This window comes from Schistocerca piceifrons, chromosome 2, assembly GCF_021461385.2.
Source record: "Schistocerca piceifrons isolate TAMUIC-IGC-003096 chromosome 2, iqSchPice1.1, whole genome shotgun sequence".
Classification (NCBI taxonomy): Eukaryota; Metazoa; Arthropoda; class Insecta; order Orthoptera; family Acrididae; genus Schistocerca; species Schistocerca piceifrons.
This window is the reverse complement of record NC_060139.1, coordinates 714,050,663-715,204,095: the sequence shown is the minus strand read 5'-3', so window position 1 is coordinate 715,204,095 and position 1,153,433 is coordinate 714,050,663. Positions and strand designations below refer to the sequence as shown.

At 43.2% G+C, this 1,153,433-nt stretch overlaps 1 protein-coding gene, 2 non-coding genes and 3 pseudogenes across 4 annotated transcripts; 3 read left to right on the top strand and 3 right to left on the bottom strand.

Moving 5' to 3' along the window:
• Window positions 1–272,930: 272,930 nt before the first annotated feature.
• Window positions 272,931–273,036, top strand: LOC124778178. Its single transcript, XR_007015882.1, has one exon. It is a non-coding gene; the product is annotated as a U6 spliceosomal RNA (small nuclear RNA).
• A 256,731-nt stretch (window positions 273,037–529,767) lies between these two features.
• On the bottom strand, window positions 529,768–1,083,457 carry LOC124777868 (cGMP-dependent protein kinase, isozyme 2 forms cD4/T1/T3A/T3B). Of its 2 annotated transcripts, XM_047253403.1 has the most exons (15): window positions 1,083,217–1,083,457; window positions 873,631–873,797; window positions 559,388–559,501; window positions 553,396–553,501; window positions 553,133–553,196; window positions 550,377–550,454; window positions 548,703–548,797; window positions 544,789–544,935; window positions 541,910–542,057; window positions 538,086–538,249; window positions 535,868–536,045; window positions 535,626–535,755; window positions 534,639–534,765; window positions 534,214–534,276; window positions 529,768–530,770 (listed from the first exon to the last, which is right to left on the bottom strand). In XM_047253403.1, the coding sequence occupies exons 1-15, from the start codon at window positions 1,083,252–1,083,254 to the stop codon at window positions 530,605–530,607; spliced, it is 1,785 nt and encodes a 594-aa protein (XP_047109359.1). In that variant the 5' UTR covers window positions 1,083,255–1,083,457; the 3' UTR covers window positions 529,768–530,604. The 2 variants fall into 2 exon arrangements, with proteins under 2 accessions (XP_047109359.1, XP_047109358.1); XM_047253402.1 differs by lacking the exons at window positions 873,631–873,797; window positions 1,083,217–1,083,457 and adding an exon at window positions 760,588–762,137.
• Window positions 964,271–964,389, bottom strand: LOC124778043 (annotated as a pseudogene).
• LOC124778308 lies at window positions 1,004,178–1,004,295 on the top strand (annotated as a pseudogene).
• Window positions 1,074,362–1,074,479, bottom strand: LOC124778623 (annotated as a pseudogene).
• Window positions 1,083,458–1,105,905: 22,448 nt separating the features above from the next.
• On the top strand, window positions 1,105,906–1,106,028 carry LOC124778180. The gene has a single exon (XR_007015884.1). It is a non-coding gene; the product is annotated as a U4atac minor spliceosomal RNA (small nuclear RNA).
• Window positions 1,106,029–1,153,433: the final 47,405 nt, after the last annotated feature.

The window sequence follows — 1,153,433 nt, the reverse complement described above, 5'->3', positions numbered from 1 at the left end:
CATAGTTGTAGTTTTCTTACGCCCACTTTCCCACTCGCGCTTGCTGTGAAGGAAATATATATTCCCCAGCGCCCTTGCAAGATCATGCACACAAGAGAAAATCGTAGGGTGCAGACACCTCTAACTTCTACCAGCGAAATAAATGTCTTTCCAGCCAATTTACCATCCAGATTAAAAGTCGGCATTGATTGAAGTTGATCTTGATGTAACTCTCTTGGTACCTCTAATTTCCAGGGTTCCTTTCATATACATCGCCTCTTCAAATCCCAATTGGTCGGTGTTGAAAACAAAGTCCTTACCGCAGGATAAAATAAGCTTTTTTACCTCATCTACAAATTTCTGGACTGATACCGCTGTTTGCTGTGCATTGTCAGGTTGACCCATTGTTTCAAATTTCGTTATCTTACATCTTTCAATTCTGTAGCACTGTTTGAAGTTATTCAGCCATCTTCTGCTTTCCTTGAAATCACTGTAATCTATGTCACGCGCAATTTGATGTCCATAACGTAGTACGTCACTTTCATCCACTTTGTGTAAATTGTATCGAGCATCCTCGAAAAGCGCAGACACTGGTTTTTGTACCAAATGTGCGTTGTCTGAATAGGCGTAGTTTTTCTTATGCACTACTCGCTCATGCTGCTGCGCATTTATTCAAACTGTGCTCATAATTTTTTTTTTTTTTTATTATGCTGCGGATGGTCTTCCATGTACGTAACCACCGCGCGGGGTAGCCACGCAGTCTCCGGCGCCTTGACACGGTTCGCGCGGCTCTCCCGTCGGTGGCTCGAGTCCTCCCTCGGGCATGGGGGTGTGTGTGTGTGTTGTCCGTAGCGTAAGTTAGTTTCAGTTAGATTAAGTAGTGTGTAAGCCTATGGACCGATGACCTCAGTAGTTCGGTGCCATACGAACTTTTTCCAAATTTCCAATGTACGTAACCATTTCTAGTACCTGCTTCTTGGACAACGCTTATCCTTTACTACGTTCCATTGGAGATGGGATTTGTGGATTCTCGTCAGACTACATAGCTCGACACCTGTTTCAATATCACTTTCACTTGTTAAGCACGTGTCGTCATCAGTGTACTCCTCACGTACACTGCCTGCGCAGTCGAGCGTTAACACCGCACATTCCACTGATTCATCGCGCAGAAGCTCTAATATTTCATCTGTCTCACTGTAAAATTCCTTGGGTTCCTTTGTGACGAAAGGTCAACCTCGGAAACCGCTGTTTCAGATATAATGCTATGTTCGTTTTGTTTATCATTGCCAGTGCTCTACTTTGTATCAACAGTTGTAGCACTGTTGCGCAGTCGTGAGTTATTCGTCGATTAAGCAGTTCAACTACGCTCCGTAGCCTCATGTTGTGCTCACCATATTTCTCCAGTCCCGCCCCCTGTTACCATTAGCAGCCAATATTGGGGTTGTCCGGTAGACAATATGTGGGCGTCGAATTCCGCAGACATCATTGGCCGTTAGTGACCTCGCAGTCGAAGGATTCCTTATCAGATGCAAACTGAGGAACAGCTATGTGGCGCGCATCTTTTATTTTACATATTCTGCCGCTTAAAACATCATTTTTTCCTTAATGTTTCCATCTTCTTCGACAGTATTCCATTTAGGTTTTACGTCATGGTGAGCATTATTCCTTTTTTACAGCGTTTTAAGTATGGAACTATAATTACAATCACCCTGTACACTGCTGGCCATTAAAATAGCAACACTATGAAGGCCGCATGCAACAAAGCTGAAAATGGTGGGAAGGATTCCACATTTCTAGATTTTGCAAAAGCGTGTGACACGGTACCCCACTGCAGACTTTTAACGAAGGTACGGGCGTTCGGAATAGGTTCTCAGGTATATGAGTAGCTTTGATAACTTCTTAAGCAATAGAACCCAGTTTGTTGTCCTCGACGGCGACTGTTCATCAGAGACAAGGATGTCGTCAGGAGTGCCCCAGGCAAGTGTGATAAGTCCGCTATAATTTTCTACATACATAAATGATCTGGTGGACAGGGTGACCAGCAATCCGTGGTTGGTTGCTGCTGATGTTGTGGTCATACAGGAAGGACTCGAAGAATAGTAACTGCAGGATAACACATGATGACAGACAAAATTTCTAGTTGATGTGATGAACAGCAGCTGGCTCTAAATTTAGAAAAATGTAAAAGCGGATGAGTAGGAAACAAATCCTTAGTGTTCGGATACAGCATTAGTACTGTCCTGCTTGACACAGTCACGTCGTTTAAACATCTGGGCTTTGCAGAGCGATATGAAATGGAACGATCATGTGAGGATTGTGATAGGGAAAACGAATAGTTGATTTCGATTTATTGAGAGAATTCCAGGAAATTGTGTTTCATCTGTAAAGAAGATCGCTTATAGGACACTAGTGCGATTTATTCTTGAGTACTGCTCGAGTGGTTGCGGTCTGCACCAGATCGGATTAAAGCCAGACAACGAAGCAATTCAGAGGTGGGCTGGCAGATTTGTTACTGGTAGGTTCGAACAACAGGCATGTGTTACGGAGGTGCTTCGGGAACTCAAATAGGAATATAGATAGTCGTTTTTTCTTCGCTCTATCTGCGAAAGGAACAGGAGAGGTAACATCTAGTAGTGGTACAGGGTACACTTCGACACGCACGGTGCCAGCTTGCGGACTGAGTACGTAGATGTTGATGGTACTACTACATGCTTTATTATGCAAATAAGTAGCATTTCAGCGCACTTGCACAAAATGGTAGGAGTAGCGCAATCTGTTCTGTATGTAAGGAAAATTTACATAGTGGGTTTGCAGGTCTGAAATGAATTCTGAATGTTATCGGTTTGTGGGAAGGCTGTGTTATGCCTCTTGTAAGAAGATGAAATGTCTACCAGCTTGCGTGGGGACTGGACAGCAGCAGGGCCGTGTTGTCGTTCCATGCGTCTGTCGGGATCCCACGGCTGTCAAGCGAAATGGAACCAATGGAACAGGAACGCTGTACTCAGCGATCTGCGGATCTATTCGTCCCCACGCGACTAGCGTCCAAGAAGACACACATTTTGTTAACTTGGTCGTGCAGCTTCGTACAGGCAGCACACATATCTTGAGGAAATGAGAATACAGCGTAAGTATGCGCGCATACTGAGCGCAACACCACGGTCTGTCAGCTCGTCGACTATTTCCTGTTGCGGCTTCCCTCGACACAAAGTGAGGCCAAATGGACTCACGAGTGTCACTATGTTGTATTCTCAGACAAATCTCGGTTCTGCGTACGGTATCAGGACTGATCTATCCGTGTATGGAGGCTGCGAAAGAACGAACGTTTCGAGATTGCATCCTTCGTCGTCATACGGGCCCAGTACATGGCGTAATAGTAGTGGATGCCATTGACTGGACATCACGATCACCGCTGATTCGCATAGCAGGAAATCTGGAAAACAGGCTTTACATTTGTGTCTTATAGTGTCCTATCTCGAAAGTCTCTGTCACATTATCTTTCAACAAGATAACGGAAGACCGCACATCACCAGTGCTGTCCTTACCACCCTCGATACATGGGTTGTATGTAATTATTACATTACAGCCTATTAACTACAGTTTAAACATAGGCTGCTTTTATTCTTCTTATTACTATCAACAGTAATTTTTTTATATGTACAACGGCACAAAGTGAGTTAGATTGTTACCCTGGCCAACAGGTTCTCTAGATCTCTCACCCGCTGGAAACATTTGATCATGTGCTGCTGAGAGACTTGCACGCCAGCCACTGCCATTGATGAACTCTGGCATAGAGATGAAGCAGCGTTAAATGAAATAACCGTATCCGTCAACCGTAAGTTCTACACAGTGTCGTTGTAAACTTGCAAATCTTATAAAAATCTGAAAATATATTCTTCCTCCTGTACTACATATTCCCAAAAAGTAAAATGTCAGTATTTACCATCCTTCTGTAAGTAGGCTGTTTATGTTTTCTCTATGTAAGTAGGCTGTTTAGGTTTTTTATTGGTAACGCCACCTCTGTATGACAATCACTGGCTGTGCTGTGTGCAGTCTGTGTCTGCTTTGCATTGTTGTAATACTCGCCATTGTAGTGTTAGGCAGCTGGCTGTGAACAGCGCGTAGCGTTGCGCAGTTGGAGGTGAGCCGCCAGCAGTGGTGGATGTGGGGAGAGAGATGGCGGAGGTTTGCAATTTGTCATGAACTGATATATATATTATGACTTGTGATGATATTAAGGTAAATACATTGTTTGTTCTCTATTAATATCTTTCATTTGCTAACTATCCCTATCAGTAGTTAGTGCCTTTAGTAGTTTGAATCTTTTATTTAGCTGGCAGTAGTGGCGCTTGCTGTATTGCAGTAGCTTGAGCAGCGAAGATTTTTGTGAGGTAAGTGATTTGTGAAAGGTATAGTTTAATGTTAGTCAGGGCCATTCTTTTGTAGGGAATTTTGAAAGTCAAAACCATCTACTGTCTCACATCGTGCTCCGTTGTTTCCTATTATTCCTTCTAAATTAAAAGAATTTGCGGCTGTTGATCTCTTGGGACCGCTTGTCAGAACATCTAATGGATTTTCGTACGTTCTAGTCGCTGTTGAACTTACTTCAAAATTTGTTTCTTTCACACCGTTACGTAAAGCCACTGGACGGTCTGTATCCAACGCCTTTGTTAAAAATTTCTTACGTGAAGTTGGACACGTTAGCAAAGTCATTTCAGATAACGGACCGCAATTCAGATCTGCTGTTTGGTCACGTATGCTTCGCAACCATAAAATCAAACCTGTTTTTATTTCATTGTACTCACCACATTGTAACCCCTCCGAACGGATTATGAAAGAAATCAATAAGCTTTGTAGACTTTATTGTCACAGAAAGCATCAGCATTGGGACAGATATTTACACTTATTTCAAAACGTGCTGAATGAAATGCCTCACGACTCCACTGCTTTACCACCTACTCTTGTGCTGAAGAATGAAGAACCACCGAACAGAATCAGAGAGCTTGTACCTTTCCCGAATACACGTAAACTTCGACACAAAGACATAATTGATTTGGCTCTTAAAAATATAAAATCTGCAGCAGACAAAAGGAGAAAACTACACGGTAAAGCAAATGCAAAGAAGTTGTATATTGGTCAGAAAGTTCTCATTAAAGCTCATTCATTGTCACATAAGAAGAAACACTTGAGTCACAAATTCTTTCTAGTTTACAATGGACCTTACAGAATCCGACGTATACCACATGATAATTGCGTTGAAGTTGAAACTCTGCGTACTAGGAAGAGTAAAGGTTTACACCACATTTCTCATGTAAAACCGTTTATTGACAGATAATCTGCCTTTTAACTTTGTCTTTGCCATAAAACGTTTCACTTCACGTTACTAGTATGCTTTAGAAACTGTTACCATGCAACAATGTTTGAAGTTCAATATCCAGCCAAGAACCAAGAGAAATTATTTAAACAGAAATTACGAATGCATTGTTATTGCGAACAGACGACACAGTGTAATTGTGTGTGTACATTCTTGCTTGTTAGTTGTACGATTAGAACATTTACCAGTACTGCTAATGAGATTTTAATGCAACATTTTGGTTTACTTGAAAATACATTCCGGATTTAAAGTACTTTCTGAGAGATACCAGATGACACAGAGGTTAGTTTATGTGACAGCTACACGATTTTTATCACGACGCTACTAATGAGTGACAATTTACAATGTTGCTTTTGCAGTGTATCTGTTTTATATCTGCACAGTTTTCTGAATTCTTCTAGGAAGAAAAACATGTTTTAGTAGTAACTTTTGTGGTATAGCAACAATGAGACAGCCTTTTTCGTGGCATAACAATACGTTACTGTACAGTACTTTCCTCATCACGGCAATAAGCGTAATAACTAAGATATCTATATGTAAAGCATTTCACTTTTGTGTATCATGAGGTAAGTACATTGACTTTAGCAGAACTTTGCTTACAGAGGACGATAACTACGACAGTTCCAAAGAATTATCTTACAGCAAGACGCGCATTTAGCGCTACAGGACACGCATTTGAGTGATTAATCTTATACTTAAAACACTTATTTTCAAAGATTTTTTAATTACAAAGAAAGTTTTCCGTGATACATTTCATTCCATTGCTGTAATTTGTAACACCTGAGGGTATAATTACATTAATCCTCAGGGGGGTACACGTCTACTTTGTGTACCATGTGTGTGGCAACCACAAGGAACCCTAGCTAATATGGTATTTGCTTATACAACTTTACACATCGGTACCATATTTCTCTAACACAGAATTACACAGCTATCTGATTATTTGACAGAGAAACAAACATTCTTTTTACTATGTCAGTGACACATGTTTACGCAATTACACAGTTGGATAACTTCACACTTATGAAATTGTATTTTGTCTGTACTTTGTGAAATGCTCATATTTTTTCGGAACCATTGTGATACTATGAGAGCTTTGAATGATGTATTTGGTATGGATTCATGATTTTTAAAGTACGTTTGAGGCAGCTGACACTTTTGACATGAGCAGAGAATTATTTTAGGCTTAGAAATTATTGGAGGAAGTTACAACGATTTTGAGATTTGACTGAAGTGTTATGATGTTATTATTACGACGACGATGTGTACTATGCTGTTGAGGTATGTTTATGATAAATAAGCTGATGCTATATGAGGAATCTGATTATGCTATGTAGCTATTATGATGAAATATTGAAGACGTGTTGATGAATATGAATATGTATATGTGTAATAAGGTAAGGAATAAGGAGTAGGGGTTAGGGACTCTGATTTATGAAAAGGTTGTTGGAAACCAAGAATCGTACTTTAAGAGTTATGAAATGTGTGTGTATATGCATGAATGTATCACAATGCCACTGAAAATTTTTTTGGACACTGTTATATTTATAGGGTTTTGTTTCTACAGATTTGCAACGCTAATTCTTGACCTGTGATATATTTTTATATGAGACTACCACGGTAGCAGAATCTTCTGTCGTAAATATTTCCGTACGAAAGTTAAGTGACCACCTGCACGTAATGCGTCGCGGGCACCCAGCTGTGTCAGACGCCTGGAGAAAAAGCCATTATTGCGAGCCCTTTTCAGCGGCACAGGTAGCACAAAAAAAAAGGGGAGGCCATTATCCTTGGAAATATTCTTACATCTGCAAACCTGATAATGACAAGTGTCTTTCTACGAGAATTGAGAGCTACTGACTTACGAAATGCCACATAGCTATTGAATGATGTTTTTATGCTTTGGTTTGCGTAATTGCTTATTTCATTTGACATCTGTTTTCCAGCTGTGTTGCAGCATTGGTTTCATAAAATAAAATTAAATGCATTTGCTAATGTGAACACTTTCTGTCAACAGATCTATTAAATAATTATTTTATGATCCACATTCTTTAAAAAAGGAGCACTTGGAAAGGAAAGAACAATAAGAAGGAACTAGTAACTGCATTCATAATTTTCTTTTCAAGTAATTGGTAACTTTTTGGTAGAATAACTTCTTGTGGTGCACCACTTTAATTACATAGACATTAAGATGTGATTATACATTTCCCTTATCTGCATTGTTATCTTTAGTGTACTATTTTTTCTGCTTGAGCTATGTCATGTTTAGGTATAAGTTGCTGCTGTTTGCCAGGTATAGTGTTATTGAATTTGACTTTTGCTCATTTATGCTGCTAGCTTCGCCAATTTGCATTTTTTGCATTGCTGTTTATATTAATTGTTATGTGATGCTGCATTGCCTCGTCCCTTAGTTTAGCATCTGAGCTCAGTAGATTTAAGTTAGCTTAAGAGGGGGTAGCCTCTAAGAGAATGAGTTGCGATGAATTGGAAGAAATGCATTGAGAAAACAGGTTTAGGTAGGATTTTCTTGGAAATAAATGTTGAGGTAAGAAATGTGTGAACATATAAATACAGAAAGCATGCTTAGATAGAATTTTTTTTGGTGGAAACAAAGGATGAAATAAGAGGAAAGATATATGAAGTTTTGGGTTGGACTGCAGTACCAAATGTTACACTGAAAACGAACCCTGTCCTTTCCTATTGGTGTTATCCCACTATGTGTTTGTGTACCCTTGAGTATTTGTTTTCATCCTGTCTCTGTGTACTGTTTCATAGAATTTTTTTCTCTTCTAATACTAAGCTATATTCACTATGAGGAGGAATACTGTTGTCCTCAAATATAAGTTGCATTAATAATATGTTATTTTCTTTGTAAAGTTGTTTACAATTCTGTTCTGTTTCAATGTTCATGTGTGAAATTAATGTTTAGAAAACTATTCTCATTATTTTATGTATGTACTTATGTCACTATTTTTGTAACACTGATGTATATGTTTATTTCTATTCTTTTGTAACGCTTGTTTTACTACAAATGTTATCTGTATTGTTATGTTCTTTAATGATGTATTTTGTACCTTTGTTATTGTATTCTTCTGTTATAAAATTGTAATTGACACCAGTTCTTCAAATTAAGTTACATTTCACTGCACACGTTTCTGTTGGTCATAGTATATGGACAATATGTGAGAAGTAGGGACTGATAGTGTTTGCACGTGTGTTAATGATTCAGCAAGGGACTGGATAACAGCATTGCTGGTTCTAAGGACAATTCCAAAAACTTTGTGAGCGCACAAGTGGTGGTTATGGACTTGCTATATTGTCTGCAAGACTCTTTGATGGTGATTGTGCACCTGCACAATCGCAACAGATGGCTGCTGGCCATCTCTACAAGGACTACAGTGGGTCTACATCTTTGGTGGCCCACCAACGCCATTATTTCTACAAGGTCTGCAGTGGGTCTGCACCTCTGGTGGCCCACCAATACCATACTCTCTACCAGGACTCCAGTGGGTCTGCTCTGTGATGACCTACCTACCAATATTCGTCAGAACTTCGAATGACTCTGCTGTGGGTTTGCTCTGTTGTGGCCCATTACCTGTATGCATATCAAGAGTCAGCACTGTCTTTCCATTGGAAGGACAACACTACTTCTTCAAGACTGCATGGAAATCCACTACTTCCGTGTGCATTTTCTTTTACTGCTCAGACTTTGAGAAAAAACACTGCTATTCTAATGTGATGAACAATGTGGACTGTCTTTATGGACTGTGAGAAATTTTGATCTTTTGACCAACATAATATTAATAAGTGTGTGCATTTTATATCTTTGTTACTGTAATTGTGAAAAATTTTTGTCAAATCTGTATTGGCCAGTGCCCAACACCATTTGTAAAAATTTTTGTGGGGAGCATGGGGGCTATGTAAGTAGGCTGTTTATGTTTTCTCTATGTAAGTAGGCTGTTTAGGTTTTTTATTGGTAACGCCACCTCTGTATGACAATCACTGGCTGTGCTGTGTGCAGTCTGTGTCTGCTTTGCATTGTTGTAATACTCGCCATTGTAGTGTTAGGCAGCTGGCTGTGAACAGCGCGTAGCGTTGCGCAGTTGGAGGTGAGCCGCCAGCAGTGGTGGGTGTGGGGAGAGAGATGGCGGAGGTTTGCAATTTGTCATGAACTGATATATATATTATGACTTGTGATGATATTAAGGTAAATACATTGTTTGTTCTCTATTAATATCTTTCATTTGCTAACTATCCCTATCAGTAGTTAGTGCCTTTAGTAGTTTGAATCTTTTATTTAGCTGGCAGTAGTGGCGCTTGCTGTATTGCAGTAGCTTGAGCAGCGAAGATTTTTGTGAGGTAAGTGATTTGTGAAAGGTATAGTTTAATGTTAGTCAGGGCCATTCTTTTGTAGGGAATTTTGAAAGTCAGATTGCGTTGCGCTAACAAAGTATTGTGTGTCAGGTTAAGCACAGTCCAGTATAAATTGTTCAAAGGGGACGTTTCACTTCCTGCTGTTACAGTTTTAATAACCAACAGGGTAGTACACTGAGGTGCCTAAGGTCATTGGATAGCGATATGCGTACATACAATGATGGTAGTATCCGCGTACACAAATTACAAAAAGGCAGTGCATTAGCGGAGCTGTCGTTTGTACTTGGGTGATTCACGTGTAAAGGTTTCCGACGTGTCTATGGCCGCACGACAGAAAGTGATAGACTACGAAAGAGAAATGGTAGTTGGAGGCAACATTACATTTCAGAAATCGTTAGGGAATTCACTATTCTGAGACCCACAGTGTGCAAGAATATCAAATTTCAGGCGTCACCTCTCACCAAGGACAACACAGTGGCCGACGGTCTACACTTATCGGCTGAGAGCAGCTGCGTTTGCACAGTGTTGTCAGTGCTAACAAACAAGCAAGACTGCGTGAAATAACCGCAGAAATTAATCTGGGACGCACGGCGAACGTATCCGTTTGGACAGTGTGTCGAAATTTGGCGTTAATGGGGTATGGCAGCAGACGACGATGCGCGTGCCTTTGCTAACAGCACGACATCGCCTGGAGCGCCTCTCCGGGATTCCTGACTATATTGGTTGGGCCCTAGACGACTGGAAAACCGCAGCTTGGTCAGATTACTACGATTTCACTCGGTATGAGCTGATGGTACGGCTGGAACAACCCCACATTGTGCTTCCTGAGTGGATTAATGCAATGCCAGTAGCTGCCTTATGTAGACATGGTTACAAAGAAGTTTCTCAATCTCTGTATATCAAGAAATGTCTATCTCCATACATATAAGTCCTATACAATTATGCAGGATTATATCAAGTGGAATCGATTGAATAAAAAGGAAAGGAAGAAAAAGAGAAATATAGGAGGCCGCCTATATGTACGAAGATAAATCTCAAAATGAAATGTATACAATCCCTAAGACTAAAGGTATGATGTATAACCATGTCAAATCATTCTGGGGTTCCATTAAGGGCAGGTGTAGTAGCGTATGAGATGACTATCTGGATCTTAAGTACATCATCCAGTGTCATCATATTCTGTCTAATGACCGTAATGAGTCAGAAACTATCTGCATGGGTCGAAATGTCACGGTACCTAAAAACTGGTCAAAGTATTTGACTAGTTAAAGTCACACAATAACGGACTTATGGACTTATACCGATTAGCTGAGTGTCAGGAAATGCAATGTAGCATCAAGTATAAAATTGGTTAAGTGGCAACTCAAGAGTGCAGTACAGTAATCCAAATGGGTTAGAAAATGATGTTGGACACATTTGTAAGTGATGGCAGTGGACAACTTCCATGGGAGGGGAAAAATGTAGTATTGACCATAAGTTCCTTATCTTGGCTAATATCAAAATAGCATCTAAGTACAGTACACAAAATTCCAAAGTATTATACTACAATTCCCACGATCATCAGTACTCAAGAATTATAAGTATCTCATTTGAAGATGTATGGCAACATTGACCTAACACTATCTATGAGAATATAAGTAATTTTGCTGGTACATCACTGATGATCTGAACCAAAAATGAAATATAAGTCACTGCCTATTTATGCATACCGATATCATTAAATCTAGGGGGGTAACACCTACAACGCTGTGTCTGTAAAACTGTTCATCCATCCTAGGTAGCAGCTAACCACAACTCACTGTGGTAAACACCCCCTTATAACTAAATTGTAGTAAGGTTATACGAATACCTAACTGGGGAATGTTATTAGAAGTAAGATTTGAGCAAAACAGGGAAAACTATTAACAACAGCATGACATAGGCAGAAGCATTATGTGCCCTAATGTTATATATAGTTTTAATGATATACAATATATCTCTTTGAGCCACTTACATAGTTAACATGATACCTGTAAATTGTTAACGTATGTTCTATATTTTTTATAATTTTTATATTAGTACATTTCTTCTACTCATTGAACAGGGGCCTGAAGATGGCATCAGTGTAATGGCGAAACTGGTAGCACATAGAAGTTAATAAAACAAAATAAATTTCTACAATACACACGGCTGTTGGTAAATTATTGCATCAAGAAAATCATTGTATAGTAGTGGACGCTTTGCAATTTATAATTGTTGGGCAAGTCTCAGTCATTTCAGAGGCAGGCAGTCAACGTTTATGTATTAGAAATTTAGCCACTAATTAAGATCAAGGTTTCGTAATTAGAGGTTTTTCTTTGTCCATTATTTTGTTTTGTTTCTTAGTTACACATTTATAATCTACGTCATCAACTTGAGTTCTTAACTGGTATAAGCAGTGTGTAGTGCTACATCAAATGAGAACTGTAAAATATACTACCGTGTTATCTTCCGGCAAACAGATCTAGAATGAATTCCAAAAACTTGAAATTGAAATAAGACAGTACATAAAATGAACACTAAGAATAAGCAGTAGAACTAAGAGACATTAACATTTTATTCAACTTTCCAGCCGCTGGTAGTCATAGTATTTGAAAATAGTCTTAGGATATGCGGACTCTTATTTTCCAGTAACTGCTTATAGATCATTATATTCCAATCATATGATGTCCATACTTAACGGAAACCTATGACTTTAATTGTACTTGCACGTTACACATCCACTAGGATCTTTCTCGCTTGGTGACTACGACAATATATAATCCAATTAAAAAAATAGATAAATAAATAAATAAAAAGGAAAAATATTGCTTACCAGAATTTTTGTTGTTTGACAGTTTTGAAGATTTAAGTCATACAGAGACTAATGTGAAGCATTTCTTGTACATACTGTGTCGACTATCTGAGAAACAAATGGCTGTGGTGAGCTTTGAGCAGCATTCTTCTGTGGGTCAATAACGAACTTATCGCGCTTGTTGTAGTCTGAAGGTCTCTGCCTGCCAAGTTAACGACGCCATGATGAAGCACGGTCGTCTAACAAGAGAGTGATGGAGGAAACAACGCAGACATGCGGTGCTAAGAATAATGTCCATGAAATAAGGCTATAAATTAAGAACACTACATGAAACTTACTCTTAATAAAGAGTCACTCCACTCAAAAAACAATTCATTATCAAGTTGCTTACTTGAGCTGCTACCGGAACCTGTAAGCAAAGAGGAGAGGCTACAGCCTACTGTCTCGTCGATATCGAAGTAATTGGAGTCGGAACAAGGGCCGAACACAGGAAGGAAGATGTCCGTCGTAGCCTGTAGTGTGGTAACACACCGGCATACACCTGAAGCAAATACGAAAACTCGAAATGAGGCTGTCCATGTGAGAATTTAATACTCTTCGTTTTAAATACTATTCCAGCACCTTAACCGCTAACAACTACTGAATCATTGTCTGCAGTGTGCCTTTAGTGCGCGGACAACATTGACATGAAAGACGAAATGTCAGACGTCTTTTGTATAACAAACCATTCGTTCATCTCACAGTCACCACGCACAGTGTTCACACAAAATAAACGTGTGCATGTATTCGAAGTAAGGTGGAACACAGATTCGCCACCACCACCACCACCACCCATCTAATCTTCGCCTACGCTAAAAGTAAAACAAAGTAAGTGGCATAGCTGGTTGTGAACAGGTGAAGTTTACTCTGCACTTTTAAGTAATTTGGCAATGAAAATAAATTACCTATAATTGAGGTTATCAGTTAGATGACTGGCTATGGGTGGATGCGATGTCGATAGTCAAAATTACGAGAAGCGAAAATTCGGTTAATGAATCATGAAATAATTTATTGTAGAGGATAAGATTAATTAATAATAAGATGTTGCTTCTGCCAAGCTTCTCTATTCCGATCATCCTGCTTGCGTATTCTATGACACTACAGTGTTCCATGATTTCGTTGATACGGTCTTTTGAAGAACGTCGTGATCAGCCGCTTTCCCATGTGCCAGATGGTCTCTGATAAAACATTTTCTTTAGCGACTGCCAATGTGGTGTTCTCAACAAATGTCCATACTGTGGAAACTTACAAACTAATATAATGTCCTCATGAAAGTTCAATTGGTTTCTTTCAGTAATATCGCTGCTTTCATTTCTCCTCATTCTAGATTTTATTTCATAATTGTCTTTTATCCCGATTCATAATAATCCGGCGCTATTGCGTAAATAATCATTTCCACAGTCTAGTTTTGAGATCAGCAATTAAAATACGTAGTTCTGATCCGTGGCATAGCATAGATTCTGCCGTTTAGCTTCTGTTGTTAGAAACGTTTTGTCCCAGCAAAAAGAATTCGTACACGCTATTATTTTTCTGCTTCGTTGTACTCTTCTTTATTACCTAATCCCCTTTTGTCAATAAATGCCCCTAAATATTTAATTTTTTCTACCTGTCTCATAAGCGCTCCGTCATTGAAGTTTCCGTCAGTAAACACACCTCGGTAAGAGAGCAGTGTAGTCGAGGACGCTGATGCAACAACTATATCATGGGACGCGGGTTCTGACAAACGAAAATTTCCTTGTACTGTAATGTCAGGGAGGTTTCCCTTCAGGAAAATACACACACGCAATTGAGGAGAAAAGCTGTGGAGTCGAACGCCAGAAGACGAATACCGACGCCCACTGAGTTCCTGGAAGACGAGGCCCTGATGCAGTGCATGAACTAGCTGCCGTCAGCATGGTCATTTCCGTGGTGTCCAAAGACTATACGTTCTGAGGTATCTTACGTCACAACTACTTTTAAATTTAACACTTTTAAATGAGTAACATTTCAATGTGATATTGTGCTTGTTTTCTATAAAATAATGTCTGTATAGGACAATACTGAATATAGTGATTTCAAAAAACTTTTAACTCCTGAAACGTGTATTAATTTATCGTATTCTATTGCTGAACACAAGTAATCGTTCCTTGGCCTGTGTTATGCTTATGAACAGTGTCGTGAAACAAAACTTTAAACTTCATGAGATACAAAATCTGAAATAAAGAAAATGAATCTAATTAAATTCCAAAGAAGATACTTGTATGATCAGTAAAGATTATATAACTAAAACTCAGTACCGAAGCACATTATGAACGATGTGTGACATGTGTTACAATATTAGACTACAAATTTGAAACTACCAACATCGTTCGCGTCTGACATTCGTGACTACACAATGTTTGCACAAGAATGAAATGTGAGATCTGCCCTGAAATAAAAGTGATTTCCCTCATGGTCAGCGTGCTGTTTTTGTGTCTGGAGTACAGACGTTCTCGAAAGCAAATGCAAATCAGCGGACGCAGCAGCAGAAGATAAATAATGTACTCTCAATTTGTTTGTCAGAAACAATCTGTGACTTCGAGGAGCGTATGGTGCAGTGCACATACGACAAAAATTTAAAACTTTTCTATGAATCACGGAGGTGGATTTCACTTTAAAGAAAATAGTTTTTGAGAAACCAAACTCCGATTATTGAGAAAAATGCAGCACAACATATAAGGACTCAACAATTACAAAATTCTCTCATACCTTTAAAATTGCTCCAGAATCTTCTACAGTAATATAAAGAACAAGAAAGTGTTATATATATTAGTTTCCATCTCCATAAAAAAGTATTCTAGATAGCTTCTTCCGGATTCACAGAAAACAGATCTCATTCTTTGAAAAACTCAACTACACGCTATAGGTAGGTAGGTAGTTAGTGTTTAACGTCCCGTCGACAACGAGGTCATTAGAGACGGAGCGCAAGCTCGGGTTAGGGAAGGATTGGGAAGGAAATCGGCCGTGCCCTTTCAAAGGAACCATCCCGGCATTTGCCTGAAACGATTTAGGGAAATCACTGAAAACCTAAATCAGGATGGTTGGAGACGGGATTGATCCGTCGTCCTCCCGAATGCGAGTCCAGTGTGCTAACCACTGCGCCACCTCGCTCGGTTACACTCTATATGCCTGAAATGAAAATGCAGCAACACAGACTGATTATCAAGTCAACCACAGATAAAACTAAACAAAGAATCAGGGATCTTATTCACTACTGCTGCTGTTCGCTCATTATCTTTGTCCCAGTACAGCAAAGGTGAATTCTTTCCAATAGCAGAAAACACATGAGAACCTTACAACACTGATATTGTAATGTTTCCGCGGAATATTCCTAATGTATAATCGGAGTTTTCAATTGTGATTCTTGTGTAACCTTTAAACTGTATAGCTTCTAGACTGTACTGTGGATATAATTTGACTGTGAAACTTTTGAATATGATATGTGCATATACAACAGTGTGAATGTAGAATGATATAGAATTTTTCGAAAGCAATAATCCGAGCTAGGCAGTATAGGGCGATAACCCATGAATCTGAAACCAGCAGATCACAGAAACTGCAACAGAGAATACCAACGATCTGGCGGATTTAAAGATGATAACCTTCGCAATGAAAAAGGTGACACGAATAGGGTTATGGAACATCAGAAGAATCTAGCAAACAGGTAAACAAACGGAAGTGGGACAAGAAATGGAACGATACAGATTAGAAATTTTAGGATTGAGTGAAACAGGAATAACTGGATTTGTAGAAGAAGAATAAAGGAATGACATATCCTCCTCCACTCTGGAAGAAAGGATGAAACCCATAGTGAAGGAGTGGCATTAATACTAGACCCGAGAGCAAAGGGGTATTTAATAGAGTGGTAAACAATTGCGGAGAGAATCATAGTCGCTCGCATTGCGATGAGGGTAAGACCAGCGACCATTGTACCATGTTACCCACGAACGGAAGTGTCTGAAGATGATGAGAATGAAAAGTTTTATAGCAAACTCCAAGAAACACTGCAAAAGTATCGAAAAAGAGTTATCCTCCTGCTGATGGGTGACTTTAATGCAAAAATTGGGAGTGACAACCATGAGATAGAGCAGATTATCGGGCAACATGGATTGGGCACCCGAAATGACAATGAAGAAAATCTCACAGACCTGTGCGGCATGTTTAACCTGATCATTGGAGGTTCCATTTACCCCAATAAACGGTGTCTCAAAGTGTTGTGGGTTTCACCAGACGGCAGAACAGAGAACCAGATAGACCACTTCGCAATTAGCATTACCTGGCGAAAATCACTTCTAGTTGTGAGGAATAAAAGAGGTGCAGAGGTCGGTAGCGACCACTACCTTATGCTAGCAACAGTCCGTCTAAAAATAGCTGCACACAAGAGACATTGTGGGCAGAAGAGGATTAAGTATAATTTGGAAAGTTGGACAAAACAAATGTCCGAGAAGAGTTCTCGATACAACTGAGAAATCACAGACAAAGGAAGTAAAAGAAGAAATCCAACAGGAACTCTGCATATTAAATTGGGTGGTGAAGAGGAGTTTCAGAAAGATAAGAGAACATTAGTCAATAATCTCGCATCCTCCCTCTTTCATGGGTGTGTGTTGTTCTTAGCATAAGTTTAACTTAGTTTAAGTAGTGAGTAAGTCTAGAGACCGATGACCTATGCAGTATGGTCCCTTAGGAACTCACACACATTTGATTTTAATAATCTCGCAGCTAACAGAGGTGATACCAAGACCCTATATAACATCACAAGGAAACTGTGAAATAACAGATTTGGGGCTGATGTGACAATCAAAGAAAAGCAAGGAAAACTAGTCACAAATCGAGAAGACCAAATGCAGAGCAGTGGCGGATACATATGGAGGACGCGGGGCGCCCCCCTCCCACCTTGCGGGGCGACCGAATTTCCACCCGCGCCGCCCCCGCCAGTCAGCCCGCACGCTATTCGTTCGTTTCTTTCGTCAGTCGACTCGACTGAATCAAGTTATCGAGCAGTTGTACGTTCCGTAGCGTTCCCGTCATCGTATTTTATACGTTTCTGTCTGGCACATAGATACCTAACACATACCGACGAGAAAAGTCGCGGCCATTCTAGTGATCTCGATAAGCTATTGTGTCTGGCATTTGTTCGAGAAAAGTCGCGAATATTCTACTGTTTTCTTGTACAGAGAACTATCGATATGTAGCGTTGTAAGTACGGATTATGAGCCGAATAGGAAGCTAGTTTAGATTCAGAATCAGAAGCATTATGACTGAACAATGAATAAGTAAAACGTCCTAGTTGTAGCAAGTACAAGTGTGAAGATTAGTCAAGAGTGAGCGTGATCAGTTAATTGTGAAGAATTAATAATAGTAATTCATAGTAATTTCTCAGTAAAAATAACGTAACAATAGTTTCGCATACCTAACTCGTAATACGATAATGCGTATATCTCCGGTAAAGGTGACATCGAGAAGATTTCTATAAACGCATTGTTACTATATAGACCCTCATCGAATGCACTAGAAAGGAACGGAATAGACAATAAAAGTTCCACACACATAAATTTCCGAATGACGTCATCGTTGGAAAGGCCCTGATCTTTAGAGCCCCCTCCTTGAGGTATTTCTGCATCCGCCACCAACGCAGAGGTGGATACAACATTCTGAGAACGTTCTGAACCGCGAAACTACAGATGACAGTGTAACTCGACTAAATGTGGGTGGGGAAGGGGTTCCACAAGATATGTCAACTTAGAACCGAAATCCAAGAACAAATCGCTAAAGCAGACCAATAAATAAAGAATGGAAAAGCTTCGGGCCTGAACAACATCAGTTCAGAGTTACTTAAAGTAGATGCCTTTATAACAGCAAAAATTTTACTTCTTCTCCTGACAGCCATATGGATGAATAAAAAAGTACCAACTGACTGGAACAGATTCTTGCTCATCAAGCTCCCCAAGAAAGGAGAAATATCGGTTTGTGATAATTGGAGAGGCATCATCCTGCTGTTAATCCCAAGCAAGATCCTCTCGCTAATAATCCTAAGTAGGATAAAAGTACGTGCAGACAAGAAAAAGGAAGAGAACAAGCAGGATTCATGAATGGTCGCTCTTGCATTGACCAGGTAAACACCTTGAGAATAATAGCTGAACATTCATATGAATACCAGTCATCGGTTTACATGCTAGTTGTAGAGTTTGTAAAGGCCTTCGACAGTATAATCAGCACTAAGATATGGAGCTCACTGCAAACTTTTGGAATTCCCAAAAAATAATCGCTCTTGTCAAGTGCTTGTATGAAAACCACACGTGCCAAGTTCAATACAAAGTCTGCTTTCAGGAAACAGGAGTTAAGCAAGGCTGAATGCTCTCATCGATACTATTTAACATAGCACTGAATCTTGTAATAGCGCAAGCAATTAATACAGTGAGAGGAATGAAATGGAGCAATACCTAGATTTTGCAAATGACCTTTGCCTTCTGCGGCACAGTCTCAACGATATGAAAGGGAAAATAGGTCTCAAATCTGCGACGAAGAAAATCGGTTTGAAAATTAAAACCCAAAAAACAAAAGACATGCCGACAAATGATAACAACACCGCAGAGCTTAAGCTTGGGAGCCAGATAATCGAAAGTGTGGATAAGTTTTACTACCTTGGGAGCATGATCACACCATATGATGGTGCAACAGAGGACATTAACAGCCGCATCAACAAATCTAAGGGCGCTTTTACAACTCTCCGCTCCATCTAGGGATCAATGGAAATAATATTGAGGACCAAATTGCTGATATTTGAATGTAATGTAAAATCACTGTTTCTATCTGGTGTGAAACATGGAAGTGACAAAGCAGCTAATCCATAAGCTGCAGACATCCAACAATAGATGTCTGAGGAACATCCTGGGAATAACGTGGCCAAACGTCGCCTCTAACTAAACACTCTGAGAAATAACCAGCCAGAAGCCAGTTAAGCTGCAAATAAAAAGCAGGAGGTGGAGAGGGTTAGGACATGCACTTCAGAAGAACATATTGCGAAGGAAGCACCTTATTAGATCCCACCAGGGACGACGGAGACGAGGTACGCCCAAAATGACGTGGAGACCATCAGCTGATGCAGAAGGAATAGTATGGGAAGAAGTGAAAATACTAAGAGAAGACGTATCAGGATGGCCATCTCTTGTTGCAACCCTACGCTCCACGTAAGGAGTTAAATGAACTTATAAATAATAAATAAATAACCAGAATATCATAGGGAGTTTGACCTAGCGTCTGTGACAGATAACCTTTCAGCAATCAAGACGTTGATACTGACTGACGTGTAGGACAACCATTTTCAGTTACTGATACTACTGTAAGTCTATATAGAAGTGTGTAACTATTCACTGTTCCCTGAAGACGCGGTACAAAGCTGTTCATGGCAATGATGTTAATTCCTACTTACACAACAAAGGTAACAACGGTGAACTCTGATCTGCCGTCCTACCTGTGATGTAACACTTCGCTGCACGTTCAACTGAAATAAATCACGCTACTTCTCCAAAAAGCACTGTTCGAATAACCTCTGTTAAAAAAATCACGCAATGTGCAATGCATGTTAGCATAGTTGTACTCAAGGCAATTTTAACACAAAGACAATCAAATTCGTTTCAGTGTATATACTGAAGATTACGTGAATATGAAACAGAAAATAATTTCTCAAGAAGAGAAATTTGGAACACTGAATATAGATTTAAGTGTTAGGAAGTCTTTTTCTGAAGAAATTTGTCTGGAGTGTAGCCATGTATGGGAGTGAAACATGACCGATAAACAGTTTAGATAAAAAGAGAATAGAAGTTTTCGCAGTGTGGTGCTACAGAAGAATGTTGAAGATTAGAATGGTAGATCACGTAACTAAGAAGGAGGTACTGAATAGCACTGGGGAGACAAGAAATCTGTGACACAACTTGACCAAAAGAAGGGATCGGTTGACAGGACACATTCTGAGACATCAAAGAATCACCAGTTTCATACTGGATGGAAGTGGAGGGAAAAACGTAGAGAGCGTAGAGAGGGACCAAGAGATGAATATAATGAGCAGATTCAGACGGACGTAGGTGGCAGTAATTATTTTGAGATGAAGAGGCTCACAGAGGATGGTATAGCATGGAGAACTGCATCAAACCATTGTTTGTACTAAAGACCACAAGAACAACATACTCAAATAAACATTCTGGAAAAATTAGCAAACAGAACTGGTCTGAAAATTTGAGCTGAAAAAACAAAATTCATGACGAATATAAAAAATGCACCAAAATCCGTAGAAACACAAATAGGTAAAATAGAGCGAGTAAATAAATTTAAATATCTTGGAGAAATTATATAACAGAATGGACTAGAAAAATCTGTAGTAGATGTAAGAATTAACAAAACGGAAAGAGCATATGGTTTGACCAAAAATACACTCCTGGAAATTGAAATAAGAACACCGTGAATTCATTGTCCCAGGAAGGGGAAACTTTATTGACACATTCCTGGGGTCAGATACATCACATGATCACACTGACAGAACCACAGGCACCTAGACACAGGCAACAGAGCATGCACAATGTCGGCACTAGTACAGTGTATATCCACCTTTCGCAGCAATGCAGGCTGCTATTCTCCCATGGAGACGATCGTAGAGATGCTGGATGTAGTCCTGTGCAACGGCTTGCCATGCCATTTCCACCTGGCGCCTCAGTTGGACCAGCGTTCGTGCTGGACGTGCAGGCCGCGTGGGACGACGCTTCATCTAGTCCCAAACATGCTCAATGGGGGACAGATCCGGAGATCTTGCTGGCGAGGGTAGTTGACTTACACCTTCTAGAGCACGTTGGGTGGCACGGGATACATGCGGACGTGCATTGTCCTGTTGGAACAGCAAGTTCCCTTGCCGGTCTAGGAATGGTAGAAAGATGGGCTCGATGACGGTTTGGATGTACCGTGCACTATTCAGTGTCCCCTCGACGATCACCAGTAGTGTACGGCCAGTGTAGGAGATCGCTCCCCACACCATGATGCCGGGTGTTGGCCCTGTGTGCCTCGGTCGTATGCAGTCCTGATTGTGGCGCTCACCTGCACGGCGCCAAACGCGCATACGACCATCATTGGCACCAAGGCAGAAGCGACTCTCGTCGCTGAAGACGACACGTCTCCATTCGTCCCTCCATTCACGCCTATCGCGACACCACTGGAGGCGGGCTGCACGATGTTGGAGTGTGAGCGGAAGACGGCCTAATGGTGTGCGGGACCGTAGCCCAGCTTCATGGAGACGGTTGCTAATGGTCCTCGCCGATACCCCAGGAGCAACAGTGTCGCTAATTTGCTGGGAAGTGGCGGTGCGGTCCCCTACGGCACTGCGTAGGATCCTACGGTCTTGGCGTGTATCCGTGCGTCGCTGCGGTCCGGTCCCAGGTCGACGGGCACGTGCACCTTCCGCCGACCACTGGCGACAACATCGATGTACTGTGGAGACCTCACGCCCCACGTGTTGAGCAATTCGGCGGTACGTCCACCCGGCCTCCCGCATGCCCACTGTACGCCCTCGCTCAAAGTCCGTCAACTGCACATACGGTTCACGTCCACGCTGTCGCGGCATGCTACCAGTGTTAAAGACTGCGATGGAGCTCCGTATGCCACGGCAAACTGGCTGACACTGACGGCGGCGGTGCACAAGTGCTGCGCAGCTAGCGCCATTCGACGGCCAACACCGCGGTTCCTGGTGTGTCCGCTGTGCCGTGCGTGTGATCATTGCTTCTACAGCCCTCTCGCAGTGTCCGGAGCAAGTATGGTGGGTCTGACACACCGGTGTCAATGTGTTCTTTTTTCCATTTCCAGGAGTGTATTTACAACAAGAAATGTATATCTAGAAAAACAAAACTAAAACACTACACCACAGTGGAATGACCAGAATGTTTATATGGATCTGAATGCCTAACGATGAACTATAAGATGGACAAACTAGAGGTAAGGATTATTAGAAAAATAATGGGTGCAATGAAAACTGCAGATGGTTGGAAAATAAGAAGTAATGAGGAGATCTACAAAAATATAGAGAAATATCTGAAGTAATTGCCAAACGAAAATTAACATTTTTGGGACATCTCTACCGAATGGATGGAAATAGACTAACAAAACAAATACACCTATATTTCTGGAAGAAGAAATCGACAATAGCATGGATTCCAGAAGTGAGAAAAGATCTTTAAAGAAACAACATCAAAGAATCAGAAATAGCAGAAAGAAACCGTTTTAAAAACAAAATACTAAATTTGGAAGGCTTTCAAAGAAGAAGAAATAAAAAATCGGGAACAACATGGACAGATGAAAGGAAGAGACTTCATGGGGAGAAAATGAGGGAATGCTGGAAAAATAGGAAACAACAACAAAGGAAGAAGAGGAACTGAAGTTCTTAACGTGATCCTAGTTGGCCAATACGACTGTAGAAAAAATAAAGAAAGGTTATTTTATATAACATATTTCTGCAAATATTTGAAAATAATGTCTGATGCTGGGTAATATACAACAGATCACTTCCCTACGACAGCATGCTTGGATCCTCCTTGGTATGCTATCCACAAGGAAGTCGAACACTGCTGCTCAAGCCTGTGCCATTCTACAACAACTGCTCTTATAATGTCAAGCAGTGTGTGAGGACAATGCAGTTCAAGTGTCAACTGATCTCAGGTATGTTCAGTCGCGTTCGTGTCGACAGATACCGTAAGGCGTTACATTTCGTTGACTCGTGCTTCATAGAGAAAGATGTTCTCGAGATAAAACTGGAGATACTCGTGTTTTATCATCTTGAAAGAAGAGTCTGTTGCTGAACTATGACTTTAAGGGGCGGGGGGAATAGATTGGCGGGTTTCGTTTCAAAACTCCACAGTCGATAATGTATCCTTTTGGAGATGTCCGACATCTGTATCCTGATACTGGCCCACAGCATGACTGAACCATCCCCCTGCTCAACCTGTGAGACAACACGCCCTTCAGTGCGTGGTCGGTTACACGGTCTTCACGATCATAAGGCAGCAGACAAATCCTGCACTCGTCGGTAAAGAGAATCCCATGACACCATGACATTAATCCAGATCCCATCCCACGTTTCTGTTGCCCAACGTCTTCATGGACCGCGAGACCAGGGGAGGGGGCGTAGATTAATTTTGTCCCTAATGGATAACTAGTGTCCTTAATGCATATCTAGTGGTCAAATTTGATCGTCTGGAGACGGCTATGTACCATGTGTCTCGACATAGCCTCCAGTTGACACCAAAATGCAGATAGCAGCGCTTTTGAATTATCTTCAGCGCTGGAATTTGTAGTTAATGGTTATCAGCTGATGTCGGTGACTATGGTCAATTACTAAGAGGTACAGTTTCAGTATTTTGTGTCTGACGATAGCGCTGAATGTCGATGTGTTGTGCGCAGATTCGGCTGAAAACTTCCTGTGCTTACAGTCTTTCTTGCTGTAAAATGATGATCTGTTTAACATCTAAGCTATGACACGTACTGACAGACTGAACAGTGCACAAAATCCACATCGTCCCATTCGAGAACAGAAGTACAGAGGGCTCTGCTGAACTGTACTGAGAGTACAGTGTTCGTCCGCAGAGTCATGTAATTGGCATGGATGGGAAAACTGAGACATCTCCCTTGGCTGATGCAACAGGAGACGTAAGCGTTCAGCCAAGAAAGTTACTGCATCGTGGGATACTTGCTGATACAACAGAAGTGTTTTACAACGCCAAGGTGGTTACTTCAGCTGTCGCCAATCGAAGCCGGGCCTGCTGCACGGTAGGGAAGCTAAGCAGGCGGACGATATAGCAGAAAGACGGAGCGACCACAGCGCTGGTGGCCCGCTTATCTCATGCCCACGCCGAGTTTTTGTTATGAGTTGAGTGGAAGAAAATAGTTTTGATATAAAGCAACCAGAGACCAGGATTGTAAAAATACCTCTCAATTTCAGTTAGAGGTACCTCTGTCTGGTGGCATGCAGCAACGAGGAGGGACCTTTGACATGGATACTCTGCAAATCATATTTAAGTGCCCGGCAGAGGGTTCATCGAACCACCTTCACAGTTCTCTGTTATTCCAACCTCGTATAGCCCGCGAAAAGAACGAACACATGTATCTTTCCGCACGAGCACTGATTTCCCACATTTTATCTTGGTGATCGTTTCTCCCAACGTTGGTCGGTGTCAACAAAATATTTTCGCACTCGGAGGTGAAAGATGGTGATTGCAATTTCGTGAGAAGATTCTGTTGCAACGAAAAAGGCTTTTCTTTTAATGATGCCCAGCCCAAATCCTGTATCATTTCTGTGACACACTTCCCATATTTCGCGATAATACAAAACGTGCTGCCCTTCTTTGAATTTTTTCGATGTACTCCGTCAGTCCTACCTGGTAAGGATCCTACACCGCTCAGCAGCATTCTAAAAGAGGTCGGACAAGTAGGCAGTCTCCTTAGTAGATCTGCCAATAAAACGCAGTCTTTGGTTAGACTTCCCCACAACATTTTCTATGTTTTCGTTCCAATAAATGCAGTGGTTTCGGCGCTCTGTAACCGGGGGCCCTCTTAGTGGTCTCCAGTTCGAAGTTGAAGCCGATGGAACTACACTTGTCCACTCCCAGTTGTGCAGGACGACTTTCTGCTGCCTGCGCTTTTCTGGTAGGCAGACACCGTTGCTGGCGGCTGTCCCACCTGTACTCAGTTGACATGGGGCTCACGCTCGCCCTGGCCTCCTACTCCCGATGCTGCCAGCGGCAGCTGGGTAGCGTGACTGATGCAGGGGGCCAGCCAGCTCTCCGAGGTCAGCGGCCTTGCAGTGCTGCTGGAGCAGAGTCACTGCTTCCTTCGCTGCCGCCGGCCTGCGGCTATGAGCCACATGCCGGTCAGTGCCTACCTCAGCGTGCGTGTACTACCGACGCCCTGCGGGCAATGGCCGTCTGTAGCAACATCGCAACTACTGACGCATACTGAATAACAAATATATGGTTTGTCAGGTAACTATCATCAACCACTCACCATACCATTGGGTCAACTGGCTCTAAGGACTATGGGACTTAACATCTGAGGTCATCAGTCCCCTAGAATTTAGAACTACTTAAACCTAACTAACCTAAGGACATCACACACATCCAAGCCCGAGGCAGGATTCGAACCTGCGTCCGTAGCAGCAGCGCGGTTCCGGACTGAAGTGCCTAGAACCACTCGGCCACCGCGGCCGGCTCACCACACCATTGCTTATCCACGCCCTGAGTTGGCAATTCGTCGACATCCTCATCTTGACGTGCCCATTACCAACACCCACCACAACGGCCGGCTAACCCAGTCGTTAAAGGAAATTAACTTTTGTCTCCGTCACGAAAGTACTGATTAACTTGATCTTTCCTCTGGTGCTTGTACAACACGCGTACGCTGTAGAACATTTTCTGTCTGTGGAGTGAAATACTGTGAAATCTCACGTTTTCTCCAGCTGGTTGATCAATGGTTTGCTTTCACTTGTTCAGCCTGTAACACCCCTAGAATTGCAAGGTAGACGATGTTAATCTTTCACCGGATTTATGACCGTCATCATGTAACGATTGCGTTGGAACCAGGCGGACTACTATCTTTCGCCTTCAAAATAACATTATATTGTGCAGGAAGAATATTGAAAATAGCACAGCAAGAGGAGTACATCAGATCGAAATAATTTGTCAGATCTAATTATACTAATGAAAGATCCACTTCATCCATAAATCAAGACATACAATGAGTAGTAGCAGAGAAATACATTGCAAGATCGACAACGTGTTGGGCCACATTTTCCTGCAGTACATGCTGCAACACGGTCCGGTATCGACTTGATTAGACCTCTGATGTTTCCCTGAGGCAGATTGGCCCTCAGATCCTGAACAGCCTCCTGAAAATCAACTATAGTGACACGGCGATGTCGTTTCAGCTCGTCCCACACGTGCTCTGTAGTAGACAAGTCTGGGGAGCAGGCCGGCCACGTAAGAGTCGGAACATGACGTGGGAAGTCTTCGGTACCAGAGCTGTATGCGGACGAGCGTTAACTTGCTGGAAATACGCTCCTGGTGGACCACGTAGCAAAGGTCCCACATGGGATTGAAGAATGCCATCAACATAGCGCTGGTCCATTAAGGTTCCACGTACCGCAATTCTAGCGGACCGTCTACCGTAGACTATGGCCCCCCAGACTGTGAGGACGGTGTGGCTCGCGACAGAGTGATTGGAACTGTACCGTTCACAAGATTGCCTCCACACTCGTAAGCGGTTATCATCCGTCCCCAACACGAATAGGTACTCTTCACTATGCACCACATTTTGCCAACCTGCGGCAGTCCACGTCGTTCTGGCTTGACGCCACTGTAGTTGGAACCGCCAATGTCCCGGTGTTGCCATGGCAGTGCCACGGCGACGGCTCCTGGATTGCTAATTCGCATCCGCAAGGCGGATGGAAATTGTCTCAGGAACAAGTGGCACCTGTACATCTGCTTCTATTGTGGAGCGAGTCACTGTAGAATCCCTGATCGCTTGCCATACTTTCCTTCGATCCTCTCGCCAAGTGGTCTTCCTGGTCGCTGTAGACCCGGTACGTCGTCTCTGGGTGACGTGTCTGCCACCTCGTGTCCACTTCTCCCGACAACGTCTCACGGAGCGCTCCGAACGATCGATCTGGCGAACCACAGGGCGTGTCAAGCAGCCTGTGGTTTTCGTGCCGATGATTAGGTCCCTCTCAAATGGCTTGATTGTGACAGATGTGGTCTAATATATCTACATGGCAATGTACCACTACTAACGCATTCCTTGAGTCGGGATGTGATGGTCACGTGTATGACACATCTAGTATGCGACGTTTAAATAATGCCCCCTGCCCGGTTGCAGCGCCACTGCCTGGTATGTGGGCAAGCGCATTGGCACCAAACTTGGATCAATTGCATGTCGTATCTCGTGTCCGCAACTGATGGTCTAGTGGCTAGCATTGCTGCCTCTGGATCACGAGGTCCCAGGTTAGATTCCCGACCTGGTTGGTGATTTTCTCTGGCCAGGGACTGGGTGTTTGTGTGGTCATAATCATTCGTGAGAGTGGCTAGATTGGACTGTGAAAAAAAACTGTACTCTGCAAAAATTTGAACTTGGTATGGGTGCTGATGACCGTGCAGTTGAGCGCCCCACAAACCAAATATCATCGTCGTATCTTCCTGAACTTGATTGTATAGTATCGCGTTTGTACCTTTCTTTCTCCTGGGTGCGCTATCTTCAATGTTCCTGAGTATATTAGAAAGCAGTATTAAAAACGGATTCATTTGGTACTTGCAATTATTTGTAGCCAGTAAAAATGCTGTCGCCAATCCAAATCGCACATACGATTTCGAAATAAGTGTTACTTTAGGTTTTAAATATTTTTTAACATAAACGAACTTTTCAGCATTTATCCCAGGTGAGGGCAGTTTCGTAAAATCACTCACTAACAACAATTTTTATATAGCTCACTACCATGAGCTGTTAACAAACTAGAACATCTCGCCCTCACAGTAATGTCTGGTAATTGTTCTGTATACCTTTGAAGAATGTCTGTCTTACAATATCTAGCCAAGCAATGAACAAATGTAGTGCTGGAACATTCGTGTCCTCTTGTTACAATAACAAGTGGCAACACTTATTTGGAACACTGCTAAGGCGGAAATGTATTGAACAAAATTAAACCTTTCCACGAATTACATATTTAAAATCGTCTTGAAACAACATGGTACAATATGTTAGTTACTTTTTGCAACATGTAAATTTTCAGTTCATGCTAGGCAATGTAAGAAACGTGCTTTAAACTGACTAATGATTTTATTCATATTCTGAGCACTTCTGTTACTACTATCAGTCAAATCAAACAGTCCTTTTAAAATTAGATTGAACATTGTCCGACAGTCAAATAATTATAGGGGATAGAACAGAATTCCGGCACAGGTTACGTGACTAAGGTCAATAACGGTATTGTAGCACATGAATATTGAATTCCGTTAGTTGGATGGCAGTAAGAGGAACAATGTCTCAGAAACGGTACATGGCTTGCACGCAAAGATGCTTTGATGTAGCGGTGATTGATTAACACTGCGCAAACGTGGTTCATCACGTGAACTGATCTACTGTAATTCTTATTTCTACATCCAAATCTCATAGAGCGTTCCGCAAATATTCCACGCTCCTGTAAGCTGGTAATGCGTCCGCCCGAGTTACTTTTCCACAAAATTCGCAGGTAATTTAGCCTCACTTCCCTATAAAGTGTTGAGACTCTAGTGGTTAGCGATAGACTGGTAGCTCTTTCCGTCTTGGTGCGGTCACGTCGCGTCCTTACGCCTTTCACTATGGCGCGCTAACCACCCCACATCCACAGAGGGGCTTCTCGACAGGTTTTCCTTCCATAACAACACATTTTACTTATCGAGCCCTATGTACTAATCAGTAATAAAACGTACAATTTTCCACGCATAAACCACAGACAAAAATTATTCATCGTCGGTGTAAATAGTAAAAACGTATGTACATGCATGACAACACTATAATAAAACAACAATAGTAAGGCTAAGGGCGTAAAGTTTTGACATTACAAGTCTTGATATTGATTCTAGTTTTACACAAAATATTTCGACGACGTAACCAGTCGTCTTCTTGTGAGCTGTGTTACTATTCGCACTCTTGCCTGGGCTCCGACCAGCCAGTGGAGCATTATTCACGTTGCATTGTTATCTACAGGATGATTCTTATTAACATTTAAAGACGCCCGAAGCGACGTACACAACACTGCGACAAGTAATTTATTATAAGATACATGGGACCGCAAATGTCGGAAAATACCCCAAAAGTGGATGACAAATGATGAGCATGTGACACCAACACATGACGTACCTAGACGCACGTGCAGCGGTTGGATCTGTCGATCCTACCCTCGCCGGCAGTTCGCAGTACTACACATTGCTGGACAACTGTGAAAATTTCAAACACATTTTGTAAATGTGGTCTGTTATAAACGCAAAAGTTGCAGAATTACTATCCTCGCTGTAACCAAGCAAAATGCGTTCTTATTTTATGTTTCTTTCCTTTTCTCCCTTCTTTTTGTTTACAGACGTTATTTAGTGAAGAAACGTAGATCATTTACTGTTAACGATGAAATTCAGAAGCTTATACGCATGTACTTGTGGCGCAATACGGTAGGTTTTTGTTGTACTGTACTTTGCAGTAAGTCAGCGGAGACTGCGAAACCCGCAAATAAAATAATAAACCTCTCCTCGATGCAAACACACAACTGTCTAACGCAATGAAAAAGATAGTGCTTGCCAGACGAAAGACCCCAATCCTGAGCTCCACGCGCTAAAGTCGCGCACGTAGGCCCGGAACCACACCAACTTGGGTGGGATAATCAGGTTCCACAGAAAGACATGCTCCACCGCTGTATGTGCGGCGGCGTACGTCGTCTGGCGACGTCACCTGCTCAACATTTGTCATTCACTTTTGGGGTATTTCCCGCCATTTGCGACCCCATGTGTCTTATAATAAACTACTTTCTCATCGCTACTTTCTCCGCGTCACCTACGTCGCTTCGGAGGTTTCTAATGGTTACTAAGAATTGCCTCGTACGTCACTAAGTGGCTAACCAGGGGCACGGGAACCAAGTTCCAGTTGCAGATTGCCTCTCTCACCGCTACCACGGGAACAGAAATCTGACTGTCAATACTTCACATACACTCCTGGAAATTGAAATAAGAACACCGTGAATTCATTGTCCCAGGAAGGGGAAACTTTATTGACACATTCCTGGGGTCAGATACATCACATGATCACACTGACAGAACCACAGGCACATAGACACAGGCAACAGAGCATGCACAATGTCGGCACTGGTACAGTGTATATCCACCTTTCGCAGCAATGCAGGCTGCTATTCTCCCATGGAGACGATCGTATAGATGCTGGATGTAGTCCTGTGGAACGGCTTGCCATGCCATTTCCACCTGGCGCCTCAGTTGGACCAGCGTTCGTGCTGGACGTGCAGACCGCGTGAGACGACGCTTCATCCAGTCCCAAACATGCTCAATGGGGGACAGATCCGGAGATCTTGCTGGCCAGGGTAGTTGACTTACACCTTCTAGAGCACGTTGGGTGGCACGGGATACATGCGGACGTGCATTGTCCTGTTGGAACAGCAAGTTCCCTTGCCGATCTAGGAATGGTAGAACGATGGGTTCGATGACGGTTTGGATGTACCGTGCACTATTCAGTGTCCCCTCGACGATCACCAGTGGTGTACGGCCAGTGTAGGAGATCGCTCCCCACACCATGATGCCGGGTGTTGGCCCTGTGTGCCTCGGTCGTATGCAGTCCTGATTGTGGCGCTCACCTGCACGGCGCCAAACACGCATACGACCATCATTGGCACCAAGGCAGAAGCGACTCTCATCGCTGAAGGACGACACGTCTCCATTCGTCCCTCCATTCACGCCTGTCGCGACACCACTGGAGGCGGGCTGCACGATGTTGGGGCGTGAGCGGAAGACGGCCTAACGGTGTGCGGGACCGTAGCCCAGCTTCATGGAGACGGTTGCGAATGGTCCTCGCCGATACCCCAGGAGCAACAGTGTCGCTAATTTGCTGGGAAGTGGCGGTGCGGTCCCCTACGGCACTGCGTAGGATCCTACGGTCTTGGCGTGCATCCGTGCGTCGCTGCGGTCCGGTCCCAGGTCGAAGGGCACGTGCACCTTCCGCCGACCACTGGCGACAACATCGATGTACTGTGGAGACCTCACGCCCCACGTGTTGAGCAATTCGGCGGTACGTCCACCCGGCCTCCCGCATGCCCACTATACGCCCTCGCTCAAAGTCCGTCAACTGCACATACGGTTCACGTCCACGCTGTCGCGGCATGCTACCAGTGTTAAAGACTGCGATGGAGCTCCGTATGCCACGGCAAACTGGCTGACACTGACGGCGGCGGTGCACAAATGCTGCGCAGCTAGCGCCATTCGACGGCCAACACCGCGGTGCCTGGTGTGTCCGCTGTGCCGTACGTGTGATCATTGCTTGTACAGCCCTCTCGCAGTGTCCGGAGCAAGTATGGTGGGTCTGACATACCGGTGTCAATGTGTTCTTTTTTCCATTTCCAGGAGTGTGTTTACTGACCGAATCTAAAAATTTAAAGCTCTGTCATGATCTACATATTTTGGGGTATAATCTTCAATTAGAGGTTTAACAAAGTAAGACAAGTGTTACATTGAGAAACTGTGCATATGTCTTCAGGCAGCGTAACTCTGTTACTTGAGAATGCGAGCACTTAGAAACTTCCAACAAAACTTTACACATAATTTCAAAACATTCTTCATTTTCGCTCTTCATGCAGTAAAACTTCAGCTTCACGCGTGACGTTGTAATTCATTACTTCTTTACTACTAATTCTATTCGTAACACATTTTGTAGACACTATCTACGTGAACCAGTGACTGCGCCTGCAAAATTATATCACTGTACGACCTATATTTCAGGGAATATGACTTCATAAACATAAAGATGCGCGAAAGACGAACTTTTATTTAAAACTAGATTAAACTTCCCAGTCTATACCCACTCATTGTTTGATAATGATGGCACTTAGCGACTACCAACAAACTCTAAACATGATTTCAAAACTTTTTTAAACTTTTCGTCGCTTACTTTCTTAACGTCGAATATTTAACACGTTAACTCATTTTTAAAGTATACGTGAGACCTCGATTCTTTGAAGAACCGGGGGTTTTTCTGGTATAAGGCGTAGCTTGGCTCCTGGCGCCCGTTGCGGTGTTCGATGCTCATTGTCTTTCAGATCATTCATCAAAAGGTAGAACTCACTCATATCTACACCTCGTTAGGGCGCGGAGAGCACTAGCTGCGCGGGTAGCCATTATTTACCGGGAAAAAGCTCCAATTCCGACAAAGGGGCTGAGAAACTTTATATTAAAATTAGAGGCTTTGTGGCAACAACGGAGAGTACTACAAAAATATGCTGTACCACTCTCAGAGTTTCATAAAAAAGAGAGAGGCCTTTTCCCAATATCTTCAGGAAACAAAACATACTAATACTTTCAGTGTTGCTTTCTTTCAATGTTAGTATCGTTGAAACAGGTAGTTTTTAAACAATAAACGGTTGAAAAGACAGCCAATATTTAAGCATGGAATCAGTGGCCATTTATCCGAGGAACAGAGCTTTTGAGGTAACTGTGAAGAGGCGAGAAAAAAGTAAATTTGACAGTCGATCAATCAGCAAATTCTGCGTTTGTGTACTAATACGTTTTATACATAAATGACTATGGAAATAAAAGAAAATTCAGTTACTCAATTAATGTCGATAATTTCACACATAATTCGGTCATATAATTTTCTATTGAAAAGAACAGGGAAACTTTGTCTACAAATTCTGCGTTTGTGTACTAATACGTTTTATACATAAATGACTATGGAAATAAAAGAAAATTCAGTTACTCAATTAATGTCGATAATTTCACACATAATTCGGTCATATAATTTTCTATTGAAAAGAACAGGGAAAATTTGTCTACAAAATTCTCACTGGATACGATTTTTTTCCTATTTCAGAGCAATAGTTTTTGACACTACATCAAATAGAGTACTTTTAGAAGTGCATGTGTTTCGTTTGAAAACTTTTCGTAATTACCTTGCACGATTAAAAAATGTAAAATAATTCTGTGAACTGAAATTGAGAAATATATGAACTGTGGAAACACTTTTGCCTCTACCAGTCGTGGAAATAAATTAAAACGCTTGGTCTGTAATTGACGATAATTCATTCAAAATTGAGATTCAGCAGTGGTGGCTTAAAAAACACTTGGATCAAGTAAATATTGTAGGTAGACTGTTTAGGTTTTTATGTTGGTAACGCCATGTAGCGCTCTATATGAAAATCACTGACTATGCTGTGTGAAGTCTGTGGCTGGTTTGCATTGTTGGAATATTTGCTATTGTAGTGTTGGGCAGTTGGATGTGAACAGATCGTAGCGTTGCACAGTTCGAGGTGAGCCGCCAGCAGTGGTGGATGTGGGGAGAGAGATGGCAGAATTTTGAGAGCGAACGATCTGGACGCGTGTCCATCAGAAAGAGTAAATTTGTAATACTGGACATCATGAACTGATATATACATATGATGACTTTTGAATATTATTAAGGTAAATACATTGTTTGTTCTCTATCAAAATCTTTCATTTGTTAACTATTCCTATCAGTAGTTAGTGCCTTCAGTAGTTAGAATCTTTTATTTATCTCGCAGTTTTGGCGCTCGCTGTCTTGCAGTAGTTCGAGTAACGAAGATTTTTGTGAGGTAAGTGATTCATGAAAGGTATAGGTTGTTGTTAGTCAGGGCCATTCTTAGGGATTATTGAAAGTCAGATTGCGTTGCGCTAAAAATATTGTGTGTCAGTTTAGTGTTGATCAGAATAAGCAAAGAGAGAAATGTCTGAGTACGTTGAATTCTGCTCAGCTGTTTGAAAATTAAATAACGTAAGAGGTTTATCAGTACAGTCATTCATAAATTTTTCTAAGGGGAGGTTACATATGTCGACCCTTAGCCGAGGATAACTCACTGGAATCTACCGATTTTTTCTTGTAGTTTGTGTAATTAGTGTAGCTATTGTTTATTGCTAGAGCGTAATTGTAGAGAGAATTTCCTTTGTAGTTGTAGTCTTTCATTGTTGTAGTGTAAAACAGTTGTGGCATGCATGTAGATTTGCACCAAGTATTTCGCAGCCGCGCTTCCAATTAATTGGATATTATTTTTAGTGCTATGTTAATGTGTTTTCTTATATTTGCTCTTCAAATTGTGCTTTTTTTGTTATCGTGTGAAATACGTGATAATTATGGCGTGTGAAAAACATAACACTAGGCTCCAAAGTAAATTGAGAAATGATAGTGACGACAAGCGTAGCTTATCAGCACCACCATGTAATGAATTAACAGACATGGAAAGTAGTAATTTGGTAATTGTGCACAAGGATTGGAGCGGGCGGCAAATAATGATGTAGACAGTGAAACAATTAGTGAATAGGGAAGCACTATCGATCGATCGGTCGGCAACAGCTCGCCTCAGGAATCCGAAATGACAGGACACAATCTTGCAAATACTGTAGATTCAGGTTTTGCGTCCTCACCATTTTCTCAAATGCGAATATTGCCGGTTAAAATGCACAGCCGAATAGCACTGAGGAATATGTTTCAGACACCATTGCATTGTTATTACAGTTAATGCAACAAATGGGACAAAGCCTACAAAAGTTAGACACAATGGAACAACACCAGAGAGAACCACAGCAACAGTTATACGCAATGGAACAAAATCAAAAACAATCACAGCAACAAATGGAACAAAATCAGAAACAAATTAAAGAAACACTTCAACAAACACGTGAAGATTTAACTACTGAGTTACGAGTCACATAACATCGAATCGAAACGTCAGAAAGTCTGTGATGACACAAAAACACAAATTTGTGAGCATTTTCAACGTATCTCTCGCAGCATGAAAATGCGTTACAGAATCACGAAGCAGCCATAAAAGAACTGCAAACTATTGTTCATGAAAATCACGAGACCTTGCGTGCTAAAATTGACTCAGTTGCATTTACCGATTCGGCTACACAACTTGCAAAAAATTAGGAAAACGTAAAGGACACAGTAGATACTCTGAGAATTGGCTCAGAAAGACACATGGAGGAAATTAGTTCATTATCAGAGAAAGTAGTCGAACTTTCGGATCAGCTAAATAATGTATCTTCGAAGGTAGATGATAATCTGAATGACACAAGACCGGTAGTCTTTAATGACACGGAAGAGTACGAACAAATTAGGAAATTCAAACAAAATCAGAATCAAATTAATACGCAACACAAAAGAGAAATCCGGTAAGTACAAGAACAGTTGGCACAAGTAATACATGAATTACATATTTCAGAGAAGACTCGCGCTCCAACACGAGAAGAGGGACTTAGAAATACGAAAAAGCCACAAAATAGTAACACAGGGCATTTCGGAAATTATGAAAGAAATTGGCAAGGTGCACCGAATTTTGAGATGGAACGGCCGACACGACGTAACAATGATCGATATGCGACTCGCCAACACGATGACTTTGGCTATAAGCTGTTCATTACTATACGTAAATTCAAAACATTTAAGAATTCTGGCAAAGACATTCATTCACAAGCGTGGCTTCATCAATTCTCTCATTGTTTTCCTCCCAATTGGTTATTAGAGCACAGATTAGAATTTATGTGTGGCTACTTAGAGAAAGAAGCAGCTGTAAGAATGTGATCGGTCATTCACGATTGTCACAGTGAAGGAGAATTTTATCATGCGTTCCTCTCAGCATATTGGTCTCAAGCTACTCAAGACCATGTAAAACATAGCATCATAACGATGAAACATTTCGAACAATCTGAATTTTCCAGTCTCGTCAACTATTTTGAAGACATGTTGCCCAAGAATCAGTATCTGTCAAATTCATACAGCCCCTCAAAACTTATTCGAATTTGCTTAATCAAACTGCCTGAACATTTACGACATATTATTTTGGCAGGACGTTGCAAAGACGACATCGAAGCTTTTCAGGGACTGTTACAAGAATTGGAAAATGACACTGACAATCGCGGGACGCGAAAACAGGAACACAACCATTACAGATCACATCCGTCACAATTCCGCGATGAAAGAAGTAATAACTGGACACATCAAGGCTATTCTTACAACGCAAATCGTGACCAAAACAGACACCACCCGTTTGACAACCGTTGGCAGAGTAGTAATAATTACAGGGAAAGATCACCTCTTCGCAGTAAAGACTATCACAGAGACAATCAGAGAAACAGATCATATAGGAACCAAAATAATTATTATCAAGGCAGACAGAACAAGTTCAGACGCAACGGTCACCGCGCAGTTACGATTCCGGGAGAAATTCTCCACCACATGACCGACAAAAAAGAAACTATGGAAACCGACATAACAACAGACCTGAATTTCATCAGAACTGGTGGGATTCAAACAGGGCAGGGCACTCTCAGCAAGGTAAATTTATAGAAGTTAGGTCTCCTAATCGCAATAACGACGCGCGTTAACAAAGAGACAGTAGGCAATGACTCACACCACTGGCAGCCACAAAATGTACTTATGAAGCTGACGACGTAGCTTCCGTGGCCAGTAATTACGTAAAAATGCAAGACATTAAGGGACATCTTACTCCAGGAACACGACGTAAAACATAATAACATTGCATATCCTGTAATTCACATAACAGTAAATGACGTAAAATTTACGTCAGGACTTGACCCTGGCAGTCCCATTTCAGTACTTAGTGAAACAGCCTTTAGCAAATGCAACAAATGGAACGATTGCCCCACACTTCAGTTACGTAAGATTAAATTACAAGGTGCAATCGTTGGAAAAAGTGTAGATGTACGCCAAGAAACCAATTTAGAATTCTTTTGCCAAAGCCACAGCTTCTCTATGAACTTTCTTATTGTTCCATTATTGTCGACGGAAATTATATTGGGAGTAGACTTTTTGAATGAATACAAAGCAATCTTAAACTTTCACGATGCTGAAATAAGTTTAGAGAAGGAAGGTAAGTCAATAGCTTTGAAATTTGAAGATTGGCTCTCAAACCATGACGAGAAAATTAGTCGGCTTTACCTTCTGTTAGACAGCAGTTCTTAATATTCGATGGAACTAGACACTAACAATCACTCTGCAAGTACTGACAGGGATGATGTCGACGGCGTATTTGATACTAAGTTAATTCATAATAAAATTCAAACAATTGAAAATTGTAATGACACTGACAGGTAGGACCTTATTGAGATTTTACAAGCACATTCCACAGTTTTTACTCACAAAACAGGACCAATCAAGGGATTTCAATACCAATTTCGTGTTTGTGAGCATACTAAATTTTGTGTTAAACCATACGTAATTCTGGCACATAATAGGGACCTTGTTAGAACAGAAATACAATCTATGCTTGACGAGGGCATTATTGAGCTTTCAGTAAGCTCATACAACAATCCATTACATATTGCTGAGAAGAAAAATAGGTCGATCAGGCTTGTCTTAGATTCGAGACAAATCAATACTCATCATTCCTGAAACAGACAGGCCTCAAACGTTGGAAGAACTTCTTCAAAATTTTAATGGTGTAAAAGTGTTGCCTCCCAGTGATCTCATATCCAGCTTTTATCAGATCGAACTTCATCCAGAATGTAGAAAATACACAGCTTTTATTTGTTTCGGCGTTTGTTATCAATTTCGGAAACTTCCTTTTGGTCTGAACATTTCTTCGGCAGCATTCATTCGCGGGCTAAATTCCATATTACCTGAGTTGTAAAAACGTCAAATCACCTTATATGTGGACGATATTCTGATAGCAGAAGCCTCATGGGAACAACATAATCGCAGCGTCATCAGTTTGTTACGTATTTTTGCAGAATCTGGAATTACAGGTAACTTGGAAAAGTCTGAATTCGGTAGGTCACAGGTGAAGTTTTTGGGACATATTATTTCTTCTGAAGGCATTTAACCGGATCCTGAAAAGTTAGAAGCAATCTAGAGCCATTCCAATTCCATCTACAAAAAAACAAGTCCGCAGTTTTCTAGGTCTCGTAAATTTTTACCGTCATTTTCTGAATATGCTAATTCTACTTACACCAAAACTTTGTTCTCTCACTGTAAAAAAGACTATTTGGAACTCGGACGAACAAGCACAGTTGGAATTCAATTCTTTGAAAGAAGCGCTACTTAACGCGCCAACATTAGCTCATCCAGAGCTGTCACAAGATTTCTGCCTTAGCACGGATTCTTCTAAAGTCGGTCTTGGTGCCCATTTATTTCAAGAAGCCATAGAAAATAATGACACTACTGTTCAGAAAACCATTGCTTTTGCTAGTCGAGTGCTAATAAATTTTGAAAAAAATTATTCCGTTACTGAACTAGAAGCTTTAGCTATCGTTTGGGCACCAAACAAATTCCATCTCTTTGTTTCTGGTAAGCACGTAAAAGTATACAGTGATCATCGTGTATTACAGTTTCTTATGACATCAAAATTAAATCATGACAGGTTAAAAGGTTGGGCATTGTTTCTGCAAGAATTCCACTTCACAATAGTCTACATTCCCGGCAAGGAGAACATTGTTGCGGACGCACTGGCACAAGCACCGGCTGGGCTTGAGAAAAGTAACACAGAAGGCGGCAACCTCGAAAAAAATTCAGTATTCTTTACATTCAGAAAGTCGCCTTTGAAAACTTCATCACCACATCTTTAAAGGACATTGCTCATCAACAAGATAAATATCCGATTTGGAAAGACATCAAAAGTAAATGGCATGAAAAGACTCACACACAAATTTGGCATTATTATCTGGTTAGAAACAACATACTCTTCAAACGCTGGACTGTTGATGAGAAGCTATGGGTACTTTGCATTCCTGACGATTTTGTTAATAAGCTCATTTGGTACATTCATTTCAGCTTCCCACATTTTGGTCCACGAAAATGTTATCATATTCTTCGGACGACTTGTTATTTTAACAATATGGAAAAGAGAATTCGAAGAGCCTTGTCTATTTGTAAACTTTGTCAGAAAGCTAAACCATCTACCATCTCACATCGTGCTCCATTGTTTCCTAACATTCCTTATAAATTAAAAGAATTTGCTGCTGTTGATCTCTTGGGATCCCTTGTCAGAACATCGAATGGATTTTCGTATGTTCTAGTCGCTGTTGAACTTACTTCAAAATTTGTTTCTTTCACACCGTTACGTAAAGCCACTGGACGGTCTGTATCCAACGCCTTTGTTAAAAATTTCTTACGTGAAATTGGACACGTTAGTAAAGTCATTTCAGATAACGGACCGCAATTCAGGTCTGCTGTTTGGTCACGCATGCTTCGGAATCATAAAATCAAACCTGTTTTTATTTCATTGTACTCACCACATTGTAACCCATCTGAATGAATTATGAAAGAAATCAATAAGCTGTGCAGACTTTATTGTCACAGAAAGCATTGGGACAGATATTTACACTTATTTCAAAACGTGCTGAATGAAATGCCTCATGACTCCACTGCTTTATCACCTATTCTTGTACTGAAGAATGAAGAACCACCGAACCGAATCAGAGAGCGTGTACCTTTTCCGAATACACGTAAACTTCGACAGAAAGACATAATTGATTTGGCTATTAAAAATACAAATTCTGCATAGACAAAAGGAGGAAACTACATGGTAAGGCAAATGCAAAGAAATTATATATTGGTCAGAAAGTTCTCATTAAAGCTCATTCATTGTCACATAAGAAGAAACACTTGAGTCACAAATTCTTTCTGATTTACAATGGACCTTACTGAATCCGACGTATACCACATGATAATTGCATTGAAGTTGAAACTCTGCGTACTAGGAAAACCGTTTATTGAGAGATAATCTGCTTTTTAACTTAGTCTTTGCTACAAACTTTTTAACTTCGCGTTAGTAGTACGCTTTGTCACACTTAGAAACTGTTAACGTGCAACAATGTTTTAAAGTTAACTATCCAGTCTAGAACCTAGGGAACTTATTTAGACTGTAATTACGAGTGCATTGTTATAGTGAACAGATGACAGTTATTGTGTGTGTAAATTCTTGCTTGTTAGTTGCACGATTACGTAACGACTATAAGGCTCACATACTTAGAGCATTTACCGTTACTGCTAATGAGATTTTAATGCAACATTTTGGTTTACTAGAAAATACATTCTAGATTTAAAGTACTTTCTGAGAGATACCAGATGACACAGTGGTTAGTTTATTTGACAGCTACACGATTATATCACGACACTACTAATGTGTGACACAATTTACATTGTTGCTTTTGCGGTGTATCTGTTTTATATCTGCACAGTTTTTCTGAATTCTTCTGGAAAGGAAAACATGTTTTAGTAGCAACTTTTGTGGTATAGTTACAATGAGACAGCCTTTTTCGTAGCACAACAATACATTACAGTATAGTACTTTCTTGATCACGGTACTGTACGTAATAACTATGATATCTATACGCATTGCATTTTGCTTTTGTTTATTACGAGGTTAGTACATTGACTTCTACAGAACTTTGCGTATGGACGACGATAATTACGACACTTGGCACATTTTTTACCCTTAAGTAATGACAGAGATTATCTTACAAGATGCACAGTTTAGCACTGCAGTACACGTATTTGAGTGATTAATTTTGTACTGAAAACAATTATTTGTAAAGATTTTTGAATTACAAAGATACAAAGTTTTTCCGTGATACATTTCATTCCATTGCTGTAATCTGTAACACCTGAGGGTATAATTACATTAATCTTCAGGGGGGTACACGCTTACTTTGGGTACCATGTGTGTGGCAAGTACAAGGAGCCCTAGCTAACATGGTATTTGCTTATACAACTTTACACATCAGTACCATATTTCTCTTACACAGAATTACACAGTTATCTGAATATTTAACAGAGAAACAAACATTTTTATACTACATCAGAGACAGATGTTTATGTAATTACACAGCTGGATAACTTCACACTTATGAAATTGTACTTTGTACTTTGTAAACTCTTCATATTTTTTCAGAACCATTGTGATACTATGAGAGCTTCAAATGATGTATTTGGTATGGGGTCATAATCTTTAAAGTACGTTTGAGGTAGATGACACTATTGAAACGTGCAGAGAATTTTTTTTAGGTTTTGAAATTATTGCAGAAAGCTACGACGTTTTTGAGATTTGGCGGAGGTTTAATGATGTTATTATTATGACGACAATGTTATTATGCTGTTGAGGTATGTTTATGACCAATAAGCTGATGCTGTATGAGGAATTTGATTATGCTACATATTTATTATGATGAGCTATTGAAGAAGTGTCGACAAATATATATATATATATATATATATATATATATATATATATGTGTGTGTGTGTGTGTGTGTGTAATAAAGTAAGGAATAATGAGTAGTGGTTAGGAACTCTGATTTGTGAAAAAGGATGTTGGAAACCAAGAATCGTATTTTAAGAGCTATGAAATGTGTGTACAAGCGTGAATGTATCACAATGCCGGCGAAAATTTTTTGGACACTGTTCTATATATAGGATTTAGTTTCTACAAATTTGTAACGCAAATTTTCAATCTGTGAAATTTTTTTATATGAGACTGTCACTGTAGCAGAAACTGCTGTCATAAATTTTTGGGTAAGAAAGCTAAGTGACCTTGACATAATGCATTGTGGGCGCCCAGCTGCGCCATTCGCCTGGAGAAAAAGCCATTAGGTGGAGAAAAAAAGAGGCCATTAACCTCACTGTTGACATTCCTTTGTAGAAAGCATCGCTAACACGACACGCTCATTACTTGGAAACGTATCATTATACTGTGGAGCTCGTACTTCATACTACTTACCGAAATGCTTATGAATTGATGGGAAATATTCTTACATCTGCACACTTGATTTACGAGAGTTGAGAGAATTTCTACTGACTTATGAAATGCCACATGGCTATTGAATGATGTTTTTATGCTTTGCTTTGTACATAGTTGCTTATTTCATTTGATATATAGTTTCCAGCTGTGTTGCAGGATTGGTTTTATAAAATAAAATTAAATGCATTTGCTAATGTGAACACTTTCTGTCAACAGATCTGTTAAATAATAATTTTATGATCCACATTCTTCAAAAAAGGAGCACTTGGAAAGGAAAGAACAATAAGAAGGGACTAATAACAGTAACTGCATACATAATTTTCTTTTCAAGTGCTTGGTAATTTTTGTTGTACAGTAAGTTGTTGTGGTGCACCACTTTAATGACATAGACAATAAGATGTGTATAGACATTTACCTTATCTGCATTGTTGTCTTTAGTGTACTTTTTTTCTGCTTGTGGGTTTGTCATGTTTAGATATAAGTTATTGCATTTGCTGCTGCTGTTTTCCAGGAATAGTGCTACTGAATTTCACTTTGTATTACTCTGTTAAGCCAGTTTCACTACTGATTTATTTTTCTTGTTACTGCACATTGGCTCATAATAGTTGTAATGTTCCATGTCCTTTGCTAATTTAGATATACTGCTGCTTGCTTTGCAAATTTGCGTTTTTTGTCATTGCTTTTTGTGTTAATTGATTTGTGCTGCTGCATTACTTCATCCCTTAGTTTATGCATCTGAACTCAGTAGATTTAAGTTAGCTTAAGAGGGGGTAGGCTATATAAGCGAATGAGTTGCGATGAATTGGAAAAAATGCATTGAGAAGTTATACGATAAAAGTTTTTTTTTAAAAAAAAGGTTACTGTACAATGAAGAATAATTATTTTGAAAAAGGATATGAATATAATACAGAAAGCAGGTATAGATAGGACTTTTTGGGAATAATGATGAACGAAGGGAGATATCCAAGAAGTAACGAAAGTTTTGTTTGCAAAATACTGCAGTAAAACAAACCCTGTCCTTTCCTTTTGTCGTTATCCCGCTATGTGTTTATGTACCTTTGTGTATTTGTGTTCTTCCTGTCTTCTATGCATTTATCTGATAAGAGTCATGTTGTAGAATGTTTCTAATAATATGTTATTTTCTTTGTAAAGATATTTAGACATTATTAATTCTGTTCTGTTTCAATACTCATATGTGAAATTAATGTTTCAAAAACTATTCTCATTATTTTATTTATTTACTTATGTCATAATTCCTGTAACAATGATGTATATGTTTATTTCTATTCTTTTGTAAAGCCTTAAAATTGTAATTGACACCAGTTCATCAAATTAAGTAACTTGTAAGCATTCATTTCAGTGTACACATTTCTGTTGGTCATAGTATATGCACAATATGTGAGAAGTTGGGACTGTTGGTGCTCACACGTGTGTTGATAATTCAGCAAGGGACTCGTTAACAGCATTGCTGGTTCTAAGGACAATTAGAAAAACTTTGTGAGTGCAGAAGTGGTGGTTTATGGACTTGCTTTATTGTCCGCAAGACTCTTCAATGGTGATTGTGCACCTGCACAGTCGCAACAGATGGCTGCTGGCTGTCTCTCCAAGAACTGCAGTGGGTCTGCACCTTTGATGGCCTACCAGTACCGTACTCTCTACCAGGACTACAGTGGGTCTGCTCTGTGATGACCTACCTACCAATATTCTTCAAGCCTTCGACTGACTCTGCTGTGGGTTTGTTCTGTTGTGGCTCATTACCTGTCTGCAAGTCAAGAGTTAGCACTGTCTTTCTGTTGGAAGGACAACACTACTTCTTCAAGACTGCATGGAAATCCACTACTTCCATGTGTAATTTCCTTTACTGATCAAACTTTGTGCAATGTAATGACTACTGTGATGAATAACCAGGACTGCCTTTATGAACTGTGAGAAAAGTTTTGCTTTTGACCAACATTGCATCAGTAAGTGTGTGCATTTGATATCTTTGTTATTCTAATTATGAAAAATTTTATCAAATCATTATTGGCCACAGCCCAAAACAATTTTTTAAAATTTTTTGTGGGGAGCATGGGGGCTATGAAAGTTAGGTTTTTTTAGGTTTTTATGTTGGTAACGCCACATAGCGCTCTATGTGAAAATCACTGACTGTGCTGTGTGAAGTCTGTGGCTGCAAAGAATCTATATGACATGGCGCCGAATACATAACCCACAGCAATATCTTGATGTTTATGGGTGACAAAAAAAATTGATTGTTGTCCAATATATTTTGTGAAACATAAGAAAAACGGGGCGGTTGTAATGTGAACATTTTTTTTTAGGAATATGAAACTGATCGAAGTAATTCAGCAAGACTGACTAATGTTGGCGATGCATAATTATTCCAGCTGATTAAGTGTGTGCCTCTTTTATAAAACTTTTAGACAGTTGCTCCAAGTTGCATCGTGAAAGTATAGACGACTGCTCAGTGAGCATTTAGAGATAGCGCTAACAATGTAACACTATCGAGAATAAGAAGAATACGTAAGAACTTCACAACAAGGGCGTGATACGTGGTACATGTTACGAAACAAGCAATTACGATTTTATTAAGACATACGTTATATAAGGAAATTGGCAGTATCTTGCAGTGTACGAAGGATAAATTATGACGAGGGGTAAATAAATCAAGACCGTATATTTTATAGACTAGGTACGAAATATTTTATAGACTAGGTACGAGAGTGAACAATTACAGTGATCAAGGTAGACGGTAGAAACAAACAGGCGGAAGGTGATAAACATCAGGGAACTAGGTTTAGTAAGACATGTACATTGTGGTTCGAGCGGGCAGATCATCGCATGTGTCAATACTAGCTGCGAGTCGATTAACTATCCTTCATTATGTAATTAAGACATTATATAGTACAAGTACCTATTTTCAGCAACCTGTGACAGCCGTCATCAGTGGATTGTGAGGTAACTATTTGCGTGCCACATTCTTCATTTTGACACATTTTTGGTAAAATCATGCAGTTACTGTGCTTCCAACTGTACGTGTCTTCTGCACAGGCTCTGAACCGTAGATGCGTTTGTGAGGTCTGTGTGGGCACAGGTTGTATCGAGCGAGGTGTCAGCAGTAGTCACACTGCTGGGCGCATCTTGGGAAAAACCACCAGTTTTCCCCACACTCTTTGTCTCTTGATAGTTATCAAGGCCGGTTTTCTTCCCTTCTCGTCCATTAACCGAATCAGCGTTCCTCACTCCTGACCTCGATGACGACGACACATTAAGCTATAACAATTTGTTTTTCGTCCATAACATCTCGAGGCGATAAAGAATAAAGAAAAGAAATGTATATGAATATATTGAACTTGTTATTAGGAGTTATCGAGCAAAATCTAAAATTTAAAAGGCTGAAAAAGACAAGCATCTGTATACAGGATTAAGGAACACAAAGACATGTTGCCTCCCCATGAACCATGGACCTTGCCGTTGGTGGGGAGGCTTGCGTGCCTCAGCGATACAGATAGCCGTACCGTAGGTACAACCACAACGGAGGGGTATCTGTTGAGAGGCCAGACAAACGTGTGGTTCCTGAAGAGGGGCAGCAGCCTTTTCAGTAGTTGCAAGGGCAACAGTCTGGATGATTGACTGATCTGGCCTTGTAACAATAACCAAAACGGCCTTGCTGTGCTGGTACTACGAAGGGCTGAAAGCAAGGGGAAACTACGGCCTTAATTTTTCCCGAGGGCATGCAGCTTTACTGTATGATTAAATAATGATGGCGTCCTCTTGGGTAAAATATTCCGGAAGTAAAATAGTCCCCCATTCGGATCTCCGGGCGGGGACTACTCAAGAGGATGTCGTTATCAGGAGAAAGAAAACTGGCGTTCTACGGATCGGAGAGTGGAACGTCAGGTCCCTTAATCGGGCAGGTAGGTTAGAAAATTTGAAAAGGGAAATGGATAGGTTAAAGTTAGATATAGTGGGAATTAGTGAAGTTCGGTGGCAGGAGGAACAAGACTTCTGGTCAGGTGACTACAGGGTTATAAACACAAAGTCAAATAGGGGTAATGCAGGAGTAGGTTTAATAATGAATAGGAAAATAGGAACGCGGGTAAGCTACTACAAACAGCTTAGTGAACGCATTATTGTGGCCAAGATAGATACGAAGCCCACACCTACTACAGTAGTACAAGTTTATATGCCAACTAGCTCTGCAGATGACGAAGAAATTGAAGAAATGTATGATGAAATAAAAGAAATTATTCAGATAGTGAAGGGAGATGAAAATTTAATAGTCATGGGTGACTGGAATTCGAGTGTAGGAAAAGGGAGAGAAGGAAATGTAGTAGGTGAATATGGATTGGGGCTAAGAAATGAAAGAGGAAGCCGCCTGGTAGAATTTTGCACAGAGCATAACTTAATCATAGCTAACACTTGGTTTAAGAATCATGATAGAAGGTTGTATACATGGAAGAACCCTGGAGATACTAAAAGGTATCAGATAGATTATATAATGATAAGACAGAGATTTAGGAACCAGGTTTTAAATTGTAAGACATTTCCAGGGGCAGATGCGGACTCTGACCACAATGTATTGGTTATGACCTGTAGATTAAAACTGAAGAAACTGCAAAAAGGTGGGAATTTAAGGAGATGGGACCTGGATAAACTGAAAGAACCAGAGATTGTACAGAGTTTCAGGGAGAGCATAAGGGAACAATTGACAGGAATGGGGGAAAGAAATACAGTAGAAGAAGAATGGGTAGCTTTGAGGGATGAAGTAGTGAAGGCAGCAGAGGATCAAGTAGGTAAAAAGACGAGGGCTAGTAGAAATTCTTGGGTAACAGAAGAAATATTGAATTTAATTGATGAAAGGAGAAAATATAAGAATGCAGTAAATGAAGCAGGCAAAAAGGAATACAAACGTCTCAAAAATGAGATCGACAGGAAGTGCAAAATGGCTAAGCAGGGATGGCTAGAGGACAAATGTAAGGATGTAGAGGCTTATCTCACTAGGGGTAAGATAGATACTGCCTACAGGAAAATTAAAGAGACCTTTGGAGATAAGAGAACCACTTGTATGAACATCAAGAGCTCTGATGGAAACCCAGTTCTAAGCAAAGAAGGGAAAGCAGAAAGGTGGAAGGAGTATATAGAGGGTCTATACAAGGGCGATGTACTTGAGGACAATATTATGGAAACGGAAGAGGATGTAGATGAAGATGAAATGGGAGATACAATATTGCGTGAAGAGTTTGACAGAGCACTGAAAGACCTGAGTCGAAACAAGGCCCCCGGAGTAGACAACATTCCATTGGAACTACTGACGGCCTTGGGAGAGCCAGTCCTGACAAAACTCTACCATCTGGTGAGCAAGATGTATGAAACAGGCGAAATACCCACAGACTTCAAGAAGAATATAATAATTCCAGTCCCAAAGAAAGCAAGTGTTGACAGATGTGAGAATTACCGAACAATCAGTTTAATAAGCCACAGCTGCAAAATACTAACACGAATTCTTTACAGACGAATGAAAAAACTAGTAGAAGCCGACCTCGGGGAAGATCAGTTTGAATTCCGTAGAAATACTGGAACACGTGAGGCAATACTGACCTTACGACTTATCTTAGAAGAAAGATTAAGGAAAGGCAAACCTACGTTTCTAGCATTTGTAGACTTAGAGAAAGCTTTTGACAATGTTGACTGGAATACTCTCTTTCAAATTCTAAAGGTGGCAGGGGTAAAATACAGGGAGCGAAAGGCTATTTACAATTTGTACAGAAACCAGTTGGCAGTTATAAGAGTCGAGGGGCATGAAAGGGCAGCAGTGGTTGGGAAGGGAGTAAGACAGGGTTGTAGCCTCTCCCCGATGTTATTGAATCTGTATATTGAGCAAGCAGTAAAGGAAACAAAAGAAAAATTCGGAGTAGGTATTAAAATCCATGGAGAAGAAATAAAAACTTTGAGGTTCGCCGATGACATTGTAATTCCGTCAGAGACAGCAAAGGACTTGGAAGAGCAGTTGAACGGAATGGATGGCGTCTTGAAGGGAGGATATAAGATGAACATCAACAAAGGCAAAACGAGGATAATGGAATGTAGTCGAATTAAGTCGGGTGATGTTGAGGGTATTAGATTAGGAAATGAGACACTTAAAGTAGTAAAGGAGTTTTGCTATTTGGGGAGCAAAATAACTGATGATGGTCGAAGTAGAGAGGATATAAAATGTAGACTGGCAATGGCAAGGAAAGCGTTTCTGAAGAAGAGAAATTTGTTAACATCGAGTATAGATTTAAGTGTCAGGAAGTCATTTCTGAAAGTATTTGTATGGAGTGTAGCCATGTATGGAAGTGAAACATGGACGATAAATAGTTTAGACAAGAAGAGAATAGAAGCTTTCGAAATGTGGTGCTACAGAAGAATGCTGAAGATTAGATGGGTAGATCACGTAACTAATGAGGAGGTACTGAATAGGATTGTGGAGAAGAGGAGTTTGTGGCACAACTTGACCAGAAGAAGGGATCGGTTGGTAGGACATGTTCTGAGGCATCAAGGGATCACCAATTTAGTATTGGAGGGCAGCGTGGAGGGTAAAAATCGTAGGGAGAGACCAAGAGATGAATACACTAAGCAGATTCAGAAGGATGTAGGTTGCAGTAGGTACTGGGAGATGAAGAAGCTTGCACAGGATAGAATAGCATGGAGAGCTGCATCAAACCAGTCTCAGGACTGAAGACCACAACAACAACAACAAGACATGTTGACTGAAGGAAAGGTGCAACTAGTTTTGTTAAACACCAGCGTAAGATACTAGACAGATTACAAGGTAAATTGTCGCAAACATGGCAACAAATCGACCATTATAACGGACTGCAAGGGATTACGGCGGACAAAAACTGAAGAAAGCATTCCAAAGAGGAAATAAGAACTATTATTGCAGTATTCTCACACAAGGAGGATATCTGAACAACGCGACATTGAACAGCAGATAAGAAGAAATTGGCAACACAGGAAAGCTTTGTGAATAAGATGCAACAGACACACACACACACACAAACACACACACACACACACACACACACAGGCCGGACGGGGTGACCGAGCGGTTCTAGGCGCTGTAGTCTGAAACCGCGCGACCGCTGCGGTCGCAGGTTCGAATCCTGCCTCGTTCATGGATGTGTGTGATGTCCTTGGGTTAGTTAGGTTTAAGTAGTTCTAAGTTCTAGGCGACTGATGACCTCAGATGTTAAGTCCGATAGTGCTCAGAGCCATTTGAACCATTTTTGAACACACACACACACACACACACACACACACACGTCCTGAGTAGAAAAAAACCGACCTGACCGGGAAGCCAACACGGGTCTCCATTATCGAAGCTCGGTAGTGCTAACCACAAGAACAAGGGCTGTTGATGCGTATGGGAAGGTATGTTATGTATGATGACGGTGGCAGTACTAAAATAAAATGTGGACTTCCTAAAATTACTGAAGAGCTTTAAGCGACGAAGAAACAAAATAAATAATTTGTGGTTTGGTGCAGCGCAAATTTTATAATATTTGTATGTGCAATAACGTCAGCTGTCCTCTCATTGCTCTCCCATTTCATAAGCAAATGCAGCCCCACTGAAAGCCTCCCACGTTCAACATGCAAAGACACGACGTCTCTCTGCGGTACAGCATTTATGAGTCTTCAAGCATCTCAGAAGCTATGAAGGGACATGTGGCTCTCAGCTGCTAAAATGCAACGGGCATGTAACTAACGTAAGTGACGATGGATTAAACACAATGAATATTGTATACGCATTATATACATTCCGCTGAACTGTATTATGTAGAACATACAAAAAAAGTATTTTGACAAACGATGAAGTTAAAAAGTTAAAAAGTAAATAGTTTTCTCTAAGAGTAATTATTACTTCATATTTCGTGTTGTATTCTTCGAAACAATAAATATCATATACTACATACTTCCTGAAGTAGCCTATGTTCTTCCACAACGTTCAAGCTATCCCTAGACCACACAGAGTTACTTTGCCTGTTGTAGTCAACTCAAAGGAATAAAAAAGAAGCAGCACGACATAAATACTGCGAGAGCCGCGACAATATGCAGGGGCTTAAATCTGTGTATGTTTTCGTAGCGTTATCGGTACTTCGATCTAGTTTCCACATCTGTACAAGAGGAACTGGTACAGACAAATCAATCAACGTATATGAAAGGTTCAATAATGGTATTAACAGGGGAATGCAAAACGTAACACCACTGGTAAAGGAAACGAGTGGTAGTTCGTAATCACCATTAATAGGTTTAGATACACAGCGGCTGCTTACGGGAAGATCATAATATACCTCGCGTCACTCCTGCAGAGCACACCGATTGTGGGGAGATTCAGGACGTCTACTGGACGCACTCTGGCTACTCAAGATACAGAAATGAAATGTACAGACCTGGATGAAATTAAACAGGAGCTTCCGTGTAGCTCGTTCACACTATTTTTTTTTTATTTTTTATTTCAAACTTCTAGTTCCGTAGAACCAGATTGAAGAGCAAATCTCCAAGGGCATGGAACGTGTCAGTACATGAAATTACAACATAAAAATAGTACATAAAATGTACTGTTTATTAACTCAAAAGAAACGACAAGCCATAAGTCTAAGCAAACGCAATCAACAATATAACATAGGAATCAGCTTAATTTTCCAAGGAACTCTTTGGCAGAATAGAAGGAGTGACCCATGAGGAAACTCTTCAATTTATATTTGAAATTTTTTGAATTCTTATGATAGCCTATTGAAAATGTATGCAGAAGTATACTGTACGGCATTTTGCACAAGAGTCCAGGAAGTGCGATTCAAATGACGCGTGGCTTTCTGCCTAGTATTAACTGAGAGAAAGCTGCTAACTCTTGGGAATAAGCTCATACTGCTAACAAGAAACGACGGTAAAGAATATATGTATGTCAAATACCCAGAGTAATGAACAAGGGTCGACAAGAGGTTCGCGAAGTTACACCCTTTATTGCCTGAACCGCCCATTTCTGAACCAAAAATATTCGTTGAGAATGGGAAGAGTTACCCCAAAACATAATACTAAACGTCACAAGCGAATGGGAATACGCAAAGTATACTACTTTTGGTGTCGAACTACCACTTACTTCAGATACCGTTTGAACAGTAGAAATCGCAGCATTAAGTCTTTAAACAAAGTCTCGAACGTGGGCTTTCCACGACAGTTTACTATCTATCTGAACGCCGAGAAATTTGAACTGTTTCGTTTCACCAATCATAAGCCCATTCTGTGAAACTGAAACGTCGGGTTTTGTTGAACTGTGTGTTGGAAACTATAAAAACTGTGTCTTACTATGATTTAGCTCCGAAAGCCCATACCGATGATTTTTCGTTTAATGGTTCGCACGCTGACACTTGTTGATGGCCCAGCACTGAAATTTGCAGCAATATGCGGAAATGTTGCAGTTCTGTCACGTTGGACGAATCTCTTCTGTCGTAATTGGTCCCGTTCTCGCAGCATCTTTTTCCGGCCGCAGCGATGTGTTTTACTGGATTCCTGATATTCACGCTACACTCGTGAAATGATCGCACGGGAAAATCCCCACTTCATCGATACTTCGGATATGCTGTGTCCCGCTCGCTCGTGCGCCGAGTCCAAACTCTCTTAAATCTTGATAACCTGCCATTGTAGCAGCAGTAATTGATCTAATAATTCCGCCAGGCACTTGTTGTCTTATATAGGCGATGCCGACCACAGCGCCGTATTCTGCCTGTTTACATATGTCTGTATTTGAATACGCATACCTATACCATTTGCTTTGGCGCTTCAATGTAGATCATAGTTGTACGTCTAGATTTAGGTTTATGAATGTAGTTCTTTCTTGCTATGCTGTCGCTAGTATCAGAAGCTAATTTCTTGTTTCTAATTTATTTTATTTTATTTATTTATTTATTTTTTACCCAGAGGTCTGATATCCGTTGGTAAACGGAGTTTCTTTCAGAAAACTAATTTCTTTATTAATTTCGTTTTGGTGTAAACGCAAACTTGATATCCGAATAATCATTCAGCAAAACAACGCTTTCCTTCTCACACTTACCGCTTATGTACCAAACCGCCAACTATCGGAAAAAAATGTTCAAATGTGTGTGGATTCCTATGGGACCGAACTGCTGAGGTCATCGGTCCCTAGACTTACACAATACTTAAATTAACTGAAACTAACTTACGCTAAGAACAACACATACACGCCCATGCCCTAGCTGGGACTCGAACCTCTAGTGGGAGGGGCCACGCAATCCGCGTCATGGCGCCTCAAACCGCGCCGCCACCCCGCGAGCCCAACTACCAGCACTTTCTGTAACTGTTAACTTTCCACACGCATATGAACACAATGCTGAGTATTGCTGTAACTATGAATTCGTAGGGGCCAAGCATCACCCAGTATACCCATTTTTAATGTTTGGAGAAGTTACCCAGTTCCAGGATAATGTATATATATTTTATGTTTTGCTACTGACTCGAAATTCACTACAAATATTTTACTATTTTCAATAATCATAGTAATATTACGCCCTATTAACTAAAAGCCAATATTTCTCATTTCCTTCGTATTTTTCATAGTAAATCTCTGCCTGTGGTTACTGACTGCAACGGGAGTAACTACATGGACACTTCAGTGTCAAAGAAAGATTTCTTTACGACGGTATACAGACTTTTTTGTCACTTACCATCATAAATAACGTGGTTCGTTCAACGAATGAGTCCCTCTCTAGATAGTTGTTTCTTATTCTCATACGTCTGCAGTACATATTACACTGAAACACCAAAGGTTAAAAAGCTCTAAGCACTATGGGACTTAATATCTGAGGCCACCAGTCCCCTAGAACTTAGAACTACTTGAACCTAACTAACCTAAGGACGTCACACACATCCATGCCCGAGGCAGGATTCGAACCTGCGACCGTAGTGGTCGCGCGGTTCCGGACTGAAGCGCCTAGAACCGCTCGGCCACAGCGGCCGGCGAAAAACCAAAGTAACAAGAATAGGCATGCGTATTCAAGTACAGAGATATGTAAACAGTCGGAATACGGTGCTGAAGACAGCAAGTGTCTGGCGCAGTTATCAGATCGGTTACTCCTGCTACAATGGCAGGTTATCAAGATTTAAGTGAGTCTGATTTTCCCGTACGACTACTTCACGAGTCTACGATGAATATCAGGACTCTGGGAAAACATCAAATCTCCGACATCATCGCGACTGGAAAAAGATCCTGCAAGAACAGGACCGCCGAGGACTAAATAGAATCATTAACCGTTCAACGTGACAGAAGTGCAACTCTTGCACATATTGCTGCAGATTTTAATGCTGTGCAATCAACAAGTGTCAGGGAGCAAACCATTCAACGATACATCGTTGATATGGGCTTTCCGAGCCGAAGGTCCATTCGTGTACCTTGATGCTTTAGCTTTACGCCTTGCCTGGACCAGTAAAGGACTGTTGATGACTGGAAACATGCTGTCTGGATGGACGAGTATCGTTTCAAATTATATCGAGCGGATGGACGTGTATGGGTATGGAGACAACCTCATGAATCCATGGAGCCTGACAGCTGACTCATATATAAACATCCTGTCTGGTCACCTGCATCACTTGTGCATTCCGACGGACTTGGGCAATTCAAGTGGCACAATGCGACACCCTACACGTCGAGAATCGCTGCAGAGTGCCTACAGGAAAGCTCTTCTGAGTTTAAACACTTCCTATGCCCACCAAACGCCCCAACATGGACGTTATTGAGCGTATCTGGGATGCCATGCGAAGTGCTGATCAGAAGAGATCTCCACCCCCTCATAATCTTAAGGATTTATGGACAGCCCTGCAGGATTCATGGTGTCAGCTCCGTGCAGCACTACTTCAAACATCAGTCGAGGCCATGCCACGTCGTGTTGCGGCACTTCTGTGTGCTCACGGAGGCCCTACATGATATTAGGCAGGTGTACCAGTTTCTTTGGTTCTTCAGTGTATACTCCCTTACGTTTGTTTTAGACTTACATAATACATTTTACATAGAGTTTTAAAATAAAAATGTTATGAATGATGCTACGGTCTTGTACACTGCGAGTGCATTAGTAATACTACATGTGGTATGTTAATTCCCTGTAAAAAATTTTTAAAAGTAGGGCAACAGCGATTTTTACGTAAGTCTGTTACTTAACGCCATGTTTCTTTTGGTTTGTTCGTTCTCAGATCTGAAGATCTAAGAAACAGGTCATCACTTTATAAATAATTTTTTAATGTTAAGTGTGATTGAGATAATATAACGGATATAAAAAGTTCATAAGTTATACAGAATATTTTTAAAATTTTTGTAATTTTTATATTGAATATCTGCTTACGATCGCTTTCTCTTATTCTGACAATGTCAGATGGTGTTGTTGTTGGTGTGGTCTTCAGTACAGAGTCTGGTTAGATGCAGCAGCGCTCCATGCTACTCTATCCTGTGCAAGCTTCTTCATCTCCCAGTACCTACTGCAACCTACATCCTTCAGAATCTGCGTAGTGTATTCGTCTCTACGTCTCCCTCTACGATCCCTTGATGCCTCAGAACATGTCCTACCAACCGATCCCTTCTTCTAGTCAAGTTGTGCCACAAATTGCTTTTCTCCCCAATTCTATTCAATACCTCCTCATTAGTCATGTGATCTACCCATCTAATCTTCAGCATTCCTCTGTAGCATCATATTTCGAAAGCTTCTATTCTCTTCTTGTCTAAACTATTTATCGTCCATGTTACACTCCCATACATGGCTACACTCCATACAAATACTTTCAGAAACGACTTCCTCACACTTAAATCTATACTCGGTGTTAACAAATTTCTCTTCTTCAGAAACGCTTTCCTTACCATTGCTAATCTACCATCAACAGTTATTTTGTTCCGCAAATAGTGAAACTCATGTACTACTTTAAGTGTGTCACCCAACTTAATTCGACTACATCCCGTTATCCTCGTTTTGCTTTTGTTGATGTTCATCGTATATCCTCCTTTCAAGACACTATCCATTCCGTTCACCTACTCTTCCAGGTCCTTTGTGTCTTTGACAGAATTACAATGTCATCGGCGAACCTCAAAGTTTTTATTCCTTCTGCATGGATTTTAATTTCTACTCCGAGTTTTTTCTTTTATTTCCTTTACTGCTTGTTCAATACACAGATTGAATAACATCGGGGAAAGGCTACAACCGTGTCTCACTCCCTCCCCGACCACTGCTTCCTTTCATGCCCCTAGACTCTTATAACTGCCATCTGGTCTCTGTACAAATTTTAAATAGCCTTTCGGCTCCCTGTATTTTACCCCTGCCACCTTCAGAATTTGAAAGAGAGTATTCCAGTCAACATTGTCAAAAGATTTCTCTATGTCTACAAATGCTGGAAACGTAGGTTTGCCTTTCTTAACCAAATGTATTCAATAGTAAAATAAGAGAAGTCAGAGCTCGCACGGAAGGATTTAAGCGTTCGTTTTTCCAGCGCGCTGTTCGAAAGTGGAACGGTGGAAAAGTAGCTTAAAAGTAGTTCGACGATTCCATTGCCAGTCACTTAATTGTGAATTGCAGAGTGCCCATGTAGATGCAGATGTTCTACAACAAATTCTGCTTTTTTTCAACCTAAATTGGTGAGATAAACAGTGTGTTGTATTAGCCCCTCTAAATGTCACGGTTTCAGGTGATAATTGATGCGTCTGCGAGAGCGCACGGCTGCTGGACAGCAGGAGCCAGGGCAGCGTGCGAGCAGGTGCTACACGTACCCGCTACTCACCCATCGTGCGCTCGTAACAGCGGTTGCCCGTGCATCTGCAGCAACACCAGTTTGTCCACTTCTTGGAATAAAACACTCGAGGTATTTGCGTCTATAAAGACGTGATCAGCGGATGACGCATAGGAACCGGAGTCTCACAACGGAGTGAAAACTAACCGCGCAGGCAATCCTCTTGTCACATCTGTCAGCACTCGCCACGCCTGTAATACCCAGATATAACAACAAACTCACACTGAAAATTCACGCCGATAACAGCCTGCATTGATACAAATCATTCTTTCCTCCTCATTCCCGAATAAATCAGTGCTCCATCGTACCATAGTCGCCAACTGCATTCGTCGTCAACCAACTGTTCGCAATTTATTACCACTTCGGCTCCCACGCCTTTTTTTACAATCTTCAGTATTTCCGCACCATCAGAGATTTTATTGTGCCGCACTGTCGTCTCGATTATCTCTGTTTAATTTTACCTACTTAGCTTATAGCTTCACCGACAGGTGATTCACATAAGCCGAAATACGGATGTCACACCACTAGGAGCAGCAAAGGACTGGCATCATCACCAATATCAATAAGATCTACATCTACGCCTACAACAATACCTGACGGAGTGTGAGGGAGAGTACTTCTGGTACCACTAGCTGCTCCTCCTTCCTCGCTCCACTTGCGAATGGCCCGTGGGAAGAATGATTCTCGGTAAGAGTCTGTATTACCTCTAACCACTAGAATTATCTCGTATTAGTCATTTCGCGAGGTGTATGAGGGAGGAAGTAATATGTTGTTCGACTCTTCCCGGAAAGTGCTCTCTCGAAGTTTCAATAGTCAGTCTCTCCGTGATGCACAACGCCTCTCTTGTAACATCTGCCCCAAGAGTTTGTTGAGCATCCCTGTAACGCTTTCGCGCGACTGAACGATCCCGGGACGAAACGAGCCGTTCTTCGTTCGATCTTCGGTCTCTGTTTCTCTCTCTCTCTCTTTCTTTTTCTAACAGTCCTACCTGGTATGAGTCCTGGATTGATGAATAGTATGCAATAGTCGAAGAACAAACCCCCTCTAAACCACTTCTTTCGCGGATAAGTTACATTTCCTTAAGATTCTTTCTGGCATTTGTTTTTGCTGCTATTTGTTTAATGCGGACATGCAACTTCAGGTCGTTTTGAGTAGTACAAAAAATGGTTCAAATGGCTCTGAGCACTATGGGACTTAACTGCTGTGGTCAGCAGTCCCCTAGAACTTAGAACTACTTAAACCTAACTAACCTAAGGACATCACACACACCCATGCCCGAGGCAGGATTCGAACCTGCGACCGTAGCGGTCGCGCGGTTCCAGACTGTAGCGCTTAGAACCGCTCGGCCACTTCGGCCGGCCTTTGGGTAATTGCTCCTAGATATTTTGCAGTAGATACAGTTTCCAGCAACTTCTCTTCAATACTATAGCTGTGCAGTATATAGTATTTGCGTTGAGGGTCAGCTGCCAGAGAATGCGTAATTCATCTATCCTCTTTAGATCATTCTTCAAATCGATACTGGTGTTCCTAATCGACAACCGCATCATCCACAAACAGTCTTAAAGAACTTCTGACGCTTTGTACTGGATCATATACATGCATTATAAACAGTGACGGTATTAATACGCTTCCTTCGAGTACACAGGAAACTACATTTACATCAGACTACTTCGGTGCGTCAAAAGTGGCGTGTTGAGTTCTATCTGCAAGGATGTCATGAGTCCAGTCGCAAATCTGGTCAGATAAGCTCGTCTTGATCTTTTTCCGCTAAAAGACAGTTCGGGACCATATCAAGTGCCTTCCTGAAGTCAATGAGCACGGCACGAATATCAGAGCGGTTGTTTGCAGCGCTGGGGATCTCGTAAAAGAAACAGTGAATTTCGCAAGATCTCTGTTTAAAGAATCCGTGTTAATTTTTGTAGAGGAGATTTTCGTTCCCCAAGAGTTTCATGATTTTTGAGCATGAAACATGTTCCAAATTCTACAGCACATAGACGTCAACGATACAGCCCTATAACTACCTGCACCTGTCCTACGAGCCTCTATGAAAACGGGAATGACCTGCGCCTTTATCGAGTCCCTAGGTACCTTTCTTTGCTACAGCAAATTATCATGTAGTCCTGCTAAAATCTCACTAATACCATCAACGCCCTCTCATCCTCATATTGGTAACGCCACGTAGTGCTCGGTATGAAAATCACTGGCTGTGCTGTGTGCAGCATGTGGCTGGTTTGCATTGTTGTTTGCTATTGTAGTGTCGGGCAGCTAGATGTTAACAGCGCGTAGCGTTGCGCAGTTGGAGCTGAGCCACCACAGCAGTGGATGTGGGGAGAGAGATGGCAGAATTTTAAGAGCGGACGATCTGGACGTGTGTCCATCAGGAAGAGTGAATTAGTAAGACTGGATGTCATGAACTGATATATATATTATGACTTTTGAACACTGTTAAGGTAAATACATTGTTTGTTCTCTATCAAAATCTTTATTTGCTAACTATGCCTATCAGTAGTTAGTACCTTCAGTAGTATGAATCTTTTATTTAGCTGGCAGTAGTGGCGCTCGCTGTACTGCGTTAGTTCGAGTAAAAATGGCTCTGAGCACTATGGGACTCAACTACTGAGGTCATTAGTCCCCTAGAACTTAGAACTAGTTAAACCTAACCAACCTAAGCACATCACAAACATCCATGCCCGAGGCAGGATTCGAACCTGCGGCCGTAGCGGTCTTGCGGTTCCAGACTGCAGCGCCTTTAACCGCACGGCCACTTCGGCCGGCAGTTCGAGTAACGAAGATTTTTGTGAGGTAAGTGATTTGCGAAAGGTATAGGTTAATGTTAGTCAGGGCCATTCTTTCGTAGGGATTTTGAAAGTCAGATTGCGTTGCGCTAAAAATATTGTCTGTCAGTTTAGTGATGATCAGAATAAGTAAAGAGAGAAATGTCTGAGTACGTTCAGTTTTGCTCCGCTGTTTGAAAACCAAATAACGTAAGAGGTTTATCAGCACAGTCATTCATCAATTTTTCTAAATCGAAATCATTAAATTGAATCTTCTTAGAGTTTTGAGCAGTTTGCCGGCCGCGGTGCCCAAGCGGTTCTAGGTGCTGCAGTCCGGAACGGCGTGACTGCTACGGTCGCAGGTTCGAATCCTGCCTCGGGCATGGATGTGTGTGATGTCCTTAGGTTAGTTAGGTTTAGGTAGTTCTAAGTTCTAGGTAACTGATGACCTCAGATGTTATGTCCCATAGTACTCAGAGCCATTTGAACCATTTTGAGCAGTTTCACTTGTAGAAAGAGAGGGTTCAGTTTCGGTGGGGTGGATATAGAATTTAAAAAGTAATGGTAACTGCTTTGGAAAGATGCCGTGGCAGGGCGATCAGAATCCAAAATTTGCTACAGATAGTGAAAAAGGAGGACTTGACCTCGTTTTGATGCGTATTAGATAGCGGCTACGTTGTCACTTCCAGGCAGGCTTTTCTCATCCCTGGGAGACAAGACTTGACAGCGACATGATTCACAACTGCCGATCTGAGAATTCTAAAGTTAGTATAATCATTGTATTGTAATATTTTATCTATTTAAATTGACATTTCACAAACTACTTACCCAGTTGTCGTATTTCTACGAAACATATATGATACCATCCACTTAAGACACGAGCTGCTGCTACTAAAAGTTTGTCTGTTGCATGTTCTTGGAAGTTGAACAAAACTGTTAAAATATTTTTACATGTTCATCTCATTACGTAGAAACTAACTAGACTTACCGGCCAGTCCCTGAATCTTTTTATTACTTCTTTTGATTACCTTCATTATCGTTGACTGTAAAAAAGGTGTCGAGAACCAAAATGCAGTGAGTGCATCGGAACACATTTTTCAGAAAATGCAAAAAAAAAAAAGTTCTTACTTCATTCGTATGGCAGATAGTCGAAATTCCTTTTCATGATAGATTTATATTTAGCTAAGGAGTATATTTCTGACAATCCCTGAAATATTCGGCTTTTCTTTTACTATTTATAACCGAAGATAATTTGGATTCACAGGGTTTTGCGTCTGTTTCTACGGATCTGCTGAGTTTTGGTTCTGTAGGGATGCACGTGCATATATTATCACAACAGTAAAAAGACAGCTTAACATTGGTACAAAGGAGAAAATGAAATCTGTTAAAGATTACAGAGGACTCTGATTCTAAAGTCTGTGACATTAAACAAATCTTTAAAGTAGTTAAAACGTCATAAGCTTACAAATCCTGACCTGTCTCGTCTAAATTGCACCGGAAATTCATTATCCTCTGGATGTATTTCAAAGTCTGAGTGCCCCTCTAAATCGTTCACAGCACAAATTATATTCTTCTAGAAATCAAAATTTTCTTTTTTTCAAAGTCTGATCGAAATGATTTTTAATCAACACATCAGTGTCCCTCACTTTTTCTTCCTTTAAGGCTCTCCCAATTGGGATAACATTTGGTTCCGTGGACGAGTAGGCTTTGTCTCATCTGCATTTCCCGCTTCCTTTGTCAGCAGCATGCCTATTACTAGTATGTTTCCATTTTTACTTCTGGCCCTCACAATCCGTTTGGCGGAGGCCAATCTGAAGCGTCACTGACTAGGTGGCTTAATGCCATCACTACCTGCATCCTTTCAACACCAATTGTCGACATCTATTCCTAATTGGAAAATTATTCCATGTTCCTTGAGCACGTAACTGAACTCACGCGGTGTGAAAATTGTGACTTAGGCCTCAGAATCTTTTCTGTTCGACCAAACATTCTGGCCCTAGTCGCCATCCGGTATCAGCCACTTGCGGCGGAGCAGAGGGAGGCCGTGTAAACGACCGAAAACCAATCCACAGAAGACGTCGTCAGCCCCCTTCTGGCACTCTCTGCGGTGCGGCCGGAGCATCGGCTTCCACCCATCATCATGGAGATTAAGAAGGACTACAAAGGATTCTTGAAGCGTCTCAAACAGTGTATGACAGCCATCTTCACTGTGAGGGCTGCATGAGACAGTCTGTGTCCAACTCTCAAACGTCGAAGACTTCGTGGAGATCACAAGTGAGGCAGCATAGCTCCCGTTTCCTTCCAGCACATTTCTTATGCTGTTGTCGCAGAGTCCCATCATGGCGGTCTTTAAGGGTATCCCAATGTGCGCAGACCCTGACAACCTAAAACAAGCCCCGGAGGACATCGGTTTTGGTGTGCGCACAGTGACGTGTACCAAATTCGTCCAGACGCAGAGAGAGAGAGAGACATCTTCACTCCGGATGATCGCTAACAGCAACAAGGAGAGGAAGAAGCTCTTTTCGGTGATGAGGGTGACCGACACAGGTCGCCATAGAACGTCTACGGAACAAGACAGGCTCGCCCAGTGCCTTCGCTTCCAAGCGGTGGGACATGTGACACGCCACTGTACATTACACGAGGCACGCATGAAGTGCGCGGGCGAACACAAGATGCCCGCTGCCCAACACGTACCCCCCCAAATGCAAGAACTGTGGCGGCCCGCACGTCGCGAGCTACCGTGGCTGTGAAGTGTTTAACGCCGTGGTACAGCTCCAAGGCTAAGTCCTACTCAAGAAGAAGGCCCACCTTCCCGTTCGACGCCTGCGCCCAGGGCACAGATATCGTCCAGGCCGACCAACTCCTGAGGAACCTAACATATCAAAGCTTAAATTACTCTTTACAAAAGTTCTTATTATTTTCATACAGAGAAGTAGTACAAAATACGAGCGTTGACGATTGAATCTTACCTCATGCGCTTTTGGTTTGTTCCTCTTCCAGTCAGAAGGACTTGCTGATCTTTTACAGTCTTATCCTTTTGAAATTGACTGTAAACGTACATCAATATCCATGATTGTGAAGCAAATGATAAAGTAATCTTGATATTTTATCCAACAAAAACACCATAAACATTCTCCACGCACTCCCAAACAAGCCAAGCCATGAAAACGCGTCGATTTGGATAGGTAACAGCTGGCGTGCTACGGTTTTTTGTTTCCCGGTAGCGTGAAGTTGGGAAAACTTGACAAAACTGCCACAAATAGGCTCAACGCTAACATTCAAGAATAGTTTGCTGTGAAAGTAACATTATTCAGGAAAAATACATAGCGTGTACAAAGTGATTTTTGCCCCTTCAAATCTTCTTAATTAACGGTGCTTGCTAAGGATACGCCAAGTTCTGCTACTTTACCGTGAAATGGATTTACTCAGTGTGCTTTGCAACCGGAAGTGGATACGCCAAGTTTTTACAACTGTGTGCTGTTCTAATGTATGTTTTAGGACAGACACAAGCTGTTTTGCTCGTGTTTCAAGTGTGTAATCGGTAGATGGCAACATGGAGAACAAAATGATGGCAACAATTCATTTTCCAGAAAAACTAGGTTTACTGCAATTTGCTTCTGCATGCCTCGCATAATTTATGCTGTTAAAATGTTGCTCTTGTAACCCACTACAGATCTTTTTTAGAAGGACTGCCTGAATCACAGATAGTTCTAAACGTCTGGGGCCGAAGACTCCTGGTATAAGAAGCCACCCTCGTTCTGCCAACGGCCTTGTGAAAGAGGAGGCAGGAGCGGACAGAGTTTCAGAGTAACATCTTGCGATTGATGTGGGAAACTACACTTAAAAGGGGGAATAATCAGCAAAGATCAACAGCACGAGGATGCAGACCGCAATTGAAATCACTACATTAAAACTACACAATCTGTATCGAAAGAAAAACTCAACTGTAATTACAAAAGTGTCTTTATGATCTCTCCATTGGCGATAGACTGTGGAATGGTCCCCCGTTGGGACCTCCGGGAGGGGGCTGCCAAGGAAAAATGGCTCTGAGCACTATGGGACTCAACATCTGTGGTCATCAGTCCCCTAGAATTTAGAACTACTTAAACCTAACTGACCTAAGGACATCAAACACATCCATTCCCGAGGCAGGATTCGAACCTGCGACCGCAGCGGTCACGCGGTTCCAGACTGAAGCGCCTAGAACCGCCAAGGAAAGGGCAACCGTAAGAAAAAGACTGAATAATCAACGACAGTGTAACAAATACAAGTAGACACGTGGAATGTCAGGAGTTTGAACGTGGTAGGGAAGCTAGAAAATCTCAAAATGGAAATGCAAAGGCGTAATCTAGATAAAGTAGATCGTGAAATGAAATGGAAAGAAGGTAAGGATTTCTGCTTACATGAATACAGAGAAATATCAACAGCAACAGAAATTGATATGAAGGGAGTAGGATTCGTTATGATCAGGAAAGTTGGCTACGTAGTGGATGGCTGCGAACAGTTCAGAGACAGAATTGTTCACATCTAAACTAGCGCCAACAATAATAGTTCAGGAATACATACCACCGTCACAAGCTGAATCTAAAGAGGTAGAGAAAGTACATGGAGTTACTGAACTGGTAATTCATTTAGTAAAAGGAGACAATGGTCTAATAACCATGGTTAATTGGGATGCGGTAGTAGTGTAAGGGATGTAAGAAAGATTTACGGAAGAACTGGTAGCAATAAATTTTGGCTACGTTGTTCAAAAATCACAAGAGGAGAAGCTATACAGGGAAATATTCCATCGGGATCACATCACAATTAGCATAGAACCCCAAATCGGATAATAGATTATTAGGCGTACATGGGATCATAATTTAGTAATGGTCAACAATAAGCTGAGACCGCTACGGTGTAATCAATGCGCAAAGGAGTTATGAGGAATTATGAGATGTGGCTGAAGTTCTCTGTAGCTATAGATACTGCGATAATGGATATCACAATCGGCAGTTCAGTTGAAGGAAAACTGACATCACTAAAAAGGGCAATTAGAGAGTCTGAACGGGCAAGCGTAGCTACAAGGAAGGTCAACTGCGCAGAAACCTTGAGTAACAGAACAAATACCTCAACTGATAGACGACAAAAGGAAGTACAAAAAGAAAACTTTCCTACAAGGAAGGTAACTGTGAAAAAACCTAGAGTAACAGAAGAAATACCTACGTGAACTGATGGTCGAAAGAAGGACGTACAAAAGAGTTCTGGGGAAGTCAGGAATACAGAAATACTTGTCACTTCAGAACGAAAGTGCAGGGAAGCCAATGCGAAATGGCTCCAGGAACAATGTGAAGAAACAGAAAAATAAATGGTCGTCGCAAGGACGGATCCAGCACAAAGAAAAGTGAAAATAGTCTTCGTTGAAACTAAAAGTAAGGAAGTCATCATTAAAAATGCAAAGGGGATTCCATTGTCATGCGCAGAGAGAACAGGAAGAGGATAGGTAGGAAGGGAACACTGAAGGCCTCTACGAGGGAAGACCTATCTGACGACGTGATTGAGAAAGAAATGAAAGGCGGATGGAGGACAAAGAGTATCCAGTAACTGCAGGTTTGAAAGGATGTCAATGATAAGACTAGCCGATCACAATTCTGTCCTCAGTGTAAGTGAAAAATAATTACAAGACCTGCTAAATGGAATGGACTGTTTAACGAGTAAGGAATATGGATTGAAACTAAATGGAAGAAAAACTAAGGAGTAGGGCAAATGAGAATAGCGAGAAACTTAATATCAAAATGTGGGGACCACAAACTAGACGAAGTTAGTACTGATACCTTTGGAAGCAAAATGACAAATTGCGCGTGAAGGAAAGAGAACGTAAAAAGTAGATTAGTACCAACAAAGAGTGCATTACTAGACAACAGTAGTCTGTTAATATAAAACATCAGTCTTAATCTAAGGAAGAAACTGAACACAGAGCTGAATGGTAAGTGCGTATGGACTGGGGGAAAACTGGAAAAGAAGAAAACCTATGTGTTTGGTATTTGACGGTATAGAAAAAAAGATTGAATAACCAACAAAAGAATGACATTCTACGAGTCGGGGCATGGAATGTCAGAAGATTGAAAGTGGTAGGGAAACTAGAAAATCTGAAAAGGTAAATGCGAAGGATCAGTCTAGATAGTAGGGGTCAGTGAAGTGAAATGGAAAGACGAGAAGGATTTCTGGTCAGATGAGTATAGGGTAATATTAACAGCAGCAGAAAATGGTATAATGGAAGTAGGATTCGTTACGAATAGGAAGGTAAGGCGCAGAGAGTGTTACCGTCAACAGTTCAGTGATGGGGTTGTTCTTATCACAATCAACAGCAAACCAACAACGACGACGATAGTCCAGGTATAACTGCAGACGTAGTGAGGCGTAGCGCCGTGTAACGATCCTGCCTTGGAGGCGGTTAAGTGGGAGATGTGTCTCAGACTCTCAGAGCTGGATAGTGACAGATGGTGAAGTGAGCCTGGACGCGCAAGTAGCTTATGTATCAGCCGATAGAGGACAATATTGGATAGGGGGACTGTGAATTTATTTTTGATTGTGCCCACTAGAGTGCACTAAAGTAATAAAATGTTTTTCATAAACTGTTCTAGTATTTTCATAAAGTTTTGTTATGTCTTTTGTGTAGACAAAATGTTATAAACGTGTTTTAGCAGTATGAATGATGCGTGAATGTTGTTTAACGAGTTATGTAGTGGGACTTAGTGTGGGAACATTTCGAAGAAGTATGGATGTGGACAAAGGGGATTTTTGTAGAATAGATTTGTAAAGTAAGTTAATATGAAGATAATTGTTTAACGAGTTATGTAGTGGGATTTAGTGTGGGAACATTTCGAAGAAGTATGGATGTGGACAAAGGGGATTTTTGTAGAATAGATTTGTAAAGTAAGTTTATGGTAAAGGGAAAGTTAATTCAGGTATAAATAACAATAGTAAATAACTTTATGTATAAGCAGAACTTCAGCATATTAGATAATTACGTCGGTAAAAAGTGCAGTCGTTAGGTTTATTATTAATGAAAAGCGCGGATTGACGCGGGAGAGTGTTGTTTTGTTATTGGCTGTTGAGTAAACTGACCAATGGTAACGCAATATTCTTCGCACGCCTTTCTCTACTGGTAGAGAAGACTAAGAGTATTCTAAAGAAGATTGGAAGCCTAGTCATGAAACAGTTCGGACGTGTGTAGTAGTAGTTCCGATGGAAACGTTAAGTTGCCGGATCTAGCAGTGTTTCATACATCAAAAGTGTGGTAAAGTGACGGCATAATTATTCCGATGGGCGTGTAGAAATTTCGGAATTTTTAAGTGAATTTTGTGACGAGCGTGGCGTATTGAGCAGGTTGGTGGCTAAAAACTGTGACTGCATTTGGTACCGACAGACTTAATATTTAGCGAGCATTCTCAATCAAAAACAATCAGTATTTTTGTAGCTATTACGTTTTCGCGAAATGCAACACCATAAACTTGCTAACGTGAGTGAAAGGGATTGTGAGTGACTGTGTTAAGACTAGTACGGGCTTGGCAGTGATACTTGTTCACCTAAGTTTCAGAATATATTAATTGAGGACAAAATTTGCAACCTTTCACTTCGTGTGAAAACTTTCTCCCGAAACGTAGATAAGTGACTTAAATTGCAGCCTGGTTCACGTCGAAGTACAGTAGGTTTCGCTCGGCTTCCCTACTGATGATATGCTGAGACAATGTTCACAGGTAGTTGCAGGTTCGTCGTAAAGGGACGGAAAGAACCGCGCCGCCGCAGTAGCAAGCTGAAGATGGAGAGACAAGGATATTGAAAGGGTTATACAGTATGTAAAGGGAGATGAAAACCTAATAGACATGGGGGACTGGAATGCAGTTGTAGGGGAAGAAGTAGAAGAAAAGGTTACAGGAGAATATACGCTTGAGACAAGAAATAAGAGAGGAGAAAGACTAATTGATTTCTGTAATAAATTTCAGTTAGTAACAGCTAATACTCTGTTCAAGAATCACGAAAGGAGGAGGCACAGATTCCTGACTGGAAGGAGAGGAAAGGAGGTCCTATGAACGTGTGTCCGGAAATGCATCGTTTCCATGGTGGATGGCGCTGACGAATGACAGTTCCCCTGACCATATGTCATGTGTTCTTTGGCTGTTGCAGGCTGTATGATTGATGCAGTGTACTGTATGCAGAAGAAAGGTCCTTTATTCTGTCGGCAACAAGCCGAGATGGTAATTGTGTACCGCCAAGTAGATGGACGTGGTCGAAAGGCAGCACGGATTTACCAAAACAAGTACCCTTACAAACCCTAAACACGTCACATAACATTTCAAGACGTCTTTCGGCGTTTGTGTGATCATTGGTCCTTTCACACACACGAACGTGCAGGGAGGCGGCCGACTGGGTGTATGCCAGATTCGTAGCGTGCATTAGGGTTCGTCTCAGTATCCGTAGAACCCGCTCCTCCCCTGAAGAAATATTGAGTCATGCTGCCTCTACAGACGTCCATAATTGTGAACGTGTTGCCGGTGCAGGATTTTGTGCACGAACTGACCTCTCGACTATGTCCCATAAATGTTATATGGGATTCGCTCAAGGATCTAGGTGGCCAAACGATTTGCTCGTATCAGTCGCGCAGAGCTGTGACCCAGTGATATGGCCCATTGTCGTCCATAAAAACTCCATCGTTGTTTCGGAACAGAAAGTCCATGAATGGCGGCAGGTGGTCTCCAAGTAACCGAACATAAGCATTTCCATTCAGTGATAGGTTCAGTAGGACCAGACGACAAAACCATTCCATATAAACACAGCCCACTCCATTACGGCGCCACCACCAGCATTCACCGCGCCTTGTCAATATGGATCTATAGCCTCGTGGGGTCTGTGCCACACTCGAAGCCTACCATAAGCCCTTACCAACTGAAATCGCGACTCATCTGATCAGGCCACGGTTTTCCAGTCGTCTAGGTTCCAACCGATATGGTCACGAGCCCAGGAGAGGCGCTGCAGGCGATGTCGTGCTGTTAGCAAAGGCACATGCGTCAGTCAAAAATCCGCCTCAATTGCGAAATGTTATTGGTCTTTACCCAGATTTCAGCTAGAGTAATCTAACCTTCTTCAGAAGCATAAAATAAACTAATACATGCCAGAACAAGCCACGGTCAAACATAAATAGCTAAAGTACCGTGGTACCATGTCAAACTACGTTACTTATCTGAGGAACAGTCCCGGCCCCACTTGGTGGAAAGCGGTCGGTTAGCCACGGACGCTCCGTTGGAACTGACTGTGGCACGCGGATATGTAGCGAGGAAGACGGCGGATCAAGTGCATGCACGCACGGAAAATCAAAGGTGCCTGCCATTGGCTCTCTTTATGTTATGTACTGGGAAATTCCCTATAATGTTAAACCGTAATTTGTGAGACAACAAGGCACTAAGTAGATAGAATCCCGATTAACATTCACTGTAAAACGAGATCTTATTAACTGATAAGAAATTTACTTAGACGTTAAGTTCAGCTTGTTATATTCCTCAGCTAAGTAACGTAGTTTGACATTGTACCACGGTACTTTAGCTATTTATGTTTGACCGTGCCTTATTCTGGCATGTATTTGTTTATTTTATGCTTCTGAAGAAGGCTAGATTACTCTAGCTGAAACCTGGGTAAAGATCAGCAACATTTCGCAAGTGAGGCGGATATTTGACATATTAATTTACCAAAGTTGGTGGTGACAGGGCTGCAACATGTTAAAAATTTTTACATGTGTCAGTCGTCTGCTGCCATAGCCCATCAACACCAGATTTTGCTGCACTGCCCTGTCGGATACGTACACCCCACATTGATTTTGCGGTTATCTCAAGCAGTGTTGCTTGTCTGTTAACACTGACACTCTACACAAACGCCGCTGCTCTCGGTCATGAAGTGTAGGTGAGAGGTAATACATGAAAAATGGTATTCTTCGCATAACGTTGACACTGTGTATCTCGGAATACTGAATTCCCTAACTATCTCCGAAATAGAATGCCTCATGTGTCTGACGCCAGCTACTATTGCGCGTTCAAAGTCTGTTAAATCACGTTGTGTGGCCATAATCAACCACGGACCTTGCCGTTGGTGGGGAGGCTTGCGTGCCTCAGCGATACAGATAGCCGTACCGTAGGTGCAAGCACAACGGACGGGTATCTGTTGAGAGGCCAGACAAACGTGTGGTTCCTGAAGAGGGGCAGCAGCCTTTTCAGTAATGCAGGGGCAACAGTCTGGATGATTGACTGATCTGGCCTTGTAACAATAACCAAAACGGCCTGGCTGTGCTGGTACTGCGAACGGCTGAAAGCAAGGGGAAACTACGGCCGTAATTTTTCCTGAGGGCATGCAGCTTTACTGAGAGCTGCATCAAACCAGTCTCAGGACTGAAGACCACAACAACAAACAATCAAGTTGTAAATCTGTTCATAGAATTACCTGCGTTCAAATGACAGCTGGGGCAATGCGCTACCCTTTTATACCTTGTGAACGCGATACTACCGTCATCTGTATATGTACAAGTCTCTTTTCAATGAGTTTTGTCACCTTAATGTATAAAGAAGGGTGTAAAAACGGAACCGACAATTGCAGACCAATATCCTTAATATCGGTTTGCGGCAAAATTCTTGGACAGCTTCTGAGTTCGAATATAGTGAGGTTCCTTGAGACAGAAAAGTGTCTGTCCACATATTAACACGTATTTAGAAAGCATCGGTCGTGTTAAACACAGCTTGACCTTATCCCGCACGATATACTACGAACCGTATGTGAAGGGAAATATGCAGACACTATATTCCTATATTTTCGAAAATTGTTGACGTACTACCATAATGAAGAGTGTTAACGAAGGTCCAATTCAGTGGTATAGTTTCTCTGATATGTGGATGACTCGAAGATTTTTTAAGTTATAGAATCCACTAGTTGTCCTAGACGTCGAGTGTCCGTCGGAGACACAGATATCGTCAGGAGCGCCCAGGGAAGAATGATAGAACTGCTCTTGTTCTCTATGCGTAGTGTCCTAGGAGGAAGAGACAGTGTTCACGGATATCACATGATCGCTCATTTGAAGCTGTGATATAATGTCGTACACAGTTTAACTCGCAGTTGGGAATTCACATTTCGACTCATTGTTAAAACATTTCTCAAGGGTTCTACGCTATATTCAAATGACTGGAGTTGTTAGGCAATACCACGCGGTGACTATCGCATCTCAGTAGAAAAATGAACTGAAAACATTATGGTTAAAACCAAACGCAAGACATCTTCATAAAACCAGACGTCGTATAGAATATTTACCCGAAAGATCATATTCTCTTTCGAATTATCGCAGTGTAATATTCACTCTCTTTCAAATTCGGAGTCCCGCGGTCCCGGGTTCAATTCCCGATCGGGTTGGGGATTTTCTCTGCCCAGGGACTGGGTGTTTGTGTTGTCCTCATGATTTCATCATAATTCGTGACAGTGGCTCGATTGGATTGTGTAAAAAATTGGACGATGTAAAAATTGGGACTTTGTACGGGCACTGATAACCGCGAACTTGAGCGTCGCACAAACCAAACTTCATCATCATCATCTTTCAAATTCTGAAGGTGGCAAGGGTAAAATACAGAGAGCGAAAGGCTATTTACAATTTTTACAAAAACCAGATGGCAGTTATAAGAGTCGACGGGCACAAAATGGAAGCAGTGATTGAAAAGGGAGTGAAATAGGGTTGGGACCTATCCCCGATGTTATTCAATCTATATATTGAGCAAGCAGTACAGAAACAAAAATTTTGAGGTTTGCCGATGACATAGTAATTCTGTCAGAGACAGCAAAGGACTCGGAAGAGCAGGTGAATGGAATGGAGAGCGTCTTGAAAATAGACTAAGATGATCAGCAACAAAAGCAAAACGTGGATAATGGAATGTATTCGAATTGAATCAGGTAATGCTGAGGGAATTAGTTTAGGAAATGAGACTCTTAAAGTAGTAGATGAGTTTTGCTATTTGGGGAGCAAAATAACAGATGATGGTCGAAGCAGAGAGTATATAATTTGTAGACTGGCTATGCCAAGGAAAGCGTCATGAAGAAGAGAAATTTGTTAACATCGAATGTAGATTTAAGTTCAAAATGGTTCAAATGGCTCTGAACACTATGGGACTTAACTTCTGAGGTCATCAGTCCCCTAGAACTTAGAATTACTTAAACCTTACTAACCTAAGGACATCACAAACATCCATGCCCGAGGCAGGATTCGAACCTGCGACCGTAGCAGTCGCGCAGTTCCAGACTGTAGCGCTTAGAACCGCTCGGCCACTCTGGCCGGCTAGATTTAAGTGTCCAGAAGGTATTTGTGTGGAGTGTAGCCTTGTATGGAAGTGAAACATGGACGATAAATAGTTTGGACAAGAAGAGAATAGAAGCTTTCGAAACATGGTGCTACAGAAGAATGCTGTAGATTAGATGGGTGATGACATAACTAATGAGGAGGTAATGAATAGAATTGGGGAGAGGAGGAATTTGTGGCACAACTTGACTAGAAGAAGGATAGGTTGGTAGGACACGTTCTGAGGCATCAAGGGATCAACAGCTTAGTACTGGAGAGAAGAGTGGAGGATAAAAATCGTGGAGGCAGACAAAGAGATAAATACGATAAGCAGATTCGGAAGGATGTAGTTATTCTGAGATGAAGAGGCTTGAACAGGATAGAGTAGCATGGAGAGCTGCTTCAAGCCAGTCTCTGGACTGAAGACCACCACATGGACTGAAGACCACCACACATAATGTTCACTGATAATTCATCGATCCAAAGTTTCTGATACGTGTAGTGTTGGCAGAAGAGCCAACACTGTTTTTCTAGAGGAGGCCGAAATACACGCGTTTAATTACACGCTGACTGTCGTGAGCTCTGGAACAGGACAATATCTTGACAATTGCAAATAAAGTAAGTAGTTGATATAATACTTAACTTTAATCCACAATTGTAGAACATCTCTCTGGACGGTACATGTTATAACCACAATATATATAGCAAAGGATTATGGCGCCTTGCTAGGTCGTAGCAATTGACGTAGCTGAAGGCTATGCTAACTATCGTCTCGGCAAATGAGAGCGTATTTGTCAGTGAACCATTGCTATGAACGTCGGCTGTACAACTGGGACCAGTGCCAGTACGTCTCTCTAGACCTGCCGTGTGGTGGCGCTCGGTCTGCAATTACTGACAGTGGCGACACGCGGGTCCGGCGTATACTAATGGACCGCGGCCGATTTAAAGGCTACCACCTAGCAAGTGTGGTGTCTGGCGGTGACACCACATTCCTCCCCCGCAAATCGGCGAACGGTTGTGTTAGAAGGCTTCCGCCCGCCGTGGGGAGGACCCCATGTTGACGTATGCGACGAGGTGGGGAGCCTAACAACAGGCGAGGCTGTGCCACCCGCACCCGGCCATTCGTTCCGAGGGGAGCTAGGAAACGCCTGAAAACCTAGTCCAGGGTGCAAGCCAACATGCGGTGTATGCGCCCGTAAAGAGACAGGAGGGGCCGAAGGGTCGACCTCCATCGGGGCGGGGCAGCCGACGGGCGAAGACGACATCTGGTCCGGAGCCGGCAAGAGTTCCATGTCGGAGGACAGCTGGTCACGGGAAGCGAGCGGCGGCGCGTGACCCAGGGAGGCGCCTGGTGGCTGCAGCGAAGCGTCCACTGCGGGCGGCGCCGGCGGGAGAACAGGCGGCGGCGGCGGCGCGTCGCCATGGGGCAAAATGGAAGGCAGCGTCGGTAACACCTGGGGATGAGGCGAGCCAGTAGAGGGGTCCCCAGGGCGCTGACATGACGGCACCGTCGCTGAAAGCAGACTGGGAGCGGCAGAACCCGTGCGACGACAGAGGCGCAGCTGATTGAGATGCCGACGCACCTCACCAGAGGCCCCCAAAACCAGATACATAGCGCGGCCGAGGCAGCGAAGAATGCGCCCTGCGAGCCAACGCTGTGAACCTCGATAGTTGCGATAGTATACAACGTCGCCTGGAGCAAAAGCAGGTGGCTGCCTCTGCACAGGAACCTGATGCGGCGGATGTAACAAAGACATCAAGGTTCGATGAGGACGACCGTGGAGCAACTCAGCCGGCGAGCGACCATCTCGGGGCTGAGAGCGATACGAAGACAAAAAGAGCAATAACGCGTCCTCCCGAGAATACGACTCTTTCAACTTCAACATCTGTGACTTGAAAGTCCGGACCAATCGTTCAGCGGCACCGTTTGACTGAGGCGAAAACGGCGCGGATGTCAGATGTTGAATACCATTGGCCTTGCAGAATGACTGAAATTCTGCGGACATGAATTGTGGGCCATTGTCGGAAACAATAGTCTGTGGAAGCCCTTCAATGCAAAAGATAGCGGATAACGCTTCGATGGTGGCAGATGACGTCGTGGCAGACATCTGGACAACAAAAGGAAAATTACCGAAAGAATCGACCACAACCAACCATCGAGCGTTCCAAAATGGACCAGCAAAATCTATGTGCAAGCGTTGCCAAGGGGAAGTGGCTTTCGGCCATGCAAAGAATTCCCGCTGTGGTGCGGATTGTTGTTCGGCACACGCCATGCAAGAAGAGCACATTTTCGTAATCGCAGCATCGATTCCGAACCAAGTACAGTGCTGACGAGCAAGTTGTTTCGTTCGCACTATACCCCAATGTCCTTGGTGGAGAAGCCGTAAGACAGAGGACTGTAACGAACGTGGGACCACGACCCTGGACTGATCATTATCAGAACGCAACAGCAAAACACCACGACGAACAAAAAGTCTCTCCTTGTGAGCAAAAAATCGGCGAACCAACGGATCCTCGATCCGTGATTTCGACAAGGGCCATTGCGTAGCAACAAAACGCAAAACGGTAGCAAGGACTGGGTCAGCAGCTGTGGCTGTAGCTACACGACGAAAATCAATCGGAAACGATTCGACCACGTCATCGGTTTCCGCATCAATGAACATGCAAGCAAGTTCGGAAGAATCGAATGCTCTATCCTGAGCAACAGGCAAACGGGACAACGCATCGGCGATTCCGTGCTTAGCAGTGGACCGATACAAGATATCGTAGCGGTACTGCGAGAGGAAAATTGACCAGCGAATGAATTTCTGCGCTGTACGTGGAGGTACAGGCTTGTTCGGATGAAAAGGCGATTTCAAAGGTTTGTGGTCTGTGATGATGGTAAAGTGACGACCATACAAGAAATCATGAAACTTAGTAACACCAAATACGAGAGCCAAAGCTTCTTTCTCGATCTGTGAATAATTTCTTTGCGCAGACGAGAGCAATTTGGACGCAAAGGCAATAGGGCGATCGTGCGAACCATCTTTGTGCGCAAGCACAGCACCGATGCCGAAATCCGATGCATCTACCATCAACAAAAGGGGTTTCTGGGAATCGAATGGCGTAAGGCAAGTATTTGAAAGCAACGCCGATTTCAACTGGCGAAAGGCGCGTTCGCATTCCGTCGTCCAGATGAACGGAACACCTTTACGGCGTAAGCGATGAAGCGGAGCTGAAATGGAAGAGGCATGGGGAATATATTTGTTGTACTAATTAATTTTTCCCAGCACACTCTGTAGCTGCTTCAATTTCTGCGGCGAAGTCAAGTCTTGTATGGCACGGACGTGCTCTGGACTCGGATGTGTGCCTTGTGCATTGATTACATGTCCCAAATATGGTAAGTCACGAGCAAAAAACACACATTTGTCCTTCCGCAAGCGAAGACCATTTTGTCGCAAGACCTGAAATAATGTTCGGAGATTGGCTAAATGTTCTTCTTCCGTCTTTCCGGAGATCACAATATCGTCCAGATAGTTTGCTGCAGTAGGGACCGAGGCACAAACAGTTTTCAGATATTGTTGAAACAATGCAGGGGCGGATGCACACCCGAATGGCAGTCTTTTGAATCGGTACAAACCAAGATGCGTGCTAACCACCAAGACGCGCTGGGATTCGTCGTCCACTGGTATTTGCAAGTACGCATCTGCTAGGTCCAACTTCGAAAAATATTTACCCGGGCACAGTTTGTCAAAAAGATCTTCCGGGCGGGGTAAAGGAAAAGTTGCAATCACTAGTTGTGGATTCACTGTAGCTTTGAAGTCCACATAAAGTCTCTGTTTTCCGGAAGGTTTCGGCAAAATTACTAAGGGTGATGCCCAGAGAGAAGCCTGCACACGTTCAATCACACCTTGTGATTCCAATTCGTGTAATGTTCTTGCGACCTCATCACGCAATGCGTGGGGAACATTGCGCGCTCTGAAAAATTTCGGTTGCGCGTTTACTTTCAGTTCCAAATGTGCTTTATAGTTCTTAGCGCAACCAAGGCCCAGTGCAAAAATGTCTGCAAACTCTTCACATGGACGAGAAACACTGGCTGAAGGCACAGTCTGGTTCACTGATAGGACCTGATTGACTATAGACAAGTTAAATAACTGAAATAAATCCAAACCAAACAAGTTCACTGCAGAAGAAGAACGAATAACGTAAAATGACACAAGTTTTGTATGTCCCTTGTATGTTGCAAGAAGGCTGCACTGTCCTAACACAGGGATATTCTGACCGGAATAACTATTTAACTTAACATTTGCGGCACGCAACGGAGGTGTGCCCAGTTGTTTGTACGTGTCTTTATTGACTAGCGAAACTGCAGCACCGGTATCGAGCTGGAATGGGATCACGTTGCCATTAATGTCCAAGTCTACAAACAGTTTATTGTCCTGCTGACGACAAGAACGACTGTCTCGTGCAACGTGAACAGACACTGGTACAGAAGCACTTGCTACTTGACGTGATTTCCTGCGACGTCGACGCACACTATTTGTGGGACGAACACAGTCACTGATAGAGAAAGTGGCACTGGGCGGAGTGGAATTAACTACATTAATGTCCATGGGCGAAGGTTGACGAGCTTGAACATTCGTGGTTCGATTCCGATTCCGGCGTGAAGCAAAGGGCCTGGAATGGTTGTGAGTGTCCGATCTGAGCTTTTTCTGGCAAACACTCTGAACATGTCGTTTTTTATTACAGAAGAAGCAAATAGCTTGGCTTGACAGGCAATTGTCACGCGAATGTCTAGTAGCACACCGCGGGCATGATTTTACTGCATTTGCGTGCTTGCGCGGCACACGTGGCTGCGCGGACGGGTGCGAGGGCTGTTTACTGTTCCATGCAGCTCGCCCGGCGGGCCGGTTAATGTGACACACGGCTGGTGAAGGTTCAAACGATTCCTGAGCAAAGTCAAGTGTCTCTTGCCTATCCAATATGTCTATCACTTGTTGAAGGGAGGGATTGACTAGTTTCAAAATTTGCTCCCGTATACGAACATCAGAAACGTTCTGTGCAATTGCATCACGCACCATAGTATCTGAATAAGGGAGTCCACAGTCACACTCAAAAGCACAATCCCTAGTAAGGCCTTGCAAAGTTGCAACCCACTCCCGATTAGTTTGACCAGCCGTACGTTTTGTACGAAAGAAAGTATACCTCCTTGCAACGACATTGACTGATTCTTTGAAATATGCATCTAAAGCAGACAAAATTTCTTCGTAGGACAGAGTTGCTACGTCGCGTCGGGGGAAATAATTTCACTACCACTCGGTACGTCTGGACGCCTACGCACGCCAATAAGTGAGGCTGCCGCTCGTTACCTTGAATTCTGTAGGCGGCGAGATGGAATCCAAATTGGCGTGACCACTCCGTCCAGCTTTCCAGTGCCGCATCAAACGGACGAAAAGGTGGTGCAACTGCATGTTGTGGCTGCGGTAGCGGTGGAGCGGCGGCGGCCGCATCGTTTTGCATCGCACATTGACCCTGGACGAGCTGTCCAAGGGCATCCAATAACGCCTGCGTCTGCTGATTTTGCAAGCGATAAAATTCGGACAGTACATCTGGAGATTGTGGCGAAGCCATGACACAAGTAAATTAGAGCAATACGACCGTTAAATCTTCGTCGCCAATTTGTAGTGTTGGCAGAAGAGCCAACACTGTTTTTCTAGAGGAGGCCGAAATACACGCGTTTAATTACACGCTGACTGGCGTGAGGTCTGTAACAGGACAATATCTTGACAATTGCAAATAAAGTAAGTAGTTGATATAATACTTAACTTTAATCCACAATTGTAGAACATCTCTCTTGACGGTACATGTTATAACCACAATATATATAGCAAAGGATTATGGCGCCTTGCTAGGTCGTAGCAATTGACGTAGCTGAAGGCTATGCTAACAATCGTCTCGGCAAATGAGAGCGTATTTGTCAGTGAACCATTGCTATGAACGTCGGCTGTACAACTGGGACCAGTGCCAGTACGTCTCTCTAGACCTGCCGTGTGGTGGCGCTCGGTCTGCAATTACTGACAATGGCGACACGCGGGTCCGGCGTATACTAATGGAGCGCGGCCGATTTAAAGGCTACCACCTAGCAAGTGTGGTGTCTGGCGGTGACACCACAATACGTATAAGGATTTAAATTTTCTAAACATCTTAGTAGCAGGTACAGATAATGCCAGTACAGAAAGATTTCGTGTTAGAGGATATCTTGCGAGATCTTTAACATCTGAGGTTAGAGTTACATACAGTTCCATTGTTTATGCGCTCACCGGGTTTCTTATTCAGTGTTCAAAGGAGTGGTGCTGCAATGACACGCCGCACTCTCGACTTTGAAGAGGACGTCTTCCCACCCAATCTCTTTAGCGTTGTATTTTAGCCCAACCGATCTCGTTGCTTTCAACCTCTTCGCTGTCCGCCTCGATAGCTGAGTGGTCATCGCGATGGAATGCCATGGAAAGGGGCCCCGGATTCAATTCCAGGCTGGGTCGGAGATTTTTCTCCTCTCAGGGACTGGGTGTTGTGTTCTCTTCATCATTTTCTCATCCCCATCGATACGCAAGTGGCCGAAGTGGCGTCAGCTAGAAAGACTTGCACCAGGCGATCGGTCTGCCCGACGAGAGGTTCCAGCCACACGATATTTCATTTCATTTACCTCCTTTCTCACGATGTCTTTCTGCCATTAAAGTAGGCCGTTCAACGCGTGGTTGTCAGTGGTGTGTTTTGAGTGAAGTAGTGCGAGGGATTGATCGTGTATTGGAGACAAAGCATCCGTTAAATGTGTTTGCGCACGTGCTGGCTAAAATGACACACATCTACACTAATCATAAATACGCAGATATGGTGTTCTATTACGGCTTCTGCGATGGAAGTACTCTCGCTTTTGTCGCAGAATACCGTCGTTGCTATCCGATGCATCGAATTCCTAACCGTAGAGCGTTTTCCAGAGATTTCAGCACATTTCGTTAGGCAGGATTTCTCCAAATTCCCATTTTTCGTCTGAACGTGCAGTTCAACAACCTGTGCATCAACAGAAACGCATTGCTGAAATGGTGCAGCTTAGTCCTGTTACCAGCATACGGCGACTTCCTGCACGTGTCGGTGTTCCGTCACGTGTACGACGAATATTACATAACGAAACCCTGTAACCATTTCACATTGGTGAAAATGGCGCCCGGCTATGGTTGATGATTGGAGAAAGAACATCACAGTCACAAGTAGTCTGCGTAAACCAATTATGTTGACCCCTGATGCATCGTATATACGGATGGTGTTAACCCTCTCGGCGTCGGCTAAGGCCTAAAGATGGTGCACTGAAGCACCAAAACTGGTAGCCATACAATAAACGACATCATAAGGATGCCTGTAGGTGTTTCATTTTGTTATATTAGTGAACGGCCAAAGTCCCCCCAGACCTACAATCACAAGGATGGACATACATAAACAGGTTGGTGCCTGACAGATTAAATAAAACTTAGCATTAATGGTCATTGACGTCTGATTAGCTATACTCAGTACTAAGTTAAGAACTACCTAACGCGCAATAAAGTACATGCACTAGATGCGTCATAACACAGCAGATCGTTGTAGCGGTGGAACTATGTTATCAGTAACTATCATAAATGGGGAAAAGGTAGAATTGTTGTGTGTGGGCTAACGAACCTTGTTATTGACGGTTCTGACCAGCAGCTACTTGTGTTGATTATCCGTCCGTTTGTGATGCCGCGCGCGCGTGTGTGTGTGTGGCGATCAGCATTTTTTTTTTCGTTATTAGAGCTTTAAGGACGCCTTCTACCAGTGACTGAATTAAGTTATTGAAGGCAGTCGGATTTGGTATTTTAGGAAAATGTTTGTTTCAAAGGATATGGAAACAATTTTAATTGTTACAATGGGGTTGCAATTCATGGACGCTTTCTTGTTTTGTGGTGGCATTGGATTTTTAAAATAATGCCAGCTGCCAAATCTTCAGTGTTGCCGTAAGGAAAGTGTCAGTTATAAAAGGCCATTTTATTAATCCATATATTCGTTTCGAAGTACACCGTTTATAGTGTCAGGTCGCAATCCACACGCAGCCATTCTGCAGTTGCACCCTCGCTGTTCTCAACGACCAAGAAGAAGAGTCCCAAAGTCACAGGCGGACTTATCTTTTTATTAAAGAGTTAAATAAAATAAACATTCAGCTCAACCGACTGTCAGTCAATTAAACCCAAGCCGTCCATTCCCAATCTCGTTAGCGTTACGTTTCGGAAAGAAAATACTTACGGTGAGTTTGTACTGGCTCCTGGCCCATTTGTAGATGCTGGAACTGCCTTTTAGTGGGAAATTCTGAATTGTCAATACAGTAACTACGGTAGGAGTGGAGTGGAGCGAAGCGAAGTGATGTATTGTTACGAACGAGGATGACACCCCTAAAATTTCAATAAATGCTCCGGAATAATCGTGATTGCCTTAAAAGTAGACTGGTTGACACGCCTTTCACTTTTACTGAAAAGTTCAGTTTATGTAAATACGGCCCTAAAAGAGTTAACTTTATTAAGTTTTGTGAGTGCGTAGTTATACGATGACAGCCACCCAAGACTGCAGTAATGTCTCACAGTTTAGCAGGTGCGAGCAATCACTCGTAAAATAGACTGCATAAGTTCACGATATTTAGAGAAAGTAGAGCGAAAGGTCGTTGAAACTTGTTCTGAACTGAACCGGTTCTAGTTTAGCAGTACCGTATATTCTTTTTCATAGGGAAATTAGATCGCTGGAAGCATTCTACTTTGCTCGTTGAATAATTAGGGCGCTGTCGCTTTCTTTCAGGTACAAAAGCATTTATCTCTCACGCAACGTTAATTTCGTAAATCAGTTCTATTGTTTCCTCCTGAAGAGGTAAAAGAATTAGAAAGCAATGAAGCCGATCTTTATCTAAAGGTGATCCTCTAGATACAAGGTGCGTAAAAGACACAAAGAGATAGTTTTATACATTATTGCAAGAAGTGAAAAGAACGCTGAGGCACGACGCGGCCAGGGAATTGGCGTTAAACAAATTAACTAATGTTGTACTGGAGCATTTCTAAACAATAATAGACGGAGATACTGCGAGGAACGGAAGAAATATTTTAGGAGAGTTCAAGTGAAACTGGGTGAAATGGATAATTATGGATGCGGCCGTTCTCATACTGAATTATATCTGCATTAGTCAAAAATAACTACTAGATTGTGAGGTCGTATGGATCCTCCAGAATGCCGTCCCATTGTTTAAACCACAGCATAAATAGCACATATACACAGTGTAGCATCTCTTTATCTCGTATCTAAGATCTGTACCAAAATAACGCAGTGGTAATCAAACGTGGAAGTGCCTGTTTAGTACTCTGTTGATACGGCTCACGTCAAACAATGCACTGAAACTATTTAAATAAAATACTGCCTATTCTGAGTGTATACTCCAAGTTCACCAAGAAAGATACAGCTTAGAGTCCATTGTTATTCGCAGGGCGTTGTGACGATACAGACTCTAGTACTCATTTTCACTGCAATAATTATTATTTCGTTCGCCTCTAGGATTCCATATCTACATCGGTAAAAACGGAACCCTTATAGAACCACTTTGTTGTCTGTCGGCCTGTCTAATTGTTAAGAACCGTTTTTCTCAGGTACGTGTATAACGGTGAAATATATGTCACATTCTAAAGTCTGTGGTCCTTTGGCGAGTTTAAAAAATTAAGTTTCTGCGTGAATGCAGTCAAAAGATACGGCACTTTATGTCACATATTTTAATATCTTGCCAGTATCGATATCGACAACAGGCAAAAATCGTTGAAGTTCTCGAGTTCCGGGATGGATTACCCGTCTCTATACATAAGTAATTAAGTTTTTACGGAAGCCTCCTGAGTACACATCGCATATTACGGAATTAACCGACGGTTTTAGCAAATATTTGTAAGTTTTATTATCTACAATTATTATTTTCATGTCATGCATGCAGAATGTGCCTAAATACGGTAAAAGTTAAAATTTGTTAATCTGTCTATTTAAAAAGAGAATGTCGCATGGCTAACAGGGTGATTTTTTCCACCGTGTACAAGCCCTAAGAACTGATCGATGAGAGGACACGGAACAAAAAAGGTCTAATGAACTTACGTCCGGAAATGCATGGTTTCCATGCTAAAGGCCGTTTATTCAATCATACATTGTTACGGAAAATGCGGTCTAATACACGATGCACCATACAGCCACAGTTGCGGTATGTGCTGAAAATGGTTTCCACGTGCCTCAACGCATGCGTCTACGTGCCGTAGCATGTTCATCCTCACACGTTCAGGCCAGGCTGCATCAGAACAGTGTCAAAGGCAGCATGAATACGCTGGTCCAGTGTCTCCACATCTGGAATGGGCTCTCCATACACAATACTTTTGAGATTGCCCCATAACCAGAAATCACACGGTTTGAGATCCGATGAACGAGCAGGCCATGCAACTGGACCAGACTGAAATGCGTGCGGCCATTTACGGCGAATTGAGCTGGAACACCACCATGTATCAGCCACATAATCCTTCGAATCATCAATGGCACTCCTTCCGGTAGGGGAAGCAAAGTTATCCGCAAGAAACACCAGTAATTCCGGCCGGTTAGGCGACACGGGAGGAAGACTGGTCCCAAAATACGGTCGCCAATTATCCTGGACCACATATTCCGGCTGGACCGATGCTAATGATTCGCTGTCACCATACTATTGGGTTTCTGCATACTGTCCCACGGATGATTGTTATGAAAGCTGAAGATACCACTCCGCGTAAAGACGGCCTCATCTGTGAATAGGATGTATGACACTAATCCCGGAATCGTGGTTGCCTAGTGAAGAAACAAGTAAGAAAACTGCACCCGATGTGGAAAGTCTGTCGCTAGTAAGCCCTTCACAGTCTATATGTGATAAGGGTAATAACAATTGTCGTGGAGAATTTTCCACACAGTCATCTGGCTTACCCTGTACTGGGGGGCCAACTGCCTGGTACTGACACGGTGATCGCCTTCCACAGTTTTAACCAAATTTTCCACCAAGTCTGCCGTCCAAACATATTGAGTATATACCTCATGATTTCCTGCTTCCTGAAACAACCCTGTCTCAAACGCCGAAACACTGTTGCAAACACTGAGTGTTGTAGTTGTTGTCGACGTGGATAGGTCTCCTGATTTAACCTTGCTGCCCGCAGCCCGTTACTATTTACCTTGCCACAATTAAACACCATGTCTGCAAGCTCTCGATTCGAATATGGAACCATCGTGTACAACGTTGTATCACATCCACTATAAGCAAGATAAGTGAATCGAACACAACATTATCAATTACTATTGGAGGAGAGGCCGCAAGGGCATGACATATGAGGAGCAATATCCCCCTCTAGGAGGAAACCGTGCATACTGTAACTGTGCCTGCATGGCACAGTGCGTAAGAGACCTCAGTCTCTAAAAAAAGTATGTTTGAATAAATGGTATCCAGCACGGAAACAATGCATTTCCGGACAGAAGTTCATTAGACCTTTTTTGTTCCGTATCCTCTCATTGATCGATCCCTACAGTTTGTACACGGTGGAAAAAAATCACCCTGTATGTCTGTGCAGTTGCAGGACATTCGCGGTTGAACGGCTTGGGAGTGGGCTTGCTAGAGGCGCACCTCCATAGCCAGTGCAGCACTGCAACAGGAGGGGGCGGACTGGCAGTTTTCCTTCAGAAGTGCGTGGCTTCTGTGGGAAGAGTTAAATAACATAGTCTGTCGAGCTTTGGCTGAATGTCTCAACATAAGGCAGCTCTTATCACGCCAAATTTGACTTAATGAGTGTAACAACATTTATGCTTTCTCGCCGACAACGTGAACAGAATACTTCTTATGTTACTGATTGATAAATTTGATAGTTTATGTGATGTTCTCTTATTCGATTAACCATATAAGTGTGGAGCTTAATTTGTCATTTATGTGTTCACTGATTTCACCTGAACCAATATTTCCACTAAGAACTGCAACTGCTAACTACAGTTTGATGGCCAGTAGCAGTTGGAAGTCTATTATTTCAACATACGATTGATTACGTTTCTCTATTCTGAAGGAAATTTCTCATTTTAAAATGAACCGCTTCTGACCTATCTTAATGTCAAACTGAGTCCAGTCTAATACTGAGCAAACCGGGTAATTTTTTATTGTTCCTGCAATTGTGATAAGTGTGATCTTCAGGCTACATGCTCAGATTAATAATGAATGACCCTCTGTGCTGCGCAAAAGAGATTGCTAAAGTTGTAAACTGTAATGTTTTCGAGCTGATAAAGTATTTTTATAACTTCTCGTAGAAATAGCGAGTAATCGTCCCTAATGTAAGATTAATGAACGCTAACCTCACAGTCATTATTTGTTCTAATGCACTATACATTTGAGGTACATCTAACAATGAAACAAAATGACCATAAATCAATAATGTTAAATAAAACGCTAAAATCATTACAGTGAAGTATAGATAATCAATTAAGTTAGACAATATATAAATACAGCTGCACGTCCCTCAAAACCACCGGGAATGATGCAAAGGCTTGTGACACGACATCTTTAAAATGCAACTGTGTGTGATTTCTGTTAAGTTGAAGGCCCAGCTGTAGGAGGCGAGGTTTTGGGAGGACCGTCATGCGATAGATTTTTGGTGAGCTGTATATGTAGGTGATGAGGGCATAATTATTCGGAAGCAGTTCGAGTGTGGAAAAGATTAAAGTAGCCCATCCTGGCTGAAGATAAAATGTATATCTCTCTGGGTATGTTTTGTTTTAAATACACTGAGATGAAGGATGAAGAGAGGCGTGGGGGATAAGCTTCTTTGGAGTCGAATGAGGGGACCTTGAAAAATCATTAGGGCCTGAGGCACAATTGTAATGAAATGGCGAATGTCACGAACCGTGGGTGGAGGACGAAATGTCTTTTTTGTTTTTTTAATTTATTTAATGGACGGGTGTATCAAGTGGAAGGAGGTTACTGTGAACTCTGCTGTGGTTTGGCATTCACAGTTTTGGCAAAAAGTGAGATGACGTTTTTGTGGGTAAGGTTTCGGAATTGATTAAGGAAATGAGATTCTTTCCTGTGGCGACTAGTGGAAGTAATTCAGCATTCGACTGGTGTCTGGTCGTTCCATAACAAGCGTTATTGGTAACAATATGTTAGGGACACTGCTTCAGGCTGTCCCACACTGTGCCTACTATAACGACAATGTTTTGAATGATATAGTCGGTTATTCATGATTAAAACGTTGATAAATACGCTGACCAAAAATATAAACAGAATTAGAGTTGAAGGTAGTGGTTTTATGATTTCATAGATACACTAGTTTCTAGCCTCATTTCGGGACAGTACATGTTTTACACTTACTTGCAGCGAGCACCTACGTGGTAATCCTCTGCCTCATTCGATGAGAGCAAAAGGGCGTGTGGGCCCCCACAGGCTGGCCTTGGCGCAGAGCAGTCCCAGCAGGTGCGAGTATATCTTTTTCCCAGCGCCACGAGTCGCGAAACGGCTAAGCCGACACGAGCGACAGGTGTCACGTGTTTCGTAGCAGACAGCATGCAAAATCAAACCCTGGCGCCTGCGACAGGGTTTCTGCATCTTCGACTACTCTGCACTTTACACTTAAGTACTTGACAGGGGCCTCGTAGAACCAGTTTTTGATTATTTCTGTACCACTCCACTCCCGAATGGCACGTGCGAAAAATGAACGCATAACTCTTTTTACGTCCAAGCTCTCTTCTCTCTTATTTTATCACGATGGTCGTTTCTCGTCATGCAGGTGGGAGTCCAGAAAATATTTTTGCATTCTGAAGAAGAAGTATGTGTATTTTTTATTTGTAATTTCGTGAAAAGCTCTCACCGCAACGAAATGGGCTTTTGCTTTTATTATTGCCACCGTAACTTGCTTATAATATCAGTTATCCTCACTCCCGGTTTTGCGATAAGTTGTTCAAAACGAGCTACCGTTCTTTGGACTCTGTCAGTGCCTTAAGTCCGCAGCTCGTGGTCTAGGAGCTAGCGTTGCTGCCTCTGGGTCACGCGGTCCCGGGTTCGATTCCCGGCTGGGTTGGGGATTTTCTATGTCCGGAGACTGGGTGTTTGTGTTGTCCTCATCATTTCATCATCTTCATTTGTGAGAGTGACTAAATTGGATTGTGAAAAGAAAATGGACTGTGTAGAAACTGGGACTTTGTACGGGCGCTGATGACCGCGCAGTTGAGCGCCCCACAAATCATACATCATCATCATCAGTGCCTTAACTAGTAAGGATGCCACACCGCGCTGCGATACTCCGCAAGAGGACGGATGAACGTAGCGTAGGCACTCTCCTTAGCAGATCTATTTGTCTGTTCTGCCAGGTAAGTGCAGCCTATAATTAGCCTTCGCCACAACTTGTGACGGCTCCAACTTAAGTTCGTCGTAATTGTCAAGTCTACGTATTAGTCGAACAGACAGTACTGAAAGTTACGTGATTTACCATTTAACCGAAATTTAACATAATTTTTTTAGTAGGCATGTGGAGGACCTCACTTTTTTATTGTTTTTGATCAATTGGTATTTTTCGCGCCCTACTGATATCTTGTCAAAACCATTTAGTAATCCGTTTTGATCTTCTAATAGCTTTACAAGACGTAAACGACAGCGCCATCTGTAAATAATCAATGAGGGCTGTTCAGATTTTCTCCTAAATCGTTTATAAAGCTTAAGAACAGCAGATGGTCTTCCCGTCAATTACAGGCAAGTATACCTTGCTGACGGGACATAACGAATCCAGTCGCATAGATACTTCACAGGAACACAAACTGACCGGAAGCCGCTTCTGAAGAACGGTGCCAAAAGCCTGCTGGGAATCTATACTGATAATAGATGTGTAGCCCATTGTGTCTATCTTTGAACACGTTTGTCTCCAAAATGACTGGACGGATTGCTAAGAGGTTTTCACCTGTAACTTCTGCTTAGCCTGGGGCAACGTTTAGGCTTTATTTCATAACATCGAATCACGAAAAGAAAAAGTACTTGCATACATATTACAAAAAATGTATGTATATATGTATGTATGTTCCTAATCTCCTCTGAAAGCACTGGACCGATTTCAACTAAATTTGATGCACTTATCACTAACTGCCTGGAAAGAATCACTGTGTAGGTAAGAACCATCTATTATCAAAAATGTAGGTGAGAGGGTGAAAAAGAAGTGTAGGCAACGACGCGCGAGTACCCAAATTTGATTCATACTCTGCAGTAAAACTGCAGCATCAGGCATGACATCACGATGTTTACATTTATTGCTTCACTGGTACTAACCCTATTCGCAACATATTTGGCAGATAGTGTCCACATATGGAGCTGAATGCACAGACAAAATCATATCATTGTACGACACAGAGGGAGGGGCGGGAGGAGATGAACAGAGTATGGGGGGTGAGGGTGGACAGATGGACGAAGAGGGCGACAGCAGGAATGAACGCCTAGAAATAAAATAAACACATATCGGTGCTAGGGCGTGTATTTAGCTAGTCTAGTGCTGTGAAACCAACTTGAGATCCTTTGTCGATGGCACTCATTGTAAGAGGCAGTTGTGTTACACGAACTTCAAATTTTCTGAATCCGTGCTGGTTATGTGTCAATATGTCAATTTCTTTCAAGTATTTCGTTACCATGGGACGCAGTATACAATCCAAAACCTTAAAATACATCGATGTCAATGATATGCGATTGAGCATGCATAGAAGTACAGCACTGCTCTGTTCTTGACAGTAAAACGTAGAATGTTTATCCAGAGCAACATTTCAGTATATAAATTTGTTAAAAGTTATCATAAGCTCTATAATCCTCAAGGCGTCAATTAACACCCTGGCTGTATGTCACCGTGATATGAAGTGGGCCACTGCGTATAGAGGTAACAACATTTCTGTTGGGTAAGTTCCTCACGTGGTCCAACGAAACTCTATTTAGTTCCAAATCCTGTTTGAGACTGAATTGTCAAACTCACTCTATAATACTGCTACACTGTTTGCCAAAGGTGGCCAGACTTCGGAGTCGACAACGTCATTGTTCTTCTATCTGGTTCAAAGTCTAAATGATCACGTCAGCTGAAGCAAAGTTGTCATGTCCACTTCGGATTCAATAACAGAAAGCGCCGCTACAATTTCATGGCTTATTCGCCATGCAGTCTAAACTGTTTCAGATTGCAGCCATTGTTTTCTGTTGGGTGGCTATCTTTGTTTCCTTACAATTTCTTTTTCATATTGTTTACGTACCACACAAAGTCTTCACTTTTTCACACTGCACGTACAAGGTTATCATCAACAACCGGAGAACTCTAGACATTTAACTGGAACTGTCACAATATCAAAACAACACACGATCTTCCTTCGTTCGTTTCATTGCGGCTATGCGTAGTTGTAATAGATGTCTGTCGCCTGTAACAAGACGAGTAGTTCAGCATCTGTTTAATGGACGCCAATCCTAAAATGATCACCTTGGTTAAGAACAGGACTTCTTGCCGGTGAGTCAATTTCATTCGCTCTACTTTTGTCTCATCACCTCATTGCGCACGTTTCTTTATGATGCCATAACAGAAAAAAAGATCCACATTCATGGACAGAATGGTCCTAAGTCTTCCGAAAAGCTTAAAAATTCGCTGAATGTGTAAAGTCAGTCGAAAGAAAGAAGCCAATGATAACAGAACCAATACGGCGTGCCGGCCGGTGTGGCCGAGCGGTTCTAGGCGCTAAAGTCTGGAACCGCGTGACCGCTACGGTCGCAGGTTCGAATCCTGCCTCGGGCATGGATGTGTGTGATGTCATTAGGTTAGTTAGGTTTAAGTAGTTCTAAGTTCTAGGGGACTGATGACCTTAGAAGTTGAGTCCCATAGTGCTCAGAGCTATTTTGAACCAATACGGCGTGTCGTTCACAATTTTACACACTCGGAGCAATCAGTCGAATGTAAATATCGCTCAAACTGAGTTAACCAGGTTCATATAAGTAACTCACAATATACCGTGAATCTGTTCATAATTTAGAGCTCGTTTCAGAACACTCTCAGGAAACCGTTATCTCCGTCGGTAGAATGAAAGGTGAACACCGTCTGGATCATTATTTTTCTAATTAACGATGACCGGTTTTGATCCGACCAGCAAATCATTTGCAGATCTGGTGCTGCAAGGTCAGCTTTGATAATCTGTCACGTCGAAACTGGTTTTCATTACTGAAAAAAGATATCGAGACGATGTTTTCCCATCATTATTAACACATACCCTTATTATTGATGCAACGAAGTGTTTTCCAACAAAGTAGTCTACACTAATTTGTCAGTTACAGAGTCTTCATGTTGTGCTATTGCTCGTCTTTCGAATCAAAGAGAAAATAGTCACAACAAAGAGAAAATACTTTCACGAGTAACTGAGCTAGAAACATCTACTTAGTCACAATGATGACAGCGAAAGCGTGACATGGAATAGACTCCTCCAAACAACGGAAGCGTTGATGAGCCGTCCTGATCCATGGTCAGCATATTCTCTATAGCATTGTCAGTTTAACAGCATCAGTTTAACAGCGTCAGTTTAACAAACTCCAATGGAATCCGCTTCATAACTGGTATTCACCTAAGTTCAAGCAGGATTATTACCGTTAGTGATCGGTATAGAGACGATTCTCGGTTTATTGCCATTGGAGTTTTATGTTTGAGGTCCGCCTGGGGCGTCGTACGGCGTCGAAAGACACCCTTTTGACGAGTTTTAGTCCTGGCAAGTAATCGCTCAGAGACTGCATCGCCGTGCGCCGCGCCACGGAGCTCCATAGTTTTTATCAACACAGATCTAAAAAAGTAGAACGAAGAAAAGAGAGAAGTCTGACGACCGAAATTTGTCGGACGAGGTGTTCTTATGAAACGACCAAGCTGTTACATGAGTTGTAAATTAAGTCTGAGTTGTAGTTCGGCCAATAAACCAGATTGTGTCCAGAGTACACAGCCGGTTATTCTTGATAGTAAAAATAACTATACGGGAATAATAGTTGAAAGAAGTGGAGGTTTCGTCTAATATAAGGTAAAAGCAATCTTCAAAACGGCAGAGGCACTCAGAATTTCTGAAAAACATTGGATATACTTTCATACTATTGTTTAGTGAATAAAATACGAGCTTATCGATTACCAGAACAGATTTGAAACTCTATTCGAGGCTTTCTAAAAGAGAGAAGCAATACGTTGCCTTTAACTGGATGAGATCGAAAGATTTTATTTCTGAAGTTCCACAAGGGAGTGTTACAGGGCCATTATTGTTCACAATGTACAGGGTGCTAGAGCTACTAGTGCAGATATCTCTAGTGATGGGTGAAGATAGTGTATTCAACAACATTACATGAGTATTTACTTTATTTTCAGATTACTAATTATAGCTGTTACGAGTAGTATGGTTTTAGACTGGTTAGTGACTTCAAGTACACGTGGCATAGACAAGCCATTAAAGCTATTTTCCCCCTACCAGGGAGTGAAGTGCGGATGCGCGGAGGCAGAATGATAATCTATAGTCAGACTAGTCTACTTCGCGGTTCCGTTACGACAGTGCAGAAAACATCAGGTACTAAAGTAAGTGATGTGTTGTTGGAAAGACAGACGCACAGAAACAGCTTACATACCGAATTTGGCACACATCAAGGTAACAATGATCACAATAGCTGCACCTATACCCGTAACACGCTGTACATAAATGAGATCGCGGATAACATTGGAAGTTCTATGAGGATTTTAGCAGTCGATGCTTTTATCCACATTGTCTGCAACGCCAGAAGACTGTATCGAAATACAGGAAGACCTGCAGAGAATAGATGACTGGTACAGAAACTGACAGCTGACTCTAAACTTAAACCTGATCTATTACGCGTAAATAGGCGCACGGGAAAGCGGTCTGCGTGGCGCCACCCGGGAGAGGTGTGTTGCCTTCTGTAACTGGGTTAAAACCGCCAGGAGACCCTCTGATTCCTGGGAATCTTCAGATTGTTCTGAAGTGCCCCTGAGGCTCAGAGGAACCTGAGTGGGGCGGGGACCGTAATGTCCTATCCCGTGGCCTTGACGTGGCCCCGGCGCTCAGTAACCCCCTTAGATGGGGTGAAGCTAACACGGGAAGGGCCGCCCACGCATGACGTTAAAAGGCTAGCCCTTAACTGGGTGCAATCCTCACTGAACCGCACTGGCCCACCGTGAATTATCAAAAGCGGTGGGTGAGACATGGTCGGCCATGATCCCCCAGTACATGTGGAGGCCCTCCAGGGAACGTAGCTCGGGTTTGAGTGTCGCACCGTCTCGATGATGTCAAACTCCACAACATAAGACCCGGGTCATAACATCACAATCATCACAATTTGACAACATCTCCGGGCTGTGGAACCGTGAGGGTTGTCGTGTGTCAAGGAAGGACGTTAAACTCCCGTTAAGGTAGGACGTTAAATGCCCCCAAACCAAGGCGAAAGCGGAGGGTGCGTGACACAGGGGGAGCTGTGTCTGAAGGACTGGCCATCTGTCCCTCTCTCAATTCGCAGGGCACAGACCAGTAGGTGCTCTGCATGCCGGCGACCTTGTTTGTCGGCGTGGGACCTCGGCGCGAGTCGGTAAGTGTGCTTCGCCGCGCCCGTGGGTAACCGGGGCGTGTTCTGCCGAACCCAGGGGGTGGTGACATCGCCTGGGCCAGGTTAGCTCGGTTCAGACCGTCGAACGACTGGGTGACCGACCCGCCACCTGAGTAGGAGCGAGTCCTAGGCCTTTAGGTGGAAGCTCGGGCAAGTAGGCGGCGAAGGACGAAGAGTGCATCCACTTCTCCAGAGTGCGGGGTGCGCTTGCCGGTGGAAACTGGGAGAAATCGTCGTTGACGAGGCCACTGAGGGGGACCAGTATACTGGCAACGGTGTGCTGAACCCGGTAGCTCAAGGGTGCCCTTGACCTACGGGCGAGGTTGGTGGGTGAGCTGCATCTTAGTGACCCCCCCCCCCCCCATGCCAGAGGAACCGGTCCGGGGCTAGAGACGGGCTCCCAACCCTCTTTTTATCGCTTGTCAATCATGGCCGAACGAGAGACAAGTGATTCGTGTGCGTCCGCGAGAGCTTCAATGCCTTCTGGTCTCGACCCATCGGGGGACATGGAGGAGATCGAAGAAAGCGTAAGCGAGAGACACAACAGAATTACACAACAGTTGGAGTCCAACTTAAAAAATGGGAAGATCAGTCAGACAGCGATATTAGCTCTAAAAAATGAGCTCGCCTCTTGCGCGATTGCTCACGCGAGGCTTGAGGGGCGAGTTGTGGAATTACAACGAGAAAATTTCCAGTTGCGAAGACAACCAGCTAAGACATGAGCAGGTATAGTAGCTCAGGCTGCCCCAAAGACACAAACAACAAAAGAAACCATTGCGAAGGTGTCACAGAAACCGGACACGGCGGTCTTTTTAAGACCCCTGCCCGGCCAAGACACAAAAAAAGTGCAGTAAATCTTCACTACTATGGTTAACCCAGTCAAGGAGAAAATCAAAGTTAATAAGGTAAAAGCAACCAAAAACGTAGTCATTGTAGACGTAGCTACTGAAGAGGACAGAAATAAAATCTTGAATAATCAAAACCTGTGTAAGGCAGTCAGATGCGAACCTCTCAAAAAGAGGAACCCACTTGTAATCATGTACGATGTACCAGTTACAATGGACAATGAACTGTGCGAAACGATTAAGAACCAAAATTTTGACGACATGACAGATGAACAATTCAAAAACGATTTCAACCTCAGATTCAGAACAGATCCAATAGATAGAAACGTAGTACACCATGTAGTAGAAGTATCAGGATCCATGTGGAAGAAACTTACATCTATGGGTAGGATATATGTAGGATTCCATGCTATCAACGTGCGGGACTACTTGGTGGTACCTCGCTGCCACAGTTATGGAGACCTTGATCATATCCACAAATACTGTGACCGGAAGCCGGCTTGCTCCAGATGTGGAGCAAAAGACCATATAAAAAAGAACTGCACAAGATCTGGAATTTGTATTCCATGTGTCAAAAGAGGGAAAAAGACATATAACGCCTCAGGAAGGAATTGCCCAACCTATAGGATGTTGAAGCAGAGACTGATTTCGAGAACCGATTATGGCTGAAGCCACAGTAGTGCGCAGGATGCCAAAAAGGAAGTCCCCAGGGAAGAGGCGCAGGGATGCGGCTAGGGCCGTCAAATTTAAGCAATTCCTGACCTTTGTTGCAGAAAGTAAAACAGGAAGAGAATGAATGGTGGACGTGTGCGTCCAGACGGATCCATGTGAACAGATGGCCGCCGCTTCCCCCTCTCCCCGGAACTTGAGATTGCCAGAAGATCGGGCACTAAAAGCTAGGTGTCCTGCCATAAAGGGCCAACTAACATCTGCAAAAACTAGCTCCACATCTGAAGAACCACTGCAGGTAAACGCAGTAAGCAGCACGAATGCCACAGCTACCTCTGATCAACCCTTAGTCATATGACTAGATGTAGATCCTGTTAGGATCTATCCAAACTTAGAACATGCTCTGCAATTATCCCATCTGGAGGAGCCGGCTGTCCTGACCACAGCATTAAGGCAGATAGTGCGGGTAGGACATGTAAAGTCATCTTCTCGGCCACGGAGGCTGTCGATAGAATACAGTTAAGGACCATGAATCTCCCCACTGACTTTCGCGCCCTGCGTGACCTTGTTAAAAAGGTATTTCAAAGAAGGAATGAGAAATTTGACCTCGATGAGATCTATAATTAGGCTGTCTTAGCTGACGTTAGGATAGCTTATGACCGGAGAAAGACCTTTCCAGACTCATACGTTCACAACAGCAGACTAGTCTTGCAGGAGCTCCGAAGGGTGGTGGAGGAGATGAGTCTAGATGTACTCTGTCTACAGGAGCCATACTCTCATGTGGGAAACATAGCTTTTGCTGCCACGAACTGGCATACAGTATGCTTCGGAAATGACCTTAAAGCCACCATCATAGTAATAAATAAAGCTCTAAGAGTCACAGTGCTTGCACACCTCTCAGACGAACACTGCATTGTTGTCGAACTCCAGACGCCTGTTGGAGATCTACATGTAGTAAATATGTACTTCCAATATGGTGATAAAATTGAAATGAACCTAGACCAACTAGTACAGATAACCACGGCACTGAGAGGTCGAAGGATAGTGGTGGTGGCAGATGTCAGCATGAAGTCCCCCCTGTGGCACAGTGGCAATCAGGATGGAAGAGGGGGGAAGATGGAGGAAACAATAATGTCCTTGCAGTACTTGGTTGCCAACAGAGCAGGAAATCCCCCCACCTACATGGGTGGAGGAGGAGAAGGAACAAATATTGACTTAACATTGGTCTTGCCAAATATTGCTGGTCACATACAAAACTGGACAGAAAGATTGGGAGCGCCTCGCAAGAGAGTTTGTCACCCTGACATAGCCAGATGGTGATGAAGACGTCGACAAGCACGCTGAATACCTAGTTAGTGCCATCACTAAAGCGGTGAAGGCTGCAGTGCCAAACAGGAGGAGGGCCGTAGCGGCCTCCCCGTCACCATGGTCCGCCGAAGTAGGGCAGATGAGTCAGTCGGTGAGGAGAGCGAGGGGATACTACCAGCGAAGTGTCGTCTGGGAAGAGAAACAGAGATGGCTACGAATTTACAGGAATGCCAAGGAAGAGTTCCAAAGGGAACTCAAAAGGGTTAGACTCCAAATCTGGGAAAAATATGTTCAGAGACAATTGGCAATAGATCCCTGGGGCATATCATATAAAATAGTTAGAGAAAAGATTAGGTCACCCATGGTACTGTCAACTGTCCAGCATGGGAATCGGATGACAGGATCATGGCAGGAAACTGCGGAGGTCCTTCTCCGGTCCCTGCTTCCGGATGACAAGGAAGAGGAGGACACTGAAGAACAAGGCTTAATTAGGCAGGCTCTGCAAGAAGAGTAGCAAAATAATATTGTGGTGTGTCCATTCTCGGAGAATGAGGTGGCGATGCACATCAAGTCACTTAAAAGAGGTAAAGCCCCAGGACCAAATGGCATCATAGTGGAGGTGGTGCAATACCTTGCTCCTCAACTAGTAACATCTCTAGCAAGAATCTACAACGAGTCCCTGAGCCTCAGGACGTTTCCCACGGTCTGGAAACAGGCTAATATAGTAATCATTAAAAAAAAGGCCAGGATAAAGATCCAAAAGAGGTTGAGTCCTACAGACCGATATGTCTGTTGGACCTGCTGGGAAAATCGCTGGAGAGGTTGCTGGCTGACAGGCTGATGGCACACTGGGTACTCTGTGGGATGAGCAGCAGTCAATTCGTCTTAGGGCCTGGGCGTTCTGCATCTGACGCAATCGCCAAGGTGGCCGAGGTCTGCGGGTCGTCCACACATAAGTACGTAGTTGGCATCATGGTAGACATCAGTGGCATCTTTGACAACCTGTGGTGGCCTTCGCTCTTCTCCCGCTTGCGAGAGAAGGAGTGTCCAGAGCCGCTATATGGATGTCTCAGGAGCTATTGTATGGATAGGGAGGTCTGACTATCATCCCCTAGCGGGAGAGTGGGGAAAAAGATAGCGAAGGGGTGCCCACAGGGCTCTGTCCTGGGGCCACTCTTTTGGGATGTCAATATGGAGCCTCTCCTTGACACCCTGGAGAACAGTGCAGATGTGCTAGAGGTTATAGCCTACGCTGATGACCTCCTCCTGTTGGTTGGCAGGCTACGGGTCCAGAGTCTGGGCTCACAGGCTCACAATGGTTGTTCCTGCTATGGCCGTGAGGAGAGTGCAGCGGAACATGTTATTGCGCTCAGTCGGGGCCTACCGTACATCTCCCGGGGGAGCATTGTTGATTCTCATGGGGTTGTGCCCCCTAGATGTAAAAATCAGGGAGCAGGCCGCATGGTAATGGGTAAAAAAGGGGAAGATTGAAAAAACCAGGGACATTACGGGGGTCCGAGTGGGGGATAAATCATCAATCAAAAGAAGGGGAATGGAACTTTGGCAAGAGATCTGGGATGGGGATGAGACAGGGAGAAGAACTCACCAACTATTACCAAACATCAAAGAACGATTAAGAATGAAGCATTTTCAGCCTAGTAAGGGACTGCTGCACTTCCTCACGGGGCATGGTCCGTACCCGGCATATCTCTGCCATTTCAGAAAAAGAGCGACACCCTCGTGTGACTGTGGTGCCGGGATAGGTACACCGGACCACGTGATCTACGAGTGTCCCATTTTCGATGACGTTGCCGCAGAGTTAAGGAATTCACTGCCAAATACAGATACCTTCCATCTAATCAGGAACCCAGTTTCCTTCACTATCATCGATACATTAGCCAGCAAGGTATCCGCCAAAATCCTGACAGAATATCGTAGGGAGATATAGTGACGAAAGTGCCAAAACGTGACATTACGCACCATCCCATTCCGCCAGGATGCGTACAGGCCAACCGCCGTGACGATCGAGATCCGTTGCGTCCAGGACTAGGGGGAGGGTGCGAACTTACCGACTATAAGCACAGCACACCGATTATTACTTAGTAGATAAAATTACTAGTAGGAAATAGATTGTAGGACATTTAAAAAAGAAAAAGGCCCTGCAGCGATTTTCATTAAGGTCAGACCAGTGCCAAGGGCACGCCCACTGGAACTAGCTCGGTGAGTACGGCCAAGAGATAGTAAGTTTATATTTCTACTGGCACACATGTAATGCTGCAGGATGTCGTTTTTAGCGGAGTAGGGTAGAGTAGATAGCATGGTAGGTTGACAGTAGGTCAAATAGTAGGAATACCCATAGAGTAAGTAACCTTCCATCCTGTAGTTAATACCTACAATAAGTAGATAAAGTTTTGGTAAATGCTGCTGAAAATTATTAATTTTGTATGTTACTTCGACCCACTAACGTCTTAGGTGGAGGGTTACTTTGTATGATATTGGTTTTGATGAATAAATATTTTAAAAAAAATAGGCGAAGTGGTCCACTACTGTTCGACTACGCAGTTGTTAAAGTATCACAAGAAACAATAACAGACGTAAAGTGCTTAGGAGTAGCCATATGGAGCAACGGAGAGTGGAAAGTTCACATGAAACAAAAAAAAAAAAAAAAGGTTCAAATGGCTCTGAGCACTACGGGACTTAACATCTGAGGTCATCAGTCCCCTAGAACTTAGAACTACTTAAACCTAACTAACCTAAGGACATCACACACATCCATGCCCGAGGCAGGATTCGAACCTGCGACCGTAGCAGCAGCGCGGTTCCGGACTGAAGCGCCTAGAACCGCTCGGCCACTGCTGCCGGCTATCAAAAACGATAGCACAAACTTACACGTCTGAAAGAACACGATAACAGAAGCACAAATGTCAAGTGAACGTGGTCTCTAAAACACATACATTAAGAGCTATGAGATATTCTTGATTTTCAATATTGTGAAACAAATCTCTACCACTGCAAGCTCTTTGCTTTCCACATTTTGGGAAGTGGTAGTATGGATCAAAGCAAGAAAAAATGCCCAGTAAATGCCCAGGATTCGAACCTGCGACCGTAACGGTCGCGCGGTTCCGGACTGAAGCGCCTAGAACCGCACGGCCACCGCGGCCGGCCACATGAAACAAAACTGTAGTAAAAGCAGATGGCGAGTTGGTATTCATTATATGAATCTTAAGGAAATGGAAATCATTCAAGAAAGTATTGTCTTGCAAAACACTCATTCGACTGATTTTTGAGTAACACTGCTCATCAGCTTGGATTCTAAACCAAGTAAAATTAACAAAAGATAGAGATGATCCAAAGAAGGACGGCACGTTCGTCACGGGATCGTTTAGAAGCGTCAGAGCGTGACAGAGATGCTCAACAAACTCCAATGGAAACCGCTGTAATCGAAGCGTTGTGTATGATGGTGAACGCTACCGCTCCAAGAGCGTAAATTCGAAAAAATCTTAAGAAACATATTACTTTCTGCTACATATATCTTGTGAAATGATCTCGTCGAAGAAGTCAAGGAAATTAGAGCTCATACAGAGTTTTGCCGACTGTAGCTCTTTCCGTACACCATCCGCAACTGGAACAGTGAAGGGTTGAAGATGATGATGATGTTTGGTTTGTGGGGCGCTCAACTGCGCGGTCATCAGCACCCGTACAAAGTCCCAATTTGTACACAGTCCAATCTAGCCACTGTCACGAATAATGATGATGAGGATGAAATGATGAGAACAGCTCAAACACCCAGTCCCTGGGCAGAGTAAATCCCCAACCCTGCCAGGAACCGAAGCCGGGACCCCGTGGTCCAGAGGCAGCAACGCTAGCCACTAGACCACAAGCTGCGAACAACAGAGAAGGGAGAAAACTGATGGTGGTACCAGAGGTATCCGTCACATACCGTAAGGTGGCTTGCAAAGTGTAGATGTGTTCCTGAAAATACGAATCACTTGGGATGGGGGCACTGAAGGCAGAAAAACGGATTTATATACTGGGACAGCAGATTCCTGAATGTTTGTCTAGGCAGAATAAGGCAAGACATATCAGGCGTTCCATTTCATCCCATTTAAACATCCCGCAAACGAGAATATTTCGACTTGCTCGAAAGCTGTCCTGTTGGCAACCTGTATGCATCGCCTGTGTCTTCAACGTATTCGTACCCTATAATCGTAGAGTAACAACACTGGCTTATCAGTACAAGTGACCTTTTCCTTCGCACAAAGAGTAGCAATATCGACGCTAACGAGCAAAAACATAATCATCATCGTCCACCGCGAGACTGAATAGCACCTGATGGTACACAGGGCACAACGCGGCAAGGAAAGTATACGAGGAGCCCAGACGAATAGGGTATCATTCTAGTGACGATACGAACCAGGTAATCCACTGCCATGAGCTGCTTCCACAAGGCCAGATTGTTATGGTCAGGCACTTGGGAATGAGCATCTCGGAAACGGCTGTTCGTGTACTGCTGTTGTGAGCAACTACGGAAAGTGGTTCAAAGAATGTGAAACTGCAAATAGGCGACGAGATGCTGGACGTCCAGACTTCATCACAGGACATGGAAGTCGGAGACTTGCCGCTCTGTAAAGCGGGACAGCCAGCAAATTGTGGCAGATCTGACGACTGACTACACTGTTGGAGCAGTCGCAAGTGTTCCGGAGCACATTGTTCACCCCACGTTGTCGAGCATGGGGATCCGCAGCCGACGACCGCCACGTTTTCCCAAGTACAACCAAAGACATCGTCATTTACGACGTGCCTGTCGAAAGAACACACAAAAGACATATACATCCTGTATACAGCCAGACGGTGTTACGATATTTCGGTGCGGATGCACGACAGTATCAGAACCCGTGAGGTAATAGATTTAGGTTCCGAGCAAGTGTATTAATGGACAGGGCGCAGTACTCTTTACCCTGCGGCATATTATGGAGATTTGAGTCTGACGAGGCACATACACGAATAGCTGAGACGGTTAAGGTGACCGCTCGCGTAAAACGGGAAATCAAGCGTTCGACTCCAGGTCTGGCAAAAATTTTCATGTGTCACCGTTGGATTCGCTCAGTGCCCCACAGCAGCTGATTGTCGGACATTTCTTTCGTCAAGTGACTTTTCGTGTGGGCATGGGTGTGTGTGTGTTTGTCCTTAGGATAATTTAGGTTAAGTAGTGTGTAAGCTTAGGGACTGATGACCTTAGCAGTTAAGTCCCATAAGATTTCACACACATTTGAACATTTGAACAAGATTATTAGTACAGTGCATAGCTTATAATGTTTTTTTCCTTGGTTTGTTGAACACAACAGATAAACAAAAAAGAGAAATTAATCATCAGAAATATAATCTCCCGCACTACCTAAATCAGTCTGACAGTGCTCGGATATTTCTTTTTTACCTCAGTCCTGTGGAATCCTATTAATTTCGAGTTGTAGATATCGTCAAGCCTTGTTTGATACCAATTTTCTTCATTTTTTCCGTTAGGAATGTAATAGGTGAACATTTAAGTGTGCAAGGTCAGGAGGATAGCATATTCGTGGCGGGTGTCATCGTGCGGTAGCAACAGCTGATGCAGTCCTCCTCGTCGTCTTTTCTTACAGTGCGACCGCAAGGCGTCTCGCTCGCTCACTACAAATGTCGGTGCCCCACAGCTCTGGAAGGAGTTCGTAGTACCAAAACTTCTTTTGCGGCAGACGATGCGTAACATTGTAATAGAACGTACATGAATAACTGAAAAGTAGTCAAACATCGAGTACTGTGCGTGCCAGCGATTGAACTATGCTGTGAACTGCTAAGTCAAGGAAGTTGTATTGAGCAAATGTGTAATATTCCGTGCCAATACCTCTGCCCACTCGCAGATTGCACGAAATATTGAAAAGAAGTAAGTTATGTTGTCTTCTCCTCTTTTCGGCATTTCGACATCCTGTAATCTACTCTGATGTCTAATGTAAGTTTACGATTTGTGGCTGAAAGTATGTTGTGGTGTTTCCATGAAATAAATGTGTTTTCTGTACACCTCTAGTACATCATTTATAAAGAAATCAAATTTAATTTAATGCCATTGCAAGTGTCAATAATTTATCGTAAATAGAGTGCCTTCAGGATTGAATAATCGGTAATTTCCAAGAATGATTACCTATCGAAGTTGGAGGGTCCAAACGATACATATCGAACGTGCGATCGTAAATCGATCATGCGACAATGGTGGCGGGCGTTATGAGTAAGTTTACGGTGGTCGCTACAGCAACGACAAATAAAGACCGTTACAAAAATACTTGTAATTGCAAGGGAGACGACTTACCTTACTCGTCGTCGATCTTGTCATCATGTGAAAGCCCATTACGGTGGTCTGGATGGACAATTTGGAAGAGTCGAACCATTTTCCGCACTGTTCGCAATGAAATTGTAAGCGGTATTTCAGCATCGAAACTGTTCTTACGAAGTTTTACACACTTCGCACCACCACAGTGCACACAGTTCCTTCTTTCCTCGTCCGGTGGTATTCCATATTTGCAACAAAAAGTCGAACAATTTTCTACACTGGATAAACATGGAATTACATTTTTCCATGTGAGAGAATCCGCCCAAGAAACGTCAAGAACACCAGACATCCCACTCACTAACGACATAAATCGTCTGAGATTGCCTAGCAACTCTCAAATAATTCGCAGGGGTATGTAATTTAGAGCAACTAAAGGAATGACGCAAAACAGATAAAAATGACGATCACAAATAATTGATCACAACGCCCGCCACCAGAATCGCATGATCGATTTACGATCGCACGTTCGATATGTATTGTTTGGACCCCGCGACTCCGATAGACAATCATTCTTGGAAATTACCGAATCTTTCAGACTAAAAGGGTGAAGTAAATTACACTAAATTTTTGCGCTGAAGTCTTAACTGGTGCGCTTTTTTGTATTTTCAGTAAATCTTCTGTTTTAGAATTTTTGACACAAGTTAATATAGAGCGTGCAAGCTTCAGTAATGAGTCTGATGCCTTGTTTATTTGGTCATTTTTTGTAAATCCAAACATATCAGTTACTAACTATACCAGATAGAGAACATCAATTTAGCCATTACACTTTGTTAGTTCGGAAAAACAAAGAAAATTAACGAAGGCCTTCTATAATCTGATGATTGTGCCAGGACTTTTAAAACTAGCATTGTCAATTTCCTGTAGTTAACGATATCTTTCTTTGTTTTTCATGCAGCTGAACAGAAAATGAATCCCAACGAAAAGCAAATAAACAGAAAAGAATTCGAGATTCACACGAGCATGGAGGAACAGCGACATCGGAGCAGAATCATCACGCAAGTACAATTTACAATTTTTCAGAATAGCTTGCATATATCAAGTAACGAGAATTTCCTCACAGTTTTGCAGTGCAGTTTGTGGTAATTTCTAATAGTATTGGTGGTGTTTGTGTTGTTAACGCAAGGTAACGCCACTAGAAAATCTTGCTTGTTACCATCATTTGCATTTGTGGCATGTTTATTAAGTGTTTATTATAAGTGTGACAGAGATGATATTCACTTATTTGGATACTTTTTAAAATTTTGTCGAATGGTGTGAACGGAAGCTCAATTGGCGAAGGTGGAGGCAAGAGCAAATGATAGGGAAGAATCAGATACTGTGTAGGAAAGTCCCGAACAACGAAAAGTAACGTCTATGAATCCATTAGAAATGATATTTAGAAAACTATATGCCGTTTTAGATAGGATAAATGACTTTAATACTGATCAGTTTGCTGTGTCTGCTAAACAAGAGACTATGGCTGCTACTACACAGGATACTGTGGCAACTGAATTCTCTGATTTATCGAAAGATAATGATGTGACGGACATTGCATTTTCTGAATCGTGTGTTAAGCAGGATGCTATCGCAGTTGCTTGTAAGGACTGTCCCATAAGCTGGATGCTACAACAACTGCATTTACTGAATTATCTAATAAGCACGAAGTTATAGCAATTAAACAAGAGGAGATTCAGTCCGTAGTTTCGGCATTGTCTGTGAAGCAGGATGCATTATCACATGAACTATCTGGAGGTTATGCCTAAGCAGCTACAGGACCTGTCTGAAAATATATGTCCGTTAACTCAGACTCAAACAGAATTGTCAGAAACCGTTTGGAAGCAATCATTGGATGACAGCTGCTGAACAGGATAAAGTTTGAAATGACCCAGTGAAGTTCAGTAAGCAGTTACTTAACAAGGAATTTATCTCGAGCACTGCTAGGAAAGAACAATCTTTCTAACAAGCCAGCATAGGGAAGTAGCGCACCTGACTCACTTTGGACAAGTAATGAAGGGAAACTACCGAGAAATTAATACATAATGTATGTCTGCGGTGTACGACCGTGGCCGATCAACTCAAAGAACTGCGAAAAAAACTAGCTGAGACTAAGGAATTAAGAAAAGATAATAAATTTATGACACAAGTGTAGGGGAAGTCTTTATGCTGGATATAATGTCAAACCAGAGCCTTCGTGTTAACCAGAAGCGACAGTTTTTGTGCCACACAGGATGATGCGTGATACCTACCCAATTACTTTGCAATTCACAATAAAGTGACTAACGGAGGGTTTATCGACCCGCCTTTAACTATTTCCCTACCGTTCCACTCTCGAACAGAGTGTGGGAAAAACGAGCTCTGACGTCTCTGATTTTATTATGATGATCGTTTCACCCTATGTAGGTGGGCGCAAAAAAATAAAATAAATAAATAAATAAATCTCAAACTCTGAGGAGAAAGTTGGTGATTGAAATTTCATGAGAAGGTTCTGCTACAGCGAAAAACGCCTTTGTTTTAATGACTGCCATCCCGATTCGTGTATCATATTCGTGGCACTCTCTCCACTATTTCGCGAGAAACCGAGCTTCCCTCCTTTTAACTTTTCCGAGATTCGCTGTCAGTCCTATCTGATACCGATCCCACACCACACAGTAATAGTCCAGAAAAGGGTTGACAAGTCTTTGATTTAATTTTACCACAACATTATCTATATAGACGTTCCAATTTAAGTTATTCGTAAGTGTAATCCTCAAGTACAGCCTTTATGTTTGTGTGATTTGTCGTGTAACTGGAATTTAGCGGATTCTTTTAGTCCTCATATGTGTACTTCACACTTTTGATAATTTAGATTCAGTTGACACTTTTTCCACGGTACAGATATCGTGTCTAAGGCATTTTGAAATTTATTTTAATATTATGATGACAGGCTATAGCTTACCCAACGAATATAATGACGGAAAAGAATCTTATTTGACATCGGCAATTTCAGGTTTTCACATCTCACAAAATATGTATGCACGACATTGTCTTTATAAAAGCTTTACATGGAGCCATACAGAAATTATGATCTGAGACACAACAGATCTCTTTCATGATAGCTTATATACAGGGGGACTCGTCGCTGTGGGTAACAGAAACAGCTGAGAACTGTCAAACGTATAGTTATTTGAGATACATTTTTTTGCGAAGTGTTGGTTCTCAGGCATACAAGAGAGACTGTAGAGGAAAGTATTTAATACCGAAACTTTCCGCTTACAACAAGGAAATTTAAGAAAATATTTCGAAAAATATTTGGATAAGACCAGGTAGTGGGGCAATCCAGTATCTCATATGTCATTCGGACATTAAAAGCTAAATTAGCTATTCCAATAAGAGAGAAACTAACCCATGTGTCCAAGACTAATATTTAAGAATTTCTTTCGGTTTTAGAATCCATAGACTTGATAAATGAAGATGACAAGATATTTTCACAAAACGGAAAGCTACATAAGATCAATAAAACCAATGTCAATGGAGACTGAAAAAAAAACAGCCAACTAGATGCAACTGATTTGCAACTGGTTGGCTGCTTTTTCAACCTCTTCAAATTTAAACAGTTGCTGAATCGCATTAAGGTTTAATATTTTGCAGTGGCAGTGGATAATTGGGTCATGCAAAAGTGAATTCTTGACCGAATGGATTGGTAGTTGAATGTTTCAACAATACTGTAAATATGGATAGGTATGTCAATAACAGTAGTAATAATAGTAATAATAATAATAATAATCAGTTATTTAACAGAAAACAAAAACAGCACAACAAAAGGTTTCATCCTGGATAGTCTACTTTTAAAAATAACAATAGACTGTTTCAAAAACCAACCAAGGAATCGGAATAGGCTACGAAACTGGGAGAGATCTGGTGTCAGGATGGGGTCAGCTGAAATAACGCAATTGTACACCCATCTATCAGAAAACTGAATCTGATCATGTTAAGTCCTGGCAGAGCGTTCATAGAATGACGTAGGAGCAGAACAGAAGGTCTACAACTTATCCGGTACAACAAGGGCATGGACATAAAGGAAGAGCTGTACTCTAACAGGTGACTGTGTAAAGGCACACAGAATATTGTGCACTAAGTGGCATTTAAGTCCTATGTAGAGAATATCCCTATGAGGGTTATTTTAGATACAGAGGCTGCTGCGAGCGTGATTTCCATGCAAATGTATCGAAGATTACGAGAGAAAGTTGATATTCCCATCTAGCATATTACTACCTGCCGCATACTGGGAACTTCTGGCACCATACCACAGAATATTTGATGGCAGGTTCCCCTGTTAGTAAAGCTAGGAAATTGAGCAACAATTGGCAAATTCCTAGTAGTAGTTCATTAATGGTGAACTATCTTACTGGGAATTCGTTCTAGACAGGCAGGCTAAAATTGGCCTCTCTGGAATTTGCATATTTATACTGACTGCTAGGAAGTGGTGGTCATAGAGGAACCCTTTCAGGCCTAACCCGATTTATTGGTTGCTTGTATTGTGAAGATATGAGAGGCTATATCTGAAGAGATGTAAGTAGGAACTTACCGCCTTTGCTGTTTATCAGTGTCTAAGCACTGTTACATAACGTAAAAAGTTTTAGGTAAGGGCACAAATCTAGACATAAGAAAGGAGCACCAGTGATACACGGAGGAGAAAATTGCCCTTTTATTAGTTTGAAATTAATACTTTTCCTCGATTTAATTATTTGATTGTTTTAAAATAGGTTAAGCTGTAATAGCTGATGAATTAGACTGGTAGACTAAACAAACATTTGTAGTGAAAAGGAAATATGAATCAGCAGGACTGCTATATGCTTCACGATTATATGGACGAAACAATGCGTCAAATATAAGAAACTACGCATATTAATTGACAAATTGCTAGAAAAACTTTACTTGAGCAGACGGCGCACAGAACGTAGTGTAATAGACAGACCGTACACTGCGATATAGAACTGTAATGCACAAATACTACAAAAATAGGGTTGTGTGTGTGAGGGAAGCCCATTTAAAAGAATAACTGTCGACCTCGCTCGGAACTCATTATTTCATTCGTTCGCGTGCAATTGTTGCAGATCTGCTTCACAAATTGAGTGAGAATGACCAATTAAGTTTTTCTCAGACTGCATTGTTGGCAACAGGCAGCGAATAAGTTGATCGTGGGATCCGACGCGAAGCAGCGAAGATAACAACACACTTCATACTGATGCTCTTTAAGTGTCGTAACGATGCAGTGCTAAACACTCTAAAGCAAAGTGCATGCATATGATCCTTTGAATCAAGGAATGTGGTAGGAAGAATGTAATTAAAAATTCTAAGGGCCTACTAGTCCTAAAACATCTGATCGCAGACTCAAATTTGATTATTCTAGTTAGTCTATAGGAATACCTCTGCAGCCTTTCGTGAATGAACTGATTTTTTGCCTTCAGCTTCAACGCAGCCCTCTCTTCACAACTGTTGCCCTTAGCCGACACTGCATGCTCCATCTGACGCCCCTGTCATTCGTTACAAAAGAAAGATAGAAAAACATACTGTACTGTCAATCAACCAAGAAGAATGTGTAATAGCATACTCTATTTGTAATCTACGTATGCTATTCGTAACACTACTGTGAAGGTGAAAGAGAGAATGCAAACATTTTGTATATACAGCACACTTAAGAAAAAATTGTACACGATGAATTTAATAATTATTTACGCTGAATCAAGCAATTTGTTTAATCGAAACTCAAAATTTATTGATAGTACTAAACGAACAAAATATTTTTCATGTATACTACATCAATGTATGTTAACCGCTAGTGGAATTCGTTTCCATGATATAAAGTCAATTGATTTCGTACACATTTAAATGAAATTTAAACTTTTTCGGAACTGTGCAGTCGAAACCACAGTTGTTCAAAACTGTTGATCAAATGCGAACATTTTATATCTTAATGGTACGAAATATTTCATAGAATTGTAACCCTATCCTGCGGTTTTCAGCCCAGTTTCCCAAGGCATCACAGTGGAATAGGTAGGTCACTAAAGAAAGTTATCCTGGGACAAGCAAGAGACATCCAAATCTGTGAACAGTAAAAGGGCCAAATGGTCGGAGCACCAAGCCATATGAACAAAGAATACTGTCACTATCTGGAACGCTGAAAAATAAGTTAACACAAGTGATGTAATGACAAAACTAAATTAACTTTGTTGCTACCAAAACCTCGGTGTAAAGGGGATATTTAAAAAAAAACTTTTATGTTAAAAGCAAATGAAAGCTGTAACTATTCGACGTAATCTATAGGAAAAAAAACATTTGTAACGAGAACGTTCGTATCAAAATCAAGTGAAGACCGTTAAACTCCTAATGTCATCGATGCAAAGACCATTTTCAAAGCAAATTTTGCATTTCAGTTGAATGAAGACTGTCACGTTTATGAGGAAATCCCAAATATTATACGACGTTAAAGAACATTATTACTAAAAACACGCAAAACAATCATTGTATCCAAATAAAACATTTCTATCGAATGATGCAAAAGCATAAAAATATATCAAGTCATATTGAAAATAATTAATAACTGAAAGCACAGATGGCTCATGGCCCGGTACCTGAAGATAGGCTGTTACATACCTCACCGATGGTAGAATATGTAATAGAACGAATATGAGGAAATGAAATGTAATTAACTACGGAGTACTGTGTAAGCGAGCGACTGTATTATGCTGAAAGCTGCTAACAAGGAAAACTCTCATCTCACACCCCTCACATTTAGTGGTATAAAGGCTCAGTCGATAGCGCGTCAAAAATTAAACACAGATCAAGCATGAAAACAGGAAGAAGGTGTACTGAACTGTGAAAAATGAAGCAAAATGGAAACAGTGAACGGGCCAAGATGTGCGGCGCCGTGGTTATGTGATCACGGTGTTGGACTACAAATAGGCAGATTCGTGTTCAAATCTCCCTCGAGCTCGTCCTACATTCTTTTTTTTCACAAAATTATGAGCTGTCGGTCCGGACATTGATGTGCCTGTTCTCTTTATGTCGTCTTGGCAAATGTCAAACCATAAATTGATAACGAAATATGAGCCATATATTACCGTTGCAAGTAAATGTGATGAATAGTGAGAGCAGGCGAGATGCCGCACAGATCTTTCATAGGAATGAAAACAACTAATAGAAAGATGTGAATTATAGTACAACAAAAGAATTCAAGAGCCAGACTACCAGAACGGAACGCAAGAGCCATAACACGTGGTACTTATGTAGAACAAATAGGAGGTACGTACGTGTGGAGCCTCTTCGTCTTGTAATCGAGGGATTCCAGTGTCGAGTACCAGCGAAAACACACAAGATCTCGGAATCAACTTTCATTACAGGTCCGTTCCTTACACCTCGTTCTTGCAAACAGACGTTACACATAACATAGACCTAATTTGAACACAGCAAACAGTCATATCTATGACCGGGCAGGCAGTTCATAATTTTGTGAAAAAAATTGGGACACCATGGAGGTTAGAACATGGATCTCCCGCTTTACAGTCTTTCTGCGTGACCACATAACCAAAACGCGGTCATTTCTCCAGTTCGCTCGATGTTGCACATCATCAGATTGGGTCGTTTATAGTTTCTATTTTGCTCCTTTTTTCGTAGTTCAGTACACCTTATTACCGTTTTCATGCTTGATCTGTGTTCAGATTTTGACAGGCTATCCACTGGCCCATCTTATCAGTCAATCTGAGGGGGTGCGAGGGGAGTTTCCCTTGTAAGTCAAGGAACCCATACTGTGCCAATATGCAATATCCCAGTGCGACCACTTCTGCCCACCCGCTGGTTACACGAAATATTAAAACGAAGTAACTTACATTTTCTTCTCGTTTCGACATTTCGCCACCGTAAAGGCTATTCTAATGTATTTCACGATCTGTGTCTGAAGGTGTAAGTAGCCTGTTTGTGCTTTGGCATCGCTATAGATTGTGTTTATATCGCTGACAGCGCCCTCGGCAAGAGATTCTGTGGTTGAACGGACTAGTATTTAGGGACTGTATAGGGAAGTGTATGGACATGATTTTCTTAGTGGAACCTTTGTGTTGGTAGAACACAAAAAGTAAATTGAGATGAAAGATGTGTTTATAAAAAAATATGCAAGGAAATGTATGATGATAAATGTTTTTGGTAATGTTTGGGTAGTGGAATTAACGACAACTATATAATTTTTGTAACTGGGTGTCACATGAATAAGGTAAAATTTTTTAAGTACTTTGTTTCCTCTTCAACAAAATCTTTCTTTTTGCTAACCACATGCCTTCTAGTAGTTAAAAATGTATAGTAGTTGGAATCTTTTCATTTAGCTAGTCGTTGTTGCTACTTGCTCTAATTGCTGTAGTTCGTGTTATGAAGACTTTCTGTGAGGTAAGCGACTTATGAAAAGGAATGGGGATTCCACGATCGGTATTCGTTATTAAAATGAGTTTAGGCAATTAAGAGAGTTGGAAGTAGTTTCACATTTCTTAAGTTTCAAATTTTTTTGACTTGTATTATTGTTAGGATTTCTTGAAATTCAGGGCCATTCTTTTATTTTGATTATTGGAAGTCATTTGGTCAACGAGTAGCAGTCAGAATGCATTGGGCTTGTATATTGTGGATAATAAATTAATAGGTTAAGAGCGAGTTGTCTTTGTCAGGGAAAATGCTGTAGGTCAGTATTTAATAAAAAAAATAATAATTAAAGAGGCAGTTTCAAAGGTATGATACGGAGCTTCCATGAAGTAAATGTGTTGTCTTTACATCTCCAGTAAAAGATTTATAAAGAACCCTGTATAACCTAAGATCCTAGGAGGTATCGGTTATTTATCGTAAATAGTATGCCTTCAACACTGAGTAGTCTTTCAGAATAAAAGAAAGAAGTAAATTATAGTAGGCTTTTGCAATGAAGTTTTATTTGTTGCGCTTTTTTATGATGTCTGCTTAGATGGTGGTGGTGGTTTTTGGAATGTTTAAGGGGGACTTGTCTGCTTAGATTTTCGATACGAGAAAAGATAGAGCCTGCAACCTTTAGTAATGAGTTCTATGCCTTGTTTATTTGGTCATTATTCATAAATTCATATATATCAGTTACTAACTGTACCAGATAGAAAGCACCAATTTAAACATCACACTTCCTTGGTTCAGTAAATACAAAGAAAAATAACAAAGGCTTACTACAACTTGATCGTTGTGGACTCACGTTGGTTGCCAAAATGTTTTTGTTAGGGCTTGTCCAGTGATGTCTTTTAATGCAGCGGACATATGGGCACCATGCCTTCTCACCAGGAAAGATTAATAGATATTCTCGATTTGGCAGCGTATAAACTTAAAGGGCAAATGTATAGATGGCTACCTACAACCTACACCCCTACACCCTCCGTCTTACTAATATCCAAAGCTAATAAAATGTCAGAAAAGGTAAGACTTTTTTCATTCGGAGCACATTTTCTGCCGTTTAAACAACTCTTGACAACCTTCAGACGTGCAGCGTTCAATATATCATCACATGAAAAATACCAGAACCTCAAATAAAAAATTACAGTTGAATAATACATTTACAGCAACCTGCATTGCAGCAGGCTGCAGATAATCGACAGAATGCATGCACCAACCTATTTTTCAAGTAATGTTTATCGGCAGTGATAGATTAAACAGTTCAATATTCTCTACGTCATATAAATTAGCAACGAAACGGTCACACAGCTGTTGTTACTCGGTTTTTAGAAGATATTTAGCGCTGAAAATCAAATCAGAAAAATAAATAATATGCCTGCCAATGCGAATGCTCCAACGTACGCTGTAATCATTACGCGCAAGGCGCGCAGCTTTGCGGTCTCCTGGACGGATGCTGTCTGGAGTCACGTGGTTGATGGCCGCCGCCTGCTATATCGACGGCCGGTAGGCACTTGGTGCAGGGAGTGGCAACTGACCCTTAACATAGACAAATGTAATGTATTGCGAATACATAGAAAGAAGGATCCTTTATTGTATGATTATATGATAGCGGAACAAATACTGGTAGCAGTTACTTCTGTAAAATATCTGGGAGTATGCGTACGGAACGATTTGAAGTGGAATGATCATATAATATGAATCGTTGGTAAGGTGCATGCCAGGTTGAGATTCATTGGGAGAGTCCTTAGAAAATGTAGTCCATCAACAAAGGAGGTGTCTTACAAAACGCTCGTTCGGCCTATACTTGAGTATTGCTCATCAGTGTGGGATCCGTACCAGGTCGGGTTGACCGAGGAGATAGATAACATCCAAAGAAGAGCGGCGCGTTTCGCCACAGGGTTATTTGGTAAGCATGATAGCGTTACGGAGATGTTTAGCAAACTCAAGTGGCAGACTCTTCAAGAGAGGCGCTCTGCATCGGGGTGTAGCTTGCTGTCCAGGTTTCGAGAGGGTGTGTTTCTGGATGAGGTATCGAATATATTGCTTCCCCCTACTTATACCTCCCGAGGAGATCACGAATGTAAAATTAGAGAGATTCCAGCGCGCACGGAGTCGTTCTTCCCGCGAACTATACACGAGTGGAACAGGAAAGGGAGGTAATGACAGTGGCACGTAAAGTGCCCTCCGCCACACAGCGTTTGGTGGCTTGCGGAGTATAAATGTAGATGTAGATGTAGACAGGAAACTCTTGACTAGCAATGGTTCTGATCAGGACAGGTGGAAGGTTGTGCTATTAATGGCTGTTTAGAAGTGGAAGTATATTATCTTTGTATTTGCATCAGACTGATACTTTCAGCAGCCGTAATGTGATATGAAAAATTGAAGAAGCTAATTTCAATATAAGTAAGTTGTCGACAAGTCTATGTATCTCTGATGATTTGACGCACTGACTGTTGCACGTTATCTGAAGATATCGAGATCGATTTTCACATGAGCAACTAATTTTAATATGCACTAGAAGACGTCCTGTACCTATAGCAAAGCAAAGTGAAGAAGGATGTGCTCGACCGTTTTCCGAAATTCCATTTAAATGTTATGTTACCCGCTGCAAATTGGGGTGAAGTGAGTTTAATAACACCGTGACAGAGGCGGATGTCGCAGCAAAGGAAAACTCCTATACACGTAATTTAGTTTTTGTGACATTATCGAAAAATAAATTTAAAAGAAAAATCATTATCAGTTTGAGCACCATGGCCTCGCGAAATTCATTTTGTGCCCCGCCGTTTTTTGTTTTTTCGTGTCCAGATTCTAACAAGGTTACAGAATAAGATCATAACTGACCACAATAACTTCACTGAAGAGTTTGTGAGCCTTCAGTATTATTAAAGTTACAGCTGCATTTTTCTGGTTATGGCAAAATCACAGTGAACAGTATATAGAAATACAGCAAAAATGTGATAAAGGTAGGACACGAAGCATCGAAGTTTGTTTACCAATGTTATGTCAACTGGTCAGAGTTAATAAATAAGCTTATCTTTCCAGCAACAATCAGTGCTTTGAATTGTATTTCAAATAATTGTATGAGTTAGTATTAGTTCCCAATGTGCTATCGCATCATTATCATTGTTTCAATAAAATGCAGAGTTTGGATCAGTTAGGTGCTCCTGTAAAAGTTCATAATCGAGTGTCAACTTTGTATGTGTGGGAATTATAAATAGGTATCGGACTGTAGTTGGCCACTCTCATTTAAGAAATTAGAAAATTCGATTTTGTATTACCTGTGCTCTCTAGACATGCTATTAATAAATCTAATAACCACGGTAATTTGCGGCTCAAAGGTTTATTAGAGTGTGTTAAAAAGTAATGCTTCGGAAATTTTATGTGGAAACTCTTAAAGCTTTGTAAATAAAACAATCGTTATTAACATTCTACATCTTTAGTCTTCACGTCTACATATTCGCAGCCTTCTATCACTAGAGGGCTCCGAATTGTAGCGTGTAATATAGCGGTGTCTGACGTAACTATGTCGGTGGATGAGGGACAGCGTGTTGTAATAGACTTTCGAATTCAGAGTGTTCATCCACACACGGAGCATTCTCTTCTTCAGCATGACAATACCAGACCACTCACGAACGGTGCGACATCTGCGACATTCCTATGCCTTGTGTTTATTGTCATCGATCATCGCCATGCAGTCCCGACTTAACACTATCTGATTTTCATCTGTTCCCAAACCTTAAAGAACACTTTCGATGACTTCAGTTTGATAATGATGAAGCGGTGCAAGCAGAGGTGAGGTCATGGTTCCGTCAACAAAGTCAAACATTCTCGCTGGGAGAAATCTTGGTCCCCACGGTGGCTCCCTTAAGAAATAATTATGTAGACAAGAGAAATAAAGGCGTATAATATTAATAATATTTGTTTTATTCAAAAAGCTGTAATAGTAATTCGGAGGTATTACTTTCCAGCACGTTATAGAATTTTTCTTTGGGTTTCGTTAGAACTATCGTTTGCACATCGATCCACGACGACCAGTATCTTATTGTGTTAACAATGTAACTAGAAAAGAAATTCTCATCAATCACATCTCAGCTAGCTTATATTTCTCTTGTATTTAAATTTACATTTTGGTTACCACGTCCACCGTAAGTGTTAAAGACCATTAGAGATGAAAATCAGAATAGAACAGTCCTAGAGCTTGAAAGAGCCTGTGGACGGGCTGTCTCGCACTCGGTCCGAAAATAATTGTGGCGTGTGTCCTGTAATGATTTGTAATAACGGGTGTAAAGCAGGATCCCCCTTGTTTGTCCCGCCAACGAATAAGGACTGATTATCGCTTTAATTTCTCCTACACAATTGACAATCAGAAGAAACGGAAAAAATTTATCTCTATCTTAGTGCAACAACGAGGACTACCTTTAGACTTAATGTGGTTAGCATACAAACATAAAATCATGTTAATGTCGGTAAAGAAATATGCTTAAGGATTTTTCTACTCCTTTTCTGAAGTTTTCATTATAGGCACCTTAGTGATGTACCGAACGTCCATCTCATCATTTTGGTGTGATCATTGTGGCAGAAACTTGTTGTACGTCGTCTAATTCACGGAGTTCCCAGTGGTGTATACTCCGTCTTACTCCAATGCGTGAGAAAAACCAAATAGTGTGACTGAATTGCAAAATCTGAAGTCGAATTGCTGTTTCTGTCCACAGACACTACGATGGCAGTAATGTAGAAAACGACGTGTTAGTCGTGAAGAGCATAGAACATTGTGAAAAAAATAAAGTCGTGGGTCAGTTAGTAAATTCGTTCATGAGCTCGATATTATGTGATACAAAATAGCACTAATCACGCGGAAAATGGATATTATTAGGTGCGATCTTTGAAGATAATTGTTCTCCCTCCAAGTTTTGTGGGCGAGGAACATGAACCTGTGAAACCAGTGTTGATCACAATTCTTTCTTATTAACTCCTAACTCCGGTTCAGGTGGTATCTTATTTTTGTTTCCTGTACCGTACACTACAGATACACTTGAGTTGGTATGTTGGTAGCACTGCATCTTTTGTAAACTTGGCAGTTCAGCGTAACGAAAGGGAGAGTGCTCTCGGTAATTGTCATCGATTCTACGTCGAGCAAAGTAAAGGCTTTCAGAATCGCGTCAGCTGTAGAACTGCTATGGTATCTATTTTAAATCGACCCTGTTAGTATTGTATCAGGAGTTGCCTCCACTCTCTGCCAACAGCCGAGGACAATTTTCTACTCTAACGATCCAGAAAAATTATGGGTGGTTATGGCGAAGTTAATTTCGTTCTAAACTCGATTAAAGACTGTTAGCAGTTCCGCCCTGGAGCGAAAATCTCACTCCCACGTAACAAACTAAGATGTTTGACGACGGCAGTGGTCCTTACTTAGCAGTCTAATTACCTGTATTATAGGTGCCGCTTACTGAACGCTGATAAAAAGTCTGCTTTCTCGAACGAACATCCGCTGTTTGCTATTTCCGTTGCAGCATTTTAAGCAAATGTCCAAGGAGCTAGCTCACTCAGCATCAACCTGAGGAAACGTTTATGAAGTATCACGAATGAGCTTGCAGTACAATTCTGCTTCGTTGGTAGCTCATCATATTGTTGTGAAATATAACTTTGCTCTAAACTTATGAAGCAGACAACTACAATTGAAATAATTTTACTGCGTAATGAACGAAATCTTTGACTTTCGTGACATTCATTGCTGATTAAGCTCAAAGTATCCGTTACAAAAGGTACAGTACTCACTAGTTACTCAATTTGCTTGGACAACCGTCGGAAAGAAATCTGCAGTAGTCGTGTTTAATGGATCATCTTTGCATTCGGCTGAAACAAAGTAGATTCTTAACCCAGTATGTCCGGCGGATTTTTAAATCCCGCACATCCCAAATACGACGCAAGCCTTATGAACATTGCGCTACCTCATTCGGTCCCTCCTGTTGTGTCAGCAGCTTTCCTAGTTCTCTGCTGTGCTCCCGAGTTGTAGGTGACTTTTCGAAAATCCAGTCTCAGTGGTTAGCAGGCAGCGTTGGTAACTCGTGAAAAGAAAATCGCGACCTCGAATCCTGTCTAGGCGAAGAGAAAGGACTATTAAAGTGTTGATACTATGTTTGTTCTATAAATAGGGGAGATCGGGGTGGAGTGGACTACCGTGGAAGAAAGGTCTCGGTCGTATAAATTGTTATTTAGGTGCCAGGGTGCGCTTAGACTGTCAAGTGTTTAACAAAACAACGTCTTTTATGGTTTAGTGAGGTTGCAACTGCTGTAGCGCGAGTTGCAACGTCTGCCTATAAAAGTGTGCAGATTCGCTTTTCTATTACAGCTTTCTGGATCATTTCCAACTATGGTGCGTCTTTTATTATTATTATTATTATTATTCACAGTCAACGTTTATCCATCTAAATGGGCATGTTCTTAGCCATCTTTGTATACAATACTGCTGAAAAAAAAATTGTTTACGGTGTTTATTGAAATACCGTGGTTTGGGGGCGGAACGGTCTACTGGTATAGTCCGTTCCTCCTCGCTAGTATTTTATTCTTTATCTGACGAACTCTACCGCATGGTTGGTTGATTTGTGGGAGGGGATCAGACAGCGAGGTCATCAGTCCCATCGGATTAAGGAAGGATGGGGAAAGAAGATGCCGTGCTCTTTCCAGGGAACCATCCCGGAATTTGCTCGAAGAGATTTAGGGGAATCACGGCAACCCTAAATCAGGATGGCAGGAAGCTGGTTTGAACCGTGTCCTCCCGAATGCGAGTCCCATGTGCTAACCACAGCACTACCTCGGTCGATATACTGCATGGTCTGCTTTGTCGTTTGCAGATGGTACGTCGTCATGTACGGAAAAAAATTGGTTCAAATGGCTCTGAGCACTATGGGACTTAACTTCTGAGGTCATCAGTCCCCTAGAACTTAGAACTAATTAAACCTAACTAACCTAAGGACATCACACACATCCATGCCCGAGGCAGGATTCGAACCTGCGACCGTAGCGGTCGCTCGGTTCCAGACTGTAGCGCCTAGAACTGTACGGAAAACGGAGAGACAAAACTAGTCCATGAAAAACATGGAACAAGCTGTTGAATCGGCAATAAATAAGAGAATGACCCACGAAAAAGCATCGAAACAGTTTGTCGTGCCTTTGACTGCCTTAAAGCTATACATAAAAATGAAAAAGTACAATCCCCTTTCAGCAACTGACAAAACCTGCGGAAAATATCAGTGTGTTTTCAATAAGGAGCAACAGATAGATCTTGTAAACATCTCAAGGCTTTGCAAAAGCGACGTTTTGGTATGACTGTGAAAGTACTGCGCAGATTAGCGTATCAACTCGCAGAACGAAATGGACGCCCGCACCCATTCCACAGCGAAACAAAAATGGCTGGACCGCCGCTGTGCATTTTAGCGTAATAGATGTCTATGGGCCGGTCGGAGTGGCCGAGCGGTTCTAGGCGCTTCAGTCCGGAACCGCGTGACTGCCACGGTCGCTGGTTCGAATCCTGCCTCGGGCATGGATGTGTGTGATGTCCTTAGGTTAGATAGGTTTAAGTAGTTCTAAGTCTAGGGGACTGATGACAGACGTTAGAGTCCCATAGTGCTTAGAGCCATTTGAACCATTTGAAAAATGGCTGTAGACATAGAGTCCTTGGATTCCTGGCTCGGCATCCCTACTTAATTTTCAGAAAATAATCAAGGCATTGGGCTCATAACTCGTGGGCTGACGTAGATATTGAGGACGATGATGCCCATCTTACTTCTAAACGGAATCCATTACTGCCCGTGCATCGGGTGGAACGGACTTAAATACACATATTTACTTGGTTAATACAACAAACGAATTATATTATTTTATACCTTCATGTACAAATTTTATTGCAAAAATGTTTGAATAAATTTCCTAATTTTTCTAAAAACTTTTTTCTTCTCTGAGACCTCCAGAATTTGCTCCAAACGTTAGGCAGGACGTTCCGCCCCAGTCTCCCCTACTATTGAAATCCTTTTATTTGAACATTTCTGCTTCAACACTGCTTATCAGTATATAAGAATAATTATTATCTTGTCTTGCAGACTGTTTCTAGCACTGTTATAACTAAATATATCTCACTAAACTTTTCAGGCACCTTCGGTGACGGTAATGCCTCGTCTGTTTTGTATATTTTCTATATACTCAGTTGCTTCTCTATAAGCAATTCTGGATTCAAACTTCTTTGATGATAGTTTTCGCTTAACTTCGTATCATAACTGTATTTCATCACTTAAATTCAAATGAGTCGAGCATTTGTTATTGAAAGCTGCCTGAATGAACCATGTCCGGAAGAAAAGTTTAAATAAAAAAGGGTAACTGAACAATTCGAAAATTTCCACTGACAGAAATGGCAAGTATTTCACTATGAAGCATCAGTTCTATGTTTATGAAACATTGCGAAGATTTTCATCACATAACGAGTATTAAATTGTTAAGCTATCACTGCTTCACAGTGGACTTCCATTATCAACACCATTATTGTGAGTGATCCCCACGGCAGCGAACACACTCCTGTGTCCGTTGCAAACAGCCTCCGAATGTTGTCATGAAGAATTTCTCGCCATCCCTGTAACGCATGTCGTGTCAGTCACGACGGCTGCTTGCTAGAGGTTTGTTAGGAACCGAAAGGTTCACGGCGTGCAGTCCACTCGAAACTGATGGGTTCGCAATAGGATTGAAAGTTTACCATTTTTATCGTATATAAGGTATCTGCAAAAGTATAATTTCAGAGAAATCGAGAAAGGCAACTCTTACGACCGCCATTTGTATACCCATATGGTTAGCCAAGCTATGGAGACACCTGCTGGGGAGTGGAGGACCTGCGTGCCATTCCTACATGCACTCCACACTTTTTTTCTTCACACTTCATTTCTTAAAACTTATTTAGTTCTGTAGATATACGATAAAAATTGATGAACTCAAGAGACCCGGCTAGCATGAGCCGAACTGGTTGGTCATGTCTAAGGCTTTTACGTTGTAAGCTTTGGACACATGCATGACTTGGGCACCGTCAGTGATTAGCTTAACGAAATACTTTACTGCACTTAGGCGCTGCTCTCGGCTTACTGTTCTGGACTTACCAGTCATCGACGATAGATAGTAGCGGTAGTCAAGTATGAAAATACTTAAAACTAGCCAATGGAGACAGAAAAATGGGTGGAGACATGTTGTAACAATCCGTCTGCTACATGAGGATTTATTTACTCAGTATCCCTAAACAGATTCTCCATAAAGTTAATTTATTTCAAAAACATCAACAATACAGGAACTTGTGTTTTGAGAAATGTGACTTAGTAAGTCCCGCATGTCTTAATATATTTTGTTTCAAGTAAATATCTAACTTTTTGACAAATTATTCATCAAATATACTCATATGAATCTGCTGCTCATAATTGTCTGTTTAAGCTATTGCTATTTCACTGGGTTGTGTGTAACTATGTTGCAAGTTAATTAATCTAAAGACTGCAGGTGCGGAAATGCAGAGTTATACAGATAAATAACTTGTATGGGTAGAAGAATACACACATTTCCGTGTTTCAAAATTATTTTTATTCAGTTTAAGTCGTTAGAGATGAGGTATTTCCCTTGTTAAGAGCAAAACCCGTTAATCATGATGTGATATGTGAATATATTTTCGTTTTTGTCGAATGCTGAAACCCTGCCCAAAACAAGCTTTTAACAAGATGATATTGGCTGTGGAACCAAAAGAAAAAAAAGTCTATTTCATGTAAGTAGATGCTAAATACTGAAACATTTGGTGTATACACTCCTGGAAATTGAAATAAGAACACCGTGAATTCATTGTCCCAGGAAGGGGAAACTTTATTGACACATTCCTGGGGTCAGATACATCACATGATCACACTGACAGAACCACAGGCACATAGACACAGGCAACAGAGCATGCACAATGTCGGCACTAGTACAGTGTATATCCACCTTTCGCAGCAATGCAGGCTGCTATTCTCCCATGGAGACGATCGTAGAGATGCTGGATGTAGTCCTGTGGAACGGCTTGCCATGCCATTTCCACCTGGCGCCTCAGTTGGACCAGCGTTCGTGCTGGACGTGCAGACCGCGTGAGACGACGCTTCATCCAGTCCCAAACATGCTCAATGGGGGACAGATCCGGAGATCTTGCTGGCCAGGGTAGTTGACTTACACCTTCTAGAGCACGTTGGGTGGCACGGGATACATGCGGACGTGCATTGTCCTGTTGGAACAGCAAGTTCCCTTGCCGGTCTAGGAATGGTAGAACGATGGGTTCGATGACGGTTTGGATGTACCGTGCACTATTCAGTGTCCCCTCGACGATCACCAGTGGTGTACGGCCAGTGTAGGAGATCGCTCCCCACACCATGATGCCGGGTGTTGGCCCTGTGTGCCTCGGTCGTATGCAGTCCTGATTGTGGTGCTCACCTGCACGGCGCCAAACACGCATACGACCATCATTGGCACCAAGGCAGAAGCGACTCTCACCGCTGAAGACGACACGTCTCCATTCGTCCCTCCATTCACGCCTGTCGCGACACCACTGGAGGCGGGCTGCACGATGTTGGGGCGTGAGCGGAAGACGGCCTAACGGTGTGCGGGACCGTAGCCCAGCTTCATGGAGACGGTTGCGAATGGTCCTCGCCGATACCCCAGGAGCAACAGTGTCCCTAATTTGCTGGGAAGTGGCGGTGCGGTCCCCTACGGCACTGCGTAGGATCCTACGGTCTTGGCGTGCATCCGTGCGTCGCTGCGGTCCGGTCCCAGGTCGACGGGCACGTGCACCTTCCGCCGACCACTGGCGACAACATCGATGTACTGTGGAGACCTCACGCCCCACGTGTTGAGCAATTCGGCGGTACGTCCACCCGGCCTCCCGCATGCCCACTATACGCCCTCGCTCAAAGTCCGTCAACTGCACATACGGTTCACGTCCACGCTGTCGCGGCATGCTACCAGTGTTAAAGACTGCGATGGAGCTCCGGATGCCACGGCAAACTGGCTGACACTGACGGCGGCGGTGCACAAATGCTGCGCAGCTAGCGCCATTCGACGGCCAACACCGCGGTTCCTGGTGTGTCCGCTGTGCCGTGCGTGTGATCATTGCTTGTACAGCCCTCTCGCAGTGTCCGGAGCAAGTATGGTGGGTCTGACACACCGGTGTCAATGTGTTCTTTTTTCCATTTCCAGGAGTGTATTTCTGAAATCTTATTTTCTCGAGATGCATTGATATTAGGGAGCGCAAGTTAAAAAGCCATTGCGTACGCTACATTCATATTAGATGCCTCTATTTCCCTTGATAAGCTTATATTGACATACAAGAACGCGGCTCCAGACTTCTCATTCTCATACCATTGCTGCAGAAAGATTATATCAGCGCTGACATAATTTCATTATGGACAGAGATTACCATCAAAGGTATCAGATATCTAATCCATGGACAACACAGGCATCACTCGGACCACACGATAGAAGTATACGCTGAGACACGAAATTAACTGCGCGAAAATATTTCCTGAATCTACAGTGACTGCCAACAGTAAGTATTTTGTTTGTTATACTACTGCCTTACGCCATAATGGTAGGTATAATTTCAAAGTGCCGGCATTCAGTAACTATGTTTAATAAGACACAGATGCGCTCTGATAATGTATATTTATTCTTATTCTGATGAAACACTTTTTCTTCAATGTGAAGATTGTGAAATAGAGCTTTGCCAAAGAACAAATGATTCACTACTTTTTTTTCTTCATAAATAGACTGCTACAGCAATTCCACGCCATTACACACTCCTAGTATGCCCACTTCTAGCATGTGTTTTCGCTGTCAATTGATTAAGGCAACTCCTTCTGCATGAGCAAAAGAACAGCATCAGCTTCTAGACTATGAGTTTCAACGTAGCCCTTTGTATCTCACGTGTTGCGCCCCGAACAAATGTTCTCGTATAATTTTTTGAGAGTAAAAATAAGAAAATAATCATACGGTAAAACAAACATTGGCAGTCCTGGATGTTATGAACTAAGCACGCAACTGTTGCTACTAGTTACCTGTCTTCTGCTGCGCGTCCTGACTTAACATCTTGACGTCTTGCAAAGGTGGTAATTTAGTCACTGCAGCAATGTGCTGCTGCAGTATTCAGTTTCTCTGTAACCTCAGCTGATAGATTCGGAGACCGTAAAAAGAGCAAACATTCTGACTGTATAGCTTTATATGTGTGTGGCGCAGAGTCGTCGTCATACCTGAAGAACAGACGAGGAAAAAACATAGGATGTTCTCACAGTTAGCATCAGCCTGTAAGCGATGCCTGTCTGCTAAACTTGTCTCTAGTCTTCTCGAGTAAGTTTCAAGCAGTTATCGTCGTGCAGCCTGCAACTGCATGGAGATGTGCCTACAGCGCCAGCACATTTGATATGGACGGAACCCGTATCTGCAATCGGCACACAACACTTCTTGACCTGTTCGAAGCCACGAGGAATCTGTTTCTAGCAGGACGACAACAACCAAGGTAACATAAGAATTGCCGAGGTGAGCATGCTGCCTTTCTCTATATATAGTAAATATATAGTAAAATGGAAATGCCGTGTGGGTAGTGCATCCGGCGGGTAGACCATTCGCCTGGTGCAAGTCTTTCGAGTTGACGCCACGTCGGTGGCTTTCATGTCGATGAGAATGAAATGATGATGATAAGGACAACACAACACCCAGTCCCTGAGTGGAGAAAATCTCCGACCCAGCCTGGAATCGAACCCGGACAGTTAGGCATGACATTCCGTCACGCTGACCACTCATCTAACAGAGGCGGACTCTGTGTATAGAACAAAAGCAGCTTCCTCACACTGGGTACCCTACAAGGGCTAGCAAACAACAACTTCAAGTGAGAACTTTAGCAAGTAGACTAATAAAACAGTGTCTCTTCGGTCTAATTTGTTTCTCTTCACAAACATCAGAGGCATTGAAACGTCCCCTTAGAAAAATTTGTGAATTACTGTGTTGATAAACCTCTTACATTATTTGATTTTCAAACAGCTGAGCAGAACTGAACGTACTCAGACATTCACTAAAGTGACACACAATATTTTTAGCGCAACGCAATCTGACTTTCAATAATCCCTACAAAAGAATGGCCCTGACTAACATTAACCTATACCTTTCACAAATCACTTACCTCACAAAAATCTTCGTTACTCGAACTACTGCAATACAGCAAGCGCCACTACTGCCAGCTAAATAAAAGATTCAAACTACTAAAGGCACTAACTACTGATAGGCATAGTTAGCAAATGAAAGATTTCGATAGAGAACAAACAATGTATTTACCTTAATAGTGTTCAAAAGTCATAATACATAATATATAGCAGTTAATGACATCCATACTTACAAATGTACTGTTTCTGATGGACACACGTCCAGATCATCCGCTCTCAAAAATCCACCATCTCACTTCCCCACATCCACCACTGATGGCGGCTCACCTCCAACTGCGCAACGCTACACGCTGTTAACATCGAACTGCCCAACACTACAATGGCGAACAACAATGCAACGAACCACAGACCGCACACAGCACAGCCAGTGATTTTCATACAGAGCGCTAGGTGACATTACTAACATAAAAACCTAAACATCCTACTTACAGCATTCGCATTTTTTGTATCGTTATTATTGTGAACAAGTTTTAATAATAGTTCATTCTGTTATTTGTAGGTTAGTCTTCGAAACGATTTTCACTTGATACCGATTCTTCTTTCGATCTTTGAACGTATGCCATATTCCATGTTTTTGGCGCATTACCAAGCCTGCCCAGACGTCTGGAATTAACTTTAACACTGTTACCGTGGCACTGCTTCTGTGTGATTGGTATAAACGACTTTGGTCAACACCCAAACATATCACTTCTTATCAGTCAAGAAAATCAATTTCAACATTTTGTTTCACCCTTTCTACCCCGCGTCACACTTGCGCTATTGAAGTTTGAGATAGTGATAATGAGAACACAACGACATCATGCGTACCTAATATGTTCCAAAACTCCGAGGATCGAAACTGTATTCTCCGGTGCTCAGACCTCGGGTTCTATTGGTGATAAAAGGGTAGCGTCAGGGGTTCTGGTTAGCTCTTGGGTCGGAATCATTTGTATACCAAACAGAATGGTCATCTTAGTGTCACTATCCTACAGTACAGGGTCAAAGTAAGAATATTACACAGGCATCATTAGATGATGGTCAGCTCCTCGGAAAACCCCACAAAATTCGTTTTTTACTATATTTTTTCCGTCACCAGCGAACCGAAAGCCAGCCGAGATTCCAAGAATGCTATGCATAACAAATGGCTGAATTTTTTGCAACATTTTTCTAAGATCTCAATCTCCAACAACCATGTAAATTTTCTTGATATCTTTATTCGTTTCAGGATATGGAGGTTCAAAGTTACTCTAATAGTGCACGTGAAATAGTCGCGTAAAATCCGGTGTGAGGTGAAAACGTACTCTGTTAAGTGACGTAGCACTGAGAAGTATGGTGTAAAGTGTCTCCGTTATCATCTGGGAACACCATGATGCAGCAGTGAAGCACATACAAAATATTTTACACATAAAATCCTGTCTTAAGTGTAAATCTAGTTTTGCGTTATTTCAGTTTCACTGACCAATACATATCTTTTGAAATGAATTACATGCCCTCCTGTAGCAGGGAAAAGCAGGGACGCAGCGGAAGATGCTCCTATCGGAGTGAAAAAACTGCGAATATGTTCCTGTTTATTTAAGAGACTGACTGAAACTTCGAGTTAAAACTGCCTCATTGAATCTTCCTTAGCACCTTTAAAAATTTTCGCAAAAATTTTGGTATGCAAACATACTCGTGCTTTTCTATGCTGAGAGAGAAGGCAGTGTCAGTTCCAAAGAAACAGAAAAGTAATGACTACTTGAAGACAGTACATAGTGATTGTGTTATAGAAAGATGATGACTGATGTTTAGTTTGTGGGGCTCTCAACTGCGCGGTCATCAGTGCCCGTATGAAGTCCCAATTTTTACACAATCCAATCTAACCACTGTTACGAATGATGGTGATAATGATGATGATGAAATGATGACAACACAAACACCCAGCCCCCAGGCAGAGAAAATCCCCTTTCTGGCCGGGAATCGAACCCGGGACCCCGTGATCCAGAGGCAGCAACACTAGCTACTAGACCATGAGCTGCGGACATTTTATAGAAAGAGCTAGGCAGACAATGGCAGTGCGAGAAAGAAAGAAAAAGGACACAGAGGCAATGGAACGTAGTTGATAGTGACAGAACATTGCTAGAAAAAGAATGAAGGAGGTAGTGCCAGAGGAGGGGGAGAAATAAAGCGAAAGAGAAATTGGAAGTGGGTGAGGGCCAGTGATAATGACAGGCAGTCTATGACAACGACAATGAGGGAGAGGGAGAAATAGTGACAGTGAGAAGAGACAGCAGCAGTAGGAAGGAAGGAATGAGATAGTTGCTGTAAGAGAGAGCAAGAGCAAGGCAGTGAGAGTGAGAGGAGACTGTAGTAGCAGGACAGAACGAAGGGAACGGTGTGGCTGTGACACGGGAGACAATTACAGAGAGACACAAAGAGATAATGACAGTGCGTTGGGCTGAATGAGTTTGTGAGAAAGGACTAAGAGTGAATGGATATGAAAGACTTCAGCGATGGACTACGAGGTGTAAGTAAGTTACAATTAAGGAATCTTGTGGGAGTTTGAGAATAGTTGTATGTTAAAAAAAGCGCGAATATGTTCGCATGCTAAAATTTTTAAAGGTACTGAGGCAGCTCGTACTCCACTTTCTATCCTGGCCTTTTAAATAAGCAGGAATATATTCATATTTTTTGTGCAACGATAGGAGCGTTTTTCCGTTGGCAAAATTATGATTAAAACGAAATATTACAGGAGCTGACACAAGGCCACTTAAATCCTTCTCAAGTTGATCATGCGTTGTTCCTAATTTAAAAGTTTTCGTCTGTTTTGTCGTATTCATCTAATTCATATTGCACAATTCTTTATTGTGTCATGTGCACCCAAATATTTCCTCGTCTTTTTGATGATATAGGATATTTCACAGTTCTTTGTGAATTATAATATCTTTTGATTCATTCTTTGCAAACTATTGTACAACTTCATTTATTTTTCATGTATCTTAACTCGTATTTACTGCAGGGCGTATTCGGTTTCTTTGCGTCCTTTTGTAACTTTTACATTCTGTGTAGTATTTCTATGTGCTACATGTATATTAACTCTTTGTCTTTACTTATACAGCACATCTGCGTATGGCAGATCATCTTCGTAAGTATAACAGATCTAAAGCACTTTCGTTTCTTCCGTTAGCGAATTTCTTTTAACAAGAGTTATTTAGCTGTTAGCTTTCTTCATTATATTATCATGTCACATACAGAAGTTACGGGAAGCCGACTTCAGTCTCATAGCTAGAAAAACAAAATCTTTAACTACTACAAATTTTAAGCATTATCAAAAATTCGATAACTTATGGTATCTCAACAGTTAGTTTCATACAAAACTAGTTTCGTTTCCCCTCAGATTTAAGTATTAGGTGTCTATTGACTATTTCAAATAAGGTAGCAAATAAAACAACTGAATTTGTGCCAATTTTCACAATTATATTACTCCTCAAATGGAAAGTAATTAAGAAGATATTGCGATATGTGTGTTTCTATGTGCGAAGTCTGCGTTTAGCAAGGAAGCCATAAATGCCACCTCGTAAATATTTTCGTATGAAAACAAATACGACACATGTGAGTTAATAAAAACTGGCTATGGCGATTCGTTTCATTACTTTTTTTTATGTTCTTTCAACACCAAGGTGCAATGTAACGAACAACAGAGTCAGAGGCCAAAATTATAGTTTTGAATTTATAAACCATAATTTTATACTTTAAATAGTATGCGTAAGTTTTAGAGTGTTTTATTTAAGGTAGTTTCGTGACTGCTGCTAAGCAAATGTTTACTAAAAGTTTGTGTTCCAGGAGCAAAGTGCGAGGAATTAAAGTCGTCTCCGCACTAACATGAACAGATACTCAGCATTTGTTACGTAGCACAACGATGGGTTGCGATCAGGCTTCACCTCTTCAAGAAACGATCGCTGCTCTCGCCTAAAGTAATTCAGGGAAACCCCAGCATGTTCGATCTAGGATTTGAACCCTTGTGCTTCAGAATGCGTAACACCGGACATTAAGACTTTTTTCCTCGGAGGTGAGAACAGCGGGCGAGTCCAGTCGGCTGGCGCTGAGCTTCCGTCTCCCTTACGTATAAGCCTTGTTCAAATAACTGCACGAGTGCTCTGCGTCTGTGAAGCAACTTGCAGCTAATGTGATCCCAGTATATTTTTTACTCGATCTGGGCCCCCTAAGGACCACATAGTTTAACTTACGGTCTTACTAACAATTTTTCAATCGATTAGAATGTTGTTGTCTCCTATACTTCTGACTACATGGCTCCAGTTTTCTTCTTTACTTTCCTCTGAAGATGGAATCTAAAACCTTCTCTTGAAATTTTTCTCTGTTCATAGTTTCCTGTTCATTAATCTTCTTCTACATCTACATCCATACTCCGCAAGCCAACTAACGGTGTGTGGCGGACGTTCTTTCAGGTTTATTGCACTCACATACACCACGGACATTTTAGTCGGTTGACATGGACAAAAATTATGTTGCATAACAAACGTGTGGTTCCTGAATAGGGGCAGCAGCCTTTTCAGTAGTTGCAGGGGCAACAGTCTGGTTCAAATGGCTCTGAGCACTATGGGACTCAACTTCTGAGGTCATTAGTCCCATAGAACTTAGAACTAGTTAAACCTAACTAACCTAAGGACATCACACACATCCATGCCCGAGGCAGGATTCGAACCTGCGACCGTAGCGGTCTCGCGGTTCCAGACTGCAGCGCCTAGAACCGCACGGCCACTTCGGCCGGCGCAACAGTCTGGATGATTGACTGATCTGGCCTTGTAACACTAACCAAAACGGCCTTGCTGTGCTGGTACTGCGAACGGCTGAAAGCAAGGAGAAACTACAGCCGTAATTTTTCCCGAGGGCATGCAGCTTTACTGTATGGTTAAATGATGATGCCGTCCTCTTGGGTAAAATATTCCGGAGGTAAAATAGTACCCCATTCGGATCTCCTGTCGGGGACTACTCAGGAGGACGTCGTTATCAGGAGAAAGAAACTGGCGTTCTACAGATCGGAGCGTATAATGTTAGATCCCTTAATCGAGCAGGTAGGTTAGAAAACTTAAAAAGGGAAATGGATAGGTTAAAGTTAGATATAGTGGGAATTAGTGAAGTTTGGTGGCAGGAGGAACAAGACTTTTGGTCAGCGAATACAGGGCTATAAATACAAAATCAAATTGGGGGTAATGCAGGAGTAGGTTTAATAATGAATAAAAAAAATTGGAGTGCGGGTAAGCTACTAAAAAGAGCATAGTGAACGCATTATTGTGGCCAAGATAGACCCGAAGCCCATGCCTAATACAGTAGTACAAGTTTATATGTCAACTAGCTCTGCAGATGACGAAGAAATTCATGAAATGTATGATAAAATAAAAGAAATTATTCAGATAGTGAAGGGAGACGAAAATTTAATAGTCATGGGTAACTGGAATTCGGTACTAGGAAAAGGGAGAGAAGGAAACGTAGTAGGTGAATATGGATTGGGGCTAAGAAATGATAGAGGAAGCCGCTTGGTAGAATTTTGCACAGAGCACAACTTAATCATAGCTAACACTTGGTTCAAGAATCATAAAAGAAGGTTGTATACATAGAAGAACCCTGGAGATACTGAAAGGTATCAGATAGATTATATAATGGTAAGACAGAGATTTAGGAACCAGGTTTTAAATTGTAAGACATTTCCAGGGGCAGATGTGGACTCTGACCACAATCTATTGGTTTTGAACTGTAGATTAAAACTGAAGAAACAGCAAAAAGGTGGGAATTTAAGGAGATGGTACCCGCATAAACCGACTAAACCAGAGGTTGAACAGAGTTTCAGGGAGAGCATAAGGGAAGAATTGACAGGAATGGGGGAAAGAAATACAGTAGAAGAAGAACGAGTAGCTCTGAGGGGTGAAGTAGTGAAAGCAGCAGAGGATCAAGTAGGCAAAAAGACGAGGGCTAATAGAAATCCTTGGGTAACAGAAGAGATATTGAATTTAATTGATGAAAGTAGATAATATAAAAATGCAATAAATGAAGCAGGCAAAAAGGAATACAAACGTCTCAAAAAGGAGATCGACAGGGAGTGCAAAATGGCTAAACGGGGATGGCTAGAGGACAAATGTAAGGATGTAGAGGCTTATCTCAGTAGGGGCAAGATAGATACTGCCTACAGGAAAATTAAAGAGACCTTTCGAGAAAAGAGAGCCACTTGTATGAATATCAAGAGCTCAGGTGGAAACCCAGTTCTAAGCAAAGAAGGGAAAGCAGAACGGTGAAAGGAGTATATAGAGGGTCTATACAAGGGCGATAAACTTGAGGACAATATTATGGAAATGGAAGAGGATGAAGATGAAGATGAAATGGGAAATACGATACTGCGTGAAGAGTTTGACATAGCACTGAAAGACCTGAGTCAAAACAAGTCCCCGGGAGCAGACAACATTCCATTAGAACCACTGACGGCCTTGGGAGGGCCAGTCCTGACAAAACTCTACCAACTGGTGAGAAAGATGTATGAGACAGGCGAAATACACTCAGACTTCAAGAAGAATATAATAATTCCAATCCCAAAGAAGCAGATGTTGACAGATGTGAAAATTACCGAGCTATCAGTTTAATAAGTCACAGCTGCCAAATACTAACGCGAATTCTTTACAGACGAATGGAAAAACTGGTAGAAGCCGACCTCGGGGAAGATCAGTTTGGATTCCGTAGAAATGTTGGAACACGTGAGGCAATACTAACCTTACGACTTATGTTATAAGAATGATTAAGGAAAGGCAAACCTACGTTTCTAGCATTTGTAGACTTAGAGAAAGCTTTTGACAATGTCTACTGAAATACTCTCTTTCAAATTCTAAATGTGGCAGGGGTAAAATACAGGGAGCGAAAGGCTATTTACAATTTGTACAACAACCAGATGACAGTTATTAGAGTCGAGGGGCACGAAAGGGAAGCAGTGGTTGGGAAGGGAGTGAGACAGCGTTGTAGCCTCTCCCCGATGTTATTCAATCTGTATATTAAGCAAGCAGTAAAGGAAACAAAAGAAAAATTCTGAGTAGGTATTAAAATCCATGGAGAAGAAATAAAAACTTTGAGGTTCGCCGATGACATTGTAATTCTGTCAGAGACAGCAAAGGACTTGGAAGAGCAGTTGAACGGAATGGACAGTGTCTGGAAAGGAGGATATAAGATGAACATCAACAAAAGCAAAACGAGGATAATGGAATGTAGTCGAATTAAGTCGGGTGATGCTGAGGGAATTAGATTAGGAAATGAGGCACTTAAAGTAGTAAAGGAGTTTTGCTATTTGGGAACAAAATAACTGATCATGGTCGAACTAGAGAGGGTATAAAATGTAGATTGACAATATCAAGGAAAGCGTTTCTGAAGAAGAGAAATTTGTTAGCATCGAGTATAGATTTAAGTGTCAGGATAGTTGTTTCTGAAAGTATTTGTATGGAGTGTAGACATGTATGGAAGTGAAACATGGACGATAAATAGTTTGGACAAGAAGAGAATAGAAGCTTTCGGAATGTGGTGCTACAGAAGAATGCTGAAGATTAGATGGGTAGATCACACAACTAATGAAGAGGTATTGAATAGAACTGGGGAGAAGAGGAGTTTGTGGCACAACTTGACAAGAAGAAGGGACCGGTTGGTAGGACATGTTCTGAGGCACCAAGGGATCACAAATTTAGCATTGGAGGGCAGCGTGGAGGGTAAATATCGTAGAGGGAGACCAAGAGATGAATACTCTATGCAGATTCAGAAGGATGTAGGCTGCAGTAAGTGCTGTGAGATGAAGAAGCTTGCACAGGATAGAGTAGCATGGACAGCTGCATCAAACCAGTCTCAGTACTGAAGACCACAACAACAAAAACAACATCAACAACAACCTGTTTTCATTCATCCGAAGTAGACGGCTGTAAAACAGCATTCTACGTTTTCTCATCGCTACTTTGGGTGTTCGAATTTTCTTGTGTAAATCTTCATTACTCCTAGTCCTGGATTAACAGCTGTTATACTGGATGACGTATTTTTCTTAGCATTTTCCCCTCCTTTTTCCATATTTCCTATTTCTCTTGACTCAGTTAAGCCCAGACACTCGATTTGTTTTATCATTGGAAGACAGTGCTGTAACTTTACTTGTGAGAAGGTGTATCTCTTATTCTAGACATCTTTAATCAACTGAAAGACGATCTTCCTTTCCCTAGATTTAATAGCCTTGCTGTTACGGCTGTTCTTCTGTAAAACCTCATCTTTAATATTCGCATGTCTTCTGTTTTTGCACAAGATATTTGAAGACCTGTTTTTTCTGTTATTCTTTTCAAAATATTGATTTCTCTTGTAGCCAGTGCTACGTTTCCCGACAGTATTGCACGGTCGTCGGCAAAATCTTAACGTTGAATTGTTAGATTCCTATTTTTATAGCATAGTTGCACCTTGTCATTTAATGAACACTGTCAGAGTTGTTGTTCCCATTATCACGTCGCCTTTACAGTAACACAACTGAACGAAGTACGGGCTGGACTGTCTCCTTGTCTAACACTGTTCGCGCGTCTAAAACTTCAGATTTCACTCCTTAAAATTTCGCTTTAGATTTTGTGTTTGTTAGTGTTTGCCAATTTTTTTTATTTTATCGTCCACACAAGTCTTTTCCAATATTCGAAGCAGAGATGTTCCGGCAAGTGTCATAAGATTTTCTGAAACTCAGACACAGTGTCATAGGCCATGCACACTACTATTTTGTCTTGGGTTGTGCGAGTAACACTTAGAATCTGATTCATGCATGAGCTTCCATTCCGAAATCCACCTTCATACTTCTTGGTCTTGTCTACCTGCTTCTTTGCCCTATAAAGTAGCGCTTTGGAAGGGATCTTACGTGCAATAGGCAGCAGTGGTATTTCTGTGTAGCTGCTGGCATCAGTCTCATCTCCTTTATTATGAAAAGGGTGAATTAACATGCACATCTAATCCACTGGAATTTATTCTGCTAGTCATATATTCTGAACTATTTGAATGCCTGCAATAGATTTCCATCAGCGAGTTACGACGATTCTGTGACAATTCCATCCTCACCTGCTGCTTACTTGATTTTCGTGTCTTGAGTTATCGCTACCGTATTTCTAATCTGATGACTTAGATTCGGAATCTTCGTCAGGAAGCGACTGGTGAGTCTCACTTTTGGTTCATTCAGTTTAAAAGTTTTTCATCGTATTTGGCAAATAATTCAGTTTTCTTTGTTGACTTCTTTAATATTATACACTCCTGGAAATGGAAAAAAGAACACATTGACACCGGTGTGTCAGACCCACCATACTTGCTCCGGACACTGCGAGAGGGCTGTACAAGCAATGATCACACGCACGGCACAGCGGACACACCAGGAACCGCGGTGTTGGCCGTCGAATGGCGCTAGCTGCGCAGCATTTGTGCACCGCCGCCGTCAGTGTCAGCCAGTTTGCCGTGGCATACGGAGCTCCATCGCAGTCTTTAACACTGGTAGCATGCCGCGACAGCGTGGACGTGAACCGTATGTGCAGTTGACGGACTTTGAGCGAGGGCGTATAGTGGGCATGCGGGAGGCCGGGTGGACGTACCGCCGAATTGCTCAACACGTGAGGCGTGAGGTCTCCACAGTACATCGATGTTGTCGCCAGTGGTCGGCGGAAGGTGCACGTGCCCGTCGACCTGGGACCGGACCGCAGCGACGCACGGATGCACGCCAAGACCGTAGGATCCTACGCAGTGCCGTAGGGGACCGCACCGCCACTTCCCAGCAAATTAGGGACACTGTTGCTCCTGGGGTATCGGCGAGGACCATTCGCAACCGTCTCCATGAAGCTGGGCTACGGTCCCGCACACCGTTAGGCCGTCTTCCGCTCACGCCCCAACATCGTGCAGCCCGCCTCCAGTGGTGTCGCGACAGGCGTGAATGGAGGGACGAATGGAGACGTGTCGTCTTCAGCGATGAGAGTCGCTTCTGCCTTGGTGCCAATGATGGTCGTATGCGTGTTTGGCGCCGTGCAGGTGAGCGCCACAATCAGGACTGCATACGACCGAGGCACACAGGGCCAACACCCGGCATCATGGTGTGGGGAGCGATCTCCTACACTGGCAGTACACCGCTGGTGATCGTCGAGGGGACACTGAATAGTGCACGGTACATCCAAACCGTCATCGAACCCATCGTTCTACCATTCCTAGACCGGCAAGGGAACTTGCTGTTCCAACAGGACAATGCACGTCCGCATGTATCCCGTGCCACCCAACGTGCTCTAGAAGGTGTAAGTCAACTACCCTGGCCAACAAGATCTCCGGATCTGTCCCCCATTGAGCATGTTTGGGACTGGATGAAGCGTCGTCTCACGCGGTCTGCACGTCCAGCACGAACGCTGGTCCAACTGAGGCGCCAGGTGGAAATGGCATGGCAAGCCGTTCCACAGGACTACATCCAGCATCTCTACGATCGTCTCCATGGGAGAATAGCAGCCTGCATTGCTGCGAAATGTGGATATACACTGTACTAGTGCCGACATTGTGCATGCTCTGTTGCCTGTGTCTATGTGCCTGTGGTTCTGTCAGTGTGATCATGTGATGTATCTGACCCCAGGAATGTGTCAATAAAGTTTCCCCTTCCTGAGACAATGAATTCACGGTGTTCTTATTTCAATTTCCAGGAGTGTATATTGCAATCAGTACCAATGGATAAAAATAAGGGTCCTGCATGTCTTGACCACTAGTAATTATTAAGCCACAGTCTTTTCTTTAAATAAATGTAAGGAATAACTAGGTGTTGGAGCAGTAACCATTGATTAGTCAATTTAAAGCCTCTTTCTGTGGTCCAAAGGGAAAGACTACCGGCGTTGCGGCTCTAAGAGTTGGTACGCAGTCTAAAAGCAGGAATACAATGGTTTGGTAGCGTGGACACGGTGAGAATTTTAACAGGAATGCTTTGCTTTGCATAGAAAACACATAATTTAATGAAGAATTTTGTGTCCCTGCTGTCAGTGTTACGATTTTATGTGGTTTTGCTAAAGAAAGATAAATTTGGTGTCATTTTTTAAACAGTTCCGATTTCTATGGCACTACATACACTCTCTACAGTAAAAACCATGTTACAAATTAGAATAAAAGATACTCTTTGCACTCATCCGTTGTCGTATTCAGAAGTGCAGCTCACTGTCCTCTTGGAGCGCTGCCGTTGCAGTGCATAAGAAAAGTGAGTGGGAGTGTCGTGGTTGGGTGTGTCAGACTGTCTATGTGGTCTCAGTTATGACTTTTGTATTGTTAAAACAATTTTCTCAGGGAATTTTTATTTACAAAGAACTCCTTGAGTGTGTGGTTGCAAGTTCAGTCTTTAGCGAACCTCATTTGAAGCTGTTTTCTTACAAATTATCACAGAAAAAATATCAGCTCCTAATGAGTCACCATCTGAAACAGGAAGACGGCAGAAAATGAGTGTTCGGAAGATGCAAAGATAAACCTTCTGTGAGATGCATGTACAGGGTGTATCAAAAAGGATCGCCGATTTAAAAAATCATAACTATTATGTTACTTGAGATATGTTCGTGAACAACGTACTGTTGGAAAGAGCAAACTGTCGGTTCTCGCTACGTAGCAGCAGGGTGCGCCCAATTCAGTGCTAGTAAAAATGGTGTCCGGACAACAGAAAGCGTTTTTTGTTCTAGGTTTTGCGCAGTTTGGGTCAGTAATAACTGTTCATTGTGACTTTCGTACTAGGTGTGGTGTAGAACCTCCTACAGCACAGAGCTTTAGACGATGGCATGAACAATTCCGAGAAACAGGTTATTTGTGTAAAGGCAAATCGCCGGGCCGTCCTCAATTACCTGTCAGACGTCGAACGCATCCGCCATAGTTTCACAAGGAGTCTGCAGAAATCCGTTCGCCGTGCAGCTAGACAGCTCAACATGTCTCCGATGTCCGTCTGCTGTGTTGCGTCAACGTTTACACATGAGACCATACAAAATTCAGCTACTGCAGGTTCTTCGTGAAGTTACAAACAACAACGAATGGAGTTCTGTAATTTCGTTCTTGGCAAGTTTTCTTCCACGCTTAGTGTTCTGTGACGAGGTAACATTCCATTGAAATGGGAAGGTGAACCGCCGTAATGTGAGAATATGGGGTACGGAACAACCACATGAAGTTGCACAACATGAGAGGGACTCTTCAAAATCTAATGTGTTTTGTGCAGTTTCACGGGAAAAGGTGTACGGTCCATTTTTCTTTGGTGAGAACACTGTTACAGGAAGCACATATTCGATATGCTTGAGAACTTTCTTTTCCTACAGCTGGAGACTGATTCGAACGACTTCATTTACCAGCAAGATGGAGCACTGCCACACTGGCATCTGGAAGTGCCGGAATTTTGAAATCACAGGATTACTGAACGATGAATCGGTCGCTCTGGACCAGATGATTCAGGCTTACATTACTGACCTCCAAGGTCAGTAATTTATGTGATTTTCTTTTTTTGGAGGGGGGGGGGGCTATAAAAAACTATCCTTATGTGCCACCGTTACGGACAACAATGAATGAACTGAGACATTGCATGATAGCAGCTGTGGAAGCTTTAACTCAAGACATGCTCGCTGCAGTGTGCGAACAATTTGAATACCGGATTGATCCATACCGCTCATCTCAAGGGGGCATATTGAATACTTATGAAAAGGTATAAAAAACGTTTTGGGTTTCCAATTCATCAGAAAACAAAATTCGTTGTATTTGTTTATTAGTGTCAGAAATGTATATGTGCCAAATCGGATGGTTCTTTTTGATACATCCTGTATTACACTCCACATAATGGACGTCGTCGGCATTCAACAAGTATTCAAAACAAGCCATTAAATTGCACCATGATCGCCGAATGAGAAACGGCGAGCCACAGTGATCACAAAGATTCGCACAATCACGAACGAAGGCGAATTCCTTGGGAACTGCAAACCGTGCAGAACTTTCAGCTAAGTATCCGATCCTAAAGAATGGATATAACATCATATTTGCGTAATGTGAAGATGAGAATTGATGGAATGTGAATGCATGTAACCGAATGCGGAACAGTCTGTCGTGGATCTTATCGTGAAACTGACTGGCCTGTAAGGTGCAACTGCAAATTGTTCGATGACGTTTTTTAGGCACGGAATAAACAAACATGCGTAGACTGAATTTGTCCAGTTGTTTCAGTTGGTACAAACTACAGTGTCACACACTTTTCAGGAGGGATATTTTGCTCTAAAGGAGTATAATTTTTATATGCAGCCCAGGAGTCTAGCACATGCAAGTCATTTTGACAAGCTGCTGGCCAAAAGCAATGCACATACCGTAGTTGTAGACTGCGCTTGTGAAATCACGCACATTAGGATGAATCGCAGGAGCAGAGCACCTTCAGCTTCTCGCAGCACAATAAATAACTTTCCAGCCAATTTACCATCTAGATTAACAGTCGGCATATTGTATACTAACACGTTAAGGCATGTATCTTAGTTGATCTTGGTACAACCCTACTGGTCCTCTAATTTCCAGGATCCCTTTCGTATGGATTTCCTCTTCTAAGCCCGATTGATCAGAGATGGAAACAAATTCTTTACTGAACGACAGGTTAAAATTGTTTCTCATCTACAAATTTTCGAGCCGATTCCGCAGTTTTCTGTACAATGTCAAGTTCACACTTTGTTTGAAATTTCATTATCTTACGTCTTCCAATTCTGTAGTTCCGTTTGAATTATACAACCATTCACTGCTTCCCTTGAAATCAATGTTATCTAGCCTATGTTGCGAACAGTTTGATGTGTATAATATAGGTCACTATCATGCACATCCTGTAAATTATATCAAGTATCCTTGAAACGCGCGAACAACAGTTCTTGTAACAAATTTGCCTCGTCTTCCGCCGGCCGCGGTGGTCTCGCGGTTCTAGGCGTTCAGTCCGGAACCGCGAGACTGCTACAGTCGCAGGTTCGAATCCTGCCTCGGGCATAGATGTGTGTGATGTCCTTAGGTTAGTTAGGTTTAAGTAGTTCTAAGTTCTAGGGGACTGATGACCACAGATATTAAGTCCCATAGTGCTCAGAGCCATTTGAAGCCATTTGAATCTCGTCCTCCCTTGAATATCCGTAGTTTTTCTTATGCACTACTCGGTCATATTGCTACGGACTTTCTGGAAATTCGTTCATAACTGTTTTTTACTGTGCTGCGGACGATCTCCCTCGTATGTAATTATGTTTAGCACCCGCTCCTTTGACAATGATTTTCCTTTACAACGTTTCATTGGAGGAGGGATTGGCCGGCCGCGGTGGTCTATCGGTTCTAGGCGCTCAGTCCGGAACCGCGCGACCGCTACGTTCGCAGGTTCGAATCCTGCCTCGGGCATGGATGTGTGTGATGTCCTTAGGTTAGTTAGGTTTAAGTAGTTATAAGTTCTAGGGGACTTATGACCACAGATGTTGAGTCCCATAGTGCTCAGAGCCATTTTTGGAGGAGGGATTTGTGGTTTTCAGTCCGATAAGGATGATTAACTTCATAGCTCGACACTAGTTTCAGTATCACTTTCACTTATGAAGAACATATTGTCATTATTGTACTCCTCACGTACATTGTCCGCACAGTCGAGCGTATACGTCGTCACACATTCCACTGACTCATACTGCAGAAACGCTAATATTTCATCTGCCACTTTTTTCTCACCCTGCGAAATTCCTTCAGTTCGTTTCTAACGAAATGTCAACTACAGCAACTGTTATTGTAGATACAGTGCAATGTTTGCTTTGTTCATCGGTGCCATTGCTCTACTTTGTATCAAGACCATCAGCACTGTAGCACTGCTGAGAGTTACTAGTCGACTAAGCTGTTAAACTGCGCTCCGCAGACTCTTTCTTTATTCGCCATTGGGTACCTCTAGTCCCTCACTCTGTTGCCATTACGTGCCAATATTGTGGTTGCATGATAGACAATATGTGATACGTTGAAAGCCGTAAACATGATTGGCCTTTCGCGGCCTCGCATGCTAGGAAGTCTTTTCTAAAAGTATTTGTCTGTTGTGTAGCCACGTACGGTAGTGAAACGGGAACCATAATCAGAGAGGATAATGGAAGCTTTTGGAAAGTTGTTCCATAGAAAAACATTGAAACTGGCATGAGTAGATTGTATACTGAATGATGTGTTACTGAAATGAATTAGAGAAAAAAGAAATTTCTGGCACAATTTGATTAACAGAAGCAATCGGTTGATAGGGCCGGTCCTGAGTTGACAGGCTGGGACTGTATGGAGGTGTGGAGCGTGAAATTTGTAGAGAGATACCGGGGTCTGACTACATAATGAGGTTCAATTGGATGTAGGGCAGTTACTCAGAGAGGAAGGGGCTTGGGCAGGAAAGACTGGCATGGGGAATTGTATCAACCAGTCTTTGGACTGAAAGCTGTAATATCCACAACATTCACTTTAAAAAGTAATATTGATCCCCTTCAGTGTGGTAGGCCTTAACAACAACACTCGCAGTGACTAACAGACAAAGCATTGCTCGTGGTATCTCAGACGCTGCATCATTTCATTCGAGCGTTACAGCAACACAACAGGCCTGTCAGCTGTAGAGACGGAACAAAAATTCACTATCATACGACTGTTACCTTTGTTCCATGCCAAAAAGAGAACTTTTTTCAATGTCGATTGTATACTGCGGTGCCAATTGTGGTTACCTGCAATACGAGTTCCTCTATCGGGGAAAAAACATCATTACTCCCATTTATGAAACACACACTATCGAGTCGCAGTGAAATGAAGTGCAGATGCCATGCAAATTTTCAGGAACGACAATGCAGCTCGTGGTCATTCTCTCTGGTATAAAAAATGTTGCAGAACAATCCCAGGCGGGGGCTCCCGTCCAGTAATGCCATACAGTCACTTCAGTTCACTGTGAGATGTAGATTAAACGACATAATTCAAAATTAGAAAGCTGTTACCTCTCTCTGGGCGTGGACTACCATGCCGATGGGTGGATCGGGTCGTGCTTGATTCAGTTATCGATATTTCATCCAGTTCTGACTGACCTTTCCAGTTTTTTGACCGACTGCACTGTTGGCTTCGAAGGCACGCATACGGTATAACACAGAAACAGAAATATTTGCATACGGAAAATCTCTTGAAGTTTCCCCTTTCATGCTCGCTTGGCGATCCTGCAGTCGCCGTTGTAACTGAACTTTAAGAAGCTACTGATTGCAATCGCCGCTCACTTCTAACGTTCGTCCAGCGTAGGCGTACTACAGCATATAAATGTCTTCATTGTTTACATTAGTATAAATGAATATTGCAGCAGTTCTCTCCACAGCTGCCATTACAACATAGTTATGGCACTTGGTAATACTCAAACATAACAAAATCTTACGACGTATCTACTCTTTCTCCTAAGGTATATCGTACATGAGCTACACATTAATCTCACGCTGGAATAAATCGTTGCGGCACGTATTTGCTTTCATCTTCCGCGGGAGCTTCCTTCTTGATCTCTCGGCTGTGTTAACTAATTTCTTTTGAGTATCTCATCAGGTTTCCTGATCTGTTAACTGCTTTCAGCGGACTACTTCTCATAATGTATTCCGCAATTTACTTTACCTTTACTTATTGCCCTTTCACTTAATTACTTCTTCTTACTTGTGGTACACTATCATTTAACAGTTATCAGCCTACGTTCTCCGTGCTATTTTTCTGTCAGAACCTAATGTAATGACTTCTTCTAGTTGCCGCTTTACTCGCTGGCAACAGCATAAATATAAAAAGTTATTCCGCATATGCTAAAAATTTATGAAAATTGTAATTAAAAAATTGAAATAAATACCAATAACTATTATTTGTTGAAGCGTTCTTGATATCGTTTGTAGCACTAGTTCAGTGGTTTTATTTGTTACGCATTATGTTCGGCAATCAACCACAACTCAGTAACTTATTTAAATGACATCATTTTGTATGTTACCAGTGACTCTTTTTAATATGCTGTCGCAATCTGTCAGACACGATATATGTCATATTACAGCTCAGAAATTGGTTAAAATACAATCCTCGTAGGGTTGTGTCTCTACATGTTGACTGACGCAACCTGCACGTAAATAACAATGTGAACGTTAATGAACCGACGAACCGCAGGGAAGGGTTCCTGACGGGAAATAGAGGAAAGGAGGTCCTATGAACATGTGTCCGGAAATGCATCGTTGCCACAATAGATGGCGCTGACGAATGAAAGTTCCTCTCACCACTTGCCGTATCTGTAGCCTCCCAGATGACGATTATGCAGACTAATGATGACAGTTGTGATAACGATTGTTTCGTCCGTAAAGACGACAGATGACAGGAATCCTATAATTGTAATGGTCTGGTGCAAAAATCATCGAGAAAATCCTTGCCGTACGGGCAGGGCCGGCCGCGGTGGTCTAGCGGTTCTAGGCGCTCAGTCCGGAACCGCGCGACTGCTACGGTCGCAGGTTCGAATCCTGCCTCGGGCATGGATGTGTGTGATGTCCTTAGGTTAGTTAGGTTTAAGTAGTTCTAAGTTCTAGGGGACTGATGACCACAGATGTGAAGTCCCATAGTGCTCAGAGCCATTTGAACGGGGAGATCCGCTGCCGATAATCCTTGTAATCTTTGCAGGTGATAGATATAGTAGCGGTTGTCATGCAGAATACACATAATCGTACTTTGGCTTGAGCCATATTGGTGGGCCACTTGCCTGGAACTTTTACTATGGTTTGTCTTAGTATCCTGTAGACACTTGTCCTCCAAATCTGGTGTACACAGTCCGCTACCTTCCTGCATGTTCGTCTGTTCGAAAGAAACCTTGATTACAGAAACGCCAAAAAAAAAAGGCTTGAAATGTTGGGTGATGCGGTTGATGTCTGTGACGGTACTTGTGCTGTCTCTCGACCGTTTCCATCTACTTGGCCGTACACAAACACCATCTCGGCTTCTTTCCGACATGAATACTGGACCATTCTGCTGCTAACAGTACGCTGCGTCAATTACACAGCCTGCAACACAAAAGGGACAAAGGGAACGAGTTCAGAGTAACTGTCGTTCACCAGCGCCTTCTATTGCGGCAACGATGCTTTTCCCGACCGATCTTTTTTTTTCCTCCGCTTTCACAGTCAGGAATCCGTCCCTACAGTTTGTCGGTTTAATTAATGTTCACCCTGTATACTCACTGACTCTATCATCAAGTATGATACAGCCGTATAAGACATTTTTAATTTGCTTATAGGCCGCAACTTGAGATCAAACCTAGTGACTGACAATGGCACAAAAACCCAAACTGCAACAACACAATGAATACAGTTGCAGGTAAAAGGGAGAATGAAGTATTTTAAGGGATTTAGAGACGCTGTGGACACGTGGTACAAGACGTTAATCGTCAGTAGCTTTTGGTTACATGAGGCGTATACGTGACGTAGCCGGAACACACCGAGCGAGGTGGCGCAGTGGTTAGCACACTGGACTCGCATTCGGGAGGACGACGGTTCAATCCCGTCTCCGGCCATCCTGATTTAGGTTTTCCGTGATTTCCCTAAATCGCTTCAGGCAAATGCCGGGATGGTTCCTTTAAGGGCACGGCCGATTTCCTTCCCCATCCTTCCCTCACCCGAGCTTGCGCTCCGTCTCTAATGACCTCGTTGTCGACGGGACGTTAAACACTAATCTCCTCCTCCCTCCTCCCGGAACACATCTGAGGCATGTACGTGACGTAGCCGGAAGATATCTGAAGTGGCCTCCAGGTCTCAGCCAGCTCGTTGACATTTACACGGACGGGGAAAAAAAATCTGTAAATCTGTTGCCTACTACCAATTTACAACTCCACATATCACTGTGACTTTTATTTCATCTAACCTGCTAGCAACATCACGTCATTGACTCGCATTTCAGAGGTCATTTCACCAGCTGGATATCTGACCACGTCACCTACAGAAGGCTGCTAAGTACCTTCATTCTTTTTAGGTCTGTCCGGCAATAAGGCTCCGAGGAAAGAGTGGCGACTTTCCTCCCCTCCCCCTCCATGAATTCCAGTTTCTCTTTCTCGCTGCAGCGACTTCTCACATTAAGCGTGTAACACTGGAGAATGGTACGGCATTTGGATTAATTCTCTACTTCAGTGCAACCGTACTTATCACATACCCTTGACTCCACAGCTGATCGAGCGAAACAGTTGTTCAATTGTACATATAAGTCTCTTTCCATCAAAATAAATAGTGTACTACATGTTCAATGTTCATTTGTGTTGAACACAGAGGCAACATAGCGTGAAATATGCGCAGAAATCAATGTGGGATGTATGAAGAACGTATCCTTAGGACAGCGCGGCGAGATTTGTCGTTAGTAGCTTATGTCGACATGCGACCAACTAGAGTGTCTTTGCTAACGGCATGACATTGTCTGCAGCGCCATTCCTGGGCTCGTAGCCATATCGGTTGAACCCTAGGTAACTTAAAAAGTGTGCTCTGGTCAGATGAGTCCCGATTTCTGGTGGTGAGAACTGGTGGTAGCGTTCGAGTCTGGCACAGACTTCACAAAACCATGGACCCTAGTCATCAAGGTACTGTGCAATATGGTAGTGTCTCGATAATAGTGTGGGCTGTGTTTACATGGAATGGAATGGGTCCTCTGGACCGGCTGATACGACCGTAGAGTGGAAATGGTTATGTTCGGCTACTTGGAGGCCATTTGTTGCCATTCATGGAGTTAATGTTCCCAAACAACGGCGGATTTCTTATAGGATTGAAGAACATTCTTGACAATTGGAGCTAATGATTTGGTCACCAAACTCGCCCGACGTACGTAGATGCCACTGAACATTTATGTGACATAATCGAGAGATCAGTTCGTGCACAAAATTCTGCCACGAAAACAGCTTCACGATTATGGAAGGCTATGAGGCAATACGGCTCAATATTTCTGCAGGGGACTTTCAACGAGTTGTCGAGTCCATGCCACATCGAGTTGGTGCACTACTCTGGGCAAAAGAACTTCCAACAAGATATTAAGAGGTATCCTATAACTTTTGTTATTTGTTCATACTATTCTGTATTCTAACCAATAACTCGTGTAGATCACTCCTATTTTGCTCGGTCGTAATACACAGCATGGTGATTCCAAATTTATAGTGGGTAGCGTACATAGAAACAAGTACCGCCGTCCTGTACTTGTCCTCTAATGTCAATAAGATGTATTGTTGTGAGAGCCGTCACGAAGTATCATTTTATTTTACTGTAGGGCAGAATATGGGAATGTACGAGCGATGCCTCCTACACGTCTCTTATTTTTATTCGGGTATCTGAGTGAGTATCATCGGGACGAGTCAAAAGCAGAGCGCTTGTCTCTGATATGAGAAGTAGAGTTCAGGAACTGACAGTTAGATGAAGTATCGAATATATTGCTTCCCCCCTACTTATACCTCCCGAGGAGATCACGAATGTCGCGCACGGAGGCATTCCGACAGTCGTTCTTCCCGCGAACCATACGCGACTGGAACAGGAAATGGAGGTAATGACAGTGGCACGCAAAGTGCCCTCCGCCACACACTGTTGGGTGGCTTGCGGAGTATAAATGTAGATGTAGACTACATTGTCTACCTCCACACGATTACGCTGCGATCCACAATTAACTGTCTGACAGAGTGTTCGTCGAACCACCTTTCTGTACCTTTCCACTCGCGAAAGGCGCGCGGGAAAAATGAGCACTTGCATCTTCCCGTGCGAGCTCCGATTTCTCTTATCATAATGATAATTTCTTGCCATGTAGGTGAGAGACAACAGAATATTTTCGCAATCGTAGGAGAAAGCTGCTGATTGAAATTTCGCGAGACGATCATGCCGCTACAGTAAACGCCTTTGTGTTAATGATTACCACCCTCATTCACGTATCATGTTCGTAGCACTCTCTCCCCAATTTCACAGTAATACAAAACGAGCTGCCCTTTTCTGAACTTTTACGACCAGCCTTCCATTAGCCCCATAGGATGCAGGTTCCACACAACACAACCATACTCAGAAGAGGGCGGAGAATAGTGGTGTAAGCAGTGTCTTCAGTAGACCTGTTGCACTTCCTACGTGATCTGAAAATAAATAGTCATCTTTGGTTTGGTTTCGCCACAATATTATCTATATTATCGTTCCAATTTAAGTTATCTGTAGTAATAATCCCTAAGTATTTAGTTGAATTTACAGCCTTTAGATTTGGTTGAGTTATCGTGTAACCGAGATTAGCAGATTTCTTTTAATACTCATTTGTTTTACTCGATCTGTGGCCTTTCTGACAGGAATTCACGAATCCAGCAGCACAGCTGAGAACTGAGATTGAACTACATAGGTATACAATATGATTAGAGGTCGTTTTTGAGGAACAGTGTCAAAAGCCTTCTTGGAATCCGAAAATTTGTAATAAATTTGACGTCCCCTGTCGATAGAACTCATTGCTTCGTGAGAATAAAGAGCTAGCTGTGTTCGACAAGAACGATGTTTTTTGAATCCGTATTGGGTATTTGTAAACAAATTGATTTCTTCGAGGTAACACAGTATATGTTCCAAAATCGTATTGTAAGTCTAAATTAGTGATATGCATCTGTAATTCAGCGGATTACACCTATTTCCTTTCTTGGATACAGGCGTGACTTGAGCAATATGGATATTTCGACAAGCGAGCGATTGTGTACGATTGCTAAGTATGGAGCTATTGTGTTATCAAACTCTGAAAGGAACCTGGGTCGTAAAGGATATGGAGTGGAGGACTTTCCTTTATTAAATGGTTTAAGGTGCTTCGCTACAACGAGAATACCGAAGTTACTCATGGTGGAAGTAGTTTTAGATTTTAATTTTTGACTATTTAAATAGTTTACTTTGGTGAAGGAGTTTCGGAGAACCCTCTTTAGTAGCTCAGCTTTAGTGGCACTGTCATCAGCTACATGACGATTGCTGTCGCTCAGTGAAGTTACTGATTGCGTCTTGTCACTGGTGTACCTTACATATGACCAGAATCTCTTAGGATTTTCTGCCACATTTCGAAACAGAGCTACGCTGTAGAAACTATTAAAAGCATCTCGCACTGAAGCTCGCGCTAAATTTCTAGCTTCTGTAAAGTAGCGCCAATCTTGGGGATTTTGCGTTCTTTCAAATTTGACAAGTTTTTTTTTCTTTGCTTCTACAGCAATTATCTGGCCCTTTTTGTATTCGAAGGGGAATCCGTAACATCTCCTATTAATTTATTTGATAAATATCTCTCAATTTCCGTTAGTACCATTTCGTTGAATTCAAACCGTATCTGGTCTAAGCTTGTATAGTCAGACCGTAAAAAGTGGAACTTGTCTCTTAGAAAAGCGCCAAGCGAATCTTTATGTGCTTTTTTTTATAATTGACGTACTTAGCATTTCTTTTTGGTGGGTTTGGATTTTACTTGCATTATTGAGAAATAAGGTATGTGTGAATATAGGCTCTCTTGGCGCATACTGCTGGTGAAAAGCTCCCAGGTTTGTAGAGGGGGTGGCAGTGTTCAAATACCGCAACGTTTCGACGATTACTACGGTGCTGTGATATTTATACCAGTGGGGTGCCCCTCTGCACCTGGCTAAGGGCGGCAAGGACGTGAGGCTGCCGTGATGGTGATTGATTGCGGGGGCGGGGGAAATGGGTGCGCTGTTCGCATCATTGCGTGGGCATTAGTGGGTCCTTCGCAGAGCTAAGCCACTCTTTCGTGGTCGTCGATGATCGAGAAACTTCTTTATGTTCAGTTTTCTCGAGTATCCTCGCAATTTTGGCTGAGAGCGGTCCCAGGTACCGAAGGAAGGCGAGTCTCTTGTCTTCTTCGTCTTCCAGGTTTCCAGTCTTCCGTCCCAGAAGAGACCTCTGGTACGACGCGAGAGACCAGTCCACGATCGAAGTCACTGAACTCTCCTGACCGGCATATCCTGCTCTCACACTGACAACACTCTTCCTCGTATTCTAGCGCACCTACCCCTCCTGACATACAATGGTCAATTCTGCATTGCGAAGAAGTATCTGAATAGCTTTAATCAGACAGCGTACGTCGCACATACGTTGAATGTGCCCTGTCTCAAAGTTACGACGTACGTTTTCAACGTGGCTCACCAGTTTGTGGAAATACAGTTATTGCACTGTGGTTATTAGATTAGATTAGATTCTGTTTTCGATCCACAGATCCAAAAATTAGATGATTCTTGTGGGTGTGGAACAAGTCAGAAAATCTAAAATAAACAACACAAAACATCTGAATATGGGAGTTTGATGGCCATCGGAAGCGTTTAGAATCAGAACAGTGCGCCTGGAGCCACTCTGTAACAATTCTGGACTTGTGGGCTGTCGCACTGTCCTGCTGAAATTGGCCAAGTCCACCGAAATGCACAATGGACACGAATGGCTGCAGGTGGTCAGACAGGATGCTTACTTACATGTCCCCTGTCAGAGTCGTATGTAGACGTATCAGGGGTCCCACATCACTCCAACTGCACATGCCCCATACCTTTATAGAGCATCACCAGCTTGAACAGTCCCCTCTGATGACATGCAGTGTCCTTGGATCTGCAGACGTCTATCCACTCGATACAGTTTGAAACGAGACCCGTACGGCCAGGCAACATGTTTCCAGTCATCAAGAGTTCAACGTCGGTGTTGACGGCCCCAGGCAAGACGTAAAGCTTTGTGTCGTGCAGTCATCAAGGGTACATGAGTGGGCCTTCGGATCCGAAAGCCCATATCGATTATGTTTCGTTGACTGGTTCGCACGCTGACACTTGGTGATGGCTCAGCATTGAAAAATGCAGCAATTTGCGAAAGGGTTGCACTTCTGTCACTATGAACGATTCTCTTCATTCATGGTTGGTCCCGTTCTTGCACGATCTTTTTTCTGGCCGCGGCGATGTCGGAGATTTGATGTTTTACCGGACTCCTGATATTCACGGTGCACTCGTGAAATGGTCGTACGGGTAAATCCCCACTTCATCGTTACCTCGGAAATGCTGCGTCCCATCGCTCGTGCGCCGACTATAACACGAAGTTCATACTCACTTAAAACTTGATAACCTGCCATTGTAGCCGCAGTAATCGATCTAACAATTGCCCAAACACTTGTTGTCCTGTATAAGCGTTGCCGACGGCAGCGCGTTATTCTGCCTGTTTGCATATCTCTGTATTTGAATACGCATATCTATACCAGTTTCTTTGGCGCTTCCGAGTAACACTCACTACCCTGATCATCCGTCAGGAGTATCAAAACATGTGAATACATTACAGTGAAACGGAACTGCTAATATGAAATATAGTTATGCACTTTTAATAAATTTATAATATGCAAAAAACTTAATCTTGACCGTTGTGACCAAGTGCTGTCAAAGCTGAAATCTAACAGACATTTTATTTATGGTGGTCTAACAGTCCCTGTTAAGAAATTCTTCTATAGAGTAGATGGAATTGTCCATCAAATAGTCTTTCAAACACTCTTTAAACAGTGCATTATCTGAAACCAAGTTTTTAATGGTTGCTGGCAATTTATTGAAAATTATTGATCCTGAATAATGGGCCTCTTTTTGGACCAAGGTAAGTAATTTTAATTCTTTATGTAGATTGTTCTTACTCCTAGTATTGATACTATGTATTGAGCTGTTAGTCGGAAACACAAACATATTACTTGCAACAAGTTTCGTTAATGATTATTATATATACTGAGAAGCAGTGGTTAGAATACAAAGTTCCTTGAACAGGCTTATACACGATGTTCTTGAAATTATACCACAGATGAGTCTTATTACATGCTTTTGCACGCTAAAAGATTTTGCTTAGTTTGACGAGTTACCCCATAATATGATCCCATATGACATAACAGAATGAAAGTAAGCAAAGTATGCAAGGTTTGTTTTTTTTTTTTTTTAAAATCTCTTCTACATCTGACATCATTCTCACTGCAAATACAGACTTGCTTAGGCGCTTCAGCAATTCTGTGGTATGTCCTTCCCAACTGAATTTACTATCGATTTGTAATCAAATGGCTCTGAGCACTATCGGACTTAACATCTCAGGGCATCAGTCCCCTAGAACTTAGAACTACTTAAACCTAACTAACCTAAGGACATCACACACATCCATGCCCGAGGCAGGATTCGAACCTGCGACCGTAGCGGTCGCGCGGTTCCAGACTGAAGCGCCTAGAACCGCTCGGCCACCAACGGTCGGCGATTTGTAATCCCAGAAGCTTAACAGTGTTAATCTCTTCATGTGTTCATATGTTATATACATGCTGAAAGGAAATCTCTTGCAGGTTCTGAAGCGCATATAGTGGGTCTTTTCAAAGTTTAATGACAGCAAATGAGCTTTAAACCATTTATTAATGTCAGTGAAAATTTGATTAGCAGTTATTTCTAAATCTTTTCTTGACTTCCTACTTATTGCAGTGTTTGTACCATCTGCAAACAAAACAAACGTTGCATCTGGCAATGTACCAGGCGAGAGGTCATTAATGTACGCAATAAAAAGCAACGGATCCAAGATGGAACCTTTAGGAACACCACATGAAATAAATTCCCAACACGCAAAGACTGACTACTTACTACACAGGTATTTCGAAACGAGACTCTTTGTTTCCTGTTGGCTAGGTAAGACTTGAACCATTTCGCATCACTGCAGGTGGCATTATAATATCCTAATTTCGTTAAGAGAATGCTATGATTCACACAGTCAGAGGCTTTTGACAAGTCACAGAAGATACCAGTAGCCCCTGTCTGGAAAGGTTCCACTGATAAGAGATTGAGTACACAAATAACTTACGACAGAATTCAACTCGCACGAGCACTCTTTGATTAACTTCAATTATATGTTATCACAGCCACTACAACACCTTGATTTTAAGGATTTTATGATGGATGCTACATCTTTGGGAAACGTGAGGATCATTTCCGTTTTACTGAAGTTATTTGTAAAGACTGGTCTCAGATACTCCATTGCACTGTTTACTGAACCTGATACCACAAGTTGTCAGTAACAGAAACAAAGTACTTCTTTAAGCAGTTCATTTTATCCCATACAGATTTTATTTTGTTGCCAGATGTAATTATCTTTTTCTCATAATAAAGCTCCTCAGTTTCCCGGATTGCTTGCTAACTTGAATCCTGTAACATTCAACATAGATATACTAGTGGTCACATGAGGTTCAGAGACGCTGTTTATACAAACTGGTTTGCTCAACTCTAATTCTTCAACTCAAATAAGCAACTCATTACAATTACCCCTTAGTCATCGAATATTCTGATGCAATAGGGATACCTGATTTTTGTGCACTGGCTGAATTACAACTGTATTAACGCAATTTTTCTGTCAGTTTTTGAATAGCTCCAGTTTCAATCAGGGGCTGTTGCCATGAATTGTGCACATGAAAATTTGCTTTCTGGCTGCCAGTTTTATGAGTGTGAATGTCATTTTCAACCTGTCTCTGAACATTTTTTGTTTCTGCCCTCCATTCCCTAAAAATTACTTTCTGTCCCTTGTAACCACTGTTACTTTTTCACTTGTGACGGTGCTCCCCTTACGATATTTGCTATTAGCCTCGACAGTTTTCCCTTCAATTTCATGTTGAGGTTATGCTAGTGATCCAACTTACTGATAGAGTCGACAGGAACCACAGCGGTATGAGACACCACACCTGATCCAAGCAGCCGTTCCACCTCTAAATTAACTCTCCTAACAGCAGATTTTAAATGACGCTGGTCAGGGCGCCTCAGAACAGATACCACCCAAACACCAGTATGTCACTGCCGATCGAATATTTGGGATCCCTGTCTACGCTTATGCGTCATCAGTTGTAACAAAAATTTTCTGTGAGTGAAAGATCTGCAGTAATGCACACAATAAATTATTCCTCTTTACAGGAACAAATAAGGAGGTACATAAGTCGCATACAAGTTATTAAATTTGGCTAGTTCTATCTAGAACAAGAATATATTATTTGATCAAATGTATTCGGATACCTGGCTGAAAATGACGTACAAGTTTGTGGCGCTCTGCATCGGTAATGCTGGAATTCAATATGATGTTGGCCCACCCTTAGTCTTGATGAGAGCTTCCACTCTCGCAGCCAAATGTTCAGTCAGGTGCTGGACGGTTGGGGAATGACAGCCCAATCTTCACGGAGTGCTGCACTGAGGAGAGGTATCAATGTCGGTAGGTGAGGCCTGGCACGAAGCCGGAGTTCCAAAACATCCCAAAGGTGTTCTATAGGATTCAGGTCAAGACTCTGTGAAGGCCAGTCCCTTACACGGATTTATTGTCGTGTAACCACTCCGCGACGGGCCGTGCATTATGAACAGGCGCTCGATGGTGTTGAAAGATGCAATCACCATCCCCGAATTTCTCTTCAACAGTGGGAAGCAAGAAGGTGCTTCAAACATCAATGTAGACCTGTACTGTGATAATGTCACGCAAAGCAACAAAGGGTGCATGCCCCCTCCATGAAAAACACGACCACACCATAACACCAACGTCTACGAATTTTACTGTTGGCACTACACACGCTAGCAGATGACGTTCACCGGGCATTCGTCATACCCAAAACCTGCTATCGGATCACCACATTGTGTAACGTGATTCGTCACCCTAGACAACGTTTCTCCACTGTTCAATCGTCCAATGTTTACGCTCCTTGCACGAAGCGATGCGTCGTTTGCCATTTACCGGCGTCATGTGTGGCTTATGAGCAGCCGCTCGACCATGAAATCCAAGCTTTCTCATCTCCTGCATAACTGTCATAATACTTGCAGTGGCTTTTGATGCAGTTTGGAATTCCTGTTTGATTATCTGGATGTATGTATGCGTATCACACATTACGACCCTCTTCAGCTTTTTTTTTTTTTTTATCGCACGATTTTGCGGTGCGGTCGCAAAACACCGACACTAAACTTATTACAGTGAACAGAGACGTCAATGAACGAATGGACAGATCATAATTTTGCGAAAATAAAGAAATTAAAATTTTCACACGAGGTAGGACTTGAACCAAGGACCTCTCGCTCCGCAGCTGCTCACGCTAACCATTTTTTTTCCGACCCTGTCGGGAATCGAACCCGGGTCCTTAGGTATAACCTTCCGTCGCGCTGACCACTTTTTTCTTTTTTTTGCAAGTGCTCTACCAACTTTTTTTTATTTTTTTATTTTTTTCTATTATATATATATAAGGGAGAGGCAACAGGAAGGAAACATTGTACATTGTAATTTTTTTGTTAGTAACAATAATATTTTATTGATTCATTTAATTTTAATGTCCCAAAAAAAACATATATAAAAAAGAAGGGAAAGAAATATAGGGCTGAAGTGACTTCCTCGTCACTTCACTGGGAGTACATCCTATCCCTCGAAACAACGTAAACCTGGGACTCCCCACCGCTTCGGGGGGTTATGAAACATGCTGCCTAGAAAGTTCGCAAAATGCGTTTTATATTTAGAGTGGCGTCGGATGAGTTCGTGTTGTTCTAGCAGATAATGTCAATAGTCCATGCCCGATATCAAGGTCCGCGAGAGCACGTAGTGCGATGCGTGTCCTCCAATCCATCGGATTGCCGAAGTTTTCTGTGAGGGGAAAAATACAGCGTCAGGAAAAAATAAAGCGTCCGTCGTGATCGTTGATTCGTCGGTGCGTCGGAGGAGGGCCATGATGCGTTGCGTCAGCCGCCAGACATCCTTTGCCTCATCGCACTGCAGGGAATGTTCGTCGGTGTCGTACATGCCACATATAAGGCAGAGCGGGGAATCTACCATGCGAATGTCGTACAATCGTTGGCGGTTGACTGTCTTGCGGTTGATGAGTGTATACCATGACCATCGCGCTGCTGTGGTGAGGAGAGGTGTATGGACAGCTCTCCAAATCTGTCGCCAGTTTCGTGTTGGGTATTTAAGTTCGACAACATTGCTGCAATGATGACGACGCAAGTATCGATATATCTCACGCGTAGTGGGGATTCTTGTAGAAGGTATCTGTAACTGAACATAACTAAAATCAACAAAAAATCGCGCGACGTGAGAAAAAGAGGGCGAGATTGTGCCTACCGCCACCGGTGGTTCAAAGGACGTGGGAAGAAGCACATCCAGGATGGCCGACGTGATGGCGTGTTGCCGTTGGTTCCAAGTGCGTAGCGTCGCTCGCAGGTATAGAGCTAGAGCCTTGTTCCGCACATCTGTGAGGTTAACTCCTCCAGAATGGTGTGGGAGAGTTAAAGTCTTGTATTTGACCTTAAACAGCATTCCTTGCCTGACATAGTATCCAAAGGCCGCCAGTAATCTGTCAGCAATACCATGTGGCATTGGCAGTACCTGTGCCAGGTGCGGCAGTCGCGAGGCCAGATGAACATTAGTGTAGTCCACCCTTTGGAGCAGGTTGTGCGTTCGGAGTGAATTGTTGCGTACGTGCAGTCGGACGTTCTGGAGGAGACGTCGATAGCTCGCCGCCGCTGATTGCCGTAGCGATCGGGTGAACAATACACCTAAGCATCGCAAGATTTCCACCGTCGTAAACGGACTGTGCAGAGCGTCCAGCCCTCGACCGATGTGCATGATCTTGGTTTTATTCATGTTGACCCTGCTTCCCGCAGCTACTCCGTACGTAGTAAGAAGGGTAACCACCTGACTTACTTCGTTCTCCGACCGGACGAGTATCATCAAGTCGTCGGCATATGCACGACACTTGAAGGAGCTCGCACGGAGTCGGACGCCTGTTAGAGTCCGTCTAAGAGTCTGCATCAATGGTTCGAGCGCTATTGTAAACAGTATCATCGACAAGGGACATCCTTGCCTAACTGAGCTGCCAACAGGAATCGTTCCTACCTCCCTGCCATTGACTCTCACCGTCGAAGAAGCGCCGCGAAGGAGGCGCATGAGGACGGTAATAAAATCCTGTGGTATCGCCATGCGTCGCATGGTCGAGTCAAGGAAATCATGGTTGATCCTGTCAAAGGCACGATCAAAATCCACCGATACGAACGCCGCTCGCATGCGACAAGCTTCCGTCAGGGAAATTACGTCACGGTATTCGCCGAGGATAGAATGTATGTTGCTCCGAACCCCTAGACAAGCCTGGTCTGGTGGTATTGTCTGGGATATTACAGTCTTGAGCCTTGCCGCCAACATTCGCGCAATGATCTTATAATCAGTATTGAGCATCGTGAGCGGTCTAAATTGATGGGCGCTGACACTCGCTGTCGATTTCGGTGTTGGTATAAGTATTCCCGCCATGAACTGCGACGGAACGTCCGTGGCAGGGCTCAATAACTCATTATACATCAATACCAACTGGGACATCATTAAATCCGCAAATGCGCGGTAAAATTCGAGTTTCAACCCATCCGGCCCAGGGGATTTATGCACCGCACCCTTCGCGAGTGCGCCCCGGATGTCATCTTCCGTTAGGGGTTCCAATAGCGCCTCTGCATCCGGACCATCACCTCCGTTTGCATCTGTCGCAAAATTTCTTCTCCTGTCCGATTGTCCGTCGGCGTCCCAGTGAAAAGGAGGCGGTAATGCTCCAGAAACTCAGCAGCAATGTCCTGTTGTGACGTCAAGGGCCGACCATCGTCATCATGGAGGACTGTGATTAGGGATCGGCGATTACGCGCATGTCCCTTGGACACATGATGCATGCCAATACGTTCTCCATCGACGTTGTCCAAGCACCGAGCAAAGATCGAAAGTCCCTCCAGTCGACGTCTCGTGATCGATAAAATGCAGGCCTGAATGCGATGGACTTCCGCTTGACGCTCGGGCGATGGGGCCCTGGAGGACAGGTCGCGGAGCACCATGTAGTAATAATCAAGTGTATCTCGGAGCCATTTCGCTTTTTCCTTGCCATACGTGATGAGAGCTCTTCGTATCGCCGGTTTTGCACACTGCAGCCACCACGAAAGAACCGTACGGTGCAGCGGCAGACGGCGAGTGCAAGTCTGCCATGTTTCTTCGATCCGTTGGCGACATTCGAGATCCACCAATAAGGATGAATTAAGTTTCCAGGAACTACGACTCTGCCAGACCCTCTGCCTTGGGAGGGTTAACGTGCATAAATATGCAAGGTGATCCGTAAAAGCCGTGGGCCAACGTTCAACAGCCAACACGTGATCTCTTAATCCGTCAGAAACATAAATCCGATCCAGCCTGCTCGCCGAGTGGCTAGTAAAATACGTGTAGCCCTCTCGCTGCCCATGGATCTTTTCCCACGTGTCCATAAGGGCCATGTCCCGGCAGATCGTGTTCAATGCGTGGCAGGAGCTGAAATTAGGAGTTTGATCCTTCGGTGTGAGTACACAGTTAAAATCCCCCCCTACCAAGATGTGGTCATACCTCCCATGGAAGAGGGGGCCAATCTCCTCCGAGTAGAATCGTGCACGCTCCTGTCGATTGTCAGATCCGGAGGGTGCATAGATGTTGACGATACGAATGCCGTTCACGGTCATAGCCAAACCCCGAGCCGAAGAAAGGTAATCGAGGTCACACATCGGAATTCCTTCCCGGACTAGTATCGCTGTGCCACGTCCTCCATCGGGAGTCGGCGCTAGGTAAGTGTTGTATCCATGCACGTCGGGAAAAGCAGAATTGCAGGTTTTCTGCATCAGCAGAATATCAACGTCAGTGGCGTAAATCATGTCCCGGAGAAGTTGCATCTTTGCAAGCAAACGTGCGGTGTTAATGTTCACTGTGCCCACCTTATATGCTTCGTCCGTTGTCGTTGTCATGCTCATGTCATGTCATTGAGAACTCCAAGGGCTTTAGTCCACTATTCGTGCTCAGAGGGGTGCCCGCCAACGGGCTGCCCTCCTTTATTTTCGTTCCGTGGTGTGCATCCTGTAGGTGAGTGGTCATCATCAGGGGGTGGCAATTCCTGTATGTCTTCGACTGGTTCCGCCCAGTCGCAGTGGTCATCCATCCGAGAAACGTCCTCTAATGTATTTCGACGTGGCTGCTGGGACATTGGTATCCCTGACTCCTTCGTCGGCAGCGCTGGGTCAGTCGGTGTCAATGAAGAGGGACCATCTGAAAGGCAGGACATCCGGTCACCATCTGACGGAATCCAGTCAGCGTCCTCTAAAGGCGCATGTTCTGTGTCAGACAGGTCGTCGGTTAGGATACCTTCCGTGTAACCTAGGCTAGGGGGCGACGCGTCACCCGAACTATGGCGATGCTTTTTGCGACGCTTCGGCGATCGCTGTTTGCGTGCCCTACCCTCTGCTGCCTCACTGTGTTCATCGATCGTTCGTTGGGCCGTTGCCGGCGCCACTGTCTCAACCTCTACTTCCACGTGCTTCATGTGAGTTTTCGGAAGGTTCCTCCCTCAACTGACGTGATGTGGGTGTAGGGACATTCTCCGAGTCACCTCCGTGCTCCCGTAACTCAGTCTGCTCTTGCATAAACACGTCCTTGTCACGCTCCGAACTGGGCAACACCTCCCGGCGAGCCACCGACACGTACGTCATCGGCAGTTGCGTGGGAACTTCTCGCTGTGACGCTTCCCCATGTGGCAGTTGCACGACGCGGCGTTGTATGCACTCCGAGCGGATATGTCCTTCTCCACCACAGCCAGAACAAGTGCGTGGCTGGCCATCGTAGATCACAATAGCTCGACATCCGCCAATGTATAAATAAGACGGGATATGTTTAGTAAGGACGATCCGCACCTGTCGCACGCCGTTTAGCACAGGATATGTACTAAAACTTGCCCAGCGTTCAGGCGTATGACTAAGTACCGTTCCATATGGTCGCAGCGATTCAGTAACCATCGATTCTGGCACCTCAAACGGCAATTCAAAGATCCGAATGACCCTCACACCCAATCCGGAAGGAGCTACTGTTACATCGCTGATATGGCCATCAGAGTGTCGAAATTTAAATCCTCTTTGAGCAGCGGAGAGAGTTCTTTCACGCGCAGCGTCATCGGTCATCTTTACGTACATTGTACTGCTTACAATGGACAGGTGTATTCCAATTATGTCTGCAGCAGGTAAACGAACTTCTTCCCTCAAAAAACGCTCTATTTCGAAAGCTTTGGGTCTGGCAAATTCGTTGTCGAACGTAAATTGGAGCGTAGTCTTTCGAAAATTGTGTGCCATGGCGATCGAGTAAGACAACAACACGCGCGAGTACCGGCGGTGTAAACACTTCCTCGTCCACGCGCGCCCGCGGCCGGGACAGCAGGTCCGTGCCGCGCCACCGCCTAAAGCAGACTGCTGTCGGCAGTCTCTGTCACTCAGTAGACGAGGCAGGCCTATACGCTTTTATGCTGTACATGCCCCTCCACGTTTCCACTTCACTATCACATTGGAAACAGTGGATCTAGGGATGTTTAGAAGAGTGGAAATCTCGCGCACAGACGTATGACACAAGTGATACACAATCACCTGACCACGTTGGAAGTCCGTGAGTTCCGCGGAGCGCCCCATTCTGCTCTCTCATTATGTCTATTGACAATTGAGGTCGCTGATACGGAGTATCTGGCAGTAGGTGGCAGCACAGTGCACTTAATATGAAAAAGTTTGTTTTTGGGGGTGTCCGGATACTTTTGATCACATAGTGTAATCTAATTAACAATTGTCTAAGTCTACAGCCCTCTTAAAATACACTTGCCTCACTGTTAAAGGTCCGCACGGAGTAGTCGCGCTTAGGCGTCTTGCCACGGTCCGCGCGGTTTCCCCGTCGGAGGCTCGAGTCCTCCCTTGGGCATGGGTGTGTGTGTCGTCTTTAGCGAATGTTAGTTTACGTTAGGTTAAGCTTAGGGACCGATGACCTCAGCAGCTTGGTCCCATAAGACCTTATCACAGATTTCCAATTTCCTTTGATAAAGGCACGTTTATATTTCTGTGTAGTATTTTTTGAAAGAATAAATTTGTGGTACTGCGTACTTCAGGCACGAGACGCGTAGAACAAGTGTGGCTCTGGCAGACAGCTGATGAAATTCTACAATGGTAGCTACCCAGTGTAAAAGCTCGAGATGGCAAGGGTCTCTCGTGACAGGCAAACAATGTCAGGAAACTTTTTAAGATACAACGCTTGTCGTATAGGAAGTACAAAGTAAACAACAGAACGGCGAAGAGATGTTAATCGAGGCACTACTGTTGCCGAAAGCTCAACTTTTGAAGCCTCTTCTTTTTACCCCATTACAATTTCATCATAAAACCTCTGCCAAATATATGAGATACGTTGGCCATATGTCAGTGATAACGAACATGATGTTAGGACAAGGACTGAGGTACAGGATGCACAAACGAAATAACAAAAGTTGAGTTCTGTTCTCATACGTTCCTTTACAAAGGCACAACTAGAAGCGCTGCCACTGTTAACTTAACATCTAACAGTCAATGCCATCAGTGCTATTAATGTTGAAAATCATCTTTAATCGCTAAAACGCGTCAAGGTGACAGAGTCTGCTACTATTGTCAGATTCTGTGCAGATACTGTAAGTAGATTAGTTCACATCTAAACTACAAACTAGCGCTTTTCGGTTAAGTAGAGGAATGGCACCAGCTGTTAGGGCAGAAGGAGAAAGGAAGGAAGATTAGACTATGGCGTCCCGTCTACGACAAGTCATTAGAGCCGGAACATAAGATCATGTGGGGGAAAGTATGGAAACAAATTGGGTTGTGACTTTTCAAGGAAACAATCCCGGATTTTGCCAGGAGCGATTTAGGTAAACCACGAAAAACCTAAACCTGGATTTGAAACCGCCGACCTCCCGAATACGATTCCGGAAATATAGGTTCATTGTCGTCTCAAGAGATCTGTTGTACTTTATGGAAGAGAGGAATCTGTAGTCATCGGCAGATCACTGGGAAATTATAATTGGTCTGCGTAGGAGATAACAAAACTATTTTATGGTATACTATTGAAAGCTTTTACAAAACGTGGAATGCAAACAAATTTAGACTTACAGAAAACATCTAGGGTATTGGGAATGACGACGGGGTTATTTGATTTATGAAGGTACATAACAGAGATATTGTCAGCTGCAGATACGTCTCGAACTTCACAAAATTTCTTGGAACCAGGTTTCAGGTCGGAATACTGGAACATCGTTAATCCTCCAAAATAAATTTTCACTCCACAGCGGGGTGTGCGCTGCTTCTAAACTTCTTGATTTGCTCGCTAAAGGAAAATGTTCGGGGTTCGTGTTCGCGTCGGCGCACAGTTTTAATCTGTCACGAAGAACTGTTCTCAAGTCTACTGCATACTGATCCTATAGCGACCGTTAAGATAAATCTAGTTTAATGACAGCTAACAGAGTCCATAAGAAGTCATTCTTCGCATATTCCAAGTTACATTTGACACGAAGATGCCATAACATTCAATACAGTAGAACAACTTCTTTCCCGCACTGTATACATAGACTATAGATGTACATTAAAATGGTTCAAATGGCTCTGAGCACTATGGGACTTAACATCTGAGGTCAACAGTCTCCTAGATCTTAGAACCACTTAAACCTAACTAACCTAAGGACATCACACACATCCATGCCTGAGGCAGGATTCGAACTTGGGACCGTACCGGTCGCGTGGTTCCAGACTGAAGCGCCTAGAACCGCTCGGCCACTCCGGCCGGCTGTAAATTAAGATGTACAACTTTATGTGTAATAACAGGATACTCTCACAAGATATTTATACGATGCTTGAGAGGTTTGCAGACTTCTGTTTCATCATAGGTAAAACGGTCCTCTTCCCCAGCGTACGTCTGAACATAAATTTTGCCATTTCCACGTCAGAACGATACTCTAACATTATCTCTGTCTCTGAAACACTTCACCATAACTTTTAAATCTTTGAACCTGTTCTAATCACTAATGCTTTTCCTCCAAAAGTAGTTTCCAGTACTCCTGATTGCACCTCTCTCAGTTTTAGTGGTGAGATGGTCTATTAGACAGCCCGTCAGAGACTGAACACAGGTCAAGCATGGAAGCAGAAAGAAGGTGTATTGAACTGTGAAAAAAGAAGCAAAATGGATAAAAGTGAACGGTCCAAACATAAGACATTGAATCTACAACATGTATCAGCTGGAAACGGGAATGACTCGGTGCGGCAGATCCATATTTATTTTGGTATATTTAGCTGTTTTGAATAAAACTTTCAGTAAACTGAAGGTAACGATACGTCGAAAATTTATCATAACCAGGCCATCCTTATCATTTAATATCAGTTAATGTCGTGTAACGACATGAGCCTTCTAGTGACACTGTGATACCAAAGACAAAAGACTAAAACCATCTGACTACGGCTTACCGTAATTGATAATGTCATAAATTACATAAGAAAGTAGATACGTAGATTCGCGTCCTCCAACATGTTCATAGAATTTTCTATCTTAGCATTTTCTGTCTTAGCATTCTGGAACTTTCTTATGAATACAATAGAAGTATGTTCTGCAATATTTGAGATAATTTAATATTTCCGTCTATTTAAAACGAAAAATTAAATAAATATTTGGCTGTCTATTTCCACATATGCGGCGATTTCCGAATGTGAGGTTAAGCAGCAACCTAAGAATACAGCTTAAATTGCTGCGAATGAATCGAACAAGCAATGACATGTGTATTGTTCGTTATCACAAATAATTACCTGTGTGAGAAGAGGGTGCGGGCGGAGGGGGGGGGGAGGAGATAAGTGGCTTTGCGCATGCGCAAGGTGAGGTGCTTCTTATGCCATATCCGTTTGCGGCAGATGCGTGTTATACTTGTACCGTCTTGTAGGACTGACGTCACGGAGCAGGTCAGGAGCCGTGTGCGGTGCGGCTGCGGTTGGCCGGGCAGTGCAACCGGTCTGTCTACTACTCACAAGCCACTCGCTAGCGTCAGCGTCAGCGGCAAAACGATATCGCAGCCCTGTCTACTGTTTCTCTGCGATTTAAACTCGCGGGACGCACGTGCTCAGCTCTCAGCGTCTGTGCCAGCCTGATGAGTCACTGCCCAAGCGTTCACATCGCTTTGAAACCAAAAATATATATATATCATGCGTGATGACGTAAAAGATAACTGAAGTATAATTTCACCAAAAGAATCGTTTTTGAGCATCAGTCAGTTAGCCTCATGTTGGCAGAATAATTAATTGGTGATTGGTAATTTGATACAATCCAGATGGGAGGGTGCGTGAGGCGCTGAAATTTTTAATTTGCTATGGTTAATTCCACAAACCAAAAACAAATTTGTAAAGGCACTTAGGCTTCATGGACAAGATACAAAAATTTTGCTGTTTGCCAGTGTCATTGTAATTCTATATGAGACGGAAAAGAATTTGCAATAATTGTAGAACGAAGTGAATGGTATCTTGAAAACAGGTTGTAATATGAATAACAACAAGGGTAATGGAATAGAGTCTAATTACATCAGGTTATGCTGGTAAAATTAGATTACGGACTGAGACACTAAATGTGGTAGATTAGTTTTGTTAATTCAGCAGCAAAATAAATGACGATGGTTGAAGTAGAGGAGACGTAAAAAAAACTGGTTATACCACGGGAATCATTTATTAAAAACACAAATTTCTCAACATCGACAATCATCTTAAGTTATGGATTCTTTACTGAAGGTATTTGTCAGGAATGTCGCCTCGAACAGACGTGAATTGTGGACAATAAGCGGTTCACACAAGAAGAGAGCATAAGTTATCGAAATATGATGCTAAGTAAGAATATTGAAGATTAGTTGGATACATCGCATAACTATTGGGTAGATACTGACTCGAAACTGGGAAGAAGAGAAATGTATAGAAGAATTTCAGTAAAAGATGACATCAGTCAACAACACACAGTGAGGCATCAAGGAATCATCAATTTGGCAACGGAAGGAACTGTCGGAGCTAAAATTGTTAAGAGAGACAAAGGCTTGAATACCGTAAACAGGTTCCATTAAATACAGGTTGCAGTAGCTATGCAGATAAGGACAGGCTTGCACTGCATATGCTAGTGTGGAGAACTGTATCAGACCAGTTTCCCGGATGAAGACCACAACAACAAAAATTACAGATAACGAACCTTAATGTTGCAAATTGCTGTCAAATAGTGTGATTAAAGTAAACAACACATCAGAGGTATTTGCACACAATAAAAGAAAAGGATTACTTATTCCAGCTATAAGAATGTAACAAAGCATAATGATTCTGCTACCACATATTTTATAATTTTGTAACAAAGCTAACTTTATGGTAATTACTTTTTAAAAAGTAGTCGCTAATTTATTCTGAAGTTTTTAAATGTCAACAACCAACATCTACGCATCGACTAGATGCAATCTATCATTTACCTAGGCGTTAATTATTAATTCGAGACAAACAGAACATTCACAGCTGGTCTTCTAGTGGGGTGCCTCGGTGCATTTCACTAGCAAACAGCAGTATGTCTGTTGGCAATGGTCCTGCTCTGCATCGTGGAAAAGCCAGCTTCTGCGAGTGGTGGCGGTATGTGGCTGCAACTTAGCTAGCTTCAATCAGGAGCCTATCTACAGTTATTGTGGCATGCAGTGCTTACGGTCACAGTCTTGAGTGACACGACATAAGTCAAAATGTCTCATACCAGATGTTGGAGCCAAGTAACCCACAGTAAGAGTACATCCAGTGTGCTCCCCAACGCTCTGCAAGATCCGCTCCCAATGTATCCTTTCTTGTTTGTCTAACATTGGTTCTTTGCACCACCAATTACCTTGTTTGTGATTCTTATTGCTCTCGAGTAACGCCTTTTTCCAACCACTGAAAAAAAATCCATTTATATTCCTTGTAAAAACATTCCAGTGTAATTCATACTTGCCAGTACCTCTGCCAGAATCTGCGACTTCGATGTTCTGCTGAGGCGTAATATTTACTGACTTTCGGGCAGACATGAGGCTCATCCATTGTACATTTTCGTCCTGATCTTCAGACCTAAACAAACTAAAGTGATGCTAGGACAGGCCCAACTGAGGATTCATTGCCTTACGAGAAGCTCTCTTTCCTGTGCCCTTGTAAAGAAACAAAAACTTGCGAAAAAATTTACATTTGCCCTGAAATTACTTTTATTGTAGAAGGAGTGTCCAAAATTAAGTAAGAAAATTCTCAAGCTGACATAATTCATAAAATTACAGTTATTAATAGATAGTAGCAATATTTACCAGACAATTAAAGATACAATTCTGAGATGAACAGGAATTACAATCTTCTTTCAAAACCTAAGTTCTAGCCAACACCCCTCCCAATGTGAATTCAAAACGGCTATGTTGATTACAAGTCCCATCAATTAATAAATACGTACAGCGATGAAAGAGAAAGACGATTTTCTGAAGAGCATTTCCAGTGGCTACGAAACCTTGCTAGTTGAAAATTGAAAGGTCAGATTACGAAACACTCATGAATGTACTCATAGAACTCCGTTCATAGCCTCCCTACTACTCTTTTACACAGCTGTTCTTTTGCAGTAAAAAGTTGCGAAGGACATGCTTATTACGACCTATCCAGTAGAAAACAATAAATCATATAGGAAAATTGAAGAGACCGAAGCATTAGTCTTCTTAAATAAATTTTAACTGCAAGTGCCCGGGTTTTCTAGGTGATGTACGATCATGCCTTTCGGGTATGTCGCAGAGGCTTTGTGTTAGTTCGGCTCAATGTTTCGACGACTTGTCTCAGCGTTGTCATCAATGCTCGGATACAATACCGAAAAGACGTCAAGCATATGGCGGATTGTTTAAAATGGCTCTGAGCACTATGCGACTTAACTGCTGAGGTCATCAGTCGCCTAGAACTTACAACTACTTAAACCTAACTAACCTAAGGACATCACACACATCCATGCCCGAGACAGGATTCGAACCTGCGACCGTAGCGGTCCCTCGGCTCCAGGCTGCAGCGCCTAGAACAGCACGGCCACTCTGGCCGGCTGGCGGATTGTGGCTAGTGTTCCTGTCGCTATGATCGCAACGTACCTCACCGCATTAACTCATATTTTATACATTTAAACCAAGCAGCCATTCATCACGCCAACTAGAAATTCTGCCTAATTCGTCTTGTATCCTTTTATGGTTACTCAACGACGACACCTTCCCACACACCACAGCGTCATCAGCAAAAAGCCGTAAACTGCTGTTGACCCTGTCCGTTAGATCATTATGTATATAGAGAATAAGAGTGGTCCTAGCACACTTCCCTGTGGCACTGTTGACGATACTCTTGTCTCTGATGAGCACCCGCCTTCGACGACAACATAGTGGGTTTTCCTACTTAAGAAGTTCCAGAAACCCTCAGATATCTAGGAACCTAACCGATATGCTCGGACCTTCTTCAACAGTCTTCAGTGAGACACCTTTTCTAACGCTTTCCGGGCATCTAGGAATATGGAAGCTGCCCGTTGCCCTCCATCCATGGTTTCTAGGATATCATGTGAGAAAAGGGCAAGCTGAGTTTGGCACGGGCGATGCTTTCTAATACTGTGCTTTCTTGGGGACACAAGCTTTTCTGCCTCAAAGAAATTTATTACGATCGAACTCAAAATGCATTCAAGAATTATGCAGCTAACTGGTGTTAAGGATAATGGTCTGTAATTATGTGGGTCCATTCTTTTACCTTTCATATATACATGAGTCCCCAGCGCATTTTAACAGTCGCTTGAGACTTTGCGCAAGGCGAGAGATTCACGATAAATACACGCTAAATAAGAGGCCAGTGCATCTGTAAAAGCTAATTTGGGTTCCTTCTGGTTCTGGCGGCTTCCTACACCCGTGATAATAAATTAAGAATAATGCTGATACATGGTGAAATAACGCTCTGGTGGGCGGTTTGCGGGTTTAAATCACCTCGGGGTATGACCATGCGGTGCATTTGACCTTCGGTCGTCGCACGGTGGCGCTGGCAGCAGTCCACATACGCAGTAGTGTGTTGGTGCATTTCAGAGTACGGTGCAGCGAGTAAGTGTGCAGACGTTTTCAGACGTGCTAATGGTTACTGTGTGTTGGAAATGGCTCAAACAACATATATTGATAACGTTATGAGGGACAGAACACTAGGGCGACTGGAGGCTGGTCAAACAGAGCAGGTCGTAGTCGGGCCCTCCGTGTGCCACAAAGTATGGTCTCAAGATTATGGCAACGATTCCAGCAGACAGGAAACGTCTCCAGGCGCTACCGTACGGGACCTCTGCAGTGTACAACACCACAAGAAGACCGATATCTCACCATCAGTGCCCGCAGACTGCCACGGAGTACGGCAGGTAGCCTTGCTCGGGACCTTACCGCAGCCACTGGAACAGTTGTCTCCAGACACACAGTCTACAGACGACTGAACAGACACAGTTTATTTTCCCGGAGACCTGCAAGGTGCATTCCACTGACCTCTGGTCACACGATAGCCCGTAAAGCCTGGTGTCAAGAACACAGTACATGATCATTGGAACAGATGTCCCAGGTTATGTTCACGGACGAGTCCAGGTACAGTCTGAACAATGATTCTTGCCGAATTTTCATCTGGCGTGAACCACGAACCTGATACCAACCCCTTAATGTCCTTGAAAGGCACCTGTATGGAGGTCGTGGTGTGATGGTGTGGGGTGGTGAATGGAGTGGCCTGCCTGTTCTCCAGACCTAAACCCCATCGAGCACGTCTGGAATGCTCTCGGTCGTCGTATCGCTGCACGTCTTCAAACCCCTCGGACACTTCAGGAGCTCCGACAGGCGCTGGCGCAAGAATGGGTGGCTACACCCCAGCAGCTGCTCGACCACCTGATCCAGAGTATGCCGACCCGTTGTGCGGCTTGTGTATGTGTGCGTGGTGATCATATCCCATACTGATGTCGGGGTACATGCGCAGGAAACAGTGGCGTTTTGTAGCACATGTGTTTCGGGACGGTTTTCTCCACTTATCACCAATACTATGGACTTACAGATCCGTGCCGTGTGTGTTCGCTATGTGACTATGCTATTAGCGCCAGTTTTGTGTAGTGCCACGTTGTGTGGCACCACATCCTGCAGTTATCCTTAATTTATGAGCATGAGTGTAGTTTTCAATTCTTTCAGTTGCTTCTCTCCGCCAGGGATGCTTATCTCTACGTCCTCCATGCAAGAGTCTGTGCGACAGTCAACCGGCGGTATGTTCGTAGGATCCTTCTGCGTGAATGATTTCTTAAATGCGAAATTTAAAATTTCAGCTTTCCTTTTGTGTCTTCCATTGCCACCCCAGTCTAGTCGAGTGGCCGGATAGAAGCCTTCAGCCCGCTTAGTTGTTTTACGAATGACCAGAATTTTCTCGGGTTCTCGGCAAGATCTTTTGTTAAGGTATGACAGTGGAAGTTGGCTTCTTCGCGTATTGATCTTCTTACGGACGCAATAATTACTACAAACTTCGGCCTGTCGATATTTGCACGTTCTCCTTTGAACGAAGAGTGTAACTAGCTGTTTCCTCAACATTTTCCGAATTCTAGCATTAAACCACGAAGGGTCTTTTCCAGTCTAACATGAGTTCACCTAGGCTTGCTATTCGTCTCCAGATAACTTCAGTTAGATTCAATTTCGATCTCATTGGACAAAATATTTTTGTAGACTGTAATGAATACTCCCCCTCCTATGACGCCTAATCTGTCCTTTCTATATACGTTCCATTCTTCGCTAAATAATTCGGAGCTTTCTGCTTCAGGTTGCTGTTAGCTCTCGGTTTTGAGGATAATTTGAGCGCAAGAACTTTCCTGTAGGGCAGTAAGTTCAAGAACTTTGTTACGAATATCTAGACAGTTTACCGTTCAGATTTTGACAGTCTAAATGTCTGTACTTCATATGCGACTGATTTCGCTCTTTGCGTTTCAATTGGCGAGCGCTCATCACAGGACCTGCCAACGTCTAGCCTGAAAAAAAAAACGCACTCTGTAAGTACTCTGCTCCGCGAGTAACTGCTTCCTTTGTACAGTGCACCCTGACCTATCAAGCGGAGTCCTAAAGTCTCCACGGCAATAACACATATTCAGAAATCTGCAGCCATAACCATTACAGAATCGACGGAGCCTCTGGTTGAGATCCTCCACTCGGCTGCAAGCCAAGAGCCTCAATTGACTCAGGGCATGACGCTGCAAATTGTGAGCGTTACTTGCAATCACGAGCGAGAGCAGCAGTCTTCACCCCTTCCAACAGCCACCCATGGAAACTGAGCATAGCCTCAGAACCCAACCGACAGGTGTCATTAGTGTCGATATGAGCAACAACTTTGATGACTACTGGAACCTGCACCATCGATAGCCACAGGTAGAGCCCCCTCCACCTCCCGGAGAGGCCCCCTGGGAGGCACACTGAGTGCGCGTTGGAATTCTTTCCAGCTCTGGACGCAATTTCCCTAAGTGACTTCATACGGCATCTAACAGTGGAGCACCCGATAACTAGTGAACCCCTCTCCCGAGTGCTACTCTAAGAAATCGAAGAAACGACTTCATCGTGCTCGTCGCCACAGAAATGCAAACGAACTTCTCCTCCATGACAACGTAAGGCCTCCCATAAGCCTGCGCACCCAAGAGGAGGCCACAAAACTTCACTGAACTGTTCTTCCTCGCCCACCTCACAGCCCAGTTCCATCTGTTTGGCCCAATAAAGCATTGTCTCCGCGGGAAGCAGTGCGTGAATGATTGGGGAGGGGGGAAGTGGGAGGGGGGGGAGGAGGATACAGATGTAGAACACGTTGGCTCCGACGTTGACCACCAGTAGAGTGCTACCATGCGGGCGTACAAGCTTTCCCAGTATGACGGAGTAAGGCAGTCGCATTGAATGAAGATTATGTAGCTATAAGAGTGGGAAATATAGTATATTGGAATCCTGAATAAAAGCAACCTACTTTCAGGAAAAAATGTGATGCATTACTTATTCAACGTCCTTCGCAGAACGGCTCTATTCTGGTTATCACTGTTAGCGTTCAACCGCGATTCTTATACACATATTTTAACAACGCGTTTCAAGAGACAATGCTCTCATCATCAGGTTGTAAAGTCTATGTCATGAAATTAAACGGACTAAAAAGACAAAATACCATCACAACAGTTGGGAAGTCCATATAGTAAAACAGAATTAAAAGTATATTGGACTGGGGTCCTCGTCTTACATTGAAGTTGTTGACTCAAATCGATGGCCGTCCCATAGCTACCAAGTATGCTGTCGCACTGTGCCGGCTCGGGAGCTGTTGTGGACTGATGTGCCTAGGTGTTGTGGCGTGGTTACAGCCGTGTGCTTGACAGTAACGCTATGCTATTGGGCGCCTTATTTCCTATGAGATTTTTAGCGGGTTTTTAGAATTATTTTATGGTAGGTATGCGACTTTAAGTTGGTAGCATGTCACTGACGGAGTTGCTAGAGGCTAACGATGGCAGACCAATGCAATAAGGATATAAGGCGCCCAATAGCATAGATCATACAAAGCAAACATCATTAAGAGAAACAACAATTAGCATACGGATACTATTTTTACGCACTTAAAATTATTGCCTTGAATGATATTTTAAATTTTAGGCATAAGAGAAAACCCGAAATTTATCGGACCATAAAATTTGATTCTTATCTCTTCACTTCACCATACCGCTCATATTTCTACAGAATAGAGCAGCATTCGGATGGCGATGAATACAGCCATAGGGTGTCATATGACATCAATTGAAACCAATGATATAAGTAAAACTTTTTTCCTTATTGTGGTTGATAGATAGGTTTTCAAATATTACTCATTTTCCTCTCAAACTGTACGCACAGAGCAATTCTAGTTCAGTGCTTTAGGGAGCTAAATTGCGAGATACAGAATGTAACTCGTGAAATGAACCATATTGACTTGAAGTGTACCCTTGGAAATCCAATCTCAGAAATTTAGATTCAGTCTTCTGTTTTAATTAGGCAGTTTCAAAGTTGAGGATCTTAAACTTGTGAATCATGATCTTATTTTCTCTATTCGATTTATTTCCTTCGGATTGAATGTTAACGCTAATCTTCCTCAGAAATTATGCGGAGTGTCAGTTAACGGGGAAGAGAATGGAAGGTTAGAAACCAGTTTGCGTTGTCAGGCACAATATGACAGCCACTGCTGCTCTAGGCGGGGCGAAAGTCCTTGACTTTCAGAGTGATGGACGCCAGGCGATTACCTAGGACCGGATCCTCAAGGGGCCCGCCCACTATCGTGGACAGTGACCTCTCGCCGTGTTGCAGTTTTCCATTGGAATCGTACACACGCAAAGGACGTGTTTTGTGAAGCACACAGTATTTAGCAGAATAAAGGTGTGTGTACTTTTGCTGTTCGCTTCTGCGATGCAGGACGTAGCTAAAGATATCAACCTATAAAAGTAATATCCACGAAATTGGGAAGAGGTTTCTGAACGCGTTGTCTGGAGTGAGCATAGTCTGGCTGTAGGGCTTAAAATATTGTAACGGATCTTTCGATTGAACTTTCAAAGGCTACTGTTAACAGAGCACTGTGGAAAGAAAATAGTGGAACTGTGGTGGCAAATATTTATTTATTTACAGCTCGTACGAAACAGATACGTGTTTCAAAGTTTTACTGACCTTCAAAGTAGTCACCAGCATTGTGTATAGCCCGTTGCCAGCGATGGGGAAGTCGTAGCAAACTCTTAGCAATGCCAGTTGTGTCAGCAGTTCGAGCGGTGCGGTCTATTGCCCGACGAATTTGTAGCAGTTCTGAAGCGAATGCCGTGAAGTGTTTCCTTCAGTTTAGAAATCGAGTTGAACTCATGAGGGCTTAATTCAGGGGAGTGCAGTAGGTGGCATAGCACTTAGCAGCCCCATCAGTCACACAAATCAGTAACAGCTTGCACTGTACGTTCTTGAGCATTGTCCTGTAAAATGATGGTCAGGTCCTGCAGAAAGTGTCATCACTTCTGTCTCTATGCTGTTCAGTTTTGGAACACAACCTACGACCAGCTTAGAGACAGAAATGTTGAAACTTTCTGCAGGACCTGGCCATCATTTTGCAGGTCAATGCTCAAGCACGTACAGTGCAAGCTGTTACTGATTTGTTTGACGATGGGGCTACTAAGTGCTATACCACCTACTACACTCTCCTGACATAAGCCCTCGTGAGTTAAACTCGATTTCTAAACTGAAGGAAACACTTCACGGCATTCGCTTCAGAACTGCTACAAATTCGTCGGGCAATAGACAACGCGGCTCGAACTGTCAACACAACTGGCACTGCTAAGAGTATCCTACGACTTTCCCATCGCTGGCAACGGGCTATACACAATGCTGGTGACTACTTTGAAGGTCAGTAAAACTTTGAAACACGTATCTATTTCGTACGAGCTGTAAATAAGTGGTTGCCACTATTAAAGTTCAAACCCTCGTAGTATGCAGAAAGAAAAATGCATTTGTATGTCTTCTTGCACTTCTGTCGTTGTATCCTTCCTAAAGACAACAGCTTGGTCCACGGATAGCTTCACGGAGCCTCCAGCGTTATCCATTGTATGATTAACACAAGTCATAAATAGTGATTTCTGTTCGGGCATAACAGGTTTACGTCAATTCGTAGACTAGGGTTCAAAGTATGAAATATGTCGGATTTAAGATCGAGGCAGAAATATAGAGGAAGGCAAAAGGACGTGAAGAATGTATCCCTGCTGCCAACAGCGCCTTCACTGGTCAAGAAACTCGATACTGCACTCAGTGACGAATGACACAGATTTTCCACGAACAATTCACTATTGGTGGTTATCCCATACTGGAAGGAACACATGTTTATCTTAGGCTAACTGCTTTTCACTTATGTAATATTCGTCACTATTCAGGTGTTTTAATGATTCTGGTGGTAAAGTTAGAGGTAAGTCATGCAAATCCTTTGTCTCGATTCACATTCTGTGAAGTCTTGTGAAACAATTTTCTTGTTGCGCGCACAGTCTGTTTATTATTCTGAATTTATCATCATTTTATTTTTGTGGTTGGATAATAATGTTATGGACAGAAAATTGTGTGTGTTGTCCGTCTCAGAAATCTGTAAATTTGGATGTGTGAGATCTCTTTTTTTTAACTGTTTCAGATTTTTGTTGCCGCTCTGTACGTTCATGAAATGTAGAACACCATAGACAATGGCCCCAAGCTGATACCGTGTTCCTTGACTTCCAGACGGCCGATCCAGTTCCCCACTGACGTTTAGCGAACAAAATACGAGCCTAGAGAGAATCGGGGCTGATTTATGAGTGGACATAGAGCTTCCTTGCAGACAGAACTTTTAACACCTCGCCCTGAAAGCAACAAAATCGACGAAGGTAAATTTCGGGAGTTCTCCAAGGAAGAGCTATAGGGTCGTCACTATTTATGACGACAGCACCTAGAGGTCTCGCGGTCGCATCCTCGCCTCCCGAACACGGGGTCCCGGTTCGGTTCCCGGCGTGTCAGGGATTTTCACCTGCCTCGAGATGACAGGGTGTTTGTATTGTCCTCATCAATAAATCATCATTCATGTAAGTGGCGAGATTGGACTGAGCAAAAGTTGGGAATTTGTACGGGCGCTGATAACCGGGCATTTGAGCGCCCCACAAACCAAACATCATCACTATTTTGTATTAATGATACAATGGATAACATTGGAGGCTCCGTCAAGCTATCCGTGGACCAGGCTGTTGTCTATAGGAAAGATACGACGACAGAAGACTAGCGAAGTGCAAGAAGACCTACGAATTGTCGACGATTGGGGCAGGGGCTGCCAGTTGTTCCTGAACGTAAACAAATGCGACATACTGTTGATGACCAGGCGAAGAGATCCGCTGTTGTTCGATTACACTAATAACGACAAATCAATGGAAACAGGAGCTGTAGCAAAATATCTACGAGCGACTACCTGGAACGGCCTAATGTGGAATGACCACATAAAACGAATAGTAGGAAAGGCAGATGATGGACTGAGATTCATTGGGAGAATGTTCAGTAAATGCAATTCATCCAGGAATGAAGTGGTTTACAAAGCACACGTTTGTCCGAAGTTAACAGGTCTGGGACCCTTACCAAGTAGGATTAATAGAAGAGATAGAGGGGCACAACGAAGAGCGTCACGTTTCGTCACGGGACGCTGCAAGAGAGGAGTTGCTCATCACGGAGAGGTTTACCATTGAGAAAGTCAAGAACTAATTACTGCCTCGCACAAAGGTCTTGCGAAATGATCAAAACTCGAAACACGGAGGAAATATACTCCAGAGCTTTACCAGTTATTCTTCCCACGCACCATTCGCGAATGGAGCAGGAAACGAAAGGGGGGGGGGGGGGGAGAGGGAGAGATATGGTACTAGAAGTTCCCTCGGCCACACACCGCAAGGTGGTTTTTCGAGCATAGACGTAGATGGATATGGAGATGAGCAGAAACCCGACTAACAATCGCATTCGATATGGCCGCTAAAACAGATTAACTGTCGCTAATCCCAAGAGCACAATCGATCCGGGGGTGACACCTCCTCTTCAGCCACAACTGAGAGGCCTGCACCATTGCAAGATAACAAACGTTTCATAAATAACGAGATATGGACTGATGAATCTAGCTTCACTCGTGACGTTATTCTCAACCTCCAGAAAGTGGCTTTCAGACACACTTTGGCATAAACATCTAGGCTGAGTTGTGGAAGGAGGGTTTTTGGGCCCTTGCCTATTACTGAACAAGCTGAATGCGTCCCCTGTATCATACATTTATTTTCAATACTTTGCTTGTTGCATTAGCAAACGTTGCTCTTAGTATTCGGCGACGGCTATGGTTTCGGCTTGATCGTGCAACGCCACACCGGAACGAATGTGTGTAATAATTTAAATAGATTGGTCGTGGCTGTTCAAAGTTCTGGCCTCCACATTCCACATTCCTCATACCTTAATCCTTTCATTTTTATTTGAGGAGGGGGCACTTTCATGAAAAATTTCATAATACTCCACCTGTGGATGTACACGACCTAATAGCTCGCAGTGGTGGATGGATCCTGGTGTGTTGCATGGATTCAAGCAAAGTATGATCCAGCGAGAGGCGAAGCGTTACCATATGCGAGGTGGTCGCTTTGAATATCTTCTCTAAAGTGAAATTTGCTCAGACTTATACGTACTCCAGTTATGGCGGAGCGGTTCTAGGCGCTTCAGTCCGGAACCGCGCTGCTGCTACGGTCGCAGGTTCGAATCCTGCCTCGGGCATGGATGTGTGTAATGTCCTTAGGTTAGTTAAGTTTAAGTAGTTCTAGGTCTAGGGGACTGATGACCTCAGATGTTAAGTCCCATAGTGCTCAGAGCCATTTGAACCATTTGTACGTACTAGCTCTGTGAAGATAAGCCTGGGCGACAAATGTGCAGAAGAGAATTATTATGTGTAACATAATAAGCAGTCTGGTGTTCCCTGCCTATTGTTTTTTGTAGTTTAATTGGATACAGACGATGTTTCCTCTATCCACTAGTGTGTTCTAATTCCTTTATGTCACGGACGAAACAGAGTGGGCGTTTACGTCTTGTAAAACAATAGGTGGGTCGTCATTTTAATGTATCGCGATCTGACAGGCCTTGCTATGGTTGACCGTCCTCAGACTTTAGACAAACATTGTGGTGGGCATTTCTATCGTGCGGTTGTTCAGCGGCGCATAGTTTCGGTCAACATGCAGTGACTGGAACTCTTGCACTGACTGGCCAGACCGCATGTTATGTTTTACCAAATACTACAATGTCATACACCTGAAGATAAGATTTTAAAATCGCGAAACCGGTCGTGGCTTAGATAAATATTAATACAACTGATGTAGACCTCTCTAAATTAAATATAATTACCTCTTCCAGGAGCTAGCACCCTACGTCCTATGCCATAAGAGCAGCACAGAAATCTGTATTATGACCTGTGTTGCATGCAGAATCATTGAGTAGCACCCTCTGAAGGCGTCAGGAGAACGTAGCAGACGCAGATACAAGGTCGAGGGAAATTGCCGTCAGCACAGCTGCCGGTCACATAACGTTGGCTACCTTGACGTCAGCCGGCTACAGACGATGGCCGGTAACTAAGTGCGTCTGTAAACTGAGCTACTATTCGATATGCGGCAGACCTGTAACTCGCGCACGGATCAATTACTAACCTATTATTCTTATTTGAGACAACGTAACATTTAAAAAGATTCTTTAGCACTCCAGTTGAGTTATCTGTACGTCAGACGAGTGTATTTTTGGTCCTTGTGGTTCAAGACGAATCAGCTCAAATTAATCAAAGAGCAGAATATGTGAGACGACAGAAATAAAACATTGAAAGACAGTGTAAGACAAATGACAACTTCTTTCGCTTTAGCGAAATGGACTGTCCGTTTACTATAGCGGTAGGAACTTTTTTTTTTTTGAGTGCGATTACCGTCAGTAAAAATAATGCATTTACCACGATGTATATCACTCTGAATCCAGAATGAGATTTTCACTCTGCAGCGGAGTGTGCGCTGATATGAAACTTCCTGGCAGATTAAAACTGTGTTCCGGACCGAGACTCGAACTCGAGACCTCTGCTTTTCGCGGGCAAGTGCTCTACTAACTGAGCTACCCAAGCACGACTCACGCCCCGTCCTCACAGCTTCACTTATGCCAGTACCTCGTCTCCTACCTTCCAAACTTTACAGAAGCTCTCCTGCGAACCTCGCAGAACTAGCACTCCTGAAAGAAAGGATATTGCGGAGACATGGCTTGGCCACAGCCACAGCCGGTCCCGAGTTCGAGTCTCGGTCCGGCACACAGTTTTAATCTGCCAGGAAGTTTCGTAACAGTGCACACTCCGCTGCAGAGTTAAAATCTCATTGTGGAAACATCCCCCAGGTTACTTGCAACTTTCATAGCGGAGGCCGCTACCCCGCTGTCAGGTACCCAAACTATATTGCAGTAAGAAGAGATGTGGAACACTGTTGAGGCTCTCGTGACCACTTATTAACACGCTGCCTGTTAGCTTTGTCTCTGTATCTTTAGCCGACTTTCTTTAGCGCCTTTACTGACGTGTCGCTAGCGAGCGGACTGTCCGCCACCAGCAATGTAGGGCGAATCTTTAAAACTGTCAGCCGCTCATGCAGTAGAAACGTCAGAAAAATCGTTAAACAAACGCTGGCCAAACAACTCGAGGGCAAAGCTAACAGGTATCACGTCAGATGTAGAGAAAATTGCAAATACAACTACTGAATAGAGAAAGAACAAGATCCCGTAGTGGTGAAGGCACTGGACTCGCAACAGGCAAAGATTCAGTTCAGATTCTCGACCGGCCATCCAGTATTACTGATGTTTCTCTAAATTGCTTCAGGTATAACTCTAATAAATTTGGAGCTAATAAATTTGAGAGAAAGATAGCCGAGAAAGGCTTCGTGGTGAGCGAAAGATTTTAAAAATAAAAGCCGAATTCTGATATAGTTTCTTCCAATAAAGAATGGTAGATTTCCTGTTCATTGCTATCCGGTGTGAGTTTGCACAGTTATCATAATGATCACGTCATCGGATGTATGTTGAACCCTAATCTTCAATTCTCTTTACGACTGTGATTAAATCAATAACTTTACTATGACCAAAAAATTTGCACACTTGCATACAGTCTACAAAACCGACATAATTTAAATGTCCCACGTCCGTACTATAAACATCGTATATATGGCCTGTGGAACGCACAAAAAACAAAACAAAAACTTGTTGGTTGGTTGTTTTTGGGGGAGGAGACCAGACAGCGAGGTCATCGGTCTCATCGGATTAGGGAAGGAAGGGGAAGGAAGTCGGGCGTGCCCTTTCGAAGGATCCATCCCGGCATTTGCTTGGAGCGATTTAGGGAAAACACGGAAAACCTAAATCAGGATGGCCGGACGCGGGATTGAACCGTCGTCCTCCAGAATGCTAGTCCAGTGTGCTAGCCACTGCGCAAAACAAAAACATTAAAAATTAAGATATTGTGTCACGTATTCCTGCGCCGTGATTCAGGGAGACGTTCGAGAAGATATTACGTCAATGCTGCAACTAATTATAGTGACCTCAAGCGAACAGCCAACGTCGGGTGGTACACACTGCTCAAAAGAATATGATTTTCGGCATCTGCCATACTTCATCGAGTAATAATTGAGGGCTGGATATGTTATCAAACTATACCTTTCTCTTTCGCATATTAGGTACACAACAAAACACGATTACATCCTCGTTCATTTACATAAAAAGAATTGGAACGTCCGGAATGTGTCGAAAACTAAGAGAAAACATTCATCCAGGCATTCAGGTGCTTCTCATTGGACAGTATCATGTACGTCCTCCGTGAGCCTTTGTTACCGCCTGACACCTCCATATAAGTCTACAGTGGTCACCCTGTGATAGCCCTAGTCTTCAACGAGAGCCTTTCAGAGTTCCTGGAGAGTTTGTGCTGGAACACGACGACCACGAACACATCTGTCGAGCATGTTCCACACATGTTCGATGGGTTTAGGTCGGGACTCACCGCTGGCTATTCCATTACTTTAATGTCTACGCTGCGCAAGATACCCTTGCTGACGCCTTCCATGTGGGCATTTAGGGAGACGAGGTTTTAATGCGTCGGTGACATTGTCCAGCTCTCCTTGTGTCTCCATGTAGCGTGTCCAGAACCTATGGATGACAGATGGTGAGATGTTGGCTTCTGCAGCAACACGACGGAACATTAATACCTCTTGGATCAAACAGACTGCCTTTACAACTTTCAGTGCATTATGATATCGCATTGCCTGTGCTTGGATGGGCGTTTCGTCCGCTAACGACAACTGTCGTCTGTCTACCTGACTAGAGAACACTGGGACACTGGTACTCACTTCCTTCTGCGTGTTCAACTGATACTATAAAACATAACAAAGCCGATAGGTAACGAATGATTTTAGTTGCTGCATACTTTGAAAGTGAAGTTCTGAGACTATGCAGTGAGAGTACGGTTATCGCCTGTATCAAAACAGATTTAACGTACCGGACGCTGACACATGAGCAGGGTATATCACAAGACTTGATTTTAGAACAGTCAGTTCAGAATCTCACCATAGTGCACAGATGTATATCTACAAGTGGACACAAAGTAACAATAACAATAATTTGTGTACGCAGGGTACTTTTTAATTTTCTTCTTCATCTTCTTCTCCTACTACTCCTCTTCCTCCCTTTGTGGATTAAGTGATTTCACCTTTTCCGCTTAACAAGGTCTAGCCACCTCTTCCGTGGTCTTCCCGGCTTATCTCTCTCGGATTGAAGCCAAGAATACGTTTCTGGGAGTCTATTTTTACGCACTGTATCTACATATTCCCACCATCTGTTTCTGTTTAGATCTATATTGTTGTGCATTTAATCAACTTGTAATTCGTTCCCAGTGTCTTCATTCCTAAAAAAATCTCTAGCACACTCTTTAACACTACACAGATTGCGCAAAATTTTAGGATATTGAGCCATCCCTCACTTGCTTTAATCATAAATATTTGTTTGAGTAATTCTAAATGTCACTTTTACATAAAGAAAAGTGTTATCCTCTCAGTAACCTTCAAATCGTGAGCTACAGTCTCTCTCTCTCTCTCTCTCTCTCTCTCTCTCTCTCTGTGTGTGTGTGTGTGTGTGTGTGTGTGTGTGTGTGTGTGTGTGTGTGTGTATTAGTGAATTTACTCATGGCACTCAAGGTACTTTCGTTGTCTATGCCTATGGTCAGTTTCAGAGCTGAAATTAATAATCGAATTAATTAATTTAATTAGCTTGAACCTCATATTTCTGCTGTACTCATATACCACAACAATAAAATAAAAGCAGTGACTAATTCAGGGAGTATGATTGAAACAGTGGAAAATTTAAAATTATAAAATAATAGCAAGTTTTATTAATCCGTTTATAACTACAACTGGCTCATACATCTTATGCAAAAATGACAAACGGAAAGCAGAAAAGGAATGGTATTTGATTGGAAAAGCATACATATGGGTGGAACTATATAAATTTTCCCTTGAAACCAAGGATGCCACGAACTAAGGTTCGCGTGAGAACAGACAGCTGTGAGTATCATTTAACAACTCTACGCCGGTGCACCAATACTGTACCCTTTCACCTCGATTCAGGCGGCAGCAGAAAACGGCGCGCTGCGGGCGAGGAGTGCCGCACTGCTGCAGCAGTAATGTTCTGAAGTGCCCACGGAAATTTGCAAACTAAGGCCGGCCGGTGTGGCCAAGCGGTTCTAGGCGCTGCAGCTTGGAACCGCGCGACCACTACGGTCGCAGGTTCGAATCCTGCCTCGGGCATGGATGTGTGTGATGTTCTTAGGTTAGTTAGGTTTAAGTAGTTCTAAGTTATAGGGGACGCATGACCACAGATGTTAAGTCCCATAGTGCTCAGAACCATTTGAACCATTTTTTTTGCAAACTAAATGGTTTGGCTTATGATTATCAGAATGCGGGGAGACTTGTCTATCAGAGCAGTGAAATGCCGGCAGATTTCAGTGTGAGGTGCATCCATTCTTATCTGGCCAAACCAATTTGACTCATAGGTACGACGCTGCGTTCCGGAATTGTCAAACGTCAGATGGCCGACTCAGGATATATCGTAACACACTACATGTCCGAGATGATTTGGAGTTCCACTGTTAGTACAGCTGGAAACTACCACTAGCTCTTAGTCCACCACAAGATACAGACCACAGGTCTTACCCATCAGGAAAAGACCTGAAAGTTCTCCATCAGGAAAAGACCTCAAAGTTCTCCACCAGGGGAGGACCAGAGGACGAAGAATCCAAAATTACAACCACTTTCCACGAAGCCTCGATACAGGAGCCTAATTAGCAAAATCAAAACCGCCCCCACATTGTACAAACCAATCGAACTATCCCTTACTCATTGTGTTGTGGGTTGGCAGGAGAGCCAACACCGGGTTACTAGAGGAAGCCGAAAGGCACGCATTTTAGCTCACGCAGGCTGGCGTGAGGTCTGGAACAGGACAAGGAAATTAGACTTTAGAAAAAACGGACGTAGCTGGTGGAATACTTAACTTTAATCCATAAATGGTGAACGTCGCTCTTGACTGTACGTTATTCACAATATCAATAGTAATTGAACATGGCGCCTTGCTGGTCGTAGCAAATGACGTAGCTGAAGGCTATGCTAACTATCGTCTCGGCAAATGAGAGCGTATTTTGTCATTGAACCATCGCTAGCAAAGTCAGTTGTACAACTGGGGCGAGTGCTAGGAAGTCTCTCTAGACCTGCCGTGTGGCGGCGCTCGGTCTGCAATCACTGATAGTGGCGACACGCGGGTCCGACGTATACTAACGGACCGCGGCCGATTTAAAGGCTACCACCTAGCAAGTGTGGTGTCTGGCGGTGACACCACACATTGAGTCTCCCCTCTTGAATTTTCTGTTGGCCTGATAGCCAGTCCAGACACAGCAAGGAAGTTCCCACACTGGAGGAGCAAGTCTCCACTTCGCATATCCTGAGAGGAACAAACCAGCAACTCCAAATCTTTCTTGTCTGAAAAAAGAAGATTTTGGACTAGTGACGCGTCGTTATTACCGTAAGCGTGTCCATGTTTGGGCAAAAAAAAAAGCCCGTGAAATATAATATTTTCTGCCGCTCGCTAAAAGAACCTGGCGACTTCCTGGCGTCAGAGGAGTTACAGTCTTGCCTCCATTAAACACGTGTACCAGCCGCTCTGTTCGGATCATCTCGGCTTCTAACATGAGAAGGCACAGAGTTTCATGACCTCCCCACGGTATCCACAAACACTCAATTTACAGCAGTCTCTCCTGAATGGCTTCCTCCACCCACTTTCTGCCAACTGGCCACCTTCGTGATAGACTGCCGCCTGGTCCAGGTAAAATGTTTGTGAACTGATACCCTCCCGTTCGGCCCTAAGCAGAAGGTTCAAAATGGTTCAAATGGCTCTGAGCACTATGGGACGTAACTTCTGAGGTCATCATTCCCCTAGAACTTAGAACTACTTAAACCTAACTAACCTCAGGACAGTACACACATCCATGCCCGAGGCAGGATTCGAACCTGCAATAAGCAGAAGGAGAAGAGTGCTATGGCCAGAAGGCTCCCTGCATGTATGATCCACTGAGTGCTGCTTTCCAGAATCACTTACACAGCCTGATCGCTGCACTAAGAAATTATAGCCCCCAATCCATCTCTCCGCCTGTTCTCCATCGCCTCCACTACGACCCCGCGGGTACAGGTTCTTTACAAGCTACACATGCAGTTATAAGAACATTCTGCCCACAATTTCCTCATGTAACAAAATCATAAACCACATATACTAAACGTAGTACTGGGGAACGCCATGATCATGACCTAAAATATGAATATAAATGTCACTGACCATGTTGTGAAAGTGAGAGAGTGGTGTGCCACCCCTCAATTGTTACCAATTCACTGTCGAAATTTCGTTCTATGTCACAGCTGAGATACTGACAGTGGGTTACCTGTTCCAGCACCACATTATTTGTTATGCTTTAAGATCCTTAGGCGATTTACCCTTAAATTCCGTAATCGTTGTTCTGTTGGTGGAGATGTTGATAGTATATTTAGTAGCCAATGAACTAAGATGATAAACGGCTCTTTGAAAATGATCTTCATTTTCGTGGATTATTTTTTGATAATCTGAGTGCAGTAGAGTATTAATACATTCCTCCCTCATCCCTGTGTTGCCTCGTGTGTTACTGTGACCGCTTCTTGGATGGGAAGACATGCTGGCCCCGGACAGAATCGGTGTGCCAGCCCGCCTTGACGTGTTTTTAGGCAGTTTCCCACCTCCCAGTAGATGAATACCAGGCTGGTTCCCATGCTCCGCCTCAGATACACCCACGTAAACATTTAGAACACTATCTCAAAATTGCACACGGAATTTACTCTGTACGCAGACAGATTGGGTACACTGCTTCTGTCCTCAGGGGTGAATAGCAGAATGATGATCTCAGTTGCTTGGTCTCCTTAAATACTTAGTCAGCATCAGCATTATTCTCCATTCATCTTTAGGCCGTAGATGATATTTTGATTCCATGTCGTATATCATTAGTGTAGATGTGGAAAAGACTTGGAGACACGCCACGTCCTTGTCTAACTCCCTGAGATGTTGTTAATTATTTAGACAAGTTACATCCATCTTCGATTACATTTTTTGTCTCTTTGTAAGAGCTTTTCGAGAGTTAATTAGATGCGTTGAAAATCCTCTTGTTTCCGTAATCTCCCACAGTAGGTGTCTACTGACTTTATCAAAAGCTTTTTCATAACCTACAGAGGCTATGTGTGTCTCTAAGTCAATTTTTATCTCTTTTCTCTACCAGTTGTATTTTATTAAAATATCATCAGTGCAAGATCGTCCATATCAAAAACCTGTTTGTTCTTCTAAGAAAATTATATTAGAGATAGAGTACAATCTATTTTTTAAGATAGTGCTACAGATTTTATAGCCCTTGTAGCCTGTGTTAACTAGGCTAATTGCTCTATAGTTATTAGAGTTGATTCTGATGCCTTTCTTGAACATAGAGAAAATTTTAGCCTGTTTCTCCTCAGTTGCTTCTCTCCATTTTCTGTCTCGTTTTTTCTCCTAATGACCTAAATATGAATTTTAGAGCAGACCATAAAGTAATCTGTCCAAGATCAAATCCTCCAAAAACATGTGTGTCAGTCAGTTGTGGTGCTATTCTGTGGTTAGCAGTTACATAATCAATAGGAGATCTATTTCCTGATGAGCTCCCAGTACATTTATTAATTTCCTTGTTTCGAAAGAACGTGTTGGTTATATTCGAGAAGTTTAAATTTTGCCCATTTTTGTTAACCCGTGGTTCTCTGTATGTCCCCAGTACGTGTTGGATTGGTGTTTTGCGTGGCCTAACATTCAAGTCTGACTATTAAGAGATGGTCTGATTCGCTGTGCTGTTTGACAAGTTGTTGTAATTGTTCACAGAAGATACCCGTTTCTTCATCTGTACCTTCTTCCGTAGCATAAACACCTATCACACACAGATTTCCTCTATCAATCTTAAAACAAGATAGTATAATCCTCTCATTAATATTCGTGTAATAGTATATTTTATTCTTCTGTGTCTAATAAATTATTAAAGCTACCCTTGCAGTTGCTCGTATTTCTTCGTGAACTCCGCTATCTATCACAGGGAAGGGATCTAGTGCCTCTCAATTTCTTTTTGATTTCTGATATGACACTGGTGTTGGCCTATTTCTTTGAGAGTATTTGGATGAGTTCCGTCCCTTAAAACCTAGTCCAACTCTTACGTTCCCTGTTGTTATCTGAAGTATGTCCCTTATTCCATTTTGACGTCGTTTTCCAATTGTCTTCGTCGGAGTTTTGATTTATTCGTTTTTTGCTTGACTGACTTGTCAGTAATTTCGGTGTGGCCTGCTCACAGTATGAGCTCTGCGCAGGTAAGGGTGGTGACGGGACTGCCATCTGAAGGCTTTCTCTCCAACTTCCCTGTTAATTGTCTCCATAGAGAAGATTGATCCTTCTGCTCGTTAAGCCATGTAAAAAGCTCCGTGGTCTCACTTTGCCTGGGTGACCATTGCAGTCTTCAGCGTAAGCCTCGCAAGGGGCCGTCATATCTCAGCAAAAAAAAAGGTCGAGATCCCGAGAAAATACTGGTTCTATGTAAAACCGCTAAGGGGGTCTAAGTCTTCCAGCCAGTCTGGTGTGGCAGTTCAAGGTAGGAAAACGAAAACCGAAGTTTTAAATTCCGCGTTTTAGAAATCATCCACGGAGGACAATCGTACAAACATATAGCCATTTGACCATCGTACAGACTGCCGTATAGACGACATAATGTAAGGTGGACATGTCATTTTGATTTTTGTAAGTTCTCGATGTGCAGGTCCTGGGGAGAGGGAAGTTCTGTTACTGTTAAACAATATTTGGTCCTGTGGCTCAGGCTTCGTCTCTGCACAGTCTGATACATTTTTAGTCGAAGTGTGATAATCGATGGACCTATTCAGTAGTGTTATGTCAACTTGTGATTGTATTTCTTAGATGAAGAAAGATTGATTGTAGAGGACAGAAGGAGTGAGTATGATACATATATCGACAGGTGAAAAGACTATAGATTTTGAATATATATACATATAATTTTTTATGAGAAAAAGTTTCAAGTAAGGCACCAGCAATGCGCAGCTGGTTTGTCTGAAAAATTGTCAACTAGCTAGGTTCACTTGCTCAGAGCTGAGAGAAAGACCACCCAACTTCTCTGGGTCGTACATTATCATATCAACTGAATAAGTTATTTGGTTTTTATAGAAATTCTCAGTTAACATTGTACCCTTCTTAAATCATTGTTCATTTTTGTTAAACATAGTATTGTTCAGACCAATATTATGTGAGATGATGATGAGAATTTTTGCTCTGTATTTTTGAATACGTACTTCGCTCCAGAATCGTTGTCTTGGAATATCATTTCATAGTAACAGTCACGTTCCCCATCCCACTGTTTAAAGAAGGTTTATCATTACCCATTAGCACTTTGCACCATGTGATATGCAATAGTTTGTATAGAGTTTGCAAATTTTATTTACAAAAAGAAATCCAGCTTATCAGCTGCCTGTTGCCTGCTTGCTGTTTGCTGTTCTGGTTTCGAGAAATCTGCAGCAATTTTGTCAAGACGCGAGATACGAGGAAATTTTGATTACGTTCAGATAATTGTTTTGCTAGAGTTGCGCATTTAATATAGATACAAGCTTTATTCAGACCAATTCAAATTAGGTTCTCTTTAGTCGAAGGTTAGCATACGAGTTTAAGTTGAATAACATTTTTTGGGTACATAGTTTTGATAATAAGTAGACTTGTATAGAGTGGCAGGTAAACTTGGAGCGAATTTCGTAGTGAAACACATACTAAGGAACTTACATACGTCGACCTTCTCTGCCAAGATAGTTCACTGATTCTTTTGGTAATACGTGATCAGATAGTGTTGGATATCTCGAAAGCAAAACATAACGCTGGGCTATTTTTACTGACGTTTTACTTCTTTTTCAGGCAACTCATTTCAAATTTTGTGTTTAATTTGTGAAATTTTGCGTGCTGTCATGATATAGCCTATCTGCCGTCATGTTTGGGTGCGTCTTAACGGAGCTGTGAGACAGAGAAATGTGCGATTGGAAATAGCATTGATGACAGCTGACTCTGCCCATGTTCCTCTGGTACCAGATGGGACCATTGATAGAAAGGGTCTCTCTAGGCATGACCTACACTTAAACAGGTCTGGAAAAGGAAGATTGGTACAGTTGATTCATGAAAGTACAGCAGTTATAGGATGGTCAAATGCATGTTGTATTGTGTAGGAGAAATAGAGCACTCTTAGGATAAATGTACACAACAGGTCTGCTGCCTAAAGAGAATCTGCTTCAGCATCAAAAACACTCAACACAGCAAAAGGCACACTTACAATAAATAAATTGGGCATTTGACAGGTTCTTACAATCCTTCACCAAAACATGCACTCAATAAATTACTACTACTTGACGTTAATCTCCAGTCTTTGATCTACGTTGTAGCTGTGTCAACGACCACGGGCACACATAAACTGAACATGCACTGTTATCTTTGTATGAAAGGGTAGACCCTCACTGTAGGATTTCTTCAAATGTGGATGATCATGCATTTATCTCAGAAACAGAACACAGTTCAAATCCAGAGATGATCTTAGTGTAATTAGGAACTATAAAAACAACTGACAGGGCTTGACATCAACAATATATTAAACATTTTGTATGTGTATCCATTATCTACTGATAGTGTAGATACTTTTTCACTAGAAATGCTCCAGTAAAACAAATGTATAGCAAAAGCTACCATCAAGTCTCTCCTGACCCTTATGTACGTCACCTCCATAAAAAAAGAATCGTAATGAATCAGAGTTCGTAAATTCCTGCCATAGGTACAAACAGTTTATAGCACAGTGCTGATTGCTACAAAAATTCATTTAATGACAAAATAATACATAATACAGAGCATAAAATTAAAGTAACGGAATTTAAAATGGCACTAAACAGGAAAGGGAGGGTGAGAGAGAGAAGTGTAATAACACGCAGATAATGGTGGGGATAAAATAATGAATGATCAACACTAGCTAGCAAAGTTTGCGAATGAAAATGTTCAAGGGCTGCAGAGAAATCGTAACTAAAATTTCCAAAACTAGAAATAACACATAGAAATAATCATGCACTAAGCGAAATGACGTTATTACTAACCACAAGCCAAGTGGCCAGTAAAAACGCATGTTAGCAGACGTAGATGACATACAAACTGTGTCCAGAATCAGTGTGTATGGACTATATAGGTTCTCTTAACAAATATAATAAATGAGTCATTCACATCGGTCACATCACTTGAAAGCTGCAACGAAGTAAGAATTGGTAAGTATGTAGTTAAGTTACACTTGGCATAAAGAAAACCATCGTTATGAATTTCGGTTTGATGAGAAAAATGAAAGTTAAATTTGATGTCGATGGTACCTCTGTAGAATATGTAACAGACACAAAATTTCTAGGAAAGTTTAATGATTCTCAATTCAGGTGGTGTGAATACACAAATATACTAGCTAACAGCATGTTGTGTCCTTACACCCCTGTTATCAGTGTGAATAGGTAGTCTCCTTTGTTTGCATACTGTTCATATTACACTCAGTTCTTATATACGAAGTTCCTTTCTGGGAGTCTAATCTATAAGATATGAACACTGTAATCAGGCTGCAGAGAAAGGCTACAAGAATAGCAATCAAAAATAGTGATCAGACTCACTGACAAAATCTGTTCAAAATATTGGGCATTTTAACATCATCATGTGAGCACATTTAACAATCGGTTATGCAGATCAGATGTAACCTTGCTAATTTCTGCACAGGTCTCTGTCATGGTCTCAACGACCATGGAGAAAGATTTAGACTGAATTTAAAACTAACTAAGAGAAAACAAACAGGAAATTTAAAACTGCCATTTGTACTAAGGGAAGGAACTGTACAATAAATTTGTCAATGAAATTAAAGAGATTAATAAAATAAGCTGATTTTAAAAAGCAATTAAAAGTTATGTCACGTAACAGATTCTGTAAAATGAATGATTACATAGATCAGATATGGCTAAGACTTCAACAAATTTTCATGTAATGCACTACTTTCGCACATGTGGAGAGGTCTCTCGCCTACCTGCACACTACCCCCGCACCACGTCATGCTGTCTGAGCGCTTGGACGGGGAAGAGAGGGAAACTGCCAAACTGTTGCATTTAGATGGCAATGTAATCGTGTTGCATGTAACTATGTCTTATTTCTCACATTTCTCAAGAACATGGACCACAAACAAGACAAACTATCAATACTGCTTAATTATTTTTGTGGCACTGAACACACAATAAAATTTTTATCTGGTACAAACCGTCGGAATTCGGACAGATGTAGACAGTTTCACAGATTATCGCTTTCAGGTTGCCGCATAATGGTGACTCATTTTCATAATCGAAAAGAGACTTTCGCACACATATGTCGACCGAAATTTTGTATCACGTTTTCAACCTCTTTAGGGAGACACGGAAACTCCTTTCGAGGAAAGCAGCAGAGAACTCCAGGCTAGTTCTAACGTTAAAAAAATAAAAATATAATCATATTTTAAACAAGAATCTTAGGGAAGCGGTTGGTATTTTTTGTCAGACGTGTCCCTACTACAATACTATTTTCTTTTTAAATTTATCCCAATCATAACAAAAAAATAATGGTTTCTAACCTTGCAGTATCTTTCGTTGGGCAGTGTGCAGTCAAGTCCATTTAAAATGCGAGGTCTGCAACCCATTTTGGATGTTCTAATTTTCGTTGCTGCCTAAGTTTTTCCTTCACAAGTTGAACAGCAGTGGGTTTTAAATCGAAAAATCGTTCCAGGCATGCCCTTGACTTAACCATTGTACTTTGAAGATTATAGATAATTTTCCATACTCTTCGTTCAGTTACATTGAAAACTGATGCAACTGACAATGTAGTAATGTGTGAGACTTCAGAAAATTTACTACTCGCAACGCCCGTAATTTTAACACAAATTAGTTCTTGATGTACAGTATAATAAATCCAAACAATAAGTTTACCGATCGCTGTGATTTTTTGCTGTTTAACTGTCAACTAAATCTTCAAATTATTTGTGAATATTGTAATATCTTTCCGTAGAAAATCTGCCATCCCTGTCGATTATGTGACTGTATAATAGATACTCACAATTCTCAGCCCTCGCTTCTGTCATCCCTGTCCCTCTTTAAAGACTTGTGACGACACATCACTAACCTGCCTCTTTTTGTGCAAACACCCACTGGACACGTGAACTTCCTTCATGCCACAAACAAACAGCGAGGGATAAACAGCGGTAACACTACAGTTCTGCCGACAAATCCTGCACCTCACTACTAAATAAAATGTCAAGCTGTAACGAGTACCTTCGAGAAGCATCGAGCAAAACCGAGGCAGGCCGAGCCTCAAAACCACACACATGCAACACATCGTGCACGGGTACTGTTTTGCACACCGCGACGGACCCTGAGTTTGATAACACAAAATAGAGGCTTCGTTAAAAAAAAGTAAATGAGACTATTAAATCACAGTAACATAACATCAGTCATTTCATAAAATTCAGACACTATAATACTTTTCCTTTTTCTGGGAAACCATACACTTAAGCTACAACGGATAAAATTGAAACCTTATACTTTCAAAAAAATGGCTCTGAGCGCTATGGGACTTAACTTCTGAGGTCATCATTCCCCTAGAACTTAGAACTACTTAAACCTAACTAACCTAAGGACATTACACACATCCTGCCCGAGGCAGGATTCGAACCTGCGACCGTAGAAGTCGCGCAGTTCCAGACTGTAGCGCCTAGAACCGCTCGGCCACCCCGGCCGGCCCTTATACTTTCCTTATCAAAGCATCTCACTCATTACAGAGGAGCTGACTCAATTTGTCGGCAACCAAATGATAATTCATGGTGCCCAGAAACAGAAACCAAACATCGTCATTGGCTTGATTTCAGCTGACAGTGCATGTCCAGATACTAGTACTGGTACTGAGAAACGAGTGAGTGGTGCAGTACTAGCTTCTTTCGTTAATTAACTTCTTTGCAAGAATGTAAAAGCATAATGGTGTAGTAGACTAGAGATAAATCGCATGAGGTTGCATTGTTTTAAACAGGCTGACCTTGTATTCGAGAATATGGAGGCTCCACTCTACATGTTTTCATCCTGGTTGGGGTTTCCGCACTTTCCAAAAATTACTTCAGAAAATGCTGGGCTGGCTCCTATTATAAAGCGATAGCCGGCTATCTCTCTCATCCTTGTCAAACTAGGCCTAAAAGCTCGTTAATGCCGTATATTTTAACTATGTTTTGTTTTTTGTTCTTAACCGTAAACTCGGTCCCTCATGCTTGTTGCAGTCTTGTTATCTACACTCCTAATTTTTATTCGAAATTGGATGTTACTCTCTGGAACACCACTTTTGCCGTAAGTCATGGATTTTTAAGGGCTTTGCGACTCTTAGAATTTGGAGGGAAACATTTTATTCTCAATCCCACTCACTGCATGTGCAATATCACGAGAAGTTCCACTGCAAATTTATCTATATGGTCCTGTAGATTAATCAAATGTGCACCGAAATTAATGTGAAGGATTTGACACGAAGAAACAGGGACGATAATACGTTACACGTCTGCCAGACGTTTCCGGAACACAGTACTCTACCCACTTGTGATTTCACGGGGAACTTAAGATCACAGTGGACAGTGAGTGAGACTGGGAGAAAAGTGACTCATATTGTACGAAAAGTATGTTTATTACTAGTGAAACTCTCCAGCCTCACAGCACACATCGCACATCAAGAACAATTAATCAACATGGTTCCCTAAGACACATGGGAGATTATTACTAACAATTTTTTGTTGAACACCAAAACGTGAACATCCTAGGAATAACACAGAGTGTGGAGACATTAAGAAGCGAAATAACTCTGAGTCTCGCATACTCGATCATGCACGCGACAGGAAACTTACGCAGTGTATTGATTCCAGTACGACTACGTTCACAGACGAGGGTTACAAAGGAGACACATCCAAATTCACTACACTGGATAAAAATGAGTAATGTTGGTAAATCCCAATCTATCGCAACATTCCCAGCCACAGGGGTATTGCTTCTACACAGGAAGTTGGGAATGATACAAATAGGAATGCCTATCGTGTGTGGACAATAGATTCAGTCCCAAGCCATGAAAATGTAATAAAATCAGTGAAGTCTGATACATATTAGGGATCTATCTTACGCAGTGACTTGAGACTTATTTGATTAACCAACCTACCAGTGGGAGAAACTCTACTCAAAACACATGAATTGCCTGGTACTGTGCAAATGTACAAGTTCAGTTTCAATAGTCACACACAAAACAGAATCACAATTAGCATAATCAAAAATAAAACGGAAGTTGTAGATAAAACGCTGAAGGTGACCAATAGACTGAATGACTTGAGAAATTCCAGATTAAACTGAGAAACTTTTCAGAACAAAAAAGTTGTCTAACTGGAAAAAATCTTTTGACTGTCAATTCCAATAAACGTGGTAATTACATGCAAAACTAACAATTAACTATTTCCGACCGTACTGAAAACTTACGGTAATCGTACTCGGAGGAACATGAGATACTTGCAGCTGCGTTACCATGCCAGAAAAATAATTTACTACCGCTGAGAGAGTGCTGGACCTGTCAAAAAAGGCCGGATGACCGTTGCTGTACACCACGTCACGTTACAGGACATGTGTGAAGCAACAGTCAAATGAAAATTTCCACAACTGCACGGTGTGTGCTTCACCAATTGGAAGATGCTAGAAAAGGTGGGATGAGCGTTGAACTATATTCTGCTAAGTTAGAGAACATGTCTGAACCAGACACACGCAAAAAAGAAGGAAGGTACTCTGATTTCTACAGGTAAACATGCATACTAAATTACCCACATATCCACACACTACAGTGCTTAATTACGACATCGATTAAGAAAAGGAAAGAGGTAGTTGATGTGAGACACTAACAAAATAAACTGATCTATAGAGATTGTTCTTCCAAGCACAGGATAGAAGTATGATGAAAGACAGCAAAAAACTAAGCTGCTACGCCTATTCCAAAATGGCTCTAAGCACTATGGGACTAAACAGATGAGGTCATCAGTACCTGAGACTTAGAACTGCTTAAACCTAACAAACCTAAGTACATCACACACATCCATGCCTGAGGCCGGATTCGTACCTGCGACCGTAGCGGCAGCGTGGTTCCAGACTGAAGCGCCTAGAACCGCTAGGCCACAGCGGCCGGCTAGGCTTATTCCAAAGTAAATAAAATGCAATAAATGATATTTATATCAAAGGGGGCAGAAACAGTTCCTTTCAACTGTAATACTAATACCACCACCACCATACTTGTGGGATACAGCCAATCCTGATGAACTTTGTTTGTGCAGGTTGCACACATTCAGGTGCAAGTGTACTTTCAGGGCAAATTATCCACCTCCCCTTAACCTGTTGTTATGCTAATTGATTTATGACCCCCTATGGCTGATTTACGATTCCCTGAGGATAATCCACCTTTGAGAGGAACTCCCCACACCTACCCTTCCCTTCCTCCCCCCTACTACTCTGGGAAGAAAAGGGACACTTTTCTGTCAGCCCTCCCCAGTTCAATTCTGAGTCTCCTTTACCCTTCTTAGGAAATCCTCCAGATAATCCTTCTCTACTTCCTCCCTCCCCTCCCTCACGTGGAAACTGACCAGAAAAAGACACAGTTTCTGTTGGTGTGCAAGGATCTCTTGACATGAAATTCAAATCAGTGTGAATAATATATTGTTGAATTAAATTTGCATATTCTTTATTTAATGAGTTTCCAGCAGACAGGGCTCCTCCTCTCCCTTGCCCATTTCAACCCCTCCCTCATGACATGGAAATTGAGGGGAAAAATACTGAACCTTTGCTGAGCTGCTAGACTCAGAAGATCTCACGACACAAAATGGGTGGTAAAATCGAGCAATATATCGTTTATTTATTTAAACATTAATTAAAGAAATTGGTGCAAAATTCTGGGCTGTGGTGCTCTTTATTTGGCCAAGAACAATAGCCCACTCTTGTGACATCACAATTGTTGTTGTTGTTGTTGTGGTCTTCAGTCCTGAGACTGGTTTGATGCAGCTCTCCATGCTACTCTATCCTGTGCAAGCTTCTTCATCTCCCAGTACTTACTGCAACCTACATCCTTCTGAATCTGCTTAGTTTATTCATCTCTTGGTCTCCCTCTACGATTTTTACCCTCCACGCTGCCCTCCAATGCTAAATTTGTGATCCCTTGATGCCTCAAAACATGTCCTACCAACCGATCCCTTCTTCTAGTCAAGTTGTGCCACAAACGTCTCTTCTCCCCAATCCTATTCAATACCTCCTCATTAGTTACGTGATCTACCCACCTTATCTTCAGCATTCTTCTGTAGCACCACATTTCGAAAGCTTCTATTCTCTTCTTGTCCAAACTAGTTATCGTCCATGTTTCACTTCCATACATGGCTACACTCCATACAAATACTTTCAGAATCGACTTCCTGACATTTAAATCTATACTCGATGTTAACAAATTTCTCTTCTTCAAAAACGATTTCCTTGCCATTGCCAGTCTACATTTTATATCCTCTCTACTTCGACCATCATCAGTTATTTTACTCCCTAAATAGCAAAACTCCTTTACTACTTTAAGTGTCTCATTTCCTAATCTAATTCTCTCAGGATCACCCGATTTAATTTGACTACATTCCATTATCCTCGTTTTGCTTTTGTTGATGTTCATCTTATATCCGCCTTTCAAGACACTGTCCATTCCGTTCAACTGCTCTTCCAAGTCCTTTGCTGTCTCTGACAGAATTACAATGTCATCGGCGAACCTCAAAGTTTTTACTTCTTCTCCATGAATTCTAATACCTACTCCGAATTTTTCTTTTGTTTCCCTTACTGCTTGCTCAATATACAGATTGAATAACATCGGGGAGAGGCTACAACCCTGTCTCACTCCTTTCCCAACAACTGCTTCCCTTTCATGCCCCTCGACTCTTATAACTGCCACTGGTTTCTGTACAAATTGTAAATAGCCTTTCGCTCCCTGTATTTTACCCCTGCCACCTTCAGGATTTGAAAGAGAGTATTCCAGTTAACATTGTCAAAAGCCTTCTCCAAGTCTACAAATGCCAGAAACTTAGGTTTGCCTTTTCTTAATCTTTCTTCCAAGATAAGTCGCAAGGTTAGTATTGCCTCACGTGTTCCAACATTTCTACAGAATCCAAATTGATCTTCCCCGAGGTCCGCTTCTACCAGTTTTTCCATTCGTCTGTAAAGAATTCGCGTTAGTATTTTGCAGCTGTGACTTATTAAACTGATAGTTCGGTAATTTTCACATCTGTCAACACCTGATTTCTTTGGGATTGGTATTATTATATTCTTCTTGAAGTCTGAGGGTATTTCGCCTGTCTCATACATCTTACACACCAGATGGTAGAGTTTTGTCATGACTGGCTCTCCCAAGGCCATCAGTAGTTCTAATGGAATGTTGTCTACTCCCGGGGCCTTGTTTCGACTCAGGTCTTTCAGTGCTCTGTCAAACTCTTCACGCAGTATCTTATCTCCCATTTCGTCTTCATCTACATCCTCTTCCATTTCCATAATATTATCCTCAAGTACATCGACTTGTATAAACCCTCTACATACTCCTTCCACCTTTCTGCCTTCCCTTCTTTGCTTAGAACTGGGTTGCCATCTGAGCTCTTGATATTCATACAAGTGGTTCTCTTCTCTCCAAAGGTCTCTTTAATTTTCCTGTAGGCAGTATCTATCTTACCCCTAGTGAGACAAGCCTCTACATCCTTACATTTGTCCTCTAGCCATCCCTGCTTAGCCATTTTGCACTTCCTGTCGATCTCATTTTTGAGACGTTTGTATTCCTTTTTGCCTGCTTCATTTACTGCATTTTTATATTTTCTACTTTCATCAATTAAATTCAATATTTCTTCTGTTACCCAAGGATTTCTATTAGCCCTCGTCTTTTTACCCACTTGATCCTCTGCTGCCTTCACTACTTCATCCCTCAGAGCTACCCATTCTTCTTCTACTGTATTTCTTTCCCCCATTCCTGTCAATTGTTCCCTTATGCTCTCCCTCAAACTCTCTACAACCTCTGGTTCTTTCAGTTTATCCAGGTCCCATCTCCTTAAATTCCCACCTTTTTGCAATTTCTTCAGTTTCAATCTGCAGTTCATAACCAATAGATTGTGGTCAGAATCCACATCTGCCCCTGGAAATGTCTTACAATTTAAAACCTGGTTCCTAAATCTCTGTCTTACCATTATATAATCTATATGATACCTTTTAGTATCTCCAGGACTCTTCCAGGTATACAACCTTCTTTTATGATTCTAGAACCAAGTGTTAGCTATGATTAAGTTATGCTCTGTGCAAAATTCTACAAGGCGGCTTCCTCTTTCATTTCTTCCCCCCAAACCATATTCACCTACTATGTTTCCTTCTCTCACTTTTCCTACTGACGAATTCCAGTCACCCATGACTATTAAATTTTCGTCTCCCTTCACTACCTGAATAATTTCTTTTATCTCGTCATACATTTCATCTATTTCTTCATCATCTGCAGAGCTAGTTGGCATATAAACTTGTACTACTGTAGTAGGCATGGGCTTTGTGTCTATCTTGGCCACAATATTGCGTTCACTATGCTGTTTGTAGTAGCTAACCCGCACTCCAATTTTTTTTATTCATTATTAAACCTACACCTGCATTAGCCATATTTGATTTTGTATTTATAACCCTGTAATCACCTGACCAAAAGTCTTGTTCCTCCTGCCACCGAACTTCACTGATTCCCACTATATCTAACTTTAACCTATCCATTTCCCTTTTTAAATTTTCTAACCTACCTGCCCGATTAAGGGATCTGACATTCCACGCTCCGATCCGTAGAACGCCAGTTTTCTTTCTCCTGATAACGACGTCCTCCTGAGTAGTCCCCGCCCGGAGATCCGAATGGGGGACTATTTTACCTCCGGAATATTTTACCCAAGAGGACGCCATCATCATTTAATCATACAGTAAAGCTGCACACAATTACAGTATCAAAAATGATGGGAAATAGTCCATTTTCAATACCCTATCAAATTAACAGGAGACAAGGTTGGGCAAAAAAACCTCTAGAAGGGGTAAGTCAGATAGATAACTTAAAAAATTCACCACCACCTTACGATGATTTTCTTCATAATAAAACATATTTTCAAGGCTTGCAAATCACACTATACGTTTTACAAATCAAGTAATTAAATTTCCATAACAAAAAATATCATAGCACTAAATATATCCGAGGTCTTACATCGCTGACGTTTGAGAACACAAACACCCTCCTCCACCACCAAGGTTTTCATTAAACATGTCTAGCGAAAGAAAAAACCACCCTCGCAATAGCGAAACGCATGCTGCAGAGTGCTGAGAGCGACAGCGGCAGCAGACGGGTGAGGACTAGAGACGTGAATCCGCGTCGGGCATGCCGGCAGTTCCGCGCACATCTCCCGGTATCCACACGCCAGCCTTACCAGACGTACAGAGGCTAGAGGGACTGTCACCGTGACCACCCAGCCGTCAACTGATCAATGGGTGTGCGGAGGGGGGATAACTATCCAGCACAAACACTCGTCATACTGAATCTCCTCAAATTTCCACGTAAACTCGGAAATATACGAAATACACACATCCTCTTCTGTCGCCACTCAGCCAGCATACTGTTACTTCGCTATTCAGCCACCCAGAAGGCGTCGCCACCAGGACCAGTTGCGGGTAAGAACCGAGTAGCCGCAACCTTTCTTTGTAACTAACGGGTCATCACAGGATAAGCAGCACCTGTCGGTCGGCCAAGTCCCCGTGATCACCCCTCCCGCTGGCTGCAGCACACTGCGAAACAAGCAGGTGCAGTTTGGACGTGTAGTACTAACTGCAGTCACACACACACACACACACACACACACACACACACACACACACACACACACACACACACCAGAACCGTAGACTCCCCCAGTTTAAAAAAATCCACTTTACCCATTACGAGAAAGCGATGTTGTCCATACATCTCGAATTTCTCACGCAAAATGTAGATTCCTCCCTTGAATACGAGTTATTTTCCAAGACCGAAGATATTGGAACATACACGCGTTTCCACATCGCTGAAATATCGTCGGTTATTGTGAAAAACCTGTACAACAGTATGGCAAAGGCTATATTTCCACTAAATATTCTCTCATCAGGGTAAAATATCTGTTCTTATCAGCTTAATATCTGCATCACAGAATTAGAATATTGACTCATTTTTGGCTAAAAAAAAAAAACAAATGTGTGTGAAATCTTACGGAACTTAACTGCTAAGGTCATCAGTCCCTAAGCTTACACACTACTTTACCTAAATTATCCTAAGGACAAACACACACACCCATGCCCAAGGGAGGACTCGAACCTCCGCCGGTACCAGCCGCACAGTCCATGACTGCAGCGCCTAAGACCGCTCGGCTAATCCCGCACGGTATTTTTGGCTCATGACAGTGTGCTATGAACATGCTCTACTTTTGTCACAGGATGCCTCCTCTCTTCGAAACTCTCTTAAAGTAGCCAAATGCCTCATCACCAATGAAGTCTCTTAAGGTAGCACCACAGAGGAGTTGTAAATATGAAGTTGATATTACATATCATTTTCTAAATTCAGTAATATAGCTGATTTTATTACGATGGTCATCTTTCCCAGTGTAGGTGGGAGACTGAAATTTTCTCTATTCGCATAGCATTTCGCCGACAGTAGTCGCATATGCAGCTGAATATACCTACACAAATACACTGGAGTCTAAAATTACAGCAACAAACGGAAATTTTGTAAGGTTGTGTTTATTTTGACACAAAACATAATCAAACAGGTGACACAAAGAAGAAACAATGTTAAGAATGCAGACTGTAAAGAACTGCAACACGCATAACAGTAGACGAGAATGTTCTTCGTTTATTTCAACTTAACAGATTTGCATACACATTCCGACAACGGGATAATGTGCTCAGTAGGGGGCGTGGCCACCTCTGGTAACAATACAGACCTGACAACGATGGCGCGTGCTTTGAATAACATCTTCAATGTCATGTTGAGGCAATAACGCCCATTCCTCCTGTGGAGCAGCTCGTGAATCTTGGAAAGCTGTTCGTGGATGTTCACGTGATGCAACCCATGCTCTATGGGGTTCAAATCCGGAGATGGAGCAGGCCACGCCATTCGTGCAGTATCTTCCGTTTCCAAGAAAACGTCAACCACTCGTGCTCTGAGGTAGAGCATTATCGTTGAGCACTACGAAGTCTGGGCGCACAGCACCTCGTAACAACTGTACATGAGGTCCCAAGATCTCGTCGCGGTACCTGACAGCAATTAAACCTTTCCTATTCACCCGTCCAATTTCATGAAGAGTCGTTCGAGTGGTCAACATAATACCTGTCCACACTATTAACAGTCCTCCTCAGTATCTATGTCCTTCCACTCGTTCGGGTCTCGAAATCGTGTTCCACATTCCGTTCAGATGCGAATCCGTCGAGAATCACTCTCCAGACCAAATCGGGACTCATCTGTGAAAAGAACATTGGCCCACTGTTCGAGTGTCCAGACAGCATGTTGACGACTCCACTCTAGGAGTTGCCTTCTGTGAAGACGTGTCAGAGGCACATATAAAGCAGGTCTCCGACAATAAAGGACAATCTGTCGAAGCCTTGTCTACGCCGTTTGCCTCGATACAAAACGTCCAGTGAATACTGCGAGGTCAGATGCCAGTATAATGGTCCTCTCTTCCTGATGTCTCACGTGGTCGTCCCTGTCCTGGACTTGAGATAGAGTTTCGGTCTCTCTAAACTGTTGCCATATTTGAGGAACAACAGAACAATTGACATTAAGCAATCAGGCCACATGAGTTTGCGACTGTCCTGCTTTCATTCTTCCTATGACCCTCCACCGCAGAAGGTCTGGTAGGCATCTTCTCCGTGCCATACTGCACCGTCTATGACTGTGCACACAGCGATTGTGGCAAACACTACTCCGTTTGATAGGTGCCCTGGCGTCATCGTTGAGCGGTTTTCCGTCAACCGAAATGCCATCTTCCGGCAGAACACGATCGTACGGACATCTCTTGACAGTTTTTATGACTGTATCATGTATTAGACATAGGTCGGTGAAACTGAGATTTGTTGCTTACTTTTGGACACTAGACAGAGACTTGTCATCATAAATACTAAGATACGTGAAAAAATGCCTTACCATGAATCAAGTTTTAATCCATTTATTCTTCACTACTAAGGTACTCCTACAGTTGAGTCAGCTTAAGGAAATCCCTGACATCTGGCAGCGCTTTTTACAACTTTCACCTGCGAAGCGCAAGCAGCTGTAGGCAAAAACGATAGCCGTCTGTAGAGCTATGTAGAGCCGTTGCCACAGAGGCGTTTACAACATCGCGTAGTGAAGACGCGAAGCAGCTGCGCCCAGCGTACAGACATTGGATACTGTGCTCATACATTTCTACATTAAGCACACTTCTTTGCAAGACTGTGTCATAATTTCAATGGTGTATTCACGAATACATGAAAATGAAATTTTTTTTTCGGTGTTTCACTACAAAGACAGTTCATTTTTTGTTTCCGCTTCTGATAGAAAATTGTCAAAATGAATACCTTGGCAATTCTGCCTTTGTTAGCTAGTAATGTTATGAAAAGACGTTCTGCGTCACTGTCGTCGGAGTTAAAATGTATTTTTTCAGTTGAGTAATTGTATTACTGTGACCATTCCTGTATTCATTGCTGTTATGCGAACTGCATGATCAGTTCAACAGTGATCTGAAGATTGCACACTTAAGCTGTATGCTGCAAATTCGTTTTTTGGGGGTATGTTTTTATGTTTAAGTTGCCTGTTTTGCTGAGATTCCTGTAGACATACGCTATTGGATGTGATCAGTAGCTCTTTAGCAAGTCTGGCAGCTTCAACTCTGTGATACAAGCTCCTCTGAATGCGTGCGATACCACAGATGTACAACCGTTATCATGGTGGCTGAGGAACATTTCTGGAATAGTTTTTGTATATGAAACTTTGGAAATTTGTGGTAAGGCCTTCTTGGACCAAACTGCTGAGGTCATCGGTCCCTAAGCTTACGCACTACTTAATCTAACTTAAACTAACTTACGCTAAGGACAACATACACATACCCATGACCGAGAGAGGACTCGAACCTCCGACGGGGGGAGCCGCGCGGACCGTGACAAAACGCCCTAGACCACGCGGCTCTATATTATGAAAGATCCTTTTTCCAGTCATTTTTCCTGTTTGTAATTCTTATTGTTCAGGAAGAAATAATTTTAGCTGCGATACAGGTCCAGAAGACCAATCCGTTCTGTGATTTCAGCAGTTGAAAACTTTTTGTATTTTATGACTTTCTGTTTTTAGCAGCCATGCGCTCTTCACTTAGGGTCTTATAAATGTTTGTTGCATGTGATGGTACTGTTCGACGTTCGCCATCAGGTTTTTTTCTGTGGATGTCATTTGCTGCACTATATATGTTGATTATGGAATGGCACTATAGCTGCTAATTACAAATTATCATTCTTCATAAGAATAAAAGTTTTAGAGCATTCAATTTGTCGTTGGTCAAGGCCAGTACTATTTCTTGAATTGACTATAGACTTCGTGTTGTTGACTTTATTGTTAATTTTTCTGAACTCACTAGGCGCGGAGAATGATTTTTTCATGTACAATCAGCTATATTCTCTTTTTTAGTTTGTAGGTGGTGTCGTCTGTTAAGGAAAACATTTCCTTTTGCTTCAGATTTGTGAATTATAAATAATTTTACTATGTTATTGTAAAAATATGCCCCCGTCTTGTTGATCTACATCTACATCTACATGGATACTCTGCAAATCACATGTAAGTGCCTGGCAGAGGGTTCATCGAACCACCTTCACAATTCTCTATTATTCCAATCTCGTATAGCGCGCTGAAAGAATGAACACCTATATGTTTCCGTACGAGCTCTGATTTCCCTTACTTTATCGTCGTGATCGTTCCGTCCTATGTAGGTCGGTGTCTACAACATATTTTCGCATTCGGAGGAGAAAGTCGGTGATTGGAATTTCGTGAGAAGATTCCGTCGCAACGAAAAACGCCTTTCTTTTAATGATTTCCAGCCCAAGTCCTGTATCATTTCTGTGACACACTCTCCCATATTTCGCGATAATACAAAACGTGCTGCCTTTCTTTGAACTTTTTCGGTGTACTCCGTCAGTCTTACCTGGTAAGGATCCAACACGGCGCAGCAGTATTCCAAAAGAGGACGGACAAGCGTAGTGTAACCAGTCTCCTTAGTCATTTTCTAAGTGTCCTGCCAATGAAATGTAGCCTTTGGTTAGCCTTCCCCGCAACACTTTCTATGTGTTGCTTCCAATTTAAGTTGTTCGCAATTGTAATACCTAGGTATTTAGTTTAATTTACGGCTTTTAGATTAGACTGATTTATCGTGTAACCGAAGTTTAACGAGTTCCTTTTAGCACTCATGTGGATGACCTCACACTTTTCGTTATTTAGGGTCAACTGCCACTTTTCGCACCATTCAGATATTTTTTCTAAATCGTTTTGTAGTTTGTTTTGATCTTCTGATGACTTTATTAGTCGATAACGACAGCGTCGCCGGCCGGAGTGGCCGAGCGTTTCTAGGCGCTACAGTCTGGAACCGCGCGACCGCTACAGTCGCAGGTTCGAATCCTGCCTTGGGCATGGATGTGTGTGATGTCCTTAGGTTAGTTAGGTTTAAGTAGTTCTAAGTTCTAGGGGACTGATGACCTCAGCAGTTAAGTCCCATAGTGCTCAGCGCCATTTGAACGACAGCGTCATCTGCAAACAAGCGAATACGGCTGCTCAGATTGTCTCCCAAATCGTTTATATAGATAGGGAACAGCAAAGGGCCTATAACACTACCTTGGGGAACGCCTGAAATCACTTCTGTTTTACTCGATGACTTTCCGTCTGTTACTACGAACTGTGACCTCTCTGACAGGAAAACGCAAATCCAGTCACATAACTGAGACAATACCCCCTAACTACGCAATTTTACTACGAGCCGCTTATGGGGTACAGTGTCAAAAGCCTTCCGTAAATCCAGGAATACGGAATCGATCTGAAATCCCTTGTCAATAGCACTCAGCCCTTCATGTGAATAAAGAGCTAGTTGTGTTTCACAGCAACGATGTTTTCTAAACCCATGTTGACTATGTGTCAATAGACCACTTCCTTCGAGGTAACTCATAACAATTCATAATTCATAAATGTTTCCCTTAAGAATTACAACAGTGTTAATAATGTCTCCTTTTGATATTACTGCAGTACATTCTATCATCTTATTGTTTATTCTTCGTAGTGTTTTATTGTCAATCAATGTGGGAGATCGCGAAGAATTTTTTTTTTAATTTTCTCCAGCATGTTCCTTACTTTTTTTCAATAAACATTATTAATTATCAGGTTTTGCAGCGTCTATTGTCTCTTTTCTTTTTGCAATTACATGTGTTATGTGATTTGTACTTACATTTTGATCGATGTTGTATATGAAATCTTTATTTACCAATCTTTTCACTGTTTGTTGAATGAAACGCCCGTGGTGTTGGCGGCCGGCCGGTGTGGCCGTGTGGTTCTAGGCGCTTCAGTCTGGAACCACGTGACCGCTACGGTCGCAGGTTCGAATCCTGCCTCGGGCATGGATGTGTGTGATGTCCTTAGGTTAGTTAGGTTTAAGTAGTTCTAAGTTCTACGGGACTGACGACCTCAGATGTTAAGTCCCATAGTGCTCAGAGCCATTTGAACCATTTTTTTCAAACGCCCGTGGTGTTCGCTACCGAATTAATAAATCGGCGTGTCCGCTTATTCCCTGTGTTGAGTGGCAGTTGAATACCCCTCAGGCAATTAAACTTTCTCTCTCGTCTCTCTATAATCTCGAGGTACTCCTTGCTAATTGTATTACATGCTTGGTTGCATTTGAAATGAGGCACACTGCTTGTTATGTTCTTAATTTATTACAGAAAACTACTTGCTTATTAGAACTTCACTTCAATGAATTAGTTTTCCTTCAGTATTTAACCGAAATTTCGCAACTTTTTCACGCGCTAGGCCGCTGGATCTAAGGTCGTCCTCAAAACTTTTTTTTTTTTTTTAGTACAAATCACATTCAGTCAAATTGCGTCAGACGGAAACTGGTATAGAAGTGACACGCGGCAATGAACATGAGTTTTTGTTATTGCTTTGTGAAAAAGGCCGACCCAATGTTAGAGTTTGCAAGGAAAAGCACTAAAGCGGGTACGTCAACTGGAAGTCGCAATTGAGAAAGAATGTCGTTTAGCTGACGTGCAAACAAAAGGGAGGAGAGGGGAGCGTGCGCCACAGACCTGAAGCCTGCCGGCCGAGTGAACGCGTGTCGCTTCCGCGGCCTCGACACGTGGGTTGTCGGCCCGTGTTACAGGCGGCACCAGGAAGCGGCGCCTGGCGGGACCAGCCGCTGCCACCGGCCAATCCTGCTCACACGGCTGCCCTGTTATTTTATATTTGCACTTGTTATTTACGTGCTCGCTGAGGTATGAGTATGTTGGCAACAGTGAGCGGGTGACACATGCTCACCTGTTTACGTACAGAGGAAGGAACACTAGGATATCACGTCCCGTCAGCGACGAGGTCATCAGAGGCGGATTTACTTGCAGTCTGTTGAGAGTACTTGGGATGTTGCTACTGCAGTTTACGCTCTGCTGGTTAAGAATGCGACTGATTGTATAGTTACAGAACGAAGGTGGCATTTAAATCAGATTTATGGCATCCTATTAAACGACCACTGGTGATCATCTTGAGCCTGTCGGAGTGGCCGAGCGGTTCTAGGGGCTTCAGTTAGGAACCGCGCAACCGCTACGGTCGCAAGTTCGAATCCCGCCTCGAGCATGGATGTGTGTGATGTTCTTAGGTTAGTTGGATTTAACTAGTTCTAAGTTCTAGGGGACCGATGACCAGTCCCATAGTGCTCAGAGCCATTTGAACCATTTTGATCATCTTGAGCATTACACATCGTAGAAGTCATTACGTGTAATAAATAGTACACTCACAGATTAAATTAGCTTAATACTATCGTTTCAGGTGAACATTCGAATCTGGGCTGCTTTTAATTACTGTCATGGCTGGTTACACTGGATGCGAAATTTTTATTATTTTACTGGAAAAAACTTTACTATTAAATCCGCTACTCGAAAAATACCGAGACTGCAATTATTCGTTAATATAATAAACTGTTTTGCACAAACAGTAATCCAGTAAGATATTCTACATGTGTTGATATTATGTGCATTGTTCTGAATTATGTAGACAGTTTATTCAAATGGTTCAAATGGCTCTGAGCACTATGGAACTTAACTGCTAAGGTCATCAGTCACCTAGAACTTAGAACTACTTGAACCTAACTAACCTAAGGACATCACACACATCCATGCCCGAGGCAGGATTCGAACCTGCGACCGTAGCGGTCGCGCGGTTCCAGTCTCTAGCGCATAGAACCGCTCGACCAACAGTTTATTCTAATGACCACAGGAGATAAGTAAGTGTGGACTACAACAACGGGAAAAACTAAATTTTAAACACTTTCTTCTCTAATCGTATTGATTACACCAAATTTTCAAAACGCATGTCTCCGACATTTCTATAAAAGTTGATACCGTCGAAGAAATGATTGGCGCACTGCCTCGAAAATTGCTGCTACGTTGCGAATGATTCTCGCGGCCTCACAAATATCTAAGGCCCGCTCTTCACGGGCGTTGGATTCCGCGCTCTCGGCGCCGATTGACTGTCGTTTTTTGGCCGTAGGGCCACAGCGATTCATCTCCGAACTACCGTTATCTGGAAAATTTCGCTCGATTTGGCGTTCTCTAGCCTACTTTGACCTCGTTATCAGGTGGTTATTCGCCACCCTTCGTTGTAGCTAACAGTGCAGTTGTGGGCAGCACATTGAGCCAGCAAACTGAGGAATATTAAACAAAGAAGAATCAAACGGGAAGCTGCGGCCAGGCTGTACTCGGCCAAACGACGGCTCTGACACGAACGCTGTTTCCTACACTTGTAACTGGAAATAACTTCTGTTAAATATCTAACGTTGATAAGTACTGTCAGAAGAGCCACGGTCACACAGTTGATACTACTTTGAACGCCCAACAAAAGCATTTGGATCATTCTAGTATTTTTTAAAGATTCATTTCCTGTGAAGAGACGCCAGTTTCCGTTTTTAGTTTTGCTTCAAGGGATTTGTTTACGACCATTGAGAATGTTATACTGATCATGGTCTCATACACAATTCGAAAATAAACAGCATTCAATGAATATTATCAAAAACTTTCTAGGCCCTACTACCAAGGGCATCAGAAAATTTAGGAAATTGGTGTAGTGTCATTGCTCTCTCGTCAAGAACTAAGAGCGTACAGGGGATAGGCAAAGTAATGTGAACACCTGTACTTACTTGGGAATGATTTATTAATAAGGGGTTGGACCTCATTTGCCCGTAATACAGCTGTAATTTTTCTTAGAATACTGGCATATAATGATTGTATAGTCTCCAGTGGAATGTTACGCCACACTTGAACCTGAACTTCTAACTCCTGTAGCGACGAGGGAGGCGGAAATTTGCTCCGGAGTCTGTGTTCCAATACCGCCATAAGGGTTCTATAGTGTTCAAATCCGGGGACTGGTTGTCCACGGAAGACGCTGCATGTAGAATGAAGCATAAGACGACAGTTTTGATTAGGTGTTTAGCACGCATCTAATGGTGCATTCACGTTGTCAGTTGCATTTATATATAACGGGAAAACAAAAAGTTTCTTTTCGACGGCCACAGTAACCGTTACATTCACGAATCAGAGTCGCCATGGGTTCCATTTACGCTGCAGCAACGTCCTAAAACGGAAAATTCTAGATCGCCCGTCACATAAAAAGATGTAAGAGCGTTTGGTGATACCATGAAGTCATTAATTGACGAAGAGGGTCGGATTTTCCAGGGAGCGGTGGGTCGAGGGCTTAAAAAGGCGGTGGCGATCTTACTCCTTCACATTTTTTGGGACAGATTGGTAGAGGCAAGACATATGCTAGTCTGAGTGGTGAGCAGGCTGCTTTTCAGTGGCAGAAATTTTCGCATCGTCGGTTGCGACACTTTGTAATCATTTAGATCAGTTGAGTGGGGACTTTTCTCCAGTGGTCAATGTTTGTCAGCCGCTATATTGGGTTCTCGAGCTTAACTTCAGTTCACCTAATTGCGTACAGTTTATCGCCAGACTACGAAATTTTTTGTGATATTAAGAACAATAATCATTATTTGTCAAACTTAACGTCCTGCAGTTGGGATATACTATTTAGATGTTCTGCATCTACGACATTACCTTAAATCTGACTGATACGTCAGATGCAATTCTATTATCTTTTTATTTAAAGCGATAATAACTAGAGTGAAGTAATAATCACTAAGATGAACTAATTACGAGCTACCACTACCATTCTCGCAGTGTTTGCAGATGACCGTCATCCATCCTACTTCTAGTATACGTCTAGTTCATCTGGACCAGTATATAAGTTATTTTATACTGGTTTTCAGTTTTAGAAGCCTTTCTCTCACAGTCAGTTTTATATTGTGAACATTCTTAATTGTATATAAATAGTAATCTGTGTCCTTCCAATTCTAACGATCAGAGTGCAGATATGTTTGCATTGCGACTATTTTAGTGGGAGTGCACCGCAGAAGAGTTTACGTAATTTGCTGTTGTTGTGTATGGACAGTATTTTGATTTCGTAACTCAGTGTCCAAAATTTTTCTACTATTTTTGCAGATCATTTGACGATGACTTGATAACTAGTTAAACCTGGTAATGACAGCAGTTACGTGACCTGACGCTGAAAAGATATTGTAAAAATTGGGAATATACACTTTAATTGCTATTGGCAAAAGGTTTCTGCTTGTAATAATAATCGAAACATCCGAAGAAAGGATACAACACCCTATCAAGAATTAGGTCATTACACAGGCTCGGGTTTTACAAGTATTGGGAAGGAAATCGACAGTTTCCTGTAGAGAGAAATCATCTCACTATTGCCGTAAGTGATTTAGGACACCTATGGAAAACTTAAATTTCGTTCGTTGCAACGGCCATACTCTCGTATGCAAACTCGGTGTCTTTAACACCTACGCTCCACTGCTCGATTATTGCTGCACTCCCGCTGGATACTGTGGTTTCCAAAAGGTATTAATTAATTTATTTATACTGACTTCTACCTTTACTGCTGTATTCATCAATGCCAGATCACGTCAAGTTCGAATCGTACTACACGACATTGACACTTCGTCGAGAAAATGTACGGAGACCCTGACGTATCCAGTTTCCAACTTCAAATCCTCTCGAGATTGGAGCAAACTGTTATGTTGTAATAACTGAACAGCTGAGCAACGCTTCTCGAATACGTAAGCTTTCCAATCGCTGCTGGTTTGAGCAGGAGCGCGCAAGTGCTAACAGGCCGCACGCGGACCGCGATCCCACAGGTGTCTGCTTCTCGCTGTAACTTTGGCCTGGGGCCAAGCAATGTCCCACACCTCTTACGAGGTTCATTCAAAGTTGTATTAACTGAATTTCAGAGTGTGTTGTTTCTAGAAGAAAATTTTGAGTACCTGTACTCTATTTGAAACTTAAACAAAGCGAAACAAGTTACGTGCAGTGTCTTTGGAAGGTAGTGAGAGTATTTGGGATGCGGTGAAATGCATGATGTTTGGTTTGCGGGGCGCTCAACTGCGCAGTCATCAGCGCCTGTTCAAAGTCGCAATCTTTACACAGTTCAATGTAGCCACTGTCAAGAATAATGAAGATGACGATGATGATCATGATGATGATGATGAAGAAATGGTGAGGACAACACAAACACCCAGTCGTGGTGAAATGTGTACATTCATCCCTTTCACACGAAACTTTACTTACTTTTATATGTTACACAAATACATTGCTTAACAATCTGTCTGAAAAGCAGATACGTGATGGCTGGGTGTTGTGTGATGTCCTTAGGTTAGTTAGGTTTAAGTAGTTCTAAGTTCTAGGGGACTGATGACCATAGATGTTAAGTCCCATAGTGCTCAGAGCCATTTGAACCATTTTGAAAAACAGATATTAACTAATGGTTTTTCAATACGTTTTAACTTCCACTTACATTTTACTCTGTGTCAAGTTCTACGGCCAGACAAATGGGTTATCATGTGGAGCTTTTTGTCAACTATTGTGCTAATCTTCTGTTGGAACATTTCGAGGCATGTGCTCTGGAGACAGTGGCACTGAAAGCTACATGCTTTGTTAGATATGTATGCGACACTTTTGGTGTTTGAGCCAATGTTAGTGAGTACTGGCGGACAGCTTTAGAACATCTCAGTTCAGTACAGCCGAATGTTCCCATCAGTATGTAGGAGGTAAAGTATGCCGTCCTTCCATTCCTTGATGTATAGGCCAGTAGGAAGGTTGTTGGTTGTGACATACCGTTTATCAAAAGTCAGTTGCCACTGGTTTGTATCTTCAGAGTGATAGTTGTCACCGTCTAGCTCAGAGCGAAGGTGTACTTTGTTCCTTGGTCCGTTTTTCAGTTGAGTTTGCCTACCATGAGGTTAATTTTCACCACAAAATATATAGTGAGAGCCAGAGCAGATGTGCGTTGTGCTACATTCCAACTACGAATCGGTTTAATAATGAGAATAATGTCTTACGCAGGTATCATTTCCAATAGGATTGGTAGTATCCTGAGGAAACACAGTGTGAAGCGTGTTTTTTTTACCATCATCTAAAATTAGGAGCTTTCTATGGTCTTAATGGATGATCAAAGCTTGGATAACTATCAAATCACTTGCATTTGTGGCACGTCATACATCGGTCAAACGATTAGGATCGTGGAGGACCAGTGTATAGATCATAAGCGTTGCCTTGGTACCAGTCATCCGTTGGAACATAACAACTCATAGATTCTGGCGTGCACTTCCAGATACTGAGATAGCGTTATTAAGAAAACTACTGGGATGAAGCTAGCGAGTGACATTATAAACAGAGATGAACGTTTTGTTTGAATTTTGCTAGTATCTTGCTATCTTCCTGATCAAACAACAGAGTCAAGGAGTTGCTATTGCCTGCTCACCCATTGTTCATTAATATATCACTGCTGGTAACGTCTGATGGCGCTGATCTGTGATTACGTGGTGGAGCTAGTTGTTTACGGCGTTCGCTGTCTTTTTGTGTATGCCGTCTTTTGCTTTTTGTGGTTGATGTAGTTCCGCCCATGGAAGGTTTCCATCGCCATGCACAGCGATATTTCATGACATTTCTACACAGAAAATGACGGTGTGTCTGCTTGTAGAAGTATCGTCTGTGGTCGGGGACGTTGCTCAGCACACTCCAGGAAGTTATCTAAACGTTCAGTGCTGTTCCTTCAGTGTCCGTCGGCGTGACTTTCGAGTGCAGAACGCGCAAGATGCTGTACACAAAACTACGATGGGACTTCAGATAATAAGTTAAACATTATTTGTGCTGGCGTAAGCTGTCGCCAGCCCACCAGGCGGCAAAGAGGTTGTGGCAAGATCGATAGTAGGCCCTGGAGCAAGCGCACTTATCAGGAGAGAGGCCAAAGACAAACTTGCATGAAACGCGCCGCCAACGCCCTCTCGACCGCCAGTATTTAAATCGCCACCACGGACTGGAGGGCCCAGTCAGTCATCCAGTAAGTCATCCAGTAAGTCACAGAGTCGAGTCATCAGTTGCAGCCCGGTCACTTTGAGGCTCAGACAGAATCTCAGCACACAGCGACCAGTATAGGGTGCATAGCAGGAAGTGTACTTCACCAGCAACGAGGTTAACGTGGACTATTACAGAAAAGCTTGTATCACAACACCTGGACTATCTTAAGTAGCTTCCTGTTTAAGTTAATAAAGAACCCTTTTAATGCATGCATGCAATTGTGTTATAGAAAGAGGATACAAGCCACCAAAGAACGCCCTCTCCTTGCTTCCCATGGTACAAGTCTATAGCGACAACAAGACGACACAAAATTATTGTTGTAAGCCAAGTAGTTTTTCTTGAATGCTGTGCTATTACTTCAAATGGAAACATATGTATGAATGTATTTTTCAACAACCGTTCAATACCTCGATGACAGAAAACCGATCCTTGGTCATGGAGCCATTCGAGAACAGTTATGTGAAAGTCCTTATAGTTAGGAAACCTATGATTGCTGCTAATCAGTTTCTCGATCGCCTTGACGCTGTGCTCATTGGTTGATGTCAACGACCTTCCTTTCCGATCAGCATCACACAATCTGCATTGCCTTTGTCAAATACTTCGCACCGTTTCACTAAGGCTAGACGTGATCATACATTTGGTCCACACACCGCCAGGATTTCACTGTGAATCTACGTCCAGTTTAGACGTTTTGTCCACTTCAGCTTCCGAGTACGTTTCCAACTGCCACGTCATTTCATTCTCACTCCCTGATGCACGTCTTAACCGTACCATTGCAGAACTGGCTACACAGGGAACGCAGGATATGTACTGTCCTCCGACAAAGAGCCACTCTGGCTGCATAATTGTCCTTGCTTAGAATGGCATGCGTAGCTTACTTTCTGAATTACCTCCCGTTTGATAGCGTCGAGATCGTCTGTACGCATGCACGGGACACTCCAGCTCAGAATCCGTACAGCCACCCATCTTTTCGCGGGTCATTGTTTAGAGGTTTGTACCGCGAGTGCCTCTAAGGGAGTCAGCGCTGAGTGAATTGCCAGATCAGCAACAGTATACTTATTAAAGGTGTCACAGAAGCGGTTTGATGTGCTACAGTGCAGAAAATTACTCTTTTATTGAGTGCTGAACTACAGCAACTTGAGCAGCCATGTCATACGGGACAGGGCGTGGAAATGGGAGCCACCGCTGCACAGGCGTGCCTCTAAAAGAAAATGTGTCTAGGCTCTGACATTAGCGTGAGCGTAGCAACACATTCATTAGACCCTCGAAGATGGATGAAGATCGTCTCGACTGACGATACTTGTTGCGTGATGCCAAGGTACAATGAAATGAGAATCCGTAACCGAGGCATTTTCGGGTAAGTGTGTTGGAGGTATTCTCGTGAGTGAGATGTAATTGTGGGATAAAACGATACGACTGACATCGTGTCCCATTGGCGAACGACACACCAACCTACGTGTATTTGTTTGTTTGCTTTTAGCCCTGCGTAGCTAATCTGTAACAAGACAACATACCACGCTACAAATCTACATCTACAGGTTGGTTAGAAGCAGTCTGCAAAACTTGCAATGTCGTTGCAGGGTAGATGGTAGATTGTGCTGAGAAATATTTGTTAAGAAAAAAATTCATTGCGTCGTGGCGTCTCCGAGTTAATTAGCATTGAGGTTAGCCAATCAGGCCTTTGGGTACACATATTTAAGCGGCCAATCAGATACAATTAGTGTCTGTTGGTCTCATAGCGTAGATGGTGGCGCATGAGAGTGCTCAGCCGTTGACTTGGGTTTGACCCTTACTATCATCCCATGTTCTATTTTTGTGTCGCTGTTTTTTTTCGGTTTTGGGAATCCAAACGAAGCACACATCTGGCAGCATCGTCTGTGGCAGGCTACTTTGCGCGCGCAGCGGCCCAAAGACTAGCTACAGTGCTAATTAATTCTGAAACGGCGCAACGTATCTGATTTTTTCCTTAACAATTATTTCTCAGTACAACCTATCCTGCAACAACCTTACAAGCTTTCCTTACTCTTTCTGTACTCCGTAAGCCACGTTACGGCGCCTGTTGCAGGGCACTTTATGTTCTATTATCAATTTCGTACTTTCCCTTGATGCTTGGGGAAAACCTGCAGTCAATAAACCTACGTGCGACCATTCCCATTTTCTCGTCGTGTTCATTTTGCAAGACGTATGTGCAAGAAAGATATATCTTGCCAACTCTTCTTAGAACGTACACTTTTGGAACTTCTACAGTAGACCTCACCGTGATGCGCTGAGTCTGTCTTGTAACGTTCGACACTAGAGTTTGTAGAGCATAGCCACAATCCTCTCGCGCTTACTAATCAATCCGTGTTGGATATTCTCCTTATTTTCTACTAACCCAGCTGCTAAGGGCCCCAGACTGATGAGAAATACTGAACTAATGGCTCGTACAATTGTTTTGTTAGCCTCACCCTTCATGGATGAATTACATTTCCTTATGATTCTTCCAATGAATTTCAGCCTTTCGCCTGTTTCTCTTATTATACGTTTTACGTGGTCCTTCCACAAAAAGGTCGCTCTGGGTACTTACTCCCAAGTATCTTACAGTTGTTACAGTTTCAGTACTTTATCACCAATACGTACCCTAACTTTAGTTGATCTCTTCCCATATTTGTGCGCAATGTTTTCCATTTCCTTACAGCCTGGATCATCTGCCAATATTTGCACTAATTATCTAATTCTGCAGGTCTTCCTTCATCTATGTACAATTATGTTGTTGTTATTGTTGTTGTTGTGGTCTTCAGTCCAGAGACTGGTTTGATACAGTTCTCCATGTTACTCTATGCTGTGCAAACTTCTTCATCTCCAAGTTCCTATTGCAACCTACATCCTTCTGAATCTGCTTAGCGTATTCTTCTCTTGGTCTCCTTCTACGATTTTTACCCTCCGATCCCTTCCCCGAGATAAGTTGTGCCACAAATTCCTCTTCTCCCCAATTCCATTCAGTATCTTCTCATTAATTACGTGATCTACCCACCTAATCTTCAACATTCTTCTGTAGCACCACATTTCGAAAGCTTCTGTTCTCTTCTTTTCTAAACTATTTATCGCCATGTTTCACTTCCATACATAGCTACACTCCATACGAAAACTTCCAGAAAGGACTTCCTGACTTTTAAATCCATACTCAATGTAAACAAACTTCGCTTCTTCAGAAACGTTTTCCTTGCCACTGCCAGTCCACATTTTATATCCTCTCTACTTCGACCATCATCAGTTATTTTGCTCCCCAAATAGAAAAACTCATCTACTACTTTAAGTGTGTCACTTCCCAATCCACTTTCCTCAGCATCACTTGATTTAATTTTACCACATTCCATTATCCTCGTTTTGCTCTTGTTGACGTTCTTCTTTTATCCTCCTTTCAAGACATTATCCATTCCGTTCAGCTGCTCTTCCAGGTCCTTTGCCGTCTGTGAGAGAATTACAATGTCACTGGCAAACTTCAAAGTTTTTGTTTCGGCTCCATGGATTTTAATTCCTACTCCAAATTTTTCTTTTGTTTCCTTTACTACTTGCTCAGTATACAGGTTGAATAATATCAGAAATAGGCTACAACCCTGTCCCACTCCCTTCTCGACCACTGCTTTCCTTTCATGCCCCTCGACTCTTATAACAGCCATCTGGTTAATACACAAATTGTAAATAGCCTTTCACTCCTTGTATTTGACCCCTGCCACCTTCAGAACCTGAAAGAGAGCATTCCAGTCAACATTGTCAAAACCTTCCTCTACATCTACAAATGCTAGAAACGTAGGCTCAGTATTGCCTCGCGTGTTCCAACATTTCTACGGAATCAAAACTGATCTTCCCCGAGGTAGGCTTTTATCAGTTTTTCCATTCGTCTGTAAAGAATTGGTGTTAGTATTTTGTAGCCGTGACTTATTAAACTGATAGTTCGGTAATTTTCACATCTGTCTACATCTGCTTTCTTTGTGATTGGAATAATTATATTCTTCTTGAAGTCTGAGTGTATTTCACCTGTCTCAGACATCTTGCTCAGCAGGTGGTAGAGTTTTGCCAGGACTGGCTCCCCCAAGGATATCAGTAGTTCTAATGGAATGTTGTCTACTCCCGTGGCCCTTTTTTCAACTTAGGTCTTTCAGTGCTCTGTCAAACTTTTCACACAGTATCATATCTCCCATTTCATCTTCATCTACGTCCTCTTCCATCTCCATAATATTGCACTCATTACATCGCCCTTGTATAGACCGTCTATATACTCCTTCCACCTTTCTGCTTTCCCTTCTTTGCTTAGAACTGGGTTTCCATCTGAGCTTTTGATATTCATATAAGCGGTTCTCTTTTCTCCAAAGCTCTCTATTTTTCCTGTAGGCTGTATCTATTTTACCCCTAGCGATGTATGCCTCTACATCCTTACATTTGTCCTCTAGCCATCCCCGCTTAGCCATTCTGCACTTCCTCTCGATTTCATTTTTGAGACGTGTATTCCTTTATGCCTGCTTCATTCGCTGCATTTTTACATTTTCTACTTTCCTGAATTACAGTCAATATCTCTTCTGTTACCCAAGGATTTCTACTAGCCTTCGTCTTTTTACCTACTTGATCCTCTGCTACCTTCACTATTTCATCTCTCAAAGCTACCCATTCTTCTTCTACTGTATTTCTTCCCCCCATTGTTGTCAATCGTTCCCTAATGCTCTCTCTGATACTCTATACAACCTCTGATTCTTTCAGTTTCTCCAGCTCCGATCTCCTTAAGTTCCGGCCTTTTTGGAGTTTCGTCAGTTTTAATCAACATTTCATAACCAACATATTGTCGCCAGAGTCCACATCTGCCCCTGGAAACATCTTACAATTTAAAACCCGGTTCTTAAACCTCTCTTACCATTATACAATTAATCTGAAACCTTCCATTGTCTCCAGGCCTCTTCACGTATAAAACTTTCTTTCATGATTCTTAAACCAAGTGTTAGCTATGATTAAGTTATGTTCTATGCAAAATTCTACAAGGCGGCTTCCTGTTTCATTCCTGACCCCCAGTTACGTAGCGTTACAAAATTCCTATTGATAACAGCGTCGCCCGCAAACTGTCTCTTGAAGCTTCCGGCAATATTCAGTAGACATTTATGAATGTTACGAAGAGTAACGGACCTATAACATCCCTTTTGGGTACTTCCGATATTACCTTGACATTCCTCAGTTTTATTCCGTTACTAACAACGTATTAAGTGCTACCTACTCAGATATCCTATGGCTTTTGACAATGTGTTTCAATAATTCATGGGCGCTCCACAGACATGACGGTGCTTTCGTCCTCTCCCCACCCTCTGCCAACCTAGTAACCCTGACCTCAATCCTAGTGTGTACATTCGGGACACCATTGGCACAGGCGTTTGTTCCTTGAACGCAGATCCGGCAGATTTTCCTGATTTGTGAGGTGCGATAATATAATAGTACTGCTCCCCAATGTTTTCGATGTGTCTTTGAGTCCATGTCACGAAATATCGCCGCGCTCATCCGGGCGAAATGTATGATACACGGTGCTGAGTTACCTTTCTCTATTCAGTTTCTCATTAGCACACGTACTCCTTGATGTCAATAAGAGATGTTGATACAGTTACACACTATACTTGAAGAAATATTCTACGTACCGGTAAGTGTTGTATTGCTTATATTGTTGAAAGCTGTGTTATATTTGACAACTTCCATGTAATCGCTTTATTACATGTCGACTAGTGACAAGCAACTTTTGCTGCTATCTCTGGTACCCTCTGGTCGATTTCCACATGTCAGCTGCGTCTGGTTTTTCCCTGTCAAAGATCTTTGAGGCGAGTGCTACCTCAGCCAATGAAAAACGAGGGCGATCAGACGCTAGGCTAGGTTTGCAAGTTTTTAAGTAGGACAAGGAGTTCTTGTTCGTTCTGTTCTGTTCGAGGCTGTGCTAGGTTGAAGTCCTATTTTTTCTTATGGTGCGATATAGTGTGCTACTGAAAGTGCCTGCATCTCAGTATACTGAGAAGAAGACAGAGAGAGAGCTATGTATAAAAGCAGCGAAGGATTTGCGTTAGTGAAGTACCGCAAAAAAAATCATAAAGCTCCTCTCATACAACAATTCTGGGACAGAAGACAACATTTTTCTAGGCATCGACATTGAATGCATAGCAGAGTGGTACTCGCAGTTACGATTATGTTCTGTTTATGAGCTGTATCTCATTCGCGATCTGGTTCAGCGAGACGTTATTTCGTTCGCCAGATAGGTTTTGTATCTTGCAAGCTTTTTCGAGTGTGCATCATAGAACATGCCTCTGTGTGACTGTGCTGGAGGCATAACGTGTCTAACGCGACTTTAACCACTTTGCCTTTGTAAAATGTTTGTATTTTTGAGATCAAGTAATAGTAAGGTAAAATGCAATCTCATATCTTTATTTCAGAATTCATTCCTCTCACCAGTGTAATTAAATGAAATAAAAGTTTGCAACATGGTAGTAGTGACGGGTCATGAGGCCTTGCACCAATGTTCGTGCTGAAGTAACTAAATAAATATTCTCTTGGCTTTCATTAGATTGAGAAATCAAGCATTCTTTGAGATTGGTAAATTATTTTCAGATCACAGAAGGTAAGTTTGCCACAAGAGCTTCAGGAGAGCAACAAATTCATCATTCTGATACTGTATTTTGTGACAGCGTCGTATCACCAGGTCGCAACAAGGAAGTACGATAAATTTGTGAATGAATGAATGTACAATCTTGGATTCATACAATATTAGACAGGTAAAGATAAAACGTCGCTTCTGGAATTCAAACCTGAGTTCAATAAAGCGGAACTTAATCAATGACGTACAGTAAAACAGTTCGAATTTTAGTTTAATTATGTGTATCTGTCACGAACCATGCGTGAGAATAGTCAGACTGCGTAATATTATTTTCTTTAGAGCTTATTCACTCTGGAAAAGGGGCAACTTTTATTTAGAATTTAGCGGACATATAAATTAACGGCGTGAATATAAATACAAGTAATTTTAAAATACCATACACTGTTAACATTTTTTGTTATAGTTCATTCTTTGGTATTGGTATAGCCAGGGCGGTACATACAGTCAAAGGGCTCCTCACATCGCAGTATGTGGATGCTCTCTGTCATTAATGCATCCTAAAGTTTAGTTAAATACGTAAGAAAATACTGGACAGCGAAGTAAATAGTGTCGAGTTTTCACCTCGGCCGGCAATCTCAAGGAGAGTGGTCTGCTCTCCGATAAAGAATTAATGTATTCTTGGTCGCCTAAAATTCTGGTACTGTAGCTCCGATGAGGAACTATCGTATCACCATTTCTGGTATTGTGCTGTCAGTTCTAAATACTAAAGTCTGTTAACGTGATGGACACAGCCCTCCTGGAGTTATTTATAGTATTGTACTCCTGAGTGATGGTATTTCATGCCGGTAGACTGTCATAATTGCTCGGCAGCAGATTGATTTCCGGCCCACTGTGGAGGTCGATATATTAAGATGCTAAATTTCTGAAAAATTTCATTTCCTGTTCGACAGTTACAGAATTCGACATTTTTTCCTTCATTCACTCAGGGATGGGCAACGGGTGATTCTCTACCGAAGCGCGTAGACAAAAAACAAAATCCACACAGTAAGTAAGACTTCAGCAAAGAGAACTTGTCTTCACCCGTGTCTATTGATCTGCGCTTTAAGACTGGTATGCACGTGGGAAACTAACTGTGTGTCTATTCTCATGGTGTCGATTAAAACGAGAGCCAATGAATAGATGAATAGCTCTGTTGCAACAGCAAGAGCCCACGAGTCACAAGAAGAGCTACAGACGTACATCCCCTCTCGCCGAGTGCTTAGCTGCATTCACCCATCCCTCATTCGCTTCCCACGCAATTTTCTGGTCTTTGGACACAGCAGCAAATGGTATGGTCGTGCATCTTTGTGCTGAAAAAAAAATCGAGGAACGGCGCGATACTGAAATTGTGAGATCACGTCGTGTTTATCGTGATGTATGAAAGTCTGTTCATTTGTGAGAAACTCACTGTCAGGAATAATAACTGAATTTCTGAGACGAGAACTTATGATATGTAAAACAGCTCAATAAATGCTAGGTCCTAAGGCTCTTGATCGTCTTCCATGCCTCTTATGCAGCTACCTATTCGGAGAGTAATCAGTTTGTATTTGGGACGTTATTTTTGGGGAGGCACGTTCTGTCGTTGCACACCTAGTAAGACAGAAAATCGTGAGGAAAAAGGTCCTATTTTTTCTTAGCCTTCCGAATTTCTTCTGTGGTCAACAAAGAATTGGAGAAAGTTAAATGCGTCTTGATTCCTTTTTTAGAACTCGATGGATGAATTCCTTCCATATATCAATCCAATCCCACCTTGTGCTCCACCTTCAGTGTCCTCATCGTCGAAAGAACTACAGTTTCTCATAAGCTGAGGATAAATCTGCCATAGGACAACCGAAGAAACCATCTCAAGCTTCGGCCGACCTAATTAAAAGTACTCACCGAAAGCGCAGGTGACTACGGCAAGGCTACACCTATCATTTGATGTTGCGGTAAGATTGCGGGGAAGAAGTGAGCGGATGGTGGTATTTGCGGCGGAGGGGTGTGAGGTAAAGCCTTCTGTGAGATGTTTACGTGAAATTTCAGACGCAACGCAACGAAATTGATTACACAATGTATCACATGCACAAGCAATGCGGACTTCTAAACCTACTTGCAGAGGTACTAGCGTTCTGTTATTTTGATAATAATGATTTTCATTTTTATCGTGACTTGCGTGATAGGCATCTCCTTCGTGCCGCCTTCTCAACATAACAAAGTTTTTATTGATGCGGTTAGTAATATATATATATATATATATATATATATATATATATATATATATATATATATATATCATGGGGGCTTAATTAAAAATATAATGAATGCAAATACTTTTTAATTTTTAGTAGCTGACTGTCCGGTTACGCAGTCTCGTAACCGGTTGGCCCTGCCTGGTATAGTACGCAATCTGACTGCATAGAATAACAACAACGAACGAAAGAAAACTTCCGTTAACACAATTAATTAAGTCCCCAGCAACTATAAAACCTACGAAACAACAAAACACAAATGTAACTGTTCTGTGTGTGGAAGTGTGATTCAACGTACACATCTGGCACGGTTCTTCCTCGATACGACCAGATATTTTAAACACCATTTATACTGAAGTAATTTAAAAAAAAAACAGAAATACTATAATTGCTCATAGAAACCAGAAATACAGTCTAATACAAGAACACGAGCCAGAACCTGTGACCAAGAGGCATTATTGTTTAAGACATTGAAATAATAAAAAAAGGAATTTTTTACCTTTATATATATTGACGAAAAGCACACTCTGATCATTACAGCATCCCCAATCCAACAATATCTGGTGTCTAGACCATCAAAACAATATGACAACATCTGAACAAGCACTCTCCATGGGAACTTCTCAACAACGACTCACCACTGCTACATCTCAACAAGCACTGCCTACTGCTACTTCTCAATAAGCACTCTCCACCACGACTTCTCGACAAGAACTCTCCACTACCACATCTCAACAAGCACAGTCCACTACGACTTCTCAGCAAGCACTCTCCACCATGACTTCTCGATAAGAACTCCTACTACCACATCTCAACAAGCACTGCCAGTGGCCAGTGGAGGCGGCGGAATAAAACTCTTTGGCGCAATCTCTGGCGCTGTGGCAGTGTAGCCACCTTTCAATATATATATATATATATATATATATATATATATATATATATATATATATATATACATACAGGGTGTTTCAAAAATGAGCGGTATATTTGAAACGGCAATAAAAACTAAACGAGCAGCGATAGAAATACACCGTTTGTTGCAATATGCTTGGGACAACAGTACATTTTCAGGCGGACAAACTTTCGAAATTACAGTAGTTACAATTTTCAACAACAGATGGCGCTGCAAGTGATGTGAAAGATATAGAAGACAACGCAGTCTGTGGGTGCGCCATTCTGTACGTCGTCTTTCTGCTGTAAGCGTGTGCTGTTCACAACGTGCAAGTGTGCTGTAGACAACATGGTTTATTCCTTAGAATAGAGGATTTTTCTGGTGTTGGAATTCCACTGCCTAGAACACAGTGTTGTTGCAACAAGATGAAGTTTTCAACGGAGGTTTGATGTAACCAAAGGACCGAAAAGCGATACAATAAAGGATCTGTTTGAAAAATTTCAACGGACTGGGAACGTGACGGATGAACGTGCTGGAAAGGTAGGGCGACCGCGTATGGCAACCACAGAGGGCAACGCGCAGCTAGTGCAGCAGGTGATCCAACAGCGGCCTCGGGTTTCCGTTCGCCATGTTCCAGCTGCGGTCCAAATGACGCCAACATCCACGTATCGTCTCATGCACCAGAGTTTACACCTCTATCCATACAAAATTCAAACGCGGCAACCCTTCAGCGTCGCTACCATTGCTGCATGAGAGACATTCGCTAACGATATAGTGCACAGGATTGATGACGGCGATATGCATGTGGGCAGCATTTGGTTTACTGACGAAGCTTATTTTTACCTGGACGGCTTCGTCAATAAACAGAACTGGCGCATATGGGGAACCGAAAAGCCCCATGTTGCAGTCCCATCGTCCCTGCATCCTCAAAAAGTACTGGTCTGGGCCGCCATTTCTTCCAAAGGAATCATTGGCCCATTTTTCAGATCCGAAACGATTACTGCATCACGCTATCTGGACATTCTTCGTGAATTTGTGGCGGTACAAACTGCCTTAGACGACACTGCGAACACCTCGTGGTTTATGCAAGATGGTGCCCGGCCACATCGCACGGCCGACGTCTTTAATTTCCTGAATGAATATTTCGATGATCGTGTGATTGCTTTGGGCTATCCGAAACATACAGGAGGCGGCGTGGATTGGCCTCCCTATTCGCCAGACATGAACCCCTGTGACTTCTTTCTGTGGAGACACTTGAAAGACCAGGTGTACCGCCAGAATCCAGAAACAATTGAACAGCTGAAGCAGTACATCTCATCTGCATGTGAAGCCATTCCGCCAGGCACGTTGTCAAAGGTTTCGGGTAATTTCATTCAGAGACTACGCCATATTATTGCTACGCATGGTGGATATGTGGAACATATCGTACTATAGAGTTTCCCAGACCGCGGCGCCATCTGTTGTTGAAAATTGTAATTACTGTAATTTCGAAAGTTTGTCTGCCTGAAAATGTACTGTTGTCCCAAGCATATTGCAACAAACGGTGTATTTCTATCGCTGCTCGTTTAGTTTTTATTGCCGTTTCAAATATACCGGTCATTTTTGAAACACCCTGTATATATATATAAACTATATATATATATATATATATATATATATATATATATATATATATAACTGAATATTTTGTAGTGTTGCTACCCAGTCTATTAGCAAAAGTAATAAGTAGTAAGAGAGCCCATGCGAAGTACTGCATGAATAGCCACAGCCTGGTAGCTGTATTGTCAGAATACAGTGCATGTAAAGTGGATTGCGAGATGAGTTTAGTCACGCTCATTGGAAAACTGCACAACGCAGTGGTAGTAACTGCAGCAGGCAGGTCAATGTTACCACACCAGGCCAAATATCTTGCTGCGAGTGACGTGACTAGCTGCCAGGTTTTAGTGAAGTGACTGCACCTCGGAGCGATAAAATTATATTTGAATGTTGAAGCAGAGAAACTTTCTTTCGCCAGAGTCCAGCAGCATCACCATGACGCCAGAGCCACGCTCGACTGCAAGACAACCGGGTATTGCCAGCAGCAGCCATTGGTTCGAGACCAGGCTAGGCTGCACCTGTCGCCACCAACACTGAGCTCCTCACAGGCCTTAATGCCACAGAACCATCAACCTGCTGTCTGGGCCTGCTGCTGCCAGCGCAGAGCTCCCCACGGGACTTACTGCCTCAGTGCCAGCCGCAGTCTAACTCCTGCCAGAGGGCAGCTGGTCCAGTCCCGCCCACAGCAGTCCCTACGCACCGCCGCAGTGAAAACATGAGGGAGCTAGGGGGCGCTCCAGGCGCCATCGCCAACGGAGAGGTAGCGCGCCACTAATGTCACGGCTGTGGCTTATATAGGCCGCCAGCCATCAATGGCCCTGCGTCAGCAATGGAACATCATCTCACCAGGGCGGACGCCATTGCCCATACGTGAGCGCCGGTTGGGCTCAAAGGAGTGAGACGTCTTTTACCTCGGTGAGCCACGACAGAAAAGCATGTTCCAAAGCCTTTTCTATCAGCAGCGTTTCCACGGAGCCCTTCATTGCCCTCTTCAATATTGTGTTTTTCAAAACATAGAGAGTCCAGTTTCTATGAAACAACTCCATAAGTCTTTAGAAAATATCATTTACCATCTCTTCTGATGCTTTCTCTCTAATGGGATTTATAGTAATACTACTGTCATCTGTGGATAGTGCTAATTCTGCTTCATGACTGCTAAGTGGAAGTTCATTCACATACATAAGGAATAGGAGCGCACCCAAAACTGAACCCTGTGGGTCATACTTTCTAATTTCTTCCCAATCACTAAGTTTTCTATCCTTTAAACATTGCTCGAATTATTCAGCACAGCTTTTTTCATTCCGTTTATGATTCCAACCAGCTGTGCATAAAACCATCAATTCCAAGAAAACTTCAGCATCTCTAGGGGAGTAACATGATCTATACAGCCACACGCCTTGGAAAGATCACAAAAAAGTACCCACTGGTGATACTGTATTATTTAAGACTTGTACTATTTAATGAATTACTGTATGAATGTATAAACAGCATTCTCAGTAGAGCAACCTTTGTGGAATCCAAACTGTGATATGCTACCACTTAAATTTGAGGCTACTCTTGAGTATATTACTTGTACGAATATTTTAGAATACTGATGCGCTTTGAGAGATCCTTACCAGATAGGATTGACGGAGTACATCGAGAAAGTTCAAAGAAGGGCAGCACGTTTTGTGTTATAGCGAAATAGGGAGGAGAGTGTCACTGAAATGATACATGATTTGGGATGGACATCATTAAAACAAGGACGTTTTTCGCTGCGGCGTTATCTTCTCACGATACTTTGATCACCAACTTTCTCCTCCGAATGTGAAAATATTTTGTTCGCGCCGACCTGCATAAGGAGAAAAGATCACAATGGTAAAATAAGGGAAATCAGAGCTCACACCGAAATATATAGGTGTTACTTTTTCCGCGCGCTGTAGGAGATTGGAATACCAGTGAATTATTGTGAAGGCGGTTCTATGAACCCTTTGCCAGCACTTAAATGTAATTTGCAGAGTATCCATGTAGATGTAGATATCAGTAAGGAAACAGGACTATAATTGTTTAAGTCTTTCTGGTCACCTTTCTTATGAGCACATTTAACAATTTAGTATTTCAACCTGGCTGGAAAAAGTCCCTGAGCCAGTGATGCATTACATAAATCACTAAGAACATTTGTTATTATAGGTTATCTGTCTTGAGCTGACTGCAATGTAATCAAAAAGAATTACACCAGACGTGTTTCGCTTTTATTTACAAAGCATCTTCTGCGGCATTCTGTAAATTTTATACATACGTTTGTACATTTATTTTTTGATTCTTTTAGGTTAAAAACATAAAGAAAATGTATGTATCCAAGTTACAGAATGCCACAGAAGATGCTTTGTAAATAAAAGCGAAACGTGTCAGGGGTAATTCTTTTTAATTACATTGCAGTCAGCTCAAGACAGATAACCTATAATAACAGATGTTAAAAGTTGCTGCGGAAGATGGCCACACAAACAAACGCACTAAGAACATTATTTATTAAGTTGAAATTATTTTTCAGAATTCTGTCTGAAATTCCATCAACACCACAAAAGCTTTTATTTTTAAAATTTTTATAATTCTGTTAATTTCAGTGAAGGATGTTGGTGCTACTGCTAGCTGCTTAAAGTTTTCTAGAATGACATCTCTTGCTTCTTCGACTGAACCATTTAATCATATTTTTTCTGCTGCCTTCAGAAGGTGATAGTTAAAAGTACTCGTGACTTGTAAACTATCAGTCATAATATCGCCATTTAGTTTAATTTGGTATCTTGTACACCGACTGTCCTGTCCCCTATTTCACAGTATCCCATACAGTGTTAATCTTATTATTTGCATTATTTATTTCTGTTACTATCTGTACTACTCGACATTTTAATGGCTTTCGTTAAAATACTACAGTATTTCTTGTAAGATGCAAGTAATGTCGTCTCTTGACTTACTCTGGTCTTTCTATAAATTTCCCTCTTCCTCTTGCATGAGACTGTAAGTCCCTTAGTTATCCACGGTTTACTTGCTTTATAATTGGCGTTCTGCATCACTTTTTAGAAAAGAAGCTCTAAAATATTGACGCGGATTTGCTATGGAATAAACTGAATTTGACATCAGCATCTCTTTCTGTATATACCTGATCCCATACCAGCTTTTTCAACTTACTCTTAAACCATTGTCTCCTATTCTCATAAACAAGACTACTTTGTATAAACCTGCTCCAGGGCTGTAAGGTGTCACATTGTTACTTTGCATTAATTGTGCATCAGTCTCAGATAATCCATTAACAGTTAGGTATACATTAATTGTTTCAACCTCAGCACTGCACATATGTTAGCACTCATTGCCCTACTGTCTTGCTGCGCACGAGTTGAAAATCTGAATACTGATATTAAATCGAAGCAACAAAATAATGATTCCAGTTCATGTTTCCTATCCGCATCTTTTAAGAAATCTACAATGAAATCTCCACAAACTGCTAACTTCCTTCTTGTCTGACAGATAACTCAATAATGCATCTATATTTCCCATAAATTTCTAGAGGAAATCTGTAGACTGTTACAATTATTGGAGAACTATTCTACAGTAACAATTTACAAGCACATGCCTCTATGTACTGACCAACACAAAAACTATTTGTTTTACTATTTTTTACTTTGTGTCCAACTTTCACATATGCTACAAATCTTCTTTTTTCCATGACAGCTCTTCACGGAAATGATGCTAGTCTATAATTCCTGATATTTAACTTCTCCACCCCTGTGATTATGCAGTGTCAACAGGGGGACAGAACATCTATCGCGTGACAATGTTCCACATACTCTAGGTAAACAAGAAGCTCATTTATCTTTTTTTTTTTCAACACTCTAATGTTCTGATTGGAACTGTTACATATATTAAGATCCTGTTATGCTCTAAATTCTTTCTCTAACCTAAGTCATTCTTTGACTACTGTAATCTCAGGGATTTTGTCTTGTGTACCTGCGCCCGTCTTGCACTTTCTGCAAGATGCTCAGCTAATCTTTCTTTCCTCTCCCATTCACGTACAGACCATCTCCCAAATGCAGCAACAGGCATGGCACTGGTATGAGACTTAGTTCCAGTCAAAAGCATTTCGCTCAGCTAACAGCCCTGTGTTAACCGCGTTAACCCAGGCTGGTCATGTCGTTGAAAAACCTCCACAAATCCCACAAGTGAGTGCGCTGTTGCTGCTCCTATTTCCTTCAAGTCACCTTCAATGCTGTATTCTAAATTTCTAGATAGGCTGTTTCCTGCTCCTCCTACTATGAGTACCTGATGCACTCCATCAAAATCTTTGCACAGGGCCTCTATATTCTCTGTCACTTGGCCAATCTCGGAATTACGTTTCACGATGCTTGTGACCTGGTATTCTACATGACTTTTCTACCGACCTAGCGTTGAAGTCATTCCTGCGAGTCTGCTGCACTCTACTTTGTTGAAAAACTAGTTGAGGCTCCTCTCCTAATTTAAGTAAAAAGTCGGGGTTGTTGCTAACTGGAATTTGATATGCGGTGAATTTTTCTCCCTTTGCCTATTACCTGTCACCTTCTCGCAGTTTCCAGTGTCTCTTCCTCCCTATCACCCTATCTAACTGAAAATATGTCATTTCTGATTCTGTCTGAAGTGCACAAATCTTTCTTCCCTATTCCACGACGTTCTTGTCTCCACTACGTAATCTACAGCTCCATGGAGAGCCTCATCCAACACTTTTTTGGCTTCTCCGCTGCGTTATCCCCAGTGAAACCAGCACATAATCCTAGATTGTTTCTGCCATACCAATTAACTTACATCATCTATACTTTCAACATACGACACTACTCTTACAGTAAACTAAAAAGAACCACAATACAATTCAGTTGTAATAAAGTAATAATAAATACTTATCTTTCTGTAATATGTGATGCAAACTTCCCGGTGACAGGCAGACGTAGAATAACACGACAGGTGTTCGCTGGACGCACGTTTTAGGTAGAAGATCTGAATGGAATAAAAACTAAAAAACACGACATGTTCTAACAACAGTTACAGTTTTTTTGCGACACTATCAGGAATGTGTGTAAAGCACTGTAATGAATAAAAAAACCATAACGATTAGACGGGGCGCACACGTTAACAATAGCATGTAAACACACCACTGATATTCCCTGAACTTACATCTTAAATCGCGGAAGACACGAAACAAAAGAAAACTAGAAAAAGAACGACATTTATGTCCCACATATCCCACAGTTGCCAAGAAGTAACACACATAGTGCCGCGGCTTATGTTCTGTGCCCTGTGCCAGGCTGTCGAGAAATCTGGTGTCCCTAAGCCTAACAACCAAAGTTGACGCACTTTTTACTGGACCAAAACATTCAAAGCAGCTTACCTGCACATTTTTGCAGTACAACTGTAGAGTTAAATAAATGTGCCATCGATGTCGCACTTAATGGGGCTAACTTATGAGGCAGTTTAGTGAGGTGAATAGCTGTTGCGGCAATTTACAATTGTTGTGTTTAATTGGCCGATTTACATTTGATACTCCAAGGGTAATTCATTATATGGAATTATTTCACACTAACCGATGTGTTATTCGCCATCCAGCTGTCAATATCGTATTAATTTCTTTGTCTGTGTTACGCGGAGTGTTACTACAGTCTCTGGCACTTCTTTTGAAAAACAAAGTGTTTAGTGTCCGGGAAGGTAACGATATTCGTCTGACACTCTCCCCAGTAAGTCTTCCGACACTGTATCCCTTTGGCTAACTACTTATTCAAATAGCTTATGAGTGGGCATAGCAAGGTTGAATGGACTCTTTGACGTATTATTTCACCTCAGGCAAAGCATAGACTGTCTCTAGTAGTCGATGCTGAGCTCAGAAAATCATTAACCAGTGATGATAACGCCCATACCACGGAGGCCGTGTATTGTTGTACATAACGCACGTTGTTTCGCAACCAGGACTGGGCTGCACCTGACGGGTTGGCGAACTGTGTTGGGCGAGACCGTAAACCGGGACAAGGTCGCCTCCGCGTACGGCCATGCTGCCGACATTGCGTAATACGCGGCAAGGCGGGCTCGCAACGCTACTCACAACAAGTCAACGACCACCACAGGGATATCCAACCTTACGCACACGTTGGACCTACGTTAGCTTCAAACTCTCATAAACGCAATATATCAAATCTCCGTCACTCCTACCCCAAATTACGCAGTAATCCACTGTAGGTCGACCGCTGTGCGGTTCTAGGCACTTCAGTCTGGAACCGCGTGCCCGCTAAGGTCGTAGGTTCGAATCCTGCCTCGGGCATGGATGTGTGTGATGTCCTTAGGTTAGTTAGGTTTAAGTGGTTCTAAGTTCTAGGGGATTGATGACCACAGATGTTAAGTCTCATGGTGCTCAGTGCCATTTGAACCATTTTTGAATCCACTATACAGAAAGTCTTGCAGGACATGATCGCCATTACTTGGATTTCTGTATCAGATTGTGTTTATGTACATTATCTAATCAAACGATCAGGACACCCGTATGTAATGCGGAAATGGCCACAGATGCCACGAGACTCGGATCTGCTGTCGGGGAGTGTTATGTTGCTGTAGAGAAGCAGCAACAGCAGCATGGATCCGTCAGCAGTACTCAGTCAGTGACTTTGAACGTCAACTAGGTATTCGGTGTCATCTGATTTACAAATGCATCGTGGACATCCTAAGTGGAAACGCGAAGAAACAACCAAAGCTAAACCTAAACGAGATAGGCTTTGTGTACTGATGGACGGGGATCCTGGAGCATTGCGGAGAATAATTGTAAATAATCGCATGAAATCAGCGGAAGAAATCACTCGAAGTTCCCAAGTGCTACCAGCAGTCCATTTAGCACAATTATTCGTGTTTAACTCGTCTTTACCTGTAGTGTTCTCCACTGCCTTCACGTGGATTGATCGACATGCATCTACTTGACGACTCGTGGACTTTGTTTTCCCTCGCCATTTCCCACATCATCGTCTACTCAGTCACCGTTTGCCACGTCTACCATTGGTCATCCCCATCGTCTGGACCATCCCCTGTGTGTCTGTTGTTACTTCATCTCCTCCTTTTGCTAAGATAGACAGTGACGGACCTCTCCACAAACAAAACGTTCCCAGCTGTATACAACCAGGTCCATTCAGTTCCTACCACCACTTATACCTTTACCTTAAACTTTATTCTCAGCTGTTCCTTTCATCGCTCACATTTACACTGGACTGATAGTGGTTTCTGTATAGGAAGCGCATACAGTACTCATGACCACAAACCTCTCACTGTGACTAAGTAAGGACCTCAAGTTCAAAAACAACCTCTCCCAATTCCAGCTAGATGGAACTCAAAATAACTATTACAAGGAGAGTTCTCTCCTGTGGAGGCAATGAAAGATTCTAACATGTGTGAGACTGGTTCTAATCAATCTTCCTACCATAGTTGTACAAGGATGCTCTGTGAGGGTGTTAGGAATTTGGTGTTGAACCTATGGCCTGCAAGGTAGGAAGATACTATCTCACTCATCCAGAGTTCTGAATAGTGCAACAGCATGGACAGTGATGTAATCAGACAATGATCTCAACGTCGGTTCCACTACACTCCCTGTAAAGGAAACATTATCGCTAACAGAAATTAGTGTACGGGTTCAGGTGTAACTAAATCTTAGCAAAATTTAAAATCTTGGATTATCTTCATTAAGGTTTATTTTTACTCTGAGTATGACTTCATGACATAGCAATGTTAGCAGAATTACGTACAGGATGGTAAACTATTTATACTGGGAGTTCACAACTGTGGAGGGAATTCCTGACTATTCTAAGGTTCTTTAATGGTAAGATGGTTGATGACCATGTCTGGGGGTCGATAAAAATATAAACAAATTAAATAAAATGGGGCCAGAGACATCAAAATTGGCTCAAATGGCTCTGAGCACTATGGGACTCAACTTCTGAGGTCATCAGTCCCCTAGAACTTAGAACTACTTAAACCTAACTAACTTAAGGACATCAGACACATCCATGCCCGAGACAGGATTCGAACCTGCTACCGTAGCGGTCGCGCAGTTCCAGACTGTAGCGCCTAGAACCACTCGGCCACTCCGATCGGCCCATAGACATCAATTACGCTAAAATGCACAATGAATATACCCTAAATTGAATGGGGGTCGGTAAAGAACAATCAAAAATAAGTTCACAATTAAAACAGTTCAACAAATTCACAGTATAAAGCACTCTACAGTGGCTGATCAATTCTTTTTGTTAGATCAGATACCTCGTGTTTCTGCTTCAATTGAGCCTGACAATTGTGAATATGTCTAACCACAGGCCATAGTTGAAGCTACAAAAAATTAGGAGAGACGGAGAGGACCCCATTTCTGAGTTCAACTGAATACCACTTGCCAGCGTAGTGCGAGCGCGTGTGTTTACCTTCTTTGGTCGGTGGTGGCAGTGGCTGCTGTCAGCATTATCTGTGAACCTGAGAATCTATTCTAAATCTCTCTCGACTGTTAAGCACCAATTGGATACATTTCCTACGTCTTCAGTGAAGCCGAGACTCCTAGTTATTCCCTAGCTAAGTTAATTGGCATGGTAGCCGCTACTTGACTGGAAAAGCGCGTACGTCATTGCCCTCAAATCGCTCGCATGCTTTAACTGTCAGTACTCGGTGCGATTCTCCATACTAAGAGACTTTGCAGCTTAACCCCTTAAGAGTTAAGACGAGGCTGCGAACACGTGTTCACATAATGACTCTCGCAATCGTCTCAGCATGGCGCAAATCGCCCTGCTCAACCACTCTACGATTTTCTGTGAGAGAAAGAAGCGAATTTGTCTGCAATTTGCCTATATCAAAGCTGGCCACACATTTTCTTTCTGGCCAGTCAGAGCGTTCATCCTTGTTATAACTCCACCCACTAGATTTTTTGCAGCCTATCATAGGTGTCGTTTCTTTCGTAGGGCAGAGTTTAACTTCTTCCACGTAATACTGAGATATACAGCTTTTTCTTTCATAGGAGATCTAACACAGGTGACTACAGTGAGTCACCTATGTTTTTAAATCGGTTTCTCGGGATGTTTCATCTGGCATCTCCCACCGTATTCCTGTAGAAAGGATTTCCAAAAGATTGGCGTTAAAAGCAGGACAAGGGCAGCTTTTGCAAGTGGCCTACCCAGTGGCTCCGGCGTCTCATAGTGTCCGCTATATGTCCCACTGTGAAGATTTAAGCCGTACGCAGGAGAGGCATTCCGTAGTAAAAATTCTCCTTCCCTCATAACTATGTCTCGTAGCGCAGGTCTGGGAAATTACTTGCATGCAATTACTATTGTGCGAGTTAGCTGCTTATATTCGTACAATTTCAAGTAACTATGTCGTGTGACATACCGAGTTAACAGGGATAGTTTCAGGACTGTAACGTAAGATGTGTTATTTGTTTGACACCTTACAAGATGAGTGAAAAAAATGTATAAGAGGAATGGTGAGGGGTGGAACACCGTCAGATCAATGGTGGGTAGCAGGTGGTATACTATCCGTAATCTGTGTATCCGTGCTCTTTAGATTACCCCATCACACTTTATGCACAATCATATGTTTCATCAAACATTTCTGTTACAGATTCACTCACAACAGCACGTTCTTCAACTGCATTATAACCACTAACACTGTTTCAGCAGAACCTTACAACAGCAGCACAAGCCATAGCAACGTAAGTTTTATCTTCACCAGCCATCACCCCAGCCACATCCGCACCTGACTGCCCCATGCCAACTTCTTCCTCACTTTGCATCTCACAAATGCAGTCACTTCCAGCCATATAAAGTGCACTCCACTGACCAACAAAAAGGTTATCCAGAAACAATCCCCATAAGAAACAAAGCACCGACAATCCATCCAGAATTCGAAACGACTGCAAACAAACAAGACAACACCAAACCAATGGACTCCACAACATCGCATTCCGAATTCTTACTACACACTATTCGTTGGTCCTGACTCAAAACTCATTAAGCCCAAGTCCCCACCTCTTCAAATAATTACAGCACCTTCTCAACCTCAGCATTGCCCTAAAAGTCTCATTTTGCCAAACTCTAATTGCATACCTCGATGGTAACCTTAGTTGTTGTATTTTACATTCCTAGCTTCTCATTCATTCTTCAGTTACTCTATGCGATTTCAATTTGTATTCTTCATTCTGCATACTTGGCTGAAAATTCATGCAGTGCAACAGCTGTTAAAACTATTAAAATATAAAAATGAATGAAAAGTCCAATATTTTAGTAGATTTAACGCCTGTACTTATGGTTCAAATGGCTCTGAGCACTATGGCACTTAACTGCTGTGGTCATCAGTCCCCTAAAACTTAGAACTACGTAAACATAACTAACCTAAGGACATCACACACATCCATGCCCGAGGCAGGATTCGAACCTGCGTCCGTAGCAGTCGCGCGGCTCCAGACTGAGCGCCTAGAACCGCTAGACCACCGCGGCCGGCGCCTGTACTTAAACACCTGTTGCACTGTAAGTATTGTCAATCAGTTATGTATAACTAACTATTGTACCTGTGGTTGCCCCAGTTTAAATTACCTGTAGATCTTCGTTCTATACTGCATCTTGTTTAAATAAATGCTCCCTCACACTATACAGCTCATTCCCACATTGACACTGGAGCTGGCGATTTTACGCCATCTGCCCGCTTGAGCGACGCTATCGTTCGTCACACTTACTAACAGTCAACCGAATCTGACTCGTTATCAAGGCTTCCTTACGCATCCCAGAAGCATTAAAACCAGCCATAAGAAATTATACTGCTCACGCCTTCCGTTTCTTCCCTTAAACCAACAACGCATGCGTGTCCGTCACTGTTATCCGAAATTGTTAATAGAACTCAATATTCTATGTTACTCTACTGAAATAACTTCGTTTGCGTCCATGAAGCAGACAAATGTGCTTCAAATTGTGTGTTACACACTTCGTGGCACTTTCTCTTCATACACATTCCCATCGCGCCGATTTCACAATTTAGGTATCGGTCTACTCACTGAACATGCGCCTTGTAGTTCATGTGCTAAAAAAAATTAAATGTATTACAATGGATTCTAAACAAACTGTTACCTATTGTCAAGTAGCATTCTGCGTTCTGTATCAATTTCATTTAAACCTTTCTGGATGTACTCTCGCTTTATAATCTAAAATATTCAGTAAAACTTACCATCCTGTATTTGAACTGATGTAGGCAGCTAATTATAGGGATTTAAAGTTTAACGCGTAAACTAAAAAACACTGTGACTTGGTATTTTTTGATATTCAAAAAGCCTGAACATACTAAAATAACAAAACCTTGCGCAGTACATACGAGACGTTTCTTAAATCATAGACACGATGAAAGGTTATTTTGAGGCATTTTTCGAGTCAGAGATTCAGAACCGATAATGGTAGACAAGTAGGCCGCTATTGTTGCATGAGCAGTGGTGTTCACTGATTAAAATTACAAGACAATAAAAACGCTTCTACGCTACTTTCAGCAGTGAAGAAATAATACTGGGTCTGTAACAATGGAAATTCAGGCACGTAAACCTTGAATAATCGTGAGTAGCTCAGCCTTACTGATCGTAAAGAATCGAAAGATAGTGCCTTCAAAAGACACTGAACAACGTAATAGGATTCTTGTAAGAGTATGTAGACAGAACGAGTTGTTGCCACAGACCCGCGGTGATTATCTTAAAATGTATGCCATTCTGCAAGCAAGCGTCGCGTGTAACGAAAGTAGCAATGATTACTTCACCATCAGAGCAGCGAATAGCACAGTCGTGGGATAGTTACAGGATAACAAAGCGGACGATCGAATGTAACAGTAACTATTCCCCGTGCCTAGGTCGCATGAGAGAACACATGAGGATACAAGATATCCATAACGTACTATCGTGCCGATAGTTCCCTCAATCACGACCAGATGAAGCCGATGTCTCACCCGTACCATGACGGTCGGAGTAACATCACTGCACCTCTCCAAAACATTAGTCCGCCCCCGTTGAGTGTTCAGCGCGGCGGAATGCCACGCCGAGGGGCCTGGGTTCGATTCCCGGCTGGGGCAGGAGATTTTCTCTGCTCAGGGACTGGGTGTTGTGTTGTCCTCATCATCATTTCATCCGCGTCTCCGAAGCACAAGTCACCCATTGTGGCATCGAATGCAATAAGTACTTGCATCGGCGGCCGAACTTCCCCGAATAGGGGACTCCCGGCCCACGATACCGTACGCTCATTTCCATTTTTCCAAAACATTATAAGAGTAGGACTTCTCCCTTGGTCGCCGCCATACTAGCTGACGATGGTCATATGGGGAAGTACAGAAACGTGATTCATCCCAAAACGTAATGTCAGGCCATTCATCAGAAGTCCTCAGTTGCCGACATGGCATCACTCCAAAAACACAGCCATTGGTGTTGCGATTCAACTCTCGACCAAAATGTTGCAAGGAGTCCATTACTTGTTCTCGGATGGTAGGCGCACATGTGAATGGGTTACGTTGTGCCTGTTGCACAATATAGCGATCCTGCCTTGTGGTGGTCAGACGTGATCGACTGGAACCTCGATGGCAAGTATGCCTGCCCACACGTTGTCATGCAATTCCGGGCCACAGTCACATCCGAATGCCCAAAAATTTGGGTACTGCACGATTTGACCAGCTGTTCAAATGGAGACCCACATGACCCTCCTTTCAAACTCTGTCAGATACTGAAAACGCTGTCTCACAGGATACGTGACATGTCCGTATCCTTTGCAGTGATCACTCAACATCTCAGCAGTTAACGCCCCCTACACGAGAGCCCGATAACAATAAATACGAACAAAATTAATGCACTCTGCTGACTGTTCTATCTGTCAAAGAGAATTGCAAATCTCATTATTTACACGCCTGCCGGTGGTGTGTACGTGTACCTAGTTGCATTGACATTCGACCATGTCGTCTCGGTGCTTCACTTTTCTTGTCGGGAAATGTATATGCGAAAAAATAATACGTTCGTTGACAGTTATTGGAACGTAATTCTTCTGAATCGTAACGTAAAATTCCCACCGATGCACGAAGATACTCTTATAGTGTTGGACTTGACTGGATATTTTCGTTATCCACTGGTTCTTGCTTGAAAAAAAAGTAAACCGCTCAGCTCTTTTCTGGATCTGCTATATCTGCTCCGTTAATTATTCCTGGTGAAAGTTCCGGGTTGACGTACTAAACAATTGTTCGAACGAGGAATTTGTGAAGCACCTCCTTCGTTAGGGAAACCTATTTCTTTATCATTCTTCCAATGAATTTCACTATGGCTTCTGACATTCCTGCAATCACTTAAACCGCTTCTGACACATACTCACAGGTATTCTATTGCTGTTTTCAATGATCGATTTCCAATCATATAATCGAACAATAATGGGTCTGTCCATCTAATTCTACACCGTACGCTACACACTTATGTTAAGAGTGAACTGGCAGTCTCTGCACCAACCATCTGTCATTTGCAAATCTTCACGAATTTCGCTACAATTCTTTTGGTGCTCTGACTCTCCCTATGGACAATCTCATTTTACTGTTACAGAAGATAAACACCAACACTTATACAGGGTGTTACAAAAGGTACGGAGAAACTTTCAGGAAACATTCCTCACACACAAAGAAAGAAAATATGTTATGTGTACATGTGTCCGGAAACGCTTACTTTCCATGTTAGAGCTCATTTTATTACTTCTCTTCAAATCACATTAATCATGGAATCGAAACACACAGCAACAGAACGTACCAGCGTGACGTCAAACACTTTGTTACAAGAAATATTCAAAATGTCCTCCGTTAGCGAGGATACATGCATCCACCCTTCGTCGCATGGAATCCCTGATGCGCTGATGCAGCCCTGGAGAATGGCGTATTGTATCACAGCCGTCCACAATACGAGCACGAAGAGTCTCTACATTTGGTACCGGGATTGCGTAGACAAGAGCTTTGAAATGCCCCCATATATGAAAGTCAAGAGGGTTGAGGTCAGGAGAGCGTGGAGGGCATGGAATTGGTCCGCCTCTACCAATCCATCGGTCACCGAGTCTGTTGTTGAGAAGCGTACGAACACTTCGACTGAAATGTGCAGGAGCTCCATCGTGCATGAACCACATGTTGTGTCGTACTTGTAAAGGCACATGTTCTAGCAGCACAGGTAGAGTATCTCGTATGAAATCATGATAACGTGCCCCCTTGAGCGTAGGTGGAAGAACTTGAGGCCCAATCAAGACATCACCAACAATGCCTGCCCAAACGTGCACAGAAAACCTGTGTTGATGACGTGATTGCACAACTGCGTGCGAATTCTCGTCAGCCCACACATGTTGGTTGTGAAAATTTACAATTTGATCACGTTGGAATGAAGCCTCATCCGTAAAGAGAACATTTGCACTGAAATGAGGTTTGACACATTGTTGGATGAACCATTCGCAGAAGTGTACCCGTGGAGGCCAATCAGCTGCTGATAGTGCCTGCACACGCTGAACATGGTACGGAAACAACTGGTTCTCCGTAGCACTCTCCATACAGTGACGTGGTCAACGTTACCTCGTACAGCAGCAACTTCTCTGACGCTGACATTAGGGTTATCGTCAACTGCACGAAGAATTGCCCCGTCCATTGCAGGTGTCCTCGTCTTTCTAGGTCTTTCCCAGTCGCGAGTCATAGGCTGGAATGTTCCGTGCTCCCTAAGACCTTCGTTCTGGAAATCTGTCTCGATACAAACGTACCGCGCCACGGCTATTGCCCCGTGCTAATCCGTACATCAAATGGGCATCTGCCAACTCCGCATTTGTAAACATTGCACTGACTGCAAAACCACGTTCGTGATGAACACTAACCTGTTGATGCTACGTACTAATGTGCTTGATGCTAGTACTGTAGAGCAATGAGTCGCATGTCAACACAAGCACCGAAGTCAACATTACCTTCCTTCAATTGGGCCAACTGGCGGCGAATCGAGGAAGTACAGTACATACTGACGAAGCTAAAATGAGCTCTAACATGAAAATTAAGCGTTTCCGGACACATGTCCACATAACATCTTTTCTTTATTTGTGTGTGAGGAATGTTTCCCGAAAGTTTGGCCGTACCTTTTTGTAACACCCTGTATATGGTATCAGGCAGCTTAGATAAGCCATCCCAGGTATTTACATAGCGAGTGAATGTTGTCTTGGTTTGGTTTTTCACTAAACTAGGGAACAATGTGCTGAATTTAATGACGTACAGAAATTTTCGATTTGTATCCACAATGCAACACAACTACAGAGTCATTTTTTGAAAGCCTGTAATTATTTCTCAATGCAATGCTTAAGTTTGAAACTTTGCTTAAAGGTGCCTACAAAATTCGACTGTAATGGTGCAAAATCGTGACGTCCTGCACGGTCACCATTCGTCACGCCGATGATTCAAATAAGGTATCGACACATGCGAAATAAAAGGCCAGAGCCCCGAAGTTCGTTCAGGTGTAAGGTCGTTTAATGTACCATTCACGCCGGCCGAAGTGGCCGTGCGGTTAAAGGCGCTGCAGTCTGGAACCGCAAGACCGCTACGGTCGCAGGTTCGAATCCTGCCTCGGGCATGGATGTTTGTGATGTCCTTAGGTTAGTTAGGTTTAACTAGTTCTAAGTTCTAGGGGACTAATGACCTCAGCAGTTGAGTCCCATAGTGCTCAGAGCCATTTGAACCTTTTGTACCATTCACACCAAATTTCAACACAATGCTGCACAGCGCCGCCGTGGACGTGTCACATCATGGGAAGGTCGTCACACCATCCTCTCACCCACATCTCACTTCTTCTGACATTATTTAAATAGGAGGAAGTGGGCAAAGGAAAGGAAAGGGAAGGAGCTATTGACATCAGCTGCATCAGGACGGTGTGCGGCATCAGCAGCGACGAGTGAGAATATGCGCCAGACCGGGATTCGAACCCAGGATCTTCTGCTTACTAGGCTTTCAGTGCTAATGAACAATTACATCCGACCTTCTGCAGGAGTATCTGATTAGCGACCACGGAAGACATGGACAAGGACTGCGGATAGTCTTCGCTAGGTGGGCATGTGGCTCGGCCGAGAGGCGTGCCGAGCTTCGCCCATGCAGTTGCGGTAAATACTGTGTCCGGGTGGCGTAATAGTTAACGCAACTGCATAATGAGCCGGAGGTGCCGGGTTTGAATCCCAGTCCGGCATACATTTTCACTCGTTACCGCTGATCAATAATCCGTCCCCTTTTATTTCTCCCCGCCCCCTCCCCCATCCTTCAATTTACATAATATTTATCACAGCTGCGGATTCCGCATGGTGCATGTTCTTTCAGACATACCCGAAAGAACAGACACGACACGTTCATACAACTTCTTTTGACTCCTCTGCGATGATACAAAGGGCGTCAATAAAACCATCCCTTCCATTAGGGCGTTGATTTCCACACATTTCACAGTCCAAACAGATAATTTTCAGTGCGACGAGTAACATGGCGACGTTGTTGACAACGTTCCACACAGCTGACAGTCCTGCACACCCCTCCCCCTTCCAATCGCATCTCGCCCCTCTTCCGGACGATTCATCTCTTTCCTAAGGACAGTGTGAAACTGCAACCCCACTGAACGACATCTGACCCAGATGGAGTTTAGTGGGACTGCAATTTTTGCTCCGGTATAGAGGGTAAATACCTCTAGGGGCCGATCAAAACCATTCGATGAAATTTCTACGTGATCCAAAGCAGCAAAGGGTGTTTCTTTGCTGCCTTGGATCATGTTTAAATTTAGTCAAATGGTATTTAACGGTCCTTAAAGGTCCTATCCTTAATAACGTAGCAAAATTTTCAGTCGCACTGTACTCCGAAGCGGAGTATATCACGTGCGGTGTGGTTGCAGTCCCACAGTGTCCTGAAGCGTTGAATTGTCAGCGGGCGGAGGGGGGAAGAGATATCAGCAGCGTCGAAGGTTGTCAACAGTCGTTTTCGACTGCGAAATGTGTGGGAATCGACGCCCCAATGGAAGGGGAAGATTCATTGACGACCTTTATGCCCTTATCTTAGGCTTTTTCGCGTCCAATCTGATCATCAATGTGTCTGAAGTGTTTCCTCGGCCACCCGTAAGAAACCCGCGTGATTTCAACGCTGATCGTCGCGGTTCTGACCTCCGTCGCAGAGGTGTCAAAGACACAAGTGGAATGTGGATGAGAGGAGGTGTGATGATCTCACAATCGTGTGACACGTCTACGATGCAGAATTTTGGTGAAATGAGGTGCGAATGTCACATCACTAACCTACCTTACACTTCACATGAACTTCTGAGCTCTGACCTTATTTTCACATGTTTCGACACCTTTCTGTTTGACACATCGCCGACACCGTGGGTGACTCACCTTGCGCCACTCTTTCGCGCTTACTAAGGAACCTTAACTGTGTTGCGCAGTGTACCTGACTATGACATCAACTTGGGGTTATTCTATTTTTCCTGTCGTTTTTGGGAGAAACCTTCGAAGAAGATTTCACTGATGCATCATATGTGGAACTTGATTAAACAGTCAGCAGAAGGGTTTCCACAAACGTCTGCACTATCGCAGCAAACGTAAGCTGCGCTACGATTCCGGTGTTTGTTATGGCTGTAGTATCAAGTACTCAAAATGCCGACCTTCAGAAGAGGTGCAGGCTATAAAGTGATCCTGGTCAGACAACGGCGAAAGCTGAATTTCATCTGAAATTATCCCAGTACCATATTTCAAGTCTTAGTCGTCCGTACGGTTCTAGGCGCTTCAGTCTGGAACCGCGTGACCGCTATGGTCGCAGGTTCGAATCCTGCCTCGGGCATGGATGTGTGTGATGTCCTTAGGTTAGTTAGGTTTAAGTAGTTCTAAGTTATAGGGGACTCATGACCACAGCAGTTAAGACCCATAGTGCTCAGAGCCATTTGAACCATTAGTTAGTCATTAGTATTTCCTTGTAAACCTCTTGTTTTAATATTCCCCAGAGATAAAAGTGCAAAGGTGTTATGTGTACGTAAAGTGCAGAACATGTTGCGTTTCCAAAACGAGCGATCTAATAATCTTAAAATCATCTGTAAAGAAGATCCGTAATTATTTGTGCAGTATCGGTGGCACATTAATGTTGTTGGTTTCAATTGGGCTACCTTATCCAGTAGTATGTCTTCTAATAATTAGGGCAGCATATCTATGACGGACAGTAGATACTTGTGGCTATTTGGAGCACCACCAATAAAACAGGAACCAGTGATGATGTTCTTGCAAATCCCACACCATGAGTTCACAGATGGAGGTATCCTTCATCCAGTTATCTCGACCAGCTCGGATTTCCAGTAAACCAGTAGTGTTTACTGTGAAGATTGATTTGCCCAAGACTGGTAAATGATGCCTTATACGTAAACGAAAAGTTGCGTACAAACATAGTATCAGTTGGCATTTTCATAAACATGTCAAAGACTAGGCAGGTTATTGCTGTGCACAACATAGCGCGTGAAATGCAGGATCGACGCTAAGTCGATGGCGGAAAATGTAGCGAATATTCTGGCTGAATACGTGGTCGCCTCAACACACTACCGATGAACAGGGCCAAATTTCATGAACACGGAGGCTAAATTCTGATGTCAGTAGCCTTTAATAAATAACATTGTGGCTGAGACGGAATTTTATTTACTTCAATTAATAACTACTACCGACAAGTCACAAATGGATTTCTGTCTGTGTCTTCTGTCCAAAGACTGGTTTGATGCAACTCTTCGAATTAGTCAATCCTGTGGCGGCCTCTCCATCTCTGAATAAGTACTTCAGATTATGACCATTTAGCCTTCAGCCTCCTTACTGTATTGATGCCTTGGTCTCCCTCTACATTTTTACACCTCCCCCCCCCCCCCCCCGCACACACACACACACACTCCATTCTTTTAGTGAAGTTGTGCCATAAATTTATCTCCCCCCTCCTCCCACCCCCAATTTGATAGTACATCTTCAGTTAATCTATCTACTCTTCTGATCTTAAACATTCTTCTATGGCTTCCCATTTCAAAAGCCTCTATGCTCTTCTTGTGTGAACCGCTTGTCGTCCACGTTTCACTTCAACACAAGGCGACATTCCAGACAAATGCCTTCAGAAAAGACTTCTTAACACTTAAATTCATATTAGATGCAAACAAATTCCTTCTTGATTTTCTTGCTATTGCCATTGTGCATTTCAAATCTCCTCTACTTAAATAGCAAAATCAATCTACTGCAAAAAGTGTCTCATTTCCTAACCTAACTCCCTCAACATTGCCTCATTTAATTCCATTACAGCCATTACCCTTGTTTTACTTCTATTTTGATATTCATCTTATAACCTCATTTCCAGACACCATTCATTTTATTCTAGTGCTCTTTCAAGCCTTTTGTTGTTCTGAAAGAATGACATTGTCACTGGCAAACCTCAAAGTATTTGCTTCAACTCCATAAACGTTTCCAGTTTTCTCCTTAGTTAACTTTTCTTGTATAAAAAGCGACTTGCAGTACTTCTGATCATCCGTGCTACATTTGTAGAGTAGGATGCCTGGGGTAGTAATCTGCTCACGAGCAATTTTAGTTATTCACGAAGGAGGCCCACAATTTCCGAAGGTGGTACTGTATACATCGAGCAGACCCCACAGTAAACATCTGCGAGACGGTAAAGTCCTCGCGACAGCGGCCTCCACACCAGACTCCAGTCACCGCCGCGCCACACTCCCAGCACGCACTACGCACGTGCTCTGCTGCCCTTACCCCAGCTGCTACGCAGTACGCAAAAACGAGCAGTGTACCCGTGTAGGGAGACCATCGAGAGAAGTCCATAAGTTCGTAGAAAGGGGGACGGCATTTGGAATGCAGACACTTGTGTTGCTTCATCCTTCACCTTTTTCACAGTAATAAAAGAAAACATACGGAACTTTACAAAAATTGTTTGCATACTGAAAGAGACGACACAAATATAAATTAATATTGGATGCTTGCTAGTTCATCTTTCGGAGTAACACGAAATTTCTTTTAACAAAAAGAACAAAGGAGGATTGATGTGAAAAAGTGTGGAGTGGATCGTAACTAGGTACGATTGCAAAAATTAATTACAGCAGGGGTGATACCGAGGACATAAAAGACAATGCATTAGGTAAGTTGCACAGTGATAAAACAGGAAAAAGCCCCAGCCGATGTAAAGCGAAAGCGACGACATTCATCTGAATAGACTTAAGGATATTGCGGAAAACATAAAGCAGGATATTCGGATTGGATTTGAACTACGTCCTCTACGAAACGAATTCAAGTTCTTAAGATAGTAGTACCTTACTCAAACGGTCACGACTTGATTTTATAGTACTGTAATGGTGAATCGGAAATGCGATACCCTTTATTAACTCAGAGTAAGACATTAATGTAATCTGGACAAGGAAATATGGTTAAACAGGTAACAAGTCCACCTACACTTCTCTCCCAGTTCACGGTTATCTCTCATGGGATTAGTAACGCCATCGTCTCATCTTATTGTTAATCATACCTCCTCTGATGGTCAAAATGATATAGCCAGTGGGTCTGGAAATGCTTCTTGTAGCAGAATACCATAATATAATTTAAATGCATATTATCTGTTAGCATAACATGACTGTTAAAATACAGTCCTGGAAATGGAAAAAAGAACACATTGACACCGGTGTGTCAGACCCACCATACTTGCTCCGGACACTGCGAGAGGGCTGTACAAGCAATGATCACACGCACGGCACAGCGGACACACCAGGAACCGCGGTGTTGGCCGTCAAATGGCGCTAGCTGCGCAGCATTTGTGCACCGCCGCCGTCAGTGTCAGCCAGTTTGCCGTGGCATACGGAGCTCCATCGCAGTCTGTAACACTGGTAGCATGCCGCGACAGCGTGGACGTGAACCGTATGTGCAGTTGACGGACTTTGAGCGAGGGCGTATAGTGGGCATGCGGGAGGCCGGGTGGACGTACCGCCGAATTGCTCAACACGTGGGGCGTGAGGTCTCCACAGTACATCGATGTTGTCGCCAGTGGTCGGCGGAAGGTGCACGTGCCCGTCGACCTGGGACCGGACCGCAGCGACGCACGAATGCACGCCAAGACCGTAGGATCCTACGCAGTGCCGTAGGGGACCGCACCGCCACTTCCCAGCAAATTAGGGACACTGTTGCTCCTGGGGTATCGGCGAGGACTGTTCCAACAGGACAATGCACGTCCGCATGTATCCCGTGCCACCCAACGTGCTCTAGAAGGTGTAAGTCAACTACCCTGGCCAGCAAGATCTCCGGATCTGTCCCCCATTGAGCATGTTTGGGACTGGATGAAGCGTTGTCTCACGCGGTCTGCACGTCCAGCACGAACGCTGGTCCAACTGAGGCGCCAGGTGGAAATGGCATGGCAAGCCGTTCCACAGGGCTACATCCAGCATCTCTACGATCGTCTCCATGGGAGAATAGCAGCCTGCATTGCTGCGAAAGGTGGATATACACTGTACTAGTGCCGACATTGTGCATGCTCTGTTGCCTGTGTCTATGTGCCTGTGGTTCTGTCAGTGTGATCATGTGATGTATCTGACCCCAGGAATGTGTCAATAAAGTTTCCCCTTCCTGGGACAATGAATTCACGGTGTTCTTATTTCAATTTCCAGGAGTGTATATGAATAAGTTTTAGAAGATCGCTACAGTTCCTTGTTAACATAGCTTCCTATTGCAATATGTTAAGAAATATTATATTATCATTAGACGAAACTGGTAGTAAAAACATGTAACATGAATACACATAGATCTTAATGTAATATTTTACCGTCTTGCTATCTCTAGTAGACTGCCCCGTTCATCAGAAACGGTGGTTCTCATTTGACATTTTCTCCTTCTTCGATCATTGCAGCTATCTACAGTTTATTGTGCACTGCTTTTAAACTCCTGAAGTATAAAGGACAATCATAAAGTTTCTGTTCGAAACCCACACTAACCCCCTTTGCCTGTATGTCGGTGGTTGTATACCTGTATCGGAGTCGCCTTGGGATGCAATGCACCTAAACTGAAACTTTTTGATCATCCGTTATACGTTAACAACACGTTTTTTATTATATTCAACACTACTGTGCACTAGAATCAAGGTGTACTGCAATGTGGGCGTAATGCAAAATATATTGTAAAAATAAAATAAATTAATAAAGTATTGCGAGTTGTAACTGTTTCTAAAAAACCGTTGCTTATAAACGAATACGATAAAATTGTCAATGACGTAGTTTAGCTACATAAGTAGTTAAACATAACTGCGGATAATGGCAGAAATTGATACTGAACTGTTTGTTAGTCAAGTCGAGATTTGTGGCACAATCTTGTCAGTGAAACTGCAACGTTTTCGATCGTATAAAGCGTGGCCTACCTTCGTGACAGCTTTTTAGTGGAAACATTAGAGCCTTCAAAAATTTCTCTGCAGTGAGGAACAAAGCGTGAGGGAATATGTCACTATACGGAAGCCTTCGTCCTCATGGTGTCGGCTATATGCTACATTTCGCAACATAGTTGCAGCTCAAGCGGCGAAAGAAACGTTAAACTTGCGGACAAGCATCAACCTTGAAGCCACATACACTCGTTAAATTTAAGAACGATCACCAACCTCGCTCTGATCTGAGGTTTAATATTAGGAATCCCTACCCCACTGATATTATCCCTGTTATATGTTGGATTGCAGTGAGAATTTCATGACCTGAGCACTGGGTCAGAAATTAAACACGGCGATCACCTTTTATCCAGGTCAAAAGCAGAACGCTTCAGTATGCACATATACAGAATTTTCTTTTTTTTTTAATTAGTGGAAAGGTTCTATGCAACCAAACTGCTGAGGTGATCGGTCACTTGCCTTACACACGGTAACTGATCTAACTTAAACTAACTTAAGCTAAGAACAACACACACACCTATGCCCGAAGGAGGACTTGAACCTCCGACGGCGGGAGTCGCGCGAACCGCGACAAGGCGCCACAGACCGCGTGGCTTCCCCGAGCGGCAAAATTTGGTTTACTTCCAGTTAAATAAACCTCGTCAAGTGCGTCGCTTCGATAAATACCTGTGCCGGTTAACTCTGTAACTCACAACCAGAAAATCGAATACACCGACAGAACTCCGAATGAACGAAGATAACTATAACTGCGAGTACTCAAGACTCTTGGCACTGAAGTGTAACTGAACCGTTCGCTGCAGAGCACTATTTTAACAAAGAATGATCCTATTCATTGTCCAGCAAAAAACGAACTTATACTCTTCACTTAACGAAGGTCCATTACCGATTCTGCGATTTCAGAGCGACTTCACGAAGTTATCAAACATTATACGTCTCAGCCATCCGCCGGCCGAAGTGGCCGTGCGGTTAAAGGCGCTGCAGTCTGGAACCGCCAGTCCACTACGGTCGCAGGTTCGAATCCTGCCTCGGGCATGGATGTTTGTGATGTCCTTAGGTTAGTTAGGTTTAACTAGTTCTAAGTTCTAGGGGACTAATGACCTCAGCAGTTGAGTCCCATAGTGCTCAGAGCCATTTGAACCATTTTTTTTTTCTCAGCCATCCAGCATGGTGGTCATAGATTTATTACGATGTGTCTCAATCCCAGAAATTCTTCTCCCAATTTTTCCATTAATTAAAGCTCTTTGTACAGAGCTGCCACCTGGCAGAACCCATTGGAACTACCATATTTCTACAACGTAGTAATAACCATGAAAATTTACTCAAGATGACTGGAAGCCTTTTGGCAATTTGTCGAAATCCGCAAGGCGTCCCTGAGCACACATAGGGCCAATGGGGTAACCATCTATCAGCTAATGTTTTCGGAGAAACGCAACATTCTGTTCCTGGAAACGGTCGACAGCTTACTTAGCCACCAAGATCAGCAAATTCCTACTGAAAGGACATTGTATCAGTCCTGCGTTCGTATGTACCACACCTGAAGTTCTTAAAATCACTCTTCGAATCAAATTCTGCATTTCTTAGCGTTAAATAAATAAATTTCGTGTGACTAGGGCCTCCCGTCGGGTAGACCGTTCGCCGGGTGTAAGTCTTCCGATTTTACATCACTGTGGCGACTTGGGCGTCGATGGGGATGTAACGATGATGATTAGGACAAACACAACACCCAATCCCTGAGCGGAGAAAATCTACGACCCAGCCAGAAATCGAACCCGGGCCCTTAGGATTGACATTCTGTCGCGCTGACCACTCAGCTATCGGGCCGGACTTTCTTAATGTCAAGAAAAAAAACTGAGTGTACTTGTTAGTCACTGATTCGTTTCATCTGGGCCATGACCTGTTCACCTTGAAATTTCTCTACTTTTTCGCTCAACAACGACTTACAAAGTATAGATGTGCGAGTATACGTCTTTCACAGTAGAGGAAGGGCGAGTGGGTAATGATAATTTCAAACGAAGATATTGCTTAAAAGATGCAGTGAGGTTATACACTGTTCCTGGAAACTTTATAAATGTTGTACGAGAGGTAGCCATAAAGTTTCAATTATCACCTAGAAAAAATAGTTACGCAAATTTGGTTTACTTGCAGGCTTACCTCTACATTCACAGTACACAGTGAAATCGTGACGCCACAGAACCAAAGCACGACACAAGAGCAAACTTGTGCTCTCGCGGAACAGTTTTAGAATCCTGGTACTTTGATGGAATACCTTGTTTACTCTGAATGTTAGTAAAATTAATGACATTTTTACAAAATTAGAAAAACTTGTTTTATTCAGTGATAACTTCAAGTTTAAATCATAAATAAGGATACCCAAAATTTTAAAAAAAGGGAGAATAATGTGGAAAAAATACGCCATGTTATTAACAGCTCCCCGCGGGCTACTCACTCGCTTTTGGAAACCCTGCACGGAAGGAAGAAAATAAAACCAGTGCGGTCCAATGATGAAGTGGGGTGTCTTGCAGGAATTAGTTTTCTGCGTTCAAAGAGAAACAACGCTGCAATCACCCATGTTGAGTTAGTGGAAGTGCACTGCTACAATGCAACATCATAAGGTGTCGCAGTGTGGTCAGACAAGTATGATCAACGAAGAACGAAGTGACACACCAGCGCTCAATGAAGACCGGAAACCACAAGAGGAGGTCCTTTATACCGAAGACTGCGATATCACAACCGAGGCGACAGCGCTGACTGCGAGAGTTAGTTATGATCAGTTTTTAACATTTAGCACGTTTTGAACACACCACGTGTCGATGCCAGTTGGGGTCCGCGATAGCTGACGCTCCTCCAAAAAGCCCTCCAAGCCTGCGGAGATGCGGTTTTTTTAGCTGTGTCAGTCCAATCCAGGTGTCTTGGACGACTTCTTTAACTGCCTAATCGTCATGTATGATTTCCGCATGTATCACGGCGACACCTGGACAAAGAAGAAAAGCAAGGAAGGAATGGATACATGTCGATCCACCACCACCGAAAAAGGCGAAGCCCCAATCATTACCAGTCAAGATGACGCTGAAGGTTATTTGGGACTGGAATGGTATGGTGCTAACAGATTAATGGTTTTAAGGGGCAAACCGTCACAGGCGTACATGACAGAAATCTTTTGACAAGGTTACAGGAGGCAGCGAAGACGAAGCGTTACCGAAGATTGTCCAGTGGAGTGTTACCATTCCAAGACGACGCTCTGGGTCATTCTGCACAGAGACAGTGGTATACGATACATTTTTGTGCTGTCAAACTTATACTCTTCTCACGTGTTTATCTGGAATGACCCAGTGAATATTTCCTCCTTCCTCAGATGAAGACACCATCGCATGAAATGTACTTCCAGAATGACGACGAGGTGGTGTACGAAGTGGAACGTTTCCCGAACAGTCAAACTTCTACAAACAAGGTAGACTATCAGTCGATGGGAAAATGCATCTCACTGAAAACTAAATATTCTGAGAAAGAAAAGCACCAGTTTTAATTGTAGCACGGTGAAGTTTTCAAGATCGTAGCTAAAGCTTTAAGATTTAATGTTCTGAAGAGCCAAAGGAACTGGTACACCTGCCTAATATCGTGTAGGCTCCCCGCGAGCACGCAGATGTGCAGCAACGCGCCGTGGCATGGACTCGACTTATGTCTGAGGTAGTACTGGAGGGAACTGACACCATGAATTCTGCAGAGCTGTCCATAAATTCATAAGACTTCGAGGGGGTGGAGAACTCTTCTGAACAGCACGTTGCAAGACGTCCCAGAAATGCTCAATAACGTTCGTGTCTCGGGAGTTTCGTGGCCAGCGAAAGTGTTTAAATGCAGAAGAATGTTCCTGTAGCAACTTTGCAGCAATTCTGGCGTGTGGGGTGTCGCATTGTCCTGCTGGAATTGTCCAAATCCGGAGGAATGCACAACAGACATGAATGGATGTAGGTGTTCAGACAGGATGCTTACGTACGTGTCACCTGCCAGAGTCGCAGCTAGACGTGTCAGGGGTCCCATATCACTCCGACTGCGCACGCCCTACACCATTACAGACCCTCCACCAGCTTGAACAGTCCCCTGGTGACATGCAGGGTCCATATTCATGATGTCTCCATACCCGTACACTGCTATCCGCTCGATACAATTTGAAACGAAACTTGTCCGACCAGGCATCGACTCATCAACAGTCCAGTGTTGGTGTTGCCGGGCCCAGGTGAGGCGTAGAGCTTTGTGTCATGCATCCATCGCCGGCCGCGGTGGTCTCGCGGTTCTAGGCGCGCAGTCCGGAACCGCGCGACTGCTACGGTCGCAGGTTCGAATCCTGCCTCGGGCTTGGATGTGTGTGATGGCCTTAGGTTAAAGTAGTTCTGAGTTCTAGGGGACTGATGACCGCAGCTGTTAAGTCCCATAGTGCTCAGAGCCATTTCATGCAACCATCAAGGGTACCCGAGTGAGCCTTCGGCTCCGACAGCCCATATCGATGAAGTTTCGTTATATGGTTCGCACGTTGACACTTACTGATGGCCCAGCATTGAAATCGGCAGCAATTTGCGAAAAGGTTGCACTTCTGTCACGCTGAACGATTCTCTTCAGTCATCGTTGGTCTTGTTCTCGCAGGATTTTCGTCCGGCCGCTGTGGCGTCGGAGATTTGATGTTTAACCGGATCTCTGACATTCACGGTACACTAGTGTAATGGTCGTACGGGGAAATACCCACTTCATCGCTATCCCGGAGCTGTGTCCCATCGCTTGTGCGCCGACTATAACAGCATGTTTAAACTCACTGAAATCTTGATAACCGGCCATTGTAGCAGCGGTAATCGATCTAGCAACTGCGCCAGACAGTTGTTTTGCCGCATAGGCATTACTGACCGCAGCGCCGTATACTGTCTGTTCACATATCTCTGTATTTGAATACGCATGTCTGTGCCAGTTTCTTTGGCGCTTCAGTGTATTATCCATTACGGATGTTAGGTAACGGTTGTCTTGTTTCTACAGTAAGAATCTGTAGTATTCAACCGTAATTCTTGCCCTACTCACGACTCAACAACGCGTTTCGAAAGACAATGCTCTCATCATCAGATTGAAAAACTTAGCTCATCAGGTCAAAACATTAAAAAATTTAATAACATGACTGTGGCGTCACAAAATAAAATGGAATAAAAACACTTTGGGCGCTGTGTCGTTGTCTTACACTAGAATCGAATGCTTCAGTCAGTGTCCTCCCGTCTCACACCGCACGCTGCACCAGGCAGCGCCCACTGATCCGCTGTAGACTCAGAGTGTCAAGTAGACGTCTATGCAGAGCTCCGGTTATGGTTGTGAGCTGACATGTCCAAGGTGCTACAGCGTGAGCGCAGCTACTGACTCAACCGTAATGCAATATTATTGGCCACCTACATTTTACTCTTTGCTAAGTGTACAGTCATCAGTTTATGGCTACTTCGTCAAAGAATTATTGCAGATTTATGATTATGTATCTGTATTAATATAATTTTACAAAGGCGTTAAGAAACCTCATTTTTTTGCCATTGCCTTGTGCATACAGAATATTGCCATGTTTCTTTTAACGAATCTCGCTCCAGTTCCTTCAGCAAGTCGAGTTCTCTCCCTTTCTTTTCTAACTGCGAGGTTTCAAAGTTTTGTTCTAATCCCTTAAGTGGATATCCTTGTTACATTTTATTTCGTGAACGCCGAAATTCTGTTGCTAGACTTTTTAGCGTTTTAACCTGACGAGCTAAGTTTTACAATCGAATGAGGGGAGCATTGTCTCTCGAAACGCCTTCTTGAGTTGTATGTAGGACGAAAATTACAGTTGAATGCTACTAATTGTTATTGTAAAAACCTTATACAGTAAGTTGACAAAAGTCACGGCCTACTTCCTAATATCGTGTCGGACCTCGTTTTTCCTGGCGTGGTGCAGCAATTCGATGTGACATGGACTCAACAAGACTTTGGAATTCCCATTCATAGATATTGAGTCGTGCTGCCTCTGCAGGCGTCCATACTTCCGAAGATGTTGCCGGTGCAGGATTTTGTGCTGGAACTGTCTCACGATTGCGTCCCATAAGTGTTCGATGGGATTCATGCCGGGCGATGGGGGTCGCCAAACCAGTCGCTCGAACTGCCCACGAGGTTCTTCAAACCAATCGTCAACAACTGTGGCCGGTTGACAAGGCACACTGTCGTCCATAAAAAATCCTTCGTTGTTTGGGAACATGAGGTCCACGGCGGCTGCAAATCGTCTCCAAGTAGCCGCGCGTATCCATTTACAGTCAATGATCGACTCAGTTGGTCGACAGGACTCAGTCCATTCCATGTAAATACAGCCCACACCATTATGGAGCCACTACCAGCTTGCACAGTGCCTTGTTGACAACTTGGGTCTATGGTTTTGTAGGGTCTACGCTTCATTCGATCACTACCATCGGCTAATACCAACTGAATTCAGGACTCATCTGATGAGACCAAGTTTCTACAGTCGTCTAGGGTCCAACCGATAAGGTGACGAACCAACGAGAGGCGCTACAGGCGATGTCTTGCTGTTGGTAAAGGCACTCGCGTCGGTCGTCTGCTGCAATGGGCTATTAATGCCAAATTTCGAAGTACTGTCTTAACGATTACGTTCGTTGTACATCCCACATTGATTTCTGGGGTTATTTCCGAAGTTTTGCTTCTCTGTTAGCACTAACAATTATACAGAAACTCCGATGCTCTCTGTCGTTAAGTGAAGTTGGTTGGTTGGTTGTTTGGGGGAAGAGAGCAAACAGCGTGGTTATCGGTCTCATAGGATTAGGGAAGGATGGGGAAGGAAGTCGGCCGTGCCCTTTCAAAGGAACCATCCCAGCATTTGCCTGGAGCGATTTAGGGAAATCACGGAATTCTAAATCAGGCTGGCCGGACGCGGGATTGAACCGTCGTCCTTCCCAATGCGAGTCCAATGTGTTAAGTGAAGTCCGTCGGCCACTGCGTGGTCAGTGGTGAGAGGTAATGCCTGAAATTAAATACCTTCGGCACACTCTTGATACTGTGGATGAATTTCCTAACGATTTCCGAAACTGACTGTCCTATGCGTCTACTACTATTCCGCGTTCAAAGTCTGTTAGTTCCCTTCTAGTGGCCATAAACACAACGAGAAACTTTTCATATGGACCAACTGAGTACAAATGACAACTGCGCCAACGCGCTGCCCTTTTATACCTCGTGTACGCGGTACTACCGCCATCTCTATAATTATGTGCATATCGCTATACCATGATTATTGTCACGTCATTGTAAGTACATCTCGTACGAAGTGCATCTCGTACAAAACTTAATATGCAACGAGGACTATGAAGGTTGTTCACTGAGGGCGTAAGAAATGCTGTATCGTGTGATAGCAGTCCGGCACCCTGCTACTGTAAGGAAAGTCCCATACTGCCACCAAGTGTCGGCTATAGTAGAATTGGGTTAGCCGTGTTTGGGACGACGTAGTAGGCGTTGCGCAACAGCCGCCGCTTCAGCCAGTCGGCTGTCCTTCGGTCCGCTAAACCGGCGGAAGCCGCATCTCTGACCGGCGACCCCACGGCGCCGCCGCCGGTTATAACCGGATCTCTGGCCGCTGCATCGTCACCTGCCTGCTGGAACCTGCGACGGCTTGGCGCCGCCTGCTCGGCTGCCTATCTCACAGGGCACGCAGGGGCTCCCTCGTCCTTCCGTGCGTGCGTCATCATGTTTATACAAGTGGGAGACTGTAGCGCTTCCGAGGCGAGACGATGAAAATTAATGAAGTGAATTAGCCGTCCACTCTGATAACACTTCCCTATTAGCAGATAAAACAAATCTTACCTGCAGATCTTCCGTCCCTTGGTTGTGGAGGCATCAGAAATCTGCACTACTACAGGTGTTCCTGTTGGAAGAATAAATGAGGTATAAGAGTCGATCAAAAAATTTTCTTTCGAAGGCCGTACAGTCCAGAATCGAGATGCCAATCAGGCAAAATCGCCATGAGCATTGAGCCAGTCATCCCACGGACGCACCAGGTTGAAGATGCCTATTCGGTAAAACACCGTGTGCTGCTGTGTGAAGCAGTCCGTGACTGTCTACTGCAAATTCTCGTCCGATAGGAATCGTTGCCTCTTCGAGGCCTTTTTTGAGGAATCGAAAGCGTGATAATAGTACGGGGAGAGTGTCTCCCACCTCAGTTGGCGTTAATTCGGGTTTACGACATTTGCGATATGGGGACGCACCAGCACAGAATTTGGCGCACAGTGCCACAAAGATCGTTTTCGACAGACATACTGCCCCATATACATTCTACACTATCCAATGGATGTCTACCGATGTTTGTTCATCGGCAGTCAGGAAAAGAAAGGCAGTACGCTAATGCTGTTTAGAAACCATTGGTAATAACATCGACAGAGTCCACATTCTGCATTTACTGCACATCCATCGGAAAGACACTAATTCCACACCGACTCCTTGTCTACACGTTTGGTGCTTATATATCCTCGTCGGACTGGCAGTACGTTACGTATACGCTGCAGCAACGCCCTGAAACGGAAACTTTTTGATCGCCCCTTCATAACAAGAAGAACGGGAAAGGCCAAAAACAAGTAATAGATAAGCGGCAAATTAATGGAATAAACATACAATGACCGTTAAGAAACAATATTAAATGGGAGGTAGCGTTGTTACAACATGGTACGACCTCAGTCCTCAGTTCTGGGTTACTCACCGGTAAACTGGTCTTTCACAGGAAATACAACTAACACAAAAAAAACAACTCAACAAGATATCTGGTGAAAGTCAATGAACTATCAAAAGAAACAACAGGAGAGAACGCATTTGGCCGTGAGGAATACGAGATGCCGAAAACAAAGGGCTGTAAGCGCTGCATCGGTGAAGGCGTTGTGCAGGCTGTTAGCACCACAAATGGCTCTGAGCACTATGGGACTTAACTTCTGAGGTCATCAGTCCCCTAGAACTTAGAACTACTTAAACCTAACTAACGTAAGGACATCACATACATCAGTGCCCGAGGCAGGATTCGAACCTGCAACCGTAGCGGTCGCACGGTTCCAGACTGTAGCGCCTAGAACCGCTCGGCCACCCCGGTCGGCTTGTTAGCACCACAAGCGACTTCGTCGCGTAATTACGCGGGGCGAAGTTGGCGCGTGCATACTGCCGCAGTGCGACCGAAATTCTACTGACTGGTTCCATACTAATGGTAGCCAGTTCGTGTTAAACAAGATGATGGCAACTTCGGCAGTAACTAGTCACCAGCAAAGTCGTGTGCCAGTGTACGAATGAGCACCGTATGAGATCTGCATCCGAATGCGGCGTTACGTGCTTTTATGCTCTCCGAGAAAGCATTATGCAGTGGAGTGTCTACTATAAGAAAAAGTAGTTCCTGAAGCCTACCGTACCGAAGACTGGAGTCTAGCATTTACCGTTGCTTTCGCTTTTTGGCCTAAAGGACAGGAAGGCGCTCCATGCGCTGGTAACAGAAAAACGACTCCCAAGAGGAAAACGTCTTCTTTCATCAACGAAGATTATGGGGGCGAAATTGAACGGAGCGGTCTAGTCCTTTGCCGATTTACGCCATAATGTGGCTTTCTTAAATTAATTTATCGCCTGTTATAAAAATTAATCCGCCCCCTCTATCCGAAAGTCATATATCTAGGTAATACTTTTTACTTAATTACACAGTCGGTCCGCGACTGCTATCACTGTATTTGTAATTTAGTCTTCTGTATGAATCGGTGATTATAAACATTGGTTATCAAGTAATTAAGCAATCTTCCATTGCAAGGGAATGGACTACACAGCCACTGCGACCGTCCCACGTGTTTGTAATGCGTCGTGGAAAGACCTCGGGTTAGCAAAAGGAAGCACGAGGCTTAAATTGGGCCAGGTTATCGCACACTGCTCGGAATACCTTAACCTGTAATATTTAACAAAGTACTTGCTACAATAATTTTATTTTGCAACTCTTCCATTGATCTGTGTTTGCATACAAAACAACAATATGGGAATTCCGGGCCCGCCTTGCTGGAAAACGCTTTTGTTATTTATTTATTACCCAAAGTAGTTTCAGCGACAAATATCGCCATCATCAGTGGGTTTTTTACTCTTTTTACTAAACGTCACAACATGGTATTTAAGATTGCTGTCGCTGTTTGCGGTACATTTTCTACGTTTTTCTGTTGCCGTTTTTCTGGACATACATCATGTCATCTGCAACTGTGTGAGAACTTCGTCGGACGGCTTGCAGCTACTTTTATACACAGAGAAACATAACTTTCGCAGTTCATTCATAATCCAAAACATTACGCCATCTTACTGTTCTGTGTATAAAAGTAGCTGCAAGCCGTCCAACGAATCCGCTCACACAGTTGCAGATGACATAATATATGCGAGAAAAACGTCAACAGAAAAACACATAAAATATGTCGCAAACAGCGATAACAATCTTAAATACCATGTTGTAAATAAGAAGTAAAGAACACACTGATTAAGGCGATATTTGTCGCTGAAACTAGTTCAAGGAATAAATAACAAAAGTGTTTTACATCAAGGGGGACCCACAAGTCCCATATTACTGTTAGAGTACGTGCTGCTTACCGATTATTGGAAAACGCACGTAATTAGATTGAAGACTTGGTAGTAAACAGAACTCTTGTTTTAGAAAGATCGCTTCTGAGTTACTGTTGAGGCTCCAGTGATTGTTGAAACGTTTGATTTGAAAATAAATTATTTTCCGGTAGAATTGCTCATAATGGTAATACGAAATTACTGGTCTCGACTATCATTGCCCACGACTGACTATGTAGTTTCCTCACTGATTGGAGTTAACTGAATGTTCAAATGTGTGTGATATCTTATGGGGCTTAACTGCTAAGGTCATCAGTCCCTAAGCTTACACACTACTTAACCTAAAGTATCCTAAGGACAAACACATACACCCATGCCCGAGGGAGGTCTCGAACCTCCGCCGAGACCAGCCGCACAGTCCATGACTGCTTGGAGTTAACTACAGCATCTTCCATGTGGTATGAAGATAGTATATCAGAAGCAATACCAGTGTCCAGCGTGGATGAAAGAAGTAACAGTATTGTAAGTAATTTTTATTATTCTGTTTCTGACCCTGTGTGATGGATTGTTGATGCATTTGTGGTTCAAATGGTTCAAATGGCTCTGAGCACTATGGGACTTAACATCTATGGTCATCAGCCCCCTAGAACTTAGAACTACTTAAACCTAACTAACCTAAGGACAGCACACAACACCCAGTCATCACGAGACAGAGAAAATCCCTGACCCCGCCGGGAATCGAACCGGGAACCCGGGCGTGGGAAGCGAGAACGCTACCGCACGACCACGAGCTGCGGACTGCATTTGCGGATAACTATCCTGAGCGGCAGTCTTTTGAAACTTCTCAGTCGAGTCGAGTCTTAAAACTTACGGTGAATGTTCCTCTTTGAAAAGGGGAATCAGTCTGTAAGTGACAGAACTATTGAATAATGTGGGAGGTGAAACGTTGAGATAGGCTTTTCAGCTACAAACTTGCGCTTCATTGCTGCCGCATGAGACGGGGGTTCCCTACATCTCGATAAAATCGCGTGAAGTGGAACGGGTGTACCTGTTGGCGTCAACGTAGCCAGAAATCCACGCGAAAGAATCTGCTGTCGAAAAGTACCATCGGTATTGCTGTACCCACTAATTAGCGGTACTGTAAAATATAACATTCTGTTTGTTGTTCATAGGCCAAAAACATTGCCGGAAATCTTGTCCGACAATTTCTCGTCATGGTCAATCATGGGTTACTGATCTTGATAACACTCAACTCCATCGTCCACTTGTCTTCATGTAAAAGGATTCGGAACAAGCTTTTTTACATCTTCCTACAGTTTAAATCTTCACTCATGATCCGCAGAATGACCTGGATATTCCTAGGAATCCAGACCAATCAGATTTCTAACAGTGTGATATACAGGGTTAAGTGGAAGGTTGCAGCAAAAAAAATCCAGCCGAGGCCTTATGTCCTTACATGTGGACTACATAAACGACCTAGAAGGCAACGTCTGTGGTTCCCTGTGACTATCTGCATGCGACAGCATGCGACAGTGTTATATACAGTGGCGTCATTTGCTTAGGAAATTGTTGTAAAACTCTTGGTTCAAACAGCTTGACTATCACTTCGACATACGTAACGTGTGATGAGTAATCAAACGAAAAGACTCGACAACGATGACGTGGCATCGCATTTTTATTAGGCTGTAAGTTTTATTTCATGAAGATCACACTTTGTTTTGTGGAGCCTATTTCATTTGCCTGTTTTGACTTAGTGATCTAATTGCATACTGTGAGGCTACTCTGGCGTTGTTTATGCATTTGCCGGACGGGAAGAGTGCGAAGGTGAGCGTCGTCCGCTTTATCAGGCAGGACAGAGAGTGCGTCCTATCGCGGCCTCGGTCCATGTTAGCATAAAAGAAGACCAGTGACTAACGCCGTGTTTGCTCTCTGGTATCTCACAAGACGCTCATTGTTTGTCTCCGAAGTCGCCGCTCGAGACAAAAGCTATCCGGTTCGAACGACTAATCTCACAAGAACGAGAGAATGATGAAAAACGACTCTAGGGTTGCATGTTTTACTCTTACAACATCGAACGAGCGACATACAGAACAATAGCTACCCATTACCCAGTTTCATACTATAAAATAGTGAGAAACTAAAATTTTTTTAGTTCACTTGAGTTTAATAAACCGCAATTTGTAAGTAATTTACGTTCAGACGTCTGCATTTCCTATTTGTCCTAGATTACGTTTAGTAACTGACATTGTCAGCTGCATTGGAGACGATGTCACACTCTAACCATCGTTCGTGTTCTTGTCACAGAAGTTTATTCGCCCAGATCGAACTTTTTTTTTCTACACAAATGATCTGAAGATCGCGATCTAATTTCGTTGAAACTAGTAGTCACAGTGCATTTTTGTGCGATCTGCGCGAATGAACTTCTGTAATACGAACAACAAACGTGTTTTGTTTGCACGAGAAATAACTTAGTATCTTCAGTAGCACGTCATCGTTTCTAACTGCCTTGAAGACTAAACAAAGAAAGTCTTTCACTTAAAATGTAAATTAAATGCGTGTTAAACTCAAAATTTGCAGCGAGGCAAACATTTTTAAAGTTTATATTATTAAGGACATACTTAACACTTTTGCACATCCAGGAATACTCTTAACTTCTAATGTATCATCTAATACATCTCCAAAGTCGTCGTCGTCGTCATATATTCTCGTTGTTCCTGATTGATAATAAGTCACAAACAAAACAAAGGTCATTGGTTCTGATTTTAAACACACCATTTATCTATTTCTGGCTTCCTCTTACATAATTATTCTACAGTGGTGCGTTTTGTGTTCTTCCATTTTTTTCTCCCTACTGCACTCTAGACCGTCACCTCCTTTCGAGAGTCCCTTCGTGTTTTTTGTGTCCTTACCACTTCTATTTTACTTTTTTTTCTGAATTTCCTATTCAGTGAAAAAAAATATAATTGTCCTGTGGCATTACTGGCCTGGATATCCTATGGGTGTGCTTAGCCGCCTGGCGGAAAATGTGTTGTCCCATCGTGCTCATTGGCGGCACCTTTCCATGGAGATATATGAGAGTTGTATCGTATGTGTATTTTTAGTGTGTTGTTGTTGTCATTTTCAGTCCGAAGACTAGTTTGATGCAGCCTTCCATGATACTCCATCCTGTGCGAGCCTCTTAATCTTCGAATAGCTACTGCAGCCTACATCTACCTGAACCTGCTCACTGTATTCATCCCTTTGTCCCCCACTATGATTTTTACCCCTCAGAGTTCCCACCAGTGCTAAACCGGTGATCCCTTGATCTCTCAGAATGTGTCCAGCCAACTGATCTCTTCTTTTAGTCAATTTGTGCCAGAAATTTCGCCGGCCGCGGTGGCCATGCGGTTCTAGGCGCTCCAGTCCGGAGCCGCGCTGCTGCTACGGTCGCAGGTTCGAATCCTGCCTCGGGCATGGATGTGTGTGATGTCCTTCGGTTAGTTAGGGTTAAGTAGTTCTAAGTTCTAGGGGACTGATGACCACAGCAGTTGAGTCACATAGTGCTCAGAGCCATTGAACCATTTTTTTGAACCAGAAATTTCTTTTCTCGCCAATTCTATTCAGTAACTCCTCATTAGTTACGTGATGTACCCATTTAATGTTCAGCATTCTTCTGTAGCACTACATTTCAAAATTTCTGTTGTCTTCCCTGCCTAAATTGTTTATGATACATGTTTCTCTTTCGTACGTCGCTGCACTGCACAGAAATATCTACAGTAAAGACTTCCTAACACTGAAGTCGATATTCGATATTAACAAATTTCTCTTCCTCAGAAACGCTTTGCTGCCACTGCCAGTCTACATTTTATATCCTTTCTGCTTCGGCCATCATCAATTATTTTTCTGCCCTAATAGCAAAACTCATCTACTATTTTAAGTGTCTCATTTCCTAATCTAGTTTCCTCACCGTCATCCAATTTAATTGGCTACACTCCATTATCCTTGTTTTGCTTTGTTGATGTTCATATTGTATCCTCCTTTCGCGACACCGGCCATTGCTCCTCGAAGTGCTTTGCTGTCTCTGACAGAATTACAATGTCATCGGAAAATCTCAAGGTTTTCATTTCTTATCCTTGGATTTTAATTCCTACTCCATTTTTTCTTTTTTTTCCTTTATTTCGTGCTCAGTATACAGATTGAACAACATCGGCTACAACCCTATCTCATCCCTTCTCAACCACTGCTTTCGTTTCGTGCCCCTGTAACTCTTATAACTGCCATCTGGTTTCTATACAAATTGTAAATAGCCTTTCGCAACCTGTATTTTACCACTTCTACCTTCAAAATTTCAAGAGTGTTCCAGACAACTTCCTGAAAAGCTTTCTGTAAGGCAACAAATGCCATAAACGTAAGTGTGCCTTTCCTTAACCTATCTTCTAAGACAAGTCGTAGGGTCAGTATTACCTCGCGTGTTCTTGCAATTCTCCGAAATCCAAACTGATCTTTCTCGAGGTCGGCTTCTGCCAGTTTTTCCATTTTTCTGTAAAGAATTCTTGTTAGTTATTTACAACCGTGACTTATTAAATTTCTAGTTTGGTTATCTTCACACTTGTCAGTAACTGCTTTTTTTTAATTGGAAGAAATACTTTCTTCTTGAAGTCTGAGGATATTCCGCCTGTATCATACATCTTGCACACCGTATGGAAGAGTTCTGTCATGGCTTTCTTTCCCAAGGCTGTCAGTAATTCTGACGAAATGTCGTGTACTTCCGGGCCCTAGTTTAGACTTAGATTTTTGAATGCTCTGTCAAATTTTTCTCGCAGTGTCATATCTCCCACATCATCATCTTCATCTACGCCCTCTTCCTTATCTATAACATTGCCTTGAAGTTCATCTCACTTGTATAGACCCTCTATATACTCCTTCCGCTTTTCAGCTTTCCTTCTTTGCTTAGTACTGGTTTTCAAGTATGTAGATGAGTGTAACGGATGCGTGGATGCGCGTACAGCGTACTGTTAAGTTTGTGTTGAATGATGATGGTGGTGGTGGTGGTGGTGGTGGTGGTGACGACGACGACGATGAGAGGAGGGAGAAGCTGAACGCGGCGCTGGCACGTAGCCTGCGCCTCTAGAATGGCAGTGTGGCGGTCGCTGAGGTTAGCGTCCTCATCTGACTGATAGATCACCAACAAGAGTGTCGTATGCCCTCAGTTCATGAGATATTGCGGAGTGGTTTGCAATTTAATTCACGAAATTGGCGCAAAGCTTGGTTCTCAAAAACTTTCCACCATCACCTCTGTTGCCATTACCAGTCAGATACTGTCAGCGAAAATTTCATCAGTTACGGAAATTAGAGCCGGTTGACCTTCGAGACGAGTGAAACCGCACTGACGCGCTTCACCGACCTCGGCTACGGAGCCGTGTACTGCTGAAGAGCCATATACAGCTCTAGCACCTGCAGCCAAAAGACGCTAAGTATTTGCCGAAGAAAATTGTTTGTGGGAGCTTTGAGCTCTTTAATATATACTTGATCGTTTTCTATATTTTACCAAGTTGGGTGAATATACTACACCCTTACGTGCCTGGATATTTGGATTTCCGCGTTAGAAGCAGAAGTTTGCTTACGCAACTATGTTCCCGGCAACGCTAAGGTGATCCTTCGAGTAAGCTTTAACTCTCAGTTCGTCATCCTCTTTACCATTATGTTTAGCCACGTTACATTCGCTTTACTCGAATTACTCTGTCCCATAAGTGTCTGACACTGCGTGGGACAAAGTAGAATGACAGCCACCAAACCCATAGTATCGTCAAAATTTCATAATCGGTTCACTTTATCAAGACGAGTTTTCGATTAATGACATTCCGGGAGCGTCGATTATGTTTGAATATGATTAATACCTTTTCTGCGTGATGACACCACTACATTTTTCTGAGGAGGATGATGTATTTTTCTTAACGGAATTTGATAGCCAGTGCAAAAAATGTATGGTCATATATCTCATCTGAAACATTACAGTGAAATTTTTGGCATGTAAGATAAGCTGAGAGAGAGAGACGAAGTCTAGTGTTATAGCGCAGTTTCAGCTCTACTCTCCTTCTCTTCCAAACACTACCTAACAGCACTGAACCTGTGGCATGGCGCAAGCTTAGCCCAATATCAGATATTTTACGAAACATTACACTGAAAGCGTTGTCGGGTATTGTTTCTGGCTGGTTTACGAACGTCATTAAGAAAAAAGATCTGTAAAAATCAGTAAAAATCTTACTTTGTAATATCTCCTGAACTGAAGCACATTTTTGTGTTCTCTGTTAGTTGTCCGGCCTCGTAACATGCTATAAAAGTATAACGAAAGGAAAGACCGATCTGATTTCGCATTAAGTCGTTAGGAGTGGAAGACACGTGAATTTACGCAGCTTTTTCTCCTCTTCTTCGCAATAACTCAGAGTCGCGACAACTGATGAACCGTGATTTATTTTCAAAGAATATTCTTAAGAATTTATTTTATTTACTAGCGATTCATCAAGAACATTAACGCATTTAATCACTCTATGTAAGCATGGAAGTAGTTGCCAGGGAGTAACTGATGAAATCATAAGCAAATTCCTTTTAACAAATGGGAATTTTATTCACATTAAAAGTGCCTAAAAGCATCTTTTTAAAGAAACAGATTTAAAATTATAATCAGAAAGCACCCTGTAAATATCAAGTTACAATTTATTCTGAGCAGAAAGAAACAAGTTTTGACTGTATGAGCTTTCGGTTAGAGAACCTTGCCGCTCCCTTTTGACACGGCCGTAGTTACGACCGCTCAGAACAGCCTCTGAAAGACTACACTGGTGAAAATCTGCAACACACCAGATTACTTTAAACTAAAGGTTTTAACAATTTACACAAGCATACAAAATATGCCCCCCCCCCCCTAGGATGGATGGAAATGTTACAAAACACTAAAATTAAAATATTAACTTTGCCACCGAAGGTGCAACTTGATTTTAACTTCTAAGAAAAGTCTTAGGGTGAAAGCGTGGCAACTTTATATACTAAAATGATCACTTAAATAGAAGCCCATGAAATGCAATCTTATATAAAATTCTACAAGGTTGGCCAAACAAGTTAAGATGCTCTACAGTACACAGATACCGCCTCTCAAAATGATAGGCAAGATCAAAACATATTTCAGAAATTAGGCCGTTACACTCCAAGCAATAAATTCGTTAACACACCAAATCCGACAAACATGACAGAGGCAGCTACTAACGTACGGTAGATTGATAGGGAAATTACCGAACAACCCGAACCGCAGGTTGCTGTAACCCGCCCCTACTCCACAAGGGAAAAACGGACCACCCAATTTATAAACAACCACGTTCCCGCGGGTGGGCAAACGGAGAAGAATGGTGGGACGACCCCAAAGCAAAACGGCTGGTGACCTCACCAAGAAAACAAGCAGAATTTAACAAGAGTAAATGAAACACCATGTCACCAATCACTTAACTTCTGATAAACTGCGATTTCTATAGAAGACCTGGTGCAGCACCCCAAATCGCTCTCCCGAACCGTCCGCTGCCAAGCTGCTTCAACGGTCGCAGGAAGGCGCGCCGATCTCCCGTCTCACGGCGTCGCAGCTCGCACCGGCCAGGCCTCTGTCGTGGGTTGACTCCTGTTGCTCTCGTGTTGGCCGCGAAGGCACTACCCCTCGCTGTACGGCGCGGCCCTCTGGACTCACGTGGCGACCTCACATGCGCCGACGCTCAAGACAGACAAGTCATCTTGTGTCTCAGTGCGCGACCGACCAACCGATCGAACCAACCGCCTGAGCAAACTCGAGCAGATGGTGGCCTAGCGCGCAAAGTCAGATGCAGGAACTAAGCCCCGACCGGGCGACCACTCGCTGAGTTCTCTTACTGGCGGAGTGGAAAGACTCTCATTTTGCCGGCTTTAAAGGTTGATACGAACGAAAGACGTACTAGCACTCCGGACGACAGACAGACACTAACTGCCTCACAAATGCGGAAGAGAGACGGACTAGCGAGCGGGGGACGAGAGACTGACCCAGACAGACCAACTCGCGAGTTCATAGCGCCCCTCAAATGCACGTGAACAGGCAACCTTTCCCCTTTACCACCAGATGAAGACACCAAAGCTGCGACTGCCACAGCGGCGCCACCGCCAGAAACGGAGGGCGATTGCTTCACACTACGCGCTGCGGCGCGCTCTTCAAAATAGCAATTTTTACCACGGCTCAAGCTTATTTAACCATTTCACTCACATGGAAGTACAGCTCCAGGTCTCCTTTCACATTTCACTATTACTGACGATCATAGCGCATGGACCGACAATCTCTTCATTGAGACAGAGTGTGATTAAAGAACTGGACACATTCTGCAGACGAGGGTAAAAGCACTTTCATTCAAGTCTTCCCTGATGCCCCTAAAACATTTCAGCTCAGTGTCAAGACGTTCACTTAAACACTGTCACCCCTGGCGTGTCAGACCTCACTCCTGTCCTACCCCTACTTCGTTTCAAACGACACAGCAACTTTGAGATCACAAAACATTTAACTTCACGCACTCTTTGCTGCCGGAGATAACGTGAGAAGATAAAGCCAGATATCAAAGGTCGTGACTGTATCAACAACTATACTTCCCGTATTTTATTTACTTCATTGGCGCATATTAAAGGCGGAACAATTATGGAGGTGGAGGCGAGGGTAGAGGAGGCGATGTAGCTCTTTAACTCTTCCCAACACTTTCTATACACTTACCGGCCAAAACTAAAACTGTTGAGCAAATTACGGTGATTTTAAAGTTTGCTCATAAGCTTCCATTCTCGGAAGTAATTATGAATAAGAGAGTGGGTATATTATTAATAAGAAACTCATTAACCACAACTTCTTTTCCTCTAAACTCATATGTTCGTATCATTTAGTCCCATTAATTCAGAGCAGGCGAGCTGTTTGTCGTGTAGTGGGATCGCTCCTCATTACTTTACCAACGAAACTGTGAAGCTGTGTTCAGTAGCACTTTACTAGGTTCTCTCAGACGTCAATAGGAGGACATACAGTGAAAAATTTCGACGCTGAGATGAGCTTTGTTGATTTTCGTCAAAAAAAAGTTCTGCGAGGGCCGTTTTCCGAGCTTCTGTCAGGTTGTCATGTTTCTTTGTCACAAGAATCTAAAAAGTCATTTCGTTAGTGCTGCACTGCGGTAAAAGCCTGGTGTCAACACTCAGCTCACCTGTATCAGATGCTCTCACCACTCCCTTCCTATTAGGCTGGGCCGCAGCACACAGCAGGAGACGGACTAGGCAAAACTTGAGGCACATCGCGAGGGACGAAAGTTTGGTGGCCTGGCCAGTAACCTCCACATTAGTTGCTTCACTCCTTAAATTCACTTGTTAAACACGTTTAAACAGAGATGATGTTGCAAATACTGATGTCTGTGACGCTTAACTAAGATTATATGCAAAAATTTCAGACAACAAAACGAAACATGGTATAGATTACACGATGAGAGTTTTTCATTCAAAATCGTACAGAAAAAGACTTGATAATGAATTTCTCGTGCTCAATATACTCAGAAGAAAGACCAGTTGCAGCTGAATTACATTCCCAACATAATACCTGAGCATTTGTGAAGTCTAAGAATCCCGTCATCATTAACAATTCCTTTTTCAATTTTTCAGTAAGGGATGTTTTACCCGTAGGTGCAACGCTAATCGGCTGATGAATAATTTGAAGTATTTTCTTGCTCCGGGAGCTATTTATATTTTCTTTAATCTGTTTCGTACAATATAGGCACCTTATTCGTCAGACAGACAAGAACCTACGTAAAAAAGTTTTAAAAGCTGTCTACATATATCTAGAAAGAAAGAACAAATGTGGTCTTAAGCGAGACCATGTGATGTTTTACCTTCCAACAAGTACATGTCTACTCTGCAACTAACAGTTAAGTGCCTGGCAAGGCCTACAGCGCCCTTCCTGATTTATGGGCTTTCTCTGGTGCGCGGGTAAATAAACAAGATGGCTGCAACTACTGATGATACCTGGGCGAGTTACCGGTGTGGTTAAATTTCGTGAATGCTAATGTGTTGGTAAATATGTTGCAGACGTATCCACTGTAAAAACCACGCTGCCTTGGCTGCACAGTGAATCGAGAAACTGGCTCACAAAGGAGCGTTCAGCGACATCTGTTAAACAATCGGTCGACCATCATGGCATTCCGAACAGAGCGTCGCTGAACATATTAACATGAAAAACTTAATTGATTGTAATCTTGTCTTTTGTTTTTATGTTGAATCATGTTAATGGTGTAGGTGGAAGACCAGATTTTATAACTGAAATATAGTTGAACTTAATAATCAGTGAGGGCTATTTAGGGAAAATTTGCTCATTGGATGTTTTACGTACGAAATAAATAAAAGTTGCGTTACGACAGACACTGATCTTTATTATTGATGCTCGAAGTGACTGAAGCGTTTGACACATGTATTCACATGGCTGCAATTTACGATTAGGGGTTTTATCTAATACTGAAGAAAAGTTTTGAGGACGAGCTACGTGTTTCACTCTTTGGGGTTTGTTAATTTCGGAAATATCAGCGAGATCAGGAACTTTTCTCCAGCTGACTGAAGTCAGAGTCTGGTGATAGCGTACGGGATAACTATTGTGTGTGGTCTCCCTCAAGTGATATTTACGTAGTGAAGTTCCTTAAAGTCAAGTAGGACCGTGGGTAGACCGAACTACGTTCCTCCAATATATGACAGAGCCCCTTGATAGGTTATCTGCCACAACCACTGTAAGGAATGCAGTTGCGATGGTCTCTGAAACATGAGCTTTCGCATTCTAGTCGGCTGACCTATCTAAGACATTTCCTCGCGACAGTAGATTTACAGTAATACGAAACTAAAAGACTCTTATTGAGTTTTCGAGTTTGTTACGATGTCAATACAACTCCGCAAAGACAGATCACACCGTCTTAAGCCTCTTTTCTGTCGCAAATTATAGGATGCAGGAATGTTATGAAAAGTCTTATATAGCAAACAGTGCGATACTGTCGAACCAGTGCTGTCATCTACTACACCTATGTCTTTAGTACGCGTTCTTTGTTCAGTGCTAACGTGTAGGACCCGAATTCGACAATTCCTTGGTCTGAGCATTGGAAAGGCGAAAACTTATCATGCCCAGCGTTACTAATCCGCTACTTGAAGAATGCACAGTGGCTGCGGTTTTAGAAAGCCGACGTCAATGCCCATATGCGATTCCATAACCACGTGTAATGGTGATATTGACAGCAGTTGGTTGTCACTGTATCCTTTACGAGGCTTCATCGCTGATTTCTTATATTCATATATCCAGTTATTTACGTATTCAGTTATTGTTCAAAAATGCAATATATTTCGTACTTAAATCCTAAGAGTCTTTCATTACTAGCCAGTCCAGTTCTAAACTGCGGTGTGCAATATGAGAAAGGATGGATAATGAGATGCCTCAGGGAGGTACACCTTTTCTTATTATAGCATGATTCGAGACTGACGAATTAAATGTTTGTAGTGAAGCTCAAGAAATATGAAAAGTAATTTGCTCACTTTCATTCAATCGAGTAGAATTTACGAATATGTCGCAGATGAATTCAGTGTAGGCATGATGATGGTAAACTAACTATTGACAACGTCACAATATTGAGAGCAAGAAATAATTGTTAATGTAACGAATTCGTCCTTTCGTTAGCTATTTCTGATGACCTCGCCGACAGAATATTAAACATTAATATTACTTTCTTTCATTGGGAATGCTACACAAGAAATGGATTATGAACATATTACGTGAAAGCAAAGGTCTTACTGAACCATACTTAAATATACGAGGGAGTCCTGAACAGTAATGTCTCCGAATTTTTATGTGGAAACTCTTGAAGCTTTCTAAATAAAACAAACGTTGACATTATACATCTTTATTCTACAGTATACATATTTATCTCTCAGCACAGTCACCCTGGCGACGAATACGCTCCCTCCAACGAGAGACCACTTTGTTGATACTGTTAGTGTAGAATGTTTGACTTTGTTGACGGAACGACAACCTCACTTCTGCTTGCACCGCTTCATTACTACCAAAGCGAAGTCCTCGGAGGTGATCTTTAATTTCTGGAAACAGATGAAAATATGATGGGCTCATGTCGGGACTGTATGGAGGATGATTAGTGACAGTGAACCCAAGGCGTCGGATCATTAACGATTCTGTAGTGCTCGTGTGTGTTCTGTCATGGTCATGCTGAAGGAGAGGGTGCTCCATGCGTGGATTAACTCATCGAATTCAGAACTCGATTCACTACGCTGACCTTCACGCGTGGACTTGGTAGTGCTACATACCGCCATGTTACACGCTATAACTATGAGCCCTCTAGCGGCAGACGGTTGCAAATACGTAGACAGGAAGAATAATGGTGTATAACGTCATTAACGTTTGTTTTGTTTAAAAATACTGAAGGGTTTTCACATAAAAAATGTTGAAGCATTATTTTTCATCACATCCTCGTATGTCCCACACAGGGTGTCCAAAGAAAGCGTTGAATAGTTTGAGATGCTAGTACTCTTAGAGGCACAAGTAGGTCACATGGGTCTGGAAATGCATACTTTCTGGAATAAACACTTCTTTACGGGAACAATGCACCCTTCTGCCCTCCGGCGTAAAGAATGACGCCCCCTTTTGAAGTACAGCCGGTTGTTGCTGTACCTGCTGGCGTGCATCGAAGACGCGACCGTGTAGTGCCCACACATCATTCGTATGCGTGGCGTACACCAATTCCTTCAAATGTCCCCATAACCAAAAGTGCAGGAGACTGACATGTGGAGAACGAGCAGGCCAATGAACCCCCACACCCCCGACCAATGCCGCCGCAATGAAATGTCTGCATCACAAGTTCGCACACATTGCAACGAAACTGTCTTGGTGCGCTATCATGTGTGAAGCCACATCTGTATTCGTTGCTACAACGGCACAGCCTCCAGCAAGGTAGGCAATATATTAATGAAAAAGTCCAGATAATGTGCCCCACGTAACCTTCATGGTAGCACGTATGGCAGTATTAATGTATTGCAAAGTACGCCTACCCATACGTTGATTGAGAATCGGTTTGTTGAATTGCTTGGGGATTTACATAAGATCATACAAACTCGTTATGGAAATTCACAATACCGTATCTTACGAATCATGCCTCATCGGTAAATAAAATCTTGGATGTGAACAGTGGATTTGCGGCACACTTCTGCAACATCCACTGACAGAATTGCAGTCTGCTATGATGATCCTGTGGCCCAAGGGCCTGAAACTGATTCAAATGATGTGGATACAGCAACTGCTGGTCCCATGGGTTTCTTTGCCCAGACTTAGCACACACTGCTCCATGTCAGGCGTGTGGACTGTGCGGGACCTACCACAGTCAGTCTTCGAAGGTGAAAGAGACCTGCGTCCCTCAAACGCTGCAAAAGTCGGCCTAACAGCTTACGAGAGAAATTTTTCAGATTAGAGGAAATGGGCTCGCAAGCTATGTCCATTTGCTAAATCATATAAGAATATCGTATCCGCCATTTCACTTGTCGAGTATTCCATTGCTAACAAGGGATGAAAGAGAGATAATCTAAATGTGCTACTTCATTTGTACGTACACTCAACGCAATAATAGTAAACACACAAGTGAATCCGCGTTTGGAAGAAGGTAAAACATCATCGTACGTACCAGGGTTGACAGTACTGTACAATAACGCACACAAACACGACGAAAATTAATGTAGCCTACGACACGACTCTAATCACACAACTGTCTGCAGACCACCCAATGGTAGGTACAGTTCTGTGAAAAGACATAATATCCTGCAGACACATCTGACGAAGCGCCAGATATACAGGGTGGTCCATTGATAGTGAAAGGGCCAAATATCTCACGAAATAAGCATCAAACTAAAAAAGTACAAAGAACGAAACTCTTCTAGCTTGAAGGGGGAAACCAGATGGCGCTATGGTTGACCCGCTAGATGGCGCTGCCATAGGTCAAACGGATATCAACTGCATTTTTTTAAACAGGAACCTCCATTTTTATTACATATTCGTGTAGTACGTAAAGAAATATGAATGTTTTAGTTGGACCACTTTTTTCGCTTTGTGATAGATGGCGCTGTAATAGTCACAAACGTATAAGTACGTGGTATCACGTAACATTCCGCCAGTGCGGACGGTATTTGCTTCGTAATACATTACCCGTGTTAAAATGGACCGTTTACCAATTGCGGAAAAGTTCGATATCGTGTTGATGTATGGCTGTTGTGATCAAAATGCCCAACGGGAGTGAGCTATGTATGCTGCTCGGTATCCTGGACGACATCATCCAAGTGTCTGGACAGTTCGCCGGATGGTTACGTTATTTAAGGAAACAGGAAGTGTTCAGCCACATGTGAAACGTCAACTACGACCTGCAACAAATGATGATGCCCAAGTAGGTGTTTTAGCTGCTGTCGCGGCTAATCCGCACACCTGTAGCAGACAAACTGCGCAAGAATCGGGAACCTCAAAAGCGTCGGTGTTGATAATTCTACATCAACATCGATTTCACCCGTACCATATTTCTATGCACCAGGAATTGCATGGCGACGACTTTGAACGTAATGTACAGTTCTGCCACTGGGCACAAGAGAAATTACGGGACGATGACAGATTTTTTGCACTCGTTCTATTTAGCGACGAAGCGTCATTCACCAACAGCGGTAACGTAAACCGGCATAATATGCACTATTGGGCAGCGGAAAATCCACTATGGCTGCGACAAGTGGAACATCAGAGACCTTGGCGGGTTAATGTATGGTTCGGCATTATGGGAGGAAGAATAATTGGCCCCCATTTTATCAACGGCAATCTGAATGGTGCAATGTATGCTGATTTCCTTCGTAATGTTCCACCGATGTTACTACAAAATGTTTCAATGCGTGATAGAATGGCGATGTACTTCCAGCATGATGGATGTCCGGCACATAGCTCGCGTGCGGTTGAAGCGGTATTGAATAGCATATTTCATGACAGGTGGATTGGTCGTCGAAGTACCATACCATGGCCCGCACTTTCACCGGATCTGACGTCCCCGGATTTCTTTCTGTGGAGAAAGTTGCTATCGTGATCCACCCACAACGCCTGACAACATGCGTCAGCGTATTGTCAATCCATGTGCGAACATTACGGTAGGTGAACTACTCGCTGTTGAGGAGAATGTCGTTACATGTATAGCCAAATGCACTGAGGTTGGCGGACATCATTTTGAGCATTTATTGCATTAATGTGGTATTTACAGGTAATCTCGCTGTAACAGCATGCGTTCTCAGAAATGATACGTCCACAAAGGTACATGTATCACATTGGAACAACCGAAATAAAATGTTCAAACGTACCTACGTTCTGTATTTTAACTTAAAAAACCTACCTGTTACCAACTGTTCGTCTGAAATTGTGAGTCATATGTTTGTGACTATTACAGCGTCATCTATCACAAAGCGAAAAAAGTGGTCCAACTAAAACATTCATATTTCTTTACGTACTACACGAATATCTAATAAAAATGGGGGTTCCTATTTTAAAAAACGCAGTTGATATCCGTTTGACCTATGGCAGCGTCACTTAGCGGGACAACCATAGCGTTATCTGGTTTCCGCCTTCAAGCTAGACAAGTTTCGTTCTTTGTAGTTTTTTCGTTTGACGCTTATTTCGTGAGATATTTGGCCCTGTCACGATCAATGGATCACGCTGTATATCCACAACCCAGTATCGCACATCCCTTCCTATAAACACCTGTTTATCTCGGAAAGAATGCGTTTCCGGTCCCATGTTTATTGGATTTATCTTTCTTGTTTCGATGAGTACTACCACATCTCAAAGCATTCGACATCTTTTTGGAACACCCTATATACTTGTAAAGATACCTAGTGTGAATGGAAAGACGAAAAACGACGGTCCTACATCAATCGAAAAAGCGAAAAGTGGTTTATAGAGGAGCTCGTATTCCTTAGTACGGCAGCCCTCGAGCTGCTGTGTCTATCAGGAAGCCGCACTGCCAGGCTGAGCGGTGTTGACAGATTTCGACAGCTAGCCGCCACTGTCGGGCAAAGGTTGCAGGCGGGTCTGTCCGCTATCTACTGTTCTCACCACCCCCACCTTCCTGTCTCACTCGCACGATGAAGCTGTATTTAACGACGTATTATGTGTTCCTCCAAACCAGTTCCATGGTACCGCACAACTGTCAAGAAAAAAATACTATAGGATGAGGATGCCGATGAAGGAATTTTTTTTTTCGACATTAACGAGCGCGCGCTATGCGATTCAGACGAAAGTGAAACACACGGTCATGAACAATCTCTTTAGTGCCTCAGGTTCGGCACCCAGATCGGGCTAGGAGGACAAGCAATGGTGCCAGATTATTGCTTCGACCTTGAGTCAGACTTCGGTGCCATCTAGAGAATTACCTATTGTTTCGTTCACTGCTTTCCATTGTACGGCTCAGTTATTTGTTTGCGCCCATTATCCGAAGGCTGACGTAGCGAAAATCATGTAAGCACGCTATTACAAAATCCCATCAAATAAAAAGTGTGTGTCCTGCCGATAAGAAACAACAATTGGGAAAAGCAGAATGCTTCCCAATGTGTGTGAATTTTGTGTCTCCATTTGTTAACCGTTGTAGAATGAAATATAATCATTCGTCACGTACTGCGTGAACCGATTTCTTCGTTCAGCGTGTGATGTCACAGGTGGACTGCTGGTTGAATGTCCATGCCGTGTCCTTAATACACTACAACAAAAATTCCCAGCCTCAGGTTCGGCACCCAGATTAGGTTAGGAGGACAAGCAACGGTGCGAGATATCGCCCGATGTTCCGATGATTCGAAAGAATAATACCGTAAGTGCGCTCCTCTTTGGTCTGTCTGTTCTTGCTGCAGCCACCGGAGGGGCAGAGCAGGGCCGTGGAAGAAGGCTTCAGCAACGTGGTCTGTAACGTAAGGCAGTCGTGTTGATACCGCTCAGCAATCGTCACAGAAGGGAGCGGCTGCAAGGAACAAGACAAATTGTGCAGTGATCTGCACATCAGTGGGCGATTGCAATTTTCACCGATTAGTCACAGTTAACTTGGTAAACCTACTGCAGATGTGTTTTGATATGGTAAAAAGCTTTAACCTGTCATCATGCGTCAAACATTGGTCAAGGAAACCATTTCAGATCGGTCGTTCCTCGCATTATGGTAGAGAACTAGATGCTGTAGATCCTATCTGTTAGAGAATCGCGGTTCTTTCCAACCGATTTCCGGAAAAACTGACAACGGGAGAGAGGGGCTCAGCCCGGCCGAAGTGGCCGTGCGGTTAAATGCGCTGCAGTCTGGAACCGCAAGACCGCCACGGTCGCAGGTTCGAATCCTGCCTCGGGCATGGATGCTTGTGATGTCCTTAGGTTAGTTAGGTTTAACTAGTTCTAAGTTCTAGGGGACTAAAGACCTCAGCAGTTGAGACCCATAGTGCTCAGAGCCATTTGAACCATTTGAATTTGAGAGGGGCTCACAATTGGGAATAAATCGAAGAAACGGATTACTGTTTTGACATTTGCCTGAAAGCCAAGGGAAACCTCCCAAAACCCTGAGCCAGAACCGTAGGACTCAAAATACGGTTAATTTATTTCTGGAGAAAGGTTCTCCATTGTCCCAGAAAAAATTAAAATTTGTGTATGATGTGTGTCGGCTGTGTCACTCAAAGGAGCGATATCTTATGTGTAACGCAACGACCTACGAGCATTTGAATAACCAATCCGGCGGAAAAATTACGTGCTTGATGATAGGTGGCAGGAAACCCAGGAGAAAAATGAAACGAAGATCGTACAATATTCAACGAGAAGGAAGAGCTGACAAAGAGCACGATGGGACAACAGCGTGTTGGTTGACCTGATTGCGTTGATTAGAACGCGCAAAAGCAAGGCAGGATGAAGAAAGTAAATTATTTGTTGTTTATTTGAGGAGGGAGATATATACAGTTGATAGTACTTTGAGCCTGCTGCAAACGAAGTAGTCTATCGAAACTCGAGGGCTATCCTGCTGCTTCAGCCTATGCCAGTTAAAAGTAGGACAGATCCTGTATTCGTTCAACTTGTACGGACATTCATGCAACCAGTACCAATGGTTTCAGTACGCTTCCTTCAACTCATTAGGAGGTTGAATCTTATTCCTCTCTTAGTGTCATATCTCAATACAGAAAACGAAGGCGAGAGTTTTTAAGACTTCAATACGTTTCGTGTGTAACGTGCGTTTACTGACTTCTTGAACTCTCTGATACTGAAGGAACACTTGTGGCTAGTAAGCACAGGAATTGTTATCAGTCAACATCAGCTGTTGAATAAAGGAATTATCTAGTGAATGTGCTATTTGAAATTGTACGAAAATATGATAGCAGGACGTAACTACTGTTTTCCGTGAACTCGCTGTGTCCATTTGTCAATGATTGTTGACATAAACTAGAATTAGAAGTTCTTTCTTAGCTGTTCATTCTTGTGGTAAATGGCCAACGAAGTCCTATGACATAATTCATGCCAAACACAACACAATATTTTCTAAGAAGCAATCGTATGAAACGTAGACAAGAGAGGAAATACAAAAAAGTATGTTGTCTTGTGACTGAGATGAGTAAGCTGTACAGAACAAATATATTACATGTGAAACCTTGATGAAGTAGGAGTAGGGTAAGGCTCCAGTACTCTCGAACGAATTAGAAAAATTTCAACAAGCGTCTGGATACTTAGATAATCTGGATACTTAGCTAATCTGGATATTTAGATAATACGAAACAAACACAAACGATGTTCAAAAGGTGCCAATGATGACATAAGATAACCAATTAAATTCAGAATAACAATGTTATAAATGACGGCAAATGCAAATTGAACAGTAACCGAACTCAGATGTAAGTACGGCGCTCCGTTGCACTCGTATACACACATAAGCCAAAATATTATGTCCACATGCTGAATAATTTGTTCGCCATCCTTGGAGTAACACAGTTGCAATTCTGTGTATTGTATATTAGACAAGACCTTCTTAAGTTTTCGGAGATATGTGACATCAGCTGTCTAAGCAAGGGCAACACAATTCACGTAAATTACGTGACGGTGGTTTGTGGGCGTGGAGCTGGCATCTGATGGCGTCCCAGATGCCCTCAAATCACTGCAGTATGATCCACGGTTTGTGTCACTTTCTGTTAAAGCTTGCAACAGTTGCAATTTGTAGGGTGTGACTGGAAGATGCCAAGAAAGACATCGATCCTGAAGGGATGTAGGCGGTCCACTTCGACTACTACGATACTTCCCATAGACGCCCAGGTGAACGTTCCCCCACAGCATAATACAGTTTGTTTATAAATTGGTTATACAAAAGTAACTTTTAATTGTAAAAAAGGGAAAAAATTACAGAAATGTTTGATACAACACTGAATGTAGCATATCTTCAATTTGTTCAAAATGGTTCAAATGGTTCTGAGCACTATGGGGCTTAACATCTATGGTCATCAGTCCCCTAGAACTTAGAACTACTTAAACCTAACTAACCTAAGGACATCACACAACACCCAGCCATCACGAGGCAGAGAAAATCCCTGACCCCACCGGGAATCGAACCCGGGATTAATGTGGCTACCTTTTGTAAAACGGAAAATGTCCCATTGTAATCAGGTTCTTATCAAATCCTATGAAGCAAATCTTGATACACGGTGGCAACTGCTTGTGTTATCCGTTGTCGGAGCTCTTCGGTGTTTCCTGGATGCGGGGGAACAAACAGTAATGCAGCCCCATACACAGAAGTCAGTTGGGATTAAATCACGTGATCGTGGTGGCCAGAACATTGTTCCACCGTGGCCGGCCAGTGTGGCCGAGCGGTTCTAGGTGCTTCAGTCTGGAACTGCGCGACCGCTACGGTCACAGGTTCGAATCCTGCCTCGGGCATGGATGTGTGTGATGTCCTTAGTTTAGTTAGGTTTAAGTAGTTCTGAGTTCCAGGGGACTGATGACCTCAAATGTTAAGTCCCATAGCGCTCAGAGCCATTTGAACCATTTGTTCCAACGTGTCCAATACAAGTTGGCACATTCCTACGGAGATACACGACAACTTCACGAGGGTTGGTGAGCCATTTCTCTGGAAAATAAATTCTGAGGCATTATATAATGTTCAAGCACTTGCAGGTACAGTATGACAGTTACAGTTAACTTGGCAAAAAGAAAGAACCATAAATCTTGTTACTGCTTACTGGGAAAAAACCACTTAGCTTAGGCGAGCCCCGTACATCTTCGATTACGTGACGTGGTTTCTGTCCATCCCACATCCTAACATTACGATGATTCGTTTTATCGAAGATTCGGAAAGTGGCTTCGTCACTGAACATAATTTTATTAAGAAAATCATCTTCAGTCGCATGTTGCTAACCACTTCTACACAAAACTTTTCGTTTTGCTGTGTCACTTTCTGTTAAAGCTTGCAACAGTTGCAATTTGTAGGGTTTGAATGAGAGGCGTTTCCGTAATATGTTCCACACTGTAACACTAGGCATATTCAATTCTAGGCCGGCACGTGGCGTTAATTTACCAGGACTAGGAAGGTAAGTCTGCTGAGCTGTCCAACAGCTGCGTCAGAGACAGCTAGCCGACCCTGACCCGGCGTACTATGTGATACACAGCCAGTTTCGGTCAAATGATCGCACTAATTAATAACAGTTTGTCTTATAGGTGGTAGCTTGCAATATTTACTCCTGAATTGTCTCTGAACTGTAGAAGTGGATCTGGGTTCATGAAACCATAAAGAATACTGCACACGCTCTGCACCGTTATACGACTAAATGATGACTGTTGAAATAACTCATTCGCGCATGCCACCTCGTGAGATCGTCGGGAACTAACAGTATTAGAAGGAACAGAACTTGAAGATATACTGTATTCATTGCTGCATCTAATATTTCTGTGATATACTTACCCTTTCCATAACTAATTGCGCAATAGCAATGGTTGAAGTCGTTGGGGCAACACGTAGGGGATCAGCTACAGAGCACCATGTTCAACAATGTGTTCTGAACACTGTGCCCCGAAACACTTGTACCTGTCCCATAATGGTATTCCGTCGTCAGAGCTGCCGTAGATCGCCGTCTATCCTGCTTTCAGGGCAGGCAAATCTCTGACTTCCTTGGTCTGTGATGAGGCGTGGCCGTCCAACACCCTGTCGCTTATTCACCGTTTCACCGTCCTTCATCCACTTACCATAGATACTCATGGCAGTAACACGCGAACACCCGACCAACCTAGCTGCTCCAAGACTCATTCTGAAAACATCCCCCAGGCTGTGGCTAAGCCATGTCTCCACAATATCCTCCCTTCCAGCGGTCAAAACTGACTTTCTTGGTAGGCAAAAAGCTTGAAGCGGCGTATAAACTGTTTCAATTAGTGCTGAGATGGAGGTACTGGACCCCAAGCGTGGCGTATCACAACCGAAGCGATAGTGGAAAAAGTGAAAATTAGTCATGGAACAATTTTCAACATGTTGCACATCATGAGCGTGAGAAAGGGCGACATCTGCTGGCTTCTGTGACAACTCACCACCATTTCAATATCCAACGAAACCGAGGTTCCAGTAGAAGTGTTCAGCTGCATCAGGTCCATTCAGACGACTTCTGTAGCCGCCTAATTACTATGTGCGGTTGTTGGGTATATTTCTATGGCTCCTCAGGCATAGTAGCGAAGCGAGCCAACGTGTGGATTCGGAACCGTCCGTCAAGGTGAATACGCAACCATCAACTGAGTGTTTTTTGGGATTATCATAGTATGGTGGTAACAGTTTATTCTCGTAAGGACCAAATCGTCACAGGAGTGTACTGCCCAAGGATACGGCAGTATTTTTGTCCCACGACAACACTCTGCCTGATTCTAGAGATAACACAGTCATATATGGAGCAACTTTGAGGTATCAGTAACGACGGGGTAATTTTTGACCCTAGGCGATTCCCTATCACTCAAAATCAGGCTGCAATAACTAAGGTCTCTAGGTCGTCCATCGTTGGCGAAAATGCGTCGGTTTGATGGAAGAGCATATAGAGAAGAAATGATAACCTCGCGATGTTCCATGATCGTAGCTTGGCACCTTGTAACTGCACTCGAACGCCTCTTAATGGTAAGCCAGGGCAGAAGTGCTGAGCGGGCGCCTGCGATGTAGACAGCCGGTGGTACAGGTTTTGAAAACGACGCAGGCAGACGACGCGCTTCCGGCTGCAGGGCACACAGTGTCACGCACGACCCGCGTGCTGCTGCTGCTGCTGCTGCGGCGGCGGCGGCAGACGGTCAAGGCTGGCTACATCAAGGCCGAAATGCAGCACAACGCCCAGTACACTCACCGCAGAAGAATGTATCGCCCGAAAGAGATCGGTTCAAATGGCTCTGAGCACTATGGGACTTAACATCTGTGGTCATCAGTCCCCTAGAACCTAGAACTACTTAAACCTAACTAACCTAAGGACATCACACACATCTATGCCCGAGGCAAGATTCGAACCCTCGACCGTACCAGCAGCGCGCTTCCGGACTGAAGCGCCGAAAGAGATTGTTCCGACTAAAGTAATTTTCTGATTGTATTGGTCTGCTGACCACACACAGCGAAAAAAAAGAATTCGTGGACGTTAGACCCGAAATGCCTATAACTCTGACTAAAGGCAGAATAATCGTTTCATGTGAATTTTTCTAAGAAAGGAAAAAAGAGAGAGCTTTACAATAAGACCATACCAGGTATAGCATAAGCTCATGTAGGAGAGATGGAGCACGAAATCAGGAGTGGCCTTTTCAATGAAACAATTATTGAGTTCGGCTTAATCGCTTTAGTGGAACCACACAACCTAGACCTGTATATCCGAACTGGGAAATCAACCACTTAAAGCTTTGCTTGATACGAATTTCACATTGTGCACTTCTCAACATTGATAGTCATAATGTCTGTACCTTCACATTACAGTGACCTTCAGACATATATGTGGACTCCGTGACTTATGGAATTTTGGATCGGTCCTGCAGGCGTGCTCGGAGGGCTGAACTTGCGTACTTGCTTCGGCGGTGCATATACCAAGTTAATTAAACGATACGAAGAAGATTAGTGTAGCCCCTGCGCAAGGATGATCATTTTAAAAAAATTAAAAAAATAAGAAACTGGTTAACGTGACCTCGCGATGAGCCTAAATACGGGTTCGAGTCCCGGTCTGGCACAGATTTTCATTTGTCACAAATAATTGACGTCAGTCCTGATTCCCAAAATAAGAATCCATTTCGCTACGATTCATTTTTATGGAAGCTGTAACTAAGCCAAGTTTCACACAAATATGAACACAGACTACGTAACATATTTTCTGGCCGTGTTCGCCAGAGCCAGTCACCGGTGTTTGGGTGAAGTATGCTTTCTCCAGTTGGAGATCTTGGTCCAGCCTTTCTGTAATCCTTCTAAAAGTCCTGGTGGTTTTAGTAGGATGGGAAATGTTTCAGGTATCTGTTGGAAACAAAGGCCCTACTGGGAGCAGCATTTTTTGGTGGAGTGATATGAGCGAAAACGGGAATTGACCGATGACACTGCCTGCATATGGCTACTACGTCTGATTGGCCAAAAGGCTTGAATGCTAATACGTGAAATTATACTTTATCACTTAGTGATATGTTCCCATCGATATCTTTTTCGTAAGCTGGCATCTGTTCTGTGATCTGGAATTCTTTGGAACGGTGTTTCTGGATGGGTGGCCGGGAGTGCCAGTGGTAACTTTGGTGTGCCTTGGGTGTTTCTAGTAACTGTATCTACACCCTGTTAGGATGTCACATTAGGTTGTTTTGGTTATTAATCCTCTGAGTTGGCACTTGATTTATTTGGAAAATTGATTTGCGTTCTTGAATGGTAAAAGGAAAAGGAGACAGAAGTGGTACCTTAACTTTAATGTACCTATTTAAGATGCTATTCTGTGTATGTTAGTATTGTTTCTCTGTTTTAAAGCTCTTATACCTCATTGTACTCTACCCATGTAAAAGTGGTGTCTTCCGACGCAGAACGTAAATACCGACTTCTGACCAACTTTTCAAGCCGAACTTTTGGCGTCCTTCGTCGGCAAACACTTGGTTGTAATTTAAACTACTTTGCGTTACTAATGTTTTTAAAAGATGTCCAATCTCTTTTAGGGCGCATTTAAATAATTCTTTATATTGTTACTTATTGGCGACTCTAAACTTTTTTGCATTATTGGTGTTTTGACCATAATTTGGTAAGTGGTCTCTTCTGTTTTTGGGTGCATTTAAATAACTCCTTCATATTATTCCTTATTGCCGCCTTCCTAATATTTTGATTAGGGGGGAGGGGGATGCGTTACAGTACAGTAACTGTATTATTTCAAAAATGGGCTCAGGTTACCAGTGTATCCTTGATGTAAATTTGCTGTACTGTAATGAAACCGTTTACTTATTCTGCTGAGTCTGGTCTCAGTAGTCCCGGTTCCCTGCATCCTTAACCATCTCAAGTAGACGAGAATGAATTATATCTATTGCAACTCAATGTTTTATGTGAATGTACCAAATATGTTTCGTTTGTTCATGCTAGGCATTTTCAGTGGGACCACTGAAATAAAACATTAAGCTGAAAAATATGGAATTGTTTGCTATCGATATGGTGAAGTAAACTGAAGCAGGAGATGAGGGAAAATGGCTGCAAATTTAACAGTATAAATACGCAGATTGTTTCTGGAGCTCCCGACGTCGATGAGAAATTTACTGAAAGCCCAACCTTGTGGAGTTGAGTTGCAAGACGTGAGACCTGTAGGGGGTGTTGGTTTTTGACTGAAGTGATCCTTCGTGAGTAAAAGCTACTTTTCACATACAAAATGATTACAAGGATCAGAAGTACAATACCGTGTGCAGACGCGGAATTCTCTGCAGCCCTTTTCCGGTTCTCTACGTGAGTGTTGCCTTTTAATGAGCATGTCAATGAGCAATAGGTAGACGCATCTTTTATCAGGAAGTGGATCCGTTAACTAACTGAAGCTAACGTTAACTCAACAAAATTGACATGGTGAGGTTTAACTGAAGCAAATAAATTTCATTTGTTTCCATGGCAATTTGAGTGTTCTGTTTTGCGTGTGTCTTGATGTACTGGCGTTGGACCGTATTACTGTTTTGTGTTTGTGGCGATTATCGATTAGAATTAGTAATGGCCAGTTGGAGGCGGCGTATGAACTGTTAGCGGTTTACAAATTGCAGTGCAGTGGGTAGATCTCTGAAACTTTCTGAAACTGGTCTGATTGCTCTACGGCTTCGTAGCAGTGAGAAGTTTGATACTGCCTCGTGAGTTAAATTGAGGCCGGCGACCACTATTTAGAATGATTCAATGTGTGAATGGAATTTCGCACGACACCACGTAAACTCCGAGAACGGGCGAATAGAACGTTTCAACTACTAACAACCAGGATTAGACTTCTGCCCACATCTGGAAAATATCATATGGCTGTTTAGTTTCTTTTATATGTTGTATCTGGTAGCTGCTGGGACTATTCGTTTATTATTCACCATTTTCGAAGTCCAAAAGTAAAGTCCCTAAACAATAGAATACGGTCACAATAAAGACATGTTAAATATTGAAAAGGATATGGTCAGTCAGTCAGTCATGCCTTTGAGCCTGTATTTCTGGTTTTCATTACTTTAGCCTTTCCCCCTTTGAATATGATTATTCTGAAACTGTGACAATCCATAATTAGCTTCAGATTTAGAAAGTGACTCCTTCCTGCTACTGAAAACCGTGTTTTTTTGTTTTACCGGAATGGTGTAATGTATTCGAGAAGAAAATGAGATTTATGTAACTCGTGGAGACAGCGATTTACCTAAGCTCCCGCAGCATTTCAACACCAGCATAAGCATGTGGAGTACAGCGACCGTTAATACTAATTAACACTTGTTTACACAGACTACATAAGAGATATCTACATAAGCTGTGATTGGCGTTGTTAATCTCTTCATACGTTCGTTATACTCTGTTACAGTACAATCTATTCTCTCGGGGAATCGCAAGCAAACAGTTTGCCATCACTACTTTCGTTTAAAAAAAATATTAATAAAATAAAATAAAATGTGCTTCAGTTGTGTTGATTTCACTCCAAGGACGTACCTCATAAACGCTTCAAGGTATCGAAACACAGGCGTAGCTAGGGCGTAATTTGACAAATACTGAGTAGTATCGAAGCAGCTGTATGAAGCAATAAATAAATTTTATTATTTTATTAAATATTCGTATCGTGGTAATTCTCCATGATAATGCAAGCTATCGAGAATCACTGTCGCGGTCAGTAAAGCAACCGACTGTCGAAGAAACAGCAGAATGACACAGGCGTAGCTGATAAAGTAGTGTCTACTGAAACCAAAGATTACTTTGCACCAACACTGACACGTGACTCCAGCGTCTTTGTTTTCGTTACTATGTATAATATGGCAAATAAACCTATTCAGTTTCTCCGCCTCATCTTTCTATGTTTCTGTACTTTATGTGTTGCTGATGTTCAGTATAGCGGTGAGCAAGGTTCGAGTAGACTGTCCTATATAAATATCGCCTTATTCCCTTGCAATACTGTTGTTACCTGGGACTCTGAGGCAATGGCTATCCTGCACAGGGCGCAACGTCTCTGGTTTTCTTAGGCGTCCGAAAGAGTTTGTACTCCAACATCAGTTTAAACTTCATCCACTTCACTTGGCGTTGTTTCACAGAACGGAAGGATAGCCATCTGCTAATTTTGTGGTGTTGCTTGAATAGATATAGATTTGCTTTTTCCGGAGAGATCAGACTATTTTATGTTCCCGATAGTCATTCTGTCTGAGCACAGAGCTTAGATGATTGATGCCACGGCCAATATGTTCTCGCACGATATGCTTTTAACTTTGTATCAGAGTCTTCGGCGAAGCTCTCTTTTGGGGAGGAAGACAGAAATTCTAAACGTTCACTTATGCTCTGTGTGAGTAGGTTTACAGCACAAAGAGCGCCCAAGCCAACCGTCTAACTTCCGCTCAACTTGAGCACCTAAGCAGAGTAACTGTCTTTCCTTCTCTATTTCCACAGCGAACTTTACGCTGAGATTTATGTTGCTGGTGTTAACAGTGAATTCCTGCAATATTTCCTACCAATGACGCCAGAACAAAAATGTTTTCGTCAGCATGACGATAATAGCAGGACGGCACTGAGAAGCATTGTTTAAGGCATATTCTTAGAAATTCTCGAAGAAAAAATTGACAGCACCTGGTGATGAAAGTGAAACCACGGGCGTTCAGTCGCTCACTTAATAATACACTGCCTAGAAAAAATAAGAAAAAAATAAGCACCGAGAGGGGCAGGTGGAAATGAAATGAAATTTCACGGGTTGAGAGGGGATGTGATGTTCTTTCAATGATTAGAATATCGAGTCAGATTTACTAAGAATTTGGCAGTATGAGCCAACTTATCAGTATGACGTTGCACGTGCCCTGGCCGAGATGCAGGCTATGACTCTGTTGGAAGAGATTTTGTATCCTCTCCTGAGACAAGGTGCTCCACACAACTGTTGTAACTGGTCCTTCTTATCCTTGCTGCTGGCACTGTGGTGGAGTTGACGTCCTAACTGGCTTCACGCACATTCTGTTGGAGTCAGGTCTGAGGATCTTGCTGGCGATGGGCGCACTTCAAAACCAAGTATTCGTATAGGAACGTGCCTCGTGTTGACGAGAATTCTCTCCTTGGAAAACGATAGAATGAAGTGGTGTCACATGGAAGGTAACACTGGAGGAAGTTTAGAACTTTCTTTAGGGGTTGAGGAGGAGGATAGGGTAGAAATGAAGGCAAGAAAGATGATATCGTCAGCATATGGAAGAAGATGGATAATAAAAGATGGTTTTGAGACTTTAGATATTCCTTTCCGTTGTAAAAACTTGGTACTTGTACTAAGTAATCAATAAATCTTTAATAATTTAAGGTGCATGTGATATAAATTTGGAAGAGGAAACAAGACTTTCTAGGTGCTAGCGGTTATAAACAACTGCAACAGTCTGAAACGTTATAACCTCACTGTCCAATCACTACTAATTGTTTTACTATATAGGTTATGAACCGCATTGCTCTGATATCTCAGAACTAATATCTCAGACCTAATAATTTGTACATCGGTTAAGGCAGATAGGAGGAATACGATCGAAAACAAGTCTGCAACAAACACCGCCGGAAATAAAGTTATTACACCCTTTTAGAGGTTTCCAGTTCATTCAGGATTTATTGTTGCAACAGTGCACATTGACGACAAGAAATGATTGCATTCACAGGTCAGTAGCACAAGCGGTTCTGAGGTACCAGGTATTAAGCCATGCTAGCCATACTACCTTCCACGTACGGCAATGCAGGCGCTGATTCTGGCATCCAGTCGACCGCACAGATAGCGAATGCTGGCCTGGGATGTGTTACGCACGCGTTCGACCTGCTCACATAGTTCAATAAGAGTTGTTTGTTGACGAGTCGCACGAGTCACTTCTCGTCCTATTATATCTCACACATGCTCAATTGGAGGCAAGTCCATAGATCTTGCTGCCCAGAAAGTTACTGCACGCCTTTCAGAGCACATTGAGGTTTACAGGCAGTGTGTGGGTGAGCATTATCCACTGGAACAACACATCATGTTCCTTTTGCGACAACGGTAAAAGAATGGGTCTAACAATATTCTGCACCTCCTGAGCGCTGGTTAACGTCTCCTGCAGAAACACCCAGGTGAACGAGAGTTGTAGTTTATCACACTCCAGACTGTAAGGCTTGGCGGTGGGGCCTGAGTGTTTTGGATGAATGCACTCTTCGTGACAGCGCTCACCAGGGCTACGTCACATGCGCAAACGACCATCCCTTGCATCCAGGCAGAATCTACTTTCATTGCTGAGGACCATGGCTGGCCGTTCTACCTTTCAAGTGGTCTTCTGACGGCACCATAGAATGCTGTGGCTTGAGTGGAAGAGGGGCTAGAGATGTGCGTGCCCGTAATCCCACCGCTAATAACTGGTTCGCAACAGTTCGTGTTGAGACGCCTGAGTTCACAAACCCTCTTATGGGTTGGGTTTGGGTTGTTTGGGGGAAGGGACCAAACTGCGAGGTCATCGGTCTCATCGGATTAGGGAAGGACGAGGAAGGAAGTCGGCCGTGTCCTTTCAAAGGAAGCATCCCGGCATTTGCCTGGAGTGATTTAGGGAAATCACGGAAAACCTAAATCAGGATGGCTGGACGAGGGATTGAACCGTCGTCCTCCCGAATGCGAGACCAGTGTGCTAACCGCTGCGCCACCTCGCTCGGTCAAGCCCTCTTATCTGTGTTGTGGTAGCTGTACGATCTGCCACTGCTGTTCTTACAACACGACAACCCTGGCGGGCGTCTGAGCAGCGTAGACGTCCAGAACCTCGTCTACATGTGTGAGAATGTTCACGTGACCACAGATACCAGCGTCGTTACACAACTGGCGCAGCACGTCCAACTTGTGAGGCAGTTCGAAAGGACCATCCTGCCACTCGGAAGACCGCAATTTGCCATCTTTCCAACTCACTCAGTTGGCTGTAGGAAGCACGAATGCGTCTCCATCGCGTGGTTGCTTGCTTGGTTCACACGTTTGCAGTACACTGGGCCTTCTGGCTGCTAGCATTCCCTATTAAAGGGTAGACGCAGATGGCGCTCTGATAGCTATGCCACCAGGCTGTCTGTTGGCGGACGACGTTGAAATCATTATCAATACATCTACTATCCCCAAGGTGGCGTATACTGTCATCGAATCAAAATCGACGTCGTCTTTCCTGGTGTACTAACTTTTTCCGGCATTGTATGTTAGAACGAACTGTCTGCAACCGTGAGCGGAAGAATAACAGGGGTCCGTTATCGAGCGATAGCAGATACCTATCACCTCTTTGGTTGCGAGTACTCTTAGTCCATCCCCATATCTCCACTTGTTAAAAATTACCTGGCTTACCAGGTACGTAGTCGATCTTACGCTGCACTCCAACTCATGTGGCATCGTTAATTTTCGCATGAACACAACGCAGCTCAGGAACAGGTTCGTACCAATCAAACAAATAATACGCTACTCCGGTAAAAACATGGTAAATTGTTAGGACCCTACGTTCTCCTATTAGTTTGGTGCACATCAGTACAAGAAAAACGCAAAGATACAATAGTCATACACTGGAATTCCAGAAGTCTGTACAGTAGACGCTGATTCCGATTAATAAGAGCCACTTTTAAAGTTAACTCACCAGAGACTTCCATTTGAGGTCACAACAATGTTGCACCTACCGTTCAGGACTTTAAAAATGTAACGTCAAGACAGTTTTGAATCTGCTGGGCAAAAAGGCGCACAGTTTTATCCAAGACGATAAAAATATTGCCCCATACAATTACAAACAGAAGGTCATCAGCTACTATTTAATACAACACTGAGGAAGTTCAACACCAAACAACAACCATCGTCGTACTCACCGCGTGCATGGTGAGAGATGACATAATGGCACGACATAAGCATATTAATAAGCTTACTGCGCCACTGAGGCGGAACTGCTATCAGTTGCGGGTTCTTTCCCAGCCAACACCCGACGCGTTCTACCTCGAACAATGGACGGTGGCCCCTGTTCGTAACTTTTCTGCCGACTGTGTCTTCAGACTAGTCACTATTCCTAATATTTACATTTTTGATGTTATTGTGCACTACACTAGTTTCTCCAGTGTCAACTCTCTAGGAACATCGCTTGAAATAATTTTACAGTAATGGTATTTCCTTAAAAAATGAATTCTTCCAGAGGGATTCCTCGTGTTGCTGAGGGCTGTCTGCCAGCCACCCATCAACCTGTGTCATATTTCCGGTAGTATACATGCGCCAATACTCCAGAATGAACTTCGCTCCCGCCCCGCCGTGAGTGACTTTCATTTCGCCAGGCCCTCAGCGGTACGATCGTGGGAGGCGGCCATCGTGCACTGCAGCGAATTCTGATGCGCACGCTCCATTATAATTCAAACATGAATCATCAAAAGGTCAGATTAAGATGCAGTTTGCACTAAAGCATATTAAATAACACATAGCACACATTAATAATACTTTTCACTATCATTTCTTCTTTTAGTTTATTGACTTGATTACTTGCTCAGTGAGATAATAGATCACTGCCTCATCTGAAGGTAAGTTATAAGTAAAATTCTTATTCGAAAAAAATTCGAAAGTATCGCTGCGACTTCGTTGTATGTTCTCTTACACTTAGGTGACAAAAGTCATGGGATACGTCCTAGTATCGTGCCGGAACTCCTTTTTCACGGTATAGTGCAGCATATCGACGTGGCATGGACTCAACAACTCGTTGGAAGCCCTTGCACAAATATTGGGCCATTCCGTCTCTACAGCCGTCGCTAATCGAGAAAGAATTGCCGGTGCAGGATTTTGTGCACGAACTGACCTCTCGATTACGTCCACAAACATTCGATGAGATTCATGTCGAGCGACCCGGGTGACCAAACCACTCGCTCGGATTGTCCAGGATGTTGTTCAGACCAACCGCGAACAACGGTTGCACTGTGACACGGAACATTGTCTTCCATAAAAATTCCATCAATATTTAAGAATATGACGTCCACGAATGACAGCAAATAGTCTCGAAGCAGACGAATATCCAGGGGACCCAGTCCATTCCATGTACACACAGCCCACACCATTATGGAGCCACCACCGGCTTGCACAGTGCCTTGTTGACAACTTGAGGCCATGGCTTCATGGGTTCTGCCTCAAACTCTAACCCTACCATCAGTTGTTACCAATTGAAATCGAGACTCATCAGACCAGGCCATAGTTTTTCAGTCGTCTATGGTGCAACCGATATGGTCACGAGCCCAGGAGAGACGTTGCTGATGATGTCGTGCTCTTACCAAAAGCACTCGCGTCAGTCGTCTGCTGCCGTAGCCCATCAACCCCAAATTTCGCCGCACCGTCCTAACGGATACGTTCGTCGTATGTCCCACACTGATTCTGCGATTATTTCACACAGGGTTGCTTGTCTGTTAGCACTGACAACTCTACTCAAATGCCGCTGCCCTCGGTCGGGTTAAGGGAAAGCCTTCGACCACTGCGTTGTTCGTGGTAAGAGGTAATGCCTTAAATGTGGCATTCTTGACACACTCTCGACACTGTGGATCTCGGAATATTGAATTCCTTAACGATGTCCTAAATGGAATTTTCCATGCGTCTAGCTCCAACTACCAACCCTTGTTCGAAGTTTGTTAGTTCCCGTCGTGTGGCTATAATCAAGTCTAAACCTTTTCATTAGAATCACATGAGTACAAGTGACATCTCCGCCAATTCGCTGCCCTTTTATACCTTGCGTACACGATCCCATCGCCATCTGTATATGTGAACATCGCTATGCCATGACTTGTCACCTCACCGTATATGGATAATCATCTCCGATCACACATATTCGATGTTGGCAGTGATGATAAATATTTTACGCTACTGGCCATTAAAATTGCTACAACAAGAAGAAATGCAGATGATAAACGGGTATTCATTTGACAAATATATTATACTAGAACTGACATGTGATTACATTTTCACGCAATTTGGGTGCATAGAACCTGAGAAATCAGTACCCAGAACAACCACCTCTGGGAGTAATAACGGCTTGATACGCCTGGGCATTGAGTCAAACAGAGCTTGGATGGCGTGTACAGGTACAGTTGCCCATGGAGCTAAACACGATACCACAGTTCATCAACAGTAGTGACTGGCGTATTGTGAAGAGCCAGTTGCTCGGCCACCATTGACCAGACGTTTTCAATTGGTGAGAGATCTGGAGAATGTGCTGGCCACGGCAGCAGTCGAACATTTACTGTATCCAGAAAGGCCCGTACAGGACCTGCAATATGCGGTCGTGCATTATCCTGCTGAAATGTAGGGTTTCGCATTGATAGAATGAAGGGTAGAGCCACGGGTCGTAACACATCTGAAATATACCGTCCACTGTTCAAAGTGCCGTCAATGCGAACAAGAGGTGACCGAGACGTGTAACCAATGGCACCCTATACGATCACGCCGGGTGATACGCCAGTACGGCGATGAAGAATATACGCTTCCAATGTGCGTTCACCGCGATGTCGCCAAACACGGATGCGACCATCATGATGCTGTAAACAGAACCTGGATTCATCCGAAAAAATGACGTTTTGCCATTCGTGCACCCAGGTTCGTCGTTGAGTACATCAACCCAGGTGCTCCTGTCTGTGATGCAGCGTCAAGGGTAACCGCAACCATGGTCTCCGATCTGATAGTCCATGCTGCTGCAAATGTCGTCGAACTGTTCGCGCAGATGGTTGTTGTCTTGCAAACGTCCCCATATGTTGAATCAGCGATCGAGACGGGGCTGCACGATCCGTTACAGCCATGCAGATAAGATGCCTGTCATCTCCACTGCTAGTGATACTGAGGCCTTTGGGATCCAGCACGGCGTTCCGTATTACTCTCCTGAACCCACCGATTCCATATTCTGCTAATAGTCATTGGATCTCGACCAACGGGAGCAGCAATGTCGCGATATGATGAACCGCAATCGCGATAGGCCACAATCCGACCTTTATCAAAGTCGGAAACGTAATGGTACGCATTTCTCCTCCTTACACGAGGCATTACAACAACGTTTCACCAGGCAACGCCGGTCAACTGCTGTTTGTGCATGAGAAATCGGTTGGAAACTTTCCTCATGTCAGCACGTTGTAGGTATCGCCACCGGCGCCAGCCTTGTGTGAATGCTCCGAAAAGCTAATCATTTGCATATCACAGCATCTTCTTCCTGTCGGTTAAATTTCGTGTCTGTAGCACGTCATCTTCGTGGTGTAGCAATTTTAATGGCCAGTAGTGTACATTGGTGTTGTAGGTTAGGATCAACAGTAGCTCCTCTGGACTTCGGTAGTTTTACCACTCTGACGTGGCTCAGAGGTTGACGACGAATTTGTGAAGCCTCTCCCTTGTTGTAGACGGATTTCTTTCCTTGTGATCACATTAATCCACAAGCTTAAGATTTTCCAACTAGCATCCTCTCTCGAATGCAATATTTTCTTATTTTCACCAGAGTGAGACAGGTCTTTAGCACATTGGACTAACACTTGGCAACAGAACGATTCAAATCTCGTGCGGCTATCCAAGTTTAGGTTTCAATTCTGGGACGATTCTTCTAAAAAGGGAATGGCTGATTTCTTTTCCTATCCTCCTTCCAATCTGTGCTTGTGCTCCGCCTTTCATGACTTTGTTGATGATTACAGATTAAACCCCGATATCATATTCCTTCCTTGTTTCAATTACACCAGAGATCCGAATCATAGCGTGAGAGCACTAGACGGTTTTCTGCACCTCGATCTGTTTCTTCTCCAAAGAACCTTACGAAGAAACTCTGCTAATACCACTACAATCATATTTTGGCCCAGTGATGATGTTTACAATTCAATTTTTAAACTTTACATTGACCACGAAGGAAATCAACATTAAATAACGTTTAAAATCAACGTTTTACAAGAAACACACACTGTGGGTTAACGAGCATTTCGCTCTCAATTAAGTATATGGTAGGAAGGGTCAGCCTATAGGAATTGTGAAATGAACCCTGTCATCCAGGACCGCGTGCCACAAAGGGCACAGATTCGCCACGAGATGGGGAAACTCACATATGTCTGTTGTCTAATTGCTGTAATGTGCGAGTGAGACAGACGAGAACCTACGTCATAGAGAAACCCGATAGAAGCCATTTGTGGCCACGGAAACGTAGAGTGTTAAATATGGCGGACCTAAGATCGGCCATAAAGGGAAACATTTATGAAAATTATTTAATTCTGTAGTAATTCAGGGAATAGAGCCACAGTAATTTTAATCTGCCATCCTCCATAAAATTTCATGGTGATCGCAATAATACTTGAAAATTGATCATATCTATAATAGTTTAGGATTTACTGTTGAAGAGAAATTAACAAATTTTGTAACAAAGACCTGAATGCTAAAATTTGAACGCTTTCGTCGGTCTTAGCGATCGACGTTTCATCATCAAAATGACAAATGTTGTAAATATCAAATCTGTAACTTTATTTGTTTAAAACATATAGTAAATTTAAGTTATCAGTATTTTCAGTTAAGCATCAGATCATCATTTCCTCCACACATAACACATTGAACGATGACAGCATCACACCTTATTGAATCATTAGGTACTAGATATTGTTTAGTGCATAATAGTTACTATTGTTCTTTATTTATTTTCAGAAACACATTGGTTCAAGGCTACTGGCTGTGACATTCAAAGTTAAGAAGGAAATTGTATTCGTTTCATGTAAAAAAATTTAACGATTATTATGTAACGTATATCATTGTTACTTTATTTAGAACATGAAAGTGGTGATTATTTAAATATGTTAAAATGTAAAGCAATGTAGAATAAGCTGTAGTTAATCAGACGGACGGCTTCAGGAAAGGGAACTGCGCTAGTCAGTTGAGCGAAGATGTTCGGCCGGCCGGAGTGGCTGAGCGGTTCTAGGCGCTACAGTCTCGAACGGCGCGACCGCTACGGTCGCAGATTCGAATCCTGCCTTGGGCATGGATGTGTGTGATGTCCTTAGGTTAGTTAGGTTTAAGTAGTTCTAAGTTGTAGGGGACTGATGACCTCAGAAGTTAAGTCGCATAGTGCTCAGAGCCATTTGAAATATTTTTGAAGATGTTCGGCACGGGGGAGGCGCGGCCAGAGACAGGCAGAGAGACAGTTCTGGTCTAGACACAAAACGGTACAGCTCGGATTGAGACGCGAAAGCGGACAGTCGGTCTTTGTAGCTAGGAAGTGAAACGACTTAGAAAATTTCGCGTTGTATGGTATCGCGGGACTTAGTCTCTGAGCGTTGAGCAGCCGCGCGCCTGGTGTGACTAACTTTTCGCCTAATTAACGAGGTGGAGTATCGAACTTGTAATTCGCGATGAGATTGTAAGTTATCAAACTATGTCAAATGGATATGCGTTCGAGTGTGACAGTAAGTCGAAGTACGACCACTTTCGCTATTAGTTTGCTTTCTGAATTAACATTACTCTAACCAAATCGCAACTGTGTGGCCTACATCACTTATGGGTCGTTAATTTAATTCCAGATATTATTATTACTGTTATTATATGTTACGTTAACTTTGTATTTCGCGAACTTGTCATCAGCCAGACAATTTAACCAAAGGGTCACAAGTGTCTAATTTAGGGTATGCAATGCAAAAAATGGCTCTAAGTACTATGGGACTCAACATCTGAGGTCATCAGTCCCCTAGTCTTAGAACTACGTAAACCTAATTAACCTAACGACATCACACACATCCATGCCCGATGCAGGATTCGAACCTGCGACCGTAGCAGCCGCGTGGTTCCGGACTGAAGCGCCTAGAACCGTTCTTCCACAGTGGCCGGCAGTGTGTAATGCGACACAAATGCTGTTCAACATCTTAACGAGTTTGAGCCAAGACATTTTGACGAAGAGGAACCGCATGTGAGCCCGAACATCTTTGGGATGTTAGCTCGCAACACAAACATATTAATCAAAAACATTTAAAAACTTGACAGAAATAAATTATACCTCCTAGTTACCCAGTTACTTCTGTTTCTTTTATTCCCCTAAAATATTTATTTAATACGAAATATGATTAGTAAAAGAATGAGCCTTTCATGAGTGATAGAGGGGAAACAAGAGGAGATATTCGTTTCACTAAACTCTTTCCTAAAGTATGTTTAATATTACCGGCTGGAAAAAGTATCTGAACCACCATCCATCATCGCATACCTGGCAACTGAGGACGCGTTCTTTAGAGCCAATAAAGTTTTAAATGAAGATTCACTATTCACCTAACAATGTAGGCAGTTATTTCTTTGAATTTTTGTTTTTAATTCAGTTTTTTGATGAAAGTATCCACGCAGCGGCAGAACATTTACATTATGCAGTCAGATGTTTATTTACCGTCCCATCAACGTATACTGTGCTGGTGAAAATAGTTTATCTATGGATTTTTGGTCGGTTTCCTTAAAAGCGATGGTCACCCATACAGAATTACGGTATAGACCTTACATTTTATTCGACGTTAGCGCTTGGGATCAATTCCACTGAGACAGACTTTAGTCGCCGACAAAACCCAGGCTAGCCATTAGATGGTGACAGGACTAGCCTTCGGTCACAGAATAAAATAACAAAAAAGTAATTGCCAAATAGTGGATGAGCCATTGCCCAGCACTGGAGGTGGGACGGTAGAGGACAATAGCATGGGCGAGATTAACATTAAAGAGGAACAAGTCGTCGTATCTCTACAAATACCTCAGAACTGGAGGAATCCTGCGGACTTGATAAAGTTAGCGCGCGTGACAAATGCGCAATTGATGCCGAGCCTTAAAGAATTCTCGCTCTCAAGAAAATATGCCACTCTCCAGGCTTTAAGCATTCATTGCACAACAGCTCAGTCAGGGTGAAATAAGATCTTGCCTGAAGAATGCTGGAGGCCGCTTTAAACGTCTAACTCGTAACCATAGGAGGATGGTGTGTATGCGCGGAATGTGAGTCTACAGAATGAGGACAAGTCGTTCCCATCTTCAGCTCTATGTTAACTATCGCGAGCGTCGCCCAGTTTTGGGCAGGGAATGCCTAGTCTTAGTGAAGCATAAGGAAAACAGTAGTTCCAAGTATGAAAGTACGTTGCGCAAGCTGACGCTTGGAAGGCAAATAAGGCGCTACAGGTTCATTTACAGGCACCACTCTTTGACGCAACTCTGTAACAGTCTCTCAGACGCACGAACGTTAGCACACAGAAACATCCGACAGACGTCATCACAAGCAACCACACTAGCGGCTGCGCAACTAAACAGCCTAGAAAACTGTCCTTTTCTCAAACCAGGAAAAATGAAGGTCAGAATTTAACACTGTCGCGACACATGATGTGGAATTATGTATCACATTACCTTCCTATGACTCACTGAGTTTCTTTTTTTCTCTCTTTGATATGAAAAAGTTATTGTTTATGGGAAAGCAGGTGGTGCGTCTTTCCTACGCACTTGGAGCTATACCAAACACATGTTAATAGTAATTTCTAATGGGATACTGACTGTGACCTTGTTGCTGGGAAGATCCTGGCATTTGCTTGAAGTGACTCGGGAAAATAACAGAACACTAAATCTGGACGGCAGAACCGATTACTCAGGAAAAGACTGATGGCTTAACGATTATGCTACCTCTCACATTTTGGTTTGCATCAGTAACATTTGAGAACAACCACCGCATGCTGAAGTCTACAATTCTACGATACCGTACATGATGTGTCCTGCAAATACAAGTACGAAAATAGGCGAACGTACTGAAAACAACTGGGCAACAAAAAATCGGGACTATTAGAAACAAATTCCTTACTTCTGGCAGGGTAATCAGTTCTCTACTCGTCTTATTAGCAAGGTAGTACAATAAAGAAACCCAGTGACGCAGAATAGCTTTTACAGTAACTCTATCCTTGTTACTGTTCTGCCCTCCCCCCTCCTCCCCCCCCCCCCCCGCCCCCACCAAACGTCCACGGATTATATCGTCTTCCGAAGATCCACAAGGAAGGGGCTCCTCTTAGGACTATCGCCAGTGGTATTGGTGCTCCGACATAACAAGGGGTAAAGCACCTAGCAACCGCGTCGACTCCTGTAGCAGGACGGTGCGTGCATCACATTCAGAACTCGGCTGATTCCGTACATCTATTAAAGAACCTGCAGTTGACTGCAGTTTTGATGTAGTCACTCTCTTTATTCACGCTCCTCTGTCTGATTCGTTACCGCTAATTGATGTGAGAATTGGTGTTGAAGTAACGAACATATTCGACATGTGTAGACTTCTACTTACTTTTTAATCAATGACCAGTTGTATGAACTGCGACATGGTCCTGCAACGGGGAACTCTTTGTCATCTTTTACTTCCAATCCGTTTGTTGGAGATTTCGAGTAACGTGCCCTGGTATTGGCAGCACTGAAACCTGCATTTTTTCGGATATGTAGACGATACTTTTGTTGTCTGGTCACATGGAAGTGAGAATTTAAGAGACTTTTTAGAACGTCTGAATTCATCCACTCGAATATTCGCTTCACGATGGAAGTGGACAAGGATGGTTGCCTTCCCTTCCTCAATGTGTCGGTCAAGAGGAACACTGATAATACAACGGGACTTGTCCTTTATTGAACGCTATTTACACTGATTTATACCGTCAGGCTGACAGTTGTCATCATTCTCCTCAAGGAGAAGGTGTATTTTCTACCTTGGTTCATAGGAACCCAAGCAACTTCAGGTACTAAAAGCTTATCAACTCGAAGACGCCTTTCGCCACAATGGTTATAGTGTAACGCAGACCTGACGTGCTTTTCGCTGTTGACCAACCGAAATTACGGAAACGTGAGATGAATCTTTTTTTTCCGGGCACCACTTAAGATTATGGCCCTTTTAGGATCTGCAAAGGATGATCTTGGTTTGCATAAGGCAGGTGTCTACCGTATCCCTTGAAGTTCTGGCATGCCACAAGTTACATTGGTCGCATCATCAGGACCGTGGAGGACCTGTGTATTGAGCGCAAGTATTACACTCGCTAGGAACAACCGAGCAAATCTACTGTTGCAGAACATTGTCTTGCCATCAGTAATCGCATGGAATATAACAACACGGAGAGTCTGCCATGGATTGCAGCTACGCTGATAGTATTACTAGGGAAGCACTTGAGATTTAATCAGCATGCCACCTTATCAATAGAAATTAACGCTTTTGTTCAAAACTCTGCTTGGAATTCTGCTCGTTCTCCAGCCCAATCAACAGAGGAAGAGAGTTAATGTTACCTCAACCACTGATAATTATTTTTTTTTGCTGTCTATAACTTCTTGCAAGGAACTCTCTCGTTTTATTTGTGCCTTGAAGCTACCTGGATGTACATCTGTCAAAATATCGGCGGTTGTCGAAGACCTCACCCGGCTACGTTGCATTAAGTTGTTTGAACGTTCGTTCTATACGCCGAGAGAAACAAGTTTCTGCTGCAGTTTAGTGCGTCACATCACCTGTTTTCACATCGTACATATTATCAACCAAATGGCTTGTTTCTTAACTACGCTTTAGTGCCCTTATTATGCCACTTCTCTGACTGTTTATTTTCAGATACAGTCTGTTAAGTAAGAATGTGGTCCGCATTATACACAGATGGTAAAAGATATCGGTTTGTTCTTTCACAACCCAATAGCGGAAACCTTCGTCCACGAAGAACATGAATGCAGCTTACGCGTCGTGTTTCTCAAATATATTTGATGCCGACTGTAAATGCTGGTTCATCGGCAAAAATGAAGACTGGGTACCGCAGGACGACAATGAAGCGAAGCACCGTAGCAGGCTTTACAGCGACTGGAAAAAGGAGAGAGGTGTGCAGGTACTTGATTGGCCCTCCGACTTGCTTGACGCTAATCACATTGAAAATGTGTGGGATTACGTAGAAAAGAAGTTAAAACGACAACAGATCTTCACTTTGAAACAGCTGTCAACGCAAATTCGATGCGTTTGCAGATCTGAATCAGCGGAAAATCTGGTTTCAAACATGCCTCGGAAATGCCAAGCAATTATCGATGCTGCGGGTGACTAGACGTATTATTAAATGTAACTGCATTTTCTTTTGTTCATAAATGGTGTATGTAAATTTTTGGTTTGTTTTCAAATACATTTGTCTGCTGATTAACTCGACCACGATCTTACTTAATAGACTTTATCCAGCTACGCGATAAAGTGTTGCCCCTTGGCCAATTCCATGAGGAACGTTTATAGTTAGAAGGCATATTCTTTGTTGACGTTTGGCTAATGAGATATTTCTGTGAGCATAACTGGTAAACATATCAGTGGTTTCAATTCTTCATCGTTTCTCTTGGGTAAGACTCAACAGTTGATGCTGACCTGCTGACTTGCCGAAGACTATCCAGAATAAGTTGCAACATATGCAAAAGTTGAACACAAAGTCCAAAATATTGCTACAAGCAGTTTTTGTGTAGATCATAAATTAGACACACGTGCTTGTGAGTTGCTACTGCAGAATACTTTTCTTGTAATTGTAACAGTCTACAGATCTCCTCTAGGATACTTCCAGCTATTTATGAGAAATCTAGATGTATTATTGAGCTACCTGCGAGACAAGAACAAACGGTTAGTAGGTTAGTAGTTCTCGGAGATTTCAGTGTATGTTTCTCGAAAGACCCTGACAGAAAAAGGAACTGGAATCATTGTTCGTCATTTGGGGCAATATTCGTTAGTTGCTTACCTAAAAAGTCATCCAGAAAGTGCATTAAGAAAACAAGTAAGCCAAGGCTAACTAATGCGAATAAAATTTCATGTAAGAGAGAGGGGAAATGTATATAGAAGCCAGAAATAAGTCAAGATCAGTAAAAAGAATACTGTAATATTTTTAAGGAAAGTCATTAATATACTCACAAATAGTGTGTCCTAACAAAAGTTAATAATGCAGATAATAAAATTAAAAGTGTCTGGGATATTGTGTGACAGGACAATCAGTCAGTGTACAAGATACAACAATTAAAAAAGACAATATTGTTACATATTCATAATTCACAAATTGCAAGTTTATTTTAACAGTCACTTCATAAACAGGTTTAAATGGTTCAAGAAGTAAGAGTTACAAATTTGATTCCACAAAACTTCAAGCAACTAGAAGTAGCACCAACATCCATCACTAAAATTAACTGAATTATAAAAATTCTAAAAAAACGAAAGTTCATATGGTGTTCATGGTATTTCAGACAGAATTTTGAGAAGTTATTATGACTTAATAAGTAATGTCCTCAGTAATATACCGTATGTATCGCGACACTTAACGGAATTTTTCCAGACATATGAAGATTTATAATTGGCCAAAAGTTTTTATAAAAAACGGGACCAGAAAGACTTTAATAATTATAGCCCAGTTTCCTTACTGACGTCTTTTCCCAGCATACTCAAAAAAGTAATGTACTAATGACTGACCTCATATTTAAGTGGAGACAACTTACTTAGTACATCACAGTTTGAATTCCAGTGGGGTTGCTCGATTGAGAAAGCTATTCATACGTTCATTTGCCAAATTTTACAAGCCATAAATAATAAAATATCGCCAGCTGGCACTCTTTTGTCTCACCAAGGTTTTGATTACGTAGATCATATTACTTTCTTATAAAATTGATGGAATTATACACAACTGGCATAAATCATACACAAAAAACAGAATGCAAAAAGTTGTGCTGAATAATTCAAACCTTGTTGAAAGAAGAGAAAACTTAAGTGACTTGGGAGAAATCACGAAGGGAGTTCCGCAACGTTCAATTTTGGAGTCCACTCCTATTCATTGTATACGTGGTTGACCTTCCACTTAATATCCATCACACAGAATTCGTACTTGTTATTGAAAATCAGAGAAGATTTTTAATGATGTTTTTCAAAGAATTATTAAGTGCTTCTCTGAAAATGAGTTCTCCCTTAATTTTGAGGGAACACACTATATTCAGTTCTGTACAGCAAACAGAGATGTACCAACAATTGATGTAGCACATGAACAGCAGTCGGTAAAGAGGACAGAATGGTACAAACTTTTGCGTGCACATACTGATGAAAACTACAACTGCAAGAAGCATATTACTGAGCTCCTCACAAAATTTCAGTTTCTGCTAGTCTTGGAAACAAATGGATCAACCTCCAGACTTACTATCTTGTATGGAGTAATTTTTGAGGGTAAATCATCATTCGGTACATAATGATTGCACAAAAGCGATCAGAAGGAATAATACGTGTTCATTTGTATATATCATGTAGGCACCTCTTCAAGAAGTCAGGTATCTTAATTGAATCATTACAGTATGAATATTCCCTGACGAAATTGGTCATATATAATTCACAACCATTTGAGAATAGTGATGTCCATATCTATAACTCTAGAGAAAAAAAAGGAAAAATATCCTTATTGCCCATTACTGAAGCTTTCAGTTGCTCATAAAGGAGTTCAATATGGAGTAACAAAGTTTTTTATCATTTGCCCAATCCCATAAAATGTCTGACAGATAGTAAAGCAAGTTCTCAATCTAACCTAAACCCATTTACTCTGGGCAACTATTCAGTGAACGAATTTTCGTATAAAAATTAAGTAACCTGTAAAAACAATTAGTTTCTACGTGTTATTTTAGGATTAGGACTAATAAATGATACTTTAATTAATATCAATACTGATCATATGTTGATATACGAACGTTAAAGCACTTTAAAATTGTACCCGTAAAATATGGCAGTCTACAGTGCACAACAACATACTTAAATACCGTGCATGGGACAGAAGACCTCCAAGAAACAAAAATAACAACCTGGCTCATAGATAATTGAGACTGCTGGAATCACAAGTGTCATATGCATTATTTTTTCAATACGTAATTAACACCAACTCATAATGATAACGAAACTAAAAAGAAATGTCCAAAGACCATCTTCATGTACCTCAGCCTCATTTAAAAAAAAATATCCTAGGTAAAATTACTTAAACAATGTACCATCAACATACCTCTAACAGCACAGAGACAGTATGGCACCAATGTACCAAGTCGTTAATAACTACATTGCATCAGCCTTTCTTTCTTTTCTTTTACTTGTGCCTTGACCCATGGTTTCGCAGGGTCGGTATGGTTAGAATCGGATTTGGCAAGGTTAATTTTAAGGGGTGGCCAGATACCCTCTCTGCCACCACCGCGTGCCCCCCAGGATGGAAATAGTGTACCCCAGCAGTCTACATCTAGTGTAATCCATGGAAGAGTGCGAACGTATTCAGACGTCTGCGAGTCATGTAACTGAGGCGGAACGTGGGGACTAGCCCGGTATTCACCTAGAGGATGTGGTAAACCACCTAAAAACCACATCCAGGCTGCCCGACACACTGGCCTATGTCGGTAATCCGCCGGACGGATTCGATCCGGGGCTAGCGCGCCTACCCGAGTCCAGGAAGCAGCGCATTAGCGCTCTCGGCTAATCTGGCGGGTTAACTACATTGCATCAGTATTGGGGAACAAAATGTTAAACGCTCTCCGGTGCCCGTTGAACTCTTACCATGTACAGCACACACAACTGATACTCAATGCACAGCAGCATACTCTCCTGGAGAGGGGTACATAACGAAGTGTAAAATAATTTTGGGAAGTTCCAGTAAAAACGCCACATTACGTGGAATTGCGTAAACGGTACAACAAGAATAACACCGCAAAAAATGCCACTTATACCGTATGTGATGTAATATATAGGGAACTATGAGGAAAAAGAAACGCAATTTGGATATATACTCCTATGAAACTAGCAAGAAAAGTTCATGGCGTAACAGAAAGCTGTACGAAGAGAATAAACTAGTTATAGAAACATCTAGCATAACAGTGGTAACAAGTAAATTGACGAGCATTCCAATCCCTCGCCCTAGGAAATGGACAAACCTGACCGAAAGGAAAGAAGCTAATGTTGAAGAATTGCTCAGGCAAGCCATAGAACACATGGGGTGATAAAATATATATTTCTTTGTTTCAGATGTGGCATTTCTGGACATTTTCTTTGCAAGCATATCATATTCATGTGGTCACGGCAGTGGTAGCAAGTTGTAGAGTATACACTCCTGGTGTATGGCAGGTAAGTTTTAACGGGTATTTTGTTGCTATCCATGTATATGTTCCCATTTTTATGGTATTTTCTCTTCGGAATACCATGACAACTAGTAGTAAGAAGTTCTATGACACATGGACCAAGGAATGAAAGTACTCCTTCGCTTTATAGTGGTGACTACAATGAGATTACTTCTCTTTTAGCTTATACAGGAGATGATTTTTTCACATAAATCCCTCGCTTTTTCACGTTTTCGGTTTTCACTGATGCCTCTATTTTCTAGGTACGTTTATTTCCTGTTATCCTATAATGACATTAGGGTATCTACATCATATCGTTAGCTGGCTCCATACTTTCAGGACACTGGCATTGGGTTAAATTCAAGTGAATTAAAGTTAAAATACATTGGGGTTAAATACATTTAGTAGATCTGATAATCTTTGGTTTTGCTGGTTAGTTCCCTATTTCCTTCCTTCCCACTTTTCTACGCCCTCCCTCATCCCTCTCTTTCAAACTCCGTGACATTACAGTTGTTGTCAACGCTATTTTTGCTCATCCGGGGTAGGATCTTTGACTAGAGCGAGAACTACATCTGATGTTGGTATGCATTATGGCGATTGGTAGTATCTTAATGGTTTGAAATTTAGATTTAGATATGAAAGTGATTTTCGGTTATTTTAGGTCCAGTCCTGAGGCCGATATGCTTTGTTTTTAGTCTGTTATCTGTTTTTTTACTCCTTTTGACTCAGTTTTATTTAATATTAGTGTCACCGCTTTTACAGTCATATGGTTCCACGCTTTTAGCGTCCTTTACAAATTACTTTTATCTACTTTCATATATGCTTTTTGCATAAGTTGTACTTTCGGTTTTTCTAGCTCCACTATAAGATGACATCTCAATAGCTAAATTATCCCTCCATCTACACACTCTCTCCTTTTAACTATGGAGGATGGGTTACATGTATTATGCTCGATCTCTTTATCTTTAGTAGTACTTTCTTTTGTTCCTTACCTGGTATAGTTATTATTTAATTTAACATGGATTTTAAAGGTTGTGATGCTAATTTAATGTTGCTACCAGTACAGAATTTTGTATGTTATTTATGTGCCGAGTTTACTTCATCGTTTCTCCCCTATGCTTTTATGCCACTTTTGTCCTACCTCCTTCCCCTCCACCATCCTCTCAAGCCCTTTCCTCTTCCCTGTCATTACTATGGTCGTTGACGTTGATTCGTTTAATTTCTTCCTATTGTCAGATGCAAAGAATTTAGCAAGTATTTGTTCCTCAGGCTTGATGTGTATATGAAGCTTGTGGATTGCGATTTTGTAGCCTTTTGCTGTTTATATGGAGAAAGCGTTTGACTGGTTTTTATTGAAATTCAGTGTCATTGTTTTATGAGTTCCGTGTTTTTAGCAATCATGTGACATTTTTATGCAATTTATTATAGAATACTTCCTTATGCTGTGTGCTTGGTTTATTTTTATGTGCGGCATTGTAACACGATATCACAACAGTTGAATTATTCTTCCCTAGCGACCGCCTCCTTTTAGTTGCGTTTTGTGACTGGATTTTCGAAATGAAGTGACCACTGTCGCTGTGGTTCTGATTTGACCAGGTGGTTACTTCTGTACCTTGTAGATCGTTTGTCCCAGACAAGGTATTTCCGTACGCTGTTGTGCATTTATACTTGGCCTGCAATTAACCTCCATCATTTTGGTTTCTTGCTGCTACCTTCCATTTCTTACATTACTTTTGTGTTCTTCCACATACGTCTCTTTTTGTTTGTAAAATGAAATGATCGTATGGCACTGTTGGGCGGGAGGCTTCATGCGGGGGAGTTCGGCCGCCGTATTGCAAGTCATTTTTAGTTGACGCCACTTTGGCAACTTGCGCGTCAGTGATGATGAAATGGAATCAAACCCGGGACCCCGCGCGCGAGAAGAGAGAACGCTACCGCAAGACCACGAGCTGCGGCTTTTTGTTTGTAAATTACATTTTGGATCTTGCATCTTCGTTAAATATAAAACTGCTGTAGACTTGTATTTTAGGAGTACAATTTTTAATTTCACATACGACAGTAACTACATCTATGGTAAATATGATACAGATTCTACTGTGTGCTTCGACGTTCATATACTTTCACCTATTTTATGATTTAGTAATGGTTGAAGGAAATATGTATTTGACTTAATCACTCACAGTGTATTTGTTGTTTGTTCGCTTACGATTTTATGCTTTTGTGATATATTATTTTTATATTAATTCAGCTATTAGGTGTAGTCATTGCAGCTATTTATATTGTTCTTTGGCAAAGAGTACGTGAAAACGGTGTAAGTGTTGCACCGAAACAAGTCGTTTGAAATAAATTTCTTTGATGATACGGTGGTGGTGATTGGTTTTCTTTACTTATATCATCAGCTTTTGTCCCACGTCCGCGTGAACGATGCAGTTTCAGAAGTTGAACATTCAAGACTAGCGTAACATGCTTGCCGAAATTCTGAGCTCTCTGCCAAGTACACCAGGCATCGACGAACACCACCAGCCGCTGCACATATCCTGGCGAGAAGCGTTTCTTCGTAAGGAACTGGTATGACGCACGCTCACGCACACGCACAAAATCGAGATACATCGGATCACGGGATCGAGGAGACCACGCAGTTGGATCTCCACTTCAGATCCAACACATGGGATATTTGGCACTGAGTCATGTAATTGCTCATAAAAGTGTGCAGTTCCTCTGTCTAGTTGCGTGCACCCATACGTATAGAGAAATAATACATCTTCTTTGCTAAACTAAAGGTACCTGTCCGCTGATTTTCCTTGTTGTTCAAGACATTCCAAAGCTTTCACTGGCTCAGTGCTCAAACGTTTGAATCACCCTATATACGGCATGCAACCTGATAAATCGCGAATAAAACTTCTTTATGGGAGACCATTCATGTGCTCCGTTTGTCATTTTGCGCTCGCGACAGTTTTGACACTGATCTATCCGATTCTTCTTAAGCCGTATCATGATAACGCTTTTCTGTAAATCTCATTTGCAAGTCGTCTGTTTCATGGCTCTATGACACCATCTCAAATAACTTTCTGGCTCCTGTGACTCCTGCAGATTTTAGTAACTACAGATGTTTATCGTAGAGTTCTGCTCATTTGTTTGAGTTCAGACCATTCAGTGATCTGACGAACTGTGACGTCATTACTGGATCATCCATTTCATTCACATCTGCCTCCATATTTCTTCCTCCTATCACGCTTCGGGACAGTTTTTCCCCGTCCCACTAATTTTCGTTGTATTCCTGACATCTTCCTGCGGTTTACTCTTACTTCATCAGAGATTCCTTATTTGAATCGCATATGTTAACACATTTACTTTTTATTTTCTTACAGTTACGTTTAAGCTATCTGTGCGTCACGATTATTATTCGTACAATCGTGTTTTACTCAATTTCCTTAGATGTCTCGCTTATCCATTCAACGTCAAACTGTTTACGTACCCATTAGCCACGTTCTTAAAGAACATTCATATATTTTCTCTCTTCATTGGCAATATGGAACAATACGAAGTTTTCCACGAATTTACCCCTGCGTTTTAAAGATATTTTTCGTGTTCCGTCCTGTCTCAAGTATTCTTTTGTTACGTTTCACGGATTTTCTACGGAGCTACCTTGCGTGCTTCCACTTAGGTCATTAGTTATTGCCTCATGTAATGTCAAAGTTGTCTCATTCTGTCAGAGATTTTCAATATTCATTTCGGTTCTTAAAACTCTTTTTATGTTCGTGATATTGATTGTCACTGCTTGATCATGGACTGAGTTTACGTCTCCACCAAAAAGCTCCGCACTGTGATTCGCAGAACATTAGTTTTGTGCCTCATAATACTCGTCTCATTTGGCGCAATTTAACGACATGAAAACCCAGTTTTACCTGGACTGACCGTTCACCTCCGTCCGCAATTCATAATGAGGTATGTGGCATCATTTGGTGTTGTATCGTCGGATAGTTATCACCAGTTTAATTTTTCCCCATTTCATCTTTGTTCGCCAAAATCCATTAAGCTTCAAGCGAGGGAGAGGTACTGGATTCGTCGTCTACTGATTAAGACAAGGCGTTAGGAGGGGTAAGCTGCTAACAGCAACACGCTGGCCTTCAGCATCCAATCCCATCTAGGTACGTTGTCAAATGACCATAAGGCCACAGTTCACATATAAGGATGCCGAGCAGTGTCCCTCTCTTTTGGGTTTCGACTTCGAAGCAAACAGAACTTCACTGCAAACTTCGATAGCACGTGTGTTCCATACGGCAACTGCGGAACTATAACGACCACACACACTCGTCTCACTTAGCTGTGAAGATGCGTAGTGATCCCTCATGTAGTGCTTAACAATAGCAACGATACACTAACAAGGGAACGTTCCCAAGTGTCAGTGGTGGGTGTGTAGAGGAGGCAAAATAGTACAATGCATATTTTTATTTGGGCCCAATTTCATTTTTAAAGAGTAAAATGCACCCCGAAAGATAATATGGCACTTTAAGTTTAATGGGAATATCTTCGAAACGATGATATATAAAAACTTTTTTCATATAAAAGTTGACATTAATTTAGTTCTTGGAAACTGTATAGTTAAGCTTTGCAACAATACCCCACCATCGTTAATTTTCATCATAAATTGAAGAAGCTTTCAAGACACATATATCCCTGCGTAATAAAAACTTGTTTCTGAAATACTGTTTTTGGGAAATAAGTTGTACACAATGTTCTATCAGAGTATTTTCAATATACGTAATTAAAATATCGAAACATTCATTACCATTCTAATTATTTCTTTTACTTATATTTTTTAGTTTTAAATTGTTATTTTACGTTTTACATTCATGTTTTGATTTGTTTTTTAGTCTCCCGCTTCACATAGGTGTATTTTAGTAATTGAAAATATTAAGTAACTCATTATTATGATAGAAAATAATTACAATAACAATAATCTGCAAGGAAATGCTTAAAACATAACTTTTTTCACAACATGTGCATAAAATGAACGAAATTTTTTCACCTAATATACACGACGGAGAAGACAAACAAAATTCACGTGTGATTATCTAAATATCCTGATTTGTGCCAGACATATTTCAGTTCTTTGGTAAACCTTGCCGAAGAGAATTGATTATGTACTAGTGACTGCTCTTTGATTGTATTGTTTCTCAAGTGGAGATTCACCTTATAATCATTAAACAGCACTAGATCTGAAAATCTTCCCACTAAGTTGTTCCAGCATCGAAAGCCATATACGTTCCACGGCGGTGCCTGTGCCATCGAGGCCTTTGGATTCACCAGATGTTTCTTCTCCTCGGGCGCTACTGTCAAATCGGTTTATTTTCCCACGCTGACCACCCGTTTTTGCAAAACTGTGAAAGAAGCTAATGACGAATTTAGACCGAGAATTCGAAAATCCCGTTTTGAAAACGACGAACGTCCTTTTGACAACATTGAAATACGATAAACAAACGTCTGACCGGGACTATTTGAAACATGTTTTCTTTCCCAGTGTGTGCTAAATACCTGTATTATTGCTAGATTCTTGCGTCAATCACTACGGAAGAACTGTTTAGAACATCGCAACTGAAGACAAGGAACTTATTCATTTGGTCATCCCAAAAGGCTTGACGGCACAAGTACAGCCGCCGTACATATGCGTCTTTCGCTGTTGGAAGAACAGTGAAAAGTTTGTCAGATTTGACAGTTGGGGATGTTCTCTTGTTAGTGTATCGTTGCTATCGTTGAGCGTTGAATAAGGGATCACTACGCATCTTCACAGTCATGCGCGACGAGTGTGTGTAGTCGGTACATTTCCGGACTTACAGTATGGAACACACGTTCTATCAAAGTTTGCAGTGCAGTTCCGTTGACTTCGAAGTTGAAACCCAAAAGAGGGGGCCACTACCCGGCAGCGTTGTGCGTGAACGGTGGTCCTTTGGTCATGTGACCACGTACACAGAAGGGATTGGCTGCTGAAAGCCAGCGAATTACTGGTAGCAGATCTCGCATTCAGCACCTCTCCCTCGCTTGAGGCTTAGTGGATTTTGGCGAACAAAGACGAAATAGGGAAAAATTGAAGTGATGATAACTAGCCAACGTTAAGATGCCAAAGTATTTGAAACGTTTGTATACGTCGATGTATATAAAAGCAAAAATCTGACATCACATAACACTGACTAGCTCACACGCGTACTGTTCCTCCATAATCTGATTACCCTTGTGTCATACACTTCTTTCAATATTCTGTGGACTTCACATAAGTGCACTATTTATTCTGAGTTCCTGCTTGATAAAGGGCAATACCAACAAGTAGCATGAAAATACCTATACTAGCCACTGTCATGACGAGAGGCAGAGACTAAGGAAAAAGACGAGACGAGGTTAACCAGGCTGGCGCAGCATCGACTGGAGCGGCAGGGTGCTATCTGTGTACTAGGCCCCGGCGCGGCGGGCTGTTGACTGTCACGCGTTCGGCCCTTCTGAATGAACACAGTGCGTGTTTTCTGCTTCGTCACACGCCACAGATAGGGGCCCGCGGCTCTCTCGGCCCAAGGCACACAGCAGAATTTTCCATCCACCCCTGGCCTGTCGCCTTAAGGTAATTGTGGGCCAACATTTGGCTGCCTGAGGTGCCGGGCAGTGACACCAGACCAGCAGTCCTGGCTGCTGCGGCGTCTCGAGGTCGTCCAAACAGAAGCGACCACACAGCAGCTGCTGCCAGCGCATTGGTCCCATGTTTAGTGTCGCCTCGATAGTTGGCCGGCCTGTTTATGTACCAAACACACAGCGCTCGCTTACAGAATTGATAGCCTCGTCACCGAGATGCGTTCTCGCATTCGCTAGGAGCCATTCTATTCCATACGGATAAAAACTACACAATCTGCAGAGATTCACGATCCTACATTAATGTCACAGAATACTAAATTATATATGATTTTAATTTACTTCGCTGGAGCACGTATATTTTCCTCATTTGTGGTTGACTATAATGCGAAAAAACCTTAGGTGTGATTTCCAACTTCACCCTCTTGCTAATCAAATTAATGTTTTCGTTCATAAAACTCACCTCCCCGTAAACAATATTTTTTGCAGGCTTGTAAGTCAAACAATCTGAAATAATTGAAGTTTTCGCTGTCGTTTAGTACAACGCCGTTGCTCACAGTAGCCCTCGATTGATGAATGTTTTGAAAAACACCTGAATAACTTTCAGTCAAGGTATATGCCGGAGCTTCCGTACTTTGGCACCACAAATCGTTTCCAGAGCCACGCGACTTTAAACAAATATAAAAACACCAAGCTCGGTGCGTTCTTCCGTCGTCCACCTACATACTATGAAATTACAATTATATTAATACCTTCAGCTGCTAACGGACGTTGATACACAGGACAGGCGAAAGTGTGTGCCCCGACTGGCACTCGAACCCGGGATCTCCTGCTTACATGGCAGACGCTCTATCCATCTGACAAGGGAACCTCCCCATCGCACCCCCCTCAGATTTAGTTATAAGTTGGCACAGTGGATAGGCCTTGAAAAATTGAACACAGATAAATCGAGAAAACAGGAAGAAGTTGTGTGGAACTATGAAAAAAATAAGTAAAATATACAAACTAAGTAGTCCATGCGCAAGATAGGCAACATCAAGGTGAGTGTAAGCTCAGACGCGCCGTGGTCCCGTGGTTAGCGTGTGCAGCTGCAGACCAAGAGGACCTTGGTTCAAGCCTTCCCTCGAGTGAAAAATTAATTTTTATTTTTATTTTCGCAAAGTTATGATCTGTCCGTTCGTTCATTGACGTCTCTGTTCACTGTAATAAGTTTAATGTCTGTGTTTTGCGACCGCACCGAAAAACCATGCGATTAGAAGACGAAAGGACGTGTCTCTCCAATGGGAATCGAAAACATTTGATCGCAAGGTCATAGGTCAACCGATTCCTCCACAGGAAAACACGTCTGATATATTCTATACGACACTGGTGACGGCATGTGCGTCACATGACAGGAATAAGTTGTCGACCCACCTAACTTGTAGCCGGCCACGGTGGTCTAGCGGTTCTAGGCGCGCAGTCCGGAACCGCGCGACTGCTACGGCCGCAGGTTCGAATCCTGCCTCGGGCATGGATGTGTGTGATGTCTTTAGGTTAGTTAGGTTTAAGTAGTTCTCAGTTCTAGGGGACTGATGACCACAGATGTTAAGTCCCATAGTGCTGAGAGCCATTTGAACCATTTTGAACCTAACTTGTACACTAGGCGAATGGGTAAAAAGATTCTTCTACCTTGCCGTATTTAGGTCTTCTTGTGGATGTGATAATCACTCCCAAAAAAGTGATCGCATCGGACGGATGGACGGACAGATAATAATTGTCTGAAAATAAAATAATTAAACTTTTCACTCGAGGGAAGACTTGAACCAAAGACCTCTCGTTCCACAGTTGCTCACGCTAACCCCGGGACCATGGCGCTCCTAATCTCATGCTCTCCTTGATGTTGCATATTTTGTGCATGGACTACTCAGTTTGCATATTTTGCTTATTTTTTTCATAGTTCCTGTTTTCTCGATTGATCTGTGTTCAGTTTTTCAAGGCCTATCCACTGTGCCAACTTATAACTAAATCTGAGCGGGGTGCGATGGGGAGGTTCCCTTGTGAGTCACCAAGGCACAGAGCATAGCGCGACTGCAGGGACTATCTCGCACCCGCCTCCCGCGAGACCCACACGCACACATATTCCCCTAACTCTTACGGGACTTGGTAAGAATGTCTTCCACGAGTAATGAATGTGTTGGGGGTGGGACACTGCGAATGTAGTGTGTGGACATACAAGGTGAGAATGTGGGTCTCGCGGGAGGCGGGCGCGAGATAGCCCCTGCAGTCGCGCTATGTTCTGTGCCCTCGGTGGCTCAGATGGATAGAGCGTCTGCCATGTAAGCAGGAGATCCCGGGTTCAAGTGCCGGTCGGGGCACACATTTTCACCTGTCCCCGTTGCTATGTATCAACGCCCGTTAGCAGCTGAAGGTATTAATATAATTCCAGTTTCGTTCTAGATGGCTGCATGTCATCAATAGTGTCTGTTCTTTCGGACATACCCATATAAGTATACATACTATGAAGTTGTCAAAAATGTGTGTGTTTATACCCAAAGCTAAGAAACATACAGAACACCACAATGTCAGGAAGCGTTATGGACACTTCGTTGTCTATAGCAATCTACTAAATATGTCAGATCACAGTTAAGATACACAGTGGAAAAGTTTGGAAATTTGTGGTAAGGTCTTATGGGACCAAACTGCTGAAGTCATCGGTTCCTAAGCCTATGCACTACTTGATCTAACTTAAACTAACTTACGCTATAGGCAACACACACACCCATGCCCTAAGGAGGACTCGAACCTCAGACGTGAGGAGCCACACGGACCGTGACAAGACGCCTTAGACCGGGCGGCTACCCCACGCGGGCAGATATAATGTTTAATAAATGATCACCGATGTAAAACTCAGTGTACTCGTAATCCGTCTGCTGTCATTTCAATAGGTTTTTTACTTCGTTAGTATACATTTCGAAGCTCCGTTTCTTTACCAAAGCTTCAAGTGCACATCGAAGGAGCTTCATTACTTGGCAACACGCTGGAGATGTGTACCTGTGAATCACGCTCATTTCTGTTCTATATAACATCGTAATGAAGTAATCTCTGTATTCAGATATTCAACAGCCTAGACGGTTTCACATGGACGTCTGGCACTCGCCGAACTTGAATTATCAGTGACAACTGGCTTTGTTAAGTCTGACTTCCGTTGGTGTTTGCGTCATTACTGATCCTCACTGTATCTCGGACCACGCATTATGCCATTTAGATAACATACTCCTGCGGATGTACTCGCATGGTATGAAACCGGTTTACTAGTCTCTGAGCGACTAGACTAAAACAGTAACGCGGAAAACTGAACTCTCAATCAATATCATCAGCATTCTAATACCTCAGTATATTTTAATTTCCGTGTTTATTTCAGTGCGTAATGAAGTAGCTTCCACATTTTCTCCGAGGGAGTAGACGAAGAAAAAATGGTTCAAATGGCTCTGAGCACTATGGGACTTAACATCCGAGGTCTTCAGTCCCCTAGAAATTAGAAGTACTTAAACCTAACTAACCTAAGGACATCACACACATCCATGCCAGAGGCAGGATTCGAACCTGCGACCGTAGCGGCCGCGCGGTTCTAGACTGAAGCACCTAGAACCGCTCGGCCACACTGGCTGGCGGTAGATGAAGAATTACGGCTACCGTAGAACATTGTCGGCAGCAATACGAAAAGCGCATTCTAGTACCTACTGACGTATATCAAAAAAATTTAATGGTTTTAACACTTTTTCTGTTATCTCAGTAAGAAAAGAGTTATATTTCCAAGGTCATGTAATGTTTTCTTTCTGTACTACTCTTTGTTTCATGCTATATTGCTCTTGCATTTTCCACTATTACTTTCTTATTCTTTACTATTTATAAATGTAATAGGCATTGTACCGACGAATCCGTTAACTCATGAAGTACGTAATGACTGAAGGATTGCTATTCCATCGTGAAAAAGCAAAGTTACTGAAGTAACCGTCAGTGCATACTCGATACAAGAACTCACGTTATCGGGCGTAGCAGGGCACTTCAACCAAGTAGCATCGGTTATTATAAAAAGGGTAAATAAAATACTGTGAACATGGCAAAAGACAGAAGAAATCACATATAACCGTGGGTACTCCGAAATCAATTACAACTCAGTATCACAAAAAGAGGGGAACGACCTTACCGCAGTGGTAATACCGGTTCCCGTCAGATCACCAAAGTTAATCGTTGTCGAGCTTGGCTACCACTTGGATGGGTGACCGTTCGGGTCTACCGAGTACTTTTGATAAGTGTGGGGCATTCAGCCCTTGTGAGGCGAATTGAGAAGCTAACTGACCGAGAACGAGCGACGCCGGTCACAAAAACTGACGACGGCTCTTCACATCGACTGAGAATGACACGCCGGCCGGTCGGCACCGTTGGGCCTTCCGAGACCTGTTCGGACCGATTATAACAAGAAGTATTTGTGTTAAAAACACGAAAACCTGCACACTTCAAAAGGAAGATTAGGACCAAGATCAACTGTTTAAATCTGACTCAATCAATTAAAGACAAACATTACATTGATTTTCACTCTTGTTATTCTTACCCGTATAAACGGTTACACTCGAGTTAGCTAATCAGGCCAAAACACAACGTGTAGGCATTTTTTTCCGAAAAACTTTAGATATCTTAAATTTTGATATTTCTGAAAGAAAAAGTATAATTTAGAAGATCGTTCATCTTTCAAGCTGAGTTTTTCTTTTACATGGATACATTGAAGAAACATTTTTTCATCTCATAGAATAAATGTGATTTACTTGTGAAGAACAATTATTGTCTCTAGGGACGCAAGAGAAAATCCTCTTGATAATTTGTTTCTAAGACATGTCGGCGGTAAAAATGAAGAAAGATTTATGTCAAATCAGTTGAGTGTGTGTGTGTGTGTGTGTGTGTGTGTGTGTGTGTGTGTGTGTGTGTGTGTGTGAAATCTTATGGGACTTAACTGCTAAGGTCATCAGTCCCTAAGGTTACACACTACTTAACCTAAATTATCCTAAGGGCAAACACACACACCCATGCCCGAGGGAGGACTCGAACCTCCGCCGGGATCAGCAGCACAGTCCATTACTATCAAATCAGTTGTGCCTGAGCCCGATAATATTAGTATTCCAACATAGATATTAACGCTGTCACAATAAACATAAAATCATTCGTTTACTTGCTACAGAAAAGTAAGATGCACAGAAAATTTAATGGAGATGAAGCGAAGTCAGGATGTTTATCCTTATTATGATAAAATTTTGCGCTCTCCACGTAGAGAATTCCGAAATATTTATTTCACATCTCTAAATGGTGTGTGACGTATAATGATTTGCAAAAATAGACCAAAGTAAAACGCACTTTCGTATAGTACTGCCACAATCATAAGACACGGTTGGCTAAAAACAAACTGGCAGCAATGAAGATTTTGGGACAAGTTCGTCTCTTCTACAGATCAAGACAGCCGTACTCAGAATCAACAGGGAACTGCAAAAAGAGTCAGTTCACCATTATACCTACTCTCCCGTTATGCTAAAAGAGTAAGTAGTTTCTAACGTCCCACAACAGCACGGAAAAAGTGTCGGACGGGATACAACCTCCTGTGAAATCGTTCTAAGAGGTTCCTCTGAAATCGGCCTATGACAAATCTTCCGGAATCTCGACATCAAGAAAATATATTTCGTTTGATCGTGATGGATGCCTCTTTAGCGGTGTTCACACAGAGTCTGGGATTACTGATCATGACGCAGTTGTTACAGCAATGATGGATACGGTACTAGCCTAACTTCAATAAAAGAAACAGGCAGCCACATATTTCATATCTCAAACGGCACTTGCAAACAACTAATTCCATAAATGAGTACGTATAGTAAATGCAGCAAAGTGTGACAATTTCAGTGACAAACAACATCTCATAACAGAAATCCTCCCACATTCGTCAAAAATTTTGGCTGCATCTTAAAACTGTCCATGGTGCAAAATGTAATGCCCAGATACTTTTTGATAGTAAGGCGACGGAAATCTAAAAGAGCTATTATGTCAAACGCTGCTGTTGATGTTCTGGCCGTCAGTCCGAATACTGATTTGATGCAGCTCTACTCAATCCCGGGCAAGCATCTCCATCTGTTAATAACTACTGCAACTTAAATCGTTCTAACTATGTTTAATGTATTCATTTCTTCGTCTTCCTCTACAAATTTTAGACACCCACACTTTTCTCCAGGATTAAATTGGTAATCAACTGACGTCTCAGAAAGTGTCCTATCAACCGATCCCTCCTCCTAGTCAACTTTCGCCACAAATTTCTGTTCTCCCCAATTCTGTTCAATACTCCATTAGTTACGCAATCTATACATCTAATATTCAGCATTCTCCTGTCGTACATCATTTCAAGAGCATCTTGTCTGAACTGCTTGTCGTCCAGGTTTCGCTTCCGTACAAGGCGACGCTCCAGACAAATACCTACAGAAAAGTCTCCTTCACACTTAAATTTACATTTATTTTTCAGAAACGCTTTCCTTGCCATTGCCAGTCTACATATTTTATCCTCTTTACTTCGGCCATCACCAGTTATTTTACTGTGCAAATAACGAATATAAGCGCTTCGTTTCTTAATCTAATCACCTCAGAATTACATGGTTTAATTCTGTTACATTCCATTATTCTTGTTCTGCTTTTGTCAGTGTTCATCTTATATCCTCCTTTCAAGACACTGTCCATTCCGTTAACCTGGTCTTCCAAGTCATTTGTTGTCTCTGACAGAACTGTAGTGTCATCGGCAAACCTCGAAGTCGTTTTTTCTCCCTGAACTGTAATTCCTTCTCGAAATTTTTTATTTGTTTCCCTTACTGCTCGCTGAATAATATCGGTGATAGGCCGCAATCATTTCTCGCTCCCTTCTCAACCACATAACATTTGGCTCCCTATATTTTACACCCGCTAAATTCAGCAATTGAAAGAGTGTACCCCAGTCAACATTATCAAAATCATATTCTAATCCTACAAATGCTATGACCTTAGGTTTGGTTTCTTTCATCTATCTGCTAAGATAAGTCATTGGGTCAGTACTGCCTCGAGTATTTCCACAGTTCTCCGGAATCTTCCCCGAAGACAGCTTCTGCCAGTTTTTTCATTCTTCTGTACCTACGTAATTCTTGTTAGTATTTTGCAAACATGACTTAGGAAAGTTTTAGTTCGGTAATATTCACACCTTTCCAACTGGAATTATTACATTCTTCTTGAAATCTGGAGGTATTTCACCTGTCTAATGCATCTTGCACACCAGTGGTAATAGTTTTGTCATGGCTGGATCTCCGAAGGAAATCAGTAGTTCTAAAGAATTGTTTATTCCAGTGGCTTGCTTCCACTTAAGTCTCTCTATGCTCTATCAAAGTCTTCTCTCATTGTCACATCAACTACCTCATCTTCATCTACTTCCTCTTCCTTTTCTATGATATTCCCTTCAAGTTCATTTACTTTGTATACCCCTTCTACATATTCTGTCTACCTTTGAGCTTTCCCTTCTTTGCTTTGTACTGGTTTTCCACTTGAGATATTGATATACGTGCAGCCACCTCTCTGTCCTCCAAAGTTGTCTTTAATTTCCCTACAGGCGGTATCTATCTCTTCATTAATTAAACACCGTTCTATAGCCTTGCATTTCTCCTCTAGACATTCCTGCTTAGTAGTCACTTTCCACTTCCTGCCAGTTTCATTTTTAGACATCTGTATTTCTTTTCGCCTTCTCCATTTGCTGCCATTTTATATTCTATGGCTTTTATCAGTCAAATTCAATATTTACTGCGATATCTATCGATTTCTGCTAGGCTTCGTCTTTTATCTATTTGGTCCTCTACTGCCTCCACTATTTCATCGCTAAGTTCCCAGTTCATCTTCCACTGTATCACTTTCCCCTGTTGCAGTCAATCGTTGCCTGCTGCTCTCTCTCTGAATCTCTGAACAATCTCTAGTTCTTTTGAATTATACAGGTCTGAACTCGAAACTTTTTGCAAATTCATCAGTTTTAAACTACAGTTCACAGTCAATAAATTATGGTCAGAGTCAGCATCTGGCCCCTGAAAATGTGTTACATTTTTGAATCTGGTTCCGAAACCTCTGTCTTACCATTATACAACCAGTCTGAAACCGTCCAATGACTCTAGGTCTCTTTTGTGTATATTATCTTCTAAGAAAATGTTTAAACATTTTTATACGATATGTTTTGTCTACATCGAAAATCGTATATAACATTGAATTTGATAACTAGTTTCGGTTGTTCACACAACGATCCTGAGATCAATCTTGGTAAAGACACTGAGTCAATGTATACCGTAAGGTTACATCGTATCGCCCACGTACAGCGATACATTCTCGTACACACTGGAAGGCCAAAGGAGCTGGTACACCTGCCTAACATCGTGTAGGGCCCCCGGCGAGCACGCAGAAGTGCCGCAGCACGACGTGGCATGGATTCTACTGATGTCTGAAGTAGTGCTGGAGGGAACTGACACTATGAATCCTGCAGCACTTTCCATAAATTCGTAAGAGTACGACGGGGTGGAGATCTCTTCTGAACAGCACGTTGCAAGGCATGGCAGATATGGTCAACATGTTCATGCCTGGGGAGTTCGGTGGCCAGCGAAAGTGTTTAAATTCAGAGGAGTGTTCCTGGAGACACTCCTTAGCAATTCTGAACGTGTGGGGTGTCCTGCTGGAATTGGCCAAGTCCGTCGGAATGTACAATGGACATCACTGAATGCAGGTGATCAGACAGGATGCTTACGTACGTGTCGCCTGTCAGAGTCGTATCTAGACGCATCAGGGGTACCATATCACCAACTGCATACACCCCACAGTACTACAGAGACTCCACCAGCCTGAACAGTCACCTGATTACACGCAGGGTCCAGGCATTCTTGAGGTTGTCCCCATACCCGTACACTGCTATCCGCTCGATACAATTTGAAACGAGACTCGTCCGACCAGGCAACATGTTTGCAGTCATCAACAGTCAAATGTCGGTGTTGACGGGTCCAGGCGAGACGTAAAGCTTTGTGTCGTGCAGTCATCAAGCGTACAAGAGTGGGCCTTCGGCTCCGAAAGCCCATATTGATGATGTTTCGTTGAATGGTTCGCAAGTTGACACTTGTTGATGGCTCAGCATTGAAATCTGCAGCAATTTGCGGAAGGGTTACACTTCTGTCACGCTGAACGATTCTCTACAGTCGTCGTTGGTTCTGTTCTTGCACTATCTCTCTCCGGCCGCAGTGGTGTCGGAGAATTGATGTTTTACCGGATTCCTGACATTCACCGCACACTTGAGAAATGGTCGTAGAGGAAAGTCCCCACTTCATCGCTACCTCGGAGATGCTGTGTCCCACCTCTCGTGCGCCGACTATAACACCACGTTCAAACTCACTTAAATCTTATAGCCTACCATTGTAGCAGCAGTAACCGATCTAGCAACTGCGCCAGACAGTTGTTGTCTTACGTAGGCGTTGCCGACCGCAGCGCCGTATTCTGCATTTTTCCATATCTCTGTATTTGAATACACATGCCTGTACCAGTTTGGCGCTTCAGTGGAAGAGTCAATGAAGTGCTGGCTATATCAACGAGACACACTTCTTATAGAATCGAATAGGTTACAAGCAGGGTTGATCTATTGTGCTTATTTGTGTATTTTTTCTACTTGGATTCGAGAAGTTATTCTTTGTTCTCACGCGCAATTTAATCAACATGGTTTCGAAATACTTTGTTATCTCGTTGATATGGGCAGCACTTTATTAAAGTTGCACCCTATATGAAAATCTGCGAAGATATGCTGGCAATGCGGTGCAACTTTACTGAATACGTTTACTCAATGTCTTTACCTTGATTGTCTCAGTATGGTTCTGTTAACAACAGAAACTTGTTATCAAATTTAATGTTGTATACTATTTGCGACCTAGACAATGAAAAGATTTTGTGCAAAATTTTAAAATTTTCTGAAAGTACTTAAGATTGCTTTCTTCATTCCTTGATGATGTGAGGCATTACTAACAATGTTCTTTCATGATTCTTAAAGAAGTGTTGGCGATGATCAAGTTATGTTATGAGCAATATCCTACCAGATATGTTCCTCTTTCATTTATTAACGTTAAATATAGTTTTGTAACGACCATTCGCAAAGGAAAACACAAGAATATAGCTTCCCATTCCATTGACACCCATTAAAATTACAACACCACGAATGCGACATACTACAAACGTCAAGCATAACACATGCTTCAATATACAAATGAATAGAATTTCAGCGTAACTGCACAAAGCAGACAGGAGTAACGCCATATACATCATGTATGTAAGGACAGATTACGCAGACCATTCCTCATTCCGAGGAAATGTAACCGCTAGTTATTAGTGAGAAGGTCATATTAAGCTTTGTGTAGGAAGTAGAAATTTCTACTAGCATGTGTCACAATTCGACAGCGAAGCGGCAAGATCGTGGCCTATACACTTGTCGTGGCATAATATTGCCGCCGACGTTGGCCGGGATTCTACGACTCTCATGCTAATATCGAATCGATGGGTTCAGGATGGTCATACTCGTCATCACGTAGGACCTCAGCGTTCTCAAGCGACTAGCGCCAGAGAGTATAGGCAGACTGCTCAGCAGTACAGCATCGTACAGGAGCATACGTACCTTCAGTCAGAAAATGGCTTGCATGCAGCAGCGCTATTATGACACAGTCTGGTGCGTCACTGAATGTCAGTACAACGATTTTGGAACTTCCTACAACGCTACAGCGAAGAGAGGGACACCAATAGTGATGCGCCCAACGACAATATTGGACACGGTAGAGACAAAGAGTCACATTTTCTGATGAGTTCCGGTTCTTCGTGCAGCATCTCGATGGACATACCATGTGTGAAGAGTTCGAGGAGAACGAATATTGCTATATTACGTTCGTCGTCATCATATGGGCCCAACACTTGTTATGACAGCATTGTGTACCTTTAGGAACACGAAAGGAAAAAATTTGGAAATTTGTGGTAAGGTCTTATGGGACCAAACTACTGAGGTCATCGGTCGCTAAGCCTACACACTACTTAATCTAACTTAAACTAACTTATGGTATGGACAACACGCACACCCACGTCCGAGGGAGGACTCGAACCTCCGACGGGGGAGTCTCACGGACCGTGACAAGACCACGCGGCTATTCCGCGCGGCCACAAAAGGCTTAACACAGTAATTTGGCCAGCAGGTGTCGTCAAATGGAATGAAGTTGATCGGTTTTGGAACTGGAACTTAAATATTTCTGATACCACTAAAATTAATGTATTGGTTTCTCTTTCGGAGCACAAGTATTAAGCTACAGAATAAAATGGTTGGTTGGTTGTTTTGGGGAAGGAGACCAGACAGCGAGGTCATCGGTCTCGTCGGGTTAGAGAAGGACGGGGAAGGAAGGCGGCCGTGCCCTTTGAAAGGAACCATCCCGGCATTTGCCTGGAGCGATTTAGGGAAATCACGGAAAACCTAAATCAGGATGGCCGGACGCGGGATTGAACCGTCGTCCTCCCGAATGCGAGTCCAGTGTCGAACCACTGCGCCACCTCGCTCGGTCAGAATAAAATGTTTGGTTTCAACTGGCTTTTGCTCTAACAGATCGGAAAATTTTTAAAATCTGTGTCGCTCGGCTTTACCCCTCTGGGAGTGAATTTCACCGATTATTTGTTATGCGATAAACGTGGACTGTTTATCACTTCAGGGTGACTTTAATTGTTCTGAAACTTTATCAATAACTGAAAGATAAATCTGGGATGATAATTATATTTTCATGCTAATTTCAGAGTAGCATACAAAGAAATTTTAAGGACAAAAAATGTGATTACCAATTTGCTTCACGAAGTTCCATAAAATATGTATTCTGTGTACTTTGAACTCCGACATATTCACTTCAAAAGAAAAATCCCTCTTCTTCCAACTACTGAGTTTGCTTATTTTTATACATCTGAAAGCTATATTCTGTTAATATCATCAACTACAGTCCACACAAAATCAGACTCATTTCTACAAAGGATTGTAACCTCTGGCTGCCCTTTGCATTTCGTAAGAACTTTTCTCTCAAAGTGTTTCACTGTTTTCTTGGAGCAGTGTTGAACTAGCACCCGTTCAGACTTACTTGGACATATCGAAGATCTAGAGTGGAAAGCAGAAATCCCCAATTATCACAACTGAGGTCCTATCAGTAGAGCCTCTTCTTCTTTATCACTAAAAACCGGCTGACCACCTTCTGTTTTACCATAATGTTTATCACAATTCCTTTTTGAAATTTTATACACTGGGTTAGCATTTTTAATGTTTATTTTTCCATTCAAAATTTTTATGGGAGATTTTTCTAAAAGATACATACCGTATTTCTTAAGTTCAACTGATTTACGTTTGTACACACGCAGCATTTCCACATTGTCAATTCTTACGATCTCAGATATAAGAAGCAACAAAAAGAACGGTGATGAACATGACAAATACATAAGTTAACTTACAGACGTTTGCAACATTCACTTCACCACTCCACTATTGTAAACAATAGTTGCTACATTCACTGTGTCACATTGTTGCTGCATTCATTAGGTCACGTTCTTGTCGTAATATGAATGTTTGTTCATAGAAGAATCGATCGTGAAAAGACGGTCAGCTTCACCTCATGTTTCTCAGGTGGCCATATTCACCCGTTTCCATCAAGAATTTGCAATGTTTTATTTCTATCTCCATGAAAACGTAAGTATAGACTAAGAGAATAACTTTTGTTATTGCTCTAGTTGTCGTAGGGACGGGTTAGTGTAGATCATTCAAAAGACCTAGACACATGAGTAGCTTGGTTTCAGCCTCACGGATAAATATTAGCTCACAAAAGAAGTTTAAAAAAATCAGTTCCTCTGAAAAGGAATAGTATACAGTCAGAGATTCGGAGCACAGTATATTTAGCCATTTCCACGAATTAAAGCATTTCCTAGCAATAACTATAATAATTTAAATAATTTCCATCCGCAAAATATAGTTGTGTAACATAAATTGCTTTTTGAACTTTTCGGTCGACTGCATATCATCAGAAGTCAACTTCACCTCATTAGAGGGTATTACGTTTATGGAGATCTGAGGCTGTGTCCTCTGTCTGAGGTATTTTTCAACTACGAGGGAGGGCTGAAAAGCAATGGCTCAGAATTTGAAGACTCTTGAAGATTTTTGAATAAAACAGACTTTATTGACATCCTACATCTTTTTTTTCATGTCTACAAATTTATTTCTCAATATAGTCATCCTGGCAACGAACACATTTCTCCCGAGAGACCGCTTTACTGATATCGTCACCGTAGAATGTTTGACTTTACTGGTGGAGCCACATCCTTACCTCTGCTTGCGCCGCTTCATCCTCATCAAAGTCAAGTCCTTGAAGGTGTTCTTTAAGACTTGGAAGTACTCCAAACTGTGTCACAGTTGAAGCTGGCACCACCTCTTCCACACATTATGAGCATCAAAAAACCAACGTCGCACATTACTGATGTCGATACAGTCATCGCCGTGCACAGCTTTAATTATTTCATGGATTTCAATTGGAAGCATGTTTTCTGTGGTTATGAAATCGATAACGGCACGATATAGTTATGTTATACACCACCATGCTATACGCAACAAATTGGAACTCCCTAGCTGGGAAGGGATGCAACTTGAATCATTGAAGCGGGAAAGTCAACCGAGTAATATGTATGACATTTAATACCTCAACAGATATTGAAAACAGCACCTCCTCTAAATCTCTCGTCCATTGAAAAGATCACGTCATGGGTTGAGGAGAGCATGTTACGCTAATGCCGACCAGTGATTCCTACTCATGATCTCTGGTGTAGAGCTGAGGCCGCATGGAGGGAAATACAACCCATCCTCAGCTAGGTTTTCTGTTGTTTGTTTTGTTTTTGGGCGCAAAAACAACTGGAGTCCATACGCGCCCACGTCAAAACTATAGAACATGAAAGCAGAGAGGAGTTAAAAAATGACAAAATGTCAATACCAATTGCCATAACACAGCTAAAAACAGGGACGTGGATGGCCTTCGCCATATTGCTTTTACGGATAAAAATTAAAACGCAGTGGACACCCCGCGAGTCATTTGTTAAAACGGCCGATAACTCAGACGGCAAACCCAAGCGGGAACGTAAACGTTTAAAAAATGGACATTCCGTCAGGAAGTGGCGGACAGTTAAAACTTGGGCGCGACGTGTACAAAGTGGTGGAGGAGCGCCACTTATCAAATGACGTTGGCTAAAAAGGCAGTGTCCAATAAGCAACCGAGTTAAAATAACTTCCTCCCGGCGGGAGGGGCTGGAGAAGGTTGTCCATGCCGCTGGGAGAGGCTTAATAATCCTGAGATTATTCCCTTAAAGAAAGACCAATGGCGATGCCAAGGGGACAGACAACAATACGGAGATCATTGGAGGGAATATTGGAACTAGTGGGCTGAGGTACGACGACTGCAGCCTTAGCAGCAGCGTTAGCAGTCTCGATTCCTGGCAGACCGACGGGACCAGGAACCAACATAAACTTCACAGTAGCTCCACCAAAAGTGAGCAAGTGACAGTTTTCCTGGACCCGCTGCTCTGAGGAATGGACGGTGTACAGTGCACAATGACTTTGAGGGGCGCTGAGTGAGTTTGAGCCGAGGAAACAATTTAAAAGCCGGTGTCACCAAATGTACTCCCTGCCCTGATAACAGGGCGAAGAGCTCGGCTGTTAGTATTGAGCAGTCTGCCAGGAGCCGATATCTAAAGAAGCGGGCGCCAATGACGGAGGCACACCCGATACCACAGTCAGTCCCACAGCCATCAGTGTACACGAAGGTACCATCGCCAAATTCCATGCGAAGGTCGTAAAACTGAAGGCTATAAAGCGAGGCTGGAGTAGTCTCCTTAGGAAGCGAATGTAGGCCAAGATTAACACGGGCCACTTCACAAAGCCAAGGTGGTGAAGGGTTCACACCCACCGGGAAAGTTGCAGGTAGTGTGAAGTTAAGCTCCAAAAGCAAGCGTCGAAAGCGGACTCCAGGAGGTATCAAAGAAGAGGGACGCGCCCCATACTGGCGATCAAAGAAATCATCAAAGAAGGAGGAATAGTATGAGTGGCCAAGCATGGCAGACAGACAGCATGCATACCTGCTGAGGAGAAAGTGACGGCGGTAGGACGGTGGTAGTTCAGCAGATTCACCACACAGACACTCAACCTGGTTATTGTAAAAGGCACCTGTGGCCAAACGGATACCGTGATGGTGGATAGTGTTGAGGCCTCGTGAAAGGGATGGACGTGCAGACTCATAAACAAAGCTCCCATAGTCTAGATTCGAACGGTCAAGGGACCGATACAAACGGAGGTGGGTGATTCGATCGGCACTCCAGGAAGTACCATTGAGGACACGTAGGACAATGAGGGACCACGTACAGTGGGCTGCCAGGTAAGACACATGGGAGGACCAAGAGAGTTTCCTATCAGTCATGAGCCCCAGGAATTTCTTAGTTTCAACGAACGGAAGGGCAACAGGCCCAAGATGTAAAGATGGTGGGAGAAACCATTTGCACCGCCAAAAGTTCTTCCAGACGGTTTTGTCAGTGGAAAAACGAAAGCCACTGTCGATGCTCCAGGAGTAAAGACGATCAAGACAGCGCTGAAGACGCCGCTCAGTTAGACAGGTCCGTGTAGAAATGCAGTATATGGAAAAATCGTCAACAAAAAGGGAGCCAGAGATGCCGACAGGAAGCAGGCCATTATAGGGTTAATGGCGATAGCCAAGGGGACTACGCTCAGGACGGGACCCTGAAGCACACCGTTTTCCTGGATATAGGTGTCCTACAAGGCAGAACCCACACGCACCTTGAAAATTCGGTCTTTTAAAAATTCCTGAAGGAAACAGGGCAGGCGGCCACTAAAGCCCCACATGTAAAGAGTACGGAGGATACCAGTTCTCCAGCATGTGTCGTAGGTCTTCTGCAAATAGAAAAACATGGCCACAGTCTGGGATTTCTGCAGAAAACCATTCATGACATGGGTGGACAAAGTGCCCTCTTCCGAGATGCGGTTGTACGTGTTAAGCTGAAAATGCTTGTTGGCAAGAGAGAGGCGCTGCAACATATGAATGTGGACAGCGCCTGGCCCTGGGGTGGAGGATCGGGATGAACTGAGAGCATGATCTAGCTCCCTCATAGTAAAGGAGACATTGTAGCACTCACGATTCTGAGAAGAGAAAGGTATCGCCCGAACTTCCTCCACTCGTTTCCGGTGGAGGTAGGCAGGGTGATAGTGGGAAGAGCTCGAAATGCCCACAAAGTGGCCACCCGAAGTATTGAAGATCACAATAGGGATCCACGATAACATCGTCCGCTACTTTCATGCCGGAAATTGGAGAATGGATCTTGGTCCCAGAGAACAGTCGGAAGTTGGGCCACACGACACAAGGGATGGAACTGTTAAAAGAAGTAGTGAATGAAATACAGCTAACTTTTTAGCTTTCCCGAATAACGCAACGACACTTCGTACGCATCTGTTGATAATGAATGCAGTATGTAAAGGGGGGCGAAATTCTAATAGTCATGGGCGACTGGAATGCAGTTGTAGGGGAAGGAGTAGAAGAAAAGGTTACAGGAGAATATGGGCTCGGGACAAGGAATGAAAGAGGAGAAAGACTAACTGAGTTCTGTAACAAGTTTCAGCTAGTAATAGCGAATACCCTGTTCAAGAATCACAAGAGGAGGAGGTATACTTGGAAAAGGCCGGTAGATACGGGAAGATTTCAATTAGATTACATCATGGTCAGACAGAGATTCCGAAATCAGATACTGGATTGTAAGGCGTACCCAGGAGCAGATATAGACTCAGATCACAATATAGTAGTGATGAAGAGTAGGCTGAAGTTCAAGACATTAGTCAGGAAGAATCAATACGCAAAGAAGTGGGATACGGAAGTACTAAGGAATGACGAGATACGTTTGAAGTTCTCTAACGCTATAGATACAGTAATAAGGAATAGCGCAGTAGGCAGTACAGTTGAAGAGGAATGGACATCTCTAAAAAGGGCCATCACAGAAGTTGGGAAGGAAAACATAGGTACAAAGTAGGTAGCTGCGAAGAAACCATGGGTAACAGAAAAAATACTTCAGTTGATTGATGAAAGGAGGAAGTACAAACATGTTCCGTGAAAATCAGGGATACAGAAATACAAGTCGCTGAGGAATGAAATAAATAGTAAGTGCAGGGAAGCTAAGACGAAATGGCTGCAGGAGAAATGTGAAGACATCGAAAAAGATATGATTGTCGGAAGGACAGACTCAGCATACAGGGAAGTCAAAACAACCTTTGCTGACATTAAAAGCAACGGTGGTAACATTAAGAGTGCAACGGGAATTCCACTGTTAAATGCAGAGGAGAGAGCAGATAGGTGGAAAGAATACATTGAAAGCCTCTATGAGGGTGAAGATTTGTCTGATGTGATAGAAGAAGAAACAGGAGTTGATTTAAAAGAGATAGGGGGTCCAGTATTAGAATCGGAATTTAAAAGAGCTTTGGAGGACTTACGGTCAAATAAGGCGGAAGGGATAGATAACATTCCATCAGAATTTCTAAAATCATTGGGGGAAGTGGCAACAAAACGACTATTCACGTTGGTGTGTAGAATATATGAGTCTGGCGACACACCATCTGACTTTCGGAACAGCATCATCCACACAATTCCGAAGACGGCAAGAGCTGACAAATGCTAGAATTATCGCACAATCAGCTTAACAGCTCATGCATCGAAGCTGCTTACAAGAATAATATACAGAAGAATGGAAAAGAAAATTGAGAATGCGCTAGGTGACGATCAGTTTGGCTTTAGGAAAAGTAAAGGGACGAGAGAGGCAATTGTGACGTTACGGCTAATAATGGAAGCAAGGCTAAAGAAAAATCAAGACACTTTCATAGGATTTGTCGGCCTGGAAAAAGCGTTCGACAATATAAAATGGTGCAAGCTGTTCGAGATTCTGAAAAAAGTAGGGGTAAGCTATAGGGAGAGACGGGTCATACACAATATGTACAACAACCAAGAGGGAATAATAAGAGTGGACGATCAAGAACGAAGTGCTCGTATTAAGAAGGGTGTAAGACAAGGCTGTAGCCTTTCGCCCCTACTCTTCAATCTGTACATCGAGGAAGCAATGATGGAAATAAAAGAAAGGTTCAGGAGTGGAATTAAAATACAAGGTGAAAGGATATCAATGATACGATTCGCTGATGGAAAGTGGAGAAGAATTAAATGATCTGCTGAACGGAATGAACAGTCTAATGAGTACACAGTGTAGTTTGAGAGTAAATCGGAGAAATACGAAGGTAATGAGAAGTAGTAGAAATGAGAACAGCGAGAAACTTAACATCAGGATTGATGGTCACGAAGTCAATGAAGTTAAGGAATTCTGCTACCTAGGTAGTAAAATAACCAATGACGGACGGAGCAAGGAGGACATCAAAAGCAGACTCGCTATGGCAATTTCTGGCCAAGAGAAGTCTACTAATATCAAATACCGGCCTTAATTTGAGGAAGAAATTTCTGAGGATGTACGTCTGGAGTACAGCATTGTATGGTAGTGAAACATGGACTGTGGGAAAACCGGAACAGAAGAGAATCGAAGCATTTGAGATGTGGTGCTATAGACGAATGTTGAAAATTAGGTGGACTGATAAGGTAAGGAATGAGGAGGTTCTACGCAGAATCGGAGAGGAAAGGAATATGTGGAAAACACTGATAAGGAAAAGGGACTGGATGATAGGACATCTGCTAAGACATGAGGGAATGACTTCCATGGTACTAGAGGGAGCTGTAGAGGGCAAAAACTGTAGAGGACGTAGGTTGCAAGTGCTACTCTGAGATGAAGAGGTTAGCACAGGAAAGGAATTCGTGGCGGGCCGCATCAAACCAGTCAGTAGACTGATGACCAAAAAAAAAATAATTTGCCATTGTAGGATGACGGTTAAAAACGCGGAGAGCAGGTCTCCATGCGCGAATTGTGTCACAGCATGCCTCAGTCCACCAAGGGACTGGGACACGGTTTGGTAAAGAGGAAGTGCGAAGAATGGAACGTTCTGCAGCATTAAGGATACCGTTGGTGACATATTTCACCTGGTCATCACTACTGGGGGAATCCTGTTCTTCAAAAGTCGCCAGGAAAGAGTAAAGCTGCCAGTCAGCCATAGTAAGCTGCCATTTGAGTGTGCACGTAGGTGAGGGAGGAGTCAGCAAACGGATAGCACATGGGAAATTGTCACTCGAGTAGGTGTCAGAAAGAACGGATCACTCAAGAGGATGGGCAAGCTAGGCAGTGTAGAAGGATAGGTTCAAATGGGAATAGGTGTGCGAGGAGTCGGAAAGGAATGTGGGTGCTCCAGTCTTAAGGCAGAAGAGGTTGACTGGGCACCTCTCTGTCAGGTGTTGGGAGAACCCCAAAGGGGATGATGCATATTAAAGTCACCGAGTAGTAGAAATGTGGGAGGCAGCTGCCCAATAAGCTGAAGGAAGTCTGCCCTGGAGACATAAAATGACGGAGGGACATAAATGGTACAGAGGGAATGGCTCAGAACACTATGGGACTTAACTTCTGAGGTCATCAGTCCCCTAGAACTTAGAACTACTTAAACCTAACTAACCTAAGGACATCACACACATCCATGCCCAAGGCAGGATTCGAACCTGCGATCGTAGTGGTCGCGCGGTTCCAGACTGTAGCGCCTAGAACCGATCGGCCACCCCAGCCGGCGGTACAGAGGGAAAGTCAGGTGAGGAAGGAAAAAGCGAAAAGCAACAGCTTGATGAGGGGACTCAGGGAGATGAGTTGACTGAAAGTCATCGCATACGAGCAGTATGACGCCCCCATGAGACGCAATGCCGAACTTAAGGGGAAGGTCAAAACGAACCAGGAAGAAATGTGAAAGCTCAAACAGGTCGTGAGGATGCAATTTCGTTTCCTGAAGGCAGAGTGCAAAGCGACCCTGTGATGCTAAAAGCAGCCGTATTTCCTCTTTGTGGGACTGAAGGCCGCGAACGTTCCATTGGAGGAGAGTCATGATGAGAAAGAGATGAAAGGTTGCCACCTCGGCCGCTGCCAAGTGACAGCCTGTGAAGGCTCGCTGCTGTAGGGCACAGAAGCAGGAGGATCCTGCTCCATGGGGTCCACAGAAGAATCGACTTGCCTGTGCTGTGTGTCTTTGGAGTCCAATGCAGAAAAACTGTTGGTGGTGCACCCGGGCGACACAAAGGCCGGCAGGGCTAAGGTATTACTTGGCAACACCGTCGATGAGGATCGTCGAGTCGGTGAAGGAGCAGACTGTTTGCCTTTGATGGACCTCTTCGAGCCTTTCCGGTTAGCAGAGGAAGACACAGGTGCTGTTTGGCTGGAGAGACGTAGGAAGTCTTCACGGAAGTACTCCTTCTGTCCTTTCCGGCCTATCGGTTGTGCAGCTGGTGGCTTCGCCCCTTGAGGCGAGAGTTTGATGGCTTGTTGCACAGCTGGACGGGGGGATGGCGGTGCTACCTTGACACTGAGCGATTCCACAACCTCAGAGCTGCATTTGATGTTGCATGTCTGTGTGCCCATGTCCTTGATGGAGCGAGGGGTAACAAGAACAGAACTATACGTTCCGGATGGGAGAATGCAGGGTTTGCGACTAGCCAACAACTGTCGAGCTACTGGGAAGGCACTTTTTCCTTTACCCGAATCTCTTGGACAGCCTGCACATCAAGATATATTGGAAAATCCAGAGTGGAGGCGGCATGGTCGCCATTGCAGTTGATACAGTATCCCTACCGCAGGTTACACATGTCGACAACATGTTCTAGTGTGGTTGAAACGATGACTGGTAGCAGCGCATCCAGGTCGGAATGTACTGCCAGACTGTGATAATTTCATAACCTGCTTTGATCTTGGATGGCAGCACCACTTTATCAAAGGTGAGGAAAAGAGAGCGGGTGAGCATTAAGGAATAATCTACCTTTTTCATTACCCGATGGACGGCAATGACACCCTGACCAGAGATGTAAGACTGGTCAGACCGTCGAGCAGTCCATTGTAAATAACACCACGGGAGGAATTCAGAGTTCTATGAGCCTCGTCACGAACAGGATAGCCGCGAAAAAGCGAGGCGGCAAGCAGTAGTTGTTCTTGAGAATCAGTAGTCTCCAAAAGCAAAGTGACATTCTGTAAACGACAGCAGGATTTCACACGGCCGGCAATTGCATCATCACCTTTCTGAATAATAAACGAGTTTACCATAGCGAAGAACTGACAGTCTTCAATACGTGAGAGCACGAGGAACCGTGGTGCAGCTGGAAAGGTCTTTGAATCGTTAACCTCATTCCGTTTACGTTTCGTAGACATTGATTGTGAAAATGATTGGCTCATTGCGAGAAAATCCCCCATCATTACCAGCGTCTCCGATGGCGCGCTCCTTCCAACTGGGGACTCCTTTCACAAGGGGCGCACCCGACTTAGGTGATTGTTCACACCTTAGGTCACACCTCCCAAACACCTTACAGAGGGACCAATCGGGAAGGTTGCAGGTCAGGCAGTCATCCCTCCCTGGGCCTGGTCTGTCCAGGCGGGTACGTGTGAACACTACATGTCCACCTGGGGCTGGGAATTACGCGTTACCCAGCCACCTGTTACGCGTCAGACCCGTAGGCCGGCCTTCAGGAGCGCACAGGGAGGAAGAAGAAAAAGAGGAATCTCAAACGCCGAAGGGGAGGAGCGAAAGGAGAAGGTAAACAAAGAAACGAAAAGGGAACGAAAAACAGTGGTGAGACTTTTCTTACGTCAGGGACAGACAATGCGGAACATTCTTAATTACACCCCAGACATCTTCCCCAAAGGGGGGGGGGGGGGGGGGGAAGAATAGCAGGAGGATAGACATGCAGCACGCAAGGGAAAAATGCTGCAAAGGCTGGAGCCCCGTGGCAGTCAAGCAGGAACCCACCAAAGGGTGGCGAGCCCCCTTGGAGTGTCCTCAGCTAGGTTACAGCCACTGTTGCTGTCCGAGATACGGTTGTAATTTTAATCTTAATAAAATATTAGTCAAAATCGCAATAACTTTTTTATTTTTGATGGTAACGGAGTTTCAGTATATAAGACCGTGTGGAGGCGAGATACTCTAAAGCATACGATATTTGTAATAGGTCATGCACTGTATAACAAAACTTGTCCACTTTAAAATCGAACATAAAAGCAACATTAGATATGATCTTTTATCTAACACTTCACTTTATCTCATACAACTTACATTGCTTTTACGCTAGTGCTTAAGCAGGGTAAATTTTGCCATACATGACACTTTATAAATATTGCTGCTATCAGCCAGCCGCAGGTATCTTCTGATTTCTTTTCATTCATTCCACTGAATTTTCTCTTTTTACCATGTCTTAAATTGACAGCGCGAGTTTCGATGTTTACTCCACCCCTCTCCCACTCTCTCTCTCTCTCTCTCTCTCTATCTCTCTCTCTCTCTGTGTGTGTCTGTGTGTGTGTGTGTGTGTGTGTGTGTGGTGCGCGCGCGTATCCACACGCAAGATTTTCAGGACTTTCTTTACGTTTTAATTCGCAGTTCTCATTTTAGTAATTTTGCGGTCTTTCTCCAAACTAGTCTCATTACATTTTACGATACATCATCATTCATTTCAGAGCCTCTGTCTGAAAGTGGTCTTATGGAACGAAACCGGTTACCAGAATCAAAAATTAGTAAATTATTGTGCTTTTTATTTCTGTTTATTAAAATAATAAGTGCTATCACTGTGGCTCCACAATTATGTCGTAAATGTTTATCTGTGCAGTAAATTTCACATGCTGTACACTCTCAAAATCAGTTATAAATTTAATTTGTTATTCCTACTGTACTGTACATGCACAATAAGCATTTGAGAATACCTGGGACCAGACACCAGTCCTGGCACCCAGATTTAGTTTCGCTATGGCACTCCTAAATCGTTTAAAGCGAATGGCAGGATGGTTCCTTCAAAAAGGCATGACCAATTTCCTCCTCCATCCTTGTCCTATGTGCACTTGTATTCTGTTTTCGCTGTTGGCTGAACCTTTTTTCCGTCCTTCCTTTGTAGCTAAAATCGATAAGGTTTTGTGAATAGAAACATAATTACAGTACTTATTTTGGAGAAAACAACCTTATGCATGAGAAGCAGTATACATATGAGTAATGCTTGTTCTGTGAATCAAATTGACTCTCTTCAGACGTGTTGTCCTAAAAGCCGTTAGTTGGGGTAACCAGGTAGGGGTCAGTATTTCTTTCAGTACGGCATTGACAGGTACTAAGGAAGAACACGTTTATATGGCTAAACAGAATGTCCGCTGGCCTGAGGGTTTATTGGAAGGTAGATGCATCTCCTTCCCTCAGTAGAGGGCCGTCCACAAACAACGAGGTAATACCAAATAGTGCAAAGTGTGATTGTGCAAATACTGTTCGTAGTAAACGACTTAGCGAATAATGTTAGTTTTAGTCGGCACGTACCTATGTGAAAATGCTGTTGGGCAATAACTGTAGTAGTAACAAGTAATGTTCATGAAGTTTCAGCTTGGTGCAACTAGCGCACCTCAGAAAATTAATACTGTCTGCCTGCGGCGTTGTGCAGGAGTCGGAGGTGTACAGATTCTCCTTGCAACCTGCGTGCCCCTCTCTCCGCCGCAACCAGTAAGGCAGGAGAACCTGCCGCAACGGAGACACATGGGCACATGAGTACTGAATCACGGTGGTTAAAGCCGGTTTCCGCAAGCCTGGCAAATTTCACGAGACCCGGTCAGCCTACTGCACCTGACAACAGGTTGCGCTATCGATCCAACGTGACTACAAAATAGTCAGGTGTGTGTCTGTGCAGGCAGTTTCACTGCAGCTCAGCTACCTTAACGTCGGGAGCTACAGAATAAACAAACCAAACTTAAAGGAGATTGAGGAGAAATAAATAATTGTGTAATACATACTAGTCAAGAAACAGAGCCCAAGTCCTACGTGGAAAAAGATATCGAGTGTTTACGAGGCAGCTTTTAGTTAACCGATAGGTTTCTCGCAATGAAAATTGTGTAAAAACCCATTATACACTCATCTGAGAACCTCTAGTATGTTACGACATGTTTGTAAATTTGAATAAAAAAAAGAGGAAAAAAGGACGAAGTGTTATTCGCTGACAAGTGTGTGGAAATGAAACCTTGTGGTAAGTACTATGGGACTAAACTGCTGAGGTCATCGGTCCCTAGGCTTACACACTAATTAATCTAAGTTAACCTAACTTACGCTACGGGTAACACACAAACCCATGCCCGAGGGAGGACTCGAACCTCCGACGAGGGAAGCCACGCGAACCATGAAGAGACGCCTGAGACCGCGCGGCTGCCCCGTGCGGCCAAGTGTGTGGAATGTGTGCTAAGGACTTCGGGCCATTTTCTAAGTTTAGGGCGCAGATTAACTGAGATATGAAAAACAACGTGGCTCAGCGGTTATTAAGAACCACATCCTGGTGGTATGCAACGTAGTGCGAAGAAAGCTTAGTATGAGAGAGAAGCTTCTTCTTTCAGACATGTACTATTAACATTAAACTAATATGAAAAACGAACCTCGTATTTGCTAAAATGCATTTGGGAAATTTAGAATGAACTATTTTGGCCACTTAGAATGAATTCAGCGCATCCATAACACACGTCTTGGGAAAAGTAGTTGAAATTTGTATACCTGGGGCCCATAGTCGGCTCGAACACACTAAGGCTACAGAAACTAAACTTCCAAATGCCTACTTTAGTTGATGTTGTAGTGTAACCGATATTTTCAGATCCTTCGGTACAAAGGATGGCCGGCCTGTGTGGCCGAGCGGTTCTAGGCGCTACATTCTGGAACCGCGCGATCGCTACGGTCGCAGGTTCGAATCCTGCCTCTGGCATGGATGTATGTGATGTCCTTAGGTTAGTTAGGTTTAAGTAGTTCTACGTTCTAGGGGACTGATGACCTCAGATATTAAGTCCCATAGTGCTCAGAGCCATTTGAACCATTTTTTGGTACACAGGATGGTTTTGCTTACTACAGAAAACATGTATTAGGTGTGACCTGATGATGCTTCCAGGAGGAGGAGGCGTTGGAGGAAATTAGTGTTTAACGTCCCATGTTCAACGGGGTCATTAGAGATTGAGCACAAACTCGGATTACGGAAGGATTAGGAAGGAAATCGACCGCGCTCTTTGTCAAAGGAACCATCCTGGCATTTGTAATGATCCTTCGAACAGAAAATAGCTTGTACTAGTCGAAACAGGGTGAAGTTGTAGAGAAAACAGTACTTTTCAAAATAAATGGATAAGCGTGAAATACGTTGAAACGGAAAAAAGGGAGAAATAAAATTCACCGTGTCCTGGCCGGCATTGACGCAAAATTAATACATATTTCACTGAGCCCCATCTTATGATACTCGGGTAAAAAACGACTTTTCATCAACTTCCAAACCCTACTCATAGCACTACAATGAAGACGTAGAGCGCGAGAAGTGGTCGTCCGGTTTGAGGAACCATGTCGCGGATTGCGAGGCCCCTCCCGCCGGAGGTTCGAGTCCTCCCTCGAGCATGTGTGTGTGTGTGTGTGTGTGTGTGTGTGTGTGTGTTTGTGTGTTCTTAGCATAGGTTAGTTTAAGTTACTTTAAGTAGACTGCAATTGTAGGGACGGATGACCTCAGCAGTTTGGTCCCTTAGGAATTCACACACATTTGAACATTTGAAAGGGTACAGAACAAACTTCTACGTAGCGTACCACAGCGGGACGACGGACAGGAAAGCGGGACTCCTATATCTGCTTGGACTGGGCACAGCTTAGTTTGGACGACATCAGAGCAGCCTGCCCGTTCTGCTGAAAGCGCGCGGCAGCTTGCCTGCCTAGCTAACAGGCAACCGTGGGCAGGTTAAAAGCGGAATGTGTACACCTCTGGAGTCAGTCAGCCTAACCCCTACTGCAGACTGCAGTCACCGCTTGAGGCTACGACATGTTGCTGGGACGTTGTGGCAGGTGTTCTAGGCGATAGTAAGAGAGACGCCTTTAAATGTGAAGTTTTTTGGTTGGCTTTCACCGTGAATGTTATGATCAACAACTGAAAATACTGTTTACTGGAATCTGAATAAATACTGCAACAAGTCAGTAAAAATTTTTCAGTTCTTAGTAAAGAGACACGTTTTCTACTCTCGACAAAATATTAACTTCAAATATAAGTGAGGGGGACATTAATTTCAAATTGTTGCTGAGTGTTGCGAGAAGGCTAATGTAGAAAAATCTTTTTGTTAACATATTTGGAAAAAAATTATGTTTCACATCGTCGTGTTGGAGCCACCAGGCTGAGAGTTCCAGGGAATGCAGTATTCAGATGACAGATGCGAAAGCGGCGGAGGCGTGAGTAAGTACCCAAGAGGCGGCGTCCACAATCACAACCGTCACAAAAAAGTAGATTTCAATGGTTCTATATATTTGTCAGGAGTAGTTTTGTATCCATTTTGGACTGACACATTTAAGGTTTCAGCAAGCTCGGGCTATTGTAGTTAATATTAATTTCTTTTTAACGATAAGAACAAACAATTACTTGGAGCTGAAGAACGTATATTTTTCTTTAAATAACATGAAAGGGTTGGATGAAAATGTGGAAACACCGCGAGAAATACATGCTTGGACATAAAAACAAGTCTGCAGCTAGTGCTGGTCTATTTGACCACGAACGGTACATTTGAGATGTCCTCAAAACATGTCAAGTGTCACTCAAGGTCGTAACAAAGTTCTGTGTAGTTGTGAGTGCATTATGTCGGGACATCTGAATTCGAACCTCGGCAAATAGTTTCTGCTTGTATGATGGATGCTTCCGTAACCAAGGTAACCGAAATGTTTGGCCTTTTAAGAGGCACTGTGTCGAAGATTTATACCGCATAGAGGGAAAGAAGAGAAACCTCATCCGCTCACTGACAACGCGGACGATAGTTTGCGCTTGAGTGATGGTGACAGACGGTCTTTGAACAGAATTGTGACTAAAAGTGAAAGGACGACGGCTTCAAAAGTCACTGCAGAAATCAATGTCGCACTCGTGGACCCTGTAAGCACCAAAATAATAGGAAGGGAGGTCCTGGAGCGGAAAATTGCTCAGCGAGCTGGAACTCCAAAACCGTTCATCAGTTGCGCAACGGGCGTTAACAGGCAAACGTGGAGCTGGGGGTTATAAAACCTGGACTGTGTAGCAATGGAAGAAAATCATTTGGTGAGATGGATCTTGTTTCACACTGTTTCCAACTTCTGCCCGAGTTTACGTCCCAAGAGTGAAACATGGCAGCGGTTCGGTGATGGTTTTGACGGCCATCTCGTGATATTCCATGCGCCCTATGGAATACTTTGCAAGGTTATACTACGGCCAAGAATTGTGTGATCAATTTGGCAGATCAGGTCCATCCCATGGTACAGTGGCTGTTCTCAGGTCAACGTAAGCACATCAGAACTCTCCTCCTCCGAAAGGTGATAGGTTTAAGTTCTTACTTTCAGCTCTGTCCAATATAGTTCCTCTTAGTATCTGGAGTCAAAGAAAGGGCATGATTCCCCTCAAGAAAACACCACACGTAAGATTTCCAAAAAAGGTGCGATTTAACGACTAGCTTTTTTAAAATGTGCCCTTCGTCTCCTGAATCAGTTACTGTAAATGGAGAATGTGGCTGATGCGGTACAACGAAGGCGATTCCTGTTATACCTTAACCCAACTGTCTATCAGTGCAGTTCTCTATATGGTAGCTTTTCTAAATTTGGCTATAGGAAAAGGGGGGGGGGGGAGCGTAGAGGTGATGGATTGATACAATTTCCTGACATGATAACTATATTGAGGAAGGAATTTAATTCCTTATGACTTTTGCTTTTATTAGTTACAAAAGTCTTCTACACACATCTTCAGCAGCGATGGGCAATCCGCTCATGAACTGTTTCAAAGAGTGAGCATTTGGGAATTTGGAAACACGAGCTGTAGCTTGTCCGATCAGAAATTTCTCTTTAGTGCCGTCAAAGAGCGGGATGAAAACCGTTGGGGAGTGGGAGGCAATCACTGTCCCAGCGCTCCAGTTCAGAGATTGTGTGAAACTGGGACAGGGGGAGCGAGCATATTCAGTGACCGCAAGACACCTAAATTGACGTTAGGAAAATTAAAAAAGGATCAGCTGAAATTGAAACAAAATTTCCCAACGAAATGGAACTGTAGTTACGACATTTTGTCAATGATTTATAGCTTCGGGTAGAAAATCGCTCACTTTTAGAAATTTTGGAAATTTGTGGTAAGTTCCTATGAGACCAAACTGCTGAAGTCATCGGTCCCTAGGCTTCCACACCACTTAATCTAACTTAAACTGATGTACGCTAAGGGCAACACACACATCCACGGCCGGGGAGGACACGAAACTCCGACGGAGAGAGCCGCGCGAACCGTGGTAAGACGCCCCAGACCGCGCGACTACCCCTTGCGGGTCCGCTCACTTTTTATTTAATAGATAAGAGACAGCGAGATTATGCAAGACGCAATACAAATTTAGAAAGTTATCGACGAACTAACTAAAGAAGTGTCCTCAGATAAAAGTTACACTGTCAGAAATGAAAATCTTGCCTATATCAATGGTGTGACAAGCAATAGTTTTTAAAGGAAAAAATAAAGAAAAATCTCAGTAAATAGGTGTAGCTTATGACAGCTTACTTAAAGGCTTGTCAGAGAGGTGATTAACAATTTTTTTTTACTCAGACAACTCCTCTGCAGCTCCTGTTCAAACCGTAAGAAGTTGCAGATGATTTCACATTTCGTGAATGATACACGAACGTCGTAGTAAAAATTAAAGCGTTGACTGTTTAATAAGAATAAGCACATCTGAGTCCCTAACAAGTTTGCACCGCAGACTTATTTGACTTGAAATAGTGATCCTTCAAATTTTTGGAAATCCAGGAAACTGCTCAACACAAGTCTGTACAAATTGTTTCTCAAAACATAATGTATCAGAGCTACGTCAGTGCCCTGTGAAGCTATGTCTTCAGAAGAAAGACATATAGGCACTAAAAAACGAAACTGACTGACTTCGAGTAATTGAACAAATTTTGTTCATAAATCATAACACTGATCAGTTTTATCTTCTTAGATCTGTATGTTCTCCCATTAATTGTAAAGGATGAATGTAGACAATTTTTAGAAGTAGAAAACAGAATTTAATTATTACAGTCTGTATTTAAAATTGTGTATCTTTCAATTAAATTATATGAACTTAACAACAAGGAATGTTATTTTTATAATTTCCTCGTCGAAACCGAAAGGGTTCGAAAGTAACCCACGCGAAATTTCTATAACAACTTTAAAAATAAGCTCACAGAATATCAAACACATGGTATATGCTTCAAGAAGGAAAATGGGCCGTTAGTCCTAAACAATCAATAAAACTGCAAGGAACTTGGCAAATGTTTCATTACTTAACCATCGAGAATTAACACCAAGATTCCCACCTCAAGAACCTCTACACACTAAATCAACTACATTTCCGCCAAAGGAAGAAATGCCAGAGAGATCAGAAGATTGAAAGACAGTACAGTATTGTAGGAAGATGGAATCATAGAAGAAATTCCCGAACAAGGAGGCTGAAACACCACAATAGAAATCACCAAGACCATTAAAGTCATTTGGCAAAAATTACAAAGTCCGTAAGACTGTAAATGCGTCACTTCACCCGTGTGTGTGTGTGTGTGAGAGAGAGAGAGAGAGAAAGAGAGAGAGAGAGAGTTTTGTACTTAGCGTACGTTAGTTTAAGTTAGATTAAGTAGTGTGTAAGCTTAGAGACCGATGACCTCAGCAGTTTGCTCCCTTAGGAATTCACACATATTTGAAAATAAAACAGACACTGACAGACACAAAATCCTAGGTTAAGTTTATGGGAGAAATCTCAGATCCTTCATAAATATAACGGGCTTAACACAAGGAGACAGACAGTCGCAATCAGTTTTCAACTGCTTTCTTGAGAAAGTGATCCAAGAATGGCGCTAACAAAAATCAGTCCGCAAAACTGACCAATAAGTCACTTTTAGACAGGAGCAATTTATCTACAGATTGCCTAATATTTTTAATGACTTGGCAATCTTACATCGTGACATTTCATCAGCCCAAAACGAGACTGAATTCTTGAATGAAACTTGAACGAATATTCCCTTACACCTTTTGAAGGAACAGAATGCAACAAACGAGGACTAATATTCAGGGAAATGAAAGTAAGGAAAAGTAAAACGAGCTCCACAATTTAAATTTCTCTGTAAAATCATTCAGGAAAATGAAACTGGAACAAAATCAAACGAAATTAGATACCAAAAGATGGAAGCTGCTTACCGCCTTATCTAAAGTATGTACAACAAGAAATACATTTTCGAACGAATGAAACTAAAACATTACAATACAGTAATGGAACCAGAAAGCTTACACTGATCAGAAACGCTAGTTCTTAACAGGAAAATTGGCACCAGAAAGAGTAGAAAAAGATATACAAAATCGTAGGGAAAATTCTATGCCCGAAACATGTAGACGAACAATACAGAATCAAAGACAAATAGTAAAACTAATAATCTACAAATATCCATAGTGTCATTAGAAAATGCAGGTTAAGACGGACTTACAAAACACAGTCAAAGTCTTTAACAACACGCATAAAGCACGATTAAATGTACTGACGAGATCACAAGTGATCTGAAATTGGCAGGAATTGTACCATAAGGTGTCCAAAACCGCGAAATCTTCAAGGTCAAAATCCACAAATGGCAAGCTGACCAAGGGGAAAAACCAAAGAATAACGCTGGAGCAGCATGGTCTGAAGAGATAAAGGAAGCACACTGGAAGAGAGTGAAATATATACAGGCACAAAGTAAGGAAAATGGCCACCTGTAAGTACTTTTCTCAGTCGTAATGAGCTTACTTGCAGATAACAACAACAACAATTATTATTATTATATTTATTATTATTTTATTATTTCCCAAGTTGTTAAAAAAAGTTAAGAACTTTGTGGTGATAGCTTTGATTTTTACTGAAGCTAAAAGGTAGGACATTTTCGGAAGTACTGAGACGAAACGGATACTTATTAATATTTCTCTCTACTAATGCAAGAGAACCAATGCAGGTAAAATCAAAGGTGTTAGGCTTGAATTAAAAAGGCAAGGCATCTTCCTTTCACTTACTTTAGTGAGTGATGAATCATGAAAGAGAGTGAGTAAATTTCAGCGAGTGAGCAATCCTGATTGTATCTCTGGAAATACCACTTTTGCCCACCTCTAGTCCACATTCTGCGAAGTCTTCGCGGCCATTCACACACTTTAGTTAAATTACTATTTCATATGATGTTGTCATGGGTTTGAGAGGGAACTGATTATTGCTTAAGAGAGTGGAAAAGCAGACTAATGCTGTGCGTGTTGAACATGCAATGTGTGCCAGGAAAAATGTTCAGTATTTTAGAAAGCAATAATACAAACAATTTCGAGTTTAAAAATTCATACAAACATTTTCCCAAATACCCGTGCGTTTAATCTCACAGTTGTTTCCATGTTGCACTTGTAAGAAAGCTCATAAAAATTACCAAGTAAATATAATTACTCGCTCAAGTAGTATACTAGTAGAAAACGCAATTATTTATAGTAAAAATTAAACATTCCAAAGACGCACAGTGTCTTCAAAGCACGTTAATTGCAACTCCTCTTGGAAAGCTTTGGTGCACTTTTGTTTGATGATAACAATACTGTTGAAATGAAATGAAATGTCGCGTGGCTAGGGCACCCCGTCGGGTAGATCGGTGGCCTGGTGCAAGTCTTTTGAGTTGACGCCACTTCGGCGACCTGCGCGTTTATGGGGATGATGTGATAATGAAGACAAGACAACACAACACCCAGTCCCTGAGCGAAGAAAATCTCCGAACCAGCCACGAATCGAACCCGGACCCCTTGGCACAGCATTCGGCCGCGCTGACAAATCATCTATCGAGGGATAATACATGATATGGGCAAATCACAGAGAACCTAAATCCGTATTTCGAGACGGGAATTTGAACCTTTTAATTCAAGTCCAATATGTTACCACTACGCCACGGCTCTTAGCTATGAAATTACAGTCAATCAGTGCATCGCTGTCATAAGTGTTACAGATAAGATTACGTCTCAGACATCTGTATCCACACTGAAACCTATGCACCAATTAATAATTGGACGAAAGTTAGCCCCGCGTTTTTAACTCAAATTTGTCCTCACAATACCCTACTAAATATTTATTGTTTTCCCTGGAACATCCAGTATACTGTAAAAATTAAGAGTAGAGCAAGAAATATATATGCAACAATACTATAGTACTATTTTCTCTTCTTTTCGTCTTTTATGAAATTAGATGAAATTGTTAGTAATCATAAATATTGACACCATTACAGCCAATACCAAATGATCCGACGTGCATCCAGTACTGAAATAAAGAGTGGTTGCTAGGTGTGGAATCACATTTCTAAAACAAAAACGGGTGGGTAACGGAAGTATAAAGCGAAGCAGTATGAGGTGGAATAGGGGGGAAACCTATCATGTTTGTTATGTTACCAACATGCGACCATTTTAGAAATGGGTATCTTGGATGCAACTCGTAACTTTATAACGGAAGTGGGGTTTTGTGACTAGGGATGGCGGTTAACTCTGAAACAACCGGTATCCGGTTATATCTTTTTTCTAAAACGCTCAAAATAATCGGTTTCTGAAATAACCGTTTTTCGGTTGTTTATTCCTGTTATGATCTATAACAAACGTAGAAATCTAACAAACATGGCTCGAAGTAAACGTGGCTATCACACGTCCTGATGTAGCGCAGAGGAAATGTAAATAAATTCTACGCTGTCTTTAGAGGAATGGCCATGTGTTAAGGTGGCCTTTGGCGCAGTAAATAAAAGTGGAGAGCAGCTATTTTACAATCGGGTAACAGCATTATGGCCGGGTCAGTTTATAACACGTCAGTGCAGTGCAGTTAGAACTTACAGACATGCAAGGCGGTAGGCAGTTGCGTAATAAGTTTCATCATAATAAAAGTTCTGGTAAAATCTATAAAAATTTTCTTCAATATAAAATTTCACGACTTCATACGTTTGCAGCTACGGTTGGTAGACGTTGATGCGTGCAACTTTTTTCCGTAGTGAAGACAAATCTATCCACAGGTGTCACTGACAGACTAAGTTAAAAGCTTATCTTGGAATCAGTAATGCTCAGAAAGTGATATCAGACATTTATGCTTCAGCGGGAAGCAATGTAAGTAGTATTCATTGGCATCTAGTGTTCATGTATTTAACGCGTGAATAAAATAGTCACGAAATACACGTTTACGCCAGTTTAAACTTCGTCGGGAAACGACATTCAGGGTAAGGCTGCATCAGCCGTAACAAATATCACGTTTCATAATTAGCTTCCCTATATTCTATGCCTCATTAATTAAAAGAAATGTAAGTTTCATTTCATCGTCATTTCTCATCGGTGCAACCGTTTCAGGAAATAAATTTGCCGCGAAAGTCATTAATTAGCTACCGTGAACGGATAAATCTCCGCAGAAGTACTATCAGTGAGCACAGAATTGACTCGTTGACAACAGTTTCTTGCGCCGAGCTGCCTTGTTGATGCGTAAGCGCGAGCCAGCTCACACAAGCAAACCGGTGAACAGCCCGGCACTACGTGTATTTCTGTATATGGAGGCATGTGGAGGAAATAACTGTGTATGCGTTGGAGATCAGAAATTTGCACACTTGAGTGTCGGAAGACGGCTCTTATACTTACACGAGAAATAATACGGCTTCTCACAAACAAATAGCATTCAGATTTGGCTTCTGTGTAGAAAACCCGTAGCTTGACTTTTCCCCTAATCAGAATGTATATGGGGTTACTACCACCTGCTTTGTGCTGTTGCATATCCAAGCATATTGTACGCTACACGGCAATTTGACGTTTGGGGCCCTCCTCCATAGTATTGCTGTCTTAACGACAAGAGGAGCGCTAATGAACGCTACAGAAAATAACGAAGCTCCGACAGCTAACAGATATATGAATAAACTCACTGGTTAAACATGAACGACGCCTTTGACGCAGTGTCTTTCACAAGAGGACGACAGCAGGGGCTGAAGTTTATCTCGAGCGAGATAGATGCATGCACCACGCACACACACACACACACACACACACACACACACACACACACACACACACCAGTACTTCAGACGTGATATGCTCAATGAGGCCTCAGTTTCTGATCTGCTGCTGTTCCCACGTTGCCCATTGAGTAGATGAAGGCTAGAAACAAAAGCCGATATCTGTGCCCTTACCTTCTTTTGAGTGGTGTCGTCACACTATAACATCCAGAATGGTTTCAGTGGCCGGAGACTGTCTCATTCCGAATATCTGCAGTCAATTACGAGACATATTTCTTAAATAAGGGAAGAGACTAACAGTCAGAGTTTTACGTCTTAACTTGTGATATGGTTACATGATGCATGTTTCGGTAGTAACTATCTGAGCAACTCTTTGCTTATTTAGATCTCCTCAGACGTCTACGACTGTATCCATTGATAGACTGACTGACCTACGTCTACATACATTGAAGAGCCAAAGAAACTGGTACACCTGCCTAGTATCGTGTAGGGCCCCGCTAATACGCGAAGTGCCGCAACACGACGTGGCATGGACTCGATTAATGTCTGAAGGAGTGCTGGAGGGAATTAACACCATGAATCCGTCCACCATGTGTCCGTAAATCCGTAAGAGTACGAGGGGTGGAGATCTCTTCTGAACAGCACTTCGGAAGGAATCCCATATCCGCGCAATAATATTCATATCTGGGGACTCTGGTGGCCAGCGGAAAAGTTTAAACTCACAAGACTGTCCCTGGATCACTCTGTAGCAATTCTAGACGCCTGGGGTGTCGTATTGACCAGCTGGAATCGCCCAATCCGTCCTAATGCGAAATGGACATGAATGGATGCAGGTGATGAGACAGGATGTTTAGGTACGTCTCACCTGTCAGAGTCGTATCTAGAACCATCAGGGGTTCCATATCACCAACTGCACACACCCCACGCCATTACAGAGCCTCCACCAGCTTGAACGTCCCCTGCTGACAAGCAGGGTCCATGGGTTCATGAGGAGGTCTCCATACCCGTACACTTCCATCCGCTCGATACAATTTGAAACGAGACTTGTCTGACAATGCAATAAGTTTCCAGTCATCAACAGTCCAATGTCGGTGTTGACGGGCCCAGGCGAGACGTAAAGCTTTGTGTCGCGTATTCATGAAGGGTACACAAGGGGGACTTCGCCTCCGAAAGCCCATATCGATGATGTTTCGTTGAATGGTCCGGACATTGCCACTTGTTGATGGACCAACATTGATATCTGCAGCAGTTTGCGGAAGGGTTGCACTTCTGTCAAGCTGAACGATTCTTCTCAGTCGTCGTTGATTCCGTTCTTCCATGATCTTCTTCCGACCGCAGCGATGTCAGAGTTGATGGTCGTACGGCAAAATCCCCACTTCATCGCTACCTCGGAGATGCTGTGTCCCATCGCTCGTGCGCCGCCTATAACACCTCGTTTAAACTCACTTAAATCTTGACAACCTCCCACTGTAGCAATCTACCAATTGCGCCAGACACTTGTTGTCTTTTGTAGACGTTGCCGACCGCAGCGTCGTATTTTGCCTGTTTACATTTCTCTGTATTTGAATACACACGCCTATAAAAGATTCTTTGGCGCCTCCGTGTACATAATCCGCAAGCCACCATACGCCGCATAGCGGACGGTACCCCATACCACTACTAGTCATTCCCTTTCGTTTTCTGTTTGCAAATAACGCGAGCGAAAAACGACTGTCTAAAAGCCTCTGTTAGAGCCGTAATTTCTGTCATTTTACCTCCGTGGTCCTTACGAGAAATGTACGTTGGTGGCAGCAGAATCAATCTGCAGGCGACCTCAAATGCCGATTCTCTAAATTTTTGCAATACTGCCTCGCGTATATAGCGTCGTCTTACCCCCAGGGTTTCCCATTTCAGTTCATGAAGAATCTGCGTACCACTTACGTGCTGATCGAACCTACCGGTAACAAATCCAGCACTATGCCTATGAACTGCTTCGATGTCTTCCTTTAATTCGACTGGAGGGGAATGAAAGTTTTCTGCTTTTTTTCTTCATTTCTCGTGTTATTCGTTAAATCCTCATTCATTTTTCGGGAACTGAATTATACTCATTCATCATCAGATAGATACTTTTGCTACTGTTTCCTATTGCGACTACGCTAAAATAAGCACATAAATTTGGATATCTGCGTAACTCAGAGTCAATGACTGAAACTGTAGTATATAAATCTTAGGTGCAGGTGAAAATTATTCGAAATGAGGGTAGATCCAACGGACTGAGTGGCAACACACTCCGCATTCCTAAAATTATCTCACCCTTGTCTCTTGGCCATACAGTCACATAAGTTATCCGTACGATGTTAACTCCTTATTACAGTGTGATTCAGTGTTAATCAACACACAAAGCGGTTCTTTCTGACATGGTAACTGCTTGTGGTACTTATCTGCGAAACGTAACTTTTTTCTCCTTTGAAGTATTTCGATTTGCATCGGTTGGTCGATTTGGGGGAGGGGACAAAACAGCGAGATCATCGGTCACATCGGATTAGGGAAGGATGGGCAAGGAAGTCGGCTGTGCTTTTTCAAAGGAACCATCCCGGAATCAGCCTGAAGCGATTTAGGGAAATCACGGAAAACCTAAATCAGGATGGCTGGACGCGGGTTTGAACCATCGTCCTCCCGAATGACAGTCCAGTGTGCTAACCACTACGCCACCTCGCTCGGTTTTGCATCAGTAGCAGCATTGCTCTTTGTGAGAAATAAATGTGTGAAAACATCGCAAATAAATGCAATATTAAAGTTTCAGCTTTAGGGCAAAATGTAAATAACTGCAGTACGCTATGCTCACTCCATAGACATTCTTGACTTAACGCTGACCTGCACGATCATTGTGTTAAAATGGAAAAAAATTAATCTATACTCTCTGTAAATGTGAACAGATGAAATGATGTCTTGTACGTCAGTCTGACAACAGTCATGTCCTTCTGAGTAACTCACCAGAGTACAAACACAGCTTTCAAATGACAATAATAAGTAGGTCCCCATCGTTGAAGTTAAAAAATTTCGATTAAGTCTGGGAATGTTTGAATTGGAGATGCTTTATTCACTATTCTATGAACCTTCTATTATTGGAGAAGATTTTACTGTGTTAAAATATTAAGAATAGAGGTCAAAACGCACTGTGAAAAACAATAATTTGTATTTTATGACTCTGTATGACGATTAAAATCGACCACTCTTCCGTTCACAGTCACATAACCAAAACATATCTTGAGACGAATACAAATAAAATCACTGGGCCTAATGAACGACCAAAAGCAACCACACAGTTAAAGTGATTAACATTTGTGATTCGTAACAGACGAAGCCAAAGTATCAGGTTTCTAACGCACTTGAAATTAGTTTTTATGTTGCATTAGTACAGGCGACGCATGAAGAAATATAGTTATAAACATTTCGAATGTAGAAAATAAAGTCGGTGGACAACGTTCTCGGAAGAGCGAATTATCGTTGAATACGCATGTTGTTACCCCATTTAAAAAATTGTGACACAGTGAGATGAGATTGTGGTAGAAAACTCGCCTGTGTACGTAATTTGCATGCTTCGTTTAGAAGAAAGCCGGAATAGTACCTTCAAATGCTGAACAAATGTTTATCATATTTGTTATAAGTCATAATAATATTTATGTCGATGTGCCTCCAATCGTAATAGTAACGCAACTGCATAAACGAATATAAAAATATGAAGTTACGATTAACAGTACTAAGAAATACATAGACAGTATCCTGGCAACTATTGCAATGGAAGGTCAGTCGTTCCTCCTATTAGCAGTTTTCGCAGGTTTATACCAACGGAAACCGCTAGAAGAGCGGAATTCGTCGATTCCAGCGTAGGACAAACTTGTATGGGCTACGCACCCTTGTAGATGCCCGCTTGTAGGGTAAACATGACACAAACTGCGCAGTTCCCGGCTCCCAGTTATCTCGCACCACTATCACCCCGCGTATGTACACCGACTCTATATACAGTTCTTCCAAACAATAAACAAATGTCATTTTGCACACAGTCATTCCAGGGATAGAAATATCACTATTGCAATGCATCCAGATAAGACTCCTTTCCCGTACCAAGCCTGGCCTAAGTGAAAGCTGTTCTAGGTCTCACATTCAGGAAAGGCGGTAGGGTCATTCATTATAGCTATAAAAAACTCATCCGTTTTCACACTGGATTTAGCTTTATGCGAGAATCTCGCCTTCGTCCAATAATGGAGACAATCTTGTAACTAAAACTGTGCGATGTTTGCAAGAATAGATCTTGTTCTGATGTTTTCCTCAGGAAACGTAACTCACAAAAGGGGAGAACAAAACAGCAGCACTTGCATATAGCGTTCAAAAGTATTTTATAGAAAGCATCAGTTGCATTTATATAATGATACGAATGTGACAGGAAAAACTGCCAGTGGATATTTGAAAACTGTGTAATTACAATCCATTTAGTACAAAACTACATTTAGTTTAATCAAAGTTACCTTGCATCAAAACAGAAATAACTATTCTTCTAGCTCAAAAGTACCTTGTAATCTAAGTATGTAACAATAAAGTGAAACTATTTTGGAATCTGAAGAACAAAACAGTATTTTATTCCATATGCAGAGGCTTAGATCATAGCTACAAGTCTTTTTGACATTGAATCCACAAGCTTTTGTGACAGGCAAGTGGGACTTTGCCAAAAGGCAGCAGCAAATTCATTCTTGTTTGAGTAGCTTCTATGATGAACATGTCGATCCAGTGCATCTCAGAGGTGTTTAGTTGTATTTAGATCCGGGCTCTGGCTTGGCCACTCCAAACGTTTGATTTTTTTATCTGAAAATATTTTTTTAAATGACCGGAGTTTTGGATATTGTCCTACTGAAACACCCTATTACGTGATATATTCTTTCTCCCAGGCACAATCATGTTCTTTTCTAAAATGTCACTGTACGGGAAACGATGCACTGTGCCTTCTATTTGGACTACTGGACCAACTCCACGTCTATAAAAAGATCCCCGCACCGTGATGCTGCCACCATCGTGGTTTTTGTTGTCCATTTGGTTTTTTGGCCGACGCATATACTACACAGCTTCAGAAGAAAATACAATGAATTTACTTTCCTCACTCTATAAAACTTTGGATCGAAGTGTGGCATTCCAACTTTGGTCTTTCTTTGCAAACTCTGTCCTGGCCTTCCCATTTTTTGAATTTATGGGAGGTTTACGCGATTGGGCGCGATGGTCACCTACCATTTACATGTAGGTTCAGTCCTTGTTGCTGCTCCAGATCATCCCGAATTTGTCTAGCCGACTAACTGCAAATCATTCTATCCTCCTACCGTTTTTTTATGTTTTTTTTTTTCATTCGAGGACGACCTGACCTTGGATTATTGGCTAGTGTTCCTTCCTCTTTTTCCATCGCTTCCACACACTTACTAGTTTTGATATGCCATAGCCGGCCGCGGTGGCCGAGCAGTTCTAGGTGCTTCAGTCCGGAACCGCGCTGCTGCTACGGACGCAGGTTCGAATCCTGCCTCGGGCATGGATGTGTGTGATGTCCTTAGGTTTAAGTAGTTCTGAGTCTAGGGGACTGATGACCTCAGATGTTAAGTCCCACAGTGCTTAGAGCCATTTGAACCATTTTTGAAATGCCATAGTCTCTAACAACGCTAGACTGCAACCTTCCATTCTTCAAAGCATCCAGTACAACTTGTCTCACATCAGGCGTGTATTCTTTGTGTTTTGGCATGCTTCTAGTTGTTTCTACAAATAAACAAACATTATCTGAACGCCTAAGCCTTAACCAGAGTTAATGAATACCGTTCCATGAAAGCAAATCACGAAATATTTTTGAGCTAAAGGAATAGGCTTTTATAGTCACATTGTTAGTGTATTACCTTGCTCGCGCGGTTTAAGGCGCCAAGTCACGAATTTCGCGGCCCCTCCCGACGGGTTCAGGGATTTTCTCTGCCTCGTGATGACTGGGTGTTGTGTGCTGTCCTTAGGTTAGTTAGGTTTAAGTAGTTCTAACTTCTAGGGGACTGATGACCATAGATGTTAAGTCCCATAGTGCTCAGAGCCATTTGAACCATTTTTTAGCCTCCCGCCGGAGGTTTGAGTCCTCCCTCGGGCATGGATGTGTGTGTTGTAAGTTAGTTTAAGTATTGTGTATGTCAAGGGACCGATCACCTCAGCAGTTTGGACCCTTAGGAATTCACACACCTTTATTAACTACACATGTAACCGCAGCGGCATGAAGATCTTGATGGAGTGACACAGTTATCTGCATTACTCTGTTGTTTTTTTTTTGTTATGGTTTTAGGGCGAAAAACTGCTACTGTCATTAGCGCCCGGTCTGTGGCTTAGTAAAAGGTAAAAAAACGAAACTGGAAACCAGCGGAATGGGAACGAAACTCAAAAAATTGGAGAAACTAAAAACAGAAAGAAAGCTTAAAAAACCACTATAGAAAGGGGTTGGTTGTCCCCAAAAAGAGCTTCAAATGACTGACGTCATCTCACTGGCACTAATAAACTCGAGAACGCGATCGGCTGGGCGCGTGTCATCTGCTAAAATGGAAGATATATCAGGCGACAGCTGTAGGCGGGCGCGTAACGGAGTAAAATAGGGGCACTCAAGTAAAAGGTGTCTTACCGTCCACAGCTGAGAGCAGTGGAGACAAAGTGGGGGAGGATCGCCGCTTAAAAGATGTCGATGGCTAAAAACACAGTGCCCTATGCGGAGTCTAGTTAAAATTACCTCCTCCCGACGAGTTCGGGCGGAAGAGGTTCAAGCACAGGGAAGAGCTTGCTCTGTTGTGACTGCATGCAAACAGTACTGACAAAACAACACCGCAACTACAGTATACCTTTGAGCGCCACTGCATGTACTAAAGCGAAATGTGTTTAAACCGAATAAAGTAATGGGACTGTATAATTTTGAAACTTTTCAACATAAAACAGAAACCATGGCATCTTGTGGTCCACGTCAAGTCCGCTGCTAGTCGATTATTAATATTACATCCATTAAACCTTCATTTGTTGTACTCTCTCACCTTCCAAACAACTTGATAGAGGAATAAAGTTCAAAAAATTAACTGAATGTGTGAGACAATAAGTAGAACGCTAACATAGAAGCTAAGGAAGGAAACAATGCTGAAATTCTTCAAGACTATGGCGGTAACAGCAGTGTTGGGCGGTGCTGGAGCGGATGTCCTTACTAGCAAGAGCAAAATCAGAGTACAAGCCCCTGAAATTTGATTTATTAGATTAGTTGTGTGTGCGACATAGGACGACAGCAGGAAAAGAAGACATACAAAAACACTTCACATTTGCGACTTGAATGATTAAATCTCAGAATACCGTCAAAATCTGCTGTATCATGTGGAGTAAATGAGCGACAAACGTTTGTCAACATCTGCCTTCTTAGAGGGTTCTGCGAAATGTGTGGATCAGAGAGACAGAAATTTCAAGTCCAAGGTTCTCACGAGGTCGAAAGCCCTATTGCATGAATAAGATTATTATTATTATCTTCTTTCCTTTCTCAGACCATAGGTCTGGTTAAAAATGGAAAGTGACGCGGACCTTCATCAAGCGAGACTTCCTTTTAACTGTACGGTATATGTTACATTGCATTTAGGAACTTTCGGGTCATTGAACATGTATCAATAATTACAGATTTTTGTAGTTGTATGTATATGTTTGGATGTAGCTGTATTGCGTTGATGTACTGGTGAATATTGTGTGGTATGACTCCTGTAGTTGATAGTATAATTGGTATGTCAACTTTATCCTGATGCCACATGTCCTTGACTTCCTCAGCCAGTTGAATGTATTTTTCAATTTTTTCTCCTGTTTTCTTCTGTATATTTGTTGTATTGGGTATGGATATTTCGATTAGTTATGTTAATTTCTTCTTTTTATTGGTGAGTATGATGTCAGGGTTGTTATGTGGTGTTGTTTTATCTGTTGCAATGGTTCTGTTCCAGTATAATTTGTATTCATCATTCTCCAGTACATTTTGTGGTGCATACTTGTATGTGGGAACGTGTTGTTTTATTAGTTTATGTTGTATGACAAGTTGTTGATGTATTATTTTTGCTACATTGTCATGTCTTCTGGGGTATTCTGTATTTGCTAGTATTGTACATCCGCTTGTGATGTGATCTACTGTTTCTACTTGTTGTTTGCAAAGTCTGCATTTATCTGTTGTGGTATTGGGATCGTTAATAATGTGCTTGCTGTAATATCTGGTGTTTATTGTTTGATCCTGTATTGCAATCATGAATCCTTCCGTCTCACTGTATATATTGCATTTTCTTAGCCATGTGTTGGATGCGTCTTGATCTATGTGTGGCTGTGTTAGATGATACGGGTGCTTGCCATGTAGTGTTTTCTTTTTCCAATTTACTTTCTTCGTATCTGTTGATGTTATGTGATCTAAAGGGTTGTAGAGGTGGTTATGAAATTGTAGTGGTGTAGCCGATGTATTTATATGAGTGATTGCTTTGTGTATTTTGCTAGTTTCTGCTCGTTCTAGAAAGAATTTTCTTAAATTGTCTACCTGTCCATAACGTAGGTTTTTTATGTCGATAAATCCCCTTCCTCCTTCCTTTCTGCTTAATGTGAATCTTTCTGTTGCTGAATGTATGTGATGTATTCTATATTTGTGGCATTGTGATCGTGTAAGTGCATTGAGTGCTTCTAGGTCTGTGTTACTCCATTTCACTACCCCAAATGAGTAGGTCAATATTGGTATAGCATAAGTATTTGTAACTTTTGTCTTGTTTCTTGCTGTCAATTCTGTTTTCAGTATTTTTGTTAGTCTTTGTCTATATTTTTCTTTTACATCTACATCTACATCTACATGACTACTCTGCAATTCACATTTAAGTGCTTGGCAGAGGGTTCATCGAATCACAATCATACTATATCTCTACCATTCCACTCCCGAACAGCGCGCGGGAAAAACGAACACCTATACCTTTCTGTTCGAGCTCTGATTTCTCTTATTTTATTTTGATGATCATTCCTACCTATTTAGGTTGGGCTCAACAAAATATTTTCGCATTCGGAAGAGAAAGTTGGTGACTGAAATTTCGTAAATAGATCTCGCCGCGACGAAAAACGTCTTTGCTTTAATGACTTCCATCCCAATTCGCGTATCACATCTGCCACACTCTCTCCCCTATTACGTGATAATACAAAACGAGCTGCCCTTTTCTGCACCCTTTCGTTGTCCTCCGTCAATCCCACCTGGTAAGGATCCCACACCGCGCAGCAATATTCTAACAGAGGACGAACGAGTGTAGTGTAAGCTGTCTCTATAGTGGACTTGTTGTATCTTCTAAGTGTCCTGCCAATGAAACGCAACCTTTGGCTCGCCTTCCCCACAATGTTATCTATGTGGTCTTTCCAACTGAAGTTGTTCGTAATTTTTACACCCAGGTACTTAGTTGAATTGACAGCCTTGAGAATTGTACTATTTATCGAGTAATCGAATTCCAACGGATTTCTTTTGGAACTCATGTGGATCACCTCACACTTTTCGTTATTTAGCGTCAACTGCCACCTGCCACATCATACAGCAATCTTTTCTCAATCGCTTTGCAACTGATCTGGTCTTCGGATGACCTTACTAGACGGTAAACTACAGCATCATCTACGAACAACCTAAGAGAACTGCTGAGATTGTCACCCAGGTCATTATATAGATCAGAAACAGCAGAGGTCCCAGGACGCTTCCCTGGGGAACACCTGATATCACTTCAGTTTTACTCGATGATTTGCCGTCTATTACTTCGAACTGCGACCTTCCTGACAGGAAATCACGAATCCAGTCGCACGACTGAGACGATACCCCATAGGCCGGCAGCTTGATTACAAGTCGCTTGTGAGGAACGGTGTCAAAAGCTTTCCGGAAATCTAGAAATACGGAATCAACTTGACATCCCCTGTCGATAGCGGCCATTACTTCGTGCGAATAATGAGCTAGCTGCGTTGCACAAGAACGATGTTTTCTGAATCCATGCTGATTACGTATCAATAGATCGTTTCCTTCGAAGTGATTCATAATGTTCGAAAACAGTATATGCTCCAAAACCCTACTGCAAACCGACGTCAATGATATAGGTCTGTAGTTCGATGGATTACTCCTACTACCCTTCTTAAACGCTGGTGCGACCTGCGCAATTTTCCAATCTGTAGGTACAGATCTATCGGTGAGCGAGCGGTTGTATATGATTGCTAAGTAGGGAGCTATTGTATCAGCGTAATCTGAAAGGAACCTAATCGGTATACAATATGGACCTGAAGACTTGCTCGTATCAAGGGATTTGAGTTGCTTCGCAACCCCTAAGGTATCTACTTCTAAGAAACTCATGGTGGCAGCTGTTCGTTTTTCAAATTCTGGAATATTCCACTCGTCTTCCCTGGTGAAGGAATTTCGGAAAACTGCGTTCAATAACTCCGCTTTAGCGGCACAGTCGTCGGTAACAGTACCATCGGCACTGCGCAGCGATGGTATTGACTGCGTCTTGCCGCTTGTGTACTTTACATACGACCAGAATTTCTTCGGATTTTCTATCAAATTTCGAGACAATGTTTCGTTGTGGAACCTATTAAAGGCATCTCGCATTGAAGTCCGTGCCAAATTTCGCGCGTCTGTAAATTTTAGCCAATCTTCGGGATTTCGCATTCTTATGAACTTCGCATGCTTTCTCCGTTGCCTCTGCAACAGCGTTCGGACCTGTTTTGTGTACCACCGGGGATCAGTTCCATCTCTTACCAATTTATGAGGTATGAATCTCTCAATTGCTGTTGCTACTATATCTTTGAATTTGTGCCACGTCTCGTCTACATTTGCATAGTCAGTTCGGAAGGAATGGAGATTGTTTCTTAGGAAGGCTTCTAGTGACACTTTATCCACTTTTTTAAATAAAATTATTTTGCGTTTGTTCTCGGTGGATTTGGAAGAAACGGTATTGAGCCTAGCTACGACGACCTTGTGATCACTAATCCCTGTATCAGTCATGATGCTCTCTATCAGCTCTGGATTGTTTGTGGCTAAGAGGTCAAGTGTGTTTTCGCAACCATTTCGTGGACTAACTGCTCGAAATAATTTTCGGAGAAAGCATTTAGGACAATCTCGGAAGATGTTTTCTGCCTACCACCGGTTTTGAACAAGTATTTTTGCCAACATATCGAGGGAAGGTTGAAGTCCCCACCAACTATAACCGTATGAGTGGGGTATTTATTTGTTACGAGACTCAAATTTTCTCTGAACTGTTCAGCAACTATATCATCGGAGTATGGGGGTCGGTAGAAGGGGCCAATTATTAACTTAGTTCGGGTGTTAAGTATAACCTCCACCCATACCAATTCGTACGGAGTATCTACTTCTACTTCACTACAAGATAAACCACTACTGACAGACGCAAACACTCCACCACCAATTCTGCCTAATCTATCTTTCCTGAACACCGTCTGAGACTTCGTAAAAATTTCTGCAGAACTTATTTCAGGCTTTAGCCAGCTTTCTGTACCTATAACGATTTCAGCTTCTGTGCTTTCTATTAGCGCTTGAAGTTCAGGGACTTTCCCAGCACAACTACAACAATTTACAATTCCGACTGTTCCTTGATCCAAGCACGTCCTGTATTTGCCATGCACCCTTTGAGATTACAGCCCACCCCGTACTTTCCCGAGGCCTTATAACCTAAAAAACTGCCCAGTCCACGCCACACAGCCTCCGCTACCCGTGTAGCCGCCAGCTGAGTGTAGTGAACTCCTGATCTGTTCAGCGGAACCCGAAACCCCAGCACCCTATGGCGCAAGTCAAGGAATCTGCAGCCAACACGGTCGCAAAACCGTCTGAGCCTCTGATTCAGACCCTCCACCCGGTTCTGCACCAAAGGTCCGCAGTCGGTTCTGTCAACGATGCTGCAGATGGTGAGTTCTGCCTTCATCTCGTAAGCAAGACCGGCAGCCTTCACCAAATCAGATAGCCGCTGGAATCCAGAGAGAATTTCCTGAGATCCAAAGCGACACACGTCATTAGTGCCGACATGTGCCACTACCTGCAGCTGGCTGCACCGTGTGCTCTTCATGGCATCCGGAAGGACCCTTTCCACATCAGGAATGACTCCACCCGGAATGCACACGGAGTGCACACTGGATTTCTTCCCCTCCTTAGCCGCCATATCCCTAAGGGGCCCTATTACGCGCCTAACATTGGAGCTCCCAACTACCAATAAGCCCACCCTCTGTGATTGCCCGGACCTTGAAGGCTGAGAATCATCCTCTGAAGCAGGGCAGGCACCTGCATCTGGCTCAGCCAGAGACAGTGCCTGAAACCTGTTTGTCAGACGCACTGGGGAGGCTTTCTGATCAGCCTCTGGGGACGTCTTTCGCTGCCTGCCACGCCTTCGAACGACCTCCCAATCAACCACAGGCGAGGGCTCAGCCCCACTGCGGGCAGCAACCGTGACAACCACAGCGGCAGACCGATCTGGGGACAGACGGGGAGAGGTTGACATCCCCGTGATACCCAAGTCCGGCTCCCCACAGTGGTGCCCATTGGCAACAGCCTCAAGCTGCGCGACCGAAGTCAGCGCCGCTTGCAGCTGTGAGCGAAGGGATGCCAACTCAGCCCTCATCCGAACTCAGCAATCACAGTCCCTGTCCATTCTAATCGATGTTGAACAACAGTTACTGAAACACGAGTCCGTGCCTAGATAACGCAAGGGAAACACGCAAAGAATGTATTAACTAACCCGTACAAATGCCTAACGACTGCGCTACAATCTGCCTGAATTTACGAATATAGTAACTAAAACTCGAAATTACACCTCCTATACGAAACTCACACTCAATTTAAATAAGAATCTACTATTCAGGTAGCTGCAGCTGCTAATCCAACGGCGGCAGGGAGCATACTGGCTGTGACCAGCCGACACTGGCCGTTCAAAACAAAAACAGAAGACAGACGACTACGCGAATTTACACTATTCAGGTACTAACGCGCGATGCTACAACTCTCAAATACTATAATACGCCAGAAATTTAAGAATTAAACAATGCAAGTACCCAAAAACACGCAAAGAAATTAAGAATTTAACTATGTAACAAATAAGTAAGCTAGGGGTATACGACTTGCTGCTGCTAATCCATCATGTTTTGTCTGTATCCTAGATATTTATAGGCATCTGTTTTTTCCATCGCTTCTATGCAGTCGCTGTGGATATCCAATATGTAATCTTCTTGTTTAGTGTGTTTTCCCTTGACTATGCTATTTTTCTTACATTTGTCTGTTCCAAAAGCCATATTTATATCATTGCTGAATACTTCTGTTATCTTTAGTAATTGGTTGAGTTGTTGATTTGTTGCTGCCAGTAGTTTTAGATCATCCATCTATAGCAAATGTGTGATTTTGTGTTGGTATGTTCCAGTAATATTGTATCCATAATTTGTATTATTTAGCATGTTGGATAGTGGGTTCAGAGCAAGGCAGAACCAGAAAGGACTTAATGTTGCCAGTAGTTTTAGATCATCCATGTATAGCAAATGTGTGATTTTGTGTTGGTATGTTCCAGTAATATTGTATCCATAATTTGTATTATTTAGCATGTTGGATAGTGGGTTCAGAGCAAGGCAGAACCAGAAAGGACTTAATGAGTCTCCTTGGTATATTCCACGCTTAATCTTTATTGGCTGTGATGTGATATTATTTGAATTTGTTTGGATATTAAGTGCGGTTTTCCAATTTTTCATTACTATGTTTAGGAACTGTATCAATTTAGGATCTACTTTGTATATTTCCAATATTTGTAGTAACCATGAGTGGGGTACACTATCAAAAGCTTTTTGATAATCAATGTATGCGTAGTGTACCGACCTTTGTTTAGTTTTAGCTTGGTATGTCACCTCAGCATCTATTATCAGTTGCTCTTTACATCCCCGTGCTCCTTTGCAACAGCCTTTTTGTTCTTCATTTATAATTTTGTTCTGTGTTGTTTGTGTCATTAATTTCTGTGTTATGACTGAAGTTAATATTTTGTATATTGTTGGTAGGCATGTTATGGGGCAATATTTAGCTGGGTTTGCTGTGTCTGCTTGATCTTTAGGTTTCAGGTAAGTTATTCCATGTGTAAGTGTATCAGGGAATGTGTATGGGTCTGCAATGTAACTGTTAAATAATTTAGTTAGATGTGAATGTGTTGAGGTGAACTTCTTTAGCCAGAAATTTGCTATTTTATCTTTTCCAGGGGCTTTCCAATTGTGAGTGGAATTAATTGCTTGGGTGACTTCATGTTGCAAAATTATCATTTCAGGCATTTGTGGTATCATCTTGTGTGTGTCTGTTTCTGCTTGTATCCACCGTGCATGCCTGTTATGTTGTACCGGGTTTGACCATATGTTGCTCCAGAAGTGTTCCATGTCTGTTATGTTTGGTGGGGTGTCTATTTTAATGTGTGTGTTACCTATTGTCTGGTAAAATTTCTTTTGGTTTGTGTTGAATGTTTGGTTTTGTTTCCTTCTATTTTCACTTTTTTTGTATCTTCTAAGTCGTTTGGCCAATGCTTGTAATTTCTGCTTCTTTTCATCTAATTGCTCTATTGCTTCTTGTTGTGAGATTTTACCTAACCTTTTTCGTTTTTTGTCTGATATTTCATTTCTTATAAATTGTGTTAGCTGTCCGATGTCTTTTCTCAGTTTTTCTATTCTGATCTGTAGCCTGTGTTGCCATGCTGGTTTTGTGGGTTTCTTCTGTGTGTTGGTTGGTTCTGATCTCTGCCTAGTGTGTATATTTAGTGTAGTGAGTGCTCCTACATAAACCAGTAGTTGTAACTCTTCCATAGTTGTGTATTCATTTATTTTGTTGCGTATGATTGTGTTGATAGTTTTTATTGTTGTTTCGACTTGTGGGTTATTTGGTGGTCTATGCAAGAATGGTCTAATGTCTGTATTTGTGTCTTTGTATTCTATATATGTCAACTGAAATTTTTCTTCTATATCTAACATGTGTGTCACGTCATGTTCTATTTGTGCTTGTGCTGGTGGCTGTCTTAAGATTTCGTTTTCCTCTGATTGATTAATTGATGCGTGTTGTTCATTGTTTGTTTGCTCTGGGATGTTTGAGTCCATTACTGTATTTTCTTCTTCTTCTGATTGCACATTATTTTGTTCCAGTATTTGTTGTACTTGTTTGATGTTTTCTAATTCTGTCTGGGATATCCTGTTATTTTTGATTATTACACGGATCTGATCAGCTAATCGTTGTTTTGTTACAAATTTTAATTCTGGGTATCTGGTAATAAATGTTGTGTATACATGTGATCTGTATCCAGTTGTGTTGGTTCCTAGGTTTGTTGCTTTGTAATAACAGAACATGAGGTGTCGATTAACTTCATCTAACCATCTCATCCTCTGTGCAGGGTGGTTGCAGGAAGCATATCCTGCAAAACACCTATATTTGGATTTAAATCATTTTCCAGTTGGTTAGCAGTGTCGTAACCATTTTGGGCGGGCATAGGGTTCAAGCGTCGTCCCCGACCATGACGGCGCTTGTCCGAGGCTTCTTTAGTTCTGTCCTGAACCAACTAATCACGCTAAAAGGGGGGTTAGCCCTATTAGTGGTTTGTTCTTTTCGTCGCCTTTTACGGCTGGCAGAACATACCGGAGGCCTATTCTTTTCCCCGGCCTCCACGAGGTTTATTATTATTATTACTATTATTATTATTATTACTATTATTATTATTTCTGCCCGTGTTGTTCTTACAATTAGTCATCAGATACCGCACACACTATTGCCATAATGTCCAAACTCAATCTGTACGAAGCGTATATGCTATGGCTGATCACCTAGTTACCAGTTCAAGAAGCCACATCCAGTATCTCCATGTTATTTATGCCACTCTTTCCAATCTTAACAAAAATTTAGTTTATACACAAGAAAATACGAGCAATCTATTGTGCATTGGTGTTGGTTTGGTGCCATCATCTGCCTCAGTGGTTGCATTCTTCAACGCTCACTTATTCAAGGATGGCGATGACACATTTACTACACATGCATACATTATTTACTTATTTAACCAGATATATTAGGCCCTTTAGGCTGTCTCTTACTTTTACTTCTTCTTTCGAGTCATCGGTCTTCAGATTGGCTTCGCGTAGTCTGTCACGAATTCCTCTCCTGTGATAGCCTCTTCATCTCCAAGTATTACTTGCATCCTAAGTCATAGATTATTTGTTCGATACATTCAATTCTGTTTTTCCCTACAGTTTTTACCCTCTACAGCTATCGCCAGTAGCATGGAGGTTATTTCCTGATGTTTTAACACACGTCCTATCATCCCGTCCCCTCTTACATAGGACAAGGATTTTCCATATACGCTGATTTTTGTATCACTTTTTAATGAAAATAATTTCGTTATTGTAGTTACAATAGTACTGTTAGTGATAAAAGAAAAGAATGATTTAAAGCAATATTTGCATGTATCTAATGCCTCTTTGAATTACAGTACTGACTATAAAATGAAACAACAGCAATATTAGTATTAGTACAATAGCGGCTGCAACTGCTACTGTTACTGTTACTGTTCCTGATAGTAATAGTAATGAGCAAGTCTACAAAATTGAAATATTATGACTAGGTAAGTACTAATAAAGAGAAATTCAGACGCACTGCTTCGTGAAGTGATAAAGGGCTCGTGGCGAAACATATTACCGAGCTATAATGGACTGAAGAGTGCTTTCAGGTACAAAAGCAAGGACTGGTTTTGAATGAGATCGGTCATCAGCTGTCATTCCGAGTTATAACTGTGATTCAGTTATGTGATATTCTAAAGAGTCATTGTAAACCCAGGATCTTACAACGGAAAGGGATTTAGAAAAAAAGAAACCTCTGGGATGTTCATGAGGAGGTACATGAGACAGAATCAATGGAAAATTCTGCTCTTGTTTGCACTCATCCACAACAATTGTGCACAAATTGGTGAAATATGATTAAAATGTTGAAAGTCCGTTACATACTTCACACAAACATGCTTCACCAACTCCAAGCGCAGAGAAATTTCCAAGTAGAGATCACGCAGGATAGCACCGCTTCAAACAACAATTGGAAATACAAACATTTATCAAAGTTTCTTTCACAGATCCAAAAGAAGCAGCTTTTTATGTTTTGGCACGACGTTTAAGATACTGACGGCTTATCGAAACTTTTAGTTCTGTTTTCAGCCCAGTTTAGGTTAATATCTATTATAACTATTACATTTTTCACTGAGGAAATTAAATTTAATTTTGTCCCTTTTACGGCTAAGGATGGGAAGGATTCAAGAAATTTAGTATTTATAACGCTAGAATGACCAGTCAGGTCCGTGTGGATTTTGTGTGGATTAAGTTTCAGCCCCCATACTAAGTGCCCCTTTCGATAATGCACAAATAATAGTGACGAAAGTTTAGATAAGTGCCCTCAACATTTGTATTTACGTATAAATGGAGGTCCTCAACGTACATGTGGTACTTACAGCGAGATAAAAGCAGTGTTACATTATTGATGTACAATGAGAGTAGTAACGGAACTATGTTAGACTATAGCGGAAGTCTGATACTTGCCCCAGTGAGATGTTGTAGGTCCAGGCACGATGCATTGCTAGCGAGACGTCAGGTGTGAGTCACCCCGTTGATGGTAGAAAATTTAGTCTCCTAAGTTTGGTAGTCAACAGTAATATACTATGCTAAAATCTAAAAAGCGCAAAATCGATTGACGTCGCCTGCTTCTTTCAATAAAGCTGATTTTGTGTGGCGATATTTTCCACAAGCTTGATTGGTCTTTGCAATTAAGTAATCGATAAGCATGTAGTGCGTACCGTATTCTAAGGCCTTGGAGAATGCCGGAAGAATTGGAATGACGTCATAGTCAGATAATTCTTTAGCCGAGTTCTTCTTGTGTAATTCTTTGACAAATCCCTGTTTCCAGGCCGGCCGATGTGGCCGCACGGTTCTAGGCGCTTCAGTCTGGAACCGCGCGACCGTTACGATCGCAGGTTCGAATCCTGCCTCGGGCATGGATGTGTGTGATGTCCTTAGGTTAGTTAGTTTTAAGTAGTTCTAAGTTCTAGGGGACTGATTACCTCAGCTGTTAAGTCGCATAGTGCTCAGAGCCATTTTAACCATTTGAACCTGTTTCCAAAAAAAAAGAAAAAATGGTTGCAGTTAAGGAGTGGTTGAAAATCTGTACTGTTGTGGGCGATAATGAGACAATAATGAACCTGATCATTTGAGTTGTGATGTCACTGTTTCCGGTAGACGCTGATCTGATGCGCGTCTTGGGTTTTTCGATAGTGTTGCCCCAGTGACATAATCAGTAAGCCATATTTTTATTTGCGGTACAATGGTGGCTTTTATTAAATGAAAGTACTGCTTCGCTTCCACGACTGGGACAATGGGGCCAGTTGCAGCGTTCACTTTGCCTATCCCAAGACCACGAAGATTTTTCCATAAGACAGCTGATCTGTGTCAGTCGTCATTTAATGTACGGGCATGCCTGATTTATCATTTCTTACGGACTCTTTCTGATTTATGACCCGTTTAGCTCATCCGTTACCGAAGGTGCAGTTTTTCTTCTCACAACTCCTGGTTTTTGGGGCAAAATATTTGTCATAGACCAGAGTAAGTCCGGTAGTAAATCCGTAGAGTTTACTGTTTATGTCCAGAAAAGAAACCGTCTCCCATGCTCTCGCACCTCAGCCACAAATTGATACGTTTTTATACTCTAACTCTGAAGGCAGTACTTCACGTTTTGTTTTTGTGGCAGTAAATCTTCTTTATTAAAATATTTTACTTAAATTGCTGAGTGAAATTGAATGCAAGTGAACCTACTATCTCTTTAGTTTTTGTTATCATGTCAACAGTGACCCACAATATTCTAGTGTAACGCAATCTGACTGCTCAAAAAAAAAAAAAAAAAAAAAAAAAAAAAAAAAAAAAAAAAAAAGAATAACCTGACTTCAAATAATTAATTGAAAAGAATGGCCCTGACTAAAAATAAATCCTAGCAATAACCTATACATTTCATTGAGCACTCACCTCACAAAAATCTTCATTATGCGAACCACTGCAATATATTGAGAGTCAATACTGCCAGCTAAATAAAAGAGTCTAACTACTAAAGCCACTAACTATTAATAGGCATGTGGTTAGCAACGGAAAGTTTTTTTTTGCAAACCAAATAATGTATTTTTTACCATAATAGTGTGACATCCAGTTCAAACACGAATATAAATCGTCATTGACATCTAGTAAAAATGTATGTAATCACGAATAATATTCAACCTCCAAGTCGAACATGTACAGATCGTTAGCCTAAGGTAACACTTCAGACCTCTACCCTCCATCAATGCTAACTACTCACATCTAACATCCATCACTGCTGGCTGTTCACCTCCAACTGCCCAACAGTACTTCCATCACTGCTGGCGACTAACGTCCAACTGCCCAACAGTACTGGCGATTGACTTCCAACGAGTCCAACCAGCCACAGAGTCTCTTACAAAGAGAGCGCAGTGAGAGATCCAATGCAAAGCGCTACACAGCGCTGCCAACACAGAAGCAGCCCACTTACAGCAGTGTGTCCAATACGTCATGAAAATTACATCGTGGGTATACTTCCCGTGTGCTGATGTATGAACGATTACACTGTTTCGGGACTTCAACGCAAATATATCTTTGTGGCTGTGAATATTGGCTTTGTCATGGATAGGTGCAAGTGCAATTAAGAGTCCAATCTAAAGAAGAAAGCGTACGCTTAAATTAAACAGCGGATGAACTGTTGTACATAAAATTTATTTTAATGGCTCCGGAAATTATTATACGCTCGAATGACGAAAGGAAGTCTCAAAATTCTACCGTAGGAGAGGACACCGTTTAGGATCTTTCAGTTATTATTAGATTCCAGTCTGTCTTCAACACTATTGTGTGCTAGAATTACGGCAGGAAATAAGTCGGAGCCTACGCGTGTCCTCTTTCTTCCCTCCCATCTGTTACACCCATCGAGTCTTAAAAAGTCACGTGTGTCTAAATTTACGGAACGGGGTATTTGCTTTTAGCCTTCCTCTTCCAGAAACATTGCCTAATATTGAGAAATATGACCGAAGTCGGCGAGATGTTCCGGCAGAGATTTAACACTAGAGTCTGAGTGAACGTTGGGCATTTTGGTGTAGCCTGCATAGTCTAAATTGAGCAAGAATAGAAGACAGTAGTCAAGAGAGATCAATATATCACCATAATTGCGATAGTAGAAAGAACAAAAACAGAACAGAAAAACAATCTGTACCGTTATGAGCATTATTTCTGAAGACAAGAATGTAAAAAATTTGTTAGAAAAATTATAGTCCTCTACAGGACAATAAGAAGGAAGAAAGATCAAGGTTTTAACTTTCCTCAGTGATGAAATCATTGAAGCTCGTACAACAATGTGAAGCTCGTACAACAGCTTCATTCACCTAGCCAGTTACGAAAATCACGATGAATCTACTGCAGGGCCAGACAAGGATTTGAATACTGGTCTTCCCGAATTCAGTCCAGCGTATTAACTATTGTACCAACTTTATCGGCAGAAGAAATTTATCTTGACAAGTAAACCCATGAATATCGTACAAGGAAGGCTACTGCTTGGGTTTTTGGGGTGTGTTTGTAACAGGAATTGACAGCAAGACAATGGTGGAAAGATAGTAGATTAAAGTAATGGGGATTCTGAATGAGAGGAACCCAAAGAAAAATAAATAACGAACTGCTAACAGAAAAATGGGAAGAAAGGCAACTCCTCAAGGAAACAGGAAAGATGAAGATAAAATTAATAGTTCATATATTGAAAAATTACAAAGGTACAACTAGAAATTTGAAAGAAATATAGTATACAATATGACAAAGTAAGAACCTAATATATCTGTGAAAGTAAATCAATAAAATGTTCTGTGCCTGAACTGGTGACTGCATCACGTAATCCTTGGAAGTATATGATGATGATGATGACGATGATGATGATGATGATGATGATGAATTCTCTACATTTGATCAATTTTCTTGTTGTTGTACTGTCCCGCATTTCTTGATAAATTGCCGTCGCATTTAGGGGTCTTTTAATTAATAAAAAATGCAGTAATGAACATTCTGTTTCTCAGTCCAGCGACGAATACAACGTGACATGAACTGAACAAAAAGAATATAAAAAAGAAAATGCGGAGACACATAATTATGAGGCCGTGAAATTACGTAAGCGTTGCTTCTAGTTAGTTATTATTAAAACAGGAAAGTGAACAGAACTGCTTGTCATGGGAAAGGTAGACTTACGTGGTGTATTACTCGTGCATAGGTCTTCGTAAAACAGTAACGTTTCTTGCGTGGATACTAAATAACAGATTGATTCACTACGTATTGTCTGTAAGAGGCAAAGCGTTTAATTTATGATACAAGTGACGCACTGTAGAAAATAAATTACGGAAGTGTCAGGCATAAATACTGACACTGCTGAATAAAATGTTTCATTTTCTTTGGACGTATAAAATTTATATAATCTCGATTTCTCAATGGATGTCTACATCGTCCTTAGAAGAAGTAGGCAACAGTCTGATGGAATAATTTGTGAAGTCTCAATTCACTCCCAATAATCTCTCTACAACTGAGATAAGATCTTGACAACATCACTGAGGTTACTGAATTTTACGTATAGTGCGGCGACGTACACAATCTCAACGTCCAGTCCACGTGTCCACACACAGGTCAAATAGTACGTTTTACTTTGTGATTACGTTTCTACTTAACAAAATGCTATTTCTCACTACTTGACCGGAACAAATTGTGTCAAAAACACAAAATACACCAGTGCCCTGTGGTACTACATTCTCATATTTCGCAAACTACTAGTATAATACAGTAATCATATTTACGGTCCTTCTGCTTCAGAAGTCTGCAATCAGATATACTCAGTATGTTCTGCACCTGTCAATCAGAGCTTAAGCAACGCCCAAACCATTTCGGAATATAAAGAAAAACTTCAAGAACAGTTGACAACTGCCTCGAAACAAGTAGAGTTCGTCTCTTTCTCCTGGACGCCCTTCTCTTTTAACGGAAGACTTCACTGATCTCCACATGCCGCTCGATGTTCTGCGTGTGCACACTGGGCTCATCTGAAGACACGAACTCTACAGAGTGGTTGATGAACTGGTGGCTGAATCCTTCTGCTTTCAGTGTCTTGTAGGACTGAAAGCCGTCTGTAATCACTTTACTGCTGGGCAGTATAAAGTGTTCTACCAAGCCGACTAAAGTTACTTTGTCTCTGGACAACACTCTCACAACAAAGCACTTCCGGGATTCTCCTTCTTGGTATTTGCAATTCGTCCACTTCAACGACTTTACTTGGTCCACAGGTCAGTACACTGTCGTTCGTCACTGTTACACAACACACTTATCTGCAAAACCCGAAACAGTCGCACACGGTATTAGTAGATAAGTCAGTTTCCGAGATATTGCTTGCAGGATGTAGTCCCTAATCCAGCAAGATACAAGAATTATGCTGGTCTGGATCTATATTTGAAATAGTCAAACCATGTGTTCTTCCTGATAATTGTTCGTTTTCCACAGTTTCCGCACTGAAACTGTAAAGGTATTTCACTACCAGAACTCTTGTTACGAACTTTTATAGACTTCACCCCAGCGCAATCTACACAGTCCCTCCTTTCGTCATCCGGCATTAGTCCATATTTCCGACAAAAATTCAAATAATTTTCTGCATTGCATAAGCATGGAATTAGATTCTTCCACATGAGGCAATCGGCCGAATAAACGTCAACAATACCAGACATCTCACTCACTATCGACTCAAATCGTCTGGATTTCCCTAGCAACTCACAAATAATTTATCATAACGCCCGCCACCACAGTCGCTTAATCGATTTACAATCGCACGTTCGGCATATATCGTTTGGACCCCGAGGATTCGATACGCAAACATTCTTGGAAATTACCTAATTCCCCATTACTTCTAACGAGAGACATTACCAACATACACGTCGAAGTTTGCCCACAACGCTAATGTGGAATAACTGACATTAATATAAATCTATTAATTCTACGGATGAACAAATAGGATTTGCTTGTTAAACACTCACCACGGATCCATGCAGCTTCAGTATGGCATTGCACATCGTTCACAGCGAGCATACGTCAACCAACGACAAGCACACAGGTACAGCGCACTGAATAAACATAAACATGGCAAAGATACTGTACGATACACCAGAGATAGAGATTCGGTAATCGCGTTTCACAATAATAATCCAAACTTGATGTCATTTTGACGTCACGCGCAATATCGATGACCACATAATCAGCTACTGACTTTGTGTAAAGGAAGAATATGAATATTACTGTTCCTCGCAGCAATTTAAATTGTCCTCTTAGGTTTCGGCCTAACCACATATCCGGAAATCGCTAAATATTTATTTCATTCTTCGTTCTCAGATCAGACTGAATGTATATAACATCCAATATTGCGGACCATACATGTACTACACTCATAAGAAAGCAAGAGCAACGGGACGCTTACCAACAACTTTCGACTCTATAAACCAGAGCGCTAGCACTAAACCACATGATGTTTAACTCCGATCTTAGTTATCATATACTTTCTTGAACGATTCTATTGTTGATGCTTTATTAAGTGACATTTCATAATAATGGTGATGTGCTTGTGATATATTTTCAGTATTCCCTTACATTGAAACGGCATACTGCAAATTATTAAATAAGTGTGTTCATTTTTAACTGACAACAACTAACTCCTAAGAAAGCACTCTTAAATGAAGGCATTGACCGTCGATAAATCATTACGTGACATTTTATTATAGAAATAATTATAATAAACAATTCCAAGAATGGGGTGTTTTTGTAAATCTCCGGCACATGCGCATGAAATCTTGTGAAAGGCTCGTATCGACTGCTAGCGAAAGTCTGTAACCGATCATGCGGTCATCGATACAGTGTGTGACGTCAAAATGACATCACGTTTTCGGGAATGGTTGTAAAACGAGCAATACCCAGATGCTATAGAAAAGAACGCAAAGAATTTGTCTATTTACTTACTCCTTTTACATGGGTGACTAGCAACACAGTCTAACAAGACAATTGCGATATTCCGTCGCGCTTTTGTTACCCACAGCAATAGCAGCGCCCCAAGCGACCAGCAAGTGACACTTCTGAATACGATATCTGATGAGTGCGAATACTAAATTTGTATTGGTTTGTAGCATAGTTTTTACAATAACGATCGTACGTACTGCCATGAACATCGACAATAATTAAAAGACAACACCACATTCGTCTTTCTTTAGTTTCTTAAGTATCCTGGGAGATCCGGACCGGTGCATTACAGGATAGTTTATTTAGGACTACCTTGTAACGTACAGACATTTACTGAATAATTTAGTTGTCCTTTAATATTAAATAGTTGTTAATAAACACCAGAAGGCTTGACCTTTTGCAGAAGCACCCAACAAAGCAGAAATTTGTTCACTGCACTTTCAGCCAAATCATGTAGTGTGGAACGTAGGAAATCCATATAGTACGTAATACTTACATTATTTAACGTATCAAATAATGCATCACGATTATAAGTTAAGGGAAAACCATAATAAGTGATAATAAAACTGTTTCCCAATATAGAATCAACCAGTTTCCCAATTATTCATAAATCTGAACCACAAACGCCAAGAACTTTCAACACGTTCGTTTCTGAAGCAAATGTGATGACATTTACAAAAACATGCGTGTACTGGAAAGTCGAAAGAAATGTAAGGAAGTGTGAATCATTGGATACCATAAAAAATTAAGCTTCGAGGAAAGTGGCTATGATAATAACAACAGACAACAGTAATATATGCTTCTCATACATGACATCTACTTATATTCTCTTGCTTTCAGCGGGGTAAGCTGCAAATATAGACACATTCGAAAGCATTTCTTCATGAATGAATTGCAGCTAGTGTCATAGATTCAGACTGATTCGGCAGTTTTTATATGTATTTCACGACAACTCATGTCTCCTGGTAACTTATTAACGCTTGGAACACAAAAACATAATAACTACTCCGTTAATTAAGTAGAAAATTATTAAAAACAAATTCTACCCTTACGACGCATGCGACTGCTTTCTCACCTCTTGGAGCGCCATTGTTGCTCCAGCTGTCAAATGGTAACAACTTTCTCAGCAGTGTGTGCCGTGACTGCATGTGTTAGACTGCGAATAGAAACATTCCCATATAGGTGACTGCCTTCCCGTTAGAACTTCGAAAAGAGCTTCTGAAAAATAACGGATAAATATGAGGATTTTACAGTCTATTCTTCCTTAACGCTTTAAATGACACAAAGATGCTTTTTCAGGGTAAAACCATTCGATAAATCATCTGTAGCCACACCTATACCAGATATTATATGCAAGATATAGACACTAACGTAACTACCCACCAGGGTAGGCGCTCCGGCCACGGATCGAATCCGACCGGCGGAGTAGCGACGAGAGCCGGTATGCCGACCACTGTGGATGTGGTTTTTAGGCGGTTTTCCACATCCCACTGGGTGAATACCAGACTGGTCCCCACGTTCCGTCTCAGTTACACGACTCACAGACATTTGAAGACGTTCGCATTCTTTCATGGATTACACTAGACGCAGGCAGCTCGTCCCAGGGGGTTCGGGGTGGCGGCAGAAAGGGCATCCGGCCACCCTCTGCACCTAACACTGCCAAATCCGTAATAACACGGCCGACCTCACGTTGAAGCAGGACAAAGCCCAAAGAAAGAAAGAAATAGACCATAGCGTAACTGACTTTCACACTGCAGGTTACGAGTTGAAAAATAAATTTGTTAGGGCAATTCGCTTTTTACTTACACATATTCATACAGCTGAATAACATCGTCAACGATAAAGTACAAAAATCAGGAAGGCTGTTCCCAAAAACCTTTCACTGTTGAAGTCGTCCTGTCGCGATTTCTCTTACGTCACGCAATGGTGTCTTTATTGTAGCAATTGACGCACATTACAATTTCGATGGCCGTCAAATAGTCCCAGTAACGACGCGTAAGGAGAACTAACAATTTGATCCATGAATTCACCTATACGAAGGCTTTAAATCAGGGAAATATTCGATGTGTTTTCGAGGATCACACGCCACGATTTTTCTGTCCGAATACACTGGAAATGGAAATGAGCGTTTGGCGTCCTTGGCCGGGAGACCCCTTGCGGGGTAGGTCCGGCCGCCTTGGTACAGGTCTTATTACATTCGACGCCACGTTGGGCGACGTGCGCGCCGGATGGGGATGAAATGATGATGAAGACAACACAACACCCAGTCCCTGAGCGGAGAAAATCCCCGGGAATCGAACCCGGACCCGTAGGACGGCAATCCGTCACTCTGACCACTCAGCTATCGGGGCGGACTCCGAGTACACTAATTCAATGTCACTGACTTCTGAGAAATACTTTTAGATCATATGCTACATTAATTTTCTAGATGAGTTCTGCTGAGTTTTCTAGACACTAATTTTGTAATCAGAAATTCTTTGATTCCTCATTATCTATGTTTTCGCCTTCAAGTATTTGTCAATGAAAGGAATGGAATCGATGTCAGCACATTGTCTGGCCAAACGAAGCCTGCAATTTTGGATTGAGTTTAAATTCTACTACTTATTTAAAGACAAATTTAATTACTTTTACGGAGACCAAACATTTCGGGCCATTAGCTGAAAGCGATTCCTACGCATAACACTACCGCGTACATTCCACCAGAAGTTAACATTTTGTGTGAGACGTTTAAGTTCAATAATTTATCAGTGCTTGAATCGCAGTATTTAACTACCTTGAAAAAAGCATCCTGAAATAGTATCGAGTAGCACATTGCAATCAGTTCTATATTTTTACAGACATAATAGTAATAATGTTTTTAAAATCTCACACATTCTGATCGACCAGTCGAACCGACGCAGTGGTTAAGACAGTGGAGTCAGGTACTGCAGGACGACGGTTCTAATTCCCATCTAGCCATCCGGATTAAGGCTTTCCGCGGTGTCCCTAAAGCGCCTAAGGAAATGGCAGAATGTGTCCTATGAAAACGGCATGGTCGATTTCCTTTCCTCATCATTCCCCATTCCGACACTGTGCCCTATCTGCAATGACCCAAATGGCGACGAGACGTTAAACCCCAATATTCCTTTTGTTCGGCTGTTGTACAGAGATATGAGTCCAGGACGGCGTAGATGGAAGTGCACGGCATTGCGTCCTGCAGGTTCTCATATATCAGCACATTATGTAGTGGACATACACAATTCATAATAACTTCTAAAGTAATTTGTTAAAAAGGTTATATTTCTATTATATGAAGAAAGTGAGGATACAGAAGTAAACAATCTTTTTCACACTGACGATAACACTGCTACACAAAAATAAAAAATGATCTCCAACTGCCTGCGCACAAACTTGGACAGGTTGTAAAATAATTCCAAATTCCAAAATGATGGCTATCTCAGATAAATATAGCATCCGATAAAAGATAGTGATCTATGAAACATCGATTGAACGGATGTTGGAGTTGTACATAGGGACTACCATATGATACGACAATGACAGATAGGTAGAAATATGCTCTAACACAAAAAACGACGCACCACGAGGGAATCATCTGAATGGGACGCAAATCGGTAGATGTGGTGTACATTTATAGACAAACAAATTAGCATAATTTCAGAAAATTTGGATGAGTTATTCAGGACAAAGAGCTTCAAAAATTGAGCAAGTCAATAATGCACTGGTCCACGTGTGGCCATTATGCAAGCAGTTATTTAGTTCCTCCCTTCAACTTAAACCTCCCTCCTCAGGATTATCGTGCCAAACTCCGTCAAACTGGCGAGTTACATCGTCAAAATCCCAAGCTGGTTGGAGCGCCCTGTCCATAATGCTCCGAATGTTCTCAGTAGGGGTCGAGATTCCGCGACCTTTCTGGCCCAGGTAGAGTTTGGAAAGCACGAAGACAAGCAGCAGAAACTCCCACCGTTTGCGGGAAGGCACTACCGTTCAGAAATGTAAGCCCAGGGTGGCTTGCCAAGAACGGCAACAAAAAGGGGCGTAGAAAATAGTCGACGTCCCGATGTCGTGTAAGAGTGCCCTGGATGACAACCCCAAGGGTCTCTGCGATGAAAAGAAATGGCACCCCAGACCTGGATGTCGGGCCGTATGGCAGACGACAGTCTGGTTGGCATCCCACGTCTCCAGACACGCCATCGTCCTGGAATCTGATTGACTGGAGTAGAATTGTCTTCAGTGATGAGTCCCGCTTTGAACCGAGGCACGACGACCATCGAAGACGTGTATGGAGACGCCCCAGACAGCGGTGACGTACCAAGCTGACTGTCAGCCGCCAAAGTTCTCGATAACAGGAGTTATGCCTGGGGTGCCATTCATTTCATAGCAGGGCCCTTTGATTGTCATCAGCGCCACCCATACAACACAGCGGTACATCGACGACATCATACGCCCAATTTTGTTGGCCATCGTGGCAAATCATCCAGGGCTTACATTTCAGCGACATAAGCCCCCACACACAGCAAGAGTTTCTACTGTTTGTCTTCGTACTTGCCAAACCCTATCTTGGCGAGCGAGGTCACCGTATCTCTCCTTAATTGAGAACATTTGGAGCATTGTGGGCAGGACCACCCAACCAGCTCGGGATTTTGACGATTTAACGCGCCAATTGGACAGAATTTCGCACGATATCCCTCATGAGGGCATACAACAACCCTGCCAATCAATGCCAAGCCGAATACCTACTTGGGTGAGGGTCACATGTGGACAAATGCGTTACTGACTTCCTCAATTTGTGAAACTCTTTCTCTTGAATAAATCATCCAATTTTTCTGAAATTGTGATCATTTGTTTGTCTGTACATGCACTTCACATCTACCTATTTCCATTCCATTAAGAAAATATCTTCCTGGTGTGTCGGTGTTTTTGTCTTTGCTTGCATAAGTACGACGCTTCGAACACACATATGTCGTCAGCGGATCAGTAAATAATAATAAGGAAGATACAAGAACACATATTTACAACGGAATGGCAGTAACGATTTTGACATTGAGGGTAAGACGTGGTCTTTTACAGAAGCACTGGGACAAAAACTACGGTAACATAATTTCTACGAAAAGTCATAGAACTCTATAAGATGGACAAGAAAACTAATCATTAGATAAAACATAATTAAAAGTCTTAAAAAATTAGAAGAAAATAGGAACAAATGGGAAGATTACACAAAGAAAACGTACAAAAGAAGATTACCCAAGCAGGTACAAGAACATAGACCTAAAGTGCGGAGGGATGTTTGAAGATCTCGAAGAAGATGGGGGTAACTCTGTACATGAAACCGTACCAGGTGTTTAGCATAAACCGGAAACTAAAGAACAGGAAGAAGTGTTTCCACTTTTTTTTTCAAAAACAAAAATTGCTTTAATATCTATGCAAATAAAATGCTACAGTTATTGATCACATACCGTAGTTAAACATCATTCCATCACAATCCATTTATGTATCTTAGACGTTACTGGAAATAGTTAAAATTTCCAGCTTTAGTGCCAAATTCTCTGTATTCGACCTATTTCCTTCTTGATAATAATGAAAGTAGAATATAAGTTGCAAATGTCAGAGAACTGTTGACAAAAAAGTTCTTCCTCAGCGAAATTTAGATTTTGTAGTGTGAGGCGGTGCTGAAAGCCTACAGAACTCTACTGAATCACTGAAGTATACAATGTCTTCTAATACTTTAGCATATTACGTACCAGCTTCTTCGCTTATGAATCAGCTCCTTTATCCAGCCACTGACCAAAATTCAAATTTTACTGAAAAATCCCAATCGGTTATCGAACACTTGAAATTCTGAAATTGAGATTCACCATGTTGTTTAGCTTAAGATGTGCTCCATATATTGTTTAAATTGACGGTTCTTTGTCGGAAGATCGCTTATCGTAACTGTAGCAACAGGTGTAGCATCCCGCAGTTGTGCAGTTCAGGATTTAGTTCTAGGTAAAAAAGCATCTGAATAAATCATGTGAGGATTCTGGCGGCTTTCCATTCTATTCTTATAATCCTTACACAATGTTGAATTTTTAATCTTGACGATAAAGCCCTATTAAGCATATCTTTCTTACATATACTGCATACTAATTACACTTATATAACGTGGTCTGTTTTATACCTAAACACTTTTATGCAGTACGACATCTTGAACAGCAAGTCACGCGCGGTAAGAATGATTAAGTTGTCAGTGTTTTCTCATCGATGGCAAGTGGATAGATAAGGGCAACCTAGCCGACAGGTGCCTAGCAGGTGATCGCTGAACTTGCCCCTGTATCAGAAATAACTAACCAGTCGTAACACTTTTCCTCCTGCGAGACGACGAATAGCAAAGCCACTGCTGCCGGCTTAGTCACACACCAGATGTGTACCCAGGGGCGTTGTTGCGTAACTGGTAATCCGTACGCTGCACCTGTGTTGCTGGCAACGTGCAACGCAGGCGCTCTTGTTTATGCACAGCTGAATCTGTAATACCCAGGACAGATACTGGTACAGACAAATATACCATTAAAATACTAGTTACGATGTAACACGCTGTCCTACAGCTATGACAGTCTCCATCCGTTGGTAAACGATAGGAAGGCAGTTGATTCTCAACATGGAGGAGCAAAGTTCGAATTTCTGTGCGGCCATTCAGATTAAGATTTTATGTAGTTCTCCTGAATCACTTACAGTGAATTTTATGATGGTTCATTTGAAAACACCATAGACGATTTCCTGCTCGATTCGCATACAATTTGAGCTTATATTCGGTCTCATAATGTCCACACAACGTTGAGTATTAATCTAAAAGACGAAATAATCTTGACAGTATCTGAGGCAGCACGTATACTCCAAATTTTGGGCACCAAAACTAATAACAACGTAACAATAAGTACTTGATGGAAATATTATGTCAATACACTGAGTTTCCCAAACAAATAATTATATATCGTTCGTCTGGAAAAAGGCACACGCAGAAATCAACAACAATAACATGCTGAATAATTAGGCAACGTAGGCTGCTACATCCAAGAGGGTTTTAACATCAAGGTGCCACTTACAGATGTGTTGCAATCTGTACGGAACAATTTTAAAAAAGCCTAAAAGGAAAATTTGAAGATGTCAAATAAAAGCAAAGGCCTCAGTGCAACCAACTATTTATGAACTCATCAGCACGACGATGACTCATCATATGAATTACTCGTATGAGGTTTAACTACAGGATTTTCATACAACACCTCCACTGCTTGAACTTAAGTCGTAGTCACAATTGCAACTGCGTCGACAAGGGAACGGGAAATGTAAATAGTTTTTTTTTCAGGAAGTAGCTGAGAGGGAGGTAGGATGTCTGCACATACTCTAATAAACTATAAACAACTTTTCATTGCGTTAAACTCTCAACATTTTTACGGATGTTTAATGAAAATTATTTCAGAAACTGGTTAAATTCAGTACTTATGGTACTGAACTCCGAGAAAACTTATTTAGTTTTCTATCGGTGTTAAACAATCATTTTTCCTCAAATATTTGTAATCAGATTACTATCGATGCCTTGTGTAATTTACGTCATGTGTTCTAATTATGTATGAGGGCATGCGGAAAAGTAATTTTGTATGTCAAAAGTCTTAAAGCTTATTAAATAGAACAAACGTCATCAACATTCCACATCTTTATTCTTCATGTCTACGTACTTATTCTTCAACAAAGTCACTTTGGCGACGAACACATTTCTCCCAACGAGAGACCTGTTTGTTAACACCGTCACTTTAGAATATGTGACTTCGTTGACGGAGCCACAATCTCACCTCTGCCTGCACCGCTTCATCGCTATCAAAATGAACTCCTCGAAGGTGTTGTTTAAGTTTTGGAAAGAGATGAAAACAGGATGAGGCCAAGTAGGGACTGTATGAAGGATGATCAGTGAGAGTGAGCCAAAGGCGTCGGATTATTGCAGATGTCACAGTGCTCATGCGTGGTCTGGCATTGTCATGCTGAAGCAAAGGATGCGCCATGTGTGTGGACGAACTCATCGAATTCGTGCTTTCAGTTTTATGAAGGTCTCTCACGCTCCGCCAAGTAACATTACTCACAGCTACGCTAGGCTCATTTCACAATTGTCGGCCAGCCCTTGAAACGGAGCCGTGTACACGGCGTGCCACCGAGGTGGTTTCACATTTATCCGGCGGCTGCTGCGTACGGCATGGCACGGTAGCTACTTTCATTTTGTCCTTCCCAGTCTCTCAGCACAGTCCAAGCGAAATGGAATGTGAGCAGATGCTAAAATAGGTTTTAGTATGTCGTCGATTAAAGAGAAGGAGAAGGAGAAACTGTTTCATTACATGACGAGCTGTTGATAACCTGTAATCGGCGCATCATAATTCATTGGGTAACAACTGCAGGAACAGATGAAAAAAGTAATATAGAATTCCAAACTTTCAAAATAATTTTGTTAATTTATTGATATGTAATATTGTTAAGGAATAAATGACGATAAAAAATAAAAATTTAAACAAATTAAACTTTCTTGTTTGTAGATTAGCCAGTTGGTACGAAACAGACGAATTTTCCGAAATTTCTGATAAGTTTTGTGGATAAAAAGGTGGTCGTGAACGGTGCACGCCTAAATTGTCGCAGCACAGGGAGATCCAACTGCAGAAGCTGTCTGTTCATCGGTGGCGTTGTTGGCAGATTGAAGAACCTGGTAGAAGGAATGAACAGAGATTGACGAGCCTTGTGCCCATCCATGCTAAAAAACAGTTATAGTCACACCACTATTTCTTGATTCACTTCATCGTTTTTCAATATTTACCAAGATCTGAAGCAGGCTTAGTTAAAATTCTGTTATCTCATATTCGTCAACTGCGTCTGAAGACGGACTAATGCCTCCGAAAGAAGGTTGATGCCGATCTGTCGTTTGTTTAAAAACGTTGGCCAGTTCCAGTTCCACAGGATCTAGTTTATGCTTTCTCTTCCTTTCATCTTATTTCCTGGACTTATCGCCTTTCTTTCAGCGAAAGTCAGTGTCACAATTAACATCAACAAGTTCTTCATTACCGATCGACATGCTCCTACCTAACACTTTTGCCTGAAAGACATAGAAACGAAAATGTGTTCGTGTACTTCACAAGCTCCATAAATGCGCAGAAACCAACTTGATAAGTAAACTATAACAAAAACTCAGTTGCAAAAATTGTTTCATCGCTAACTGTAACTTCCTTATGTTTCTTTTTTTTTTCGGACATCTAACCAGCAGGTGCTCATTTACAGACCTTCACTACAGTTGCAGACTGGACGTATCTTCTACAAGTAAACTAGTCAAATATATGCGTAAAAGTGTTTGATCTCTGCATAGCTAATGCATCCCCATGCCTACGAAAGTGCAGTGGGAAACAATTGCTCACAATTTCTTACTGAGAGTAAATTTTTCCCTCAAATGGATGTATTTCAACTATAAAGAATGTCCGTCCATTGTGTTGATAGCAGTGGCAGATTCATTTGACCGAAATATGAATGTCGATATTGGAAGTTATGGATAGGATTGTTAATCAAACACATTCAAAGCGTTCTAAGTGGCAGTCAGTAGTAACTAAAGAACTGGAAATTTCTGAAGTTGAATGTCTTCCTGGTTCAGCCGGCCCCAACATACCTTACTTCTTCGTTGGAAATGAGGTTTCTGCACTACAGAGACGCCTTCTTCGACGTTATGGAGAAAATATATTGACAGCTGCCAAGAGAAATTTCAATTGCCGCCTTTCTGGAGTTCGAAGAGACGTAGAATGAGCCGTGGGAATACTGAGCAACAAATCAAGAATTTTTCGAAGACCTTTAAACTTGGGTCCAGTGTCACTTTGTGAGTGACAGAGATTGCTATGAAACTGAAGATCCATTATCGATAATTGTTCTTGAACAAGTGCAGACAGCTAGACAGGTACGTGAAGGAATTTTAGTAAATAATGTGAGGAACGTAATGATGTATTATTTTTTGAATATAGCTGGGTTTTAATCTGCTACTTTTCTAAAATATAATCCCCGGACAGACTGTTAATACTTGATCCAAAGCAAAAACGTGTTTGAACACTGTCAATAACACACCTTTTGAAGTATTTGAACAACTTAGTTACCGTATACATTTTGTTTCCTTGTCGTCCAAGTTTTGAAATGATACGCTTAATTCATTGAATACATCAATCCACGTACTTTTTGTTGAATCATATCCTTGCAATATCTTAGAGTTTTGTCCCACAAAACTGGCCGTTCTTCCACTAAATAAATTAATCGCTCGATGTCTGTTTCCCAAGCTATGTGCATGCCTACGAGGTGATATATTTTTTGCTTATTTTTTCTATCGTCAGCCTTCTGACTAGTTTTGGTTTGTGTGGCCCGCCGCCAATTCCTTTCAGAGTAGCACTTCCATCCTACGTCCTTATTATTTGCTGGATGGATTCCAATCTCTGTTCCTCTACTGTTTCATCCTCTACAGTTCCTTCTAGCACCATGGAACTTATTCCCTGACGTCTTAACAAATATCCTGTCATCCTATCCCTCCTTCTTGTCAGTGTTTTTCGATATATTCCTTTCTTCGCCGATTCTCCCTACAGCCTCCTCGTTCCTTACTTTATCAGTCCACTTAATTTTCGTCGGCCGCGGTGGTCTAGTGGTTCTAGGCGCGCAGTCCGGAACCGCGGGACTGCTGTGGTCGCAGGTTCGAATCCTGCCTCGGGCATGGATGTGTGTGATGTCCTTAGGTTAGTTAGGTTTAAGTAGTTCTACGTTCTAGGGGACTGATGACCACAGATGTTAAGTTCCATAGTGCTCAGAGCCATTATTGAACCACTTAATTTTCAACATTCTTCTGTAGCACCATATCTCAAGTGCTTCGATTCTCTTCTGTTCCGGTTTTCCCACAGTTCATGTTTCACTGCCATGCAGTGCTTGTTCCAAACGTACATTCTCAGAAACTTCTTCCTCCAGTCAAGCTTTATTTTTGATTCTAGTAGACTTCTCTTAGCCAGGAATGCCCTTTTCGAGAGCGCTAGTCTATTTTTTAAGTCCTCCTTGCTCCGTGCGGCATGGGTTACTCTGCTACCTAGGTACATCTACATCTACATCTACATTTATACTCCGCAAGCCACCCAACGGTGTGTGGCGGAGGGCACTTTACGTGCCACTGTCATTACCTCCCTTTTCTGATCCAGTCACGTATGGTTCGCGGGAAGAACGACTGTCTGAAAGCCTCCGTGCGCACTCGAATCTCTCTAATTTTATATTCGTGATCTCCTCGGGAGGTATAAGTGGGGAGAAGCAATATATTCGATACCTCATCCAGAAACGCACCCTCTCGAAACCTGGACAGCAAGCTACACCGCGATGCAGAGCGCCTCTCTTGCAGAGTCTGCCACTTGAGTTTGCTAAACATCTCCGTAACGCTATCACGGTTACCAAACATCCCTTTGACGAAACGCGCCGCTCTTCTTTGGATCTTCTCTACCTCCTCCGTCAACCCGATCTCGTACGGATCCCACACTGATGAGCAATACTCAAGTATAGGTCGAACGAGTGTTTTGTAAGCCAACTCCTTTGTTGATGGATTACATTTTCTAAGGACTCTCCCAATGAATCTCAGCCTGGTACACGCCTAACCAACAATTAATTTTATATGATCATTCCACTTCAAATTGTTCCGCACGCATACTCCCAGATATTTTACAGAAGTAACTGCTACCAATGGTTGTTCCGCTATCATATAATCCTACAATAAAGGATCCTTCTTTCTATGTATTCGCAATACATTACATTTGTCTATCTTAAGGGTCAGTTGCCACTCCCTGCACCAAGTGCCTATCCGCTGCAGATCTTCCTGCATTTCGCTACAATTTTCTAATGCTGCAACTCCTCTGTATACTACAGCATCATCCGCGAAAAGCCGCATGGAACTTCCGACACTATCTACTAGGTCATTTATATATATTGTGAAAAGCAATTGTCCCATAACATTCCCCTGTGGCACGCCAGAGGTTACTTTAACGCCTGTAGACGTCTCTCCATTGATAACAACATGCTGTGTTCTGTTTGCTGAAAACTCTTCAATCCAGCCACACAGCTGGTCTGATATTCCGTAGGCTCTTACTTTGTTTATCAGGCGACAGTGCGGAACTGTATCGAACGCCTTCCAGAAGTCAAGAAAAATAGCATCTACCTGGGAGCCTGTATCTAATATTTTCTGGGTCTCATGAACAAATAAAGCGAGTTGGGTCTCACACGATCGCTGTTTCCGGAATCCATGTTGATTCCTACATAGTAGATTCTGGGTTTCCAAAAACGACATGATACTCGAGCAAAAAACATGTTCTAAAATTCTACAACAGATAGACGTCAGAGATATAGGTCTATAGTTTTGCGCATCTGCTCGACGACCCTTCTTGAAGACTGGGTCTACCTGTGCTCTTTTCCAATCATTTGGAACCTTCCGTTCCTCTAGATGCTTGCGGTACACGGCTGTTAGAAGGGGGGCAAGTTCTTTCGCGTACTCTGTGTAGAATCGAATTGGTATCCCGTCAGGTCCAGTGGACTTTCCTCTGTTGAGTGATTCCAGTTGCTTTTCTATTCCTTGAACACTTATTTCGATGTGAGCCATTTTTTCGTTTGTGCGAGGATTTAGAGAAGGAACTGCAGTGCGGTCTTCCTCTGTGAAACAGCTTTGGAAAAAGCTGTTTAGTATTTCAGCTTCCCGCGTGTCATCCTCTGTTTCAATGCAATCATCAACCCGGAGTGTCTGGATATGCTGTTTCGAGCCACTTACTGATTTAACGTAAGACCAGAACTTCCTAGGATTTTCTGTCAAGCCGGTACATAGAATTTTACTTTCGAATTCACTGAACGCTTCGCGCATAGCCCTCCTTACGCTAACTTTGACATCGTTTCGCTTCTGATTGTCTGAGAGGTTTTGGCTGCGTTTAAACTTGCAGTGAAGCTCTCTTTGCTTTCGCAGTAGTTTCTTAACTTTGTTGTTGAACCACGGTGGGTATTTCCCGTCCCTCACAGTTTTACTCGGCACGTACCTGTCTAAAACGCATTTTACGATTGCCTTGAACTTTTTCCATAAACACTCAACATTGTCAGTGTCGGAACAGAAATTTTCGTCTTGATCTGTTAGGTAGTATGAAATCTGCCTTCTATATGATTACTGATTCCCTGTTCTGCACTTACAGAGACGAAAAGTTCGGGTCTGTTTGTTATCAGTAGGTCCAAGATGTTATCTCCACGAGTCGGTTCTCTGTTTAATTGCTCGAGGTAATTTTCGGATAGTGCACTCAGTACAATGTCACTCGATGCTCTGTCCCTACCACCTGTCCTAAACATCTGAGTGTCCCAGTCTATATCTGGTAAATTGCAATCTCCACCTAAGACTATACCATGCTGAGAAAATTTATGCGAAATGTATTCCAAATTTTCTCTCAGTTGTTCTGCCACTAATGCTGCTGAGTCGGGAGGTCGGTAAAAGGAGCCAATTATTAACCTAGCTTGGTTGTTGAGTGTAACCTCCACCCATAATAATTCACAAGAACTATCCACTTCTACTTCACTACAGGATAAACTACTACTAACAGCGACAAACACGCCACCACCGGTTGCATGCGATCTATCCTTTCTAAACACCGTCTGTGCCTTTGTAAAAATTTCGGCAGAATTTATCTCTGGCTTCAGCCAGCTTTTTGTACCTGTAACGATTTCAGCTTCGGTGCTTTCTATCAGCGCTTGAAGTTCCGGTACTATACCAATGCAGCTTCGACAGTTTACAATTACAATACCGATTGTTGCTTGGTCCCCGCATGTCCTGACTTTGCCCCGTACCCTTTGAAGCAGTTGCCCTTTCTGTACTTGCCCGAGGCCATCTAACCTAAAAAAAACCGCCCGGTCCACGCCACACAACCCCTGCTACACGCGTAGCCGCTTGCTGCGTGTAGTGGACTCCTGACATATCCAGCGGAATTCCTTAACTTCATGTGCTCCGTGGTCACCAATCCATATGTTAAGTTTCTCGGTGTTCTGATTTCTGCTAATTGTCGTTACTTTCACCGTCCTTCGATTTACTCTCAGTCCATATTCTGTACCCATTAGACTGTTCTTTCCACTCAGCAGAACCTGTAATTCTTCTTCACTTTCACTGAGGATAGCAATGTCACCAGCGAATCTTATCACTGACATGCTTCCACCTTGTACTTTAATTCTACTCTTGAACCTTTCTTTTACTTCAGACGTTGCCTCTTCAATGTATAGATTGAACAGAAGGTGAGAAAAACTACATCCCTGCCTGACACCCTTTTTACTCCGAGCACTTCGTTCTTGGTCTTCCACTCTCATTACTTCCTCTTGGCTCGTGAGCATATTGTCTGTTACCGTCTTTCCATACAGTTATCCCCAGTTCCCTCAGAATTTCGGGCATGTTGCGCCATTTGATATTGTCGAACGCATTTTTTAGTCGGCAATTTCTCTGAACGTGTCCTGATTTTTGTCTAGTCTTGCTTGCATTATCAACCGCAACGTCAGAATTGACATTTCCTAAAGTTAAACTGATCGTCATCTAACACTTCCTCAATTTTCTTCTGGACATAATTCTTGTCAGCAACTTAGATGCATGATCTGTTAAGCTGATGGTAGGATAATTGTGGCACTTGCCAGCTCTTGTAGTCTTCTGAATTGTGGGGATGATGTTTTTCCGAAAGTCAGATGGTATATCGCCACACTCATACGTTCTACACAGCAACGTGAATTGACGTTTTGTTGCAACGTCTACCAATGACCTTAAAAATTCTGATGGAATCTTATCTATCCCTTCTCCCTTATTTCATCTTCAGTCTTCCAAAGCTCTTTTAAATTCTGATTCTAATACTGGGTCCCCTATCTCCTCTATATCATCTCCTGTTTCTTCTCTATCACATTAGACAAATCTCCCCCTCATAGAGGCCTTCAGCGTACTCTTTCCACCTATCAGCTCTCTTGTCTACATCTAATAGTGGAATTTCCATTGCACTCCTAATGTTACCATCCTTGCTTTTAATTTCATCGAAAGTTGGTTCGAATGGCTCTAAGTACTATGGGACATAACATCTGAGACCATCACTCCCCTAGACTTATAACTACTTAAACCTAACTAACCTAAGGACATCACACACATCCATGCCCGAGACAGGATTCGAACCTGCGACCGTAGCAGCAGCGCGGTTCCGGACTGAAGCGCCTAGAACCGCTCGGTCACATCGACCGTCCACGGAAAGTTGTTTTGGCTTTTCTATGTGCAGAGTCAGTCCTTCCGACAATCATTTCTTTTTCAATATTTCTAAATTTTCCATGCAGCCATTTTGTCTTAGCTTCCTTGCACTTCCTGTTTATTTCATACCTAAGCGACCTGTATTTCTATGTTCCTGAATTTCCCTGAATATTTTTGTACTTCCTTCTTTCATTGATTAACTGAAGTCTTTTTTTCTGTTACCCATGGTTTCTTCGCAGTTATCTTCTTTGTGCCTATGTTTTTCTTTCCAGCTTTTGTGCATGCCCTTTTTAAAGATGTCCATACTCTACAACTGAACTACTATGCTACTCATTATCGCAGTATCTATAGCATTGAAGAACTTCAAGCGTAACTCTTCATTCCTCAGTACATCCGTATCGCACTTACGGAAACAAAAAGAAAGGCTTATTAAGCTTATCCATTACGTATGTTTCAGAACCCGTGACTGTTTATTCAGCTTAAATGCATAAAACTGCAAAAAGGAACTTTTTTTGAAATAGTTATTTATTCATTCCATGAACCTGTTCTCGAACAATTTCGGGCTCATCTTCAGATGGTTTTCCGGAAGTTACATAGGTATTTCAAGCATAATGCTGAGTGACAAGCAGATGGAACATGCTTTAACGGATTGCCATAAGTGTTGTTTACCTATCGATTTGGATTCAAAATTTAGTTTTGTTCTTACTGCGACATGGAATGAATAAGTAACTATTTCAACAACAAAAAAGTGACTGGTGGCGGTTTTGTGTATTTACAAACAAAATATGGTTCAAATGGCTCTGAGCACTATGGGACTTAACATCTGTGGTCATCAGTCCCCTAGAACTTAGAACTACTTAAACCTAACTAACCTAAGGACATCACACACATCCATGCCCCAGGCGGGATTCGAACCTGCGACCGTAGCAGTCGCGCGGCTCCGGACTGAGCGCCTAGAACCGCGAGACCACTGCGGCCGGCTTTTACAAACAGAAAGGAAAACTACAGTAGCATGAGCGAACTGATGCCACGAATGCTACCCTGCCCTTGCACGATTTTTTGCGCGTACACGTCATCTTCTGCTTCCCCCAGATGCGGAGGTGATAACGCCACGTAAAACAACAAGGGATGCAAGCAAGCTCCCTGCATGAAAAACACGACCACACCATAACACCACCGCCTCCGAATTTTAATGTTGGCACTACACACGTTGGCAGATGACGTTCACCGGGTATTCGCCATACCCACACCCTGCCATCGGGTCGTCACATTCTGTACCATGATTCGTCACTCCACTGTGGTGTGGTACGCGTTCCCCTCTCTCTCCACATTACCTAATGGCCGAAATCACTTGCCACAGTGATGCAAGATTAGTCGGAGAACATCACACTGGACCACTGTTGCTGATCTCCACTAACATGCTCCCTACACCAATGAACTCTTTCTCGACGATGGCGTGATTGAAACGGGGTGCATTTAACAGTCTGATTAAATCGCAGCGAAATGCTGCTGGCAGAGACACGCGTATCGGTAGCGGTTTCAAGGTCGGCAGCGACCTGCGTTGGAGTGAGATGTCTGTTCCTTTTTGCAACACAGTATGTTGCACTAATCGGTTTCACAACCACCTTCGTCAAACACCGCACTGTATGAACTGTCTAAGGCAATACAAAGCGTTCGTGCTGAGATTTCGATGCAGTTAACACGTCACGCCCTCTACACTTCCTTTTACTTTTATTGTCAGGTGTTCCATAGCCATTGTCGGTTGTTCCGTAGCAGTTGGCAGTGCTTCCTTAGCAAGTGGCAATTGTTCCTTAGCAATTGTCAAGCAGTGTACTAGGAGGGTAGCAAAAGACATTTACAAACTACCGTCCAGTACCCATGGCATCCATTTTTTAACTATTATAACACACTCTGAGCTCAAATGTAATGAGGCATCTTGAAGAGAGAACCACCTCCATGCCAACCAGCATGACTTCCGGAAACATCGACCATGCAAAAACCAACTCACTCTGTTCTTACATGGCCCGCATCTCGTGGTCATGCGGTAGCGTTCTCGCTTCCCACGCCCGGGTTCCCGGGTTCGATTCCCGGCGGGGTCAGGGATTTTCTCTGCCCCGTGATGGCTGGGTGTTGTGTGATGTCCTTAGGTTAGTTAGGTTTAAGTAGTTCTAAGTTCTAGGGGACTGATGACCATAGATGTTAAGTCCCATAGTGCTCAGAGCCATTTGAATCTTTTCTTACATGACGGATCAAGGCAGTCGGGGAGATGTATTTCTTGACTTCCAAAAAGCGTTAGACTCAGTACCACACCCTTGATCGAAAGCACGATGGTATGGAGTATCAGATGAAATTTGTGAGTGGACTGAGAATTTCTTGGTAGTGTGGACGAAGCGTATTATCCTACACGAGGAGTCATCAGCAGATTTAGAAGTAATTTCTGTTGTGCCGTAGAGGAATGCATTGGGATGCTCGATGTTCATGTTGTATATAAATTATCTTACAGACAATATAAATGGTTACCTCAGATATTTGAAGCTGATGCAGTTATCTAAAATGAAAAATCTGCCCAAATATTCAATCAGATCTTGATAAGAATTAAGTGTTGCAAATATTGATAACTTGCTTTAAATGTTCGGAAATGTAAACTTATCTACTCAGCGAAACTAAAAAAAGTTATATCATATGACTACAATACCAACGAGTCACAACTGCAATTGGTCAACTCACACAAATACATGGGCATAACAATGCAGTGGAACGGTCTCATAGATTTAATCGTAGGCAATACAGGTGGCAGACTTCGTTTCGTTTCATTGGTGGATTACTAGGGAAATATAGTCTGTTGTGTCTAAGAATCCTTCATACTCTGTTCGCTAGACAAACAAACAACTCGTATTAATGAGTTTAATTACAACAAGACAATTACAATACGTTACTTTGATAGATGTGTCGCAAGCAAAGGGTGACATACAAAATAATCAGTCTTCTTCAGAAGAGGCAAACAAGTCTGTGCGATCCCTCCCGCCGGAGGTTCGAGTCCTCCCTCGGGCATGGGTGTGTGTGTGTCCTTAGCATAAGTTAGTTTAAGTAGTGTGTAAGTCTAGGGACCGATGATCTCAGCCGTTTGGTCCGTTAGGAATTCACACACATTTGAACAAGTCTGTGCTACGTACAGATTACTCATGATAAAGGCTACGATGCGTCGGCTAACGAAGTGACTAAAGTAAGCTGCTATCGAAGTGGGGCACGGTGCTTATGTCCTCTTCACCTAGAGGCCGCTGCTGTCGCGTTGTTGTCCTGGAGGCAGGTCGGTGAGCGTGCGATTGGCTAACCTCTTCTCACAGCCCTCTGTTCTCTGTCGTTTCCGACTGGCGTGCCGGCGCTGACTTTACGCCGTAACACAATCAATCTACAAACGAGGATGCTTATAAAATGCTCGTGCGAACCATCCTGAAAAATTACTCAAATGTGTAGGACTCTTACCAAGAAGGAGTAAAGGAGGATATTGAATGTATACAGAGCAGGATAGCACGAATAGCCGCCATTTTGTCTTACCCACAGTGTCACGGAGATGCTGAAGCTACTGAATTGACAGACACTTATTCAAAGAAACAAATTATCCCCAGAAAGTCTACTTGCAAACTTCCAAGAACTAGCTTTAAATGTTTGTTCTAGGAGCAGATACAACCCCTTACGTATCGCTCCCGTATGTGTCGCGAGGATAAAATTAGTTTAATTACATCTCGCACATAGATGTTTAAACAGCCATTCTTCCGGCACTGCATACGTGAATGGAACGCGAAGACGCCCTAACAGCTGGGTCAGTGGGACTGTCATGAACTTCAAAGTGGCTTCGAGTAGGAATTCAGTTGTAGATGTGGACTACATGAACATTGTTTTGGATCACCTGCTTCACCTTCACGCTTGTTTTCCCCGACGGCGATGCCATTTTCCACCAGGATAACTGTCCGTTTCTGTCATAATCGTGTAACAGTGCTTTGCGGAGTGTGACAATGAACTCACGTTGATGTCTTTACCACCAAATTCGCCTGATCTGATGCTGATGAAGACATCTGGGACTTTACTGTATGAATAATTATGGTTAATAGCAAGGTGTGTGGTTTGAGAATGGGCTTGTCATCCCGAAACAGGTGACCACTACGGCTGAATTTTACATCAATGCAACTGAGACAGATGAAATAAACAGTTATCCAATTTCCTCGGTACTGAACAGTTGCGGACCTGCCATCCAGTGGCAGCATCGTTCGAATAGGCAAAAAAAGAACCGTCAGATCGCCGAAGTTACGCAGTATCGGGCTCGGCTGGCACTTGGATGTGTGGCCGTCCAGGTCTGCCGAGAGCTATTGGCAAGCGTGGTGCACCCAGCCCTTGCCAGGCCAACCGAGGAGCTACTTAGTACGGAAGTAAAGGCTTCGGGGACAATGGCCGAGAGAGCGGTGTGGTGACCACATACCCCTCCATATCCGCATCCAGTGACGCCTATCGGCTAAAGATGGTCCCAGCGGAGGTTCGAGTCCTCCCTCGGGCATGAGTGTGTGTGTGTGTGTGTGTGTGTGTGTGTGTGTGTGTGTGTGATTGTGTGTGTTTGTCCTTAGGATAATTTAGGTTAAGTAGTGTTTAAGCTTAGGGACTGATGAATGGTTCAAATGGCTCTGAGCACTATGGGACTTAACTTCTAAGGTCATCAGTCCCCTAGAACTTAGAACTACTTAAACCTAACTAACCTAAGGACATCACACACATCCATGCCCGAGGCAGGATTCGAACCTGCGACCGTGGCGGCCGCGCGGTTCCAGACTGTAGCGCCTTTAACCGCTTGGCCACCACGGCCGGCGGGACTGATGACCTTAGCAGTTAAGTCCCATGAGATTTCACACACATTTGAACATTTTTTTGTCTAGAGATGAATCGGTGGTCGGTCGGTACCGTTGCACCTACAAGGCCTTTTCGGACGGAAAAAGTTTATACGTCAGAGATGTCACTCTTCGTACGACTATATTTCTTTGAGATCCTACTATTTCATTTAGTAGTTGTCTCATGTACTCTGTACCTGCTGTTCTGAACTGGGGCTGAAGGATTTCTAACTGAACTATACAGAGATAATAAATTTAAAATATACACAAAAATGACTTGAAATTTAAAGCAATACGAAAAAATTAAGAGCTTTATGTTCAGATTAAAGTTACGTTGTGTAGGAAGCATCATACTCACGATCCACTTTACGTTATATTACGGACAAAACAATCAATAACCCTTTTTAAAGGAGTAAGAGTGGAAGTATAAAAAAAGTGGAGTAGTGTACCCTCTAAATTGATACTCTTTAAAATATTTACAAGTAATGTCCGAGGAAATATTAAGATCTTCGAGTAAGAATGCACGGAAGGTGATCGCATTGTCGATGTACTGGACGACAGTGAATGCGCGAACATGATGCGGGTATGGCGGTGAAAGACACAATTCTTTGGCGAACTCAGAAGACGGAGGCAATAAATATGCTGGTGCTGTCCGAATGCTAGAATGAATGTTTTGACTTCGAACTGTTCGTTGAAAAGACAGTTTACATAGAATTATTTTCCAGTAAATTTTGTGGTAATTAAAGGAAGATAAATGGGAAGCAATTTAAATAATAGTAACCAGGCACAACTAAACTGTGGACGGTTTCACTACATTACGTCTATAACGGCAATATCGAAAGTTAAATTAACTTTTGAGAGACCGTTGAACTGCGTGTAAAGGATGGCCCAGGAGGAATGGTCAATATTTAGGGATATGACAGGAACGTCCATTCGAAATCTAGAGAGCATGAGCTCTAAAATGCGTACCTTAAGAACTATGAGCACTTATTCAGCAGAAGAGATCTGTTTCATAGTAGTAAACTTGAACAAATGTTTATAGGTCTTTAAGGTATGCACTTTAGAGCCCATGTTGACTTAACAGCTTTCTCTTGTTTGAGTCCTCACTACCATCTCTTAAAACATGGGAAGCAAAGAGCTTGCAGCAGAAGAGATTGGTTTCACAGTATCGAAGAATAAGTAGCGCTCATAGATCTCAAGGTATACATCTTAGAGCTCGTGTACACTAGACTTCGAATGGTCGTTCCTGTCATATCCGTCATATCCTAGGCCACCATACGTATGTTGCTAGTATTTTACGTATGAGGATTTATAATCTTACCTGATTGAAAGTAAGTAGCGGTTAAGCGCCACTTGTGATTCGCTTCAGAATAGGGACTATTGTCTTTATGTTTTGAATAAATATAAAAACTAGTACACAAGGTGGCTTTCGGTTAACAAGTTTACTTCAGTGGCTCAGTTCTGTTACCTATTACGAAACTAAGCAACAATACAAACTTGTGCAGTAAGATTAAACATGGCGGTTTAATTAGTGATTCACTTCAAGAATGCTAAATCTCCCCACTCCAGATGTTGTCTGTGCCTTATTCAAAAGCTCAAATTAAAAGCCTTATAACATTTCTTAGAAAAAACAGGAGGGGGGGGGGAGACTGTAAAACAATCAGAGTGTATAGTCTCCCGGTTTTTGACCACCGGAGTGATCGAGAGGAAAACATAAGAATGGGTTAGATCCTTGATACAGAAGATGCGGGAATGCAGACAACATCCAGCCAGAAAGGGATACAGCAGAAAATTCACAGAAGTAATGCTATCTGCAAAGTGGAACATAATGATCCATTCAATTAAAAAATCTACTCGTGTTAATAGTTTAATATGAAAGTAAAAGCTTGTCCTGAAATTGAACTTCTGGATCACAGCGCATGTACGGAAATGTGAAATGAATAACAAAAACATCGTCTTATTTCGGTATGAGGGCATGAGTGTGCATTCGGAAATTTGCTGCTGCATCAAGGACTTGCTGTAGTGAAACGCTTTCCCTCTAGGATATAAATCTGGTGATTTTTCTCTGACTAATACGATGTCTTCGTTTAAAGAGTACGACCGACGAGTCAGAGGCTTGACAATTTAAGTCAGGAAATTGGCTGGCAGCAACAAATGCCCATTGCTGCAGATTTCTCATCGTCACCTACTGATTACCTTCTTGAGCTTCTATGAAACGTACTGTGTCGTCGAGTATCATGATCGGCACAAGAGGTCTCGACCACCGCAGAATACTGCACAGCAAAGCGGTATCACGAGGCGCCAGCGAGATGCTAGGAAGAAGCCGTGCCTCCCGCAGTTCCGAGGCGCCACCGCCGCGCCTCTGCCCTGAAACAGCGTCGCCAGACGCCAGGGGAGGCAGTTCTGTTCGAGACCGGATCCTGCCCACTTCTAGGAAGTTTCTGTCGGAATAACGTCGTGGTCCTGCCTACTCACTGTGGCACAGCCCATGTCAGCCGTCGGAGAGTGAAGAGAGTTCCATCTCCTGTGAACTGTGTCTACGCGCCAACGTTATGAGAACTGTGTCAACAAATGTTTGAAACTTGTCTTTTCTAATGACCGCAATGAAGACACAGTACGGGCATTCTGAACTTTTATCTATTCGCCACTCAGTATAATCGCGGTTCATTTAGTGTCTTCTGAACCGCAAGTGCAGACGTGCAGTTTCATAGTTACAGCCGAGTTTGGCATGCAAAGATAAGTTTTGTTGTAATTAACAAAGTATTACGTCTTCAGAGTGTTATAATTAAGTGTATTATTTCTAGCCACCTCAGTGTCCGAGAAGTCAGACACAACAAAACGATCATAGGTCCACGTATCAATTGTATTAAGTAGTTCATGTCCTGTTCCACCTTGGTTTATATTTTCTTCCAATTTCTTCAAACCTATCATGCTTTTGAGGCGTGAAACTCCTTTTCTACGAAGAGTGGTCAAGGTCCGTCTTGGATGCTATCTCGCTAGATCGACGCCCTTAATCTTGTAATACTGCGGAACTTAATCGCTTTCTGTTTTCGTCCGCTTCTCTTCGGCCTCGTAATCGTCCGATGAAGATGAAGCGACCTCTTCAGTTTCTTTAAACACACCTTCTTCGATGTCCTTGTGGGCAATCAGTTTGTCTTGTTCCACGAGTTGTTTTCCTACTGTTGTTGTGGTCTTCAGTCCTGAGACTGGTTTGATGCAGCTCTCCATGATACTCTATCCTGTGCAAGCTTCTTCATCTCCCAGTAGCTACTGCAACCTACATCCTTCTGAATCTGCTTAGTGTATTCATCTCTCTGTCTCCCTCTACGATTTTTACCCTCCACGGTGCCCTCAAATGCTAAATTTGTGATCCCTTGATGCCTCAAAACATGTCCTACCAACCGATCCCTTCTTCTAGTCAAGTTGTGCCACAAACTTCTCTTCTCCCCAATCCTATTCAATACCTCCTCATTAGTTATGTGATCTACCCACCTTATCTTCAGCATTCTTCTGTAGCACCACATTTCGAAAGCTTCTATTCTCTTCTTGTCCAAACTAGTTATCTTCCATGTTTCACTTCCATACATGGCTACACTCCATACAAATTCTTTCAGAAACGACTTCCTGACACTTAAGTCTATACTCGATGTTAACAAATTTCTCTTCTTCAGAAACGCTTTCCTTGCCGTTGACAGTCTACATTTTATATCCTCTCTACTTCGACCATCATCAGTTATTTTACTCCACAAATAGCAAAACTCCTTTACTACTTTAAGTGTCTCATTTCCTAATCTAATTCCCTCAGCATCACCCGACTTAATTTGACTACATTCCATTATCCTCGTTTTGCTTTTGTTGATGTTCATCTTATATCCTCCTTTCAAGACACTGTCCATTCCGTTCAACTGCTCTTCCAAGTCCTTTGCTGTCTCTGACAGAATTACAATGTCATCGGCAAACCTTAATGTTTTTACTTCTTCTCCATGAATTTTAATACCTACTCCGAATTTTTCTTTTGTTTCCTTCACTGCTTGCTCAATATACAGATTGAATAACATCGGGGAGAGGCTACAACCCTGTCTCACTCCTTTCCCAACCACTGCTTCCCTTTCATGCCCCTCGACTCTTATAACTGCCATCTGCTTTCTGTACAAATTGTAAATAGCCTTTCGCTCCCTGTATTTTACCCCTGCCACCTTCAGAATTTGAAAGAGAGTATTCCAGTTAACTTTGTCAAAAACTTTCTCTAAGTCTACAGTCATCCGAAAAATTCTGCGAAATATTTCTTCTCCAATTTCCATGTATTCTTCTGTTACTATTAATGCACAGGGTTTCGAAGCGATGAGACTGATTTGGAGAAGGAGCTTTTCACTGTACACAAATGCAGTTTTTGACTTTACTTTTGTAACTTTACTGTAAAGCGATTCGGCTTCACAATCATGCACACGCTTTCATGCTGTTGAAGTGCCGGCCACACCAACACAACTACTCGTAAAATCAGACATCTTGGTGCGTTGACACGTCAGTACCTCGAGGGCTAACATACGAATGAAGTATTCTTCGTGTTTGTAACAGCTCTTCTCATTCTTCCTTCACTAAACGAAAGTTACCGGGAAAATGGGTCCATATGATGAGTCGTACCGTACTGTACCTATATTTGGAAAATGGACTCATGGTAGGTTGAATGTACCTGCAGAAATACGGTTATAATGGTAAACTATTTCCAAAATGTTAGAGAAAAACCAGATTTTTCAAGGTCAAGATTATGTTAACAATAAATGATTCCTCAGATATTGATAATTTGCACAATCATAATAATCCTGTTGTTTACAATTACGTGGGAACGAAGGGGAAAACAACAGTACTCCCTCATCTAACGAAATCAAACGCTTACTCGGCCGGGTGCGGACTCCTTGGTTGCTGGCGACCACATTTTAATATATAGCATGCCTAAAACTTTCAAACTCGATTTTCTAGACAACGGTTGAGCGTTGCGACTTCCATTTCACATACTTTGAAGTCCTAGCAATGGTCTACACGCTTTATCAATATGAATCAAATCTGTGAGGGCAACCGGCCGAAGTGCCGAGCGGCTCTAGGCGCTACAGTCTGGAACCGCGCGACCGCTACGGACGCAGGTTCGAATCCTACCTCGGGTATGGATGTGTGTGATGTCCTTAGGTCAGTTAGGTTTAAGTAGTTCTAAGTTCTAGGGGACTGATGACCTCAGAAGTTAAGTCCCATAGTGCTCAGAGCCATTTGAACCATTTTTTTCTGTGAGGGCAAGTACGCACGGTTCCCTTGTAAGCCATGTGACTGTCCACGAATTTGATGTTCGTCACTTTCTCAGTCCCAACTGTTTAGCGTATTATTATCTGATGGAATGTTTCTTCGTATTCCATAAATCATCGTACAATTATTTATTTACTTCAAATCGGTAGCCGGCCGCGGTGACCGAGCGGTTCTAGCCGCTCCAGTCCGGAACCACGCGACTGCTACGGTCGCAGGTTCGAATCCTGCCGCGGGCATGGATGTGTGTGATGTCCTTAAGTTAGTTAAGTGTAAGTAGTTCTAAGTTCTAGGGGACTGATGGCCTCAGATGTTAAGTCCCATAGTGCTCAGAGCAATCTGAACCATCTTCAAACCGGTGAAAATATTTCGGGTCGAAGAACCCACGAAATTAGTTACGAATTACTTTTCTTCCGGGTCGTTACCACAGTCGCATAAGATTTCCGAAATGATAACATTTCCGACGTCGATCATCATTCACCTATTGGATAATTTCGTAATTTTATGTTTGCGTATTGTACACTAGTGGCTAGACAGCTTGTTGATATGTCATGGACGACAGCTACCACTTTACAATGACGTGATAGCCGAAACTGGCCAATAAGTAAAATAAACAAAAGTTACCGTCGATGACATGCTGTCATTTTAGCTAAAAAAGTTCTATATGATCGAGCAGGTCACCTGCTAAAGTTCCCTGCAAACCTACGTAACTACGTAACGGCATGAATGAATACTATCGACCCAGAACCTAATGCAAATACACCTCTGTCAAAATTTAAAAGAATTCTTGAAGTTGTCAAAGCCTGCGAATAAACGTAGATTTAATCGTGGGAAGTGAACGAGAGTGTGCCGTCACGTATCTAACTAGAAGTTAACAATGACATAATAAGTTGTTGAGTAGCTCAAGGAGAATAGAGAAACATATTGATTTTAATGTACTATACTGCCCTTGGACCGTTTAGAGTACAAAGTGAAAAAAACGGTAAGAAATATATATTGTCTGACAGTAGGCTACTGCAAGTGACTTAAAAACTGTATCGTTATGAGTGAAGGACTGTATAACACTCATTGGAGCAACGTAGACATCCGTGTGCTACTTAGAAGAAACAAGTACTTGAACTGTCGAAAGAAATGGATACGTAACCAAGTAGTCAGGAGTGAAAAAAAAACATAGTTGTGCTTGCATTAGAGAGTAACGAAAACTGGTTCTGACGAGGAAATAAAAATTTTCTCACCTTGCGTTGAGTTAAACATGTTTTCAAATGTCATTAGGATACAAAGTGATTCGTCAAGGTTGCAAGAGATGAGATTAAGTTACGTACTCTGAAGGGTACCTGCTCAGTAACTAGTCACTAGTTGGCTGTTCACTTAGATCTGAAATATAGTTCAGCAGACCACAAATGTTTTGTCAGCGTTTTGGAAGCTAATAAAAAATCTTCATCTGCTTCTCTACTTCCACTGTCTGTGGAAGGCATCTGTTCAAAGCGCGTTCTTCCCTCTGCCGTAAATGCGGATGAAGGGAATTCATTTGTTTATTACTGGTCATTTCTTTTCGGTCCGCGCTCGAAAGTGCACGTTAGAATTATGTTCGGAAAAGCCGCGCCAAAAAAGCGATTTTTCAGGGGGTCATATCTCGGGTTCTGTTGATCACAGATATAGGATGTCAAGTGTTTTGGACAGCCCTTGGCCTAGCAACAATCTGTATAGCTATCGATAGAAAGGGCACACTGTAGCTCTCCAACAGTATAGAGTCAAAATTTTGTCTTTTCACACTACCTCCAAACCAAGAAAATTGAGTAAATCGTCTGGATCTTTTGCATTTGGTGTGGTCAAGGTTGAGCCTTTGACGGATTAGAAAAGCACCAGTTGTTCCTAGGCGGATACTGAAAAACAATGAAAAACTACTATTTTTTCGTACCAAAACTACCACCTTTAGAGACGGCCATTTCTATTATTCCAATTCACGGCAGATCGTCTAAATATTTACATGCTCTTAAGATGGTCTTCTCTGGGGACCTTGGAACTTCTGCGGTATCGTTATACGTTACCGACATCCAGAGGTTCAAAGTTACCGTACTTACGCATGTAAAATATGTACGTAATACCCGGTCTGAGGCGTAAATGTAATTTTAACTGACGTAGTGAATACATGGCAAGAGTTCTGGGGTCATCGCATGTGTTCTGAGGTCGCCAAACTACGTTTATAGTCCAGAATGAGATTTTCACTCTGCAGCGGAGTGTGCTCTGATACGAAACTTCCTGGCAGATTAAAACTGTGTGTCGGATCGAGACTCGAACTCCGGACCTTTATGTTTCCAGTCGTCATTCTTTCATCAATAAAGAATTTGATGCGATGTCCCTACACTATGTCATATCAAATTCTTTGTACTTGCAAGTCAAACACAGCATTTTTTGTATACTGTAAAGTAAAAAGGCAATCAGAGAAGTTGGAAATAAAAATATAGGTACAAAGAACGTAACTGCGAAGAAACCGTGGGTAACAGAATAAATACTTCAGTTGATCAATGAAAGAAGGAAGTACAAAAATATTCAGGGAAATTTAGATACACAGAAACACAAGTCACTAAGGAATGAAGTAAAGAGGAAGTGCAGGGAAGCTAAGGCGAAATGGCTGCATGAAAAATGAGAAGGAATCGAAAAACAAATGATTGTAGGAAGGGCTGACTCAGCATGCAGAAAAATCAAAAAAATCTTCCGTGAAATTAAAAGCAAGGGTAGTAACATTAAGAGTGCAATGGGAATTCCACTGTTAAATGTGCAGAGGAGAGAGCGAATAGATGGAAAGAGAATTGAAGACCTCCGAGGCAGAAGACTTGCCTGATGACGTGATAGAAGAGAAAACAGCAGTCGATATTAGAAGAGATACGGGATCCATTACTAGAATCGGAACTTAGAAGAGCTTTGGAAGACTCAAGATCGAATGAGGCAGTAGAGGTAGATAATATTCCACTGGAGTTTCTAAAATCATTGGGGAAGGTGGCAACATAACTTCTATTCATGTTGGTGTGTAGAATGTATGAGTCTGGCGATATACCATCTGACTTTCGGAAAAACATCATCCATATAATTACAAAGACTGCAACAGCCGCCAAGTGCGAGTATTATCGTACAGTCACCTTAACAGCTCATGCATCCAAGATGCTGACGAGAATAATATACAGAAGAATGAAAAAGAAAATTGAGAATGTGTTAGATGGTGATCAGTTTGGCTTTAAGAAAAGCACCAGAGAGGCAGTTCTGTCGTTTCTGTTGATAATGGCAGCAAGACTAAAGAAAAGTGAAAAGAAAGTTCGTAGGGTTTGTCGTCCCGGAGAAACCGTTCGACAATATCAAATGGTGCAACATCTTAGAAACTCTCAGAAAGATAGGGGTAAGCTGTAAGGAAAGACGGGTAATATCCAATATGTACAAGAGCCAAGAGCGAATGATAATGGCGGAAGATCAAGAATGAAGTGCTCGGATTAAAAAAGGCATAAGATAGGGATGTACTTTTCGCATCTTCTGTTCGATGTATGCATCAAAGAAGCAACGTCTGAAATAAAAGAAAAATTCAAGAGCGTAACTAAAATTCAGGGTGAAAGGATATCAATGATAAGATTCGCATTGGAGATCACGAAGTGAATGAAGCTAAGGAATTCTGCTACCTAGGCAGGAAAATAACCATGACGGACGGAGCAAGTGGGACTAGCGCTGCAAATGTGGCATTCCTGGCCGAGAGAAGTGTACTAGTATCATATATAAGACTTAATTTGAGAAAGAAGTTTCTGAAAACGTATGTTTGGAGCAAATCAGTGTATAGTAGTGAAACATGGACTGTGGGAAAACCTGAACAGAAGAGAATAGAAGCATTTGAGATTTTGTGTTACAAAAGCATGTTGAAAATTATGTGGACTGATAAGGTAAGGAATGAGCAGGTTCTCCAGAGAATAGGCGAGGAAAGGAATATATGGAACATTCTGACAAGAGAAAGGGACAGAATGGTTGGACATCTGTTAAGAAATCAGAGAATAACACCCATGGTGCTAAGGGAGCTACAGAGGGTGAAAAATGTAGAGGAAGACATTCAGAAAATAACTGACAGCGTAGGTTTCAAGAGCTACTCTGAGATGAACAGGGGTTGGCACAGGAGGGGAATTCGTGGGCGACCGCAACAAACCAGTCAGAAGACTAATGACTCAAAAAGAAAAGGGAGTGTACCCTAAGAATTTTGTGCATTTTTATGAAAAGTAGTTGGATGAAAGATGATAAACTGTCAAAACTTTACTGACCTACAAAATTTGTTTTTATAAATGAAGCACACCCTGCTGTAGCAGAGAAAAGAAGGGGACCAACTGGAACGTACTCCTGTCGAAGCACAAAAAAGGTGGCGTATACACTCCTCCTTAAAAGACTCTGACAGAAAAGTGAGGCACCAACTGCCTCAGTTCTCATTCCGCCGTCTTCACGAAAAATTTTGGCATGCAAACATATTCGCACTTTTTTGTGCTGAAAGGGAGTAGCAGAGTGAAAATGATGACGGAAGATAGAGGAGACAGTGACAGTGGGAGAGAAAGTGAGAGGAGACGGCGATGGTGGTAGAGAGACACTGACAGTAAAAGAGAAAAAGACGTGGAGGGAAACAACAGCAGTTGGAGCAAAAGAGAGAGGAGACAGCGAAAATGATAAAGAGATATGAGTGGAGGTCATACATAAGATTGGTGGTGGGGGGTCTGGTTCCCCCAGATCGGCGAACTTTAACACTAAAGAGTTTGCCCACTTTCCACCATCACCTATACACACGTGTTACAGTTTCACTGGTCTAGTAGTCAAAACCTTGAGAAAACTATCTCCAAGGACACGTATGGAGTGGAGAGAAAGTGGCCGAAGAGAAAGACAGCTGACTGTAATCTAGAAAGAAAGAGACAGTGGCAATGGGTGAGCAAAAGAATTGGGCAAAGAAAGTGGCAGTGGGACAAAGAGACAATGAAAGTGATAGAGGAGCAGCAGTAGTAAGGAAGAACGAGAGAAAAGGATGAAGCCAGTGACAGTGGTAGAGATAGACAGGAGAAGGTGGCAGTGTGAGAAGGAGACTGTGGGAGAGAGACATACATATAAAGTGACAGTGAAAGAGAGAGATGCTAAGTATGACGGCTCGTCTAATAGAGTACGAATATGTTCATATTCCAAAATTTTTGGTGAGGAACATGGAATTGGTGTTAAGGCAATAGGTTCCCCACGTCTCTGCCAGAATCTTTTTCAGAGGACCTTATTCGCCTTGTTTGTGCTCCGCTCCAGGAGCATTTTTCAGCTGGTCATTAATATACTTCATTTTTATGTTACAGTGGGCTTACTACACGTATCTTTTATAATGCTCTCAGGAACTATAAGACAGTGATCAAAACCGAATGTCTGTACGCAAGTGAATGGCTCAGAATGACAGGAGAGGCTGGGCTGAGGGAAGCTGTGAGAATTCAGCGCAAGATCCTTCTCAACCTAATGGGTTCTATGGTAACAGGGGAACAGTATAGACTTCGAGGAAGAGAAGAGTTATACAGGGACAAAGAGCATCTTACGAGGTCAGTAAGAAAACGATGACAGAAGTTGTTTGGGTATCAGTTCAGGATAGATTCCACCTGACTAGTGAAGCAGATTTGTAATGCACTGGGCAACAAACCTAAAGTCTCGGATAAAAGGTTCAAGGGAGTAAGTGTAGCTCAGGAGCATTGAAGTGAATCAAGAGACAACTCTCCGATCAAAGTAAAGATAGGTAATCAACAATTTTAAGGTCTTCCACGAAGAGCAAAAGCAGAACAGCGACTAGACAGAAGAGAGAAGACAGACGGCCAGACAAACAATGAAACGCTCTTGGGTTGCAAAAAAGGATTCCGACTTGATGTGACACTGACGTGACATGACCATTTGACGTGGTCTCCAATAGCCCCGAATGAAACACTTAAACACCGACCGGACAGGTCTCGCAAGACCCAACGGATATGTCGATATGGAGAGGCATGTGGTCAGCACACCTCCCTCCCGACCGTTGTCAGTTTTCGTGACCGGAGCCGCTACTTCTCAGTCAAGTAGCTCCTCAGCTTGCCTCGCAAGGTCTCAGTGTATCCCGCTTGCCAACAGCGCACGGTAGGTCACGGACAGTCACCCATCGAAGTGGCAATAAAGCCCGACAGCGCTTAAATTTGGTGATTTGACGGGAATGGGTGTTGTTACTACGGCACCACCGTTGGCAAAGGCCCTAAACGAGTGTTAAAGAAATTGTACCTTTTAATTTACATACGTTTCTGTAACCGATATAATATGTTATAGTTAAAATCCAGTCAGTAATTATACTAATAATAGAACTTATAACATTACTCAAAAATTACCCGCGCGGGGTAGCCGCACGGTCTCGGGCGCCTTGTTACGGTTCGCGCGGCAGCCCCCGTCAGAGGTTCGGGTCCTCCCTCGGGCATGGGTGTGTGTGTTGTTCTTAGCGTAAGTTAGTTTAAGTAGTGTTAGGCCTAGGGACCGATCACCTCGGCAGTTTGGTCTCATAGTACCTTTACACAGATTTTCTCAAAAATTATTCCCTTTAAGAGCTCCATCGGGATTCCACTGTTCAGATTTATTATCTCACTAGCTTCTCGCACATTGCATTGCTCGCGTTTCTTTTTCTGAACTAGTACTAGTTTTATGCACTGTGAACTACATGTAGGCACCTAAGAGCTCTTATTGTATTAATGGATTCAGTATTGTATTACTCATTGCTCCTGCATATATATTTTAGGACCATGGTAGTTTGCTGTATGCACTTTATTATTGACACTCGCAAATAATGCGATAGGCATAACCTTCTGAAGAAGGGCACTAAGTGCATCTGCCTGATTATTATTTCATTATATACGACTACAGTTTCTGAAGGTGGATAAAATAGTAAACTGAAGTTTTTGTTAATCCTGCATTTTGAGTTCTTATTGTGATATTTCCATAGAAACTTCCATCGACTAACACATATTTTTCTTTTTATTCCTGACTGAGAAACCGAACACCAGTTTTCACAGATTTAGCTTTAAAAATCTTTTAATATAAGGAAATATTTTATAGGAGTCCAGACCCAGACCTCTACGGTTATCAGGATGGAACCAAGCAGGGTGTGGTGGGGAGAATCTGTTTACACTCGAGAGTGTCGAGGAAGCATTATTCGCAACAAAACATTTATTAATCAGAAGTACAGGAGTGTCCTCCTAAGCCGCTGGCAGACCCAGTCAGCAGCAACGAGCACACATCGCCAGTAGTTCTGCTGCATCACGGAAGGCTCGTGTGGTGGTCGTCACATGACGGCTCGGTCGCTTGTCCCCACGTGCCGGTAGCCTCGGTGCTCGCTCGGCAGCGTTGGACAGCAGCATCTGAGGGCTGGTGTCTGAAGCGCTCTCGTTGGACAAGTGCGCCCAGGAGACTCGCCCGCCTGAAGTGCTCGCTGTCATGTAGAGTCCGACCCGTGGCCTCCAATTGGGAGCCAGAGGCCGGCAGCATCTGTGACGGCTGCAGGAACGGGGCGAGCAGCAAAAGCGGCTCCCCGACAGCGGCGGACGGTGTACAGCTTCCTGACTCCACCGGTCAAGCCCCTAGTAGGCCAGCAGAGTGACAAGTCTCTGCTACCCATCGATGATGACTTAGAAGTTGGCGCTGCAGCTTGCCGTGACAGAGTCCCTCTAGCGGAACTTGATACTCCATAGATGATTGTAGACGCTTAGATGAGCAGGGGGTGAACTGACATAGCGTCCCTTGTTCCGCGGGACTCCTGCAACCAAGAGGGAGATTAATAAAGGCGTAGTATTTATAATGGTACTTTCCGTGCGCTCTGCTGCAGCGGGGGTTGCAGTGACATCACGTTTTCTCGTGTGGTCAGCTCTCCTAGTAGCTTCAGACTGTCGTAGCTTCGTCCTTCAGACGCCCTTTTCTGCTGAATCAGTGGCTGCACCATTACCGTTGCGTTATAACTGGGCTCTTTCACCAGTGTGACAGTGTTTTTGTGTTGCCACAATGTCACTGTGCTTCACATGTGGAGTAGGGCGCTCGATCAGTCTCGCATGCCGCAATCGCTTCCGAGTTCATCCCTTCCTGCTCAGCATCTCCTCCTAGCTGCCAGTTTGCGGTCACTGACTCAGGCGTCTTGACGTATGGAGTCGCCAGAGAAGGATTTTAACAAATTTTGAGTGTGAGCTTGCTATACTATTCCGTGGTGCAACATCTGCTCCTCCCTTCAAAACTTTCGGTTCGAATTTTTCAGCTTTGATTATCTCCGCTGCAATCTCATCGTCTAAATTTAACAGTAAAATTTATACACGGCTCAATTTAATTATCCTTCTATACTCACGAAATGGAATCACATGATTTCTTGGATTCTCCTTTACTTCCGAAGCATTATACTCTGTATCAAACTCATCGAGTTAAGCGCCTTGATCCTTATCGACGCTATTCCTTACTTCCTATTAGAAATTTCATAGAATTACGAGTTTATCTAATAGTTTACACGTAATCTCTTACTAGTCCCAGATTTGTTTAAATTTCTCTCTCTCTGTCGTGCACAAATGGCTCTGAGCACTATGGGACTTAACATCTATGGTCATCAGTCCCCTAGAACTTAGAACTACTTAAACCTAACTAACCTAAGGACATCACACAACACCCAGCCATCACGAGGCAGGGAAAATCCCTGACCCCGCCGGGAATCGAACCCGGGAACCCGGGCGCGGGAAGCGAGAACGCTACCGCACGACCACGAGATGCGGGGCATTTGTTTAAAAATCAATCGATGTGTATTTGGTGCACAGGGAAACATGACTGATGTACTGGCTTTCGTTTGAAGCAAAAGTAGATACACAAATCACAATCAAAACCACTACAGCACTGGACGACGTCACGCTGATAGCTGTGATACCGTGACGTTGCCTTTAGCGATACTCCTGTACGTGCCGGAGCATTTGCTCTGCTGTAAATCTCCCTTTCTGTGTTGCTACTGGTTCATCGAGTGAGCGTAGGATTTCTGAGTTTTGGATATTATTCAAGAATGTTAAGTTTTGGATAGGGAACACCTCTAGCGGCTTCTAGGGCCAGTACAACACAGACTATGTCCACTTAAGTGTGGTTGTATCAGTAGCCGTAGATGGTAGACGAAGTATCGTGCCTGCTGTGTCATAAGCTATATCATTTAAGATGATTTCGCCGTTCCGTAACTCCATTCTAGCTATCCCCCTTGGTTTTCCGTGTTCACAACAATTTGTAATTACAATTTCTCGCGAACTGAGTAGACCCATTGTGTGTCCACTCTCTGGAAAAGTGGACGAGACGTTAAAACGTCCCTTTGACGTTCAATCGCTTCAGGTTGTCCCAAGAATAACCACGTGTCGTATGCCAATTCTCCAGTCTGTATCATCGTACTCGGAGGGGTCTTAAACTCTCCCTATGACATCCCTGTAAGTCTTCCAACGACACCATTGAGTAGTTATCCCTTTGCCTCGGAAATATTAGTACTCTGTTTGTACCTATACCCGTTTGCCACTTCATTCCTTCAAGACCCTCATTCCGTTTTGCCATCTGAGAAAAAGGAACGTTTATCACTTATCCTCCGTCCGGCGAAAGGCGAGGCTAAACGGAAAAGAATATAGAACCTCACGTGCAAAAGTGGCTGGCTCTGAGCACTATGGGACTCAACATCTAAGGTCATCAGTCCCCTAGAACTTAGAACTACTTAAACCTAAGTAACCTAAGGACATCACACACATCCACGCCCGAGGCAGGATTCGAACCTGCGACCGTAGCAGTCGCGCGGTTCCGGACTGAAGCGCCTACAAACGCTCAGCCACCGCGGCCGGCACATGCAAAAGTATTATTGTTTCTATCCCATAACATTTGATGCGAACAAAGAGAAAGTAAACAAACACCGAAAACATACTATGAACAGAATAACAAAAATCGTAATACTCCCCAGGTAACATAGATAAAAAGAAACGTAGTAAAATATAGTCTAACGATAATCTCAAATCCTATCTATCGATGTGATCAAAGTGCATAAGGCATATCGGACGTATTTCATTCACAAGTCTTCTGTTCGTTTTCCGCTTCCCTATATTTCTTATTCCGCACTGCGGACAGTGACTGTACATGTACACAGCATCCAGCTCTCCCTTAATGGCTTAATTCATCTAACATGAATAATCGATATTTTTGTTCACATCTGTATGTTAAAGTTGATGGGTGTAGACTGTTTGGTCTGCACAGGATTCTTTTATTTTTCTTTAATAGAATTTTTATGTCTTTCACAAATTGCAGTATCATCTAAACCTAATTAAGTCCATAGAAGCATGGTCCTGTCCAAATGTATTTCTCACCAAAAACCAGTTCTGGTAGATAGAGCTGGAGGTCTTAGTTAATCCCGCCTTTTTTCTTGTGGTGATACTTCCATAGAAACTGTCATCCCCTGACTCACATTTACTTAGAAGCCAAATACAGATTTTCATAGATTTAGCTTTAAAATGGTTTAATGTAACAAAATATTTTCATAAAAATCATCGTCCCCTATTTCACCCCCCTTAGGTGTTGAATTTCCAAGAGACAGTGAAACACGTATTTTTTTCACCATCTGAGAAACCAAATGCAAATTTTTAGAGATTTAGTTTCAAAAATTCTTTCACAATGAGATATTTCCATAGCAGCTTCCATCCCCTATTATACGCCCTTAGGAGCTGAATTTCCAAAAACACTGAAACATGATTTATTTCCAACCGAGAAGCCAAATAGAAATTTTGTTAGATTCACTTTTCAGAATGCTTTCATAATAAAATATTTTAATAAACATTTTCATCTCCTATTTCACCTCAATAGGGGTTGAATTTCCAAAAACATTGAAACATGTTTTTTTTTAATTTTCGGCCAATCAGTCAAATACCAATTTTCATTGATCTAGCTTTAAAAATTATTTGGTAGTTCTATAACAGTGTTTTATTTTCAAAAAATTTCACTGGTAAAACTCCGCTGAGATACCGTTTGGTCCAGGTGTTTGTAAGATAGTGTCTTCGATCTCCTCTTCATCGATTTCCACAGTTAAGGTACTTTTTCCCCGCGTCCGAGTCTTCCACGAGTTGCTTGTTAACTTCTGCTGAGCACCTTCGTCGATGCGCTGAGTGCTCCTCAGTGCTGTGAGTTGGTTAAACGTGGTTGTCCTAAATTCGCTTTTTTCGTGAGCAATGTCCCATCGCTTAGCTTAAATTCAGTGAATATTGTCGCATTTGTTCTTTTTCTCCCTCATATCAGAATGTTTGTTACCTTTCAGTGCTATTTTGTTTCAATTTTTGTCTTCGCAAAGTCCCCTATTAGTCATTCGTCTGAATGGTGCAGGTGTCTGAGGCACTGGAAGCAGAATTCCATCGCCTTCCTCTGCCAGAAACTTTTGATTCCACAGAGACAAGAGCATTTTTCTCATATTTGCATATTGTAACCACGTTTCTATTACCGAATTGCGTGTTTTCACGTTAGCTCCAAATCTGCTAGAAAGCTTCGTGACATACTGGGTTTGCAGATGTGTGACTTTTAGTTTCCACAATCCTTTTGATCGGTGTACTTCTTGTTTCTCCATATTTATTGTGATTATGTATGCAACGTGTTCGGAAAAAAGATGGGTAACGATACCGGTTGTAAAAGATAGGTAAGGCAAAGCTCCGAGTTGTGACCCTAGACGTGTCAATCGGGACCGAACGACCGCCGTGTCACCCTCTACCAATGACATCATCCGATTTCTTGACCTTGGAACAGCTACTAATCAGTCGAGTAGCTCCCCATTTGGCCTCACGAGGATGAATGCACCCCGCACCAGTCATCAAAGAAAAATCCCTGGCAGCGTCGGGAACTGAATACGGGTTCCTCGCATTGTACTTACCGCACTGATAACACAGCTACGGAGGCGGACTATACTGACTGGAAAACTCAGTTTTTTCAATTATCTAAGATGTAGATTCGGTGCAGCCGTCTGACCGATTGGTTACGTGCGTGAATCCAGGTCGTGTGCCATACTTTAGTTCCCAGGTATCTCTTACCGTATTTCTCGGATTAGACGTTAATTCTGTGCATTTAATAAGTTTAGGTGTTTACTCCCTAGCGAAAAGCACGCAGTTAAAGGCTCCTGCGAAGATAATAGTTTCTTGAAGTTTTCCGAAAGGAGGAACAATTTCGCCTTTAAAGAACTCCACTTTCCCTTGCTTATTAGTACTTCCGCACGGTACAGAGTCATTGATTATTCCGGTATTGTTGAAGGTACCGTCGATTCCTGTACTGTTTGGGAGCCGTATTTCTTTTAATGATATTCCTTCTCTTTTGAGAATGGCTGTTCTCCTGTCCGTCACATTTCCAGGATTAATTATGGCATTGTTTCCCCTTAATTTTTCTAATAGGATAAATGTTACTTCCTGCAGCAAGACTACGTCAGTTTCTGCGGAGATATCTTGTAGTTTACTTAAGTGTAGACCTGAATATCCTTTATTGGTGTTCACTGTCGCAATTATATACGCTTGTTATGAGTTCATGTTCTGCTCCTCTAAATGCTGTTAATATTCGTCATGGTAGAAACGGTTTGGGCCTCCCTTGCTGATTTCTGTTTCAGTGAAGTGTTGTCCTCTATTCTCATCTCGGATATACGTTGGCCAAGTAATACTTCCTGCTGTTTCGGCTGCTCTCTACCTTGAAGACGATATTTTAGGGTATTCCTCTTTTGCTGCCGATTTCTCAGAAGATGTATACGCAGTGTGAAGGTCGGGACCGAGGTTTTTACATTTCTTGAACTCTCTGCCGGTTGGACTTGCGGTAGAGGAACTTTCTTCACACTAAACAGCGTTAGCTGCACTCGTTTTCATGCTCACGTTATCAGACGTTTGCTCGATCTGTTTGTTACCTACTCTTGCAGCTTTCTCACGTACGAGTTCAGCCATCTGCTCAGTGCCATGTGGTCTGTATGTCTGTATGCTGCTTCTTTTTCTTTTTCTTTGGAGAAAACTTCTTGACATATTTTCAGACTTACTTGAGACAAGGTTTGGTTGCTGGCTCTGTTGTGATCTTCATCGGAGACAGTGTCGGATTCTTCCTTCTTCACCGCACCCTGTTGCTCTTGCGTAGCTATATTCGTTTCTATGTCATGCTTCTCAGGCAGTGCTGTCTTTGTGGGATGACTACTTTCTATAAGCAGATTCTTATCAAAGACCAGTTCGTTTTCGTTCACAACTGAAATCCCAGTGCCGGAATAGTGACAGCTTGCTGCTGCATAAGTTAACGGCGGTGCGGCAGTGTTGATATCATGGGGTGTGTTACACTTTCACCAACTGGAAGCTGAGCCAATCGTTACTGAACTCACTGTGCGCGGACGTGGCCGATTGCACCACACACAGTGCAGGCACGTGGCTGCCCGTCGTATGTGACGACTGCACCGTAACCACTTACATAAACATACCACTGGATATGTTTCAGCAAGTCTACTTTTGGCTGTCTGGCCCCATTTAAAACTAGAAATTTGCAGGCAGCTTTCCCTGAAATTGCCTATCATGTTCCCACACAGGGAAATTATTTTTGGTACTCAGCGTTTATTTCGAAAGAAAGTCAGAAGATTCTGATAGTTCGGAGACCAAGTCCTGCAGAGCCCACGGTAACTTCATTTATGTTTCCATTGCCACGTTTGAATTTCATCATCCTCCAAAAAAAATAAATTATTTTCTTACAGAGCTCGGTACTGTTCAGCTTTACGTAGCCAGCACAATTCAAAACTTAAGTAAGAGCGCCTAAAGGTAAAAAAATGGAAATGAGCGTATGCCGTCAATGGCCGGGAGTTCCCAGTCGGGAAGTTCGGCCGGCAAGTGCAGGTCTTATTGAGTGCGACGCCACATTGGGCAACCTGCGCGTCGATAATGGAGATGAAATGATGATGAGGACGACACAACATCCAGTCCCTGAGGAAAGAAAATCTCCCTCCCCAGCTGAGAAGCGCCTAAACGTAATTTTCATCGATTCCTCAAGCATCGATTCAAATGTGAAGAAATTCATTATCTTTAAGTTTCAGTCAAACATGAATTTGAAAGTATCTTTTCGTGTTGATGGTGACATTACAACATTCTATATCAATAACTTCTTTGAGTCATTGCTTTCTACAACAGCAAGACACTTTACTTACCCAGCATAGCTTTGTTTACAGCAGACAGCATCGAGAAACGGCCCTTCCGCACACAACCGCTCCCACATGCAGAGTACTCCTAGATCATATGCGAACTGCAATGAAATGCAATGCATTCTTGAAAGAAGTATGGATGGAAAAGGCACAGCCTGGGATCCTTCCAGGCAAAATTAACAGAGAATACCCAAGGGAAATCGTCAAATTTCTTCAGAGTTTCATTGTGCGAGTGTGCCAGCATTCCATTAATGCCACACACAGTAAGTAGTAGAAATTTGGATGTAGGTGTATTTACAGAAGCCGAGAGAGAGCTGTGTCTGTACAATAATGGATGGAAATTGCATTCCGATATAATAATGACCATGTTGAGAATAGTATATAAAATACATTTTTAGGATGGGAAATACTGTACCGATAACGTTGAAATGTGGCTAGTCCTTTGGGGTCGCCTTTCTTTTACTCTAATTATTCAGTTCATAGAGTCTTATCTAATTTGGGTAAATGTATCGTGCTCTGATAACACTGTGATCGATGTGATGTTTATTAAAGAGGGTTGATAGTGGTTGAGTACTAAGTTCATTAGTAGCTTATTACGTAGAGTAATTTGTCGTGATGGGACTGCGTTTATGTTTTAGTGGACCGTTACGGCTGCAGCTAGGCTAAGAAAAGCTCGCTGCGCACAAAAAAGTGGTTCAAATGGCTCTGAGCTCTATGGGACTTAACATCTGAGGCCATCACTCCCCTAGAACTTAGAACTATTTAAACCTAACTAACCTAAGGACATCACACACATCCATGCCCGAGGCGGGATTCGAACCTGCGACCGTAGCGGTCGCGCGGTTCCACGCTGAAGCGCCTAGAACCGCTCGGCCACACCGGCTGGCCTCGCTGCACACAGATGGCGAAAATGTCGCAGAGACTCGACACTGAATTTTTACAATTTCTGTAACCAAGTCGCCACTGCGCAGCAACTTGATGATTGTTCTTGGCCGGGCAGAGAGGACTCTTCTGAATCTCCATATATCCACCTACTGTTTCCTGTGAACTTGCTGTTAGGATCGCGAAAAATCATTTCGCACAGTGACTGAAGTGGGCCGGCAAGACAGGACACCCGTCACAATGTCACCATCGTCGCCACGAGAGTTATGTACGGTGCTTTTCTTTAAAAAAAAAAAAAAAAAAAAAAAAAAAAAGTCATGCAGGCACCTTCACCAGGCTGCTACCCGGGCGCATGGAAAACAGTTTCTTGCTGGGGTCGTCGACTATGATGTCAGAGGACGTGTCAGTGGCCGCCTGCGTACAGCCGTAGGACTGGAGGAGGAAATTTGCCCGTCATCTAGAGGGAAGCTGTACAGAAAATTGAGAATTTTGTGATCAGCGAAGTGACGCATTATTATTTTTGATCGTTTTTGCTTCTTGAGAGTACTCCAGATGGAGTACTTTTGGAAAATCAGAGTGAAGAGACGGAGAGAACGTTCGGGCTGAGGCCACAGTGTGATTAAGATTCGGACCTTGATTGCACAGGGTGTTGGATCGAGTTGTTGGCCAAGGGCTACGATGGGCGTTAGAGCGAGGATTCGGGACATGGACGCGGAGGACGAGACTGAGGTCAACCGTTCGAGTCGACGCACAGGTATACCCCATTGCTGACTGCGGCTGGCGTTTGATGAGTACTCCGCAGTTTCATCAAAGTAAGAATGTTTAACCTGAACTTCCCCATCCATGATGAGCGCTTTCAAACGGCAGCAGTTGCTGTCCAGTTCGCATTTCGTGGTAGCTCGCAATTTTGCAGTTCACAATCACTGTCAACGAATTAGTCACAGTCAGATTGCATTATCATAGTTAACGTCGCAGTAGGAGTTAATTTACCATCCGCCCCCAAACTTTGCCAACCGTACATCAGTACACACACTTCATTTCACTATACAATAACTTCTATGTAATCGATGTTGTTTATGTCAGTTCATGCCCATTGTCATTGCTGTTGCAACAGATTTATAGTCACTTAAAATCTGATCCGTTATTTCAGAGGATATTTTAACCTTATTCATTTATTCACTTCATTCATTTATGTGGGACTTTATAGTAATTATTGTGGAATATCATACATCGCGCAACTTCAGCTCCATTGCTAAGGGTCACCATCTGCCATATGCTTGTATTTTTGCCGTCGCGCAACATTCTACAGTAATGTCACCGAAGGGTCATTCTGTGTCGCAGGACACTCTGGAAAAGAAATTCAGTAGAGATATGCCATGTATCTCCCACCAAAACAGACGCGTTGCAGCGTTCTTGTTCAAGGAAAATTCCTAGAAAATATGCACTACTCGGTGGGCCACAAATTCAGTTGTCACTTGCAATCCTTAGACTTTGTTTCGCCTAACCAGTGCGTAGTGCCCATAAGTCAGTTGATACTACCAATTCAAGGTAACGATGTTTGGTGTTATCTGGGAAACAATGACTAGAAACTTAATACAGAACAGCGTTTCTTATTTTCCAAACATGGCGGAAGTGATGTTTGTGATTCCTTCCTCTAACGTTTTCCAAACATCCAACCTTCATCTCGACAAGGCATTCACAAGTTAAAATTTAAGATCTGAAGAGACTGGGCCGATACGGCGCTTTCTCGTTCAGGTAGGGTGAAGTCTGTTACTATAGATGAGAATCGTAATGTTGTTTCGTAATATTTTGTCAAATGTATTTTATTTATAAAATAAATATGACTGTTCCTTTATTTGGTATAGTATAATGACCGCAACCAGTCACAATAGAACGGCGACTTTTTTTTTACACACGACGGGTTTCGGGCTTGTGCTGGTTTACATTCAGGTCATGTTTCCATACTCAGTGTTAGAGATCACTGTTTAAATCGGAAACAAACGATAAGATGATGACTAAATAGACACAAATGAACGTTTGGAAGTGACTTAGCGACATATGTTGCAAAATGCTATAGTACTTACGTAAAGCTGGTATATTCATAACATTCTCATAGTACATTTGTCACATTTTTGTACAAAAGTATTTCGTTTTTTACATCTTAACTGTATATTAGCCACCATGCTAATTACTGGTATTACCATATTCCGTCTTTGATAGAGCAGTGGTACCTTAGATGTTGGTACCTTCAGACACACATGCGCTCACAACACTCAACGTGTTTACATTTGAAAAGCAGATGTTATGGCTCAAAAATGGCTCTGAGCACTATGGGACTTAACATCTGTGGTCATCAGTCCCCTAGAACTTAGAACTACTTAAACCTAACTAACCTAAGGACATCACACACATCCATGCCCGAGGCAGGATTCGAACCTGCGACCGTAGCGGTCACGCGGTTCCAGACTGAAGCGCCTAGAAGCGCACGGCCACACCGGCCGGCGCAGATGTTATGGTCAAAGAGTTTAAGTCGAAGAAATACAGAGATGTTACACATATACATAACAGATATTACAAATTATGAAAATGAAATTCTTTAATAATTGTGGAACCACAGTGTCATTTATAATGTCTAGAGTGGTGGCTTTATGAACGAACTGTAATATTTTGCTACAAATGTCGCTTAGCAACTTCCAGATGTTTCATATGTATCTATTTAGTCATCATCACATCATTTGTTTCCGATTCAAACAGTGATCTCCAGCAATGAGTATGGAAACATGTACCTCAATGTAAACTACCTGAACGTGGGCACAAGCCCGAAACCGGTCGCGTGTTAAATAAAATAACTTTCTATTGTGACTGTTAGCAGTTATTATTTTGCACTATGTTTTGCGAAATTACTGACTAAGTATCGAAGAAAAGCTTCCAATAAGTATGGAAGAGCAAGAATAAGCCTACGATTAATTCAGAAAAAGCTGAAATTGAGACCGTACAGGCCTCTTTTACTTAAAGGCATAAATGGAGATGATCCGAACAGGTGTATGCAATTCTGCGAGTTGTACACAATTCAACAAGAAAGCAACCCCAGGTTTTACGCCACCAGTTTTGGAACGACCAAGTGTTTTTGTAAGGTGAATGGCAGAGGGAACAGGCACAGCTCTGCCTGCTAAGATTCTACGAATTCCCATGTGGCAATGGGAATGCAGTTCCCCTTGCATGAGAATAAATGCACAGATTTTCAGCGGTGAGCTAGTCGGGCCTAATTTTTTTTAAGGTACTGTCAGTTCTGAAAATTGTCTAGATACTTCAAGCAGTGCTGTTACAACTGGAAAATAGCCAACTTTTTGAATATCTACAGCCTGTTAAGAAAAAGTTGGTATGGCAACAAGATGAAGCATCCTCGCATTGTGGAGCTACTGTGAGAGACTTTCTAAATGAAAACTTCGATGAATGTGTTGTCAGATGCAATAATACTGAATGGCCTTCACGATCCCGAGATACCAAAAACATTTATTTATCAAATGGCTCTGAGCACTATGGGCCTTAACATCTAAGGACATCAGTCCCCTAGAACTTAGAACTACTTAAACCTAACTAACCTAAGGACAGTACACACATCCATGCCCTAGGCAGGATTCGAACCTGCGACCGTAGCGGTCACGCGGTTCGAGACTGAAGCGCCTAGAACCGCACGGCCACAACGGCCGGCTTTATTTATCAGTCTGAGGTATACTAAAAAATGAGATATATTCCGTCAACATTCGCGATGTTGAGCACTTGAAGGGAAATCCTATCAGAATTTGAAAAACTACACTCCCGGAAGATTTGCGACAAATTTTGTAAATCAGTGTTGAAAAGATGCAATATTGGCCTAGAAACCACTCTGAGCATCCTAGTAAGTTCATTGGATCCTAGGCGTATTTTTGTCGATAGTAAAGTGATATTTTCATATGTCTATCATTATTGCAACAAACGCATTTTTACAGTTGACTTAGGGCCCACCTGTATTTCAACAACAGCTTCAGTTATAGCGAAACGGCTACAGGAAAAATGTGTAGAAATCAAAAGAGAAATGGCTGTGAAAAGCACAGATTCAGCATATAGACAAGTCACAAACACCTTCGTTGAAATTAAAAGCAAATGCGTCAATATTAATAATTCCACTGTTCAATGCAGAGGAGAGGGCGGATATGTAGAAAGAGCAAATTGGCACTGAAAGCCTCTACAGGGGGGATGACCTGTCTGATGTGATGGAAGGTGAAATTTAGAGTCGATTTGAAAGAGTCAGAGGATCCAGTACTAGAATCATAGTTTAACAGAGCGTTGGAAGACCTGCGATCAAATAAGGCAGAAGGCATAGATAACATTCCAGCGGAGTTTTTAAAATCATAGGGGAAAGTCGAAACCAAACGACAGTTCACGTTGGTGTCCCGGATCTAGTGGGGCTCTAGACATACCATCAGATTTTAGGTGTGACATCATCCAGGCCTTGCTGAGAGTCAGCAAAGACAGAAGAATGCGAGAATTATTTTACAACTAGCTGCTAAGAAAAATATACAGGGAAAAACTTACAATCTATTTGATGGCGATCAATCTGGCTTTAGGGAACGTAAATGCATCAAAGAGACAGGGCTGAAGATGCGCTTCGTAACTGAACCATTGTTTAAGAGAAATCGAGACATCTTCATAGGGTTTGTCAACCTAGAAAAAAAGTTAGACAATTTATAATGGTGCAAAATAGCGGAAAAGTCTCAGCAAATTAGGTGCAAGCTCTAGAGAAAGACGGGTAATATACAATGTGTACAAAACCCAGAGGGAGATGTATGTAATTCTGGTAAAGAGGATACAACTTAAGAGACAATGATAACATTCACTGATAACATTTCTGTATTCAATGAAAGTGAAGAATTATTACAGGAGCTATTGGATTGAATGAACAGCCTTTGAGTAAACACTATTGACTGAGATTGAACCGAAGAAAGACGAGTAGGAGAAGTATAGGATTAATGAGATTAGCGATGAACTTAACGTCCAAACGTCCATATTGGGAGTCGCTAAACAGAAAAAGTTAAGGAATTCAGTGCAAGCGAAAGAACTCGTGGTGGATGAAGCAGGGACGACATTAAAAGCAGACCACAGTAGACAGAAAAGACATACCTGTTCCTTGACAATGTAAGTGTACCAGTATTAAATATCGGCCTTGATTTGAGGAAGAAATTTACGAGAATGTACGACTGGAACACAGCATTGTATGGAAGTGCTTCACAGGCTGTTCGAAAACAGGAAAAGAAGAGAATCGAAGCGTATGAGGTCTCGTGTTATAGATGGATGTTGACAGTTAGGTGAACTTCGAGGAGATCGAGGTAAGAAAATCACACACCGAGCATTTTCCGACGATGTGACGTTGTTGCCCAGCCCTAAGAAAGAACTGATGTAGAAGAGCGGCAGCGTGCAGACGGCTGCGAGCAGAATCGGTCTCCTTATGAGCTCCAGTTCGTCAACCACTTTGAAATTCTGGTGTATCCAGTGATGAGCAGGACTCACGCCTATTCAAGAGACCCACTCTACCCCCGGTAGTCGAAACCTGATCATACAAAAGGATTCATAATTACAAATATCTGGAGGTAATCCTTACAGAGGGCACATAGCGTGAGGCAGAAATCAAAGCGAGAATCCAATCCGCAAACCGATGATACTTCAGTCTTGGTCAACTTTTTTAAATCATGCAGCCCTTCAAGGAATTTCAAACAGATACACCCCGTGCGGCAGTATAGTTGCAAAACTTGGAGTATCCGGAAATAAAGACTTAAATAATCTTCTAGTTTTCCAGCGAATAGTTTTTAGTTGGGACGTTCGTGAAATTGACCAAAAGTATCAATGTATTTTATTTATTAGTAAAACTCATGGACAATACGTTCCCAAAGTTTCAGTGATGAAATCGCAGAGGAACTACCTGAAAAATAATAAAATATGTGACACTACCTTCCTGCGACGCCCACTTTTTCGAACCAACACTGCAATATTAACTCAATGAATAACGATTCTGTGGATTACGTTCAAGCAAACTGGCGCAGAATGCAGCTAAAGTCCTGTGATATACACTCTTTGGTTTCATAGATCATCTGTGACTCTGTTCCGTATCACCATGTCCCTAAATTCACCCATATGGTAATGAAGCCCTAAAACCACACTATCATCTTCTACAGTTGTCAGAATTGCAACTTGTGATGCTAATCTATTTAATTATGGGAACGAAGGGGGAGTGAAGGTATTAGAGAGAATGGTCTTCAAAATAGAAAATTACACTCAAGACACGTTGTGAATAATGATTTACAACGCCTCTCTGCAGCTGAAAAGACAGTTGAAGAATCTGTTAAGATCCTGAGTACAAATATGGGACCTTCTGAAGAGGTGACATAAGAAAAAGCGTTAGGTTGGACTTTAAATTGCATTTCCTGAAAATTATGTTTTTTAAAGTTGATGTACCTTTTTCTCAGGATCTATTAAGGCTGGAGTTATGAAATTTTGTACACTTATTTCTATACACCTAATAAATCTTGTCTAAAGAGTAAATTTTGAAAATTTAGTGTAAGCTGAGATACAGGGCAAAGTGCTTGGAATTTTGCATGAACTTTATATTATACTTACCAAATTGTAATTAATTATTAAAATTCTCCTATTTGTCATATTCTAAAAACCTCATGAGACAAGCTTACTATATGCAAATAGATTAAATAAAGAAAATATTGCAGAAATCTCTAACAGTTTCTGAGAAAAAGGTGTTGTTGTTGTGGTCTTCAGTCCTGAGACTGGTTTGATGCAGCTCTCCATGCTACGCTATCCTGTGCAAGCTTCTTCATCTCCCAGTACCTACTGCAACCTACATCCTTCTGAATCTGCTTAGTGTATTAATCTCTTGGTCTCCCTCTACGATTTTTACCCTCCACGCTGCCCTCCAATGCTAAATTTGTGATCCCTTGATGCCTCAAAACATGTCCTACCAACCGATCCCTTCTTCTAGTCAAGTTGTGCCACAAACTTCTCTTCTCCCCAATCCTATTCAATACCTCCTCATTAGTTACGTGATCTACCCACCTTATCTTCAGCATTCTTCTGTAGCACCACATTTCGAAAGCTTCTATTCTCTTCTTGTCCAAACTGGTTATCGTCCATGTTTCACTTCCATACATGGCTACACTCCATACAAATACTTTCAGAAACGACTTCCTGACACTTAAATCTATACTCGATGTTAACAAATTTCTCTTCTTCAGAAACGATTTCCTTGCCATTGCCAGTCTACATTTTATATCCTCTCTACTTCGACCATCATCAGTTATTTTACTCCCTAAATAGCAAAACTCTTTTACTACTTTAAGTGTCTCATTTCCTAATCTAATCCCCTCAGCATCACCCGATTTAATTTGACTACATTCCATTATCCTCGTTTTGCTTTTGTTGATGTTCATCTTATATCCTCCTTTCAAGACACTGTCCATTCCGTTCAACTGCTCTTCCAAGTCCTTTGCTGTCTCTGACAGAATTACAATGTCATCGGCGAACCTCAAAGTTTTTATTTCTTCGAGAAAAAGGTACATAAAATTTAAAAAAATTTATTTTCAAAAAAGAATATATGAGAAAAAGGTACATATATTATTTTTCGAAAATAAAATTTTTAAATTCCATAAGAAAGTTAAATACGTATAATCCAAGAAACTTAACAGTAACTGTGTTAATTTCATGCAAAGCATAGAACAACGTTTCATCCCCGTATCTCCAAAATTGTGGATTTGGAGCATCTTTGAAATAGTGTTTGTTAAAGGAGGCTCTGTGGTCCGCTACAAAAAGTAGATCACTGGAGAAAGAAGGATCCGGCATAATTGTGAACTAGTTGAAAGGTACAATAGACACAACGTTGTAGGCCTAACGAAAAGGAAGCGCCTAGTATGAGCGGGACATATCGCTCAGATGGATAAACACTGATGGTCTTTGAAAACCAGGAATTTTAGTCCCTGCGGAAGAAGACACAAGGAACATTAACGAAAAATTGGAGAGATGCAATCAAAGGTGTACAAATTTTCCTTCAGTCGGCCTGCACCTATATCCGCCACAACAATTAAAGCAGCTCAACCTGCGCCAACGGAGACACAAGAGTAAATGTGTAAAGCAGGCCAACTTGGATTTTCGTATGCCTGGCAAACTTCACGGGACACGTTCAGCATGCTGCACCTAACAAGTTGCGCTATCAGTCCAACGTCACTAGCCGGGTACATTTTTCTGTAAGTAGTTTCACTACAGCTCACAATAACGGTGGGAGCAGCGAAATGAACAAACCAAACTTAAAATAGATTACGCAGAAATAAACGATTGGGGAATATACACCAGTCACGAAATGGAGCCCAAGTCCAGCAGCCGGAAGTTGTCGTGTGTTTATGAAGCAGCTTCATATAAATCGGCAAGTGTCTCTAAAAGCAAATTGAGTAAAAATTTTCTAAACGCTCATTTGGGAACTTCGAGTATGTTACGAAATGTTTGTAAATTTGTACAGCAGTTCATAGGCACTTCATAGGCATTTTGTAAGAGAGCAAAGATTTTGTGGCTGACAAGTGTGTGGAAATGTGTCCTAAGGACTTGAGGCCATTTACCAATACATAGGCTTTCTAAATTTAGGACAAACATTGATTGAAATAGAAAAAATGTGGCTCAGTGGATACTAAAATTCCGAGGGTATGCAACGTAGTGTGAAGAAAGCTCAGTATGAAAGAAGAGCTTGTTCTTCCACGCATGTACTTTTTAGATTAACATAATACGAAAAACTAACTTCGTGTTTGCTAAAATGCATTTTGCGAATTTAAAATGAACTGTTTTGGCCACTTAGAATGAATTTAGCGAACCCGCAGTACACATCCTGGAATAAGTATTTAAAATTGGTGTAATTGGCGTCATATTAGGCTGGAGCACACTAAGGTTGCAGCAAATAGACTTCCAAAACCTTACTTTAGTTAGCGTTGCAGTATATAGACATCTTCAGGTTCTTGGGTACAAAGGATCTCGACTTTCAGAGATGGTTCTGCTTACTGCAGAAAACATGTGTTGGGGGTGACTTGATGCTTTTCAAATTGAGAATAGTCAGTATTAGCTTGAAGAGAGTGAAGTTGCGGAGAAAACGGTTCATATCGAAATAAATAAATAAGCCAAAAATACGTAGAAAAGGAGAAAAGAGAAAAAAATCCACCGTTTCCTGGACTACATAGACCCAAAATGAATATTTGGTTCAAAAATGGTTCAAATGGCTCTGAACACTATGGGACTTCACGTCTGAGGTCATCAGTCGCCTAGAACTTGGAACTAATTAAACCTAACTAACCTAAGGACATCACACACATCCATGCCCGAGGCAGAATTCGAACCTGCGATCGTAGCGGTCGCTCGGTTCCAGACTGCAGCGCCTAAAACCGCACGGCTACTCCGGCCGGCAAAATGAATATTTATTCCATTCAGTCTCGTCTTGTGATACTCAGGTAAAAAAAGACTTTTCTATATTTCCCAGCCCCTCAAAACTCTACAATGAAAGCGTGCAGAATAAACTGCTACGTAGCGTAGAACACAGGAAGACGGGCGGACAAGCAGATTCCTTTAGCCTGTTTGGTTTGAACATAGCTTGGCTTAGATGGATGTAAAGCGGCCCGCCCTTTCTGTTGATAGCGTGCGGCAGCTGGCCTGCCAGGTTAACCAGCCAGCATGGGAAGCTTAAAAGCGGAATGTGTACACCTCTAGATGGAATCATCGAGGACTTGCTGCTGGTCGGCAGAGAAGGTGACTGTCAACGGAAGGCACAAAAGAGAATCCAGTGGAAAAGAAGCCTTTGTAGCTGCGAGTGGTCCTCTTGACTGGATCAGGTAAGGTAAAGTAAAAGGTGAGACAAGACCCAGATGATGTACCTTTTCAGGCTGTAAAGGGGACAAGGATCTGATATCGTCCTGTGACATCGGGAGGCGCGCGGTGCGGGTTGCGGATGTGAAGCAAAGAGAGATGTGGCGTGCAGTGGGGCAAAGTCCTGCAGGGTCAGCGTGGCGGGGCTGGTGGTGGCTAACTGCGCAGTTTGCTGGGGTGAAAGAGCGCCGCCGGACCTTTGGAGCCGCCCGGCCACGTGAGCGCCGCGCGTGCACACAGTGGCACGGAAGCGCCTGTCAGCCCAGCCTGCACCGGAATGCGATAAGCCCGCGGCTCAGTAAACTACTGCCCGCCTTGGTTGGTAAACATAACCACTCAGTCCGCCTACGCGGTGGAGTCAGCAGCATGGGGCCAGGGCTGAATTTTGGAGTTAAGCCCCTCACAATGCAGAGCAAACAATAAAAAGGGAATTCAGCGACAGATAAAAACTGGTTTAAAGATAGTTGTAGACTTCTCGACTTCTTAAAATTTGAAATATACACTGACGCAAAAAAAGACCGCAACACCAAAAAATAATTAATATAGAGTAATGAAATTTTGGGTATAAATTTGTCCAGATAACATATTTAAGAGATTAACATTGCAAGATCACAGGTTAACGTACGCGCGAGATAAGCCATTGAAAATGTGAAATGCTGGTACATCAATAACCGATGTAACTGCCAGAATGTTGAACGCAAGCATGCAAATATGCATGCATTGTGTTGTACATGTGTCGGATGTCAATTTGTGAGATGGCGTTCCATGCATGTTGCGCTTCGGTCAGTTCAGGAATGGTTTATGCTATCGGTGGATAGCTCTGGAGTTGTTCGATGATGTCCCACATGTGTTCCATTGGAGGCAGATCTGGCAATCGAGAAGGCAAACGCAACATGTCAGGTTAGAACAGTGGCATGTGGGCGAGCGTTATCCTATTGGAAATCACCCTCTGGAACGCTGTCCACGAATGGCAGCACAACAGGTCGAATCACCAGACTGATGAACAAATTTCAGAGCGCGTGGGCTAACCACGAGAGGAGTCCTGCTGCAGTACGAAATCGCACTCCAGACCATAACTCCAGGTGTAGGTCCAGTGTACCTAGTACACAGATAGGTTTGTTTCAGGCCCGTAACTGACCTTCCCCTGACCAGCACACGGTCATCACTGGCACTGAGACACAACCAGCCTTCATCAGAAAACACAACAGACCTCCACCCCGCCCTCCAATGAGCTCTCGTTTGACGCCACTGAAGTCACAAATGGCGGTGGTTTGGTGTCACTGGGTTGCACGCTACAGAACATTTGTCCTTGAAGTAATAGATTTGTAACGTTCGTTGCGCCACTATGGTGCCAACTGTTGCTCAGATTGCTGCTGCAGGTGCAGTACGATGCGCCACAACCATACGCCGAACAGGATGCTCTTCCTTCTCGTTAGTGCCACGTGGCCGTCCGGAGCCCGGTCATCTTGCACCCGTACATTCCCCATTGCTGCCAGAAACCGTGTACAGTGGCTACATGCCTGCCGAGTCTTCCTGCGGTATCGCAGAAAGGACGTCCAGCTTCTCGCAGCCGTATTACACGGCCTCGTTCAAACTCAGTGAGGTGTTGATAATAGCGTCTTTGTCGCCTTAAAGGCATTCTTGACTAACATCAGCCCGCCGTTATGGCCGAGAGGTTCTAGGCGCTCCAGTCCGGAACCACGATGCTGCTACGGTCGCAGCTTCGAATCCTGCATCGGGCATGCATGTGTGTGATGTCCTTAGGTTATTTAGGTTTAAGTAGTTCTAAGTCTAGGGGACTGATGACCTCAGATGTTAAGTTCCATAGTGCTCAGAGCCATTTGAACCATTTTTTACTAACATCAACTCACAACATCCAATCTCAAAGGTAGCTAACCCTCAAGACCGTTATAGCGTGTATTTAAGGGAAACCTGATTTGCACTCTGATAGTAGTGACATAACGTTTTCATCTGTGTGAAAGGTTTTGAGATGACATACGTAAATGAAAAGATGCAAATTACTTAACAAGAGTTCACACTAGTTTGTTAATAGTGGTGTTGCTGCGGTCTTTGAGCCCCATGTGTTGTGCAACATCCATTTTCTGTCAATATAGTTCATTAGTTTGACGTTCGCTGTCTTTGTATCTATAGTATTTGGATAGGAACTTGTTCGCTACACTGACCTTCACTTGGGCTTTTTTAATGAAAAACACAGAAACAATAAACTTATTTTACGCAAAAGACGTCATTTTTCTGTGTGACTGGGTTTTATTGAAATAAACGCTGTCTCCTCTCTTTCGTCATTTTATCCTCTTGAGTATTATTCAGCGGCATTAAATAAAAATTATCGCGCTACCCGATCTTTGTGAAAAGGTGAAGAGAACAAAATGCCAAGCCGTCCGTAATACTAAGTCAACATAGCGATAGTAACCGAGCGAGGTGGCGCAGTGGTTAGCACACTGGACTCGCATTCGGGAGGACGACGGTTCAATCCCGTCTCCGGCCATCCTGATTTAGGTTTTCCGTGATTTCCCTAAATCGTTTCAGGCAAATGCCGGGATGGTTCCTTTGAAAGGGCACGGCCGATTTCCTTCCCCATCCTTCCCTAACCCGAGCTTGCGCTCCGTCTCTAATGACGTCGTTGTCGACGGGACGTTAAACACCACTAACCTAACCATAGCGATAGTAATCACAGGCACGACAACCATAGGTGTGAAGTTCTGTGTTATGGATGCCGAAAACTTTGCAGTCCTTGTGTGTTTTTGCTGCCATATTATTAATCGCTCATTCTGAGCAGACTCTCGGTGAGGTGGCTGTCGAGACCAGCTGTTTCGATAGAAGTCGGAAGATGATGCGCGACTTCCGACGGATGTTCACTGCTACGATACATTTTTTCGTATCTTTCTCTTGTTTTCTAGGTTAAAATCGAGTTTTGTAGCTGAAAGTTCGTAATGTGAACATACGTTCGGTGTTACGATTTCCAGCGCTGTTAACTCATGTGTGTGGTGCTGGAGATGTATTCGTTAATTTCCATACTCCAGCTCGCCGATTTCTGACGTTCTTTCACCCACATTTGTCACGTCGCATATACACTCCTGGAAATTGAAAAAAGAACACATTGACACCGGTGTGTCAGACCCACCATACTTGCTCCGGACACTGCGAGAGGGCTGTACAAGCAATGATCACACGCACGGCACAGCGGACACACCAGGAACCGCGGTGTTGGCCGTCGAATGGCGCTAGCTGCGCAGCATTTGTGCACCGCCGCCGTCGGTGTCAGCCAGTTTGCCGTGGCATACGGAGCTCCATCGCAGCTTTAACACTGGTAGCATGCCGCGACAGCGTGGACGTGAACCGTATGTGCAGTTGACGGACTTTGAGCGAGGGCGTATAGTAGGCATGCGGGAGGCCGGGTGGACGTACCGCCGAATTGCTCAACACGTGGGGCGTGAGGTCTCCACAGTACATCGATGTTGTCGCCAGTGGTCGGCGGAAGGTGCACGTGCCCGTCGACCTGGGACCGGACCGCAGCGACGCACGGATGCACGCCAAGACCGTAGGATCCTACGCAGTGCCGTAGGGGACCGCACCGCCACTTCCCAGCAAATTAGGGACACTGTTGCTCCTGGGGTATCGGCGAGGACCATTCGCAACCGTCTCCATGAAGCTGGGCTACGGTCCCGCACACCGTTAGGCCGTCTTCCGCTCACGCCCCAACATCGTGCAGCCCGCCTCCAGTGGTGTCGCGACAGGCGTGAATGGAGGGACGAATGGAGACGTGTCGTCTTCAGCGATGAGAGTCGCTTCTGCCTTGGTGCCAATGATGGTCGTATGCGTGTTTGGCGCCGTGCAGGTGAGCGCCACAATCAGGACTGCATACGACCGAGGCACACAGGGCCAACACCCGGCATCATGGTGTGGGGAGCGATCTCCTACACTGGCCGTACACCACTGGTGATCGTCGAGGGGACACTGAATAGTGCACGGTACATCCAAACCGTCATCGAACCCATCGTTCTACCATTCCTAGACCGGCAAGGGAACTTGCTGTTCCAACAGGACAATGCACGTCCGCATGTATCCCGTGCCACCCAACGTGCTCTAGAAGGTGTAAGTCAACTACCCTGACCAGCAAGATCTCCGGATCTGTCCCCCATTGAGCATGTTTGGGACTGGATGAAGCGTCGTCTCACGCGGTCTGCACGTCCAGCATGAACGCTGGTCCAACTGAGGCGCCAGGTGGAAATGGCATGGCAAGCCGTCCCACAGGACTACATCCAGCATCTCTACGATCGTCTCCATGGGAGAATAGCAGCCTGCATTGCTGCGAAAGGTGGATATACACTGTACTAGTGCCGACATTGTGCATGCTCTGTTGCCTGTGTCTATGTGCCTGTGGTTCTGTCAGTGTGATCATGTGATGTATCTGACCCCAGGAATGTGTCAATAAAGTTTCCCCTTCCTGGGACAATGAATTCACGGTGTTCTTATTTCAATTTCCAGGAGTGTATTACTTGCGCTTTCCGTTTTGTGATCAACAGTTGTGTTTTCTGTGCGTAGTAATGCCAACTGTTGTTTGTGTACCGTTTGCATATAAAATATAAGGAGCGGTCAAACATTTCTGTAGGGGCCTTGCTGCAGATTATATGAAATGCAGCGCGACTCCGATGTAGATATATAAACACCGACATGTAGACGAGGGGTTAGTGTGGTATTCTTGTCTTCCTGAAATGCAAGCGGTAAATGCAGGAACGTAAACCATGGCAACGTTATTACCAAATGCGTCCAAACAAAACCAACGTGGCGTTATTCTTTTCTTCGCTGCCAAAGGACAGACACCTGTAGACATCCATCAGAGAATGAAGAATATGCAGAGGGCAGCATGTCTGTCGAAATCCACCATTGCCGAATGATGGATCCGAGCTCCTTGTTGGTCGTCAGTCGATACAAAACGGCAGTCGATCTGGGAGGTCAGTCTCAACTGGGAGACTCAAGGGGCAGACACCGAAGCACTTACCCTCTAGTCCTGATCTCTCCCCATGCAAATATCGCCCCTCCTGCCTTAAAAAAAGGCAACGAATGGTCGATGATTCTTATCGTACCAGGTTCAGCAACGGGCACTTGCGGACTTCTTCACGTGGCAGAACATAGTGATTTACCAAATTGGTATCTTCAACCTGGTGTGTCGATGGGATCATTGCCTCGATTTTCAAGACGATTTTACCTGATTGGCATACCGATTTTGGACTGTACGGCCTTGGAACGGAAACGTTTTGATCGTCTTTTATGGGATTAAACATCAGATCACTTTCAGCTCTGCCATTTCACGGTACGCATACAATCTGAGAGGAGGGGGCTGTTGTCATTCGCTGTTGTAAGTATGACATCTCATACCATTTTCGTCCGACTACAACAACGACTGCGAGAAACTGGTATGTTCCAAATAAGGAGATCTGGCACGCGCCACTCTCATGACTTTGAAGAGGACGTCGTCCGTCACGTGGAAGAGAACTCTACGATGAGTACTGGAAAAACAGTACGTGCAACAGGTTTCTGTGAAGCACACAGGGCAGAGCTTACTGTCTCCGCTGTGTGCGTACGATGAAGCGGGAAATTTGAAAGTGACCGGATCTTCATACTTACTTTAATTCAAAACTGAACATTTGCGGACATGAGTTCCTTCTCAGAGCTTTATCTGCTAAGTCCTCTCTACAATCTCTAGGAGGTCGTAATAGACACAGTGAAGCACCCTTTGTGTGACTGCTGTGTGATCATTAACTCCGCGTGTTGCGTCTGATTTCAATGACGAGTACACAGACTCATTGAATCCATTTCCGTCTCTTCACTAAGGCAACTAGGACGGCTACGCGGAGAGGGCTGTCGCTACCTACTCAGCCCATCCGGTACAGTATCTCCCGTCAGTTAGCTAGCCGAGAGTCGCAACGCTGTACTCGGTTTTCAAACATTCCATGACTTCTGAAAATAGAGGGGTATCGTCTCACCCCAGTTCTCGTACCACTGCAAAGAAGAGTGATATAGATCAGAAACAGTTGAAATCATTGAAATTGAACAAAACTCCAAAGCCCAATAAAATCCCTATTACAGTCTCTATCGATTTGCGGCTGAATTAGCCCCTCTATTAGGAACAAAAGGTGTCTCTATAATTAAGAACCTACTAATTTTTTTATTGGTAACTAGCTCTTCCCGGCCACGCCCTGCTGAGGCTCACTCTGTTTAAATGGAAAAGAAAGAAAAGAGAAAGCACACGTTTCTAACATGTCTGGGAATTGGATGTATTTCCTCATCTCCTTCTACCCGCTGTCTATGCCCATCTCCTCCTGCCTCTCTTTACGTCCAGCTTCTATTCCTTCCCTTCTCTCTGTCCATCTCGTCCCTTCTGCTTTCTACGTTCATTTCCTCCCACCCCTCTGTTCAACTCCAGTACCCCCTCTCTCTGACACTGAACCTCGTTCATTGTTATTGAAAATTCAGATTTTGTAGTAATATTCTAATCACAAGCTATAGATACAGCTTTCCTGTGTCCTAACAACGTTTCACTACTATAGGGCCATTATGTGCCCATACGCTTATTACAACAACGTGCAATGATTTAAAGTAAATCGGTCGAGTACTTTTCGAAATTTTTGATAATGTTTTACCTTTATATAGCCTTTAGCCTTTATATATTACACATGTATTATATATTATATATATTAAAATACATATAGCCTGTGTCCGTCCGAATATTCATCAGAGTATTGTCTAAAAATCTGAAGTAACTCGGTCAAGCAGTTTTCGATATTTCTAGTAATAACTTTTCCCTTTATATATTACGTATTTATTTGTTTATATGTTATATATATTTAAAAACAGGCATATAGAAACAGGCACCTATTCAGCTGCAACGTTGTCTCAAAATTTCGAGGCAGTTGGTGAAGAACTTCCAGAGATTTAAGATTTTAAACAAACAAACTTTGATACTTTCATGTAGGTTTTACCCATAATTATTGTATATGATTATTGGCGCTCCAGCGGGTATACAAAGAAACGCGCGTATTCGAATGCAACGTTGCGGCAAAATTTAGAAGAAGCGATGAAGAACTTTATCAAACGAACATAAGGTTTTAGCCAACAACTTGTCCCCTTTATTATTATACATGTATTTATACATCATACTTCAGTAGGCATACAAAAACACGGCTGTATTCGAAAACAATATTTTCAAAATTTCAAAGTAATCAGTGTAAAATTTTCGGAGATATGCGAGTTTGAACAAACGATCATGTATGTCGGGTAAATATTGTAGAGCAGACCTGTGATTGGGTACGGTAAGGAGGTTCAACTATGTTCCGTCCTAATGACAAGCGCCGGCAAGAAGGTGAAAAGCCGCGCGGGGTAACCGCTCGGTTAGAGGCGCCATGTCACTGATTGCACGGCAACTCCCGCCGGAGGTTCGAGTCCTCCCTCGGGCATGTGTGTGTGTGTGAGTGTGTGTGTGTGTGTGTGTGTGTTATTCTTAGCATAAGTTAGTTCGAGTTACATCTACATTTATACTCCGCGAGTCACCCAACGGTGTGTGGCGGAGGGCACCTTACGTGCCACTGTCATTACCTCCCTTTCCTGTTCCAGTCGCGTATGGTTCGCGGGAAGAACGACTGCCGGAAAGCCTCCCTGCGCACTGGAATCTCTCTAATTTTACATTCGTGATCTCCTCTGGAGGTACAAGTAGGGGGAAGCAATATATTCTGTACCTCATCCTGAAACGCACCCTCTCGAAACCTGGACAGCAAGCTACACCGCGATGCAGGGCGCCTCTGTTGCAGAGTTTGTCGCTTGAGTTTGCTAAACATCTCCGTAACGCTATCACGGTTACCAAATAACCCTGTGACGAAACGCACCGCTCTTCTTTGGATCTTCTCTATCTCCTCCGTCAACCCGATCTGGTACGGATCCCACACTGATGAGCAATACTCAAGTATAGGTCGAACGAGTGTTTTGTCAGCCACCTCTTTTGTTGATGAACTACATTTTCTAAGGATTCTCCCAATGAATCTCAACCTGGCACCCACCTTACCGACAATTAATTTTATATGATCATTCCACTTCAAATCGTTCCCTACGCATACTCCCAGATATTTTACAGGAATAACTGCTACCAGTGTTTGTTCCGCTATCATATAATCACACAATAAAGGATGCTTCTTTCTATGTATTCGCAATACATTACATTTGTCTATCTTAAGGGTCAGTTGCCACTCCCTGCACCAAGTGCCTATCCGCTGCAGATCTTCCTGCATTTCGCTGAAATTTTCTAATGTTGCAACTTCTCTGTATACTACAGCGTCATCCGCGAAAAGCCGCATGGAAGTTCCGACTTTAAGCAGTGTGTAAGTCTAAGGACAGATGACCTCAGCAGTCTGGTCCCTTAGGAATTCACACAAATTTGAGGATGAAGAACGCAAGAGCAGAGAAGGCTGTGAGACGACGTCTGCCAATAGCACGCCGACAACGACCGCACCACGACAGGAGCGGCCTCTACAAGAAGAGAATGTAAGGGCCGCTCCCGCCAGCCTCGGAGGACAGTAGAAGACGGACACTAGTAGAAACCACGCCTTAGAAGAGACCACTACGATAGCCGTTATTAGTGATCCAAGAACTGTGTGACTAACTTGCATGAACATTGTATATAGTAAAGGACACATTGTTTGCATGTCGCCCATCGCTTACTAAATGTTCTTGTAAATCAAAGTATTGTCAATCTACTTTACGGTAATAAAAACCATTAATGTGATTTGCTTGAATTGTTGTATAGCTATCCGAAAAATCAGCATCCTGTAGGCACCCTGAAAGACACGGGTGAGTAGGACCCCACAAAATGGATGTAGATCGCACTAGTTACGCAGAGATGAAGGGGCTTGTGCAGGATAAACCGGAGAGCTGCATCAGAGTAGTCTTCAGACGGAAGACCAGAACAACAGCCATGGTCGCATCGAGAACATGAAACACAAGCAAAACATAATTTGGCGCCCCAGGTTTTTCCCTCCCTCCCTCGGACGTTAGTTGCCATTCCTTGTGGTCTTCGTAAGATCTTTGAAAATAAATAAGTAAATCTAAATGCAATAACCATGGAAATCGTTATCGCTGATATGAATCACACTGTGAGTGTAAATTCTGCACGAAGTGCGCCTCTGGCACCCCTCTCAGCTTAGCGCTCAAAACGTCCGCTTGTTTCGCTTGGGACTCAAACCGTTCCTGGAGACGACAATAACAACGACGCGTCTCTTTTATTTAACTTGAGACTGACCTGTCCGTGCTGAATGATCTTTAGGACTTACAATAAAGTAAGCAAATTGTAGGTGGCAGAGGATATGAAAATAAGTATTTTGCCTAAAACGGGGTATACTCTTGATGAAAGACAGTATCACGCTTCTGGTCTACACCAAGTGCACAGTTTCTCAGTCTTTTCTATTCGTCAAGCCGGTGGGGAGTCACTTCTTTTTCCGTTAGTGAACGGTCGATTTCCATCCCCATCCTTCACATAATCTGTTTATGTGCTCCGCCTGTTATAACCTCGATGTCGACGGAACGTTAAACCCAATCTTCTTTCCTTTTCCTTCTAAGATGACAATTCCTTGATAAGGTTTTCAGAAATTACTGCAACCAGTCGCCTTTTATGTAGATGTATTTTATTTAACCATGACCGGTTTCGAGCTGCCTAGCAACTCATCATCAGATGGTATATACATTTAGTGCTTTTTTGTACCCATTGTGTGGGTGGTTGAGTATCTGTGGCTAGACAGAAACGAGAACAAATAATCGCTACATGTGGTACAGTATCACGAAATATTTACAGCATAATTTATGTTTAACGTATAAGAGCAAATAATCACTACATGTGGTACAGTTACATGAAATATTTACAGTTTAATTTACGTTTTGAGGTGTTACTTACAGATAAATCTTTCTGCAGGTATATATATCTCTTTTAGGACGTATTTTTGAAACCATTGTGTCTTGTTTTTCACAATTTCACTAGTTAAAACTTCCACTAGATGTATGTTACTTTTATGAGGCACTGTTGGAAACATATATCTTGTTTTTCGTAAACATCGCTGAACACACTTAGCCACAGATACGAATACAGGATTTACACATTATAAACAAGCCAAAGATTGCAATATAACTACAGTATCAAAGATTTCAAGTTGACCAGAGGCATTATTAGTCATCGCACACACTGACAAGAGATTTGTCTTTATTACATAGAAAATAAATGTAAATTAGCTTAAACTATTAAAATGTTTATTAATAAATTAACTGTGCAATTTTAACAGGTATATAAAACTAATTTTTTTTTTTTTTTTTTTTTACATTATATTTCAGTTACATTTAAGATTATTGGTATTGAGAGTATTATGACAGCTAGTTTCTTGCTCCTTCCATTGGCTGATCTTGGCATATGATGTCAGGGATGAGAGGTTGATGGTTAACTTGAAATAATAAGTAATGCTGGTACTTGAAAGGGTGTGGAAAAGGAGTTGGCGGTGGGGGGGGGGGGTGGGGGTTGTTTTTTAGTGGTACAAGCTTTTATGTGTGTGTGTGTGGGGGGGGGGGGGGGCATTTTGTTTCTGAATGACTGTTTAGTTTTTTAAGTTCAAAGAATCCTTAAAATTCTGAAAGAAGGAGTTATTCGCCAATTCTGTCTGCTCATTTAAAATGGTATGTGGGGAATTATGTTTGTGGGTGAAAATCTCTAATTGTTCGAGAAGATCCATCTTGAATCCCTTGTCTACAGTGTGTAGGATTTGAAGGTTAGTTTTAATGTCTGTTATGGAATGTTTATTATCTGCTAGATGGGTAGCAAAAGTGGATCTATTTAAGTTGTTTAGGCGAAGTGCATCAGTGTGCTCTTTGTATCGGATCTCAAAATTTCTACCTGTTTGCCCTATGTAGTAGCAGGAGCAGCTGTCACATCTTAATTTATATATACCAGATTTTTGGTAGGGTGTGCTGGCTATTTTGGTGTTGTGGACTATTTTGTTCTGTATTTTGTTGTTAGTGTGAAAACTTATTTTGACATTATGTGGTTTGAATAGCTTAGCAAGTTTGTATGAGATATTGCCGAGAAACGGCATACAAACGAATTTGGTTTCTTCTGCTACTGAGGTCTGGCTTGCTGGTTTTGCTTTGTTAGATATAATGTTTTTATCTAATTTTTCAATTATGCTTGGGTCATAAGCATTGTTTGATGCTATTGTTTTTAATATATTGATTTCATTAATTTTTGCAGTAGGATCAGCTTGAATCTTGTTGATACGGTTAAGTGCTGAATTGAAAAAAGCTAGTTTATGCTGATTTGGGTGGCATGATGTATTGTTTATTATGACATCTGAAGTGGTGGGTTTCCTATATATCTGAAATTTATGTTTGTTGTTGTGATGTGTTATGTTTAGGTCAAGAAAATAGATACCTTTTTGGGTTTGGTGTTCTACTGTGAACTGTATTTTGGGGTGAACATTATTAAGTTTACCAGCTAAGGCCTCAATTTCAGTGGCTGTCCCATCATATAACAACAGCGTGTCATCAACATATCGTTTATAATAAATGATTTTGTCTGTTTCTATTGGGTTTGCTTTAAAGAATTTAATTTCGAGATCATTAATGTAGATGTCAGCAAGAAGGCCAGCTAGACTACTGCCCATTGCTAGACCATCATGTTGAATATATATTTTGTTGTTGAAGGTGAAGTAATTGTGGGACAGCACTAATTCAAGAATAACTCCTTCTTTCAGAATTTTAAGGATTCTTTGAACTTAAAAAACTAAACAGTCATTCAGAAACAAAATGCCCCCCCCCCCCACACACACACACATAAAAGCTTGTACCACTAAAAAACAACCCCCCCCCCACCGCCAACTCCTTTTCCACACCCTTTCAAGTACCAGCATTACTTATTATTTCAAGTTAACCATCAACCTCTCATCCCTGACATCATATGCCAAGATCAGCCAATGGAAGGAGCAAGAAATTAGCTGTCATAATACTCTCAATACCAATAATCTTAAATGTAACTGAAATATAATGTAAAAAAAAAAAAAAAAAAAAAAAAAAAATTAGTTTTATATACCTGTTAAAATTGCACAGTTAATTTATTAATAAACATTTTAATAGTTTAAGCTAATTTACATTTATTTTCTATGTAATAAAGACAAATCTCTTGTCAGTGTGTGCGATGACTAATAATGCCTCTGGTCAACTTGAAATCTTTGATACTGTAGTTATATTGCAATCTTTGGCTTGTTTATAATGTGTAAATCCTGTATTCGTATCTGTGGCTAAGTGTGTTCAGCGATGTTTACGAAAAACAAGATATATGTTTCCAACAGTGCCTCATAAAAGTAATATACATCTAGTGGAAGTTTTAACTAGTGAAATTGTGAAAAACAAGACACAATGGTTTCAAAAATACGTCCTAAAAGAGATATATATACCTGCAGAAAGATTTATCTGTAAGTAACACCTCAAAACGTAAATTAAACTGTAAATATTTCATGTAACTGTACCACATGTAGTGATTATTTGCTCTTATACGTTAAACATAAATTATGCTGTAAATATTTCGTGATACTGTACCACATGTAGCGATTATTTGTTCTCGTTTCTGTCTAGCCACAGATACTCAACCACCCACACAATGGGTACAAAAAAGCACTAAATGTATATACCATCCGATGATGAGTTGCTAGGCAGCTCGAAACCGGTCATGGTTAAATAAAATACATCTACATAAAAGGCGACTGGTTGCAGTAATTTCTGAAAACCTTTTCACACCACAGTCGCAGTGTTCCACATCCACAATGGATAAAAGTCTTATTTTGCTACCTAGCCAGGTAAAAGGAACAATGAACAAATACAGGAAGTGCAAAGTGAAACTAATGAAAACTATTCTTGCCATCAAATTTAATAAGCAATGTATCTTAGAGAATGTAACTCCTAATTACATAAGAGTTGTAGTTAAAGACCAGAGTGAATCTGCACAAGCAACCAAGAGAAAATGTGAAATTGTATGGATCAAAAATGAAATTAGATCACATTACAAACGAAAAGACTTGTTAAACAGGGACATCTACATGCTGCACTTAGAGTTAAGCAACTATCTCACTCTAAGCCAAATCATGAATTTCTTAGATCTAACCCAACTAAATGTGAATAAAGAGATGTTGAAAATTGCACATAAACAAAAAGAAAAGCTCTCACTCCTGATTGCCAAAAAATCCCCCATTCCACCTAATGAATGCCCTCCCGTGCAACATAAATTCTTTGAGAGAGTAGTTAACACAACAAGCATTAATTTCAATAGCACAGAATTAAATTTGTTAAATAAGGGACTTAAACATAATATTGCCACAAAACTTGATTACAACAGTGTTAAAGACCTAATAACTAACACCAAAATAGCATGTATAGCATCAAAACTAGATCAGAATGATCAAAATGCTCTAGCCCATGATGCAAACAAAATAATAAAGAAAACCATAGATACACAAAGGCTCCATAGTAATAAACATGATGAATCTGCAACACTAAAACAAATTAACAAAAAGCTAACAAACAGTAGTGCCCTTGTTGTTAAATCTGACAAAGGCAGCACAGCCGTGATAATGTACGAGTCTGATTACATTAAGAAAACCATAGAATTTTTCAAGAATAACAACATAACTGAGTTGAAATCTGACCCCACTCCCAAATACCAAGCTAAAATAAAAGACATGTTAAAAAATTGTAACTTTCTGCTGACATCCATTGAAGCCAAACAATGTGTTATAATGAACCCTACAGCACCAAAGCTTAGATCACAACCTAAAATTCATAAAGATGGACACCCGATACGCCCGATTGTGAATTCCATAAATAGCCCAGGGTACAAAGTGACTAAAAAACTGCATGAAATACTCAAGAAATATTATACATTCCCAACCAATTATTCCATAAAAAACACCTATGATTTGATTGACAGTATCAGAGAAATTTCCATTCCCAATACAGCTAACTTTGCATCCCTTGATATTGTCAACCTGTACACAAACATACCTATAATAGACACACTTCGAATAATAAAAAATAACTTATTACAACATAAAAAGTTAAGTGACATGGAAATCTGTGAGTTGATGGATTTACTTGAATTAGTGCTGTCCCACAATTACTTCACCTTCAACAACAAAATATATATTCAACATGATGGTCTAGCAATGGGCAGTAGTCTAGCTGGCCTTCTTGCTGACATCTACATTAATGATCTCGAAATTAAATTCTTTAAAGCAAACCCAATAGAAACAGACAAAATCATTTATTATAAACGATATGTTGATGACACCCTGTTGTTATATGATGGGACAGCCACTGAAATTGAGGCCTTAGCTGGTAAACTTAATAATGTTCACCCCAAAATACAGTTCACAGTAGAACACCAAACCCAAAAAGGTATCTATTTTCTTGACCTAAACATAACACATCACAACAGCAAACATAAATTTCAGATATATAGGAAACCCACCACTTCAGATGTCATAATAAACAATACATCATGCCACCCAAATCAGCATAAACTAGCTTTTTTCAATTCAGCACTTAACCGTATCAACAAGATTCAAGCTGATCCTACTGCAAAAATTAATGAAATCAATATATTAAAAACAATAGCATCAAACAATGCTTATGACCCAAGCATAATTGAAAAATTAGATAAAAACATTATATCTAACAAAGCAAAACCAGCAAGCCAGACCTCAGTAGCAGAAGAAACCAAATTCGTTTGTATGCCATTTCTCGGCAATATCTCATACAAACTTGCTAAGCTATTCAAACCACATAATGTCAAAATAAGTTTTCACACTAACAACAAAATACAGAACAAAATAGTCCACAACACCAAAATAGCCAGCACACCCCTACCAAAAATCTGGTATATATAAATTAAGATGTGACAGCTGCTCCTGCTACTACATAGGGCAAACAGGTAGAAATTTTGAGATCCGATACAAAGAGCACACTGATGCACTTCGCCTAAACAACTTAAATAGATCCACTTTTGCTACCCATCTAGCAGATAATAAACATTCCATAACAGACATTAAAACTAACCTTCAAATCCTACACACTGTAGACAAGGGATTCAAGATGGATCTTCTCGAACAATTAGAGATTTTCACCCACAAACATAATTCCCCACATACCATTTTAAATGAGCAGACAGAATTGGCGAATAACTCCTTCTTTCAGAATTTTAAGGATTCTTTGAACTTAAAAAACTAAACAGTCATTCAGAAACAAAATGCCCCCCCCCCACACACACACACACATAAAAGCTTGTACCACTAAAAAACAACCCCCCCCCCACCGCCAACTCCTTTTCCCCACCCTTTCAAGTACCAGCATTACTTATTATTTCAAGTTAACCATCAACCTCTCATCCCTGACATCATATGCCAAGATCAGCCAATGGAAGGAGCAAGAAATTAGCTGTCATAATACTCTCAATACCAATAATCTTAAATGTAACTGAAATATAATGTAAAAAAAAAAAAAAAAAAAAAAAAAAAATTTAGTTTTATATACCTGTTAAAATTGCACAGTTAATTTATTAATAAACATTTTAATAGTTTAAGCTAATTTACATTTATTTTCTATGTAATAAAGACAAATCTCTTGTCAGTGTGTGCGATGACTAATAATGCCTCTGGTCAACTTGAAATCTTTGATACTGTAGTTATATTGCAATCTTTGGCTTGTTTATAATGTGTAAATCCTGTATTCGTATCTGTGGCTAAGTGTGTTCAGCGATGTTTACGAAAAACAAGATATATGTTTCCAACAGTGCCTCATAAAAGTAACATACATCTAGTGGAAGTTTTAACTAGTGAAATTGTGAAAAACAAGACACAATGGTTTCAAAAATACGTCCTAAAAGAGATATATATACCTGCAGAAAGATTTATCTGTAAGTAACACCTCAAAACGTAAATTAAACTGTAAATATTTCATGTAACTGTACCACATGTAGTGATTATTTGCTCTTATACGTTAAACATAAATTATGCTGTAAATATTTCGTGATACTGTACCACATGTAGCGATTATTTGTTCTCGTTTCTGTCTAGCCACAGATACTCAACCACCCACACAATGGGTACAAAAAAGCACTAAATGTATATACCATCTGATGATGAGTTGCTAGGCAGCTCGAAACCGGTCATGGTTAAATAAAATACATCTACATAAAAGGCGACTGGTTGCAGTAATTTCTGAAAACCTTTTCACACCACAGTCGCAGTGTTCCACATCCACAATGGATAAAAGTCTTAATTCCTTGATACTTGAGGATGTGTAATACCAACAGATTCCTTCTTTTATCTTCAATACTGTTAGTACTTCCTCATTAGTTATCCAATTTACTCAACTAATCTGCAACATTCTTCTGCAGATCCATGTTTCCTACACGTCTATACTTTCCTTGTCTGAACTACTTATCGTCCAATTTTCGCTTCCATACAAGGTTCCAGTTCACTCAGATACCTTCAAAATAAGCTTCTTCACACTTCAGTTTATAATGCGTGTTAAAAAAATTCTTTTTTTCTAGAATGCTGTTCTTGCTATTGTTTATCTGTGATAACATCACATCTGCTTTGGCCATAGTAATTTTTCTACCCTATAGCAACACTCATCAACTACATTTAGTGTCTCATTTCCTAATCTCATTCCCTCAGCAAAGCCCAATTTAATTAGACTACCTTCCTCTATCCGCGTCATATTTTTGTTGGTGTTCATCTTATAACCAGTATTCAAGACACTATTCATTCGGTTCAACTGCTCTTCCAAATTCTTTGCGGTCTCTGACAGAATCACAATGTCTTCAGGAAACTTCCGAGTTTTTATTTCATCTCCCTTAACATTTATTACCTGTCCAAGTTTCTCCTTTGTTCCCTGTACCTTTGCTCTATTTACAGATTGAATGACTTTAGATATAGGCTACAAGCCTATTTCATCCTGTCCGCAACGCCTTCTTCCTTTTCATGTCATTCGGTTTATGTAACTGCAATCTAGTTTCTGCACAGATTGTAAAGAATCAATCACTCACTGTATTTTGTTCCTGTTACTTTCAATGCCGTCAACTTTACAAACGGCTTTCCTTAAATCTGTTGGTGTTGAGGTCTTCAGTCCAAAGATTGGTTTGATTCAGATCCCCATGCTACTCTATCCTGTGCAAGCCTCTTAATCTCCGAGTAACTACTGCAACCTGTATCCTTGTGAATCTGCTTAGTGTATTCATCCCTTTCTCTCCCTCTGCAACTTTTACCCTCCACGCTTACCTCCAATCCTAAATTGGCGATCCTTTGATGTCTCAGAACGTAATACCTCCTTCTAGTCAAGCTGTGCCAAAAATTCCCCTTTTCTCCAGTTCTATTCAGTACCTCCTCATTAGTTACGTGATCTACCCATCTGCTCTTCAGCATTCCTCTGTAGCACTACATTTCAAAAGCTTCTATTCTCTTCTTGTCTAATCTTTTTACCGTCCATGTTTCACTTCCGTACACGGCTACACTCCATACAAATACTTTCAGAAAAGACTTCCTGACACTTGAATCTGTACTCGTCGTTAGCAAATTTCTATTCTTGAGAACTATTTCCTTGCCATCGTCAGCCTACATTTTATATCATCTCTACTTCGACCATCATCAGTTATTTTGCTGCCTAAATAGCAAAACTCTCATTTCCTAATCTAATTCCCTCAGCATCACCTGGTTAAATTCGAGTACATTCCATTATAATTTTTTCTTTCCTTGGTGTTCATCTTATATCCTCCTTTCAAGACACTGCCCATTCCGTTCAGCTGCTCTTCCAAGCTCTTTGCTGTCTTTGACAGAATTACAATGTCATCGGAAAACCTCAGCATTTTTTATTTTTATTTCTTCTCCTTGTATTTTAATTCCTTCTCTAAATTTTTCTTTTGTTTCCTTTATTGCTTGCTCAATATACAGATTGTGCAACACCTGGAATAGGCTGCAACTCTGTCTCGCCCCCTTCGCAACCACTGCCTCCCTTTCAAGCCTCTCGACTCTTATAACTGCCATCTGGTTTCTATACAAATTGTAAATAGCCTTTTGCTCCCTGTATTTTACAGGTGCCACCTTTAGAATTGGAAAGAGAGTATTCCAGTCAAATTTGTCAAAAGCTTTCTCTAAGTCTAGAAATACTATAAACGTAGGTTTTCCTTTCCTTAATCTATCCTCTGAGATAAGTCGTAGGGTCAGTATTGCCTCGCGTGTTCCTACACTTCTACGAAATCCAAACTGATCTTCCTCGAGGTCGGCTTCTACCATTTTTTCCATTAGTCTGTAAAGAATTCGTGTTAGTATTTTACAACCATTACCTTTTAAACTGGTAGTTCGATAATTCTCACACCTGTTAGCACCTGGTTTCTTTGCAATTGGAATTATTATATTCTTCTTGTAGTCTAAGGGTATTCCACCTTCCTCATACATCTTGCTCACCAGGTGGAGGAGTTTCGTCGTGGCTGGCTCCCACAAGACTATCAGCAGTTCTAACGAACTGTTGTCTACTCCCGTGACCTTGTTTCGACTTAGATTTTCTAGTACTCTGTCAAGTTCTTCACGCTGTATCGTATTTAACATTTCATCTTCATCTACGTCCTGTTCCATTTCCATAACACTGCCCTCAAGTACATCGCCCTTGTGTAGGCGCTGTGTGTACTCCTTCCACCTTTCTGCTTTCCCTTCTTTGCGTAGGACTGATTTTCCATCTGAACTCTTGATATTCATATAGGTGGTTCCCTTTTCTACAAAGATCTCTTAAATTTTCCTGTAGGCGGCATCTATCACACCTCCAGTGATATATGCTTCTACATCCCTACATTTGCCCTCTAGCCATTCCTGCTTGGCCATTTTGCACTTCCTAGCTCATTTTTTTAAACGTTTGTATTCCTTTTCGCCTGCTTCATTTACTGCACTTTTATATTTTCTCCTTTCATCAATTAAATTAAATATATCTCGTCTTACCCAAGGATTCCTACTGATCCTCGTCTTTTTGCCTACTTGATCCTCTGCTGCTTTCGCTATTTAATCTCTCAAAGCTACCCACTCCAGTTCTACCGCATTTCTTTCCCCTGTTTTTGTCAATTGTTCCCTAAAGCTCCCTATGGAACTCTGTACAACCTCTGGTTCTTTAAATCTATGGATACTATAAACGTTGGTTTCCCTTTCTTCAGTCTATCTTCCAAGATAAGTCCTACTTCAGTGTCACCTAGCATGTTCCTACGTTTCTCCGGAAACGAAACCGATCTTCAATAATGTTGATTCCAACCAGAATTTTTCCTTCCTTCGTGTCTCTACTTCCCAACCATAACTTGTCACACTGACATTTCGATAATATTCACACCTGCCTTCTTTGAAATTGGAATTATTATTGTGGTGTCACCGCCAGACACCACACTTGCTAGGTGGTAGTTTTAAATCGGCCGCGGTCCATTAGTACATATCGGACCCGCGTGTCGCCACTGTCAGTGATCGCAGACCGAGCGCCACCACACGGCGGGTCTCGAGAGACTGACTAGCACTCGCCCCAGTTGTACGGACGACGTAGCTAGCGATGCACACTGACGAAGCCTCGCTCATTTGCAGAGCAGATAGTTAGAATAGCCTTCAGCTAAGTCAATGGCTACGATCTAGCAAGGCGCCATTAGTAACACTGCATGTACCTATGCAGTCTCACTTATATCGTCAATAGGGATGTACAAGGATGGATTAAAGTTAAGTATTCCAGCAGCTACGTACTTTTCTTTATAGCATTCATTACGTATCCTGTTACAGACCTATCTCTTGCCTGCGTGAACTAAACGCGTGCCTTTCGGCTTCCTCTCATTGTGTCTAGGCTGTCTTGTCTATACACAACAATTATATTCTTCTAGAAGGCTAATGATATTTCATCTGTTTCATATCGGGCATAAACGGACGGGAAGGTCTATTATTCTTCGATTACACTACCGACAGTAACTCATTGGAAACGGTAAGAACCGTAAATTACATCGATTGTTAAAATAAAAAAAAAACTGAAGACCCCAGGATACAAGGTCGTAAGCCAATATAGCTTCGTACACGGACCCACCATCCCACCATCGACGGGTGTTTAAATAATTAGAAATACAATTCTCTGCGATAGGTAGAATGGCTACCAGAATGCGTTAGTATATATATATATATATATATATATATATATATATATATATATATGAGCGTATGGCATTGGTGGGCGGGAGACCCCTCGCGGGGCGGTTCGGCCGCCGCTCCACAAGTTCTTTAACGCCACCACGGCGACTTGCGAGTGAATGAGGATGAAACGACGATGAAAGACACACAACACTCAGTCATCTCGAGGCAGAGAAAATCCCTGACCCCGCCCGGAATCGAACCCAGAACCCCGTGCGTGGAAAGCGAGAACGCTACCGCAAGACCACGAGCCGCGGACAATGCGTTAGTGTTGCTCCTGTTTAATGCTGTTACGTGGCCTGGGAAGATGTGTGAGAGGCGTGAACGGCATGAGATGTTGCGTGACCACCGTGAAGCACACGGAGATGCCGCGTACACGTGAGAGACAGTGTCGCAAGCGCCTCAGAGTGGGTCTTCATTTGACGGTTTATCAAATCGCGCAATATTCAGATCTGCGGATCGTTCCCAAATGACAGTGTCCCGATGTTAGACTACATGGGGACGTGACGATAGACGTACTCGTCGCCAAGGTTCCGGTCGACTACGTCAGCGACCACAAGGGAGGGTCGCCTTATTGTGCACCGAGCACATCGTAACCCCTTCACAGCTGCGTCTAGCCGTCCAAGAGCAAGTAACGGACTCCCTGCGACATTCTGCGTCATTCCGCGCCACTGGCCGGTGATAGCGGCACCCGCACTAGGGAACTATCGCCCTAGGCGTGGGCTGCCGTTAACATCACAACACAAACGGCTGGCAGAAAACCCAAAGAGATTCTGGTCATACATAAAGCACACCAGTGGCAAGACGCAATCAATACCTTCACAGCGCGATAAGAACGGTGAAGTCACTGATGACAGTGTCACTAAAGCAGAGTTATTAAACACGGTTTTCCGAAACTCCTTCACCAAAGAAGACGAAGTAAATATTCCTGAATTCCAATCAAGAACAACTGTCAAGATGAGAAACTTAGAAGTAGATATCCTCGGTGTAACGAAGCAGCTTAAATCACTTAATAAAGGCAAGGCCTCCCGTTCAGATTGTATACCAGTCAGGTTTCTCTCAGAGTATGCTGATGCAATAGCTCCATATTTAGCAATTATATACAACCACTCGCTCACAGAAAGATCCGTACCTAAAGACTGGAAAATTGCTCAAGTCACACCAATATCCAAAAAGGGAAGTAGGAGTAATCCGCTGAATTACAGGCCTATATCATTAACGTCGATTTGCAGTAGGGTTTTGGAACATATACTGTGTTCGAACATTATGAAGTACCTTGAAGAAAACGATTTATTGACACATCGTCGCCGGCCGGAGTGGCCGTGCGGTTCTGGGCGCTACAGTCTGGTGCCGAGCGACCGCCACGGTCGCAGGTTCGAATCCTGCCTCGGGCATGGATGTGTGTGATGTCCTTAGGTTAGTTAGGTTTAATTAGTTCTAAGTTCTAGGCGACTGATGACCTCAGAAGTTAAGTCGCATAGTGCTCAGAGCCATTTGAACCATTTGACACATAGTCAGCACGGTTTCAGAAAATATCGTTCTTGTGAAACACAACTTGTTCTTTATACTCACGGAGTAATAAGTGCTATCGACAGGGTATGTCAAATTGATTCCATATTTTTAGATTTCCAGAAGGCTTTAGACACCGTTCCTCACAAGCGTCTTCTAACCAAACTGCGTGCCTACGGAGTAACGCCTCAGTTGTGCGACTGGATTCGTGATTTCCTCTCAGAAAGGTCACAGTTCGTAGTAATAGTCGGAAAGTCATCGAGTAAAACAGCAGTAATATCCGGGGTTCCCCAAGGAAGTGTTATAGGCCCTCTATTGTTCTTGATCTGTATTAACGATATAGGAGACAATCTGAGTAGCCCTCTTAGATTATTTGCAAATGATGCTGTCATTTACCGTCTTGTAAAGTCATCAGATTATCAAAACGACTTGCAAAAGATAAGATATCTGTATAGTGCGAAAAGTAGCAATTGACCCTGAATAAAGAAAAGTGTGAAGTTATTCACATGAGTACTAAAAGAAATCCGCTAAATTTCGATTACGCGATAAGCCACACAAATCTGAAGGTTGTAAATTCAACTAAATACTTAGGGATTACAATTACAAATAACCTAAATTGGAACGATCACACAGATAATATTGTGGGCAGTGCAAACCAAAGACTGCGATTCATTGGCAGAACACTTAGAAGGTGCAACAGGTCTACTAAAGAAACTGCTTCCACCACGCTTGTCCGCCTTATTCTGGAGTACTGCTGTGCAATATGGGATTCGCATCAGGTGGTACTGACGGATGACTTCGAAAAAGTACAAAGAAGGGCAGCTCGTTTTGTATTATCGCGAAATAGGGGAGATAAAGACAGACACATGATACGTGAATTGGAGTGGCAATCATTAAAACAAAGGCGTTTTTCGATGCGACGGGATCTTCTCATGAAATTTCAATCACCAGTTTTCTCCTCCGATTGCGAAAACATTCTGTTGGCACCCATCTACATAGGGAGAAATGATCATCACGATAAAGTAAGAGAAATCAGGGCTCGCACAGACAAATTTAAGTGCTCGTTTTTTCCGCCGGCCGTTCGAAAGTGGAAGGGTAGAGAGACAGCTTGAAGGTGGTTCATTGAACCCTCTGCCAGGCACTTTATTGTGAATAGCAAAGTAATCACGTAGATGTAGATGTAGATGCGTTAGGAATGGTTCCGTGACCGGGGAACATGGACTGCTGATGAATGCACTGCGCTCTGTGATGAACCACGGTTCTGCACTTCCCCGTATGACCATCGTCGGCGAGTATTGGTGCGACATGGGAAGAGGCGACATCCTTCCAATGTTTTCGAGAAGTACAGCGATGTTAGTCCCGGTGTCATGGTGCATCGAAGATGACATCAGATCTCGGCTAGTAGTGACTTAGGCAACTCTAACGGCTCAACGGTACGTCACGGACATTCTGTTTCCTCGTGTGACCTCTCTTACGGTAGTGCCGTGATGGCATTTTTCAACAGGACAATGCTCGTTGATACAAGACATATGTCTCTATGAGTGCGTGGTGTTCAGGTATTGCCGTTACCAGCAAGATTATCAGATTTGTTCCCTTCAGAACGCGTTTGGGTCAAGGTCAGACTTCAACTCCGTCCCAAAGCCCGTATGCAGGATATTAACGAGCAGTTACAACAGTTGTGGCCACATCAGAGGCCACAACAGCTTTATGACACCATTCTCAAAAGAAACACCGGATGTATCATGCAGAGATGAGGTGCACTCATGCTGATAATAGAACTCGTTCTGCCAAGCTCTTTGTAAATCGCACACGATTTTGTAATCACTGAAGTAACATCAAATACCCTCCAGCTCCTGAAGTTTCATTTCGTGCGCAATGTATCTAGAAGTAACCAGATGCCAATTGCCAGGTGAGAAAAGACAAGAAAACTAAATGCAAACGTGCAATGAACAGTGCCACTGAGTCTACCGTCCTTTAAGATGTTATGAGATGTGTTTCGCAAAACGAAAAACGTGATCTGTTGAGTCAATAAACGGAAATACTTCGCTTCCAATGTCACTATACGCACAGTGAGAGTGTGAGTATAATTAGTGCTGGTGTTTTCTCGCGTGACAGATTAACCGTGAGAAATTGCGCCACAGCCGCCACCGCTGCCGCCACAAGCGTTCCTGGATTAGGCTGCATGTCAAAGCGACACCGCACCGGCCGCAGCCTTGAACCAGCTTCCACTAACGCTCTGCCGGTTGAGAGAACTTTGAACCCCGGAAAGAGATGCTAATTCGGATGCGGATCGTCTGATGGTATCTCACTAATCGACTTACAAAGCTGACAGTGATAAGGTAAGTCGTATTAGAAAAGTCTAGAGAACGGAAAATATGTCACAGATCGCACTGTATCAGGGTTGGGACTTAAATAGTGGCAACTATTTATTCACAACCGTTACAAAAGAGTTACATGTTTGCACCTGTTACTATCCTTCGAAGTAGTCACCAGCGTTGTGTAGAATCCGTTGCCAGAGATGTGGATCGTCTGATGGTATCTCACTAATCGACTTACAAAGCTGACATTGATAAGGTAAGTCGTATTAGAAAAGTCTAGAGAACGGGAAATATGTCACAGATCGCACTGTATCAGGGTTGGAACTTAAATAGTGGCAACTATTTATTCACAACCGTTACAAAAGAGTTACATGTTTGCACCTGTTACTGTCCTTCGAAGTAGTCACCAGCGTTGTGTAGAATCCGTTGCCAGAGATGTGGAAGGCGTGGTATACCGTTAGCAGAGCCTGTTCTGTTGATGGTGCGAATGGAGGGGTCTAAATTTACGGTGATTCTTGTGTACGACTGTGATGATGTTATCATAACGCATTACGTTCCTCCACGGCAGACCAACAATACACAGTATTACTGGTCACTTTTGGAGCATCACCTGCAACCAGCTTTGCGAAAGAAGCGGCGACACTTTCTGCGCAACCCACCCATCATTTTGCACGACAATGCACGGGCGCATACAGCGCAAGCTGTGGCTGCTCTGTTCGGTCAATGGGACTGGGAAGTACTGTACCATCCACCACACTCCTCAAACTTAAGTCCTTGTGGCTTTGATTTGATTCTGAAGATTAAGAAACCACAGCGTGGCATTCGCTTCAGAACCGACACAGAAATTCGACAGGCAGTAGACCGCTCCATTCGCACCATCAACAGAACAGGCTCTGCTAACAGTCTACTACGCCTTCCACATTGCTGACAACAGGTTCAACACAACGCTGGTGACTGCTTTGAAGGACAGTAACAGGTGCAAACATTTAACTCTTTTGTATCGGTTGTGAATAAATAGTTGCCAGTATTTAAGTTCTAACCCTCGTATCTGGAACTCGATTGAACATGGCGTCAGATCTCATCGCCCCCTCCCCAGACTTTTTGGGAATTAGGTGTCCTGTGTGTGCAAATGTGGTGCCAACTCCCTCTAGCGACCCTCATTGCTTCCATCCCATGATGTGTTGCTGCTGTTATCCGTGCCAAAGGTGGACATTCCATCTGCATGTGTATTCCGCAAGCTACAGCGCAGATCGTGGCGGACACTACAAAGAAACATCAGCCTCATTTTCGCAGCTTCATATGCCACTCACGGATGATATTCGGGCCGGAAGACTGTCAGCAGCCCTCCGTATTTCTTTAATTTCAGTATCGTGATTATTATGCGAGCTGAATGTTCGAGGAGGTACCGGTAGTATATTGTCAGAACTGTCCTAGGACGTACTGCAAGTTCTCCGTGTCCAGCGGGCACAATATTTTGACACACACAACCGGCAGTACACCCATGGACAGCTCAGATAACAAGAATTCCAATGGAAACTAAAGAACCACGCGTAGAATGTTTCTTGAGCCATTATGAGACGTCGACTCCCGGAATTTTGTAAGAAAGAGTAATTCTGCAGGCTCAAAATTAGTGTTTAAATGGCAAAAGGAAGCTATCAGGTGCATTGCAAGACTCAGCCGTCTTGGATCACGTAGAGATTATTTAGAACAACTAAATACACTGAAGCGCCACAGAATTGGTATAGGCATGCGATTCAAACCCAGAGATATGTAAACAGGCAGAAGACGGCTCTGCTGTCGGCAACGCCTATATAAGATATGTGTCTGGCGCAGTTGTTAGATCGGTTACTGTTGCTACAATGGCAGGTTATCACGATTCAAGTGAGTCTGAAAGTGGTGTTCTAGTCGGCGCACGAGTGATGAGACCAGCATCTCCGACATCGCTGCGGCCGGAAAAAAATCCTGCAAGAGCGGAACCAACGACGACTCAAGAGAATCTTTCAATGCGACAGAGGTGCAACACTTCCACGGATTGTTGCAGATTTCAGTCCTGAACCATCGACAAGCGTCCGCGTGCCAACCATTCAACGAAACATAATCGATATGGGCTTTCGGAGCCAAAGGCCCCCTCGTGTACCCTCGCTGGTTGCACGACACAAAACTTCACGCCTCGCCTGGGCCCGTCGACACTGGCAATGCACTGTTGATGACTGGAAACGTACAGACTAGACTGCGAATGTTTGTTTCACAGACAACATGAAAAGTCACATCTACGTGCAGTAATATCTCCTGGATATGGGTTGGATAACTTCCGAAAACCGTCTTATGAGCAATGAAGTCATTCCTTGCCTGATGTTTGACTTTTACCATCGCAACCCGGTCAGAATGGATGCAAGAACTACCTATTATTTCAATTTCGACTTCGACGTCGCATAATGAATGAGAAAAGAATTTTTTCGTGTCATATAACTACAAATTTTCAGTTTTCGGATTCTTTCCTTTGGGTGTACTGTGAAACCTTCCATTCTGCCAAATTTCATGATTCTAGGCCAAAGGGAAGTACCCTATAGGTTTTGATGAGTGAGTTTGCAAGTATCAAAATATGTGACCTAAATGGCCATAGATTTTGGTTGCATTAACTAAAAAGCTTATATTTATTAATGGGCCTATAGCTCCACTATGTACCAAAAATTTCAGCTTGATATGCCTACCTGTTCCTGAGAGAAGGCGGTCGACAGTCAGATAATAAATGACAAAATTTTGGTAGAGTTTAGAGATATTTTTCCTTTGGTTGTAGCGTGACACCATCCGTTTTGCCAAAGTCCATGATTCTAGGCCAATGGCAAGTACCCTGTAGGTTTTGACGAATGAGTTTTCGAGTATCAAAATATGTGACATAAAAGGTCGTAGCTTTCGATTGCATTGACTTAGAAGGGGACCATAGACCTCAGTACGTGACGTATATTTGAACTCTTACGCCTACCTTTTCCTGAGAAATGGATTTTTAAGAGTGTGACAGACAGATGAAAAACAACGCTATCCTATAAGAGTTTCGCTTCTACCGATTGAGACATGGAATCCTAAAAAGCACACTTGCAAGATATCAGCCCCAGCAATCGATCCCGTGCCAAAATTAGGGTCGTAATTCTAACAGTATGAAGTTATGACCTTCTGACTGTACAGCTTTTAAGCTTAGCGCGCACCGTTTGCTTGTCGGTGTTTGTCACTCGCTTCGTCCCACTGCAACCGCCTTGCGTCCGAGGGCGAAGTACAGTGCAGCGGACAACCACAGCCCTCCTATTCGCGGAATGTTGAAGCATAGGGGAAAGGGGGATGGGGGGGGGGGGGGGGGGAGCTGGACACAACTGGCCACTGTGTTTGAAATCTTGTGCGAGAACACATGTTATTCTACGCGAGAAATAGGTAATATGAGTACATAATATCTCAACCTCTCGTACATATATGATCCGTATTATTTTAACAGTATTCTCGTATTGATATTGTGTGCCAATATATACACCTTTAAATCAAAATGAATAATCCTAAGCAACTGAAGAACTATGGAGAAAAAAAGGTTACATATTATAGATTTACAATATATCATTTCAATCGCGTTGGATAACAGCGCATTTCTTGCAAATGTATTTCACTGTAACAACATCGGCTTTAGAATCCAAAGAAAATGACACGCAATAGCGATGTTAATAATTAGACAGCGCTACGCTACTTCTTCAATGAGAGTCATGGGTTTCATCCATTTAAACTGCACTTGTGAGTCGCAGCATAAAAATGTCCAGAGCATATAGATCTCTGGCATCAATTGGCATACTTTGACACAATGAACAAAGCATGTTGCCAATGTCAAAACAGTATTTCGCAAACCTCTTACTCCACTCCATACAACTCGAACATCGCGTTCGGGCATTAGGCGGCTGCAGAGGGTCGAAGCGAGTGACATGTGGACAAACAAATAGTGCACTTGAAACTAAAATTTGTACTTTCAGTAGGTCATAACAGCGTACTACCACAATTATGGTCCAATTTTTCGCGTGGGATCGATTGCTGGGACTGATAGCTTTGAAGTTTTTTCCTTTTTCTTTTTTCCTCCTCTCAATATGAGGTCAAGTGGGCGCTGTTTCCTTGGTAGCGATAAACGTGTTTGTAAATACCACGAAAAATGCTGTGACAGCGCGTTCTTTGTAGTTAGACCATCTTCTAGTTTACGTTATGCATTATTATTTGTTTGCATTGATCGCAGCATAAAGAAACCGCTCGGTATCCGCTTTGAGTTGTTGAACGACCATCTTCAGATCCACAAAGGGTAGGGCTTGGGGTTAATGTGTGTACTCTCCCACTTAGGAAGCAGCTATATGTCCACGCTATTCTTCGAATTAAACCCCGTGTGAGCTCCTAGATAAGCAGTCATCTGCGCGTCTGATGACGGCAAAGTCGTCGCTTGCCGAATTTTTGTGCCTACAGGGCACTGACATCCGATATTTCAGCCGTGAACTATTTCGTTACATTTCGATGTTTTACTCCTCTTCGGGTCATTTTTATTTTTCATATTCTCTAATAAATTATTGCGGTATGTAATAAAAGTTTATGAAAAAGTGACTTCTAATGCAACTTTTTGTTACGATTTTGAAAATGCCGTCTTTCGTTATTCTGATTTTTCTGTATCTTAACTTTAAGGCTAACTATACTTTTTCCTACTGTAACCGTGCTACTTTGTGCGTCCCCTGCTTGTTGAGTCAGGAAACTTGTTGGTGATGCTCTGGGACACACAGCAGTCAAGCTTGAGGTGACCGAGGCTCACGAGAAAGACAGGCCGTGGAGCTTACGTTCGTACGTTACAGCACTTGACACTGCAGGTCCTACGAATGCCAGCGGCCGTCTCCGGCGGGAAGCCAGTAACTATTTCAGACAAGATTAATAATTCTTGACTGAGCTTTTAAGGGCATGCAAGACCTCGACAGCACACTACAAAGTTAAGAACTTTAGAGAGCACCTTTTCAATTACATACTGATTTCCAGTGGGCCCTGCATAGAGCCGAGCGTTCGCGAAGTGTGGCGGATTAGCCGACTAGTGTGACGTCACAAGTTCTTGCAGAGTCCGTATTTCACGTATCCCCGGAGATAACTCTCATGCTGGTACTGAGTTGGGAACATTTAAAGCGTCTTGACAACATACTATATGCAAAGCACTCGTATTAGTTACATCTCGCGATGTACTATATGATACCAGTTTCATTAAGGGTTATGGAACGTCATTGTGCCTCCATTTTTAATTATTTAAAAAATATTATTCTTATATTTTGAGCCTTCGCCAGCGTGATTTGTGATAGTTCAACAACTGAAACTGGTTATCTAACTATTTCTTTATATTGCGATCAACACACATAAATTTATAGCGAATATGATAGATAATGTGTCTCCTTAACAGATTGTATAAGCTGCTGCAGGTGTATGTACTTATTAAAAATACACTGACAGATTTCGGAAGGACAGTTCGTATGACGTGGTTCTGCAACTGAACACCAGGCAGCCTGCTGTTACGTTGACAAACTTAACGTTGCCACGCCACGAAGCGACGTTGGTATTCTTATCTGTCGCTCAGACATTTGACATTAACAAAATATTATTGCCAACTTAACTCATATCTGAATTCTCCTCGTTCCTAATCTGGGCATACAAATTTGGGACGAAAAATTCTGGATTAATCAATAATCGTGAGTGGAATGCGGAAAAACAAGGTGTTTTATGGCATTGGTGGTGTCACGGTTTAAGGTTATTTCTTCTTTGCGTGACACTGTCGCATTGTTATGTTGAAAAAGTAGTTATTACCTCAAATTCAAAAAATTTTCTAAACTAAACAAACAGTACCGATATTTGTTGATTTCAAAGGATATGATTACTTCAAAAGACGGACACTGCTGAATGTACTAGAGGAATTCCAGGTTGACAAAACAAATCAAGGGAACTGATCAAACAGATTCTGACCAACAAACCATGAAACGTTAATTTGTCAGATCTTTCTTAAAAGTTCGGAATCAAAACTGGGAGGTAGACGTGTGGATGGATTATCGCTATTGCTCAGAAATTTAGTTCTGGAAAAAGTGATCATGAATGGGAAAACGAAAATTAAATGTGTAAATATTGCCAGATGTCTCCAAAATAACATTAGCCTTCATTGTCTAGCATTTATCGCCGCACACTGCACCATGCCAGTAAGATGGGTTACCAAGGTTGTGAGGTTAAAAAAAATGGTTAAAATGGCTCTGAGCACTATGGGACTTAACATCTTAGGTCATCAGTGCCCTAGAACTTAGAACTACTTAATCCTAACTAACCTAAGGACATCACACACATCCATGCCCGAGGCAGGATTCGAACCTGCGACCGTAGCGGTCGCGCGGTTCCAGACTGTAGCGCCTAGAACCGCTCGGCCACCCCGGTCGGCGGTTGTGAGGTCCACAAACGACACACACAGCAGGCAAAGGGCGAAAGACCGCCCCCCACACAAGCAAACAAAACACCACCAACCCAACCAGACACACAAGGAAACAAAACGCAACAACACACATGGACAAGGCCTGGGTAAAACCAAGACCGGACACACAAAGGGCAATATACGTGGAAGTGGTCTCTCCTTCGAGAAGCCATGGAAACGTAGCCCCATCATCACAACACCAGACACCATCACAAGAACAACACTGGGAAACACACAGCAACAACGACCAGGTCCACCATGACAGAGAAAGCTCTAGGGAACCCCACACACAGCCCACACCCTCGGATTAGGTGTTAGGCATTATGGTACAGACCATGAACCTCGTCATGGAAATGGTGAAGGAATTCAGGGACGCCCAGAGGCAGAACACATCCTCGTTGCCCTTCAGGCAGCAGTCCTGCAGTCGCTCCCCTCTGCGACTTCCTTAGTAGTTGCAAAACCCCATCATGAATAGATGACCAAACATCCAAGGCCTGACATTGTGTGTCTTTAACCCAGACGGCGTTGTTAATCAAGAGATCGAGTTCAGAGAACTCATGAAGGAGTTCTCCATCGACATATGCATGATGGGGGAAACCCATCTAAAACCGGGAATAAAAGCGACAGTCCCCAATTACGTTAGCTACCGTAAAGACAGGCCAACCCAAGGCGGAAGAGTGGCCATATACATAAAAAGAGGGATCCCCCACCACCAGGTATTCTTACCAGCTATCAACAAAATCGAAGCAGTGGCAGTGGAAGTAACCACTGCCACCGGCCCCTTAGCAATTGCTGCAATTTACCGACCCCCACAAGACCAGGTAGGTGAGGGTGACATAGCTGCTCTAGGGCAAATTGAAGGCAAACTCATAATAGGGGGCGACCTAAATGCCAAACACCCTGATTGGAATTCTAGAGCAACCCCCAGAGCAGGCGCCAAACTGCAACTACTAGCGCGCATCCACCACTTCGAAACATGGGGCCCAGTCGAGCCCACACATTTTCCAAAAAATGGAGGAAGGTCCGACGTGTTAGACATAGCTCTCACTACGAGGGTCGCAGGGTTTGTGGCCGCAAGGACAATGAATAGAATGTCCTCCGACCACAACCCAGTGATCCTAGAGGTCGATGTGGGAGAATGGGTAGCACTCCCACGGTCCTAGACGTCTTTCAAACGTACTGACTGGGAGCGATACCAAGAAACTGTCGCCTCTGATATCGCTCGCGCTCCGCCACCTACTGCCGAAACAGTAGAACAAGCGCTACAAGACTTAACAGGCACCATCTTGCAGGCAGCGGAAGAGGCCACCCCTCCACAAAGGGATCGCCCTCCACCGCAAATACAGCTCCCGGAACACTTGCTAGCTCAAATTCGACATAAGAACAGGGTGGTAAAAGAGTGGAAGATCACCAGAATCCAGGCCACCAGGAGGCTGCTCAATCATCTACAGAGAGAACTGAAGGTAGCGCTCAATGAGCACAGAAACCAGCAATGGCAAAACCGCCTCACAGCTCTCAGAGTAGACGATCATACACTATGGCAAGCAACCAAACAGTTCACAAAAAGACGCGCTAGGATGCCGCCACTGCACGGCGAGCGGGGTCTGGTCTACAGCCAAGCTGAGAACTCCAACGCCCTCGCCGACTCCTTTGAGAAGCAGTTTCAAGCGGCAGAACCCCAGGATGAAGAGCATGAAGAGGTAGTCAGCCGTCAACTGGCTGTCTTCCTCAATGCTGAGGAGGACCCAGAGGACGAACCCATACTTTTTGCCCCGGAGGACGTGGTAAGAGTAATTAGGTTCCTCCATACAAAAAAGGCGCCAGGACACGACAGTGTCACCAATCAGTTAGTCAAAAATCTCCCACCCACAGCGATCACACATGTCGCGAACGTCCTCAACGAGATTGCTCGATCACGTGAGTTCCCAGTTTGCTGGAAACATGCGGAAGTGGTCGCGATACACGTCGGTCGCTTGATGGCGCGTTCGGCGCGGGCCCGCCCGTTGCCGGCGCGCCGTAAGGCACGGAGGCTCGCACTGGGGCGTATCGCTTCCAATCGGGCGTGCCGCGGCAGTCCTCACACGGGAAGTGATGCGTCTCTCATAGCCTCTCCTTCCCAAGTGGCTCTTTCCGCCTTCCCGTGGTGCCAGATGTTAAGCTTGGCATTCTGCCTTGCGACAAAAGGGAGAGCTGCGACCCAACCCGATGCGAAAGCGAAGGGTGCGTGGCACAGGGGGAGCTGTGTCGACGGACCGAACACCAGTCCCTTTCTGTTCGCAGGGTACAGACCAACAGGTGCTCTGCATGCCGGCGATCTAGTTTGTCGGCGTGGGATCGCGGCGCGTGTCGGCAAGGCTGCTTCGCCGCGCCCCTCGGTAACCGGGGCGTGTTCTGCCAAACCCAGATGGTGGTAACATCGCCTGGGCCAGGTTAGATGGGTCCAGACCGCCGAACGCCTGGGAGACCGGCCCGCCACCTGAGTAGGAGTGGGTCCTTGGCCGAGAGGTGGAAACTCAGGCAAGTAGGCGGCGAAGGGCGAGAGGTGCATCCGCCTCTCCGGAGAGCGGGGTGCAGTTGCCGGGGTGCGTCGCGTGAAATCGCCGATGACGGAGTCACCGAGGGGGACCAGTGCGCTGGAAACGGTGCGCTGAACCCAGCAGCTCAGGAGTGCCCTTGACCTAGGGCCGAGGTCGGTGGGCGAGCTGCAGAAGTCCCATCCCCCCCACCCCCCGATGCCAGAGGAGCCGGTCCGAGGCAAGAGACGGGCTCCCACCCGTCTTTTTATCACTCGTACAAAATGGCGACCCCAGAGACGAGTGATTCGAGTGCGCCATCGCGAGCTTCTTCGATGCCTGATCCCGCTCCTCAGGACGAGCTGGGACAGGCAACTGATGAAAACGTATTACAAAGACACACGAGGATCACGTTGCTCCTTGAGCAAAACATCAAAAACGGCAAGATTAGTCAGGTGGATTTGACAATAATTAAAAATGAGCTGGCGGCATGGGCCATCGCTAACGCCAAGCTTGAGGGCCGCGCAGGGGAACTCGAAAAAGAAAACGAAAGATTAAGGAAGCAACCTGTTAAGACCTGGGCGGTAGAGGTCGCACAAGCGCCACCAAAACCGCAAACAACTAAGGACACTATTGCCAGAGTCACCAAACGATCAGACACAACGGTCTTTCTAAGGACCCTGCCTGGTCAAGATACTAGCGTAAGAAAGATACAGGAGCTACTTACTACCACCATAAATCCTGTAAAAGACAAAATCAAAATCAACAAAGTAAAACCGAGCAAAAACTCGGTAATCGTTTAAGTTGCCTCAGAAGAGGACAAAGAAAAACTACTGAACAATGCCAAATTAAACTCGGTGGTCAAATGCGAGCCACCGATGAAAAGAAACCCGTTAGTCATCTTATACGATGTACCAACGATTATGACGAATGAGGAATTACAAAACACTATCAAGGCACAAAACTTTGAAGACATGACAGACGAGGAATTTAAAGAAAGTTTCAAACCGAAATTCAAACGGGGCCCCGGGACCGTGATGTGGTTCATCACGTTGCCGAGGTCTCCGCTCAAATGTGGAGAAAAGTAACGGCAGTGGGCAAACTATACATTGGCTTTCACGCCATAAATACCAGAGACTATCTTGTGGTACCACGTTGCCACAGTTGCGGAGATCTCGACCACGTTCTGAGGCACTGTACCAGGGGGTCGGCCTGCTCAAAATGTGGCGAGGATGGTCATGTGAGGAAAGACTGTAGGGCTGCAGCAGTCTGCATCCCCTGTAAAAGACGGGGCAAAAAACCTTGTGGAGCCACTGGACGTAACTGCCCCACCTAGAGACTCCTGGAACAAAGATTAATTTCAAGGATAGACTATGGCTGATCAAGCTAAAGCAAACAGGATGCCCCAAAGAAGGTCCCCGAGCAAAAGGAGATGGGATGCCATGAGGGCAAGTGCCTTCAAGTTATTCTTGAGGCCGCTCACGAGCGCCACCGTTAAAACCACTGACACAAGCACTCAAACAGACTCTACCACAACGGACAGAGGGACTCAAACCGAGGCGGGAGACGAGGCCGACTAAAGATCAACGGCAATGGCATCCTGTAACAGAGACTGTGGCAATCTCAACACAGGAGAATAGAACTACAAAGAAACCAGTTCAGGAAAACATAATAACTAGCTCCTGCGAAACAGCTACCACAATAGATCCTGTCGTCAGATTGCCACCAGTCGACCCAGAGTCTACCCCAACCTTGAATTCACTATGTAACTGGCAAGACTAGAGCAGCCGACTACCCTGACCACTGCCTTGAGACACGTGGTTCGGGTGGGACACGAATATGGTAGGAGAGTCACCTTCTCGGTAATGGAGGCTGTGGACGGAATACAACTCAAGTCAGTGAATCTCCCCACCGACTTCGGAGCCCTGCGAGACCTACTAAAGAAAGTTTTCGAAAGACGAGGTGAAAAATTCGACCTGGACGATATCTATGAACAAGCAGTTTTGGCAAATGGACGCATCTCATTTGACTGGAGTAAGACATGGCCTAATGACAGAATCCACACATACTTCCCATAAATAACTACATCACGAAAATCACCATTGGCCAACTTATCACCCATAACAGCAGACTAGTGATGCAGGAGCTACGCAAGGAAGTGGAGGAGAGGAGACTAGATGTGGTCTATCTGCAAGAGCCGTACTCCCTAAATGGGAAAATAGCTTTCACGGCTGCGACCTGGCAAGTTGTAAGCAGAGGGGAAGACCCAAGATCGGCAATTATAATAACTAATAAACTTCTAAGGCCCACAGTATTAACACAGTTTACAACTAGCCACTGCAACGTCGTGGAGCTGCAGTCTCCATCGGGAGCAATTGTCTTCATCAACATGCATTTCCAGTATGGTGACGACATTGAGAGACATTTGTCACACCTTACCACAGTTATCACGGCGTTGCGGCGGCGGAAAGCGATTGTAACAGCTGATATAAACGCCAAATCCCCCATATGGTACAGCGGCACCAGGGACCCTAATGGAGAGAAGGCAGAAGAGGCCGTCATGGCCTTGCAGCTGGTGGTGGCTAACAAGCCAGGCAACCCTCCTACCTAAGTGGCGGGAAGTGGCCAAGGCACAAACATTGATGTGACCCTGGCTACACCTAATGCTGCGCATCTCATTCAGCAGTGGAGAGTAGAAGAGAACGCCACCACTAGTGATCACAATCTCATCACCTTCACTATAGGAGACAAGGAGAGCCGCTGGGCCATGGGGTGGGAGGTGCAATATAACTACAAAAGAGCCGATTGGGAAAGACTTGCTAGGGAGTGCGACATTCCTGCATTGCCAGAAGGTGACGGACACCTGGACATTGACGTAGACAACAGAGCTGAGGAACTGGTGAAAGTAATAACTCGAGCGGTGAAAGCTGCTGTACCTACTAGGAGGAAGGCCATGGCAGCCTCTCCGTCACCATGATCAGCTGAACTGGAGGAGATGCGCCGGTCTGTTAGAAGGCTCAGGAGGCACTACCAGCGCAGTGTCGTCTGGCTGGAAAGACAAAGATGGTTGCAGCTATACCAGGAAGCTAAAGACAATTTCCAAAAATAATTACGCGAAGTAAGATCAAACAGTTGGGAACACTTCGTTTTGAACCATCTAGCTTTAGACCCATGGGGAGTCCCCTACAAGCTTGTCCGAGAGAAAATCCGCTCTCCGATGGAGCTCTCAACCGTCAGGCATGGGGCAGGATGACGGAGTCTTGGCAGGAAACTGCTGAGGTCCTTCTCCAGTCCCTGCTGCCTGACGACACCGCGGATGGAGAGACAGATGAACAACAGCAGCTACGTGAGAACAACAACAATGTATGGAAATGAAACGGTAGTTTACCCATTCTCTGAAGAGGAGGTAGCTGCCCATATAAAATCCCTGAAGAGAGGGAAAGCTCCCGGGCCGGACGGCATTGTGGCAGAGGTGGTGCAATTCCTGGCCCCCCAGATAGTCGTCCCTCTAACTCACCTCTACAATGAATGTCTCAGGCAGAAAAAGTTCCCTCGAATCTGAAAGAGGGCAACTGTCGTAATCATCAAGAAAGGAGATGACAAAGACCCAGCAGAAATAAAATCTTACAGACCAATCTGCCTGCTCGATCTGCTTGGGAAGTTTCTGGAGAGACTACTGGCTGCGCAGCGAGTGCTGTGCGGGATGAGCAGCAGGCAGTTCGGCTTCAGGCCTGGGCGATCGGCATCTGATGCAATCGCCCTGGCGGCCGAGGTCTGTGGCTCTACAAGTACGTTGTCGGCATCATGGTGGACATAAGTGGCGCCTTCGACAACCTATGGTGGCCTTCGCTCTTCTCCTGTTTACGGGAGAATGAGTCTCCAGGGCTGCTATATGGGTGTCTGAGGAGCTATTGCGAGGATCGGGAGGTCTGGCTATCATCCCCTGGCACAAGAGTAAGAAAACCTATCACAAAAGGATGTCCCCAGGGCTCCGTACTGGGTCCCCTGTTTTGGGACATTCACATGGTTCCCTTACTAGACAAACTACAGCAAAGTGACGAAGTGCTAGAGGTGATAGCCTACACAGATGACCTCCTCCTACTGGTGGACGGCCGTAGCCGAGAAGATATAGAGCCCAAGATAGAAAGAGCAATAGAAACACTAACTCTTTGGTGCCGAAACACAAAGATGAAGATTTCACCAGCTAAGTCCACATACCTTCTTCTAAAGGGACAACTAGTTCGCAATCCAACTGTCAGGATAGAGGGCTCACCAGTTCTCCGGCGACGTGAGACTCGCTATCTCGGTATCATCATTGATGAAAGGTGGTCCTTAGGTAGGCACATCGAAACCGTAACTCAAAGAGCCCTACAAGTACTCAACAACCTCATCTCCATTGGACACAAACGATTTCATCTCCCACCACATCTCATCAAACTTTACCACAATAGCATACTCACCTCAATAGTGGGTTACGGCTCGGGAGTCTGGGCGCACAGGCTCACGAGGGTGGTGCCCGCCATGACAGTGAGAAGAGTGCAGAGAAATATGATTATGAGATAAGTGGGGGCATACAGGACTACACCTAGAGGAGCCCTGTTAGTTATAATGGGGCTCTGCCCCTTGGATATCAAAATTCGGGAACAGGGCCGCTTGGTACAGGGCAAAGAAGGGGAATTTGGAGAAAACAGAGGAGATTTTAGGCAGCAGGACTGGGAACAAAGTTGAGATTAGGTTAAGAGGGGATCAGCTATGGCAACATTCGTGGGAAGGCGAAGAAACAGGGCGCAGAACTTTTGATTTTCTACCAGATGTTAGGGAAAGGATGGGAATGACATGTTTCGGACCAACCCGGGGACTAATTCACTTTCTCACTGGACATGGACCCTACTCGACATACTTATGTCGATTCGGGAAAAAGGCGACACCTGCGTGTGACTGTGGTGCTTCGGAGGGTACTCCTGACCATGTAGTCTACGAGTGCCCCCTTTTCAATGATGTGGCCTCAGTGTTACGCGACCAACTACCGCACAATGACACATATAGACTGCTCAGACAACACGACACTTTTCAGACCATTAACGAACTGGCTAACGTGGTATCACAGAAAGTCTTAAAGGACTGTCTGAGAGAATTAAACTAGCACCTATAAGAGACTTACCTAAACACCGATGGAGTCCGGTACCCTATTTCCAAACAGCCTGGGCGCGGAAAGGCCGACTTCCTCGGTCTTGAATCCGCCGCGCCTCGGGACTTAGGGGGAGTGGGGTGCAACCTTACTGATCTGGACAGCGCACCTGATTCGACCTTAGGATAAGTTTAGTTGTAGGACTTAGTTTTTAGACACTATCCTTAGAAACCTGCAGCGATCAACATCTTGGCCTGCCCAGTGTCAGGGGCACGCTCATTGGGGTTAGCTCAATGAGCAAGGCTCTATAGTAGGTTTATATTTCAGCTGACACATTTGTAACGCTGTAGGCCTTAGTAACTAGTCTATAGTTAGGTTACCTGCTTAGTAGTAAATTAGCACACTAATTTGCCCATTGCATATTCCTCATAGCTTATCTACTAACTAGTTACTAAAATATAACTTAGAATAGCTGCAACTTATACTATTGTATCACTATTTCGGCCCACTAATCACATAAGGCAGTGGTCTAAATTGTATAATTAATAAGTTTTTTCTGGAAAAAAAGACCCTCTATTCCCGCAGCACTACGGGCTGACTAGCCTCTTGCCAACTCTCAGCAAGATCTATGAGCGCCTCCTGCTAAGACCCATACAAGAACATATTACCAGAGAGCAACTTCTGCCGGATTTCCAAGTCGGGTTCCGGCAGAACCACTCTGCCGCACAACAGGTCATGAGAGTGGTGGAAGCAGCCACAGAGGGCTTCAACCACAGAGGTTACTGTGGGACAGTGCTACTAGACGTAGCCAAAGCCTTTGATTCAGTATGGCATAGAGGGCTACTCTACAAGTTGTACACACAAGGGTTCCCCGGAAGTATAAGCTGATCAAAAGCTATCTCACAAATAGAACATTCTCCGTCGAAGTAGAAACTGCCACCTCCGCCAAAAGGCGTATTCGTGCTGGGGTGCCACAGGGATCGGTCCCGGGGCCCGTTTTGTACAGTCTGTACACAGCGGACACACCAACGGCTCCCCTGGTGGACACTGCACAGTATGCAGCCTTCTACACGAGAAATGCGAACAAGGACCTGGTCATCCGTAGGCTACGAAGGGTTTTAGATGACACAGAAACTTGGGCCCATCGTTGGCATATCATCACCAACTCCGAAAAGACGCAAGTTATGCTGATTACCCGCAGGCTCGGAAGACGCGAACGTCCTCAACGTCCCCCCCCCCTCCCTCCACCTTCATCTAAACGGAACCCAACTCCCCTGGCGTAGAACCGCCGAGTACCTTGGCGTAACCTTGGACTCCCCCACATAGACGAGGTCCACAGGAAGGTCTGCGCCAGAATGTCCATCCTGTACCCAATCCTGAACTCAACCAGCTCTCTTCCCTGCCCAGTAGCAGTAAATGTGTACCAGGCCCTGATCCGGCCAGTAATGGAATGTGCGTGCCCTGTCTGAGGATACGCGGCAAAGCAGCACCTGGACAAACTCCAGAGGCTGCAGAACCGCGCCCTCAGGAGGGTATTGCATTTACCTCATGCATTTACCCATAGATGATCTGCACGCCGCAGCTGAAATCCCACTCCTGAGAGAGCATTTCCTATATCTGGCAAGGGCTTTCTATGAGGGTTCTTCCAGATCAGGAAACGCCCTCATCCACTCCCTAGGTCGGTATGACATGTCCCGCGACAAGCACAAGCGCCCCATGACGATCTTCAACGATTACGTCGAAGAGAAAATCCCAATATCCAATCCCTATTCCTGCTCCTTCCCATATAACACCAACCATCTCGACAACCTCAGGCAAGTACCAGACACAAACAGGACAATCATCACATTTCACAGACACCAAAAAAACTACAGAAATAATCACACACACACGTACACAGGGGAGTAAAAGCCGAAAGGCTACAAACTCCCCCTCACACTTCCCCAAAGAGGGGAAAGTAACAGGTGAGAGCAGATATCCCGACACTTCGCCTGAAGATGATGGAGACGCATTCCATCGAAACGTTGCTACAAGACGACGACGCTACTCGGCTGACAACCCGTGAAGACTTCATAAATTAAATTCGCCAAGAAAGTCTACACTCGCATATAAATCGTTATGTGTGCCCCAAACCTTACATTGTCCTAACCGGTAAGACTTTCAATGAACGATATTGTGAACAGATGGATGCTCTCAGACTCAGCTACGTAAATAGGTCAGTTTTCGCTACTCACCTGGCCCCAAACGGAAACACGGAGATAAGCATCGAAGAAAACGTAGAGGTATTACATATAGCCGAAAAAAGGAGTGCAGACGAATTTGTTAGAAGAATTAGAAATATACAATCACGTTCACAATAAACGTGAGTGCATACTGGATAATCAACTCGATTTAAAAAACCAAATGTACCCCCTAAATTACCAGCATCTCTCAAATCTAAATAATTAAGTGTACAACTGTATAAAATTATTTGTACTTTGAAGAAGTATTTTTGAACAAGCTCCAGAAGTGTTCCACATCCGTGCACATATCACGTTCTTTGGCACATCAAATCAGCAGCTGACGTAAACAAATGTATCCGCCATCTTGCATTTAGTTCAGTTCATTGATCAGTATGGATTGTAAAAGAAAATCAAACGTGTCTTATTATAGTGTAAAAGAGGGCTTTTCATGAGGTAAGTACAATATATAGAGTACATATAAGTGTAAAACTATGTGATCAAAAGAGCCTTGTTTTATTTTAGGACGCAAACGTAAACCTGGCAAAGAAGTGAACGCTCAGGCCCATGGTACAATAAAATAATTTTTAAAAATCTTTTGGCTAGTTGCAGTATTTCCTACAGTGCTATTTCGATTGATCGGATTTTTTCTTATAACAATACCAGTATGTGCCTTTGTAGAGGAGTTCGTTTTTGCCGTTCAACCGAATACATACAACAACGGGTCTCTACAGATATGTGGCTTTTCGTAAAAATGTTAATAAATTACATAAGTTTTAGCTTAAACAATTTTGCTTTTAACTCCTGGCAATCAGTCTGCGCCTGGCCTTCTGTAAGCTCAACAATAATCTGCGGCCTATTGAGGGTTAAGACGTACATCTACAAAAGGACCCGGGCAGCCATAGTTGCGGACACAGGACATTGCGTCTTGGGTATATTCTTGTATGTGCCTCGGACTGCCAGTGAAGGCATATATAATATAAGAATATAATCAGCCTTCCTACATTGGTGACTTCTGGTTATTTGCCACAGCATCTCGTAAGTGAATAGTCATCAACACACAGTTTTTGCTGATTTAGCCTTATATAAAGAAGCGCCTCACTTTAGAACTTTACGTACATATCCACGACGTACTGACGAAACAGCTAACGAAATTGTAATATGTGGTTTGACGATCCCTCTCTCACCATGATGCGGTGCGCATAAAACTCCATAAAAGAAACTTTCTATTGTAAATTGTTTCCTGTGTTAAAGTGGCAATCCCCATCACGCCACAAGATTAGAGGATACTGCACAGCGTCGTATGAACGGTGTGTTTCTGGAATCCTCAACAAATTTTAGGTCTCTGAACAATGTCACAGATATCGCATTTTTCCGGACCAACAATGACTTTTGCTACATCATGAAACGTTGGTGCGTTTAAATTTAGTTCCAGTATTGTTTCCAAAATTAAAGTCTTCTACAAACAGTAAAAATTTTTTAGTTCCCCAGGCTAATACGCTCTAAAATCCTGCGCCTTTGATGGCGAATTGACGAAAGAATAGGCTAAAGAAGTGGATAATGGCCCATTAAAAATCCTTTTGGGGAAAAAATTTGGTCTCCAGCAGCTGTTCAATAGAAAGATGTGAGTGTGTGCCGGATCACGAGATTGGACGCCATTGCCAAAAATCTATCCACAGTGACACATTGAGCGAAGGCTTGGGACGCAGTCGATGATGGTCGATGCGTCAGAAAGGGGCTCTCTTAATACTTCGCAACTGGAGACCGCTACGTGACCAAACCGGATTTCCTCCACACACTGGGCTCTCGTCATACTCATCTTTACCAGTAACAAAAACACAGTGCTACACTGATACTCTAGATCTATACTAACATCCACACTCTACAAACCACTGTGATGTGCATGGCAGAGGGTACTTCAGTTGTACCACACATTTAGGTTTCTTCCCGTCCTATCAGTGTATGGAGTACCAAAAGATTGACATTCATCAAATCGTCCCCATGGTACACAAACACCTCTCATAAGCAGGTTGGAGCCAGGCGCTGGCAGCGAAGTCTAGCAGAGCAGGTAACTCAAATCTTCTTTGCACACTAGTTGATTCGTGACGTACATTTAGCCATCGCGAGAGCGTTACAAAACGCATAGAAAGTTTGAAGTGGGACACGCTTGCAGATAGACGACGCGCTAAACGGAAGGGGCTTCTCACGAAATTCCGAAATCCGATCTTCGCCGAGGATGTAGAGCATATATTATTACCACCAACTTTCAAATCGTCCAATGATCACCATTCAAAGATAAGGTAAATTAGAGCTCGTACTGAGGCGTTCAGACAATTGTTTTTCCCTCGCGCGATCCGCGAGTGGAACAGAGGGGGGGGGGGGAATATGACTTTGGCGCGAATTGTGCCCTCCGTCACACACCTCTTGGTCTCCTTCATCTTCGCCATTTTTACTGGAGACGCTGGGACCGTTTTCTGCCAAGCCTGAACCTCATGTCCATCGACATCTTGTACTCCTTCACCTTCATTGGAACTTTTAAGTCTTTGTTTGAAGTCTACGTTTATTGCTGGAAGTAACAGCAATAAAAAATGGATATCGGTTATTTCAGAAACCGACTATTTTGAGCTCTTTTAACATTCAGGTTAAACTGGCGACGAAAAAAATCGATCTAATCGAAATCCGGCTTTTTCAGATATAACCGCCATCCTTACTTCGTAACGAGCGCCAGAAGTAAAATGACACAGCAATCACATCATAGAATTATATATGACTGATAAATTACTTTTAAAACACCATAATAACGGTAACCAACAATGAAACCACAACGTATCACAAAACTACAATGGGAGAATAGAATGTGTAAAAATGTCACTGTCAAACCTAGTAGTTTCCTAAAGATATCCTGAAAAAACATTAGGGGATATTGAGAGAATTTGGCGCAGCTAAGGCATTTTGGCTATAACCTTTATTCTATAATACTTCCAGGCTCCAATATTCGTTCACCATTAACTTCATGTGTTTACTGTAACACATATTAAAACCATAAATATACAGCTACACGTTGCAGAAAGAAAGTGATAATTCGACATCATTGCATTGCGTCATTTTACCCGACATACCGGGTAAAATGAAGCAGAAAGTTGAGTAAACTGGCGCAAGGAAAGGTTTAGTTCCACACAGCTTATAATCTAAAATATACGTATTGAATTTTATGTTTATTTAACACTGAACAACATAGTACACAAAAAGAAAATTGCGAAATATCCCTTTAACTAACTATGGAACAGATACAAAACAATAATAATGTTCTTCTTATAAAACAGTGACAAAAATGAAGAAGTCTCGAGTATAAGCGTATTCAGTAATTAGTGTCTTGTGTATCTGCAAAACAACTAACGCTTCTTCAGACAGGAGTCACAGTTATAGTTTTCAGAACTGTGCCACCCACAGCATTCAGAATGACACCAAAAAGCACAAGAAGTACACCGATACCATTTCTCGCCATCTTTGCCAAATTCACAACAGACTACACCCAAATCTTTGCCTTGGTATGTTGTGGTGGATGGCGCTCTAATAGAAGTCACGTTATGGACAGCACTGCTGGTATTTCTTAATTCACGCGCCGTCAAAGAGGCTCTCTGTTTTACGGGTGTACTTCCTCGGCATCTGAACACACGAATCCGATCTCATAAAAGTGATGTACGATATTATTTTGACTTTCGTTGTGTTACCTACCTTCATTAGTGTGGAACTTCAGTGGGGTACAATGACGCACTCGGTCTCTGTGCGTCAAATTACCCTTTTTTTTCCTTTATTGATTTTCAATTCCCCCCGAAGGGGGCGGGCTGGTAGCAGCTTAGTACGCTGCTCTACAGCCTACAGACTTTCATTTTAAAAACGGAAGAAGAAAAGAAACAAGAAAAACAGGCGATAAAATGGTGACGTCACGTGTAAAATGGCGGAAAAATGCGGAAAGTTAAAACAGAAAGCTAAAGGGGTTGGCAACGTTAATAAAAGACACAGGAATCAGACAAGTAACATAGTACACACACAATTAAAAAACACGGCGACAGTCTGGTTTCTGTTCGCAAGAGATAAAAGGCACACCCAGCGACAGTATGATGGCCGTTCGCAACACTTCCCAAAAAAAACAACACGGAACACTCACTGTAAAACACGCACTGTAGAACACTCACTGTAGTAGAACACTGCACGAAAGTGGCGGCGCAAAGATGACACTCCCGAGCCAAAGGCAGATGGGGGGGGGGGGGACCTGGAAGAGGGGAAAGAACAAGGAGGGAGGAAGGAAAAAAACGAAAATGGGGAGGGAACCAAGGAGGGAGAGGACGAATAAAGGGGGAGAAGGGCAGACGTGAGAGGGAATGAGAGGAGTCAGAGGAGGGAAATGTAAAAGGACTCGGGGGAGAGAAGGGGGCAAAGAGAGGGGAGGTGGGGAAGAAAGAGGATGGAAGGGGGGGAGAGGGAGCCCGGGTAAAGGACAGAGGAAAGGAGGGGGAGTGAGGATCAGAGTTGATAGGAGGGATAAATGGAGGGAGAGAGGGCATCATCCGGGAGAGGGAGTTGATGGAAGCCACCTTGGGAAAGGAGATGTAGGGTGTAGAGATGGAGGGTAGGGGGGACACAACAGTGAAGACGTGGCAGGGGGCGGGGATGGGAGAGGAGAGGAGGAACCAGGGGGTGAGGGGGTTCAAGGCAGCGGGAGGTGTAGAGGATGCGGATATGTTCGAGGAATAGGAGCAGATGGGGGAAAGGAATGAGATCATAGAGGAGCCGCGTGGGGGACAGGAGGCGTATATGGATGGCGAGGCGGAATGCATGACGCTCAAGGATCTGGAGAGACTTATAGAATTTGGGGGGCAGAAATCCAGGCAGGACTGGAATAACAGAGGATGGGACAGATTAAGGATTTGTAGGTGTGGAGGATGGTAGAGGGGTGCAACGCCCATGTCTGGCCAGAGAGGAGTTTGAGGAGTCGGAGGTGGTTGTGGGCTTTGGATTGGATGGAGCGGAGATGAAGAATCCAGGTGAGGTGACGGTCAATGGTGAGGCCAAGGTAGGTGAGGGTGGGGGTGAGGCGGACAGGACGGGCGCAGACAGTAAGGGAGAAATCCAGGAGCCGGAAGGAGCGAGTGGTATGACCTGGGTCTTGGAAGGATTGATTTTCAGGAGCCACTGGAGGGGGGGGGGGGGGTTGGGGCATATCTGCCGTGTACAGGTGGTAGAGGAGAGGGGAGAGGACAGAGCCCTGGGGCACACCTGCAGAGAGGTAGAAGGTGTGGGAATTGGCGTTATGGATGGTAACATAGGAGGGGCGGTGGGATCAAATTACCCCAACAAGCATGGCTTATATGAAACTAAACTTCCACACTCATGCTTTGTTTAAGACAGACAATACGTGTATAATCGTGAGTGTTACTGTGCGGAGATAGGTGCAAAAAGACTTGCATTTTATCATAGTAGGAAACAGCTTACCTCTAAGAAACTAGATATCAAATATTAGAAGAAACAAAGACAAAAAACACTCTCGCTTCTTGCGCCGACAACAGGCAAATGACGGTTCCCACGTTCTGTATGCTTATTTGTATAATTAAGCACCAGGTGGCAGCACCCATCAGTTAAGACTAGCTCTCACAGTTAACGGCATACTGACGTGCGTCATTTTACCCGCTGCGCCAAAATCCCCCACTCTCCCCTACTCAAAGAAAACCTGTATTTCATATTTTTAATACAAAAACTAATATGTGCTAAAATATTAACTTCAAATGGGTATATCGCCTTTCTTCATTTACTATATTTTCAAGTATTCTTAACAGCTTTCGGACGATGTTTTCACGAGTGAACGAGGCAAAACGGGCGGCCGCTGTGGCTGAGCGGCTCTAGGCCTTTCAGTCCGGAACCGCGCTGCTGCTAAGGTCGCAGGTTCGAATCCTGCCTCGGGCATGGATGTGTATGATGTCCTTAGGTTAGTTAGGTTTAAGTAGTTCTAAGTCTTGGGGAATGATGACCACAGATGTTAAGTCCTATAGTGCTTAGAGCCATTTGAACCGATTTGAGGCAAAACGTAGCAATATTACTTTACTCGACTTCACACAAAGCACACAGCAAGTGACAGGGCTTCCTCGGCAACTTTATTTCGCCGTGTCACCCACTTTACTTCCCTGTTTTCTCGTCTGAACTATGTCATATACTTCTTCTTCGTACCGGTTTCTCTCTCGTGGAAGTGACCTTTCGCTTTAATAATGAGTCGGTAGAAGAGAGCCTTGCTGATGTCGATATGAAGCACGATATGAACAACCGTGGCAGTTTGAAAAGGAATGGGTAACTGGTCTGTGCGAGTGTGGGTTATCACTGAAATCTATAGCTCCACGTAGAGTCAGTTACGGTGCGATTCTCACAGCAGAAATGTACAAATGGACGGACAGAAGTTCACGAATCTGATACGGAATTAAACCGACGGACAACAGGGCACAAACACCTGCATCATTGCGTTGTTCCAAAGGAAGTCCCGCGGAACAGCAACTATTGCACCACACATGACAGGGCAAGCAGCTGCCTGTCGTTTTCGTGCTGAAATCCTGCCACGTCGGAAAGACTTTCACTGCTCTCATAAGTGGGCTCATAACGATTGTCTGGCACCTGGAAAAACCAAGTTGGGCCGACGAATGGTAAGAAGTCGTCTGCAGTGATGAAACGTGCCTCTGTTTAAGCTACAAGTAGTGACCGACCATGTACCAGGGAGAATTGTCGAAAGCATCCAAACTCACCAAAAGGGATGGGGAATAGCTAGCTTTAAATTAAAATCTCCATTAATAACGTTGAAACTATAGTGACTGCCCAGCACCATGCTGACAGGTTTCTCAATCCAGCAGTTGGTTTTCTGACGGTAACCAAGGTGGACGGGATGCTAAAGCAAGATTATGTTAGTCTTCCAACAGTAGGTATACCTAGGGAATCTCTCCAAGGTGCTATAATCTTACAGGCGTCCGTATGGCACCAGAACCTAAGATCTATTGAACATGAGAGGGACGTAAATAGGCGACGGCACTATTTCCACAAAACAAATCGAAATGTGGAAGATTTTTCACTCACAATGCGGAAGCAAACATGATAATTACGCATAAAATTATCCAGAACTTAACTTTGCGTAGTTCAGTGATGTGTCCATACTGTGGCACCAGCTGAATACCTCCTTAACTGAATTCTGGCCGAATGTGCTAGCGTAGGAGCATAAAGCATTACTATTTTATGCTTGTCTAAAACACATCTTCCACGTGACATTACAATTTATAAGCACACGTCTTCATGGTGATGCAGTTTTCATTATCCTTAGAGCCCTCAAAACACAACCCCACGCTTCTTACCCCTCACACGTCTCTCCATTACCAAACTAACTCTTCATTCCTTGATACCTCAAGATGTGTCCAGCCGACGGATCGTTCCTTTTAGTTGAGTTGTAACATGAATTTTCTCACCATTTCAATTCAGAATCTCTTTATTACTTATGTGATCCACCAATAAACATCTTCAGCACTCGTCTGTAGACTGCACTCCAAAAACTTTAAGTCTCTTCTTGTCTGTACTGTCTATGTTTGACTACTGTACAAGGTTACATTCAACTTAAATGCTTTCAGAAAAGAACACCTAGCATTTAAATTTCTGTTACACGTTAACACATTTTTCTTTTTCAGAAACACGTTTCTTACTATTACTTGTGCTTTTTTCATCCTCTCTACTTTGACCATCGTCAGGAATTTTTATGACCAAATAGCAAAATTCTTCTTCTTCTTTTTCTTCTTCCGTCATGCATTAGGTTTTTTCTTAGCCTGTTGCAGCTACACCTGGTCCTTCCATCGTTTTACAGGTTTTCCAATGCGCTTTTACCTTGCGGAGTAAATTGCCAAAAATGCTAAATTCAGTGTCTTATTTTCTTAACTAAATTCCTCTGCTTATTTGCTGCAATTCGACTACACTCCATTACTTTCGTTTTAGTTTGTTGATATCCAGTTTCTAATCTCTGACACTACCACTCCATTCAAATGATTTTCCAAGAATTCTGCCATCTCCCGCACCTAGTTAAAATTAAAATCTCAATTTTTTATTAAACAGGCCATGAAATATTTATTATTTAACTTCATTATTCACACGTGAAGCACGATTTCCTCAAAAACCTCAAAATCCTTATCTCCCAACTGGCCAAGAATATAATTTAACCGAATGATAGTAAGATTTCTACAGCAGATAACCAGAAATGGTGACCTTCATTTCAGAAGCCTTCCACGCAATATAGATTAACCTCTGGCATCTGCGTCTCGGCCTTTAAACCTGACACAACGATCGCTTGGAATGTCTTGTAAGTGGGTACCACGTACTGTTTCAGAAACCTCATTGCAGCTTCATGCAACAGGAATTTGGAGCAACAGCAAGCAGCCACAAGGTAAGGCAGGCTCTTGCACAATGTCCATTATACGTCCTCGGGATTGTTTCAGCAGAGAATTGGTCTTTGTGGAGCACCATTGATAAAGTGAGATAGCACAGACGCGCAAAGCACGTGCGTATATCTAACAGCCGTCATTGCAAAGAACAGCGAGAAGTGACAAAGGGAAATCATCGTGTGTTCATCGAGTTGACCCAACTCTGCATGAAGATGACGAATTTGTAACATTCGATACAAAGGAAAGTGCACTGGCCGTGTGTGAATCGCCATTCATTCCGTTCTTTTGTTTGCTCCATTTTTAACATTCCTTTCCAGCAACATTCATAATATAAAGATTCCATTTGTACGTAGTGCTATGTGTTCTCTCTAACGACATTAATTATGCTCATGTGGGAAATTCTACGAAACTATTGAATAGGCTAATAATGTGATGGAGCGAGGATCTCATCGCGTTAAAGAACGAATTTTACCAATTGTGATGTTACAGTATGAAAAACTAATTAGCAGGAATGCCAGTTAAGTTATGAGTAAAACAGAGAAACTATATCAGGTCACAGTTTTATAAAGTACATTTAAAGCGGAGTGTCCAGAAGACATATGGAGAATATTAGTATTGGATGGTCATCTGTTCTGCTCACCAGATATTGTTGTATAAATATTGAATACTCGGAAACGGCGCAGTCCAATGTCAGATACTATTTACCTTAACTAATTTTGTGAATTTTCACGACAGATCATACAGAAGACTACGTGTCTTCCACTTCTGATCAGTAACAATATTCTTACGTCAGGGATTCATATACTAAGACATAGTGTCATCAGCAATTTCAACAAAAAATGGGACTTCCTCGAGTAAGTATAATTTATGGTCGTCGGAGCATCCACTGAGTTAAGTACAGAGGTGTTTGGCTGTCTAGGCTACCGAAGTATTTCAATCCTGTAAGTTTCAAATGTAACAACTTATGACTCTGCACTGTAGAAACTCTTCGCCGCAATTTTCTGCTACATTATATAAAAATAATTCCAAATTATTATTGTACTTAAAATTATTGAGCCCAGTACATTATTGTACCCCATTCTGATCTCCAGGCAGGGATTACTCAGGAGGATGTAACAGAAAAAACAGGCTTTAAAAAGAGTTTCTTGTAAGCAGATTCAGAACTGTTTCTCCTGGACCAGAGCTGTAATGCTTCCAAGTGTCATCGGTTTCATTTAAATTCCTCTGCATCACAGAAGTCCCTGTGGGAGTCATTGATTAGCGATGGTTGTTCTTGTCTTTCTCGGAGCCGGTGATTTGCCCAGGAGATCAGGGAGAACGTTAGCCAGTGCCCAGCTCTCTGGTTCCTCCAGATCGAAATTCATATCCTCAAGAGAGAAGTCCCCATCTGAGAGGGAGAGAGCTCGCCGATCCGTAGGTTTAACTGCCACTTTCTCCAACTTTGAACTACTTTTTGAAGGACGTTTTTTCTTACTTGTGGGAGGAATTGGTTGCTTGGGTTGAGGGGACGGCTGAATAGGCTTTTGATCGTGAGCAACGGTATGTAGCTTAGGTTGTAAGCCCATCGTCGACGGCGTCCGAATGATTTCTAGTTTTCCCCCACAGGTACACCGATAAGTGCACGTGCTCGTACTTGAATCTTTAGTCCGAGATTGTGTGGAGAAACCACACTTGGCGACTGGCTTCTTAAAGGCTGATGCAAAAGAAGTAGCAAAACCCAGAGGTTGCACAGCTTTGAAAGCTTTTTTAGCTTCACAATAGGGTACGTGTCTTGTGACTTTCAACTCCTGAACTTCCCTTTCTTCGGCGTAAACCTCACACTTTCTGCTTCATAGTGGGTGATCCCCAGAGCAGTTTAAACATTTTGGAGGAAGTGTTGAAGAATTGCCTGATTCGTGATCTGAGCCTCCACAATTTCCAAACGTAGCCGCCCCATTACATCCCATAGACCGAGCGGGGTGGCGCAGTGGTTAGACACTGGACTCGCATTCGGGAGGACGATGGTTCCGGCCATCCTGATTTAGGTTTTCCGTGATTTCACTAAATCACTCCAGGCAAATGCTGAGATGGTTCCTCTGAAAGGGCACGGCCGACTTCCTTCCCAATCCTTCCCTAATCCGACGAGACCGATGATCACGCTGTCTGGTCTCCTTCCCCAAACCAACCAACCAACCAACATCCCATAGTGGCACGACCAAATGATTGACATTTGACTGAACGAGGTGGTGCAGTTGGCGCATAGGACTCACATTGTGAAGGACGACGGTTCAAGCCCGCGCCCGGCCATCCTGATTTAGGTTTTCCGTGATTTCCATAAATCGCTTTAGCAAATTTCAGGATTACAATGACATGAATACCCTTAGCTGCATAGAGGCGTCGATATAAGTCATTGGGGACAGTTGAAAATGTGTGCCCTGACCGGGACTCGAACCCGGGATCTGCTGGTTACATGTCAGACGCTCTGTCCATCTGAGCCACCGAGGACACAGAGGATAGTGCGACTGCAGGGACTTATCTCTGGCACGCCTCCCGTGAGACCCACATTCGCAACTTATTGTCCCGCACTATATTCATAGTGCCCCTGCCCACATACTCATTACTCGCGGCTTCACTGCCGATTCCCGTAAGAGTTCGGGCACTGTTTGTGCATCCACACAGAAGAAGATGGTCAAGTGGCCGGTGAGCCTTAACAATGTATATATGAAGATGGTATCTGTTCTTTCGGACATGTTTGGAAGAACAGATACCATTTTCATATATATAAATTTCAGGATGTTTCCTTTGAAAGAGCACGGCCGGTTTCCTTCCCCATCCTTCCCTAATCTGGGCTTGTACTCTGTCTCTAATGAGCTCGCTGTTGACGGGATGTTAAACACTAACCTCCTCCTTCTTTGACATTTGAAGCTTCGCATTGGGTTAGCAAAAATGGGAGAACCTTAAGACGGATACAGCCGCAAGAATGTGTTCAGGTAATTCTGGAGGGCTAAACGTTAGAATAAATGTTGCAGATTTTCCAATGTGCCATTTACTCTCCTCATATAGTTCTGCACTTTACAGAAGTTGAGGGTGTTACGCAACTCAGCGTCGACTGGGTAGTCAGCTAAGGCCCTAGATCCCAGAAGGTTAGGCACTTGGTCTGAATTAGCAGTTTCAGCTAGATGTGTTCCATCACGAAGTCCTTTGACACTTTTTAGGGACCCTGCAATACCCTCCAACGCCTTGTGAATACGGAATAGGTAGACCTTCTCAAATGTTACAATGAAAGTGTTATGGCTTACTAGTGTCCTGTTACTATGATTCAGAAACTTCAACTCAGGAGGACTAACCAACCGAGCTCTCTTTGACGAGTGGGTATAGGGTATAGGTTCTACCTGACAGAACACCAGTCCCTTCGTTAGTAGTTGTCAGATTAGACCATTCCATAGGGATTCCACGAGACACTAGGGAAACAAAAGTCGACCCAGGCAGAGCCCTGCATGCCTGAGCAAATTTTAAACAAATCGGAGTGGTAGGTGCCTCAGACATTTTCAACTTTTGTGGTCCTGTCCTCCTCAGTTGCGCGTACAGCAACTGAATAAAACACAATTTTAGTGCCATACGCGTTTCGCCTTTATTTTCTGCAAGGCATCATCAGTGGCCTGGAATATGTACATATGTTAGCTATTTTATTTACATTTTTGTCACTGTGCCTACAGGTTATAAACAGTTCTGGTAGTTGGTATTTCCTATTAAGTGGTAATGTTTTGAACTGTACTTACAGGTTGCGTAGACAGTTTCTTACATATTACGCTCCTGTTGCATTTTTGGTGTTGTTCTTCTTCCTATGAGCGCCAATTTGCTGTTTTTTCCGCATTCCACAGCACTATGCACTGAATGCTTGTTGTTAATGCAATGTTTTGGTTTCTGTTGCCGACTGTCAAATGTTTTTGCCAAAGATCGAATATTACTGCCAAACTTATGAGTGTAACTATTGAAATATCTGTGGTCTGTTCGTGTATGCATTTGTGTGTGTGTGTGTGTGTGTGTGTGTGTGTGTTTTTGGTGTCGCATTAATTTAATTTAATTGTATTTATTTATTTATTTTTGTTTTTGTCCTGTGTATGTGTGTATGTGTGTGTGTGTGTTTTGGTGTGATATATATTTTTTTGTGCTGTGTGTGTGTGTGTGTGTGTGTGTGTGTGTGTGTGTGTGTGTGTGTGTGTGTGTCTGTATTTTGGTGTTATGTAATTTTTTTTTATTTTTTTATTTTTTTTTTGGGGGGGGAGAAGGGCTGTGTATGTGTGTGTGTGTGTGTGTGTGTGTGTGTGTGTGTGTGTCTGCATTTTTGTGTTATATATATATATATATATATATATATATATATATATTATGTTATCATTTCCTTTATTAAGTGTAGTAGGGAGCCTGTGCTGATGTGTGTTTGTTCATTTATCACATGTTTGTTTTCTGCTATGGCTTTCTGGATGTAGAAGTTTTCTTGCATTTGTATAAGATGTTTGTCATGGTTGCTTATTCTTCTTATTATTTTCATTTCTTGTTCCATGTTTGTAGGATGATGGTTGTAGTGTTTTAAATGCTCTGCAAATGTGGAATGGTTTGTTTCATACTCCCAACATCTGATATGTTCTTTGTATCTTGTTTCAAAGTTCCTGCATGTAATGCCTAAGTATACTGCATCACAACTTTGACATTCAAGTTTATATATTCCTGATTGTTGGAATTTGTCCCTCTTGGTAGCTGGTTGGCTTAGGTGTGATTGAAGGGTTTGCCCAGGCTTATATGCTATTTTGAAGCCCTGTCTCTTTAGGATGTTTGCAACTCTGTGTGTTAGTTTATGTGTGTAGGTCATGGTGTACCATCTGGTTCTTTTCTGTGTGGTGTTGTCATTGTGTGTGTTTGTTGAGTGTGTTAGTATGTTTTCAGCTTGTGAGTTCTCTTGTATTGTGGAAATGTTGTGTTTGTTTTTTATTTGTGTTTTTATTTTTTGATTGAGCCTGTGTACCACATGTGTGTCATACCCGTTGTCCCTAGCTATTTGTATGATCGTGTTCATTTCTTGTTCATAGTTTCTCTTGCTGAGTGGGATTCTGTTTAATCTATGTAACATGTGTCTTAGTGCTGCAAGTTTCTGGCTTTGGGGGTGGTTGGATGTGGAATGTATTATTGTGTCTGTGGCTGTTGGTTTTCTAAAGATGTTAAATGTATGTTTTCCATTTTCTTTTTTATTTGTAATGTCAAGAAAATTTATTTGATTTTCTTTTTCTATTTCAAGTGTGAATTTTATGTTCTTATGAGCTTTGTTTATTTCTGAATGGAGTTCATCTATTTTTTCACTTGGCTCGTCTACCAGACAAATAATGTCATCCACGTATCTGTACCAATATATGATTTTGAAACTTTTATTTGTGGTTATCTTATCAAATATCTGATTTTCAAGGTGACTGATGAAAATGTTTGCTAGTGTTCCTGATATTGGGGATCCCATGGGCAGTCCATCAGTTTGTAGATAATATTCTTCCTAAAACTGAAAGTAGTTTTGTTCCGTTGTCAGTCTGAGCATATCTGTTATTTCTTTTATTGCGTCTGTGGTGAGGTTGCTGTGGGATGAGAGATTTTGTTCTATGATTTCTATTGTTTCTGTGATAGGGATGGAGGTATACATATTTTCTATATCGAATGAAATCAGTGATGCTGTGTGTGGTACCTGTATGTTCTGTATGTTTTCTATTACGTTTCCTGTGTTTATCACTGTTCTGTTGTTTTCTACTTTATAGTGTTTTGTAACTAACTTTTGGAGGTGTTTGGCTATGCGGTATGTTGGGGCTTTCTTGAAGTTGATAACAGGTCTCATTGGCATTCCGTCTTTATGTACTAATTCCTAGTTACATTAATGTAAAGGTTAAAAACAGTTCTACAGTGGCACAAAAGTCGAAATCATTTGCAGAACGATATTGGTTACTACATGAAATTAAGATGCTCTATTCGAAAAAATAGCACCTAAACATGATGCTCTATGAGACTCATCTAGAATTGGCAAAAAACGTAGGAAACGCCGCAGTTTTCATGGCACTAGTAGAAAAAACTGAGCACAACACATACTTGGCAATGAAACATTTACAAAACAAACATAAACACAAGATAATGAAACTAACAGTAAAAAATACGCAAAAATACATTTACATTTTAAATGTGAAACCACATGAACACCAACACACATTCCAACCACGCTTAGTTAACCTAACAGAGACAGAACTACACGAAAACGAAAAAATGCTCTTGGAAAAAGGTTTGAAACCTGCACCAATAGCAAAGTGAACAATCAATACATAGAAAATCTCGTAGTAGAAACCGAACACATCCTTACACGTGAAGAACAACAAAACAATTGTGAAATAAACGTAGGACTGACAAGAGAACTAGTGAAAGAAGAAATAAAAGGCATAATAAAACAAACACAGCAGACACACAATAAGAACAACCAAACAGAAGCAGCTACTTTGAAAAGGTTAAAACAAAAGTTAAAAACAACAATGTATTAATAACAAGAGCGGACAAGAGAAATGTAACAGTACTCATGGATAAAGAGCAATACATCACAAAAACCAAGGAATACATAAACACCAACGCAATACAAAAACTGAAGTCAGATCCAACTACACGATTCCAGGCAAATGTGAAACGAACACTGAAAAACATTGAACACACACTCACAGACAAACAGAAATACCACTTAACACAGAAAAACCCACAAGCACCAACACTTCGCAGTCAACCAAAAGTACATAAAGACGGAATGCCAATGAGACCTGTTATCAACTTCAAGAAATCCCCATCATACCGCATAGCCAAACACCTCTAAAAGTTAGTTACAAAACACTATAAAGTAGAAAACAACAGAACAGTGATAAACACAGGAAACGTAATAGAAAACATACAGAACATACAGGTACCACACACAGCATCACTGATTTCATTCGATATAGAAAATATGTATACCTCCATCCCTATCACAGAAACAATAGAAATCATAGAACAAAATCTCTCATCCCACAGCAACCTCACCACAGACGCAATAAAAGAAATAACAGATATGCTCAGACTGACAACGGAACAAAACTACTTTCAGTTTTAGGAAGAATATTATCTACAAACTGATGGACTGCCCATGGGATCCCCAATATCAGGAACACTAGCAAACATTTTCATCAGTCACCTTGAAAATCAGATATTTGATAAGATAACCACAAATAAAAGTTTCAAAATCATATATTGGTACAGATACGTGGATGACATTATTTGTCTGGTAGACGAGCCAAGTGAAAAAATAGATGAACTCCATTCAGAAATAAACAAAGCTCATAAGAACATAAAATTCACACTTGAAAAAGAAAAAGAAAATCAAATAAATTTTCTTGACATTACAAATAAAAAAGAAAATGGAAAACATACATTTAACATCTTTAGAAAACCAACAGCCACAGACACAATAATACATTCCACATCCAACCACCCCCAAAGCCAGAAACTTGCAGCACTAAGACACATGTTACATAGATTAAACAGAATCCCACTCAGCAAGAGAAACTATGAACAAGAAATGAACACGATCATACAAATAGCTAGGGACAACGGGTATGACACACATGTGGTACACAGGCTCAATCAAAAAATAAAAACACAAATAAAAAACAAACACAACATTTCCACAATACAAAAGAACTCACAAGCTGAAAACGTACAAACACACTCAACAAACACACACAATGACAACACCACACAGAAAAGAACCAGATGGTACACCATGACCTACACATATAAATTAACACACAGAGTTGCAAACATCCTAAAGAGACAGGGCTTCAAAATAGCATATAAGCCTGGGCAAACCCTTCAATCACACCTAAGCCAACCAGCTACCAAGAGGGACAAATTCCAACAATCAGGAATATATAAACTTGAATGTCAAAGTTGTGATGCAGTATACATAGGCATTACATGCAGGAACTTTGAAACAAGATACAAAGAACATATCAAATGTTGGAAGTATGAAACAAACCATTCCACATTTGCAGAGCATTTAAAACACTACAACCATCATCCTACAAACATGGAACAAGAAATGAAAATAATAAGAAGAATAAGCAACCATGACAAACATCTTATACAAATGCAAGAAAACTTCCACATCCAGAAAGCCATAGCAGAAAACAAACATGTGATAAATGAACAAACACACATCAGCACAGGCTCCCTATTACACTTAATAAAGGAAATGATAACATAAAAAAAATGTATATATATAACACCAAAATGCAGACACACACACACACACACATACACAGCCCCCATCCCAAAAAAAAATAAAAATAAAAAAAAATTACATAACACCAAAATACAGACACACACACACACACACACACACACACACACAGCACAAAAAAAATATATATCACACACACATACACAGGACAAAAACAAAAATAAATAAATAAATACAATTAAATTAATACGACACCAAAAACACACACACACACACACACACACACACACACACACACACACACAAATGCATACACGAACAGACCACAGATACTTCAATAGTTACACTCATAAGTTTGGAAGTAATATTCGATCTTTTTCAAAAACATTTGACAGTCGGCAACAGAAACCAAAACATTGCATTAACAACAAGCATTCAGTGCATAGTGCTGTGGAATGCGGAAAAAAACAGCAAATTGGCGCTCATAGGAAGAAGAACAACACCAAAAATGCAACAGGAGCGTAATATGTAAGAAACTGTCTACGCAACCTGTAAGTACAGTTCAAAACATTACCACTTAATAGGAAATACCAACCACCAGAACTGTTTATAATCTATAGGCACAGTGACAAAAATGTAAATAAAATAGCTAACATACGTACATATTCCAGGCCACTGATGATGCCTTGCAGAAAATAAAGGCGAAACGCGTATGGCACTAAAATTGTGTTTTATTAAGTTGCTGTCAGACGGTCCATAAGCGAAAATTATCAATATACCGTAGCCTCAGATGTTGCCTGCTAGAGACTAATTTGCCTCAACAATCATTCACCTCATCAGCACGAAACACACTTTGAGGTTGAGGGTTTTATACGTTCCTCGCGGTCCTGGCGTTGAACCCATGGCCCGTTCCCCAAAACACACAACATTCCACCGCCGCGCCGTATGATGTTCGCTGAAGCATGCCCGGAGCTTGCGGTAACAGAGGACTGTCGGCGCTTACCAGTCCACAGCTCACGAACCCGGAGTCGCTGGCCCCGCGGCTGCGCCGCGTGTCTGGGGCGCCTTGCCACGGTTCGCGTGTCTTCACCCTCGGAGGTTCGAGTCCTCCCTCGGGCATGGGTGTGTGTGTGTGTGTGTGTTGTTCTTAGCGTAAGTTAGTTTAAGTTAGATTAAGTAGTGAGTAAGCCTAGGAACCGATGACCTCAGCAATTTGGTCCCATAGGAACTTACCATAATTTTTTTCAGGAGTCGCCAAGACCGTACCCAGCTAACAAACGGTGAGCCCCTGGCGGATTCTCAAACTCTGTGGCTCTGGTACAGCAACCGTGGTAATATTATAGAGAGAATTCAGTCGTGGTTATAGTAAAGATGGATTTATTAGATCTCCCTCTGTGACGCACTTCGCCTGTATTGGAAGGCACCTTCAGACAGTCTAGGAAAATTACAAAACCCAATAAAATGTGACAGCCGTATACAAAAATTCTAAAACAATACACCACGTAAAAATTCTTTAAGTTTACGACATTTACTTGGGTTTGAGGGGGGGGGGGTGAGGGGAGGCGCGGTAGCTAATGCTCCCATAGTATGAAAAATAGAAATTTTAACACTTACCGCAATGTGGGTAAATAAACATCTCATGAAGTGAGGAGTCAAACGCATAAAATGACATCCAGGAAAGAATGAGCCAAGGACATGTGTAACGCTAAAATACAGAACAACGCTGATGGTCGCAATTTGTACTTAAAACAAGAACGACGTTAGGTCGTATAAAAGATTATTAGCAGTAACCATAAAAGAGAAACAGGCAAAAGTCTACCTTGTGAGGGTTTAAAATAATGTGCTAACACACCACAAACCAATAAATGTAGTAAAAGAAAACTCTCATATGGTAATATCAAATGCGACTTTTTTAAAAAAATACAGGCTCTGTCAACAGTATAAAAGAATCATCTGGGGAAGGAAGACAACACTGTTAAAACATGTAAATAATGACTATACAACAGGAGAAAGCAAACTGTCTGCGTGTCGAAAAAGCTAACACACAGACATCATTTGACTTACCACATGGAGACGACGCCCCTTAAACACAAAATGGAGCCTGTTTACTTCGGTCATACACTCCTGGAAATTGAAATAAGAACACCGTGAATTCATTGTCCCAGGAAGGGGAAACTTTATTGACACATTCCTGGGGTCAGATACATCACATGATCACACTGACAGAACCACAGGCACATAGACACAGGCGACAGAGCATGCACAATGTCGGCACTAGTACAGTGTATATCCACCTTTCGCAGTAATGCAGGCTGCTATTCTCCCATGGAGACCATCGTAGAGATGCTGGATGTAGTCCTGTGGAACGGCTTGCCATGCCATTTCCACCTGGCGCCTCAGTTGGACCAGCGTTCGTGCTGGACGTGCAGACCGCGTGAGACGACGCTTCATCCAGTCCCAAACATGCTCAATGGGGGACAGATCCGGAGATCTTGCTGGCCAGGGTAGTTGACTTACACCTTCTAGAGCACGTTGGGTGGCACGGGATACATGCGGACGGGCATTGTCCTGTTGGAACAGCAAGTTCCCTTGCCGGTCTAGGAATGGTAGAACGATGGGTTCGATGACGGTTTGGATGTACCGTGCACTATTCAGTGTCCCCTCGACGATCACCAGTGGTGTACGGCCAGTGTAGGAGATCGCTCCCCACACCATGATGCCGGGTGTTGGCCCTGTGTGCCTCGGTCGTATGCAGTCCTGATTGTGGCGCTCACCTGCACGGCGCCAAACACGCATACGACCATCATTGGCACCAAGGCAGAAGCGACTCTCATCGCTGAAGACGACACGTCTCCATTCGTCCCTCGATTCACGCCTGTCGCGACACCACTGGAGGCGGGCTGCACGATGTTGGGGCGTGAGCGGAAGACGGCCTAACGGTGTGCGGGACCGTAGCCCAGCTTCATGGAGACGGTTGCGAATGGTCCTCGCCGATACCCCAGGAGCAACAGTGTCCCTAATTTGCTGGGAAGTGGCGGTGCGGTCCCCTACGGCACTGCGTAGGATCCTACGGTCTTGGCGTGCATCCGTGCGTCGCTGCGGTCCGGTCCCAGGTCGACGGGCACGTGCACCTTCCGCCGACCACTAGCGACAACATCGATGTACTGTGGAGACCTCACGCCCCACGTGTTGAGCAATTCGGCGATACGTCCACCCGGCCTCCCGCATGCCCACTATACGCCCTCGCTCAAAGTCCGTCAACTGCACTTACGGTTCACGTCCACGCTGTCGCGGCATGCTACCAGTGTTAAAGACTGCGATGGAGCTCCGTATGCCACGGCTAACTGGCTGACATTGACGGCGGCGGTGGACAAATGCTGCGCAGCTAGCGCCATTCGACGGCCAACACCGCGGTTCCTGGTGTGTCCGCTGTGCCGTGCGTGTGATCATTGCTTGTACAGCCCTCTCGCAGTGTCCGGAGCAAATATGGTGGGTCTGACACACCGGTGTCAATGTGTTCTTTTTTCCATTTCCAGGAGTGTATATGCACAACCTTACGTGCTAACCCTGGTCTACTGGACTACGGTCTCGTAGTGCTGGGAAACCTGCCAGGTGGCGACGCTACGGTTTCTAACTATGGAACGTTGTGTGTAAACAATCAGAAAGAACGCCCAGTGTCTGAACTAATATAAATTCACAAAATCATTTGAAGATGCGCATCACCGCATCGAAAAACTTCTGATTTTTCGACAATAACTGTTCGTTTAAAAACCTCGAAGATTTGAAGCGAATATGTTTCGAAATTTGGTATTCCTCATGCAAATTTAATTTTCGCTCTGTATTTTCTACGCACAGGATTATAAGATTTTCCAAACTAGGGGACTGATGGCCTGAGGCTTTGAGATGTTCAGCAAAGAGGGAATACTCTTTAATTTACCATTCTTTCGTTAGCAAGTGTTCGCTGCATCTAAAAGTAAACGATCTGATTAGTGGGTTGCTCATTATGGGAAAAGCATAATGAATCGAGCTACCTCGATAAAAATAATTTGGACATTAGTCTGTTTCAATAACTTTGTTAAATTATACGAAAAGGACCAAAAAACGTAATCGCTACTCGTGTAACCTCACATAGCTCAGAAGTGGAAGGAGGAAGGCTGGGCTAGATTTGTGTTCGGAATGTAACCGTGCACCAACGGCATTTCCGTTCCTCTTCAACCGAGCTGCCTACTGAGCTATTTCTTACTGCTTTAACTATAACCTTAGAGAACTTCAAGCGTATCTCGTCATTCCTTAGTGCTCCCGTATCCCACTTCTTTGCGAATTGATTCTTCCTGACAAAGCTTTTAAATTTCAGCCTACTCTTGATCACTACTGATCTGAATCTATATCTGCACCAGGGTACGCCTTACAATCCAGTACCTGATTTAGAACTCTCTGACTGACCATAGTGTAGTCTAACTGAAATCTCCCCGTATCACCCGGTCTTTTCCAAATATACGTCCTCCTTTCGCGGTTCTTGAACAGACTATTCGCTATTACTAGTTGAAACCTATTACAGAACTCAGTTAGCCCTTCTCCCCTCTCATTCCTTGTCCCACGTCCATATTCTCCTGGAACCTTTTCTTAGTCCTTCCCGTAGAGCTGCATTCCCTTTTCTTATGACTATTAGATTTTCTTCTCACTTTATGTACTGTATCACCCTTCCAGTATCCTCACATACTTTCTCCATCTCTTCATCTTAAGCTTGCGACGTTGGCATGTATACCTGACCTATCATTTTCGGTGTTGGTTTGCTGTCGATTCTGATTAGAACAACCCTATCACTCTCTGCCCTACCTTGCTATTCATAACAAATCCTACTCCCATTATACCATTTTCTGGTGTTGATGTTACCCTGTACTCATCTGACCAGAAATACTTGCCTTCTTTCCTTTTCGCTTCGTTAACACCTGCTATATCTAGATTGAGCCTTTGCATTTCCCTTTTTCAGATTTTCCAGTTTCCCTACCACGTTCAAACTTCTGACATTCCACACCCCTACTCGTAGAACGTTATCCTTTCGTTGGTTATTCATTCGTTTTCTCATGTTCACTTCCCCCTTGGCAGCCCCCTCCGGAACATCCTAATGAGGGACTATTCCGGAATCTCTTGCCAGGCCAGAATGCAGTGGTTGCCTTTGCCTTCTGCATCGTCATCCCATTGATCTTCGCTGATTCTTCCGCCTTTAGGGGCAGTTTCCCACCCCAAGGACAAGAGAGTGCCCTGAACCTCTATCCGCCCTCTTGACATGACCGTTGGCAAAATGGGGGTGACTTCATATGGCGAAATTCTTCGGCCGCCAGTGCTGATTATTAATCAGAATTCAAGCGGTGGCGGGCTTCGAACCCGGTATATGTTGATTACTAGTCAACGACGCTCACCCTTGACCACAGGTTCACTTTTGAAACAGAACACATTTAATGCACATTTGTTTTTGGACCAGTGGATCACACGTATGTGTGTTATCTAACCAACCTCTTTGACGTTTTATTCTACTTCATCTTCCCCATCTGGTTTTCATCTCTTTGCTCGTATTTCTTTCTGCCCTAGGAATATGACTGGACACAAAATTGAACCCTGTGGGATTCTTTATGATTTCTTTCCAGCTACTAAAATTTTCTACCTTTTCAACATTATTTCAATTATTCAGCATAACTTCTTGCATCCTCTTTGTTAAGTGTGATTCAAACCAATTGTGTGGAAAGCCATCAGTTCCATAAATAACAATATACGAGTATATTAAATGTGATTTATATCGGAAATCGTTCGCAATAGGGCACATATCCATATGAAGTTCTTTCATTCAAATTAGCGTTCATGTAATATCTCTGAATACTGACCATAGCTCTATTATGGCATAAGATGAAAACTTTTCCGCCGATTCCTGTGTTATGTTGCCATTTTATGTGCAACTGTGTACGTAAAAACGAATATGTTACACCTTCGTGATATGCGGGGAACATATGACTATCTCAGAGGCCCGAGGCTTTTTATTTAGCGTAGGGCTTACATGGATTTGTTGTAACATATAAAAATACACTACTGGCCATTAAAATTGCTACACCACGAAGATGACGTGCTACAGACTCTAAATTTAACCGACAGAAAGAAGATGCTGTGATATGCAAATGATTAGCTTTCCAGAACATTCACACAAGGTTGGCGCCGGTGGCGACACCTACAACGTGCTGACATGAGGAAAGTTTCCAACCGATTTCTCATACACAAACATCAGTTGACCGGCGTTGCCTGGTGAAACGTTGTGGTGATGCCTCACGTAAGGAGGAGAAATGCGTACCATAACGTTCCCGACTTTGATAAAGGTCGGATTGTAGCCTATAGCAATTGCGGTTTATCGTATCGCGACATTGCTGCTCGCGTTGGTCGAGATCCAATGACTGTTAGCAGAATATGTAATCGGTGGGTCCAGGAGGGTAATACGGAACGCCGTGCTGGATCCCTACGGCTTCGTATCACTAGCAGTCAAGATGACAGGCATCTTATCCACATGGGTGTAATGGATCGTTCAGCCACGTCTCGATCCCTGAGTCAACAGATGGGGACGTTTTCAAGACAACAACCATCTGCATGGACAGTTCGACGACGTTTGCAGCAGCATGGACTATCAACTCGGAGACCATGGCTGCGGTTACCCTTGACGCTGCATCACAGACAGGAGCGCCTGCGATGGTGTACTCAACGACGAACCTGGGTGCAGGAATGCCAAAACGCCATTTTTTCGGATGAATCCAGGTTTACAGCATCATGATGGTTGCATCCGTGTTTGACGACATCGCAGTGAAGGCACGTTGGAAGCGTGCATTCGTCATCGCCATACTGGCGTGCTGGTATGGGAAGCCATTGGTTACACGTCTCGGTCACCTCTTGTTCGCATTGGCGGAACTTTGAACAGTGGACGTTACATTTCAGATGTACTACGACCCATGGCTCTACCCTTCATTCGATCCCTGCGAGACCCTACATTTCAGCAGGATAATGCACGACCGCATGTTGCAGGTCCTGTACGGGCCTTTCTGGACACAGAAAATGTTCGACTGTTGCCCTGGCCAGCACATTCTCCAGACCTCTCACCAACTGAAAACATCTGGTCAATGGTGGCTGAGCAACAGGCTCGTCACAATGTGGCCAGTCACTACTCTTGATGAACTGTGATACCGTGTTGAAGCTGCAAGGGCAGCTGTACCTGTACACGCCATCCAAGCTCTGTTTGACTCAATGCCCAGGCGTATCAAGGCTGTTATTACGGCCAGAGGTGGTTGTTCTGAGTAGTGATTTCTCAGGATCTATGCACCCAAATTGCTTGAAAATGTAATCACATTTCAGTTCCAGCATAATATATTTGTCCAACGAATACCCGTTTATCATCTGCACGTCTTCCTGGTGTAGCAATTTTAATGGCCAGTAGTGTAGTATGCATAAAACGAAATGATAAAATTTCACAGTGTAGTCAGAAAAGGATAAAGCAGAACATACTAAAAGAGTATACATAAATTTTTATTGTAAAGCTTAGACCTTAATCCAGTCTAGCGTAGAGTTTGAAGCTTCAAAGAAATGCAATGTGATGAACAGTCTGACCAGACTTTCCGCAGTCGCATGTCGGCGATACGGCTACTCCCCACTTGTAAAATGAGTCGCGGCAGATGCCATGTGACGTTCCTATTCTGTTGAGGCTTTTCCATACGTGACGAGACTCTTCTATTCCTGGCTGTGGTGAAGTAGGGTCGATAATGCGTGGAGTCTGAGCCAGTTTCAGGATTTCCCAGTGTTGTCTCCATATGTCGTTTATTTTTAAACTCTCCCTGAAAAGTAGTGCTGCTGATGGTAGTGGACGAGATCTAGACTTTAGCGTCTACAGAGAAAGGTTAGCCATGTCACTGTACAGTGGAAAGCGCGGACTGGCTGCAGATTTGTTGTATTCTTTAACTACTTTTCCTGTCTACGAATAAGAGAAGGGCGATATGGATCAAAACAGGTAGCTAATGAAGGGAGTGCTTTTTGTATAGTCACTGATTATTCTCATGGTCATTAGTCAGGTTTCAGTTTTCTTCGCATGGACTGGAGCGCAGTATTCGGCAATCATTTATACAAGATTAAGTGCTGATTCTCTGAGGAAGGTTGCGTTCGCTACCCCCCCCCCCCCCACACACACACACACACACAAGTGGTAGCGCACAATTTATGGATTTTATTGTTCCTGGTGTTGAGTTTTGCTGCGGTCTTTTCTAGACGCGCTTTAAAAGGCAGTGTTCGGGTCATTGTTATCCCTAAATATTTTGAAAAAGTATTGTAGAGAAATGAGCTTTTGGACAGCATATGAGTGCTAAAACCAATCCGTTAAACTTCGGTTACACGATAAAGCAGTCAAGTCTAAAGGCCATAAATTCAATTAAATACCTAGGAATAACAATTACGAACAACTTAAATTTGAAGGAACACATAGAAAATGTTATGGGGAAAGACTCACCAAAGACTGCGTTTTATTGGCAGGACACTTAGAAAATGTAACAGATCTACTAAAGCGACTGCCTACACTACTCTTGTGCGTCCTCTTTTAGAATACTGCTGCGCGGTGTGGGATCCTTACCAGAGAGGATTTATGGATTACATCCAGAAAGTTCAAAGAAGGGCAGCACGCTTTGTATTATCGCGAAGTAGGGGAGAGAGTGTCACTGAAATGATACAGTATCCGGGGTTCACATCATTAAAACAAAGGCGTTTTTCGTTGTGCCTGAATCTTCTCACGACATTTCAATCACCAACTTTCTCCTCCGATTGCAAAAATATTTTGTTGATGCCGACCTACATAGAGAGAAACGATCATCACAATAAAATAAGGGAATCTGAGCTCACACGGAAAGATATAGGTGTTCGTTTTCGTCGCGCGCTATACGAGATTGAAATAATAGAGAATTATTGTGAAAGTGGTTCGATGAACCCTCTGCCAGGCACTTAAATGTGATTGCAAAGTATCCATGTAGATGTAGATGTAGATGCTGCATTGTGTACTTGGGACTTTATACGTCCTTGTTTATCACTGAGGTGAAAGAACGAGGCTTCATTTTTGGTCGTTTTTGGAATTAGTCTCCAGTCGGTAGAGTATTTCCCCAGCATTGTAAAGTCTTCCTATAAGATGTTGCTGCCTTCTTCTACGAACTTACTGCGGCTTCCAAGGACAACCTCGTCAGCATATATAAATTTTGTAGATTTCGTATTTGGTATATCCGAATTACGTAGGTTAAGCAGGACACAGATGAGTTCTTAGCCTTGAGACCACCCATTATTTAGATGTCTTATTTTACTCTTTCAGTTAACTTTTATTAATTGGAAACGTCAGTCGCAGAACATATTATTTAATAAAGATGTCACTCAGCCACATAGTACTTCGTTGAGAAGTTTGTGAATAAGCTGTATCGTATGCTGCAGTCAAGTGAATATACACAACTGTGGTTTTCAACAGTTTCTGAAATCCAGTCTCTGTGTGTGTTATTAGGCTGAGTACCTGCTCCACACAACTGTGGTCTGAATCCAGCCTGTTCAAAGGGAATGTGTTGTAGTATCAATGGGACTATTCTCTCTAGAATCAATCTTTCTACGAATTTGTAACGTGAAGTCACTTATGGCTATAGGGCGGTAGCTTTCAGCTAAGTTCTTCGGTTTGTTCGGTTTCAATACTGTGATCATTTTCGATTTCTTAAGCTCGTTAGGGACCTATCCCATCAGCATTTGCTTATCCATGTTCTTGTATGTTTTCAAGACTTTTTGAGGAATTCATGGGTGGATTGCATCAAATCCAGGAGCTCTGACCAGCTTAGTGTTGTCTGGGGCTTTATTTACATCACCGACAGTAAATATTTTGGTTGTACAGGGTGAGCTGTTGTCGTTTGGTGGCGTTCTTTCAGTTGTTTTTTATATATTTTTCGTTTTGTTTGTTATATAAACCCTTAGAGAGCATTTGCAACTCGCGCTATAACTTGGTCCGCCGATTTCTTGAAGTTGGCGTGCGGGCGGGTTAGAACCACCTAGTTTCTTAAGGAGGCTCCAAGCTTTCCTTCTTGACTTTTCAAAGTTCGTGGAACTGATTGTTTGTTCCCATTTTTGGCTGTCGAAGAGTTCCTCAGCTATTTCAGAAACTCCACTGTTCTGAAACTCTTGATAAATAATCATTTCACCCAGGAAAATCTTCCCTTCGGAAACTAGGGGGTATACGCTATTTAGCTTTAACATATCTGTCGTAGTTGCTGCCATTTGGAGGTGTTCATAGGACGATTGTATCTAGCTGTACAGCAAATTTGTCCCACTGGGTCTTCCCAAATCTCCATCTAGGCTTTGCTGTAAAATGGATGAGTGGGATTTGAGTTCCAACTTCGATGATAATGGGACAGTGTTGGCTGTGCGAAAAATCTTCCAGAACTTTCTTTGAAACTGAAGTCGGACGGTTTTGAAAATCCTCTGGGGCAAAGCACATGTCTGGATTCGTTTCCGTATTCCAAGCAGCTGATCTGGAAGAACTATGTTCTTTGGCTTCAGTGACTATTAGCAAGGCAAGGCAATAAAGGCTATACAGAGGAAGGAAGAGACAGCTACATTATGTGATCAAAAGTATCCGGACACCCCCAAAAACATACTTTTTCATATTAGGTTCATTTTGCTGCCACCTATTCCAGATACTCCACAGCAGCGACCTCAGTAGTCATTAGACATCGTGAGACAGCAGAATGGGGCGCTCCGCGGAACTCACAGACTTCGAACGTGGGCGGGTGATTGGGTGTCACTTGTGTCATACGTCTGTACGCGAGATTTCTACACTCCTAAACATCCGTGTGTCCACTTTTTCCGATGTGATAGTCAAGTGGAAACGTGAAGGGCCACGTACAGCACAAAAGCGTGCAGGCCGACCTCGTCTGTTGACTGACAGAGACCGCCGACAGTTGAAGATAGTCGTAGTGTGTAATAGGCAGACATCTGTCCAGACCATCACACAGGAATTCCAAACTGCATCAGGATGTACTGCAAGAACTATGACAGTTAGGCGGGAGGTGAGAAAACTTGGATTTCATGGTCGAGCGGCTGTTCATAAGCCACACATCACCCCGGTAAATGCCAAACGACGCCTTGCTTGGTGTAAGGAGCGTCAACATTGGACGATTGAACAGTGGAAAAAGGTTGTGTGGAGTGACGAATCACGGTACACAATGTGGCGATCCGATGGTAGGGTCTGGGTTCGGCGAATGCCCAGTGAGGGTCATCTTCCAGCGCGTGTAGCGCCAACAGTAAAATTCGGAGACAGTGGTGTTATGGTGTGATCGTGTTTTTCATGGAGGGGGCTTGCACCCCTTGTTGTTTTGCGTGGGACTATCACAACACAGGCCTACATTGTTGTTTTAAGCACCTTCTTGCTTCCCACTGTTGAAAAACAATTCGGGGATGGCGACTGCATCTTTCAGCACGATCGAGCACCTATTCATAATACACGGCCTGTGGCGGAGTGCTTACACGACAATAACATCCCTGTAATGGATTGGCCTGCATAGAGTCCTGAGCTGAATTCTATAGAACAACTTTGTGACGTTTTGGAACGCCGACTTCGCGCCAGGCCTCACCGAGCGGTATCGATACCTCTCCTCAGTGCAGCACTCCGTGAAGAATGGTCTGCCATTCCCCAAGAAACCTTCCAGCACCTGATTGAACGTATGCCTGCGAGAGTGGAAGCTGTCATCAGGGCTAAGGGTGGGCCACCAACGTATTGAATTCCAGCTTTACCGATGGAGGGCGCCACGAATTTGTAAATCGTTTGCAATCAGGTATCCGGATACTTTTGAACACGTACTGTAGCATTCGCTCACACGAGGGAAATTGGTTGTGCTCACTTTCAAATATTTTAAGTAAATCAAGGAGACCGTAAATGAAGTTAATCAAACGACTTTCGGATACTTAATTCCTGAACCTGGGCGGTTCTTCGGGACTACCCTGCACCGTTACCACGTGCCACCTTTGTTAGTTACTGTGTGTCTGTTGGGTATAACGTATACATATATGCATACAGGCGAATAGACAGTAATTTTTTCTTGTTCCATATAGGAATTGGTTAGGATGGTGGAGGGTACGCCACACCAGTGTTATCGATTTTCTATCCAAATCCAATCCAATATGGAACAAGAAAAAATAAATGTCTCTGTAAACGTTTTAATTCCCTTACCTTATTCACATTATCCTTGCGCGATATGTACGAGGTTGGTGGTATAATGTTCGCACAGAATTCTCTACAAATCCAATCCAATATGGAACAAGAAAAAATAAATGTCTCTGTAAACGTTTTAATTTCCCTTACGTTATTCACATTATCCTTGCACGATATGTACGATGTTGGCTGTATAATGGTCGCACAGAATTCTGAACGTATAATGTTCGCACAGAATTCTGTACATGTTCTCAACAAGTTTTTCCTGCATGGTTTCTCGAGCATTACGATTGTAGCTGCGAGACTGTGAATTCGCTGAATGTCTATTGCCATACTTGCTTCACAGGAACTCCAAACACTGGAACAATACTCCAGAATTGGTCGCACGAGCGTATTGTATGCGATATCAATTGCAAATTATTTCATTATACCATGATCGTTCCAAAATATTTGTCTTCCATTTGCCTTCTCTAATACTGATTTTATGTGATCGTCCCATCTGATGTCGCTTCTTAGTGTTCTCTCCAAATGCTAACATGATGTAACGTTCTCAGGATATTCCTTCTCGTCGTTATAAGCATTATGTTACATTAAAAAGAAGCTACGACTCATTTCACGAAACCAGCCAACATGTGTTCACATGTGGGATTTTTCCTTTTTCACACACACGAAGATAGAGGGCTTGAAGGATTTTGCCTGTCTAGCAGTAGCAGACGTATTTGTTCGGGCAATGGCGGTAGCTCTGATGGGAAAAAGAGTTCGTGAAGAATTTGTGGGCAGCCGGCGTGTTTGCTGAAACAATGACAGTCACGGCGAGACTGTTAGCTGAGAGCGTTCCACCCGGACACCTGTCATTGTTTTCGTCCCCATACAGGCTCCGACCGGTAAGCCACCTATTAGGTTATCTGCCCCATTGTGTTCGTCAGTGGATCGTGCTGAGTTTGTAAAACGAACAGGAATGCGGCTCTAACTGGTATCACGCCACGCTCCACCACCTTATAAATAGCATCCCACTATAGGATACTCACGCGTAAGCGAAACTCTGAGCAAAAGAAAAGGGTCTATACCCAGTGTAGGTGGTTCACCACAACTGTAGCTATGGATGGACCAAAGTAGTCAGAACCGCAAGAGGCTCAGAAATGTCTCAGACATACTTTTAACTGAAGAAATAATGGTCTTCGCGAAAGTTGGTCGTACAGTGATAGCGTTTCTGGTTTAAAACGGATTGTACACAAAAAGGAGGCATTTGAACACAATTTCAGGTGTACCCCAGAGAAGAGTGTTGGGGCTCGTGTTGTTCATGTTGTATATTAATGGCGTGGCAGCCAATTTTAACAAAGAAAGATTGTCGGTATGCCTCTGTGTGGGCTCTAATCTCTCTGATTTTAGCCTCATGGTCTCTTCGCGAGATATACGTAGGAGGGAGCAACATACTGCTTGACTCCTCGGTGAAGGTATGTTCTCGAAAGTTCAACAAAAGCCCGTACCGAGCTACTGAGCGTCTTTCTTGCAGAGTCTTCCACTGGAGTTTATCTATCATCTCCGTAATGCTTTCGCGATTACTAAATGATCCTGTAACGAAGCGCGCTGCTCTCCGTTGGATCATCTCTATCTCTTCTATCAACCCTATCTCGTACGGATCCCACACTGGTGAGCAATATTCAAGCAGTGGGTGAACAAGTGCACTGTAACCTACTTCCTTTCTTTTCGGATTGCATTTCCTTAGGATTCTTCCAATGAATCTCAGTCTGGCGTCTGCTTTACCGACGATTAATTTAATATGGTCATTCCATTTTAAATCACTCCTAATGCCTACTCCCAGATAGTTTATGGAATTAGCTGCTTCCAGTTGCTGACCTCCTATATTGTAGCTAAATGATAAAGGATCTTTCTTTCTATGTATTCGTAGCACATTACACTTGTCTACATTGAGATTCAATTGCCATTCCCTGCACCATGCGTCAATTCGTTGCAGATCCTCCTGCATTTGAGTACAATTTTCCATTGTTACAACCTCTCGATATACTACAGCATCATCCGCAAAAAGCCTCAGTACACTTTCGATGTTACCCAAAAGGTCATTTATATATATTTTGTATAGCAACGGTCCTACGACACTCCCCTGCGGCACACCTGAAATCACTCTTCCTTCGGAAGACTTTTCTCAATTGAGAATGACATGCTGCGTTCTGTTGTCTAGGAACTCATCAATCCAATCACACAATTGGTCTGATAGTCCATATGCTCTTACTTTGTTCATTAAACAACTGTGGGGAACTGTATCAAACGCCTTGCGGATGTCAAGAAACACGGCAGCTACATGGGAACCCGTGTCTATGGCCCTCTGAGTCTCCTGGATGAATAGCGCAAGCCGGGTTTCACACGATCGTCTTTTTCGAAACCCATGCTGATTCCTACAGAGTAGCTTTCTAGTCCCCAGAAAAGTCATTATACTCGAACATAATACGTGGTCCAAAATTCTACAACTGATCGACGTTAGAGATATAGGTCTATAGTTCTGCACATCTTCTTGAAAACGGGGATGACCTGTGCCCTTTTCCAATCTTTTGGAACGCTACGCTCTTCTAGAGACATACGGTACACCGCTGCAAGAAGAGGGGCAAGTTCCTTCGCGTACTCTGTGTAAAATCGAACTGGTATCCCATCAGGTCCAGCGGCCTTTCCTCTTTTGAGTGATTTTAATTGTTTTTCTATCCCTCTGTCATCTATTTCGATATCTACCATTTTGTCATCTGCGCGACAATCTAGAGAAGGAACTACAGTGCAGTCTTCCTCTGTGAAACAGCTTTGGAAAAAGACATTTAGTACTTCGACTTTTAGTTTGTCATCCCCTGTTTCAGTACCATTTTGGTCACAGAGTGTCTGGACATTTTGTTTTGATCCACCTACCGATTTGATATAAGGCCAAAATTTCTTACGATTTTCTGCCAAGTCAGTACATAGAATTTTACTTTCGAATTCACTGAACGCCTCTCGCATAGCTCTCCTGACACTACATTTCGCTCTGTGTAATTTTTGTTTGTCTGCAAGGCTTTGGCTATCTAAACTACACAAAAGAATTACGAGATCAGTTTCTTGAAACAGTATCATTTCTCCCCACTGCGACGCAGAAGTGTGAAAGGACCTAAAGGGTGTCTACAACTTTCCTCCGTAATGGTGCAAAAGCGTGGAGCCCTGTGACCTCACAATCGGGCCCAGCGATGCTTCAAAAGCAAGATGTTTACACATGCGAAAAAGAAAGGCCAGAGCTCATAAGCTCCTGTGAGGTGTAAGGTGGGGTTAAAAGAGGTCACATTGGCACCAATTTTCCTAAATCTGCCCATCGCCACCGTGGACATGTCACGCAATGGGAAGATCGTCACAGCTCCCCCTCCCTTACTAACATCTCACCCGTACTCTTGACACCTCTGCGATGGAGGTTAGGTCGGCGACGCACAACGTTGAAATCACGCGATTTTGTTACGAGTGGCCGAGGAAAACATTTCAGACACATCGCTGTTCAGAATCGACTCGAAGTGGAGTTAGTGTCATAAAGCGCGTCAATGAAACCTCCCCTTTCCTTGGGGCGTTAATTTACACATATCTAGCAGCCAAAAAGAAGTTTGCAGTGCGATGTGAAACAGAGCAACATTATTGACAACGCTTAACATAGCTCACAGGCCCAGAAGATTCACTCATTCGCTAAGAAAATCGCGGGGCTGCAGTCCTATTAAGCGTAATCTGACCCTTTGGAGTGGAGCGCGACCACAGTTTTTGCTCTGGTACGCAGTGTGGAACCATTCGACGAAATTTGAACTTGATCCGAAGCTACAAAAGGAGTTTATGCTTTGTCAGCCTTGGGAGAGTGTGACATTGACACCTGCATGAATAAAACGGCAAAGAGTCTTTCTGACGCTCCCCCAATTCGGCAACATCCTTAGTACCATCTGCGCATCTTTAATAGGAATTTTAATAATGTCTATGTACGAAACACATTACCTGCCAGCGGGACAGACAAACCTTTCGACACACCTCAGATTTCACAAGTGGCAGGTAGGTGCTAGTTTCAACAGGGTTGCATGTCACGCCGACGGGTAGGGATCGGTGTATGGATGCCTCTGTACAGAGACGTTTTTAAGATGCCCGACAAAGGTGTGCAGGTGGCACCGAAGGTGTTGCCGAGCTGAGATAGTCTTAAGAAGACCCACTGCCGTTTTATTCAAGTGCATATCAATTTTGGACTCCCATGTACGCATGTCATGGGAGCGTGTGAAACAGAAAGGCTTAAAAAGCATAAACATCCTTTGCTGTTTCAGATCACGTTTGAATGTCGCCGAATGGTTTTGACATCAGGTCAAAAATTACGGTCGCACTAAATGTATCATATCACGTCCAATAGGGTTGCAGCCCCAAGATGTCCGTAGAAAAGGAGTGAATCGTCTGGAGGCAATCAGCAGTGTGAAAGGCTGCCAAGAACATCGTTCTGTTGCACACCGCACTGTAAAGTGTCTCTTTAGACTGAGAAATGTGTGAAAACGAACGCCCCAAGGGAAAGGGGAGGTTTCGGTGGCGCCCTCTATGCCACCTCCTGCGGCCTTCTCGTGTCAGTTCTGAAAGGCGGTATGTTTGAAGAAAATCGTGTGATTTCAACGCCGAACGTCGCGGTTCCGGCGTCAATCACAGGAGCGTCAGGAAAGGGGGGTGAGATGTAGGATATAGGCGGGGTGGGGGGGGGGGGGGGGCTTTGACGACCTTCCTATCATGTGACACGTTCGCAGTGGCATTGGACAGAATTGTGGTGAAATTTGGTGCCAATGTGACCTCATTAACCCTTCTTACACCCCACTTGAACTTATGAACTCTTCGCCCTTATTTTCGTATTTGTTGACACCTTGCTGTTTGAATCGTCGCAGAGCCCGACCGAGGATGACGTCACAGGGCGTCACGCTTTTCCACCATTAAGGAGGAAGGTTGCAGGCGCCTTTGAGCCAAATTCCACAATTCTGCGTCACAATGGGTGGGGAGACAGGGGAGAAATGGTGGGGTTTAAAAAAGTGACCTTTTACCTGTTTTGCGCTGTGTGTAATAAAAGAACCATCTGGAAAAAGGTATACAATAATTCATTCAGTTCTTGATTACATGTCAAAGTGATGTGAAGACCTAATTTGCTAATCTTGAGAAACATAAAACTGTGCACTTCACAAAACCCAAAAACGTAGTTCTCTATGACTACAACATCAATGAGTCACAGCTGGAGTCAGTGAACTCGTAAAAACGCCCAGTGTAAAAGTTTGTAGGAGTTTGAAATGGAATAACTGCATAAGCTCGGACATGGGTAATACAGGTGGCAGACTTCGGTTAGTTGGTTGGATACTGAGAAAATGTTAACAGGAGATCCTCATGCTAACCATCCTAGAATACTTAAAAGTGAGTGGGACCCACACGTAACAGGAATAAGAATGGGTATTGTACGTATACAAAGAAGAGCAGCGTGGTTGTTCACAGATTTGTCTGAACCATGGGAGACCGTCACGGAGATGCTGAAGAAACTGAAGTGGCATATACTTGAAGAAAGACGCCAACTTTACAGTGAAAACCTAAATATTTCGAGAACAGGCGTAAAATGAGGAATTTAGGAATATACACTGACAAGTCAAAACATTATGACCACCTGCTTAGCAGCTTGTTTGTCCGTCTGCGGAACGAAGTACATCACTGCTACTGCATATCAGGGATCCAACACTTTGATGGCAGCTTTCTGGAGGTTTGTGGAATTAAATGTTTACGCACAGGTCAAGCAATTCGCGTAAATAACGAGACGCTGATTTGCGCACCCCGTGATGGCACCCGGTAGCTACCCGGATGGTTTCCATAGCATTTACATCAGGCGAATTTGGTCACTGAGCCATCAACGTGAGTTCACAATAATGTTCCTGAAACCACTGTAGCACGATTCTGACTCCGAGGCACGGACAATTATACTGCGGAAAGATGACATCGCCGTCGGGGAAGACATCAAGAGTAAAGCGATGCAGATGGTTCACTGCTGTCAGCGTGTCTTCGATTACTACCACAGGTCCCATGCAAGCGCAGGAGAACGTCTCCTGCCCTCACCAGCCTGTGTCCGTGGCGAGCCGCCGTTGACCTGGATGACGGCGTTTGTGGAGACGACCATCGATCTAACGCAGCAAAAATGTGATTCAACAAACCGACACGCCTCCATTGATCGACAGTCGGATCCGGATGGTCCTGTGCACACTGCAATAGTAATTGACGATGTCGTTGGATTAATATGTAAACACGTAGGGTTGATCTGCTACGGAGCTCGATGTTCAACAATGTACGATGATCCAAAACGCTTGTGCGTGCACCAGCTTTGTGCTCTTTCGGCAGGGGTGTCACAGATCACCATCTGTCCTATTTTACAGACAAGCCTCCGAACCCCACGTCCTGTGAACAGTCGTGAACGTCCAACCATTCAGCGCCTGGTGGTAGCTTCACTGTCCTCCTACTTCTTTCCGTAGACTCTCGCGACAGTAGCACGTGAGCATTCGACCAGCTTCGCCGTTTTCGAGATACTCGTTCACAGGCTCTGAGTGATAACAATCCGCCCTTTGTCAAAGTCGTTTGTCTTAATGGATTTCCCGATTTGCAGCTCATATCTTCTCTAGGATGATCTCCCGTCCGTGTGTGCTCCACTTAATACTTCCGTTACCGCGTCATGTGCCCGGCATCCAATGCTGCGGTGGGCAGTGGTCTTAATGTTTTGGCTTATCAGGGTATACTGGTGTGCAGCACTTAAGGGTGAAAGTAACACTACCAAGTAACATATCTCGATGAAACTTGGACCACATTAGGAAAAACTGCTACAGTATAGTACAGATGATAACTGAAAGAAGAAAAAAAACATAGGGAACAGAGATGACACTTTTATGCAAAGAAGATAATTACACTGAAGATTTATGTTGCTCTCGAATGTTACAATAAGCGGGACTAGGTTCTTAGGATTTGTGATCACCGTCGAAGGATGTTCCCATGCTGGTCACGATGCTGGTGAGGCGTTGTAGTGGTGGGACGTTCCATTCCTCCAGCAGCGCGGTTCACAACTGCTGGATGGTCGTTGGTGAATGTGCTGCAACGCATCTCCCCAACGCAACCAACACGTGATCGATGGGATTTAAGTCGCGGGAACGGGCAGGTCAGTCCATTCGCCGAATATTCGCTCGCTCCAAGAGCTTCTCCACTTGCGTGTTCGATGCAGTCGCACATTGTCATCCATGGACGTGAAGTCAGGGCCGAATGCATCCCTGAAAAAACGAACATCGAGAAGAAGTACAGTATCACAATAACGCTGGCTGGTGAGCGTATCCTGTTCAAAGATTTGAAGACAATTTTCCTAGGTGCCCTACGTACCCGTGTATGGCGAAAAGTTGAAACACATCATAAATCGTGGTGACTGCAGTGTAGTTATTGTCTTTGCTTAAAAGTGTCATTTATGTTCGTCTCATTACGTTTTCCTTTCAGTTACCTCCTGTACTAAACTGTAGCTGTTCTTTCTTTGTATCGTCCACGTGTCGTCGAGCTTTTATTTATTTATTTATTTATTTATTTATTTTATTTATTTATTTATTTAGCCATCCGTGGACATTTTAAAATGTATGGATGTTGTCAGTTGCGTACATTCATACACTACTGACCATTAAAATTGCTACACCCCGAAGATGACGTGCTACAGACGCGAAATTTAACCGGCAGGAATAAGATGCTGTGATATGCAAATGATTGGCTTTTCAGAGCATTCACACAAGGTTGGCGCCGGTGGCGACACCTACAACGTGCTGACACGAGGAAAGTTTCCAAGCCATTTCTCATACACAAACATCAGTTGACCGGCGTTGTCTGGTGAAACGCTGTTGTGATGCCTCGTGTAAGGAGGAGAAATGCGTACCATCACATTTCCGACTTTGATAAAGGTCGGATTGTAGCCTATCGCGATTGCAGTTTATCGTATAGCGACAATGCTGCTCGCGTTGATCGAAATCCAATGACTGTTAGCAGAATATGGAACCGGTGGGTTCAGGAGGGTAATTCGGAACGCCGTCCTGGATCCCAACAGCCTCGTATCACTAGCAGTCGAGATGACAGGCATCTCATCCGCATGGCTCTAACGGATCGTGCAGCCACGTCTCGATCCCTGAGTCAACAGATGGGGACGTTTTCAAGACAACAACGATCTGCACGAACAGTTCGATGACGTTTACAACAGCATGGACTATCAGCTCGGGACCATGGCTGCGGTTACCCTTGACGCTGCATCACAGATAGGAGCGCCTGCGATGGCGTACTCAACGACAAACCTGGGTGCACGAATGGCAAAACGTCATTTTTTTCGGATGAATCCTGGTTTTGTTTACATCCAGCATATGCATAAAGTATGAAGAAGAGCAGATAGAAGAAATTGACAGTCTTAAATTTCTGGGATTACAAAAATTGTTCAAATGGCTCCGAGCACTATGGGACTTAACATCTGAGGTCATCAGTCCCCTAGAACTTAGAACTACTTGAACCTAACTAGCCTAAGGACATCACACACATCCATGCCCGAGGCAGGATTCGAACCTGCGACCGTAGCGGTCGCGTTGTTCCAGACTGAAGCGCCTATAACCACTCGGCCACACCGGCCGGCTCTGGGATTACAATTTGATAATAAATTCAGTTGTGAGGAGCACACCACAGAACTGCAGAAACGCCTTAACAAATCTGTATTTGCAATTCGAGTGTTAGCAGACATAGGCGACATAAAAATGAAAAAGCTTGCATACTTTGCCAACTTTCATTCCATAATGTCATATGCTATAATATTTTGTGGTAACTCTTCAAGTCAAACAAAAGTTTTCAAAGTCCAAAAGGTTGTAATACGTATTATTTGTGGAGGAAATTCACGGACGTCCTGTATGGGTATACTAACTACTGCCTCTCAGTATATTTACTCCTTGATGAAATTTGTCCTAAATAATATATCTCTTTTTTCAACAAACAGCTCAGTTCATACATACAATATCAAGAACAAAAATGTTCTGCACAAGGACTTAAAAGCACTTACTTTAGTTCAAACAGGGGTCCACTACTCAGGAACACTCATCTTCAGTAATTTGCCAGCAAACATAAAAAATTTAGTTACAAGTAAAGATCAGTTTAAAAGGAGCCTGAAAGACTTACTAGTGGCTAAATCCTTCTACTACATTGACGAATTTTTTAATAGAAACAAATGATGTATTGTATATATTCGTACTATTAGTATTGTTACTTCAGCTTTAAAAATAAAAAAAAGAAGAAAGAAAAAAAGAAGAAATATTGACACGTTCTACATCCATGAGGATCTCCTCAGCACGCATCTATGGAACGAAAAACTAATCTAATCTGATGGTCGCATCCGTGTTTGGCGACATCGTGGTGGAATGCACATTGAAAGCGTGTCTTCGTCATCGCCATACCGGCGTATCACCCGGCGTGATGGGATGGGGTGCCATTGGTTACACGTCTCGGTCACCTCCTGTTCGCATTGACGGCACTTTGAACAGCGGACGTTACATTTCAGATGTGTTACGACCCGTGGCTCTACCCTTGATTCGATCCCTGCGAAACCCTACATTTCAGCAGGATAATGCACGACCACATGTTGCAGGTCGTGTACGGGCCTTTCTGGATACAGAAAATGTTCGACTGCTGTCCTGGCCAGCTCATTCTCCAGATCTCTCACCAATTGAAAACGTCTGGTCAATGGTGGCCGGGCAACTGGCTCGTCACAATACGCCAGTCACTACTCTTGATGAACTGCTGTATCGTGTTGAAGCTGCATGGGCAGCTGTAACTGTACACGCCATCCAAGCTCTGTTTGACTCTATGCCCAGGCGTATCAAGGCCGTTATTACGGCCAGAGGTGGTTGTTCTGGGTACCGATTTCTCAGGATCTAAGCACCCAAATTGCGTGAAAATGTAAGCACATGTCAGTTCTAGTATAATATATCTATCCAATGAATACCCGTTTATCATCTGCATTTCTTCTTGGTGTAGCAATTTTAATGGCCAGTAGTGTATACTTATACAGTTTGTTGTTACATGTAGTTAAACATTGTGACATATATGTTATTTACAATCATTTTTGCTCCTTATCAAAATATTGTGAAACTATGTTTCTAGTCAGTGACACATCATACAAAAGTTATTTTCGTCCTCAAGTCTTGCACACCAGTGTACTACAGCCCCCTACATATCGCTCCCGTAGGGGACGCGAAAATATTAAACTAACAATAGGAGGCACACAGGGATTGCAACAATCGTTCTTCCCGCACTCTATAAGCGAGTGGAACGGAAAGAAAATATGTGGTTCAGTGTGAAGTACACTCCGTCAAGCATTTCACAGGGCTCTTCAGAGGACAGTTGTAGATGTAGCTGAAAGGTGGCCGTATTTCTGAAACAAGAAAATGGGGTATTTCTAATTTTTCTGAACGAAAAAGGCACAAAAGAGACAACGTAAAATTGTTTCGTCTTAAATACGAAGATTTCGAAACTAATAACAAATAAATAAATAATGCGTAACTTACATATATTGTAGCTCTGAATTCACTCTAGTCAAACAATCTGGTAGAATTATTACTGCAGGAGCCATTCCTCATTGATATTTTTCTGATGAATGTATCTTCTTCAGTAACTCCACATTATCAAATGACTTTTGTAAAAATTTACACAAATGTGATTAAAATTTACATTATTACACAACGTATCTAAAGTCTGTATTGAAAGATCGTTCTTGTCATATGTCCACAAACAATTAACACGAGAAAACACACGTTTGTTGGGAGCGTTAGTTTCAGATAAACAAAAAAAAAATTGAATCATTATTTACATTAACATTCTCTTTAACTATTCCCACTTTCCTAATACCAGCAGTATCAATCTTCTTTGTGATGAAAATCATTTCACAACTATCATGACAAGTACAATGATCTTCTATTTCAGTGAAAACAGACACAAAAATCAACAACTTCCATTTCCTTGTCACACAGTTTTTCACTTACATTTTCACTGGATTGCATCTACTCAATCCAAGTATCTAATTTATTTTCAGAACACATTTTTAAATTACCTAATTTTTTGTCCAAGTGTGGATTTAAATTACTAATTTTTTTATGTTACAACTATTTATGTCTAACTTTGAATTCATTTTACCTTTAAACCAACAATATCTAAAAGACTCTCATTAGTATCATTCATCCCAACTATTCCCCTCTCCACATACATTTGTGACTATTGCTTCAATTTTACCTTTTTATTACTGATTACTCCTACACCATGATCCTCAACTTTATCATCAAAGTATTCAGTAGATGAAGGCCTTGACATGTCATCCATTATTTGGCTAGTAACAGCCTCATCGTAAAGAAAATATTCCTCTAATTTTACCCCACTATGATCGTCAGGATCACTTTTAACAACTACTTTATATTCGTTCACAACATTTAGTTCTTCTTTCTTATCTTCATGCACACTGTTATTAAGTTCACTCTTAATGTTTACCACTTGATCCTCACTGTCAAGTATAGTCTTCTTCTCCCTTGTCACTCATTTTGCCAAACAGTTAATTACACTTAAAAAACAAAAACACTTTACTTTCAAAATGTTTCAAAACCAGTAACTGCTGTTGTTGAACTCTATTGCTGTTACATCTCATATTCACCATCTGCTTACTGCTGCTGCTCATAATTTCCACACAACTTACTCATACTTCTATCCTAGGGAGCTTGTTGACAGTGGGTTTCATGTTGATTGACTGATGCTCAAGATGGCATCAGTGGTGATATCGGCTAAACTCATTCTCCCATTGGTTGAAGTCCTCTTTGCAATGGAATCTGCTTGATGTTGTATTTCACATAATATAATTTACACTGTCCCAGTCACTGTACATACTGTCCTATCTGTAGTCTAAACATAATTTCAATTCATTTATGGCATATGAAAAACCAGTTCACTGTTTAACAGTCACTTCATCACTGTCTTTAACCACTTGATTTCTTCTTAATTGTTCAAGAATTTAACAATACTTGAAACACATGAGTTCTGATTCTACCAGGATGAGAGAACTCTCCACATAGCAGCATCAGGTGTGGCAATACTGACCTGATTCTCATAGTCTTTCATTGGTAGCATCAGTCCCAATCACCACAAAGCTAAACATGTAAATGAATGTGAGATGGTGTTTGCTCAAAGATGTACTTGACACCATAATGTAGATTGCACTAACACACACATTTATTTCTCACTAAGTTCTATTACTAATAATGGTGACCAATTTGTCAACTATGAAAATTTATTAGCACACTAAACTAGACCACCAGAATGGTAAAGTTAATTATTCTATTGTGGCACAAAAGACAGCCCACATTTACACAAAACAGTCTCAATTTTTATTTGGCACTATTGTGTAATATTTTATTACAAAAGAGATTACACTTCAGTAGTTCAGTTAATCTAGTTAAACAATCACTAGTTCCAATGACAGTAACATTACACACTCTTGTTAATCACAACACAGCTCATTTACAATGTTCCTTAATTTGAGCTTCTGTAAACACTTGAAAGTCTTCAAATACTAAAGTCCTTGAATTTTCTAGATTTCGGTTCATGTTTTTTACAGGACACATGCACGACTGTGGCATGAGCTAACGTACATCTTACTAATGAGCTTTCCAACTGTAAACTGCCAATTCTGGGTGACTTCCAACTACTTACAGAAATATTTTTAATTAGAAATTTAGAAAAATGTATGGATACTATTATCCTTATGTTGTGTAGGTCCCTGTGTTTACATGTTGTTTCCAAACATAACAACACTCATCTCAATTACTGCTTCACGGCATGTGCCATATGGATCCTTCCCACCAACACCAGCTTTTCTGAATTGCGCAGGTGGGAACTTTCCCTGCAATACATCAACCGTTCCCATAACCCTCCTGGCCTCAACTGTCATTAGTCACTGTCCTTGCCCATCCAGCCCCCTCCCTGTTCCCATTCCAGACACTATACAGCTGTCATTTCACCGCCACACCCAGTCTTTTAATTTATTTTTATTTTTATTTCTCTCCTTTCCTCTACTTGCCCCCTCCTCCTCCACACCTTCTCTCCTGCCCTCCGTCTAAACAGCAGCACTTCACTGTCCGCCACTCCCACCATACTATCCCTCCCCCTCCCCCACCATACTATCCCTCCCCCTCCCCACTCCAGCCTCCTCCTTACACCCATCCAGTCACTGCTCCCATCATACACTTTTGCTGCTGCTCGCAGTGTAGTTTCAGCTCTCTGAGACTGCAGACGTGTGTGCAAGTTGCATTTGCATAAGTGTGTGTGTGTGTGCATGTGTGTATGTGTGTCTACTGCTGACAAAGGCCTTAATGGCTGAAAGCTATGAGTGTGTACATCTTTTTACTGTGCCTATCACAACTCTGCATCTCCGCTATATGGTGAATAGCAACTTTCCTTCTCTGGTATTGTTACAATTACACTACATTTATACATAATGAGAAACCTCCAACTGACAAATTTCTTGAATCTGGGATATATAAAATAAATGTAAAATATGTCTGTGTTATTATATAGGATAGACAGGAAAAGCTTTTAAGACCCACTTTTTTGAGCACTTGCTCAACAAAAATGGTGAGAATTCATATAAGTTAACTTTTGCAGAACATCACAAAATCAAGAAACACTCTTCCTCCTCCGCTCTTGCTTAATATGAAAATGTTGCATGCAGCTGATAAGGGCTGCAAAATGAACCTTCTAGAAGAATTTAAAATACATAAACATTCCCGACTAAATACAAAACATTCCTTGAATAGTCAACTTACATTATAAAATAGACACTATTTTGACTGCATAACATCTCTAATTAAATGTGAAAATAGGCTCATTCCTTTTGTGTATCGGAATAACATGCTATGTTTTTTCAAGTGTAGTATATATAACTTCCTTATATAACTTAGTTATACTTTTTGTATGCCTTTATATACGTTCCTTGCTGCTGGCACAACACCAGTCTGTGTTCACAATAATCACATACAATATGTACATTATTAGACATATCACAGCATTATGCTTCTATGAAGAACATAATGACATCTGCTAAACCAATACAATGTAAGTTTCTGTAATCAATTTCTTATGCTTTACATAACTGTATAGCTGAGGTCTAAATATTTACGATATCCCTAATTTTGTAGGCTTCTGAAGATGACAAATTAATCTGTCAAAACTGTAAAGCAAAATAAAAATAAAAATATATTTTCAACTGAAGACTAAATTTTATTCTGAAATTGGCAAAATACTTAACTAGTCCGTTAAATGTGGAAGACTCAGATGATATGTTTCAGCAAAGAGACCAAGAAAAGAACTATGAAACAGCTGACATTACTGAAGAAAAAAGAGAAAGGTGAAGACATCATTAAGGAGTTGACCACACTAATCAGAATGATGGAAAAGAAAGAAACAATGCCATCAGAATGGAAGATAGAAGTCATTGTACCACTCCATAAGAAGAAAAGCAAAAGAGACAGTTGTATTTGTAGAGGGATCTTATTGCTGAATATGAAGTACAAGCACCTATCATTGATAATACAGGAAAAACTAAGGTGTACACATGAGGAAATAGCAGAGACTCACCAACAGGTTTCATGTCAAAAAATCTACAAGTTACCATATACCATTATTTATTGAGACAGAATGGGGTAAGCATTGGGAGTTTACCAAAGTTGTATTTGCCACAGTTGTAGATTTTTCAAAGGCATGTGATAGTATCCGTAGAGTAATTGTATACGACATCCTTTGGGAGTTTGGAGTGCCTAAGAAATTAAATAACCTGGTAAAAACCTGTACAACAAAGACAAAAACTAATGTGTGATATCAATGAGGAATGTCAAAGTAGTGAAGCTATGAACTGGGATATGACAAGGTGACACATTGTCATCCACATTATTTAACCTTGTCCTTGAAAGTTTTGTAGTGAGATGAAAAGCATAGGAAAGGACAGCACTCTAAACAGAAATCTGCAAATGCTAGGACGTGTAGGTTATACAACAGCTTTATCACAGTCAAGAGAAGAAATGATGAAAACAGTGGAGAACCTGAGCAGTAATCCAGAGAAGATGGGCTTGAAAATAAACCCAGAAAAGACAAATGTGATGGAACTAAGCAGAAGGAGGAGCCACAATGTGCCTGGGGATTTACTGGTGGGAAAGATGATAACTGGTAAATTTAAATACTTGGCATCATACTTTAAGCAGAGAAATAATGTGCAGCTAGCAGCAAACCAATGAATTGCCAATGTTTTCAGATAATATAATAGCCCATACCCAATCATGAAATCAAATGTAATCTCAATGAAAGTTAAAATGAAGGCATGTAATACAGTAATTGCCCCAGTGCTGTCATATGGCAGAGAAATGCTGTGTATCACCAACAGAGATAACCAAAAACTAATGGTGTTTGGGAGAAAGATTTTTGGGTTAGTAAAGGAAGAAACAGGGTGGAGCAGACTGGAAGATGAAGAAGTGTGTATTATGATGAACTAGGCCAATGTAGTTCAAACAGCAGAAGTTAAGTAACTGCATTGACATGGAAGTGACACAAGGATGACAGGTGATGCAGTCCCTAAAGTAGTGTTGGCAGGAAGGCCAGAGAGAAAGTGGCCTTATAAAAGATCACAAACAATAGGGGAGGATGGACTACAGAAACACCTGCAACAACTAGGGTTCACAGGGAAATTGATGGAAGCTGCATAGGGCAGAATCTGCTGAAGGCTGTTTGTAAGGTTGGAACATGACCTGCAAGGTCCCTGAGTGCCAATAAAGTAAGTTAAGTATTGTTTCTGTGACCCCTGTGACCCTCCTGTTGTAACGCTTTGACATCTCTGGGAGCTGCAATGCACAATTTGAAAACCCCAATACTAGCAATTTCGGTACAGGGGATACAGCCATATCTGAAGTAACTAGTAAGCATTTTTTCTGGATCCACCACCACCAATAGCACCTGCAATGAATGCAGTATTCCCCGTTGCAATGGTCACTGACACCACATGACATACAGAAAATTTGTCCTTGAATTAAAACCCAAATAAGCTATGTAAGAAGGGCTTCAAACTGTTGTTACACATGTCAGTGCACACTAAGAGCATTGTGTGACAAGACTGGTGACTTGTCATAGAGAATACACATTCAGTTTTTCCTGCAGACACAGTTCTGTTCCACAACAGCTAAAACGTCCATCACAGTTAGTGACTGAAATGGTGTGACAGCTGGAAACTTGCTCCAAAGTTGAAGTAAATGAAACTGAATAATTCTTGTTGTTAAGATATCGAAACACACACAAAATCATCATGATATTCTTGCATCATGTGGACATATGCAATGCCCTATCCAGTAGTAGTGAAATAATGCAAACAATTTCACCAAGGCTGCACAGCCACAGGTAGTGCTGATCAAGGAGGAAGGCCACGGACATCAACCACAAACGGCAATATCCAGGTAGTCAAAGAATTGATTTGCAGAATTTTCAGATTTTTCCAATGATGAAGATGTTCACTCAGTGATTCTTAAATGGCTCATTCATCAAGGAGCATATTGTTATCACTAAGGAACTGAATGATTAGTAGAATATTCTGACCATTGTTTACAGAGCCTTGGTAACTATATTGAAAAAGAGTGTCGTGTACCCGTGTCACTTTGAAGTGTAGTGCAGAATTCAATAAAAGCTACCTGGTCTGCCATAATAATGAGTGACTTACTATTTAAAGTCCCCTCATAGTTAACAGAAAACTATCATTTCCCTAAGGTTAGGAAATAACATGTTACATTACCATCTTTTAGTTATCCCTCACAAAATTGACACAACTGTTTAGTAGGGATTATTATGGAACATACTGTGAAAGTCATAACTGCCCAATAAGCATGAAATACATTTACAATAGAAGTTATATGGCAAATTATAAGGCATTGTCATAATTATGTAAGGTTTCCCTTAAATCACCACTGTCTGCCCCAACTCATTGTCGGTTCAATCCCGTCTCCGGCCATCCTGATTTAGGTTTTCCGTGATTTCCCTAAATCGTTTCAGGCAAATGCTGGGATGGTTCCTTTGAAAGGGCACGGCCGATTTCCTTCCCAATCCTTCCGTAAACCGAGCTTGCGCTCCGTCTCTAATGACCTCGTTGTCGACGGGACGTTACACACTAACCACCACCACCACCACCCAACTCATTGTTTAGGATTATGAGTTTTATTCTGCCCCTGAAGGCAGCATTACTGCTAATTTGAATTTGCTTAGATGTCCCATTTTAACATTACACATTAGTATGGCATTTAGAATGTAGTGTGTGAAGAGTACAATTTGGTTTTGATGCCATCATTGGTTTTCTGTTCTCTAAACATTAGTTAATCATTCAATTCATTAATTAAAGGTATTAATAAATAGATGTCAAGGCATGGGATTTAGCTGCAGGTAGATGTGAGTAATATCAGTAACTCAAAGTGTCCATTCTGCTCTCCTTATTACAAACGGGTTTGACTGTAGTGCAACAGAAGAGAGGTGATCCCTTGCTGCTGGCTGCACTGTTGCAAGCTTTCAACTGCAAAGCACAAATGGTTGCTGGTGAAAACAATAGTTATATATCAAGATAAAACAACACTGAAGTGTAGCTCTAGAGACAAAAATCATATTACATGACTGGCTGAGGTATATGCACCAAGCAGCTGCACCAAGCCCACTGTCATATATCTTCTCTAACCATCTCTACCAGAGTGCTACCTTGCCACTGTCAGATGCATTTTTCAACTCATATTGCATTACTCCTTTTTCCTCCATCTAGTGTGGGAGTCTGTCTTACCTTCAGGATTTGTCTCCACCAGCCTTGTGACATACAGTACACAGCCAGTTCTTACTTTATACTCTACTGACTCGGTCATTATTATTCCCACCCGGTGCTTCATTGTTACTATTAACAATCCATTAAAATGCATACTTTTGGGATTACAAGTAGGAAACGATCTATTATCCACACTTACATTCTGCACTTACACTTACATAACACAGAAAAAATGAAATTCACAAACATTGTAACATGCAAAGAAGAACAAATCAAATAATAATAACTACTTTTACTCTATGAATTTTACAGGATGATTCTGTCTTTAAACTGGACAGTGCAAGTCATTTTTCAATACTTTCCCCAAGCATAATTTGCTACTGCCAAGAGCAAATAATTTTTCTCACATGTCACAGTTTTTACTAAATGTCTGTAATTTCCATTCAAAACTGACTCCTTTGATCCAACCCATTTACAAAATTTTAGATAATGTTATATTAGAGATAGCTTTATGAGATACTACAACAGAGATCATACACATTATGAGAATAATATATGTTACATATAGAAATGTGTCTAAAAGCTGAAACTGACAACAGTGAGATGTTTGATATAAATATAAGTGTTTACCAAAAGAAAAATCCAGAATGAAATGTAACAATACCAGAGAAGGAAAGTTGCTACTCGCCATATGGCAGAGATGCTGAGTCGCGATAGGCACACTAAAAAGTTTCACACAATCATAGCTTTCGGCCATTAAGGCCTCTGTCAGCAGCAGACACACATACACACACGCGCACACAACCACACTCATGCAAACGCAACTTGCACACACGTCTGCAGTCTCAGAGAGCTGAAACTACACTGCAAGCAGCAGCAACAGTGCATGATGGGAGCGGTGACTGGATGGGGATAAGGAGGAGGCTGGAGCGGGGAGGGAGAGGGACAGTATGGTGGGGGAGGAGGAGGGATAGTATGTTGGGATTGGAGGACAGTGAAGTGCTGCAGTTTAGATGGAGGGCAGGAGAGAAGGTGCAGAGGGGGAAAGGGCTAAGTAGCAGAAAGGAGAGAAATAAAAAGAAATTAAAAGACTGGCTGTGGGGGTGAAATGGCAACTGTGTAGTGCTGGAATGGGAACAGGAAGGGGGCTGGATTGGTGAGGACAGTGACTAACAAAGGTTGAGGCCAGGAGGGTTACAGGAACGTAGGATGTATTGCAGGGAAAGTTCCAACCTGCGCAATTCAGAAAAGCTGGTGTTGGTGGGAAGGATCCATATGGCACAGGCTGTGAAGCAGTCATTGAGATGAGGGGTATCATGTGTGGCAGCTTGTTCAGCAACAGGGTGGTCCACTTGTTTTTTGGCCACAGTTTGTCGGTGGCCGTTCATGTGGACAGACAGCTTGTTGGTTGTCATGCCTACATAGAATGCAGCATAGTGGTTGCAGCTTAGCTTGTAAATCACAGGTAGCCCTGCCTTTGATGTGATAGGTGATGGTAGTGACCGGACTGGAGTAGGTGGTGGTAGAGGGATGTATGGGACAGGTCTTGCATCTAGGTCTATTACAGGGGTATGAGCCATGAGGTAAGGGATTGGAAGCAGGGATTGTGTAAGGATGGATGAGTATATTGTGTAGGCTTGGTGGATGGCGGAATACCACTGTAGGAGGGGTGGGAAGGATAGTGGGTAGGACATTTCTCATTTCAGGGCACGATGAGAGGTAATCGATACCCTGGTGGAGAATATAATTCAGTTGCTCCAGTCCCAGATGGTACTGAGTTATGAGGGGAATGCTCCTCTGTGGCCAGACTGTGGGAATTTGGGAGGTGGTGGGAGACTGGAAAGATAAGGCATGGGAGATTTGTTATTGTACGGGGATGGGAGGATAATTATGGTCAGTGAAGGCTTCAGTGAGACCCTCAGTATATTTAGAGATGGACTGCTTGTCACTGCAGATGCGATGACCACGGGTGGCTAGGCTTTGTGGAAAGGACTTCTTAGTATGGAATAGGTGGCACCTGTCGAAGTGGAGGTATTGCTGGTGGTTAGCAGGTTTGATATGGACGGAGGTACTGATGTAGCCATCTCTGAGGTGGAGGTCAACATCTAGGAAGGTGGCTTGTTGGGTTGAGTAGGACCAGGTGAAGCAAATGGGGGAGAAGTTGTTGAGATTCTGGAGGAATGTGAATAAGGTATCCTCACCTTCAATCCAGATAGCAAAGATGTCATCAATGAATCTGAACCAGGTGAAGGGTTTAGGATTCTGGGATTTTAGGAAGGATTCCTCTAGATGGGCCATGAATAGATTAACATAGGATGGCATCATGCGGGTGCCCATAGCCGTACCGTGGATTTGTTTGTAGGTAATGCCTTCAAAGGAGAAGTAATTCTGGTTGAGGATATAGTTGGTCATGGAGACTAGGAAGGAGGTTGTTGGTTTAGAATCCATAGGGCATCTGGAAAGGCAGTGTTTGATATCAGTCAGGCCATGGGCATTAGGAATGTTAGTGTACAGGGAGGTAGCATCAATAGTGACATGCAGGGCACCATGTGGTAAAGGGAAAGGAACTGTGGAGAGTCAGTCGAGGAAATGGTTGGTATCTTTTACATAGGAGGATAGGTTCCAGGTAATACGTTGCAGGTGTTGGCCTACGAGAGCAGAGATTCTCTCAGTGGGGGCACAGTAACCAGCCACAATGGGGCATCCTGGGTGTTTGGGTTTATGGACTTTAGGAACCATGTAGAAGGTGGGAGTGCGGGGAGTGGTAGGGGTAAGTAGAGAGATGGACTCTGGGGATAGGTTCTGTGATGGCCCTAAGGATTTGAGTAGTGACTGGAGATCCTGCTGGATTGCTGGAATGGTACCACTGTGGCATGGTTTGTAGGTGGAAGTATCTGACAGCTGATGGAGTCCTTCTGCCACATAGTTCTTGCGGTTCAAAACAACAGTGGTGGAGCCTTTGTCTGCAGGTAGGTGTCAACAGTATTATAAGATTGGGATCAGTTTCTAGATGGTGGACTGCAGTTCTTTTTTCGGATGTAAGGTTAGTATGCATGTTGAGGGATTTGGGGAATGATGGTGAGGCGAGGTTCAAGGATAAGAAATTCAGGAAAGTTAACAGGGGGTGGTTTGGAGGCAGTGGGGATGGATCACAGTTGGATGGAGGAGTGAGCTGAGTTAGGCAAGGTTCAATATTGGTCTTTGGTTGAGTCTGATTGGTCGGGTTGGTAGCGAAAAAGTGTTTCCACTGTAGGGACCGAGAGAAGGAGGAAAGGTCTTTAACTAGTCCTGCATGGTTGAATTTGAGAGTGGGGCAAAAGGTGAGACCTTTGGAAAGGACTGATATTTCTGTGGGATTAAGACTTCTGGGAGAAAGGTTCATAACTGTGTTGTGGGTCTGTTTAGGTTTTGGGTTCTGTGTGGTGGTGGGAGGGAGTTTTGGAGGGTGGGGTAAGTGTAGTAGGTGTGCGAGACAGGATTTGTTAGCTATGAGGGGGTGTGGGGGAGGTTTGGAGGTTGTTGTGGAAGTGGTGGACCATGGTACTCCGAGGCAGGAGTAGGAAGTGAGCAGGATGGAGAGCTTTTTGATGTGGTGTTGTGCATGTTGCTCAAGTTCCTGCAGGGCAAGAGTTTCAATGTGTGTTATGGGTTTCAGGAATTTGGGATTACATAGCAGGAGAATTTTTTGGATGGAGAGAAGGTACTGCAAGGAGGATTGGGCTTGGTTGACATGGTTTTGTAGGACTGTTTTGGTGAGGTCTAAGGATTGGATAAATCTGAACAAGTGGAGGTCATTGTGGAAGGAGGGGCGGCAACCAGATATGGGTAATTTGATGGTAAGGCCATTAGGGGGGATTTCATGAGCCAAGCAACAATGCAGGAACAGTATGTGGGACTGGTATCTGGCTAGGGCTAAGGAAACTTTTCTGTATTGACGCAGATGGAAGGAACAAGGATCCATGGTTGTGCAAAAATGCGAGAAATTATGTAAGAAAGTAGAATTACGTCCGAAAAATTACGCAAAAATACACCCAAATACATATGAAAAGTACGAAAAGGGCGAAATGGATGCACAGGGGAAAAAAAGAGATGCAGACTGAGGAAGACGACGATAGTGGAAGATTAAAACTCATTAAAATTGGCGAGAAGTCACAAAGGTCAAAGTAGTGAATAACTAATCATTAATAAATATATGTATATTACTGTGGGTAGCAGGTTTAATGGCGGATAAGCGTAAAGAAGGAGGACGGCAGATGTGACTGGATGAGGTGGATTTATTGAGTGCAAACAGGGACAGAATGGAGAAAGTGTGGGGTGGGGAGGGGTTCGTAGTTGGAGGTTGAAGATCGTGTGGCACCGGAAAAGTGCAGCAGATAACATGCAAAAATACAGAACTGACACAGGGAGCACGATCAGTTTGAAGGTATAGGCTTAATTATATCAGCGGGAGTAATGTGGGACGTAAGATGCTGCACCAACAATCAGTGTGGTCTTGAGGCCATCTGTTGCGCATGCCCAATTCGGTTGATATAGTGTTGCTCATAAGTAGAGTGTGCAGTGTGGTTCGTAAGGCAACAAGAGAAACACAGGAAAGAAAATAGAGAAAGATGGACATTGAGTATAGTGATGCAAAAGAAAGTGGTTACAAAGGAAAACAGCACAGGGTTAGGATCGAAGAAAAGCCATCACACAAAAATGAAACAATGGAAAATCAAGGATGGAATGTAACAATACCAGAGAAGGAAAGTTGCTACTCACGATATAGCAGAGATGCTGAGCCGCGATAGGCACAATAAAAAGATTCACACAATCACAGCTTTTGGGCATTAAGGCCTTTGTCAGCATTAGACACACATACACACGCGCACACACTCACGTAAATGCACCTTGCACACACATCTGAAGTCTCAGAGTGCTGAAACTGAAGCTACACTGCGAGCAGCAGCACCAGTGCATGATGGGAGTGGCAACTGGGTGGGGGTAAGGAAGAGGCTGGAGCAGGGAGAGGGGGGGGGGGGATAGTATGGTGGGAATGGCGGACAGTGAAGTGGTGCAGTTTAGACAGAGGGCAGGAGAGAAGGTGCGGAGGGGGAAAGGGCTAAATAGCAGAAAGGAGATAAATAAAAAGAAATTAAATGACTGGGTGTGGCGGTGAAATGAATCCTAAACCCCTCACCTGGTTCAGATTCATTGATGACATCTTTGCTATCTGGATTTAAGGTGAGGATACCTTATTCACATTCCTCCAGAATCTCAACAACTACTCCCCCATTTGCTTCACCTGGTTCTACTCAACCCAACAAGCCACCTTCCTAGATGTTGACCTTCACCTCAGAGATGGCTACATCAGTACCTCCATCCATATCAAACCTGCTAACCACCTGCAATACCTCCACTTCGACAGCTGCCACCCATTCCATACCAAGAAGTCCCTTCCATACAGCCTAGCCACTCGTAGTCGTCACATCTGTAGTGACAAGCAGTCCTTCTCAAAATATACTAAGGATCTCATTGAAGCCTTCACTGACCATAATTATCCTTCCATCCCTGTACAAAAACAAATCTCCCATGCCTTATCTTTCCAGTCTCCCACCACCTCCCAAATTCCCACAGTCTGGCCACAGAGGAGCATTCCCCTCATAACTCAGTACCATCTGGGACTGGAGCAACTGAATTATATTCTCCACCAGGGTATCGATTACCTCTCATCATGCCCTGAAATGAGAAATGTCCTACCCACTATCCTTTCCACCCCTCCTACAGTGGTATTCCACCATCCACCAAGCCTACACAATATACTCATCCATCCTTACACAATCCCTGCTTCCAATCCCTTACCTCATGGCTCATACCCCTGTAATAGACCTAGATGCAAGACCTGTCCCATACATCCCTCTACCACCACCTACTCCAGTCCGGTCACTAACATCACCTATCATATCAAAGGCAGGGCTACCTGTGAAACCAGTCATGTGATTTACAAGCTAAGCTGCAACCACTGTACTGCATTCTATGTAGACATAACAACCAACAAGCTGTCTGTCCACATGAACGGCCACCGACAAATTGTGGCCAAAAAACAAGTGGACCACCCTGTTGCTGAACACGCTGCCAAACATTATACCCCTCATCTCAATGACTGCTTCACAGCCTGTGTCATATGGATCTTTCCCACTAACACCAGCTTTTCTGAATTGCGCAAGTGGGAACTTTCCCTGCAATACATCCTATGTTCCCGTAACCCTCCTGGCCTCAACCTTTGTTAGTCATTGTCCTCACCAATCCAGCCCCCTTCCTGTTCCCATTCCAGCACTACACAGTTGCTATTTCACCGCCACAGCCAGTCTTTTAATTTCTTTTTATTTCTCTCCTTTCTGCTACTTAGCCCTTTCTCCCTATGCACCTTCTCTCCTGCCCTCTGTCTAAACTGCAGCACTTCACTGTCCTCCATTCCCAACATACTATTCCTCCTTCTCCCCCACCATACTATCCCTCCCCCTCCCCACCATACTATCCCCCCCCCCTCTCCCTGCTCCAGCCTCTTCCTTACCCCCACCCAGTCGGCACTCCCATCATACACTGTTGCTGCTGCTCGCAGTGTAGTTTCAGCTCTCTGAGACTGCAGATGTGTGTGTGTGTGTGTGTGTGTGTGTGTGTGTGTGTGTGTGTGTCTACTGCTGACAAAGGCCTTAATGGCCGAAAGCTATGATTGTGTGAATCTTTTTATCGTGCCTATCACGACTCAGCATCTCTGCTATGTGATGAGTAGCAACTTTCCTTCTCTGGTATTGTTTACCAAAAGAACATGTAAATAAGAAATGGAGCTGACACATCCATTACAGTAGACAAGAAACTCAAATTGTCTAGTATACAATTTGAAGGAGCATATAAGATTATTCAGGTAAGATTTAGTGTCAATAGAGCACATAAATTTAAAATGGGACCCCTCTATCAGTAGCCATGAGTCACAACCAGATGTATCTGAAAATTTTTAAGAAACCTCAGCTTGCTAGTGGTCTTGTACCTCAATCATGCTGTCTTCTTTGGAGGAAATGTTAATCATCCAACAGCTGACTGGGCGAGTTACTAATTTGTTTGTGGCTGGCATGACAAGATATCCTGCAAAACAATAGTAAATGCCTTCTCCAAAAACTATTTAGAACAAATAGATTGGAAGGTCACTCATTATAGAAATATAGTACATTTAATGGCAACAAATAGATCTGACCTTGTTGAGGATGTCCATGTTGAACCTTTTATCAGTAACCATGAATCAGTTGTATCAACTGTGATTACCAAAGTACAAAAGGCAACTAAAACAAGTAACAAGAGTTACATGTACAGTAAACTTAATAAAGAGGCAGCAGTGTCATATCTTGAGGAAAACTCAAACTTTTGACATGGAATACTGGTCATGAAAAACCCAACTTGCATTTTTCTCACACAATGCCATTTGATCAAGGCAGTCAAGTGATGTAGTATTTCTTGACTTAGAAACAGTACTTGACTCAGTACCACACTAATGATTATTAATGGAGATATCATAATTTGCTGTTTATCTTGTATGTCAATGACCTGCCAGGTGGTATTAATAGTAACCTCATACTTTTTGCAGATGGTTCTGTTACCATAATGAAGCACTGTCTAAAAAAGCTGCACATTGTTCAGTAAATTCTTGATAAAATTGTGACCACTGATCTACTATCATTTTAAACCTGTCCAGGCAATGGCAGTGTCACCTGGCAAGGAATGACTGCTTGTCAGACACACCAGCGGTGCATGTAGTGCTAGTGAGCTTGCTGTCCATCTGTAGAGTGGGGAAGGGGCCCAATCTATCTGAGTTTGACTCAGGGCAGATTGTGATGACCTGGAGGCTCTGCATGAGCATTTTAGAAATTGCATGACTTGTCAGGTGTTCGAAGAGTGATGAGGTGAGTGTCCAAAATGTGGCAAAACCAAGATGAAAACATGTCCAGACATTGTAGGCTTGGGCAGCGACCCCTTATAACAGATGTTGGATATCGTATGTTGGGCAGACTGATCAAACAGGACGGGCAGTGAACTGTTGTGGAACTAACATCAGACTTTAATGCTGGGCAGAGTACAAGTGTGTCTGAACACACGGTGCACTCAACAATCCAACAATGAGCACCCACAGCTGATGAACGATGCACGGGCCAATGTTAACATCACAACATCGGCAACTATGACTAAAATAGGCATGTGAACATCAGTACTGGACATTGGTGCAGGGGCAGTGTGTTGCATGGCCTGATGAATCGTGCCATCACACTGATGGTAGGGAGCAAATCACCTTACAGTGGAACAGTTCCTTGACATTTTTATGCAGGACGGAGACAAGCTGGTGGTGGCTCCATTATGTTCTGAGAAACATTCACATTGGTATCTGTGGGTCCAGTGGAGCTTGTGTGAGGCATCATGATGGCCAAGGAGTATCGAACAGTGCTGGCAGTCCACATAAACCCCTTCTTGATGATCATGTTTCCCGACAGTAGTGGCATTTTACAACAAGATAAAGCACCCTGTCACAAGGCCAGGAGTGTGTTGGAATGGTTCAAGGAATACAGTGTCTAGTTCCAATTGACATGCTGCCCCCCCCCCCCCCCAAAAAAATCACCACCAGATCTGAAACCAATCAAATATATCTGGGACTTGATTGAACATGACGTTACATTTCATCGCCCCCTCCCCAGACTTTTTGGGAACTAGGTGACTTGGGTGTGCAAATGTGGTGCCAACTCCCTCCAACCACCTACCAAGGCCTCATTGCTTCCATCCCACGATATGTTGCTGCTGTTGTCCATGCCAAAGGTGGACAAACCGGCTTAGGTAGGTGGTCATAATGTTCTGGCTGATCAGTGTATAATGGTAACCTCAGAATACAGTACAGATATAAATGTCATAAACTGTGTTGTCTGCTCTAGCCCCAATATGGTGGCTCCATAAGGAACATTGGTGTCCAGATCTTCCCCGTATAGACATTGCCCTCTATGACAGCCTTGTGCACTATCCCCCTACAATACTCATGCCAGCTCATCTGAAAACATCTCGATGTCCAGCAGTGGGGATATTAAATCCCTGTTTTCTGTAACTGCCATATAGGGCTTCTCCTGTGACCTCTGTTGCAACAAAACTGGAGAGGATACAAGACTCCTATACAGCAGATAGACCTTCAAAGAAGACAATGAAAATGCAGGTGGTTCCACTGTAGGGGCAGAAGATGAGGCTGCAGTAATCACTGGTCCACCGGCATCATAGGGTATGAAAAGTCATTGCCTGGAGAGTGGAGGAAAGAGGATGCCAGTTCAAATTCTGTGAGCTCTGTGCTGGTGGTCTGAGAGCTATTCCCACTAGTGCCCTACTCCACAGTCATAGGTAGGATGGTGGAGGGCATGGTGGGGCTGTAGCAGGTGAGCATGCTGTTACAATTGAGAGCCACCCACTGGAATACTGCCACAACCAATCTCATCACCCAGTTGATTTGGAGAGAACAGTGCTAAGAGTCCAGCTGGTCATGGGCGCAACTGATTGTGATGGTGGATCAGCAGCTACCAACTGACATCACTGGAAACAAATGTTGACCTTAGTGGCCTGCCAGTACACCTGGCAGCCACTCCTGCTGCTGGACAAAAGACTGGGCACAAATGGCAGTCCTGTGAGGAAAGCGCTGCAGGCCACAATAGTCTAGTGCACACAATTCGGTGCAACAAATCCAGAAGACCCCACAACTGACACCCATCAAATGTTTCCTCTGGACTGCACCTGTTAACTGGTGTCACCCTATATGTAGCAATACAAATGGACAGGGAGCCATCATGGGACAAGACAGGTATAGCCCTCTTTGTTTGAGTTTTGAACATTTGCACAAATCATGTCACTTCCCAGCTAGAAGCCAGGTGAAATAGGGCGGTCCTCAGATGCCAGATACAATTTCAAATGCAAAAATCTGCAAACTCCTGTGACAAGAATTGCTGTCTGTTATCAGGGAAAAGGGTCCAGGGAGAGCCCTCCATAGCAAATCTTACTAACAATGTGTGAATAGTTTCTGTTGACATTGCAGAGGACAGTTTGGCAATTATCCAGGAAATTTGACAATCCATTGGCCACTAACGACCACATGCTTCCCAAAAAAGGGCCTGCAAAGTCAACATGCACCCTATACCAGAGATGCTCCAGAGCTGGCCAATGGGAAAACCAATGCAAAGGAGCAGCCTGATTCTGTGCACAGGCCATGAGAGCCTGTAAAAGGTGACAAGGTGTTCAATATTGCATCACCAGGAAGTAGAGCTGACACTGTGTCAGAGCAATCACACGAGGAATACCCCAATGTGTCACAGGCAGCACCTGGAGGATGCAAGGACAAAGTGCCAGAGGGACAATCACATGACAGCTTTCCTCTTCTGATGGAAGCATGAGGACTCCGTGGACTATGTTGCACTGATCCCACAGCAGAAAAAACATGTCACACTGAATCTCTCCCCTGGACTTCTGAAGCAATTTCCTGGAAAAGTGGGTCAGCAGCTGTGACTTCCCATGCCATCAAAGGAAAATTGAGCAATGTCAGCTGCAAGGTATTTTACAGTGTGAAAATGGGAACATTCTGTCAATTGACCTCTGGACTGTATCCTGTCAACAACTGTGAAAGCACATCTGCATTAGTATGTTGGCAGTGAACAAGTAATGAATGTCATAGCAATAATTACCAAAAAAGAGAACACACCTTCGCAGCTGGTGGCTGGCTTGAGCTGCTAGCTTAAAGCAAGGGCAGAATAAGAAAATCAGGAGTTTATGATCGGTGATGAGTAAAAAAATAGCTCAATACAAAAAATTATGAAACTTCTTAATACCAAAAATGATAGCCAGTGCTTCCTTTTCCACCTATGAGCAGTTACATTGTGCCACAGAAAGCTTCCTCAATGCATAAGTGATGGGCTGCTTGGTGCTATATGTGTACTAAAGTGATGGAACTACATCAGTGCCATACAGTAACACAGTGGCAGCCACAGTTTACCTGGTGTAAAAGAAGTCAGACAGGGAGTAGACAACAAAAATTGCTTGAGGGACTGAAAAGACCATTGACAGTCTGCTGAGTACATGAATTTGACACCATTTTTGTGAAGCTAGTTAAGAGGATGGCATATGTTTGCAACCTGGAGAATGAACTTAGTAGAATAAGAAACCATGCCCAAAAAGGGTTGGATCTCCTTTAGGGTCTTGGATACTGGCAGGTTGATGATGGCTTTGACATGCTTATCATTAGGGTCAAGACCATCTTTGCTAAGCACATTTCCCAAAAAATTCACCTTTGGGGAGGACTACATTTTTCCAATTTGCAACAAAGGCCTTTTTCTAGAAGGTATTGGAGAAACACCTGCAGATTTTTGTAAACACTTCTCTTGTGTGGAGCCCAAGACCCAGAAGTCATCGGGGTACCTGGTGCAACAGTGAATGTTCTTTATCAAGTGCTCCAGATAACATTGGCAAATTCTCGGCACAGATGAAATTCCAAAGGACAAGCACTTAAACTGGTAATGGTGTTTTATCCATCTTCAGGAACTGTATATGCATTTATTGAAATAATCAGCAATTCACCGCACATGACCAGAACACTGCCAGTGGTAGCAGTCATGTCTACAGGAGGTGTGCTTGCTTGTGTGATTGTGTTTGAGTTTTCTCTGCTGAAGAAAGCTTTCACTGAAAGCTATAATGTGGAGCAGTCTTCTCATTGTGACTGTCTGCAGCAATCTATTCTTTTCCTGATATTGTGGATATTCTGACCTGGAGTTCCTATAAACAAAACTGTTATTCAAAAGGTGTGCTTTTTGGAACTGGGAGTGGCTTTCACTGCAGTACAAGTGTTTGATGGAGAGGATTATGAGGACTAGAGAAAATGTGAATGAAAAATACCTGAAAATAAAGAAATACTGTTCAGTGGCTTCAGCAGCAAAAATGAGCTTGGACAGTATGCTTATACATGTGATGAAGATAATCTAACTATAATGAACTATGTACTTGAAGTGATTTCAAACAAACTATTGGAATTTGTGAATGATAAGAAAAATGCACGAGATAACAAAAAAGGTTGATGAGTTATGCTTGAAGGAATTTACAGTACTGCAAACTGTTTGCAGAAACAAATTAAACAAACTGAGGTTAAAAGGCTGTAGTGACACCTGAATTCACTAGAAATATAATTCAAAGGACTGATTTAAATGACAAAGATGTAAGTGAGGGTTGAAAACCAAATGCATTTCACACTGGAAAGAAAAGTTGTACAAGCTACCAAGAGCAATTGTTTTATGGATGTGGCAAACCAGGACATTTCAAGAGGGACCAGTCAGGAACAATCGCAGATTTTGTAGACACATGGTGGACATTATAGGGGAAGTGGTCTAGGCTGTTAGCAACTTGGGCAAAACTACACTGAAGCGACAAAAGTTATGGGATAGATATATGCACATATACAAATGGTGGTACTATCACATACACGAGGTATAAAAGGGCAGGGCATTTGTGGAGCTGTCATTTGCACGCAGGTGATTCACATGAAAAAGTGTCTGATGTGATTATGGCTGCACAACAGTAATTAACAGACTCTGGATGCAGTATGGTGGTTGGAGCTAGATGAATGGGGAATTCCATTTCATAAATCATTAGGAATTTCAATATTCTGAGATTCACAGTATCAAGAAAGTTCTGAGAATAAAAATTTTCGGGCATTACCTCTCACAATGGACAACGCAGTGGCCGACGGCCTTCACTTCATGACTGAGAGCAGTGGCATTTGTGTAGAGTCATCAGCAGTAACAGACAAACAACACTGTGTGAATTAACCACAGAAATCTATGTGGGATGTACAATGAACATATCTGCTAGGAGAGTGCATTTAAATTTGGCATTAACGGTTTGCGGGGGCAGATGACTGATGTGAGCGCCTTTGCTAACAGCATTACATCACCTGTGCCACCTCTCCTGAGCTCATGACCATATTGATTGGACCCTAGCTGACTCTAAACCTGTGCCCTAGTCAGATGATCCCAATTTCAGTTGATAAGAGATGATGGTAGGGTTCAAGTGTGACACAGACTGAAGACATGGACCCAGGTTGTCAACAAGGCATTATGCAAGCAGGTGGTGGGTCCATATGGTGCAGGCTGTATTTACATGGAATGGACTGGGTCCTGTGGTCCAACTGAACTGACCTTCTTCAGGAAATGGTTATGTTGGGCTACTTGGAGACCATTTGCAGCCATTCATGGACTTCATGTCCCCAAACAACAATGGAATTTTTATAGATGATAATGCGCCATGTCACCAGTCCCCAGTTGTTTGTGATTAGCTTGAAGTATATTCTGGACAACTCGAGTGAATGATTTGGACTCCCGGATCACCCAACATAAATCCTGTCAAACATTTATGGGACATAATTGAGAGGTCAGTTTGTGCTCAAAATCCTGTACTGGTAACACATTTGCAATTATGGATGTATATAAAGGCAGTATGACTCAGTATTTCTGTAGGAGGCTTCCAACGACATGTTGAGTCCATAGCACCTTGATTGGTGCACTACACCAGACAAAATGAGATCTGATACAACAGTAGAAGGTATTCCATAACTTTTGTCACCTCAATGTATTTGCATAGTGAGGGTAACAACAACTGTTCATGTGGTTGAAGTGAGCACTGTGGTACAAGGGGTGGCCATTATATGGGAAGCAGGGGCTATCAATAAAACAGAAATGGCATGAGTAGCTTGATAACAGAGATAAAACTCATGACGGCATGGAATAATGCTGAGTCAAGTAATAATTTACAGATCAATTGGTTGTTGGAGAGTGGTTGCTCAAATGATGTTTTCTAATAATGAAAATTATTTATCTGATTGCATAACTTTAAAAGAGCATGTGGATGTAAAAACTGCATATGGTAAAGCTTTGGAAGCTACAAAAATAGGAAATATAATTAGTTTATGACACAATTCCAACTGAAATGAAAAATATATTTTATATTAAAGGCATGGATAGAAATTTACTAGCTATTCCAAAGCAATAGAAAATCATAAAACTGTATTTTTAGATAATACATCAGAAGTTTTTGATAAAGACAATAACTTGACTGCAATTACTCTGAAAGAAGATAGGCTATAGAAAATGATATTTACAATGTATAAGAAGAAGATTAATGTAAATAATGTCAAAAGTAAGGGTAACATGTCCGTAAAGGAGAAATGGCATTGTACACTAGGACATGTAAATTTTAACAGTCCAAATATGTTATGTAAACATCATTGAGCAGATGGATTACCAACAAATTTAGAATCAAAATTTATGAAGTGACATACCATTCCTACATATACTCAGTTCTTAGCTACAGGATTCTTTTTGGGGGATCAGAGGCACAAAACATGGACATAGTTTTTAAGCTGCACAAACAGGCACTAAGAATAATAAATGGAAGTAGTATTTGAGCTCATTTTTAAGATATATTTGAAAAATTAGACATCTTTACTGCTCCAAGTGAGTACATCTATTAATCTGTAGTGCCTTAGTGTGTATCATGGAAAATATTACAAAATACTGCACCAGCCCCAGATCAATGATATTTATGAACTGTGGCAAAAACTTGATAGTGCCCCCCCCCCCCTCAAGCATTTGATATATGATGTCAAAAATTAAAAAAAAAAAAAAAAAAAAAAAAAAAAAAAAAAAAAAATTCAAAAATCTGTTCATTTTATGCCACACATCAATCTGAAGAATTTGCTATACAAAACATATATCTTCGAGGAAATGTAAGAATGTTATTCAGTCTTATGTATGCCAAGGTTCAGTGTCACACCTCTTCACACAGTATTCTTCTATTGCACATCACTGTATTGTGCACTGTGGAATCCAAATGTGTATACTTTGTAATGGAAGCCGTCAGACCTATATTCAGACAGACAATTAATACTGGGTGAGATTATTTGTTACCAGGAGGAATAGAACTCTTAAGAAAATTTGAACTCTTTGTTGCCTATTTGCTAATAATTTTCTCTTTTGTGTGGCATAAAATTAAATATAGGAAACATAAAACCAGCAAAGATGAGACAAACAAGGCAGTACACATTTCTTCAGTTCCTAGGTTCCAGCATTTTTTTCTCTCTAATCTTGCTACAACTTTACAGAGTGTGCTTTCCTTTCTGTGAAAGAATCTATTACCTCATCAAAGTTTGTCAAACATTTTGCTACGTGAAAAATCATAATGTTGTTGTCTAATACTGAAAAAGCTGTTAATACTAATAGTACCCAAAGACTGGAGTAGTTTCTCAATTTGATTACATCTGTTTTGTCACTGTCTGCTAGATAAAATGAAATAGACCTTTCTACCATTGCAGCAATTGTAACAGATGCAAATAAGCAAGACTATTTTGGCACAATTGGTCATTTTTATGTACCTCATTTACATAACTAACATGACAGAACATCATGATTCATGAATTACCAATATTAAATGCCTATTGGCCATACTACAAGCAAAAAGTTTTGTGTTAGGAAATAATTTCTCATTTAATTCATACACTCCAGTTTTTCAAGCATGAGATCGAAAAGTAGTATGAAATTTTCATATTAATTTGGGATCATCATATTTTTCCATATAATTTGTATGATGTCCCTGTTTCTTCTCCTTCGTCATTCTAACAAACAATCTTGTCCTCACAAATTCTGTACCTATTCCTGCCATTGTTGAAACTTATTCTCCAGTTAACTTCACTAATCTTGCAGGAATCATATGTTCATTTATCCCACCTTTATTCTCCAATAAGGCATGTTCATACAACACATTTTCCATGCTGTTCCAAGAATAGAACTTTAGGAGCTGCTAACCTGGGACTGTACAACTGTTAGTGTAGCAATCTGGCAAAAATTTTGTCAAAAATTCATTTTCTTGGCTACACAGAAGTTATTCCTGTTACTCATTTATTTCCACTCTGGTAGTCTGAATGTATGGATTTCATAAATAATTATAACAATGCTGATCATTCACACATGTAATCATCCATATGAACAAACAACTATTTGGCATTCACCCATTTGGGTTTATTCGGCTCAGCTCATTTGGTCCCGTCCACTTTTGTCTGCAGGAAAGTTCTCCATGTGATGTGATGGGGATTCCCCTGGCAGAGACATCACATACACTATGCATACGTTCTAAAATTACCTAATAATTTGTTCAGAAATCAACTTAGAATGTGTTAAAAAAATGTACAAAAACCAACTGGGATGCATTTCAAAATCATATGAATAATTGATAGACCAAAAGTGGGCTGGATGGTAGGTGCTTTATGAAACAAGGCTTTTTTCTTCAAGAATATGAATTTGGCACCCACTGGAATTGTCACCCAGGGCAGATAGCCTGGTTTGCCCTTCCCACACCAGATCCGGGTCTGTACTGCACTAATAGCTGTATACATAATCATGGAACAGGACCCAGTTTGGAGTTACATATATCCAGAAAAAACTCAAAAGAGCATTTTATATTGAGGGACAACATTATGCAGTAACTTTAACAGGAATTAAGAAATATTGCTAAAATACATCTGTTTTAAAGTGATTTGAGTGTCTATAATGGCAAACTTAGTAAGTAGAACCAACTATGAACTAATAAAGTTAAAACTGGTGGCAGTTGTACTACAACTGCTGCTGCTGTCATTAATAGTAATAATAATAATAATAATAATAAAGACAATAATAACAATAGTTATAGTATCAGATATGAAAATAATTTATAGGTGTACAAAATAGATGTTTTCAGATCTAGTGAATACCAGAAAAGGAAATTTAACAAGACTGCACCAACAAAGAGTACTGGGGAATGAGGAAAATCTGGTACGAAGGAAGGATGTAAAAGCCTAATTAGTGCATACAGGGACATTGTTGCTTTGGTAGATATGTCATTAACAGTCATCTGAAGCTGGAGATGTTATTCGGTTTTCTGCTGTGATGTGAGAGGTTATTCCAGACTCAGGTTCCTGTTACTGAGAAGGACTTCGAGAAAGTGGCTGAACAATGGAGTGGGACAAAAAGGATTTGGGTCTGATGGGAGTGGGTGTTCTGCCATGTTGTTCAGATGAGAGCAGTGCTTGATTTGCATGGGTATGCACTGGTACTCCATAGCTCTGAGGAAAAAAATCAGAATTGCAGATTTTAAGGTGTGGTATGATGGAACTTTATTTTTTACCAGTACTAATGTCGTACTTGCACTTTTAATATGAGTGGAAAAGTGTTAAAATAACATTTTAATACTTTTAAACTTCAATACATCCCTCCAGAAGGTTACAGTACTGGAATCTCCTTTTTTACAACTCAAGCACTGAGTAACAGTGTTAAGGTCGAGGAGAGATATGAGGGACAGTGTTCATTGATAAGATAGTAGAGAAGACACAGGGTATGGAAATCTCTGTGTTTGTCTGCATGCAGCCAGGATAGCTGTGAATATAACTGTGAAATATGCTCAAAGAGTCAAACACCACAAATATAACAAGCACGGGCATTCATAACCAGTTCCATGCACCAGGTGCAGGTGCTTTCCTGAGAAAGGCCTTGTAGGATAACATCATTGTAATTGATAGTTAGAAGTATAAGTGTTTGTACATTTTTCTCTTTCATGTCAAGAGCTTTTATGCTTTTGTAGGGCAAGGAGGGATGCTGATGCCTCCTTGCACGCTTCAGTTACATGCTCACAACAGCCAAATTTAGATTTTTATCTATTATTACTCCCAGAATTATTGATGAAGGAGAGAAGTCTATATTTGTCCCATTTAGGCTTGAAGATGGTAAGGATTCCCAATATTTTGGACTAATGAGGTTAGAATGATTAACCAGTAAGCTTGAGCTTTGGATAGGTTGTCAGTATATTATGCCACACCACACCATAACACGTTGACTACAAAAACAATGATAAAAGACCAAGTTCCCAGAAATTACTTGCTCCCATCTCTTGACATATGAGGAGGCTTTGATCATTGTCATTTGGTAGAAAATGTGTCATGCTGGGGGCAGGGGGATGCACATTGTTGCATGATCATACCGAATTGAAAATCTTTGAACACGTACACTTGCTAGTCAAAGTTACTGTGACACTGTACTCTTCCGCATGTGCATTCGGCCCTGACTTCATTTTTACAGATGATCATGACATTCTTGGACAGCGCAGGTGGAGCAGCTCTCGAAATGAGAAAGTATTCAGTGAATGGACTGGCCTGCAGTTTCCCTGACTTAAATACCACTGAGCACATGTGGGGTGTGTTTGGGAAACTACTGCAACACATCCACATGCGCAAACAACCATCCACCAGTTGTCAATTGTGATGATGGAGGAATGGAACACCTGATGAAGGAATGGAATGTCCATCCACAAGCAATCCGTGCAAAGCTTGTAGCAAACAACAGAGCATGTTGTGGAGCATGGTGATCATGCACCCTATTAAGAACCATATTCTGCCTTTGGTAATGTCCAGGGTAATGTCCTGCACCCATTTTGATTCTGTAGACAGGTTGGTATTGATATTCTCAATAGCTGTCACCAGGTTTATTGGTTTTGTACTTAGAAATGGAGATAATCAGCATACATGTGGCATTTTCAGTAGGACAAAACTGACGACACATCATTTACGTACAGTGAAAAAGAGTATAGGACCCAGTACCAAATCCTGTAGGATACCTGATGCTACCTGCCTCCTTTGTGACTTTATGGTGCCAGACATGATGCACTATTGGTGATACATCAGGTATGAGCATAACCATTGCACTGCACATGATAAGAAATTTAGGCTGCTAAGTTTGGCAGGAAAATGTCAAAGTTGACAGTGTCAGAGACTCTGCTGAAGTCTAAGAAGTATGTGATAATTGCCTCTTGTGCATCCATGGCAAGCTTTAGGCCATCTGTTACCTTTATTGAGTCAAATGTTGTGCCATGATGTTTACAGAAATTTGGTATTCATCTAGTACACTGTTTTTAGTTAAATAGTTTGTCAGGTGGTCATGGACTATCTATTCTAAGGCCTTGAATAGTGCAGAAAGCATGCAGATAGGTCAGTTATAGAGGGTGCTATGTCAGGTTCCTTTTTAGATAGTGGCTTAGCTAGTCTGTGTTTCTAGGCCTCAGCGAAAACATTTGTGGTTAAGGAGTGGTTGAAGATATCTGTTATAATGTGCAGTTAATGTGCAGTAGTGTTTCAATAATAAGCTTCATCATTTCGACTGTGATGCAGTCATGTCAAGCAGATGCTTATTTGATTTGCATGATGGCTTTTTTTATAGTATTGCAAATAACATGCTTTAGATAGACTTTTTTGTGGTTACAGTTGTTTACCACCATGAAGTAATCACTAAGTCTCTATTTCATTAGTGGTTCAGTTGTAGTTGCAGGTAATGTGAAATACCAGATCACTTCTTTGGCTGGGGCAATGTGATCAGCTGCAGCTTTTACATTGCCTATACCAGAACTATGCAGGTTTTTCCATAAGACAGCTGGTCTATTTCTGTTGTCTCTTAATGTGTAGGGATACCTCAGTTTTGCATTTCCCACTGCTTGACTGACTCTGTTCCACTTCTGCTTGTACACAATATGATTTTCAGGCATGGCTTTTATGCCAGATGTGCATCATCTCTGAGATCCATGGGCTGTTTTAATTCTTCAATTAGCCAAGGTGCAGGTTTCCTTCTTAGTTTTCCAGTCTTTAGTGGAGCGTATTTGTCATATAACTGTGTAAATTTGTTAGTAAACCCATAAAGTTTTTTTTTTTTATTTATCCCTGAGAAGTGAACAGAAGATATCCTCCAAACTATTTCTTGGCCCCAGTTTCAAGTTCGGATAAATTAATGCATTTGAAGTGTCAGTACACAGCCAGTTGTGATTTCTTTCTGAGACATTTTAGAGAGTACGCTACGAAAACTGTGTCATAAGCAGACATGCCAGGTCCAGATATTTGAAAGATATGAGTTTCATTGCAAATATATCTATGTGAGTGAGACTACTGTTCTTATGGTGAGTAGAAGCAAGCTGAAGAAGTGACACATTTGAAGGAGAAAGCATCAACTTAACTTTTACACTGGAAGGACTATTGTACAGAAAATTTATGTTAGTGTCACCAGCTATAATTATAAGCTTGTATGTCAATTCGAGACTTGAAAGAGCAGTTTTGACGCATACAAAATTCCTACTTTAGGAGGTTTGTAGAGGACACATATCAGGCACTTACTGTTAAGGGATTTGATCACTATGGACATACATTCCTCTTGTTTATCCTCATTATTGTTAGATGTGTGTAGCATAGCAGGTGATAAATCAGAGCATATGTACGCCCCTGCTCGACCCATTTGTCTGTTATATATGTCGTGTTTCAGAAAGATGTAGCCATCCATATTTACCTAACTTGTGGGAATACTTGGTCTGAGGCAAGTCTTCAATGGATGTATTACGTGGATGTCTATGTCTTGAAATATGAGACAGGACTAGTCAACAAGAGCTGACAGAGATTGGACATTTGACTGTGCAATGTGGAACCTAGTGTGCTCATGTGAAAAGCTTGTAAGGGTGTTGCTACAGGGCATTAGTAACTCTGGGCCAGCAAGCGTATATCAACAAACTATACTGGGCTGCTCCACAGTAGGGGAGTGAGGGTTCCTGGAATTGGAAATGATAGGTATTTTCAGGGACAGGGGAGGTTCTGTGGCCAAGTCCAACAGGCTTCAACATCAGTCATTAAACAGCCCACTGGTATCAGGAAAAGAAACTCTCTGAACAGAGATAGAATAATCTGTGTGCTACAATACTATAAACAAGATAAATGGAATAAAGACAAAGTGTACTATTAATGATTCTAACAATAAGTAAAAACAGTGGTATGAGAATTAATTGCTAAATACACTCCTGGAAATGGAAAAAAGAGCACATTGACACCGGTGTGTCAGACCCACCATACTTGCTCCGGACACTGCGAGAGGGCTGTACAAGCAATGGTCACACGCACGGCACAGCGGACACACCAGGAACCGGGGTGTTGGCTGTCGAATGGCGCTAGCTGCGCAGCATTTGTGCACCGCCGCCGTCAGTGTCAGCCAGTTTGCGTGGCATACGGAGCTCCATCGCAGTCTTTAACAATGGTAGCATGCCGCGACAGCGTGGACGTGAACCGTATGTGCAGTTGACGGACTTTGAGCGAGGGCGTATAGTGGGCATGCGGGAGGCCGGGTGCTCAACATGTGGGGCGTGAGGTCTCCACAGTACATCGATGTTGTCGCCAGTGGTCGGCGGAAGGTGCATGTGCCCGTCGACCTGGGACCAGACCGCAGTGACGCACGGATGCACGCCAAGACCGTAGGATCCTACGCAGTGCCGTAGGAGACCGCACCGCCACTTCCCAGCAAATTAGGGACACTGTTGCTCCTGGGGTATCGGCGAGGACCATTCGCAACCGTCTCCATGAAGCTGGGCTACGGTCCCGCACACCATTAGGCCGTCTTCCGCTCACGCCCCAACATCGTGCAGCCCGCCTCCAGTGGTGTCGCGACAGGTGTGAATGGAGGGACGAATGGAGACGTGTCGTCTTCAGTGATGAGAGTCGCTTCTCCCTTGGTGCCAATGATGGTCGTATGCGTGTTTGGCGCCGTGCAGGTGAGCACCACAATCAGGACTGCATACGACCGAGGCACACAGGGCCAACACCCGGCATCATGGTGTGGGGAATGATCTCCTACACTGGCCGTACACTACTGGTGATCGTTGAGGGGACACTGAATAGTGCACGGTACATCCAAACCGTCATCGAACCCATCGTTCTACCATTCCTAGACCGGCAAGGGAACTTGCTGTTCCAACAGGACAATGCACGTCCGCATGTATCCCGTGCCACCCAACGTGCTCTAGAAGGTGTAAGTCAACTACCCTAGCCAGCAAGATCTCCGGATCTGTCCCCCATTGAGCATGTTTGGGACTGGATGAAGCGTCGTCTCACGCGGTCTGCACGTCCAGCACAAACGCTGGTCCAACTGAGGCGCCAGGTGGAAATGGCATGGCAAGCCGTTCCACAGGACTCCATCCAGCATCTCTACGATCATCTCCATGGGAGAATAGCAGCCTGCATTGCTGCGAAAGGTGGATATACACTGTACTAGTGCCGACATTGTGCATGCTGTGTTGCCTGTGTCTATGTGCCTGTGGTTCTGTCAGTGTGATCATGTGATGTATCTGACCCCAGGAATGTGTCAATAAAGTTTCCCCTTCCTGGGACAATGAATTCACGGTGTTCTTATTTCAATTTCCAGGAGTGTAAAAATGGAAGTAAGAGAGTAAAATTAACTGTCTGAATAATGAAATAATTAACTATATTGGTATTGGAAATCTGAAAATTGAACAGAAAATTTATAATTAGTAACTACTAAAAGTAAAACTGAATATACAAATAATAATAATAACAGGAAATTGTTTTAAGGAAAGTCTTAAAAGATAAATTATTTCTTTACAAAATAGACATAAATGTAAGCACATAAACTGGAAACAGCAAGAGCTACATGTTTCTTAGCTCCTAAAGCATAATCATAAGAGTTCATCTGTACTGCAGACTGATCTTTCCACATTTTTAGTCTTCACCATTATCATGCCATTATTTGTCCACACTTTTTTAGCCTAAATCTTGAGATCCCATTGTTCAAAATCTTTAGTCTTTCAGAGGAGTGATCCTCACATATTGTCAAACCTGACTTTGTGAGTTCTTTTTCATTCAGAAGATTTCAGATTTTCCTGTAAGACACAAATGTCACTATTAATGGTCTAGGTTCTGAAGATCCTGGCATCCTGTGTCCCACTCCATGACTTCCACCAATGTTGTTCATTTTCACCTGCAGGCCTAGCTTCTCTTGGACAAGACTGATGACTAATTTATCTATATTCTATATGTTTTTCTCAGGAATAGTTAACGGTCAGAGTTTATTATGTGTCTGTATTGTTCAAGTTCATCAGGTTTCTTGATCACCTTCTGCTCAAGCAATCATGCCCTGTCCTCTGTTTCTTTAAAAGATTTGTTCAGAGCTTAGACCTTGCTCACATTTGTCTGTGGAGTCTACCACATTTTGGCCATCACTGCTGTAGTGACATCATCAGTGATGGTTTGTACAGTGAGCCTGAGCTTGTTTTGTGACTGGAGCAAGCCTTCATAAGTGCTGCAACATTGTGAATTCTGGACAGTGTGGCTGCAGCTCACAGTGTCAGATTGACACTAGTGCCCTCTCCAGACTGGCTGCTGGTGCTGCTGCTTGTGATTTGATAATTATCCATTTAAAATGAAGTTCCAGGTTACAGATTTTCAGACTCGAATACTGTAGTATGCATCATATAGGAAGGCAGCCCTACTTTCAAATGTTCTGCGCATCCCCCATCAATAACTGCTAGCCGGCAATAAGACTCTTTCATTCTCCGAGCAGCTAGACTGTGAGAATCCCTCTCCCCCATGCTGCGTTCTTGCTGAATTTCATGGCAATGCAATTTCATTCACAGAGCAATCAAATTATTCATCCAAATGTTAAAGTTACTTTCTTGTGGCAGTGTAGCTGTAAATGTGTATGTAAGTTCCTCACAAGCAACTTTAATTAAATGGAGTATTGTCTTAGTTGTGTGACTGGATTCATGATTTCCCATCAGAAGAATCACAATAAGTAATAACTGACAGAAAATCATCGAGTAAAACAGAAGTGATATCTGACATTTGCAAGGAAGTACTGTAGGCCCTCTTCTGTTCCTCATCTAATAAACGATTTAGGAGATGATCTGAGCAGCCCTCTTTAGACTGTTTGGAGATGATGCTGTGATTTACTATCTTATAAAGTCATCAGATGATTAAAACAAATTACAAAATGATTTAGGCAAGATATCCAAGTGGTGAGAAAAATGGCAATGACTCTAAGTAATGAAAAGACTCAAGTCATCCACGTGAGTACTGGAAGGAATCTGCTAAATTTCAGTTTACAAGATAAACCACACAAATCAGAAGGTTGTAAATTCAACTACACACTTACAGATTACAATTATGAATAACTTAAATTGCAATGAGTACTGTTGTCTGGCGTGGGATCTGGAGCAGATAGGATTGATCAAAAAAGTTCAAAGAAGGACAGCTCATTTTATATTGTCATGAAATAGGGGAGAGACTGCCACAGATATTATATGCAAATTGGTGTGGCAATCATCAAAACAAAGGCAGAATCTTCTCATGAAATTTCAGTTGCCAACTTTCTCCTCAGAGTGTGAAAATACTTTGTTGGCACCCAGCTATGTAGTGAAAAATGATCATCATAATAAAATAAGAGAAATTAGAGCTTGCATGGAAACATTAAAGTGTTCATGTTTCCATGCACTCTTCAAGAGTAGAATGGTAGAGAAATATCTTGAACCCTCTGCAAGGCACTTAATTGCGAATTCCAGAAAAATCATGTAGATGTAGATGCAGATGCTTCACAAGCAGTCGAGGAGGCTTATGTCCTGCATTTATAACTTTTTCAAATATGAATCTGAAAGCAAGACTTCTATTTTTGACATCTTGAAGACTCAAAAATGAAATGCAGAAGCATGTGTCAGCAAGAGAACTATACAGAGAATAGTAAAAAAAATTGTGTTGGAGCTGTAGAAACCTCATGAAAATTTGTTTTCGTGTGGCCTGGAAAGCATCAAAATCACAAGAAACCTGTAACACAAATCGATGGTTTTGACAATGAGATAAAAAATACTCCATGTTTGAAATGTATATAAGAAGGGAATACCCAGCATCACAAAAACTTGTTACAATTATGCCTGAACAAATTGGCTTCAAACTTAGCATTTTGTCAATGCAAAGAACCTTAGAAGACATCGGTTTCAAATATGTTAAGAAGAGAGTTCTTAATTGAAAGAAGTGACATGGAAGCAGCGCAAATCACATCCCTTATGAAGGTGCACAATACAAGAGGAGGGGGTAGTTTTACAGTGTATGATGAAACGTGGGTGAATCACAATGATTCCAGGAATACCTGCTGGAAAATGAGTGAAGGTACTGGCAGTTATAAATTTCTCTTAGGAAAAGGTTCTTGGATACTTATTTTGTTTCTTATGATGTGATTCCTGAGATTAAACATATATTTAAATGTAAGAAAAACAGGAGTGACTACCATTCAGAAATGAAACCTGTCACTTCCAAGAAGTGGTTCACTGAACAGTTCTTGTCATACCTTGCTTCGATGTCAGTCATTATAATTAGCATGCCAGTTATCATTCAGTTGTTACAGAGAAAAGACCAGGACAGCAGATATTGTGCTCTGGTTGGAAAATAAAAATATCCCAGACAATATAAGCCAGACTCATGCTAAGTCCTGCAGCTCATTAATTTATAAAAGTCAGGTGACAAAATGTACAAACTTGACTTTCTTGCACATGAATGTGGCCACACAGTTTTGCATTTACCCACATATCATGTCAGTATAATCTGATGTAATTAATTTCCTCACAGGTAGCAAGCTGGGGGGGGGGGGGGGGGGGGTGGATATTCAAGATAACAGACACTGAAATGTAGACAGCAACCCCCTTCAGCATGGGCACACTGTATGAAGCATGCTGAAAAGTTTCAGGTGTAAGACTCTGACAGGGAGATGAAGACAGACAACAGCCTTGGTTTATCATCCTAAATTTACAAGCACATGATTCAAATATGAACATGGATAGCAAATGGTATTGTGATGTAGATGTTGAAACAAAGTAAATACTCATGGTTTAAAAATGTTTTTGTCAACATATCAATTGCATACATAGTACATGAGAACTTCCTAGCTTTTACTGATTAGGAATATGTAGCCTATGAAGTAATCGGACAATAATGTTCAATACATTGCCCAAGGAGGAGTTAAGTTAACTATTCACAAGAATGCAGCCAGATAAATTTGTCAAAAATTCCAATATTTTGATAAGTGAACCCCTGTCATTTTCAGGAATTAATTAGAAAATGCCTTAAAATGAAAGGGGGTGTTACATGTCAAGATATCAGCAGTTTTTGACATTATCAGTCAGCATTCCATAGAGTTATTCGCATAAGATGATTAATTGTTTGCTTGTCAGTGGATCATAAATATGTTCTCCCACTGTAATGTCGAACGAATTTGTCTAAAATCATAATGATATGGAAAAATATGATAACATTTGACAATTTTTACAATATTCTTTTGCACTAGTCTTTGCTACCAGTAATTCGTTTTTATGCAAAGTGATTTACATTGAACTACAGAGAAACACACCCACATATGCACATTATACACACTTCAAAAAAACTGTAGGGCATAGAAGCAGTTATCAAACAAATCTGATGATTTCAGTTTGAGTTTGAAGTTTACTTTGTTGTGTATTACATTTTTATTTATAATATAGTCCAAAATCATAATAAATGACAATTATTGCAACCATTTTCGATGATCTTGTCATTAGACAGTCATCGTTTTGAGAAAAATTGGACTTGACATCTTCATAAAGTTCAGTCACCTGTTCTTGCCTTCCAACGTCACACAGATGATTGCTGTGCAGCAGTGGACACAATGTCAAGGCATGAAGTGAGATTTCTCTCATGGAGACAACTGACTGAAATCGGTTTTAAAATGTATTACTATTCCCTCATAGATGTGGAAGTATAATATGATGTACTGAAGGCAAACAAACCTGAGTGTTCCCCACAGCAACGCTGTTCAGCAACATGGACTTTATTTGCCAATTCTCTGCCACCATGCATGTGCAGACCTCATCCCCTCCGCACCTCCCTGTCACTCTGCCTCTATGCACGAGAGTGTCGTCCTACATTATGCGGGCTATAATATGGCATTATGCACTCACTACATGATTCTCATAATATTTATTAACGACATAACTGTTAACATCACCTCCAAAATTCAATGGCCGCCATCTTACTCCTCAGCATGCTGTGTGTTGTACATTTTGGCAGTATATTGCTTTGAGAAATCCTATATCATGATGATCCTTGAAGTAATAAATAAATAAGATATGAAGTGTAAAGTTTGTATTGAAAGTAAAATTCACCATTTTTATTTTGAAAACAATAGAAGAACAGCAAAAGAATCATTAGAGACCATTCATGGTGATTTAAATGGGACTCACTCAACTCGTGGTTTCCATGGAGAAAGAGATTTTCATGTTTTTATTGATGATTATAACAAAGCAGCTAGACTCTACACTATCAAACCTAAAAATCAAGTTTATGATTGTTTTATGAAATATGTTAACGAAACTGGAAGTTTACTGGCAATGTTTTGTGGAATATCTTAAAACTGAAAATTCAACTGGGAAAACTTTTAGGAAATTGAGATGTGACAATAGGAAGGAATATTTAAATTCAGATGTTTATCAGTTTATAAGACAGAAAAGTGTTATTTTAAATACATGTCCTCCTATGTACAGGAATTTAATGGTACAGCAGAAAGATTCTACAGGTCGATTATGGATATGTCATGATGCCTGTTGGCTGAAACAAGAATAAATGGAAGATTTGGCCTGAAATTGCTTGGGCAGCTGCGTACCTTGAAAACAGTACTTTAACTAATACTTTTGAAAGCAAAACTCTTGTGAGATATTGTCTGGGAAGAAATTTAATATTAAATATTTGTAGTTGTATACAAGTATGGTTTTTGTACATCATTGAGAACAATGGAGAAGAAGTGGAAACTAAAGCAGTCCTGGGAATTTTAATTGGCTACAGTGAAGTTGGATCCAGAGTATTGATTAACTATAAGGTTACCATTTCAGAAATGTTGATACTGTGAAAGAGGACATCAGGTGTAGGTTCTAAAGGATTCAGGGAGTGAACATTTTTAGTGATAATGAGTATAAAATCATAGAAAATGAATCTGTAAATATCAAATGGAACAAAAAGTTATCAAAGGTATCACACAACCATAAAAATATCAAGAATGTGAATAAGGTCAACTACAGAATGTAGAGTTCCTGATAAATGTCATGAGTAACTTCATTTATGTAAACTTCTGTAGTCCAAAAACTTTTGAGGAGACAGTTTGAGTAATGTGTCAAACTTCTGGAAACAAGCTGTGGATTAGAAAATGAATCTTTTAACTTTATTAAAACTGGAAACTAATAATTAAGCCAGTGAATGTAAATGTTCTTGATGTAAAGGGGTTTGCACAAGGAAAGCAGATAACCTTTAAGGCAAGATTAGTAATTGTGGGTGATATTTATTTACCTGTTGCTATGTTGCAAAAATTTAGACTTTTTATGCCATACTGTTGTCAAAATGGATGTACAGTATACTTACATTTCTTAATGCTACAATTTTCTCACAAATTTACGTAAAGCCACTCCAGGACATGAGGATGAAAGAGGTGGAGTTTGTAAGGTTAAAAAAAATCCTTGAGCATGGTATGGTTTTAAAAGAGCTAAAAACATTATTGTGTATATGTATTGATAGCTGCAAATTATGTCAAATTGTGATCTATATAGTTGTTTATTGATGATTTTCTAATTTGTTGTAAAAGTAAATGAAAAAAAACAATAAATCAAGACTTTGTTATCCAAAAGATTTCAACTGAAAGACTTATGAGAAGTAAAGAATTATCTTGGTGTGTGTATGTATCAGATTGAACATTCAAAGTTATATAGTACACCAATGGAAATTAATTTGAAATCAGAACCAGCACAAGATGTAAGTCTCAGTATTAAGTACAGTGTAAACTATTTGAGTAGATTTCAAATTTGTTGTGATGACACTCACTTTAAGTATGCTTTGTGAGTAATGAAATATTTGTATCTAACATAAGGTTTCAAGTTAACATATGGAAAGGCTGAAAATATCAATTTCTTAGATTATTTTGTAGATGCAGATTGGGCAGATTATTGTGTAGATTGTAAGTCTGCATCAGGGCATGTAATTAAATTATTGGGGAATGTAATATTTTGGGAATCTAAGAAACAAGAAAGTGTTACAAAATCTTCTACTTTTGCTGACTATGTACACTTAACAGAAGCTGTCACTGAGATTAAATTAATTCTATATATTATGAATATTTTTAATGCAAAGTCTGGTGAGCCTGTTAAAGTATACAAAGACAACTCAGGGGCCTATGGTAATATTACTAAAAATTCAAAAGATGTAGAAATATACTACCATTTTTTAAATGAATGTTACATGAAAGGAGTAGTATGCAGGGTGTTACAAAAAAGTACGGCCAAACTCTCAGGAAACATTCCTCACACACAAAGAAAGAAAATATGTTATGTGGACATGTGTCCGGAAATGCTTACTTTCCATGTTAGAGCTCATTTTATTACTTCTCTTCAAATCACATTAATCATGGAATGGAAACACACAGCAACAGAATGTACCAGCGTGACTTCAAACACTTTGTTACAGGAAATGTTCCGTCGCATGGAATCCCTGATGTGCTGATGCAGCCGTGGAGAATGGTGTATTGTATCACAGCCATCCACAATATGAGCATGAAGAGTCTCTACATTTGGTACCAGGGTTACGTAGACAAGAGCTTTCAAATGCCCCCATAAATGAAAGTCAAGAGGGTTGAGGTCAGGAGCGCATGGAGGCCATGGAATTGGTCCGCCTCTACCAATCCATCGGTCACTGAGTCTGTTGTTGAGAAGCGTACGAACACTTCGGCTGAAATGTGCAGGAGCTCCATCGTGCATGAACCACACGTTGTGTCATACTTGTAAAGGCACATGTTCTAGCAGCACAGGTAGAGTATCCCGTATGAAATCATGGCGGTGAATCAAGGGAGTACAGTACATACTGACGAAACTAAAATGAGCTCTAACATGGAAATTAAGTGTTTCCGGACACATGTCCACTTAACATCTTTTCTTTATTTGTGTGTGAGGAATGTTTTCTGAAAGTTTGGCCATACCTTTTTGTAACACCCTGTATATTTGTATAGTAGATTCAGAAAACAATGTATCAAGACATTTTTAGCAAACCTTTGAGCAAGGATAAATTTGTAAAATTTCAAGAAATGTTAAAAGTAATTTAATTGTGATATAAATGTAAGGAGTTGTGTTGGAATATGGTACATTTATATCGAAAGTATCAATAATGTGAGAGTGTCTTCGACATTGAGTGTATATTTGTTCATGACACAACAGTCTGTCAGTTCCGTACTGTGTTCTCAATTTAAAAATTGACGCATGTCGCGTTTACCTTGTTGTTAATAAATATTCTTCATAGAGCCTAAAAAAGGGATTGGTTTCAAAATACTTCTGCCTTCTGTCACAAAATATTACTCAAGTGTGTGGTAACCATACAAGATAGGACTAAAACAGGATATTGGCCATATACAAAGAATGGTAGCATGAACAGTTACAATGTTCTTTGACATATAGGACAGTGTCACTGAGATTCTGAAAACCCTAAACTAGCAGACACTTGAAGATAGACAGTAACTATCCAACAAAAGCCTGCTTAAAAATAATCAAGAAACAGTGCAAAATGAGGAATCTAAGAATATACTGCAATCCCGTACATATTGCTCCCATAGGACTGCAAAGACAATAGTAGATTAATTATAATGCGTAGAGGAACTGAACCTACCAGTTTTCCTACACTCCAAGGAAAAATGAAATGGGAAGAAACATTAACAGTATTACAACAGGAAATATTATCTGCCACCACTTTATAGTTGTTTGTGGAGCATTAGGTAGATGTAGACACTTTTCTTGGCCAAATTCTTGCTGGTTATCTTCCCCCGGAGAGTGCAGATCATTACTCCCCAGCACCCAAAAAACAGTGTAAATTCAAAAAACCTCTGTCAACACAAAACCCTTGGAGACAGTTACTGGTATCATTAAGATGGTGTCAGATTTTGTACCAAAAGGCAGTGCAATCAGTATTGTCATAAGGATTGTTTTCTATTGTACTATGCTTCTTTATATACTGTCTGCCCTCATGCTAATACTACAACTGCTGTATCTGTTTGGATGGGCAATCTGCAGTCTAAACCTTGATACTACAGTCTTTCCAGTGAAAGGAGAGCCCCGATAGTTAAAGTGGCCTTAGTGTGGCTGCTTTCACATCTATCACAACCAATCACATAACGTGACAGATGAGTTTTTGTCAGTTACACAGCTTCAGTACAACCAGCTGCCTTTTTTGTTTTGCAGATGAAAGCTGAAAAGAGTACTGCCAGATGTCAGATGTCTCTCCTTCTGGCAGTGATTTTCACCTCTACATGCAGCACAAAAGGCGGGAAACATTTTGGAATTGATGCCAGGGTGAAGAACGCGGTAAGCAATTGGCCCAATGGAGGGCCCATACAACTATGACATGGAAACATCAGTATTCAGTTTATCTCTAAAAACACATTTGCTCTTCTGTGGGAATATTTTTTTGTCCTCTAGGACCTTCACACTTGTGGTGGTGTGGTAGTCCTGGTATAAGTAAATAATAACTTCAGTTGGTCAAAAAATATTAACATTTATTTTCTGTATAATTTGGACTATTTTAAATGACACAATTGACCTTTATAAAAGATCATCAATTTCTGTATGTACAAAACACACAAAAGCAGTTTACAGATACAATCATAAAGTTTTACATTTGAGCTCACAGTTCAAATCATTTTGATGTTAGAGCATTTTATGTATGTGACATTTAATTTTTAGTATATACATAAATTTCAAAGAAGCTGATGGGTTACCTAGCTCCAGCTGTAGATATAATCTCTTCATTAAAGAAAAAGAGGGAGTGAGTGGAGACCATCATAGAATTTCAAAACAAAAGATGACAAAGTAATTTCACACGACCATTTCAGATCACAAAGGTAACAAACATATATGTACATAAAATACAACATGCCTCTCGTTGGCAACTTCAATATTTTGAGCAGTTTTGGTCCCTAAACTAAAGATCACTGGCGATGACCTACTTCTGCAGATAAAGTTTGAAGATAAGTGCAGATACCAAACTGAAAACTTAAAAAAATTGTAACAAAGATAAATGGCACTGCTTTTGTTATTCCGTTTGCAGATATAACCACAAACACCTCCAGTTTCTAGCAAATTTTCTCTGGATTACATGCAAGCATTGATGTTACAGCAGTAAATACATTTCCAGTAAGACTACAGAAATTCTGTTAACAAAAGTATGAGTAATGTCTGGTAAGTACAAAATAACATTCTAAAAGCTGGAGTAAAAACGTATATGCAACAAAGGAACTTTCTTCTATCTTTTCTTTCTCTGAAATACCATAATATCCTAACGCTGACAGAGCAATAAACAAAAACATGTTACTTGATCCAAGACTGCTGCATCACAAATTATATTTAAGGAAATAGGTTTTCAAATTACATTATTTTTCATGTAATAAATGCCATGGTCTATCATCTCACTTCTTCACTGTGCGAGATAATATTCCTTTCATTCTTATTAGTTTAAATATTTATGTGTTATCCTTGTAGTATTCTGTAATTCAGACGTTTTGTATTATAAATGTATACTTGAAGAGGAAGTAATAAATTATATATTACAAAATATAACTTGTTGAAAATCATTTCAAATTCTGCTGGATGAGAGATAGTAATACAGATTACTGACGCACATATTTAAATGACATTCTTATTACAAAAAACACATGGATAACATAATAATGTATACTGCAATTATTGTACCTAATATTTCCAACTAGCATGTTGTTTATTATTGTGATGATCTAACTTATTATAGTTTATTTTCTTTGAATTTTCAAAAATTTGAGTGTTTTTAAGATTTTCATCCTACTATGCTCAATATTTGGCAAGTACATAGATGATTAATGTGCAACAATGTGTCAAAGTAATAAGCATATTACATTTAGTGTGCGTACTGGTCTCTTAAAGGTATTTTTTACAATTTAGTATCAAAAAATATTCAGTCTGTGAATGGAATAAGATGAAAGGAGGTAGCACAGCCCAAGAGAGACTTTGAAAACAATTTCACAATTGTTATTTTAATTTCTTTGAAAATATGATGAAGCAGACATGGATCTATAGCATGATTTCATACGCATTATCTGCATTCTGTCAGCTCTTGTCGCAAACACGCAATGAACCTTCCTGCAATGAGAGACAGACAGGCTTTCTGCTGTTGGCACTTTCCCCTGTAAATCTGAAACTTCCTTAGAAGTCAGCATCCCAGCCAGTAAGGTCATCAGGAGGAGGACCATCACTGTCTGGAGGGTAGGCATCAAAGTTTGAGGTGTCCGTTACATTGCGCACAACAGGCACAATGGGTGGGGTCAATGTAAGATTGCGAAGACCTTCCCAATTAAAGCCATCAAACCACCTGAAAATTGTAAATTGAAGTGTATTGGTAAAAATATCTGGATCAAATAAATCTAATTACTACAGACAACAAAATGGTGTATCTTAAGATAGGGTGTTTTATGTCTATGAAAGTACTCAAGAAACCTACTTCAAAAAAAAATATAACAGTCAGGATATGGTGTATATTTAACTGGAAATGATTAACAGAAGGCAGAATGTCAAATGATAGCTTTAGAAAAATGGTTATTTTGTTCAGTATGTATAGTTTTTCTGTTCCCTTCTTTTTTTTTTAGTGGATAGGAAATCTCCTTAGTGTTGAATCAAGTATAGCATCAGAGTCAGACTGTAATTAGCCTTTAGACAGCTTATTGTAACTGTATTTTGAGCACAGAGAAATCTCATCTTCCTTGAAGATGAATTTACTCTGCAAATATAACGGCTTATCACTTATAAGCCTTCACTAATGACTTCAGCTGGTTTCCTTGTGATGCCTTTACAGCAGTGAGAAGCTAAGTTTTACTGCACAACAAATTTTTTACAGCCTTAGTTCACCATTCTGCAATTCATTTCTGTTGATATGATGAGTATAGTGGATGATACTGTAATTCATGCATCAAATGTCTTAGTTTTCCCACCACCAGAGCTGCTTTGTGGGCAAGCAGATTGCCCTGATGAAATGTTATCCTAGTCTTTTGTAATCCAGGTCTCATTTCACTTTTTTTCCATTTAGTTTGTTCAAAAAACTTCTATATCATTGATCAGTTACTACTTTGCTATTCAGAAGGTAACTGGCTAGAATAATTCCTTTACAGTCCAGAAAAAATTCTCCATAATCTTTCCCCCTTTTTGGTGTAGGACCATCTGATATGACCCACTGCTTTGACTATAATTCTGCATCAAATCTGTACTTAAAGCAACTGGGTTCTGTTTAAATCATTCCAAACACTGTTGAGTACCTTGTTTCTGGATGTATTTTTGGTCAGCTTTACATAAATCTTCTGACAGTTAGTTCTTCAAGTAAAATGTGCCCTTTTGTACCTAAGCATCACCTATTCTGCAGCGCCTAAATCACCAATGGTTCAATAACATGCTGTGTACTGTCTCACTGTTTTCATACACACTGATGTCCAAAATGAAAGCAACAAACAGAAATTTTGCAAGGGTGTGTTTATTTTGCCACAAAACAGTATAAACAGGTGATAGTATAGTAGAAATGATGTACAGGGTACAGAACGTAAAAAACTATAACATGCATAACAGTAGACAAAAATGTTTTTCGTTTTTTCCAACTTAACAGATTTGCCCACACATTCCAACAACTGGTTAATGTGCTCAGTATGGGGTGTGACCACCTCTGACAGCAATACACGCCTGCCAACATTGGGGTATGCTGTGAATGATGTTGTCAGCCCCACATTAAGGCAATAATGCCCATTCTTCCTGCAGAGCTGCTCGCAAGTCTGATTTGTGGATGCTGACATGATGCAGCCCATCTTCCTTATGCATCCCAGATATGCTCTGTTGGATTCAAATTGGGAGAGCAAGCAGGCCAAGCCATGCATGTAATATCTTCCATTTCCAAGAAGGCATCAGCAACCCGTGCTCTATGAGATCGAGCATTATCATCCATCATTATCAAGTGTGGGCCCACAGCATCTCACAACAACCACAAATGAGGTCTGAAGATCTCATCATGATACCTGACACAAGGGGAACTTTGCCGATTCATCTGTATAGCTTCAAGAAGAGCTGTTTGAGTGGTCAACGTAATCCTTGCCCACACCATTAGGGATCCTTCCACAATGTTTTGGTCCTCAAATCATGTTCCAGGTTCCCTCCAGATGTGAATCCATTGAGAATCACTCTCCAGGCTAAATCAGGATTCGTCTGTGAAAAAAACATTGGTCCACTGTTTGACCATACAGGAGGCATGTTGATGACTTCACTCTAGATGATCCCTTCTGTGAAGACCTTTCAGAGGTGCACATACAGCAGGTCTCCAACACTAAAGGCCACTCAGTTGAAGCTTTCTGTACACTCTTTGCCTTGATACAACATGTCCTATAGGTGCTGCAAAATCAGATGCCAGTTGCCGTGCAGTACTAAGGCGGTACGGTCATGACCTTACAGCCAAATAATGGTCCTTTCTCTCTGATGTTGCACATGGTTGGTTCTGCCCTGCTTTTCGAGATACAGTTTCAGTCTCTATAAACTGTTGCCACATCCAAGAAACAGCAGAACAATTCACATTAAGACATCAGGCCACATCACCCTGTGACTGCCCTGCTTCCATTTTTCCTATGGCCCTCCACCACAGAGAGTCTGGTAGGCATACTGCACTGTCTGTGACTGTGTGCACAGAGATTGTGGCTGTGAGACTACCCGGCAAACACTACCCCATTTGGGAGGTGCCCTGACGTCATAGCTGGCATGGTTGTCCATTTATCAGAATGCCATCTTCCATGCAGAACACAATTACAGACATCTGTTAACAGTTTGTATAATTATACTGTCAATCAGACTCAGGACTGGGAAACAGCGGTTTGCTGCTTTAATTTTGGACACCAGTAATACTGAATTCTGAATGTCCATTATGTGAGTCACATGCAAGGGAAGAATACTTAGTTTAAATTCAACCACCCCTTATTAATTCTCAACTTCATAAAAATCTTCATTGATTTAGAGTACCCTTTCATCAGTGTAAACCACACAAAACAAAAAGTTTTATGAGAGTATGGTATTGCTGTCTCTCTATATGAACAAAATGCACACTGTATTATTTTAAAAAGAGGTGTGAAATCTGTAACAGGATGATATATAATTACTATTTGAGAACAACTTGTTATACACTTTGTCACTTTGCCTCTAGGTTTCCTCTTATTCTCTGTGATACACTCAGTAATATGAGAAATTATCTTCCACTGTGCAGAAGAATTACTGAGCAGTACTAGGTACATATATATGAAATCGAAATGTGATTTGTATCTTTATGTGGTTACATATCACCACCCAAATAAAAACACTTTACTATGTGCAATACACATTTTGTTGCTTATTATTTGTAAAGTATCCTTACTGGCAATATTTTGTAAATTTTTTCATATCATCTATGCTTCATTTCAACTGTTTAGAGTTATTTGCTTTTCTCCAATTTACTGTCCTTTGAGTACATGCATGCACTTCCCCGTCACTAGCAGGTACATAAGAGTGTGTTTTTTGCTCGTAAGTTCTAAGTACACTCAATCAAACTGATATGAGAAGTGTAGTTACAGCATCCTTATACTGCCCAGTAAAAGGTGTCTAATACAGAACAGAAAAGGTTTATGCAATATTTCCACATATACTGAGCTAGTTAATAACATAGGGAGCACCGTGTACTGCCATAAAAATAACAGGAAATTATATTCTATTACAGTAAAATTAAATAATAAAAGTTGGAGATTATTAAGAAAATTTTCTTACTTGTGCTTCTGTATCTCACTAATTCCACCCTTTTGGTAACCAAGTCTCTCAGCAGGATTGTCCCTGAAATAGACAAAGAAAAATTAATATTATAGATGATGGAAAGTAAACTTTGCCACTTAATATAATTTCCAGTGTGTCACTCCAAAGACTATAGCTACTATTAACAGCCTTCTTTGAAGCACTGTTTGTCTTTACTGTATGAGAACACTTGTTTGACATTCTATCAACATTCTGATATGCAGAATTGCATAAATTGGTATTCTCAATCAAACTTTCATGCACAAATCTATGGTCTACATTCACATTACAAGATCTATGAACGTTACTGAGCAGAAGTACAGGTATGCATTTTAAAAAACTGCACTAATTTTTATTGTTTAGATAGAATGAAGAAAAATAATTATGTAATTTAACTCACTCACCGACATAGTTTCTTAATAAGTGCCATGGCATTGCGAGTAATAGTCCTTGGAAAGTCTATGGCATCAATACCCTTGAGAATTATGTTGTATGTCTTCATTGGATCAGCCCCAGTAAATGGTGGTGTCCCTGATCAACAGAAGAATATAACACTGTGAGCATATGAAAATATGGCAATTAAACCATTTATTTCTAGTGTTCAGCCAATAAGTGTCAGCAAATTGGCAGATACTCGCAAAATATAAAAGACTGTTGCACTTTCAGAATCCGTGGTTTCTTAGCCACAAAAAAGACAACAAAGATTACAGCAGCAACTGTTCTTTTCTGTATTATTCTTCAGTTGCTAAATGTGTGCTGCTACTGTGGTATTAAAAGATAACTTTTTCTGCATACACGCTTCCTCTAGTTTCCCACCGAGAGAGGTAGTGCAGCGGCTAGGATACTGCACTTGCATTTGGGAGGACAACAGTTCAAACCCACATCTGGCCATCCTGATTTAGGTTTTCCATGATTCCCCTTAATCGCTTCATGCAAATGCCAGGATGGTTCCTTTGAAAGGGCATGGCTGACTTCTTTCCCCATCCTTCCCTAATTTTATGGGACCGATGACCTCACTGTTTGGTCCCCCCCCCCCAAAAATCAACGAACCAACTTTATTTTCCAGCTCCTCTCTCCCTTCTGGAACTTTGTAAAATGGTTGAAAGATCAGCAGACACTAATATTACAACAGGTTTCCTTGCAATCTACAATGAACACGAAGAAAGAAAAAATAAACTGCAAATCTGTATGTATTTCTCAGTTTAATGCATTTCGACTTTTACTGATACTGAAACACTTAACCTTTTGAAAAAATATAAATGAAAAATAAGACACTTCACAATCTTGGGAGCCAGTTTTAAACATCTGCAAATCTATTGATGTATGGTCAAAAGGTTTACACGGAATTTATTTCACAGCAAGATAAATCCACTCATAATCAGAAACATTACCTGTCAGCAGTTCAAACATAAGCACTCCAAGAGACCAGTAGTCAGCACTTATATCATGCCCACGATTCAGAATTACTTCGGGTGCAACATATTCTGGTGTGCCACAGAAGGTCCAAGTTTTTCGTCCATGCTAAAATAAATAACAAGTCATAGTAAGACAGAAAATGAAAAAAATAATATGTTAAATTTTATTGAACACCATACAACAACAATTTAAGAAACAGTAGTCAAAGGAGACTTACCTGCAGCTTTTTTGCAAAACCAAAATCCACTAGTTTGACATACCCTGCATTATCAAGAAGCAAATTCTCTGGCTTGAGATCACGATATATAATATTACGGCTATGAAGATAGTCAAAAGCCTCAACCACACAGGCAGTATAAAATCTGGTTGTGCCATCATCAAAATGCCCTTTGTCCCTGTAACCACAAGTAAACATTTTCTAAGTAAGACATGAAATGAAATTCAACTAGCAAGCGGACTCTGTGTGCAATAATTCAATTACTTTTTGATGTGAATAATCAAATTAACCAATTTATTACAAACATAGAGAAACTACACCATAATATGCCAAAAAAGATGAAAATTACAGAAACCTTTGTGCATTAAAGCTATACAGCTGGCAGCTGGAGAGCATTTTATGCTTATTGTTGGAATGCCACTGTTAACTTCAAAGCAGACAGATTAGCCCTAACATTACTGTAGTAATATTAACATAAAATCTTAAATCCACATTAAAAATCAGGGATTATATTTTACCTTTCTTTAAAGAATATTTTGGATCATATTTTACACACATAACCAACGCTCAGCACAATCATTCTCCACTCTAAATGAGTGTTGTACTCCAAACAATTAATCATTTGTTTTTTACTTCCTGAATGTCATAGCACTGCACAAATATTCAGGATGACTATTATCTTTATCCATATGTTATCTACTTTACTGTGAAAATAACAGTAGCTGCAGGTTCCAAGGGACTAGATTTACCATTCATGAGTTGTAGCTGTCATGGGATGATGTGCCTGTGACCTTTTAATATGCCAGTACACAGTGGCCTTCATAGTACCTCGAAGATACAATGTGACACAGTTCAGTCTTGAATCTTACTTATTTATCTTCCTCCTAACAGGCATTTCAACACTGAGTAACCAAACATGACAATAACAGGATTATGCAACAACTGGCTGGCAAGAGCAGTCTACATCTAGGTATGTGTAGTGACTTTATTTGTCAAATCTCCTTCACAGCATAATGATTCCATAACTCCTTCACCAGAACACTGCACTACACTGTTATTTCTCACCAGTTTAACTGCTACTTGTTCATAATGTTGGTTTTTCCATAGGTCCAATAAGTTCAGTTTTGGTGTATCACAATTCACTTCACTAATAAAGTTGTGTCATTGGACCAAATGGTGTAATTAGCATCATAATCTTTGATGCATTTGTCCAAGAAAATACTGAATATTTGGAAAGGCTACCTCATCTTCACTCAACATCAAGAAACCTATGCATTAGGGGACTCCACTTTCGTTGCCTGAAGGTTTTGTGACTGAATTATTGCCACTCGATACTTACAAGTCTTGCGACACAAAGTTCCAGTTGTTAAACAGCATGTGAAATCCTGTAAATGCCTTCACACCCAGCCCTCTCTCTCTCTCTCTCTCTCTCTCTCTCTCTCTAAGTGGTATAAAAAAGTGAATATTTAGTTTACAAAGGAAAAAATTAGTGTCCCATTTATAAAAAATTTTGCTTGTTTCATAATGTAGTCAAGTCACGCAAGCAACACAACAACTGCAAAAAATGAATGAGTTATAACGGCTTTTTATAGAAAGAAAAGTTTCAAAAACTAACATTTGCACAAGAAAGCTTAACTCCAATTTAAAACTGTGTTTTACATATAAATGGTCAGGGTTGCCATAGACATGTGTGTTTTTTTTGGGGGGGGGGGGGGGGAGGGGGGGGGGGGGGGAAGAGTATGTGTCTGTTGCTCCTGGTAGCAGAATTTTCTGGTATTTAAAATGTTTCTATGTCTTATCTATCATTAATGTGCAGCAGTATTTTTACCTCTATATGTATATTCTCTAAACCACTGTGAAATGCATGGCAGAGGGTACATCCCAATATACCAGTTATAAGGGTTTTTTCCCGTTCCATTTGCACACAGAACACAGGGAGAATGAGGGTTTAAATGCCTCTGTGCAGCCTGTAATTAATCTAATATTGCCCCCAGTTTGGCAGCTGGTGCACAGACACACCTCTTTTGGAACAAGTACTATTGGTATGCTGTTTTACTTTAATTATCTGTACATGTAAGCCTACCAGTTACTGATAATTGTAAGACACTTTTTATGAGTAACATTCTAGATGACAGACAGTTATATCTGTTATACTAACAACAGAATTGTAGAATGCTTAAAAATCTCACTTAGGCATACATGTAGGAAATGTACAAACCTCAAAATTGTCCATAATTCTCCTCCTAGGCAAGATTCCATAAGCATGTATAAATACTTCCTATCTTTAAATGTCTTATACAATTTGACAATAAAGTTGCAGTTGGCCTCTCCCATAATCTCCTTCTCTGACATTATATGCTGCTGTTGCCTGGTTTCCACAATCTAACAAATAAATAAATACACAAAAATTTAAATAGACAAAAATATTAAATCATGTGCTACCTAAAATTACACTGTACAAACCAGGTAAAACCTTCTAAGGTAGTGATTCTGATATAGAGACAGAAAGAAGAAACATGCTATTACATAGAAACCATGAAATAAACAGAGCAAAGAAGTTATCAGCCCATAGAATGACACAAAATTTATGATTAAGACAAATGTGAAACAAACTGGCATAACTTCAGGCACAGAAATGTTTGTAAGCATAAATATTCAAATTAAAAAATAGAGGAAGTGAGACACACACATTGTGAACAGATAAAAAAATGCACTAGACAAAATAGAAATAAAAAGAAAGCTAGCAAACAGAGCAGAAAAATAAATAATAATAAGGAATAATGTTTAAAGCAACAAAACAATAATGCTAAAACTTTTACTACTATCTACACTACTGCTGCTGCTGCTGCTATTATTACTACTGCTACTATTACTACTACTACCACTAGTAGCAGTAGTAGTAGTAGTAGTAGTAGTAGTACAAGCAATAATAATAATACAAAGCTCATTCAATAATTAAAGAGACAAATCGGTCTGGAGAGAAGAGAGCTTATTTTTACAAAAACAGTACTTCTTCTACTTTTCAATATAATCTTCTTGAACATTTATACACTTGTTCCAATGGGCTACAAGCTGTTTTCTTCCAGCTGAAAAGAACTCTTCATCTTGATCTTTGAACCAATTTCCCACAAACTTTTTCATGCCCTTGTTGTCCTGGAACCTCTTCCCACGTAATGCCTCCTGCAGTGTGCCAAACACATGGAAAGCACTAGGTTCTAAATCAGGACTGTAGGAGGTATGAGGCAGTACTTCCCAGCCCACTTTGTCAATGGTTTCGCGAGTTAGTTGAGCAATATGAGGACATGCATTGTCTTGCTGGAGAATCACACCCCTCCTCTGAGATCCATGACATCTCTCTCTCATGGCTGGCTTCACCTTGTTTAAAAGCAAATCTGAGTAGTATTGGCTGTTCATTGTATGTTGCTCTTTGATAATCACAAAAAACTGGACCTTCAGCATCCCAAAATACCATCAACATGATTTTTCCTGCTGATGCTTGGGTTTTGAATTGTTTCTTAACAGGTGAGTTGGTGTGCTTCCGCTCCATGCTTTGTCTTTTTGATTCTGGCTCATAACAGTGAACCCAAGGTTCATAACAAATGAAAATTTTGTTGAGGAAGTGCTCACCTTCTCTTCCATATCATTCCTTTAGCTCTGTGCACACTCTTGATCTTGTTTCCTTATGTAGCCGCGTCAACTTCTTTTGGACCCATCTTGCATATGTTTTGCAGTTCTTCAGCTTGTTACAGACAATGTTATGAGCAGTACCAGTACTAACTTGAACATTATCAACCACTATTTCCACAGTCACATGGCAGTCGGCACGAATAATGTCATCAATTTGATTTTCAAGTGAGGGAGTTTAAACTGCAACTGGTCAGCCAGAATGGTGTTCGTGAGTCACTGAGTCGCGACCATTTTTGAACTGCTCTACCCACTTGTAAAAATTTGCATGATTTGTTCAACTTTGACCATAAACTTTAGACATTCTACAGTATCTTTTCACTGGTTTCTCGCCTTCAGCAAGTAAAAAATAAATAAGGGAATGGTTTTCAATTAATGTGAACATTTCAAGCGGACTTGCCATCTTGAAATGTATTTTTGAGGTTATAAACAAAACAATGTTGATACATCAGCTGATCAGAGCTCATCCCAGTGATGCCAACTTAAAGCCATAAAGTACCTAACTTGCCCTACTAACAGTTTTTTCCCTAGACCAATTTGTCTGTTACGGAATGACCCTCATAATAATAATAACAGTAATAATAATAATAATAATAATGAATAGTATAACAATGATGATGACAACGATAGTAAAATGCCATTAAGGAGTAAATTTCTGAGGAACAGGTCCAGTTCATCTAGTTCAGGACACATGTCAAAGAGAAATTGATACTCATTTGTGCAAACAAACATATGAAACAATGTATACAACAGTTTCTTTTGTTGTTAGGAACAGATTTTGTTCTTCATTATCCTTAATTTATAAGTAAATATTTATCTTCACAACACTAATTTTATTAGAAAAATACATAAACTAAGAGTTATGCAATAATCTTTGTACCCAAAATATTTAGGACAAAACAGTAACTTGGAAAGCATGAAGAGTAGAGTTTAATGACTTGTCAAATGCAAAGCTAAAGATAAAGAAAAAAGTCAGGCTGGGCAGGGAGTGAAACTAAACTGACTGTGTTCTTTTCGAAAATCCACTCTGCCAATTTGCTTTGATTTATTCAGGAAAAATCACGGGAAACATCTGGATGGCCAGAGGAGATTTGAGCCTCACTCATCCAAAATGCAAGGCCAGTATCTTAACCACATATTAAAATATGTACAAACAAAGCTGTGTGTAATAAATTGTTATTGTGGCTTGCTAGTAGAGCCTGACACTGTCGGGTAGGAGACAGGAGTCCTAATGCAATTTATTTAATAAAAAAATTTTATTGCAAAAAGCTTTTAATGTGTGAAATGCAATTTTCAACATAATTTTCCTTCTTTATTACCATCATCTTGCGAGACTACGGTTTACAACCCCGTTTGCTCATGATGAAGTTTTTAACTAAATACTCAAATAGTCGTAGTCTTGTAGGCTCCGTTGCATGACTACAGCTCATGATAATGGTTTTCTCATACATGTCCGCCACTTTTTTTATGATTTGAACAGTCTGAAGATGGTAGATGTAGAAAACAACAGAAACTAGTCATCATACTGAAAATTGCAGTCTAGGCATTAAAAATTTTTACATTAAATATTTTTTATTTAATAAGTTGTGTTGCATTATACATACTTCTGAAAGGTTGAATATTCATTCCTTAAGTAGTTGATAATCATCACATTGTTATAAAGATGCCTACACATACCAGTGACTGTATGCTGGCCCCTATTTCAATTGTATGCGAGGTACGATTCTTCCTACATGTCGGTCAGGGGGCCTGAAGATGGCATAATGTAATGCCAAAAATGGTGGCAATATAAAATAAAATTGGAAAAATAGACAGCTGAAGGCATTTTTCATTTGACATTTTACAATGATAATTCTGTGTGCCATCACAGATATTTGGACTTTCATATAATATCAGGCATTAGAAGATATCAATCAGATCTAGAAACATTTCTCAAATATCAACAACACTTATTTCTGCATAGCTGTTCCACTGGCTTATGAAACTATAGTTGCACCATTTTGTTGTTTTTTGCCAGGTTAGAGAAGGTCCTATTACATGACAGGTTGTAGTGCAAGAGTTATGGGACTACACATAACATGTCTATAGTATAAACAAGCACCATTTTATAACCTGGTCATCATCATGACCTTAAAATCACATATAAGAACACTGTTGCATCTGAAGTACTGCAGGCTATCAAATATGAATGATCTGGCAGTTAATAGTCATAAAGCAGCTTAACTACTTAACATAATTATTTCTATAAATATAGTCCAATTAACAAATGAAAATACTGTATAGTTACAAATGAGCTACGTTCACTGTTGAACAACAGATGGACATATCTGAATATAAAATAATGATGAACAGACTCACCTGACTTTTCTTCATTTGTTTCAAAGCAAATGAACGTAAAGGATCTCCTGCAATCTGAACTAATTCAACACGGCCAAAACCTCCAACTCCCAATGTAGCCAAAACACGTAGATCTGACAGCTTAACGTCCCTGAACTCTTCATCAATCCTGTACAGAGGAAAGTTGTATGAGACAGGGAAAGAGGAAGAAATAACAAACAAACAAAACCTATAACTTACTAAGTAGCCGCAGCATGCATCTGTTTCTCTGACAGTGTTTATCAAATGACACAGCTATAGCATTATGATCATCACTAGTTGCAGTGGGAGTAGGTAACTGAATATAAAAAGTGAAGACATTTTAAGTTGATGTACAATTCAAAGGTATAGTGACATACGTTCATTATATAGTGCAGTTTGAAATGCAAACTCCAGGGACTGAACAGAATTCTAGAAGAGACTAATTTGTATGGGACAAAAGTGTACCTGTTTTCCTAATTGCTGTGATGAAAAGATATTCAGGATATGTGTTATAGATAGTGTTATAGGGTATGGTAGGGAAAACATGTTACCATGGTGTCCCAGTATGCTTAGGATGACACAGCAAGATGTCACCAGACATATGTGAAAAATTATTGCTGTCAGGAGTGTTTTACATCTTTACATATATGGAGCAGCTCCTAAATTCATCTGACTTAAAGATCCTATATTGCTCATTAAGATCAGAAATTTGGAATGCAACAAATCCAACTTTTTGTCACTGTCTTTTGGCATCTATGCTGCTTAGATCATGTATTACTTTAAAAGCAGAATGTTGTGCAACACACTACTAATTGGGTGGTTATGATTCAATCAATATATAGTGTATTACATGCATTTAGGAAATCAAACAAGTGTGGTGAATTATAAAAATATTGTAACTGTGGATTAAAGGGAAATTAAATGGTAAAAAATCACATCTATTATATAATTATGGTAACTTTCCTACCTTGACACTGATCCTATAGAATGGCATGAAACAGATTAAGTGTGTCAGTTAGTCTGTACACAGTTTCCCACTACACACAATTACAAATTTGTCTAGTGAAAAACACATACAATTTGGCAGTTACAATTGTATAATACAATATTTTTATGGCCATGTGATGACTATGTGTGGTAAAATTTAGAACATCATTATATGCATTTAAATTGTTAGGAGCTTCCTAACTGAACCACATATTGTAATAATAAAAGGCCATTGTAAAGCATGTAATGTAAGTGTTTTAAAACCTGCAACTACTTAAAAAAATATATAAAAAGAATAAAAAAAATAAAATGAAACTATTTCCTACATCTCTTTTTGTAAGATATATTGACATCGCTGTTGATACTTTCCACAAGAATGTTACGAATGCCCTCCACTCAAATTTTAAAAATCTCATCCATAAATATATTTTTATTTTACCTTATTCATTGGCAGGACTTTAAAATTCCCTCTAAAATAAAAGAATGATGTTCTGCTTGTAACATTATTTAATATGGAGCCTCAGTACATTAATCAGCTTTTGTCTCAGGTTTCAGATTCTCTTAAATCAAGTTCTGAAATAAAACCCTTTCAGTCTACTATTTTCTCAATGTATTTATTACCACACACTTATCATTCCTGGCTTCACACATGGAAAACCTGCCCCCATGTACCCTCTGTTCATTATCTTTCCCATTTCTTTCATTATTATTTACTATGTTCTCTTTTTCTTTTCAACGTTATTCAGTTGTGTGTGTGTGTGTGTGTGTGTGTGTGTGTGTGTGTGTGTGTGTGTGTGTTTCTTATACTTTTTTCTTCTGTATTTAACTACTGCTCTGTTTAAATTTTTCTGCAGCTGCTTTTTGTAACCTATGTCATTTTATAATATTTCTCTTATCAATGTCTCCTTCCACTTCCCTAATTTCTCAAGTACTTTCATTTTCATGGTACTTCTCTAATTTCTTGCATTTTACCTTGTATCTGTTACACTTCTATTTTAATTTCTACTGAATGGCATCTTACTGTATCTCTTTGACTGCTATCCATACTACAGTTCTTGTGAAACATTGTTTTTGAAAAAAAATCTCAACTTTTTTTAAAACAACTCTACACTTAAGAACCTCTGGTTCTGTGAACTTCAACAGCCAATTCTGTTTCCAGCCTACGGAATTGCTACTGTTGTTATTATTATTATTATTATTATTACAGAAAGAAATTTTATTTACATTTACCTGACTTATTATTTGAACAAGATAATCTATGCCCTGTTTAGATTAACATGTAAAAACAGATAAAATTATTGTTTAGTTGAAAAATATGAATGCATATGATCAAAATTTGAAGCAGGATAGAAATGTGCATTTAATAACTTCCAAAACAGTAATAATGACACTGGAGCTGACTAGCACTCAATTAGCTCAGCCCCAGACATGAAAATTTCAGTTTTGGCAAATTGTAGGTATGTGCACCACTTCGGTTTCAAATATGATTGTGATTCATTTTTATATTTTTACTTTTTTCTTGAATTGATGTGCTTTAATTTGAAATTAATGCTTCGGTATTATTATATTATACTTCATACAGCTGAGAGTATGAGAAAATGCTGTTTTCATAACAGTAAAAAACAAACAAAGAGTGTAAAATGTTCCCTTAATGTTTACATGGAGAAAAGTCTACATTTCAGCTGACATACATTATTTGTCAATCCTTTGTTACCACTCTTTCCTAATTTCCTACCATCTATCGTATATGATCTGTGCCCCCTTCCAAAGTGATTGATGGAATCTGTTGTGCGAATGAATAAATGAATGAATGAAAACAATATCTTATTTTCAATAAAGGTATTTAGACATTTATCCATAGATTACTTTTTAGGAAGTTGCAGTGAATTTACCTCCTGCGTTCAACACCTTCATCCTTGTAGCGCGTTCGAATCTCATCCAGACTTGATATTAGTTGATTGAATGTCTCACGATCAATCACCAAACATGTGACACCTTCAGGGTCAGAGGCAATAATATTTGCTGTACGCAGATCATCACTGTTGAGAGAAAATCAAAATGTAATTGACACAGTAACAACACACAAAGCATTTAAGAGTAAACTGGAAAAATAATTACATAGTTATTTAAAAAAATTTGCCTGAGATCTTCAACCATTTAACATCATAGTGGTTTGTACATTATAGATGCAGGTTTAGATAAATGTACAGATTTAGCTCATACTGAAGGGACAAATTATGAGTAGAACATTACACATATGTAATCATTGCCTAAAACTGAACCAGTTTTTCTTCAGAGATGAAATTGTTCATTATTCACAATAAGGACAGAAAATTTAATTTTTCCTGTGCTAAAACTATAAACAACCAAATACTCATTTCAACACAAACATTCAAAAGAAGCAAGGAAAAAGTATTTGCTAATCACTGTATAACTAGCATACCTGCAGTCTATACAATAACATCTGTATATACCTATATTATAAAAATTTTATACATATGTATGTACATCACCTTCTAAATTACTGGACCTGTTTCAACCTATCTTGGTAAACATACAACTTGCTGTCTGGAAAGAATCACTCTTGGGGTAAAACCACATACCTATCAAAGGGGTACAGATGAGGTGAAAAAGTAATGTAGTTCGCAGTGCATGAAATCCCAGATTTTATTCATCCATTATTTAAGAATGAAAGCCCATAGTGGCTTACAACAAACTTTACATATAATTTCAAACCTTTACAAAACTTTTCCTCACTGACAATCTCCACAAAATTATGAAAGGAAAAAATTTTATCACTTACTGCATTTTCACTGTTCATGCAGTAAAACTGCCACATTTAACATGACATTTTCATTTATTACTTCTTTACTTTTTACTGTATTCTCAACATATTTTGTGGATGGTATTAAAACATACCACTGAATATACCTCCAAAATTATATTGATGTCACAAACACTGAGATGTGTGAAAAACTGCCACATCATGTATGATGTTTAAATTTATGACTTATATGCTTCTAACACTATTCATAACAAATTTTTCATATTGTTTCCACATGAGCCACTGAATACACCTATAAAATTATATCATTGCATGACACACAGTCCTAGGGATATGACATCATAAGCATTCAGGTGCATGAAAAACTGCAACATCATGATTGACATATTAATTAATATGTCTTTACTACTGACTCTATTCACAACACATATTGCATACAGTATTCAAATACATCACTGAGTGTATCTGCAAAATTATATCATTGTTTGACACACTGTTCAGGTTATATAATTTCATAAACATTGAGCTTCATAAAAACTAAACTGCAGGGCGAAAGCTAGAGATGCAGATGAAATAGGGTGTGTACAGATATGTGTGAAATATATCTAACATGTGCATACTCTGGCAAAGCTGTAGGTAAAAAGCAGCTCCTAAATCCCAGGATCCATTTCAACCACACTTGATACACACACTACAGTTACACACTTGATACTCATACTAAAGTTATTACTTAATATCTGGAAAGAAATTGTTGGTGTAGGAACCACCAGCCTGCTATTGGGTGAGGTGATAATCTAGTGATGGCGAGAGAAGATGGGGAGGAGGAAATGGACACAAATAGGGGAGAGGAGAAGGTGGAAAGAAAGAGATGGGCATGGGGAGGAGGAAATGGACAGAGGAATGGAAAATGATGAGATTGACAGAGAGAGGGGGGAGGAAGAGAAGGACAGGGAGAGGAGTAGGAGATAGGCAGAGTGGGAGTTGGGATGAGGAGATAGACAGAGAAGGGGAATGGGTTGATGGCCGGAGAGAGGCAAAGGAGCAGATGGGCAGAGAAGGGGAGGAGCAGCAGATGGACATAGAAGGGGGAGGGGAGGGGAAAGGAGAAGACAGACTATGGAATAAATACGTACATGTGCAACCCCAGGTACTCAGATAGTTTTTCAATACTACAGATAACACAGAAGCCCCACAAAGGCAAAGATTTCTTTTTTTAAAAAATACTGTAATTTTTTATAATATTGGATTGAGGTCCAAGCATATCAAAGTAAGTATATTAAAAGTATAAAATTAAATAGTAACTGAAAAAGCTTCACCAGTCATTAATTAGCTACTACACAATGTGTTGATGCGTTCATTTTGGTATTATCAACATCATAATCAGCTGTGTGCTATACACTGAAGAGCAAAAGAAACTGGTACACCTACCTAATATCGTGTAGGGCCCCCGTGAGAACACAGAAGTGCCCCAATATGACTTGGCATGGACTCGACTAATGTCTGAAGTAGTGCTGGACGGAACTGACACAATTACTCCTGCAGGGCTGTCCATAAATCCATAAGAGTATGAGGGGATGGAGATCTCTTCTAAACAACATGTTGCACGGCACCCCAGATATGCTCAATAATATTCATGTCTGGGGAGTTTGGTGGCAGTGGAAGTGCTTAAACTCAGAAGAGTGTTCCTGGAACCACTCTGTAGCAATTTTGGACATGTCGGGTATTGGACTGTCCTGCTGGAATTGCCAAGTTTGTTGGAATGTACAATGGACATGAATAGATGCAGCGGATTAGACAGGGTGCTTATGTGCATCACCTGTCAGGGTTGTATCTAGACGTATCAGGGGTCCTATATCACTCCAGCTGCATATACCCCAAACCATTACAGAGCCTCCACCAGCTTTAACAGTCCCCCACTGACATGAAGAGTCCATGGTTTCATGAGGTAGTCTACATACCCGCACACATCCATCCGCTTGCTACAATTTGAAATGAGACTTCTCCGACAGAGCAACATGTTTCCTGTCATCAACAGTCCAATGTTGGTATTGACAGGCCCAGGCAAGGCATAAAGCTTTTTGCAGTGAAAATCTTCAAAGGTACATGAGTGGGCCCTCAGCTCCAAAAGCCGATATTGATGATGTTTTATTGAATAGTTCACATGCTGACACTTGTCGATGGCCCAGCTTTGAAATCTGCAGAAGGTTTATGCTTCTCTCATGTTGAACAATTCTCTATGTTGAACAATTCTCTATGTTGAACAATTCTCTTCAGTTGGTCCTGTTCTTGCAGGATGTTTTACCAGCCACTGTGATGTTGGAGATTTTATGTTTTCTCTGATTCTTGATATTCACAGTACCCCCGTGAAATGGTCGTACAGCAAAATCCCCACTTCATCGCAACCTCAGAGATGCTGTGTCCCACCACTCATGTGCCGAATATAACACCATGATCAAACTCACTTTAGTCTTGATAACCTGCCATTGTGGCAGCAATAACCAATCTAACAACTGCATCAGACTCTTGTTGTCTTATATAAGCACTGCCGATTGCAGCGGCGTATTCTGCCTGTTTATGGATCTCTGTATTTGAATACGAATGCCTATACCAGTTTCTTTGGCGCTTCAGTGTATAATGAAGTTGGGCAATGTGACAAACAGTACAGATCTACATGAAGTGTGAGATAATCACATTGAAGTTTATAGCAAACAAATGTTCAAAAGTTGTGGAATTGAAAACTCCTTGGACCACAAAAAATTTTATTTATTTTCTAATCATTTCATTATTGAAATAATGGCAAAAATTTGCAACTAAAGATGGTTTTCAGTTCCACAAAATGAAATATCTAATCTATGCACTGAGACAGAAACCAATTTTATAATAATTTCTCAGTGATAAAAGCTATTAAGAGAAGCAGCGACGTATGCACTACACACAGTTCTTACCATTGATGACAACTGACAGTAATATGAAATGGTACATCAACAATAACATAGAGTCAAATACTGTATTAAGACTCACCCTTGTAAAGCCTTCTCTCCAAAGAAATCACCTTTGTGCAAAGTCCGGACATACTTCTCCTCGAGTGAATTGGGCTGCTTCATCGTTACTTTCACCTAAAAAGTAAAAATCAGTATAATCTCTACAGTGATATGGAGATTTATCAGAGGCAAAAGTACAGGAAGGCTCAAGAGTGATGTGCTTAGGATGTAAAATGGTCAGTACACACGTGCTACAAAATTTACTGGCTTAAGAGTGATGTGCTTAGGATGTAAAATGGTCAGTACACACGTGCTACAAAATTTACTAACTGTGGTATGTATCAATTACAAGTAAATAAGATTGCATGCTGTCAGCTCACAAGACTGCACAATTTTGACACTGTCAAATGAATCCATGTACACATACGTAGCTCCAGAATCTCACACTTTAATATCATAGCAGCAGATAAATGGAATCAACCTCCATAGCTGCGTGGTCAGCACGTCCGAATGTCATCTGAGGGGTCCGGGTTCAATTACTGTTGGTGTCAGAGATTTTCTCCACTTGGAGGCTGGGTGTTGCATTGACTTAGTCATCATTTCATCCTCATCAACACGCAGTTTGCTGAAATGGTATCAACTAAAAAGATTTGTGCCAGGTGACCAGTCTATCTGTTGGGAGGACCTAGCCACTTGCACAAAAAAAAAGCCAAGAACGTAATGACCACAGTGTCATCCTCAGCCAATGACAACATATGAATGCAGTATGGAGGGATGGGGGTCAGCATGCCAATTTACTGGCTGTTGTTGGTTAAGCAGATGTGATGCCAATACTTTTCATTCAAGTAGCTCTGCAGCTGGCATCACGAGGCTGAGTGTACAACAGGCCAGTCTTCCCACCTAGAAAAAATCCCTAGCAGTACCAGGAATCAAACCCAGGTTCTCCAATGGCAGCCATCTGCATTGATCACTCAGCTATGGAGGCAGCTCTATGGGCTACTTTAGTAATTCTCTGAACAACACGAGTGCGGTCAGGCTAAAGACAAACTTCCAGTTGGTAAACACTCCAGTTAGAGTAACTATTGCTTCAAAAATTATTCTTATAACAGAAGACAATTCTATACAGTCATTCAAAAATTAATGTAATGAGAAACGATAATATCTGTCCACTTATACACCACATCTATGTTTGGTAACACAGGCTCCAAAATGATTTTAATGATTTTTGAGAACTGTGGTTTTTACCCTACAGCCCCCTTTCTATCTGTCCTCCTCCTACAGTCCAGAATTATTACAGGATGCTTTGCATGATTAACTAGTCCAATGGTAATGATCTGAATCCATGGATACAGAGTTGTAATCCTTTCAATTGCTTAAAATTGCCATATTTGAAATATAAATGCCAATTCTTTTAATCAGTTTAATTATTTGTTCCAGTGCAGAACAGAGGTTACTTAGGCGATACTGTAGTCATGTCGGCCTAAGAATATCCCTGATGGCTAGAAGCACTGTTGCCCCTTTCCAACTTCACAGTGCTAATGGCTGCAGGCAAAATCACCTATGAAGTTCTGACTACACTGACATGTTGCCCCCCCCCCCTCTCTCTCTATCTCTCTCTCTATCTCTCTCTCTCTCTCTCTCACACACACACACACACACACACACACACACACACACACACACACACTAATTTTATAAAGCTTCTTTTACATACCTGTCCTTTGCTAATGATGAAGAATGTGTCACCACGTGCTCCTTGCCTGATGATGTAGTCACCCTCATTGTAATATGTCTGCAAATGAAACAAGTAGGGAAGATTCAACACTTTTCAGGCGGAACTAAAATGTCATTTTACTAGCATCACTAGGTTAATGAAGGAAACAAGGACTCTACCAATATGGTAATGATAATCTACATCTTTAAGTAGCAATTACATTTCAACATGTAAAATTTTTTAAATAAAATATTCTCAGTATTTTTCTACTGATAATTCAAAACTAGATTACCTGATATAACTCCAACAATAATAATCTTTACAAAATGGAATTGTGGCATTAAGAATGCCCATTGCTTTAGTTAATCAAAGCAACTCTCTCTCCTTTGTACTGAATGAAACAATTTAAATTTGTATGCACAGTAGTAACAGTGTAGTGTTCACCTAAAGACTTCTCCTTCAAGTGCACCTTATGCTGTAGGCCTGGCACTAAGCCTTTCAGTCTTTCTACTAATGATATTTCAGCAGCTGCTAAATCTGTTTTATCCTCAGCAGAAACATCCATCATTGTATCCAATGTTTCTGCAATGAACCACAACTCAGTTTGTTTGCTGGCCATATCGAGTAAAATTATTCCAACAATCTTTAGTGTCAGACTGTCTCCCTTTGTTATTCCTAATATCCCACTGATCTTTAAGAGGTTTGCCCAAGCACTTGGATCAGAGCACTGTTGTGTCCAGTCAAGCAATATCTTCATATCTGAACTGAATCATATCCTTAAAACAACTGAGTGCAAGTGGTGCAGGTTTTTGAAGTATTGCTCACATAGCAGCCATTACAGCTTCCATCAATGCAGTGTCACTGCAATCTGCTTTGAGTGTTGCAACATCTCCCCACATTTTGTAAAGACCTTTGCAACCTTCAAAATCTGATACATCAAGGGGGTTATAAGATTATTTAAGCACAGAAGTGCTCAGCACCTCTCCATTTTGGCTTTGTTGTAAATATTCAAAGTTTCAGTGTTTTCTTGTAGTAATTTACATACTTCTCAGGTGGAAAAGCCATTTTCATGAATACTTTTTGCACAAACTGATGGTGCACTACTGCTTCATGAACCTCTGCAGATGAAGTCCCAACAGATGCTTCACAAGATGGAGGTTCATCATCTGGGATACTTGAGTCACTCAAAATACAATCACCTTTTTTGGAATAGTCAAGCTCCATTGTACTATCTTCATCATCATCACCAGAGAAAATATTTGTCAAAATTTCCAGACATCTCTGCTGCCCTTCAAACAGTGTCTAATATATTAGTGATGTTAAAAAGCTCCAAGAAAAGTGGCTTCCATTGTAAACCATTCAAATGCTACTCCAACAATTTTTTTCATAACCTCTGAGCAACTACTAAGGTACAGAAAATCAAATAAACCATTATTTTTAGCACAGTGTGACAGTCCTTGATACATCATATCAAAAAGAACCATATTATGACAAATGTATCTGACGAAAATTAATTTTACTAGATTCTGTTTTTTCTTTTTTGCACACAGACAAACATGTTTCATTCAGTTATCAAGTTCTGTATATCCACCTGGCACGGAAATCTTTATGATGTAGAAAAAGTCAACTTATAGATCAACAAAGAGAAGCAGCTATTAGAAAAGGCATTAATAAGAAGTTATCATTATAATATTCATTTGCGTACTCAAGCTATATTTAACACAGTAAATAGGCATGAGCATCACATCTTTGAAAAAGCTGGTACCCTCTCTGCTATCCACTGAAATAGCTCCTGCTTATGTCCTACTACTAGCTTAATACCTACATGGTCACATTACAATGAATATCTACACCTGTAACCAATGATGGCTTGTTTACAATGAGTGCTACAAATTATCATTAGCCTAATAAGAATCTTCAATTGTTTAATCAAAATAATCAGATAATTTATGAGTAAAACTACTCCTTTTTGGAAAAATGTATCTATACATTGTCTGTATAATAAATAATTTCAAATAGCTGCAGCATTGCCTTATCAGTGGGCACATAAACTTGACAGAATGTTCCTTCTCAGTCTTGTGCCTGTTAACAACTCAGCACTTCAACCATTCACTGAGTTTTTACCTTTTTTCCTTAACTTATTTATATTCCATCAAAACTTTACATTTATATATCTGAATGTGTAATATATGGAACATCTTTACAAACTAGTTGTAGGACACAGGGTAAATGACAAAATATTTTAACTGAGACTTCCCTAGAACCTGTGTGTGTCACTGTTGTTTAGTCAAATTACTGACCAAGCAAGTTATCTAACAGAAAAAAGTCACAGATTACTTGTCACATTACTTACATTCAAGATCGGTAGTTGTAATAACGTTCAGTGTGTAAAATTGCATTTCACTATAACACACAACTCAATCACTTATCTATGTAGCAAGTCAAGTAACATGACAACAAAAACATGAATTGCACTTGTAAAATGCAATGCAGGAGAATATCTGTGAACAAAGGTGTTTGTTGTACTAATCATGCAGTCAACACAATCATGTACATAACTGAATTTATGATAAAATCGAATCAGAACAAAAAAATGAACTTCCAGTAACAATTTCAGATTTGAAATTCCCCAGGAACTTAATATTAAATACTACAGAATGAACTATGATTAGTACCAGTGTTAAACTACAGTTCAGTAACTAACAGTACATCATGTTTCAACAATAATTCAGTATGCTACAGAAAACATCACCCACCTCTTCCAGCACATCTGATATCTTTGTGAGTGTTTCTTCAGGTAAGTTCTTGAAGATGGGAACACTAAAAAAAAAAAAGAAAAAAGAAATAAACAATTAACAGCTGAGATACAGAGAAGACAGTAACAAAAAGTACAATTCACTGCCCTTTCTTTGGCAAAAAAAATCATTCATGGATGTTTAATGGCTGCTGAGAGTTACATTACATTTGTCTTTTGCACTAACAAATTATGTTTACAAAAGAATCTTGTGTGACAACGTACCTCTTGAGAAAGTCGGTGTACTCTGCCTGCCGGCTGAGGCCAGTCCTCATCATGATGGTCTGGAAGCATTGCCGCTCGATAGCCCATAGCTTACAGTCAGTCGCAGCTGCAACACCCACCATCTCATTCATATCACAGAACAATAAAATAGCTTTGTATGAGTATTTAAAACTAATTCAGTGTTAAAATATATCAAACAACTGAATGATAATGCAACTGTCCATCATGTGAACATTACTACTCCTGATATGAGGTCAGTTCAAAATGTAACTTCCATCTGGATATTAGAGGAATACTAGCACACATTACCACTCTTTATTATACAGGGTGTCCTAGGAGTAATGCTCAATACTCAGGGATATGACAGGATTGATTATTTGCAGCAAAAAGTCTGACAAAGATGGGCTCTAAAATGCATACCTTAAGAGCTATGAAACTTGTTCAGTAGAAGAGACATGGCTCACAGTAGCAAAGATGAACAAGTGCTAATGGCTCCAAAGGTATGTAATTTAGAGCCTACGTTTACTGAATTTTTTTCTTGTTTTGGACCATATCATCTCTCAGACTATGGAAAACAAAAAGAATGCAGTAGAAGAGATTTGTCTTGCAGTATCACAGATGAAGAAGTACTCAAAGCTCCTGATGTAAACATTTTAGAGCCCATGTTTACTAGACTTTTTAGCTCTGAATAATCATTGCCATCATACTCCAGATTATTGACCAGTCCTCATGGAATACCCAGTAAAGTTATTCAAGCTAAAGTTTCCTCAGCATCTTTTTCTCCTACACTGACACACTTATTGCAGCATACACTCTTGCCACAGAACACTTCTGCCAGTGACCTTAAAGACGATTTAGTAGCATCATCAAGCTCTGTATCCTTAACAAAATGCATTGACGATAGCCAGTTTTCAAATTGAAGAATAGGTTACAATTTCCATTAGCCAAATCAGGACAATAAAGATGAGTCTCTATCAACCTCCATTTGAAACTTGCGAAGATTTGTTGATATTTCTCTTTTTCTTTATGGCAGGTGGGTGGTATTGTGCAGCAAAACCACACCAGAACTTAAAAAACATGCCATGTCACTTGTTTTGAAGTGACATTTGTAGCTTCTTCTTAGGTCTCACTGTACACTATTCAGTTGTAAACTGGATCAGCAGTTGTCATTTCATGTCCCATGAAGACAATGGCCATAACATACTTGGAAGAAAACTTCAACACTCTTAAATTTCCATAAACTTCTGTTTTGTTGCTACATATGCACACAGAACCCATAGCTCATCACCCACATCAATATTATCAAGAGAACGATCACCTTTGCCTGCGTACCACAGCAGAAACATGAGAGCTTAATCCATTCTGTAGAATCTTCATTTTGTCTGATAAAAACTCGCCATAGTTTACTCCTAATGATGTAAAAATAATGTTTCTACAACAAGAAAACTGTAAATGATAATTCTTTGATTGTGAGTCCTCAATTTTTCCTTAAGTTTTACACCAGTGACTGTTAAAGGTTTTTATTACACACTATTGCAATTTTGGCCTTAGGCCATTATGAAGTGATAAGGCCAAATTGCAATTGTGTGTAATAAAAACTTATAACAGTCACTGGTGTAAAGATGATGTCCTTCAAACAGTTTTTTATGACTGTGAATCCCAGCTACAACAAGTGTTTTCCTCAAGTGTTACGTCTACTTTTTGCAGCTGATTTGTGCCTACAGATGGTTGTGCCCCATTTGGCCGATCATGTAAACAGATTTATGCAGCTGGTAAATGTATCCGCAAAATTCAGGTAGTAAAATAAAGATTGAGATTATTCATTTCTATCTGTATTCAATGAAACTGAATTTTCTGTTTAAAAACTTAATTTTTGTACTGTAGAATGAATTCATGTATTTCATATCTTCTGAAACACTGCTAGCAATCAAAACCCCACAATTTCCTTTTGTTTGATGCAAAGGAGTTAATTCCTGTAACTTTGTAGTTTCTTCCGTATACAAACTGATGTCATGAAATATTTCTCTTCATTTTTCAAGGGCCGTTAAGGTAACTTGACATCCTTGTGACAGCTAATGATTCCAGGAGCTTGTGTGTATTTAACTCGGAACAGTCAATGACACACTTCTGATGCTGCACCACTCCTTAACTGACTGAACAAGATTTTCGATGTCCATTGGTCTACATAACCATTTATATTATTTTTGTTTTCTGCTTTTGCCTACTGGTATGGCACAGTGATAACAATATGACAGTGTTTTTTTATTCCCATTTTAGTAAAAAGTCTATAGCAACATTCTATAAGTATATACTTTTTGACAAGCAAAATTAGGTTCTCTCTACAGATGGACTAAAATAAGTGCTATGAACTTTGATTAGGAGATTACTGAGCTCTTTCTATCGGCTGTGTTTATTGCCTGCATGAGTCATCAGGCAATTTCATGAGGAAATGACTATTGTCTTTTGCCTGTTACCGATTGTAGTAGAAGCGGCCATAGTTAAACCATTATCTTCCTTACTTTGTTCCTTTTCTCCAAGACACCTCCTCGTTCAGTTACCATGTTAACTCACTGGACACAGCTTCATGTGGATGTGTTTTTTGTGCATGTGCTTTACAAATAAGAGTAATAAATTACAATGATACAACAGTCTCTGAGTGTTGGGTGCTGGATACTTATAGATAGTATATTTAATGGTTCCTTATTCTAATCATATTTTTTGACTGTGAGGAAAAAGCAAATAGATCAAAGACAAAGACAAACTGACATCTACAAGGACTATTCAAAAAGTAAGGTCTGGTAGGCTGCAAAATGGAAATGATAGTGAAAATCTGATAAATAATTGCATACATGGTTGGGCAGTGTGTCTAGTATGCATGTCAGTTGCATCATGTCACTCTTTTCACTTCTGAGTACACAGTGGGCACATACAGGTACTAAGAACAATGGTGTCTCCTCCCAAGTATGGGTGCCCACTAATTTCATGCAACCCCCACATAACATTCCTGTCATGTACTTTCTTCTTCATGACAGTACTATGCCACACACTACAGGAACAATGAGGAAGCCCCTGCAGTGTTTTCAAAGAGAAGAGTTTGATCAACCACCATACAGCCCAGAGTTGGCTCCCTCTGATGTTCATTCATATGAACCGCTGGCTATGAAGACAACATTTTGGCACAGACATCGAGCTGCAGTCCATCACAGGAAAGTGATGGGAAACACACACAGCTGCCTTCTATGAAGAGGATACTGGAAAGTTGGTACAAAGTTACTACAAATGTCTAAGTTGTACTGGCGACTATGTAGAGAAATAGCTGGCAGATGTAGTAAACTGTTGAAAATGAAACATTTTTGATTCTTATTTTGGCTTCCAATTCACGACCAATCACACCTTACTTTTCAAATAGCACTTGTACTTGTGTAAATTTCACGACACACTTATAACTAGCAGATAAAAACATGGGATGAAAAATACTATGAGCAATAAACTTATAAGACTTTTTATTTCCCTAACGTTTCCCTTTTTTTAACAGAGTGTTCACTGTACATAAGACACTGCATTACAAGGAAAGAAAGACAATCGGACAAAACTGAACTGTTTTTATGGGCACAGAGTTCACAACAAATCTATTTACAGAAATGAAACGTGTTACACCATGAACGCTCTGATAGAACACTATAAAGCTGATATTCCAGTACTTGCGTACCTCTTGGATATGTTGATTAAAATTTCACTCATATACATATGAGCTTATTTTCAGCACAGAAAATAACAACTACTACAGATAAAGAATGACGCGAGAACATGATCGCTATAGGGTGTGTCCGACGTTACTGGAACATTTGAGGTGGAGATAGCAACACAGCACGACCAGAGGAAGTAGATGTGCTGCAGTTTATTACCATCTTTCGGACTTTGAGAAAGGTTGAATGATTGGCATGAGGGACACGGGAGAATCATATTCAACAGGTCGCACACACCATTGGCTGTAGTGGAATGACTGCAGAACGAATTGTGGCGAAGTGGCACAAAGAGTAGGCTCGGATTCTTATGGAAGGACTAATCCATGCGAAGATCATTCAACTGGCTCTGATGAATAGATAGGTGGCAACAGCTGAAATCTGGGCGGAGGTTTCAAACAGATGTGTCACCATGAGCCGCCGGGAATATGTTGGAAGCTGGGTTGCGATCTCGAGTTCCCATGGGTCGTTTGCTGCTGACGCCTTATCACAGACAATGGAGAGTTGCATGGAGCACGTGTCAACAGGGCCACTGAACGGTTTTTGTGGTTTTCAGCAGCGAGTCTTCCATTCGAAGTTTAATCGTTTAATACCAGTTATGTAATGTTCAGCTCCAGAAAGTTTGATAAATAACGGATAGGTGCTTCATGGTGCAACACTTCCCAATTCCGTCAGTGTATTATATCGCGACCTTAACTGACAAAACACGCAAAAAACCGAACTTTTCACGATGTACACATTTTATATGCCTTTAATCACTCTTAAGATGACAAACCTTTATAGAGGAGGCAGTCAAATGAAAAAGAAAGGAAAGAAAGGAAGCAAACTATTTACCATTTCAAAAGTAATCACCAAACTGTGAGACAAGACGGTCAATGCCTTCACGGAAGAGTGACTGCGGTTGCTTAAGGAACCACGATTATACCTAGGCGTGCACCTCTTCGTCCGAAGCAGATCGGCAGCCACGAATGTCTTCCTCAAGTCTCCAAAAATATGGATATCCCAACGAAATTAGATAAACGGTGCACCACTAACGAATTATCCGAATGGGGAGGGTATCTGTGGATGTACCACACGCGTACAGACAAACAAATCACTACAATTTAAGAAAAAATGAATGATTATTCAAGAGAAAGACCTTCACAAATTGAGCAATTCAATAACGCAATGGTTAACCTCTGGTCATTACGCAAGCAGTTATTCGGCTCGGCATTGATTGGTTTGACGACCTCCTGAGAGATATCGTACCAAATTCTGTTCGATCTCTGCGTTAGATCGTCAAAATCCCGAATTGGTTGGAAGGTTTTGCACATAACACTCCAAATGTTCTGCACTGAGGAGAGATCCGACGACCTTGCTGGCCAAGGTACGGTTTGGCAAGCACGAAGACAAGCCGCGGGAGCTCTCGCCTTGTGGGTGCGGGTAAACCCGAACTTGGGCATCAACGTTGCCGGATCTCTCTAATGCGGCAATAGGACAGAATTTGGCACGGTATCCCTAAGGAGAACATGCAACAAAACTATCAGTCAGTGCCAAGAAGAATAAGTGCTTGCGTAACTACCAGAGGTGGACCAACGTATTACTAACTTGCTCAATTTGTGAAGCTCAGTCTGCATATGTGCATCACATCTACCGATAACTGTCCTTCGGGTAATCCCTTCGAGGTGCGTCTTTTTTTTCGTAAAAGTGTAGTCGAAACAACCTTGCCAACATATTGGCCCACCACACGGTGTTTAGGCCTTACATATCCTCCACACAGTCCCGGTGTCTCCCCATGTGATGTTTCTTTTTTTTATTATTATTTTATTGTAGGCCTGAAGAAAGACATTCGTGGATGTCTACTTGCTTCGGACAATGTGGTGCAAGCCTGGGTAGCAACCGCAGAAATTTTTCCACAAAGGAACTGACTATCTTGTCTCACATGGGAGACACGCGGGGATAAATATATTAACAGTCACGGCGATTACTTTTGAAATAATGGAAAGTTTACTTGCTTTCTCCATCTGTCTCGCTTTCATTTGACTGCCCCTTCTATGACAGTAATTATTATTACTTCTCATAACATTTTTCTATTAAATACTTCTTCGTCGAGTTGAGATTATAACCACGAACTTATCAATATTTAGGTAACATCAAATAGAAACTTCCATCTAAATGAGCTTATACATAGCGCTTGTACAGAATTAACTTGTGGAAACTGGCGTGAACTACTCCGCCGGCTGAGGTGTTAGAGTATGTGCTGGACTTACCCTTGATGGTGGCGGTCCTCTTGCAGTTGTAGAGTATGGCGAGCTCACCGAAGACTTTGCCCGCTGCGAGCGTCGAGAGGTACTTGTTCTCACGCGACACCTCCACGCGGCCCTCTGCAAAAAGAAACAAAAAGCCGGCGTCAGCACGAGAGAAATTATTGCAGTTCTGCAAGAGAGCAGCGGCACTTCCGTGTGGCGCTTTCCTCGCAAGTGAAAGCGAACCAAATTCATACGTCAGTTTCGGTCCATAAGTTGATACGGCGGGCAACACTAATAGATTTCGCGATTTGATTTCATTGCGTAAGCGTCTTTCAGTTCTGTTCTGCGAAAGTGGAAGTCAATGCTAAATATTCATCTTATTGTTCCACTGCTTCGTTACATAGAGCAATAGCACTTTCGCTTTATTACGTTGTTTACTTTTTGGTTTCGCAATCGGCTAAAAGAAGTGGTAATTTTTAATGTAGTTTATAATCTTCTAGTTCTCTCTATCAAGATTTGTTGCGCCAGTAATGTTGGTTATGGATTAAAATATCACTCTTCAGCGGGGTGTGATCTAATATAAACTTTAATGATGGATTAATGCCAACGTACTGAACCGATTCTCTAACCCGGAAATTTGCCTTTAGTGGCCGAAAGATACATATAGATTTTCATTGTAACACACCCTTTTGCTCTGCTAGATGGTTGTAATATGCTACGAGGACTCAAAGTCACTTTACGCCATCACAGTAAAAAATCCCAAGGTAGGAACCAATCTCTAGACGTATGTATTAAAACGAATTTCACATAGAGGGGATATATTGTAAAAGTACCAAAAAGTGCAGAACCCTCTATGTAATGTTCTATTAAAAGAAATACCTTGTTGTATTCAAGGCACTTGTGTCTATGATATTGACTGGCAACGTAAAAATTGATAGGCTTTGCAACACTTCAGATACGAAGTATGAAAAATGTATTTTTAAGTGAACCGAGTTCATCCATTTCCGAATTGTAATATAGGTTTACACCAAACGAGTACCTGCTCAGCTCCTTCTTAATTTTTATCATTGCTGGTGAAATATGCCACCAAACGATGTCAACTTTATTCAGAAGCCGAGTCACCACCGCAAGGTCTCCAGGAACAATGGCTACAACGTTCGCCAAACAAATGAAGTGATCTCACGTGAGACTTACAATAAGACTAGCGACGAGGAACAGGAAAAGACTCTTTTGCCGTTTTGTGTCTCTGTTTAGGGGAAGATAAACCGTTTGCCAAAAAGACACCAAATCAAATAGATCTTCAGGCCTCCGACAAAAATACGGAAATTTACTGAGAGCAGTTAAAGACGCAGCAGGTCTCATAATAGCTGGGGGTCTACAAGATGACTTGCGAGAGCGGCCAGTCTTACGTCGGGTAAACAGTGCAGGAGTATCATGAGAAGTTTCATCGCCTACGTTAGCCTAAAAAAAACCGCGTTAGCTGAACATGCTGTAGAAAATGGTCACCGGGTCGAACTTGGCGAAACATCTGTCATAGGCTCTCAATAATCGCCATCGAAATAGAAATCACCGATAATATCCTTAAGACGGTGGCCTGCAATTCAGCGCGACGTGGGATCCAACGATCGTGAGGTTGAAGTGGGCGCATCAAACGCCGAGTCAACATATGCCCATAAAAATAGCGATTCCGTGATTGGGGCCCACAGGAAATACGAGCCCGGCAACGAATTTGTGACGTCACGCTAGTTGCCTTATCCGAGATACATCGCGAACGGTCGGCTACGTTCGTGGGAGGCGGGAAATCGGTATATCAATGAAAAGGTAGCCAATAAAGTCATTTACTGTGTTCACGTACGTTATCGAGAGCGTGAGTCTATCTAGAAGCGCAGCTACGAAGTGTTAGAGTGGTCTCAAACAGTAATTCGCTCCCCACTGTAAACGATTGTCGCGTGCTGTGACGTATGCCTCAGCGCCCCTATATCTCTTTGGCCTCGCGTGAGCACCAGTGACATCACAGCCAGCAGCTGGTGTACATAAGGGGATAACAGCAATCCACAGGCAGTCATGCCATTTGACATTGACAAGGGAGCGCTTTGTCGAAAGCTCGTGGCATTTTAACCACTTGACACGTCTCAAAACCGAGTACAATTTATTCATGGTTCAAAAGTCGCTTACACTGATTCATTTTAAGAATTAGACAAAGTTAACAGGTCTGGCTAATATAATGCCAAATTAATCGGTTTCTACTGTATCGCCGGCCGCTGTGGCCGAGCGGTTCTAGGCGCTTCAGTCCGGAACCGCGCGACTGCTACGGTCGCAGGTTCGAATCCTGCCTCGGGCATGGATGTGTGTGATGTCCTTAGGTTAGTTAGGTTTAAGTAGTTCTAAGTTCTAGGAGACTGATGACCTCCGATGTTAAGTCCCATAGTGCTCAGAGCCATTTGAACCATTTTACTGTATCTCTTGGTGTACCAGGCACGACAACGAAATAAAGCGGAAGCGAAATAGGCCACAACCAATTGTTATATTAGCCTAACACTATAAGGATCACATTCGAGTTTTTAAACGATACGGAAGAACTGTCGCCTTTTTGCAATTAACTAAAGGGTTCGATATCGCTTGGCCAACTCTCATCCAAATTGTCATCTTTAGTCCTAATCTAAACCTCGGCAACGCTACAGATCAGTCTGGTACAGCAATATATATTCCAAAAACGTAGCATCGACACATAAAAAATATTGTCATTGTTCTGCTCTCCTCCTGTTTACGCATGCGTGACGGCACACGGCATAACACCATCAAGTCATGGGACGTAGCAGACATCGGGTATCGGTACACTAAGTTGACTCGTTCTTGGACTAGTTTTGAAAGTGTTTTGTTGTTCTCCAGAAATTTGGAACACCCGATGTGGTGTTCCATTCGGGCACATTATTGAAAAGTATTTTCTTTTGCGTCTTACGGACAATTCGTGGCCGCTACGTTTGACTCGACATCCAGTTCGAGGAGACGGACGGGTCACTGTTTGGCGTGTCTTTTAAGCCTTTCCGAAGGCGTATTCGGTTTCAGTGGCAAATGTGTCTACAATTACTGTGATGTCGCATGTATAAAAAATTAAATAACATTCAGCACATAATTTTTCTCAGCTGCACCTTCTCGCTGTTGGTTACGGATGCGCTATATAGTTTCCCGTCGTCCCAGTTGGCCGTGCTCTCTGTGTCGATATCGATCTCTGCATAGTTTCCGCGCGATTTCACCAGTCTGGGTACAGCGGTGACAACGTAGGCAAGTCGAGACGCACGAGAGAAGGGGGTCGCGGGTAGCGGTGCATGTAAACAGCGGGTGGTGGTCCCTGCCCGGGGCGGCGACACGGCGCGATGTGGAGCAGCGCCGGGGGCGGATCAGGGAAAGCAGGCCGCCTGTCCTATCCTATCCCGTGACAGACAGGCCACAAGGACACGGCAGGGAAAGCGAGTGAGGCGATGTCGCCAGGCCGCGGGCAAGAGTGCACCGCGAGGCGGCCGGGATCGTACCAACACCGACTCAAGGGAAGGCCTCGGCGCTTGTTGGTGACGTCACGTCGGCTAGGCACGGCGAACGCCAGGTCTGTTGCAGGCAGAAACGCCGGGGCGTGCTTATCACTATAAATCTCTCTTTTTTTTTGACAAAATGTTTGGTATTTTTTTGGATTCTGCAGTTTTATTTAGATGAAAGATTTTAAACTATCGTAAAGCTACAAATGAAGATCATAGTAATGTATTACTGAATCCTGTCGAAACAAACGTAGATCAATATGAGAAGATGCTTTGCCCCATTGCAAGCTTCGGAAATTTTACATTCAAATAACTATATTTACTTGATCCATTTTGCTATCGAAACTTACCCCAACCCCCCTGCAATTAACTCGTTTCTTTCATTTATTTATTTATTTTCGTTTTACATCGTCATTGGAAATGTGAACTAATTTACATGTGTAAATGTCCAACTGTTGCCAGTCATTAGATTACAGTCGTTTTCAACGAAAGGAATTCTAAACAGGAAACAAAATAGTTTCATACATCGAAAATACTGTTGAGCTTAAACTTTTTTTTAACATGCACATTAGAAAAAGATAAATATTCCCCTCTTGCAACTGAAAGGAGAAACTTTATAAGATGAAAAAATTTTATTTGATAAAACAAATATCTCTCTTTTGCCTCTTCTTCTGTCCCCCACCCCCTCTCCCAACGTGTACAATCGCAAGATATTTCATTAACACTCACTGCTCCTCACCCCATAGTCAACCAAGATACCTAAAGAAGAGCACCAATATGTTCACAGTTTCTTGTAAAAGCGACCCAGTACAAACGTTACTTCCTCAGATTTACAAACAAAGTAAAGAAGCACGAATTCTGTTGCTGCTGGACCATGAAGTTGTTTTTGTATGTCAGTCCTTGAAACAGGTGGAAATTTAAGTTCAGTAGTACACTATTTGTTAAGAGATGTAATGAATTGCACAATTAATTGATTGCAGAAATCTCTCAGAACAATGTGTGTTGGTCAACTACCGCCAATAATAGTTCCACATTTTCCCGTATCAGAGAGGGAGACACCGCCATTAAGAGTATGCCTGCAACAGACCTGGCGTTCGCCGTGCCTAGCTGACGTGACGTCACGAACAAGCGCCGAGGCCTTCCTTTGAGTCGGTGTTGATCGTACTGCCTCACCCCCGAGACAGTGCGTCACCAGGAAGAAAATGTTCGATACACACCACGTTCACACATTGATCTAGGAGCCGGCCCACAAGAACCTCCCGCCCAAAACAGATTGTACGAATAATTAATGTAACTCATTTTTTTCTCTGCCAATTTTGACTGAAAAAATGCAAAATTTGTTGTGGGACATCGTGAAATATTACCGCTTCAGCCTACATAGTTTCACGAAGTTCCGTTAGGTTGCGGTGCTACACGTAGCCCTCAAAATGGCATCTGTGACGGAGATGCGTTCCATGCAGAGAGATATTGAATTTCTTTTGGCGGGACGCTTGCAGAATGTCTACGGAGACCTGGCAGTGAACGGAAGTACTTTGAGTCGTTGGGCGATACGCCTGCCATCACGCAACACGATCGCGCAAACTTGTCCGATATCCCGCGTGCCGACCGGCCGCACACAGCCGGGACTCCTGCAATGTTGGAATGTGCGGTCGCACCTTCATTCGAGGTGATCGACGGATCACAACAAAACACCTCGCTGCTCAAGTGCACGTCTATGTTGGTAGTGCTGACAGAATCGTCCACCTGTTGGAAGTACTCACAGGTGTACACTCGCTGGGTTTTTCCACCTTACAGCGCCGGCCTCGGTCGCCGAGCGGTTATAGGTGCTTCAGTCCGAACCACGCAGCTGCTACGGTCGCAGGTTCGAATCCTGACTCGGGCATGGATGTGTGTGATGTCCTTAGGTTAGTTTGGCTTAAGTAGTTCTAAGTTTAGGGGACTGATGACCTCAGATGTTAAGTCCCATAGTGCTTAGAGCCATTTGAGCCATCCACCTTACAGCCCAGATCTCGCACCTTCCGACTTCCATCTGTTTGGTCCAATGAAGGATGCACTCCGCGGGAAGCACGACGTGGATGATGGGGATGCTATTAACGCAGCAAGACGTTGGCTCCGGCGTCGACCAATAGTATGGTACCATGCAGGCGTGCAGGCCCTAATAGAAAAGTGGCGTAAGGCCGTCGTATCGAAGGGAGATTATGTTGAAAAATATGGTTTTGTTGCCAAATGAGTGGCGAATAATATGATGTATTGGAATCCTGGATGAAAGCACACTGCTTTCAGAAAAAAATGTGTTGTTTTACTTACTGAACGCCCCTCGGACTAAATGCTGGTATCTACAGGGTGATCACCAAGACCCATTATCCCGTATGTATTACAGAGATGTTAATGAATTGTTGTTTCTTATTGTTGTTGGTGCTGATATAAATCTAAATCGTCGCTAATGAATCCACTTACACCCTGAAGAAACAGATCGCAATGGGATCACAAACGACCCATAGAGAAAAATCAATGCGAACTATTTAGCGTAATTTCACTGTAAGATTTCAGAATCCTTCTCCACCAAAACCGAGGGAGAAAAATCTCTTTTTGCAACTGGTTGAACAAAAGATAAGCCCTGCTCAGGACGACAAGCCCCGCTCAGGACGACCACCAACACGACTTCACGACTTGAAAAGAGAGGGGGGGGGGGGGGGGGTGCGGGGACGCGGCGGTGGACTGCACCGTCTGTCGAACGTTCGCCCCAAAAGTCTGTCCATAAGCAGGAATTGGGAGTACCATATTCGACGTTACAAAAATATCTGAAGAATGTTCCTTGAACTTTTCCCAGCGGATCGGATATTCCATCATTTTTCGGGCGTACATTCGACGTATTTTTAATTCAGTTCCGGTATTTCGGCTGACAACTTTACTGCCATGCCATGGATTACGATGAAGTTAAGATACTGGCCACAACCTCATCTTACTGGGATTCAATGGTCAAGGAAGTTGTGGAAATACAAATAGCAGACAATATGCTCAACCGGTAGGATGGTTTCTTGCTCGACAGATCATGGGAAACCCTCATTTCACGTCTGCGTTCACAAACGAAATATTCTAAGTGTTCATGCGATCCATAATTATCAACAACATACTTCGTAAGCACTGTTTATTCGCCGCTTCTACGCTTGCTTTGTTTTACTCTTAGAAGCCTCAGGTTCATCTATGACTGACGCTTTTGGTACCAACAGTGTTATCTCTTAGGCATGAGCGTTTATTCCACAGTATGTAAAGTGATTTAAAAATTTGCAAGCGACTCACCTTGAGAATGGCTGCAAGTCGTCAGCCGAAATATCGGAACGCGAATTAAGTATATCCCGGGTGCCGGTCCGAAAAGTTATGGACTGCTCGTATGAAGAATGATTTAAAGTTAAGGTACGTAAACATTCGTTTGTAAACGGAATGAGTGATTGAGTGATAATGGCATGCAATAACATCATCAGGCTTGTGGGCGAATGCTCGATGTCTTTACAACTCTTCCTTCAAAGGCGAACATGTTTTTCTCGGACGAGTGTGCAATATATCGCAGCGCAAAAGCGAGAAACCCTCATTTTTATGAAGAACTTGACCAAAACCCACCACATGGAATTATATGGGTTGGTATGCCCGTAAGCCACTTGGTGGTTCCATATTTCTTTGACAGTGTTTTTAATCACATTGCATACCTCACCAAGTTACGTGACTGGTTCATTCCACGTTTGCAAGATCGGGGATTGCTCGGCCGTATATACTTCCAGCAGGATGGAGCACCAGTCCATTACGCTAACGCCGTTAGAGAATGTCTCAATGAGATATTTCCTTATAAATGGATTCGACGTGGTTCTGTCCTGCATCTTTGGAGAGGTCACCCTGAAGTCCTAATGTGTCATCTTGTGGAAATGCATTATAGGGGTTCATTAAACTGGAGGTTGTTCCCACACGTTACTAGACAGCTGACGAACATTCTTAAAGCTGTTCGACGCGCGTTTACTGCTGTCACAACAGCGATGTTGAGCAGAATTTCGCATCTACATGTGGGAGAATCACACTTCTTTAAGAAAACGCTGATGTATACATAGACACTCTGGAATACATAATAAAGAATAGTTAAACTACCTCAAAGTTGTTCTCTATCATGATCCCACATTAATACAGTGCGACCATCTATGAACATGAGAACACGCGATTAAAGACTTCATGAGCACTCTGTATATATTTATAAAAAATTGCTTAATGCATATGCATATGCTCCACATTTGAATTACAAGAACGCTATCCCGAAACGCAGAAGCCAGTGACACTTAACAGCGTAAGGGCAACGAAAATTGATTTTCAGTACTTTGCGTAGTTATTAACCGAATATAAAAATTTATGCTATAATAATATTTTCATTAACAGGTATAATCTTATGTGAGACGTTTAACGCTGTAAGTTTTACAGTTAGAAACTGTTTGTTTGTCTTGGGGCAGCGTTAACTGACGATATCTATTTGAGAGTGACAGCGCTTGGCGACTTCCAAAAAAGATTACACGTAATTCCAAAACCTCACGAAACTTTTTCTCGCTAACACCCTCTCTAAATGATGAAAGCAATAAAGTTTATTGATTACAACATTTTCGCTGTTCATACAGTCATACTTCAGCTTTAGACACGAAATTTTCATTTATTACTTCTTTACTACTGACTCTATGGCTCTGAGCACTATGGGACTTAACTTCTGAGGTCATCAGTCCCCTAGAACTTAGAACTATGTAAATCTAACTAACCTAAGGACATCACACACAACCATGCCTGAGGCAGGATTCGAACCTGCGACCGTAGCGGTCGCGCGATTCCAGACTGTAGCGCCTAAAACCGCTCGGCCACACCGGCCGGCTTATTACTGACTCTATTCGCCACACAGTTTAAAGACAGTATCCATATATGCCATCGAATGTACCTGGTAAATTATATCATTGCACTACACATAGGTCAGGAGATACGACTTCAAACATTTAGATGCGTGAAAAACTAGCTTTTGCTTTAAAGGGGCACGCAGTAAAACTTCAACATCAGGCATGAGGCTTCAATTTATTACTTTTACTTCCCTAGCACCAAATCTATTCGCAGTACTCTTTGCGTATAATGCCTGCATGTGACAGGCAAGAACAGGCTTTATTATAACAGTAGTACAAGTAATAGACATAGTTCGATTTGGTAGTTGATTAGTTTTTATTTACGGCAGAAATAGTTTTTCGGTTTTTTACCAATTATTATTAGAAGTGGTAGTAGCAGAAATAGTTATAGTGACGAGAGGTAGTATGGTATAGGAAGTAATAATGTACACTACAATTTGCTTAAGAATCTGTGTAAGAATCAGTACAGCCTATGTTTAAATTATAGAGAACACGCTACAGTGGAATAAATAAATAAAACAATAAACGTAACTACATATATCACTTAATGTACCTGCAAAATTATATCACTGAACGTCGCATACTTCAGGATGAATGGCTTCATGTACACTGAAAGCCCTGAAAAACTATCCTTTGCTTAAAATTGAACCCCATCCGTTGTTTCATAATGAGAGTGCTTGGTCACTTCCAAGAAACATTGACCATAATTTCAAGACTTCCCTAAACTTTCTCTCGCTTGCAAGTTTAAAGGCAAACATTTAACGCATTAATTCAGTTGTAAAATATCAGACGTCTGAAGATGTTTTATACATGGGAGTTCAGTTCAAAGGATTTGGAATTTACAGGTCTCCTTCTACACCATTAGATCAATTTCAACCAAACTTGACACACACATAATTTGTTCTCTGGAAGGAAGCACTATGGGGTAAGAACCCCATAACCCCCCCCCCCATCCCATAGTGGTATGGATGACAAGAGGCTGATACAGAAGTATAACACAGAAACGTCTGGAGTAATTACAACCAAATTTTGCATCCAGAATGAGATTTTCACTCTGCAGCGGAGTGTGCGCTGATATGAAACTTCCTGGCAGATTAAAACTGTGTGCCCGACCGAGACTCGAACTCGGGACCTTTGCCTTTCGCGGGCAAGTGCTCTACCAACTGAGCTACCGAAGCACGACTCACGCCCGGTACTCACAGCTTTACTTCTGCCAGTATCTCGTCTCCTACCTTCCGGGCGTGAGTCGTGCTTCGGTAGCTCAGTTGGTAGAGCACTTGCCCGCGAAAGGCAAAGGTCTCGAGTTCGAGTCTCGGTCGGGCACACAGTTTTAATCTGCCAGGAAGTTTCAAATTTTGCATATTTATAAATGCGTTATTTGTACTACTCTGCAAGAGAGGCGCTCTGCATCGCGGTGTAGCTTGCTGTCCAGGTTTCGAGAGGGTGCGTTTCTGGATGAGGTATCGAATATATTGTTCCCCCTACTTATACCTCCCGAGGAGATCACGAATGTAAAATTAGAGGGATTCCGGCAGTCGTTCTTCCCGCGAACCATACGCGACTGGAGCAGGAAAGGGAGGTAATGACAGTGGCACGAAAGTGTCCTCCGCCACACACCGTTGGGTGGCTTGCGGAGTATAAATGTAGATGTAGATGTAGATGTAGATTATTTGAGGGGTAATACATCCTTACAATACTACGCTGGCAAAACCGAACGTCAAAAGTTAGTATTTTTACATACACTAATTTGCGAATTTCCCAGCTGACGGAGGATAACACAGCATGAAAATCAAATATCAAGAAAACTGCAACAAATTCTAGGTAGTTACAAGTTATGTTTACCACAAGATGCTTCTCAGTTGCTTGCCTGGGGGCATACCCCCGTAGAGAAGGTTGCTGCCTGAGCGGGAGCAGAAAACATTCCAGCCTGAAAAAAGACCCAATTCACAGGATGACCGTACCCAGTGCCAACAACTAATCTAAACGCTGTAGAAATGTTACTGTCACAGAAACAGCTGATTTTACTAATCTGTGTTTAGAAGTGAATTATATACAGAGTTGTTTTACTATAATAACAGAGGCTGCACCGTTCTACTCGGGACGTACAAAAATACATGTATAAAAATAGGCATCTTGGACTTGTCATGACATACGCGAAAACTAGAGGTCGTAATCCAAGCGTCCCCACTCTGTGAGTCAGTTTCCTGGTGCTGGTCCAGATGCAGATAACAGGAATCGTCGCGCGTCGTGTGGAATCTGATATAACGAGCTACACATGAGCCGTGTAGCTTAGGTACGGACTGAGTTGGAAACTCTGCAACCGTGTGTAGCAGCAATGTTGTGCGGGTTGCCCGCCGGCCCGGCGCTCCTAGCAGGCCGAGACACGCAGCGCTTGCTATAAATAGCGAGAGGCCAGGAGGCCCGTGGCAATGCGATCGCCACCTCCCACCGTGACCTCGCATTGTCCAGCCTCACCGCCTGCATAAACGCTGTCTCTGGACAGTTCCGCGTGAAGTTCTGCTGTATAGTCTGGCGGCGTGGCGCTAGAGTCCCACAGGATCGGGAGAGAGAGAAATGCAACATAGTTTACTCAAGACAACGCAGTAACTTCAGAAGAAGACAATAAAAGCAACATCAACAGAATTATTACTTTGTAGCAGTTATATATATCTTTTTTAAAAAAACATGTAAAAATTCGCTTGACGGCTTTCTTCACTCCTTCCGAAACGTAAATGTACGCCAAATGTGGCGATTGAGAGATTTATACCGAATAAATTAATAAAGGAAAGTACTGAATCCAGTGGTAAAAAACAGGTCGGAAACTGTTGCAGAAGCAACAAAAAAAGCATACTAAATTTTAAAAAAACGCAAAATCTCCAAGATTCGCTATGTTTTCCGGAAGCTCGAAACTCAGCACGGACTTCGATGCGAGATGCTGTTAATTAGTTTCCACAACGAAGCTCTGTCTCGAAGTCTGGCAGAATATCCAAAGAGATTCTGATCGTATGTAAAGTACATCAGCGGCAAAGCACAATCAATTCCTTCACTGCGCGACACCAGCGGTAACATTACCGATTACAATGCTACTAAAGCGAAGTTACTAAACACGGTTTTCCTAAATTCCTTCACGAAAGAAAACGAAGTAAATATATCAGTATCGGAAACAGCAGTCAACACGAGTAGTTTGGAAGTAGATACCCTCGGTGTAGCGAAGCAGTTTAAAACCACTTAATAAAGACTAGTCTTTCGTTGCAGACCGCATACTAGTTAAGTTCCTTTTAGAATATACTGATACGATAATTCCATACTTAGCAATCATATACAACCGTTCACTCGACGAAAACTCCGTACCTAAAAACTGGAAAGTTGCACAGATCACACCAATGCTCAAGAAAGGAAATAGGAGTGATCCAATGCGTTACAAACCCCTATCAGTGGCGTCGATTTGTAGAAGGAGTTTGGAATATATATTGTGTTCAACATTATGAATTCGCTCGAAGAAAACGGTCTATTGACGTCAAGTCAGTACGGATTCGAAAATATCGTTCTTGTGGAAATAGCTCTTTATTCTTACTAAGTAATGAGTGCTGTTGAGAGAGAATCTCAAATTGATTCCATATTTCTGGATTTCCAGAAGGCGTTTGGCACTTCTAATCAAATGGTGTTCCTATGGTGGTCGCCTTAGATGTGCGACTGTCAGAAATCAAATGGCTGCAAGCAAAGTCTAGGGGACTGATGACCTCAGATGTTAAGTCCCATAGTGCTTAACCCGAACCAACCGAAGGACATCACACACAGCCATGCCCTGCGACCGTAGCAGCAGCGCGGTTCCGGACTGAAGCGTCTAGAACCGCTCGGCCACAGCGGCCGGCACCTGTCAGAAAGATCACAGTACGTAGTAATCGACGGAAAGTCGTCGACCAAAACAGAAGTTACATCTGGCGTTCCCCAAGGGAGACAAGGATAACGTCAGGAGAGCCCCAGGGAAGTATGATAGGACTGCTGTTATTTTCTATGTACATAAATGACCTGGCGGATAGCGTGAGGAGTAGTCTGCGGCTGTTTGCTGATGATACTGTGGTGTATGAGCAGGTTTTGTCGTTCAGTGACTGCAGGAGGATACAAGATGCTCAGACAAAATTTCGAACTTGTGTGATAAATGAATGGCAGCTAGCTCTAAATGTAGAAAAATGTGAAATGGAATTAGCATGTAAGGATTGTAGTAGGGAAGGTGAATGGTCGACTTCGGTTTATTGGGGGAATTTTAGGGGCGTGTGTTTCTTCTGTAACGGAGGCGGCATATTGGACACCAGCAGGTCCGTTCTTGATTATTGCTAGAGTCCTTGAGATCCGCACCATGTCGGATTAAAGGAGGGCATTGAAGCTATTAATAGGCGGGCTCTTAGGTTCGTTACCGGTAGGTTCGAAGAATAGGGCCTGTACGGACGCATATAGACAGTAGTTTCTCCTCTCTACTTGCGAATGGAACAGAAAAGGAAATGAGTAGTAGTGGTACAGGGTATCCTCCACCAAGCACCATACGGTGGCTTGTGGAGTATATATGTAGATGTAGAAGTGTTATACCCATTCTGCTATTCCTTATCTATATCAATGATTTAGGAGACGACTGAGCAGTCTGCTTTGATTGTTTGCAAATGATGCTGTCATTTACCTTCTAGTAATGTCATCAGAAAATCAGTACCAACTGAAAAAAGATTTAGACACCATGTCTGTACGGTGCAAAATGTGGCAATTGATTGTGAATAAGGAAAAGTGTGAGGTCATCCACATGAGCACTAAAAGAAAGCCGGCCAGTGTGGCCGGGCGGTTCTAGGCGCTTCAGTCTGAAACCGCGCGACCGCTACGGTCGCAGGTTCAAATCCTGCGTCGGGCATGGATGTGTGTGATGTCCTTAGGTTACTTAGGTTTAAGTAGTTCTAAGTTATAGGTGACTGATGACCTCAGAAGTTAAGTCGCATAGTGCTCAGAGCCAACTAAAAGAAATCCGTTAAATTTCGAATACATGGTATATCGCACAAATATAAAGGTTTTATATTTAACTAAATACCTGGTAAATATAATTACGAACGAATTAAAGTGAAACGATGACAAAGATATTTTTGGGAGAAGGAAAACCAAAGACTGCGTTTTATTAACAGAACACTTAGAAGATGCAACAGCGCCACTGAAGAGACTGCCTACATTGTGCTTATCCGTCCTCTGCTAGAGTATTATTTAGCGGTGGGGTATCCTAACCAGATAGGACAGACGGAGGATATCGAATAAGTTCAAATAAGAGGAGCGAGGGTGTCACAGAGATGATACGCGAGTTGGGGAGGCAAATATTAAAATAAAGGCGCTGTCGTTGAAGCTACTGTCCTGACAGATCCAGCGGCTGGAGAGATCTCTCTCATACCCCCAGCTGGAGAGGTCTTTTTCATATCCCATATAACAAAGATCCCATCCGATTTACCCATTCATTTTAAGTGACTTCGATTCCCAATCAAGGTTTCGTTTACAGCTGCAATAGACAAGGCTCAAGGTCGAAAGAGGGTCTAAGAGGAGACGGACAGGGGGGGGGGGGGGGGGGAGGGGGCGAGAGTAAATGGACATGGAGAGAGACAGAGAGGGGGAGGAAGAGGCGAGTGAGGGAGGGGGAGCTGGTGATAGACAAGAAGAGTGGGAGGATGTAATGGACGGACAGAGAGAGGAGGAGGAGGAGTTTACGATGTATATCCAATTGTCACATATACTTAGCAACTGCTAAGCGTTATCGGGTTCGCAAGTATATTATAACACATTTTGCATGCCAACACAACCGGCAGTTTGTGAGCGACTCCCGACTGTCTTTTAGATGTACTGAATTATCCGTGCAGGTGGTCATCAGCGTAACTTGAAATTATATGCTTCATAAGACACATCATAATTCTGGCATTGGGCTTGTATGACTTGTTTGACACAAGGAAATCACGTAATTAACAATATGAACAAAGGGAAGCAGCCTGAGGTGAATCTGCGGAGTTGCTGTGAGTTTTGGCACGCTATCGACAGCTGTAGTAAGCAGACAGGCATGTTTTTCTAGATTCCATTGCATTGTTTCTGCCCAGTGTCAGGGTGGAAACACTCATGGGGGCGAGATAGCTCAGAGCATTTCAGTTATTGCTGTTTAAGCCTGGATGTCACATACATGAACATTAAGCAAACTTTTTGTCTCTTTATTTATAAGGTTAAAAAACGCTTCAAAAAATGAAAGCCTCCGATCCTGGACAACCAAACACTACAAGATAAGTACTCGTATATTCAAAGGAACAGTGGTTTTGGGACTTTATTGCTGGCGTCTCGTATTAATGCTGTTTAAAATAAACGTAGATAGACCCAAACGGCTTCAGATTACTACACAAAGACACGCGAGTATATGACAGCTAGCCTTTTACTCTTTCGTATGCCGTCGTAATGTGTAGTGTGTGCTGATATGACACTTTCTGTAGTTGTCATTTTACTAAGAAACGCGTTCGTGAGTGCGGCTCATGGTTACGAACAGGCGTGCACATAAGACGTACGGATACAAAAAGAAGAGTTGAAGACAGCAGTGAACAGATCAAGGATGAACATAAACAGGAGGATAGATAGTGGTAATAAGCTGGCATGGCAGCTTCAGCAACATGCGTTAATCATCGATTATCTCTGTACCAAATCTTACACTTCTCGGCTTTTGTTTCCGAAGTCCATTAAACCTTAAGCCAAGTCGTCCTAAAGCGCAGAAAGAGTGTCTTCCGTTCTGTATCACTTCTACAATACACCTGTTGATAAAGTAGGATCACGTTAAAAAGAGCCGGCTTGCAATTGCTGCATTCATATGAAGCCTCTACTGTTCTGATCGCGGCAAAGCACATCTCCACTAAAACAAAACTGCTTTACTCAACACCGCAACTCTATTTCACGTTTGTAAATTGTTTCACGCTCTATGAATATGAACTACGACGGATGAAAATTCTTAATCACCAATCGGCCTCAATCAGGTGCAAATCCAATATCTACAATGAAGTGCCCTTGAACAGATGGCATTCTTAATATTGTCACCGCAGTGTGGTTAACTAGGCGAGTCGGGCGACAGATGTCCTCGTTTCTCGTAACGTAATCAACTGTTTCAACATACGTGTCGCTGTGTGGACAACTTTGTAGCGATGAACTGATAGCGTGACGGCATGAAAGGTACGTTCGCCGCTATGAATAGAAGAGAGCAGTGCAGAGATAACGGCGGGCTTTCAGTGATACAGAACAATGCTGATCTTAGCGATAACGTACAGCATGTGTGACGCAACCAGACAAAGCAGGGACCAGGGGGCAGCGCCGAATTACGTACATTACATTACGTTATGTTACAGAACCTTAGCACACGCACAGTCTCTCGCCTGAACGTTAAAAATAACTCTAGGTGAAACACGTACGTGCAGGAAACTGTCGCAGTGACTAGTCCTGAGCTATTCTCTACCTCCAGAGTGTCTTACATTGATGAACCATAGTTGTACAGTCTTCGTCCCTATCACAAAAGTATCACTTGGATTCTTTTTTAAAGTGTTATGGGTTAGTTTCTAGAAATTTTACGCAAAATGTACACCTTCATTGCTTGCTACAAGCAACATCTGAAAGCATGCAAAAGCGTTGTATACCTTCAAAGAAATATCGTTTAGGAAAACCCATGGTAATCAGTGCATTCTAACTGCGTATGTGTATGGTGGGGCAGAGGGTGGCAGCGAGGGAGCAGGGGGGGGGGGGGGGTGTGAACAACAGCAAGTCTAACATTATGCAACGGACGCTTCCTTAAAATTGATTATTCTTGTCTAGATTTAATTCGCCTCCGAGAAAAGAAGCGCCTCCAAAGCTGTAACTAATTGTACTAAGTGACGTTTTGTAGTTTTTGATGAAATCTTATTCTCATAGGGGTTCAGTTGTACAAAAGTTGGGATCAAATCTTAATATTGTTGCCTCAACACACATTGATATTACAGTTATACGTACAAAATCGTATTTAACTAATGGAAACTGTAAGCAAATAATGCATGGCAAGTATTACAGCACACTATATTAAGTCTATGCAAAGTATATGAAATACAAGATGTGATACTTCATAGAGATGTAAGTCACTTTATGTTTTGCAGTGTAAATTACAAGCAGCACAGTTAATTTTCCATCAGCTAAACTCAAACCAAGTGTTAATTCGTTTGCAGTGAAGCAGTTAAACTGTCTCTCTACGAATTCTAGACGTTATAACTGAGTCAATCGTAACAAGAGAAACTAAATATCTTAAAAGTGGTGAGTAACATGGAGGCGTGAGATGACGCGAACAGAGTAAACGAAACTTAATGTACATAAGTGACTGACCAATTTATACAGTATAATAGGTGTTTACATACAGGTGCTAAGACTATTAAAATATAAAACTGAATGAAGAGTCCAATAGTCTGCTGTAGCTTATTTACTTAAGTCAATTAGAGACGCACACAACCGGTTTCGCAACTTTTAAGTTGCGTCTTCTGGTGTATATAAATGCTATGTCATATGGTATAGCCTGTTATTACAAAATACGCAAAGTTCTCGGCCTTCCTCAATTGATAAAAACCATTCTCAATTATGAGTGTCCACTCTGTATTAAAATAACGAACTGTCATCACCTCACCGATTACAATATACTAATGGTTCAAATGGCTCTGAGCACTATGGGACTCAACAGCTGTGGTCATAAGTCCCCTAGAACTTAGAGCTACTTAAACCTAACTAACCTAAGGACATCACACACATCCATGCCCGAGGCAGGATTCGAACCTGCGACCGTAGTGGTCGTGCGGTTCCAGACTGTAGCGCCTTTAACCACTCGGCCACTTCGGCCGGCTACAATATACTCCTGTGGGCTTATGTCAAACAACAGACGGTGCCCCACGTAAATGTTATCTACGAAAAAAATTGGGTCCGGTGGCCCACACGCTGATGTGTATTCTTTACCATCATAATAGTAACCGTACCAGCAGACAACACAAACTACGAGGTGTCCGTTATGTTGTCGGAGCGTGTGTGGTGGCTGCAGTCTGGGTCAAGATACTTTAATGTATACTTGGCAGCGTTAATTTTCTTTACATGCGCTGCTGCTGCTGTTCGTACTTTATGCTGAATTTTATACAGTGCTGCTGGAGAAAAGGCAGTGTATATAAGCTAGTGGCTTTTGGGGTTCGTATGTCCCTAAGTTCCATGTTTTACTACCAAATTAGCAGTAACAAACGGTAAGACAATGTGAGGGTCCAGCACACTAATTCGCCTGAAGCGACTGTTAACGCTTTAATGAGGAACCCTGTCATAGTTGAATCAATGAAAGCGAGTCCTCATTACGAGACGAAACAAAATTTTAACTTACCTAAAATTATCAGTGAGAAGCTATAAAATGTATACCAGCCAATCGAAGTCTCAATTCCTTTCCTTGTGTGACAAAAATGCCATAGGTGCACCGTTTTCCCGCTAGGTATCCATGAAGCTTTTGATGCTAATGATGTTCAGAGATGGTGTTCAAAATGCCGTCTGATGAATATTGATCTAGAGATGTTGCTGACTTCTATGGATTTCTTTTTGTGGGGTAAGATGAAGCATTAGGTGTACGAGACAATGGCAGGCACTCCAGAGGAGCTGGCTGCCCGTTTGTCTACATCTGCAGCCATTAATAGTGAAACACCTGGTGGTTTTTAGCGTATCAGACTACATTAACGAACGACTGCCACATGCATGCTAACAATAAACGGACATTTTCAGCAAAATATCTCTAAAACAATATTCATCACACAGCATGTGAATATCATCTTTAAATATCACTATAGTCAAAATTTCATGGACTCCTAGCGGGAATATAGTACATCTGTGACATTTTGGCTCATAAAAGAATTGTATTTTTCTCCCCTGGAAACGATCTAAAATTTTGTAAACGTATTTTTTACACCCTCTATATAACTGGATACCAATAGTAACGTATAAAAATAGTGAGTCAGCTATCCACCGCATAATATGGAAAAGCATTTTTTATTGTTTTCAGAACGAAGATGTAGTAACAAGTACTCGTCTCTATTACGTAAAATTAATCCTGATGTGAAAAGTACTAATGTGCAATCATTTATTAGTTAAAAAACAACAATCAAATACGTACTTCTAACTCCAAAAGGAGGACGCTAAATATACTACCCGATCAAAAGTTTCCGATCACTCCTATGCAATGCGAAATTGATCACGAGATGTTACAAGTGAGGGATCTGCAGTATAAATGCAGGCCGGAGTGGCCGAGCGGTTCTAGGCGCTACAGTCTGGAACCGCGCGACCGCTACGGTCGTAGGTTCGAATCCTGCCTCGGGTATAGATGTGTGTGATGTCCTTAGGTTAGTTAGGTTTAAGTAGTTCTAAGTTCTAGGGGACTGATGATCTCAGATGTTAAGTCCCATAGTGCTCAGAGCCATTTTGTTGCAGTATAATTATAGCCGGGAAGTTTTGTTTGTCAGTAGGGAAGCACCAGTGGCAGAATGGGTCGGTCACGACAGCTCGGTCACTTCGAAGGCTGACTGTTCATTAGACGTTGCCTGAGTAGGAAATCCGTCAAGGACATTCCAACCCTTCTAAAGCTGCCCAACTCGACTGCTGGTGATGTGACTGTGAAGTGGAAACGCGAAGGAATAGCCACAGCTACAACAAGACCCTTACGTACTGACGACGATGATCTTCGAGCACTGCGGAGGGTGATTGTAAAAAGTCGCAAAGACTTGGACACTTGGAAATTTTTGGTAAGCAAAAAATGTAAATGTCGTGTGACTAGGGCCTCCTGTCGGGTGGACAATTCGCCGGGTGCAAGTCTTTCGATTTGACGCCACTTCGGCGAGTTGCGCGTCGATGGGGATGAAATGATGATGATCAGAACAACACAACACCCCGTCCCTGAGCGGAGACAATCTCCGACCCAGCCGGGAATCGAACCCGGGCCCTTAGGACTGACATTCTGTCGCGCTGACCACTCAGCTACCGGGGACGGATATTTGTGGTAAGGGCTATGGGACCAAACTGCTGAGGTCATCTTCCCTAAGCTTACACACTACTTAATGTAACTTAAACTAACTTACGTTAAGGACAACACACACACCCATGCCCGAGGGAGGACCTCGAACCTCCGACGGGGGAGTGGGGGTGGAGGGGGGGGGGGGGTTGACGAGCGAACCTTTGCAACACGTCCCAGACCGGGTGGCTACCCTGTGCGGCTCAGAGGAAAAAATCATTCGTGAGTTCCCCGTGCTCTACCAGTCAGCAATCGGCCAGCTAGCACAATGATTGTGCATAGCAAGTTTAAAAGGAATGGGGTACAAATTTCGAGCAGCTATTATACCCACACATTTGTGTAGTCAGTGTGGTGCAACTCTTGACGTGGTGCAAGAAGCCACGCCAATGACAGTGAATGACATGAAACGAGTGATCTGGAGTGATTAATCACGCTATAACCTTTGGCAGTCCAAAGGAAGAGTTTGAGCTTGGCGAAACCGTGCAGAACGTTATCTGCCATTCCGTGTAAGCACGGAGGACGTGGTGTTACGGTAGGAGGGTGTTTATCGTTGTTAGGCTGTGGTTCAGTTAGTGTGCTAAATTCGGAACGATACGAACACATTTGCCAGCATTGCGTACTGCGTACAGGAGAGGAGCAGTTCGAAGACAATGATTCTTTGTATCACCAGGAAAACATAGACCGTCAGGAAGCAGCGTCTGTGAGACAATGGTTTGTGCACAATAACTATCCTGAAATGCATTAGTTCCTTATGAAATGTGTCCTCAGCATCTATAATTTTTTTAAATGATGTCATCTTGTTTTCACTGTTAGAATTTTATTTTACGATTTCAATTGCGGCATTAAACCATTTTCAAGCGTAAAATTTTGACTTGTATGTAAACCTATGTCAGAATCTTATGCTTGAAAATAGCTTAATGACGAAATTGCAGTCGTAAAATAAAAGTGTAACAGCTGAAAGCAAGATTACATCACTTATAAAATTCCTTAAATGGACTGGCCTGCCCAGAGCCCATCCCGAACAGAACGGAACATCTCTGAGATGAGGTGGAATATTGGAACACTGATTTTGCTCCAGACCCCAGTGTCCAACGTCACTACCTTTTGTGGTTTCGGTTCTTGAGGGAAAATGGCCTGCCATTCCTCCACAATACATTCTGTTACCTCACTGAAAGAGTACACAGTAGAGTTCAGGCCTTCACAATGGCGAAAGGTGGACAAACCCATTATTAAAGTCCACTAATAATTGTCCGGATATTTTTGAATAGATGGTGCACTTTCTTTTTGGCGTTTAGTTTCGTGTCGTGCGTCCGTTCGCTGATATCGTATTTCCGTTTACAACGGCGCTAACTCGCTCGCGCGGTCGATTTCATTAATACGTGAAAGCACAACGTGCGGCTGTCACAGGTGTTAAACGGTTAAGTTTGCCCGCTTCCTGATTGATGCAGGCGGTGTTTGGCTGCCCGGAAGACCCGCTCGCTGAGAGCTGATGATCGGAGCGTAGCGAACGCGGCCAGCCGTGGCCGATGCAGCGGCCGGCGGAGTTATGAAACGCGGAAGAGCGCTCCGCCTCGCCCCCACTGCGGCGGTGGGCGTGGGGGCGGCTCGCAGACACGCCGTGTGAAGCGGCGCCAAACGACGCTCTCCGCGCTCCGATACAGGGAGCCGTTAACTGTACGGAGAAAGTGCTAATCGTGCTGCGACGAGAAGAGTGTTTCCTCAATCGCTCAGGCACTTGCTACACGGCGCCATTGCGCAATCAGCGTATGCAGTAGGATTACTTAAGGTGGGTACTTCCACTGGAGTCCCGGCAATGATCTCCTCAACTACTGCGTGACGAAGACTGTTCATCCTCGCACGCCTCCAGCCGATAGGAGGCCTTCGTCTCGCCCACGTAACTTCCGTGGCGTCGCACGAATTCCATTTCACTTGCGCGCTATCACTGATGTGCGAGGCGCTACACAAATTACGGGCGTGTTGCTCCGTAGTTTCGCAAGGAAACGTCTGTAGGCTGCCCAAATGAAACACAAAGGTCCCACTGTAGGGAGCTCAAACAGTGGCATCAATATACAGTGTACCCCCGTCTGGAGGCAACGCAGGCGTGTATTTTCACATGCACACGACCATAAAGGTTTTGGATGGGATCTTGTAACAGATTGTCCCAAGGACGTTGCACCTTTTGTTGCAATTCCTGTATGCTCTGCAGGACGAGTTAATTCCCGCTTCAAGTCCCACACGTGTTCGAATCGGTGAGACAACTGGTGATCTTGCTGGCCAGTGCAGTTGTTGTACACCATGAAGAGCACGTTGCGCCCCAGTAGCCGTATGTGGATGTGCATTATCCTGCTGAAAATGGCATCTTCTTGTCGAAGAAATGGGGATAACGACCTATGCACTGTAGCGGGCACCGGTTACTTTACCCAGCAGAAACACCACGAGTTATGACCGTCAACCCCCCCCCCCCCCCCCCCACACACACACACACACACCACGAAGCCTGATGTGGGAAGTATGTGTGGTGGGGAAATTCACTCCAGGATAGGCTGATCACGATATCTACGCCGTACACGTTTACATCCATCACTCCCGTACAGACAAAAACTACTCTTATCACTGAAGACAAAGAAAGAGTGCCATTCCACAAGTCGACTCTTTCACGACACCAGACTAGCTGTGCTTGACGGTGTCTTGGTGTCAGTGGTAAAACGGCTAGATGTACACGAGATTTTAGCACTGCTGCATGCAGACCAATTTCAGAGGTCCTTGGTGACAGACCAAGAGAAACATGGGCCCAGATTTCGGTTGACCACTGCTGCTCCAGAACCTGGTGTACGGGTGTGGAAAAGTTCCTCACAAAGCAGCGACAAACCACTGCTACATTTATAAAACAGTCTGAATAGGGGTCACCGGCTCATATTCATTCGCAAAACAGGATTTAATGGTTCAAATGGCTCTGAGCACTATGGGACTCAACTGCTGAGGTCATTAGTCCCCTAGAACTTAGAACTAGTTAAACCTAACTAACCTAAGAACATCACAAACATCCATGCCCGAGGCAGGATTCGAACCTGCGACCGCAGTGGTCTTGCGGTACCAGACTGCAGCGCCTTTAACCGCACGGCCACTTCGGCCGGCAAAACAGGATTTAACTGCTCACTCAGTAACACAAGACCAATGACGTGTCCCCTGTAACTATCTAATTCATTCCGATGTCTTTCATCTGCGAGGTCCGGCCGCTGCACTGTAGAACGTAGTACTATTCCAAACACTTATAATTTCTGCATAAGCAAATCCTGATAAAAGTTCAGAGTTAAGTGACCTGGTGTAGTTCCCGAAACGAAGGCAATTTACTGGTTTATCGACTATTATTCTGCCATGCACGGCTCTATCCTATATCAGGAGTGCATGCACTTTTGACCGAAAATATAATTCGCTTGCAATTCTCGACATCCTTAACAACAGCACTGAAGGCCTGTTTTAAGGTTGTTATAAGCTGTATCAATCGTGTAATTTGATTTTCGGTCACTTTTAAGTTTCCACGCAGCGGATGGATCACAGTTAAAATAGTCTCTTCACTCACTGCTTGAAACACCTCCTTAGGAAGTGTAGTCCACTCACGAAAAGGGTTGCTTACGAAATCCTCGTTCGCCCAATATTTGAATATTGCTCGTCTGATCGTACCAGATGGAACTGACAGAGAAAATAGAGAAGATCCGAAGAACAGCAGTGTGTTTCGTTACAGGTTCCTTTAGCAAGCGCCAAAGTGTCACGGAGATGCTCAGCCAATTCCAGTGGCAGAAGCTGCAAGAGAGGCGTTCTGCTCAGGCTATTTGCTATTAAAACTCCAGGAATTCTGGAAGAGTCAACCAATATATTTCTTCCTCCAGGAGAGTAATGTTCGAGATTCGAGCTCACACAGAGGCTTAACATCAATCGTTCTTCCACGAACCATTCGCAACTGGCGCAATAAAAGGGGGAAAAGGAGGGGGGGGGGGGCGGGCGACGGGAATAACAGTGATACACGCAGTACCTTCCGCCACACACAGTAAGGTGGCGTACAGAGTACAGATGTAGATCTAACGGACTCACAATCTGATCAGGAGCCGTAGGTCGCCACCGCTGAAACATTGGCTATGGGCTTTTTCTTCCTTTTTTCTAGCACGATTGGAACGGAAGAAATCGGGATTAAGTCCCGTCGACGACGAGGTCATTAGCGATGGAGCAGACGGCCGAATGACCCAAATATGGGGGAGGAAATAGGCAGTGTGCTTTTCAGAGGAAGCAATCCGGCATTCGGTTTAATGGATTTAGGGAAACCACGGAAAACCTACACCTGAATTGACAGTGGAGGATTTGGACCCTGCTCCACCAGGATGCGACTTCACTGCCTTAACCACTGCGTCGCCTCGGTCGAAAAGTAAACTGATAAATCTCGTTCTGTCGGGGGACACCTCTTAGTCCTTAAATCTTCATTAATTTCACCAGTGTTATACCCCCATCGTCGAGCAGTTTTATTTTTCTTCTGCTCCGAATACTGAAACGCTGACTGTCAAAATTATCATACTCCGTCGACGAAAAAGCTTAAATTCTTGTGCACTAGGGTGTGCAGTACAATCTGTTCATTAATTTCACCAGTGTTATACCCCCATCGTCGAGCAGTTTTATTTTTCTTCTGCTCCGAATATTGAAACGCTGACTGTCAACATTATCATACTCCGTCGACGAAAAAGCTTAAATTCTTGTGCACTAGGGTGTGCAGCACAATCTGGCGATGATGCAGCAGTGAACATTGACTCCAGCCGTATCAGTGCTTCCAAACAGATGATAAGGCACGCGGGCTACATCTAATACTTCTGGGTTGATACCTAACGTGGACGAGGTGTTACCCAAAATATCCGATAAGTGGAATACTGTAACCAAAGCAGCAGCAGTACTATCTTCAAAAATGGTTCAAATGGCTCTGAGCACTATGGGACTTAACATCTGTGGTCATCAGTCCCCTAGAACTTAGAACTACTTAAACCCAACTAACCTAAGGACATCACACACATCCTTGCCCGAAGCAGGATTCGAACCTGCGACCGTAGCAGTCTCGCGGTTCCGGACTGAGCGTCTAGAACCGCTAGACCACCGCGGCCGGCTGGTACTATCATCTTCTGCGGCCGTCTCATGTTGTGTAGTTTAACCGGCAGTCTGCTACGTGACATTATTGAGACTGTACGTGCGTCGCAACTTGTGTTGGTTTCGTTCGACCCGTTCAACGAACTGTACGCCTAACGAAGTGGCTAAATTTAGTGAACAAAAGGTGCTACAAGAAATAATGTTTCAGTATGAAGAAACAAAGGCTAAATCCAACCTAGTGTTAAGGGAGGCTAAGCATTAACAACATTATAAACGTTTCAGCTGTCGGTGAATCAACAGGATCACATCATTTGATTCGATTTTCATGAAGCACAACTCGGAGAACTAACGCTAGTTTTTCTGATGATCTTGAATTTTGTCCGTAAAGAATATGTAGTTGTTCAGCCTGGTAAAGGGGAGCGGGACATAGTACTACCATGTTTTAAGGAGACTGAGAAAACACGTACAGTGTAATCGGCGTGAGGCATTTAGGACTATGCATGCAGGTGGCCAAGGTGAATGAATTACTTGTAAATACCTCACAAGCCACTACACGGTGCACGGGGGTGAGTAACGTGTGCCACTGCTAGTCATTTCGTTCCCTGTTCCACTCGCAAATGAAGCGAGGGAAAAACAATAGTCTATATGCCTCCGGTCAAACCCTAATATCGCTACTCTTCTCTTCAAGTCCCTCATCCGAAATGTACAATGGCGAAAGTAGAATCGTTATTTAGTAAGGTACAAATCCCAGTTCTCTATACGTTCTTAACAGTGTTGCGGGAAAAAAACGTCCTCTTTCCTCCATTGGTTCCCACTTGAGTTCGCGAAGCATCTCCACAATACTCGCGTGTTGCTCGTGCCTGCCGTAATCGCCTCTGAATTGCTTGAATGTTTTGCTTTAATCCGAAGTGATGGGGATCCGAGACACTCGAGCAATACTCAAGAACGGGTCGCACTAGTGTTCTATAAGCGATCCCGTTTATAGAAGAGCTACAGCCCGACTAAAGTTACTAATTCTAGTAAGACCGATACTAAAGTACTGCACTACAGTTTTTGATCCTTAGAAAGAAGGATTAATCGAGGAAATAGAGAAAATTAAAAGAAAAATGGCGCGTTTCGTGGCAGTTTCGATTATTACGTGCGGGAAGATTACGGAAATGTTCATTAAACTCCAGTGGCATACGCTGCAAGAGAAGCGTTGTTTATGACGAAGAGAGTTACTGTTAACATTCCGAAAAGGTACGTTCCAAAACGAGTAAAGCAGCGTATTTTTTCTTTCCAAATATATCTCACCCCGGCCGCTGTGGCAATTCAGTTCTAGGCACTTCAGTCCGGAACCGCGCTGCTGCTACGGTCGCAGGTTCGAATCCTGCCTCGGGCATGGATGTGTGTGATTTCCTTAGGTTAGTTAGGTTTAAGTAGTTCTAAGTTTAGGGGACTGATGATCTCAAATGTTAGGTACCATAGTGCTTGGAGCCATTTTTTTGTATCTCATCAAATGTCCTACTGTCATTTTAAGTGTGGGTGTGTGGAAACAGATACAGGGATTACTTCCTCGCAAGAGACTTGTCCCAGAATACGATCTGTTTCTCCCACCTGCTCTTCTTGCTTGACCTAGTCACCTATGAGTTTTAGGTGTTGTTTGAAATGAAAAATTTAGTCGAAAAGGGGACTTGTTAATTTGACTGAAGAGGTCCAAGTGGAACCCCAAAGGCTACGTTTGAGCCGAGGAACTCCTGACAGTGCATCGAAAAGTTCGAATATCGCCGGGATCGGAGGACACGAGCGATTGGAGAATTCTGGAGATAGGGTTCAAATGGCTCTGAGCACTATGGGACTTAACGTCTGAGCCGACCGGGGTGGCCTAGCGGTTCTAGGCGCTTCAGTCCGGAACCGCGCGACTGCTACGGTCGCAGGTTCGAATCCTGCCTTGGGCATGGATGTGTGTGATGTCCTTAGGTTAGTTAGGTTTATGTAGTTCTGAGTTCTATGGGACTGATGACCTCAGATGTTAAGTCCCATAGTGCTCAGAGCCATTTGAACCATTTTTTGTCTGAGGTCATCAGTCCCCTAGAACTCAGAACTACTTAAACCTAACTAATCTAAGGACATCACACGCACCCATGCCCGAGGCAGGATTCGAACCTGCGACCGTAGCGGTCGCGTGGTTCTAGACTGAAGCGCCTAGAACCGCTCGGCCACTCCGGCTGGAGAGAGGGCGGCGTAAACCAGCGAGTAGACTAGACTTCGGTTGTCAATGCGCGCTCGATTCCTTTTGGTTCAAGGGGAGGGAGTTCTCTGTTGCTCGAAGTGTTCGATGGTGATAAGCAATTCTCAGCATTTTCGGCAGACACCGCGCATGTCAAATTGAAAAGAAGAGTGGTGTTTGTGCGAAGATTGCTCAGTAGCGACTGCGCTCGAACAGAAACGCTGTAGTGGCCTGTAATGACATGCAGAGAAGTTTGCCAGCGGCGCGCTCGAGCAGAAAGAAAAGCGCCGGCTGTGGCGGCAGCTGGAGCTGGAAGTGGACCGGACGGGACGGAGTGGAGCGCAGCGGCGACTTTCACCGGCCGGCGCTGGCTCTGGGGCCGGGGCTGACCTCGATAGAGCCGCTGCAGGCACGGCGCGGCTGCCCGAGCCTGCAACGCACAACACAACACGGCCAGAACAGCGCGCCACGGCTCAGCGCAGCGCAGCGCAGCGCAGGACACCGTGCCGGCTGGCGGCGCTTGCACAACCGGCCTGGTCCGCCTGCAAATAGCCGACGCCGGGCGCGCTGCTCGCTACTCTCCTCACTCGTGTACCTTGTTGACAACGCGGCGTTGTCACCCTTTTCCTCGTCCTCTCGTGTTGACTTCGTGTCCGCATGAAGGACATGCAGATGCACTATCTGATCAAAAGAATCCCCGCATCTAGAGTTGTAAAGCTCCCCGTAGACTACCGTAAGTAAGCACAGACAACAGTAGTTTTGAAACTTCCTGGCAGATTAAAACTGTGTGCCGGACCGAGACTCGAACTCGGGACCTTTGCCTTTCGCGGGAAAGTACCTCGTCTCCTACCTTCCAAACTTCACAGAAGCTCTCCTTCATACCTGCAGAACTAGCACTCCTGTTATACAGGAGAGCTTCTGTGAAGTTTGGAAGGTAGGAGACGAGGCACTGGAGGAATTAAAGCTGTGAGGATAGGTCGTGAGTCGTGCTTTGGTAGCTCAGTTGATAGAGCACTTGCCCGCTAAAGGCAAAGGTCTCGAGTTCGAGTCTCGGTCTGGCACACAGTTTTAATCTGCCAGGAAGTCTCGTATCAGCGCACACTCCGCTACAGAGTGAAAATCTCATTCTGGAAACAGTAGTTTTGCTAGCAGCTTTGGTCAGTTTGGGTCGTACCTGCGTTATCTGTACGTTAGGTGTGTTGCATACCTATCGGGCGTTACCTCATAACAATCGCTTTCTTTACGTATGAGATCGGTGTCTTAGTAAGATTCCTCTAGAAACGACGAGCAGTGAACTGTCTAGAAACAGATTAAGGATATATAAAGGGCCACGTAACCTACGGAACATCTTTGTTGTTTATAGTTATCCAGATGTCTGTTACTTAAAAATAAAATTGCAAAACTGAAATTGTCAATATGTAATTCAGGTTTTATTCGAAAACTGTTGATTCGCAACGTGAAGTAAAGGGAAGTTGTAGTAAAAAATATCGAAAGCAATACACATTTATCAAATGGTTCAAATGGCTCTGAGCACTATGGGAGTTAACATCTGTGGTCATCAGTCCCCTAGAACTTAGAACTACTTAAACCTAACTAACCTAAGAACATCACACACATCCATGCCCGAGGCAGGATTCGAACCTGCGACCGTAGCGGTCGCGCGGTTCCAAACTGTAGCGCCTAGAACCGCTCGGCCACCCTGGCCGGCCACTAATAGGTTTCCGCATGCTTTTGATCAGATAGGTATATAAACTAAAACGTCAAGACTGTGAGATGAAATACGTTTATCAGACAGCAATAAATTTTTAAATAAGGTTCAAGGAAGATAACAATACAGAAAATGGTTCGTCGCAGGTAGCAAAGCACCTTAATAATGGGCAGCACTTGTTAGCAATCAGGACGGACAGTCTGAATACATCATATTTACAATAAAAAGATTATTTATAGTCAGATTTACAGGAAAATAAATATTTTTCGTTTAGAGAAGGAATCTAGGCAGCGTGATAAACGAAAGGGCAGAGGGTCCAATGGCCATTTCTCGGGCTACGTTCACCATGTTCTTGAGAAAACGGCCCGTAAGCCTAATTCGCTTAATAGTAACTAAGTTTTCATGTTTTCAGCTTGAAATTTCTAATGTACGTAGTGACGACAATTTGGATTGTAGATCAAGTGTCATCAGGATTCGATTGGTTGCCAGGTATTGCGCAGACGGGAAGATACATCTGTGAATATTAAGTTCTCGTAAATCAAAAAAAGATGAAAGTAATGAGAAGAGGCAGAAATAAGAACAGTGAGAAACTTAACATCAGGACTGATGGTCACGAAGTAGATGAAGTTAAGGAATACTACTACCTAAGCGGAAAAATAACCAATGAGACGGACGGAGCATGGAGGATATCAAAAGCAGACTAGCACAGGTAAAAAGGACATTCCTGGCCAAGAGAAGTCTACTAGTACCAAACATACGCCTTAATTTGAGGGAGAAATTCCTGAGAAAGCACGTGTGGAGCACAGCATTGTATAATAGTAAAACACGGATTCTGGGAAAACCGGAACAGAAGAGAATCGAAGCATTTGAGATGTGGTGCTACAGACGAATGTTGAAAATTAGGTGGACTGATAAGGCTAGGAATGAGGGGGTTCTGTGTAGACTCAAAGAGGAAAGGAATATGTGGAAACACTGACAAGGAGAGGGAACAGGATGATAGGACATCGGTTAAGACATAAGGGAATGATTTTCATGGTAGTACAGAGAGCTGTAGAGGAAGACAGAGTCTGGAATTCATCCAGCAAGTAATTGAGGACATAGGTTGCAAGTGCTGCTCTGAGACGAAGAGGTTGCCACAGGAGATAAATTCATGGCGGGTCGCATCAAACCAGTCGTAAGATTGATGACTTGAAAAAAAAAAAGTTATGTTCTGCCACATCTCAACAGATGCAAATATTGTAACATCGGTGCTTTTAGCTGTTCCTATGATGTAGATACTCAGACGTTCAGAGGTCACTGAATCGAGATCTGTATCGTAGGTTGGCACTGATGGATAATTGACAAGCTGTTACAATATTTGCAAGGTGACTAGCAGTTGACTTTCGTCAGTCAGTAAACAGAGCTCCGTAATAACGAACTTTATACCATCATCCGTATGACAGAGACTCTTATATGTTTAACAATGCATGTTTGTGCTAGATTATTTTTGCCTGTGCCTAATGGAATGACACATCTAGGATACATAATACTGCATGGACTATTTCGTAAAATTAACGTTGCATGTATGTTAGTGAATGAAACAACATGAAACTGTGTGTGTTTGCCTTGTTTATAGAAATTTGTAATGGTAACATGTGCTCCTGCAACAAGTGTTTTTAAATTAAATAGATCACACATTTCGATAACCAGTGTCTCAAAATCTCGTACTGATAGACGGGAGAGCTGTACGTGAAAGGAATATCTTGAAAAGCTGTGTAAAGACAAGAAACTTTAGATACAGGAAAAGAAAGTGTTTATAGATGAGATGAGGGCTCCGATACTGTGAGAAGAATTTGACAGACCACTAAATAACCTAAGTCGAGTAAGGGACCTAGAGCAGACGACGTTCCATCTTTGTGAGAATCAATGGTGACAAAAATTTTCCACCAGCTATACGTGATAATCTACGAGAGAGGCGAAATACCGGCGGACTCACAGTACTAATCCCACTCACAGTATTAATCCCAATACCACATGAGGCACGTGCTGACAAGTGTGAGTATAACCGAACCATCAGTTTCGTAAGTCATGATTGAAAAATACAAATACGAGATACTTACAGGAGAACGGATAAACTGGGAGATGCCTATGTGGGGGAATACAAATCTCGGGTCCCGTAAAACGTTATGGACCCACGAGGCAATATTGACTGTACGCCTTATCTTGGAAGGGGAACTGAAAGGCCTTAGCCTTCTTCGTCACATAAAAACTCACTGAAAAATACAAAAGATTATAAAAAACACATTTATTGATCTTCTCACTAACCGTTTCGGAAAATTATACGTACACAGTTCTCCAAAGTAACGTTGCCTATTTACTGGGGTGGTTAACTTTAAATGCGAATATTTTAGGTAGAAGCCGGCCGAGGTGGCCGAGCGGTTCTAGGCGCTACAGTGTGTAACCGCGCGACCGCTACTGTCGCAGGTTCGAATCCTGCCTCGGGCATGGATGTGTGTGATGTCCTTAGGTTAGTTAGGTTTAAGTAGTTCCAAGTTCTAGGGGACTGATGACCTCAGAAGTTAAGTCCCATAGTGCTCAGAGCCATTTGAACCATTTTTTTTTTGGTTAGAGGACATATAATCCTTCGAAACGCATAGAGAGAGTACTGGTTACAGTTCTTCGTGTATTTCTGTTGGAAGAAGTGAGTTTTTCTATACAAGGGCTAGTTGGAAAGCTCTCGGCCGCACATGGTAGCATTGTTACTTAGGTAAAAGAATGCAATTAATTTTTTTCCATCCCTAAAGTGCGATTCCGGAAACACCGCGAAACACGCAACTACGTCTACCACAACATCTTCGCTGAAATGTAAACTTTTCTCGCCCCAAAAGTCTTTAGATGCGGAAATAGGTGGGAGTCAGGGGGTGGCGAATCTACAACAATTCGTACGAGTCCAGCAGTTTCGTAAGAAAATTGCAGCGAAATGCAGGAAGATCTGCAGCGGATAGGCACTTGGTGCAGGGAGTGGCAACTGACCCTTAACATAGACAAATGTAATGTACTGCGAATACATAGAAAGAAGGATCCTTTATTGTATGATTATATGATAGCGGAACAAACACTGGTAGCAGTTACTTCTGTAAAATATCTGGGAGTATGCGTGCCGAACGATTTGAAGTGGAATGATCATATAAAATTAATTGTTGGTAAGGCGGGTACCAGGTTGAGATTCATTGGGAGAGTCCTTAGAAAATGTAGTCCATCAACAAAGGAGGTGGCTTACAAAACACTCGTTCGACCTGTACTTGAGTATTGCTCATCAGTGTGGGATCCGTACCAGATCGGGTTGACAGAGGAGATAGAGAAGATCCAAAGAAGAGCGGCGCGTTTCGTCACAGGGTTATTTGGTAAGCATGATAGCGTTACGGAGATGTTTAGCAAACTCAAGTGGCAGACTCTGCAAGAGAGGCGCTCTGCATCGCGGTGTAGCTTGCTGTCCAGGTTTCGAGAGGGTGCGTTTCTGGATGAGGTATCGAATATATTGCTTCCCCCTACTTATACCTCCCGAGGAGATCACGAACGTGAAATTAGAGAGATTCGAGCGCGCACGGAGGCTTTCCGGCAGTCGTTCTTCCCACGAACCATATGCGACTGGAACAGGAAAGGGAGGTAATGACAGTGGCACGTAAAGTGCCCTCTGCCACACACCGTTGGGTGGCTTGCGGAGTATAAATGTAGATGTAGATGTAGAATTACGTTTCGCAGGAATGACTAGACTTACACGACCTGAAACTTGGTAGTCAGCTCTTTATAACAGTTAGCAGGTACCTTGGCATCTTAATTGGCCATCAACAGCGCGCTGGACGATTTGCAAATGAGTGGCCACGTTAAGTGTCGCGTAGGAAGGACGAGGCCACGGAGCCGGCGCGGCACGTATATGGGAGCGAGCGGCTCTGGAGACAAGACAGTCACGCGACACGGCAGGGTGCTGCTAGGGGCCGGCGCTGCGGCCGCGGCTTTCCTCTGCTCGCTTTCACGGTCTGCCTGCTCTCTACACGGTCTTCTCCGATTGCGCCGATCCAGTTGGCATCGCCCTTTGGGGACATCTCGCGGGGCGGTTGCCAACCGTCAGTTATTAGTGCTTCTTTCGCTTCAACTCTTTGACAATCGCACTCCCAACAGTAAAGAGCGCCTGCACTCTTTTCTTAAAAATGAAGAACTTTCATTTTGGTAAACGTCAAAATTATCTGTTTTACGTAACAGTTTCTGTGTTAGCAACCTTCGTTATATCTCATTTAGACTATTTTCAGTGCTCATCTCCACAATAGACCTTGCTATCGTTCACTAGAACATTGGCGCTCGACTCGGTAATATTGAAACTACCGACACAGACGTTTTGTTTTGACCCACGGCGAAAATGGTGGACATAAACCACTCGTTGAAATCCACTATGTGTAAAATACATGTCATAATAGGTATTACAGTTATTCTCATGACATAAAAATCGCTTGTTTTGGCAGTTCATAAGCAAACCCTGAATCTAACCTCGACCTCGGGCTACACCACAGGTAAGTCTGACACCACAACCTATATTAAAAAAAAAGAAATTCTCCGTGTCTTTAGCTCAAGCTATGTTCCTCTTACGGCTACTTTTTCAGTATTCGACGCTTGGAGAGTTCAGTTAACCGGAGATACCAGAAGATTCCTGAAGATCCCAGCAGAGCGGTTGAATCGTCCGACAACTCAGATCATTTCACCGCTAATGACAACACGAAAGAACCGGCCGGAGTGGCCAAGCGGTTCTAGGCGCTTCAGTCTGGAGCCGTGCGAACGCTACGGTCGCAGGTTCGAATCCTGCCTTGGGCATGGATGTGTGTGATGTCCTTAGGTTAGTTAGGTTTAAGTAGTTCTAAGTTCTAGGGGACTGATGACCTCAGATGTAAGGTCCCATAGTGCTCAGAGCCATTTGAAGCAGTTTTGACAAAAGCAAAGGCTGTCTCTATGCACGGACACGGAAAGCTTGTTAATTACAAAAATACCGATCTATATACGAATACATTTGGTAGTACAGCTATCAACCTAATAAACATTAATGATTCACGCAAATGTCATTTTAATACCACGGAACTTTACTACGCACACTAGTACTGTAAGTCGTATGTCGTCGTACTTGTCCGATCTATTTGTCCCTTTATATGGATACTTAGAGATGAAGGGTAATACCAAGCACAGCTCAGCTTGGCATTTTTCATATAGATAGAGCAACTGCCAGAGGTGAAAAGTGTTCTGGCATAACTACAAGCGCCGGAACGAAGAGGAAGAACGCAAGACCACAGAGGATGGTGAGGCGACGTCGGACAATAGGGCGCTGACCAGGGCATCACCACGATAGGAGCGGCAGCTAGCCGAAGTGAATATAAGCGCCGCTCCTGCCAGCCTAGGCCGGACATTAGTGGACAGTATTCGCAGAGTACTAGCACGACCTAGCAGAGGGAACAGTTATTAGTGCTCCATATCCATTGCTTGTTTGGACTTTGTCTATAGAACATTACTGTTTGCATGTCGCCCATGGCTTGCGACACTTGTTCTAAAGACAAAATCAATTATTGTCAATCTGCTTGTTAGAAATAAAACTACTAATGCTATTTCCTTGAATTATTGTATACCATTCCGAGAACGCAGCATCCCTTAGTCATCCTATACGAGACGAGCGGGCAAGACCCCACAAAAATGCCTGGGGATTGAACACAGAAACTTCGTATTCACAGTCTGGAAATCACTCACTCACTCATCAAGTCACACACACACACACACACACACACACACACACTGATACGAATCCTTCTCTGAAACGGCGAAAAATGTAGAGGCAATAGTCTATGATTTCTTACTCCTGGTGGATACATGGAACGGTTGAGTGGAAAATGAGATTTTTGATGGGTGTATAAACGGAAGGAGAAATAAGCTATTTGCCACAGTCTTCATTCTTGATGTCATTAGTGCTCAATTATGGTACAAATTCGGTTAAGATCACCAGGAAAGAAATCACCGGTCGAATAAACATGATGTTAGCATAGGTTTAAAGAGACAGTTATGGTCGAACGAACTGCTAACGTTCACGCCGGAGTACATTACTGAGAAGGAGCCTTATCAGCCGAGTTTCCAGGAGGACTGCGCTTAAATTAGTAGCTCAGATATATTCCAATCAAGGTGAGTTGCGCGCACATACACATACACAACACACACACACACACACACACACACACACCTGCACGCGCGCAGAGAGAGAGAGAGAGAGAGAGAGAGAGAGAGAGAGAGAGGAGGGGGGGGGGGGGGACCCCCTTCGACTTCATTAAGAAACTGAAGCTTAAAACAAATGAAGCAAAATTTTGTATTCTTATTGAAGAGAACATTTATAAGGAACATGTTTTAACCAACGATTCGCAGCGCATCAGAACTTCCATACAGCACTGAATGCCAGGTGCTTGTTGTAGGTTACAGCGTTTTTATGTAATGCACAAATCAATTTATACGTCGATGTGCGATGGACTGTTTGTAAGTATTTTATTATTGCTTCGTGTATTGTTTGTGTAAATGAATCAAATGCACCGAAATGGTATAAATGGAAAGACTGGTATACAATGAATGAAGAAGCAATAACGTAAAACTACATCAGTGAGAGTAGTTCACAGATGCGGAATAACCAATAGTAACAGAAAAGCCGTATTGTACTGATTAACACGTGGTGTTCCTTAAACGATGGACTATGCAATTTGGTCCCGAAAAACAGGGAAATCTGCATTCGAGCCCCAGTCTGGAACAAATTTTTCAGTATTCACTACAGGTCCATTACAATGTGTATTCGTCATATTTGAACGGTTAGCAATGACGCCGTTTCCCGTCACTGCATCTTCATTGACTTTATCCTCTTCGAATCATTCATTTCATTTCAGGACATTTATTTAATTTCCTGTATCTACAGGCTCTTTCGGGGGGGGGGGGGGGGGGGGGGGGGGAATGGTAATCATTTTACGAGGTGGAAGTGTAAGCTAATCGGAATGAAATACTCCTTATAAGTTATGTTCAATTTTTGTTACAGAGACACAGCTATTCGCATGTAACCCAAACAAATACTGACAGATGGTGTTAAGGCAAATGATTCAATTCAATGTTAAGTTTTATAAATTCCACCTCAGACTTTGATGCGCTTTCGATCTGTCTTGACAACACCAAATCCAGCTCTTGTATGAGAGTAGCACTGTTCTTAACCAGAACGATCAATTCGTCTCTTGCGTTCACTTCTTTAGAGACTTCGCTTTTCAGCCATTCACACAGATAAATATCAAAAAGTAGGAAGGTTAGAGGACCTTGCTGGCCATGAGACTTGACCCTTTCTGCCGATCCATCTTATGGTGAATGTTACGTTTACATGATGCGTCATCTGACGACCAGAACGTGCAGAGTCCGCGTCGTGCGGAAAGACATGCCCATCCTGATTGGAAGAGGTTCCTCTGGCAACATCGCTGGAAGAACGTTCTCAAGAATGTCTCTGTAACGAAGCCCTGTAAGACGATGTGGTAAAAACTGTTCCGGTCACCTATCATAGCACACCACGCAATTACAGAAAAGAGTTTTTGAAAACGTGGCTCCACCAATGAACGTGGGTCTTCATCGGAACATCGATGTGAGTTACGAATGTTATTGATAATGTCGCAAGTGAAAATGGCTTCATCTGTAGAGAGTAGTAATTGCATTATCGTCATACTGGGCGTTTGTAAACGCGTGCGGAATGTTTAAACAATACGGCACAATTAGCTAACAAACCAAAATCACAGCTCTTAAATCCAGTTATATAAACTCAAGCACAACTCCACAACTTGGACTTCAAAAGGGGAATGACAATCGATAAATAAATCCATAGTAACTGTTGTACCCTCATGCGAAACGAAAACATTTCATCTGAAACCAGCTGTATGTCTCCACCCAATAAAATATGGACACAGCTTATTAAGTTGTTTTATTCGTTAGTCTATTTTACTACCTCCTAAAATATTTACTACTGAACGCCCTATGTACCCCGATGCCAGTGTGAGCTTTGAGTCAGTCTTTCACCGACTGCTTTCCGCTAGGGGTAGAGGAACCTCTGGTGGTCGTAAACCATAGGTCGAAACATCATCCACAATAAAAGTGGGTCTGTCCTGGAAGCGATTCATACATCCGAATGGTCAAGGTGACTGCTCTCGACAAGGAAATCCAGGTTCGTGTCTCGATGTAGCACAAATTTTTAACCATCACCACAGTTCATTTAAGAACTTAACCTTTCACATTGTGGCAAGACCTTCGGAAGATATAGATACTACTGAGGCAAACAGCAGAAACTTAACAATCCAGACAATTATTATAACGATGCCGTGTTGGTGAAAGTGCCGCGAGACGCTTAACGCCTCTGTGACCTGCTGTACATGTAACGAAACTGAAACTGTTGGGATTGGAGTGAGAGTGGCTGCTTAAAATTCCGCGTCCGCCACTTTCCATTACGGGCGTAGGTGTGACGAGGCAGTCGGAGGTCGACGCGTAAGGCGCGCGGCGTGCGTGGAATGCAAGCACACGGGTGCGTAATGCATTGTAGTGTGGTGCTCCCCCGCCGCTCACATACGCGTGTCGCCGCCCTTGCCACAAAGAGGAGTTCCACTGGACTTTCTATATTTAACCGAGGCAACACCCAAAGGAAGCTCTACCATCCTACATCTACATCTGTACTTCGCAAGAAACCTTACGGTGTATGGCGGAGGGCACTTCCGTCCCAACTATCATTTTCCCCATTTCCCCGTTCCACTCACAAATGGTGCATGGGAGCAACGACTGTCGGTTAACTTTCACGTAAGCTCCAATTTAGCAAATTTTCTCGCCATGGTCATTTCGCGAGACACATTCTGGAGGAAGAAATATGTCGCCCACTCTTCTTGGAAGGGACGATCTGTGATTTCGACAACAGACCTCTCCGTGATGCACAGCAGGTCTCTCGTTTGCCACCGCATTTATGACGCTCCCGCAACACGAAGAAGGGAACAAACCAACAACAGTTATATTCTGCCGTTTCCAAGACTGCCCGATGTTATATGTCTTATGATGCAAACGTATATTTTCGAAATCCACGAGAGTTTTAATTTTATTTCGTCCTTCATAAAACTGTTGTTGAAAGGCTACGACACTGAAAACAATGATTCGATTTTCAATGTATAAGACAAATACTGCCGTCATTCATGAATAATAACTGAACTACTCCGACACGTTCCGAATAACTACTTCCATTATTATTTTATTATGTCACAACATCCCAAAAGTGACACTTCCTGTTTGTCAGCTGTAACGTTACCATAAACCGAAGTCGTGTAATTTTTTGTTAGTAGTGTCGTTTTTTCGTTTTTACTAACACTTCGAGTGATCTATCACGCGGAAAATCAAAAATGAGCAGAACTGCTACAGGTTGGCTCCAGGAACACTCTTCTGAGTTTAAACACTTCCGCTGACCACCAGACTCGAACATTACTGAGTATATCTGGGATACCTTGCAACGTGTTCTGAGTTTAAACACTTCCGCTGACGACCAAACTCCCCGGACATGAACATTATTGAGTATACCTGGGATGCATTGGAACGTGCTGTTCAGAGGAGATCTCCATCCCCTCATGCTCTTACTGATTCATGGACAGTCATGCAGGATCCATGGTGTCACTTCCCTCCAGCACAACTTCAGACATTAGTGGAGTCCATGCCAGGTCGTGTTGCTGCACTTCTGAGTGCTTCCTCCGACGTAACACGATATTAGGCAGGTGCACCAGTTTCTTCAGTGTAGTATACACGTAGCAAAATTATTTGTATCACTTCATACATTTTTTTAAGAAACAGTGTTTGCTTCTCCTTTAAAATTAAAAAAAATGGGGATACGAAGTTAGCATTGCATATTTAAAAAAAAGGTTCAAATGGCTATAAGCACTATGGGACTTAACATCTGAGGTCATCAGTCCCCTAGAATTCGAACTACTTAATCCTAACCAACCTAAGGACATCACACACATCCATGCCCGAGGCAGGATTCGAACCTACGACCGTAGCAGCAGCGTGGTTCCGGACTGAAGCGCCTACAACCGCTCGGTCACAGCGGCCGGCTCATTGCATACCGTCGATATTTACCACTCATCTGTTACTTTTGTCTGAGAACTTCTGGGCTTGTTCAGATACTACACGTGGACTATTCGCGCCGGCGAACAGGATGCAGTATTTTCTACTTCGCGTTTACGGACGCTCACATACGCGTTCCAGAAAGACTCACTATCCCGGAGGTCATCAGCGAGGGGAGGGATGATCCGCTGATAGCTCGCCGCCGGTAAACAAAGAGCCTCCTTCACCCGTTTCCCTTCCCTTCCACTTCCCAGGCTGGTGAGACTGCACGGCCTCCGGGATAACGCCTACGCCTCGCTCCTTAACGCCAGGAGCTAGGCGATAAGATAACGGAGCTACCGACTGATTAAGACGGTGTCGCCTTATCGCTCTAGGCTGAAAAAAACGTGGAAAGAGATGATCTTATCCTGGAGGCAGGCGAACCAAGAAAACCGTGTTTCGAGATGACAGCCGGAAGTACGTTTCCTTACATAAATTGATAACCACACAAGTGATTGCCATTAACAAGTTGAAAATATAAGCAGATAAAATACTTGCAGGTACAGCAATAAGAATTAAAAACTTTTTGGTTATCGCGTAATGGAGTAACAACGGCGCTCTCCAGCAGAGTAGACACTGGTATCGTACTGCACTGAATAGAAAAGAGTGAAGCAGCCAGAATAGATGGCAAGATCTCATTTTAGCTTCGCACATGTACACACTATCGACAGGTACGTAAATCATCAGAATTGCAATTTTTTATGACAAGTAGAATGGCCACCAGATTGCATTGGTTGTTCCTGTTTACGATTGTTACTAGCCCTGTTGCTCATTCAAATGGCGTTAACCGCGTCAAATTATGAGTGACCACTATGAAGAACATGAAGATGCTGGGTACTCGTTGGAGACAGCGTTATCAGCACCTGACGGAGTTTGAAATGGACCTCACTGTGGATCTCCATGTGGCCGGCAGGTCGAATCGTGCGATATACGGATTTGTGGGGCATTCGGATTGGACTTTGATCCCGGGCTGGACTGCTGGGGGAACATGAGGTTCCGGTCAACCCCGTCTCTCCACCACAAGGTAGGGTCGCCTTACTGTGCACCAAGCACTTCATAAAAGCTTCAAAACTGCGCCAGCCTTCCTAGAACAAACAAGACTTCCTAGAACAAACAATTGACTCCCTGCAACATTCTGTGTCATCCCGCAGCAGTGGTCGGAGATAAGCACCAGGCAGACTAGGGGATTACTGTCCCAAGCGTAGGCTATCGGTAACATAACAATGCAGACGGGGGCCGCACTGGGTAGCCATGCGGTCTCAGGCGCCTTGCCACGGTCTGCCCGTCTTCCCCCGTCGGAGGTCCGAGTCCTCCCTCGGGGCCGGCCGGTGAGGCCGAGGGGTTCTAGGCGCTTCAGTCTGGAACCGCGCGACCGCTACGGTCGCAGGTTGGAATACTGCCTCGGGCATGGATGTGTGTGATGTCCTTAGGTTTGTTAGGTGTAAGTAGTTCTAAGTTCTAGGGGACTGATGGCCTCAGCAGTTAAGTCCCATAGTGCTCACAGCCATTTGAAACTCCCTCGGGTGTGTGTGTGTGTGTGTGTGTGTGTGTGTGTGTGTGTGTGTGTGTGTGTGTGTGTTGTCTTTAGCGTTAGTTTAAGTTAGATTAAGTTGCGTGTACGCCTAGGGACCAATGACCTCAGCAGTTTGGTCCCAGAGGAACCTACCACGAACGCAAACGGGTGTGTTTGTAGTGGTTCCATGACCGAGAAGCATGGACTGCTAATGAATCGCATCACAACTTGTTCAGCGAGAATCGCCGGCCGGTGTGGCCGTGCGGTTCTAGGCGCTTCAGACTAGAACCGCGTGACCGCTACGGTCGCAGGTTCGAATCCTGCCTCGGGCATGGATGTGTGTGATGTCCTTAGGTTAGTTAGGTTTAAGTAGTTCTAAGTTCTAGGTGACTGATGACCACAGATGTTAAGTCCCATAGTGCTCAGACCCATTTGAACCAATCAGCGAGAATCGCGGTTCCGCACTATCCCCGGTGACAATCGTCGGCCGGTATGGCGGCGATCTGGGAGAGGTCCCACTCTTCCAATATTTTGAAGAGGCACAGTGATGTTACCACCCGATCACGATATTACTGCAGTTGGTCTCCCATGACCGTCGTCGGGAACATGCAGTGACATTGCAATAAGCAAGTACAGTGGTGACTAAGCAAAACGCATCGTGCTGTGCATATAGTATCAAGTGGTTCAGCGTGTCCTCGTCAGATATCACGATAAAACTCATGATAAGCCGACCAAACCGCCCTCACTCCCAAGTGCAATAATATTGTGGTAGACTAATACTCCGGACGTCACTGTGGGGAGCGATTGCGTACGACATCAGTTTACGACTTGTAGTGACTGAGGGAAATTTGACGGCACAACGGTACGTCAAGGACATCGTACGTCCTCGTGTGCTAGCTCTCAAGCGACAGTATCGTGGTGCCATTTTTCAACAGGACAATGTACGTCTGCTCTTGACTTATGTCTTTATGAAGTGCCTGTGTGATGTTGAGGTAGGCCCGTGGCCAGCAAAATACACAGATCTGTTCCCAACATAACATAAATGAGACCAGTTCACACATCAGCTGTGTCTGGGTATCTGTATCCAGGATATCAAAGATCAGTTAAAACATTTGTGGGTCGGCTTGCCTTAGAGGAGGATACACCAGCTTCACGACACCCTTCCCAATCTCAATCAGTGCATGCATCTAGGCTAGAGGGGGGGGGGGGGGCAACGTTGTACAGACAAGAGGACTTATGCTGCCAAGCTCTTTGTAAATCTGACTCGACCTTGTAATCACTGACATAGAATCACACACCGTGTCAGCCCGTGAAGTTTCGTTTCATTCACTCATCCATTTCTGAGTCGGGAAGTATAACTTCCGGGTTAGCGAGGATTGCCCGTGTTCCCTAGTATCGATTTGATTTGTTTGATCGCAAGTACTACTTACGTATTAAGTATCCAGTATTTCGGTATTCCCCATCATGCTGTAGCCACATTTTCTATGTCTTCACGTTCTTCTTGACATATTTTTGAGCATGTCCGCCTTATAGTGCGAAATTCATCCCCAACAGCATTGCGCAGTTATTCACTTGTAACATGACGACGGCAGACACATGCACCATAATGACTTCCCATAATGAGTTCTCAGATGAGGTGAGGTCAGGTCAGGACTTCTTGGTGGCCATTTCAAGGGAGCTGGTGCTGCTGATGAACGACCGTTCTGGAAAGTGTTCGTTTGGTACCTCGAGCACTGCAAGGGCGTAGTAAGGAGGCGGTCCGCCGTGCTGCAACCATATGCGTTCTGCTAGGGCCCCTTGCTGAGATATTAATCATGTTTCTAACATGCGTAAATAATCCGAGCCTTTCATCGTCCTTTCAAAAAAGTACGGTGAAGCAGATGTTGTGGTTTCATCGCTATCCATATCATTACGTGAGGCGGGTTCTTTCTAACCCGACTGTGTTAAGAGGTTTCTCTTTGGCCCAAACGACAATATTTCTAGCATGTTAGCTGCGATAAATAGCACGTTCATCTGAAAACCTAACCTTGGCACGGTTCACTGCATTTGGAAATTGAGTTAACAGAACACAGCATGCTAAAAAGCTCTCATTCCGGTCGGTATCTGATAACTCGCTTACGAATGTCGGTCGAAAAGGTCTGACCCTTAAGGTCGTTTTTCATGTGGCCTCGCATAGTTCAATCGAAGCACTGACTCCGACATATGTTTCTTCTCGTGTCTTCTGTCTTCCGCTCTGTGGACTGTTTTTAACACTGCCAAAAGCAAAAGCACGTCTTCCCAAATCCAGAAGTGTTGCCTTTCCTGGAATTTTCACATAATTTGTCTCATTGTTTGTCCTGTGTACTGTCGTTCGTGCACCCACACACTTGTCACAACGCGCTCCTCAGTTGTGTAACTATGACCGCTCACTGCTATGGCTACAAATTGAAACTCGACTGCGACTGCGTAAACATGCAAATATGCATTCCAACAATTGATAAGTTAACCTGGCTACTGAGCCGTGGCGGCTTTCGTGAGGGCGCTCGCGTAATTCTACTGGCGCCACCTGTGCGCGCCCCTATCGACTCTGGCCCTCATATTATCATCTTTACTGGGTTGAGTGTTCGCTCTGGGTCTGTGTGGTGGTGAGTCGTGTGTCGGACACGGACGTGGACGAGTGTGCCTGAGTACTCGGCGCCATGGCGATTGCAGCGACTTAACACCGTTGACGGGTGGGCTGTGTGGGCCTGCGTTTTCCTGCATTGTTGACCGTTGCTACCGATGATGATGATGAAGCTATTGGCCTCCTCGGCATTTGTTTGGAATTATCTATGAAGACTGTTTAGTAAGTACTGCACTTAAAGACTGTTAATTCAGCCCGGTGTGAGCTGGCCAGGAATCCAGTTTGTTTATGCCTTTCGGCGACCCCTTTGGGGCTGTGTGTCAATCTGCAGGTTTCTGTATGCTCCAAGCTAGTAATTTGCAATGTTAATCTTGCACTTGAAATCATGGTTTGATACTGAGTATTTGATATTACTGAGTGTAATTTCTGTTTGTTGTAGAACTCATAGCCCTTCCTGGGGCAAGTTACTGGATTTGGCCCGTAACTTGTCTGCTCTCAGCCTAAAGGTACGCACATGTGGGTCACGGTGTGTGTGCATTTGCACATTCTCTTAATAAGTGTTGAGAAGTCCTTCGGGTTATAGGTGTACAGTTTAAGAGGCCATCTGCCTTGGTGCGTATTCCCATTACTGTGTTTATAAGTCCTTAAGAGGCCCCAGTACAGGTATACCTTGACGTTTTAAATCTTGTTTCAATTATTATGTAATTATTCCTTTAAATGTCGTCGTACATTACTTCTTGTTATTGCTGGGGAGGTTAACTTGCAATATTATGATCGGACCGCTACCATAGTAATTGGTTGAATCTATAATTGCCCATTTAAGCATTATTGTTTGTTAATTTTTATCAGACTTGTTTTGCTCTTTGTTCTTTGGTATATGTTGACAGCCTTGTATCAGCAGCGGCTGAGGCGTTGCTGTCCTGCTGGTCTGGAGCAGGGATGCGTTTTCCTCCTCCTTCGGCGGCTTTTCCGTCATCGAACGAGGCCTAACTGTTGGCAGGTCGCACGCGATTCTGTGGATATCCCATTCCCGCCTAAAGTTTAGTAGTTTGTTGTTTTCTTTTTGTACCGTGCCACGGTGGGGTTGTCGCCGGATTGGGATGTATTTGACTCAGTATTTCTGTTATCGTAAGGCCTTTGTGGAGGTGTGTGAAAGTCTTTGGGCAAACTGAGCACTGATTTTCTTGAGTTATTTAAATAATTAAGGGTTTAATTGCCATTATTTTAATTGTGTTTTAGGGCTCTGGTAGCTTAAGTACTTAACGTGATTTATATGAAACAGGCTTGCGGCTAAACAGTGAAGTACTACTGTTGCTTCGGTCTTACATGTGGGTAGACTTTGGGCAGTTGTTATTAAATAAAAATATTTGTTTGGGAATGATAAATGGCCTCCTCCCCTCCCCCTTCCACGTGTTTTCCTTAAATTAATCCCGATCCTTGTTCTTGGTCTCAGCTACTAAACTGCATAACAATATTTTATAGTAAACAGGTGTTTCAGGGGTACGGGGACTTCTCGCCCATCCTGTACATCGCCACAATGTTTTCTTCTTCTTCTTATTTTCAGAGTATTAAATTTGAATACGATTCCCCTCAATTTTCAAAAGCCACCTCATGGGTGCCACTCCAGCTTGTACGATATAGAAACAACCGGAAACGTTGGAGCGGCGCGTGAGCGAGCTACACGCAGCTTACAAGCGGAGCGCGCGCGACCGTCACGGCCCGTGTGTGTCGGTAGCCGCCGTCCATGAAGGCGACTTCCGCCGAAGCGCCGACTGCTGGCGCCTCTAATAGCCGGAGCGCCCGTGGCAGACAGCGGCGCTCGCACGTATTACTGTACTCATACCCGCCCTCTCCCCCGCGATTACACCCGCGCCAGTGGCGGCCTCCTTCTCTTCTCTCTCCGCCAAGCGTTTCGGGGACACCGATTTCCGTCCCGTTATACCTGTACCTTATGGGTCACCCTCCAGGTTCAGCCGTCAGCATTAACCTGAAACTCGCGAAGAGTGAAAGACCGACCAGATCTACAAGTGTTCGCCGCAAAAACTGGAGAATGTGCATGCGGACTCCTCTCCGTCTGCTCTCACGTTGGCCTCTTTACACGTAACGTACAGAACGCAGGAGAGAAGTCTCATAGATCGTTCAGTCCTTCCTGCGTCGTGTATTTCTTGCCTGTGATTTTTGAGTTGTGACCGAAGCACGATATGAGTATTTATATTGTACAGTAAGGTGACAAAAGTCATGGGATACCTCTAAACATCACGTCGGACCTGCTTATGCCCAGTGTAGTGCCGCAACTCGACGTGGCATGGACTCAAGTCGTTGGAACTCCCCTGCAGAAATATTGAGTCACGTTGCCTAACAGTCGCCCATAACTGCGAGAGAGTTGCCGGCACAGGATTATTATTATTAATTATGTCCCATGAATGATCGATGAGAATCACGACGAGTTCTTCGCCTCAAAACCACGTAATTTCTACGGTCGTCGAATCGGAAAGTTACATCAGCGTTAGCAGACTGTTGTAAATAGCGATGGATAATATTTTATTGATGACTAAAGTCGCAGCCGGCCGGAGTGGCCTTGCGGTTCTAGGCGCTGCAGTCTGGAACCGAGCGACTGCTATGGTCGAAGTCGCATAGTGCTCAGAGCCATTTGAACCATTTGAACTGAAGTCGCTGTTATGCGTATCTGTTGTGTTTGTTGAATTTATGGAAAGACGCTAAGAACTTATACACCAACCCAATATATACTACACAAGCCATTCCATGGCACAGGTAAAAATATTACCAATTTTCTTTCCTTCTCAATTCGCGTACTGAGCGAGGGAGAAACGAGTGCCCACATGCCAGTGCACCTGTGTGCGCGCGCCATAATCTCAATTACCTCATTCTAGTCGTGCGCAAGCGAGGTATACGATGGTGGCAGAACAACAGTAACCCAGTCTTCTTCGAATACAGGTTCTCTGTATTCATCCAACAGGCTTTCGTGAAAACTACATCTTTTTTCATGTAACTATTCGCATACAAGTTCTCCGAACATTTCTTTTACACTTTCGTATCGACTATCTCGATCTGTTAACGATCCTAGCAGCTCGCCTGTGAAAATGTTCGATGATTATTGTCAAACCTATTTGATGAGTACTCCAAACACAGGAATAACTGATCACATTCACGTGATGTGTGTGACTTTCCTTACCGAATCCTTGAATTTACTGAGAAAGCTTACAACGAATCTACGACCCGCAGTGCCTCTGGAATCCACTTCGAGCCTCACGTGGTCTGGAGGCGTTAGAGATCTCCAAACGACGAAAAGAAAGTCTTGTCGGCGCGGAACTGACTACACACTTTCACTGATATCCCGCACCTGATCCGGGAGGTAATAGTGAAACAAAGTTTCTGTGAGATTTGTAAGATGGTTCTTCAGCATATAAGAAGAGAAGGCTTACACCACAGTACCAACGTATCTTGCTATCCATCCAGATTCATAACTACCAACGGAAATTAATAATTATCTGACTTGATCCTTGTAGTTTATAAAAAAGGAAGGAAAATCAGTGTTTATTATCCTATGGATAAAGAGGTCATTAGAGACAGAGCACAAACTCAAAGTGTGGGATTATAAATTGATCCCTTGATAGTTTTCTCAGGGTACTGCATGAAATTTCGGGATTACGGCCGAATGACTTCCACATCTCACCACGATATTTCGGCTGACAACCACTCAGCCATCTTCAGGCGAGTGTTCTACACTGTAAAACACTAACTGCCGTCTCACAGTTGGCAACGGAAACGCGCAGAGTAACAGCAACCCAGTCTTCTTCGAATACAGGTTCTCTGTATTCATCCAACAGGCTTTCGTAAAAACTATATCTTCTTTCATGTAAGGATTTCCATTCATGTTCTCCGAACATTTGTTACACTTTCGTATCGACTATATTGATAGCGATCAGCGCGGGGACCCAGCAGATCCAATGATGCGCACCCTCTGCGTCACGCGTTCGGTGGCTCCGACTAGGAGTGCACTCTGTTACTGCGATGTACCATAGTTGGCAACAGCTACACGGTCAGTCCCAGTCGCAGTTTTCGACAGTCCTCAGTCTTAGTCAGCCTTCGACAGTTCGCTCGTGCATTAGTGGCAGGAGCCTCACACTGCATGACGCTTTTTCGTTTGTCTCTTGTAATAGCTGGACTTCAATGAGAAAGATATAAGTAAAACTTCTGGTTACTGCATTTACGTGTTCGCTAACCATCTCTCTTCCTGTCCAGCTTTCTTAAGACGACAGTTATTGCACTTCTCCTTACCATTGTGAGCAGTGTAGTACACAACACTAAGTACAAAAGGAAATCTTCCGTGCCCTTCTCAAAGGAACCAACACGGCATCCCCCTGGAGCGATTTATGGAAATCACGGACAACACAAATCTGGAGAGTCAGACGGGGATTTGAACCGTCGTTCTCCCGAATGAAAGTCCAGTGAGCTAGCCACTGCGCCACGTCACTCGGTCCCTTAAAAGTTTTTCAGCGCTAAAGGTATTCTGTGAAATTTCGGGATTGCAACGAAATGACTTTGATATCTCGCCACGACATTTCGACTGAAAACCACTCAGTCGCCTCCAGGTGAATGCTTGATGCCGTAAAACATTCACCTGCAGAATGGTTTTCAGGCGAAATGTCGTGGCAAGATGTCGACGTCACCTGGCTGAAAATTGAAATTTGTAGTATGGGACCAAACTGCTGAGGTCATGGGTCCCTAGGCTTACACACTACTTAATCTAACTTAAACTAACTTACGGTAAGGACAACATACACACGCATGCCCGAGGGGTGGGGGTGGGGAGGGGTTGGGGGGGGGGGGGAGGCAGGTCGCGCGAACCGTGGCAAGCCGCCCGAGACCCCGCGGCTACCCAGTGCGGCATCTGGCTGAAATCTCGAAACCGCGGAATAATAAATATCTCATTAAGTAACGTACTTCGAGTGTCTGTTAGTGAATTAGGAGAGAATCACGGTGATCAAAAACATCAACAGAGGATGGGCTCAGTACTTGTTGTTCACACAGTATTCCAACACCCTGCATACCATTGTGTCGTCCAAGACGTGACTGCCTGTGACAAGTGTGGAATCTCGTAAACAAAGGAATGGCCGTGGAGCGGAACTTACGCAATACAACTATGTTCAAACGACAGGATCGTCGTATGAACCGTTCTTGAAGCCACGAGTAGTCTGGCGAATGTGCCATTATTGTGAGTGCAGGTTGATACCGCTCCGGCGTCGGCATGCTCAGGAAACGGATAATGATGATCGCTCGTATTCACAGCTCGCTCGACTGCCATTGCAGAACCGCCTGACTCACGCACGTGGCAGGTAAGAGGGAATGCGGCCGTGCAAGCAGGCAGAGGTCACAGCGGTCGGTATCAGCTGTTCTTCCGCTGGCATGTGGAGGACACCGCACGACGAGGTGTGCTCTAGAAGGCAAGGCCGTGCTAACACATTCCTTGCAGTGGCCATTTCCCGCCACAACGACGTAAAACTTAGTTTTTTTTCTTCTTAAGAATTTTTCTTTTGGATCCTACACCACTTTAAGCCCAGAACATTTTCTGTCTTAAGGGTTCCGTACCTTAATCCGTAGAAACGGAACCCCTATCGTATCACTTTGTTGTCCGTCCGTCTGTCTTCCAGTCTGTTTGTCTACCTGTCCGACTGTTAAAAACCCTATTCCTCAGGAACTGGTAGACTCATCAAGCTGAAAGTTAGGTCACATACTGAAGTTATGGTTCCTTGGCGGTGTAAAGATTTGAAGCTTCTACGTCAAAGCAATGAAAACATACGGCCGTTTGTGTGGTATATTTTGATACTCGAAAACTCACTCTTCAAAATCTACAGGGTACTTACCGTTAGCCTAGAATTATGAGATTTGACAAGCAATAAGGTTTCATGAACACAAGAAAAATTCGGAGTAGGAATTAAAATCCATGGAGAAGAAATAAAAACTTTGAGGTTCGCCGATGACGTTGTAATTCTGTCAGAGACAGCAAACGACTTGGAAGAGCAGCTGAACGGAATGGATAGTGTCTTGAAAGGAGGGTATAAAATGAACATCAACAAGGGCAAAACGAGGATAATGGAATGTAGTCGAATTAAATCGGGTGATGCTGAGGGAATTAGATTAGGAAATGAGACACTTAAAGTAGTAAAGGTGTTTTACGATTTGGGGAGCAAAATAATTGATGATTGTCGAAGTAGAGAGGATATAAAATGTAGACTGGCAATAGCAAGGAAAGCGTTCCTGAAGAACAGAAATTTGTTAACATCGAATACAGATTTAAGTGTCAGAAAGTGGTTTCTGAAATTTCTATTTGGTGTAGCCATGTATGGAAGTGAATCATGGACGATAACTAGTTTGGACAAGAAGAGAATAGAAGCTTTCGAAATGTGGTGCTACAGAAGAATGCTGAAGATTAGATGGGTAGACCACATAACTAATGAGGAGGTATTGAATAGAATTGGGGAGAAGAGGAGCTTGTGGCGCAACTTGACTAGAAGAAGGGATCGGTTGGTAGGACATGTTCTGAGGCATCAAGGGATCACCAATTAAGTACTGGAGGGCAGCGTGGAGGGTAAAAATCGTAGAGGGAGACCAAGAGATGAATACACTAAGCAGTTCAGAAGGATGTAGGCTGCAGTAGGTACTGGGAACTGAAGAAGCTTGCACAGGATAGAGCAGCATGGAGAGCTGCATCAAACCAATCTCAGGACTGAAGTCCACAACAACAACGTTTCACGATACAAGTAAAAGAAACAAAAATCCGAAAAGTGTTGATTTATAATTGTATCACACGAAAAAATTACCATTTGCTATCCGACTGTCTGTCTCCCTCTCTGTTCGAGAAGACCCCTTCTTCTCAGGAACGGGTAGACATATCAAGTTGAAGTTTCTGTCACACATTAAGGTTTACAGTTCCTTGGCGGTGCAATAAATGTAAGCTTGTAAGTCAGTGCAGTCAAAAGATACGACAATTTATGTCACAAACTTTGATATTCGAAAACTCACTCAACAAAATCTATAGGGTACTCACCGTTGGACTACAGTAACGAAATGTGGCAAGAAGCAAGACTTCACACTTTCGGAAAGCGTTAATTTGTAATTACATAAACCCTAAGAAATATTTTTTGTTATTTTTTTAAGGCTTCAAACTTAAAACGTTATCGAAACTCTTGCAATTCCCGCTTCTCATATCTTACCAGTATCAATGTCGATAACAGCATTATTTGCAGGTTTAACTACAAACAGTGCAGGATTAAAAATTCAATTCAAAATTATGTTTATTGGAGTACTTTTAAGATCGTCGAGCTTTCGAATACCAGGGGTCGACAATTATCTGCATATACATCACTAAATTTGCACGCAAGCTTCAATGTGTGAGTCCTACTTGCCCCTAGCCAAGGTTTTAAGAGAAGGGCAAGTAGTTTCTGCGGTAAGTTCAATACGTACGCACAGTTAATTTTTCTTTATATAATTTTGATGCCTTTCGTATTCTTATTACGTTTACACACATACCCAGACAATAACTAAAACTGAATTCCTTTAGCCAGTGACAAGTGTACGTTATTTTGATTATACGGCGCGTTTCATAATTCCTATTACAAGACATATAATGACTGTAGATGGGACTTAGTAGATAAAATTTCGATGAGGAACCCATTTCCGGAAATCTGGAAACAAAACAAGTTCGAAGATCGGATAACTTCCAAATCTCCCGCATCACTGTATACACAATGCGGAGACAATGAGTTCTGACATGTGTCTTCTACACGAGCTGCTTCCACTGCCAACGATCCTGCTGTTCGTTGCACGAGGTGTATCTGCGACGCCTGCTTTCATAAGCACGACCCACAAGCCGCGGTGCGCGTCTGGGGAGCCCCACAGCCAACCCTACTAGGTGCGACCTAGCTATTTAGCGCAGTGGTTAGCACACTAGACTCGCAGTCGAGAGGCCGACGGTTCAAATCCGCGTCCGACTAACACTACTTAGGTCTTCCCTGAATTCTCTAAATCGGTCCAGGGAAATGCCGGGATGGTTCCTTCCAAACAGCATGGCCACTCTGCTTCCCCATTCTTGAAACAATCCGAGCTTGTGTTCCGTTTCGAATGACCTCTGTCGACGAGACGTTTAACCCCATCTTCCTTTTCTTAGTTGCGGAGCTCCAATTTCTTGCAGGACGGAAAAGGACTGAAGCGACTAGGATAACACTTCGATACATGTGTTGTGCAGCTCTACCGTTACGAACCGAACTGTGGCGAGGGAGTTTTGAAGGTAGGCCTATCATCGAACTTATTTTATATCCAAACAGCACATTTGTGGTCATGGCCTCCTTATCCAAACTTTATCAGCACCTCCCTTTTCTAGCCCCTACAAGCTTCTAATACGAATTGTGAAACACTTTGTACGTGGTCACGTACGAATCGGTCCCGGTTCGGCACATGTCCACAGCTAATCACAGCAGTACCGGTATTTGTTTCAGACCAGACCGTGCTCGGCGTATGGGGCTCCGTACAGCGCACCGCGCCTGCAGCAGCAATCCGAGCAGCAGTTGGCACCATTGTGAGACAATGAACTGTTACAAATCGGTTACTTCAGGACGGCTCCGAGCCAGAAGCCCTTCAGTGTGCATTCCACTGACCTCATACCACCGCCATTGGTGACTTCAGTGGTGTCAAACGAGAGCTCACTGGAAAGCAGGTAGATGTCTATCGTGTTTTCTGATTAAAGCTGATTCTGCCTCGGTGCCAGTGATGACCGTGTGTTGGTCAGGAGGCACCACTTGAGGGCCTGCACGCAATCTGTGTACGTGCTAAACACACTAGGCCTACACTTGGAGTTAAGGTCCGGCGTGCGATTTGGCATGACAGCAGGGGCACTCTCGTTATTATACCACAAACTCTGACCGCAAATTTGTACTCAGCGATTCGACCTGTTGTGCTGCTATTCATGAATACAGTCCAGGGCGTGTTTTCCAACAGGATAACGCTCACCCATATACAGCTGTTGTAACCCAACATATTCTACAGAGTGTCGACATGTTGCTTTGGCTTGCTCGGTCTCCAGATCTGTCACCACGCGAGCACATACGGGACATCATCGGACGACAACTAAAGCGTCATCCACGACCAGCATTACCTGTCCTCGTATTGACCGACCAAGTGCAACACCCGTGGAACTCCATTCCATAAACTGAAATCCTGCGCCTGTACAACACAGCACTTATTAAAGTACCAGCATTTCACATCTGCAACGTCTTATCTCGAGATCACATAATGCAATCTTAATCACTTACCAAGATGAATGTATTCCCGAAATTTCATTACTCTGCATTAACTATTTTTTGATGTTGCGATTTTTTCCATCAGTTATATATTACAAACCCACAACAGGAAATTTGATACTCAGTTCATAATTTTTTAATTGGATAAATAAGAGTGCCAAATGAATGATCTGGTGAAACACACTGTCTACATAGTACGAAGTAATTAAACAGGTCCAATCATGATGTTGACAAGCTATGTCGCAATGGTTACGCCAGTAACGTCGTGCTGGCGGGTAGTGAGTTAGCAGCAAGTGATCTTTGGGCGACCTCGGCCGTGTGACACAGGCGGCCGTGGGGGAGGCCTTGGCGCATTGCCACTGCTGACTGGGGGACCCTACCAGTAGTCCTGTAAACCGGCTCAGACACAGTGACAGTTACAAAGATATGAATTTACATGCCTCCATTCTAGACGTCACAAGTTCGAAATCGACTACTTATTTCTACTCAGCTTCCTGTATCAGCAGTCGGTATGACACCGTCCTATACAGCTTTACAGGGCGAACGATCGTGTAAGAGGTTCGGCGTGATTGCTGATAAGTATATTCAACAGGTAAAGTAAGCAATAATTGGCTATTATCTCTAGCTCACCACATCGTTGGTGCAATAATGCGGACTTATAACTTCAGAAAACTGATAACATACACTATGTGATCAAAAGTATCCGGAGACCCCCAAAAACATGTTTTTCATGTTAGGGGCATTGTGCTGCCACCTACTGCCAGGTACGCCATATCAGCAACCTCAGTAGTCATTAGGCATTGTGAGAGGGCAGAATGGGACGCTCCGCGGAACTCACGGACTTCGAACGTGGTCAGGCGATTCGATGCCACTTGTGTCGTACGTCTGTACGCGAGATTTCCACAATCCTAAATACCCCTAGAGCCACTGTTTCCGATGTGAAAGTGAAGTGGAAACGAGAAGGGACACGTACAGCACAAAACCGTACAGACCGACCTCGTCTGTTGCCTGACAGAGGCCGTCCACAGTTGAAGAGGGTCGTAATGTGTAATAGGCTGACATCTATTCAGACCATCACACAGGAATTCCAAACAGCATCAGGATCCACTGAAGTACAATGACAGTTAGGCGGGAGGTGAGAAAACGTGGATTTCATGTTCGAGCGGCTGCTCATAAGCCACACATAACGCCGGTAAATGCCAAACGAGGCCTCACTTGGTGTAAGAAGCGTAAACATTGGACGATTGAACTGTGGAAAAACGTTGTGTGGAGTGACGAATCACGATACACAGTGTGGCGATCCGATGGCAGGGTGTGGGTATGGTGAATGTCCGGTGAACATCTGCCGCCGTGTGTACTACCAACAGTAAAATTCGGAGGTGGTTGTGTCATGATGTGGTCGTGTTTTTCATGGAGGGGGCTTGTACCCCTTGTTGTTTTGCGTGGCACTATCACAGCATAGGCTTACATTGATGATTTAAGCACCTTCTTGTTTCCCATTGTTGAAGAGCAATTCGGAGATGGCGATTGCATCTTTCAACACGATTGAGCACCTGTTATAATGCACGGTCTGTGGCGGAGTGGTTACACAACAATAACATCCCTGTAATGGACTGGCCTGCACAGAGACCTGGTCGGAAGCCTATAGAACACCTTTGAGAAGTATTGGAACGCCGACTTTGTGCCTGGCCTCACCGACCGACATCGATACCTCTCCTCAGTGCAGCACTCCGTGAAGAATGGGTTGCCATTCCCCAAGAAACCTTCCTGCACTTGATTGAACGTATGCCTGCGAGAGTGGAAGCTATCATCAAGGCTAAGGGTGGGTCAACACCATACTGAATTCCAGCATTACCAATGGAGGGCTCCACGAACTTGTAAGTCATTTTCAGCCAGATTTCCGGCTACTTTTGATCACATAGTGTAGGTCAGTATACTGCAAGATCCATAACTAACTTGTAACCTTTGTGTCACTCGGTCTTTCCCTATAGCTTTTTAGAGCATGGAGATTCATGTTTCTCCTTGTCATAAATCATCGAGGGTACACTTACAGGGACAGTTAACCAAGTCAGGAGAAGTTCTATACCCTGATATACGCCACATTTATCTGTACAGCCCCAGCTTGATCTGGTTTGCCTTCACTGGTGCTATTCCCTTTCTGATGCAGTTCAGTCTCCTCCAAATCTTCCATCTCAAGTTCTTCGTCGCTAGGCATCTCCTGCACTGAAGCGCAAGCGTTCGATGCTCGGAAAGATCCTCGTTCGAGAATCTCTTGCAAGATTTAAGTCTTCCAGGTCTACGGGAAGCTCTAAATAAGGAGAGGCGTTCGCCGAATGTATGCTTTAAGCTTCTCAGTTTGTTGGTGACCAGTTCTTCGGGAGTTGTGGTCCGTAAATCCGGCCGCTTTGCATGGTACAACGAGTGGCTTGGGTTTCACGCAACCGGTTATTAGTCGGCATGTTTTATTAAAGCTCAAGTTGACCTTCTAGAATTTACGGGCCTGGACTACACCGTGTAACCGTATTCTGCCGTAGAGAAGCACAGTGCCTCCTTTGGCAATGCTCCCCATTTGCTGTTAGCAAGTTTTCTGAGCACGTCATTTCTTGCTGCGACTTTATGACGGGTCTCATTGCAGTGGTATTTACACGTCTATGAAAGGTCCAGTGCGACACCAAGGTATGTCATTTCATCTGTGTTTTCCAGGGCGGTGCCATTACAGGTTGCATTCAGTTTTCGCTTTGCTTGTTTTGGGCGAAGAGAGAAGGCCTGTCTTGTGTCTTCGACAGCTTTGGTTTAAGGCATTTTTTTCTGGAAATATTCTGTCCTCTTGGAGCGCGTTGTAAGTTTTGTTCTACCTCCCCAAAACTCTTTTCCTGTGCTATGAAGGCAATATCGTTGGCGTACGGGAAGTACTCGATAAATGTAAGATTTTGTAATCTTTGACCTTGACGATCAGACACAACCATATTTTACGATTCTCTTTCTACTAACGATAAAAGCAGTTCGCTCCCACTATTTAAATGCTTGGCTAATTGTGCTATGAGTCCCAGTCGGACGTCATACACGTAATACCACAGAGGACAAACGATTTAAAAGGTAATAAGCTTTTGCTAGCTATTACGCAGTTACTCTCTTCATTCGATCATGCTTCCACTTGTGCTTGGAGGCTAATTTGGTTATATGCCATATTCCATAACTGGAAGCTCTATCTGCACAGGACTAGAGAGGCTCGTAGGCTCACAGCAAAAGGAGGAAGTAACTCTCCAAGAGAAATAACAGTAAAGAATAACTATGCAGTCATTAAAACATGGGTACTGCAAGTGAACATAATAAACTACACAATTCAGACTTCAATTTACCGTCCAACGTCCTCGGAGAGAATGCGTAAGTAAAATCTCGACTCCATTATGAATAATCTTTGGGCAACGATCATATCTCTACTGACAGTGTAGCCAAGATTCATATTCCACTGGTTATTTTATCGTAGTCAATAACCGAATTCCTAGAAAGATTAAATACCTGAGTGACGGTTTGAGGAAAGCTTTAGGAGGACGAGATTAATAAGAGATCTTGTAAGACACCAGCCTGTCGCCCACCTATACGGATTTAATAGAAATAAAAAACTGTGTCTGTTGTACAGATATTTGAATCACACTCCTCACGAATGAAAGTGCAGAGTGTCTTCACCTTTACACCATCTCCATTGGTAGGAGGTTTAGTGGCCGAAAGTAAGTGGCCATAAGTTGCGGTCAGTGAAACCTACATTGCGACCGTGGCTTACCTCCTTCCGGCCACAGCGATGAGAAGAAACGGCTTTCGTACAGTTAAGAGTGGGACACTGTCCTCTGGCACATAGCTTTCTCCCACCGTGGGAGGAGCCACAAATGTGCCAAACTTACGGAACATGGATGTCGATACGCCATACTTTAACTGAGAGTGTTTTTAATTTCAAAGTTGAGGTCCACTTTGTCTTCTACTATCTTACGTGGCAATGAGACGAGTTTATCAGTGTTTAAGGACTTGTGTATTTTCTGTATTCTAGGGCGACGATATGTCTCCACACCTCTTTAACAACGTTCTGAACAAATCTGACTAGAGCAGGAGAAAGAACTAAAAGTTCAGAACTACTGAGAACTTATATACGAGGGTTGGAACTTTAATAGAGGCAACTATTTATTTATAGCTCCTACAAAATAGATGTGTGTTTCAGTGTCCAAGAAAAAGTGTCATCACTTCTGTCTCTAAGCTGGTCGAAGGTTCTGTTCCAAAAATGAACAGCATAGAGACAGAAATGATGACACTTTCTGCAGGACTTGACCCTCATTTTGCAGGACAGTGCTCAAGCAAATGCAGTGCAAGCTGTTACTGATTTGTTCGACTGACGGGGCTGTTAAGTGCTATACCACCTACTACACTCCCTCGTAAGTTCGATTCGATTTCTAAAATGAAGAAAACACTTCACGGCATTCGTTTCAGAACTGCTACAAATTCGTCGGGCAATAAACCGCGCCGCTCGAACTGTCAACACAACTGGCACTGCTAAGAGTATCCTACGACCACATCGCTGGCAACGGGTTATACACAATACTGGTGACTACTTTGAAGGTCAGTAAAACATTGAAACACTTATCTATTTTGTACGAGCTGAAAATAAATAGTTACCACTATTAAAGTTCTAACCCTCGTAGTTATGACGACAGAAAGATGACAATATTTTACTCTTACTCATTTCAGACGAAAAATATTTTATGATTTGCTTTTGCAGACGAGAAAACAGCAATCAGTCGGAGAGAAATCCTCAAGGAATGCGCTAAGAATTTTCACTTGTAAATTTCATTCCAAAAAACTCACTTCAAGTGCTCAAAACTCGACATCAAAATACTCTCCACAAAGTATGGTCAAACTGAGTGAGTCCCATCTTCAAGTACGTATGCGAGATCACTGAACCCTCTGGGGAGAAAACATAGCACAAAGAATTAGCGTAGATATACTCAAGACAAGCTACGGAAAAACTCACGGCACTGACAATGTCTGTCCACACATATAAAAATCAGGCATTGAAACCCATCTATCTAACCAGGAACACTGTACGCCAGCTGAACTCTCACATGGAAAACAACCTGTAAGAGAAACGCAAAATTATGAGAAAGATTCTCGTCCCAAACAGAACAAGAGATGGTTGCAGACTAAAACTCCGGAAAACAACAGAAAATTATTCAACGTTGCGTCAGGCATCCGAAACGGAAGATATAAATTTCAAGGACACATTCACAGATTCCCAGCAACAAGGCTTACCCATGAAATGTAAATATAGACGGAACAACTGAAAATTATACGTTAGATTCAACAAGCCAAAATAGATCACGAAAGAGCCCAGATAAATTCCTCAAAGTCTTGCTGTTAGACGGAAGCGTTACATACAAATATCTGACCGATAGAAAGTACAAGCGGAGAACGAAACTGTGAAGAAAACAGGAACAGAATAGACTGAAAAAAGAAACAAAATTCACAGAGGAAAAAATGAGAACTGCATGAAAACTCAGTAACAATATAATCATTTGTTGAAACACAGCAAAAGTGGATTCAGAAAATACACTTCTTGTGAAACACAATTGATCTTTATTCACACAAAGTACTCATAAAGAGTGCTATCGACGGCTCATCCAAAGTTCATAATTCTAGATTTCCAGGAGGCTTTTGACACCGTTCCTCGTAACGGTCTTGAAATCAGACTGAAGTTTTCACTTCGCAGCGGGGTGTGCGCTGATATGAAACTCTGTGGCAGATTAAAACCGTGTGCCGGACCGAGACTTGAACTCGGGACCTTTGTCTTTCGCGGGCAAGTGCTCCACAGGATGAGTTACCCAAGCACGACTCACTATCCGTCCTCACAGCTTTACTTCCGCCAGTAACTCGTCTCCTACCTTCCCAGAATGAAATTTTCACTCTGCTGCGGAGTGTGTGCTGCAGGGTGAAAAATTCATTCTCGAATCATCCCACAGTTTGTGACTAAGCCATGTCTCTCCGACATCGTTTCTTCCAGAAGTGCTAGTCTTACATGTTTCGCAAGAGAGAATCTATAAAGTTTGGAAGGTAGAAGATGATGTACTGGCGGAATTAAAGCTGTGAGGACGTGTCATGTGCTTGGGTAGGTTAGTCGGTAGATCGCTTGCACGCGAAATGTAAAGTTCCCGACTTTGGGTCTCGGTCCGGCATGCAGTTTTAATCTGCAAGAAAGTTTCGTCTTGTAATCAAATTGCGTGTCTAAGGGGAATCGTCGCAGTTGTGTGACTGGGTTTGTGATTTCTTAGCAGTTGGGGGGGGGGGGGGGGGGGAGTCACTGAGTGAAACAGAAGTGATACCTGTGGTTCCCTAAAGTAGTGTTGTAGGCCCCCTGCTGTTACTAATCTATATAAACGATTTACGATAAGATCCGAGCAGCCGTTTTAGATTGCTTGCAGATGATGCTGTCCTTTACCATCTAGTAAATTCATCAGTGGATCAGTAAGAATTACAAAATGATTCACACAATCGTACCTGACCAATACTGACCAATGAAAAGTGTGAAATTCTCCAAGAGAGTACTACAAAAATTGCGTTACTTGTCGAATACACGTTAAACCATATAAATTTTAAAGTTGTCGATTCAAGTAAATACCTAGGGATTACGGTTACAAAAACTTAAAGTAGAACCATCACACAGAAAATGTGGGAAAGGTGACCAAAGCTTACGTTTTATTTGCGGAAACTTATAAGATGAAACAAATCTACTGAAATGATTGCCTATACTACACTTGTCCGTCCTCTTGTAGAGTCTTGCTGTGCTGTATGGGATTCTTCCCAGACTGTACTGACGGAGGACGTAAAAAATGATCAAAAAAGAGCAGCTTCTTTTTGTATTACAGCGAAATAGGAGAGAGTTTGTGTATTAAAGTGAGATTGGGGAGAGTGTGTCACAGAGCAAAGTGCTTTAAGAGAAAGACGTTATCGTTACGACGAGATTTTTCTCACATTTCAAACATTAACTTCCTCCTCCGAATGCGCAATTATTTTCTTGAGTTCCACCTACATAGGGAGAAATGACGATTGTGAGAAGATAAGAGATCGCACGGAAAGATTCAAGCGTCTATTTTTGCCAAGTGCTACTGGACAGTGGAACGGTCTGGAAATAGTGTGAAAGTGGTTCTACGAATCCTCTGCCAAACACTTAAGAGTGAACTGCAAGAGTAGTCATGTATATGTAGATCATCATCATCATAGTATACAGAGAAATTGCAGTATTAGAAAACTGCAGCGAAATGCAGGAAGATCTGCAGCGGACAGGCACTGGGTGCAGTAATGTATTGCGAATACATAGAAAGAAGGATACTTTATTGTATGATTATATGATAGCGGAACAAACATTGGTAGCAGCTACTTCTGTAAAATATCTGGAAGTGTGCGTGCGGAACGATTTGAAGTGGAATGATCATATAAAATTAATTGTTGGTAAGGCGGGTACCAGGTTGAGATTCATTGGGAGAGTCTTTAGAAAATGTAGTCCATCAAGAAAGGAGGTGGCTTACAAAACACTCGTTCGACCTATACTTGAGTATTGCTCATCAATGTGGGATCCGCACCAGGTCGGGTTGGCGGAGGAGATAGAGAAGATCCAAAGAAGAGCGGCGCGTTTCGTCTCAGGGTTATTTGGTAAGCGTGATAGCGTTACGGAGGTGTGTAGCAAACTCAAGTGGCAGACTCTGCAATAGAGCCGCTCTGCATCGCGGTGTAGCTTGCTCGCCAGGTTTCGAGAGGGTGCGTTTCTGGATGAGGTATCGAATATATTGCTTCCCCCTACTTATACCTCCCGAGGAGATCACGAATGTAAAATTAGAGAGATTCGAGCGGGCACGGAGGCTTTCCGGCAGTCGTTCTTCCCGCGAACCATATGCGACTGGATCAGGAAAGGGAGGTAATGACAGTGGAACGTAAAGTGCACTCCGTTACACACCGTTGGGTGGCTTGCGGAGTATAAATGTAGATGTAGATCATCATCCGGTCCTGTGCGTGTTGTCTACCAACAGTATACAGAGCAGCGGACTACAATTCGCTTTCCGTGACCTCCCGTCGCGCCCTCGTTACTTGCCCTGTGGTACCGCTGGAGCACTGATTGGTGCGTCCTCATCTGAGACCCACGCATCCCGGCCGCGACGACGCGGGGTCTGGGGTCTGGGTGGTCCGCTCGCCTCGATAAGACCGGTTTCTGCACAAGTGGCCCGCCGTCCTTCTCCCGGATGTCACCAGCACCCACACTAACGCGTCCGCGTCCGTATTCAGGAGTTGACTCCTGATATACGAGCACAGGGCGACAGCGCCGAGACCGACTCGTCTTTCTCGCCGAAACGCCTGACTCAGCAACCACGCTGCAGGCGATCAAATTAACCCGGCTTTCCAAACCTTCGAATGAACTGCTGTTCACAATAGTGATTTTTTACAGAGTTCTAGACACAGTTCTAAATTTATTCATTTGACGGAAAGCTCTCAGGTTTTCAGTCGGATGGCGGTTTTATAATACTGCCTCCCGGCTAGAAAACTTGGAGTTTTTCATTAACTGTATATGCCGGGAAAGTCTACATTCACATATAAAACCTTATTCAACATTTGGATTTTCTGCTCTTCCATTTCCCGAGTTTGTAGGTAAAATAATTGGATATAAGATCCGCCTGTTACGTGAAACTCTGTTTTCTCTTATGAACCAAGCCTGTTTCGTCACCTCTGTGAGATGGTCAGTAAAATTAAGATTTGAATAAAGAAAACATACAAATGTGGTCCTGAAACGTATTTTGCGTCACGTGAAAAAAAAGTGTTTTGCATAATAGGCGGTCCTTATATCCAGTAATTATAAATAGCCTTCCTGCATAAATGATTCGACAGCAAAATCTAGAATTTCGGCGTTATTCACATTGATCAGATAATCACAGCTCAACCAACCTCCGACCATGACAGAATGAGGAGGTGTACTATAAATATCGTATAATGTTCTGTTCTGTTCTGTTCCTCGGAAGGGAAAAAATTATAGAGGGTTCTAGTCTATCCGACGTCTAAGTCAGTGTAGACAGAGCACTAACTTAGCTGGGCAAGCATGAATGGGACGAAAGTAATGGTGGCATCCTGGAACGTCCAACACAGACATTCATCTACAGCGGTGTAGGGTAAAAAACAGAAAATATGAGTTATGGTGATTGAATGAGGATCTGAATAACTATATTCCTGAATAAGAGTTAGATGCCTTAGCCACTGTGTCATCTCACTTGGTTAGAAACACATTCATTCTGAAGCACAAAACACAATCCAGACAAGTACAAAATATTTTAGCGTGTATAGATAGTTTTGGTATTTCTGTGTCATGAAAGTTTTCAATGTAAACGATCCCCGAACAAGTAAAGCTTAGCAAAAAGCTTAAGAAATGGAGAGAAAGGAGAGGTTCTGGTGGCAAGCTGCATCTTTCACGCAATGCGTGAACCGGGCACTGATGATTCGTGCGTGAATACAATATCTGTGTGCTGCAAGGTCATCGTCCAGCTAACGACTACGCTAATTAGCGAACTTTGCAAATCATTTGATAATGGTGCCCGAGAAGCACCATACAATCTTAAGAAATCTGTAACAGCCTGAAATGTAGAAAAAATTCCTACGGGTGCATTCTCTAGACCTGACCACATACCTCTCGGATATTCAAAGATCTGACACTCATGCAGAAAATACTGGAGAGCTCTAAATATCAACATTATCCCCATTTCCTCTTTTAATAATGAGTAAAGTTAATCTAAAACCCTGACAACACCACTGTCAACATTCGTGTGCCGACAGATGATTTCTTTATCCTCTGTATAAGGTACCACTGAAAGAAATGAAAAAAAACTTTGATTCCTGTAACGATGAGGTTCTTGGTGAGAGAGCACAACGTCGCACTGGACAAAAATGGGGGAGGAATCAAAAAAAAAATTCAAATGTGTGTGAAATCTTATGGGACTTAACTGCTCCGAGCAGTTTTAGGTGCTTCAGTCTGGAACCGCGCGACCATGCCTCGGGCATGGATGTGTGTGGTGTCCTTAGGTTAATTAGGTTTGAGTAGTTCTAAGTTCCAGGGGACTGATGACCTCAGATGTTAAGTCCCATAGTGCTCAGAGCCATTTTGAACTTAACTGCTAAGGTCATCAGTCTCAAAGCTTACACACTTCTTAACCTAAATTATCCAAGGACAAACACACACACCCATGCCCGAGGGAGGACTCGAACCTCCGTCGGGACCAGCCGCACAATCCATGACTGCAGCGCCCCAGACCGCTCGGCTAATCCCGCGCGGCATGGGGGGGGGAGGGGGAAGGGGGTGGGGGGGTGGGGGGGAATCGGCCGTGTCCTCTGCGAAGAAACCATCCCAGCACTCGCCCTAAACGACTCTGGGGAGTGACGAGGAATCTAAACCAGATTGATACGACGGAGATTAGAGCACCGTTCCTCCTAAAGTCGAGACCAATGCCTCAAGGGTCACATCCCTTCTCTGAGTGCGCGTCACTTGAAAGGCGTGTTGCAAAGGCGTGTAGTTCGCTAATCATTCTATCAGCCATTAATTTCAGCTTTCAAAATCAGTTGTCCTTGGGAGACTTAGCTTTCGTGAAAGAAACGTCGTACCTGTATCGCAGATCTCCTCGAGGTCGCCTGTGTGAGCTAGATATGCAGTCCATCCTGCCACAGAGTTGCCCGAATAAATAATCACAGGAGGATATAAATGACACTTTGTTATCATACGATCTCAGTCGTCTTTTCTAATGATTATTTTGTTGCACAAGCTGCTACATTGTTTGGTGCCATCAAAATGACACTTGTTGTCCACATTTAAACAAAAGTCGTTTCGGATAGATCATTTCTCTCTGTTACTGAAAATCTTTGATTCACATTCGGATTGACAAGACTAAACATCCAGGAATTGAGATGTCTGAAATTAAATTTTGCATTTTCTGCATTAGACCAACCATAAAAATATCCTGCACATCAACATACGTGTTCCGAAAGATGTGTGTCTGGAGAATAAAAGGACATTTTCCGCACAGCTCTTCGGAGATTAGAAAGCTGACTTGGCAGTTACATTTATGTTCTCGTGTCACTTGTCTTCGTGCCTCGCCGTGACCTTCAGCATGTGACAGTATCTCTTAACATGTTATTAACACTCTAATGGAGCACTTAATATCTTACTCTGATTTATATCGAAGTACGACGCTGTTCACCATACGATTCATAATACACAGGTTGTCTTAGTCTGAATCTCTTTAAAGTTTTATCACGAAGGCATGCAAAAGAGTGAGCATTAACATAGATTATCGCGAGTACTGAGCTTACTCGAAGCAGACTGTGAGATCAGGAGGTCACGTCATGTTGTTGTTGTTGTTGTTTTTTTTGACACAGCATACATTAAGAGTGTTTCCGAGCACTAGAGAGCTTGGAAACACGAAGCTGGAGAGAATATTACTACTTCATATGTTCAAAGTTCGGGTCCTGATCATGCCTTAACTACTTCTGGCACTTTGCGAGACTTGCACGTGAATGTGAAAAACGCCAAACTGCAGCGTAGATCACAATTACATGTTAAACTACGGAATCACATCTAAAAATAATTTTAATATTCAGTTCAGATTCCCAAATGATGACAAATTTTCTTTTCAAGTTACCAAAATCGCGAAGTAGGTCCTCCTCTTCGCTATCATACGTTGTTGACGCAGCGGGAAATTATTTTGTAATACAAATCATGCGTGACCGTCAGTCAGTATCTTTCGCTGTGGGCAGTGTATTCGTAAACTGTCAAACTCTAACTTTCTAGACAGACTTTTCATTTCCGGTGACATTTCATAGAAAATTATGACAGAGCGTTATACAAATGGTGATTTACAGAAGTACCTTCAAATTCAGAAATAATTGAAAGGGTTGGCGGAATAAAGTGCTAACCATGAAAGCGTATTTTGAGTTATTGCATGCTACATGTTTGCTTAAATTCAAATACAAGAACATAAGGACGAAAGAATTTATATACAATACAGTGCTTTCAAGCCGCAATTGAGGAGCTACTTGACTGAGGAGTAGCGGCACCGGTCACGAAAACTGGCAACGGCCGGGAGAGCGGTGTGCTGACCACATGACCCTCAGTATCTGCATCCAGTGACACCTAAAGGCTGAGGATGACACGGCGGCCGGTCGGTGCCTTTTTTTCTTTCGAGCTATACATAATAAATTAATTGTTACTTGCATGTGGTACAATCGGAAACATATCAGTGTTTAGTATTAGCACATTATTCCTTTGACGTCTTCAATATTGCAGTCTGGAACCGCAGGACCGCTACGGTCGCAGGTTCGAATCCTGCCTCGGGCATGGATGTTTGTGATGTCCTTAGGTTAGTTAGGTTTAACTAGTTCTAAGTTCTAGGGGACTGATGACCACAGCAGTTGAGTCCCATAGTGCTCAGAGCCATTTGAACCATTTTTTTGAACGCCTTCAATAAATTAGTCTGCTTAAAGGAGCAGTGCAGTATCTATGCAAGGAAACAAGTTAAAGAGGATTGAAATACCAATCAAAGGTTAAGTAACAGATAAGTAAATTATTTTAAATTTGTAGATTAACTACATATGTAAATATAACTTATATTTAAACGGTGAAGATGACGTCTACAAAGCAACGAAAGATTTGAATTAACAGACACTCTTGAAATCGTTTGAGGGCAGACCTAATTTAGAACGTATACTGTCATTTAGTTTCCTGGCCTTTTCTTTGGTAACGAGACACGGAAGTTGAGACGTCTGAAATGCGTCTTTCCAACGGGCCATACCAACGTTTCTCAGAGATAAAATTAGAAGCGACGATACTCGATCTGAATTGAAAATAAACAACTTATGCGAGGAAATGCTGAGCTCCGAGAAAGAACAGTTCTCACGTTAACAAACAATGAAACACGACTGGCTCTTGTAGCTAGTTTATTTTCAGAAAACCAGAGAAAGACGTGAAATCTGAAGACTGTAGTCGTGATAATATCAGTAGTTCCGTCAGTTTCAGAACTGTATTTCAACAGCCTGGCGCAGAAGTAAAGAACTGCAGACTTTTTAAAAAAAATTACAACCATACGTCTACGACGACTCGATCCCAGTTCAATCATAAGCGATCGCTTTCCACAGTGCGTGGAAGATGCATCTTGCGACTTGATCCTCTACTTGCAAAACCTACGCATATACTCCACAAGACCCTGCACATTACATGGCGGAGGGTAGATCGCATCAGTACTACCGATCGAGTATCGAGCGAGAGAAAAATTACTGTCTGTATGGCCCTAATCTCTCTTACCTCATACCTGTGATCCCTATGCGAGGCATACGACAAAGGCAGTGTAATGGTCGCACGGTCATCTTCGAATACAGGTTTTCCTAATTTAGGCAACAGGGTTTCTTAAGAACTACGTCATCTTTCTTCCAAGGGTTCCAAATTAAGTTGCCCGAACGTCTCTTTTCCACTTTTGTATATATACTGTACCGAATTGTTACGAGCTTAGCAACAATATCTGAATTCCTTCAAAGTTCATTGCCATATCTATATAATAAGGACTCCAAGCACTGGAACATTACTCTAGCATTCGTCCCACTAGCGTCTTGTACGCGATTTACTTTACAGATGTATTGCGCTATCCTAGAACCCTTCCAACAAATCTCAGTCTTCCATTTGCCTACCCGAGTGCCGGCTTTAGGTGATCGTCCCAGTTGCTACCGCTTCTTAGTTTACACGATATGACGTACTCAAGATCCTCACCACTAATCTTGTAACAATATACTAACGGATTCCTTGTCTCTGTTATAGGCACTGTCTTACATTTATCCACATTTTATAAGTAGAACTGGCATTCATTCCACCAAATGATAAATTTGTGCAAGTCTTTCCGCCATACTTAGCAGCTCTTGAAGACTGTTTGCAGACGATGAGGTTGTCTATAAGAAGGTACCAATGCCAGAAGGGAATTGTGATTCATAGGAGAAGAAATCCACTACTGTACAACTACACCTCTGATGACAAATTTTGGAAACAATATCGACTATAAAATGTATAGGAGTAATCATCCAGAGCTATCTTAAATGGAATGACTTCATAAAACAAATAGTAGAAAACAGATGCGAGACTGCCATTCATAGGTAGAAGTTTAACGAAATTTAAGGCATCCACTAAAGGAGTGACTTGCGAAACACTTGTTGGACCGATTCTTGATTATTGCTCCTTACTCTGGGACCCATTCCAGATAGGACTAATAGGACAGGTAGAGATGATCCAACGAAGTTGAGTGTGTTTCGTCAGAGGGTCGTTTGGTCGGCGCGAGACCGATACAAAGATGCTCGACAAACTCCGGTGGCAGACGCTACAAAAGAGGTGTTGTGAATCACGTTAGCGTTTACTAATGAAATTCAGAGAGAGTACGTTTCCGAAAGTGCCGGCTAACGTATAACCTCCTCCCAAATATGTCTCGCGAAATAAGCACGAGCAGAAAGTTCGAGAAATAACAGCTAACACCGAGGTTTGGCTGCAATCATTCTTCCCACGCGCCATTCGCGAATGGAGCAGTGCTCCCAGAAGTACGTTCGGCACACATCGTCAGCTGGCTTGCGGACAATTGATGCAGATGCAGATATTTGCGAAGATACTCCATATCATCGTATCTTGCTTAGAGCATCAGTCGACGATATGATTCTTTCTTTTTCCACAGGTTATGATAAGGCAACGGACTCACGAAAATACAGCACTGATCCAGTGCATCTATACACCATTATCAACTTTCAACGATTCTAAAATGGAACACCTACAGCCGTCCTTACGATGTTATTTATTATATGCACCATCTTCAGGCCCTAACTGACGCTGAGGGTTTCAACCCCAATCGTATACACGATTTCTCAGTGGCCAACATCTACACTACTGGCCATTAAAATTGCTACACCACGAAGATTACGTGCTGCAGATGCGAAATTTAACCGACAGGAAGAAGATGCTGTGATATGCAAATGATTAGCTTTTCCGAGCATTCACACAAGATTGGCGCCGGTGGCGACACCTACAACGTGCTGACATGAGGAAAGTTTCCAACCGATTTCTCATACACCTACAGCAGTTGACCGGCGTTGCCTGGTGAAACGCAGTTGTGATCCCTCAGGTAAGGAGGAGAAATGCGTACCATCACGTTTCCGACTTCGATAAAGGTCGGATTGTACCCTATCGCGATTGCGGTCTATCGTATCGCGACATTGCTGCTCGCGTTGGTCGAGATCCAATGACTGTTAGCAGAATATGGAACCGGTGGGTTCAGAAGGGTAATACGGAACGCCGTGCTGGATCCCAACAGCCTCGTATCACTAGCAGTCGAGATGACAGGCATCTTATCCGCATGACTGTAGCGGATCGTGCAGCCACGTCAACAGATGGGGAAGTTTGCAAGACAACAACCATCTGCACGAACAGTTCGACAACGTTTGCAGCAGGATGGACTATCAGCTCGGAGACCATGGCTGCAATTACCCTCGACGTTGCATCACAGAGAGGAGCGCCTGCGATGGTGTACTCAACGACGAACCTGGATGCACGAATGGCAAAACGTCATTTTTGCGGATGAATCCAGGTTCTGTTTACACCGTCATCACGGTCGCATCCGTGTTTGGCGACATCGCGGTGAACGCACATTGGAAGCGTGTATTCGTCATCGCCATACTGGCGTATCACCCGGAGTGATGGTATGGGGTGCCATTAGTTACACGTCTCGGTCACCTCTTGTTCGCATTGACGGCCCTTTGAACAGTGGACGTCACATTTCAGGTGTGTTACGACCCGTGGCTCTACCCTTCATTCGATCTCTGCGAACCCTACATTTCAGCAGGATAATGCACGACCGCATGTTGCAGGTCCTGTACGGGCCTTTCTGGATACAGAAAATGTTCGACTGCTGCCCTGGCCAGCACATTCTCCAGGTCTCTCACCAATTGAAAACGTCTGGTCAATGGTGACCGAGCAACTGGCTCGTCACAATACGCCAGTCACTACTCTTGATGAACTGTGGTATTGTGTTGAAGCTGCATGGACAGCTGTACCTGTACACGACATCCAAGCTCTGTTTGACTCAATGCCCAGGCGTACCAAGGCCGTTATTACGGCCTGAGGTGGTTGTTCTAGGCACTGATTTCTCAGGATCTATGCACCCGAATTGCGTGAAAATGTAATCACATGTCAATTCTAGTATAATATATTTGTCCAATGAATACCCGTTTATCATCAGCATTTCTTCTTGGTGTAGCAATTTTAATGGCCAGTAGTGTATGAACTGGTTTACGCAGACTACCTGTAACAACGATGTTGCGCCTCCAATCATCAACTACCAATTAGTTGTACTAGATAGTGCACTAAGCACCGAAACTGATAACCATATAATAAATAACATCGTTAGGGTAGCTGTAGGTATTCCATCGTATTACGTAAGTGAAGCGCCGAAGTACCTCAAATCTCCAGTCAGAAGGACGCACACACAAAAAACTTCAATGATCCTGGCGGCTTCATGCGAGTAATTTCTCCTGCGAGGCGCCATCTTCGGTATGCACATGTGGACGTCGCAGCTCGTGCAGTACCCGGCACGGCTGCTGGCGCCGGCCCAGGCGAAAGGCGGAACTCTGTATATAAGCACCAGCTGCCTACCACACAGCAAGGCCGGCGTGCGGTCCCGCCCCCTGACGTCACACACCGCGGCCACCCGCGCACCGCCGCCTAACGGTCAGCCAAGGAGCAGATCACTGCTCACTCTCCACTCGTGTCTCAATTTCCAGATCAGCTAGCAGTGTTGGGGAAACCAGCCACCTGGTGAACACGCACCTAACCGCTTCGCATTCCCTAGCCGCAGAACCACTAGGAATAACAACCAAGTGATTCCTTTCAGTTTAGGCAATTTCCATGCATTTTCAGCGGTGCTCGTTGCATTTCCAGGATAGCCAAGATGACAGCCACTTACAATCTTGAAAAGGGTCCTGGTAGTGCTCTGCACGTGAAATGATAAGATTCTCAAATTGCCAGTATCGCAATGCGATTGATGTCCTTGAACAACCAGCACGCGGTGGTTACAACTAAACCTTCGCTACTTGATAAGACCCCCACGGAAAACGAGTGATCGTACGACAATGAAACTTTGTCGAAACATTTGTAGGAACATGCAGAAGAGAAATAGTGAACAAACCATTGAAGTGAACACGTTTTAATTTCCCCATGAAAGAGTAACATTTATTAATTGCATACTTTGTACAGAAGTTACAAACGTTGCTCATCTACATCCACGACAGCATGAAACTTTGTACGGGCACCAGTTGTTCCCACCACTTGTCAAACAGTAAACCGTTGAATGTTCAGCTGTCATGACACAGTTCGTGCACTGCTTGAAGGGTCGCACATTGCGTTAAGCATTCCCAGCCATGGCAATATAATATGTGGCGCAATTATCCATCTGGTTTTCCGAGGAGCAATTCTGAAATCGTCAGTTAATTCGAACTTCCGAATCATGTTTAACCCCGATGTGGAACGAGGACCTCTCTGTACTTCTTTAATGCGTCGATAACCTAAGAATAGCAACAGTCTTATTGATCTTTTGATAAAACAGCTTTACGAGTAAACCCTTATGCAAACCCATGTTGACTGTCAGCACATGTAATGCACACTGATGCTTGTGTTTCATACCTATGATGCCGTGCCAGTACCAACGCCTAACGGCAAGTCATGACACTAACAGTACCAACAATGCAAATCCTGCAGCGCACGGTCTGAAAATCGTTCCTATGAAGTTGGGTACCCATACGCAAATCTTTACTTTTCTACGCTGGCTCAAGTAGCGGTAGTTTAACTACAGCAACCCTGTACTTCACAAATGAAAAGAAAATTAAGATTCAAGGTCCGGTCGAGATCTGTACGCCAGCAATACCACAACATTTCTATCACTGGATTTCTTCTCTACCTTCTGCAGTTCATATCATGTCAGACAAGACGACAACGAAACCAGCACGGTGACGAAATCAAATGATCGGATGGTATTACTTGTCTGAAGACCGCATCTGGAACCAAGTCGGCTGATACAAGTGTATCTGTCACCACTTCAGTGACTCTCGTATCTTTGTGATGAATATGAGACGAAATGATTAGAACAACACATACACACTGTGCCCGAGCGAAAAAGATCATCGACCAGGCCGGGAGACGAACCCGGGACCCCGCTATCTACAGGCAACCGCGGTAACAACTAGACCACGAGCGTGGGCATTACATTCCCTATATATTGCTTTCGATCTACTCCATTGGATATGTTTTATTACCTGAGGGAAATAATGTCGCACTATGTACGCAGCCAAGTGGCTGCCAGGAACGAGTGACTTTAGAGTGGAACACAGGAGGCAATTGGCACTCAGCAAAGGCTGAAATCCTAGGGAATATTACTGCCTACATATCGTTTCACCTGAGAATACATGTACTTGAATTACTGGTAGAACTAACTAAGAAGAATACTCCCCACTTCTGCCAACGGCTAACAGAAACTGAACAGCTCCAGTCTGGTCATAATGAAAGCTTGTTGCTGTAGGAATCAATGAAGAATTTACAATCACGAGAGGGAAGATCCTCGGAGAGGATGATATAATGGAGTTTCAGTACTGTCGATGTGGTTTGTTCTTTTCCACAATGACAGTTCACATGTCACAGGCTCCAGTATTGTCTGTCAGCAACATATTCGGATAAAAAAGTTATTATACGGAAACATGCACGCCGAGTTGCTTGATGGTTGTGAAAATAATTGTGCATTTGATGTAAATTCGAATGTTTCGATCTGTTTAATTAGTGTCGTACGTCAAACGTGAATTGTGTCGCTCATGTCACTGTAATGCCGTCTTGTACTGTGTAATATCGTTTTCTAGCTGCCGCAAATTATTACGGAAAGAAAAGGAATGGGCGAGTGTGAAACCTGGCGCCGCGCCCTCTGCAACACCGTCGAGGGCTCCGCCGACCTTAGCGTTCGGATGCGTCAGATGGATCAATAATAGTCTAAATGCACTGCCCATATATTGCGGATAAATTTGGGATGTAATGCAGGCCATGCACGATTTCGTGTCCATAAATACGCATCGCCCTTGGTCGGCATTGGATTTATTTCATCAACAATGTTCATCAGCTCGTCTAGTGGCGAGCGTTGCTGCCTCTGGGTCACGGGGTCCCGGGTTCGATTCCCGGCCGAGTTCGGGATTTTCTCTGCACGTGGACTGGATGTTTGTGTTGTCCTACTCATCATCTGCATTCGTGACAGTGGCTAGATTGGATTGGTTAAAAAAAATTGAACTATGTACAAATTGGGACTTTGTACGGGCGCTGATGACCGCGCAGTTGAGCGCCCCACAAACCAAACATCGTCGTCGTCGTCGTCATTATCAGCCCAACAGCGCATTTTATATGAAAATCTGTTCTGTTGACGAACCGATGTACACTCCCGACGCGATGATCTGTTCTCTCACACAAGAACTCTTTTCGGGGAAAAATAATCACAAGATCGGAGAAGTTTGGATCCGGCTCTAGTTCGGCGACACCAGCGTCCGTCAGCGACCTACAGCAGCAGGCACCACTAACAGCGGCTGTTCAAAATGGTTCAAATGGCTCTGAGCACTATGGGACTCAACTGCTGAGGTCATTAGTCCCCTAGAACTTAGAACTAGTTAAACCTAAGGACATCACAAACATCCATGCCCGAGGCAGGATTCGAACCTGCGACCGTAGCGGTCTTGCGGTTCCAGGCTGCAGCGCCTTTAACCGCACGGCCACTTCGGCCGGCCAACAGCGGCTGTCCACAGTACTGCATCACGCTGTACGCATGCGCAAGTGTGCACGCAGAACGCTGATTAGTGTTGGACGTGGCAGCGCGTGACGGAGTTGGCACAGAATCGGACGCGTCGCAGTGAGTGGAGAGAGCTGTCAGTACCTGTGACCCGTGACCCCACAACAGCAGAGGCGACGCGACACGAGTCCGCTCTCCGCTGTGCCCGGCTGGACGCCAAGGTTCCCATCAGCCTTCAGCGCGGCTTTCCCCGGCTCCGAGGATAACTCTTTGGACGCCTTTCGCACACCAAATGCTTACATGTTCTGGAGGAAGTACCACAAACTGCTTTTCACGATTATTTGCCTCCTCATTACCGACAACTTCGCAAAAAATAAAAAAAATTAAAAAAAAAAAAAAAAAAAAAGAAGCGCGTGTGGAGGGAACGCTGGAAACAGTAAAGTGGTTGTAGTAAGTCGAAACACAGCGATTTATCCAACGTCCAAAAAGGGAATGGTTATTGGCATTCAGCCCAAGGGTGGAAGTACTGTCCGCGTGCCGCCGTGTTTGTAGTATACCGTGCATGGTAAAATGGCGCTACCCAAAAGCGGCCGCGAGCCAACTGTGGTACACTGCGGGCCAATCACAGCAAGGTGAAAGATGGCTGCGGAGATATGTACGGACATTACACGTGCAACTGTTGAGTAACTGACAGCCCAGAAGAACCGAGGGGCTAAGAATAGTGTCTCCGAAACGACCGTTCAGCGAAATGTTGCTGCGTATGGACCTCTGCACGCCTGGTTCATGCACTCACGCTCACTGCTGCTCGCCGGCGACGCAGGCTGGAATTTCCAAACCAGCACCGCGACTGGACGCTCACTGAGCGGCAACAGGTGGCCTTCTCAGATGAATCACGTTTTATGCTCCACTTTACTGAAAGCAAATACCCTGCAGCAATCGTCGGAAGGGTCCAAACCGGAAAAGGAAGCATTATGGTCTCGGGAATGTTTTCGTGGCAATCCCTGGGTGATCTCATCAGTCTGGAAGGCACAATGGATCAACACAAGTATGCAATTATCCATGGTGACCATGTCCACTGCTACGTGCAGTCTGTTTCTCCTCGGCACGACAGCACCTATCAGCAGGACAATGCAACCAACACTCGCACTATTCGCAGTGTAGCTGGAGGAGCTCCAGGATGAGTTTACCGTACTCCCCTGGCCAGCAAACTCTGCGGATTTAAGCACAGTCGAGAATCTACGGGGCCACCGCGATCGGGCTGTTCGCGCCTGGATCCTCAGCCGAGAAACGTAGCGCATCTGGTCACGGCACTTGAGTAGGCGTCGTCCCATATCACTGTCGGTACTTCCAGAACTTCACTGACAATCTTCCTGAATGTCCGCGCTGCGAAAGGTGGTCATTCAGGCTTTTGACAGGTGGTAAGACGATGAGGCTGGACTGTATATCTAGTAATTTACGCTCGTCATACTAGTATCGTGAAGGAAAATAAGTAATAATAATAATAATAAAATAGGAAAATCGAATTTGACATGTCAACATTCTTCGTGGCGACTATTCTGTAACTTTTCAAATAAAGGTAAATATAAATTTCGCGTGACTAGGGCCTCCCGCCGGTTCAAAGTGGTTCAAATGGCTCTGAGCACTATGGGACTTAACATCTGAGGTCATCAGTCCCCTAGAACTTAGAACTACTTAAACCTTACTAACCTAAGAACATCACGCATATCCATGCCCGAGGCAGGATTCGAACCTGCGACCGTAGCCGTCGCGTGGTTCCAGACTGAAGCGCCTAGAACCGCTTGGCCACAACGGCCGGCCCTCCTGTCGGGTAGACCGTTCGCCGGGTGCAAGTCTTTCGATTTGACGCCACTTCGGCGACTTGCGCGTCGATGGTGATGAAATCATGATGATTAGGACAACACAACACCCAGTCCCTGAGCGGAGAAAATCTCCAACCCAGCCGGGAATCGAACCCGGACCCTTAGGATTGACAGTCTGCCGTGCTGACCACTCAGCTACCGGGAGTGGACACTTTCCTAATAAAATAAGTTTTAATCTGCCAGGAAGTTTCATATCAGCACACACTCCGCTGCAGAGTGAAAATCTCATTCTGGAAACATCCCCCAGGCTGTGGCTAAGCCATGTCTCCGCAATATCCTTTCTTTCAGGAGTGCTAGTTCTGCAAGGTTCGCAGGAGAGCTTCTGTAAAGTTTGGAAGGTAGGAGGCGAGGTACTAGCGGAAGTAAAGCTGTGAGGACGGGGCGTGAGTCGTGCTTGGGTAGCTCAGTTGGTAGAGCACTTGCCCGCGAAAGGCAAAGGTCCCGAGTTCGAGTCCCGGTCCGGCACACAGTTTTAATCTGCCAGGAAGTTTCAAAATAAGGATACTTTGAAGTGTGAGTGAAAAAAAAGAGATGACTATTTCATGTACGAATCTTAACAACAACAAATGAAATTGACGCTGTGAATATTTATGGCGGACTCTTACTGACCTCGCTGACAATTTTCCTCCGTTCTTTCCTACCTTTGCCTTCTAGTCCCGTATACAGGAGTAGCTAGATGCTGCCCATTGGGCCAAAGGTAAACTACACACGTTCGCTCACCTGCTATCGCAACTTATGCGGCTACATTTCATAACGAAGAGCTACATACAGAACAGAACTACGGTCTTCAGAAGCTCTCTAGGTAGTTATGACCTCCAGTCTAATACCTTGTTGTTCCATCATTGCCTTGGGTAACAGCTGCCGCTGTATGAATTTTATAAGCTCCTAAGAAGTGGAATAATGTACACGGCACCATGTGTTTTGTCACTCACGGACAACATTCACACATTTTACGCTTTTCGAGGTGTCTTCAGCAAAAACCACACATCCCCGAGTTGCCAGATGAATATCTCCTCCTTGTACAACACTGCCATCACTGCTCAACTCTTGGAGGACTTCTTTTTGTCAAGAACAGTGGTTGTATAAGTCAGCTACTAAAGTCACGCAAACTACAGATCTCCAGGATATTAATTCAAATACTGATACTTTATGGATGTGAGATGTACAGTGCCCGGGAACAAGAATTCGACAATTTCCTTGTTTGTAAACGCCAAGCCTTAAGGAATGTCATCGACTCAGTAGGAGAATAGTAAATCCGGTACTGGATGAACTGTACGAGAGCCTACACGATGCAGGTCTGATATGACGAACATGTCAAATGTGAGAAAGCCTAGTCATTCCAATTGACATGCGAACAACAGTCATGGCCTGCGAAACTGCGCTCTCTCTCTCTCTCTCTCTCTCTCTCTCTCTCTCTCTCGGCGAAAAACTGCCAAGAGGCCGGCAAGAAAAAAAGCGAAAAATTTGTCGTCTTCAATGCTTTCATGAGACCAGTACACAAGCTGATCTACCTATACATCGAAACTTCGCAAGCTACCAGACGGTGCATGGGGGAGGGCACTTTCAGTTCCTCTAAGTGATCCCTCATTTCTTGTTCGACTTGCGAATGGCGCGTGGGAATAATGATTGTCGGTAAGCTTCTGTACTAGCTCGAATTTCTTGCATTTTCTCATCGTGCCCATCTCGCGAGACGTGTATGGGAGGAAGTAATATGTTGTCCAACTACTCCAGCAAAGTATTCTCTCAAAATTTCAAAAGTAAACCTCTCTGTGATACACACCGCCGCTCTTATAGCGTCTGCCACTGGATTTTGTAGAGCGTTTCTGTAACGCTCCAGCGCCGACTAAACGAACCCGTGACGAAACGCGCCGCTCTTCGTTGAATCTTCACTATCAGTCCTACCCGGTAAGGGCTCCAGATTTATGAACATATTCAGGAATCGCTCGAATAATTGCGTTCCCACTATTTGCTTCACGTGGTCATTCCACTTAAGATGCCTCTAGACAGTTACTACTAGATATTTTACGGTAGATACTGTTTCCAACAACTCGTCATCTATAGCGTATTTGTACAGCAGTGGATTTCTTTTCCTGTGTATGCGCAATATGTTATGTTTACTTACGTTCAGGGCCTACACCTTTCATCAATCATCTGAGGACCATTGTGCAAATCGATAATGGCTGCTTTCGCTACTTTCTTACAGGAAACAGCATCACCTACCTTCTAAAATTTCCTGCCTTCTAAAACTTCCGTAGCTTTGTGATAAATGAGTTACATTCATTGTAAACAGTATCACTGAAAAATAATAGTCACATCGCATAGGATAAACTCAGTCGTAGGTATCTTAAGAATGAGAGATATTGTGAATGTATTCTTCAATCACGTTTGTAGAGTGTCTGAATAGAATAACGAAAAACAGTTAGTAATCCTTTGTTAACTATTCCATATCTTCGTAGCCGAGCTGCGGCTATAGTTCTACGAAAATGTCACCCAGTACTTTGGAACTATACAATGGCTACTGTAAATGGGTGCCTACGAGATGTAACAAATGAGGCTAAAATCAGTCAGCTTGTGGGTTTGAAAAATAGAAGCGATTCAGTCCCACGTAGCTGAAGATAAGCAACGTGAACATGAGAAGCTAATTAGTACGAAAAACTAAAAAGCCTCTCTGAGCCCTGAGTGTTGATTAACGCTTTCTGTGCAGCCTATCTGCAAGTTCTCCTAAGACTTTTCATTATATTAAGAGCATATGGTGGGAACATCAACATCATATCTTGATTACGCAGGACAGTTTTGTCGAGTACATACACCGGCATACTTTCACTACTTACTGCAGCAACGTAACAGATATTGAGTATGTTTTGGATGCACCATACTCTGATTTACAGGTGGCTTACGACGTTCCAAACAATTTTAAATGAAATTTCAGAATTGAGTTTAAAATTAATTTCCAGAAAAATTAAATTACCAGGTGATTAAGAGTATATACATGTTTAAGATGACGTGTCTAAGTGAGAAGGTGATGAACATTACTTTCTACGAGGCGATAGAGCAAGACACTGCCTTCCCGACATGCGCCGCATATCGTAGACACGGTCTGTATATTAGCAGGGAGCAACTACATGCTTGCTACGTTTCGCTCTGCAACTTTCCTTGCAGTAAGAAAGTGGTCTTCACTTGACGCTCTTACTGCCCTTACAACCTCCCTTTCTAAGTTCATTATAGTCGGAAAAGCGAAATATAATTCCACTGAACGCAACGTCCACAAGTTGTAATCGGAAGGTATGACGACACCAGTATACGTGTATCACAAATGATCAGACAGGTTACACTCGAATTACGGCGGAAAATCCTAGCAGGACATACTTAGAACAAACGGAAGCGTCAGCCTACCTATAGCTCTGGTACATAGCTACATTCGGCGTAACAAGTACAGTAGAGGACTGTCGGACTCCCTTCGATTACCGAGCGCGATCGCAATAATTTAGAAGCTACATTCGTGTTCGGGAGAAGCAGCGAACAAATAATTATTCGACCTCCTGACTTAAGTTTCCCTGTATCTTTTCCGACTAACCTCGGAATGGCTTCTTTGATAAAGACAAAGCTCATTCATTCCACCAAGTCCTCAAAATAACCAAATTTTTATATCCTTAACTCGAGCTCTGCGTGACGTTAGAGTCCATGCTTCCTTTCTGGTTGACAAGCAATTTTCTTTGGTGTTCCTGTGATACAGTGGAGACAAGCATCTCATATCAGAAACCAAACTGACGACAGACTAGAGACTACGTTCTTGCTAGATACATGTGGAATACTTTTCGGAGTACTATTTTTTTTCCGTAAACAGCCTCTGCTACCACAGCTAACCAAGTACATCATAGGTTTCCTTCGTGACTCTGAGAGATTACCAGCGGTACTGAGCAACAGTAGAAAACAGGTGGGCAGTCCCGCTTCGTGACTTACAGCTGGTGCTAATTGTAATGATGTCTCGTCCGTTCATCACAGCCATGGGAATTTCCCGGTGAGTCACACTTCAGTCTTGGCACTTGCGGCCAAGGCATACGTGACGGTTATCCAACTAACGCTGGCATCATCGTGCAGCAATAACTTGAGAACTATGTCCTATGATATTCAAGTACTCTCTTTCTCACATAGTTCCTAAAGCGCACCGACGTTGCAGTAACGTATAACGAAAATGCGTTCTCAAGACGTGCGCAAGTAGGTCTGTTTTTGTTTCAGTTTCAGATCTTCCAAGGAGCAATTGGGTTTTTGTATGCTGTATTGCCTACCTATTCGTTCCCTTTGAAGCCCATGGGACCCTAAACAGTTTTCTCCAAAACCACAATTTAAATGAGTCTATTATACGACGTTTAGTCTTTTTCATGATCCGCGTCTCACGCCCGCACATCGCACGTAGAAAAGAATATAGCCCTTACTACTCGAAATTTTGTTGTTAGAATCATGTCTTTACTCCTTGAAACGTTGTCAGGGTTGGACAATGCCTTTCGATCAAGTAACAAGCGTCTCTTGATTTCGTGCCTGTAGTCATCATCATCATCATCATCATCATCATCATCATCATCATCATCATCATAAGAATCCTGAGAGACGAGGCAGTTGGAAATAGAAACTACCTTCATTGTTTATCCTCCCACAAGTCATGAAGTGATAGGTGTAGCCGCCATAACTTTCGTGTTCTTGACGATTAGCATTACCTCAGCCTTTGCGCTTTCTTCTTTCACGTTCACTAAGCGGATTTTTAAGTTTTCTTCACTTTCTGCCATCAGGACGGTATCATCTACACAACTAATATTATTTTTGATGGTCCCTGATATCATAATTCCAGTTTGTTCTTCCTGTAATCCGGAATTCTTCATAACATACAGATTCAATAAATAAAGTGACAATAGACAGCCTTATTTATTTAAAAAAGCAGGTGTAATGATATTGCTTGCATACTAAGTGCTTCGTACCATGTGAATGCAAGTAACGTATCAGCGGTTTGAGATAGTGAAACATAATGTTCGAGTAGTGACTTTATTTACAGTGGAAATCAATTTCCGTAGAATTAAAACTAGCACCTTTTATATACTGGTAGATACTGAAACATGTTATTTTTTCTATAGAACAGTTTACTTCTGCAGCGACCTAGGAACGCCCTTGAACAGGGAAGTACAATGACGTAATGCTTGTTATTGTTTGCAGTTAAATGTTTCACATAAAAGCCAAGAAATGTTCCAGATATGAAGCTCTGCAATGGTTACCGTTATTGTGTGTCAGAAGAAGTAGGACTACATTGTGCCGTCAGCACTGTTCCTCGGTTTTCAGCTCCTCCTTTGCGAAATATTAATGGCTATTGTATCATAGTGATCTTTCTTTTACGAGCTCTCGAATATCGTTGAAATGGTTGGAATTACTTTCCATTTACATAACCATATTTGCTTCCAGTTATCGGTAGATAAACATAGTTATGTATATTTATTATGGTAGAGCATTCCATCCTCTGCGTTCTCTCTCTTACCAATAATCTAGTTTTGATATCTCGAATCATTTATTGTGTATCACAGGCGTACTTGTTCTGTCGGGAGACCTGTACGGTCTCCAAAATTATTACATAAAGCACCGACGATTATTTTGGCCGAGGTGTCGATGCATAATAATGCAGTTTTCTGTGGGGAAAGAGAGGAATATGAGATAATAAGAACGAAAGACGATATGAAAAGTAACACGATTTCATGTTCGTAATTGGTTGCATAGTTTCGGATTCGTATTTGTGATATCTGCTACGTTTCTTTGTGTGTAACATCCCTGTACTTCTTGCTCTGAGTTTTTTCACGATAGCCCCTGTATTCCAATGTAAAAAGGTTTAATGTTGCTAGTTTTTGTCTTTTCTACAGTTATTACATTTAAAGTACCATTACTGTGCTAAAGGCGTGATATGGTAGTTCAGGTAATTAGTATGGTGCCAAATGTGCAGTTCATGTATGAAAATCGAAAATTTGTTTCTAAAACATGTCACAAATGTGCAGTTATGATTTGGATACTCCAGCTATATCTAAGTACACTAATATCTTTCAACACATGTCACTTCAAATTTTTTCACTTGTGTCTATTTAGTCATCACCACGTAACTTCCATTTTATTTAAACAATGACCTCCAGCACTGAATGTGGAAACATAGATATGAAAGTACAATCATCTGAAGATGGGCAAAAGACCGAAACCGGTCGTGTTTAAATGAATCACCTTCAGTTGTGACTGGTGGCGTATCTTATTCTACATCCTATACAGTTATTACGTGGCTAATATCAAATATTTAACTCATTAACTCATGTATAAAGTTATCACACTCTGAAGCTGTTTTTTATACATGGGAGTTCAATTCTTTAAGGAATCGGGGCGGTGAGTTACTGGTACTCAAGATCTTACGGCTTCCACTCGGTTCAGTCAACTGATCACTGACACTATTCTACTACTCGTGTCATGGTACCCGGCCGATGTACTAGGTTAGTGTAGAAGTTCGTAGCGTTATGTTTCGGATGTTGTTAGTATTCCGGTTGCTATGGGATTATTTATCGACTGTCATTTTTTTGTAGTTCACTGTTTGTATCTGAGGTTATATATTGTCATTTTATCATTTGGAGATCTGTGGAGCTGTGGACGCTAGAAAATGGAGTGCCAAGTGTAGAAATCGGTACATTTCCGACACATTCCTCTGTTTGAGTTCAATGCAGGGATGACACCAGTGAAGGCAATTAGAGACATTTGCGCCGTATATAGAGATAATACCACGGTACAGAGCATGGTGAGGCAACGGTTTTTGTCGTTTTAAGGATTATTTCTTTGGCATTAGTGACCTTCCACGTTCAGAAGCACCTTCGCGGTTTGATGATCGTTTAAACACATTAATCAAAAATTATGCAAATCAGTGTGCTCGACAACTGGCAAATGTGATGCACTGAAATCGTTCCTCCATCGTACGAAATTTACATGCAATGGAGAATCTTGAAAAATCGGGTGTAGAGGCAACGCATACTCTAAGCCAAAGTCACTAAAATTAGCGGGTGGCCCTACTTGCATCGCTTCTTGCTCATCATGAATTTTATCTCGATCAGCACCGCCCATTCCTATGCTGTATCGTCACTGCTGACGAAAAACGTTGTCTTTGTGCTAACATAAGGAAAAGAAAGAAACGGTTGAACTCAAACAAAGTAGCAATTCCACGTACAAATACTGTGCGCATACACATACACGATAATGTTATGTATCTGGTGGGACAGCGACCGTGTGGTGTATCAGGAATTGCTTCCCCGAGGTGTAACATCACTGCTGACATTTGTTGTCAACAACTGAGACGTTTTGCGAACACAGTCCAAGAACCACGACCAAGAAGAGTGCGTGAGTTGATGCTGCTCCCCGACAACGCCCGCCCCCATTCTGCTACCGTGGATGATTGACTGGTTGATTTGGGGGAGGGGACCAAACAGCGAGGCCATGTCCCATCGGATTAGGGAAGGAAGTCGCTCTTGCTCTTTCAAAGGAACCATCCCGGCATTTGCCTGAAGCGATTTAGGGAAGTCACGGAAAACCTAAATCAGGATGGCCGAACGCGGGTTTGAACCTTGTTCTCCCGGATGCGGGGCCACTTGGCTCGGTGCGCTATACTCATGAAAACAACTATACGAGAGTTAGGTTGGGAGGTCATTCCACACCCACCTTATTTACCTGATCTTGCGCCCTCAAATTTTCACCTTTTCGCTCTCTATCGAAGAACCTTCAAAGGTACTTTCTTTCCGCATGAAAATGGGCTCCGAACATAGATCGAGGAGTTCTTCGCCTCAAAAGCACGTGATATCTACAGCCGCAAAATCGAAAAGTTGCCCCATCGTTGCCAAACTGTCCTAAATAGTGAAGGAGAATACATTATTGATGACTAAAGTCTCCGTTATATGTATTTGTTGTTTCTATTAAAATTACGGAAAAATGCTACGAACTTATGCACCAACCCAATACACGCAGTTTATGTGATGGCACCCACTACGAACACGGTAATCGATTCCAAGCAGAAAGTGTCTCGTGTAAGACGGGCTGTGGGCGCGCTCGATGCCCTCAGGGGAAGGAAGGGCAGCGGGCTGCCAGCCAGACGGCGATCCGCCCTCAGTATGCGCGCCGAGGTATCAGGCGATCCCGTTGCTGGCTGCAGCGCCCGCCAGCTGCTGCCAGCTGCGAACCCACCGCCCAGATCGTGTCGCACTCTACAAACTGCTGCTCTCGTCGTGCGCTGCCAATCGATTTATGGTCAGTGGTAGGTGAAGTGGGCGCCTCTCACCACCTGATCTTTTAACCCCCTACGCAAACAGAGGGGTGTTAACACCGCTCAGCCAGAACATTATGGCCACCTGCCTAGCAGCCGGTATGTCCACCTTTGGTACGGATAACAGCGGCGACACTTCGTAGCACGGAAGCAATGAGGCTTTGGTAGGTCACTGGAGGGAGTTGGCACTACATCTGCACACACAAGTCACCTAATTCCCGTAAATTCTGGGGAGGGGGGAGACTCACATCCCAGATGTGTTGGATCGGAGAGTTGACGGCCTGCACATGAATTGGAACTCGCTGCTGTGGTCCTCGAACCACTCCATCACACTCCTGGCCTTGTGACAATGCGCATTATCTTGTTGAAAAACGTCGCTGCAGTCGGGAAACATGACCGTCATGAAGCGTGTCTGTGGTCTGCAAACCAGTGTACGATATTCCTTGGCCATCAAAGCGGCTTACACGAGGTCCTCTGGAACCATGGACGCCCATGAGAATGTTCCCCAAAGCATAATGAAGGGGCCGCCAGCTTGTCTCCATCTCGCAGTACAGGTGTCAAGGAGCTGTTCCCCTGGAAGATGGCGGACTCGCGCCCTCCCATCGGCATCATGAAGAAGGTATCGGGATTCATCATACCATGCAACGCTCTGCCACTGCGCCAACATCTATTGCCGATGGTCACGTGCCCATTTCAGTCGTAGTTGCCAATGTCGTGGTATTAACATTGGCACAAGCTTGGATCGCCTGCTGCGGAGGCCCATTGTTAGGAGAGCTTGGTGCACCGTGTGTTCAGAAATTTTACTCTTCCCAGCATCGAAGTGCGATGTTACTTCCGCCACAGTTCCCCACCTGTCCTGTTTTACCAGTCTGTTCAGATTATGACGTCCGACATCTGTAACGTGGGGTGACCGCCCAGCCCGACGACGTCTGTACGTGGTTTCACCTTGATTTTCCACATTCTGACCATACTGCTTGAACACCAGACAAGACGTGCAGTTTCCGAAATGCTCGTGCTGAGACTCCGTGCCATCACAATCTGCCCTCGATCAACCTCCGATAGATCGCGCACCTTCCCCATTCTACACACAGACAACAAGCTCACTGACTCTACATGCACCCTGCGTGTATCTGACTAGTAGGTATTACTAGCCAGGTGACACTGCTATCGCCTGGATGGGTTTATATATCGATAGTAGGTCGGTGGTGATACTCCAGGGTAGCCGAGAGCGCTAACGTGCTGCTTCCTGAACTCGGGTAGGCGCGCCGGCCCCGGATCGAATCCGCCCGGCGAATTAACGACGAAACAACCTGAAAAACCACATGTATTCTGCCCACAGTATCACACCCAAGTGCGTTAACCCTGTCCGCGAATTCGATTCTGTTCTGCCTCAACCATATGTCTCACGAGTTAGCGCTCTCAGTTTTCAGCTATACATGCAGACTAATACACTTACGGAAAAAAAGCCTCAACACAAAAAAAAGTTAATGTAGAGTAATGAAATTTCCAAAATATATTCGTCTAGGTAACATACTTAAGTGATTAACATTGCAAGATCATAGGTTTATGTAAGTGCGAGATAATCCTTTGCAAATGTGAAATGCTGGTACATTAATAACCGATGTAACCGCCACAGTGATGAATGCAAGGATGCGAACGTCCTTGAATTGGGCTGTGAAGGTACTGGATGTCAGTCTGTGGGATGGTTCAACTGGCTCTAAGCACTATGGGACTTAACATCTGAGGTCACCAGTCCCCTAGAACGTAGAACTACTTAAACCTAACTAACCTAAGGACATCACACACATCCATGTCCGACGCAGGATTTGAACTTGCGGCCGTAGCAGCAGCGCGGTTCCGGAATGAAGCTCCGAGAACCGCTCGGCCACAGCGGCCGGCTCTGTGGGATGGAGTTCCGTGCCTGTTGCACTTGGTCGGTAAATACAGGGACGGTTAATGCTGTCTGCGGATGACGCTGGAACTGTCGTCCAATGATGTCCCACATGTGCTCGACTGGAGGCAGCTCTGGTGATCGAGCAGGCTAAGGCAACATGTCGACACTCCGTACAGCATGCTGGGTTACCACAGCGGTACGTGGGCGAGCGATATCCTGTTGCAAAACACGCCTGTAATTCTGTTCATCAGTGGCAGCACAACATGTCGAATCACCAGATCGACGTACAAATTTACGGTCAGGCTTTGTAGGATAACCACGAGAGTGTTCCTGCTGTCATACGAAATCGCACCCCCTGAAGGTCCAGTGTGTCTAGCACGCAGACAGGTTGGTTGAAGGCCCTCAATTAACCTCCTCCTAACCTCATCATTGACACCGAGGCAGAATTAGCTTTCATCGAAAAACGCAACCTCCACCCAGTCTCTCAATGAGCTCTCGTTTGACATCACTGAAACCGCTAATGGTGGTGGTTTAGGTTCAGTGGAATGCACGCCACAGGGTGCCTGGCCCGCAGCTGTGCTTGAAGTTAGCGATTTGTAACGGTCCGTTGTATCACTGTGGTGCCCACTGCTGCTCAAATTGCTACTGCAGATGCATTACTATGCGGCAGAGCCATATGACGAACTCGACTGACTTCCAGTTCGGCAGTGCCACGCGGCCGTCCAGATCCTGGGCTTCTTACGACCGTGCATTTTCGGGACTACCAGCGCCAGCAGTCACGTAAAGTGGCAACATTCCTGCAGTATCGCAAAAGGAATATCCAGCTTCTCGTAGCCCTATTGCGCGACCTAGTTCAAACTCAATGAAGTGTTGATAATGTCGTCTTTGTCGTCTTAAAGGCATCGTTGACTAACATCAACTCAGCAAGTCCAATCTCAAAGGCAACTATCGATCACGACCGTTACGGCATGTATCTGAAGCAACCTGATTTGCATCCTCACACTGGGGCTATTAGCGCCACTCGTATATGACTGGCGCGAAACTGAAATGGAGATCATCTTTCAGGTTTAGAAACAAGCGTACCAACTTTCGTTTATGTCGCACAACGCCTCCTTGGTGATGCGAGTTTTTTCCCGTCGGTGTGCATGCATGAATCTATGAAGTAATTATTTGTGACCTTTTACATTACTCAGAATATTACTGTCTCGACAAATTGCAGTACTGCTGTAAAGATTCTCCGCCTTCTGCTGCCACTCTTAGCGATAAGTTTAGCGAAACAAATTGGCGAGGAGAGGTCAGCTATTGAGGCTGCAGCTTCTGGAGACTGGCGTACCAAATCGCGCGGATTACCGCCGATGGATCGATGCCGTAAGAGAGCGATACCGTCGATATAAAACGTGTGCCGGAGGCGCTTTAAAGAGCGATAAGACCGACACATTACTGTCAGGGCGATGCTTATATTAGGGCGGTGTACCGTGTGCGTCTGGCATTTGCAGCAGCTGAGCGGAGCCGGGGAAAGGTTAGGTCAGCGCGCGGCCTTGGGGAACCGGGAACAGCCAGCCGGACTGCCCAAGCTGTGCGGCTCCACCTCCGCTTACCCCCCACCCCCCCCCCCCCCCACCTCACCTCATCACACCACACCCAACAATCTGGGCTGGCCTGCTGCCCCTTCTTCCGGTGTTCCCCTACCCCTCTGAACACTCGTCTCGTAAAGGGTAAGGTTCGCCGTAAGTTTCGTAGATGGCACCCTGGACTGTTGTTGCTACCTAGAGAGAGTGGCCATAGGTGAAGTTGCCCGTGATTGGTTGATTAGCTTTGGCAGAAAAATGGCGCCAAACGTCTCTCGCGCTTACTATGTTCGCCGTGCTTTTGAGTTGAATTGAAGTTCAGAGGACTTTTGGAAAATATTAAAAGGTATTTGAATTATTGAGAGACTTGTTATGCGTTGTGCATGCATATTCGATTAAGTTGTATATCGTTTTTAGTACTTAATTAGCGTTTGCGATCTTAAATACGAATTGAAATAATGAAGCGTTTTGTGATGAGGTCGGTAGGCCTACATTTTTGAAGTAAACACGTTAGCAACTGTACAGTATTGTTTTTGACATCTGTAATTCGTTCTGCAGACGTTGGTAAACGATGGCAGGTTGTGCTGCATTTGGTTGTTCCAATAGAGGCGAAGGTGGATTTCGCATGTTAGCATTTCCACGCAATGAAGAAGGACGAAAGCAGTGGGCAGTCGCAGTCAACAGGGCTGACATAAATCAAACAGAAAACTTGTGGAAACCAACCAAGTACTCTTATCTATGTAAAGTAAGTCGTTTTTGCTTTTTACTACATATTAAACAACTTGCAATATACATAGTTAAATTTGAATACAGACCTGTAAATTGGCTGTGTGAAAATTATTATAACACATTATTCTTATAAACAAAGGCATTTAACGAATGATTTCGCCATATTGTCTTGTGCTTTTGATTCGGTGAGTGTGTACTCCACTACTGGCCATTCAAAAGTCCCGCCCGCAGTTTGGCAGAAAAATGGCCGCCGTATCGTCCGGTTGGCCATTCTCTCCATATACAGGCTCTCTATTGCTACCAGGGAGAGGGGACGGCTATTTCCCATGTCGAACCCGCCAGACGGCGCGGCAGGTAGCAGGCTAGATAGAATACGTCAATGGGAGTGTGCGCAACCCGTTGCTCTGGAATCTTTCTCAAACTAATTAAAAGAAACTACTCGGAAAAAAATCGATTCCACTGTATCTCATAGCCTCATTCGCCAGCTTCACGATGAGCTGTCTATCCTTTCGTTAATGCTCACACTTATTAAGATATTTCAAAGTCAATTAAGCTGCTGCCTGCAATGAAAAACGGGTGTCGCTATGAGATAGCGTTTGGTGAATTTTCTGTGATACATTGCTGCAAGCGAAATGTAGCTAACATCTTGAATTATTCTTTAAACTTGTGAGAAGATCTACATCTCTCTCCAGTCTCGAGATAATGTACTTAGTGCACTTAGTTTCGATCGCACATCCTGATTATAAAGTCGGTATGAAGTATTAATAACACCCGAAGTATCTCACAAACGGCTTCAGATACTGAAAGGAGATTTTGACAAATTATAGCACGCAAAAAGGAGTGTGTTTTGCCACGTGACTAATGAGCGAAACTGCCTTATCTACTGCGATATGCGAGTAATCAGATTTTTTTCAATGCGATAATGTAATTTTTAAGAGCCGTCGATACAGTTTGCAGAATTCTGTCAACTGTCTGTTAACGTGAAAACAGAACATCAGTATCTTTCGTGGACTCAGATATTATATACTATGGACTGTGAATTGGTTTCGTATTTCTCAGATCGTTTAGGTAAAATTCTTTGGGCAGTTTCAGTCCCGGTCATTTATTACTGAAGTACATTTGGGTATAGGATTCCACCAATATTGCAGCAGAGATGGTGATTAATTTTTCCGAGACTTCTGATTCATTTTCTTTTTCTTCTGAGATGTGTCATCAGTGAGCAGTTCTGTCTAATATTTAACTTCTCTTGTTACCATGTTAAAATTTGCTTCTTTTGCCAAAACACAGCAGAGGACTGAATTTTCATCTCGCTAACATTCCAATACAGATGAAATTTCGATGGAATCCCGAAGCAGTGTATTATTAAGCTAGCAATTGAGGGCAAAGGAGGTCAACAATTTATGAGAAAGCCCATTCTCAGTACAAAAAATTACGTGTACTTTCTTCACGAATGCCGGCCGGAGTGCCCGAGCGGTTCTGGGCGCTACAGTCTGTAACCACGCGACCGCTACGGTCGCAGGTTCGAATCCTGCCTCGGGCATGGATGTGTGTGATGTCCTTAGGTTAGTTAGGTATAAGTAGTTCTACGTTCTAGGGGACTGATGACCTCAGCAGTTAAGTTCCATAGTGCTCAGAGCCATTTGAACCATTTTTTCTTCACGAATTTTACTGGAAAACCATAGCAGTTCTCGTTTGATCAGCTATTGATGGCTCATGCTCTGTACACTGCTTTAGAGAGTAAATGTGTAGATGTAGATTTAAATCCCAGCAGGTAGTAGACGTAACACCAGTTACCGCCTTGGTGTTTCTTCAATGAAGGATGAAAGTGAAGAAGGGTAGCCTTTAATTTTCCATCAACAATGAGGTCAAAAGACACGTAGCACTAGTTCAGACTGGATAAGAATGGAGCCCCATTAGACATAGATAACTAGCCTGGATTGCACGAGAGTGAATAGCATCACATGTAGTCGAAATGGACGATGAGGCGAAATAAATTAGCTGCGGGGTATTGAAACCAGATGTTAATGGAATGCGACAATGCTTCGTGATCAAATTAGCCTGACATAGACACTGGTGACAAGATTCTCATAACAATAAGAACGATTTTCCAAAGCCCTTATAAATAGTGCATTAGGTGTTATGACGTACTTTTTCGTTAGTGCAAATACTTCGTGGGAAGCAAAGAAGAAAACGCAAGTGATCACTCTGCTTGTATCATTTAGCCATTTCCCTTCGGCGGTTTAGTACAAAGTCGAGAAATCTAAATAAAGATGCTCGAACTGGAGCCATGGCAGTGGTAATCAAAACAAACAACGCAGAAATAAGGTTCGCAGCCAAGTTTGTTCATCAGTGTGCGGGAGAGTATGGGCAGGAACCTTTTTTTCCATGATGCTATCACTTTCTTCAGTCCCACAAATAACAATAAATATGAGTCTCAGTTCTGGAAAACAACAGTAGACAGCTATGTTCGGCCAGTAACAAGCATTTGCCACTCTTATCACCCATAGTATGACTTTCTGAACAGGAACTTTCGGTGTCTTTTGACACGATATTGTATGGCTCGTTAGGGTTACTAACAGGGTGTGTCGTTTGAGAAAGGGTGTGTCAGCCCGAAATCGGTATCCGCTGCAGCAAAAACTGTATATTCATGCAAATGAGACGGGCAGAATAAAAAATTATCGAATTTCCTCAAAGCGAGCAATTGCGGAGCTACCACCGCGAGGCAGCACGCCTCGAATCAGCAAGTCTTATCAGTGCCAACAATGAATTTAGCTGTGATATCTTTTAGACAAATCTTTGCTACAAGAGTGATACGCCTACGCATACGTGAAGAGTCTTTGTGCCCTATAGCTACGCAAGGTCATGCAAAACATCTCCATATGACAATGAGTAACAACTTGGTTTAATATATGCAACAGCTTCGCCTCCCATGTGAACTAATCCGAGATAGTGTGCTTGAGCGCTGGGGAAATGACTGAAGCTATTTAGTACAGTATTTGAGGTATGCAGCTCATCTCAGTCACATCAATAAAAGAGAGAAAAGTACTAGTGCGGAACGATATGAAGAGGGGTGAGCAGATGCAGTCAGCAGGGCAGCCAAAAGGATGACTTGGACGCACTAGAAGACTTTTGGGGAAAGTCTTGCACAGCTGGTGCAGGGACGTTCTGGGATCTTACCTTGACTATTCCTCTAGTCTCTGGAATCCTCATGACGCCAAATTAAACGAGGAGATCGAAGAAATTAAAGCGCGATTTTTAAATTACTTACAAGTTTGTTGAATTAACAAGAGATTGTTTAGGGTGTTATTCAAAGAACTTATAGGGGGGAAGGGGAGTGGGGGAGGAAGTATGTTTTTTCGCAAAACAAACGGTGAAACTTTTGTACTGCCTACATCGTAAGTCTGAACCGTAAGAAGAATTACTCTAGCGGCGCCCTGGTTGCAATGACGTGCTCTGTTGTGCGTGACGTAAGGCAAATGTATATTGCGAATAACTGTTTATACAGTTGTCTTAATTTTTACATGTCGATACATCAATCTTCTAGTCTTTTACGTACCTGCCAATTCATGATAAAGAGCACTTTTACTGGTGTTTTAAGAAATATGCAATAACCTGTCTATCGAGATCTGAAAAGGGGAACTTCAATACCGAAACCGGTTATCGAGAATAAAGATTATTATTAGCGTTCTTGGCAAAGAAATTTATCTTCTCTAATGTAATATCAGGGCAACGGCCTTGCCGCAGTGGATACACCGGTTCCCGTGAGATCACCGAAGTGAAGCACTCTCGGGCGTGGCTGGCGCTTGGATGGGTGACCATCCAGCCGCCATGCGCTGTTGCCATTTTTCGGGGTGCACTCAGCCTCGTGATGCCAATCGAGTAGCTACTCGACCGAATAGTAGCGGCTCCGGTCAAAGAAAACCATCATAACGACCGGGAGAGCGGTGTGCTGACCACACGCCCCTCCTATCCTCATCCTCACCTGAGGATGACACGGCGGTCGGATGGTCCCGATGGGCCACTTGTGGCCTGAAGAAGGAGTTAATGTAATATCACAAATCGCCTCTTGGGGCTCCAAATAACTAAAAAAAGAAAAAATTCTCTAAATCGATTAAGGCAAATGCCTGGATGGTTCCTCTGAAAGCACACGGCCGATTTCCTTCCATAATCCGAACTTGTGCTCCATTTCTAATGATCCCGTTGTCGACGGGATGTTAAACAAGAATCCTCGTGTGACCGTCAGGTAAGGCTTTACAAAGCAACTGCAACAACTGTTATTTATGAATGGCTCTTAGTTCAAGCATAGAATTCAGCGACGAGTCTCTACACTGCTAACCAACCCGGAAAGCCGCGCGTATTACCATGCGGATTCAGTGATTCGGGGAGGGGGAGGTGGCGACAGGAAGGACATTTGGCCCCTCTGTACAACAACACTGCCCAATCCAGAATAACATGCCGCCTACGACGCCAAAACACAAGAAATGGCTAGGGGAAAAAAAGAAGAAAGAAAACACACCCACTTGGGAAGCAAGCGTGATGACAGCGTGCAGAGAATGGCCTGAGGATGGTACAGTGTACCGAAATGGATAGCCAGTAGGCAAAATAAAGAAAAAGTGCGACTATAGACTAAAACAAATAATTTTTTCTGAAAGAAGGAGAGTCTCCTCATTGCTAACAGAGACGGTGGCACTTCCTGGCCAAGGAGGGAAAGGCAGACGCAGATTGCGGAAGGCGTTCACGGAACAGCCAACTGCAGAAAATCGAATAGTGGAGATTCCAGGCGCGTCTTACTGCGGAAGAGTGTCTCCTTCCATGTCAGCTGAGATTACTTCCGGCGGCTGGCTTTACGCGCGGACGGAGTAAGTAGTTGTGCAATCTTGGAAATATAAGTCCCGCTTACTTTCTCCTTTAGATTCGGCAATGTGTCAGTTATGTTGTTTTCATATCTACATTTTCGCTCACCAAAGCGGCAGTACATACAAAGAAAAGGATCAAATTTCAAACTGTGCTTTTACTTCCCGCAGTCGTGCGTTCACCAGCCCATGTATTGTGTTGAATTAATCTGGCGATTAGCCACAGACTGACCTATATCCGTTTTATCATCTGTCGCGTAATCCTAGCAATACCAACGTTAGAATTTTATTGTGGTCTGGTCTTCAGACAGAAAGCGAAAGGGTAAATCACAGTTCAAACTGTCGTTAAAAACGTTGTTAATGATTTGGTGTCTAGGTGTGGAACACGTAGTGTTCGATAATTCTCTTCTGAAAACGTATGTGATGGAATAAGCAATGATAAGGGAATTGTATTGCTGTGTACTGTGCGTCGTCCTCTGTGGTGGAGCAATTACAGTCGCTACTTGCGACATGCGGTCGCCGGCTCGATTCCCGCCCACAACTGTTTATCTTAAACATATGTGATTTCTACAAATTTTTGGTACTTATTTATGGAATAGGAGTAGCACAGAGTTCTGCGGCCGGACGAATTATTTGCCATACCGGTAGTATATTATATGCACAAATCTTCCTAGTGAATCAGACTCTCTCTTAGTGAAATGCGTACAAAATTCGCTGACACTAGTTTCTGAGATTACACTTCACCTACAGACAGAAAAACGTCTTCGAGGACTTAGATTTGTAATGTTTATAGATTGTAATTTATTAGAACATTCTACGTAGTCTATGTAAAAATATGAGTAGTCTGTGCTGAGTCTTTGACGAGACATATGGTTAAAAAAAATGCTGCCCATTCGCGCCATGGACGACGAAACACTAACAAATCTGAACGTTTAGTTCGCACTGGGAACAGGAGCGTATGCTGCCTCGAAAACAATACTTGCTGTTAAATAATGAAACTGGTTACAACAATTTTTTCATTTAAAACTACTGGGGCGTTGCTCCACTATGCTAAGTGGACACCGCTCGATCATCGAGAATCCACGAAACGTTCTTTAACGAGTCATATTCGTCTGTAGAGAGATGCAAACGCTCTTACGCTTGTATACCAACACAAAAGACGATCTGTTTGCGATTCATGAATAATTTTAAAAGCTGCACTAATGGATTATGAAAGACAAATATTTGTGATGTTAGTTGTAGTTCCCACGCTACTGTACTGCTTGTTGTTTGAGGCTGTCCAGTCTTATAGTCAGTCTATTGCCTGGTGCTTCCTGCAGCGTGCTAATTTTTAAATATAAGTATACCTAACGTCCTCGCCACCCTTTCAACACTATAATTACTTTCCGTGTCGAGTTCACTATTTTCTAGGTTCCATCGCTTAAGCTCCGCTAACATGTCCCTGGCTCAGAATATAGAAAAGTCAAAACAACCTCCGGTGAAAGTAAAAGGAAAGGCAGCAACGTTAAGAGCGCAGTGGAAATTCCACTGTTAAATGCAGAGCAGAGAGCGGATAGGTGGAAAGAGTGCATTAGAGGCCTCTATGAGGGGGAGGGCCGCTCAGGATTAGCCGAGCGGTCTAAAGGCGCTGCAGTCATTGACTGTGCGGCTGGTCCCAGCAGAGGTTCGAGTCCTCCCTCGGGCATGGGTGTGTGTGTTTGTCCTTAGGATTATTTAGGTTAAGTAATGTGTAAGCTTAGGGACTGATGACCTTAGCAGTTAAGTCCCATAAGATTTCACACACATTTGAACAGTTTTTGAGGGGAAGGAGTTATCTGATAACGTGATAGAAAAAGAAACAGGAGTCGATAGGGGATCTAGTATTGGAATCAGAATTTAGAAGAACTTTGGAAGACTTGAGATCAAAGAAGGCAGAAAAGATGGATAACATTCCATTGAAATTCCTAAAATAATTCGGGGAAGCGGCAACAAAACGATTATTCACATCGATGTGTAGAGTATATGGGACTGTCATCAGACTTTTGGAAAAAAAAACATTATTATCCACATAATTGCCATGAGTGAAAGAGCCGACAACTGCGAGAAGTATCACACAATCAGCTTAACAGCTCTTGCACCCCAGGTTCTGATAAGGATAATGTACAGAAGAGTCGAAAAGAAAAGTGAGGAGCTGTTAGATGACGATCAGTTTGGCTTTAGGAAATGTAGAGGCACCAGAGGGGTCAGCTCTGGCTTTGTGGTTGATAATGGAATCAAGACTGAAGAAAAATCAAGATTCGTTCATAGGATCCGTCGACATAGAAAAAGCGTTCGACAGTGTCAAATGGTGCCAGATGTTCGAAATTCTGAGAAAAAGCTATAGGGATAGACGGGTAATATGCAACATGTACCGCTACGGTCGCAGGTTCGAATCCTGCCTCGGGTATGGATGTGTGTGATGTCCTTAGGTTAGTTATGTTTAAGTAGTTCTAAGTTCTAGGAGACTGACGACCACAGATGTGAAGTCCCATAGTGCTCAGAACCATTTGAACCAAAATGTACAAGAACCAAGAGGGAAAAATAAGAGTGAAAAACCAAGAACCAAGTGCTCGGATTAAGTACGGCGTAAGACGAGGACGTAGTCTTTCGCTCCTACTATTCAGTCTGCATGTCGAAGAAGCAATGACGGAAATAAAAGAAAGATACAGGAGTGGACTTCAAATTAGAAGTGAAAGAATATCAATGTCAAGATTCGCTGATGACATTGCTGTCCTCAGTGAAAGTGAAGAAAAATAACAGAACCTATTGAATGGAATGAACGTGAGTGCAGTAAATGGATTAAGAGTAAAAAGAAAAAAGAAGAAAGAAATGAGATGTAGCAGAAACGAGAACAGTGGGAAGTTTAACATCATAATTGGTGATCACGAAGTAGATGAAGTTAATGAATTCTGCTACCCAGGCAGTAAAATAACCCATGACGGACGCAGGACGGAAGTCACGCCAAACCAGTCAGAAGAGTGATGACTCAAACAAAAAAAACACACGTCCCTTCTGTCTGATAAGGCTTATCCATTCTCCACTTTTGTCGCACTAGTACTGTCAGCGTCGATTTAAACCTCTCTCCGTTGCTCTACATTACAGATACTCCCAGTTCATTCTCCTCTCCACAGTGGGCGGCAACGAATGAGAGGCAGGAGTGGGAAGTGAACGGAATGCGAACGAAGGCAAGGCAAGGCAAGGCAAGGCAAGGCAAAGCTGGGCCAGCCAGGAGTAGCGGGGAGGCATTTCCCGGCGCGGGATGGCGGTGAGTCACGCCAGAGGCCGCCATGGCCGCTTCCTCAATCACAGCCGACCGACCACACGCACCGCCCGCACAGCACACACACGCACGCAGCTGCCGCGGCCTACGCGCCCGGCTGCTCCTCCTATCAGCTGCTCTACGGCTGCGGGGTCGCGCGAATGTGGAGAAACCAATAGCACGACGAGCTACACGTCTCCCCTCCGAGAAAACGACGTGCTCTCAGCTGTTTGCTTCATAGGCGTACCAGAAAATCCGCTATTCCGTCTGAACACGCGGCTACTGCTACAGCTTCAACTGATAACGCCGACAGTGGTTCAGTAATCACAAAGCGTGCCAACCTGCAAAGCTACCCTCATCGTCTGTCACTTTTCACACACTGTCTACCCTTCTTCCATGTCATTTCATAGGCCGGACTACTATATTATATGTACTACATAGGGTGGATACATAAATCCATGCCGTTATCCATTAGACTGCCACCGCTCCATTGTGAACCATTCGTTGTCCTTACTCAATTTTTTTTATCTTTAGACTGGAGTTCGAGTGTTGAGAACAGGCAGGAGCTTGGATGTTGCTACTACTTCGTTCTGGCCAATCACAACTGGTAAGAACAAAGGGAGTCGTTATTTACCATACTAAATAGCTGCTGCTGTATCAGAGATGCACATCACTGGAACAGAGGTATTATTTGTGGATCGAGAAACATGCTGGGGTTGTGGGTAGTGAGAAAACTGACCAGTTAACGACGCAACGATAATTGTCATACAAGGACAATACATCCCAGCGAATGATCTCATTCCAGCAGTTAGAGACATGGCCAAAAGCAAATGGAACAAGATGTGGGTGGACGAACGTGTGCACAAGGTCACCTGGTACAAACAAATCCACCTGCACCTACCGAAGACCCAATGCTATGCTCAAAAGTGGGCTCTGAAACGCAAATCTACTGACGCAAGTACTGAGAGAGTACGCGAGGATCTTTGCCAAGTTTAAATTCAACCACGACTGCCACCGACAACAGCTTTCTAGACTCCACGTGGTATCATCGCTATACTGTGACTGAGGGGAACTACAGGACATTCACGTCTTTTTTGGCTGCTCTCGATACGGAAGGAAAACCGACTGGTTGATTACGCAGCTTGCCCGCATGCACCAAGCACTTTTTTTTCGCGCGATAATTCTCCTGTTCACGAAGAATTAAGACATTTATACGAGGGCTATTCGGAAAGTAAGATACAATACATCGCGAAGTGGAAAACACTGTGAAAATCAAAAATGTTTTATATGCAACCGTTACTTTCACCTTCCAGCAATTTCTCTAGCTAGTCGGTGCTCCGACTTGCAAGTTAGGCATTTGTCATAGCGTTTTACCGACTTCCTAATACCCTCGTCATAGAAGGCAGCCGCCTATGCTTTTCGCCAATTCCCTACTCTGCTCTACAACTCATTGTCTGCACCAAAAGTTGGCATCATAGCTAGTGGTTCATGTGAGCAGAAATGAAACTCAGGGTGAGCCAACTACGGGCTCTATTGTTTGTGATCAAACACTTCCGATCGAAAGCGCTGTAGGAGCATCTTCATTCGCCTTGGAGAGCGCTGAAGAGAATTGTCATGAATAAGGGAACGCGTCACAGTTATGTTAAATGGGCTTCATGACATCAAGTCAAATCTCTCACCAGGCTGTCGTACTTCGCGGGAGACAATATTTTCTAGGCATCTTTAGGTTGTCACTGTGCGCTAAGAACTGAAAAGAGCAACGTGACGTGATCGACGGGCTTACTAGAGATACTGCCCAACACTGCTGTGCAAAGTTTTCTCGGATTTTCACTGTGGTTTCCATTTCGCGCCCGAACGGATCTCTCTCTCTCTCTCTCTCTCTCTCTCTCTCTCTCTCTCTCTCTCTCTCTCTCTGTGTGTGTGTGTGTGTGTGTGAGAGAGAGAGAGAGAGAGAGAAGGAGAGAGAGAGAGAAGGAGAGAGAGAGAGAGAGAGAGAGAGAGAGAGAGAAGGAGAGAGGGGTGGGACGGGCCGAGTAAGTAATGGTTTGCTTCATTTAACACTAGACATATTTTCATGTAGACTCTTAGAACTAATCGTAGGCTGAAGAGACGAAAAAAAAATGCTTTTCGTGCCGACACGTAGCTAACCTCGCTTGCTGATCATTTTAATTCGTCCTTAGTTGTTAAAAGCTGCGCTAACCGCAAAATTATTCATCATACCTTGAGAAAGAGAGACTGCTTAACATTTGAATTCATATCGCTGTAAACGAATTTCTCTTTCTCATAAACAATTGTCCTGCTATTGGCAAAGTGCATTTCAAATCCTCTCTAATCCAGTCATAGCTGTAACTTTGTTGCTCAGATTCTAACATTCATCTACTACTTTTAGTGTCTTATTTGCTAATCTAATTCCCTTTGCATCGCCTAATTTGAATCGACATTATTCACTCACCATGCCATACCTCAGGATCGGGACAGTTTAATCCTCTAACATAAAGCAGGTGTCTATACACAGCTCGTGTTGTGAGCGGTAGACGCCTGGTCCAGAAGTGATTGACCGATACAAGGCGGTCCCCTTGTTTACTGATTTCACGTGTTGCCGTCGTCAACACTGAAGCTACATTCATGTTCATCACACAGGTATCGCAGCTCGCTTTATTTACATCCCTATCTCTCTTACTTTTATTTCACTCGTACCATAACGTACTAAGATAATAGGTGCGCCTTGAAACTAAGAAAAATGATAGACCGAGCGAGGTACCACAGTGGCTAGCACACGGGATTCGCATTCGGGAGGACGACGCTTCAAACCCGCGATTTCCTTAAACCGCTCCAAGCAATTCCGGGATGGTTCCTGTGAAAGAGCATGGCTGATTTCCTTACCCATCCTTGACACAATCCGAGATTGTACTCCGTCTCTAAGGACTTCGATGTTGACAGAACGTTAAACCTAATCTTCTTCCTACAAAATAGTAATACAAGGCGACACACTCTACGTCGATCGCATCACCTGTGATTTACAGCGACATAGGTACATTTTACATGTCGAGAAAGCCATCGACTTTACTTTGTATACACAGAAACAAACACACGCACACATGCTCTACGTTTCCGTATTTGATGTTTGTTTGATTTAAATTTAGACCCCATCCCCCAGTTCTAAATAAGGTTTCCGAGATGTTTTTCTGCGCTAAGATTAATGAGGATGATGATGATGCTGACGTATCCACAGTAAAACACGGCACAGTGCTTGCGAGTATACATCGAGACGCACTCATCATAAGTACTCATTGCGGTACTCTATATTATGTAGCGAAAAATTTAACCCATGATACACAGACCCTGAATAACAAATCTTAGACCATCTCCAAAATGTTACAGCCGAGAAAAGACAATGCTTATGAGTTCCGTTAAACACTGCAGAGTCTCGAAATTGTCGGTGATTCTCGCTATCTGTAATCCCGAGCCAATGTATGTACAAGTCGTTTTACAAGCTGTTTTATATGTTAAAAATATGTATTTGTTATGTGAATGTTACGTATTGAATTTTTTCGTGTAATGGCTGATCATGAGGAGAATGTGTGACGCCTTTGAAGACGGGCTGCGGAGCCGAATATGTGTACACACGCCATAACGCGCCAAAGCCAATTTAACTGGAATTAATTTTAAGTGCAGTCTAGTCTGATCAGATTGGCTTGTTCGTTCTAATGTACGGATCTTTCAGCATCAACAAATATTTATTAAAGATTTAATTTAGTGAAAAAGTTGTTCTCTATTTGTCTGTACTGAATATTAATTTTACAGCAAGAACAAAATCTAATTTTTCGTATACGTTGGAGCCTGGAGAGGTGTTTATGGATTGCAAGACTAAAAACAGATACGAAGTTTATCACAGTAGTCATCTCTGCTCTACGTATCCTATTACCCTTTCTTTTTTACGCTTTAAAAGCCGAACCTGCAAAAGGATGAAAATTTATATTAACAGCCAACGACGAAGTGACTCCACACCGCCTATTAGTGTGGCTATAAAATAACGGGACTGATGCCGTCACAGAGTAAGTACGCATATGCCACGCATGAATGACCAAAAGCTGTAAAGCGTGAAGCCTTCTCAGTCGAATGCGGCATCTCTGGTTGTCCGTAGACAAATCTGTGTGGCCCTGGTCTTCGGTTCTGTAAGAATGGTTCAAATGGCTCTGAGCACTATGGGACTTAACATCTAAGGTCATCAGTCCCCTAGACTTAGAACTACTTAAACCTAACTAACCTAAGGACATCACACACATCCATGCCCGAAGCAGGATTCGAACCTGCGACCGTAGCAGCAGCGCGGTTCCGGACTGAAGCGCTTAGAACCGCTCGGCCACACCGGCCGGCGTTCTGTAAGAGCTGTTATTTTGTTTTGCCGGAAAAATGATAAGTGTAATAATGGAGCAAGGAACTGTCGTTCACTTTCACGTGAACTTACGAAAAACTTTCACTGAAACCTATCTTTTACTAAAAACAAGACAATTTATAACGTTTTTGAGTCATTCTAGCGTTTCCAAGATGGCCGAGAAGCTGATGAAGATGAATCACGATAAGGACACCCTTGAACATCAATAACGGATGAAAATTTCGAACAGATAGGCCTACGTAATCTGATTCGAAATGACCGTCGGTTGAGTATTAGGTTAATTAGTGAAACTGTAGGAATTGACAAAGAATGCGCAAGGCAAATTTTACGTAACCAGTTTAACATGAGAAAAGAGTGTGCGAAACTGGAGCCGAAAATTCTCACGATCGAACAAAAAGAAACTAGTGAAAATTTTTGTAGTGACACTTTGAATACGATTGAAATGATCTAAATTTCTTGGAAAGAGTGATAACATGTGATAAATCTTGGTTTTTCACTTATGATCCAGAAACTAAGCGCCAATCCATGCATTGGAAGTGTCCAACTTCACCGAAAGCGATGAAAGCTCGAATGAGCAAATCAAGGTTAAGTCCCAAGATGATTTATTTAAGATACTCATGGAATTGTGTATCTTCTTTGGGTTCCTGAAGGTCAAATTATTAATCAACATCACTACTTTGAGGCTCATGCTCAGCTCTATAAAAAAAATGGCTCTGAGCACTATGGGACTTAACATCTATGGTCATCAGTCCCCTAGAACTTAGAACTACTTAAACCTAACTAACGTAAGGACAGCACACAACACCCAGTCATCACGAGGCAGAGAAAATCCCTGACCCCGCCGGGAATCTATAAAAAAAAAAAAGACCCGAATTGTGGAAGAACATCCGGCCTGTGTGCCCGAGCGGTTCTAGGCGCTTCAGTCTGGAACCATGCGACCGCTACGGTCGCAGGTTCGAATCCTGCCTCGGGCATGGATCTGTGTGATGTCCTTAGGTTAGTTAGGTTTAGTAGTTCTAAGTTCTATGGGACTGACGACCTCAGATGTAAAGTCCCATAGTGGTCAAAGCCATTTTGTGGAAGAACAAATGAGGGTTGCTGCTTCAAGACAACGTACCGACTCAAACCGCATTGTATGTTAAGACGTTTCTAGCGATGTACAACATATCTGTGATAGACCACCCACCTTATACGCCTGACTTACCACCACGTAACTTCTAACTATTCCGTGAGCTCAAATCTGCTTCAAAAGGAATAAGATTTCAGTCCGTTGAAGCAGTGAAAGAAAAAGCGGCACGCGTCATCAAGTATTTCACAGAGGAAGATTTCCAGCACTGTTTCCATTAGTGGAAAATTCGCTTGGAGTGTAGTAGGGAGAGAGCTGATGGGTATATTGAGGATGAAAAATAAATAGATATGTTTTTAAATAAAATGTTTCACAGCAGTAGTCTCGTTATTTGATAGCCACACCTCGTGTATCTCCCCGTCCGCGAGTCAAGAGTGCTGTCAAAATGACGGACGTAATCGCTGTTCACAGCGCCCATTCCTTGATAGTGACGAATCAACGTCGCTATTTCCAAAGGCACATAACTGGACTTAACGAGTGGCCTCATGTACACTTCCGTCATTCCTCCACGCGTCCATCACAAGTGACACACAGAGTGCAGCGACTAATCGCTAGCTCTCGCCCACGTTACACGGGGCCCGCCTACACCATCCTCACCATTAGGTCAGAAGCGCGGAGGCGTCTTCTTTCCGGCGTCCGAGCCCACCCCTTGCGTGTCAGGGAGGAAGACCCACTTAGTGCCGCCAACTGATGTCACATCCTGTGGTCGTCTCTCGCCTTGCACGACGCCTCCGCGCATCCGAGCAGTCATCGTAGATGCGTCATCGGTCCGTCTGATACGGTAGCCGCTGTGGAGGAGCGCAACGCCTTTTGCGCAAAACTAGTGATGGGTTGTGGATGAGAGGAAAGATTCCGGGCAAAAGAAAAACGTATACAAAGATAGAAGCTGAAAAAAGAAGTTGAATCCTAATAACCGTTAATTGCTAGAGCGTGCGGTAGATGTGGTACGGCATGCTATACTGAGGTGACAACAGTCATGAGACAGCAGTATCCGCATGTACAGATGGCAGTAGTAGCGCGTACATAACGTATGAAAGGGCAGTACATTGGCTGGACCGTCATTTGTACTCGGGTGATTCGTGTGAAAAGATTTCCAACGTGATTATGGCCGCACGACGAGAATTAACAGATTCTGAACGCGGAGTGGTAGTGGGAGCTAAACGCATGGAACATTCGATCTCGGAAATCGTTAGGGAAATCAATATTCCGAGACCCACAGTGTCAAGAGTGTGCCGAGAACACCTAATTTCAGGCATTGCCTCTCACCACGAGCCACGCAGTGCTCGACGGCCTTCAGGTAACGACCGAGACCAGTGGCATTTGCGTATGGTTGTCAGAGATAACAGACAAGCAACACTGAGTCAAATAACCGCAAAAATCAATGTGGGACGTACGATGAACGTATCCTTTCAGATAGTGCGGCGAAATTTGGCAGCAGATGATCGACACGAGTGCCTTTGCTAACAGCACAACATCGCCTGCATCGCCTCTCCTGGGCTCATGACCATATCGATTTGATACTAAACGACTGGAAAACCGTGGTCTGGTCAGATGAGCCCCGATTTCAGTTGGTAAGGGCTGATGGGACGCCTAGAGTGTGTCGCACATCACACGAAGACAGGGATCCGAGTCGTCAATAAGGCACTGTGCAGACTGGTGGTAGCTCCATAATAAAGTGGGCTGTCTTTACGTAAAATCTATTGGGTCCTCTAGTCCAACTGTTCCGATGACTGACTGGAAATGGTTATGTACGGCTACTCGGAGACCATTTCCAGCCACTCATGGACTTCGTGTTCCCAACGACGGAATTTTTTTGGATGAGCCACATCACCACGCCACAGTTGTTTTGTGATTGGTTAGAAGAACATTCTGGACATTTCGAGCGAAGGATATGGTCACCCAGACCGCCCGACAAGAATCCCATCGAACTTTTATGGAACGTAATCCAGATATCAGTACGTACAAAAAATCCTGCGCCGGCAACACTTTCGCAATTATGGAGGGCTATGGAGAGACTATGGCTCAACATTTCTGGAGGGGATCCCCAACAACTTGCTGAGTCCCTGCCACGTCGAGTTGCTGCACTACGCCGTGCATTACGAGGAATCCCATGACTTTTCTCCCCTCAGTACATACTAAAAGTAGCACTGTCACCTGAGCTGCGAAACATAGGTGAACTAACAACTGATGAGGGGAAAAGGACAACGTGGAACGCAATGACTACTAAAGCTAAACTTGTCTCCGATAAAGCAATGTGTTCAGAAATGAAGAACAACACGACCTACTTGTTACCAAGCGGTTGTATCGAGATTATGTTATTTCGCGGACAGGAAAAAAAAAACAGATCTTCCGGGACTACCTCACCATAAAGTACAAGAGAAACTTAAATACAAGAAAGATAAAGAAAACGTCCCACACTACGAAGAATTGTTAATGTAAAACTAAAAGCAACAGAAAAAACGCCGTAGTTAATGTATGTCGCCAAAAATGTAGGTAATACATACCAGTCTCAAAGACGTAAGTCTATTGTGTTGGGGATATTTATTGATTTTTTTAATATTTTACAGTTGTCTCTTAAATTTCTCTCCCTAAATAACACTCAACATAACAGCACATTCTCAAATTAGCAAGGGAATGTGGTTCAAATGGTCCTGAGCACTATTCGACTTAACTTCTGAGGCCATCAGTCGCCTAGAACTTAGAACTAATTAAACCTAACTAACTTAAGGACATCACACACATCCATGCCCGAGGCAGGATTCGAACCTGCGACCGTAGCGGTCGCTCGGTTCCAGAAGCAAGGGAATAAAGAAAAAGTTTTTTTATTTATTGTTTTAGATTATAACATAGTTTGCACGACGTCGTACATGAGGATCCTTCATTGAATTATAAGCACTTCCTCCCTGACAAAAACTATTTCGTTGGAAGTAATACATCTCTAGCGCCTTCTTTCACAGAGAGAAAAACATCCGTGCGTGTAGCTCGCAGCGCTCGGCATGAGCGTATCTTTAGGAAGTATTACTTTCAATTACGTCAGATGTTGCATTTAGTAAACCACAAACGGCGAAACTAATTCTGTAAGCCGGCCGCTGTGGCCGAGCGGTTCTAGGCGCTTCAGTCCGGAACCGCGCTGCTGCTACGGTCGCAGGTTCTAATCCTGCCTCGGGGATGGATGTGTGTGATGTCTTTAGGTTAGTTAGGTTTAAGTTGTTCTAAGTCTTGGGGATGGATGACCTCAGATGTTAAGTCCAACAGTGCTCAGAGCCATTTGAACCATTTAATTCTGTAATGGCCAGTACTAAAAATGGCTCTGAGTACTATGGGACTCAACTGCTGTGGTCATAAGTCCCCTAGAACTTAGAACTACTTAAACCTAACTAACCTAAGGACAGCACACAACACCCAGCCATCACGAGGCAGAGAAAATCCCTGACCCCGCCGGGAATCGAACCCGGGAACCCGGGCGTGGGAAGCGAGAACGCTACCGCACGACCACGAGATGCGGGCAATGGCCAGTACTCTCATGTTTGTGATGTACCTGTAACATTTTGCGAAAGGAACAAGACAAATGGGAGTGAGAGGGAATTAGACAAAGTCCTATTGCTCGATCAAACAAGTCTCTGGACTGAATATCACAACAACAAAAACTACAACAACAACAACATTGTTCGTTATTTAACTAGTCCAAAAGTTTCTTTTTTGTAGTACTTAAGATGATTTTTATCACTGCCGATACTCTGCGTCTTCAGAGAAAGAAACACGAAGGAAAAAAAAAATCCCATTCAAGACCCCCAATAAATAATTCGTCATATCGGTCTTAATGAGGGTAATACATCACTGCCTTCCTCGAATCTGTGCACTGACTTCCATAACACCTTCATTCTGGATAAACATATGCACTTAAACTACATAACACTGACTTCTGTAGTGCCGTCGTTCAGGCAAACCATATCCACTTAAACAGCATAACAAAACATGTCAGCTTTGACATTACCCGACCATTTCGTAATTTCAGGCGTTTCTACGATGCCACCTTAAGACGCAGGTAAAATACCGTCATAAACATAAATGAGGCCTCGCGATAAAGATACGTAGTTTTTAGGATCGCGTATGGGTTTAAAAGTCACGTTATACAGGATTAAGTACGCCAGTAATCAAAGTACGGGAGTATACTTTTTATTTACTAGGATAGCAGCAAATATATCTTCAAATAAGAACTTTTTGGGTGCTACCACTAGTTCTCGTTACTGCCTCTCGCAAACACCAGCCATCAATAAAACAGAAAGAGAGATACAGCAGAGGTGACGCAGTACGAACATTACGATGCGTCTGTGCGTGCAGTGTAATGCAAGTAATATCTTAGCTCAGTCTGATTAGTTTATGGATCTTACGGCTGTCAAATTAACTGCAATTCAGCTGTAGTAAACTCAAAAAAAAAAAAAAGAAGAATTCACACCAGTGGCGCAGCACTAGCCTTAGTTGCAGCAAAATATTCACATCAACTGCACGAGCTCTGTGTGTGTGTGTGTGTGTGTGTGTGTGTGTGTGTGTGTGAGAGAGAGAGAGAGAGAGAGAGAGAGAGAGAGAGAGAGAGACAACTACCATTACTCACGAAGAAAGGTTTGAGTTTAGCGGTAATTAACGTTGAAGTGTTTAACGCTGTACCACTAGCTCAGTTCGCCAAGTAAAAAGGGAGGAAAGAAGGTTAAGGTTTTACGTCCCGCCTACGACGTGGTCATTAGCGACGGACGACAAGCTCCGATGGGGAAGGACATGAATTAACTCGACATTTACCCTAGGCATTTCGAGAAACCTCGGAGAATTTCAATCTACATGTCTGGAAGGGGACATGGACCACCGTCAACGAGTCCCTCGCCTCACCACTACGTCATCTTGCCCGGTCGCTCGATGGGAATATGGCCATACAGTATGCAAGCAGTTACGTCTTCATGGTGGGTGTTTTTCATTCTTCATTCGTGCACGTTAGGCTTGGCCCAGAAGTTGTTGTGGTCTTTACTCCGATGACTGGTCTGATCCTACTCTTTCACAGTAGCCTGTGCTGTGCACGTCTTAACATCTCGGCACGACTACGGCCACGCACATCCAATCGAACCAGCGTACCGTAGACAACTAGCCGCTTCTACTACTCACGTTGTGCCATAAATTTCTTTTCTACTCAGTCTACGTGCATCCACCTTAGAATGTTCAATATTCTTCCGTAGTTTTACATTTCAGAACAAGCTTCTATTCTCTTCTTGTTGGAAATGTTTCACCTCCGTACAAGGTTACACCGCAGACAAATAAAATCAGAAAAGATTTTCTAACACTTAAATTTATATACGGTGTGTAAACATTTATGTCTTTCAGAAGCACTTTTCTTGCAATCACCAGTCTGTATTATATTACCTCCAGATTTCGGGCACAGTCAGTTATTTCGCTGCTCGAATATACTCGAGTTTATGGCCTCGGCTACTTAAGAATTCGCTATATATGGCCTTCTATATGCGCACTGCTCTTTGTTATTCCAAGAAAATATCAAAATGACACGCCTTTATTCCAGGAAAATATCAAAATGACACGCCTAATGGACGGCTCAGCTTTTTTCCTACAAGCGTGTTATTAAGACGACATCTCCATCATTTCGCAGTGTAGCTGACGATTGAAATAGGTGATTAGATAAAACAACTGATAAAAGTAGAAGTTGTCCAGAAGCATTAAGGAAGCTATTTCCGTTATCATCAATAACGTATCATCAAGGAAAATAGCTGTGTGATCATTCATTACAGCTGAACTCGGGACCTATAAACAATAAGTTAAATTAAAAGTTCCGTACATTTCGTATCTCACCGTATTTTTCTATGGCCAGAAAGCTGAAATGCATTCAAACGTTAGAAACAGGTACTAGAATTTTTTCACACACTGGAACGGTTTCTCAATATCTGTTCGTATAATCATGTAATTGCGGTGGTAACACCTGGTGAAAGGTGTCTCCGAGGTCGTAAAGTACCGTTACGGCAAAAAGATGAACGACGCGTTCGTGCTGTAAGTGGATGAGACCAGGTTAGCTGCACTCTGGTGGCTGAGTGTTGCATAATGCTGGATGGCTCCGTACATTCAAGAGTGAAAGTGAACGTCATAAAAAAAAGGCAGATGGAAAGTCTGCAACCACACAGGCGAATGTTACACCACAAGCGATGCCTTTAAAGGGCGATAGTTCGAAGTAACGTAACGGAGCATAAAACCTTTAAAGGATCAAAGCGGAGGAATAATAACAATAATAATAATAATAATAATAATAATAATAATAATATGCCAGTGAGACACTGATGTTACACACAAAGGCCGACCTTGAGAATATTTTCACACAGGAGAGAAAAATCATTAGGAAAATTATTGGGCCAAAACTCACGGACGATGGATATAGGCTTCACTCTAGGGACACCACAGAGAAGTTCTCCAACATCACAGCGGACATTAGAAAGTGGCGACTAAAATTTTATGGACACATAAGCAGACTCCCACAGACCAGACTTCACCAACAGAATCCTCGGCCGGCCGGAGTGGCCGAGCGGTTAAAGGCGCTACAGTCTGGAACCGCGCGACCGCTACGGTCGCAGGTTCGAATCCTGCCTCGGGCATGGATGTGTGTGATGTCCTTAGGTTAGTTAGGTTTAAGTAGTTCTAAGTTCTAGGGGGCTTATGACCACAGCAGTTGAGTCCCATAGTGCTCAGAGCCATTTGAACCATTTGAACAGAATCCTCAGATACATCCGGAGACTCAAGACCACTACACCCTGGATGACACAAGTCAAAATTGATCTGGAAAGAGCTCAGACAGATTCAGCGGACGTCATGGACAAAGGCGTCTATAGACACAAGTTGTACAAGTGGGAATGATGATAGAGAAAACAGCACCTAAAGCCCAAAGGCCAAAGTGGACGGAAGAAAGGAAGGGAGCCTTTAGTGAACGAATGAAGGAGCACTGGAAGAACAGGAAGAACAAGTAGTTTCGCGTGGTCTGAGAAAAGGCCTGTAACGAGTGTAATAGTAATAATAATAATAATAATAATAATAATAATAATAATAATAATAATTGTGAACATTGAGTGAAATATGCATTATTGAAGAGTTACAGTATCGTACTGAGATTGTCCGCAGCTCGTGGTCGTGCGGTAGCGTTCTCGCTTCCCACGCCCGGGTTCCTGGGTTCGATTACCGGCGGGGTCAGGGATTTTCTCTGCCTCGTGATGACTGGGTGTTGTGTGACGTCCTTAGGTTAGTTAGGTTTAAGTAGTTCTAAGTTCTAGGGGACTGATGACCATAGATGTTAAGTCCCATAGTGCTCAGAGCCATTTCATACTGAGATATCAAACTTCCGAAATAGTTAAATACATAACCACTTCAAATATTTTTTTGCAGTTCCTTTTTTATTCCTTTTAATGGTCCGCGTTTAAACTTTGTAGTTGGCTTGCTGATTTCTGCCTTCTTATCCACCGAAAATCTCTTCATTAATTCCACTATGTTCTTTCTTCTTCCATTCTTCTGGCTACTTCTTGCCAGTCTCCTTCTTCACGAATCTGTGATTCGTTACTGATGCCCCGAAGGCTAAGCGATTTATTATCTGTTTTCTGTGATTTTCAAGTCTCGTAAATCTTCCCTAGTTCCTTATAACCAGTCGATTGCATTAATGATATTGAGCAATCTTTTGGTGCGTCTGTTCTTTCCCATTCTATAAAGGTGACAACAGAATGAAAAGTAATGTGTTAGTGAAGTTACCTACTCACATTTAGATGTCACACGTTCCTCACTTCAGCAAAATTCTACTTTTTTGTGTATGGACGTGTTTTCTCAAGAATGTTCAACGCTTTTCTTTTCAATTGCTCCAAATTTAGAGTGCCCAACAATTATTACTATCATTATTCATTGTAACTGTGTGTGAAATCTTATGGGACTTAACTGCTAAGGTCATCAGTCCCTAAGCTTACACACTACTTAACCTAAATTAGCCTAAGGACAAACACACACACCCATGCCCGAGGGAGGACTCGAACCTCCGCCGGTAGTGTAACTCATAATTCGGTAGTTTGTATGTCTATGTTTCAGGTGCAACTCTTTTGGCGAAGGTAATGTGTTTGTGGTGTTGACAAAGAAACGGAAGAGACACGATGAAATCTACTGACAGATCTTCACCTATTTCTCTCCGACAGTGTCAAGGGAGTCCTCGACCTTAGTGCTACCATCTGAGGGACGGATCACCACTAACACTGCCACATATTGTCACCCAGTGACACTGCGGGAAGGCTCGGAATTTAACCGACGGCATGGCTTAAGTTCGGTATTAGGAATTTAACACAATCAGTTCGCCTCCTTTTCATGCCATACGCGGTCTTTTAAAGAATTCAAACCGTATACATAACAACTGAAATACCACCGCACACCAGTGACCTCAGCCATGGAAAGGGATCTACATAAGAGTTATAATTAAACTCCCCCATGGCAAACGAGTGATCGAAGGACAATGAAACTTTGTGAAAGCATTTATAAGGACATTCGAAAGAGACATAACGAATAAATTACTGAAAGAAACACATCTTAATTTCCATAACAGAGGGTAACATCTGTTAACAGCGTACCATGTTTATGTTCCAGGCTACAAACGTTGGTCAGTGTGACGACCATCTGAATCAACGACAGCCTGGAACAGCGCTAGAGATTACTTTACTGCTGCCTGAAACAACGATAGAACACGGAATGTTAAGCTGTCGTGACAAAGCTCGTCGTGCTCTGCTTGAAGATCGCACATAGGGCCCCGCATTCTCAGCCACGGCAACAGTAACTGTAACTATTTGTGGCGCAATTGGCCGTTGGACTCTCCCAGGAGCAATCCCCAAATCACCAGTTAATTCCAACTTCCGAATCACGTTCCTCAACCCCGGTACGGAAAGAGGCCCTCTCCGTATTCCTTCAGTAAGTCGATACTCGCGAAGGGCAACAGATCTATTGCTGCTGTTTTAATAAAACGGCTTTACGAGTAAAGCAGCAGTAGTGCTCCCTGATGCTTGTGTTTCAGCCCTACGTCGCTGTACCAAAACCGAAATTTGACGGCAAGTCTTGACACGAAACTAACGTCACCAACAACGAAGATCCTTCACTGCATAGTCTCATCATCATTCGTATAAGTTGCGTACCCACACGGTAAATAGTTTTCCGTCTACGCTAGCTCAAGCAGGAGAGTTTAATTACAACCTCACTGCATTCGTGGCATCCAGGTGGTGAGTCGCACAGAGTCTGGTGGCGCAACTATTCAGCTACTGAATTCGTGTTCAGTTGTCGAGAGGTTCAAATCGCCGCCTGACCCTCTCCCTTTTCCCCTCTATAATGCTTATCTACACTCCTGGAAATTGAAATAAGAACACCGTGAATTCATTGTCCCAGGAAGGGGAAACTTTATTGACACATTCCTGGGGTCAGATACATCACATGATCACACTGACAGAACCACAGGCACATAGACACAGGCAACAGAGCATGCACAATGTCGGCACTAGTACAGTGTATATCCACCTTTCGCAGCAATGCAGGCTGCTATTCTCCCATGGAGACGATCGTAGAGTTGCTGGATGTAGTCCTGTGGAACGGCTTGCCATGCCATTTCCACCTGGCGCCTCAGTTGGACCAGCGTTCGTGCTGGACGTGCAGACCGCGTGAGACGACGCTTCATCCAGTCCCAAACATGCTCAATGGGAGACAGATCCGGAGATCTTGCTGGCCAGGGTAGTTGACTTACACCTTCTAGAGCACGTTGGGTGGCACGGGATACGTGCGGACGTGCATTGTCCTGTTGGAACAGCAAGTTCCCTTGCCTGTCTAGGAATGGTAGAACGATGGGTTCGATGACGGTTTGGATGTACCGTACACTATTCAGTGTCCCCTCGACGATCACCATTGGTGTACGGCCAGTGTAGGAGATCGCTCCCCACACCATGATGTCGGGTGTTGGCCCTGTGTGCCTCGGTCGTATGCTGTCCCGATTGTGGCGCTCACCTGCACGGCACCAAACACGCATACGACCATCATTGGCACCAAGGCAGAAGCGACTCTCATCGCCGAAGACGACACGTCTCCATTCGTCCCTCCATTCACGCCTGTCGCGACACCACTGGAGGCGGGCTGCACGATGTTGGGGCGTGAGAGGAAGACGGCCTAACGGTGTGCGGGACCGTAGCCCAGCTTCATGGAGACGGTTGCGAATTGTCCTCGCCGACACCCCAGGAGCAACAGTGTCCCTAATTTGCTGGGAAGTGGCGGTGCGGTCCCCTACGGCACTGCGTAGGATCCTACGGTCTTGGCGTGCATCCGTGCGTCGCTGCGGTCCGGTCCCAGGTCGACGGGCACGTGCACCTTCCGCCGACCACTGGCGACAACATCGATGTACTGTGGAGACCTCACGCCCCACGTGTTGAGCAATTCGGCGGTACGTCCACCCGGCCTCCCGCATGCCCACTATACGCCCTCGCTCAAAGTCCGTCAACTGCACATACGGTTCACGTCCACGCTGTCGCGGCATGCTACCAGTGTTAAAGACTGCGATGGAGCTCCGTATGCCACGGCAAACTGGCTGACACTGACGGCGGCGGTGCACAAATGCTGCGCAGCTAGCGCCATTCGACGGCCAACACCGCGGTTCCTGGTGTGTCCGCTGTGCCGTGCGTGTGATCATTGCTTGTACAGCCCTCTCGCAGTGTCCGGAGCAAGTATGGTGGGTCTGACACACCGGTGTCAATGTGTTCTTTTTTCCATTTCCAGGAGTGTATTTGAGGTTGCACTGAATTTTATCACTAAATGCTTCGATTGCACTACCTCGAAAATATAACTCTTGCTTGGAAATTCAGTCTCAACCGTTCTGTATCTTACCTCATACGAACTCCATACTATTTTCCACTGAGAAACGTATGATATCTTAAATACAGCCACTGAACACTACGTTCTGTCGTACTCATATCATCAATGTAGCTTTTGCGCCTGTTGTTTCTTATTAGACAGAAGAATTGACTGTGCCTCATAGCTTATTTGTAATATAATTCTAAGCTGACTAGTATTACTCATACTGTACTTAATTGGTTCAAATGGCTCTGAGCACTATGTGACTTAACATCTGAGGTCATCAGTCCCCTAGAACTTAGAACTACTTTAACATAGCTAACCTGACATCACACACATCTATGCCCGAGGCAGGATTCGAACCTGCGACCGTAGCGGTCGCGCGGTTCCAGACTGAAGCGCCTAGAACCGCTCGGCCACACCGGTACTTAATTGTCTACACAGCTATCAATGTTAAGGATTTTATTCGAAGACTTACGAGCGCAGAGCACCGAATAGAGTGATAACATGCGGGCTGATGACGTGAGCCAAAAACGGTTTAAATCCACGTTACACATTATAAAGCTGCCAGTCTAATTTAGAAGTCTTATCTATCATCTGTTTTCTATTTAGTGTTTCTCTAATACTGAGCAGGTGTGCAATTATATGCTTTAAACACACTAATCGCCGGCCGCGGTGGTCTAGCGGTTCTAGGCGCGCAGTCCGGAACCGCGCGACTGCTACGGTCGCAGGTTCGAATCCTGCCTTGGGCATGGATGTGTGTGATGTCCTTAGGTTAGTTAGGTTTAAGTAGTTCTAAGTTCTAGGGGACTGATGACCCCAGATGTTAAGTCCCATAGTGCTCAGAGCCATTTGAACCATTTTTGAAACACACTAATCGCAAACTGGCAAAGTACGGCAAACGCAGGATTGTGATGTACTAACGGCAAACAGATAAGGAGGGTACGTCTCTCGTCAAGTTGACATCATCCCAAGGAGAATTTTCAGACGCAAAAAAGTTAGTTTTACCACTAGCAAGTGATAATATTGAAGAAAGCAAGGAAGATTAGAGTAAAAAAAATGTCATATCGATGACTCTCATTAAGAACAGAGCAAAATTTCTGCTGGAGGAGTGATTGAGAAGGGAGTCAGGTGCGCCCCTTCGAAGGAATCATACCAGCATTTACTTTAAACTATTTAGGGATTTCACGAACAACCTGAACCTTGACGCCCCGACAGAGGTAAGAACCGTCGTCCTCCGACATGCGAGTACAGTTTGCTAACCATTGCACCACATGGGTCGGTGATAATATTGAAGATAACTATAGCAGAATCTGACTGTCAATTATGGCGTCCGTTATGCACCTCAAAGCCTAATCTGTACGCAAATTAGCGTCGTCAGGATGCAGGTTGCAGTAGGTACTGAGAGATGAAGAAACTTGCACAGGATAGAGTAGCATGGAGAGCTGCATCAAACCAGTCTCTGGACTGAAGATCATCGCAAAAATAACATGTTTAAAAAAAATACTTGTAATAATCGGAAGTCCCGCATATGCTTCAATGAGTAGGCCATTACAACATCCTCAATAATCGGAAGTCCCGCATTTGCTTCAATGAGTAGGCCATTACAACATCCTCGAAAAACTAAAAGACAGGACAGTATTAAAGCGAAGATTTCTTTTATCACGAATTATTATGCCGCCTAAATCTGCTAGTTTTTCGAAAGTAGCAGTGTTCAGCCTACAGAGCTCTGAATGTTTTCCCAAGCAATATCGTTACTTTTTCTCTGCGCACTGCTTTTTATACAGAATAATGTAGTTATCGTATCTTCTACAGACGCAACTCTTCAGCACAAGCTAAGGTCGCTTTAAAACAGTTCACAATCTTAGTAACCTTGCACCATTGCCAAACGCTTTACTTAAGCGCACTGGACAAGACGAGTTGTTGCCCTTCCAAAGCACAAGGAGTAAGTGCTTGCAAGGAAGTGATAAACAGAAAACACAAGGCCAGCCGGTGAGCAGGTCATAAGCGCGGCGTTTAACGAGTTCTGGAAGACCGGCCAGGGCCTCTGCGCTGCCTTCCCACTGACGCGATGCTTACGCCTCAAACTTCCGAAAAAAGGAAGAAACAAAAGACTCGGATAGTGAACCATACGGCAACAAGAATTAACGTGCAGAAGATGTTCACAATAGGCATCGTATTCCTGAGATATGGTTGACTGACAGCTTGTACGTTGTACGTTACGATCCCCTAGCTAGCACTCTTGGCGTCGCTTTGTGGACACGTATACAATGTTCGAGCAGCGAGATATCTGAGGATCACATCCACGCAATCTTTCACGCCCACTTCTCCCCCACCGACCACGACATTTAGAGGCTCATAATGCATCGCGAAGAGTGTCCACATTACACTGAATTTCTCGAAGTCATATATCAGGCACATTTCCTCTGAAGTTCTTGACCCGAGGTTTGTTGTTTTGCCTTCGGCTGGAAGACAGGTTAGATTCAATTCTCCGCGCTTGTCTACCCTGTGCAAGACTCAATTATGCATAGCTACTGCAGCTTACATCCATTCGCACCTGCTGATTGTTGTCGAATCTTGGTCTGCCTCTATAATTTTCACCCCTCCATACTTTTCTTCACTATCAAGTTTTCCCTAATGCGTCAGGGTGTATCCTATCAAGCAATTTCTTGTGTTCATCAAATTATACCATAAATATGTTTCCTCTCCAGCTCGATTCAATAATTCCTCATTAGTTCTTTGGTTTAACCATCTAATCTTCAGAAAACCCCTGTAGCGCAAAATTATTACATCTTCTATTCTCTTCTTGTCTGAACTGCTTATCGTCCACGTTTCACTTCCGCACAAGGCTGCGCTCGAATTTCTCGATACAGAAGCGCTTTTCTTGCTATTGCCAATTTGCATTTCATATCCTCTGCTTCGTCCATGGTCAGTTATATTGCTGCCCAAACAGAATTCATCTAGCACTTTTAGTGACTCGTTTTCTGATCTAATTCCGTGAAAATCGCCCAGTTTAGTTCGACTGCATTTTATTGCCTTTGTTTTAGTTTTGTTGATATTCGTTTTAAAATTTATTTTCATGTCACTATCCATACCACTGAACTGATCTTACAAGTCCTTTGCAGTTCTGTCAGAAACGGCAATGTCATTCGCAAACTTCAAAGATTTTATTGCTGCTCCCTGAACTTCAATCCCCTTTGTTAATTTCTCCTCGGTTTCTTTTTTTTTAATGTTTAGACTGAATAACATCTGCAGTATAAAGTTCATTTCAATCATATATACCCTTCTTCTTGTTACACTTTTAACAAACGTTACTGTCTGACTGCTAAACCAGACAAATAATGTGTATGGTCGGCAAGCATTTTAATGAACTATGGTTCTCCAGTGCAATATGAATTCAGTGTTGGTAAAGTTGGCAGTGTTCGGTTATGTATGCTAGTGGTTTCATTTGATGCGTCAGTAGATATATGGTATGCAACTCGCGGTCGTCGCGGACGTGACGTGTGGGCTCCACGTGGCAACTAGTCCGTCTGAGAACAATCGGTTACGAAAGTCAGCCAGGACGCACGCACTGAATGGCCAACGGACGGTCCCAAAGTTCACCAAGCAGAGTCCTGTTCCGGCAAGTTAGCGCCCGTCTCGCATAGCGTCACAGCGCCGCGTAGTCGTCGAACACTGGCCTGCAATCAACATGCCGTACTAAACACATACGCTCACGGACTAAACTCTTGCCGACGCTGAGAAATCAAGGCGTTCAAGTATAAACAGTCAGAAGTCTCCAGTAAAGAGGATGCTTATAGGTAATCCCGACAGAAGGACAACCTCATAGGAGCGCCGGGAGAAGAATAGGGAAAATGACGAAACATTCAGCAGTGACGGGCAGTCGTAACAAATTCCTGTATCATCTAGAGTACCTGGGAGTTTGGATTTCAAAACGCATGTCAGTGAGTCCTGTCTCGTGCTTCCGTGGCGTATTATGTTGTGTATCAATGCGGCCTCTAACAGGTTTCTTGTCTTTCGCTGGCAACCCTCTACCGAGACACCGATCTGATCACGACTATTGCCTCGATGCGAAGTTTTAATTTGCGCGCAACAATATTTGACTAGACACGGATGCGACTAAAGCTCACATTTTAGTGTAATGTCCTGTCCTTTACCACGAATATGGAAAACAGCGCTACGAGGGTTGGAACTTTAATAGTGGCAAGTTTTAAAGTTTTTATATCCTTCAAAGTAGTCACCAGCCATGTGTACAACCCGTTGCCAGCGATGTCGATGACATCCTTAGCAGCGCCAGTTGTGTTGACCGAGTAGAGGGGTCTATTGCCCGAAGAATCACAGCAACAGTTCTGAAGGCAACGCAACGAAATGCTTCCTTCAATTTGGGAATCAGTCTTTAAGATCGAGGAGTGTGGTGGGTGGTTATGCATTTCCCAGCCCCATCGATCGATCGAACGTGCGCCATATGCGCCCGGGAATTGATCTGCAGAAAGACTCGCAGCTTATTTCTCTGAGCTGTAAATTTTTGGAACTCAGCCTCCAACCAGCGTAGAGAAAGAAGCGGCAACACTTTCTGCAGACCCGCGTTTCGTATTGCAGGATACTGCTCTGGCCCACATGGCGCAAGCTGCCACTGATCTGTTCGATCGATGCGCGAGGAAGTGCTGTACCATCCAGCACACTCCCCAGGCTTAAGCCCTTGTGACTTCAACTTGATTCCTTAACTGAAGGAAACAGTTCATGCCATTCGCTTCAGAACTGTTAAAGATTCGTCGGGTAATTGTCGGCTCCGATTTAACTATCAACAGAGCCGGCGCTTCCAAGGGTATTCAGCTACTTCCACACCTCTCTCAACGGGTCTGCACTATGCTGGTGACGACTATGAAAGACAGTAAAAGACTGAAATCTGTATATATTTTACGTAAGTTGTAAATAAATAGTTCCATTACTTGACGGAGAAATACATCCATGGAAGAGGCAGGCATCCTTTCAAATTTGCCGCAACTAGGAAATACGGAAAGGTCTTATTCGCACAATTCTCTATTAAGCGTTTCAAAATTTCAAGTGTACAAAGAACTCAACGATAGCTAATTTGTATATAGTAACAAAAATATGCAACTTGGTGATCGATTTACAGAATTTTCAATTAATATCGTACTTACATTTAAATTAAACGTTAGCATATAGACTTAATATAATACAGATCTCATCTCATGCAGATGTCTTTGACAGTGCCGTCGTCTATTCGAAGAGAACCAGTGCCAAACTGACTGTGGCGCTAAGCTATCTAAGCTTCAGTCTGACTATGAAATTTTGAAACGCTTAACACTTAAAAAAGAACTGTGCCGTCAGGACTTTAAATATTTCAAAGCTGTGCCAAATAAGTAGTTGCCACTAGCCAAGTTCCAACCCTTGTACGTGAACATACCCACGAAACTTTTACCTGCACGTAAGACCTGGCTGGATACTTGCTTCGCTGACCAATCTCGTAAAGAAATAAGCAATTTCACTTCTGAAAGACGGGTCGTTCCGGGTCATCCCTTCAGGAGCGGCGAAATTACGCGAAAGCCAGCGTAAAGAAGAAACCTCCCCGACTTGTCGCTAACTTTCTGTTCGGGAAGCAAAAGTTTTGCTGCCTGGGACTCACGACCCCACTGGGCGACACGTGAAAGGCATGACTTGCGCTACGGTGGCCACTGGCAGGCTATTTGGGAAAACAGCCAGTCACCGCGCTTTGCAGTCCGATGCTCGTTTCTTATTTCTCTGGGCTCGTACCGAACTGGCAGGGGATAATGTAATGAGCCGCACGTAGCGTTCATCCTGAATCGCCTCGTCCCCTTTCACAGCACGCCCCTGTCGCCTCCCTCACTGTACGTGTGAGGGTTTGCCTCTCTACCGCCACCACAGAAACCTCTCGTCGGTTTCAATGCACCCAGCTGCGCTCGGCCCCTCAGCCAGGTGTGTACTGGACGCACGTCGCTTCCACAACAAAGGCCCGTCCCGAAACTCTACCTGGCCTCGCGAGCAGCTGCAGCCTGCCATTCAGAGTTTCTTCTGTCTGTAGCCGAATGTTGGTTGTCTGAAGCACTGCTGCATAGCACAGGCTGACGGAGCAAAATCTGAGAGAGAGAAAAACTGCAGAGTGCTTCTAACTTCACCCACCCATCTTCTGTACATCTGAAACTAAACTCCGTCCGAACAGGCCAGGTAGGCCCAACGGTATCGACCGGCCGCCGTGTCATCCTCAGCCCACAGGCGTCAGTCGATGCGGATACGGAGGGGCATGTGGTCAGCGCACCACACTCCCGGCCGTATGTCAGTTTACGAGACCGAAGCCGCTACTTCTCATCAAGTAGCTCCTCAGTTTGTCTCCCAAGGACTGGGTGCACCCCGCTTGCCAACAGCGCTCGGCAGACCTGATGGTCATTCATCCAAGTGCTAGCCCAGCCCGACAGAGCTTAACTTCGATGATCTGACGGGAACCGGTGTTACCATTCCGGCAAGGCCGTTGGCTACCTTCTACACATGTACGTTCTGCGAAATTCACGAGCGGTCTAAGGCGCTACAGTCATGGACTGTGCGGCTGGTCCTTGCGGAGGTGCGAGTCCTCCCTCGGGCATGGGTGTGTGTGTGTGTGTGTGTGTGTGTGTGTGTGTGTGTGTGTGTGTTTTTGTCCTTAGGATAATTTAGGTTAAGTAGTGTGTAAGCTTAGGGACTGATGACCTTAGCAGTTAAGTCCCATAAGATTTCACACACATTTGAATATTTTTGCGATTTTCGGATAGTAATAATGATACACATTCTCGTCCGATTCTTGAGTATTGTTCATCAGTATGGGGCCTTGCCAAGCAGGATTAGTCCACAAGTGTTATAAAAATGGCTGTAGGCATGTGTATTTGTGTGTGTTCCACATCTCCTCCTAAACCACAGGACCGATTTCAACCAATCTTGGTACTCATACCCGTTACTATCAGGCAACAATCGCTGTGGGAGGAACAACAAGATACCTATCGTAGTTCAAGAGATACGACGTCATAAACAATGAGACGCATGAAAAACTGCCACATCACTCATGACGTTTAAATTTATTAATTCTATACTACTAATTCTATTCGCAGTAAAATTAGAAGGCAGTATCCACATAAGTCGCGGAATATACCTACATAAATACATCATTGTAGACACATATTAAGCAGTTGCGCCCAGCATACAGAAAATGTTCGGGATCATCTCACACCGAGTCTACTGCAGGAGTGCATATGAAGGGCTTATTTCAATAGTGGTACTCGTCCATTTTTGTTCATTCTGAGATAGAGTTCTAAAGTTAAATGAGCGCTGAAAACTCTGCAGTTGATATATATTAACTTTAGGACTCTATCTCAGAATGAACAAAAATGAACTTGTACCACTATTGAAATAAGCCCTTCATATGTACTCCTGCAGTAGACTCGGTGTGAGATGATCCCGAACATTTTCTGTACGCTGGGAGCAACTGCTTATTATGTGTCATACAATGATGTATTTATGTAGTTATTTCTGGTATCTCAACTGCAGATTTTTCAGCGCTCATTTAACTTTAGGGCTCTGTATCTCAGAATGAACAAAAATGGAGTTGTACCACTATTGAAATAAGCTCTTCATACAAGGTAAGAATAAACGAAAGGACATTGTTCGTCTTAGTCACAAGTCTAACACGTCTTTCTACTGTACGCATGATGCACTAAATTGACGGTTACGCGTTAGCATACGAATGTAAAGGTGACCTTACCTGAATTTTGATTTGACACAAAAAGTATCGCCGAGGGGCGCGAATGACCTCGACAGACCTCCCCTTTTCACGTGAAGAGTCTACGGTTTCCAGTGAGACTTTCATTTGCCATTACAGTTAACAAGTTGTAGGGGCAATCTGTTAAATACTGCGGAGTGCATCTGACATCTCCATGTTTTTCTCATGGACAGCTTTATGTCGCTTGCACACAGGTGGACTCACACAAGAATTTATTAATCGTAGCTCCTGGACATGTAACTAGAAATACTGTTTATAATCACGTTCTGAGTAAAATACACATTAGAGAGAAATTGTATTTTGCATACTACGTTTTTTAATTTGCTTACTGTACTTATACATTTGTACATCACGCATACTTGACTGTTTCATAATTTCATATATGTTGTCACGAATAAACGGAGACGAATTTTTTTATGTTACGCTACAAACACAGTTAATTTTTTGTTTTCGTTTCTAATAGACTATCAGAAACATGAGTACCCGGGCAATGCCGGATTTGCCAGCTAGTAAAAGAGATAAAGAACGTCGAACAAAGAGTGGCACGTTATGTCATGGGACCGTTTGGTCAGAATGAGAGCATTACAGAGAAGCTCAACAAACTGCAATGGCAGTTGTTACAATAGAGGCGTTGTGTTCTACGGAAATGAACAAAATAAAATAAACTGATTTATGGCCGGGAGACCCCACCATGTTTATTCTTTTTTATTTGACGTCACTGCGGCGACTTGTGGTGGTGGTGATGATGATGATGATGATGATAATAACAAAAAAACACCGTGTTCCAAAGCGGATAAAATCTGCGACCTTCCCGACAGTAGAACCAGAGACCCCAGGGTGTAGAGGCAGTAAACGCTAACCGCTAGACCACGAGCTGCGAACTGTATCGAGGAAAAGGTTCCTGCATTTCATCGTGCCCGTTTTAGTTTTTTTTCCTCTTGGCCGAAGAAATCGACTGATTGTTTTTTAAAATCTGTCCGCGTTCCTTCTCTTAAATGGTCAATGGAACCTTAACGTGCGTTTCTCCACCTTTTTTGAATTGTGGAGTTCATCTTCGCCTGCTCGTACCACAACATGAGTTCCAGATCACAAGGACAGGGTAAGACACAAAGACAGGAAGGTATTAGCTTCGGAGAGGTAAGAACTGCGAGGGCGCCAGACTAAGCGCTGAGCATGAGAGGAACAATATTTATTATGATGTTCAGACCTAAACGTTTAGTGCAACTAACGTTACTTTGCAGCAATATGGAGTTATTTTGATCAATGGTGTACGCGTTTGGCGGGAAGTAAAGAACGGTGGTTAGTACTTAACGTCCCGTGGACGATGATAGCATTGCAGACTGAGTACACGTTCGAATAGTACACGGTTGGCGGAGGAGAGAGAGGCTGGGTTCTCTTCAGACAAATAATCCTGACGTCGTTCTACAGTGCTTTAGAGGTACCAAGAAATCCTAAATCTGAATGACAGGACGAGGATTTGACCTCTGTTCCTCTAGAATGCGAGTCACGCTATCTAAGCACAGTGTCACCTTAATCTATCACGAGAACGCTCCTAGTAGGTAGCACGTACAAACCAGAGGTGGTTTAAATGAATGAGAACGCAAATACAAATGTAAAGAATAGATGAAGTACGATTCCGCACAGCAGCCACTGCGACAGGTGTTTGTATATTCCACCCATAAGCTTGCATGAGCCGAATAAATCATCTTTACTTAGAAACCATTCGCTGATCACATTCCTTTCCCATGTGACACGAACTGCAACTGCAGCTATTAGACCCAGCAGACAAAATTAGCTGTGCATCTTCCATATGATAATACTGACTAGATTAAGAGACATTATCCTTTGTCTCAAGAGATAGTATTGCTTTTAACGAGTAGAGCTACAGTTACCTGCACATCAACGAAAATTCTGGACAATAAACTAGAAGACGACAGTTAACAATCCAAAAATGAAAACAGCAAGGCCCAAGATGTATCAGAAGTTGACTATAACATTGCGTGACAGTCACCTCCTGTACTCGCCCCGTATTTTTCTTCCGACCATTTAGGCCCGTCACACTCTGCCCCTCTTCCCGTTGACCCCCCACTCCCCGCTGTACTAGGTCCCTTGGCCGTCTTTATAAACGGTCACATCCGGTCCCACGCTATTTTCGTTGGCTGCCTTCTTATTGAAGCAGACCGTTTATTGACTGTGCGATCCTACCACCGCTGCTGGTTAATTCTTCTATATCCAGGCATTATCTTAAACATTGACTCGCTGTTAGGTGCAACGAACATTTAACATTAACAACCCAGCCGTGAAATAATTCGTTCGAGTTAAAAAGAAAAAGGCAGTTAACTGCCAGACCAACAACTTTTTCGTCAGTTCTAAAATTCATCCATACTATTTGTTATATTTTTAAATATATTTACTTTCAACTCTTCAGAGAAAGTTGGGGTGTTGCACAGATTCTTTCCTTTCAGCAAAATCGCAGCAAGTTTGAAGTGGACCAGTGGGGATTCCAAATTGGAATATTGGACTCGCCTGATGAGCAAGCCAAATCTCCCGAAAAATCTTGGTTGAAACCGAGGCATGTACTGTTCGACACTCCCTCACAGATTCAAACTATGAAGGCGGGTCGCAAGTCGTACCTAGCTAGCTCAGACGGTAAGGTTAAAACTGTGTGTAGGACCGCGACTCGAACCTGGGACCTTTGCCTTTCCCGGGCGAGCGCTCTACTGGCTCAGCTACCCAAGCAAAACTCACGATCCGCCCTCAAGGCTTCACTTCCCCCAGCACCTCATCTCACCTTGCACACTTCACGAAAGTTCTCCTGCATACCTCCTGGGGCTACCAATTTTGGAAGAACGGATATTGCGAGACATCGGAGGCATGGCTTAGCCACAGCCTGGGGGATTGTTTCCAGAATCAGCGCACATTCCCATTTAGAGTGAAAATTCATTCTCTAAGGCACTGACTGCGAAATGCAAGGAACCGGCTTCGAGTCCCAGTCCGACACACAGTTATAATCTGTAAATAAACTGACTTTTAATTTGTTTCTGTGTGTGTGTGTGTGTGTGTGTGTGTGTGTGTGTGTGTACATGTGCATGATAATGAGTACATCTTACAGACAACATTTCAACAAAAGATATATACAGACAATCAACAGCAACCAACTGGCTACATACATCCTTAGTTCAAAGTATATTTACCGTTGATGCTGTCAGCCACGTTTAAAATTGTAAAACAGTTAATAACTTTTGTGTTAAATATCACGTCCACTACAGTATCCGTGATCGGTATTCCAATATAATGCACACTCTAGTCAATAACTCGAGCGGGTAATGCAGCAAAAAGAACCCAGTACACACAAAAGAGAAAGAAAAGGGGGGGGGGGGGGGGGCAGGCGGGGAGAGAGATGTCTTAAATCTGCTCTGCGCTGGCTCAGTCTCGAGAAATAATAGGAGACTTCTATGACAACATGGCATTCAATTTATTTTATTCTCATCAATAAAAACAGAGGTCTTCACAGACCATCTACCTCTATCAGGGCTGGGTGTGTACAGCATTGTCTTCCCTTATGGAGCCGGCCGGTGAGGCCGTGCTGTTCTAGGCGCTTCAGTCTGGAGCCGCGTGACCGCTACGGTCGCAGGTTCGAATCCTGCCTCGGGCATGGATGTGTGTGATGTCCTTAGGTTAGTTAGGTTTAATTAGTTCTAAGTTCTAAGCGACTGATGACCTCAGAAGTTAAGTCGCATAGTGCGCATAGTGCTCAGAGCCATTTGAGCCAGAGCCTTCCCTTATGGCATATCGTGTGTGGGCTGACCGTTAGCACGTTCGAAGAACGGTGTAAGAAACATTAGTAGTACTAGTGAAAGGTAAAACCATAGAAATCAGCTGTTCAAGAGCACTGCCACGAAGGTAATCATAAAATGAGGTACCACAAAATCAGTACCGTTCCGCTAGCTCCGTCTTTCTGGGTCAACACAATTCAGAAATCAGTCGAAATCATTGTGCTGAAAAAAATAATAAACATGAAATGATAAGCCTGTTTAATCAAGGCTTGAAATGCGACACAAAATTTATTAAGATCAATTGAGTGTTTTTTTTTTTCCAGAACCAAAAATTCCCGAAGGGCATACATTTAGGGAGCTCCAGTGCTCTTAGCCGTACTCTGGAATAATTAGCGGCAACACAGTGAATATATATACTCTTGTGGGGACTATGAGGTTCTGTAATGAACCGCTAATGGCCGTATTAAACCTTACAAGTACTGCTTGCTACAATATAATTGTACACTCACTGAGATAGTCCGTCACCTAAGAGGTACGTGTATCAAAGCTAGACTCTGGGAGAAGCCAGCGTTGGTTCTCCGAACGACGGAAGTAGGGCAGTGCAGAGAAACCGCGACAATATTCCTGCTGCTCCTTACTCATCTCCCTGTTTGCTTAGCGTCATTTCAGTCATTCGCAAATTTCTACGAATTTCCTTGGATGATTCTGACAGTTTGCTTACACATAAAAGCCATCAATACCGTTCCTGTTTCTTTGACCGTTTATCTAAATCTGAGCTAATGTAACTTTTTTAAAATCTGCATTTGGCTGCTTGGCCTCTGGTCACCTCATTTGTTTTGAGTGAATCTTCTTTGTGTTTAGTTATCATCCCCTATTTTACTTACAATCATAGTAGATATGCTTCAATATTAAAATTTTCTTTACGTAATTTACGTACCTATAGAAGAACATTTAAAACCTGTGCCCTTGCCCGAGCCAGGCTCGCTGCTGTCGGTGAGAAGCTAAAAAATGCAATTTTTAAGGACCTGATGCAGCATTCGTGTGATCACAGATCAAACCACAGCGCACGTATTTATTTCCATGGCAGTATTAAATGATTGTGTGCACAGCATTAGATCACATGAAAAACATTAGAGAGGGGTATATGACGGTGCGTCAACGAAGACTGGCATTCTGTGGCACGCTCAACAACACGGTCGTTAGCAGCGAGGGACAGCGCGTATCTAACAAGGATAACCGAAGTAGCGTCGCCTAAGTATACCCGACTAGGATTAGAAACACATATCTACACAGTTAAAGTGCAGAGCACCTGTGAACTCTTCTAGCTGTTGTTCATTCTTTCCAGAATCGTTATATGGGCTAGCGCATGTAAAAATTGGCATGAAGTTATTCGGACTTCACCACTGTCGGTTAACTTTTATGTTACAGAGGAAATGAAAGAAGGAGAAAAAACTTCTAAATGGAAGCAAAAACTCTTATATACTATACGGGTTTCAAATGCTAGTCCTGCCAGGAAGAGAGGTGGACTTCAAAAATCTGTTGACTGGGACTGAGTACCTCTTTACTGTAGAAATTGAAGCTCAGGATAGTAATCAAAAATTGAAACTGATAAATTTAAGCAGCAAAAAGAGTTATTAGACGCCAAAATAACGTCGGATTCCTTCTATCAAATGGCATCTTCCGGAAGTATGAAATTCTACAGCTACTTCTACAAGGGCTGTTCGGAAAGTAAGGTCCGATCGGTCCTGAAATGGAAAACACTGTGAAAATCAAAACTGTTTTATTTGGAACATTTATCTACACTTTCCAACTACTTCTCAACGTAGTCGCCGCTCCGACTTAGACACTTGTCGTAGGTAGCGTTGTACCAACTTTCCAACACCCTCCGTCATAAAAGCAGCAGCCTGTGTTTTCTGCCACTTCTGTACGCTAGTCTACAGCTCGTTGTGTGTCCCAAAATGACGTCATAGCCAGCGGTTCATCGGAGTAGAAATGAAACTCGGGAATCCAGTTACGGGCTGTGATCAAACACTTCCCATCAAACACGCTGTGGGAGCATGTTAATTGCCCCTGCTGAGTGCGGACGAGAACTGTCATGAAGAAGGAAATGCATGACAGTTATGTTATGTGGGCTGCATGATATCAGGTGAAATCTCTAACCATGCCCTCATACTTGGCGGGCGACACTATTTCTTACGCATCTTCAGGTTGTCGCTGTGCGCTCAGAACTGAAAAGAGCAACGTGACGTGATCGATGGGCATGTTAGACGCACTGCCCAACACTTCTATGCAAAGCTTCATCGGATTTTCAGTGTGGTTTCCATTTCGCGACCGATCGGATCTTTTTCGAGCAACCCTCGCATATTCCTCAAGCCATCTTGCGGTAGGTGGCGGACAGTATTTTGTGCACCACCGTAACTTCCCCCATTTCTGTTCCAGTCGCAGATAGTGCACAGGAATCTGTGTCAGCTTGAATCTCTCTACTTAGATAGAGAGAGAGGAAGCAAAATAACAGTTGACTCTTGTAGGAAGGAAAACTTTCGGAATTTGAATAGTAAATCACATCTTCATAGACAACTTCCTTCTCGTAGCGTCTGTCTCTGGGTTTAGATGAACATCTCCTTGTTGTGGTTGGAGTACACACAGATATTGAAGCTGACTGTTGCCTGGTCAGCCACCTTGGCTTTCAATAGAGGGGGCACTAAACAAAAAACCATGAGGACATGTAGAGGGAGGGGTCGCCAGCAACAGTTCTGCTAGAATGCAATGTGTGCACATAAAATCCCGCTGTCATTTCAAGAAAAACGTAACTTGCAAACTTTCAGAGACAGAGCATCGTGGTGGTTGTGAAAAGGTTAACAGCTCTCAATGTTTTTCTGTTACGCCATTATTTCAATCTGCGCCCCACTCGTCGCTCGTAGAACATCAAGGCGATATTTGAGTTCTGATCATGGGCGGCTCAGCAGTGTAGTATCAGCAGTTCTGACTTTTTCATTGATTCATGCACGAAGGGTAGCAATGTCACGGACAGCTGTTGTGTTTACGTGGTCCTTGCTGTGATCTCCAAACGGTTTCTAATGACGTAACATCGGAAGAATGCATGGTCCACATGCGATGGGACAATCACGACTCAACCACCTCTGAGGAAATGTGTCGTTCAACACATCGAACATGTCCAGACTCCAGTGTGCGGATGCACACCATAGGGCTGGAGGATGACGGACAGCTGCAGCTCTTCAATCTGTGGTAGCAGGAACTGTTTGAACATGTCCAGGTAAACATTTCGCGTCAAGGTTTTCTCAGCGAAGAAAACTGGGCCTGTAACCCTATCGTACATTTGGCCGCACTTTACAATAAGCTTCGGGCTATCACAGATGCGTTCACGTGTGTCTTCGGATCCCCAACTCCTAATGTTGTTGTGATTACTTGATCTGGAAAAAGGTACTTTTTCTAGTAGTCATCGTCAGCATCTATGGAGACCAGCATAGAACATGTGAATACATACCGCAGAGGACGATAATTTGGCTGCAATGCTTGCATTATTTGCACTTCGTACGCCAAAAAAGATGTAACCACTTATGTCCCACAAGTCGCGTGAAGAATGACGAATTTACTTCTGAGGCTGCGATGAAACACATCAGACACTTTATGAACATATGCTTGAGACACAAGAGGACGTCCGTTTCGAGGAAGGTCTTTGACACACATTACCTCTTATGTTTTTTAACCGTTTCATTATCGTCACAAATTTCTATTCTTCGTACCAAATGACACACTGCGCCTTCTCCTGGTATGCAGTCACTTTGATACACTCCAAGTTAAAAATGGGTCAAATGGCTCTGAGCACTATGGGACGTAACATCTGAGGTCATCAGTCCCCTAGAATTTAGAATTACTTAAACCTAACTAACCTAAGAACATCACACACATCCAAGCCCGAGGCAGAACTCGAACCTGCGATCGTAGCAGTCGCGTGGTTCCGGATTGAAGCGCCTAGAACTGCTCGGCCACCGCGCCCGACCAGCCAAGTTAAATTTGCGACAAAGGACAAGGGGAAAAGAGTTTGAGGGCTGGTAAACGTTTTAAGAAAAAACACGATGCTCAATTTCTAATAGTTTCCAAGGAAAGATTTTGTGAAATGAGAACGGTGCTTTATGGTCGCCCTGTACGTACCAGCCACGTATCGTATTCACGCCGGTGGTTGACATGGTGCCGGGATGCCTCGAGTCTACGACTCTTCCCTCTTCCTTTCGCCTGAGATCGTGAGTCCAGGGGAAAGCAATGATACGCAGGGGCTCGCTCATTAGGCACATGTGATGGACTTCTTCAATAGGGGCACGTCGCCGGAAAACGGCGGAACACTTTCGCCGCTACGCTACGCTGAGCGCATACTTATACGACAGCTCTTCCGCTGCGATGAACCTTCGCAATCAGACCTGCCTTTAGCTTATTAAGTTCAGCGGTGCACAGAGCAGTAAGACTGAATGCCTTTACCCTTCTCAATTATCATGTAAGTGGTGTCCTCGAAAAGTCAACATCTGGTGCAAGGTACATTTCTACATTGGAAAGGATAATGACTTTCCCCGAGCAGCGATGTGTCGATGCCCGCTCCCAGAAACACGTTGGCGAAGTGGTGACAACAGAAAGAAATAACGTGGCCAGCACCCTTTACCATTTGCAACACTTCTTCCACTCTCGTTGTATTTTCAACGTTTATCTAGCGGTCGCAAATTTAACCAAGGTTATAGGAAATTAATTAGAGGGTGAAAAAGACCCAAACAGCTAAATAAGAGCTGTTACTGGTGTGCCTATCACCAAGTCCATGTCCCTGTTTCGACCTTTTGATACATCTTGCAGCATCTTTACTGAAATTTAACGGATAATAATTATATACCTAGTCTAGATTTAACAGTTAACGAAAAGCACTTTTAGATTAAGTCGGTGTGTATTACATGATTTCAACCTGTGAGTAACAATACACACTTCAGTCCGCACTCGCACTACTCGTTGTCTTTACAAAACTATTTTTAGTCTCGCTACTGTCACAAAGGTGTATTCCCAAAGAAAATTACTGAATCTCAAATAAAATATTGTTTTAGAACATTTACCATTTCTCAACGTGCGTTCGTGTTCTTTAATCTTACAGCACCAGCGCCTTTTGAAACCGACGCAACTCCCTTCATTGCTTCTTATTACATTACTTCCACCGGAATTCTCTAATCAGTACACTTTCACCTCTCACCTCCTGTCGTCATTTATCTCACTTTTAATAATCGCAGTATTCAATATAACTTTATTTTACTCTAGATGATCCCTATCTACCCACAAGCCACATAACTGTACTTGATTCTTGGCTCCTAATCGGTGACTGACTTGAGAATACACGCGCATTCAGCTCAAAAAAACTCTCATTTCCAATGTGAAAATGGTCGACGAAGAGAAAGAAGAAACTGCGAAATCATTAAAAGACGCAGCAAGCGAGAAAGAACCTGCCGTGACCCTCCTGAGCAAGAAAACCTTGCTGTTAAGTGAATATGAGGAATACGGCACCTGGAAACGTAACTTTCACAGTTTCCTTGTTCTTAAGAGGGACGCCTTGCCTAGACGCAGTGCAACAAATGAGCTCCTGAGAAAGGAATGTAAGACAAATAGCGATTTGGATGAAGTGGACAACAGCAAAAAGATTGTGGGCCCGACGAAAATTAAACATCTTCTACAAGTAAACCAAGTTCAAATTGACGCCAACCACCACCTCGAAAAACTGATGGATTTTGTTACCGATGGGATTATCCTATTAGACAGGTCAACACAGAGTACAACTGGAGTCCGCGACGTTCTGGTGTACAGGCATACTGGGCGACTTGTGGAACAGGGCAAGAAGCAGAGCTCAACAGATGCACAGACTCGGAGATTCTTATAGTCCTCTGTGCATGATCACGATGTCGTGGTGATAGTGGTGGAGATGACCCTGGAAAGCCCCTGAGTAGATACAGGGGAACTACGGGAAATCGAAATTGGATTGCCCGTTCGGAATTTGAGCCCCATTCGCGCAGAATACGAGACTAGGTTTTTGCCATTGTACCTCCGTTTCGTAGTGGAGATGGTAGCAGGGTCAGGAGTGGAATCGGAACTACCATTTGAATTCGACAAGGATGGGGCCAAGGAAATCACATTTGCCCATGTAGGAACTATCCAGGCACTCCCCTGAAGTGATATTTTGTTTAAATCAGGAAATCCTAAAACAGGAAGGCCGAACTGAAATTTGTACCCGATTCCCGAGATTACAATGCCCATGTACTGCCCATAGTGCCGCCCTTTCGTTGTCATGTCTGCAATACTGTGTTCTGTGGTAGTGTTGTCTCAAACCACCACCGTGGTGCGCCAGTCACGTGCTATGGCTCTGTGAGAGTCGTGCAAAGGGAATTCCTGGTCGGTTGTAGGTGTACATGTGTGAACTGAAGGATGAGCTGGGAAACGTTATTACACCCGGAATGGCTGTTGAAAAGGCTTCATCCTCTTCCCACAACAAAACAGAATTCACCTCACGGATCAAAGTGAAACGTCCCCTAAAAAAATTATAAATGACTGTGCTTAAACTGACACACAATATTTTTAGGGCAACGCAATCTGACTTTCAAAAATCCCTACAAAAGAATGGCCCTGACTAACAATAACCTATACCTTTCATGAATCACTTACCTCACAAAAATCTTCGATACTCGTCATAATACGAATGCATTATCTTGGCATTCTCAGTTGCAGTATAAAAGCACAGATCTCAGTTTCGCATGTAACGCTGATTTATCCACGTGTAACTAACAAGAGAAGAAACGTAAGCGGTCATAAACTAAAACAGAATTTCAAGAAAACGGAGCTAATTAAGCTTTTGTAACTGCAAGCGGAAAACACAGCGTATCAGTACTATTCCGTGTTAACTTGTAAAATGCGAACGTTTATCTAAAAGAGATAACAGTACAAACACATAGGAGTACTTTTTCATGTTTCTGCAGAATTCGAATAAAAGCTTTAACTTCGGCATAAAATGATGCAAAATATTGCAACACCGCTGGTGAATAAACGAAATTTGGCTTACATTACTTTTTTATATTTTACACCATTGTTTCGACTAGCGAAAGAGGTGAAATACTGATAAACCTTCACTCGCTCGCTTGTTGGGGCTCTTTTTCCTACACCATTATGTTCAATATATCCGAAAATTATTCTTTTTTCTTTAGTTATAGCTTGACGAAAGGGCTGCAAACTAGCCTACCGGTAAGGCATTCAAAACTAGCGTGAATGGTTTCTGTTGATTTTATCCGCTGGCAATTTTAGTGACTCTCCCTTCCTTTACAGAAAATTTTAGAACAACTTGTTTATTGTATGTTGTATATTTAGGGCTCAAACTGAAAGGATTGCGTGTTGTTTGCTTGTCTTTTGTGGATGACCTAGCCATTTTTGCTAACAATACTGACTCAGAATTCATAAAGATTGATCGATTTACAGAGATAGCTGAGAAAGTGAGATAACAGTTTTCCGTTGACAAGACAAAGTACATGACAAACATCACCGATGGACCAGAATGGATTATTTAAAACAAGGTAGGATTGCGGTGATTGTTGTGTAAGAGATTGCATGAACTCAGCGGAAGAAATCACTCGTGAGTTTCAAAGTGCTACCAGCAATCCAGCTAGCAGAATGACTGTGCGTAAAGAGTTAAAAAAAAAAGGGTACGATGGTTGAGCAGCAGCTCATAAGCGAGTTATTTCTACAGTCAATACTACGCGACGGTTGAGGTAAGAAGCGACGCCACTGGAAGTTGGGTAATTGGAAATGAGTGATTTTTCCTGTGACAATCCGATGGAAAGGTTTGTTTTGACAAATTCCTGGAGAAGATTACGTGCCGTCAGGTGAAGCAGAGACGGTTGGTTGGTTGGTTGATCTGGGAGAGGAGACCAAACAGCGAGGTCATCACTCCCATTGGATTAGGGAAGGACAGGGAAGGAAGTCGGCTGTACCCTTTCAAAGGAACCATCCCGGTATTTGCCTGAAGCGATTTAGGGAAATCACGGAAAATCTAAATCAGTCGGCTGTACCCTTTCAAAGGAACCATCCCGGTATTTGCCTGAAGCGATTTAGGGAAATCACGGAAAATCTAAATCAGGATTGCCGGGCGCGGGTTTGAAGAATCTTCCATACCTTGGTGAGGTAATCCAACAAAATAGCTTATAAATGAAAGCGAGGTCATCACTCCCATTGGATTAGGGAAGGATAGGGAAGGAAGTCGGCTGTACCCTTTCAAAGGAACCATCCCGGTATTTGCCTGAAGCGATTTAGGGAAATCACGGAAAATCTAAATCAGGATGGCCGGACGCGGGTTTGAAGAATCTTCCATACCTTGGTGAGGTAATCCAACAAAATAGCTTATAAATGAAAGCGATCGATCTTAGGACCTGCCGCGCGGTTAGTCGCCGTGGCACGGATTGCGTGGCCCCTCCAGCCGAAGGTTCGAGTCCTCCCTCGGGCATATGTGTGTGTGTGTGTGTGTGTGTGTTGTTCTTAGCATAACTTAATTGAAGTAGTGTGTAAGTCTAGGGACCGATGACCTCAGCAGTTTGGTGCCTTAGAAATTCACGCAACTTGCTTCCTTCGGATCTGTAAACTGGACAGATTATATCATCTGCCGAAAAACTTTTATAATAAGAAGTCGCTGAGCACTGGAGTCAAGTTAAGACACTACACTGTACGGTTGTTAAGCCAGAAGGGCTTTATGCGTCGACGACTTTAATTGTGAATAGAAGGGGACAGGTCCACACACCAGTCAAAAGAGAACACAGGATACTAAATAAGAGTTCAGGCAACAGATGAGATTAATGGGCAAATACGTTTGAGATCAAATGAGTAACTGTACAGAAATATAGAACCAATAACATCATCAATTAAAAAGAAAAGTTGGTTGTTGTAGGGGCACATCTTTTAGAGTGGCCAACGACTGTCTAACAAAGAAAAAATGGAACTTCTTAATGCCAAAGGAAAAATTTTTTGTGATGGTTGCAAGATTATTACAGAGATCATAAAATAATCGGTATCACAGAGATAAAAATATAGATAAGTGTGGATTTACACAAATGGTAAAAAATTGCCGGGTTTTTAAGTTGGGGAGAACAACTCAGAAGTCGGAGGGGGCCTCTGTCAGAAGACTGAATTGACTGATTCTGGCAGGACATCAAAGCTGGCTGACGAACAAGAGGTAAAAATGAAAAATGATATTGACTGTTAACTCTTAGTTTATAGTGGCTCAATTTGGTGGTGAAAAAAAGGGTTTATATTACAGTGACGAACGTAAAAATAGTTTGAGGAGATAATAACGTATTTGTCTTAGGAGTTCGGTAGATCACAGAATAGAGAAACAGATCAATGTCGTCAACAACACAAAAAGCTGGAGAGGTCACTGCTCTAATTACATTATGTCTGGAAAGGAGCATGAAAATACTGTATGATCAGCGTGGATGTTAATACGCCCGAATAACAATTTCGAGCTGTATACACATCTTATCAGCAGCTGAAGTCAAAAATTAATATCTGAGACAGGGACAGTTATCAGTGCTGCTGTATGGAGCGTGAATGTGCAATCAGCGTGTTGTTCATATTATAAAATTCTGTCGCAATATCGACTGTGCTGAAAAGATATCAAGCAGGTGGATAATGAAGAGAGACAGTTCAGCAGCTAGGTGGAATGTTTTGGGTGTAACACTATTCTTAGTACCAGTTAATTATGAAGTGATTTTTTACATGCTCTAACGACGATTAACACAACAAACGTAAGCAGACTGTTCACTGTTATAAATTAAAGTTGATGCTCGCTTATTGGTACTGTAACTGCTACCTAAGCAAACAAAACAGCACATCGTAATTTTCGATAATTCTGTTTTGTACTTCCATTCTCCAATTTCTACATGAATATATCTGTCCTGGATGCCGCATTAAGGTGTGTGGTAGACGCAACCCCACTTCTTCCTTACCAGTTCCATTCGCGAATGGTGGCAGGATCAGTGATGGCCGTCTTCAAGCCTCTGCCTAATGCCGAATAGCTCTGATTTTATCGTCATAGTCATTTCGTAGGGAATTTGTGTGAAGAAGTAAGATATAGGTGACTCTTGTTGAAACACTTGTTCGCGGCATTTAACGCCTTCCCCTCCACCTGCACTCCGCGATGCACCACGTCTCTCTCCTAACGTCTGGCACTCCATGACACTCTCGCGCACACTAGTCGAGCCGGTGACATAAAGTGCAGCTCTTCTCTGAATCTTTTTTCTGTTTTCTATATTACTCCTGCAGCGTAAGAATCCCAGTTTGACGGACAGCCCTTATGAATCGGCCCAACAATAGTTTTGTTAGCTACTTTTTTTTCGGAGCAATGTACTCCTTACAGCTATTCCAATATAACTCCGTCTCTACTGAAAATAGTTTCATTTGGCCGTTCTGCCTTAATTAACCCGTACTAATACCTTTAAGCATTTTGTTTTTGCGGCTGTTTCGAGTGATTGATCACCAATGAATAATCAAACAGTAATGAATCATTCCGCATATTTATGCGCTATACACTATTTAATCGAAAGTATCCGTACACCACTATGTAACGCGACAATCGACACTAAAAGTCATGAGAGGTAGACCCGCGAGTATAAAATAAGACGGAGAGTACTGTGACGCAAGTAGGTACGCAGCAACAGAGAATGGATCAGTCACGTGAGCTCAGTAATAGCGAAAGTGGACTACTCATTGGAACACACCAGAGTAACAAATTCATTGTAAAGCTGCCCAAGTCGACTCCTGGTGATTCTCACGTGGAACGGGAAGGAACAACCACAGGTAACCCAAGACCAGATAGACCTCATGTACTGACGAACGGGGAATGTAGAGCATTGCGGTGATTGTTGTGTAAGAGATTGCATGAACTCAGCGGAGGAAATCACTCGTGAGTTTCAAAGTGCTACCAGCAATCCAGCTAGCAGAATGACTGTGCGTAAAGAGTTAAAAAAAAGGGTACGATGGTTGAGCAGCAGCTCATAAGCGAGTTATTTCTACAGTCAATACTACGCGACGGTTGAGGTAAGAAGCGACGCCACTGGAAGTTGGGTAATTGGAAATGAGTGATTTTTCCTGTGACAATCCGATGGAAAGGTTTGTTTTGACAAATTCCTGGAGAAGATTACGTGCCGTCAGGTGAAGCAGAGACGGTTGGTTGGTTGGTTGATCTGGGAGAGGAGACCAAACAGCGAGGTCATCACTCCCATTGGATTAGGGAAGGACAGGGAAGGAAGTCGGCTGTACCCTTTCAAAGGAACCATCCCGGTATTTGCCTGAAGCGATTTAGGGAAATCACGGAAAATCTAAATCAGGATGGCCGGACGCGGGTTTGAACCGTCGTCCTTCCCGAATGCCAGTCCAGTGTTCTAACCACTGCGCCACCTCGTTCGGTAAGTAGAGAGAAAGTGATGTTACCGTATGAAGGTGTGGTCGCCTTTTTACGCTTCAGAAAATACTAAATGGGGAAAGATACGAACACAAAAATGGTTCAAATGGCTCTGAGCACTATGGGAATTGACATCTGAGGTCATCAGTCCCCTAGAACTTACAACTACTTAAACCTAACCAACCTAAGGACATCACACACATCCATGCCCGAGGCATGATTCGAACCTGCGACCGTAGCGGTCACGTGGTTACAGACTGTAGCGCCCAGAACCGCTCGGCCACACCGGCCGGCGATACGAACATATTTCACAGCGTTGTGTACTGCGTACAGTAGAGGAACAGTTCGGAGACGATGATTGTATCAGCCTGACAATGGGTATTGTCATAAAGCGCCCTCTCTAAGGTAATGAGAACACCTTTCGGATGTTCTTCTTGATGCACTAATTTACCAACAGCTGTATGTATTGTAAAATTTATTTTATTTTATGAACTTCTATGTGCTACCAGTTTCGGCATTACATTGATGCCATCTTCAGGCCCCACTCGTCATAGTCGTAAGTCATCCTTTCGTATGAATTAGAACGTGAACCAGACACCACCATTCAACACCACTACGTTCTGTGGTTTCCACTCTTGAGGAAGAATGAGCTGCCATTCCTCCACAGTCATCCAGACACCGCATTTATAGTCTTCCCAGCAGAGTTGAAGCCTTCATAAAGGCGAAGGGTGGACACTTCCGATATTAATGTCCACTAAAGAGGTGTCCGGATACTTTAGATCATGTCGAAGATCAAACGCTAAACCCTGCACCAGGCGTCGATCTTCTGGAGCTAGTCCTGGATTTTTTGACTTCCTGACCTCATAGAGGACAGTGTACTGTAACACCTAAATGTGTTACGCCTGCATAAGGATGTAGATACTAGACTACGAGTTGTCTTTTTTCTTGATCGTAGCCTTCCTTGCTTCTTGGCTGTCTGAGGACTACAGAAGGGTCACCACACCCTACCGCACCATTGAGCAATAACAGAGCTATTCTTCCACTAGTTAGGAGAGCAACTTGGAGATAAGGACCGCGGAGGAAGATAGGTGTGAGCGGTGTTTGCTGGCGGCAGCTCTACACGGGGAACAGAGAACTCTCACAAGGCAGAGAGTGCTGACAGGGGCGGCGGCGTTATCAGCGGCCACAGGAAGAGGCGCCTCCAGTTACCGTGCAAACACGCCCTGCCCAGCAGCCGCGCTCAGCGCCCCGTAATCCAAGCTGTGCACACACCGGCCGCTCCCGAGAAACCGCCGCTGAGAATGTCTACTGGCACCGGAGGCCGGATGACTGCCTCCTGGATCTCAGGGCAAAACCAGCACGTCTGGACGTGTGCTGGGAACTACCCTCCGGATCGTCTGTCCGACTGACGCAAGGTTCTGACTGTAAGTTCCGCTGTGGCCTACGGCAATTCTCTCGACTGAAATGACTCTCGGTAGACGTGTTTCTGAGGAGATATTCAGATTCTAAGGAACTTCATCGTTAGATCTTCAGGAGCTGTTCTAGTAGACAAGAGATAACCGTTGAATTTTAAATGTGTCGTTAAAGTGTATGTAATATCTAACTACGAGTGGATTACATTGCATAGCTTCACGTTCTGTGTCCTCTGTTCGAATTAAAACATAATTCCATAAAACAGTGTATCGAAAATCGGGTGTGAAAGACTGTCTACCTGGCCGCTGTGACTGAGCAGTTCTAGGCGCTTCAGTCCGGAACCACGCTGCTGCTACGGTCGCAGGTTCGAGTCCTGCCTCGGGTGTGGATGTGTGTGATGTTCTTAGGTTACTCAAGTTTAAGTAGTTCTAAGTCAAGGGGACTGATGACCTCAGATGTTAAGTGCCATAGCGCTTAGAGCCATTTGAACCAAAGACTGTCTGAATGAATCGTGCACGGGAAAAAAGGGAAAAATTGAAAGTTTCTATGCTCATAGTAATGACAGGTTATCGTAAAATTGTTATGGGTGATCGGGTAGGTCCACAAATGATCTGCATCGAAGAACAGACGGATTACAGAACATGCACTTGACAACACATAATACTTCTTGCTCATTATGAAGTCGTTACGGACAGGTGCACTACGAAAAAGGCGAAAGAATACGCAATGCAAGAGATCTGAAGAGGGAGTGAGGGGACAGGGAGGGCAGGAAACGACGATAATAACGACATGTCTCTCCACGATGAAAAAAATGTAATAGAATAATGTTACGCGGCATTACAATACTACGTAAACGACAGTAACTATACAATTTATAAGATGATGACTGCTCGTCATATCGCATGAATAATTTCCCTTTACTTTATTTCACGGGAACTGACAGCTTTCGGTTTCTTGTTAAACTTATTCTCTAATTGTTAAGTTTTGTTTCTTCATGTGAACAGCGAGAAAAGGATCATCATTTACAGGAGGAATGGTCAACACTTCGGCATATGACACGAACCATCACTTGAAGCAAAACGCTTGAGGCGCCATGTCTCGGATTGCGCGGCTCCTCCCGCCGGAGGTTCGAGTCCTCCCTCGCGCACGCGCGCGCGCGTGTGTGTGTGTGTGTGTGTGTGTGTGTGTGTGTGTGTGTGTGTGTGTGTGTGTGTGTGTGTGTGTGTGTGTGTGTTTTGTTCTTAGCATAAGTTAGTTTAAGTAGTGTGTAAGTCTAGGGACCGATGACCTCATCAGTTTGGTCCCTTAGCAATTCACGCACATTTGAACATCTGAACAAGCAAAACACTTCATATACACATATGTCATGTTCCAAATGGTTTCCGAAATAGAACACATCAATTGTACTGTGTCACTTATTCTCTGCAGTGTTCATTACACTGTCAGGTTTATTCACGTACGCATCTACAGCAGTTAGTAAACATCACAACGTGCGTTTTACAAAGTATCAAAAGAGAAATAAGATTTTTAACACATTCATCTTTAAGCATTATCGTAGACATAGCTGTTGCACAGTTCACAATAAATGTCGGAACATCCCACCGTCAACTTCAGTGCATTTGTGCACTCTTGGCAGAACATATGTTGCTTGTCTGAATGCCTCCGCACGTTCACTAAAGAGGACAGAACTGTTCATGATAGAAATTAGAGAGATTCGAGCGCGCACGGAGGCTTTCAGACAGTCGTTCTTCCCGTGAACCATACGCGACTGGAACAGAAAAGGGAGGTAATGACAGTGGCAGGTAAAGTGCGCTCCGCCACACACCGTTGGGTGGCTTGCGGGGTATAAATGTAGATGTAGATGAACCAAGCAGTTCATCTAGCGTACTGACCTTTCCTTTGTACACTTCAGACTTTATCCAATCCCATAAACAAAAACCCAGTAGCGTAAGATCTAGCCATCTTGGTGACTACTTTACTGTACTACCACGACCAACTCGGCGACTTGAGTGAGATTCAGACGTTCCGTCACACATACGTTAAATGTGTTCTACCTCAGAAACCTTTACGAGCGTTCTTGTCATATCCCTGAATACTGACAGTTCCTCCTGAGACAACCTATGCCCAAGAGAGAGAGGATGGGGAGAGGAGAGAGAGAGAGAGAGAGAGAGAGAGAGAGAGAGAGAGAGAGAGAGAGAGAGAGAGAGAAGAGAGAGAGAGGGGGGGGGGGGATGAGGGGATGAGGAATCTACTACATCTGTTCAAAATGGTTCAAATGGCTCTGAGCGCTATGGGACTTAGCTTCTGAGGTCATAAGTCCCCTAGAACTTAGAACTAATTGAACCTAACTAACCTAAGGACATCACACACACCCATGCCCGAGGCAGGATTCGAACCTGCGACCTTAGCGGTCGCGCGGTTCCATACTGAAGCGGCTAGAATACTATTTCTGTACAACTGAAATGATCTTACAGTACGAACGAAGAATTGAAACAGAAATTTATTGTGAGAAGCCGTTGCTGACACAGAGAGTATTAATAGAGTGTTTTGGTCAGAAAAAGTAACATATGATTACAGTGATGACAAGTCTACTCAATCAACTTGACACCTTAGTGCCTGTTTCCTGTTAGTTATCAATGCCAAGCATAAAATAAACCGTGCTGTGACATTAATAATCTGTCTCGTGTCAGCTAACTGGCTACACGTTTGATGTATTGGTAATTTCTGCAAGCATTAAATCCCACCAGGACAATGATGCGGTGACGTCATTGTTATGAGCTTTGGGTGGGCCTGTCGCCATTCAGTTTGTCGTCCAAAGTTTTCTCGGAGTTAGTGCTATCGTATTTTCAATTAAAACGACGACAAACACAAGCAGGTTTCGAGAGCTAAGCCGAAAAGCCACAATGGTATCTGATAAATAGATATGCAGAAGATAGTTAGCGACTTCAAGTGCTGAGAAGGCGTCAAAACTAGGAAAATGAGGCGGCACGAGAAACAGGAGTGGGCAGTGACCCAAGGCAGATCACCAAGGACGCCTCAGCCGTTCCCCCGTGTACTGAGAAAAAGAGCTGGAAACCCCCAGTACCACACCGTGAACAATAGGCTAGTCAGGCAGAAAGGCGGGCGAAAACGAGCCTGTTATATTTGTGAGGAACTGCGAAATATTTATAATTGCCAGCGAGGTCATACGAAACGGCACAGCGAGAAATGATACAATCAAGCGTACCAGAAATGCTTTTAATTCGAGTAATAATCTGCTTATAGATAAGAAAAACCATCTGAAGGTTGAGAGGAGGCTCATGAAATGTCGCATATCTGGAGGTACCATACAGGGTGCTAAAAAAAGGTACGGCCAAACTTTCAGGAAACATTACTCACACACAAAGAAAGAAAATATGTTATATGGACATGTGTCCGGAAACGTCGGCTTTTCTTGTTAATTTGTCGCTTTTCAACACCTACAAGCAGATAAAGGCATATATGTAGACACAGGCAGCAGATCAGCTACTTTCTATTTTTATTGTATATTATAAATGGATTTTGTATAATTTTCTATTTCTTACTGTTAGCATAATTTCGTTTCTCTTTAATTATTTTACAGAAACGGCAGATAAATCTTTAATCTTTTAAAGTTAATGAAGCATTGTACTTCATTGCTGCCGGCCGGTGTGGCCGTGCGGTTCTCGGCGCTTCAGTCTGGAACCGTGTGACCGCTACGGTCGCAGGTTCGAATCCTGCCTCGGGCATGGATGTGCGTGATGTCCTTAGGTTAGGTAGGTTTAAGTAGTTCTAAGTTCTAGGGGACTGATTACCACAGATGTTAAGTCCCATAGTGCTCATAGCCATTTTTGAACTTCATTGCTACGTTACTTCATAAAAATATTTCCAAACTAGGATTGGTGCCATTCTGAAGTACACCGAATGTCTGACAACGACAGCGAGAACCCACCTCACAGGCCAGGTGGGTCCAAGTCTTGTACACTACACAGCTCACGCGTATCTTAAGCCACGACACAAGCCAAAAGGGACATTATAGGCTCAGCAATGCTGTGCCAATTCTTATGCCATGTGCTCGTTGCTCGTTTCTGTCAGCATTGTTATTAAAACAGCACTGATCGTTTTTCCTATTTCCTATAATAACGCAATATTTCAAACCAGTGTAACTTTTACGAACACGAATTACTCCTTTTTTAAAAAAGGTTTATTTAAAAACAAAAAACTGTAGCACCGCTGGTACAGCTAATTGATATTTCGTTCTTTTTACTCGATTATTAGTAAAAACTGGAAAACACCTGTTATACCAGAGACCAAACAAATACCGAAAAATATCTGTTATTCATAACTAAAATACCGGTATAGATTTTAACCGGTCTGTTTTTCGTATCCCTGTTCCCGCAGTTTGCATTGTAAACTTCGTAATTATGTTGTTGATGACATGAGCGAGAGGCGGAGCTCTGTGTCTGCATAAAGTCTCTCGTTACTGGTGAACACCAACATGGCCGCAGAGTGAAACTTATAATCCGACATACGGACTGCGATCCCCAGTACAAGACGTCCTTGCTTCATAATGGCACTGTGGAGGGATTTGACACGTAAATGAGAACACTGACGCACAATCTGTGTGGTGCACCACTCTCTCTCTCCCTTGCCAGCTAAATACTGGAGAACGGCATTTATTTCAAAAGCATAATTCTAACCGTAAAGTTTTGGGCTCGCGGTTGGTCCAGTAACATTGAAACTTATATATATACTGCAACAGGACCATGAAACATGCGTCATCAGATGCCGGTATCGCGCCAGCAAAGACCTTGGTTTCTTGCAGAACAGAAAGTGAAGATACCGCCGCTTATCGAACTTGATAATAAGGGGGTTAGGGACAAAGCACAGGCTGCACACGAGACACAATGAATAACACGCAACTGAGTACCTATATAAATCACAATTTAGTACATAACAACATAGGTATCTTCGCGAACTTACATCCGCCGGTTTGAACGTGCTGTGACATTTTGTAAGTCGTATTCTCCATACCAGGGTATTCCACTCCGCAGACTGAATGTTATCTGCGTAAATGAATACCTATGCAATATGTTTTGTTCGTCTTTATTGGGCTATAACAAGCGTAAAGCTATTACTGGTGGAGTAGTCATACAGGATTGCTAATGACTGGGAAGAAGGCGGTCGCGGGCGTGCGTAATATGCCATTACAGCTTTCAACTCCAGCCAGCGAGAATGGCCTTTTGTGACCTATGCTGCGACGGCTCTTGCGAGAATTATATACATACCCGTTCTGAGCAGAAATACGGAATATCTGCGTTCCAGTCGAGCTCCTTTAACAGTCTCTATTCACAGTAGCGAAAAAATTTCATACATTTGAGTAATTGAAGTACCTAGGAGTCGTTTGCGAAGTCAGCGACACGATTAGGTATAACATTCGCTATGAGGATAATACTGTTTCAAGAATGACCTTCATATCCTTTAGAGGGAATAAATCTATTTAAGAACGTATTTTTCGTTATTCGTTGCTTGCTTCAGGAGACAGCGTAAGTTAGAAAGGAACAAGGTGCATTATGGCGGCATCCCCACGTAAGAACAATGCGAGATAGTTTCGTGAACTACACATAGTTTACCACCAGAGATGGGCCTTAAATAAACCGTCTTTGAAACGATAATGCGAAAATCCCAGTCGAGTCGTTTCTCACACTCAGGATTTAATCAACATAAATCACGAGTGCTGAGACGTTCGTCTAGTAAAAATGCAAGAAGGAAGGTTGGAGTTTAATATCCCGTCAAAATCGAGACCATTTAAAATGAAGCTAGTGCCATTAGGAGAAAGATGAGGGGAGGAATCGATCACATCATTACTGAAGGAACATTATCTTATTTGACTTACGGAACAATGAGAAACCTAAATATTATAAGGGAGAATAATATTCGTTTTTTCCTAACATCCCTGCGTTATGTTGCTCGGTTGAGGCACTCATTGTTGTCATAAATACAGGATGTCCGAGATAGATGTGTACAAAAACATTTGCTTGTATTTCAGCGCCTGTTAAGACTTACTTTACTGGCCCAACATTCTATACAGGAGCTCAAACATTTTTATGCATGTTGGTACAGTTCAATGTGGGCACCATTTGTAGCTCGACAGATGTCGAAACGGTACTCCACTTGTCGCCACATGTTCATAAGCATGATAGGTGTTTTAGCGTCTACTGCAGCGTAGATCCCTTGTCTCCAATCTACCAAATTTCGCCCCCCTGTTCTATATAAAAACGTCCTCGATAAACCGCCATGCACAAAAATCGAGCGGGGTCAGATTGGGAGACGAAGGGGGTCCGGCAGTGAAAGGCTCCCCTTTCCGATCCAACGCTCAGGAAACGACTCATGGAGAAATGTTTAACATCCGCGTGATAGGGGTGGGGGGAGGGGCGGCACCATCCTGCTGGAAAACGATCTCAGGAGGCAGCTGTGGAATTGCATACTTCGCCAACATATCGAGCAGATGTGCCTTGTCACTCAGCACAGTTCATGAAATAGTGAGGATCACATCTGGGAGAGCGTCTCTATCAACTGCATATTTACACAACAAGATAAAATGTCGAAATCTTTGGTTCAAAGGATTTGTTTGCCTATACCTGTCGACCAGACATGCAGTGTAGTCTGATTGCTTGGAATGATGGAGTCAATGGCCTCACTGTTTCATAGTATTTCCTATGGGAATCACTTCGCAAAGGTGGGAAAACAGCACAAAAAGTTGATTAAGCTTTCATATATAGAGGAACTTCCTACAGAGTATGTAGGAACTACTTGTTCACCTTGATGCAACGCTCTTTTTGCTGTGTCGATAGGCTGTGAGTAATTGTCCTTTTTCATATCCCCTCAATGTTTGTCTTGTTAACAACTACAGCGTTCCTACTTGATCAAGTGTTTCATTTATATTAGATACAGCTACGAAGTAAAATACAGCATTTTCGTATATTTTAATGACGTGTGGCCTTACGATGCAATTTCTGCTGCAAAAATAATTAAATAATAGACATATGAACGAGTAGTAGGAACGTTATCGAATGTGTCAAACTTTACCGAAAGATATGTAAGCAAAAACAGAAGAGTTTTCCTTTATGTATTTGAATCATGGCGGAACCACATAGAGGTGCGTGCGCGTGCGCCCGCTTGTATTAATTTTGAGTACTGGGCCACTTCATTATAAGACACTGAAGGAACTAAATTGTCGACGTTTCGACCGACTTTAAGGCAGTCCTCCGAAAAGTCGACAATTTATTGCTTGATTGTCTTACAACGAAGCGGCCTAATGCCTAAAATTACACTGACGGTAGAAAAATGGCAACACCAAGAACTCCAAGAACTAGTTGTGCGAGATAAACGACAGTTGGTAGTCGTGTTTCTACACCTGAAAGATGATGTCTGTTCAAACTAGTAGTGCCACTATGAGGATGTAAATCAGGTTTGCTTGAAATAAATGCTGTAACGTCGTGAGAGTTGAGATTGGAGATGGTGAGTTGATGTTAGTCAAGAATGCCTTTAAGGCGACAAAGAAGCCATTATCAACACTCACTGAGTTTGAACGGGGTCATGTAATAAGGCTACAAGAAGCAGGATGTTCGTTCTGCGACACTGCAGAAAGACTAAGCAGGAATGTAGCCACTCTACAGATTGCCGAGAGCGGTGGTCACGGGAATGTACGGTCGCAATAATACCGGGCTCTGGACGACCAAGTGGCAATACGGAGAGGGAAGACCACCGAGCTCGTCGTATGGCTCTGGCGCATCGTTTCGCATATGCAGCATCAATCTGAGCAGTAGTTGGCGCCACGGTAACACAACAAACTGTTACAAATTGGTTACAAGGACAGCTCAGATGGTGATGATGATGAGCATGATTATGATGATGATGATGATGTTTGGTTTGTGGGACACTCAACCGCGCGGTTATCAGCGCCGGTAAAAAGTCCCAATTTTTCCACACTCCAATCTAGCCACTGTCAAAAATGATGATGGCAACACAAACACCCAGTCCCCGGGCAGAGAAAATCCTCAACTCGGTCGGGAATCGAACCCGGGACCCCGTGATCCAGAGGCAGCAACTCTAGCCAGTAGACCACGAGCTGCGAACGACAGCTCGGAGCTAGACACCCTGTACCGTGCACTCCACTGACCCGACACCACCGCCAGGTCTGTTGCGTTTTCTGGTGAAAGCTAGTTCTGCCTCGGTGCCAGTGACGGCGGTGTGTTGGTTAGGAGGAGGCCAGTTGCAACCAACCTGTCTCCGTGCTAGACACACTGGACCTACACCGGGAGTTATGGTGTGAGGCACGATTTCGTATGACAGCAGCAACACTCTAGTGGTTATCCCACGCTGCCTGACTGCAAGTTTGTACGTCAGTCTGGTGATTCGGCCTGTTGTGTTACCATTTACGAACAACATTGGAGCGAGGCTTTTTGAACACGATAACATTCGCCCACATACCGCTGCTGTAACTCAACATGCTCTAAGAGTCTCGACAAGTTGCCTTGGCCTGCTCGATCACCAGATCTGTCTCCAGTCGAGCACATGTCGGACATTATCGGAATGCAACTCCAATGTCATCGCCGGCCGCTGTGTCCGAGCGGATCTACGCGCTTCAGTCCGGAACTGCGCTGCTGCTACGGTCGCAAAAAAATGTTCAAATGTGTGTGAAATCTTGTGGGACTTAACTGCTAAGGTCATCAGTCCCTAAGCTTACACACTACTTAACCTAAATTATTCTAAGGACAAACACACACACCCATGCCCGAGGAAGGACTCGAAACTCCGCCGGGACCAGCCGCACAGTCGAAGACTGCAGCGCCTGAGACCACTCGGTTAATCCCGCGCGCTACGGTCGCAGGTTCGAATCCTGCCTCGGGCATGGATGTGTGTGATGTCCTTAGGTTAGTTAGGTTTAAGTAGTTCTAAGTTCTAGGGGACTGATGACCTCAGATGTTAAGTCCCATAGTGCTTATAGCCATTTGAACCAATGTCATCCAAGAACAGCATTAACCGTCCCTGTACTGATCGATCAAGCGCAACAGGCACCGAGCAACACCCGGCCCCTGCATAGCTTAATATGTGAACGTTTGCATGCTTGCATTCAACATTCTGGCGATTACATCGGTTATTAATGTACCAGCCTTTCACATTTGAAATATCTCGCGTTTGCATTAGGCTATGGTCTTGCAATGTTAATCGCTTATATATGTTACGTAGACAAATGTATTCCCGAAATTTCGTTACCTCACATTAATTACCTTTTGGTGTTACGTTTTTTTGTTTTTTGTTTTTTTTGTCAGTGTATTTTATTCGGAAAGACACTGGCCATGGAAGCCTACAAACTTGCCTCTGCTACCAGTACTACATCCTGTACAGCGCTCCAAAGCAAAGTGTGCTCTTCTAAGGGGGTGAGTAATACTTCGTCCAGCGAGCTTCTTCACGATGATGATGATGATGATGAAATCCCATACTCCGTGACAGAGCGTAGGGGAACGATACTGGAGACCCACACCGCCGTACTACGCAAGGTCCTAGTGGAGGTGGTTTGCCATTGCCTTCCTCCGACCGTAATGGGGATGAATGATGGATGAAGACATCATAACACCCAGTCAACTTGAGGCAGGTGAAAATCCCTGACCCCATTGGGAATCGAACCCGGGACCCCGTGCTCGGGTAGCGAAAACGCTACCACGAGACCACAAGCTGAGTAATACTTCGTCCAGCGAGGTTCTTCACATGTCACGTATTAACAACAGCAAATCAAAGCAGAAGTAAAGCTGTGAGTACCGGGCGTGAGTCGTGCTTCGGTAGCTCAGATGGTAGAGCACTTGCCCGCGAAAGGCAAAGGTCCCGAGTTCGAGTCTCGGTCGGGCACACAGTTTTAATCTGCCAGGAAGTTTCATATCAGCGCACACTCCGCTGCAGAGTGAAAATCTCATTCTGGAAACAGCAAATCATCTCGGGCTATTTTAGTAATTCATTCTGGTAAGCTGTTTAAAGCCTTCCAGTTATGCTCGTCTCTAACTAACTGAAGAATATTTGTCGTCCTCAACAGATGGCTGCCATCGCAGACTACCTGCGTCGATCGAATACGGCGCGGACTCCGCTCAGGCGTGCCATACTCACAATGTGAGGGCAGTCTCGCGTAAAAACAGCGACGGGGCTCGACCCGCAGCCTCCGCTTCACGACGGAGCGGCGCTGCCGTCGGAGCACGAGGCGTGTGCACGAGTTCCGCCTCGGAGCTCTCCCTGGAGTGCGGCAGACGGCCAGGCCGGCCCATCTGTTTGGCAGTAGCGCACGTCGGCGCCCCGCAGAGCGTGTTTCTCGTTAACAACAACGGCGGCCCCCGCTACCCGCAGACGGCGGCGCTTATCCCAGCAGCCCATCGACACGCCCGCGAGCCAGCCCGCTGGGCCTACCTCTGCCGCTCCAGTCTTCTCCTTTTTATTAGCATTCTTGCACATCTACCCTTTCTCGTCAAATTAACTCGCTTTGCTACGTTCCTAAGACTAAAAATGATTTCAAACTCTTTTCGGACGAAACAAAACTAAAGGGCTTAGCTACCTTTCGGAGAATAAACAAGCGTCTAAAAAGGAATTTTACAAATTACAAGACACTTCTCAGTTGATTAAAAGAGGGCCTTGCGTTTCCGCCTAATACCCTACTGGCCATTAAAATTGCTACACCAAGAAGAAATGCGGATGATAAACGGGTATTCATTGGACAAATATATTACACTAGAACTGATATGCGATCACATTTTCACGCTATTTGGGTGCATAGATCCTCAGAAATCAGTACACAGAACAACCACCTCTGGCCGTAATAACGGCCTTGATACGCCTGGGCATTGAGTCAAACTGACCTTGGATGGCGTGTACAGGTACAGCTGCCCATGCAGCTTCAACACGATACCACAGTTCATCAAGAGTAGTGACTGGCGTATTGTGACGAGCCAGTTGCTCGGCCACCATTGACCAGACGTTTTCAATTGGTGAGAGATCTGGAGAATGTGCTGGCCAGGCCAGCAGTCGAACATTTTCAGTATCCAGAAAGGCCCGTACGGGACGTGCAACATGCAGTCGTGCATTACCCTACTGAAATGTAGGGTTTCGCAGGGATCGAATGAAGGGTAGAGCCACGGGTCATCTGAAACGTAACGTCCACTGTTCAAAGTGCCGTTAATGCGAACAAGAGGTCACCGAGACGTGTAACCAATGGCACCCCATACCGTCACGCCGGCTGATACGCCACTATGGCGATGACGAATGCACGCTTCCAGTGTGCGTTCACCTCGATGTCGCCAAACACGGATGCTACCATCATGATGCTCTAAACAGAACCTGGATTCATCCGAAAACATGACGTTTTGCCATTCGTGCACCCAGGTTCGTCGTTGAGTAAACCAGGCAGGCGCTCCTGTCTGTGATGCAGCGTCGAGGGTACCCGCAGCCATGGTCTCCGAGCTGATACTCCATGCTGCTGCAAACGTCGTCGAACTGTTCGTGCAGATGGTTGTTGTCTTGCAAACGTCCCCATCTGTTGACTCGGGGATCGAGACGTGGTTGCACGATCCGTTACAGCCATGCGGATAAGATGCCTGTCATCTCGACTGCCAGTGATACGAGGCCGTTGGGATCCAGGACGGCGTTCCGTATTACCCTCCTGAACCCACCGATTCCATATTACGCTAACAGTCATTGGATCTCGACCAACGCGAGCACCAATGTCGCGATACGATAAACCGTAATCGCGATAGGCTACAATCCGACCTTTATCAAAGTCGGAAACGTGATGGTACGCATTTCTCCTACTTACACGACGCATCACTACAACGTTTCACCAGGTAACGTCGGTCAACTGCTGTTTGTGTATGAGAAATCGGTTGGAAACTTTCCTCATGTCAGCACGTTGTAGGTGTCGCCACCGGCGCCAACCTTGTGTCAATGCTCTGAAGAACTAATCGTTTGCATATCACAGCATTTTCTTCCTGTCGGTTAAACTTCGCGTCTGTACCAGATCATCTTCGTGGTGCAGCAATTTTAATGGCCAGTAGTGTAGATAACATCTGAGCCAGCTAAATCCGCACGTTCACAGCCTATCAACAACAAATCCGACACAACTCGTAAGAACACAGCCAAAACTGCCAAAGCACAGAAATTTAAGCAGGGGAAAACAGAAGGGATAGAAACTAAAAAAAGAAAAAAAAGCATGCCCTTCGTTTGTGCTGAGTGAAATAGTGGTAATGGTGAGTACACATCTACTTCTTATATTTTCGGAAGATTAAGACACAAAGGAATCACAAACACTGGTTGCGAGCGGCCACTGATTTAAAGCAACTCGGAAAGTTGAAAATTTGTGCCGGACCGGGATTCGAATACGGATCTCCTGCTCATCAGTTAGATGTTCTGACGAATAAGACATCTGGACACAGTCGTTATATCGGACTACCTTAGCACGCCTCCCGTCAGACCCCAATTCTTAACTTAACCACACACTATGAAAGTAGTGCCCTCGTCCGTTATCCTCATTACTCTCCGCATTTCGCCAATTCCCATATTTCAGAAGATTGTCTTTCAAATGCTGTATTTTTCTGAACTACGTTTTATTAGTCATTATGCTGAAGCAATGTAGTATGGTTATATTAAAATATTATTGGTATTATTGCCGTTGACGTCTGACGCTAAAAGTGAACGTGAGCACTATGGGACTTAACATCTGAGGTCATCAGTCCTCTAGAACTTAGAACTACTTAAACTTTACTGACCTAAGTACACCACACACATACATGCCCGAGGCAGGATTCGAACCTGTGACCGTAGCGGTAGCGCGGTTCCAGACTGAAGCGCCTAGAACCGCTCGGCCACAACGTCCGCCACGAACTTTATATAAATACATATAGACAGTTCATTCGTCCGGGAATCGAGAATTCCTCTTATCGATATCGACACTGGCAAGGTATATGTCCCGGGCACTCCAAGACAGTATCAAAATCTCTACACTAGCTCCTGAGGACTAGCCCACACATACACAAAAAGAAGCGAATGGGGAACTCCGCTTGATATACACGGAGTGAGAAGATTTAATAAAATACGTTTTATTTATGTACTTACATGACTACAAATTATAGCACCGAATGGCCGCGCGGTTGAACGCGCCGAGCGCCGTATCACGGATTGCGCGGCCCCTCCCGCCAGAGTTTCTTCTCCATCGGGCGTGTGTGTGTGTGTGTGTGTGTGTGTGTGTGTGTGTGTGTGTGTGTGTGTGTGTTTTGTTCTTAGCATAAGTCAGTTTGAGTAGTGTGTAAGTCTAGGGACCGATGACCCCTGCAGTTTGGTCCCTTAGGAATTCACACACATTTTTTTTTACTGTAGTAATATTTTTCTATTTTGTTTTTGACAGATGATGAATATAATATACGTTCTAACGGCATAAAGGTTTATTTTAGGATATATAAATGCAGTCTAGCAATTTTCGGATTTTTTCCTGTATTTGCGCTGTGAAACCTTGCTTTTGTCAAATTTCGTGATTCTAGGTCAACTGAAAGTACTCTATAGGTTTTGGTGAGTGAGTTTGCGCATAGGCTACCAAAATAAGTTACTTAAATTGTCGTATCTTTTAATTGCATTTAATTAAAATCTTAAATGTGTTGCACCTCCAATGGACATTGACCTCACAATGTGACATAAATTTCAACGTGATAAGTCTACCCGTACCTGAGAAAAAAGGGTCTTAACACTCTGACAGACAGACGGACGGATGGAGAGATAGAGAAAGAAAGAAAGAAAGAAAGAAAGAGAGAGAGAGAGAGAGAGAGAGAGACAGACAGACAGACAACAAACGTGATCGTATAAGGGTTTCGTTTTTACCAATTCAGGTACGGAACCCTATAGCAAGTGACTCCACCCTCTCCCTCTCCCTCTCCCTCTCCCTCTCCCTCCCCCCCCCCCCCCCCCCCGAACCTCCTACAGAACTCGCACCTCGTTTACCGTCCCGTCGACAAGATTGTTAGACACGGAACACTAGTTTCGATTAGGAAGAAACTGTCCGTGTTCTTTTCAAAGGATCCATCCCAGCATTAGCGATAAGCAGTTCAAGGAAAACAACGTAAAACCCAACTCTGGATGGTCGAACGGGGATTTGAACCGCCATCCACCCCTATTCGAGTTCTGTATCTTCACCGCTGCCTCAGCTCACTCGCTTACTTTTGTAAAGTAGAAATACTTATCAATATATACAACTCATTTTCTGTGGCAGAAGTTATACTGAAGTGGCACTCGTTTATGACTTAATCCATTTCATACCCATTTTAGTTACTAAGCTGTAGACTTTAAAATACGTTCACAGTTACCCTTAGCTCATTTTTTTAGTTTAAATATCCATCCAGTATTGCCGGGGCCAATTTTTCCTTTCAGATAGAACTTAGAATTCTGATTTGGCTCAGTTCCTAGAACAAATTTCTATAGTTCACAGTAGCATTCCCGATTTGTTTTGAAATTTTTCTCTAACTTTCGTATTTCGTTAAAATGTGTGGAAACGGAAGGTCTCTTGGTAATTTCCTGTATGAGCCGACTTTTAATTTGGAAGAAAGCATAAATGGCCCACCACACAATAAGATCACGCATAGTGAAACAACTGAACTCAGTCAAATCTTTTGGCAAACAACCGAATCACTTAACGGACGCAAACCAGGTCTGTCGTTCTTAGATACAAAGCGAGGTGGCGAAGCGGTGAAAAAGTGGACTCGCATTACAAATGTTCGGACACTCTCTTTGAAACGGACACAGTCGAGTTCCTACCCAAATCCGAGTATGTGCCCCGTCTCTAATGACCCTAATTTTCCTTCCCTTATTTATTCTGAGTGTCTGTCTCGAGCTAACTCTTAACTCAAGGAAGAACTCCTTGCTTTGTATATATACATCGAAGCAATAGCTAAATCAGCTGCTTCCTCTCGCTGTCTTCATAAGAGAAATTTCCTCATCAGTATTTAGTCAGAATAGAATATACACTCCTGGAAATGGAAAAAAGAACACATTGACACCGGTGTGTCAGACCCACCATACTTGCTCCGGACACTGCGAGAGGGCTGTACAAGCAATGATCACACGCACGGCACAGCGGACACACCAGGAACCGCGGTGTTGGCCGTCGAATGGCGCTAGCTGCGCAGCATTTGTGCACCGCCGCCGTCAGTGTCAGCCAGTTTGCCGTGGCATACGGAGCTCCATCGCAGTCTTTAACACTGGTAGCATGCCGCGACAGCGTGGACGTGAACCGTATGTGCAGTTGACGGACTTTGAGCGAGGGCGTATAGTGGGCATGCGGGAGGTCGGGTGGACGTACCGCCGAATTGCTCAACACGTGGGGCGTGAGGTCTCCACAGTACATCGATGTTGTCGCCAGTGGTCGGCGGAAGGTGCACGTGCCCGTCGACCTGGGACCGGACCGCAGCGACGCACGGATGCACGCCAAGACCGTAGGATCCTACGCAGTGCCGTAGGGGACCGCACCGCCACTTCCCAGCAAATTAGGGACACTGTTGCTCCTGGGGTATCGGCGAGGACCATTCGCAACCGTCTCCATGAAGCTGGGCTACGGTCCCGCACACCGTTAGGCCGTCTTCCGCTCACGCCCCAACATCGTGCAGCCCGCCTCCAGTGGTGTCGCGACAGGCGTGAATGGAGGGACGAATGGAGACGTGTCGTCTTCAGCGATGAGAGTCGCTTCTGCCTTGGTGCCAATGATGGTCGTATGCGTGTTTGGCGCCGTGCAGGTGAGCGCCACAATCAGGACTGCATACGACCGAGGCACACAGGGCCAACACCCGGCATCATGGTGTGGGGAGCGATCTCCTACACTGGCCGTACACCACTGGTGATCGTCGAGGGGACACTGAATAGTGCACGGTACATCCAAACCGTCATCGAACCCATCGTTCTACCATTCCTAGACCGGCAAGGGAACTTGCTGTTCCAACAGGACAATGCACGTCCGCATGTATCCCGTGCCACCCAACGTGCTCTAGAAGGTGTAAGTCAACTACCCTGGCCAGCAAGATCTCCGGATCTGTCCCCCATTGAGCATGTTTGGGACTGGATGAAGCGTCGTCTCACGCGGTCTGCACGTCCAGCACGAACGCTGGTCCAACTGAGGCGTCAGGTGGAAATGGCATGGCAAGCCGTTCCACAGGACTACATCCAGCATCTCTACGATCGTCTCCATGGGAGAATAGCAGCCTGCATTGCTGCGAAAGGTGGATATACACTGTACTAGTGCCGACATTGTGCATGCTCTGTTGCCTGTGTCTATGTGCCTGTGGTTCTGTCAGTGTGATCATGTGATGTATCTGACCCCAGGAATGTGTCAATAAAGTTTCCCCTTCCTGGGACAATGAATTCACGGTGTTCTCATTTCAATTTCCAGGAGTGTATGTGGCAGCGTACGGTCTTTAGGAATTCTGTGATAACATCCTAAATTTTACTAAGTAGTTCCCTGCAAAATATTACAAAAAAGGATATGAGATAATGACAGTACTCCGTCCTCGTACCAATCACCTTTTTTTCAACCGAAGCATGCGTGATTATAATTAAAGTTGAACTTCAAAACGCTGTAGTAATAACACCACTGGTCAGAATGACGTCAAGTTGCAACGGAATATTATCGGAGAAGGGGCAAAATGTATGGCAGAAGAAAACTAAATAGTTACAAAATGTAGCAATAGATGGCGCTGTATGTGTCAGAATACATAAATGAAAACACCTGTCATGCGCACGACCCACTGAAGTTGGCATAAACACGCCGGGTACAGAGCTTTTCCTCCTTTCGCGTCTGCAACGTTCGGCATGACTGTCTCAATGCAGGATCGCGCTCTGCTTGTAAGGTTGTATTACAAGAATGATTACTGTGCACACGTCTCTCTTCAGAAGTTCCGGACACAGAAGGGTCTGAAAGAAGGCGTTGGTGGTTGAAAGATGTTGTGTTCAGTGTTCCGATTGCAAACGTAGCTGCATCGAAGGCACGCAATGCGCAATACATTCTTAACGTGACACCGGAAATACCTCAGTCAGTTGTGGAACATACTGTTTCTCGATTTCAACTTGTTGCAAAAAACTGTGGGCACTATATTGAACAGTCACACGGAAATTAATAATTCGATTTGATTTTCATTGGTGCTTTTTATGCGGTTTTTGGCCTCAGGACAATTAAAATCCGATTTTTCCCATCCGATGTGATATGACCTTTCCATGGTGGATGTGCTTACGTAACTAACAGTATCACACTTGTACACCCATCCACACTGCGTAGTACGGTTTGTTTAACGTCAAATGTACAGCTTAGGCATTGTTGTATGTTTCATTTGTCATTTGTAGTCGACCACTACTAAATTATGATGCTTACAGCGTCATCTATTGCTACTCTTTGTAACTATTTATTTTTCTGCTGCCATACGTTTTCCCCCCTTCTTCGATAATATTCCGTTGCAATTTGACGTCATTCTGACCAGTGGTGTTATTTCTACAGCGGTTTGAAAGTTTAACTTTAATTATAATCACCCTGTATTTATCTGCTTCATTTTGTTATCAATTACAATCGTGCCATACAACCACGTTGCTAAATTCGTCTTACAAACTTCTGTGATGTGCAGAGGACACCGAGAGATAATGGTTCGAACAGGAGCCCATGATCGGAGGCGAACAGCTATTTATTCTACAGGAACAAACATATAAATCAGCGTGTTCCATCCTTGCACATATAATTGTAATAGTAATTTACTGAATATCGAAGCAATAACTGTGCTGCCAATGCACGGTTCTGAGGTACACGACGAATGTACAGTATTCTCGTATCATACTATGCACTCTCAGTATCGTCTTGTACTAAAGATACGCATCCTGTCATAAAACACATCAGCAGTTATCACTGGGCACAGTCACCATCAATGAGAGCCAGTCACAAATGTAAGGGTTCTTATGTAGTTGATAAGAAATTTAAATTACAGCAACATACTACCGCTTTTTACGCCACTGACAAAGGATCCTACACTGGCATTTGCAGTCAGCTCTCCCTGCATGTCCCATGAGTTTGTGAGGGGAATTTCAGAAAACATTGTACAAAAACTTCTGATTCTTCGTGCCAAATCACATGTTGTCTTTTCAGAGGCTTGTACATTAACGTAAGACCAATTCTTCGGCCGTGACTTTACGTCCTGTCTGTTTAATATGCAACATCTGGATATCTGTTACTGTCATGAGACTTTTCGTTGCCCTCGTAATTTTTGTAGAAGTCCCATCCACACATTGCCCAACGTCAACCGGTATGCAGAATAAAACAAATTAATATCACAGTGACTAGTTAATTCTTAAACAATACGCTACTGATCTTTAATTGTACCATTTCAGACTGCCACTTGAGGACTTGATAGCAATGCGATAGTAACTACTTGGCACTATAGTTGATAATGTGCTTCATATACCGCATCTTCTGTACACCTCTTTCCCCAGCGGTGCGCAACTGGAGTTACAACTTTCACAAAACACGACGCAGATGTGAAAGCTGATTATTACAGAGACACAAAAGAAGAAAAAGCACTGATTATAACTGCTGCAAGTGCCTCACGGCTAGATGTGGGAGAGCACTAAGTGCGCAAATATACGGCGCGGCGGATATTACACAGCCATGAGCAGACCAACAGCCCGTCTATTTACAGCACCGGCTGCATCAGCTGCTGCTTCCACTAATGCAGCCTACAGTGAAAACTTGGCACATTACGTGCTGTAGGCTTTTTGACAAGCGTGTGACATATGCAGCCTAGTAATGAAAATATGTGGTTACAACATATCAGACCACTTACGCGATTCGGCTACACCAGAATGGTAACCAAAAACAGTTAATTGTCTCGTTTTCAGAGGAGAGACAGTGATTCCCTCAAGCAAGCAATATAGGGCTGCGACTATTTGCGAATGATATAGATACCCTGGCAGGTGTTGTTGGTGCACCTCTGAGCGAGTTCGTGGGCTGTGCGCTTGTGTACACGGGGTTTTCTCTCAGTACAAAGCATGGCAACAGACTCAAAATTGTTTCATTATACCATCCGAGATCCATCACAGAATTCAAAACCACGAATACCTAGAAAGGAAGGAAGGAAAGAAGATCGGAGTTTAACGTCCAGTGTTCGATGAGACATTAGAGTTAAGGCCCAGCTGCGGGAATCAGCCGTGTTATTTTCAAAGAAATCATCCTCGAATTGGACTTTAGAGATTTAGAGAAACTATAACGAAAGCCTAAATTTGGATGAGAGAACGGGGATTTCAAGCCTCGTCCAGTGTCTTACCACTACGCCATTTTGCTAGCTGTAACACCTACGAATATCCAGCGACAGCAGTTTCAGGTGGTACGAAAATATATATATAGCTGTGAGGAAAGGTAGTCGCCAGACTTCGAAGACGTTTCCCGAGTATTTCTGCTCGTATGAACTATTGACATATTATCATCTTAACAGTGCGTTTCTGAATTCCTTCTGTGTTTGTTGCTATGCCTACTTGGTAAGAACTCTAAACGCTGGAACAGTACTCTTAGAATTGGTCGAACAAACGCCGTACATGCAATTTCCTTGACAGAAGTATTGCATTTTCCCCAGAATCCCTCCGACAAATATAAGTTCTTTATTGGCCTTCCCTATTAGTCATTTCTCACGTTTGTTCCATTTCAATTCGCCTCGTCGTATAACGTTCATGTATTTAACCAACTAATGACGCGACCTACTGATTTGCTTTTCCCGCAGCAATGCTGAGTCGTACTCATTCGCTTTAACAGCGTCTACTGTACAGCGACACGGAGGAGTATTCGTATTTATCCATTTTTGCACACATTCCTGAGAATATTGTTTCCAAGTACGATTTTTCTCCTGTTGGTTTCTTGTCTTCGCGTTCCTCATTCTGTCATCATTGGCTTTGTTTCATGGAGAAGATTCGTCGAAAGAAACCTGTTTTCTGTCTTGTTCCCCGAAATCACTTGTGCCACTGACTGTCACTTTATAATGGCGTGATGGTTGCGCCTACCTCTTCTAACTCGAACGTAATCACACCGCTGCCACTGCACCGTACCTCCTCCAGCTCAGCTTGCTATCGTAACCGCCCCCGCCGTCTGCTGAGATTTTTAAACTCTTCGCGAACTCAATGGAGGGGATCCCATTTCAGGAACATTTTAAAGGTGAGTGCAGTGAGAAGGCAGCCACCAACAGAGCACTGGTACATACAGTGCTTAAGAGCATAGCCACGATAGGAATTCATTGAAATTAATACAATTTCAATAATTCTAAAAAACGAACGCTCATGTGAGGTTGAGAGAATGTGAGAGTTCTGAAAAGATGTTCCAACATAAGTAGTAACGTCCTTAGTGATATATGCAATACACCACTGGCACAGGGAGTTCTTCCTGACAGGTAAAAACATGCCACTGTTAAATCACTTCATAAGAAAGATGACGAGACAGACTTAAACAATTATTGCGCAGTTTCATTACTGTCATTTTCTTCCAAAATATTCGAAAAAGTAATGTACTTAAGAGTAGTCGCACACTTACGTGGAAACAATTTACTTTGCACACCACAGTTTGGATTCCAGAAAGGTTGTTCGACTGAGCAACTATTTATACATCCACTCAACAAATGATACAACCGTTAAATAATAATATGTCTCCAGTTGGTATTTTTTGTGAGCTTTGCAAGGCGTTTGATTACGTAGATCATATTACTCTCTAAGAAAAAATCAAATATATGGAATTGATTGCTTTACACGCAGCAGGTTTAAATCACGCTTCACAAACAGAATTCAAAAGTTGTGCTGAATAATTCAGACAATGACGGAAAAGTAGATAATTTTAGTGATTGGCGCAAAATCACAACGGGAGCCCTGCAGGGTTCAATTTTGGGCCCATTCCTATTCCTTATGGATGTGAATAACCTTCCACTTAACATTCAAAAAGCAAAATTGATACTTTTTGCAGATGGTACTAGTGTTGTAGCAAATCGCATTAGAGGGAAAGCAACAGAAGAGTTGGTAAATGATATTTTCCAAAGAACTATGAAACAACGAATCAACCATCTGATATATTTTGCATTTTCACTCAGTGTCGCACGGTATAATTCTCTGGGGTAAGTCATTACTCAGAAAGAAAGTACTGATTACACAAAAGGGAGCAGTAAGAATAATTTGTGGTGCTCACCCGTGGACGCCATGTATGTACTTCTTCAAGGAGTTAGGCATTTTAACTGCGCTGTCAAAAGACATACTTTCACTAATGAAATTGGTGATAAATAAGCCATCACAATTTGGGAAAACGGTGATGTCCATACCTGCAATACTTGAGGGAAAAATGACCTTTATTGCCCACCGTTAAAGCTGTCAGTAGCTCAGAAAAAAAAGGGTTCAATTTATAGCAGGATAAATTTTTCATCATTTGCACAATAAAATAAAACGTCTGAGGGTAGTGAAGCAAGCTTTAAGTCTAATTTAAAATCATTCCTTCTGGACAAGTCCTATTCCACCGACGAATTTGTACTTGAAAACTGGTGGCTAGTAACAAAAATTAAGTGTAGTTACATGAGGAGAATTAAAAATAATAATATGTTCATTAATGCTGCCACTAATCACGTATACATATCCTGTAAACTGACTCGTTCCACACGATTTCGAAAAAAGAATTGTGGAACATACGACTAGCTACATAACTCACTCACAGAGGGATTTACCTGCACGGCGTGAAGCGCAGTGTGGGAGCAGCAGCCTTAATGAGTGGGACCGCTGCTGGTTTTCCCGCAGTTTTCCCATCCCACGCAGGCGAGAGCCATCCCGGCGCCGTAATCTCGCATCGTTCTGCCACCTCCGCTAATTCTTAACAGCGCACCACGTAGCGTCTGTACTGTGTACGGGCCAAGGCGCGCCGCTACCACTGTCAACCGGCAACGCCCTTTGAGCAGTGACTAGCGCATCATCAAGATCTGAATTAAGAACAAAGGGAAGCTGTGTACTCCGTAACATTAACCACAAGTCACCAAGATTCAGTGATTAAAAATAAAGCGGAATAGACAAAGATGGTTCAAATGGCTCTGAGCACTATGGGACTTAACATCTGAGGTCATCAGTCCCCTAGAACTTAGAACTACTTAAACCTAACTAACCTAAGGACATCACACACATCCATGCCCGAGGCAGGATTCGAAGCTGTGACGTAGCGGTCCACGGTTCCAGGCTGAAGCGCCTAGAACCGCTCGGCCACTCCGGCCGGCGCGGAACAGACAGAAAAATTAAATTATTTCAGTTGGATAAATGTTCCTCGGTTTTCTTACTGAGTAAAACACTGCTGCTTCTGAATTGTGTTTTCTTCATCGGCCTCTATCTGGAGTTGCGATACCAGATACGGTAGCTGCTGAATTATTAAACACGTTATACGGAGTCGCGTTCACAAGCTGCGTATAGCAAGTGCCGCCAAAGACGCCGCTCGACAGCATGTGGAACAGATCAGTGGAGGCAAACTAACCATTAATATTACCAGCCCTGCCAAGTGCGTGTCAGAAAATTTCTACTGTACGACTTATTACAGTTTCTTCCCTGTAATTCACGGGCAGGGCAGGGGGGAAAACGGAAACTTGTACGCACCCGGCGTTTTAATTTTATCAAAATCTGTGTGAATTCTTTAGGGACCAAACTGCTCAGGTCATCGGTCCCTAAGCCTACACACTACTTAAACTAACTTAGGCTAAGAACAACACACACACACACCCATCGCCGAGGGAGGACTCGAACCTTCGACGGGGGCAGCCGTCCGAACCGTGGCAAGACCCCCAAGACCGCGCGGCTACCCCGCGTGGCACTTATTTTTATCCTGGGTGTATTAACAAGAGCGATATGTGGTGAGCTACAGAATTTATACGCATTACAGTCTGAAAGCAGAAGTTTGGGATTTCATAAAGACGTTCTTGCAAGATACGCGACGTCCTCCTTCGGGTACGTGCCAGTTATGGGTTTTCAGCATTTCGCCAGTCAAACGAGCACTTTGCTAATCGAGCCCCTCTTCTTCGTGACGACCCCTCTTAGATTTCCAAATGGATTTCGACACCGTTCCCGACGAGGAACCTCAAATCAAACTGAATGCCTATGGAGTATCGCCTCAAGTGTGCGATTATATTCACGAGTTCCTGTCAGAAAGATCACAGTTCGCAGTAACTGCCGCAAAGTCATTGAGTAAAACAGAAGTAATATTTGGATATTTGCGGTAAGTACCTATGGGACCAAACTGCTGAGGTCATCGATCCCTAGACTTACACTCTATTTAATCTAACTTAAACCAGCTTACGCTAAGGACAAAACACACACACACACACACACACACACACACACACACACACATGGCCGAGGGAAGACTCGAACCTCCGCCGCGCAGAGCCGCACGAACCGTGGCAAGGCGCCCACAACCACGCGGCTACCCCGCACGGCTAGGACTTAATATCAGGCGTTCCCTAAGCAAATGTTACAGGCCCACGCTGTTCCTGACCAACGTAATCGATATAGGAGACAATCTCAGCAGCCCTCTTACATTGCTGTCAAGTCTTGTAAATGACATCAGGTGATCAAAACGAATTGCAAAATGATTTAAACAAGACATATGTATGGTGCGAAAAGTGTCAATTGATTCTAAATAATGAAAAGTGTGAAGTCCTCCATATGAGTAATAAAAAGAATCCGATAAACATCGGTTACACGATAAATCAATCAAATGTGAAGGCTGTAAATTTAATTACGTATAACTTACATTGAACGATCGCATACAAAATGTTGTGTGGAAAGCAAACCAAAGAATGTAATTTATCGCCAGACCCTTAGATAATGTAACAGGTCTAATAAAGAGGCCGCTTACCGCATGCTTGTTCTACTCTTTGAGTATTGCTGTGCGATGTGGGATCCGAATCAGGTGGGACTGGCGGAGGAAAAAGTTCAAAGAAGATGAGATTGTTTTGTACTATCCCGAAATAAGGGAGAGAGTGCTTCGGACATGATACGTGATTTGGGGGGTAATCACTAAAAACAAACGCGTTTTTCGTTGCGGATGGATCTTCCCGTGAAATTTTAGTTGCCATCTTCCTCCTCAGATAGCGAAAATATTCTTTTGGCGCCCCCCTACATAGGAAGAAATGATGATCATGATACAATATGAAAAATTGGAGCTTGCATAGAAATATTGAGAGCACAGCGGTAGAAAAATCGATTGAAGGTGGTTCCATGAACCCTCTGCCAGGCACTTGATCGTGCATTTCAGGCTAAACATGTAAATGTAGTCTGAGCTGACGCAGATACCAGATACTTGCTTAGGTCCTACACTTTTTTTTTTATAACATTGTAGTTTCTCAGCATCCTGCAGATGAATGGAGTCCTGCCAGTTCGCCTTAGACACCATAGAACCTACGCCATGTTTCCGCTTTAAATTCCCATCCACTGTCAATACCGCCTGTTTTTTGGCGTCACTCGCTCTCGTTGCGAATAATTATAGATGCAAATAAAAGTATACCACGTTTTAATTTTTCGAAAAGCGCACAACTACATTTCTCAGCGTTACGAGCCACTTTTATCATTCTGTCGTGTTGATATTATTTTGTCAGGATTCTTCAGAATACGTGTGCAGAATCATAACAACTGCTCTGCTCCCCTCAAACAGTCATTAATGTAACGTTAAATATGTAAGTAGGCTGTTTAGGTTTTCTTATTGGTAACGCCACATAGCGCTCTGTGTGAGAATCACTGGCTGTGCTGTGTGCGGTCTGTGGCTAGTTTGCATTGTTGTCTGCCATTGTAGTGTTGGGCAGCTGGGCTGTTAACAGCGCGTAGCGTTGCACAGTTGGAGGTGAGCCGCCAGCAGTGGTGGATGTGGGGAGAGAAATGGCGGAGTTTGGAAATTTTTAAGACTGGATGTCATGAACTCCTATGTATATTATGATTTTTCAACACTATTAAGGTAAATACATTGTTTGTTCTCTATTAAAATCTTTCATTTGCTAACTATGCCTATCAGTAGTTAGTGCCTTCCGTAGTTTGAATCTTTTATTTAGCTGGCAGTAGTGGCGCTCGCTGAATTGCAGTAGTTCGAGTAACGAAGATTTTTGGTGAGGTAAGTGATTTGTGAAAGGTATAGGTTAATGTTAGTAAGGGCCATTCTTTTGTAGGGATTATTGAAAGTCAGATTGCGTTGCGCTAAAAATATTGTGTGTCAGTTTTAAGCACAGTCATGTATAAATTTTTCTAAGGGGACGTTTCATATGTCGACCCTTAGCCGAGGATACCTCACTGGAATCTTCTGATTTTTTCTTGTAGTTTGTGTAATTAGTGTAGATTTTGTTTATTGCTAGCGCGTAATTGTAGAGAGAATCTCCTTTGTAGTTGCAGTCTTTCATTGTTGTACAGTAAAACAGTTGTGGCATGCATGTAGATTTGCACCAAGTATTTCGCAGCTGCGCTTGCAATTAACTAGATATTATTTTCAATGCTATGTTAATGTGTTTTGTTATTTTGCTCTTCAAATTGTGCTTTTCTGTGTTATTGTGTGAAATATTGTGACAATAATGGCGTGTGAAAAACGTAATACTAGGCTCCAAAGTAAACTGAGAAATAATAGTGACGACGAGCGTAGCTTATCAGCACCACTGTGTAATGAAGTAACAGACATTCAAAGTAGTAATTTGGTAATAGTGCATAGGGAAATGGAGCGGGCTGCAAATAATGGTGTAGACAGTGAAACAGGTAGTGAACAGGGAAGCATTATCGATCGATCGGTCGGCAATAGCTCGCCTCAGGAATCCGAAATGACAGAACACAATATTGCAAATACTGTAGACTCAGGTTTTGGGTCCTCACCGTTTTCTCAAATGAGTCAAGACACATTTTCTGCTTGTCAAAACGTGAATTTTGCCGGTGAAAATGCACTGCCAAAAAGCATAGAGAAACACATTCCAGACACTACTACATTATTATTGCAATTAATGCAACAAATGGAACAAAATCAGAGACAAACATAGCAAAAGCTTCAAAAGTTAGACACAATGGAGCAACACCAGAGACAAACACAGAAACAGCTTCAAAAGTTAGACTCATTGGAACAAACTCTTGAACAAACACGTGAAGATTTAACTACTGAGTTACATAAAATCGAATCGAAATGTCAAAAAGTCTGTAATGACGTAAAAACACAAATTTGTGAGCATTTCCAACCTATTTTTTCGCGTCATGAAAATGCATTACAGAATCACGAAGCAGCCATAAGAGAACTGCGAACTATTGTTCATGAAAATCACGACACCTTGCAAGCTAAAATTGACTCAGTTGCATCTACCGATTCGGTTACGCAACTTGCAAAAACTCAGGAAAACTTAAAGGACACAGTAGATTCGATTTCAACACAAATGGACACTCTGAAACTTGGTTCAGGAAAACACACTGAGGAAATGTGTTCACTATTGGAGAAAGTAGCCGAACTTTCGGATCAGTTCACTAACTTATCTACGAAGGTAGATGATAATCTGAATGACACAAAACCGGTATTCTTTAATGACACAGAAGAGTGCGAACAAATTAGGAAATTCAAACAAAATCAGAATCAAATTAATACGCAACACCAAAGAGAAATCCGGGAAGTACAAGATCAGCTGACTCAGGTAATACAAGAATTACGTATTTCAGAGGCCACTCGCGCTCCAATACGGGAAGAGGGACATAGAAGTACGGAACAGCCACAAAATAATAACTCAGGTCACTTCGGAAATTATGAAAGAAATTGGCAAGGTACACCGAATTTTGAGATGGAACCGCCGAAACTACGTAACAATGACCGACATGCGACTAGCCGATATGATGATTTTGACTATAAGCTGTTTATTACTACACGTAAATTGAAAACATTTAAGAATTCGGCACGACATTCATCCACAAGCGTGGCTCCATCAATTCGCTCATTGTTTTCCCCCCCAACTGGTCATTGCAGCACAGATTAGAATTTATGTGTGGCTATTTAGAGAATGAACCAGCTGTAAGAATGCGATTGGTCATTCACGATTGCCACAGCGAAGGAGAATTTTATCATGCTTTCCTCTCAGCCGATTGGTCTCAAGCTACACAAGACCGAGTAAAACATAGCATCATAATGATGAAACGTTTCGAACAATCTGAATTTTCCAGTCTTGTGAAATATTTTGAAGACATGTTGCATAAGAATCAGTACCTGTCAAACCCATACAGCCCCTCAGAACTCATCCGCATTTGCTTAATCAAATTACCTGAACATTTGCGACATATTATTTTGGCAGGACGTTGCAAAGACGACATTGAAGCTTTTCAGGGACTCCTACAAGAATTAGAAATTGACACAGACAGTCGCCGGATGCAAAAACAGGAAAACAATCACTACAGGTCACATCCGTCGCAATTCCGTGACGACAGAAACAATAACTGGACACGACAAGTCTATTCTTACAACGCAAATCGTGACCAAAACAGACACCACCCATATGACAACCACTGGCAGAGTAATACTAGTTACAGAGAAAGATCGCATTTCCATAGTAATGAATATGACAGAGATTACCATAGAAACAGACAATATGGGGACAAAAACAATTATTATCAAGGGAGACAGAATAACTTCAGACGCAACAGTTCAGTGCGCAGTTGCGATTCCGGGAGAAATTCTCCACCACATGACCGACAGACAAGAAACTACAGGAACTACCGACATGATGACAGACGATATAATCATAACGACAGACCTGAATTTCATCAGAACTGGCGGGATTTAAACAGGGCTGGGCCCTCTGGGCAAGGTGAATTTGTAGAAGTTAGACCTCCAAATCCCAATAACGACGCGCGCCAACAAAGGAACAGACAATGACTCGCACCACAAGCAGCCGCTTGCGCCAGCTGGCTCAGAGAAAAATAACATAGACGCTAACCTTGAGAAAAATTTTAGCATTCCTTACCGACGTATAAAACATGACAATTGCTTTTCAGTTGAAAGTCTGCGTACTAGGAAGAGTAAAGGTTTACACCACATTTCTCATGTAAAACCGTTTATTGAAAGATAATCTGCTTTTTAACTTAGTCTCTCCTATAAAATTTTTCACTTTACATTGCTAGTATGCTTTGTCAGACTTAGAATCTGTTAACATACAACAATGTTTGAAGTTAAATATCCAGTCTAGAACCTAGGGAACATTTTTAAACAGAAATTACGAATGCATTGCTATTGCAAACAGACAACACAGTGTTATTGTGTGTGTACATTCTTGCTTGTTAGTTGCACAGTTACGTAACTACTATAAGGCTCACATACTTAGAACATTTACCAGTACTGCTACTGAGATTTTAATGCAACATTTTGGTTTACTTGAAAATACATTCTGGATTTAAAGTACTTTCAGTGAGATACCAGATGACATAGTGGTTAGTTTATGTGACAGCTACACGATTTTATCACGACGCTACTAATGAGTGACAATTTACAATGTTGCTTTTGCGGAGTATCTGTTTTATATCTGCACAGTTTTCTGAATTCTTCTGGAAAGTAAAACATGTTTTAGTAGTAACTTTTGTGGTATAGCAACAATGAGACAGCCTTTGTCGTGGCACAACAATACATTACTGTACAGTACTTTCTTCATCACGCCAATAAGCATAATAACTACGATATCTATACGCAAAGCATTTCACTTTTGTTTATCATGAGGTAAGTACATTGACTTCTGCAGAACTTAGCTTTCGGAGGACGATAACTACGACACTTACACAGAGATTATCTTACAACAAGACGCACAGTTTAGCGCTACAGTATACGTATTTGAGTGATTAATTTTGTTCTTAAAACATTTATTTTTAAAGATTTTTGGATTACAAAGAAAGTTTTCCGTGATACATTTCATTCCATCGGTGTAATCTGAACACCTGAGGATATAATTACATTTATCCTCAGGGGGGTACACGCCTACTTTGTGTACCATGTGTTTGGCAAGCACAAGGAGCCCTAGCTAATATGGTATTTGCTTATACAACTTTACACATCGGTACCATATTTCTCTAACACAGAATTACACAGCTATCTGATTATTTGACAGAGAAACAAACATTCTTTTTACTACGTCAGTGACAGATGTTTACGCAGTTACACAGTTGGATAACTTCACACTTATGAAACTGTATTTTGTCTGTACTTTGTAAACTGTTCGTATTTTTTCGGAACCATTGTGATACTATGAGAGCTTTGAATGATGTATTTGGTATGGGATCATGATTTTTAAAGTGTGTTTGAGGCAGATGACACTTTTGACATGAGCAGAGAATTTTTTTAGGTTTTGAAACTATTGGAGGAAGCTACGACGATTTTGAGATTTCGCTGAGGTTTTATGATGTTATTATTACGATGACTATGTGTATTATGCTGTTGCTGTATGTTTATGATCAGTAAGCTGATACTATATGAGTTATTTGATTATGGTACGTATCTGTTATGATGAAATATTGAAGAAGTATCGACAAATAAGGTAAGGAATAATGAGTAGTGGTTAGGGACTCTGGTTTGTGAAAAAGGTTGTTGGAAACCAAGAATCGTACTTTAAGAGTTATGAAATGTGTGTAAATGCGTGAATGTATCACAATGCCGGCGAAAATTTTTTGGACACTGTTATATTCATAAGATTTTGTATCGACACATTTGCAACGCAAATTCTCAACCTCTGAAATTTTTATATGAGACTGTCACAGTAGCGAAAACTGCTGTCGTAAATATTTCGGTAAGAAAGGTAAGTGACCGTGACGTAATTCGTTGTGAACCGCCAGGTGTGCCAGCTGCCTTGAGAAAAAGCCATTAGGTGGTAAAAAAAAAAAGGAGGCCATTATCCTCGCTATTGACATTCCTTTGTAGAAAGCATCATAAATACGACACCCTCAAACTTGAAAACATGATTACACTGTAGAGTTCTTAATTTATGATATTTACTGAAATGAAATGATGAGAAACATTTTATGTCTATTGTCTTGCTAGTTGAAAGATTGTTTACTGCATTATGAAATGCCATATGGCTAGTGAATGACGTTTGATGCCTTGCTTTGCCTATTTTGTTTAATATTTAGTTCCTAGCTGCACTGCAGCATTGGTTAAAATAAAATTTTATAGATGTACTAATATAAATATTTTCTGTCTACAGATCGAGTAAATAATAATTTTTTTCAAAAAAAATGAGGGAGCACAAAAAGACATTTGCCTTCACAGGAACTGCATTCATAATTTTCTTTTCAAGTACTTGGTAACTTTTTTGGTAGAATAACTTCTTGTGGTGCACCACTTTAATTACATAGACATTAAGATGTGAATAGACATTTCCCTTATCTGCATTGTTGTCTTAAGTGTACTATTTTTTGTGCTTGAGCTATGTCATGTTTAGATATAAGTTTTTGCATTTACTGCTGCTGTTTGCCAGGCATAGTGTTACTGAATTTGACTTTGTATTATTCTGTTAAGCCAGTTTTACTACTGATTTATTTTTATTGTTTGCTGCACATTGCCTTATATTAGTTGTAATTTTGCAATTGCTTTGCTAATTTCTATAATGCTGCTTGCTTCGCAAATCTGCATTTTTTTCATTGCTGATTGCATTAATTGTTTTGTGCTGCTGCATTGCCTCGTCCCTTAGTTTAGCATCTGAGCTCAGCAGATTTAAGTTAGCTTAAGAGGGGGTAGACTATATAAGAAACTGACTATGGACAATAGGGAAAAAATGCATTGAGAAGTTATATGAAAAAGATTTGGGCCAAAATGAGTATTGTACACTGACAAATAATTATTTTGAAAAAAATATGAATAGAATACAGAAAGCAGGTATAGATAGGACTTTTTGGGAATAATGATGAATGAAGGGAGATATCCAAGAAGCAAAGAAAGTTTTGTTTGCAAAATACTGCAATAAAACAAACCCTGTCGTTTCCTTGTCTTATCCCTCTATGTGTTTGTGTACCATTGTGTATTTGTGTTTTTCCTGTCTTAATGTGTTTAGACAATAAGAGTTATGTTGTAGAATTTTTCTGATAATATGTTATTTTCTTTGTAAAGATGTTTAGACATTATTTATTCCGTTCTGTTTTAATGCTCATGTGTGAAGTTGATGTTTCAAAAGTTATTCTGATCTTTTATATATGTACTCATGTCATAATTCCTGTAACACTGATGTATATGTTATTTCTATTCTTTTGTAAAGCCTGTATTACTACAAATGTTATCTGTATTATTATGTAATTGTATTCTCACGTTATAAAATTGTAATTGACACCAGTTTACCAAATTAAGTAACTTGTAAGTATTCATTTCACTGCACACATTTCTGTTGGTCATAGTATATGCACAATATGTGAAAAAAAAGAGGACTGTTAGTGTTTGCACGTGTGTTAATAATTCAGCAAGGGACTGGATTACAGCGTTGCTGGTTCTAAGGACTTTCCAAAAAAAAATAATAATAATGTGAGTGCACAAGTGGTGGTTCATGAACTTGCTATATAGTACAAGACTCTTCGATGGTGATTGTGCACCTGCACAGTCGCAACAGATGGCTGCTGGCCGTCTCTACAAGGACTACAGTGGGTCTGCACCTTTCATGACCCACCAGTACCATTATTTCTACAAGGACTGCAGTGGGTCTGCACCTTTCATGACCCACCAATACCATTAATTCTACAAGGACTGCAGTGGGTCTGCACCTCTGGTGGCCCACCAATACCATACTCTCTACCAGGACTACAGTGGGTCTGCTCTGTGATGACCTACCTACCAGTATTCTTCAAAACGTCGAATGACTCTGCTGTGGGTTTGCTCTGTTGTGGCCCATTACCTGTCTGCATGTCAAGAGTCAGCACTGTCTTTCTCTGTGTGGGTTTGCTCTGTTGTGGCCCATTACCTGTCTGCATGTCAAGAGTCAGCACTGTCTTTCCGTTGGAAGGACAACACTACTTCTTCAAGACTGCATGGAAATCCACTACTTCCGTGTGCATTTTCTTTTACTGCTCAGACTTTGAGAAAAACACTGCAATTTTACTGTGATGAGTGATCAGGACTGTCTTTATGGACTGTGAAAAAATTTTAGCTTTTGACCAACAATGTATCAATAAGTGTGTGCATTTGATATCTTTGTTATTGTAATTATGAAAAATTTTATCAAATCATTATTGGCCACTGCCCAAAACAATTTGTAAAATTTTTTGTGGGGAGCATGGGGGCTATGTATGTAGGCTGTTTAGGTTTTCCTATTGGTAACGCCACATAGCGCTCTGTGTGAGAATCACTGGCTGTGCTGTGTGCAGTCTGTGGCTAGTTTGCATTGTTCTCTGTCATTGTAGTGTTGGGCAGCTGGGCTGTTAACAGCGCGTAGCGTTGCGCAGTTGGAGGTGAGCCACCAGCAGTGGTGGATGTGGGGAGAGAAATGGCGGAGTTTGGAAATTTTTAAGACTGGATGTCATGAACTCAGATTGCGTTGCGCTAAAAATATTGTGTGTCAGTTTTAAGCACAGTCATGTATAAATTTTTCTAAGGGGACGTTTCAAATATAGCAATCATATCACTCTGCCCTATGCCATACACGAAACTATTTGTGCCTCGGTCGACGCCGTTCCATCTAGGACAGAGATAATCAACCTGTCGTATCTACCGTCCAATTTTGTATCTCTGTTAGCAGCTAAATTTTCTAACCGCCCACCAGTTTTACAGTAAAGATGATTCATAAAGTAGGGAAGAAACTTTACGTTCTAAAATTTATAAATCAAAGTTGCAACAAGATAAACCAAATAATAATAATTACTTACCAAATACTTTATGTCAAAATTTTATGAAAACCTAATGAAAATATCTTTAACCCCCAACTGCTGGAGCGCCCACTAGTGGTCGGTAGGGACCACGTTGATTACCACTGATCTAGGAAAACGTGCTGCGCTCTGTGTCAGGAAGCCTCAGATCAGTTGCAAGTTGCAGATACACGGAAGTCCTTTCTATGTTCCTCATCGATACGATATTCACTCAAAAGCGCTTCGAAAGTCGAAAGACAACATTTTTTAAAGAAATTTTCGCCATTAGACTTTTAATTGTTCATTTATTTTGCACAATCTTGACTTCATCTTTATTGATCATTCTCAAGTACATGTTGAAATATTAAAATATGTCTGACCTGTCTGTGACATGTCATCGTCCAAAAAACATATTTCTGTCTTATAAACCAGTTGTCATATTGCAGTGCATATCGAGGATATAATATGGCTGAGATTATGGAAAGTGGAAAACCATTAACACACTGTATGTCATTAATACAAACATACAAGTGACGAATGTGCCATAATATCAGCCGTATTGCTGTGTGTGTCCTCGATATGTACTAATATATCCTCATTTACGCGAAGTGGGGCAATGACATGTCGCTGAAGAATCAGACATGTTTTAACAATTCGACATGCATGAGAGAACGGATATCACGCCCAAATCGCGACTGTGTAAAATAAATGAACAGTTAACAATCAAATGGCAGAAATTTCTTTCAAAAAATTCTATATGACTGTGGTTCCCCACGAAGGAAACATCATCAAACGACAACAGTTTCACCTAGTTACTACAATGGTTTCCAAAACCCTAGGGTAAGAGTTACAGTTGGAAAAGCGCCTAAAACAGGCTGACTCGTATTCAACACAATCGCTGTCCAGTGCAAACCATCGAGTCGATCCGGGAGTGACTCAGTCTACTGTCCATGAAGCAAGCGCTTGGTGCCTTTCGTCACCTGAGCAGGTTTCTTGAGACTCCGCCGGCGCAGCGTTAATGAACATCCTTTCAGTGGTGTATTAACAAGAATCTGCAATGCGATCAAACTTTGTGAAGCCTCGAGTCATTTCCGTGGACAGGCTTACGCGTCTGATACTGCACCTGGAGAGATGGAATCAGTAATTAGCAAATGCTGTCGCGATCTGGAAGGAACGTGCACACAAAGCAGTTATTTACGTCCGCTTGCCTCAGGCATTATGCCTGGGCACGGACCGAAACGAGAGCTCTTTTGTTTTGTTAAAAAAAAAAAAACTGCCGCAGGCTTCCGCGAAACAAGTGCAGCGGGAAGCTAGCGAGGGCGCGTTGAAGGGCGCTGACGGATCTCCACCACAGCTTTTGATTACAAATGGTTCAAATGGCTCTGAGCACTATGGGGCTTAACATCTGAGGTCATCAGTCCCATAGAACTTAGAACTACTTAAACCGAACTAACCTAAGGACATCACACACATCCATGCCCGAGGCAGGATTCGACCCTGCGACCGAAGCGGTCTCTCGGTTCCAGACTGAAGCGCCTAGAATCGCTCCGCCACACCGGCCGGCTTTTGATTACAGGTGGGTTCGTTAGAGATTTGAGCCAGTCAACTTCGAGGCTTTAGAGGCATATCTAAAGCTTCTCTTCGCCGAGAACAGGTGACAATCACACCGATGTCTTTATTGGAAGGGAAAATTGGGGGATAAGATCCTGTCGACGTGAATGTCATTAGAAGACGGAGCACAATTACGGAATAACCAAGAGAGACAGAGAGAGGGGGGGCGGGGAACCACAGGAAACAAAGATCTGAATTATCGACCTCAGAATTACTGCTGTAATCACTGTAGCACCTGGCGCAGTAAAATTGATGGGAAGAATTGCATGGTCTTAACTGAGACTCTGGAGGAGACTGTACTCGGTTGTACTATATAAAATTAATAGACTATTTGTATACACCACAACAAATAATAATAAGAAGAAGAAGAAGAAAAAGCAAAAGGAGTGGAAAGGTGAAGGGAGTGAGGCAAAGATGCTGAATCAGTAAAAAGGTCTTTTAAAAGTAAGTCCTGTATTAGAAATCTGTGGAAAGAGTTTTTAATGGTATGGTACTGTTAGGCAAAAATGATAGATCAAGAGGTTTGCTGAGGGAGTTGAAAAACCGCTGTCAACAATAGGCTGTGAAGATAAATTTGAGGAAAAGACAGTGCCATAAAGGAAAGGATAGGAAATGAGAAAACAAAGCAGGAATGCAGTTTCAAGTATTTAAACCGTATTATGAGGTGCGACAAGGACAGAAATGACAAACACAGCCTTTTACTGAAGAAGGACACTGGTATGACAGTTAAGTGAAGTCCTGATGGTAAACCAAACGTACAAAACCAAACTGTCGCAGACATCATGTCTCCAGTACACAGGAATTTTTTAACGAGTTAAAGCTCCGCTCTAGTTTTTGGACGCTCTGTAAAGAGTATTCGCCCGAGGTCACGACAACAATGTCTGAAGTATTTTATTCCATTCTCTGGGCACAGCTGATCGCCAGACCGGAACACCACGAAACCAGTGAAGCGTATGCACTCAGTAGGTAAACCGATTTTAGACTGTTGTATTAGTTTTCCATTTATAACTGCCTTACAGCTACAGACAGTGTGGAGATTTCACGCATATAAATCGTGAAATATTAAAACGAGCGAAAGAAATGTTGTAACCAGAAAAAGTCCCTCATCAATATAAACTTCACCCCCCTGTGTGTTGACAGCATGTAAGATCATCGCTGATTCTCACGGTTGTTCCCAAGAAACGTAAATCAGATCTCGTGCTGTAAGTTATCTTCAGAAACAATGAACATAAAAAGTCACGTGAAAAACAACAATTCGTAATTTTCGGAAAATTAATTACAGCGTTAATATGATTTTATCAAATAAAATCATCTGGAACCAAAGTTTAAGAGCTATATCAACATACGAAAACCTGATCTACAGGACATATGTCTGTATTGTTTGATATACTCTGAGAATTGTCCACTACGCATTTAGCAAAAAATTACACTGTCCTATATGGCGTTAAGTCATAACCAACTGCTTCTAATTCACCATTCATATCAAACATGGCGCTAACGGTTTTAATAAATATGTTGAATAAATTCATGACCACAGATTCCAGTTTTCTTCGTTATGGTAAAATATTGAATGGAATGTTTTTGTCGTGTAAATGTCACTGCGTATAAGAGATGTGAATCAGTCAGAACAGGTCACAGATACAAGGGAATACAGACCTAACACACGGAGTGTTATTAAACGAGGCAGCCAAGCTCACGTCTTCCTAGTCTACAAGTTTAAAAAATGATCTGTGCCGAGACAATCGTTCAATAATCCAAAGTACATACTTGCGGACACCCAGGACGGAAAAGAACGGAGTATAGCTGAACAACATGCATTAGTTTTTTTTTCGTCAAAAAACAGCTGTAGCGTAACCATGAAATGTGTAAGCGAGAGAAAAAGGCTTCGCGTTTACGAAATTGTGCTCCACAGCCTCCAAATAATAATCCGCCATAAAGTGAATTAACAGTTAACGTGCCGAACAACATAGGGAAACACGCCGTGATCCGAGGTGAACAGGAAGCACCTTTCAGTTAAATCTGCTACGCTACAGCTACTACTGGAGGTGAGCCAGTCTATGATCAACATCCTTCCGCCGATATTGACCTCGTCATCGACGGGCCTTTAAACCATAACCTTCCATTTTTCCTTTATTGTACAGTTACATGCGAGAGGGAACAAAAAGAGGTATGGGAGCAGCGATGCAGTGACAGGAGAAGTAACTGCAGAGTGCCTTGCAGATTATAGATGCAGATGTAGATGGGAAAAATATTGGCGTCCGCCAACCGTGGAGTAATTAGATAGTGTGTCATCTTCTGAACGATAGCAGCGTTCATTGCGTGAAGAATATAGTGGAATTACAACCCTTTGTCAAATGTTTTACTAGTGGCTAGAGTTGCTGCCTCTAGATCACGGGGCTTTGGGTTCGATTCCCGGCCGAGTCGAGGATTTTCTCCGCCCAGGGACTGTGTGTTTACGTTGTCATCCTTTCATCATCATTCGGGGAAGTGGCGAGATTGGACAGTGTAAAGAATGGGAATTCGTACGGATGCTGATAACCGTGGATAACCCCACAAACCAAATTTCATCATCATCATCAATGTTCTAGTTCGATCTACGAGTGTAATGGTCTTCTCAATTTTGTAGTAAATTTAGCGATACAGTAGCCGAAGTTTCATTGCAGAGCTGCTTACACTGTCGAGACGATAAACGAAAGTATGTGTGAAATATTCACGGTCTTCTTGTTACTTCAAATTGGAGTAAAAAGGGTGAGTCACAGTGACGTCACATTACCAGAGACTGTGTCTATCCTACGATGCCAGTGATGGAACGTTTTTAAGGGAAACAATACGGCGAGCATCTCTGTAGCCCCTCATCATCGAAAGCGAGCTTTATGGCACCGCTAAGATTATGGTCGATGTGCAGATTAACTTAGTGCTGTACTTACGTATCTTTACAGCCACTTAGATGATACAGTGCCAGTAGGTAGATACGGCAAGAATACCGAGAATATTTTGTAGAAAGAAGTCTACTAATGAAACGAAGTTTGCCATCTGCTTTACCCACAACTGAGCCTTTGTGTTCACTCCATTTTACATCCGTACAAAGTGTTACCTCCAGGTACTTGTATGAGTTAACCGAATCCAAATGTGACTCGCTGCTATTATAGTCAGAGGGTAGTAAGTTTAATTTTGTGTGTGTGTGTGAGAGAGAGAGAGAGAGAGAGAGAGAGAGAGAGAGAGAGAGAGAGGGAAGCATGACTTTATACTTCTGAACATTTAAACGATGTTTCCAATGTTCGCATCACTTTAAAATATATCAAGATCAGACTGAATATTAATCCAGCTTCTTTCAGACAGTACTTCTTGACTGATCAATGCATCATACGCAAAAAAGTCTGAGGTTACTATTAATATTGTCCGGATGGTCATTAACATACAACTTGAACAGCGAGAATCCCAAAACACTTCACTGTCGAAAGAATATATCGAAATATGAAGATTTGCATGAGAACATAAAATTCGATCTAGTCGCATCATATAAAGATGAATTTCTTTCGATTAAGACGGAAGTCTTAGAGACGTCTCACTAACTGTAATGAATTAAACCTGCAGCACAAAATTCGTAAATATTTCTCATCACATTTCCGCTTAGAAATATTGACCTATTTACTGTCTCTTTCACTGAATGTGGAATGTTCCCCGTTACAAAAGTTGGTGTAAATTTCTCTCTTTCGTGATTTGACACTGAAGCGAGTATGCAGTTGTAATATTCTGAGAGAACAATGATAAATCTTAGTCGTCCTATCCTTTTCCATACTCCTTGTCGTCATCTTACTGAGAGGCCTGCTTTTATTTGCTCTCTTGTTACGAGTAAATGATTTATTTCCCGTGTTACTGGTTACCGACGTCTAACCAAGGTAGCTAGCTGGTGGGACTGACACTTTCAGGCATCCTGTCATAATTAATAAGAGTACGAAATGCGTTTCTTCAACATCTCTCTGTCTATAGTAGTAAGAGTGGGTGCCCAAAACACCGAAATAACTCTGCCGTAGGCGGAGCTTGTGTAGTACGCATTTCCGCCGCTAGGCGTGTATGGCACAAGTCACTGCCAGTTCACTACCGCCTGTGTTGTCGACCTGACCTGTTCATCTGCAGTGATTGCTTTTGCTAGTGCTGTTTTGTTCTTGCTTCGTTTTCTATGTTTAAGTGAACTACGCGCAGCTGTGAAATTTTGATTTCTACTCCGTAAAAATACTGTCGAAACTGTTTCAATGTGGGAAACAGCTTACCAAGATGACGCTGTGGGAAAAACTAAAGTGTACAAGTGGTTTGCCCGATTTAAAAATATCGACATGTCGGCTGACGACAAACCTTGTTCTGGAAGTCCATGAGCTGCCTGAACTCCATAGTTCAAATGTGTGAATTTCTAAGGGAGCAAACTGCGGAGGTCATCGGTCCCTAGATTTACACACTACTTAAACTAACTTATGCTAAGAACAACACACACACACACACACACACACACACACACACACACACATGCCCAAGGGAGGACTCGAACCTCCGGCGGGAGGGGCCGCTCAGTCCTTGACATGGCACCTCAGACCGCTCGGCCACTCCGTGCGGCTGTATAGTTCATTCAGAGTTCGTTCCCCCAGGTGAGACCGTAAATCAAACCTTTTATTTGGAAGCTTTAAGAAGATTGCACAACAGTGTTGTTAAAAAAGACCCGATTTGTGGCAGGCACGAGAATGGTTCTTCCACCACCACAGCGCACCTCCACTCACAACCATCTCTGTTAGTTTTTGGCTAAAAACGGCATGGTTCCGCTGCCCCATGCACCTTACTCGTCTGACCTGGCTCCGTGCGACATTTTTTTTTTATTTCCACGCATGATAGGGACATGAAAGGACATCGATTAGACAACATTGACGTAGTCAATAAAAAAAAAAAAAAAAGAAAACGAGGGAGGAGCTGTCAGCCATTTCTAAAGATGCCTACAACAAATGTTTCGAACAGTGGAAGCACAGATAGGGCAATTGTATTAATTGTAATGGAGAGTATTTTGAAGGGGATAAGGTTGGCCGGCCGGAGTGGCCGTGCGGTTCTAGGCGCATCAGTCTGGAACCGCGAGACCGCTAATGTCGCAGGTTCGAATCCTGCTTCGGGCATGGATGTGTGTGATGTCCTTGGGTTAGTTAAGTTTAAGTAGTTCTAAGTGCTAGGGGACTGATGACCACAGAAGTTGAGTCCCATAGTGCTCAGAGCCATTTGAACTTTTTTTTTATAAAGTTGTTTTGTAAACAACGTGAAAATACACTAAAGCGTCAAATAAACTGGTATAGACAATATAGGTACGTGTATTGAAAAACAAGGATATGTAAACAGGCAGAATATGGGGCAACGGCCGGCAATGGCTATATGAGACAAGTTGTCTTTCGCAGTTGTTACATCGGTTACTGTCGCTACAGTACTATGTTCTCAAATTTAAGCGAATCTGAACGTGCTGCTACAGTCGGCGCACGAGCGATGGGACATAGCATCTCTGAGGTCGCGACGAAGTAGGGATTTTCTCGCACTACGAATTCACGAGTGTAGGGTGAATATCAGGAATCCGGTAAAACATCAAATCTCCGACATAGCTGCAGACGGAAAAAGATCCTGCAAGAAAGGCACCAACGACGAATGAAGAGAATCGTTCAACGTGACGGTAGTGCATCCCTTCCGCAAATTGCTACAGATTTCAATGCTGGGCCATCAACAAGTGTCGGCGTGCGAACCATTCAGCGAAACCTCATCCATATGGCCTTTTGGAGCCGAATGCCCACTCGTATTCACTTGATGACTATACGGCACAAAGCTTTAGGCCGCGCCTGGTTAAAAATGCTTCAAATGGCTCTGAGCACTATGGGACTTAACATCTGAGGTCATCAGTCCCCTAGAACTACTTAAACCTAATTAACCTAAGGACATCACACACATCCATTCCCGAGGCAGGATTCGAACCTGCGACCGTAGCGGTCGCGCGGTTCCAGACTGAAGCGCCTAGAACCACTCGGCCACAACGGCCGGCGCCTCACCTGGGACGTCAACACCGACATTATACTGTTGATGACTGGAAACTTGTTGCCTTGTTGGAGGAGTTTCGCGTCAAATTGTATCTAGTCGATGGACGTATACGGGTGTGCAGACAACCTCATGAATCCATGGACCCTGCATGTCAGCAGGGGACTGTTCGAGCTGGTGAAAGCTCTGTAATCGCTTGAGACGTTTAGAGTTGGAGTGATACGGCACCCCTGATACGTCTAGATACACTCTGACAGGTGACACGTACGTAAGCATCTTATATGATCACCTACACTCATTCATGTCCATTGTTCATTCCGTCGGACTTGGGCAATTTAGCAGGACAATGCGGCACCCCACATGCCCGGGATTGCAACAGCGTGGCTCCAGGAACGCTCTTCGGAGTTTTTACACTTCCACTGGCCACCAAATTGCCCAGACATGAACATTACTGAGCATACCTGGGATGCCTTGCAACGTGCTGTTCAGAAGAGACCTTCAACCCCTCGTACTCATACGAATTTACGGATAGCCCTGCAGGATTCATGGTGTCAGTTCCCTCCAGCACTGCTTCAGACATTAGTCGAGTCCATGCCCCGTCGTGTTACGGCACTTATGCGTGCTAGCGGAGGTCATACACAATATTAGGGAGCTTCTTTGGCTCTTCAGAGTATATCGCTTTTTAAAAAAATGCCTTTTTTGGGTTGTTGTTGTTGTTGTGGTCTTCAGTCCTGAGACTGGTTTGATGCAGCTCTCCAAGCTACTCTATCCTGTGCAAGCTTCTTCATCTCCCAGTACCTACTGCAGCCTACATCCTTCTGAATCTGCTTGGTGTATTCATCTATTGGTCTCCCTCTACGATTTTTACCCTCCACACTGCCCTCCAGTATTAAACTGGTGATCCCTTGATACCTCAGAATATGTCCTACCAACCAATCCCTTCTTCTAGTCAAGTTGTGCCACAAACTCCTCTTCTGCCCAATTCTGTTCAATACCTCCTCATTAGTTATGTGATCTACCCATCTAATCTTCAGCATTCTTCTGTAGCACCACATTTCGAAAGCTTCTATTCTCTTCTTGTCTAAACTATTTATTGTCCACGTATCACTTCCATACATGGCTACATTAAATAGAAATTTCAGAAACCACTTCCTGACACTTAAATCTGTATTCGATGTTAACAAATTTCTCTTCTTCAGAAACGCTTTCCTTCCCATTGCCAGTCTATATTTTATATCCTCTCTACTTCGACCATCATCAGTTATTTTGCTCCCCAAATAGCAAAACTCCTTTACTACTTTAAGTGTCTCATTTCCTAATCTAATTCCCTCAGCATCACCCGACTTAATTCGACTACATTCCATTATCCTCGTTTTGCTTTTGTTGATGTTCATCTTATACCCTCCTTTCAAGACACTATCCATTCCGTTCAACTGCTCTTCCAAGTTCTTTGCTGTCTCTGACAGAATTACAATGTCATCGTCGAACCTCAAAGTTTTTATTTCTTCTCCATGGATTTTAATACCTACTCCGAACTTTTCTTTTGTTTCCTTTACTGCTTGCTCAATATACAGATTGATGCGTTATGTTTTACACGGCGACGGAGACTCAGATGACCACTGGTACCAGTTCTACACTGTCTGCGGCGCTCTAAAACGACCATGGTGGTCTTTTAAGTAGGGTAGGGGACTGGAGGGGGGTAGAAATATTTTGTGGTGTGAGTTTAGTTGGAAGCTGGGGTGCGGTGGTCCTCGAGTAGAGCTGCCGTCACACGTGCGCCTACTAGAGCGCAGGCGCCGGTGCAGGCAGCGGCCGTCCTTGGTCAGCGAGGAAGGCGAGCGGAGCCGGAGCCGTTATACCGTAGCCCGCGCCAGCCGCCTTCGCGCCGCACCGCGGCGGTGTGGTGGTGCGGTGGGTACGGCCTTGGGCGCCGCCGCAGACCGGCACGGCACGCCACGCCACGCAGCGAAAGTGAGCGCCGGCAGCTAATGGCACGCCCCGGCACACGACCGGGCGCCCAGGCGCAGACAGCGGCTGCCCGCAGGAGGCACAGCTGACAGCCGACAGCCGTCAGACCTCTGTCTGCGAAACACTGCCGAATGCACGGCAGATGCTGCTTCCTATCACAGTTTCTTCCCATTCCATTCACGTAGGGAGCACGGCAACAATCATTGCTTAGGCCGGTATTACACTATCAAATTTATTTGTAAAAGATTTGATCAAAGACGTGATCAAATATTCCGTCAAATATGTTTGACAAAGATCTTTGACGTAGCGCTAGAAGGGGTATTACACTGTCCTCGTATTTTTCGTCAAAGTTCAAGATGGCTGACAATAACAACTTGCTATTAACCGCAGCAGTTGCATGTACCACAATTGCACTGTGTGCACATGCGGAAGAGAAGCGGGAGAAAAAAAGGAAACGTGCCTCGGTGAAGCCGTGGGTTTTACTACGACACGATAAAAGCATTCAACAAAACTTGTTACATTAGCTTATAGTGGAGGACCTCAAGTCGTACATCAATTATTTAAGAATGGATGAGCATACATTTCTGTATGTGCTCAGTGAAGTGTATCCTCAAATCACAAAGCACAATATTCACTTAAGAACTGCTACATCTACAGAAGACAGGCTCACTGTAACACTCCGATTCCTTGCTACAGGAGAGAGTTAAGTTAGGTTAGGATAGGTTAGGTTAGGTCTCCAATCTCCTTAATCTATTTTTGTATTCAGGGTGCCTCACGTTGTAAAGCGCCTCATCAGCTTTATACATCTCTATTAATTTTATAGTTGTCGGTATACACCAATTGTATTTACCGGCAATGTTTATAAAAACACTCGTGGTAACATGTCACATAGCAGTGAACAGAAGACAAGCGACTTCTTTGATCAAATCTACTGCGAGGCCCTAGATTTGATCAAATATTTGACGACATTCGACAAAGTTCCCTATTACACCATCAAATTTCTTTGACAAAGATATTGGACAAAGAAATAGTGTAATACCGGCCTTAACCCCAGAATATTATAGCAATTTCGAACCCTTCCATACCTATACCTTCGTCGATTCGACTACCACCTAGGTTTGGCCAGGAAAATTACTACAAACGCCGCAACGGTAAAATTATAAATCCTTTGTTGCAAGAAAGTTAAGAAAAATACATCCCCCGTTTTACACACGGTCTTTCCGATGTAGTAAATCATAAACACTCACATCGCGTAGGTTCACAAACAAAATGGTGGCGTTACATATTGTTTTACCCGCCGGGAATGCTATGGAATGTACCGAAAAGAAAATTGCATCAACTGTTACAGAAGAAGAATGTCATCTGAGAAAAACAACTAAAAACAATTTACAATGTCACAGTTATATACAGTGGAGGCAATCTGTCCTTGGTGAAAATAGACTATCTTCAGTGCTTGTGGTTTACCAGGGGTTTCACGCAGACTTTTCGTTTCCCAGCCCACTCATGTCCTAGACATTAGCTCGACTTTAGATGGACCAAGATGTACTTGAAGTTGTCTCCAGAGGACGACGTGGCTGGCGACAGGGAACGTGTTGAGGAAGTGTTCTTCCTTGAACGATTCTCTTTACTTGCGTTCTGCACATTTTTCAGGCCAGTATATTCGGAGCGAATAGTTGACGGTTGTGCCCCTTTCTTGTTTTTCCCAACACATGCTTCCTTCTCAATTTGCGCCACCGCTGCGTTGAGTATTTCTTCATCCCAGTCCGATGGAGTGTCGATGGTATCATCTTAGACGTCGCGGTCTTCGTCACAATCATCAGTTGATGATATGTCAAGATCTGATTCCATTGAATCCATAACTGTCGGTTTTGCGTAATTGGTCAGAACATGAAAAGAAAATGGAAGATATGGAAAAGGTACCACAACCTACTTGAAACCAAAACGTTCTTTTCAACAAGCGTCCAATCACATACCTCTAGCAAATTAGTCGCTCATTACTAAACGTTCGCCGAATCGACGAGTGTGCTTGTTGTGGCTCTGAGCTCTATGGGACTTAACATCTGAGGTCATCAGTCCCCTAGAACTTAGAACTACTTAAACCTAACTAACCCAAGGACATGACACACATCCATGCCCGAGGCAGGATTCGAACCTGCGACCGTACCGGTCGTGCGGTCCCAGACTGTAGCTCCTAGAACCGCTCGGCCACAATCGACGAGTGCCTTTTGTTCGTGAATACTACACATTAGTCGTTTCAACGAATCAACATTTACGTTCACACATCGATTCGACGCTGTAACTTCCGGACGAAATATGGTCTACCTGACCGAAGAGCGGCACAGGTCACTTCCGCCGGCGGTATCACACAGCCCCAGACCTTCGGCCCCTTAGACTTTGGAAGACCGACGATTCCTGTCGGATGAGGATGTGCAGCAGGCAGTTACAGACTCCTTCACGCAGCAAGACGCGGTGCTTTATCAAACAGGTACCATCAACGTAGTGCGTCGGTGGGAAGACGGCGTTAATGCCCAAGGTGATTTTCCCTGATTGGTTTACCGATTCTTGACTGTAAAGCCCTCGAACGGAAACCTTTTTGATCGTCCCTTGTAGATAACTGCTTGATCTGTCAAGACGTTGAGGTTGCTAGAAACACTGTCAGCCAGTTCATTTACGACATGAGCAGCAAGGGTCCCACCACACTTTTCCGGAGCACGCCTGAAGTTATTTCTACACCTGTCCACGACTCTCCATCCGAGATACCATGCCGCGTTGTACCTACGCTCATGGAATGCCAGGTGCCCTTATCCACCCAGAAAAAAGAACGAGGACGATTAGGAATGGCCGGCCGCTGTGGTCGAGCGGTTCTAGGCGCTTCAGTCCGGAACCACGCGGCTGCTACGATCGCAGGTTCGAATCCTCCATCGAGCATGGATGTGTGTGAGTCCTTAGGTTAGTTAGGTTTAAGTAGTTCTAAGTTCTAGGGGACTGATGACATCAGATGTTAAGTCCCATAGTGCTCACAGCCATTTGAACCATTTGAATAGGAATGAACGCCTTGTCGAAGATAAATTCACTACAGATACAGCATAAGATACATCAAAAAGAAAATCAGCCGTCTCCTTCTTTCAAAGGAACCATTCCGGCGTAATTTAGGAAAGTTTCGGAAAATCTAAACCTGAATAGCCCAACGAAGATTAGAACCGCCGTCTTCAGGAATACCATCGCGTTCCCTCGGTCAGGCACATCCGGAACAACCCATTCACAATCCACTGACTGAGGAAACCAAGGGCATGTTAACGCCAATACGGCCAACACTAGTGACGCACTGTTGCGCTAAGAAAAAAATATGGGTTGATGATGGTTTTACATCACGTATTTAGGGCATGTTCCCTGGTGACATCTGTAGACTTAGTAGGACTATAGGGCATCTACATCTACATCTACATCCATACTCCGCAAGCCCCCTGACGGTGTGTGGCGGAGGGTACCTTGAGCACCTCTCTGGTGCTCGGGTGTGTCTCACTTGAGGTGGCGCTCTCGGCGAAAAGATTTGTAAGAAGCACCTTCGTTTAGGATGTCGTATAATGTATTTGGATTTTAGAAATAGTAAGAAACAGTCACGTTCTGTCGTAAATCTTCTAAAGAGTAATAAGTTTTGTACGGAGTTAAAGTTTGGAAATTGATGTTTGTAAATTCTATCAATCAATCGAATTAAATGCTGCAGAACATAGAAGTTAAAAGCTTGAAAACTTTTAATTTCGTAGTTGGCGCCCGAACGAGTATTTAGAACGTTGGAAAGTTTTGATTTCATGTAAACTGAAGGTGGAGGGGGGGGGGAGGGAAGGAAGGAAGAAACTATTGATAGCAGCCGTATTGAGAGTTTATGCGGGATCAGTGGTGACGCATGAAAATTTGTACCAGACCGGGACTCGAAGCCGGGATCTCCTGCTTACCAGCCACTTGCGGTAACCACTGCGCCACCCGGACACAGCGTTTATCGCAAATGCGCGGACTATCTCGGCATGGTCCCTGCCGACTCACATTTCCATCTAGCGCCACCTCTCCGCAGGCCCTATCCCTGTCCATGTCCATGTCCATGTCCATGTCCATGTCCTCCACGTTCGTTAATTCCTGTCGGAGGTCGAATGAAATGTGCAACCGTACTGGAGAGTGTGGATTAATTGTCCTTCGAGGTTAATCAGTTATATGAATGTGTGGTGTGTGTTCTTTCGGACATCTCGAAAAGAACAGAAACCATGCTTTCATAAAAGTTTTAATTTCTACGTATAGAAAGTGTTCAAGACCATCAAACCCTGAAATGAAGACAACGTGGCCATCAATAGAATCAGCTAAGCAACAAAGCATTAATGTGCGAATGCATTTCAATAATAGTCAAAAATGACGACATCCTTGGAAGTGGGTAGTCATAAGAAACTTATTCTCCGGGGAAACGACACCTTACAACGTCAACAGGCATAAGAATGCAGTGACTAATGACACCAGAATGTTATCTCTTCAGCGCAATCTGAAAACTACATTTTAAAGTGCCAGATAAGGGTTTTCCTCCAAAGTCGTCACGTTGTAGTTGGCACCTCACGGTCACTGGTTCAGACATGTCGTCTGCTCAATAATAAAATGAGTGGGGTGCGTTATAACGTAAACTACGATTATGTAGAGAGAATTGTCACTTTTCTAAGTGGTGGTTTCAGTACTTGCTTGACAGATGTGATATATCTGAATCAGCGGCAAAATCAGCCCTGTAGGCAAATTACTCTCCGCAATGAAATCCTACAGTCTGTATTAGCGAACGGTTTGCTCTCCTGGGAGGAGCCTTGCAGCTCGGATGACAACACAGCCCGTTAACGGCACGTGAGGTAAGAACCGTCGTCGGTCGCAAACTCTGCATGATAGCGTCCTCGGCTGTCGGGATTAGTGTCGCGTTGATGACTCATATTTTGTCGCCATAATTGTGCGAACAGTACTTCACTCTTCACTGTCACCTACTCCGCATACTTAGCACCTTCCTCTGAGACACTGCAGCTCGTAATTTCGCCACCACAGTGACTTGCAGTACGGATGACACAATACGTGTTTGCGCGTGAATCACGCATGCGACGTGAGGACAACCGGAAATGTGCCCTTCTCAGCGCCACCTCAACATTTCTGGAACTTCCCACAGAGAGGTAAGCACGACAGAACACCGGCTCCACTTATTTGATCATGTAAAAAAAATACTGTTTTTCATTTGATATTTACATTCCTAAAGCGGCAATAGTTTCACTCCTACAGGATGAGCTCCCCTATTTTAGCGAAGAAATGTCAGAATACATACAAGTACGATGTGTTCCTTCTTTCAGAAAAGTAATTTCTCATTACAGTTGTTGCTACGGGCGTATTTTGTACTTTAATGTAGGGGGCAAAAATCAAGAGGAGATGGTTCATGAAGTACAAGAAAGTTGTGGCAATATGTAAAAAATGCGTCATTTATGTCTGATAGTGTTGCTCAAATAACTCTTATGTACTTTTACTGATCTAAAAACAAACCTCACAGATTACTTTTCTTCCAATTACGCCTATGCACATCAAGATTTTCTCTAAATTAGCGAAATTAACGTTTGGTCGCTTAGCCATACATGTCTAGCAGAAGTAGGGACATGTGACTAGTTTCGTGTCTCGATTCTGAGTCATAAGAGAGGGAAAAAAATTCTTCCGTTGGCAGGTGACCGCAAAAGTCAGTGCTCTACTTAGCTTTTCAGATATTAGAGTGTTTCTTCTTTCACTTATTTTTGTTTTGATTACTTGGAAGAAGGGGTCTCTTGCGCCGAATATGGAACGTTCCCAGTTACAGATGTACGTGTAAATTTATCTCGTTCGTGATTTGACAGTAAAATGAGTATGTCCTGATAGATTAACAACAATCTGTAGTCACCCTACCCTGTTTCATAGTCCTGGTCGTCATCTTAGTGACAGGCCGGTTTTTATTCGCTTGCCTGTGAAAAATAAATGACTTATTTCCCGTGTTACAGGTTACCGACATCTAGCCAAGGTAGCTAACTGGTGGGGCTGACAACTTAAGACATCATGGCGAAACTAATAAGAGTAGAAAGTGGGAATTAAATATGCACTCAGGCCTCCATACCTAATATCGTCGGGAGCGAAGAAACCAAGAGTTACCCAATCATGTAAATGTCATGAAGCCTGTATCTATGAATGCATGTGATTGGCAAACCAATTTGAAAAAGATGAACACAGCCTACATTCCTCCAGAATAGCCATTTTCGAAATATGGTGACGTGGTGCGAAATGAAAATGAATATTCGTCAGAATGCTGTATGACATTAACTGACCGGTTGCATAATAATAATAATAATAATAATTTTCTGTAAATTAATGAGTTTTCAATCCATATTACAAATACTTACGCCAGTTATACATAAAAACGATAACAATTGAAACACATAGTTCACTGTTGTTTTTACAAGTCAACAACATGATAATAATAAATCAGTTAAGTGTTTGAGGGAATTAGTCTTGATATTTTTCAAGAAACTTTTCTAATAAGTGTTTGAAGAGATGTTGTGGAATTATATTATTACTATGATTAATATTATTATTATTTACTATCGTCATCATTAAAGGAAATATAAATTCACCTGGCTTTCAGTTTCCGTTTCAATGTATCGCCGATTCTAACTTAAGCATCGCTAATTCCCAGTCTATCGTCGACTACCAACAAAAACACGAAAATATTGCGTCCATAAACAGGCGTCAATAAATTTAAAAAAAACTGTTAAGTGAGATTCGTTACGACTACCTACATAATTAGGATTTCTGTTCCTTACAAGGGAAGCGAGGACCGGTGTAAGCAAGTTTGTCGTCTAGCCCGTGCACGTCCCTATGCCATTTACCAGAGCGAAGGAGGAGACTAATTACTCTCAAACTGTTTTACCTGAAATATGACATTACCGATGTGAATAAAGTTCGAACGGAGTGGATAAACACACTGAGTGTTTTTCAGAGGGTTGTCGTGGACGTATGGTGATTGGGTAAAACAGGCTTTTTCACCGTTCTGTAGATATTTTCGCAGAACCAAACGTAACTGGGCAACAAATGGAATAAATCACAATTACATTACTACTCTGTAAGGAGACACCAGAGACCATTAGTCCCGTACAACAAAATGCTCAGAAAACACAGGGTGATTACAGACAAACTGTGAAAAACAGAAACACATTGCGCACGACACTGGATAGAGAAAGGTTCAAAGTTTTATGTTCTCACAGACACTATGCCATACACTCAACATGAGCGCTATGCGTTGCTTGAGGAACATCTAAATCGAGTTCCGTTACTACATTTCACACACGAATCAACAGGTCCCTGTTTATTGAAGTGACAGCTTCAACAATTCCATTTCTCACATCTTGAAGAGTAACTCCCATAGGCGGCACAAAGACTCTGTCTATGACGTACCCCTACAGGAAAAAAAACGCAAGGTGTGAGGTCCAGTGACCTGGGAGGCCAAAGGCAGTGACAGGCTCTTAATGCCCACCTCTTCCAATCCAACGTCGGGGAATGGTGTTGTTAAGATAATGCCGCACCTCAAAGTGAAAGTTAGGCGGGGCGCCGTCATTCATAAATGTGAATCATTGGAATCTTCGTGAAGTTGAGGAAACGACCAATTTTTGCAGCACGTCCAAGTACGAGTATAACACTTCTGTCACAGTTTGCTCCATAAAATGGAAAGGTCCATAAACTTCGTGAACAGAAACGGCACAAAACACATTGAGCGTCGACGAGTCTCATGTTCGACCACGACACAAGGATTTTGTGACCCACAAATCCTTACTTTATGGCGGTTCACTTTACCCGACAAATGTAACGTCTATTCGTTCGAAAAGATGAGTCATTCGGAGAAAGTGCCCTTTGCCATATCCTGGAGAAATGAAATGCAAAATTCAGACCTTCTGTTATGGTCGCCGGGACGCAATTGCTACAGTAACTGCAACTTGTAAGGCTTCATTGCAGGCGTTGTTTCAGAATACGCCAAATGTTGTTCCAAGAAGTTGAAGTTCCTGGCCGGCCCGTCTTGTGGACGTCCGAGTCCTCTGTGTCAAGGCATCTCGGATACCTCCACGTTTTTATCAAACGTGTGTGGCCGACCAGTGCTCTCTCCTCTGCATATACAACCAGCTTCCAAGAATTTTTTATGTCAGTCATAAATCTGCTTGTGCACAGGCGGCATCTCGCTCAATCGACGGCAGAATCCACGTTGCATCTGAACAATTGATTGACTTCGCGCAAATTTCAACAAACAAAATGACTTCTTTTGTGGCGTAGTTGCCAGTTTGCTGCAAAAAAAAAAAAAACAGCACTTCTGCGTCAAAACTTTAAACCTTACCCTATCCGGTCACTCGTGCAATGTGTTCCTATCATTTATAGTTTGTCCGCAATAAAAAAAACTGAAATCTGTTCTTTCTTTTTGAATCGCCCTGTATATCTTAATAAACTCCGAAATTTTCTCAGTGGAGTTCTAGTGCATCCTACATACACAATTTTACGCAGCATACCACGTGTTTCATAAGCAGTGGATACCTGTTTTATTTACCGGCGAAATTTGTTTTTGTTTTCGGTTGCAAAACTTATCTTCAGTGTTCGTAATCAGTTTATCAAGTCTTTCGGGCATGTTATCATATCACCGTGCATGTTTACCCCATGCAAAATAATAGGTAGTAGACTTATCAGTATCGTCTGTACTGTTTCAAACAAGTTTTGTATGCTGCATTACAAGTAATATTTCAGATAATAGCCGGCCGAAGTGGCCGTGCGGTTCTAGGCGCTGCAGTCTGGAGCCGCGAGACCGCTACGGTCGCAGGTTCGAATCCTGCCTCGGGCATGGATGTGTGTGATGTCCTTAGGTTAGTTAGGTTTAACTAGCTGTAAGTTCTAGGGGACTAATAACCTCAGAAGTTGAGTCCCATAGTGCTTAGAGCCATTTGAGCCATTTAAGATAATAAATATGTTAGGGCTGCTGGTGCCAGTAAAGTGCTAAAAACTCGTTAGGCAAAGAACTGAAGAAAAAGAAAAGTCTCTCTGCAAACATGGGGCATCCTATTTTTTATCAAAAGGAATGTATGTTCGGCTAAATAATTCGCCCCCGCGGGAGGACACTAAATTACGAGATTCTGTTTCGCCTTGCAATGAGGCTTGGCGACTTCAGTTGTTTCCAGAAGACGCGCTACGTCAGGTTTCATGGGAACTTCGCTTCCAAGAGACGAACCCCGGCATGCGTAAACAGTCATTTCTCTAACATAGCCCAAACAGGACCACAAAGACAAACAACATTTACAGTTGCGCTGCCCGCCTTCAGCACAGCACAAAACTAATCTGCTATGTTTTATAAACACTCGCGTCCTCTTTTAAGGACAATATTTATATTCAGCTGAGCTAAACTTCTCAACTGCGAAGGCTGACATGGAATTAAAGTAAATGTTTGGTGGTAAATTCCGGAACTCCACTTATTTCTTAAACAGCATTTCGCAGTCGTGTTGCTGAATGACTCAGCATCGACCTTTGTCCCCCTGAGTGCAGCAGTATTATCGCTCTGCGAGCAACGCGGCACGTGGCTTCACATATCAGCGGACATTATCATCGACAATAAATACTTGTTAACCATGAAAGTTTACAGTCTGGAGGAAAGAGTCCGCTAACAGCAGTTACCAAATTCCTAGAACGCGCGTTCTGCACCGCCCAACATAATCTGCTGCTTAATTCAACTGCACAGCGGATCACAAAAATGACGTGCTTCATCTGCACAAGCCATTCTGAAGCTTAATTCTTGCCCAGACGTCGCATGAAGCACATTAAGCCTACGTGAATACAGCACAACAGTCACACGATAGAGCTGGAACGGTATACTATACGGCTCGGTTTACGAGCAAAATCGCTGCAAAATACGAACAGCTACGTAATGCAATGCAGGCATTAAGTACGACTGGTACGGAGTTAATCTCGGTACCTACTCCCTCTCCAACCTCTCGCGTCGGATTCACCGCTCTGTCTCACTACTAAGTAAGGAAAATTGAGAAGTTCTAGGTATGGTACAGAAACGGCGTTGATATCAACGAAATTATTTTTTTCCTTATGTTGTTGCGCAAATCAAGGGTCAGTTTGATCTAGGCAATAATTATGTTTATAAGGGTTTTTTGAAATAGCCGTGCTGTGCTTCTGCCATTGAAAGGGATAAACTGGGATGTACTGCTGCCATAAAATTCTTTGTTTTACTACTAACGGAAATTAATCCAAGAACAATGATCAGCATAAAGACGTCCTGCAAGTCGAACGCCAGTCGAAGTGGCCGTGCGGTTCTAGGCGCTACAGTCTGGAACCGCGCGACCGCTACGGTCGCAGGTTCGAATCCTGCCTCGGGCATGGATTTGCGTGATGTCTTCAGGTTAGTTAGGTTTAAGTAGTTCTAAGTTCTAGGGGACTGATGACCTACGAAGTTAAGTCCCATGGTGCTCAGAGCCATTTTGCAAGTCGAACGACGGAGGAAAACAGAAGTAATAAAGGGTACAATAAGACTGAAAGCGCATAAATAGCTGATTTCATGAATATGTCATCCGCTTTTCAGTGGCTAGCGGAGGTTTTATGTAGATGAGTAGAGATTATGACATACGCTACGGGAAGACTTTTCTACGAGGAAGCTTTGTGCAAGATGGATAATCGGAAACAGACTAATGAGTAACATCTGTAGAGTTTCGAAAGGAATCCAAAAGAATTTCTGCGCCAGTTTGTTGCTGTGGAAGAGGCTTTGTTGTAGATGGGGAGAAAAAAAAACTATTCCACCAGCCGGAAAGCTGGCAGTCAGTGATTTCTGCGATCCTGAATGCATTCTTGTTATTGATTACCGGCTAAGGCGTAAAATTGTAACTGCCAAATAGCGGTAGTGTCTTCCGTACCAGTTGGACGAAATATGTGGGGAGAGTGTAGATTGCAAAAAATGTTATAATGGGAAAAATACGCCTGTCCTCGAAGATACTTTGTCAATGGTTGAAATGAGAGATTTAAAGCAATAACTGCCTGAAAATGCACCCGATCCCCTGGATTTGACACAGTCTAGCATTTCGTGCAGTTCCACGAGTGAGGTTACTTCAGGTTTTGATTCCTATGAAGGAGCTGTGGCAGATATGGATGGGTATTTTGCAGAGCTTGCAGCATCACACTACAGAGACGAATTTACGAGTCTTGGAATCCTGGCCGCCGGAGTGGCCGTGCGGTTCTGGGCGCTACAGTCTGGAGCCGGGCGACCGCTACAGTCGCAGGTTCGAATCCTGCCTCGGGCATGGATGTGTGTGATGTCCTTAGGTTAGTTAGGTTTAATTAGTTCTAAGTTCTAGGCGACTGATGACCTCAGAAGTTAAGTCGCATAGTGCTCAGAGCCATTTGAACCATTTTTGAATCCTGAAGCGACTATTCCAATACGTCTCCACCACCGTGTGTCGCCTTCGCATTTATCCATTCACGGAAGTGACACAGTACACAATACGCAAAGAAGAGCAAGAGGGTAAAAATAGTAAGTGTAATAAAAAGTAAGAAAGTATAGAACAGACTGCGGAGAGTGCTGGGATTAGTACATCACAGCAAATGATGAGGATTGTAAGAAAGCATGATACCTCTTAAAAGAGCGACGATTACGAACGAACGGCAGTAGTGCACATTAAAAAAACACGTTTCCCAAAGCAGTAGAGAAATGTGTCGATTTCTGAGAATATCACATACGTTACCTTTTCTCGCTCGCAACGTTCATTCATTCGCGCGTGCGGGAGGTTAGATACGCAGCTCATATGAACGACAAAGAGTCTTTCCTTAGTTATGAGTGCAAGTGTGCCACGGTTACTGACTGAATTCTTACAGGATGAACAGAACTCCATCTTCTTTGCCCGATCAAGGGCTACAGACAGCAGAGCATTTCTGTATCCATGCAGGCTACACCTTGTCATTCTTGAAGTAGGAAATTAAACTAAGCGTTACAAAAAAACACTGCCGATATTATTTGGGTACTGGGATATTTATCATGAACTATCTGCTATTGCAAACTTAACTTCAGCAGGTTACACTTATCACTACATAACGACTCAGCTTGTGAGGTCTCTAGTGTTTCAGTAACTTCTTTCCCAACATCTCAGCAAAGTAAGCTCTGGTTTTTCACAGGCGATGCTGTTATCTACAATGAAGCGTTATCTGTATATAACGGCACTGATATCCAGATAGATGTTAATACGAATGCGGCCTCGTGCAAATATTAGCAACTGGATCTTAAAGCAGAGAGTGCCTATTAATAGCCACGGGCATTAGCAATCGTAGAAGATTTCTTGCCCACGACAACAACAATAATAACAACAACAACAGGATCACTGTCATGTCGTACCAGTATCGGAAAAGGCCTCTTCAAATGAAACAGTTTATTTTATACGATCTTCCCAAAAGTGCTGCTTTTTCTCTATAAAATAAAATAATACAATGAAAAACACATTTACAGGATGGGCGTCATGAGTCGTGTTAAAACAGCCTGGAAACTGCAGTCGAAGAGGCTACACGTTAGAGATAAATCTTGGGCGATTATTCGTCCAGCAAATACAGCAGGAAAAATTGCCATAAATTCCTAACACAAATATCAACTTTACTTCTTCGCGGAACTTGTTCCAGCAATGCTGCAACAAGGCTAACCGGATAAGAAATATTGTGGAGCAGAACTTGCAGAAAGCTCTGTGCTGTGAGCCAGTTGCCTGGAATGTACGTTGCAACAACTTCCTGATTGGTGGTGAAGTAAGTAGCTGTCTAGATGGGGGACGAACAACTTACAAATAAATTTTGGCTTTCACAAAAAAGTCATTTATTAACTCGATCTTCAAGTTGGTCAATGCATTAGTTTTTTTTTTTGCTTTCCAAGTCCTTTTACTCCCTCAGGATAAAAATTCATTTCCAACAGTGCATAATAACTAATTAACTTCATAGATAATCTATTCATTCGGCGAAGTTTTCTTGCCTTCAGTCTATTTTGCAGTGTTAGGAAACAGAGGAACGTCACATGTGGCTGAGATTGTCAAGTAAGAAATACGGCGAACTACTTCCAGCCGAACAACTTCGCCATTGTAGAGGCCGCGTGTGAGCAAGCGCACAGGTGCTATATACTACATATCTGCGTGCTAATCGTGGTCGCTTCTACTTCCACTCACAGTGAAAACGGTGCACTAACGCTATGAAATGAGAAACCGCCACTGTTCTACAGTTTTCCTAGTAGACAGTCGCCATGGTACCCGGTAAGTCCAGGTACCAGGTTTTCAGTTTTCACGAAGCACTTTCATCTCCACCAACCACTGCTTCGGCTAAAGTACTGCCTTAAAGATTTAGTGATAAATCGAAGTTGCATCTATAGCCATGTAGTTGCATCTATAGCCATATACTAGCCGGCCGAAGTGGCCGTGCGGTTAAAGGCGCTGCAGTCTGGAACCGCAAGACCGCTACGGTCGCAGGTTCGAATCCTGCCTCGGGCATGGATGTTTGTGATGTCCTTAGGTTAGTTAGGTTTAAGTAGTTCTAAGTTCTACGGGACTAATGACCTCAGCAGTTGCGTCCCATAGTGCTCAGAGCCATTTTTATAGTCATATACTGACGCCACAGAAGTTTTCTTCACCTTCTCCAAACATGATTCTAAGATGGCCTTCCACGGGCGTTCCTTATCTGGAGTCAACTAATGCGGCACACACCGCGCACTTTATTCAGAATACTGTGTACCTGGTTACATCAGACATATACCATCTCAAGTACTTCATGAACCTTAATCCGGCATTCTTCTATCACTAATCACGAAGAAACCTCAATCGGGCGTAAGGAACGTCCCAAATCTGCAGTTTTCGCACAAAGTAGGTGTTGTTCAAATATCCAGTACCAAACAAACTACAGAACTGGAGGAGAATTTCAGGGGACGTCCTCACTTCAGTTTCTGTCTAGATCACAGCCTTTTATTATTATTATTATTATTACTGCACAGCATTCACTTTTCTTTCAACGGAACATGTGACATCAATCACCTGAGACAGTATCAACAAAACCCACCTGGATAGCCGAGGGCGTTAGTGCGCCACTCACGGAACTAGAGGAGGCGAGACTGACCCCGGATAACCTTAACGACGAGAGCTGGAGACCCAGACAGTCTCGACGCGGTTTTCTGGCGGTTTTCCACATCCGTCTAGGAGAATACTGGGCTGTTATCCACGTCTGGCCTCAGATACACGCTACACAAACGTTTGGAACTCATTCTCACACTTTCAGATCGGATTAACTCGCTCGCGCATTTTACCAATGTGTTAAAATAATTTTATAATCAATAGTTTAACACTGCGAGGAACACAATAAAATGAAGAGAAAAATGGTAGTAGCAGCAGGAATCGAACCCAAGCCGACTAGCTGTCAGTCAGTGCACACGACCGCTGTGTCATAGTACCATTACAACTCCTGCTTAAAAAGCCCCCATACTCTATGCGTAAAACTTTAGGGAGCGTTTTACCATTGCCCTACAGATCACTTAGGCGAAATATTATAGGAACCTGAAAGGGGACACATAATTTGGGTCACATCGGCGAGCCCCGTCCCACCCCCTTTCCTTGTTTGATTTAAATACACGTTCAAACAAAAACACTAACCTCGCAGCACACACAGTGCTGGAAGGGATGACGTCACATCAGAGCATGCCGAGGCCTACGAGAAAGAAAGGCCGCGGCGAGTACGTCACGAAGATAGGCCTGAGCTCCCCGCCCGCTCAACACAGCAGACAAACTGCGTTTCTACACCTATTAACTCGTAACTAGGAGTGTACGTACACATTGCTCTGAGCGCTATGGGACTTGACATCTGAGGTCATCACTCCCTAGAACTTAGAACTACTTAAACCTAACCAACCTAAGGATATAACACACATCCATGCCCGAGGCCGGATTCGAACCTGCGACCGTAGCGGTCGCGCGGTTCCAGACTGAAGCGCCTAGAACCGCTCGGACACATCGGCCGGCTTGAGTGTACGTACAAACGAGAATTGCATCTTTTACTGGAATCCGCTATTATGGACTCTTACTGTTATTACTCCTACAATGATCGGAAGTCCAAAGGCCGACTTATAATTTTTACGGCTGTACTGGGGGACAATAAAATTAAAATCTTGCAAAAATGATTCTCAGTTGCATAAGGCACAACTTCTTGTATGAAACGACGACTGTTAATCAGAAGATACTAAATGCTACAAACAAGCAGTTACACCATTTACGTCGAGTATTGATCTTAAATTAAATTTAGTTGTAGTAATGTGAGATTTAAAACTTTCCCGGCGTACAACACCAAAGCTCAGCGCGTTTTCGCCAATATCACCTGAAGATGACCAGAGGCGTCTGCGTCGAAATATTGTGGCAGGAAGTTACAGATATCCGGCAGTTCTCCCGAAATTTTTTGGAGAAATTTATTGTAGTACTGTTTATCAGCAAGACTTCATAATAGCAGATTCCACAAGAAGATATAATTGTAGTTAGTACGTGCACGCTCAGATGCGAGTTAACAGGTTTAGAAAAGCATTTTTCCTGCTGACGTTCGCGCCGACACCTGTCTTTCTCACGGCACTAGAGAGCATGCACAGTCGGAAACACACAGCTGCGTCCCTTCTCTGAGTTGACCATAATTTCAGCACCCGACAGTGGTTTCTAGTTATCGCGGACAGAGCGCTACAAAACACGTTTCCGTCGATTTCATTTGCTTACAGTCCGCCCCTGTTAGCTGAGTGGTCAGCGCGACAGAATGGCAATCCTAAGGGCTTGGGTTCGATTCCCGGCTGGGTCGGAGATTTTCTCCGCTCAGGGACTGGTTGTTGTTCACCGGGATATGGGTCCCTGGGAAAGACGAGGGCGCTTGCGCCTCAGGGGTCAAGGCAACCCTTTGTAGGGCTTCTGGGGTGCGTCTGCCACCTGTTGCCCCAGCTGCCGGTACCCGACACCCCTCGACCGCTTGCTGTATGCAGTCGAGTTTAATGGAAGCACATCGCACTTTACAGAAGCTCTCCTGCGAACCTTGCAGAACTAGCACTCCTGAAAGAAAGGAAGGTAGGAGACGAGATACTGGCAGAAGTAAAGCTGTGAGACCGGGCGTGAGTCGTGCATCGGTGGCTCAGATGGTAGAGCACTTGCCCGCGAAAGGCAAAGGTCCCGAATTCGAGTCTCGGTCGGGCACACAGTTTTAATCTGCCAGGAAGTTTTAGTAAATGCTTAACAAATCTAGGCTTCCATCGCGCGCTTCATTTCGGTAGACCCGTACCGCAGTTAAGTTTGTAAATGGGACAACACAGCTCCTTTCCGATACTGTGAGAGACGTTATCTTATTTCACCTCTGTGTGTCAGTTTCAGCCTGTGGGCTTTTCTCTTGACCTCAACAACGTTTTTCTGAAGTACAGCATTATTACTCCTTCGAAAGTGCTAGTAAAAATAGAACTTTCGCTGAACGAAGTTGCGATTGAAACTAACTTGCGGATAACATTTAAAGATTTGTCGTAATGTATCAGTTGACATTACACCGCTGCAATACAAATGAAGGAAGCTCTGTGTTAAGTTCCGCTGACGATGAGGTGATTGGAGACTGACAACGAACTCGGGGTGGAATAGATAGGGCTGGAAGTCAACCTGTCCTTTCCAAAGAAACTATCCTTTACTTGTCTTACGCAATTTGCGCGAACTACATAAAAATATGATCGCCAGACTGGGGTTAGAACCGCCATCCTTCCATACGCGAGCCCAGTGTCTTAACACTGGATCTATTCGTTAGGTGGATTAAAATACATGAAAACAAATTTATCGCAGCATTAGCGGAACTTTTCAGTCTGTGTTTGACACTATATGATAACAATACTAAATAGGAAACGCTTTCCTGCTGTTCTGCAAATATTATTTTATCAATGGAAGTCTGTTGCCACCTGATGAGCTGAGAAGTCGAAAGCCGGTTCATGATAAAATAAATAATATTTGAATAACATCAGGGAAGTGTTCCCTGTAGATTATTGGTACATTTTCTTGTAAATTTTCCACTGAGCGTGTATTTACCAGTGAAGGCTATACAGTAGCTCGGCCTAAGATGCCGTCACACACGCAATATCAACAGTCGCTTGGTGAAGTATATCTTACGACACGCTACGTTTCCTGCCTGGTGATTATTTCATTCCGGGAAAAAAAAAATTCATTCATGTTTGTGCGAGATGATAAAAGCGCGATCCTCAACTATTACACGTGTCATATGGTTCAATGAGCCTGACACAGATGAATTTGGAATGGATGCAAGGAAGAGAATACGGTCTCGACACGTAGTCTACCACTCTCGAATAATGCTTTAGAGTCAACCATGCTTAACGCCTGCGGACGAGCGAGTACCACAATGCCACATACCTTCACTTCACTCCGTCACACAATGTGGACGCGTTTTGAAATCAAGCCGCAGCCTTGCGCAGAGTTTGGTGTTCAGGAACGTAACGTCGCTACACCTCTTTTCCTGTGCGGCAGAGATGATGAAGATTTCTTTCAGCGTCAGATTTCGGAAATTTTACATTCGTATTAGTGCCACAAATCTAGTTTGCGTTTAGTGCGATCTCGTCCCAGAAGTTGGTTGCACAATACGACCATCTCATGTCTACATCATACTCCGTAAGCCATCTAATGGTGCGTGGCGGAGGGTACTTTCGGCACCACTATCTGATCCTTCCAACCATTTTCCACTCGCGAATAGTGCATGGGAAGAATGATTGTCGGTAAGCCTCTGTATTGGCTCTAATTTCTCGAATGTTCTCCTCGTGGTCAATACGCGAGATGTATGTGGGGGGCAGGGGTGGGGGGGGGGGGGAGGGAGGAGGAGGTAATATGTTGTCCGACTCCTCCTGAAAACTGCTGTCCCGAAATTTCAATAGTAAATCTCTACGTGATGCACAATGCCTCTCTTGTAACATCTGCCAGTGGAGTTTGTTTGGCATCTCCGTAACGCTCTCTCGCCAGCTAAACGATGTCGTGACGAAACGCCCCGCTCTTCGATGGATCTGCTCTATCCCCTCTATCAGTCCTACCTGATAGGGATCCCAGACAGATGAACAATACCCAAGAATCGGCCGAACAAGCACCTTATAAGCCACTTCTTTGGTGGATGAGTTACATTTCCTTAAGACTCTTCCGATGAATCGTGTCTGGTATCTGCTTTTCCCACAATCTATCGCTCTGGATAGTTACGCCTAGATATTTTATTGCAGACGCTGTCTCCAGCTGTTTGCCATCAATAGTGTAGCGGTAAGTAGTGGATTTCTTTTCCTATGTATGCGGACCATGTTACATTTATTTACGTTCAGGGTCAACTGCCAGAGCGCCGCTTGGGATTAGCAGAGCGGTCTAAGGCGCTGCAGTCATGGACTGTGCGGCTGATCCCGGCGGAGGTTCGAGTCCTCCCTCGGGCATGGGTGTGTGTGTGTGTGTGTGTGTCTGTCCTTAGGATGATTTAGGTTAAATAGTGTGTAAGCTTAGGGACTGATGACCTTAGCAGTTAAGTACCATAAGATTTCACACACACACACAACTGCCAGAGCACTCATCAATTCTCTGCAGGTCGTTCTGCAAATTCTTACAATCTTGTGGCGTCGCTACTTTGGTATAGACTACTCCATCATCTACGAACAGCCTTAAAAAGCATCCGACGCTTTCTACTAGATCATTTATATACACTGTAAACAGCAACGGTCTTATCACACTTCCCTGTGGTACTCCGGATATTACCTTTACATCTGTCGATTTAGTTCCGTTAAGAGCGACATGTTGAGTTCCATCTGCAAGAAAGTCTTGAATCCAATCGCAAGTCTGCTCCGATACTCCGTAAGCTCACATTTTTTTTCATTAAACGGCAGTGGGTGACGGTGTCATGCCTTACTGAAATCAAGAAAGGCTTCACGCCTTCACATTGATTGGTGTCAATTCCAAAACAATTCTACGACTTTAAGTTCACACTCAATGCGCGGAAATCACAGGATCTAAATAAAAACTTACAATTGCTTAAAGTGCTGTCACTTTGCACTGTCTCACCATCTGACACCTCAGCAAGATAAGCGTTCCGCGAAAAACCTTTTATCATTGATACAAGTATGACATCATATCACACCCACGACGCTTCAAAGGTCTCATTTCATCTTCTGTGATTCGCACGTAAAAATCAGCTGTAAAGAAAAGTAGATGTATTACAGACGAGAGTGGTGACATTAAACTCAGTGATGGGCGCGAAATGACTGCAGCGAAAACAGACACTGGAAGAATTCTGTACCCATCTCTAAAGATGTTGCCACGGAGGTATTCATCCGAAACAGTTTTTTAGTCTGTACAATGGAGCATACAAACATGAAATGGGCTCCTGTATGGGAATAATCCTCAAGGTTTATTTGCTATCCTAGCCACAGCCACAAACCTTGAGCGTATTAAATTTACAGAATAAAGATAACAGGGCAGCATACACAGATGCCTCACCAACATACAGCGGTATAGACTAGTTTCTGGTTCTGTCGCCTGCAAACACAGAAGACATATCTATACGCGTCGGTCTGTTGCAGTTATTAAAGCTGGGAAATGAGATGCTAAATTTCAGAAAACGCTGTGGGTATTTAATATTTCTTCTTACTGTTAATGACGTCATTTGTCTGTCGAGATGTATGTTAAAAGATTTCTAATGCCTTTGGAACGATATGACGTTCTTGATCAAAAAACCTAGTACTAACAGCTTTATTTTGGAAATTTTAGAAATATTGCCGAAGTTTCCAGTTGTAATATACGACTAACAAGTAAGACAGGCCCTTCTACATAGGCGATGACCTTAGTTTCGAGGACTACGTTCAATCCCGCGTCCGGCCATCCTCATTTAGGTTTTCCGTGATTTTTCTAAATAGCTTCAGGCAAATGCCGGGATGGTTCCTTTGACAGGGCTCGGCCGACTTCCTTCCCCATCCTTCCCTAATCTGATGAGACCGATGACCTCGCTGTTTGGTCTCTCCCCCAAATCAACCCACCTCAACCCCTTAGATTCGAGAATGAGCGAGGTGATGCATTCGTTAAGACACTCTAGAAGCGGGGCTGAAATTCTCTGCGAGCTTACCGTTCCCTAAATCACTTGAGACGTATGCCGGGATGTTTCCTACGAGAAGGTTACGATTGATTTCGCGCAACATTCATATTCAATCCTAGCTTGAGGGTCGCGCCTGATGAGGAAGTCGTCGAACAGACGTCCAACCGAGATGCTCCTAAATAATTAACAGCGCGTTCTCTCTTACTGTACTCTTTTCACACGAAAAAACTCGTAAGCCTAAAACAGGACTGAAAATTTATTGAGCTCGAAGATGGTTCCACAGAAACCAGAATTACAACGTGCTTTGGAAAACAATAAGCAAAAACCACGATGACAAGCGTGAAAAACGTAACCAAATATGCAAGATTAGTCGCCAACTAGTCCGAATGAACGTGACATGCTGTATTATCAACCGCATCCGATGACAGTTTTGTGGCAGTCAAGAAAAGAATTTAATAATTCAATGACGAAGACAGTACATTGCTGATTTTTTTAATGGGGTAAACTCTCTGCAATTTTCTATGGATAGGGATCAATGAGAAGAGGAGTAAAATGTGCGCAGAGATCAACTTGCAAGGACTTCTGCGTTTCGTTAGAGCAGGGCTGTCCAATTTTTTAGCTTACCTGGACCACACTGGAACGAGACGATTGTGTGTTAAAGTATTTCCTCTTTCCGATAATAACGTCATGTGGCTGTCGTATGTTATCAGATTTCAAATTTTTGAACAAATAAGACAGATCCTTCTCTCTCTCTCTCTCTCTCTCTCTCTCTCTCTCTCTCTCTCTCTCTTTCTCTAGGTAATTAGAAATCGTACAATTGATGTGACATTTGGCTTCTATATTAGTTCGATCGAAGTGGTTGCAACTGTCAGGGCCTTCATCTGAGATTTTGGTTCTATTTTTACTCTTTCTGTGCTTTAGAAAATACGTGTTTACAAACGTATGTGATTCCAAACAAAGATGACATAATGCATGACTGTTCAGCAAGGGTTATTTTCCTCTGGGAAAATAAGTCTTTTTTTTTTTTGTTCTTCTGGCAGTGTATCCATGTCTGGTGGTAAAAGGTCTCGCATAAATACAAAAGCTGATTATTTTTTTGAAAATTCTAAAATATATTTTCAAATCCTTGCATCAAATCGGAAAGATGGCTGCATATCTCATCCTCTCTTTAGGATTGTATTTACATAAACGGAATTTTATGAATTTTTTTTAAAATACCGATCGTGTGATAGATGTTGACTCCTTGGGACGCACTGATACTTGCTTTGAGCCGCATGCGACCCGCGGGATACTCGCACACACGCCTGCCTTAGAGTTTTTCGTAGATTTAATGCATTAGAAATAACAGCCAACCAGTTGCAAAATACAGGTTTATTAAAGCATGACCATGGTTTTGACAGTTTTAAAAGCGTCTTCTTCAGAAGACATTTTACCTATTAAGAAGTTTATGAAATTGTGTGTGGAACAAAGAGTGTAACATCACAATATGCGAAACAATTTTTAGTGAAGCATACCCACGTAGAATCACATTATCCTTAGCCAGTGTGAGAGACGTTGACTGTCTAGGACATGTCATTCATTTAATCACCATTTAAAATACATTATACAAAAGTAGTAGCTGTCTGCTGCAGAGCTTGGTTGCAAATCTTTTCAAAATATCACACATATGCCGCTGGATGAAACAACATATAGTATGCCACTTGGACGACTTGTATAAAAACTGACATTTAAATATAATATAAGGCATCGGATCCTATAGAGCGTTAATAAGTCACGTTCAGAGCTAGCCAGTTTTATACAAACCTTCCACGTGGCATACTATACGAGGTGGTTGTATCCAGCGTCAATTGTGTGATGTTTTTGAGAAAGTTTTAAGATAGTAGATGGCTGGTGCCTTTATACCGGGTGATCAAAAAGTCAGTATAAATTTGAAAACTGAATAAATCACGAAATAATGTAGATAGAGATGTAGAAATTGACACACATGCTTGGAATGACATGGTGATTTATTAGAACCAAAAAAATACAAACGTTCGAAAAATGCCCGACAGATGGTGCTTCATCTGATCAGAATAGCAATAATTAGCGTAACAAAGCAAGACAAAGCAAAGATGATGTTCTTTACAGGAAATGCTCAATATGTCCACCATCATTCTTCAACAATAGCTGTAGTCAAGGAATGATGTTGTGAACAGCACTGTAAAGCATGTCCAGAGTTATGGTGAGGCATTGCCGTCGGATGTTGTCTTTCAGCATCCCTAGAGACGTCGGTCGATCACGATACACTTGCGACTTCAGGTAACTCCAAAGCCAATAATCGCACGGACTGAGGTCTGGGGACCTGGGAGGCCAAGCATGACGAAAGTGGCGCCTGAGCACACGATCATCACCAAATGACGCGCGCAAGAGATCTTTCACGCGTCTAGCAATATGGGGTGAAGCGCCATCCAGCATAAACATCGTACGTTGCAGCAGGTGTTTATCAGCCAGGCTGGGGAGATGCGATTCTGTAACATATCGGCGTACCTCTCACCCGTCACGGCAGCAGTTTTGCTGTCCAGCGCCATCTGTCGGACATTTTGTGAACTTTGTCTTTCTTTGTTCTAATAAAACCCCATGTCATTCCAAGCATGTGTGTCAATTTTTACCTCTCTATCTACATTATTTCGTGGTTTATTAAGTTTTCAAATTTATACTGACTTTTTGATCACCCTGTATAATGGATTTTAAATGGTGATTAAGTAGATGGCATATACTAGACAACGATTCTCATGTATAGATAATGTGATTCTACGTGAGTACGGTTCACTAATTTTTTTTAACATTTCCTGTAATTTTGCTTACCGTAATGCTACTATCTTTGCTCAACACGCAATGTCGTAATCCTCAATACGGAAAAATCTTCTGAAGAAGACGGTTTTAAGACCGTCGAAACCATGGTGACGGTTTCAAAAAAACTGCATTTTGCAACTGTCATTTCTAATCCACTGTAGCTCTTGTATGCACAGCTGCTGAAGCGCAGCCATGTTCAAAATCTTTCTAGTGGCTATGTTTACAGACTGCGAGTATTAAGCGGCAGCAGGTGATGCGTCTGTACCTGGCAAGGTGTACGTATTGCCGGTCCGGCGCGCGCGGTACGAATGGACCGGCACGATGAGGCGCGGCCGGGGGATGCTGAAGTCGTCGTCTCCAGCTTGTTGTTGTTGTTGTTGTTGTTGTTGCTGCTGCTGCTGCTGGCCGGTGGTCTGCCAGCGGCTGGACACGGGGTCGGGGTCGGAGTCCCTGCGCGGCCGGCCGTTGGGGGTGTAGACGGGCCGGTAGTCGAGGTGCCGCGCCACGCCCCCGCCGCCGCCCCCCTGGCGTTGGTAGCGCGCGGCCGCCGCGCTGCTGTTGTGCCTGGTGAGGCCCCGACTGGTGGCGCTGGGCGCCTCCTGGTAGCGCAGCAGCGGGCTGCTCCTGGACGGGTGTGTTCGACTCGCGGCCACACCCCTGTCTCCCGTCTCCGCGTTGCCGACCGCCGCTTGCTTAGCGCCGTCCCCGGTCTCCGCACGGTACCTCGCCACTTGGCCTGCTGCGGCGGACGAGTCGCCGTTCCTCTGGACGTCTGCGTTCTCCGTCGGGGCGTCCTTTCTCGCCGCATCGACCCCTCGCACTGTAGCAGTATCGTATTCCGAACGAAACCTAGGGCTGCTTCTCGTCGACGGTGGACTAGCGTCGTCTTTACTAGCTGCGCCCTTCGGCATCGGCGTCAGCTCCTCGCTGGAGTTCTCCGCGCCATTGAGTTTGTCGTACCGATACCTCCTCGGCAGAGCTCTCGAAGTTTCGCCGTTGGCCTCGGTGGTGGCAGGTGAACCGTTCTCTTCAGCGCTGGTACCACCGTTGCTGATCCTGGGCACTGCTTTGCCATTTGTGCGGTACTTGAGAGGCGGCGTCGAACTGTTACGGGCACTTCCGCTTTCCTCCGCCTCGGTCAGTACTCTACGAGGCTGTCCTGGCCTCGGAGGTGCGTCCTCCTGCGAGTTCCTGCCAACTTTCGGGGGGTCCGCCCCCGCACTGTCGTAGTAACGGAAGCGGGAGCTCTTCGCATTCGCGTTAAACCAGTCGTTGCTGCCGAAAGGCAATAGTCCATTTTGTTTCTGCGACTTCGTTGTATCGCTCGAGATCTCGACCACTTCTCTCCTCCTGTCGATCGCGCTGTTCTCGAAGTACGACCTCGGGCTCCGGTTGCCTGCGACGCCGCCTTCGCCGTTGGCTATTTTACCGTTCGCTCTCTCCGCGGCGCCGCTCGAGTGCCACACCCGGGACTGCGCACCCTCGACGGACCCGTTCGACTGTGCGGCGGCGTCCTTCTCGGACGCTCTGTTCGGTTCCGCCGCTACCGCCTTCTCCTGCTGGCGATACTTGGAGATCCTAGGGGCGGCGACAGGAATAGTAGGAGCGGTTTGTAGCGTTCTAGGCGGCACTTCTCCGGGTCGACTGCCGGCGACGTTCGCAGTCTCGTTGCGCAAGCTCCGCGGCGGCACTTCGGGCCTGTGCGGAGTTTCGCTCTCCTGGTGAGGCTTAGGGGACTCTGCACCGGCGGCATCCTTGCGTCCGAAGCGCGCGTCCCTGGCAACAGCTCCGTCGCCATCGGCTGCCGGCTGGTAGCGGCCTTGGGGCCTCCGGGCCGTTGCGACAGAGGCCTCCTCGTAGACGTGCTCCGCGGCCGGCGTGGGCGGCGGGGGCGGCGTGGGCTTGTAGTAGCCGAGCCCCGGGCGCGCCGTCGCCGCGTATACGGGCCGGTAGTCCAGCGCCGAGCACCGCCGCCAGCTGTCCTCGTACAACAGCGCCATCAGACGGCGCGACGGCTCGCCGCCCGGCTGCAGCTCCGCCTCCAGGTGCGGAGGCGGCGCTACGTCCGCCGCCAGCGGAGGCGTTGGGGGTGGCTCGGGGGCGGGCTCCGAAGGCGGGGGCGGCAGCTCCCCCGCGGGGGCGGCACGGCCCGGGTAACGCCGCATGCACAGCATCTCTGCCGTCAGCTGGCCGACCTCGCGTCTCCACAACACTCCATCGAGCCCATACGCGTCTCACTAGCCGGCCTGTTCGATACGCACCTTCTGAAAAACGCGGCCCCCACAGCGACGAGAAGTACACCACTGTCTTCACAACGCAGGGGAGCTTTCATGCAATGTGCAACTACCTCGCCGATACTAAAAATCTCTGACCTATTCTTCATACGCTGTCATTTTCACCACCTCATAGTTAATTCTTGATAATCCTAGATGTAAACAGGTGTAATTTATAGAAATTTTTATTTGCTCCACACGTCAACTTCCGTCCAAACAGTCTTCACAATTCTCTCTAGGAATAAAAATATCACTAGTTACTATTCGGAAACATACAACACACGAAAAAGACTAAAACGTGACGGTTCTTCATTCAGACTGTCATTCCCCCAACTTCCATTATTTTAAAAAACAATGGGTCTCGTAACTTCTTCCTGAGCACCTACAAAATTTTATCTGTACCTGGCACGTACAAAGCTGTTAACAGCTGAGCAGAATGCATTTACCTACGCAAAACAAACAAAAACTTTGCACTTTTGTGAAACCAAAGCGTCTTGCGTTCGCCTTCAAGTACTGGTAATTTGGCAGCCTCAGAAGTATATAAATCAGTAAGATTTGCACGTTTTAGAGCAGTTTCCCATATTTTTTACACATTGCCGGCTCAAGAAGCTGTTTTTAGCACTCGTGAACTGTTCCTCATGCGACTCGTTTGCAGTAGTGTAAAACAGACGAAACACATCATCACAGTTGTTCTTTGGTGTACGAAAGCAACATCACATCGACACGACACACTCGCGGCGAGGGACGACGTCGGCACGAACCTGCGGATGCCACTCGCGCGGGCCGGACTGGACGCACTCCCTCCGTACGACGCGGCGCAAACCGCACTCCTCGCCGCCCGCGTTGCTACTGTCGGAGATGTGACAGCCGAGGCTGCTACCGCAGCGCTGGCGCCGCGCGGAGGAAGCGGGAACTAACGCGAGGAGAAAGGCTCATCTGCACACAGCGCTGCCGTGTGAGCGCACGCCGAACTGCCGAGCTCGGCGGCACCGTAGATCCGCCAGTTTGGCAATATCATTTGCCATCGTTACGTAAGATCGCCACCAGCAAGCTTAGACAAGGGCGTGGCGCTGTAACCCTCCGTGTTAACCCCCTCCGACAACCCACGACGTTGCCGATACTCGGCAGCAAACCCGTCTGCGCAGATCGGCTGGAAATAGCGCGCGGTGCCCGGCTGGCAACTTCAATGGCCTTCGCTGGGGGACAAGGCGCCTGCGGGGGAGAACTCGGCGTCGCGACAGCCGACGGGAAAAAAGAAAAAGAAAAGCGGAGAAGAGGCTTTCTTCTCAAGGAGAACTGGACGCCGGTCCCAGCAGCCTCCGTCTCGCCTGGTAGAGTTTGTCTCAGTCATCTGATAGACATCGAGACGATGAAGCCGTCCGTAATCTCCCACACATGCTCAGCTACCTCGAACCCTTGCGGCGGCGTTTATCGCCCCATTTATGTTCTTCAGAGAGAAGGCATCCATGATAAACTTCTTTACCAAGCGAGCATTTGTCATAAACCGTAAAGAGTACTATAATAACTTGACAAGTCACTACCTTAACTGTCCCTTTACGATGTGTTTCGGAAGCTTTGCCCTATTATCAGTTGACAGTTTTGGTTTTTAGGTCATCATATTGCTCCCAGAAAAGCAACGCCGTCGAAATTTCTGTTAATGCATCCAATTTATCTTTTTTTTTTATACGGCCATGGTTAAAAATTCAACCATTTCACTGTTATTTTTTTCAGAGTGAAAGCCATTAATGTACGGTTATTTTAATTAATGTCGTAGTCACAAAGAACAATATGAAATAAATATCGCACAGTGCAGGAAGGTGTGGGTTCAAATGGCTCTGAGCACTATGGGACTTAACTGCTAAGGTCATCAGTCCCCTAGAACTTAGAACTACTTAAACCTAACTAACCTAAGGACATCACACACATCCATGCCCGAGGCAGGATTCGAACCTGCGACCGTAGCGGTCGCGCGGTTCCAGACTGTAGCGCCTAGAACCGGAAGGTGTGGGACACAAAGGTGTATTCATAGGTACCACTGGGGCTTGAGAAGACGACTGCGAAAAAAAATTGGGACATACCAGTGGATAAAGCATCTCTTCGAATTTTTATCTCTCGTCCCTAAAACATCACCCGCTAAATCACAACACGGACGATGATGTGTGACAGACGGTCACTGAAGAAGATTGTGACGTAAAATGAGAGGATGACAGCTGTAAAAATCACTGCAGAACTGAATGTCGGACTCGCGAACCCTGTCAGCACCAAAACACGAAGGGAGCCCCATAAGCAGGGAATTGAAGGGCGAGCTAGAATTCCAGAATCACACATCAGTGATTCAATTGCCCGTATCGTGGTGCCGAAGCCATAACACTTGGACTATGAAGCAGAGGAAGAAAATAATTTGGTCAGATGAGTCTTTTGTCGCACTGTTTCCAACTTCTGTCCGGGTTTACGTCCCAAAAGTGAAACGTGGCGGGGTTCTGTGATGTTTTGGACAGCCGTATCGTGGTATCCCATGGTTACTCTGCAACGTCGCGTTAGATCGAAGGGTTATGTGACCGCTTTGCCATGGTAAAATGTTTGTCCCCCAGTGCACTGACGCTGCGTTCCAAGACGACAGGGTCCGTGTTCACACGGCTCCCATCATCTAGGACTGGTTTTGTGTGCACGAAAATGAATTATCGCATCTCCCTTGGCCACCAATCACCACATCTCAATATTACTGAGCCTTTGTGGTTTACCTTGGAGGGAACAGTGTGTGACCGCTGTCCACGTTCATCAGCGTTACCTAAATTCGCCACTGTTTTGCACAAAGAATACAAGATTTCCTCGAAAACTATACATGGCCTTTGCTTATACATTCCAGGACGACTGGAAGCTGTTTTGGAAGCCAACGGTTTTCGCACACCGTATTAGGTATGGTAATGTGTTGTGTCGTGTTCGTGGTATTTCCGTATCACTTGTACGTGCGTGCGATTCGTGTGCACGAATTGACCGGGAAGTTGAGACAGCAGCCCGCTTTGCAAATCGGTCCACTGGGTTGCCTATATAGAGGCACAAACTAGTCCGATAAGATAACACGGAGCGTAGTGAAGCAGTGTGGTAACAATAAAATTTAAGACGTCACAACCTAAAGGTGCAAGCTATAATTTAAAATAATTCTGCAAACCATTATCGTGTTTCCCTTTGCTAATGGGACAGTGAAACAGCAATAATGTGAAGCTAACTGCCACCAGTTCTCTGATAAACCTATCGTGGGGCACAAATGTCCCAGTGGTAATGAAATGGTTAAGCAACGAACGATGTAGGCTACATAAAGCACCACATAGACATGAACCGCAACATCATCTATAACACAAGCATCAAACTGAACATATGGCAGAATTACAATTCAAGCAATCCCACTAAAAATGTGTCGCAAAAGAACAGGAGAGACTTGATTAAGGCGGCTCAGGTAATTCAGCCTACATCAGTTTACGTAGACACACTACGTCTAGCAAGGAACAATAATCTGCTTTGTATCTCCCATAATCTCGTAATCGCAGTTTGATTGCAACAATATTCGGTGAATTAGTAAGGTGAAACAAATCTAGAACTGGTATTATGTATCCGCAGTCATGTGCATATGTGTTGCGTATTTTCTTCGAGAGCTCTGCATTTGAGCTTCAGACACTGTTCACAAACTGTACTAAAATGAAATAAACGTGTATAAATTTCTATAGACATACAATTTGCTTAAAGACATAAAAACAAAATACACAAATGTACAACTTTATTATAATTCTGCACACCAGAAGATGTAAAAAGACCTCTAAAATTTTTGAAAACCAGAAGACAATAAATACTTCTATTGTCTTTCGTACACTCTGTGAACAGTGCTTGTAAAAGTTCAAATGTGACCGTAAGAAAGAGAGGCATTTTCTTGATCCCCCGCTTTTCATGTGGAAGTAGATTGCTAGTCCTGTGACTTGAACTGTAGATTGATTGTTCTAAACTGCATTCCAGACGTACAAGGGCGAAGCTTCCGTTCAGTTACTTGAAGGGTATAAGAAAAAGTCGGTCTGCCATACAATACTGTTACTGAGCTGCCGCCCATTGTCAGATACAGTGTTTCAATCAAAGTGCGACGCTTCAGGGCAGCTCCAAAGATTTTCTTTTCAGTTTTAGTGAATATTTAAGAAATCGACGAAACGGCCTTCGCCATTTTGGAAGTAATCCAGCGATATTCCCGGAACAGCAGAGCGCCGATCCCAGAGACTACGATGCAACCAGCACAACGAAGAAGTACCTGAGGTGACATCTCTGAATTTACCTGTCAACAATTCGCCGCCATTTGACTTGCTAGGATTAAAGTGTGCCAAACAGCAAAACAGTATTCATATCACTTAAGACAATAACTACCGGTATTCCACATTACACTAATTACGTCTGCAGCCCAATAGATTTTACTCGTTGTCAGAACTCTGCATTCCTGTGCTAACATTATGGTATATGAAGGATGTCCTGTCACTTTTTATTACAACTCTGCTATAACATTTATGGAAGCGCTTTTTTAATTACTTTGCACGGTGAAGGTTGCATTAATTTATTGGAACTTTCGAATCTAAAACATCGCTGTTGTGAAACATAACAGACAGTTGCGTTCAGCTGCAACTACTTCAAAGTTGAAATGGCTTACAAAAGTAATTTATTACTCATTGTAAACAAGTGCTATCAGTTTTACACATCATTTACTTCCAACTATAGATCACGTTGCTACAAGTTTGTATTCCAATAAGCAATTAATTTTTATCATTGCGATCGATCTGAATTCTTAGACAATAAGCTGTTAACGCATGTCAGCAAGTACATATTCAGTTTACTTATTCTCTGAATAACATTTTACATAAAGCGTATTTGCGGCACTTGCCCACACACATCGTTTCGGCAGCTAACAGTTAACATGTATAATCACCACTACAGCAGCACTTATATGTAATATTTTTGTATTTATATCTATTTATCTATTCATTGTATGCATTGGTTGTGACTGTAGGTATAACTATGTATCGCAAGTATAAGCTGAGCCAGGTGTAAGGAGAAAAGCTACCTGCCATATATGTACATTCGCTCAGGTTCTAAACTTCCCTCGCTTTACTGATTTTGACAGAAGAGGTGTGGCATCTCAAGCTATATTTAGATAGCAACGTGTTGCAGTGTATACCTGCTGGTGCTGACTACTAGATGTTAGTGAAGGTGTATTTTACTCTGGAAATCGAAGTGTATAAACAGTGTGGGAAGAGTATTGCTTACGTACACATTTGCTGATTACAGTGTGCTCATATTGTGAAGAATTTCAGTTGTTTCCAAGCTCCAGGAAATTTCATAAAACTGTCTTCACCCGAGTCGTAGCAGCTACTCAGTCAGTAGGCAGAGAACTGGGGGACAGTTAGGACGGTTTTAGTCCCTCTGTGTACTAACATTTGCAGAAAGCTGGTTTCAGTGTCTTGATCAGTTCACGAAATTAAAGAGATGCAAATTTTCGGAGATCTACTCAATATATGACAGTATCACAAAATAGATATCGAGTTGGCACCAGCTTAAACGGTGTGTTTTCACATATTTGTGGTACTTTCTGACGAGTTTTGCCCTCTGGAATGTGCAGCTGAAGGACAGTGGAAGGCCGGTCGACCAGCGACCACACTGCGGTTACAGGCGGACTGCCGGAGCTCAGAGGCCGAACACTGATACCCTATGCGGTTGTTGGTGCTCTAAGCTGTTCGTAAACACGCAAACGCAGATGCGCTCGTTTCTGGCTAAGAGTCAACGACCGATCCAGCACACTGATCCTTTCTCCTATTCTGTCCTTTTTTACAAGCTGGTTCTCTACCAAGTAAGTCTTACAAAAACGTCTATTAATGGAAAAGGTCTTATCATAGAAGCGGGGAATGTTAGCTGAACGCCGGCCGGTGGGGCCGAGCGGTTCTAGGCGCTTCAGTCCGGAACCGCGCGACCGCTACGGTCGCAGGTTCGAATCCTGCCTCGGTCATGGATGTGTGTGATGTCCTTAGGTTAGTTTGGTTTAAGTAGTTCTAAGTTCTAGGGGACTGATGACCTGAGATGTTCAGTCCCATAGTTCTCAGAGCCATTTCAACCATTTTTTTTTGTTAGCTGAGCGATCAATCAAAGTGGTTATAGACGATAAGAACAGGATTTAAATCATTGTTAAGTCAAATGGTTTGAATTTACCACAGTTTCTCTAAAAACGTTTCCAATATGTTTTCGATAAGGGGTAAATTATTTACCTTTTTATCATGACCACTGATTCTTTTTCCTTTTTATGTTCCACTCGAAGCAGTAGAGCGGATTGTTTGAAAAACGGCCTACTATAGAGTCGCGATCCTTTTCAGCCAATGCTACCACGCTAGTTGGTAATGGAGGAGACGGGCTCCCAATTGTGAATAAGTGGGAGGAAATCATCCGTTCTGACATTAGCTTTGCAACCAGTGGGAACCATTTGAAAAACTTGATCGGAGCCTGAGGATTTCATTTATTTCTGAGACAGTTTCGATCACAGTATCTAACTAAAACCAAAAATGTGTGGAGTGTGTTTTTACGTAAATCCGAGTGTGTGAAACCGTGTATGACGTGTGCTAACTGCTGAAAAGTTCCTTGAAACTATCTGTCAGATTAAAACTGTTTGCTGGACTGGCACTCGAACCTAGGACCTTTGACTATCGCGTGCGGGATTAGCCGAGCGGTCTGGGGCGCTGCAGTGATGGACTGTGCGGATGGTCCCGGCGGAGGTTCGAGTCCTCCCTCGGGCATGGGTGTGTGTGTTTGTGCTTAGGATAATTTAGGTTAAGTAGTGTGTAAGCTTAGGGACTGATGACCTTGGCAGTTAAGTGCCACAAGATTTCACACACATTTGAATATTTTTGAACCTTTGACTTTCGCAGGCAAGTGCTCTACTGACTGAGCTATCCACGCGTGACACTCACTCCGTCCTGACAGCTTTACTTCTGGCAGTACCTTAAAAACTAATATTCAAGTCCCGGTCAGGAACAGTTTTAATCTGCGGGGAAGATTCAAATTAGCACACACCCCGCTGCAGACGGAAAATTCACGCTGGAAACTTCTCTTCAAAAGAAGGACTCGAACCTCCGCCGGGACCAGCCGCACAGTCCATGACTGCATCGCCTTAGTCCGCTCGGCTAATCCCGTGCCGCGGAAACTTCTCTTCATGCAACCACGAACTCATCAGGTAACCGAGAAGTTACAACAGAATTTGCAATTAGTGTGCCTCACGTACTATTTGCGATTCTCGTTTCGTCGTGTTACACCAGTACCGTGACTAGCGTGGGTGGATGTGCCAGCCGTATACATCATTTCACTCTCGTTGCGCTGAACAAGAAGACGCTGATTTGTATCGTAAACAGAGTGTCGCTGTTTACAGCAGCGACCGCCAGCTCAGCGTTCGACAGAAGCACGTACCGGGCAGGCGGCGAGCGATAGCCGTTGCTGGCAGCGCTGGGCCCCCGACGCCCTCACGACCTGCCACGGCCCGTTACGGCAGTGGGCACTGGCTGTCCCGAGCCATTCCGCTCACGTGTCGACACTACTTCCACCGTGTCGGCATTCGAGGGTCGTCAACGCTAGCCAAACCTCTCACCCGGTACCTCGTTCACTCTGGGGCATAGGGCGACGTCGCATCACATCCCAAATGTCTATTTTCATTCTCTGCTTTCGTATGACATCATATTCTGGGGTAACTCATCATTGAGTAAAAGAGTGTTCATTGCACAAAAGCGTGTAATCAGAATAATTGCTGGAGCTCATCCAAGATCATCCTGCAGACACTCATTTAAAGAGCTAGGGATCCTCACTGTAGCCTCACAATATATATATTCACTTATGAAATTTGTTATTAACAATCCGAACGAATTCAAAAGTAATAGCAGTGTACATGGCTACAGCACTAGGAGAAAGGATGATCTTCACTGCTCAAGGCTAAATCTAACTTTGGCTCAGAAAGGGGTAAATTACGCTGCCACAAAGGTCTTTGGTCACTTACCTAATAGCATCAAAAGTCTGACAGATAAACATATAGCATTTAAAAGGAAATTAAAAAAATTTCTGAATGGCAACTCCTTCTACACATTAGATGAATTTTTGGAAATAGTACGTGGGTAATTCCCCCCCCCCCCCCCCCCCCCCCTCCACACACACACACAAAAATTGTCATATAATATTTTGTGTAATGTAATATCTTGTATAGACATATTTTATTAAACTTAAATGTTCCACATCATTACGAAGTGTCGTATTCATGATCTATGGAACAAGTACTAATCTAATCTAACCTGATCTGAGTAGGAGAGCAGTCTGGCCAAGGCTCTCATAGAGGGAGTTGCCCACAAGTTGCGATGTGTGGCGGCGGGTACTTGTGTAGCGCTGTCACTTCCCTGTTTTTCCTGTTAAAGTCGTGAATGATTCGCTGGAAGAACGATTGCTGGTGGATCTGCGTATCAGCTAGAATCTCTCTTATTTTGCCTCCACGGTCTTTTCGCGAGATGGACCCGCCAGGGTAGTCGAGAGCGCTAACGTGCTGCTTCCTGGACTCGGATAGGCGCGCCGGCCCCGGATCGAATCCGCCCGGCAGATTAACGACGAGAGTCGATGTTCCGGCCAGCCTGGATGCGGTTTTTAGGCGGTTTTCCACATCCCGCTAGGTGAATACCGGGCTGGTCACCATGTTCCGCCTTAGTTACACGGCTCGCAGACATATGAACACTTTCGCACTATTCCATGGATTACACTAGACGCAGACAGTTGGGGTACACTGATTCCGTCCCAGGGTGGTAAGGGGTGGCGGCAGGAAGGGCATCTGGCCACCCCTTAAACATTAACATGCCAAATCCGATTAACGATGGCTGACCCCGCGTCACTGCGGGACAAGGCTCAAGCGATAGATAGATACATGTAGGAGGAAGCAATTTGGTTGACTCTTCTAGAAAGGTACGCTCTCGGAAATATAGCAATAAACTACACCACGATGTGGTAACGCTCTCGATTGCTAAAGGAACCTGTAACAAAACACAGTGTTGTTCTTTGGACCTTCTCTATGTTCTCTGTCAATCCTATATATGGTATGGATCCCAGACTGCCGTGCTGCATTCAAGTATCGGTCGAACGAGAGTTTTGTAAGCTATCTCCTTCCTGGGTGGACTATATTTACTGAAGATTCTTCCAACGAATCTGTCTGGCACAACCTAACCTGCGATTAGTTTTATGTGCTGGTTTCGCTTTAAAACGTCAACTACGCTTGCTTCTAAATATTTTATGAAAACGACTGCTCCAGAGGTTGTTCGGCAATCCTCATACAATAATTGCTCTTTCTGTCTGTGTGTGCCCAGTACATTACATTCGTTTATGTTTAGGGTCAATTTCCAATCTCTGTATCATGTGTCGATCCTGTACAGGCCTTTTTCCATTTTGCTACAATATTCTAGTGTAGTGTCTTACTTGCAGATAACAGCATAATCCACAAAAAGCCTTATGCAGTTTCCAACGTTATCCAGGAGGATTTTTGTACACTGAAGGGCGAAAAAAAACTGGTATAGGCATGCGTATTCAAATACACAGATATGTAAACAGGCAGAAGACGGCGCTGCGGTCGGCAACGCCTATATAAGACAAAAAGTGTCTCGCGCATTTGTTGCATCGGTTACTGATCATACTACGGCAGGTTATCAAGATTTAAGTGAGTTTGAACGTGGTGTTATGGTCGGCGCACGAGCGATGGGACACGGCATCTCCGAGGTAGCGATGAATTGGGGATTTAACCACTACGACCAGTTCACGAGTGTACCGTGAATATCAGGAATCCGGTAAAACATCAAATCTCCGACATCGCTACGGCCGGAAAAACATCCTGCAAGAACGGCATCAACGACGACTGAAAACAATCGTTCAACGTGACAGAATTGCTGCAGATTTCAGTGCTGGGCCATCAACAAGTGTCAGCATGCCAACCATTCAACGAAACATCATCGATATGGGCTTTCGGGGCCGAAGGCCCATTCGTGTACCCTTGATGACTGCACGACACACAAAGCTTTACGCCTCGCTTGGGCCCGTCAACACCTTGGACTGTTGATGTCTGGAAACATATTGCCTGGTCGGACGAGTCTCGTTTCAAATTGTATCCAGCGCATGGACGAGTACGGGTGTCGAGACAACCTCATGAATCCATGGATACTGTGTGTCAGCAGGGGACTGTTCAAGCTGGTAGAGGCTCTGTAATGGTGTGGAGCGTGAGCAGTTGGAGTCGTGTGGAACCCCTGATACGTCTAGATACGACTCTGACAGGTGAGACGTACGTAAGCGTCCTGTCTGATCACCTGCAAATTGTGCATTCCGATGGACTTGAGCAATTCCAGAAGGACAAAGCGACACCCCACACGTCCAAAATTGCCACAGAGTGGCTCCGGGAACACTCTTCTGATTTTAAACACTTTCGCTGCCCACCAAACTCCGCAGACATGAACATTATTAAGAATATCTGGGATGCAATTCAGAGTGCAGTTCAGAATAAATCTCCACCCGCTCGTACTCTTATGAACTTATGGTGAGCCCTGCAGGATTCATGGTGTCAATTCCCACCAGCACTACTTCAGACATTAGTCGAGTCCATGCCACGTCGTGTTGCGACACTTCTGCGTGCTCGCGGGCGCCTACGCCATATTAGGCTGGTGTACCAATTTCTTTGGCAATTCAGTGTATATACTGTGAAAAGTAACGGCCCAATAACACTCCCTTGGGGTATTCACGAAGTTACTTTTACGTTTCAGGATTTCCATCCGTCGAAAATGACATGCTGCATTCTGTTCGCTAGAAACTCTGCAGTACAGTCACACAAGTGATGTGATATTCCGCAGACTCGCATTGTGTTCATACGGCGGCGGCGCGAAATGTATCGAACGCCTTACCGAACTCGACGAACACCGCATCAACCTGGATGCCTGTATCTATCTATTGCTTACTGGGTCTCGTGGGCGAACAGAGCGAGCTTGGTTTTCGTACGACCGTTGCTCTCAGAACTCACGTTGATACCTATAGAGGAGTTTGAAACACAAAACATTTTCCAAAATTCTTGACTACTCTTGAATTTGCAGCGAAGTTCTCTTTGCTTTCGTATCTGCTTTGTAAAACGGCTGTCGAATCACGGCGGTTCTTTCCCACCCCTAAAAACTTTGGTCGGCATATACTTGTCTAAACCGTTGGACAATACTGATGAAATTTTCATGTTGACCACTCACATAATCTGAATCTGTTTCTTGTCGCTCTTGCTAGGCAAAAATAACTACCTTTCCAAGATAGTGTCCAAATTCGCGTGAGCAAGGATGGTGGGCAGCGTGTACACTGGCATTGTTCCACTTGAAGAGCACTTGCCTTTTAATGTTTTAGGAACGGAAACACAATGGAATGGAAGAAGTTCTCGAAGTATTCTGTGTTACTCCATCAAACAGCACAACTGCAGATTTCATTGTGGGCTAAGACTTTCCACACTACCGCGCTTGAGCTTGCCTCTGCATATCAGTGTGTAATTTATTCCAGTAACTGCCATTTTACTGATCAATGCTGCATTCGCTGACGACTATCACTGTTTAACACAACCTCGTCACAAAAATACATACACAGCTAGACTTTTCCTCCCATAGATCCACGATGAGGACGTCCTCAAGAACGTAGAACGTGCCCTACACACTACAAATGCTTAATACATATTTACAGAACAAGACATTAGCCTTGGTCAAATAGTTTTCACCATTTCATTTCAGCTGGACACGACAACCATATAACGCCAGAATTTCGCGGTCAATCATTTTGCGATTCAAACGTTTTACCGACACGAATCGTACTGTCCCGCGTAATTATTCAACTTTTGCAGTACGTTTCCAGATTCCGCCCCATTTCACTCCCACACCGTGAAGCACCTGTTATCCGCACCGCAACTGAACTTTGTCTGCAGGAAACACAGAACGTGTGCACTCTTATGACAAGGTGCCGTTCTTGCGTAATGGCCTAAGCGGGTACGACATGTGTAACTTACTGTATGAAGTCTCCTCGTCTGTACGTGATAAGGTACGCAGAGTTGGTCAACATCTGCATCTGCACATAGACACCAACGAAAAACCAGGTGCTTGTGTGATAGGATGTATGTTACGGAGCGTGCGAGGTGCGCCAGAACACCAAGTCTTGAAGGGGACGCCAGAACGCAATTTATTTGTCGCATAGACGCTACTACAAGCCGGATTTGCTGAATCAGTGTTTTCGGCCATATGAGACGCTCCTCGAATTCACGCGTAGTCCGCACGAAGTTGCGTCTGCAGACTCGGCAGTCGCCATGTGACTGGCTGTGGCTGCCGATCCGGGAGGCTCCAGCTGTGGTCGCGCCTTTGTGCTTCCTCCTCAACAGGTGTAATTACACAGGCAAGGACGCGCCGACCGGGCCGAACCTCGCGTGCTACGACGGCTGGCGTGACAACCTCGCTTCGCCAGAACACCACCAGACCTTACACACTGCTCTTACACCAAGTGAACGCTGTGTCTATTCTACAATGCACGGTTTCACGGCCAGTATTTACAAATTTACGTATTCTTTCGCCACTTCCCGGTAGAATAATTTCATATTTAAGGTTGAAAAATAAACAACTGCATTTTGTTCTAATAATTTGTTCATTTCGAAAAGGTATTCGGCTTACTGAGGCGTCATGACGAAACAACTGACTAGCGTCCACAAGAGAAACTAGTGTTTACGAAATCAAAAATTAGAATCAAAGATACTATCAACACATACAGAATCTTTGATCATGACATTAGGTGAAAAATGTTAAATCGAGCGCTCGTCGCTCCTGTTATGCACCAAGCATGTTAAAATACAATTTACAAGTTTGATACTTCCATCACCGTACATCAGGTAAAAAAAAGCATGAAAATATAGAGGTTGTATGAATTTAATAGCATATGTACAAAGTAATAGAGCAAAGAGGCAATATTTAGATCGTTGGTGGTTATAAGGGCGTTAGGCTGTAGTCTGAGGCATGTTTCTGTGTCTAACTTTGCGTCTCCTTCTGAAGGAGACATCATCAGAGGCTATAAAAACACAAGATTTTCAAACTTTAACGAGCTCAGCTAGGAGAACTGTTTGTACGTATCCGCGCGCCGGCCGTTGCCGCCGAGCGGTTCTAGGCGCTTCAGTCCGGAATCGCGCTGCTTCAGGTTCGAATCCTGCCTCGGGCATGGACGTGTGTGATGTCCTTAGGTTAGTTAGGTTTAAGTAGTTCTAAGTCTAGGGGACTGATGACCTCAGATGGTAAGTCCCATAGTGCTCAGAGCCATTTGAACGTATCCGTGCAAAGGTTCGTGTCCTGACGTCATCAGACCGTTCAAGATTGCGGGTTCTCTCCGACGTGTGTCTTCGATCATGTCGTGCAGAGGAGTTCTAGTCCAATCCACGAACGATGGCTGTTCGCGCAGCTCGACACAAGGACGGTGATTGCATTGTTGTCGCTTCCATGTGACGTTTGCGGTAAGTCCATACAAGTGCGTTGCGTTCGAAGAAAACGTATATACTGCAAATTACTTCCCTTGCTTGCTTTCGCTTACCACCACCATCAGCAATGACAACTCGCAACAAATTGAACAAAAATTCTGCTAATAACTCGCTACGATCACGTTTAATGCTCGCGTTAGTAACGACATTCACAGCGGAGTGCTCACAACACTACTGAACACTCTTTGGCTGCCGCAGAATGCGTGACGCAGATGCGCAGAACAAACCTAAACTCGACCACCATCGTTCATGACTCCAACTATAGTGTTATTTATTTAACTTTAAGGCCCACAACTTCTGCAGTGAAAGCTCCATAACCAATAATCATCATGTGGTGTTGCAGTTCTTCTTATGTCCGTACTTGCTATGAAAATAGGACGAGGAAATCCGCCTTATGCAAGACACCTTTTCAGTTCCATTTTACCCAGACATGTTTCAGCACTTTTTGTGCTATCTTCAGTGTTTTTTTTTTAATTTTCTTACGTACGTGAAGGAAACATATGTGGGTAAACGAAACTGAAAAAGGTGTCTTGCATAAGGCGGATTTCCTCGTCCTAGCTCTATAACCCTTTCAGTACCAGTAGTTCCTGTCTGAAACGATCATTTTATAAATTTCTTCTTCTTTTTTTAAGTACCAGTCCCTCTCGCGTGAAACGCCTGGGGGATGGCGTTAGTTATGTCGATCACAGACGTCTGATGAAGCGTAGCCTGTCCGAAATCTTGTCGAGTCTTAGAAGACTGTTGCTCCGGTAGAGCCATCTTTTAAACCTACCCTCTTAGCGTTAATGCGTTGAATTGGCAGTCAGTTCTGAGTATGTACTTTGAGACAGTACAGTTTCGTTGATGCATACTCATCATCAGACAGTTGACAATTTTTAATGCCAATTCCCACTCGTCGAACAGGTACATCGCGGTAAAATAGTCTAAAGTTTTATTCCTGTTTTAAGTGAGTTCACTGCAATAGGAACACTTCACGAAGACTCAGCAATATGGCGGAAACAGTCTTCAACCTAACCTCCTTGAATTAAACCACCGAAGCTATTGCAAAATGGTGGTACATTGAGGTACTCCTACGAATGTAGTACATTGTAGCAGTCGTTCACAGCGTTCAAACAAACAGCCATCGTGGAGATTGCGCAGTGTTGTTCTTTTTTATAGAGTTCATGTTGAGGACATCATATCCGAAGTTACTGTAACGTAAATCTGAGTTTGTACTTCTGTTTTTGTGAGTGGTTTCGAACTGAAATCACTGGACCAGTATGTACATATGATATAAATTTATTCAATTTCAGACCAACTTTTTATAGTTATTTAGGACTATAATTTGTTTTTGGAGTTGTGGGTTCATGAAAGTCTTGAGATGTTGGACTGTGTCTAGGAAAAACGCGAAATTGCTTTCAAATATATCTCAGGAAATGAGGGGTGGCTGTAAACTGTATGTCCCAGTGGTTCCAAAGTGCAACCACCAAATTAAAACAAGTGAATGTTAACTTTCTGTCAGTTCCTTCTTGTATTCGTTGTTGATTTCATTTATAATGAAATATACTGCAAAGAACCGACGAAACCACCAGTCAATGCAAGTAAATCTAACTACTTTGTTTAAATGAGCTGCCAAGGATCGCTACGGATCTACAATATGTGTAATTAAATGATTTTCTTTGTGTTCTAGATCACTGAACATTCCTAGCAAGAATAGGCGAAACAGGATTGGTACATATTGAGCAGCAAAAGATGAATTATTCTTAACTATATGGTAAGAGCATAATTTAAATTAACAACTGAAAACATACGGCTGGAAATATTAACAATATTAATACTTGTTATGGAAAAGTCTCAAAATATCAAGAATTCTGAGAACAATGTATTTTTTGGAGATTCGTACGAAGACGTTCAAGATGTATTAAATGCAATTACCGAAGGTAGCTTACCTTACGGTGTACGCATTAACATAAGAAACACAAAAAAATTATGCTTAATTCGATATAGGATATTTCACCATACCAACATTTAGACGGAAAGACGGCTGCTTGCATTACCTTGTCTCCATATTACGTCCCCACGCGAAAGAAATATGGACACTGAAGCAAGGCAAGATGTAAACACTGAAACGTGTTCGTGATGTGGATCTACAGTCTATACAAAAATTATTCAAATGGCTCTGAGCACTATGGGACTTAACAGCTGAGGTCATCAGTTCCCTAGAACTTAGAACTACTTAAACCTAACTAACTTAAGGACATCACACACATCCATTCCCGAGGCAGGATTCGAACCTGCGACCGTAGCGGTCGCACGGTTCCAGACTGAAGCGCCTAGAACCACTCGGCCACACCGGCCGGCCTACAGTCGTACACTCAGAACATACTCGACACCCACATTCAAAACTGCGAAAAGTTTAGTTGGAAAAGCAAGAGAACGGAACACCAATATCTCGTCCATGTGATAAGACGTCCTGAGAGGCACAGACATCCACAGCTGACACTCCAAGATAAAGTGGACGTGGAGGTAGATTAAAATGGATCTTGTGGTTTGGAAATTTAAGAAGTTGGTTTCAGGCATAATCTAATGACGCCGACGGACTAAGACAAAAAATGCATGTTGATCAACATTAAGAGTAAAGAGAACGGCTCATGATGGAGATTGGTCCATAAGGCGTTAAAGAAGAAGAAATAACAGTGCAATGTTGCTTATCCGCCTCTCATTAACCTGGCTCTCCGGTTCCTCCGAATCTCTCTCTCTCTCTCTCTCTCTTTCCGATGAGAATCATTAAATTTAAATTCAGCCAACCACCACACACTGATCCTAACACGGTGTCAGTTATGAAGTAGTCATTGCCTTGTACACTACTATATTTCTCCCATGTATTGCTAGTGTAAAACGACATCAAGGTGGCAGGAAAAATTATGCACTGCATACGATGGAGTGTTGAAAAACAATGGTGTTGGAACTTCAACTATGTCATATTAGTAATACAGTCTACGGCCAGTCATTTTTGAATCCACTGACGCACTTTGCACATTGAATAACAAGATTGGTGACAAAGTCGACCTGTTTGAGTTCGCCGAAGCATTCGTAAATATCCCAGTATGCTCAGACATAGGCGTTATAGACGTTTATGAGTGTGTGTGAAATGGCAACGACGCGACGGAATGATTTCTGGTGACTAAATTATCACCGTTTGTTTACCTACAAACAATGACGATGGAAAGGATGCGTTAACTGACGAAGTTGGCCTTCAATATGAAGTTGTTACGACTGATACGGAGACAACGACAGAACTGTGCAAAATGCTGGTTTACTGGACGTTGGTTGGTTGGTTGGTTGATTTGAGGGAGGGGACCAAACAGTGAGGTCGTCGGTCTAATCGGATTAGGGAAGGAAGTCAGCCGTGCTCCTTCAGGGTGCAGCCCCGAATCCTCTCGAAACCAGGTAGGTAAGCAGGTAACAGCACCGAATCCTCCCAAACTGACACATCGTACGTTGTATTATAGACAATAATATAATTATCTCTGCTATGTTCCTTATCTCCTTCCCCTACCCCTCCCACGTTTTAAACAAAACATATTGATTCACTTATGCACGCTTTGCGCGTGACCTTGAGCGGGACTTAGTTGCTTGAGCTGTGCCGGCTGGACTTTATCTCAATGAGATAAAAGATAAAACTTTTAAACATACAATACACGCGAAAATTTTTTACATCTTCTGCTGTAACTTCAGATGCTTTCCTTTGCCATCTTGGAGTATTCATAACGTTTAGAACTGCTACCTGCTTCAGACGGGAGGATTCGGTCTCATCGTTTTTCAGACCCTTACGAGCTTGGGAGGATTCGGTACCATTTTTCTGACCGCGGAAGGATTCGGGGCTGCGCCCCTCTTTCAAAGAAACCAGGTTTATCTGGAAAGCCAGGCGGAAACACCACTGGACGAACGAATGCTGCTGAGACGCCTGGGTCATCATGCCACACGTAAAAGAAGCACGAATTTGGCTCAAAAGTAATTTGCTGCTTATTTCAGTGTTATAAAACTCCCCGCATGTATTTTTTCTTTTTCTTCAGATCTGCGCAAGATTTCTCTGAAGAAAACGCATGACTTGCATTTGCGTAATGTCACTCTAATTTTTTCTTAATTTCTTGATTATCCATATTTTAGATTACCTGGTGACCTATACACTCCCACCTAGACCGAATAAACGAGGGTCAAAGGTGTTCGTAGTAACATTAACTTTTCTTTTAGGTAAATCTTAAATTACATGTCGTGGTGTACTACCACTGAGCAAGAAATGTAATCTGCTTGTTGGGCTCCTGTGTAACAACGGCAGTGGACCTGTGCCGTAGCCTCACCACCAGCAAAGCCGCAGCTTCGGAACGACGCAGTGCTGTGTTATGGCGGGCCTTGGCACCGCAACGTGACGGCACCTGTGACCCCCTTGTGACGGCGCGTGGCGTGTCGTGTCGGCCACCCTGCATACCGATGAATGGGGCCTTACCGCACAGCGGGATACTCACTGCTTCCAGAACCCAGCAAGACCCACAACAGTAAGCCTGCTAACTAGGACACGGCACCAACTGTGGACATCAATACATTATTATTTTAAGAACAGCCGGCTTCCCGGGTTCGATTGCCGGCGGGGTCAGGGATTTTCTCTGCCTCGTGATGACTGGGTGTTGTGTGATGTACTTAGGTTAGTTAGGTTTAAGTAGCTCTAAGTTCTAGGGGACTAATGACCATAGGTGTTAAGTCCCATAGCGCTCAGAGCCATTTGAACCATTTTTAAGAACAGCCTGAACTACGAGGTATAGATCTCGCGCCCTGAGGGTTGCGTACAAACTTAACGTGGGATGTCTGTGAAACTGTTCAAAAATGTTGAAATCTGTCACCAGATACTTCTGCAACATGTTAAAAATATTGTCTCCAATTTTCAGAGTTTAATTCGTGCTCTAAATTATGTAAAAGCCATCTTGTTTCAACCAAGGCGCACTGCCACGCTCTCTTTTGTACACGACTATGTTCTTTGCGATATTTTATTATTTCCCGCCATCAGAGAAGATATCCGTATAGTATAGAAGACCGTGAGCCCATTTGCGATGCGCTTAATTAAGATTTATTAAAGAAATACACATATGATGCAACAAAAAAAAAAAAAAAAAACGAATGAAAGCTTTAATAACCTCATTTAGAGGAGATGCGCAAAGACAACATTTTTCTCATCTACTGTTGTTATAATTTCCTTCTCTGATGACCAATTATCGTAACAATTGAAGAATCATGATCCTTATGAAGCTGGGATTTGATGAAGGTTGCCTACCGAAGAAGAGTGATGATGCGCATATTGCTAGCCTGTAACGTCAAAAAAGGATATTGCCAAAAGGGCATGCTAGAAGGATCGGACTAGAAGAAGCTACAAGAAGACCAAAAAGTTCTGATGTACGATTATGACCAGCCCTAAATTACTTGCTTCTGGCATAAAGGCTAATAAAATCTTTTTTCTGCATTCCCCGCAACTTTCATTTTTCAGTGTGTAAGGATCATTTTCTGCTGCACCATTGCAGATAATGATGAAATTTGCTATAGACTTTTTGCATTCTACAACACAACTTCCCGCTGCACAAAATTTTTCGAAGTGCTTTACTGTCAAACGTATTTCAACTTTTGTGAAATAAAAACTGCTATGTACCAAACACATAAATTTAAACAGTTGTTGCGAGAGTTCTAAGACTGTTGTCAATAAACTGGTACGCATATTTTTTCATCTAATTACTAAGGAAAACCTACCACATTTTGAAGTGATAAGTGAAGTAACCTTTGAGAAAATGTTCCTACTGTGATAATATATGCTCCAGAAGTATCCAGGATTGTAATGATGAAATTATTTGAAAAAAAAATTGGAAAAATGCTGGTTATAGTCAATAACACAATGACAACGTGTGTAAAATTCGGTTCAGTAAAAGATACATTAGTGTGTATATATAAATTGGTGTTTTGCCCTTAAAGAGCGCAGTTGGACTAAACTATATGGCCTGTTCCTCTTGCTGCCCAAACTTCCCTCATTCGCTCGCTGTGTTTCTGTTTCCGGTCCTCTGTTCATGCTTCTTGTCGGCTTTGTGTCTTTGGCTTCATCTTGATTGCGTTTTTGGTTGCCCATATTTCTTTCATCTTCCGGCTGTGATTTTGCTTGCGTTCTTCGGTCCATTTTACGCCCGTTCGTTTGTCAGAGTTTATCTCATGTAGTTTACTTTTCTTAACAATGTTTCTGAATTTTAATCTGTCGTTTGTTGTGTCTGCTGTTATTTTGAGTTGGTTCATATCGTTTTTTACATTTGTTGTTTCTAGTGGTTACCCAGTCAAAGATCTGTTTGGTCAGTCTGTGTAATGGCATTCTGTATAGGTGTCCATAGAAATGCAGTCTGCGTTTTCTAATCTTTTCTGTGATTGTCTCCGTATGTTTGTATAGTTCCTCTGTAGGTTTCTTGATCCATATTCCATTGTTGTTAGTTGCGCCAAATATTTTCCTAACTATTTTCCGTTCTACTTTTTCTAGTTGTCTGATACGTGTATGCCCTAGGATTAGTGTGGTCTCTGCTGCATACAGTGCCTCGGGGAGCACCACCGTGTCGTAGTGGCGTAATTTGGCTTTTCGTGAGATAGACTTCTTTTTGTAATGATTCCACACTACTTTGTATGCCTTGTCCAGTTTAGTTTTTCTTTCTTCGTTTGAGTCTCTGTTATGTCCACTCGCTTGTAATGTTTCACCGAGGTATTTGAAGTTTGCCGTTTTGTAAATCGTGCCGTACTTCGTGTTCAGAGATGAGAGTTTCTTTGTGCTCATAAACTGTGTCTTTTCGTAAGAGATCTGTAGTCCAGTTTTGGAAGCGATTTCGTGTAGTTTTTCAATAGCGTCTTTTGTTTCGTTTATACCTTTCGTGACAATCGCCAAATCGTCTGCAAAAGCCAGGCACTTAATCTGTAGGTTTCCTAAGGTTATCCCCTGTTGTGATGTTTCCCATTCTTTTACTACCTTACCTAACACTAGATTGAAAAGGAGAGGTGAGAGGCCATCGCCCTGTCGGACACCTGTGCGAATTTCAAAGGGATATATATATATATATATATATATATATATATATATATATATATATATATATAGGGCTATTACAAATGATTGAAGCGATTTCATAAATTCACTGTAGCTCCATTCATTGACATATGGTGACGACACACTACAGATACGTAGAAAAACTCATAAAGTTTTGTTCGGCTGAAGCCGCACTTCAGGTTTCTGCCGCCAGAGCGCTCGAGAGCGCAGTGAGACAAAATGGCGACAGGAGCCGAGAAAGCGTACGTCGTGCTTGAAATGCACTCACATCAGTCAGTCATAACAGTGCAACGACACTTCAGGACGAAGTTCGACAAAGATCCACCAACTGCTAACTCCATTCGGCGATGGTATGCGCAGCGTAAAGCTTCTGAATGCCTCTGTAAGGGGAAATCAACAGGTCGGCCTGCAGTGGGCGAAGAAACGGTTGAACGCGTGCGGGCAAGTTTCACGCGTAGCCCGCGGAAGTCGACGAATGAAGCAAGCAGGGAGCTAAACGTACCACAGCCGACGGTTTGGAAAATCTTACGGAAAAGGCTAAAGCAGAAGCCTTACCGTTTACAATTGCTACAAGCCCTGACACCCGATGACAAAGTCAAACGCTTTGAATTTTCGGCGCGGTTGTTTTGTGCAATCTCACGGTTTAAAGTTTACGGCCCCTTTTTCTTCTGCGAAAAAAACGTTACAGGGCACGTGTATCTGGACATGCTGGAAAATTGGCTCATGTCACAACTGGAGACCGACAGCGCCGACTTCATCTTTCAACAGGATGGTGCTCCACCGCACTTCCATCATGATGTTCGGCATTTCTTAAACAGGAGATTGGAAAACCGATGGACCGGTCGTGGTGGAGATCCTGATCAGCAATTCATGTCATGGCCTCCACGCTCTCCCAACTTAACCCTATGCGATTTCTTTCTGTGGGGTTATGTGAAAGATTCAGCGTTTAAACCTCCTCTACCAAGAAACGTGCCACATCTGCGAGCTCGCATCAACGATGCTTTCGAACTCATTGATGGGGACATGCTGCGCCGAGTGTGGGAGGAACTTTATTATCGGCTTGATGTCTGCCGAATCACTAAAGGGGCACATATCGAACATTTGTGAATGCCTAAAAAAACTTTTTAAGTTTTTGTATGTGTGTGCAAAGCATTGTGAAAATATCTCAAATAATAAAGTTATTGTAGAGCTGTGAAATCGCTTCAATCATTTGTAATAACCCTGTATATATATATACATGTGTTTTTTCTCATACATCCCGCCTTAACTGTGTATAAATACATATATATCATCTACAGGTTTTAATGAATGAGTTTGCGATTATCAAAATATGTGACCTAACTGGCGTATATTCTGATTCCAATTTTTTTTTTTTTTACGTCCCCAAAGGAGAGAAGATTTTAGTATGACAAAAATTTCAAGTTGATACCTCTCTCGTTCTTAAGGAAAAAGGGGTCGTAACAGACGTGCAGACATATAGACAGGTGGACAACAAAGTGATCCTCTAACGATTCAGTTTTCACCGACAGAGTGCGGTACCCTCAAAATTAACGCGAATTTTGTAATCTCGCGTCATAAGGGGCGGTAGGAGTTGGGGTGGGTAGGAGGTAACAATTATTTTGGATATATCAACCATCCCGATACTTATCAGCGACCTAGCGGTAACAGCTGTTGAAGAGAATAAAGGTGTTGACAGCGGAGGAGATACCCGCCCAAAGGGAGGCAAGTGGTCATGTTGAGTCGACAGCGAGGCGTGATCCGCAGCTGGCTGTACAAAGCGAGGCAGAACAAACGGCGCTAAGTGGAGACAAGAAGAGCGCCAGACAATACGCGCGCTATCGCGGCGGGGCGCCCACGACTCAGAGGCGGCGGGAGGCACACCGGCCGCTTTGTAGTCCTCCTGCCGAGGCCGAGCGCCACAAAGAAACTCTCACAGGCGGATAGCGGTTCCCTTACATTTTCTGCTTTTTCAGTAACGACGCCGTTTCCTCTGCACGACTAGAATTTCCCTCAGTTTGTTGTGTTACCGTGTCGGCAGTACTAGTTGTGCTAACGTAGGGGGGCTCCGAGATTACTTGTCACAAGCCAGCAAATCGAATTTGTTGCCAGTCATTTCGTAATTACCGGTGTAGGGTCGATTCACATTGGACTTAAAGGAACGGCACGTCAAAAAATCACACAATACATTACAAATGGCCGCATTCACACAGACTCTCCGAAACGCGTAGAAATTTCAGAGCATCAACAGAACGAAACGGGAGGGAACTGTACGCTGCCGTCAAGGAATCTCCTCAAGACAGTTTTTAAGTTTTTTGGGCGCTGACGACGTCTTTTCGTCTATTATTATCATCAGAAGTTGACGTCTTCTCGCCACGTTCAGTCACGATGAAGTAGTGGATTGCCTCTCTTCTAAATATTTACTTTACTGCTCACTTGTCTTCATGCTACATTACCAAGGATGCACCAGATCTTTGTATAAAGCGTATCTCAAGACGAATGGTCAGTGTTCAGGGAAATGACAGGAACGATCATTCGAAACAGAAAAAATATAGTAAACGTGGGCTCTAAAATAAATACCTTAATAGCTATGAACACTTGTTCATCTTCCCTACTGTGAAACATCTCCTTTACTGTACAGGAGCTCGTAGTTCTTAATGTATGCATTTAAGTTTACTAGAAATTTTTTACTTGTTTTGGTCCATACTATCTCCTCCCAAAATATGAAAACAAAGAGCATGCAGCAGAAGAGATGCATTTCAGTATCGAAGATAAAGAAGTGCTCATAGCTCTTAACATGCGTATTTTAGACATCACATTTACTAGACTTTTTTACTTCGAGTGATCATCCCTGTCGTATCCCTGATGTTGATCATACCTCCTGGGGCACTGTGTATAATAAAAAGTGGTAATATTTGCTAGCATTCCTCTAATACACAGATGGATGTTACATTCGAAATTGACCTCTTATCAGGAGTAGTGGAAGTTCACATCATGGATATCTGAACATCATGGATATTTAGATAGTCACAATGTCATATATGATATCTGATACTTTGCAGAGGGGCAAGTAATTCTGTTGTACGTTTAATCCGCTACCTCTTGTATCCACCGAGACATTGAAGTAAGCATGGTTTTTTAAAAGGGTATCATATACCACTACTTCGGAAAAATATCCGAGATATTATGCTAAAATTGAAAGGTGTAGCGACCAGAATGAACTACTGCGGAGCAAACACCGCCAAGTTTGTGCCAGGCTCTGTCATTTTGTGCAGCAAGAAGGCGAACCTAGCCTAAACGCAATTCTTCTTGGATCTACGTTGCACGACAAAAATACGAGGTCACTTACGATTGTTGCAACTGGAACTATACGCTAACTCCTACGAGGGCGTGCTGAAAAGTAATGCCTCCAAATTTTTATGCGAAAGCTTTTACAGCTTTTTAAATAAAGCAAACGATATTAACACTCTACATCTTTATTCTTCATGTCTTCATATTTATTCTCAAGCAAGGCAAGCTTAGGGTAAAAGTACAGAAAGAAAGCAAGTAGCAAAAACACTGTCATCCTGGCGACAAACACATTTCTCCAAACGAGAGAGCAGTTTTTTGATACCGTCACTGTAGAATGGCTGACTTTGTTGAAAGAACCACAACCTCACCTCTTCTTGCACCGCTTCATCACTATCAAGGAAAAGTTCTCGAAGGCGTTCTTTAAGTTTTAGAAACAAATGAAAATCGGTTGAGGCCAAGGCGGGACTGTATAGAGGATCATCGACGACAGAAAACCCAAGGCGTCGGATTGTTGTACATGTGTGTGGTCTGGCGCCGGCCGCGGTGGCCATGCGGTTCTAGGCGCTTCAGTCCGGAACCGCGAGTCTGCTACGGTCGTCGGTTCGAATCCTGCCTCGGGCATGGATGTGTGTGATGTCCTTAGGTTAGTTAGGTTTAAGTAGTTCTAAGTTCTAGGGGACTGATGACCTCAGATGGTAAGTCCCATAGTGCTCAGAGCCATTTTTTTGTGGTCTGGCATTGTAATCCTGGAGGAGAGAGTGCTCCATGTGTGGACGAACTCTTCTAATTCGTGCTTCCAGTTTCTCATGCACCGATATAGGTACATTGCACATCGCCATGTTACACGCTACAGTTTGAATACCTCTAGCAGCACGGCAACGTAACTTGCGTCAGCGAAGCGGGAAAGTCTAGCGGGTAATATGGATAACATGTAATAACTGCACTGGTATTGAGAACAGAACAAATTTGGAGATATTAATTTTCAGCAAACCCTCGACGCGTCTCAGTAAGAACTTGAGAGAAATATTTCAAATGTATCTACGTACTCATGAGTAAATGAACAGCTTTTGCGAAAAAAAGTAAATAGTCAAATGGCTTGTATAACATTGAGTCTGGCACTACAGGCCCCCTCCCTCCCGTTTGATAATGTTTACACCTCAATGGCTGATTCCAGCCACCTGACTTCCAATAATTTTAGCTCACTTCTCGGATACCTTTGCGAAAAGCTACACCACCAACACAAAAAAGCGTTATATCACTGATCTTGTCGTTGGAAAACTTTTCGAATGCCCTTCAAAAGCTATAAAGTATTACAGTGTACTGCAATACCGTACTTAGCCGCCGACAGCGGACAAGCGACTTCCAATTAAAACGTCTGCCATGTACGGGAATATACATAGTGAATGTACGAGTACAGCGTGTTGACAGGCGGTTGATGACATATGGAAGTTTGGGTCTGACAGTGAGTCGTCGTCAGATAATCTAATGATGAGGCAACCGCTCGTGATGAGCGGGAAATCGGGGTTTTCGTTGTCATCCCACTGAACTAGGTCTGTCAAAAAATTCCGGAACATTCGTAATTCCGCGCTACTGGTGTGTTGGAATGAAATGCGGTTAGCGTCCCTGCACATGCCTGTGTTCAATATGTAACTGTCGGAAGTTTCATTGTAAAATGCCAAATGTGAGTGAAATCTTATGGGACTTAGCTGCTAAGGTCATCTGTTTCTAAGCTTACACACTACTTAACCTAAATTATCCTAAGGACAAACACACACACCCATGCCCGAGGGAGGACTCGAACCTCCGCCGCGAAAAGCCGCATAGTCCATTAGTGCAGCGCCCTTGACCGCTCGGCTAATCCTGCGCGGATGTTTCATTGTCGTATGCCTGTAATTTATTGTTTAGTGCTGTATTGAGTAGAACGTTGTGTCGCACAGTGCGAATTTCGAGATGGCAGAGGAACAACGCATGCGAATTTCGAGATGACATAGTTAGAGGAGCAACGTGCCTGCATTAAATTTTGCGTGAAACTCAAGAAGACATCTACAGAGACACACCAAATGTTGCAGGAAGCCTACGGTGATGAGTGCTTAAGCCGTACTCGGTGTTACGAATAGTTCACACGGTTTAAAAATGGCAGGACGGAAGTTAAGGATGACCGTCGTTCAGGACGCCCTTCGACCTCTACCGACAACGCTCACGTCAGGAACGTCAACGAAATTGTGCGTGCCAACCGAAGACTGACTGATTCTTAAGAGAATCATAACTGGTAATGAGACGTGGGCCTACGGTTATGATGTTGAGACCAAGGTTCAATCGTCTCAGTGGCTCGGGAAAGGTTCTCCAAGACCAAAAAAAGCTCGTCAGGTCAGGTCAAATGTTAAACCCATGTTGATAGTTTTCTTTGACTCTGAATGATCAGTTCGTCATGAATTTGTGCCACAGGGACAAACTGCTGCGACGCCTACAAGAGAATGTGAGAAGGAAATGGCCTGAAATGTGTCGGGACAATTCATGGTTGTTGCATCACCGTAACTCACTCACACATTCACCCCTGCTGGTGCATGACTATTGCACAGAACACGAAATCACCGTACTCTCCAGATCTGGCCCCTGATGGCTATTTCCAACGTTGAAAATCCCGCTGAAAGGACGAAGATTTGCAACGGCAGATGAGATAAAATAAAATTCGAAGATGGTGCTTCGCACAATCCAGCAAGAGGCGTACCAAGACTGCTTGTGGAAATGGAAATGGCGTTGGGAGCGGTGTATCAATTGTGGGGGAGCATTGCGAAGGAGACCATTGACAATAAGTAAAAGGTATGTGTAGAAAAAGTTTGTGGACAAAGTTCCGGAATTTTTTGAACACACCTCGTATAGCTGAAGATTGTCCATATTCGCAACTGCGAATACATTTCCTGTATTAATCAAGCTATATTGTTTCTTTAAAAAATAAAATCAGTTTACGAAACGATAGGTTTGAACGCTTTAACACATCATGTTCGTTACGTATAACTTAAAGCCACATCCTTTATGGATTCAAAAATTAGTGACATGCAACCTGAATACCAACTACCACATCAATCCGCGCAAAACCTACATCGATTCACTAATTTCCCTCAGTTCGCTAGGTAATGAGATATATCAACTGCTGAACAGTACGGATAGCAGTAGAATTGTGACATGGGTCTTTCGTGTTGTCATAACGAGAATACGCAAGACCGCCTCCTATGGTTTCACCACCTCCCACATTCGACAGGCGAGGAAGATTAGTTTTAGCAAAACAGCTGGTGAACGTCCTTGTACGACCTGTCGTGGCCTCTCGTTAGCGTCGAGATAGCATCGGCTTTGGAGTGAGACAGATAAGATCCCAAAGCGATAGCGCTTGCGCGTTAAACGCACATCTACCTCCCCCTCCCTCCTCACTCAACCCCCGCTGAAAGGGTAGGGGTGGCGGGAATGAGGGAGGGTAAAGGTAGGAAGGGGACAAAGAGGGAGAGGAGGGGAATTAGATTGTGGGTTGTGTGTGTGTGTGTGTGTGTGTGTGTGTGTAAGCCATGTTACCAAAACAACCTTGAAACCGAAACCAACTGTGCAACAGTTACTCTCAACAGTGGTACCAACTACACGACGCGAACGACGGCGTCTTTGTGATGTTAACAAGTGTAGCGCGAAAAGGGGTGCCGTTTAATTACCTACGGACGTGTTGGTAATTCGACGGTTAGCCGCAATTTGCAATCGGGTAATCCTGTCCCGATTTCCAGTACTTCGGGACGCGAGTGAAACCAGTTCCCGGTGAACCAATGCGCCGGGCCGCCAGCCATTAACAACCCACTGGCGAAAGCCAGTCGCCGTTCACCTCACAGCGGCCAGATGCAATACCGAACCAGTCTGCCCAGAATGTTGCGTGGGAGGAGTCGCGTTGTACCAACTCTGATACATTCAGACAGCCACTATCAAGTCTGACCGACCAGAACGTGACGTTTCTTCTCTTTCCCATATTCTTCAAGTGGTATTCTAAGTGAGATTCCGAAAGTATATAAATAAATAAATAAGCAAATGATATAAAAAACAATGCACGTACTTATTTTGTATTAGCTTAGGGCACGCTGCTTCGTCGCGTAGGCTGTAAGGTCTACACAGATTATTTGTTTTCATTTTTCTTATATCGAATTTTTATGTTGTTCACAAATTGCAGCATCATCTCAATTTTTCCCACTAATTAATGACGTAGAAGCATGGGCTTTTCCAAATATATTTCCGACTAAAACGCGATTCTGGTAGCTAGATTCCGAGGTATTTGTTAATTCAGCCTTTTGAGTGTTTGTGGTGATATTTCCACAAAAACTTTCATCGAGAACACTTATTCCTCTAGGAGTCAAACAGTAGATTTCGTATATTTAGCTTTAAATATGTTTTAATGTGACAAAATATTTTCATAACAATTTTCAGCCCCTATTTCACCCCCTTAGGGGTTGAATTTCCTGAACCACATTTTTTTTTTTTTTTTTTTTATTTCTAGCCGAGAAGTCAGACAGCAATTTTCATAGATGTAACTTTAAAATGCTTTATTAATACTTTAATAATGATTTGTTTTCAAAATAATATTTCACACGCCGTTTTACCGCCTTAGTGATCGAATTCCCAAAAATGTATTTTTTATTTGTTCCAGAAACTAAACACCAATTTTCGTAATTGTAGCTTCAAAATTACCTTAGCAGCGACATATTTTCAAATAATTTTTCATCCCTGATTTCACCCCTTTCGGGATGGAATTTCAAACAATCCTTTAGTAAACGATACCTATAGTGTAAGATCAACACTCTCTCCGAATTTGAAGTTTCTATCCTTAGCGCTTTGGGCTGGGCGATGAGGAGTCGGTCAGTCAGGAGATTTCCTTTTACATATAGCGATAAACTACAGACAAGGTTTTCTACATGACCTTCACCGGTCATGGCCCTAGGGGGCTTTGTATGCTGTTCTTCTGAACCTTGACCTAACTTACGCAGCCAGTTTTAGGAGAAGCTGCGAACATAGCTGCGGATCGCGGTGTAACTAGACATTTTTCACATGCAAATATCACTGCCAAGGAGAAGAGGAGACGTAAAATCAACTAGGCATTCGAAACCTTGAATTTCAGATTCATAGGGAAACACTTAAAACACTTATTTTACTGTTTACCACATTTTATTCAGTACATAAGTTTACACAATCACATCAGACTAACAATGTGAAGTATTTTACAATGTAACGCATTTACGCTCCACACGGCGGTGTTCAAATCATCCTTCAGTTAGTTGATAGCCTTACCGTTACGTTGTCCTTCCCAGCTATTTTCGCACATTTTTAACGGTATCCTACCTCGTCGCCCATCGTGATCGTTCTACTGTACTTGATGCCCACCAGAAAACCACTGGTTATCCCATTGTGGCATCCAATAAATGCTCGCAACTTTGGGGGTGATTCGGGGAAGGGGGCCAAAGAGCGAGGTCATCGGTCCCAGCGGATTTGGGAAGCATGGGGAAGGAAGTCGGCCGCGCCCTTTCAAAGGAATCATCCCGGCATTTGCCGAAAGCCATTTAGGAAAATCACGGAAAACCTAAATCAGTATGGCCGTCCGCGGGATTGAACTGTCGTCCTTCCGAATGCGAGTCCAGTATGCTAACCACTGCACCAACTCGCTCGGTGGCAAATTTGACGGTTACCGCTATCATAATGCGCATTCCGCACCGGGCGACGTGTAATAGTCAAGACACCGGACGCGCATTACGGGGAGGCGCGGTTCAAATCCACGTTCGATTATTCTCGAGTCTGCTCGCGCTTGCTGAGACACAGTACACGAGCTTCTGAAAACGTGGTGTACTACCCAGCAAAATAATTTCCACGAACACCCAGATGGTACCTGCATCACATTCCTTCAGATTTATTAGCGTAGCTCACTCTCTGGATGACTTATTGTGGTTTAATGAGCTGTACAGAATTTTACAGGATGTCCGTGTTAAACGTATAATAATATGAAATGTAATAACTTGAGAAATAATTGAGATATTTACTGAGGTTATGTATTTACGAGTTTGTAACTGGTTACACACCCAGTAAACGTCGATAAACCTGTCCTCCAACAATCCAAACCACACATTCACTTTCGGAGAGTCACGTTTGGACTCTGTCACTACGTAGGGCGGGTTTGGTTCCCCATGTGAGGTAGTTGCGCATGTTTACCTCTTGCCTCGTCCGAGAAGCAGACGAAATCAAGGAACGCCTAGTTCTCATCCATCCTTTCCAGAAATGTCTCCGCGAATGCCTTCCGTCGTGTCTTCCATAGGCTTGATTTTGTGAGGAAGCTACAGGTTTTACGCCCGTAGGCGCAACCTTTTATGGACGACATCGTGTACTGTGGAAAGACGTAACTGTAGTTGCCTACTCGCTAGTACGACGTCTCCGCTGGAAGGTCGAACGGATTAATTTAACAATAATCTCTGGAACTGCGTGCTTGGCGTGGTGGTCCGACATCGATAGCAAACTCCCAGTTTTCCGAAGCCACTTGTCCAATTTCTTGATTATTGCGTAAAAGGGAACATCATCAGTTGGACGCAGTCCATTCTCATGTCGAAAAGGACGTTGTACCAGTGAAACAGACTTTAGCTCCACCTTCTGCTGTGGAGTCCACATGTATACACTCCACTGACACGCGCCTACGTGAACAGAGAACTTACGTGCATGCGCAGGCGGTATCAACCACCGCAAGCAAACACAGGAAACATTCTGAGTTACCATGCTCGTAGATGAAAACCTCCAATAAATACCTGAATTACGTCACACCTTATTACGTTCAACGCTATTACATGTTTCACCCGGACAGGCTGTAATAAGGGTGATTTTTTCAACCACGTAGAAACACTAGTGATTGATCGATGACAATATATGGAACAAAGAAGGTGCAATGAACTTATGTCAGTAAATACATGGTTTCCAAGCTAAAAAACTATTTATTCAGTCATACACTGTTAACAGATACCGCGGCCTAATCCGCGCTGTACCATGCAGCCACAGTTACAGCAAGTGCTGAAAATGGTTTCCTTGTGCCTCAGCATGTTCTGTCTCACACCATCACATCGGCCAGGCTGCATCCGAACAGTGTCAAAGGCAGCACGAATACGCTGCTCCAATGTCTCCACATTTGGAATGTGTTCTGTATACACGATGCTTTGAGGGGGGCCCATAACAACATCGCACGGGATGAGGATCAGGTGAACAAGCAGCCCATGTAAGTGGATTCCCTCGTCCGATCCATCAGGGAAGACATGGTTGAGATGCGACCGGACGTTAATGGCGAAGTGGGCTGCAGCACCACCATGTAGCAGCCGCATAACCCTTCGAATCATCAACACTACTTCTTCCAGCAGGGGGGCAAAGTCACCCGCAAGAAACGCAGATAGTTTCGGACTGCTGGGCGACGTGGTAGGAAGACTGGTCCCAAAATAGGTCGCCAGTTACCCCGGCCCACATTTTCCGGCTGCACCGATGCAAATGATTCGCTGTCACCATACCATAGTGGTTCTGCTTACTATTCCACAGATGACTGTTATGAAATTTGAAGATACCACTCCGTGTAAAAGTTGCCTCATCTGTGAATAGGACGGATGACACAAACCCCGGAATCGTAGTCGCCTGGTGAATAAACCGGGTGATAAAACTGCTCACGATGTGGAAAATTTGTCGCTAGTAAGCCCTGCACACGCTATAAGTGATAAGGGCTATAAAAATTGTCATGGAGAATGTTCCACACGATCGTGTGGCTTACCGTGTGCTGACGGGCCAACTGCCTGGTACTGACACGACGGTCACCTTCCACAGTGTTAATCACATTTGCCTCCAAGTCGGGTGTCCGAACATTTCGGGTACGTCCTTCATGATTTCCGGCTCCCGATTTGAATACGGAACCATCGTATACAACGCTGTATCACATACACTACAAGGTGAGTCAGGAAGAAAAGTGAATCGGACACAACATTACAACTACTATGGCAGGAGAGGGCACTAGGGCATGACGTTTTAAAAACAGTGCCACCCTCTAGGAGGAAATAGTGCATACTGTAACTTTGGCTGCATGGTACAGCGCGTATTGAACCGCAGTCTCTGTAACAAAGTATGATCGAATAAATGGTCTCTAGCATGAGAACCTGCATTTCCAGACATAAGTTCATTAGACCTTTCTTGTTCCGTAGCATTTCATCGATCAATCCCTAAAGTCTGTACACAGTGGAAAAAATCACCCTGTATGTTAGTCCAGCAGCGGTCCAAAAAGCACGCTGTAGTGTGTTGTTGCGTTTCAGTGGAACCTGTGAAGCTGCTGAAAGCGCCATATTCCATTTAATATGTGCTTAATGGAGGAGCTATGGTAGTTATTTGTCATGGGTAGTTATTTGTCATGGGTTTGCTGTTGTTTTCGGCTGTCGCTCGAGAAGTTGATGCGTTCAAAAAATGGAAAGTGTATTTTCGAAAAGTGTATTTTCTGCGTTAATCCGCATCCCGCTCCTTTGCGTTGAAGCTTTTCAGTTTACTAGAATCTAAAGCCTGGGTATGTTACCTGCATGGTGTTTCCTACGGGCGACAGTCTCTGAATTGTACAAAGAGCATGGTTGAAGTCATTGGAAACAAAGTATGAGTAGACGAATAGAAGTCACTAGCATGAGACCCGTAATTGTTAGGCTGGCACTGCCATTTTATTGAAACTCCCTAAATAAGGATCCGGGTATAATTTACTAAGTAAGCGCTACAGCATGTACAGAGACTGTAACTTCTGACGAACACACACCTCAAACCTTGGTAATGGGTTATTTATGAGGATTTTATTTATAGGGATAGTGATCTGTTGAAAGCAAAATTGTTCCAGAGTAATAACACCTGTGTTACTGATGGCTTCTTAATGTGTTTCTGTGCACTTCGTTTCAGCAGTTACCTCATCGAGCTGAAAATAAGTGGTGTGTTCTAACTGGAAGTCTGGAGACGTTATCGCTCGGTGATCGGTACAGGACATAGTCTGAGAACCACCATTGGTACAGGAATGACACGTTCTCTAAGCATTTAATGTTGATTCTTCTTACGAAGTTTAGCTGTCAGAACAGCAGAGCCTGTAGATGCTCCTCCGTGCAACAGGCAGTTGCCGGGTCGTTTGACCGCTGTGCCAGTTTTGCTCCGCGTTTTGAGGCCATATCAAGCTACTTCTCTCGCTGAGTCCTAAATGTGTTGCCCGCTTCTCGGCCAGACGTTTCAGGGCCAGTGGTCGGATGTTGGTACACTCAAAACACTGCAGTCGTAGCAACTGCAACACAAGCTCAAGGGGCATAATCGAGTTACTTCACAGAAAAACTCTAGTGTAAGGTGCCGTCATCGGTCTGTAAAAATCTTACAGCTCCCTGTCTACGCCGTGCTCCTATCCTTAGTACATGCTTTGAGCGGAGATAGAATTAGTGATTCTGAACAAAAAAATCATATGGACATATACCCCTTCCAAATGACAGCACATTTAATGGACTTTGTTATTTATTTTCTGCATTGTGCAAAAACTGTCACAGTAGTGTAGAGGAAGTCGAGACGAACAGTTTCGTATATGACACCTGTGGTCTATTAAGTCTGAAAACTATCTCCAAATGACCTACAAAAACTACCTAAGCAAGAGTTTTCAATATTCTTGCGCTCTCTTCGGGCAGACTATTATTCCTATAGAAAAGAATGATTAGGACCGTCTTGCAGGAAATTTAATGTACTGTAGTTTAATTTTCTTCTGAAACATTTTTGCTAGAGGGTGCGGTTTTCGAGTTATTAAAAAAAACGTACAGAAGTGATATTACGTGTGTTTTATCCCGGAAACCATTAGGTATTGGGCATATGTGCATAGGAAGTTTTTTGTTCCGAATCGCTAATCTTATCACTCCTCACAGCGTGTACCTTTCTTCCTGACGCATCGTGAATACCGTGCATCATAGCTGCGCAGCATCTGATACCGCTACCGTGGCCACTGCTAATCGCACTGTCCAACTCGAACCCAACAACTTTTCTGTATTACTCTTTATAAAATCAGTATCACGTTGTACGATCACTAAGATTGCAGCTTCTTACAACCACGAAAGACACTCCAAAACAAAGCCAAGCTTTGTGTTATATGTTTATGCTGCGCTGAGGAAAAGTTCCTTCAGAAAAATCATAAGACTTTTTTTGGGGGGGAGGCTGCAAAATTCCCTACCAACTTAACACTCCCCAGCGATGTCCGCCTCCGTAGCGTAGCGGTAGCGTTACCGCCTACCACGCAGGGCCTGGGTTCGATCCCCGGCAGGGGAGTGGGTGTTGTGTGTCCTTCATCATCATTTTCATTATCATTGACGCGCAAGTCGCCGATGTGGCGTCAGCTAAAGAGGACTTGCAATACGGCACCGAACTCCTCCGAATGGGGCCTCCCGGCCAACAATGTCATACGATCCTTTCATTTCAGTTCCTAGCGATAACGCCCTAAACCGGACTGCAATCTACACTAAAAAAATTATATCGAAATACAAAACCAAATTGTCCCATATAGCCTAACGCAGAGCGAAGCAAGAAAAATATTGGTGTAAGCCATTTTGCGATAGGCCTATTCATTGGCTTGTAATTGAAGTCTAAACTTGAGTCCCCCCTAATACAAAAACTGAAGGCGGTATGCCTTTGCTTTCCTCCGATCTCTGAAGTGATTTATCCAACCAGTCAGAAGGGAACTTGCTGTTTAACGGGCAATCCAACCCTCGCTGCACACGGTAAAAAATCATTGTCAGGCGTGAAGGAAGAGATACGTGACACAAAAAATCTTAGGACCGATTCGGATCGAACCCCGAACCTCTGGATTGGTATTTTGGCACTGAAACAATTCTACTGTAGCTCCGTTCAGTACACTGGCTTAGTTGGGCTTGGGAAAGACATCCGGCTGTGACTCGTTGAAGTGAACCATACCGCTGTTAAGGAAAACAACGGAACATGACTGGAAGCTGATATGAAACGTCCTCCCTTAAAGTGCGAGTACATACAGGGTGTTTCAAAAATGACCGGTATATTTGAAACGGCAATAAAAACTAAACGAGCAGCGATAGAAATACACCGTTCGTTGCAATATGCTTGGGACAACAGTACATTTTCAGGCAGACAAACTTTCGAAATTACAGTAGTTACAATTTTCAACAACAGATGGCGCTGCGGTCTGGGAAACACTATAGTACGATATTTTCCACATATCCACCATGCGTAGCAATAATATGGCGTAGTCTCTGAATGAAATTACCCGAAACCTTTGACAACGTGTCTGGCGGAATGGCTTCACATGCAGATGAGATGTACTGCTTCAGCTGTTCAATTGTTTCTGGATTCTGGCGGTACACCTGGTCTTTCAAGTGTCCCCACAGAAAGAAGTCACAGGGGTTCATGTCTGGCGAATAGGGAGGCCAATCCACGCCGCCTCCTGTATATTTCGGATAGCCCAAAGCAATCACACGATCATCGAAATATTCATTCAGGAAATTAAAGACGTCGGCCGTGCGATGTGGCCGGGCACCATCTTGCATAAACCACGAGGTGTTCGCAGTGTCGTCTAAGGCAGTTTGTACCGCCACAAATTCACGAAGAATGTCCAGATAGCGTGATGCAGTAATCGTTTCGGATCTGAAAAATGGGCAAATGATTCCTTTGGAAGAAATGGCGGCCCAGACCAGTACTTTTTGAGGATGCAGGGACGATGGGACTGCAACATGGGGCTTTTCGGTTCCCCATATGCGCCAGTTCTGTTTATTGACGAAGCCGTCCAGGTAAAAATAAGCTTCGTCAGTAAACCAAATGCTGCCCACATGCATATCGCCGTCATCAATCCTGTGCACTATATCTTTAGCGAATGTTTCTCGTGCAGCAATGGTAGCGGCGCTGAGGGGTTGCCGCGTTTGAATTTTGTATGGATAGAGGTGTAAACTCTGGCGCATGAGACGATACGTGGACGTTGGCGTCATTTGGACCGCAGCTGCAACACGGCGAACGGAAACCCGAGGCCGCTGTTGGATCACCTGCTGCACTAGCTGCGCGTTGCCCTCTGTGGTTGCCGTACGCGGTCGCCCTACCTTTCCAGCACGTTCATCTGTCACGTTCCCAGTCCGTTGAAATTTTTCAAACAGATCCTTTATTGTATCGCTTTTCGGTCCTTTGGTTACATTAAACCTCCGCTGAAAACTTCGTCTTGTTGCAACAACACTGTGTTCTAGGCGGTGGAATTCCAACACCAGAAAAATCCTCTATTCTAAGGAATAAACCATGTTGTCTACAGCACACTTGCGCGTTGTGAACAGCACACGCTTACAGCAGAAAGACGACGTACAGAATGGCGCACCCACAGACTGCGTTGTCTTCTATATCTTTCACATCACTTGCAGCGCCATCTGTTGTTGAAAATTGTAACTACTGTAATTTCGAAAGTTTGTCCGCCTGAAAATGTACTGTTGTCCCAAGCATATTGCAACAAACGGTGTATTTCTATCGCTGCTCGTTTAGTTTTTATTGCCGTTTCAAATATACCGGTCATTTTTGAAACACCCTGTAGCTTTAACCACAGCGGGCCGGCCAGAGTGGCCGTGCGGTTCTAGGCGCTACAGTCTGGAGCCGAGCGCCCACTACGGTCGCAGGTTCGAATCCTGCCTCGGGCATGGATGTGTGTGATGTCCTTAGGTTAGTTAGGTTTAATTAGTTCTAAGTTCTAGGCGACTGATGACCTCAGAAGTTAAGTCGCATAGTGCTCAGAGCCATTTGAACCATTTTGAACTACAGCCGTGCAGCGTCGCCCAGTCTCCTGTCACGTTTCACTGTGTACGTAGTTTTGGTGCCTCAATCACTAAATGCGATCTGCTCTCGCTTACCACGGTAAACTGAGAACGTCTTCCCCAGTCTTGCTGATACACGTGCGGCATTCACTGCTCTTGCTCATGTATTTGGAATGACGACAGTATCACATCACGAGGCCACTGCTCCTGAGCAACAATACGCCATCTGATCAGAAGTACCCTGACACTTGTCAGTGCTCCCCTTCACCTTGACGACGGTTTGAACTGTACTGGGGATACTTTCAATAAGGTATCTGAATGTCTATGGAGCGATGGAAGCCCATTCTTCCTCAAGAGTCGAATAGTTCAAATGGCTCTGAGCACTATGGGACTTAACAGCTGAGGTCATCAGTCCCCTAGAACTTAGAACTACTTAAACCTAACTAACCTAAGGACGTCACACACATCCACGCCCGAGGCAGGATTCGAACTTGACACCGTAGCAGTCCTCAAGAGTAGAAGTTAGTGATGTTCGATGTTGGGGTCTGGAGCGAAGTCGACGTTCTAACACTCCAAAGATGTTCCATTGGTCCTGGTCGAGACTATGGGCAAGCCAGTCGATTTCAGGAATGTTGTTGTACATAAGCCATTGGCTGACAGATGCTGCTTCCTGACAGGATGAATTGACCTGCTAATAGAATCGTCGTTTCCGAACCGTTCCTCTACAGACGCAATACACAATGTTGTAAAATACGTTCATAGTAATGAGAGCAATAAGGGGACCACACCCCAAACCAAAAGACACCGTAACAGCACCTCATCCTCACTCCAGCCCTGGCGTTACTCACGATGGCATTCGCCAAACCCCAAATCCTTCCATCGGACTGTCAGGGGGTATAGCGTGGTTCATCACTCCAGATCACTCGCTCCCAGTCATCGAATGCCCAGTGGCGTCGCTTTTTACACCACGCCAAGCGTCACTTCGCATTAACTAAGAAATCGGCGGCTTATTAGGAGTTGCTCGATCATTCTACCCCATTCTTTTTAACTCCCTACATACAGTAACTGTGCTAGCTCGACTTCTGGTAGCACTTTGCAAATCACGAGTGATTCTTTCTGCTACTTTCATGTGATTTTTTTACAGTCACCATCGACAATGCTGGACGGTACCTGTCCGTCACTAAATGAAATATGCCAGGTCGTCCTTTACCTGTGGTTATTCCTTCCCGTTTTCACTTCATACTCACCTTACCAATAGTCCACTTGAGGAGCTTCAGAATGGTTGAAATGCCTCTGCTGGATTTGCTACTCAGGTGACATCGAATGATTATTCCACGTTAAGTCGTTGGGCTCTTCTGACGGGCCCATTCTGCGGTTACTGCTTCTTCACCGACAGCGCAATACTCTACGCCTCCTTTTATACTGGCGGCCCACCTCTCGTGAATGCCGCATTATTTAGGGGTGTCCGGATGCTTTTGATCGGATACTGTATGAACTCCGTGCAGGGTGTGACAAGAGTAGGTTATTATTAACGCTCTTGTCTCCCAGTCACTGGCCTACAGTGTCGAGAAACATTCCTCATGTCTGGCAACACACAGAGTGCAAGATAGGAAGCGACACATTTCGCAAATTGATACACCACGGCAATATTAATAATTTTTTCATATTGCGGGGCCACAGTCATAATATATTTCTTTAAAGTCAGTACCGCCATTAGACTTGTTTATTTGCAGTGTTACATTTACATTTACACGATCATGATTTCGGCTTCAAAGTGCATTATCAAGTGTTTTAAGTGTTATACAGTGCCTAAGATGGAATACTCTCGTATTTTAAATACATGACACTTTGGAGCCGAAATCATGATGTGTAAGTGCAAATGTAACACTGCAAATAAACAACAGTCTAATGGCGGTACTGACTTTAAAGAAGCGGCAATATTAGTTTCCCAACCCTGTTTTCTGAGCATACGTGCCTACCCAAGCGATTAGACCGATCCAGTTCAAAATGCGACTGCTGATTGCTATTTTAAATATTCGTATCATTTTCGTTTCATCAGACCTGCTGACTGTTGCTTCATGAACATTCGCTCGATACAACTTTATCAATAATCCGACATACTCAGTGGGTGAGATATGAGTCGTGAACAAAAAGTGAATTTCATGTTACGCTATCCGAGTAACTCTGTTATCAACTAAAGTGTGTGTAGTTTTATGATCCTTCAGGGCACGTAAGCTTAGGAGTCGAAACGTTCGTGATTAGGAGATTACTCGTATTCGTACTGATCTACACTGAGGAAGAGTGATAAGAAATGAGGTTCTCCACGGAATAGACAAGAAAAGAAGTATGTTGAAAACATGAAACAGAAGAAGAGACAGCACGACAGAACATGTACTGAGACATCTGAGAAAATGTTTCGTCATACCAGAGGGATCTGCGGAGGTCTTAGAGTGCATGGGAAGATAGAGACTCTGAAATGAAGAAGCTGGCACGAGAGAGAAATCCGAAGAGTACTAATACATTAATTTCGGAAGAGATTCTAGAAGCGAAAGAATTTTTTTTAAAAATCTTTTTGGTGTACAGCTGTTCAGGTTATAACCGAATTTTATGCCAAAGGTGGAACACCGATTCGATATGAGGAGTAGTCTTTTAGATAACGCACAATTTTATTAACAGGTAATTGCCATGGGAGTCCACTTCGTAGCGTGAAGCAGCTTAATGCACGGTATACGTTACCACAGCTTCCTGTTTACATATTTCTGTTGTACATAGTGCTGCGTATGTCGTCTCGAGTTTCCTTAGGCACAAGAAGTGACCGAGATTTCTCTGAGAGCGTTCTCACTGAAAGATGAAAGACGACGCCTGGACAAAAAGTGTCAAAATTATGGTTTCCGGTGTGAAACACAGCGAGGACTCTCGTGAAACCGTCACGTGTTATTAATAGCCCCAGATAAGTTTTTTTCCATATACTGGTGGTATCTGTTAACGTATTCTACAAGTGAACAAGAAAATTCTCATCTGCTTATGAATCAAATAACACAGGCTGTTCACAACTCAAGGCAACCGAGGGCAAACATAGTAAGCCCTTTTTTTGCTCTCATTGTGACTCAACGTCCATGTTAAAAGGAAAAAACATAGCTCGGAGTTTACGTCCCGTCAAGATCATTGTCATTAGAGGTAGAACTCGTTAGACAAGCAATCAATTAAGGAGTATTTTTAACATTTTGTTAGACTTCTAAGAAGCCATAAAAAAAGTTCCAGGTCCGACGCTGTTAAAAACCTATCTAAAATCGACTTTTAAGTAATTTTCTTGAAAGAAAAACACCTCACTACACTTTAGTTTTTCCTTTCCCGTAGATATGGAGGGGTAGAAGTAGCCCCTCGTCCCTGGGTATGGCCGCCCTTGAACCTGATTATGACAGTGTATGAAGATTGATTATCCGCGTCAGTATATTTTGCTATTGTCAGTATAATGTATTTTAAGTGTACGGCAGGGACGCAGTATGGCTTTTATGTTATAACACTTGAATATAATCTAAAGATCAAAACCGGTAGTATATAAAGAATTATTTTATCAGCAGCTCTTCATGGTTTAAGACACGATATTTTTCAAATTTTATGAGCATTGTAAATACAGGATGTTTTGAATACTAGGTGACAGATCCAAAGAAATACACCGTAAAATAAATAAATCATGTTCGTTGTGTGTTGCCTTCGATATCAACAGATCTACAAATATCGATTTGATGTAGCTCGAGCTACACACACACACACACACACACACACACACACACACACACACACGACGCCTGTGTAGAACACACAAGTCAGCATAAGGTACTTTAGAACAGCTTTCATCAATATACAATACATAATTTGTGACTTTCTTGCGTATACTACCTTCGTAATAGAAATGTAAAATCTGCTCTCTCAAAAATGGTTCAAATGGCTCTGATCGCTATGGGACTTAACATCTGAGGTCATCCCCCTTGAACTTAGAACTACTTACACCTAACTAACCTAAGGACACCACACACATCCATTCCCGAGGCAGGATTCGAACCTGTGGCCGTAGCGGGCGCTCGGTTCCAGACCGCGGCCGGCTCTCTAAAAACAACGTAACCTATGATGCAAGTAAAGGTACTAGCGCGTTCCATCCGGACTGGCTGAAATAACACTTAAGTTATTTGGGGAACAGAATACAGTATGAAACAGAAATTGGTAACGAAGGGGGGAGAGAGGTGACAAATGTGGAAGTTGTGACCCGTAATAACAAATGTTGCGGCGTGTCTCGTAACGGCCACACAGTTCGGCTGCAGTGCTCCTGTTAACTTCTCGATAATCGCCGCCTGTGGTATAGAACGAGCTGTCGTGTCGTCTTCTACCTCTTAGCTAGCCTTTTAGGGAGAAGGAAGTGTCAGCTACCGAGGTCGGTGAGATCAAAGCGCAGAAACACGGGAGATAAGCACGACTGCTCATGCCTAATGCATCCGCGGGGTAATACCCAACTCAGGGGCCTTGTACAAAGATTTCCAAGGACAGGATGCACACAGGTACAGACTTAATCATTTCTGTGAATTAAATGTCTGTTTAGAGCAATCCACACTCTCCTGTCGCACGCATTTAATCAACGTTGTGAGAAACTCTAAAGTAATGCCATCGGCCACTTGCAAATTTATTTGTGCGGATCTGTCACTCCTTTGTATTTCTTACTTATGCGAACCCAAATACGTTTCGATGCACTTATTAACAATATGTTCTTTTTATATCAAAAGATCTGTCACGTTTCTGTGATAATAATCATGGCTTAAGATTACCATTTATTAAAGAGAAAGAGAACACTCATGTATCATTATGGTATAGAGTTTCTGAGACATTAGTATTTATAGGAGTTGCGGCATTTCCACTGCAGATACACTGGTGTGCAAAAATTAAGTAAGAAATTAACTTTCGTGTGGTGTTTCACTCCCAAGTAGCGTTGCTCGAAGAAACTTGGAACACACTTAAAAAGAAGGTACCTGAAAAAAAGCAATGAAACGTATAGAAATGACACTTTTCTTCAAAGACAATAATTAATTTAGATAGATCCGCTTCAGTTGTACTAACATTTATTTAAATCAAGACCGGTTTCGAAATTGCGTGTTGGCGGACAATGTCCGCAGCTCAGCAGCCGCACGGCAGGAACGCCAACCACTGATGTGTGGAGAGCCACGCCGGTGGTCGAAACTGCTCATCGTTTAAAGACACTGAAGAGCCAAAGAAACTGGTAGACCTGTCTAATTTCGTATAGGGCTCCCGCGAGCACGCGAAAGTGCCGCTACACGACGAGGCATGGACTCGACTAATGTCTGAAGTAGTGCTGGAGGGAATTGACACCTTGAATCCTGCTGGGCTGCGCATAAATCCGTATTAGTACGAGGGGGTAGAGATGTCTTCTGGAGAGCACGTTGCAAGGCATTCCAGATACGCTCAATACTGTTCATGTCTGGGGAGTGTGGTGACCATCGGAAGTGTTTAACCTCAGGACAGTGTTCCTGGGGCCACTCTGTAGCAATTCTCGACGTGTGATCTGTCGCATTGCCCTGCTGGAATTTCCCAAGTCCCTCGGAATGCACAGTGGACATGAATTGTATTCAGACAGGATGCTTACGTACGTGTCACCTGTCAGAGTCGTATCTAGACATATCAGGGGTCCCATATCACGCCAACTGCGAAAGATCCCCACCATTACAGAGCGTCCACCAGCTTTAACAGTCCCCTGCTGACATGCAGGATCCATGAGTTCACGAGGTTGTCTCCATACCCAAACATGTCCATTTGCTCGATGCAATTTGAAGCGAGACCGTCCGACTACGCAACATGTTTCCAGTCGTCAACAGTCCAACGTCAGTGTTGACGGGCCCAGGCGAGGCGTAGAGCTTTGCATCGTGCAGTCATCAAGGGTACGCGAGTGGTCCTTCGACTCCGAAACCCATATTGACGATGTTTCGTTTAAGGCTTCGCACGCTGATATTTGTTGCTGGCCCACCACTGAAATCTGCAGCAATTTGCGCAAGGGTTGCTCTTCTGTCACGCTGAACGATTCTCTTCAGCCGTCGTTGGTACCTGTCTTGGAAACCAACTCTCGCTGTCGCCATGCCACTGGAGGGCGTGAGACTGCACGTTTTGCAGCCCTGTTACATGTAGTTGCAATTGCATGCACTGTTTGACTTCGGTCCATTATTTCCTATTGCACTATCTACGGATCATCTCCGGCTGCAGTTGACCATGGTCGTTGGTCGACTACTTCCTTTCCTTTGGGCAACAATACCTGTGGTTCGGAACGATCCACATGGGCGCGAAAAAATGCTGTGGGCAATACCTAACTCCTGGGATACACTCGCCACACTTCGTCCTCCTTCCAGTTTCCCGATGACGTTTCCTTCTGTGAAGTCATAAAAAATAATTGCACGCCAACTGCCCGTTGACTGACTCAAACTCTCTTTTCCTATTCCTTCAACTGAAACGTGCTAAGAGGCCAGTCCTATTTGGCACTATTTTCACAATGAGCTCACCCCGTGGCGTACGATAAATACATTGAAGCGCCAAAGAAACTGGTACAGGCATGCGTGTTCAAATAAAGAGCTGTGTAAACAGGCAGAATACGGCGCTGCGGTCGGCAACGCCTGTGTAAGACAAGTGTCTGGCGCAGTTGTTAGATCGGTTAGTGTTGCTACAAGGGCAGGTTATCAAGATTTAAGTGAGTTTGAACGTGTTGTTATAGTCGGCGTACGAGCGACGGGACACAGCATCTCCGAGGTAGCGTTGAAGTGAGGATTTTCCCGTATGGCCATTTAACGAGTGTACCGTGAATATCAGGAATCCGGTAAAACATCAAATCTCCGACAGCGCTGTGGCCGGAAAAAGATTGTCTGCAACGACGACAGAAGAGAATCGTTCATCGTGGCAGAAGTGCAAACCTTCCGCAAATTGCTGCAGATTTCAATGGTGGGCCATCAACAAATGTCAACGTGCGAACCAATCAATGAAACATCATCGATATGGGTTTTCGGAGCTAAGGTCCACACGTATACCCTTGATGGCTGCACGACACAAAGCTTTACGCCTCGCCCGAGCCAGTCAATGCCGAACTGGAGTGCTAATGACTGGAAACATGTTGCCAGGTCGGACGAGTCTCGTTTCTAATTGTATCGAGCGGAGGACGTGTACGAGTATGAAGACAACCTCGTGAATCCATGGACTCTGCGTGTCACCAGGGGACTGGTGAAGGCTCTGTAATGGTTCGGAGCTTGTTTGTGCAGTTGGTGTGATGTGGGACTCCTTATGTGTCTAGACACGACTCTCACAGGCAACACGTACGTAAGCGTCCTGTCTGGATGCCATTCATGTCCATTGTGCATTGAGTATTCCGACGGACTTGGGAAATTCCAGCAGGACAATGCGACAGCCCACACATCTAGAATTGCTACAGAGTGGTTGAGTGGTTCCAGAAACACTCTTCTAAGATGAAACACTTCCGCTGGTCACCAAAATCCCCAGACATGAATGTTATTGAGCGTTTCTGGGATGCCTTCCAACGTGCTGTTCAGAAGAGATATCCACCCCCTCGTACTCTTACGTATTTGTGGTCAGCCCAGCAGGATTTCATGGTGTCATTCCCTTCCAGTACTATTTCAGACATTAGTCGAGTCAATACACGTAGTGTTGCGGCACTTCTGTGTGCTCGCGGGGGCCCTACACGATATTAGGTAGGTGTACCAGTTTCTTTGACTCGTCAGTGTATAAGGCTAAGCGTACGGCTGTGTGACGTCAGCAATGTAGTGTTCGTGGTTGATAAAAGTTGGAGTGAGGCTATTGCGCATGTCACTTTGCTTGCTTTAGTCCATTTAAGCTATAAAATGACGAAGTGTATTTGGTGCGTAGTGATCGTCGCGAAGTATGTAAAATACAGAATTCTTCATACCACAAAGCACGCTGACTCTAAAAACCTTAATAACCGGTTGCAGTCTCACGAACAAATAGCTGTATCAATCAGCTGCATTCGAAGTTGCTGCACTGTGAGTGATGTTAAGCTTACGTACAAAAAGAAAGCTGTGGAAAGAGATGGAGATATCAAAAGCCAACTGTGTTCAAAATATACATAAGTGAAATGTGTTCATTTGAACTCCGAACAACCTAACCTAATATAACCTTCATAAATGCCTCATTGGGTGATTTGTATATTGGTTCACGCGTTTCTGGAAGTATGCGTAAAATGGTACATTGTCCGATTCGATTAATATACCGAAAGCTGGAATAGGTTTTGGCTGTTCCTAAAAACCTTAATTTAGTCACGAGACCTCCTGTAGCAGAAAAAGCATTCATGATTTAAAGAATGAAACACTGCACCAGTTATGTATTTTTTCATCATTTGCACAATGCTTTGCGAGAATTTGTTCTCATGATTAAGTACAAATATTTGCATCCGTATTTTACGCGGTGTTTCGGAGAAACGGCCAAAAGAAATCTGTCCGACTGCAGCTGACCATAATAACATAACTGCAGAGCAGGATAGGCAAAACAAGACACATACGAACATCACACAAAATACGTAAGTGAATATTTTCTTTTTGATAATGGGAATAAATTCTCGAAAAGCGTAATATGAAGCACGAAAAATATGTAGCTAGTTCAGTGTTTAATTATTTAAATCATGAATGAAACAGTGGCACGTTGCATAGATTATGATGAATGAAATTAAGAAATGGCATTTCTTAAATGAGTATCGTGTATGCAAGTAAGAGGGACCAGTTTCACGAGGGCAGGCTGTCTGTTCGCCTATTCTCAAATAACTTTCGTTATTCTTCATGTCCTCGCACTGTAGCTCAATTTTTTCGAAGCAGTGAACAAAGATTCACTGAGGCTTTCCATACGCTTTCGTAAAAAGGAACTTCGAACAGTGAGCAGAAACTACGACGCTTAGGAGCTTCATCCGGTGCTTTAAGCGGAAAGTGAGCGGTTTTTAAATGGCTGTGTAGTGTCGTCCTTCCACTATTGTTTTTAACTAGATAGGGAGGTTTAAAACTGCAAATTGTTCTGAACAATTACGGCGAATATTTTGTACTTGTCTACGGAAAAGAGGTAAATACATCTGGAGCGCGTACTTACTACTTACGATGCATAGGACGCCCAGTAGGGATCGAAACTTCATTTACTTACCTGCAACAAAACAAAATGTACTTAGTAAACAAGCAGTTTGATATCATGACTACGTTACTGTATGTACACACTATTAGTCAACCCAGCTCCCAACATATGAATAGTTGTACCATTAACTTTAAAATGGTACACTCAGATCCAGGCAAATAAAAGAATTTTGCATTTAAAATATACATCATACAAAGAAGGCAGTAACATGGATGAAAAGATACGGAAGAAAAAATGATAGCATTCCAATAGCATGGAAAAATTCACACAACTGATGCAGGAAAATCTTGTACTATTTGCTTCGCTTTTGTTAGTCGTAGTACGAAGTAGAACTATCATGATATAATCTGGAATTAAATCTTTTCGACAGTACTCCCACAGGTATTTGCGCACAGCAGTTACTCTGAACATAACGCCGAAGATGCTGTAGTCTTTAAATCAAATCATATGCAATCTCAGCTACACGACTTTCGCTAGGGAAAGTAAGTCTTGCATTGTTCCCGGGGAGGTATCTCGCACCGGTTTTTGAATATTCATGCGTTGCAACACTTGTGAGCGTCGAGCATCGGCAACGTAGTTTCGGCCACCGCCGCTAGAGCGCGCACCAACACAGCGATGAGTCGTTCTGGCATCTAGCGGCGAAGCAAGCAAGCAGGAGCGCCATGCAACTTCGCCCGAAGTATGGTATCAGGTCCATCTACATAATATAAACAACTATTTCCCAAATCACGTTTTAGTACGTATATGCTGTCGTCAGCGGGTACTTTTACTCAATTCTGTATAATTTAAGCATGTTTTAAGTAATAATTATTCTGACGAAATGAGGCCTAAAACATTTTGTCTGTTATTACCTCAACTTACTTTCATACATTGGTGGGTTATGTAGAACCAGCTGTAGATCACTATTTATCGATTACTTGTCACCCACAATTAAGTGATGTTATTGTGAGTGTGGTTAGCGAGTTAACAAATCACTTCATCCATAAGCGCAATTTTGTTGTGCGAAAATATTTCGCGACTGTATTGTACGATTAGAGAAGACGATATTCGAAAGAAAGATCATGTCTTTTTACTTCTAGGTGCATATTTTCTTTCCTATGGATACAGGAAGGTACAATTAATGGTTGCGTACATACGTGACCAAATTTCATCTGACTATGAAAAATGATATGCATTGTGCAAAATAACTGCCTAACAATTCACCGATTGGTCGGCTTCAAGTACTGTTTGTTACCATTTTAAGCTGTTGAAAATTCTTCAGAGGACACACGACTTAATAATAGTGCACAAGCCATTGGCCTTAAAATGTCTTCTCAAAAAAATATTTAGGTATAATTAAGCGTAAGGCAACCTTATTTCGATATGCCATTGTTTGGTATGTACTACAAATCTAGATTCACATTGTAGTGCTGCTGGTTGTGAAAGACAAATGAGAAAGAAACAATTTTCAGAGGTTTTCTCACGTGACAGACCTGTCCAAGACTTAATGACATTTTCTGTGAATAGCATTTCTGCATAGTAATAGCAGAAATTGATGGTTATGAAATTCTAGTGATACAAGATAAAAGCATTTATGAGGATTCATTAAGCTGATATGTGAGTTTCGAAAAATTCGGAACTTAAGGTTTATTTTATTAATTTATTTAACCTGATCTGATTGGGGTAATTAGGTCCTCTTAAGTCGGACCAGGGCTTTTCTCAAAAGCCAATGCGGCAACCCGGCAAAGGCTGGAAAGGGTGTTCCGCAAAGTACTGCATCTCTTTCTGTTATCTAATGCTGTGCGATATATCATTTGGATTTAAAAAAAATTATCGGCTGTAAACGCTAAGACAGACAATAACTTTTGAGATGCATTACTGTGAAAGTACAGTGTGTTCTGCTAGGTTGCTAATAGTTCAGAAAACAATTAGTGGAATGATTTCTTTTAACATATTACAGGCTACATACGTAGAAAAGCAGGTAACTTTGAAGATACTAACAGCATTAAAAGACTCTGTTACGCGTTTCTTTTAATATTCCTTACACGAATGTATATCCCTTCAATATAGCCTCATCTCTCTCTCTCTCTCTCTCTCTCTCTCTCTCTCTCTCTGAATAAATTCCACTGCTTGATCAGGCTCCCTATTCCATCCAGAATACTAGGTCTGTTCAGTACGAAGACTCAGGGTAACAGCAGCAGAAAAGTTTTACATTTAAGTAAGACAGAGAAGTTGTCCTCAGTTTGGAAGTAAATCGAAAATTGATGGACTCACGTTTGTTGAAAGACTATGGAGAAAGTGAAGAAACACTTGACAATCTGTTCGCGCAACTTATCTATTACAGTTAGGATGGACGGTCGTATCCCGTCGTGGAGAATAAATCGTTCGGAATGGAGCACCTAAGGTCGGCTTTTCTACATTTCAGAGTCCAGTTTTCTCATGTGATCACTATTGTAAACTAACGTTACACTAGTTTCACATGGAAGTCTGTTCGTAATGATGATTCCTTGGTGTTCATAGTCAAAGGCTATCATTTCGTTGACCGTTGAGCTCGTCTTTTTGTTAGTGAATCATATTCCATGACTAATGACTTTTTAGTGCACGAGTCTTTCGCTTTTAACGTCGAAATGTAAGTGTCCCTGTGCCCAACGGTTTCTATTTCTGTTTAGCCAGCTAATTACACGAAACATTTGCTCCCTCGTATCAGTTATTTTGGAATGTATTGTGAGCGCTAAGGCTGGTGAAATTGTTATGGCCTCAGAAAGTTCGTCACATGTTACACAACGATCTTCAAGAACGTGGGGCCAAAGTTTTAAACCGTTGAGTTTTTGATTTTACTGTTCTTATACCAAGGTTTAAACTCCTACAAACATCATGGACACGATTAGGAACACTAGATACTGTCACACAGTCTTCCGTTCACTCACCGCAAACTTTACTTAAAACACAGTAGAGTTTCACCAAGTTTTTGATCTTTAAGGTACGTTTCAAATCTTCTACAGCCAAAAGACAAACTCTTCGTGCAGGTACCATTTAAAGATAACGTTCTCTCTTTTTAAAAAAGAGGACGATGAGAATAAAACTTGTTTCTTGAGTCATTCAACGGAAACTAGTAAGTTTCACTTTCCTTGGGTCAGCCAATTATCAGTGCTGCAAACCCGTGCATCATTTGTAAAATTGCCCTCACATTATCATAATACGTATTAGTTGGATAATTCGAACTGCGGAAGTATATACGATGTTTTAAGTGCATTTGTGCTCAAGTAATATTCTGCTTACATCATGGTATAGCTTGTGATAGTCGAGCAGTTTGACTGTACCGCTGTTCCAGAATACCGTGCTCCTAGTCCTGTTTGCAGGTGCATACCACGAACAGTCTAGCCAACAAGTGTTTGCTCCGTGGCCAGTGAGTCAAATACTTATTAATCATACGGCTATATATCTGATGAATTCACTACTTCGTGTCAGCTCCAGGGCAGCCACGTTTTTCTGAACTAAAGTCTGGATTCTTTGTCGAATATGATACTTTTAAACGATACAATATTGGGATTTTTAACGTTTGATTTTAACGTCACTTTCGTTTCATTGACACGCACTTAACTATGAGAGGCTTACAATATAGTGAACATTACAGCTAATCATCTTTACCTTTGTAAAGCTGTGAATAAACCTTCCACCATTCGTAATTAAAACTGGTTTTCAATTTCACTTTTTGCTTCTTTTTTGGCAGTGGTACTTCATTAGTTTCGCTGACGGCGAATCCAATACTGTAAAAATGGTTCACCATCAGTAACAATAACCCATTGTTCAATTGTTTCGATCAATTCATGACGCGCTACTGAATTCGTTATAACTTAGCCGACTGAAAGTCCTGCCCTCAACATTCATCGCTACCGAGCGGGGTGAACAAGCCACACTTGCTTCTTCAAGCACAAGTCGAGGAAAAAAGCGACTACGTGATTTTCGCAACCGGAACTAAAATCTTCGTATCTATTGATATTTTAATAAAGATCGTAACTGCAACAGTTAATGTACACTGATCACAGGGAAAGGAAATGGTCAGCCGGTGTGGTCGAGCGGTTCTAAGCGTTTTAATCTGAAACCGCACGACCGCTACGGTCGCAGGTTCGAATCCTGCCTCGGGCATGGATGTGTGTGATGTCCTTAGGTTAGTTATGTTTAAGTAGTTCTATGTTGTAGGGGGCTGATGACCTCAGATGTTAAGCCTCATAGTGCTCAGTCATTTGAACCATTTTCTTTAAAGGAAATACTCGAAATAGAGTGAAGTACAACACACAGCAACAAAGCAGACAACAATGGCTACCTCACACAGTGCTGTCGCTTGTACATGTAACGTTGGCTGCAGCCAGAAACAAATGACTGTTGAACGAATTCCATCGACCTCTACCGACTGAGGCCTTTTTTGTCCTAAATTGGCGTTTGGTTATCGTCATGGAACGAGTCAGGTCTAAGGAGCTGATCGCCAAAATTAAAGTTTAGACTTTGAATGGCTGTTAACTGAAAAAAAGGTTCAAATGGCTCTGAGCACTATGGGTCTTAACATCTGAGGTCATCAGTCTCCTAGAACTTAGAACTACTTAAACCTAACTAGCCTAAGGACATCACACACATCCATGCCTGAGGCAGGATTCGAACCTGCGACCGTAGCAGTCGCGCGGTTCCGGACTGAAGTGCCTAGAACCGCTCGGCCACTGCGGCCGGCTGTTGACTGCAAGACTTTTAGGAGTAAGAGCTGCATATTTAAGTTCAATTACATTTACAAGAGTGCCTCTTACCTTGTATAATGAACAGATTATATTGTGCCAAGTTCCTACACGACATGTGAAAAGTCTTTACATTCACCTTCAGATTCCCTACGAATGAAAAAAATTAGACTGACGAGAAAAAAATCACATATTAGCCAGTAACATTTTCCCTTTATTAAAAGTTTCGTACACTGAACAGGCACTGCTTTCAAACAAAATATTCACAATGTAATTTAGGTATTTGGAAAGCTTGCCACTGTTACGCTATTTTATCGAAAGTCGACATGTTGAGAAACGTGGCTGTTGTACTTAAGGTTTATAATTTATATAAAAAACAGCTACCAGCCACATGTATGGTTTAAAAAAAGGTTTATTATCTTCAGACCATGACCGGTTTCGGATTTTTCTTTACAAATCCATCTTCAGATGGCAGATTACAAGCATTCTTAGTTGGACCTAGTTTTCTTTGTGTTATTCGTTTGCAGCACTGGGAAAGGAAAGAAATATTTTGTTGTCATATCGGTAATGGTATTTTTACGAAAGATTTACTTCTTTTACAAGATCTAATTGCTCATAAGATGGTTTTTATAAACATTAGTAAACTTGCAGGTTAGTGTACTTACGAGCTGTGTAGTTCTGCCTGACAAAATATTCGTGCGTTTATGTATTCGAACGCAAGCTTAATACACTTTTCAATATGCACTATGTGAGTGCTATTCCAGTCAATGGACGTCACTTTCAACCTCATCATCTTAATTACACACGCAGCACACACGAATAACGTTAACAAAACGTGGCCCAGCTTCACATTACAAACGAGAACAATATTTGCAAAGAGCTTACAGTCATAACGATGTTAACTTACAGATGCTGTATAGTCGATATGGGTACAGTAAAATATCTCTTTGCTATTGTATGAACTTAATCTAAAACGGAATAAATAGAATTACATACAAATAAGATTACAAACATTATATGTAGTACAGAATTACTGTGTGTTACTAATTAGTTTTCGCCCGCATCTCGTGGTCGTGCGGTAGCGTTCTCGCTTCCCACGCCCGGGTTCCCGGGTTCTATTCCCGGCGGGGTTAGGGATTTTCTCTGCCTCGTGATGGCTGGGTGTTGTGTGCTGTCCTTAGGTTAGTTAGGTTTAAGCAGTTCTAAGTTCAAGGGAATGATGACCATAGATGTTAAGTCCCATAGTGCTCAGAGCCATTTTTGAACTAATTAGTTGTTACAATAGTAGGAGATAAATTCTAATATATGACATAAAATGCAATGCACATGTTTTCATTATGCAATTTTTTTCAATGACATATAAGCAGTTTTTGGGGCCTGTATACTAAATGTTTTTGATGTAATATTAGGCTTAAGTTATTTTAAAAAAGTGAAAACTTCTTCAAAGTTATTTAGGAAGGGGGTGTTAACTGACTCTGTCTGTTCATTCAAAATGAGATCAGGGAACCTATTTTTATGTGTATGAATCTCAATCTCCTCTAGGAGATTCAATGTGAAACCTTTGTCTTTGAGGTGTAATATCTGCAGATTGTTTTCTATATTCTCAACTGTATGATTGTTTTCTGCAAGATGGGTGGCAAAAGCAGATTTGCTTAGGTTTTTCAGACGTAGGGCATCAAGGTGTTCCTTAAATCTTGTTTCAAAAGCTCTACCTGTTTGGCCAATGTAGAATTTAGGATGGTTGTTACACTTGAGTTTACAAATTCCAGATCTTTTGTGGGATATGCTATTGTGTGGGAGTGAGTGTATGACTCTTTGTTGGAGTTTGTTATTGGTAGAGAAACTGATTTTGACGTTCTTCTTCTTGAATAAGTTGGAAATTTTATATGAAAGTGGGCCTATATATGGTAGGGCTACATATTTTACTGATTTTTTGTCTTTCATAGTTATTGTGGCTGTTGCTTGTTGCAACAACATGTGGCTGGTAGCTGTTTTTTATATAAATTATAAAGCTTGCCACTGTGTTTTGGGCAATTTAAGAATCGATGAAAATGTCTTATGAGTTCGCCTACACGATCAATCATTGACAAAGATAGTGAGTTCACAGCAAAGTTTTCGACAATTTATTTCAGCAGCTTTTATATGCTCCTCGAGCTTAAGTCTTGCGGTGCTTGTAGTAGGTTGATGGTACGCACTATGAAAGCACTCACTGTTTATTAAATTTTCGCACTCGACTTCCGTACGAACGGCGATTTGCGTGTTTCGAAAGTTCGCTTCTTCCAACACACTAACTAATATCACACACCCTGCAACGAACACGATAACTATCCTTGGGGATCTGCAGTTAACCACCCTTTAAATTGTTCTAATTCTTGCCACACTTCCCTAAATTTCTGTCTTCGGCTTTGATTGTCACGGTTTTGTAACTCTCTTCTTTTTAGGTGCTGAAGACATAACAAAAAAATATTTGTACTAGAGTTGCACACTCCAAAAAATAAACTTTAGAAGCTTGTATTAAGGCGAAAGGAACTGTTCATCATTTATTTTCAACGTGTGAACACACAACAAACACAAACGCCGCAGCGGAAGTTAAGAATGTAACTATGGAAGTAGCAGTGGTGCAGAGATTATAGGTAGACGCGCTAGAAGTTGCCTAATGGTCCTGTGGTTTCGGTCGTTGCATGTCGGCCTATTCGGTGCACTTCGCGTTGATTGTCTTCTGTTCAGTGGCCATTTCTCTGTTAATCATTGCGTTGTATTCCAACAACTTTAGTTTAATTTACGTTCTTTGCTTCATGTAAGTGCCACGTTTGAAAATGATTGTCTCATAATGCGTATTCCCGACGAGCGCTAAACAATAAACGCGGCAGTTTTTCCCCCGTCACGTACCATTTACAGACAGTGACTACAATGCTTTCCCTTTGAAACTGGTTTCACGCCTAAGGTAGGAACTTATAGGCCAACCTCCCCTACGCAATGCTGACAGACGTATATAATGTTTAAAATTTATACTGTTCGGCAACGTTTACTTTTTTTGTAATTTTTCTTTCGTGGACAAAAAATTCCTGCATTTTACAGAAGGATCGGAAATCCGTCCCTACATTTAGAAAAAAAGAGCCAAAAGTCCTTACGTGTAGGGTCATGCTCCTATGGTTGGCAAATGTGATATGCATCAAGTCACAATCTATATGCTTACTCCGCACACCAGTACAGCTGTACTGTAAAGCACTGCCTCACAGTCAGCCACAGACAGCTATACAGTGTGCTGCTACTGCTCGAGTGAGTCTTTTAACAACAACTATAAACTCTTGGGCTTACAAAGCTTAACAAAGCTATTTACGTATACATATAGTATATGTATATTTTATATTTTGTACTACACGTTCTACTGTTTGCAAGTTATGTACCACAAAATGGTTCAAATGGTTCTGAGCACTGTGGAACTTAACTCCTGAGGTCATCAGTCCCCTAAGAACTACTTAAACCTAACTAACCTAAGGACATCACACATCCATGCCTGAGGCAGGATTCGAACCTGCGACAATAGCGGTCGCGCGGTTCCAGACTGTAGCGCCTAGAACCGCTCGGCCAGTCCGGCCGGCTATGTATCACAAAAATAATAAGAAAAAAAAAAACTTTTCACGCTAAAGTATAAGAAAAACTTTACACATCTAGTTTGCCCCACCAATAAACATGGTATTACTTGTTTCTTTACAGAACATGTGGATACATCGATATACTTCAGACTGAATAACTAAACTAAAGAGACGAATAAGAGAAAAAATTGTGTTGTTCCATTATGATTTGAATGTGCATGTGCGTTGAATGTGTGTTATTCTTTTGAATCTACTGTGGCATTGCCGACACTGCTTCGTATGCGTGATATCCACAACTTCGACTGTGACAGCCATGTGATACTTCTGCCTTACGTTTCGACGGACAATTCGATTGTTGTAACCGAGAAGGTGGCGTAGAGTTTAAGACTCCGCGCACGTAATAGGGAGGGCTGGCTTCAAACAGAGCTTTAATAATTTCAGATTTACCACAGCTTCCCTAAACGGCTTCAGGCAAATGCCGGCATTATTGGTTGTGCAAGACCACAGGCGATTTCCTCAATCATCCAGCTGAGTTAATGTCGCGCCTCTACCAACTATCATGTCCAAGAATTCTCACTGACCTTTCTTTCGACTGGCAGCATTCGACATCCTTCCCGTTTACAGTGAACTTGAGTACTTGTATCCATAATTTAGCGCCCTCCGCCATAAATCATCATCTTGTATCCATAAAGGATGTGAGGAAAGTTAAGTGCGGAATTCAGGTGGAAGAAATAATCCCAGGCAGTTACTATTTAAGCAAGTTTTTATGAAGCCACATTCTTGTCTGCGGGTCTGTTCGGTACAAATTTTGCAGCTGATTTTAAACTAATTTCTCGATGAGCTAGAGATTTGAAATTTTAAACACAGCTCAGAACTGGGTGACAATGCAATATTAAGTCGCTTTCTTTCCTTGTGTGTGGCCGACCAGGGTGGCCGAGCGGTTCTAGCCGCTACACTGGAACTGCGCGACCGCTACGGTCGCAGGTTCGAATCATGCCTCGGGCATGGATGTGTGTGATGTCCTTAGGTTAGTTAGGTTTAAGTAGTTCTAAGTTCTAGGGGACTGATGACCTCAGAAGTTGAGTCCCATAGTGCTCAGAGCCATTTGAACCATTTGGCGGAAGGTACGTTGTACAACACTGCCATTTCCTCCTCTTCCTGTTCCAGTCATGAATTGTTCACGGGAATAACGACTGCTGGTAAGCCTCCGCGTGTGCTCGAATGTCTACAATTTTTATCTTCACGGTCTTTCCATGAGATGTACGTAGAAGGAATCAATATACTGGCTGTGTCACGTGCAGAGAGACTGAAATAAACCTGAGATTTATCACATTCCTATTTTGTAATCTCATCAAAATATTTGAAATCGATTGAAAAATTTCACACACGTAAGACTAAAAAACAGAAAACAATTATTTGGATAAAAATAAAAGTTGAATATACCATATTTTTTAATTGGAATAGAAAATGTAACACAGTTTCTCCTAGCCCCATTCAAGCTCCTAACCTCATACATACAGTCCTGAAAATTCGTTACTGAGAATTTTTTGTAGGTATGAAAATGCAGTTGACTTGTAAGATTTAAAACTAAAATCGTTGGGTGCTTGCGATACATAACTGATGCATGAATAGTTCACCTCCTTACTGTTACACTACTTATTAATTCATGCATGAATAGTTCACTTTCTTACTATTACGTATGGTATATTAAAATTCGTACTTATTTAAATAATTAGTACCATTTACGACTTCAGCAATACCACATTGATTGCTAATACCTAGCTTATCTTCAGTGGTGATACGTATATTTAAAGAAGAAACATTGTAATACTCACTTCCCCATTTCAGTTTTGCATAAATTTATCCTCAATCCATTATTCTCTTTCACAAGTGAGGGGACAGGCAGAGACAGACAAAAAAATACATACCTGTCAGCCTCCTCTTCGTAATGGTCAAAATAATCACTAAAATTCTCACCAACCGCGCTGAACAGTTAGATTTAAGCCAGGCAAAGGAACAAACCGACTTTAGAGGTGGTATTAGCACACTGGACATATTTAAGTCGTGAATGAAACTATGTAACGGAGAAATGAATTGCCAATATTCTAACATAATTACAAGACGTATGTATAGGCACCTCGGTTGCACAAAATTATTGTCAAATTGACCATGGTTTCGACAGCACTAAGGCGGTCATCATCAGAATAAAAATTACATAGGATTACATGTAATCAAACCATGGGTGAAAAACTTCTGAGCGAAAGTGCTCTCGTCAGATAGAAATTGTCACAAGAATAAAAATTAAATTGTAAAAATGTAACAGGTTTGTCAACTGGATAAAATATTCTATCGAAATGCAATGGCAGCCGCGAGGTCGCTTAGGGCCAAGAACTGTGACGGTAGCGGCTGTTTGATGCACACCTGCACATCATCGGCGTGCACGTAAATGAACTGAGTTTTAATTCTCTGTTATACATGAAACGGCCAACAGAGTGCATTACTGTTGCTCGTGTTTAGCGTTGTTACCAGGTCTAGTACGGTATACACTGAAGCGCCCGCCGCCCCCCCCCCCCCCCCACCCCCAAAAAAAACTGGTATAAACAAGCGTATTCATATACAGAGAGATGTAAACAGGCAATATGCCGCTGCGATCAGCAACGCCTATATAAGACAAGTGTTGGGCAGTTGTTAGATCGGTTACTGCTGATACAATTGCAGGTTACACGTCGTCGTCGGTTTGCTACGTCAGTGTTGTGTTTGGTGCTGTTCTCCCGTGACGTGAAGAGCTGTGATTTTAATCACGTGCTGGACTTGTACATAGTGTTCCTGTCAGTGCTTGTTACGTGCTACTCCACTCATCGCAACTTTTATGCTCCGGCCGTACTTCGCCTTGTGTTTCTTTTAATCGTCACAGGGCCGGCCGTTGTGGCCGAGCGGTTTTAGGCGCTTCACTCAGGAACCGCGCTGCTGCTACGGTCGCAGATTTGAATCCTACCTCGGGCATGGATGTGTGTGATATCCTTAGGTTAATTAGGTTTAAGTACTTCTAAGTTCTAGGGGACTGATGACCACAGCAGTTAAGTCCCATAGTGCTCAGAGCCATTTGAACCATTTATAACATGGCACTGTTTCTGTTACGCAACTATTATTGATTATTATTTTTTACGTTAAACTACAGTTAGTCAGATGCATTTTAGATTAATTGGTCACAAGCATCAAAAGTAATTTGCACAATTATGTTCGTGTACAAAAGTAGGGTAGCTACGGCGATTCTAGATGAGATACTGTAATCGGAATTTAAGAGTACTTTCACATTGCTAGCGGGATGTATTGGCGCACACACACAATTTCCAATTATTAAAATTAAAAGCATATTAGTTTCACTCCTAATCCCACCCATTAAACTACCAAGGTACACGAGGCGAAAGATGTCGCCAAACCGGTTTGTTTGAACTATGCATTTCTCTACTAGGTATGATCCTGTTACAAATGACACGTCTTCTCCTTCTTCCAAATTTCTAACTGACTTACCCAGTCCCAGATGTCAAGGGGGTCCCATGTGCCTGGTAAACGATACTGTCACCCTCTCTCGTAGTTGTCAGATGCGGGCCAACAGAACCTTGACGACTAGTATGCCTCATGCAGACCAACATCCGTCCCCTGGCATATCTGAGTCTACCACAAATCTGGATATTGCACGATTCGACCAGTTGTCCAACCAGAGACTCAGAACGAGGCCACTTTCAAAGTCAGTTGCTTCAATGTATTCTCCGAAGAAATAGGGCTGCCTGACAGTATCCACACGTACAAATTATTGTACAGATCCGATAAGTGACAGAAAATATACTAGGACCGATTGGGATCTGAACTCCAGACTACGGTATTTGCTGTCTGATACTTACACTTTTTTTTTTTTTTTTTTTTTTTTTTTTTTTTTTTTTTTTTTTTTTTTTTTTTTTTTGCAAATCATAAAATTTTACAAAACTACATCACAATAACAGAAAGTAAACTCAATTTTGTACAATGTAGCACTCAATACGATGTCCTGCCCCGAAGCAATACATCCGCCACTGTTAACGTCTGAAGCGATGTCCTCGTCATGACAGCCAATTTTATCTTTCGTCTATTCCATATCGCCGATGCTCCGCAGTGAGTCGGTCTGTGCTCCATTGTGACTTGCAGATTGCATGACGGACAAATGTGTGGGAAACTATCACAAAAGTGAGCATTCCGACCTCTCTATGACTTGTGTATAACAAACCAGACCTCTTTCCAGTTCCTGTTTTTGGGTTTTTTTTCCAATTTTATATGCGATCTGACGTGTTTCACTGTACAATTTTATAATTCTGACGTTCCGGTTTATGGTCTAGTGTTTACAGCTCCCTTACACAGAGAACGATCAGAAGTGCTATAAGTAGCTTCTTTGCTCTGCAGTGATGTTTCATGAATTAGATAATTTGTAAGGCTTTCAGTCGTGTAGTTCCGCGGATACACAATATGTTTCATTTAAAGAGCGGGGATTAAGAGTTTTAGCAAGTGGTGGGTCGAGAAGTTTTATTCGAGCAGCGATAAGCTACCTTTAGAATAAACAGAAGATGAGATACTAATAAAGTATAAGAGATTCTTTAAAATCTGATTTCATTAAAGATACGCACCTGTAGTGTATTTGCTGTCTGTTTTTTCATCCAAGGTGACGCAGACTTTCTAAGTTTTCTATATAGTAAGTTTGTGAATGTTGCGATACAGAACTTCGTAAACTGAATGAACGTACTGTGATATATATATATATATTAGTTCAAATATGATTCCCATTTATTTACGGATATAGCTTCTCTAAGATCGTCTGCTTCGCCAGGCCACTATGGAAAGCCAAAAATCTGTGATCCTCAAAATGGAGACTCCTCCCTTAAATATAAATGAGTTCAATAAAAACAAGACTCTGCAAACAGTCGAGTGACATTTACATGTAAAACATGTACTTTTCCCTGTACCCGATTGGTATGCGAATCTTGCGTGTATTCGAGGAAATAACTTTGTTACCCAGATGAATTTCTACACGATTAGTCTTCTGGATACTGCGACATGAGAACATATTCTGGCTAGCCGATTTTTGGGTCGACAGTCATTTTAAGATTATTTACTAGATTTTAACTTATAATTTTGTAGTGATTGCTGAAGGCAATTCTCTCGTGAATCTGCTCTGAGCGTATGAGGCCAGAGCACGGAAGTGAGAAATGTTTACTTTCTTTTTATCTTCTAACGTGCGAACTTGTCACTGAGCGGACGCGTCAACGTTTATGAGTCTGACATTGTATAACTGCAAAATACAATCTGATGATCGTTTTGTGTGGTGTGCTTCCGTCTCACCTACACACAATTAAAAATCCCTACACAAGAATGTCTGATGTTAGAAAAGGCGATAGTAAGAAAACCAGGCAAGTCAGGAGACAAGTGAAAGGTCACAATGCGAAATTACTGAACTCGTAGCGTGAGCAATTAGAAGTTTCTGCTATTACAAACATTCTCCAGGCGACAAATTATTTGTACATAAATCATGCTAATGGCACAAGTGTTATGCCGTAACGGGCTTTCGAAACAGGCCGACGGCAATTAACTTTTAAACAGGGCGCCGCTTACCACGCCGTATATGGACGGTGCCCCAGACGCTTCATTAAGTTAGTCGAACGAAGCGCCGTCAGATGGCACCTCCGCGCCAGGTTCGCCGCACTGCGCACAGATGGCGCTTGCGACGCGTGTCGGCGTCAAGCAGAGCGCGAGTGGGAAAAATCTAGTGCGGCGAATTTCAAAGCGCAAGAAAGGCAGCACTTCAATTAGTAAGAGGCAGACCGGTCGGGCACTTGAGTTACCGCAGCGAGTTTTGTATGATAGGGACAGGTTGAAGCTGGCGTTTGTGCTTTTTCTCCCCACGACACGGCACTGCCGGCGCGTGCTGCATGGTAATCCTTGGGCGCTCTTGCGAAATACGGCAGCCAATCTGACAACCTATCGTGTGTACGTGTCTGCTTTTTGTCACCTAATCGTTGGTTGCATAGTAAGTAAATTGAATTTGCTTTCAACATGACATACGAAGAACATCTGACATATGAGGGATAATGAACCTAGTAATAAGACCGCACAGACGCAGCGTAAGATCTGTACATGGTATATCTGTACTACCAGCGAACATAGCCTCGTGTCTGAGTCGTCTGAAACGGGTGCACTCACCTACCAGGGATAACAGTACCAAACGTGGAACCTGAGAGAATTTCAGAAACATATTTCCGCCTGGGGGAAACTTACAGATGGTGGAACAATTTCTGATCAGGAAACAGTGACACAAATAAAAAATGACTGAATTATGTATATCCGAGTACGAAGTTCATCTATAGGTTTTTATGAGTCAGTTTGCTAGTGTCAAAATAGGTGACATAATGGCCGTAGATTGCATCGTCTGGGAAATTTAAATTTTTTACACCGCCTAGGAATATCAGACCTTTATGTTTGACATGAACTTCAACTTGATACCTCAACGCGTTCCAGAGAAAAGGGCGTTCTAACAGACAGACTGGCAACAACTGGCAAAAAATATTTTATATGATATAATTACAGATTAGCAATTTTCGGTTTTTTCTTTATTTGTACTGTGAAATCTTGCTTCTTCCCAAATTTCATGATTTAGCTCAACGTGAAGTACCCTACATGTTTAGACTAGTGAAGTTTCGAGTACCAAAATATGTGACAGAAATGGCTATATCTTTTGACTACATTGACTTAGAAGCTTAAATTTTTTACACCGCGAAGGGACCGTAGTCCCCATTAATTAACATACGAGGGTTGGAACTTTAATAGTGGAAACTATTTACTCACAGCTCGTACAAAATAGATACGTGTTTCAAAGTTTTAGTGACCTTCAAAGTAGTCAACAGCACAGCACCCGTTGCCAACGATGTGGAAGTTGTAGGATACTCTTAGCAGTGCCAGTTGTCTTGATAGTTCGAGCGGCGCGGTCTATTGCCCGACGAATTTGTAGCAGTTCTGGAGCGAATGCCGTGAAGTGTTTCCTTCAGTTTAGAAATGGAGTTCAACTCACGAGGGCTTAAGTCAAGGGAGTGCAGTAGGTGGTATAGCACTTAGCAGCCCCATCAGTCAAACAAATCAGTAACAGCGTGCGCTGTACGTGCTTGAGCACTGTCCTGCAAAGTGATGGTCAGGTTCCGCAGAAAGTGTCATCACTTCTGTCTCTACGCTTTCATTTTTGGAACAAACCTACGACCAGCTTAGACACAGAAGTGATAACACTTTCTGCAGGACCTGGCCATCATTTTGCTAGACAATGCTCAAGCACATACAGTGCAATCTGTTACTGACTTGTTTGACTGATGGGGCTACTAAGTGCTATACCACCTACTGCACTCCCCTGACTTAAGCCCTCATAACTCCATTTCTAAACTGAAGGAAACACTTCACGGCATTCGCTTCAGAACTGCTACAAATTCGTCGGGGAATAGACCGCACCGCTCGAACTATCAAGACAACTGGCACTGCTAAGAGTATCCTACGACTCGCACATCGTTGGCAGCTGGTTATATACAATCCTGGTGACTACTTTGAAGGTCAGTAAAACTTTGAAACACGTATCTATTTTGTACGAGCTATAAATAAATAGTTGCCACTATTAAAGTTCCAACTCTCGTATATATCAGCTTGAAACCTGTCCCCGTTCTTGAGAAACAAGGTCTTTACAGACAGACAGACAACAAAATGATCATATAAGGGTTCCACTTTTACCGATTGAGGTACGAAGCCTAAGAAAGGGATCGGGAGATCAAAGATTGTATCGATACATGCAGTATGTTACAACTTTAGTATGACTACCATAGTGTAATTCAAGTGGCGTTTTTAGGATTAATCCAAACTCCAGCGATAGAATTTAGGCTGTTGTTCAAGACTATTTTATCAGTACTTTGCAATAAAGGACCCGTGAGTTCCGGTGTCTGATTACTGCGTAAAATTGTAACTATGATTTATTAGGCTTTTTAGCAGAGTTACTTTCGTTTCTGTGAAAATATTTCTGTGACAGTGAAAATGCCTTTAATATGCAATCACCGGATCCATCACGGATGGATCAGGTTTATCATAGGCGCCTATGTACAGATGCAAAAGTCATGAGGTGTCTTTCCCGTCGCCGTGGGAACATCTCAGCATAGCATCGTAGGCTAGTTTTCCACCGCATTCAGTGAACCCATACACGAGGTGGATATGGGACAGCTCTAGCCATACTGATATGTAACACTTAACATGCGACTAACACTGCCAAAAACTAACCCGCTACAGAACAGTGCAGCAGTAATTTCAGATTTGAGGGCGAGAAATGGTTCAAATGGCTCTGAGCACTATGGGACTTAACATCTGTGGTCAACAGTCCCCTAGAACTTAGAACTACTTAAACCTAACTAACCTACGGACATCACACAACACCCAGTCATCACGAGGCAGAGAAAATCCCTGACCCCGCCGTGAGGGCGAGAAATAAATTGGTTATTACTCTCGACAACGGCAAGTGCCGTTAGCGAATGGAACAAATTTGTTTACGAACGACACACACAGTGCATGCCGTCGACATCTGCACTGTTTTTCAGATATTTTCAGTACATTACAGATACATGAGTAACTGGAGGAAAGACATCGAATGAAATGCCGCGATACCGGAGATCATGGGTCCTGGGTCCCTTAGACCAAAAATATTCAGGGAACATTCCTAAACAACCTACGAAATTTTACCGATGAAGTATTGCTTCGCCCTACATAACTGTATAATAACTATTTGCATAGAATTCCAAGTACTAATATCTGGATAGTCATGGCAGAGAGATGCTATTCGATACAGTACATCGAACTGAGGCATCAAGGGATCACCAATTTAGTATTGGAGGGCAGCGTGGAGGGTAAAAATGGTAGAGGGAGACCAAGAGATGAATACACTAAGCAGATTCAGAAGGATGTAGGTTGCAGTAGCTACTGGGAGATGAAGAAGCTTGCACAGGATACAGTAGCATAGAGAGCTGCATCAAACGAGTCTCTCGACGAAGACCACAACAACAACAACAACAACAACAACATCGAACTGCGCGACCTTTCAGAGTCTCTAAGCAGTAACATCTGGGATAGGCGTTCGCAGAGCCAAAAAAATTTCGACTAACGAAAGAACCCCAAATAAGCGATAAGTTTTCGCCAAATTAGCTCTGTTGGTTGGTATACTATCACATCGCTTGGGCACCTAGGGCCGGAGTACGTTTGCTGTAGTAAAAAAATAGTAAAAACACAATAAAAATTAATGAAAGTAAAAAATAAAATGGGATAAAAACCAAAATATACAAAAATAGTAAAAAAACAGGTAAAAAATAATAAAAATAATGAATGTTTTAGTTTTTCCACGTAATTTTCTATGCATTGTCTGCGAGTGATAAAGCAGGCATGTTGCTTATGCTGACTCCCTACTTCCGCCGCGTGTATCATTGAAAGAAGAAAAGTAACTAATGCAGAATGAAAAATATCAGACATTCAATCTCTTAGAAAGCACACGCGTTTTCTGGAATGTCCGATTGTACACCCAGTACTGTTGAATTACCAACACCAAATCACTATACAAAAAAGAATCGTTATGAACTGCAGTTTTACGTATTGACTACGCTATCTTAGTCAGTTCATTGTCCGATTGCTATTCGAAATCCATACGTTACCTTCAGTTGGATATTATACTGGGATGAGGAAGAAAATCATTAACTGCTCCGTCGAAGGAACAAAATGTGTTAAAATGTGTGTGAAATCTAATGGGACTTAACTGCTAAGGTCATCAGTTCCTAAGCTTACACACTACTTAACCTAAATTATCCTAAGGACAAACACACATACCCACCCACGCCCGAGGGAAGACTCGAACCTCCGCCGGGACCAGAATAACTAATACACACAGCTTCCGTGGCGACGTTGGCAGGAAATTGTTATACTGGACAATTAAAACTTTCGCACGTGTGATGCAATTGTTTCTTTATTCTACTGTTCCGATTGTTTATGTTTATTGTGTGGCACTAGTGATGTCTGTTCTGTCGTATATGTCCGACAGAACACCACACCTATCTATATAAATGTACTCTATAGGTTTGCTACTTTCAACTAGCGAAGCGAAAGTAGACTGCCAAAGAGCATTCCTATAAACTCCGAAATGACCTTTTACACGTCAGGAAAATGTTCTCCCATTAAAAATTTCACGCTGAAACCGTTAAAACATATTGTTATCAGTAGGGTTAGAACGGGGGACTTTTGGCACAACCATCTATCGCTCTTCCAACTCACCCACGCGAGATCTACTCGTACAATACCTTCTCTCAGAATTACGCTTTTCCTGCGCTCCGTAGCTCTGGTGTTACTTTTAATTACCGTTTACCCATGTTCTACTGGACGACAGCACCCAGCACGAACTAAATCGGTGTTTTGGTTGACACTATATCTACATACAACGTTTAGTACCGATCTGAGTGTCTGACATCTCGACGTTTGGGTGTGAGCGTTTTGCGTTCCAGTTTTCCCATCAAGGAAAAATCACTGGCAGTACCGGGGATCGAAACGGGTCTTCCGACTGGCAATCAGCCACGGTGACCATATAACTACAGAGACGGACATATATACATATTCGCAAAAATCGCTAAGAAGAATGTTTACCTTGATGCAGAAATAATAATTTGATAAGTGATGATGGTTCTTTGGAGATGGAGTCCTACTTTCTAGCATACCGAAAGTTAATGCTCCAGACGAGGCTGGTAGGTAGTTACTTGTGTTTGATGAAGGGCACGTGCAATTACACTGTGCATCAAATTATTTAATCGAATCGCACGCAGCGGACGCATCAGCTACATGAGGAGCCAAAACATTATGAGCACCTGCTTAACAGCGTGCTGGCCACCTCTGGAACGCAACACAGCAGCTATTCTGCGTGACTTGGATTCGACAAGCTTTTGCTATGTTTCGGCACGTGCGTGGCACACTATGTCTACTCACAGGTCAGCCAACTCCCATAAAAGATGAGCCTGTGGCTTGTGAGCGCCATCCCAGATGTGGACCATCGGATGCAGATCAGGCGAATTTGGAGGCCAAGACACCAACATGAGTTCACTATAATGCTCATCAAACCTCTGAACGCTGATTGTAGCCTTGTGACACGGCAGTTATCATGCTGGAAGAGTCCATCGCCGTCGGAGAAGACACCAAGCATAAAGGGACCCATGTGGCCCGCGACGCTCACGTAAACCACAGCTCTCGTAATGAGTTCGATTACTACCACAGGTCCCACGGAATCTCATGTGAGTGTCTCCTACAGTAGAATACTGCCTTACTGTTCTGTGTCCATGGCATTGTGTGTGATTCGAGTAACCGTCTATCTGCAAGACGACGTATGCCGACAAGACCATCGACGTGGTGTAACAAGAAACACTATTCACTCAACCACGTGAAACATTTCCATTGACCCATTGTCCAGTCTCTAAGATCCGTGCCCAATGAAATCGCAACTGACGATGTCGCTGAATCTACATGGAAAGGCGTGGAGGTTTTCCTCCGGGGGTCCATAGATCCGTTAGGGAACATCTGCTGCAAAGCCCCATGTCCACCTATGAGCGCTGAACGATGTGCCCCAATACGCTTGTGACTGCACCAGCATCGTACTCTGTCGCCAGATCTGGACTATTCTGCCTTACAGTGCGGGCAAGCCTCCGCCATCCACATTCCATTTGCGGGTCGTATCGTCGCTAGAATGATTTCCCGTTCTCCATTCTTTTAGATTTTTAATTTTTTTAATTTTCCATGTGTTTTTTGCCTCCAGACGACCTTCACTTCATTATTGTGTTTAAGAGTTGACATTTTTTTCCCACATCATTTCACTTTGCAAAAGGATTTTAAGAGCCAAAGAGGTCAACAAGCCTACCTCCGACCGCTTTATTCTAAATTTTTTTATCCCATGTGGGCTAACTAACATCTTTGTAACTGTGAATTGGTGCCAGAGACGTGGATTCGTTGTACCTGTTTCGTCCAGGTATCTGACGCTCCCACAGGCTTGTCCGATACTACTATGTAGATTAGCTGACGACTTCTGTACTGCAATTTCTGACATATATGTGTCGGAGACGTGATGCAGGTCTGTAATCTCGAGTATTCGTTCCTCTCAAAATCCTTCTAATACGTTTTTTTGGGACTATGACTTAAAAAGTTCTTACGTTGCGATTAAAAAATGCAGTGCAAATCAATGGAGCGAATTAATATATTAACAAAGTAGCGTAACACTGTTATAAATAACATCGGTGTTGTGTGTTATTTTCTTTGGATTTTAAAGCTGGGATCGTTAAGCTGAAATACATTTGTAGGAGATGCGCTATTCTTCAAAGTGACTGGCACAATTAAATTGTAAATCGAAAATTATTAACCTCATTTTATGATAATTCTTCAGTTGCTTAGGCTTTATCATTTTGATTTTGTAGTGTATATTTAACTGCAGAATATCAATACAAGAATATTGTTAAAATAATATTGAACGTATATGTGTGAGAGATTGACATATTACGGACTCATATTACTTACTACTTTCCGAATAGAATAACATATGTTCTCGAACAAGATTTCGAAGCACGTGTATCAGATGTGTCTACCTCCCATCACTCCTGTGTACAATAGTTCGCACTCGGGCATTGGGCGGTTGCACTGGGGCAAAGTGAGTGACAAACAACCAGTGCGCTAAAAGTTGTACTCTCAGTAAATCACGATTGCGTATTATTAAAATTATGACCCAAATTTACGCGCAGGCTCTATTTCTGAGCTGGTGTCTTGCAACTGAGCTTTTTTTTTTGTTTTTAAAATATGAGGTCAAGTTGGTAATGTTTCCTTGCAAGTTTAAAAAATGGTTCAAATGGCTCTGAGCACTATGGGACTTAACAGCTATGGTCATCAGTCCCCTAGAACTTAGAACTACGTAAACCTAACTAACCTAAGGACATTACACAACACCCAGTCATCACGAGGCAGAGAAAATCCCTGACCCTGTTGCAAGTTTAGTAGAGACTTTTAGCTCACTATTCAGGAAAAGGGGAATGAGTATCTTTGCCTTCGTTAGCGTTTCTGTTTGTAGTTCATCCAAATGTTCGTGGAAGAACAGATGTTGGTCTAGTTTTATCCCCAGGTACCAGTCAGCAAGCCTCCACTAGATGTTCCTGTTTTGTAGTCGTATCGTGTCACCTAATACTGGCCTTTTCAACTGAAGTAGACCGCTGTTGTCTTCTCGGCGTTCAGTATGACTTCGCTCTTTCGGCACCATTTGCTGACATTGGAGGCGACAAATATTTGTGTCCTGTCCCCAAAACGCCCTACAGATTGCTCACTTGTCTCTGCTATGCTTTTACACGGTCCAGTCACATTAATATGACCGCCGCATACCCACTAACAGACGGCAGGCCGCAGCAGTATCAGTGGGCGGTATATAAACCCTGTCGTTGGACGCAGAAAACAGTGTAATCGTTATCGTAATGCTGAAACGGGGCGATTTATCTGACGTCCAAAACGGTATGATCATTAGCTTTCAGGTCAAGGATGGAAGCATTTCCGAAACGGCCAAGTATGCAAACTGTTCGCATACCGCCGTGCTTAAAGTATACCGTGCATGGCAAAATGGCGCTACCCAAAACCGGTGCTGAGTCACCTGTGGTGCACTACAGGTAGAGAACCACGTATGCGGAGATGTGTACGAGGGAATAGACGTGCAACTGTTGAGCAGATGAATCAAGAGGCTACCAAGAGATTCTCCTCAGCGAACGTTGTTGCTGGTTCATGCACTCAAGCTGACTGCTGTTCGTCGGCAATGAAGGCTGGAATTTGCACGCCAATACTGCAGCTGGAGGTCCACTGTGTGGCAACAGATGGTCTGTTTACATGAATCACTTTTTATGCTCCATCGGAGTGACCGCTATTGGTATGTACGTCGTGAAATGTCTGAAAGCAAATACCCTGCAACAATCGTCGGTAGGGTCCAGACCGGAAGAGGGGTGTTATGGTCTGGGAAATGTTTTCGCACAGTCCCTGGGTGATCCGGCCATTCTGGTAGGCACAATGGATAAACACAAGTATGCATCTACCAGCGGGACAATGAAACCTGTCAACAGTGCAGTGCGTGGTTCGAAGAGCACGTGGACCAACCGAGAAACTTATCGCAGTTGGCCAAGGCAATGGGGTCGACATTGCTTCACATCCCTGTCAGTACTGTCCAGAAGCCCGCCCGGTTAGCCGAGCGGTCTAACGCACGGCTTTCCGGAGTGGGAAGGAGCGCCTGGTCCTTGGCACGAATACGCCTGGCGGACCTGAGTCGAGGTCCGGTGAGCCGGCCAATCTGTGGATGGTTTTTAGGCGGTTTTCCATCTGCCTCGCCGAATGCGGGCTGGTTCCCCTTATTCCGCCTCAGCTACACTATGTTGGCGATAGCTGCGCAAACAAGTTCTCCACGTACGTGTACACCACCATTACTCTACCACGCAAACAAAGGGGTTACACTCGTGTGGTGTGGTGTGAGACGTTCCCTGGGGGGGGGGGGGGGGGTTCACCGGGGACCGAACCGTTCGGTGTGGGGCGGCGGAGGGGTGAAGAGGACTGCGGCGGTAGTCATCGGGGGGTTGTGGACCACTGCGGCTGCGGCGGGGACGGAGCCTCTCCGTCGTTTCTAGGTCCCCAGTTAACATACAACATACAACTGTCCAGAACCTCGTGAACTCTTTTCTTGCACGTCTTGCAGCGGTCCGAACTGCAAAAGGTGGTTATTCAGGGTTTTGACAGGTGGTCGCATTAATGTGACTGAAAGGTGGAAAGGTGTATCATTTCCTACCACGTCACGTGGCACAACGCTACGATGGGGCGTTCAGCCAAGCGGTGATCAGTGGCCATGCAGATTTGGCTCATCAGTGTATAACACTCAGAAAAATGGATCCTTTCGCCTTATCATGTCAGTGCCATTTCAAATTCTCAGCATTTCGTCGACGGCGGGGTTGCTGTAAATGGGACACTACCTCAGTTCATAGCGACTGGGGAAGTTAAACGGCACAAGTTGGGCTGAAGAAACAATAAAACAAAACCTACCAGGAGCGATACAGGAAAACCGCACTGAATCTAAATGCGTGGTGTCACACTGGGTTTTGAAGTCGATCTCCTCTGATAGCAAGCCTTTCTACTTCTCACGTAAGCTAACTCGCTGCTGGCGTAGTAGCATTGTTCTGACCGTTAAGTCTCGTAACGTACCTGCTGTGGTAGAGTGCGATGATGGTATTCTCAAGGCGACCTCTGCGTCCGTGTTGGTGCAGACTCCGGCTTAATCGCAGCGGTCAACTACGCGGTTAGGACTGGAACTGGAAAAACATGTTTCTCCGGGGCCGGCTTGCTTAACAATTTCTGCACAGTGATTACTGACAAGCAATCTGTGTCACAAGTTCATTAAGGAGCTCCACATCGAATGCACGGAATCCCATTCAAATAGTGGCTGTAACAGGAAAGGATGGCAGTATCCATTTCGTTTTTTTAACCTACTTTAGAAACTAGAGTTCAGATTGTTGTCCAAACCGCCACCCCATACATGGATATACAGGTTTCACAGCCGAAGACTAATATTCTGCAGTCTCTCAAAAGTGTTGCCTATTCCTACAACAGTCTTGGTGCGAAGGCTCAATCCCATCTCCTCCGCATCGCAAGTTATTTGATAACTTTCATGAGAGTGAGAAGCTTATGTCCACGAATCAGCATGGTTTTAGAAAGCATCATTCGTGCGAAGCTCAGCTTGCCCTTTCCTCACATGATATACTGCGAACAACGGATGAAGGGCAACAGATAGATACCATACTTCTAGGTTTCCGAAAGGTGTTTGACCAGTTACCGCATTGCACATGTTAATAAAGCTAGGAGTATGTGGAATAAGTTCACAGATGTGTGGATGGCTCCAAGACTTCTGAAGTAATAGAACTGAGTACGTTGTTCTCGACGTCGAATGTTCATCAGAAACAAGGGTTCTTCAGGGGTGCCCCAGGGAATTGTGATAAGATCGCTGTTGTTCTCTATATACATAAATGATTTGGCGGACAGGGTGGGTAGCAATATGCGGTTGTTTGCTGATAAAGCTTTGGTGTACGGTTGGGTGTCGAAGTTGAGTGGCTGAAAAAAGATACAAGACGGCGTAGACAACATTTCTAGTTGGTGTGATGAATGGCAGGTAGCTCTAAATGTAGAAAAATGTAAGTTAATAAGGATGAGTACGAAGAACAAATGTGTGACGTACGGATACAATATTACTAGTGTCCCGCTCGACACAGTCAAGTCGTTTAAATATCCGGACGTAACGGTGCAAAGCGATGTGAAATGGAACAAGCATGTGAGAACTATGGTAGTGATGGCTTATGGGGGTATTTTAGGAAAGAGTAGTTCACCTGTAAAGGGGACCGCCTATAGGACGCTGGTGCGACCTATTTTTTATTACTGCTCGAATGTTTGGGATCCGTACCAGGTCGGATTGAAGGAAGACATCGAACCAATTCAGAGGCGTGGTGCTAGATTTGTTACCTTTAAGTTCGAACAACACGTAAGTGTTACAGAGATACTTCGGGAATTCAAATGGGGATCCCTGGAGGGAAGGCGACGCTCTATTCGAGAAACACTGTTGATAAAATTTAGAGAACCGGCATTTGAAGCTGACTGCCGAACCATTCTACTGCCGCCAACATACACTGCGCGTGAGGACCACAAAGATAAGATGCGAGAAATTAGCGCTCATACGGAGGCATACAGACAGTCGCTTTTCCCTCGCTCTATTTGCGGGTGGAACAGGAAAGGAAATGATAAGTAGTGGTATAGGGTACCCTCCGCCACGCGCCGTGCGGTGGCTTGCGAAGTATCTATGTAAATGTAGAAGTGTGTCACATGTAAACAAACATATTATCGCCACATGTAGTTTGCGACACTTACCCCCGAAACTTGTCAGTACAGTTGAAGGTTGCAAGCTACAGACAAGATTCGCGTAATTTGTTCGCCGAAAACCTATTTTTGATCCAATCATGCTAATACAACGCATAAAGGAAAACAGCCTTAGAAAACGCTATACGCAAAATCTTTAAGATGCTAGTCGGTAAGGGATAGTGGAAGAGTAGAAAATAAGGAGTAGATGGTGGTGGTGGTGGTGGTGGTGGTGGTGGTGTAAAGGTGTGGTAGCGAAATGAGGAGATACTGAAAGAAAGATGATGAGGAGACAGAAAGAAGAGGAAGGATGAGCATCTAATGGTGGTAGACAAATTGGATGAAGGAGAAGAAGCGGAAGAGGAAGAAGAACTCGTCCTTGCGACTGTTTTCCTACAAATCCTGAATGCTGTCATATGAACAGGCGGACTCAAGTTTGCCGTACTTATGCCTGATTTTCTGTCAACACTTTCATGTCACTGTACATCGTTAAAAGCAGAGTTTCGATCCCGAGAAGTAGAGTTTCGATCCCACGACAGAGTTTAGACATGTGCAACTGTTACAACTGCCCAAGCGTATCAATGATCGTACTGATTCTACCCTTGCCCGTTGACTGCCTACTGAAGGAATATAAAATTATTGCTATTAATGACTGAAGCCAAGCTTTGAGTTTATTAATCAAACAGAAAGCGTCTGAATATGAAAAGTTATCTGTCATCGCTCCGGAAACTGGTTTGATGCGGCTCTCCAAGCTAATCTACCCTGCACAAACCTCTTCATTTCCAAACAGCTACTGCGGCCTACATACAAAAATGGTTCAAATGGCTCAGAGCACTATGGGACTCAATTGCTGAGGTCATTAGTCCCCTAGAACTTAGAACTAGTTAAACCTAACTAACCTAAGGACATCACAAACATCCATGCCCGAGGCAGGATTCGAACCTGCGACCGTAGCGGTCTTGCGGTTCCAGACTGCAGCGCCTTTAACCGCACGGCCACTTCGGCCGGCGCCTACATATATTTGAACCTGCTTTCTCTATTCATCCCTTGGTGTCCCTCTACAATTTTTACTCCCCGCACTTCTCTCCATTATCAAACTGACGATCACGTGATGCCTCAGGATGTGGCCTAAGAATCGATCACTTCTTTCAGTCAAGCAGTGCCATAAATTCCTGTCTTCCTCAGTTCTCTTCAGTTCCTCCTCATTAGTTATTGGATCTAACCACCTACTTTTCAGCGTTCTTCTGTAGCACCATATTTCAAAAGCTTATAATCCCTTCACTCAGTCCTCCGTTGCGAATGTGTTTGGCATCTCAAAAGAGCTTGTGAGTGTCTGGGCGCGACTTCAGAAAAAAAATGGGGACGATAGAGAACAATGTACGAAGTGGTCGTACACGAAAAACCACCGAAATAAGAAGATAGGATTATCCGAAGGTAATGGATGGGATAGCGCAATAGATCTGTCCGGCCCATACGTGATGATCAACCGGTAATGCACGGGTTAATGATCCATGTTTCGACAGTTAAACTTCGCTTCGCAGCTACAGATCTGAATGACAGGCGACCTTGTCGAAAATCTATGATAAGTGCGAAAAACAAGAATGCCAGATTACAGTTTGGACCACTGAAGATAGGTTAAAAATTCTATGGAATGATAAAAGCAAGTTTAATATCTTCTCCTCAGGCGGGATGTAGTACGTTCGACGGCCTAAAAACCAAAGGAAGTACAGAAAGTACCAGGTACCCATCATGATGCACAGCGCATTTTAACAGGCCACATGGTACCACACGGAAAATAAAATATGCATCGTAATTGGAAATTCCAGCGTGACAGTTTCTGGACATCGGAAGTAAAGGTACTCGATGGCCAGGCTAAAGTCCACACTTAAACCCCATATAACATCTTTGGGGCGAGCTGGAGAGACGTGTTCGCCAATAAAAGTGCACCAACAAGAAGACTTTGTAGAAAGAATTCTGTGGGAAATGGAAGAAGTTCCTCAGGCGCAACTGGTCAAACTCGGGAGTCTATACCATCCAGGTGTGTTGCGGTAATACACGCAAAGGGCTATGCGATCAAGTATTAGGCCAAGAACATCATGGGTCAAGTCTCATTATGGTTTTTCTTCTTTACTTTTGAGCCCATGCAATTTGTTCATTTGTGGTTTATTACAGGTGCAAAGACAAGAACTGTACAGCATGCATAAGAAAATGAAGTACACATTATAAAGATTTGGTAATTAAGTTCTTTCTTTTAAATTTACTTCTAAAGAATTTGTTTTCCGTATTCATTATTCTACAGAATACTTTTGGGCGATACTGTGCTATTCGTCTGCACTTCATTTCGGTACAAGGTTACACTCCAAGCAAATAGCTGCAGAAAAATCTTCCTAACACACAAATTTATATTATATCTTAACAAATTCCTCCTTTTCAGAAATGCATTATTTTCTATACCCAATTTGCATTTTATATTATCTGTACTTCGGCCATCGTAATTTATTTTGCTGCCAAAACAGCAAAATGCCCAATTACTTTTAATTTATCACTTCCTAATATTTATATAGTGTCTCCAGAATCGCCGATGTGTGATATTATTTTTTATTTTTCCTTGTCGCTACAGCTCTGTTTTGGCTAAACTGCCATTAGCGAGTGACCTGCGGTACAACAAGGCTGACATTATTTTCATTATACATTTTTATGTTATAGTAGGACATTGAGCATGAATTGCTACTTACGTATATATTGTCTAAATGGACTGACATACATATAATATCGTTGGCAACTGTATTTTGATTATCCTTCTGTATCTACCGAAATGAGATGGTAATTAATTTGTTGTGATAGAAATCTGACAGGTTTGCAGCTATGATGTCGTATGTTTACAAATTATAAATGGTTCAAATGGCTTTAAGCACTATTGGACTTAACATGTGAGGTCACCAGTCTCCTAGACTTAGAACTACTTAAACCTCACTAACCTAAGGGCACCACACACATCCATGCCCGAGGTAGGATTCGAACCTGCTACCGTAGCAGCCACACTGTTTCGGACTGAAGTGCCTAGAACCGCTCGACCACAGTGGCCGGTTACAAAGTATAAACACATACACATCATATATACATTGTACGACAGGTCGCTCGATAACGAGAATTTAGCCGAGACAGATCTGTAGCGAAAGGGAAAAAATACAAATTAATATCACACAGCAGTGAGTCTGGACACTCCTTATAAATATGTCATTTACTGATTTACTGTACGTTGTAGACCCTATAGAACATAGAAATTTTCTAATCTCTTTCCCTCAGCATAGTCTGATTCATTTCGATTACGCTCGATTGCACCTGTGTTGCTTTTGTTGATGTTCGCCTTAGAACCTCTTTCCAAGACACTGTCCATTCCTTTCGACTGATGTTCCAAGACGTTTAACGTCTTAGCCATAATTACAATTTCGTCGGCAGATACCAAAGCTTACATTTCTTCTCCTTGAACTTTAGTTCCTTTTCCAAATTTCTCCTTTCTTTCCTTCACTGCACGCTTAAGTACGTAGTGGAGTCAGAAAGGAACGAAGATTAGAGTTAAACGGCCAGCTGACAGAGCGGTCTTTAGAGACGGGTACAGATTGAATAACATCGGGGATACGCTGCAATCATATCCAGCTTCCTTCCCAACTACTGCTTCCCTTTCATGTCCTTGGACTCACATCTCATCCACGTATATATTCCGCAACTGACCATTCGGTGCGTGGCGAAAGGTACCTTCTCCCATTAACAGTCATTTCGTTTTCTGTTCCACTCGCATACACTCTAGCCTTATCTTCATGGTCCTTACGCGAAACGTGCGTTGCCAGCAGTAGAATCGTTCTGCAGTCAGCCTCAGATTTCGGTTCTATAAATTTTCTCAGTAGTGCTCCTCGAAAAGAACGTAGCCTTCCCTCCAACGAATTGAGTTCCTGAAGCATCTCCTTAACAGTTGCGTGTTGACTGCCTTATCTGTGTCCAAAACAACACGCTCCACAATTCCACTCGATTTGAAACAAAAAATAGCTATCACTTTCTTTTTTACTGATCGAGATTTTCTGAAATCTACGGGTGTGTCATCTTCAAAGACCCAAACTTCGTTTTGAGTCTTAGTCGGCACGTCGTAATAGTACAGCCAAGTTTCGTCACCAGTCACGATGTTATTCACATACTGAGATTGTCCCCTAGAAAACTCCTTCAACATCGCCCGTTACCAGGTGACACGTTGTGTCATCGAGCAGATACCGCCAGTCTGTCCTGCACCAAGAGACAACAAAGCTTCTTTAATCGCAACTGATCATGCAGAATCGAATGAATTGCTGGTGCATTTAGCCCTAAGGTATCCTCTATCTGCTTATAAGTCACTCTCCTGTCTTCCTCTAGCATTTTCCTCACAGCATCAATGTTTTCCTCCGTAACTGATGATCGTGGCCTTCCCGTCCTCTCTGCGTTCTCCATAGCGAAATTTCTTTGTTAGAAGTCTCTGTACCACCTGAATATAGCTGTACGATGTGGACACACATCACCGAGTACAAGAGTCGTTTCTTCAAAGGACTGGTCTATGTTAAAACCACGCGCGAAGCTGTAGCGCAAAAGTGCCCGAATCTCACTTCTTGACCACGATGCCACAGCAAGCACTTCCACCTAACCCTGCTAGTGAAAGACTACCCCCACAGACTTAGCACAGCGGCTACAAAGCAAGTAAGAAGTATTCTCAGAACACAGCAACAATCAGCCTCCTGCGAGTCATTGTTGCGTCGTACTGGAAAACTTTCCTCTGTATACCACATTACTATGAAAAACAAATTACTTAAATTTACGTTGGGCGGCTGTTTTTCATGTTCCTAACGGCAGAACGCTATGGATATCACGAGCCCATGGAATCACAATGCTCCTCAATGTAAGTGCGAGAACTGCGTATGGTTTAGAAGAAATTTGCAACAGCCGTAGGGTTTCCTGGCTCCTCGTGCTGCCTCGTCTGAGAAGCAGTGAGATGGTGCGGTGCGGCGTGACTTGGGTGGCCAGCCCGTCAAGATGAGGCTGAGCGGCGGCCAGCTTCCGGCGAGATTTGGGACGGCGCGTCGCGGTCCGTTAGGCGTGAGGGATGGCCTCCGGCCGGACCACGCCCGCTGGCGCCAGGCCACGCCGGCACTGGAAGGCGTCTCTGGCGCCTGCACCTGCCGCTGCCCGTGTCCGTGACCCGCGGAGTCGCCTCCGACAAGGTCGCCGCTCCGCGCAAATCCGTGACGTCACTTGTACAAATCTCAACGTAAGAACTAGGCGTCGATAACGCGTTGCCTCCTCATGTCCTCCTCTACAGAGCTTTTTTTTTGTTTCATTTTACTGGCATTTGGTGTGCGTAATATGCAGTCAGCATGGATTACTACAAATGTGTTAGAACACGTGCTGTACATAGTCACTGGTAATGGGTCATGCGGATTCTCTCTACTCTTTCGGCAGATATTTGCAATTCCTTTTTTGCAATGTGTATACGGAATGACACCTACGTTTCTAGCATTTGTAGACTTAGAGAAAGCTTTTGACAATGTTAACTGGAATACTCTCTTTCAAATTCTGAAGGTGGCAGGGGTAAAATACAGGGAGCGAAAGGCTATTTACAATTTGTACAGAAACCAGATGGCAGTTATAAGAGTCGAGGGGCATGAAAGGGAAGCAGTGGTTGGGAAAGGAGTGAGACAGGGTTGTAGCCTTTCCCCGATGTTCAAAATGGTTCAAATGGCTCTGAGCAGTATGGGACTTAACAGCTATGGTAATCAGTCCCCTAGAACTTAGAACTACTTAAACCTAACTAACCTAAGGACAGCACACAACACCCAGCCATCACGAGGCAGAGAAAATCCCTGACCCCGCCGGGAATCGAACCCGGGAACCCGGGCGTGTGAAGCGAGAACGCTACCGCACGACCACGAGATGCGGGCTTTCCCCGATGTTATTCAATCTGTATATTGAGCAAGCAGTAAAGGAAACAAAAGAAAAATTCGGAGTAGGTATTAAGATTCATGGAGAAGAAGTAAAAACTTTGAGATTCGCCGATGACATTGTAATTCTGTCAGAGACAGCAAAGGACTTGGAAGAGCAGTTGAACGGAATGGACAGTGTCTTGAAAGGAGGATATAAGATGAACATCAGCAAAAGCAAAACTAGGATAATGGAATGTAGTCGAATTAAATCGGGTGATGTTGAGGGAATTAGATTAGCAAATGAGACACTTAAAGTAGTAAAGGAGTTTTGCTATTTAGGGAGTAAAATAACCGATGATGGTCGAAGTAGAGAGGATATAAAATGTAGACTGGCAATGGCAAGGAAAGCGTTTCTGAAGAAGATAAATTTGTTAACATCGAGTATAGATTTAAGTGTCAGGAAGTCGTTTCTGAAAGTATTTGTGTGGAGTGTAGCCATGTATGGAAGTGAAACATGGACGATAACTAGTATGGACAAGAAGAGAATAGAAGCTTTCGAAATGTGGTGCTACAGAAGAATGCTGAAGATAAGGTGGGTAGATCACGTAACTAATGAGGAGGTATTGAATAGGATTGGGGAGAAGAGAAGTTTGTGGCACAACTTAACTAGAAGAAGGGATCGGTTGGTAGGACATGTTTTGAGGCATCAAGGGATCACCAATTTAATATTGGAGGGCAGCGTGGAGGGTAAAAATCGTAGAGGGAGACCAAGAGATGAATACACCAAGCAGATTCAGAATGATGTAGGTTGCAGTAGGTACTGGGAGATGAAGAAGCTTGCACAGGATAGATTAGCATGGACAGCTGCATCAAACCAGTCTCAGGACTGAAGACCACAACAACAACATACGGAATGAGTCCAAAAAAATACTGCTAATCACATCTTTCATAGTCCGCAGCTCGTGGTATCGCGGAAGCGTTCTCGCTTCCCGAGCACGGGGTCCCGGGTTCGATTCCCGGCGGGGTCAGTGATTTTCACCTACCCCGAGAAGACTGGGTGGTGTTGTGTCGCCTTCGTCATCATCATTCATCCCCATTACGGTCGGAGGAAGCACCGGAAAACCATCTCCATTAGGAGATTGCCTAGTACGGCGGTGCGGGCCTGCCGCATAGTTCCCCTACGCTCTGTCAAGAACGAAGGGGCTACTTCATCATCATCTTTCATGCTACGTCCAATGTAGACGGAGAACACAGCGGTTGCGCGGTCCCAGACTGTTGCGCCTAGAACCGTTCGGACACTCCGGCCGGCGCGACTTAACATTTGAGGTCATCAGTCACTTAGAACTACTTAAACCTAACTAAGCTAAGGACATCACACACACCCATGCCTGAGGCAGGATTCGAACCTGCGACCGTAGCAGTCGCGTGGTTCCGGACTGATGCGCCTAGAACCGCACGACCACAGAACGAGGGTTACCCGTGACAAACTGATGTGGGTTACTACTTGTGTAAATGTGACACCAGGTCTGTTGCCAAACAATGATTTATTGGTCTTATGCTAGAAGCTAGTTACCGTAGTGTTGACTGTTGTCTTTTATTGTGTGTAATAGTTTAGAATTTGTTCTGTGCATCATCAGTAACGACTGTACTATTTGTGACAGCAGAGTGTCACACACCCGGACGGCTATAATAATTTTCACCGAAGACGAGTAAGTTTCATTTAGAACCAAAGGCGTTTCAGTACCATTTGGCACAACTCTCTGAATATCAGAATATATTTACAAATACCCTCAGAGAACGTAAGCGGCTTTAATATCGAACCGCCTGCAAGATTCTGATCTGTTTATTCATTCTGCAGCAGACTCGCCAGAGCCTTGGCTAATGCTTTGCCTCGCCTCCTCGTCGGTATTCATTGATTTCACACACCTCCTGGCCATATAGATTCAGCAGTCCGGATTTCTATCCTTACAGAGAATGTGTCACATGTTTCGAATGCCACAGTTCGAAATAAACTATGATCAACTGCGGCAATTTTGCAAGAAACTTTCAGAACCGGTACGTAAGCAATTCTTGTCCGTTTCACATTAATTTGCCCTGTCAGATTCAACGTGAAAACTGCCACTAAATCCATCAAAAAGTGTGTCATACAGCGAGATTAATGGACGATACCGAGAGAGGGGTTACGGGAAGCCGTATTTAATTTCATGCATTTAAAGATGAACTGTTCTACGGCTGTGACGTTTAAAGCCGATAAATCGAAATCATAGTTTTTGCTAGAAGGCCTGATAGAAGTTCTCGCCATCCGCTGCCCTAAGCACTGTTATGGTTTTGTGAATAATCGACGCTGTGGCCGAGCGGTTCTAGGTTCTTCAGTCCGGAACCGCGCTACTGCTACGGTCGCAGGTTCGAATCCTGCCTCGGACATGAATGTGTGTGATGTCCTAAGGTTAGTTAGGTTTAAGTAGTTCTAAGTCTAGGGGACTGATGACCTCAGATGTCCCATAGTGCTTAGAGCAATTTGAACCATTTGAATAATCGAGCAATATCAATTACACATGAAGCACGCAAAGGAAACCACTGCTTTCTAGTCTCTTTAAGAGTACTGCTGTTACCGAAACATCACCTTACAATCTGAACAGGGTAACACGAAATGGTGTGTGTTTGCAACAATTCTAAGAAGTTTCTAGCAGTCGGATGCAGTACTACAATGACTACGAAAGGCTGCAAAAAATGTTTTGTCCAGTGTTCACTAACATGTATCAGTCCACTGAAGCACAGAAACGAATAATTGTGCCTAGCACTGAAGCCTACATTGTGCCACAATGCCCTCACGTTTCTATAACGCTGCAGAATGAGAGTGTTAAATTTACGTTCGAAACATGCATGTTACGTAGCGTAACCTTTTCCAGTATCAAGCTGCAGTACGTACTGGATGAACTGAGAACATTTAGCTCAAATATGGCGAACATGTGCGTTGTATATCGCGCTCTAGATAAGTAAGTTCCCTGTAATATACGAGGGTAATTCCAAAAGTAACGTCTCCAATTTTTTGTAAGTACATAGACCTGTTTATTTCTAGAATGATTTACATCAGTTACAGCTTGAACATTTAGCTATTTTTCGACATAATCACCATTTCTGTCGATGCATTTTTGTAGGCGCTGTGGCAGTTTTTGTATGCCCATGTTGTACCAGCTCGCCGCCATGCTGTTCAGAAAGTTATGAATCTGTTCTTTCACCTCGTTGTCAGAATTGAATCGCTGGGGCCACAATTAACGCTGACGCGTACTGTAAGACTCTGAAAAAACTCAAACGGGCAATTCAGAACCGGAGAAGAGGAAAGTTGAGCAAGGGCTTACACATTCTCCATGACAACGCTCGCCCACACATCGCTCGGCAAACCGTTGCTCTCCTGCAACAGTTTCAATGTAACATAATCATCCACCCACCCTATAGTCCTGACTTGGCGCCCAGTGACTATCACCTGTTCCCTAGGTTAAAAGAACATTTAGCTGGAAAGAGATTCAGCTCCGACGACGAGGTGAAAGAAGACGTTCATAACTTTCTGCACAGCATGGCGGTGGGATGATATGACATGGGCATACAAAAACTGCCACAGCGTCTACAAAAATGCATCGACAGAAATGGTGCTTATGTCGCAAAATAGCTAAATGTTCAAGCTGAAAACTCATGTAAGCCATTGTAGAAATAAACAGGTCTATGTAATTATAAAAAAATAGGAGACCTTACTTTTGGGATTACCCTCGCATAAGGGGTGATCAAAAAAGTTTCCGTTTGCGGGCGTTGCTGCAGCTTATACGCAACGCAGAGCGACTCCTATGCGGGTATATAAGCATCGACATGTATGCAAGGGATTAGTGTGGCATTCGTGTCTTTCTGACGTGCATGCGATGAATGCAGAAACATGAACTATGGCAACGTTATTACCAAATCCTTCTAAACACGACCAACGTGCTGTTACGCTTTTTTTCTTGGCTGCCAAAGGGCAAACACCGGTAGACATCCATCGGAAAATTAAGAATATATGTGGCAACATGTCTGCCGAAAAACTTCGTTGTGGAATGGTGCGCCAAGTTCCGTGCCGTTCGCGATTGGACTCAAATGTCGTAAATCAGTCGGAGGATGTGCAGCAGGCAGTTGCGCGCCTCACGTAGCAGGACAGCCGGCCGGAGTGGCCGAGCGGTTCTAGTCGCTACAGCCTGGAACCGCGCGATCGCTACGGTAGCAGGTTCGAATCCTGCCTCGGGCATGGATGTGTGTGGTGTCCTTAGGTTAGTTAGGTTTAAGTAGTTCTAAGTTCTAGGGGACTGATGACCTTAGAAGTTAAGTCCCATAGTCCTCAGAGCCATTTTTGAACATAGCAGGACACGGTGTCTTACCAAACGGGTATCTTCAGTCCGGTGTGTTGGGGGATGATTACCTCAATGCTCACGGTAATTTTGAATGATTGGAATACCGATTCTGTATTGTATGGTCTTCGAACCGAAACTTTTTGATCGCCCCTTATAAAAGAAGACAGCGAAAACCCGCTTTAGTTTAATTCCAACAGCCGTGCAATATTGCGAAACGAGGGACTGGGAAACTCTACCTACAAAAGGACAACATCTCGTGAGTCCTTAAGAAGAGTCTTGCACAGACATACGCCGCCTATCCTACTTTACAGAGCGGGCAAACCTCCACGTTCTGTAATGAAACGCCGGCCGGTGTGGCCGTGCGGTTCTAGGCGCTTCAGTCTGGAACCGCGTGACCGCTACGGTCGCAGGTTCGAATCCTGCCTCGGGCATGGATGTGTGTGATGTCCTTGGGTTAGTTAGGAGTAAGTAGTTCTAAGTTCTAGGGGACTGATGACCACAGATGTTAAGTCCCATAGTGCTCAGAGCCATTTGAACTATTTGTAATGAAACGTTGAAGTACAACACCTTCTCACGTGCATGTGGCTTCTTCGTTCTTCGACCACTTTACATAGTCGCTCAAGACAGTAGGACGCAAACAACCGACCAGGTTCACTGCTTCTGAGATTCTCCTCCGCTGACGCCCCAAAGTAACGATCTGCTTCTCCATTCGCCTCTGCTCCGATTATATACTTTCCTTGCCGTGTCACCGAGCGAGGTGGCGCAGTGGCTAGCACACTGGACTCGCATTCAGGAGGACGACGGTTCATTCCCCCGTCCGGCCATCCTGATTTAGGTTTTCCGTGATTTCTCTAAATCGCTCCAAGCAAATGCTGGGATGACTCCCTTGAAAGGGCACGGCCGACTTCCTTCCCTAATCCGTTGAGACCGATGACCTTGCTGTTTGGTCTCCTCCCCAAAACAACCGAACCGAACCCTTTCCGTGTCACGTGGCTGCATTCCATCACGCGGTGTGCTATGATCACACTTTTTGGGCTCCTTAGTGTATATTCAGAAGAATAGTTGTAAATGCTACATTCTTTGACCAAAATGAGCACAGTTTTTCAGATCATCATCATCATCAGTTATCTGCTATATTAGCAAGTCCTTTGCCTCTCCATTTTCTGCGATCCATTGCTTCCTTCTTAAGGCTGCTGTATGTTGTACCGTCCATCATGTCATCCAGTATCTGGAATCTCTTCCTTCCTCGCTTCCTTTTCCCTTCTACATAACCTTCTAAAACTGTTTTTATCAGTCCGTCATTCTTTCTTAATATATGCCCAATCCAATTTCTTTTTCTTCTCTTTATTACATCTAGTAACTGTCTTTTCTCTCCCACTCTTCTCAGTACCTCTTCATTTTTTACTCTGTCCATCCAACTTATTCTTTCCATCTTCCGTCATGTCCAGATCTCAAAATCCTCCAGCCTCTCTCTCTGTCTTTTTCCCTCATAGTCCATGTTTCAGCGCCATATAGAAGAACACTCCATCCAAGACATTTTATGAGTCTCTTTCTGAGTTCTCTGTCCAGACTGCTGCAGAAGATTCTCCTTTTCTTATAAAACGCCTCTTTTGCCATTGCTATCCTTGTTTTAATTTCTGTGGTGCACTTCCAGTCGGTGTCTATCCTGCTTCCAAGACACTTAAAATTTTGCACCTGTTCTAGTGTTTCTCCATTCAGCACAATTTTTATTTCCTTATTTCCTCCTATTGCCAATTTTTCAGAATAGGACGCTAAATTCACAGTAAGCGTCTGCTTTATGAGTGCATGCACGAAGTTCACGGCTAAAGATTATACTTAATATAGCGATCATTTACGGGCGCCTTAAAAATGCCCGATTTTGAGACAAAACTTAATTGCAAAGCTCCCAGATCCATAGGCACTAAAGCGTTTTGGTGATATTCGTCTCGTATACATCCCTGCGTCAAGCATTACATCTCCAGTTCCGTCACCTTGTTTTCTTATCTCAGTTTCAACTAAGATTGTGAATCTTCTATATACTTTTGTACACTCTACACTCTGTTCAAGATAAGCTGTGAGAGAAGAGCGCTCTAGTTCCAAGATTTGAGAAACAGAAAAACTAAAGTAACGTGGAAGTGTTACGATTAAAAGAGTCCGGTAGGTTCTGAGTTAGGTGACGATATTATTCACGAAAATTATGGTAGTAACCACAAGAGCCGCCGTGCGGACATCAGAGAGACAAGTGTAATATTTTATTGGGTATCGTATTTCTGAAACAAATCACGAATACGACATCGCAAAATTCATCCCATTTATCAGCCAAGAAAATGGTTCAATTTAAATAAAATAACGATATATTTCGGACTTAGTCTAGTTCTTTTACTTAATTCGTATTAGAATTGTAAATAAGAGACAAGTCTTTAAGAGAGTTTTTATTATGAAAATTTTTTTTTATCATTTACTTGACGACACAAACCTGTTAAAGAGCCTTTCTAAGACATACTTCGTACGCAAACAATACAGAATGTGTTGGAGGAATAATCAAGAGCGGGTAGCTTGTTTGATGTATACTCTTTTACTAACTTAGCGTCCGCTGGCTGCTTCGCTCACGAAGACTGTATTATTTGAAAACACTTTGTTTTTCTTTGATCGAATTTTAATAATGCACAAATTGCTACACTTAAATTTTCACGCGAATTACCGCCAGGGAAGCATGGTCTTTCTGAATGTACTTCTGCCCAAAAACCGATTCTGGTAGTTGGAGTCCAAAGTTTTTGTTAATCATGCATTTTGTGTTCTTGTGCTGACACTTCCAAAAAACTTTCATCCCCAAACACATATTTATATATATATATATATATATACTGTATATATTGAACTGAAAAGTGAAATGCTAGTTTACAACGATTTAGCTTCAAAACTGTTTTAATATAACCAAATATTTTCTTTAAAACTTTCATCTCCTATGTCACCCCCTTAGGAGCGGAATTTCTAACAGTCCCTTATTGAACGATGCCTACATTATAAAATCAGCACCCTCTCCAAATTTCAGATTTCTGTCCTCTTATCGGTGTGGGACGGTCGATGCTGGGTCAGTGAATTAGTCTGGCCCTATTTCATTGCCGTGGCGTCGACTGCAATAAGACTTGCATTTGGCGGCCGAACTTCCCCGGACGGGGCCTCCCGGCCAACAATGCCATACGCTCATTTCCATTTTCCAGGAGTTGAATTTCCAAAAGCACTAATACACCTTTTTTTTATTTCTAAGCGAGAAGGCAAATACCAATTTTCGTAGATTTAGCATTAACAATTCTTTCACAATGAAATATTTTATTCTAACGTTTCACCCCCCTAGGGGTTGAATTTCCAAAAACACTGAACCACGGATTTCTTTATTTGTAACCGAAAGGCCAAATACCAATTTTCAGAGACGTGGCTAAAAAAATACTTTAGCAGTTATTTAATAATGATTTATTTCACCGACTATTTCATCCTCGTAAGGGTTAAATATCCAAAAATGCTGAACCACATATATCTTCATTTCTGGCTGAGAAACCAAATACCAATTTTCGTAGTACTAGTTTTCAAATTCCTTAATAGTGACATTTTTTTTAAAAAATACTTTTCATTCCTTCTTTTATCCCTTAGGGATGGAATTCGAAAAATTCCTTCTTAAATGATGCCTTAAGTATAAGATAAACACCGTCTGCAAATTTCAAGTTTCAATCCTTAGTGGTTTGGGCTGGGCGATGATGAGGCAGTAAGCGAATCAGTCAGTCCGCACAATACTTTTTATATGTAGAGATTAGCTGCTACAAAACTACGTTTCAGTTGTTTGAAAGTATCGCTGTTTTATCTGTTAATAATAATCGCTCTGATTTAGACCAGATTTTTCCTTGTTCAGCAGCCTACAATAGCGAAAAATTATAGTGTTTCAAAATACTGGCTAAGAAACCATTGACAGTTACTGTGAGAAAAATTTTTTTCAATGTAACTGTGCTCCCTAAGTAAATATGCTATTATGTGATTCTGTGATAGTGAGATCTGTTTTATGATTGTCCTTATATATTCGTGAGTAGTAGCTCTTATTAGCCTTTAAGTAAATCGTACACGTTTGTTACTGAACAGCTGAACATTCGCTGAAACCATTACTCAATGGTACTTACAATTTCAAATTAATTTCCACCACATTCAGCCGTTAATGATTGCGTTTTAATGGGCTGCAGGTATAGTTTGCTGTAAGGATTTATTTTTTAGGTACGAAAACTGCGGAATGGCTTCCTAGTACGCCAAAGTAAAACTGCCTCGAAAAACAATGAATTTGGAACTATCGCGTGCAGCGCATTGTGTTATTTATCGTAGTTTGAAATTCAGGATGTATCAAAATGAAATTATCGCTATTTAAAAAAAAATCAAAACTATTATGTTATTTGAGGTATGTGCGGTGCGTGAACACCGTACTGTTGGAAAGAACAAATTTCCGAGTTTTACGTGGTTCCCACTAGGTAGCAGCAGCGTGCGCACACTTCAGTTCTAGTAAAAATGGTGTCGCGACAACAGAAAGCGGTTTGTGTTCTACGTTTTGAGCAGTGCGGGTCGGTAATAACTGTTCAGTATGACTTTCGCACTAGGTAGGGTGTGGATCCTCCTACAGCACAGAGCATTAGACGATGGCATGAGCAGTTCCGAGAAACAGGTTGTTTGTGCAACGGCAAATCGACAGGGTGTCCCCAAGCGTCTGACACCGATGTCAAACGCATCCGCCATAGTTTCTTAAGGAGTCCGCAGAAATCGGTTCGCCGTGCAGCTCGACAGCTCAACATGCCCCCGATGCCCATCTGACGCGTGTTGCGTCGACATTTACACACGAAACCATGAAAAATTCAGCTACTCCAAGCACTTCGTGAAGGTGACAAAAGAAAAGCCTGTGGAGTTCTGTAATACCGTTCTTGGCAACATGGAGGATGACAGTTTTCTTCCACGCTTAGTGTTTAGTGACGAGGCAATATTCCATTTTAATGGAAAGGAGAAACGTCATATTGTGGGAACATGGGATGCGGAACAACCACACTAAGTTGTACAACATGAGAGGGACTCTCCAAAATTTAATGTGTTTTGTGCAGTTTCACGGGAAAAGCTGTACGGTCCATTTTTCTTTCCCGAGAACACTGTTACAGGAAGCACATATCTCGATATGCTTGGGAACTTTCTTTTCTCACAGTTGGAGACTGATTCGAACGACTTCATTTTACAACTGGATGGGGCACCGCCACACAGGCATCTGGAAGAGCGGGAACTTTTTAATCAAAGGATTACTGAACGATGGATCCGTCGCACTGGACCAAATGATTAGTCCTTACATTACTGGTTTTCAACGTCACCGGACCTGACTCTATTTCGTTTGGAGGTTTATGAAAGACTGCTTATGTGCCTCCGTTACCAACAACACTGAATGAACTGAGACATCGCAGCTGCGGAAGCTGTAACAGGACATGCTCGCTGCAGTGTGAGAACAATCTGAATACCACATTGTCATATGCTGTGCATCTCAAGGGGGCATACTGAGCACCTATGAAAAGGTATGAAAAAACTGAGTTTCCAGTTCATCAAAAAACAAAATTCTTTGTTTATGTTTATTAGTTTCTGAAATATAGATGTGCCAGATCTGGTGATTGTTTTTGATACACCTTGTATTTTTAGAGACGAAATTATTCTATTTTTCACTGCATACTTTCGTATATAATTAATCTTCCCTCGTTCTTAGGGAACCTAAAATTTTACTCGCGCACACTCCTCCACATAATAGCTACTGGTACTAGTTTCATACTGTGACTATAGAGTAAGCACTATTATTTGGAGATCTGTATAAGCCGGGGGTAATGAGTCAGGTCGTTGTATGTAAATTTGATCCGCAAGTGAAAACTGTTCGAAATGTGCACACATTCAACATACTGATTGGTAGCACTCTCCTACAGTACAGAATTCATTTAGCACTTATCTCGTAAATATATGGCCACACAGTCACTTCGTTTTTTACGCTCATTACAGTGTGGTTTGCATTTAACAACACAAAAGGGCTTCATACTAATATGATAGTTGTAATTAGACCTTTGGTGTACTTACCTATGAAAAGTAATTTTTCCTCCATTGCGAATTTCGAATTGCATTCGTAGGAGCAACAATTCAGCACTTTTTCAGTTGTTAATAGAAAATGTGTGACAATAGAATAAATAGTCGAATATTAAAGTTTATATCTTAGCACAAAATATAAACAACAGGGTCACAAGAGCGTTACGTGACTATTTTCGTTCAGTGTTAACTACATCCGCAGTACACTATGCTCACTACAGAGATGTTCCTACGCTGTGGCCTGAGAAAACAGTGGAACGTTGCCATGGAAATTTAAACAAAATTTGGCAGTCGGATGTGGCACGTCACGTTTCCTGGCAACGTAATGGACGACGGTGGTTGCGCAATTCACGTAATGTGGAGACCTAACGACACTAGAAGCGAGAATCCTACAAATGTAGTAATGTGAGCGCCAGATGCCTGTTTACACATCCTTTGTATTAATGGGAATAGCTGTTCGTGTAACTGCGTCAGAAGCTGTCATAATTTGTTAACGAGACAAAAAAATGGGCTCAAATGGCTCTGAGCACTATGGGACTTAACATCTATGGTCATCAGTCCCCTAGAACTTAGAACTACCTAAACCTAACTAACCTAAGGACATCACACAACACCCAGTCATCACGAGGCAGAGAAAATCCCTGACCCCGCCGGGAATCGAACCGGGGAACCCGGGCGTGGGAAGCGAGAACGCTACCGCACGACCACGAGCTGCGGACTGTTAACGAGACAGACGGCGAAATTGTCGAGTGGCGTGCCATAGCAGTGAGAACAGGTAAGCATTAAGAGCGCCGCTTTTCGTTTCCACGGTTCAAACGGTGATACTGTAATTGTTTTACATTTTAATGCTCAACTGTGTTTACGAACTTAATTAGCTAATTTGCTGGCTTTCTTCTACTCGCAAAAGTTTTTCATTTTGCCAATGAGGTTTTTTCTGTGACTATGACCAGATTTTTTTTAGATCTAGTCCTTAGTTGATTGTACATTATACAGCGAAGTACTACATTCAAACGCATATGTCTTTTATGATGAACATTTTCTAAGGGATATCTTTCAGCTTGAAGTAGCAGTCAATTTTTATTAACTTTCATTGAAAGGCACAGGTTTTAGACATTTTTCCTAAAACTGCAGAATAGCCTTTTCAGAGAGTGTAGCTATAAATTTTCAGTTGTCTCTTTCTCAAAGCGTGTAGATTATTCCAGAATGTTGTAATTCGTGGCATTTACCTTGTAATCTAGATGCAATTCGTACAAACTGGTCCAGAATTTTGTCTCTCAATTTTTTTCTAGCTTTTTAATACATTAATTAGTAAACTACCTCAAATCATCATGTCTGATGCTTATGATGCTTCAGGTGTAGTAATAGAACTGTTAAACTGCCTTTGGTTTTGGGGCTTTCTTTTCCTTGGCCGTGTTACATGCAATTCTACAGGCTTTTATACATCCCACATATTCCCTGTTTTTGCTTGATGGTGTAATCCTGTGAGTTACTAAATTGTTGCATAATTAAGATGTCAAGGAACTACCTATCGAGATATCGTAGACATCCAGCTGTGTAATCATTTTACGTATGAAACTTAGCGTCCAGGTTCCATTTCTAAATAATAAACACATTCTACTGAAATTGAGGAAAGTAAAAAGCACATTTAGGTTTACGGTAATGAATCCATAGTCACCAACGATTATTTTGCTGATTTTCAGTGTTTAAAAATGTAATAAAATCAAGAAAAATGTAGCTAATATGCGGATAAACAGACAGATAAGTGATTTTATTCCAATATAACCGGATACATGGCATTGATTTTAGAGTATGACTATAGATCCAAACGCTGAGGTTTGGTTTCAGGGGAAGGAAAACGTTGCAGGATGAACATCTTTCCGGAGCCACTCCTGCTGCCGCGAGGTATCAAAATGCGTGGAAAATTGGGACAAATGAACGTGACCGATGTATAACCATTACATTTCTTAATGAATGGTTCAAATGGCTCGAAGCACTATGGGACTTAACATCTGAGGCCATCAGTCCCTTAGACTTAGAAACTACTTAAACCTAACTAACTTAAGGCCATCACACACATCCGTGCTCGAGGCAGGATTCGAACCTGTGACCGTAGCAGCAGCGCTTCCGGACTGAAGTGCCTAGAAACGCTCGGCCATAATTTCTTAATGAAGACAGGCTGATGTGGCTCTATTGTTAAGGCATTGGATTCTTACTCTGGGGCGGCGGGTTGAAACATCCTTCCGGCCTTCCAGGTTTAGGTTTTCTGTGGTGTCCCTAAATCGCTTACGTCGAATGTTGGGATGGTTCCTTTAAAAACGACACGGCCGATTTTGCTCTATCCTCCTCGAGACCGAGAATGTGCTCCATGGTTAATGATTTCGTCCTGAGTTATACGTCATTGTATAACTTTACCTCCTCCGTAGCCGAAGAGACTATTATCCAACAAAAAGATTCGCACTTCCGAAGAATTTGTTTTCGGCTTGTTCCGTATCTAGTGAGGCAGCACACACTTGTCTCGCATTTGGAAGGACGACGGTTCAAAACCGTGTCCAGCCATCCTGATATAGGTTTTCCGTGATTTCCCTAAATCACTTCAGGCAAATACCGGGATGGTTCCTTTGAAAGGGATGGTTCCTTTGAAACGGCACGGCCGATTTCCTTCTCCGCCCTTCCATAATCCGAGCTTCTGCTCCGTCTCTAATGACCTCGTTGTCGACGGGACGTTAAGCATTAATCTCCTCCTGCTAGTGAGGCAGCAGCAGACTTTTACCCGTAAAATTAAGACCGTGATGTGTTTCAGCGTATTACCACTGAAAAAGGAACAAACATATTCACTAGTCTGCAAAACAGGGCGCAGAAGTGTAGAATAATGCTGAAGAACTCATCTCAAGTCAGCGACGACATGTGAACTGACACATTTACTGAGGCACTTGTCTCTGTCTCGCGGTCCTGCTTCTGTTTTCCGTGGTTGCTCATATCGATACAGCTGAATGTCAGGACAGTTCCTTAAGTCGGGTGATCTCGACTGCGCGCAGGGCCAAAATTTTATCTGCTCCTGAAATAGCGAACTGCGTGCGCGGTCAATTTCCGAAATAGGTCATCTACGCGTGGTGGCCATCTCTCAGACTGCTAAGCTAGACCAGTCACAGATACGGTTAAAGATGCTTGATAAAATACTCATGCTCACAATGGGGCACTTGTTAAGGTATTTAAAAAGACACAGAAACTATTTTCATTCCGTATGGTAATAGTAAGAAATGCTTTTTAAAACATTCAAACGTTTCATATTTTCATTTCTGTACCTTAAAAGCAATTCATTTATATTCTGCACATGTTCTTCATGTTTATTACCAGATCGGTGAAGCCTATCTGTACCAATCATTTCAATATAGGTGAAATGCCTCACAACCATTGGGGTGTAAACCCACATTCGGAGTCTATGAAGTTCGTTTGAAAATAATCAGCAAAACATATAATACTTTCACTTCCGTGTTTAATCCTCATTGAATTTTCCACAAAAGCACCCCGTCCTTTGTCGGGTGGTAGAAAAGACAAACCAGATACGCAATCTAACCATGTTCCATAGCAATATTAGAATCCATTTCTAACTTCGTAGTCACCTATGAAGAGTAGGCGCTGCCACACACAGCAAGCCATTTTATACACTCAGAGGAAGTGGATAATGACAACAGCGCTACCCAACAATTCCGTGCGAACATTACTAAGTAGCAAATAAACCACTCGCGCGCAATCGACCTACTTACAACACACGTTATTGCGAGCAGTTGACCTGTTTGCTGAGGTAATAACGAACCTGGTCTCGCCCAGTTGGGCAAACAGTAAACCTTTTCACGCACAGTCGGTACCCACCGCCTTAAATAGGCCGCAGTCGCTATCCTTGACCATGCTCCTCCCACACGACTGGGGCACCATATCCCAAAATCCCAGTATCGAAGAGATCCTAAACAGCAGCCATCTTATTGGCAAGATCCTTTTGTATATTTCGTCCTGGAAGCAGCATAAAGAAAGGATAACATTTCATCAGGGTAACGAATACTGTTGTTGGTCGCATTTGGAACACCTGGACATAACCGCTGTTGGTTTCTGCTGCCCATCTACTGTTAGATAAAGTATCAACCTGGTTTTCATGGTTGCTTCTCGCAAAAATTTTCTTTTAGGCGCCCAAAGTCACATTCCATACTTTGTGATATGAGATCGGTCCGAACTGAGTTCAAAGAAAGAGCAAAGCTACAAAACATTCCGCCATGCCCATTCGAGTTTGTAACGACAAAGGGTCTCCACAGTCTACGTCTGTGTACACATATACTATACTCTGAGTTTCCATGAAATTTGAGATAGAAGGTATATTACAGTATATCGTAGCATATGTAAATATTTCTTCTTGTTCCGCTCAAGGACAGACCTTGGGAAAAACAATTGCTTGTATGCTTTGTGAGAGCTGTTGATAATCTAATTTGTTCTTCATGATACCCAGGGAACTGAGGAGTTTGCATAGACTGCGGCACGAAAGTAGCTCCTACCAATTTTGTAAGCTACTTTTCACGAAATGTATACGTTACCTTACTTCGAGTGTTTGCTGCATTTCTCTCACGCTCTCTCGTGCGTGAAAGGCGTTTGCTAGGATTCGCAGAGCCCTTTTCTGCATACGCTCGCTATCCCCAGCTTCGTGCATCGCTTGCGCTTGAGGTACATATGAGGATGGGGGTGAAGTTTGAACTGTCACTTTTAAAAAGTAAAGTTTTGTGTTTGTTTGCGGGTACATCACTGCAGTCTTGATGCCCATTAGTTCACATGGCACACTACTGGAGCACGCCGCTAGATGAGCACGCCGTAGAGGAGCGAAAACAAGATGTCGCAGATTATTTCTACAGTGGAGCATCGTGCGGCAATCATTTTCGGCAGCAGCGGAAATGTTGCAGGCGTATCATGCCAATCCAGATGGCTAAAGAAGTCATCTGGATTAGCTTGATATAGCGGCAATGTTTCTGCTTCTGTCGTAAACTGATTGGTGCACGATTTCCACTGTAGCAATAATCTGCGCCATCTTGTTCTCGCTCTTATTCGACGGGTTGAAGCATTTCAGCGAGGGGATTTCAATGTGTACTAAGACTGCGAACTGAAAAATAATTGACTAACGTATTTTTTCCGAGGTGATAGTAGTTAAAACTTTGACTACCCCTCGAACAATCACTGCAATAATTACAATGTTTTACAGAAACTAGTTTTTAGACAAACCGCACTTTTCACAGCACCTTAATATAACTCGAAACATGCAGTTTACTTTCCGTACAACTGAGCTAACGTAACCGTTCCACTTCATACGCGTACACGTCGTTACGCACTGGTGCTATGACCGACCATAGTATAAATGTTACTCTCGGATCGTGTGGTCAGAGACGACTACTACTACTACTACTACTACTGCTACTGTACATTTCATAAAGCGCAGATTTAAATTTTCCTATATTAGGAGCAGGTTGCCAGTCTATCACGCTGACGTGTTGTCTAGGTCTAACTGGATACTGCTACATTTTTTAACAGGTAACGTTCTTATGCGGTCCATAACCCGGCAGGTTAGCCGAGGGCGCTCATGCGCGCTGCTTCCTGGACTCGGTAGGCGCGCTGGCCCCGGATCGAATCCGCCTTGTGGATAAACGAAGAGGGCCGGTGTGCCGACCGACCTGGATGTGGTTTTCAGGCGGTTTTCCACATCCCACTAGGTAAATACCGGGCTGGTCCGCACGTCCCGCCTCATTTACACGACTCGCAGACATTTAAAATACGTTCGCACTCTTTCATGATTTACACTAGATCCAGACAGCTGGGGTACACTGATTCCGTCCCGGGGGGTACGGGGTGGCGGCAGGAAGGGCATTCGGCCACCTTTTCAAACTACCCTTGCCAAATCCGATTGTAACAACGCCGACCCTGCGAAAACTGCGGGACAAAGGCGTAAGCAAAAGAAGAAGCAGCTTCTTATGAGGTCCATATAACCTTCAGTAGATTTAGTATTGTGAATTATACAAACCGCTGCCTGCCGGTATGGCCGAGTGGTTCTAGACGCTTCAATCCGGAATCACGTGACTGCTACGGTCGCAGGTTCGAGTCCTGCCTCGGGCATGGATGTGTGTGATGTCCTTAGGTTAGTTAGGTTTAAGTAGTTCCAAGTTCTAGGGGACTGATGACCTCAGGTGTTATGTCCCATAGTGCTCAGAGCCATTTGAACCATACAAACCGCTACGTTATTACTGAATAACACGAACTGTAACTGATCTCTTAGACTTTCCTGTGGCTTACAACATAATCCTTGTATATCCGTAAATAACTCTCCATAAAGGGCTAGATAACGTGCAAGATTGGTTAGTTATCCTATATGAGCGGACTTATTTCATTTGTAATTCGTGCGGTGCTGAATATAAAGGTTTTCGACGCACAGTAACTACCTGATTACTTCTACCCATGACATGAAGATTATAGTGCCTGACAGTTGCGAATTGAGCTTCTCATGATCGGTATTTTCGGAAACCATCCTGTTCCTACGGAGGTGCTCATTTTAGGCGCTGATTCCCTGTTACGTTTTACTTCGTAACAGGTTCCAAAATTCTTATGCATAGTTGTATGTGTTATAAGACGGGAATTCTTCGCATAAATTCTGCCATATTTTCTATAGACGGTTGTGACCAATACCTTTCTTCCGATCGCAGAGAACAGTTCGAACAAGGGATCTGGGTTGAATCATAATTAATAGTAGAGAGACAGGCGCTATCAGGGCCTTTGTCTTATTAAAAGGTTTTATACAAGAGATCATCAATGTGTAGGTGGCTTGCCGCCGAACGAGGTTGTTAACAGGGAAAACATGAGGCGACAAATTCTTGTTGGTGCCGCTATTACATTAGCTAGCAACCGGAAGATTGCGGTAAAAGGTTTCAAAATTGGACGCGTCCCAGAATGAGACTTGAACGAGGAAAACACACGTATGGGATGTCGGAAGAGGAAAACGTATTGGCAGAGAGAAATCCGGTAACATAATCTGTCCCTTTGTTATAATCTGAAGGATATGACGCGCTTGTTTCCCACAAGGATGGAACAGTTCTAGTCGAAATTTCAACAGACCTAAATTCTACACCGTTTTAAGGACCTTTCATATTTTCGGGCTGCCGAGAATGATGTGTGTGTGTGTATGCACACGAAGTCTTGCTTCGCTGTTGGAGGAAGAAAAGGTGGCCATATGGGCTCCCTCATGAATAAAAACACATCACCACTCGTCAAAAATCTCAGGGGAATTTTGTAAAGTTTTAAATATCTATTTTTAACAAATGTACGTTGTAGAAATAGTGGGACTGGAAAGAGAACGTGGTCAGCAGGTGTCACGAATCAATATACTAAATCAAAGGATTTAAAAGTGTTAAGTCATTTGTCCACAAAACAGTCGGCATTAAAAGATTCCCACTGATCGAATCATGTTATGCGCTAATTACCGACCCACTTAGACTTCTACAGGGAATTTCTTTAAATTTGAACAATGTGCCGCTTTAAGGTTAGACATAAGTCACAGGTAGCGTAAATTCATGTTTTTACTGCCAAACTAAGCAATTTCCAGTTTGCAATGCATTGCTAAACGCCACGCAATTCCACTGGCAGCCCTATCAAAAGTATCTAGCGTGCCCAAATCGCCAAGTATTCTCTTTGCAATTAACTCCTACGCGTCTGTTGTCCTCCTTGTCTGATACTCTGTACCTGTGGAGTTGGCAATTCGCTTAACGCTGACCACAGACATCACACTGTCACATATGAAATGTAGGAGACATTGGATAAGACATTTACTGTCGGCAGGGTGTAATCGCTTCATATACAAAATAAGTAATAGCCCTATTTTGCTGAAAATGGCTCACTGTCTTAAGCAAAGCACTCAGTCTTCAGGCCACAAGTGGCCCATCGGGATCATCCGACCGCCGTGTCATCCTCAGTTGAGGATGCGGATAGGAGGGGCGTGTGGTCAGCACACTGCTCTCCCGGTCGTTATGATGGTTTTCTGTGATGGGAGCCGCTACTGTTCGGTCGAGTGGTTCTCGATTGGCATCACGAGGCTGAGTGCACCCCGAAAAATGGCAACACCGCATGGCGGCCTGGATGGTCACCCATCCAAGTGCCGGCCATGCCCGACAGCGCTTAACTTCGATGACCTCACGAGAACTGGTGTATCCACTGCGGCAAGCCCATTGCCTCACTCTCTTAATGTCATTAAATAAATTACTTTTATTTCTAAACGGACAAAATCTAGTACTGTCAAGATCCGACAAGATACAGTTGCCATTTTAACGGAGCGAGGTAGAGTAGTGGTTAAGTCAGTGTCCGAATTTCATAGGATCGGATTCAGAGCTACTGTCTAGTTCGTTGCAGAGAGGACATCAGTTAATCCTCGCACTTACAAAGCCAGCCCTCAACGATGCGAACTGTGTAAATGTAGCATCAACATGGGGAAAATATTACCACGGGACTGGCCTGATCAGCCAGTGTGGTCATATAATCCTTGACAGTAATACGACATTCTAGCAGAGTAACCATCGAGGCCCATGAAACACCGCAGTATGGATGCCGATGTCATCATCAAACCCCCCGTTATATTTCACTGTTGACAGGAAGCAGTCTGCATCGTAGACTTGAGACGCTATACGTCAGACAAACTCTGCCACAAGTTGTCAACAGTGTGAAAAGAAGACTCGAATCCGACAAAATGACTTTCTTCCATTGCTCCGAAGTCCAGGTATTATGGCTTTGAAACCAGGTTTTCCTGTTACTGGCATTTGCATTAATGATGAGGGTGTTTGAAATTCCAGCTAGCCCTTCACTTCCCAGCTTATGGAGCTCCCTTCATGTTGATTTGGTGTTCGCTGCCGGCCGATGTGGCCGAGAGGTTCTAGGCGCTTCAGTCCGGAACCGCGCGACTGCGACGGTCGCGAGGTTCGAATCCTGCCTCGGGCATGGATGTGTGTGATGTCCTTAGGTTAGTTAGGTTTAAGTAGTTCTAAGTTCTAGGGGACTGATGACCATAGATGTTAAGTCCCATAGTACTCAGAGCCATTTGAACCATTTGGTGTTCGCTAGTGCGACATTCAGTTCTGCGCCGACTTGCAGCTTATCGTGACAATTCTCTTCAATGACTGTATTTCACGACCACTCAACACACACTTTCGTCCTCGTTGTGACATAGCAGACGACGTTTTCCCGATTTCCCTGTATGCGGCATCAATTTTCGATTCGGTGCCTCTTGAAACGCCAAACACTTCGGCTACGTTGGTCAGGAAAGCACGCAGCTTACGAGCACCAAAAATTTGCGGACGTTCGATTTCACTTAGCTCCGCCATAACGAACTTATAACTACACAGAACACTGTTCTGACCACGAAAGTCACTTAAATTTGTTGAGGGAATTGCACAGGTACCGTTTGTGGTCAAACACAACATTGCCACCTGCATGCATGGCTAGCATCTGCATTTATGTTCAAGCATGCATTTATGTTCAAGCATGCATTTCTCGCAATGTTTCAGTATTTTAGTCCAACCCCTATTGTTGGACTGCTTTAGGGCATTTAACCCCTTAGCTTACAATGTCGTGTGAGACATGTAGCGTGCCGACCTGGCCAGACATCAGCTAGACGTATCAGAGACGTGGTAAGTTTACCGAGCCGAACAAGCGCGTGTCGTGTGAGAGACGTCGTCGGTCAGCCGCGCCAAATGTAAACAGAACATCCCTGACACGTTGCGGAGTTGATCGAGTACACGCGGCATATACGAAGTGTTCTTCGCCGCATTAGAACCTGCCGACATTACAAAAATGCTTTCACAGTATTCCCGACGCGTAGCAAACGTGTTGACGAGGAAAGAGAGACATGGGGTGGCATAGCCAACAATGATTTTGCAGGATACTTTGACAGCGGCAGTGACAGTGGTAGCGACGTTTTACCCCCTGTACGAAAACGGCGTAAGCGGCTGGTGATTGAAGATGATACTGACGAAGAAATGCAAACATACCAGCAACAATCAGAGTCGTAGATGTGGCAAAAGGAAGACAATGAACCAACAATCTGGACGTATACGGAAAGTCCTGGAATAAAGGAAGCAGCTTTACAGCACGTGAGTGCAAGCATAAGAGAATTCGACGTTTTCTATGTAATATTTAACAGTACATTTTGGGAAAACATCGTAACTGAGACGAGTAGATATGCATAAGAAGTACTCAACAATGAAGAGAAGAGACGAAAAATAGACCAAAAATGGTCTCCTATCGGCTGTAACGAAATGAAAATATACATTGCGCTATGTATAATCATGGCCGAAGTAAGGAAACCGTCGATTCAGATGTATTGGTCTAGGAGGGCCGTTATAGAAACGCCAATATTTAGGAAGACGATGCCATTCAGGAGATTTCTGCACATAAATAGATTTCTGCATCTAGCGAATAACAGTTTAGCCAACAACACATATAAGCTGTACAAACTAAGGCCAGTCATAGATATGTTCAATCAAAAAGTTAAGGAAATTTACACAATGCAAGAGAATATTGCCATTGATGAATCATTAAATTGTTCAAATGGCTCTGAGCACTATGCGACTTAACTTCTGAGGTCATCAATCGCCTAGAACTTAGAACTAATTAAACCGAACTAACCTAAGGACATCACACACATCCATGCCCGAGGCAGGATTCGAACTTGCGACCGTAGCGGTCACACAGTTCCAGACTGAAGCGCCTTTAACCGCACGGCCACACCGGCCGGCGATGAATCATTAATTAAATGTAAGGGGCGCTTATCCTACAAACAATTGAACCCATCAAAAAGAACGAGGTTTAGTACTAAAATTTATAAATTGTGAGAGTCAAGTTCAGGATACTGCTATGATTTTAAGATATACACGGGTAGTAACAAACGTGATGTTAGTGGTAGTGCCTCTGAAAGTGTAGTTCTAGAACTATCACAGTCGTTATTACACGAAGGGCATAGCCTATATTTAGATAACTGGTTTTCTTCACCGAAACTTTTCAAAACTCTCCTCACCAATAAAACTAGTGTGATTGGAACAGAGCGCTCAAACAGAAAAAATATGCCCACAGACATCCTGAAGGCAAAAATAAAGAAGGGAGAATATACAGTGAGGAGTTGTAATAGAATATTGGCACTAAAATGGAAACAAAAACGACACGTTTAAACGCTTTCCACAAAACATTCAACAGCAGAAATGATTGCCACAGACACACCTCTCTGCAATGCGTCGTGGAAACCGAAATGTGTCTGGAATACAACAGAGGCATGATTAGAATTGATCGCCAAGATCAGATGCTCGCATTCTTCCCTGGATGAGAAAATGAATGAAAGGATACCGTAAGATATTCTTTTACCTATTTGATGTTGCTTTATTTAACACGTACAATTTCTATTACAAAATACATTGCGGCAAACGACAGAGCTACGCAGAATATAGGATTCACATTGCAGAATCATTGTTGAAAATTACACCTTTATCGGAATATAATCGGAAGGGACGATTAGCATCCGGCGATATACAACAAAGACTACACGCGCGACACTGGGCACATTTTCCCAAACATATTGATCCAATATCAAAAGTAAATCCTGCGAGAGCTTGTGTAATGTGCAGAGAGCATAAACGACGCATCCAAACAACGTGGGAATGCAAAAAGCGCAAGGTTGCATTACATGTGCCAGATTGTTTTGAACGATATCATACAATCGAAGTCCGCCCCGGTAGCTGAGTGGTCAGCGTGACAGACTATCAATCCTAAGGGCCCGGGTTCGATTCCCGGCTGGGTCGGAGATTTTCTCCGCTCAGGGACTGGGTGTTGTGTTGTCCTAATCATCATCATTTCATCCCCATCGACGCGCAGGTCGCCGAAGTGCTGTCAAATCGAAAGACCTGCACCAGGCGAACGGTCTACCCGACGGAAGGCCCTAGCCACACGACATTTCCATTATACATTCTAAGAGTATTAAATTCGTGTACATATCATTGTGAAGGCGTTGCGTTTGAAAACGTACTAACGTAACAGGTCCCAAAATGTGTTTAACAAAATATTATACAGTCTTAGATCATTGCATTGTTGTGAATATTATTATTTAGATGTATTTCATCAATGTATGTGAAAATATCGTTGCGTTTGAGACAATGAAATGTTTCGTTTCCAACGGGCAACTAATCGTCATTATTTATGATACCTGTAGAAATGTCACGTTACTGGTATCTCACACACGTTCTTACACATCCCGAGGACGTCTGCTCGACTTCGGACGCCACAAGGCGTAGTGCACCGCAGCCTTAGCGTGTGTAAGCGCCGGGAACCGTAAGGCGCATCCGCACCTTGTAGCCACTTACGGCTCACGCTAACGGAACTTAAATCGTAAGGCAAAGAGTTAATCATTGACAATGGAGTAATGAGAAACTTAAACCTCTCTCGCGGGTCAAAGCGAGATAGCTGGTCTTCATTTGTGTTGACTTGGAAGAGTAGCAGCGCAAACAGTTATCCGAGTCCGCTAATAAACGTTTCCAATCAAATCCACGGAGCAGCTAGTCGCGTAATTAGTCTCGCGCGCTGACATCGCCAAGAATACGCGGACTATTGCCACGATCGGGAGCGTATCTCCTTGCGACCCCACGGAAGCCCCAAGAACGAGCGAAGGGAACGTGTCAGCACTGTAGTGTCTTTGGTGCTTCAAGGGAAGGTTTACTATCTTTGGCCCGAAAAAAGCATGTTCGTTGAGAATTTTCTTCTCTGGATGTATTATCGACATCAATGTCAAATTTGGTCAAAATTTTTATTGATATTTCCTTTACGAATTGGAGTTTTTTCGACCAGAAATGTCGACGAGCAAAGGCGGAAGTGCCGTTGCAACGAAACAAAATTTCGATGTAAACCTCCACGCGCGGTATGTCACAGGTCAGCCGGCTTGTCTGAAATCAAAACTGAGTTGACGTTAGCGAAGTATATAAGATTCTTTAGGAGTTGCAACTCGCTTAAGTTATTTGGACCATAGGAAACAAAATGGCGGCTATTTGAAAAAAAATATGGTTTTTTTCATCGATTTTTGGACTTCGTCGGCCAAGTAAAAATATTTATAGTTGATGGATCGGAATAAAAGTGGTACAACTTCTAGACAATTTAGTTAGCTTTGTCGGAAGTAAAGAATCATGGCAATCGGTTCAGTAGACTTTAAGTTACCATACCGCGCAATTAAAAAAAAATCATTTCGAGAAAAACGTGTTTGAAGTTTTGACTACATATAAATGCAATATTTTGCAACGTACGTTCAATCTGCTATTCCGGGTCCATAAACTAGTCCTCCCTCTTCCTCATAGACGGCGTTCTGCTCGATCTGGGCCATCCTGCGCTGCTCCAGAGCCGCTCGTACGGCTGGTGACAAGCGGTTTTCGGCCGCTTGAATCCGGTGGTCGTCTGAATGCTTGGCGAACTGCATCGAACAGAGTCCCAGGGTGAAGTCCATCGTTGTCATGGTCTTCAGAATTGCTGAATACCCTTCGTTAAAGCTGCTCGCTGCCAGGAAAGTCGCAGTCTCCACAGTCTTTGCACCAAAATGCAAATGCATGGGGGCTAACTTCCAAACACACGCGTTCAAACTTTCGTCTGAATTTTGTGTCTTTCCTTCCAAGCACCGGTACAATAACTTGTCCTCCGAAAGAAAAAAACTGGTGCGTGAAAAAGGCCGATTTCAGGCAGGTGCATTTATTTGTTCAACCGCGAATAACAAATATTTCCGTTCCGTGTTCGGAAAAACCGTTTCTAGGTTGGATTCTTAACACTTGTACGGTTCCAAAAATGCTATTTAAAAATATCGATTTTTTGAACTAAAAGATAGTGAACCTCTCCTTAACAGCTTATTATGCAGTGACGGGACCGACTTGCACTAATAAGCAGAATGGCCCACTAGCGTTTGGCAGCGCCCGAAGCGACGGCAGCCAGCGCGTGTGGCGAGTTTTGCCCACTTCCTGCGTCCGTATCGTATCAGCAGCCGCGCCACGCTTCCTGCCAACAGCAGTGGCGGCGCTGCCCACGCGACCGCTTTCCGCCAGCCACGACGTCTCCACACGTGTCACGCACTGCCACCAACTCTACGGGCAACACGGGGAGGCCGCAACTCAGACCAGACGGGGACAGATTAAACAAACATCCCTTTCCGGGACTACAGTCTTCCTGGAGAACCTACGTCCTTTGCGCATTCACCAAACCAAAATTCTCTCACCATACTCCTTCATTCTTCGTATCTCATCTGTGGATAACTCTGCCCCTGTTTTTTACCACGTGTTCGGACATCCTATATAACAGGCAGTCTTAACATTCTATTCGGCAGATTTTAGTTCCATTAAATAGCGTCTCATACCGTGTATGGTGGGGGTACTTTGCGCATCGTTTCTTTGCTGTTCCATTCGCGAACCTTTTGCGGAAGAACAATATCTGCTAAGCCTCTGTGTGGGTTAGAATTTCTCTAATCTTTTTATGAAATACACCGACGCATCACGAAGGAATTATCCGAATGGAACATACACTATTGGCCATTAAAATTGCTACACCACGAAGATGACGTGCTACAGACGCGAAATTTAGCCGACAGGAAGAAGATGATGTGACATGCAAATGATTAGCTATTCAGAGCATTCACACAAGGTTGGCGCCGGTGGCGACACCTACAACGTGCTGACATGAGGAAAGTGTTCAGGAGCGTAATATGGACCCCAACGGCCTCGTATCACTAGCAGTCGAGATGACAAGCATCGTATCCGCATGGCTGTAGCGGATCGTGCAGCCACGTCTCGATCCCTGAGTCAACAGATACGGACGTTTGCAAGACAACAACCATCTACACGAACAGTTCGACGACGTTTGCAGCAGCTCGGATACCATGACTGCGGTTATCCTTCAAGCTGCAACACAGACAGGAGCGCCTGCGATGGTGTACTCAACGAAGAACCTGGGTGCACGAATGACAAAACGTCATTTTTTCGGATGAATCTAGTTTCTGTTTACAGCATCATCATGGTCGCATCCGTGTTTGGCGAAATCGCGGTGAACGCACCTTGGAAGCGTGTATTCGTCATCGCCATACTGGCGTATCACCCGGCGTGATGGTATGGGGTGCCATTAGTTACACGTCTCGGTCACCTCTTGTTCGCATTGACGGCACTTTGAACAGTGGACGTTACATTTCAGATGTGTTACGACCCGTGGCTCTACCCTTCATTCGATCCCTGCGAAACCCTACATTTCAGCAGGATAATGCACGACCGCATGTTGCAGGTCCTGTACGGGCCTTTCTGGATACAGAAAATATTCGACTGCTGCTCTGGCCAGCACATTCTCCAGATCTCTCACCAACTGAAAACGTCTGGACAATGGTGGCCGAGCAACTGGCTCGTCACAATACGCCAGTCACTACTCTTGATGAAGTGTGGTATCGTGCTGAAGCTCCATGGGCAGCTGTACCTGTACACGCCATCCAAGCTCTGTTTGACTCAATGCCCAGGCGTATCAAGGCCATTATGACGGCCAGATGTGGTTGTTCTGGGTACTGATTTCTCAGGATGTATGCACCCAAATCGCGTGAAAATGTAATCACATGTCAGTTCTAGTATAATATTTTTGTCCAATGAATATCCGTTTATCATCTGCATTTCTTCTTGGTGTAGCAATTTTAATGGCCAGTAGTGTAAATCGGTAGATGTGATGCGTATCTACAGACAAATAAACGATTAAATTTGATTATTTATTCAAGAGAAAGAGCTTCACAAATTGAACAAGTTAATAATGCATTAGTCCACCTCTGACCCTTAAGCGACCAGTAACACGGCTTGGCACTGACTTACAAGAGTTGTTGGAAATCATCGCTTGTCTACGGGACTCGTCAGTGAAGACGGTTCTACCAGCGAATGAGATTCCAGGCCGAAGACGTGTCTGGAAATGCTCCGGACAGCGGCGGGAAGCCAACCTGAGTGTTGCCCGCACGTATTACCCGGCAACCAGGTGTGATGGTGTGGGCTGCCACTTACTTTCACATCAGGACGCCTCTGGTTGTCATCCGCGGCACCAATACTACACAGAGGTATGTCGACAGTATGAGCCCCGTTCTGTAGCCATACATGGCATGCCATCCTGGGCTTACATTTCAGCAAGATGACGCCCACCCGCACACGACGACAGTTTCTATTGCTTGTCTTCCTGCTTCCCAAACCCTACAATGGCCAGAAAGGTAGACGGATCTCTCCCCAACTACGAACGTTTGGACCATATATGGGCAGGGCTCTTCAACGATACATACCGATTTCCGCCCCATTCGGATAATTCTTACGTGGTGCGTCGCTTCTCTTATATTGAATGTAGCGCGAACCAGTACACTGCTTGACTTCTAAGAGAATACGTTCTCGAAATTTAAACGGTAAACCACCCCGTCATAACGAACGCCTCCCTCTAGCACCGTCCGTCACTCGAGTGTGTTGAGCTTCTCAGTGACGGTTTCGCGCTTACTAAATGAACATGTAACGAAACGCGCTGCTATTCTTTGGATCTTCTCTATTTCCTCCATCAGTCCTATCAAATAAGTGTTCCAGACTGACGAGCAATATTCAAGCAGATTTTCTTCAGCTACTTAACCACCCACCATGGAATTAATGAGCTCAATTCAGTAAACGAATAATGAAAATTCATACATAACAAAGTAACTGATTTATTGATTTGACCAGTAACGAACCAAGTATTTCTGTCGATATATCCAAACATTCCGAAGAAAAGTGATGTTTGTTTCTGGGAAATCGTCGTAGGAATTTTGCTGGTGAGAATGACATCGTTCAAATCACGAGATGTGTATGTTGATATCCAGTACGTGTGCTGACGACCATGTTGTTGAATGACCTAAATCAATAATAATAATAATAATAATAATAATAATGATATCAAGTTCGGTAGATACGATAGGTAGCCCGAAAAGCATACCGCTCACTACTCCCAGCAGTTTTTAGTCAAACGTACACTAGGCTGTCTGAGTAAGTAAACTGCGCGCTCTCCCAATGAGTCTGCGATTTCTTACATCACTTCCAAAGGTTCGTATAGTAGCAGAAGTATACGCCGTTGCTTTCTTTTGAAGAGCAGCGTCTCGAGAACTCGATGCCGATGTAGCTATTACACGCGCATTTCCCATTTACAGTCGCTCCCTGCCACCGCGCCGAGTGCCAACTTTGTTTGCGTGAACGAGACCTACATTTGCTAGTAATTTAAGACAACGAAGATTACTGCATCGCAATACGATACTTCCCGCGTAACTACTGCACTCCCAATGTTTCATAAACAGATCTAGATATTTAAACATAAAAAATATAGTAGAGGATATTGCGGGGGGGGGGGGGGGGGATAATAGGGCAGACATCCGTGTTGTTTATGATTGTAAAAGGAGCTGTATAAAAAAACTGATTTTACAATGCTTGTTAACGATTAGAATGAAAGTACTTTCAGCAAACAGCCGGGGAATCGTTTGCGTTACGCCCGACATGCATCGTTTCGTGGCAGTACATGTGAAAGTAAGGTACAGCGTCAGATTTCTGTTTCTCATTTCAAACTTTTCCCTGCCATTTTTTCGAAAAGCGCCACTGCAGATTTCGAATTCCATCAGAAAGCACCCGACTACATATAAATAACAAAATTTTGTGCTGTTTCAGTCTCTCTCGGCGTAATAACGTCTTCGTATGTTCTCGGAATTTCTGTCAGATGGCCGGTATGAAAACTGGTAGATGCTCGTCGTTTTCAGGCGCACAACTGACAAGCTGATTCACAGGAAAAGCGCAGGTGCCAGAATGCTCCCCACTATTTCATCAGTAGAGATGAGTAGTTACTTCTATAATATATCGTGCCGTTTCCACAACATCATCCGGCGCAACGTCAGAGAACCTTTCACTCACAACACACTGTTTCAACATGAGACTTACTACCGATTTAACAGAACTCTGCCCCACCATATTTGCGAGTTATCACTTGTTGAAAAACCTGTTTCCATATATGGAATAGATTGACACATTGGGCACGTTCCGTGGAACGTACCATATATTGCAGTAAATAGAAGTAAGTAAATCTTGAATGTCCAACTATTCGTGCATCACCTTTCTCAGGTTTACTTTGAGCTGTCACCGACAAAATGAAAATCAATACCTGCAGTTGAAATGATCCTAATGCATAATTAATTATCTGCAGTTATATTCAGAGTTTTCCTCTGTTTATAAATTTATTGGGATGGTATTCTTTTCCACTATAGGTACTTCAACTTAAAATATTAAATTGATGAAGGTGCAAAACGTAAAAAGTTTTGGAACCCATGTCCACTAATCTGACTCCATCGTCAAGCATTCTGTTCCTGTACGTAGCCATGACGGCAGTCGGCTCTTAAATTATTTCTCAAACCCCAAGTTTTTCTTTATGTAAGCATGCGATTCCGGTGCGAAAGATCAAGATGGTAGTTTGCGACAAATTCTAACGGCCTGACTCCATTATTGCGTTTCTGGCAGTGAAGTCTACAATGACGAAAAAACAGTAAGAGATAGTTCCCCGACACTGCGCTGAGTTGCAACTTATTCTCTGAATCCAAAGAAAAAGGTGTCACTCCGTGTCATTTACACTACCACAATACGTCTTTTCCGCGCCGCCGCTCCCTCCCCCTTTCCTCCTTACGCACTGGACTAGTCGGGTTTAATTTGAAATAACATGGAAGTTCATGATAACCTAAGCGAAACATGACAAAAATAAAAGAAGCTCGGCGTCTTTCCTGGCGAGTTGAACTAACATAAAGCTCTCTGGTTTTACAGCCGAATGAGTTCGTCGAAATGGCGCGAAGCAAAACGTAATGGCACAAGGATGCGTTAGTGTGTTACGTTATCTCTGCCGGACTGTTGGTTCGATAACGACCACTGTAATCGATTTTCGTAAATGTTCGTAAGACGTGGGAAAATAAGGAGAGATGATCTCTCTCTTCTTTCCGCAGCGTAGAATGTCCAACGTGACTCTGGATTCAGACCAGTATGGCATTTAATCGTCAGCTCTGGCGCACAGTGTGTGTTCAGAATCCTTTCACCTACGCCTCACTTCACTTTCCTTGGCGATTAACACTGATGGTAATTTTCTGCAACACCAGATTCTAATCTGTTGCTTCTTGAACCTTCACTGTCGCACTTGCACACGTTACAACGTTCAGCCAAGTGAAAAATAACTCCATTTCCGAATGTCACTTTTCTCCAGCATTTCAGGGATAGCGATCTGTTTCACACCAGCTTTCATCAGGCTGTCCAGAGAATTCTACACGCCAAGTTCCTAACGGTACGAGGGACATCCTCTCCATTCTCAGGTCTTCCAGTCGGTCACCAATTTTCCTAGTCCATCGCAACAGTGTAGTATATACACCGATGTGCGAAATTTAAGGACGAAAGTAACATTCGTTTAATATGTCAGTGACAAATAACATAGCTCGATGAAACTTGCTGCAGTATAAAACAGAAGGTAACTGAAGGAAATACGAGGGGCGTTTGAAAAGTCCGCGCAAAAATAAAAAGTACTTACGTGTTTGGGGTAAACCTTTTTTATTTTTCGATATAGTCTCCTTTTAGACTTATACAATTCGTCCAACGCTGCTCTAATTTGTAGATCCCTTCCGAATAATAGTAATTGTCCAAGTCTGCAAAATAGCTATTAGTTGCTGCAATCACCTCTGCGTTTGAATAAAATCTTTGTCCCACCAGCAATTTCTTAAAATTGGGGAACAAACAGCAGTCCGAGGGAGCGAAGTCTGGAGAATAGGGGGGATGTGAAACGAGTTGGAATCCTATTTCCATTAATTTTGCTACCACGACTGCTGAGGTGTTCAAAATGGTTCAAATGGCTCTGAGCATTATGGGACTTAACTTCTGAGGTCATCAGTCCCCTAGAACTTAGAACTACTTAAACCTAACTAACCTAAGGACATCACACACATCCATGCCCGAGGCAGGATTCGAACCTGCGTAGCGGTCGCGCGACTCCAGACTGTAGCGCCTAGAACCGCTCGGCCACTCCAGCCGGCTGCTGAGGTGTGTGCTGGTGTATTGGCATGATGGGAAAGGACTTTGCGGTCCAATCGCCGGCGTTTTTCTTGCAGCTCGGTTTTCAAACGGTCCAATAACGATGAATAATATTCACCTGTGATAGTTATACCCTTTTCCAGATAGTCGATGAGGATTATCCCTTACGTATCCCAAAAGACAGTCACCATAACCTTTCCGGCCGAAGGAATAGTCTTCGACTTTTTTGGTGCAGATTCTCTCCCTTGGTAACCCATTGTTTAGATTGTTGTTTGGTCTCAGGAGTATAGTAATGTATCCATGTTTAATCCAAAGAGACGAAACGACGCTTGAAGTCCTGCGGATTCTTCCTGAACAGTTGCAAACCATCCTTGCAACACTTCACACGATTCCGTTTTTGGTCAAGCGTGAGCAGTCGCGGAACCCATCTTGCGGATAGCTTTCTCATGTCCAAATGTTTATGTAAAATATTATGTACCCGTTTATTCGAGATGCCCACAACACTAGCAATCTCACGTACCTTAACTCTTCTGTCATCCATCACCATATCATGGATTTTATCAATGATTTCTGGGGTCGTAACCTCCACAGGGCATCCAGAACGTTCAGCATCACTTGTGCCCATATGGCCAGTCCGAAAATTTTGAAACCACTTATAAACTGTTCTAATCGAGTGCAGAGTCACCGTAATGTTTATCAAGCTTCTCTTTAGTCTCATGAGGCGTTTTGCCTTTCATAAAGTAATGTTTAATCACCACACGAAATTCTTCTTCGTCCATTTTTTGACAATCACTCGACTTCGTTGATTCACACGAATGCCAAACACAAAGAAATAGACCAATATGGTTTAAACTTGGTATGCGTTCTTTCCAAAGATGCTACTAACTAAACATGGCTTCGATACGCGCCAGTGGTGCTATCTCTCGGACTATGCACTGACTTTTCAAACGCCCCTCGTACGCAATGAGACGAACACAAATGACACTGTTATTGAGAGGCAATAATTACCATGAAGCCAACGCGATTTATAACGACCGCTGGACATTACAACAGCCAGGACAGGGTTCTTAATAGATTGTGTGATCAGCACAGTCGGCAAAGCATGTTGTACGACGTGCTCCCATGCCGGCCACAAGGTCGGTAAGAAGTTCTTTTGCTGGTCGATCCATTCCTCCACACTTGCAATTGAAAGCTAATGGATGGTCTGTGGTGGATATGAACGTGCCGCAGTACGTCTCACCAACGTGCGCCACACGTTCTCAATGTCGTTCTTTCTACGTATGGTGCAAGTTTCACCGAGCAGTGACATATATTGCGAAAGTTACTTTCGTTCATGCGTGTACTTACGCGTGACAAATACTGCTCTACTGCGATGGCCTGCTCCAGCGATTTCGAGAAATGAAGATCCAAAGGTTTGCAAACATGCTGACTACAACACGAGAGCGGCAGCCGTCGAGGAGCGGCGCCTCCACAACCGACCCGAGTCTGCGCCCACTGCGTTCGAATCCCTATCAGGATTGAAGACTGTTACTAGTGATAATGACACTGGTACAGTGATGTTGAGGCATATGAAGGAATCGTGAAAAAATAAACATTTAATTATGGATAAATTCATGCGCTTGTTAAACAGTTGTCAGAATGAAGTGCGTAAACCTCTTGTACTTCGTTGTCATTGGTAGCCTGTCAGGAGTTGCGGTGGTGACTATCATGAAAGACCGCAAATTTTAGTACTGGTTTGCACCATACACATTTTATGAATGCCAATTTCTGAATGCTTATTTTATTTTTAATAATGAGAACGGAAAACTTGCCTCTTCAGCTTTTAAAAAGATTACCTGTGTTACACTTCGCCAATTACGTATCACTACGCCTATGATTACTATTATTGTTACCTTCCGAGGAAAACGAGTCGTCGGAGTGATGCAAGTGTTTTCTGGAAAATTTGGAAAGTAAATTACGAGACTCGAACGCGGTACTGGCCGACTTGTAGTCTGCCGTTTCAGTGGTTTGCGCTGAAGCAGCTGGTGCGCTCGAATTATATTCAATAGGCCTGTAAAACTTTGAAACTCGATTCCTCGAAAAGACTTGAGAAGCGCATCGTACGAGAGCACCATTTATTACATCTAAATATGTACAGGGTGTTTATAAATGGAGATCGGGATTTTAACGCTTTATAATATTTATTACATTAAACTTACAGTTATAAATGATATGTCAAATGAAAGAGCAACTCAAAGAGTTTTACCAAGAACCTTACAAACGTTCAATGTGAGCACCATTTGTCACACGGCACGCATCAAGTCTATAGCCCAAGCGCTGGATAGGCCGCAATGGGCCCAATGACAGGGCTTGCTTTGCATGGCCTCCACGTTCACCTGACCTAACGCCACGCGATTTTTTCCTTTGGGGCTTCATCAAGGATCGTGTGTACGTGCCTCCGCTACCAGCAGACTTCTCTGAATTAAGGAACCGGGCTGAAGCAGCTGTTGCTGCAATCACTGAAGACACACTTATTAACGTTTGGGGAGAACTCGGCTATAGACTTGGTGAGTGCCGTGTGACAAATGGTGCTCACATTGAACATTTATAAGGTTCTTGGTAAAACTGTTTGAGTTGTTCTTTCATTTGACATATCATTTATAACTAAGTTTAATGTAATAAATATTTTATAGCGTTAAAACCCCGATATTCATTTATAAACACCTTGTACTACAGTCGTACGAAAGATGAGCAGAAACTGACCTGTTGTGCTTCCCTTGTCAGCCTGGCTGGCATAGAAGAAAGAATATCTATTCTATGAAAAATTGAACCACTGGAAAATCGCCGCTTCTTTTTAACTCCTCTTGTTAAAAACTGATATGCTAGGGGAAACATTCTGTAATTCCAGTTGACTGTCGAGGTACCAGTGAAACGGCACTGAGATTCTCGAAACGTTTTATCTACGCGACAGCAGAGTAGCAATATTATCAGTGGGCTGAGAAACATACATGATGAGGTTTATCCCAAGTCATACGTTTTGGAACATGAGCAGCTCGCGATGCGAGCAGCACAGTTGTTCCCGCAAACCGCAGAGAGAAACCATTCTCCAATGGAACCGCAGCAGCTTAAGGAAGACACGAAGGGCGTCTGGAGCCAGAAGCTCCCGGTACTCACCCTCCATGACGTAGACGATGCTGCCCACGTCGCCTTCCTTGATGATGAGGCTGCCCGCCGCATACTCCACGGGGTACATGCAGTCCACGATCTCGCGGATCTGCGCCATCTCCAGGTTCTTCATGAAGTCGTTGTCCAGGATAGCAGCCTTGATCAGTTCCCGCGATCTGCAAAGCGAAAACAATAGCAAAGACTTTAGAACAGTGCTTATATCCATTTGGGACTTGTGCTGGTTAATGTTCAGTATGTGAAGGTAAACGACATCGATAAGTGAAGCAAACCCCTGTCACACTGACATATTTTCAAATCTGTCATCGTTAGGAGTAGTACCTTCGTCTCTGTTTTCAACTGCGAGGGTAACTAAGTATTTGCACGGTGCGCTCGTGCGAACACAAACTGGTTTATTAATATAAAAATTAGCGGGCGTGTCGGTCCTCGTTGCAGCCCACGATTGATTGATCGCAAATGTCCTGTAGGCTAAAACATCTGGAAGTGGGAAAGTCTCCAAACTCGTCACCAGAATCGAAGAGCAGAATCGACGCGTACAATAGCTACTGTAAGCCGTGCATGGCCCACAACTTCTTGGATGTGTAAACTGTCAGCAGACGATAGCCAGTCTCTTGTCATTCGTGATCGTGGAATTGATGAAAAATTTGATTTTGTTATTGATATGGCTGTGTAACAGAGTATAGTAAGTGTACATCGAGAACCCGTAGAAGTAAGGAATGTAACGATTTTGTTTATAACTTGCGTCAGGTTTCAGTGTTGTCATATCAGTCCGCTTTGTGCTCTTGCGATGCAAACAAGGCTGCGCCACTCTCCATCTGAACCAATGTAATGCTTTCTGTAATCGTTTTTCTTCTTTCTTCTGTGGATTGAGCAACATGAAAGCTGCCGAACTAGCGTCAAGGACAAGGAGTCACATCCACTACTGACGCCAAGACTGAACAAATCTGTGAGCTGACTTCGTCTAAGTGAAGAGTGATTTGATGAACCGGCAGGCCAAACGCGCATTAGTCACGGTTTCCGTACGAAATGTACATTAGCCACATTTTCCGTATGATATCATGCATAACAGGCTCAATTTTCGTAAAGTACGATTAAGATCGGTACCAAAACAAATCAATGAAAAGGGCAAGGGCAATTGTACGGGAAACTGAGAATCTGTCAACAGCCACTGAACCAGCATGCTATGAAAGTAAAATGTTTTGAAACGGATCATCAATCGAGGAGATGCATGAGTACTTCACTTTAAGAATGGAAACATCCTGCAACGATGCGTTGAAAAACACGATAACTATTTTAATAAAATGATCTCATTGCAAGTTCTAAGCTGTTGTAACAATTTAGAAAAATGCTATGCAGATAGTTTTTGGCTTACCCTGGTACTTTTGAAATAGAAGCTTAGGAACACTGTTTTGACAAATGTTTTCAATTTCATGTTACCTCATGGGTTTCTAAGATATTAATGATGTGATGCAGGATTCTGAGATTAAATCCTGCTATTAGGGACTGCGTTACAACGGACTGTGAAGTAGTGTGAGCACACACTGCAGTGAGAAGTGCAAGTAGATTAAATTGGGAAGTGTAATGCGCCTAGGCAGGCACGGAGCGTAAGACTGTTGGAAGTTACACGGTTGTCTTGATGCTGTTCGAGTATCAAGAATACTTATGTGGTCGGCCAAAGGAAGAGACCGAAGGAGTAGTGTGGTGCTGGATCTAGAACACTATGCCTAACATCTGAAGTCATCAGTCCCCAAGACTTAGAACTACTTAAACCTAACTAACCCAAGGACATCACACACATCCGTGCCCGAGGCAAGATTCGAACCTGCGACCGTAGCAGCAGCGCTGTTCCGGACTGAAGCGCCTAGAACCGCTCGGTCGCAGGGGCCGGCGGCATTTTGACAAAGGGCGCAGTTGTGACATGGCACCTGGAAACTAGCGTCTCGGAAGTGTTGGACGACCATTCCACCAAATGTAGTTGCTCTGTTGCGACACTATCGGCAGCCAACTCGTTTCACACATACCAGGGGTCTATAATTCGCGTTAACTGTGTGTAGACACTGACACATACCTCCAGAAACCCACCAAGGACTTGTCGAATCCACGCCACGCAGAATCGCTGCTGCATTGCATTCCAGGTGTGCACCGGTACCTATTGCGCAGATGGCCATAATGTTTTCGTTCACAATGTACGAGAATGTCAGGGAAGAGAATGACCTTGGGAAGAGTAATAATGGTATTTGGGAGTGGTCATGAAACGATCCAACAGCCTCTGTCGTATGTGTCGTGGAAGAACCGTAAGATCCAAGCTGAAACGTTAGCGTGAGTACACAGACATGCAGTGGCTCTCTCTCACTCCATTTGGAAACAGATCTTGAAAGAGTGTGACCAGACACAACAAAAGCGTTCTCCGCCGTGCACTCAGCAGCAGTGGTTTGACGTGTATGCATGCAGATTAAGAACTGCTAACCTTCCAGCCATATTTTTGACAAACCAACAGTCAAAGTATACACCACGCTTGTCCTGAAACAAATTACCTCCAGATCATCCCAGGCAACGCGGAGATTGGTTCTCACATTGCACTAAATTTGGAGGTACGTAACGCATCTACTGCGATCGCAATCTCTCTCCACCCCCCCCCCCCCCCACCCTCTCTCTCTCTCTCTCTCTCTCTCTCTCTCTCTCTCCTCTCTCTCTCTCCCTCCCTCCCTCTTTTTCGCTTTCTACCAGCCTACCTCGCGAATACAGATATCGTAACAAGATTATATGTAGTTATGCTGGAATAATGTACGTAATAGCAGCGACGCAATCACAGAGACGATGCAGCAAGGATGTACGATGGATTCGAGTGAAACCACATCCAATCACTGCAGGAACGTACGCCTCACTCCATTCCGTTTGATAAAAAGGCGCCTCTCCAACAACACTTCTGATCTGGGCACATTTGCAATAAATACCCTGGCACTTGATTTCTTTGTTTCTTTTTCTTCTCCCCGTTTGATGCCTCACAGTACCATTTGACACGGTTTTTCATTATTTCCTGTAACTTCGGAGACACGTGACAAGATCGCCTTACATTGTGGTAATGCTTCTGTGATCCCGTTAGCTTTATGGATGGGCACTGAGGTCTTCGATCGTGGAACTACTAGTACAACGGCGATCGCTGAGATGCAGGATGCGATCATTACATCACGGAAACGGTAAACCCGCGTTCTGCGGAATCACAAACAGTCCTTCAAAGTAATTGGAAGATTGCTTCTGTAGGCTAAGAACAGGAGCGATCATCGTACCTAGTCTAGTGCCATACCTTAATTTACGCTCATCTACAGCGAGTTCAGTGTCGTTACTCGCAACATTGACCCACGCACGCAGGAAGGATAGCACTAGGAACGTAACAGTTTAGTTTACAAAATGCGACATTACAGTTCACCCAATAAAACGCCTTAGTAACATCACAGAACATACCAGAGGAAGAATTTTTCTTATTTATTTCAGACGTAAGGACTGCAGGTCACGGTTATTTCGAATGGGGAAAGAAAATCGACCGCATGCTTTTTAAAGCAAGTTCCCGCCATTTACCTTCAGTGATTTAGGGAAATGACGCAAAATCCAAATCTGCGTGGGCGGGATTGGAATCGCCATCGTCCCGAATGCGAGTCCAGTGCCTTACCACTCCGCCACATCACTCGGTGTGTTTAGCTCAGCCAGGACGCACTGGGCTCATATTTCTCTAATTTTATCATCGTGATCTTTGCGCAAGATGTATGTAGAGGAAAGTAGTACATTAGTTCACTCTTCTAGGAAAGTACGCCTGTGCAACTTTCGCGGTTACTACAGTCAAACGGCGATAAGAAAATACTTGAGTGTTCGCAGCGTTGTTGACGGCTTTCAACTGCGCAGAGCTGTCACAACACTGAAGCGTTGCCATAGAAAAGTGAACAAAATCGCGTCACGTTATTGGTTGGGACAGGTGAGCGAAGCTGGCGCGGCCAAGCCGCTGCATCTGTCAGGGATCAACTTACGACGACTCAGACATAGACGCTATGGACTGCTGGTCTTTGGATCTCCTGTACCATCTTCTCTCAATTTTAGTACCTGGTACCGGTTCCAGACCGACAAGCAGTATTCAAGTGAATTTTGTAACCTATCTCCTTTGTGCGTAGGTTACCCTTCTTCAGGATTCTTTGAACGAGTTTCAGCCTGACAACTGTCTTTCCTGCGATTAGATCCATGTAGCCAATCTGCTTAAAATCGTTACGTATACATGCCACCAGATATTTAATAGCTGTGGCTGCTTCCCTCGGTAATCGTTTAACCATAGAATAACGGGTAATTTCGCCTGTTTGCTACAAAGCCATGGTCGACTGCCTGTACAATTCTTGTAAGAAGTTGTCCTGTCGTGATAGAACAAAACTTTAGTGACCAGCGACCGTTCCGCACAGTGTCAGAAGCTGCTGCCAGATGCTTAGCACCAGTCGCCATTACGCAGTCATCCACCTACATTTGAGGGGCGTCCAGAAATGATTTACAATTGCGTTGGTATACAAATACCGGTCAAAATGTGAGTACGTCTCTCGTGATCGACTGATTCTAGCACACCACGCAGACGCTGTTGTAAACATTGTGAATAGTGAAAGGACAGCACTCGTTTGTTGTAAAGTAGAGAAAGCTATGGACAAGATGGATGGTGATTATCATGTATAAAGTGGGATTGCATGGTTTTTGTGGAAAGAATGAGTGAAAACAACAGATATTCGTATACGTTTAACTGCGGTGTGTGGTGAGGGAGCTCCTGGTTACGTAAAAGTTCATTGCGATCAACAGTGGAATGGTGAGAGAAATTTATGTCACTGTAGTTCATTGTTATGCCACACCCACCATATTCAACGGATCACGCACCTCCTGATTATGATTTCTTCGATAGCATTTAAGGACAGGTGGAGCAGAAGATTCGGCAACAGCGAAGAACTGAAGACGGCTGTCCGCGAGTGGGTGCGTAATAAAGCTGCTGGGAAAATATCGATATATCGATATTAAATGGTTCAAATGGCTCTGAGCACTATGGGACTTAACTGCTGTGGTCATCAGTCCCCTAGAACTTAGAACTACTTAAACCTAACTAACCTACGGACATCACACACATCCATGCCCGAGGCAGGATTCGAACCAGCGACCGTATCGGTCGCGCGGTTCCAGACTGTAGCGCCTAGAACCGCTCGGCCACTCCGACCGGCTATATCGATATCCTTACATAATATTACCATACATGTTGGCATTATCGCCCCCCCCCCCCCCGATATATCGATATCATAATGGGAATGTCGAGTATTGGTATTTTTATTTTATATTTTTTTCAAAATTTTTGGAGTTCTCTTGAAACTGTAGTAGAACATCATTTTATTTTCACTGTGTGAAGGAGCCTTACTAATTGTTGAGCTTTCATTACCTCCAGTCTTTCCCTTTCACTGTATGAAACAAATGTATGTGGCACAAAAGTAGTAGTCCGAGTGCAGTGGGCGGTGGCGGTGTGAATGGAATCCGGCCGCGGTGGCCGAGCGGTTCTAGGCGCTTCAGTCCGTAACCGTGCGACTGCGACGATCGTAGGTTCGAATCCTGCCTCGGGCATGGATGTGTGTGATGTCCTTAGGTTAGTTAGGTTTAAGTAGTTCTAAGTCTAAGGGACTGAAGACCTCAGATGTTAAGTCCCTTAGTGCTCAGAGCCATTTGAACCAATTTTTGACACCTTTCATTGTGCCACTTGTATGCAGTTACCTTTGTTAGCATAGTGACTATCGCCAAGCGTTAAGTGCATCGTTTTCCTTTCAGTTCTTGCCGTAAGGCACAAAAGGCAGGCGGACAGGCAGGCTGCTAGGTTGTTGATGTACATAATATGTAATAATAAATCAATACTTAAATATAGAATTTTAAAACCGACAACATGTTAACAATGTACAGCCAATATTTTTATACGCCAGCATGTCGATATCTTCTTCCGAGATGTATCGATAGTTTCTTTCCATATATCGAGCCGATTATGTTATACTTCTAAATATCGATACATCGGATTCCCCATATTTTTAAAAATATCAACAGTCCAATGGTAGCGGTGTATTGATGTCAACAGGGAGTCTGTTGAAAGACTCGGCGTAGATTCATTCATGTTCTTTACTAAATAAGGTAAAAAAACTGCTACGATAAATCATTGCCGAACGCCCTCGTACAAGCAGCGTTCGGCGAGCCGATCACAGCGCATAGCGGCTGGCCCCCAGGTATGTCTGTCTACTCCACTCCACTGTACCTACCGCACGCCGGAGCTCCACCCAGGCAGACCGGTCCGTTGACCGAGCCTAACACGCCGCGCCGGCAATTTGGCTGATTTTCCACCGCAGCTATAGCTGCCAACTACAGCCTCTCTCCCTACCCTCCCCCCCGCCCCACCTTGCTTCTCCTGTTGCTACTCAACACGCTGCCCACTTCCCGTCAGCCCATTTTCGATTAGAACACGCTATTCGCAGCTCGTTTCGACGGCAATCAAGTCATCATCGTGTTTTTTTTTTTTTTTTTTTTTGTGTGTGTGTGTGTGTGTGTGTGTGTGTGTGTGTGTGTGTGTAAGGATATCTGGCTTTTTATTAGTATCTTTTTTTTCTGAGCGGAGGGGCACGTTTTAGAGAGAAGGCGATGTGACTCGCATCGTCGATGTTCCTTACAAAAAGTTGATTGTGCAGCCAAAACGAGTCTCGCCATATACGATAGACAACGGTTGTTGGCGACAGAGCAAATATGTCGTGATGATGTGGTGTAATGGCGTCGGTTGGCGCACCTAGTTATCGCAGACAAGAAAGCGGGTTGAGCGGTTTAGGAAGTCTACGGTGCCTGCACGACAGTTTCCGCCTTGGCACAGAGATGTCGGTAACATCAAGAACTTTTTAACTGGTTTCCACTGTGATCTATTGGCGAATCTTTTAATTATCACGAAGGAACCACCACTCTCTGAATATATTTCATAAATTTTTATTTTAGGGCAACTACGTTTCAGGTTACAGGTCTCTTTCGCCTAACCGGAAAACCCACTGCCTATATTTAATGAAGAGCCTTGTTTCTGATATGTTTCCTGTACAGACGATTACTGTTACAGGTGATTTAAAAATTAAGAGACTAGTTCATTCAGCAATTTCCAGTTACTAATGAGCTGTAGAATTATTTTCTGGAGAAATTCATGTTACTGGGATAGTATTTTCAGACTATAGAAGCGAATTGTAAGAATTACATCTGACGTTAATTGTAAGAACATCTAGCAGATACCTCTTCAAAAAATGGGTATGTTGACGCCTGCTTCACAATATATAAAAATGGCTCTGAGCACTATCGGACTCAACTGCTGTGGTCATAAGTCCCCTAGAACTTAGAACTAGTTAAACCTAACTAACCTAAGGACATTACACACATCCATGCCCGAGGCAAGATTCGAACCTGCGACCGTGGCGGTCGTGCGGTTGCAGACTGTAGCGCCTTTAACCCCTCGGCCACTACGGCCGGCTTCACAATATATATATATTCAATAATGTCCTTTGTCATTACCAATATTTCTTTTTCTACAAAAATGGAGAAGAGAGTGAATATGACACTAGAACCAAAATCAGCCTATACAGAGATTTCAAAGGATTAAGTCATTACAGAAATTAGTCGTATACATGCGCGCATACGTATTCAACAATCTGCCAGAGCACATTAAGTATGATGTAGGTAATGAAGTGGAGCTGAAGACTGATTTAATGAACTTTCTATTGGGCAACTCCTGTTTCGTTGAAGATCATCAAAAAAGAAACTCTTAAATTTGAAGTTTTAGATTAATTTATGTTTTGAATTATCACTGTAATACAGTAGTGTAATATCAAGCATGTCACTGTATTACATTTAAATTAAATGTACATTATTGGCTGCTTTCCACATCCCGGAGACCATTCTCCATGGGATGCGTTTAATAACGCCAATGTAATGCAAAGAATGTTATGACACAATTTCAACGAAGACATTGTTGCCTTCTGGTGTATTAGGAAACAAAAAATCTAGAAACCACGAAGAAGTGATAATCCTAAATATCGTACGTCAAGATATTATAACATAGAGCAATAAAATATATTACCAGACAACGGCATAATCTTTACTAGATTATAAGCTATTGATAGTTTTTTTCACCACAGAGTACTGACTGTGAGATGCTACGTATTACACAGTTGAGAGTGAAATCTGTTTTAGTAATACTGACAGTAGCTGGGGATGGATACTGAGGTGCAAATTTATAACTGAACATCACAGGGGAAGCATGAGTAAGGAGAAAGTTCAACTAAGTTTTTCTTAAGCTGTTCTGGTAGCACCCAGGAAGCTAAATCCGTATGGTCAGTCAACAACTGTTCTAAGTTGTTCTTCGATATTTTTCATGTCTAATATTTCAAACCCTGAAAATACCTGTTCTGTCGGTCCCGAGTGCACTATTTCAACATCTGTGGCCATTTGTTGTTGGCTTGGAAACAATGCTGCGCGGAGGTGGAGGTCGTTATCTGCGCTACTCCATCCTGTTTGATGTCCCATTAATCTAGTGCATAAGGATCTTTCTGGTGTTTTTCCCCTCTATGGAATACATATTATGCTCTTGGTAGGTTATTTTACTCAGCACTTTTATTTATGGTAACCGTATGTGTTGTTGCGAAACATATTCCTCCATGCCTCCTTGGAATAGGAGGTCTCTTAATGTTCATTTTTACTTTCAATGGATTGCCTATTGTAACTGACAACCTGTCAGTTAAATGCATTACATATCCAACCACGAAAAGATCTTTGGTGGATGTATATTCTTTGTTTCATAGTACACAAGAATATATGTGAACAAAATCTTTGAAACAGGCACAACGGAGAATGGGCTTGCAATCGGAAACCAACATCGTATAAAATAAAATTTCGTGAAATACATAAAATAATCTGTTCTTGTGTAGTAAACTGCGTCTTCGTTATACTGACACACGTTGCGCAATTGCGTAACCAGTGTTAATTTGACCTGCAGATAACTTTCTTTACATAATGAGTACAGTGGCATTCCTGTGCATGTCTCTTTCAACTGAATAAGCCGGAACACCGTCCTTGGATGTTTCTTGCCAGCAATATTTCTCCAGAGCATGCGAAGGTTTTAAGAAATCTACTACAACTGAAAGACGGTTAACTGAACTAAAAACATGGCCATGACTTCACTTGGAGATTGAAGATGGTCCACACAAATGAAACTGAAGCAACAATACGTGAACGCAACAAGAAAGTGGTACTGGGCCAACACGATTAAATATGCATTAAGTACCTGATGCCATAGCAATAGTAAAAAAGAAGGCACATTTCTTCTTGCACGAAGAAAGAACACGAGGAAGATTTGTGTAAAGTGGCTGACGCATTTGTCGGATACCGCCCACACCCAAATGCAAAAGTGAATGTCTCAGAGCTAACTGCATAGGTTTTTTTAAAAAGTCCATTTAAATTTTTGTTCATTCAGACTGTTGTTTTCTCAAATGCAGAAGTGTTACCTTGTAATAGATTATTTAGGAAAGAACAAAACAATAACTGGCAAACACTCGAAATCGTCATGACTAAATGGATGAAAAAACACATAGCGACCTAGATTACAAAAGAAAAAAATCGTTCATTAGGATAATGCACCTGGCAACAAAGATGTTTTGACAGTGGGAAAACAAGGAGATGTAAAGTTGGACCTGTTGATACCTTCACACAACTCTCCGTATTCGGCGCACTATCACTTATTCCGCTATTATTTTCCACATTGTCACATCACTGGTTACAAACAAACAGTCAATATCTGTTGGAAGTCGTTGATCGGATTTCACTGGAAGGTTCAGATTTTGGTGGTGGCTGCCGAACGCTTGCAGATAGGGAAGGGAGGGGGGGGGGGGGGCGTCTCTAGAGGGTCGCGGTAGGTCGACAATATTCTACGCCCTTCGTGGCAATCCATTCTCGGCTTACGCTTAAACAAGATAATACCCACCTCCAGACGGTGAGGGTTTCTACGTTGGCAAGGAAGGTCGCCGGATCTCTCCCCAACTGAGAAGCATTTTGGGCAGGGCCCTCCAACTAGCTCGGGATTTTGACGATCTAACGCGCCAATTCAACGGAATGTGGCACGATGTCCCTCAGAGGATCATCCAACAACTCTGTCAATCAGTGCGAAGCAAAATGGTTCAAATGGCTCTGAGCACTATGGGACTTAACATCTATGGTCATCAGTCCCCTAGAACTTAGAACTACTTAAACCTAATTAACCTAAGGACAGCACACAACACCCAGCCATCACGAGGCAGAGAAAATCCCTGACCCCGCCGGGAATCGAACCCGGGAACCCGGGCATGGGAAGCGAGAACGCTACCGCACGACCACGAGATGCGGGCAGTGCGAAGCAAAATAACTGCTTGCGTAAGGGCCAGACGTGGACCAATGCGTTATTGACTTTGTCAATATGTGACGTCCTTTCTCTTGAATAAATAATCAGATTTTTCTGAAATTGTGGTCATTCGTTTGTCTGTACATCTACATCACAACTACCGACTTCCCTCCCATTTTGTTAATTCCTTCGTCGTGCGTCTTTTTTTTTCCTTAGACTGTATTTTTAGTTTACCATGAAGTACCCTTCAAGAGCTGCTTGTTCTGCCTCTGCCCATTGTTTTGTCTCAGACGTGGATCAGAGACTGGTAATGAGGCACCTGAATCCCTCAAGAGCGCCGACACATTTCTTGACGGGCCATTGGCGTAACGCAACCTACTGCATATGATTGGGCGAAGACGAACCTCTGAACGCGCTTGTGGTGAAAATTTCATCCACGACTGCGATTCGAACAAGCTCACCCCCGAGTCGATCGGCACCGGACAGGCGTGCATTAGCGACCTCAGCTACGGAGGCGTGTATCACGTCGCTGAACCTGTCTTTCCAAGTCACCCAGCCAACAATGTCAAACGACTTTACATTTAGAGCCCTATGATGTGCCTGGATATGGGAGTGATAGAGTGCATTCTGTGATGCGTCAGACAAAAAAAAATTGTTTCGTTACTGTTTATATTCTATTCTACGTTCTTGTGGCGTATACCTGGCGACAGACAGGAGGGAAAAAAGTTGTAGGACTATATTAGTGGCAGACAGTCAGGTGTGGTGGTAGCACTAGTCTTCGTTGATAGTAGCAGTGGTTGTAGCGAAGGAAAGTTCTAATGCAAGCTCACTAGACAAAAAATTAGTCACTGTCGCCGACCTTTTACAGATGGCATAGCGATCGAGTCACTTGCTCAACCACCGGCCGCTGTGGCCCAGCGGTTCTAGGCGCTTCAGTCTGGAACCGCGCTGCTGCTACGGTCGCAGATTCGAATGCTGCCTCGAGCATGGATGTGTGTGATGTCCTTAGGTTAGTTAGGTTTAAGTAGTTGTAAGTCTAGGAGACTGATGACCTCAGATGTTAAGTCTCATAGTGCTCAGAGCCATTTGAACCATTTTGAACTTGCTGGACCGCGCATGCACTACCTCTATGTGAGCATGAGGCAGTAGCAACCAACGACACATTCACGTTCCAAACGGACTGTACGTTAATTTGGATAAATGTAAGGACATGACAGAGTGACTTAAGGAGGCATCGTGTTTGACTGTGCCCATGGCCAAACGCTGTGTGAAGTTGCTGAATTTGTTGGTGTTTCGCGGTGGGAATGTTTAGCATGTAGAAAAGTGGGACTGTTCAGCATGTCTACATGCCATGGTGTAATACACGTGGCCACGACGTCAGAATTGTGGTCGGAAAAGTTCCTGACTGAGAGGGACAGGACACGTGTTTCACGGCTTGCGTATAGAAATAGCTTCCAAACCCGACAGGAATTGCTGCAAACAGTGAATGAGGGTCCATTCCCAACGGATTAGCGAGAGAACATTGCGAGGGGGAAAGAATGCAGTGAACATTTGGAGTCGGTCACCTCTCAAAAGGCCATTGCTCACCATCGCGCTGAAAGAATGTGGCTGGTTTTTTGAACACTCCCACACCCTATTACATCTCGACTGACCGCCTGACTTTAGCCTCACAGAAAACCTGTGCGTCGTGTTGGAACAGTTGGTAAAACACCGACAGCACCATCCCCACTATTTGGTAGAATTGTGCGATCAGATCGTCAGCAAGGGGCTTAACCTGGATGTGATATACCTGCACAACCTTGCGGACTCACTTCTCCACCGAATCCAGGCGATTATAAAGTCCAGGAGCGGAATTGCACGCTGTTAAATGATACTTGTAATGTTCTCTCTAGAGTGCCTACATTTTGTCCGGTGAGTTTATTACCTGCGATAGTGGTACTTTTGACATTAGTTGCGATCTTCATGGAAAAAATCGACTGCTGATAGTAATAAGAACAGTCAGTCACGTACATATCAGAGCAAAGCACACCGTACCTGACAATCTCTTTTCCGCCTTGTACGGGAACCATAATTCGTGTGGTCTGCGGCTAAGCGCAAGCGCAAACCTTGCTGAACGTCATGTCCAAGAATGCGGATAAATGGCGCAGGGAGCAAGTCTTTAAGGTTCAAAAAATGGCTCTAAGCACTATGGGACTTAACATCTGAGGTCATCAATCCCCTAGAGTTAGAACTACTTAAACCTAACTGACCTAAAGACATCACACACGTCCATGCCCGAGGCAGGATTCGAACCTGCGACCGTAGCAGCAGCGCGGTTCCGCTTTACGGCTCACTAGACTGTGTGTGGCCAGAGTATTTCAAAACATTCGGCGTCACACGAGCCCCTGAAGTTATTCGGCACTTGTGCGGTTGCAGGCAGCGGCACTGAGCAGCAGAAGACGGGAGTCGAGTATTGTTAAAGGAAGATGAGGAGTGGGAGTCGCGGAGGTGTGACGGGGTCGGTGGCCGGCTGCCCAGGGCGCATGCGCGCGGCCAGCCAGACACGCCCAGCACGCGCCAGTGCGGGTAGGTCGCGGCGCGGCGCGGCGCGCTTTCACCGCGCAGGCGGCCAGATACCTGGCCAGCTCCCACGCAGACACCTGTTGCGGCTGCGAAGCCCGGGCTCCGACACCTTCCGCGTCAGCCGCTGTTACTCACTCGGCTGACCCCGGCTGCGCTCGTACCGTTTACAACCGGTGCACATAATACTGCTCTGCGGTGCACGCGTGCTCTGTAGACACTCGGTCGAGCCAGTGTAAATGCCCAAGTCGTGCTAGTTACACAGGCGCTGCGGTCGTACCTCAGTTCGCTTAAAGTAGGTCGCCATAAGAATGAGAAGTGACGAAGGAAAAAGAAAAATTCAGAATATTGCAGGCAGGTGGCAAACTTTTTTGATGCTTTGAAACACTGGTACTGTCTTTCGTCAAATACTAGTTATTAAACATCCCAGAATGCTCAGATGACGCGTCAGCTCTTCAAGATATCTACGCAAGAGTGCCTTCTGAATACGGAAAGTTCTCTACCGATCACGACAAATTTTGTATTATTGGCATCCACGGCTGCAGAATTGTCTTAATAAAAAGACCGCTCCAGCTCTATGAAGAATATTTATTTATGATCCAACTACTTTCGCGGCGCTAGAGCCACATGTTCCGGAATACGTCTGTACATGAACAAGAGCAAAACGTATAAAGATGTTTCGGTTAAGATATAGTTCAACTATACACGAAACTAAATTTAAACCGAAACAGGATCTATAAACGTTTTGATATCGTTTATATACAGATGTAACCTGAGGATGTAGCTCTGACACCGCGAAGCAAATTGGACCATAAATAAATATTTATCATATAGCCGAAGCGGTCTTTTTCCTCATGATACTCTATCAATGAGAATATATTTCTATATTCAATGTCGAATATAGAAAGTACTGAAAGAACGGGGTAGAGGAGGGAGGGGGAAGGAAGTGAGAAAGATGAAAGTCCTTTGGGCCAGAAAAAGCAAAGCTGTCATCAAACGGAAGGATCGTTTCCTAGGAGAGATAACACTGAAGTTTTCATCTTACAGCTGGAAGCAGAGGGAACAAGAGTACAACGTGTAATCCGAAGCAAAGTGCAACTTTGTTTTTTCGCATACGTAAAACAAGTCGTAGTGGACTTCGTTGTAACTGCCAAAGGAAGTCGTTCGATCAACCTGGTGTGGAGGAAGTGGGAAGGAGGCCGTAAACTAATCACCGAACGTCTGGACTTCTATTTTTACGCCCGTGCAGTTACCAGGTATGTCAAGAAATAACAAACAAGTATAGCCAGCCTTCGAGACATTAGGACATACTATGACAAGTTGTATCAGCTACTACAGCAGGTGAAAAAGTATGGATTACGCACTAACTAAACGTGTGTTCACTATCAAAGCTACTTTAGATTATAAATGTCAGTGTCCTGGTGACATCCTATTTGACTAACATGAACCATGACTAAGACATTGACTTTTATAATGTAAACCAATGCGAACGTCATCGGGCTGCTCAGCAAGTCAAAACGGGCGCATTTCGTAAGACATTTTAAGTTAGTATATCTAAAGAAGACTATATATATATATATATATATATATATATATATATATATATATATATATATAAAGAAAAATATTGAAGAAAACTGAACAGCCCACGCCTTTGGATATATATATATATATATATATATATATATATATATATATATATATAAGAAAAATATTGAAGAAAACTGAACAGCGCACGCCTTTGGAGAAAAACAGACACACAAACACAGAAGGATATCTACCAAGCAACAGACAGACAGACAGACAGATAGAGATAGAGAGAGAGAGAGAGAGAGAGAGAGAGAGAGAGATCAAAATTAATGAGAAGAAAGGAACAATATTTCTTAAAAAATGTTGTGGGTAATTCTTTGACATGGTCAACAGTTCAGTTCATCAGATTCAGTGAAGAAACCCTCACCATGTTGAGTACAGCAGTAGTAACACACGCAGTAGCAAACGCCGACATACCTAGAGAGGTACGAATACAAAGTCCCAACAAGCGTGACTAACCACAGATTGTACGCATCACACATCTAGATGCTCTCAAAGCTTCCATGTTCTCTAACGCGCCGGCAGTTGCCTTTTCGCTCCAAAAGACGAAAGTTAGGAGCTACATCAGGGCAGCGTTGTGCTACACATTTAACGAGACTCATCGGAAGTAGAGCCGATTTACTCGTTTATATGAGATAGAGGGCTGGGAAGGAAAGGGAAAGGATGGGTGGGAAACTCGCAACTTCCAGCCGCATCGTAATAATGTGACGGCGAAAGTCGAGAATTTGTGCCGGAACGGGACTCGAACCCGGATTTACCGCTTCTCATGAGTGGTTGCCAAACTGCTTCGTCCATCCGGACACGGTTCCCCCATGAGTGAAATTTCCAACTTATCGCAAGCTGCAATGCAGCGTCCCTCGTTCATTAACCCCCTACTCGCAAATTATTGATCCCCGCAGAAGTTCAGACAATATTAGTGCATTCGCATTCTTACGGAAATATGTATCTCAGAGCTATACAGTATTGATTGACTCGTCACACTCACTGTTCCCGTCGGTAGGTATTTTCGTGGTATCAATCGACGTCACATGTTCAAAATGGTTCAAATGGCTCTAAGCACTATGGGACTTAACATCTGAGGTCATCAGTCGCCTTAGACTTAGAACTACTTAAACCTAACTAACCTAAGGACATGACACACATCCATGCCCGAGGCAGGATTCGAACCTGCAACCGTAGCAGCAGCACGTTTCCGGACTGAAGCGCCTAGAACCGCTCGGCCACAGCGGCCGGCTACGTCACGTGTCTTAGGTGGCTGTGCAGTCCTTGAGGATGTGACGAACCGTTAGAGGTGTTCCATGGATACACTGTGAGAGTTTTGCTTGCAGACATGAGTCTTTTATTACATTACCTACGACTGATTGGATGTTACAGGATTTAAACCCTGCACCATTAGATGTCGGATTACGTAAGAGACTGGAATTTGGCGAAGGGGCGGATGGAGCGGAGGTGGGGGGAGAGAGGGAGAGGGAGAGAGAGAGAGAGAGAGAGGGGGGGGGGAGATGGAGCAGGGGTGGGACGGGAACTCTCGTCGTCCATTCAGTAGTAGATACCCTCCCCTCCCCCTCCCCCTACAAGAAGAAAATAATATTTGTTCTTCGTTCCTGGCATAGACAAAAATGCTAATTATCTACTTACACCTCGTTCTGCACATAATAATACAAACTATATATATTTTCTTGGATATTCAACTTTTTTACAACCAGTGATGATCCGTGGAAGCTAAATCACATCGGTTTACTTAATGATACTTGTATCGAGTGAACACTCACGTCAGTATTCCTGCTATCGATGCAAAACAACAGCCACATCTGTATCAATGTAACGTTTGCCACATAGGAGATTAAGAAAAAGAAACGAAGATTTCGCTATCGGATTACGAAATATTAGTCTCGACACGATATTAAGAAATGCCATACCACATTTCAGTGTGTAGAATCCATCAGGAAGGGTGAAAAAGTGCAGGGAACCGCCGAGGCCCGTGAGCGCAATTGCCATACCAGACCGTCAGCGATAAGTTATGGCTCAGCTGAATGACGAGAGGTACACGCCATCTGTCTCTGGAAGTCCACCGCCTCTTCTTGTTCTCGTCGAGTCCCATACCTCTGCCCCGAGATTCTGGAGTTCCAGGCTGGAGAACATAGCTGCACCGGTTAAATAAATGTGAATGAGCCTGTTCACGTTTTTTGCTGAGCATGCATCGGAGTCCTCTCCAGTTGAGGAAGGCGGAACTTTGTTACTTTCTCAGAATGCGCGAAAAGTAATTAAAATATTTCGCCAGTGCGGGTCTGAATGAAGAGAAGGCACTAGATGCCAACGACTGCATTCTCTCTTTCCGTTCTGGAACGCTTACACTGTTTGTTAAAGGTGAACAGCAAAAGTTATGAAATTCCTGTGCTGAAATAACTCTTGTAGCCTTTGCTTTCTACACAGCAGATAAAAGCAAAATAGTGAAACAAAGTTTTAACTGTAACTTGCACTGAGCGTTTTCTTTGCGCTGAATGCAGAGACCAGCTACACAAAACAACATGGGTCACAAGTCCCGCACCACTGGCAAAGATGATAGTGCGTATTGCTTCTTCACTTTGGTCTAATGCAGAATTGTTACTAATATTGTTTCTGAGCATCTCTGAACAAAGGAACCACCCGAATTTTTCAGTTCTCATGTGTCACTACAAAAGCCAAATGAAATGCAAATGTTTTTATGTAATACGTAAGGAGTTCACACATCTTCGCGTAGATCAACGAGCAAGAGTATCAGAAATTGCAAAATAAGTCGGAATAAGTTACGGTAGCTGTCAATGACTTACATTTCCGTAAAATGTGTTTCAGATGGGTCCATCGCCTTTTGACCGAAAATCAGACTTGAGACCTTTGCAGGTCTGTCACAGGTTACAGCAAGGTTTGCGAAAGAAGGTAATGCAGTTTTGCTCTGTACCGTCACAAGCCAGTAAAGTGTGCCGTAGGAAAGGGGAGGGAGTTCCAGCGAAAGCCAAGACTCAACTGTCAAGCTGGCAAGCTTGCAAGCATCTTTCAAACTTTTTTTTTTTTTTTTTTCGAACGGCGAGTCATTTTGTTCATTGATTTTTTTTTCCATGAGCAACACCAGTCAATGCTCCGTACTACTGCGAGCTGTTGAGGAAGGTGAGGGATAGATATCGCCGCAAAAGACGAGACCAACAGATCCGACAGTTCACCCTCTTCCAGACAGTGCCAGGCCCCACACTACAGCTCCAACGGTCTCCAAACTACAGGGAATGCACTGGACTCAACTTGATCGTCCTCCTTATAGCCCGGATATACCGCCCTGCGATTTCCATTTGTGTGGACCGCTTAAAGAAACTCTAGGAGGTCACCGATTTGAAGATGACGAGGGCGTGGAGGAATTTGTACACAACTGGCTCCTGACGCCACCGGCTTCATTCTACGCTGCTGCAATAACCTTCCTTCTCGCTGGGAAAAATGTATTTCCAGAGTGGGAAGCTATGAAAAAAAGTAAATTGGAACTAACTCTTTTAATAAATGATTTCTATAATAAAATCCCGTTTATATTTTATTCACCCTCGTATCTGAGAGACGACGATGGTCTTGAATGATAAGTTTGTGGAACTGGATAGTATCTTGAAAAAGAGGTTATAAGATGCACATCAACGAAAGTAAAGCAAGGGTAATCTGTCGAATTGAAGCAGGTGATGCTGAAGGTACTAGATTAGACACGAAAAGTAATCCATTAGTTTTTTTTTTTTATTTGGGGGAGCAAAATAACTAACGATGGTCGAAGTACATCTACATCTACGTGATTACTCTGTTATTCACAATAAAGTGCCTGGCAGAGGGTTCAATGAACCACCTTCAAACTGGCTCCCTATCGTTCCACTCTCGAACGGCGCGCGGGAAAAACGAGCACTTAAATTTTTTTGTGTGAGCTCTGATTTCTCTTATTTTATCGCGATGATCATTTCTTCCTATGTAGGTGGGTGCCAACACAATGTTTTCGCAATCGGAGGAGGAAATTGGTGATTGAAATTTCATGAGAAGATCCCGTCGCAACGAAAAACGCCTTTGTTTTAATGCTTGCCACTCCAATTCACGTATCATGTCGTGACACTATCTCCCCTGCTTCGCGATAATACAAAAGGAGCTGCCCTTCTTTGTACTTTTTCGATGTCACCGTCAGTCGCACCTGATGCGGATCCCACACCGCACTGCAATACTCCAGAATAGGGTGGTCAAGCGTGGTGTAAGGAATCTCTTTAATAGACCTGTTGCACCTTCTAAGTGTTCTGCCAATGAATCGCACTCTTTGGTTGGCTCTACCCACAACATTATCAATGTGGTCGTCCCAATTTAGGGTATTTGTAATTGTAATCTCTAAGTATTTGGTTGAATTTACAGCCTTCAGATTTTTCTGACTTATCGCGTAATAGAAATTTAGCGTATTTCTTTTAATACTCATGTGAATAACTTCACACTTTTCATTATTCAGGGTCTATTGCCACTTTTCGCACCATACAGACATCTTACCTAAATCATTTTGCTATTCGTTTTGGTCATCTGATGACTTTACAAGACGGTAAATGACAGCATCATCTGCAATCAATCTAAGACGGCTACTGAGATTGTCTCCTATGTTGTTAATATAGACAAGAAACAATAGAGGGCCTATAACACTGCCTTGGGCAACGCCGGATATTCTTTCTGTTTTACTCGATGACTTTCCGTCTATTATTGCGAACTGTGTAGATAGGATATAAAGTACAGATTGATGATAGAGAGAAAATAATTTGTAAAAAAGAGAAATTTTTTAATATGGAATATAAATTTACTGTTAGGAAGTCGTTTCTAAAGGTGTTTTGAAGTTTAGTGCTAAAGAAGAATGCTGAAGTTTAGATAGGTGAATCGGATAACTAATGAGGTGGTACTAAATCGAAACGAGGAGAAAAGACATTTATGGCCGAATCCAACTAAAAGACGTGATCGATTGATAAGACACATCCTGACGCATAGTGACTAGTGAATTTGATAATCGAAGGAAGTGTGGGCGAATTGTATGAATTGTGCGGGAAGAGGTCTGTGTACCTCAAGCAGGTTCAAGTGGATGTATGTCGCAGTAGTTATACAGAGTAGAGGCTTGCACAGGACGGACTAGAGTGGAGAGCTGCATGGCTCTGAGCACTATGGGACTTAACATCTGAGGTCATCAGTCCCCTAGAACTTAGAACTACTTGAACCTAACTAACCTAAGGACATCACACTCATCCATGCCCGAGGCAGGATTCGAACCTGCGACCGTAGCGGTCGCGCGGTTCCAGACTGAAGCGCCTAGAACCGCTGGGCAGCTGCATCAAACCAGCCTTCAGGCGGAACAGCAGAACAACAACACCACAACAACAACAACATCATCATCAACAACAACATTTCATGCCCTTGCATCTCCACTGATTCCATCCTTATTTTCATATGATTGATTCGTCTCGATGGGAAATTAATCCACAACCTTTAGTGCAGATGCATATTTACGGTCGATCTCAAGAGGGAATCGAAAATTAGGGAGCACAGAGAACATGGGCGGGGATTGCATATAGGGGACTCTAGGTGGGAATGTGAGTCGGCAGGGGAGCTTTTGCGATAAACACTGTGTCCTGGTGGCGTCGTGGGTAACGCAAGTGCCTAGTAAGCCGGAGATGCCGGGTTCAAGTCCCGGTCCATCCTACATTTCACTCGCCGCCGCTGATTCCGCACAAAGTCACGATGCAGCTGATATCATTAGTCCTTTCCCTTTTCTTTCCTTTTCTGTCTCCCCCCCCCCCCCTCCCCCCTCCTCTTCCCCATATACTTTCAAATTACATAACATTTATTGAGTCGATTCTTTTCATTTGAGTGAAATCAATTCGGTACATATATGCAGTGTCTGCCTTTTCGGACATCTCTGAAAGAATAGACACTCTCTTTTGATCTAGCAGCCATTACGAATTAACACACAGAGGACTTACAGACATTGGCTGTGGGCGGGCGTTGACTGAAATCAATGGTAATGGCGAAAGTTGAAAATTTGTGTCTGACTGGGATTCGAACCCAGGTGTTCTGCTTACTAGGTAGATGCTCCGACTACTGTGCCACCTGTACACAGTGGTCGCTGCAGCTGTACGGAGCACCCTAGCGCGCCTCCCGTCAGACCCAAATTCTCAACTTATCCATACGCTACTAAAGTACTGCTCCTCGCCGAATATGCTCACTACTGATTAAGGCGAGACGGCCAGTGATCTCTTGAGTGCAGATGGACAGCTGGCTCGAAAACTTACGGGAATTCGCAAAACCCCGCGATTAATGAGGATAATGGGCAAGGGGCATACATTCATTATGTGTGAATAAGTTGAGAATTTTGGGTCTGACAGCAGGCGTGCCAGGATAGTCTGCGGAGCTGTAATGACCACTGCGTCCGGATGGGCCAATGGTCAGAGCATGTGCCTAGAAGCAGGAGGCGAGGGTTCGAATCCCAGTCCGGCACAAATTTTCAACTTTCCCCGTAGATTTCAATCAATGCCTGTTCGCACCAAATGTCTGTAATTCGACTGGTCGTAACCGAGCAGGTGTGAGAATAGTTACGTATTGGTGACGCCCAGCGCCCCAGCCGGAGCCCCCTGGAGGGGCGGTCCGTGTTTCGGGAGGTCGGCGTGTAGCCCGGATGGTCGCGCTCCACTGCCCGGCCTGCTATTAGCCGCGGTCGCACGTCCCGCGATAAGCTGCTAGCCGGCATTCTGCCGTGCCGCCTCATTCAGCGGAAACCTGTCCGCGTCGCCGCGCCCGCACCAGTTTATTGCCGGCGGCCGGCGAGCAAAACACGGCGCCGAGGCAGTGCGAGGAACCGTATATACCGCTCCCTCACCGTCGTTCCACACACTGCCAAAACACTGTAGCGCTCACAGTAGCTACAAGCAGGTTACCTCAATATTCTACATCTACATACATACTGCGCAAGCCACCGTACTGTGCTTAGCGCAGTGTACGCTGTACCACTACTAATTTCCTTTCCTGTTACACTAGGAAATATAGCAAGCGAAGAACTATAATCTATACGCGTCCGCATGAGCGCTAATTTCTCGTATCTTATCTTCGTGCACCGCACGGGAAATGTATGTTGGCGACAATAGAATCGCTCGGCAGTCAGCTTCAAATGCCGGTTCTCTGAAGTGTTCCTCGAAAAGAACTTCGCCTACCCTCCAAGGATTCCCATTTGAGTTCCTGAAGCATCAACATTCACTTGCTTGTTGCTCGAACCTACCGGCAGCAAATCTAGCTGTCCGCCTCTAAAATTGCTTCGGTGCCTTCCTTCAAGCCGGTCGGTGTGGCCGTGCCGTTCTAGGCGCTTCAGTCTGGAACCGCGTGACTGCTACGGTCGCAGGTTCGAATCCTGCCTCGGGCATGGATGTGTGTGATGTCCTTAGGTTAGTTAGGTTTAAGTAGTTCTAAATTCTAGGGCACTTATGACCTCCGATGTTAAGTCCCATAGTGCTCAGAGCCATTTGAACCATTTTTTGAAGTCATCTTGTGTCATCCTCAAGTCACCCAACTTCGTCACTTTCCCGTACACCACAGCACCATCAGCAAACAGTCGAACATTGCTGCCTATCCTGTCCGTCAGGTCATTTATGTATATAGAAAATAACAGCGGTCCTACCCCACTTTCCTTGGGCACTCCTCACGATGTCCTTTTCTCAGATAAACACTCGTCTTCGAGGACAACATAATGGATCCAGTTACTCAAGAAGTCTTCGAACCACTCAAATATCTCGGAACCTATTCCAAACGTCGTACCTTCGTTAACAACACTGGACTCGCATTCGGGAGGACGACGGTTCAATCCCGCGTCCGGCCATCCTGATTTAGGTTTTCCGTGATTTCCCTAAATCGCTCCAGGCAAATGCCGGGATGGTTCCTTTCAAAGGGCACGGCCGACTTCCTTCCCCTCCTTCCCTAATCCGATGAGATCGATGACCTCGCTGTCTGGTCTCTTTCCCCAAAACAACCCAACCCCAACCCTTCGTTAACAGTCTGCAGTGGGGGCACCGTGTCAAACGCTTTCCGGAATTCTATAAATATAGACTCTGCCTATTGCCCATTACCCATAGTTCTCAGTATATCATCCAAGAAAACGGTAAGCTGACTTTCGCACGAGCGATGCCTTCTAAAGCCAAGCTGATTCGTGGACGTAAACTTTTATGTCTCAAGAAAACTTGATATTTTCGAACCGAGAATATGTTCAAGGATTCTGCAGCAGACCGATGATAGCTATATTGGTCTGTAATTTTGTAATTTTGCGCCACGCGGGGTGGCCGTGCGGTTAGAGGCGCCATGTCACTGACTGCGCGGCTCCTCCCGCCGGAGGATGGAGTCCTCCCTCGGGCGTGCGTGTGTGTGTGTGTGTGTGTGTGTGTGTGTGTGTGTGTGTGTGTGTTGTTCTTAGCATAGAGTAGTTTAAGTAGTGTGTGAGCCTAGGGACCGATGACATCTGCAGTTTGGTCCCTTAAGAACTCACACACATTAGAACATTAGCATCGTAATTTTGTTACCTTTCTTGTATACAGGAGTCACCAGCGCTTTCTTCTATTCGCTTGGGACTCTGCGCTGGGCGAGAGACTCGCGATAAATGCAAGTTAGGCAAGGGGCCGTTGCCGCGGAGCACTCCTTGTAAAACCGAACTGGGATTCCATCCGGAACTGGCAACTTATTTATTTTCAGTTCTTTCAGTTATTACTCTATGCCAGGGATGCTTATTACTGTGGCGTCTATACGGAAGTCTGTTGAATGATCGAACGACGGCATATTTGTACGATCCTCCTGAGTGAACGATTTCTTAAACGCGAAATTTAAAACTTCGACCAAAGGAGCCGCAAAAATCCGCAACTTCAATCTACCTCGGACTTTTGCCTTCTGAATTGTTTTGACTGGCCACACAGAATGCCAATCAATAGTGGCAAGAGAACTGCTACGTATTTCATTTATTCAGGGAATGTTATTCTGACTATGTTCAGCCGGTTGTCCTATCTAGACCCCAGTTTCACGACGGTCGTCTACCCTGATGGCCTGTATGCATTACCTGCCGCATTACGTTCAACCACAGAAGTTTTCCTGTGGACCTTCACCGCACAGGAATTAATCCAACTCGGTTCTGTGACTACAGTAACATTACACAAGGTGACACCAGTCACATCCTCTTTGCATGTGCAAATTGGAAGAGGAAATCCTTTCTGCAGCAGTTAGCCATCTAAAAGTAGAGTTTCTCTTGGGTCCTTCATTCTATTTTCTTTAAATAATCCCGCATTTTAAATTTTTACAAGCTGCCAAGATATCTTTGAAGTAATTAAACAGCACTCGCAGCTACATTAGCAGTCGCTTGACGTTATTACGTGTTTTTTTAAATATATTTACAGTCATTTTAACTTCGCCATAAAACAAAATACGTGTCGCTCTTGTTCTTACTCCTTTTATTTTCATTTCTTAAATTTGCAGTACCAAAAAACCTATCCTTGTCAAACTACCTTGTAAAATTTTACGTAGTGTCTCAAACATATTCGCTAACCATGTATGTACGAAGGTTGGAACCTTAATAGTGGCAAATGTTTATTTACATCTTATAAAAAACATATAAATGTTTCGAAGTTTTACTGTCCTTCAGAGTAGTCACCAGAATTGTGTATAATCAGTTGTCAGTGATGTGGAACTCGTAGGATAGTTATAGCAGCGCCAGTTGTGATGATAGTTCGAGAGGAGCGGTCTATTTCCCGAATCTCAGTAACAGTTCTGAAACTAATGCCAAGAAGTGCTTTCTTCATCTTATGAAACAAGTTGAAATCACAAGGGCTTAAGTCCTGGGACTGTGGTGGATTGCAGGCTATGTTCCAAAAATGAACAGCTTAGAGACAGAAGCGGCAACACTTTTTACAGAATCCGCCCATCACTTTGTAGGACAATGCCCGGTCTCATGTGGCACTAACTTACGACTCATTCGATCGATCGATGGGGCTTGATTCCTGAGATAAGGAACCACTTTATGGGATTCGTTTCAGAACTGTTACAGAGATTCTTCACGCAGTAGACCGCTCCACTCGATGTTATCAACACATCTGGCGCTCCTAAATGTGTCCAACGACTTCCACATTGCTGGCAAGGGGTGATACACCACATTGCTGGCAAGGGGTGATACACAATGCTGGTGACTACTCTCAAGGACAGGAAAACTTTGAAACATGTGTCTTCTTTGTGTAAGTTGTAAATAAATATTTGCCACTATTAAACTTCCAACCCTCGTATATTTATACTTACGCTACGCAACCATTGTTAGACTGTTTCTCTATCTTTTCCTGTATATTAATATAAGTTTTCCCAATATTTTATATACATATCAGTCAACAGTAGGCTTAAATAGCCCTTTGTTAACCATGTATCTCTCTGTTCTCATATGATGCCATCATCTACACGGGCATGGGCAACATTCGATGACCCGCAGACCTGATTCACATTGTTTCTTAACCTCGCGCACCGCCTCGCCACGTAATGCGACAGCAGCGCCCTGAGTGCATAAAGTCAAATCTATTGCGTCCGTGAAATTAATACTTATAGCGTAATGCATCGATATGAATGACACTACTTTACCGACACGCCACACTAACAAATTGTGCCTCAAAACACACTTTTTTGAGCGTACATTCATTCAATGTTCACCCCATCTTCAGATGTCTACTTTTATTGACGCGTCGTAAACTGTGTTTCTTTACTTTCCACGTCTTACAGCAACTGTCTCAAAAACTTTCGTTGCAAAATGCTACAAGCTGTTAGTAATGTAACAATGATTACGACACGTAAATGTAAAAACCTCAACATGGGATGCCAGGCATCTCGAAATGCCGTCATGGAAAAATAAACGCCTATAAATGCAACTCGTTGCAGCCATTTCATTATAAATTACGTTCAAAAAATGGTTCAAATGGCTCTGAGCACTATGGGACTCAACTGCTGAGGTCATTAGTCCCCTAGAACTTAGAACTAGTTAAACCTAACTAACCTAAGGACATCACAAACATCCATGCCCGAGGCAGGATTCGAACCTGCGACCATAGCGGTCTTGCGGTTCCAGACTGCAGCGCCTTTAACCGCACGGCCACTAATTACGTTCAGTTTAAACACTTTCAGCGTTATATACGTTCTCACCGGACAAAATTGCTTACTGATGTAAATACGAGAAGGAATATTCAGTCTGGAACCGCGCGACCGCTACGGTCGCAGGTTCGATTCCTGCCTCGGGCATGGATGTGTGTGATGTCCTTAGGTTAGATAGGTTTAAGTAGATCTAAGTTCTGGGGTACTGATGACCTCAGATGTTAAGTCCCATAGTGGTCAGAGCGATTTGAACCATTTTGAGAAGGATTAGATAAACATAAACGGCAGTCCCAATTGACAAGCAGTGTCTCCGCGGGCCGTATTCGGACAGCGAGCCGCCGGTTACCAACCCATCATCCACTGTACATTCGTATTCCGCAACACACCTGACGCTGTGTGGCGGAGGGTACTTCTCGTGCCAAGCCGAATAACTGATTGCATAAGGGCAGAGGTCGACCAACGCATTATTGACTTGCTCAGTTTCCGAAACTCTTTGTCTTGAATAAATCATCCAATGTTTTTGAAAATGTGATCATTTATTTATCTTTACATGTGCATCACAACTACTGATTTCCGCCCGCCGGCAGGTGTGGCCGTGCGGTTCTAGGCGCTTCAGTCTGGAACCGCGTGACCGCTACGGTCGCAGGTTTGAATCCTGCGTCGGGCATGGATGTGTGTGATGTCCTTAGGTTAGTTAGGTTTAATTAGTTCTAAGTTCTAGGCGACTGATGACCTCAGCAGTTGAGTCCCATAGTGCTCAGAGCCATTTGAACCATTTTTGATTTCCGTTCCATTGGGATAACCGGTTCGTGGTGCGTTTCTTTTTTCCTTTTTTTCGTCTTAGAGTGGGCATACCATGCAACATCTCAAAATTTACTCTTGTAGATTAGCAGTTTGTACCGCCGACCCCTTCAATTACTCGAACTTGTTTTGAGATCTCCTGAAATTCTAATTATCGAGAGTCGATTATATATTGATTATATAGTGTAGATCTTGTAAAAATGTGTGTGAAATCTTATGAGACTTAACTACTAAGGTCATCAGTCCCTAAGCCTACACACTACTTAATCTAAATTACCCTAAGGACAAACACACACACCCATGCCGGAGGGAGGACTTTAACCTCCGCCGGGGCCAGCCACACAGTCCATGACTGCAGCGCCTTAGACCGCTCGGCTAATCATTCGTGGCTGTAGATCTGTAATGTCTCGCTACTGACATCAGGTTGGATGTGGTGAAATAAATACGCAAATAAAATTATGCCTAGAAAGAACCAGAGAAGATGATGTATCAGTTACTTTCTCCCATGGACAGAAAGATTTTTTTTTAGTAATTTGTAGGTCGCTGAAAAACCTTGTTGGAACTGAAGTAGCTCGGCGCTGCAGATATAAGAGGTTAATTCCTCGTGGAGTAAGGAAAAAAACACGGAGTAGACCGCCCACCGAGAGGGCGACGCAAGGAGGCAGGTCACGTCACCGGCGGCGGACGATGCAGATTGGGACGGACGTGTCCGCGGAAAATCGGCTGGCAATAAAGCAGCCCCGCCGGTACGGAGTGTGGAAAGCAAACTGTGTCCTCCTACGGAGCGCTGCGCGCCGTCCGCGGGATAATGGGCGACACGGGCGGGCAGAGATCTATCATTTGGAGCCCCAATTACCCGCCGCAAACGGCACCGCCGGGGACCGCCACTTGCGTCAGCGTGCCGTAAAACTTAACGGCGCGGAGCGGAGCGGTGCGCGGCCCACGCGTCCCGTAGCCGGCGCCAACGTCAGGCAGAGCCCAGGCCCGACGCAACTCGACGCCACGCAGGGCGGCGGGCGACGGCTACAGACCCTCCGCTGGAAGCATCCGTCACATACTCAACGCGGATAGTTCCGCTCCGCTAATTAGGTACCTGTTCCAAATGGCTCTGACGAGGGAACCTCCCCATCGCGCCCCCCTCAGATTTACTTATAAGTTGGCACAGTGGATAGGCCTTGAAAAACTGAACACAGATCAATCGAGAAAACAGGAAGAAGTTGTGTGGAACTATGAAAAAAATAAGCAAAATATACAAACTGAGTAGTCCATGCGCAAGATAGGCAACATCAAGGAGAGTGTGAACTCAGGAGCGCCGTGGTCCCGTGATTAGCGTGAGCAGCTGCGAAACAAGAGGTCCTTAGTTCAAGTCTTGCCTCGAGTGAAATGTTTAATTTTTTATTTTCAGACAATTATTATCTGTCCGTCCGTCCGTCCGATGCGAGGTAACTGCGCCGTAGTATGGGGACGCTACACCTAAACAAACATCGAAACACACGACGTCAGTCGACTACAGCGCACGGAAGAGAGAGTATTCCTGCTAACTAGGCTCCCTGGCTGGTAGTTGACTGTCCGCTACTTTGGACGAGAGTGCATTAAATACGTGAGATGTATTCCGTGGGCAATATGAATCCAGCAAATATAGCTCGCAGTCGCAAAACACTGACACTAAACTTATTACAGTGAACAGAGACGTCAATGAACGAACGGACAGATCATAACTTTGCGAAAATAAAGAAAGTCAACTTTTCACTCGAGGGAAGACTTGAACCAAGGACCCCTCGTTCCGCAGCTACTCACGCTAACCACGGGACCACGGCGCTCCTGAGCCCACATACTCCTTGATGTTGGCTACCTTGCACATGGACTACTCAGTTTGTATATTTTGCTTATTTTTTTCATAGTTCCACACAGCTTCTTCCTGTTTTCTCGATTGATCTGTGCTCAGTTTTTCAAGGCCTATCCGCTGTGTCAACTTATAAGTAAATCTGAGGGGGATGCGATAGGGAGGTTCCCTTGTGACCACCATGAGACTTAACATCTGAGGTCATCAGTACCCCAGAACTTAGAACTACTTAAACCTAGAATGAGATTTTCACTCTGCAGCGGAATGTGCGCTGAGATGAAACTTATCAGAGCACACTCCGCTGCAGAGTGAAAATCTCATTCTGGAAGCATCCCCCAGGCTGTGGCTAAGCCATGTCCCCGCAATATCCTTTCTTTCAGGAGTGCTAGTTCTGCTAGGTTCGCAGGAGAGCTTCTGTAAAGTTTGGAAGGTAGGAGACAAGGTACTGGCAGAAGTAAAGCTGTCAGGATGGGGCGTGAGTCGTACTTGGGTAGCTCAGATGGTAGAGCACTTGCCCGCGAAAGGCAAAGTTCCCGAGTTCGAGTCTCAGTCCGGCACACAGTTTTAATCTCCCAGGAAGTTTTACTTAAACTTAACTAACCTAAGGACATCACACACATCCATGCCCGACGAACGATTCGAACCTACGACCGTAGCACCGTGCGTTCCAGACTGTAGCGCCTAGAACCGCTCTGCCACAGCGACCGGCTACCTGTTACAACTTCAGTTGCTCATTCCGAAGGCTGGTTCAGTGCTTCTCCCCTCGCTAGTCTGTTCTTCGGAAGTCTCATCGTAACCACACAACTACTGCACCCTTCATTTTGAACCTGCTAACGGTTTTCCTCTCTTGTTCTCTCTCTACAATTTTTACCATCGAATTTTTCCTTCATTACCAGGGTGGCACTGTTTGCTCCCTCAAAATGTGTCCTATCAACCGATACCTTCTTTCAATATCTACGTCATACTCCGCAAGCCAGTTAATGGTGTGTGGCGGAGCGTCCTTTTGGTACAACTAACTGATCCCCTCTACCCTGTTCCATTCTTTTGCGGCGCGTGGGAAGCATGATCGTCGGTAAGCCTCTGCGTCAGCTGTTATGTCTCGAATTTCTCGTTGTGGTCATTTCGCGATACGTACGCCTATATGTGCGGAAGTAATACATTGTCCGATTATTCCTGCAAAGTGGTCTCTCGAAATTTTAATAGCAAGCTTCTCGATGTAACGTCTGCCAATGCAGTTCGTTGAGCATACTGGTAACGCTGCCCTGACGACATGACGAAACACTCCTTCCGTCGTTGAATATTCCCGTCTCTTCTACACTGAGGTAACAAGTCATGGGATAGCGCTGTTAACATATATACACCGCTGGCCATTAAAATTTCTACACCAAGAGGAAATGCAGATGATAAACGGGTATTCATTGGACAAATATGTTATACTAGAATTGATATTTGATTACATTTTCACGCAATTTGGGTACATGGATCCTGAGAAATCAGCACCCAGAACAACCACCTCTGGCCGCAATAACGGCTTTGATACGCCTGGGCATTGAGTCAAACAGACCTTGGATGGCGTGTACAGGTACAGCTGCCCATGCACCTTCAACACCATACCACAGTTCATCAAGAGTAGTGACTGGCGTATTGTGACGAGCCAGTTGCTCGGTCACCATTGACCAGACGTTTTCAGTTGGTGAGAGATCTGGAGAATGTGCTGACCAGAGCAGCAGTCGAACATTTTCTGCATCCAGAAAGGCCCGAACAGGACATGCAACATGCGGCCGTGCATTATCCTGCTTAAATTTACGGTTTCGCAGGGATCGAATGAAAGGTAGATCCACGGGTCGTAACACATTTCAAATGTAACATCCACTGTTCAAAGTACCGTCAATCCGAACAAGAGGTGACCGAGACGTGTAACTAATGGAACGCCATACCATCACGCCGGGGGATACGCCAGTATATCGATGACGAATACACGCTTCCAACGTGCGTTCACCGTGATGTCGCCAAACACGGATGCGACCATCATGATGCTGTAAACAGAATCTGGATTCATCCGAAAAAATGACGTTTTGTCATTCGTGCACCCAGGTTCGTCGTTGAGTACACCATCGCAGGCGCTCCTGTCTGTGAAGTAGCGTCAAGGATAACAGCAGCCATGATCTACGAGCTGATAGTCCACGCTGCTGCAAACGTCGTCGAACTGTTCGTGCAGATGGTTGTTGTCTTGCAAACGTCCCCATCTCTTGATTCAGGGATCGAGACGTGGATGGACTATGCGTTACAGCCATGAGGATAAGATGCCTGTCATCTCGACTGCTAGTGATACGAGTCCGTTGGGCTCCAGCACGGCGTTACCTTCCTGAACCCACCGATTCCATATTCTGCTAACAGTCACTGGATCTCGACCAACGCGAACAGCAATGTCGAGATACGATAAACCGCAATCGGGATAGGCTACAATCCCACCTTTATTAAAGTCGGAAATGTGATGGTACGCATTTCTCCTCCTTAGACGAGGCATCACAACAACGTTTCACCAGGCAACGCCGGTCAACTGCTGTTTGTGTACGAGAAATCGGTTGGAAACTTTCTTCATGTCAGCACGTTGTAGGTGTCACCACCGGCGCCAACCTTGTGTGAATGCTCTGAAAAGTTAATCATTTGCACATCACAGCATCTTCTTCCCGTCGGTTAAATTTCGTGTCTGCAGCACGTCATCTTCGTGGTGTAGCAGTTTTAATGGCCAATAGTGTAGATGGGGTAGTATCACGTACACAAGGTATAAAAGGTCAGTGCAATGGCGGAGCTATCATTTGTACTCAGGTAATTCTTGTGAATACGCTTTCGACTAGATTATAGCCGCACGGCAGGAATTATCAAAACTTTGGAATGGTAGTTGGAGCTAGACGGATGCAACATTCCATTTCGGAAATCTTTAGGGAATTCAATATTCAGAGATACACAGTGTGCCGAGAATACCAGTTTCAGGCATTACCTCTCACGACTCAGTCGCCCACTGCCATCAGTTAACGGCCGAGAGCAGGCGGCGTTTTCGTAGAGTTGTCAGCAGACAAGCAACTGCATGAAATAACCGCAGAAGTCAGTGTGGGACGTACGACAAACGTATCCGTTTGGACACTGCGGCGAAATGTGGCGTTAATGGGCTATGGCAGCAGACGACCGACGCGAGTGAGTGCCTTTTTTAAAAGCACGACATTGCCTGCAGTGGCTATCCCAGGCTCCTGATGACATCAGTTTGACCGTAGACGACTGGAAAACCTTGGCCTGGTCACTTGAGTCTCTATTTCAGTTCGTAAGAGCTCATGGTGGGGTTCGAGGTTGGCGTAGACCCCACGAAGCTATGAACCTAACTTGTCCACAAGCCACTGTGCAAGCTGGTGGTGTCTCCATAATAGTGTGTTCTGTGTTTGTGCGGAATGGACTGGTACTCTGTTCCAAATGGACCGAGCGAGATGGCTCAGTGGTTAACACACTGGACTCACATTCGTGAAGATGACGGTTCAAAACAGCGCCCGGCCATCCAGATTTAGATTTTCCGTGATTTCCCTAAATCGCTTCAGGCAAATGACGCAATGGTTACTTTGAAAGGGCACAGCCGATTTCCTTTCCCATCCTTCCCTCGTCTGCGCGTGTGCTCCGTCTCTAATGACCTCACTGTCGGCAGGACGTCAAACACTTATCTCCTCGTCCTACTACTGTTCCAAATGAACCGATCATTGACTGTAAATGGAGGCCATTTGCAGTCATCTGTGAGCTTCATGTTCCCAAACATGTCACTGGACCACATTTGTTCGCGATTGGTTTGAAGAACATTTTGGACAATTCGAGCAATTGATTTGGTCTCCCATATGGCCCAACATGATTCCAATCGAATGTTTGTGAGACATTATTCAGAGGTCAGTTCGTGCGAAAACCCAGCACCGGCAACACTTTCGCAATTATGGACGGCTATAGAGGCAACATGGCTCAGTATTTCTGCAGGGGCCTTCATCCTGATGTAGAGACAAAAGTCGTTTGGTGCCAAGTCATAACTATAGGCAGGCTGTTGAAAAAAAATTGTCCATCCAAAAAGTATGGCTTTTATTCGTTGTTCGATTCGCAGTACGATGTCGTGCATTGTCGTGTAGGAGAAGGATCCCTTAGGTAAACATTCCATGCCGTCCATGAGAATATTAAAGAGAATTGTCCATGAAATTTGAGGCACAAGTAGCTTGGAAATTGTGTCGCACCCACAATTTTGTCTATATGCAGCACAAATTTATTAATCGTATGTGAATGTCTTCTTCCTCGACTACTTTCATCAGGCACATCTGTGCGACCATCACGCATACCGCATCCCATAGACATTACACAATTGGCGATGAATTTCGGCGACATTGATTCATTATGCTTTGCTTTCAGGAAGCGAATGACAGAACGTCCCTCGCAACTGGCGAGATATGTAATCAAACCGCCCATTACAATCACTTGCTGCTAACACGCTGGCGAATGAGCCATAGAGCTGACTGACGCAACGTGACCTTCAAAGTATCTTTTTCCAAGCATGAAACTTACAAGAATCTGTTTACTTTTAATAGCCCATAAGCCCGTTTCGGAAATGCTTCCACCCTTGCGCAAAAGCCAATGATCATGCCGTTTTGCAGCGCAGGTAAATCTCTGCCTTTTCGCAGTACGACAGTAACCGCACTGTTTTGTGCGTCCCCCCAATACTCTTCATATACCCTCCACTGCTAATGTTGCCACCTGCCGTTGTGAGCTGTATTGCACACTGACGTCGAACACACACAGTGGTCACATTAACGTGCCTAGGCAGTGTACATTCGATGTTAACGAATATCTCTTTTTCAAAAATGCCAGTATTGTTACTGCAAGTTTCCATTTTATGCTTTTTAATTCTGCCGTAGTTAGTGTTCTGGCGTAACAACAAGCGCCGAAACGAAGATCAAGAACAATACAGCAGAGAGGGATGTGAGACGACGTCAGCCAATAGGATGCTGACTCGGACGTCACCCCGACAGGTGCGGCCTCTACACGAAGAGAATAAAAGCGACGCGCCGCCTAGCCTCGGCCTCACTAGAAGAGCCGCACTGGAAGACGAGCCGTGATTTGTAAACAGCACTTGCATGGAAATTGTATGCATTGAAGGACGTTGATTATTTGCATGACGCCAATCGCTTGCGACCCATCTTTGTAAAGACGCCAAGTTAAGTATTGTCAATCTACTTCATTGCAATAAAAACCATTAATGTGGTTTGCTTGAATTGTTTGGCTGTCCGAGAAAGCAACATCCTAGGCACCCTATATTACACGAGTGGGCAGGATAGCACAGTTAGCTATTTTAGTGCTCAAGTAACAAAACACATATTTTGTCTCTAATGTCAAAGTTCCTAATATAATATCCTGAAGTGTCGCCTTATTTAGTCCACTACGTTCATTTGTCTTTGTTTTACTTACGTTGAAATTCATTTTATAGTCTTTTTTCAAGTCTTTTGCCGACTGTGTCCAAATTAAAAGCACCGGAGTTTTTAATTTCTCTTTCCTTTACTTCCCTTTCCAAAATCCCCTTAGTCTCCTTTATTGTTTTCTCGGTGTACTGATTGAATAACAAGGAGGATACGAGTCAAGCCTATCTACTCCATTCGCAAGGACTGCCTTCTTTTCCTGTCCTTAGACTCTTATAATTGCAGCCTCGTCTCTATACAAGTTATAAATGATCTTCGCTCCCTGAATTTCATCCCTGGTAGCTTTAGAATTCCAAGGAGTTCTGGGTGTCGGAACTGGTTGTCAGCCCGATTCGTTGTTACAGATACGAAGGTATGAGCATACGTTTTTTCGCCCATGTCGAGTTGTAGAACAACTGGTAAATTCCTTTCCCTTTACGTGGTCGTTCGGAAGGCCAGCACCGAGCTAGCCATTTATGACACTCGCCGTCGCACAGTCACCACAACATTCCGCTCTTTTCCAGACGTGACGTGCTACAAATGACGGTAGAAGCGTGCCAAAATGGAGAAACAGAAAGAAAAACACTTTGTTGTAGAGCTTCGTGAGAATACGAGGGGATTACAGGCAGCTTACTGCGCCGCACTGCAGCGCTTCTTACAAAACTTAAATTATCTAAAATAGGTACAGAGACAAGCGAATAAGAAATACAGCATCAGTTTCATTCACTGTGATTTACGGTATCTCATATTTCTGTCTACTTTTATCTATTGACAAAAGAGCTCGCCAAATCCTTCCTATACCCGAATCGAACAAATTGCTCTCACTTTCTCTCCCTCACGACACTCATTGGGAACACAGTCTTCATTGGATCTGCTCCTCTTGTAATTCACGCAACGAATTTTACCATGCTGTATCTTACATCTAAATTGTTATTCTACATATTACGCGTTAAATTCATTAAGATAAGCATGTCAGAAGTTACCTCTAATACGGAAAGAGGAAAAAAAATGCGCACTTTATATTCATTCATGAGTGCTACAACAGAGAAAAGTTACAAGAAGGCAGATTTAATCTACGATAATTAGCAGCAATGGACATGATAAAAGAGATGACAGGAGAGGAAAAAGAATTAGTGAAGACAGATGTGCCGTCACATTAAGCCACAAGTCTGCGGTGATTCAAATGCTCTGCCAAGGCGATGCGGCGCTGATAGAGCTCGCCTCTGTGGGCGTGTTCCGAAAAACGGGGCTTTTTTCTCCTTGGCGCGACCGACACTGTGTTTAGATCGTCAGCTGTGCCCGTGGCAGAATGGTGGTTCAGCGGTCACAACGTGTTGCCGGTGCCCTGTAGGCTAAAAATGGTTCAAATGGCTCTGAGCACTATGAGACTTAACATCTGAGGTCATCAGTCCCATAGACTTAGGACTACTTAAACCTAACTAACCTAAGGACATCACACACATCCATGTCCGAGGCAGGATTCGAACCTGCGACCGTAGCAGCAGCGCAGTTCCGGACTGAAGCGCCTAGAACCGCGCCCTGTAGGCGGCTGAGTTCTTGGACCTGTGGTTATTGTACTGTTTGCGTATGTTATATCGTCGGTATATTTCATAGACGGCCGAACAGCTGTGAAAACTCTTCCTTGATCGAAAGATATTCATAGGTAATTTTTAATGTTAGGACAAAGCGTTTATAGCTGGAGCGAGGCTTTAACTCGACCTAGCGCATGGGCAGTGTTGGTATTTTTATCTAATTTCACTATGGTGGTCACGCAGATAATGTGTGTACAGTTACTCCATGTTGGTATAGCCGAGTCGAATTGATTATCATTTTAATGCTTCTGTAATTGTGGCAATTACACCTATGAATCAGTGGTGCTTCAACTGACGTGTTAAAACTGTGGCCGGAGGAGCCTTATTTGAGTAACCAGGTTATGGTCGCGTTTCTGAGAGGCTTTGTGCGATAAGAAATATTTTCATGGTGTAATTTTTTCAGCATGAGTAGCGGATATAACTATTTTGTGAAATTGTGCAAAGGGCAATAGAGTTTGTTAAACACGCCGGAGTACCGCTTGACTGCGTTATTGCCAAACGTAGGCAGCATTCTATCGCCCTGCACATCTAAATGTGAATGTCTTTCGTACGCGCTCCACATTCACTTCACTCATACTGGGAGTCCGCTTCCCTTTGCCGGGCACAGGCAACCAGTCGAAACGAGTTTGTTATGGCAGTGGTAAATGGCCTTCCTTGTTGGTGGCTTCTTACTGTACTTGGTTCTAAACATCCGTTGAACAGCTGTAGCACTCTGGTTTTTGTCGAACTCCAACACAAAGAAAGCGCGCTCCACACCTGAACTCGCCACGTTTGTGACGAGCGCTGTCTATCGGCAAATTACCAAACTACGCTGTGGCGGTATGCATGAAACAAAACTCTCTGGGGTTCTCTTCAAAATGACATACGTATGTTATCTGTACATTGTTTGGTTCTTGTGCAACAAATAATTGAAAATGTTCCCGGACTTCATGTACACACTGTAAATATAATTTTTACTGCCTTTAGTTTCTTTATCATTGGTGTTCTTTTTTATGCAAGAAATATTTGTGAAATAATATACATTCAAAAACAACGTTCACTCACGGCTTCACCCAGCCCTACGTGTAGCTACCTGTTGCAAGTCTCTCTATTGGCCGTCACTTTGGCAACTTGGGTGTCCCTAAAGTACCCCAGTTATCCAACCGAGGAAAGGGAACCTACAGTTTAACATGGAATCCTAACCAGGTGTCGTTCCTGACGACTCCTCACATCGTAAGAGAAGGAGGTCAGATTAAACAGAGACTTAAAATTCCCATGGTCCGACCGGGATTCCGGGCAAGAACTTTACCACTAGACCACCAACCCGTACTTAGACGAGAATAACATGACCTAACAGATTGGACATCGGGGTCGTCTGAGACAGAGCACAAGCGCGGAATGATTCGAAGATGGGAAAGGAAATCATGCGTGTGCTTTAGAAGGAACCATCCCGGCATTTGCCGGGAGCGGTTTTGGGGAAATCACGGAAAACCTTAATCTGGATGGCCGGACGCGGATTCGAACTGTCGTCTTCCCGAACGAGAGTTCAGTGTGCTAACCACCATTCAACCTCGCTCGGCGTAAACCGGAAAATGTGGAAGCATTTCAAATGTTTTTTTATTCCAGTCTTTGATCACAATATCAATTCTTTAGACGACGACCGGTTTCAGTCCGTAATGACCATCTTCAGAAGCATTTGCCCTTACTGCTTGACAGTGTAGAAAGTGACCATACATATAGTTTGGGGGGGAGGGGGGGGGGGCGTTAAGAGGTGACGGAAGGAAGTGTTTTTTGCCTTCCTCTTAAAAGCAACAGGGTATTTATGTATAGAATGCAAGTTTGGTTTTTACAGAGGCGGAATGGAGGAGTTTGCGAATAATTTTGTTTTACGGAGGGGCACAACTAGGATACTAGGTTAGTTGGACCTTGCGTTTCGCTTATGATATGGCAAGTATTCACTCTATGATGCAAGTACTATGGTGCATGTGCATTGAGCAGCGATGAAATAAAAATAGCGTTTGGTAGATACGCAACTTGTCTGACCACAACCACCTAACTGGGCGTATGAAGCACTGACGTAGTCGGATGTTGCAGATGTAACGCATACAACCGTTCATGGTTAGTTCTAGCCGAGTAGTGTCCTCACTACCTGGGCATGTTCGATTACATCGGAGTGGTGGAGATTGGCTAGAAAGAGTGACTGCACAACCTTACGTTTCGCATACTGTTAAAACAAGTTCCGTAACTTTTTGAGAGTATAGAGATAACTGGAAGTGTTCCTGCATGTAGCGACCGTACTTCCCATCCAGTTGAGGTGGTCATCCAAAGGTATACCGAAGGTCTTCACTGTTTTTTTTATTATTAGAAGGTATTGGAACACTGTCGAGAGTATTAGGGTGTAATTGTTCGCGACATTCGAAACTGCGGAAATCCAGCGTTTCCTCGCATTCTGACGTAATACAGTTTCCTTATTTGGGTACAAAATTACGTATTTCAGCCTAACATAGTAATCAGTTTCGCGGTACTTCTCCTTCTTCTGCTTCTTCTGTATCCTGGTCTTCATACTGTATCTTGACGGGAACGGCATGGTAATTCTCGTCGTGGCAATGTTCGTGGTAGAGGGTGGCCGGAGAAAATATTTGTGTAATCCATCTGTCTGCATTTAGTATTATCGCATGCGAAAGTGTGCGAATGTATTTTAACGTTTAGGTGTCTTGTAAATGAGCCGGGTCGTAAGTAACAGCCCAGTATTCACCAACTCTGATGTGGAAAACCACCTAAAACCACATCGAGGCTGGACGGGACACCGGCCCTCCTCGTTGAACCCCGGAATGTTCGACTCGGGGCAGCGCGCCTCTGAATACTGAAAGCGGTGTGCTACCCGGTCGGCTTTTTTTTCAATTGCAAGGATAAAGGAGAGAAATCCTGTCTTTTAGTTTAATGCGAAGTTGTTATCAAGTCAAATGTTGGACTGAACACCACAGTACTTAATTGGGGATGATCGTATTGGAGATACCTACCTTCGACCTTTGAACAAATCTAGGCAGTTGTAGAGGGACCTACAGTTAGAATCACGCCACAGCTTGGTATTTCTAACATGCCGGTAATCAGAGCATTGCAAGAAGTGAAAGAAGCGATATGTGACAGAAAATCGTCGAAATTAGTGAGGATTGAACCCCGAACCTTCGGGTATATTGTTTGGTTGAAATAGCTCTAAGCACTATGGGACTTAACATCTGAGGTCATCAGTCCCCTAGACTTAGAACTACGTAAACCTAACTAACCTAAGGACATCACACACATCCATGCCCGAAGCAAGATTCGAACCTGCGACCGTAACAGCCGCGTGGTTCCGGACTGAAGTGCCTAGAACCGCTCGTCCACAGCGGCCGGCTATATTGTTTGATCCTTACCCATGTTGCTACTGACGATAGTCGCGTATTTTAAATACCGAAATTTTTCGGTTAGTGCTTACACGATTTGCAGAACGAATCTATATTTGATCGCTGCCATTTAGTTCTACGATGCTACGTATATATACAAATTACTACACTTCAATTTGAAAAAAAAACGAAGTAGATCACATACGATCGTAATCAATATTGGTAAGAATATACGAGTACTATGTTTAGTGAAGATCTTCGTTAAATTGATCTGTGTGATGACAAAACTACAATACGTTGAACTGTTCCGGAAATATTTGAGGTTACTCGCTTAGGCAAAGCGGTTTCGAAGAACCATCTCGTCATCTGTCATAAGCGATTTAGGGAAATGATGGAGAACCAAAGCCTGCATGAGCGGACGGGGATTTGAAGCTTCGTCCTTCCGAATGTGAGTTCACGGTGTTAACCACTACGTCATTTCGCTGGATAGTAGCTTAGGTGACAGGCCGTATATCAGATGACAGAATAAGTTAAATTACCTACTTTGTCTATATCGATAATTCTAAATAAAAGGGATACCTCATACTTACACGTCTGAATCCTGAGATTCACATCTGCAGACAGAGACTGAAGCGATTTCTGAATCCCTTTCGGCCGTAATTACAAGCCCCTTTAGGGCCGAATGGTCTCATGACAGAGCTGGACCTCAGATTTGCTGACAAGTCTCCCAGTGACGTAGCCCCAGGTCCGGACCCTACGCAGCGCGAGCGCATCGCCAGTGCGGCCTGGCCGTGCGTCGTGAGTCAGCGCCGGCCCACGGCGTCGGTTCCGGGAGCGCGTATTATTAGCTCCGCGAGCGCACAACATCCGCCGCTGATGGAGCGCAGAGACAAGCCGCACCGCCACCGCGCTGGCGGGGGCTCTCGCCTAGCCCGCCGCTCTACATCTGCAATCTGCATCTACACCTGTAGTCCATAACACACCGCACAGTAGCTGGCGGAGGGGTGTTAGTGTACCACTCTCACTTTCCTCCCTTCCTTCGAGGAGTAATCATAAAGTTTTAATTATCACTTAGAAATAATAATTTATCTGTTTTTTTTTCTTTTTTGTTTGATTACAAGTAGACCGTGCACACAGTACGTTAGTCCGTATCTACGCTGACGGCGCGGGAGTGGAGTGGACACCGGCCGCATCGGTGGCGGCTGTAGCCTGAACGAGCACCGCGCAGCAGCGGAGGTGCGGGCCGACAGCTGAAGCCTATGCAGTAACGCACAGGCTACCTCGCGTAACTTATAATCCACAGCTCGCGAGTCGGCAAACGATCGTACACTACTGGCCATTAAAACTGCTACACCACGAAGATGACGTGCTACACACGCGAAATTTAACCGACAGGAAGCAGATGCTGTGACATGCAAATGATTGGCTTCTCAGAGCATTCACACAAGGTTGGCGCCGGTGGCGACACCTACAACGTGCTGACATGAGGAAAGTTTCCAACCGATTTCTCATACACCTACAGCATTTGACCGGCGTTGCCTGGTGAAACGTTGTTGTGATGGCTCGTGTAAGGAGGAGAAATGCGTACCATCACGTTTCCGACTTTGATAAAGATCGGATTGTAGCCTATCGCGATTGCGGTTTATCGTATCGCAACATTGCTGTTCGCGTTGGTCGAGATCCAGTGACTGTTAGCAGAATATGAAATCGGTGAGTTCAGGAGGGTGATACGGAACGCCGAGCTGCATCCCAACGGCCTGATATCACTAGCAGTCGAGACGACAGGTATCTTATCCGCATGGCTGTAACAGATCGTGCAGCCACGTCTCGATCCCTGAGTCAAGAGATGGGGACGTTTGCAAGACAACAACCATCTGCACGAACAGTTCGACGACGTTTGCACCAGCAAGGACTATCAGCTCGGAGATCATGGCTGCGGTTACCCTTGACGCTGCATCACAGACAGGAGCGCCTGCGATGGTGTACTCAACGACGAACCTGGGTGCACGAATGGCAAAACGTCATTTTTTCGGATGAATCCAGTTTCTCTTTACAGTATCATGATGGTCGCATCCGTGTTTGGCGACATCGCGGTGAACGGACATTGGAAGCGTGTATTCGTCATCGCCATACTGGCGTATCCCCCGGCGTGATGCTATGGGGTGCCATTGGTTACACGTCTCGGTCACCTCTTTTTCGCACTGACGGCACTTTGAACAGTGGACGTTACATTTCAGATGCGTTACGACCCGTGGATCTACCCTTCATTCGATCCCTGCGAAACCCTACATTTCGCTGGCAACAGTGGCCGTGTGGTTCTAGGCGCTACAGTCTGGAGCCGAGCGACCGCTACGGTCGCAGGTTCGAATCCTGCCTCGGGCATGGATGTGTGTGATGTACTTGGGTTAGTTAGGTTTAATTAGTTCTAAGTTCTAGGCGACTGATGACCTCAGAAGTTAAGTCGCGTAGTGCTCAGAGCCAGCCAAACCCTACATTTCAGCAGTATAATGCACGACCGCATGTTGCAGGTCCTGTACGGGCCTTTCTGGATACAGAAAATGTTCGACTGCTGCCCTGGCCAGCACATTCTCCAGATCTCTCACCAATTGAAAACGTCTGGTCGATGGTGGCCGAGGAACTGGCTCGTCACAATACGCCAGTCACTACTCCAGATGAACTGTGGTATCGTGTTGAAGCTGAATGGGGAGCTGTACCTGTACACGCCATCCGAGCTCTGTTTGACTCAATGCCCAGGCGTATCAAGGCCGTTATTACGGCCAGAGGTGGTTGTTCTGGATACTGATTTCTCAGGATCCATGCACCCAAATTGCGTGAAAATGTAATCACGTGTCAGTTATAGTATAATATATTTGTCCAATGAATACCCATTTATCATCTGCATTTCTTTTTGGTGTAGCAGTTTTAATGGCCAGTAGTGTATTAACAGGTTATATCAGTAGGACCAATAATTTGACAAATCTAGACGTTTGAACACCACAATTTCTCACTAGAGTGCCAAAAAAGGAACAGTCGCAAATACGGGTGGTTATAATTAAAGTGCTGCTACTCACGGAGGACCAGCGTGCGTTGTAATTGTTGTGTGCCAGGGAAGCCTGGTAGGTATCCTGATCTGTTAATGCGGAACGGAGTTACGCTGGAAAAGACATCAGTTCCATTTGTGGCCACCAGGTGCAAATCTGGCGCTGTACAGTGTAGTATGACATCCATACTGTCATTTGACAAGCCATGATGAGAATGGACAGTATGGCTATCGAGAAGGGACACCATGCGCTCTTATTGGAACTGTTTTGTGTGAACGGCAGCAATTACAGTGCTGCACTGAGAGAATATCGGCCGGCCGCGGTGGTCTAGCGGTTCTAGGCGCGCAGTCCGGAACCGCGCGACTGCTACGGTCGCAGGTTCGAATCCTGCCTCGGGCATGGATGTGTGTGATGTCCTTAGGTTAGTCAGGTTTAAGTAGTTCTAAGTTCTAGTGGACTGATGACCACAGATGTTAAGTCCCATAGTGCTCAGAGCCATTTGAACCATTTGAGCCAGAGAGTATCGAGGACTAAAAGGTCTGAGGAGAGGCCCGATGTCATTAAATGATTTGAAGAAGATGATAATGAAATTTTAAAACACAGGTGGGTTTGGTGTGGCACCTGGAAGAGGGACTCGGCTGCTGCTGCTGCTGCTGCTGCTGTAACTGACCAGCAGCACGTGGCCCAGGTAGTGCTAGTGCTTATTCAGTGTCACGAGAATGACCGTCCCACGGTCAGACGTACAGATAGTTTTGTGTTCTGTTTTACGCAAGTACCCGCAAAAGATCCAGACGGTGCAGCAACGTTCTGAATCGCTCTTCGTTTTCTGACATGGATCGAAGCTGGTGACATGTGGCCAGACAACATTCTATGGAACGACATGGCACATTTTACACTACAGGATGCAGTGAATACACAATACTGCCGGATTTGGTGTACTGTTAAACCGCGTGTTGTGCACAAAGAGCTACTGCATTCACCGTACATGGCTGTATGCTGTGGATTCACAAGCACCTTTAATCTCGATCCAATCTTCTTTGATGAGAGTTTACGCAGAGGGCCTGCCAGACGTACCGTGACGTCTGAACGGTATCGAGACCACCTTGTACAACATGTGATTCCTGCAATGGAAGAGTCCACAGTTTTCATGCAAGATGGAAAAACACATCAAGTCACTAGAGCAGTGAAAGATATTTCTAATGAAATCTCCCACGAACGTGTTATCTCTAGAGGTTTTCCAAGCCTGCAAGATCACCATGTACTTTTGCCTCTGGGGATATCTTAAAAAAAAAAAATGTGTTTGCCAGGGACACGTTCGGTCTCTACCAGATCTGAAGGCCAGTATGCAGCAACACGTTGCTGATTCCACTGCAACTGCTGCTTGCGGTTGTTGATCACGTCGTTTTACAGACGCAGAATCTCGTCGACGTCTTCGTGTTCATACTGAACAAATTGTGTAAGTGGCGGTTAATACTAAAATCAACATAATGCCTTTCTCACTAGTTCGATCTTTTCCGCCCACGTCTCATTCCTAATTCATTACATATAAAAATATGAATATGTGTCTTTCTTGAATTCAAAGCGCCTGATTTGCACCTGGTGGTGAAAATCGGAACTAATTTTTTTTCCAGCGCAGATCGGTTCCGCATTAATGCATTACAATATCTACCAAGTTCCGTTGCTGTACGATGATTACAGTCAACACTGGACGTCCATGAGTAGCTGCACTTTAATTATAACCTCCCGGTAAAAGGTATCAAGTAACGAAAAACAACAGCAAATCTAAGTTTTGCCATAACAATATCTCGTAATATATAAAAAGGGAAAAACACGTAGACATCAATTACTAAGATTCTGACAGTGTGACATAAAGAAAATGGGTCACGTGGAAATTACGTTTAGTCCCCTGGCAAACTGTTCAGTGATCTATACCTTTATGTATGCATATTACAAACTAGAGTTTGCCACAATGTTTTTTTGTCTGTATGTGATGGTTAATCTCAGGAATTACCATAAGGATTTTGATACGGTTTTCGCTAAGAGATAGTGAGATTCACGGGGGAGGTTTGTGTATGTAATTTATTACTGCTACCTCAAGTAAAGTCGTCTGGCTGTAGATACTTAGTGCTACTTATGTAAAGCTGGGGCATTTCTCTAGTATTATCTAAAAATAAAATTTTCTTCTCATCCATCCACATCCTTGGGAAATAGTGAAGCCTTGAGAAGTACTTGAAGCTATGCTTTTCCTCCTCTTCCTCTAGTCTCTCTATTGTGTGACTGCAATAGCTAGTGGTTCCTGCAACCCACGTGACCATAGTTTTTCATGAGATTGTTGCTTCATCATTTGCCTCTTCCGACATAAATTTAATGTCATTATACATAATCACAAGTTCCTGATTACAAGAACTTTCCCTGTACCTACGATGCATGAAGACGGCGGTGGTGTGCTATTAGTGAAGAGGACGCTCGAAGTGTACATGTCGGTACGTGACAGTAAAGTGGGACGGCCACCCCTTCGGGACAGCGACATGGACTCGCCCAGTTCAAATGGCTCTGAGCACTATGGGACTTAACATCTATGGTCATCAGTCCCCTAGAACTTAGAACTACTTAAACCTAACTAACCTAAGGACAGCACACAACACCCAGCCATCACGAGGCAGAGAAAATCCCTGACCCCGCCGGGAATCGAACCCGGGAACCCGGACGTGGACTCGCCCAGTGCTCACGACGCAAATGCGTTTCTGCACAAGCACCACCTTACTTTGTGTCAGTTCTACATGTCTGCCGTCGTATATCGCAGTGTTTTGTTTGCGCTGTTACTTCCAATGTGGTCAAACCAATCTGAATGACGAAGAACGAAGTGGCAGGCCATCTCTCTATGAAGAAACGGGACTCACAAGAGAGCGGACGCCGTAGTGCTCAAAGATCGGAGTATCACAATCGAGGTGATAGAAGAAGAAATGCGAATCAGTTGTCAAGATCTCGCACGTCATTCTAAACGTGACGAAGTTCGTCACCTCCTGGGTCCCACGACTGCTCACACTCGTCCAAAAAATCCATCGAACCGATGTAGCAGAGGAAATGTTGCAGCTGAGTCTGATCAGCAGATGACGCCTACACTCAGTCAGCATGGATGAGTGTATCACTACGACCCTCGCACAAGCGGTGGAAACGTGTAGACTCATCAACGCAGAAAAAAAGCGAGAAACCGTCATCGTGCAAGGTGATACTCAGTATTTTTTAGGACTGTCATGTTCTGGTGCTAACATATTATGTTCATCAGGGGCAAACCGTCACAGCAGAATACTACCGAAATCTCCTGCAGAGGAGGACTGTCAAGACGAAGCGCTGCAGGCAGCTGACCACGAAAATTAAGTCGGTCCTCAGGACGTCCGTAGATAACATAATGGTCAAGGCGACTGGCCGTAAGAACAGGAAACTAGTTTTCGAACAATTTTTTACTAGTCGCGGTACGGTCATTGATGTGTCGACAGAAGTGCCGACACAGTGTGGTTTGAGGAGACCGAAATACACGCTATAAGCTCACGCAGGATGGCGTGAGGTCTGAAACAGGATACGTGAATGAATGCTATAAAGAAAAGTACGTAGCTTCTGGAATACTTAACTTTAATCCATCCTTGGTACATCGCTATTGACGATACAAGTGAGACTCTATAGTTTCAGACAATATACTGCTAATGGCGCCTTGCTAGGTCGTAGCCATTGACTTAGCTGAAGGCTATTCTAACTATCGGCTCTGCAAATGAGCGAGGCTTCGTCAGTGTGCATCGCTAGCTACGTCGTCCGTACAACTGGGCGAGTGCTAGTACGTCTCTCTAGACCTGCCGTGTGGTGGCGCTCGGTCTGCCATCACTGAAAGTGGCGACACGCGGGTCCGACATGTACTAATGGACCGCGGCCGATTTAAAGCTACCACCTAGCAAGTGTGGTGTCTGGCGGTGACACCACAGTCATTACGTTGTAGATCAGTATTTTTCAACGGAACTAAATGGTTCAAATGGCTCTGAGCACTTTGGGACTTAAAATCTATGGTCATCAGTCCCCTAGAACTAAGAACTACTTAAACCTAACTAACATTAGGACATCACACAACACCCAGTCATCAGGATTCAACGGAACTAATATCATTTCATGTCATCCAGTCTTGCTGATTTCATGCCTATTACCTCCATTAACTTCGAGTCAGTGAAACTGATTCAATTGGAAGAAAGATGGTACTGACTGGTAGACTCTCGCACTTTAAAATTGGGTAACCATTAATTTTGGGTAAATGTTTATTTGATTTATTTGCAGTTTCATTCGTCAGATGCGAGCTCTTCATATCTTGATTGTCCTGGTGACAACACGTTGCAACGTCTGATGAGGGAAGCTAGTAATAAATCAAATAATAAGTGACCCGTGATGGTTTATTGTAGATTAATCGATTTATTTTGCTGCGAGGCAGAGGTTACAGCTATTAAACTCTAGACAAATCAGGGCTAAGACACGTTCTATTACCCTTTTCGGACATTACTCTTTCCGTTGCAGGTTTTTCGCTAAAATACTCTACACGAAATTCGGACGAGTCCTGTCCTACTAGTCTATCAAAAATTAAACTATAACCCCAACTTTCACACCATCTCCAATGAGCTGGCTGCTTACACGCTATTAAAACGTAGAACGTAATACAATAGGGAGGAAGGGAGTGGAGGACGTATGAAAGGCAAACACAGCGAGAGGGAAAGACCGAAGCTTCACAAAAAATTTTTAAAAAATAGATTCTTTCATCCCGATTCGAGAGATACACGGAGAATTGCAAAGCTACAGAATCTTCTCATTCTGATCTCTGCTTTTGAATGAAAAACAAATATAGCAATTTTGAACATGTAAAGTCATGCATAGTCGAAAAATGTTTCCAAATAAAAAGCTTCTACAAGCTTAAGAAACGAATTAAAAAAAAAGAGTCTTTTAAAATTTCTGTTTTGCATTCAAAAGGCGTTCGACGATGCACTACAGTTTCGTTGGAAGACAAACATACCATTATAGGGGTTCTTCCCGGGTTTGTTCGAAACATTTTTGATTCACAAAACCACGTTCGTTACACTGGAAGGCGAATTTTATAACGTGTCTAATATTTTTATTCTTTTTCTGTTACTTTTCAAACTTAATTGTTTGTTAAGAAGACGAAAATAATCACCCAACGACAACTCTCCCGTAAATACTTATTTTCCATAATTTAAATGAAACGTCAAATTTTTTTCGGTACATGAATATGTTAAACAACACCCTTTGGTTGGACGGTATGTCCCATGGCTTTCTTAAGTCTCACATCATGGTATAATAAACGAAGTAAGTTTAATGAATACCTCGTACAAGGTGGAGCTGGACTATCCATTTCTTGAGGAACACTCGGTGCGTGTTTCCGAAAACGAATGCGTCGTCAGGACGCACGTGACTCCTACAACGGTTCGAACGCTACGACACGGTCGCTGCTATTCCAAGTTCACTCAGATGACTTAACGAAGTCGTTAGCACCGTAAAGGTGTTTATTGAGAGGCGCTGCCTCCAGCAAACTATTGCGAGATGCTTAAATACTCTCCGAAACAAAATATAAAAGGGGACAGTGTCAAGTTTGTTGGCTGGAACGTCTTACAGAATAAACTGCAGAAGACGGGAAATGGCGATCTCGTTGCCTTTAGCGTAGGAGAACACTGATCAAAATAGTGGAACGACCAAGTGGGGCGATATAATACAGGGTATTCCAGAGCCTCAAGGACGAACTTTAGGGAACCACAGGTCACACAGATCGTTATTCGTGCTATGGCACGTGCGTCTTTTACGTACCGTTTACATATCGTGAAAGAGCTAATTAAAATCAGCATATTTAAAAACGCAGTTAATCACTGCCTCTTAAATATTACGTACTATAACAAAAGGGTCACATAAACTAGGAGTTAGTTATAAGAAAAAATTAGGATTTGGAAAATTAAAAAGTAAACTTTTGTTATTTGACAATGTCCCATCAGAATATAAAGCTGTTACTGAAAAATTGTATGTCCAAAATCTGATGGAAAATGCTAAACTCCTTACCTCTTCGCGAACTCAGTATCTCCTTTATCGTGGAAGACTGCTGATTCAGTTTTCAGGGAATGAGAAGCACAGAGAATGTAATGGACATGTAGGGTATCATTATGGTCATTATTTCAGTTGAAAGGATGTGTGTATACTGTGTGCAGTGAGTGAAGTGTGTGCGGTGATGAATTAAGTGCCGGCCGGAGTGGCCTTGCGGTTCTAGGCGCTGCAGTCTGGAGCCGAGCGACCGCTACGGTCGCAGGTTCGAATCCTGCCTCGGGCATGGATGTGTGTGATGTCATTAGGTTAGTTAGGTTTAATTAGTTCTAAGTTCTAGGCGACTGATGACCTCAGAAATTAAGTCGCATAGTGCTCAGAGCCATTTGAACCATTTGAACTTTTGATGAATTAAGTAGACTACAAATAATTATATGCACGTACGTTTGTTAACCGACATGTGTCAAACCGACATGTGTAATGCCTTTTAAAACGATTTGTGGATGAATAAACAACTAACTAACTATCATTGATATGTACGTCAGCTTCTCAGAATGAATCCAACAACCGTAAACAAACTGCATTTTATTTAAGGTATCAAATCAAATGGCTCTGAGCACTATGGGACTTAACGTCTGAGGTCATCAGTCCCCTAGAACTAAGAACTACTTAAACCTAACTAACCTAAGGACATCACACACACCCGTGCCCGAGGCAGGATTCGAACCTGCGACCGTAGCGGTCGCGCGGTTCCAGACTGTAGCGCCTAGAACCGCTCGGCAACCCCGGCCGGCCTTTAAGGTATCTATGAATAAATTTATAACACATGTTAGAACAGTCTACCCCCAAGCCTCATTACACGCTTGACACCTCTGCAGCACAGTGAGTTAAATTGTTCTGTTCCAAGGTGTGAAACTCGTCATTGATTCGGGCAGTCAGCTCGACACAGCTGTTTACACCTCACGCTTAACATACAAGAAACTCAATGAGCGAGTGGTGAACGTGCCAGCTAGGCACCAGTCGCTGCTCAGCGTATGCAATGTTCCCTAGAGTCGATAAATCGCTGTGAGCGCGTTGCAACGCGTAAGTGCACTGGAGCTCAACCAATAATGAAGCGCCAAAGAAACTGGTATAGGCATGTGTATTCAAACACAGAGAAATGTAAACAGGCAGAATACGGCGCTGCGGCCGGCAACGCCTAAATAAAAGAAGTGTCTGGCGCAGTTTCTAGAACGGTTACTACTGCTACAATCGCAGTTTATCAAGATTTAACTGAGTTTAAACGTGGTGATTCAGTCGATGCACGAGCGATGGGACACAGCATCTCCGAGGTAGCGATGATGTGATGATTTTCCCGTACGACCATTTCACGAGTGTACCGTGAACATCAGAAACCCGGTAAAACATCAAAACTGCGACATCGCCAAGGAAGGATCCTGCAAGAACAGGACCAACGACTACTGAAGAGCTTCGTTCAGCGTGACAGAATTCTAGCCCTTCTGCAAATTGCTGCAGATTTCAAGGCTGGGCCATCAACAATTGTCAGCGTACGAAACATTCAACGAAACGTCATCGACATGGGCTTTCGGAGCCGCAAGCCCATTCGTGTACCCTTCATGACGGGGCCCGTCAACAGCGACATTGGACTGTTAATGACTGGAAACATGTTGCCTCTTCGAACGAGTCTCGTTTCAAATTGTATAGAGAGGATGGACGTGTAAGGGTATGGACCGTGCATGTGAGTAGCGTACTCTCCAAGCTAGTGGAAGCTCTGTGGTAATGTGGGGCGTGTCCAGTTGGAGTGATATGGGATCCTTGATCCGTCTAGACTCGACTCTGGCGGGTGACAGATGCGTAAGCTTCCTGTCTGATCACCTGCATCCATTCATGTCCATTATGCATTCCGACGGACTTGGGGAATTCCAGCAGGACAATGCGACACCCCACACGTCCAGACTTGCTACAGAGTAGCTCTAGGAACACTCTTCTGTGTTTAACAAGTTCCGCTGGCCACCAAACTCCTCAGACTGAACATTATTGAGCATATCTGGGATGCTTTGCAACGTGCTGTTCAGAAAAGATTTCCATGCCCCCCTCCCGGTAATCTTACGTATTTATGGATAGGCCTGCAGGATTCATGGTGTCAATTCCCACCAGCACTATTTCAGTCATTAGTCGAGTCCATGCCACGTTGTGTTGCGGCACTTCCGCGTGCTCGCGGTGCCCTACACGATATTAGGCAGGTGTACCAGTTTCTTTGGCTTTTCATAGTTGGTGCCAGAGGTTGATGCGGATTAAGAGTGGAATGAGAATAGTTTTCGTAATATGATCTAAGTATCATTCCAGACAAATGTTCTCAGATAACTTCTGGTAGTGGGATCTAAAAATTTACGCAGAGGCGTAGGGCACCGAGAGATTTCAGTTGGCTATTGTATTTTTGGTAAACTTTGTAAAACAACAACAACAATTTCAGAACATGGAAGACAAGCCAGCATCGAGTATTGCAGACGCTAGAGTAGAGTTTGGTTCCCTGTTGAGTTCATCTGGACCACGGTTATGAATGTTGCTGATCGGCAAGTGCTGTATACTATACGCGCAGTCTAACTTGACGTTCCACGTGGGGAAGACTTGTTGTGGTGGAACTGGCCTAATCCCCAACGGAGCTTCCAGCATCCCCCAGGCTGAATGTCAAGTTAGACAGCGCATATAACAATTATGTTTGACATCGAATCATGTATAAGTTGACGTCCCTTTGGTTGTCAGTTGTCATCACTGCGCGTATTTTGGACAGTCAAATGAAAAGAACATAGACTGAAAAGAAGTAAGTAAACTATCTATTATATCAAAAATAATTGTCATAACTGTTAACAGATTTATCCCACTTTGAGACTAAACGGTCAAGCATTCATGTAAAAATGTTTTTGGTTGTCTACGGAAGCATGATCCCACCAAGCGATGCACGAATGTCGCTCTTCAGGGCTCCAAATATACGGAAATCACACAGCAGAGAGGTCGCGACTGTATGGACGATGTGCAAGGGCTTCCCAGCGAAACTTCTGCAACCCAGTCGAAACAACCGTGGCAACATATGGGCGGGCGTTGTCTTGCAACAGAATAATGCCGTTTCGACTACGCTGCAGAAGATTCGCTGAGAAGTCGTTACACATCAGGCATACAGAACCCGATCTCATCCCATGCGATTTCCATGTTTTTGGAGCGCTGAAGAAAGATATTCGTGACCGTCGATTTGCTTCGGGACGAAGAGCTGCACGGCTGGGTACAATCATGGTTCTGTAGGCAACCGCAAACGTTTTTCAGTGAAGCTATTGACCTTCTTGTCTCACAGCAGGATAATGTATCGACAATTAAGTTGATTACTTTTGAAATAATAAACAGTTTACTTTTTCCATTTCTCTCGTTTTCATTTGACTATCCCTTATCGCCTGTCCAACAAGATGAGCCACGTGTAAATGCTAAATGGTGCAAGAAAGAAGAAACGAACTATTGACGGGAAAAAGCAGAGAGACTTGACGAATATATGTGCGGAGTCCATGATATGCTCACAGTAATTCCATTATTGAAACTTCCTGGCAGATTAAAACTGTGTGCCGGACCGAGACTCGAACTCGGGACCTTTGCCTCTCACGGGCAAGTGCTCTACCAACTGAGCCACCCAAGCACGACTAATGCCCCATCCTTACAGCTTTACTTCTGCCAGTACCTCGTCTCCTGGGCATGAGTCGTGCTTAGGTAGCTCAGTTGGTAGAGCACTTGCTCGCGAAAGGCAGAGGTCTCGAGTTCGAGTCTCGGTCCGGCACACAGTTTTAATCTGCCAGGAAGTGTCATATCAGCGCACACTCCGCTTTAGAGTGAAAATCTCATTCTGGAAATTCCATTATTGATTTTAATTTTTGTAGATCAATTAAAAATGCATGAAAACTGAAAAGTTAGGAAACTGGAAGCTAACGAGAGGTGACAGAAAGGGGGAGCGAAAGGTCTGTGGCCTAGGGGGCCACCCTCTGTAAATCCAGCCTTGTGTCTAATGTAGGCCTCGTCTCTGAACAACGCTCGTGGCGCTCCACTGCACGAATTCCATAGGAGGTACCATATCGGGCAGTACTAGCACCTGCATCCTCCGAAGGTAGTAGTGGATCGGTGTCTATCAAAGTGGTTACGTGGTATACGCCCATAGCACGCGTCTTATTTCAGAAGCATTACTGTATATTGCGTAAACGGCCCCATGACGCCGTGCTTATAATCTGGTGTTCTAGAATTAATCTTTCAAACTCTAAATGCTCAGGACTCTCTCAGTCTTCGTGATGTGGACGGATCTTAATCGGTTGTGCTACATGCTTTTATATCATCTGCGTGCATGTCCGGAACAAATGACCGGTTTTTGCTATTGCTTTACATTGTTTATTTGTGCAAACATGTTTCGCCTGATCACGAGGAGCACTACTAGCGCATCCTATAGTGAATCACTGAACTAATACATAGTTTAAAAATATGTGCAGCTACATAAGAAGTATATGTGTCGCTATTACAGTAGTAACGAGAAGTACTAGTAACTTTTGGAAGGGTAGGAAGAAAGAGGCTAGGAGTTTATTGCGATGTTCTTATCTTCCCGAAACGTATTCGTCTTCTCACTACAGATATGTTGTCTGTCAAATGTCTATGGCTATTTGAGCTTCAGAGGCCTTTCTATCTGTTGTCTGGACGTGAACTTCAGAGAGTCCATCTTCTGTCTGTATGTAAACTATGTTGTTGTCTGTGAGTCAACATGAACTTCCGTGACATCCTTGCTTTCTTGTGTTCCATTTATGACAAACATTTTCCTTGCCCTTCTTGCTATATGTTAGTAAATTTCCAGACCTCATTACTTTACAATGGAGCTACATCTAGCGGTCAGAGAACATAATTATTTTCAGCTTTAGCACATCCAGATAGTTTGTCGTCATTGCACATTTTCGATGGGATAAACCCTGGCAGTTAATAACGATGTATCTATTTCATAAAGTGGTTTTGAGGGAATGAATCTATAATAACTATGAAATTTGATTTTGGTGGAAACAGTTTTCTTGTTACCTATATGCCAAGGCATTGTGTAGTCTTTTTAGAACTTTCCTGTGCAGTTTCATGGGTTACTCTATACAGGCTGGTCCATTGATCGTGACCGGCCCAAATGTCTCACGAAATAAGCGTCAAACGAAGAAACTACAAAGACTGAAACTTGTCTACCTTAAAGGGGGAAACCAGATGGCGCTATGGTTGGCCCGCTAGATGGCGCTGCCATAGGTCAAACGGATATCAACTACGTGTTTTTAAATAGGTTCAAATGGCTCTGAGCACTATGGGACTTAACATCTATGGTCATCAGTCCCCTAGAACTTAGAACTACTTAAACCTAACTAACCTAAGGACAGCACAAAACACCCAGTCATCACGAGGCAGAGAAAATCCCTGACCCCGCCGGGAATCGAACCCGGGAACCCCGGCGTGGGAAGCGAGAACGCTACCGCACAACCACGAGGTGCGGACTTTTAAATAGGAACCGACATTTTTATTACATATTTGTGTAGTACGTAAAGAAATGTGAATGTTTTAGTTGGATCACTTTTTTCGCTTTGTGATAGATGGCGCTGTAATAGTCACAAACGCATAAGTATGTGGTATCACGTACCATTCCGCCAGTGCGGACGGTATTTGCTTCGTGATACATCACCCGTGTTAAAATGGACCGTTTACTAATTGCGGAAAAGGTCGATATCGTGTTGATGTATGGCTATTGTGATCAAAATGCCCAACAGGCGTGTGCTATGTATGCTGCTCGGTATCCTGGACGACATCATCGAAGTGTTCGGACCGTTCGCCGGATAGTTACGTTATTTAAGGAAACAGGAAGTGTTCAGCCACATGAGAAACGTCAACCACGACTGCAACAAATGATGATGCGCAAGTAGGTTTTTTAGCTGCTGTTGCGGTTAATCCGTACATTAGTAGCAGACGAATTGCGCGAGAATCGGGAATCTCAAAAACGTCCGTGTTGAGAATGCTACATAGACTGCACCCGTACCATATTTCTATGCACCAGGAATTGCATGGCGACGACTTTGAACGTCGTGTACAGTTCTGACACTGGGCACAAGAGAAATTACGGGACGATGACAGATTTTTTGCACGCGTTCTATTTAGCGACGAAGCGTCATTCACCAACAGCGGTAACGTAAACCGGCATAATATGCACTATTGGGCAGCGGAAAATCCATGATGGCTGCGACAAGTGGAACATCAGCGACCTTGGCGGGTTAATGTATGGTACGGCACTATGGGAGGAAGGATAATAGGCCCCCTTTTTATCGATGGCAATCTAAATGGTGCAATGTATGCTGATTTCCAACGTAATGTTCTACCGATGTTACTGCAAGATGTTTCACTGCATGACAGAATGGCGACGTACTTCAAACATGATGGATGTCCGGCACATAGCTCGCGTGCGGTTGAAGAGGTATTGAATAGTATATTTCATGACAGGTGGATTGGTCGTCGAAGCACCATACCATGGCCCGCACGTTCACCGGATCTGACGTCCCCGGATTTCTTTCTGTGGGGAAGGTTGAAGGATATTTGCTATCGTGATCCACCGACAACGCCTGACAACATGCATCAGTGCATTGTCACTGCACGTGTAAACATTACGGAAGGCAAACTACTCGCTGTTGAGAGGAATGTTGTTACACGTACTGCCAAATGCGTTGAGGTTGACGGCATCATTTTGAGCATTATTGCATTAATGTGGTATTTACAGGTAATCACGCTGTAACAGCATGCGTTCTCAGAAAGGTACATGTATCACATTGGAACAACCGAAATAAAATGTTCAAACGTACCTACGTTCTGTATTTTAATTTAAAAAACCTACCTGTTACCAACTGTTCGTCTAAAATTGTGAGCCATATGTTTGTGACTATTACAGCGCCATCTATCGCAAAGCGAAAAAAGTGGTCCAACTAGAACATTCATATTTCTTTAGTACTACACGAATATGTAATAAAAAATGGGGGTTCTTATTTTAAAAACGGAGTTGATATCCGTTTGACCTACGGCAGCGCCATCTAGCGTGCCACCCATAGCGCCATCTGGTTTCCCTCTTCAAGCTAGACTTGTTTCGTTCTTTATAGTTTTTTCGTTTGACGCTTATTTCGTGAGATATTTGGTCCGGTCACGATCAATGGACCATCCTGTATCAATGAGTGTTGGCGATAATTATATCTAAGTTATTGCCTGATGTTGACATGGGTCGTCTCACGTCTGTGAGCATGGAGTCCACGTGTAGCGCTTTATCGTAAGACATTTGGGGATCGGATGTGATAGAGGTCTTATGAAGCTCCTCTTGAGTGTGCCTGGTTTCAGTAATAGTCCAAGCAATTATTATAATATCGTCAGCAAAGGCTATTATTTTACAGGCTGGTTGCTTAACTTGCAGCTCCTGTGGAAGAAGGTTGCAGCGCTAAGTAGAAACTATCGTAACGCGTGTTTGTTTTACTACGTTCCACTGTTTTTCGGAAGGCTGGTGAGCGTGGCGTAGTGGCCCTATTGCTCTTTATGTTCTGGAGTAGTTCGCATATTCGCAAGCAGGTGCAATTGCCTCCTTAGAGCCCTCGCAGAAATGTGTTCCTGATGTCCCACATTCAAATCGGCGGCGATCTGCATTTCAGTGGACTTTCGGTCGCGCCGTATTCATCTGAAGACGCAACGTTACTTCTGTTCGTCAAACACTGAGCGCTCGTCCTGCGCGGCGTGTGGAAGCTTCATTCCTCTGATACTGACGATCCACTGTAGACGTTGCTGGTCAGAAATACTAATTCTTGTGCAGTGCTGCAGTGATCACTACACACACACCTTTCTGCAACAGGCTTCTCAGATATCGAGCCTACGCTTCAGCTAACCGCCAATTTCGAGGGCCATATACGGCACATCTTCAAATGGAAAATCGCTTGCTGAGACTTTTGATGACACATTTTATTACGGCATAGCAAAATTATCACTCGTTTGCGAACTAGCACTCGTTGAAAAGTTTCTATCAATATCCTGTGCCCACCCGCAACACCCAGGGTTAAAGTTGGATCGTGTGTTAACCTACAAACAACACTGTATGAACACCAGACAGAAGGTATTTACCAGGAGCAACCTTAGTCCTAAGCTGACAAACACCACAGCCCAGCGTCCTCCGCACATCCCCCCCTTGCCGTGTGTTTCTCTGCTGGAGAGCACGCCATTCCAGTCTGGAGGAACTCTTCACACGCTATCCAAGCTGATGCGGCTCTTGACGACACAGGCTGCATAGTCACAGGGTGCCTACCATTCCCACTCAACAAGGTATTTTCATTCGTGGGAGTAGCACCTCCAGATGTAGGGAGACAGGTAGCAGCAGGGAATGAAAAGAAGCAGCAAGAGACAGATTCAAGGCATCCATTGTTCGGGACACACACCTATCCATCACGACTGAAATCCAGAAAAGCTCCCTACTTACAAAAGCACCAATTCAAAGTTGAACAGAAGCCCGCCGAACTGAGCTGTGGAGAACGAAGTCTTCTGGAGGATTATGGACAAAAAGGCAAGCTACCATCAGGCTGTCATCTCCAATACGGGACCTGGAAAATCCTCAACAGACTGAGAACAAGACTGCAAGTCTAATTTGAAGAACTGGGGTACCAATGATGAATGTTGTGAATGTGGCAGGACTCTCAACACTTGTGCACAAACACCACGAGCGGTCCCTGTGGAATGGAAGACTTGTTTGTATGGAATAACCGTGCCATTCTGGTTGCTAAACGCTGAACTCAGAATGTGAAATTTTCTGTAAATAATATTCGATCGTAGTTTTTAAATTCTATTCTAACGTTCTTCGGACTCAAATAAGTAAAATGTCCTGCTCAGAAAGTAAAGAAACTGCTGTGGTGTTGTACACTACTGGCCATTACAATTGCTACACCACGAAGATGACGTGCTACAGACGTGAAATTTAACCGACAGGAAGAAGTTGCTGTGATATGCAAATGATTAGCTTTTCAGTTCATTCACACAAGGTTGGCGCCGGTGGCGACACCTACAACGTGCTGACATGAGGAAAGTTTCCAACCGATTTCTCATACACAAACAGCAGTAGACCGGCGTTGCCTGGTGAAACGTTGTTGTGCTGCCTCGTCTAAGGAGGAGAAATACGTACCATCACGTTTCCGACTTTGATAAAGGCCGGATTGTAGCATATCGCGATTGCGGTTTATCGTATCGCATCATTGCTGCTCACGTTGGTCGGGACCCAATGACTGTTAGCAGAATGTGGAATCGGTGGGTACAGGAGAGTAATACGGAACGCCGTGCTGGATCCCAACGGCCTCGTCTCACTAACAGTCGAGGTGACAGGCATCTTATCCGCATGGCTGTAACGGATCGTGCAGCCACGTCTCGATCCCCGAGTCAACAAATGGGGACGTTTGCAAGACAACAACCATCTGCACGAACAGTTCGACGACGTTTGCACCAGCATGGACTATCAGCTCGGAGATCATGGCTGCGGTTACCCTTGACGCTGCATCACAGACAGGAGCGCCTGCGATGGTGTACTCAACGACGAACCTGGGTGCACGAATGGCAAAACGTCATTTTTTCGGATGAATCCAGTTTCTGTTTACAGCATCATGATGGTCGCATCCGTGTTTGGCGACATCACGGTGAACGCACGCTGGAAGCGTGTATTCGTCATCGATATACTGGCGTATCACCTGGCATGATGGTATGGGGTGCCATTGGTTACACGTCTCGGTCACCTCTTGTTCGCATTGACGGCACTTTGAACAGTGGACGTTACATTTCAGATGTCTTACGACCCGTGGATCTACCCTTCATTCGATCCCTGCGAAACCCTACATTTCAGCAGGATAAAGCACGGCCGCATGTTGCAGGTCCTGTACGGGCCTTTCTGGATACAGAAAATGTTCGACTGCTGCTCTGGCCAGCACATTCTGCAGATCTCTCACCAACTGAAAACGTCTGGTCAATGGTGGCCGAGCAACTGGCTCGTCACAATACGCCAGTCACTACTCTTGATGAACTGTGGTATCGTGCTGAAGCTCCATGGGGAGCTGTACCTGTACACGCTATCCAAGCTCTGTTTGACTCAATGCCCAGGCGTATCAAGGCTATTATTACGGGCAGATGTGGTTGTTCTGGGTACTGATTTCTCAGGATATATGCACCCAAACTGCGTGAAAATGTAATCACATGTCAGTTCTAGTATAATATATTTGTCCAATGAATACCCGTTTATCATCTGCATTTCTTCTTGGTATAGCAATTTTAATGGTCAATAGTGTAGCTGTGCGAGGTATTCCTTTTTTAAGGATTGCTAAACTATCATTATTGATGGCAGATGATGAACAAATAATAAAACAATGTGTCGCAAGACGACATAAAATTTAACTACTTTGACTTACTTGTCCTGCCACATGTAAGCACGGCGTTGTATACGCCGGTGTCCAAAGCCCCAAAAAACGACAACAATAATAAGTCGTAGAGTGCAAACGCTGTCATGCAAGTATGGAAACAATGTATGTTATAAGTGCACTATTTTCGTGTTTTAGTACATTGGTTTATGTTTTAATTTTCCGCTTCTATATGTTCTGGACGGTGGCAAATTACTGTCATTAGAGGTTCAGCTGATAGCGGCAGCTTGGTGCGCAGCAAGCAGTGTAGGCGCTCCCAGTCCGTCGAGCAAGAACACATAGGAGAAAGCTCGGCCCACGGAGCTGCAATAAGCTATACCTGACAAGCCGGGAACGTTCTCCCAACTTTAAGGCTGCCAGCTTGTCAGCGGCGCGTTCCTCCCCGTACCATTACTAACGTTTACGATCGCGTCTCCCAGCACGTTAACGAGAGTGCTCCGAAGTGCAGCGGCCGCCATTTCAGTCTGTTTGCGTTTATTTTCTGCTCGCTGTTTGACGTACTGACCAACGCCCCGCAGTGAACACGCTCATTAGCCGGCTAATGGAGCTACTCTTGCCGCCTCTTTGTTTGCTCAAACCGTAATCCTGGAGTGTTTATTCGTTTGTTCGTGAGGTGTTTGAGCAACAAGAAAGCTTTGAGTACCCAGACGTTAGCTGTGTAGAGAAAGAAAATCACCTGCATCTGAAAGTCACTTTAACATCTGCTCGGATGTCCGGTCCACCTTTTCTTTTCACATGTTGGAGAAGGTATTGAAATTTTCTTCATTCCTATACATTTGGGATTGCTACTGCATAAGGGCTTTTCGGTTCTAAAATTAACGCACAGTTTCTGGTTCGCTGTCAGCCTTCAGTGATGCCGAGCTCATCCCTCTGAAACTATTATCTGTGACCTGTTAATTCTTCATTATCACCCTTTGTTGCCGGCCGCTGTGGCCGTGCGGTTCTAGGCGCTGCAGTCTGGAACCGCGAGACCGCTACGGTCGCAGGTTCGAATCCTGCCTCGGGTATGGATGTGTGTGATGTCCTTAGGTTAGTTAGCTTTAAGTAGTTCTAAGTCTAGGGGACTGATGAGCTCAGATGTTAAGTCCCATAGTGCTTATAGACATTTGAACCACTTTGAACACTTTGTCATTAACACATTAATTCCTTCATCTTTTTATACCTGCTATTGCTAGCCTCTTTTTTGTTATTTAATACGTTTTTATAATTGGGTAGTCTCATGCTTTTTTAAAAAAACGAAACTGTTTTCTTATTTTCAGTAAAGAAAGACTTTAACACTCTCTGATATAGTAAATATGAACCATACCACTGTATATCTCTTAAAAATTATAACATATTGTTAAGCGCGCGTTCTGCTCAATGGACCAATTTCTCGACATCATAATTAGGAACTTCAATCGCAGTTTCTTGTCTCTTTTAGATCGTACAAGCCTTGTTTCTTCATTAATTTGATAAACGGACTGGTCGTCGAAATCGCCCTTTGTCAAATCATGAACGGAAATCGCCGTGTATCAAATTATAAACGATTTCTTTGTAACAATGTTTGTTTCGGTTACAGTTTTATTTTTAGAGTATTACACTGAATTTTACCGAAAACAGTGAAAGTACGTGGCTTTAAGTATTTTTTTTTACCAAAAGTTCGACAGTAAGAACGTGCACAATTTATCTAAGAAAAAACTAATGTGGTCAATTATATAAATCTGTGAACATTCCATGGTAGACTGAATTAGTAGTTGTCAAAAAAACTTTATTTCTCCATTGTTTTTTTATTCTGAAATGGCACAGTAGTCTTCATTTCACAGGTAAAAATTATAATTTTCTAAACAGCAGTTTTAAAAAAAGGTTATAATATTTTATTTTCGCTACGTGGCGATCCCATCGTGTATTTTCCGGAGTAGGGGGCTCCATCACACTGCCTACACCAGGAAGAACTTTTATTAATCGTCCAGAGTCAACAGTGTCGAAGAGTGGAAAATGCAAACTAATTAATGCTCTGCCTGCTATATCAGATCGAGTCTCTTGTACAGGGCAAGTCACATAAGACGCAGAATCCTCTTTATTTTGTACATGTTTAGAAATATCGAACGAGGTTTACGGCAGACGATAGTACGCAAAGCGGCACGTTGGGTATATAATAAAGAGTCTAAATCTTCCATCGATCCAGATATAGAAGCAAGTACGATTTTTTTAAAACGGAATGATATACTTTTTTACGGCATGCGAAAGCGCTTCGAATCCGAGAAATATTCTAAAACTGAAAGGAAAATCGGTCGGAATTGTCTGCTGCATTGTAAACAAGCTCATGCCATACTATGTCGTTGTATCAAGCCTTTCGCCAGTTTCGTTTTCTGCACTGAAGAACTAGCAGGAACTGTGTTCTCTATCGGCTGGTAATTTCTGCTTGACCATTTCTTGCATACAGACTTATACACCAATGATCAGAAGATAGATACGCTACTTTCGTAAGGCGAATGTTAAAAAAATTCTGTCGAATCGATAATGAAAAACTCTGTCGTAGAGAAAATGAGGTTTCTATCTTAGTGGCGAAGGCGTGTCTAGCTGCATATAACGACGGAATCTGGCGTAAAAGCACTGGTGGCGGTGTTTACACTGCTTAGCCGACTCATGCCACATTGCTTTCCAATTTTAGTTCATTTCTCGGATTCTTTTGCGTATCGTTTTAACATTAATATCAAAAACCGCTATATCACTAATTTTCTTTTGAACGGCTATTGCATGCAATTATGAAAAGTGTACGGCCCTGTTAAATGAACCGCGCGAGATTAGCCGAGCGGTCTCAGGCGCTGCAGTCATGGACTGTGCGGCTGGTTCCGGCGGAGGTTCTACAGCTACATTTATCTACATTTATACTCCGCAAGCCACCCAACGGTATGTGCCGAGTCCTCCCTCGGGCATGGGTGTGTGTGGTTGTCCTTAGGATAATTTAAGTTAAGTAATGTGTAAGCTTAGGGACTGATGACCTTAGCAGTTAAGTCCCATAAGATTTCACACACATTTGAACATTTGTTAAATGAAAACCATACTTGCTGCAATACCCCGATCGATACAGAAGTTACGACTTCTTATGACATATCAAAGTACATGGCCCTTAGTGTACTTTCATTTGGCGTAGTCCTCGTTTCGATATCTGGAACCCTCACTCGGTTTACTGCTTTTTCTTTATTTCATGACAAATGGAACCAATGAAAAGTCGGAAGATCAACCACGGAAGTCAAGTTAGCCCCTGTAAAAGGATTGTACGTGATGTTCAGTGTTACTATCCCTGCGCCCGGGGGAGCCGTAGCAGCCTGTAGGCATGTCAGTTTCGACAAAACAATCTTAACTCTCCTGTCACAAGGTGGAATATCAGAACATATGTCACACTGCAGTGTCGCACACGACACTTGGCTAAAAAACTGTTTTTCTTTCGTCAGCCGGCCGGTGTGGACGTGCGGTTCTAAGCGCGTCAGTTTGGAACCGCGTGACCGCTACGGTCGCAGGTTCGAATCCTGCCTCGGGCATGGATGTGTGTGATGTCCTTAGGTTAGTTAGGTTTAAGTAGTTCTAAGTTCTAGGGGACTGATGACCTCAGTAGTTAAGTCCCATAGTGCTCAGAGGCATTTCTTTCGTCATAAGTGATTCATTTGGCTTACAAAAACAAAATATCCCAGCGCCTACTAGCGTTGTTTCCTGTGGAAACGAAAACAAACGTGTGGGATCTGACACCGCCCTGTGGTAGGAGGGTTAACCATCAACATTGGCCTAAATGGTCTAGGACTTGGCTACTCGCTTTGTACATGCCTACAGGCCACTTTCCTCCCTCCGTTCCGTCGCTGCTTTGACGGTAGGTCATGTTGAGACCACAGTAGAGCAGGCTACGTTTCGGATTCTCAGTGTTCCTTACTTTCGTCACTAAGTTCAAATGGTTAAAACGGCTCTGAGTACCATGGGACTTAACTTCTGAGGTCATCAGTCCCCTAGAAGTTAGAACTGCTTAAACCTAACTAACCTAAGGACATCACACACATCCATGCCCGAGGCAGGATTCGAACCTGCGACCGTAGCGGTCGAGCGGTTACAGACTGTAGCGCCTAGAACCGCTGGGCCACTCCGGTCGGCTGTCACTAAGTACAAACCAATACACACTGCAAAGTACATGCACTCTACACAGTCAGCCGTGCGATGAAGTGAACCTCTGGTACTGGGCCGCGGAACCATTTATCAAGGTATCGAACAATCGAATACAACCAAGCTTAGTTCACTTTCGACCACACGACAAAAAAATGGCTCTGAGCACTATAGGACTCAACTGCTGAGGTCATAAGTCCCCTAGAACTTAGAACTACTTAAACCTAATTAACCTAAGGACAACACACACATCCATGCCCGAGGCAGGATTCGAACCTGCGACCGTAGCGGTCGCGCGGTTCCAGACTGTAGCGCCAGAACCGCTCGGCCACCAGCGGCCGGCGATCACACGACAGGTTCCGGTTCGTTGCACGGATGTAGGGAGACGCCCCCGCACTTTATGAAATCGCTCCATTTGCCGCACATCCAACCCGCGCCACTTGAAAGACGCATTTCGCGCGGAGCGGTTCGGTAATTAGAGCCAGACTGGGCAGTGAGCCCGCGCGGCTGAGCAGGTGTTTGCAGTCGGGTGAGTGGAGCAGTATTTGCGGCAGCGCTCCAGACACGCGACGCCAAGGCCGGCCGAGCGCGTGGCGAGGGCGCTAATCCGATAATCCGTGCCTCGCCTGCCCGGCCGTGGCACACGCCGCCGAGTCACTGGCAGCCGAGGCACAGCGCGAACGTGACGGCTACGTCCACCCCAAATACTTCACGTGAAGGCAACGGCACGAAGAGCAAGGATGTGACTACAACACAGCCCACAAAAAGTTCATAATGACGCTTATTTTAGTTTACATAGTTACGAATCGTTTATTCCAGGGAACAGCCAGGAATCCAAAGAACACAGTCTGTTGCTGATAATAACACATTCATCTACATCTACATCCATACTCCGCAAGCCACCTGACGGTGAGTGGCAGAGGGTACTTTGAGTATCTCTGTCGGTTCTCTCTTCTATTCCAGTCTCGTATTGTTCATGGTCTCTTCGCGAGTCATACGTAGGAGGGAACAATATACTGCTTGACCCCTCGGTGAAGGTATGTTCTCGAAACTTCAACAAAAGCCCGTGCCGAGCTACTGAGCGTCTCTCCTGCAGAGTCTTCCACTGGAGTTTATCTGTCATCTCCGTAACGCTTTCTCGATTGCTAAATGATCCTGTAACGAAGCGCGCTGCTCTCCGTTGGATCTTCTCTATCTCTTCTATCAACCCTATCTGGTACGGATCCCACACTGGTGAGCAGTATTCAAGCAGTGGGCGAACAAGTGTACTGTAACCTACTTCCTTTGTTTTCGGATTACATTTGCTTAGGATTCTTCCGATCAACCTCAGTCTGGCATCTGCTTTACGGACGATCAATTTTGTATGGTCATTCCATTTTAAATCACGCCTAATGCCTACTCCCAGATAATTTAGCTGCTTCCAGTTGCTGACCTGCTATATTGTAGCTAAATGATTAAGGATCTTTCTTTCTATGTATTCGCAGCACAATACACTTGTCTACATTGAGATTCAATTGCCATTTCCTGCACCATGCGTCAATTCGTTGCAGATACTCCTGCATTTCAGTGCAATTTTCCATTGTTACAATCTCTCGATATACTACAGCATCATCCGCAAAAAGCCTCATTCTTTCGATTTAAAAAAATTGTAGTAGTAGGTAACAAGTTTTCGAAATAGATATCGCCTATAACAGAGTTGCAATAATTATTTGTTAATTTGAAAGAAAATGTATAATTACTTCATTTACCGAATTTCCGCCATAAAACAATTCTTTTTCTGAAAAAATATTGTGAAAGGTAAATGACTAATTTTGGCGTTGTATTCTGTTTTGAGAAGGCAAACCGAAAGCTAGAAACAGTCCTGAGAGATTTCAGTAGAAAATATAAAGTGAAAACATGATTCTAACACTTTTTTCATACAGAATACAAATTTGTACGTTTAAAACACTAATGATCTGTTGAACATACAAATAACTTACAGCAACAATGGCGATCAGAAGCACAGCTGGTATTAGCGTCCTACAAAAGACGACATAATTTTATCCCCTTCAAATCAAATGTTTTAATAAAATTTTAAACAAAAGAACGACAACAATATTAAAACTAAAAAACCTGACATAGATGGAATACTTTTCGAGCACCTGCTTTCTCTGTTACGAAATACTCATCTTCATATTGCCTGTCTATGTTGTACACAGCATTTACGTGGGCAGTGGTTCATAATTTCATCAGGAACAGATTTCGTTGACACCATTTTATCCCTACATTTCTTGTATCCCTCACATTTGACTCTTGAATTCCGCATAACATTTCGCTTCTAACTGTCTTCATTGCCTTTTTACTTGAGGTTCATCTTCACGTAGGCATTGTAAATAAACTGTGAAACGGTACCAAATTAGAACTAGACCAGTTATTATTACAGCACTAGTTTAACCTGCACACAACTCAGTGATGACTATAAGCCATAATACGGAATGACAGCCGACAGATTTTCGCACTACAGTTTGTGTTAACAGCTAAGTTAACAATTTTTCTTCTCTGAATAACTCTTTACATTTTCCTTCTCTTTTCTTTCTTAATGGGTTTCAGGAGCAAAACAGCTGAGAGTAGATGCCTTCACAGTGAAACTGATTCTGACGTGTATAGCGAGCGTATGCATATTGTGACATTTGTCTATGGTCACCGGGGCCAAAGAGATATACGGGTCCTGCAGCGATCTTGTCACGTCACCCAAGTCCGCATGTACGCGACACTTCGCGAGCGCCCAGTTCCACGCAGGGCCCACGGGAAATGAATACTTAATTGAAAAGAAACCCACTAAAAGTCTTAATTTTGTTGTGTGCTATCGAGAGGTTGCATGCATTTAAACACCTAGTCAAAAATTGTTAACTTCGTACCAAATGACGATGGCTATTACGTAGGCTAGATAAAATGATCTCGCAGCGACAATGTGGACAAGAGGAAGTCCCCCAAGCTGTTGAAAGAGATTTAATCTCTCTGAGTTTGTTCCCACGGAAAGACAACCATTGTTCGTGCCAGAGTGACAGAGTGTTCCAATGCATAACAAAGCTGAGATCCGCCGAGGGACAGAATAGGTGAACGGCCTGCGGAGTGCGGTTCAGCCTAGGCAGCCCCATCAACAGCCTCACTGCTTGACACGCCGACACGGCCAGGAACCCGTACGAACGGCGCGTCAACGGTGAAGTGAAGACATTCCTGGATCTGAAGGATGATACGTGTACATCGCACGCAGGCTCTGGTGACCGCTGAGGGATTCTCACTGAGATTCCGTGTCGCTGGCTGTACAAGGTGTCACGATAAAGGGCAAACAGCTTTGCGGTAAAAACCGAACACTGTTCGGAAAGTCGATATGTAAAAGCCTCTTCGCCGATATCCACCTTCTCGCCGAAGCTGCACTTCCGTTCGACTTCTTTTTGTCAGAATTCTCTGCTTCTCCGCAAATTCGTAAAATTAACTATATGTGGCTACCAGTGTGGTGCAAACCTTTCTATCTGAGGGCACTTCGGCTGCTTGCGTGCCAATTAGTACCTGGTTTTTTGAAACGGCTCTCGTTTAACCTGACTAGGCTGAGGGGACCGCGTTGCAGACCATTCCACCGCACAAAAATCACTTATTTTTAATATTATTGGGGCCGCCATAAACCTCTTCTATCCTGTCCTTCCGCTCGCAATTTCTACCTTTAGCGGCCCTTCTTCTTTGCCATTCGCAGTTCACTAGCGGACGGCGGTGGCTGAAAACTGACGAGCTCCTCCAGACAGTTGTTCTGAATGATATCTGTTCCTAAACCGTGTCACCTGTGATGCAAAGTTCCTGAAGATCTCTTCGTTTCAAGGAGCCATTTCTTGTGAAGTACCATTATTTAGTCTGTCATCATCCATTCTGACGTGACCGTAAAACATTAATTACGTCTTCCCGAAAGCGTCAGTTTTTTCGCTGTGCTAAGATCAACTTCCCATCCAAATTCCGCTCCTGCAGTCTCAGCCGAAAAAAATTTACTTAGATTTATTTTCCTGGATTTTTTTATGTCTCGAATCAGTCATCAGTAAAATACAATCATCTATAAAATAAAATCAATCTCTCTCTCTCTCTCTCTCTCTCTCTCTCTCTCTCTCTCTCTCTCTCACACACACACACACACACACACACACACACACACAACATTTACAATTAAAAACTTAATGTGAAAGAAAATGAATTAACGTAAGGAAGATAGAAATAATTTCATTTATATGTGATTGTCTGCATGCAATGTTTCTCTGATGACGCTAGACATCGAAATAAACTATTCAGAAAATGACGGCGCATAAAAAAATTTTGATGTTAATTCACGTAATATTTTGTGTTATGTGATAGAAAAGCAGCTTTATTTTTAATGAAACGAGCTAGATTGCTTTTTTAATAACAAACCAAAAGAAAATTATTCGTAAATTGAAAATCATAAATATTTGTAGGATTGTCACGTAAAAGTACACTTTTATTTATCGCAAGAGTAACAATGTTACTGTTGACGCCCACAATATAAAGAAGTTACTGCTGAACTTATCCACGAAGCAATTAAATTTTGCCGGTCGCGGTGGCCGAGCGGTTTTAGGCGCTTCAGTCCGGAACCGCGCGACTGCTACGGTCGCAAAGAATCCTGCCTCGAGTATGGATGTTTGTGATGTCCTTAGGTTAGTTAGGTTTAAGTAGTTCTAAGTTCTAGGAGACTGATGACCTCCGCGGTTAAGTCACATAGTGCTCAGAGCCATTTGAACCAATTAAATTTTGCTCTTCCAATAAGCACTGTTCCATTTGTGCTCGCCAGAAAGTTTTTTTGGCGATATTATGTAATCGATTACAACATACCAAAAAATCTTGCAAACAAAACATGTACAGTTCTGAGACCCGTTTCAACAATACTAATTTTGCTCAATCTTCCAAACGAAACTCTGTAACTGATCACTTTTAGCGTCCGACAGATTTGAAACGGTGGTTGCTTCAGCCACTCATTCGGTAAAGCTTGGCCGCTCGATTTCCGAAAGATATGACACTTCGTTGTGGCACATACAATGCTCCATTCGTTACGGAACACACTCCTCACTGAGAACGCCGTATTGGTTTGGTAATGCGACTTCGGTCCGCTGGCGTACCTGCTTTTGTACCCAGTAAATACGTATTTTATTTTTCACGTCACCTTATTCGTTTCTCTTCACCGTATCGAACACCCAGACAACGCATATCCACCACACATCTCGAAGATCGCAGATATCGATATCCCTACAACAATGCTACCGACTGAATCTTGCAGAAGGTGGTGGTATCTTAAGATCCGGGGTACATTTTTTAAACAGTCCGTATATAGGAGTGAGCTAAGAAGATTAGCATCGTGAGGGGCTGCCACGGGCTCCCGGCGGGACGGCATGGGAAAAATTACGACACGGGGCCAGTGGCAGGCAGCGCGCACAGTGCCGGCTGTGTTTGACTCGGCAGCTGCGGCTACTTAAGCTGATTTACTGGTCCCCGGTCTGAAGGCGCGCTACGCCACGCGATAGCCATCGACGGCTGCGGCGATTCGCGGTAGTCCCGACCACAAAGCACGCGCACAAACACGGGCCCAGTTCTGATTCGTACAACGCTGGAGCTCGTTCTTTCAACAGAAGTCCATACACCAGTTGTGCTACGGATGGGAGAGCATCTACGACGAACTCAGAAAACCAGTATCACATTTACTTCTCCTTCCACATTTACTCTTCATGCACAGTGGCTTGATCAATACGCAGTGTGTCCCAGAAATTTTGCGAGCAATTTCGAGGGCTTGTAGAGGCCGCCTTGATGAACAAATCGAGAATAGGAATCTTTGTCCAGAGATATCATCCAACGACGCTACAGAGCATCGATGCTATAGGCGCTGGCGCCTGTCACTAGGCTACCCATTCGGCGGCAAACGTGACTTTGTACCCTGGTGGACCATAAGAGGAACTTCTCGAAACGTTGTTTGTCATTCAGTGATCGCGATTCAGCACCACAATTGCCAGTGAAGAAGATGGGACTAGCTGCTGTGTAGAAAGGCCTTTCTTCTTATGAATGTGGTGCTCTGTTACCTCAGCAAATGGTTTTGGACAGGAGTTTCAACTGCAGTTTATTTTTCTCCTGTACACTCAAAGATTTTAGAGGGTTTAGGAGAAAAATAAACTGTGAGTGGAAACCTGTCTCTGAAACTGTCATCCACTAATGCAAGATAGCATCACATTCGTAAGAGACGCCGCCTTTCTACACAGCAGCTAGATCAATCTATTCCAATGGCAATTGTGGTAATCCGTCGCGATAACAAACAGCAATGCGAGACTCTCCACCTACGGTCCGTCAGTGTGCAAAGTCACGTTTGCTGCCAAAGGGGTGGCCTAGTGACAGGCGTTGGCATCTATAACCTCGACGCTCTGTAGCGTCACTGGATGACGTTTATGGACATGGGGTCCTGTCCTCTAAACACCCTCTACAACCACTCGATGTTTGTCACATTTCTACGACACCCATATGCCATATAATCAAGCTTATTTAAATAATGGACTCACCATATGCGGACTATTTTGTATGACTTGCTGCAGATCATCGACAGTCATCCCGTCATCTTTTACAATTCAATTTCTCGCACTTGGAGCTTGAATTATTAAAACATCTATGCAGTTAAGACAGAAACACTCTATAATTTTCCACTGTGCTCTGGGTGCCAGGCAACTAAAACTCCAACAAAAATGTAAGTAAATGTACTAGTGAAGTGATATAAACTTGTAAATCACTTTATGTACCACCAAATATATGTATCTTTCTGTTCAGGATTTTATTTCGACACACAACCTCACTGACTCTCATAGAAAATGAACCTATCATACTTCTGATTGACTTGTAATGTACTTGCAACTGGAATGCATCTAATGGGACTGCATGCTGTTGAAATGCGTAGTGCTAATTACATATTAGTAAAAAAGTGACTCAAGCAGTAGAAATTATTTCATAAATTTACAATACAGTCACAGTCCTCAAAATATTCCATATAACATGGATGAAATTAAAGGAAAATATTCCCTATCGAATCAACTACGTCCTCATGGATGCAGTTTGACATCCCTTTGGGGGCTTAACTCAGGTGACGTAGTAACGCGGAAAAATAGTCCGGGAGGCGTTATCTAGTTATATTTTGCTAAGATCGATTAGGTCCATCACTGGATATGCAATACAATCTCATGTCTCTGTCACCAAATGTTTCCTGTACGAAGGAGGTCATCTGACGTTTGCGTAAAAAGAAAAATTAAAAAGCAAAAACACATTGGTGCGATGTGTTGAGCACGGCAGCACGGTAAATGCTGCTTACATTCGGAAAAAAATGTGTTTTGTTTTACCCGAGAATCATTGTACCAAATGTTCAGCTTCTCATGCAACGAAGTCCGTCGACAATCCAAACATATTCGACTGATATACATTGATGATAGTGGAACGTGTTACACCATGAAGCATCAGTTCGATATTTATGAAACTCTGCAGAGATATTGATCATACGTATATTACAAGATTAAACTTTCATTCCATATGGAACTGATGCCCATCAACAACACCAGTATGAGATGTGTAACACACTGACACGAAGTACACTGCTGTAATCGTTGTGGCATGGAATCAAACAACCATCGAACGTCGTTCTGAGAAATTCCTTGTATATCTCAGACACAGCGTTTAGGTCATGAAATTAGCAATCTCGAGGCTGATATGGAAGAAGTAGCTCAGATCTCGGCGTTGCCGGAGCATGTATTTATTCCAGTCTTCTGTTACTCCATATCCTTTTTTCCTCTTTGTTCATCTCTTTCTGCGCTTCTCCCTGTCCATCTGCTCCTTCCCCTCTCTAAGTTCATCTCTACCTGCCCCTCTTAAGTTCATCTCTACCTGCCCCTCTTAAGTTCATCTCTACCTGCCCCTCTTAAGTTCATCTCTACCTGCCCCTCTTAAGTTCATCTCTACACCCCCTCTAAGTCAATCTCCGCCTCCACCTCTATCTGTCAATTTCCTCATCCCAACTCTCACTCTGCCCATCTCCTCCTTTCCCTCTCTCTGGCCATCTTCTCCTCCCCCTCCCACCATCCACCTCAGCCTTTTCCCCACCCGAACATCAGGCTGGTGGTTCTTACCTCCACAGTGTATCTTTCCAAATATTAAGTAATATGTTTCCAAAGTACGGATAAATCGATCCAGGGGTTTAGAAGGAGCTTTCCTCTCGCGTCTTACTAAAGTACGCACATATCATATATATTTCACATATATTTAACATATGTCACACGTATTTGTACCTATATTTCACCTGTATCTGCAGCGAATTTCGTCTTGCAGTTTCGTTTTCACTCAACTCAATTTTTATGTCGCCATACATAGTGAACGATGTGCCGTTGAATGACATAATTTTGCTGGTACAGTCAGTGGTATATTTGGATGCTGTCTGCAAAATTTTTGCGAACAGAGTTGGTAGTAAAGACGTAATATATCTAAAGGTCACACATAATGTGGCAGTTTTTCACCCATTTCGGTGTTTATGACTTTATATCTCCCGTACCATGTGCCATACAATAATGTAATTTTGCTGGTACGTTTAGAGGGATATGTGAATGTTGTCTGCAAAATGTGATAAATTAAAACGTCACGCTCCAAGCGGCAGTTTTATTGCACGGATAGCTAAATGTAGTAAGCGATAAGCTTATTTTCCTTTCATCATTTTCTGGGGATCGTCATCGAGAAAAAGTTTCATAAGGGTTTGAAATTACGTGTAAAGTTTGCTGCAAGTCACTAAGTGCTTCATTCTCAAATAATGGATGAATAAAGTCTGGGAATTCGCGCGTGGTGAGCTACACTGATTTTTAAACTCCACCCCCACCCCTTTGATAGATGGGTGGTTCTTAGCCCCACAACGATTTTTTCTAGACAATAAGTGATACGTGTACCAAGTCTGTTTGAAATCGGTCCAGTGATTTAGTAGGCGATATGGAACATACGTACATACATACATATATTTTTACAATATGTATGGATGTATAAATATCTTCCCATTGCATCATGAACATGTTATATGGGCGATAAATCAAGAGACTGGGCCGGCCAATCAAGGATCTGTACATTCCTTAAAGCATCTGCGATGTGAACTGCGTCTGAGGTCTGTCTTTATCTTGCTGGAATATGCCATTTGGTACTCTGGTCATGAAGGATATGAATAAAAGCTTTACCATTCTTGTCACATATTAGCGAGTTGCACAATCAGCAAACCGCCCTGTTGTATCCTCAGCTCCCCACAGCATGATTCCAAGAGTTGGAGAGGTATGCGTCTCGAGGATCGCTACTCCTCGGTCGTCTACGGACACGATAACGTCGACCTGGCCGCCATAAAGAGAAGTGAGACTCATCGCTGAACACTACATAATGCCACTCAGAGTCAAAGCTGACTCTGGCTATTATTTGTTGTCTGTGGTGTGGTGTCAGCGGGGAACGACCCAGCTTCCAGTAATCTGTTCCCCTACGGTCCCTGGTAACACTGTGCCTGTAACCTCTGTCCGCACTTCACCTGTTTCCATCCGTCTGCTCCTCAGGCCCAGTCGAACGACCTTACCATCTTCTCGCGGTGTAGTCCTTTTGGAAGGATGCCTCCCTACTGTTCTTGCCACACCGTTGTCCCGAGTCCATCGCCTCGCACTCGTTCTGCAGCCATTAGGCTACAGCTAACTGTCTGTGCGATCTGTCGGTCCCAGTTGCAGCAGTTTGGTAGCGTTCGCTGAAGGTATTCATAGTGTAAAGTTTTCCATTCGCGCCAGGGTACATTGCCTCCTGTACCACCTATTCCCAGGCGTTGTGCAATTTTTACGACACTGAGTATCCTATCATTTCTGTAGCCTGAACCACTTCCCCTTGAATTGCTGATATATGCATCGGATTTAGCATAGCTGGTGGTAACCACCTTTTGGCTTTCCACAGAAAGTGGATTTAAGCAGATGTTAAGGTCTGAGTAACCACAAACATCACCATTGCGCGGTACGTGAGACACTATGTTTCGCCAACACGCTTTACGAATCCCATCTTGCTGGATGAGAAGCACAACAAGGTACCAGAAACAGCGACGACAGGATTCAAATGCGATCACGGAAGTCCAACGTACCGCTAGGAAAGCTTAGCTGCGAACCTCTCTGGTGCACCCAGATTCGCTAAACGTTCGATTCGGGAATAACGTATGCCGTAACGAAAATGGTGAAACAATGGCACCTAGGCCGACTAGGAATACTTTTGAAAAGCGCATCAGCAGCAGTTCCAAGAATCGTCATTGTCTTAAACTGATATTCTGAACATTACTTGGAAGTAATACAGTCTATTGACAAAATTTATAGCCGCCTCAGCTTATACGAGTACAAAGCTAATTGTGTCACGTGCGACCGAACTTCTACTCACCAGCCTTTTATAGGTAGCGACCTATCTTTCCTTATACTTCATTTGTATACTTGGCTTTGACAAACGCGTAGATGTATTAATTTAACGGGAAAACGTTTATAACAGCCATTTCTGTATGTGAATATAAGATCTATACACTAGTGATCAACGGTATCCGGACACCTGGCTGAAAAAGACTTACAAGTTCGTGGCGCCCTCCATCGGTAATGCTGGAATTCAATATGGTGTTGGCCCACCCTTAGCCTTGATGACAGCGTCCACTCGCGCAGGCATACTTTCAATCAGGCTCTGGAAGGTTTCTTGGGGAATGGCAGCCCATTCTTCCCTGAGTGCTGCACTGAGGAGAGGTATCGATGTCGGTCGGTGAGGCTTGGCACGAAGTCGGCGTTCCAAAACATCCAAAAGGTGTTCTAAAGGATTCAGGTCAGGACTCTGTGCAGGCCAGTCCATTACACGGATGTTATTGTTGTGTAACCATTCCGCCACAGGCCGTGCATTATGAATACGTGCTCGATCGCGTTGAAAGATGCAATCGCCATCCCCGAAATGCTCTTCGACAATGGGAAACAAAAAGTGCTTAAAACATCAGTGTAGGCCTGTGATGTGACAGTGTCACGCAAGCCCCCTCCATGGAAAACACGATCACACCATAACACCAACGCCTCCGAATTTTACTGTTGGTACAACACACGCTGGCAGATGACGTTCACCGGACATTCGCCATACCCACACCCTGCCATCTTTTCGCCACATTGTCTACCGGGATTCGTCACTCCACACAACATTTTTCCACTTTTCAATAGTCCAATGTTTATGGTCCTTACACCAAGCAAAGCGTCGTTTGGCATTTACCGGAGTGAAGTATGGCTTATGAGTAGCCGCTCGACTTTGAAATCCAAGTTTTCTCACCTCCCGCCTAACTGCCATAGTACTTTCAGTGGATCCTGATGCAGTTTAGAATTCCTGTGTGATGGTTTGGATAGATCTCTGGCTATTACACATTACGACCCTCTTCAACTGTCGGCGGTCTCTGTCAGTCAACAGACGAGGTCGGCCTGTATGCTTTTGTGCTGTACGTATCTCTTCACGCTTCCACTTCACTATCACATCGGAAACAGTGGACCTAGGAATGTTTAGGAGTGTGCAAGTCTCGCTACAGACATATGACACAAGTGACACCCAATCACCTGACCACGTTCGAAGTCCCCTATTTCCGCGGAGCGCCCCATTCTGCCCTCTCACGATATCTAATGATTACTGAGGTCGCTGATATGGAGTGACTGGCAGTAGGTGACAGCACAATGGACGTAATATGAAAAACTTATGTTTTTGGGGGAGTCCAGATACTTTTGATCACATAGTGTATAATTCACGGCATCTTTGTTGTGTCTCACATCACAGTATGAAGGATTCCGGCATCGCTAATTTCCCAGAAGAAATATGAGATTATACAGGAACTGAGATGCCTTTTGATGGTAGGGATAATAAGGTACAGCAGACTTCGGCAATGAACAATTATCTGGTATCTGGCGGTCCAGCTCACCTGCATGTGAGATGTTTCTAGCAGTGTAACTAAACAATATTTTTATAGCGTGTGTGTGCGGCTTAGGGACTGATGACCTTAGCAGTTAAGTCCCATAAGATTTCACACACATTTGAACATTTGATTTTATAGCGTGTGACGGAAACATGTTAGTTTTCCAAGTGCACAAGCAATTTGATGGCACCTAACAAAATAGTATCTTCTCACTGTGGGCTTCATTTGCTATCTGTTATTGTGTTGTTCCATAGTAAGACAGCTGGTACTCCTCGAATATTTATCTTCTTCATTTAGTAACCGTATGTATTTTAATTTACAACATGTTTTCCTTAATTGTTACTCACACCACCGTCCAAATCCACTTTTAGTCGCGTTATAAATGGTTCAAATGGCTCTGAGCACTATGGGACTTAACTGCTCAGGTCATCAGTCCCCTATAACTTAGAACTACTTAAACCTAACTAACCTAAGGACATCACACACATCCATGCCCGAGGCAGGATTCGAACCTGCGACCGTAGCGGTCGCGCGGTTCCAGACTGAAGCGCCTAGAACCGGTCGGCCACCAGTGGCCGGCTCGCGTTATAAATTGACTTTATCCTATCCTTTGTCAAAATTTAGGCGTCAGAGATGAGATGTGTCAGAATATTTAAGGAATGGAGAATTTCAAAGACACAAACATGTTATGGGAGTGCTGAAAATCAACGTAAAACTCAAAATTGCTGAAGAAATTGACTGTTCCAGTCAATCCTCTTTTTCTCTATTGTATTTCTTGATTTCCGTGCTTGAGAAACAAATTAGAGAAAAATTGTATGAAAATTCCACTTTATGAAAGCCACTATTGATATACTTTTCATTAACGTTTTATGTTTCGTACGTTACGTGCTATGCTCGTGCTTCTGTGGCTAATTTATAGGACTAACAGATTTTGTCAATGAATTACAACAGATGATCGTATGATGAAGGCTTAAAACTATTTCTAAAAAAGCAAATGAAAACTGTATTTATTGCAAGATAATAACCAGTCTTAATCATATACATATTTTTGTAAGCATTTTTCGACTCTCACAGATTCATCCTCAGGTCCTGGAACCGTAATCGCTGTTCATATCTGAATGCGTAGATAAAGAAGTTCACTTACAGATGGCAGATGCTTACAGACGCTGGTCGTCTTCGGTCCCAAGTGTTCAGCAAAAAACAATATGAAACACATGTTAAGAGAATCCGCCACTCAAAACAGCCATCGGACAAAAAACGAATTGCAATAAAGACAAAAAGAAAAAAAATCAGGGAGAAGAGCTATAGTAACAGATCAGAAAATACTTCTTGTTAAGAGAAATAACTTTATTTACCGACAGATATGCATGTTCTTTAAATACGTAAAAATTTCAGGCTCTCTAAATATATCCAAACTACATCTTTTAGGAACATAATGATATATTAATAATATCTTTACGTCCTGTTTTATTCTGGTATTAGTGTCAAATTAGAACTAAAAGCTGTTTCACTGCTACCTACTTTCCAATGTTTTATAAAGCGGGCGACTAAAGATTTGTTCGTTTGGCCCATGCAAAATTTCAGACAGATGCCACATTTTATCTTATAGACAGCTGACTCTTTATTGCGGACTACTCTTTCGTTACAGCATGTTTTTATGTTAACGTTCATTTTCCGTACTGAATAGTACTCTAGTTTTATTGTTAAAGAAAGAAAAAGCAATTTGATCAGACACTTTTTATGCTGTAAGTCACTGCCAACGAAATATTTTTATTGCTTTATTTATGTACTGAAGTTCCGTGTTTACTATCTACACTGCTCCTCCATGTATTTTACTATTTTTCTTTGTTTTTTAATTGAACATCTGATGGTTACTCTCTGAGAAACAGCCGCCGGTAATGATACCGCGTGTGTGACCCGAGCCTGGAAAGATCCACGAGTTTTCGCATTATCTTCGGCGGATCGTGCCTCATATACTCAGAACGATAAGACAGACAAAACCTATCGCTGAAATAGCAAACAAATTAGCCAGTAAAAAACAACATGAAACCTCAGTGTTAGCAGCGACACACAGCTGCCTGACAGAGTTAATACGTTCGTTGTATTGCGCAAATTTAAACGATGAGTCCGTTGTGATATAGTTCGACGTCTGGCATGGTCGTGTTTTTTTTTTTTTCTTAATAGGCGTGATGATTACCTCTGAGTGTTCTAGGACATTGGCTGAACAGGGAATACAAGCACTGTTTGACAAGTTCTGTCCTGGATGTAAAGCATGTGCAATATTTTTAGCCTTGCGAAGCGGAGTGCGTCCATCTGCTAAGTGTTTTTGTTTTCAGTAGTCTAAATAAACTGGTCTCCATACCCATTCTGAAGCGGACGTGGTTCAATTCGTCTCTGCCAAAGAAGAGGTAATCTCAACAGAAATGTTTACTGGTATGAAAGAGTCCTTGCTATAAACCGCTCGTTTACAGGCGGCATGAAGGAAAATCGGCAAGTTGGGGCGCATATACATCTGATTTCGAAGTATTGAAGTTGAAGAGTCAAACAGCAACGAAGACGAGTATCTCCAGTGGGCCTCGCATTCCTCGTTGGAGCGAAATCGTATGTATGTGAGCAGTACCCATACTGAAAGAAAGCAGCCGAAAACAACTGCAAGTGTACCGTCTAATAAAAGCCACAAATTTAGTATTAGAATCGTAGCCATATCTTAAAAGTAGGCAAAAAATTACGACGGGCCAAACTCAAATATTATATTTATCACAACAACATCTGGAGATGCAGCAGTGTACTTACTTTGTATACTTCACTGTCTGAGAACTTAACAAAAACTAAAACATTAACGGCACGTCACTAATCGGCGTGGAAATTTTCTGACAGAATCTTTAACTGCTACCGTTATTTATCGAGTGGTTGTTACTGTAGAAAATAGCAATTATAGAGATGTATATTTAAAATATAAGTACGTATATCTTAAACCGCTTACAACGACCATTAATCGTTTTTTAGACGCTACCGGACTTTTACGTTGTTTGTAGATACACTGACTATTTGTTACGGGGCCAATAAACTCCTCCACCCTACCACGGAATCTTTAAAGAATCGAACTCCATTGCATAAAACACCGTATCTCCCGAAATCTGTGTAACACAAACGATAGTATTTTGCAGATACATTCAGTAGTGGATGTGGTTGCTATCTGCAAAGTGTGTTGCGAACAGAGTTAAAAATAAATGAATAATAAATTTAAACATAATGCCTGATGAAATGTAAGAGATGACTTTTTATTTAATTATTTCATATGTGTGTACGGGACGAAGGGCGGCACTGAGTAAAAGTTTCGTAAAAGTTCCATATTGTGTGTAAAGTTTGTTGAAAGTTGCTAAGTGCTCTTACTCTCAAATATCTGATGAATACTGTCGGGGTATTTGCGCCCGTGAGTTATGCAGCCTTAAGACAAATACAAGTTTCTGACTTCAATACTTGACTTATCGTATTAAACGTTTGATGTTAGACTATACCGATTAGATTACGACAAAATTTTAAATTTTTGAATTCCGTTCATAATTATATGGCGTATTGAAAACCAAATTTTTGTTGTCCTGGAAGCAGTTAGACAGGCAACTTCCAACTGAAACAGTGTACAGTGCAGTTTTAACCGTTTATCAATGCAGATACGGTCGAGAAAAATCGGTGAATATCAATTAAAAACCATCATTTAAAATATTAAAGTATTATATTAGCACGACACTGGAAGCCACACCACACGAAGGGACTGTGGTAAGCACCACATACGTAACAGAGGGTACAAATGCTAAAAAAACTAGAGGTGGTAAAAGACAAAAAATGGGACACGATGTCTAAAATGCATATCTTAAGAGCTATACTTATTTTACTTTACTTTATGGTCCGGGTGAGAACATCTGAACTTTTTCTTAAAAACTCAGCAGCTTTAATGGCCATGTTGTTGCTCAAAAATAGATCTTCCGCTGTGCAAACAAATTCCTTCCGTTGGTACATGAGCAAACGTTCAACAGTCTGTGTTTCTCCGCATTCATATTGATCATCTTCTGAGCAGCCCCACTTAATCATGTTTACTTTGCATTTTGCGACTCCTGCCCTTGATCTGTTCAGTGATCTCCACAAACTATACTGTAGTTCCTCCTCTTGTGTGATTTTGTCCTTGGGATGTTGGTTTGAATTGTGAAGAGTCCAAACAAAGATGGGCGGCGGCTCTCACTTCGGCCTTCTGACGCTACTGTCCGTATAATAAAGCGCTTGCTTGAGACAAACTCGTGGCTGTGTGGCTGCTATACATGAACTGCCATGGGTCGATTTGCTGCTTTTTTCCTTTCTGTTTCACTGGCTACCGCGTGTCTGATATTTGGTGGTGCTATCGCTGCAAGTGGGCAAATTTTGTGGACAGATTTAGGTCTGAGACATCTAGTGACAACCTTGATAGTCTCACTCAAAGCAACGTCTGCTTGTCTGAAGTGGCTAGACGCCTTCCATATTGGAGCCGCATATTGTCCAGCTGCAAAACAGTCCCATTGCTGATGACCGAAGACGTTCAGGTTGTGCTCCTCATATTGAACCAGTCAGTTTGCTAATAATATTGTTCTTGTACATATTTTTCCTCTTAGATTAGTGTTTTTCTTTTTATAAATATTCAGAAGCGAAGATGAAAAAGTTGTCCTCTGCATTTTAAAGCCCATGTTCACTGGACTTTTTTCTTCGAATGGTCACTTCTGTAATATCCCTGAATATTGACCATTCTTCCTGGGACACCCCATATAGTTACACTGAATGCAATGCAAGTGCGTCAGAACGATGCCATGGCGACTAGCTGCCGCAGCGACGGCAACCACATCACAGCAAAAAGTGATAATTAATGTTCTCAACGAGCGTTTGGAGACCACGCGTATCATACACCTAAATATCCAGAACAATGTTCCTGAACAGTGTCCGATATTTTCTTAGTGAAGTTCGGTTTCACAACACGTAAGTGCCTGTGAAGAACCCACTGTCTGAAGATAAGCATTTCGTTGCTCGACTGCAGACCAGTGGGAGTATAAAACGTTTTTAAAAAGCATTGCAAAGAGGCTGTCCGCAATTTCTAGCGTCCACTGTAATTCCAAGTATTTTTACGTTGAGCAGTTAGAACAATTTATATAAAATTACAGACACACGTGTTTTAGAATACGTTGGTGGGGGGTTCGAAACGTAGCAGTTCGTGATTCACGATAAATGCACGAGTTAATAGAGCGCCAGTTGTATGTTATTGTGTTCAACACCTTGTGCTTTCAAAAGTATCTCTCTCTTAAAGGTAATAAACAACATATCAAAACTTTGCCTGTGCTGCAGCCATTACTTAAGTTGTGAATATTTTGCTATTACGTCGTTACGGTTCAGCAAGGTTACGCTACGTATAGGCGACAATTCTTCGCAAGCATTAAAGCCTTTTTTGCCTCTTCGTTCACTGACAAATTACTGGTCGTGCTATAGATATCAGGAAACAGAGAAAAGACGCATCTCCTTCTGCGAAACAAAAATACTTCGATAAAATTACAATTAATTCATTGTACGTAGTTTTTATTGTTACAACAAGAATAATTTCGACAGTTCTTACTACGAGGATCTTTCAATAAGCAATGCCCCAATTTTTTTCTCAGAACATGTTTATTATCGAGAGTCAGAATTTGGTGACAATATACATCAACATGTCTTGTCCATGTCCTATTTTTCTACGTAGTCTCCATCAAGTTCTATGGCCGTACGCCAACGTTGTGGAAGAGCATCTATTCCCTGCTGATAAATGCTCTTGTCCTGTAGGCTTGTGGTTTGCTGTGAGCGTTCGTGGAACCCATAGTAAGCACCTCTTTGAATATCCAAGAGTCTCGATCATTGCAGGCGCGTTTGCAATGTTGACCGACAACTGTAGAGCCAAACGTCGAGTTGTGATGCGCTGGTCGGCACGAATAATGGCATCCGCACGATTCAGCATGTCTGGAGCAGTGGCTGTGACAGGACGTACCGAGCGTGGCTGATCACGCAGATCTGTTACTGAATTTCCTGAGGCTGTAACTTTCTTTGCCCATCGGCCAGCTGTACTCCTATCAACTGCAGCATCGCCATACACTGCACACAAACGTTTATGGATGTTCACTACGGAACCGATATGGCTGTCAGACGAAATCGCGATGAGCATAGAGAAAATCATTCTACCGACGCACCAGGTTGAAGATACCCGTTTGGTAAAACACCCTGCCTTCTGCCTGAAAACGTCCGTAACTGCCTGCTGCACAATCTCGTCCGACGAGAATCGTCGACCCTTCAACGCTTCTTTTAAGGGACCGAAGGCGTGATTAAGGACTATAGGGTGGGTGTTCGAGTGTCTCCCATTTGAATTGGTGCCAGGAAATTTGCGATATGGGGGCGTGCTTTACTATGAAGCAGCAGCATCCATTATCGCAGAACGGTAGTTTTCGACAAACGTGCTGTCCCTTACACATTCTTCATTCTCCGATGGATGTCTGCCCGGTGTTTGCCCTTCGGCAGCCAAGAAAAGAATATCACCACGCTTGACCTGTTTGGACTCATTTGGTAATAACGTCGCCATAGTCCACGTTTCTGCATTTACCGCACGCACGTCGGAAAGACACGAATGCCACGCTAATCCCTTATCGACATGTCGGTTCTGATACACCTGCATCTGAGTGGCGCTACGTTGCATATCCGCCGCAGCAACGCCCTGAAACGGAAACTCTTTGATCGCCTGTTACAGCATCAGTCATAAATTTTCCTGGTGCTGGTTATGGAATTGTACACTCACTGTGGATTATCTATCTTCTCGCGCGCGTCATCGAAAGGCAGCGAAAGCTTAAACATAGGCTTACGGCGTGTCGGCACAGATGGCGCAGTGTTTGTTACCGCCATAAGAGGCGTCTGCATGTCTTCCTTGCGCGACCCGCAGGCTTCTCCTTAACTACGCCTGCTAGCGAAAGCGGGGACATGGTGATGCTGAGAGCACTTTCGCGTACCTCTTGCACAAGTCCTAATGCCGTGGGCAGGTCAGCAATTGGAGGGTTTCTTGTCCCCTTAAGTACTTTGCGTAGGAGATATCTCATGCCACCACACTACCGGAAACGAAATGTGTCAGTCAGGAAGAGTGGGGAACGTAAACGGTTCCTAGACAGAAGCACCGGCTCTTTGACACCGTATCACTTACACTGATCCTGGCTCAAAGTTTGAAACGGAACATGTAGTTGACAGATCGTTGTACTCAGGGGGTGTGCTCTCATTATGCGGACTACAGCTGCAAGGAATATTAATTTTACAGCCAGTCCCATATTCGAAAAATAAGCATTTTCGCAAATGAGGGAAGCGCTCATTGCCACCCTGGGCAAGATGCCAGTGGAGATACTGTGCCGACGCCTCCTTCGACCCGTTATGTAGCATCATCAAGTGTGTACCCATGTTGTTTCGACTACTGGGACGAGTGCCTGTTCAGTTTAGTGTCGTGTTTGTGTGTTATGGATAAATGGAACGAAGAGGGTGTAAACTGATGCTGGCACACAGCCAATTCACTAGGAAAAAATTGACCATGGAACTTAACGACCCCATCCGACGGAGTGATCACCGTTAACCGAATCACAAGAGGGGGACGACATTGACGCTAAAACTGGTGATTAACAACTTGAAGCAACTACCCTTCTTTGAACGCCAACCAAATACTTGTAATGAATTTTTTTTCCGTCATCAGGATTCGGAAAGGCTTACTCCGAATTGAGCTGCTCCGCACAAGCGTGTGTCAGTCAGGTGGGTGACAGTAATATACCAGTTAAATTATTTGTACAAATGAAACCATCGTCCGTGCTAGGCTGTATTGTTTTCGTTTTTTATTAGTTGTGCTATCGGCCGATGTCAACAATTACGTCATTATCAAGCATCTAAAATGAAGCAAACGAAAATCGAACACACTACGTATAACATCAGTACATACGTTCCAAAAACTTTGGTTTTGTAAGGTAGGTACAGATTTTATGTATGCTCGATGTTGATTTACTTCATTTTAGATGCTTGATAATAACGATTGCACAGCTAATAAAAAAATAGAAACAATACAGCCTCATATGGACCATGCTTTCATTCACAAAGCTTCTAGAGGCAAATTATAAATTACTTGTGCCGCCGATATTCCTGATCAGACGGTCTTACACAGATCGAAAATTAGAGTTCGATTATAACATTAGTAACACGAGCGAGGGAAACAGCCTATATTGAAGGATCAAAACGGTTAAAATGAATAATTCAATATATATTAGAAAATCTTCATATTTATTGATGTTTTTAATTTTTGAAACTTCCTGGCAGATTAAAACTGTGTGCCCGACCGAGACTCGAACTCGGGACCTTTGCCTTTCGCGGGCAAGTGCTCTACCATCTGAGCTACCGAAGCACGACTCACGCCCAGTCCTCACAGCCTTACTTCTGCCAGTAATTTAATTCTTCTGCCAGTAAATTAATTTTTGTTTATGTAAAAGGACGCAAATTGCTCTCCCACATGGAGGTGAAAACTGGATGCTAAATGTTAGCGTTCCTAAAATCTCTCATTTCTAACGCGTTAAATATCTTATAGAATAAAAAGTCTGGAAAAACAGGTCTTGACGTCCCAAACGAGGGACGAATTAATTTTCAAGTCAATAGCTATTGTTATCGGGGTTTGTCGCTGGACTTTATAATCGGCAATGATTTACTCTCGAGTAGAATCGTGATAATGGAATGGACCTCAAAAGCTGTAACTAATTTTTATAGTGATCCTATCGCATGAAGTGCAAGGAACACTACAAGCACAATGGAGTTTTTGTGGATGGACCAAAGAACCTAAAAGATAATTTCCTAAATAAAATACTGGTTGCAGACGAGTTCAGTTTGCGTGTTGCGACAACCGTTCCAGATACCTAGGTGACGAAGGGGAATCTGGCAGACACTTTGCGACTATTCAAGGGTTAGACAGACTCGCTTATAGGGTTTAGAGGACCAGAGGCCGATAATGAGTACGCACCCCACGCCGCCCGTGCAAATACAGAAGTCACGCAACGAGACGAACATGTTAGAACGTGGCGTGAGGCCGAAATCGAAGCACTAGCTGACGAAACCAAGCGCGACATGGCGACACCACAGGTCGGAAGTGAAGCCCTCACATTGACAGAGGCGCTCATGCGGAGCGCAGAATGCGACAGAGACTGTAACGTCGCAGAGAAACACTTTGTGGTGTGCCACGAAATCATAGGATCTGACCATCCACCAGCAATACAAGACAATGTTGTTTCATGCGCGGAAGGAAGAGTTATCAGTACCCTTTTTGGGGGTACTGAAACACTAGGTATAACGTAGAGATAGCTACTGAAACTTCCAGTATATCTGATTATTTATTTAATTATAAAACTACATTATAATTAACATAATCTAGCATTACAACAGTTTTCAAATTCAAATATTTCATAGGTGTTGTAGTCTTCACGACTTCTTATAAGTGGCAGTCAAATGAAAACGAAATAAGTAGAAAAAGGTACATTAAATCGTTTATTATTTCAAAGATAATCGCCATAGCTATTATTTATTTGCGCTTGCCTATGGAACCGTGATTGTATCCACGTGTGTACTTCATTATCCGAAGCAAATCGACGGCCTCGAATGTATTTCTTCAGGGCCCCAAAGATATGGGAATCGCGTGTAGAGAAATCGGGACTGTATAGAGGATGTGTGGACCTCTCTTCATGCGACTTCCGTATCTGTGGAGTACTGAAGAAACACATTCGTGGCTGTCGATCTGTGTAAGAGGTGAAGGTGTAAGTCTGGGTACAATCATGGTTCCATAGGCAACCGCAAATATTTCTCTATGAAGGCACTGACTGCCTTTCTCACAGCGGGATAATGAATGAACAGTTATGGCGATTAGCTTTGTGGTAATGAACAGTCTGTTTACTTTTTTCCATCTGTTTCGTTTTCATTTGTTCGCCCCTTGTACTTCATTCTTGGTATCAGTAGCAAGACGTCTGCCTTTCATAAACCGAGAGGGTACATAACCCAAAGGTTGAAACAACTGAATTGGAATACCAACCAACGTAACGAACCTCAGATTGGTGACGGTTTTTTCACACATGTTTCAGTGGTCAGATTAACATTTTCAGTTTTATCATCCACCGACAAAGTCAGAAATTCCGAACTTTCCCCTCGCACAAAAATTATAGGGAAGTTTTAGATTGTTAGTAATTTTGACGCTGATCTTACCTTAACCTCTAAGATAAGTAGCAACAAAAGGCAGGACACACCACACAATCACGCATACGACCAACAAGTAAGAAACAGTAAGTGAATAACCAAATATCGCGTGTCCCGTCTCTCAGTTCACTCACACAACAGGAAAGCAGACTTACAGATTGGCTGCCAGCCATTCAATTGTCGAGAACAGTTGTCTGCAGCTTCGAAACGTTCGAAACAGTTAAATGTATCGCTTTTCCCACCCAGACTGCATTGGAATCGTTCATACTGCGATTGCCAATATGTAAAAATGAAATAGATTCGATTTACGTCCGTGAAACAAATCGTTAGCAACCTTTTAAGTTTTCCAACATCGGAAAGAAGTGACTTTGTGAACAGAAAAGCTTAGGGGTATGCGTCTCGCAACGTTCTCCCAGAAAAAGAGCACCGCTGAAGGTAAACGGTTAGCGGTGATCCATGTGCTTTCCCATGCGTCATAGTGGCGACAGACATCCGCGAATACCTTACTCGGACGCGAGTGACTAATTATAGGAGTTGCAAACTCCCGGTATATTGTGAATGTTGCATGCCTTACGAATTAGTATGTATTTATTTTGGTTAGATAGTAATTTGTGTGTGTGTGTGTGTGTGTGTGTGTGTGTGTGTGTGTGTGCGTGTGTGTGCGGACGTAGTGTACGGGAATGGACGTGGAGAGGTGAAGTGTCGAGTGCACGTATGAGTTCATCATATCTCTTCCCTGACGCACCGTGCAGCGCTAGTTCAAGAGCAGCCGTCCGTGTTAAAGGACGAAATGTCGGTGTTTCACGTCCCGTCGACAACGAAGTCAATAGAGACGGAGCACAAGCTCAGGTTAGGGACGGAAATCGACCATAGCCTTTCAAGGAAACCGACCAGCCACTTGTCTTACGCAATCTAGGGAATCACGGAAAACTTCCATTCAGATGATCGAGCAGGGATTTGAACCGTCGTCCTCTCGAATGCCAGTGCAGTGTGCTAGCCAATGCGTACCTCGGTCGGTCCGTCCGTGTTAGTCAGTCTGGAACACCTTACACGAAATTATAACGCAGTTCACGACAGTACAAAGCCATTTAACTTTACGTTATTTCTTTGGTTTATGCATAATTTTAATGTGATGTGCACACTTTTTTGTGTCTATTCTCAAATGATTTGTCGAGTTGGATGACGCTAGAGTGGATGACGAGTGCTACCCACACACAGTAGCCGTGCAAGCTTCATGGAGCAGTTTTAGAGGACACGCCTGGATCACCACGTGGTTGTTGAAGAAGCAGTGTATTTGTACGGCAGTCCATCTTAGAAGGTAGGGGTTACAACTGCTTGAATACACGAGTACAGAAATAGGTACAGGCATTGCTCTGCCTCGTCCCTTTTTTCTCTCCCTGTTAACATTCGAATCCATTCTCATGGCTTGTTCAGCTGGCGTTGTAACTCTTATTGAAGGTACATGAGGCCTCCAAAGATAGATAATGAACACTTTGCACCTGATGATCGCAGATGATGAGGTGCTATAGAAAGCACAGACTTCTCTTGCATTTATTGCCAATGTGTGAATCAACCCCGCTGAGAAGTATAGTTTACAGTATTGCCTTGTTACCCATCTCACCTAGCCTTTGGTAGTCTAAGAAAGCCTATCATTAATATTCCCCGGTTTGCTTGCTTAATTATCTGGGTTGACACCCTCTTTATGGGTCTAGATTTCTTTGATAAATGATGTTGCTGTATGACGTTTATTCTTGTTACAAGAGTTCCATACGTCTTAATTCTGTGTGTCTTGTATGTAATTGTCGCTTTTTTTGTGTATGACATGATGACCCTGTTTAATGTAGTTTATATGCTTGCTCTGTTCTTGACATGTTGTTGGTCCTTGTACATTTTCTTTACATATATCGTATCTCTGTTGCTAATGACTTATTAAGGGCATCATTTGTGGTAATTGCTGATTGGGCTTAACACACTTTGGACTCACCTAGAAACAATGTCACATCCCCGTAAACGCACTTAACTTGCGAATGAAGTGCAGTTTTTTTTTTAATATTAAGAACTGAACACTTGTTTTACGAATAGGTAATCTGTGTGAAAAGATGGGCACATTACAATGGCTCTGAACCTTCTGTACCAAAAGCTTAAGAATCATGCCGATGAGCAATGCAATGCTTTGCATCCCAGGCGCACAGGTCAAGAGCACTGCACTTAGGCCACACATGAACGTGAAACTTTCCTGAATGCCAGAGAGGACCAGTTAACTTCATGTGTTTGCTTTACTCTGAAAGAGTTGGCCCATTTAGTCGAAAGTCAACCAGTGGAGGGAAGCATGAATTCAGCTGGCCCGCATCACCACCTCAGGGCCACAGTACATGGGAGCTGAAGCCTGCCCGCTGTCACTCAAAGCCAATTAAATACAGAGTCCGTCGACAGGTGATATAGAGTGGTTTATTCCCCCACCGCTGCTCGTGGTCTAGCGGTAGCGTTCTCGCTCCCTGAACACGGGTTCGATTCCTAGCGGGCTCAGGGATTGTCACCTCCCCGAGATGAATGGGTGTTGTGTCGTCTTCATCATAATCATTCATCCCAATTACGGTCGGAGGAAGGCAACAGCACATCACCTCCATAAGGACCTTGCCTAGTACGCGGTGCGGGCCACCCGCATCGTTCCCCTACGCTCTGTCAAGAAGCATGGGACTTCATTTCCATTTCCATTCCCCTACCGCAGACGTGCCGAATTACTTAGTCGTATCTGAATCAAGTCAAATTGGTCCAGAGATTATATTTGTATTGATGATTTGTGAATGATTATAATAATAAACTGTTTCTATGTATTTACTAGTTTTCCTTTTATTCAGTTAATTTTGATGGCCAGCAATGTCAACAGTATTAGCATTTCAGTTAATCAAATTTGACTTAACCGCAGTGCATGGATTGCCTTTTGTCAAAATAAATAACACAGAGTTTTCAGAATGTCCTGTTGAGAAAAATAAGTTCTCGCATTTGGGGTGAACGTCTCACTTTAAGACATTAAGTGGTAACATAAATGCTGGTAAAAATACAACATTTCAGATCTCAAATATGTAAGAATGTATTTGACTTTAGACTGAGAAGTTGGTTCCCTTGCAATTTTCATATGAATTTATACTTAACCAGTATTTACTTAGTACATTCGTAGCTATTATCATCATTATCAACTTAGTTCAAGTGCTACTGTTTACGACAGTTGGTTTTACGAATTACACACACTTAAATGTTTGAACAACATGTACCTAATTTACTGTCTTCAGCTTTCCACGACAACACAATGTACGAGGGTGTGCTGAAAAGTAATGCCTTCAGATTCTTTGTGTGAAAACTCTAAAAGCTTTTTGAATAAAACAAAGTTTATTCTATATCATCTTCTTCTTCTTTTTATTGTTTGACATGGTCAAAATGTAGATACACGACCTATTGTACTGAAGCTGTGGATTGACCATGCCAAACAATACATAGACGTGTCAGGTCAGACGTCTGGAGACTATAGAAAATTTTTAAAAATCTAAAAACGGGTTTCTGTAAGTCGAAACTACACTCCTGGAAATTGAAATAAGAACACCGTGAATTCATTGTCCCAGGAAGGGGAAACTTTATTGACACATTCCTGGGGTCAGATACATCACATGATTACACTGACAGAACCACAGGCACATAGACACAGGCAACAGAGCATGCACAATGTCGGCACTAGTACAGTGTATATCCACCTTTCGCAGCAATGCAGGCTGCTATTCTCCCATGGAGACGATCGTAGAGATGCTGGATGTAGTCCTGTGGAACGGCTTGCCATGCCATTTCCACCTGGCGCCTCAGTTGGACCAGCGTTCGTGTTGGACGTGCAGACCGCGTGAGACGACGGTTCATCCAGTCGCAAACATGCTCAATGGGGGACAGATCCGGAGATCTTGCTGGCCAGGGTAGTTGACTTACACCTTCTAGAGCACGTTGGGTGGCACGGGATACATGCGGACGTGCATTGTCCTGTTGGAACAGCAAGTTCCCTTGCCGGTCTAGGAATGGTAGAACGATGGGTTCGATGACGGTTTGGATGTACCGTGCACTATTCAGTGTCCCCTCGACGATCACCAGTGGTGTACGGGGAGTGTAGGAGATCGCTCCCCACACCATGATGCCGGGTGTTGGCCCTGTGTGCCTCGGTCGTATGCAGTCCTGATTGTGGCGCTCACCTGCACGGCGCCAAACATGCATACGACCATCATTGGCACCAAGGCAGAAGCGACTCTCATCGCTGAAGACGACACGTCTCCATTCGTCCCTCCATTCACGCCTGTAGCGACACCACTGGAGGCGGGCTGCACGATGTTGGGGCGTGAGCGGATGACGGCCTAACGGTGTGCGGGACCGTAGCCCAGCTTCATGGAGACGGTTGCGAATGGTCCTCGCCGATACCCCAGGAGCAACAGTGTCCCTAATTTGCTGGGAAGTGGCGGTGCGGTCCCCTACGGCACTGCGTAGGATCCTACGGTCTTGGCGTGCATCCGTGCGTCGCTGCGGTCCGGTCCCAGGTCGACGGGCACGTGCACCTTCCGCCGACCACTGGCGACAACATCGATGTACTGTGGAGACCTCACGCCCCACGTGTTGAGCAATTCGGCGGTACGTCCACCCGGCCTCCCGCATGCCCACTATACGCCCTCGCTCAAAGTCCGTCAACTGCACATACGGTTCACGTCCACACTGTCGCGGCATGCTACCAGTGTTAAAGACTGCGATGGAGCTCCGTATGCCACGGCAAACTGGCTGACACTGACGGCGGCGGTGCACAAATGCTGCGCAGCTAGCGCCATTCGACGGCCAACACCGCGGTTCCTGTTGTGTCCGCTGTGCCGTGCGTGTGATCATTGCTTGTACAGCCCTCTCGCAGTGTCCGGAGCAAGTATGGTGGGTCTGACACACCGGTGTCAATGTGTTCTTTTTTCCATTTCCAGGAGTGTAATTGTCAAATTAAATAAACTGCTTGTCTTGACTCTCAACGATTTTTCTGAATTCACAGCTTTATTTTTCATGTTTACATACTTATTTCTCAACACAGTCACCTTGGCGGCAAACACATTTCTCCCAACGACAGACCAGTTTGTTGATACCGGCACTATAGAATGTTTGACTTTGTTGACGGAGCCACAATCTCGCCTCTCTTGCACCGTTTCATCACTGTCGAAGTGAAATCGTCGAAGGTGTTCTTTAAGTTCTGCAAAAAGATGCAAATCGGATGGGGCCACGTCGAGACGGTATGGAGGAAGATCAATGACAGTGAACCTAAGGCGACGAATTCTTGAAGATGCCGCAATGCTCCTATACGTGTAGGGCCAACTGGCGCTGTCCACGCTGAAGGAGAGGGTGCTCCATGTGTGAACGAACCCTTTGAATTCGTGCTTTCACTTTCTCACGCATTGACATAGTTACGTTATACACCGCCACGCTACACGCTACAATTCAGAGTCCTCTAGCGGCAGAGGGCTGCGACTTGCGTCAGCGAAGCGAGAAAGTCGACCACGTAATATGCATGACATATCATACCTCAACCGATATTGAGAACAGAATAAACAAAACGTCCGAACAGGTATCAACCGGCCGCCGTGTCATCTTCAGGCTCTAGGCGTCACCGGATGCAGATACGGAGGGGCATGTGGTCAGCACACCCCTCTCCCGGCTGTTGTCAGGTTTCGTGACCAGTGCCGCTACTTCTCAATCAAGTAGCTCCCCAGTTGGCCTCACAAGGGCTGAGTGCACCCCACTTGCCAACAACCCTCGGCAGACCCCGACGGTGACCCATCTAAGTGCTAGCCGAGCCCGATTGCGCTTAACTTCGGTGATCTGACGGAAACCGGTGTTACCACTACGGCAAGGCCGTTGGCTCTCGTATGAATCAGGCATAAGGAAGTAAAGGAGAATAATTTTTTTTAATTAGCCTGCCTATGTTGGATCATACTAGAGTTCTTAAATAATACAGGAGATATGCCTCCGTTTTTTGCTTTAGTTTCAAACAGTTAATTGTGTTCTCCTCCAGAAATCTGTTACATCCAATGTAACAGGCTCGTGACAATTCGTGGCGCCAGATTGTAGTTAGACAATAGTTGAAATACGAGCATCTTTGTCTAGCGCACTCAGACAGCTGCAGATCGATGAACACTTCATTTTCAGGTCACTGACCGACATTCGCAAGAGACATCTCTGAGTTACCATCAGAGTCTGCAGATACTATAATAAAGTCATAAGTAAGCGTTTCGACCACTGCGCCACCTCGCTGGTGACGACCTACGGACGAGTGGAATGCCTGGTGTAAATGAAGCTATAAATCATCTGGGCTCTTTGCGAACCTCGAACCTCTTTGCGTAGAAAGGCAGACGCCGCACGCGCTGTGGATCAGGGCGCCGCCGCAGCCGTTTCTTGCTGCTCTTACACTCTCCTCCTCGCTCCTCTTTTTTCTGGCCCAGCGTCTGTGCGTGACGTCACCGCCTCCCACTGCACGCCATCTTCCTTCCACGGCAGTCATCAGAGCGGACTACGCCGCGCTACACGGCGCCGACTGGTGGGCGGTAATTCGGACCCTGACGCCCACGACCTTGTCTCAGGCCAAACCGGCTGCCGCTGGTCTGCCTGTTGCGCCGGCCCTTTAAGCGCGAGGGTCAGCAACCTGAGGGCAACCTCCCTCACACGCTTCCCTCGTCGTCCCTTCTAAACGATCCCGCCACAACAATGTTTTAGCTCAGTGTGATCTAGGAAATAAAAGCATTTCAGCACTCGCTCCATTAACACCATTAAGTTTAATTAATAACAGTGTCTTCCATCCATCTCCAAACATGTGGTAGAAACTAATCAGCCAGAACACTATGACCACGTACCTATAGCCTACCTTTGGCACGGATAACAGTGACGACGCGTCGTGGCATGGAAACAGTGAGGCCTTGGTAGGTTGCTGGAGGACGTTGGTACCGCATCTCCACGTACAAGTCACTTAACGCCTATAAATTCCGAGAATGGGGGCGGTGACCTGTAACGCCACGTTCAATCACGTCACAGATATGTTCGATCGGGTTGGCGAGTTTGGGGGGGGGGGGGGGGCAGCAGATCAACTGGAATCCGCTACAGTGTTCCTCAAACCACTCCACCACACTCCTGGCCTTGTGACATTGCACATTATCTTGTTGAAAAATGTACCTGCCATCGCGAAACATGATCGTCACGAAGGGGTGTACGTGGTCTGCAACCAGTGTACGATAGCCTATGGCAGTCATGGTGCCTTACACGAGCTCCACTGGATCCGTGGATGCCCACATGAATGTTTCCCAGACCATAATGGAGCCGCCGCCAGCTTGTCTCCGTCCCGCAGCATAGGAGTCGTTGAGCTGTCCACCTGGAGGACGACGGATCCGCGCTCTTCATCGGCATGATGATGAAGGCGTCAGGACTCAACAGACGACGCAACGTCCTGCCACTGTGCGAACGTCCAGTGCCGATGGTCACGTGCCCGTTTCAGTGGTAGTTGCCGATGCCGTGGTATTAACAGTGGCACATGCATGGGTCGTCAGCTGCGGTGGCCCATCAAAATGGCTCTGAGTACTATGGGATGTTAAATCTGAGGTCATCACTCCCCTACTTAAACCTAACTAACCTAAGGACATCACACACATCCATGCCCGAGGCAGGATTCGAACCTGTGACCGTAGCGGTTGCGCGGTTCCAGACTGAAGCGCCTAGAACTGCTCGGCCACCCCGGTCGTCGGAGGCCCATCGTTGGGAGTGTTGGGTGCACTGCGTGTTCAGGCACACTTGTACTCTGCTCAGTATTAAAGTCTGAGTGAGTTCCGCCACAATTCGCCGCCTGACCAGTTGTAACAGCCTGCCCAGCGTACGACGTCCGACGTCTATAATGAGGGGTGGCCGCCCAACCCCAAGACATCTAGACGTGGTTTCACCTTGGTTTTGCCACGTGTTGGTGACACTCATCGCAGCACTCCTCGAACACCCAACAAGTCGTACAATATACGTAATCCTTGTGGCCAGCCTCCGAGCCATTACAATCTGATCTCGGTCAAACTCAGATATATCGCGCGCCTTCCCCATTCTACACTTGGACAGCACGCTCCCTGGTACTACATGCACCGTGCATGTGTCTGATTCGGGATGACAACGGTTCAATCCCGGGTCCGGCCATCCTTATTTAGGTGTTCCGTGATTTCCCTAAATCGCTCCAGGCAAATGCCGGGATGGTTCCTTCGAAAGGGCACGGCCGACTTCCTTCCCCGTCCTTCCCTAATCCGATGAGAGCGATGACCTCGTAGTTTGGTCTCCCCCAAAACAACCCAACCCCATGTGTCCGACTAGCCGTCAGTCCTCGCTCAGTGACGCTGCTATTGCCAGGACAAGTTTATATCGATAGTATGTCAGTGGTCATATAATCTTCTGGCTGACCAGTGCATATGCTGCAGATTACCCTTTGCATAACTAGATGTGTGGTATCGTCCAGATATTGCGGTGCCACATCGAAGTCGACAACACATAACGATTCCACAAAGCTTAACGAGGTTCCGCTGCAAACTGCAACGACGAATCGGAGGAGCTCCAGAAGATCACGCCTCTGAAGTCACCACAGCTGCACCCTCGCGCTGAGGTCGGTATAGCGTTGAGCACGCAAGAGCTCTTCCCAGTTTGGGACTTCAGCTACAGCAGTCAACATCATAGTGTAGGACTAGCCAGTAGTTAGAATCCCTCATGAAATGTATTTTCGTAAATGTTGCGTTTTGTAGTGCAAGAGAACTGTTTGTTATTTAGTGCATCAAGTGATGCTTTCATAGTCAGTGTCAGTTAAAATTACCCATTACTACTATACCAAAGAAGTGCCCAATGTTAAGTAAATCTTTTATTGATTTATGTAATAAATTGAAGTAATATTACACCTGTTGTAGTTGAAGGTGAACCATCTCCCAGAGCATTCAAAGAGGACCCACAGCTGTGATCAGACGATTGTAGTTTCGTGTGGTCACGACAAGATTTAAGAATCGAGACAATCATGCCCATACAAGAGCTGTCCACAGCCTCGGATGATGTCCCCGTGTAAAAATATCGCAGGTGACAGCAGCGTAACAGTTCACGGGGAATCCCAACGTTAGTAACGAAACCGGTATAAATGCTCGCTATAGGGATGACGAAATGGACGTTTCATGATCTCCACAGTGATACTGATCACAACCGTGGACTACGGCAAGCAAGCCAGCGATAAATATAAACAAGCTTAGGGCGAAAGAATTACTTTAATGCTGTGCAGTCCAGACCTTGTGGAGTCCATCTTCGGGAGATGTTTGCAATAACAGTAAACGTTTTTCATCCTTCCTATTCTTTATTCCGCATCTTCACGAGGACGACATGTTCATTTCTGGATTTTGCAACGTTAGTGGTAGGGGGTGGTCGGAAGCCCTTTATCAACAGCGTTTAACAAGACCCCAGGAACCATATCAGTACATGTAACTGAATACAGCACAAGAAAACAGCCATTTGACATGAACGAAGTGAGTGGTTACTGAAAAAACGTGAATAGCAGACTAACAAACGAATTTAATATTCCCTCATACTTGGTTACCCTTCTCCTTGTTCATAGGATGGCCACAGCACACGCTGAGACTGTACAGAACAACTAACACATATGCGTACTTTTTTAAAAAAAAATTTTTCGTATATTCTAGCCTGAGGATGAGCTTTGTGCCACAAAAAGTGCTGCTTTATTAAGCAATTTTAGTACATCGACAAAAATTTGTGACTGGTAGCGGCCTATGAGTAACCGTTTCAGAAGTACAGAAAATATATTCGCAGTTGCGAATGTGAGCCACCGTCAGCTGTATATTGGAATGATGACAATGAAAATTTGTGCCGGACCGGTACTTGAATCCAGGTTTTCCGCTTTACGCGAGCGGTTCCCTTAACCGATTCCGCTATCCATATACGAATCACGGCCAGACCCAAACTTCAATATCTCGTCGTGCATGTGCCTTCTGTTCAGGAGGACATATTTATAGAGATGAAGAATGCATCATCCTTCTTTATAACCCGGCACTGCCATTTCGTACTTTTCGAGAGTGTTATGACTTCACATTTTTACGACTTAAATGAACGAGTAATATAGTGAAATACTTACATTGCGTAGTTGTATCAAATGAAATTGTTATAAGATCCCTTATCGTTTAGTTACAATATAGCAGGTCAGCAACTGGAAGCAGTTAATTCCATATATTATCTGGGAGTACGCATTAGGAGTGATTTAAAATGGAATGATCATATAAAGTTGATCGTCAGTAAAGCAGATGCCAGACTGAGATTCATTGGAAGAATCCTAAGGAAAGGCCATCCGAAAACAAAGGAAGTAGGTTACAGTATGCTTGTTCGCCCACTGCTTGAATACTGCTCAGCAGTGTGGGATCCGTACCAGATAGGGTTGATAGAAGAGATAGAGAAGATCCGACGGAGAGCAGCGCGCTTCGTTACAGGATCATTTAGTAATCGTGAAAGCGTTACGGAAATGATAGATAAACTCCAGTGGAAGACTCTGCAGGAGAGACGCTCAGTAGCTCGGTACGGGCTTTTGTTGAAGTTTCGAGAACATACCTTCACCGAGGAATCAAGCAGTATATTGCTCCCTCCTACGTATATCTCACGAAGATACCATGAGGATAAAATCAGAGAGATTAGAGCCCAGACAGAGGCATACCGACAATCCTTCTTTCCACGAACAGTACGAGACTGGAATAGAAGGGAGAACCGATAGAGGTACTCAAGGTACCCTCGCACCCTCCGCCATACACCGTCAGGTGGCTTGCGGAGTATGGATGTAGATGTAGAAGCTGTTGTCAAACCGAAGAATGGTTGAACACCACAGTGCTTTACTGGGCATCGCCCTGTTAAAGGTTGCATGTCGTTGCCTTGCTCCAGTCTTTGATCTGATTACTCAGCATATACAGAACGACCTACTATTTAACGTGGACTCCGAAACGCATTGCTACTCATGGTTTTCACATGGACAGACATTGGCAGAGATCAAAGATATGAAATGTGACAAATAACAGAACTGACCGTGGATTGAACACATAGCCTGGCATTTTTGCACCGAGCCATCTAACCACACAGCTTGTACCTCCCAAAATCTCCGTATTATGACAATTTTTCTCTCGAATGATAGAAATCAAATCCAAAAATATATAAATCAAAACGTACTTGGAGGAAGGAATATGCAAGCACGTACAAGACGCTCATTTCAAAATCACAGTGATGCTATGAAGAAGCAATTCCTGACAAATATTTAGACTCTATTTTTAAGCAAAGCCTGAGAAGTCAGGTGCAGTCGTGGTCATCTCGAGAAAAGCAGCCATACCGTGTCTCAATGCGTATGAAATTTTTACAGTAGGACGGACAAGATGCTGCAGTGGCTGCGGCGACGAGACACAGCTAAGCTAAGCACGCTCCAGCTAAGTGTTGCAACAGCGAATGTACCGGTCGTGATTTTACGCCGCTCAACGGTGGCGCAAGTAAGCTGCCATTACAGTGAAAATAGCGCCACAATGCGCGAAGACGCTCTCTCAGACTGGCAACTGTAGCTGAGCGTGACAGCTGCACGGTGATTCTCCAACCTGACGGACGACCTACAATGTATGGCGCATTGGTTAAGGAACAGAAGTCGCATTCTGAAGGAAGACGTACTATAAAATTCCCGTCTAACCACCCAAATTAAAGTTTTTCACGGCATCTCTAAATCACATATGGTACCTTAGAAAATGACACGGCCGATTTCCTACATCCCCCCCCCCCTTTCCTCATCCTATCGAACTTGAACTCCGTCTGTAATCGACGGAACGTTGAACTCCAACCTTCCTTTCGTCTCGCTAAGCTCGGAAACAGTGAAGAACGGAAGGAGCAGCTGGTTCGTCTCGATGAGATATTATAGGACAACTACAATTCTCCATATACCGAATGCTTATAATTAAACTTTCGCTACTTGAGAAAGCCCCCATGATACATGAGTGGTCGTAAGACAGTGAATCGTTGTGGAAACACTTGTAAGGACATGCCAAATAACGAATAAACCATTTTAATTTCTACATGAGAGTGTAACATTTGGTAACTGCGCATCATGTTTGCGTTCCGGGTTTCAAACGTTGCTCTATGTGACGATCGTATACATCCTCGACAGCCTGGAACCACACTGGATAGCGTTTCACAATTGTTCGTAGCACTTTTCGAACGGTGGACCATACAATGTTCAACTGTCGTGACACAGCTCGTGCTCTGGCTGAAGATGTCACATTGCGTCAAGCCTTCGCAGCCATGGCAACAGTAACTTCACCAATTTCTGACGTCGTTGGCCGTCGGCCTCTCCCAAGAGCAGTTCCAAAACCGCAGGTTTATTCGATTTTCCGAATCATGGTCTTCAACTCCGGTATGGAAACAAGTCCTCTAACCTATTCCTTTTCTGCGTCGATATTCGCGAAGAGCTACAACACTATTGCTGTTGTTTTGATTAAACAGTTTTATGAGTAAATCCCAGCTCATTTTATTCAGGCTCATGTTGACTGCCTGCAAATTTAATTCACACTTATTTTTGTGTTTCAAACCTATGTCCCCGTATCAGTACCGGCAAGTCATGATACTAACATTACTAACAACGCAAATCCCGCAGCGAACAATCTGAACATCATTCCCACACGTACATAGTTGCGTACCCGTACGGTAAATATTCTTAACATCTACAGTGCCTCAAGAAGCGAAATTTTAATTATAACCACCCCGCACATCAACAAAGAATCACGCAGGGTCAACGGTACTATCAGATTGTTCGCTTACGATACTGTTGAGTACAAAAAAGTGTTATAATTGTAAGATTGTAATGGTTCAAAAAATGGTTCAAATGGCTCTGAGCACTATGGGACTTAACTGCTGAGGTCATCAGTCCCCTAGAACTTAGAACTACTTAAACCTAACTACCCTAAGGACACCGCACACATCCATGCCCGAGGCAGGATTCGAACCTGCGACTGTAGCGGCCGCGCTGTTCCAGACTGTAGCACCTAGAACCGCTCGGCCACCCCGACCGGGAAGATTGTAATGATACGCATGACGACTCAGGCCGTACTTATATCTGATGTACCGAATGACTGCCCTTTTAAATGTAGATAAATGCAGCGTTATATCGTTAAGAGAAAAAACTCGATAGTACACATTCACAATATTAATGTTTAGCTCCTGGAACTCTTCACATCGTTTGAATTTGTAGCAGTTATACTACGAGGGGACTTAAATAATAGGTTGCACATTATTATGACAGGCCAAATAGATTTTATTGAATTCTACACTCCACATCAAACTGTCAATGATACATGGCACTATTTTTCAACATAGTCACTAAGGCTTTATAAACAACAGTCAGAACCTTCTATTAACCATTCAGTTCCTCGGCGGAGGAATTCTAAAAGCGCTTTGTGAATGTCCTCATCGTTGGAAAACATCTTCCCGTCCCTCCTTCCTCCCTACCCCCGCCCCCCTCCCTCCCCCGAAGATGATGTTTTAATTTGCGAGAAGATGGGAATCACATGGTGCAACATCTGAACTGCATAGCGCATGGTTCCAAAATTTCCTTCGAAAATACTGTGGGAAAGCTTGTGTTGCGCGTGCCGTGTCGAGTCTCGCGCTGTCGTGTAGATATTTCCGCGCCTCTTGTTCTTTATGGCGTTGTACAGCGATGTCAGAGTTGCACAGCACGAATCGGCACTAACGATTGTTCGCTTTGCAATAAACTCTGTTTACACAGTTCCTTCACAGGCAAAGAAATAGATGGCCATGAACTTCTCTGCTGATGGCACAACTTTGCATTTTTCCCGCGGTGGCGAAGAGGTGTGTGTCCATTTCGTAAATGCTCTCTCTGTTGCATGTGTGAAATGATGAACTCTTGCCTCATCGCGTGCAATGATGCAGCATAGCAAACTATTGCCTTACGCGGCGTTACACTCCAGGAAGACCAGGGACGTCGTAAACCTTGCGCCTTTGTGTGCAAGTGTCAGTGTTCTTGGAACCCTTCGTGGGCACAATGGCCGATACAGCAGACGATCTCGGACGATGGACTGAGAAATGCCTAATGCGACCGAGCGAGGTGGCGCAGTGGTTAGCACACTGGGCCCGCATTCGCGAAGACGATGGTTCAAACCCGCGTCCGACCATCCAGATTTAGGTTTTCCATGATTTCCCGAAACTGTTTCAGACAAATGCCGGGATGGTTCCTTTAAAAGGGCACGGCCGACTTCCTTCCCCCACCTTCCCTAATTTCACGGGACCAACAACCACGCTGTTTGGCCCCCTCCCCCAAATCATCCACATACTCCGATGCGCGTCTACTGAGTCATTTCCGCGATAGTCACCCTGCTTTTTCTGCGAATCAGTTCTTCGACTGTCTGCACATTGTCGTGTGTGGTCGATACCGGTGGCCTTTCTTCCCGATCAACTTCAGCCATGCCTGTGCGACCTTAGTCAAATTGTTGGACCCATTTCACAACGACTGGATGCAAAGTTGCCTTTGGTCGATATACGACCAGAATTTCATTATTAATCTGAGTGCAATTTAAACGTTTTGCACACAAGAACCATACTGCCCCAAGAACTTCAACTCTAAGAGTTCGTTTCCAGTTGCCGCGCTAATCGCTCGTACACTGCGATGCATCTGTTATCCTTACCACAGCACAACTGTGACTGGCAGGAAACCCGGATCACGTACATTCTTTTGACAACGCGCCAGTCTTGTGGCGTAATGGTCTTATCGTGGGACGACATGTGTAACTTATTTTCTGAGTTCCTATGTACAAGGTTATAAGAAATGGAAACAAAGCATGAAATCAGTAGTAAGGAACGCAAATAGTTGACTGAAATATGCCGGATAGATTCTGAGAAAGTGCAGTGCGTCTAAAAAAGAAATCTCAAACAAGACGTTTGTGTGTCTTGGACTGAAGTACTGCTTCTGTGTTCGGAGACCGTATTAAGTAGATCTCTCACAAGATGTCGATGTGAAGAAAGGCAATCCTTAGAAGGAAGGCGACGGTGTTCTCGCCAAGCTATATTGGGAAATTTGAAAGAAATAGTATTCCACGTTAACTGCGCAACCACTCAACTGGTTCAATCGCGTACGCTGCTTAATGGAGTGAATGGCTCTGAGCACTATGGGACTTAACATCTATGGTCATCAGTCCCCTAGAACTTAGAAGTACTTAAAACTAACTAACCTAAGGACATCACACAACACCCAGTCATCACGAGGCAGAGAAAATTCCTGACCCCGCCGGGAATCGAACCCGGGAACCCGTGCGTGGGAAGCGAGAACGCTACCGCACGACCACGAGCTGCGGACAAAAGTGAAGGTGTAACGTGATACCAATCATCCTATGCTATGCACTGCCTAGTAGCCTGTAAAGTATACATGTAGGTGTGGATCTAGTGACTAGATGAGACAGAAATCTTTCAGAGCGGTTGGAGATGAGAATTCGCCGTTCTATTGAGAATCAAATACCGGTCCATCTGCCGACCATGGTGGCCACGCGGTTCTAGGCGCTGCAGTCCGGAACCGCGCGACTGCCACGGTCGCAGGTTCGAATCCTGCCTCGGGCATGGATGTGTGTGATGTCCTTAGGATAGTTAGGTTTAACGAGTTCTAAGTTCTAGGGGACTGATGACCTCAGATGTTAAGTCCCATAGTGCTCAGAGCCATCTGAACCATTTGAACCGGTCCATCTACAGCAACTTTATTTTCGATACGCACAGTGTAACGAAGGAAAGAAAGATTGGCGTTTAATGCCTGGTCGACGACGAGGTCGTTAGAGACGAGGTAGGCTTCGGTTCGGGATGGAAGGGTCACAGTTTGTTACAGTCTATCTCAACCCCGATATTTAAATTATCAGCTCCAATTTTAATGTACCACATATATCGATAATAATAATGCCTAAAATGTTTCGTATATCAACATTTTTAGTACAGCTTTAGCACAATTCAGAGAAATACAGCCTTTGGAAAGCGTTTGTCCGAACATTATTTATAAGGAACGATGAAAATGTTTCCGTTCTAAGGCCGTGCAGTCCTGAATCGGCATGCCAATCAGGGAAAACTGTCGTGGGCATTGAGGCTGATCATCCCGCCGACGCACCATGTTGGAGATAGCCGTTTCGTAAAACACGGTGTCCTGCTGTATGAAGAAGTCCGTAGCTGCCTGCTGCACATCCTGTTCCGAAGCGAAACGTCGACTTTTCGGGTGCGAGGCCTTTGTTAAGGGACTTATTTATTTATTTCGAGTCAAAAACATTACAACAATATTTACAATATATACAATATAACAAATCAGGTCAAATCATAAAAGAACAAACTAAACGGTATTAGCCCAAAATTGTGCAACGGCAGCAGCATTGTCTGAAACATCAACAAGCTCTTGTGTGGAACATGATACAGGACATCTAGGACAGTTAATTAAATGTTTGGTTGTCTGTTCTTCTCCGCAGTCACACAAGGTGGAAGATTCCTTCATGAAGCCCCATTTAAACAGATTGTCCTTAGTTCGTCCGACGCCACTCCTGAGCCGATTTAGAGACTTCCACACTGTCCAGTTAAGGGACTGAAGGCGTGATAATCGCATGGGGAGAGATCAAGAATATAGGGCGGGTGCTCGAGCGTCTCCCACTTGCTTTGGCGTAACTTCTGCTTTACGACTTTCGCGGTATGGAGGCGCTTTCTGTCGAATCACGACTAGCACGAAACTTGGTGCACCATTCCACAACGGTGCTTTTCGACAAACATCTGCCCCATACACATTCTTCACCCTCCGATGGATGTGCACCAGTGTTTGTCCTTCGGCAACCAGGAAAGCAATAACAGCACTTTGGTCCTCTTTGGACGTATTTGGTAATAACGTCGTCATAGTTCAAGTTGCCGCATTTGCCGCACGCATGTGGAAAGACACAAATACCACGCTAATCCGTGGCCTACACGTCAGTGCTTGTATACCCACCTCGGAGTGCCCGTTGTGTACGCCATACAGCAACGGCCCCAAACGAAAACCTTGTAATCACCCCTTGTAGAAGTAAACTAGCGACTCGTCCCAGCTTGGCACGGAGAGCACTAAGTAACTAGAGCCGGAAGACTTGTCCGTCGCAGCGTTAGTAAGTTACATACACGAACCTTCCTCGTGTACCAGTCTGCCTATTAGCGAAAACCGTATCTAAATCCCTGCAGAGGATCCTGAGATTAGCTTTCACACGCACGCAGAAAAAGGCTACAGGGCACTTCAACCTACACTCATACTCATAAATTAAGGATAATTGCAGAATGTGGTGCCATACAACGTGGCGCTACACAAAACTGGCGTTAATACCATAGGCACATAGGGAACACACACGGCACAGGTCTGTAAGTCCACAGTAGTGGTGATAAGTTGAGAAAACCGTTCCGAAACACATGTGATACAAAACGCCACTGTTTCCTGCGCATGTACTCCGACATCAATATGGGATATGATAACCATGCACACGTACACAGGCCGCACAATGGGTTGTCATATTCTAGATTAGGTGGTCGAGCAGCTGCTGCGGTATAGCCTCCTGTTCTTGCACCAGTGCCTGTCGGAGCACCTTAAGTGTCGTAGGGGTTTGAACACGTGCAGCGATACGTCGACCGAGAGCATCCCAGACGTGCTCGATGGGGTGTAGGTCTGGAGAACAGGTAGGCCACTCCATTCGCCTGATATCTTCTGTTTCAAGGTACTCCTCTACGATGGCAGCTCGGTGGGGCCGTGCGTTATCATCCATCAGGAGGAAGGTGGGACCCATTGCACCCCTGAAAAGGCGGACATACTGGTGCAAAATGACGTCCCGATACACCTGACCTGTTACAGTTCCTCTGTCAAAGACATGCAGGGGTGTAAGTGCACCAATCATAATCCCACTCCACACCATCAAACCACGACCTCCATACAGGTCCCTTTCAAGGACATTAAGGGATTGGTATCTGGTTCCTGGTTCACGCCAGATGAAAAACCGGCGAGAGTCACTGTTCAGACTATACCTGGACTCGTCCGTGAACATAACCTGGGACCACTGTTCCAATGACCATGTACTGCGTCCTTGACACCAGGCTTTACGGGCTCTCCTGTGACCAGGGGTCAGTGGAATGCACCTCACAGGTCTCCGGGCGAATAAACCATGTCTATTCAGTCGTCTGTAGACCGTATGTCTGGAGACAACTGTTCCAGGGGCTGCGGTAAGGTCCCGAGCAAGGCTACCTGCAATACTCCGTGGCTGTCTGTGGGCACTGATGGTGAGATATCGGCCTTCTTGTTGTGTTGTACACTGTGGACGTCCCGTACTGTAGCGCCTGGTCACGCCTTCCTGTCTGCTGGAATCGTTGCCGTAATCTTGAGATCACACTTCGTGGCACACGGAGGGCCCGGGCTACGACCTGCTGTGTTTGACCAGTTTCCAGTCGCCCTAGTATTCTACCCCTCATTACGTCATCAATATGTGTTCTTTGAGCCATTTTCAACACACAGTCACCATTAGCACGTCTGAAAACGTCTGCACACTTACTCGCTGCTCCTTACTCTGACATGCACCAACACACCTCTGCGTATGTGGACTGCTGCCAGCGCCAGGTCAAATGCACCGCATGGTCATGCCCCGAGGTGATTTAAACCCGCAAACCGTCCACCAGAGCGTTGTTTCACCATGTATGAGCATTATCCTTAATTTATGAGCATGAGTGTAGTAATATGAATGTGCCATGCAGTTGTTTTGAGAACTGTAATAACAACAAAAATTCATAACTGCGACAATATCAAAATTTGCACAATATAAAAACAATATGTGTATTCCCTCACCATTGTCAATATTTCATGCAGCATTACGATTCTGAACACAGGCCTGCAGACTATATGGACAGTGTAAATGAGGGAAATAGTGTTTCCAAAAAGTCATTCAGTCTATTGTTTCTGTAATAGTGTGAGTTTGGGGAGGGGGGAGGGGGCCAATGGAAGGGACTATTGCCTCTCTGTCCCGCGTTCCTAAACTCCTGCAGTTTGCCGGTCCCCGTGAGGATTCTCGTATGTGTTGTTGACAGCAGGCTGGTCATCGTGTGAGGCGGCGCCTTTAAAAGGCTGCAGTGTTCTCCATACGCGGTCAGGACGCAAGCCCATCCAGCGGGGCAAGAAAACTGCAAAGTATCCAGTAAGTAACGTAGCTTGTGATTTTCTGGAATTCTTTACCATTTTCGAGACTCTTCGTTTTCATGTTACTTTATTCTCCGAAATTTAGTTGAGATTTTTTGGAAATTTATATACACAAAAATATAGACTCTATTTTTATAATTTATTTTTTGGGCGGAGAATTCTCTTTCCATGACTATCTCCCCCATGGTTCCACGACTGTTCGAGGTGCAGCAGCAACTTGGATCCGGGAAAGAATGGCCTAGGCAACCGGCAGTGTCATTTTCAAAGGTGTTTGTGGAAACCACGTAAAACCTAAATCTGGATGCGAATGCTAGTCCAGTGGCTTACTGCGGCACTACCTCGCTTGGTATAGATCAAGAGTCATTTAGAGACCTACAAAAAATTTACAGCACCGAGACTATTTTAGTAATCAGAGGCCGGTAACGAACCGCTGTATAAAGTTTATGTAGCGCTCAACGTTAATTCAGAACGGTGTCGGCCGTGTTATTTACATACAGTTACGCCTACTCCACTCAAAATACATCGGCGCGCACGTTCAAAAGGATAGTTACGGTTTCACAAAAAGAGGCCTTGGTTCCGTCGGCTACAACAGGTTGCCTCATTCATTCTCCGGTCACGCCTTGCCCACTCAATTTGCGTCCACCAACAAAACGTAAGAAAATAAAACGTCTCGCCGAAGTAGAAAGCTAACAGCTTTTGCAAATCACGTCTGATGACCGGTTTTCTCGTTGTTCGGTGGTCTGCTCACAACAATGCTTAGAATATTCTAATGCCGCTCTGACGAAACGCCATGAATCAATATTCGGCTTGCGTCTCAATATTCATGCATTCGCTTCCTTTGAATTTACTGTTGAAAAAAGTGGAAAAGTGCACATAGAACTCGCGCCCTGAATGTTCCGTAGAAACTTAATTATGAGTATATGTATAGTTCACCACTTCTTATACCGCAAAGGGACCGCTGACCTTAGTATTTGACGTTAATTTCAACTTGATGTCTCAATCTGTCCTTCAGAAAAATAGATCTTAACAGATGGATAACAATTAGGAAAAATTATGTGCCATAACTGCAAAAATCTACGGACTTCTTCTTTTAGTTGTACTGTGAAACCTTGCTTCTTGCCGAATTGCTTCACTTTGTCAACGGGACGAACGTTATAGCTTTTGATCAATCAGTTTACCAGCATCTGAATATGCGACATAAATGGCGGTATCTTTTTGTTACATTGACCTAGAAGCTCACATTTTTTACACCGCCGAGCGACCATGGACCTCAGAATATGATATAAATTTTATCGTGGTACCTGTCTCCGTTCCTAAGAATAAGGCATCTTAACAGACGGACAACAAAGTGATCGTATAAAGGTTCGGTTTTTACCGACTAAGGTAGGGAACCCTAAAAAGGACAACACACTTGAATCCCGCTTGCTAGAACAAACTTGCAGTATACACGTTAAAAAGAAGCATGTAAAAGTCATGTTAGAAGCAGAACAAACAGTATACTTCCAGAACTCGCGTTAATTGGAAACTTTCCATACTGCACATAAGAATCTGATTACCATGTTGCAAACCTTTGCACTATTATTATATAATTACAGGTCACTGCTTCGGAATTTGAAACGATATACGCGTGCAAGGGCTCGCCGAAAATTGCGACGTAAAATGCTGCTCTGTCGTTTGCACGTACGAGCCGAACGGCGAATCTGGCAACGAGAGAAATCGCTTCCACGAATTCGTTCATCGGCGTCCGCCACGGCTGCAACGCGTAAAAAACTAAAGTGGGCAGCTGCAGCAAGGCCGACCAGCCAAAAGGGAAACTGACGCGTCGAACGAGACCTGCGAATTGCATCAAGCACCAGCAACTGGAAAACTTAAGCGGCCTGTAATATAATTAGCATTGTGGTAGCCAAAAGAGTCACAATACGTGACACCGCTCGATTGCTTTGGGCACCTCATCCATGAGCGTGGAACACATGCGCTGAGCGAGTTTGCTCGACAGTTCAGTCGCTGGAGGAGGAGAGTTCTGAGCCCTGTCCAGCCATACTAACTTAAATTCAGCATTTTCCATAAATCGGTACCGACAAATGCCCACGTGGTTCCTTTAGAGATAGCCACAATCTATCAGCTCCAACATATTTCTCCAACAGAGCCACAAGTTCGCCATAAACGACCTCAATGGCGAGAGGATGTCAGATTCTAATATTCCATATGATATCTGTAGATTCTCTAGATTCTTGCATACCAGACCAACTGTATGGAAAAACAGAATCTGAACTTCCCATCCCTACTGATGAAAATATGTATTTAGGAAGTTAAACATCTACTAGAGTATCCAATGCTATTTAAAACGAAATAAAAGTCGAAATTTTGTAAAGCTCGAAAATGTGATACATTGGAGAAGTCTGCTACGATTTGACTTTTTTTTTATTGTTAAAACTTAATCAACCGATAAAGTCTCTCAGTCATTGCACTGTAATACCAATCTTGGTTATCGTAACTACCACTTTCGAGTCTTTTAAGGGAATCCATACTATTTTCCATACTAATACTATACACTGAGGAGGCAAAAGTGATGGGATACTTCCTACTATCTTGTCGGACCTTCTTTTGCCCGGCGTAGATCACAAGTCGACCTTGCATGGACTCAACATGTAGTTGGAAGTCCCTTGCAGAAATACTGTGCCATGCTGCCTCTACAGCCGACCATAACTGCAAAAGTATTGCTGGTGCACGATTCTGTCCACGAACTGACCTCTCGATCATGTCCCTTAAATGTTCGGTGGGTTTGATGTAGGACGATCTGAGTGGCCCAATCATTTGCTCAAAAGGCCCAGAATCTTCTTCGAATCAATAGCGAACAAATGTGGCCAGTGACACGGCGGATCGTAATCCATGGAACATGGAGTCCATGAAAGGCTGAAAATGGTCTCCATGTAGCCGAACATAACCATTTCCAATCAACGATTGTTTCAGTTTGACCAGAGGTCGCACTCCATTCCATGTAAACATTGCCCATACCATTATGGAGACCACACTGCCTTGCACAGTACCTTGTAGACAACCAGAGTCCATGTCTTCATGGGGTCTGTCACGCACCTTAACCCTATCATCAGCTCTTAGCAACTGAAGTCGGGACTCGTCCGACCAGGCCACGATTTACCATTATTCTAGGGTCCAACCGAAATGATCAAGAACTGGGGCGCTGCAGGCGATGTAGTGAGATCATTAACGCCAAATTTCGCCGCACAGTCCTAACGGATACGTTCGTTGTACGTACCACGTTGATTTCTGCGGTTATTTCAGGCAGTGTTGCTTGTCTGTTAGCACTGACAACTCTACGAAAATGCCGCTGCTCTTGGTCGTTAAGTAAAGGCGTCGGCCACTGCGTTGTCCGTAGTGAGAGGTAATGCTTGAAGCTTGTTATTCTGGCCACAGTCTTGACACTGTGGATCTCAGAATACTGAATTCCCTAACGATTTCCGAAATCGAATGCCGCTTACGTCTAGCTTCAACTACCATTCCGCTATGAAAGTCTGTTAATCCCCGTCGTGCGGCCATAATTACGTTGGAAAGCTTTTCACATTAAGCATTGAGTACAAATGACAGCTCCGCCAACACACCTCCCTTCTGTACCTTGTGTACGCGATACAACCACCATCTATATATGTGCACATCGCTATCCTATGACTTTCGTCACCTCAGTGTAAATGCGAAAGTAAATAGTCTATTATATTTTTACTATTGAAGCGCTGAACCGATTTTGATTAAAGTTGGTATAGACATATCTCGAACCCTGAGGAACGATATAAACCACTTTAGAAAGTAAAAAAATAGAAACGTCTCTACCTCTAACAGGGCGAAGTAAGGAGTGAAGAATCTTTTCTTTTAGATCAGCGAACATAAATCATGATAAAAAGTATTAAATTTGCCATATAGTGTACAGCTACTTCAGTATCACAATGCACTCCCTGCCCATGCGGCTCAGCGCGCGCCGCTCTGGATGGTGCCATGTTTAACCAAACAGGCAGACAGGTGACGGAGGCTGACGTTATTGCGCGTACAGTACCGTACTTACTCGTCATAACAAAACTGCTGATATATGAGCGCAGCCGCGGGTAACACCAAGTGAAACACAAATATAAAAGTGCTGGTTCAGTATACAATCTGCCCAGTAAGCAGGAGACCCTGGTTCGAATCCCGGTCGGGCGCAAATTTTCAGCTTTCCCTAGCTAACGAGGGACAGTAGGAAAAAAAGAAAACTTATGGAGGTATTTTGAAAGAAACTTCATAACAATTCAAAATAACAAAACGAAACATTTTGTACATTTCTTTATCGCAATAAGTTTTTAACAAACATGTTGGAAGGAAAAAAATTGGTACAGAAATCCAGAGGGAGTACAAAATAGAAAACAATAGAATATCTATTGGTAGTATTAAAAACTCAGAATTGTGGAGAAATGAAGAGAACAGCACAAAATTGAGAAAAGTGAGTGCAACGATGAGGAATGGCCTTTAGAAGTTGATTGATGACTGACTTGATTACCCGAATAGTAACTGGGGCAGTTTGTAATTGTACTACGCAGAACTCAGGAAAACGCGCTTTGTCTGGTTTGATGCAACTTTGAATGGAGGAGGTGGTAGTGGTGGTTGTCCTTCTCTTTAGTCCGAAGACTGGTTTCACGCAGCCCTCCACGCCGGCCTATTCTGTGCAAGGCTCTTCATCTTTGTGTAACGTCCGCAACCTACATCCACTGTAGTCAAGTCTTATTGATCCTCTGTAATTCCTTCACCCCCACCCTCCCTCAAACTACCGTATAAGACTACACTCCACACAAATATCTCCAGAGAAGACTTACCATCATTATTTACATTTCTATTCTACATTTACAAATATCTCTTTCTGAGAAACGCTTTTCTTCCAAAGTCAGTTACTTTGGTCCCCAAATAGCAAACTTCGCCTGCTGCTTTTAGTGTCTCGTGTAGCAATCCTATTCCCGCATCGTCACTTCATTTAACTCGAATATAATCTATTAACATTGCTTTGTTTTTGTTGGTATTCATATCATAACATCTCTTCAAAACACTGTCCATTCCGTTCAACTGATTTGTGAATTCCTTTGATGTCTCTGACTGTAACGCAGTCATTAACAAACCTTAAATCAAGTGGAAGCACACATTCCCAAGTTTCAGCTGTGGGGTTGTGTTGACCTTGACTGCAGCTTAAAGGAAAACGACCTTTTAGTAGCAACGAGTGTCACCGTGACTTGCAGTTCCATGAGCAGGTGTCTATCATGTGCTGTGTCAAACATACTACCTGCCCTTCACAAATATAACTCAGCGCTTAGCTACTTCATATTTAGAGAGTGTGAAGCAATACGGCGAACTGGGGATTTTGAAGAAACAAAACACTCACTGCAGACTTAAAACTCCTCTCAGTTGCTCTCAAAGTGTTCTCCCTATACGTCAGTCTTATCTGTCTAAACTTAACTGAAAAGTGAATAGAGCTCGTGGCGAGACTCGCTGTCTTTTCCGGAAGAACGCAGAAAATGCCGTTCAGGAGCACTGAGAATCAGATTCCCGTCTAACGATATAGTGCATAATGCTGTGATTTACGTAAGTTCTGTTCATGGATGTTTCCTGTTCTAGTTTTATTCGTCACTGATTCCAAAATTCCGTATGGCGTTAACACATTTAGTGAGTGATTATGTCCTTTCGTGTTGTGCACGGCGTATCTCCTGACTTGGAAAGAGTACTGCGGAACTGCCGGTCTAACCTTATCGAACAATCTGTAGTTGCTGCTTGTGACGTAGCTGGGTAGAGACAAATGGTTCTGAGCACTATGCGACTTACCTTCTGAGGTCATCAGTCGCCTAGAACTTAGAACTAATTAAACCTAACTAATCTAAGGACATCACACACGTCCATTCCCGAGGCCGGATTCGAACCTGCGACCGTAGCGGTCGCTTGGCTCCAGACTGTAGCGCCTAGAACCGCACGGCCACTCCGGCCGGCCAGGGTAGAGACAGTGAGGATTTCAGTTTACAGACGGAGTGTGTATTCCATCCGCAAAATTGGGAAGCCTGCAGGAAAGTGGCTACATACAGTGAGGTTCACCAGGAATGCAATGACTCTCTTAAATATGTACATCCTATCAGCATTTGACAGGGTATCTACTAAGAAACTTCCTGACAGATTAAAACTGTGGGCCGGACCGAGACTCGAACTCGGGACCTTTGCCTTTCGCGGGCAAGTGCTCTACCAACTGAGCTACCCAAGCACGACTCACGACCCGCCCTCACAGCTTCAATTCTGCCAGTAGCTCAGTTTGTAGAGCACTTGCCTGCGAAAGGCAAAGGTCCCGAGTTCTAGTCTCGGTCCGGCACACAGTTTTAATCTGTCAGGAAGTTTTATATCAGCGCACACTCCGCTGAAGAGTGAAAATCTCATTCAGGGTATCTACTATCTACTTTTACGAGGGCGTGCTGAAAAGTAATGCCTCCGATTTTTTAAATTTTGGTCTTAATATCGCTTGAGGTACTACATGTCATGCGAAGTGCATGTTATTCGGTCGACTTTCCCGATTCGCTGGCGCGAGTTACAACCCTCTGTCGCTAGCGCCCCAAATTGTAGCGTGTAACATGACGGTGTGTAACCTATCTACGCAGGTGAGTGAGAAACAGCGCGCTGTAACAGAATTTCTAACTACACACACGTGGAGTACCGTCTCCTTCAGCACGGCTACGCCACACCACACACGAGCGCTGCGACATCTGCAACAATCGACGCACTGAGTTTACTGTCGTCGACCATGCTCCACTCAGTCCCGACTTGAAGCCGTTAGACACTGATGCGTTTCCAAAACTTAAAAAATACCTTCGAGGACTTTGCTTTGATAGTGATGAAGCGATGCAAGGAGAGATGAGGCTGTAGCTCCATCAGCGAAGTCAAACATTCTGCAGTGACAGTATCAACAAACTGGCCTCTCGTTGGGAGAAATGTGTGCGCCGCCAGGATGACTAGGCTGAGAAATAAATCTGTAGACGTGAAGAATAGAGACGTAGAATGCTAATAAAATTTGTTTCACTTATAAATCTTTAAGAGTACTTTTCAGCACGCCCTAGTACGTGTACATCTAGATATGTGCTATAGAAGCTGTTGTGAAGTGAATCGCACAGGGTACTTAGCGTGGTACGGTATGATAGTGTTTCTTACAGATCTAACAGCATGTAGAAAGCAGGAAAAATGACTGCTGAAATGGCTCCGTCAGTGCTGTAATTAGTCTAATTTTGTCTTCGCGGTTCCCTGCTGCACCGATACGTGGGTGACTGAAGTATGTTCCTAGATTCTTCATTTGCGACTGGTTTCTGGAATGTTGTAGGTAGACTTTTACGGGAAAGTTGGCTTCTATCCTCAAGCGTCTGCTACCTCACGTTTTCCAGCATCTCCGTTACGTTCTCCTGCAGGTCAAAAAAACCTGTGACCATTTGCGATGTTCTTCTCTTTATACGATCAATATCACCTGTTATCCAATGTGGAATGGATCACATATACTTGAGGATTACTCTAAGATTTCTTATAGAACCCTCTCTAGCATTTTTCCAGTATTCTGGCAATAAAGCGAATTCTGCCAGGTGGCTTAACTACGACTGAGCCTCTGTTATCATTCTACATCATATACACACAAACTGTTACATCCAGGTATTTGTACGGACCAGATACTTGCATCAGTTAACTGTTTCCAGCTGTGCCTCATTGATGTGGACAGGATACTATTTTGTGTAGGATATTACTTTGGCGCGTTTTGTGGAGTGAAAAATTTTACACGTCTGTATATTTAAAGCAAGTTGTCAATCTCTGCTCTACTTTAAGATCTTATAAAACTATGCCTGGATATTTCTACAGTTGTTTTCATCTGGAGGAGGTGTGAGGCCACTGTTAATATTGTCTGCTAGAGCTTTAAGCATGGCTGTACTTCAGCAACGGTGCACGTAGATACTTGATAGAACTGGAAAATAACAGCCAACCAGTTGCAAAATTGATTTTGTTGACTTCATGGAGATAAGTGACGAGTATTAAAAAATCAGAGAAATCACCGCTCGAAAGCGAAAATTTAGGTAGTCATTCACTCCATGTGCCATTCCAGAGTGAGCCGGTCGAGAAATGTGTGACAGTTGTTCTGTTAACCATACACAAAGCAATTAAGTGTAAATTGCAAGAGTAGCCGTGTACATGCAGGTCCTCCTCGTTTCTTCCATACATCGCTCATCTTGAGTAACAGAAGCTTCAGAGTCGGCTGTCCGTGACTTTTCGCCACGGATTAAGAGGTTATCGCTGTCTCATGCAGGACTGGCATCTATCACTGACGTGTACTGTCCATCTTTAACATCAGAGCGCTCACTTGGTGGTAATTACACCTACATAATGCCGCAGAACCAAATTTGAGGTAAAGCTTAGAGCGGACGATTAAAGTTGTCGAAGGCCGTACGGTCCAGAATGGGCATGCCAATTGGGCAAAATCGCCGTGAGCAGTGAGGCATCGGAGTATATACGCTGCAGCAGAGTTCCCAAATGGGAACTTCTTGACCGCCTCTTATACACCACCAAAATTCTGTGTTTATGAACGATGTCTACGTGATGTCAGAGATGCCTGCTCAGTCCCTGAGGCAACCAATCTTTATTGTAATCTCTCGCCTCTGCCTAGCTGAACACTTGTATTCATGTAGTTGCGCCACATGCTCTTTTTCTAGAGAGGGAGAGGCGGAGACATAGCAATTGACAATCGGTCGGCTATCAGTATTGGACCGCATTGTGGGCGCTCGTAATAGATACGGCCTTCTAGTCCTTTGTGTACTAATGGCACCGTAGCCAACGCCTCGTGTCTTGCCTGCACTGACAATGTATTTCACGCGCCATTAAGATAACTGCATACATGTGTGGGGGCAAGAGACTGTCTACGTCTGTCTCATACGAGTGTATCGGCTCTACTGTCGGGCACTGTATGTTGTGTGCGATTCCATTAACAGAGACGTAACTGTGGTGTCCCAGTTTGGAGAGCAGACCGCCCACGCGCCATGTCCTGGAAGGTCCTGTGCCTGTAGTAATCATCCGCCCCCCTCCCCCTCCCCTGTACCCTCCCACAGCCAGTTGCCGCGTGGACTGAACAGGCGCGGCAAGATTTGCACGGCCTGAGGACCGACACTTTCTCTCGCACCGACACGCTCTCGTGGCCACTCGCAGCCGTGTTAGCGGAACGTGCTTGCTGGCACGCATTGGCGGCCCACCCACGCTCTTACCTTTCAAAAGACAAACACACACACACATTAGTATGCCACATCAATCATGATACAACATTGGGAGTCTTAGGTCCCAGAGGAGCCCAAAAATCTACGTTGCAACGGGGCGTTCAATAAGCAATGCAACACATTTTTTTCTCGGCCAGTTTCTGTTGAAAAAACAAGGAATTTGTTGTAGCACTTCGAGGAATATTCCCACTTCAGCTCTTGTAGTTTCATGAAGTTCTGGTAGATGGCGCTATACGTAGTCTTCAAAAGTCGTCGTAACGGAGGTGCACTCCAAGCAGGGAACTGTCATTGAACTTCTTTTGGCGGAAAACAAGTGCATCGCAGATATTCATAGACGCTTTCAGAATGTCTACGGAGATTTCTCAGTGAACAAAAGCATGGTGAGCCGTTGGGCGAGGCGTCTGTCATAAGCGCAACAAGGTCGCGCATACCTTTCCGATCTCCTGCGTGCCGGCAGGCTTCACACAGCTGCGACCTCTGCAATATTAGAACGTGCGGACCCTCTTATTCGAGGTGATAGACGGATCACAACCAAACACTTCGCTGCACAACTGGACGTATAGGTCGTTAGTACTGGCACGCTCGCTCACCAGTTAGGGTACTCAAAGGTGTGTGCCGCTAGGTTCCTCGCTGTCCAACATCAGACTGTAAAGAGCAACGAAGGACCATCCGTGGGGAACTGATCGTATGTTACGAGGCTGGTCGTAACAATTTTTTGTCGAATATCGTCACAAGGTACGAAACATACGGTCATCACTTCGAACTGGAAACAAAATAGCAGTCGGAGGAGTGGCGCCACACCACCTCTCCTCCGAAGAAAAATTTGGAAGCCGCACTGTCAGGCGGTAAAATCATGGTGACGGTCCCGCTGGGACCCTGAAGGGACTATTCTGTTTGAAGTCCTCTTGGTGCAACGATCGACTCTGAAGTGTATTGTGCTACCTCGTGAAACTAAAGAACCGACATGCGGATGTTCATCGCCACAAAAATGCAAACGAACTACTTTTCTACGTGACAGTGAAAGGCCTGACATAAGTCAGCACACTGGAGAGGAGCTCACAAAACTTCATTGGACTGTTCTTCCTGATCCACCCTACATCCCGGTCTCGCACTTTCCGACTTCCAGCTGTTTGGCACAATGAAGGCTGTACTCTGCGGGAAGCAGTACGTGGATGGTGGGTGGGTTACTGCTGCATGAAGACGTTGGCTCCGACGTCGACCACTAATGTGGTACCATACAGGCCTTCCCAGTAAGGTGGCGTAAGGCAGTCACATTGAACGGAGATTATATTGGAAAATAGGGTTTTGTAGGGAAAAAAGTGGGCAATAATATGGTCTATTGGAATATGAATAAACCCAACTTGCTTTCAGCAAAAATGTGTTGCGTTACTTATTGAACACCTCTCATAATGTGTGGTTCAAAACGCTTATGTAATTCATGCTTGACAGAAGTATCTTACGAAACCCCCGATACTTGAGTACTGATCATCAAGCCAGAACCCTTACCAGGCGCCGGCCGGGGTGGTCGGGCGATTCTAGGCGCTACAGTCTGGAACCGCGCGACCGCTACGGTCGCAGGTTCGAATCCTGCCTCGGACATGTGTGTGATGTCCTTAGGTTAGTTAGGTTTAAGTAGTTCTACGTTCTATGGGACTGATGACCTCAGAAGTTAAGTCCCATAGTGCTCAGAGCCATTTGAACCATTTTTGAAGAAAGCTGCTTATCACGACCAAAATTGTGAGTGGCAGGTATCCACTATCACAAGGGTGGCCGTCTGGCGGCCAGCCAACCTAAAGGCTCTTCTCGGCCATGGTTCACTTCGGCGAAGCTTACTAGACGTCTTTGACCTCTCATTCGTATGAGGCTGGGACACGAGTGTTGTCCCTCCTACCTTCACCGGGTGAAAATCAGTGCTTGTGGACGCTGTAATGCGGACACAACGGCAGTGCCGATCTGAACCACATCATACTGGCGCAAAAGCGGCCTCGTACGAGAAATTGTTGTGAGGGGCTCCCCCATCCCAACATGTGTAGCTACTTTACTTCACCTCATCGATATACAAGTATTGCTCGTGGACTATTAAAAAGACGCTGGCATCCAGCTTTGACCTGTTAGTTGTGAGGATTTTACCCTCCCAATGAACTAGCTTGATTCGAAAATTGGGACGTCTGTTTATGTTTTTACTTTGCATTAGGAACTTGCCTTTGTAAGCGACACCATGCCCAGATTGCAATTATATGTTGCTGTGAATGTAATTCCGCTATGGAACAGGCCCAGTTCGAAACCTGAGTCGTGATTTTGTGTTCTTAATTTATATTATGAACTTGTCCTTGTACTTCACTATTATCATCGCTCTACTGTGGAAATTGCACTAATGTTAACTTGGCACTTGTAACTACTGCAATTTGTATGGTACTCGTCTTTTAGCTTTTTTATTTGTACGTAGAATTATTTTTAGTTGTTCCACTGCTTGGAACAATACTGCGCTGCCGATGGAAAGATAGGAAACGGTTCAAGCCTATTCCTCCTTTCAGCAAAAACGGGCCCGCCGAAATCTGCAGGTCCATCGGACTTTTTTTCGTGGCAGCCTTCTAAATCACATGGTATTTGAGTTGAGTTTACTGTTATATTTTGGAGCTAGATTTAGAGTCGTAATTTCATTATTCGGTATTTGCATTCGGTTTTCACTTCAGTGCTACAATTCAGTAGTTAAATTGGTTGTTATATTTTCGGTGTTATTTAATCAATTCCCGCAATATTAGTGCGCAGGGCGACTTGGTGAGATAGCAGTTGTCTGCGAGGAAATGAGCCCACGTGCACTTACAGCTTATTTCTACATTCAAACGCTCGTGTATTAATCTCAGTTCTTTTTTGATGAACACACCACATGGCACAGTAGTTGCTTTTAGTCATTTCTTGGGCGTGTTCCTGGGTATATTCTACCTGAGCTTCGGAATTTTCGTTCGATGCTAGACATACGAATCATAGGCATTATCTGCTCTGTGTCCTTAAGTTGGCACGAAATAAGCAATGCTATGTTTCAAACTGTCGTACACAAAATTACGAATCGAACGAGTACTGATATCCGTAACGGATTTCTCCTCATTTGGCATTTGGAGAATTTAACTTGATTTTTCATTATTTCGGTATCTGGCCAGTGACATGCCTGAACGCATCCTGTTTTCAACCTAGTCAGTTTTATTGTGGTAATAGGGCATCTGTGGGGATTTTAGTAGTTTCTATCTATGAGTCCTACTGTGGCAATTTTTGTGATTTTGAATTAATTGTTTCCGTTGCCATTGGTCCATACCACGTTCCACACATCAGTCACAGCACAGATACAGTATTCTGATATGTTGCTCTGATATAGACACGACGTGTTACTGACGCTACTACAAAATCTGAAGATTATCCAGAGAGACCGAAGCTAGTCATTTATTGAAGAATATGCACCTAGGACCGAAAAATAAACGATATATTAGAACTGTTTTAAATATCAATACAGATGCTGTTCATTCGCGGCGAATATGTGGCTACAGTTGCAACAGAAACTCTCGGATAATTTAAATGGGCAACCTTAGAGGAAAGACGACGTAGCTCCCCCGAAAACCTGGTGAGCAAAACTTGTATTCGAAGGTGACTGTATCACCAGCATGAAACGAGTAGGGACGAGGAGACCAAGTTAATAAAACTTAGGGGACATAGAGACGACACAAAGGAATTAACGACATTAGTTGCCAGGGGGCATTGATTTATATTAATGGGGCAAGTTAAAAATTTGTGCCGCATCGGGACTCGAACCCGGGTGTCCTGCTTACTAGGCCGATGTGCTGACCATTACGCCTCCTCGCACACTGGTCACCACAAACGCACGGACTACCCAAACACGCATCCCATCAGACCAAAATTCTCATCTTATACGACACACTACTGATATAGCGCCCCTTGGGACATGTCCAAAAGAAAAGGCACCATGTACATAATTAAGGCGACAACAGCCAATGATCCGTTCAGTGGAGATGCACACCAAGATCTCATCTGGGGTAGTCCGTGCAGTTGTGGTGACCGCTGTGTCCGGATGGCAAAGTGGTCAGCGTATCTGTCTAGACCCGGTTTCGAATCCCAGTCTGGAACAAATTTTGTACTTGCCCCTTGACATAAATTAGTACCCACTGGCAGCTAATGTCTTTCATTCCTTTGCGTCTTGATTCAAAATGGCTACAGGATGAAGATGGTGTCTATTATTTCGGACATGTCCCAAAGAACAGACACCACAAATAAATGTTTACAAGCAGTCATTTCTCCGTCGCACTGTACGCGAATGCAGTAGGAAAGAAAATTGATGGTACGAGCCACTCTCCACCAGGCACCGCACAGCGGGTTGCGGAGTATTTATGTAGGTGCAGACAGGCAGTGCGGACCTAGCGACGCGGGGAGTCTGCGCTCCGTCGCCACCCAGCGCAGAGGTTCACCTCGCCGGCGGCGAGCGTCTCGCGCTGCTGTAGAAATGGGTCGACCCCGCCTCTCGAAGGTCAGAGGCAGCCAGCTTTCAGCGAGCGCGGGCAGCCGCCACACACGCCGGTGTCGAAAGCCCGGGCGGCCACCCTCGCCAGCACGCGGCTCGCTATCAGTCATCTTCAACAGTGCGAGAGGCGACCTTTCGTGGCAACCACTCTCCAGCGGCGCGGATGCATAACTCGTTATCCGAGGCGCAATCTGCCCGGCCGGCAATGGGCACACAGCTGACCGCGGCGGGCAGTTTTCTCATTACGGCCGGCGCGAGCTTAACCGGCCGGCTTACGTAAGGCCGAGGCGCCGTTCATCATGGCACGCAATGCCTCGCTTCACAATACATAAAACGTCACCAATGGATGAAGTCATTATGTTGTAAGCAGCGTATTTACTTCGTCTGCCTAAGGTCGAAAATAAGCGCACGCGAGCTTGTGTGAACATGTGCGTGTGTGTGTGTGTGTGTGTGTGTGTGTGTGTGTGTGTGAGAGAGAGAGAGAGAGAGAGAGAGAGAGAGATGAGATGAGATTTCGCCTTGCGGTCCCATCGATATCTTCCACATTAAAAAAACCATAACCAGCGTTTCGTATTAATATGTAATTTAATTATTAATCTATTTAACACAATGATTACGAAGAAATGTGCTGGGTGGTTATACTCAAAGTGCACCTACTCACAGAAGTTCAGTCTGTGCTGTAACTGTCGTATGGGAGCGAAACGTGATGAGATGGCCACTATCTCCTGCTTGCAGCCCCTCGGGCAGGCGAGAGACCGCAACGTAATTACAGTGACGGGTATGGAAAGTGTTAACGCCTTGTATACCTTGACCCAACACTGCCAGATTGATACTCCAGTATTTCCATGCCAGTGGCATTTGAAGATTAAAAATTTCATCCTTGCACGAGCTCTCTCTCAGTACAAGTAGAAGCCATTTCTACAGGCGGGAAGCCGGCCGCTGTGACCGAGCGGTTCTAGGCGCCTCACTCTGGAACCGCGCGACCGCTACGGTCGCAGGTTCGAATCCCGCCTCGGGCATGGATGTGTTTGATGTCCTTAGGTTAGTTACGTTAGTTAGTTAGCGCAACACTCGCTTAGAAATCCGGAAAATGACTCAGGAGAATTCCACGTTAGCTCACGAAGACGCGCTCTCGATTCATGAAAACTTGGCTTACAGGAAAGAATAGCTTGGTTAAGCATTCAGGATCACCAACTACTGGCTTCAGAATAACACAGCCGATATTAACTGCCAGACGCGGGCTGTAGGTCGACTCTGCGGATTTCGCAATCTCCATATCTGTCTACGACATTATTTTACGATTAGGCCTTACAGCCAGTCTGGATCAGGAGCACATCATAGACATTTTCATTAGATATTTTCTGCTTCTAGTTCTAGCTCTTCTGCTAGGTGCTATCTTCTACCAGGACTCCTAGAAGTTTCTCTAAAATGCGTGTTGGAAAATACTGGCCGTCGTGAGAGTACTACGTCCTCTGGGCTTGCTGTGTTACGATCGCCTCCTAAAAGGTCCCATAACATTAGACAACATAATAGCCATAGACACACCATTCTCCGCCTGTAAAAAATGGTTCAAATGGCTCTAAGCACTATGGGACTTAACATCTGAGGTCATCAATCCCCTGGACTTAGAACTACTTAAACCTAACTAACCTAAGGACATCACACACATCCATGCCCGAGGCAGGATTCGAACCTGCGACCGGAGCAACTGCGTGGTTCCGGACTGAAGGGCCTAGAACCGCTCGACCACAGTGGCCGACCTCTGGATGTTAGTCCGCAGCTCGTGGTCGTGCGGTAGCGTTCTCGCTTCCCACGCCCGGGGTCCCGGGTTCGATTCCCGGCGGGGTCAGGGATTTTCTCTGCCTTGTGATGACTGAGTGTTGTGTGCTGTCCTCAGGTTAGTTAGGTTTAAGTAGTTCTAAGTTCTAGGGGACTGATGACCATATATGTTAAGTCTCATAGTGCTCAGAGCCATTTGAACCATTTTTGAACCTGGATGTTACATGCAAAAATATATCATCCTACGACAGATCATTCAAGAGATACGATGTTGTAAGCATTGAGCTGCGTGAAAATGAAACGGTAGGGCGAAATTGGCTAGAAATATAGTTGAAATATGTGTAGAAATCTGTATCAGATATGTTAAATGCATATTAAAGATATTTGACGTGTTCATAGGACGCCAAAGCCAAGCGTAAAAAGCTCATTCTAAACCCCTGGAACAATTTCAGCAAAATTTGGTACAGATATTAGTTACGATCTGGAAAGAAGTACTGTTGAGATAAGAACCACCAACCTTTTGTAGGAGTGGGGATGATAAAGTGGAGGGAGAGAGGAGAGCGGGAGGGAAGGAGGAGATGGACAGTTAGGGAGGAGGATGAGTTGGACAAAGATATGGGGAGGAGAAGACAGAGAAAGGGTGAAGGAGGACATGAACACGGAAAGGGAAGAGGAGAAGATGAACAGCGAGAGGGGGAGGAGCAATTGGTGAGGGAGAGGGAGGAATAAGATTTGGACAGACAGCGATGGGGAAGGAGGAGTTGGACAAAGATAGGAGGAGGAGGAGAAATAGACAGACAAAGAAAGTGAAGAGGAGGAGGATGTGGACACAGAAAGGTAAGAGGAGGAGATGAACAGCGAGAGGGGGCAGGAGCAGTTGGACAGGGAGAGGGAGGAAGAGGAGGAGACCAACAGCGAGAGGGGGGAGGAGCAATTGGACAGGCAGAGGAAGGAAGAGGAGATGGACAGAAAAATGGGGTAGGAGCAGACAGACTAATAAACGATTGGCATAAATATATGCCCGGATATTTTTTTATATACGACTGCTTATCCGTGGGTGATGCCGAAAGGTTAAGGCTATGTGTTAGTTCTGTAGCAGATAAGAGAATTACTCTGGTTCCGCCAATAAACTTTACCGATTAAATCTGCGCAACTCCAAGGAAGCTCCCAGGTGCGAATGAAAGGAATTTTTCGCATTCATGGACTGTACAACCTTGGTGCAAAAGTGATGTGATTCAAGCGATATCTGAAGACTGTGCATCCACATCTGAGAAAATTAATCAACATCACCATATTCAGGTGACCTCTGTTACATCAGACTTCTGGTTTGTTTCGAAATACTGACTTTCGTGACGAATACAAAGTACTGATTTGTGGCGACGAAGGTGGATAACGAAGGGTTTTACGGCGCGGAGCTCCGTGCTGAGCAGAGCTCAGCTGGCGCGCGGCGGTGACCAAGTTAATTGCGCCGTCACGTCACCCTCGGGCCTGGACACCGGGTACCGGCCACTGGAGCGGCGCCGACTTAGATTTACGAGACGCGGCCAGCGGGCGGCGGGCGGCGGCAAATAGAGCGCAGTGCTATAGGCGTTGCGCCAGCCGGCCCATTACTCAGCACCGGCGCGACGGCACCGCCCCTGCTGGCTGCGCCCGCTGGACAACTCCAGCTCCGGGCAGGTACCAGCCGGCACGCCTTTGCCGATGAGCGGCGAGCCTCCAGGGTCCACGGCAGCAGGCGCGCGAATGCTGTCGTCACAGTCATGGAGGGCTTTCACATCTTACATCGCGAGAAATCTGCTGCAGGCAGATCATTTGTGGGTAAATTTTAAGCTTCCTGGCAGATTAAAACTGCGTGCAGGACCAAGGTTCGATCTCGGGACCTTTGCCTTTCGTGGGCAAGTACTCTACCACTAACGGATATGAAGCTGTGGGGACGAGTTCGTTAGTCGTGCTTGGGTAGCTCAGTTGGCAGAGCACTTGCCCGCGAAACACAAAGGTCCCGAGTTCGAGTCTCGATCCGGCACACAGTTTTAATCTTCCAGGAAGTTTCGTATCAGCGCACACTCCGCTGCAGAGTATAAATTTCATTCCGCGGGTAAGTTTGTTTATCCTTGCTGACACATAGGATTAGTCGTGTGACTAGGGCCTCCCGTCAGGTAGACCGTTCACGGGTGCAAGTCTTTCGATTTGACGCCACTTCGGCGACTTGAGCGTCGATGGGGATGAACTGATGATGATGATTAGGGCAACACAACACCCAGTCCCTGAGCGGAGAAAATCTCCGACCCGGTCGGGAATCGAACCCGGGCCCTTAGGACTGACATTCTGTCGCGCTGACCACTTTTTTTAAAAAATTTCGTTTTGTTCGTTGCATCTGCTCAGGGCGGACGTCGTAAGACATCCGTTTAGGTTCGTTGTTGACCGATTAACTCAGTTTATTTATTACAGAGGGCAGCCACTCAGTTACCGGGGGCAGACACATAGGATTAGTAATAAGTAGGATAAGCAGTACTATTTCTCTACTAATAACCATTTGTGTGTGTGTGTGTGTGTGTGTGTGTGTGTGTGTGTGTGTGTGAGGGCGCGCGCACGCGTGTGTGTTCTGTGTGTGTATGACTGGCGGTCAACGGCTCGAAGAAATCATCCCGAGGTATTTACCGTCAGTCACATTCGGTGATGGTACTAACAAATCTCTCCTCTATCCTATCATCTTTTTATATTGTTCTTAAAAAACAACAAAATTTTATTTACATTTCAACCATAAATTGTTGTTATTTTGAAAAGTATTATTCTTTGTAAATGTTGCAGATAAAACAAAAGATTAGAAAACTGTAAAAAAATGAAAAACGAAACTTGTAAGATGTACGACCTGTTTTAAAACATCGGCTAACAGGTCTATAATTCGGCAATAAATAAATAAATAAAATCCTTGTTCATGCTGGCTTGGGTCTGTGGTTGTAGGTTAAATTGCTTCAACAAATATAGCAGACAGCCACTAACAATACAGAGTAGTTTTGCTAAATGGCGACAAATGGAGGGAACTATCCCTGAAAGGGTAAGGCCCAAAAAAAAAAAAAAAAAAAGACACCGACATGCGGCCGGAATTGCGTACCTAGAACCTAGAGAGTACAGCTGCACTCTATCAATACTCGCTACCAAAACTACGGTTCGGTAGTTTTGGTACACTACATAAATGACGCAGTAAATTGTAGGATTACCAGTAGTACTGTTAGCATTGGTAGGGAAAGAAATATAAATGAATGTGTAAGAGCGAAACTGGGAGCCGGTGGCTTCTCTTCCTTTTTTGTTAGTTTTACTCATAATAAGAACCGCACATCGTTCAGTGTTCGTCCATAGTGTATTTTATATCCTTACAAAATATAAATTGCGTTTCATAAGTCACAAAAATTAGTTGATCGTGTAACTTCTGCTCTTTTATGAAACCAAAGCAATTTTTTTTTTTGAGAAAGTGCATTTTAAATGCATAAACATAAAAAATCTATATAATTATTGTTAGTTTGTACTCAATACACAGTCCTTCATCATGATCAAAGACAAGAGTATACTGTTATTAATGATAAATGCGAAAGTTGTTTTTGAATAACAGAAACATGTTTTGTGCAAGCTCGACGAAGCACTGAAGCGATTTTTGATATGTTTTTGTTTTGCATGTTTCTTAGTTTATCCTTTTTGAGAAATTTGCGTGTTCCAGCACTTTATGATTAATCCGTTTTATTTTTGAATTTTTACAACATTCCTCTGTTCCAAGTCACAAATCAACAATTTTCGAATAAAATATGAATAAAATACGGAAAATTTCAATTTTGCTAGGACTACTGTTTACTTTAAGGTATCAGATACGAGGATAACTATAAAGAACAAAAATGTCCTCCCTCAGTTCCTAGACGGTTCATCGCTTCCGGTTTCTAGGGCAATCTAGTAAGACACTGATGGTGCACACAAACAAAGCGATCGAAATGACGTCCGACAGGTATGCAACGCACCTGAAGTAGAGATAACGAGGTTATGATCTTAACTGACCAAGGCTAGTAGGAAAAATATACGAGTCTACAGTTACTTCGGTAGTTTACGGTAGCCTATTGTAGTTTTACATCTCTAAAAGAGAGGGCCTTCCACTTGAGGGTGCTGATAAAAGGTGCTGAACACTTAATACGAGCTCTGTATCAGAAGTAGGAAGATGCCCCACCAGGGCGAGGTAAGCCAGACGATCGTGTGGAACATTTTCCCGACAACTGCCACTACCCGTATCACTTAGTACGCGCGCTTGTCTTATTACCTGCCCCCCTGGCGATGGTTCTGTCGCACAGGCCGCGACGGTGCCTGGGTTTGTTCTCCATCCTACTCACAGCCCATAAGCTACCTTCAGGAGAAGTGGTATCGTTGACCTTCACAATCCCACCTGTGGGCTAAGGGGAATTACAATAATACGACAACAATGAACCATGGGCACCGGAGAAGGGGGAGGGGGGAGGAGGTAGGAGGTTAGAGTTTAACGTCCAGTCGACATCGATGTCATTAGAGACGGAGCACAAGCTCGGATTAGCGAAGGATGGAGAAGGAAAGCGGTCGTGCTCTTGCGAAGGAACCATCCTGACATTTGCATTAAGCGGTTTAGGGAAATCACGGAAAACCTTGATCAGGGGAGCCGGACGCGAGTTTGAACCGTTGTCCTCCAGACTGTGAGTCCGGTGTGCTAACCACAACGCTAACCCGCTCGGTATCAGCTCCGGTCCAGCCGCAATATGTGGACGGGGATAATTGGTGATCGCCTCTTGAATGAGGAGCTAAAACGCTAGTGCCACACAACATTCCCACTTGCCTGGTGTGTCCTCATGCGTCCTTTCAGTTACTGAAACCTTATATCTCCAACTTAAAGTGGGTATACTTCTCTCGAAACTCTGTAAGAGTTACTAAGAAGCGATATGAAAAGGAAGGACTGCTAAAATGGCTAACGGAAGACGTAGATTGGAAGAGTTCCCGGAAACTGGAACGCATCTGTCAAGGAAACCGCGTACAGGCCGCTAGTGCGATAAATTCTAGAGTAGTGTTCCAGTGTTTGGAGTTGATATCAGACAGGAATGACAAGAGACATCTAACAAGAGGCACGCTGCTATCATCGTACCGGACTGGTACAGGCCACACGAAAGTGGAACAGAAATACTCGGGGAACTTAAATGGGGAACCCTTGGAGGAAAGACGACTTAGTTCTTGCGAAACCCTACCGGGGAATTTAGAGAACCTCTATTCGAAAAAGACTGCGCATCTGTTACGGTGTCACACCTTACATAGAAATCATGAAAATAAGATACGAGAGGTTAGGGAGCGCACAGAGATACATATCACTTGTCCCTCGCTCACTACAAGAAAGGAGTAGCAAAGAGAACCGCTATTATTGGTTCGAGGTACCTTCCACCATTCACTGTACAGTGGCTTCCGGTGTATGTATGTATGTACAATGCCAAAACTTGTTTTTGCTTTCATCCAACTCCAGCTGGCCTAATGTATTTATAGCATCGTCAGTTCAACGTCTTGGTCGATTCCATCTGTAAAGATAGTTCTGCCTTCTATTCTGTAGCTCCTTCTTTCCACATTTATACTCATGGCACACATATTTTTTTAATCTTCACTGCGCATCAGTGAAATTAAAAATGTGCGTATGCTATGCACATAAACGCGAAAAAAGGAGCTGCGAGTTACATAATAGCGGTGGAAGATGAATCTCGTGTTGGACAAATGTCAGACAGACGTTAAAGTAACCTCTGGCGTGCCACAGGGGAGTGTTATGGGACCATTGCTTTTCACAATATATATAAATGACCTAGTAGATAGTGTCGGAAGTTCCATGCGGCTTTTCGCGGATGATGCTGTAGTATACAGAGAAGTTGCAGCATTAGAAAATTGTAGCGAAATGCAGGAAGATCTGCAGCGGATAGGCACTTGGTGCAGGGAGTGGCAACTGACCCTTAACATAGACAAATGTAATGTATTTCGAATACATAGAATGAAGCATCCTTTATTGTATGATTATATGATAGCGGAACAAACACTGGTAGCAGTTACTTCTGTAAAATATCTGGGAGTATGCGTGCGGAACGATTTGAAGTGGAATGATCATATAAAATTAATTGTTGGTAAGGTGGGTACCAGGTTGAGATTCATTGGGAGAGTCCTTAGAAAATGTAGTCCATCAACAAAGGAGGTGGCTTACAAAACACTCGTTCGACTTATACTTGAGTATTGCTCATCAGTGTGGGATCCGTACCAGATCGGGTTGACGGAGGAGATAGAGAAGATCCAAAGAAGAGCGGCGCGTTTCGTCACAGGGTTATTTGGTAACCGTGATAGCGTTACGGAGATGTTTAACAAACTCAAGTGGCAGACTCTGCAAGAGAGGCGCTCTGCATCGCGGTGTAGCTTGCTCGCCAGGTTTCGAGAGGGTGCGTTTCTGGATGAGGTATCGAATATATTGCTTCCCCCTACTTATACCTCCCGAGGAGATCACGAATGTAAAATCAGAGAAAGTAGAGCGCGCACGGAGGCTTTCAGAGAGTCGTTCTTCCCGCGAACCATACGCGACTGGAACAGGAAAGGGAGGTAATGACAGTGGCACGTAAAGTGCCGTCCACCGCACACCGTTGGGTGGCTTGCGGAGTATAAATGTAGATGTAGATGTAGACCGTTGGCCGAAAATCCTGAGACGACCGCCAACGGGCAGAATGCCATTTCCGAGTGAGTTCATTGCTGGAGCTCATGACAGAGCATAATTACACATTCAGCGCATATCTGACGAGATATCTTTGTTGTTGCCCTAAACAGGTCGGAATTTCAAGAAGCTACTTGTTCGTACACACAATGTAGAAGGCAAAGTTAGAAGATAAATGCATAGTTTGATTCAGAAGCATAAAAAAACTTTCTAAGTCTCTTGTAGGTCCATATGCGTGCATGTATCTGCTGTTTAAGCTTCAATTTCTCGTCACGAGATCGGAATGAAATATCCTTGATGGCTATGGCCAACAGTCTGTCCTGCTATGCAGACTGTAGTTATCGACACTGAAGCGCCAAAGAAACTGGTATAGGCATGCGTATTCAAATTCAGAGATACGTAAACAGGCAGAATACGGCGCTGCGGTCGGCAACGCCTAAATAAGACAACAAGGGTCTGGCGCAGTTCTTAGATCGGTTGCTGCTGCTACAATGGCAGGTTATCAAGATTTTAGTGAGTTTAAACGTGGTGCTATAGTCGGCGCACGAGCCATGGCACACAGCATCTCCGAAGTAGCGATGAAGTGGGGATTTTCCCATACGACCATTTCGCGAATGTACCGTGAATGTCAGGAATCCGGTAAAATATCAAATCTCCGACATCGCTGCGGCCGGAAAAACATCCAGCAAGAACGGGAACAATGGCCACTGAAGAGAATCGTTCAGTATGACAGATTTACATCCCTTCTGCACCTGTAGCCTGCAGATTTCAATCCTGGTCCAGCAACAAGTGTCAGCGCGGATCCATTCAACGAAATGTCATCGATATGGGCTTTTGGAGCCGAGACTCAGTCGTGTACCCTTTATCACTGCACGACACAAGGCCTCGCGTGGGCCCGTCAACACCAACGTTGGACTGTTGATGATTGGAAACATTTTGCCTAGTCGGACGAGTCTCGTTTCAAATTCTATCGAGCAGATGATCGTGTACAGGTATAGGAGACAACCTCATGAGTCCATGGACCCTGCATATTAGCAGGGGGCTGATCAAGCTGGTAGAGGCTTTAATAGTGCGGGGCGTGCGCAGTTTGAGTGGTATGGGACCCCTGATACATCTAGGTTCGACACTGACAGGTGACACTTACGTAAGCACCCTATCTTCTCACCTGCATCCATTCATAAATGGTTCAAATGGCTCTGAGCACTATGGGACTCAACTGCTGTGGTCACCAGTCCCCTAGAACTTAGAACTACTTAAACCTATCTAACCTAAGGACATCACACACATCCATGCCCGAGGCAGGATTCGAACCTGCGACCGTAGCAGTCGCACGGCTCCGGACTGCGCGCCTAGAACCGCGAGACCACCGCGGCCGGCCATCCATTCATATCTTGCAGCTCTCGAAGAATGAAATTACAATGAAACCCAGACCTTTAGCTGCTGGCAGGCGTTAATAAATATGAACGGGGACAGTTAAAAATGTGTGCCCCGACCGGAACTCGAACCCGGGATCTCCTGCTTACATGGCAGACGCTCTATCCGTCTGAACCAACGAGGACACAGAGGATAGTGCGATTGCAGGGACTGATCTCTGCCACGCTCCCCGTGAGACCCACATTTCCAACTTACTGTCGACACACTACATTTGTAGTGCGCCTGCCCACTATACTCATTACTCATGGCAGTCAATCTACCGATTCCCGTAAGAGTTCGGGCAATGTGAATGCATCCGCACTGAAGAAGATCAGAGATAAGTCCCTGCACACTATCCTCTGTGTTCTCAATGGCTGAGACGGTTAGAGCGTCTGCCATGTAATCAGGAGATCCCAAGTTCGAGTCCCAGTAGGGGTACACATTTTCAACTGTCCCCGTCGATAGTTATCAACACCTGTTAGCTGCTAAAGGTCTGGATTTCATTGTAATTTCATGCATCCATTCATGTCCCTTGTACATTCCAACGGACTTGGAAAATTCCATAAGGATAATGCGACACCTCACACGTCCAGAATTGCTACAGAGTGGCACCAGGGACACTCTTCTGAGTTTACATACTTTCGCTGGTCACCAAAATCCCATGAACATTATTGAGCATATCAGGGATGCCTCGCACTCTTACGGATTTATGGCAGCCCTGCGGGATTCATGGTCTCAGTTACCTCCAGCACTACATCAGACATTAGTCGAATCCATGCCACGTCGTGTTGCGGTACTTCTGCGCGCTCGCGGGCCGGCCGTTGTGGCCGAGCGGTTCCAGGCGCTTCAGTCTGGAACCGCGCGACCGCTACGGTCGCAATTCGGAATCCTGCCTCGGGCATGGATGTGTGTGATGTCCTTAGGTTGGTTAGGTTCAAGTAGTTCTAAGTTCTAGGGGACTGATGACCTCAGAAATTAAGTCCCATAGTGCTCAGAGCCATTTGAACCATTTTGAGCGCTCGCGGGGGCCCTACATGATATTAGGCAGGTGTACCCAGTTTCTTTGGCTCTTCAGAGTATGAGTACTGTCAGATGAAATGAAATTAAATAATTAATTTAGTCTGCGTAAAGTATTTCTAGTTTGCAAGTGATTAAATTAGGCAGTTTTAGTTGCACAACAGATTACTACACTGTTCTGCAAAACTCAAGGACAGGATGAATAGAGTAATATAGCATATTAAAAACTCGGTGGAAATGGCTGAAAGAGCTGAAACATGTTGCCAGAGGTCCGCCAGTCGTGCACAGAAAGCTAGACGTCACAAGGCGTGAGGTCAGAGTGACTATAGCGTCAAATGGGGCTGGAATCGCAAGCCGTGGCAGTTGAAGGAACGGGAAAAAGGAGCGTTTGTGTCAGTGAGAGAGCAGGTATAGCGCACTGTGTTGGTGTTTTTCTTCACTGTAAGCTGGCCCGGAGTCCGTTTCGGTAGCTGAGTGTCAGAGCGTCTGACTCCCATGCAGCGGGTTCGATTCCCGGCCGGTTGTGAGGTTTCCTCCGCTCGGGGACTGGGTGTTGCGTGGTCCTCATCATCATTTCATCGTTATCGACACGCAAGTCGCCCATCGTGGCATCGACTAAAAATACTTCCAACTCGGCGGCGGCGGCCTGACCCGGACAGAACATTTGGATGACTTCACAGGAGGAGGAATCACCGGGAAAGTGGAAGAAGGACATAGCGTAACGAGCATCACCCATGAGTTTGGTACTACTCCGAACCACAGGCACTGTTTCCCAATAGAGACGAGGTGACTGACAACGGTCACCTATAGCAGCACATGACGGCTACATTATGCAACAGGCAAGAAGGGACTGAAATCAAACAGTGGGTGGAACTGCAAGCACATTTAACAGGACTGCTGGGCAGGAAATCTCACTCTGCAGAGCGGCACGGCGACTGCTTATGTTCCGTTGAGACATGCACTTTGGCGGCACCGTTTGCGACGGCGCCAAGAGCATGGGGACTGGAGCAACTAAGAGTGGGGTCCCGCGCTCATCTCAGGTGAGATCAGAGTGAGTCTGAGTAGTGCTTCTGGACGTACCCTCATATGGCGAGACGTGGGAACACGTAATGCTTCCAGGAACATGATCGTTTTCGTGGTCGAGGTGTGACGGTGCGGTGAACATAATGTTGCATTGGCGTACTGACCTCCAAATCTCTGAACACGGTACACTCATTGGTTAACGTTCTTGTGACACTGTAGTCCTTCCTCATGCGCGCCTTGCATTCGGCTGCGACTTCATTTTTATGGATGACAATGCGCTTCGGAGTCGAACAGAGCAGAGAGAGGATCTCTTGGAACGAGAGGATATTCTGCAAACGGACTGGCCTGCTCGTTTCCCCGACTTATATCCCATCGAGCGCGTGTGGGATGGTTTGAAGAGATGTATTGCAGCACGTCCCCAAGTACCAACGACCATCCAGCAGTTGGCAACTGCAGTGGTGGAGGAATGGGACGCCATACCACTACAACTTCTTACCAACCCGTGGTCAGCACGGGAGAACGTTGCATTGCCGTCCGTGGTGAACAGGCACCCTATTAAGAACCATGGCCTGCCTTTGTAATGTCCCAGGGACCAACATAAATCGCAGTGATTCCGGTGTAATTATTGTCGTTGAGCCAACGGCCTTGCCGCAGTGGTAACACTTGTTCCCATCAGATCACTGAAGTTAAGCGCTGTCGGGCTGGGCTAGCAATTCGATGGGTGACCATCTGGTCCGCCGAGTGCTGTTGGCAAATGAGGTGCACAGCCCTTGTGAGGCAAACTGAGGAGCTACTTGATTGAGAAGTTGCGGCTCCAGTGTCGCAAACTGACATACGGCCGGAAGAGCGGTGTGCTGACCACATGCCCCCCATATTGGCATCCAGTGACGCCTGTAGGTCGAGGATGACACGTCGGCCGGTCGGTACAGTTGGGCCTCCCGACAGCTGTTGGACGGAGGGAGTGTTTTTTTATTGTCTTTGAAGAAAAGTGTCTTTTCCATTAGTCTCATCGCATATTTCTTTCCGTTATCGTTTTTACTGTACTGTAGCAGTTCTTTGCATGTATGCTCCATGTTTTATCGAGCTACGTTACTTAGCAGACACATTATGCGAAAGTTACTTTCGTCCTTGAATTCTGAACACCACTGCATACATAGAGAAAACTGCTTTTGTGAAAAATATTGATGAAACGACGTAAAAATTACTATCTTCTTTATGTCAATAGCAAACAATGAGATAACTAATGAAGATATTTTGGCGTGCTGGGTGGATGCTGGTATTGTTTGGACCGTACTCTGTAACTCGAGCTTCCACTGTTGCAGACAGCCTTCAGCCAGTGTTGACTACAGACCGCGGCGAGTGGCTGCGCCCACGCCGTAACTCAAGAGCGCGCCTAATTCCAGGACGGGGGGCCGCAGCCGCGCCCTGCAATGTGTGTCGTGTTCGGCGCGTCGTCTGCAAGAGCCGCGGAGCTGACTCAGCCGCCCACGGAGTGCGGCACAACTCAAATGCCGGCACCTCCCGCTGTGGCCGCCAAGGGAAGCTGCCTGCCTCCCAGCAACTGCCAACTGCCTAGCCACACCGAGAACAAAAGCAACAATTGTTCAACGGCTTCCCAACCAGTTACACAATTGCGGGGTATCCTTGTGAAGTAAGCACCCACAGTTGTCATTTCACTGAACTGCACTGATGGACGTGAAATTGCGACACAAGGATCGGCAGGAAACGACGAAATTTTACTTGCTCTGCGTTTATAGTATAGTAGAAACGATAAATGACCAAATTTGTATGTGATTTTGGTGTGTACATTTAGTAAAAACAACTGTCATCTCTGGCACCAACAGTGAGTGAGGCTAATCTGGCTAGGCATCTAGTCGAACTGAGCTTGCCTGGCAATCGTCTTTCCATTCTGTTTCATATCTCTGCCAGAGTTAACCAGTGGCAGTGGCTGGTGAATGGTACGGAGGACTGGAAAGCGAGATACAACACCGAATAAATTGCGGTTGGAACAACTTGAGGAAAATGAGTGGAGTGTTGTGTGACAAGAAGGTGAGCGCTGGGTTGAAAGGGAAAGTGTACAAGTCGGTGGCAAGGCCTGCTATGATGTACGGGGCAGAGACATGGTCAATCACAGTAGCCAAGGAAAGGAAGATGGAAGTGGCGGAAATGAGGATGCTGAGGTGGATGTGTGGGGTGACAAGGAAGGACAGGATTAGAAATGAATTTGTTAGAGGAGCTGTGAAAGTGGGGCCCATGGGGAAAATGATACAAGAGAGCAGACTAAGGTGGTACGGACACTTACAGAGAAAAGGGGAAGAGTATGTCGGAAACAGAGTTGAAGATATAAAGATTGAAGGAGCGAGAAGGAGAGGAAGACCTAAGATGAGGTGGAAGGATAAGATATCCGGGAACCTAAGGGAGAAAGGATGGAAGAAGGAAGAAGCAATGGATAGAGTACTATGGAGGAGAAGGATCCAGAAGAGCAACGCCGACGCTACGTGACGTGGGACAAGGCGACGATAAAGAATAAGAAGAAGAAGAAGAAGAAGAAGAAGAAGTGGCTGGTGAATGGTGGCATTCCACCCTCTCGACATCGCATGATCAGGCGTTTTCACTGAGTGAGAGAGCTGGAGAAAGACCTGATTATGGCAAAACTCCATCACCCCCTCGTAGCAAGATATATCAGGATAAAGCGAACAAATCTGTCGTCTTGTGTTGGCTTGTTGAAAGATATGGAGACCTCAAAGGTAGTTGATGGCCTTAATACGTCAGTAACACCTGCTATGCAAACTACTGGCGATGCGAACCATAGGTGACAGGGTTCAAATGGTTAAAATGGCTCTGAGCACTATGGGACTTAACATCTAAGGTCATCAGTCCCCTAGAACTTAGAACTACTTAAACCTAACTAACCTATGGACATCACACACATCCATGCCCTAGGCAGGATTCGAACCTGCGACCGATGCGGTCGCGCGGTTCCAGACTGTAGCGTCTAGAACCGCTCGGCCACACCGGCCGGCTTAGGTGACAGGGTTGTGAATCCAGTGGCACCCGCTACTATGACAAGCACCAGGGCCAATTGAGGGTGACAAATGCAACAAGGCAACGTTCGTCCTCTTCGGACCCTCCAGACGTGGATACGTCCATGCTGATTCAGTACAAAGACTCGTCTATAAGACGACGTGGTACGCCTGCTGTGTCCAGTGTATCGCTGAGGCACACCACTGTCGTCACGACTCGACTGTCATTTTAGGGCAGGTCGCCCTGTTGACAGTCCGGGGCACTAGAGACGTCATGGAAATGCCCCTGTTGATAATTGTTTTCTTTCAAACCTGATTTGGCTGTACGATCACGCACGGCTGAGTGAGGAAAATGTCTCTCTTCTCGGGCGTTAGTCGCATGGGGCTGCTGATATACTACAGTGAGTTGAATGTGTGTCCGTCGAACCCGTAGACTCCATATTCACATGACATTCGTCGGACCCCAACTACCGTGAGCAGCAATATCGTGAAACTATAAACCACAGTCTCGATAGGTTACGACCCTACTACTGTCAAATTCTGAAATCCGCTAGTAGGCGTTTCCCGTTCTTACGCGAAGTGTAACACGATATTTCCACAACCAGCCAACATTCAATGCCATCACTAAATGAGAAACCTGCTGCATGCTCTTTCCTTCTATACAGAATGTACATGACGTTACTCCTACCTCCTGTGTGCGGTTGGACTGAAATACTAATCATTTGCATATCCAAGCTTTCCAATTAGACATCTGTTGCATTCCGCCTTCGTGGCGTTGTAATTTTAATGACCGGCGATGTATATGGAAATTGGTTCACGTCTTTAGACCTAATGTCACTGCCTTACATGAATCTTGTGTGTTGGCAACATGAGCTCTGATGCTGTGCAGTGTCAGGACTATTTCGCTGTGACATGTTAGGTGTTCTTGGCTGCATGTATTTTGTTAGCACTTTACTACGTGGCACTGAAAACGATTTAAGCAATTAATAAGCGAATTTGTATTGTGCATGTCCTTTTTGTTTCAACGAGTATCACTTAACACAATGTCCTCACTCATATTCGACTTAATGTTAGAATACCAACTCTTTTAATGTTTGCGCAATCAAGAGACTACGGAAAATTCGAACATACGATCGCATGTAATTCAGTACATTTACCAATACGTTTTATTTTTATTTGCTTAATGAAGGTGTTAATTATCGAAAGGGATGATATCATCACTAATGTTTCTCCAAACGACATATGCTGTGGATCATGGAAGATAAGATAGCTGTAACCATCTGAACAACGGCACAGGTACCTGTAAGAGGACATAGCGTAAAGGAAAATGTGTTATTATGAAATAGTAAGACATGGAATTTCATTTTATTATAATATAGTATGTGACTAAAGGAGATATAGAATTAAAGACTGCAAACAAGTCTTCATTTTTTTATTGTACAGGGAGATCTCGCACACCGATACGCCACACAGGGAAACTAGCCAGTCACGAAAAAGAAAGAAAGAGAGAGAGTTCTGAAGAGATAAATGATTTAAATATTTTCAGAGAGAGATGTGTGAGATTAACAGCAGTAAAAAATGTACACATATCTACCCTATTCTGCCTTGTGTTGAAGATTACAAACCAGGGCCAACTTACAATATGTTAAAACAGTTCTGTTCTAGTTCTGAAGAGGTAGCTCCTAATGGCTCACTTGCACCGTCGTGCACACATCGGACTTTCTTTTCAAAGTCCGACTTCATAATCACGTTCTTGCAACTGCGATTTAGTGTTTGGGAGTTTTACATAAATAACTTCATGTGAATACTGGAAAGTTTCCTCCAACAAGGCCACCGCCTCCTTCGTGCTCTGTCCTTCCCCAACTCAGCTAGTGTCACCAGAATCCTAACCTTCTTCTCTTCGCACAAGCTCCTAAGCATTCACCAGCAGTAGCTGCAGTTCCATATTCAGAAATTGTCAGTGTAGTTATCAAACGATGTAATCAACAAGTAATTGAGCACACATTCAGTCAGAACCTAGACTCTGGAAATCGAACTGCGCTCATTTATACAGGGTGTACGTAAAGTCCAGGAACACTTTCAATTATTTATTGCAAATGAACTAAACATTGTACAGATGTCATACATATTGCATTTTCAAGAGAAACTTTGAAATTTTTTTTTACAAACATTCGATATGTGAACCATGTGTGACCCGGTAGACGTCAATACGGTAATCGAATTCTTGCCATACCTGTCCCGACATGGCATCTTCGACTGTGGCAGTCGCTTCCCACATTCTCTCCCGGAGCTCTGCTACATCACGTGGTAGAGGTGGTACATACACCAGATCTTTAGGTGTCCCCACAGAAAAAAGTCACTCGGAGTGAGATCTGGCGATCGGGGAGGCCATGTCATGAAACAGCTGTCTTCTTCTGTAGCACGGCCGATCCATCGATGCGGCAGCTCCGTGTTCAGGTATCCACGAACTTCAAGATGAAAATGGGATGGAGCCCCATCCTGCTGAAAGATGAACGGGGAGTCTGATTACGTCAGAGGCATCAGCGACTGCTGCAACATGTCCAAGTAGAAATATCCAGTGACAGTGCTCTCGGCGAAGAAGAATGGCCCGTACAGTTTTCGATGTGACAAGTCACAAAAAACATTTACGTTTGGGGAATCATGCTCAAATTCAATGCATTTGTATGGGTGCTTTGTACCCCAGAGTCGACAATTATGCCTGCTCACTTTCACATTAGTGTGAAAAGTGGCTTCGTCATAAAAACTAAGCGATCAATAATACCATCCCCATCATCATTCAGTTGTTGCAACTGCAACTGTCATCGTCATTGAGCTCCTGCACTAACTCCAATTTGAATGGTTTCATAGACAGCTTCTGTCGCAGGACTTTTCACACTGTCATTGGAGCCATTTCGAGTTCACGGGATGATCGACGCACCGATTTCCTTGGACTTGTTATGAACGTCTCTCGTACACGCTCCACATTCATTTCACTCACACTGGGAGTCCGCTTCTCTTTGCCCGGTACAAGCAACCCATTGTAACGAATTTGTTGTGCTAGTGGGAAATGGCCTTCCTTGTCTTCTTGCCGTACTTGAACATCCGTTGAACAGCTGTGGCACACTTGTTTTTGTCGAACACCAACACACAGAAAGCTTGCTCCGCATCTGCACTCGCCATGTTTGCGACTAGCGCAGACTATCGGCAAATTACCAAACTACACTGTAGCATTGGTCTGGTCGTCCATTACGAGTTGCAGGTTGCCTGCTGACGGTTTATTGGGGACAACAAAAATCTGATTTTCAGTACTTCATATATTGACAGAAGTTAAAAATTTTAAATGCTGATATATGTACTCATTAGAAGGTATAATCTAATCTTAAAGATTTAATACTGTAAGACAGGTATTACACTTACAAACTATGTACTCGTCTTGTGGTAGCGTAACTCACGGCGCGCAAATTACGCAGGCTGTATTCATCCTGTATTTGAAAACGAAAGGACTTAGCAATCTTCAACAAACTTTTCACATAATTTCAAATCTTTTCGAAGGTTTTTGTAGCAGACACCTCTCCTCTACACAAAATAATTAAAAGGAAGAAAGTTTATCGCTTACTACATTTTCAATGATCATGCAGCAAAACTTGAGCATCAGGCTTGATATTTTAAGCTGTTACTTCTTTACAAATAACTCCATTCGCAACACGTTTTGCAGACAATATCCACATATACCATAGATTTTTTTTTTTTTTTTTTTTTTTTTAGAAATTTGTGGTAAGGTCTTATGGGACCAAACTGCTGAGGTCATAGGTCCCTAAGTTTACACAGTACTTAATCTAACTTAAACTAACTTACGCTAAGGACAACACACACACACACACACACATGCCCGAGGGAGGACTCGAACCTGCGACGGGGGGAAGCCGCGCGGACCGTGACAAGGCGCCTGAGTCCGCTCGGCTACGCCGCGCGGCACCACTGCTATACCTGCAAAATTATATCATTGCACGACATATAGTTCAGGAGATACGACGTCGTAACACCGAGTTGCGCGAAAAACTAGTTTTTGCTTAAAATTGAGCGCGAATTAGGCAGACTGTTCTCATCTAGTGTTTGAAAATGAGAGCACTTACCGACTTCGAACAAATATTAAAGAATCAGAGGAACTGGGTGCTATTTCAAATGCTGCGCCTCTATATAAACAGGTCTTCAGCACGTATAAAGCTACCAGGAATTCTGACCAAACATTGGAGAGTATTGCATCAGGGGCAGCTCGCCGAAACAGAATGAACCTTGAGGGAACAAATAAACTGGAACTGTCATGGCCTAGTAGTTCCGTACTAGCTGTAAGCCGCAAAAAGTCACTTGAATGGGAACGAACTGGTGTGCGTTTGCTGCTCGGCGACAACAGCCGTCACTTGTAATGGCTGCTTACGATCTCAGTGGTTGAGAAATTTTCGTGTCTTGAAGACTATGAACTACATGTTGCGTGACCTGATTATACGCAAGTCCGTATATGCTGACGTACGGTACACTTAATATCCGTATTCTTTTGAAAAAGTGTAAAAATTCATTGATAAATGCTGCATTTAAGAACTAGTTTTTCAGTGTTAATGTGACTAAAGCATTATATGATGCACAATGTCACTTGCCTTTCATATCCAGCCCAGCATGGACTTAACTAAAAAATCTACCCTTCCGAACTTTTTCTATTAACTCTATATGATTTTTGGAGACCAGCAAACCAAATAATTCATGAGGGCAGATCAGACGAAAAAACGATCTTCTACTACCAGCCGCGTTACTCAATAGCCTGTCTCTTACTATACATACCCATCATTATTCGGGTTCCGTTCATAACCTTGCTTTGTTGATAAAACATACAAAAAAGTTTTACGACGCAACGATATTCTAGTTCATACTTTTGAAAGAAACACGCTAAACAGACTTTGAAAAGCATCCCATAAATGAAGTTGATACTTTATTTACACTATTGCCCGATACGCCAGAACATCTGATCAAAAGTATCTTAGAGACCCGTAACTGGTTATTAGCACGGTTTGCCTCCAAAATTCGGCTTTATAGCGCCTTGAACTCTGCCGGGGACACTTTCAGTGAGACAGATGGATGTCTGTGGAGGATTATCTGCATGGATGTATGTGATGTCCTTAGGTTAGTTAGGTTTAAGTAGTTCTAAGTTCTAGGGGACTGATGACCTTAGAAGTTAAGTCCCATAGTGCTCAAAGCCATTTGAACCATTTGAACTAAACGTGACTGAGGTACCATTCTCCAGGCATTCGCCATATTCGGATTACCATAGGGTGTTGCGTGATTTACAACTTTTAATGACTCGTTTTCAGTCATCCACTGTCAAGTGGTGTGGTTCTTTGCACCACCTCAAGCAGCGCATAGCACTGAATATAGGCGTGTGTGGCTTATGAGGATCTGCTCGACCCTTCTACTCCATTTTTTTCCGGTCTCTATGTACCGTCATTGCGCTAGCTGGAATACTGGTAGCACTTTGGACCTCGCGAATGATTCCTTCCTCTGATTTCCTGGCACTTTTTATAACCACCCTTCACGTGCTCGACAGTTCCTGTGCGTTTTTCAAGAGGTCTGTCTTGTCTTGTTTCGTCTCAGGTTGCTAATTCCCCAGTCATACCACGAAGAGTCGAACCGGGAGGACTGAAATGTCCCTGATGATTAGGACATGTTGGAAGCCACCGTGCTGTCCTGACTGCCCCATTCCACTGTTACTGCTTCTCTACTGAGAACACAGTCTTCCCCGCCTCCTTTTATACGGTCGGGTCCGCCTCTAGTAACATCTGGTGGTCAAATCCACATTAAGTTGGGGTGTTTGGATACTTTCGATCAGACAATGAGTACTCCACCAGCCACTAAAAAGTGTGTGGCGGTGGGTACTTCATACTAACACATACGCACATCAAAGAAAGCTTTGCACCACCCTGGTTCCCAGAACTCCTGAAGATAGAGGTTGACTGTGGATATTTTATCACAGACACAGTCCCTTTGACTGTTCAGAGGTGCCACTAAACCTGCTCAAAGATCTAAACAACCATGCATGGACAGCGCCTATTAGACGGAGGGGGACCGAAAGCCTATCAGTTCTAGTCATTTCGCCGGGAAGGAGGTACACGGCTCCTGTTGTCTGCAGTTCAACCATGCCTTGACGGTCAATGCCGCGGTTCGATCGCGCCCGCATTGTTACTTTGCGCCAGGAAGGGCTCTCAACAAAGGAAGTGTCCAGGCGTTTCGGAGTGAACCAAAGCGATGTTGTTCGGACATGCAGGAGATTCAGAGAGACAGGAACTGTCGATGACATGCCTCGCTCAAGCCGCCCAAGGGCTACTACTGTAGTGGATGACTGCTACCTAAGGATTATGGCTCGGAACCCTGACAGCAACGCCACGATGTTGAATAAGGCTTTTCCTGCAGCCACAGGACGTCGTTTTGCGACTCAAACTGTGTGCAATAGGATGCATGATGCGCAAAATTAACTCCCTACGTTCATGGCGAGGTTCATCTTTGCAACCACGACACCATGCAACGCGGTGCAGATGGGCCCAACAACATTCTGAATGGCCAGCCGAAGTGGCCGAGCGGTTCTAGGCGCTTCAGTCTGGAACCGCGCGACCGCTACGGTCGCGGGTTCGAATCCTGCCTCGGCCGTGGATGTGTGTGATGTCCTTAGGTTAGTTAGGTGTAAGTAGTTCTAAGCTCTAGGGGACTGATGACCTAAGATGTTAAGTCCCATAGTACTCAGAACCATTTGAACATTCCAAACGGACCCCTCAGGATTGACATCACGTTCTCTGCACCGATGAGTGTTGCATATGCCTTCGACGAGACAATCGTCGGAGACGTGTTTGGAGGCCCGGTCAGGCTGAACACCTTAGACACACTGTCCAGCGAGTGCAGCAAGGTGGAGGTTCTCTGCTGTTTGGGGGTGGCGTTATGTGGGACCGACGTACGCAGCTGGTGGTCATGAAAGGTGCCGTAAAGGCTATACGGTACGTGAATGCCATCCTCCGACCGATAGCTGAACCACAGGCGAGGGATTCGTCTTCATGGACGACAATTGGCACCCCCATCGTGCACATCTTGTGAATGACTTTCTTCAGGATAACGACATCGCAGCATGTTGTCCAGACATGAACCTTACCGAACATACCTGGGATAGACTGAAAAGGGCTGTTTATGGTCGGTGACCCAACAACCACTCTGAGGGATCAATATCGAATCGCCTTTGAGGAGTGGGTGAATCTGGACGAAGAGTGCCTTGATGAACTTGTGGATAGTATGCCACGACGAATACAGGCATGCACAATGCAAGAGGACCTGCTACTGGGTATTAGAGATACCGTGTGTATAGCAATCTGGACTACCACGTCTGAAAAGTCTCGCTGTATGGTGGTACAACATGCAATGTGTGGTTTTCATGAGCAATAAAAAGGGCAGAAATGAAGTTAATATTGATCTCTGTTCCAATTTTCTGTACAGGTTCCGGAACTCGAGGAACCGAGACGATGCAAAACGTTTTTTGATGTGTGTATTTTCTGTCCTATTCCATTCGCATATTAAGCGAGGAAAAATTAACGGTTTATGTTCCGCTGTACCGACTCTAGGCTCTCTTATCTCAGTCTCATAATAACTGCGAGACATATACGATGGCGGCAGGAGAATTGGCGGATAGTCTTCTCGAATAACGCCTCTCCAAATTTATCCAACAGGGTTTCGCGAGAACTGCGTCGTCTTCCTTCCAAGGCTTACATTTATGTTCCCACTGCATGTTTGTGGAAACATTCCCAAGAACTCTACTGTTTTTACTATAACAGCAGCGTGTCTCTAAATTTGTTCCACGTCTTCTATCATGCTTACCTGATGAACGCTTCAAACATTTGGACAATACTTCAGAATTGCTCGCACTAGCGTATTACACACCGTTTCCTTTGTATATGCATTTCAATTAACTAGAAACCTTGAGACGAATCGAAGTCTTCCATTCGCCTTCGCTTATACTGATTTTACGTGTTCATCCCATTTCATGTCGCCTCTTAGTGCTGATAGTTTTAGTATTCTTTCTATACGCACGTTAAGGAGTCATACTATATTAGTGATAATTATTTGAATTAAACTACTTTAACAATACCTGATGCAATTCAGCTACCTGTTCCAAGAGACACTGCTGTCACCAGGTTGTTGACTCACGTTTTGAGCCGTTCATTAATTAAAATAAGATATAGAATAAAATGAAAAACGAAAATTCTGCACGTGGACAGAAAGCGAGAACACTCGACTCGCTGGAAGAATTAGAAACAGCCATTCTCGAGAAGAAAATCGACGGTGTTCTTAATATACAAATGAGTGACAACGGGACAGAATTTTAATAGCATTTTGGACTTAGCTAGAGGGTGGCCAAAAGAGATCTTTGGAACTACATATGTAAATAAGGTGTGCATTTTCAGTGGTACCTCGGGCGTAGTAGCTTACAATTAGTTCTGGACACCAAGAAAAACTCTTGGTACCCATAGCTGAAGAAGAGGACACGGCCTGTTGCGCAGCTGCGCTGTGTGAAATGGACGATTTTATGTACGGGGAAGACCCATTGTTCAAAGTGTTTATTTTATTTTACGAATGTCACAAATGTGTCAGCAACTTTAGGACATCGTTCTCTCTTAAAACGTGTAGTTGAGTACTACTGATGTGGTTAAATGAAAAAAACCTGTTACTGATCGTTTTATTCGTCAACCTGCGAACTAGCTACGTAGCCCCCTCCCCCTCTGTCGCGCTAGGGTGTCGAGATACCTACGGCGGCCTTCAGGCAGCTCTGCATCCCACAGACCGCGAGAGCCGCGGTTTTGTGGGCGCAGCAGCCTAACGCAGACCAGACGGGACCAGAGCAACGCCGGGCCGGGTACCGGCGCGTTTGCTGACTACTTGTCGGCGGCGAGCCTGCGGTTTCGTCTTCCTTCCTGACGCAGCGACCGCGGTAAAAATAGAGCCGACGGCTGAGGCAGCAAACCGATACGCCCGCTCGGCGAAACGAGCGCTACCTCCGCTGCCCGTAACCCTCCGTGGGCACTCAGACACGTGTCAAGCGCGTACCCGCCCGCCGGAACACTAACTGCATTTCCGCGCCCTCCACTGTCGCCTGTCCCCGTAAGCCACACAGATCAACCTGCGAGCCGAACCTTAAGCCGTCTGCACACGAACGGTACTGTCAAACGTGGTATACGCGATTGCAATGCCATGCAGCGGTAATTGTCGGCTATATCGGGGTCGTAAATCACACTTTTAAGAAATGGACGCCGGCCGCTGTGGCCGAGCGGTTCTAGGCGCTTCAGTCCGGAACCGCGCTGCTGCTACAGTCGCAGGTTCGAATCCTGCCTCGGGCATGGATGTGTGTGACGTCCTTATGTTAGTTACGTTTAAGTAGTTCTACGTTCTAGGGGACTGACGACCTCAGACGTTAGGTCCCATAGTGCTCAGAGCCATTTGAACCATTTTTGAACGAAATGGACGGGCGTATAATTCCTATATTAGCTCTGTTAAAATGTTGCCGATATGCTAATCAAATTGTTTTGTCTGTAGTGTACATAAATAAAAACTTCAATATCCGCGAAAATATTATACGACAAAAAGGTAAGTACCATGTCGTCAATAAGGACATTGGCTTATAAAAGTTCCATTACAATTAGTACGACACAAATTTACAATTGTTCTCCGCATAAGATAAAAATTATTTCATCGTTCTCACCTTTAGTAAAACGCTAAGGTCATTCTTATTTGATTACTGTTCCTACACAGCATCAGAACCTCCACAACATGACAATTACGGAACTTAAAAGAAAAAAAAGGGCAAAATATCTTACTGCAAGTAGCGCAAGGTGTCATGTAGATTAAGCCAATCGAACACACTCCTTAAAAAGGAGCGCACTTATATTTAAATAACATCGAATATTATTGTATATACTTGTTTTGATCTAATAAGAAAGTATCAGAACCTATTAACAAAGCGAAGAATAGAAAAAAATATTTGCATGTAGTGGGATGCGAATTACCAAGATTCCACACATTTCATTTCATCACGATCCTATGACGCTATTCATTGCGTTAAAGCGATGTGTGTCAACCATATCTAGCGTGTCACCATGTCCCTAAAGCTGACATTTAATTATAACTAATTGTATCAAGAACAGCGCGTTTTTAATGGATCCTCAACATGCCGTTGCCTTCACATGGCATACTCTCATAATACGCAAGTTACAATAGATCTTTTACCACGAATATGAGTGTTCTTGTCATTCTATTACAACGAATCATACATTTAACTGCTGGCTTTCGAGAGCTCCTCACTTTTATCTTCCAAATAAACTACGGCGGAACCAAATTCCTGTCTACTTCACAAGTTCAGTGATCGCTGTAACAATACTGGGGATGACGAGGGTCTATCGCTGCAAACCAGCTGAATTTCCCTGACTGCATCGGAAATGGTCTGTCATTACTTAAACTCTAGGAGACACGTCCTACGTTTCGTGGGACGGGCGGACGACGGTGTGTTTCGAAGTATACTGTAGTCGATGCTGTAGTAAACACAAAACAGAGGGGAGAACAGGAAGCAGTACGTTTTCGTGGAGTACTACATCCCTATGAATGCTACACGAATAAGTGTGCTCTGCGAATCACTGAAATGCGTGTGCCATACATTAAAGTTTCTTCCCGTTCCGTTCAAAGACCGAGCGTGAAAAGAATGACTGCTTGTGCGCCTTTAGTTCAATATCGGTGTTGACGGGCCAGACGAGGCGTGAAGTTTTGTGTCGTGCAGTCATCAATGGTACACGAGTGCACCCACGGCTCCGAAAGCCTATATCGATGAGATTTCGTTGATTTGTTCGCACGCTGACACTTGTTGATGGCTCAGCATTGAAATCTGCAGCAATCTGCGGAAGGGTTGCACTTCTGTCTCGTTGAGCGATTCTCTTCAGTCGTGGTTGGTCCCCTTCTTGCAGGACCTTTTTCCGGCCGCAGGATGTCGGAGTCTGATGCTTTACCGGATGCCTGATATTCACGGTACACTCGTGAAATGATCGTTCGGGAAAATCCCAATTCGTCGCTATCTCGGAGATGCTGTGTCCCATTGCCTGTACGCCGACTGTAAAATCACGTTCAAACTCACTTAAATCTTGATAACCTGTCATTGTAGCAGCAGTAACCGATCTCATAACTGCGCCAGACACTGTTGTCTAATATAGGCATTGCCGACCGCGGCGCCATATTCTGCCTGTTTACATATCTCTGTATTTGAATAACCATAACTATAGTTTCTTTGGTGCTTCAGTGTGCTACACTGTTTACTAAATTATAATTGGCAACAATGTCAAAAAATATTAGAAACAGGACCTAGTATATGAATAGAGTAGGTCTAAAGGAAACAAAATGAAATAACGGTTACACAATGCGTTTGTCATCTTTGATCTTCAATATACTTCTGGTTCGTATTTCGTGTTTCGTGTTTCTCTCGTCTGAATGTGCATATGCTGTGCACGCAAATGATTTTCGCATGAGCCACTCAGATGCATACGGGGAAACATAACTAATGAAACTGTTAATGGTTGCTTTAGGTATTTATAGAAATTTCATCTTTTTGCTTATATCTTATGTTGTATGGCGCATTATTACTATTCTTTTGACTCGTATTGTTAAGCCTATTTACCCTATTCATTTGACTAAATCTATTATTATTATTATTATTATTATTATTATCATTATCATCTAGTTGGCCGATATCTTTAGCGCCGCACGGGATTAGCCGAGCGGTCTCGGGCGCTGCAGTCATGGACTGTGCGGCTGGTCCCGGCGGAGGTTCGAGTCCTCCCTCGGGCATGGATGTGTGTGTTTGTCCTTAGGATAATTTAGGTTAAGTAGTGTGTAAGCTTAGGGACTGATGACCTTAGCAGTTAAGTCCCATAAGGTTTAACAAACATTTGAACATTTTTTTGATATCTTTAGTCGCCAATCGTCTCTGGTCAAGACCGGGGTAACTCCTTGAACGAATCCTCCTTTGATATATGTCAATATGCAGCAGTGCTCATTACTAGACGGCACGATGTCCATGAGTTTTGCAAATCCTTCGGCCTAACCTGTTTGCTGCACCACTGCCAGCGCATAACTCTATTCGTGACGTGTGCCCCTCCGAAAACATTCGAGACACGGCTACTCGGTAAAACTTCTGCCACTCGTGTGGCCCCCGCGAGTCGGAGCTCGTGCAGAAACGGAATTGAGCGCGCCGCCCAACCTGTCCACATTCCTCTGCCCTGTCAGGACCATACCGAACGAGCGCAGTGACGGGTGCCCCCACAGAATATGCAAAACGGCGCCTGTGAAAATAGCGGCGTAAATCAAAGGGGCGCGGCCTGCGGGTTTCGCCACAGCCCAGCTCGGCATGGTGTGGCAGATCTGGCGCACACGACTTATCACGGCAGGGGCTGCGGTTTCCTGTGGGCCGGCCAGCCCAGCACAGCCCAGAGCGGCCGCGGCTGCACGCAGTCCACACGGGCGCCTCCTCTGGTCTTGTCATATCGGCAGCTCTACACTGAAGGCACCTCAACATCACAATGCAGTCACAGCTCTCCAGACGGATAGTCACTGGACGAGGTTCTCGTGTGTCAACGCATAAGGCTCTGTTTGTTTCATGCTCAGCATCTCTGCCACTTCAAATGGCTCCAAGCACTATGGGACTTAACATCTCATCAGTCCCCTAGACTTAGAAATACTTAAAGCTAACTAACCTAGGGACATCACACAAATCCATGCCCGAGACAGGATTCGAACCTGCGACCGTAGCAGTCGTGCGGTTCCAGACTGAAGCGCCTAGAACCCCTCGACCACCGCGGCCGGCTGGGAACGTGCGCGTCACGGGGAGCGTGCAAGTGATAAATCTCTGCAGTCGCACTATCCTCTGTGCCTTGGGTGGCTCAGTTGAATAGAGCGTCTACCATGCAAGCAGGAGATCCCGGGTTCGAGTCCCGGTCGGGGCACACATTTTCAACTGTCCCCGTTGTTGTATATCAACGCTTGTCGACAGCTTAAGGTATTGATTTAATTCTAATTTCAAGAAAAATTAGGGCTTATACAGAGGCACAGAGACAGTCTTTTGTCCCTCGCTTCAAATGTGAGTTGGAACAGGAAACGGAATGGCTGGCAGTGGTACAAGGTACCTTCCACCGTGCATCGCACCGCACTGCACATACGAAATAAAGAACTGAAGCTGTGAAGACGGTTCATGAGTCATGTTTGGATAGCGCAGTCGGTAACAGCATTCCCTGCGTATCGCTAGTCTCCGGTTTGGAGTCCCGATCCGACACACAGCTATAAGCTGCCGGGAATTTTCAATACACCGCAACTCCGCTACAGAGAGAATGTCCCATTCTGTGCGCATGTAATCTGTGTTTACAGCAGAAAACACCTCTTTATCAACAGAAGTAACTGAATTGTCGATTCAGACCGTCAGACCGTCGATGACTGTGATATGGGTTTGGTAAACACTGGTTGCAACGTAACTCTAGAAAATACTTTTAGGATGTGAGCTCGGTGACGGGGAGCTGGGGGGAGGGGGGGGGAGGTACGGGAAGCTATGGCACTGATCTATTCTACCAACCGCCAGTTCATTGCCTAGGAAATTTATCACCGCAGGGGTGCAAGATATTACTAGAAAATGGCTGCTAGAGGTGTAATTGAGATATTAGATCCGGCAGATCAGATCAACCGCAAACGATTTTTGTTCTACATGAAAAAAGAAGTTTGATAGTGCGATCAGTAACGAGTCGTACCATAGGAAATATTGCAATACGATGCACCACTGTCGTGAAACCTACAGGTTTATGGGTCCCTGACAAGAAAAATTACGTTTGCTGGCCATCCTATGCATATACATAGTTGATTCGTTGGACTCATTCTCCATGGAATGTCAAAACTCTTCCAAAGTGAAAGAATCTCTTAATGGAGTTATGTGCGTCTCTGTCTATTCTCTGGTTTTGTAGCCTGGCGCGACTGCACTCGACAGCCTTAGTAAAAGCACACAGAACATAGACCTATTAGAAGCGTGTTAAGGAGCTGTAATTCATCCATGAAAGAGCCGCCTTACAAAATCCTCATTCAACCGATTTTTGAGTGTTGTTTGTCTTTCTAATCACAGGATCGTTTAAGAGGCGCTAGAGCGTCACGGAGATGGTCAAAAACTCCAGAATCAAACTCTACAAGAAAGGCGTCGCACATACCGGGAAAAATTACTACTGAAATTCAGAGAGCATCAAATATGAGAAGGATCAGATCATACTATATTTCTGCTTCCCACGTTCATTTTGCGAAATGTTCAAGACGGGAGAATCAGAGGATTGTCCAGTCATCCAGTCATAGCTTGTGCTATGTGTATAATCACCTGGTCGTCGGCGGGACATTAAATTGTGAACAACTGATCTAGCACTCTGCCTTTTCCTCACTACTAAGAGACTGATAACGCTAGTAATTTTTACAATTCATGAAATACTGTTGTCTTTCTTACTGAAACCTTAATGTCGCGTCTGTATAGAAATCTGTAGGGAACAACCCGTAAGTGCACCATTCTGATTAGGGCTGGGTCCACAGTCTTAAAGTAATTCTTGAATGCAGTAATTCCGCATATGGCTGTTAAAAATGTTTATTGAGGTTCCAGTGTCTGCATTTTGTAATTTTCAAGCATACTGAAAGTAAAAATTGTCACCAAACAATATTCGTTCGAGAAAAAAGGAGTAACAGACCTCCAAAACTGAGCGTATATATGTACTTACGTCGGATTTTGAATTCCATTCTACAGCGTTAGGTCGTGACATGCTGGGACATAGTTCCCAGCTGTCTGAATCCAAATACGTCTTTCTGTGTAATTATACCCGCGCTTCCGGACACGAGCCACGTAGGACACACAATAATTTTGAAGTTTTGGTTACGCTCGCGTGTTATGACATGTCTTGGATTCAGCAATAAATACAAGTGCCTATATGAAAGTCGTATTCCTTAACTTCCGGAAGGCATTCGATACAGTTCCACACTCCCGCCTATTGAACAAAATACGAGCGTACGGAATATCAGACCAACTGTGTGACTGGATAGAAGAGTTTATAGCAAACACAACACAGCACGTCATTCTCAACCGAGAGAAGTGCTCAGATGTAATAATAACTTCGTAAGTGTTACAGGACAACTACTTTTCACAATATACATAAATGACTAAGTAGATAACGTCGCAAGTTCCACGACGCTTTTCGCGAAAGATGATTTTGTATACAGGGAAATCGCGACGCTAGAAAACTGTAGCGAACTGCAGAAAGACTGCAGAGGATCGACGCTCGGTGCCGGAAGTGGCAACTGACGCTCAATATAAACAAATGTAATGTATTGCGAATACATAAACAGAAAGACCCTTTATTGTATTATTACACAATTGCAAAACGATCGCTAGAAGTAGTTACTTTCATAAAACATCTAGTAGTATCCGTACAGAAAGATTAGAAGTGGAAAAACCTCGTAAAATTAATAGCGAATAACGACGATGCTAAACTAAGATTCTTTTGAAGAATCAGGAAATGTAGTCCATCAACACAGGAAGTAGCTTTCAAAACGCTCTTTTGATCAATACTTTAATATTTCTCGCCACTATGGATACGTACCACATAAGACTAATGGAGGAAATACAGAAGATCCAAAGAAGAGCGGCGACTTCCGTTACACATTCGTTTAGTAAGCGCGAAAGCGTCAGGAAATTCTCAGCCAACTCCAGTGGCATGACAGGCGTTCTGCATCACCGTATGGTTTACTGTTACAGTTCCGAGAGCATACATTCCTAGACGTATCAACCAATATATTGCTTCCTCCTATGCATATCGCGCGAAAAGATCATGAAGATAAAATTAAAGAAATTCGAGCCCACATGGAGGCTTACAAAAAATCGTTCTTCCCGCGAACCATACGCGACCAGAACAGCAAAGCGTTGAAGTGACATTAGTATGCAAAGTACCCTCCACCACACACCGTAAGGTGGATTGTGAAGTACAGATGTAGATATAAATGAAAGCAATCAGTCTGCATAGAAGTAAAAATTATATCCCTAACAACACCGAAATGAATCGCTCGTGTAGCTAGATGGCCGGTGATTATAATAACGAGAGTGTAAACACACAGTATGTTATTTTGACAGCAGTAAGGTATTAGTATCTACGTTAGAAAAGTAATGCGCTGTGACCTACGGTTCTAGGTGCTTCAGTCTGGGAACCGCGCTGCTGCTACAGTCGCAGGTTCGAATCCTGTCTCGAGCATGGATGTGTGTGATGTCTGATGTCCTTAGGTTAGTTAGGTTTAAGTAATTCTAAGTCTAGGAGACTGATGACCTCAGATGTTAAATCCCATAGTGCTTGGAGCCATTTGAACCATATATATATTGTTGGCATAGTTCGATAAGTCTTTTTCCATATTTGTTGGTAAATTTATGGACGGGATATTATCCTACAGTTTTCCAGTATTGTTTTGCTTTTCCTATCTGAGCATTGAAATCACCCAATAAGATTTTGATGTCTTACTTTGGAATTGTAGCCATTACTTTCTCAAGATCGGTCCAGAATTTCTCCACAGTCTGTAGATTCTTTCTGTTAGCAATGTCGGTGGGGTCATGAACATTAATGATGGTATATTTCTTGTTAGCGCACTGGATGCACATTGTTATAAGGTGGTTGCAAATGGGGCACACATCTCTTATGGAATCTGTTATATTTTGACGTGTGACAACAGCCATTCTCAAAAGTGGAGCACCTTTAGAAATACGTTTTTCTGTTTAACAATTAAAGATGCGGAAATTTCCATAATCTACGGTGGCTTTGTCTGTGAATCGTGCTTCTTGAAGGGCTAAAATCTGAATTTTTTGTCGATCAACTCCTGTACTAGGTTGTGTAATTTTCCCGGTTGAATTAGAGTGTTGATATTAAATGTGCCTATATAAGTGATAGTTTTGGATGGAAGTCCGCCAGAGAACTCAGATTTTCTCGGTGTTCGTGACTGCCCAGGTCCCCCAGACTCCGAAGACCCGGTTGCCGCCGGTTGGCGGGTAGATAGAGTACCACCTGGGATAATGTTGTTATTACTTTCACGAATCATGATAGCTTATAATTGTTTGTCCAATGTTTCCACTGGGTTAGTAGTCGCCCCTAACGTGGGGAACAGACACTGACCAGAAAGCCGCCCATTATGGGTTCAGACGCATCTGGGTTTGCTATCGTTTGCTTTTATATTAACCCTAAAAGCAGGGCCGCCTCTTCCGCCAGCTCCGCCGTACTGATGATCTTCATCTCCGCCTTCACTGCCGTTGAGGTCTTCACCTTTACCCTGGCAAGGGACCCTCACAAGGTACTATCACCCGGGGCCGATGAACCAAGAATTTTTATACGAGATGTGTGTCCTCACCCTCCTCTTTTCTCAACCGGGCTTGGGACCGGCTTTGTAAAAAGAATATAAAGATTAAAAGCAATGAATGCAAACTGAAAGTAGGTATTATCTACATACATAAGTTCATATACTTCAAATCGCAATTGTTACGTCTTTTGGTAAAAATAACAATCACAATGAAAAATGAAAATAGCACTGTCAAAATTGCAATCGCAATAAATAGCTTTAGGTGTCATGTGCGGAGTGACTACATTCAATGAGCATAGGCTAGTTGCACAAATATGGAGAGAAGCCTGGGGAGTCGCCTCGTTCAAGGGACCCCATAGTATGTTCTCAGCGCTGTCACATCACATTACATCAGGACGGTAAGAGGAGTATCTGAACGTAGTTCTCACTGAATGTTAGACAAGATTCTTAACCAGGTAGCAGCCTCTTCTTGCTCTCTCAACATTTAACCTTCTCAAAGTAGTAGTGGTTACACAGTGTTACTGCGTCGTGTGTTGTTCACAGCGCCGCCGATGATTTAGCCATACTCTGAAATAGCAGAGATTTTTTCTACTTTCAGCACTCAGGAGCAGGCAGCGTTCAGTGCCCACCGCCTGCTGATGTGGCTCGTTATTCACTCGTACTTGCGCAGCTCGATATAACTGTGCACCTCCATTAATAAGCCGTGCGCCGGCAGGTGACACTGGGGAGTTAGCACGCCCACGCGCTGTGGCGTCGGGACTGGCAGTTTAATGGCTGACAGTGAGCCAAACTCCCGGCCAGAGGCTGACTCATGTTGTCATGTCGTGTTTCAGCACCTCACTCGTACGATAATTACGCACCATTACCTCTGCAAGCCCTGTGGGTTTCTCTAGTGATTTATTGATAGAGGCGGTAGTACCTTTGTTGCTAAACTAACGTGTCGTTAAAATCGGTAGAACTTCAAGAACTCGAGTCCTTACTCGCGGCTGAAATATATGGAGGTCGGAGTGCGGGAAGGGGGGAGGGGAAGCGAGGGAAGGGGGGGGGGGTGTTGGAGGGATAAATGGTGGAGGGTAGAAGATAGCAGTGTTACTTTAGATTACAGTTTCCACTCCGGTTTGATTTAAAGTTTTGCGCATCTGTTTCCAAGAAGTCGTCAGTCTCAAGTGTAACAGTCTTCTGTTGCTACAGTCCGATTAAAATTACTTGACAACTGACATCTGTGACTTGCTATTACAGTATTGTCACATCGGCTGACGCTCGGTTAAGGGCGACACAGCGGATCGCTTCACAAGTGCTGAACCGCTGTTCGTGTAACGCGGAGCAGTGTTGGGAACGACTGCTGTCAGGTATAGCGGGAACGCGAGGCACATTGGCCACAGTTGATTTTAATTGACCAATGGCTATACTGCGGCAGACGACGCGTTTTGTAGTCCTGAATTTACGATCGCATCCTAACCTAACCAAAACTGGATGTGCAATGTATCCGAGAAAACAGGGGTCAACAACCTGCGGCAGAACTGTTAATCACGCTCACGTTGTTCGTGGTAATTGTTTAGAGCAGACCTCTACGACCAAACAAAAGCCAGTTACCTTAAAACAAGATTACCAAAGTCCCAGCAAATAATTTTAATAACATTTACGTACGCAAATTAATAATCACATTTCGCATGAAACTTCCTGGCAGATTAAAACTGTGTGCCTGACCGAGACTCGAACTGGGGACCTTTGCCTTTCGCGGGCAAGTGCTCTACCATCTGAGCTACCCAAGCACGACTCACGCCCCGTCCTCACAGCTTTACTTCCGCCAGCGCCTCGTCTCCTACTTTCACATGAAGTACTCGTGCTTACTGCATGTGAGAAAATCGCCCTACTAGGTTTCGTCTAGATAAGAATACGTATTTTCGTGTTGTGTTTTGAAGTCTTGTGCACTTAACGAGCACAACATAAAGATAATGCAGCCTTGTTCGCGAGCGTTGTTCGAGCGCTCGCCTGCAGTAATTCAGTTAAGTCACGAAAGGTCACGTCAAATAACAGGACTGCGACAGCATGCAGTTGTAATTTAATAAAGTGCTTCTGGGTCTAGTGCTTATAACTGACAACTGAGAGCATTAGGCAGTGCATGTTTTTGCACGAGCCTCAGACAGGGAAAGGACGAACGAAAGACGTCCTCGGGAGACCGCAGAGTAATCTTTGACCGTAGCTAATCATTCTAAATTATCCCTAACGCCGACGAGATTTCTCCTTTCTATGATGCTACCAGGACCACAAGAACGAAGCCTACAGCTAGATACAAAACTACATTACGTGCTTCTTATAGAACTCTCTCTCTCTCTCTCTCTCTCTCTCTCTCTCTCTCTCTCTCTCTCTCTCTCTCTCTCTTTTCCAAACTTTCACTTCAGTTTGCAGGGCTCAGCACAAATCTATGTAAACGTTACAGGAGCACTTCATACTGAATTTAGTTTGCTAAGAAACTGATTTGTGTATAAAGTAAGAAATCCAAATTAAAATATACTCCTGCGTCTGTCTGTACATAAAATATCATACACGACATAGCAAAAATACTTTTATAAGATTTGTAGGAATTTCTCGCACGAACAAAGGATAAAAAGTTGAAATAAAGATGTGTTCACATATCCTTCGTTTCTGAGTTATTTATGAAATCTTACATTAAACAGATTTCGTGCTAAAATCCAAAAAGTGAAGTTTGTGTCGAATAATTACAATTCATGCTGTTAGCTGATCGAATTCCATTATCAATACAATTCAGGCTAGATACTACCACTAGGGTAAGATTACCGTGTCGACCAAAATTCCACGTGTCGGTCTGGAAGATTATAAAACGTTCTCCCAGCTCTTCTTGCAGGTGTTGTCAACAAGGACTATATTCAGAAGTCTTCAGACTTCGCAGAGAGTGTGACCATGCTAATAAGAAGAAGCATCGGTTTTCGACCACACTTGAGGAAATATGTTCATATACAGTAGATATTCCTTGTTTTCGTTTGAATAATACGCTCCTCAAGTTTGTAAAGGTAATTCTGATACAGGTCACCATCTAAAAGTCAGTAACTCCATGGAAGTATTAGACATCTATTTTCTCCCTAGCTACCCAATTGAAATGTGCTTTCCCGTGGGTTTTACTGAACGTATAATAAACTTGTAGCAAATAACATTAAGATCAGCGTTCTGAATGACAAAGATAGGGCAATGAAAAAAATTAAACTATCGATCAATATTATTCATGTACATAACGTGAAATTCGATTGTAGCTTTTGGTTCGCCTCTGGGTGTGGTTTTCTGTCTGACTAGCGCATGTCTATATCACGCTTTTTGATAAGAATACCGTATCCAAAGTGGCAAGAAGAAATAAGAACTGAGAGAAAACAACAGCGGGAATTTATTTGCATGGTATAATGTGAAATCGGTTTAAAGGTATTCCTTCCGAACGTGGATGCGAAAACATTCGAAAACAGTAAGTTATGGATGGAACACGAGATATGCTTTGAACCACGTCGGCAGCATATAAATGGATTTATTTTCCACTACCATTTTCGAATGAAGCCCAAAGCAATGTGAGAAATGGAGGAAGTATGCATAACCAACAACTTTCTTCGTATTATTGCAAAACGATATTTCAGTAATCTGAACCTTTCATACGGGTTGCAGGGAGATTAAGTAATACAGTAGATACATGTAATGTACATAATACAGCCTGGCAATGTTTTTTAAAGTGAAAAATGTAAAGTTGGACCGTGGTTAAGTGTCCGCGTAAAGTGTAGTCTTTTATAACTGGCTAGGTAAGTCACTTCAGAACTTGGACGAAGACTGATGGAATAATCTCCAATAGGACCATACCTAGTAAAACTCTGTGGTGTTCAAATCAACCCTGGGTTTGGCGACTGCTTCACCTTTTTGCCATATCATAAAATCACAGTGTTGAGGCACTCAGGGTAGATAATATGAACTGAGTATAGATGAACTTCTGGTAATAATGCACATTTCTAAACTGAAATATTGTCAAGTTGGTACAAATCCTCTAGTCAGAGGTGGTTTGTCCTCATACGTAGTGTGTAACGCCTTTGCAACATGACCATGTACAGGGTGTCCTTGAAGTCCTACAGTCATGGACTGTGCGGCTGGTCCCGGCGGAGGTTCGAGTCCTCCCTCGGGCATGGGAGTGTGTGTTTGTCCATAGGATAATTTAGGTTAAGTAGTGTGTTAGCTTAGGGACTGATGACCTTAGCAGTTAAGTCCCATAAGATTTCACACACATTTGAACATTTTTTTTGAAGTCCTGCTATTATTTCAAAAACTCGTAACTTTTGGAAACAATTATAGATATAGAATCGCGATTGGCTGTAAAACGCAAAGCATCTCTCAGAGCAGTTACTTTCCTTTGTCTTTTGATGCAGATTTGACTTGGAGTGCATCAAAATGGTGACAGACCAAGAGAAGGCGCAATGTGTCATCTGGTGTGCAGAACCTAAATCTGTGACAGCAGTACTGCAGAATTGTCGACACCAATATGAGAGGGCGTCACCGGCAACAACAAACATAATGAGGCGGTTCAACAATTTTAAAAAGATAGTCAGTGTCGAAGACCTCTAATAGCATGGCCACCGCACCCTCCCCATGTCACGCCCTAGCACTTCTTCTTGCGGGGTTACGTAATACCAGTAATTGAGATTGCTATCCTTCTTGCTCGAATGAGTGACACAGTCAGAACAGTCGATGCTGCAATGCTAACCTGTACATTGGCAGAACGTAAATATCGCCTTGATATTCAACGAGCGAAGAGTTCCGCACACGCTGAAATACACTGATGTGACAAAAATCGTGGAATAGCGATATGCACATATACAGAGGGCGGTAGTATCGCGTACGCAAGGCATAAAAGGACAGTGCGTTGGCGGGGCTGTCATTTGTACTCAGGTGGAAAGGTTAGCGACACGATTATGGCCAGGAATTAACAGACTTTCAACGCTGAATGGCAGTTGGAGCTAGACACGTGCATTCCGACATCCACAGCTTCAAGAGTGTACCGAGAATACTAAATTCCAAGCATTACCTCTCAGAACGGATAACGCAGAAGTCGACGGCCTTCACTTAACGACCGACAGCAGCGACATTTGCGTAGAGCTGTCACTGCTAACAGACAAGCAACACTGTTTGAAACAACCGCACAAATTAGTGTCGTACGTACGACGGACGTATCCGTTAGGTCAGTGCGACTGAATTTGGCGTCAAGGGGCTACGGCAGCAGACGGCTGACCCGAGTGCCTTTCCCAACAGCACGACACCGCCTGCAGCGGCTCTCATAGGCTCTTCACCTTATCAGTTGGAACCTAGACATTTGGAAAACCGTGGTCTGGTCAGATGAGTTCCGATTCCAATTGGTAAGAGATGATGGTTGGGTTCGAGTGTGGCGCAGACCCCACGACACCATGGACAAAAGTTGTCAGCAAGAAGCTGTGCAAGCTGATTCTGGCTCCATAATAATGTGGGCTGTGTTTACATGGAATGGACTGGGTCCTGTGGTCCAACTGAACCGATCGTTAACTGGAAATGGCTTTGTTCGGCTGATTGGAGACCATTTGCAGCCATTCACACGTTTCATGTTCTCAAACAACGATGCCACGTCATTGGTCCACAGTTGCTTGCGATTGGTTTGAAGAGCATTCTGGCTAATCCGAGCGAATGATTAGGCCATTCTGATCGCCCGACATGAATCCCATCGAACATTTATGGGACATAATCGAGAGGTCAGTTGGTCCACAACCACCTGCACCGGGAACACTTTCGAAATTATGTACGGCTATAGAGGCAACATGGCTCAATATTTATGCATGGGACTTCCAACGACTTGTTGAGTCCATGCAACGTCCAGTTTCTGCACTATGCCGGGCAAAAGGAGGTCCGACACGATATCAAGAGGTGTCTCATGACTTTTGTCACCTAAGTTTAACGGCATAACAGAAAAAATTTTGAGAGTTGTTAAACGATGCTCTATCTCCAAAGTTTACAAGTTCTGACTTTCTGAAATGACGGCAGGACTTTGTGGACACCCTGTATTTAACGAAGACAGCATATTTTAGATTCTAGAATGTGGTCTTCAGAGCGTGCTGCAGTCAAAAATATTTTTCATTCGAGCTGCACACACGTAAAGTGTGTTCTGAATTACCCTTCACAATGACGAAAAGCGAGTGTTATGATATCTTTTTATCATTCAGTTGTAGCACCAAGTGAATGCGCCATCTGACACCACTGCTGCACGTTTCCAACTATCTAGCAGGGCGAAATAAGCACTGCGAGGTACAAAGTTGGCCGTAGCGACCGCAACCGGTTTGGCTGAAATAAAATAGTGAATGAATAAGTAACCGGTTGCTGCCATTAATGTGTCGCCTTATCCAGAAACGTCGCGGATTACTGCTGATCTATTACGAATAAAATACCGCTATTTTATCCACGATAATGGTGACTGAGCACCGTAGCTTTGGATTAAATCAGTTGAAGAGATACAGCAATCAGAGTTATTTTAAAAATTAATTTATGACAAGATGCGTTTTGAATGTCCACTTACCTACAGTCGGTTTAATGCAGATATATACACGCCATCATTTCTGTTGTCTGCATTTTGAAAACTGCAGCTGTCATGCGCAAACTGACAACTTCTTTAGCCACCCTAATTTTCGAGCCTCATATTAACGTGTAAATTACAATTTAGGTATATTTAGTGTTGCAGCGCTGCAATTCGCCGTCTTATTACTAGAACTAGGAGCTATTTATTGCAGTACTAACGTGAACGCATCTAGACGGTAATTTAGCCGTTAATATGCGACTCGGGAAACGGGCTGCTAGAAGAATTGTTATTTTGCGCAAGATAACCGCAGAATTTGAAACGCCGTCGATAAAACGACGGCAAAAACGTGAGCGATAGTCCGAAACGTGTCTCCAGCTGATGAAGTACGAATATCCTCACCCCTTTATAATCGAGTAACTAGCGTTACCGGTATCCGTGCCAACCCCTTCCACCTGTCTACCACTACAGCCAACATATCCCCTTTCCTCTTTTTTAATACCCATCGCTGATTAGCCTGCTTGTCCGTTCATTTCAGTAAAAAGTACCCATTTCAATAGCTCTTTTTATGATACCATTCAAAACATGGAAGACACACAATCCTAAAGTCGCATTGCTTCGAACAATAAAGCAAACCCGTTCTCATTTTTCGCTGTCAGACAATACAAAACCGTAAGAAGAACAAGTGCAAAATGTACTCCTTACACATCCATTGATTTGGTTCATTTGGCATAACGAGAGTAGCTGTACCTGGTAGCCTTACCCAGAGCTCGATCTATACACAAGACTACTATACTACTAATTTTTACACATTAACATGGGCCATAGACACGTTTCATATGAGTGACAGGCTTCCAAATACAATACAAATATTTACTTGGCTCTAGCATTAAGTTAAATTGAAGTTAGCTACATTGTTAAGAATCCTGCAAACACTAAAGCTCGGAAAATAAGTCACCTACAAACATTTTTTGTTATTTTTAAAACTGAATGGATAATTATATTTTTCAAAGTTGTATGTGTAGTAATAAGTGAGTATCCTACAAAATGCATTTTTTGTGAAGTCTGCAACAAAATGAATACCCCCCTCAATAATTTTTTTAGTACTGGGGCTGGATAAGCTAGTCAACCTAACTTCAACATCAGCAAGGAGGGGGGGGGAAGGAAGGGGGGCGCCAATGTAGTATTCGCACCCCAGCGATGGATACGCTAGGCAAGGACAGTCTCTGAGCTGTAACAAGACACGAACATCTCCATAACTGCGAAATGTCGGTCTTAAGGAACTGTCGTTCAACACAGTCTAGTCCGAATATCCTCATGATTTCCTTCAGTACATCTACCCCCTCTCCCTCTTTAGTCCTGAACCCTCCAATTCTTTCCCTTCAGCTTCTCCTCCTCCTTTCTTTTGTCCTTCGTCTTTTTTTAGCTTCTCACTAAAACGCACCCCCGCGTTAATGGCACCTAGGGCAAGCCGCCTCCCCCCCCCCCCCCCCCCCGCGCTGCTCCTCCTGCCACACCTCAGTTACCACACTGCCGCTCGGACATTTACAACATGGACTACTTAACTCCTGGAATACCAAAGCATTTTCCATAACGCGCTGTACCAAGAGGGGGGATTCCACCCTAAGGAAATTGAGAAAAAATACAAAATTCATTAATTGCTGTTGACTTATATTAACAACATACTTTTTAAAGATGTACAGATGTGCTAGTAGTGACCTGAACATGACAATATGTTTTAGCACATTTAAAGCAACATCAGCCAGCTTCAATAATGTGTGCTACCAATGCGGAATCAATTTATGCCCAACCTAAAAAAATTAAAAATGTAAATTGCGTTAATTGTTGTTGGTTTTTACTCACAACATACTTTTTAGAGGGATATTAATGTATACGTAAGGCTTTGAACTCGAAAATATTGACTATGACATTCATTGGGGAAATGGCATATACGAGGGTTGACTGAAAAGTAATGCCTCAACCTTCGTAACTCTTCAGCAGTTTGCAGCATTGGTACGCGGCAGGTACTGGCTTGTTCCGTAGCCTCTTCTCTACAGCTCCAGTAGGCGGGAAGCCTTAGCATTGAACGGTTGTGTTTTTACAGTGTACAGTATGGAACCCTACGCAGACGGTTGGCCAGTGCGATCTAAGCAACGTGCGTGCAATCATTGAATTCTTGACAGCAGAAGGTGTCACTCCAAAGGAGATTCATCAGAGAATGAAAGCAGTTTATGGTGATTGAGTTGATGTGAGTACTCTGCGTCGTTGGGTGAGCAAGATGCTGAGGCGGGTCATCCGGGGTACCCATCGTGCAAAGATCTTCCGATAGCCAAGCAAAGCAATAATGTGACCCACACGTTCTTGTGAAATGCCGATTGTGCTTGCAATTTCTCTCTGAGTGATACGACGACCGTCCTGAATCAATCTGTCGACATTTTGCTTATGAAACTCTGTGGTTTGCTGTCACAGGACGTCCAACACTTTGTCTGTCACGCACGTCAGATGTTCCCGCCTCAACATCTTTAAACTTACTCGCCCAACGACACACAGTACTCACAGCAACTCAATCACTATAAACTGATTTCATTCTCTGATGAATCTCCTTTGGGGTGACACCTTCCGCTGTCAAGAATTCAAAGACTGCACTTTGCTTAGACCGCACTGGCCAACCGTCTGCGCATGGTTCCATACTTTACACTGTAACAACACAACCGTTCAATGCTAAGGCTTCCCGCCAACTGGAGCTGTAGAGAAGAGGCTACGGAACACGCCAGTACCTACCACATACAAATGCTGCCAACTGTTAAAGAGTTACGAAGATGGAGGCATTACTTTTCAGTCAACCCTCAACTAAGATATAGAAAAAATTTAAAATATTTATCAATCTGGGAGAAGAATTCATTGAAAACAATAAAAATTACTTTCAAATTTTTAAAATATAAGGTAAGGGACTAGATTACAATATTTTCAAAAGGTTGGCACAAAATAACCCCCTCGCCCCTTGGTATGGAAAGGGTTAAGCTTATCTAGAACAATTCACTGATTACGCAATCAAAAGCCTTTGAGAGGTTACAAAAAAAATTCCAGCGGGTCATGTTCTGTTACTCAGAGCATCTAGTTTTCTTGCTATGATGAGAACAGTCTATGTTGATAGATAAATGTGTTGTGGCTTCCAGGCTGGCGCAAGCCTTTCCATTTTACGTCATTTCGATCGCTTGCGTGTCAGTTTCGCTACTAATTTTATCAAATAGCTTCGTCTTTTTGTGGCATGAGACAGGGTGGACCTCCTCTAGACCTTTGGACCACAAAAACATATATGGCGGTCACCGGGAACCGAAACCGTGGCCTCCACCTTAGTTTCCAGTGTCTCTAACTACTAGACCACTGAGGTGGCGTTACGAGTTGGTGTGGGAGGCAGAGATTGCGCTGTGGGAGCCGCAGTAGAGCAGCCTGCCCGCAGTGCGCAGGCATGGCAAGCGGCGCGCCGCGGCGGCAAATTGTCGCGCCAACTAGGGCGCCGCGAAAGCTTTCTCCAGGGCTCCAGCGAGCGCGCTCCCAGCCTCCAGCGAGGTCCCATCACCCTGCTGCTGGAGCCGGCCGGCTACATTCTCCATGCCGTGCGGCTGCAACACCGCAGCGCACCGAGCGAGCCGTCGCCCCACCTGTCTGCTCAACTAGCGACTTACTGCTTTGTAAGAAGCATTCTCTGGACCCGAGAATGAGCTGCCAGGGCAGGACTGTTGTGCAAGCAGTGGCGCCTGCAACTCGAGGGACAGCACCAGTCGCAAGGATGCTGACCGCAAAAACTCGCGCACGTGGCCAAACTCACACCTGGTGTTTCCTACGTCACTGACTTCAACGCGCGACAGGAAGGAGCAGCTGCCGGAATCCTCTCTGTTACGAGTGGAGCTACAGCGCCGTCGACACCCAAGCCAATGGGGCCAGCCGTGGCGAGTCACGTGGACAACGCCCATCGTGAATTATATAGGACGTGGCCCACACACCGAACACTCCAGGATCGTCAAGACATCCTGTCATGTAAGTGGTCGTCCACCTCAGCGCCTGAGATCGGCAGCGAAGTAACTATACTCCACACGTCTTTGCACACAGAAACATATTTACACAGACATTAATCTTCAATTGTTTTGCCTCGGGCGTATTCTCCCAGAATTACATTTTTGGTCGTGACCAGGGTTTTGAGGAGGTTTCTCTTGGTTGTAAAACAAATGTCGGAACTGCGCCAGGTTTCTGGTTGGAAATAACTCTGCTGTGGGTCACAACTCGATGATGATGATGTTTGTTTGGTTTGTGGGGCGCTCAAATGCGGGGTCATCAGCGCCCATACAAAGTCCCAATTTTTACACAGCCCAGTTTTTGCACACAGGCCAGTCTTACCATTGTCACGAATGATGATGATGATGAAATGATGAGGACAACACAAACACCCAGTCCTCGGGCAGAGAAAATCCCCAACTCGATCACAACTCGGACAGCCCATTCCATCTGTAGGAACATAAGAAAAGGTATAGCAGTCACCAACCAGAAGTCTGGTTTGAGCATCACTGTGTTTTACTAGCCACGGTCCTACTGGAGCTGATGTGCCATTTCCTTTATCTGGCGTTTGAACTGACTTAACCTAAGACTGACCTGGCATCGAACCCTAGGCCTTTCTATCTGTTGTCTTCACTTAACCACTGAGCCACTAACTTATACAGGGTGATTTTGCTAAATGTGGACAATCTGATGGAAACAGCCCTTTAAAGCTTTTGCGCCTGAGTTGCAGACAGGATCACCCGTTTCGTTCGTCGCTGATGTGCTATTCCAATACAATTGGAGGACCTCTGCAATGTCATCCGAGTTTAGGGGGAATACGAAGTGGGTTGAGGCTAAATTCGAATTTGGAGATAGGCGTGCTGGGGTAGTCCGTAGAGTTATGCAAAACGACTGTGCCAGGGTGGCATAGTGGTTAGCGCATCAGCCTAGTGAGCAGGAGACCCGCATTCGAATCCCAGTCTGGGTAAAACTTTTCATTCATAGCTCGTCTGCACAATTACATCAATCCCTGAGAGGATAAGGAGCAAAAAAGTCATATGGACATGTGGTTGGAAATGCGTTGCAAGGGCGGTACACCCACCTGAAGATGGAGATAAAAGATATTTAATAGCATATGTTTCAATGATTCAATGCACGCATCAGGACACACAATGCAAGTGGAAATGTTCCATATGTACTTAAGTTTTAGCTCCACACTCAATTAGGCAATGAACTGGAGCACCACAATGAAATATCTAAATTACGTTTCGTACCACGTACCCCCCATGAACCATGGACCTTGCCGTTGGTAGGGAGGTTTGCGTGCCTCAGCGATACAGATGGCCGCACCGTAGGTGCAACCACAACGGAGGGGTATCTGTTGAGAGGCCAGACAAACATGTGGTTCCTGAAGAGGGGCAGCAGCCTTTTCAGTAGTTGCAGGGGCAACAGTCTGGATGATTGACTGATCTGGCCTTGTAACATTAACCAAAACGGCCTTGCTGTGCTGGTACTGCGAACGGCTGAAAGCAAGGGGAAACGACAGCCGTAATTTTTCCCGAGGACATGCAGCTTTACTGTATGATTAAATGATGATGGCGTCCTCTTGGGTAAAATATTCCGGAGGTAAAATAGTCCCCCATTCGGATCTCCGGGCGGGGACTACTCAAGAGGACGTCGTTATCAGGAGAAAGAAAACTGGCATTCTACGGATCGGAGCGTGGAATGTCAGATCCCTTAATCGGGCAGGTAGGTTAGAAAATTTAAAAAGGGAAATGGATAGGTTAAAGTTAGATATAGTGGGAATTAGTGAAGTTCGGTGGCAGGAGGAACAAGACTTTTGGTCAGGTGATTACAGGGTTATAAATACAAAATCAAATAGGGGTAATGCAGGAGTAGGTTTAATAATGAATAAAAAAATAGGAGTGCGGGTTAGCTACTACAAACAGCATAGTGAACGCATTATTATGGCCAAGATAGACACAAAGCCCATGCCTACTACAGTAGTACAAGTTTATATGCCAACTAGCTCTGCAGATGATGAAGAAATTGATGAAATGTATGACGAAGTCAAAGAAATTATTCAGGTAGTGAAGGGAGACGAAAATTTAATAGTCATGGGTGACTGGAATTCGTCAGTAGGAAAAGGGAGAGAAGGAAACATAGTAGGTGAATATGGATTGGGGGGGAAGAAATGAAAGAGGAAGCCGCCTTGTAGAATTTTGCACAGAGCATAACTTAATCATAGCTAACACTTGGTTCAAGAATCATGAAAGAAGGTTGTATACCTGGAAGAATCCTGGAGATACTAAAAGGGATCAGATAGATTATATAATGATAAGACAGAGATTTAGGAACCAGGTTTTAAATTGTAAGACATTTCCAGGGACAGATGTGGATTCTGACCACAATCTATTGGTTATGAACTGCAGATTGAAACTGAAGAAACTGCAAAAAGGTGGGAATTTAAGGAGATGGGACCTGGATAAACTGAAAGAACCAGAGGTTGTAGAGAGTTTCAGGGAGAGCATAAGGGAACAATTGACAGGAATGGGGGAAATAAATACAGTAGAAGAAGAATGGATAGCTCTGAGGGATGAAGTAGTGAAGGCAGCAGAGGATCAAGTAGGTAAAAAGACGAGGGCTAATAGAAATCCTTGGGTAACAGAAGAAATATTGAATTTAATTGATGAAAGGAGAAAATATAAAAATGCAGTAAATGAAGCAGGCAAAAAGGAATACAAACGTCTCAAAAATGAGATCGACAGGAAGTGCAAAATGGCTAAGCAGGGATGGCTAGAGGACAAATGTAAGGATGTAGAGGCCTATCTCACTAGGGGTAAGATAGATACTGCCTACAGGAAAATTAAAGAGACCTTTGGAGAGAAGAGAACCACTTGTATGAATATCAAGAGCTCAGATGGCAACCCAGTTCTAAGCAAAGAAGGGAAGGCAGAAAGGTGGATGGAGTATATAGAGGGTTTATACAAGGGCGATGTACTTGAGGACAATATTATGGAAATGGAAGAGGATGTAGATGAAGATGAAATGGGAGATAAGATAATGCGTGAAGAGTTTGACAGAGCACTGAAAGACCTGAGTCGAAACAAGGCCCCGGGAGTAGACAACATTCCATTAGAACTACTGATGGCCTTGGGAGAGCCAGTCATGACAAAACTCTACCATCTGGTGAGCAAGATGTATGAGACAGGCGAAATACCCACAGACTTCAAGAAGAATATAATAATTCCAATCCCAAAGAAACCAGGTGTTGACAGATGTGAAAATTACCGAACTATCAGTTTAATAAGTCACAGCTGTAAAATACTAACGCGAATTCTTTACAGACGAATGGAAAAACTGGTAGAAGCGGACCTCGGGGAAGATCAGTTTGGATTCTGTAGAAATGTTGGAACACGTGAGGCAATACTAACCTTACGACTTATCTTAGAAGAAAGATTAAGAAAAGGCAAACCTACGTTTCTAGCATTTGTAGACTTAGAGAAAGCTTTTGACAACGTTAACTGGAATACTCTCTTTCAAATTCTGAAGGTGGCAGGGGTGAAATGCAGGGAGCGAAAGGCTATTTACAATTTGTACAGAAACCAGATGGCAGTTATAAGAGTCGAGGAGCATGAAAGGGAAGCAGTGGTTGGGAAAGGAGTGAGACAGGGTTGTAGCCTCTCCCCGATGTTATTCAATCTGTATATTGAGCAAGCAGTAAAGGAAACAAAAGAAAAATTCGGAGTAGGTATTAAAATTCATGGAGAAGAAGTAAAAACTTTGAGGTTCGCCGATGACATTGTAATTCTGTCAGAGACAGCAAAGAACTTGGAAGAGCAGTTGAACGGAATGGACAGTGTCTTGAAAGGAGGATATAAGATGGACATCAACAAAAGCAAAACGAGGATAATGGAATGTAGTCAAATTAAATCTGGCGATGCTGAGGGGATTAGATTAGGAAATGAGACACTTAAAGTAGTAAAGGAGTTTTGCTATTTAGGGAGTAAAATAACTGATGATGGTCGAAGTAGAGAGGATATAAAATGTAGACTGGCAATGGCAAGGAAATCGTTTCTGAAGAAGAGATATTTGTTAACATCGAGTATAGATTTAAGTGTCAGGAAGTCGTTTCTGAAAGTATTTGTATGGAGTGTAGCCATGTATGGAAGTGAAACATGGACGATAACCAGTTTGGACAAGAAGAGAATAGAAGCTTTCGAAATGTGGTGCTACAGAAGAATGCTGAAGATAAGGTGGGTAGATCACGTAACTAATGAGGAGGTATTGAATAGGATTGGGGAGAAGAGAAGTTTGTGGCACAACTTGACTAGAAGAAAGGATCGATTGGTAGGACATGTTTTGAGGCATCAAGGGATCACAAATTTAGCATTGGAGGGCAGCGTGGAGGGTAAAAATCGTAGAGGGAGACCAAGAGATGAATACACTAAACAGATTCAGAAGGATGTAGGTTGCAGTAGGTACTGGGAGATGAAGAAGCTTGCACAGGATAGAGTAGCATGGAGAGCTGCATCAAACCAGTCTCAGGACTGAAGACCACAACAACAACAACAACAACCACGTAGGACACGTCTTCCAGAATGGGAGACAGGGTCACCCGTAGAAGTACAGATATGCAGCGCTTGTTGAGGCTCACAAAGCAGCCGCCAATAATCACCGCCCACACACTGAGGCTGAAGCCATGCTGATGGTTCCCTGCCGCTATACCACATACGCTAACAAGGCAATGAGGAACTGACAGTAAGATTGTGTGATACCAACTCCTTCACAATAGCTTCCCTCCCTACCTGGGACGAGTCCAAGAGAAAACACTGCAAGAACGTGAAGCAAACCAGTGCACGCAACAAAATTATTCTATGGCTGGCTGTAGCTGAGCGCAAACGTTCTACACACATGCCTCACATTTTAATTTTGCTCTGTTGAATAATATACATGTTGCTCTGATTCAGTCCTGTTGCTATTTTCAGAATGTCTAAGATCAACCCTCTTGGCAAACTCCACACCCTTGGCTGATTGTGCCTCGTGAAATTTTCGGACATGCTGCAAACCACAGGCGTTTAAGTGGGTCCAGAAAGCTCACCGCGACCGTATGTACGCTTATGAACTGACTGATATTTTTTTTGTTTTTATTTTTTTTTGTTTGCAGTATCTCGAAGCAACAGTCTTGAGCACAGTGTGTGATAATATGGTGATAGGATGCATTGCCAGTGAAACTAACAGCTTTTACAAAGTAGTCAATGAACGATGTCAAGGATCTTCGAGGGAAATACAGTTGACCGAAGTGCAAACGAGATGTACCAGTTTTTAACAGTGTGCTTGCTGATGACTGAAGTGAAAAAGAATAGAATGAAGCATTATAAGTATTCGAAACTGATGCCTGATTCTGATAGTTCTTCGAGTATTATATTTCTAGTCAGCTCTAAATCCATTCAGAGATTTGTGCATTGACGAAGGTAGATTTATTTCCAAACAGTAGATACCAAGAAACAGGCACAGATTTGGAATAAAATAGTTTACATTGCGCGATATTGAAACCAGATGTTTTAGTGTACATAGCAAGAGGTACAGAAATCGAAGATCGTTGTAACCTTGGTGTTTCTGGCACTGTTGCAACTGCACTACTGAAACCTTATCTTAACAAAAACTTTTACCCTTCTATGTAATACTTATAAAGTAATTAAAACAATAAAATGAGTGGTTGAGAAAACAGTACGCCGATAGCTTGTTTTATTTCAAAAACGTATGTAATTCAACAATCCGAAAATAACTCAGTCTAGAGTCTTGAAAGGGTTAAACCGGAAGGAAGGAAGGAAGGAAGGAACTAACGAAGGAACGAAGGAAGGAAGGAATAAACGAAACTTAGGGTTTATTCTATCGATGACGAGTTTATTGGAAGGGCAGCACAAGCTCGAATAGGGCACCAAATTCTGCTAATCTGTATCTCACGGAACACAGCTGGGATGCTATCATACACTAGCTCCGGGCCCGAAGCCTGTGGCATCTGTGTACACGGGTGGTGCGACATACCTCTGGTAACTTACCAAGGAGATGTAGAATTCGTGCAACGAAGAACCGCTGATCTATTATGTTCTCGAAGTGGACCAACACACTATTAAGCAGGCGGTCATAATGCTTCTGCGCTTTAGTGTTTGTAATACACAGACAGCCATTCTGTATTCTTAGTTCAAGTAAACAAAACGTCCGATTACAGCCATGTCTGAAGGTACCCCCTAAGCGTCACGTTCGGGGAACGAGGGGAACATCTTCTGCCAGCCACGTGTGTCTGTTCAGTAGCTGGTCGTCAGTAAGGCGGAAGTAATGCTGTCCACTTCCCGGACGCACACGACTTGCCGCGTTTCCTCCAAGACCTTCTACATCTTCGTTGACCAGTAGCACTCGCGCTCCGTTATCACAGCCAGGATTTTTGTATCCTGTTCCGTATCCTGTGGATGAGGGGAAAAGGAAATGACGTGAGCGACACATATCTGGCTTACACATTAAATCAGTTGACGGTTTCTGCGGAGAAAACGATAAATTCAACATAATGTCTGCAAGTGCGAAGCAATCGTTCGTTATATCGAGAGAAAATGCAGGGGTCCAGTATGTCCGAAAACGATTAGTCGGCCATATTTTTTTCAAATTACTCGCATTTGTCTGATGTTTTAATGACACTTTCTACAGATGTATCGTGAAATCAGCGCAAAATAATCTGAAACATTGTAGCCAGTCGTTATGTTGAGCGTGATGATAAATTTTCTTTTGATTACCGACACGATGCATGTGGCTGGCTGACAAACACTTGGGAGTAGAGAGTATAGTAATAGAAGTTTAAATTCAAATGGCTCTAGCCACTGTGGGACTTAACATCTGAGGTCATCAGTCCCAAAGACTTAGAACTACTTGAACCTAACTAACTTAAGGACATCACACACATCCATACCCGAGGCAGGATTCGAACCTGCGACCACAGTAGCAGCGCGGTTCCGGACTGAAGCGCCTAGAACCGCTCAGCCACAGCGGCCAGCAGAAGTTTAAGGTCTTCTGTCTCCTCGAGCTTTACTTGAGAGGGCGTATAGTATACCACAACAGCAAGTTGTAATTGGTAGGCTCATTAAGGATGTGGTGAGCTTACTTTTCATCAATTTCAGATTAGTGATGAATAATATAATATGTTCTTACGAAAATTATTTAATGCATAAACGAAAACCAGTTCGATGTCATTGCGAATGACAGCCATACAATTGAAGAAATCATTATTCCCTTCAGAAATATAGCTACTATCCTTCAAGTCATCAAATCAAAGGCTATCTGATCATCCACTTGCGAACACAGTTGCGTTTCCTGTCAGTTCATTTCTCTCGTTTGCTATTCGCCGTGAGTTTGATTGCGTGGTTCTTGTTATTGAGTGGTGCGTGTGTAATCGTTCCGATCCCCTATTTCACTGTATTCATCCAGAGAACCTGTTAATAAATGTAATTGCGGTACGCTTCTTCGGTTAACCATATCCTTATTATCTTCTCCAGTTAATTTGTAAGCCGGCCGCTGTGGAAGAGCGGTTCTAGGTGCTTCAGTCCGGAACCGCGGTGCTGCTGCGGTCGCAGGTTCGAATCCTGCCTCGGGCATGGATGTGTGTGATGTCCTTAGGTTAGTTAGGTTTAAGTAGTTCTAGGTTCTAGGGGACTGATGACCACAGCTGTTAAGTCCCATAGTGCTCAGAGCCATTTTTTTGTTACAAGTAAGGCAGACGGTCACACTATCAGCGTAACGTAGAACTAAGCGCTTTGCTTCGTAAAGATTTACATTGAAACTTATACTAAAAAAATTAAGACCTTCAATTTATCTCTAGCGGTAAATAAAACAAACCCAGCAACATGTCTCGGTAGAAGTTAACAAATAAAAAATGTCTTTTTGCTCTAAGTGGTACCCTCAAAGTTCGTTAAAAATCGTAAAGTCGCTCTAACATCAATTCGAAGTGTAAAGACACCGCTATACATATGTGTTTTAAAATTAAGTCATATAAAACTCTACATACAATAGCATTCTTCGTAACACTTCTGGGAAGTCCGCGTGACAAGTTCAGAGTTTCCATTAGTGGGTCCGTCGTGATCTGGTTACGCAGTAGTTTCCATGGAAACCTGATTAAGATCTAATTTGTGAGAGAGGTGTTGTTCAAAGTAAAACTTCAGCGATGATGATAAAGATGCTGCGAAGTTTCTACAGAGGCAGTTACAACCATGGAATTTTTTTACACTTCTTGCCCTCGAACAATGTCATTGAAGTGCGTACCTTTATTCTAGTAGGGCAGATGGGTGGTTCTACTCTGTATCGAAATGCATCTCATTGCTGTTAAGGAAGCCGACAGTTGGATTTTTATTACACCTACAGTCGACCATTCGGATAGCGTTCTCTGTTAGAGCATCCATCTTTTCGTTTCCTGTTTCACCAGCAGTTTTTAGTCCAGTGCATGATGGCATTTTTGTTACGAGTTTCGAGCTGGCGTATCATTTCTAGTATTTCGTTAATTAAATGGTTATGATAATTATCATCGGTAATTGCAAGTAATAATGCCGAGCGCAAAGACCTTTCTTCGCACACGTTTTTCCGAGTATTAGGCGGTCTCGAACAATAGTGAGCTCAGCTTACACCATACATACCTCGCCTGTTTTCTTGCCACCCGCAATAAATAAGAGCACGTCAATAATTTAACGATTCAGACACATTGCCATCAGATAATTTCCCGCTCGTCTCCATTAGTGCTCATGTCCAATGCGTTCTGGTGAAAAGAAACATCGTCTGAAAGCAACAGAAGTTTTTTTAAGGGCACAATGTTGAGAAATCTGGGATAAGCAGAGAATGTCTCTCTTCCACATAACATCTCGCTATTAGGTATCCAATCTCTCGTACAATTACTTCTTTCTTAAACCGGTAAGGTTTGCAAATGTATTTACGTCACACCCCAAGCAACGCCTCACTGAATCGACGAGAAGGGCATTGGCGAACACAGATCTCATGGCCACCGCACATGTTCGTGCACCAAATCATCCAACGTATTAAAAGCCGAACAAAAGCGTATACATAGACGCACCAAAATTCGGTACCGAACAATTCCGTGACCATTCTCCGAGCTCAGACATGTGCAGGAAAACAGAGCAGCAAGTTAATTAATCTCTGTTACGCCCGTCCAATTGTGGTAAAAATATTGGCTTACGACTAAAAACAAGTGCATGATAATTTACCACTTTCTTGAGGAGACAGTAAAGGGTCTCAAGTTCAACCCCTGACATGCTACAGGAGTACAAAATGCAATTTAGAAACATCCTTCGTACTTTATTGTTACCCTACAGTAATCTGCATTTCTTGTCGTTTGTTCATCTTTCTACTACAGTCACTTTGCATTGGGTTTTAGTAAATACCTGTTATGTTACACAGCTTTATATTTTTTATCCTTCGCAGCACAATGTGATTCTGTGGCACGGTACAAACTAATTTTGCAATGCTGATACTGCTCGTCGCCCTCTGATTTACTTAACAAAAGAAACTAATATAATAATACATGGTGTACCTAAAATCCGTTTAGAGACATCGACGACTTGTAGTCTGGACCAAGACTGTTAATTTTTAGCGTTGGAACTTCTGTACGGAAACGTACCGTTTTCCCAATACGCGCAACACACGATCGAATCTCCCGCATTTTCGGCGTCACTGACTAAGGTATTATCTACGTCATACACCGATCACCTCATGTCCCATGCCCAAAACAGGTTTGTTCACATGCCACTCAGTTTGTGATCTGACCAGAGGGGTTTGTACCTGCTGTTTTGATTTGTTGGTCGGTTTGTAGATTAACTGGACTGAACTGCCTGATTATCAGCCCCTCTGCTGTTGTGCTCGTGGTCTTTGTCCATATTGTTTTCTACAGTATTCATATTGTATTCTACAGTACAGACCATATTTGGTGTGTTGCTGTTGAGCATGGCGAACTACACTTATGGCTCTGAGCACTATGTGACTTATCATCTGAGGTCATCAGTCCCCTAAAACTTAGAGCTACTTAAACCTAACTAACCTAAGGACATCACACACATCCATGCCCGAGACAGGATTCGAACCTGCGACCGTAGCGGTCGCGCGGTTCCGGACTGAAGCGCCTAGAACCGCTCCGCCACAGCGGGCGCCGACTGTGGTGCTACACGCAGCTCCACACGTGCGAGTTTGAAGAGACTGTACTCCATGCAATGGAAGAGGATGAGACGACGAGTACCAGAAACTTATCACGTAGATTGGCTGCGCATCATCAAACTTTCTGGCGTGTCCTGCATGAGCAGCAGCTACACTCCTAAACCTCCAGAATGGCACTGAAGCCACAGGATTTTGCATCGCGAGCGCACTTCTGCTGGTGGCCGTCGCCCAGTTGTTTGGACGAGCCTGACTTCCCACGGCGATCCTTTTCAAGGATGAAGCCAAGTTCACCGGGGAAGATTTTTCGATTCCCACAACAGTCATGTGTGGACTGATGAAAATCCGCACACTGCACGCTCCCATGAGTTTCAAGAACGATACGGTCTGAATATTTCGGTAAGGTTCCAGAGTGGATGTGTTATTCGGCGATATCTTCTTCCACAACATCTCACGGGTGCGGCGTACTTGCGATTCCTTGACGGCGCTCCGCATGGGCTCTTAGAAGATGTGCCATTACATGTGGCTCAAACATGTGGTTCTAGCACGATGGCGCACCATATCATTTTTCACGTGCCATACTAGATCATCTGGACCAGCGATTTAGGACAATAGTGGATAGGTCGTGGTGACCTGATTGCTTGGCTTGCACGTTCTCCCAACTTGAAACCACTAGGGTGCTGTCTATGGGGTCACATGAGTTGCTAGATTTGCGATACCCCTGCGGCATCCGAGAAAGACCTAGTGACGCAGCGGATGCTGGAGGACCAGGCTTTGGTGATCGTGTGGTCCAGAACATGGTACGGAGGTATCGAGTCTGTGTTGACGTCGGTGGTCGTCACATGGAGCTCTACTTCTAAGAGAACCCAGGCGACAAGCAACAAAAGTCATACAGCAACGCGTGTTGTGGAATTGACCGGGATTGTTTGTTTTCCAAGCTGACGTGTTTCAGACCACCTATGTCGATACCAGAATTGGTAGATTTGTTAGTCAATTTTTCACAATTGCTCAGGACGCTGTTTCCGTACACTTCAAAGATGCAGATTTTTTTGACTTTTTTTATGAAGCCGTTACCAGAATCTTCATTGGTGACAGAAGAATCACCGTACGAGTGTTTGGTGGAAATTTAAGAAAAAAAATGTGACGTGACTCTAATAAAGTAGCACGGTGCCTTAGTTTATTCCGCTAACGCCGCTGTTCGGGAGCTCTCGCTCTATTATGGTATCGCTACATCAATACTCGCAAACTATCTACTGGCGAGTGGCTGTAGACATTTTTAATACCACTATCTGAACGCCCCTAGCTTTCCCCATTCGCGAATGGCAAGTGTGAGTAATGATTGTCGGAAAATTGTATTAGCTCTAATTTCTCGAATTTTCCTGTTGGGTCATTCCGCGAGACGTACGTGGCAGAAAGACGTACGTTGTCGGAGTATTCCCGGAACCTAAGGTACTCCCTCGGAATTTCAGTAGCGAACCTCTTCGTGATGCCTTTCGTGTACCGTTTGCCGCTGGAGTTAGTTGAACACCCTGTAACGCTCTCGCGCCGACTAAACGATCCCGTGACGAAACCGCGCCGCTCTTTGTTGCATCATATCTGTCTCTTCTATTAATCCCATCTGTTAAGAATCCCAGATTGATAAGCAATGCTAAAGAATCGGTCGAACAAGCGTTTTGTAGGCCACTTCTTTCACAGATGAACTGCGTTTCCTTAAGGTTCTTCCTCTGTATCTGTCAGTTATCCGCTTTTCATCCTCTCTGTTTTTTGTGGTCACTAGCTGACAAACTCGGCGTTGGCTACGTATTTATTTTTCCAGTTTTCTATTAGAAACGAAAACAAAGAATGAAAATGTTAGAAGTGTTAATATCGAAAAAATTTCATTTCCATATATTCATGAAAACAGCTTTGAAATCACGGAACAGCCGTACAAATAAATACGCGTAATGTACAAGTGTATAACTACAGTATCCAAATTAAGACCATTTCTGTACGCTGAGCGCACATGCTTCGCATGTCTATCACGCGCGACTTTGTAAACAAGTCTATGGCCTCTCTTCATAGTTCTATAGACGGCTATTATTTTCGCCTAACGCCTTCTGCGCTTCGCAACTGAAATCTGTCAAAAGTGCTGCCAGTTGTTAGGGATTTTCTAACTCGACTGTAGGACTGTTTTAGTAGTAAACAATAAATGTATTAAAACGTCATATATGATATGGCAGTTTGTCGCGCAGCTCAGTGTTTATGACGTCATGTCTCCTGTTCTATTTGTCATACAATGACATAATTTTGTAGGTACATACACCGGCATATGTGAATACCATCTGAAGAATGTGTTGCGAGTAGAATTAGCAGAAAAGAAGTAATAAATTTAAACGTCATGAATAATGAGGCAGTTTCTCACGCATTTCAGTGTTTATAATGTCGTATCTCCTGAGCTAATGTATGTAGGTGGTTCTGACCCCATAGCGATTGTTGCCTGACAGTAAGGGATTTGTGAACCAAGTTTTGTTGAAATCGGTTCAGTGTTTAGGTGGAGAGTGGAACATAGACTCATTCACGCATACATTCATTCGCCAGCCGGTGTGGCCGAGAGGTTCTAGGCGCATCAGTATGGAACCTCGCGACCGCTACGATCGCAGGTTCGAATCCTGTCTCGGGCATGGATGTGTGTTATGTCCTTGGGTTAGTTAGGTTTAATTAGTTCTAAGATCTAGGGGACTGATGACCTCAGATGTTAAGACCCATAGTGCTCAGAGCCATTTGAGCCATACATTCATTCACTTTTATAATATTTATGGATTCCACTTGAGGCCGCTGCGGATCGTTTCTTGTCGATATTTTACGGTGGTTGCTTGTTTCCAGAAATTTATGAGTTGTACAGTAGTGGATTCCTTTGCCTACGCGCCGGCCGCGGTGGTCTAGCGGTTCTAGGCGCGCAGTCCAGAACCGCGCGACTGCTACGGTCGCAGGTTCGAATCCTGCCTCGGGCATGGATGTGTGTGATGTCCTTAGGTTAGTTAGGTTTAACTAGTTCTAAGTTCTAGGGAACTGATGACCACAGATGTTAAGTCCCATAGTGCTCAGAGCCATTTGAACCATTTTTTTTTTTTTTTGCTTACGTCCGCACAGCTCGTGGTCTCGCGGTCGCGTTCTCGCATCCCGAGCACGGGTTCCCGGGTTCGATTCCCGGCGGGGTCAGGGATTTTTCATCTGCCTCGAGATGACTGGGTGTTTGTGTTGTCATCATCAACAATGAAAGTGGCGAGATCGGACTGAGCAAACGTTGGGAATTGTACGGGCGCTGATAACCGCGCAGTTGAGCGCCCCAGAACGCACACATCATCAGCATGCTTTTCCTATGTTTGCGCAATATGTTACATTATTTATGTCCAGGGTCAACTACCAGCCTCTACACCCGTCATCAACCCCTCTGATCCTTTGTAAGTCACTCTGCAAATCGCTACTGTCTTCTGGAATTACTACCTCCTCATGAGCAAAGCCATCATCTGCGAACAACCTTCAAGAGCTTCCGGCGCATTCTGCTATATCATTTATATGTTGTAAACAGTAACGATGCCATTACACTTCCTTGGGGTACTCCTCAAATTACTTTTACATCTGTCGATTGCGCTCCATTTAGAGGGCCGTGTTATGTTTGCAAGGAAGTCTTGAATCCATCACAAATCTGGTCTATAAGCTCGTACTTCTTCACTAAACGGCAGTGATTAAGTTTTTCAAATGCCTTCCTAAAGCCAAGGAACACGGCATCAACCTGTGCGCTGATGTCTACTGCGCTCGGGATCTCATGGACGAAAAGACTCGTAAAAGTTTTGACCCAATTTCTCCGAAACCATTTAGAAGACCGTACTAAAATAGCATGTGTTACAACTAAGTATGTACTACAGTGATGCACAAGATGAGCAAAAGCTGTGACGCTTCCCTTGTAGGCACAGGCACACATTAAGCTAGTTTCAAGAGGGAAGATAACACTAGAAGAAGAATTAGACCGTTCCTCCCTCTATTAAGAGCAGTGAGGCTGCCGCCCAGCCGGGTCACTGGCTCCCCCTTGTGTGGGCACCACGTCACGCACCCCGCCTCCCTTATACAGCTCCCAGCTCTCACAGCCGCGACAGGTCCGCTGGCTTGTCACAGCCACTCACAGTAGCTATCACGTTTCCACGGAATATCAAACAATCCCAGTCCAGTTCAGCGCGCCGCTAAATTCCGAGTCTGCGGCGGGTGTGTCACATCGTTATTCCGCAGGGAGGACGTATTCCGCTCACGCATTACCGTTTCCACGTAACACGCACGATCCCATTGCACTGCGGGCTATTCTGTTCTCGCACGCCTCGCCGCCTAGCAGAGCGGCGGTTGCTCCGGACTCGTTCCTCTGGTTGTTAAGCTATTTGTATCAAGTATCGACACAGTCACGGAATCAGCACCGAGCGCTAAATAAGCACCGCTTTACGATCAACATAATTATTAGTCATATGTGCCATGAGCCAGTAAGAAATTCTTAGCGTTAAGAAATTTTGGTCTAATGCAATATCTACATCAGAATTGGGATATAACCAGACTCTAAAATAGAATATATTCAATATATTCTACTGTATACCAATTATTAATTTGTTTTTCCTGAAGTCTGTATCAAAGGAAGTGAAGTCTGATTTCGCCTGCTGGAAAGACAATAGGCAATGTTTCCTTGGATTTCAAAGTGGTGCGGCTAGGGCCGCCCGTTAGGTAGACCAATCACCTGCTGCCAGTCTTTATAGATGTCGCCACTTCGGTAACTTGCGCGTCGATGAAGTGACGATGAAGACAACGGAGACACAGTCGCCGAGCGGAGAAAATCTCCGACCCTGCCGGGAATCGAACCGGGGCCCTCGCGTGGCAATCTGCCGCGCTGACCGCTCAGGTATGGAGGCGGGCGTCAAACGGGTTATGATCATTTAAAATTGATATTACTGGCGGATATTACTCTACACTCATGGAACTGAATGAGATCATACGCAAAATGAAGCCTGTATCGACAATGTAGCTGTACCCATACGTGTTTTGGCAATTGGGAAACTGAATAATTGGAACTTTTACGTTGTACTCCTGATTTTAACACCACACATTTAAAGAAACGTATGAGGGGAAAACGTTTTGAATCAAATGAAGATGTTATATCTGCCGTGAATAGCTATTTTACATGTTTTCCAGAGTGGTGCTTCAAGGAAGTAGTCCAATCATCAGAAAAACTTTGGAAAAACAAAGAGCCTATTAGTCAAAGAGGGTGCTACATTGATGAATAAGTGGTATTTTTACCTGAGACACAGTGTTTCACTGCGAAACCGGGAAATTTTTCTGTCGTTTATACAAGGAGATAAGGTCCCAACTGAACGTGATTGATATGCGCGATGAACAAGAAAACGGAGTCATATGTCTTCCGTGGTCTTTACAATCGCCAGATTTAAACATTATGGAGCCACTCCGTCTCCTCCACAGTCCTTAAATGCACAGAAGATGGTTCATTGTGAGTAATGGAATAAAATTTAATTGACTATTTTTGTACCTGCTACACGACAGTAGGATGTTTTGAGCATGAAGCTGTGCTACTGCACGATAAGGCCATTACACAGACTGTTAGTAACCTCCTTAAATGTGCACTCTGTGCGACTTTTAGCGCTGTAGAACTGTCATTAGGTGATAATGTGACCCTCCACGGCTGACCTAAGTAGTCGCAGTGAAGCAATATTTATTTTTCTGCCGATTGTACGGAATCAGCGCAGTAAAATTAGTCGACAAGGAAAGCGCGACGGAATGGCAGGAAGGAACCATCGTATTTAGATGTCCCCATATCCACATCGTGAATCGAGTTGCCTGATTTGTTGACGTATCAACGCCGATTGTTCACCGTGTCTACAAGGTTTGCCATTCTCGCCAACATAACACGTGGCTGTAAAAGGAATCTAACAGATAGGGAACGAGGACGAGTTTCACGCCTCGTAGATCACAACTGGTTTCAAATCCGGCAGGAATTGTTACTGTCGGTGGATGCAGATCCATCTCAAACAGCTTCCGAGTGAACACTGCGATGGAACTGCTTCCAATGGACATTTGAAGTTTGGTATCTTGCAGAGGGCACTGCTCACAGCGCCACGTAAGGCTGGACGTTCGTAACAGGCTAAACGACGAATAAACTGGATAACATCTAACTGGTACCTTAATACTGATTTTTGCCTCTTTTTTAAACTACGCAAGGCGCTAAATGTACCGACAGCCCAAAAACGCGCTTAATATGAAGTGTGTGTTCACGACGGCGATGATTATGTTTCGAGGCTGTTTTTTGTACCATGACTTGAGCTCAATCATTCAGGTTACTGTGAGGATGGACTATGACATTTATTTAAACATTCTCCTTGCCGAATTGTCGCTCTTTTCCCACATCTGCATCATGAGTATGCAGTGAACATTCTCGTCTTCCAAGTTGTCGACAACCTTATTAAAAAGGCTGTACGCAAATGTTCTTGGATTAACAAACACCTACGCACCGTACTGCACCTGGACTGGCCCATTAAATCATCCAATTTTGATCCCAAAGAAAATGTCTCGGATTAGTTGGATCAGCGGGTGAAAGACAGCAATCAGCAACCCCACCATTTAGTAGATAGATGTGATACAAGGGTTGAACAAAAATATGGAATCAGCGAGACAAGTGCGTGCTTGAACATAAATGCAGATGCTAGTCAAGTCTGCAGATTGCCGTTGTATTTGACCACGAATGACACCGGTGCAATGTCTCCAATACGTTGTAAATGTCAGTCGTGTTCTGTTCTGCGTAGTTGCGAGCGCGTTATGTCGGGACCCAGTGAATTCGAAAGTGGGCAAATTGTTGGTGCTTCTTTGGTGGTTGGATTCGCAACCAAAGTAGCCAAAATGTTTGGTTTTCCAAGTGGCACCATATCTAAAATTTATAATGCATACAGGGAACGCTGAAAAACATCATCCCCTAACTCTCAGTACGGTCGAAACTGTCACTGAAGGATATCGAAACGAAAAATAAGGAAACTGCTGCTGCAAAAGTCAGTGCAGAACTGAATGTCGCAGTCGCGAACCCTGTTAGCACCCAAACAACACGAAAGGAGCTCCTTAAGCAGGGAACTGCAAGGCGAGTTTGAGTTCCAAAATCACTCATGCAAATGCCCGTAACACAAATCGTGCAGCCCAAGCTTCATACCCTGGTGTATGGAGCAGTGGAAGAATGTCACTTGGTCGGATGAGTCTTGTTTCACATCGTTTCTAACTTCTGGCCGAGTTTACGTCCCAAGAATGGAACATTGCGGGGGTTCGGTGCCATATCGTGGTATTCCATGGCCTCCATCTGTACTCTGCAGGGACGCATTACTACCAAGTATTACGTAAACCTTTTGGCTAATCAGGTCCATCGCATGGTACAATGTTTGTTCCCAATGGCGACGCGGTGCTCCAGAAGAAGGAGGCCCCCCACAGTTCGCATTGCATAGGACTGGTTTTTCTGAGCACGAAGATGAATTGTCGCGCGTACCTGGCCATCGCAGTCAACGTATGTTAGTATTATTGAGTTTTTGTGGTCGAATATGGAGATAAGGGTGCGTGATCGCTATCCACTTCCATTACCGTTAGCTGAACTTGCCAGTATTTCCCTTGAAAATCGTACAAGACCTTTATTTATCCATTACGATACGAATGGAATTTGATTTGAACACAAACTATTTTCCTACACCGTAACAGGCAAGGTAATATGTTGTGTTTTTGTGGTTTACATACACTACTGGCCATTAAAATTACTACACCATGAAGATGTGCTACAGACGCGAAATTTAACCGACAGGAAAAAGATGCTGTGATATGCAAATGATTAGCTTTTCAGAGCATTCACACAAGGTTGGCGCCGGTGGCGACACCTACAACGTGCTGACATGAGGAAAGTTTCCAACCGATTTCTCATACACAAACAGCAGTTGACCGGCCTTGCCTGGTGAAACGTTGTTGTGATGCCTCGTGTAAGAAGGAGAAATGCGTACCATCACTATTCCTACTTTGATAATGGTCAGATTGTAGCCTATCTCGATTGCGGTTAATCGTATCGCGACATTGCTGCTCGCGTTGGTCGAGATCCAATGACTGTTAGCAGAATATGGAATCGGTGGGTTCAGGAGGGTAATACGGAACGCCGCGCTGGGTCCCAACGGCCTCGTATCACTAGCAGTCGAGATGACAGGCATCTTATCCGCATGGCTGTAACGGATCGTGCAACCACGTCTCGATCCCCGAGTCAACAGATGGGGACGTTTGCAAGACATCAACCATCTGCACGAACAGTTCGACGACGTTTGCAGCAGCATGGACTATCAACTCGGAGACCATGGCTGCGGTTACCCTTGACGTTCACAGACAGGAGCGCCTGCGATGGTGTACTCAACGACGAACCTGGGTGCACGAATGGCAAAACGTCATTTTTTTCGGATGAATCCAGGTTCTGTTTACAGCATCATGATGGTCGCATCCGTATTTGGCGACATCGTGGTGAACGCACATTGGAAGCGTGTATTCGTCATTGGCATACTGGCGTATCACCCGGCGTGATGGTATGGGCTGCCATTGGTTACACGTCGCCGTCACCTCTTGTTCGCATTGACGGCGCTTTGAACAGTGGACGTTACATTTCAGATGTGTTACGACCCGTGGCTATAACCTCCATTCGATCTCTGTGAAAGCCTACATTTCAGCAGGATAATGCACGACTGCATGTTGCAGGTCCTGTACGGGCCTTTCTGAATACAGAAAATGTTCGACTGCTGCCCTGGCCAGCACATTCTCCAAATCTCTCACCAACTGAAAATGTCTGGTCAATGGTGGCCGAGCAACTGACTCCTCACAATACGCCAGTCACTACTCTTAGTGAACTGTGGTATCGTGTTGAAGCTGCATGGGCAGCTGTACCTGTACACGCCACCCAAGCTCTGTTTGACTCAATGCCGAGGCGTATCAAGGCCGTTATTACGGCCAGAGGTGATTGTTCTGGGTACTGATTTCTCAGGATCTATGTACCCAAATTGCGTGAAAATGTAGTCACATGTCAGTTCTAGTATAATATTTTTGTCCAATGAATACCCGTTTATCATCTGCATTTCTTCTTGGTGTAGCAATTTTAATGGCCAGTAGTGCATTTTGACCACCACCTGCATACCTGAAGAAATCTCCATCCCCTGGATATCTAAAAAAAATGTGTGAAATACATGTCTTGCTGGATTAAGGTCATTATCGGGCTAGAGGCATTGTTACACAGCATTAGTATGACGTATTTTGGGATCACTAATATTTTGTTCAGTGTGGTTATCAGCTGAGTGTTGATAGTAGTTTGTGAAGTTCGCGCAGGGATTGGCTGTTAAGGAAGTCCACGTTCCGGCACGTGCAGTTGCGGCAGAAGGATCCTTCCCTTCTCTCCAGAGGCTGCAGACGGGAGGTGTATAGCCTGGCGCCAGGCACAACAAGACCACGACGGTAGCAGCCTGCAGGTGGCGCTGCGCTCTTCCATATAAAGGACTCGCTTCGAAATTGCTTCTGTTTCTTCCCGTCCCCTCGCGCTGGAAGGATGATGTGGTTTTGATTAGCAGATCTGTCTCTGTCCTCGCGCTCCAACCGTGTTCTTTCGCGCGTTGAGATTATCAGGGCTTCACCGCAACACTACGTCCGGTCGCCAGATACGTGTTCTTGCTGCTTCCCTGGCAGACGTGTGGACCAACAAGAGCATAAGCAGGTGTTGCCGTGGAAAGGGGCGAGCAAAGAGAACACCGCGACACATGTCCGTTGTGGGAGCTGTAGCCAGGGCAAGTGAAAGGTGCTGCGGCGCATATGATCACCGTGTGCTCGCTCACACAGGACGCATACGGCGACTCCGTGGCGCCGCGGTAGCGTGCAGAGCGACGTGAAAGGAGGCGTGGACTTTTACAAAACAAAATAATCACTAAATTTCCTCTGAGTCAGATTCGTATGTCGTTTATGTGCACTACGATTACGTGGGCGTTTCGCCGACATTAGTTTAGGGTTGCCAGAATTTCCAAATGAAAAAAGCGTGGAGGTATTACAAACAGTCTTTACGTGAACCAATTTTTTTTTACGAAAGCATACTCCTCGGTTGATCGAAAATTCTTAATTCTTTCATGGATTTGATGTTATCAGACTATTTACAAGTAAGATCCTCATATTTGTAACTGACAACTAATTCTTTACACATTGTACAGAAGTTTCTCTCTTTCATCAGTCAAATGTATATTAAATAAGGTTCAAATGGTTCAAATGGCTCTGAGCACTAGGGGACTTAACATCTATGGTCATCAGTCCCATAGAACTCAGAATTACTTAAACCTAACTAACCTAAGGACAGCACAAAACACCCAGTCATCACGAGGCAGAGATATTAAATAAGGAAAATATCCTTTTCACAGCTTATCTGTAGGCAGGTATTGCGAAAGAATATTACCCAATTTTCAAAAGTTCTGAATATTGATCTCCAGAGCGACTGTCCATGAAATCACGCCACTTATCAGATACAGTTTTCTCTAAAAATGTTGATCTGGTTTCCGATTTCCTCTGTTCACCTAGAAATATTTTTATTCGATTTGATTAATCAATCTTTAGACTTATTCGAAACATTCCCAACAATCAAAACACCTATCAATTACGACGCCACGTCCATGACCGACTCGATGCGCGGTGCGCTACTCTAGAGGAACGAAGCCGAAAATCAAACCGAGCGAGGTGGCGCAGTTTTTAGTACACTGGATTCGCATTCCGGAGGACGACGGTTCAAACCCCCATCCGGCCATCCAAATTTGTATTTTTCGTGATTCCCCTAAACCGCTCCGGGAAAATGCCGGGATGGCTCCTTTGAAAGGGCACGCCCGATTTCCTCCCCCGACACAATCCGAGGTTGTCTCCGTCTCTAATGACGTCGACGTATAACGGGAAATTAAACCCAATCTTGCTTCCTTCAGAAAATCAAGTCACCGCGCCAGGAGAGTAGACTGCCTGAAGTGCAGCCAGCCTGGTTTCTTCTCTCCCAGAGTATGCCCAACTTCAATTTCAGTTCGCCAGATGACACCTGACTTCGCAAATGACAACTTGATATGGAAGTTCAAAAATCGGTTTTTTTTTATTGCTTCATAAACTGCCTATCTGGGGTTGAAGTAGAACATCAAAACCGGGTGGAATACCGATAAACCGGGTAATTTGATGACCCCACGTTACAACGGTGGAGCTTGTTTCCGGCTGACCATTCTAAATCAACCATTATTTTTTCCAGTTGCGTTGTTGCTTCTGTAGTTTTCATTATGCTCTCAGATTGAGCGCCAACTTCGTCAGCTAAACCACCAACACTATCATTCTCTGCAGACGAACAAACAGCAATAATTTCTTTATCATAAATCATCATTTTTAAACAAATGTCCTCCATTTCTTACCGATTATGTTTCGAATCTGACACCACTGAAGTTCTAAAAACAGTTCAAGCACGGCCGAGCGGTTCTAGGTGCTACAGTCTGGAACCGCGCGACCGCTACAGTCGCAGGTTCTAATCCTGCCTTTGGCATGAATGTGTGTGATGTCCTTAGGTTAGTTAGGTTTAAGTAGTTCTAAGTTCTACGGGACTGATGACCTCAGAAGTTAAGTCCCATAGTGCTCAGAGCCATTTGAACCATTTGAGCCAGTTTAAGCAACAATGTTTTCGAACAATTTTCCTTTGTTCATCCCACAGACTCATCTTTTCCTCTGAGGACATAATAACCTTTTTTTCCCTTTGAGGTTGCCGATGATACAAACAAAAAATGGTTCAAATGGCTCTGAGCACTACGGGACTCAACTGCTGAGGTCATTAGTCCCCTAGAACTTAGAACTAGTTAAACCTAACTAACCTAAGGACATCACACACATCCATGCCCGAGGCAGGATCGAACCTGCGACCGTAGCGGTCTCGCGGTTCCAGACGGCAGCGCCAGAACCGCGCGGCCACTTCGGCCGGCATGATACAAACATTGCAATAAATAGCAAATCAAGTGTAATCTTAGAAAACTCGGCTAATAAAATATTCGTGGACATTAATCACTGGTTCCTAGACAATTCTTTGTCACTAAAGTTTGAAAAAACTCACTACACGCAGTTCAGAACTTGTAATGCGTTTCCCACGAGTATATGCCTGACATATGATGACAAGGAGATAGAAGAAGTGGACAGTGTTAAATTCTTGCGATTATAGCTTGATGATAAATTCAACTCGGAGGAGCACACCACAGAACTGCTGAAGCATCAAAAGAAATCTCTATTTGGAATGCGAATTCTGTCAGACATAGGGAATATAAAAATGAAAAAGCTAGCATACTATGATTATTTTCACTCCATAATGTCATATGGGATTATTTTTTGGGGTAATTCATCAAGCCAAGCTAAAGTTTTCCCGGCACAAAAACGTACTAGAAGAGTTATATGTGGTGTGAATTCAAGAACATCCTGCAGAGGACTGTTTAGGGAACTAGGGATATTGACTACTGCTTCCCAATATATTTATTCCTTAATGAAATTTGTCGTTAAAAATATATCACTTTTTTCAAACCAACAGCTCAGTTCATGGAATCAATATTAGAAATAAGAATAATCTTCAGGAGGATTTAATGTCACTTACTATTGTAAAAAAAAGGTGTGCATTATGCAGGAACACACATTCTCAAAAAAAAAAAAAAATGGTTCAAATGGCTCTAAGCACTATGGGACTTAACATCTGAGGTCATCAGTCCCCTAGACTTAAAAGTACTAAAACCTAACTAACCTAAGGACATCACACACATCCATGCCCGAGGCAGGATTCGAACCTGCGACCGTAGCAGCAGCGCGGTTCCGGACTGAAGTGCCTGGAACCGCTCGATCACAGCGGCCGGCCACACATTCTCAATAACTTGTCAGCAGCCATAAAAATCTTAACAACCAATGAAATTCAGTTTATAAGAAGCCTAAAGGATTTATTGGTTCCCAACTCCCTCTACTCCATTGATGAATCTCTCAGTAGAACCAACTGATATATATATATATATATATATATATATATATATATATATATATAAGCACAATCTAACTTCTGCACCATTTCAGTGCAGTAATGTGCTCATTGTAAATAAGTATTGTAGTAGTTCTATTATATGTTTATTACCTTATGAATAAAATAACATTTTTTTAAATTTTAAATTCAGTGAATTAATGCGATCTTAGTAAATGAGTGTTGTAAAATGATCCTTTCATATAGTGCTCATTAAAAAAAATAACGATAATTCCACTTGGGACCTGTGAAAGGTACATTAGCTTATTTGTTTTAGTTGTAAATATTTGTCATGTATTATTGTTTTTCTGACATGTTCTACATTCTGTAGGATCTCCTCACTACAGATCAATTGGAATGAACGTAAATCTAATCTGATCTACGCTGACAACAAACCTGGACAATACAGTACTATATAACTCAACGTTAACCTGTTAACTGATACAGTGTCAGGATGCATGTGTAGCGATTGGCTAAATTTAAATTTAATGATTATCGTAGTGGAATGTTGCAGCTATTATTTTCGGATCATCAAATTCTGAACAGTTACTGTAATGAAAGAGGAGTCGATCCGGATAAAGCAGAGACTGGTATTAATGAGAGCGGAGCAAACGAGGTTCTACTCTAGAGTTACGGGCGAACCATGGCGCTCTGGAAATGAATCAAATGAAATCTTTGAAAGGTTTCCATCCTAATGCAAATACAAGCTAAGAGGAAGAACTAAGCGTGAAGTATATACTGGTAATGTTCGTAATTTCTAAAATCTGCAAGACAAGATAAAATAGGGGAAACCTTCCATTTACTGCCATATGGCATCAGAAACCACGGCAGAATTTACCAACGATTTACAGAATATGATCTCCTCAGAATGGCAGATTCGAAAAGAAAGAATGACTCGTCGACTGGCAGACTCCCAGGAACATGTTCTGCCGTCTTATCGGAAAGGTTTTTTTTGCTCCTTCTTTCCACACACTGTAGCAGAGTTGCATCTTAAGCGGAAAAATGGCTCTGAGCACTATGGGACTTAACATCTATGGTCATCAGTCCCCTAGAACTTAGAACTACTTAAACCTAATTAACCTAAGGACATCACACAACACCCAGTCATCACGAGGCAGAGAAAATCCCTGACCCCGCCGGGAATCGAACCCGGGAACCCGGGCGTGGGAAGCGAGAACGCTACCGCACGACCACGAGCTGCGGACTCTTAAGTGGATCTCACGTGCTTAGGTCACTGTAACATACAGTGTGTGTCACCTGCGCCTGCAGTGTTAATACGGCCTTCAAAAACAACCTACGAGATTTTCATATTCTCTCGCTCGCTACGCGGAAAGCATTTGTCCTGCAGATAAAATGAACGAGACCTTTTTCCAGGAAATTTTATGAAGTTAAATTTTTTACTGGGATACATTTCGCTGGAGGCCACGGTTCGGTTGTCGCGTTATTCAAGCAAAACTACAAAAGTGACCAAATCACCTCTACTCCCACACTCATCCCTCACCAGTCGGGATTTCTAGTATGTTGTTCGTGACACTCCCTCCTAATAATCTACAAAAATTTCCAACTTCACGAACTATTCCCGATATTCGACCTTTTTTGGTCTCTATTGACCAGCACAGCCCGCCATTTCGTTAACATTAATGTAATCGTGCCTGTGAGGATAGTAAAAGGAAAACGACTTTTGTAAACCACGAGCACAGCATCTTCGTAGTCAGAAGGCGCGACGAATACAACGATGTAATTGTTTGTGTCATGCTGCTGAAATTCACAACATTGTTACGTAAAATTTACACAAACGGCAATTTTAGTTTTTAAGTGCTCGACTAAGCTTGGGACATAGTATCGCCAGCCAATGGAGACCAAGGAGAATGTCGAATATGGGAAATAATTAGTACAGTCGCAAATTTTTGTGCAGTAGTAGGGGAGAGTGCCATGAACATCCTAGAAATCCTGACCAGTGGGAGCTGAGTATGGGAATGGGGGTGCGTTTGGAGGTCATATCTTATATTTTTCTTTAATAATTCGAAAACTACCAACTCTAGGGAAAACGTATCCTAGTACAAAATGTAACTACGTTAAATTTCCTACAAAAAAGGTTCTGTTCATTTTTTATGTAGGACTAATAGTTTAGTAGTTTGCGCATTGCGCACGAGAGTAATACGAAAATTTCGCGGGTGTTTGTTGATGGCCAGTTACAACATTGCAGGTTGCATAAAACGTCTCTGGTAGGGACACCTGAATCATCCTGCATGTGTAAGTAGTGTAGCGTCTCGTTTGTACTGGATGTTGATGAGAGAAGGAAAAGGATGAAACCTGGCATCAAGGCCTACGCCTCTCGAATGCCACCACTGGAGCCAACGAGCTGCATTTCCCCATCTGATGAGTGGATCATCATTAACGATGTCTCATGCCATCACTCCTTGCGAGACTGAGGAGAGGTCTGGAATTCTATCCAAGACATCGTGCGGAGTCTGATGACACATCTCCCTCTTGCCGGCCAAATACTGGAGGTGTACATGTCTTTCAACACCAGGATTCCGCTATGTCCGTGTCGAGTGCCACTACACGGGCGTACGTTAGTAACTTTGGCAGCAGAGGATTCGAGTTTGTGCCTAAAAATATCAGTACGTAGCGTTCGACAGTTCTTGCGTTACACAGAGTAGTGTGCGTGTACGATCTATCCCATTATGTCTATGGGACGATGTCCAGGCTGAATATGAAGATAGATAGTGAAACTGTTCGAGAAAAGTGCAGAGTGGTTCGTTAAAAGTTTGTACAACTAACGAGAGCGATTTACGAAAATGCTCTCCCCTCCCTTCCTCCACCCCCCCCCTCCCCCAAATTCAGCGAGCGCTCTACTATAGAGCCACATCGCTTGTCGAGAAGAATCTGTCATATTTTCTCGAGAATTTTTGAGAGGTGCATCGAACTGCTTTGGGAGAGGTATTTTTTGCGTTCTGAACTTCACGTATAATAAATATTAAAAAATTGTAAAAATCCGATTGCCGAGGGTCCCTTGTGAGTAGGATAACTTTGATTAAATCTGGACGTGGTGAGAGGGACGAGTATGGGTTTTGTAGAATACGCTGCCACAGTCGTAAACATTTACTCCACTGAATATAAGCGAATGAGTGGTTACGGGTAAACCGTATTACATTGTTGTTTACAATGTTGACTCAGGCATGCAGTTAATGTATAATGCAAGGGTGATCAGAAACAATCTGAAAAGCATGTAAGGTAAGTTGAGCTGAGAAATAAATGGTAAGAAAAAATCCGATACTTTGCACCGTTTCAAAATTAATTAGCACTGAAGTTAGCCAATCGCGACGCTGCGCGCGCAATTTCAAGTGGCCCGCCTGAGTCGGTGTCGCGAAACATTTTCTTCGTTTGGTTTCCTACAACTGAACTAGAGTCCGACAGGAAAATTCGATAGGGGAAGGTAGTAAGGACTGAACCCGAGCCAAAGGACGAGTCGTCTCGTGCGCTATCATCTATGCTATGGGAACAAATGCACTAATCGTATCCGGCGGGCCTCACGAATTTGCGCGCGCAATGTCATGATTGGCTAAATTAAATTTTTCTTAAGAGTAATTTCGAAGCACAATACACGCTCCAACACCCTTACAAGCTTCTCAGACTGATTCTGACTCTCCTGTATATTCATTTTCTCAATAAAATGTGAATGAAAACAGAGTAATGTTGATTATCCAAATGGATCCTCTTTCGGTTCTTTGGACCCGTTACAACACTGCCATCATTGCAATTCTCATGGGCTGACGTCATGGTTCAAATGGTTCAAATGGCTCTGAGCACTATGCGACTTAACTTCTGAGGTCATCAGTCGCCTAGAACTTAGAACTAATTAAACCTAACTAACCTAAGGACATTACACACATCCATGCCCGAGGCAGGATTCGAACCTGCGACCGTAGCGGTCGCTCGACTCCAGACTGTAGTGCCTAGAACCGCACGGCCACTCCGGCCGGCAGGCTGACGTCATCCTAAGCATTATAAATTACACAAGCAATACCGAATGGTACAATAGGCAGATTAAACGTCACAGCAATAGCACGCAAATCGTCACAAGTTTGCCACAAGGCTGACAAATAAAGTGAATTAATCAAGTTATATATTTAATTTCAAGTGCAGCTTCGCAAGTAACATCGGAGATCACGTGGACAATTCAGCCCGTCAACAATTAATCAAGCCATTTACAAATACTTCCATTACAAATCTGAAATTCATGTAGACTGTGGTTATACAACACGGCGATGTGACTTGAATGAACAAGTAGTCCGGAGTGCCCGGTGTGACCGTGGAGCAACAGTTAAGCGTCGGCGCGGATTTTTCGCTTGCGGAGGGACGGCAGCTGTCAAGCAACAGCGCAGAACTGTCTCGTAAATGCTCAGAAAAATAAAACAAGAATAACCGGAAAGACGTGTGACGCCATGGCTGTACAGAGAATCGAAACAGAACTGTGCAGCGGTGACACAGCGCCACAAGTATCTGGCTGGTCCCTTTGTTTCAGCAGACAAGAAGCCGACAGATGGACAACTGGAACTTGTCTCCGCTCACAGGTCTTGCGAGATGTCACCAGGAATAAACAGCAAAAAGAGGGGACCCCGCACACATGGGGCTCGTTCCGCAGCACCGGTTCAAAACATTTGAATTTACGATACCTATCGCGGCGCAAGAAAAAGGTTCCACGGGTTACGTATCGGCGTATTGCTCCTCGGGGAGAAGGTCCACGTTGACCAGAATGAAGAATGGTAAGAATAACGAGCTCAAGCGGTCGTAGAAGTATAACACTTACTAACTGTACAACATTAAGGTACTTACTTTAAGACTGGAAAATACAATAAACAAAATTTCGTTTACAATATCGTTATTGTCCCCTCCATGGCAGTGTGCCTAGTCTGTTCAAGAAGAAACATTTTTCGCCAGGCGGTGGCGTAAAATTTCTGATAACTAGACTGTGTGCCAACGTCGTGAGTTAAGTAGCCAACGGGTACACTGTGTATAGTGGAATGGGAGCTTGAGAGTGGTACGACATTTCTGAAATGACAACATTTCCGCCATCGAATAGAATCGTTTCTTTTCCACTACTGTTCGGTTCCGGCTAATATGCCTTTTTCAAGCGGTAGCGGTCGTGCATGAGGACAAGCCATCAACTTCTCCAGCCACCACCAAACAAAAAACTTGCGACGAATAATCATGAATACAACTGGTATAAGAACAGTTTATAAATAATAGCAGAAACGAGAATCTCCGTCAACATACAGTACTTGGTGTGGGTATCTTCTACCACTGCTGCTCCTTCCCTGTCCCGTTCCACTCGCAAATGGAATTCTCAATAGTCTTTCGCGAAAAGAACGTCGTCTTCCCTTCAGAGATTCCCACTTGCGTAACATTGGCGTGTTGAGCGAACCTGCCTGTAACATATCCAGCAGCACGCATATGAGCTGCCTCGATATCTTCCTATAACCGCGCCTGGGCGGTAGTCAAGTCTCTGGGAGGAACGAGGATTAGAGTTTAGTGTCCCGACGACGAAGAAGTCTTCAGAGACGGAGTACAAGCTCGGATTGTTTCACGGATGAGCAACAAAATTGACCGTGCTCTTTCATACGAAAATTCCAGAATTTTGCTGGATCGATTTAAGGAACGCAGGAAAAACCTAAATCTGGATGGGCGGACGCGTATTTGAACTGTCGTCCTCCCGAACGCGGGGATGCACAAGCGAACCGTACGTAGCCTTCTTTGTTGATTCAGTACACTTTCCCATAATGCTGCTAATAAGTCGAAGTTCACCATTCGCCTTCTCTAAAACCAGTCTTGCACGCCCTTTCCATTTCATAGTGCTTTGCAACGTTACGCTTAATTATATACACTATGTGATCAAAAGTATCCGGACACCCCCAAAAACATACGTTTTTCATATTAGGCGCATTGTGCTGCCACCTACCTCCAGGTACTCCATATCAGCGACCTCAGTAGTAATTAGACTTGTGAGCAGAATAGGGTGCTCCGCAGAACTCACGGACTTCGACGCCGTCATGTGACTGGGTATTACTTGTGTCATTCATCTGTACTCGAGATTTCCACACTCCTAAACATTCCTAGGTCCACTGTTTTCAAGTGATAGTGAAGGGACACGCACAGCACAAAAGCGTACAGGCCTGTCTCGTCTGCTGACTGACAGAGACTGCCGACAGTTGAAGAGGGTCGTAATGTGTAACAGGCAGACATCTATCCAGATCATCAAACAGGAATTCCAAACTGCATCAGAATCCACAGCAAGTACTACGGCAGTTAGGCGGGAGGTGAGAAAACGTGGATTTCATGGTCGAGCGGCTGCTCATAAGCCACACATCTCGCAGTTAAATGCCAAACGACGCATCGCTTCGTGTAAGGGGCTTCAACATTTGACGATTGAACAGTGTAAAAACGTTGTCTGGAGTGACGAATCACGTTACACAATGTGGCAGGTTTTGGGTATGGCGAATGCCCGGTGAACGTCATCTGCCAGCGTGTGTAGTGCCAACAGTAGAATTCGGAGGCGTTGGTGTTATGGTGTGGTCGTGTTTTTCATGGAGGGGGCTTGCACCCCTTGTTGTTTTGCGTGATACTATCACAGCACAGGCCTACACTGATGTTTTAAGCAACTTCTTGCTTCCCACTGTTGAAGAGCAATTCGGGGATGGCGATTGCATCTTTCAACACGATCGATCACCTTTTCATAATGCACGGCTTGTGGCAGAGAGGTTACACGTCAATAACATCCCTGTAACGCACTGACCTGCACAGAGTCCTGACCTGAATCCTACAGAACACCTTTGGGATGTTTTGGAACGCCGACTTCGTGCCAGGCCTCACCGACCGACATCGATACCTCTCCTCGGTGCAACACTCCGAGAAGAATGGCCTGCTATTCCCCAAGAAATCATCCAGCACCTGATTGAACGTATGCCTGCGAGAGTGGAAGCTGTCATCAAGGCTAAGGGTGGGCCAACACCATATTGAATGCCAGCATTACCGATCGAGGGTGCCACGAACTTTTAAGTCATTTTCACCCAGGTGTCCGTATACTTTTGATCACATAGTACACCACTACTACTGTACTCGAACACTGCAAGAATTTTTCCCTGCTCATCCGCATTAACTTAGATTTTTTACACATTTAGAACTATCTGCCAAACATTACAGCCGACAGAAATTCTGTACAAGTCATCCAGCATCCTCCTTCAGTCACTCAACGAAGACATTTTGCCCTGTACTACAACGCCATCAGCAAACACACGCAGGTTGCTGCCCACTCTATCTGTCAGATCACTGATGTATGTAGAGCATAAGAACGGTTCTGCCACACTTCCTCGGGGCACTCCTGACGGTTCCTGTATGTCCGATGAACATCCTCCGTCCAGGACATTATACTGGGTTCTACTACTTAAAAAATCTTCGAGCCACTCACACATCCTTGAACCTATTCAGTACGCTCGGATCTTCGTAAAACCATCGTCAACCGGCCGTGGCATTCAACGTACAACGTGGTGACTTCCACTCCGCCGTACTGTTGAATGCTCAGAAACGATACTGCTTGTGTATACGGTACATGATTGCAGCGCTTTCCAGTGGCAGATGTCTGGCTCGCAAATCACACGCACTGTTAACGTAACGGACGCGTGTAAAACACCTAAGTTTGTTCTATTAAAACGAATATTTTCTTTCTTATCCATATGTTGGTCATGTAGTCCTGCCTGTAGCATACATAAATAAAAACTTTGATCTCCATGAACTTGTCATAAGGCAAAAAGGATGTTCCATGTCCAGTCAATAAGGCCATCAACTTATAGAAGTTTCATTACAATAGTGCGATACAAATTTACAAGTCTTCTTCATAACAAAGAAATAAATCATAATTCTACTTTTTAATAAAAGGCTAAGGTCATTATTACCTTATCGCTGACTGTTCAGTAGCAGAATCTTTAAATTTGTGAAATACTAGACTTGAAACAAGAGTACAAAACATCTTACGGTAAGTAATGTAACCTCTCATGGCACTTATAGTTACGTTGCATCGAACATTACAAAACACTCTTCTAGTAAGTTAATAGGAAAATTCCCAGAATCTTGTAGAAAACGCAAAGGTAATTAAAAATACACTGGTTTTAACAAGATATGAACCAGCTGCTAACCACACACAGCAATTCATAACCCGCGTCTCTGTTCATCATACTATGCAGAACTTTCACAATACATGACCTTACGTTATTTGTTACCATCTCCTGAAGATTTAATCGTCGATATGTTATAAACTGACATTTCATTATAATGAACCCTAGCAAAAACGAAGCGTTTCTGATTCATTTCAATGTGCCAATGCCTTGAAATAAAACTTTTTTATAACACGCTAGTTATAATGCGAAAACTTCTAAATAAGAAATATCTTCAACAACCAATATGACGTTTCTCGTCTTTTATTATAACAAATCATACCAATAACGACACGTTTTCGAGAGATCTTAAATGTGCTCGTGCTTTGAAACGGTTTGCATTCATAGGCTGTAAGTTATAATATAAAACCCAACAAATATGGGCTTTAACTGAAATCCAATATGGCGTCTCCCAACTCTGTAGTACTACATTGATAGGTAGGTAGACAGAGAATATTTGACACTGCCTTTCACGTTGGGATAGGCTCCGCAGCCTGGTTTTTCCACGCTATGGCGTCAGAAACTCAACTTTGTCGTTCGAATGCACGGTCCTTGTGACGACGGCTTAAATAGTCTTCAGCGTGGGACTGAGCAGCCCAATGCGAGTCATCTGTAATAAAGTAGGTTGCCATAGCAACGGCAGCCGTCAAAGAGGCAATGCTATTAGCAAAAGAGGGCACATTGGAACGTCGTTCTCTCTCGTGTCAACACAGAGTACGAGGCGCGCCACTGCTTGAAGTGTGTAGGCAGCGCGGGTGATATTCGGCCACGGCGCTCAATGGAAGTTCAGGCAGTGCGAGGTGTGTGGACCAGCGAAAGCGGACTGCGCGGGACAGGGCACCATAAAGCGGACTCCGACAGACTCGGCGGGGCCAGACCAAACGGGCTTTCTACCTCTCTGCCCGTGGGGACTTTCCGCGCCGCATCCAGCTCCGCGGAAAATACCGGTATCTCTGCGATTTCGGTAACCAATAAAGCTACTACTGGACTCCACTAATCGGGTGAGGGGACCTTTATCACCAGGTTACACGTTTGCTACAGTCACTCTGGTTTTCAAGACTCCTCTGTCGCACCCAATGAAGCTTGCTGGTAAATATGCCACATGTCCCACGGACAATGTATTACCCTTGTTGCTAGCGGCCACCTCTAGACAGAAGTTTCTAAAGTGCTTGTTGTGGCCTCCAGGGTAAGGAAACATGAAAATTCTGTGAGACTTAAATTGGCATCCTGTCCAGTCTCGAAAGTGGCAAGCACTTGCAGGTGGTCCCTGATTAATTAGCATCATTTGTATGTTTTTATATCGATAGTAGTTATCTCTGGTTCAGGTCTCTATTGATGTACCCTGTGAAGTGAAGGCGCTCTAGGCTCATGCGTTGTAACTCTGTTTCAAAATATTACCCATCGTTAATCTTTAATCAGCCCATATCCATTGTATTTGGAAGACAGAAGTTTCACATTTGATGCCTCAGTTCCGATCGTCGAAAAAAGGTTATCCCCGTATCCCTGCGCTCCAACGAAGCAGAGTCAGCTAATTCTCAATCCGTTCAGCATTCTATGCTTTGACTCCACTAACTTATTGAAGTTAGAAATAGCGTGCGACGCCAATTTTCTAAGGTGGCCTTGTGAAGGGAAGTGGCAGTAGTTCTGTGATCTTTGGCACTGGGAGCTTGGTTCCTGAGTACATGTGCGACGGACATCTCTTTGGGCTTCCAGAATTATTGTTGTTGTGGGTAGATGACATCGCTTGCGTGACTGTCTTGCTTCGGCTGGGGTGTGTGCTTTGCTTGGGGTTGTACGGTTGTCAGTAATGGTTCAAATGGCTCTGAGCACTATGGGACTTAACATCTGAGGTCATCAGTCCCACAGAACTTAGAACTACTTAAACCTAACTAATCTAAGGACATCACACAACCCCCAGTCGTCACGAGGCAGAGAAAATCCCTGAGCCCGCCGGGAATCGAACCCGGGACCAAAAATTTTCACTTCGGGTTTGGTATCAAGTTTTTCTTAGTCAAGAAATATATGCAATAAAATAATGTGTCCATAAATTATCTTTACAACGAGACTTCTTCCCATGGGGTTTTGTAAAGGGTATGGTGTACCGGACTAAGGCTAGAGGTCTACAGGACTTGACGGTATACATTTGAATATCTTGAACGTCTTGAATCTTACGTGGAGAGAAATGTAATTCCGACTGCACATTATCCGTGCCACTGAGGGTGTAAAAGTTGATGTGTACAAACGATGAAACAAAAATTTATGCGTTATCTTATCACAAGTTGAAAACCATTTGTCAATATCTACTATGGTTTTAAAGGTATTAAAGTCTGAAGTTGCAAAGACAATTTATGAACATCCTATACATAAATACAGAACCTTGTCTGCAATATGAAAATTCGCTACATTTCTTCTTGTGAGGCTTGTTTTCTTCTGCAAAAGATGGTAACTGCTGCTTTTTCGTATCACTTATTATATTATTGTTAATCTCTACATCGTCACTACAGCATAGTCAAAAAACAGAATTCTATTAGTTAATCGACATGATGTAGGTGCAGGGGAACTGCAAGAATTCACCTGAACTATTTGTCAACTTCGGAGTAATGGCAGAGTCAACATCACCACAGTGGGAAAAGTTTTGGTAGCAGAAATTAGCCTAGGCTTTCTCAAAGACTAAATCAGAAATAATCTTAAGCAAGATAATCTTCAACTCGCAGAATACTATAAAATCAAATACTGATCAAATAAGAAACTTAATCAGGCTGATCATACGAGGACGTGATTAAAAATCCTACAGAAATGCTAATACCGTATAAATGGCTATAGGCATAGTGGAACAATGGTCATTCAGGGATTTAGTCCACTAGTACAGTTTTAGAAGAGAAATTCAACGGAATTGTATGAATGAACACTGGCCAAAACGACGATAATGCTGTAAAACTCAGTTCGCCTACAATTGACAGAACCTGACGACATATAAAGGTTTAACTATTTAAGGCCACGTTCTCATAGCAAGCTATTCTTCAATGGGCTGCACGAAAATCACACTTAGCTCTTCACGGAGAAAATTCGACAACGGCCCGACGCCGATATTAGTAAAATACAGAAACTTAAAATGTTGTAGTAACGTAGAGCTTTCTCAGCACATACTTGACGCTTTTGGATTGTACTTAACAGAAGTGGATACCTTTTGTTATCCCGGACAGCACTGCTTCGCGCAGTTTGCAAAACGCCTCTCGCATTGTCTGATACCTGTGCTGGCTCGATGTGCGAATTCTACAAAGCGTAGCGCCACAGGGCAGACGCTGACACAGATGCCGCCGCCCACGCCGATGTGACGTCACGACAAGCAACGCGAGCAAAAAGTATCGCGCAAGCGCTTGTGTACGTGTGTGTGTGTGTGGTTCATGGCTTTTCTCGGCTCACCACTCTCTAGACGGCCATTCTTCACAGTTTCTCTGCCATACCCGACAACGCAATTCTTAGCGACCGTTCTGCAACCCGTAGCGTGATTACGTGTAGTAGCAGCCCGAGTCGATTCAGCTCTCAACTGCATCAGAAATATTAATTGACCCACCATACCACGTTTACTTTCGCAAGAGTGAGTACATCCGACAAGGGAGCAGGGGTAACGAGTGATGAAGGTTATTTCCCGTAGCACAATCACAAACACTGTGATGTTCTTCCTCCTCCTCTCTCTCTCTCTCTCGCCTGGCAAAGTGGAAAGATCGACCTTGGGCTCCATCCACGTGCTCCAAGCGAAGCGAGACGCATGCGACTTCGCTACGCTACGTAACCAAGCCTCGGTCTATTAATGAGTCTTTTTATTGTATTGGCGGATCTCGGTCAAACTCATACATTGTTCTGCGGGTGAAATTGTTTTAATAGGAGTCGCCAGCATCGCTTTGGCCAACGAAATAAGGTTAATTAATTTTTGTGGTCGCTATTATTGCTATCTACTGTCTTTCCATTAGCGTTTTTACTTTGCAGATTGCGGATTTACGTTCCGAACTCACGGCTTCATCATCAGGGTCTCATTGGAGCTCTTTACACAACAACTGACTCCTTAAAGATGAAGCTGCGACTTCGAAAAGAAATACACGCAAAGTAAAAAACGCTTTTGGAAAGACAGTAGATGAATTTTATTAACAGGTTAATAAACATTTCATAAATGTTCTCTCAGTGCTTGGAGGAACAAAGATACATTAAAAGATTAAAACACACAGTAATAATGTTCCGTAATAATGTTTATTTTATATTTTGTTGTGAACCGGCTTTCTACTTTCTGGTGCATCGTGACAACTGAACACTGAACAGACATTTCACACACATCAGCGAAATGCGTGACACTCAAAGATTGTTTATCAATACGAAAAACACAAAGTTGGAAATCTGTAATTTGACTTGGATACAGAACAATAAATACAACCTATGGATATACAGATTGTTTTAGAGTCTAAAGATACGAGTATAAATTCGTTTGACTGACCTAAACATATTTAACTATACAAAAAACATGTACAATGTAATGTAAACCTTTGTGTTCATTTTACATCAGTGCGAGTATTCTTTAGAGGTTTTAGCTAATGTCAGTATAACTTGCGTAGTTCGATATGTTTAGGTCAGTCAAACATTGGATTTAAGGATATATATATATATATATATATATATATATATATATATATATATATATACTCTTATCTTTGGAACCTAAAACTTTCTGTATTCCATTACATAATATTTATAGTTTCGTATCCAACTGAAATTGGTGGCATTCCAATACTGCGTTTTTCGTAATGATACTTAACCTTTAAACGATCCATATCTTTGGAAATACTGTACCACTTTTTGTAGAGCTAGATGCACTCGCTCATGTTGTGTGGACTGTCTGCTGTTCAATCTTCGCCGGCCGGGGTGGCCAAGCGGTTAAAGGCGCTACAGTCTGGAACCGCGCGACCGCTACGGTCGCAGGTTCGAATCCTGCCTCGGGCATGGATGTGTGTGATCTCCTTAGGTTAGTTAGGTTTAAGTAGTTCTAAGTTCTAGGGGACTGATGACCTTAGAAGTTAAGTCCCATAGTGCTCAAAGCCATTTGAACCATTTTTTTGTTCAGTCTTCAAGTTGTCATGACGGCGTACTAAGCCGAAAGCCGGTTCACAACAAAACATAAATATTATTTTGGAACGTTAATACTATGTATTACAGTTTTTACTTGGTTAGTTAACCTTCATACTGGTTTCGTACAACATCCTTGGAAGCCACTAAAAGAAATGTCAAGGGATGATAGTTCAGTACTAAGAGAGACAGAGGGTAAGTTCTCACTGTCTGTAGCGACAATCTTAGTATCTAACACAACTGTATGTTGTGGAAGTGGTTCAGTACTCAGAGAAGCAGTCACACTAAACCAAACATTTAAGTTTCCGCAGAAACCACACAGTTTGCTGCCATTTTAACGACCTCTGCACATAAAACCTTTACACAATTTTCTAAAAAATTTGAAGTCTGCCGCCAAAAAGTAACCCTGGACTATATAATAAGTCCCAAAAAAATTATCACCTTCAATCGGTGTCCTGAAGGACCCCAACATCCCCTCTACAGTTTGCACACGTTCACAACTGACCCCACAAAATTTCAAGTCCAGGAGGCGAAGAGACAAGGAGATGTTCAGCTGTGTACTCGACAGCACTGGTGTCGATGAAGTCTTAGTAAAATACAGTCGTAATCACAATTGGGGTCAAAGCGAAATAAATAATCCGCAACGAGTCATTGGCGAATATGGGTTCCTCGTATCAACAGAGAGGGATATTAATAATATTCAGTCTTCGAAAGTTTATAGGTGGCCATGACACTCAGCCTGTACATGTATAGCTGCGTGCAACTTATAATACTAATAGCTGTACGATCTTAAGTGTTTATAGCGACAGCCGTACTATCTACCACTACCCTAGGCTGTGGAAGTGGTGATGTCACGCGAAGTCACTTAGTACAGCTGTCGATAGTACAACAATGGGTATTTTTAAAAAGAAGAAGGGGAATCCCCGTGACATGCTTGTGTAATGTATTGCGCAGTGGACTAGCTTACGAGACAGGGAAGCGAACCCACACCCTGATCGAATCCGCGCGCAGGAGGAACGCCCGTTGGTCTAGTACACAGGCAAGGCCGAGTGGTTTTTTTTTTTTTTTTTTTTTTTTTTACGTGGTTTTCGCTTGTGTAAATCCCAAATTGGTCTGCAAACTACGCCTCAGAAAGTTCTAAGTACAAGCAGTAAAAATACGATAACATGCATACGAAATTTTATAAGATTTGCCGACGGACAGCCTACATTACTCCCCCTCCCCATTGCGTACTAACAGCAAAGAGAAACTGCCACAAGTCCGCAGTTCGTGGTCGTCCGGTAGCGTTCTCGCTTCCCGCGCCCGGGTTCCCGGCTTCGATTCGGCAGGGATTTTCTCTGCCTCGTGATGACTGGGTGTTGTGTGATGTCCTTAGGTTAGTTAGGTTTAAGTAGTTCAAAGTTCTAGGGGACTGATGACCATAGATGTTAAGTCCCATAGTGTTCAGAGCCATTTGAACTTTTAGAAACTGCCACAATTATTTCGGATTGGGAAAGAGGATGCTATATGGGCGCAGCTAATATCAAAATTAACTAAATCCCTCTGGCAGTATTGCTTCAGTGTATTATAACTGCGCCATGTCGACTAACTGATGACCAAATTCGAGGGCATTTAATTAGTAGAGAGAGACGTTAGCATAACGGGTTAGCGAAAACATTAAACCCAAAAGAATGTTTTCGTGTTACGTTCATCACGTAGGGACTGACTTGCTTCATCAAATAAGAGAGAAGGTCACGCAATATGATCCGTTGAACACCGTATTCAGAAAGTCACTGAAGCGACTCTCAAGTCTCTAGCGGTCAACATTCCAAACGAAGAAAGGTTATCAATGCGCTAGAGATTACTTCAGACACGAATGTCTTTGATAAACTCTATATCCTCACTGATTTCTAATTGCATTTGTCTGAATAACACTTCTATAAACTGTTCATTTATCGAGGCAGGCGAATGTGTAAAATACAGTTTTACTTGAAGTGTGAGTAGAGGCTTCGGAGGAAAGTCTACGTTTTACTGTAAGACGGAAACGCCAGAATATGTGCGAAGAAATGAGCAGCGACATCTGTTCGAAACACGGTTGCTGCAATGGAATGCTTGCGAGAAGGTGTCATGGCGTTATGAGCATTTTTTACTGTATTTACAATTTCTGAATTCTCGGTTACAGGTAGTAGTATCTTTAAATCGATTAAAGACAGTTATATTTGTCATTAGATGTAGAAACTGAGTCCCATAAAAAGTATGGAAGAGTGTCTGCGGTCATTTCTACGCTATACACACCAGAGGGACTAAACGATTTATCAGAACAGAACGGAAATAAAATAGAAAAATCACAAATATAAGGACAAGACGTCTGGTGACTAGTGTGGTGATAGTTAACCGAACTGTAGAACACACGATAAAGTAAGGGAGGGAGTCTTAGAGTTCAGCGTCCCGTCGAGGACGAGATCTTAAGCGCGGCGGACTAAAAACTCTGATTGGGGAAGGTTAGTGAGCGAAATCAGCCGTGTTCTATCCATATGAACCATTCCGGCATTTCCCTCATGCGATTTATGGAAAAACAAATCTGGATGGCCTAATGGGATATGCAGCGCGTCCTCCAGAATGCAAATCCAATGTGCGACCATTGCTCCACCTCGATTGGCAGAATTTACAAAACGTTGCATATAGAACATGGGGACATAGTTCCAGGGAAAGAATGTGCAACTTCTATGAAGCCCAGAAGAATAGATGCGTCTGTTCAGTATATCAGAATTGTCATCAGTGCGGGGTGTGATTACTCCTTGCAACATCGCAGCTCACACAGCGATATGCGACGCCGTTAATGGTGGTGTCAATGTCCTTCATAGTAATATAATCCCATTCTTCTAGTAAGGGCACCGCCAGTGCGTGCCACACAACGTATAATTAAAGCACTCCGTCCTCAAGCCACGAGTGGCCTACCGGGACCATCCGACCGCCATGTCATCCTCATTAAGGATGCGGATAGGAGGGGCGTGGGGTCAGCACACCGCTCTCCCGGTCGTTATGATGGTATTCTTGACCGAAGCCGCTACCATTCGGTCGAGTAGCTCCTCAATTGGTATCACGAGGCTGAGTGCACCCCGAAAAATGGCAACAGCGCATGGCGGCCTGGATGGTCACCCATCCAAGTGCCGACCACGCCCGACAGCGCTTAACTTCGGTGATCTCACGGGAACCGGTGTATCCACTGCGGCAAGGCCGTTGCCTCAACGTGTAATAGATACGTAATATCTGCAGCGCGCTAGATATTCTTATTCAATAATCGCCGAAGATCAAAATCAACTTTGTATACTCAAAACATAAATTGAGTATGTATTCCGGCGATTCTGTATAGCACAACTCAGTGCCTAAATATCAAGTCGAGTGTTAGGTAATAATTGTGCAGATGGGAATTGCTGCACTTGTGGCGTCTTCCAGATTTGTCTTGACATACGCACAAAATGTGCCCCAACTGGCCAAGGACGTCACGAGAAGGTTGTAATTTCGTTTTAGGGATCAGGAAAGCAATATTCCAGCATCCTAACCACTAGCCTCATACATTTGCCGTGTAGACTACATCTGGTGTCCAGATAAATAAAAAAAAGTCTAGCTGGAGGTGAAGATGCGCTTAGTGTAATATTGCCTGCGTCCCGTCTTCAGTACCAGAGGAATCTGTAAAGATTAGGCCATAGCTCCGCTTTGCCAGTAACAGCCAACTCAAGGAGATGAAGAAAACCCTTATCTCCACTTTTACTGCTGCTGTATAGCGTTAACATCTCATTCCCTAGCCGTGCCGGTGAGCTCTTGCTGAGGCTGCTGTTTACGACTGCGTGCTTCCGTGGGAGCATGTAGCTCATGGGTGTAATCCTCGAACAGGTTCATGTCAAGGGCGAATAATTCCCGTGACGACATATGTTTATCAACAGCTGTTGTAAAAGAACACGCGAAACTTCTTAAAGTTGTTGCAGGAAGCAGCACTATGCGGAAGATGTAGTACAGGGAGCAGGAAATGATCAATGATATGCCTACATTCTGATCCTAAAAAGACTAAATATACAATGATTTCGTGCAGTGGTTTGGAGCTCACGAAATCGAGAATTCTGACTGCAGCTCTTGTGGGGCGGAGGTGGCACGTCGTGGGCCTTCTGGTGCGGAGTTTGTGGTTATCATTTCAGAAGTCTGGAATTAGTGATCCATCGAGGTCAACGAAGTTACTTTCCCGGTACGGAAAGCTGACCAAGCGTTCCAAAGTCCGTAACCGTGTGCGCGCATCTGATTCTCCTCAGGTGCTTTCCCATTTTTCTTGGCGAGTGTTGCCGATTAGAATGATAATGGTTCGTGTTTTAAGGCGCTAAACAGCGAGGTCATCAGTGCTCTTTGTGAATTAGTGAGTGTGGACTTGTTAAAAGAAGACCCAGTGCAGAGAATGGAACCTTTAGCGAGCTGGGGGTGAAATTGGATAAATGTTACGAACTTGGCTAGGATTAATTCATGTCAATAAATTTGATGCGTTTATGTGAAAAATTTTGTAGTACTGTTTTTGTGTGTCTATTCTAAGCTCTTGCTAATCCGGCCATTCCTTGCACTTAGGGGTGTCTGATTAGCGGAGGTGCCGGGTTATTGAGTGTGTCTTAAATTTTGTGTAAGCACACAGGGATTATACTTGATTAAATCCAAAAATAAATTCATGTAAATAGAAAACGCAGTCCTTTAGTGTGTACATGTACAGTAATATCACTTACTATGAAACATATTCCAAGTTTTTAGTTGTCACAATTGTGGGTTGTAGCTTATCCCCGAAGTTATTCAATCTGGATGATGAGCAAGCAGTAAAGGAAAACAAAGAAAAATTGAGTGTATGAATTTACTTCCAGGGAGAATAAATAAAACTTTCAGATTTGCCGATGGCATTAGAATTCAATCAGAGGCAGCAAATGACTTGGAAGAGTAGCTGAACGGATTAGACAGCGTCTTGAGAGGACGATATAAAATGAACAACAAAAGCAAAAACAAGGGTAATGGAATGTTGTTGTTGTTGTTGTTGTGGTATTCAGTCCTGAGACTGGTTTGATGCAGCTCTCCATGCTACTCTATCCTGTGCAAGCTTTTTCATCTCCCAGTACCTACTGCAACCTACATCCTTCTGAATCTGCTTAGTGTATTCATCTCTTGGTCTCCCTCTACGATTTTTACCCTCCACGCTGCCCTCCAATACTAAATTGGTGATCCCTTGATGCCTCAGAACATGTCCTACCAACCGATCCCTTCTTCTGGTCAAGTTGTGCCACAAACTTCTCTTCTCCCCAATCCTATTCAATACTTCCTCACGTCTGAAAGTGTTTGCATGGAGGGTAGCATAGTATGAAAGTCAAATATGGACGATAAATAGTTTAGACAAGAAGAGAACAAGAATGGAATGTAGTAGAATTAAATCAGGTAACGCTGAGTGAATTAGACTAGGAAACAACACACTTAAAGTAGTAAATTAGTTTTGCTATTTGGGCCGGTGGCCGAAATGTAGACTGGCAATGGCAAGAAAAGCGTTTCTGAAGAAGAGAAATTTGTTTATATTGAATATAAATTTAAATGTTAAGAGGTTTTTTCTGAAAGTGTTGGGTTGGGTTGTCTGGGGGGAAGAGACCAAACAGCGAGGTCATCGGATTGGGGCAGGATGGGGGAGGAAGTCAGCCTTTCCCTTTCAAAGGAACCATCCCGGCTTTCAAAGGAATCATCCCGGCATTTGCCTGGAACGTCTGAAAGTGTTTGCATGGAGGGTAGCATAGTATGAAAGTCAAATATGGACGATAAATAGTTTAGACAAGAAGAGAACAGAAGCTCTTGAAGTGTGGTGATATAGAAGACTGCTGAAGATTAGATGAGTAGATCACTTAACTAATGAGAAAGTACTGAATGCAACTGGGAAGAAAAGCAATTTATGGTGGTACCTGACTAAAAGAAGGAATCGGTTGATATGACACATTCTGAGACTTCAAGGGATCACGAGTTTAATATTGGAGGGAAATGAGAGGGGGCGAGGGTACAAACGGGAGAGGGGTACCAAGAGATGAACACAGCGAGCAGATTCAGAAAGATGTAAGATGCAGCAGTTATTCGCAGAAGAAGAGGCTTGCGGAAGACAGAGCAGCATGGAGAGCTGCATTAAATCAGTCTGTGGGATGAAGACTAATTGTACAACAAGAACAAGGGAAAGGTTAAAAATTAAACATTTCAGTGCGACTAACGGTCTAGTACACCTTGTAACAGGCCATGAGCCATTTAATCTCCTTTTACACAGGACAGGAAAACGTGATTCGGGACGGTGTGGCTGCGGCGCCCGTTTAGGGACTCCTGAGCTTATAATATCTGCGAGTTCTCCTAGTTGTGAGGCAGCGGAAACCAATGGAAGACAGGTACTAACACAGGCCGTAACACGGCTGCTTGATAACCTCGATACATTTGAAACACTGTGTAAAGTCTTTGATGTAATATATATTAAAATACAAAAAGATTATAGGGAAATGCATCAAGGCGTGCTGAAAAGTAATAAGGCCGAATTTTTTATGTGGAGACTATTAAGGCTTATTAGACAAAACAAACGCTATTGATATTCTACGTCTTTATTCTTCATGTCTACATATTTGCACCCTCTGCCGCTAGAGGGGTTCGAATTGTAGTGCGTTACGTAACTATGTTGGTGCGTGATAATGCTGTAAAAGAGATTCTAACAGCAGAAAACGTGCCTCCAATTGAAGTGCATAGTGTAATGAAGTGCAAGGTGACGATTGTATCGACATCAGTAACGTGCGAAGTTCGATTGTTCGTGAACGTAATGAAGGAAACATGGTGCGAACCTCAAGGTGTTTCCAAAACTTAAAGAGCATCTTCGAGGACTTCACCTTGATAGTGATGAGGCGGTGCAAGCAGAGGTGAGGTAGTCACTCCGCCAACGAAGTCAAACATTCTGTAGTGATAGTACCCTCGAACTGGTCTCTCGTCGGGAGAAATGATTCCGCGCCACGGTGACTACCGTATGTTTCGACAGATAAGACGATAGTCGAAACATGAAAAAAGGCACCCAAAATCGGGGTCGTCTTATAGGACAGATATAAGACATGGACTGAAATATACGTAAACTTAAACCATTAAAAATAAATCACTCACCAATGCATTAAAACGTTGCGAAATCCTCGCAATAATCATCTAAGGAAAGCAGCTACGCAAGTACATCGTCACTTCCGTTGTTGAGAAGCTCGTCTTGTGGGTCCCATTCTGCACCTTATGAATCATTTACTCTTCGTCATCAGTGTCCCACAACAAATCGTCCTCAGTGTTGTCCACAGCATTGGAAGTCCCACACATCTTGGAGGATTTTATCACTGTTTCCATTTTCACTTTTTCACATGATTTGATCACGAAGTCACACAGAACATCAAGTGATGCAGCCTCTTGCCTTTCGTATACGGCTTTTCGCCACTTATCATCCAACTGTTCCATTGTTCACGTATGTGGTCTTTGAATCGTTTATTCAGATGGACGTATAAAGGTTTTTGCATCGAAGTCAACCACGCAGTATAACAGCAATCTTATGTTGCTTCATGCATGTGATTTTTGGTATTCTCATTTATGTGACTGCGAAACGAGCCCACAAGACCAAACTTGGCTGATTTCGTAGAGCACGTGATCGACCCTGCCACATATTTCCCATCCACAATTTTACACCATTCTCGTCCATCTAAACCTTTTCCCGAAAAAAAAATCCTTGGAAATTGTTTTAGGAACGGTTTTCCGCTTGAAAATGACCACAGGTTTCAACTTCGTTCCGCCTCTCGTACATGTTAATACTGCTGTAAACCTGGTCTTTTCACGGCCTTCAAGAGTTTTACACCTTTTTGTTTCCAGAGTTCTGTTATTTATCATGTCAAAGTTCATCGGTGTTTCATCCGTGTTTCTGAAACGAGATAGTGGAAAGTTGTATATTTGCCTCATACGAATAACAAACTTATGAAAACTCATAACTTTATGGTCAAGATCTTTCGGTAATTTCTGCGCAGTTTTTGTTTTCTGCCATATTACCAGATTTTTTCTGCTCATGAAACGACTGCACAAATCTACTGTTGCTTTAAACTCTTTGCCCTGCTCTGAATTTGTTCGTGCCCGCTTCAGTGCATAAGCCCGAATCATATTTCTTGTAACAACATAACAATTCTGCCTCTATTCTTGTACGCATTCTGCAACGCTATTTTCTAATTCTGGCCAGCAAGCTACTACTCTCCTCACAGAATACCTTTTCATAAGCATTTTCTAAAAATAGGGTCTTCATTCTTCGATCAATTCTTACCATCTTCTCTGTTATATCGAAAGCCCTTGCTGTAGCACAGTTGTTCGATTCTTTAACCTGTAACTTCAATCTTGTTTTGAATTTACTTCTTTTTGTTGGTTCCAGCATTAGACATACAATTTACAAATTTTGTACCGATTACACTTACAGTGTAACTATCTGAGCATACAACAGAACCTAACACAACACTTGTTAGCTGTTCATATGAGTTCGTTATTCGGCACGTGCTTCTTTACGCAAAACCGTAATAATGCTGAAGGAGGCTTTTGCTTTATGACGTGTGCGACAGTACCAAATATTTAGTAGTACAGAGCTGGTGTGTGTGCAAGAATGAATAACCAATACGACACTTTCATACACACACACGGTCGTTACCCAAAAGAGTGAACGTATTATTATCCAGATGATCACTGTTCTAAACTAAATTTGCAGACCGTTGAATAGTTTGGGTATCGTCTTATAGGACGAGCATATGGTGCAACCATATATCTTTGACGAAAATTTATACTTCGTATCTGAAGGTCGTCTTATTCGCCGAAATGTGCATTGTATTGAGGAATAAATTGTGTAGATATGAAGAATAAAGATGCAGAATGTTAATACAGTTTGTTATATTCAAAAACCTGTACGAGTTTTCACATAAAAAGTCGGAGGCAATACTTTCCAGGACGATTTCGTAATGCCGTTGACGATGTCGATCCGGATTCCGGTCACCCGATGTGCAGCTAAGGACGAGAAAAGATGGAATCGAGGGGAAGCTCTTTATCCCACGTGCGAACAAGAGTTTGGAGATTATTGATTTTAATTTGGTGAGACTGCTGTCAGTCAGTCGAGGGATTAGACTTCTCTGTCGAAACTGAAGGTTCCTCCCTTTCATTTCTCCCCCTAATAGGATGAAGTGGTTTTACAGCTTACCGCTCTTGTAATACTACTAGTAGTAGTAGTAGTTCTTGTTGTTGTTAGTTTTATCCCATGTGAAAGTGTGTGAACGTGTTCGAAACGTGTGCAAGTCGTGTAACTGGGGCGGGACGCGGGTACGAGACTGGTATTCACCTAGTCATATATGGGAAAACGCCTAAAAACCACTTCCAGGCTGGTTGGCACCCTGGCCCTCATCGATAACTAGCTGCCGCGCCACCACGAATGTAACGTTCCAGTTTGCGCGGCTGTCCAGGAGAGTCAGTCATCAATCTGAAAGACTATGATACATGAAGTAACACGTTTGGGGGTGATAGAGCTTGCACCGTGGTTCCACATCAAACTGTAGGCCCCTGTCGATGAACGAATTAGCTAATCGTCACGCTAGACGAATGGAATGTCAATATTAGTACGCCTGATATGGCGCAGAGGTACTCGAAGCAATATTCGGATTCCCACAGTAAAGAGGTACTGGCAGAAGTAAATCTGTGCCCTGTTAACCCAGTCAGTGTATCTCCCGAAGGAAGTTACAGTATTCGTGTTCATGATTTTTCCAACTTTTTTGCTACGTTTGACTGTCCAGAGGAAAAAGGCTACTTTAATTTATGAGGAAATTGCCCTGAACGACTGACTGGTTAACCCTGAGTGTTTTCATAATGTACGTACGTGAGTGCCGTGTTACGGCGAACTTACGATTGTGAGCAGGGATATTTGTCATTAATGAGAAACCGGAAGTACTACGGTAGTCCCGAAAGTGAGAAGGGTGACACAAAATATTTGGAATAAGTGTGGATGGGCCAGGGGCTGTTTGTGTGCACGCTTAGATCGGTCCATATTTACTCGTATCGATTTTGTCTCACCTGTTGGCTATTTTGTATCAACGGAGTCCAGAATGGGGAAAGGAAGGGAAACGAAGTCTTTTGACGGTACAGTACTTTCTGTAGGTTTCAAAACGGGATCAGTACTTCGAGCAAATGACTTTAATGTTGAGGAATAGTGTCCACACTGATGGCGTATTAAGATTATTCATTATGTATTTTCAGCTTCGGGGACAGTCCAGAGTATCTAAATCACTTAGTGACGGGAATGATGCTAATGTACAGGAACTAGTGGAAAAAGATCTGCGGACGTCGTATCGACAGCTAGGTGAGCCCATGCCCTTACTGCAGCTGTAATGCTCGTCGTTCTGCGATATCATATTTAAGTGAAGAATTTTTGCTCCTTGTCAGTATCACACGCCATGACAGAGACTAAGGTTACACATAGCTTTATTGTAGTGCAATGAAATTCTCAAAAATTCTTGCGCATTGTTACTAGCGACATTATTCACTTTTAAAAGTATGGTCTCCCAAAAAGATACCAAAGAAGAAGCAGGTATTTGTAAATAAAGGCAGTTCAGAAATAGTGTTCTATTAACATGATAGCCTTTTGCTTCACCGTAAGACGAGCATTGCAATTCGTGGGGCTCGACCAAAAACAAAATTGTAAAAGAAGGACGTTGGGAAATAAAATTTCCAAGAAAGAGACCTGAGAGATGTTCTAGCAATTGGGTTAAAAATTGACAGAACCTACAATGTTCAACAACAGTTGTATTTAAAATTGTTTAGCCTTCCTTGGACACTTTTTGACGTATTATCTATTGGATTTCGCCTTGGGGTCTTTGGCCGACGTCTGTTCCATGAATTTACTGGCGTTTCCCCAGCACAAGAGGCTGGTACTATCAAAGATTCACTCTTCGTAGCTGGTGACTGACTGGCACCTGCGACGAGGAGTGTATCTTTGACAATGCCATCCAGTCATTTTGGCGAAATGTTAGAAAAATCATTAAATAAATACCGACGGAAATTCCGAAGGAGCTTATGGGCGCTGGAGATCGGAGACGAAAGACAACAGGCAGTACATCAGTTGGATTTAATTTTCTGGGCATCCCCCGCATCGTGTCGCTTTTGACTCCACAAGTAACGTAGTCCGCTCTTGGACGCTTAGGACGAATAAATTTCCCATCCGCCAGATGACGCGTGGTGACTATATTCTAATGAGGCATTTTTAGGGCAGTCTCACTCTATTATTAGCTTCTCTGTTAGCCTTTAAGGAAATCGCTGCCGCTTTCCTACCAACGGTGAATGCCGTAGCGTGTCGAGACAGCGGGTTTATCGTGGGTGAGGACTGCAGTTGTTTACCGGCGGCCGGCTTGGCGGCGGTGATCCCGGTGTTGGCCACGATGGCGTGGAGTGCAGTGGAGCGGCACCGGATCACGCCCGTGGCCAGTGGCGCGTCACGCCGACCGGCTGCTACAACTGCGGGCGTCTGTTGTTGTATATACACGCCAGTAGATACTGGGCGCACTACGAGAAGCTAGCTACTGCGCACCCTCAAAAAAGCTCCATCGTTCGAGGACTGTGAGGACGCCAGAGTGTAATTCCGCTAGTAATGACTTCGTCTTGCATTTGTTGAAGGAAAGGGGAAGAGGAGGTAGATACTACCGATCGCAGTCGTTTTAGATGTTCCTCTTATGCGGTGAACGCAATTCGTTTTGAGGAGTCATTCCTTTGTTTAGCAAGCGCAGTCGTTGCACCATAGTCTTTTCGGACCTGCCTGTGTTTGCTGCGACAGAATTGTCGAGCACGCCTCGGTTCCTAGAACGGGAGACTGCCGCAGAGGTGCATGTGTGAGCGTCGGACTGGCTGATTCGTGGGATGGTGACTCACCGGGGGCTCTTGGGCACAGGCCGCGGGAGCGGGGGCATCTCCTCGCCCTGGGGCGGTTCTGCACTGATGGCTTGCCGCTGCTGGCGCCTCTGGGGCTGCGACAGCGGCACCACCTGCCGGAACTTGTCGATCTCGTTGTGCAGACGACGCAACTCGGCATCGCGTGCGTCCAGCTCCCGCTCGAGGGCTGCGAGCCGGCGTTCGCGAGCCGCCAGCTCGGCCTCCCGCGCCGCCACCTGCTGGCGCAGTTCCGCGCACGATCTGCACGCCACGCAAGCCATCACGACACTGACTGACAGCAGGCCGGCCTCATGTTCGCCGAGACGCCGAGGGCTTGCGGCGGCGTCCGACGTCTACCGAAGTTACGCGGCCGCCGCCGAAGACTGCCGGAGTTCCCCGACTGAGTACGACTCCCATGAGGCCGGCTAGGGCGGTTCGCAAATTCTTGCTCGCACATATTCCATTTATTAATGACCCGTGTGCCCGCAACTACTCTCTTTTTTCTTTCGTCAGTGGAGGCATTGCGACAGTGGAGGCCTTGTCCCGATTATCTGATTATGAGTAAATGATAGAGTAGCGCCCAACACACAGCTGCTCGTATTTCGCTGCCATACAGCCTGCCATTGTGTCGTTTCATTCATGCCAGTAGCACTGTACAGTGATTAATACCAGCTGGGTCGAAAATAAAAAGAACTGTAGGCCAATTTCATTTTAACATTCACGATATCCAGCGTTTGGAGACGGAGTGAGTGCTGGCGCTGAGGGTAGAGTATCGCCGCGAAAGGGTCAAGGCGAAAGGCTATCACACAGAGTACAAGAGGTCACTCTCTGTCTCATCTCTAAACAGTACCTAACAGAAAGTTAATTGCGAAGTTAACTAAACCAATTTATTCAAGAAATATAACTTCCCTTACTCTGTTCCGTCTGGTTTCGAACAATCTTTTCACGTCAAAGTTGTAAAGAACTCGATGCCCTGCTGGTAGTGTACTTCTTTTCTAGACTCAAAATTAATGGGGATACGGATCTGAAACCAACACATGTAGCTCAGGGATCTGACGTGTATCTTCTAGTTTGTTTATTTCCTGTCTGCACGAGTAGATGAGCCAGAAACGTACAAGTTACTAAGATGGAAATCTTCTATGAGGAAGCCCAAATTCTGTTGTGGTTTACAGAGTCATTTCGTCCCCATTCTGATGCAAAGAGAGTTTGCTCAAGTACACGACAGATCCAGCAACACACAAAGGTTGTAAAAGTAGGGAACAGGAAGTTTCTGGACCGAGGAAACTGGGGCTCAGCCTGTATACATAAAGGATGCAGAAATCGCACGATCTGCAGCCAACAGACCACACACGGCAACATAAATTTACACCGAACGTTTTGAAACACATGATAGGAACAAAGATTTTTTTCAGAAAATCTTTCATTCGGCGCTCTAATAAAGTCAAAACTCACATTTCGGGGTCGTGTACTAACAAAGGACGTCCAAACACTGAATGATGACTGAGGATACGTTTAGGATATTCTAATGTGAATGTCTGATGCGGACTGGTGTATAACCTCATTAACGGACCATCTGTGATCCCAAAGCCGGCATGTGTGGCCATGTGGTTCTAGGCGCTTCAGTCTGGAACCGCGTGACCGCTACGGTCGCAAGTTCGAATCCTGCCTCGGGCATGGATGTGTGTGATGTCCTTAGGTTAGTTAGGTTTAAGTAGTTCTAAGTTCTAGGGGACTGATGACCACAGATGTTAAGTCTCATACGGCTCAGAGTCATTTGATCCATTTTTTGTGTTCCCAAAGATGGTAATCAGAGCATTAGCACAGCTAGTCATACGGACAGGAAACGCCTTCCCAAAGGTTGAATACTTTCGACCGTGCGTCTGTCTTCAGCAGCAAAGTAGCGTCTGTCTTCAGCAGCAAAGTAGTCGCCACACTAGGAACTGGAAGTGCCGAGTGGTGTGGATGGGACTCCTCCACAGTACACGGGCTGGAACGATGAACAGTCCATGGTCCCACACGTCTCCTCGGTTTCTTCTCCTGGGGTTATGTCAATGATCCTCTTTACATCAGTGAGTGCTTGCTTGATCTTAAAGACCATTGCGTCCGGACTGTTCATGCCTTCGGCACCATCAGATCAGGTATACTGCAGCAGAGAAGGTGAAAATTGAATACAGGCCGTATAGTCTTCAGATAACAACTTCGAAATACAAATGTTACTAGAAAAACAAATTTTAAAGCCCTCCTCCCCCTCGTGACTAACGTGTGAGGGTTCCATGTCAGTATATCCACTACTCTGGATACTGGAAAATAAGTAAATTACGTGTCTCATACCCCGCATGGCTACGTCGATACACATGCATTACAATGAGAACACGTTTCTACCTCTTCGGCGTTAGGAGCATCATGAAATGATCCCAGTGTAATCGTGGCCGTGGAGCTAGTGTCAGGCACATCCTCTAAGATATTGTAACTTAGGTGTGTAAAACAAGAAAAGCAGAAAATCACGAACTTACATGCATAACAGAGCAACTCGCTGGAGTGGCACTTACTTTGCGAGTGCCTTTCGTGGCCTGTTCGGTCGTACTTTAACGAGACTAGGCCGTGCTAAAGCATTAGTGTCTCTCGTTAAGTGTCTCGCAAACGCGTACTGCAATAGATTGCCGGCAAGAGGAGAGCGTATACAGTGGGCACCAACTTCGCTTCTTTACGATAAGAACATTTCACACAATACTATTTGAAGTTGTTGAGGCAGTTTTCGCACTTACCGTGCCAAAGAGGATCTGTGTGTTCGCCGTGCTGGTGCCCGCTTGGAAACGTGAAAAATTTCGCTAAACGAGGACTTAATTTCGTAATAATCACAAACAACACGGACTAGGTTCTTCCGTTTAATTGTTTCTCAAGCCTTAGTAAACAAAAATTAGTCGGTGTTTGCCGGCCGGTGTGGCCGAGCGGTTCTAGGCGCTACAGTCTGGAACCGCGCGACCGCTACGGTCGCAGGTTCGAATCCTGCCTTGGGCATGGATGTGTGTGGTGTCCTTAGGTTAGCTAGGTTTACGTAGTTCTAAGTTCTAGGGGACTGATGACCTCAGATGTTGAGTCCCATAGTGCTCAGAGCAATTTGAACCATTTAGCCGGTGTTCAAGAATAGGACCGCGCGGCTAGCCGGGCGGGCCTAATGAACATTACTCAAATTGTATTCAAAAATATTTAATTTTCAGATGTGATTCGTGGAAAAGGAGCTCCGTGAGAGGTAGAATACATACTAACCATTAATTTTCAGCTGTGATTCGTGGAAAAGGAGCTCCATGAGAGGTGGAATACATACTAACCATCCGGAGTGTAACACGAATCAACAACGGTTTTCTCAAATTTTCATCTTAACGTCGAACGAACCATATCTAAAATAATGAACCTATGTACTGATACAGTAAACATACGTGTATGCAGTCGCAATAGTACTGTTGATTACTTCATTCTCCCGATATAGAGAGATCGTTTTGCATGTAGGGAATATCCTCCACACAACCAGCACGAACTCCTTTACGCAAAGATTTCCCTGCCATTGTCCTCTTGAACGCCCATGATAACGACGCGATTGCGCTGATCGAGAGCTTGAAAAATGGGGGGAAAAAGGCGCGCATACAGTCATCAGAATTTCTGCAACGAGATATTAGGTCCATAAATCTTGAGGTTCCACAGCATAGGTATCTGAAGGAGCAGTCCTCTCACCCACGTCGAATGATTAGAAGGTGTTAAACGAAAGCAAAAATCAAACTACATTGTATTGACAATTTGGGACATTGAAGGAGTGTAGGATGTCAAAGATGAGAGGAGGGGTGGTGTCTGGTTGAAAGGACACGTGAGAGGCCAGGTGTAAATGCCTAAAAACTCTATTATTATTTTCTCCGTCTTAAGTTTACGGCAGTTAATGAAAGAGAGTTTTAAACCAGACGTTTTTCGCTTGTATTTACGAAATGTCTTCTGTGGTGACTCTGGAAATGCGGATACATAAGTACAATTTGGTTGTCACAGATTAAAAATGGTATTTCTTTATAAAGCTGGAGTATAATTTACTTACGGTGTTTCTGTCTCTTTCTCACATATTCTGCAAACCACTTCTTTGCCGGCCGTGGTGGCCGTGCGGTTCTAGGCGCTTCAGTCCGGACCCGCGGGACCACTACGGTCGCAGGTTCGAATCCTGCCTCGGGCATGGATGTGTGTGATGTCCTTAGGTTAGTTAGGTTTACGTAGTTCTAAGTTCTAGGGGACTGATGACCTAAGATGTTAAGTCCAATAGTGCTCAGAGCCATTTGAACCACTTCTTTTTCCTTCGTCATTAGCGGAGGCTGAGGTCGAAAGAAACTTTGTTGTGCTTTTTACCTGGCAGCTTTTTGACTTATTTGATAGCGTAAGAAAAAGTGCTTTAAAAAAAGGGCACAAAACCGGAAGTGTAAAAGCGCAACGAAGTTTCTTTCGACCTCAGCCTCCCCTAACAATGAAGGAAGTAAGAATGATTCGGAGAGTATGTAAACAAGAGACAGAAGCACGATAAATAAATTGCACACCAACTTTATAAAGAAATACTACCAAGACGTACGATCATATGTATTCACATTTCCAGAATGGCCACGGAGAATGCTTCATAAATAAAAGCGAAAAGCATCTGGTGTAAATTCTCTTTAATTATTTGCAGTAAGATTAAGACGGAGAAACCAGTAATAACTGATTATAGCAACTGCTGCGGAAGATGGCCATACAAACAGCACGCGTGCATGTGCGTGCGCGTGTGCCAGAGAGAGAGAGAGAGAGAGAGAGAGAGAGAGAGAGAGAGAGAGGAGGGGGGGGGGGAGGGGGTGAGAGGGGCGGAAGGATTCTACAGCACCGTTGGATCCTTCCTAAAATAATTTAAAAAATGAAGGGAAGATATCTAAAATTATACGCTCATAAAATACACGTTCACATAAAATCTCACTCACTCTGTTTATAACATTACCATCACTTTCAAATTATTCATTTTAAGGCTGTGTTGGTGTTACGTAAATCGTCACACTTATTCGGCATACAACGCACAATACAGCAGTTGTAACAGACACAGGTACGCCTCTAAAGAGCCACGGTCTCGACAGCTGAATGTTTGTGCTTGAATCATCAAACAGATGTAGAAGAAGTTGGGATATAACCAAGTAGCTAAGGATAAAGCAAGATAATGACAATCTCCATTGTTGGGATTTCAAATGTATTTTAGTTAAAGATAAGTAAGGCATTAACATATATGAACTGTGAGAGCTTATTTTACACGGTTTAAATTACATTTAATATAACTCAGAACTGTGCAATACGGTTAAACCCCATATCTTGGGGTAAAAACAGGTACTCTGTGGAGAACAAACGGGCAATGTTATAATTTCCGTCTGATGCATGGGACACATCGACTCTCAAGCAAGTCATCTTTAATTCACCCTGTACCCTCTTTAGGGGCCACCACTCACACTTTAAACACTTTACCCAGTCATCTCATTTTCTTGTTGCAACTAGATCTCTTTGCGAAAACGACAAAGCGTTTTATTCTTGTCTTCATAAAAGCTGTTTGCCCCGTAAGTCTTCAGATTCTTCTGACTCTCTTTTAGGGTCTATACTCGGAGTTCTTCGACAATTATTTTAATCTGCAGGGAAGATGCCTTTGTTGCACTGAGTTAATTTTTGTAGGGAGACTCGGTGATCACGGCGAATTTTCCTCTTTACTTGGTTCACGATGATCTCTCGTATTGAGGAAGTGGCTTATCACTCTGGTGATTCAGTGAACGAAGACTGTTTGCATTTCAGTGGACGGAACAGGATGTGTAGAAGAAACAGTAACTGACTCTGTTGTGTTCTGGGAAGCTGGCGCTATTCTTTCTGATGTATCTGACAGTGCAAATTCCTCTTCATCAAATGCATCTCTAAGCGGGAAAATATTCAGATAAGTCATATTGTATTGTTTCTGTTCTACTATACGCGAGTCCGAAAAACGGTAGTATTTGGTTCTGGGTTCTCACTCTTCCCGGATGGCTGTTGACCCATGTCTTAATTTCTTGACCACGTATAGCTCTTAATAATCTTATCTCAAATGAAAATATATCTCTCCCATAAGGTTCAAATGGTTCAAATGGCTCTAAGCACTTTGGGACTTAACATCTGAGGTGATCAGTCCCCTAGACTTAGAATTTCTTAAACCTAACTAACCTAAGGACATTACACACATCCACACCCGAGGCAGGATTCGAACTTGCGACCGTAGCAGCAGCTCGGTTCCGGACTGAAGAGCCTAGAACCGTTCGGCCACAGCGGCCGGCTCTTCAGTAAGGGACAATTAACCAAATTATTAGTTACAAAATAATCTAAAATCTGGTGCAAAGTGATTGTAAATTATATATGTAATTATGAAAGTGTAGTCATTAAAACATGTACACAGAAGTAGCGTATCGTTAAAAGCCTATACCTCTTATTTCACGCATATACGTTTTACGTATAATGGGGTAATATCAGCTAGTTCCGGTTATACTCCATTTGTTCTACTTGGTTTTACTCCCACTGCCGGTTATCGCGAAATTTTTTTGTGCATATGAAAGAATGTGAAGAATCGTTCAACATGGCGTATGTTCATAAAGTTAGTTAAAGGTATTATTCATTACTTTTGTAATTTAAGCTTGTAAGATGACGGTATAAGTACCTTATTGAACACAAAATATCACTACGTAAGACAAACAGCCACAAAAATCTAATAAATTATTTTTCTCAACGCCGGCCGGTGTGGCCGTGCGGTTCTAGGCGCTTCAGTCTGGAACTGCGCGACCGCTACGGTCGCAGGATCGAATCCTACCTCGGGCATGGATGTGTATGATGTCCTTAGGTTAGTTCGGTTTAAGTAGTTCTAAGTTCTAGGGGACTGATGACCTCGGATGTTAAGTCCCATAGTGCATAGAGCCATTTGAACCATTTTTCTCAACAACTCTGCATCTGACCCTACCAAGGCTCATGGTGGTACCGAAGTCGCCGGCCGTCTTCAAAGACTGACGGCCAAAAAACGATGTTACCAACTCGTAAAGAGAAATGTGAGTGTTCCCGGTTTGATCCCCATACCCGATTATACCCCAAATTCCTTTACTTGAACATGCAAACTATTATTCGTATGTGTGGTTTGGTGATTCAGTCGTTAATACCAGACTACGAATGATCTGCAGTTATGTCATATATCACTTATTGCAGTTCTGTCATATCTGGAGATGGGAAAAATTTAGAGTTGCATCGTGGTTCCGAGTGTACATCTACGCGATTAATCTGCAACTCAGAATTAAGTGCCTGGCATAGCGGTCATCGAATTACCTTCAAGCTATTTCTTTATCGTTCCACTCTCGAACAGCACGCGGGGAGAAAGATAAGTAGCGTTGTCCGCTTGTTGTTACATCGGCTGACTACATAGTGCAGATTCCAGAGAAAAAACAACTTATCCGAAAGAAGGCTGATTCACGAGGCATGTTCTGAGATATCCGGAAATAAATTAGATGCGGACAAACACGACAGCAAAAGGAAATATGGTAGAGGTCGAAAAAGAATTAAACGTGTGGTATACATTACTGATGACCGGTGTAGCAAAAAAAATATTATACAATCACAGAGGTCTTGTTTATTCAAATTATGGAATTTCTCGGCTGTGGTTGCCCTACGTATAAAGTAATGTGTGAAAGAGAAGGGGGCTCAGCGCGCCATTAATGATGAAGTCATTACGGACTGGGCACAGGTTCTGATTCTACGTGGAGGTGGAATGAAATCCTTTCCCAAGCGACCATAGTCTTAATTAGGTCACATCTGGAAGACCAGACGAGGTCTGAATGCCGCAAGTATGTGAAAAGAGGCGAGTGGCACGGGTTAAAAACACGCGTTGGTTGGTGTCAACGCAAGTCGTTAAAAAGAACGCTTTAACAGCAAGCTGACTAGTAGTATTGTCTGTGCTACGAGCAATACATAAAAACGGAGAACAGCAGTACGTTGCTTTAAGAGAAACTGGGACAGGTTTATCCCATATGATTTGATTAAAAAAAGAAAAAAAGGAGCGTTCAAATGGCTCTGAGCATTATGGGACTTAACGTCTGAGGTCATCAGTGACCTAGAACTTAGAACTACTTAATCCAAACTAACCTAAGGACATCGCACACAGCCATGCCCGAGGCAGGATTCGAACCTGCGACCGTAACAGTCGTGCGGTTCCAGACTGAAGCGCCTAGAACCGCTCGACCACCGTGGCCGGCATTTGATTTAACCAGGGAGACAAAATTACAGTGGCTGTAGCCCCTGTTCCTCTCACCGAGCTAAGTTTGTTGTGCAGTATTCTAGCCATAGACTCTTCAGGACTTAATGACCCAACATTGTTTTTTTATCTTTTGGCCTCCAGTTGGAAGATTAAATATGGTGCAGTTTAATCCCCCGTACCACACGGTCTGCACTTAGAGGATTCTTTCTCCAGTCCCATCATCAAGAGATATTTCTTGAATTTCCCGTGGCCAGTAAATGAACGTACCATGAGTTCACTCTGCCTCCTGTTCAAGCACACCGAGCGAAGCGGCGCAGTACAGCACACTCCACTCGCATTTGGAAAGACGACGGTTCAAATCCGCGTCCGGCCATCCTGATTTAGGTTTTCCAAGATTTCCCTAAATCGCTCCAGGCAAATGCTGAGATCGTTCGTTTGAAAACGCACGGCCGATTTCCCTCCTCTTCTTTGAAACTTTCTGAACTTGTGCTCGGTCTCTAATGACCTCGATATCGATGGGACTTTAAACCTTAATCATCTTCTTTTCCTGTTCAAGCTCAGGATGACAAGACTTCTGTTTAACCAAGATTTTGAAATCGTTACCTCGCCACTTTTATGTTTTTTGGGTTTCATTCCAATGTTTTACGTACTGACTCCTAACTCAGATGCGTAGTTTACGTTTTACCAACGCCTTAGTGATAATATGGACAGGATCCGGTCCAACAGATCGAGTTGTTGTACCTGCACTGGCTGGCGGGTTTCTGTCATAATGGGAACGCAATGTTTCCCGACTACATTATTCCATGAAATGTTTTTGGTTTTCTTGCTGCGTGAGACTTGAGTGAAAAATCGAGCTTCTGACGACTTTCTGGAGAGAACTATTAACTATGAAGGGATGATCAAAAAGTTTGCAGCGTATGTGCAACGTAGCGCTACTCCCATGCGGATATATAAGCACCGACATGTAGGGGAGGGACTAGTGTGGCATTCGTGTCTTAACGTCGTGCGCGCGATAAATGCGGAAAGGTGAACTACTGTGTCATTATTACGAAATGCGTTCAGACAGGACCAACGTGCTGTTATTCTTTTCTTGGCTGCCGAAGGACAAACACAGGTAGAGATCCATCGGAGAAAGAAGAATGTATATGGGGACAGCATGTCTGTCGAGAGAGAGAGAGAGAGAGAGAGAGAGAGAGAGAGAGAGAGAGAGAGAGGTATGTAGGTCGATGTAGCCACTGATTACGCCCTGTTTGGAATATGTAAAGATTACTTCGCTCTCCGGCAACACCAATCGATTTTCTGTGGATGCTTGTAAACGGCGAAGTGTCTGCGATCTCCTCGGAAATAACACAATTACCCCATGCTCACCCAAGTTCGCACGACATCCCAAGACATTCAAACAATCACTTCACACCACCAGATTTGCAAATTATCTGTCACATAATTCGTAGCCATATATGTAGTAGATACAACGGCCTTTTCGAAGGATACGGCCCATCATTCACATTAAGTGATTTAGGCACACCAGAAAAAACTGAGCCTTTATGGTCGGATGAAGGTTTCAATCCTGCTTCTTCAGAATGCAGCTCGGATAACTTAACCACTGAGCATTTCTGTTTGAACTTTCATTTTGTTTTCCTAAAAATTCCTTATTAAAACTCCCGACTAATTTAATCAGTGTTGGAAGATGCAGGCGCGCCAAAGGAAATCTTTCTTCGGAAATTAAAATTGCTAGTTACCGCAAGTTGCACTACGATAAGCTTGTCCATTACTTGTAGCATTTACACATACGCGACGGTAATTTGTGCTGGTGTTTACCTTCCAGAGGCATTTGAAAACAGTTTTGTTTGTTTCACTGCAACTTTATATCTTGCAACGAGTCTCTATCTTTTCGTCGTCAGTCAGTCCTGACAGCGTTTGATTTGAGTACCACCTCTAACGCGTGACGTTAGAAGCGTATTAATCTTGTATTGTAGTAGTTAACACTTCCGTCCGCGAGTCCTTCATACGTAATGGAAATTTCTTTGAGAAACTCAAAGCACTTTAAATATGTCCAGGGTGCCGACTGCATATAAAAAAGAGTATGTATTGATTTGAAAAACGGTTTACAAGACATAAATGTCGAAACAGATCTCTCCCTAGAGTTTCAATAATAATCTCTACTTAGTACCCTCCGCCATGCACTGTACGGTGGCTTGCGGAGTATGTATGTAGATATAGATGTAGGGCTTAGCAATGAGCAACAAGATCTAGTCGCAGGAGGATTTGGTAGGATAACAGTACCTTTCCGCATCCAGTCACTTAAAATATTATTTCAATTTCTGGATAAACAGGAATATTCACGACTAATTGTGGTAAATCAGTTAGAGTGAATTCTTAAGCGAAATGAACACCTTCCAGTATCCACTCAGGCATCCCACATTGCCGGACAGTAGCACGGGATGCCTATGTAACCGGCGCTATTCTGTTCGAGAAGCAATCGGAGACTAGAAAGGCGCGATCATCACAGGTTTAATGCAATGCTGGCCATTAAAATTGCAAAGTTAGCAACAACTGTACTGCATGCTTGATCAGTACTTCACCGCAACAGGACAAAAACAGGTAAGAGTAACGCCTTGTACATATTATATGGCTTGGTTCAAATGGCTCTGAGCACTATGCGACGTAACTTCTGAGGTCATCAGTCGCCTAAAAGTTAGAACTAATTAAACCTAACTAACCTTAGGACATCACACACATCCATGCCCGAGGCAGGATTCGAACCTGCGACCGTAGCGGTCGCTCGGTTCCAAACTGTAGCGCCTAGAACCGCACGGCCACTCAATCCGGCACATATTGTATATAAGGGAAGATGACGTAGCGAGTTTCTCATTCAGAAATCGCATTTACGTGTTGGATGCTTGCAAGGAGACTGCGTTTTGCCTGATACATGCTAGGTGCTGGAGCACCATTAAATCTTGGCTCCAATGAAAGACCAATCTGTAGCATAGCCGGGGGCCTCTGTTAGCTCGGAAACTGATAACTTTCATTTTCCATTATTTCCTGCAGTAGGATCTCACAATTACGCCAAGATGAGGCCAAAGTATGAAATGAAAATTTCAGTTATTTATTACGTTCAAAGTATGTGGATAGTTACGACTTTGGAACTGTCTAATCACAACCGAATAGCTGTGCATAGTTTTTGTGCCATAAGCGTCTCGCCTCTATTCTTTACAAAGTCTCTTCAGCAGCCTGGAATATCACCATATTTTTGTTTATACTATTTAGTTTGGATTTAGGACGTTGTACATATAGATTAGAAACGGTTCTGGCGCTTGTTGCTTTTCTATGATTTAGTTCTACTTACAGATTTTGTGGATGTTTATCTACGTGTTGTGCTCTTGTTGTTTTGTTAAAAGGTAATTACCATTTGAAAATCCGTTTTCACACTTCACAGCATTGCGAACTGAAAATTTGTTTTGATGTTATGTTTTGGATGGCGGTGTCAACTACCGAATGCTATTGCCAGGTATTAAAGCACCTCAACCATCGTCCTACAAACATGAAACAAGATATGAAAATAATCAAAATAAACAACCAAAACAAACGCCTTATGAAATTGCAGGAAAACTACTACATCCAGCAAGGATTGCTGAGAACAAACATGTGATAAAAGACTAGCCAAACATCACTAGACTTTATACTTAATCAAACAAATAATAAGGTAAAAAACATTCCATTTGTACCGTATTAACACACACATACACACATACACACACACACACACACACACACACACACACACACACACACACACACACGAAAACGAAATTTTAAACTGCATTTATCAGACGAAGAACAGCTGTTAACAAAGGAACAAGAGCACAACTTGTACATCAACGTCCACGAAATCTGTAAGTAGAACTTCGCATTATTACTACAGGATAGAAATGTAAAAAGTGCCGTAACCGTTTATAGCCTATATATGCAATGTCCTAAACGTAAACTAAATAGTACAAACAAAAATATGTACATTATTTCAGGCTACTGAAGATGCCTTGCCAAGAATAAAGATGAAACGGGTATGGCAGAAAAACCGTGTTTTATTGAGTTGTGGTTGGACGGTCCCAAAGTAATAATTATCAACATACCGTAATATTATACGGAACTGAGGACAATGGGAGTTACAAAAGTTGATATTTATTACGCGTTCGTGTGCATTTTTCCCTGCAAAGGAAGTTCATTTCTCCGAAAAGTGTTACATCAAATTTCTCTGCCTCGTGATGACTGGGTGTTGTGTGCTGTCCATAGGTTAGTTAGGTTTATGTAGTTCTAAACTCTAGGGGACTGATGACCATAGATCTTAAGTCCCATAGTGCTCAAAGCCATTTGAACCATTTTTGTTACATCAAATGGTTGTTATTTCTTCCGCAGTTGAAACGAAAACGTATCGCTGCGTCATCGGCTATAAAATCAGCTTTCCCACCACCATGACTCTTTAGTCAGTGGCATCAGGTGGTGCCAACACAACTTCAAGTTTAGGAAGTACACTGCCTCTCGCCACGTTTTCTCGATTCATCGTGTTCGTCTCTTATTTCAAGCTTGTATAAACAGCAGAAAAATTAGTTATCTCAATGCTGCCGACAGGCCAAAACTCTTTGCTGGCACTTTGCGACCACACCATCCTTCAGTGGACAGCTTACAAACAAGCATTCACACCACACAGCGAAGAGGGCTGTGTATCCAGCAGCAGCGTCAGAGCTCTGTAACGCCCGCTCCCTCTCGCCTTGAAGGTACCTTCGCGGCTATTTCTGACATTATGGCACTGGCCGTTGCCCAGCGCGCCTAATCCACTAATAATCTGACTCACTCACTTCCGCGGCGGTGGACTCGCCAAGTCGTAATTTTTGCACGCGCCCGCCGCGCGTTACGCGTGAAGGCAACGTTTCGGCTCGGTACATCTGCAGGAAATTCTGTAGAAACGCTTTGACCTGGCGTTTGCGTCTTACGCTGATTGGCCATACTGCATCGCGTCTTATGGGGTCCACAGCGTACGTAATATCGCAAACTTTAATTTTATTTAGGTTTGTGGCCAGATCACCCGATGCCCTGTTGGCCAGTCGTCAGTTAACCTAAGGGATGTAAGTCGTGTGTGACACCTGTCTGTGTATCTTGTGGTCTTCAGTCCTGAGACTGGTTTGATGCAGCTCTCCATGCTACCCTATCCTTTGCAAGCTTCTTCATCTCCCAGTACTTACTGCAACCTGCATCCGTCTGAATCTGTTTAGTGTATTCATCTCTTGGTCTCCCTCTACGATTTTTACCCTCCATGCTACCTTCCATGCTACCCTCCAATGCTAAATTTGTGATCCCTTGATGCCTCAGAACATCTCCTACCAACCAGTCCCTTCTTCTTGTCAAGTTGTGCCACAAAGTCCTCTTCTCCTCAATTCTATTCAATACCTCCTCATTAGTTATTTGATCTACCCATCTAATCTTCAGCATTCTTCTGTAACACCACATTTCGAAAGCTTCTATTCTCTTCTTGTCCAAGTTATTTATCGTCCATGTTTCACTTCCATACATGGCTACACTCCATACAAATACTTTCAGAAACGACTTCCTGACACTTAAATCTATACTCGATGTTAACAAATTTGTCTTCTTCAGAAACGCTTTCCTTGCCATTGCCAGTCTACATTTTATATCCTCTCTACTTCGACCATCATCAGTTATTTTGCTCCCCAAATAGCAAAACTCATTTTCTACTTTAACCGTCTCATTTCCTAATCTAATTCCCGCAGCATCACCTGATTTAATTTGACTACATTCCATTATACTCGTTTTGCGTTTGTTGATGTTCATCTTATATCGTCCTTTCAAGACACTGTCCATTCTTTTCAGCTGCACTTCCAGGTCCTTTGCTGTTTCTGACAGAATTACATCATCAGCGAACCTCAAAGTTTTTATTTCTTCTCCATGGATTTTAATTCCTACTCTGAATTTTTCTTTTGTTTCCTTTACTGCTTGCTCAATATACAGATTGAATAACATCGGGGAGAGGCTACAACCCTGTCTCACTCCCTTCCCAACCACTGCTTCCCTTTCATATCCCTCGACTCTTATAACTGCCATCTGATTTCTGTACAAATTGTAAATAGCCTTTCGCTCCCTGTATTTTATCCCTATCACCTTTAGAATTTGAAAGAGAGTATTCCAGTCAACATTGTCAAAAGCTTTCTCTAAGTCTACAAATGCTAGAAACGTAGGTTTGCCTTTCCTTAATCTTTCTTCTAAGGTAAGTCGTAGGGTCAGTATTTTCTCACGTGTTCCAATATTTCTGCGGAATTCAAACTGATCTTCCCCGAGGTCGGCTTCTACCAGTTTTTCCATTCGTCTGTAAAGAATTCGTGTTAGTACTTTGCAGCTGTGACTTATTAAACTGATAGTTCGGTAATTTTCACATCTGTCAACACCTGCTTTCTTTGGGATTGGAATTATTATATTCTTCTTGAAGTCTGAGGGTATTTCGCCTATCTCATACATCTTGCTCACCAGATGGTAGAGTTTTGTCAGGACTGGCTCTCCTAAGGCCGTCAGTAGTTCTAATGGAATGTTGTCTACTCCTGGGGTTGTTGTCTACTCTGCTCTATCGAACTCTTCACGCAGTATCGTATCTCCCATTTCATCTTCATCCACATCCCCTTCCATTTCCATAATATTGTCCTCTATATACTCGTTCCACCTTTCTGCTTTCCCTTCTTTACTTAGAACTGGGTTTCCATCTGAGCTCTTGATGTACAGACAAGTGGTTCTCTTCACTCCAAAGGTCTCTTTAATTTTCCAGTAGGTTGTATCTATCTTACCCCTCGTGAGATAAGCCTCTACATCCTTACATTTGTCCTCTATCCATCCCTGCTTAGCCATTTTGCACTTCCTGTCGATCTGATTTTTGAGACGTTTGTATTCCTTTTTGCCTGCTTCATTTACTGCATTTTTATATTTTCTCCTTTCATGAATTAAATTCAATATTTCTTCTGTTACCCAAGGATTTCTACTAGCCCTCGTCTTTTTAACTACTTGATCCTCTGCTGCCTTCACTACTTCATCCCTCAGAGCTACCCATTCTATATACTGTCTAATCAAATTAATGTCACCGCCGGTCAAAAACCGTAATAATCACGTTCTGCAGCGCACACCGCTGCGATATTTGAGGAAAAAGACTGAGTGATGTTCTGGAAGGCACTGGCATGGATGTGAAGCCACGCCGAATCAGTGCAGTGGCCATCTGCGCTAGGTTCTTGGTTGAGAATCCTTGGCGCAAACAGCGCGAACGAAATGGTCCCATAGATTCTCGATTGGGTTTAAATTCGGGGACTTTGGTGGCCACGGGAGTTCGGTAAACTTGTAACCTCCCAACAGTTTACTTCCGTAACCTCTCAATAAAAATGTGACTAACCTCGCAATGAAAATTGTGGCTCACATATAACCTTTCAATAATTAACTGACTGTGAATGTAAGCTGGTAAATCTGGACGTCAGCAATGCTGCGTCATTGCCCTGAAAAGTCATTCTGAATAAACTGAAAATTCTTACCTCAGTTATGTCGCCGGATAAAGGGTATATATCTGCTCCTATAAGAAATTTTTCTGGCACAGCCCAGTGCAATGCTGGCCACTAGATTTGTTGTGTGTAAAAAGAAACAACTGATTTTTCTTTATGATAATAGGGATGACCGTAGATAGGAGAAATTAGTAAAATCCTTAAAATCAGATGAATGACTATCGAAAGTTATCTTTATAAGAAAGACTATTATTAAAAGATTTTTTAAAAACATTTGCATGGGACTTGATATATCAATAGTAGAAAACCAGTTGTTACAAATTACATATGCGCGTGGCTGCTTTTACTTTATACTACATCGCTCACGCACGACCGGCCGAACCGCCCGACTGCCAGCTACTACTACTGCTGCTGCTGCTGCTGCTGCCGACACTGCTCTCTGGTCTGCGATTCTATTGTAGCTTACATATCGCAGGCAGCGCGTGAGCAATCCATCGAAATTACATCTACTCGAGTGCGCTAGCAATAAATTCCTTAGTCATGGACCTCTTACAAACTCCTCCGAGCCACGCACGTACACTGTGAGCTGTGTGACACGTTGCATTTTTCTAATGGCAGATGCCTTCAGACGAAGAAAAACAAACTGCACTTAGGAGTGGACGTGGTCCCTAGGGATTGATGCATACTTGTGTTGATCCGTTGTGCCTCCCAGAATGACGACGTCACCCAGACTGATAACTGTTGTAGGGTGTTCGCTTTCAGACGTTTCACGCCGTACACGCCAACGGCCATCTGTCAGACGCAGCATAAATCGCTATTCATCTGAAAAGGACTTCTGTCGCCATTCAGTGGATTTCTGGTTGCAGTACTAGTGTGAAAATTCTAGCCTTCGTCACCGACGAGCAGCAGTTAGCGTGGGTGAATTAACCAGGCGCTTGCTGCCGAGGCCCGTACACAGCAACGCTCGCTGGACGATCGTTGAGAAGACACTGTTGGTAGTCCCTTGGTTCATCTGGGTGGTCCGTTGCTTAACAGTTGCACGTCTATTCGCCCGCACACATCTCCACAGCCGTCTTTCACCCCTATCATCTATGGCCCGTAGAGCACCATAGTTGTTTTGGGTAGCGCTGTTTTGCCATGCACGGTATACTCTAGCCACGGTGGCACGCTAACAATTTACAAACATAGTCGTTTCGCAACTGCTCCCCCCCCCCCTCTCCCTTGGCGCAAAATCCATTGATCGTGCCCTTTTGGACGTCAAATAAATCGCTCCGTTTCCGCATTGTGACAACGACTCTTTTGTTTTCTGCTTCTCCCCGACACACTATTCTCCACCTGCCATCTGTGAGTAGGTGGTCACATTAATTGTGATCGGACAGTGTGTGTAGGGCTTCCGCGTTCTGGCAGTAGACGGAATACTTGGGTCCGACCGTCGGCGTGTCATCGTCTACCAATGGCGTTATCGAGTGCGTCATGCAGAGTCATGACACCGATCTCCCGGTCGTTGTCGGGTTTCTTGGCCTTTGAACCGCCGCTAATCGGTCGAGTAGCTCCCCTTGCAGCTCAGTCAGTCTCAGGAATCTCAGTGCACCCTGTACCAGTCCTCCCTCCAAGGAAAACTCCCTGGCTGTACCGGGAATCGAACTCGGGTTCTCAGCAAAGGAGTCAGCCGCGCTGACCATTCAGCCACGGAGCCGGACTTTCTTGCAGGTATTATCGCATTTTAACTACAGAGCCCTCTAATCATCTGGGTTAATGTGGACCGAATACTGTATAAACAAATGAAAAACACGGATAATCCTAAACACTCATCTTTTTACCGGACCCCACTATTTTCTGTATTTACAGAAACCGTACCATGTCAATTCGAAACCCGCTGCATTACTTACGGGCTATAGTATCAGGACACTGCCAACTTGTTTTCAAAATTATCCTTCAAACACGCTACTCAGTAACACGTGTTTTCTTTTATTCTCAGGAAATGATCATCAGGTTTTTCTCTTTCTCTGTGTCACTCACTTTTTTTTCCTGGTGACGGCGATCATTTTCCGGGAGTTAAAACATCGATACAATTAAACGAATTTTCGTTTGTATACTCTAGTAACAGACCAATGCATGAGTGCCTCGGTTTGCGTGATAACTGGTTCCTCGATAACTAAGCCTTCGCTCTCTTCCTCTGCCTAACGCACTTCGTTCACTATATCCGCATCATTTCGCTGCTCTAATCTTGGTTTATAGGCATCGCTGTTTAACCACTCATATTCGTCAACAGCGTCCTCGTAACCACACTTTTACTGGAAATGAAAATATTTGTTATAGTACTAACATATTACTTACGGTTTTTTTTTCAAATCACGAAACTATGCATTGACAATCGGCATGCACTCACGTAATCGGACCTTTCTGTGCTTCAGTTTCGTATTTTCTGAGTAGGTGTTTTGGGGGCCAGCCCAGCATTTAACTAAAAGAGCGTGCAAAACAGCCTAAAACCCACACGCAGGCATGCCAGTGTACCAGACCAGACGCGGATTTTACCCAGGGTTGAGTTATCTCCCTCTATCGCAAGCTAACACGCAGCGCGTTAAGCTATAGAAGGAACTCTGCTTTACAGCACTGTAACTACCAAATACTTAAGAGCGTATAACTACGGCATTCAGGCAAAATGCAACGGTACACACGTTTCATACGAATCGTAATTTGATATTAACGAAATCTACGACTTTAAGTCTTCGGTGAGGATATGGGAGCAAGATCTTCATTATAACACTAACGTTGTTACCCTTTTTCATGGGTGTTCTGGGAGACTAACTGAATTAATGACGATGGGTTGCTCTTCTTTTATCGAAACTGGATGTCGAGTTCGCATCCCAATCGTTTACTTCACTGCGGCGAGTGTAATGTTGTGTCTGAGTTGTTATCCATGATTATAGGATCAGAAGGAGATTTTGAATGTTGGTTCATATTCCTGTGTTCTTAGATGATATGTCTTATGTCGGGGAATCATTTTATTACCCATATTTATTGGTAAGAAGCCATTCGTCTTCATATGTCCTTCACCTGACCACCGAATACACTGTTTTCTGCATACAGTTTCACGTGATACTGAGCCACCACAGCAGATGTGATGTGATCAAGCGCAAAATTCACACCCTACTATTTTGTGTATACTATTTTCTGTGTGCTGTTTACTCTACGTTCCCGCTCCCTGAGCTCTCAAGAGAGCCATCCGGAAGGCAGATCGACGGAGACAAGCCAAGGCGTCGCTCCTGTTGCAGAAACAGGTTATTACTTATCTTTGGTTAGAGGCTAGAGGCTGTGTGAGAATCAGAGGAGATGAAATGGTAGATATTGCCTCCGAAGCGGCGTGCCAGCTGTACTACGCACTTCGTAGTGAATGAGATATTACTTCCTATGGCCACATTGCAAATATTTTGAGAATGAACAAATTCATTTTTCGACGTAATTCGCCAAAAATCAGGGTGACGATTTCATAGCCTGAGAGACAATGATCACCGAAGCAATAACCTGCAATTCCCATCACGTAAAGAAATTTCATATACAAAACTTACTACATTAATCCAAACCCAAGAATTTAAAATCTTAGTTTGTTATGCAGCAAGCAGTAATTGAGTTATGAAAATCTTTTCAGCTTGGAGTCCTTATGTATGATTAAACCCGTAAATTAGTCCATTAATCAGGACCCAAGAAAATACACGCATATACAATCAAGTTCCAAATAAAGTTTTTCAAATAGCTCGTGAACTGAAATTTCACATGGAGTATATGCAGTTTCATAGTGTAAATATAGCTAAAGGTATTAAAGCCAAAATCTTGAAAACCACTTTGAAATTCAATGCTCTTAACAGCGTTGCAGAGGAATTTATATCCCAGTGACTTGTAAAAGAGCTTGTGGGTTGCTACTCAAGATAGTCATATTAATGAGGCATAATCTTTTTTATTGACTTGATCATATGATATTCGCTTCTGTACAGGCAAATACGGGAGGCGAGCAAGCCAGCAGTGCCGAAGAGAATAGTGACGGCATGACAACTGAAATCATCGTGGTCGTAGTAATCTTGTTCAATTCGTTCTTATACTAATAGTCGCAGATGGAAAACTGCGTTGACACTAACCTAGGAATTCGGAAGAGTTCTTATCATCCGATAGAAAAAACAATTTTAAATCTTTCCGAAATAAACCGTTTAACTGTTCGCAAAAAGGCCAAATTTTTCCCTTGCGCCATTTTCAGAATTAATCTTTCACTTTGCAGCAGAGTGTAGCGTCCTGAAACAATTTGACGCATTATGACGGCGAGTCGTTAGGAAGTCTTAGTTAACAATGTGCCATTTTTTATGTGCTGTGGTTCCGTACTATCTGCAGAGCAGGCGCCTTCGCACTGTCTGCAATTGTACACATTAATGGGTTCAAATGGCTCTGAGCACTATGGGACTTAACATCTGAGGTCATCAGTCCCCTAGAACTTAGAACTACTTAAACCTAACTAAACTAGGGACATCACACACATCCATGCCCGAGGCAGGATTCGAACCTGCGACAGTAGCGGTCGCGCAGTTCCAGACTGTGGCGCCTAGAACCGATCGGCCACACCGGCCGGCTGTACACATTATTAATAGTGATGGAATGAAGCGTACTGCTGATGTCCACCGTCAGGGGAAATATGTGAGCTTAAAACCACAATATCATCTGGAGAATAGCTGAAAATATAATTAGGTCAGAAGTAAAAAGATTGTGAAGAAACGCTCTTAGAACGAAAGAACGACAGAGAAAGAAACTGACGCTTTCGCATTCTTGAACGTTCGCCTTCACGCGCTCTGCATACTACTCAAGAAGCAGATGTGTCCTGCTGGCTGCCGAAACGTGCAGGCGTATCGTGGACGTAAAGCTTCTGTTTACGTGCTAAAGGCAGGAATCTATTAAGAGTTATTCAGAAATTCTGGGTAACTCAGAAATATTTTAAGTTAATGTCTTTGCTATTATTTGATGGTATTAAAGTAGCACATAGATGAACAATAACAACCACGCGTAATTGCCGACATAACTACCTAAATGCAAATATTTACCTCGAAAGGGGAGTTGTAACATGGTGCCTCACTAGGAGGTAGCTATAATAATAATAATAATAATAATAATAATAGCACAATGATTCTGGACTGTGGGCTAGTCGTGTTTGCATTATACGACATCAACTGCGCTGAGCTGTGAACTAAGCATGGAGAATGTAATCATTAATTTTTAATTCTGTGGAGACACTTTTATTAATTTGTAGAAATTCTGTTGAAGATAATTTTTCCTTTGTGCACTGAGAAACAATTTGTGGGACAATTAGGTATCTGTCTGTGAACACTGAACAAGTTGCAAAAGGTACTGAGTTGCTTCTTTTATGCCGATCTTCCACAGTACTCATCGATTTTGGAGCACAATGATTTCTTTGTCCTGTCGTTACAGCTGATCTCTCGTAGACAACTACTTATGAGAAAATACTAGGTAATTATCTTTCTAACTAACACATTTGTGCTTCGCCCCTGTGAAGGAGAGAGAGATTCTATTAATTTACAATTCCTTTTCGGCCTGCATTCGTATTTGATTGGGTCCCATTCCCGTATTATTACACAGCGTAATAACAAACTGAATAATAAATAAACCGCGCTGGTTACTTTTTAAAGAACAAACATATTAGGTGCGGAAGTATCAAAGAACACCAAGCATCCGAACCTGTTGCTGGAGACTCCAACTAACATGTTCTGCGTGCAACATACAGCGTCTCGACCGAAAGACTACTAAACTATTTCCTTGCAATTTAATTATTACCAATATTCTTGCTGTAAGGGGTTAAATTGAGCTGTGTGATTGAATTGCATAACACTCTGTCAGTAAGCATGTGCGAAGCTTCAAAAATTAAAAAAAAAAAGGTAGAACTCCACGTACTGAGTGTACGCAGATTGCTCAAAATGAATATTTCTGCAAGAATGTTTTTTTTTAAAAAAAGAAAGAAAAAAAGAAAACCCAATTGTAAAGAAAGAAGAACAAGTTTTCTGTGCATAATAGAAATAAACCTGTCACGAACAACTGCACTGGATGTCCTCAGTAAACATTGTGTTAGATCAAGATTATAAAGTGTCGCCCATATTTTGATGTGAAATTTGCGGATGACACTTCTCCTCAGATTTACCGATCCGAAGAAGATAAATTCAGCAGTGATCCTACTTTTCTTATCAGTTACGTCGTAAACTACCTTGCTTAGGCTGGAAATCATTCTCGAACTATCCTACAATATGGTCATTAAAATCATAATAATATGAGTATATGTAAACAATACCGAGTGCATTTCGGACATAATTATTTGCTTTTTCTTGACTGCATTGACACTTAGTTGAAGGGTCGCAATTTTTCCTGGCCCATACAGCACTCATAAAATTTGATCTTCATTTTCTAAGTCAATTTGTGATAAAATTTTAATAATCTTTGACGTCAAACTTTCTTTCGCAAGGTGAAAGAGATGTGCTGACGACTGGGATAGCTCCCAAGTCAGTACAGCTGTAAAGAGAAATTTGTGTAATTAGAAACAGACCGCCAGCCTCCAGAGGCGCACGTAGTTCCGTCTTCGCTCACCAGATGGCTCCTCCATAGAAAACTCTTCTTTACGTCCAATAAACGGCAATAACTGTGCTAAAATGCATTTTATGGAGTAGAATTTTCACAGTAAATTGTGTTCTAAACTTTCTTTATCTGTGGGGAAGTTAATTATTATTCGATAGAAATATTTTATGACATAATTCATATATACTCTCAAAAAAGCATGCGTACGGTACACCTACTTAAAACTACTGCACGTCTAGAAAATTAATCCTTGTCTGGGAGAGCAAAATGCCCAATGAACGTCTAGTGAGGGCATTGCTGCTAACACCCATTTACAAATTCAACCCGCACCCTATCCTATCCAGATAGAGTGCAATTTTTGCAACCCCCTTACTTCATAGGGGGTATAATCTCAAATCTAAACAAAATATAATAGTATACGTACCATAATCATATTATAATGACAATTATTCATCAGACAATGTGTGAACATATATACTCTTTAATAAAATTTTAAGGACAACCATTAGCTGAAACTACTTCTTTGCACATCGTTAACTTTTGAGAAACTAACAGCAAGAAACGTATTTCGCATATCTTAACATGTCCAACGTCGAGCACTTAGAGCCGGAAGGATAATAAGTAAAGCTGAAGTGGAGATTTATTTATTTTTTAAATAGAAATAACTGGAGTCACTTTTGTGCTGGTTGAATAAGACTGCTTCTAGCGTTGTGGGGGGTCTTTGTGTAGATTACTGGCAACCATGGGTTTAATCTTGGTGCACAAATCGCTGCAAACTTTGCCGTAGGCAACAACTCCCACGTCGTGAATCATAGGACCATGCTATAAGGTCATCAGTCACAAAACGAGTCCTAAAAGCGTAGAGTCGCCAGTTTGTGGTAAAAGCCACCCGGTCATATTGCCGTGGCGTGTAGTAACGGTAGTATCCACGTTTTGGTGGTACCAACGATACTGAGGATTAAAATAGTTGCGCGAGATGTACAGTGAATGCGGTGGTCGGTTCGGTCCGTAGGCGGGGAAGCGAATGAGGTCCTTGGGTGAGGTACAGGAGGGGAAGAGACGGTTTATTTTGTACGGGTAATTTTGTGTGTGTTTACACAGAGGCAGTCCAAAGAACTGTCAGAGAGGCCGTGGCAGCAAGCCGCTGTCATTCCGAATGAGGCGGCAGGCTGTTGGCATTACGCGTCAACTTGACACTCCAAGGCAGGCCCCGCGTGCTGATGCGTAACTCACCGCTGCCTGTGTTACGCAACCAGTGGAAGCGACGCGCTGGCGTGTCTTCGTCCACTCACCTGGAAGAGAACACAACATACTGTCAGTCGCAGACACCAATTACACGGAAAACAAAACCAACAAGCATTGCTACAGAATGAAATACGAACACCATGAAATAATCGCCTCACATAAATTCAGCTAAATTCACATATTTACGTGTTGCATCGTATACGATCGTATGCAAAGCGTTATAAACCAATGGACTGAATGTCTTGGACAATTCAGTAAATTGTTTAACTCCTCCTAGTCAGTACGCTGTCCTACAGTGATTCGTAGAGATGATCATGGAGCTATCGGAGGATATCCACACTACTGCCATCAGCGATCGAAAATGTTCAAGGGACATTCCCAGTCTTGTAAAGAGTGTGACGTGTGTCAGACGCATTCAATGCGAGACCTAGTGATGGTGAGAGGAACAGGCAAACATCTTAGGTTGTGGTCACAATGGCACCGACAACGATCGGCAGACGCCATTGCCAGAGGTCGCCCGATAACGTTGGCCAACATCTTGGTCACACCCTGCGTCCCACTTACTTCCTCAGTGTTTGGCGGGATGAATGCCATGAAGTCTCTGTCCTTAGGGACGAGTCCTGTGTTGCGACTTTTGCCATTAAAGAGAATGCATGTGAATGAGTTATTGAGTCTCGAAAAGAACGCGGTGAGTACTTTGCACTCTTTCACTCGGATAACCAGACAAGTTTTATGAATATTTATGATAATAAGAGGAAGGCGCTCTAGGTGGCTTCCACCAACTCCCTCTCCCTGATGATGCCCTCATCCCCTCCATCTACCCCTCCTACCAACTTTGATCCTCCCCTTCCACCCCCTGTGTTTTTCCCCACGGGCACCCTCTCTCCCTCCTCCCTTACTCCCTCCCTCCTCCCCCCGGGCTTCCCCTACTGCCTACCTCATTTCCTCCCCCTCCCGTCTCCCCTGCCACTGGCATCTCCACCCTCCCCTCTCCCTCCTCCCCCACCTTTTCCCCTTTTAGTAGTGAACATTCGCGCGCCGGAGATCGTCGCCAGTGCTTTGTGTGTGCCATCGTGTTAGTGATTCAATGTTTCGTCGTTTGTGCTCCTTCGTTCACGTGTGTTATTTCCGTCGTCTCTGTTAGTGTCCGAGTGCTGAACGTTTTCATTTGGACGCTGCACCTGTGAACGACTTCATGTATTTTATATTTGTGTGTCTACTGTTGTCTATCCACCGTGTTGTTTCGTTTTTCGATGTCTCCACTTGTACTGAATGTATTATCTGTGGCCGAAGAGCGGCGTAGTTTTGCCGCTGACGACCTACCTTGTACGAGGTTTCAAACTGACAATAAAGAGAGAGAGAGAGAGAGAGAGAGAAAAGGCGCTCTATTATACAGGGTGAGGCAGCTAAGATAGGCCACCCCAAATACATCCAGAAAAATAAACATATCGAGGTGTGGTTTTCACCAAGTCGTAGCTGACAGTATGACGAATTTCCAGACATTCGCAAGTAATTTTTCTTGTTTATAGTCGCCTAATTACGAAACCAACTTTGTCTTTCTTACAATGAAACTATATACTTTTTTCTATGGCATTTGAAAGAAGCTTATAAGAGAACTTAACGACATAGTATGTATGGGACTTGATCAAATAGTATCAAGATAACAGCGCCGTAACCACAGTCCCGCCGACGGGAGAAGTAGTTCCACGAACGTGTGCCCTATCAAACAAAATGCAAGTAAATACGAGGGGCGTTGAGTAAGAAACGCAACACTTTTTTTTCAGGCCCACTGTCATTTGAAAAAAATGCGGAATTTGTTGTGGGACATCGCGAAATATTCTCGCTTCAGTCCCTATAGTTTCATGAAGTTCCGATAGCTGGTGGCGCTATACTTAGCCTTCAAAATTGCGTCCGTAACGGAGGTGCGTTCCAAGCAGAGAGCTGTCACTGAGTTTCTTTTGGTGGAAAACTGAAGCGCCGCAGCTGCTTATAGGAGCATGCTGAATGTCTACGGTGACCTAGTAGTGAACAAAAGCACCGTGAGCCGTTGAGCCAGGCGTCTGTCGTCATCGTAACGAAGTCGCGCAGACCTGACCCGTCTTCCGCCTGCAGGCCGGCCGCAAACAGCTCTAGCTCCTGCAGTGTTGGAACGTGCGGACACTCTCTTTCGAGGTGAACGACAAAAATGCAAACCAACTGCTCCTTCTCCATAACCCAAGGCCCTACACAAGTCTGCGCATCCGAGAGCAGCTCACAAAACTTCATTGGACTGTTCTTCCTCAGCCACCCTACAGCCCGCGTCTCGCACCTTCCGACTTCCTTCTGTTAGGCCCAATGAAGGATGAACTCCGCGGGAAACAGTACGTGGCTGATGGGAGGATTATTGATGCAGCAAGACGCTGGCTCTGACGTCGACCAGTAGGGTGGTACCATACGGACATACAGGCTCTCCCAGTAAGGTGGCGTAAGGCTGTTGCATTGAACAGAGATTATGTGGGAACAATATGGTTTTGTAGCCAAAAGAGTGGGGAATAATATGGTGTATTGGAATCTTGAAGAAAACCAACCTGCTTTTAGAAACAAAAGTGTTGCATTACTTACTGAACGCCCCTCGTACGTAACTCAGGTACGGCGTGTGTTTATTACCACGGTTGTCATACCAAGAGTTCAAAATGTAGACCTTGAACATAGTTACATGCTATAAAGTGATTCTGGAGAAACAATACTGCGTTCTGAATTTCATGCGAGAGTTAACAGCAGGACAGGCTCGTGTTAGAAGTTATTTCGTGCCTTCGGAAGTAGTCTGGAAATTCGCGTATTGTCCGTTACAACTTGTCGAAAACCACACCTCGATATATTTATTCATTCTGGATACATTTCGGGTGACCTGTCTTAGCTGCCTCACACTGTATGCTCGTGCCGATTCGTGGGGACATTGAAAAGCAAGATTACAAACACTCTGCACTTCTTTAAATAAATTAACATTCCACAAATGCGATTCAACGTATGTATGAAAGACACATAAATTTTAGAATAAGATACTGTGAACATCTAAACCAATGAAAAGTGGAAATACATAAATCACGTTTGCAAACTACCTCATACTACAGAATCAGTTTCCTATGGGCATAAAAGCGTTGATTAACAGAAACAATAATACGTAGACGGCTAATGCCCACCTACTACAACCCAAAAAAGGGATACTACAGCAACTTTAACATCAGAACTGTTATATGCAACCTTTCTCAGTTGAACATGTAATTTTTGAGGTCATAATCTATGTCTAAAATTTATGGTACAGATTTTGCACGTGTTGCTGATGACATGTTGCTTTAAGTATAGATATGGTGCTGAACAGTACATGTATAGTGTAATATAACGTAACGTTTAATGAATTATGATTCAATTTTTAAGTTGTTAAACTTGTGGTTTCCAGTAACTAGCGATTTGAGACCACAGATTAAGAGACTATCTCTGTAGTGATATTCTCATCCTCAGAGTGCTGCAAACTAGTCCCTTCTTGTACTCAACTTCAGAAATTTGCGCAATTGCTTGTTTGCCTGTTGGAATGTCGCTCAATTCGACTGAAGAAATCAAACTGATTTTAACTCGAAGTCAATACGTTCGAGCGGTGAGATCGGTCGCACGGAGACCGCGCACGTCATCGGCGGAGTCTCCTGACGTCGGTATCAAAGTGACCGCAGCCATAGAGAGAGCAGTGACCAACACTAGTAGTGTCTGTATGGTATTATCCTGCTGTATAAAACTTCTTTCTGAAGTTGTAGGAACAAAAACAGAAGACTGGAAATACCATTCAGCATAGGTGATCTGTAGTCACAGTAGTCTACTGCTCCTGCAACACTACGACCTGAGCTGGTCCCGCATCTCACCTCCGGAAAACTCCAGCAGTTACTGGTCTCCTGGTTGATGTCGCAGTGGCAAAAAACCATCACTGACTTCTCATCACGAAACTCAGCTATTCATCCCTTTCGTTGTGTCTCTGACTACATCATCGGACGTGGGTTGCGCGGTGATGAGGTATGTGAGGAACATGGTGAACAGCATCTTAGCTCGCAGAGCAGCTTTCACCGAACGGTTCGCAATGGACCTAGCTGACACTAGGGTTGCGAACAGGTCACGATTCGTATTGCGGTAGTTGTGCGAGAAGGAATATCTGTTAGTCCGTTGCAGTGACGTGGTATTCTGCTTCCTCGCAGAACCGGGTCCATCACGTGCATTTCCCTGGAGCGTAGGCATCAGTGTTGACGCGCGGCTAAGTACCTCACTTCACAGATAAGGTAGGTGGGGGTAAAAGTACGGTTGGGGCAAGAGAATATATCAAGTTTTCAAGTCTCTACAGCAGAAGTTCACCAATTTCCCACCAGCAGCGCATACAACATCGCGCCTCCGTTCTATACTGGAACCTTGTGGCAGTCGGACGCTTTATAGCTGCAAAAAATATGGTAAGCACTTTTGTACCTTTTCGATGTAAATTTATGTAGTTGTGATTGAATCTTAGGTCATCCTAAATCTATTTAAGACTCAGAGGAACTCTGTATCGGAACTGACAGCGATGAGCTTCCAATATCCTCCGTATCTGTACGACTTTAGTATCATGTGTTACTGTAGAGTGACAAAAAAGAAAACAGCGGAATGGAGTAAAAGTATGCAGGTCTATTGGAGCAGAAGTTCGCAGGGCGTACTTTTACCCCATCAAGGAACTATTTGCGAACATTTACCCCATAATTGTGACTTCTAGCGTATTCAAGAACCTTTTGTTGGTGATTATTCACTTTAGACGCCTCATTATTCATCTTATAGAATTTTGATAAATTTTTCTTTTCTGTAGTTTTTCTTTCAATGGGTAGCGATTTTTTCATACACACTTTGAATATAGGTACATCTTTCATAGTAGCATTTTTTCCCCCAGAAACCAACCGAGAACATAAATTCGACAGCCGTTAACAGAGCCCCTCTACCGTTAAACCTTTGACCTCACTGAAAATGGGAGCTCAGTACGATAAGTATCCAAAGCTACCGGCTGCCTTAAGAAAACCGTCTTAAAACCGGCAAAGGTAGTGAGCACTTCGACCGATTTAAAAAAAAAAAAAAAAACTTTTTCATTGGAGGCAGAACAAGCAATAGCGCAGCGCTGCATTGCCCTCGATAAATGTTTTTTCGGACTTACTCTTAGATCATTACAACACATACATGCATTCGACGAAAAATAAAGAGTTTCTAATGTGTTTTTACATGTATTAATCTGTAATCCTTTTTCTTTTCTTCACTTGGAGGTAAAAGTACGCCCGCGCACTCGTACCCCACAACATGGGGGTTGAGTATGCAAAACTATTTTTTAGATGTGAACTGCAGGGTGATGAGGTCTTTCATTTTCTTACTGGAATATGCCGTTTGATACCCTGGTCGTTAGGTATATCACGACATAGTTTACCACTCTCATACATTACCAAATCAGTCCTGTTGACAGAACTTCCATTCGTGAAATGTTGCTAAACCAAATTCGTCCATAATCTGGAACATACTATATTGCAAAATTTATGCGGTTACTTAAGAGCCTGAATGTCAAAAAAATGGTTCAAATGGCTCTGAGCGCTATGGGACTTAACTGCTGAGCTCATCAGTCCCCTAGAACTTAGAACTACTTAAACCTAACTAACCTAAGGACATCAAACACATCCATGCCCGAGGCAGGATCGGAACCTGCGACCGTAGCGGTCGCGCGGCTCCAGACTGTAGCGCCTAAAACCGCTCGGCCACTACGGCCGGCAGCCTGAATGTCGACCGCGGCTCTGACTTAAATGGTTAGGCAGGAATGGGAGGAACTCAACGGCTACGCACTTAGGAGCTGAAGGAAAAATATTTTATTCTTGCTGAAATTGACTGCACGCAATTTGTTCGCAAATACGCGATATTACTGCGTAAGCCTTGATGTTGTGAAACCGCAGTAGTTAATTGTGAATATGGCGCCTCTAGTCAGATATGAATGGGTAAGAATAGAGGCTGTGTGAATGAGTAATCTCCTGAGATAGGCCACAGCTGCCGACGCCGCGTGTCCAGACCCAGGCGGTGTGTCACCCACCACTCCAACAGGTGGCGAACGGTACGAGAGAGAACCGCAGCGGTGTGTGGCGGCATATCTGGCACATTCCAAGAGGGTCGGCCGCTGTATTGTCGTGATTGCTCGTGAAGCACAATTCACAGGTTCAGTTCCCTTCTTGTGGTGGTCGTGGGATTTACGCGTGCCCTTATTGCGTGCGTGTGCGTGTGTGTATGTGTATGTGTGTGTGTGTTGTACAAAACCACTGCAATAATGTGTCAGCAACACATCGAAAAAAATATGGAAAGTAACAATGAAAAGACAGAATGAGCTGCTGAGTTTTTCACACACATCCCTAAAGTTTTGCATCACCCCGATTCGCAGAACTCCTGAAGACAGACGTTGACTGTGGATATTGTATCACACACACAGTCCCTTTGACTGTTCAGAGTCACTAAACCGGCCCAAAGATGTATACAACCATGCATGAGCAGCGCCTATTAGACAGACGGGGACCGACAGCCGATCAATTCCTGTCATTCTACCAGGAAGAAGGTACACAGCTCGTGTTGTTTGTAGTTCAACCAGGCCTAGACGGTCAATGCCGCGGTTCGATCACGTCCGCATTGTTACTTTGTGCCAGGAAGGGCTTTCAACAAGGGAAGCGTCCAGGCGTCTCTAAGTGAGCCGTCCGCAGATCGTGGTCTCGCGGTCGCGTTCTCGCTTCCCGAGCACGGGGTCCCGGGTTCGATTCCCGGCGGGGTCGGGGATTTTCACCTGCCTCGAAATGACTGGGTGTTTGTGTTGTCTTAATCATTTCATCATCATTCATGAAAGTGGCGAGATTGGGCTGAGCAAAGGTTCGGTATTTGTACGGGCGCTGATAACCGCGCAGTTGAGCGCCCCACAAACCAAACATCATCATCGAAGTGAACCAAAGCGATGTTGGTCGGACATAGAGGAGTTACAGAGAGACACCAACTGTACATGACATGCCTCGCTTAGGCCGCCCAAGGGCTACTACTGCAGTGCATGACCGCTGCCTGCGGATTATGGCTCGGAGGAACCCTTACTGCAACGCCACCATGTTGCATAATGCTTTTCGTGCAGCCATAGGACGTCGTGTTACAACTCAAACTGTGGCTGCATGATGCGCAACTTCATCCCTACCTCCATGGCGAGGTCCATCTTTGCAACCACGACACCATGCAGCGCGGTACAGTTGGGCCCAACAACATGACGAATGGACCGCTCAGGATTGGCATCACGTTCTCTTCACCAATGAGTGTCGCATATGCCTTCAACCAGACAATCGTCGGAGACGTGTTTGGAGGCAACCCGGTTAGGCTGAAACCTTAGACACATTGTCCCGCGAGTGCAGCAAGGTGGAGGTTCCCTGCTGTTTTGGGGCGGCATTATGTGGGGCTGACGTACGCCGCTGGTGGTCATGGAAGGCGCCGTAACAGCTGTACGATACATGCTTTGAATTATATGATGTAGCACACATCAACAAAAAAAGAAGTTTGAGAAGTGAGATAAAAATCAGTAGTTAAAGGGTGCACAACTTTTTCAAAGAGTGAATATTTTCCCTAATTCGAGTAATGTTCTTCAAGTTAATAAATATCTTGTACTAGACACATTCTAAAGTAGTCTACGTTCTTCCTCAGGGTTCAAATTTCATCAAAATCGGGGCAGCAGGTCAGCTGTGAAAACGTAACAGTCAGAGCTACTTTCGCAGTTTAATATTATAACGGATAAAACTCTCAGTTACGATATATTTTTTCCATGACTCGATTTTGATTAAATAAAACCTACATGTTGCCCCAAGCTATGCTCAAGTTACCTGTGACAACTCAATACACAGAACTCGACAATGAAGAAGATTTCGAAAAAAGAGACCGCAAATCAAACATAATGTAAATAGATTCTCTCTCTCTCTCTCTCTCTCTCTCTCTCTCTCTCACTCACACTCACACACACACACACACACACACACACACACACACACACACACACACACACAACCTTTCACATAAATTATTAATCTCAGGCATAGCCACAACAGATTAGAAATCGTAATTTTTGCGTAAATGTTTTGCCTACATTAAGTTGTATATAGTTGCAGGTGACAAACTGTAAAGAAAAAAAAGTCAATTTATAAACGTAATACAGCAGGAAAACCACACCACGTGGTAAGAAGGTATGGATACACAAATTTTATGTGCTCTTCAAAAACCTGTAATTACGATTTAGAAACAAACATTTATACGTATTTAAACAGCAAAGAACATTCCTTATGTTTAACAGCCATAATGATAAAAAAAAACCACTGATGATGCTGCAACGTAGTGAAACATGTCTGGGACAAAAAACAAAGTTGTGTTTTGCTGAAGGCGGACCCCACTCAAAAACATATGTTAAATAGCGAATGGTAAACAGCGCTGACACCACGATTCTGCCGAACTCAAAGAGTTTTGTGACAGCCGCTAAATACCGCTCCGCAATGACAAATGAAATGTCGCGCTGTTACGGGTACTTCCGAAAAGGACCGAGTAATGCCGGGTGACAGGACGGGCCTTGGACCGCCCGCGGTGCCGTACGCTGCACTCCGTTGGCCGTTGTTGCTGTAGAGTACCCGGCTAGTGACTTTTCCTGCGACGGCCCCTAATTTCCCAGAAAATCGATGTTGAAGTTTTATGCCCTGTTTCAACCAAGTGAGCATAGCGCAGCGGTGAAAATTCACTGCCATCTTGCTACCAGTATAGGTTCAGATATCGCCCGTGTTTTTTCTGTCCATTTCATCGTACAAAATTTCATTAAATAGGATATATCATAAAAACTGTTCAAAAGCAGTCACTTTGGCGTAGTAATTTCATTAATAAACCAACAATTACAACAAACTTTCTTGAAATATTTGTTAGAAAATAGATAACAGAATCGTCTTATTCGCCATCACCTGTATTTACTTGCGCTTATCCTGCGGAACGATCGTTAGAATATAAAACACAGTAACTACTATTACTTGTTTGCAAGAAGATAACCAAAACATTATCTGAATTCGAATGCTCTACGTAAACAAGGCTTTAAGATTATATCAGGAACTGTAATGCAATAATGCGGTTCAATAAAAAGTAGGCGAAGGCAGTCTACATTTCATTATTTTAAGAACACGTGGAAAAGCATTCACACCTCTTTTGATGTTTTTTGCCCTCACAGTTGAAAGGCATTCTTTGGAACGAATATTTTATCGCGCCGAACTGAACCCGTAATAACTGTCCCCGGTATGGAAAACAGAACAGGACTTAATGTAATTTCTACCATTCTGAGTACTGGCGAAATGTTCTGCTCCTACTCTTGTTGCCTTGCCCCACATCCCAGGTAACACTGTTATACGTATTGCGCGCAATTACAAGGGAAACTGTGGCGAGGTGAACTCACGAGACCATATTTGCGGCCATTAGGCCCAAAAGTAGGCTAATTTGCATCTTGCGTCAGAAAAATGCACGCGGATCTATCGGAAGGTCCGTGAACGAACTGGCGCCGGGTTGTTTGAATGGCGCCATGCTTGCCTTCTAGTTGATACGGACGTCGCGAGGTGTCGCTGCCGTGCGACTGTTGACACGCCACAGTGCAGCTAGTTCGCGTACGTACCGTTAGATGTCACACCCGTACAGCGCGCTCGCCTGTTCGCGTTCATTTGCGTCAGTCAGTATTTATAACGACCTCAGGCGCCGCGACAGGCAGAAACGAGCTTGACAGTGACAGACGTGGCCGGCGCTCTGGTGTCCAGCTTCTGACGTAAATCTCCTCTGCGGCACTGTGTCTGATTGGGCCACCCAGTAATGTAGCATCGTAGAGCTGCCTCACATTCCTGTGCGTCACTGTATCTGAGCAGTACTGTTAGGATCTGCGCTGTGGTATAAGACGACGCATAGAGGCAGGCTGACATGCGCAGTCTTGCGAGCTGGACCTGTGTCAACAATTCGAGGTAATTGATCACGCAATAGCACTTGACGTCTGACTGACATCCGTCCGGCATCTTCCCACGCCTCGCTTGCGCCTGTAGCCAGAGGGTGGATGGGGCGGGGGGAAAGGGAGGGGTGGCGCGGCCTTGACCACAATATTGCGGCCGCAGCGAGTAGCGCGCCCACGTATCGAATGCCGAAACGTCGACCGCTGTTCCGGAAATGTGCCGACACGCCGCCAGGGACGCGTGCGCTTCCGGTCAAGGACGGGAGGCGGGAGATTCCCCCACCATGCGGCACGCGGTCGACAACTGCTGTTTAATCGATACGTCCTTGAGATGCTGAGGAGGGCCACTAGATAAGCCACACCAATCTGAGCAGTGCGCGCGCCGCAACACGCGAGCCCGTCGCGGACAAGTTTTGTTCCTTTTGCAGACCGCAGTAGCGATATGAGGGAGGTTACTACTAAGTGATCTACCAGTCAGATTCAAAACAATAAACTTGCTGGTACAGCTAAGGTTTCTTTTTATGCACAACTTTGTCGACTCTTTTCTGTCGACAAACTACTGTCTTAACTGATATGTACGGAAATGCTACAAAACCCATTAATCTTCCAGTTTGTGAAAACTTGGTATCTCAAGAAGACATTTATTCATTAAAAAGTTTCTCAACAGCGATGGCACAGTTGTCATACAAATGGTGCAACTTTGTCAGCTGTCACGATGTTCTCCATTACTTTTGAAGGAGAATTTTACGGACAGTTCTGTAACTGATAAAGATTTGCTACGGAAAATGCAAAACAAAAAACTGCCAACTGTGTTAATAAAGCAAGTGCTTATCACCAAAAAATGCAAGAGAAAATATCATCTATACTATGAAAACAAAGTATAAATAATCGAAACATCAAAATGGTAGCTATATATTCACACATTTCGGACTTCAAAATAAATTCCTGAAATATTGATCAGAGGAGGCAAGGTTTCCTAAGTTTTCGTTGTAACAACGGCTAATTACACAGATAATCTTTTCCACACCGAGTGAATGTTCATCAGATTTGTGTAGGACGTGAAAACCCTTCACTCTGTCCGTTACATACAGTGCTTCACTCTCAAATGGTTCAAATGGCTCTGAGCATTATGGGACTTAACATCTATGGTCATCAGTCCCCTAGAACTTAGAACTACTTAAACCTAACAAACCTAAGGACAGCACACAACACCCAGTCATCACGAGGCAGTGCTTCACTCTCTCCTCTGTGGGGTGACACCTAGTCCCGATTCCATTCTGAAACAGCCTTAAACTGGTCAGGGCGCGCTTCGGGATGGGTAAAAGACAGCAAGGGTGAAAATGCATGTGGCTGTTTACGACCTTCCGTCCGATATACAACTTAGCAGAATTTCTTTTTTTTTTTTCGCGGATCACATTATGGTAATCAATCCAAACGTTCGAACAACAGAAGGAATGGTAAATAATGTTCTTAAAACTATTATTGGGTGATTTCATGCAAATGGTCTCATTCTCAATTTTAAAAAGACAAATCTTATTCACTTCTGTACATTTTGAGGTATGATACCAATTTTTATTCTATAATGTAGTACGAAATTACGTTCTGGAATAACTTATCTTTAAGAAAGAAAGGTTTCATGCAGTAAGAATAATAGGTGGTGTTCACCCAAAATCATCTTGCAGACGCCTGTTTAAGGTCTTACGCATTTTGACTGCTGCTTCACTGTATATGTACTCCTTCATGAAGTTTATCAAAAAAATCACTGCAATTCCAAAGGAACAATAATGTATATGATTGTAATAGTAGAAGAAAAAAATGAAGCCCATTATTCCACGGTAAGATTGGCTTTATCACAAAAGGGTACACAATGCTGTCCCCAAACTTTCTGATTACTTATCCAATAATATAAATTGGCTGACAGACAGCTAAGCAAAAATTTGAAAACAAACTAAAATTTTTGACTGACAAATCCGCCTATTCAGTAGAAAAATTTCTATTTGTGTGGTATATAAAAGATGGTGGATAGGAATTACTAACTCAAATCAGTGTTTTTTAATGTAAATAGTCAGCATGCAGCCATATTTGCATATGAATGTGTAATATGAATGCAGAATGACTTGTTCGACATCATTACCGTTGATCGTAGAAAAGGTCCGTGGAACATAAAACAAACAAAGCAATGGTTAGCATTATTTGAGAGTATACACCTCCAGGTACTCTGACCCACATTAACACTTCTGAAAGAGACATTTCAGAATCTTCTAGTTCTTTGCAGACACTGTCTTGTTATAGGCACCTGTTTTCAGGATTTTCCCATACGAACAGCACAATGTGTTAATAACTTACGATGGTCTGGTCTACATCGCCAAAGAGCAACGGCGCACTGCCTCCACGAAGAGCTGTCCCAGTATACAACGCGATTGCTCCCGACTAATCACGAACTTATATAGAACGGATTTCCTATCGCTTCTGGTGCGTGAATCTGACAAGGAGACCACACGGCGAACTGAACTTTGTAATTTACGATACGTGAAGTTCAGAAATCAAATATCAGTTTTACAATTTCGACGCAACTCTAGAAAATCGACTTTGAAGTGTACCGAATGTGTTTAATCACTAAGATTAAAACAATTTTCCAATGAGTCTGTTGGCTCTATGGTACAGAATTTTGAAGAATGGAAAAAAAACATAGGAAGTTGTGCAGCAACATCCTGGACAAGACAATTTAACGGAAATTAAGAACCTTCAACTTGGAAATACTGTCATTACAATATATTGTTAAAGTGATTGCGCTTGTGTATCTTCCGTTTGTTGTACTATTTGTATGTTTATTGGATTGTATTGTTCAATAAAAGTTTGAGAAAAAAATACTAGAACGCCTGCTTGCTCCGAGGGCGTGCTGGCTTCGATTCTTGGCCGATGCAAATTTTTAAATGAAGTTGCTTATTCTAAGATTATTTCCGTGAAACGCAAAATACATAGAGATGAGGAAAAAGTAAATAATGTTCGATACTGGTAATCGCACGGTCGAGTCTCGTTTCGGCAATTCCGGTTCCTTTTTTTCGTTCGATTAAAATAGCTAAGTCACTTAAACATAAAATTCATCGAGCTAATAAACAAATACGGATTGTCATTTTCATGAAAACTGCATGTGAGTTCAGGGGAGACAAGATAAAAATGTAGCATTAATACGGCGGGCTCGACGACTTGAAAATTGTTTTCCGTGTTTTTACGACGCTTGTAACTCTGGGTGGTGGTTAAGTTCCTATGGGACCAAACTGCTGAGGTCGTCAGTCTCTAGGCTTACACACTACTTAATCTAACTTAAATTAACTTACACTAAGGACAACGCACACACCCATGCCCGGAGGAGGACTCGAACCTCCGACGGGGGGAGCCGCGCGAACCGTTGTAAGGCGCCTTGGACCACGCGGCTACCCAGCGCGGCGTAACTCTGGGTTCTGCGAGACCACATCTGTGGTATAAAACAATGGACACATTCGAAATAATGAGCATTTGATTTTTCATTTTTGCCTCAAACATTTATGTTGTACTGCTTTTTAATTTAAAGAATCTTTACTAACGTTCTTTTATGGAAGATCGGTAATGAAGAATTTATATTTGCTTTGAAAACTGGAATTTTGCATGCAGTATGTAATTAGAAGTAAGATGGTGTGCATTTTTCATAAAATCGATAATCATACTGAGTAAATTATATATTTTATGAATTTTATATTTAAATGACATAGGTATTGTAGTTGAACGAAAACATAATGACCAAAACGACACGCAAACGAATGATTACCACTCCCGAACGCCACTAATACTTGCTTCATGTTTGTATATTTTACACCACATGGAATTGCTCGTAGAACATGCACTTTCGTTAAAAAATTTGCGTCGGTCGGGAATCGAATCCGGTCCGTCAGCATAGCAGGCGAATATTCCACCACAGGACCATGAGACCCATCGACCAAGTATCTAAACTTCAATGAATAAAACACGCTCGGAAAAATTCAGTAGATTTTCCTGAGAATCTTTGAGAGTTACATCGAACTACGTTGGGAAATTGAAAACCGAGTTCTGAACTTCACCTACCATAAATATAAAAAGAATTACAAAAATCCAATTGTCATGTGATCTCCTTGTTAGAGTTGATCGTTGAGGGGATGTAAAAGCCAATTTTCCTTCCGTCTGAATTTAAAATCTTCCGCTTTCCCAGCACGTTTATACACCGTTACTGAAGATCTAAAGGTATGCGACTACGGGACTGTATACTATGAAGGGAGTCTCGCTCCGAGCATTAGAAAGGACGGCAGACTTATGCCACTGGGACTAGCGTGGGTGTGAATGTGGGTGTGGCTGCACCAGTATGGATTTCCTTTATCTTCCACTGTTACTGACAGGGGGATCTTTTAGATTATCTTCATATGAAACATTTGCATCATACTGAAACTATCACTGGTATCTGAATGTTAAGCGCTAAAGTCTGAAATACAATGTATTTGGATCTGCTCTCGATGGCATAATTGTTTTTACTTTTATTTATAAATTATATGTTTACTATCACATGCAAATGTTTATTTACAAATACCGAATCATAATTTCTGAATAACAGTAAAATATTTTTATTTTTAACCATCAATTGCATGAAGATGCGAGTATTCAAAATAAATTAAAATTTGGCTCAAAAATTCGAAACATAAATTTAAAAAAATACATTTATATTTCTGGAGATCGAGCGATATTATTGACCTACATATTATTTTTATCATTTAACAATAACGCGTTTCGCATACCTGTATGAAATCTTGACTTATTTTCATGCGGATACTGATAAAAAAGATGACATCTTTGTTTAAAAAGTTACTGTTCTTCATTGGTTAGTTTATATTTCCATTTGACACGAGATGAAAAATTTAAATAAAAGCAAAAAAAAGTTGCTACTAGCAAGAATAGAACCAAGAACCTGCTTGCCTCCCCCCTCCCACCCTCTCTCTCTCTCTCTCTCTCTCTCTCTCTCTCTCTCTCTCTCTCTCTCTCCCCTCCCCCTCTCTACCCCCTCTCACTCTTTCTCACGCGCACGCACACACACACACACACACACACACACACACACACACACACACACACAATAAACACTGAGCTACCATCAATTCTTTTAACACGATACAAATGCTTCGAACGTAACAGTGCCTGCAAACTTCCTCAGCGTCAAAGGAGATTTTTTCGACTTTTTATGAGAACTGCGCCGCATTGCCCTAGGAAATGAATGACCAGTCATTGACTTTCAGATCTTGTAAGTATAAAGAATATGAAAGAAGACCAATTCGTAAGGTGTCCTCATGACGTTCAAGCAGCACTCATAATGTTACAAATAACAAACTTCTGCCTGAATCGGGGGGATACAAGCGCTGGGCCACCACTTTCCAAATCGGCCTTTCAAGAGCGACGGGTCAGGTCGTCGAGCACCTACGTGGACGGCGCCAGATTGCTTTCACGCGAATGTGCTAACCAGCCCCGTCCTCAAGGCGCCGTGTCTTAACACGTTCCCCTCCTCGCTCGCCCCTGTGGTGCGTTCCCCAGTGCCTCCGGCGTGCGTTGCTACGGGCCCGATTCCTATGTGGACGGCTCGTCGCCTGCGGAAGCTGCAAGGTGGACCACTTGCACTGCCAGCCACAACTTGGGATAGCACTGGATCATCTGGCAAACAAGAACGTCTGTATACCGACACACTTGTTTGTCACGCAGGCCCGGAAATTGCGCTCGCTCCGCTTGCTGCTCTTAACGCGTCTTATCGAGATAAGGAAGGCAGCACACACCTCGACAGCGCCACACGGTGGCAGATCAGCGTTCATGCACGCAAGAAAATTGGCGAGATTTGCTGATAGTGTTCGGAAATTAGAAACAAAATGTTGGCACGGCTTAAATCGCAACAAATAAGTTGGACCAGCGGTTAAATAAATGAATTACATTCTGAAATATAGCCTGGATTTTCATTCCGGACAATCCGATGGTGACATTACACAGCACTCGATGCGGGTGACGATATATAATTACAAAGCAGTGATGTACAGTAACGCAGGAGGAAAGCGACTATGATAAACCAAATACACAGTCTGAAGAAATTTGAGTAGGTCTCAAGGAAATATTTCATTAAATGAATACAAAATGACTTTACTGATACAAAGTGACGCGTTTCGGCGTACGCCATCATGAGATATTCCTGGCACTGAAGCGGACCAGTGGACCTGATAGTCACATGATATTAACGTAACCAATGTGAACAGACCATATTTATACCATTTAATGAAAATACCGTGAACATCAGGAATCCAAAAAAACATCAGATCTCCGAAATCGCTGCGGCTGGAAAATGATCCTGCAAGATCGGGACCGACGGCGACTGAAGAGAACCGTTCAACGTGATAGAAGTGCAACCCTTCCGCAAATTGCTGCAGATTTCAACGCTGGGCCATCAACAAGGGTCAGCGTTCGAACCATTCAACGAAACATCATTGATACGGGCTTTCGGAGCCGAAGGCTCACTCTGGTACCCTTGATGCCTCGCCTGGGCCCGTTAACACCGACATTCGACTATTGATGATTGGAAACATGTTGCCTGATCGGACGAGTCTCGTTTCAAATTGTATCGATCGGACGAACGTGAACGGGTAGGGAGACATCCTGTTTGTCAGCAAAGGACTGTTCAAGCTGGTGGAGGCTCTATAATGGTGTGGGGCGTGTGCAGTTGCAGTGATATGGGACCCTCGATACGTCTCTGACAGGTAACACGTACGTAAGAATCCTGACAGATCACCTTTTTTGTGAGGTGATTGGTCTAAAAGTAAGAAATAAAACAGATTGGAGAACCATTTGGAAGGCGCTCGAAACAATGTACAGCAAATGAGGAGCCGACTGAGAGTTTAAAGTTCAATATTTAACTTAGAATTTTTAAAAGTTCTAGACGATATTTGCCCGGTGCAATTTCAGTCAGTGGTCTCCTTACATCACTAACATATGGCTGGCCTGGGTGGCCGAGCGGTTCTAGGCGCTACAGTCTGGAACGGCGCGACCGCTACGGTCGCAGGTTCGAATCCTGCCTCGGGCATGGATGTGTGTGATGTCTTTAGATTAGTTAGGTTTAAGTAGTTCTAAGTTCTAGGGGACTGATGACCACAGATGTTAAGTCTCATAGTGTTCAGAGCCATTTGAACCATTTTTGAACTAACATATGAGCAAGTCTGATGCTGTTTACGTAGTTCTGAGCGTCATTCAAAGGCGTGTCAAATGATTCTCTAACCTATTTCGTTAAGCCAAATGCTGGACCTGGTTATTCCCTCTGTGACACTGTACCAGTTCGCCTTATATTTTGCAGAAAATAACCGCGTCTCTACATTGGGCCGGACCTGAAACAGTCTGATTTACTCCTTGCAGTAAAGAACAAGAAAAGAAGTAATTCACTAAAAGTTGAGATCCACCTTACTTCGCCGTTCACATCAAAAAGCGAGCCACGATCAACAGATTCTCAAATCCCCATCTCCCTTGGGTAAACTTACCTCGTGGTCGTCGGTTTGTCCAAGTTTGCAGGTCTACAGCTTCATTTTATGTGTGATGTGATTTTTAAATTTACAAATAGTAAACGAGAACTTTGCGTAATGTTCATGATTGTTCAGTGCAATAACAAAGACATCTTGCTCGACTTCCACCTGGCGGAGTCAGTGTTGAAACCATTCTAATTAATAAAATCGAGTTATCAGTTTCACTGACGTAACAGACTCAACTGTCAACATCCAACTAAGGTTGATTCGTTTCTTGTGGTGGATTGTGACGTTACTTTTGTGGCGTCAGACATGCGCTACGTCAATGACGCTGGAGGCTAATTTTCCGTATGACTCAGAGAAGGAAAATAGGCCTCAATGACCCTAACAGTTTGTCCTTCCTGTCTGTAAATAAATCGTTTTGATGACGTCAAATAATATTAACGACAGGAGTGGTATAGGAATACCATCCGTGTCCTTACAAATTGCATCGGACTGTTACTAACGCCGGCCGGTGTGGCCGTGCGGTTCTAGGCGCTTCGGTCTGGAATCGCGTGACCGCTACGGTCGCAAGTTCGAATCCTGCCTCGGGCATGGATGTGTGTGATGTCATTAATTTAGTCAGGTTTAAGTAGTTCTAAGTTCTAGGGGACTGATGACCACAGATGTTAAGTCCCATAGTGTTCAAAGCCATTTGAACCATTTTTTTCTGTTACTAACGTAAATGTGATCAGGCTGCGGATGGGAGCCTTCACCTGACTGGAATGTTTTCTGTGCGGTCAGTCAGGCCACGAACTTATCCAAGTGGCCTATCCGTCAGAAAAGAAACTGAAAAGCTTCCTATGTTAAATGAAGCTTTTTGTTTTTAGAATATATTGCCATTTTCGAGAATCTCAATTTTCATTCTATTATATTAACCGAAAGTTAGCAGAAGAAATTTAGAAATATGTGTGTGAACAAATAATTTTAGTTCGTTTCCGTAGCCGAGTGTTCAGCGCATCTGATTCTCATGCGGAGGACTCAGGTTCAATTTCCGGAGCCGCCAGGAATTTTTACTTGGTGGATGGAAGGTACGGAGTGCATCCAGCCTTTTGATGCCAATTGAGGAGCTACTTGAATGGGAAATACCATCTCCAGCTCACGAAAACTGATAATGGTCGGGAGAGTGGAGTGTTGACCCCATGCCTCTCCGTATAGAAGTGCATGGCGCCACATGGCGCGGGATGACGCGGATATTGGTCGATGTAACATGACCTTCAGGGCCTCATCGTGGAGTTTAGTTTAAAAATGTTTTTAATAAAATTTTGTTTGGATGGGGAAAGGGGGACATAGCAACAAAGAGTGGCTCTGAGCACTGTATCTATGGTCATCAGTCCCATAGAACTTAGAACTACTTAAACCTAACTAACCTAAGGACATCACACAACACCCAGTCATCACGAGGCAGAGAAAATCCCTGACGCCGCCGGGAAACGAACCCGGGAACCCGGGCGCGGGAAGCGAGAACGCTACCGCACGACCACGAGCTGCGGACGGCAACAAAGAGTATCCCACCCCTCCACTTGGATATATGCCTGTCGCAAAAGGGAAATCCCCGTATTAAGCAGTTCCTCCAGGTACGAGGGAACTTACTCTGGTGATCGCGTCGCTCGTCTGGCCAACAGCGTGTACATCTGGAGACGATAGAATCTACCGAGTGGATGAGAAGTCGCCCTAGTTTTAAATGTCCGTAAGTTTTGTCATTGTTGAACGTCATTGTGTTTTGCTACAGAATTTCTGAGAATACCTTGACCGTTCGTAGCATTTTATTACGGTGAACGACAAGATGACAGTAAAGCTGACTTTCCAAGAGCGCGCCCATGTCGCTTTGCGGTTTGAAGCGTGACGATCCATAGCTCTTCTTCAGCGATGATGGCAGGTGTTCATGGCCTAATGCCACACTTGATGCTAAGACCATTAGGATTTGTCACAAATTGGTCATTTGTGGATAAACCACGAGGACGACGACCTTCGGTAGCGTGATCTCCAGAAAATATAGCGGCATTGAGGACATCTTTATACGCAGTCCTCGTAAATCAATGCACCGGGCAGCTCATGAGAGTGGATTCAGTAGGTAGACCTGATCCAGAAACCCTGGAAACCCCATTACGTTCAGGAGTTATCGTTGGAGGATTGTGACAGATGGATGCAATGCGAGGAAATTATGCTGTCAGGCCATAGATTATTTGGAACGATGAGGCGGTGTTTCATGTTGGTGGATTCGTCAGTCGAGAAACTGCCGTTATTTTGCAGAAACAAATCCGGGAACAACAAGTGAAAAATCTAACTCGATCAAATTGACAGTCAGGTGTGGTATGACAGCGGATCATCTAATTGCTCCATTAGTATTACGAGAAACCATGAACAGCAGCAGCAGCACTCCGTCTTCAGGCCACAAGTGGCACATCGGTACCATCCGACCGCCGTGTCATCCTCAGTTGAAGATGCGGATAGGAGGGGCGTGTGGTCAGCACACCACTCTCCCGGTCGTTATGATGGTTTTCTTTGACCGGAGTCGCCACTTTTCGACCGAGTAGCTCCTCAGTTGGCATCACGAGGCTCAGTGCAACCCGAAAAATGGCAACAGCGCATGGCGGTCTGGATGATCACCCATCATACGGGCGGCCGCGCCCGACAGTGCCTAACTTCGGTGATCTCACGCGAACCGGTGTATCCACTGCAGCAATGCCGTTGCCTAGAAACCATGAACAGATGCTGAATTAATATGTGGCCAGTGATATCACAATGGGACAATGTCGCGGATATTATTTTTCAGCAAGACGAGGAGCACCACCACATTTTGCCTCCATTGTTCGTAACTGGCTGGACGAACACTTCCCAGGTCGTTGGCTGGGACGGCGAAGACCCCGTGAATGGCCACCGCGAAGTCTCGACCTCACACCTTCTGACTTCTTCTCGTGGGGTGGGCCCAAAGAAGAGGTGAACCGAACAAACCCACGCAATCTGAATAAATTAGAGGAGAGGATCACATGGTCCTGAAAACAGACTACAACTTGTTCCGTGTGTAAATATTCATTAATAACAAATTTATTGACATTTAAAACCATGGCGAACTTCTCACCCATCCTGTAGTATTATTTCTAACGATAGGGTCCAAGAACGAGCCCGCGCTGGCCCTGACACGGCAGCAGCCCTACTACTAGTTCCACTGCTGCTCCATACAGGGACAACTCAACACAACGCAATGCTGTTGATGAACGGTTGGGACGCTGTCGGCTGGCCCCGGTATCTCCCGCGGGCCACCGGTCGATACAGCTATGTGGGTCACATGACGACACCTGTAATCGCTGGCGTAAACAAGATGGAAATCTGCCAGCACTGGCCCCTCTGCCTTTATCGCTATGCGCGTGGAATACAGCCGTACCACCTTTACAGTTTCGTCACGTTTCAGCGAGACCAGAGCATGACGAGTGTAGTTTCACACGTCACTGTTAGTCACACTTCATTAGGTGAATGAAGAAGTGTCTTACATTCGAGTCCTGGCTAGCCAGGAGGCCCAGTGGTTAGCGCACTGGTCTCGCTTTCGGGAGGACCACGGTTCAAATCTCCGTCCAGCAATCCACATTTAGGCTTTCCGTGATTTTCCTAAATCGCTCCAGGCTAATGCCAGGATGGTTCCTTTGAAAAGAACACGGCCGATTTATTTCCCTAATCCGAGCTTGTGATCCGCTTTTCGAGCCGTAGATATGTACACAGACTTTTATCAATGTCCTTCGTCTTCCTGGTGATAAATGTAGTGTTTCGTTCGCTTCTGTTATTCAATTTCAGAATAAAGTCTGGTCTACGAAATAGTAGATAGAAAGCCAAGTCCGAGGATTTTTGTTAATTCTGAGCAGATGGGTGAAACAATGAACTAAACAAATTAATAGTTATCTGTTTTGATTTAACACCTGTTGTCTTGGACGGTGAGCGTTCACTAGAGACAAACATATCGTCAATAGTGCCTCTGTTATGTTTTCCGTGTACGTAAACGATCTGAGTGATAGGGTAACATAGCTATCTGCGACTGTTTGCTGATGACGTAGTTTAAAGGAAAGTGTGGTTGAGTGGCTATAGGAGAGTGCAGGGTAACTTGGACAGAATTTCTATTTGATGTAATAATGGAAGCTTGGTCTAAATGAGTGATAATATAAATTAATACAGGTGAGTAGGAAAAACTTTCTGTAATGTTTGAATATCGTATTAGTGGTGTTTTCCTTGATACAGTCACATGGATGAAATATGTGAGTATAGGCGTAACGCTACAAAGCGGTACCAAATGCAACGAGCACGTAAGATCGATAGTAGAGAAGGCGCGAATGGTCCACTTCAGTTTATTAGTGGCATTCCAGGAAAATTTAATTCGTCTGTCATGTAGACCACATATAGAACACTTGCGTGAGCATTTCTTGAGTGCTAATCGAGTGTCTGGGATCCCTACTTGTTCCTGTTGTGGTCTTCAGTCCGAAGACTGGTTTGATGCAGCTGTACGCGCTACTCTATCCTGTGCAAGACTCTTCATCTCCGAATAACTACTGCGACTTGTATACTTCTTAATCTGCTTACTGTATTCATCTCCTGGTCTCCATTTACAATTTCTACACCCCTACACTTCCCTTCAGTACTAAATTGGTGATCCCTTGTATCAGAATACGTCCTGTCAGCCGATCCCTTCTTTTAGTCCAGTCCACTAATTTCTTCTCTCCTCAGTTCTGTTCAGTACCTCCTCGTTGGTTACATGATCCATTCATCAAATCTTCAGCGTTCTTCTGTAGCACCACATTTCAAATGCTTCTATTGTCTTCTTGTCTGAAATCTTTATTGTTCACCTTTTACTTCCGTACAACGCTACAAACCAGGGCACTCCTGACGGTATGTTTGTCTCTAATGAACACTCACCGTCCAACACTTATATCTATATTAGATTTTAACAAATTTCTCTTCTTCAGAAATACTTTTCTTGCCATTCACACATTACATTTTATGTTTTCTCTACTTCGGCTATCATTCGTTATTTTACTGACCAAATAACAAAGCTCATCTACTACTTTAAGTTTCTCGTTTCCTAATCTGATTCCGGCAGCATCACCTGATTTAATTCGACTACATTTCATTATCTTTGCTTTGAATTTGTTGATGTTAATCTTATGTGCTTCTTTCAAAACACTGTCCATTCCGTTCAACTGCTATTCCAGGCCCTTTGCTGTCTCTGGCAGAATTAGAGAAAGCTTTTATTTGTTCTCTCTGAACTTTAATACCTACTCCAAATTTTTCTTTGATTTAATTTACTTCTTTATCAGTGCACATACTGAGTAACGTCAGAGACATGACATATCTTCCAAAAGGACGAGAGCCGTAAAAACCCCAAGCTCAGGATGTCACAGAACGTAACGAAATATAAGTGCCTGTTGAGATTACATAACAAGGCTGTATCCGTTCAAAATGACTGTGACGTGATTGGAAGACTCTAGTATTACTGTAATTTTTAATCCTGTCATTTCATGCATGATACTGTTAAACTATGGTCTGAAGCTCTACGGTAGCTATATTTTGTTTATGGCGTCTGTGTGTTACGGAGAGAATATAGTGCAGTCTATCATAAAGGAAGGTATATATTTACTCAAAGAAATGCTATTTAATATGTAAATGTTTAAGCAGACTTAAAATATAAACTGTACTGAATGTACACCTAGAGTGACAGCAATAAGAGGAAGAAATTTAAAGGCAATTATTATTCTAGCAATGAAAAGTCGTATTACTAATCACCCAAATTTATTGACGTTATTGGATGCCCATAGTTAGGAGAAATCTAATTTACACGAAGGCACAGAAAGGTCTTATTTAAGTGAATCTTTTTTGTGCTGTGATCACTCTGGGCTATGTAATTCGGATAAGAAAAGGCTTCCACGTAGTCAGTTTCACACTACGCAGTCGCTTACATTTTGAAGGAAGATAGCTAAGAATGATTCTGTTGCGGGCATACACATATTGGAAAAGTTCAGAAAACTTGTATTGCGACCACATACAGAGAAACCTACGTATATTAATTATTGGAACATTCAGAGTGCAAAATTGTTTATGTAGAGCTAGAGACAAGTTAAAGATGAACGTTCGAACACTTACTTGGGAGAACTTGTTTTATACCATACTCATTTTGATAAGTTGTCGGTAGTGAATTACTGGAAATACTAAATATTTGTCCAACAATAATTATCGAAAATCAAACATCATCTTTATTTTGGCTACTTTTAAAATCAATAACAAACGATCTGCACAACATTAATTCAGATTTAGCATTTTTCTGCAAATGATAGTTGAAAAGTTTAAACCGTAAATGGACATCTCGCGACTGTAGGAATGAATTTCAGTGCCAAACCAAAATCGCAGAACTTTCACCCCTGTTACGGCAGATGATTAAAAAAAATCTGCTGTTCTCCTTCATGTACGTCGCTCTGTGGGCTGTCATTAAGGCGGTGCGCGTTTGTGTTTGTGCCTAGTAAAGCAGACAGCTTCTTATAACGCTGTCCTGTCTAGTCTCCTGTCCACCTGGATAATTCTCGATCGCCACGAACAAGATGAAAAAACACTATTGGGTCACGATGGTGCGTCAGAGCTATTTAGTTTTTGAAGTACAATCCGTCAGTCTCAGTTCAGTAAAAATCCAAACTACCGGAGCAAAGACGAGCACGTGCAAGAAGCAAGAGTGGAAGGTACGGTGATGAGGCAAAGTATTATGATCCCCTGCTTAAGAAGCGTGTTGGTCTACCTTTGGAATCCAATGCAACAGCGATTCTGTGTCCCATAGATTCGACAAGTCCTTGGTGGGATTCCAGAGAGATATGATAGCTGATGTCTACGCACAAGTCCTGTGGAGCTGGCACCTAGTACCATCTTTCTCAGGGTTCAGATCACGTGACAAAGATTGTTATTCAAAGTGGTTCAAATAGCTCTGAGCACTGTGAGACTTAACATCTGAGGTCATCAGTACACTATAACTTAGAACTACTTAAACCTAACTAACCAAAGGACATCACACACATCCATGCCCTAGGCAGGATTCGAACCTGCGACCATAGCAGTCGCACGGTTCCGGACTGAAGCGCCTAGGACCGCTCGGCCACAGCGGCCGGCGGACTGTTATTCTGATGGACTATGTAATCGTCGTCGGGAAGGATAACATTCATGAAAGGGTGCAGGTGGTCTTCAATAATATGGACGAAGTCCACTGGTGTCATGGTGCCTTATTAACTAACACAGGACCCGTGGAATTCCAGGCGAATGTCTCCCGTAGCATAACAATAGCCCCAACGGCCTGCAGACGTAACGCGATACACGCTTTGAGCAGCAGTTCGCCTGGATGTTGACGTACCCGGATTCATCTAATCTCTCTGGTGAAATAAGAAATGTGAGTCATCCGATCAGGTTACACATTTCCATTGATCCACGGTGTAGTCCCGATGGTCCCTTGGCCACTACAGTCTTTTTTGGCGATGGCGTCTTGTAAACAAGGGAACAGGTAGGGGTCGCCAGCTGCGAAACTCCATGTTTAACAATGTGAGCTGAACGGTGTGCTCCCGACAGTAGCACGCAACAGCTGAACACATTAGTCGTTTCCGAAATGCCCGTTTCTAGGCGTCGGGCTACTACAGTCCGCCATTTGCCAAAGTTCGTTGCGTCAGTGGATTTCGCCTTAGCCGCCTGTAGAGTCGCTAGAATGATTCCCCACCCGTCTCTGCTCCACATGCGTATTTACAAGCTGACAATTATTGAACCATATGAAAAAAACGTAGATTAGTTACAAACTACGGCGTGCACACAGTTTATGCAATATGTAAATGTCACTACAGATATTCGGATTTAGGTTATGATATGTTCTATATGCCTGCCATTGTTGGTGATCATGTGGCGCAGATCAACAGCGAAATTCTACATGACCGGTGAAGTGTCGGAACACCGTTGCGGTCGATGACCTCCTGCAGGGCTGTTTTCAGCTAAGCAATGGTTTTGGGGCTATTTCTGTACAGCTTCTCTTTAATATAGCCCCAGAAAAAAGAGTCGCATTTGTTCAGATGCAGAGAATATGGCGGCCAATCGAGGCCCACGCCAGGGCCTCTTAGTACCCCAGAACCAGAATGCGGTCCCTAAAGTGCCTCTCGAGGATATCAAACACTCTCATGCTTCTAGGGGGTCGAGCTCCATCTTGCATGAACCCAATCATGTCGAAATCAGGGTGACTTTGTATAATATGGATGAAATCATCTTCCAGAATATTCACGTACCGCTCGGGAGTCACCGTGCCATCAACGAATATCGCACCGGTTACTTCGTGACTGGACACTGCACGCCACACAGTCGCCCACTGAGGAAGAAGAACATTCTCGATCGCGAAACGTGGATTCTCAGTCCCCAAAGTGCGCCAGTTTTGCTTACTGACGAACCAAACCAAATGAAAGTGGGCTTCGTCGCTAAACCAAACCATGCAGCGCATACTAATTCCCATCATGCCCCGCGGCCAACAGTGCAGTTTCAACGTCCTAGGCCGGCCGGTGTGGCCGAGCGGTTCTAGGCGCTTCAGTCTGGAACCGCGCAACCGCTACGGTCACAGGTTCGAATCCTGACTCGGGCATGGATGTGTGTGATGTCCTTAGGTTTAAATAATTCTAAGTTCTAGGGGACTGATAACCTCCGCTGTTAAGTCCCATAGTGCTCAGAGCCATTTTCAACGTCCTAACGCAAACCGTTTAGCAGTTATGACGGTTTTATTTAATACCGTTCAATATTTGTCACCCTGTACTTTCCTGGCCGCGTTACATCGGTGTTAAGAGCGAAACAGATCATAGAAGAGGCAGTGCCGCGCAGTGGAGTAAGATGGTTGACATGCCTAATCTTTTACTCCATCCAAATATTCAACTGCACGTACACACACACACACACACAGACAGACAGACAGACAGACAGAGACAGAGAGAGAGAGAGAAAACAGGTGTGTACGTCAGATGTGACGGACAACGGAGCGTGTTGGTGGATCCGTGGCGACATGGGGCCCCGTAGCCTGAAGGCCGGCGCAGCGGCGGCCGGCGGGAATGCGTCCCGCGCCGCACCGCGCCGTGCCGTCCCGATTTTCCGCTCACGTGCCGTTTCGGCCCGGCCAGGGGGCCGTTGGGCAAGCCGCGTGCCGTGCGGTGCCTTGCCGTGGTGCGGTGCGGCGCGGTGCGGTGTGAGCGGCGCCAGAGAAAGCCACGCCACGGCCCTGACACGGCGCGTCCCGGCCGCACGGCACACCACACGACGCGACGCGACGCGCTACCGCCTGCATGCCAGCCGTGGTCCTGGTCCCACCGGCTGCTGCCCGCAGTCTGTGTAGTGAGCGGCAATTGACACCATGAATCCTGCAAGGCTATCCATAAACATGTAAGAGTACGAGGGGTGAAAATCCCTTCTGAAAAGCATGTTGCAAGGCATCCCAGGTATGTTCAACAATGTTCATGTCTGGGGAGTTTGGTGACCGGCGGAAATGTTTATAAACTGAGAAGAGTGTTCCTGGAGCACTCTGTAGCAATTCTCGATGTGTGGGGTGTCGCATTGTCCTGCTGGAATTGCCCAAGTCCGTCGGAATGTACAATGGACATGAATGCATGCAGGTGATCAGACAGGATGATTACGTACGTGTCACCTGTCAGAGTCGTATCTACACGTACCAGGTGTTGAAAGGTGGCTACACTGAGTCACAGCGCCAGAGATTGCGCCAAACATTATTATTTCGCCGGCTCCATTTGGCAGTAGTAGTTCAGAGGATGTCGAGGGCAGTTGTTGTTCTGTTGGGCGAGAGAGTAGACGCTGTTTCGTTGGTGTAATGTATAGATGGAAGAAGTGCAATTCTCAGAATATGTTTGAGAAAGGAGATGGGTTCTTGATTTATGATGCTGGTGTATTGGAATATTTTGATCAATATATAATTAGGTAAAAAAAGGGATTACAGTTTTCTTTAATGACAATCCCTCTTGCTCACAATTACAGTCAACAAAGTATCTGGCTCGTGTTCATTTATTAGACTTCTAATTCTGGTTTCCATGTGCAACTATACTATTTCTGGTTTTTCAATTAGTTCATTGTAAATGGTGTTTAAAATATTTTGTCATATTGAGAAAGAACCGAGCCAGATACATGTACGTTGAGTCACACTACCACACACAGAACAGTTACACTTGTGCTTTGTTGTTTCGTAGCTTTTATAGTTGCAGGGGACTTAATTAATCAATTTTGTTAATGGAAATTCCTTGTCATTCTTTATTTTTATTTTATGCAGTCAGATTGCGTGCTAATACTAGTCAGGGCCAACCGGCTACAAGACTTCGTAACCGGTCACAAAGCTACTAAAATTATTGCATTTATTCATTAATATTAGTCGTTTCTTTTTAATTAAGCCCCCATGCACTATTAGTCCTTTCTTTTCATTAAGCCCCCATGCAGTGTCCCGTTTCACTCCAACTGCACACGCCCCACACCATTACAGAGCCTCCACCACCTTTACACTCCCCTGCTGATGTGCAGGCTCCATGGATTCATGAAGTAGTCTCCATGCCGGTATACATCCATCCACTCGATACAATTTGAAACGAGACTCATCCGTTCAGGCGACATGTTTTGAGTCATCAACAGTCCAATGTCGGTGTTGACGGGCCCAGGCGAAGCGTAAAGCATTGTGTCGTGCAGTCATCAAGGGTACATGGGTGGGCCTTCGGTTCCGAAAGCCCATGTCGATTATGTTTTTTTGAATGGTTCTCACGCTGACACTTGTTGATGGCCCAGCACTGAAATCGTCAGCAGTATGCGGAAACGTTGCACTTCTATCATATTTAACGATTCTCTTCAGTCATCGTTGGTCACGTTCTTGCAGAATCTTTTTCCGGCCGCAGCGATGTCGGAGATCTGATGTTTTACCGAATTCCTGATATTCGCGGTAGACTCGTGAATGGTCGTACGGGAAAACTCCCACTTCATCGCTATTTCGGAGATGCTGTGTCCCATCGCTCGTGCGCCGACTATAACACCACGATCAAATTCGCTTAAATCTTGATAACCTGACATTGTAGCAGCAGTAACCGATCTAACAACTGCACCAGACACTTATTGTCTTATATAAGCGATGCCGACCGAAGCGCCGTGTTCTGCCTGTTTACATATCTCTGTATTTGAATATGCATGCCCATAGCAGTTTCTTTGGCGCTTCAGTGTATTACAACTTAGTTTGACCAAACTGTGTGTGAACAAAAGAACGCTTTACGGCGGCGTCAAACTGAATGAGGCAGTGCCCTGACCCCATATTTGGGAAGATAGAAGTCGCCCTTCTCAGTCATCCCGATTTAAGTTTTCTGTGGTTTTGGTATTCATTCCGGTCAAATTCCGGAACTGTTACTTCAGCAAGGCCTCAACCGACCACCAATCCTATTCCCGTAAAAACACATTTGCGAACTATATTCTTCCTTCCTTTCTGGTGCTCTTTATCCAGCCAATTTGAGGTTGGGCTTGGTGTAGCACCCCTCCAGTTTCACGGAGGATCAACCATCCTCGTATATAGACTATTACTTCCATGGACTGCCACTCCGAAACACATTTTAAAGTTACTGTTAGCAACTTCCTCCAGCCGGCCGGTGTGGCCGAGCGGTTCTAGGGGCTTCAGTCTGGAACCGCGCGACTGCTACGGTCGCAGGTTTGAATCCTGCCTCGGGCATGGATGTCTGTGATGTCGTTAGGTTAGCTGGGTTTAAGTAGTTCTAAGTTCTAGGGGACTCATGACCTCAGATGTTAAGTCACATAGTGCTCAGAGCCATTTGAACCATTTGAAGCCAACTCCCTCCCACCCCTCCGGGTACCCCCTCTGTTTGCGTTTAGTATAACTGGATGATGTCCGCCCCCGGTAGCTGAGTGGTCTGCGCAACAGAATGTCAATCCCAATCCTAAGGGCCCGGGTTCGATTCTCGGCTGGGTCGGAGATTTTCTCCGCTCAGGGACTGGGTGTTGTGTTGTCCTACTCATCATCATTTCATCCCTATCGACGCGCAAGTCACCGAAGTGGCGTCTAATCGAAAGACTTGCACCTGGTGAACGGTCCAACCGACGGGAGGCCCTAGTCACATGACGTTTACATTTATTGTATGATCAAATGCGACATCGTTTTTCAAAGTATTTCGACATAATATATCAGAGGCGCACGTGGGAGCCAGCCTAGAATTTATCACAGTGAATGTCTAAAAACCACATCCCGGTTGTCTGGCACACCCGTTTCGTCATGAGCGCTTCCGCACGGTCCAGAAGCAGATGCTTTAATGTACTGCGCTATACGCTAGTTCACACTGGTCATCACGGCACCGTCATGTCACGCCAAATCCTTCAGTCCAGTATTGAACGGTGAAACTGAGGATATGAGTTACCATCTGTGCTACAAAAAGTCTAAGTAATTGGGTAGTTAACAACGATAAACTTTATTAATGGTAAAATCAAACTTCATAACACAGCTGCTTGATCAGTTTTGTGTGGTAAAGTACTCAGAAGTGAAACAACATTTCAAAACCTCGATATTTATTTGATGGTGAATATATATTCATATAAACACATCAAACAATATTTATAAGAGAATAAATAGAATCCGTTTACCTTATCCATTACAGTTTCTTCCTTACGCAACTAAAAACATAATAAATCACTGTATTTTTCTCTTTCATTACAACTGACGTTTTCACCAAAAACTTCTTTATCAACTTATGTTCTCATTTATACACAGTGTAGATTTCAGCTCTGGTCCGTTATTGCAAAACCTAGGTCTCTCGTTTTCAGGTATCTGACCTCGCTTATGAAAGCACACTTATGGTAAAATATCACAGTCGTCATGGAACGTTTGTAGTTTGCCACGAAAACAAAGCAACATATTAAAATGAAGATTAAGAAGACAACTGTATCATGAGACAACTCTATCATGAGAGAGCATGGCAAAAATAGGTTAACTTGCAATACTAGTAGACAATGACACCATCAGAACTTTTTTTTCTTGAGAGGCCTTGATGCGACATGATGGATCAATTACGGCCTGTGTGAATGTTGCCATTTGAAATGAATTGTGGAATGTTCTGATGTGATGTGACAGCCACTGTGAAGTGGCCTTTTCTGGGTGGGTTATACCCTGTTCTATCTATATAGCTGATCTATTTACTCTTGATTGTATTATGATGAATGAAACCTATATTGATTGTATTATGATGAATGAAACCTATATAATAACCAAATAATCCCTGAATGAATAAATTACATATAGATTTGTATACATATACAAAGCAGTGTGTTTCTGCGTGAGAGTTCTCTTCCCAAACCCCTGGATCGATTTCAAGAAAACTTCAAGAATATCAGCACTTTGGAGTTTACAACTCCCTAGTTCTAATAGGAGCAGAGTTACAGGAAATTTCTTTTTAAGCCCTTGCCATACAGTCTGCCATGCATGACTGGCATGTTGTGTGGAAGCAGTTCTGGCCTGCCCTACAGATCTGATTTGCAGTGCAGCATACTCATCAGGGGCGAAAAAATGATTTTCAAGCCCCTGATGTGTATTCTTGTCAAACAAAACTTCAGCAGCTGTTGAATAATCCTTTATTGGAACAACTAATTTCGCAACCTAAAGTACATAATCAAATACATATTCAATTCATTTACAGCAAAATGTAGAGATTACTGGACGCCCCCATCATTCTCAGTCAAGTTGTATTAAAACGTCATTAAAAGGAACAGTTGTCACAATACGAGTGGTGGGATGAAGGAGACAGACGTCGTAAATACAGCATACGAACTGGGGGCATTTACCATGGCTGTCCCCTTTATTTCTCCACTCAAATTTTGCCTACTGTTCCTTTTAAGAACGCTTTAATACAACTTGACTGAGAGCGATGGGGGCGTCCAGTAATCTGTACATTTCGCGTTAAATGATTTGAAAATGTATCTGATAACGCAACTTCAGGTCGCAAAACCGGTTGTACTAATAAAGTATTATGAACAGCTGCTGTGGTTTACTTTAACAAGAATACGTTCTTACAGTGTAGTTGCCCCGGTATACAGTGTGTTGCTCTCATGTGTAGATTGCCTTGCACGACAGTCATGTTGTGGGAGCAGTATTGGCCTCCTTTATCGATCTGTTTTGCAGGGCCTTCACATGCCGATGCGCACGGCTGAGCAGAGAGAAGATTGGGGGTTGGGTTGATTTCGGGGAGGACACCAAACTGCGAGGCCATCCGTATCATAGGATTAGGAAAGGATGGGGAAGGAAGTCGGCCGTACCCTTAAAAAGTAACCATCTCGGCATTTGCCTGAAGCCGCGCACGGGATTGAACCCTCGCCCTCTCGAATGCGAGTCCAGTGTGCTAACCACTGCGCCACTTCGCTCGATCAGAGAGAAGGGAGGTAGGAGATGGACGAGAGAAAGAGAAAGAGAGAGAGAGAGAGAGAGAGAGAGAGAGAGAGAGAGAAAGAGAGAGGTTATGGACAGAAAGAGTGTGCAGGAAGATGAGGTGGACAGAGACGGCGCAAAGGAGATGGTCATGGTCAGAGAGAGGGGAAAGGATGACACGGAGAGAGAGAGAAGAGAGGGGCGAGGAGGATATGGACAGGCAGAGGTGGGAGGAAGAGGTGCAGAGAGAGATAGTTGGAGGAAGAGGTGAGAGGTGAGGAGAAGATGTGTGCAATATATAAGTCTAAAGCGTACGCTAGCGAAGCTGCGAAGAAATGTTTGGTAAGTAAACAAGTATACAAATAAATAAATAAAAGCCTGCCTAAGAGCGTGTCTCAGTTCTTGCAACTTCCTTCCGCGCCACAGAGTCTTATGATGTTTTCAATTGCGACTTGAAAGCAGATGTGAACCTGAAGCTGATCGAACTTTGTGACGTCATTACGTTACGCGGAATGTAAAATCAGGAACCTCAGATTTTTGCACCGTAGAGAGGAAGGTGGGCAATAAGATGGGAGATCGCTTATGTCCTTGACGCCAAGGAACCTTCCTTCAACCCGTTTAATGGTGACTTAAGGGTGATCGCTTGGCTGATACGCGTTGTGTTTAAGTAAATTACACATTACAGCAGCTTTTGGTGGCTTCGTCACGTCGCTCCTTAAATAAATAATGTTGTAAGGTATAGAGACTGACTGTGAACTGAGAGGTTTCTGCTTCACGTCCTGCTTTCTGTAAACCCTTTTTTATTCACCTTCATTTTTTCTAAAATATTGTGGGGTTTTGTTATAAACTTAGTAAACTATGGTCTGGTTGTTATGTATAAATAAGGACGCTTTTTTTTCCAGGAGTGAGTTTCTTCGATTTTGTGAAAATTTCAGGGAGAATGAACAATTAACTGTAAAACTGCTGTGAGAGCTAACGAAGCTATTATGTGTGGGTCCATTTTCGTAAACGAATTGTGTGCTTCGTGCGTTATATAAAACTGGTAACTGGCACTAAAGAACATTGCGGTTGGAAATCACGTTGAGGAGCACGTACCATGTTATGTCCCAGTTACTCTTTCAACGTGTGGCAAATACATTTCGAATCCATCACGTTCACAAACAGTTCCCGTGCGTGGAAAGCATTAGGCCGAAATGCTGCTACTGTCGGTACCAACCTTTTACTTTCACTGATGGCGTCACCAAAATGACGCACATAAACCACGTCTCGAAATCCAACATTCGTAATATTATTCCGTTACCCAACTTTCACCGTACCAAAGATGCCTCGAATTTTAATAACAATAGTAATAATAATAACCACATGGCGTATATTAAGCGACAAAGGGAACTGAAGAGTATCTCAGTATGGCAGCACGGGCGTGTTTAGGTTCGAGAAACAGGGACAAAGATAATATAACAGAGTACACTCCAGTATACTGCTGTCACGCGCAAAAAATAACAATAAAGTGACAATGAAACAGTGGCCGGAAGTTTTCTTTGACGGTGCTTCTCGCACGCTATCACTATGGTTCAAATTGCTCTGAGCACTATTGGACTTAACTTCTGAGGTCATCAGTCCCCTAGAACTTAGAACTAGTTAAACCTAACTAACCTAAGGACATCACACACATCCATGCCCGAGGCAGGATTCAAACCTGCGACCGTAGCGGTCGCGCGATTCCATACTGCAGCGCCTAGAACCGCTCGGCCACCCCTGCCGGCACACTATCACTATGCCAAAATTTATTCGTATTGTTATGCGCGTGAATCAATGTTTCGTTGGGATAAATCATTGCTTGTTTCAGTACTGATGCTTGATCTTTTCGAAAAATCGAAATTTGCATGCCTTTTACGAAGCTACATTATCTCGATTGCACATGATGATACACCTGTGTGGCAATTTTTAAAACCAAATCTCAAAGACAGAAAACAAATCTGAGTTACCTTGCTAACCTTGATGTCCCATTCTGGGAAATAAAACCTCTGGTGTTTTGGAAAATTTGGTACTCCGTTGTATTATTTTTAATACTGGAGAAATTGCCACCGAACACATCGATACGTATCGCCAGTAGGTTATTTACTGCGCTCACTTTGCGTCCTCTGCTTTGCTTCTAGTCACTCTGATACAGCTCGGTGTCGTGTCCCTCCTCCTTCCATAATTAGAACACCTTCGACTTGCTCAAATGACATTTTCCCTGCGCGTTCCGTCAGCACTGCCGCTCCTTTCTCCTCCTCATCGCCAATAAAGTTCATGACGTTAGCAGCAGAACGCCGCGGCTGTCCGCAAATGCGTCTTCCGCGACCACTTTCCATGTTCACACTGTCAGCTAACAACGCCCACACTTCCACCAATTGGAACACGGCTGTGCTGCTGTAGTCACGTGACCAAATACTTCTGCTACAGTCGGGAATACGGTTCTCTTTGTCGAGTAATAAAATGTTGTAATGCAATAATAATAATAATAATAATAATAATAACAATAACAATTGACAAGGACGTACTATAAAAAAAGAATTATTTCAAGACGTGCCAACCTCAGGTTCTACAATACACTAGGACACTCACACAACAGACACTCGCAGACCACAGCCAAAATAAAATTTATGGCGTAAATCTCTGAATCATTCAAGACACATACAGGGATCAGACAGGAAGATGGTCTCTCACCGCTTTTATTCAGCACGGTCTTCGACAAAATTATGAAACAACAGGAAGAGAAAAGTAAAAGGGATTCAGTTAGGAAGAGCACGTGCAAACAAGGCAATCATAAAATGCCTGGCATTTGCAGATGTCCTGGTAATGCTCTGCAATAACAGACTAGAAGGACTGGGATACCTAAATGAAGTCTCTGCCAAAACAGTTCTACAGACATCATATACATGGAAAAAAGAAAAACAATACGTAAGCCATGCACACAAAGTACAGAAAGGTTAACAGAGTAGAAAAATGCAAATATCTTGGGGAACATATACAAATAGGAGGACAAACAAGGCATACAACATAGAACGAACAGAAAAAGTTTAACAAAGGATTCAAATTGACACGGACGCGCTACAAAAAAAGAAACGTTTCAAGACGGGCCAACCTCAGGTACTACAATACAGCTGTACTGCCAGAAGCACCCTACGCACCAGAAAGAACCACAATCGGTGCAACAGGTATCACAGAGACAGAAAAAATAGAACGTAAAATCCCCAGAAAAAATTTTGGAGACGTACACAGAGGTATTATAAATGGAAATGTCGTGTGGCTAGGGCCTCCCGTCGGGTAGACCGTTCGCCTGGTGCAGGTCTTTCGGTTTGACGCCACTTCGGCGACCTGCGCGTCGATGGGGATGAAATGATGATGGTATTATGTGGATGAAGAGACCAACGAAGGAACTATACCAACACATAGACAGACTCATCAGAAAACGCCGACTAACATTCTATGGGCACATACATAGAATGAACAACGGCAACAGACTCAGGAAGAGGATTTTTGGCGTATTAAACGTCTCAATCAAAAAACTAAAGACAAATTGGTTTCAAGAAATAGAAGAAAGGAAGAAATAGTAAAAACATGGACAGAGCTCAGGAAACGAAACACAAGAATGAAGACGTTTTCGGAACAGAAAACGAAGGAAACAAAAAAAAAAGAATAATCATACAACATTCAAGTTAAACACTGCCTTAACAGCAAAAATGTATAATAATAATAATAATAATAATAATAATAATAATAATAATGTTTTCACTAATGCGTCGTGTTCCTCTTTAGGATTAATTTGCAATTCAATAATTTTAAGGTCCGCAGCTCGTGGTCGTGCGGTAGCGTTCTCGCTTCCCACGCCCGGGTTCCCGGGTTCGATTCCCGGCGGGGTCAGGAATTTTCTCTGCCTCATGATGACTGGGTGTTTTGTGATGTCCTTAGGTTAGTTAGGTTTAAGTAGTTCTAAGTTCTAGGGGACTGATGACCATAGATGTTAAGTCCCATAGTGCTCAGAGCCATTTAAATCCAATCCAATAATTTTAAAACCAATCTTCCGAAAACGTGTAAAGCTGATTTGTCATGTAACAACAAGAAGCTCCAACAACTTTGACAACGTCATAATTTACACAATATAAAGCTGAAGTGCCCACTTGTTACGAAACGGTATGTCACTTGGCATTAACACTGTGAACACCCGTCTGGAGACTACATCTTTTGCGTGCGTATAACTGAGAGGGGTATGCTGATTGTCTTCTGTGTTAAACACAGCTTCCAATTTCCTAGATTTCTTTGCCATTTTTGAGACTCTTATTATTGACGTCACTTTACTATCTGAACGTTGTCTGTGCAAACTCGTAACTGGTACACGTAAAAACCTAAATCCGTTTAGTAAATTCGGAGAGGGGTGGGTTTTTTTTTTTTTTTTTTTTTTTTTGGAGGTGGCCATGGTCGTTATGATACCCCCCTCTCTCTCCCCAGATCCGCACCTGCAATAATTATAATTGTTACCATGACATCAAGGAATTTGGGTTCGGTGAATCACAACCAAACTATTACCTCCCAACCAAACCTAGACCTCGGCCTACACTACAGATCAGTCCTGTCACCACACAGACACACAGACTAAATATTACCAGAGTCCTTTTCTATTTGTGCTTGCACGTGTTCGATCTCAAAAGCCACAACATTATTACTTCACGTGTCACAGGCGACGACCGGCTTAGGTTGGTTGAGCCCAGTCACCAACACGCCGTTGGAGCACCGCGTCTCCCCAGAAGAACGCCAACGGTGCTTCACACATTCGCTGCTAATGGCTCATTACGGTTTATTTGCTATGCCTTTGGTCAGTTGCCCTCATCTTTCCTGGTACTAGTCTCACACTTACTGGTGCTCCACCGTAAGTAATGAGAAAATGGGCATAATTTCTTCAACATCTTTGCACACGTTTAAATGTTGCACACGAATGTTGAGTGACTTTCTTTACACACGCTTCTCAGAGATCTTTTTTCTTCATTTTTATGCTGTTGAATAAAGGGATTCCAAACACAATCAATGAGCGGTTACTGAGCGCTTAGCGCAGGACGGGTACAAGTTGTCTAATATTCACAGAAGCTACAGGAAGACAAATTAGGATTTAGCGTTTTGTCAACGACGATTGCATTCGAGATGGAACATAAGCACGAAATGGAGAATGACCTGGAACAGATCGACCGTTTCCTGTTCAAAGAAACCACCACGTCGCTTGCTAGACGTTTACAAACTGTGCAGCCATGACGCCACTGACAAGAGAAATGTGCATAATTGGATCAAGACATTTACAGATAAGGAAACCGACTTTAATGATTCAGCACACGCAGGACCCTAGTAACAGCCATTGATACGAGTTATCCAATGGAAGAGAGTTTCGCTGCAAACGTAATCGTAGCCAAATACTCATAGACAAATAAAATCTAAACGAAGCCAATTTAGGGCAAGGAGAGCTATTCGTGAAACTTTCAACTAAGTCAAAAGTAAAATTCTATCTACATACTTGACCTATGGGCAGGAATTGTCGGAGTCAGACTGATTTGTCAATACATTTTACCAAACAATTTAACAGGTGCTGCGTATAACCGGTTCCTGCCCGAAGAGTTTCGGCGCTGTCGGAGAACGTTACTCTTGCAGGAAGTCAACGACTGTGGTTTACGCTCAGTGGGCCCCACATTGTTTTCTACGAATCGGTGCGTCAGTACCTCACCACAAATTTTCATAGCATGGGCTCTCCGTTCACCGGACCGTATTCGGTTGGATTCCTGTCTATGGGGACATTTAAAGGCATTGTTGTACGCCCAACCCGTCGATCATGTGCCGAAGCTACGGGAGCGTATGACCAATGAACGTGACATAATCCGAATGCAGCCAGATTTATTTGCGTGATTCATCTACACTCCTGGAAATGGAAAAAAGAACACATTGACACCGGTGTGTCAGACCCACCATACTTGCTCCGGACACTGCGAGAGGGCTGTAAAAGCAATGATCACACGCACGGCACAGCGGACACACCAGGAACCGCGGTGTTGGCCGTCGAATGGCGCTAGCTGCGCAGCATTTGTGCACCGCCGCCGCCAGTGTCAGCCAGTTTGCCGTGGCATACGGAGCTGCATCGCAGTCTTTAACACTGGTAGCATGCCGCGACAGCGTGGACGTGAACCGTATGTGCAGTTGACGGACTTTGAGCGAGGGCGTATAGTGGGCATGCGGGAGGCCGGGTGGACGTACCGCCGAATTGCTCAACACGTGGGGCGTGATGTCTCCACAGTACATCGATGTTGTCGCCAGTGGTCGGCGGAAGGTGCACGTGCCCGTCGACCTGGGACCGGACCGCAGCGACGCACGGATGCACGCCAAGACCGTAGGATCCTACGCAGTGCCGTAGGGGACCGCACCGCCACTTCCCAGCAAATTAGGGACACTGTTGCTCCTGGGGTATCGGCGAAGACCATTCGCAACCGTCTCCATGAAGCTGGGCTACGGTCCCGCACACCGTTAGGCCGTCTTCCGCTCACGCCTCAACATCGTGCAGCCCGCCTCCAGTGGTGTCGCGACAGGCGTGAATGGAGGGACGAATGGAGACGTGTCGTCTTCAGCGATGAGAGTCGCTTCTGCCTTGGTGCCAATGATGGTCGTATGCGTGTTTGGCGCCGTGCAGGTGAGCGCCACAATCAGGACTGCATACGACCGAGGCACACAGGGCCAACACCCGGCATCATGGTGTGGGGAGCGATCTCCTACACTGGCCGTACACCACTGGTGATCGTCGAGGGGACACTGAATAGTGCACGGTACATCCAAACCGTCATCGAACGCATCGTTCTACCATTCCTAGACCGGCAAGGGAACTTGCTGTTCCAACAGGACAATGCACGTCCGCATGTATCCCGTGCCACCCAACGTGCTCTAGAAGGTGTAAGTCAACTACCCTGGCCAGCAGGATCTCCGGATCTGTCCCCCATTGAGCATGTTTGGGACTGGATGAAGCGTCGTCTCACGCGGTCTGCACGTCCAGCACGAACGCTGGTCCAACTGAGGCGCCAGGTGGAAATGGCATGGCAAGCCGTTCCACAGGACTACATCCAGCATCTCTACGATCATCTCCATGGGAGAATAGCAGCCTGCATTGCTGCGAAAGGTGGATATACACTGTACTAGTGCCGACATTGTGCATGCTCTGTTGCCTGTGTCTATGTGCCTGTGGTTCTGTCAGTGTGATCATGTGATGTATCTGACCCCAGGAATGTGTCAATAAAGTTCCCCCTTCCTGGGACAATAAATTCACGGTGTTCTTATTTCAATTTGCAGGAGTGTATATCTGCATCATACTCCGCAAGCCACTTAACGATGTGTGGTGGAGGGTACTTCTGGTACCACTAACTGATCCACCCTTCCGTGCTCCACTCGCGAGTGGCCCGTTGGAGGAACGATTGTAGGTATTCTTCTGTATTAGTTATAATTTCTTTAGTTCTCTCGTCATGATGATTTCGCGAGACGTGTGTGGGAGGAAGAAATACCTTGTGCGGCTCTTCCCGGAAAGTGCTGTCTAGATATTTCAATAACAAGTCTCTCCGTCATGCACCACGCCCGTCTTATAGGGTCTGCGATTGGGATTTGTTGAGCACGTCTATACCGCTCTCTGGCCGACTAAACGATCCCTTGACGAAACGCGCCGCCCTTCATTCTCTCTCTCTCTCTCTCTCTCTCTCTCTCTCTCTCTCTCTCTCTCTCTCTCTCTCTGTCTGTCTGTTTTCTATCAGTCCTTCCTGGTAATGGTCGCAGACTGATGAACAGTACTCAAGAATCGGCCCGAAAAGGGCGTTGCAAGCCAGTTCTTTAGTGGCTGAATCACATTTCCTTAAGATTCTTCATGCGAACGTTAGTATCGATCTGCTTTTCCTACAATTCGTTGTATGTGGTCGCTCTTCGATGAGGGTCTGAAAGATTTGTCAGGATCCATGATAACCACATGCTGCTCTACCTATAGTGCCTACTACGTAACAGAGAGATGGGAATGTGATCATGGAATCACCCATATCTCAACAGCTACTGATTTCCGGACATATAATATAGATACTTTTCTTCAAGTTTTGACCCATGCTACCTTCTGTAAGAATATGTGAAATTGTGTTTTAACGAAAAAGGTACGTGCAAAAAAATTTGAGTGTTTTTAGATCAGATAAAAAGAATCATCTTTTTATCTGATAGGAACGTCAAAAGTGCACCGTTTCCCCGCTAGAGGTCCAGGGATGTTTTGACGCTACTGACGTGTAGAGATGATGTTTAAACTGCCGTGTGATGAATACTGCTTTACATATGTTGCTGAAAATGTCCATTACATTGATGCAAACTGGCATTTACGTGCTACACGCTCAAAAGTACTGCAGTTTTATCCAGAAGGAGAATCGGCTCTTCTGTATGTCGGTGTCTCGTGCACCAAACGTCTTATTTGTACCCATAGCAAGAAATCCATAGTGGGCAACAACATCTCTAAAATAATAGTTACCTCAGAGCAATTTGAACACCGTTCCCGACAACACCAGCACCAAAAGTTTCATGTATCTCTAATAGGGAAACGGAACAACTGTGTCATTTTGTTACAGAATGTTTTCTTTCATGTCCTACCTGCTGTAAACACTCCAAAATTTTGTATTGTTATAGGGCGTAAACAACTACGTACTTGTATACAAAATTTTAGATTGTTTAGAAGAGCTAGGAGATTAAAGAATGTTTTCCTGTGTGACTAAAATATCACAGGTGCATATTCACTAATCAGCCAGTACGCTATGACCACTTATCTGATAGCCGGCATGTCCACCTTTGTCACGGCTAACAGCGGCGGCGCGTCGTGGCATGGCATAGAAGCAATGAGGCCTTGGTAGTTCGCTGGAGAGAGTTCCCACCCTATCTACACACACGCATGTGACCTAATTCCCGAAAATCCCAGGGAGGGGGGTGATGAGCTCTGACGCCACGTTCAATCACATCCGAGATGTGTTCGAGCGGGTTCAGATCTGGCGAGTTGGGGGACCAGCACATCAATTGAAACACGCCACTGTGGTCCTCGAACCACTCTATCACACTCCTGGCCTTGTGACATGGCGCATTATCTTGCTAAAAAATGCCACTGTCGTCGGGAAACACGATCGTCACGAAGGGATGTACGTGGTCTGCAACCAGTGTGCCATACTCTTTGGCCGCCACGAGGTCCACTGGAACCATGGATGGCCGCGAGAATGTTCCCCAGAGCAAAATGGAGCCGCCGCCGGCTTGTCTCTCGTGCCGCAGTACAGGTGTCAAGGAGATGTTCCCGAGGAAGACGACAGATACCTTTCCAGCAGCATGTTGAAGAAGGTATCTGCATTCATCAGTCCATGCAACGCTCTGCTACTGAGGCAACGTCCAATGGCGATGGTCACGTGCCCATTTCAGTCGTAGCTGCCGATGTCGTGGTGTTAACTTTGGTACATGGATGGGACATCGGTTGTGTAGGCCCATCGTTGGGAGTGTTCGGCGCACTGTGTATTCACCCACACTTGTACTCTGTCCAGTATTGAAGTCTAATGACAGTTCCGCCACAGTTCGCCGCCTGTTCTGTTTTATCTACGGCGTCCGATATCTGTAATGAGGGGTGGTCGCCCAACTCCACGTCGTGTGGACGTGGTTTCATCTTGATAATTAAAACAAGACCCTACGCTGCCGACAGGCGTTGATAGACGTCAACGGGGACAGTTGAAAATGTGTGCCCCGACCGGGACTCGAACCCGGGATCTCCTGCTTACGGTTTCGCCAAGTTTGGAGACGCTCACTACAGCATTGCTCGAACGCGTGACAAGTCGTGCAGTTTCCGAAATGCTTTTGCCGAGCCTCTGGGCCATCACAATCTGCCCTCGGTGAAACTCAGATAGATTGTGCGATTTCCTCATTCCAAACACGAAATGCACGCTCACTGCTACTACGTGCACCGTGCACGTTTCTGATTAGCAGTCAATCCTCGTCAGGTGACGCTGCTACCACCTGGACCATTTTATATCGATAGTAGGTCGGTGGTCGTAATATTCTAACCGATCGGTGTATATATTTTGTATCCAGTGTGCGCGCGGACAATGAGGTTGTACGAAGTTAGCAAGAAACGAAAGAGTGCCAGGACAGGGAGACCTGTTCAGCGATGAGGCATGTGCTAAGCTTCCAGGCGTGCATACGAAGTCGGCCCACCTGACTAGCATCAGCAACACAGTGTGCGGGCCTTGCCCTCGTGACCGCCGTTGCGCTCCGTTGCGACACGAGCAGAGCCGGGAGCGGTCTTCAGGAGCGGGTGGCGTCCCGGGGCTGGGCTGACGTAACGCGAGTGGCTCTGGCGCCGCCTGCGCTGACTCGAGCGGACGCGGGGTCTCTGGTCGCTCGTCGGCCTCGCTGTACTCCCATCCGGAGTGCGTTACTCATCGCCGGCTAGTGACGGGGGCTAGTTCACGACTGCTCTACGAGTTCTTGGGACACCGAGATGAGCCACTTAGCGGCTAGTGAGCCACCGCGTCCGGTTTCTTCACGTGACAGCCAAGAGGAAATCACGCTAAGAGCCGCCACACAAGAGCCGTCCACTCGCATCGCGTCCGTCTGGATCACAGAGCACTGCTCTGATCAGTCAGTTGGTGCTTACCTGTCAGCGCCAAGAGTGAAGCGTTTTCAATAAACGACCAAACGACCATGGCTATGAACGAGAAGGAATCCGTTAATCTGGTTACTGCTGCTGTCTGCATCTGCATAAAATAAATAAATAAAACCGAAAAGCAAATGGCACAAAAGATGGCTTTTAGCTAGAAGATAAGTAAGTCATTTAAAGTCAGTTCTTGTCGTTTTATACTCATCCATAACAAGAGAACTCACTGTATACGCCAACGACGGCGATAGCGACGCAGACGACAAGGTATGTCAGACCACCAGCGCCAACCAGTCGTCTCCTTAGCTGGATACGTAAGCCCGCATAGTAAAACACAAACAGATTCGTTTGTATGTTTGTTAGTTGTTACTTCGTTATGCTCCGACAGCTTCACCGAGGACGTCCATCGCATCTTTCACGGAATTGCTATGGATTATTATGCTGGCCGGATATTCAATCTCTATAATTATATAAAATGAACTGTCCTGTCTGATTCACTGACTTATCATCGCCCAGCCCAAAACGCTAAGGATGAAAACTTGGCATTTAGAGAGGGTGTTGATCTTGTACCGTAGGCATCGTTTAACCCTCGAACACTAACAGAGGGAAAATGTTATATTGCCACTAAACCATCGCAAATTTTATTACACCATAGTTTATTCAGAGGAAGTCATAATTTATAGTTTATGCACTAGTATATGGTGTGTCTTCAATGGTATGTCACATATAAAATAAGTACAAAAGGTTCTGTTTTACACACAATAGAGACAATATCAGATTCGCGAGAACGGTGATCTAATATTAACTGCAATCGTAAATTTTACGAAGTTTTAGTGACCTAGTGTTAACCACGGATTTTTCTAAATTACATACCTAAGGGGGATGAATGTTTTCTTTTTTTTTTTAAATATGTTGCTATTAAGGCAATTTTGAAGCTAGAATTAGGAAAATTAGTATTTTGTTTCTCGGTCAGAATTAAAAAAAAGTGTTTCAGCATTTTTTTGAAACTCATTCCCAAAGGGAGTGAAATAGTGGGTGAAAGTTTGTTTGAAAATAAATTATTAAAGAACTACTAAAGCATTATCAAAGCTACAGCTCCGAAAATTGGTATTGGACTTCTCGGTTGGAGGTACACAACACATCGATTTTGTCTAAATTTCACAGAAAAAGATCTTTAATACACAAATTTTTCAGTATGCCTAACATATGTTTATAAAATTATTTTTGTTGTAATCTTATGCAAATTAATCACTACTAATGACAAAATAAATTCCACGTTTAAATACGATTCACCGGTCGCTGTGACAGAGCGGTTCTAGACGCTTCAGTCCGGAACCACGCTGCTGCAACGGTCGCAGGTTAGAATCGTGCCTCGGGCATGGATGCGTGTGACGTCCTTAGGTTAGTTAGGTTAGAGTAGTTGTAAGTCTAGGGGACTGATGACCTCAGATGTTAAGTCCCATAGTGCTTAGAGCCATTTGAACCATTTTTAAATGCGATTCCATGCACAGGAATATCCGTTTGAGATGAAACAGTTCAGTACCGGGTGTAAGACTGGAGCTAGTAAGTATAGAACCACTTATCTGGTTTGTCTGTTTCTTTTTTTTTAACTCGCTATATGAAAATAAATTAAACTCGTTGGAACAATTTAACTACGCAAAGACTGATAGCCACGTAAATAGTAACTAACTCTTTTGTGGTGTGTAGATTTACACCTGAGCTACAGACGTAACAACATACAAATTCGATTAAATAAAAACAAAACAAAAATCTGTGAAGACCATAGAGTTCACGTGAGCGAAGCAACGGATACACAGCTAGTTGCTGTACAACAAAGGATACGCCTGGATTTGGTTCTGTGCGTTGTACTTACGTTAACTGTTGTTCTGCAGTGCACTCAACAAACGTGATGGGCGGCACGTCATTACAGAATCAATACAATAGACCACAGTGAACGAGGACTTGCCATAGCTAGTCACGTGCCAAAGAGAATTTGGCAGATTAAGCTCAGAAAAGAGGAGGGCCTTTACGATAATACTTCAGTATGTCCCACCAACGCATCTGAATGCAGGAAACAATCCTTGGCTCTTCTTTCATGAATACGCAATGCTGCCTTTGAAACTGGATTGCAAGTCACAGCCAGCATATATACATTTACTGAATTTTGTGGTCATTTCAGCATTCCCCAGTGCAGGTCTAATCAGAAAGATATAAATTTCGACAGATGTTAGTGAAGCAACCAGTTGTTGGGACGTATGACATAGATCTTAGATGTCTTGGTGAATGGATGTCACCCAACAACAGTATCATGTTCCAGTTCATGAAGCAATAGTGCCTCGCGTACATTAATGAGAATCTGCAAGTACTGTTATTAAGTACTGTTACGCGCACCGCGCGACCGCTACGGTCGCAGGTTCGAATCCTGCCTCGGGCATGGATGTGTGTGATGTCATTAGGTTAGTTAGGTTTAATTAGTTCTAAGTTCTAGGCGACTGATGACCTCAGAAGTTAAGTCGCATAGTGCTCAGAGTCAATTGAACCAACTGTTACTCGCAATCATTGTGGCACGAAGTATTTTTACTGGCGATTCATTTCGCGTGTTTAGCGGCGCTGTGACGGATCCGACAACGGGTATTCGTTTCTCCGTGAACAATAATGAATTCTCTCTCTCTGTTGATTGCTGCGGACCTGCTCAGTAATATTATCTTTCGATTGTCCCTAGAGTGGGAGGATTGAACGTTATGAGGCACAGATATGAACTTATCTTTGAATAATAACATTCCTGAGAGCTGTGTCGATCTCGAGATAAAGATGACGTGTTTGGAAGTAACTTGATCTCTTCTCATGTGTGTCAAATAATATCGCTTCTGTGGTCTCGGCAACGATTTGGAAGGCAACAGCTATACCTTACTTCAAAAACAAAAGAATTTTGAAAACGACCACTACTCTAAGTAACCGAAATGCTCATTTTACACGCAATTCAGGTGTTACGCGTCGCTGCAACCACCTCCTTATAATGTGTAAAACGAACTTCAAAAATTGGCATATTCATGTAAATTTGTTACCACCCCAGAATTTCACGAGTATCTTCAAATGCCACGTTGAATCTAGTACTGAGGTCAGAGAGTGTAACCAACCAAGGCTGTGTGAAATATCTCTTCGTTTACGTTGTTGTGTTTGTTTTTATTGCGGTCTTCATTTCGAAGGCTGGTTTCGTGCAACTAGCTACGTTAGTCTATCCTGAGTAGCCCTCTTATCTACAAATAACTACTCCAATTTACATCAAATTAAACCTGCTTTCTGAGCTGATCCCCAGGTGTTTCTCTACAAGTTTTACTCCCCACACTAACCTTCTTTGCCTATTTGACTAATCCCCGATACTCAGAATGTGACATACCAGCCGATTCCTTCTTTTGGTCAAGTTCTGCCATAATTTTCTTTTCTCTCTAATTAGATTCAGTATCTCCTCATTAGTTATTCGATTTACCCATCTAATTTTCAGTACGCTTCCCTACTTCCGTACAATGCTACACTCCAGACGAATACACTCTGAAAAGATTTCCTTACACTTAAATTTACCTCAGATGTTAATAAATTCCCAATTTTCAGATACGTTTTTCTTTATATTGCCATATTATCTCTGCTTCAGCCATCATCAGTTATTTTGCGCAGCAACAGCAAAACTCAGCTATTACTTTTAGTGTCTCGTTTCCTAACCTCATTCCCACTGCATCGCTTGTTTAATTCGATTCATTCCATTACCCTTGTTTTACTTCTGTTTATGTG

What these genes read in the sequence shown, in the direction of transcription:
- LOC124777868 (XM_047253402.1), bottom strand. Translation starts at nt 761,233, where the DNA reads ATGCCGAAGGGCGCAGCTAGTAAAGACGACGCTAGTCCACCGTCGACG. An exon ending in GAGGACCGCCACCATCAAGG is followed by an intron (nt 553,502 to 559,387) that starts GTAAGTCCAGCA and finishes TGGGTGTTGCAG; the next exon opens with CTGCGACTGACTGTAAGCTA. An exon ending in CTTATTAAGAAACTATGTCG is followed by an intron (nt 534,277 to 534,638) that starts GTGAGTGAGTTA and finishes TGTCTATTTCAG; the next exon opens with GGACAATCCTGCTGAGAGAC.